Source organism: Lissotriton helveticus, chromosome 11 (assembly GCF_964261635.1).
Source record: "Lissotriton helveticus chromosome 11, aLisHel1.1, whole genome shotgun sequence".
Lineage (NCBI taxonomy): Eukaryota > Metazoa > Chordata > Amphibia > Caudata > Salamandridae > Lissotriton > Lissotriton helveticus.
This window is the reverse complement of record NC_136072.1, coordinates 354,004,041-355,157,473: the sequence shown is the minus strand read 5'-3', so window position 1 is coordinate 355,157,473 and position 1,153,433 is coordinate 354,004,041. Positions and strand designations below refer to the sequence as shown.

Here is a 1,153,433-nt window from a genome sequence, read left to right as displayed (position 1 = left end):
AGAATTATATTACACAAAAATTAAACATTAATATTAACTTACCTTAAATTCGATATTTTTGTTGTCTATATTCTGTCTAGTCGATATTATGTCCATTCTATATTTTTGATTCGATATTATTGCTATTCTATTCGATATTACATTTTTCTAGTCGATATTTTTGTAGTCTATATTATGTCTAGTCGATATTATGTCTATTCTATATTTTTTACTCGATATTATGTCTAGTCGAAATTAAAAACTCAATATTTTGACTATTTACCCTCAAATACAGTAGTTAGAATTCAGCATTACAAGCTTCTTTTTGCAGCATTCATTTCGGACAAAAATCATTGTGGCTTTGCTGCTTCTGACATTACTTTAACAGCCTGATTCATCATTCTCCCGTTTTGCGAGCCCCTAATAGCGATTCATAAGGAATCGCTATTAAGGACCTGCAAAACGGTATTCATGTAGGAATTGCAAAAAATATTGCGATTCCTACATGTTCCTTATTTGCGATTAGCAAATTGCTAATCGCAAATAAGGAATAACTCCCCATGCATTCCTATGGGCCTACTGGCCCATAGGAATGCATGGGGAGTTATTCCTTATTTGCGATTAGCAATTAGCTAATCGCAAATAAGGATGCGGTTTCAAGGGTGCAGGGGTGTCCAAAGGACACCCTGTAGCACCCCTGAAATGTAATCTACATTGGTGTTGCGCACACACATGTCCAAAGGACATGTATGTGTGTAACATGCAACTTAGAAAAATGCATTTAAATGCATTTTTCTAAGTTTTTGCTATTTACCAAGAGGTCTGACCTCTCGGTAAATAGCGGCCCAAAATTGCAATTTCGCAATTTCAAAATGATTCATGAATTGCATTTAAGGAATCTCAAATAGAGATTCCTTAAATGCAATTCTTCGCAAATGTGCGAATTCTTTAATAGCGGATTTTGCATTTGGGATGATGAATCCCAAATGCAAAAATTGCACTCGCAAAAGGCAAGATTCTGAGAATCTTGCCCTTTGCGAGTGCAATTTAGCTTGATGAATCAGGCTGTAAGTACCTGGCCATTTGCGCCATTTCAAAGGTTAAAAGGGAATGGCTCATTTTGAATGTACAGTTCAATTTTACTGCCTAGCTGATGATGTCGCTTGACTCAGATACCTTTTTTAAATGGCAGATTGTTTTGTATCACAAAATTAACCAATTGAATTGTTTCTGTGTGAGGCCTTAAAATGCTCTTTGAACTTGTGTCTTTTTACATTCTGAACGGATCTTCCTGACGCGATTGGGGATTTATTGCTAAGTGGCATTCCTAGTTGCAAATATGTGACAATGGTACTCTGTAGTTCAATTAGGCATTTTTGAAAACATACGGATCTCTGAGATGATCACATGCTTCTAAAAGATAGTTTTGCATATTAATTGCTCCAAAAGAGCGTCTGTTTTTTTGGCTCATGAACATACCACGTTATTGTCATGTTTTCTTTCTAGAATGAGAAGTGGCGAATGTTTACAATCAGGGCATTTGGTGCACCAACAGGTGCCCTCTGACGTTTGATCTCGAACAGGCTAATAATAACAAGCAGCGACGGGCAGAACACAACAATTTTTTTAAAAGAGTTCTCTGAAAAATAGAGATAATGAATGAAACCGTAAGGAGCCTGTAATTGGTTGATGCTCCTTTGCCTTGAACGGAAGTGAGCTATCTGCTGCCAAAACGAGTCAGGAGGCAGCAATTAAGAGGGTAACTGGAGTAAACCTATGGCAAGCAGCAGGTGGGAATAGCGCCTTGAGTTAGGTGATTACGGCAGGTCTTGGAGTCAGTGCATGAGCGCTGTAGGCTCGACCAAAAAAGAAAAAGGGGGTAAACATTATTAAAAACTTTTTTAAAGAGTCACAAATATAAGTAAATAGGTCCTAATCTTTATCCAAATGTGTTTGGACATGTATGGAAGCAGACAGATAATGATTAAAGAGAACACATTTAGTTATTTCTGTATGTTAATATTCTAATGCATCCCCCTCAGGAAAATAACTTTGTTTATCAACAGTAGAATAGGGAGGATGGATTCATTGGTGATATAAACCTCTATCCCAGTTTCTGTGTAGTGTAGCCACTTTCATTGCGTACCAGTGGCACTGATCAGGTCTGCTCCCTGCACAATTGCATACATGCACAAATTGAAACCATGCTCCAACTTGTAGTGTAGTTCCTATATTCCCAATAGGCTCTACGAATTGGAATAATATAAACAGCAGTGTAGACGTAGGACTGAAGTCATCTAGGTCTCTACTGACTATATTAGACTTAATTAGTTTTGCCAGCTAGCTCAGAGGTCACTAGAAACTTTCTCGAATAAACAAGGAGGAGTTTAACTTCCCTGGATAGACAAGAAGGGATTAGCTTCTGACAACCATAAAACATGACAACTTTGCTCCCTCAGAATAAGAGTGGATCTCTAGAGTCGTGTGAAAACAATAGACAGCTATTTCACTCAGTCAATTGTGCATACTTAGTTTCACCAGAGTGCAGAGAATAGAGAGACGGGCGTATTCAATAAAAGGTGTTATTTATTGAGCAGTCTTCTTTCTCATGCAAGAGAAATGAATTGCCACAATTGTTTTACTTGTAGTAAAGTAAAGTGCGTACAGTAAATGGAGTATCATAAAATAATACTGTAAAAGCATTGATATGGTTTCTTAGCCATATGATACTTTAAAATAGATAAAATATATACAAACATAAATACATTGACTAACGTACTCAACTGGTGCTTCTAAATACGCCTACCCCGGTGTACCGGACCTAAGCCTAATACGTGGGAAGGAGTAAGTAAGTAGCAGTTTAAGTTAAGTTGGTTTTGCCAAGAATCTGAATCAAGAATTCTCTTTAAGGATTTAGTCAGCTCCGTACCTGGGTAATAAAAAGCAGGAGGTCTGGTATCTCTCTCTCAGGACTCGATATCCCAGCAACCCGCAAGGGCTGCTGAAAACACCGGAGCTGGATTTTCTCGGCTGGAGAAAAAGACAGCGTCTTTCTCAGTGCATCAAAAGGGAGGGGCGGCATCCGTGGGCTCTCGCATCAGCTGGGCTCTCGGGCAAGTAGATAGCCGCCCTGCTCCAAACCACCGTGTGTTTGCTTAAGGCAACGTTGGTATATTTATACCTGAAAGGTGCCGGGTTTGACGTAAGGTTGGACATAAGACGTCAATAAAGATGTCACTAAGAACTGGCCGTTCTTTCAGTGCTCACAGGAGTTCTAGGACAAATCAAAACAGGAGCATGGGGATTTCCCAGGTTGCTGGAGGTTTGTTTTGTTTAAAGAACGCGTTGTACTTTCTTGGAGTCTGGGGAAGTAGCCTTGCTTAATTTGGACTGCAGGGCTACGACTAAATATGGATATGATTCTTATGCCTTTATGAGGATATTATTTATTATAGCCATACAAGGGCATAAATTAGGAATATTGAATTAGGGTCCTAGATAGAAATACAACACCCTCTCCACGATCTAATGTCCCTCATTACTAAAACTAAGCAATAGTAAACATATAATGGTGCATGTGTTTTCCAACCCACCCCAAAATACATAATCGCATTTGAAATGGTATATGGTAAATACACGAAAAATGAGTATTGGTACTGTACGCTTTTCAAGCAGTGTTATCATTCAGTTAAATGCATATATATATATATATCAGCTGAATGATTTGCGAAAATTACACATGAAATGGCTCTGAATATAGAAAAGAAGGTCGCGACCATTCCATCACATATTTATACAAATGCTGTACATGTGCTAGAGGCTGAGGTAAAATATTGTCTCTAGAGTTCCTAAAATAGAAGCTCTGTTCTCTAAGAATAGTTCTACTTTAAGCAGAGTAGATGTGCCAGAAAAAGGTAAATATTTTGGAAAGAGAAAAAAAAATTATTTCGCTTTCAGGGGAAAAATAGTTCCAAACGTTTTCAGTAGCTTTTGTTTATCAAAGCTGAAGGCCGAATTCAGAGTTCAGGGAATGCTGTGTGCTTGCTGCTTAAAAAGTTATTCTTTCTGTTCAGGGGAGAACATAATTTCATACAGACTCGCAAAAATTGGTCTACGACATCAGGTGAAAGTTCGACCAAGTTTTTAAAATGCCGAATAAGTGCATGTGTGAGAATGATTGCTATCATCGATGTCAGGATCAGCAATGCTCTCAGAAGGTTGTACATGTGTGATGCTGCTCTCATCTCGTACTCCACTGCCACATACTCGTAGTGGTGAAGTCTCAACGAATGCCGTCATCAGAATAGGTAGCCTCTGGGGACAACACGATGCATGAGCCGTTACAGGACCTAGCAAAGTATCTGTATCCATTGGTACTGCTGATGGTAGTGTAAGACAGACGTCCAACACGCATTCTTCTCCGCATAGCATACATTGAAGCACAGGTAAGATGCAATTTTGCCAGATAGGTCTGAATGAAAGAAACCAGGTCCTATTCAGATCTCTTAACCGAGCTAATCCGAGGACTTTAGTTATGCGGTCTCGCGTAAAGCTAGGATCGTTTCTTCCATCGTTGCTGGAGTCTTGTCAGCGACTTGGCTTGCCATATTGGAGCAGAAGGATCAAAGACAGAATGGACAAAATTGGGAAAAATGCCCAGAACTGTTTCGAAGGGTGTTAACAGTCCCGAAAAAATTGTCTTAAATACATGTGCGATGCCACTGGTATCTGACATGTTTAGGATTTGGCTTAGCATTTCTATGAAATGCACGGGGCAATTTGTTGATAAAAGGGAATGTATCTCTGCCGTTGTCCTTGCAAGTTGCAGATCATATGTTTCTCTGGATGAGGTCAAAGACACAGTTGTCTGTAAAAGAACAGACTTCATTCTGCTTAAAGTATCAATTCGAATAGAAGAGATATTCAAATAAGGCCATATTGCCGCCTCCATGTCTGGAGTGCTGCTTGGATACAATACTTGCATACAGCAAGTGACCATGGAACTAACGCTCACGAGATAGGCTTTCCCTGGCACCATGCCACAACAGCTGTGGTCATTTATTAGAATATAACTCCCGTTAGAAAGCTGTCTAAAGAATGGCTCTATCTGTGTTGCAGGAGTGCCGTGCAGGTGACATGAAAGGTTATTCGAAGATCCTTCGCAGGCCCCATGCATGTTAATACCTTGACACAGAAGTGTACCGCTTAGTGATCTTTTACAATTATTACTACTAAGAAATACCTCTTTTTTCTTTTCACTGTGACATGTGTGTGTATAAGGTAATTTCCATGTTGACTTGATGTACTCTTTACCCAACCTTTCATACTGGCCCGCTGGTATATACTCTTGGCAGTATTTAAATTGGAAAATTGTTATCGGAAGTGTAATTATTCCGTGTATTATCCATTCAATGACAGGTCTTTCTGACATTGTCAATGGTAATCTCTCAAGTTTTTCAATGCTCACAATCGTATAGTCTGCTCCTTTTTGTGCCAAACTGATTTGTTTATCAGTAAGGTTAAAGATAGAGAAAAATGACGTTGTGTTGATTCAACGCCATGGCACGTAGCCTGAACGCAGATTTTGCAACGTCCAGCCAAGCTGTACAATAGAACGTAATTGGGACTGACCGTGTTGTAACATCAGCAAGTCATGCTCTATTATATCAATAGCAGATGTTACAATACTGTCCAGTGAATATATTCTGGAGGACAGAGTCGTTAACCCATTGTCCACAACAGAAAGTGATTTTTCCAAATTAATACGATCAATTTCTCGTATTTTTTCTGCTGTTTCAATTTGCATTACTTTCCAAGCTTCTTTGTGCGCAGCGTATATACCGGCCGCTATGAAACGTTTTTGACGCTGTTTGCGTGGTCCCAGAATGAAATCACGCAAGTCAGCACCGTCTTTAAGTAAAGGCAAGTGTTGCTTAATTTCTGCTAGTGTGGATTTTTGTAGCCATTCGAGGCATAGTTTCCCTACACTGTATGTTGTAACTATCCCTGGATGTTGTCTCTGGGAGTATCTAGGGTCTGGCCTGGTCATTTTGAACCCCTGTATTTTGTTCAGGAATCTATCTTGACAGTTATGTGTGTCTGTGGGCCAGATCAACAATTTTTTCCAATCAGGATGTGTTCTGCTTTGGTATAAAATATGGGATACGTCTATCTCCATATCAGTAGTGCTATTACTATCAGGTATGGGCTTTGGAATAGACGGTTTGTTTAAGTCTTTAATCTTGGCTAGGCCAAGACAGGTAGTCTGTTGAATGGTGTCATTCAAGAATATTAATTGTTCTGGGATCATGCAGGCTCTAAACAATGCTTCTAAACCTTGGACCTGCCATTCTTTTGTACTCCATATGGTTTTCGTTTCAATGTTGTTTTTCCAGAATTCAAAACCAAATGTAATCATTTTTTCATAAAATGTTTCAGAATAGATCAATTTAGTATTTGTCAGCATTGTTTTCATTCCTGTCTTATTTAACATTTTAAAATAAAACGTTTCTGCATCACTTGTGTTAAAACCTGAGAAGTATGGGAATTTCTCATAAAATGTTTTCGAGCTGCTTTTAGGTGGCGTTGCACAATGTTCCCATTGGTTATAATTAAAAACATTTCTAGGTGGAGCAGATTTATGCAAATAGTGATGACCAAAGTGATTGTAGCAATACATTTCTTCATAATTTGATGAACCCTGCAAATAATCATGTTCTGTAAATTTTGCTGACATTCCTAAATCTGACATCATATTATTAATATTTTCAAAGTCCCAATCATCAGAGAAAGTACTTGGTTTTACAAAGTCACTTAATGAAACCTTAAACTGATATGGATATTTCAAGAGCTCAATCGGGCCAAAAATGTCAAATTCAGTTCTGTCCCATGCTACCCCACCGGGTATTGGATTGGCTGTGACGTTCACTGATGATAGTTCTCTTTTCTCGATGTGAGATGATTTGTGAGGCTTTAGGACCAAGTTGCTGTTCTGACTTGCTGTGTCCATTGTACTGTATTTTCCTTCAATGAATTTTCCCAAACAAAGAACCATGATGAGCCATAGCAGGAGGAAAAGTACACCTAACACAATCCAAAATTCAATCCATGGAGAAATCAGATAGGTTTCTTTGAGTTGATGAAAGAGTCCAGTTACTTTGTCTTTGAAAGTTTTTGTTGCTGGCGTTTCTTCATTCTCGCTTGGATCTTCAGAAAAGTTATCGAAATTGATGAAGTAGCCAGATGCAGTTCTGTCAATTGTTGGAATTGCTTCCGGATTTTCATTTGCTTTTGGATTTTTCTTTGTTTCATTAGCATAGTCTGAGGCTACATCGTTGTAGATTGGTGTTTCTTGACGAACTGTTTCATTTTGGGTTTCAAGAGGCACAAGTTCCATGGCTTTGTTGCATAGTCCTTTTTTATTCACTGCAAGTTTATTAAATGTGATTAGTCTCTCAGTTTGAACCTCTTGTATTGTAGCAAATTTTGGTATTCTGCTATTTCTTGGTAGTCCCCTGGGCCTACTACTTATTATTGGCCACATGATTGTGGTTTTACCAGGTCGATGGATACAACTCGGTTCTCCTTTTTACCAGCAAGGGGCGGTAGTACAACTGATCTTGTTCCGCTGACAGCTAAGACCGGTACTGCTTTTCTGTAAGAAGGCCCAAATTCCTTCTTCACCGCGATCTTTTCTCTGACCAGATCCCCAATCTTCGGAATCCAAACAGGTCTTGCTGGGACAGGTGGTTTTTCTTCAGTGGCTGTTGGCTGTTGCTTTAAACTCTTAGGGGGGTGGGGTCTTTGATATCAAAGCATTTTTCTTTTACCACTGAAGTCTGACTATCAAGGTCCTGAATGTGCATTCTAGTACTAAACAATAGTTCGTACGGACTGAAACCTTTTAGAGAATTTCTTGGCAGATTATTAAGACTACGTTGGACACTTGTTAAATGTTGGACCCACCCATCACCCGAACCTAATACCCTCGCCGTTATAGATTGCTTTATGTCCCGGTTTTTTCTTTCCACTACCGCATTTCCCTCAGGATGGAAGGGACAAGAGTACCGCAATGCAATGCCCATGCTGGTCATGGCCTCTTTGTAAGCTCGAGAGCTAAACGCAGGACCCTGGTCAGAATGTAGCATGCCAATTGCGTATGTGCCGATAAGGACTCGCAAATCTTTGTATAACAGTTTCTGGCGTCAGCCGAGCGCTGGTGTCTACATTTTAAGTGAATCTAGTCTTAAATTAATGGGGACGCATTTCTCCTGCTGGATTTTTGCGTATAGAGTGCCTAATGCTATCTAAAAGAATGGTCCTGGCAATACTCCGGTCGGTTCACAACTGCGATCTCTATTGCAGTTTGGACAGCCCATTGCAAATTTGTAATGTTGCAGGCTCATTCCCGGCCACCAGTATTCTGATTGTAATTCTTTAACACCTTGGCTGCTAAGGCTTTTCCCGTCCTGTGCTGATTGATTGATATTTCCATTGTTCATGACAAGGTCAGCTTGTCATTAGCACAGCTCCAGTGTACTGCATGACGAGCTGACCTTGTCATGAGCATGGAAGAGGTTAAGAGATTCCTTGATCTCTTGGTGCCTTAGACCTTCACCCATGTGTGCGTCTGCTATTAATAAGACTCTCCTGTTCGTGTTTGGAATTACTCTATCCCCCACTCCAGGGATTTGAGCAAAAGGAACGAAGTTTGCATCAATTATGTATGTATTATTGAGTGGATAGTTCACAGGTAATGCTGCATAGTCGCCTTTTGAAGACGCTTTTACCGCTAGCATGGTTTCCCCATCTATGTATTTTTCTGAACGCTTTTTTGTGGCTACGGAAGCCGGTTGAACCGCTTCCGCTGTGGCTCTGAGAGCCAATGAATTCCCTGCAACGTGAACGCCATCACGTTGATGACTCGGTGTATGTATCACGTGAGTCTTTTGTAGTTCTTTCTGCAAAAGAACTACCTGTTCCCAAAGCGTTTTATGCTTGATTGTGGCACCTGTGTCATCTTTGTAATCGTTTTGAACCCAGTTCTGCCAGTCATTATTGTAAGACTTGACGCAGAAATGCGAATCGCACACTATAAGTGTCGGGAATTCACGATCGGCATTTTCAAGCGCCATTTTTAAAGATCTTATTTCAGCTCGCTGAGTTGAGCAGTTTCTGAGTGATTCAGTTTTGGTAATTAATGGTCTGAATTTACCCAAGCGCCAGCGACCTTTAACAATCGCGCACACTGCGTTGTAGGATTTTTTTCTCTACATCGCAGTGTTGTGCAAATCTGTCCATATAGATTACACATGTGTACTGTTCGCGAGGCAGAATTTCGATTGGCAGAGGATATTCTTCTTCATATTTTAGATCTTTTCGTTTTTTCATTTTCGGGTCAAAATAGTATTTCACGTCTTCTGCAGCAAGAGAATTTTCCCATTGTATCCATTCTGGATCTAATGCCACAGCAGTCAAATTGTGTGGGCTTGTTAATGCCTTAAGGGTGGATTCTGCTGTTAAAACAGTTATTCATTTGCCTTGCGCTTGGGCTCTTTCTTTTGCTACAGCAGTTTGAACCGCTATTAGAATTTTTCAGTAGAATTGAATTTAATTTCAGCTTTTGTGTACAAGTGAGATTTGTAAGCTATAGGTACCGTTTCTCCCTCATTAGAGGTCAGGTACTTGAATCCGCATCTTCCTGGGATGACTCTGATCACAAGGTTGCGTACGTTTTTGCGTGTTTGCAATTTTGTTTTATCTAACATGCCTGTTTGCAATGATCTAAAAATTTCTGTGTGTTTCTGAGTCCAATTGATTGGTTTGAAATCAGGTTTTATTAATTCATAGAGAGGTTTACCCTCTCCGCATAATTTAGAATGTATGTTCTTCCGAAATTCAGGAAACCTAGTATTGATTGTAAGTTCTTCAGTGTTTTTGGTGCTTGGAGTACAGCGCACTTCTCTAAGTAGTTGTCTGCTAGGCTTTTGCCTTCACTTGATAATTCATATCCTAAAAATAGGACAGTTAGATGGGCAATTCGTGACTTTTTAATGTTGAATTTGTAACCCTCAGCTGCGAACCCAAGTATTATGGTGTTCACTCTTTTCAAGTGAGTATCCAGGTCATCATCTGTGAGATATATGTCATCGACATATGATAATGCTTCATCATCATATATTTGTAGTAACTCTGTTACCCTTGCTGAGAATAATCCTGGGCTATTCTTGAATCCCTGTGGGAGTCGACAGAAGTGTTTTTGCGACCCCATTATTGAGAACGCGGTCAAATACCTGCTCTCAGGTGCAATGTTTTGACAAAAGAATCCATTAGAGATGTCTAATGTCGTTTTGTATTTTTTGCGCACAATGTTATTCATTAGTGCTGCACTGTGTGAGTTTTGTACTGCAAATGTTTTGCAACAGGAGTTTAAGTGTCTGTAGTCCAAAACTAGACGATATGAATCGTCTGGCTTGGAGACAGGAAACAAAGGATTGTTCATGTGTGAGGTGCATGTTTCAATCACCCCTTGGTATTCAAGTTGATCTAAGATCTCCCTGACTTGCTTTTTAGCTTCTTGTTTAACTGGGTACTGCCTTTGTGCAGTGGGTTGACATTTTAACTGGATTTTGTGAGGAGGAGAGTCCTCATCCCATCCGACATGATTTTTATATAATGCAGGAGCTTGGGCTACTGCCCATTTTCTTGCATATATGGATTTTCTATGAATTGAAATATGATTTGAGAAGGCAGGCATAATCATTTCTTCGCCATGAGGGCACTCCCTGACAAACTCTGGTGGCCAGTCTTTCTTAGCTAAAAGGATGTCATAGCCTTTCGAAAGGTTATCCCAAAAGAGACCCCTTACTTTCCTAGTCTTATCTCCCTCTATACGCAATGTTATTTCGTATATTTTATGAGGTTTGCTAACTCTGGTGTCTACAGTTTCCACCTGAATGTATTCATTCGTGTCCCCTGTCTCCAGAAGATTCATCAGGATCTTGCGAGCTATGGTCACTTCTGCTGCGCTGTCTAGCATTGTCGGGGCCCACTCTCCGTTTTTCAGTTGTGTCCTCAGTATCCATGTTTAATTATTTTAATACTGGCTACCTTCTTTCTTGGAAATTGTAATTTTTTACTTTGATGAGCAGGTTCCTTGTCTTTGGACTTGACGTGCTCTTCCCTGTGTTCTGACCGTCCTCTTCTTTCCTATTTCTGCGAGGAAGTCTGAAAAGATCGAGAGGGACGTGTATCAATATCTTGATATCTATCAGGTTTTTTCAAATTATCCCTATTTCTAAGGTTGTATCTTTTCTCAGAGGGCTCCCTCTGGGGAGACTTGTTTCCTCGGTCAGGAGATCTTTCTCTTCGTTGAGGAGACCTTCCTCTGGACTGGAATCTTTTTTCTTTGGGAGTGGATTGTTTATTACCATCCCAACTCTTTTTTGGAGTATTTAGATTATTTTTAATAAATGTTTTTCAGGATTTTCAGTTAGTTGGGATTTTACTGGTTTCCCACCCAAACTATCTCTTCCTAGTTCTTCATAGGATTTTTCTATGATTCTGGCAAGGTCAAATGGTTGTTCTGCTATATCTGTTTCTTTCAATTTTTGGAGGTAAGTTATATCCTCCATCGCCAATTGAACTAACTCTCTATATGCTTTTGTTAATTCTTGTATTTTAACTAAGAGTTCTTCGCTCGACATTTTATCAATGTCTGGATGTGGTGTGTAGCTGGCTAGAACCGGCCACGTTGCTCCTGGTCTACCTAGTGGACCAAGCCTGGTGATGTGATTTTGATGTTTTAGGGCGCCTTTAAACCAGAGCAGGTGCTCTTGGTAATTTAGTGGGATTTCAACATCCTCGAAAGGAGTGTATACATCCGGAGATTTCTCTATTTTGTAATAGTGGAATTCTTGTGTTACAGCGTTTGCTGCTGGAAAGTTTATCCATGAATAGAATACCTCTGTCTGCCGATATTCATGGGCCTCTACCACGAATATGACTGTACCACCTCGTGATGTCAGTCCATTTTCTATAAGTTTAATAGTTATAGTTCTTCTTATATTTGCCGGAATGAGTATAACGTTCGGGTCGTTTTCTTGGAGACTTGTGTCATCTGCTAGGAGTTGAGCTGCTATTCTAGCTGCCTCCCTTTCGTCTTCACTTTCAGTCATTTTACTGCAGGAAAGTTTTGTTGCAGATCAAGTTTCAAGGGAAACAAAGATTAGGTGCACAATATTTTGGAACACTGTATCCTTCAACTTTGATTAGGAACACCGGAGCTGGATTTTCTCGGCTGGAGAAAAAGACAGCGTCTTTCTCAGTGCGTCAAAAGGGATGGGCGGCGTCCGTGGGCTCTCGCATCAGCTGGGCTCTCGGGCAAGTAGATAGCCGCTCTGCCCCAAACCACCATGTATTTGCTTAAGGCAACGTTGGTATATTTATACCTGAAAGGTGCCGGATTTGACGAAAGGTTGGATATAAGACGTCAATAAAGATGTCACTAAGAACTGGCCGTTCTTTCAGTGCTCACAGGAGTTCTAGGACAAATCAAAAGAGGAGCATGGGGATTTCCCAGGTTGCTGGAGCTTTGTTTTGTTTAAAGAACGCGTTGTACTTTCTAGGAGTCTGGGGAAGTAGCCTCGCTTAATTTGGACTGCATGGGCTACGACTAAATATGGATATGATTCTTATGCCTTTATAAGGATATTATTTATTATAGCCATACAAGGGTATAAATTAGGAATATTGAATTAGGGTCCTACATAGAAATACAACAAACTAACATACAATCCTAGTACAACACATACAATGGGACAAAGGGTCCAAATTACTGAGAGACAAGTTGCAAAAAATGGTCACAAATTGTGCACTGACTTTTCTGACCTGTCCCTAATTTTAGAATGCTACCTGTGTACTATATCACATTTCAAAATCCCTTGCTGTGGTGGGTGACAGAACGATCTGCCTAATGAATATTAATGAGGTATGTCACTATTTGAAACCCCAGGTGATCAGCTACAAGCACAGTTATGGTGGCCTTCAAGAAACAGCAGTCAACCTTCTCTGTGTTTGTATTCCCAAACTGGAAAGTTTTCTCCTTTGAAATATCTGTATCTGAATAATGGTTTACGACTGCACTTGTGGCTGCAAACCTTTGATATATATACCATTGTGGCTCACATTTAGGAGTGGGCACATGTTTCAATCCACTCCTATAGTGTAATGCGAACTGGATTGCAAAAACCTTTCTGTTAGACCTGGTACCATTGGCGTGGGTCTCCCTTCCATTTTTTTGCTGTTGCCTCATGTATTTTTGCTGGTGTTAGATGCTTTGGGCACAGTGCCACTGCTGTCCAGTGTCACAGTGCAAGTCCCCCTATTGTAAATTGATGTATTAATCAGTGGTTCCATGTTTGGCTATTTGGTTTACTTGTCAGACCCTAGTCTAGTGCACTGAGTGTGCCCAGGGCGTGTAAATCCAAATGCTGCTGGTGGGCTTTCAGCACTGGTTGTGCCACCCACAGAAGCAGCCTTGTAAAATGTGTCTAAGGTCTGCCATTGCAGAGCCTGCGTGAAGTCTGGTACTGTCATGCTGACTGGGCAAGTGCACCCACTTGCCAGTCTCTAAACCTTCCCTTTTCTTCATATCAGTCACCCCTATGGTAGGCCCAAGGGCAGGGTGCATTGTAAGTATAAGGTAGGACAAGCTCTGATGTGTGTGGCATATCCTAATAGTGAATTACAGCCAGTTTCGTTTTTCATTATTGCAAGGCTACATGTTCTCCATAGGCCAGAACGGGCTGTTAGAAGTATTACATCTTATAATCCTAACTGATTCAGAGGACATGGTAGAAATTCGAGTTTAGTATGCCTGAACTTAGCATGATAAAGTACATCTTTTAGTGAAGTTGGTTTTAACTTTCTGTGTTTGCAAACGCCACTTTTAGAAAGTAGGTATTTGCTTGGCTAACCTTTCAAGCCTGCCTCTGCTAGGTTGTATATTCCTTTGTCTGGTTTTGTGAGTGACAGGGCTGGGGGATTCCAAGAGACAGGATGGGTCAGCCCAGTGGTGAATAGAGAGATCTGCATCTAGATGGGAGGTAGGAGTTGCACCTGAAACTTGAATAGGGCTGTACATGCCTATCACAATGCTGACTTCACCTCCTGGGGAGCGACTGATGGCTCTGCCCTGCACACTGAAAGAAGAGAAGTAGTCCTGTAAACAAAGTGCTCCAGGACTGTACTTGTCTTCCACAATGCTGGCTCCACCTCCTGTGGGGCGTCTGACGTGCCTGCCCTGCACTGTGAAAGGAAAGGAGAAGTCTGGTCAACATAGTGCTTCAGAACTGGTTTGGACTGGGCAAAGGCCCCTCTCCCCTCAGAGAACAAAGGATTTTGGGGTTTAAATATTGGGACCCTGATCCCATGAAATTAGATCACTTTTGGACTATAAGAAGAAACCTTTACTGAGGAGAGGAACCTGAAGAAACTGAGGAGTGACTATTCCCAAGCTGAAGTGCTACTTGGGGGATTGGCCTGCAGTGGTTGCTTTACTGCCAAAGGAAGGAGAAAGGAACTTTGTGTACTTTGCTTTCAACTTGTGAAGGATCTCCAAGGGCGTGGAAAAGAGCTTGCCTCCTGCTGAATTCTCAGGGACAACAGACTTCAACCCCCAGCTCCCCAGAGTTCTTTGGAAGTGCCTGCTGCTGTTTTGGGCCTTCTGAGGGACTGCGTGTTGCAAGGAGCTGGAAGCGCGACTCAACGAGAAGAAGCATGTCGCCGTCACTGGGCCTGTCGCCGCAACTCCAAAGGAGGGTGTCGCCACTGGAACTGCTGCACTGCACCGCATTGAAGAAAAGCGTGCCTCAACGATGAGGAAGCGTGTCGCCGTCGCTGCTGCTGCCATCCCAACTCCGAAGGAGGGTGTCGCCGCTTTAGCTGTCGCATTGCACCGCATCGAGAGAAGAGTCTCGCAACAAGGTCGTAGCGTGTCGCCTTCGCTGTGCCTGCCGTCGCAACTCCGAAGGATTGTGTCGCCGCTGGAACTGTCACACTGCACCGCATCGAAGAAGAGCACCTCGCATCCCTGAGAAGCACGCCGCCGTCAGAGCTGCTGACTTCGCATCGTGGATGTCGCCGCTGTAGTTGTCGCATCCTGCGGAAGCTTAACGCATCATGGGAGAAGAGTGTCGCCGCTGGAGCTGCTACCGTCGCAGCGCGGAACAAGGGTGTCACCGCTGCAGTCCACGCACTGAACCGAGAACTTCTCACATCCCCCGAGAAGCGTGCCGCATGTGGAAGATCTTCACGTCGTTATTTCTTTGCACCTGAACTTTGCCTCATTTCCCTCGCTGCGACATTGCTTGTTGTGGAAGCGCAACGCAACATAAGGTACATTGACGCAAAGTGTTGCATCTTAAGAAATGAACTAAGCTAAATCTACCATCTTAAAGTAACAGTATTGTGTATTTTTGTCGTTTATGGTCTTGTGGTAAATCTATATAAAGTATACTTATTTTTGATATAAAAACCTTCTGTGGTGTCCATTTGTAGTGTTGTCACTGGGTTACTGTATGTGGTCACAAATGCTTTACACACTGCCTCTGAGATAAGCCTGTCTGCTCATGCCAAGCTACCAAGGGGGTGAGCAGGGGTTATTTAGGAGTGTAATCCCATTATCCTGACTAAAGGCAAGGGTCCCTATTTGTCACAAGTACCTACCTGTGTCAACTAGAGACCCCCAAATCTAACACTTTCTTGTGAATCAAAGTCATTTGGGTTTAGTAGAAATCCATGTTACACTCAAAAACCTTGCAATTTTGCGAATTGCAGGGTTGCTACTACAAAATTGTACATCAGGCCCACAAAGAGGTGAATAAATTTGCTGAAGGTGTACCCAGAACAAAAATGCCTCCGGGGGAGCATTTAAAACAGCATTTAGTTATGAATGGGTAATTGGCAGGAGAATTCCCCACATCATCACTGTAAACAATTGATGTATGATAGAAATTGATTAGTTTAAGTAGACAGGTGGATGTGTGAAGGGTTAGAGCTTGGTGTAGGAGATGTCAAACAGAACAGCTATGTCTTACCCGTTCAGTGAGTCAATATTTTTTCAAGACAAACATTTTATTCCTGTTACTTCTACTTCACAGCTCCATGCAGCTTTATTGTCAGTTTAATATTTGATGTCACTGCTTTCTCCTCAGTTTTATAGGGGGAAACCAGAAGCCTGAGTTAGCTCTGAAGCTATGGGCTAACTTTTCATCAGCATTTATAGCGCCTCTTTCTTTCCAACAATGAATGTCTTCCAAGTGAACGCTAGAAGACCTGGGCCCTCCTAGACAAAGTTATTCTCCCTGACAAGGGCAGTTTCTCCATTAGGGCTCAGGGGCTGCACCCCATTTGAATTCCTACACATTTACATACAAACATAATAAATAGAGTGATTTGTTTAGAGATATGATCGTATCTTTAAACAAATCAATCTATTTAAGTCTGGGCTGTCTGTTTCAGGCTGCCTGCTCCGCCTCGTTCTGAACCAGGAGACATAAGCCAGGCAGTAAATCAACTTTCTACAATGTGACGCAGGATGCAGGGCTTTCTGTGGTAATGCCCTTCATTGCTATTGTGGACTGTGGTGTTATGCACTCTACAGGCCCGGTACATGATCAGCGTCATGGTTTCGGGTGTCGCTGACTTCATCCCTCGGAAAGGAAACAAGGGAACCCTACCCACTGGGAGCCTGGGTGAAGACTTTTACAAGAAACAATGGCTCCTGTGGGTAAATAAGAACTAGTTCTGGTAAGGATAACGCACAATGGCAATGAGGGTGATTGAATTAGATGTCAAAAAAGGGAACTTAATATACACGATGCGAATGTCTTGGTCATTTATGAAATTATTTATCAAAAGTTTACAAAGAATTTTTGTAGCATTATAAACACATATGCAATCAAGTAAGTGATGGTGTGTCCCAGGTGAATTTTAACAAAAAAGAACCTAAACTGCTAAGGTGAAACATAATATTGTGTAGATAACATAAGGTTTCTGGTGTACATTTCAGTTAGAAAGAGACAACCTAATTGTAGGTATAAGCAATTTGAGGTACAGCAGTTGAAGTGTATAGACAACTGTGGAGAAAGGTCTGTCTCTTTATCTCGGTCGATGACGTTTCAACCTGAATAGGGTATCAGGTCTCTTCAGGACTGTTCAATAAGGGGCACCTGTAATGGGTTTGCCTTGCTTGTGGAGCGTGCAAATGTGGCACCGTGAGGTAAGGGTGAATTAAAAAACGTACAGGGATCCCGTCGGGGACCCCTGCTGAGGGTGTGCAGTAAGCCGGCAAACGCGATGGAATGTAGGTCTGCAGATCCGTTGATAATTAATGACGGGGTATCGGAGGAGAGGCACAGCACAGGAACCACACGAGGGCGCTCCTGGTAATGGTATGCTTGGCGATAGGGATAAATGGAGTCTTTCAAAGCAATGACCTGTTGCTCAGACGATGCTGGCTCTTAGTGATGATGCATGGTATAAGGATGATACCGACGATGTGTCCACTCCTCCATGCACAGTAACAATGGACTGTGGTGTTATGCACTCTACAGGCCCGTGACATGATCAGCGTCATGGTTTCGGGTGTCGCCGACTTCATCCCTGCATGATTTCAGACGTCCGTCATTCACAGGCAAAAAATCCCACCCTTTCGTCATACGTAGGAGTGGATGTAAGCACGTGTGATTTGGCGACTTGTTCTCAGTAATGGTAAGTGTTTAAAAGCTAATCTCTAGTGTTATGTATATTGTGCTTAGACCCCTCGTAAAGCTAACCTACTCCACTGTGAAACCCTAAGTCCTGACTGCACGTCGCTGGCCCCGTTAGAACTGGAGCTCCAACATTTGTTCCCCCGAGAAATAGATCCAAAAGACGAGCAGTCCAGCCAGGATTCTTGTTCCCTTGTGAAGTTAATCCAAATATCCGAGTTCACGGCAAAGTGAAAAATATGTGCTTACAGTGGACAGTTCTCTGATGTATGATGGTTTCCAACAAGTTAGATAAGATGTCCTCATGGGTTTCACTGTTTATTCAAGACCAACATTGGCCCTACAAAGATCCAGTGGGGATGATCTGGGAGTCACAGCCAGAGAGATTTGTGAGTGATCCTTCACCACTACATTTCAATCGTGGATGAAGAGGTACATGAAATAATAGTAGGAATATGGGCCACCATAGAGCAAACATTTTGATGTTTGTGGCTGTCTTAACTCTTCACCCACTTTTGAAGGGAGGAGACTGGTGTGGGGAAATAGCTTTGTGCAATATTAAAATTATTATTGGAGAGGACAATAAATCTAATAAACAATAAGTATTTTGAGACATTTTTTGTGCACATTTGCTACCAGGTCACCAATGTTAGTACCATGCTCAAGCTGAAAACTTGGAAGACTTAGGGCATGAGCTAAATGTCATGCCTTTCACCAACAGTGTTGTACTACGCCAATGGTAGTGCTGGCCTCAACCTCACCCCTATGTTACAGCACATCTCAGAATTCAAGGCTGAAAAAAAACAATGGCCTCTCATTTACAGAACAGACTCCATTGTCCCCACTGTTGAGCAGACCAGGTAAATCCCTGGCAATAGCAGACAAACAGACCCAATCCCTTCCTTGCAGAATGGCTGCAAGGCTTGGGAACAAAATGTGGCATAACAGTAATTATGCCATGCCAATTTTCACCTCCCTTTTGCTCCTGTGCCCCTATTGCCAGTGCCCTCAAGACAGTGTGCTCAGGTCACAGCCCTGGTCCCATGACCTGTGCCCCTTTATCACTGTGCCTGCGCATTATCCTCATGTCAGTGGAACAGCCCCAAAGTCTGTGCCAGAGTCCCAATGTGCGTGTGTCTGTCACTTAAGCAGTGAGTCTACCAGTGTATGACATAATAACTGGCCCTATCTTCATGCCCCTAAGGTAACCCTGATACCAAAAACAAGGTTTGATTTACGAACAATGAATGTTAAAAATGTTAAGGCACTGCACTCAGCGATTTAGTTCCTGTCTTATTTCACATGCTTTACTTAATCTTGCCTTCCCCATGAGATAGCTTTTTTTATGTTATTGTTTATCTGTATTTTTTTCTGTGCATACTTTGAGCCATGCCGGGTGTTTATGAGGAGCTTAGATTGAGCACGCCGGCACTAAGGCTGAAGCCAAACAAAATGTCTGTCAGTGGGTTGGCCTCTCTGCATAGCATACAGAACAATATTTATGTATTCCATTTGCAACTGAAATTCTGTTTAAATGATTGTGAAGGGGGTACTCAGATGTCAAAATATTTGTACGGGAAAATAAAGTGCTTAACTTTGAGGGAGTGCAGTGTGTGTTTGGGGGCAGTGAAGTGAGGGAGATGCGAGGAAGTGCATTCTGGAAAAGTGAAGAGGGTGCTGAAGAGGAAAGAGAGGTGGTTGAAGATGTTTAAATGGACAAGATATGCAGAGAAAAAGAGGATACATATCTAACAAAGCGCACATAACTGAAGGCCAAAGAGAACATAGCTGAAGGCCAAAACTCCTTCCAAAGGCCCCAATGCTATTGAATTCACAGACTCACAATTTCATAATTGAAACATTTCCAACGTTAAATATTTATAACAAATCCTTGCTGTTACTCATATATCTTACAGCTAACAACCATTAACAAAGCCAATCATACTGACAGGTTTTAGGTGTATGTCAGTTGTCATTTATCTGGATGCATTTACATCTCAGAGAGAAACCAAAATACTGGTCAGGTGGCACACTATGGGAATCACAAAAATGTATTTGACATGTCCCTTTATAGAAACCCCCTACTTTTTTCATCCCACTTACAGACCTGCCTGCACATAATTATATTTAAGTGATTGCAGCCAGCAGCAGTGGGTGCTTCCTGAAGCCTGGTTGGAGCATTTGTTTTCCAAAGTTAATGCTGCATGCAGTGCAAGACACTGAGAAAGCATACAATTTAAAGGGTAAAAGTTGTCAAGTTTAACAATTGACACATTACAGTAACTGTTAAACATATTAATACAGTAAGATATGGGGCAGTTTTTAATGTGTTAAATATTTCAAGACTATACGTCCCAATTCCTTTATAAACCTTGCTTTATCACAGAATTCATTTGCTTTAAAATGCACCATTTGCCAATCTTTTTTTTCAATTTGTCCTCAGTAGAGGGACCCACCCTGCACCCCAGGTTAGTCCATTAGACTTGTTTGTGCCACTCACTATGTAAAAGTCATGCCCAACATTTACGCTCCACCACTTTCAAATGGTAAAACACCTTTACAACGAAACTTTCATTCCGCATACCATCACTCCGCATACCATCACAACGATAGTACCATTACTCCGCAATACTTTTAAAACGCATACCATTATATCTAATATGCTTTTATCACGCATGCTTTTACAACTAAATTCGTTGTAAATGCATGAATGGTAAAAGTATATGTTTTTTATATTTAAGTTTAAGGTAAGTATATGGTTTTAGTTTGGGGTGTTGGGGTATATGTTTTAGGGGTTCAGGGTATATGTTTTAGGGGTTCAGGGGTATTTTAAGGGTGGGTTTGGATTATAGGGTTGGTTTTGGGGTGCTTGGGTATTTTTAGGGTTAAGGGGTAGGTTTAGGTTGTAGGATGTAGGGGGTTTTATTAGGGTTCAGGGTGGGTTTGGGGTTATGGGGTACAGGGGTATTTTTAGGGTTCAGGGATAGGTTTGGGTTTTGGGGTACAGGGGTATTTTAGGGTTCAGGGGTAGGTATGGGTTTTGGGTACAGGGGTATTTTAGGGTTCAGGGGTATGTTTGGGTTTTGGGGTATGGGTATTTTAGGGTTCAGGGGTAGGTTTGGGTTTTGGGGTACAGGGGTATTTTTAGGGTTCAGGGGTAGGTTAGTGTTTGGAGGTACAGGGGTATTTTAGGGTTCAGGGGTAGGTTTGGGTTTTGGGGTACAGGGGTATTTTAGGGTTCAGGGGTAGGTTTGGGGTTTGGGGTACAGGGGTATTTTAGCGTTCAGGGGTAGGTTTGGGTTTTGGGGTACAGTGGTATTTTAGGGTTCAGGGGTAGGTTTGGGTTTTGGAGTACAGGGGTATTTTTAGGGTTGAGGGATAGGTTTGGGTTTTGGGGTACAGGGGTATTTTTAGGGTTGAGGGATAGGTTTGGGTTTTGGGGTACAGGGGTATTTTAGGGTTCAGGGGTGGGTTTGGGTTTTGGGGTACAGGGGTATTTTTAGGGTTCAGGGGTAGGTTTGGGTTTTGAGGTACAGGGGTATTTTAGGGTTCAGGAGTAGTTTTGGGGTTTGGGGTACAGGGGTATTTACTACGTTTATAACGTCACCACACATGCTTTTGCGTTGTAAAGGCATGCGTGGTAAAGTTTTATGTGGGGTAATAGATTGCGGAGTGATGGTACTGCGGACTAATGACTCATGCGTTGTAATAAATGCGAGTCATGGTATGCGGGATAAAAGTTTGCGGAATTTCGTCATATATTCCTTTCAAATATCACCAGCTGCCACTGCTCCCTGCTTTTTTACTTTTCAGGTAGCTGAGTTGAAGTGTTGCACCCATTGAGACGTAAACACGTTGGCTCCCCAGTAGGCCTGCAATATCTGGGACACATCATTACAGGTAACAGAGGCGTGACAGTTCACAGTTCACGGCCACAGAGACAGTCTCTGAATGCTTCTCAAAATGTTTCATCAATAATGGAGAGTCCTCAGTCCAGATTGTACAATAGGGACCATCCTTTCCTACTTCTTTAAAATGCATCCCTCACTCTGAATCTACGGTTGTTAGATAGCAGAGATTTGTAATACTCTGCCCCTTAGCATCGTCATCCAGGGTGAGCAGGACTCGCCAGATGGAAAATGAGCATCACTCCGTTCTGTGCCCAAGGTCTGGCGTGCTCTTTGGTTGCCCCCTCTTTGGAGCCTGCGGGCCCTTGGCTTCATCCTGTTTCGAGGAAGCTGCTTTCCCCTTTGGAGTACGGTACTTGCTTTTCGGGTTGTAGAGAAGGTTTCTCTTGAACAGTCGTGGGATGTTGCCGTGATAAAGGAAGATGGCAATCACCATTCCTGAAAAAAGATGAGTAAATTGAGTTAAGACAACAAAGGGGTGAAGTTTTCTTACATTGCACCCAGCACTCTTTGACACTGTGACCCTCCATGAACGGTATTCTAGCTATTTGTCTTCATTTTGTTCCGCCCACAACTACTTGAAAGTGTAAAATAAACAAAATATTCCAACAAAAACATCAAACAACAGAATGTGTTTTTTTTCCCATTTTGCTTAAAACTGCATTGTAACCTGTCATGTCGCACACTTCCCCCGCTCCCCAAGGAATTGGAGGACCCAGGTAGGTGTTTACAATCTCTTTGTTCTTTGTGCTATCGTGGTCGTAAGCACGTCTCCTACTTCCCTGGTCTCCTCGAACTCCACGTCCCCTTCCCTGACCGGATGTGGTGTCCGGTGGCCGACCCCTCCCTTTGGTCTTGTGCAGAGTCCTAGCGATCTGTGCCCCTCGATATGACATAATCTAGGGAAAAATAAGCAAATTATCTATTTGAATTCCATTTGCAGCCATTGTAAATCTGCAGGTACAACTGTGGAATACCAATAGCTAAAGGTCACAGTGTGCCCAAGCTGCATCCTATTGGACTAGGGTATTAAGAAATAATACCACACATTGGCAGTAACAGGGAGGAGCTAGGAGCTAAAAGCAGCAATTTAAAACGTTTTTCTGCTAGTCCCACACTGCAGAGTATGCAAGTACGGCAGACATTAGGTGGGGGTTGGGGTTCCTACAGCACAGGAACCCAGTCCTCCAACAAGCGACCTTTAGCATTTGAGTTACCTACCATCTTACATTTCCACCAACTGGGGTTATAAGGCTTCCAATTGTTGTCTCAGTTGGCCCCCTGCTTGTCCACCGTCCTTGTCTCGTACTTCTGCCATCTGAGGCCACCTCTCTGTATTCCACTACAGTTGTGCAGGCAGCTTCACTGCACGACTCTCCTTGCTTCTCTATGCTCCCGCCGGGATTCGTCGCTCTTGCAGCCATTCCTCTGGGCTGGCGATGTGTTGGCCCGGGTACCGTAGTCACTTGGGTCGCAGGGTCTGCATTTAGCGCAGCCCTGCTACCCACACTACAAGAGTTTGCAGCAGCATATCTGAACCAGAAGTTAGGAAAATATTTTCTTCCTTCTTGAAGTCAATCTCTTCTTGGGCCATAAGCAATGTCAATGATATAAGTGAGGGCCGACCTGTATTTGTACTGGTAATGACTAACCTTGTAAACAGCTCTTTATCCATTGTTGATATCCCCCCAGGCCCAAAATCATGCTATTATTACACCCATTTTAAGGACATCAACTGCACATCTCAGGAGGGGAACATCGTTTACAACGAAACTTTAACCCCGTACTACCATTACAACGCAGGAATTACAACGAAAGTCGTTACAGCGACTTTCACTGGAGGGCGCTGTTGGATAGGAAATAGTTTAATTTTCTATCCAACACCTCCCCTACTATCCACGGGGACTGAAATTGGAACAGAAAATTAAACTATTCCACTATCCAGCGCCCCCCAACGCAAGTCGTTGTAACGACTTGCGTTGTAATCCCCGCGTTGTAAAGGCATGCGGGGTAAAAGCATGCGTTGAAACGACATACATCCATCTCAGGATTATGACGAATCATAGACCAGATGTAGCCCCTGTGCTGCCAAGGTAATTGAAACTGTCGCCACCTGCCAATTCATTGGAGACCAATGCATTCCTCAGTGACCTCCAATCTGACTTTAGGTCAAGAAGCAGCATTGAAACAACCTTACTAAACATAAAGGAACTATGCATGGCCTCTGTTCAGGGCAATCCCTATGACGTGATACTTCTTGATGTCTCTGCTGCACTCAACACCATAGACCATCAGGTACTCATTCAAAGACTGACTACCACAGTGGGTTTTAGTGGTACAGCACTGGCATGGTTCACATAATTCACACACAACTGTACCCATAAGGTTAAAATGTAGGATTAAAGAAGGGCGCAAGTTCATTCTCACTTGTAGCTCCCAGTCTAGTGATTCGAGGAGTGTCACAATAACCACAATAGCGTGCAAAAAAGAGGCAATTGAGAGTGTTACAGCCGGTACTTATCGCTATGGGTGCAGCTGCAGGCAACTTCCATCCGCTGCACCCCAGTGTTGAACGTGTGGAGGATAGGGCACACGCGTTCGGGGATTAACATGTATAATGTTACGTATTGTCTAAATGTGGAGAACCTGTGTGGCAGTGGAAAGGTCACAATGGATAGGCACGTGCGTGTGACCCCTGTCGTCCGTAAAAACATTCCTGCTATCTTTGAGTATAAAAAAGTACAAGCCTTTGGCTCAAACAGGGGAGAAACACAAAACAGCTGAGCTGACCGAAGGCTCATTAAATGGAAAGTCATGGGACCCCCCCGACGGTTATTGTCGATATCAGACATCTTGAAATTCACCATATCAAAAAGTCACGAGAACCAGGGCTTTAAGGGGGATGAGAAAACCAGGGTCCTCTCAAAGGGGCGTGTCTAAGGTAATTAAGGGCGTGGTTTACAAAACACGTAAGCTAAAAATGTGCTTAGCAACTTGTATTTTGCCGTTTCTTTCATTGCATCCAGTTAGATATATGATGCAACAAGTCTATCCAATGCCATGAAATAGGTCAGAATGGAACAATAAAAAAGTTACAGAAGTAAATCAAAAGGCAGTATAAAACACTACGTGATGCCAAAGGCTGTAATGTAAAAATGTACAAAAGCATAAGCACGGAGGACCCACAAGGACCACAAGTGAAGGGAAGTCTGGGGGAAATTATGACCACCATGCAGAAGGTGTGCACTCACGCAGATGGCAGCATGGGTTTTTGTGGAGATCTCTCTGTTGGCATGGGCATTGACGTGACGTGTCTGTGCGGGTCTTTTACCGCAAAGAACATTCAGTTGTATCACTTGCGCATTGCGTCTTTGGTCATGGGTTTGTGCCTTCTGGTTGTGGGAATCCATGTTCCGCGAGCTCTAAATGTAACTGTTACTCCCAGTGACATCAATGATGCTGTAACCTGAGACCGCTTTCACGAATGGGGCACATCAAAGCCACTGTGCCTTTGACTTGCATGCTTCTGAGTTTTCGCGCCATACCGCAGTCTCAGCAGGGCGCGGGCTTTATGGCTTTCTCGGAGCAAGGGGTGCCGCGCTCACCGGGTGAATGCATTAGTCAGTGTCAGCGGAGGACCGGTAGTGATACAAATTACGGCGCCTACCGAAAACGAGTTTGTTTCCCTAACACATATTTTGATGGCGTTTTGAAGTATGGTCGGAAATGCTCTTCTCAATCTGCCGAGTACATTCTGTGAAATTAGGTAGAACTTACTTCCAAATAAAAAAAAAAAGCAGCTGGCATTACAATGGATGGACATGTGGTCCGTCGGCTTAAACTGCCGACTCTGGTGCTGGAAACCAGGGTTCGAGCCTCGAGGTCGCGTCCACATCCTGTGATTCTGGGCAAATCACTTAATCTCCCCGTGCCTGAATGTGTAATGTAAATGATGTGAGCATCGATGACACCATCAAGACTATGCGCACAATCCACTCCGGCTCTCCGTCTGACCCATTCCGCACCACGTCTTCAACAGAGCAAGCAGCTCCATCGAACCCCACCTACGAAACATCATCAATCTCTCCCTCAAGACTGCGACCTTCCAAGAGATCTGGAAACAAGCCAAGATCAACGCCCTACTCAAAAAACCTAAGGCAGACCCAAGAGACCTCAAGAACTTCCGGCCCATCTCTCTGCTCCCCTTCCCGGCCAAGCTAACAGACAGCTAACCCGATACCTCGAAGAAAACATAATCCTGGACCCTTCCCAGTCAGGGTTTCACAGCAACCACAGCACCGAGACTGCCCTCATCGCCGCCACCGACGACATCAGGACTCTGCTGGACAATGGCGAGACCGCAGCACTCATCCTCCTAGACCTCTCTGCTGCCTTCGACACCGTCTGACACCGCACACTACGCGCACGCCTCCACGCCGCAGGCATCGAGACAAGGCTCTGGATTGGACCACCGCCTTACTCTCCGGCAGAACCCAGAGCGTCTGCCTCCCCCCATTCTGTTCCAAAGCCTCCGAGATCATCTGCGGCGTACCCCAGGGATCCTCCCTCAGCCCGACGCTGTTCAACATTACATGGCCCCGCTCGCACACATAGCCCGACAGCGCGACCTCAACATAATCTCCTATGCCGACGAAACTCAGCTGATCCTCTCCCTCACCAAGGACCACACCACCGCCAAAGCCAACCTCCACGAAGGAATGAAGGCCATCGCCGACTGGATGAAGACCAGCTGTCTGAAGCTGAACTCGGACAAGACGGAGGTCCTCATCCTCTGCTCCAACCCTTCAGCCTGGGACGACTCCTGGTGGCCAACGGCACTGGGGGCCGCCCCGACACCCAGCGACCACGCACGCAACCTAGGAATCATCCTCGACTCAACGCTCTCAATGACCAAGCAAGTCAACGCCGTCTCCTCCTCCTGCTTCAACACCCTCCGCATACTCCGCAAGAGCTACAGATGGATCCCGACAGATACAAAAAAGACAGTCACCCAGGCCCTCGTCAGCAGCAGACTCGACTACGGAAACGCCCTCTACGTTGGAGCACCGAACAAGCTCATCAAACGACTACGGCACCTCCAAAATGCCTCGGTACGACTGATCCTCGACATACCACGCCACGGCCACATCACCCCCCACCTGAGAAACCTGCACTGGCTCCCCGTCAACAAGAGGATATCCTTCAAGCTCCTCATCCACGCACACAAGGTACTCCACAAGACCGGCCCAGCCTACCTCAACAGACGGCTCTCCTTCTACATCCCCAACCGCCAGCTACGCTCTGCCGACCTCTCACTCGCCACTGTTCCACGCATCTGAAGAACAACCACCGGTGGGAGATTCTTCTCCCACCTCGCAGCCAAGACATGGAACACGCTTCCACTGAGCCTACGACAGACCCGAGACCTGCTGACCTTCAGGAGGATACTCAAGACCTGGCTATTCGATCAGTAGCGGCCCCCCCCCAGCGCCTTGAGACCCTCGCGGGTATGCAGTGCGCTTCACAAATGATTGATTGATTGATTGATTGATTGAAATACGGTGCTGATGTAAATCGCTCCAATACCTTCGGGTGGAGTTTGCGCTACATAAAATATGCACAAAAAAATATATAAATGGGCTTCTTTCGGTTGCCAGCTCCCGGTGAAGCATTCACTAAGTTCAGCAGGCAGAATAGGCTGAAGTAAACACTGTCAGGTTCTGTTATATCAGGAGCTCTTTTAAACCAGCAGCAAATCACGGCGCCTACCGAAAAGGAGCTTATTTCCATGACACGTATTTTGATGCCATTTTGAAGAGTGGTCGGAGATGCTTTGCTATAGATTGTGGCATCTTGATAATTTCGACAAGTGGAAATGGTCTTCTCTGAACACTCAATGTGTCTGTTTTTTATGTTTTCTTTCTCTATTTTACTCAAATGATAGGGTTTAGGGCCTTCTGGGCCTAGGGGCTCAGTGGTCTTATGCTTTCAATGCAGGGGCCTGTGTTGACCGCATGGTCGCTGGTTCATATCCTGGCAGTTCCTCGTTGGGTAACAATAAATAGCTGTGATTCAGCACCAAGATGCCTCTGGGTGAACATGCGCTTTACAACTACACAGGCCAAAAACGTCCTTGCAGTCTATTTACAATAAGCATTTTTACCAGTGCCACTGCTTGGTTATGCTAGCATCCTGTGATCCTGGGCACATCACTTACTAACCCGGTGCCTGTATGTAATATGTTTAATGCACCTAGTACCCTGGCAAAACACTGTTGCTCTCCTGGTTGGCAATTAATGCGTCCAACATTTTGGGGGCATAGGTCCACTTCAAGTAAAGGGAAAAAGGGGGCTCCTGGGGTCTAACCATTATGTTGGCAGATGGTGTGGGAGGCAGAGGTTGCGCAGTATTGGAATTCTGCTGCGCTATTTTATACTCTTGAAACAAAAATGTTTTAATAGCTGCAATGCAGGATGGGTAATAAAGGATGTAACAGACTTTGTGCCACAACAACGGAAAGGCATTCCAAATATGCAGGGTGATGATTCAAAGGTGGGATTTAAGCATTGGTGTCTGTTGTAGAGTGGGCTTACATAGCTCATGCTAGGGGAAGAGCATGTTCAGAGAGCACATGAATTACAGCTGTTGTACCAGGAAACTGCTTATGGTTTTATAAAAATGTACTTTCTACTTCAGACATAAGTGTGCCTTCAAGGTGGAGACCCCCAAAACATTGACTGCTTGTTTTCTTTTCCTTTATATGCTAGTGGGAGGCACATTGCGCGGACATGGCAGTAACATGGTCTCCGGACGGCAACTGGCAGGGACTTAAGGATGGCCGACATATCAATACCAGCACACCGGGTGGTGGAGTAAAGGCTACGGGAAACAAGTCAAATCTCAGTGTTGGTCCTAAGGTAGCAGGTACGCTGGTAACGCCATTAAGTCATGTGAAGTGCAACAACATATCAGAGAGGGGAAGCCTAGCCGCAAAGGTAGCTCCTTGAGAGCTCTCAAGCACAACAATGGAGGTTCAGCGACTGAATGGACACTAGGAGGGGGTCGTATTAAAGTGTGCAGTGGGTTGGCAGGGAGGGGGGACCGGCCTGCCGGTGTCCTCCACTCTACTGACCCTAACTCGCCACTTGTGGACTGAGATGGATCTTGGGGAAGCTGCCTGTGTTCAGGTACCCCGGAGGGCCGGTGCGTTATGAGGTGCCCTAGTTTTCAAGTAATGGAACTGTTTGCTGTGTCTGCCATTTAAATAACATGAGAGCAGACAATGCTGGGGGTAGATCCAGTGGAGTCTTGCTTCAGATTTAATATGATTGGCAGGGCTGAGCGCCCTGGCAGTACTAACATCAGCCGTTTGTCACTGAGTTTTCAGTATGTTCTGGCCCAATACTCCTGCCAGGGGCAATGTCAGCTGTTTGTCACTGATTATCAGTATGTTCTGTTCCAATACGCCTGTCATGGGCAATGGTGGTTAACTTTCTCCAGGGTAAACAGGTCCGGCTAGAGTTGTGGTGGTCAGTTCAGTATTACCCACATACCTATGCTGACACCTGGGGTGATAGCAACGGGGGTGAACAGATTCCCATTATTAATCGGTAGTCTCTCATTGGGTTTTCCTGGTCCTACTAGTAAAGTACATCGCTTTGTAGCGAGTTAGTACTCTTGATAAAGAGTAAAACAATAACAGTATGGGAAGGGAATCCTCATAGTTTATTATTAGGAGTCTCCTGGGATCACGTATCCCGGTGGCAGCGCTTCCTTTGTGCAACATTGAGGGTAGGTGCCCAATCTGCTTCTACTCCAATGCCCACTATTCAAACTTAAGTGTTGGTTGTGCACAGGGTGGGCTATATCTGACGCTTATTAAGATCTGCCAGGGGGTCAATGCGGTATGCAGTGCATGTAGTTGGTGTAGTGGTCAGAATCATTTTTCAGCAAACTTCCTGCAGGAACGGGCAGGTATGCCTCGGGTGGAACCTGGGGGAAAGCTGTTGTGAGACAGGGCCTACTGGCATGCTGCGGGCAGCGGACGTTTTACAAGGTATGTTCTCCACTTTTGGTGGGCAAAATAGGCATGTGGTTAAGTTATCCCGCATATGTTCCAGGGTATGCCATTTATGATCGGGTATATTCCCCACTAAGGGTGGAGTGTATGGGCATGTGGTGAAGTTATCCTGCATATTTTCCGGTGTAGGTCATTTATACACCATCAGGGATGTCCTGATGGGAACCTAAGAGGTTGTTGCAAAGCGGGGCCTGATGGCACACTGTGCATAGCGAATGCAAATGCTAATTAGGACCCTGGGGAAGGCTGTTGCAAGGCAGGGCCTACCGGCATACTGCGCTCAGTAGACGTTTCAAGAGGTATGTTCTACATTAATGGTGAAGGATATAAACATATGGTAAATGTATCCCGCATATTTTCCAGTGTAGGCAATTTACACACCAGCAGTGTAAGCAAATTACACACCAGCAGGAATGTTCTGATGGGAACCTGAGAAAGGTGGTTGCAAAGCAGGGCCTAGTGGCACTCTGGGCACAGCAAATGTAAATGCTGCTTATAATCAGGCGAGGGATCTGTATAGAAAATGGGGGAAGGCTGTGGCAAGGCAGTGCCTACCGGCATGCTGCACTCAGCGGGCGTTTCAACAGGTATGCTCTCCATTAATGGTGAAGGACATAGACATATGATAATTTCATACCGCATATTTTCCGGTACTTACCGTTTATAAACAGGTAAAGGAGGTCCAGGTGGGACACATCGGATGTCACATTAATAGGTGCGGGATGTTCTGGAAATAGAACAGTAAACAGACGAGGGTGTCTACTTGAGACTCAGGGAGAGGCTTAAAAGCTGTTGCAAGGCAGGGTCTGCCGGCATGCTGCGCTCACCAGACGTGTCAAATAATATATTCTCCACTGGTGGGAGAGGAAATATGCATGGGGTTAAGTTGTCCCGTATATTTTCTGGTGTATGCATTTATTCTAGTCAGGATTTTGGCGTTGTTCTGTAACAATAACGTATGTCTGTAGGCAAAAGGCAGCTGTGGTGGAGCATAGTCAGCGTCTGGCGGGGAGGGCAGGTGCGCCGGGGAACTTCCCACCCTGTGGCAGAGCGCTGACAGTTAACAACAAAGATGGATGCACAACAATGGAGGTGCAGCCATTCCATGAACCCCAGGAGGGGGTAGATTCCACATTTGCCGTGGGTCGGCGGGGAGGCGGGACTGACCTGCCGGTAGTCTTGGACTCGACTGCCCTAACCCATGACGTATGGACTGAGAGCAATCTTGGGGAGGCTGCCTGTGGGCAGGTACCCCGGTTGGCCGGTGCGTTATGCGGTGCCCTGGATCTCAAGTAGTGCAACTGTTGGCTGTGGCGCGTTGGGGCCTGCCGGCACAATGTGTGCAGCAGAGTGGAACATTGATGGCCGAGACGGCCAAGTTCAAATGTACGGCCAAGTTCTAGTGTACGGCCGAGTTAAAGTAAAAATGTAATGTCGTACTTAATTTCCTTACTGCCGTTAACAGCTAAAGTGTGATGCTGTGAATAATTCTTATATATCCAAGAAGGATACTTTACTTGGTAATGGTCTGTGATTAATTCCTTGGCTTGATGTGAATAAAAGGCTACGCCATGGACAACCTACCTTGATTCTGAGAGTTCTTGGGCGTAGTGGGGCTAAGGTGACAGACTTTGGGGAGGAGGGAATGTCACGTTGTGTGCAAACTATAACACAGGAATGAAAATGGCTTGATGCCCCATGTTTCATGTACCATGATTTCTAAGTTACATGGCAGAGGACAAAACATAACATAACATGAATGATGAAGCTGAGCCATATTGTCTATTGTTGCCATCTGTTTGTTAACAAAAAACGATAGAGATTACAAAAAAAAAGGGATGGAAATGGACTCAGCGACAGAACACATGCAGTTCACATTAATTTATTGTTATGTCTGATTGAAGCGTGTAAGCTTTGAGTGTTAGCTTCGTGGGAAGTGTTTGGCCAGCGTGTGTGTTGAGTAGTGGAATACACTCCCTATGTACCTGTGGTCGTATGGCTGTGTTAACAAGTGGACTAGAATGAAGAGGAGTGAGAGATAGTGCCATAGGGTGATAGTGCCATAGGGTTTTTTGCCTAGCATTATTGAAAGGAAATACGTCCTGTTTCTTGGTTGGATTTGAGCATCAGATAGGATTCGTTAGGAGTCCACCAATTACACGCAACCTGGGTGCATTTTCTATAAAGTACACCCAGTAGCACTAGAGCAGCCCACAGAGGTATAATGAATTAACAATAGCGATGGCCAGTGCTCTTTAGAGCCACCCATGAGCGACAAACAGTATTCGGGCATGAACTCCTTATATCCAGCTAAGCTAAATTATAGGATGAGCCAATTCAGAAGTACAGGGAAGCAACTCACTGAAATGCACTGGATACAGGCAACCATCGTAGTGATCTAAAGAGTCAACCCTAGATCGAGAGGAATGTAATCCATAGGCATGCACTTATTATAAGGGGCGTGGCTGTAGAACTATGTAGTGCACCAAAAAGTGACAAGAAATGTAATGCAAATGCAGGGAACACAGGCACAGTTTTTGTTATGGGCATTCACGAACATTTTGTAGTAACTTTAGATCATGTATCTGCACATGTTACTTTAATCTTAATAAAGTGAGGAAGTTCACCAATATTTTGAGTTATCTCCGTTTGTTCAAGGAAAAGACACACATTTGGAAACATGTTACCAAGAATCATGGACAATACTTCTTAGGGGAAAACTGAGTTTTTGGGTTGTTCCCTTGACATTAAAGGAGCAACGGTGACAAAGACGAGATATCAGACATGGGCCTGGTTTCTTGGTGATGTGCTTTTTATTTTCATACAGTCCACCTCTCATACATACAAAAAGCCTCTCTCCACACATGTCAATATTTACAAGTATTTTGTTAACAGTATCCCTGGTACCTAGATGTTCAAAGTGGGGAGGCAAGCAAGTGGAGTTAATGTAGCCATTCAAAACACTCACCTACAATTGGCCCCAAACAGTAAACCGTGATGTTTTCCAACAATGTTACCCCAGAGCAGTGAAACGTCAGGGTCAGTGCGAGGGTCGGGTTAAAGAAGGCTGCTGTGTAAGGTCCAGCTGCAAGGAACACAAAAATATTAGTCACCTGTCAGGGAAAAAGTGATGACGGAACCCAGTCTTCATGGTCCAACATGAAAATTATTTTACGACCATATCCTAAAATAAAATGTGCCCAACCGCTAACTCTGCTCTAGGGTTGCCGATGGAGATAATAACAGTGTGAACAATAACATTGTTGCTTTTGTATCAGATCACACTGAACCTGTCGTGTTCTAATTACAGGAGTAAAGAACCCCTCAAGCAGTCTGCATATGTGTACATTGGAAAGAAGTAATGCCAGATTCTAAAAATAGGAAAAAAGGGAGTGAACTGGAACCGAGAAATTTAAAGGAGCTTCCCCCAGAACACCATTACATTAAAATAAAAGGAAAGATTCATAAAAGCAAATAAAATATGTGTTGAAATATATATACAAAATTCTCCAGGGATATGAGACTGAGAGAGGAAAACTATAATCACCCAGAAATTGAATGAAAAAAAACTGTAAAATAATCAACTGTAAAGTAAAACAAGAAAATTCAAAAAACTAGGAAATCTGAAAAAGAACAAAACATTGATGTTCTAGCAACATTTCCAAAAATGACAAGAAAATGGAGAAGCAAGAAACAAAAAGAGAGGAATAAAAGCCATGCAAAATCAAATATGGAAGACCAAGTCAGCACAGAAGCAACTGAAAAGCTAATGTTAAACAGATCATTCAAATCCAAGTGAAAAATAAAATGCAATGAAGATCAGATCAGTAACCTACAACCCTCAGTATTTAACACATGAGCTGACATTACACAAAATGAAACAGGATAGTTCGAAGTAAACACCTCTGATAGCCAACAACTACCTATTTGAACAGAGATGACTGTAGAACGTCTAGGCTATATTGAAATAGACAAGTCCAAAGAGATTCACCAAAGAGAGTGATTGAACTACAAATATGGCCCTATTCAGAGCATAAACAAGGTCCTTAAACTTATCACAAAAATAAATACCACACACATCACAGAAATAACCAGGCTCTACTATTGTACCACCAAAGCAGGTGCAAATAATATTACACTGCTTTACCATGGCAACTAATTGACTCAAATGTACAGAAATCCCTGCACGCACCGGGACCAGTGAGGAGGCAGTAGAGGCAACTTTATAAACCAGCATGCTCTGTCGCAGTGCAGAACATGCTTTACCACTACAACTAGGGACTTTACCGTCCTGCGAGCTATGCGACAAGTGAGAAAGTGCCTTCAAAAAGCAGGACGCTCGCCCCCAGCACTGAATGCGCTTTACCACTGTTACTAGCAGATTCCAGGAATGTTGCAAAACCTGAAAGCCCTAGGATCTGCAAGGAGGCGCTTTCAAGAACCAGCCAGCTCTCCCGCAACTCTTTATGACTGTAACTAGAGGACTCCAATATTCAGCAAGCCCTGGGGCCAGTGAGGAGGCGGGGAGGGTAAGAGCCTTCATAAATCAGCACGCTCTTCCGCAGACTGGGACATGCTTTACTACTTCACCTTAGCTGACCCTAAGGTGAAGTAACTCCTGAAAGCCCTGGGACCAATGAGGAGGCATGTGAAGTATCTTCTTAAACCAGCATGCTCTTCTGCAGTGCAGGACATGTCCAGGCTGTGCCTGGACAAAGAATAAGCTCATCTTTGCCTGAACAAGGCCAGGCCACTCACTCCTCCCCTCTTTTGTCTACAATCCCCTCCCAAAATTCTTTAGGGACCAAGCAATGAGTAAGGGCAAAGCCATTGGCAACTTACGTACCTCACCCAATAGTTGCATTAACAACTGTTCCAGAAATACATTTATGTATGGTAGGTCTGCTGAACAAGGTAATCGAGCTTGGCGAGAGAAAGGGTTGCCCTAGTTGGGTCCACTGACAATAACGGTATTCTTGCTTGGATTCCCACTTCAGAGCCCTTAACAATGTGTGCAAGCAATGATAGCAACAGTTTTACCCTCCCACCCAGTAACCTTAGACCCCACCAATTGAGCGGGCAGTCAAGATAAAGAGAAAAGGGCAGAAACCATTTATCACATGCAATGTAGATGTTAACACTAATGGAGCAGAACCTTGCCAAGGCATTTGGCCTGGGTGCTCTAATGACAGAACTTTTTGAGCTGTTGTCAGTAAGACTGGTGCATATTGAGACCTCTCTCACTCAGTAGGAGACCTCCAGGACAACAGTACCAACAAAGACTACTGCATCACTTGCTTTTGTTCCACCAGTTGTAGTGCAGGAGGGCACTTGCTCTTCTTCAGCAAAGACAAACACTTCTGTTGCACCTTCACAGGTTAGCAACGCAAATAAGGTCCCACATTTAAATATGAGCCATTGGCTGAGTGTGATTACACTATGCTTGCCCAATGTTCAACCTCAAAATAGGACTGTACCAGCAACTACCCACAATCAGCCTTCCTTCCGAGGCCTGCCTGTATGAGCTTACCCTGGCCAATGTTGGGCTTTGAGGCGCTCATTTCGTCCAGTTGGGGGCCCATGCCTCCGGGAAAGATGTCGGTGCGGAGCATGTACAGCCCTGTGGAGGGTAACAGCGACTCCCGGGTCCCGCTGCACAACGAGGAACCTTCGAGCACGGGATCCACTACCAGGCCAAGGTAACGCAGGGCACTGGGACAAGAAGGATGGAATGTAACTACACCACGACTTCGGTGCCGGCTTTCTTCCTCGGAGGTGAGAGCTACGAGTGCCCGGATGCACAGTTGGTGCGATCCTTGCAGCTGGCACCCGATCCGGCCCACGAGTGTCTGGGCCCGGGCCAGGATTGTGTCTCTGCTCTCTTCCCCCACCCGACTCCGGTGACCCAGCAGCTGACGGCCCGGGGAGCATTAGCCGTAAATCACAGCCCTCTCCCTTCGGTTATGGAGGACTGATCACGGCAGTGGAGCTGCGCAGTGGACGAAGGGCGGCCTACTGCATATACAGTATTGAAACAGCTATTTGGGGGTGGCAGCAGGCACGAAAACAAGCGAGACCTCCAGGGCAATGTTTATAGACCAACTCCATGAACTCTGAGCCAAACTGGAATCGGCGCTGCCTGACTTCAAAATGGCGTCTGCGGAGGACATAATGCCTCGTGATAACTCCGGGCCACCTCAAACAACCAGTCCCTCACCAGGGTATCCTTTCCTATGCTGCGTCCCCCCTCTAATGGAATCCTGCTCTCTGTGTTCTTCTTCTAGTTTCTTGACTTTGGTGACTTTTGTGCATCCTGCTATATATATATATTTTTTTTTATGGTCTCCTTCTATACCAACGACCCGGACCCACCATTTTGTCTGACCTTTGTCCCATTCCTTTTTACCTCACGACTCCTCCTGATGACCCTTGATCGTTTTTCTCTTTTTGCTGGACTGCCTTAAATATATAGATAAAAATATGTATATAATTGTCCAAGCATAATTGCTGTTAAAATGTAATCCTGTGTGAATGTACTATTTGTATATATAGAACTCTAACCACTAGTATATGTAGTAGACCTTTGTACTTACTACCATTCCTATGTGACTTTAGAGTTTTTCTGTTTGTATCTCTTCCTTGAGTGACTTTACACCTTGTACATTGGCAATTTTTTTCTGTTTGTATCTCTCATGCAACTCATGTAATCCAAAGTCCTTATGTAACGCAACTGGTTCTTTTGTAAAGCGCTCTGACACTTTCGGTAATGCTCGCCTATATAAAATCGCAATAAATAAATAAAAATAAATAAATAAAAATTCGGGGTCATCTGAAAGCCCAGCACAACATGAGAATGAGCTCACAAATTGGCTTACCAAACTGCTCATCTTTTTTTAACTAACTTATCCTAGCAGGCAGGGTATCGTGAATCGGCTCTCTCAAAAAATGTCGCTGGGGAAACCATTGTTAATAATTTCAATACCCCGACATTGTAAGTCATTTACTTTCTCATGTTTGAAATCTTTACAGCAGCTCTAGTGACATTTTGGTATTCCCTCTTTGTTTCTATTACAAACCTGTTCTTCCCCATCCCAAAGAGCATTTGTTCCCCGACTGACTACAAACCCCAGCACCTGACAGTGACATTTCTTTGCAAAATCACTTTTCACCTTCGTAGGAGGTTACGGGCATCGATTGTCAATATCAGCCTCCTCCCCACAAGGGCTCCAGTATAGCAGCCAGCTCGAATCCGGGGTCAGTCACATCTCCTATGGTGACTTGTCTCTTCATAGCTTATGCTCAATAAAGGTGGTGAGCTGGACTGCCACTGGATATGCCACTAGGGCGGAGATCTGAGTGCGGTCAAGTCCCCTGAGTTTGTTGCAGGGGACTTGTGAGGTATTCGAGATCAGCATGATAGATACAGCTGCTTCTCTACTGCCATGGAGCCACCAGCTCGGGGAGCGCTAAAGGGGGGCGGGGGTTATCAATTTGGTTAAGCCTATTGTAAAACTTTAAGATCTTCCCAGTTGATGTAGATAGCAGCGTGAAACAGGCATTAGCTTTAAAGTGCAATATTACTTTCAAATGTTGCCTTTTTTTAGATTGTATAATGGTGAATTGTTGTATTCAAATGATGCGAGTTACAAGTGATTGTTTTTGGTGATTGATTTGGTAAGCACGTTACACAGCTGCTCTGAGAGTTGCTCTGCACTAATGTAATTTTAGGTGATGACTTTAATGAAGTTTTAAATGTTCACACAATAGACCAAGAATATAGGATCAACAGAGTTACAGAAGGCCTGTGGATGTCTCCAAACCTTAGACAACCGAGCACGGGAGCTTCATCCTAGAGAGAGACTTGATAAGCACTCATGAGTTATACTCCACACACATTACCCTTGCTGCCACGTTTTGGGTTAGGGATACTCAACTATCATTTGCCACCTTTTCCTGTCTAGGTCACTTATTAGTTCTGCTTTGAAATGCAAAACTGTTATTATGTGTTGAAGGCTATAACCCCTTTCCCCTTTCTATTGATCTTCTAGTTTCACAATCTGTTCTCCTGCCAGGCTCTAGTTCCCTAATGAGCACCAATGAGAACACTTTGTGCCTGGTGTGGAAACTATCTAGTCCCTCTATTCTTTTAGAAAAAGAAATTAAGGACAACTTTGAGTTACTTGTTACAATCAATCAATCAATCACTGCATTTATAAAGCGCACTACATACCCGTGAGGGTCTCAAGTCGCTGGGGGGGGGGGGGGGCGCTACTGATCAAAGAGCCAGGTCTTGAGGAGTCTTCTGAACCAGCAGGTCCTGAGCCTGTCGTAGGCTTGTGGGGAGAGCGTTCCAGGTCTTGGCGGCGAGGTAGGAGAAGGATCTTCTGCCGGCGGTTGCCCTTCGGATACGGGGAACTGTGGCGAGGGCGAGGTTGGCTGAGCAGAGGCTTCGGGTGGGGGTGTGGAAGCTGAGTCGGTTGTTGAGGTATGCAGGTCCGGTGTTGTGAAGGCTTTGTGTGCGTGGATGAGGAGCTTGAAGGTGATCCTCTTGTTGACGGGGAGCCAGTGCAGGCCTCTCAGGTGGGGTGTGATGTGGCTGCATCGGGGGACGTCGAGGATCAGTCGCGCCGAGGCGTTCTGGATTCGTTGCAGTCGTCTCAGGAGCTTGGTTGATGTTCCTGAGTAGAGGGCGTTCCCGTAGTCGAGTCTGCTGGAGACGAGGGCCTGGGTGACGGTTTTCCTCGTGTCGGGAGGGATCCATTTGAAGATCCTGCGGAGCATGCGGAGGGTGTTGAATTAGGACGCGGAGACGGCGTTGACTTGCCTGGTCATGGAGAGGGTGGAGTCGAGGATGACCCCCAGGTTGCGTGCGTGGTCTGTGGGTTCCGGGGCTGTTCCTAGCGATGTGGGCCACCAGGAGTCGTCCCAGGCTGATGGGGTGGGTCCGAGATTGAGGACCTCCGTCTTGTCAGAGTTCAGCTTCAGTCTGCTGTCCTTCATCCAGTTGGCTACGGCCTTCATTCCTCTGTGGAGGTTGGCTTTGGCGGTGTGGGTGTCTTCGGTGAGGGATATGATCAGCTGGGTGTCGTTGGCGTAGGAGATGATGTTTAGGTTATGCTGTCGTGCGACGTGGGCGAGCGGTGCCATGTAGATATTGAACAGCGTCGGGCTGAGGGAGGATCCCTGTAGAACGCCGCAGATGAACTCGGTGGATTTCGAGCGGAAGGGTGGGAGGCGGACGCTCTGGGTTCTGCCGGAGAGGAAGGATGTGGTCCAGGCCAGGGCCTTCTTTTGAATTCCGGCTTCATGGAGGCGTGCAGACTGTGTCAAAGGCTCCTGATAGGTCTAGGAGAATGAGGGCGACTGTTTCTCCTTTGTCCATCAGGATCCTGATGTCGTCAGTGGCGGCGATAAGGGCGGTCTCGGTGCTGTGGTTGCTGCTGAAACCGGATTGGGAAGGGTCCAGGATGTTGTTGACTTCGAGGTAGCGGGTTAGCTGTTTGTTGACAATCTTCTCTGTCACCTTTGCCGGCAACGGGAGCAGGGAGATGGGCCGGAAGTTCTTGAGGTCATTGGGGTCCGCCTTGGGATTCTTCAGAAGGGCATTGATCTCGGCGTGCTTCCAGCTTTCCGGGAAGGTTGCTGTCTCGAAGGAGCTGTTGATTGTTTTTCAGAGGTGGGTTGCGATGGTTGTGCTGGCTTTGTTGAAGATGTGGTGAGGGCAGGGGTCAGATGGGGATCCGGAGTGGATGGAGTTCATGGTTTTGATGGTGTCTTCGTCGTTGACGTTGGACCAGGCGGTCAGGCGACTGGTGTGGGTGGAGGTCGCGGGGTGGTGGTCTTGGTAGTGGGTGCGGGGGTGTCGGAGTTGAAGCTGTCGTGGATGTCGGTGATCTTGCAGTGAAAGACGGTGGCCAGGGAGTCGCACAGGTCTTGTGATGGTGGGATGTCGTTGGTGTTGGAGCTGGGGTTGGAGAGTTCTCTCACGATGCTGAAGAGTTCTTTGGTGTTGTGTGCGTTGTTGTCTAGGCGGTCCTTGAAGGCGGTCCTTGGAGGTGGCCCTGATGAGTTGGTGGTGTCTGCGGGTGGCGCTCTTGTGGGCTGTGTGGCTGTCAGGTGTTTGGTCGTGGAGCCATTTCTTCTCCAGCTTCCGACAGGTGCGCTTGGAGATCCGGAGGTCTTCGGTGAACCAGGCGGCTTTCTTGTTGGTGTGGTTGGTTGTGGAGGTCTTAAGAGGGTCGAGGGTCAAGGGTCGAGGGTGTTGGCGCAGTCGTTAATCCACTGTTTGAGGTTGGTCGCGGCGGTGTCTGGGTCGGTGGGGTCGGCGGGTGGTCTCAGGGTGAGGGTGGTGGTCAGTTGGTCCTTGGTGACCTTGCCCCAGCAGCGGCGTGGCAGCTGTTGGGTGCGGTGGTGTGTGGTGGGTTTCCTGAAGGTGAAGTGGACGCATCTGTGGTCGGTACAGTGGGGTTCGGTGGTGTGGTTGAAGGAGACATGGGGGCTTGTGGAGAAGATTGGGTCCAGCGTGTGTCCAGCGGCTTGGGTGGGTGTCTTCACGAGCTGTTTGGGTCCGAGCTTGGCGAGGTTGTGGATCAGGGCGGTGGTGTTGGTGTCGTTGTTGTTCTCGAGGTGGAAGTTTAGGTCCCCGAGGAGGATGTAGTCCATGGAGGTGAGGGCGTGGGTGCTGACAAGGTCGGCGATGGTGTCGCTGAACTGTGGTCGTGGTCTGGGGGTCTGTAGACGAGTGTTCCTCTGAGGGTGGTGTTGGGGTCGGTGTGGATCTGGAAGTGCATGTGCTCGGCCTTGGTGAGGGTGTCGTCGATGTTGGTCGCGATTCTGATGGTGTATTTGTGGATGATGGGGATTCCCCCTCCCAATCCGTTGGTGCGGTCTCTGCGGGAGATCTTGTAGCCCTGTGGGATGGCTATGGTTACCTGCCTCAGAGAAAAGAGGTAGTGCTACTGAGTCTTTCAACGCGATCTGGATGGTGGTGAAAGCACTGTTAATGAAGTCTGCCCTCAGTCCTGATGCCAGGAACACAAAATGGTTTGATTTGATTTGCTCCTTGGCTAACTGTGCCTGGAGAAATGCTCTGGGCACCAGGCTGAGGGACATGGAGCTGGTGAGGAGCTGCAGAGACCATTACAGACATACTCCTAAATTTAAAAAGCACGAGATTAGAGCATTGAACCTTGAGGCCATAATGGATGCAAATAAACGGAAAGATACAACATTATTCTGGCTAACGATTAACAGGTTAAGAAATAGTAAAAGGAACCAGGCATCACACAGCACTGTAGTAAATCCAGACATCCAATAGTATTTAAATCTGATGTAATGTAGGATTAATACCCCAGCAACAGGAGCTAGAGCATCCATCAACCAGTCAGAACACCCGCCGATTACAAGATGAAGCTGTCACTACCTTCCTCAACAAATCATATTATCCCAATACAATTATAGTTAGCTAATTAATCTCTAACAGGTCAAACTAAAGACACATAAGGATACAACAAACCCAATACACAATACAACACATCTTCCCCCTGAAAAATAGAGAAGAAAGCAATGCCTTACTATTTTACACATAACAACTCAATTGCATACATGCTCATGAAATGTCTTGGAGTCTTGTCATTTTGCGCTCCAATCTTCCCATTCTTGCATGTCTACTCTCAGAAGAAGTGGAGGGAAGTTGGTTGCTACCATCACACTGTCCTCAACCACTCCCCTGCTACTATCAACCATTCCATTTCCTGTCCCAGAACCACTCTCACCCAACAACCAATCACATTCACCTCAGAAAAACCCATGGGATTTTTTTCTCTCCTTTACATGAAGATATGTGACTCAAATGCCACACCTTGCTGTCACTCAACTGGACCGAGTTGAACAAAACCATGGGAACTTGCAAAGGTTGAAAAAATCACCCTTCGTTCTTTTTATAAACTTCAGATTTTTTAACCCCCACCCAATCAGCAATCCGCACCTCTACAAGTTTGTAGATATTCCTCTTGTCATGATACTTTTTACACCTATCCTGAGCCTTGGACACTCATTCCCTAACCAAGACGGAGGTCCACTCACTCCTCTTGGAACTGTGCATCCATCCTACATTGGCTTCATACTCAGCAATCTGCCCCTCATAAGTTCGCATGGACAAAATCCCATGGAGCTGCACGATCTAACCCTGTAGGCCCACACAGTGTGCCTCACTTCCTTAAACCACTCCAAATTAGCCTGCTTGGCCAGTTTAATAGTATTTTTGAGCACCCTGTTAAAGCATTCAACTGCACCATTGCTAGCTAGATGGTAAATGGATGTGGTATTGTGCACAATACTATTCCTTCATTGAATACCTCAGAAAAAATTAGGGTCCATTATCTGTCAAAATCCCTTTGGGCAACCCCTCTCTCAAAAAATCAAACTATCGATTGGGTATCCATCTTAGAAACCACATTAATATCAGGCCATTTAGCGAAATGATTAAATGATACAATAACATACTTGGACTCCACACCATTCTCAACAGGACCCAACATACTCAAACCAATCTTTTCCCACTACATTTCTGGACACCTAATGGGTAGGACACAAAGGTGGTTTGATGGTCACAAGAGATTTTTCAGAATTGTTGCACAAAACACAATTCCTCGCCTGCTTCTCAATGGCTTGGGCAATACCAGGCCATCCAGACAGCGTCAATGAGACCAAGGCTTACGGTGCTGGGTGAGGTGGTGCTCGATGAGGTGCTGGCAGGTTGCGGTGCAAGCAACAGATCCGGTTAGCAGGAGCTGGCGTCGGTGGGCCCAGATTGCTGTGTGGGACGAGGCAGTGCATTGTGAATCTTACGAGTGATGCCCCCAGGCACAATGTGGTCACGGGTGTCGGAGTCAGCAGCAGCGACAGCGTTGGTGAGACCTGGATGGCGAAGTGAAGTGAGGGGGAACGGAGTGCGGTGTCCACAGGCCACGGTGCACACAGCAGCTCTGTGCCATCAGTCGTCATCGCCAGTGAGACCAGGGTTGCTGTGCAAGATGCGGACGGTGCCTTCTGAGGTGCCGTCATGACACGGAGTCGGTTGCTTTTCCCTTCTCTGTGGCAACTGAAACAACAGTTCTAGAAGTGGTACACAGTGGTTGGTGAAGTCTTTGCAGTCCCTAAGACTTCAGAACAGGAGGCAAGCTCTATTTCAAGCCCTTGGAAATACTCACCACAAGTAAAGAAATTCCAGTCCAGTCCTTTCCCTGCCCAAGGCAGAAGCAGCAACTGCAGGTCAAAGCAACAGCACAGCAAAGGGGCAGTACTCCTACTGGCAACTCTTGCAGTTCATCTTCTTGGCAGGTTCCTTGATTCCAGCAAGTTCTAAGATGTTGGGGTTCTGGGTCCCAATATTTATACTCAAAATCCCTTTGTTCTCTCAGGCAGAGAGTGCCTGTGCTTAGTCCAAACCAGTTTTGTCCTCTCTGGCCCAGCTTCCTGGCTGCATTGTGGAAGGCAGACCAGGCCCATTCAGGTGAAAGAAAATCTCCCCCCACTACTCTAAATGCAGCCCAGGTCTATTCTGCCCAGCCCTGACTCATCCAGACTCTCTGGAGCCACTGCACATTCCCAGCCCCTGTCACTCCGAAGCCAGACAGTCAATCCACAAACCCAGCAGAGGAACACAGAAAGGCTAAGCAAGAAAATACCTACTTTCTAAAAGTGGTATTTTCAAACGCAGAACATAAAAATCATCTTTACTAAAAGATGCATTTTTACATTCTGAGTCCAGACATACAAAACTCCATTTCCGTATCTTGTCCCAATGAGAAGTTAGGCTAATGAGATGTTATACGTAAAACTCCCATTCTTTCCTTTGGGCCAGATAGCCTTGCAATAGTAAAAAACTAAATACCCTGTAGTTCCCCACCAGGACATGTCACACACCAGTACATGTCCTACCTATAACATACACAGCACCCTACCCAAAGGGGTACCTTGGGCCTACCTTAGGGTGACTCGTGTAAGAAAAGGGAAGGTTGGGGCCTGACAAGTGGGTGCATTTGCCAAGTCGACATGGCAGTTACAAACTGTACATAGACTCTACAGTGGCAGGTCTGAGTTACCTTTTCAGAGCGACTCATCACATTCAGTGCTGCAGGTCCACTTGTTGCATTTGATCTACAAGCCCTGGCACACTCAGTGCACTTTACTAGGGGCTTACCAGTAAATCAAATATGCCAATCATGGAAACACCAATCCATAACACAATTTACACGGAGAGCATATGCACTTTAGCACTGATCATCAGTGGTAAAGTGCCCAGAGTCCTAAAACCAACAAAAACAGGTCAGGAAAACATAGGAGGAAGAAGCAAAACGTTTGGCGATAACCCTGCAAAAAGGGCTATTTCCAACAGGAAAACTACATACTGAACTAAATGCAAGTAGAATATATATACAACTACACTATGATATATTCTTGACTAAAACATTTGACAAATATGCATGATGACCTAGATACATTTTGAAATAAAAATGCACCAACACCTATGATGAAAAACAATGTATGGTGAACCTGTAAAACACAAGGCCTGGAACAATTTACAATAACTGAAAGAATGTGTGTTAGACCGGATGTCCTTTGTGTGGTCTTCCCCAACGGTTTTGGCTTCACTGCTCCCGTTTTCTGATTTCATTTTTGTTGGCATTAGGACTTTGCACTTTACCACTGCTAACCAGTGCTAAAGTGCCTGTGCTTTGTACCTAAAACATGGTCAAATTGGCCTACACCTGATTGGCACATTGAATTTGCTTAAAAGTCGCTAGCATATGGTACTACATGTACCCAGGGCCTGTAAATCAATTGCTAGCATTGGGCCTGCTGCACTATTTGTGTCACCCACTCAAGTAGCACTTTAAAACAAGTCTCAGTCCACCAACTGCAGCCTGTCGTGCAGTTTTAAAAAAGCTATTTCGGCCTTGCAAAATAAACCTTTTGCCAGGCTTAAACCTTCCTTTTTAATACATCTAAGCCCTAGAGGCCCATCGTGCTGGGTACATTGTATTTAAAACTAGGACATGTGGGTTTACATTTTACATGTCCTGGTAAAGAATTTGTTTTTCACACTATATTGCCTACTTCTCACATGAACTTTGGAATGGGTTGCCTTATTTCATCTAATGATTGATAACTTTTGATTGAGAACAGGTAGGAATATCATGTTTAGACTCAAACGAATTGGAATTTAAAATCCTCTTTAATTGTAAAGTCAGATTATAAGTCACAATTCAGAAAATGGCTTTTAGAAAGTTGACATTTTCTGTCCTAACCATCTGTGCTCTCTGTCAGTGTTGGTTCACATAACAGTGAATGGCTCTGCTATTGGGCTTTAAGTATTCTTCTCAGACAGTGAGACATAGGGGACCAGGTGTGTGGCAGGGCAGGCAATCCTGCCAGGATGGCTGGGGCGGAACTGTTCATTGCTCCACTTGCACATCAAAGGGCTTTCCTTCAGCACGGAAAGGAACCTGACGCTAGTCTTTGTAGAAGTGAAACATCTTTGTTACTGGATTTGTTTCAGGGAAGACTATCCATGAATAGAATACCTGTCTGGTGATATTCATGTGGGTCTATCACAAAAACTGCTCTACCACCTCTTGGTGTTAGGCCATGTTTTATAAGTTTTATAGTGATGGCTTTCCTTAAATTTTGAGGAATGATTATAGCATTCGCATCGGTTTCTTGGAAACCTGTGTAGTTAAGAGCTGGTATGGTGTTTTCGCCTGTAGCTCCACTGGCCCCGGGAGTATCCTCGTCAGCCATTTTGTTGGCGGAAAGTTTGCAGAGCAAGTTTCAAGGGAACAAAGATAAGGTGCACAATATTTTGGAACACTGTATCCTTCAACGTTGAACAAACCAAAAAGCTAATACATAGGATTTTCATCCTACTCCGCAATGGTGGATATTATCCTTCACCCACTCCAGACGTCTATTGGAGTATTATGAGTAAAGGGTCTTTGAGAAAAGCACGACTGAGTTACTTCAGTATCTAGCGTTAAATGAGTGCCTTACCAAACCGTTGAGCGCCATGTAGTGTAGTTTCTATATCCCTAATAGGCTCTGTGCATTGGAATAATATACCCTATATTTTTGACATAGGACTGAGGTCAGAATGTCTCCATCGAGTACATTAAACTTAATTGTGTGTGCCAGCTAACTCAGTGAGTAATTAACCACAAGGGCGACCCTAGAACAAGAACCAGGGATGACAAACAATATACTCCAAACAAAGGTTTTTGAGCAATATTATCAAACTTAACTAAAACAAGGGGAAAGTAAACCCACTGAGAAGGTAAGAAAAGCCAACGAGTGTCACAATGTCACAAAAATCCAATACATAAATACGTGATGAAGTGAATTTAATAAAGCAAAAACGCAAGGGCGCTCAAACAATTACACTCACAGGTATTATATTCAAAAGACGTAAACATATGTAAAATCAAAAAACAAAGAACAATGGCGGAGACTAATAAACAAATTACAATATACACAATACACAATAGAAAAATAATAATGTGATCTCTGATTTTTGCCATGTACAAAGTGTCGACGGCATTTCAACCCAACATTCCTTTGAGGGTCATCATCAGGACAAATTAACTTCAGGAGCGAAAGCGACCACTTGAGAGACTTTCTACAAAAAATAATATATACATTGGTTTTGATAGGATAACATTTATGGTGGTGACAGTCATCATAGGCAGGCTTTTCACCGAATAAGTGCAAGAAAAGATTTAAGAAAGGCTGTCAAAGGAACACGCAGAATTAGAACAGAGAATAGAACCCAGTTCCACGAGAAACAATACCCAATGTGTAGAATAAAATCAATGTGATTCAAAAAAGAGAAAAAGATTGAAAAAATAATAAAAATAATAATAAATGGTCTTTCTAAGCGTAGAGAAATCCTTCTCCTATTGTATCAATTAGATTCCAACAGGGAGACCTATAAAGATAATAATCCCTTCCCGCTGGGGTATATTAGTGTATAAGGATTCAATATCCAAACACACTAATAGCTCAGTAGGGGGATCAAATTGCATCAGTTCTAATTGACAAATAATGTCACCACTGTCGCGTACATAGCTCCGGGTGAGTGGAGCAAGCTCCTTGATGAACACATCAATATATTTGCACAAGGGTTCCAGGACCGGCCCACAGCCAGAGACTATGGGTCGGCCTGGGGGATTAAGCACTCTCTTGTGCACCTTAGGTAAGGTATATAACACCGGCGTATGTGGTGCTTTAGTATTCAGAAAATCAAATTCTTTCGGGCTGAGAAATCCAACAGATTTTCCAGCAGATGTAGTTCTCAAGATCATTTTCTGTAGGTCAGAGAGAGGGTTTTCTCTCAAGATCATATAGTGGTCCGTATTATTGAGTTGGCGATGAATTTCAGATTTATACATCACTATAGGTTGAATCACAATCCCTCCCCCTTTGTCGGCGGGTTTTATAATGAGGTCTTGATTCTTTATCAAAGTATGTAGGGCCTGTCTTTCAGGGAGAAAAATGTTATAGGGAATGTATTCAAACCCAGCATTTAAAGCAGTCACATCTCGAAGTACCATTGACTCAAATGCCAGCAACTCAGCCGGCATTTGTGCAGTTGGAGGATTAACTTGAGATTGAGGTCTCAGGTTAGATGGATTAAAAATTACGGTACTAGATTTGTCAATAAAGAAGTATTTAAGACGTAGTATACGAAATAACTGTAATAATTCAATCTGAGTATCAAGTACGCTGTTTTTTTCAGCAAAAACAAAACTCAAACCCTTACTTAAAAGAGAGATCTCATCAGAAGACAATATATGATCTGAAAGATTGAAAATAGGTATAGTGTTAGATCAAGTAACAGTACTCACAGTATCATTTATTGTGGAGGTCCCCACTGATAAAACTTCAGGCGGGTTTGTCGTTCACCTGCTTGGAAGTTCCAAGGTTGGGGTGGTGGACAGGATCTCCCCCGACCCCTGCCTTGACCCCTGGCTTGTCCGCATTGACCTAAAAATGGATTATAAATTGAAGTAGACGAACCCTGTGCCTGATTAGTATTGTTTTCACCTTCCTCACCCGAACTTGCAGTGGACACAGAGAAATTGACCGCTACATTGCGTCGAAAATGACCCCAATTCTCATTAGGATTGTAATGTGATTGTCTAGACTGGGAAAAATAGTCAGGTAAAAGATACGGATATGATCTAGTCTGATCGAATGAGACAATATCTTTCTGGATCTTATTGGTTTTCTTTAGACGTTCAGTACTTTCAAATTCGGCAATGGTCTTGTTGACTTTATCTAGAGCTAGTTTAGCATCTGCTACAATGTTTCCCTCATTGAGCCTTCTCTCTAAGTCAGCAATGATTTGCAATTCACGTTTACTGTGCTCCATCGCCGTGTCAATCCCATGTACTAACCAATGGCGGGAGCAAGTAACCCCAATATGACTGAAACCGTTCATAAATTTGGGATCATTTGTAAAAATTACCGGAACATTGCGGACCTGTAGGCCGATTGGTATGCCATCTTTTTTCAGATATTCTGTCATCATCAAAGCATGTAAATTAGTTTGTACGTGTTTTTTGTGACGTTGTTCTAACTCATCCATTAGAGCTTGCGCTTCAGTTATAACAGGGATAGATACTGAGGGTCCCAATAATGATGGACCGCAAGTGATTCGAGAGATATATACCTCAAAATACGTTGGTAAAATAACATTGTTCATATTTACTTTAAAGGGCAATGTCAAGGAAACAAGGCCCTTACATCTAAAAAGCTGTACTATACTAAGTGATTAACCACAAGGGCGACCCTAGTACACAAGAACCAGGGATGACAAACAATATACTCCAAACAAAGGTTCTAGAGCAATATTATCCAACTTAACTAAAACAAGGGGAAAGTAAACCCACCAACAAGGTAAGGTAAGAAAAGCCATCGAGTGTCTAACTCAGTGGTCACTAGAAACTTTTTCGAATAAACAATAAGGGATTAATCTCTGACAACCGCATAAACTTGACAACTTTGTTTCCCTTAGAGTCGGAACAATATCTTCAGAGTCGTGGAAACAATCGATAACTATTTCACTCAGTCAATCGTGCATGCTTCGTTTATACAGAGTTGCATAGAAATAGGGAGACAGGCGTTTTCAATAAAAGGGTTTCTTGAACAGTCTTCTTTATCATGCAAGAGAGGTGAGCTGCTACAATAGTTAGACAGTGGGCGAAGTATAATGCGTACAGCGTAAACAGTAATATAAAATAATACTGTAATAGCATTGTCTGTTGCTATGACCAGTGGCGGCTGGTGACATTTGAAAGTGGCGGGGGCGTAACATTATTGTTGTACTGGCGAGTGAGCGTAGCGAGTGAGCTCAAACAACCTACGGGGGATTTGGGGGTCTTCCCCAAGTATTTTTTTGAAAAAAGAGTGGACAAACAGTGCATTTTTAAGCAAATTTGAGGAAGCAGGAACTTGACAAATGGCTTTTTTATGAATTCAGTAATCTACAGCAAACAGATAACAGATAACACTGACACAAGGCAGGTTCTATGTCAACCAATGTAGCCCTTGAGCAATAAAAATGTAAATATAGGTGAATTTTCTCCCTGCTCCATTATTTCGCAGGAAAAAAACAAGTCTAAATTGTAATAACTTGCTTTTGTGTAGCAATTGCTACCACAATCTCGATATATCCTAACAATGAAAAGTAACATCGGAACTATTTCACAATCAATGGCATTCATTTTATAGTATCTGGGATGATGAAAGGCTGAGTGGGCCCTACTGGGATTCTAAAGGATGGTCCAAGGCTTTACTGACATTTCTACAGGAGCGTAAACTCACCCAGCACGGATGATAGCCTATGCCCTTGGCGCAGGGTGACAACTCTCTCTACTTCTAGCCAGGGCGGAATATTCCAGAGTTCAGAAACTTTATCCAGCCTCCCAAAATGTTTAACACTGCCTGCCCCACTACCAGAAACAATAGACGCTCAGTATATCTCGCCAGTTTGTTTGGCGCCACACAGTAAATAAACACATTAATTAAATATCTGTGAGCCACATTAACACACCTAATAAAGATTGAACACGAAACTGTCAAAGTGAAGGCTCTTTAACTGGGGTGAAATCAATGTGCGGGCTGTGCTGTACATAACTAAACACCACTGCTAACTTTGTAAATCTGCATCAACTTTCACTGCGGCAGGTCTGTGCACGCGTGTGTACACACTTCTATCTCAATACAGGAGTCGAATCAGTCAAACCCTTCAAATACGACTCTCAATGTGCACAGTATTAACAATCATTTTCTCTCGGTCAGTGCTCATCCTGTATTGATGGAGCACACCTACAATTAACATTTTAGTAGGACATGGGTAACTGTGCAAAAAAGACATGTCCTTTAAGCGAAATGAGGCCTTCACGTTTTCACAATCTCTTTCACTCACTTGCTGATTATAATACATCAACTGCATAGCTGTGCTGCTTTCAGCTGAGACACCAGGTCTGTCTAATGTCACTTTTGCGAGGCCAGAGAAAAATGCATGCGCTCAAAAACCGAACAGAGGGAAAGGCCTTTACGAAAACTAGCCTGCAGCTACAATAAAAAGTACTCACCTTTTATTTGGAAACTCCAAACTCTGTGAAAAAAAGAGGCCTTTATCTTTCCCAACCACGAATGGAAGACTTCAAAGACCCAGCAAAGGACCAGTTTGCCCAAGGAACAGGCAATTAAGCTTTCTGAAGATGCTTGGCACAGGAGCGGATTTCAGCCTTTTATCTGCGCGCCCAACATTGGGGGAGAAATTTAACTAATCCGCTGTCTTTGTTGCTGCACAGTGTGAGGCCCGCTTGCTTCTGACATAACTCAAACGTTTGCCTTTTTGGTGTCGAAGCGCAGGCGGAAGGTAACACCTCACACAGGAAACTGGATCGCAGCAGGAGGGGATGGAAGATGGTGTGAGATACGTTTTGGGGCTTACTTTTTTTTCCTTGGTGAAGCTGTGCCCGTTAGCGTCTTGCTGCATGACGCATGCCTGAGCGTATTTTGATGCAAATAGGCTACACGATAACGGCATCCTGGACAACTCAGAAATAGTGCAAGTAAATTTCTCATGCTGCGTTAGCAATGCAAACTGTACATTTGGTCTAGGAGGGAGGCGCTGGGGCCCTGGGGGTGCTCTGGAATCATTCTCGCCTCATTCTGTCTGACCTCATTGCATGGCACTCAAAACCACGGGTCCCATTCAGCTGCTGAGGCAGGCATTTTCTTTCTGGTTTACATCATGCAAACGAGCTCCTGCCCTTCACTTCCCTCAATTTCAAGCTGGATCCTTGCATCAACCCCATTCTACAAATAAGGATTTTGTGTTTCCAAAGCCAGATAAAATATTCATCGCTATCGCATCTAGTTTATCTTTGTTCTCGGCATACATTCAAGACACGTGCGATAAATCCAACATGCTATCACAAATTTAAAAACTCAGTTTTGGTTCTTGCCTTTATTGAAAGACAGACCGGCAGCTTCAAACAGTAGGTCTGCCTAGCACTAATGTGCAGTTCATAGTGCAGGCCTGCACTCTGAATGGTACATTCACTGTAACTGGGTACACTGTCCTGAGTCAGCGTACCCAGTTATGGGTATGTCGTGGCATCCCGGGTGCGCAGCTAAGGTCATTGCAAGGAAAGCACATGTTTTAAGATGATCAGTTCAAACATTTCACCAAATGGTGTGTGAAACACTGTGCGCATAACGCGGAAAACTGAGCACAGTAACCGGATCAACACGGACTGTTCAAAATGTGCCACATTCACAAGGCCTATGCAATGCATGTCTTGAGTAAAGATTTTCCAAAAAGACCAAGCATATTATTGAGCGATGTACTAAATTGTCAACATTTGCAAGAGAGGCTGTCTCGGCCCTTATATCTAGAGTGATTTCAAACTCGCATCTTTTCCAAAGATATTTCAAACGGGACCATGCATAATTGAGCTCTAGTGTGAGGAAGTCTTCCTTATAGTGCACTCAGTGGCGTAACTTGGTCAGTAAGATTGGAGGGGGTGGAGGGTGTAAGCTTCGGATTGCCGAACAATCAACACGCAGGCATATCTTGATAAAATTCAGTCAGCATACAGAATTCTTTCACTCTCACACAGCGCGCTGCGTTGTTTTTATGTTGTGGTATGAAACTAATGCAGCACTCTGTGTGAAAGTGAAAGAATTCTGTATATCAACTTCTGTTCGACATGTTCGCAAGTGATCAAGAATTTGTGCACATGACATTTCTAATACTTTTATGAATATATAATATATTTTTTTAAACACACTCACGGCCCGAGAATGAGGACTTTATGTTTTCTTCTGGCTCCGCTCGTCCTCTCCAGTGGACTCTGTCCTGCATGCTCCGAGCAAGTTATGACCTCACCTCCCTCAGGCTCGGTCCCACCCCGTGACTGCTCAGGCTCAGGCTAGCGGTGTCTCAGCCAAACGTGGCGCTGCTTGCAGCACCAGGATTGGCTAAGAGCAGGGTGAGTCACCGCCCATTCTGAGACCCGGGGGCTGCTGTATGAAGCACCCTTGGGTCCCTCCCTCGTCAGTCGCTCTGCGGGAAGGTGGTGTGCTGCGCATGTTCGGGCTGGTAATAAAAATTACCGGTCCAAGAACGGAGATGCGTACCAGTGGTGCCGCACTGAGCCTGTCAGTCAAGCTTCCGCAGCCCCACCCCTTCGGCCATCTGGAGTCGGGCGTCAATCACGAGACTTTGTTTTTAATTCATTTACTTAAGGAAGTTGGTGGTGGTGACGGTCGGTGGGGGCAACGCCCCCAATGGACGCCCGCCACTGGCTATGACATATATAAAAATACATACATAAATAACACAGGCTAAAATACTCAACTGGTGCTTCTAAAATACGCCTAACCCAGTGTACCTAAACTAGGTCTAGTACGAGGGAAGAAGTAGGTGTTGGTTTAGTTCTGCCAAGAATTGCCAAAGGTTTCTCTAGGTTCTAATCAGCTCCAGACCTTAGAATGAGAGAGGTTGGTATCTCTTTCCCGGGACTCGATTTCCCAACACCCCGCAAGGGTAGTCAGAAACACTGGAGCTGGATTCTCGGCAGGAGGATGTCAGCTTCTGGTCAGTGCGTCAGCAGGGGAGTTGGCTTCCTTCGGCATTTGCTGTGGCGAGCTGCGTCGTGCAAGTAGGTAGTCGAACTGCACCGAAACACACCGTGCTTTGCCATAGCAAGTGAAGGTATATTTATACCTTGAAGGTGTTTAGGAATGCCAGTATTGATGTAAAAGTCGGGCACATGATCGTCATGAATGAACCCCTAAGGAATAGATGTTCATACATAATAACTGAGTTCTTGGAGAAATCAATATTCAAGCAGAGGCTTAAGAGTCTGTTTTTCCAAGAAATCGTTTTTGACGTGGATGAACGGATGTAAGTCGCCATGTCTGTATTTGGGTAGCATGGACTATGCCTAAATAAGGACTGGATTTCTATGCCTATATAAGGGCAACGGGAATTATACCTATATAAGGGCATGAATTGGGAAAATGTATACAGAATCTGAATCGATACACAACAAGATTTCCTCCAATGCCAAAGAGATTTTCATTGGTGATTTCGAACTGCACTCGAATGACCCTAAAGACCCCTACGTCAACGCCATCAAAGACCTCCTAACCGATCAAGCCCTGACTCAAGCCTGCTCTCTGACACCTCACTCAAAAGGGGCCACCCTTGGCTGGATCATTTCTAAGGAATCCTCAGTCAAGCTTATCTCCATAGACCCATGTGACTGGTCTGACCACCACTCCATTTCCTTCCTTTTACCTGGGACCCACAAGACAAAGACACCACAACCGGTGATTCCCAAACGCTGGATCAGAGACACTAAGAACCTTGACCTTATGAAACTGGAGGCTCACTGCAAATCTGACCCCCCCCCTCGAATATAACTACGGTCAGTGACCTCAATGAACATTACTCAGTGTCTATATCGAACATTCTGGACGACCTTGCCCCTCTAAAACTAAAAAGGACACAAATCAAAGACAGAAACCCCTGATTCACTGGTTACCTTAACTTGGAGAGGAGATCCCTATGGCAATCTGAAAGAATTTGGAGACAGCGCCGCTCTACTACGCATCTAAAACTTCTCTGCCAGGCGAGAAACTCCTACAACAAGAACATCCTCAATTCAAAAAAAGAATACTTCAGATCAGAATTGGGGAATGCCAAGAATAGACCCCTCAAGCTCTTTGAACAGGTCAAACACCAATCAAATAAACTGGCTAAAACACTGAAAGAGTCTCCTAAGTCTCTAATATAATCGGAGGAATTTTCTTCTTTCTTCGCTGATAAAATCACGGCATTAGGAATTGAACTCAGTAACGCCACTTATTCTCAACCCCTTCCGGACCTGCCCCCCTTTCCGCACTACCCTCACAGGCCTCACCTAAATACCAAGCACACTGGACAGACTTCGAATACTATGACAAAGACTCCATCTCTAAAATCCTCTCTACCTTAAACCCTAAAAACCACTTTAATGACCCGCTATCATCCAATTGCCTCGCTGCTGCCTCTCAATCCATTGTTCCTTGCTGGACTGCAATAATGAACGCCTCTCTCCAGCAGGGATCGATTTGGGACCCCTTGAAAGCCGGCCAAGTCCTCCCTATTTTAAAAAAAACATTGCTGGATCCAGCCTCCCCTGACAACTTCAGACCTATCTCCTGTATCCCTCTGTTAGCCAAAGTGCTCGAGAAGTGTGTACAACAGCAACTAAGTCAGCACATCAACAACTTCCACCTACTTGATGACTTCCAATCTGGATTCAGACCGGGGCACATGACTGAAAATACCATGCTCCACATCAGGGACGATGCCCTACAAGCTCTAGACCAAGGCAAAACCTGCCTTCTAATCCTCTTAGATCTAACCTCCGCCTTCGACACGGTCAACCATGAAAAACTACTTGAACGCCTCAAATTCAGGATGGGTTTGGATGGCGTTGTCTTAGAATGGTTCAGGTCCTTCCTCCACAACCAATCTCAGAGATTCTTCATTAACGGCAACCTACCAGCTCCCACCCTGCTCACGGTTGGAGTCCCCCTAGGTTCAACCCTGTCCCCCACCCTCTTTAATCTCTACTTGGAGCCACTCACTGAAGTTCTTCGTACTGCTAACATCTCCTACCATATGTACGCAGACGACACCCAAATATACATTAATATCTCATCACTCGAGGAGATCCTCTCCCTGAGCGAGACCCTGAAACTGACCGTCCAATGGCTAGCCTCTAACCAACTCAAACTCAACACAAAGAAAAGTGAATTTCTCCTAAGCTCCCCTTCAAAAGCCAACCCGGAGATTCAGATGTGGTTCAAGGCCATCACAGCCTTAAACTGCCAACCGACCATCGTGGACTCCGCCAAATCTCTGGGCATAAACTTCGACTGTAACCTGAACATGCAAGACCACATTAACTCGATGGCTAAATCAGCCAGATTGCACCTGCGCTACCTTTGGAAGCTGAAACCTTTCATCGATGTTCCTGACTTAAAATGGCAGTCCAAGCACTAGTCATCTCCAGACTGGAATATGGCTGTTCCACCCTCACAGGATTACCCAAGATCTCCCCGGCACCTTTAAAGCCTACCTCAACGCGGCCACCAGACTACTCACCGGCAATAGGAAATTCGACCACATCTCTCCACATCTTAAAAGTGTTAAAATGGCTCCCTCTAGATGCCAGAATACAGCTGAAACTAGCATGCATTACACACAAGGCTCTATACACAAACTCCCCTGCTTATCTGGCACAGAAACTAGTGGTATCTTGAGGAAGCAGGAACTCCAGGTCCGCTAGAAACCTCTTGCTCTAACCAGCCCTTTTTCAGGAAAAAAATGACAATAGGGCAGCACTAAGAATTTGGAACTCTATTCCACCCACCATCAGAAGAATCCCGTCTCTAGCACGTTTCAAGAAGGAGGCCAAAACTTTCCTCATGGGTAAATTCCCTGTCTAAGGCCTGCCCTCAACCACCATATTGTGCCTGACTAATCCAAGACTATCGCTTCTCCTCAGATCACCAATTCACCCAGCCGAGAAAATGTGGGGCTTTTGTTTTTATTGATTCGAACTATAATTGTAACCATACACTTGTGCCCCTCTTTTTCCCCCTATGTTCCCAGCACCCCTGACCCTCTCCAATCATTTTGTATATTTCTGTACTTTATGACTTTTTCTTTGTTCACCGCTGTAAACCGTGCAAATCGCTCTGATACCCTCACGGGTCAAGTTCGCACTCTATAAAAAACTAAAATAAAATAATAAAATCAATCAAATCTGAGGTGTCGGTGGTTGTCAGTGTGGTCTCGTTATTGAAGCTGCCATGGATGTCTGCGATCTTGCGGTGGAAGAAGGTGGCTGGGGAGTTGCACAGATCTTGAGATGGTGGGATGCCGTTGGGGTTGGAGCTGTGGTTGGAGAGTTCTTTTACAATGTTGAAGAGCTCTTTGCTGTTGTGTGCGTTGTAGTCGAGGCGGTCTTTGAAGGAGGCTCTTTTGCAGATCGGATGAGGTGATGGTGCCTGTAGATGGTGTCTTTGTGGGCTGTATAGCTGTCCGGTGTTTTTTCTCAGTGCCATTCCTTCTCGAGTTTTCAGCAGTGTCTTTTGGAGGCCTGGAGGTTTGTGGCGAACCAGCTGGCTCTCCTGTCTGTGCGTCTGTTGGAGGGTTTCTTGATCGGGGCAAGAATGTTGGCGCAGTCATCGATCCATCGCCTGAGGTTCCGGGCAGCGGTGTCGGTGGGGTCGGCGGGCGGGCTTTGGGCGAGGGTGGTGTTGAGCTGGTCTTCGGAGACTTTGCTCCAGCTGCGGCTGGGGAGCTGTTGAGTGCAGTGGTTCGTGGTGAGTTTCCAGAAGGTGAAGTGAACACAGCGATGGTCGGTCTAGTGGAGTTCGGTGGTGTGGCTGAAGGTGAAGTGGGAGCTTCCGGAGAAGATGGGGTCGAGCGTGTGGCCGGCGGAGTGGATGGGTGTTGTGACGAGCTGTCGGGGTCCGAGGTTGTCGATCAGGGTGGTTGAATTGCTGTTGTTGTTGTTCTCGAGGTGGAAGTTCAGCTCTCCGAGGAGCATGTAGCCTGTGGAGACGAGGGCGTGTGTGCTGATGAGGTCGGTGATGGAGTCGCTGAACTGTGGCCGGGGTCATGGGGGTCTGTAGAAGAGCGTCCCTCTGAGGGTGGTGTTGGGGTCGGTGTGGATCTGGAAGGGCAGGTGTTCTGCATTGCTGAGAGTGCCGTTGGTGCTGGTCGAGACCCTGAGGGTGTTCCTGTGGACGATGGGGATTTCCTCCTCCCGCTCCGTTGGCGCGTTCCCTGCGGGTGATCTTGTAGCCGTCCAGGATGGCTAAGGCGATGTTCAGCCCCAAGGATGCGTTTATCCAGGTTTCTGTCAGGATGGCGATGTCCAGGGAGGATGAGTCGAGCTAGTCCCAGAGTTCAACAGCGTGTTTGTGTGCGGAGCGGGTGTTGATTAGTAGGCATCTGAGGTGGATGCGCCTGTCTCGGTGGGCGGGTTGGTTTCTTGGAGGCTGGTGGATCTGCATCTCTGGCAGGAGAAGGGTCCCTGGGTGTGCTTCAGAGTGGCCTGGAAGTAGGTGTGGGATCATCTGATGTTGAGAGCGTGGAGAGTGCTGGAATTGTAGTGGTAATGGTCGTCGTCGTGCCGGTCGCGGGGACCAGGGTGTCTGGCGCTCTGCGCGGTCCAGGCGCGGACGGGTGCAGACAGGCACTCCTTCGGCGCGCCAGCGGCTGCCATATAAGGGGAGGTGGGAGGGAGGAGCAGCTGGGAGGTTGGAGTGTGGAGACGAATGGGCGAGCAGGGTTGCGGTGCTGCAGGGGACGCAGTGGCGGGAAAACGGGTGATGGCAGGGGCAAAACGAAACAGAAGTCAAAACAAGGCGGCACAGGTGTAACTAAAGAATGAAGGAGACTAAATACACAGGGTAGCAAAACAATTACACGGGCAGTAATACAAATCAATACAGCAGTACCTGCCTACCGAGGCAGAGGGGCCACGAACCTGCGGCAGCGGCGGTGACAAGCGGCAGGGACACACACAGTCCCACTGGTGGAGCTGTGAGGTGTGGGGGAAGCGACCTGCCTGAAGACAGGGTCAAGGTTTGTATAAGCAAGGAAATGGCTGTGTGATTGTTTCTTTGCATGACTGACCAGGTGTATGAGTAACTCTTTGGGTGAGTGGCAGTGTGTGACTGTCTATCTGGTTGTATGAGTGGATATATGAGTGGCTGTATAGATGAATGTCTGTGTGTATGAGTGGCTGTATGTGTTAGAGGGTGGATACGTGTGTAGACGTATGAATCACTGAGCAGATATGTACTAACTGCTATTGGTCTGTCTATGGTTTCGATATTGGTGGTCTGTATTTTAGAGTGGTGTGGAAAAGTAAATTTTGCCATGTTGTATGTGCCTACGTGTTCCCCATATTTTGTTATATGTGCATGATCGATATGCATGTATTCCCCTCTGATCGATTAAAGACGCAATTATAGTTGTGTCCATCTCTAGTATGCCAGTTTCCAGTCTTCGTGAAAGCAACGAATATTAGGCCTATGTAAATCTACGTTGCCACATTTTACAGTGTGCACGTTAATTCATTGAATTGTCCCCATTTCTAGGCCTCAAAAGGGCCCGGACTCAGATTCAGCTCCTGTCTCCTGAACCCTCTCCGAGGAGCGATACAGCCCCCACCTGTATCCCTGACCCTTCGCTTACTTCCTGCCTCGCAGTGCCCGGCCCGGCCTGGCTCTGCCTCCCAGTCTGCCAAGAATATGTTATGCTTCTAGTTATCAGTCCAGCCTTCCTTCTCTGCATTCCTAAGCTACTGAATCGCATCAATAGTTTCCGTCATGGTCTAGCCTTTATGTCTCCATGTAAGAGAAATACTGTATTAATATTCATAGAATATCACTAGCACTGCACTACATATAGAATTATGCATGCACCAGTCTTAAAGTCTATTAGCCTTTGCCCTGATAACTTTTGGATTCTATCAACATGTACTCTAAACAACAGATACTAGATATGCCTGGGTACATGTCGCTCTGACACTCCAGACTTTAGTCTCCTCTTCTAGCGCAGAAGTCATAGCCCCCTAGTTCTCCCTAGTAACACGTCATTGTCAGTTTGCGCGCACCACTAGGTTAGAGGTCCCAGCTGCTCAGGTAGCCCCCTCCATGTTTCCGCCCCTTTTATGACATATTCTGTTACGTTTACATCACATGTCTATGTATACGCCCTGTACACGCCTTCTTGTTGCATCAGTTTTGCCCTTATCTTTTGCGACTGCTACAAACCCCGCCTACTGCTACGCCTACTGTATTGAATGTAATGCAATTATTTTGATATATATATTGTGCACGGATATTAAAGTTTGCTAGCCAATTCCCAGATCCGGCCCGACAGCTGTCGGGCCCTGCCATCCTATTCCCGTACAGGCTGTCCTATTCCTGTCCTTTATGCCTGATTAAAGCCTGTCAACTTCAGCTACCTCGAATCTTGACTCTTATTTATTGAGCTACCTGTTTATTGATTATAGTCAAAAATAGATCCGGTAATAAATTATTTATTTACCACATAATGGCGCCCGAATAGGGACTTGCCCTTTCCCCACGCGCCGGAGAAGCCACGCAGGCCCCCTGATCCTCTGCAGCCGTGACGGAACCATACCGTGCACGTGCAGATATTTCTGCTTCAAGTATCCCTCAGGCCCACGGAGGAGACGGAGGTTGCGGTCCAGCGTCCAGACGAGGCGGTGGAGGAACGCGGCGAGTCCCGACCAGAGCCCAAGCCGAGAGTCCAAGGTCCGAGGTATCCAGAGGCCCAACTGTAACTGAAGTCCGAAGTTCGTCCGTCCGTCGTCGTAGCAGTCCAGTCCAGTCCGAGGCCTTCCGTTCTTGCTGCCCGGTGAGTACCGTTGCTGGGGTAGTATCTAGACAGGGTCAATTAATTTTGTCTCTGGTCCGTGGGTTTGGGTACGCAAATCCAACACGAAGTGTTCACCTAGGTGGATGCGGGTCCTGACGTGTCTCTTTATGGGACCGGTAAGTTTCGTACTGTTTTAGCAGTGCATCTAGTCATTCTAGTAAGTTTCTGTTCCAGTAAGTTCTGTTCTCGAGAAATTCATGTGTTCTGTTTTCAGTATTCCAGGTAATATTCTGTCCGAACTGTTATTTTAAATGTTATTTCATGTGTTTTCAATGTCGTGGTATGAGTGATTTGTTTTCTTAAAGTTATTATTGTGTTTATCGTGTATTGTATTGTGTCCAGATTCCAGTCTTAGTTATGCCTCTGTTCACGAAGTTACGCCAGTTAAGAACTAGAAAAGGTCTGCTCGAAGAAGCAGTTCCTGTCCCGCCTAGGGACAGTCCAGGTCATTTTATGTATCAAAAGCATGGCATAAGTGCCATATTATACCTAGACTTATGGGTGGAGTACACCAAAGAATTAGAAGAAAAGTATAGATGGCCCGTATCAGGTACGTGGGATGCCGAGTGCATCATGCGAGTAGAAGAAGCATTATGGAAAAAGAAAGCCAGACAGTCCCAGAAAGATGCCATCGAGTTATGGCGCAAAGAATCTCATAAAAGAACCGAAAAAGAAATCAGAAAGTCAGAATTAAGTAGAGAATCCTCAGAAAGAGCCCAAGAAAGGGAATTAATCGAAATAGGTGAACGAGTTAAAGCCGAACAGTCAGACAGACAGGGAAATGCCCTTATTAAGGGTATGTAAACTCTTCTTGCCGAGGGCTTGCCAAAAGCAACCCCGGAAGCACCATGTAATTTTCCGCCGCCATTAGTTCCGATTAAGCTACGTCACAAACCGACCGCAGCTGATATTTTTCTCTCGTCCTATTTGGACGATACAGTCCCAGAATATGCAAATCCTGTTCCGCCAGCTCCCGTAAATAATGTAATTCCTGTTCCTCCAGCCACCGGGGCACCCGTTGCAGCACCTGTTACGGTACCCCCGGTCCAGCCTACAGTACATGTATCCGCTACATCAGTCACTCTGCCAGCACGTACAATACCCGTCGACGATTCTAGTTTAGGGGCCTCGGGGGGAAGTCCTCCTGGAACCCCGCCTCAACACAGACGTGTGACATTACTCGAGCTACATGCCCGAGCGTTACAGCGGTCGCCCAAAAATCAGTCAGTTGCAGATATCAAACGAGCTCTTACAGAATGCCGTTATGATCCAGTCCCAGGCGATGATGGTATGGTCATATATTCATTGCGTGTAAGACGGGTGACCGAATATTTGGACACCCTACCGAATATGAAAGAATATCTAGACAGAATATATCATTTCATCCGTACAGGAGTAGATCCAGGAAGTATTGGCGAAGCCATGTCTCAAAGAAAAGTCGAGATCCAGCTCATGCTTTTAAAATTTCTAATTAATTGTTTAATAAGAACAAGATTATCCGGATAAAGATCCGGAAGAAATGAAAGTCCTGACCAGGTGGAGTGACCATATAGCCGAGGGAAGACACAAGACACAGAACTGTATAGATAGTATGTATAAGAAGATCCGTAGGGAAATAATAAAGTTACACGAGAAACGAAAAGCAGCACAAGTAAGCGAGAAAGAAGACAACTCTTCTACGGAAGAGGTAGACGACGAGAATCCCACCAGAATAGCGTATGTAGGTAGAACTAGACTCTCCGACCGACATTCACGCCTAGAACACAAGAAAGTTTTTCCTTCTCCAGCACCAGAACAAGGTTCTCTAGAGCAAGTATTCCAAGCCACCGATCACATTCTGAAATCACGAATCGGTTATAGTGAACTTAGTACCATGCATGAACAAGAACTAGCCCGATCAGCAGTCCGATGGCTACTGATTCTACCACTTTTCCAGACGAAATAGTGGCACAAATGTTTCTGAAACTGCCCCAGCCGAGCAGCGACTAGTGGGTATGTATACGATCCAGCACCTCATTACACTGTATGAGGGTCAGCATTCTGATCCAGGTCCGTTACATGATGTTCTGAACGAGTTACTCCAGTATAGATGGAGAGGTTTAGGTACCGATTTAATTAGTATCATTCTAGAACAGCGCCACAAATATCGAACGTTTCTGAATCCGCATTTTGTTCATGTCTCACCCCCAGAAAGTAAATCATTTTACATAGATAGACAGCATCCGTTACGAGAAGTACACCCAGTTAGGACAGCGGGTGGTGAAATGCAACGAGTATTTGTTTACACCCCTATCACCAAGATGGAACTCTTAGAGATGAAGAAGTTAATTCCCTGTCACGACAAAGACCCAGCAGGGTTCCATCGAGAATTAAAAGACATGCTACGTATGGGAGAATACACGTATCCAGATATCATTAAAATGTTAAAGGTTCTGTTGCCCGCAGGGGTATATGAGAAACTCAAGGAAAAGGAATGGGAGGTGGGAGAGAAAAAGATAGATTGGACAGCTCTAGAAGCTGAAGATACTTCACGAGTACCAGGTACCGGTCTAGGGGCTAAGGTTAAAGAATTGCCCGAGTTATTGATTCAGGTTTTGCCAAGGTTACTAGCCACGAAAAAGGAAGATTGGGATGCAATCTCAGCATGTAAACAGAAACAGGATGAAGACACTAGTGATTTTTATTCTAGATTTGAAAAATGTTTTATTATTAACAGTGGTTTGAAGACAAGTAGCGAGTCGTACCCTCATCTTTTTGTTACCAAACTAGTCGAGAATTCAAGTCCACAAGTTAAAAATCGAGTATTGAAAGTCGAAAGTACCTGGCAAGCTAATACCCCGTCACAAATGCTCCAGATGCTCCAGTATCACCAGAACAGAATCAGGGAAGAGCAAGAACATGAAAGGAGACGTATGAAAGATACGAAAATGAAAGTATTAGTTGCACAATCTGTTCCACAAGACAGTCAGAAGAGGGGTCCGAATCAAGCCAGTCATCCTGCAACTCCCGTTAAAGGGACATGCAATTATTGTAAACAGCCAGGTCATTTTATAAACGAGTGTGCAGTTCTGAAACACAACATAGCCACTGGTAAAACTAAAGAAAGACCACGTCCGCCTAGACAAGAACAAGTTTCACAGACTTCACAGTCACCACAGAATGCACAACAGACAGTTCCAGCATCGCAGCCTATCGCTGCAACACAGCACGTTACGCAGCAAATGTACCAGTATGCTCAGTCAGAGTATCCAGAATATCAACAGTATTCATGAAACAGCCTAGAGAGGGAGGTAGGCTTGCCTCTCATCGAGATACCTGTAGATCAAGAGGGTCCCTATGTACACAGTCAAGTATTAGGGAAAGACAGAAAGTTTCTGATTGATACAGGGGCAAGTAGGACTACTATCAGTCATGACGAGGTTCCAGGGGCTCCACTCTCAGGCTCTAAAAATGTTTCCCTTGGATTTTCAGGAAAGCCTATTGTTAACGAGATTTCAAAACCAGTTTCCCTAGAAGTTGGTCCATTGTCCCGAACTACTGATTTGTTACTTACGAAGTCGTGTCCAGAAAATTTGTTAGGCATTAAAACATTGAAAGAATTAGGTGCAGTTATTTGCTGTTCTCCAGAAGGAGTCCGATTGTTTTTGCGTGACTTCAAAGGTCACTATGTATTACGTGATTTTGATCCAAGGTTACTAAATGTCCCGCAGCATCTATGGGCGCAAGGTCCAACTGATGTAGGTTTTATGCACATCACACCCCATCGTGTGACTCTCAAGCAAGGTATAGTCCTGCCACGAATCAGACAGTACAGATTGCCACCTGAGGCTGTAGCAGCCTTATCCAAAATTATTGACGAGCTTATTGCTCAAGGAGTGGTTGTAGACACTGACTCCAATGTATGTAATTCTCCTATCATTCCAGTCATGAAACGTACTGATCCAAATGCACCTCCAGTATATCGATTAGTGATTGACCTTCGAGAGCTTAACAAATGTATCATACCCCAGTACCCAGTAGTCCCAGATATTTCTTCCCTATTAACAGCCATTGATTCTGAAGCTACATTTTTCACTGTCATCGACCTCAAGAATGCATTTTTCAGTGTCCCCATTCATCCAGACAGCCAGTACCTTTTTGGTTTTTGTTTAAATGGAAGGAGCTATAAATTCACACGAGCTCCTCAAGGTTTCACAGAAAGTCCTAGTATTTACAGTCAAGCACTTAAGAGACAACTAGACAATATTCACATGCCATCTGACACTGCCCTGCTCCAGTATGTCGATGATCTACTGATCACAGCCCGTTCTGAACGTGACTGCGAGCGTGCGTCACTTACGGTTCTGTATTTCCTGGCCGAGCAGGGGCACAAGGTGTCCCCTTCGAAGCTCCAGTTCTGTGTCCAGCAAGTGATCTACTTAGGCCACTTGCTGTCCAAGTGGGGTAGGCAGTTGACACCAGATCGTATCCAGTTAATAGCGAGTCTTCCACAGCCCAAGACACAGAAGGGGGTACGTGCTTTTATTGGCCTCACTTCTTATTGCAGACAATGGATTCCTCAGTATGCATTTCTAGCAAAGCCACTGATACAGTTAACGACACAGGAGGCAGCCGTATCGACTGTCCTCCCTTGGACATCTGAACATACACTTAGTTTTAATGAATTAAAGAAAGCCTTATGCCAAGCACCTGTTCTAGCTACACCGAACTACAGTAAGCCTTTTACACTTTTTGTCACAGAACGTGATGGTACTGCATTATCTGTTCTCACACAAGATCAAGCAGGACAGTACAAGCCTTGTGCTTATTTTTCGAGCACATTAGATCCAGTAGCCCAGGCTCTGCCTGCGTGCCTCAAGTCAGTTGCAGCCACAGCTCTAGCAATCAGACAAAGTGATTCCATAGTGTTAGGACATTCCCTGACAGTACAAGTTCCACATTCCGTGGAAGTTCTTTTAAACCGAACACAGACTCAGCACTTGACCATTGCACGTTTAACAGGTTATGAACTGACACTGTTCCAGCCACACGTAGAAATCAGACGCTGCAACATTTTAAATCCTGCTACACTGTTACCGTCAGTTACTTCGAATCCTGCCACACATGACTGTGTGGAAGTTGTTAACACTATGACAAAGCCAAGACAAGACCTGACAGACATTGCATTACCTAATCCTGACCTGACACTTTATGTGGATGGTTCATGTATGAGAACTAGTACAGGAGAACTAGTAGCCGCGTATGCAGTGACTACTGAAACTGAAGTTATAGAAACACATCGTATTGACACCCTGTCTGCTCAAGCAGCAGAGCTAGTCGCTCTGACCCAAGCCTGCATACGTGCCAAGAACCTGAAAGTAAACATATATACAGATTCACGTTATGCATTCGGAGTTGTACACGACTTCGGAGTGCTCTGGCAGGAGAGAGGTTTCATGACTTCTCATGGAACCAAGATTCAGCATGGTCTCCTCATTCAAGCTCTGTTAGATGCAATACATTTACCGACAGCTATCGCTATCATGAAGTGCAAAGCACATACGAAAGTTACTGACATTATTTCCCAAGGTAACGATCTAGCAGATCGAACAGCCAAGCTTACAGCTCAGACTCCAGACATTCCAGTTAACACGACACAGACACTCACTTCAGATCCGACTACTTGTATGACAGTCAAGGACCCTACACAAGATGTCATAGACATACAGTTACATGCTACTCCCGATGAAATCAAGAAATGGTCCGAACAAGGAGGGGTCCAGACAGATCAAGGATGGGTGACGAAGGGAAAAGCCACATGGTTTCTCCCCGACTCTATGGTTCAAGTCATTATTAATACCGCACATAGTCCAGCACATCTAGGCGAAAAAGCCATGTTAGACAGTATTCAGAACCTTTGGTTCAACAAGCACTTACGAGCTGCAGCCAAGCAGAAAGTCCGTACCTGTATGATATGTTGTCAAGTCAATCCAGGTAAAAGTGTCCCGGTGGAACAAGGTGGATTCCAACCTCCTGACCACCCTTTTGAAGTCCTCCAGATGGATTATATTCAGATGGAGAGATGTCGAGGTTTCAAGTATGTCCTCGTAGTTGTATGCGCTTTGTCCAGGTGGACAGAAGCATATCCAGTTCCAGATTATACAGCAGCGACCACTGCCAGGCAGTTGGTTCGTGAATTCTTTCCCCGTTATGGACTCCCTAGGGTCGTGTATTCTGATAACGGCCAGCCATTCTCATCCGAGTTAATGAAACATGTTTCCCTTTTGTTAGGGTACCAGTGGAAGTTCCATTGTGTGCGCCATCCTGAAGCAGCCGGTCTCGTAGAGAGACATAATCAGACCCTGAAAATCCGTATTGCTAAGACATGTAAAGAGAAAGGTGTAGACTGGCTAGTTGCCCTGCCAGTTGCTTTATTCTTCATGAGGATGGTTGCACATTCCAGATCAGGTCTGTCCCCTTATGAGGTCGTATTCGGCCGCCCCCCAAACATGTGGGGTACACCTAGACCCCGCAGTATTACAGATGTTTCCAGTAATATGTTGACAGATTACCTAGCTTCCTTGATGTCTGCCCTACACTCTTGTCGTTCACAGGTTGCCGCCGCATTTCCAGACAACACCGAGGTGAAACCGCATGAGGTCATTCCAGGCGACCTCGTCCTTGTAAGGAACTTTGATCGTTCAAGTCCGCTGGAGCCTCGTTGGAAAGAGCCGCGACTTGTCCTCCTGACCACCCGCACGGCCGTGAAGTTGGAAGGCCGCAAGGGGTGGGTCCATCTGAGCCATATAAAGAAGTTCCATGGAGTTCGAGAAAAAACATTTTTAAAGAACTTTTCCAATTCTAAAGACTGCCTGAAACCAGACCCTAATCTGAATCCTGAACTGAAAGTTACTCTGTTAGAGAAAACTCCGCAACAGGAGTATAAGTTAAAGCTCCGGTCTAGTAAAATAAGTCAGCCAGTTTAATTGTCTAAGTCCCTCTCGGGTGAAACGGTTAGACAGGTTTCTGACATGTATGAGATAGACCCCCATAGTAAGAGAGTTAGTCAAAACTCCATAAGATGTATCGTTTTTCTAAGTTTTATATTGTTTCTAAGTTTGATGGTTACCTGCACAAGTTATGCATTACATTTATGTTTTCCAAGTTCACATGTAAACAAGTTTTCTAATGCTACAGTAGAGCACACATTTAGTGATCTGCCTCCTCACGAGTTATCCTATCGTCTTGCTATGCGTAATAATACATTTATAAGAATGTTACACTATTCACACCAGACCAGCAATGCTACTAATTGTTGGGTGTGTGGTCGACTCCCCCCTTTCCAGACACCGAAGGGAGTTCTGCCACTTTTTCCTTATCCGTTTTCACATAATGGTTCGTGTGGAGCATGGTCCACGTTAACGTCATCCTCCAATGATATGTCCCTTCTGAATAGAACATGTTTCCCAGACAAGCAAGGTCTCTCCCATAGAACAGGGTTAGATCTAGAAAATGAAGTATATGATTTAGGTAATTATTCTTCGAATTTTATGGTCCTGAATGTTCAGTCTGATACTACTCCAGATTTGCCTGCTATTTCAGTACTACCAGTCAAAGGCGAATTATGTGTCAGAAAGAATGGTTCCACACATGTAGGACATAGTGATTGTACTACTACTGTCGAGTATAGTGACAGTGGGAAATCTATTTTCAAAGCCTCACGTCATTCTTATTTTGTTTGTGGTCAGACCGCATATGTTCGTCTGCCCCTCGATTGGGATGGAACATGTTACATTGCCTTCCTACTGCCACCAGTTTTTCTAGCCCCATCTGATTATCACAGAAACACACATCTAGTACACGTCAGGCATAGAAGGGAGATCGAGTCCCCAATTGTCGATCAAACTGAAACTACTCTAGAACAGTATCAAGACTTTAATAAAGGTTTCTTCTTCTTTATAGGACCTGTCCAGAATAGTAAGCTAATACGTAGACTAACCAGAACCCTTGAAGCAGTAGTGAATGAGACTACTTTTGCTCTAGGTAACCTAACTGAAGAGCAATCTGCTATGAGATTTGTCGTGCTCCAAAATCGTCTCGTTCTTGACGTCATACTGGCCGATAGAGGAGGAGCATGTAGAGTCATCGGATCTAGTTGTTGCATTTTCATTCCAAATAACGCGCCGTCTGTTTATTCAGCTATAACCAGACTTCATAAAATTGCCCATCAGTTACACCAGAATCCAGGCACCTGGACATGGTCCGGTTGGCTCTGGAGTATTATATCTGCCTGGGGATGGAAAGTATTGTCATTCCTAGGTATTGCAGTAATGATCATATTCAGTTGCTGCCTCTGTATACAATGTGGCCCTGCGATTTGCGGCATTTGTGCTACCTCTTGTATTCCTAGTCCTAAGTCCCGTTCCAAGACAATTCGAGACGAGCAAATGATGCTATATGAAATGATAGATGGTATCATGAATATAGATGTTTCCTGAGGGAAACGTAGGGCACAAGGAGGGAATGTGGAAAAGTAAATTTTGCCATGTTGTATGTGCCTACGTGTTCCCCATATTTTGTTATATGTGCATGATCGATATGCATGTATTCCCCTCTGATCGATTAAAGACGCAATTATAGTTGTGTCCATCTCTAGTATGCCAGTTTCCAGTCTTCGTGAAAGCAACGAATATTAGGCCTATGTAAATCTACGTTGCCACATTTTACAGTGTGCACGTTAATTCATTGAATTGTCCCCGTTTCTAGGCCTCAAAAGGTCCCGGACTCAGATTCAGCTCCTGTCTCCTGAACCCTCTCCGAGGAGCGATACAGCCCCCACCTGTATCCCTGACCCTTCGCTTACTTCCTGCCTCGCAGTGCCCGGCCCGGCCTGGCTCTGCCTCCCAGTCTGCCAAGAATATGTTATGCTTCTAGTTATCAGTCCAGCCTTCCTTCTCTGCATTCCTAAGCTACTGAATCGCATCAATAGTTTCCGTCATGGTCTAGCCTTTATGTCTCCATGTAAGAGAAATACTGTATTAATATTCATAGAATATCACTAGCACTGCACTACATATAGAATTATGCATGCACCAGTCTTAAAGTCTATTAGCCTTTGCCCTGATAACTTTTGGATTCTATCAACATGTACTCTAAACAACAGATACTAGATATGCCTGGGTACATGTCGCTCTGACACTCCAGACTTTAGTCTCCTCTTCTAGCGCAGAAGTCATAGCCCCCTAGTTCTCCCTAGTAACACGTCATTGTCAGTTTGCGCGCACCACTAGGTTAGAGGTCCCAGCTGCTCAGGTAGCCCCCTCCATGTTTCCGCCCCTTTTATGACATATTCTGTTACGTTTACATCACATGTCTATGTATACGCCCTGTACACGCCTTCTTGTTGCATCAGTTTTGCCCTTATCTTTCGCGACTGCTACAAACCCCGCCTACTGCTACGCCTACTGTATTGAATGTAATGCAATTATTTTGATATTTATATTGTGCACGGATATTAAAGTTTGCTAGCCAATTCCCAGATCCTGCCCGACAGCTGTCGGGCCCTGCCATCCTATTCCCGTACAGGCTGTCCTATTCCTGTCCTTTATGCCTGATTAAAGCCTGTCAACTTCAGCTACCTCGAATCTTGACTCTTATTTATTGAGCTACCTGTTTATTGATTATAGTCAAAAATAGATCCGGTAATAAATTATTTATTTACCACAGTGGGCGTATGAAAGCTTTTACTAGGGTATATGAGTATATGCATCAGATGATCACGTGGATGATGTCATCAGTGATGTGATTTGAGATGTCATCAGTGATGTCACTGAGCATGTCATGAGTGATGTAATATGTGACATCATTAGCAGTGCATTGCGGGGGCGCAAATTATAGTTAGGTCTACTAACTGTAACGGCCAAATTTCTATGGTTTTTTATGAGTGAAATCACCAACTAAATATAACGACCCTGAAACCTATGTTTTTTTCAGTGAATTTCTAAGGTTTTTTAAATGCTAATTTCTAATTATGCCTACATAGGTTAGGACATGTGAAGAAAGAGGAAGAAAAGCGCAGAAAAAAGCAAGAGAAATGCAGAAAGTGACTGGGTCATTGCATGAGTACATGGGTACTGAGTGGATAATTAGAATACTGCAAGGAGAGTGTGTGTTGAACTTGTAAGTGCTTGGCTATTGGAGGAGTGTTTGGATTAGTACAAGGTAGTGGCTGGGTGACTGGAGGCGTGCCCAGGGAGTGACTGCGGGACTGCATGGGTTTTACCTGGGTAATTGAAGGAGCAAATGAGAAGTGTTTAAGTGGGTACAGGACTGTATGGGTAGGGCATATGGGATTATAACAGTGATCAGTTAGTGCCTGGATCATTGCATGAGTACATAGCTACTAAATGAAAGATTAAAATACTGCAAGAAGAGTGCCAAAGTGAATTTATAAGTGTGTGGGTATTGGCGGAGTGTTTGGATTAGTACATGGTAGTGGCTGGGGGACTGGAGGACTGCACGGGGAGTGATAGGGTGATTGTTGGACTGCATGGGTACTACCAGGGGAAATGAAGGAGCGAATGAGAAGTGTGTAGGTGGTTAGAGGACTGGATGGGTAGTACACAGGGACTACATAGGTAGTGATTGGATGATTAGAGTACTGCGAGGAGATTGCATGGTGAATTTATAAATGCTTGGGTTTTGGCGTGGTGATTGAATAAGGACATATGACTGGCTGGGTGATTGGAGGACTGCATAGGTAGTACCAGGGAGATTACTGGACTGCATAGGTAGTCCTCAATGTATTGCAGCAGGGCATGTGTTAGTGACTGGATCATTGCATGGATAGTGACAGGACGATTAGAGTGCTGCAAGGACAGTGCATGGTGATTTTATAACTGCTTGGGTTTTGGCTGAGTGATTAGATAAGTACACAGTGATGGCTGGGTGATTGGAGGAGTGCATGGGTAATGACAGAGGGATTTCTGGAGTGCATGGGTACTACCTGGGTAATTGGAGGAGTGAATCAGTAGTGTGTAGGTGGTTAGAGGTCTGCATGGGAAGTGACTAGGGGATTGTAGCAGTGCATGTGTTAGTGCCTGTGCCAGTGGAGAAGTGTGGCTCAATGGTTAGAGAGGCAGACCCTGATGCAGAGGTCTTGCCCGGGACCAGGGTTAAATTCCCTGCCTCAGCGGGTCTTGGGCTCAAAATTCCACGGACCTGATAATTCTCGCCTCTGTGCCTATTCCAATCATGGAGTCCCACTCTGCAACTCTGGGCAATAGCTTGCTTAATCTCCACAACGGCCTCCACAACGCTAAGGATGCCTGGCCTCCACCTTGGGGGTGCCCAGGAGTGGACACTCACAGGGAAAGTCAGGATGGGTTCCACAGCGGTATTCGTACAAGCGCCTTGAGACCCTTGCGGGTGAGTAGTGCGCTATACAAGTATCAATTTACATTTATCAATTTATATTTACATTCCATGAGTACATGGGTACTGACTGGAAGATTAGTGTACTGCAAGGAGAGTGCATGGTGGATTTATAAGTGCTTGGGTTTCACAATCGTCATAGTTAGGAATTAGCATTTAAAAAAACATTGAAATTCACTGAAAAACCATGGGTTTCACACTTGTTATAGTTAGGAATTAGCATTTAAAAAACCTTTGAAATTCACTGAAAAAAACATAGGTTTCACACCAGTTATAGTTAGCTGAACATTTTACTCATACAAAACCATTGAAATTCCCACGTTATAGTTAGTTGGACTCACTATAACTCGCGCGCCCGCAATCCACTGCTGATGATGTCACATATTACATCATTCATGACATGGTCAGTGACATCACTGATGACATCACTGATGACATCTCAAATGACATCACTGATGACATCATCCAGTAAATGTGTGTTCCTGTGAATTAAAAATAATAATGTGTTTAACATATTTTAGAATGAGTGTATGTATGAGTGTTTGGATAATGGATTTAGTAGGTGCGTGACTGACTGTATGAGTTGGAGATTAAATGTGTCTTACTGAATGCATGGGTTAGTGACTGAACTGTCTGAATGTGTGCATCATTATGTCTGTTGTTGTGTAAGCTGCTGCATGTGTTGATCAGTAGCTATATGAGTGGCTTTATGGGTTATTGATTAGTTGTCCAAGTATTTGTATGTGAGGGTGAGTATGTGTGTGTGTGTGTGGGTGGCTGGGAGGTGTGTGACTCTGTGCATATATGTGTGAGCAGTTGATTCACTTGGTATATGTTTTCAACAGTGCATGTGGAAAGAACTGTATGGGTGGTTGACTGTCTGCATGGGTGTGTTGGTGAGTGAATAGCTATCTCAGTGCTCCATGTCCAAGTAAGTGCATATGTAAAACACAGTGCATGTGAGAGTTGGCATATATAAATGACTAAACATGAGAGCCTGTGATTGCGTAAGTGACTGTATGGATCAATGTGTACTTGTATCAGTGAATGTAAAAGAGAGTAAGTATGTGTTAGTATATGTTTGAATAAGTAAGGTTTAGTGTGTATAACTTTGTAGTTGAGGAAATGGGAGTGTGATTGATTCTTTGCATAACTGACTAGGTGTTTGAGTAACTTTGTGGATGAGTGTCAGCATGTAAGTGTCTGTATAGGTAGATGAGTGGATATGATAGTGTCCTATTGATGAGTGACTGTATGTATGATAATAATTTCAGGAATGGTAGTTTGTATTTAACACTGGGTGTATCAAAGGTTAGATTAGAGTGTGAGGAGGTGCATCGTATTATCACATGGATGATGTCATCAGTGATGTCATCAGTGATGTCATTTGAGATGTCATCAGTGATGTCATCAGTGATGTCACTGACCATGTCATGAATGATGTAATATGTGACATCATCAGCAGTGGATTGGGGGCGCGCGAGTTATAGTGAGTCCAACTAACTATAACGTGGGAATTTCAATGGTTTTGTATGAGTAAAATGTTCAGCGAACTATAACTGGTGTGAAACCTATGTTTTTTTCAGTGAATTTCAAAGGTTTTTTAAATGCTAATTCCTAACTGTAACGATTGTGCAACCTATAGTTTTTTTAGTGAATTTCAAAGGTTTTTTAAAAGCTAATTCCTTACTATAACGTTTGTGAAACCTATGGTTTTTTCAGTGAATTTCATAGTTTTTTTAAAAGCTAATTCCTTTGTATATCAACTTTGTAACCTACGATCTTTTTTTTATTAGCTGTTTTTTACAACAATTAATGATATTTGTTTTTTTTTTAATTATTTGTTCAATGTATATATATTTTTTTTACATTTTTTGCTGGTGCGCTCAGGGTGCGCGCACCGGTAAGCTCTCCCGAGAGCGCTCCGAGAGCGCTATTTCTGCGTTCGTAAAAAAAAATATGTATGAAAAGTAAATAATAATGCAAGACATTTAGTACCATACTTATAAAAGCAGTATTTTTGATTTACAAAATGAAAATGATTTAGCATTTCCGTAAAGCTATCAAAACGTCACTCAGGCGCGCTGCGTAAGCGCGCCCGGATGCGCCTACATTCGCGCCACATAAGCGCCCCCGGAAGCGCTCCGGTGCGCGCAGCGTAAGCGCGTCAAGTCATGTGACCTTAAAAGAACTCTTTTCATTGGTTGCTAACAGTTTTTTTTACAAAGAATGAAATCCCCACCCATTTCCTTCACTTCTTCTTTCACTTTTGTGACTGCAAGACCTGTCTTTTTGCTCTCGAATCTTTCTTGGATTACCATGGCTGCCAGAGTATCCAGCAGCGAAGATGACACAGAGGGATTTATAGATGAAGAGGTTCCTCAGCCCTGGATAAAAGAACACTTCATATGGAAGTTTTTTCCCATTCCAGATGATAAAAAAAAAGTAAATGCTCCAAAGGTGGAGTGCAGGATTTGTCACACTGTCCTGTCACGGGGTGACCCCACCAAAAAATATTCATTCGGAAACTCCACCATGATTCGCCATGTCGAGAGGAGGCACCCTCAGAACTATGCCCGGGAGAGTGTCAGGGCTCTGGCACAAGAGGCTCCCAGGGATGGTGCCTCTACTTCAACCGGAGGACCAACTACATCAGTGAGGGGGCGATCAGAAGAGCTGATCCCTAATATTCAGCCTGCTTTTCATAGAGGCGTGATTAAATGCAGAGATTGTGATCAGCTACTTTGCTATGGGGAACAAAGTGTTCTGCTCATGGTTCGAGCATTAGACAACCACCGCTGCCGTCCCCAGCCCTAATTTTTTTTTTTGCTCCTGTTGAGCAGTTTCCCATTCCCTTTTTTTTTTTTTTTTTTAAAAGGAAAAAATAAGAAAAAAAAGTTATTTTCAGAACTACCTCCAATTCTCATCAAAGAGCTGTATTCTTAAAAAAATGAAAAAGAGTAAGTGAAGTGGAGTGCAGTGAGAGAGGAGAGGAAAATGAGTGAGAAAGCAAAGAAAGGGACGAGAGGGGAAGGGAAGTGAAGTAGAGGGACTGAAAAAAGGTGAGTGTGGGGAAGGAGAGTGAGGAGAAGGAGAGTGAACATGGGGATTGTGGATAAGTGAAGAAAATGTAGTAAAGGAACGGGGGTGTGGAAGGGTAAGAAAAGAGCAGTGATGTTTAGGAAAGAGTGGAGATACAGACTGGATAAAGACAAGTGAGTGTGAGACCAGGTAAGTAAGGCAGTGAAGAAACAGAGAAAGTGAAAGAAAAAGTAAGAGTAGAAGACTGAAGGCCTCATTTATGAGGCCATGCGTCACTTTTACGCCGCCGGTTCGTCACTTTTTTGACGCACCAGTGCTGTAAAAAATGCATCTTGTTGAGTCATATTTACAAAGTGACGCATCTAGGTAGATGCGTCACTTTGTAAACCCCTGCACCACATTATACCTGCGCCAGGTGTAATGTATGCAAAGGGGGCGTATTGACGCAAGAAAGGGTCGTAGAAGTGACGCAGTGAAATCTATGAGATTTCACTGCATCACTTTTAGGACACCGTTGCGTCTAAATCTTGCACCTGCCTCACAGCAGGCGTAAGACTGACGCAGGCCCTTTCACATGGGGCTGGCCCCATGTGAAAAGATGCATTGCTGGAGTTGCGTCACTTTTGTGACACACTCCAGCAATGCATCACTTTTGCGCTTACAGATACGTCAGAAATACTGACATATCTGTAACTACTTCCGACATAATGCGTCATACATTAAATATGACACATGAGTAGAAGACTGAAGGCCTCTTTTATGAGGCCATGCGTCACTTTTACGCCACCGGTGCGTCACTTTTTGTGACGCACCAGTGGTGTAAAAATTGCACCTTGTTGAGTCATATTTACAAAGTGACACATCTAGGTAGATGCGTCACTTTGTAAACCTCTGTAACACATTATACCTGCGCCAGGTATAATATATGCAAAGGGGGCGTATTGACGCAAGGAAGGGTCGTAGAAGTGACACAGTGAAATCTATGAGATTTCACTGCGTCACTTTTAGGACACCGTTGCGTCAAAGTCTTGCGCCTGCCTCACAGCAGGCGTAAGACTGACGCAGACCCTTTCACATGAGGCTTGCCCCATGTGAAAGGATGCGCTGCTAGAAATTATTTTTTTATTACATTTTTTAAAACTTTTTTTTCCTGTGATGCACTTCAGGGCCTCATTTATAAGTGCATGCATCACTTTTACGCCGCCGGTGCGTCACTTGTTGTGACCCACCAGTGGTGTAAAATTTGCACCTTGTTGAGTCATATTTACAAAGTGATGCATCTAGGTAGATGCGTCACTTTGTAAACCTCTGTGCCGCATTATACCTGCACCAGGTATACTGTATGCAAAGGGGGCGTATTGACGCAAGGAAGGGTCGTAGAAGTGACGCAGTGAAATCTATGAGATTTCACCGCGTCACTTTTAGGACACCGTTGCGTCAAAATCTTGCGCCTGCCTCACAGCAGGCGTAAGACTGCCGCAGACCCTTTTACATGGGCCTTGTCCCATGTGAAAGGATGGATTGCTGAAAATAATTTTTTTCACTCTAATTTTTTACACAGTTTTTCCCTGTGGTGCGCTCAGGGTACGCGTACCGGTAAGCGCCCATGTGCGCGCACCCTGAGCTTACTCCGCAAAATAAAATAAAAAATCTAAAACTTTTTTTGCTCTTCAGAGTGCTCCTAGGCCCCCCTGATAAAACATAAGGGGGGAAGGGTTTCTCTACCCTGCCCCCTATCAACGTTTTCCACTTTTATTTTTCACCTCTTGTGTCTCTGTTCTTCAGAGTCACAAGATGGCGGACTATGCAGACTATTTAGAATGTTTACAGACACCCAAGAGCCAATTAGCTTTTGAAATTTAGAACCAATTAAAATGTTTCTTTGCTTTTGAATTTGTGTGTGATGAAGTTTCATTGGTTTTCTACACGAATATACATGAGAAATGAGAGGGAAACACATCCATTTTGTGATAGTACTCTTTGAGGTACATTTGTGAGGAATTTTTGGTGTTCTATTTCTGGTGTGAAATTTACACAGTACTAACTCTTCTACTGCTTTCTAAAAGGTGAGTTGTTAATTTGTAAGGGGAATTTAATACTTGATAAAGCTAGTTTTATATTATCTATTACTAAAAACTAAAAATTAAAGTGATTTTTTTCCCCTGCAATTTACAGCTTGAAATTTGAAAAGAATATGGATCTGAATAAGGATACCGTTGATATTAATTTTGAAATTTCTGCGACTTTTGTTGAGGCAAGTTTTATTGAGGTCTTGAATGATCCTGTTGATAACACTATCCATGAAGAAGACCTTTTTTTGACAGGAGATGGAATGGGGGATTATAATGATGAGACTTTGGATGCTGAATAATCAAATGTTTAGACTATATTGAATTCCAGGACCCATGTATGGAGACTTCTGATGAGGAGATTCCTGATCAGTTAATGTTAGAAGTTCTTCTAAATTTTGAAAATTCTGAAGAATAAATTTATATTTAGAAATTATAAATTGTTTGAGACATTTTTTATTATTCTATTTGTAATTTATGAGATAGTAGCGAAATGATTATGGTATAAAGTGAGACTTCTAGTAAAGAGTGCAACATTTCTGTGTTACATAGTAAGTTTACTCACAGTTACTTCCCTTCTCCCACTATATTTTCTCCAATGTGCATTTCACATCTCTTCTTCATCTCAGGCCTTCTTTCTCTCACTGTCTCTCTCTAATGTACACTCTCACCGCCATTTTGTGTACTTTCAGAAGACAGTGAAATGTAATGTTCCAAAGGTGGAGTGCAAGATCTGCTATACTGTACTTTCCAGAGGAGATCCCAAAAGGAAGTACAGTTTTGGTAATTCTACTCTGATTCGGCACGTCCAGAGGAGGCACCCCCAGAACTATGCCCGGGAGAGTGTCAGGGCTCAGGCACGAGAGGCTCCAAGAGATGGTGCCTCTACCTTAACTGCAGGAGCAACTGCATCGGCGACCAGAGCAGCTGATCCCAAATATTCAGCCTGTTTTTAATGAGGCCCCCAACAAATGCAAACATTGTGATGCCCTAATTTGTTACGAGGAACAAAGTATTATGATCATTGTTCGAGCATTATAGAACCACCGCTGCCATCCCCAGCCCTAATTTTGATTTTTTTTTTGCTCCTGTTGAGCAGTTTCCCATTCCCTATTTTTGTTTTTGTTGAAAAAAAAGAAAAAAGTAGAACTACCTCCAATTCTAATCAAAGAGCTGTATTCTTAAAAAATATGAAATGCTGTGAGAGATGTTCAACAGGAGCAAAAAAAATAATCCAAATTAGGGCTGGGGATGGCAGCGGTGGTTCTCTAATGCTGGAACAATGATCATAATACTTTGTTCCTCGTAACAAATTAGGGCATGTATAATGTGACACAGGGGTTTACAAAGTGACGCATCTACCTACATGCGTCACTTTGTAAATATGACTCAACAAGGTGCAATTTTTACACCACTGGTGCGTCACCACAAGTGCACCTTGTTGAGTCATATTTACAAAGTGACGCATGTAGGTAGATGCGTCACTTTGTAAACCCCTGTGTCACATTATACCTGCACCAGGTATAATGTATGCAAAGGGGGCGTATTGACGCAAGGAAGGGTTGTAGAAGTGACGCAGTGAAATCTATAAGATTTCACTGCGTCGCTTTTAGGACAACGTTGCATAAAAATCTTGCGCCGGCCACACAACAGGTGTAAGACTGACGCAGGCCCTTTTACATGGGGCTTGCCCCATGTGAAAGGATGCACTGCTGGAAATTATTTTTTCACTACAATTTTTTACACTGTTTTTCCCTGTTGTGCGCTTCAGGGCCTCATTTATGAGGCCATGCGTCACTTTTATGCCGCCGGTGCGTCACTTTTTGTGACGCACTAGTGGTGTAAAAATTGCACCTTGTTGAGTCATATTTACAAAGTGACACATCTAGGTAGATGCGTCACTTTGTAAACCCCTGTGCCACATTATACCTGTGCCACGTATAATGTATGCAAAGGGGGCATATTGACGCAAGGAAGGGTCGTAGAAGTGATGCAGTGAAATCTATGAGATTACACTGCGTCACTTTTAGGACGCTGTTGCGTCAAAATCTTGTGTCTGCCTCACAGCAGGCATAAGACTGATGCAGGCCCTTTCACATGGAACTTGCCCCATGTGAAAAGATGCATTGCTGGAAATTATTTGTGGGTAACAGAGAAAGAGTGAGAAAAGGGGAGTGAGTAAATTAGAGGACAGAGGGTTTGAGAGAAGGAGTTAGTGAAGTGGAGTAAGAAGAGTAAGGGAAGGCAAAATAATGAAGCAGAAAAGAATGGGAAGAGAGAGGAAGGGAAGTAAAGGAGAAGGTTTCAAAAAAGGTGAGTGTGTGAGTATGGCTGAGTTATAAGGAGTGAGCGTGACAGAAGAGGAGTGAGAGACTAAAGAGACGGAGAGAATGAGGCTAACATAGAGAGAATGAGGTAAGGGGAGTGTAGAAGTAAGAAGACAGAATGAGAAAGACAAGGAATTAGTGAAGTGGAGTAAGGAGAGTAAAGGAAGGGAAAATAGTGAAAGAGCGAAGGATGGGAAGACAGAGGAAGGAAAGTAAAGGAGAAGGTCTGAAAGAAGATGAGTGTAACAGTATATCCAACTAATAGGGAGTGAGCGTGATAGAAGAGAAGTGAGAGACTAAGTGGATGGAGAGAATGGGGGTAACACAGAGAGAGTAAGAAAAGAGGAATGAGTAAGTTAGAGGACAGATGGATTGACGGAAGCAGATACTGAAGTGCAGTAAGGGAAGTAAGGGAATGGAAAACAGTGAAGGAGTGAAGGATGGGAAAAGAGAGGAAGGAAAGTAAAGAAAAAGGTCTGAAAGAAGGTGAGTGTAGGAGTATGGCTGAGTTATAGGGAGTGAGCATGATAGAAAAGGAGTGAGAGACTAAGAGGACAGAGAGAATGATGCTAACAGAGAGAGAACGAGGGAAGGGAAGTGTACAAGTAACAGGACAGAAGGAGTAAGAGAAGGAGTTAGTACAGTGGAATAAGAAAGTAAGGGAAGAGAAAAGAGTGAAGGAGGTAAGGAATGAAAGATAGAGGAAGCAAACTAAAGAAGAAGGTCTGAAAGAAGGTGAGTGTGGGAGTATGGCTGAGTTATAGGCAGTGAGCGTGACAGAAGAGAATTGAGAGACTAAGGGGATGGAGAGAATGAGGCTAACAGAAAGAGATTGAGGGAAGGGGAGTGTAGAAATAAGAGGACAGAGGGAGTAAGAGAAGGAGTTAATGAAGTGGAGTAAGGAGAGTAAAGGAAGGGAAAAAAATAAAACAAAGAAATAAGAGAAGAGAGAGGAAAGAAAGTAAAAGAGAAGGCCTGAAAGAAGGTGAGTGTAAGAGAAGAGTGTGAAAAAAAAGAGTAAATGTGAGGATTCAGAATAAGTGAGGCAAGCGCAATAAGGGAACAGAGGTGTGGGAGTATCAAAGAAGAGTAGTGAGGTTATGGAAAACAGTATAGAGAAAATAAATATTGTACATCAAACTTACCTTATAAGTAATGTTAATTTACTATTATATTTCCATTAAATTTTATATCTGTGAAAGACAAAAAAAATTAGAATATTTATAATATATATTTTACAATACAAGCAAATGAGCTTGAGACAAAGGAAGTGAAAGAGTGAGAACATAGAGGTAGTGAAGGAAACACTGGCAGAAAGAAACTGAGTAAGAGATCAAAGAAAGATAAGTAATGGAGTGTGGGTGAGTTTTAGGGAGTAAGGATGACAAAAGAGGAGTGAGAGAATAACAGGATCGAAAGACTGAAGCTAAGAGACAGGGAGTGAGAGAAAGGGAGTGAGGATGTGAGAGGACAGAGGAAGTGAGAGAAGGAGTGAGGGAAGTGTAATAAGGTGAGTGAGAGAAAGGGAATTATTGAGGAAACAAAGAAAGAAAACAAGGGGAGTGAAGTAGAGTGACTGACAGCTCGAAAGTAGTGAATGGGAGAGAGGGAAAAGGCAGTGAAGGAGTGGTTAATGAGAATAAGTGAGGAAAGCGGAATATGGGAAGAGAGGTGAGGGAGAGTGAAAAAAGGCCAGTGAGGGTGAGTTAAGAGGAGTGATAGAGGGTGGAAATAGGTGAGTGAGCATAAGAGAATGGGAACAAAATATATATTTAATAATAATTGATATTACAAACTTATTTCAACATCATGTTAAATGGTTTATTTTTGCTGTTCCCAGAATATATTGAATTTCACTTAAAACAGTGACTTCAATAGTACTCATCATATAACAGCGGGCAAAAAAAACACAATCAAAATGATTGTATTTAAAAAACCCATTGAATAATTTCTTAAATAATGTAATTAATGTAAAATTTTAAAAACCATATCTAAACTCACTTTTGATCCATCCACTTTTCCACGAGGCCAAATAGTATATGGAAAGTCCTTTTCTATGTAAATTAGTCCACTGTTTTCTTAATGTCTCATTTACCCGACTTTCTGAAAGAAAAGCTCCAACACCTTTTACATTATGAAACAAGAATTTTACTTCCACCTCTATCTTACTTTTTATAAATAATTTGTATAATACTCACAGCACACACTATATGATAAAAATATACTATCTCTATGAGAACTACATGTTTTTTTATTATCTTCATCACTCTCATTCAGAAAGTAATTTTGAAGAGCAAACTAAGTTATATTAACTGTTGCAATCTTCATAGGCCAATTACATTCCCTAAAACTTCGGTTGTGAGAAAACTAGGTAAGAATTTAGTAAGTCAGAAGGCAAAAGTTGTTTGAAAGTCAATTGAGTATCATTACAGAGCTTCCACCCTTTTTGACACTTTAAATAACATGTGTAATGTCCTGATGTTGTTGAAGGACCATCATGGTAAATAATTGCTGCAGTTGTAAAGGTTCTTCCTGAAATTGATAATTGAGAAGCCACAAAAATGTTAATTAATGTTGTCAATTTAGTTCCATCAGGTCTACATCGTTGGAACATTAAAATAACATACTGTCCATATCTTCTTAAAAATAAAGTTGATAGCATTGCAGATTTACATTGACTGCATCCCATGTTTTGATTTGCTTCTTTAACTAGATTATTAAAAGACACTGATTTGCAGTCTGGTAAAGTCAAATATATAAATCTTTCAGTGTCTACTGTAGTACTACTTGAAAAGGAGCAATTGTCACAGTCATGCTGCCATTTATAAGAAAGGCCAAAACGATTTTCTACATCTACACCTTCACTTTGCAAAACAACAAGCATATACATTAGAAATTCCTGACAATCTTGCTGAATATTCTGTGTAAATTGATTTAGACCGGAACATATGTCTAAAACCTTTCGAATTTCAGAAACACTTAGTATTTTGGTTCTATCACTGCTACATTTCTCTAATACAGAATTTAATAAACAACAAAGTGTTTGATCACGATTTTCAGCAATCTGTTCTTTTACAGTTTGGAGAAAAAAAAACATTAACCACTACATTAGCATAGCAGTTGACACCAGAACTATTTTCAAACTGAAATCCAACAACATCTTTAACTGAATCCATTTTGTTTCTGCTTACAATTACTGTTTCATCTACTTTTTTTCTTTTTGCTACAACTTCACTACAATGTTTCTCATTTCTTCTTTTTCGGCCTACCACACGCTTTTCAAACAGAGGATATTGAGGTAAATTTGGAGCATACTCTCTTCTTAACCTATTATATTCTTTTACACAATTAAGATCTGCATTAATCTTTGTCTTATCAAAATCAATCAAGTACAATCCAGATAAAGTTCTGACTCGAAAAAAAGCAACATATGCCATGCCCTCCTTGAACACAGAATTTCCAATATTCACCAAAGCAGTATCTACACTTAAACCTTGAGATTTAAGAATAGTTACTGCATATGCCAAAGAAACAGGAAACTGTTTTCTGCGGACATATAAATCTTTCACTAGCAAAAAACTAGCAGAACAACGACTTATTTCTTGTACTTCTTCAATACCATCAAATTTAATTTTTATAATTTCAATTCCATCTCTATTTTGGTAATTCACAAAATCCACAACATGACCCATTGCTCCATTTACTAAACCTCTTTCCACATGTAAATTACGTCGTAAAATTATACGACAATTTAAAGATGCATACAGAGTCTTTTCCATACCAGCAGTTTTAGATATTGTCTTCTCTAAAGAATCCAATTTTGTTTTCAACTTTTTTTAATAGTTGCTCCTACATTTTCTATTTTATCAAAAGCTTCCAGTTTCACAATCTCTTCATTTTCCAACTTTAACATTTTGGTGTTGAAGATTGAACATTCTTGCAGAGTTGGCATCAAGCATATGACAGATTTGTTTTCAGGAATTTTCTTAAAAATATTCTCTGGGAGAATATTTTTTGGGGAAACAAATTTGAAATTAATCGTCCATGTAAAGCTTCTTTGCCATGCTCAGTTGGTTTTCCAATTCTTACATCTTGTAGAATATTTTTATAATCTTCATCCTTTGCCTGTCGCATATTTTGAAGTAGTTCTGCTTATTTGAAATTTAACCATATGTTAACATTTCCAATGCTTCCTAAGCACTTCCTGGTATTTTCATGCGTAAGCATTTTAAACACTGGCTGTCCTTTCACTGGAGTTAGTTGCAGTAAATCTCCAATTTTCAATGCTTGTTTACCTTGCTTCCATCAAGAAAGCAGTCAGATGTGTCACACATTTGCCATAAATTTAGAATGTTAGCACTCTAGTTGCTCATTATTTCAAGCTTCACTCACAGTGTGATCTTAGGCAGATTAATTGGATTTTAGATAAAATGTACCATGTCTGTCACTGCCAACACTATGTGTGACACCGAGGGTGAGATCTATTGCATTTTCAATGCTTGTTTACTTTGGTTCCATCAAGAAGGCATTCAGATGTGTCACACATTTGCCATAAATTTTGAATGTTTGACATTAATGCTGGTCCAGGGATAGTGTAAAGGTTTCATTGGCATACTTACAAGCCGCTTCCGCAATGTTAGATATAATTTACTAATTAATGTTATGTCTTGTTTATATATAGGTTGTCTGTTTTTGGCCTGTAAATACTTTGAAATAATATCAGCAGAGACATATATACTGCTTGCAGACAAAGAGATGGTAGATTACATGTAATATGGTGCACATATGCCTAAGATCACACCAAATCTATTGTATTTTCAATGCTTGTTTACTTTAGTTCAATCAAGAAGGCATTCAGATGTGTCACACATTTGCCATAAATTCTGAATGTTAGCACTCTAGTTGCTCATTATATCAAGCTTCACTCACAGTGTGATCTTAGGCAGATTAATAGGATTTTAGTTATAATGTACCATGTCTGTCCCTGCCAACAGTATATGTGACTCTGCCTAACATCACAATAATGGGTAAATCAAGCTTCACTCACAGTGTGATCTTAGGCACATGATCAGAATGTTAGATATAATGTACCATGTCTGTCTCTGCAAACAGTATGTGTGACTCTGCCTAAGATTACAATGATGGGTGAATCAAGCTTCACTTACAGTGTGATCTTAGGCAGATTAGTAGAATTTTAGATATAATGTACCATGTCTGTCTCTACCAATAGTATGTCTGACAACGAGGTCGAGATCTATTGCATTTTCAATGCTTGTTTACTTTCGTTCCATCAACAAGGCATTCAGATATGTCACACATTTTCCATTAATTCAGAATGTTAGCACTCTATTTGCTCATTATTATGATAAATTGAAATTGTGTAATGGTTTCATTGGACTTGTAAATATGCTCCTTTTTTTGAAGCGCCTTGTTCAACCTTTATTATGAGTGGAAGCAATGAATGTATGGAGAAGGATAGGAATAGCAGATAGAAAACCATATGAAATGGTGTGGGAGATGCATAAAGTATTTCAGTAATGGTATCAATTGAGATGGAATATAAGATAAAGAGGGTCATATTTACAAGACTATTGTGCAATTTTTGACATGGGTGCAAGCAGAAAATGCATGCAGAATAATAAAATATGCACCCAGACAAGAATATGAAATGCCGTGAGAGATGTTAACATTGTGAGAGTCTACCTTATAAACACACAGCTATGTCAAAGATTGCGCAAGCAGCTTGTATATATACCTCTCTTTTTTTGTATATTCTATCTCAATTTATGCCATTTAAAAAAAGCTTTAAACATCTCTCTCAGCATTTCACTGCCTCTACTGGCCAAAAACAGGTCACCTATATATAAGCAACACATAACATTAATTTCTCATTACATGTAACATCCTGCTCATGTGCCTAAAATAACACTGTGACTGAAGCTTGATTCACCCATCAGTATGATGTTAGGCAGATGACAAGAATGTCACATGTAATCTACCATGTCTTTAAAAAACATGTACTTCCATATTTTTAAAGACATCAAGTAAGCATATTATTCACCCAGATCCATTTAAAATTAAGCTTGACTCACAGTGTCATCTTAAACACATGAGCAGCATGTTGCATGCAATTTACCATCTCTGTCTCTGCAAGCAGTATGTGTGTCTCTGCTCATAATATTTCACTATCTCTACTGGCCAAAAACAGGCCACCTATATATAAGCAACACCTAACATTAATTTCTGATTACATGTAACATCCTGCTCATGTGCCTAAAATAACACTGTGACTGAAGCTTGATTCGCCCATCAGTGTGATGTTAGGCAGATGACCAGAATGTCACATGTAATCTACCATGTCTTTAAAAAACATGTACTTCCATATTTTTTAAGACATCAAGTAAGCATATTATTCAGCCAGATCCATTTCAAATGAAGCTTGACTCACAGTGTCATCTTAAAGACATGAGCAGCATGTTACATGTAATTTACAATCTCTGCCTCAGCAAGCAGTATGTGTGTCTCTGCTCATAATATTTCACTGTCTCTACTGGCCAAAAACAGGCCACCTATATATAAGCAACAGATAACATTAATTTCTCATTACATGTAACATCCTGCTCATGTGCCTAAAATAACACTGTGACTGAAGCTTGATTCACCCATCAGTGTGATGTTAGGCAGATGACAAGAATGTCACATGTAATCTACCATGTCTTTAAAAAACATGTACTTCCATATTTTTAAAGACATCAAGTAAGCATATTATTCACCCAGATCCATTTAAAATGAAGCTTGACTCACAGTGTCATCTTAAACACATGAGCAGCATGTTGCATGCAATTTACCATCTCTGTCTCTGCAAGCAGTATGTGTGTCTGCTCATAATATTTCACTGTCTCTACTAGCCAAAAGCATGCCATTTATATATGTAAGCAATACATAACATTAATTTCTCATTACATGTAACATCCTGCTGATGTGCCTAAGATCACACTGTGACTGAAGCTTGATTCACCCATCAGTGTGATGTTAGGCAGATGACCAGAATGTCACATGTAATCAACCATGTCTTTAAAAAACATGTAGTTGCATATTTTTAAAGACATCAATTAAGCATATTATTCACCCAGATCCATTTAAAATGAAGCTTGACTCACAGTGACATCTTAAACACATGAGCAGCATATTACATGTAATTTACCATCTCTGCCTCTGCAAGCAGTATGTGTGTCTCTGCTCATAATATTTCATTGTCTCTACTGGCCAAAAACAGGCCACCTATATATAAGCATATATATATATGTACCATACTTTTTACCAGAAAACATTTTCCATACTAAATTGTTTTTAACACAGAGCACAACCCATTTAAATGACCACTACAAAGCAAAGCAGAAACCTAACTCATTTCCAAAATTCATTTCCAATATACACCATACAAAAACACAATATGCTTCTTAAAAACACAATATAAATGTTTATAAGGTAGACTCTCACAATGTTAACATCTCTCACAGCATTTCATATTCTTGTCTGGGTGCATATTTTATTATTCTGCATGCATTTTCGGCTTGCACCAATGTCAAAAATTGCGCAAGAGTCTTGTAAATATGCCCCTCTTTATCTTATATTCCATCTCATTTGATACCATTACTGAAATACTTTATGCATCTCCCCACCATTTCATATGGTTTTTTATCTGCTATTCCTATCCCTCTCCATACATTCACTGCTTCCACCCATGCTAAAGGTTGCACAAGGCGCTTCAAAAAAGAGGAGCTTATTTACAAGACCAATTAAACCATTACACAATTTCTAAACCAGCATTGAATCCAAGCATAAAAAACAATTTATAAAGAAGTCTACCTTATAAACACACAGCTATGTCAAAGATTGCGCACGCAGCTTGTAAATATGTTTCTCTTTTTTTGTATATTCTATCTCAATTTATGCCATTTAAAAAAATAATTTCCAGCAATGCATCATTCACATGGGGCAAGCCCCATGTGAAAGGGCCTGCGTCAGTCTTACGCCTGCTGTGAGGCAGACGCAAGATTTTGACACAACATCGTCCTAAAAGTGGCGCAGTGAAATTTCATAGATTTCACTGCGTCATTTGTACGACCCTTCTTTGCGTCAATATGCCCCCTTTGCATACATTATACCTGGCGCACGTATAATGTGGCACAGGGCTTTACAAAGTGACGCATATACCCAGATGCGTCACTTTGTAAATATGACTCAATAAGGTGCAATTTTTACACCACTGCTGTGTCACAAAAAGTGATGCACCAGCGGCGTAAAAGTGACGCATGGCCTCATAAATGAGACTCTGAAGCGCACCACAGGGAAAAACAGTGTAAAAAATTGTAGTAAAAAAATAATTTCCAGCAATGCATCCTTTCACATGGGGCAAGCTCATGATATTACCTTATGTAATGTGAGAGATGTTAACATTGTGGGAGTCTACCTTATAAACACACAGCTATGTCAAAGATTGTGCACTCAGCTTGTAAATATGCACCCAGACAAGAATATGAAATGCCGTGAGAGATGTTATCATTGTGAGAGTCTACCTTATAAACACACAGCTATGTCAAAGATTGCTTTGTCTGGGTGCATATTTACAAGCTGTGTGCACAATCTTTGACATAGCTGTGTGTTTATAAGGTAGACTCTCACAATGTTAACATCTCTCATGGCATTTCATATTCTTGTCTGGGTGCATATTTTATTATTCTGCATGCATTTTCTGCTTGCACCCATGTCAAAAATTGCGCAAAACTCTTGTAAATATGCCCCTCTTTATCTTATATTTCATCTCATTTGATACCATTACTGAAATACTTTATGCATCTCCCCAGCATTTCATATGGTTTTCTATCTGCTATTCCTATCCCTCTCCATACAATCACTGCTTCCACCCATGCTAAAGGTTGCACAATGTGCTTCAAAAAAAGGAGCATATTTACAAGTCCAATGAAACCATTACACAATTTCTAAACCAGCATTGAATCCAAGCATAAAAAACAATTTATAAAGAAGTCTACCTTAATACACACAGCTAACATTATGGAAAAAGGTAAAAATATAATTCCTTAATTCACAGAGACACACACTATGATACTTGTCAAAAATCTTTAAGCTCTCTATCTTTTTTAAAAGAATCATTACTCACCTTTAAAAATGCTTTGGAAGATGTCAAACAGTGTCAGTCACAGTCAACAGATATTCTTAAGCAGAATCTCTGAACAATGCTTCCTTCACTGGGAGCCTTTCAATAATGGCACAGATTCTTTCTTATTTCAGAGCCATATTCTTGCACATAGCCAATAAAAATTGTTCCCACACAAATTCAAAACCAAACTGCACATTTTAATTGGTTGTACATTTCAAGACTTTGAAACTCATATAACATTCACCCATCCCCCCCAGTGCTCATTCACCAAGTAACCATGGTAACTCCCTCTTAAACCAGCACACAGTTCACAGGTTCATTTTACTATGTTGCAAAAAAATCCATCAAGGCTGCTTGACCTCTCAATCTACTAGCTAATGAAATGCAATGTTTCTTTAAATGACTTTTTCTCAACCATGGAAATGACTTATTACAAAAAAAAAGCATGCACCCTAATTTTCAGTGGAGATTTTTAACAAAGCTCCAATCATTTCTAGTTATTCATCTGCACTGATTCTCAAACATCTTTTTTCATAATCAAACTGCCATTTCATTTCCACAACTCATCTGACTAGAAGCACATCTACCTTCAAAATGACAAAAGTCTGGTTTGTGGGTCATAGCTATGTCCACTGGGGTCAAAAATACGCAGCTAACAGAGATATTTACAATCTTGATTTACCAAATGTGGACATTGTATGGATTGGACAAAGAGGATTGAGGAGTCACCAATTGATACCATTGGTAAAATCCTTTATGCATTTACCACACCCTGACCTTATAATTGTGCACTGTGGTGGAAATTACTTAGGCACTTTGACTGGGGTAGGTCTGGAAATGCTTTTAAAGGACATCTTTGGGCAATTGATGTCACTTTTTCCAAAAACTGCCTTGGTATTTTCTAATATATGCCAAAGGCAAAATTGGAACTGGTCTAACCAATTTTGTCCACAGATTGAGAAAGCAAGGAAACATGTAAATAAATCTGTTTCTACTTTCCTCAGAGACTATGCTATGGGTTCCATTTACCACAACAACTTGCGTTACAACATGCAAGACATCTATAGGAGAGATGGTGTGCATTTTACAGATGAGGGGAATAGAGTTTTCCTCTTGAATATAAGACTCTGCATTGGTACCTACTTGTAGGTACAAAAAACACCCACATAACACAACAGCTCTTTTCAGACCTAACTTACCTCTAAACACTCTACATTATGTTTTTACTCTATTTTTTACACTGTTTTTCCCCGTGGTGCGCTCAGGGTGCGCGTACCGGAGCGCGCACCTGGGAGCGCATCCAGCGCTTACCCCGCGAAAATTTTAAATAACAACAAAACGATTTTTTGTCCTTCAGGGTCCTTCTAGGCCCCCCTCAGAAAACATAGGGGGTCAGGGGGTGTCTACTCTGCCCCCTTTTAATTATATCCCCCTTTCTTTTTTCACCTCTTGTGTCTCGATTCTACCGAGACACAAGATGGCAGACTCTCCGGACTGTTTAGAATGTTGACAGACACCCGACAGCCAATCAGCTTTCTGCTTGCGCTCTCCCGTAGCGCGCCGGGTGCGCTCCCCGGTATGCGTACCTATATAGATATATATGTGTTTTTGAAGTTAATTTTCAAAAAACCACTGGAGCAATTTTCAGCAAATATAGCAAAGGCACATCTGCGTACCAGAAGAGGGTGTTGGCCGAAACTCGTCTGGCAGGAAAAGGACTTTGTTCTTGGCTCACGCCCTTGCGTTGGCATTAATTCCTACCTGTAAGTGCATCCCACCAAGGGGCAACTCTTTCTTTCATTTGTTAGCGGCCGGCCCGGTCGCGGGTTTGCACTATCGCGGAAAAACTGCGGGTCCACAGCTACATCATTTTGGGCAGCTTACTGTGGTACGGGAGGTGCCTTTTACTTGCGGGGTGCCTGCGGGGACATTGGCATTCCTTTTAATAGTTGTTTGCATGTTAATGGCGGCGGCGACCCACTTGGGTTCTACTAAACCACCAGTCCCAGAAAGCATTGCTTCAGGTGATACACCTGCGTATAATTACTGTGGGTATTTACTGGTTCTTTCTGCTTGTCGTCATGTCACATGGTCTGCCACTGAAGAGGGCGTTGGCCCGAAACTCGTTTGGCAGGAAAAGCACTTTGTTAGTGGCTCGCGCCCTTGCGTTGGCATTAATTCCTACCTGTAAGTGCATCCCACCCAGGGGCAACTCTTTCTTCCATTTGTTAGCGGCCGGCCCGGTCGCGGGTTTGCACTACCACAGAAAAAACTGCGGGTCCACAGCTACCTCATTTGAGCAGCTTACTGTGGTACGGGAGGTGCCTTTTACTTGCCGGGTGCCTGCGGGGACATTCGCAATCCTTTTAATACTTTTTTGCATGTGAATGGCGGCGGCGGCCCACTTGGGTTCTACTAAACCACCAGTCCCAGAAAGCATTGCTTCAGGTGTTACACCTGCATATAATTACTGTGGGTATTTACTGGTGCTGGCCGCTTGCCGTCAAGTCACATGGTCCCCCACTGAAGAGGGCGTTGGCCCGAAACGAGTCTGTCAGGAAATGGACTTTGTTCGCGGCTCACGCCCTTGCGTTGGCATTAATTCCTACCTGTAAGTGCATCCCACCCAGGGACAACTCTTTCTTCCATTTGTTAGCGGCCGGCCCGGTCGCGGGTTTGCACTACCGCGGAAAAACTGCGGGTCCACAGCTACCTCATTTGGGCAGCTTACTGTAGTACGGGAGGTGCCTTTTACTTGCGGGGTGCCTGCGGGGACATTGGCAATCCTTTTAATACTTTTTTGCATGTGAATGGCGGCGGCGACCCACTTGGGTTCTACTAAACCACCAGTCCCAGCCAGAAAGCATTGCTTCAGGTGGTACACCTGCGTATAATTACTGTGGTTATTTACTGGTGCTTGCCACTTGCCGTCATGTCACATGGTCTGCCACTGAAGAGGGCGTTGGCCCGAAACACGTCTGGCAGGAAAAGGAATTTGTTTGCGGCTCGCACCCTTGCGTTGGCATTAATTCCTACCTGTAAGTGCATCCCACCCAGGGGCAACTCTTTCTTCCATTGTTAGCGGCTAGCCTGGTCGCGGGTTTGCACTACCGCGGAAAAACTGCGGGTCCACAGCTACCTCATTTGGGCAGCTTACTGTGGTACGGGAGGTGCCTTTTATTTGCGGGGTGCCTGCGGGGACATTGGCAATCCTTTTAATACTTTTTTGCATGTGAATGGCGGCGGCGACCCACTTGGGTTCTACTAAACCACCAGTCCCAGAAAGCATTGCTTCAGGTGTTACACCTGCGTATAATTACTGTGGGTATTTACTGGTGCTTGCTGCTTGCCGTCATGTCACATGGTCTGCCACTGAAGACGGCGTTGGCCCGAAACGCGTCTGACAGGAAAAGGACTTTGTTCGCGGCTCGCGCCCTTGCGTTGGCATTAATCCCTACCTATAAGTGCATCCCACCCAGGGGCAACTGTTTCTTCCATTTGTTAGCGGCCGGCCCGGTCGCGGGTTTGCACTACCGCGGAAAAAACTGCGGGTCCACAGCTACCTCATTTGGGCAGCTTACTGTGGTACGGGAGGTGCCTTTTTCTTGCGGGGTGCCTGCGGGGACATTGGCAATCCTTTCAATACTTTTTTGCATGTGAATGGCAGCGGCGGCTCTCTTGGGTTCTACTAAACCACCAGTCCCAGAAAGCATTGCTTCAGGTGTTACACCTGCGTATAATTACTGTGGGTATTTACAGGTGCTTGCCGTCATGTCACATGGTCTGCCACTGAAGAGGGCGTTGGCCCGAAACGCGTCTGGCAGGAAAAGCACTTTGTTCGCGGCTCGCGCCCTTGCGTTGGCATTAATTCCTACCTGTAAGTGCATCCCACCCAGGGACAACTCTTTCTTCCATTTGTTAGCGGCCGGCCCGGTCGTGGGTTTGCACTACCACGGAAAAAACTGCGGGTCCACAGCTACCTCATTTGGGAAGCTTACTGTGGTACGGGAGGTGCCTTTTACTTGCGGGGTGCCTGCGGGGACATTGGCAATCCTTTTAATACTTTTTTGCATGTGAATGGCGGCGGCGACGCACTTGGGTTCTACTAAACCACCAGTCCCAGAAAGCATTGCTTCAGGTGTTACACCTGCGTATAATTACTGTGGGTATTTACTGGTGCTGGCCGCTTGCCGTCAAGTCACATGGTCCCCCACTGAAGAGGGCGTTGGCCCGAAACGCGTCTGGCAGGAAAAGGACTTTGTTCACGGCTCGCACCCTTGCGTTGGCATTAATTCCTACCTGTAAGTGCATCCCACCCAGGGACAACTCTTTCTTCCATTTGTTAGCGGACGGCCCAGTCGCGGGTTTGCACTACCGCGGAAAAAGTGCGGGTCCACAGCTACCTCATTTGGGCAGCTTACTGTGGTACGGGAGGTGCCTTTTACTTGCGGGGTGCCTGCGGGGACATTGGCAATCCTTTTAATACTTTTTTGCATGTGAATGGCGGTGGCGACCCACTTGGGTTCTACTAAACCACCAGTCCCAGAAAGCATTGCTTCAGGTGTTACACCTGCGTATAATTACTGTGGGTATTTACTGGTGCTTGCCGCTTGCCGTCATGTCACATGGTCTGCCACTGAAGAGGGCGTTGGCCCAAAACGCGTTTGGCAGGAAAAGGACTTTGTTCGCGGTTCGCGCCGTTGCGTCTGCATTAATTCCTACCTGTAAGTGCATCCCACCCAGGGGCAACTCTTTCTTATATATATATATATATATATATATATATATATATATATATATATATATATATATATATATATATATATATATATATATATATATATATATATATATATATATATATATATATATATATATATATATATATATATATATATATATATATATATATATATATATATATATATATATATATATATATATATATATATATTCACTGAAAAAACCATAGGTTATAGACCATATATAGTTAGGAATTAGCATTTAAAAAACCTTATTTTACTCACACAAAACCATTGAAATTCCATATATAGTTAGTTGCACTAACTATATATCGCGCACCTGCAATCCACTGCTGATCATGTCACATATTACATCATTCATGACATGGTCAGTGACATCACTGATGACATCACTGATGACATCTCAAATGACATCACTGATGACATCACTGATGACAACATCCAGTGACTGTATGTTTCTGTAAAGTTAAAATATATCTTACATATTGAAGAATGAGTGGATGTATAAGTGTCTGGATGAAGGATTTAGTAGGTGCGTGACTGACTGTATGAGTGAGTGATTAAATGTGTCTCACTGAATGCATGGGTTAGTGACTAAACTGTCTTAATTTGTGCATCATTATGTCTGTTGTTCTGTAAACTGCTGCATGTGTTGATCATTAGCTATACGAGAGGCTATATGTGTTATTAATTGCTTGCCCAAGTATTTCTATGGGAGATTGAGTTTGTGTGGGGGTGGCTGGAAGGTGTGTGACTCTATGCATAGATGTGTGAACAGTTTATTCACTAGGTGTATGAGTTCAAGAGTGCATGTGGAAACAGCTACATGGGCAGTTGACTGTGTGCATGAGTGTATTGATGAGTGAATGGATATCTCAATGCTACATGTCATAGTAAGTACATATGTAAAACACAGTACATGTGAGAGTTGGCATATATAAATAACTGTGCATGAGAGCCACCGAATGAGTGAGTGGTTGTATCGATCATTGTGAACTTGTATCAGGGATTGTATAAGAGAGTAAATATGTGTTAGTATATGTTTCAATAAGTAAGGTGTGTTTAACTGTATAGTTGAAGAAATGGAGATGAGATTGTTTCTTTGCATGACTGACTGGGTGTGTGAGTAACTCCATGGATGAGTGGAAGTGTGTGAGTGTCTGTATACACTGAGTGTATCTAAGGTTATATTAGAGTCTGAAGAGGTTTATCGTATTAGCACAAGAATGATGTCAAATGAGATGTCATCAGTGATGTCATCAGTGATGTCATTTGAGATGTCATCAGTGATGTCATCAGTGATGTCACTGACCATGTCATGAATGATGTAATATGTGACATGATCAGCAGTGGATTGCAGGTGCGCGATATATAGTTAGTGCAACTAACTATATATGGAATTTCAATGGTTTTGTGTGAGTAAAATAAGGTTTTTTAAATGCTAATTCCTAACTATATATGGTCTATAACCTATGGTTTTTTCAGTGAATTTTCAAGGTTTTGTAAATGCTAATTCCTAACTATATATGGTCTATAACCTATGGTTTTTTCAGTGAATTTCAATGGTTTTTTAATAGCAAATATCATAAGCTGTCGAATGTCAAGTACGTGGTAAGTGAAAACATTTTCGTGTTTATGCACACTGATCTGCTTTGAATGGTGCCCCCCCCCCCCTCATTTCTATTAGGAGTACTCTCTCTTTGCAGATAGTGAAAGGTAGTTAACGCAGGTCTTTGCCCCCATTGTAATCCGTCGTGCCTGCTTCTCTCTCCATTTGATTGATTGTTATCCAAGTATTTACTGTTTTAGAATTAGTTCTCTTTGGTTCATTCTCTATTTACAAACAAACACAGAGTCGCAATACTCTGTTTAGTCTTTGCAGATAACGAAAAATCGTGTAAAAAAAAAAAGAAAAGGAATCGAGCAAAATCAGTAGGCCACTAATGGGATCTCTTTTTGACCTCGCTAAAATAGAAACATTAGGAACAACCCCTCATGACAAATACAAAACTAGTGAGATGAACTGAACTCCACACAATGATGGCTGCAAAACAGCTCGGCTCCGCCACCCACCCCGCCCAAAATAACGATAAAGAACGGCTGCCATGATTGGTTGCGGAATGACCACGACGGAGCTACGAAATGGTGCTGCTCTCATGCTAACCCCAGCTTCAGTCTGAAACATCCAGAAACACTGTAGACTACCAATTCGATCAGTTCCGGTAGCGCCCCAATGTAACCCGGTAGAGAAGAACTAGCTCTCCCCTCTTTGACTGATGGTTCTTGTTGCCTGTCCCTTCTGTTGTCATTTAACAGAACTATTTAGCCTGCTGAAAGGGGTTGTGTTCCGACCGCTGGTTGGTGGAGACATTTTGACTATATTCTGTACCTGCGTTGTCGCGTAATGCGTCATATGACGCGCCGCGTTAGCGCATCCGGAAGTCATCCGGGGCGCGCAGCGCGTAACGTAAGCATAACAAGTCATGTGACTTGTTAATAAAACTTTTCATTGGTTCATTTTACTTTTCTTATTGTAATGATGAAAGGCTTGGTCATATGACCTAAAAATTACGCTTTTCATTACTTCCGAACATTATTTTTTCTTAAATATATGTTATAATGTTCCAGGCTAATGTACTTTCCCGGAAATTTTACAACTGTCCTGCAAGTAAAATATATTCTTTTTTCGAGAAAAAGAGCGTTTCTTCGTCCCATGACGGAGCCGTTGAGCAAAAGAGGGTCGACCTGCTGTCTTAGTCGCCGATACGCCTGAATATGAGATTCTTATCGATCACTTTATGTTGCAGGAATAGAAAACACAACAGCCCTTGACCATTTATCTTTACTGCGTTCCTTCGTATTATACCTTTTACCCTTCATGTAATTGGTCTGCTTTATTTCACTTGCCTTTTAATGATTCTAAAACAGTCACTATTATTAAAAACTTTACCAATGTATATACTACTACCATGTTTTCTTTTAAAAACCTTTATTGAGAAAATTTCATTATACAAATACGAGCCTATAACCACGTGGGCCTGCCACAGAGCAAACTGTAATCGTATATGATGAATAGACATTTACACTGTAGAGGAACGTAACGGGCGGGCCATTAGGTTGCAAGAACTAAGGTGTCTAACAGTTACGGAATCGGTGGACGTACATTTTATAATTAAAATACGACAGGGCCAGTTACAATAAAATTATCTAGATATACATTTGCGGGCAAGTACCATGGGTGACGTTAATTCGAACTTTCAACAGTACAGTAATCAATAACACATCAGAACTTAATATCAATAGGGATGTCGAAATATTCAATCAATTCTCGTCCCCGCCCGCCATGTGCTTCAAAACTGCATACGTATCTCGTGATTTCAAGGTTCTGCAACCAGTACACAACAAGGAGTTACGAGTCCCATTTATTCTGGCGCCATTTTGGGCGAGGACGGGCAGGTCCAGGATATAGTCAAAATGTCTCTACCAACCATCGACTATGATGATGTTCATATGCTGTATTTATTAGAGTAACACTCATCTGTCCACATGAAATTAATTTGCCACAATCTAAACATGTCATTTTAATCTTTCCAAAGTTCTTCTAAATATTTGGGACCGTTTCCCTTGCCTCTGAAGCTCTCAGTGCCACTTCTTTGATGAATGTACTAGCAGGTCAGGGGTTCTCCTCCAAATCTCTCTTTTATGCAGCACTATAATTAATTGGTGCCACCTCTCCATATGACGATGCATGGTATAGTTACCACAACTATATTTTTTTTCGGTTCCTCTGGAGAGTTCATCGTGGCAGATGAAGCGTGTAACGTACCGGGCATTTACCTTTTTTTGCATGTACAGGAAAGGAAAAAAAAATCGAGCGTCCGAGTTCTAAGGTGTCCCAGGGCCATTTTGGTGGACCAGGCCCAAATCCAAAGAACAGCCATCTCACAGGCTAATGGGGCGACCCACGCCGAGTTTCAGCATTGTAGGATGACCACACAAGTACAGCAACTTGCTAGACATCACCTCGGTGCCATCCGGATCTCGGCGCCCCACTGCAGATGAAGTGCCTCTCAACTATGAAACCACCACGGTGACATCCGGATCTTGGCGCGTTGTGCTGCCTTCGGCCTATTCGCACATCGGTCCGCTACTGACGCCATCTCACAGGCTAATGGGGCGACCCACGCCGAGTTTCAGCATTGTAGGATGACCACACCAGTACAGCAACTTGCTAGACATCACCTCGGTGCCATCCGGATCTCGGCGCCCCACTGCAGATGAAGTGCCTCTCAACTATGAAACCACCACGGTGACATCCGGATCTTGGCGCGTTGTGCTGCCTTCGGCCTATTTGCACATCGGTCCGCTACTGACGCCATCTCACAGGCTAATGGGGTGACCCACGCCGAGTTTCAGCATTGTAGGATGACCACACCAGTACAGCAACTTGCTAGACATCACCTCGGTGCCATCCGGATCTCGGCGCCCCACTGCAGATGAAGTGCCTCTCAACTATGAAACCACCACGGTGACATCCGGATCTTGGCGCGTTGTGCTGCCTTCGGCCTATTCGCACATCGGTCCGCTACTGACGCCATCTCACAGGCTAATGGGGCGACCCACGCCGAGTTTCAGCATTGTAGGATGACCACACCAGTACAGCAACTTGCTAGACATCACCTCGGTGCCATCCGGATCTCGGCGCCCCACTGCAGATGAAGTGCCTCTCAACTATGAAACCACCACGGTGACATCCGGATCTTGGCGCGTTGTGCTGCCTTCGGCCTATTCGCACATCGGTCCGCTACTGACGCCATCTCACAGGCTAATGGGGCGACCCACGCCGAGTTTCAGCATTGTAGGATGACCACACCAACTTGCTAGACATCACCTCAGTGCCATCCGAATCTTGGCATCTCAACGCCTAGTGGTATCTTCCATACAAAAAATATTGTTACGCTGCCTTTGGCCCCATTCGCACATCAGTCCGCAACTTAGACATCACCTCGGTGCCATCCGGATCTTGGCATCTCAGCGCCTTGTGGTGTCAGTCAGAAAATATTGTTGTGCTGCCTTCGGCCTATTCGCACATCGGTCCGCTACTGACGCCATCTCACAGGCCAACGGGGCGCCCCACGCCGACTTTCAACATTGTAGGATGGCCACAGAAGTGCGACAACTTACTAGACACCACCTCGGTGCCATCCGGATCTTGGCACGTTGTGCTGCCTTCGGCCTATTCGCACATCGGTCCGCTACTGACGCAAACTCACAGGCCAACGGGGCGCCCCACGCCGACTTTCAGCATTGTAGGATGGCCACACCAGTGCGGCAACTTGCTACACACCACCTCGGTGCCATCCGGATCTTGGCGCGTAGTGAAGCTGCAGCAGCTGCAAATAAGCTTCAGACAGTGTTACAACCGCTGCTCAGAACTCTCAACTATGACACCACCTCGGTGCCATCCGGATCTTGGCGCGTTGTATTGCCTTCGGCCTATTCGCACATCGGTCCGCTACTGACGACGCCTCACGTGCCAACGTATTTTCTCCGCATTTTATACCCTATGCCGCATAACAGGTCATGTGACTTGTTTATAAAACTTTTCATTGGTTCATTTTACTTTTGGTTTCCGAATGATGGAAGGCTTGATCATATGACCTAAAAACAACACTTTTCATTGGATGAAAACTTTTTTTTTCCCCCAAACGATGAAAGCCCCACCTTGTTTCTGGATGTTTCAGACTAAACTGGCGTCAGCATGAGAGCACCACCATCTCGTAGCTCCGTCGTGGTCATTCCGCGAGCAATCATGGCAGCCGCTCCCCACCAGAAGCCTGCAGGAGACGGGGCCCCCAAAACTTTTGATGAATTCTCAAGGCGGAGGGGACGCTTTCGAGAATGGGGTCCAAGACCTAGCAGACAAGCGTCCGATTTCCAAGGTGTCCCAGGGCCATTTCAGTGGACCACGCCCAAAAAGGAAAGAGCCTGCCGCCATTTTGAGAGTCCTGTGGCAGCCGCCTATCGCTGCACCGCAAGAGTGGGCGCAACTCAGCTGAATGGCGGATTTTGACACAGTGGACCAAAAGCGGACGGAATGGCAACTGAAACGGTAAAGGGGCGCCCCACTAAAACAGATGAGACTCCACCTGGAGAGGCCCGTTCACGCCGCCTCCCCCGGGGCGCTCCACGCCGTTATTCGGAGCAGCATTGTAGGATACCAAAACCAGTGCGGCAACTTACTGGACATCACCTTGGTGCCATCGTTCTGCTGCCTTGGAACTATTCGCACAACAGTTTGCTACTGATGACCCACCCCCCGCGACGCCCCACGCCGTTATTTGCTGGGTGGCAACTTATTAGACATCACTTTCGTGTCATCTAGATTTCGGCGCGTTCTGCTGCCTTGGAACTATTCGCACAACAGTTTGCTACTGATGACCCACCCCCCGCGACGCCCCACGCCGGAAATCTGGACGTTGTGCTGCGTTGGGACTATTCGCACAGCCGACCGCTACTTCGTTGTTTTTCTCTAAAAATGTTTATATGTTATTACTATTTTTGTTTTCTTGTATATATTTATAAATTATTAAAGTTTTATAATCTTACTACTTTGTCGGAGTGCTATATATTTTTAATGTGACACATAATTGTAAAAACTTTGATGTACAAAGAGTCATCCCTGGAATCTTCCGCTTCACGCTCGGTCCCCTCCCCAATCACAATACAGGATGGTTTTCAGATAATAGCAACGCTTCTGCTGTGACGGATCTCATCGAGTGTGGGCCTTGATCTACTATAACTCCTTTGAAGAGGGGTGATTCTTTACAGCTGTGGCCATAAACTACATCTGCAGGGCTAGCTGATAGCCTAGGACCGGCCTGGACAATCGGACACAGAGGAAAAGGAGTGTCAGAGGGTGCGGTAGTGAATAGGGCGAAAGGGAGGTGTCGGGCGGGCACAGGGTGTGATTCTCAGGGAAGAGCAGCGCAGATGGGGGGAGGTTTATTACCCATGCATAAGACAGAGAGCGGGGGTGACCACTGCCTGGGTGAGATGCTTGCGAGGGTGGGGAGCCATGCTAAGGATCGACAGCGTGCACAGAGTGGGTCTGGTCAAGGCATCTAAAATGGCTGCCGTGCACGACAAAAGTGTGGCATTTGAAAAAAGACAAGATGGCGCACACAATGTTTTTCAACAATTCCTGATTTCCTTCGAATCGAACGTTAACAGACGTTGGGGCATATTACCAAAGTTAAGCGATATTTATCCCTAACGATGCATTGCAAAGATTTTTTTACCGTCAGAAATTATCGCAGATAAACCTTGCTATTATCAAGGTTTATCGCAAATACGATAAAAAACGAGCGCAATGCATTAATATCGCTGAAAACTCCGCGATATTCATGCATTACCGAGCTAATGCTCTTAGCCATGTTATCCACCTCCCATTGGATAACATGGCTAAGAACTGCTCAGGGCAGCTGTTACTTTTTGGAGATATTCGCGCTTATCTCGAATATTTCCAAAAGTTGATAATAGGAGATAGCGATGTTAGCGACTGTTTCCAGTCGCTAACATCTTGGCATGCCCACTTTGCATGTCATTAGTGATAAATATCACTCACATGCAAAGTGGGACCCAAGATGGTCGCTATCTCCTACTAGCCGTCGCTAACTGGTGTTAGCAACAGCTAGGTAATACAGATATAATTTTATCTCCGCGAAGCGGAGCGCTGTTACAGATATATATCTTGTTTTTGAACGTTAATTTCTCAAAATGCACTGAAGCACATATATTGAGACATAGCAAAGGCACATCGGGCTACCAGTCCCTAATATTTTACCAAGTTTCGTGCAAATCCATTCAGCCGTTCGATTATTATTATTATTTTTTTTTTTTGCCCCGCGGGGCCCTTTTAAAACCTCCACATCAAACCTAGGGGGTCAGCGAGGATCTACTATGCCCCCTTATGGTCATTTGCCCCTTCGCTTTGGCCTCCTCTTGTCTCTCGATCCTACCGAGAGACAAGATGGCGGCCGCTACGGACTGTTTGGAATGTTTACAGACACCGGAGAGCCAATCAGCTTCGCTTCGCAAAGCTCCGTAACGCGAAAAGTACGCGAAGCGGTGCGCTGTTACAGATATATATCTTTTTTTGAACGTTAATTTCTCAAAATCCACTGAAGCACATATATTGAGACCTAGCAAAGGCACATCGGGCTACCAGTCCCTACAATTTTGCCAAGTTTCGTGCAAATCCATTCAGCCGTTCGATTATTATTATTATTATTTTTTTTTGCCCCGCGGGGCCCTTTTAAAACCTCCACATCAAACCTAGGGGGTCAGCGAGGATCTACTATGCCCCCTTATAGTTATTTCCCCCTTTGTTTTGACCTCCTCTTGTCTCTCGATCCTACCGAGAGACAAGATGGCGGCCGCTACGGACTGTTTGGAATGTTGACAGACGCCGGAGAACCAATCAGCTTCGCTTCACAAAGCTCCGTTGCGCGAAAAGTCCGCGAACCAGTGCGCTGCCCGGTCCGCTGTTACAGATATATATCTTTTTTTAAACGTTAATTTCTCAAAATCCACTGGAGCACATATATTGAGACCTACAAAAGGCACATCGGGCTACCAGTCCCTACAATTTTGCCAAGTTTCGTGCAAATCCATTCAGCCGTTCGGGCTAAAAGTGAGGCCAACCGCCCTATGGAAAACTCAATGTTAAAAACACGTTTTGGGACCCCCCTTTTTTCTCGGCCCCCACTGGACGAACCCCCCCCAAATTTTCAAGGGCTGCTCAGAAACAATATGTGCCATTTTCCTGAAAATTTCAGCCAATTCCGTCCACAAACGCCAAAGTTATTAGACATAGAATTTTCAAAAAACCCATAGAGAAAAAATCCTAACTATATATACCTACTGGCGACCGCCAGTAGGTAATATATATATATATATATACTCAATACATCCTCCAGTTAAACTCCACGACCCCGGGAGGTTTAAATATCACGGAGGACTTACATACCTGCTTGGGATAAGGGACTGACAATACCACCATAGTAACCTGGGTCAGCCAACCATATCCCCACCGATATTTGCAAAAGTGACTGAGGCCAGCCCTTAGATGATGTTACCTGTAGTGGGGGCTCTATCAACAGGCTTGAGCCTAGCCACACCCAGGGATATTACTGTAATTATACTTTCTATTGATTATTAGGTGCAACATGTATTTTATCTTTTTTAATGCATATTTATATAGTTATTGTTTTACCCATATATAAATATATAATATATATATATATAGATCTGGAGACTTGCATTATCAGTCTTAGAACTCGACTGAAAGAACGAGGCTATTCTGATAAGATTTTCAATCAAGCTTTGGCTAAAGCTAGATTGAGAACTCGGGAAAGTCTGTTGCCATCAGAAACTTTAACTGCAGATACATTGGATTCCAGCTCTAATCTGCGTGAAGAATCCAAAAGTTGCCCGAGGTTTATTACTTCATTCAGCAATGAGGAACACAAGATTAGAAAGATCGTTCAAAGAAATTGGCCAATTGTTCTGACTGATAATATACTGAACTCTGTTTTAACCAGTAAACCTTTTGTCACATTTCGAAGAGCTAAAAGCATGGGAGTCACTCTTGATACTAGCAGTCCGGAACTCAAGCAAAAAAATATATGGCTGCAGCCTAAGGCTGGTTTCCGAAAATGCTCCCATTGTAGGGCATGTAAATTCGGTGTGAGTAAAACACACTATCGCATACCATTTGACCCTCAAGAAGTTCCTATCATAGGCAATCATTCATGTAAGACAGACTTGGGTTTATGTCCTGACGTTCACCTGTGGATTAAATTACATCGGAAGTACGAAGGCACAGGTGCATGTCAGGATTCTCCAACACCTCAGATCTATATTACATAATGATACTACATACCCGGTAGCACGGCACTTTGCACTAAAACACAATAAAGATCTAAGTTGCCTGTCCTATTATGTAGTAGGAGCAGTCCCGAAACCTCGGAGAAGAGGGAATAGGGAGTTGCTACTGAGGCAGTTGGAGACGCGTTTCATTCTGGAGTTCGATAGTAAGTGGCCTAATGGCCTTAATACTACTGAGGACATCCATAATTTTTTGGGAAAAACTGAAATGAATATCAACCTTTTGAGCCTGCCTTGAATTTGATAGCCAACAGATGAAAAATATGAGTTTTGCTACTAACATCTGAGTAATTATCATACAGAGTCTCCGAATAACATGTAGTATATTCGATGGTGCCGCACCCATGAAGCAAACCACATTCACTGGATGATGTCATCAGTGATGTCATCAGTGATGTAATATGTGACATCATCAGCAGTGGATTGCGAGTGCGCGAAATATAGTTAGTACAACTAACTATATAGGAGCAATTTCAATGGTTTTGTATGAGTGAAATGTCCAGCTAACTATAACAACCCTAAAACGTATAGTTTTTTGAGTGAATTTTAAAGGTTTTTTAAATGCTAATTCCTAACTATATAAGGCCTGAAACCTATGGTTTTTTCAGTGAATTTCAAAGGTTTTTTAAACGCTAATTCCTAACTATACAAGGCCTGAAACCTATGCTTTTTTCAGTGAATTTGCAAGGTTTTTTAAATGCTAATTCCTAACTATATAAGGCCTGAAACCTATATTTTTTTCAGTGAATTACAAAGGTTTTTTTAATGCTAATTCCTAACTATATAAGACCTGAAAGCCCACCAGGAATCTCCAGTATGCGCCAGGGGACTGCACTGCAGAGAGATGTAATGAAGCCACACCCCTTTTTACACCTCTCTGCAATGCAGCCCTGTGCATGTTTGAAGAGGGGGAACTAATTCCCCTTGCATACTGGGGGCCCCTGGGGGCCAACTAGCCCACCTGGAACCTCCAGTATGCGCCAGGGGGCTGCATTGCAGAGGTGTAATGTGGCTATGCCCCTTGTTACACCTCTCTGCAACGCAGCCCCCTGGCGCGTTTGCAGAGGGGGAACTAATTCCCCTTGCATACTGGGGGTCCCTGGGGGCCAACTAGCCCACCAGGAGCCTCCAGTATGCACCAGGGGGCTGCATTGCAGAGAGGTGTAATGAGGCCACACCCTTTTTTACACCTCTCTGCAACGCATCCCCGTGCATGTTTGAAGAGGGAGAACGAATTCCCTTTGTATACTAGGGGTCCCTGGGGGCCAACTAGCCCACCTGGAACCTCCAGTATGCGCCAGGGGGCTGCATTGCACAGAGGTGTAATAAGGCTATGCCCTTTTTTACACCTCTCTGCAATGCAGGCCACTGGTGCGTTTGCAGAGGGGGGACTAATTCCCCTTGCATACTGGGGGTTCCTGGGTCATATCTGCCCAAACGCCGATATTCCGAACGATCGAAAATGACTTTTCTTGAGAAACATTTGGATTTGGATTATCATGTCCTATACTTTGGAATTTTTGAAAGACTGACTTTGAGGATGCTATAAATTACTCAAGTGTGCCCGAATTGTGTGGGTAAAATTGATACCTAGTCACTTTGAATAAGAATGTACTTACGTCTCGTCTAACATTTGGAAGAAATATCTAGGTATATGACAACAGGATACCGACATAACTTGAAGGAAATAAGAACGCCCTGAAGAAGTTCTGTTGTACAGAACGAAACGTGTCGGCTGGCTGTGGCACATAAACTTAAGGAAAATAAAAGCATTTGAATATACACCAAGATTCAGCGCTTCAATAAGGACTCTAAGTGATATGATTTGATTGCACTTATTGTGCAAGTGGTGCTGTGCCAAACTTTGGAATATTCTCCACTACTCTCTGCTACTTACTCTCTCCTACTCCACTACTCTCTAATACTCACTCTCTACTACTCATTCTCTACTACTCTCTACTACTCACTCCCTACTACTCACTCCCTACTACTCACTATCTACTACTCTCTACTACTCACTCTCTACTATTATCTACTCTCTACTACTCACTCTCTTCTACTCTCTCTCTACCTCTTCTACTCTCTCTCTACTGCTCACTCTTTACTACTCACTCTCTACTACTCTCTACTACTCACTCTCTACTTCTCACTCTCTACTACTCTCTACTACTCACTCTCTACTACTCTCGCTCTACTACTCACTACTACTCTCTACTACTCACTCTCTACTACTCTCTACTACTCACTCTCTACTACTCTCTCTCTACTAGTCTCTACTACTCACTCTACTACTCACTCTCTACTACTCTCTACTATTCGCTCTCTCTGCTACTCACTCTCTGCTACTCTCTACTACTCACTCTCTACTACTCTCTACTACTCACTCTTTACTACTCTCTATTACTCACTCTCTACTGCTCTCTACTACTCACTCTACTACTTACTCTCTACTACTCTCTACTACTCACTCTCTACTACTCACTCTACTACTCTCTACTACTCACTCTCTGCTACTCTCTCTACTGCTCTCTATTACTCTCTACTACTCACTCTCTACTCTCTATTACTCACTCTCTACTCTCTACCTCTCTCTGCTTCTCTCTCTACTAGTCTCTACCTCTCTACCTCTCTACCTCTACCTCTCTACCTCTACACCTCTCTCTACACGCACACATATACATATATATATGCATTCACTGAAAAAACCATAGGTTATAGACCATATATAGTTAGGAATTAGCATTTAAAAAACCTTATTTTACTCACACAAAACCATTGAAATTCCATATATAGTTAGTTGCACTAACTATATATCGCGCACCTGCAATCCACTGCTGATCATGTCACATATTACATCATTCATGACATGGTCAGTGACATCACTGATGACATCACTGATGACATCTCAAATGACATCACTGATGACATCACTGATGACATCTCATTTGACATCATTCTTGTGCTAATACGATAAACCTCTTCAGACTCTAATATAACCTTAGATACACTCAGTGTATACAGACACTCACACACTTCCACTCATCCATGGAGTTACTCACACACCCAGTCAGTCATGCAAAGAAACAATCTCATCTCCATTTCTTCAACTATACAGTTAAACACACCTTACTTATTGAAACATATACTAACACATATTTACTCTCTTATACAATCCCTGATACAAGTTCACAATGATCGATACAACCACTCACTCATTCGGTGGCTCTCATGCACAGTTATTTATATATGCCAACTCTCACATGTACTGTGTTTTACATATGTACTTACTATGACATGTAGCATTGAGATATCCATTCACTCATCAATACACTCATGCACACAGTCAACTGCCCATGTAGCTGTTTCCACATGCACTCTTGAACTCATACACCTAGTGAATAAACTGTTCACACATCTATGCATAGAGTCACACACCTTCCAGCCACCCCCACACAAACTCAATCTCCCATAGAAATACTTGGGCAAGCAATTAATAACACATATAGCCTCTCGTATAGCTAATGATCAACACATGCAGCAGTTTACAGAACAACAGACATAATGATGCACAAATTAAGACAGTTTAGTCACTAACCCATGCATTCAGTGAGACACATTTAATCACTCACTCATACAGTCAGTCACGCACCTACTAAATCCTTCATCCAGACACTTATACATCCACTCATTCTTCAATATGTAAGATATATTTTAACTTTACAGAAACATACAGTCACTGGATGTTGTCATCAGTGATGTCATCAGTGATGTCATTTGAGATGTCATCAGTGATGTCATCAGTGATGTCACTGACCATGTCATGAATGATGTAATATGTGACATGATCAGCAGTGGATTGCAGGTGCGCGATATATAGTTAGTGCAACTAACTATATATGGAATTTCAATGGTTTTGTGTGAGTAAAATAAGGTTTTTTAAATGCTAATTCCTAACTATATATGGTCTATAACCTATGGTTTTTTCAGTGAATTTTCAAGGTTTTGTAAATGCTAATTCCTAACTATATATGGTCTATAACCTATGGTTTTTTCAGTGAATTTCAATGGTTTTTTAATAGCAAATATCATAAGCTGTCGAATGTCAAGTACGTGGTAAGTGAAAACATTTTCGTGTTTATGCACACTGATCTGCTTTGAATGGTGCCCCCCCCCCCCTCATTTCTATTAGGAGTACTCTCTCTTTGCAGATAGTGAAAGGTAGTTAACGCAGGTCTTTGCCCCCATTGTAATCCGTCGTGCCTGCTTCTCTCTCCATTTGATTGATTGTTATCCAAGTATTTACTGTTTTAGAATTAGTTCTCTTTGGTTCATTCTCTATTTACAAACAAACACAGAGTCGCAATACTCTGTTCAGTCTTTGCAGATAACGAAAAATCGTGTAAAAAAAAAAGAAAAGGAATCGAGCAAAATCAGTAGGCCACTAATGGGATCTCTTTTTGACCTCGCTAAAATAGAAACATTAGGAACAACCCCTCATGACAAATACAAAACTAGTGAGATGAACTGAACTCCACACAATGATGGCTGCAAAACAACTCGGCTCCGCCACCCACCCCGCCCAAAATAACGATAAAGAACGGCTGCCATGATTGGTTGCGGAATGACCACGACGGAGCTACGAAATGGTGCTGCTCTCATGCTAACCCCAGCTTTAGTCTGAAACATCCAGAAACACTGTAGACTACCAATTCGATCAGTTCCGGTAGCGCCCCAATGTAACCCGGTAGAGAAGAACTAGCTCTCCCCTCTTTGACTGATGGTTCTTGTTGCCTGTCCCTTCTGTTGTCATTTAACAGAACTATTTAGCCTGCTGAAAGGGGTTGTGTTCCGACCGCTGGTTGGTGGAGACATTTTGACTATATTCTGTACCTGCGTTGTCGCGTAATGCGTCATATGACGCGCCGCGTTAGCGCATCCGGAAGTCATCCGGGGCGCGCAGCGCGTAACGTAAGCATAACAAGTCATGTGACTTGTTAATAAAACTTTTCATTGGTTCATTTTACTTTTCTTATTGTAATGATGAAAGGCTTGGTCATATGACCTAAAAATTACGCTTTTCATTACTTCCGAACATTATTTTTTCTTAAATATATGTTATAATGTTCCAGGCTAATGTACTTTCCCGGAAATTTTACAACTGTCCTGCAAGTAAAATATATTCTTTTTTCGAGAAAAAGAGCGTTTCTTCGTCCCATGACGGAGCCGTTGAGCAAAAGAGGGTCGACCTGCTGTCTTAGTCGCCGATACGCCTGAATATGAGATTCTTATCGATCACTTTATGTTGCAGGAATAGAAAACACAACAGCCCTTGACCATTTATCTTTACTGCGTTCCTTCGTATTATACCTTTTACCCTTCATGTAATTGGTCTGCTTTATTTCACTTGCCTTTTAATGATTCTAAAACAGTCACTATTATTAAAAACTTTACCAATGTATATACTACTACCATGTTTTCTTTTAAAAACCTTTATTGAGAAAATTTCATTATACAAATACGAGCCTATAACCACGTGGGCCTGCCACAGAGCAAACTGTAATCGTATATGATGAATAGACATTTACACTGTAGAGGAACGTAACGGGCGGGCCATTAGGTTGCAAGAACTAAGGTGTCTAACAGTTACGGAATCGGTGGACGTACATTTTATAATTAAAATACGACAGGGCCAGTTACAATAAAATTATCTAGATATACATTTGCGGGCAAGTACCATGGGTGACGTTAATTCGAACTTTCAACAGTACAGTAATCAATAACACATCAGAACTTAATATCAATAGGGATGTCGAAATATTCAATCAATTCTCGTCCCCGCCCGCCATGTGCTTCAAAACTGCATACGTATCTCGTGATTTCAAGGTTCTGCAACCAGTACACAACAAGGAGTTACGAGTCCCATTTATTCTGGCGCCATTTTGGGCGAGGACGGGCAGGTCCAGGATATAGTCAAAATGTCTCTACCAACCATCGACTATGATGATCTTCATATGCTGTATTTATTAGAGTAACACTCATCTGTCCACATGAAATTAATTTGCCACAATCTAAACATGTCATTTTAATCTTTCCAAAGTTCTTCTAAATATTTGGGACCGTTTCCCTTGCCTCTGAAGCTCTCAGTGCCACTTCTTTGATGAATGTACTAGCAGGTCAGGGGTTCTCCTCCAAATCTCTCTTTTATGCAGCACTATAATTAATTGGTGCCACCTCTCCATATGACGATGCATGGTATAGTTACCACAACTATATTTTTTTTCGGTTCCTCTGGAGAGTTCATCGTGGCAGATGAAGCGTGTAACGTACCGGGCATTTACCTTTTTTTGCATGTACAGGAAAGGAAAAAAAAATCGAGCGTCCGAGTTCTAAGGTGTCCCAGGGCCATTTTGGTGGACCAGGCCCAAATCCAAAGAACAGCCATCTCACAGGCTAATGGGGCGACCCACGCCGAGTTTCAGCATTGTAGGATGACCACACAAGTACAGCAACTTGCTAGACATCACCTCGGTGCCATCCGGATCTCGGCGCCCCACTGCAGATGAAGTGCCTCTCAACTATGAAACCACCACGGTGACATCCGGATCTTGGCGCGTTGTGCTGCCTTCGGCCTATTCGCACATCGGTCCGCTACTGACGCCATCTCACAGGCTAATGGGGCGACCCACGCCGAGTTTCAGCATTGTAGGATGACCACACCAGTACAGCAACTTGCTAGACATCACCTCGGTGCCATCCGGATCTCGGCGCCCCACTGCAGATGAAGTGCCTCTCAACTATGAAACCACCACGGTGACATCCGGATCTTGGCGCGTTGTGCTGCCTTCGGCCTATTCGCACATCGGTCCGCTACTGACGCCATCTCACAGGCTAATGGGGCGACCCACGCCGAGTTTCAGCATTGTAGGATGACCACACCAGTACAGCAACTTGCTAGACATCACCTCAGTGCCATCCGAATCTTGGCATCTCAACGCCTAGTGGTATCTTCCATACAAAAAATATTGTTACGCTGCCTTTGGCCCCATTCGCACATCAGTCCGCAACTTAGACACCACCTCGGTGCCATCCGGATCTTGGAATGTCAGCACCTTTTGGTGTCTTCTCGTCAGAAAATATTGTTGCGCTGCCTTTGGCCCCATTCGCACATCAGTCCGCTACTGACGCCATCTCACAGGCTAATGGGGCGCCCCACGCCGACTTTCAGCATTGTAGAATAACCACACCAGTACAGCAACTTGCTAGACATCACCTCGGTGCCATCCGGATCTCGGCGCCCCACTGCAGATGAAGTGCCTCTCAACTATGAAACCACCACGGTGACATCCGGATCTTGGCGCGTTGTGCTGCCTTCGGCCTATTCGCACATCGGTCCGCTACTGACGCCATCTCACAGGCTAATGGGGCGACCCACGCCGAGTTTCAGCATTGTAGGATGACCACACCAACTTGCTAGATATCACCTCAGTGCCATCCGAATCTTGGCATCTCAACGCCTAGTGGTATCTTCCATACAAAAAATATTGTTACGCTGCCTTTGGCCCCATTCGCACATCAGTCCGCAACTTAGACATCACCTCGGTGCCAGCCGGATCTTGGCATCTCAGCGCCTTGTGGTGTCAGTCAGAAAATATTGTTGTGCTGCCTTCGGCCTATTCGCACATCGGTCCGCTACTGACGCCATCTCACAGGCCAACGGGGCGCCCCACGCCGACTTTCAGCATTGTAGGATGGCCACACCAGTGCGGCAACTTGCTACACACCACCTCGGTGCCATCCGGATCTTGGCATCTCAGCGCCTTGTGGTGTCTTCTACTCCGGAAATATAGTAGAAAATATTGTTGCGCTGCCTTTGGCCCCATTCACACATCAGTCCGCTACTGACACCATCTCACAGGCCAACGGGGCGCCCCACGCCGACTTTCAACATTGTAGGATGGCCACAGAAGTGCGACAACTTACTAGACACCACCTCGGTGCCATCCGGATCTTGGCGCGTTGTGCTGCCTTCGGCCTATTCGCACATCGGTCCGCTACTGACGCAAACTCACAGGCCAACGGGGCGCCCCACGCCGACTTTCAGCATTGTAGGATGGCCACACCAGTGCGGCAACTTGCTACACACCACCTCGGTGCCATCCGGATCTTGGCGCGTAGTGAAGCTGCAGCAGCTGCAAATAAGCTTCAGACAGTGTTACAACCGCTGCTCAGAACTCTCAACTATGACACCACCTCGGTGCCATCCGGATCTTGGCGCGTTGTATTGCCTTCGGCCTATTCGCACATCGGTCCGCTACTGACGCCGCCTCACGTGCCAACGTATTTTCTCCGCATTTTATACCCTATGCCGCATAACAGGTCATGTGACTTGTTTATAAAACTTTTCATTGGTTCATTTTACTTTTGGTTTCCTAATGATGGAAGGCTTGATCATATGACCTAAAAACAACACTTTTCATTGGATGAAAACTTTTTTTTTCCCCCAAACGATGAAAGCCCCACCTTGTTTCTGGATGTTTCAGACTAAACTGGCGTCACCATGAGAGCACCACCATCTCGTAGCTCCGTCGTGGTCATTCCGCGAGCAATCATGGCAGCCGCTCCCCACCAGAAGCCTGCAGGAGTCGGGGCCCCCAAAACTTTTGATGAATTCTCAAGGCGGAGGGGACGCTTTCGAGAATGGGGTCCAAGACCTAGCAGACAAGCGTCCGATTTCCAAGGTGTCCCAGGGCCATTTCAGTGGACCACGCCCAAAAAGGAAAGAGCCTGCCGCCATTTTGAGAGTCCTGTGGCAGCCGCCTATCGCTGCACCGCAAGAGTGGGCGCAACTCAGCTGAATGGCGGATTTTGACACAGTGGATCAAAAGCGGACGGAATGGCAACTGAAACGGTAAAGGGGCGCCCCACTAAAACAGATGAGACTCCACCTGGAGAGGCCCGTTCACGCCGCCTCCCCCGGGGCGCTCCACGCCGTTATTCGGAGCAGCATTGTAGGATACCAAAACCAGTGCGGCAACTTACTGGACATCACCTTGGTGCCATCGTTCTGCTGCCTTGGAACTATTCGCACAACAGTTTGCTACTGATGACCCACCCCCCGCGACGCCCCACGCCGTTATTTGCTGGGTGGCAACTTACTAGACATCACTTTCGTGTCATCTAGATTTCGGCGCGTTCTGCTGCCTTGGAACTATTCGCACAACAGTTTGCTACTGATGACCCACCCCCCACGACGCCCCACGCCGGAAATCTGGACGTTGTGCTGCGTTGGGACTATTCGCACAGCCGACCGCTACTTCGTTGTTTTTCTCTAAAAATGTTTATATGTTATTACTATTTTTGTTTTCTTGTATATATTTATAAATTATTAAAGTTTTATAATCTTACTACTTTGTCGGAGTGCTATATATTTTTAATGTGACACATAATTGTAAAAACTTTGATGTACAAAGAGTCATCCCTGGAATCTTCCGCTTCACGCTCGGTCCCCTCCCCAATCACAATACAGGATGGTTTTCAGATAATAGCAACGCTTCTGCTGTGACGGATCTCATCGAGTGTGGGCCTTGATCTACTATAACTCCTTTGAAGAGGGGTGTTTCTTTACAGCTGTGGCCATAAACTACATCTGCAGGGCTAGCTGATAGCCTAGGACCGGCCTGGACAATCGGACACAGAGGAAAAGGAGTGTCAGAGGGTGCGGTAGTGAATAGGGCGAAAGGGAGGTGTCGGGCGGGCACAGGGTGTGATTCTCAGGGAAGAGCAGCGCAGATGGGGGGAGGTTTATTACCCATGCATAAGACAGAGAGCGGGGGTGACCACTGCCTGGGTGAGATGCTTGCGAGGGTGGGGAGCCATGCTAAGGATCGACAGCGTGCACAGAGTGGGTCTGGTCAAGGCATCTAAAATGGCTGCCGTGCACGACAAAAGTGTGGCATTTGAAAAAAGACAAGATGGCGCACACAATGTTTTTCAACAATTCCTGATTTCCTTCGAATCGAACGTTAACAGACGTTGGGGCATATTACCAAAGTTAAGCGATATTTATCCCTAACGATGCATTGCAAAGATTTTTTTACCGTCAGAAATTATCGCAGATAAACCTTGCTATTATCAAGGTTTATCGCAAATACGATAAAAAACGAGCGCAATGCATTAATATCGCTGAAAACTCCGCGATATTCATGCATTACCGAGCTAATGCTCTTAGCCATGTTATCCACCTCCCATTGGATAACATGGCTAAGAACTGCTCAGGGCAGCTGTTACTTTTTGGAGATATTCGCGCTTATCTCGAATATTTCCAAAAGTTGATAATAGGAGATAGCGATGTTAGCGACTGTTTCCAGTCGCTAACATCTTGGCATGCCCACTTTGCATGTCATTAGTGATAAATATCACTCACATGCAAAGTGGGACCCAAGATGGTCGCTATCTCCTACTAGCCGTCGCTAACTGGTGTTAGCAACACCTAGGTAATACAGATATAATTTTATCTCCGCGAAGCGGAGCGCTGTTACAGATATATATCTTGTTTTTGAACGTTAATTTCTCAAAATGCACTGAAGCACATATATTGAGACATAGCAAAGGCACATCGGGCTACCAGTCCCTAATATTTTACCAAGTTTCGTGCAAATCCATTCAGCCGTTCGATTATTATTATTATTTTTTTTTTTTGCCCCGCGGGGCCCTTTTAAAACCTCCACATCAAACCTAGGGGGTCAGCGAGGATCTACTATGCCCCCTTATGGTCATTTGCCCCTTCGCTTTGGTCTCCTCTTGTCTCTCGATCCTACCGAGAGACAAGATGGCGGCCGCTACGTACTGTTTGGAATGTTTACAGACACCGGAGAGCCAATCAGCTTCGCTTCGCAAAGCTCCGTAACGCGAAAAGTACGCGAAGCGGTGCGCTGTTACAGATATATATATTTTTTTGAACGTTAATTTCTCAAAATCCACTGAAGCACATATATTGAGACCTAGCAAAGGCACATCGGGCTACCAGTCCCTACAATTTTGCCAAGTTTCATGCAAATCCATTCAGCCGTTCGATTATTATTATTATTATTTTTTTTTGCCCCGCGGGGCCCTTTTAAAACCTCCACATCAAACCTAGGGGGTCAGCGAGGATCTACTATGCCCCCTTATAGTTATTTCCCCCTTTGTTTTGACCTCCTCTTGTCTCTCGATCCTACCGAGAGACAAGATGGCGGCCGCTACGGACTGTTTGGAATGTTGACAGACGCCGGAGAACCAATCAGCTTCGCTTCACAAAGCTCCGTTGCGCGAAAAGTCCGCGAACCAGTGCGCTGCCTGGTCCGCGCTTACAGATATATATCTTTTTTTAAACGTTAATTTCTCAAAATCCACTGGAGCACATATATTGAGACCTACAAAAGGCACATCGGGCTACCAGTCCCTACAATTTTGCCAAGTTTCGTGCAAATCCATTCAGCCGTTCGGGCTAAAAGTGAGGCCAACCGCCCTATGGAAAACTCAATGTTAAAAACACGTTTTGGGACCCCCCTTTTTTCTCGGCCCCCACTGGACGAACCCCCCCCCCAATTTTCAAGGGCTGCTCAGAAACAAAATGTGCCATTTTCCTGAAAATTTCAGCCAATTCCGTCCACAAACGCCAAAGTTATTAGACATAGAATTTTCAAAAAACCCATAGAGAAAAAATCCTAACTATATATACCTACTGGCGACCGCCAGTAGGTAATATATATGCATATGCATTTATATATATGTATGTGTATATATATATATATATATATATATATATACATACATATATAAACATATATAATCTGTATATCTATATAAATACAAATATAAATGCATGCATACATATACATATATGCATACATATGCATGTTATTTACATGAAAGTTTAAAAAACACTAATAAAAGCAAAGCTAAAAAGCCACCTCATTACAAACAGAATGGCTTTAACTTAAACGAGGGCGAGATCTATTGCATTTTCAATGCTTGTTTACTTTGGTTCCATCAAGAAGGCCTTCAGATGTGTCACACATTTGCCATAAATTCTGAATTTTAGCACTCTAGTTGCTCATTAGATCACTGTGGTAAAGCTACTGCTCACCAGGGAAGTCTGCTGCTGGTATTCAAAGTGCATGTTTCAGTCTGCATGTCAGAATTTTTTTAATGAAATAGAAGAGGATTTGAGAAGTCACTCAAAATGTGCCCTAATTTTTCTTTCTGAAGCACTAATCATACTTTCTATGGCAAAATGAACCCCCTCATTTTGTTCCTTTTTGAATTAAATGTGTTCAGACTTACCACTTCATTCCAATCAAGATGGCTTCTGGTGTGCCATACTTTTGTCATAAATAAGACTGTTAGCGCTCTAGTTGTTCTTTAGAATACTCTGGGACATTCTGTCATTGGGCTATACTTGGGCTACATCTGGGTGATATGTGGGCTACATTTAGGCTCTTTTGTCTCTGGTGGCCATCTTGGGAGACTGCATGTCAGAATTTTTTAATGAAATTGAAGAGGATTTGAGAAGTCACTCAAAATGTGCCCTAATTTTTCTTTCGGCAGCACTAATTACTTAAGAAATTGCTGTTCAAAAAAGACATTTAAGATATGTTTTTTTCTAATTGTTAATGAAAATGTTGAATGGTTTTTTTAAACACAATCTTTTTGATTGTGTTTTTTTTGCCCGCTGTCATATGATGAGTTGTATTGAACTCACTGTTTTTAGTGAAATTCAATATATTATGAGAACAGCAAAATAAAATATATAACATATTGTACAAATTATTTTGTATTTTGTATTGTGAAATATATATTATAACTCAATTGTTTCTTCTCTTCCACAGATATTATATTTATAAGGTAAGTACGACAAACAAAAAATACTTTTTCATCACTTTCTTACTTCTCTTTCTCTCTATCCTTTCTTCACTGTCTCTCTTACTTCTTTACCTGTCCTCACCTTACTCCTCTTCCCTCATTCTACTTACTCCCCTTCATTCACCTTTACACTCCTTCTCTCACCATCAGTACTCTTCCTTCACCCTCACTCATCTTGTCCAACTCCCTCTTTCCTCTGTCTGTCCCTCACTTGTCTTTCCTATCTTCCTCCATCACTACCCTTGTCTTGCTGTATCGATCAGTCTCTTCTCACTGCCCCCTTACTCTCTTTCCTTCATATCACCACTCAGTGACCTTCACTCACTCAACTTCTTTCACTTCCTCACTCCCTTTTGCTCACTGCCCTTTTCTCCATTCGTCTCTAACTCTCTTCCTCTGTGTTAGTCAGTATAACTGATTTACTCTTTCACAGTCCGTCACTCTCCGTCTGTTTGTCTCTTTTACTGTCTCCCTCTCTCTCCACCAGTCTTTCTTTTCTTTTCTTTTCTCTCTCTTTCCATAAATCCTTCTCTCTCACTTACTTATTTTTCCTTTCTCTTAATATGCTTCTTTTTCTATCACTGCCCTTCCCTCACTCTTATATCCCTTCCCTCACTATCACTGCCCTTCATTCAATCTGAGTCTTCTTCCTCCACGTCATGTTCTCTTCTCTCTGCATCACTCTCATTCCATTTCTCCTGCACTCATTACCTCACTCTTCCTCACACTCTTTCGCTCACTCCATCTGTCAATTCCCTTCCCTTATTCCTGTTTCCTCAATCCCTTTTGGTAACTCTCATTCCTTTAGTCTCTCACTCCTTTCACTCCATTACTCAGTTCCTCTCTCCCTCTGTGTTTCTCCCTCACCCTTCCTTTCTTTCCCTTTCTCTTTTTTTACACTTCTACTTTCTATTGTATTATGAAATATATACTATAACTCAATTTTTTCTTGTCTTCCACAGATACTATATTTATACAAAAGAAATCTATTAAGTTGTCATTATTTATTAGGAAAGTATGATAAACAGAAAATACTTTTTCTTCACTCTCTTACTTCTCTTTCTCTCCTTCCTATTCTTTAAACTCTCTCTTACTCTTCTTCCTCTACTCATCTTACTCTCCTTTTCTCATTCTCATTATTGCCCCTCATTCAGTTTTATAGTTTTTCTGTGACTATCATCATCATAAACTTTATTCAACAATTAAGTCATAAAAGTATCACATAAAAACATACATTTATCACAGAATAAAATCTCATACAAAATACATTTATATAAATATTTAAGAAAAGATTAAACTCCACAAGACTAATGTCGAATATACGAATGGAATAAAAAATCCCATTAAAATCAATCTATTTTTAAAAACGAATGTAAGAATTACAGTATATATAGGCTATTTATCGCTGCACCTGACTCAGTTAATCATAATAAGGACAGCCCTCCCATTGTTTTGATGTTCCCAAATTATGATCAAGTTATTTTCGATCGAATTACCTACGCCCATTTAAAAAAAAGAATTGCCATGGCTATAGCTATTGGGAGGCTGGGGTCTGTACATAATATTCTTAGTGCCTCTTCGTGTCTGCGGGTACCAATTAGTTGGCATATTGGTTTCACCCATTTTTTCCGTGGTGCAGTATACAAGGGACAAAAAACCAAGAGGTGGCTTATAGACTCTTGTGTGTCCCTGCATTTAGGGCATTTATCATCAGTAACTCCCACCCATCTTGCTGTAAATAGCCTTGTGGGGAGGGTGCCTACCCTAAGTTGGAAATAGAGCTTACGGTCAAACGGTTTCTCTATGGCGTCCCAGTACAGTTCCAATTCTGGGTAAGCCTTAAATTCAAGGAATCGCCCTGTAAGGTGAGATGAGAGGCCTTTTGCGCATGTTGTTGAGATAACCATCTTCCAGTATGTGGCCTTCATGTCTTTCTTGGATGGGACTACTGCATTTATTGGGTCATCCCACAGTTCACTCATATCCATTCTCACTAACAGGGATCTAATTGCCTTCAGCCAGCTAATGTTATGAAAGGAGTCCTTTTCAATAATTTCCTTGTGACCCCGGGCTTAATGGTGTAGTTCTTCAGTTGTCCATATTCTGCGCCAATACAATAATGGTCGCAGAATAGCCAGATCTTGTACTGCTCTTCTACCAAGATCCCAAAACAGGTGTTAGGGGGGTGCTTTGCGGGACACTAGTAGCCTTGCGCAGAAATTCATTTTCTACTAATGTCAGATGTTTCAAATTTTCGAACCCCCATAGTTCGGCACCATAAAGGGCCGAACTTAACACCTTCATCCCGTAAATCTCAAGGAGTGGGCTGATAGGTTTCGTAAATTAAGTTTTGAACCTTTTAAGAAGAAGACCTGCCTGTTGCTGGTGCCTTAATATAGTCAGATCTAATTGACTATTCCAGCGCATGTCTCTCTGCAGGGTGACCCCCAAATACGTGAAAGCGTCAACCTGCTCTAATGGCCAGTTATTCATGTATATGCTTCCTTTAAAAGGTTTAAAAGACTTGGAGGGTTTGTGCTCACTAAGAAACATAAACCTTGTTTTGGCGGTGTTTATTTCAAGTCCGCGCAGCAGGCAAAAGTCTGTGAAGCGCCGGAGGGCCCGTTGGATACCACTTGGTGTTTTTGAGATTATCAGAGTGTCGTCCGCAAACATGAGGATCAGGACACGATTGCCATCCATCACAGGGGCGTCAGTAGGGACCAAGGAGAGGTAGTCTGCCGCCCCATTAACGAAGAGCGAGAACAGGGTAGGTGCCATGACGCAACCCTGCCTCACTCCCCGCTCAACAGGGAAGGCATCCGTTACCTCTCCCTGCATTCCCCACCGGACCCTAGCGAAGTTGTCCTCATGCAAGCGGACATTCAGGGTCAACAGCTCCGGGGCCATTCCTAGCTCCTCCAGGACATGCCAAAGTTTACTGAGCGGGACTAGGTCAAAGGCCGCCCTCAAGTCAACGAATACTGCATACAGTACCCGTTTCTCTAGAACCACTGTCCGCCAATAAAGAATAATGAACCGAAAGACTTGATCTATAGTGCTAGTCCTGGGACGGAAGCCGGTCTGGAATGGACTCGAGATGTTCTCTTCGTCCATCCAGGTCTGTATCTTTCCCAAAATAAGTGACCCATTATTTTTGGGATAGAGTCAATCAGGCTAATAGGCCTGTAATTGCCTGCTAAGGACGTATCCCCTTTTTTGTAAACAGGCACAATTTCTGCTCCCTTCCATGAGTGGGGGACAGCCATCCCTTGGGCTATGGCATTCGATAACTGGACAATATATAATCGCCATCTTTCCTTATCATTTAAAAATAGATACGCAGGTACACAATCCATCCCTGGGGCACATCCCTCAGTACTGAGTCTAATGCTCTGTCAACATCCCCTAGGCTAAAAGCAGCATCTTCATAGAATGTAAAAACAAAAGCCCCCTCACTTTGATTATCTTCTATATTAGCGTATTGGGGCTTAAAATACTTGATCCAAGAATTTTGAGGGACATTGTTCTGCGGGCTATCAGCTCACCCATCTCCATCCCATTTAAAAGTATCCCAAAATAACTTTGGGTTTTTAGACAAACATGCCAACTTTAGTTCCTGCCACTTATTATCTTCCGATTCTCTTTTTGCACCACACTTTATTTTCCTATAATTACCACGAGCCACTTTTACTATGTTTGGATTCCTAGATTTTAATGCTAGGCCCAGCTCAGCCCGGGCTTGCCTGCAAGAGTTATTGTACCAGCTCTCTGTTTTTTTCCTTAGTTTTCTCCTAGCAGAGCTTGGTTTGCAGAAATAGGATTTAAGGTTGGCAAAGAGATCAGCATGGACTTCCACAAAAGGACTATACTTCGTCCCGTTTATTACACCTGGCCCCAAAATAGTTAATGCCTTGTCTACACTAGCTTTAATAGCAATCACTGTTTCAGGGTGGTCAGCAACTTTACACCACTTAAGGTGGCGCTTGTCATTTGTTAAAGCAATTTCTGGGGCTGTTAGTTCTTGGGTCACTCCTACCGTTCCCTCTAGACCCAAACTAAATAGTGAGGTCAAGGGGTTATGGTCACTCTCTATGCGAGTCTTTACCTGCATGTCCACAAGAGAATGCCAAAGCTTTAGATGAACAAGCAAATAACCAATATTACTTGACCTTACGCCATTATCATAGGTTTTATTCCCCATCCTGCCTGATGGTGTTCGGCCGTTAGAGGCCCTCAGCTGATTTCCTAGACAGAACCCATTCAGGTGCAGTCCATTTACTTATAGGCCTAGTCTCAAGTTGGGGACACCCCATCTAGAATCTTCTTCTTCTGTCAGATTCAGGTCTTCGAGTCCTAAAGGCTCAAAAGTTGTATTAAAGTCTCCCGCAATTAGTGGTAATACATTAGCTGGCATGGTTTCAATCAGAGCTTCTAGGGCCATTACTACCTCTGATTTTTTTCCCTCCGGGTACACCTCTGGCATAAACATTAATAATGTCAATTTTTAGGCTACACGGGAAACTAAGTCTTACAGCAAGAATATTGCAGTGTAAGACTGGAAGTAGTTGAGTGTTGCAGCTTAGGTTCTGCTTAACCCAGATAACCAGTCCTCCTACTGGACGACCCTTTTGCCTTCTCACAGCAGGTACATAAAAATTCAGGTAGCCCAATCTAAACACTGGTTCAACACACCAGGTCTCTTGGAAGAGACAAATATCAAATTTATCAATAAAACTCAGCCAGCATGGCGACGTTAGCTTGGGCCCCATAGCCGCTAAATTCCAGGATATTAGTAATGTCAGGCAAACTGTGCTCACATTCCTTCCAGCTATGTCGTCCCCCACTGCAGAGAAATTATACAGCGGCAATGTACTTGGGTCCACGAAAGGTGAGGGACTTACCCTACTCGATACATGCTGGAATGGAAGTTTGCCACCCTTCTGTATGATAGCTACACTTTCTTTATTTAGCTTGGGTCCCATCACACCTGCCTGTGGATTTTCATAGTCGATAAATTGGCCTTCCCTCCTGGCTACATTTTCATCGGGCAATCGTATTGTACTCACACTATTGCGGCCTTCAGGTATTTGCTGTCAATCACAGTCCTCCAGCCCAGATAGGGCATCGAACCTATTATATAGCCTAATATTCCGTAGAATGAAATGGTTCAATGCCTCACCTCCTGGAAAGATTTCCCTTTGTGAAGCCTGTACTGGTGCATAAAAATAAATTAGGGGAAGTGGTTGGATTAAGGACGTGAGATCTTTTTGTGGCCAATTACAAATGTGTTCAACACATCTCCTGTCCCTGAAATTAATAATAATGGAATCACCCCCAACAGACTTTGTCCGCCTACCCACCCAGCTAACTCTTCTAGCAAATAGAATTTCCGCACATATATGAATTGGCAAAGGCCGGTTAGCATTAAGCCAAAAAATGCACTTGTTCTTAAGTTCCATATATGTCTCCCTCTTTCCCTGTTCTAGTGGTGGAACCCCCGCCAATACCACCACATAAGGGGCTGATTCGGGGGTGAGTTCTATAGTTGGCAAACTAGCTACAGTATGAGCTGGAGGAGATTTGGACAATAGTTGAGGTTGCATTGCAAGTTTACTAGCCTCCGCATTTTTAGCCATGTCCCTCTGGACTATTTGATTAACCCCTGCCAGGTTAGTTGAGGGAGTTGCGACACAGGGCACTAGAGGATCATTTACTACAGTGCTATTCTTGCCATCTGGTGGAACTTTAGAATTTGTGCCCACAACACTTTGTCCTGCCGCATTTTGCTGTGTACAATGTGGGCCACTGCCCCGATTTCCCACCCGTGACTAAGCTGAAGCAAGGGAGAGTTTCAGGCACACCAGTCTGGTTTCAATACAGTCCAGTCTATCATATATCGGGTGAATTATCTTCTTAACAGTACATTCCAGCCTTTTACAGAAAGAAGGACCCAGCTCGCCCGATGCTTCACTCCCCGCACTTGGCAATAAATTGGCCCATTCATTATCTGGTAACAATGATCTAGGACAAGGTGAAGTGCTTGGGGTGGGGTTCATCTTGGGCACAGCTTCCTTTAAATTTTTTGCTTTTCTTGCTAGTGCTTGCGCTTGCACCCCGGGACGTTTTCTTCTTGATGCCAGACCCTGTGGATGCTGTAGTGCACCCGTTTTGGCATTACTGGCTGACCTGGTCTTAATATTAGGTGAAGGCAGCCTCTTTGAGGTGATACTTGGATTAGTCCTGGCCATTGGGATATTAGGTCGTGGTTCCGGGGGTACCAGGGGCCCAGCTGGCTGTAAAATGCAACTTCTCTCATCCCCCCCCCCCCGAGGAAGACAGTGTATCCTGAAAAACCTGCTGGGGGACAGGTGATCTAGCCCTTGCCAGACTTCCCATTGAAGATCACTTATCAAAGGGGGTGTCAAGAGATAGTCTCTTTTCAGTCAATTCGATGTCTTTGGCTACAGCTGATGACACTCTTACAAGGAAATTATCCAGAGTGCCCATTAAAATCTCGCCAGTGGATTTCCTACTATTCCCTCCTACAGTTGGAGAAGTAGCCATGATATTTACAACAGATAAGGCTAACTCCTATAGATAATAATACCCTGCCCAAACTCTGCCAGCCAAAATACGTTTGCGGGTACTCACTGACCTTGTTCGAATGCAGATATTAGGGAGATGGCCCGTCCCGTCCTTATCCTTTCTTGAACGGGCTTACACGGGCCCACCCTTGGCCCGGGCTTCGCGCCGGCTCGTCCCGCGACGTGGAGGGCTGCACTTCTAAATGCGCCTCCTGGCGCTGGTGCTGCGTCAGTGGTGCGCGCCGCCGCTGAGGATGCCGGGAATTGTAGTCCCGGGGCGGCGGCACTGTTGGTAGTGCCGTCCGATGGCATTCGGTGGCGGTAACACTGCAGAATAACCCCCGCTACTCTACTTAAGGGTGTGTGACTCTTGGCGGTGTCGGCGAAGAACTGGCTGCTCCCATACGCAAGGTAAGGCTGTGACTATCAGTACACTCTCTTCACTGTGACTCACCTTGTACAACCCCCTCTTTCCCCTGTCTGTCTCTCACTTCTCTTTCCTATGTTCCTCCATCACTACCCTTGTGTTACTGTATCGTTTAGTCTCTTCTCACTCCCCCCTTACTCTATTTCCATAACATCAACCCTCACTCACCTTCACTCACTCCACTTCTCTTACTCCCTCACTCCATTTTGCTCAATTCTCTTCCTTCATTCCTTCCCTCACTCTTCTTTCCTCCTTCTGTCTCTAAATCTCTTCCTCTGTCTCAGTCACTATAAGTGATTTACTCCTTCACACTCCCTCACTCTCCTTCTGTTTGTCTCTTTCACTGTTTTCCTCTCTCTTCACTACTCTTCCTTTTATTTCCTCTCTCTTTCTATAAATATGCTTCTTTTTCAATCACTCCCTTTCCCTCAATCTTATATCCCTTCCCTCACTGTCACTGCCCTTCATTTAATCTGAGTCATTTTCCCCCACTTCATGTTCTCCTCTTTCATTTACTCCATCCAACAATACCCTTTGCTTATTCCCCTTTCCTCATTCCTTTTTGCTAACTCTCATTCCTTTAGTCTGTCACTCCCCTTCACTCCTTTTCTCTCTCTCTCTGTCTCACTCAGTCTAACTACTTCACTCCCTGTCACTCACTTGCTCTCCCTCTCTTACTGTCTCACTCTTTCCTTTTCTCTCTTCCCTCACCCTTCCTTTCTATCCTTTTCTGTTTCTTTCACTTCTACTTTCTTTTGTATTGTGAATTATATATTATAACTCATTTTTTTCTTGTCTTCCACAGATACTATATTTATAATAAAAAGTACTAATAACTTGTCATTATTTATAAGGTAAGTATGACAAACAAAAAAATACCTTTTCATCACTCTATTATTTCTCTATCTCTCATTCCCTTTTTTCACTCTCTCTTTTACTCACCTTCCTTTTTTCATCTTACCCCCTTTCATCATTCTCCTTACTCCTTTTTATTCACCTTTACACTCCTTATGTCACTATCAGTAGTCTTTCTTCATCCTCACTCAACTTGTCCAACTTTGTCTTTTCCCTCTCTGTCCCTCACTTCTCTTTCCTATCTTCCTCCATTACTACCCTTGTCTTGCTGTATCTCTCAGTCTCTTCTCACTCTCCCCTTACTCTTTTTCCTTCATATCATCCCTCACTCTCTTTCACTCACTCCACTTCTCTCACTCCCCCTCACTCTCTTTCCCTCACTCCATCCGTCACTCCCTTTCCCTTACTCCTCTTTCCTCATTCACTTTTGCTAACTCCCATTCCTTTATTCCCACACTCCCCTTCACTCCATTTCTCTCTCCCTCTATCTCATTCAGTCTATCCACCTTACTCCCTCTCAGTCACTTGCTCTCCCTCTCTTTCTTTCTCACTATCTCTCTCTCTTTCTCTCCCTCACCCTTCCTGTCTTTCTGTTTCTGTTTCCTTCACTCCTACTTTATCCCTCAGTCCTCTTTCCGCTCTCTTAATCTCCTTCCTTCTCTCCATTCCCTTTCGTCACCCTCATACCCCTTTCTTTTCTCACTGTTACTGCCTTTCACTCACCCTCAGTACTTTTCCCTCAGTCACCTTCCCTCACTCCCCTTTCCTCACTGCCTCACTGCATCTCACGTATTCTTCTTTGCTTATTCCTTCCCTCACTTTTTTCATCCATGTTTATCTCCCTGTTTCCCTCTGTGTCACTCAGTCTCACTGGGTCACTCCTCCTCAGTTCCTTACTTTTCCTCTCCCTCTCTCTCACTCTGTCCCTCTCTCTCCCTTAGTCTTAAAATCTTTTTCTCTCTCTTTCTATGAATCCTTTTCTATTCCTCACTTAGTTTTCCTGTCTCTTAATTGTCTTCCTTCTCACTCACTTATCTTCCCACTTCCTCATACTACCTCCCTAACTGTCACTGCTCTTCACTCACCGTCACTCCCTTTCTCCCTCTGCACTTCATCCTATCTGTATTTTTCACCACTTCACTTTCCCGCTCCTTTTTCCTCACTCCCCCTCGCTCTGCTTCTCTCACTCCCCTTCCCTCACTGTCCTTCCTTTACTCCTCTTTCATTACACCCTCACTCTATCTCACTTACTCCCCTTCGTTTACTCCCTCACTCACTTTTTTTTTCATCCTTGTTTCTCTCCCTGTCTACCTCTGTCTCAATCACTCTAACTGCTTTACTCCTTTTCAGTTAACAGATAACAAAGAATCTCATTGCAGAAGTTGCATCGGAGGTGGACATTGGCGAAAAGTGTCCGTATATTCAGTGCAGTCGATGAAGGAGATGCTCCTGCAGATGAAGTGCTGGGAACAGCAACTGGAGAGTTCGCTGCAAGGGTTTGGGTAGATGCCCTTGCATAGTTGTTAGACTGTACAATTTTTACATTTGTTACGTGCCTAATCAATGTGTGTATACTAAAAGACTAGTGTTTCTTTCGGTCTCCTCTAGATAGCACACTACCACAGAATTTGCAGGTGAACTTTGGTGCATTTACTTTCTTGTGCCCCTTAGGAAAGGTGAAAAACGTCCAGATAAAGGACTCCTTGGTCTTCTTACCACGTGGCTGCTCTTCAACAAACTCCACATCTGAGTCAGATGATGAAGTTCCTTTACTCCCCCACTCTCCTTCACTACATTTCTCTCTCCCTCTCTCCCTCTGTCTCACTAAGTGTAACCGCTTTACTCCATCTGAGTCAGTCACTCTCCCTCTCTCACTCTATCTCTCTCTCTCTCTCTCTCTCTCTCTCTCTCTCTCCCTCACTCTTCCTGTTTTTCTCTTTCTGTTTCCTTCACTTCTACTTTATCCGTCAGTCCTCTTTCCTCTCTCTTAATCTCCTTCCTTCTCTCTCATTCCCTTTCGTCACCCTCATACCCCTTTTCTCACTGTTACTGCCTTTCGCTCACCCTCAGTACTTTTCCCTCAGTCACCTTACCTCACTCCCCTTTCCTCACTCCCTCACTCCATCTCACTTACTCCCCTTCACTTATTCCTTCCCTCACTTTTTTTCATCCATTGTTCTCTTCTTGTTTCCCTCTGTGTCACTCAGTCTCACTGGCTCACTCCTTCTCAGTTCTTTGCTCTCCCTCTCTCTCACTCTGTCCTTCTCTCTCTCTCATCCTTAAACTCCTATCCTCTCTATTTCTATCACTCCTCTTTTATTCCTCACTCACTTTCCCTGTGTCTTAATTTTCTTTTTTATCCCTCACTCATCTTTCCTCTTCCTCATACTACTTCCCTAACTGTCACTGTTGTTCACTCACCATCACTACCTTTCTCCCTCTGCACTTCATTATATCTCCTTGGTCTTCTTACCACGTGGCTGCTCTTCAACAAACTTCACATCTGAGTCAGATGGTGAAGTTCCTTTACTCCCCCACTCTCATTCACTCCATTTCTCTATGCCTCTCTCTCTCTGTCTCACTCAGTGTAACCGCCTTACTCCCTCTCAGTCACTTGCTCTCCCTTTCTTTCTCTCTCACCCTCTCCCTCTCTCTCTCTCCCTCACCCTTCCTATCTCTCTTTCTTTTTCCTTCACTCCTACTTTATCCCTCAGTCCCTTTTCCTCTCTCTTAATCTCCCTCCTTCTCTCTCATTCACCTTCCCCCACCCTCATACACCTTCCCTAAGTGTCACTGTCCTTCACTCACTGTCACTACGATTCCCCACTCCACTTCCTCCTGTCTGTATGTTTCACTCTTTCACTTTCCCGTTCCCTTTTCCTCACTCCCCCTCGCTCTCCTTCTGTCACTCCATTCTTTACTCCCCTTCTCTCACTCCCCTTTTCTAAGTTCCTCCATCCCCTCACTCCACTTTTCTCTCCCTCACTGCCCATCTCTCACTTTCAATTACCCCCTTCCCTCACCCTCATACCCCTTCCCTCACTGTGACTCTACTTCTCTTACCTTCACTCCCTTCACTCTGCTCTACTTCTCCCTTTCCATCTCTTACTCCCCTTCTCTGTCTCTGTTCCATGCTCCCCTTTTCTCACTCCTCGTCTCTCACTTTTCTTTCCTTACTGCCCTTCCCTTACTCTTTCTCTCTACTTACCTCACTCCCCTACCCTTAGTCCCCTCGTTTCAGTCACTCTTTGACTCCCCTTTTCTCACTCACCATACTACCCTCCCCTCACTCATTCCATTAGTCCTTTCCTCCTTTTCACTCAGTCATTTCAGTCATTCATTTATACACTACACTTTCATTCAAAAAAAAAGTATGACACAGTATATAAAAGATATAGCTCTTCTTTGAGAAGTGAGGTTAGTTCTGAAAAGAACTGTTTTTTTTCCCTTTTTTTTGTTTTTTAACAATTTTATATTTTTGGGGGATTTTCCTTCAAATAAAAACAGTAAACAGGTAACAAACAATTGTTAAACTGGAACAAAAATAAAAAATGAAAAAAATTATTTACGGCTGCATACGTGCTGTGAGATCCTAATGTCGATCAAGTCCACAGTTTGCTCTCCGAAACATATAATTTCATTGCACTCATTACAAGAAATATGAACTTTGGCAAAATTTGGACAGAGGTCCAGCTGTCTTGTAGATGGCGATGGTACTGCCGAAAAGGTGCTCGGTACAGCAGGTGGAAGCTCCCCGGCCAGGGCTCTAGTTGCTGCACATGCATAATTGATTGGATGCACGTTCTTCACATGCCTTACCATTGTATGGATGCTAAAAGAGTACTTCTTTTTGGGGTCTCCTCTAGATAAAACACTACCGGAGATGACACAGGTCACTTTGGGGGCATTAACTTTTTTTTGCCCCTCTGTGAATGTAAAAAATTGCCAAATGAAAGAGAGTTTCTTCTTGTCCTTTGGAGGGTCTACAACAAAGGTTTCCACCTCACTATCCGAAGATGACTGTTGTTCTGCCATGTTGGAATTGGATTGCTGCACGATGTCTGTTCAGGTCCTTCTCCCAACAAAGTAAAACAGATAGTGAGGGAAGTGGGTAGGGTGTTTGAAGATTCTAGAACAGAAACTGCTATGAACCAATCAAAAGTGTTGTTTTCAAGTCACATGACTTTACGTGCGCGCACAGTGCGCGCACGCATGCGCGCACGGTGCGCAAACGTCGCTTCAAAATGGCGTTTTGTCCGGTTTTCGAAAAAGTTTCAAAACGTGAAAAGAATGCAGGGAAGAGACTCCCTGACCCCCTAGGCTTTCTCAGGGGGGCCCTGAAAGACTCCGATGGGCAAAAAAATAAAAAAATAAAAAATTGTGAGGTGCGCGCACGTGGTGCGCACCCACGAGGGAGAAGTCACCCAAAAACAATAGTGGAGAACGTGAAAAGGAGGCAGGGTAGAGACTCCCTGACCCCCTAGGCTTTCTCCGGGGGTCCCTGAAGGACCCCAAAAGGCAAAAAAAGCATTTTTTTTAAAAAAACAAATCGCGAGGTGTGCGCACGTGGCGCGCACCCACGAGGCAGAAGTCACTCAAAAACAATACTGGAGAACATGAAAAGGAGGCAGGGTAGAGACTCCCTGACCCCCTAGGCCAGGGGTACTCATAGTACAGCCCGTGGGCCACCAGCGGCCCGGCAAGCCTTCCGTGACGGCCCGTGGACCTTGCAGATATTGTACCAGTTTAAAAGAAAAAAATTCAAGAGTGTCAGCAAACACCGCCAGACTCGGAGAGGCTCTGCTCTATGGGGGCCGGGAGATTCCAGCCATAGAGTGGAGCTGCAGGGGCCTCAGAAGGGATGTATGACGGTACCACGCGTACTTTTACAACGCGTACCGTTACCACGCTACTTTTACCACGCAAGTCGTTACAACGACTTGCGTGGAGGGGCGCTGGATAGTAAATTATTTAATTTACTATTCCAACTCCAGTCCCCGTGGACTCTAGGGAAAGGAGTTGGATAGTAAATTAAAGTATTTACTATCCTGGAGCGCCCCCCAGCGCATGTCGTTGTAACGACATGCGTGGTAAAAGTAGCGTGGTAACGGTACCGCTTTGTAAAAAATGCGTTGTTACCGTTGTATACCCTCAGAAGAGGTGAAACAGAACAAAGCCTCATTAACAAGGTAATGGTCTTTTAAAGACCTGTGAAGCGCTCCAGTGCGGCTGTGTGCGCGCCAGGCAAATAAATTAATAAAATAAAAAACGAAGAATAAGGAAAGCCCTCGTCAATGACTGTTTGACTAACTCCCTCTTGACTTCACGAACTCACTCTTGCCTTTGCTAACTCTCTCTTGCCTTCACTCATATTCTTTTTTATTGACTTTCCCGTTCAAGTAAATGTGCGGTTTCCTTTTCAGTTTACGGAAATATGCGGTCTTCTGATTTCTGAGAGTACTCTGTGTATTTTGTTCCCACATATGCTTTGTAATCTTGCTTTTGAAGCTTGGCCTTTTTCATCAATAGGCGCCTCAGCTTTGCAATTTCGTTCCTCCCTTTTTTGCAGTTGTAAAGCTTAGCTTCCTTAAATTTCCTAGCACAATTAAAAACAAGTGTGAAGCTGTGTGTGATTTAAACCGGCATGTATGATATATCCTTCATATTTGTATAGAGACTGCAAGTCCCAATCTGTGGCCTATTTGTTTGACAACGTTAGAGAAGAACGACTGGAATTAATTGTTCAGTTCTCAAAAACAAACATAATTTATTGTAGTGATTAATTTCTAAAAATGGCTTTATATTGTTCCCAGAACATAAGGGCTCAATCTTTGAGCAGTGCTTTGTTCTTATTTATGCTTGCAATGTTTAAATCATTTACCATTATACTTCTATAAACCGCGTTTCTGGTTTTTGTCATGTTTTACATTTTTGCAAAGGTGAATGTGTTCTTGAGCTTGGGGAGGGCGAGGGAGGGAGAGAGAGGGAGAGAGTCAGGGGAGGGCGAGGGAGGGAGAGAGTCAAGGGAGGGAGAGAGTCAGGGGAGGGCGAGGGAGGGAGAGAGAGGGAGAGCCAGGGTGAGGGAGGGAGAGAGTCAGGGGAGGGCGAGGGAGGGAGAGAGTCAAGGGAGGGAGAGAGTCAGGGGAGGGCGAGGGAGGGATAGAGAGGGAGAGTCAGGGGAGGGCGAGATAGGGAGAGCCAGGGCAGGGCGGGGGAGGGAGAAAGTCGGGGGAGGGAGAGGGAGGGAGAGAGAGGGAGGGAGAGAGTCAAGGGAGAGAGTCAGGGTAGGGTGAGGGAGGGAGGGAGTCAGGGGAGGGCGAGGGAGGGAGGGAGTCAGGGGAGGGCGAGGGAGGGAGAGAGTCAGGGGAGGGAGAGAGTCAGGGGAGGGCGAGGGAGTGAGAGAGAGGGAGAGTCAGGGGAGGGCGAGAGAGAAAGAGCCAGGGTAGGGCGAGGGAGGGAGAGAGTCAAGGGAGGGAGAGAGTCAGGGGAGGGCGAGGGAGAGAGAGGGAGAGTCACAGGAGGGCGAGAGAGGGAGAGCCAGGGCAGGGCGAGGGAGGGAGAGAGAGGGAGAGTCAGGGGAGGGTGAGGGAGGAGAGAGAGGGAAAGTCAGGGGAGGGCGAAGGAGGGAGAGAGAGGGAGAGTCAGTAGATGGCGAGGGAGGGAGAGAGAGGGAGAGTCAGGGAAGGGAGAGACAGGGAGAGTCAGAGGGCGAGGGAGAGAGAGGGAGAGTCAGGGGAGCGAGGGAGAGAGAGGGAGAGTCAGGGGAGGGCAAGGGAGGGAGAGAGAGGGAGAGTCAGGGGAGGGCGAGGGAGGGATGGAGACAGAGGGAGGGTGACAGCGGGTGAGAAGGAGGGAGACAGAGAGAGAGAGAGAGAGAGAGAGAGGGAGACAGAGAGAGAGAGGGAGGGAGACAGAGAGAGGGAGGGAGACAGAGAGAGGGAGGGAGACAGAGAGAGAGGGAGGGAGACAGCGAGAGGGAGTGAGACAGAGAAAGAGAGAAAGGGAGGGAGACAGAGAGAGAGGGAGGGAGACAGAGAGAGAGGGAGGGAGACAGAGAGGGATGGAGGGAGACAGAGGGAGAGAGGGAGGGAGGGAGAGAGTCGGGAAGGGCGAGGGAGGGAGAGAGAGGGAGAGTCACGGGAGGGCGAGAGAGGGAGAGCCAGGGCAGGGCGAGGGAGGGAGAGAGTCGGGGGAGGGAGAGGGAGGGAGAGAGTCAAGGGAGGGAGTCAGGGGAGGGCGCGGGAGGGAGAGAGTCAGGGGAGGGAGAGAGTCAGGGGAGGGCGAGGGAGGGAGGGAGAGAGAGGGAGAGTCAGGGGAGGGCAAGGGAGGGACAGAGAGGGAGAGTCAGGGGAAGGCGAAGGAGGGAGAGAGAGTGAGAGTCAGTAGATGGTGAGGGAGGGAGAGAGAGGGAGAGTCAGGGAAGGGAGAGACAGGGAGAGTCAGAGGGCAAGGGAGGGAGAGAGAGGGAGAGTCAGGGGAGCGAGGGAGAGAGAGGGAGAGTCAGGGGAGGGCAAGGGAGGGAGAGAGAAGGAGAGTCAGGGGAGGGCGAGGGAGTGAGAGGGAGGGAGGGAGGCAGAGGGAGGGAGACAGAGGGAAACAGATGGAGGCAGAGGGAGGGATGGTGACAGAGGGAGGGAGACAGCGGGTGAGAAGGAGGGAGACAGAGAGAGAGAGAGGGAGGGAGACAGAGAGAGAGGGAGGGAGACAGAGAGAGGGAGGGAGACAAAGAGAGAGGGAGGGAGACAGCAAGAAGGAGTGAGACAGAGAAAGAGAGGAAGGGAGGGAGACAGAGAGGGAGAGAGGGAGAAAGAGAGGGATGGAGGGAGACAGAGGGAAATAGGGAGGGAGGGAGACAGAGGGAGAGAGAGGGAGAGAGACAGAGGGGGGAGAGATATAAAGGGGGAGAGATAGAGGGAGGGAGACAGAGAGGGAGGAAGACAGAGAGGAAGGGAGACAGAGAGTGAGGGAGGGAGACAGAGAGAGGGAGGGAGAGAGAGAGAGAGAGAGAGAGCAGGAGGGAGACAGAGGGAGAGAGGGAGGGATACAGAGAGAGGGAGAGAGAGAGAAAGAGAGAGCGGGAGGGAGAGAGAGAGAGAAAGAGAGGGAGGGAGGGAGGGAGGGAGACAGAGGAAGGAAGAGATAGAGAGAGGGAGGGAGACAGAGAGAGAGAGAGGGATTTGTGTATGCTAGGTCTGGTGGCTCAGTGGACGAAGAGGTCCGCTGCAGGGGCCTGTGTTCAACCTCATGGTCACAATTTTTTTTTGGCTCTAGCCCCGCCCCCCTCTCTCACTGACCCCGCCCTCACCGGTGCGGCCCTCGGACACAAACCACACTGTAAATTTGGCCCCTGAGAGAAAGTTTGTGCGTACCCGTGCCCTAGGCTTTCTCAAGGGATCCCTGAAGGACATCAAAAGGCAAAAAAAACATTTTTTTTTTTTAACAAATCGCAAGGTGCGCGCACGTGGCGCGCACCCTCTAGGCAGAAGCCACTCAAAAACAATAGTGGAGAACGTGAAAAGGAGGCAGGGTAGAGACTCCCTGACCCCCTAGGCTTGATCAAGGGGTCCCTGAAGAACTCCAAAGGGCAAACAAAAAAACATTTATTTTTTTTAATTGCGGGTGCGCGCACGTTGAAAAAAATCACAAAAAAAAGGTAAATAACAAATTTGAATGTTTATTGTTGATTGAAGATGTAGACTATACTGTTGAACTTTAACCAAATCATTAAAATTAGCCGTGCCATTGCATATTACTGGATACAGTCAATCTATTATAATATACAAAGGCAGTTTGTGAAAAATAAATATATAAAAAATATAAAAATTGATACAGTAATGAGCATGTTAAAAAACTTTGGAAATTCATTGAAAAAACCATATGTTTCAGACCAGATATAGTTAGAAATTAGCGTTTAAAAAACCTTGCAAATTCACTGAAAAAAACCATAGGTTTCACACACGTTATAGTTAGGAATTTGCATTTAAAAAAACCTTGCAAATTCACTGAAAAAACCATAGGTTTCACACACGTTATAGTTAGGAATTAGCATTTAAAAAACCTTGCAAATTCACTGAAAAAACCATAGGTTTCACACACGTAATAGTTAGGAATTAGCATTTAAAAAAACCTTAGAAATTCACCGAAAAAAACCATAGGTTTCACACACGTTATAGTTAGCGGGACATTTCACTCATACAAAACCTTTGAAATTCCCCTGTTATAGTTAGTTCAGCTAACTATAACTCGCGCGACCGCAATGCACTGCTGATGACGTCACATATTACATCACTCATGACATGGTCAGTGACATCACTCATGACATCACTGATGACATCTCAAATGACATCACTGATGACATCATCCTTGTGAAAGAGTGGCAGACCTCTCACCCTAATATAACCTTTGATACACACATTCAAAAGTGGAAACTACAATTTCCAAAAAAATGGACATACCAATACCAGTTACAACAACCTATAAGGTAATTCTAACATCTACATACACATGCACTCATTCACCAACAGTTCTATATAGCCACTCATACATGTACTCACTCATTATATGTACTCATACACCTATACATCCTGTTACACACTAATACTCATCCATATAGTTACTCACATACATATTCACACATGCAAATAAACTATAAAAAATCAATTTCTTTGCATATACAGCTATACACACACCACTACACTTACTTCTACAGAAACGTACACATACTTACTCTCTTAAACAATCAATTATAAAAACACATACTAACTTATACAGGTACTCTTCCAAACTCTCACTCTCACATATACTCAATTATATACATCAATACTCACATATACTAGTTTAAAACATATGTAGTTACTCATGAATACACTATTGAGACAGTCATTCGCTCACTAACCCACGCATACACACAATCATCCACGCATACAGTCTTGCACACATGCTGTCTTCAAAACACATACAAACAGTGAAACACTCATTCATGCATCTGTGCGCTAAGTAATATCCCCCACCGAACCATAGACACTCATACTGATACTAAAAAAAACATCTAATAACCCATATACACACTCATGTAGCTACTCACCAACACATGCAGCCACTTATACACAAAGTGAGACACAGATACAGATATTTAAATATTTAAACATTACTCGCTAATACATGTATTCACTAAGATACACTTAATAAATCAGTTAACCAATCAATTTTACAAAAAATAAACTCCATTTAGACACTTATTTACCCATTTATTCTTCCATCAACCTTTATACATATATAAAAAATATTTATGTTTCATAAAGATACACATTCACTGGATGATGTCATCAGTGATGTCATTTGAGATGTCATCAGTGATGTCATGAGTGATGTCACTGACCATGTCATGAGTGATGTAATATGTGACGTCATCAGCAGTGCATTGCGGTTGCGCGAGTTATAGTTAGCTGAACTAACTATAACAGGGGAATTTCAAAGGTTTTGTACGAGTGAAATGTTCAGCTAACTATAACATGTGTGAAACCTATGGTTTTTTCAGTGAATATTACCTACTGGCGGTCGCCAGTAGGTATATATAGTTAGGATTTTTTCTCTATGGGTTTTTTGAAAATTCTATGTCTAATAACTTTGGCGTATGTGGACGGAATTGGCTGAAATTTTCAGGAAAATGGCACATTTTGTTTCTGAGCAGCCCCTGAAAATTTGGGGGGGTTTCGTCAAGGGGGGGGCGAGAAAAAAGGGGGGTCCCAAAACGTGTTTTTAACATTGAGTTTTCCATAGGGCGGTTGGCCTCACTTTTAGCCCGAACGGCTGAATGGATTTGCACGAAACTTGGCAAAATTGTAGGGACTGGTAGCCCGATGTGCCTTTTGTAGGTCTCAATATATGTGCTACAGTGGATTTTGAGAAATTAACGTTTAAAAAAAGATATATATCTGTAACAGCGGACCGGGCAGCGCTCCAGTACGCGGACTTTTCGCGCAACGGAGCTTTGTGAAGCGAAGCTGATTGGTTCTCCGGCGTCTGTAAACATTCCAAACAGTCCGTAGCGGCCGCCATCTTGTCTCTCGGTAGGATCGAGAGAGAAGAGGAGGCCAAAGCGAAGGGGCAAATGACCATAAGGGGGCATAGTAGATCCTCGCTGACCCCCTAGGTTTGATGTGGAGGTTTTAAAAGGGCCCCGCGGGGCAAAAAAAAATAATAATAATAATAATCGAACGGCTGAATGGATTTGCACGAAACTTGGTAAAATATTAGGGACTGGTAGCCCGATGTGCCTTTGCTAGGTCTCAATATATGTGCTCCAGTGGATTTTGAGAAATTAACGTTCAAAAAAAGATATATATCTGTAACAGCGCTCCGCTTCGCGTAACGGAGGTTTGCGAAGCTGATTGGTCATTCTGTCACTGGGCTATAGTTGGGCTACATCTGGCTGATATTTGGGCTACATTTGTTTTTTTTGTCTCTGGCGGCCATCTTTGGGCTACATTGGGCTACATTGGGCTTCATTGGGCTTCATTGGGCTACATTGGGCTACATTTGGGCTCCAACATATATATAGGCCAATGTAGCCCAATATATATTTTTCAAAGTTAATTTTCGTAAAAACCACTGGAGCACATATCTTGAGACATAGCAAAGGCACATCGGGCTACCAGTCCCTACAATTTTGCCAAGTTTCGTGGAAATCCATTCAGCCGTTCGAGCTAAAAGTGAGTCCAAACGCCCTATGGAAATGAAGGAAATGAATGGGTAATTTGTAATTAGCAAATAGCTCATCGCAAACTAGGAATGGTAAAGAATCGCTATTTATTCCTTAAAGTTCGCTATTTAGGAAATGCAAAAAACTTTGATGATACATATGGCGGTTCATCTCTAACAAGATAAGAAGCATAGGGATAGATTTATGATGACTGGCGCATCACCAGGGATGTGTTAGTCATTCTGTGCCGCTGTTCCGTCACCTATGGTGTGCTGCATTTACAATGCGGCGCATCATGGGGCAAAAACAGCACAGATGCGTGATGTATCTGTGCCGTAAAGGTGGCGCATTGCTGGAGTTGTATCGCAAGTGTGATGAAGCTCCAGCAAGGGTCGGGGGTGCCCCTGTCGCAGGGTTTCTGTTCTCACACAGAACTGTGGACAGAGGATTGGAACCTCGGCGAATTAGGGTGTCCCAAAACTCACCTTAGTAATCAAAAACCCCTTAGCAAGCTAGGTACAGTGTCACATTGGATATAACAAACTCTCAATGTTTAGACAATCCAGAATATGAACTTATAGTACCTCAGGATACGTGGAACTCATGAACAGTCGGTCGTTATATATTTCTTAGAAACCAGAACATGGAGTTAAGAAGAACACATGTGTATTTGAAATGTTTATTTACTAATGCAGTCTTCTCAGGCGTAGTATCTTAGATAATACAAGTACACATATTATCAGTAGCAAAATTACCAGCATAGTTACTAGTACATAAAAAGCGAATGGTGACAGTATGTTAACATGCTGTAAATGAATAAGAGTTAGCAACACTTATAAGCAGCCGCGGGCCGTGGAGGGAGTCACCCTCCCTAATACACATATTATATTATTTGCTAAGAAGGTCTCTTTGTGTTGGTTTAGGGCGTGCCCATACTTTAGTGTCTTAGATTTGAAGGAATCACATCAGCATACACCAGCTCTCTCTTCATGTGAACCGCATCAACTGTTGTGTATGTGTGTTCGGCAAAGCAATATAAAACCCGCCTCATGCCCAGAATTGGCAGAAGTTGCACTTATGTTATGAGTATGAAGTCGTGGAGATCAGACCTCATAACAATTCTGTATCGTGTTGTTCTTGAAACTTCAGCACTCGCTGTACAGATATAGTTTAACAAGCAAAGCAGATAGTAGAGCAATAACATATTATTCTCATGTAAACCACGATGAACTACTAGGTTGAAAGCTAAAGCAACAACTAAGTGTCGTGTGCAGAAGTTGCAAAAAAGGAAAAATGGCGTTTAAACCGGTAATGAGCCCATGCTAACTTAACACGGTGTAAAGATATCCAGGACCTAGATGACACCTCCCCATGATCCGGAAACGAACTGAATAAGATAATAGAAGTGCCATCTCATGAGAGCAGATTGCAAGGTTATATGTGGACGGTCCGCAAGGTAAAGCATTAAAAACTAGGAAAATGTAATGCTAAAGAAAAATAAAACAGCCAAGTACTTTATCGAGTCTTAAGCCAATAGGCAAGCTAAATAATAAAAACTTGACAAATAAGTCAATGAATTGTCAATGAAATGCTAGTACTCAGCATATCAAACAAGAAAAAGGTCTATGACATAACTGTGTATGCAAAATAAGCTGCAACAGCCTCCAATAGGAAGTCACCGTCTTCATCCGAAAAGAGTTCAGCCATCCAATTTAAAAGCGGAAAAGAACATACGTGCTCTCCCAGCACCGGATCCTCTATCACCATCAGAGGACAGCTCGGTGGGTTTTCAAGAAAGCTCTGTTCCAAGAAAGACTGTGTTGCCGCCAGTAAATTCCAGGGACCAATTAGTCCATGCATCAATGCCACAGCCATAATCCTTTCGCCAGGACAAACCAACTCGTGAGTAATGATAGGAGTCATCAGCTGATTAAAGTCGACGTCAGGAGAAACCGGTCCGCAGAGACACAAATCAATGGCCCAATCGAAATCACAGGTCAGGCAGTGAAATACAGGCTGGACACAGGTGAAGTAGGAGAATCGAAAAGATAATCCATATGCCGTGCTTAATATCGCCAACGGCATTGTGCCATAATATTCTAGCATGCGATTGCGGAACAGTGTCAGCAGCTGCAGGGCGGGAGCTTGCACAGGAGGGACATCCATATTTAAAAATGTAAAAAAGCACAAGAGCGTCCGCTGGTAATGCAAGTAAAAATGGGAATCCACGAAGCAGAGTGGAAAAAATAGAATGAAAGAAAGCAGGGATGACTCCAAAGATTTTCTCAAATGAAGTCACGAGACCACTGGTAACAACTTTAAAAAAGTGCGCCAGGGCCTTTGTGGAGGACGCGTTAAAGATAGTCCGAACCATCTTGCTGAAATGGAAAGGCAAATCTGTATTGAAAAGGGTCTGCACCTCTGTACGGGTGTTCGCTATGTGAAGCACGAAAGTTTCACGGGCCGAACTCAAGGCCACCTCTCTCTGAGACAAAAGAGCTCTTATTCTTGCCATGCCGTTGAAATCTGCTCCCAAGGTTGGTATTTGTGGCGAGATTGAAAACTCCCTATGTTCATGTGTGGGAGGAAATAGAACATTTCTGCAGCAAATAACCCGTTCACTTACTGTTACGATAAAAGGAATACTTTTAATTAACCCAGAACAATCTTCATTATTGAGCATCAAATAACTACCATTTTCCAACAACTTGAACGTGGGGATGATAGCAGGAACTGGCGTGCCTTGCAACACGCAAGCCATAGTTGGTCGGTGTTTGTTGCATGAACCGTGTAACTGTATGTGCCTACACATTAGTGAATGATGTGGCGTCTCAGTGCATTCCTCTCCATTCAGATAAACTTCTTGATCATCTTTGAAACATCTGTATGTGTATGGAAGCGACCAGACCTCATGAAGAAAAGCACTACCTAAAGGTTCATAACGACCTATTGGTATATATTTCATACAATTTGAAAACTTATATAAAGCAAAAGGCAGCGTTATTAAACCGTGGATAAGGCACGTTGCCAAAAAACCCGCAATCCTCTGCTGATGATGTCACTGAGCATGTCATGAATGATGTAATATGTGACATCATCAGCAGTGGATTACGGGTAATAGTATCTCTAGTTTACTCCCTTATAGCTGTCTTTCTTTTAACATAAGTGTCTGTTTCCTTCCCTTATACTTACTGTTCTTTTTTTTTAAAAAAATTTTTGGTTCACTTCCGGTTCGCGTACCGGCGAGCGAACTGGGAAGCGAACTACGAGAAATAGAGGTTGGCACAGTTCCAAATATTGTACCAATTTTTTAATAACGGGGAGGTAGTTCTGAAAAGAACTTTTTTTTATTGTTTTTGTTGTTTTATATTTTTTTTATTATTTTTCTGAACATTTTTTTACTTTTTTTTAATTTTTCTGAACAGTTTTATATTTTTTTGAGTTTTTCTTGGAGGGGGCAATGAAAACGATTCATTGTAAAGGGCTCAACAGGAGCAACAAAACAAAAAAAAAGTATTTATTATTTTGGGCGTTTCGTACAAACTTGCATATGATAGTCAATAGCTCTGTTGATCAGAGTGATGCTTCTTTCTCCGTAGCAAATGAATCCATCGCAATATACGCAGACGTGTTTTACTTCACCAAATCTCATTTGTATATTTGGCACCATCTCCCTGCCCTCTGGTCCCGTTACTTCCGGTACAACAGATCTTCTGGCCATAATAGGGAGATTATCTAGGTCGTTCCGAAACTGTGCAGCACTGTAGTTGTTAGGATGCCACCTAGTCATATGGCGATGCATTGTGTAGTTTCCGAAACTGTATTTTTTCTCGGTCCCTCTGGACAGTCTATCTTGACATATAAGGCAAGTTACGTATCTTGCATTTACTTTTTTCTGACCTTTGGGAATTTTAAAAAATTGCCAAATGAAGTTTTCTTTCCGGTGAGACGTCCTGGGCTCCTCAGGCAAAAACTGCCTCTCTTCGTGCTCGTCGTCCTGTTCCTCTTCTTCCTCTTCTTGTTGAATTATAACTTGAGCAGGTGGTCCACTCTTCCTTGGATGTGGTGGAGGTGGTGGGGAAGCACCAGCTGAAGCTACTAAAGAAGCCATTGCTCACTGGTAACAAAGGGTCTTTCTCTCACAATGATGAAAGTCAGAGTGAGGAAAGAAGGAGGGATTTTCATCATTTGGGAAAAACAAGAGTTCTCAACCAATGAAAAGTGTTCATTTTAGATTATATGACCTAGTCTTACATCATTAGGAAACCAAAAGTGAAATGAACCAATGAAAAGTGTCATTACCAAGTCACATGACCTGCTGTGTTTACGTTAAGCGCTTTGCAGGGCCTCCCGGTTTGCTTCCAGAAACCTGCGCTTTGCGACTCGCTTCGCGTACCAGTTCGCTAACGTAGCACGTCATATGACGTATCACGCGACAACGTGAAACGTCATGCGGACGGGAGGCGTCACGATGTTGTTTTCTAACGCGGCAGTTGCGGTAAAGAAACGTTTACCGGCTCGCGGTCTATTTCGCGGCATCAAGGTCAGCTAACGGGAAGCTTCCCGATTCGCGAAGCGGGAACGAAGAAAAAAAAATATTTAAAAAAAAAATTATTCATAAACCTATAAAATATATTTTTGGATTTAAAGAAGAATACATTTTACAGCTACAGATATTAGCTGTTAAAAAACCAATGAAATTCACTGAAAAAACCATAGGTTATAGACCATATATAGTTAGGAATTAGCATTTACAAAACCTTGAAAATTCACTGAAAAAACCATAGGTTATAGACCATATATAGTTAGGAATTAGCATTTACAAAACCTTATTTTACTCACACAAAACCATTGAAATTCCATATATAGTTAGTTGCACTAACTATATATCGCGCACCCGCAATCCACTGCTGATGATGTCACATATTACATCATTCATGACATGGTCAGTGACATCACTGATGACATCACTGATGACATCTCAAATGACATCACTGATGACATCACTGATGACATCTCAAATGACATCACTGATGACATCACTGATGACATCTCATTTGACATCAATGACCACATCACTGATGATATCATTCATGTGACAATACAATGCATCTCCTCACATTTTAATATAACCTCTGTTTCACCCAGTGTTAAATACAGAGTATAATTTTTGAAACCATTGACACACCAATACTAGTTACTACATACGCACTCACTGATTCCTATGTCTACACACACATTCACTCATTCACCCATACAATCATTCATACATACAATCACTCATCTTTACAACACTATCATATGCACTCATACACCTATACAGACACTCACAGTCTGCCACTCATCCATGGAGTTACTCACACACCTAGTCAGTCCTGTAAAGAATCAATGACACTTCCATTTTCTTGTCTATACAGTTAAACATAGAGCACCTTACATTTTCAAACATATACTAACACATACTTACCTTCTTATACAATCATTGATACAAGTACACATTGATCTGCACAGAGTCACACACCTCCCAGCCAGCCACACACACACACTCAGTCTCCCATACAAATACTTGGACAATCAATCAGTAACTGTAGGAGAGTAGGGTCTGCAATCCTATGATCACCCAGATTTTTGCTTTTTGCTGCACTGGTTTACGACTTTCCCTGGCTGTGGGCCTGCTAATCAGACCCACAGCCTAGCTGTTCTCTCTATCCAAATTGTACCCAGGTACTGAATTGGCACTGGGCCCTCTCCAAGTCCCTGTACCCAGGGCTGAGGTGCACCCAGAAGTCTCCCAGGGGCTGAAGCATGTATTATGCCACCCCTGGATTGACTAACTAAAACTGACACAACTGGCTGCACGACAGCTGGGGCAAGGTGGTGTACTCACCCTTTGCTTTAGATATAGTATACCTATATCTAACCCTAAAATGGACACACAGATCTCCTATCAGTCACTCCTATGGCAGGCCTTAACAATCCTGAAGGCAGAGTGCTTGGAATCGTGTGAGATGGTGCTCTGGCATGAGCTGAGCCTGTCTGCGGCTTTCGGGATCCATCCCTTAGCCGTTTCCATGATATCGCATACCATATACTCTTAAGTGCATTATGATCCTCGCGGTTATGTGCCAACTCTGGTATCGCTTTATCAAAACATGTCGAGTAAGGTGTCATACGAATTGGAATACTAACCCCTCGCCAATTCTGGCGACGGGGTTAGCATTCCACCCTTCTAGAGGGACACGACATGCCTGTAACCTATAACCCGGTTAAAAGTCAGACAGAGCCTTAGCATCCACAAAATGGATGCTGCCACCGAGACACAAGTCTGCCCTCCTGCTGCTGGGAGTCCTCCCAGAGCAGGAGATAAGGACAAAGGGTTTCCTGCCAGGGGCGGTGCCAGCACCGTCCCAGACAGGGTTTTGTGTATTGTAGGTAGGCAGGGCTTTAGAGGAAGGTGACTGCAAGTAGCACCCCGGTGCTCACTATGCATAGGCCGGCTTGAACCAGTTCCAGGGTCACTCCAGACCCTGTGCTGGGGAAAAGCCCGCCAAGGAAGTGGGTGTAACCACCCCCCTCCTAGTCCCACCCATAGGGCAGGACTTAGTCGCGTGCCAGCCCCTTTTTACAGGATAAAGGTAGAGACTGGCCCCCTTCCAAATCAGATCATCTTTGAATCCTGAAACTACTTTCTGCGAAAGGAACTCAAGACTTCTTCCCAAGATTTCTCCCTTGTGACTAAGGAGTAGTCACCCTGCACCCGCAGGCACCATCTACAGAACACTGCGGTCTGCTGCACGTCCTTCCTCCGGAATCCGACTGCCCAGCTCGACGAGACCCGGCTTCCCTGGCACCTCTGACCTCTACCCACCTCTACAGCACAGCTGAGAACCGTGGGTGCGACGAGACCTCGAGGGACCGGCCATCGCCAAGACTGCACGACTTCTGCACAGCAAGCCCGCCGAGTATTCCACTGGTGAGTGCTTTGGGGTCCGAGAAGCCCCGACTCTGAGCAGCTCCAGCTCCGAAGTGCAGCCCCCCAGCATCTCCACGATCTGCGTGGGGCCCTTCTGCTTTCCGCTGCTCACCGCGTTGTTTGGCTACTAGCCCGTTGGCTTGTGGCCTCCCGGACGACGCCCGACGACATTTCTGCTGCTAGTCTGGTTGCTCCAGACTGGCCCTTGCTCCCTCCCAGAAGAGGAGCGCCCTGGACCCTCCTGGTCCACTCAAGACGCCATTTTGAGTCCACCGCGTGGGCTTGAATTAGCCAAGGCTTGTTGCCCAATCCTGGGTAACTTCGACGCCAACGACTTCATCCTTCGTGGGACAGCTCGCACCTCCATCCTGGTCGCCGACAACGCCTCCTGGTCCGAGAGACTGCAGAGCCCAGCAGCGCCCACTCACCTGACTGCGGTGACTTCGCCCGGTGCCATCCTGGTGCCCACTTAATCACTGGCTAGTGATTCAAGAACTTGGTCCCCTCTGCTTTCAGGTTTCTTCTTCCTTGATCCAGGCTTGGATCCATCGAACTTTTCTTCACTGGTCGCCTGCCAGCAACTTCTTCCTTCCAGGCTCCCGGTCCGGCAACGAGATCCCCGACGTCTTTTCAGGCCTATGCAGCTGCAGCCCCTGGGCTAGGTAACTTCGGCACTCCGGTGTCCCAGCATAGCCTCACTATCCAAGGGTCAGGATCCACTGTCGTTTTCTTCCTACCAGGTCGGGTTCGCCCGTGAACACTAACTTTGCCTTTACTAGCCTCCATAGACTTTGTCCCGCATCCCGCGTGAGAGTGCACACTCTGCACCCGAGTCCCCTGGGCCTCCTAGTAGTAATCTAACGATTCCCTAGACCAGTCCTAGCGATTCCAAAGCCCATTAGAACTGTTACTTACCTGCTAGTAATTCGCATTCCACTTTTAGTGTATATGGTTTTTCGTGCCCCTCGGGCATTTGTGTAACGTGCTAACTTAAAAGTATTTTCGTAAGAGTTTTGTTGTGTGCTTAGCACCCTGTCCTCATAAAGAGTACAGGGTTGTTGTGATCCTAATAAATACATTGTTTATTTTCATAACACTTGTGTGGTGTCCTTTCACTGGGTGTTCAAGGGGTAATGTGATGGTAAAACAGCTGGCTTAACACGCCCTCTAGAGTCTTAGCCTTAGACTGCTCGTATCCATGCTACTAGGATAGCTGGTCTATAAGGTTGACTTACAACCAATCATCAATAAGGGTTGTTTGGACTGATATATAGTGATCACTAGAATAGTGAGCACTGCACATCAGGCCAACTTCTCACATTGGTGAGCAGCGGTTGGGATTTGAGCTTGCTGTTGTTTTACCACACATGCCCTAAGAATATCTTGTGAAAGATCACATAAGTACTAAAGGTACATATAACTTAGCTTAGAATACTCTGAGTTCTACTGAACCAGCTGTTGTAGCTCCTAGGGCCTAGCACACCCTAAACTACAACTCTAGCAAGGGATCAGTAGGCAAACATATAGTGTAGGTAAGTGCACCACTTACACCTCACTAGAAAAGCATGTCGACTCAGGGGGACTCTGCTGAGACTCCCCTGGTCAGTGTTGACCCTCCACAGGTCACTTCAAGATATGCAGCTCTCAATTTTCAGGAGATGAGGCAACTCTGTGTCTCCAGGAAACTGAAACAGGGGTCTAACCCCACCCTACCCTTTCTGATAGGTCTCTTAGAGACATATGATGCCAGAAAGCTCTCTCAGTTACATGAGAGCATGCCAGCCTTAGAGGGAACCTCTGGGGATCCAGACCTCCCCAACACTGATTCAGCAGTTGAGGAGGAGGATGAGGAGGTACTCTCTGGGGATGAGGTAGACAAGGGTCTTGAGGTAGTCAGAAGGCTAACTAGGACCAACTTAGACTTACTTGGGCTAGGATCTGGGGGCCCCCCAGTACTAACCCGAAGTGGGCCTAACCTTGGAGTTAGGAGAGATAGATCTCTTTCTAGGGACTCCAATAGATCTCTGCACTCTAATGCCTCTTCTCAGGGGAGAAGGAATCCTCCACAGAGGAGATTTACTTCCCCTCAGAGAAAGGAGCATGAAGCTAGGATGAGACAAGCTGAACTGAGGATTGAAAGGGAAGAAATTGCCCTGGCCAAAGAGAAGCTTGCCCTGGCAAGAGAGCAGCAGATGAGTGGGCTAGCTCCCACTGGTGGCAGCAATCTCCCAAGAGATAGAGAGAAGGGTTTAGATACTAAACACCTGACTAAAATAGTGCCCCCCTTTAAGCAAGGGGATGACATCCAGAAATGGATGGCTGCTCTGGAGAGGGCCTGCACTGTGCAGAACATTCCCCAGAGTCAGTGGGCAGCTATACTGTGGCTCTCCTTTGATGGTAAAGGTAGAGATAAGCTCCTCACTACAAGAGTGGAGGATGCTAACAATTACCAGGTCCTGAAGAATACACTGGTTGATGGGTTTGGTTTAACCACTGAGCAGTACAGGTTGCTGTTCAGAGACACCCAGAAAACTCAGTCTCAGGACTGGTCTGATTTTGTGGATTGTGCCACTAAGGCTTTGGAGGGCTGGTTGCTGGGTAGCAAGGTTACAGATTACACAGGATTGTATAATCTAATGATGAGAGAACAAATTTTGAACAATTGTCAGAACCAGTTGCTGCACCAGCACCTTGTTGATTCAGATCTGACCTCTCCCCAAGAATTGGGAAAGAAGGCAGACAAATGGGTCAGGACAAGGATCAAGCAGAACCAGAACCAGAACCAGGGTGGTCAGAAGAAAGCAGACCAGAAGGGTAATGTTAAGAATGAGCAAAATGACCAGAAGTCTTCACCAGGTCCCCAACAAACCAAAGAGGGTGGGGGTCAGGCTTCCCAGAAGAAGAAGACTCAAGAAGGCCAGTCCAAAAGGTGGTGCCAGTACTGCAAAAGTAAATCTCACTGGTTTAGTGAGTGCACCAAAAGAGGAGGAGGACAAACTCCTGCCACTACAGCTCCTAAAGCAACTGCACCCCCTAGTACAGTCAGTAGTGGTAGTGTCACTCCCAAGGCATTAGTTGGGTTAACCTTGGGTACTGAGGGGTCTGACAACTTAGTTGGCACACTCACTCAGGCTGTCCTTGTCTGTACAGGGGATATGGATATGTCCCCTGAAATAAGTCCCAATACTTTGGGCAAATACAGGCAGACACCTTTGATTAATGGCAAAATGGCTCAGGCCTATAGGGACACTTGTGCCAGTGTCACCATGGTGACACCTAACTTTGTGGACCCTGGACAGATCATGCCAGGTACTGATTTCCTGGTGACCAATGCCAGCAATGTCACTACTAGTCATAGTGTGGCAATTGTAGCTTTCTCCTGGGGTGGAGTGAAGGGACAAAAGAAAGTTGTAGTCAGTTCAGACCTCCCCGTTGATTGTCTGTTGGGCAATGATTTGGAGTCATCACAATGGTCAGAAGTGGAGCAGAGGACTCACATGGAGATGTTAGGCTTGCCAGCACATGTGCTTGCTGTGACTAGGTCACAGGCCAGAAGATGCCCCACTGAACAGGTGCTGGATCCTGAAATTATGGACCAGACACCTCCCAAGAAGAAGAGCAGTAAGGGTAAGGCTTTGCCTTCCCCCTTGCCCCAGGTTGAGGATCAAGTCTCTGAGGAGGCTGATCTAGCAGAGCTGAGGGAAACTGAGCCTAAAGAGCTTGAACTTGATCAAGTTGAGTTTCTGGGCTCAGGGGGACCCTCCAGAGCAGACCTGGGGAAGGAACAGTTGAGCTGCCCTTCCCTTGAACCCCTCAGACAGCAGGCTGCTGCTGAGGCTGCAGGGAATGCCACAGGTGCCCACAGGGTATACTGGGAAGATGGACTCCTGTACTCTGAGTCAAGAGACCCCAAGCCTGGTGCGACCAGGAGGCTGGTCATCCCCTTGTCTCTGAGAGGTTTCCTTCTCACCTTGGCCCATGAGATTCCCCTTGCAGGTCATTTAGGTCAGACAAAGACTTGGGACAGGCTTGTCTCACACTTTCACTGGCCCCATATGAATGAGAATACCAAGGAGTTTTGTCGCTCATGTGTCACTTGCCAAGCCAGTGGCAAGTCAGGTGGCACAACAAAGGCCCCCCTCATACCACTACCTGTGGTGGGGGTTCCCTTTGAAAGAGTGGGGATTGACATTGTTGGTCCAATGGAACCCCAGACAGCATCAGGACACAAGTTTATACTGGTGGTGGTGGACCATGCCACCAGGTATCCTGAGGCTATTCCCCTTAGGACCACTACAGCCCCTGTAGTGGCAAGAGCCCTAGTTGGAGTGTTCTCCAGAGTGGGTTTCCCTAAGGAGGTCGTTTCTGACAGAGGTACAAACTTCATGTCAGGATATCTGACTGCCATGTGGAAAGAGTGTGGTGTGAACTACAAGTTCACCACACCCTATCATCCACAATGCAATGGGCTTGTTGAGAGATTCAACAGGACCCTGAAAGGGATGATTCATGGACTACCTGAACCTCTTAGGAGAAGATGGGATGTCCTGATCCCCTGCCTCCTGTTTGCTTACAGAGAGGTCCCACAGAAGGGGGTTGGCTACAGCCCTTTTGAGCTTCTGTATGGGCATCCTGTAAGAGGACCCCTGTGTTTGGTGAAGGAAGGATGGGAGAGACCTCTCAAAAAGCCTGCAACCAACATAGTGGACTATGTACTTGGTCTCCGCTCCAGGATGGCTGAGTATATGGAGAAGGCATCTAAAAACCTTGAGGCCAGCCAGGAACTTCAAAAAGCTTGGCATGACCAAAAGGCTGTACTGACTGTGTACCAGCCAGGACAGAAGGTGTGGGTGCTGGAGCCAGTGGCCCCAGCAGCTCTGAAAGACAAATGGTCTGGGCCCCACACCATCATTGAGCAAAAGGGAGAGGTTACCTACTTGGTGGACCTTGGAACTCCCAGGAGCCCTCTCAGAGTGCTCCATGTTAACAGGCTCAAAGCATATGTTGACAGGAAGGACATGAGCTTGCTCATGGCCACAGATGAGGGACAGGAGGAAGAGAGTGACCCTCTCCCAGACCTGCTCACTCAGAATCCTGATGATGGGTCAGTTGATGGTGTTGTCTTTTGTGGCAGCCTCACTGAACATCAGCAACAGGATTGCAGGCAAGTTCTGCAATCCTTTCGACATATGTTCTCTCTGACCCCCAGCCAAACTGATTGGTGTACCCATGATGTTGACACTGGAGACAGTCTGCCTGTCAAGAGTAAAATCTACAGACAGCCTGATCATGTTAGAGACTGCATAAAAACTGAAGTGCAGAAAATGTTGGAACTGGGAGTCATTGAGCCCTCAGATAGCCCTTGGGCTAGCCCAGTAGTTCTAGTGCCAAAACCTCACACCCAGGGTGGTAAGAGAGAGATGAGGTTTTGCGTAGACTACAGAGGCCTCAATGCAGTCACTAAGACTGATGCCCACCCAATCCCAAGAGCAGATGAGCTTATAGATAGATTGGCTTCTGCCAACTTCTTAAGCACATTTGATTTGACAGCTGGGTATTGGCAAATCAGGTTAGCTGAGGAAGCCAAACCTAAGACAGCATTTTCTACCCCTGGAGGGCATTATCAATTTGTGGTAATGCCCTTTGGACTGAAAAATGCACCTGCCACCTTCCAAAGGTTGGTGAATCAAGTCCTCACTGGGCTGGATGACTTCTGTGCAGCTTATCTTGACGATATTGCTGTCTTTAGCTCCACCTGGGAGGATCACCTGGTCCACCTGAGGAAAGTGTTAGAGGCCCTGCAAAAGGCAGGCCTCACTATCAAGGCCACAAAGTGCCAGATAGGGCAGACACAGGTTGTATACCTGGGCCACCTTGTAGGTGGAGGCCAGGTTCAGCCACTGGAGAGTAAGATACAGGCCATCAAGGACTGGACTCCTCCAATCACCCAGACTCAGGTTCGAGCTTTCTTGGGCCTGACTGGGTACTATAGGAAGTTTGTCAGAAATTATGGGTCCATAGTGACCCCCCTTAATGACCTGACAAGCAAGAAGATGCCAAAGAAAGTTCAGTGGACAGCAAGCTGTCAGAAAGCATTCAATGACCTAAAGCAGGCCATGTGCACAGCACCTATCCTCAAGAGTCCAGATTACTCCAAGCCATTCATTGTCCAAACAGATGCTTCTGAGTTGGGTGTGGGAGCTGTTCTGTCTCAACTGAATTTTGATGGTAATGATCAGCCTATTGCTTTCATTAGTAGAAGGTTGACACCCAGAGAGAAAAATTGGTCAGCTATTGAGAGGGAGGCCTTTGCTGTGGTCTGGGCCCTGAAGAAGCTGAGGGCCTACTTGTTTGGCACTCACTTCACCATTCAGACAGACCATAAGCCCCTCTTGTGGCTAAATCAGATGAAGGGTGAAAACCCCAAACTGCTTAGGTGGTCCATTTCCCTACAGGGGATGGATTTTACAGTGGAGCATAGACCTGGGACTGATCACAGCAATGCTGATGGGCTCTCCAGGTATTTCCACTTAGAGCAAGAAGACTCACCTGGTCAAGGTTAGTTTATTGTCCCAAAGTTTGGGGGGGGGGTCATGTAGGAGAGTAGGGTCTGCAATCCTATGATCACCCAGATTTTTGCTTTTTGCTGCACTGGTTTACGACTTTCCCTGGCTGTGGGCCTGCTAATCAGACCCACAGCCTAGCTGTTCTCTCTATCCAAATTGTACCCAGGTACTGAATTGGCACTGGGCCCTCTCCAAGTCCCTGTACCCAGGGCTGAGGTGCACCCAGAAGTCTCCCAGGGGCTGAAGCATGTATTATGCCACCCCTGGATTGACTAACTAAAACTGACACAACTGGCTGCACGACAGCTGGGGCAAGGTGGTGTACTCACCCTTTGCTTTAGATATAGTATACCTATATCTAACCCTAAAATGGACACACAGATCTCCTATCAGTCACTCCTATGGCAGGCCTTAACAATCCTGAAGGCAGAGTGCTTGGAATCGTGTGAGATGGTGCTCTGGCATGAGCTGAGCCTGTCTGCGGCTTTCGGGATCCATCCCTTAGCCGTTTCCATGATATCGCATACCATATACTCTTAAGTGCATTATGATCCTCGCGGTTATGTGCCAACTCTGGTATCGCTTTATCAAAACATGTCGAGTAAGGTGTCATACGAATTGGAATACTAACCCCTCGCCAATTCTGGCGACGGGGTTAGCATTCCACCCTTCTAGAGGGACACGACATGCCTGTAACCTATAACCCGGTTAAAAGTCAGACAGAGCCTTAGCATCCACAAAATGGATGCTGCCACCGAGACACAAGTCTGCCCTCCTGCTGCTGGGAGTCCTCCCAGAGCAGGAGATAAGGACAAAGGGTTTCCTGCCAGGGGCGGTGCCAGCACCGTCCCAGACAGGGTTTTGTGTATTGTAGGTAGGCAGGGCTTTAGAGGAAGGTGACTGCAAGTAGCACCCCGGTGCTCACTATGCATAGGCCGGCTTGAACCAGTTCCAGGGTCACTCCAGACCCTGTGCTGGGGAAAAGCCCGCCAAGGAAGTGGGTGTAACCACCCCCCTCCTAGTCCCACCCATAGGGCAGGACTTAGTCGCGTGCCAGCCCCTTTTTACAGGATAAAGGTAGAGACTGGCCCCCTTCCAAATCAGATCATCTTTGAATCCTGAAACTACTTTCTGCGAAAGGAACTCAAGACTTCTTCCCAAGATTTCTCCCTTGTGACTAAGGAGTAGTCACCCTGCACCCGCAGGCACCATCTACAGAACACTGCGGTCTGCTGCACGTCCTTCCTCCGGAATCCGACTGCCCAGCTCGACGAGACCCGGCTTCCCTGGCACCTCTGACCTCTACCCACCTCTACAGCACAGCTGAGAACCGTGGGTGCGACGAGACCTCGAGGGACCGGCCATCGCCAAGACTGCACGACTTCTGCACAGCAAGCCCGCCGAGTATTCCACTGGTGAGTGCTTTGGGGTCCGAGAAGCCCCGACTCTGAGCAGCTCCAGCTCCGAAGTGCAGCCCCCCAGCATCTCCACGATCTGCGTGGGGCCCTTCTGCTTTCCGCTGCTCACCGCGTTGTTTGGCTACTAGCCCGTTGGCTTGTGGCCTCCCGGACGACGCCCGACGACATTTCTGCTGCTAGTCTGGTTGCTCCAGACTGGCCCTTGCTCCCTCCCAGAAGAGGAGCGCCCTGGACCCTCCTGGTCCACTCAAGACGCCATTTTGAGTCCACCGCGTGGGCTTGAATTAGCCAAGGCTTGTTGCCCAATCCTGGGTAACTTCGACGCCAACGACTTCATCCTTCGTGGGACAGCTCGCACCTCCATCCTGGTCGCCGACAACGCCTCCTGGTCCGAGAGACTGCAGAGCCCAGCAGCGCCCACTCACCTGACTGCGGTGACTTCGCCCGGTGCCATCCTGGTGCCCACTTAATCACTGGCTAGTGATTCAAGAACTTGGTCCCCTCTGCTTTCAGGTTTCTTCTTCCTTGATCCAGGCTTGGATCCATCGAACTTTTCTTCACTGGTCGCCTGCCAGCAACTTCTTCCTTCCAGGCTCCCGGTCCGGCAACGAGATCCCCGACGTCTTTTCAGGCCTATGCAGCTGCAGCCCCTGGGCTAGGTAACTTCGGCACTCCGGTGTCCCAGCATAGCCTCACTATCCAAGGGTCAGGATCCACTGTCGTTTTCTTCCTACCAGGTCGGGTTCGCCCGTGAACACTAACTTTGCCTTTACTAGCCTCCATAGACTTTGTCCCGCATCCCGCGTGAGAGTGCACACTCTGCACCCGAGTCCCCTGGGCCTCCTAGTAGTAATCTAACGATTCCCTAGACCAGTCCTAGCGATTCCAAAGCCCATTAGAACTGTTACTTACCTGCTAGTAATTCGCATTCCACTTTTAGTGTATATGGTTTTTCGTGCCCCTCGGGCATTTGTGTAACGTGCTAACTTAAAAGTATTTTCGTAAGAGTTTTGTTGTGTGCTTAGCACCCTGTCCTCATAAAGAGTACAGGGTTGTTGTGATCCTAATAAATACATTGTTTATTTTCATAACACTTGTGTGGTGTCCTTTCACTGGGTGTTCAAGGGGTAATGTGATGGTAAAACAGCTGGCTTAACACGCCCTCTAGAGTCTTAGCCTTAGACTGCTCGTATCCATGCTACTAGGATAGCTGGTCTATAAGGTTGACTTACAACCAATCATCAATAAGGGTTGTTTGGACTGATATATAGTGATCACTAGAATAGTGAGCACTGCACATCAGGCCAACTTCTCACAGTAACCCATATAGTTAATCATATAGCTACTGATCAACACATGCAGCAGTTTACAGAACAACAGACATAATGATGCACAAATTAAGACAGTTTAGTCACTAACCCATGCACTCAGTGAGACACATTTAATCACTCACTCATACATTCAGTCATGCACCTACTAAATCCTTTGTCCAGACACTTATACTTCCACTCATTCTTCAATATGTAAGACACATTTTAACTTTACAGAAACATACAGTCACTGGATGTTGTCATCAGTGATGTCATCAGTGATGTCATCAGTGATGTCATTTGAGATGTCATCAGTGATGTCATCAGTGATGTCACTGACCATGTCATGAATGATGTAATATGTGACATCATCAGCAGTGGATTGCGGGTGCGCGATATATAGTTAGTGCAACTAACTATATATGGAATTTCAATGGTTTTGTGTGAGTAAAATAAGGTTTTGTAAATGCTAATTCCTAACTATATATGGTCTATAACCTATGGTTTTTTCAGTGAATATATATATATATATATATATATAGATAGCTATATAGATAGATAGGTAATGGTATTCATATGTGGACTTAGGTTTAGAAATTCTATTCTTAGCTTTTGATACTTTTGATGTGATATTTTGTCCTCGATATTTGTATACCTCGATAGTGTAGCTTTCATATTCACTAGGCATTCCTCCAGCTCCCAGCAGTTAATGGCAGCAGACAATAGAGACAGAAATAACGAGAAAGATTGGAAAGAAAGAAGCAGGAAGTGAGCAGGGCTCCAGGGCTAGTTTAGATTCCCAGTCCGACCCTATGAAAATCCTGTGTAAAACGTGAAAAAAGTAAATGTTTCCAAGAACCATATAAAAACCCGGCGCCTCTTGACCACTCAGCCTCACCCCAAGTCGCCGTCAGGTGTTGGCTCTCTACAGACATATGTTATTCAACCTCCATCAAGATGTGAGTTGATATCGCCACAAGACGATCACTGAGATAACTAATTTACTAAATACAAATTATGTTTGCTCTTTGCTGCACTGCACCCTGGGAAACCTATATAAAAAACACCGTTTATCGACTAGAAAGTGCAAATTCGAAATGTTTTAGAAATGTATCATTCTTACCAGTGTATGCCAGGACGGTGACTACCAGCGCCACAGCAGGAACTCTGTAAATGGCACGGCTGTGGTGGAGCCGAAGGAGGGTGAAATGAAACAATAGTGCACACACCGCTTCTACAAACATGCCCTGTGAGACCGAGGAATGGAGGGGAGAACTGCAGTCTTGGGCCATGAGGTTCTGAATCATGTGAAAGTCAGTGAGCTCCCAGGTCCAGTACCGCGTGGTGAGCACCTTGGCAGTCTCCATGCCAGCGTACTGCGTCACAAGTTTACCCAGGGTGGACAGGCAGGAGGAATCCTTTGTCAGGAATTCCTGAAGAGACACGCAGGGGTTGCTTGAGGCCCCATCAAAAGATACTCCGTGGACCAAGAATAGGAGAAAGAGTAGTGTCATGACTACATCAGGGCCAAAGCCACCACCCCAGGGGCCGATTTCCACCAGCATTCTCAGCTCCTGGCAGCAAGAGGCCAGCTGGAGCGAGGCGGCAAATTCCTTGACAATGCTCTGGTACAGCCCAGAGGGACACCGTCTTTTGGGAAGTCTACGGCAAATTTCACAAATCGCCACCATAGTCACAAAGAAAGCGATTGAGATGTTGAGGCCGGCCATGGCGAGCTGAGCTGTCGGTATCTGGGCATGAAAGAAAGCGAGCGCAGCGTTTGTTCTTATTTAAGAACCTTTAAGTAAACGTGGCACTCATTATCTGGAGGGTACAGCCGGCCGCCGTCCATATCAAGGGTAAGCCTGGGAAACTGCACCTGTGTCACTGCGTAGAGGGACAGGTGCTGACTGTCGACGCCACACTCTCTCAGCGGCCAGTGCAGCTTCGCCCCATTTTACTTCTCGCACACAGCTGCGTGTCTTTGTGTACCTTGTTCTGGTGCGTTTGCCCCAGTCTGCATATAAAAGGCGAGAAAGCCAATGTGCACGTGACTGCATGTTTCTAGAACTGTCGTGCAACAAAAAAATGTGTAAGAAAAAACAGCTGTTGAACAAATTAAGTGGATTACGAACGAGCATCAGGTATAATTTGTTTATTAAAAACTAGTTATCAATCCGTTGTAGCCCCAGTTTTCCTTGCCACACAGAACTCTCGCTCCACTTGTCTGATACTTACGCCAATGTGGGGCTCATACACTCCGGATAAGCAATTTAAAAATATGAAAGGCTGAGGTACACAGAGCATAACCCTCGCCATAGCTATTGTCTGCTCTCCTACCTTCTGAACGATGGAAGGCCATATGTGTGTACAAACCGTTACCGTATTCACTTAGATTTGAAGGAAAGAATGATATTTATTTGCATGATAATTAACATATTTGCAAACATGATTAACAAACAATACATAAAAACTTCTCCAGGATTTATGCAGGCATAAGATCAGAGTTCGACCTAAAATGCGTATTATAAAATGCTATGAAAATAAATACCATTTAAACTGACGTATTAATATATTTTGACCATTAAAATGATTTCAGGCAATTCTATATTATATATGACTATCTTTAGTTTCAAATCTGTTTATTGAGAATTCAATTCAAATAAAAACAATATAGCCAACAAGATCATCGGGAAACAGAGAGAAGGAGAGAAGGAAAAAGAGGAGGAGGAGGGCGACATTCAGCGTCCACCAAGGTCGGCGAATGTAGGTTTAGTAAGCAAGGCTGCCGTGTGTCCCAAAGCCATCGTGAACCAATGGTACCGCTCTAGGAGAGTGCAAGGTTACCTAAGTTGTAGAAGGGAGTTGGATCATGAAAGATTCCAACTGAAGGGGGTGGGGGGTGGGGGGCTGTGTGGTGTGGAGGTGTGGTGGATAAGGTGTCCCACATCTAGATACTGATCCCCTGTGGTGGGAAGGGGCATGGAGGGGGAGGGGCATCACATAATGAGGAGATCAGTCGGCATCTCTATTGGGCCCCCAGAGACTGTCCGCATTAGAGGGGAGTAGTTTATCCTCGAATAGGCATAGAGTCCGGGGCTTCAGAGGCTGAAAACAGGCATAATCTAATTAGCAAAAATAGTCTATCAACGGTTGCAAGAGTTTGGTAAAGTTGGTGTCTCGGAGTTGCAAACGCGCCGTGAGCAACTCCATTGCCATAGTACGCTACAGGCGAGTGAACCAGATATTCACTTGAAGCATTTCAGCCTTCTTCCGGTATAGAGCTATGATTTTTTTTGTGGCACCAAGCACATGAAGGCTTAGGTGCCAATCCCTGTGCATCATGGCAAGCAGGTTCACGGGCTTGTGGCCTAAAATGACTGTGGACCTGAGTTTCGGGTAACCAATTACCAGTTTGATGTGACTAAGGACCTCCTTCCAGTAGGTGATTAAGAGCGGGCAAGTCCACCTAATGTGGAGAAAATCTCCAATGGCACTCATACAACACCAAAAGATAGGTGAGGAAGTAGGAAACATTTTGTGCAACCTATGGGGGGTGTAATACCATTGTGTCATAACCTTGTATGCGGTTTCCCTCTGGTAGACGCTGCATAAGACCTTCAAAATGTCGCGCCACAGGTGGTCCCATTGTGTAGATGTGATGTCAGCAGATGTGTCGGACTGCCAACTGGACTGGTAAGCATGTGGGACAACCAGAGAAGTGTGTTGAAGAACTTGATATGTACGAGAGATCAGACCCCTGGAGTTGTCAAAGGAGTGCACCAGACGTTTAAAAGGGGTAAAAGGGCGGGTGGCTCCCTGTGCGGAAGATGACCCCTGGACCCAGTGCCGGATTTGAAGATATTGTAACCGAGCCCCCTCGGAAAGCTGAAAGTCCTGTTTGCATTGTTTGAAGGATTTAAAGGAGCGCCCCTTAAAGAGGTCCCTGAGTGTCTGGCATCCCCCATCCGACCAGGCCTAGAAAGAATGTGGATGCAAGGCAGGCGGGAAATGTGGGATGCGTGCAATAGAAGTGTGAGGAGATGGAAAAGAAGTAAGACCCCTGGACAATGCTAACTTATCCCAGAAAATAGAGCACATTTTCTGTTGGTATGGCCATATAGGTGCTGCGTGAACGAGCCTCCTGTGGGAGCCAAGCAAGATCCCAAATGGGTCTACAGGTCACCGCCCTATCCATATGAAACCAGACATTCTCATTCTCCTACGCATTCCATTCTGAAATGAAACGAAGGTGAGAGGCCAAATAATACTCCAGTAAATTGGGACAAGCCAACCCCCCCTGTCTCGCGGTACCAAGAGTATTTTATTGGAGAAGCGTGGCTGATGCCCTCCCCAATTGAAATTAGTGAGTTCACGCTGAACATTCTGAATCTGGTGCTGCGGGAAAGGTGTGGGCAGAGTCTGGAATAGGTATAATATTTTCAGTAGCACCGACATTTTGACTGTATTCAAGCGACCCAGCCAGGAAAGAAGGAGAGACTTCCACCTTCGCAGATCCTCTAGAATGGCCTTTTTACATTCTTGCCAATTGGCTTATGACCACGTGTTGAGATTGGGAGTCAAATTGAGCCCTAGATACCGGATGGAATGAGAAGCCCATTGATATGGGACAAGAGACTGGAGCACAGGGATCTCTGACTCGGGATTTTGAGATTCAAGGCCCATGATTTAGCATGGTTAATTTTAAGGCCCGAGACCAGTGTGAACGATTGAAGCAGCCCATGAAGGGCAGGCAAAGAAGTTTGTGGGCGGGACAGCGTTAGGAGAAGGTCGTCCGTAAACAAGGCTATTTTATGGTCCACACCTCCGAGAGTGATGACATGGATATCAGGAGACTGGAGTATCATGCCGACGAGGGGCTCTACAAGTGTAAATAATAGGGGGAGAGAGGACAGCCCTGGCGGGTGCCTCTATGGACAGAGATGGGACTTGTAAGTTGGCCGTTGACTCGTACCTGGGTTACAGGTGAGAGGTAGGGAGCCATGATCCTAGCAATCATTCCAGGTCCCAGCCCTATTTTATGCAGGATAGCCCGGAGAAAGACCCAATCCACCCGGTCAAATGCTTTTCAGCATCGAGTGACAACAAGCATGCAGGTATATTCCAGTGGTGAGCCTTCACGACTAAATGTGCAATGCGCAGCACATCGTCCGCTCACTGCCGGTGACGAATGAAGCCAACCTGATCTGGCTCGGTAAGCCTGGGCAGGTGCGGATCGAGTTGTTTGGCCAGTATTTTGGTATAGAGTTTAAGATCCGTGTTTAAAAGCGCAATGGGGCGGAAAGAGGAACATAGCGTGAGATCCTTCCCCGGTTTGGGAAGCAGTGCAATTTCGGCCATTGCCATAGAGTCGGAGGGCCCCCCAGAATCCGAGGAAAAGTTAAAAAGACAGAGTAGATGATCCTTAAGCTGCGGAAAGAAAACACGATAAAAAGAAACCGGGAGGCAGTCTGGGCCCGGAGAGTTACCAAGAGGAAGGTCTTTGAGGGCGCCTCCTGGGTGAGTGGGTCTTCAAGGAGTTGTGCATGGTGTCGCCTAATCGGAGACCAGGTGCATTCCCCCAGCACTGCCTGGATCTGATCTGGATTGGATGGATCCCGTGCATTAAGGGATGAGTAGAATTCGTGGAAGGCTTTCAGTTTAGCAGCTTCAGCGGTAGCCCACGTGCCATCATCCAATTTTATTTTTGAAATGTCCGCCTTTGCGGCCTGTTTCCTGAGGCGACGGGCCAGGACTGCTCCCACTTTATCCCCCCTTCATAATACCTTTGCTTCAATGCCAGGAAAGCATACTATGCTTGGTTGGTTCTATGGGCCCGTAGCTGGCAGCGGCAGCGGAGCATAGCCAGGTGTCGCTTGTGAAGGGCAAGGGGATGTTCCTGTTCTGCACGCGTTTTTACATCACAAGATAGATTGTCTTCAAAGATGCAGGCTTCCCGGTCCCGAGCTATAGCGATAGAGGTGATACGGCCCAAATCGTGGCTTTAACGGTGTCCCAGACCACGGGGAAGGGAGTTTCAGGGAGGTCATTGGACAGGAAATAGGATGGGATAGCTTCACGGAGCTCTGATACATCCACGGGGTCTCGGAGAACCTGGGAAGGGAGTCGCCAATGGGGGTGAAGTGGATGAGATGAGTGATCCTGCAACAGAAGCTCCACATGGGCATGATTCGAGATGGAGATATCGGATATAGACGCAGAGAGGGCTTCACTTATCAGAGAGTGCGAAAAAAATACATAATCGATGCAAGAGTAAGAACAATGGACAGTAGGAATAGTCTCGCGCGGCTAAGGAGTGATAGCGCCAAATGTCTATTAAGCCAAGATCAGTAAGGTGCTTTTTCAAAGAAGAGGACATGGCCCCCGCCCCATGAAACGAGCCATCGCTGCGGACCAGACCTGTGTCCCAGACCAGGTTGAAACCACCCCCTATGATAAGGTGAGGGTCTTCATGTGTTATCTGTTCCTGTAGGAGTTCCCTAATGAAGATGTCCAGCGATTGATTAGGAGCATAAATGTTGCAAAGAGTGAATGACCATTGCCTGATCTTGACCACCAATTTAATGAATCTACCATCTTTGCCACGGATCACCCTGGGGGCCCCTGTTGGATACCTGCCCTGCAAAGAATAGCCACCCCAGACATTTTGGTAGGTGCAGTTGCCCAGTATTGGAGGGGGTATCGAGGGTGAGCCATGCGGGGAACGTCTGCCTTCAACAGGTGAGTCTCCTGTAGGAAGACAACATCTGGGTTCGTGTTATAATAGATCTGGTGGCGCTTGTTGGGTGAGTTGAGACTTTTTACATTAAGGGAGAGAAGTTTCAAACAGGGTACAGAAGTCATGGCAAAGGCGGACTATGCACAGGTGCCATCGCGGGTAGGGAGAGTAGATTACAACGCAGCGCCACACAGCCTCCCCGGCATACCCCCATAGAAAGCAAATGAAGCAGGGATACTCCACAATGTCCAGCGTAAGGTAGGAGGGGGTCAATATAGCAAAGAACAGCCCTTGATCGAGGAATGGCGCATCCATAGTAACTAAGTCCCCCTCCCTTCAGACAGATAAGAAGAGAGAAGGCAAAAAGAGAAGGGAGAGAGAGAAAAGAGAAGTAGAATATCCAAATTAAACAATGGCCAACGTGGCTAACATGCCCTATTCCAGTCTAGGAGCAAGCTAGGCTCAGTGGCACAAGCCATGCCAGAGATGTCACTCTTCGAGGAATTGGAGGGGAAGCGGGTCTCAGACGATCAGCATCGCTGTCAGAAGGTGCACACCGACAATGCTGCCACATGTGGTTAGAGCAAGGGGCGAACAAGCAAGGAGCAAGAAGATCCAAACCCATCTCAGTGAGGAACTGCCAAGGACGAAGAAGAGTGATGTCCGTCTGAGATATGGCAAATCGTTCAGTTCTCTTTATGCTGAGAGCAGGGGGGGACCGCCCGCCGTTCAAAGAGCGAAGATGTTGGATGATGTCTTCATTGGCACGGGAAGAGGAGAGTTCCCCCGCTTAGACTGGCACCACGGTCTAAGCACTCTAGCCCACTGTGTCTTCACAGGCTCTCGACCCAAGAGGGGCAGTCGGGAAGGGCTGAACGGTGGGGAAGTGGTAGGGGGTGAAGCAGTTCGGAGGCCTCCTGAAAGGATTGCAGCACCCGGCACTTTGATTCCCATTGAAAGATGAGTGCAAAGGGATGGCCCAACTGATATTTGACGTCCAATCTCAAAGTTTGTCAGTGACAGGTTTGAAGTCCTTGTGGAGCCGAAGCGTGGTCGGAGCAAAGTCCTGGTATAGCTGTATATGAGAGACTTGGAGGATAACTCTGACTTGGAACACGCTGCCTTTAAGATGGCCCCCTCTTCAGTGAAGAAGTGGACCCTGGCCAGTTTATCTGGGACCAGACCAGAGCGACCAGAAGATCCAGACACACGGTGGGCTCGATCAAGTGCAGGCGGAGAGGCATAATCATCCCCCCTGATTTCGTGGAGGAGATCAGCAACAAAAGTCATAATGTCAGATCCCTCTGCACCCACCTGGACTCCCCTCAGGCGCAGGTTGTTGTGGCGGCTCCGGTTTTCTAAGTCCTCCTGCTTAATTTGGAGCTCCAAATGCTGTTCCTCCATGAGAGTCAGTTGTTGCCATAGTTGCTCTTGATCCTCCGTGCGAGCGTCAACCCTTTTCTCAAGGTCGTCCACCCTCCCACCAATTTCCGTGATGTCTCTCCTGAGCTCCTTGATGCAGGATTGCACTTCAGTTCGGAGGGAGTCAATTTCGGACTTGAGTTCTTGTATAAAATTGGCCATCAAGGACTGAGAAACAAGGTAGGGGGGGGGGGGGCCCTGTCGAAGAAGCCATAGCCGCAACAGAGAGAGGACCAGATTTATTCCACAGGGCCATCACAGGATTGTCCTTTGGAGGTGCAGCCGTGTCTTTCCCCACCTTAGAGCGTGGCATGACCCCTTCAGCACCCACGTGCTGGATGTAAAGCCAGGGTAGGAGGGTATAGCAGGAGGCCGGATGCCACCTCCCAAGTGTAGTAAAGGCAGCCGCTGTGTTGTAGAGCAGGACAGTCCGCAGCAAAGGGCTGGGCAGGGAGGGTTCGTCTTTTCAGAAGCCTAGATCACTGGCAGAATGAGGAGAACCTCTCGGGTCCCCCAAAGAGGCCCCAGCGGATGCAACAGCCCCCCAGCCCCACCAAGGTCGAAGCCAGGTATGAAGCAGGGAGGAGAAGCCACTCACGAGGGTGCGCAGCAAAGAGCCCCTCCCTGCCCGCAGTGTAGGTCACCAAGAGGTCCCAAAGCGACCCGGTAGCGGGGCTCAGAGATGTGGGGGCGTGAGGGCCCTCAGCAGATGCGACCCAAGCAGGGGGGGGAGGGCTTATCAGAGGTCCAGCATCCCAGGCGCCGGTGGGGACCAAGGTAATCTTCCTCAGCAGGCCATCAAGAGGGAGACACAGGGGGAGCCCCAAAGTCAGACCAGAGTCAAGGTGCAGTGTGGGCCAGTGGCAGAGAGAGGACAGATGTCGGATAGGAGGGGTCCGGTGAGAGGAGTCACTCACCTCAGGGCAGCCGTGCAGCATCTCCAGAGAGCTGGCTTTGGATCAAAAGGTCCGCTAGAGGCTCTGCAGGCCATTCCCTCTCTCCCCGCCAGAAGGCCCAGGATGGCGGTGTCCCCAAAAGGCCTCCGGAGGACCCACCCGCGTGTGCCTGTAGGAAGGGCCCGAGCCACCAGGGCCTCGCTCCGGACCCTAGGGGCCCGAGGTACCTCTTAGTGTCTGCAGCAGGCCCACGGGAGCTCACCAGGATTCAGGAGGCACAAAATGGCCGCTGCGGGCTCCCAAAGCAGACCTCCCTGCAAAAGATGCCAGCAGACCAGGGAGAGCGCCGACCAGGCAGGGAAAATCCTGATACCTCCGGTGCACAGACACATCAAGTGGCAGCACCGGGAGGAGGTGAGAGAGCAGTCAAGTGGTCTGCGGCCTGTGCGTGTTCACGGCATTGAAAGGCCCAAGATGGCGGCCCTCACCTCGGTCCCAGGGTAACACACCCTCCGTTCCTCGAATGAATGGGGCCCAGCCGACGGACCTCCTCTTTTGGCCCCAGGAAACCAGACGAGGCCCCTAGGGATAGCGGGAGGGGGTGTGGAGGGAGCTTCACTGCCCTGAAGGGCTACGTGTCCTGAAAGGCAGAAAATGGTGGCTGCAGGCACTCGACCCGGGCCGCAACATCACAGCCACGAAGGGCGCCACCACAAGTAGTCTGAGGCGCAGGATGAACGGGCCAGGGATTCTCGCAAACCCCCGGTAAACAAGCGCTCCAAGCTGCACTGCCGAAGAAGCTCTAATGCTGCAGAAAAAAGCTTCAGAAGGCAGCGGCGGACCGGAGCTCCCGCAGCATGTGTCTCACTCCATGCTTGGCGAGGCCTCTTCCCCATGACTCAGAGCTTTTACCTGAACTTGGATAAAAACTCTACCAGTCTATTGTTCAAGTGGGTGTTGACAGGATTCAGCGCTGCCATAAGGGCCTGTCTGCATGTCCATTCGCTAATACTCTTGAGAGCTCAGAGCAAGAGCTCTCTGCTGTCTCTGTCACGCAGGGGCCAGTTCACAAAGGCAATTTGGAGTACGTAAAGTGGTATTCTAGTACTAGTTTCCCCCATACATCTAAAATGGCAATAATCTGAAAATATTCATACACAGTTTGCCCAAATAGAAAAGCCTGGGCTCCCCTTCCACTTTTAGTACTAAGGAATTATACATTATGGGGTTGTTTTGCTAAGTCATGCAAAAGTACATAAAAGAGCACACTTGTAATGCTACTTCTCATAATCATTTTGTCCTCTACCTAATTGGTTACTTACTCACTCTCCTTTGTTCTCTCACCTCTTGCACACCTTTATTCCCTCACCTCCCCACTCCCTATTCTTTTCCCCCTACTCTCTTCTTACTCTTGATTTTTCAGCTACCTTTACCTCCCTCCTCTTGATCCTCCCCTTCTGCCCCAGCCTTTCCTCCTCTAATCCCCTCTCTCTCTTTGCCCCCTCAGGCCCTTAGCTACGAATTTTTCAAAGCAGCCAATCTCACCCCCACTCAACCCATTCCTTCCTGGAGATGAGGGTTCTCTCTCCCTGTTAGTGCCACCTCATTAGCTGCACTGTCACCCATCTTCTTATCTACCCTTTTCCCTTTTCTATCCCTCCACTATCCTTCTCAATCCAAATAACTGACTAACATATCCACCACTTAAATTACTTTCCTATTTTCACTATAATTATTCACTACTAATCCTTTCTAAGTTCCGAAGTAGCGGGCTACTCGCCGAAAAAGTGATTCAACACCCTATCAAGGGTAGCAAGCGCTATATAAATGCAAACCTTTATCCCTTTTCTATCCCTAAACTATCCTTCTCAATCCAAATAACTGACTAACATATCCACCACTTACATTATTTTCCTTTTTTCACTATACTAATTCACCACTAATCCTTTATGGGTTCCGGTATAGTGCTACTCATTGAAACAGCTCTTTGATGACTTGTCAGGGGTAGAGAGCGCTATATACATGCAATTACAATACAATACAATACTCTTCCACCCTCCCTGTCCCTACTTCTATCCACTACTCCTCCCTCTTTATCACAGATTCTTCTCATTCTTATTGTCCCCCACTCTATGTATGACCAGGTTTCAATGTTTGATATAAGACCTTGTCACAGCTTGTTTTCTGTAAAGCGCTCCTATACCTCTTCATATATAGCACTATAAAAATAGTTGAATAAATTATTTTGTAAATCACCGCTAAGATTTCTGATGTTATTACATGAGTAAAATTTTTTTGTTAGGTGAAGCTTTTCTTAGTTTCCCAAATCATGTGAGCGTATTACTATGCAGGGGGAATGGAACAAAGTGAACATCTAGGCCCGATGAGAATATCCATAATGTCAGGTGTTTTTCGTAAACAAATATGGTGAGTAGAGGGGCTGATTACAAAGGATTACAGAAACTAGGATGTAACATGAAGAAGCATGTCATATGGATACTACCACCTTATGGTACAGTTCATATTTACACTACACACATTTAACATTTTGGGGAATAGGAGATAATGTGATATGCTCAGACTCAAAAAATAATTTTTGCAAAATACAGCTGTCAGTAAGAGGGGGATGGGAGCACACTGCTTCACCTCCCAGCACAGTTCACCCCTTAGCATTATGGTAAATGCAGTTTATTTTAAATACTTTAACACAGCAAAGCTCTCGCAGCCACAAAAACAGTGTAAATTTAAGACAAAACGACAATTGGTAGTAATACAAATGAAAGAAAGCAGCAGATCTGTCTGTTCAGGTTCTTTTTCAATGATGTTTTAATTGGATCCAAGCTCAGCCGACACGTGTTTCATCGTGTTAAAGTGGAGTCAACACGACTCTTCAGGGCTGATGAAAGTAAATAAAACAAATGTATAGTAACTTTCAGTAGGTTACAATTGTTACATGGATTTATGACATGTATGTGCATGAAGGTGATAGTGACGGAATATTAAGTGCCTTCGTGGTCGTTTTCGTGATAGTTAAACCATGCACAACCACAAGCTCATCCTGGTAACGGTGGTGAATTGTGAATAGTGTCAAAGTTATACTTAACCAGATGGCGTTTCCATATATTAGTGAATATCGTACATAAACTCCTAAAAGGTCGCATTAAATAGTTATCTCATGCTCACTAGAAATCAGCGTTTGTGGGGTGTCAGGGTGTATGAGTGTACCAACGCACTAAGCAATAGGCATGCCAGTGAATATCTCATGCTGTGAGTTGGTGATATGTATCTAAAGAAAGTAGCAGATAATGCATACCTAGTGGATAGCTTCAGGCATCCACGGTTAGATGCGTGAATAATCAGCGCGGAGAAATGGCTTGTCTATGTTTAGAAAGAAAAAATGTACACATGAATATGTATACATATTACACGGGAGAATAATAAGCGCGGGCAAAATCGTGCTTCTCGCAGGGTGCACAATGTGAAGATTGTAAAGGCTCACCCTGATGAGATATTGGCGAGTTTGCCAATATAACTAATCGATCAAACCCTGGTTCCGGGTTCAGGAGTATCTCTAACACAGGTAATTTATGAATTGAGCACACAAAATGTTGCACGTCTGCATTCGACGATGACTGCATGAAAATGAAAAAAGAAGGAAACACAAACAGGCTGTTTTTCAAAAAGGACACAACCCTCTCGCCAAATCAAGGGAGAGTAAACAAAGTATACAGAATTTAAGTGAAAGAAACGCACGGTACATACCTATACACGAGTGCGTGAATAGCTGTACCGGGAGGGGACCCGACTGCGGGAGTTGCGAGTTCTGCTTGTGGGTATAGAAATCTTCACGGGTAGCGTTAGGCTCAATCTTTAAGAGAATCACATAAGAGGACTTTAGCTTAGGGTCGTCTTCGTGTACAGAGATCATAAGGATCAAACGGAAAAACGCAGATATCCAGAGTATTGCATCTTACCTGACAGTCGAAGTCCCTCCTCCGTTGATTCCCGGTCGCCGTGTTCCAAGAACGGACACGTGACCGGAAGTCGGAGGGTTTTAAATAGTCTTCGCAAATCATTGCCTGGTATGCAATGATCATATCTCATGTCCTACTGAGACCGCCATCTTAGGTGTGTGAAAGACGGTAGTCTAAAGCCTCAAATCCAATACAAAAGGGCGCACAGGTTAATGTAAGGTTCGAAAAAAGGGGTTTGTAGACGTAAGGGCATACTAGGTTTATCCTTCCAGGCAAAAAAAGTAAAAAATATATATAGTAGAAGCGTAAACCAAAAAAAAAAAAAGGTAATAGTGGTTTACCTTGAATTACGCAACAAAGCTAGCGTGAAGATCATAACGATGATCCCGTGTGTCAACGGTCCATTTAAAAAAAGAAATCGAACCAAGTGTTTAAGTCCGTTCAAGGATCTCAAACACGAGAGCTAGCCCTTTACATTCCATAAGCGTATGACGAAAATGAGTCCTTATGTGAAGTAATATAATTAACTGTAACGCGATAGGAGAAAAGGGAGAAACAACATTTATAACCCAAAAGGTGGTCGTGAAAAAATGGTGACCTATGGCTTGAGCACCCTTAAATGACAGACACATAAATCATGCTGTGACTCGTGACATTCAAATTCATTGCTAAAAACACGTCATTATGTCTCTCAAGCAGTTACGTATAATTCTAAGAGTTGATGAGGCCTCAGTTAGGTATTTCTTCATAGATGCCAAAATTTTTACAGATATCTATAACATAATTATGAAACACAAGAAAAAGAGAAAACAGCAGTTAAAACCAAAGTGAGTTCATGTGGACATATTTACAATGAGAACGTTCATGCAGTACCCATTGAATCAGACAATTCCATCTCTTTACTATTGTAAAGTTTTCATATAACAAAGGTTAATGATCACCAGCAACAATCTGTACAACCAGAGGGACGGTTAGTTCCCTAGGAAGAATTGAAGCTCCGGGTCATAGTTGAGCCCGTGTTCCACGCATTGCAAACGCATGATCCACGTGGCCTCCCTACGCCTCAGAGTCAGTTCTCTGTTTCCTCCCCTAATATTTGGGGGGATGACGTCAATCCCAAAGAAACGCACCTTTACTTCATCCTCCAAAGGTTGACAAGCTGCCACATGCAGCGCAACCGGATATTTGGGATCCCTTTTTTGGATAGCCCGTATGTGTTCCGCTAACCTCTCCTTAAGGGGTCTGATAGTACTGCCTACGTATATCAAGCCACACTGGCACTCAATAATATACACCACGTACCTGGTTATGCATGTGATGTTGTGTCTGATTGAATATGTACAACCATCATGGCCTTTGAATGTCTTGGTGCCATGTTTACACCACACACATAACGAGCAGAAACCACATTTGTAAAAACCCAGACTACGTGTAGTAAGCCAGTTTGTGGCCACGGTATTGTGTGGAACAGTAGGGCTAAGCTTGTTCTTCAGTGTACATCCTTTCTTGTACGTAATGGCTGGTCTGTCCGGTAGCCATTCTTTTAATGTCGTGTCCTCCAATAACATTTTCCAATGTCTATTGAAACTCCTGGAGATTGTTTGATGTAAAGCATTAAACTCAGTAATGAGTCTAATTTTCTGGGGAGAGGAATCATTATTGGTACGTTTCTTTAAACAATCTGGTCTCGAGGCACGGCGAACCCTTGTCTCTGCAGAGTCTAGAGTCCGGAGGGGATAGCCTCTATTCAAAAATCTGTTTTTCATGTTGGTTAGACAATCGTCAAATTCTCTAGGCTCGCTACAATTACGTTTGGCTCTTAAGTACTCACCATAAGGTATGGCCTGTATCTGGTGTGTAGGATGGGAGCTGCAGGCATGGAGAATTGAGTTACAGGAAGTGGGTTTCCTATAGAGTCTGCTGTGGAGTTTACTGTCTTTAATGTAAAATTCCAAATCTAAGAATTCCATCTTTTCTTTACTGAATTGCATAGTGAACTGTATGCCCCAAATGTTTCCATTGAGATAATTAAAGAAAGAATTCAAAGAATCTATTGTACCAGACCACAGAAGAAAGCAGTCATCAATGTAGCGTCCCCAAAATAAAATGGAGTCGATATGTTCAGCACCTTTAGAGCCCCAAATGAGATCAGATTCAAGGGCCCCCATGAATAGATTCGCAAAGGAGGGAGAAAATTTCGAACCCATAGCTACCCCCTTTGTCTGTCTAAACCATTTGCGGTCAAAGATAAAGTCGTTGTTGTCAAGAATGATTTCCATCATTCGAAGTAACATCTTCGTGTGAGCCCACAGCGAAGCTGGACGGTTTGAGAGAATTCTCTCAATTGCCTGCATCCCTAGTTCCGGATTGATGCTGGTGTATAAAGACACCACATCCATTGTAACTATTATAGTTCCAGGTTGCCAGTCAATATCCGACATCATTTCTAGGATATGTTTCGAGTCCTGGATATAGGATGGTAAGTTCTTCACTAACGGACCTATAAAAAGGTCCACGTATTCCGCTAGTCTTTCTGTGGGACCCCCAATGCCTGAGACAATAGGTCTACCAGGCGGGAATGCTAAGTTTTTATGTACTTTCGGAAGGGTGTATAGCCAAGGATAGGTTGGTCTAAACACTTTCAGATACAAGTATTCGTCATCGTCCAAGAGGCCAGATTGTTTCCATTCAAGCAATAGTTGGTTAATTAGAATAGTCAGAGGACCCATAGGGTTCTGGGAAAGTGGTTCATAGCAAGAGGTGTCACTCAGTTGCGTATAAATCTCATTATTGTAATCAGCCAGATTCATCACAACAACATTGCCCCCCTTATCCGCCTCCCTAATGATAATGTCCGAATTATCACTAAGGATAGAGAGTGCAAGACGTTCGCCTTTTGTTAAGTTGTCCTTATATTTAAATTTGTCATTTAAGCTCTTCATATTCAGTTTGTCAATGTCTTCCAAAACACGTTTATGAAAATTGTCTATGACATTACCCCCAGAAAGAGTAGGGGTCCACCTGGATTTACTTTTAAGACCACTGGTCTGACCGTAGTCTGTTTCGATATCTAGTTCTTCTAAAAGCCTCTCCATGTCATATGGACTCTCTTCCCTGTCTGTTAATGAAAGAAGCAGATGGGTTGCTTGAATATCTTTAATAGTCAACGTTTCTGTGTCACATACAGTAGGAGAAGGCCTAGAATCACCAGTAGCTTTAGATTTACAAGAAAAATACTTTTTCAATTTCAATTTTCGTACGAACTTGAAAATGTCAATTTTGCTCTGACAGACATCCCCAGTACTATATGGATTAAAGTTTAAACCCTTACCAAGTAGAGAGATCATGTCAGGTGTCAAAGGAAAGGATGAAAGGTTAATTACTTGGACAGTGTCATCAGGGTCAACTAGTTCCTCTGTGTGCCTGATCTGAGTTTTTTTCGATAATCTTCGTTTGAGGCTGCGCCTACCCCTGTGGGTTTTGGGTCTGTGGCGCCCCTGGTGAGTGTTGACCTGTTGCCCTTCCTGATACGTTCCATCTCTAAAAAAAGGGCATATTAATGAGATCGGGGTTCTCTGTTCTCTCATTCTCTGATTCTACCAATCCTACAGAATTGAGTGAGGACGTGCTCGAAGTTACTGAGCTGGCTGCAGTGGATCTGCCCATTTGGGAGCCCTGTCTGGGTTTGGGAATCAGTGAATCATATTTTTGATCATAAGTATACACCCTCCCATTCTTGTAGTCAGACTCGTCCCTTTTAATCTGTCGAGCCTTCCTGGTTTTGATGTCTGCCTGATGTCTTAGAAGAATTTCATCCAAAGTGGTGTAATTTTTCACAGTGGATTCTGGTTTGTTGAGATCTTGAATTTCTTGTTCCAAGGTGGATATCTCTAATAATAGTTTGGCAGACTTTCGTTCTGCACTCTCTATTAGTATGTCCATAAGGTTCATGGAATTAAGGTTGAGAGACTCTTCCCACTTGACCATGAGGTCAATGTCTAGATTATCATAGGTGGGAAAAGTCTGAGAACGTAAACCTCTGGGAATTTGTTTAATACGTCTGTAGTACTTCAGGGTGGTTCCATCCCACCACCGTGAGTTCTCCTGTTTTTTTAGCCTCTCCAGTTTGAGAAACTTGTCCCTGAGACCTTCCACAGGTGCAGGACCTGTAGTGGCAGATGCCTGGTGTGTGGGCATCCCTTTAGCAAGGTTATCGAAAAGGTCCGCTGCTACCTTGTCCCTATTCATAATGGGGAAGGAGAGAGTTGAACTGATATATAAAGAGAGCGTGGAGGCAACCAATCTGAAAACAATATAGACCACAGCTAGAAGGGTTTCCAGAAATTTCAGAAAATGGCGCTCTGCCTGAAGTATACGCTGGACAGTGTGTGGAAATGAGTTCTTGAGTGTGGCGCGTGAAGAGCGAACGGATTAACCCAAAACCGTTCTAAGACAATCAGAGATTACCCAAACTGTAACACAGCAAAGCTCTCGCAGCCACAAAAACAGTGTAAATTTAAGACAAAACGACAATTGGTAGTAATACAAATGAAAGAAAGCAGCAGATCTGTCTGTTCAGGTTCTTTTTCAATGATGTTTTAATTGGATCCAAGCTCAGCCGACACGTGTTTCATCGTGTTAAAGTGGAGTCAACACGACTCTTCAGGGCTGATGAAAGTAAATAAAACAAATGTATAGTAACTTTCAGTAGGTTACAATTGTTACATGGATTTATGACATGTATGTGCATGAAGGTGATAGTGACGGAATATTAAGTGCCTTCGTGGTCGTTTTCGTGATAGTTAAACCATGCACAACCACAAGCTCATCCTGGTAACGGTGGTGAATTGTGAATAGTGTCAAAGTTATACTTAACCAGATGGCGTTTCCATATATTAGTGAATATCGTACATAAACTCCTAAAAGGTCGCATCAAATAGTTATCTCATGCTCACTAGAAATCAGCGTTTGTGGGGTGTCAGGGTGTATGAGTGTACCAACGCACTAAGCAATAGGCATGCCAGTGAATATCTCATGCTGTGAGTTGGTGATATGTATCTAAAGAAAGTAGCAGATAATGCATACCTAGTGGATAGCTTCAGGCATCCACGGTTAGATGCGTGAATAATCAGCGCGGAGAAATGGCTTGTCTATGTTTAGAAAGAAAAAATGTACACATGAATATGTATACATATTACACGGGAGAATAATAAGCGCGGGCAAAATCGTGCTTCTCGCAGGGTGCACAATGTGAAGATTGTAAAGGCTCACCCTGATGAGATATTGGCGAGTTTGCCAATATAACTAATCGATCAAACCCTGGTTCCGGGTTCAGGAGTATCTCTAACACAGGTAATTTATGAATTGAGCACACAAAATGTTGCACGTCTGCATTCGACGATGACTGCATGAAAATGAAAAAAGAAGGAAACACAAACAGGCTGTTTTTCAAAAAGGACACAACCCTCTCGCCAAATCAAGGGAGAGTAAACAAAGTATACAGAATTTAAGTGAAAGAAACGCACGGTACATACCTATACACGAGTGCGTGAATAGCTGTACCGGGAGGGGACCCGACTGCGGGAGTTGCGAGTTCTGCTTGTGGGTATAGAAATCTTCACGGGTAGCGTTAGGCTCAATCTTTAAGAGAATCACATAAGAGGACTTTAGCTTAGGGTCGTCTTCGTGTACAGAGATCATAAGGATCAAACGGAAAAACGCAGATATCCAGAGTATTGCATCTTACCTGACAGTCGAAGTCCCTCCTCCGTTGATTCCCGGTCGCCGTGTTCCAAGAACGGACACGTGACCGGAAGTCGGAGGGTTTTAAATAGTCTTTGCAAATCATTGCCTGGTATGCAATGATCATATCTCATGTCCTACTGAGACCGCCATCTTAGGTGTGTGAAAGACGGTAGTCTAAAGCCTCAAATCCAATACAAAAGGGCGCACAGGTTAATGTAAGGTTCGAAAAAAGGGGTTTGTAGACGTAAGGGCATACTAGGTTTATCCTTCCAGGCAAAAAAAGTAAAAAATATATATAGTAGAAGCGTAAACCAAAAAAAAAAAAAGGTAATAGTGGTTTACCTTGAATTACGCAACAAAGCTAGCGTGAAGATCATAACGATGATCCCGTGTGTCAACGGTCCATTTCAAAAAAGAAATCGAACCAAGTGTTTAAGTCCGTTCAAGGATCTCAAACACGAGAGCTAGCCCTTTACATTCCATAAGCGTATGACGAAAATGAGTCCTTATGTGAAGTAATATAATTAACTGTAACGCAATAGGAGAAAAGGGAGAAACAACATTTATAACCCAAAAGGTGGTCGTGAAAAAATGGTGACCTATGGCTTGAGCACCCTTAAATGACAGACACATAAATCATGCTGTGACTCGTGACATTCAAATTCATTGCTAAAAACACGTCATTATGTCTCTCAAGCAGTTACGTATAATTCTAAGAGTTGATGAGGCCTCAGTTAGGTATTTCTTCATAGATGCCAAAATTTTTACAGATATCTATAACATAATTATGAAACACAAGAAAAAGAGAAAACAGCAGTTAAAACCAAAGTGAGTTCATGTGGACATATTTACAATGAGAACGTTCATGCAGTACCCATTGAATCAGACAATTCCATCTCTTTACTATTGTAAAGTTTTCATATAACAAAGGTTAATGATCACCAGCAACAATCTGTACAACCAGAGGGACGGTTAGTTCCCTAGGAAGAATTGAAGCTCCGGGTCATAGTTGAGCCCGTGTTCCACGCATTGCAAACGCATGATCCACGTGGCCTCCCTACGCCTCAGAGTCAGTTCTCTGTTTCCTCCCCTAATATTTGGGGGGATGACGTCAATCCCAAAGAAACGCACCTTTACTTCATCCTCCAAAGGTTGACAAGCTGCCACATGCAGCGCAACCGGATATTTGGGATCCCTTTTTTGGATAGCCCGTATGTGTTCCGCTAACCTCTCCTTAAGGGGTCTGATAGTACTGCCTACGTATATCAAGCCACACTGGCACTCAATAATATACACCACGTACCTGGTTATGCATGTGATGTTGTGTCTGATTGAATATGTACAACCATCATGGCCTTTGAATGTCTTGGTGCCATGTTTACACCACACACATAACGAGCAGAAACCACATTTGTAAAAACCCAGACTACGTGTAGTAAGCCAGTTTGTGGCCACGGTATTGTGTGGAACAGTAGGGCTAAGCTTGTTCTTCAGTGTACATCCTTTCTTGTACGTAATGGCTGGTCTGTCCGGTAGCCATTCTTTTAATGTCGTGTCCTCCAATAACATTTTCCAATGTCTATTGAAACTCCTGGAGATTGTTTGATGTAAAGCATTAAACTCAGTAATGAGTCTAATTTTCTGGGGAGAGGAATCATTATTGGTACGTTTCTTTAAACAATCTGGTCTCGAGGCACGGCGAACCCTTGTCTCTGCAGAGTCTAGAGTCCGGAGGGGATAGCCTCTATTCAAAAATCTGTTTTTCATGTTGGTTAGACAATCGTCAAATTCTCTAGGCTCGCTACAATTACGTTTGGCTCTTAAGTACTCACCATAAGGTGTGGCCTGTATCTGGTGTGTAGGATGGGAGCTGCAGGCATGGAGAATTGAGTTACAGTTTATTTTAAATACTTACTTGAGTTTTTTCTCAAGTGTTTCACCAAAGTTGGTGCAGGTTAGTGCTGTCAATCTCTAGACACATGTGTTTCTGGAAATTATTCTTCATCTGCAGAGATAAAAAACGAAATGTATCTGGGGGTTGCTGAGCAAGGTACTACAATCCTTTCAGGTCTCAGTATCTCTCTCCGGCGTACAGGTGCATCTCTAAAAGCTTGTTAGCTCAATGGCTCAAGGGAGCCTTTTCAAACAGAAGGGGGATGGGGGCACACTGCTTTACCTCCCAGCACAGTTCACCCCTTAGCATTATGGTGAAGGCAGTTCATTTAAAAATGTACTTGAGTTTTTGATGAAGTGTTTCACCAAGGTGGTGTAGGTTAGTGCTGTCAATCTCTAGACACATGTTTCTGGATATTATCCTTCATCAGTAGAGATAAAAAACGATATGTATCTGGGGTAGCTGAGCAAGCTACCACATTCCTTTCAGGTCTCAGTACCTCTCTCTGGTGCCTCTCCAAAAACTCGACAGCTCAATGGCTCAAGGGAGCCTTTTCAAACAGAAGGGGATTGGGAGTACACTACCTCACCTCACAGCACAGTACACCCCTTAGCCTTAAAGTAAATGAAGTTCATTTGAAATGAATACTTAAGTTGTTGCTGAAGTGTTTCACCAAAGTTGGTGCAGGTTAGTGCTGTCGATCTCTAGGCACGTGTTTCTGGATATTATCCTTCATCAGTAGAGATAAAAAACAAAATTTATCTGGGTTTGCTGAGCCAGCTGCCACAATCCTTTCAGGTCTCAGTACCTCTCTCTGGCACACAGCTGTCAGTATTAGAAACCAACGTCCAGATGTAGAAAACGATTTTTTGGTTGCAAATTCTACAGGGTTTGCGACTCCAAAATGGTGTTTGGCCATGCACTAAACCTTTTTTTTTTAGAGTCAGAAAGGGAATTTTGGACTCATTCCAAATCATAATTACAAGATGCGTGAAAGAAGTTTTTTTCCCTTTTTGGCATTTGGAATTATATTTATCAGTTTTTGTGCCCATAATTGTGTTCCCAAACCATTGAAAAGTGACTTACACTTCAAAGAAAGTATAGGCTGATTCACAAAGAGAAATCTGCTCCCATGGGACAGCTTCACCTAGTGGAACTGTGTCAGAGAGCCTTGGATGGGAGAATGCAGTGCTTCTGGAGACCAGTACCTCTTACCCACAACGTCTCCCTAAATAGGAAACTTTTTTTTCAAAGCAGCATGTGTTCTTTAATGAAACACAGACTGCAATAAAAATGTTTCTTGTTTAGGAATGTTAACACTGGGATGGAAGCCTGCAGTCTTTTGCAGGCCGCCAACCACAGGGTGTTGCCAGCCAATTGCAGGGGTCAAAATATTGGCCTTATTAATATTTATTAGTTAAGACATTCTGTGACGCACTACGAATGTTCATTTTGTTTAGTGACCTATAACTACATAGGTAACATCACAAATCGACAGGTCGCAAAAAGCTGATGCACAATTTGCACGCAATATTTGCCAATAGTCCGAATGTACATCTGGCGTTGGTCTCCAATTGCCAATACCAGCAACCTTGTTACTAGGCCAGGTCTCTACTCCTTTATTCTAAATTGTTTCTGTTGCCAAAGGCATGCCCTTGATAGAGACCTTCAATTTTAAATGTTTACAGATACAATGGGCTTTTGTGTGTATTTTTGTGGCATTTTCAAAGCTGATCTATTAGTAAGTTCAAAAATCTCAAAAGATTTGCAGTGTTATTTGGCATGTGGTGAAATGACACGTTTTCTTACCGGTAAGCTTTATTACACTAAGGCAGGGTCAGATTTGGAAGGTGGTCAGTCGGCATTGGCCGATGGGCCGGTGCCTAAGTGTTACCTGCTGGCTGTTTTTTTAAGCCCTGTGTCACCTGGCCCACAGAGCCTTGCAATCTTTGGTAGACCCCCAGCCAGGCCACTGTATTGCAGGGCAGGCTGACCATGAGGGCAGGGACTTGCGTCACTAGACTTCAGCTAAGCCTCTGAGGGGCTGCACACACACCCAAAAGCAGTGCTCCTTCTCCACTCCTGGGCTGTCAAACAGAGGCGGGTGGGAAAAGTAAAGGCACCTTGCATGGTGTAGGAGAGTAGGGTCTGCTTCCTATGGTTACCCCCACTTTTTGCTGTGATTCCCTGGTTTTTCAACTTTAGTATGTCTGTGGCCCTGCTAATCAGGACCCCAGCCTAGCTGTTCTCTCTCTAAATTGATACCATGTACTTTAGGTACATACCAGATTGGTTACTGGGTCACCCTTGTGAGCCTCTGTATATGGTACCCTAGGTACCCAGGGCATAGGTGCACAAGAGCCCTACCAGGGGCTGCAGCATGTATTGTACCACCCCTGGTTAGCCTTCAAACTGACACCACAGGTCTGCAATTGCAGCCTGTGTAAGGTGGTGTAATCACCCCTTACTTATATATAGTATACCTATATCTATCTATCTATATATATATATATATATATATATATATATATATATTACCTACTGGCGGCCACTCATCTGACTGCTGTTCCTGTTGTGCTTTGTGAGGCAAACCGATCATCTCTGCTGTACTCTGCGCTGTCAGAGAGAGGAATCACGAAATCTCTGTGCTCCGTGCTGCTGCCTCCCTGGGGACTCGCTGGTGTGAGCGAGAGCTGCTGTCGGCACGCTCTGACCTTCGCTCCCAGCTTGAGTCTCCAGGGTCGAGGCCAGATCAAAAGTAAGATCTGCACCTAGCCCGGGGGACTGCGAGGACCAGCAACCCCTGCCTGGAGCAGCTGGTGCCTCTTCCCCCAGGCGACACGCCCACGGACACGCCCACCGGCGATTCTACCATTTAAATTCGTGATACCCGCTTCGCGGGCGCCACTCACCTGACTGCTGTTCCTGTTGTGCTTTGTGAGGCAAACCGATCATCTCTGCTGTACTCTGCGCTGTCAGAGAGAGGAATCACGAACTCTCTGTGCTCCGTGCTGCTGCCTCCCCGGGGACTCGCTGGTGTGAGCGAGAGCTGCTGTCGGCACGCTCTGACCTTCGCTCCCAGCTTGAGTCTCCAGGGTCGAGGCCAGGGCAAAAGTAAGATCTGCACCTAGCCCGGGGGACTGCGAGGACCAGCAACCCCTGCCTGGAGCAGCTGGTGCCTCTTCCCCCAGGCGACACGCCCACGGACACGCCCACCGGCGATTCTACCATTTAAATTCGTGACACCCGCTTCGCGGGCGCCACTCACCTGACTGCTGTTCCTGTTGTGCTTTGTGAGGCAAACCGATCATCTCTGCTGTACTCTGCGCTGTCAGAGAGAGGAATCACGAACTCTCTGTGCTCCGTGCTGCTGCCTCCCCGGGGACTCGCTGGTGTGAGCGAGAGCTGCTGTCGGCACGCTCTGACCTTCGCTCCCAGCTTGAGTCTCCAGGGTCGAGGCCAGGGCAAAAGTAAGATCTGCATCTAGCCCGGGGGACTGCGAGGACCAGCAACCCCTGCCTGGAGCAGCTGGTGCCTCTTCCCCCAGGCGACATGCCCACGGACACGCCCATCGGCTACACGTATAAAGCAACAAGTAGTCTCACGCGACGCGGGACGCGCGCGGGACCAAGCGCGGAGCTAAGCCCGGGCAAAGGGCGGGCCGTCTGTGGCCGTCCGAGGACGACTAGGACGGGACGGGCCACCTTATTAACATCGGCTCTTAAAAAGTAAGGTTTACTTATTCGTGATCACATAAACAAAGTTCTCTCCGGCTACTAATTACACGGGAATTAAAGTTCGAAAGTAACACCATTTGCGTGAAAGGAAATGGGCCTCAAAAAATTACGTTCACGGACCATCTTTATGAAACGTATGGGCACAGAGGATGCTGTACGGAAAACAAAAGACAAATCGGTCAAACAAGGTCGCATACTGCGGACACCTGCCATTAGTGAATATTTTTCTGGTCTCTCAACTAAGGATGAAACTGACAAAATTATAACAGATCCAGAAGCTACAGACATCTCCGTAGTACCCGTAGGGCCTGAAACACATTTTGAAATAACACCCGGACCCAACTTGAATCTTCATCTCAGTAATGTGGTCCCTGATAATAAGCAAAAATCTATCAATTCCCTTAATAAATCAGAACTCCTGGATCAAGAGGAGATTCATCTTGTATCTTCTACTCCTAAAAATAATACTGGAAATAAATGTCAACTACAAGATCTCTGGGCTAACAAATCAAAGATATCTGAAAAACTATCAGAGCCCAAAATATCGAATAGTTTCCCTCAGTTAATAAACCCAGCGCAACCTCTTTCACTTGAATCATCTGTTGACCCATTTAATATAAAAACTAACTATTCAGCCAACATTGTTACACCTATGTCAAAAGCCCTTTTTACACTGCAAGAGATACTCGAGTCAGTGCTCTCCTTTTTGGGAAACATATTAGAAAATTCGGACCAAACCTTGGACGTTCAAATCGGGATCCTCAAGCATCTAGTGGAGGAAAAGAAGAGAAGAAAATCACCTGAAATGGAAAACAAACATCCGGAATACAACAATGATTTACAAAAGAATAACAATACAATGAATTGTAACACTGAAAAGGAGACACAAAAACACGACTGTGGTACTCAGACATCAAATGCAACAAAACGAAAAAAAGGAAAACTGGAAAATCAACTTGAAACATCAATAATCTCTTTAAAAAAACTATTCACGGAAAAACCTTCAAGTGAAAAGCAATATCCTATTTTCAAAAAAACGATCAAATCAAATAGACTAAACAACGATCATTCGATTGAAAATACTCAAGAAATCAGTCTCAATAATACGTCTGAAAATAAAAAAGGTGGGAAATCCTGTAGTAAGATAGAATCTGAGCAAGTAGAAGGAAAAAAAAAAAGAGGAAAAAGCCATTAAGACGTTTTCATAAAAGAAAAAATCGCAAGTTGAAATTCCAAAAGTCCATATTTGTCAATGAAATACAAGAAGTACAAGAAGCTGAATCCGCAAAATCAGGATTGATTGAGAAGATGGAAACTAGTAACAAAAAAAAGGAAGAGAAATTACAACTACTAGACCCGGTAGCAAAAGAATTTTATCCATACAAGCTCTCTGAAAAACTAGTACACCACGACATATGTGAAAGAAATAATGAAGGAAAAAACTATTATGGAGCAGAAATACGTTACTCCAAAACATTGCAACTTGAAGAACTTTTCCCAACGGATACGGTACCTCTCAACAGAAGTAGGGTCGTCAATCTTCTTCACTATATAAAGCCACTAGAAAGCCTAACTAGCAATGAAATTGATTTAGTAACTTTCCCGCAACGAGATAATACAAAGAAAGCTATAGTATCGTTTTGGTCATATGTTATCCCTGAGATCATACTCAAAGAAAAAGAGACATTGCACAAACATGGGTATGATGTTATCCCAGTAACGATTCCAAAGGATGATAGAATCTACATAGGGTACGATGAGCAAATACGATCAATTTCTAATTCTCAACATGAAAATCAATTCAGACACATTGATTTGACTGGAGAGTCGAATTCAGGAACTAATCTTACAGGGAAAGACTTTCTACAAATAAAAATAAAAGTGGAAAATGGAGAAAGGGCAGTATGGCACCACGACTCTAAAGGAAGAGACTTTAGTGAAAGCATAAAGTCTTGGTCACGGGTATCAGGGAATTGGAACAGTAAGAGATTCTCTACATGTCTTGGGCAATCTGTTTAACAACGGCCTAAAAATAACATCATGGAATATGGCGGGGAAAAATACGACCAAACTAAAGGATGCCATAAGTAACCATCCAGACATCTTAATGCTACAAGAAACCTGGGCAACTGATTCATTTTCTCTGAAAAACTATTATGTCTATGTCACCCCTGCCATAGCCACAAATCGGGGCCATGCAAAAGGTGGTTTGGCCATTCTACTGTCGGAGGAATATTTGTGGGGCCAGGAAGTTATTCAAACTAAGTCATACCACCTGCAATGTATAAAGGTCTCATTAAAAATACATAACACGGCATCCGAAAAGGCAATTTTGCTCTTCAACGTAAATGCCCCTCCTGGCCAGAATGAAGATTTAACATTTGTGGAGATAATGGAAACCATTGCGCAGATAGTAGAAGACCAATTACATATTCCATATATAATAACAGGAGACTTAAATGGCAAAATTTCTAATTTTGAAATTAGTAAATGGGCTGAATTATATAAAGAGGAATCTGTTGAATTTTCAGCCCCACAATTCCCTAAAGGCTCGAAATCCGATAAAAGAGGAAAACTATTATTATTATCAATATTGCCAACTTTAAATGGTGCAATCTTGAACGGCAACTTAGAAGGCGACATCCCGGCTTCCTACACTAGACGGGGTAATGGAAGTCCATCCATTATTGACTAAATCATCTGTAGTATGAATCTATTGGAGACTGTTACCCACCTACAAGTAAAGCTAAGTCAAGAGAGCGACCATGCGCTGATGAATTTAACTACGGAATGGAAGCCTCAAACTGCACTAGATGGGCAGTTAATTTTTCATAAAAGTTCTGTCTCGATAAATGGAGAACAGAGAAGAATTTTCTGGAGCTCTAAAATTCTGGACAGAATATCGACTTTGATTGAGCACACTGGTCTCCTGGCAAAAAAAATTTCGGAGGACCCAATAGAAAATTTTTAACACATGATTAATGAGCTTAGGAATTTTCTATTGGATAAATTACATCGTGCTCCCTCAGGAGTTAACAGGTGGAATAACCAAAATTTCAATAAAAATAACCAAAATTCCACTACGAAGAAAAAATTGAACAAACTCGTTCGTGTCCATTATATGAATGCATCTATATCTACTGAGAAAGAAATTAACAAATTAAAAAATAAACTCAGGAGAGAGAAGCAAAGAAATAAAAAAGAAAATCAAGACCGTAATTGGATTGACATTCAAGTAGCAGCAAAAGACTCTAACCAACGCAAATATTGGTCCCTCATAGCAAAATTTACAGGGACGAAAAAGAAACTTCAATCAATACCTGTCCCCCCAAAGGAATGGGAAACTTATCTCACTGATTTGTACAAAGCAAACCTGATTATATCAGATGGGAAAAGTCAAGAAAAAAGTAGAAGTAAAAGTAAAGGTAAAGTCGACTTACAATCTTTCAGAGTCACAGCTATCTCAGTGGAAAGGACAATTAGAAAAGCAAGAAAAACAGGTGCCTCTGGCCCAGATCAGATCCCTATAAAGATTTATCAAGCAAATCCAAGGGAATGGAGTAGATTGTTAGCGGATCTATTTAATTTTATCCTCAAAATCGGACAAATACCTAAATCCTGGCAGGGGAGTACGATTATCCCAATACATAAAAAGGGGAGCAAGACAACTGCCGGAAACTATAGGCAAATTGCACTAATGGATGCTGCGGGTAAAATCTTTGCAGCAGAAGTTCTACAAAGATTAAAGGACTGGGCTTTTTCACTGGATAAAATTCCAATGTTCCAAGCTGGCTTTAGGCCAAAACATTCGGTTACAGACAATATTGCTATTATCCAAACAATATTAGATAAATATGTAACAGGAAAATCTCAGTCAGTATACGCAGTGTTCGTCGATTACTCGACTGCGTTCGACCATGTCGATCGACCAACTTTATGGCATAAACTCAGGGAACTCGGAATTCCAGATCAACTACTGCAAACCATAGTGAATCTTCATACCAATACCTGGTGTCAGGTACAAATGGGGGGAGAAAAGGGCCTAACAAAAAGGATACAAACAGCTAATGGTCTAAAGCAAGGGTGCTTACTGGCACCATTATTATTTTCCTTATATCTCAGCGACCTGCCTAAACAGCTACAGCAGGGCCTATGTTTATCACCTAAAATTGCTAAGCAAAGCATACAAGTACTACTGTATGCTGACGACATAGTAATGCTTGATCTAACCCCTTTCGGTTTACAAAATTCTCTGGATATACTTCATGCATATTCAAAAGCAAACTTTTTAACCCCGAACTTAAACAAAACACAAATTGTGGTTTTTTCAAGGAAGAAATTTAGTAATAAATACAGTTGGAATCTAGGTGGAGGAAAAGTAGAAATAGTGAACGAGTATCCCTATCTAGGCAGGATACTATCAAAGAACATCTCTAATGCAAAACATATAGAAAATTTAATGAGGAAATCTGATGTTCACACTGAGGCCCTCTTAAGACTCTACCGTTCCACTGGAAATCGGCACTTCTCTTCTCTGATTAAAATTTATAAAGTAAAAATTCCACCTGTGCTATCATATGCAACAGAGTATATTCCGATAAAACAGTGGACCTACATGGACCGTAAAGAGGGGAAAATCTTAAGAAAAATAATGAAGGTATCTGATTCCGTACCAGTTCAGGCATTACGTTTGGAGTTCTCTATTACAAGTTCTTTCGCCATAGCAGTAGCCAATGTAATCAGGTGGAGCTACAATCTACTTAATGCAAAGGAGGGCACATTAAGACACTTACTGAAAAAGGAAGTCTTCAATAGTGAAACAAAAAACCAGACCTTCTTAAACAATATGAAAATTATATTCCAAATGGCAGAAATCACCTCGGATATTTTATGTAGTTGGTCAGCAGCTGAATTGAAATTGTTTCTAAGATGTTACACCCCGAAGCTAAGCTATGAATTAGACTATGACCACTGCAAAAAACTGAAAACATATAAATCCTTTGTGGACTCTTTGGAATATAAGCAAATTCAACCATATATCGGGTACTCCCTGATCCATGGTACAAGGAGGACAATCACTATGCTAAGACTGGGCATCTTACCAGTATTAACTTACACAGCAAGGTGGTCGCCAGGGGGATCATTCCTATGAATGGGGAGACCAAGACATTGAGCACTTGCTGTTTGTGTGTCCCAACATAAATGTAACTATTGCACGCACTAGATATCTTGCTCCGATTTATCAAACTTGTAGAATTGTCAAAGTGAGTGAATTATTGCAGTTGTGTAAATATCCGTCAAATGAATTTGGTTGCTACAATTTCTTTAAGTTTTTAAAATCTTTTATACCATTGTATTGATTATATGTGAAATTTATCTTTTTCTTTCTTTGTAAATTGTATATTTGTGGTCCTCTGTCGAGTACCAATACAAATAAAATCTTTTTGACTTTGACTTTGACCTACTGGCGGTCGCCAGTAGGTATATATAGTTAGGATTTTTCTGAATAGGGATTTCTGAAAATTCTATGTTGAATAACTTTGGCGTTGATGGATGGAATTGGCTGAAATTTTCAGGAAAATGGCACATTTTGTTTCTGAGCGTCCCCTGAACGTTTGGGGGGGTTTCGTCAAGCGGGGGCCGAGAAAAAAGGGGGGTCCCAAAACGTGTTTTTAACATTGAGTTTTCCATAGGGCGGTTGGACTCACTTTTAACTCGAACGGCTGAATGGATTTCCACAAAACTTGGCAAAATTGTAGGGACTGGTAGCCCGATGTGCCTTTGCTATGTCTCAAGATATATGCTCCAGTGGTTTTTACGAAAATTAACTTTGAAAAATATATATTGGGCTACATTGGGCTATATATATGTTAGAGCCCAATGTAGCCCAAAGATGGCCACCAGAGACAAAAAAAACAAATGTAGCCCAAATATCAGCCAGATGTAGCCCAACTATAGCCCAGTGACAGAATGTCCCAGAGTGTTCTAAAGAACAACTAGAGCGCTAACAGTCTTACTTATGACAAAAGTATGGCACACCTGAAGTCATCTTGATTGGAATAAACTGTTAACACTTAAAACATTTAATTTGCAAAGGAACAAAATGAGGGGGTTCATTTTGCCATAGAAATTATGATTAGTGCTGAAGAAAGAAAAATTAGGGCACATTTTGAGTGACTTCTCAAATCCTCTTATATTTCATTAAATAAATTCTGATATGCAGTCTCCCAAGATGGCCACCAGAGACAAAAGAGCCCAAATGTAGCCAAAATATCAGCCAGATGTAGCCCAACTATAGCCCAATGACAGAATGTCCCAGAGTGTTCTAAAGAACAACTAGAACGCTAACAGTCTTACTTATGACAAAAGTATGGCACACCTGAAGTCATCTTGATTGGAAGAAAGTGGTAACACTTAATACATTTAATTTGAAAAGGAACAAAATGAGGGGTTTCATTTTGCCATAGAAATGTTATATATATATATAATATATATATTACCTACTGGCGGTCGCCAGTAGGTATATATAGTTAGGATTTTTTTGAATAGGGATTTCTGAAAATTCTATGTTGAATAACTTTGGCGTTGATGGACGGAATTGGCTGAAATTTTCAGGAAAATGGCACATTTTGTTTCTGAGCGTCCCCTGAAAGTTTGGGGGGGTTTAGTCAAGCGGGGGCCGAGAAAAAAGGGGGGTCCCAAAACGTGTTTTTAACATTGAGTTTTCCATAGGGCGGTTGGACTCACTTTTAGCTCGAACGGCTGAATGGATTTCTATGAAACTTGGCAAAATTGTAGAGACTGTTTGCCCGATGTGCCTTTGCTAGGTCTCAAGATATGTGCTCCAGTGGATTTTGAGAAATTAACGTTCAAAAAAATATATATATCTGTGACAGCGTCCCGGTTAGCGCCCCGGTTCGCGTACCAGACGCGTAACGGAACTTCGCGAGGAGAAGCGGATTGGCTCTCCGGTGACTGTCAACATTCTAAACAGTCCGGAGCGGCCGCCATCTTGTCTCTCAGTAGGATCGAGAGACAAGAGGTGGAAATAAACGAAGGGGGAAATGAATGAAAGGGGGAAAATAAAATACTTTTTTTTTCGATTTTTCGCGGTGGAAGCGCTACCTGGTACGCGAGCCGGGTAGCTCACCGGTAGCGTAACGGGAGTCCGCCATCTTGTGTTTCGGACGAATTTAGTCACAAGATGGAGGATAAACAATGTTGGGAATGGGTATAAGGGGGCACGGGAGACATATCCTGACCCCCTAGGTTTTCTGAGGGTGGCTGAGGAGGCCCATATATGGTCTATAACCTATGGTTTTTTCAGTGAATTTTCAAGGTTTTGTAAATGCCAATTCCTAACTATATATGGTCTATAACCTATGGTTTTTTCAGTGAATTTCAATGGTTTTTTAATAGCAAATATCATAAGCTGTCGAATGTCAAGTACGTGGTAAGTAAAAACATTTTAGTGTTTATGCACACTGATCTGCTTTGAATGCTGCCCCCCACCCCTCATTTCTATTAGGAGTACTCTCTCTTTGCAGATAGTGAAGGGTAGTTAACGCAGGCCTTTGCCCCCGTTGTAATCCGTCGTGCCTGCTTCTCTCTCCATTTGATTGATTGTTCTCTTTGGTTCATTCTCTATTTACAAACAAGCACAGAGTCGCAATACTCTGTTTAGTCTTTGCAGATAGCGAAAAATCGTGTAAAAAAACAAAAGGAATCGAGCAAAATCAGTAGGCCACTAATGGGATCTCTTTTTGACCTCGCTAAAATAGAAACATTAGGAACAACCTGTTGAAAATAGCAATGTGTATGTACATAAGCGGCGTTCATTTGTGTTCACAGTACCCCTTGTTGATTGTTTGAATCGAGCATTGAATTGTTCGAAGTTGGTTCTCTTAAGGATCTTCTCTGCCTGCAAACGAGGAAGAATAGGAATATTCTCTCTCCCTTTGCAGATAGTGAAGGGTAGGTAACGCAAGCCTTTAACACGTCGTACCTATTTCATTCCTCATTGATTGATTGATTGTCCGAACATTGACTGTTTGGGAATTAGTTCTTTTTGGAGGTATTCCCTGTTTGCAAATAAACGTAGGAAAATCTTTGCAAGTAGTGAAAGTGTAGGTAATGCGGACCTTTCTCCCCCGTTGTAATCTGTCATGCCTATCTACTCCCCACTGATTGATGCACCTGTTTCACCCGGACCATTTACTAGAGATAGGTCATCTGGCCCAACAAGAGAGCACCCCTAGTGAAAAGGACATATGCAATAATAACGAAGTGATCACTGTATCCTGTTAACAGAAACTTTAGCATGAAACAACCTGGAAAGAAAAGAATAGGAAAACGAAAATCAGTAGGCCACTGATGAACTTTTTATTAAATAACAAACAAAGAAACGATAACAATACGTAATGATAAAACCTATTATTGTCCTAGAAACAAGAAACGTTAGAAGTAAGCCCGTAATAAGAAACCTGAAAACATCGCCCCTCACTGCCCCAAAACGTGTCTGTCCCACCGCCTGCCACGGCCAAATAACGGCAAACTGGGAAAGATAGAAGTCAGCAGACATCCGCCCCATTCTAGAAACTTCCAAAGGGCAACAGGTTTTCGGCTACGCCCAGCCGGAAGCAACACATATAAGGCGGGTCCTGCTGCCACGCCTCGGGCAGGAGATCATCACGTAGGGTGTAGCCGGAGGAGAGGCCGAGGCCAGCGGGACCCGGCCAGGGGGATTGACAACGCTGGAGAGTTGCAGGGGGGGGAATGTCCGTGTCCTCGACCCTCCCCTCTCTCTCCCAGTCCGGCCGCGGTGGCCCTTGACAGTTGCAGGTAGTCCCGCCACATTCTCTACCGGTCCGGCCACCAACGGCCGGGGCCGATGGGATCCGGCTGCAGCCGATAAACCAAGGAACCCGTTCATGGGGCCAGAGCAAGGGGCGTCCGGCCGACATCCACCGGAAGCCCGGCCCGAAGACGGACGGGACATTTCTACTTTCTTCAATAATGGCTTTGACAACACTGGGGGGGATGTCTTGCACATGCCTCCGACCCCCCCCCCCCTCGTCCACATCGCCTGGTCCGGCCATAACAAATCTCAAGTGAGACGCCGTGGGGTGCACTGGGAGGGAGAGACGGTGCGAACAGGCCTCTCCCGCCTCCCCAGTGGAGGCTTCCCACCTGCACCCTCAGCGCTCCAGGCGCCCGGAAAAGGGTTCTTCCACTGTGGCGATGCTGCAACGTCTCGCCCGGCAGGGTGGAGCCCGTCCGCTCATTTGACCCCGCGATCGCCAGTAGCTACCGAACTCTCAAAATGGCGATCGACCTGGCAAGAGCGGGCCCAGCATAAAGAAATGGCCCGGTCACTGGTTGACTCCACCACCGTAGTCCTCCACGACCTTGAAGATTCTAGAGGAGCCGCGGGAGTCTCCGACCCCCGCAGACACCCCCGATGGGGAATGACTGCCATGATCGCCCGTGGAGTGACGAAACTGTATCCGCGGGACGTCGGCGCTCCCATGCTGGCGCCAGCCTCACTTTGAATTACTAGAATCCTGCAAACCTCAGTTCCGGTGAAAGCACACTGTGACCCGGTAGGAAAAATTGTTGCACCCCCTCCCCTTTTTGACTGATAGTTCAAACCACCGATCCTTTCCTTTGCCCTTTTACCAGAACTTTGGACTGCCTCCCCCTCTTTTACATTTTCTAGAGAAAACAAAACATTAACCACTACATTAGCATAGCAGTTGACACCAGAACTGTTTTCAAATTGAAAACCAACAACATCTTCAACAGAATCCTTTTTGTTTCTGCTGTGACCCTGCTACAGCACAGGCATTGTCCCCAGCAGTAATTCTGCAATGCCGGTAAGAATAGCTGTGGTGCCTACTGGACTCACTCACCCCCGCGGCGCCCCACGCCGTTATTTGCTGGGCGGCAACTTACTAGACATCACCTTCGTGCCATCTAGATTTCAGCGCGTTCTGCTGCCTTCGAACTATTCGCACAACAGACTGCTACTGACGACCCACCCCCAGGCAACATCTTCTGAATTTTCATAATTTGAAAGAACTAGTAACATGTCCTCATCAGGAATTTCCTCATGAAAAGTCTGCAATGATGATTCTTGTAACTCTATGGTCTCCAAACATTCGATAAATTCGCCATCAAGAGATTGATCAAAAAAATCATTCAAGTCATCTCCTCCTTGTGAGAATATTTCATTATTGGTGCTGTCAATTTCAATAAATGTATTGGATAATTCAAAAGAAATTGCCACGGTCTCTTCGTTGTTTAAATGTTTTTACTGTTTTTGTTTTGTTGTATATATTTATAAGTTATTAAAGTTTTATAATCCTACTACTTTGTTGGAGTGCTATATATTTTTAATGTGACACATAAATGTAAAAACTTTGATGTACATAGTCATCCCTGGAATCTTCCGCTTCAGGCTCGGTCCCCTCCCCAATCACAATACAGGATGTTTTTCAGATAGTAGGAACACGTGTGGTGTGACGGATCTCATCGGGTGTGGGCCTTGATCTACTATAACTCCTTTGAAGAGGGGTGATTCTTTACAGCTGGGGCCATAAACTACATCTGCAGGGCTATCTGATAGCCTGGACAATCGGACACAGAGGAAGAGGAGTGTCAGAGGGTGCGGTAGTGAATAGGGCGAAAGGGAGGTGTCGGGCGGGCACAGAGTGTGATTCTCAGGGAAGAGCAGCGCAGATGGGGAGAGGTTTATTGCCCATGCATAACACAGAGAGCGGGGGTGAGCAGTGCCTGGGGAAGATGCTTGCGAGGGGGAGCCATGCTACGAATCGACAGCGTGCAGAGAGTGGGTCTGGTCAAGGCATCTAAAATGGCTGCCGTGCACGACAAAAGTGTGGCATTTCAAAAAAGGCAAGATGGCGCAAACAATGTTTTTCAACACTTCCTCATTTCCTTCGAATCGAACGTTAACACACGTTGGTGCATATTACCAAAGTTAAACGATATTTATCGCTAACGATGCTTACCTACGAATTTTTTACCGCTAAGCATCGTCAGAAATTATCGAAGATAAACCCTGCTATTATCAAGGTTTATCGCAAATGCGATAAAAAACGACCGCAATGCATTAATATCGCTGAAAACTCAGCGATATTCATGCATTACCGAGCTAATGCTCTTAGCCATGTTATCCACCTCCCATTGGATAACATGGCTAAGGACTGCTCAGGGCAGGTGTTAGTTTTTGGAGATATTCGCGCTTAGCGCGAATATCTCCAAAAGTTGGTAATAGGAGATATATATCTTGCATGTTGTAATGCAAATTATTGTGGTATATGAAACTCATACCATAATCTCTCAGGAAAGCAGAAACTGATCCTTTTGGGACCGCCTGAGAAGGCCTAGGGGGTGAGGGGTACTCTACTTTGCCCCCTTTTCACGTTCCAAACTATTTTATTTTACTCTCTTCTGTAATTACACAAAATAGCAGCGATAAGATGCATCAGAGACACACAGTGAGAGAAAGGAGGCCGGAGATGAAGAAGAGATGTCAAATACACATTGGAGATAATATAGTGGGAGAAGGGAAGTAAATATGAGTAAACTTACCATGTAACATAAAAATGTTGCACTCTATACTATAAGTCTCATTTTATACTACAATCACTTCGCTACAACCTCATAAATTAAAAATAAAAATGAATAATGTCTCAAACTATTTTTGATTTCTAAATATAAATTTATTCTTCTGAATTTTCTAAATTTGAAAGAACTAGTAACATGTCCTCATCAGGAATTTCCTCTTCAATCATCTCATCTGGAATCTCCTCATTAAAAGTCTGCAATGATGATTCTTGTAACTCTATGGTCTCCAAACATTCGATAAATTCGCCATCAACAGATTGATCAAAAAAATCATTCAAGTCATCTCCTCCTTGTGACAATATTTCATTATTGGTGCTGTCAATTTCAATCAATGTAGTGGAATCATTCAAGTCATCTCCTCCTTGTGACAATATTTCATTATTGCTGCTGTCAATTTCCATCAATGTAGTGGACAATTCAAAAGAAATTGCCACGGTCTCTTCATTGTGAGCCATTTTATTTTGAAATTGCTTGCTGTAAATTGCAGAAAAAAATAATCACTTTCATTTATCGTTTTTAGTAATACATAATATAAAACTAACTTTATCAAGTATTTAGTATAACAGAAGGACTGCAAATAAATAACAGAAAACATTTTTCAAATTATCTTCAAGTGTACAACATAGTTCCCCTTACAAATTAACAACTCACCTTTTTAAAAGTAGGAGAAGTGTTAGTACTGTGTAAATCAAACACCAGAAATTCACCACCAAAAATTCCTCACAAATGTACCTCAGACAGTAGTATCACAAAATGGCTGTGGTTTCCTCTCATTTGAGATATATACATAACCAATTACCTTTCATCACACACAAATACAAAACCAAAGTAACATTTTAATTGGTTCTAAATTTCAACACTTTCAAATGTGTTTTCCCCATGCAATTTTCCATAGGACATTTACATACGTCTACAGCCTGAATGGCTGAACGGAATTACACCAAACTTGGCAAAATGGTACATCAAACCTAAGAGGTCAGGAAGGATCTACTATGCCCCCTTATGGTCATTTGCCCCTTCGCTTTGGCCTCCTCTTGTCTCTCGATCCTACCGAGAGACAAGATGGCGGCCGCTACGGACTGTTTGGAATGTTTACAGACGCCGGAGAACCAATCAGCTTCGCAAAGCTCCGTAACGCGAAAAGTACGCGAAGCGGAGCGCTGTTACAGATATATATCTTTTTTTGAACGTTAATTTCTCAAAATCCACTGGAGCACATATATTGAGACCTAGCAAAGGCACATCGGGCTACCAGTCCCTAATATTTTGCCAAGTTTCGTGCAAATCCATTCAGCCGTTCGATTATTATTATTATTATTTTTTTTGCCCCGCGGGGCCCTTTTAAAACCTCCACATCAAACCTAGGGGGTCAGCGAGGATCTACTATGCCCCCTTATGGTCATTTGCCCCTTCGCTTTGGCCTCCTCTTGTCTCTCGATCCTACCGAGAGACAAGATGGCGGCCGCTACGGACTGTTTGGAATGTTCACAGACGCCGGAGAACCAATCAGCTTCGCTTCACAAAGCTCCGTACCGCGAAAAGTCCGCGAACCGGAGCGCTGCCCGGTCCGCTGTTACAGATATATATCTTTTTTTGAACGTTAATTTCTCAAAATCCACTGAAGCACATATATTGAGACCTAGCAAAGGCACATCGGGCTACCAGTCCCTACAATTTTGCCAAGTTTCGTGCAAATCCATTCAGCCGTTCGGGCTAAAAGTGAGGCCAACCGCCCTTTGGGAAACTCAATGTTAAAAACACGTTTTGGGACCCCCCTTTTTTCTCGGCCCCCCCTTGACGAAACCCCCCCCAAATTTTCAGGGGCTGCTCAGAAACAAAATGTTCCATTGTCCTGAAAATTTCAGCCAATTCCGTCCACAAACGCCAAAGTTATTAGACATAGAATTTTCAAAAATCCCATAGAGAAAAAATCCTAACTATATATACCTACTGGCGACCGCCAGTAGGTAATATATATATATATATATATATATATATATTCACTGAAAAAACCACAGGTTATAGACCATATATAGTTAGGAATTAGCATTTACAAAACCTTATTTTACTCACACAAAACCATTGAAATTCGCATATATAGTTAGTTGCACTAACTATATATCGCGCACCCGCAATCCACTGCTGATCATGTCACATATTACATCATTCATGACATGGTCAGTGACATCACTGATGACATCACTGATGACATCTCAAATGACATCACTGATGACATCTCAAATGACATCACTGATGACATCACTGATGACATCTCATTTGACATTACTGATCACATCACTGATGACATCTCATTTGACATTACTGATCACATCACTGTTGACATCATTCATGTGATAATACGATGAGCCTCTTCAGACTCTAATATAACCTTAGATACACTCAGTGTAAACAGACACTCACAGACTGTCACTCATCCATGGAGTTACTCACACACCTAGTCAGTCATGCAAAGAATCAATCACACCTCCATTTCCTCAACTATCCAGTTATACACACTTTACTTATTCAAACATATACTAACACATATTTACTCTCTTATACAATCCCTGATACAAGTTCACAATGATCCATACAGCCACTCACACATTCACTGGCTCTTATGCACAGTTATTTATATATGTCAACTCTCACATGTACTGTGTTTTACATATGTACTTACTTTGACATGTAGCACTGAGATATCCATTCACTCACCAATACACTCATGCACACAGTCAACCGCCCATACAGCTGTTTCCACATGCACTTTTGAACCCATACATCTAGTGAATCAACTGCTCACACATCTATGCACAGAGTCATACACCTCCCAGCCACCCACACACTCACTCAGTCTCCCATAAAAATACTTGGGCAACCAATCAATAACCCATATAGTTACTCATATAGCTACTGATCAACACATGCAGCAGATTACAGAACAACAGACATAATGATGCACAAATTAAGACAGTTTAGTCACTAACCCATGCACTCAGTGAGACACATTTAATCACTCACTCATACAGTCAGTCATGCACCTACTAAATCCTTCATCCAGACACTTATACATCCACTCATTCTTCAATATGTAAGACATATTTTAACTTTACAGAAACATACAGTCACTGGATGTTGTCATCAGTGATGTCATCAGTGATGTCATTTGAGATGTCATCAGTGATGTCACTGACCATGTCATGAATGATGTAATATGTGACATGATTAGCAGTGGATTGCGGGTGCGCGATATATAGTTAGTGCAACTAACTATATATGCGAATTTCAATGGTTTTTTGTGAGTAAAATAAGGTTTTGTAAATGCTAATTCCTAACTATATATGGTCTATAACCTATGGTTTTTTCAGTGAATTTCAATGGTTTTTTAATAGCAAATATCAAAAGCTGTAAAATGTATTCTTCTTTTAAAGGAAAAATATATTTTATATGTATTTAATATAATTTTTTTATGTATATAAATTTTTTGAGGGAACGAATTTATCAACTATCATGCTGAAGAAGAGTGTGGGGAAAAAAACCAAAGAGGAGGACTAAGAGGAAAGAACAATCAGTTCAAAAATACAATTGCTTTAAAGCATGAAGTACTTTTCCACACATTTACATTTAAATAACCCATATTAGAACATACAAAATATCTGTAGAGGAGACGGTGTACATTGAATTTTAGACTCTTCATTGGTACCTACATGTTGGTACTTACATCACCCACACAACACAACAGCTCTATTCAGAGCTACCCTACCTCAAAGCACACTAAAATATTATTTTACTATTTCCCTTGGTTTTCCCCTTGTTACGCTTTCCAGAACGCTACCCGGTGCGTGTCATTTGAGATGTCATCAGTGATGTCATCAGTGATGTCACTGACCATGTCATGAATGATGTAATATGTGACATCATCAGCAGTGGATTGCGGGTGCGCGATATATAGTTAGTGCAACTAACTATATATGGAATTTCATTGGTTTTATGTCAATAAAATGTCCAGCTAACTATATATGGTCTCTAACCTATGGTTTTTTCAGTGAATTTTCAAGGTTTTGTAAATGCTAATTCCTAACTATATATGGTCTATAACCTATGGTTTTTTCAGTGAATTTTCAAGGTTTTGTAAATGCTAATTCCTAACTATATATGGTCTATAACCTATGGTTTTTTCAGTGAATATATATATATATGAAACAGTCCCTGCCACTCTCGCCTGGAGCCCAATCCTGGATACCGCAGCGCAGAAGAAGAGAGGAGACCCAAGTGCAGGTGAGCAGTGTATTTTATTTCGTCGGGGAGACGGCACACCTCAGCATGACGTTTCGGCCTTCACAGAGGCCTTGATCACATGACGCATGCTCGGGAGGAGGCAATTTTTAAAGTGCTAGTGCTAATTTGGATGTACACCCATTGGTGAAACATGGTCACGTGTAAAATGAATAATCTCTCATAGACATAGACAACATATCAATGCACAGTTCATCTCGGGATAATCCCGGATGCAAGCCTGTGTGGAAATGTGCAAACAACAGTAAATAAAGTGCTAATGCCATATTTGTCATTTTAAGCAATACACTAAAAGAACCCCTGGATAGTCCAAGATTTTAAAGGATACAAAATTCAGTGCAAAATTGGCAATGTGCAACACGTCAATAAAGTGCAAATAGTGTTTTGTAAACCAACGTCATAGTAGTAGATATCAGTAATATACTTGATTTATAATATCATATTAAAATCAGATGTAAAAAAAATATATATGTAGACTATGAGTTATTCATATATAACTATATGTATAAAAACACGAATGTACAAACATATACACAATAAATATATATACACCAAATTTACACTATTTAAGCAGGATGAGAACTCAGGTGATATGGAATCATGGCTGCATGAATGCATTTTAAGCCTATACACCGAGGTCGCAGCATCCTGACTATTTTCAACGCACTAGCCAATCATGTGTCTATGTACTGCCAGAGGGTTGGGAGGAGAGGAGATGCTAACCAACCGATAGGTTTGGAGAACATCGCAGCCTCACCTCCCATACCTCCATACTACAACAAGTGACCATGAATTTAACAACACCATACCAGTGATAGGCATAACAGTGAGCAGTGCAGAAAGAAGTTTATGTGCTCATATTTATGGGTTTTTCTAAGATTTTTCCTTTCTAAAGATCTTTTTATTTTTTATTAAGACATGCTTAATCATTATCGATGTTGTACTTAGCATTTGATACATCGTGCAGCCTAAGCCTAGGCTGCACTGCACTCTGAAACCATCCGCACATCTAGACATGTACTGGTCAATGGATAAAAATTATCAGAAAACCACTGCCAGTTGGAACCTAGACTAAAAACCTGGGTAGATGATGTTACTAGAAAGGATAGAGCCTCAAGTTACACTTCTGTGAATCATTTAAAGACAAGTGTAAAAGTCTTCTGTGGAATTTAATCCCCCTGGGGCTCGACTATCCATTTCAAGTATGTACCTCGTCTCCAATTTTCTAAGGGCACCATCCCTGTCACCACCTCTTCTTAATGGACCCACACAATCTACAGCATAGTAACGTAGAAGAGTGCTGTCATTGTTGTGGTGCTCCCTAAAATGGCGGGCCACCGGGTATGCCGGGTCGTTGGTGTTTATGGCCCTTATGTGCTGGAGTATCCGCTTGTGCACCTGTAGCTTGGTACTACCCACATACCGCAGGGCACACGGACACTCCAGCACATAGACCACATATTCACTTTTCAAGTCAGCTGTTTTTTGATCTTGCGCGCACAGGGGGTGAATGGTACTACATATTCGGTTTTGTTCAACCCATGCTGGCATGCCTTACAGGAAGAGCACTTCCTGAAGCCTTTGCTCTTATCCAGCCAATATATATATATATACATATTAACCTATAAGTCACTCCTATGGCAGGCCTCGACAATCCTGGAGGCAGAGTATTGGTTTTGTGTGAGACGGTGCCCTAGCATGAGCTGAGCCCCTCTGCAGCTTTCAGAACCATCTCCTTATAGCTGTTCTATGATATTGCCATACCATATACTCTTAGGTGCATTATAATCCTCGCGGTTAATGCTAACTTTGGTTTGGCTTTATCAAAACATGTCGTGTAAGGTGTCAAACTCTTTGGAATACTACCCCCTGCCAGTTCTGGCAGCGGGGGCAGTATTCCACCCTTCTAGAGGGAGAAGACATGTAGTTACTGGTAAACCCGGTTAAAGTTAAACAGAGCCTCAGCATCACAAAATGGATGCTGCTGCCACAGATACGAGTCTGCCCTCCTGCTGCTGGACGAAACTCCGGCAGGGGAATCCTGGACAATAGGTTTCCTGTCCAGGGAGGTGCCAGCACCTCCCCAGACAGGCTTTAGTGTATTGGGGCAGGGTGGGTTGCATTCAGTGAATGCTTTTCAGACACTGCCTGGGGCACACAAGGTGCTCCATGCATTTCCCAGTTCAAACCGGTTGCTGGGGCACTCAGCCCCAGCTCTGGCACGAAACTGGACAAAGGGGAAGGGGTTTAACCACCCCTTCCCCAGGTCCTCCCATAGGTGGGACCCTAGAGTTAGTCCAACCCCTAAAACTTGCTATAAGAATAGGAACCCAGTCCCTAGGACTTTAGATTACCCTGGATGAAACTCTGCAACATATATCTTAGACCTGTGACATTCCACATCGACTGGAATACGGAAGAAATCTCCCTTGTGGTCAAGGAGTGACCACCGTGTTCAAACAGGCAACAAAAGCATCTTTGCCGGTCTGCATTTTCGAGGCTCCCAGCGGATCCCAAAGAATCTGCGACACAGGACATAGACTTCCAGACATCAATGATGCTGACCTGCGCTCCCAGCAAAGCTGAGACCTGTAGCATACACGAGAGATGTGGGACCGGAACTCCTGGACATCTTGCATTTTTTCACCTGCACCTACTTTCCGAGGTATCTCAAAGTTGTGCATTGGGGTATTTAAAGCTCCTGCCCCGAGCATCTTTTGCACTGAAGGTCAGAGGCCTACACTCCACGAGTGTCCCGTGGGCCTGCTTTCTGCATTTCGGCTTGAGGCTCCTTTGCGGTTCCTAGTTCATTGGCTAGTGAGCCCCCACAAAGGGCCATCTTTGATTTCTTGAGCTTTCCTGGTTGCTCCAGACTTGCTCTCACTCCTCTCCACAGGAGGAGTCCCTCAAATCTTGCTGATCTGAACCGAAGACAATCTTGACATCTTATGCGGGTTGCTTTTGCCAAAGCATGTTGGATTTAATCTGGTTTCTGACACTGCAGCGCTCGACATCCTTTATGGGACAGCTCGAATCCAGCTCCTGGTCATCGTAGACGCCTCCTGGTCCTCATGGCTGAAGAGTCAAGATTCACCTCTTTCCCCTGAAATCACCCGACATCGGCTGGCATCTTCTCCTCGCCATCCCAGTCACTGACTAGTGACCCAGAATCTGTCCCTTCTGCTTTCTGGTTCTTTACATCTCCAATCCACCCTTGTATCCACCCGGACACTTTTACTCTGGTCGCCTGCAGAATTTCTTCACAGCTCTCCATTGGAATCGACAACGAAACCCGACACCTATGCACCCGGCTTCCATGGGTGAGGTAACTCGAGTACTCCAGTGCTCCTATGGGTATTAACTCTCAAAGTGTCTAAGTCTAAAAGGGCTCCATTGTAGTTCACCTCAGGTCCCGTTATTCTTTAAAATTGTAACTTGTTCGTTCTCCATAGAAAGTCAATGGTGATCCGCAGCTGTGTATAGACACTGCACGCGTACCCCGTGGGCCACCTGAATCCTAACCTTGGGTGGTTCTAGGTAGCCCCAGCAGTTCTACAGGCTCTAGGCCTGCTTTCTAACTCTCACGTGGCTCTTATAACACTATTTTAGTATATGGTTTGTGAGGCCCCTAGGGCATAACGTATACTGTGCAACTTACCGTATGCTAATTAAGTTCCTTGTATTGTACTTTTACCTCTGACCTCAGGGGTTGTGTTTGGATTACATACATATATATTTGATATATACCTTGTGTGGTGTGCTTTCATTTGGTCATTCAAGAGATTATAATTGGTAAAACAACTTGCTTAACTCGCCTCTAAGTCTTAGCCTGAAGGCTGCTCTCCACAGCTACCACTAGGATAGCCTTCTATAAGGTTGACTTTACAACCTACCATCAATAAGGGTCGTTTGGACTGGTGAAAGGTGCCCACTAGAATAGTGGACATCATATACCAGGCCAACTTCTCACATTGGTGTGCAGCGTGTGGGATTACAGCTTGCATTGTTTTACCAAATAATCTTCAGAATATCATTTGAAAAATCACATTAAGGTACCATTAGGTGCATATAAATCAAGCTTATAATACATAAGTTCTACTGAAATTAGAAGTTGTAGGTGGTAATGGCTTAGCACACCCTGACTACAACTCCTAGAGAGGTTCTAGTAGGAACCCAAGTAGTGTAGGTAGGTGCACACAGCACACCTCACTAGTCATGGCTTTAAAATCAGGGCCTAGTGTTCCTCTGCTAGATGACAGCCTAGTGCTGCCAACTAAATATGATACATTCACCTTTCTAGAGTTATGGGGTCTGTGTGCCATAAGGAAATTAAAGCAAGGACAAAGTCCCACCACCCAACACCTGATAGATATCCTATTGGCAGATGACTTGGAAAAACCATCAGATCCAGATAGACTTGGTAAAGGGGATGGGTGTACCCATCATCTGAGGAGGAGCCCAGTGGAGTAACCCACCAGGACTCTGAAGATGATGAGGATGCAAACCAGGTTGATGTCAATGGACCCAACTTGGGAGACACAGGACTACCAGGAGATGAGGTAGGCCAGAATGGGCCTCCTTCCATCCCCCCACGAAGGCCTGATGGTGTACCTAGAAGAAACAGATCACCTTCAGTCGAATCTGAGCATTCTGATACATCAATAGGGTCCTCTGCCTCTGTTCATAGGAGAAGAACTTCTCCTGAGAAGAGGGAACATGAAGCTACAATGAGAGAAGTCAAGCTTAGGATAAGAAGGCAAAAATTGCCTTCGAAAAAGAGACCCTAGCACTTGAGAGAGAGAAAAAGAAGATGGGGATAAATTCCCCTGGTGGTAGCATTATCTTTAGTGGTAGGGATAGGTCTTATGACCATAGAAACCTAAGCAAGATTGTCCCTCCCTATCAGACTGGGGATGACATCCACACATGGATAACTGCACTGGAAAGGGCCTGCAAAGTACAGCAGGTACCACCAGGGCAGTGGGCAACAATCTTGTGGCTCTCCTTTGCAGACAACGGTAGAGATACGCTCCTCACTGTAAGAGAAGAGGATGCTGACAATTACAAAGTCCTGAAGAGTGCTCTAATAGATGGGTTTGGCCTAACCACTGAACAGTATAGGTTGCAGTTCAGAGATACCCAGAAGACACAGGATCAGGACTGAACTGACTTTGTAGATTGTGCTACTAAGGCTCTGGAGGACTGGTTACTGGGCAGTAAAGTGTGTGACTATACAGGATTGTATAAACTAATCATGAGAGAACAGATTCTTAATAATTGTCAGAACCAGTTGTTGCATCAGCACTTGGTTGACTATGATCTGACCTCTCCCGAGAATTGGGTAAGAAGGCAGACAAATGGGTCAGAACCAGGGTGACGCAGAAGGTACAGAACCAAGGTGGTGACCAAAAGAAGCAAGACCAAAAGGGTGGGGAGAAAGCTAAAGACCAAAAGTATTCACAAGGTCCCCAAAAAGCTTCTAATGGTGGGGGTTCCCAATCCAAAAAGAAAGAAGGTCCAAAGAAACCATGGTGCAAAGTTTGTAAGAATAATACTCACTGGACTAGTAAGTGCACCAAAAAGGAGACAGCTCCAGCCACCATTGCCCTTAAGGCACCAGTCCCCCCTAGTTAAGCTCCAAGTGGTGGTTCTCAACAGAAGGGTATAGTAGGGTTAATCCTGGGAACTGAGATGGACTCTGGCCTAGTCAGAGTACCAACTCAAGCTGTTTTGATCTGTGATGGAGGCATGGATATGACCTCTACTGTGAGTCCCAGTAATATGGGCAAGTACATACAAACTCCTTTAGTCAATGAGAAAAAGGCTCAGGCCTACATGGACACAGGTGCCAGTGTCATAATGGTGATACCAAACGTTGTGGACCCAGGACAAGTGATACTTGATGAAACCTACCAAGTGACCAATGCTAGCAATGTCGCTACCACACATAATATGGCAGTTGTTAATTTCTCCTGGGGAGGGGTAACTGGCCTTAAGAAGGTTGTTGTTAATTCAGACCTGCCTGTAGAATGTTTGCTTGGCAATGACCTAGAGACTTCAACCTGGTCTGAAGTGGAGTTTAGGACTCATGCAGTAATGTTAGGAATCTCAGTACATGTCCTTGCAGTGACTAGGTCACAGGTCAAAAAGTCTAACACTGAACAGGCACTGGATTCTGGAATAATGGACCAGTTGCCTACCAGGAAAAGGAGCAGTAGGGTTAAGGCAGTGCTTCCCCCCTTGACTCAGGTTGAGGATCCGCCTTCCGAGGAAGCTGATTGTGAGCCTGAAGAAGAAACTGTCCCAGAAGAGCTTGAACCTGATCAGGTTGCGTTTCTTGGGACAGGGGGCCCTTCTAGGGCAGATCTGAGTCAGGCGCAGTTGGACGGCCCTTCTCTTGTACCCCTCAGACAGCAAGCTGCTGCTGAGGCTGCTGTGAATGCTAGTATAATTACAAAAAGGGGGTGGTGATGGACAGAGTATCTGAGTTAATCAGAACACTCCTACCCAGTCAACAGATCAGGGTTTGATCCATCACCGTTTTTTAGCTCACTGCACCATCCCAGTTCAGAACCTGGCTATATGCAAATTAGTCTGTCCCTGGCCCAGTGCATCATGGGAACAGGGCAGACCAAACTACCAAGCCAATTCTTCACTGGAAAGGAAACAAGCTTCCGGGGACCGGTTTCTGGCATTACAGCCGTCTTCGGCCCGGCTTGCTTGAATCCTGATGGTGCAATGAGCAAGGGACTCATGTCTGAGCATACCCTTCCACACTCATGGTGGCCAAAATAATTACAAAAAGGGGGTGGTGATGGACAGAGTATCTGAGTTAATCAGAACACTCCTACCCAGTCAACAGATCAGGGCTTGATCCATCACCGTTTTTTAGCTCACTGCACCATCCCAGTTCAGAACCTGGCTATATGCAAATTAGTCTGTCCCTGGCCCAGTGCATCATGGGAACAGGGCAGACCAAACTACCAAGCCAATTCTTCACTGGAAAGGAAACAAGCTTCCGGGGACTGGTTTCTGGCATTACAGCCGTCTTCAGCCCGGCTTGCTTGAATCCTGATGGTGCAATGAGCAAGGGACTCATGTCTGAGCATACCCTTCCACACTCATGGTGGCCAAAATAATTACAAAAAGGGGGTGGTGATGGACAGAGTATCTGAGTTAATCAGAACACTCCTACCCAGTCAACAGATCAGGGCTTGATCTATCACCGTTTTTTAGCTCACTGCACCATCCCAGTTCAGAACCTGGCTATATGCAAATTAGTCTGTCCCTGGCCCAGTGCATCATGGGAACAGGGCAGACCAAACTACCAAGCCAATTCTTCACTGGAAAGGAAACAAGCTTCCGGGGACCGGTTTCTGGCATTACAGCCATCTTCGGCCCGGCTTGCTTGAATCCTGATGGTGCAATGAGCAAGGGACTCATGTCTGAGCATACCCTTCCACACTCATGGTGGCCAAATTAATTACAAAAAGGGGGCACAAGTGTGGCAGGGAACACTCAGATGTGAGTCCCTTGCTCACTGCACCATCAGGATTCAAGCAAGCCGGGCCGAAGACGGCTGTAATGCCAGAAACCGGTCCCCGGAAGCTTGTTTCCTTTCCAGTGAAGAATTGGCTTGGTAGTTTGGTCTGCCCTGTTCCCATGATGCACTGGGCCAGGGACAGACTAATTTGCATATAGCCAGGTTCTGAGCTGGGATGGTGCAGTGAGCTAAAAAACGGTGATGGATCAAGCCCTGATCTTTTGACTGGGTACGAGTGTTCTGTTTAATTCAGATACTCTGTCCATCACCACCCCCACTTTTTGAATCGCTTTAGCCACCACAAGTGTGGCAGGGAATACTCAGATGTGAGTCCCTTGCTCACTGCACCATCAGGATTCAAGCAAGCCGGGCCGAAGACGGCTGTAATGCCAGAAACCGGTCCCCGGAAGCTTGTTTCCTTTCCAGTAAAGAATTGGCTTGGTAGTTTGGTCTGCCCTGTTCCCATGATGCACTGGGCCAGGGACAGACTAATTTGCATATAGCCAGGTTCTGAGCTGGGATGGTGCAGTAAGCTAAAAAACGGTGATGAATCAAGCCCTGATCTTTTGACTGGGTACGAGTGTTCTGTTTAATTCAGATACTCTGTCCATCACCACCCCCACTTTTTGAATCGTTTTAGCCACCACAAGTGTGGCAGGGAATACTCAGATGTGAGTCCCTTGCTCACTGCACCATCAGGATTCAAGCAAGCCGGGCAGAAGACGGCTGTAATACCAGAAACCGGTCCCCGGAAGCTTGTTTCCTTTCCAGTAAAGAATTGGCTTGGTAGTTTGGTCTGCCCTGTTCCCATGATGCACTGGGCCAGGGACAGACTAATTTGCATATAGCCAGGTTCTGAGCTGGGATGGTGCAGTGAGATAAAAAACGGTGATGGATCAAGCCCTGATCTTTTGACTGGGTACGAGTGTTCTGTTTAATTCAGATACTCTGTCCATCACCACCCCCACTTTTTGAATCGTTTTAGCGACCACAAGTGTGGCAGGGAATACTCAGATGTGAGTCCCTTGCTCACTGCACCATCAGGATTCAAGCAAGCCGGGCCGAAGACGGCTGTAATGCCAGAAACCGGTCCCCGGAAGCTTGTTTCCTTTCCAGTAAAGAATTGGCTTGGTAGTTTGGTCTGCCCTGTTCCCATGATGCACTGGGCCAGGAACAGACTAATTTGCATATAGCCAGGTTCTGAGCTGGGATGGTGCAGTGAGCTAAAAAACGGTGATGGATCAAGCCCTGATCTTTTGACTGGGTACGAGTGTTCTGTTTAATTCAGATACTCTGTCCATCATCACCCCCACTTTTTGAATCGCTGTGAATGCTAGTGGCACCCTTAAAGTATATTAGGATGAAGGGTTCCTATATTCAGAGAGTAGAGACCCCAAGTCTGGTGCTTCCAGGAGGTTGGTCATACCTTTGGCATTCAGGGGCTTACTTTTGAAACTAGTCCATAATATTCCCTTAGCAGGACATCTTGGCCAGAACAAGACTTGGGACAGGCTTGTCCCTCACTTTCACTGACCCCACATGTCAGAAGACACTAAGGAGTTTTGTCTCTCCTGTGTAACCTGCCAAGCCAGTGGCAAAGCAGGTGGCACTACAAAGGACCCCCTTATACCACTACCTGTGGTGGGGGTGCCCTTTGAAAGAGTGGGGATTGATATTGTTGGACCAATGGAGCCTCAGACAGCATCTGGGCACAGGTTTATCCTGGTGGTAGTGGATCATGCCACCAGGTACCCAGAAGCTATACCACATAGGACCACTACAGCACCTGTTGTGGCAAGAGCCCTCTTGGGAGTTTTCTCAAGGGTTGGGTTTCCCTAAGGAGGTTGTATCAGACAGGTACAAACTTTATGTCTAGTTACTTAACTGCAATGTGGAAGGAGTATGGAGTGAACTACAAGTTCACCACACCCTATCGTGCAATGTTCTAGTTGAAAGATTTAACAAGACCTTAAAGGGTGTGATTAAGGGTCTCCCAGATAAGCTCAGGAGGAGATGGGATATCCTACTAACCTGCCTTTTGTTTGCATACAGGTAGGTTCCACAGAAGGGGGTTGGCTACAACCCATTTGAACTTCTGTTTGGGTGCCCTGTCAGAGGACCACTTTTTCTGGTGAAGGAGGGATGGGAGTTACCTCTCAAATCCCCTAAACAGGATATTGTGGACTATGTACTTGGCCTCCGCTCCAGGATGGCTGAGTACATAAAAAAGGCAACTAAAAACCTGGAGGCAAGTCAGGAATTACAGAAAGCCTGGCATGACCAAAAGACTGTACTGACTGTTTACCAGCCAGGACAGAAAGTGTGGGTGTTGGAGCCTGTGGGCCCAGCAGCTCTCCAAGACAAGTGGAGCGGACCCCACACTATTGTTGAACAGAAGGGAGAGGTTACCTATTTGGTAGAACTTGGAACTCCCAGGAGCCCCCATAGGGTGCTTCATGTCAATAGATTGAAACCATATGTTGACAGGGCAGACATGGGCTTGCTCATGGCTACTGATGAAGAACCGGAGGAAGAGAGTGACCCTCTCCCAGACCTGCTCTCTCAGAACCCTGATGAGGATCAGTAGATGGTGTAGCCTTGGCAGGCAGCCTTACTGATCAGCAGCAGCCTGACTGCAGACATGTTTTGCAGCAGTACAGACATATGTTTTCACTGACTCCAAGGTGCACTCATGATGTGGACACTGGAGACAGCCTACCTGTTAAAAATAAGATTTACAGGCAACCTGATCATGTCAGGGACTGTATCAGGACTGAAGTCCAGAAAATGTTGGAATTGGGAGTGATTGAAACTTCAGATAGCCTTTGGGCTAGTCCAGATGTCCTATTACCCAAACCTCACACCCAGGGTGGTAAGAAAGAGATGAGGTTTTGTGTAGACTACAGAGGTCTCAATGCAGTCACTAAGACTGATGCCCATCCCATACCGAGAGCAGATGAGCTCATAGATAAGTTGGCATCTGCCACATTTCTGAGCACATTTGATCTGACAGCTGGCTACTGGCAGATCAGAATAGCTAATTATGCAAAGCCAAAGACAGCATTTTCAACCCCTAGTGGACATTATCAGTTTGTGGTAATGCCCTTTGGTCTGAAAAATGCAACTGCCACATTTCAAAGGTTGGCGAATAAAGTCCTCACAGGCCTGGGTAACTACTGTGCAGCTTATCTTGATGATATTGCTGTCTTTAGCTCCACCTGGGAAGATCACCTGATCCACCTGGAAAATGTTTTGTAGGCCCTGCAAAAAGCAGGCCTAACTATCAAGGCTACTAAGTGCCAGATAGGGCAGAGTCAGGTTGTGTACCTGGGTCACCTTGTAGGTGGAGGCCAGGTTCAACCATTGCAGAGCAAAATCCAGACCATAATGGACTAGGTTGCTCCAACCACCCAGACTCAGGTCAGAGCTTTCTTGGGCCTGACTGGGTACTATAGGAGATTTGTCAAGGGGTATGGTTCCATAGTGACACCCCTGAATGACTTAACTTCTAAAAGAATGCCTAAGAAAGTTCAGTGGACAGTCAGCTGTCAAAAGGCATTTGATGACCTGAAGCAGGCCATGTGCACTGTACCAATTCTGCAAAGTCCTAACTACTCCAAAAAATTCATTGTTCAAACAGATGCTTCTGAGTTGGGGATAGGGGCTGTGCTATCACAATTGAATGAAGAAGGTCAGGACCAGCCAGTAGCTTTTATTAGCAGAAGGCCAACCCCTAGAGAGAAATGTTGGTCAGCTATTGAGAGGGAGGCCTTTGCTGTGGTTTGGACTCTGAAGAAGCTGAGGCCATACTTGTTTGGTACTCACTTGACAGTTCAGACAGACGCTAAGCCCCTCTTATGGCTAAAACAGATGAAGGGTGAAAATCCCAAACTACTCAGGTGGTCCATTTCCCTACAGGGGATGGCCTATACAGTGGAACATAGACCTGGGAGTAACCATGCCAATGCAGATGGACTCTCCAGATATTTCCACTTAGAACATGAAGACTCCACTGGTCAAGGTTACTTTAATGTCCCTGCATTTGGGGGGTAGGGGGGTTGTGTAGGAGAGTAGGGTCTGCTTCCTATGGTTACCCCTACTTTTTGCTTTGTTTTACTGGTTTTTCGACTTTAGTATGGCTGTGGCCCTGCTAATCAGGACCCCAGCCTAGCTGTTCTCTCTCTAAATTGTTACCATGTACTTTAGGAACATACCAGATTGGTTACTGGGTCACCTGTGTGAGCCCCTGTATATGGTACCCTAGCTACCCAGGGCATAGGTGCACCAGAGGCCTACCAGGGGCTGCAGCATGTATTGTGCCACCCCTGGTTAGCCTTCCAAACTGACACCACAGGTCTGAAATTGCAGCCTGGGTAAGGTGGTGTAATCACCCCTTACTTAGATATAGTATATCTATATATATATTCACTGAAAAAACCATAGGTTATAGACCATATATAGTTAGGAATTAGCATTTAAAAAACCTTATTTTACTCACACAAAACCATTGAAATTCCATATATAGTTAGTTGCACTAACTATATATCGCGCACCCGCAATCCACTGCTGATCATGTCACATATTACATCATTCATGACATGGTCAGTGACATCAGTGATGACATCTCAAATGACATCACTGATGACATCACTGATGACAACATCCAGTGACTGTATGTTTCTGTAAAGTTAAAATATGTCTTAGATATTGAAGAATGAGTGGATGTATAAGTGTCTGGATGAAGGATTTAGTAGGTGCGTGACTGACTGTATGAGTGAGTGATTAAATGTGTCTCACTGAATGCATGGGTTAGTAACTAAACTGTCTTAATTTGTGCATCATTATGTCTGTTGTGATGTAAACTGCTGCATGTGTTGATCATTAGCTATACGAGAGGCTATATGTGTTATTAATTGGTTGCCCAAGTATTTCTATGGGAGATTGAGTTTGTGTGGGGGTGGCTGGAAGGTGTGTGACTCTGTGCATAGATGTGTGAGCAGTTTATTCACTAGGTGTATGAGTTCAAGAGTGCATGTGGAAACAGCTACATGGGCAGTTGACTGTGTGCATGAGTGTATTGATGAGTGAATGGATATCTCAATGCTACATGTCATAGTAAGTACATATGTAAAACACAGTACATGTGAGAGTTGGCATATATAAATAACTGTGCATGAGAGCCACTGAATGAGTGAGTGGTTGTATCGATCATTGTGAACTTGCATCAGGGATTGTATAAGAGAGTAAATATGTGTTAGTATATGTTTCAATAAGTAAGGTGTGTATAACTGTATAGTTGAAGAAATGGAGGTGAGATTGTTTCTTTGCATGACTGACTGGGTGTGTGAGTAACTCCATGGATGAGTGGCAGTGTGTGAGTGTCTGTATACACTGAGTGTATCTAAGGTTATATTAGAGTCTGAAGAGGTTTATCGTATTAGCACAAGAATGATGTCAAATGAGACGTCATCAGTGATGTCATTTGAGATGTCATCAGTGATGTCATCAGTGATGTCACTGACCATGTCATGAATGATGTAATATGTGACATGATCAGCAGTGGATTGCGGGTGCGCGATATATAGTTAGTGCAACTAACTATATATGGAATTTCAATGGTTTTGTGTGAGTAAAATAAGGTTTTTTAAATGCTAATTCCTAACTATATATGGTCTATAACCTATGGTTTTTTCAGTGAATTTTCAAGGTTTTGTAAATGCTAATTCCTAACTATATATGGTCTATAACCTATGGTTTTTTCAGTGAATTTCAATGGTTTTTTAATAGCAAATATCATAAGCTGTCGAATGTCAAGTACGTGGTAAGTAAAAACATTTTCGTGTTTATGCACACTGATCTGCTTTGAATGCTGCCCCCCACCCCTCATTTCTATTAGGAGTACTCTCTCTTTGCAGATAGTGAAGGGTAGTTAACGCAGGCCTTTGCCCCCGTTGTAATCCGTCGTGCCTGCTTCTCTTTCCATTTGATTGATTGTTCTCTTTGGTTCATTCTCTATTTACAAACAAGCACAGAGTCGCAATACTCTGTTTAGTCTTTGCAGATAGCGAAAAATCGTGTAAAAAAACAAAAGGAATCGAGCAAAATCAGTAGGCCACTAATGGGATCTCTTTTTGACCTCCCTAAAATAGAAACATTAGGAACAACCTGTTGATAATACCAATGTGTATGTACATAAGCGGCGTTCATTTGTGTTCACAGTACCCCTTGTTGATTGTTTGAATCGAGCATTGAATTGTTCGAAGTTGATTCTCTTAAGAATCTTCTCTGCCTGCAAACGAGGAAGAATAGGAATATTCTCTCTCCCTTTGCAGATAGTGAAGGGTAGGTAACGCAAACCTTTCACACGTCGTGCCTATTTCGTTCCTCATTGATTGATTGTTTCCCCAAACATTGACTGTTTGGGAATTGGTTCTTTTTGGAGGTATTCCCTGTTTGCAAATATACGTAGGAAAATCTTTGCAAATAGTGAAAGGGTACGTAATGCGGACCTTTCTCCCCCGTTGTAATCTGTCATGCCTATCTACTCCCCACTGATTGATGCACCTGTTTCACCCGGACCATTTACTAGAGATACGTCATCTGGCCCGACCAGAGAGCACCCCTAGTGAAAAGGACATATGCAATAATAACGAAGTGATCACTGTATCCTGTTAACAGAAACTTTAGCATGAAACAACCTGGAAAGAAAAGAATAGGAAAACGAAAATCAGTAGGCCACTGATGAACATGAACTTTTATTAAACAACGAACAAAGAAACGATAACATAACGTAATGATAAAACCTATTAATGTCCTAGAAACAAGAAAACGTTAAAATATGCCAGTGGTGAGAGACCAGAAAAACAGTAAGAGAAACCAAATCACCCCTCGCTGTCCCACCGCCTGCCACGCCAAAAAATCGATAGACTAGGGAAAATGCAAGTCAGTAGAACATCCGCCCCCACTCTGGAAACTTCCAAGGTGGGGCAGGGTTGCGGCTACGCCCAGCCGGGAGCAGCCCATATAAGGCGGGTCCTGCTGCCACGCCTCGGCCAGGAGATCCTAACGTAGGGTGTAGCCGGAGGAGAGGCCGAGGCCAGCGGGACCCGGCCAGGGGATTGCCTTTACAACGCTGAACAGTTGCAGGGGGGTGGAATGTCTCCTCGACCCTCCCCTCTCTCTCCCAGTCCGGCCGCGGTGGCCCTTGACAGTTTCAGGTAGTCCCGCCACATGCTCTTCCGGTCCGGCCACCAACGGTCGGGGGGCCGAGGCCGACGGGATCCGGCTGCAGCCGATAAACCAAGAAACCCGTTCATGGGGCCAGAGCCAGGGGCGTCCGGCCGACATCTACCGGAAGCCCGGCCCGAAGACGGACGGGACACTTCTTCTTTCTTGAATAAAGGCTTTGACAACACTGGGGGGGATGTCTTGCACATGCCTCCGACCCCCCCCCCCCTCGTCCTCATCGCCTGGTCCGGCCATAACAAATCTCAAGCGAGACGCCGTGGGGTGCACTGGGAGGGAGAGACGGTGCGAACAGGCCTCTCCCGCCTCCCCAGGTGGAGGCTTCCCAGCTGCACCCTCAGCGCTCCAGGCGCCCGGAAAAGGGTTCTTCTACTGTGGCCATGCTGCAACGTCTCGCCCGGCAGGGTGGAGCCCGTCCGCTCATTTGACCCCGCGATCGCCAGTAGCTACCGAACTCTCAAAATGGCGGTCGACCTGGCAAGAGCGGGCCCAGCATAAAGAAATGGCCCGGTCACTGGTTGACTCCACCACCGTAGTCCTCCACGACCTTGAAGATTCTAGAGGAGCCGCGGGAGTCTCCGACCCCCGATGGGGAATGACTGCCATGATCGCCCGTGGAGTGACGAAACTGTATCCGCGGGACGTCGGCGCTCCCATGCTGGCGCCAGCCTCACTTTGAATTACTAGAATCCTGCAGACCTCAGTTCCGGTGAAAGCACAGTGTGACCCGGTAGGAAAAATTGTTGCACCCCCTCCCCTTTATGACTGATAGTTCAAACCACCGATCCTTTCCTTTGCCCTTTTAACGGAACTTTGGACTGCCTCCCCCTCTTTTACATTTTCTGGAGAAAACAAAACATTAACCACTACATTAGCATAGCAGTTGACACCAGAACTGTATTCAAATTGAAAACCAACAACATCTTCAACAGAATCCTTTTTGTTTCTGCTGTGACCCTGCTACAGCACAGGCATTGTCCCAGCAGTAATTCTGCAATGCCGGTAAGAATAGCTGTGGTGCCTACTGGACTCACTCACCCCCGCGGCGCCCCACGCCGTTATTTGCTGGGCGGCAACTTACTAGACATCACTTTCGTGCCATCTAGATTTCAGCGCATTCTGCTGCCTTGGAACTATTCGCACAACAGACTGCTACTGACGACCCACCCCCAGGCAACATCTTCTGAATTTTCATAATTTGAAAGAACTAGTAACATGTCCTCATCAGGAATTCAAAAGAAATTGCCACGGTCTCGTCGTTGTTTAAATGTTTTTACTGTTTTTGTTTTGTTGTATATATTTATATGTTATTAAAGTTTTATATTCCTACTACTTTGTTGGAGTGCTATATATTTTTAATGTGACACATAATTGTAAAAACTTTGATGTACAAAGAGTCATTCCTGGAATCTTCCGCTTCAGGCTCGGTCCCCTCCCCAATCACAATACAGGATGGTTTTCAGATAGTAGGAACACGTGTGGTGTGACGGATCTCATCGGGTGTGGGCCTTGATCTACTATAACTCCTTTGAAGAGGGGTGATTCTTTACAGCTGGGGCCATAAACTACATCTGCAGGGCTAGGTGATAGCCTGGACAATCGGACACAGAGGAAGAGGAGTGTCAGAGGGTGCGGTAGTGAATAGGGCGAAAGGGAGGTGTCGGGCGGGTACAGAGTGTGATTTTCAGGGAAGAGCAGCGCAGATGGGGGAGGTTTATTGCCGATGCATAAGACAGAGAGCGGGGGTGACCAGTGCCTGGGGAAGATGCTTGCGAGGGTGGGGAGCCATGCTACGAATCGACAGCGTGCAGAGAGTGGGTCTGGTCAAGGCATCTAAAATGGCTGCCGTGCACGACAAAAGTGTGGCATTTCAAAAAAGGCAAGATGGCGCAGACAATGTTTTTCAACACTTCCTCATTTCCTTCGTATCAAACGTTAACAGACGTTGGTGCATATTACCAAAGTTAAGCGATATTTATCCCTAACGATGCTTAGCAACGAATTTTTTACCGCTAAGCATCGTCAGAAATTATCGAAGATAAACCTTGCTATTATCAAGGTTTATCGCAAATGCGATAATAAACGGCCGCAATGCATGAATATCGCTAAAAGGTCAGCGATATTCATGCATTACCGAGCTAATGCTCTTAGCCATGTTATCCACCTCCCATTGGATAACATGGCTAAGAACTGCTCAGGGCAGGTGTTACTTTTTGGAGATATTCGCGCTTAGCGCGAATATCTCAAAGTTGGTAATAGGAGATAGACATCTTGCATGTTGTAATGCAAATTATTGTGGTATATGGAACTCATACCATAATCTCTCAGGAAAGCAGAAACTGATCCTTTTGGGACCGCCTAAAAAGGCCTAGGGGGTGAGGGGTACTCTACTTTGCCCCCTTTTCACGTTCCGAACTATTTTATTTTACTCTCTTCTGTAATTACACAAAATAGCAGCGATAAGATGCATCGGAGACACACAGTGAGAGAAAGGAGGCCGGAGATGAAGAAGAGATGTCAAATACACATTGGAGATAATATAGTGGCAGAAGGGAAGTAAATATGAGTAAACTTACCATGTAACATAAAAATGTTGCACTCTATACTATAAGTCTCATTTTATACTACAATCACTTCGCTACAACCTCATAAATTAAAAATAAAAATGAATAATGTCTCAAACAATTTTTGATTTCTAAATATAAATTTATTCTTCAGAATTTTCTAAATTTGAAAGAACTAGTAACATGTCCTCATCAGCAATTTCCTCATGAAAAGTCTGCAATGATGATTCTTGTAACTCTATGGTCTCCAAACATTCGATAAATTCGCCATCAACAGATTGATCAAAAAAATCATTCAAGTCATCTCCTCCTTGTGACAATATTTCATTATTGGTGCTGTCAATTTCAATCAATGTAGTGGAATCATTCAAGTCATCTCCTCGTGACAATATTTCATTATTGGTGCTCTCAATTTCAATCAATGTAGTGGAATCATTCAAGTCATCTCCTCCTTGTGACAATATTTCATTATTGGTGCTGTCCATTTCAATCAATCTAATGGAATCATACAAGCCATCTCCTCCTTGTGACAATATTTCATTATTGGTGCTCTCAATTTCAATCAATGTAGTGGAATCATTCAAGTCATCTCCTTTTGACAATATTTCATTATTGGTGCTGTCCATTTCAATCAATCTAATGGAATCATACAAGTCATCTCCTCCTTGTGACAATATTTCATTATTGGTGCTCTCAATTTCAATCAATGTAGTGGACAATTCAAAAGAAATTGCCACGGTCTCTTCATTGTGAGCCATTTTATTTTGAAATTGCTTGCTGTAAATTGCAGAAAAAAATAATCACTTTCATTTATCGTTTTTAGTAATACATAATATAAAACGAACTTTATCAAGTATTTAGTATAACAGAAGGACTGCAAATAAATAACAGAAAACATTTTTCAAATTATCTTCAAGTGTACAACATAGTTCCCCTTACAAATTAACAACTCACCTTTTTAAAAGTAGGAGAAGTGTTAGTACTGTGTAAATCAAACACCAGAAATTCACCACCAAAAATTCCTCACAAATGTACCTCAGACAGTAGTATCACAAAATGGCTGTGGTTTCCTCTCATTTGACATATATACATAACCAATTAACTTTCATCACACACAAATACAGAACCAAAGTAACATTTTAATTGGTTCTAAATTTCAACACTTTCAAATGTGTTTTCCCCATGCAATTTTCCATAGGACATTTACATACGTCTACAGCCTGAATGGCTGAACGGAATTACACCAAACTTGGCAAAATGGTACATCAAACCTAAGAGGTCAGGAAGGATCTACTATGCCCCCTTATGGTCATTTCCCCCTTCGCTTTGGCCTCCTCTTGTCTCTCAATCCTACCGAGAGACAAGATGGCGGCCGCTACGGACTGTTTGGAATGTTGACAGACGCCGGAGAACCAATCAGCTTCGCAAAGCTCCGTAACGCGAAAAGTACGCGAAGCGGAGCGCTGTTACAGATATATATCTTTTTTTGAACGTTAATTTCTCAAAATCCACTGGAGCACACATATTGAGACCTAGCAAAGGCACATCGGGCTACCAGTCCCTAATATTTTACCAAGTTTCGTGCAAATCCATTCTGCCGCTCGATTATTATTATTTTTTTTTTTTTTTGCCCCGCGGGGCCCTTTTAAAACCTCCACATCAAACCTAGGGGGTCAGCGAGGATCTACTATGCCCCCTTATGGTCATTTGCCCCTTCGCTTTGGCCTCCTCTTGTCTCTCGATCCTACCGAGAGACAAGATGGCGGCCGCTACGGACTGTTTGGAATGTTTACAGACGCCGGAGAACCAATCAGCTTCGCTTCACAAAGCTCCGTTGCGCGAAAAGTACGCGTACTGGAGCGCTGCCCGGTCCGCTGTTACAGATATATATCTTTTTTTAAACGTTAATTTCTCAAAATCCACTGTAGCACATATATTGAGACCTACAAAAGGCACATCGGGCTACCAGTCCCTACAATTTTGCCAAGTTTCGTGCAAATCCATTCAGCCGTTCGGGCTAAAAGTGAGGCCAACCGCCCTATGGAAAACTCAATGTTAAAAACACGTTTTGGGACCCCCCTTTTTTCTCGACCCCCCCTGGACGAACCCCCCCCCCAATTTTCAGGGGCTGCTCAGAAACAAAATGTGCCATTTTCCTGAAAATTTCAGCCAATTCCGTCCACAAACGCCAAAGTTATTTGACATAGAATTTTCAAAAATCCCATAGAGAAAAAATCCTAACTATATATACCTACTGGCGACCGCCAGTAGGTAATATATATATATATATATATATATATATATATATATATATATATATATATATATATATATATATTCACTGAAAAAACCACAGGTTATAGACCATATATAGTTAGGAATTAGCATTTACAAAACCTTATTTTACTCACACAAAACCATTGAAATTCGCATATATAGTTAGTTGCACTAACTATATATCGCGCACCCGCAAGACCCATTTTATCAGTCCTTTTCATGACACTCCTGTAGCCATTAGACAGAAATTGGGATGCAAGACCGAGTATGTTGTTTACGTACTAGTGTGTCCATGTGGCCTACAATATGTGGGGAGTACTCGTCTCCCGGCCCACAAACGCATCCTCCAACATTTACGAGCGATCATTGGGAAAGATCAGGCATACCCCGTGGCCAGACACTTTGAGAAACACCATCAAAGTAATGCAGATCTTTTGAAGTACTATTTGGTTGACTCTGTACTACCCTTAAGGAGGGGAGGAGATAGAGATGGTAAACTTCGTCTCTTAGAAACACGCTATATCCTCGAACTAAATAGTAAACAGCCTGGGGGATTGAACCATAGTGAGGATCTTTACACATGTCTTTGATGATCTATGGTTCGTTTTTAAAGAATTTTCTTGCAGGACACCGGGATGTCGTTTGAGCTAAATGAATTTGTATATAAATATGTACATTAGGCAGCCTCTGAATATTTGTATTTCTATTTGAATAATAGGTACAATTTTAATGCACTGTCACTTTATTGAAAATTGAATGACCCCCTAGGAAGTACATAGTAGAAAATGGGAATTCACGTAAATTTGAGGTAATTTAATAGAGAATTGAGGTTTGGTTCTTATCTATAGTGATATTGGTCTGACATTGAATCAGATTATAATTAAACAGGGTCAGGTATCAAAACCTATGAATTGAAGGTTGCAATTTTATATCGAATGACCTCAACATGCCAAGGGTATTCATACCCATTAAAGATAATAAAAGGGCTACTTTTAGTCTGTCTTGTGTGGCAAACTAGAATCAATGGAATACTTGTAAATAGGGTGTAAATATATGAAATTAGAATATGGATCTATACATATTTTTAAGGAAATAGAATTTTCTTTTCTGTTCTTTTCTTTTTGTATTGAATATTCTTATTGGGTTGTTTCCCTTTTATATATATGCCTGCCTTCTTACCCTGAACAATATCTATGGAGAGTGATCAGCAAAATGGATACGTATAATGAAATGTTATTTTTGCTTGGATGATGCACTTTAAACCAACAAACAATGTAGAGCACTATGCTCAGAACTCTGTTTTCTCCACTAGCTGTGAATTGGTGTATATCCCTTTTAATTTTAAAGGTTGAAGTACTGACCATGTGATTATCACACTATATATGTCACTTCCTTCTTCTTGACATGACATGTGATCAAGCCTCGGCTGAGGCGAAACGCGTCATGGCGACTGGTGGGCGTTTAAATGCACAATAAAACTCACTGGAACGAGAATCACCGAGTTTGTGGCTTTTTTCGAACTTTCGTTAAGCAGCAGAAGCGGATGCCAAGCTGGTTTTCGAGACTTGTGGAAATATATATATATATATATATATATATCACTTTCTCTTGAGCTCCTCAGCTATTCAAGCACGCTGTGGGAAGAAAGGCGAGTTCAAGTTTCTCCCCGCGAGTGTGGCCGTGTCTTTACACGCGAGCGCACACATGTGGATGGAACCATCACCATCCTTTTACCGCACCCGCCAGAAGAGTGCAGCAGCGCCATGATGGAAACGAGCGAGCAGAGCCCCTGCACACACGCTGAGCACCGCCAAGCAGCCTCAGGGTAGGAGCCGACCAGGGCAAGCATCCAGCTTGCTAGCTTGACGGGCATATATCCGTCTGCTACTCCGCTATCGTGAGGTCGCCTGGTTGGCGAGGGGAGACCACTCGTCCGCCTTGATCCACAGACTACCAGTCCCATCAGGCACTGGGACATTTGGACTGCCCATCAGGGGCGTGCCATGATCTTTATCAGGGCTGGTACCTGCATTCCCATCATCAGTTCGCCAAATCCTCTGAAGAGAAGGCGGGAGCCTTCGAAACGCGTCAGGAATTCCACGGCGAAATGGGATTGAATCACTTTCTCTTGAGCTCCTCAGCTATTCAAGCACGCTGTGGGAAGAAAGGCGAGTTCAAGTTTCTCCCCGCGAGTGTGGCCGTGGCTTTACACGCGAGCGCACATATATATATATATATATATATATAGACACATAAGTCACTCCTATGGCAGGCCTTGACAATCCTGGATTTTTCAAACAGAAAGATAGCTAGTCAGGTTTTACTTGTTTTTTATTTTATCACACCCAGCCTAAGAGTACTGAGCGGTCAGTATTTTATTTCTGATTTTTATCTTCTTGAATTTTTGATTTTTACATTTATTTTTTGTATGTCATGGAAAAAGACAGTCATCAAACAATAAAGAATACATTCAGAAAACAATGTGCGCAATATATACAAGTGGTCAATATGTACATCATCAATACAAAAATTTCCAACACACCAAAAAATACATAACAATAAGTAAATTAAATAAATGTGATGCCTAGATAAAATTTTCCTGGAGGCAGAGTGCTTGGCTTTGTGTGAGAGGGTGCCCTAGCATGAGCTGAGACCCTCTGCAGCTTTCGGGACCATCTCCTTATAGCTGTTCTATGATATAGCCATTCAATATACTCTTAAGTGCATTATAATCCTCACGGTTATTGCTAACTTTGGTTTGGCTTTGTCAAAACATGTCGTGTAAGGTGTCAAACACTTTGGAATCCTACCCCTCCCCGCCAATTCTGGCGGCGGGGGTAGCATTCCACCCTTCTAGAGGGAGAAGACATGCAGTTACTGGTAAACCCGGTTAAAGTTAAACAGAGCCTCAGCATCCCAAAATGGATGCTGCTTCCTGCTGCTGGACGAAACTCCAGCAGGGGAGGCCTGGACAATAGGTTTTCTGTCCGTCCAGGGAGGTGCCAGCACCTCCCCAGACAGGCTTTAGTGTATTGGGGCAGGGTGGGTTGCATTCAGTGAATGCTTTTCAGACACTGCCTGGGGCACACAAGGGCTCCATGCATTTCCCAGTTCAAACCGGTTGCTGGGGCACTCAGCCCGAGCTCTGGCGTGAAACTGGACAATGGGGAAGGGGTGTAACCACCCCCTCCCCAGGTCCTCCCATAGGTGGGACCCTAGAGTTAGTCCAACCCCTAAAACTTGCTATAAGAATAGGATCCCAGTCCCTAGGACTTTAGATTACCCTGGATGAAACTCTGCAACATATGTCTTGGAGCTTCGACATTCCACATCGACTGGAAGACAGAAGAAATCTCCCTTGTGGTCAAGGAGTGACCACCCTGTTCAAACAGGCAACAAAAGCATCTTTGCCGGTCTGCATTTTTGAGACTCCCGCCGGATCCTGAAGAATCTGCGACACAGGACACAGACTTCTAGACATCTCTGATGCTGATCTGCGCTCCCAGCCAAGCTGAGACCTGTAGCGGACACGAGAGACATGGAACCGGAACTCCTGGACATCCTGCATTTTTGCACCTGCACCTACTTCCTGAGGTATCCCGAAGTTGTGCATTGGGGTATTTGAAGCCCCTTCCCCAAGCACCTTTTGCACTGAAGCTCAGAGGCCTACACTCCACGAGTGTCCCGTGGGTCCGCTTTGTGCATTTACGCTGGATGTCCCTTTGCGGTTCCTAGTCTGTTGACTAGCGAGCCCCCACGAAGGGCCATCTTTGATTTCTTTAACTTTCCCGGTTGCTCCAGACTTGCTCTCACTCCTCTTCAAAGGAGGAAACCCTCAGACCTTGCTGGTCTGAACCGAAGCCAATCTCAACATCTTGCGTGGGTTGCTGTTGCCAAGGCTTGTTGGATCTAATACGGATTCTGATGCTGCAGCACTCGACATCCTTTGTGGGACAGCTCGAATCCAGCTCCTGGTCATCATCAACGCCTTCTGGTCCTCATAGCTTAAGAGACAAAGCTTCACCTCTTTCACCTGAAATCACCCGACATCAGCTGGCATCTTCTCCTCGCCATCCCGGTCACTGGTTAGTGACCCAGACTCTGTCCCTTCTGCTTTCAGGTTCTTCGCATCTCCGATCCACCCTTGGATCCACCCGGACACTTTTCCTCTGGTCGCCTGCAGCATTTCTTCGCAGCTCTCCATTAGAATCGACGACGAAACCCGACACCAATAGACACCTATGCACCCGGCTTCCGTGGGTGAGGTAACTCGAGTACTCCAGTGCTCCCTTGGGTATTGACTCTCGAAGTCTCTAAGCCTAAAAGGGTTCCATCGTAGTTCACCTCTAGGTGCCCTTAATCTTTAAAATTGTAACTTGTTCGTTCTCCATAGAAAGTCAATGGTGATCCACGACTGTGTTTAGACACTGCACGCGTTCCCCGTGGGTCTCCTGCATCCTAACCTTGGGTGGTTCTAGGTAGCCCCTGTGGTTCTACAGGCCCTAGGCCTGCTTTCTAACTCTCACGTGGTTCTTATACCACTATTTTAGTATATGGTGTGTGAGGCCCCTAGGGCATAATGTAAACGGTGCAACTTATCGTATGCTAATTAAGGGCCATATGTATCATCAAACTATTTTGCATTTCCTAAATAGCGAATTTTAAGGAATCGCTATTTAGGAAATGCAAAACGGTATGTATGTACAAAATCGCTTTTCAATAGCGATTCCTTAGCATTCCTAATTTGCGATTAGCAAATTGCTAATCGCAAATTACCCATTCATTTCCATGGGCCAGGAGGCCCATAGGAATGAAAGTGCAATTTGCGATTAGCAATTTGCTAATCGCAAATTAGGAATTTTTTCAAGGGTGCAGGGATGTCTCAAGAACACCCTGCTGCCCCCCTGAAAAAGACATTTGGGGGCATATGGCGCACATACATGCCCTAAGGGCATGTATGGGCGTCATATGGCACCTTTGTTTTTTTGTAAAAAAGCTTTTTGAAAAGAATTCGCAACTTACCACCAACTAGAAGTTAGTGGTAATTTGCGAATCCTTAATGGCAATTTTTGAATATTTTTTGTTTGATACATTGCATTTAAGGAATCGCAAAATTTGCGATTCCTTAAGTGCAATCGCAAAATAAGGAATAGCAAATTTTGCAATTCCTTATTTTGCATCAAACATGTTTGATACATACCATTTATCTAATTAGCATTCGCAAAGGCCTTTGCGAATGCTAATTAGCTTAATACATATGGCCCTAAGTTCCTTGTATTGTACTATTACCTCTGACCTCATAAAGAGACCAGAGGGGTTGTGGTTAGATTAAATACATATATATTTGATATATACCTTGTGTGGTGTGCTTTCATTTGGTCATTCAAGAGATTATAATTGGTAAAACAACTTGCTTAACTCGCCTCTAAGCCTTAGCTTGAAGGCTGCTCTCCACAGCTACCACTAGGATAGCTTTCTATAAAGTTGACTTTACAACCTACCATCAATAAGGGTCGTTTGGACTGGTGCAAGGTGCCCACTAGAATAGTGGACATCATATACCAGGCCAACTTCTCACACAGGGTGTTCAGTGTCAGGTGATAATGGCCGATAGCCATCTTCACCTCAGCCCCCATTGCCCCCTACTTCGGAAGCCCACCCAGAAACTTTGTTTGTTTCTTTATTCCACCTCTGCCAAGCTATAGCCCAAGGCTATAGTGCGCTGGGGAGGATGTGAGTCTGAAGCGGCCAGAGGCCTCCCTGGGAGACAGTTGTTCTTCTGGCTGTTTTTTCACCTCACCCCCTTGGGTTTGATCCAGCCCAAAATCACTGTCTTTCCCCTGTCCCCTTCCCCACTGGGCCACCACATCACATTGAGGCCTTGGTGGTCGGGGAGGGTGAGAGCAGGGGCTTTTCTGTGGGGCAGGTGTTGTCTTCGCAGCCCCAGTGTCTTTCTGTGCTGAGTGTAAAGTGGTGTGTGTGTGTGGGGGGGGGGGGGTTGCATAGGCCTAGCTGTGAGGCTACCATGCCTAGAACTGCCAACTTTGGAGCTATGTGATTCGGGGCAAATAACTTCTTGTCCTGAGGCTGAAAAATAAAAACGAATTTGATCTCCTCTAGCACAGCTGGTACTCATTGAACTAGATCCAATGCCCTTGGGGCCGGTTCACACTATATAAAACTACAAAAAACTAATTTTTTTAAATGACCAGTCATTGTTCATGTTTATCAAATAAAAGACAAATCATTATATAGAATAAAGACCTTATTGTTTTTTAACATGGCATTTCTGCCTTTGTTAATTTGGCGATCTGTCACGGATCATTAAGGCAGCTTTAAAAATCCATATTAAAAGTGCATTTGCCTAACGTTAAATGTTTAAAATACATACTGATTAGTGGGGAAATACCGGATTTCGGTGATATTTGTCATTTTTGTACAGGCCCGGATTTTAAAATTTCCATCAAAGTAAGTGTTGTGGCCCTTGGACCATTATATGTCACCTTGCCTGCCTGGCCAAAATTCAGTGCTCCTACTTTTTACCCACGCTACAGGCTCTACAAGCCATACAATGTTAAAATTACCAAACATTTCTATAAACATGTGCCCAATGAGACTAATCAACTGGTGTTTAATGAAAGGTATGTTCCTGGAATGTGGGCCACTTTTTCAAGAGTGCCCAGGCCGAATTGTGATTCCAATCCGACCCTGCACTAAGGTCTACTCCTCCTTGTCCAATACCTAAACAAACACTGCGCATGACCATTCCAGAGACATGCCCCTGTGAAGCCTAATTAATCATAAAAAAAGAAAAAGAACTCCTCCCACTCCAAGGAGGAATAGGAAGGTGCAACATCCCCATGTACTTCCTTTTAAACCAATCAATAAAGGAAGAATCAACGCTTTCTCCTCCACTGAAAGAATGAGTGTAATAGGAATGGGATGAGGAAGAATAGGACTCAGAGTAAAGAAGATTCCTGGTAAATAATCTAGCCACTACCACTTCTCCCCTATTCCTTGGACTGTTTCTAAACAGTGAGGAATTGGAAGCATTTATATGTAGGCATTGATTATAAATACAAAGATATAATAAAATGATGAAGCAATAATGTGATTTATTAGCAACAAAAGAAAACAAAAAGATAACAATTAGACTGCTACACAACCCAGAAAGACGGAAACAAAAGCAACGCCAGAAACCAAAACCTAGATACTGTGTCACGTGCACCAAACACAGAGACAATTTTGGCAACAACCCAAGACACTGGTATACAAATTGTGTTTCTAATACATCTCCCTGTATATTAAAAACAAAAAGTAACAAAAAGAGATTCAGATACTCTGAAGAATATATAGATTCCTACTACCGTATCATCAATTACAGTATGCAAAGCAATTTCAGGCTTTGACAAATGGTTAGGGCACAAATAGGATACAACAGTATGTTTTTTTACAGTGAAAAACGTGCAAATGTTGCCAATAACACATTGGGAAGTTGGAGAAACAAAAACTCAGGAAGGAAATTAAGAAATGAAGAAAGGAATCTGAAGGCAACCTATCACATATCACATATCTCTTCAAACCTATGGAGTGATGCTTAAACTATGGGTGTGGGAGGTTCTTCAGCATCCCTAAACCAATTTACAACTTAGAAAAGGAAGAACATCAAGCCCTAACATCCCTCTCAAATAACAAAAACCTAACTTTTAAGGGATGTGATAAAGGAGGTGGCATAGTAATTATTGACACATCCGAATATGAAATTAATATGCTTAAAATGCTAGATGACCCTACATTTTATGTCCCTTTGAGATCTCACTCTTTAATAAATTTATCTAGGAAAATCATGTCCCTAACCCAAGCTGCCTTGGAAGACGGATTCATTAATGTCAAAGAATTCGACTTCCTGAACCACAATCAGGGAAAAATTGCTTGTATTTATGGTCTTCCCAAAATACACAAACATGCCAACAACCCCCCTTACCGTCCCATTGTCTCCACCATAGGTACTGTAACTGAACCACTCTCTAAATATGTGGACAATTATTTGCGTCCGTTTATCCCAAAAATTGACTCATACATACGTGATACAGGCCACATGATACAGAAAATTGAAGGAATTGCATTTAATCGCAACAATGAACTATTAGTCACAATGGACGTAGAGTCCTTATATAGTAATATTCCTTTGACTGATGCTATGAGAACCACTAGTTGGTTCATCGATTTACACAACATTCCCTGCCCAAAAGATTTCTTGCTTGCTTGTCTAGAAATCGTATTAACAGAAAATATATTTGAATTTGGGACCCATATCTACCGCCAGATCAAAGGAGTAAGCATGGGCGCCTCAGTAGCACCATCGATAGCTAATATCTTCATGGCAGCCTTCGAGAAGGAATTCATTCAGAATGAGATTGCCCCCTTTTTTGAGTCTGTCTCCCATTGGTCCAGATACATTGACGACATCTTCTTTGTCTGGACCGATGGGCGAGAAACTCTAGAGGAATTCCTCCAATGGATAAATGCAGCAAACCCCAACCTCCACTTCACTTCCCATATCAGTAATGAGAAAGTGGAATTTTTGGACATCGAAATCATAAATGATGTAGGTACTCTAAAAGTAGATCTTCACACAAAACCTACAGCTAGGAACACATTACTACACTATCGTAGCTTCCACCCAAGATCGCAAAAAAACAGTATCCCCCTTTTCCCAGTTCTTACGTGTCAGACGTAATTGTACGAGCCTTAATGACTTTGATAGGCAAGCTGCAACAATGAGAACCAAATTTATCGATAGAGGCTATCCTCATCGTTTAGTGAGAGATTCCTACAAACGAGCACGGTATTATGACCGAGATTGTCTCCTGCGAACTAAATCTCCAAAACCTAATGACCAAATAGTCTGCATAACAAAACACTCGACTGTAAATGAAAAAGTAAAACAAGTTATAAATTCAAATTGGCATATACTAAATAGTAATTGTTCCAATGAACAAAAATTGATGAAGCCACTCTTTGCCCACAAGAGAAACAAAAATATAAAAGAATTCATTGTCCATTCCCGCTTTCAAAATAGTATGCATAAAGATAATTTCAGTCAAAGATCAATCTTAACAAACAATCCAATAAAAGGGACTTTTCCCTGTTCCTCATGTAAATCATGTGGAAATATTTTGCGAGGTGAAGAATTTGAACACAATGATCACAAAACGAAGGCAAAGGAAATGTGGAACTGCAAATCAACCAATGTGGTTTATTTCATACAATGTCCTTGTCTCCTAGGATACGTGGGAGAAACCTCACGTATGATTCAGACACGCTTGAACGAACATCGCTCAGCTATAAGAACCAAAAAAATTGCTTGCCCAATGGTGAAGCACTTCATAGAGAAGGGTCACTGTGCTGATGATTTTAAATGGAGAATCCCAGAAAAAATCCACACCCCAGACTCTAAAGGCGGTACAGCTATCCGAAAGAAAAGGGAAGTCTTTTGGATTTTTATTTTTAATACTTTCCGCCAGGGATTGAATAATGAAATTCCATGGGAACACGCAATCTCCTGAAAATCACTTTCCACAGAAATAAAATATATGTACATTGTAAGTGCCTAATCGCCACAATGAAAAAACTAACGGCAAACTACAGAATCAAAGTCTGTCTTCACTCGTAAGCGCAAATAACACAAGCGCGCGAGTCTCACCATAGAAATATATACGAAGACAGACCAATGATGGAAAATAAATTATCCTGAGGTAAGACGCTACACCAAAACAAATCGCTAAGAACCGGTAGCAGAATCTTTTTCCCTCCATTCATTTAAATGGAACTTAATATGCCTCCCTCTTTATATCCACAGGCAGGGAGATCTTTTAATATCACCTTTCCCACCTATCTATAATGCTTGAGAATCCTTCTCGCACCATCCGCACCTTCGAAATATAAGAACCCGCTTCCACTGGTAAGATTAGAAGAGTCATAGGTATTTTGTAACTTTACCTGTATAAAAATATAGATCTAATTCTTGCCTCCCCTCCCCTTCTTTTTGGACTATCAAGATACCATTCGAAACATCGCATTTGGCACCAGATCACATCAAAGATCACTGACTGGGCTTAAGAAATTGAAAACAACAGTATCTGTGTTAATAGGTAAGATCAGATTAAATTTAGACAACACGACTATTATAATCTAAATTCATCATCGCATAAGAAATTATATCTAACTGAAATCATTATTAGGAACAAGATTAATAGATATAATTCTGGCTTTATACCATCTCTAAAAAATAGATATCTAGAAATCATTTGAGGAGGATTCCGACCTTTTGAATTTTATCCAGCATTTGCTCCACACAAAGGGCTCCGGCCGGCGGGAATTATCTACTCGTCCTCTTAGTAACCAGGTAAAAAACTACTAAATAATACATATGTTTAACTTTCTAATCTAAAATAAAAAAACTAATAATAAGTATGATCTTTTACCCAGGCTCCTGCAATACTTGATCTAAAAAGATTCGCATAAGAAATAGAAAATCGTCTTTACCAGTGCTCATAATTGACCTTCAGAGTAAGTACTACAGAGATATATATACTGAGATAATAGAAAACTAAGTCAATTATAGCAGGGGAAATAAAAGCCTTATTTCCGTTTTTTAAATATTTTAAAGGAAACTAAGATATCTGCGCTGTCATGTATTGGTTTTCTTATCAATATATCATCATAGCAAGCCCTTAAAAGACCCTTCGCTTCTCTTCCCTCTCAATTTTTTTTTTTTTTTTTTTGGGGTTGCTATGAATTGCCTAATCGTCAATGAGTGCTCTTTAATTGACTGAAACAGGATACCTGTGGTAAATAAATAATTAATTACCGGTACTATTTTTCAGGATACTCATACAAATAGATAGCTCAATAAATAAGAGTCAAGATACGAGGTAGCTAGAGTTGACAGGCTTTAATTAAGCATAAAGGACTGGAACAGGACAGCCTGTACGGGGATGGGATGGCAGCTGCCTGGGGCAGGGACAAAGGAATGGTAACCAACTTTTAATAACAGTGCACAAGTATATATAGTTAAACAAAATAGATAGCATTCAGTACAGTAGGCGTAGCAGTGGGCGGGGTTTGTAGCAGTCGCGAAAGATAAGGCATGAAGTAGGTGTAACAAGAGGTGTGTACAAGGCGGATACATAGACATGTGATGCAAACGTAACAGAATATGTCATAAAAGGGGTGGAAACATGGAGGGGGCTACCTAAGGAGCCGGGACCTCTGACCTAGTGGTGCGCGCAAGCTGGCAATGACGTGTTACTAGGAGGAACTGGGGCTATGACTTCTGCACTAGAAGAGGAGACGAAAAGTCTGGAGTGTCAGAGCGACATGTACCTAAAGCCTATCTAGTATCTAGTGTTTAGAGAACATGTTGATAGAATCCAAAAGTTATCAGGGCAAAGGCTAACAGACATTAAGACTGGTGCATACATAATTCTACATGTAGTGCGGGTGCAGGGAATATTCTATGAATATTAATACAGTATTTCTCTTACATGGAGACATAAAGGCTAGACCATGACGGAAACTATTGATGCGATTCAGTAGCTTAGGAATGCAGAGAAGGAGGGCTGGACTGATAACTAGAATCATAACATACTCTTGGCAGACTGGCAGGCAGAGCCAGGCCGAGCCGGGCACTGCGAGGCAGGAAGTAAGTGAAGGGTCAGGGATACAGGTGGGGGCTGTATCGCTCCTCGGAGAGGGTTCAGGAAACAGGAGCTGAATCTGAGTCCGGGCCCTTTTGAGGCCTAGAAACGGGGACAATTCAATGAATTAACGTGCACACTGTAAAACGTGGCAACGTAGCTTTACATAGGCCTAATATTCGTTGTATTCACGATAACTGGAAACTGGCATACTAGAGATGGACACAACTATAATTGCGTCTTTAATCGATCATAAGGGAATACATATGCATATTAATCATGCACATATAGCATAAGATGGGGAACACGTAGGCACATATAACATGGCAAAATTTACTTTTCCACATTCCCTCCTTGTGCCCTACGTTTCCATCAGGAAACATCTATATTCATGATACCATCTATCACTTCATATAGCATCATTTGCTCGTCTCGAATTGTCTTGGGACGGGACTTAGGACTAGGAATACAAGAGGTAGCACAAATGCCGCAAATCGCAGGGCCACATTGTATACAGAGGCAGCAACTGAATATGATAATTACTGCAATACCTAGAAATGACAATACTTTCCATCCCCAGGCAGATATGATACTCCAGAGCCAACCGGACCATGTCCAGGTGCCTGGATTCTGGTGTAACTGATGGGCAATTTTATGAAGTCTGGTTATAGCTGAATAAACAGACGGCGCGTTATTAGGAATGAAAATGCAGCAACTAGATCCGATGACTCTACATGCTCCTCCTCTATCGGCCAGTATGACGTCAAGAACGAGACGATTTTGGAGCACGACAAATCTCATAGCAGATTGCTCTTCGGTTAAGTTACCTAGAGCAGAAGTAGTCTCATTCACTACTGCTTCAAGGGTTCTGGTTAATCTACGTATTAACTTACTATTCTGGATAGGTCCTATAAAGAAGAAAAAACCTTTATTAAAATCTTGATATTGTTCTAGAGTAGTTTCAGTTTGATCGACAATTGGGGACTCGATCTCCCTTCTATGTCTAATGTGTACTAGATGTGTGTTTCTATGATAATCGGATGGGGCTAGAAAAACTGGTGGCAGTAGGAAGGCAATGTAACAGGTTCCATCCCAATCGAGGGGCAGACGAACATATGCGGTCTGACCACAAACAAAATAAGAATGACGTGAGGCTTTGAAAATAGATTTCCCACTGTCACTATACTCGACAGTAGTAGTACAATCACTATGTCCTACATGTGCGGAACCATTCTTTCTGACACATAATTCGCCTTTGACTGGTAGTACTGAAATGGCAGGTAAGTCTGGAGTAGTATCAGACTGAACATTCAGGACCATAAAATTCGAAGAATAATTACCTAAATTATAAACTTCATTTTCTAGATCTAACCCTGTTCTGTGGGTGAGACCGTGCTTGTCTGGAAAACATGTACTGTTCAGAAGGGACATATCATTTGAGGATGACGTTAACATGGACCATGCTCCACACGAACCATTATGTGAAAACGGATAAGGAAAGAGTGGCAGAACTCCCTTCGGTGTCTGGAAAGGGGGGAGTCGACCACACACCCAACAATTAGTGGCATTGCTGGTCTGGTGTGAATAGTGTAACATTCTAATGAACGTGTTATTGCGCATAGCAAGACGATAGGATAACTCGTGAGGAGGCAGATCACTAAATGTGTGCTCTACTGTAGTATTAGAAAACTTATTTACATGCGGAATTGGAAAACATAAATGAAATGCATAACTTGTGCAGGTAACCATCAAACTTAGAAACAATAGAAAACTTAGAAAAACGATACATCGGATAGAGTTTTGACTAACTCTCTCACTATGGGGGTCTATCTCATACATGTCAGAAACCTGTCTAACCGTTTCACCCGAGGGGGACTTAGACAATTAAACTGCCTGACTTATTTTACTAGACCGGAGCTTGGATTTATACTCCTGCTGCGGAGTTTCCTCTAACAGAGGAGGCTTGGAATCAAAGTTTGTAGCGGGACAGTCCTTGAGAATAGGGCAGTCTTTAGAATTCTGGCAGTCCTTTAAAATGGAACAGTCCAATGTTTTTATGCGACTTCCATGGAATTTCTTGACGTGGGACAGGTGCACCCAGCCTTTGCGGCCTTCCAACTTCACGGCCGTGCGGGTGGTCAGAAGGACAAGTTGAGGTTGTTTCCAGCGAGGCTCCAGCGGACTTGAACGATCAAAGTTCCTTACAAAGACTAGGTCGCCTGGAATGACCTCATGCGGTTTCACTTCGGTATTGTCTGGAAATGCGGCGGCAACCTGTGAACGACAAGAGTGTAGGGCAGACATCAAGGAAGCTAGGTAATCTGTCAGCATATTACTGGAAACATCGGTAATACTTCGGGGTCTAGGTGTACCCCACATGTTCGGGGGGCGGCCGAATACGACCTCGTACGGGGACAGACCTGATCGGGAATGTGCGACCATGCGCATATAAAATAGAGCGACTGGCAGAGCTACTAGCCAGTCTACACCTTTCTCTTTACAGACTTTGGCAATGCGGATTTTTAGAGTCTGGTTATGTCTCTCTACGAGACCTGCTGCTTCAGGATGGCGTACACAATGAAACTTCCACTGGTACCCCAACAGAAGGGACACATGCTTCATTAACTCGGATGAGAATGGCTGGCCGTTGTCTGAATACACGACCCTAGGGAGTCCATAACGAGGGAAAAATTCACGAACCAGCTGCTTGGCAGTGGTCGCGGCTGTGTAATCTGGAACTGGATATGCCTCTGTCCACCTGGACAAAGCGCATACAACTACAAGAACATACTTGAAACCTCGACATCGCTCCATCTGAATATAATCCATCTGGAGGACTTCAAAAGGGTGGTCAGGAGGTTGGAATCCACCTTGTTCCACCGGGACACTTTTACCTGGATTGAACTGGCAACATATCATACAAGTACGGACTTTCTGCTTGGCTGCAGCTCGTAAATGCTTGTTGAACCAAAGGTTCTGGATACTGTCTAACATGGCTTTTTCTCCTAAATGTGCAGGACTATGTGCGGTATTGATAATGACTTGAACCATGGAGTCGGGGAGAAACCATGTGGCTTTTCCCTTCGTCAACCATCCCAGATCTGTCTGGACTCCTCCTTGTTCGGACCATTTCTTGATTTCTTCGGGAGTAGCATGTAACTGTATGTCTATGACATCTTGTGTAGGGTCCTTAACTGTCATGCAAGTAGTCGGATCTGGAGTGTGTGTCTGTGTCATGTTAACTGGAATGTCTGGTGTCTGAGCTGTAAGCTTGGCTGTTCGATCTGCTAGATCGTTACCTTGGGAAATAATGTCAGTAACTTTCGTATGTGCTTTGCACTTCATGATGGCGATAGCTGTCGGTAAATGTATTGCATCTAACAGAGCTTGAATGAGGAGACCATGCTGAATCTTGGTTCCATGAGAAGTCATGAAACCTCTCTCCTGCCAGAGCACTCCGAAGTCGTGTACAACTCCGAATGCGTAACGTGAATCTGTATATATGTTTACTTTCAGGTTCTTGGCACGTATGCAGGCTTGGGTCAGAGCAACTAGCTCTGCTGCTTGAGCAGACAAGGTGTCAATACGGTGAGTTTCAATAACTTTGGTGTCAGTAGTCACTGCATACGCGGCTACTAGTTCTCCTGTACTGGTTCTCATACATGAACCATCCACATAAAGTGTCAGGTCGGGATCAGGTAAAGCAATGTCTGTCAGGTCTTGTCTTGGCTTAGTCATGGTGTTAACAACTTCCACACAGTCATGTGTGGCGGGATTTGAAGTAACTGACGGTAACAGAGTAGCAGGATTTAAAACGTTGCAGCGTCTGATTTCTATGTGTGGCTGGAACAGGGTCAGTTCATAACCTGTTAAACGTGCAATGGTCAAGTGCTGAGTCTGTGTTCGGTTTAAAAGAACTTCCACGGAGTGTGGAACTTGTACTGTCAGGGAGTGTCCTAATACTATGGAATCACTTTGTCTGATAGCTAGAGCTGTGGCTGCAACTGACTTGAAGCACGCAGGCAGAGCCTGGGCTACAGGATCTAATGTGCTCGAAAAATAAGCACAGGGCTTGTACTGTCCGGCTTGATCTTGTGTGAGAACAGATAATGCAGTACCATCACGTTCTGTGACAAAAAGTGTAAAAGGCTTACTGTAGTTCGGTGTAGCTAGAACAGGTGCTTGGCATAAGGCTTTCTTTAATTCATTAAAACTAAGTGTATGTTCGGATGTCCAAGGGAGGACAGTCGATACGGCTGCCTCCTGTGTCGTTAACTGTATCAGTGGCTTTGCTAGAAATGCATACTGAGGAATCCATTGTCTGCAATAAGAAGTGAGGCCGATAAAAGCACGTACCTCCTTCTGTGTCTTGGGCTGTGGAAGACTCGCTATTAACTGGATACGGTCTGGTGTCAACTGCCTACCCCACTTGGACAGTAAGTGGCCTAAGTAGATCACTTGCTGGACACAGAACTGAAGCTTCGAAGGGGACACCTTGTGCCCCATCTCGGCTAGGAAATACAGAACTGTAAGTGACGCTCGCTCGCAGTCACGCTCAGAACAGGCTGTGATCAGTAGATCATCGACATACTGGAGCAGGGCAGTGTCAGTTGGCATGTGAATATTGTCTAGTTGTCTTTTAAGTGCTTGACTGTAAATACTAGGACTTTCTGTGAAACCTTGAGGAGCTCGTGTGAATTTATAGCTCCTTCCATTTAAACAAAAACCGAAAAGGTACTGGCTATCTGGATGAATCGGGACACTGAAAAATGCATTCTTGAGGTCTATTACAGTAAAAAATACAGCTTCAGAATCAATAGCTGTCAATAGGGATGAAATATCTGGGACTACTGGATACTGGGGAATGATACATTTATTAAGTTCTCGAAGGTCAATCACTAATCGATATACTGGAGGTGCATTTGGATCAGTACGTTTCATGACTGGAATGATAGGAGAATTACACACATTGGAGTCAGTTTCTACAACCACTCCTTGAGCAATGAGCTCGTCAATAATTTTGGATAAGGCTGCTACAGCCTCAGGTGGCAATCTGTACTGTCTGATTCGTGGCAGGACAACACCTTGTTTCAGAGTCACACGATGGGGTGTGATTTGCATACAACCTACATCAGTTGGACCTTGTGCCCATAGATGCTGCGGGACATTGGACAATCTTGGATCAAAATCTCGTAATACATAGTGGCCTTTAAAGTCCCTTAAGAACAATCGGATTCCTTCTGGGGAACAGCAAATAACTGCACCTAATTCTTTTAATGTCTTAATGCCTAACAAATTTTCTGGACATGACTTCGTAAGTAATAAATCAGTTGTTCGGGACAATGGACCAACTTCTAGAGTAACTGGCTTTGATATCTCGTTTACAATAGGCTTTCCTGAAAATCCAAGGGAAACATTTCTAGTGCCTGAGAGCGGAGCCCCTGGAACCTCGTCATGACTGATAGTAGTCCTACTTGCCCCTGTATCAATCAAAAACTTTCTGTCTTTCCCTAATACTTGACTATGTACATAGGGACCCTCTTGATCTACAGGTATCTCGATGAGAGGCAAGCCTACCTCCCTCTCTAGGCTGTTTCATGAATACTGTTGACACTCTGGATACTCTGTCTGAGCATACTGGTACATTTGCTGTGTAACATGCTGTGTTGCAGCTATAGGCTGCGGTGCTGGAACTGTCTGTTGTGCATTCTGTGGTGACTGAGAAGTCTGTGAAACTTGTTCTTGTCTAGGCGGACGTGGTCTTTCTTTACTTTTACCAGTGGCTATGTTGTGTTTCAGAACTGCACACTCGTTTATAAAATGACCTGGCTGTTTACAATAATTGCATGTCCCTTTAACGGGAGCTGCAGGATGACTGGCTTGATTCGGACCCCTCTTCTGACTGTCTTGTGGAACAGATTGTGCAACTAGTACTTTCATTTTCGTATCTTTCATACGTCTCCTTTCGTGTTCTTGCTCTTCCCTGATTCTATTCTGGTGATACTGGAGCATCTGGAGCATCTGGGACGGGGTACTAGCTTGCCAAGTACTTTCGACTTTCAAAACTCGATTCTTAACTTGTGGGCTTGAATTCTCGACTAGTTTAGTAACAAAAAGATGAGGGTATGACTCGCTGCCTGTCTTCAAACCACTGTTAATGATAAAACACTTCTCGAATCTAGAATAAAAATCACTAGTATCTTCATCCTGTTTCTGTTTGCATGCTGAGATTGCATCCCAGTCTTCCTTTTTCGTGGCTAATAACCTTGGCAAAACCTGAATCAATAACTCTGGTAATTCTTTACATTTATCTCCAAGACCGGTACCTGGTACTCGTATCTTATCTTCAGCTTCTAGAACTGCCCAATCGATCTTTTTCTCTCCCACCTCCCATTCTTTTTCCTTGAGTTTCTCATATACCCCTGCGGGCAACAGGACCTTTAGCATTTTAATAATATCTGGATACGTGTATTCTCCCATACGGAGCATGTCTTTTAATTCTCGATGGAACCCTGCTGGATCTTTGTCGTGACAGGGAATTAATTTCTTCATCTCTAAGAGTTCCATCTTTGTGATAGGGGTGTAAACAAATACTCGTTGCATTTCACCATCTGGTGTCCTAACTGGGTGTACTTCTCGTAACGGATGCTGTCTATCTATGTAAAACGGTTTACTTTCCGGGGGTGAGACGTGAACAAAATGCGGGTTCAGAAACGTTCTATACTTGTGGCGCTGTTCTAGAATGACACTAATTAAGTCGGTACCTAGACCTTTCCATTTATACTGGAGTAACTCGTTCAGGACATCATGTAACGGACCTGGATCAGAATGCTGACCCTCATACAGTGTAATGAGGTGCTGGATCATATACATACCCACCAGTCGCTGCTCGGCTGGGGGCAGTTTCAGAAACATTTGTGCCACTATTTCGTCTGGAAAAGTGGTAGAATCAGTAATCCATCGGACTGCTGATCGGGCTAGTTCTTGTTCATGCATGGTACTAAGTTCACTATAACCGATACGTGATTTCAGAATGTGATCGGTAGCTTGAAATACTTGTTCAAGAGAACCTTGTTCTGGTGCTGGAGGATGAAAAACTTTCTTGTGTTCTAGGCGTAAATGTCGGTCTGGAAATCCAGATTTACCTACATACGCTATTCTGGCGGTATTCTCGTCTTCTACTTCTTCGGTAGAAGAGTCGTTTTCTTTCTCGCTTACTTGTGCTGTTTTACGTTGCACGTGTAACCTTATTATTTCTTTACGGATTTTCTTGTACATACTCTCTATACTACCGAGTGTCTTGTGTCTACCCTCGGCTATATTATCACTCCACCTTGTCAGGACTTTCATTTCGGTCGGATCTTTAGTCGGACAATCTTGTTCCCTTATTAAGCAATTGATTAAAAACTTTAATAGCATGAGCTGGGTCTCAGCTTTCCTGAGAGACATGATTTCGCCAATACTTTCTGGATCATCCCCTGTACGGATGAAACGATATATTCTGTCTAGATCTTCTTTCATATTCGGTAGGGTGTCCAAATACTCGGTCACCCGTCTTACACGCAATGAATATAAAACCATATTATCATCGCCTGGGACTGGATCATAACGGCATTCGGTAAGAGCTCGTCTGATTTCTGCAACGGACTGGTATTTGGGCGTACGCTGTAACGCACGTTCATGTAACTCGACTAATGTTACACGTTTGTGTGGCGGCGGGGTACCAGGAGGACCTCCTCCCGCGGCCCCTAAACTGGAATCGTCGACTGATACTCTTCGTGCTGGCAGAGTGATCAATGTAGCGGGTACTTGTAATGTAGGCTGGACCGGGGGTACCGTAACAGGTGCTGTAACAGGTGCCCCGGTGACTGGAGGAGCAGGAATTACATTATTTACAGGAGCTGGCGGAACAGGGTTTGCATATTCTGGGACTGTGTCGTCCAAATAGGACGAGAGAAAAATATCAGCTGCGGTCGGTTTGTGACGTAGCTTGGTCGGAACTAAGGGTGGCGGAAAATTACTGGATGCCTCCGGGGTTGCTTTTGGCAAGCCCTCGGCAAGAAGAGGATACATACCCTTAATGAGGGCATTTCTCTGTCTGTCTGACTGTTCGGCTTTAACTCGTTCACCTATTTCTATTAATTCCCTTTCTTGGGCTCTTTCAGAGGATTCTCTACTTAATTCTGACTTTCTGATTTCTTTTTCTGTTCTCCTGTGAGATTCTTTGCGCCATAACTCGATGGCATCTTTCTGGGACTGTCTGGATTTCTTTTTCCATAATACTTCTTCTACTCGCATGATGCACTCGGCACCCCATGTACCCGATACGGGCCATCTATACTTTTCCTCTAATTCCTTGGTGTACTCCACCCATAAGTCTAGATATAATATGGCACTTATGCCATGCTTTTGATACATAAAATGACCTGGACTGTCCCTAGGCGGGACAGGAACTGCTTCTTCGAGCAGACCTTTTCTAGTTCTTAGCTGACGTAATTTTGAGAACAGAGGCATGACTAGACTGGAGTCTGGACACAATACGATACACAAGGAACACAATAATTACTTGAATACAAAGCATTCATACCACGACATTGAAAACACATGGAATAACATTTAAAATAACAGTTCGGACAAGATACTACCTGAAATACTGAGAACAGAACACATGAATTTTCTCGAGAACAGAACTTACTAGAACAGACTAGATGCACTGCTGAAACAGTACGAAACTTACCGGTCTCATAAAGAGACACGTCAGGACCCGCATCCACCTAGGTGGACACTTCGTGTTGGATCTGTGTACCCAAACCCACGGACCAGAGACAAATTAATTGACCCTGTCTAGATACTACCCCAGCAACGGTACTCACCGGGCAGCAAGAACGGAAGGCCTCGGACTGGACTGGACTGATACGACGACGGACTACGAACTTCGGACTTCAGTTACGGGTGGGCCTCCGGATACCTCGGACTCTCGGCTTGGGCTCTGGTCGGGACTCGCCGCGTTCCTCCACCGCCTCGTCTGGATGCTGGACCGCAACCTCCGTCTCCTCCGTGGGCCTGAGGGATACTTGAAGCAGAAATATCTGCCACTGCGCAGGATGGTTCCGTCACGACTGCAGAGGATCAGGGGGCTTGCGTGGCTTCTCCGGCGCGTGGGGAAAGGGCAAGTCCCTGTTCGGGCGCCATTATGTGGTAAATAAATAATTAATTACCGGTACTATTTTTCAGGATACTCATACAAATAGATAGCTCAATAAATAAGAGTCAAGATACGAGGTAGCTAGAGTTGACAGGCTTTAATTAAGCATAAAGGACTGGAACAGGACAGCCTGTACGGGGATGGGATGGCAGCTGCCTGGGGCAGGGACAAAGGAATGGTAACCAACTTTTAATAACAGTGCACAAGTATATATAGTTAAACAAAATAGATAGCATTCAGTACAGTAGGCGTAGCAGTGTAGCAGCAGGGTTTGTAGCAGTCGCGAAAGATAAGGCATGAAGTAGGTGTAACAAGAGGTGTGTACAAGGCGGATACATAGACATGTGATGCAAACGTAACAGAATATGTCATAAAAGGGGTGGAAACATGGAGGGGGCTACCTAAGGAGCCGGGACCTCTGACCTAGTGGTGCGCGCAAGCTGGCAATGACGTGTTACTAGGAGGAACTGGGGCTATGACTTCTGCACTAGAAGAGGAGACGAAAAGTCTGGAGTGTCAGAGCGACATGTACCTAAAGCCTATCTAGTATCTAGTGTTTAGAGAACATGTTGATAGAATCCAAAAGTTATCAGGGCAAAGGCTAACAGACATTAAGACTGGTGCATACATAATTCTACATGTAGTGCGGGTGCAGGGAATATTCTATGAATATTAATACAGTATTTCTCTTACATGGAGACATAAAGGCTAGACCATGACGGAAACTATTGATGCGATTCAGTAGCTTAGGAATGCAGAGAAGGAGGGCTGGACTGATAACTAGAATCATAACATACTCTTGGCAGACTGGCAGGCAGAGCCAGGCCGAGCCGGGCACTGCGAGGCAGGAAGTAAGTGAAGGGTCAGGGATACAGGTGGGGGCTGTATCGCTCCTCGGAGAGGGTTCAGGAAACAGGAGCTGAATCTGAGTCCGGGCCCTTTTGAGGCCTAGAAACGGGGACAATTCAATGAATTAACGTGCACACTGTAAAACGTGGCAACGTAGCTTTACATAGGCCTAATATTCGTTGTATTCACGATAACTGGAAACTGGCATACTAGAGATGGACACAACTATAATTGCGTCTTTAATCGATCATAAGGGAATACATATGCATATTAATCATGCACATATAGCATAAGATGGGGAACACGTAGGCACATATAACATGGCAAAATTTACTTTTCCACATACCCACAAATATCACTTGCCATTCTCTATCATGGGGCCCTATACCCCACTTTTAAATCTCCGGTTTAAGACACGTGTCTTTTTGGACTAAGACAGATCGTGTAAGGAAATGACATGGATAAAGATGAACAATGGAAATTATTGTTGTTTTATAAAACTGTTAACTAGAAACTGGACTAACTGGCTGTAAAAATTAAAATTCTTGATGTTAAAACCCTTTTTAACCGTATAAATGTGGTATTGTGTAATTTTACAAATATGTAATCTATGTATATTTTCACTTTATAGAATTTGTGTGGCTACTCCAGGAAGAAGGCGCTGGCCGCCGAAACGCGCGTAGAGACCCATTTTTCGCCACTTATCTACTATAGATAAACATATTTTTAACTTGTGTCTTCATTTGTTTTTGTATAAAAAAAATTTTAGCAAAATAATTTGTTGTGTGAAATTTTAACCTTTAAGATTGTGTTATACTAATGATTTGTTAACTGTATAACTGCTAAATAAAAAACTCAAGTCTTATAGTCAGTCTTAGCCAATTGTTTATTTATTTCACTAATGTGTTCTAGACATTAGTTGCCTAGGTTGTTGCTTTTCAAAGGTTCTTCAGCATCCCCATTAAAGCTGAAAGAGCTTAGATAGGGAATGAACAATAAAAATGTCAATTAAATGTTTTTTTTCTGTCAGCATTCTTGTGTGTTTTCAGAGACACACTGAAACATATCACCTATGCCTTTAGTAAGGTGCCATTACTGGCCAGCATCCCCACTCTAAAACAATGTTCCAGCTCCACTAATCCAGTGTGCAGAAGTTATTACAACAAGAAATAGGACTTTAGCAGAAATAACATTTACATGTGCCTCCTCTAGAAAGGTGTACAAAGACAGACGCCTGGAGAGCCCTAGGTGCAAGGGGAAAGTGCCAAGAAGGAACCAATGTGCAAATTCTTGCTCTGGCTAATTCAAAACTATCAAATAGTCTGCCAGCTATAGAACGAACGGTATATACTGTTTGCCCCCCCCCGAAAATCTTTAAGGAAGAAACAGCAATGCCCAAATTGAAACGCGGCAGATTCTCCTCAGCGGCAGAGTGAGGTTTCCCGCCCCGTATGCTGACAGGACCCCTCAGCTGCTGCTGGTTACGTGCCTTGGGCGGTGCAAGGAGGGAAGAGAAGGGCATGCTGCTCCGTCTCCGTTGAGGTGTCGGCCCCCGCTGCGGCCGTTTTGATCGACACACTTGCTCACCAGCTGTGCCCAGGCTGGCGGACTGTTTGGGTCCTGGGTGAGGCAGGTGCTGCATGTGAGCGGAGAGACCCGGGCCGCGACTGGTGGTGGGCTGCTCAATCGATTTGATTTGTGTCATGGGCGTAACGAAGCCCCTGCAGCCCCCGCGGTACGGGGGGATGGGGGCTGAGCTCCAGCGGCCCCCTGCAGCCCACAGTACACTCATACTATAAGTGTCCGTCTTTGGGAACGAGTTTTAAAGTTATATCCATGGCATTTTTTGCATTCTGCATGCACGCGCGCACGCTTCAGCGCTGTCTTCAGCCTCAGGATGGGGCAGAGCTGTGCTGGTGTGATAGAATAGTTATGCACTGCCAGTGTAAACTACACATGCAGATGGGTCCGTGTCAGACCAAAGCAAAATGGAATTGGCAGCTGCAGTCTACTGCCACCAGCGCCTCCCTGTGCCTTCCACCGAAGCTGGGGTCTCAGGGGAGTTGGTAAAAGAGAGTAATTCATTAGTTGGAACGTTGCAGGCTTGAGAGTCAAAAGGGAAGATCCTTTATGGATCAATTTTATCTCTTCTTTTGATGTGATAGCCATCCAAGAATCCTGGGAAACTTTAGCAAACACTTGGCTAGATGGTTATGCCCTCTTGAGTTAAGCCTAAGACTGTTTAGGCTTATGCTACCCCTAGGATAGCTTGTCTGTAAGGTTGACTTTACAACCACCACCATAAGGGTTGCTTGGACTGATACAAGGTGCTCACTAGAATAGTGAACATCATACATCAGGCCAACTTCTCACATTGGTGTGCAGCGGTTGGGATTTGAGCTTGCTGTTGTTTTACCAATTGTAATCTGTAACAATATCATTTGAAAGATCACATAGGTATATATAAACAAAGCTAAAATACTTAAGTTCTACTGAACTTAGTAGTTCTAGACCAAAGGGCTTAGCACACCCTGACTACAACTCACTAGCAAGGTTCTAGTAGGAAAACACATAGTGTAGGTAAGTGCACACACTTACACCTCACTAAGTCATGTCTGGCACAGGTGAGCAAACCAGTTCTCTGCCTGTGACAGGTGACCTTGCCAAGGCACCTTCCAGCTATGACAAACTCAGCTTCAGAGACTTGAGTGCCTTGTGCTCTACAAGGGGGCTGAAAAGGGCCACAACCCTACCATTCCTATCCTGATACAAGTCCTAGAGAAGGATGATCTTGAGAAGTCTAGTGCAGGTAATCCAGGAGATGGAATAACCTCCATAGACCCTGAAACCATCTCCCCAGAAGTAGATGAGGAGGAGGTAGATGAGGATCTAGATTCAGATCAGGGGGATAGCCAGGTCCAAGTTAGGAGGCTTAGCCAAGCTAACTTGAGCCTAAATGGGAATGGAGAGGTGAACCACCTTTCCAGACCTAATAGCAGAATACTCCCTGGCAATAGAAGAGAGCGATCCCTTTCCAGGGAATCTAACCTTTCTAATGCCTCAAGGGCTTCTCAAAGGGGAATGACTTCCCCTCAGAGAAAAGAGCATACGGCCAGGATGAAAGCTGTCCAACTCCAGATAGAGAGGGAAGAGATAGCCCTGGCCCAAGCTAAACTTGCTTTAGCACGGGAACAAAAATTGAGTGGAGTAGATTCCACTGGTGGTAGCAATATCCAGAAGGATAAAGATAGGTCTTATGACCATAAAAACCTGAGTAAGAGTGTGCCCCCCTACAAAGATGGGGATGACATCCACAAATGGATGACTGCTCTGGAGAGGGTCTGCATGGTACAGCAGGTTCCCCAAGATCAGTAGGCAGCAATCTTGTGGCTCTCCTTTTCTGAGGAAGGGAGAGATAAGCTCCTCACTGTTAGACATGTGGATGCTAAAAACGACACTGTCCTGAAAAGTGCTCTTATTGATGGGTTTGGCTTAACCACTGGGCAATACAGGTTGTTGTTCAGAGATACCCAAAAAGCTCAGACTCAGGACTGGACTGATTTTGTAGATTGTTCTACTAAGGCTCTGGAAGGTTGGCTACATGGCAGCAAAGTACATGACTATACAGGATTGTATAATTTGATTATGAGGGAGCAGATCCTTAGTAATTGTCAAAACCAGCTTTTACACCAGCACCTGGTGGACTCCGATCTGGCCTCTCTACAAGAATTGGGTAAGAGGGCAGACAAATGGGTCAGAACCAGGATTAGGCCTAAGAATCAGGGTGGTGACCAAAAGAAGGATAATTCCAAGACTCAAGAGAAGGGTGGGGATAAATCAAAAGACAAGTCTCCCACAGGGCCCCAAAACTCCAATGGTGGGGATGGGTCCCAAAACACCTCCTCTGTCAAGAAACCGTATTGCCATGCCTGTAAACAGACTGGCCACTGGAAGACTGATAGCAGTTGCCCAAAGAATAACAATAAGAAAAATATTCCTCCAAGTAATGCTCCAACACCTCATGTTACTGTTAGCAGTAATGCCCCAGGTGGTGGGAGCACCCCCAAGAATTTGGCTGGGTTTACTTTTGGAACTCATGTGGACTCTGGCCTAACCAGGTCCCCTACTACAGCTACTCTTGTCTGTGAAAATTGCATGGGGTTTGCCAACTTCACTGCTTGCCCAAACACTTTGAGCAAGTACAGACAGGAGCCCCTCATCAATGGTCAGAAAGTTGAGGCCTATAGAGATACAGGGGCTAGTATCACTATGGTGACTGATAATCTAGTCCCCTCAAGGCAACTTTTACCTGGTGCCACATACCAGGTGACCAACATTGATGGAGTGCAGACAAATCATCCCATGGCAGTAGTAAATCTCAGCTGGGGAGGTGTCACTGGCCCAAAGAGAGTGGCAGTGTCCCCAAACTTGCCTGTAGATTGTCTACTGGGAAATGATTTAGAAATCTCAGCCTGGGCTGAGATTGAACAAGAAACCCATTCTAAAATGGTACATCTCCATGGAAAGGTTAGTGGGGCTGTGATGGCCACAGCCCCAATCCAAGATGTCCTTCCTGAACAGGTTGGTAGGGCTGTGCCAGTCTCAGCCCAATATCAAGCAGATTCCTTTCCTGAACAGGTTAGCAGGGCTGTGATGGTAACAGCCCATACCCAAACTGAGTCCCTTCCCGAAAAGGTTGGTGGGGCTGTGATGGCCACAGCCCAAACTCAAACAGATTCATGTGTTGTGAAGCCTGAAATTATGGATCACTCCACACAAACAGAGAGCATTGAGGAGGAAGAGAAATCTCCCTCCCACCAGACTTTAGGAAACTGTCAGCCTCCTCAGGGAACTGACCATACCCCTTGTGAAGAAACTGCCCCAGAGGTAGTCAGGCCTAGCCTGGCAGAGCCCCTGATGTCAGTGGACCCTTCCAAGGTGGGACCCAGTCTGGAGCAGGTAACCTGCCCCTCTCTACCTTGCCTCAGTCAGCCCAGGGCTGCAGAGGTCAAGGAGGTCAGTGGACCCCAAAAGGCCCCCGGCCAAAAAAACACCCCATCAGCAGATTAGGGGCACCAAAGCTAGCAGCCCTAGCAAGCTGAAAACTTTAAAAACTCCTGAGGGATCTCCCTTACACCTAGTTAGGAACCTCCCCCAGATGGACACTGATGGGCACAGCCAAACATGGGACCCAAAGGCCCCAAACCTGACCTGTCCCTCCAGTAAGCCAACCAAAGGGACCCAGCCTCCAGCTGTAGGCAGCCAGAGGTTGACCCTGAGAGCACAGTGCAACTCAGTTGTGGAAAGAAAGGCACCCATGGTGGATAGTGATTGGAGGAAGTTGAGCCCTACATTAGTGGAACCTCCCTTCAGTACTCCATCCCAACACCAGCCTTTTATTTTGGCAAAACACACTACAGGTAGTAATTCCCAATGGTGGAGACCCTCTGATACCCCTAGGGTGAGGGATTGCTTAGTGGACCATGAGATAGGGGGTAACCATGCCAGTGCAGGTTCCTCCTTATATGGCCACTCGGGCAATATAGGCTTACCTGGTCAAGCATAGCCTTATCTCCTTTTGTTTGGCGGGGGGGGGGGTTATGTAGGAGGGTGGATACCTGACTATGGTTACCCCAGATTTTTTTGCCTTGTGTTTAGCTGGTTTTTGACTTAGTTGGCCTGGGATCCTGCTAATCAGGGTCCCAGGCTATCTGCGCTCTCTGTACAATGGACTCCATGTACCCTAGGTGCATAACTAATTGGAATTGAGACACCTTATCAGCCCCTGTACAGTGTACTATAGGTACCCAGAGCATAGGTGCATCCAAGGCCTACCAGGGGCTGCAGCATATCTTTTGCCACCCCTGGCTGGCCATTCAAACAGACACAACTGGCTGATCACTCAGCTGGGGCAAGGTGGTGTAATCACCCCTTGCTTAGATATAGTATACCTATATCTAAACCTATATCTGGACACATATGTGCCTATCAGTCACTCCTATGGCAGGCCTTAACAATCCAGGAGGCAGAGTGCTTGGTATTATGTGAGATGGTGCTCTAGCATGAGCTGAGCCTGTCTGTAGCTTTCTGAACCAAGTCCTTATAGCTGTTCTAGGGTATAGCCATACCATATACTCTTAAGTGCATTATAATCCTCGCGGTTATTGCTAACTTTGGTTTGGCTTTATCAAAACATGTCGTGTAAGGTGTCATACACTTTGGAATACTAGCCCCTCGCCAGTTCTGGCGACGGGGGTAGCATTCCACCCTTCTAGAGGAAGAAGACATGTAACTTTACTTAAATGCGGTTAAATCTAACCAGAGCCCCAGCATCACAAAATGGATGCTGCTGCCACCGACACATTTCTGGCCTCCTGCTGCTGACCGAAACTCTGGCAGGGGAGGCCTGGACAAAAGGTATCCTGTCACAGGGAGGTGTTACACCACCCCAGACATGAGATAGTGGATTGAGGCAGGCAGGGCGAGTGAAACTAGACACTGCCTGGGGCGCACAAGGCTCCCCATGCATAGCCCAGTTCAAAACGGTCCTGGGGCACTTCAGCCCCAGCTCTGGCGCGAAACTGGACAAAGGGAAAGGGGTGTAACCACCCCCTTCCTGGGTCCCTCCCATAGGAGGGACCTAGCAGGATATCCAGCCCCTTGATTTGGAATAAAGGTAGGAGCTGTGCCCATTGAAGGCAGATAATCATGACTGAAACTTTGATACAGAACTCTGGACCCTTCGACATCCCACTCGACGTGGAAGACTGAAGAATCTCCCTTGTGGTCAAGGAGTGACCACCCTGTGCAAACAGGAACCATCCAGCGCCCAACGGTTTGCTTTATTGCAGCTCCATCCAGAGCTCGAGCGACAAAGATCAACAAGAACCAGATTCCCAGACATCCAACAGCCCGATCCACAGCCACAGCAAAGCTGAGACCCGTGGAGGCGACGTGAGATGTGGGACGGCCATCTTGAAAAGACTGCGAAGTTCTGATAGTGCGGCTCCCGAGGCACCCTCGAAGCTGTGCATTGGGGTTTGAGAAGCCCCAGCCCCGAGCAGCTAGTGCACTGAAGATCACCCCTCCACACTCACCGAGTGCTGCGTGGGGCCCTTTTGCATTTTCCTGCTCGACACGCCTGTCCGGTCACTTGTCCGTTGGCTAGTGGTCACTACGACGACGAATCTTTGAAACTACTCTGCTAGTCAGGTTGCTTCAGATTGGCCCTCGCTCCCCTGAAAAGGAGCAACCTCTCTCACCTTGCTGGTCCGAGTAAGAAGCGATCTTCAAATCCTGCGTGGGTTGCATTTGCCAAAGCCTGTTACCTCCGATCCGGAAGCGGACACCGCCGACATCGAGAGCCATCTTGGGACAGCTCGTGATCCACTCCTGATCATCCTCGATGCCCCAGAGTCCACGTGGCAGTGGAGACAAACTTCTTGACAACCACCTGATTGTGCCCAACATTGCCTGGTTCCATCCTGGTCAATGGTTAGTGACCCAGACTCTGTCCCCTCTGCTTTCAGGTACTCTATATCTTCGATCAACCCTTGGATCCAACCGGACTCTTCTCTCCTGGCCGCCTGCAGCATCTTCATCTCCAGGCTCCATAGATCTCCACGACGAAACCCGACACACTTTGGCACCTATGCACCCGCTTCCTGTGGGTGAGGTAACGATTGAACGCCGGTGCTCCTGTAGTAGTTTACACCTCTACCACTTATTTAATATATGGTTTGAGTTGTCACCGGGTCTATCCATAACTGTGCTTTTGTTTAAACGCTTGTGCCTCTGCACTCATAAAGAGTACAGAGGATTATGTTAGTAATAAATACATATATTTTTATAATATATAACTTGTGTGGTGTCCTTTCATTTGGTATTACAGGATTGCATATGGTAAAACAGCTGGCTTCACATGCCCTCTTGAGTTAAGCCTAAGACTGCTTAGGCCTATGCTACCCCTAGGATAGCTAGTCTATAAGGTTGACTTACAACCACCACCATAAGGGTTGTTTGGACTGATACAAGGTGCTCACTAGAATAGTGAACATCATACATCAGGCCAACTTCTCACATTGCTGTGCAGCAGTTGGGAGTTGAGCTTGCTGTTGTTTTACCAATTGTAATCTTGATATCATTTGAAAGATCACATTAAGTACTATAGGTACATATAAACAAAAGCTAACATACTTAAGTTCTACTGAACTTAGTAGTTGTAGACCAAAGGGATTAGCACACCCTGACTACAACTCACTAGCAAGGTTCAAGTAGGAAAACACTTAGTGTAGGTAGGTGCACACACTTACACCTCACTAGCCATGTCTGGCACAGGTGAAACTTCCAGTTCTTTACCTGTGACAGGTGACCTGCCCAAGGCACCTTCCAGCTATGGAAAACTCAGCTTCAGAGACTTGAGTGGCTTGTGCACTACAAGGGGGCTGAAAAAGGGTCACAACCCTACTATCCCAATCCTGATAATTGTCCTAGAGGCAGATGATCTTGCAAGGTCTGCAGTAGGCCTTACAGAAAATCCAGGAGATGGGGTAACCCCCCAAGAAACTGAACCCATCACCCCCTAAGTATTGGATGAGGCGGTGGAAGAGGATGAGGATTCAGATGATCAAGGGGATATCCAGGTCCAAGTTAGGAGGCTTAGCCATGCTAACTTGAGCCTACATGGGGATGGAGAAGTGAACCACTTTTCCAGATCCAATAGCAGAATGCTCCCTGGCAATAGAAGAGAGATATCCCTGACCACCCTGTGCAAACAGGAACCATCCAGCGCCCAACGGTTTGCTTTGTTGCAGCTCCATCCAGAGCTCGAGCGACAAAGATCAACAAGAACCAGATTCCCAGACATCCAACAGCCCGATCCACAGCCACAGCAAAGCTGAGACCCGTGGAGGCGACGTGAGATGTCGCCTAAGCCTAAGACTGCTTAGGTCCATGCTACCCCTAGGATAGCTTGTCTATAAGGTTGACTTACAGCCACTCACCATAAGGGTTGTTTGGACTGATACAAGGTGCTCACTAGAATAGTGAACATCATACATCAGGCCAACTTCTCACATTGGTGGCAGCGGTGGGATTTGAGCTTGCTGTTGTTTTACCAATTGTAATCTTTGACAATATCATTTGAAAGATAACATCAAGTACCATAGGTACATATAAACAAATCTACAATACTTAAGTTCTACTGAACTTAGTAGTTGTAGACCAAAGGGCTTAGCACACCTTGACTACAACTCACTAGCAAGGTTCTGGTAGGTAAACACATAGTTTAGGTAGGTGCATACACCCACACCTCACTAGTCATGTCTGGCACAGGTGAACAGTCCAGTTCTCTACCTGTGACAGGTGACCTTCCCAAGGCACCTTCCAGCTATGAAAAACTCAGCTTCAGAGACTTGAGTGCCTTGTGCACTTCAAGGGGGTTGAAAAAGGGTCACAACCCTACCATCCCAATCCTGATACTTTGTCCTAGAGACAGCTGACCTAGAGAAGGCTTCCACGGACCCCTCAGGTGCTACAGGAGAAGGAGTAACCCCCATACATGATGAGACCATCACCCCAGAAGTAGTAGAGGAGGAGGTGGACGAGGATCAAGATTCAGATGATCAGGGGGATAGCCAGGTCCAGGTCAGAAGGCTTAGCCAGGCTAACCTAAGTTTACATGGGAATGGAGAGGTGAACCACCTTTCCAGACCTAATAGTAGACTACTCCCTGGCAATAGAAGAGAGATCCCTTTCCAGGGAATCTAACCTTTCTAATGCCTCAAGGGCTTCTCAAAGGGGAATGACTTCCCCTCAGAAAAGAGCTTAAGGCTAGGATGAGAGCTGTCCAACTCCAGATAGAGAGAGAAGAGATAGCCCTGGCCCAAGCTAAACTTGCTTTAGCAAGGGAACAAAAATTGAGTGGATTAGATTCCACTGGTGGCAGCAATATCCCTAAGGATAAAGAAAGGTCTTATGAACATAAAAACCTGAGTAAGATTGTGCTCCCCTACAAAGATGAGGATGTCATCCACAAATGGATGACTGCTCTGGAGAGGGCCGGCATGGTACAGCAGGTTCCCCAAGATCAGTGGGCAGCAATCTTGTGGCTCTCCTTTTCTGAGAAAGGGAGAGATAAGCTCCTCACTGTTAGACATGAGGATGCTAAAAACTACACTATATTTCAAAAAGGGGGTGGTGATGGACAGAGTATCTGAGTTATTCAGAACACTCCTACCCAGTCAACAGATCAGGGCTTGATCCATCACCGTTTTTTAGCTCACTGCACCATCCCAGTTCAGAACCTGGCTATATGCAAATTAGTCTGTCCCTGGCCCAGTGCATCATGGGAACAGGGCAGACCAAACTACCAAGCCAATTCTTCACTGGAAAGGAAACAAGCTTCCGGGGACCGGTTTCTGGCATTGTTTCCTTTCCAGTAAAGAATTGGCTTGGTAGTTTGGTCTGCCCTGTTCCCATGATGCACTGGGCCAGGATCAGACTAATTTGCATGTAGCCAGGTTCTGAACTGGGATGGTGCAGTGAGCTAAAAAAACGGTGATGGATCAAGCCCTGATCTTTTGACTGGGTAGGAGTGTTCTGCTTAATTCAGATACTCTGTCCATCACCACCCCCTTTTGAATCGTTTTGGCCAGCACAAGTGTGGAAGGGTATGCTCAGATGTGAGTCCCTTGCTCACTGCACCATCAGGATTCAAGCAAGCCGGGCCGAAGACGGCTGTAATGCCAGAAACCGGTCCCCGGAAGCTTGTTTCCTTTACAGTAAAGAATTGGCTTGGTTGTTTGGTCTGCCCTGTTCCCATGATGCACTGGGCCAGGGTCAGACTAATTTGCATGTAGCCAGGTTCTGAACTGGGATGGTGCAGTGAGCTAAAAAACGGTGATGGATCAAGCCCTGATCTTTTGACTGGGTAGGAGTGTTCTGCTTAATTCAGATACTCTGTCCATCACCACCCCCTTTTGAATCGTTTTGGCCACCACAAGTGTGGAAGGGTATGCTCAGATGTGAGTCCCTTGCTCACTGCACCATCAGGATTCAAGCAAGCAGGGCCGAAGACGGCTGTAATGCCAGAAACCGGTCCCCGGAAGCTTGTTTCCTTTCCAGTAAAGAATTGGCTTGGTAGTTTGGTCTGCCCTGTTCCCATGATACACTGGGCCAGGGTCAGACTAATTTGCATGTAGCCAGGTTCTGAACTGGGATGGTGCAGTGAGCTAAAAAACGGTGATGGATCAAAACCTGATCTTTTGACTGGGTAGGAGTGTTCTGCTTAATTCAGATACTCTGTCCATCACCACCCCCTTTTGAATCGTTTTGGCCACCACAAGTGTGGAAGGGAATGCTCAGATGTGAGTCCCTTGCTCACTGCACCATCAGGATTCAAGCAAGCCGGGCCGAAGACGGCTGTAATGCCAGAAACCGGTCCCCGGAAGCTTGTTTCCTTTCCAGTAAAGAATTGGCTTGGTAGTTTGGTCTGCCCTGTTCCCATGATGCACTGGGCCAGGGTCAGACTAATTTGCATGTAGCCAGGTTCTGAACTGGGATGGTGCAGTGAGCTAAAAAACGGTGATGGATCAAGCCCTGATCTTTTGACTGGGTAGGAGTGTTCTGCTTAATTCAGATACTCTGTCCATCACCACCCCCTTTTGAATCATTTTGCCCACCACAAGTGTGGAAGGGTATGCTCAAATGTGAGTCCCTTGCTCACTGCACCATCAGGATTCAAGCAAGCCGGGCCGAAGATGGCTGTAATGCCAGAAACCGGTCCCCGTAAGCTTGTTTCCTTTCCAGTAAAGAATTGGCTTGGTAGTTTGGTCTCCCCTGTTCCCATGATGCACTGGGCCAGGGTCAGACTAATTTGCATGTAGCCAGGTTCTGAACTGGGATGGTGCAGTGAGCTAAAAAACGGTGATGGATCAAGCCCTGATCTTTTGACTGGGTAGGAGTGTTCTGCTTAATTCAGATACTCTGTCCATCACCACCCCCTTTTGAATCGTTTTGGCCACCACAAGTGTGGAAGGGTATGCTCAGATGTGAGTCCCTTGCTCACTGCACCATCAGGATTCAAGCAAGTCGGGCCGAAGACGGCTGTAATGCCAGAAACCGGTCCCCGGAAGCTTGTTTCCTTTCCAGTAAAGAATTGGCTTGGTAGTTTGGTCTGCCCTGTTCCCATGATGCACTGGGCCAGGGTCAGACTAATTTGCATGTAGCCAGGTTCTGAACTGGGATGGTGCAGTGAGCTAAAAACCGGTGATGGATCAAGCCCTGATCTTTTGACTGGGTAGGAGTGTTCTGCTTAATTCAGATACTCTGTCCATCACCACCCCCTTTTGAATCGTTTTGGCCACCACAAGTGTGGAAGGGTATGCTCAGATGTGAGTCCCTTGCTCACTGCATCATCAGGATTCAAGCAAGCCGGGCCGAAGACGGCTGTAATGCCAGAAACCGGTCCCCGGAAGCTTGTTTCCTTTCCAGTAAAGAATTGGCTGGGTAGTTTGGTCTGCCCTGTTCCCATGATGCACTGGGCCAGGGTCAGACTAATTTGCATGTAGCCAGGTTCTGAACTGGGATGGTGCAGTGAGCTAAAAAACGGTGATGGATCAAGCCCTGATCTTTTGACTGGGTAGGAGTGTTCTGCTTAATTCAGATACACTGTCCATCACCACCCCCTTTTGAATCGCTAAAAACTACACTGTCCTGAAGAGTGCTCTTATTGATGGGTTTGGCTTAACCACTAAGCAATACAGGTTGTTGTTCAGAGATACCCAAACAGCTCAGACTCAGGACTGGACAGATTTTGTAGATTGTTCTACTAAGGCTCTGGAAGGCTGGTTACTTGGCAGCAAAGTACACGACTATACAGGATTGTATAATTTGATTATGAGGGAGCAGATCCTTAGTAATTGACAAAAACAGCTTTTACACAAGCACCTGGTGGACTCAGATCTGACCTCTCCACAAGAATTGGGTAAGAGGGCAGACAAATGGGTCAGAACCAGGATTAGGCCTAAGAATCAGGGTGGTGACCAAAAGAAGGATAATTCCAAGACTCAAGAGAAGGGTGGGGATAAATCAAAAGACAAGTCTCCCACAGGGCCCCAAAACTCCAACGGTGAGGGTGGGTCCCAAAACACCTCCTTTGTCAAGAAACCTTATTGCCATGCCTGTAAACAGCCTGGCCACTGGAAGACTGATAGCAGTTGCCCAAAGAATAACAATAAGGAAAATATTCCTCCAAGTACTACTCCAACACCTCCTGTTACTATTAGTAGTAATCCCCTAGGTGGTGGGAGTACCCCCAAGAATTTGGCTGGGTTTACTTTTGGAACTCATGTGGACTCTGGCCTAACCAGGTCCCCTACTACAGCTACTCTTGTCTGTGAAGATGGCATGGGGTTTGCCAACTTCACTGCTTGTCCAAACACTTTGAGCAAGTACAGACAGGAGCCCCTCATCAATGGTCAGAAAGTTGAGGCCTATAGAGACACAGGGGCTAGCATCACTATGGTGACTGAGAGTCTAGTCCCCTCAAGGCAACTTTTCCCTGGAGCCACATACCAGGTGACTAATATTGATGGAGTGCAGACAAATCATCCCATTGCAGTAGTAAATCTCAGCTGGGGAGGTGTCACTGGCCCAAAGAGAGTGGGAGTGTCTACAAACTTGCCTGTAGATGGTCTACTGTGAAATGATTTAGAGATCTCAGCCTGGGCTGAGGTAGAGCAAGTAACCCATTCCAAAATGGTAGGTCTCCATGGAAAGGTTAGTGGGGCTGTGATGGCCACAGCCCCAATTCAAGAGGTCCTTCCTGAACAGGTTGGTAGGGCTGTGCCAGTCTCAGCCCCATCTCAAGCAGATTCCCTCCCTGAACAGGTTAGCAGGGCTGTGATGGTAATAGCCCATACCCAAACTGAGTCCCTTCCCGAAAAGGTTAGTGGGGCTGTGATGGCCACAGCCCAAACTCAAACAGATTCATGTGTTGTGAAGCCTGAAACTATGGATCACTCCACACAGAGGGCACTGAGGAGGAAGAGAAATCTCCCTCCCACCAGACTTTAGGAAAGGATCTGCCTCCTCAGGGAACTGATCTTACCCCTTGTGAAGAAACTGCCCCAGAGGTAGTCAGGCCTAGCCTGGCAGAGCCCCTGATGTCAGTGGACCCTTCCAAGGTGGGACCCAGTCTGGAGCAGGTAACCTGCCCCTCTCTACCCTGCCTCAGTCAGCCCAGGGCTGCAGAGGTCAAGGAGGCCAGTGGACCCCAAAGGGCCCCCTGTCCAATAAAACACCCCCATCAGCAGATTAGGGGCACCAAAGCTAGCAGCCCTAGCAAGGAGAACATTTCAAAAACTCCTGAGGGATCTCCCGTACACCTAGTTAGGAACCTCCCCCAGATGGAAACTGTTGGGCACAGCCAAACATGGGACCCAAAGGCCACAAACCTGACCTGTCCTACCAGTAAGCCAACAAAAAGGACCCAGCCTCCAGCTGTAGGCAGCCAGAGGTTGACCCTGAGAGCACAGTGCAACTCAGTCAGGGAAAGAAAGGTATCCATGGTGGATAGTGATTGGAGGAAGTTGAGCCCTACATTAGTGGAGCCTCACTTCAGTACTCCCTCTCAACACCAGCCTTTTACTTTGCCAAAACATACTACAGGTAGTAATTCCCTATGGTGGAGAACGATTAGTTACTTACCTGTAATCCTAGTTCTCTTCCAGGGGTATCCTCATCAAAGTCATAAGCATTAGAATATTCCCGCCCATGTGCGGGACCCCGGAAACACTATATTATATGTGCCCCACATATATATATATACTCATATATATATATAAATACATATATATATATAACATGCAATAGCAGCCAATAGAATCAGAGCTGAAATATGCTGTGTAGAATTTCCACCATACATGTAATAATAATAAGCATTAGAAACATGAGAAACAACAAAAAGTTTGTTTAGAAATTGTTTTAATGCTCAGAAAGCAGTAGAAATTCTTATAACTCACTGGAAGCATAGAAAGCTCCCAGGCTGCATTGCAAACACACAGTCTAAAAAGACTGAAAAGCTAACCTGTAGCTGCATAGCAATAAACTGACACCGTGCCTTTAAGGCACCCATGACCCCCAGTATCCCATCATGCCTCAGGGGTGACAGTTAGGTCAGTTGTTCTTTTCGGAGACTGAAAATAAACCCAATAACAAATAGGTTAACAATATCTCCTTATTAAAGAATGTCCTTTGCCCGGGGAGGCGGGAGGGTTGCTTATGACTTTGATGAGGATACCCCTGGAAGAGAACTAGGATTACAGGTAAGTAACTAATCCTTCTCTTCCAGGGGATCCTCATCAATAGTCATAAGCATTCGAATAGAATAGCGAGCCTCACCTCATCTCCCTGCGGGCAAAGGAGTAACAATACAGTAATAACCATATTAAGCCTAGTAATCACTAAGCTTGTACATGCCGTAGGCTACCCAAATAGATTCCTCAAAGAGGCTTGTCCTACTTGAGTATCGGCCCTGGAATCAGACTCGAGACAGTAATGTCTCGTAAATGTATGAACTGATTTCCAAGTCGCAGCCTTGCATATCTCCGACATTGGAACGTCGTGCAAGAAAGCTACTGTAGCGGCCTTCCCTCTAGTGGAATGCGCTTTGGGTGACTGCAACAAAGGCTTGCCTGCCAGCTGATAAGCCAATTTAATGCAAGAGACAATCCATCTCGCGATGGACCTCTTGGCCGCTGGAAAACCTGTTCGCATTGAACCATAGTTTACAAACAGTTGATCCGTTTTCCTAATCCCTTTGGTCATTTCCAAATAAAACTTGAGCACTCTTTTAAGATCTAAAGAGTGAAGCGACCGCTCGGCTGGGGTCGTAGGATTTGGAAAAAACGAAGGGAGGGAAATGGACTGATTTATATGAAAATCAGAGATGTCTTTAGGTAAGAAAGCTGGATGAGCCCTCAGGACTACCTTAATGTGATGAAAGATAGTAAATGGTTCTTTCGCACAGAGAGCTTGAATCTCGCTGACTCTGCGAGCAGAGGTAATCGCCACCAAAGAGGCCGCCTTCCAAGAAAGATGTTGTAAAGAGGCCTTGTGGATGGGCTCAAAAGGCGGTGACATTAACCTGGACAGAACCAGGTTCAATTCCCATGGAGGAGAAGGAAGTCGCACAGGGGGATACACTTTTTTCAACCCCTGGAGGAAGTCCTTAACCACTGGAACCTGAAAAAAAGAAACCTGATCAGGTGATTTTCTGTATGCTACTATGGCTGACAAATGCACCCTGATAGAAGCGTATTTTAAACCAGCAGTCGCTAGGAAAAGGAGGTATGGTAAGATGACGTCCTCCTGACCTTTAGTAGGATGAAGTTGATGATCCCTACACCATAAGAAAAACCTCTTCCACTTGAACACATAGGACGCTCTTGTGGAAGGTCTCTTAGCCTCTTTTAAAATGTTCATGCATTCAGGAGGCAAGTTCAAATGTCCGTATTGCAGGACCTCAGGAGCCATGCTGTTAGGTTCAGTGATGGGAGGTTGGGATGCATTATCCTCCCGTTCATCTTGCTCAACAGGTCCGGCCTGCAAGGAAGCCGTCTGTGTGGACACACAGACAGATGTAGAAGGTCCGGGTACCACCACTGCCGCGGCCAATCCGGAGCTATCAGGATCATTTCCATGTTCGACCTGCAGAGCTTGGATACTACTCTCGGAATCAGAGCCAGGGGAGGAAACGCGTAAGCGAATGTCCCTGACCAATCCATCAGTAGAGCATTCCCCGAGTCCCTGGCCGGTGGAACCTGGACGCGAAGGCGTGGCATTTGGAGTTTTAGTCGTCTGCAAACAAATCTATGGTTGGACGACCCCAGCAACGAAAAAGCACTTCTACTACTTCGTCGTTTAGCACCCAGTCTGGCTGATCTTCGAAGTGCCTGCTGAGTGCGTCTGCTTTTACGTTCAACTCGCCTGGAAGGTGCACTGCCACTATCGTGAGGCCTCGAGAGAGGAGCCAATGCCAGATTGCCTGAGCCTCTCGAGACAGAGGGCGAGACCATGTGCCTCCTTGTTTGTTCAGATAGAACATGGTGGTCGTATTGTCCGTCTGAACTAGGACTGAGTTGGACTCTATCGCTGGGAAAAAAGCTTTGAGAGCTAGGAAGACCGCTCTGAGTTCCAGCATATTGATGTGGTATGTCTGCTCCTGCGCAGACCACTGGCCTTGAATTTGGAGCGGACCCATGTGCGCTCCCCAATCTTGCAGAGAGGCATCCGTCACTATCGACTGGGTTGGCAGAGGCTGGTGAAACCGAACCCCCATCAGCAAGTTCTTTCTCCGTGTCCACCATTTGATGGCATCTTTGGTCGCTTGGGAGAGATTGATGCGATCCTCCCAACGACCTGTCGCTTGGTCCCATTGATCCTCCAGAGCCTGCTGTAGAGGACGCATTCTCAGCCTGGCGTTTGGGATGAGAAAGATGCAGGACGCCATGGAACCCAGCAGGGATGCTACTTGTCGGGCTGTTGGAAGCCGAGATTCCAGCAGGATTCCACATTTCTGGCTCATAGAAAAAAAAGTCTCTCCTCCGAAGGAAACGCTTTTCCCACTTTTGTATCCAGAACGTAGCCTAGGTAGTGAATTGACTGCGTAGGCCGCTGGACTGACTTCTCCAGATTCACATGGAGGCCGAGCCTGTGCAGCTGGAGTAGACACAGATGTAGATCGTGCTTTACTTGTACTGGAGATGGACCTTTCAGGAGCCAGTCGTCCAGGTATGGGTAGATGAATAGACCCTTCTTGTGAAGAAAAGCCGCCACCACTGCCATGCATTTGGTGAAGACTCGTGGTGCGGACTTGAGACCGAAGGGTAGCACCGTGTACTGATATAGTGTTTGTTCCCTACGACAAACCTTAAGTACCTGCGATGTTGTAGAGCAATAGGGATGTGAAAGTACGCATCTTGCAGGTCCACCGAACACATCCAATCTCCGACTTGAAGATGTGGGCATATTTGGTGAAGAGCCAACATGCGGAACTTTTCTTTGATGATGACCTTGTTTAGAAGTCGTAGATCGAGTATCGGTCTGAACTTGTCCTCCTGATCTCTTTTGCGGACAAGAAAGTACCTGGAGTAAACTCCCTTTCCTCTTTGAGCGAGAGGAACCTCCTCTATCGCTCTTTTTTGTAGTAGGACTTTTACCTCTCTTCTGAGCAAGCTTAGTTGGTGAGGGTAAGCGCTCTTTGGAGGAATGTTCTTCGGAGGCGCACGGAAACGTAGCCTGTATCCATTGCGCAGTATATTCAGCACCCACTGATCCTTGGTGATGCTGACCCACTCTGCCAGGTGTTGTGAAGCACTTCCTCCCACTGGAGTGGGCAACGGCGCCAGAGGAAGCCACTGTTCAGGCTTTTCCTCCTCTTGTGGTGTTAGAGGACTGCTGATGACCTCCTCTACCTCTGCCAGGTTTACCTCGAAACTGGGGTTTTCTTTGGTTCTTATTTTGGGACCACTGAGGGGTTTGAACCCTCTGTTGAGCCCCTCTCCCCCTGTTGGGCTTGAAACGGCGCTTGAACTCTTTCTTCTTTTCCAAGCCCACCGCTTTCACTGTGTCCAGTTCCGTCTTCATTCGGGTCATTTCTTCGTCAGCATGCTCCCCGAAGAGAGCGGAACCCGAAAAGGGGAGATTAAGGATGCGATGCTGAGCATCCGGCTTCAGGCCTGTCAGGCGCAACCATGCCGATCTCCTGGCACAAACCCCATGTGAATAGGAATGCGCCGCCAGGACCGCACCATCCGCAGCCGTGCTTATCATCTGATTCGCCACCAGACATCCTTCAGTCACGGTCTCTTCAAAATCCTGCTGGTCTTCTTTTGGCAGCTTGGCTTTGAACCTTTCCATAGAGTCCCATAAGGCTCTGTCGTATCGACCCAGAAGCGCAGCCGCACTAGAAACCTTAAGAGTCGAAGCAGCTGAGTTGCAAACTTTGCGACCCCAGGAGTCCTGAGTCTTGCTGTCCTTGTCTGGTGGGACTGAAGAAGAACCGGCAACTGAGTGCGTCTTCCTCGCTGCTGCCACAATAACAGAGTCTGCATGAGGGTCAGATCTTACAAACACAGGGTCAGAAGAGGCCGGTTTGTATTTCTTCTGAATGCGGGCTGGCACCGCTCTGATAGCCGCCGGAGTTAGGAATACCTCCTTGACAGGCTCCATAATCCCCGGGACTAATGGTAGTAGAGGACGGGTGATCGCCTTTTTGTGTAAGGTCTCAAAAATGACTGTCGTTGTGACCTGAGGGACAGACATTTCAATGCTCAGCTTCTGAGCTCCTCTTTGCAAGACATCCAGATACGTGCCAATGTCATCCACTGGGGAGGATCGGGACGTAGGACTGTCCGTCAAAGTAGGGGAGTAGTCCCTCTTGGAAGACCTGGCAGAAGAGGTAGATGAAGTAGACGGAGTTCGTCGACGTCTACGTTGAACACTGTGCCTCCTCTCTTTTGAACGTTTCGAACGCTCTTCCCGTCTAGGAGAGCGAGACCTGACCCGCTCCTCTGGTTCTTTTCTGGGAGATAGGGGCCTTCTGGGAGATCTAGGTGATGTTCTCACAGGAGATTTGCGCCTGGGAGGGCTATGCTTGTCCATCTCCTCTACCAGATCCTGAAGAGGAGACCTGTGCTGCGAGCTGGCATAGTCTTGCATACGTTTTGCAGCACCAGAATCTCTCCAATGGTCCAAAGATCTGTACCATCTAGTTGACAGTCTGACTTTATCCGCCCAAGGGTCTGTCCGACGCTCAGGAGATTTGCGTACCGGACTTCGAAGAGGCAGTCGAGGAGCCAGAGGACCTTGAAGTGGAATGACGGGAAGCTGACTCCGTCACCATAACCACATCTGAACACCTAGACGTCGAGCGATCTTCCCTCGTCGTCGAGCGCTTTCGGGGAGTCGGCGGCTCAAACAATCTTGTCTTTGATTGTCTATGCGAGGATGTATGGTCTCTCGACGTCGAGCGGTGATGATCAACCGCCGATGGAGTTCCATGTCTCGACGTCGAACGGCGAGTACCGGCCGTCAACGGAGTCCTCTCTCTCGACGTCGAACGACGATGCCCAGTCACCGACGGAAGTCTCGACGGCGAACAACGATGTCCTGTCGTCGACGGAGCACCCTGCCTCGACGTCGAGTGACGATGTCCAGTCGTCGACGGAGGTCTTTCTCTCGACGTCGAACGGTGATGATCCGCCATCGACGGAGTTTTCTGCCTCGACGTCGAATGCCTGTGCGACGACGGCGGAGGGGTATTGGACACCCTCGACGCAGAGAGCTGACGAGACACCGACGGAGACTGCATCCTCGACGCCGATCGACTTTTCCCTGTCGACGGCGGAGGGGTCTTGGTCCTCGACGCTGAACGTCGCTTCTTCGACGACGGCGGAGGAGTCACATTCCTCGACGCCGGTCGACGTCTGGATGACGACGGCGGAGGGGTAACCTCCCTTGACGCCAGTCGTCGCCTGGTTGACGACGGCGGAGGGGTCTTGGATCTCGACGCCGACCATCGCCCGGTTGACGGCGGCGGAGTTCCCTTCCTCGATGTCGGACGTCGCCCGGTTGACGCCGGCGGAGGGGATTTCGACGATGGAACTGGATCCTTCGACGTCGTCGACGTACCTGGTCTTCTCTTCGACGGCGAGCCCGCCGTCAACGGTAGTTTAGACGCTGAATGATCCACCGGTGGTTCTTTTCTCAGCGCCGAGCCCGACGCTGAGGGAGAAGGGTGTGAAGACTTCTTTCTGGAAGATGTATGAGTCTTCTTGGAGCCCTTCCTCACCGGAGATCTTCCTCTTGATGACCTATGAGCTAGGCCATAAATGCAAATCCTCTCCCTGTCCTTTAAAGTTCTTCCTGACAGGTGTTCACAATGAGGACAGGTGCCTGGATCATGTTCTTCAGGCAGACACAGGATACAGACGTCGTGGTTGTCTGACTTGGCCTTCTTGTTGCCACAAGAAGGGCATTTGTCAAAGAGTGAAGGCATTTTCAGGAGAAAATGCTCACCAAATTGACTGAAAAAGACAGTATCTTACTTGACTAGATGTTAAATGTCGAGTAAGAACAAAAAATTGTCAAAAGTGAAGAGTTTTTCTGTCAAAAAACAGGAAAATTAGTGGAGCTGTGTAACCAGGGTCCTTCTCTGAAGGAGCCGGAAAGAACAACTGACCTAATTGTCACCCCTGAGGCATGATGGGATACTGGGGGTCATGGGTGCCTTACAGGCACGGTGTCAGTTTATTGCTATGCAGCTACAGGTTAGCTTTTCAGTCTTTTTAGACTGTGTGTTTGCAATGCAGCCTGGGAGATTTCTATGCTTCCAGTGATTTATAAGAATTTCTACTGCTTTCTGAGCATTAAAACAATTTCTAAACAAACTTTTTGTTGTTTCTCATGTTTCTAACGCTTATTATTATTACATGTATGGTGGAAATTCTACACAGCATATTTCAGCTCTGATTCTATTGGCTGCTATTGCATGTTATATATATATATATATATATGTATTTATATATATATGAGTATATATATATGTGGGGCACATATAGTGTTTCCGGGGTCCCGCACATGGGCGGGAATATTCTAATGCTTATGACTATTGATGAGGATCCCCTGGAAGAGAACCTCTGATACCCCTAGGGTGAGGGATTGCTTAGTGGACCATGATAGGGGGTAACCATGTCAGTGCAGGTTCCTCCTTATATGGCCACTCAGGCAATATAGGCTTACCTGGTCAAGGATAGCCTTATCTCCTTTCGTTTGGGGGGTGGGGGTTATGTAGGAGGATGGATATCTGACTATGGTTACCCCAGATTTTTGCCTTGTGTTTAGCTGGTTTTCGACTTAGTTGGCCTGGGACCCTGCTAATCAGGGACCCAGGCTATCTGCTGTCTGTAAAATGGACTCCATGTACCCAAGGTACATAACTAATTGGATCTTGAGACACCTTATCAGCCCCTGTACAGTGTACTATAGGTACCCAGGGCATAGGTGCACCCAAGGCCTACCAGGGGCTGCAGCATATCTTTTGCCACCCCTGGCTGGCCATCCAAACTGACGCAACTGGCTGATCACTCAGCTGGGGCAAGGTCGTGTAATCACCCCTTGCTTAGATATAGTATACCTATGTCTAAACCTATATCTGGACACATATGCACCTATAAGTCACTCCTATGGCAGGCCTTAACAATCCTGGAGGCAGAGTGATTGGTTTTATGTGAGATGGTGCTCTAGCATGAGCTGAGCCTGTCTGCAGCTTTCGGAACCATTTCCTTATAGCTGTTCCAGGGTATTGCCATACCATATACTCTTAAGTGCATTATAATCCTCGCGGTTATTGCTAACTTTGGTTTGGCTTTATCAAAACATGTCGTGTAAGGTGTCATACACTTTGGAATACTACCCCTTCGCCAGTTCTGGTGACGGGGGTAGCATTCCACCCTTCTAGAGGGAGAAGACATGTTACTTTACTTAAAAGCGGTTAAAACTAACCAGAGCCTCAGCATCACAAAATGGATGCTGCTGCCACAGACACGAGTCTGGCCTCCTGCTGCTGACTGAAACTCCGGCAGGGGAGGCCTGGAAAAAAGGTTTCCTGTCACAGGGAGGTGTTACACCACCCCAGACAGGAGATAGTGGATTGAGGCAGGCAGGGCGAGTGAAACTAGACACCGCCTGGGGCACACAAGGTGTCCCATGCATAGCCCAGTTCAAACCGGTGCTGGGGCACTCCAGCCCCAGCGTGAAACTGGACAAAGGGAAAGGGGTGTAACCACTACCCTTCCTGGGTCCCACCCATAGGAGGGACCTAGCAGGTAATCCAGCCCCTTGATTTTGAATAAAGGTAGGAGCTGTGTCCATAGACTTTAGATAATCCTGACTGAAACTTTGAAATGAAACTCTGGACCCTTCGACATCCCACTCGACATGGAAGACTGAAGAATCTCCCTTGTGGTCAAGGAGTGACCACCCTGTGCAAGCAGGCACCATCAAGCGCCCAACGGTTTGCTTTGTTGCAGCTCCCACCGGAGCTCGAGAAACAGATCGGGCGAGGAGCTGTGACCTGATCTGACCTGGTCAGACTCGGTCGCTCCCTCCTCCCGCCGCGTGGCCCGCCCCGAGTGTGCCCGGCCTCCTCCTGCTGCCTCGGAGCTCTGCCCCTGACTGTGGAACCTGCCCTCTGTACCTGTACCGCCGCCCTTGTGTGCCTTGTACCGCCGTCCTTGTGATCCTGGTATTGTACTCCGCCGTCCCTGTGATTTGTGATACTGTTCTCTTGTGAATTTCTGCCGTCCGTGTGCTGTGTAATATTGTACCCTCTGTGAATTCCCCTTGGATTGTACTATTGTGTGTCGCTTTGTGCCCCGTGTCTCCGCCTGTACCCGGCTCCCCCGCGCCTCCACCCACGCTCCCTCCAGCAGCACCGCACCGCTGCCCCCCCTCCCGCCACCCCGCTCCCGCCTCCCAGCTGCTCCTCCCTCCCGCTAGAGTAGATAAGGCACGGCTCACGGGCGAGGAGCTGTGACCTGATCTGACCTGGTCAGACTCGGTCGCTCCCTCCTCCCGCCGCGTGGCCCGCCCCGAGTGTGCCGGGCCTCCTCCTGCTGCCTCTGAGCTCTGCCCCTGACTGTGGAACCTGCCCTCTGACCCTGCCCTCTGTACCTGTACTGCCGCCCTTGTGTGCCTCGTACCGCCGTCCTTGTGATCCTGGTATTGTACTCCGCCGTCCCTGTGATTTGTGATACTGTTCTCTTGTGAATTTCCGCCGTCCTTGTGCTGCGTAATATTGTACTCTCTGTGAATTCCCCTTGGATTGTACTATTGTGTGTCGCTTTGTGCCCCGTGTCTCCGCCTGTACCCGGCTCCCCCGCGGCCCCACCCACGCTCCCTCCAGCAGCACCGCACTGCTGCCCCCACCCTCCCGCCTCCCCGCTCCCGCCTCCCAGCTGCTCCTCCCTCCCGCTAGAGTAGATAAGGCACGGCTCACGGGCGAGGAGCTGTGACCTGATCTGACCTGGTCAGACTCGGTCGCTCCCTCCTCCCGCCCCGTGGCCCGCCCAGAGTGTGCCCGGCCTCCTCCTGCTGCCTCGGAGCTCTGCCCCTGACTGTGGAACCTGCCCTCTGACCCTACCCTCTGTACCTGTACCGCCGCCCTTGTGTGCCTCGTACCGCCGTCCTTGTGATCCTGGTATTGTACTCCGCCGTCCCTGTGATTTGTGATACTGCTCTCTTGTGAATTTCCGCCGTCCTTGTGCTGTGTAATGTTGTACCCTCTGTGAATTCCCCTTGGATTGTACTATTGTGTGTCGCTTTGTGCCCCGGGTCTCCGCCTGTACCCGGCTCCCCCGCGCCCCCACCCACGCTCCCTCCAGCAGCACCGCACCGCTGCCCCCCCTCCCGCCACCCCGCTCCCGCCTCCCAGCTGCTCCTCCCTCCCGCTAGAGTAGATAATGCACGGCTCACGGGCGAGGAGCTGTGACCTGACCTGACCTGGTCAGACTCGGTCCCTCCCTCCTCCCGCCGCATGGCCTGCCCCGAGTGTGCCCGGCCTCCTCCTGCTGCCTCGGAGCTCTTCCCCTGACTGTGGAACCTGCCCTCTGACCCTGCCCTCTGTACCTGTACCGCCGCCCTTGTGTGCCTCGTACCGTCGTCCTTGTGATCCTGGTATTGTACTCCGCCGTCCCTGTGATTTGTGATACTGTTCTCTTGTGAATTTCCGCCGTCCTTGTGCTGTGTAATATTGTACCCTCTGTGAATTCCCCTCGGATTGTACTATTGTGTGTCGCTTTGTGCCCCGTGTCTCCGCCTGTACCCGGCTCCCCCGCGCCCCCACCCACGCTCCCTCCAGCAGCACCGCACCGCTGCCCCCCCTCCCGCCACCCCGCTCCCGCCTCCCAGCTGCTCCTCTCTCGCTCCGCCCCTCGCCACTCTCCATTAATGGCAGAGTGCACGCATAAGCGCAGCGTCGACGCCCAGCGGGCGCGCCGATTGTGCGCCGAAGGCGCGCCAAAAGCAAGCCCGTCTGCGCCCGTCCGCGCCTGGACCGCGCCCAGTGCCAGGACCCCTGGCCCCCACCGATGCAAGACGACCCGACAGACCTACGACGCCGCTGCCCTCAACGCACTCAATGCCGGCCAGAACCCCACCTGCTGCCGGGCCGCCCCGAAACACATTTACGGACCCTTCACCTGCAGAACCTGCAAGTTCACCTGCCTCCGAACCGGCACCGCGCCCGCCAAGCTGAGCACCAGCAGCAACCTCAAGTGCATCCTGCCCAACACCCGCTCCGTCCACAGACACGCCGTGGAACTCTGGAACCTCCTCGACACAACATCACCAGACATCGCCTTCCTCACGGGAACCTGGATGAACGTCTCCTCAGCCCCCGACATCGCCATCGCCATCCCGGACGGGTACAAGATCATCAGGAGGGACCGCGTCAACCAGACCGGAGGAGGCATCGCCATCGTCCACAAGAACACCATCCGCATCACGACCGAATCCAACGACACCTTCGCCGCCGCCGAGCACCTCCACTTCCAGATTCACACCACCCCAAAGACGACCCTCAGAGGCACCCTCATCTACAGACCCCCGGGACCACGCACACAATTCAGCGAAGACATCACGGACTTCATCAGCCCACACGCCCTCCCCTCCGCCGACTACATCCTCCTAGGGGACCTCAACTTCCACCTGGAGAACAACAAGGACCGCAACACCGCCACCCTGCTGGACAACCTCGCCAACCTCGGACTCAAGCAACTGGTCAACACCCCTACCCACTACGCCGGCCACACGCTTGATCGAGTCTTCTCATCCAGCAAGCACATCGCCTTCAGCCACTCCACCGGACTCCACTGGACCGACCACAGCTGCGTCCACTTCAGCTTCAGAAAAACCACAACCCACCACCACCCGCAACAGGTTCCTCACAGGAGCTGGAGCAAGATCACCGCCGACCAGCTCACCACCTCCCTCAGCCAGAACCCACCGGCCAGCACAACGGACCCCAACGAAGCAGCCTGCAACTTCACGCAGTGGCTGACCGCCTGCGCCGACGACCTCGCACCACTGAAGAACCCTCCCAGCAGACCCAGAAGCAAGAAGGCCCCCTGGTTCACTGACGAACTTAAGGACTCCAAAAAGACCTGCCGCACCCTCGAGAAAGCCTGGCTCCTCGACCAGACCACCGACAACATGACCGCCCTCAAACACGCCACCCGCAAGCACCACCAGCTCATCCGCACCACCAAGAAGAAATCACTGAAGGAGCGACTGGACAACAACGCCCACGACAGCAAGGAACTCTTCCGCATCGTCAAGGAGTTCTCCAACCCCAGCACCGGCAACAACGACATCACTCCTTCACAAGATCTCTGCGACTCTCTCGCCTCGTTCTTCCACCGCAAGATTGCCGACATCCACAACAGTTTCGGCGCTCCATCCACGCATCCAACCGCCGAACCTACGCACCCCACCGCACCTGGACCACGGTGACCACCGAAGACAAAGCCCGCACAATGAACGCCATCCACTCCGGATCTCCAACCGACCCCTGCCCCCCACACGTCTTCAACAAGGCCGACTCCACCATCGCACCCCAACTCCGGGACGTCATCAACACCTCCTTCAACACCGCCACCTTACCGGAGAGCTGGAAGCATGCCGAGCTCAGCGCCCTACTGAAGAAACCAACAGCGGACCCCACCCACCTCAAAAACTTCCGCCCCATCTCGCTCCTCCCTTTTCCTGCCAAAGTCAAAGTCATCGAGAAGATCGTCAACAGACAGCTTGCCGCCTTCCTCGAGACGAACGGATCCCTCGACCCCTCACAGTCCGGTTTCAGAGCCAACCACAGCACCGAGACCGCCCTCATCGCAGCCACTGACGACATCCGAGCCCTGCTCGACAACTGGGAAACAGCGGCACTCATCCTCCTGGACCTCTCTGCAGCGTTCGACACCGTCTGCCACCGCACCCTAGTCCAACGCCTCAGCAACATCGGCATCCAAGACAAGGCACTGGAGTGGATCATCTCGTTCCTCGCCGGAAGAACACAAAGAGTCCGCCTCCCCCCATTTCGATCCGAGGCCACCGAAGTCATCTGCGGCATCCCGCAAGGATCATCACTCAGCCCCACCCTCTCCAACGTCTACATGAGACCTCTTGCTGCCATCGCACGCCAACAGAACCTCAACATCATCTCCTACTCCGACGACACCCAGCTGATCCTCTCCCTCACCAGAACCAGCCTACACGAAGGGATGAGAGACGTCGCCGAATGGATGAAGAACAGCCGCCTGAAACTGAACTCAGACAAGACGGAAGTCCTCATCCTGGGACCATCGCCCTCCGCCAGGGACGACTCCTGGTGGCCCCCAGCCCTGGGCACCGCCCCCAAGCCAACAGACCACGCACGCAACCTGGGCTTCATCCTGGACCCCTCCCTCTCGATGACCAGACAAGTCAACGCCGTCTCCTCATCATGCTTCCACACCCTTCGCATGCTTCGCAAGATCTTCCGATGGATCCCGACCGAAACCAGGAAGAGGGTCACCCAAGGCCCTCGTCACCAGCCGACTGGACTACGGAAACACCCTCTACCCCGGAACCACAGCCAAGCTACAGAATAGACTCCAACGCATCCAGAACGCCTCCGCCCGACTCATCATGGACATCCCCCGACGCAGCCACATCTCCGGCCACCTGAAGGACCTGCACTGGCTCCCCGTCAACAAGAGGATCACGTTCAGACTCCTCACCCACGCACACAAGTCTCTCCACGACCTGGGCCCCAAGTACCTCAACGACCGCCTGACCTTCTACACGCCCACCCGCTAGCTATGGTCTACTAGCCTCGCCCTCGCCGCCGAACCACGCATCCGAAGAGCCACCACCGGAGGCAGATCCTTCTCCTACCTGGCGGCCAAAACATGGAACTCCCTCCCCATCCACCTTCGGCTGACCCAGGACCACCTCGCCTTCAGGAGACAACTCAAGACCTGGCTGTTCGAGCAGTAGTGGACCCCTTCCCCCAAGCGCCTTGAGACCCTTCCGGGTGAGTAGTGCGCTATACAAGTGTTATGATTGATTGATTGATTGATTGACAAGAACCGGCTTCCCAGACATCCAACAGCCCGATCCACAGCCACAGCAAAGCGTAGACCCGTGGAGGCGACGTGAGACGTGGGACCGGCCATCTTGGAAAGCCTGCGAAGTGCTTCCCGTGCAGCTCCCGAGGCACCCTCAAAGCTGTGCATTGGGGACTGAGAAGCCCCAGCCCCGAGCAGCTTTTGCACCGAAGATCACCTCTCCACACTCACCGAGTGCTGCTGGGGCCTCTTTTGCATTTTCCTGCTTGGCGCGTCTGTCCGGTCACTTGCCCGTTGGCTAGTGGCCCCTACTGCGACGAACCTTTGAATTTACACCACTGGTCTGGTTGCTCCAGACTGGCCCTTGCTCCCCTGAAAAGGAGCAGCCCATCAGATCTTGCTGATCTGGACCAGAAGCCATCTTCGATTCCTGCATGGGTTGCATTTGCCAAGGCCTGTTGACTCCAATCCGGAAGCCGACACTGCCGACGGCGAGAGCCTTTGTGGGACAGTCCGTGTCCGACTCCTGGTCATTGTCGATGCCCCCGGGTCCACGTGGCAGCGGAGACAAGCTTCTAGACAACTACCTGATTGCGCCCGACATTGCCTGGTTCCTTCCTGGTTCCATCCTGGTCACTGGTTAGTGACCCAGACTCTGTCCCCTCTGCTTTCAGGTACTCTACAACTTCGATCCACCCTTGGATCCAACCGAACTCTTCTCTCCTGGCCGCCTGCAGCATCTTCATCTCCAGGCTCCAAAGAACTCCACAACGAAACCCGACACACTTTGACACCTATGGACCCGCTTCCTGTGGGTGAGGTAACGAGAGTACTCCGGTGCTCCTGTAGTGGTTCACACCTCTAGTGTCCTAGTTTAAAGTGGTTAAGTTCTAGTCCAGTCGGAAGACTTCTAAATCTACAACTTTGTAACTTTTAAGCACCATTGACTTTGCATTGGTGCACGCGTGTGCTTTAGACACTGCACCCGCATCCTGTGGGCCGCCCCCATCCTAACTACATGAATCTTGGGACCCCCTCTATGATTAATTTAAATGACCGGGGATGAGAGAGGACAATACACAAATAATACTAATGAAATTCCCCCATGGTCAAGTTATAATTTCTTATATGGCAAAAACTCACAACATTAAATCAAAAACCTTCTAATCAATACAGGTACAACAATAATCCCTTCTTTCATTTAACATATTTTATTTATTTTTTCGTTAGTTTATAAAAAAGGTTTTTTTCATTTTTTTTCGGATCTTTACTTATGTACATATCTTTTCACAAACATTGATATTAATCCAATTCATGTTAAAAGTTACAGTGTACATACCATGTGTTGAAAACATAAAGTGCTTTACAATAAAAACTAGCGCCCTGTTTGTCACACACCAACCAACATACACACTTACTCATTCATACCACTTGACCAATTTACAAACTCAAAAAACCATTTCTAAGGCTGAGGTAACACAGATATTATTTGTGCGATATCCACGCCAGGTCTACGCGCGTTTCGGCGGAGTCAAACCACCTTCCTCAGGACCAAACCAGAAAGAGTTTCACTCTAATCTCTTTGTGTGTGTACAGGGTACTTTAAATTCAAGAACACCTGACTGTGTCCAGTTTCTTTTGCATATGGGTAATACCTTTTCCTTATTGATAGGTCTAAAAAGATTTGCCCCAAATATGTTCAAAAAGATGTAATTACGGGGACTATTCTCGATTTTAGTATATGTCACCAATTGGTACAATCATGTTGTCGGGGCTTCCACTGTTGGTTCCCTTGTTATATCTCACATGTTGTCCCTTATGGGCAGTTCTTTCTTTACCCGTATGGGAGCAGACGAGGCACCTATTTTTCTGTAGTTCGTGTTTCTGGACACCTATCTCAGTTCAGATGGAGGTAGGGTCTTCAAAGGTACATACTCAGCCACGATTGGTTTCTTTAAACTCTTAACATAGACAGAGTCTTATTGCGTTTCTCAAACCGACATGCATGGTTCTCCCGCCTCGTCTCGTACTTCGTCCCGATTTAATGTTGTGAGTTTTTGCCATATAAGAAATTATAACTTGACCATGGGGGAATTTCATTAGTATTATCCGCCCCCATCCTAACTACAGTTAGTCCAGTGTAGCCCCAGTGATTCTCAAGGCCCTAGGCCTTACCATTGTTCATGATGTGGTTCTTATACCACTATTTTAGTATATGGTTTAAGTGGCCACCAGCCCTATCCATAATTGTGCAACTTTTGTATGTTTAACTGTGCTTTTGTTTAAACGCTTGTGCCTCTGTCCTCATAAAGATTACAGAGGATTATTCTAGTAATAAATACATATATTTTTATAATATATAACTTGTGTGGTGTCCTTTCATTTGATATTAAAAGGATTGTATATGGTAAAACAGCTGGCTTTACATGCCCTCTTGAGTTAAGCCGAAGACTGCTTAGGTCCATGCTACCCCTAGGATAGCTTGTCTATAAGGTTGACTTACAACCCCTCACCATAAGGGTTGTTTGGACTGATACAAGATGCTCACTAGAATAGTGAACATCATACATCAGGCCAACTTCTCACATTGGTGGCAGTGGTGGGATTTGAGCTTGCTGCTGTTTTATCAATTGTAATCTTTGACAATATCATTTGAAAGATAACATCAAGTACCATAGGTACATATAAACAAATCTACAATACTTAAGTTCTACTGAACTTAGTAGTTGCAGACCAAAGGGCTTAGCACACCCTGACCAACTCACTAGCAAGGTTCTGGTAGGTAAACACATAGTTTAGGTAGGTGCATACACCCACACCTCACTAGTCATGTCTGGCACAGGTGAACAGTCCAGTTCTCTACCTGTGACAGGTGACCTTCCCAAGGCACCTTCCAGCTATGAAAAAATCAGCTTCAGAGACTTGAGTGCCTTGTGCACTTCAAGGGGGCTGAAAAAGGGTCACAACCCTACCATCCCAATCCTGATACTTTGTCCTAGAGAAGGCTTCCACAGACCCCTCATGTGCTACAGGAGAAGGAGTAACCCCCATAAATGATGAGACCATCACCCCAGAAGTAGAAGAGGAGGAGGTGGATGAGGATCAAGACTCAGATGATCAGGGGGATAGCCAGGTCCAGGTCAGAAGGCTTAGCCAGGCTAACCTAAGTTTACATGGGAATGGAGAGGTGAACCACCTTTCCAGACCTAATAGTAGACTACTCCCTGGCAATAGAAGAGAGATCCCTTTCCAGGGAATCTAACCTTTCTAATGTCTCAAGGGCTTCTCAAAGGGGAATGACGTCCCGTCAGAGAAAAGAGCATAAGGCTAGGAGGAGAGCTGTCCAACTCCAGATAGAGAGAGAAGAGATAGCCCTGGCCCAAGCTAAACTTGCTTTAGCAAGGGAACAAAAATTGAGTGGATTAGATTCCACTGGTGGCAGCAATATCCCTAAGGATAAAGACAGGTCTCATGAACATAAAAACCTGAGTAAGATTGTGCTCCCCTACAAAGATGGGGATGACATCCACAAATGGATGACTGCTCTGGAGAGGGCCTGCATGGTACAGCAGGTTCCCCAAGATCAGTGGGCAGCAATCTTGTGGCTCTCCTTTTCTGAGAAAGGGAGAGATAAGCTCCTCGCTGTTAGACATGAGGATGCTAAAAACTACACTGTCCTGAAGAGTGCTCTTATTGATGGGTTTGGTTTAACCACTAAGCAATACAGGTTGTTGTTCAGAGACACCCAAACAGCTCAGACTCAGACCTGGACAGATTTTGTAGATTGTTCTACTAAGGCTCTGGAAGGCTGGTTACTTGGCAGCAAAGTACATGACTACACAGGATTGTATAATTTGACTATGAGGGAGCAGATCCTTAGTAATTGTCAAAAACAGCTTTTACACCAGCACCTGGTGGACTCAGATCTGACCTTCCACAAGAATTGGGTAAGAGGGCAGACAAATGGGTCAGAACCAGGATTAGGCCTAAGAATCAGGGTGGTGACCAAAAGAAGGATAATTCCAAGACTCAAGAGAAGGGTGGGGATAAATCAAAAGACAAGTCTCCCACAGGGCCCCAAAACTCCAACGGTGAGGGTGGGTCCCAAAACACCTCCTCTGTCAAGAAACCTTATTGCCATGCCTGTAAACAGCCTGGCCACTGGAAGTCACCTTATCAGCCCCTGTACAGTGTACTATAGATATCCAGGGCATAGGTGCACCCAAGACCTACCAGGGGCTGCAGCATATCTTTTGCCACCCCTGGCTGGCCATCCAAACTGACAACTGGCTGATCACTCAGCTGGGGCAAGGTCGTGTAATCACCCCTTGCTTAGATATAGTATACCTATGTCTAAACCTATATCTGGACACATATGCACCTATAAGTCACTCCTATGGCAGGCCTTAACAATCCTGGAGGCAGAGTGCTTGGTTTTATGTGAGATGGTGCTCTAGCATGAGCTGAGCCTGTCTGCAGCTTTTGGAACCATGTCCTTATAGCTGTTCCAGGGTATTGCCATACCATATACTCTTAAGTGCATTATAATCCTCGCGGTTATTGCTAACTTTGGTTTGGCTTTATCAAAACATGTCGTGTAAGGTGTCATACACTTTGGAATACTACCCCCTCGCCAGTCCTGGTGACGGGGGTAGCATTCCACCCTTCTAGAGGGAGAAGACATGTTACTTTACTTAAACGCGGTTAAAACTAACCAGAGCCTCAGCATCACAAAATGGATGCTGCTGCCACAGACACGAGTCTGGCCTCCTGCTGCTGACAAACTCCGGCAGGGGAGGCCAGGAAAAAAGGGTTCCTGTCACAGGGAGGTGTTACACCACCCCAGACAGGAGATAGTGGATTGAGGCAGGCAGGGCGAGTGAAACTAGACACTGCCTGGGACACACAAGGTATCCCATGCATAGCCCAGTTCAAACCGGTCTTGGGGCACTCCAGCCCCAGCTTTGGCGTGAAACTGGGGAAAGGGGTGTAACCACCCCCTTCCTGGGTCCCACCCATAGGAGGGACCTAGCAGGTAATCCAGCCCCTTGATTTGGAATAAAGGTAGGAGCTGTGTCCATAGACTTTAGATAATCCTGACTGAAACTTTGAAACGAAACTCTGGACCCTTTGACATCCCACTCGATGTGGAAGACTGAAGAATCTCCCTTGTGGTCAAGGAGTGACCACCCTGTGCAAGCAGGCACCATCAAGCGCCCAACGGTTTGCTTTGTTGCAGCTCCCGCCGGAGCTCGAGCGACAGATCGACAAGAACTGGATTCCCAGACATCCAACAACCCGATCCACAGCCACAGCAAAGCTGAGACCCGTGGAGGCGACGTGAGATGTGGGACAGGCCATCTTGGAAAGCGTTCGAAGTGCTTCCCGTGCAGCTCCCGAGGCACCCTCGAAGCTGTGCATTGGGGACTGAGAAGCCCCAGCCCCGAGCAGCTTTTGCACCGAATTTCACCTCTCCACACTCACCGAGTGCTGTGTGGGGCCCTTTTGCATTTTCCTGCTCGACGAGTCTGTCCGGTCACTTGCCCGCTGGCTAGTGGCCCCTACGGCGACGAACCTTTGAATTTACGCCGCTGGTATGGTTGCTCCAGACTGGCCCTTGCTCCCCTGAAAAGGAGCAGCCCATCAGATCTTGCTGATCTGCACCAGAAGCCATCTTCGATTCCTGAGTGGATTGCATTTGCCAAGGCCTGTTGACTCCAATCCGGAAGCCAACACCGCCGACAGCGAGAGCCTTTGTGGGACAGTCCGTGTCCGACTCCTGGTCATCTTCGATGCCCCCGGGTCCACGTGGCAGTAGAGACAGCTTCTCGACAACTACCTGATTGCGCCCGACATAGCCTGGTTCCTTCCTGGTTCCATCCTGGTCACTGGTTAGTGACCCAGACTCTGTCCCCTCTACTTTCAGGTACTCTACGTCTTTGATACACCCTTGGATCCAACCGGACTCTTCTCTCCTGGCCGCCTGCAGCATCTTCATCTCCAGGCTCCATAGAACTCCACAACGAAACCCGACACACTTTGACACCTATGCACCTGCTTCTTGTGGGTGAGATAACGAGAGTACTCCAGTGCTCCTGTAGTGGTTCACACTTCTAGTGTCCTAGTTTAAAGTGGTTAAGTTCTAGTGATTTGATTTGATTTTGGATTTGTAAAGCACGTAGCTACCCAAGGGCGTCCCAGCGCTGTCATGTCAGCTTGAAATGCTCCTGAGGGGGAGTTATTGGGGGAAGAGCCAGGTCTTTAGTAGCCTGCGGAATGGCAGCAGGTTAGTTTCTTTACGGATGCTGAGGGGATGGCTATTCCAGAGCTTTGGGGCGTTGTATGCGAAGCGGCGCCCACCCGTACTCGCACTTTTTATTCTAGGGATGCTGGCAAGGAAGAGGGAGTCTGACCTAAGCTGTCTGGTGGATTTGTGGGGTTTGATAAGTGGTTTTAGTATGGAGGGGCCTTTGCCCTGGAGGATTTTGTGAGAGATGCACAGGGTTTTAAAGGCGATGCGCTCCTGAATGGGGAGCCAGTGCAGAGCTTTGAGGGAGGGTTTAGCAGAGCATCTGGATTTCATCCCCGTGAGGAGTCTTGCTGCGGCATTCTGAACGTCCTGGAGTTTTTTGATGACAGCTACTGGGGCGCCCAGGTACAGGGCGTTCCCGTAATCCAATCTAGAGATGATGAGGCCCTGGATAAGAATTTTTCTAGACTGAGGGGGGATAAGAGGGAGGATCTTCCGGGCAGTTCGCATGAGACCAAAGCATGTGCCGGCTGTCTTTCTCGCTTGGGCTCCGAAGTTAAGGTCCTGGTCAAGCCAGATGCCTAGGCTCTTGATTTCATTTTTTGGTATAGGGGGGCGCCCATGCTGGGTGGCCAGGCGAGAGACTTGGGGAGTTTGTATGGGTCACCTAGGAGCATGATCTCAGACTTCTCGCCGTTGAGTTTGAGGCGGGAGTCGCCCATCCATTTAGATATGCTCTGCAGGCAGGAGATCAGATTCTCCATGGACTGGTCGGACTGATTGATGGAGACGACTAGTTGGGTGTCGTCGGCGTACATGACCACCTTTATGCCGAATGGTGAGACTATGTCGTCTAAAGGGGCCATGTAAACGTTAAAGAGTGTGGGGCTCAGGGACGATCCCTGGGGAACCCCACACTGAAGGGGAAGGGCTTTGGAATGACCGTGACTATCGGCCACTTTGAAGGTCCTATGCTCTAAGAACGATTTTAACCAGGCCAGGGCGGTCCCAGTGATTCCAGTTTTGTGAAGACGGTGGAGGAGGATGGTATGGTCCACCATGTCAAAGGCGGCGCTCAGGTCCAGAAGGATCACTGCCACTGATCCCCCTGCGTCCAAGATGGATCTAGTCTCCTCTGTCACGGCCAGTAGGGCGGTGTCGATCCCCTGTCCTGGTCTGAACCCTGTCTGGGAGTGGCGAAGGAGGTTGTGGGTCTCTAAAAAGGTGGATAGCTGTTCATTCACGATTTTTTCTGCCGCTTTGCTGATGCCTGGGAGGAGGGAAATAGGTCTAAAGTTGGAGGGGTCCGTGGGGTCGAGGTGGGGTTTCTTGAGGAGGGCGCGTACGTTCGCACTTTTCCAGTTGGTGGGAACTATCCCTTGGGAGAGGGAGGCGTTAATCAGCCAGGTTAGGAGGGGGGATATTGTAGGGGCGACTAATTTCAATTTGCTCATGGGTGCTGGATCGGCCGGGGACCCGCTCTTCACTTGGTTGAGGGTGGCCACCATCGTCTCAATGGATATGGGGGAGAAGGCGTCCAGGAAGGGGGCGTCTCGGTCGATGGGCCGAGCTGGTGGGTCTGGCAGGGGGTGGAGATGGGGGAAGGTCTTTAGAATTTTGAGGATTTTAGAGGAGAAAAACTCGGCAAGTTGGGTGCATCTAGCACCGGTAGGGTCGGCGACGAGCTGAGGTTCGGGGGCTTTCATAAGTGACCGTACAATGCGGTAGGTCTCCTTGGAAGAGTTAGCTGCAGCTAGAATTTTTTCTTCAAAATAGGCAGCTTGCGTATCTTTTATACAGGTTTTATACTGTTTCATGGATGATTTATATTTTTCTCTGCTGTTTGAGGCCCAGTCTTTCCTCCAGAGTCGTTCTAGTTTTTTGCATTTCTTCCGCAATTCGCGCAATTCTGGGGTGAACCAAGGTGATTTGAATGATCCCCTCTTACTGGGGAGGTGTTTATAGGGGAGGACCGAGTCTAGGGATGTTTCTATCCAGGTTCGAATTTGGATGTCCGCTAGCGAGGGGTCCGGATCCAGAGTGGGAGTGGAGTCTGTCAGCTGACTGGTCCATGCACCCGTGTCTAGTTTGTGCCACGGACGGGAAGGTGCCTGAGGTGGAGGGCTGTGAGTGGCTTCGGTGATGATCGAGTGATTTAGAAGGATCAGGTGGTGATCTGACCAGGGGAGGGGTGTTGATGTGGTGAGTTCCGGGATATTTGAGAAGATTGGGTCCAAGAGATGGCCCTTGTGGGTGGGGTGGAGATTTTTCAGGGAGAGGCTGAGTGCGGCTAGATCTTCTTTGAGGTCTACAGCTATTTTGTTGCCTGGGTCGTCGAAATGAATATTGAGATCTCCTAGCACTGTGAAGTTGGAGGAGAGACAGGCTAGTGTGGTAGCTGTATCCACTAGTGAGTTTGGGAACTGTCGAAGTGGGCCCGGGGGTCGATAGACCAACAGTCCAGACAGAGTTTTCTCCGGGGAGAGGTGAATGGAGAAGTGGATGTTTTCACAGTCGAGGATAGGGCTGTCCTTGAACAGGCAGGAGAGGTGGGCTTTGGTGATAATAGCTATGCCACCTCCTGGCCCTAATGGTCTGTCAAGGTGTTTAATTAGGTAACCCGGGGGTAAAGCTTGGACTATGTCTGGGTCTGAGTCTGGGTTGATCCAGGTTTCCGTAAGGAACAGCACCTCGATATCGTTGTCCAGTATGAGAAAGTTGATCTCGGTACTGTGTTTGGGGAGAGATCTGCAGTTAAGCAGGGCCATTTTGAATGTGCTGGATTTGGGGGAGGAGTGAGTCTGTATGAGCAATGGCTGCATTTATTTTGACGCTCCTCGGTTGAGATTGTATGGAGACAGCGGTCGGGTGTACTATTCCTGAGTTGCCGAAGTGTGCCTGCAGAGTAACTGATAGGTGTCGGTGTCTAGTCCAGTCGGAAGACTTCTAAATCTACAACTTTGTAACTTTTACGCACCATTGACTTTGCATTGGTGCACGCGTGTGCTTTAGACACTGCACCCGCATCCTGTGGGCTGCCCCCGTCCTAACTACAGTTATTCCAGTGTAGCCCCAGCGATTCGCAAGGCCCTAGGCCTTACCATTGTTCGTGACGTGGTTCTTATACCACTATTTTAGTATATGGTTTAAGTGGCCACCGGCCCTATCCATAATTGTGACAAGCAGAGACCCTCTCCTCTAAGTCAGGGCAAGGGAATTACCCCTTAAGAATAACCCCTGCTCACCCTTTAGGTTGCGTGGCGCGAGCAGTCAAGGCTAATCTCAGGAGCGCTGTCAGTTAAGCATTTATGATTGCACACAGGAAGAATACTGACCCCCCACAAAGGGACACCAGACTGTCAATTGTATCAAAAATATGGGTACTTTATGTAAAAGATATAGCATATACTACAGTAATTATCACAAGACAGATAACGCTATCACCATCTGGCCACAGTGCTTCATTAACCATAAAGTTTCTCGTATTGGTTTTACCAGTGTTTGTTGGGGTGTCCGGGGTACTTCACACTGAGGGACACGACCCTCGTAGCTTTAAGTCCTTCAGGGAAAGAAAACGTTGCCGACCCTTGAGGTTCTGTGATTTTCAACTTCGCTTCGTAGTCAGCCGTCATTTTGTGACAGCCGCCATTTTGTGTTGCCTTCACTCAGGCAGCACGGCGAACATAGTGTTTTTGCTTTCCCAGCTGCTATGCGTCTCTTCTGTTAAAAAGTAACCCCTTGTCCTTGTTTATGAAACCGATGTCAGGGTCTGGCCGAGTTTGTTAATCCATGTCTAGACTGATTGATCCATGTCTCAGTTGACTGTTTGGGTCCCACCATTCTTCTTTTACTTTATCTTATTTGACTGGCCTTCCCCATTCTTTTCTTGTATTCTCCTATTACACAACTATCCTTTGAGGCACGCAAATACGCCCTGCCACCTGCAAATTGGATTATATGCACTAGCATTAATTAACTTGAGGGGAGGAGAGAACACGGGGTCTGAAAGATGGGCGTATTCAAGATACTTGATAGCTTGTTTTCAAACTTTTCCCATTTGTCAGTTTTGTATGTTTTGGGAGTAGACATTGTAAGTAGGTGTACTATAAAAGATTGTGCGCCACGGAATTAAGTGGCAGTCTCCTAAGAATATACCTTCTGTACTTCTTGGATAACTGTGCTTAGCTGCAGCTAATAAACCTGATTTATTACGCCTAACAGAGTGTCTCGTATCTCTGTCTGACAAGGCAGGTGAACCCGGAGATTACAGGCGTGCCCTGCGCCGCTCGGCCCATAAGGCCCGGTTCTCCAACTGGCGCCCAACGCGGGGCAACTTAAGTGGTAGCGGTTCAGCCCGAAGGTCGTGAGGAGCCTCGCATGAAAATTCTGGAGGATTCGCAAACCACGTCAAGCGACCCCTGTATGTCGAAAGTGGACCGAAAGTTTTTGGCAGCGCGGCTACTCCTTTCCGACGGCTGCAGACGACTGTTGCCCTGACTGTCGCCCTGCCTTGGCCCTCTGGTGATGATTGGTATCGCGAGACGTTAGACGGACACCTGTTGGCGTGAGAAAAACATTTAGTTAAGTATTCGTGGGTAGCGCCCACTCTTTTGTTTTGTTTTTGTTATTCGACTCATGCATTAGTCGAAGCCAAGGGGTAAGTACGTTTGTGCTGTGATCATTGCCTTAAACCCCCTTGAAGTTTGTGAACAGTCCAGTTCGTTACGAAATGCCTGGGCTTAGTGAGCTTAAGAAATTTTGCTGTTTTAACTGTACTAGGGATTCCCGGCTAGAGGACTCTTGTCCGATTCCTCCGGTTGGAACTCCCACTTATGAGCTCTATTCAAAACATGGTCTCGGTCCTAATATTTTTAATGAAACATGGATCCGATATATGAAGAAAGATGGTGTTTTGCAGTGGCCACAAAATGGTAGCTTTGAGCCTGACATATTAGACAACTTAGAAGCAATTTTATTTAAGAGAAAAGCCCGCCTATGGCGTAAGGAAGCCAGACAGAAAGAAATTAAACAGGCGAAAAGAGATAAGAAAGCGCAGGATATGACGATTTTGCAGGCTGCCCAACAGCTTAGGAATGATGAGACTGATAAAATGATTGAAGTTTCAGACAGACAGCATCGTATGGCAATAGATAGATGTTATCCTGTGTTGTCTACTCCCTCCACAGAATAAAGATCTTGACGAAGATCCCTTAATGTCTCATGTATTGAGATTACCTCCGCCTTATGTATTAGGTGCAAATGCACCCCCATTACAACCTGTTCAGCAACCTATTGCTCAGCCAATTGTTCCGGTTCTTCCACAATTGCCTCTCCCAGTATTTCCACCTCCTTTGCCACCGACTTTTGAGCTTCATTCTCCTCTTTTATCTGTTAGTCCTTCTCCTGCTGTGCTTAATACATTATCTCCTGTCTTACTGTCCGATTCTCCTACAGCTCGTCAACGTTTAGTTGATACTGTTTCTGGTCTTCTCTCACCTTTCTTTGGGTCTCTTAATTTGACTGGAAACAGGGAGGGAGCACACTCCTGACCTCTCAGCCGGGTCGCCCCTTCGCATTCTGGTAAATGCAGTTCACACGATTCAGGACAAAGTTCGTAAGTATTACACCAAGGTTGGTGCAAGCAGGTGCTTAGTAAAAGGTGTCTCTAGACACGAGACATGGCTCGTGTTTCTGGATAGTATCCTTCATCAGTAGAGATCAGTTTGGGGTGGCTAAGAGGCTGCCAAACAATCAATCTCGTAGTCAAATTCCGGATTCTGACGAGTGAATTAAGTTAGACTCTCTCGCTCACACATGGATCATTAGTGGTCCACAGTATAGCGTGCGCGATATTCTGGATACTTTCCTTCAGTGGAATGCGCCTACACAGAGATATGTTATGTTTCATATTCTTGTTAAAGGATGGGGAGATATGGATTTGGATTTACCTCCTCAGGGTTTGTTTGACATACAGGCTAAATTTGATAAAGGACTTATTGTGGGTCCCGATGTTGAGGAGGCCGTCCAAACACTTGTCACTTTTAGGTCGTCCTTCTTTTCTCAAGCTTCTCTCGAACCTGATCCTGCGGTTCGGCGTAAAATGAAACACTATCTTATGCGAGAAGTTCCTCCAATATGGAGAGATGCGGTACCAGCTCAGGGTGTTAATATGGCTATCCCTGCTCATTTCCAGCGTATATGGGTACATGTTCCCTGGAAACGATCTGAGGTCTTGGCACTTAAACAGTCTCTACCGGACCCTCGTAAGAATCCTGCTGGATATTATAAAGAGCTATCCCAGACTGTTGATGCGTGTGTCATGAACTTGGCCGATATTGATTTACTGATGGGAAATGTAGTCCCTCAAGCACTGTGGGCTCAGACTTGTAAGGAGGACCATGATCAAGCTTTAGGTGGTAATTGGGCTGCTTTAACTGCTGCACATGCAGCACAAATAGGTGGTGCTAAACCCGATGATTTGATTACAGAATTGCCTGGTAGAATAATAGCTCTAATGAAAACAATGATGCCAGCTCTACGTGTTAACTGGGATAAGTTAGCCGCGTGTAAACAGAAGAAAGACGAGTGTCTCCGATTTCTTTACTCGTTTCGAGGAGACGTTCATAGACCACAGTGGTCAAGATATGAGTACTGAGAATGGACAGCGATTATTTGTGGATAAATTTGTATTTAATTTGCTTCCAGAATTATCGCATAAAATAAAAGACTCCGAGTTCATGGGCCGTTTCTTCATCTGCCCAGATATTAGCCACTGCTCAGTACTAAGAGAATAGGGATAAGGAAGAAAAGGATAAAGTGGAGAAAAAGGACTAAAGAGTTAAAAACGAAGGTTGTTTTGCAGCAAGCTTATCCCCCTCGTTCTGCTCAGCATCAATTGCAACAGCCTCCATAGTTTCAGAGATTGTTACAGAAACCGGCACCTTTTGTTCTGCGACCTTTGTTGGGTCCTAATCAATGTGCCTATTGTAAAGAGGAAGGTCATTTTAAGAGTAGTTGTCCGCTTTTATTACAGCATAATGCTGGACTGCCAGGGCCACGAGGCTGTGGTGGTTTTCAGTCAGCACCTAGGGGTAGAGGGCGCGGTGCTTTGTCTCAGCAACAGCGTTCTCTTCCCCCTCAGAACGCTATGAATTATTTTGATCAGCAGAATTCTCAGTCCGCACAATATTACAGTGACGATTATTGTACTGAGAGCGAAACTCAGGATTTTCATACTAGCTAGGACAGCCATGGACAAAGCAAGGGAGTGGTATCGGTTCCAGTGGATCAGAATGGACCTCATGTTAACATTGTTGCATTGGGTGTTTCAGAGCCATTTCTTTTGGATACTGGTGCAATGAGAAGTTCTATCATTCACTCCAAACTCCCTGGGGCACCTTTGTCTGGCTTAACGAATGTTTCTGTAGGATTCCCTAGCGCCCCAGTTCGCAACCCGGTTTCTTGTCCTTTGCCCATCTCTATTGGTCCTTATGATTTGGAAGCCCCGTTCATTTCAACGACTGGTTGCGTTGAGAATTTGTTGGGTTTGGATTTATTGAAACGTCTACACGCAACGTTGTATTGTTCCCCTTCTGGTGTACATCTTACTTTGGGTGATAAATTGATTTCTCCTATGTATTTGTCTAAGGATCAACTACCACTTGAATTGCGTTCACTTCCTGCTACGCTTTGGGCCACGGGTCCGAATGATGTTGGTTTGCTCAAAATTCCACAGTACGTGATTACTGTCAAACCTGATGTTCAATTGCCACGTATTCCTCAGTAGAAGATTTCTAACGATGGCGAAAGGGCTCTGCTGGCTATTGTTTATGATTTAGTTGAGAAGGGTGGTGTTGAAGAAACAAGAGGAAATATTTGCAATAGTCCTGTTCTGCCTGTTCTTAAACGTACTGATCCTTCTAAGCCTCCTGTATACCGTTTTGGGATTGATCTTCGAGAGGTCAACAAAATTGTTGTCCCTCAGTTTCCTGTTGTCCCAGATATTACTGCTTTGCTCACAATGATACCTGCTTCGGCGGTTTGGTTTTCAGTTATCGATCTTAAAAATGCTTTATTTAGCATTCCTACTGCTGAAGAAAGTAGGGATCTCTTTGGTTTCTCTATCGGAGGCCGAAGTTTTCGATTTCAACGTGCACCTCAAGGCTATTGTGAGAGTCCCTCCATTTATAGCCAAGCTTTGAAATCTCAGCTCGACGCTTTTTCTTTGCCTCCAGGTGCTACCCTTATTCAATATGTGGACGATTTGTTAGTGGCCGCCGATTCGGAGGATGTTTGTAAAGATGCGACTGTTTCGCTTTTACGTCATTTGTCTGATTTACATCATAAGGTGTCACCTTCTAAGCTACAATATTGCCGCCAAGAGGTTACCTATTTAGGTCATTTCTTGTCGGAGGGAAGGCGATTGACCCCAGAATGTATTCATGCAATTGCACGAATGTCTGTACCATCCACACAAAAGGAGCTGCGTGCCTTTTTGGGCATTACCTCTTATTGTAGACCGTGGATTCCGAATTTTTCTTTGTTGGCTAAACCTCTGTTGGCACTTACCCTGAAAGACACACCCCAACCTCTTCCTTGGACTGATGAATGTCAGAAGAGTTTTTCTGATTAACGTACTGCCTTGTGTTCTGCTCCTGTGTTGGGTACTCCAGATCATAGTAAGCCTTTCACACTCTACGTGCATGAACGAGAAGGTTGTGCATTGTCAGTTTTAACGCAACAATTTGGAGACAAACAAAGGCCATGTGCCTATTTTTCGCTACATTGGATCCGGTAGCCAAGGCATTGCCTAGTTGTCTCAAAGCAACAGCAGCAGCAACGATCTCCATTCGTCAATCTGCTGGATTGGTATTGGATCACTCTCTTGTTGTTATGGTACCACATGCTTTGGATACTCTTTTGAACAGAATGAAAACGCAACATCTTACAAGTGCTCGCTTGTCTGGGTATGAGTTGACGCTTTTAGCTAGTCACATACATATCAAGCGATGCAATGTTTTAAATCCGGCAACATTGTTACCTATGACAGAAGAGAAAGATACACAAGAACAGCATGATTGTTTTCTTCGTACAGAGGAGGAAACTAAGGGCAGAATAGATTTAAAAGATACACCACTTGTGGGCCCGGATGGGATCCTATGGATAGATGGGTCGTGTTTCAAGCTTTCTAATGGCGATACGACTGCAGCCTATGCTGTTACCACTTTGCATACAGTAGTAGAAACTGCACGTATTGCACAGAATTCAGCACAAGCAGCTGAGTTGATTGCATTAACGAGAGCGTGTGTGTTTGCAAAAGGAAAGAGAGTGACTGTTTACACCGATAGCCAATACGCCTTTGGCGTGGCTCATAGCTTCGGTCGTTTGTGGAAGGAAAGAGGATTCTTTACTTCCCATGGGACTAAAATACAGCATGGTCAGTTGGTAACTGACCTTCTCGAATCACTTGCCTTACCTATTCAAATAGCAATTGTGAAGTGCAGTGCACATAAAAGGATCACTGATGATGTGGGTCGTGGGAATGCTTTTGCAGATGAGGTAGCAAAAGAAACAGCGAAAGATGTTCAGAGTCGTATGTACGTTGCAGGCCCTGCAAGATGGGTCAGAGAAGTAAGTATATGTGAGGACACACTGGAAAGTGTGAAAATGATTCAAGAAGAAGCAACTGAGAAGGAATTGAGTAAGTGGAGAGAGAGCATGGGAATGTTGGACGTGACAGGGTGTTGGACGGAATTGTCAGAACACCAACGTTGGCGGTTACCAGATGCCTATGTACTGCCTGTAGTTACTATGGCGCATGGTCCAGCTCATATCAGTGCGAAAGGAATATGTAAGCTTCTGGCTCCAGTATGGCAGAATGAAGGTATTCCTAAATGTGCGGAGAATCTGGTAAAGCATTGTATTGTTTGTTTGATGCATAATCCAGGAAAGGGAACCCCAACTCCGGCAGGTCATTTTGCTCCCCCTACGTATCCTTTTGAGGTATTACAAATAGATTACATTCATATGGAACGTTCCAATAACCTCAAGTATGTTCTGGTGGTGGTCTGTGCCTTTTCCAGATGGATAGAGGTCTACCCCCTAAAGGATAATACTGCTTTGTCCACTGCCAAAGTCCTTTTAAAGGAATTCATCCCGAGATTTGGTTTGCCGCGCATTGTCTGGAGTGACAATGGAAGTGAATTTGTGGGTCAAATTATGCAGAAGGTGTGTGCGGGTCTTGGTATTAGGCAGAAATTCCATGCGGCAAACCACCCTCAGTCAGCGGGTTTGGTAGAGTGCTATAATGGCACTCTCAAGCTCAAATTAGCAAAGATTCAGGCCAGCACGGGCCTTGCTTGGCCCGATGCCTTACCTTTGGCACTTCTCTCTACGAGAACTGTACATTCTCGTTTGGGACTTAGTCCTTATGAGGTCATTTTCGGACACCCAGCCAATGTTTGGAGAGTCCCTCGACCTAAAAAGTATTCTGATATTCCATACCCATTGTTGGTTGATTACCTGCATGACCTCACCACTAAATTACGTGTTATTCATCAACAGGTTCAAAACGCTTTGCCGGAGGCTTCCTCAGATCCAGGTCATTCCATTCAACCTGGTGATTTTGTATGTCTAAAGAATTTCCAGAGGAAAAGGAATTTGGAACCTCGTTGGGGACCGCCGCGACAAGTGCTTCTTGTGACCCGTACAGCAGTGAAAGTCGTTGGGAAGAAAAACTGGGTCCATGGCGTGCACTGTAAGAGGGTACCCTTGCCTTTACCTTACGACCAGTGGGTCCAAGAAGGCGTAGGTGACTGTGAGAGTGGAAAAAGTACCCCGATTTGTACCTTTCAGTAGTGCACGCCTGGACTGGACAAGTTCCGAGAAAGAAGATGACGACGTGTTACAAGAATCTGTACCAACACATTTGAGACTAGACACAATGAATCCAGAAACTTTGTTTCGAGATCAAACAATACCTGGCAAGACACAGTACAACCTAAGACCTAGGTTGCCGAAAGACAATTGAACTTTGTTTTCTTTTCCTTTGGTGACATTTCCTTTTCACTATCCATCAAGTTGCAGGGTCACGGTAGGAGTCTTAGGTTGTGACCTGAGTAGTGACATAAGTCAGCAGGACTTGCAGTGTCATAGGACGGCTAATAACCACAACTAAGTGATCTAGGAAGATTACCGTGAGCAACTCCTTAGAGAATGAATAATAAAATGGAAGGGAATGATAAGAAAGTTGTAATGAAAATGAAGTATAGGAAATTATTGCTTAGTCGATGTGGCGTAGCATTGTGTATTTTAGTATGGTTATGTATTCTGTTAGCTTGTGTGGGTTGGATTGTCCACACTATGCAGCAAGCACCTGCTCCAACTTCTGTTTCTTTGCCTCTTTTTACTACTATTTCTCCGCATCAGTTCTATACACTCCCAGATCATGAGCAAATTAGGAGAACGGAATACTTCAACAATTCGTTCATCCAGATGTTACATCAGCATCAACTGGTAGTCAATACTACTGACTGTTTTGTTTGTGGGCTTATGCCCCATAATGCTGAGAAAGGGATGCCATATTTAGTCCTTACGTTTTCCTACGAAGGTTGTGCTTGGGCTTATTTGGCTATGTTTTCTAATGCATATCAGAATCAACTTAGATATCCTCCTGGTGATATATATTCTGGTGGAGCAGATTATAGTCATAGTCCTTTGATAAAGGAATAATGACTATGGCTAAAATTGCCGACTTTGGCAAGATTCCTGCTGATGAGAAACGAGCATATGATGGTTGGAATGTGACTCGTTACATTACTAGCCTCACTGATAAGGCTAGACAAAGAAGAGCTTTACCAATCTGGACTATACCTCATAAAGGTAACTTATGTCTGCAAATAAATGGTCAGAATAATAAGAATAAACAGGAAAAGAGTGTTTGTTCCCATACATACGTCTATTCCCCCTTGATTTCTTCACCGCTGGTACCATCTCAAGGTACATATTTTGTTTGTCATGATAGAGCCTATACATGGCTTCCCGCCTATTTTTCAGGAACATGTTATGTGGCTTTCCTTCTTCCCCCTACATACACTGCTCCTTCAGGTCATCACAGAAAAAGATAGGGCAGAGGGATCATTGATTCTAAAGACACAGCTGGACAAGAGGGAGGAGACTTTATCAAAGGGTTTCTTCCCTTAGGGGCCCAATGGCCAATAGTAGAAACATTAGACAGCTAGTTCGTGTCGTTGAGGCTACGATAAATGTAACTTCCGGAGCCTTGAGTAATTTGACAGCTGAACTTCAGGCGGATCGTCTTATGACTTTGCGAAACCGAATGGTTTTAGACATTGTCCTTGCAGATAGAGGAGGAGTCTGTAAATTGATTGGGTCTAGTTGCTGCATTTACACTCCTGATAATGCCCCTACAGTATACCAAGCCATTTCTAAGTTACACATGATTTCCGAGTCTATTCATCAGGACACAGGAGATTGGTCTGTGATGGGATGGTTTTGGGGACTACTGTCCACATGGGGATGGAAAGTGTTAACGTTCCTTGGAATGATTTTAGCCATCATTTTCTCTTGCTGTCTTTGTTTGCAGTGTGGCCCTGCCATCTGTGGTCTTTGTGCCACCTTGTGCGTCCCAAAGCCTGTGTCACAGAAAACAGAGAACATTAAAATGATGTTGCAGCAACAGCTCAATGACCTCATGACCATTGACATTGACTCAGATTAACTTGAGTCCTTTGTGTTTTGCCTGAGTGATGGCAAAAGGAGGGTCTGAGGTTCTGTGATTTTCAACTTCGCTTCGTAGTAAGCCGCCATTTTGTGACAGCCGCCATTTTGTGTTGCCTTCACTCAGGCAGCACGACGAACATAGTGTTTTTGCTTTCCCAGCTGCTATGCGTCTCTTCTGTTAAAAAGTAACCCTTTGTCCTTGTTTATGAAACCGATGTCAGGGTCTGGCCGAGTTTGTTAATTCATGTCTAGACTGATTGATCCATGTCTCAGTTGACTGTTTGGGTCCCACCATTCTTCTTTTACTTTATCTTATTTGACTGGCCTTCCCCATTCTTTTCTTGTATTCTCCTATTACACAACTATCCTTTGAGGCACGCAAATACGCCCTGCCACCTGCAAATTGGATTATATGCACTAGCATTAATTAACTTGAGGGGAGGAGAGAACACGGGGTCTGAAAGATGGGCGTATTCAAGATACTTGATAGCTTGTTTTCAAACTTTTCCAATTTGTCAGTTTTGTATGTTTTGGGAGTAGACATTGTAAATATGTGTACTATAAAAGATTGTGCGCCACGGAATTAAGTGGCAATCTCCTAAGAATATACCTTCTGTACTTCTTGAATAACTGTGCTTAGCTGCAGCTAATAACCCTGATTTTCTACGCCTAACAGAGTGTCTCGTGTCTCGGTCTGACAAGGCAGGTGAACCCGGAGATTACAGGCGTGCCCTGCGCCGCTCGGCCTATAAGGCCCGGTTCTCCACCCTGTGTCCGGAAAGAGGCGAGGTGCACCAGTCTCTGTGGTGCGCAGGCAGGGAAAGAAAACGTTGCGGACCCTGTGTCCGGTATTTGTGGAATGAAGCGTGGGGGGGGGGGAATGGGGCGTGACACTCGTGGCGAGTACGGTCGGTACTGGCGGCTTCTCAGGTGCGATGCGCCCCCTGGTGCAGCCCGAATCTGTAGGGCGCACCGTCCTAGGCTCCGGGTTGTTCAGCTGCTGGGTAAATGCGGGGGGATTCAAGGCGGCTGGAAGCAGGGAGAGGCGACGGCAGATGCCTCGAGAGATCCCGGCTTCGAATTCCAGCGGTGGGGGCTGAAAGGACGAGCAGGCGGGGAGAGGCGATGTCAGGCGTCTCTGAGAAAGCGCAGCCTGTCGTTTCCAGCAGTGGGGGCTGAAATGAGAAGCAGGCTGGGAGAGGCCATGTAAAACGCCTCTGTGCGAGCACAGCCTCTTTTCCGGTGGTGGGGGCTGAAATGAGGAGCGTGGCTAAGGGGAGAGAACGAGGCAGGGTGCGGGGCAGTTCGGCCGAGCAGGTCACGGCTCCGGGGAGGAGCAGTGGGGGGCTCGAGGCGGGAGAGGCCAGGCACAGGCTGCCGGGCCAAGGACAGGGTGCGGGGCAGTCCGGCCGAGCGGTCACGGCTCCTGGAGGGAGCGGTGGAGGCTCAAGGTGGGAGCGGCCAGGCACAGGCTGCCGTGGGGAGAGAGAGAGGCACTCCAGAGGGGGGACCCAGCAGTGGGTCAGAGGATCAGGCAGAGTCCAATGGTCCTGGGACTCTAGTCAGGGGGCCAGCTCAACTACAGGCCCTTGGAGATCGTCAAAGGCCCCGTGGTTGCAGAGATAAGGCCAGGGGGGGGGGGGGGGGGGGGGGGCGGGGTCAAGGGGGCCTTGCAGGTTTCTTCATGTGTTCTTTGGCAGCAAGGTCCTTCTTCCTCCGGCAGATGGACAGAGTGAGGGCGACAGATAGATGGACAGAGTGAGGGCGACAGATAGATGGACAGAGTGAGGGCGACACATAGATGGACAGAGTGAGGGCGACACATAGATGGACAGAGTGAGGGCGACACATAGATGGACAGAGTGAGGGCGACACATAGATGGACAGAGTGAGGGCGACAGATAGACAGAGTGAGGGCGAGAGATAGACAGAGTGAGGGCGAGAGATAGACAGAGTGAGGGCGAGAGATAGACAGAGTGAGGGCGAGAGATAGACAGAGTGAGGGCGAGAGATAGACAGAGTGAGGGCGAGAGATAGACAGAGTGAGGGCGAGAGATAGACAGAGTGAGGGCGAGAGATAGACAGAGTGAGGGCGAGAGATAGACAGAGTGAGGGCGAGAGATAGACAGAGTGAGGGCGAGAGATAGACTGAGTGAGGGCGAGAGATAGACAGAGTGAGGGCGAGAGATAGACAGAGTGAGGGCGAGAGACAGACAGAGTGAGGGCGATTGTTAGAAATGGGATTTCTGGTTGGCTGAGGCTTGCGCCAAAGCCAGGCAGAAACCACCACTCTAGTTAGAGCAAGGAAGTTACCCTCCAAAGATAACCCCTGCTCACTCCCTTGGCAACGTGACACGAGCAGTAAGGCTGATCCCCGGGGCAATGTAAGTTAACACCTTCAGCGCGGCGCGAATTTTCGCGCTGTGCTGAAGGTTCTAATGAGCCAACGGGCTCATGACGGAACGGTTCCGTCATGAGCACAGCTCAACCGACGCTCATGACGGAACCGTCCCGTCATGAGCATCGAAGGGGTTAAGTATTTGCGCCCGCACACACCAGCAACAACGTCCCAGGCCCCCCACAAAAGGAACTCCACACAAGGTTATATAAAAAAAATAGCCTTTGTATTATCAGAACACATCAGCATCATAATCACAGGATGTACATTGTGCCAATTGGCACGGGCAATATTTACAAGGGATTATATACATGGGACAGGGCCACATGGACCACCGTCAGGAGTAAGCACTTTTAGAACCAGCCGTTGGTAGAATTAGCACTTTGTAGGAGTAACACTTTTAGAACATGGAACATATAATAACTGGCGGCGGGTACGGACCGTGCCTTCCGTTCTGGTGGCGTGGTACAATGCGGGTGACCTCCTCGGCAGACCGGAGCGGGCGGGAGGCGGCCGGTACGCTACCAGCGTGCGGGCGTTTCTCGCCTCCCAAAGGGGGAGGCTCCGGGCTTTTTCTAAGGCTGGGGCGACCCAAGTGTGCAGCTCAGAGGAGGAGGGGGGCAGGGTGCGGGCGGCCCAGCGTAGCGGACGCGGCTCAGAGGAGAGCGGCGCGGCTCGAGGCATTTAGGGCGGCCAGGCACTGGCTGCAAAGGGGGGCGAGCGAGGCATACTTCAGGCAGGGCTTCAGCGGCACCGGGAGGTCAGACAAGTCCCAGCAACTTGGCAGGGAAGGCACAATAGAGTCCTCTGGTCCTGGGACTCTGGTCAGGGGGCGAGCTCAGTATCAAGCCCTTGGAGATAGTTTTAAGCACCAAATAGCAAATATAGCACACAACCAGTAACCACTGGTAAGAGGTAAGTACCACCTACGCAACCCTAACAACCTTAGGAAACATCACGCAGGGAACCATGAACACACTAGTATAACTCATACTAGATAAAACAACCTCCTAAGCATAAACATATGTCTAGAGGTATCAGAGCAGGGTGCGCAAAACATTCTACACACAGTACATTTCCTAGCACCCTAAGAAGCACATAACTCACACAAAAAGGCCAGGTTGCACCACTGCGCCAGAACCTAAACGTAGCAGCTGCCCACTACTTGCTGGGTAGCTGGGGGACAAGAACAGGGCCTAAACGCTGCAGCTGGCACTAAGTGCTGCGCAGCTGGGGGAGGCCAAAGTAGGGGCGAAGGAGTGCGACTCACTCCTGAGTCCAAAGTACATGTCCTAGAAAGGAAAACCTAAACGGAGCAGCTGTCCACTAATTGCTGGGCAGCTGAGGACAAGACTGCGACAGGGGCTCTCACTAGCCCCTCAGGACCCAAAACTGCGCCAAAGGCTGGAGCCCTTCAGAACATAACTGCGCCAACTGGGAGCCATGGGGCTCTAACAATAATCAGGGGACATGGAGCCCACTGGCTCCCCAAATAATAAGCATGGGCCCCCCTGGGCCCAAATAAACAAGTATGGCCAGACGTTGGAGCCCTTGGGCTCGGAACATAGCTGGGGGCCTGACACGGCCTCTGGCCCACCCGGGAAAAAAATGTCCCATTGTTGGAGCCATCCGAGGCTTTTGGAAATAATCCTGCCCTTTGTTGGAGCGGTCCGCTGTCATCGGGCCGCTCTGAAAATGGCACAGTACTGTTAGGGGCACCGGGGGGGGCACCAACAACGTGCCCCAACACCACCCCCCCTTTAACAATGCAGCGGGGGGCCCTCTGGGCCCGAGTAAACAATGGATAAGGCCTTGAGGCACCAGAAGGGTGCGTCCGCTTCACTACCCCCGGCCGGCTTTACTCACCGGCTTTTCCAGACGTGGAGGCGGGGTAGACTCCTGGCTCTTCGCGACGGCCAGCAGGGCTCTCCCTGGCCATGGGAGCCCCGCCTTACCAGGTGCCCTGCTTCAAGCCCCCCCCCCCCATCTCAGGGCCGGGACTTAGGAATGGAGCCTGCGAGGCTGCGGGCTCTTTCTTCCTTCCGGCACGCTTCTCTCAATCAACGCGCAGCAGCAGGCGGGACTTCCCTTCTCAAACCGGAAGTCCCGCCCATAGTCAGGCCCGACGATGCCTGATTTCCTGTGTTCGCCGCGAGGGCCTCGGCGGTGATTCCTGGGGCAATAACGAGGGGTGGGCAACCCCGGGGTCCAAAATAAACGTAGAAACGGGGTGGGCACCCGTTAAGGCACCTATAAAAAAGGGGTGGCACCCTTAAATTTAAAATAACGATAATCGGGCACAATGCAGGGTGGGCACCTGCAATACCGGGACAAAAACGGGGGAATCCCTACGCCGGGATTCCCTCAGTGGCCATCGCAGCCCAGCGCTGCCAGGGGGGAGACAGGAGCGCTCCCAAAGCACACCACGCGCTCTCCATCAGCTGGGCAAAGGGGAATGTAGCGCTTCCAGGCGCTAGAGGCGGCCACAGCCCTGGGGCAAGGAGAAGGGTACAGCAAAAGGTCCTGGAGGTCAGGTTTTAAGGGCAAAAGTCCAAAAGAAGTCCTCCAGCATCCAGGGGATGGGCAGGGCCCAGGGAGGCAAGCCTTCCCCTGGGCCCCAGCAGCAGTACGCCCCTGGTAGATTCAAGTCAGGAAACCAGAACATTTTACAAGAGGTCACAGCCTCTTTTTATACACAAAATTCCTTTGTCTAAAGGTGCAGGCAAGGGGCGAACCAGATACAACTGGTTCCTGAGCACTTTGTTTTGCTCAGCCCCTCTCTATTCACAGGATGGGTCTGGGACATCAGACACACCGCAGGGGGTGGAGCCAGCATTGTGGGGGGAAAGCCCAGCCCTATTCAGGTCCCAGGTGCACTCCTCCCCAGCCATCAACATGCAGATCTCCCATTCACCACCGGGGCAGCCCCATCCTGACTCCAGGAGCCAGGCTCACCAGGCAGCTCCAGCCAATCACAAGCCAGCACATTCACTGCACAGGCACACCAACTTCTAGAAATGGCACTTCCACACTAGACACAATAACGCCGCACACATCATCGCGCAGCATTTAATCACACGTCCGCACATACCAAACTCGCACCTGCACTCGCCACACTTCAGGAACTACCTAGGCACACACATTCCCCATGCATTCCTATGGGAGGGCAGGCCAACCTTACCACATGCACTTTACCCTGGGACGCAGTGGTAAAGTGCGCAGAAACCAAAAATCACTAACACCAGGTCATAATTAAAAGCAAAAATTTCAGAGGTGAACCTGCCAGAAGGGCCAAGTCCGACAGAGTGAGGGCGACAGAGTGAGGGCGACAGAGTGAGGGCGACAGAGTGAGGGCGACAGAGTGAGGGCGACAGAGTGAGGGCGACAGAGTGAGGGCGACAGAGTGAGGGCGACAGAGTGAGGGCGACAGAGTGAGGGCGACAGAGTGAGGGCGACAGAGTGAGGGCGACAGAGTGAGGGCGACAGAGTGAGGGCGACAGAGTGAGGGCGACAGAGTGAGGGCGACAGAGTGAGGGCGACAGAGTGAGGGCGACAGAGTGAGGGCGACAGAGTGAGGGCGACAGAGTGAGGGCGACAGAGTGAGGGCGACAGAGTGAGGGCGACAGAGTGAGGGCGACAGAGTGAGGGCGACAGAGTGAGGGCGACAGAGTGAGGGCGACAGAGTGAGGGCGACAGAGTGAGGGCGACAGAGTGAGGGCGACAGAGTGAGGGCGACAGAGTGAGGGCGACAGAGTGAGGGCGACAGAGTGAGGGCGACAGAGTGAGGGCGACAGAGTGAGGGCGACAGAGTGAGGGCGACAGAGTGAGGGCGACAGAGTGAGGGCGACAGAGTGAGGGCGACAGAGTGAGGGCGACAGAGTGAGGGCGACAGAGTGAGGGCGACAGAGTGAGGGCGACAGAGTGAGGGCGACAGAGTGAGGGCGACAGAGTGAGGGCGACAGAGTGAGGGCGACAGAGTGAGGGCGACAGAGTGAGGGCGACAGAGTGAGGGCGACAGAGTGAGGGCGACAGAGTGAGGGCGACAGAGTGAGGGCGACAGAGTGAGGGCGACAGAGTGAGGGCGACAGAGTGAGGGCGACAGAGTGAGGGCGACAGAGTGAGGGCGACAGAGTGAGGGCGACAGAGTGAGGGCGACAGAGTGAGGGCGACAGAGTGAGGGCGACAGAGTGAGGGCGACAGAGTGAGGGCGACAGAGTGAGGGCGACAGAGTGAGGGCGACAGAGTGAGGGCGACAGAGTGAGGGCGACAGAGTGAGGGCGACAGAGTGAGGGCGACAGAGTGAGGGCGACAGAGTGAGGGCGACAGAGTGAGGGCGACAGAGTGAGGGCGACAGAGTGAGGGCGACAGAGTGAGGGCGACAGAGTGAGGGCGACAGAGTGAGGGCGACAGAGTGAGGGCGACAGAGTGAGGGCGACAGAGTGAGGGCGACAGAGTGAGGGCGACAGAGTGAGGGCGACAGAGTGAGGGCGACAGAGTGAGGGCGACAGAGTGAGGGCGACAGAGTGAGGGCGACAGAGTGAGGGCGACAGAGTGAGGGCGACAGAGTGAGGGCGACAGAGTGAGGGCGACAGAGTGAGGGCGACAGAGTGAGGGCGACAGAGTGAGGGCGACAGAGTGAGGGCGACAGAGTGAGGGCGACAGAGTGAGGGCGACAGAGTGAGGGCGACAGAGTGAGGGCGACAGAGTGAGGGCGACAGAGTGAGGGCGACAGAGTGAGGGCGACAGAGTGAGGGCGACAGAGTGAGGGCGACAGAGTGAGGGCGACAGAGTGAGGGCGACAGAGTGAGGGCGACAGAGTGAGGGCGACAGAGTGAGGGCGACAGAGTGAGGGCGACAGAGTGAGGGCGACAGAGTGAGGGCGACAGAGTGAGGGCGACAGAGTGAGGGCGACAGAGTGAGGGCGACAGAGTGAGGGCGACAGAGTGAGGGCGACAGAGTGAGGGCGACAGAGTGAGGGCGACAGAGTGAGGGCGACAGAGTGAGGGCGACAGAGTGAGGGCGACAGAGTGAGGGCGACAGAGTGAGGGCGACAGATAGAGGGCGACAGATAGAGTGAGGGCGACAGATAGAGTGAGGGCGACAGATAGAGTGAGGGCGACAGATAGAGTGAGGGCGATAGATAGAGTGAGGGCGATAGATAGAGTGAGGGCGATAGATAGAGTGAGGGCGATAGATAGAGTGAGGGCGATAGATAGAGTGAGGGCGATAGATAGAGTGAGGGCGATAGATAGAGTGAGGGCGATAGATAGAGTGAGGGCGATAGATAGAGTGAGGGCGATAGATAGAGTGAGGGCGATAGATAGAGTGAGGGCGATAGATAGAGTGAGGGCGATAGATAGAGTGAGGGCGATAGATAGAGTGAGGGCGATAGATAGAGTGAGGGCGATAGAGAGATAGAGTGAGGGCGATAGAGAGATAGAGTGAGGGCGATAGAGAGATAGAGTGAGGGCGATAGAGAGATAGAGTGAGGGCGATAGATAGAGTGAGGGCAATAGATAGAGTGAGGGCAATAGATAGAGGGAGGGCAATAGATAGAGGGAGGGCAATAGATAGAGGGAGGGCAATAGATAGAGTGAGGGAGATAGATAGATAGGAGTGAAGAATATATTTGTTTTGGTATGCATGGTGAATTTCGTTTTGTTAGTATGAGTGATTGTAATGGATATGGGCATAACATATTTAGGTGTATTTTTGTTATTGATTAACCCTGGTATGACTTCCGCTTAGTCCCTTATCATTTAGAATAAATGTGATTCAGAACTCGGCAATGCAACTGAGGAACCGGTTCTGCTCTCTGGGAAACGCGGGCCAGAGAAGGATATTTCACAAAATTACACTTTCAGCGAAGAAGTATGTCAGCGCCTTACATCATTTTCCATGTGAAGGCACTCTTTGTGAGTAATAAATACATAAAGCATTAACATACTTGTAACGAACGACCTGAAAGCAAATCCTATCGGCGAGGCATGATGACTTAATGAGACAATTGCCTATTTATTTAGTGTGCTTCAATAACAAACAGGATTATTACTTTTGGCCCACGCATATCTGCAGTAGGCACGTTAACACACTGAGCTATCTTACTGGTCCTAGCGTGTCCGCGAGAACGGAAGCCCTGAAAGATTAGCAAACATTGATAGCTGGAGGCAGTTCAGGGTGTGGCTCTCAGCTGTTTCCCAGAGAGGGGGGTAATTAGTTTGAGATTTCAATCTAGAGCTAGCGCGCGCAATTAATAGATGAGAGATCTCCGTGTACAGTAAAAGATCGAGCCAATGGATCCGAAGAGAGGAGACGGCCAGAGAAGGACAGAACTGAAACGTTAGGTAGGAAGAGGCGTGTTCATACAAAGAGAAAGAAAAAGGGAGGAGAGAACAATTAAGAAGCAGAGCGAGAGATTTACACAAGGAGAACTAGGAAGTGTAGTAGATAGACAGCTATTTGCGTTGTAAATGACAATAGATAATGTTTTTTACTTATGTTTTTCAGTGGAGTTATTTAAAGATAAAGTGCACTTTGTCCTGTGGTGTTTATATAGCGAGATTGTACATTAAATATGGAACCACTGGGTTCTAGGTGCAGATGGAACTTAACTGATCTGGTTGCAGCAGTTTTGAAATATTCCACGGATGTTCCTTAGCTTAGATCAGGACCTCAAACATTGTGAATTAAAGACCTCGAAATTATGACTACACGCTTCACTAGTCCAAAGCACGTACACAATCCAGTGGAGTATCTTCAGTTTGTCAACTATGGGCAAAACTTGCCAGGGTTAAAGAGAAAACATGCTTTTTCCAATTCCCTTGGAGTGTGCGAAACTGCTTATTATTTTTCATGAAATTCGAAAAAACATTTCACAAAATTACACTTTCAGCGAAGAAGTTTGCCAGCCCCTTACATCATTTTCCATGTGAAGGCACTCTTTGTGCGTAGTAAATATATAAAGCATTAACGCACTTGTAACGAACGACCTGAAAGCAAATCCTAACGGCGAGGCATGATGACTTAATGAGACGATTGCCTATTTATTTAGTGTGATTCAATAACATACAGGATTATTACTTTTGGCGCACGCGTATCTGCAGTAGGCACATTAACACACTGAGCTATCTTACTGGCACTAGCATGGCAGAGAGAACGGAAGCCCAGGAAGCTTAGCAAACAATAATAGCTGGAGGCTGTTAAGGGTGTGGCTCTCAGCTGTTTCCTGGAGAGGGGGTAATTAGTTTGAGATTTCAATCTAGACCCAGCGCGCGCAATTAATAGATGAGAGATCTCCGTGTACAGTAAAAGATCGAGCCAATGGATCCGAAGAGAGGAGACGGCCAGAGAAGGACAGAACTGAAAGGTAAGAGGCGTGTTTATACAAAGAGAAAGAAAAAAGGAGGAGAGAACAATTAAGGAGCAAGAGATTTACACAAGGAGAACTAGGAAGTGGGGGAATAAGTAGTAGATAGACAGAAGGAGACAAGGGAGGAGAGAACAAGTGACCCATGCAAGAGAAGAAAACAAGGAAAAGAAGAACGTGAGAGGTGGGGGACAAAGGGATAGCGGAAAACAAGCTCTCAGCATTGCTGTGGCGGGGGGTGGGCGGGGGAGCGGCAGCCTTTGAAGTCTGATGTGAGGCACAGACAAATGGTGGTGTGACATGGCTGGCGATGGCGTGCACACGCATAACTCACATGAACTGTACGCGATGAGCAAGTTTGGTAGAGTTTTTGAGCTGCCTACTATAATCTCGCCTATCTATCCCTGTGGGATATAATAGTTGAGACCTAAAAACCTATGTTTCTTATATGTTAAATCAGAGAAATTGGGCATGAGAAATAGATGCCATCGGCGCGTCAGTTATGCAGCAAGGTCAAATGTAGTGCTCCATGTATTATTCTTTAGGTTTGTTTCACTTTTTCAAAGCACATCTGTAGGAGGGTGGATACCAGACTATGGTTGCCCCAGATTTTTTGCCTTGTGTTCAGCTGGTTTTCGACTTAGTTGGCCTGGGACCATGCTAATCAGGGCCCCAGGCTATCTGCTCTCTCTTTAAAATGGACTCCATGTACCCTAGGTGCATAACTAATTGGGATTGGATCACCTTATGAGCCCCTGTACAGTGTACTATAGGTACCCAGGGCATAGGTGCATCCAAGGCCTACCAGGGGCTGCAGCATATCTTTTGCCACCCCTGGCTGGCCATCCAAACAGACACAACTGGCTGATCACTCAGCTGGGGCAAGGTCGTGTAATCACCCCTTGCTTAGATATAGTATACGTATGTCTAAACCTATATCTGGACACATAGGCACCTATAAGTCACTCCTATGGCAGGCCTTAACAATGCTGGAGGCAGAGTGCTTGGTTTTATGTGAGATGGTGCTCTAGCATGAGCTGAGCCTGTCTGCAGCTTTCGGAACCATGTCCTTATAGCTGTTCCAGGGTATTGCCATACCATATACTCTTAAGTGCATTATAATCCTCGCGGTTATTGCTAACTTTGGTTTGGCTTTATCAAAACATGTTGTGTAAGGTGTCATACACTTTGGAATACTACCCCCTCGCCAGTTCTGGCGACGGGGGTAGCATTCCACCCTTCTAGAGGGAGAAGACATGTTGCTTTACTTAAAGGCGGTTAAATCTAACCAGAGCCTCAGCATCACAAAATGGATGCTGCTGCCACAGACACAAGTCTGGCCTCCTGCTGCTGACCGAACCTCCGGCAAGGGTGGCCTGGACAAATGGTATCCTGTCACAGGGAGGTGTTACACCACCCCAGACAGGAGATAGTGGATTGAGGCAGGCAGGGCGAGTGAAACTAGACACTGCCTGGTTGGGCACAAGGCTCCTCATGCATAGCCCAGTTCAAACCGGTGCTGGGGCACTTCAGCCCCAGCGCGAAACTGGACAAAGGGAAAGGGGTGTAACCACCCCCTTCCTGGGTCCCACCCATAGGCGGGACCTAGCAGGTTATCCAGTCCCTTGATTTGGAATAAAGGTAGGAGCTGTGCCCATAGACTTTAGATAATCCTGACTGAAACTTTGAAACGAAACTCTGGACCCTTCGACATCCCACTCGACGTGGAAGACTGAAGAATCTCCCTTGTGGTCAAGGAGTGACCACCCTGTGCAAACAGGCACCATCCAGCGCCCAACAGTTTGCTTTGTTGCAGCTCCCGCCGTAGCTCGAGCGACAGAGATCGTCAAGAACCGGATTCCCAGACAACCAACAGCCCGATCCACAGCCACAGCAAAGCTGAGACCCGTGGAGGCGACGTGGGACCGGCCATCTTGAAAAGACTGCGAAGTGCTGACCGTGCAGCTCCCAAGGCACCCTCGAAGCTGTGCATTGGGGTTTGAGAAGCCCCAGCCCCGAGCAGCTCGTGCACCGAAGATCACCCCTCCACACTCGAATGCTGCGTGGGGCCCTTTTGCATTTTCCTGCTCGACGCGTCTGTCCGGTCACTTGCCCGTTGGCTAGTGGCCTCTACGACGACGAATCTTTGAAACTACTCTGCTGGTCTGGTTGCTCCAGACTGGCCCTCGCTCCCCTGAAAAGGAGCAACACCTCTGACCTTGCTGGTCAGAGTAAGAAGCGATCTTCAATTCCTGCGTGGGTTGCATTTGCCAAGGCCTGTTTACTCCGATCCGGAAGCCGACACCGCCGACAGCGAGAACCTTCATGGGCCAGCTCGTGATCCACTCCTGGTCATCCTCAATGCCCCGGAGTCCACGTGGCGGTGGAGACAAGCTTCTCAACAATCACCTGATTGCGCCCGACATCGCCTGGTTCCTTCCTGGTTCCATCCTGGTCACTGGCTAGTGACCCAGACTCTGTCCCCTCTGCTTTCAGGTACTCTACATCTTCGATCCACCCTTGGATCCAACCGGACTCTTCTCTCCTGGCCGCCTGCAGCATCTTCATCTCCAGGCTCCATAGATCTCCACGACGAAACCCGACACACTTTGGCACCTATGCACCCACTTCCTGTGGGTGAGGTAACGATACAACACCAGTGCTCCTGTAGTGGTTTACACCTCTAGTGTCCTATTTTTAAGTGGCTGAGTTCTAGTCCAGTCGGAAGACTTCCAAAGCAGTAACTTTATAACTTTTACGCACCATTGACTTTGTATTGGTGCATGCGTGTGCTTTTAGCGCTGCACCCGAATCCCGCGGGCTACTCCCGTCCTAACTACAGTTAGTCCTGTGTAGTCCCAGCGATTCCCAAGGCCCCAGGCCTTACCATTGTTCGTAAAGCGGTTCTTATACCACTTATTTAATATATGGTTTGAGGGGCCACCGGGCCTATCCATAATTGTGCAACTTTTGCTTGTTTAACTGTGCTTTTGTTTAAACGCTTGTGCTTCTGCCCTCAAGAGTACAGAGGATTATTCTAGTAATAAATACATATATTGTTATAATATATAACTTCTGTGGTGTCCTTTCATTTGATATTACAGGATTGCATATGGTAAAACAGCTGGCTTCACATGCCCTCTTGAGTTAAGCCTAAGACTGCTTAGGCCTATGCTACCCCTAGGATAGCTGGTCTAGAAGGTTGACTTACAACCCCCACCATAAGGGTTGTTTGGACTGATACAAGGTGCTCACTAGAATAGTGATCATCATACATCAGGCCAACTTCTCACAACATCATACTAGATTTGGAAAGGAAAATGCTACTTACCCAATATGCATCTGTTCTTGGCATACACAGCTGTAGATTCATATGCGTTAGCATAGATAGCCAACTGGTGTTGGGCTCGGATGTTTGCACTTTGTTTTTCTTCGAAGAAGTCTTTGTAGTCACGAGGTAGATGACTCCTCCTTTTGGTGATAGTGCGCATGGGCATCGACTCCATCCTTAGATTGTTTTGCCATAAGGGTGATGGAGTTAGTAAGAGTTGAAAGTGATGTCCATGTATAGTGTATCTAAGTAAGATAATACTGCAACAGACAAGGGTACCCGGGTAGGCGGGTGGGTGCATATGAATCTACAGCTGTACATGCCAAGAACAGATGCATACTGGATAATTAGCATTTTACGTTCGAGGCATATGAGCTGTAGATCGTATGTGTTAGCATAGACTATATAGCAGTTCTTCTCCAAGATGTGGCTAACCTGTATAGGTTGCAGTGGTCTGAAATAGTGTTCTTAAAACAGCCTGGCCCACACTAGCTTGTTGTCTTGCTAACACATCTACACAATAGTGCTTTGTGAATGTGTGTGGCGTAGACCATGTTGCAGATTTGCAAATGTCCTCCAAGGGTATGTTCCCTAAGAATGCCATGGTAGCCCCTATTTTGGGTGTAGAATGCGCTTTAGGGGGAACAGGTAGGTGCGTGAAGCTTTGAGGTAGCACATCTGTATGGACTTGACTATCCAGCGTGCAATGCTTGCTTTTGAAATGGGGTTGCTTTATGTGTTGGTGAGAAGGCAACGAATAGTTGTTTGTCTTCCTAAAAGGTTTGGTTCTTTCAATGTAATAAAGTATTGCTCTTTTTACATCTAATGTGTGAAGAGCACCTTCTGCTACTGAGTCAGGTTGAGGAAAGAAGACTGTTAACTCAACGGACTGTTTGAGATGAAAAGCAGAAATGACTCGGTTAAAAAATTTGGGTTAGTCTTAAGAACCACTTTACTTTGGTGAATTTGTAAAAATGGTTCTTGTATGGTTAGTGCCTGGAGCTCACCAACTCGCCTAAGAGATTTTGTAGCTATAAGGAAGGCTACTTTCCAGGTTAGAAATTGTAATTCGTATCTGTGCATAGGCTCAAATGGTGGGCCCATGGGTCTTGCAAGGACTGTATTAAGATTCCACACGGGAGAAGGTCGAATTCTAGGAGGAATGATTCTTTTGAGCCCTTCCATAAAGGCTTTGATAGCGGGTACTCGAAACAAAGACAAGTGTTATCTGTTTTGAAGGTAAGCTGATATAGTAGCAGGATGTAATTGTATAGATGTATATGCTAAGTTAGCACAGTTGTAGATGTATCAGTTAGCAAATGATGTTTTGAGTTGAGGCATCTAACGGATTGATTTGATTTCTAATACAATAAATTGCTAATTGTTTCCATTTTGCTGCATAGCATGCTCTTGTGGTAGGACTTCTAGCCTCTTTAACCCCTTGCGTGCTTCTGTCAGCCAACGGCCGTCGCGCGCACTACCTTCGTAGTGCTGCGCACGTCCGTTGACCACCGTGGTCCCGCCCACTCCGTTAAACCGACACACCGTGGCGGAATTGCCACCGCAGTTCAGTGGTTAATGACGTTCATGCAGTCTGATCGGAGGTTAAGGTAGCCAAATTCTAAGACTTCAGGTGCCAGAATGCAAGGTTGAGTTGACTGGGATCTGGATGCCTTATCTCTCCATGGTTCTGAGTGAGAAGCTTGGGGAAGAGGTGTAGCTTTTGATGAGGAACTATTGATAGTTCCAACAGGGTTGTGGACCATGGATGTTGAGCCCATGTGGGAGCAACTAGGATCATTGTGAGGGATTATTGAGTGAGCTTCTGAACCACTAATGGAATTAGCGGAAGAGGTGGAAAAGCGTAAGCAAATATTTCCTGACCAATTCATCCATAGCGCATTACCTTTGGACAATGGATGTGGCTACCTGGATGCAAAGGTTGGGCATTTTGAGTTGAGGTGTGTGGCGAACAGATCTATTTCTGGGTAGCCCCACATGTGGAAGAATGGGAGGAGTACTTGGGGATGTAGTTCCCATTCGTGGATCTGTTGTCTTTGACGACTGAGTAGATCTGCATGCTGCCTGTCTACTCCAGGGAGATGTTGTGCAAGGCGGTATATGTTTTGAGGAATGGCCCCACTCCAAATGCTTTCAGCTAGGCGTGAAAGTTGTAGAGTACGTCCCTCCCTGTTTTTTTTATGTAGTACGTTGCTGTCATGTTGTCTGTACGAACTAGGGCAGCTTTGCCTACTAGATGTGTCTGAAAAGCTTGCAGTGCTAGAAAAATTGCAAGCAGCTCCAGATGGTTTATGTGGAGCTGTTTCTATTGTAGAGTCCATATGCCCTGAGTGGTATGTGTCTGAAGATGAGCTCCCCAACCAGTGAGGAATGCGTCTGCTGTTAGCACTATCTGTGAAATAGATCGATGAATGGCCGCCCTCTGGAAAAGTTTTGTGTATTCCACCACTGCAGAGAGCGATGAGTGCAGCCGTCCACCAACACCAGATCGTTTAAATGACCTTGAGCCTGGTTCCACTGACGTGCTAAGCATTCCTGTAGGGGACGCATTTGGAGTCTTGCATAAGGAACAATTAGAAAGCAAGACACCATCTTTCCGATCAGCTGCATAAACACTCGGGCAGGTAGTGAGTGTTGCGGTTGAAATTGTGATATTAGTGTTTGCATGTAGCGTAATCGGACTGGGTTGGGGTACGCTAGAGCCTTGCTGGTGTCTATTTTAGCTCTTAGATAAGCTTGCGTGTTGGAGGGTTGCAGAGGAGACCTGGTGAGGTTCACAGTGAATCCCAAATCGTGAAGTAGTTGAACTGTTTTCTGAGTGTGGTGTAGGCAGCTGTGTTGCGACTTGGCACTCGTGTAAGTAAGGGAAGACGTGAATGTGTTGCCGTCTTAAATGAGCTGCTACTACTGCTAGGCACTTGGTGAATACTCTTGGCGCTGTAGTGACCCCAAATGGGAGGACTTTCAATTGGTAGTGTTGTCTGTCCACTACGTACCCGAGATATTTCCTGTGAGCCGGGTGAATGGGAATATGAAAATAGGCATCCTTTAAATCTCGAGTGGAAAGAAAGTTGCCTTGTTGAAGCAATGGGAGCACCTGTTGTAGGGTGACCATGTGGATGTGGTCCGATTGAATGTAGAGGTTTAGCTGTCTGAGGTCCAGTATGGGCCTGAGAGAGCCGTCCTTCTTAGGAATCAAAAGTATAGGCAGTGCACTCCTGTTCCTTGGTGTTGTAAGGGGACTGGTTCTATTGCAGGTTTGTCTAACAGAGAGGATCTCTTGTTTTAACAAAGTGAGATATTCTGGTGAAAGTGCGCGCTCTCTGGGAAGGAGTGTTGGTGGAGTGCTGGTAAGTTCCAGGCAATAACCATTTTGGATAATTTGTATTACCCACTTCTCAAAGGTGATGGATTTCCAGACAGGTAGAAACTGTGAGAGACATCCCCCGACAGGAGTGGAATGGTCGGGGGTGGGGGGAGTCACTGTTTGTTGACAGGGGAAGTGCGGGTAGAGTTGCCTCTTCCTCTGCCCTTGTTATTGTTCCCTCTGTAACCTCTGCGAAAATAGCCTCTGGAGGGACTAGATTGGTTGTTCCCTTTGTAAGAGTAGGAGGGATTTTGTGATGAAATTGTTTTTGAGCCACCCCTGTAGAAGGAGAGTCGAAAGGAGACCCTGCTAGAAGGTAATTGTAGGGCTCCCATGGATTTTGCAGTGTCAGTATCTTCCTTTATTTTTTCTAATGAAGTATCCACTGTTGGCACGAAAAGATGTTCTTTATCGAAAAGCTGATTAGGTATGGAGGATTGCACCTACTGCTTGAATCCATAGATTTGAAGCCAAGCCTGTCTCCTGAGGAGTATGCTAGTGTTAATAGCAGGCGAAGCTGTGTCTGCAGCATCTAGGGCACATTTTATGGAAGTGTTTGTGATAAGCTTCCCTTCCTGAATGAGGTCGTTGGCTTTGGCCTCATGTTCTTCAGGCAAATGCTGTATATGTTTTTATAATTCGTTATAATGTGCCATGTCGTAACGTGCCAATAGAGCTTGAGCATTGGCAATGCGGCACGAGTTGGCAGCCTGAGAACTACCCTTTTGCCCAATGCCTCGATAAGCTTAGACTCCTTATCAGGAGGAGGAGCGTCACCAGTTGTTTGAGAGTTAGCTCTCTTGCGGGCATTAGACACAACAAAAGAGTCTAGTGGTAACTGACCTTATGTATACAGGGTCTGAAGGAGCGGCCTTGTATTTTTTATCTACCTGAGGTGTTGGTATACGGGCTCTAACTGGGTCCTTGAATACCTTGTTGTTATGTTTTAACATGCCTTTTAGCATGGGTGAAGTGTTAACAGACCTCTGAGAATGTGTAAACGTTTCCACAAGAAAATCCTCTTCTAAAGGGTCACTATGTAATTCCATCCCGTGATATTGGGCAGCCTTGTTGATGAGTTGCGCAAAGCCAATATTGTTATCAGGTGCGGAAGGCCTAGAGGGATATAGATCTGGGTCATTAGGTACATCTGGATCCTTATCGTAATCATCCCATGGGTCAGTGTCATGTGGTAAGTCTGGGTCCTGCGGGGTATGATCATCATCGTCCCCAATGTAGTCCCCATCATCTAAATTGTCATCTTGTGAGTCTGGTGAATTTGATGGTGTGATATTTTGAATAGGAGGAGATGGGGGTATATAAGGGGTAGAAGGGTTGGTACCCAGATCTCTTTTTTGCTTAAGAGGTATAGGGGCCTCTTTTGGGAGGTCTAACTTCCATTTCTTGGGAAGAGTAGCCATTAGGTATCCAGTTTTGAGAAAAAATACTGAGTTTTTTCTGTTTTGGATCCAGAGGTGGTTCTTCAGATGGAAGTTCTTTGGAATGAGTCTCTGTCCCTTGAAGTGGATTTCGGCATTTAAGATTTTGGTTCAGAGCTGAGTGTTTAGGATCAAGTTCTTTAGTTTTAGCCGGTTTGGGCTGTGTAGTCTTCAGAGTGGTTTGTTTCGGCTCCAAACTTTTCGGTGCAGAGGTTGTCGGCTCCGAGCTTTAATGTGTGGAGCGTTTGGGCTCCGAAGATTTTGACTTGGACGACTCCATTGGCTTGGAGGGTTTCGACTTCAAGGCTTTCGGTGCCGAAGATGTCCTCGGTACCGATGACATGGGAGGAGTCCCATGTTTGTCCTTATGTTTTGGTGCAGAAGGTGTTGGTTCGGCACTGGACTGGGATTGGCTCGAGCCGGAAGGCTTGTGTTTGTGTTTCATAGCCGGGCCAGAGGGCGGGGCATCAAACTTTTTCATTGTGTCGACCGGAGCCTGAGGGTGATACTGGAGCCTTTCCCTTAGGTTGAGTGGGCAACTGGGGGTCTGTCCTCACGATCCGTTGAGCCGGAGTGACGCTGAGGTCTTCTTCCATGTCAAAGTTGGCTTCGGACACGGAGACCAGTTCTTCTTCTTCTGCGGCAGGACTGTTGCGTTTTGTCGCCGAAGATGTCCGATACGGAGCCGCAGCTGCGTTGCATCACGTGGCGTCGAGCCCGACGATCATGGATGGTCTTTTTCGATCGGAATGATCGACACGTTCGCAGGATGATTCTTCGTGTTACGGGGATAAGCACAGGTAGCAGACCTCATGCAGGTTGTGCGGGAAATTTAGAACGACACCCGGGACATAGTTTGAACGGGGTCCGTTCCATCGACTGCTGGCGGGGTCTGCACAGGTAGGCCCGATGGCCTGCCACGAAGTTTCCAGATCGAAGGTTTCACAGTTTGAACTATACGCGACGAATGGGGAAGCGTAATCGAAGACAATACAGTCAAGGGTAGAGGATTGCGCGTCGAAGGGTTTCGAGAACGATACCGAACCGGAGCGCAGCAATACACATCCGACCCAATGGCGGGAAAAAACAATCTAAGGGTGGAGTCGATGGCCATGCGCTCTATCACCAAAAGGAGGAGTCATCTACCTCACGACTACAAAGACTTCTTCGAAGAAAAACAAAGTGCAAACATCCAAACCCAACACCAGATGGTGATCTATGCTAAGGCAGCCACAATTATCTGTATTTAAAACCTCCAGACTTTGCCAATAAAACTTACAGTTTACATCATTAAAAAAAGTGTTCAGGGATCCAGCACACAAGCAATACTATATACAGCGTTCATGTCGTTTAATGATGTGACGATTGAGTAACTGTCAAATTGGTTCCGTAGGATGACGGAATAAACAGGTGGACAGAAGCAACAAATTCACATCACATGCATTTGATTTTATTATTCAAAGTTTTATTTCCACTTATAACCCCTAGTTCTTTTATACAAAATTATCTCTTGAAAAATGCATAGGCATTTAATACCTAGAGCGGGTTAGGCACTTAGATTACTGTTGAACTGGCTCCTTTGTATTGCTACAACAAGCAAAAACGAGCATTACAACAAGAAAGACAGATAACTTGGTGCATAATTGGCCATTTTGAAAAAAGGCACATGATCGTTTGTTGCTTTTCTGTGCCTTTCAATGTAAAATGATAGAAAATGACTTTCCCTAGAATTTGGGAAACTCCACACAATGAAACAAGTAGCAAAACCAATTAACCAACAAACTGATTAAAGTAGAGTGGTAGTGAAATTGCCTGTGATAAATGACAACTGGCCACAGACCGCTATTTTCACTGTAGGAAATTACAATACTTTATTAAAATAAAAAATCTAAACAGACGTGCATGAGAAATCTTGCTTCAGATGGTCTGCAGATCTGTGTGTTTAGAGCTATCAGATTTAAGAAAATGAATTGAACAATGCAGACAACACTCTCACCATATATCTAATAAGAGATGCAGGAGAAGAGTTACATCTGAGTGTTGTGGGGCACAAAAACCTTATGTAGCTAACAGATTGAAATCTGGTGTGGACAAAAAATAAAAATGTCTTCTGCATGGAAGGTGTTCAACAGAAGTTTACAGCTTTGGGCTGATACAAGCAGACATCAAATCTCTGGTAGCTGTTCACAGCTGGCACAAATGATAAAAGATGGCAGTAGACCATCTTTAATGATGCAGCCACCAACACCCCCCCCCCCCTCCCAAAACCAGTTGCAATCAATAAATAACAGAGTTAATCCTAAGAAAGGAAATGGATAAATAAGCATAGGCAACAAGTCAGAAATTGAAAATTTGGCAATGAACCGTGGCACTAAGAGACAGAGTAAATGCCCCAATCAAATCGTACATGACGATGGAATGTCATTTTGGCTTTTATATTAGTACAACATATGAAGGGATAGGTTGCCTAAAACATTGTGGCGGTCTTTAAGTAAATAATGCCATTGCTAAACTTTTTTAATGCTAGTGTATTTTAGCCATTTAAATGGAGACATATATAAAGAGCTATCTTGGGAACTTCCCTTCACTCATCTCAAGTACTGCAAAGATCATTCAAACACTTGAATAATTGTAGGAGAATTCCAAGGCCTGAAAAGCTATAACAAATGTCGCCTGCCAATTCTCATTAATACTGACTAGATCTAAGCAAGTGGTCAAATAGTAAAGCAACTCACTATGTGCTTTCTTTTCCTGCATTTATTTCCTAAGACTTTTCAGATTTAGCCCTATTTTGTTGAAAGCTTCTAATACAGTCCGGCACTCATTCAAAACCTGGTTACTCACTGCACAACACAACGACAGCTCAGGTCAAGCTCAAAGTTTCTCATGAAGGATACCTTAACAAAAAGAGCCAGATGGGGTGGAAGATCTTTTTCCCATCGGATACCTGAGCTCTGGAACAGGCTAGACCCAGACATCCTATCTATCCGATCTTTCCAGAAGCACAGTTCAGGAAAAAACGTAAGACCTGGCTCTTTCCACAGGACTAGTACCCACCTCCGCTAAACTGCCTCAATAGCGCTGAGATGCCCAAGGGTAGGCATGCGCTCTACAAATCCCATAAACAAACATACAGTTAGTCATAACAAAATGTTTTAGCCATTTTTAGAAAACGACCAAAGTTGAATGACAGGAACACATCAGTGCTCAAATATTGCATCCTGAATGTGTGGTGGCAATTGAAATCAGTTAGCAAAGTATGCAGAAACAATTATCACAAGCCAGAGTATGTAGTTTCAAGTAAAGGCTTAGAGCTCGCTAAGCAAGTGAACTGTAAATTGCATAGAAAGTGCTAAATCTTCCCCTAATGGTTTAGCAATACAATTAAAAGCCTTATGAATCCAGGGTTATGACTAAATCGTAAGCCATAGATAAGCCTAAAAACAACTAATGGACAGAGGCCAGGTGATTATGTGTGCAATTCTTAAATTTCAAAAGCTGGAAAAAATCATCCTTTAAATTTAAAAAAATGCAATTAAATAAAGTCTGTGTAGCTTCCTGCATCAGGTAGGCAGACATTACAGAGAAGCTCTCATGAAATGTGGGTTACTTTGCATGCATGAAATGTTACACAAGTCAAGACACATTTTCAAATGTAACGGATAAAAGCATTCACCACCATGGTAAGTCCATCAAGTCCTCTTAGCGGCAAATAAACAGGGGTTGTGGTGTGCATCCAGGCCGAAAACATGTACAAGATGCAAAACAAACCTTCAATATCTGCACCCAGAGCAAACGAACAAAAGGATATTCTTTTCAAGACTACCAGGAGACTCTGACGGCTGCGTCTATTACCTTCTACACCTTGATATTGGGGTGTGTCCATAAAAGAAGGCCAAACATCATAATGGATAGTGAAAAGCCAAATATCATTATAGTAAAATTTCATTTTTAGTGCAAAGTGTTAAACCGCCCAGGATTTCTTTTTAACTAGTAAATATGTACTTTTCAATACCCCAAAACTCCCCAAACACCTATATAACAAGCAGCATATCAAATAATATTTCTAAAAAGTAAGACATCTCATTTCTGATTTTCTATCCAACTTTTGAAACAGAACCCTACTCTTAAGGGGAAGTGGAAAACACAAAACAGGGAAAAGAAAATGTTTTATTTCTAACGCCCAACAAAATAAAAAAAAACTCCAATTCAGTAGTTAAATGTTGTAAATTAACAGTTAAATTAAACAACGGGATAAATTAAAAAACAAGGGCGGTGATTAAGAAGCAACAATAAAAGACAGCTATTGAATAGTCGGAGAATATATCTATCTAAGCTTTACAGCATGTGGTAGGATGTAGGAGAGGCTAAGAGAACAGAAAGCACAAGCAGAAAGTCGATGATAAAAAACTCCATCTGTTGAAAAAGTTCTACTACTCTTTCTACCCAGCTACCCCTTATCCCAGCATTCCGTTTTTTTACTTTAAACTCGTTATGATTCACTATGCAAGTGTCAGTCAATTCTCGGATTAGGCGTTTTAGTGCAATCGGCCTTTCTAAAAGAATTAACTTCTTTGGGTCAGTAAAATCTCTGCTACGCCACTGCTACTCAAACTACAAAAACATGGGTAGTATGTGTTCATACATATTGTAGTGTTAAACACTATGTTGAGTATGAACAAACTCCAACTCTGCAACGTTTCACTTTAAGTAGCACAGACCAACTTGAGCCTTGCCCATGTGGGACTGTATGATCTGACATTTCAGGACTCAGATTCCATTAAGCTACCTATAAATGAACGACATTTTCAGACCGAGAACTGCCATTAAAAATATCGATTAGCAAGCCTGGTGCATACTCATCCATGGACCAAGCACTAGCTCTCAACACTGATCTCATATCTTACACTGATGAAGTAATAAGTAGAATGGAGTCGTTCTCAGTCCTAAATCAGATTGCTGGACTTGGGTTCCGCATTCACAAACGGAGAAGCAAAGGAGGTTTCCTAATCATGAACCATTCAGCAAGACGATGGCTTTCTTACTGAAGAACTAAAGAGTAGGAGAGGCTGTCATACATATACTAAATGTAAATCAGGAAGGGGGTTCCTGAATCAAAAACCTTCGGACCAAACTGGATCACTACCACGGCTGAAACAAGGGTTTAGGCAGTGGCTTTCAATTTTAAGAAACTACTTGGCATTTGATTTCAAAGAGTTTCTATTTAAACTGGCAACATAATTGTGTAATGTCATGAAACACGAACATGAAGGGATTGGGAAAAGTGCATGTTTTGCAATGTGTCACAGCAAGTAATTGTTGGAACTTGTAAAATAAAAGGCATATTCTACGGACTTACCCTCCCCCAATGAGCTCAAATGTTTAACAGAAGATTTGAATAAACATATCATGCAGTGTCTTAATTATGGCACAAATCAATTGGTATGTAAAAACATAGCCATGATTAGATCACATTGTTTATAACAACATGAATACATAGTTCTGAAGCTCAATCAATGCCTTTAAGTGTAGGCAGCTAGATCATGCTTAAATTAGGATTCACACTGATAACCGTTCCCTTTTTCCGATTGAATATACACATGAAAAACGTGAATTAAAATCATGGCTTGGATTCCTGCCCCCACCGAGCAGTTGCAGAACAACGGGCAGTCAACTCCGAAGAATTCCAGGGAGTAGTGTTGAAGGCACTGCTTATTGAATACTACATTATTTAAAAACAGCCCACATGCATGTATTTCTGAACTAATAGCATTAACAATAAAATGCAAGAGTCACACAGCAAAGTGACAAATTTCGAGGCTGAAATTACAATGCTTGGCTATAAGGGGATATCTTTCATAGCACATATATGCCATCGAAGGACACACTATATTTTCAGCAATGCACAAAGCATTAAAACCCAATTAAACATGGTTTGCATGAGACAGGATTTTAGAACTATCAAATTAAAACACGTCTCTGACCTACTCTTCCTCATGCACAATTCGTTCAACTGTAAACCAAACATGGAAGACTGGAAATACCTTTACAAGTGAAACTAGGCAAACAGAGTTGCAATTAGTCTTCTACAGCTTAGACTTCAAATGACAATGTTGCACCCATTGCAAGGTTTCTTTTTTACCATTCGAAGGTTGGGAGACGTAAGAATATAATCAACCGCTAGTCACCATACCGAACTAAAAATACTTAAAAAAAGAAATGTATGGGTAAAAAGAGCATGGAGCATTTGTTCTTCGCCCCCGATAGGGCAGGTGTAGGCGTATTCTATGCATACAAACCTAAAACTAACTTACGTGAATAAAGGGGAGGCTCCAATGAGTACATCACAGCAAACCCACTATTCAAGTATCAGAAGAGCCCCAAGCAAAGAGGGCATAAAGGTGTTGTAGAAATCGGTTAGAAGCTAATCAAGAGACAGGAATAAAGAACCACCCTCATTTGCCATTGTGATCAGCCACGATTCCAGAGCAGTTCCAGGATGTTGAGTCAGTCCACAACTCCTTCAGGATGCCCTAGGTTTCATACAAAATAATTCGTCAAGTCCACTTAGTGAATTTCACTGTCACTGTTCTTCTCGTCCCCTCTTGTGAGAGCAGTTCTCTTCTCAAAGACAACAGATTCCGTTTTGTGTTTGGCTCTGTCCTGGTGACCTTGACCATTATTTATAAAATCAGGAACAAAGAAGAGCGAGACAGGTCTTGGGTGGAAATCTTTAGCGGTTGCTTTTCATCGCTTCTTTGGCAGCCAGAATCAATGGAGTCAAACTAGACAATGGCTTTGCCAACCTCAAGAATGGGTGCTGTTAAAGAGGAGAGAAAGAAAAACAAAACATGTATTCATTGCCTTATTATAAAGCATGCTCCATCCACAGCCTTCAAGACAAGATCTATTCGACTGAGTGACTGGTTTTGCAAATCAAGTCTGCATCATCTGAAATGAGTGAAATCGCAATTCCCCTTAGTCTAATACACATTTCATTATTTGTCATTGTTTTGAAATGGATGGGGTTAATTAAAACCTCAATACTTTTGTAGTAAAATTATGGAGTGGATTCTGAAAGATCTTGTGAGGATGTGAACAAATACATCATGTCGGAGATGCATTTGCTGGTATTTGTTGAACAGAAAACTGATAAGAGTGGAGTGCAGAATAAGGGAAAATGGAAAAGCTATGGAAAATAATGAACAAGGAGACGAAGACAGTCTGTTAAGAAGATGCCACAGCAACGTTCATATTCACCATCTTCCCGTTTGATCAAATTTGTATTAAGTTCTGATACCCCAAATTAGTAATAAAATAGACTGAGGAGTTCGCATAAACCTCCAAAGCATTTCCACATTTCTTAGGGATCAGGGCAACCTCTATCTACTCGGACTGAGTAACCTTTAAAGTAAGAATCAGGTACACTTTGGTAGAGCTAAAATTTTAATTTTCAGACTCTCAACTACCTCCCCCTTGTGTCAAAAATATCATGCTCAGAACAAATGTATCTCAACCTGAAGGAAAATATTACCTGTAAAAGTTCTTTTGCAGATCCTCTTTTCTCCACGTCCATCTCAAGAGAGCGGGTCAAGAAGTCCCGAAATATGGGAGACAGTTTCTCAGGATTCTGAAGTTCTGGGGTGCCATTTGTAGCAATCAAATATAGGGCCTATAGTGAGAAAGAAAAGCATGGATACGTTTAAACCACATTTGTTTCACCCTTCTTGAACAGAAGCAGTACCCTGATAGTCAGCATCCCACACGACCATCTGAAGAATGTTATCTTCAGAATGAAAGACTCAGGGGTTTGAGAGGTCAACCAGATCACCACTTCACTCCAAGATCTCCACTGGCTCCCCACCCACACAAGCACCATCCACAAGGCCTGCTTTGCCTCATTCAAAGTGGTTACCTCCATCACACCTGACAAACAAAATCACGATCTGCTGTGGCCTTGACACTATCAGCAGCAGTGACTCAACAAGGTCTGGAACAAAACAAAAGAATAAGTGGGCCAGACATTTAGTCTTTATAGCTGTTTGGAGCTGAACACGTACTTCTATGCATGCCTACAAATTTGAAATGCTCCCACACCAAAGAGAAGCACACACATAAAAAAGCATGCAGGATGGGGGTGGAGACTATATACTAGTGTACATGGTGGATGAGGTTAGTCAAATGATCTCAGAAAGTTGTAAGGAGCGATATCGTAAACATACACATAGATGTTGGAGTTTGACCTTACTCAAGAGGACCCGGACATCCAAAACCTTCTCAGATATCCCTGGTTTCCCAGTATGCATCGATATATCAGTAACTAACAAACAGTGTGCACAGGCAGCAATCTGATCCCCGACAGTGCAATCCCTTGCAAGCACAGAGAAACCATTCCTATGAGGTAGGTAGTTAAGAAGTTTACTGTAAACATACAACATTCCCAACAATAAATATGCAATATTAGTAATAATTGACAATTAAACATGAAAGGTAAAAAAAAGTATGGACAGTCGAATCAGTAAGGGGTTAAGGCAGGCAGATTGCACTTCAATTATAAGTCCGGCAATTCAATCAGATCATCTGATTGTAGGGAAACAGATTAATTTGGTCATACTCCTCACTTCTCAGATAACGAAAAACTACAGTCATAAATGTAACCAGATTCGCTGTCCTTTAGAGGTGGTCCCCATTCAAACAGTATATTGCAGTTGCTGTCACAAGGAAACGCCCATTTTTAATAAAACACAATCTAAGTCTTTTGTGTCTCTCTAACAGAAGATAATGGCAAAAACACAAAATGTGAGTATATGACCTGTTTTTATAACCACAAAAAAGGGAGCATTTCAAAAAATGATAAGCTGACCATATTTGTCTAAGTCCCAGTACAGGTATGCAGAGAAAAATATACAATTAAAGTGCTGGCTTGTTAACTTGGACAGAGATAGTTTGGCATGGTAAAGCACTTTTACCCTGCATCCGTGACCCCGCATGCTGTCAACGCAGTCGTTGCAACGACCGCGTTGTGACAACGCATACCATTACTCTGCAAGTCGTTAGAACGACTTGTGGAGGAGGGGGAGTAGGTGTTGGATTTAAAATCCAACACCTTCCCTAAAGTCCGCACAGACTGGAGTTGGAATAGTAAATTTAACTATTCCAACATCCAGCGTCCCCCCTCCACAAGTCATTGTAACAACTTGCGAAGTAATGGTATGCGTTGTCACAACGCCGACGTTGTTACGACCGCGTTCTGACAGCATGCTGAATGACATATGGATTCTAGAGGCATATAGGTAGGGTGCGGCCAAGCTTTTTGCTCGGGCCAGTATTGCTACAGGGGGGCGATATTGCTGGCCCTGGTAACAAAAACGGCTCCTCAGAGGCCCAAAATCGGCGCCCACCATGACGGTCCACTGGGGGAACGCCCGGTGCCAGCCAGCTTCGGCCAGCCCTGTATGCATTTCGTTCATTGCGTTAGCTTTTCCCTGGAGCATGGACCAAGCACGTGTTCTCTCTCTTCTTTGTTCTTACTCGTCTTTTTGCAACACACCATTTTTTTTTTACACTTTATAAGTATATCACTATTATTCATGGATGTCCAATGTGCTTTCCTACTTAAAACACAGGCATAAGGCTTCTTAATTATGTTTCTGTTACCCTATTTGCTGTCTCTATTGATGCTTGTTACTTAGACCCACAACTGAAGTACTATAAGGCACTCACGGCTACATCGCTCTAATCTTCTAAAACTCTCCACTGTACTGTATTCCACTCGACACAATGTTACTCTATTCTACTCCACACAATGCTAATCTAATCTACGCCTCTTCACTCCAAGTCACTCAATACCACAAAGGCTCTGTATGCCACTACTCTACACCACTCCACTCTACTACAAACAAGGCGATTCTAAACCACTCTACTCATAGCACACAACAGTACTCTCTATTTGATCTAAGTAAATAGACAATAAAAAAAATACATTCAAATACAGTAAATATCAATAAGGTCTTTGGCAATACTTGGTAAAAGCAATTCATAAAAGGGCACTATCAGGCCTTAGCACACCCTGGTCCATGACATCCGAACACCAATACATATCAAATGCAATTCAAGGGAAAAGTAAAGAAAACAAAAACCTCAACTAAGGGTCTGCTATGGTCTCCCCACAACATATTTGTCGATTCTGAATGTCTAAGATGTACTAAGGGGAACGCCAAATGTAAGCGCACCACAGATGTTAACTACAGGAAGAATGGGGGCCGGGCTTGGTCTTGGTTGCAACCCACAATATCTGGCTTAATAAAGCTACAAGGCAAGGAATGACAGTCCCGAAAAATTAAGAAATGCTAAAGGCGCAACCAGGAGTCCGCTAACTAAAATGCTGATAGTGCAACAGAGGTATTAAATAAAACTTAAAACAGGCTAAGAGTTTAATGTTATGATAAAGCACAAGTTAATACTTGTGTAACGCTATATCTATAAGAGACATTAGTTAGTGATAGATTCCTTACGTTAGAATATCCCCAGGCATCAGAACGGATCCGGAAAGTTTTTCGTCATCAGTACCCCTGCGCATCTGTAGGTGTCGTTGTGCGGCTCCGCGTCCGTCGCTGGCATCGTAAGCGCCGAGATGGCGTCACGGAGACTACTTAGGCGCCACCCATGCGGGCTGACGGCAGTTCTGTACACCACTTTCCGCGCCAGTAACGCAGAGCCATTCAAGAAACTGACCACTAGTGCCATGAAACTAGGGCCTTGAAAGGGATGAACTTAACCCTAGAAATCAGTTCGCAGAACTGGGAGAATGGGTGGGGCGGTAAGGAATCTATCACTAACCAATGTCTCTTACAGATATATCGTTACACAAGTAGTAACTTGTGCATCTGAAAGAGACACGTTAGTGATGGATTCCATACCTTAGAATAGATACCCCAGCAATACCAACCCCGGTGGTGAGTCTGCGAATAAGATTACACCAGAAAGTCACGGAGAACAGAACAGCCAAAGAAGCAGTCTCTCCGGACTGGCCTGTCAAGGCAGTAATGCTTGGTAAACGTGTGCAGCGAGGCCCATGTAGCTGCCTGACAAATGTCCTTCAAGGGAACGCAGTGTCCCAAAGCAGTAGTGGCTGCTGTCGCCCTGATAGAATGGGCATGCAGCTCCACCGTAGGCCCCTTCTTAGCCAACAAGTAACATGCTTTGGGATGCACAGAACGACCCACCGAGAGATGGTCCATTTGTGCACGCCCCAACCTTTTTTGGCGCCCACGTAGCCAACAAAGAGTTGGTTATCCACCCGGAACTGTTGTGTGCACTTCAAATAGAATGAGAGCGCACGTTTTGGGTCCAGACGGTGGAGCCTCTCTTCCTCTTTCGAAGGATGCGGATAGAAGGTGGGCAAAGTGATGGTCTGCTCGATGTGGAAGGGCATGACAACCTTTGGCAAGAAAGAAGGACGGGTCCTTAAAACCACCTTGTCCGGATGAACAGAAATTAAAGGAGGTTTAGAAGAAAGAGCCTGGAGCTCACTCAATCTTCTGGCAGAGGTGATAACTACCAGGAAAGCAGTCTTTACAGTGAGAAGACGTAAAGGACCGTTATGAAGGGGCTCAAAGGGAGCACACATCAGATAGGTCAAGACTAGATTTAAGTCCCATTGAGGTATTATGAACAGCACAGGAGGAAACGTGTGTAATGCCTTTCAGGAAACGGTTAACAACTGGGGACTTAGAGAGAAGGCTGATCTGGAAGCCTTAGAAAGGGGGAAATGGCCGAAAGATAACCTTTGATAGTGCCCAGAGGAGAGCCCTGCTGGGCCGAGGATAGTAGGAACAGAAGGACCTCAGAAAGAGGCAGAAAGGGGATCCACAGCCTTCGCTGTGCACCATGCCACAAATTTGTTCCACCTGCAGGCATATACCGTGCTTAGTGGAGGGATGCCTGGCTGCCAGAATGACATCACAGACTTCGGGAGGAAGATCGAAAGCGGTCAACTGTCGCCGCTCAATCTCCATGCATGGAGGTGGAGGCTGGACAGGTTCGGGTGGAGGACCGTCCCCTGCTGCTGGGACAGGAGATCCTTCCAAAGAGGCAGTCGGATCGGGGGATCGATCGCCATGCTGAGTAGCTCGGGATACCAGTATCTTCGTGCCCAAAAAGGTTGACTTGGGCCCGGTCGTGCCGAATCTTCTTCAGCACTCAGGGCAGTAGTAGTATAGGTGGAAAGGCGTACAAAAGACCGTAACTCCAATCGCGATGAAAAGCGTTGCCGAGCGAGTGCCGCCTTGGAAATTCCAACGCGCAGAATTGATGACATTGCGCGTTCTCTTCGGTGGCGAATAGATCTAACCAAGATTCTCCCCACTGCAGAAAGAGACCTTGCAATCTTGAGTTCAGATGCCATTCGTGATCCATCAAGCACCGGCGGCTGAGTTAGTCTGCCCTGGCGTTCAGAGAACCTGCCAGGTGTTGAATCACCAAGGTAATGCCTTGATGTTCCTGCCATTTCGCAGAGCCTCCTGACATACGGTCCACGACCTCACCCAGACCGGTTTGTTGCAATACCAGGCAGTGGTGATGTCCGTGAACACCTACACGACACTTCCCCGGATAGGGGGAAGGAATGCCTTCAGTGCAATTCGAATCACCCGAAGCTCCAAAAGACTGAAATAGAGCCAGGACTCTGCTGGAAACCAGAGGCCTCTGATCTCCGCCTCTCCCAAGTGGCCACCCCATCCCAGGAGGGACGTATCCGTCACCACTGTGTGCTCCGGTTGGGGAAGGGAGAGGGATCTGCCATTGACCCAATCGCGATTCGTGAGCCACCACTGCAATTGTCGTGCAGTGCCCTCCGATATCTGGACTTGATCAGACCAGTTGCCCTGATGCTGTGCCCACTGGCACTTCAGGTCCCACTGCAGAGCTCGCATATGCCACCTGGCATGTTGCACTAGCAGGATGCAGGAAGCCATCAGTCCCAGGAGCCGGAGGGTCATTCTGACTGAAATCCAGGATAGAAGCTGAAAGATCGGAATCATAGCCTGAATATCCCAGACTCGCTCCTCGGGAGGATAAACCCGAAACTGTGTCGAATCCAGAACCGCTCTGATGAAGGGGAGCTTCTGAGAGGGACTCAGGTGCAACTTAGGCACGTTGATGGAGAACCTCCGCAAATGCAGAAGTCGACAGTAGTCTGAAGGTGGATGACGACTGCCTGGGGCGAGCCCGCCTTCAACAACCAGTCGTCGAGGTAGGGGAAGACTGACACCCCTGACCTGCGCAGATGAGCTGCGACCACCGCCATCACTTTCGTGAACACCCGAGGGGAGCTGGTAAGGCCCGAGGGGAGCTGATAAGGCCAAAGGGGAGCATGGCAAACTGAAAATGCTCCTAGCCTACCGTGAACCGCAAGTAACGCCGGTGGGCCGGCTGGACGGGGATGTGAAAATATGCATCCTTCAAGTCCAACGCAACAATCCAGTCTCCAGGGTCGAAGGCAGCCAAGACCTGAGCCAGAGTCAACATCTTGAACTTCTCCTTCCGGAGGAAGCGATTGACGTTCCTGAGGTCCAAAATGGGGCACAGGCCCCCTTTGTCCTTTTTGGGAACCAGAAAGTAGTGGGAAAGAAAAACCATGTCCTACTTCTGGCCCAGGAACATGCTCGATGGCCCCCTTGGCCAAGAGGGCCGTGACTTCCTGTTGGAGAAGCGCAAAGTGATCCCCCGACATGCAGTGGAACTGAGGTGGCATGGCTGGCGGGGGCAGACTCGAAGGGGAGGGAGTAACCCCTTCGGACAATTTGCAGCACCCACCTGTCCGAAGTGACAACGCCAGTGGGGGAGGGGATGCTGAATCCTGCCGCCCACCGGCGTGGGTTGCAGCCCAAAGCTCGGACTAGAAAGGCTTTGAGGCGCATGCTGCAGGAGCTGAGGTGGACTGCCCCGTACGCTGGCCCCCTGTACTGCCACAGCAGCCACCAAGCCCGCGCTGAGGTTGGTTCTGCACAGGCTTCTGGCTGAACGAACGTGTAGGGGATCCCCGTCAGTGGCCACGAAAGGAAAGAAAGGTAGACGTGGCCGGGCGTGTGGAGGAGAGACCCAGGACTTGGCCGTAGCCCGAGAGTCCTTGAAACGCTCCAGCGCACTCTCGGCCGTATCACCAAACTGGCGAGTACCATTAAAAGGCATGACCATGAGGGAACTCTGGACATCCAGCGAAAACCCCGTGGACTGCAGCCAGGCATGGTGATGCAAGGCCACCGTCGTGGAGATGGCTTTCCCCAAAGAGTCTGCGGTGTCCAGCCCATACTGAATGGGGAACTTTGCAGCATCCTTCCCCTCCGCAACAGCTTGAAAAAGTACAGCCCAAACCTCCTCCGGGCATTGGGGCAGAGTTTGCGCCACTGTGTCCCACACAGAGTGAGAGTAGCGGCCCAAGAGGCATGCGGTTGGCACAGGAACACAACTTTTTACCAAACTGCTCCAGCTTTTTTGATTCCTTATCCGGCGAGCGGTAGGGAATGCACTTTGGGAAGTGGAGGCCTGAATGACCAGGCTCTCCGGGGTCGGATGATTCGTTAAAAAGGCAGGGTCACCCAGGGCCGGGCGGTGCTGCCTGGCCACGTTTTTATCCAAAGGAACCCCTGTGGCTGGTCTAGACCAGGCGCCATCAAAACATCCGTCAAGGCCTCATTGAACGGAAGCAGAGGTTCCATAGAACTTGCCGCCGGCTGAAGCACTTCAGTAAGGAGGTTCGTGTTGAGAGTAACAGTAGGCAGATCAAGGTCAAGAGCCTCAGCTGCTCTACGTAGCACCACAGTGTATGTGGCGCCTTCCTCCATGACAGCAGGAGGAGACACAACCAGGCTCAGAGGAGAGGTCAAGGCCACCTGCCTCCTACGAGTCCTCCTCCCACTCATGCTCGGACTCGCACTCCCGTGCTCCGACCCCTTCCAGTCATCCCCCTCTTCCATGGTCAGAGGCACAAGCTGCAGTGGCGGGGGAGGCACAGGGGAAAAGAAATGCCCCAAAAGCGCTGGGAACGGCGCCGGTCATAACCGATCCGGCTCCATGTCCCAATTAGGGTCCCAAGCCGGAGCAAAATTGCCCAGAAACTCTGGCAAGGGCGGATGTGGGACAAACCGAACCTATTGCGGCGCTGGGACTGGAGCAGCAGGGGGGCACCAGGGCCAGAGCTGCCCCAGTGGAGGACCCGTCGGAGCCGCCAGGGCCAGTGCCCGCCGGCAGAGGACCTTGCGGCGCCAGGGCCGGAGCCGGTGGCAAGCAATGGCCCTCAAAAGGGACCGAAGGCGTGCCGGTGGGAGCCCTAGGCCTGAAAAGGTGGTCCATGGCGGCAAGGAACTCTTGCAACTGGGCCGGAGTCACCAACGGACCCGGGAAAGGCGGGTAGGCCGCGGGACTCTCAGGCTCCAACGGTACCACGTGGAAAGGACCTCTGGCCTCCTCGTCCGTGTCCGGAAACTGACGGGGGAGGTCGGAGAGCGTACACGCTTCGACTTTTTCTTGTGACGTCTCTTACCCAATTCTGAGGGAGAAGACTTGGACCCGAGGAGCGATGATGACTCCACGGTCGGTCCCCCGAGCAACCCCTGGACCTCGAACAGCGTGGAGACGACTGCCAGGCCTCCAGCAGCTTTCAGGACAGCTCCCGCAAAGCCTTCGGAGCCATGGCCAGACAGTCAGAACATGACCTGGAGTCATGATCGCGCTCCAGACAGTAGTGACAGACGCCATGTGGGTCGACCACCGTCATCGTATAGCGGCAGGCCTGTAGGATTTAAACCGTGGCACCAGGAGTCAAAGACTCAAAAAGAAGTAGAGAAAAAAGTCTCCAAAAAAATGAATAGGGTACGTGCTCTAACCGGATCTGCGCTTGCTGGCGGTGAAAAAGAAAAAACTGACATGAGCATGGGTGGTGCCTAAGTAGTCTCCGTGACGTTATCTAGGTTCTTATGACGCCAGCGACGGAGCCGCACAACGCCACCTACCGAAGCGCAGTGGTACTGCTGATGAAAAACTTTCCGGATCCAGTAGGACGCCTGGGGAAATTCTAAGGTAAGGAATCTATCACTAACGTGTCTCTTTCAGATATGTGGGTTCAAAAATCAGGCCTCCCGTACAGGGACACTGTCACAGGCTATAAACTCACATGGTGGGCTGACCAGTAACTGAAACATTGTCTTTTCAAGAACAATTGATCTTCGAGAGGCCAAGAGTAACTTCCCCACTAATCCTTAAAGACCTCCCAATATTTGTTATTAGTCTGAGAACGAGTAAACAGTTGTGATAATTTCCTCAGAAGTTCAAGATTGAAGTAAATAAACTGCCTGCATGCAATGTCTTAAGGATAATTTGTTCAAGAGAACTTTGACAGTACATGATATAGGTTTAGAGTAAAATCTGCAAATAACATAACATGTAATGTTTTTTGTGAAGAGGTCCGATTATAGGGGCACTATAGTACTGTACGCCACTCTACTCTATATCAATCTAATCTATACCTCTACGCCACTCCACAATTCCACCGCAAGGCACTGTATGCCACTTTAATCTATGCCACACAATGCCACTATGAAACTGGGTGCCACTCCACTCAATGCTACTCTACTTCACACTTTGACTACACCCCTCCACTCTACTCTATACCAATCTAATCTACGTCACTACACTACTCCACACAATTCCACTCAAAGGTACTGTATGCCATAATACCTGTCTATGCTACTCCTCTCTACTCCATACCAATCTAATCTACGCCATGTGTGCCATGCCACTCAATTGCACCGTACGCCACACCACTTTATGCCACTCTCCTCCGTTCTCCTCTACGGCACGAACTTTTACCAATGTTGATGTATAACAGGGTTAAAAGACATTGACAAAGCCAACAGCTCTCACATAGTTGATACCTACTGCTGCTTTGTCAATGATTGTATACTGGAAACAATACAGATCTTTGCAAGAAAGGGGAACACACTGGTTTTTGGCAGCACCAGTTTAGGGAATAAGAATAGGAGCCCAAAAGTCAGTGTTCGACTTGAAGAATAACTTGTTTGTAAGTATTCTTGGCAAGATCGCACACCTTCATGACCTTATAGAAAAGCGTTTGAGGTGCTGCTGCACCAGTGTTGGATTTTAAGATGGCAGTAAGTGTGTCAGGTAATCCTACAGCAACTGGTCTGGAGATAATGCACAACAGTTCAAAAGTTACTTTGTGTCTCTACACCCAAGATGGCTCCTTCCATATCTGCCTAAATTACTACTTTGCAGAAATACTGGTACTGTTAAGAAACTTGATTGCTTTCTCTATTAAAAAATAAATGTCTGCACACCGGAGGATTCTCACCCATGCTGAATGTGTTGCGGCCCAGAGAACCCAAGGACCACCGGCAGAGCAGGAGAAAAGCTGGCTGGCCGGGGAATCCGTGGCTGGATCCGGTGACTAGGTGAGGGCAGTCTACTGCAAGGCAGCAAGATGACGGCGTTGCGGGCTGGCCTCGGCTGAGTGACACATGCCGACCCCTGCTTCATTCTATGGGGGAATTGCGAAGGCACTTTAGGAAGGCCTACGTTGTGGGGCTGCCCCTGAGGGCAGAGATTTGTGAGCAGGCCTGGCGGCCCAACCTGACCTGGGTAGCAGGCCTCCAGTCCCTCTGGGCCTTCCCCAGCCGGGGGTGGAGAGCGAGTGAGCAGCGTTTGCCTCTGGGGGTGTGGAGGCTCCAGGCCTGGAGCCGCAGCAGTGTGAGCACTGCCTAACTGCACCCAGTTAAAGCCCCATGGACACAGCAGCTGGAGCCCATGGACCACGGCTCTGCGATGATCCAGCACTGGCAGCAGCCTCGGGTGGCCCAGTGTCAGCCCCTTTCCTACAGCAGGGATCGGAGAGTAGCTGATTCGAAACTGTGGCCCGGACCCAAATTACCTGCTGTAAGTAAGTGCCCTCTTTTTGCATGGTTGCCCCCACTTTATGCCAAACTGTTAATTTACCTTGACTTGCCCTGGGTTCCTGTCAACCAGGTACCCAGGACCTATGCTCTTTCCCTAAACTGCATTAATACAAAACCCAATTGGCACTCTTTGGCCACGTCAGTCCCTTGTAAGTAGTACTATATGTACCAAAGGCACTCTGGCCAGGGAAGGCCTCTAAAGCCAACCCTTAAAGGCCCTGTACCTTTACACATACACACTGCCATTGCAGGCTGCGCGTTGCGGTGAAGAACAAAGTGAAGAGTCAACATAGCCCACATCTTTGTGTGCCATGCCTACAACCCACTGCCCTGGTATAGGTCAGCCACCCCTCTAGCTGGGTGCACTATGCCAGTGGCAAAGGAACAGGTGCATGAGCCCTGTACATCCACAGTGTCTAAACCAATTATTTGGTTTAGACACTGTGGGTGTACATTTTTAGTGCAGTAATGCCATTAAGAGTATATGGTGCTTGGAGTTTGTCAATACAAACCCGAAAAGTACAACATTTGGTATCAAACTTCTCAGCATATTAAACCCACACTGATGCAAGTGTGGGCTTTAATGAAAAATGCACTCAAAAGGCATCTTAAAGATGCAACCCGAAAAACGGGTGTCTGACACAATGCATATCCTGGGACGAGCTGCCAAGCCTCCTCCCCCAGGATGGGTAGGACTCACAAAGGGCAAGCTTCAAAGGTATGCTGCCTTTGTGAGCGACCCCAGCCAATTGCTGCTTCTAGCATCTGCCCTGCCGGTTCTAGCCCCCACTTTGGGAAGGAGAATCGGCGGGAAAACCAAGTGAAGAAGAGAGGTGTGCCCATCTTTGCCAACCCCACCCCTCAGGTGGGGGAGGCGAGGTGAGGCACAGCTTTCAGTCCTGCCATCTTGCAGATGGGGGCACCCAGCCAACAAGAGAGGCATATGCCCCCCTCCCACTGGAGGGAGGCATAACAGGGGACCTTTACTTACCTGTAAAACCCCTAAATCTAGTATTTACGGGCAACCCTGAACCTTGCCTCCTCAGACAAGAACCGACCAGAAGAAGAGAAGTAGGACTGAAGCTGCTGTGCTGAACTAAGGAGAGGAGGACACTAACTGACTTGGCCTCAGCACTACCGGCCGGTCCCCTCCTTGAACCTGCTCCAGTGAAATCCCGGTGTGTCCTGCAGCCAGCAGCTCTCAAGAACCCTAAGGACCTGCCCTGCCTTCCAAAACCAAGACTTTGTTTACCATGACCATCGGATTTGCTCACCCACAGACTCTGGCTCCAGCCAAATCCGCAAGTCTGCACCACTCTGCCCGACCTGAGTTCGAGTGGCCCAGCACCACAAGGAGGACTCCCCGGCAATCCTGACATGAGTTCTGGTGACATCTAACCTGCTTCGAATCTCCAATTGATGCCTGCAGCCATTTTCCGGAGGATCCCCCTGACCGGAGCTGGTAAGAAAAACCCAACGCCTAAAGACACCCCTGCATCCGATGTCCCACGGCCTGGGGTGGCCCAACCGACAGCGTCCCAGCATCCCCAGGCATCCCAACTTCCCTCTCCAACCGGTGGTCACCTCCAGAAGATCTTCATTCCAGAGCCTGCAGTGTTTGTTGCAACTAGAGAATCCCCATTGAAATCAACAAGGCACCCAACGCCAAAACAGCACCCTGCAGCCCCTGTGCCACTGCGGGTGCACTTTAGGTGCTAACTTGGATCCCCCTTTGCCCTGAGCCTAACACCAGGAGCTGTGCTCCCACATCCTTGCAGCCTGCTTGTGAGCAGCTACCAGCCGGAGGCCCCTTATCCCCTATTGGATAACAGTGGGTCTCAGCACTCTGAACCTGGCCGTCCAAGTGCCACTGAGGGTGTTCTGAGAGTGCATCCTCGACCCTAGGGAACCCTGGTTCTAACCCTAGAATAGCAACTCCCACAAACAAGTACTTACCTACAAACCGATTCCTTCATTTCCTCCTAAAGGATTGCATTGACTGCTTTTCCTTGAAAATTCTTGTGTGGGGAGATTGTTTGTATGAAACACTGAAAAACTGCATATGTGTAAAAATGGAATTACTTACATTTGTCTAAGAAATGTTTCAGTGTGATATCTAGGCATATTACACTGATTAGCAAAAGTAACTTAAATATTAATCCAATAAGTAACGTGCACAGTAATCTGCAAAGTAACTAAAGTAATTTCGAACTGTTGACTTAGCTGTAAATCAACCAACTGCATTTGAACCTGCATTCAACTGTAAATCACTGCATAAGATTTTGCAAAGTATTATTTCACTTACCTACACCAGGTATGGCTTGGTTTTAGAAATAAAATAACTAAATAATATTTCTGATACAAGTAAATTAGTCTGAGATCAGTCTTTGAAAGTGTGACATAATTTCTTGCCTGAGTGTGTACAACAAATGCTTAACACTACCCCCTGATAAAGCCTTACTTCTCGCCCACACAACCACAAAGAGGAAGGTGCTATCTACTTTTACCCCTGTCTACCTTTGGGGTTCCACTGGATTCAGCACACTATACCTTACTTTGGTATAGTATATACAGAGCCAGCTTCCTACACCTACTTTCACTGCTCTGCTTCACCAGGACCATCAGTGGGTCCCCTCTGGAGAACTTGGAAAGTTGCGGCGACTGAGTGCCCCAGCTACTTACCCGTTCCTGAAGGCTCTGTTTGATTCCCTGCGAGATGACCTCCATACCCTCAGGAAAGATTTCTTAAAACAACCTTAACGAAGCTCGCCGGGACACTGACAGCTTGGGCGACAGCCTCATGATGAGGAGTTTGAGCAGTAGCAACAGGGGGTACTCAGACTCTGAGATCAACATTCAGACCTACAAGCACATGCCGATGATTTAGAAAACCGGTCCGGACGCAACAATGTTTGCAAAGGTATACCTACTGGAGCAGAGGGGTCTGATAGTACACTGTTCGTTACGGAGCTCTTTAGTTCAATCCTGGAGGTTTCACCAGAGACCCAACTCAAGTTTGATAGAGCACACGGAGTAGGCCCAAAAAGACCAGACTCTGCGGCTCCAGCACACATTGTGATATGTGTTCATGAGTTTTCATTAAAGAAGCGCATCCTTCACACAGCCCGGGACCAACACCAATTACAGTGCCAGGGCACCAAGTAGGCCCTCTACCAAGACCTAGCTGCCTCTATGCTCCAGAAAAGCAGCGCCTTTCACCCTGGAAATGCTCACTATAGCTCTGCAACGGTACAAAAGGGGGTGGTGATGGACGGAGCATCTGAACCAATCAAACACTCACACCCAGTCAAAAGATCTGGGTTTAATCCATCACCGTTCTTTAGCCCACTCTGCCACCCCAGTTCAGACATGGCCATATGCAAATCAGTCTGACCCTGTGCCTCATGGGAACAGTCCAGCCCGAACTGCCAGCCATGCCTTCCCTGGACCGGAAACAAGCTTCAGAGGACCGGTTTCTGGCATTACAGTCGTCTTCAGCCCGGCTTGCTTGAATCCAGTGGCAAAGTGAGCAAGGGACTCACCGGTCCTCGGAAGCTTGTTTCCGGTCCAGGGAAGGCATGGCTTGGCAGTTCGGGCTGGACTGTTCCCATGAGGCACAGGGTCAGTCTGATTTGCATATAGCCATGTCTGAACTGGGGTGGCAGAGTGGGCTAAAGAACGGTGATGGATTAAACCCAGATCTTTTGACTGGGTGGGAGTGTTTGATTGGTTCAGATGCTCCGTCCATCACCACCCCCTTTTGTACCACTATAGCTCTGCAGGCATATATTCATGGGGCCCCCCTTCCGGCTTGTCTTTTAACTGAACGGTAAACTGCATCAGCTTTGATCACTGGAGGAGGCTTAGCTTCTAGGCATCGAGGTCATCCCTCTGAACTATACCAGGCCAACTGGTGCAAGTGGGGGGCTCACAGGGAGCAAGATGGAGAAGCATCAAAGCATTCCCCACAGATTTTCGCCCCAATCCAGAGACCATGACTAAAGAATGGCAGGCAGTATTGGAGATGTTAACCGAGGATTCTACTGGTACTGCTGTGTCAAACTGGCCATTATTTTTCTCCTTTTCAATTCTGGCAGGTAGTTCGGGTGGGAGCCATTTCATGAACTTAACTTTTGCTGAACTTTGCCTGCCCATATACCCTTTATCCTGAAGGACCACCGGGAGCTGGATAACAGGACCGGGTGTGTAGTAGGAGCAACGCTCGCTCAGAGGGGACAAAGAACTACAGTTCCCAGGGCGCACCGGGACCGTGCACGAAGCCGACGCCATAGGAAAGCGCCCGGAGGCGCTTAAAACACCAGCGCGACTCCCGCGGCGCGGGCGTGCCAAGGGCGGGCCCGTCCCGCGCCCGTCAAAGCCAGGATAAGGCAGGGCAGGGCCACACCTCTTTCGCCTGACTACTGGCCCGCCTGCCAAGGAACAGTGACAGTGACATTAGATGGTGGTCAGTGACATTTGATTGTTTCTTCTTTCTCCTTCTTTATCTCAAGTGGTACCTGTATATTAATACCCCAAATATATACCCTGCCTCTCGATTACTGTAGGCTATGAGTGAGTCTAGTGATAAGGGGGTGGGGGTTTATCGGGCTGTGGGGACACTTGATTCTTTCCTGATAAGAGCGGAAAATGTCCTTTCCCGGGAAATTTAGTTAACGCAGAGACGCTTGTCCCTGGAACATCGTCGCTCCTCCATTGGCGTTGCCGCTACTGGACCAGTAGTGCTGTTAGCGTCAGAGGTACTGGGGCCACTAGAAAAGATAAGGCGATTATACCATCCTCCCCGGCCCCATTATTGTCCACACTGGGGGTCGTAGAAATAGATCCTTCCCCTACCTCTCCTTCCCCCCCCGAAAACCCGGACTCGACAAAAACATATTAATCAAGTAAACAGGGGAGACACACCTGCAAACATAACTGCAGTCAAGAGGAAAGCAGGAAGTATCCCGGCCACATTACAACAGGCTAGTAAAGTGTCCAAAAAAGGGGGTGGTACACGGGGGAGGAAGGGATGCGTGGGAGAGGAAGTTGGCACAAGCACAAGTGTTAGTACCGGGTTGGATGGAAGTTCACAGGGGGGAATAGTGCAGATGATGTCCGACTTGGAGAATAGAATAGTTCTTAAAATTGAGGAGAAGTTATTAGAATTTTTGGGACCCTTCTCCTGCAAACTCTCCAAGATTGTAAATACACAAAAACCTGGGTGTCTAGTAGGGAACAAATGTGTTCTAAGGACCATGCACTATCTCGGGTCTGTAAAATCTCAAAACTAGATAACCGAGTAGTCTTAACGAACAAGTTACTTACCTTTGGTAACGCTTTTTCTGGTAGATACTATATCTGCCTGTGGATTCCTCACCTTGTGAATATCCCCCTTGCGTCAGCAACGTTCGGAAATTTTCTTCGTAGTACGCCGACGTGGGCGACGTCACAGGAGCACGGCATCGCGCGCGACTCCGTCTGACGTCACCGACCCCATATCAGGCCCACGCCGGCGTGATGACGTCAGTTCCGCCCTTTTTTCCGTGCCTTCGAGGCACACGGACGGACCAACGATAGCAAATATGCAAATATACAATGTACACAGTACATATAGAACAAAATCAATACAATAGTATAAACCATATATACAGAAAGACCAGGTATAGCAGAGTGGACAACGGGGAGGCGGGTGGGTCAGTGAGGAATCCACAGGCAGATATAGTATCTACCAGAAAAAGCGTTACCAAAGGTAAGTAACTTGTTCTTCTGATAGATACATCTGCCGTGTGGATTCCTCACCTTGTGAATAGATTCCCACAGCAGTCCCCACTCCCGGAGGAGGGTGTCCACTCTGCTACACGAGGAAATCTTGGAGGACAGAGCGCGCAAAGTGGCCATCCCTCCTCACCTCAGTATCCAAGCAGTAATGCTTCGCGAAAGTGTGGAGGGAGGCCCAAGTCGCGGCCTTGCAAATATCCTCAACAGGTACACCCCTAGACAAAGCAGATGTTGCAGACTTTGCTCTAGTTGAATGAGCTCTAATACCCTCAGGATGGTCCTTACCCGCAAGTGAGTAGCAGATTTTGATGCACAGGATTATCCACCTGGAAAGAGTGCGCTTGTGCACCGCTCTGCCCTTCTTGCAGCCAGCAAAGCCAACAAACAGCTGGTCGTCCATCCGGAAGTCCTTAGTCCTGTCCAGATAGAAAGACACCGCCCTCTTAGGGTCCAGGCGGTGCAGTCTCTCTTCCTCCTTAGACGGGTGAGGGGGAGGATAGAAGGTAGGAAGGGTAATGGACTGCCCAAGATGGAAAGGAGTCACCACCTTAGGCAGAAAAGCAGCCCTGGTCCTAAGAACCATCCTTTCAGCATGAATGGTCAGGAATGGGGGTTTGGAACTTAGAGCTTGAAGCTCACTTACCCTCCTTGCCGAGGTGATTGCAACGAGGAAGATAGTTTTAAAAGAGAGAAGCCTCAATGGACACTTGTGCAAGGGTTCGAAGGGAGAACCCATTAAGACGGTCAGCACAAGATTCAAATCCCAATGAGGAACAACAAAAGGAGTAGGAGGGAACATATTTATGAGACCCCTCAAGAATCTCAAAACCACCGGAGATTTAAAGAGAGATGGCTGATCAGGCAAACATAGAAACGCCGATAAGGCTGAAAGATACCCCTTGACCGTGGCCACAGCCAAACCTTGCTGCGCCAGATAAAGGGCAAATTGTAAAATATTAGACAAATGAGCCTTCAAAGGGTCAATATCTCTCTCCCTGCACCAAGAAACAAATTTTGACCACCTGTAGGAGTAAATGGACTTAGTGGTGTCACGCCTGGCAGAGAGAATGACATCCACTACCTCGTGAGGGAGAGAAAAAGAACTCAAGTTGCCCCGTTCAATCTCCAGGCATGAAGGTGTAATGTCTGGAGGTGGGGGTGTAAAACCTGCCCCTCCATCTGAGAGAGGAGGTCTGCCCTGTGAGGGAGACGGAGCGGCGGGTGAGAGGAGAGGTGGAGTAGGTCCGAATACCACACCCTTCTTGGCCAATCCGGAGCGACCAATATGACTTGGGCCCGGTCTTGACGAATCTTCCTCAGAACCAGAGGAATCAAAGGTATGGGAGGAAACGCGTAAAGGAGTTGATCTCCCAACTCAACTGAAACGCGTCCCCCAATGCTCCTTGCATCGGATACTGGAGACTGCAGAATGAAAGGCAGTGCGCATTCTCGCGAGTGGCGAATAGATCCACCCGAGGAGTCCCCCACATCTGAAAGATGTCGTGAACAACCTCCGGGTGAAGCCTCCACTCGTGGTCGGCAGAGAACTGCCGACTGAGACTGTCTGCACGAACGTTCAGAACTCCGGCCAGATGATTTGCCACCAGACAAATCTGATGGTCCTGAACCCAGGACCAGAGACGCAGAGCCTCTCTGCAGAGACACTGCGACCCTACTCCTCCCTGCTTGTTGATGTACCACATCGCAGTCGTGTTGTCCGTCAGGACTTGAACCGAACGACCGCGAAGGGAAGGGAGGAAGGCCTTGAGCGCCAAACGTATCGCCCTCAATTCCAGAAGGTTGATGTGAAGCAACCTTTCTTCCGGAGACCAAAGACCTTTGACCTCCAGGTCTCCCAGATGAGCACCCCACCCGAGAGTGGATGCATCCGTTATCACTGTGGCCACTGATGGAGGCAGTTGAAAAGGCTTTCCTTGCGACAGATTGCCTTCCACGCCCCACCAAGACAGATCCGCTGCAGCTTCTCTGGAGATCTTCACTGACTCCCTGAGATCTCCGTTGTGCTGATACCACTGCCTGCGGAGGCACCACTGGAGTGCCCTCATGTGCCAGCGTGCATGACTGACCAACAGAATGCAAGAAGCCATCAGACCGAGCAGACGAAGGACCTTCAGGACCGGAACAACTGCTCCATTGTAGAATAAAGGAATCATCTCCTGAATGTCGTGAATCCTTTGAGGTGGAGGGAATGCACGACATACAGTAGTGTCCAGTACCGCACCTATGAGCAGGTTGCGCTGGGAGGGCACCAGGTGAGATTTGGGTACGTTTATCGAAAAACCCAACCTGTGTAACAACTGAGTTGTCTCTTGCAGATGATGGAGCACCTTCTCCGGCGACTCTGCTTTGATCAGCCAGTCGTCTAGATAAGGGAATACAGGAATCCCTGACCTTCTGAGATGCGCAGCCACCACTGCCATCACCTTGGTGAAAACTCGAGGCGCAGTAGTAAGTCCAAAGGGAAGGACCGCAAACTGGTAGTGCTGCGATCCCACCGTAAAACGGAGATACTTCCTGTGCGACTTCAGGATTGGGATGTGAAAATACGCATCCTGCAAGTCGATCGACACCATCCAGTCTTCTTCCATCAGCGCCAGAAGAACCTGAGCAAGGGTGAGCATTTTGAACTTCTCCTGTTTGAGATAGAGGTTCAAAATCCTGAGATCCAGGATCGGCCGAAGCCTGCCATCCTTCTTGGGAATCAAGAAATACCGGGAGTAGCACCCTTGACCCCTCTCCTGCTCTGGAACCACCTCTATTGCACCCTTTCGAAATAGAGCCAGGACTTCCTCCTGCAGGAGAAGCAGGTGGTCCTCCGAACAATAACCTTGGCAAGGAGGGTAATTGGGAGGGAACTCCTGAAAAGGAAGTGCATACCCATTCTCTACGAGATTGAGAACCCAAAGATCTGATGTAACCGATTCCCAATCTCGTAGAAAATGAGTAAGCCGACCCCCTACCGGCCCTACATGATCCAGAATGGTGGATCTAGGGCTGCTTTGCTGATGCGGGCGGGGGTTGGGCATTATTGGAGGAAGTGGAGGAAGAGGAGACTTGACGTCCACGTCCACGACCCTTCTGTCTACCTCTATAGGACTTATATAGAGGGTTCTGCTGCTGCTGCTGTTGCTGTTGGCCCTGCTTGAAGGGACGAAAAGAAGATCTACCGAATCCTCTGAATTTTCTAGTCGTAGACCCTCTCATCTGCAGACCCAAAGATCTTGCGGTGGCACGGCTGTCCTTAAACCTCTCCAAGGCTACATCAGCCTTCTTACCAAAAAGGCCAGTTCCTTCAAAAGGTAAGTCCAGCAATGTAGCCTGCACATCCGCAGAGAAATCCGAGGACTTTAACCATGCGGCTCTCCTGGTCGCAATAGATGAACCCATAATTCTAGCAACAGAATCCACAGTGTCCATGCCGCTCTGAATGACCATGCGGGCAGCAGCCTGAGTGTCAGAGATCACTTCATTAAAGTTCTTCCTATCCTCCTCAGGAAGTTTTGATGACAATTGCTTCACTGAGTCCATTAGTGCATGCACATACCTACCTAAAAGGCAAGTAGCATTTGATGACTTAAGAGCCATGCTCCCAGAAGAGAAAGTCTTCTTCGCAGACTGATCTAATTTCTTAGATTCTTTGTCAGCTGGCACTTGAGGGAAAGAGCCTGCAGCCCTATTAGAGCAAGCCGCCTGTACCACAAGACTTTCTGGAGATGGATGTGTAGAAAGAAATGCAGGGTCATCAGGAGCCACCCTATAGCGCCTCGCAATAACTCTTGAAACTGCAGGAGCAGATAATGGCCGCTTCCAAATCTCCTTTATTGGATCCGTCAAGGCATCAGTAAATGGCAGTGAAGGCTCAACAATTGAAGAGGGAGAGTGCAAGACTTCAGTGAGGATGTTGGGCTTGTATTCCACTGTGGGCAGCTTTAAGTTAAGAAGATCAGCAGCCTTCCTAATAACCACGTGATAGGGTGCCACATTCCTAGACGGAGCATCAGAAGTCGAAGGTAGACCCCACTCGGGAGAGAGTTCCAGACCACTAGCATCCCGAAGTTCTTCGAAATCATCATCATGATCAGGAAGCTCGCCTTCTTCCACATCAGAACTTTCATCATCTCTTTGCTCAAGAAGACGCTGAGCTCTTCGCCTCGACCACTCCAATCGAATCGAAGTCGACGGATCCGGTAACGACTCCTACGGAGCCGGTTCCGACGTCGATCGAGGAGCCGGAGCAGTAGGACGAGAATCATGAACAGGTGTGGTACCTCGATCTCGACTACGAGGTCGATCCGGAGTCGGCGAAGCCGCATGCGGAGTCGAAGACCTCGGTGGAGTCGAAGACCTCGGTGGAGCCGTACCGAGCCAAGGTGGAAAGAGGCGCCGGCATGAAAGGCATAAATGGAGCTGGGGCGTACGACTGAGGAATACCCAGATTGTACGATAATGGACCCATGGGACCAACAGGCGCTCCAGCGGGGTACATTGCCCTAGAATATACTCCAAACATCGCATTGAGAAAATGCGAGGGATCCTGACCGGGACCAGGAAAGGGAGGGTACGGACCTACCGGATGTTCCAATGGAGGCCGTTCCGACACATTCTCACTCTGACCTTCTGGGTCCACAGGAGTCTCCATTGGAGCCGGATCTTGAGGAATCACCTCTTCTTCCTCTTCATGCTCCGAAGGATGCGAGGATACCGGATCCGGCTCCGGAGTCGGAGAACCTTCTTTTGACAAGGCCGGCGAAGGAGAGACAAAGTCTTTACGGTGTTTGTGAGACTTTTTCTTCGAGTCAGAGGATTCCTTCCCTGAATGATGCCTTGAACTGTGCTTCCTCCTCTTATGCTTTCTCCTCGAGGAGCTCGAAGCGTGACCTGAAGCCGACTTAGATCTAGACCTAGATCTCTCCCTGGATCTTGACTTCGCCTTAGATCTCGACTCCTCTCCAGATCTCGAACCCGCTCTGGATCTCGACGCCGATCCAGACTTCGATCGAGACCTTTGCTTCGACTTCGATCTTCGTGACGTCGATCTCGAATACCTTCCAGTATCCTGTTTTACTTTCGCCAAAAGTAATTTAGCTTCACGCTCCCGAAGCGCCTTTGGATTAATTTTAAAACAGGAATTGCAGTTTTTGACGTCGTGACCCGAACCAAGACACCACAAACAATCCTTATGTGGGTCAGTGATAGACATCATGCGGGCACAAGACCTACATTGCTTAAAGCCTGTTTTCCTCGACGACATCTTCGGTGAAGAATCAAGTCGCAAAAGAGAAACAGTGACAAATAATTAACAGCTAGATACTAAGTATCGCAGAAGATCCCGAAAACCGTTAGCGTCGAAGACGCGGAAAAAAGGGAACTGACGTCATCACGCCGGCGTGGGCCTGATATGGGGTCGGTGACGTCAGACGGAGTCGCGCGCGATGCCGTGCTCCTGTGACGTCGCCCACGTCGGCGTACTACGAAGAAAATTTCCGAACGTTGCTGACGCAAGGGGGATATTCACAAGGTGAGGAATCCACACGGCAGATGTATCTATCAGAAATAAAGTTTAATAATCCGACGCATGTAACCACCAGCAAAAGTAGGTGATGCCCAAGATCCAGAGATGGATTACCATCAAAATCTTGTTGGTGATCTGATTTTTTCTCATCTGGTCATCCACAGGGACGGGCTGTTGTGTCTCTGAAGCAATGAGACTACTTGCCAAGACCGCCTGGTAGGACTGGGATCAGGCCCACAATTGCTGGTCTGACCATGCGTGGGATCACCAAATGGTAAAAAGTGCAGTGCAAAGGGTGAAAGTGTAAGCAAAGTGAAGTTAAAAATGAATAGAGAACTCTCAGTAAGGAAACTTTAATGACTGTGAGTCTCTTTCTATTTAAAAACCAGAACAGCGCAAAAACGCAGTATAAACAAATGACTGCTTAAGGGCCAACATGTTTCTGCCAAACTGGGGGGAACCTCCCTTGGCTTTCATCAGGGCCTCTGTTCTAAAGGACTTTTGCTACTGCAAGTGTATAATGCACTCGTATACAAAGAAAAAACAGTGACAACTTTAAAGGATATATTTACTTATTCCTCCATGTCAGCTGGTGTATTAAATCACCTACAAAGAAAGCAAACTAGTATAAGTAACTCTCCAAGATTGAAATAAGGCTCGAGAAGATTGAACAGCAGCTGTCGACCGCAGCAGTCAGCAGACAGGGTGGAGGCCTCATTACACCTATTGTCCCGCCTTGGTTCATGGGGTCTGAGCAGACGCAGACTGGGATGGTGGCGGACTCCGGGGGCGGTGCATTTTCAGGGGGCGCGGTGCCAAACTTACCCGGAAATCAGAGTCTGCAGCCCAATGCAACCATTAGAGAAGGCATAAGGGTCCCCGCTAATAAGCGCAAGGGTAGAGGGATTTACTCGTTACCGCCCACACCAGAGAGAATAGATCTCCCTCCCGAGGGCACTCCATTCACTGTGATTTTAACTAATGTCCCCCCTCTACAGAGTGGAGTGGAAGAACATTGGACCTCACTGCGTAACAAGGCCCTGTACCATGTAAATAATCTGTCTGGTTTGGGGGGTGGCCTGTTCAGGGAATTCAGAATGGCACGCTGGATACCCTGGGTAGGAACATCCGCCAAAACCTACAGAGGGGATTGTGTTATACTGAATTCTGCTACATCACGTATTGTGAAAATGATCCTGGAAAGGGTGGGTACAAGGCATGGCCCAGAGGAGAGCATTGGGATGGTCCCCCTAGGTTTTTTTTTAATAGAAAGCATGTAGTGGAACCACATGCCACGTCAAAGCATAGATACCCATTATTGGGGAAAAGCCCATATAAATTCTCTGTACCCGTTTTAAACAGATTCAATGCATTTTCTAATCTGGAGGATATTGAGTGACTAGTGACTCCAGAAGTCCCTCTTACTTTTGTCACCCCATCTGAAGCTCAGTGTAAGGACTCACCCGCAACTAGTATTTCCCCCGTAGATAGGGCGGGCCAATTAGCTCCAGGGGTACGGCACAAAGCTTGTAACCTGGAACATTGCTGGGCTCAAAAATAAATTTGATGACCCGACCTGGAGAAAATTTTTATGTGGGGCAGATATTATTGGGCTACAAGAAACATGGGACACTGAGAATCTTCTTAGCCTAGATGGCTACACAACACACTGTATTCCAGCGGCTGCCTCCAGCATGGGGAGGGCAAAGGGTGGGCTGGTAACATTGATCTCGGCCAGCATCCCTGGGACCCATACCCAATTAGACACTGGGTCACCACATTGCTTGGCAGTGCAAATTGGCTGTAGCGCGGTGGGCATTATTCTGATTATTAATTTTTATAATTCTTATGACAGAGTTACCACGATTGAACACCTTACTGCGCTGAAACTTTTTCTTGAAGATTATAAAGAAGCCAACAGAAACTTATGCGCTACTATAATTTTGGGAGATTTTAATATTCATGGTTGCCCGGATAAATGTCAGGTAGCAGATGGTTTAGGCCCCACAGAGCTAGTAGATACCCATTTTGAGCACTGTGTACAGGGAGAACTCCTTGAAACTATCTTGGCAGATAATGGTTTAATACTCCCCTGTATGCTGGATGAGGAGGTACCCACCTTCAAAGGGAACGGAACCCCTTCTCTCATTGACTATATTTTTATTAGTTCTATGCTGGGTGACAAGATTTATGGTTACTCAGCTGTTTGGTCAAGTTTTAGCGACCACAACCCAGTGGCTCTTACTATGACGGATCTGATTGAATGGCCAGAACAATGTCATAATCGGACGGACAAGTCATGTATCCGCCCAACGGACCAGGCCCGTAGAATTAGATGGAGCAGAGTTGTTCCCAGAGATTTTTACAACAACCTATTAATTAAGGTTGGAACAGAGTTGCACACATGTATGAACGTGCAAGCTGGAACATAGAGGTCATAGAGGCATATACCAAAATTTGTTCCCAGGTCGCGGATGACCTTAGACGACCAGGCAAGGATAAGGACTGTGCCGAGGAGGGGTGGTTTGACCACAACTGTTCGATAGCTCATCGAAAGTTGATGGCGGCCTTGAAACATAAACCAGTGGACAAGTCCCTTGTGGCTTCTCTAAGGAAAGTCTATAAAGACGCCCAGGAAGTCAGAAGACGGAAATTAGAGACGAGGCCTGGGAAGAACTAACCTCTATTGATGTACTTAAGAATAGCTCCAAATTCTGGGCAGTGGTCAACAAACCTTTTTTTCATGATCCCTCTAATGGCCAACTGGATTGTGGCATACAGGAACAGGTGTGGTGCTCACATTTTAAATCAGTCTATGAAGGGGAGAACCCAGGGGAGGTGGTTACATCCCCCCCCTATTGGGATCTCTATACTTTATCGGTGACTGAGATGGAGGTGGCTGAGGCCATCAGTAAGATGACAAGTAATAAGGCTCCTGGCCCCGATGGAGTCCCAGCTGACCTCTTTAAATCAGATGTCAAGACCTGGTCAAAGGTTTTAACTAATGTTTTTAACAGGGTATGTAAATCAGGTATCCAGAGTACCTGGTCTGAATCTGTTATCGTACCCATTTTTAAGAAGGGAAATAGAGGGGAACATAGCTGTTATCGCCCGATTTCCCTCATTGACTCTGCTGTGAAAGTCCTCGGTCGGGTGGTTTTAGGTAAGCTCACAGGATGGTTGGCTGATACAAACACCCTTTCAGCCTTGCAATATGGGTTTAGGAAAGGGCGAGGCACAATAGACCAAAGCCTCAACCTCCAACTCTTAATTGGGAAATACACAATCGCCAATAGGGGCACGCTATATCTAGCTTTCATGGACCTTTCCTCGGCCTTCGACCGTGTGAATAGGTCCAAACTATGGGGATTGCTCCTTAAACTTGGCTTTGAAAAAAACATTGTGTATTTCCTTGCCGATCTCCACAGGGACCTATCGGCCACAGTTAGATATGACCGTATGGGCAATTGTACAGGAAAGATCAGTATTGCTAATGGGGTAAGGCAGGGCTGTATTTTGGCCCCCTTACTCTTCACTCTATACATCAACGATCTTGGTACTGTATTAACAAAGGTGTGCAAGGATATACCAAGGGCAGGCAAGCTCTTCATCCAGGCATTATTATATGCGGATGATGCCGCTCTTCTAGCACGCACAGCAGTAGGGTTGCAATGTCTTTTAAATTCATTTGTGGATTTTATGAAAGCGTTGGATCTCAGTGTCAATTTCTCAAAATCGCATGTAATGATTGTGGGTACAAAACCAAAAAGGATCAAAACTTTGCACTGTGAAGGGAATGTCCTGTCTAGGGTCTCGACCTTCCCGTATTTAGGAGTCATCTTTGACGATAAGTCCACATGGTCGCCCCAATTGGCAGCAGAACGTAATGTTTTTACAAGGTCCATCTTGGCTGTTTTGGGTTTTGCTCACAAACTGGGTGTTAAACCACTGCAAGCAGTGTTAAAGATATATGACGCCAAATTCATCTCATTAGCTATGTACGGAGCGGATCTTTGGGGGTTTAATAAGGTAAAGGCCATACAGGTGGCAGAGGATACATTTTTGAAATCTATCTTATCCGTCCCCCAATCAACCTCCGGTTACATCGCGCATCAGGAGTGCAGCGTGGGACACCTAGAAGATCGAATAGCTATAGCCCCATTGATAAAATGGATTTCAATCTGGTTGAACCCTGAGTTGGAGCTTAATCGTGAAATACTCAGGGATTGCCTAGCACTTGAATGTGGTCATCTTATCCCCTGGCTGAGCTATGTCAAAAAACTAGCTGTTGAACTGGGTCGCCCAGAACTGTTTAATTCACCAAACTAGTGAAGGGCGATGTGAAATGGATAAAAGACACGCATAAGCTATTGGCATGTATGGCCAGAGAGGAAAAGGAGCTGTGCAAACAGTAAGGGCTCATCAATTATTAAAAACCTCAGGTGAAATTGAGCCCTACCTAAGAATCGTTAATAACGCGAATCATCGATTCTTATCGTCGAGATTCAGATTGAATAAATTCCATCTTCTTTGGGGATCTGTTCGTGTGACGGATTCTCCATTATGGACACTGTGCACTTTATGTTCTTTTGTGAACATCTCCGTCCCATCCGCAAACGGTTCATTATTCCTCTTATTAGAGATAAGGGCTTTAAGCAAGTTAAACCAGCCCTTTTGTATTTGCAGCTGCTGACAAATGTTTGGGAGATTTTTAATATAGCTAACTTCTTGAATGTAGCTATAAGATTAAAGAAGAAAATTAAATGGAATTAATTAACGTAGCGGTAGGCGAATTGAAGATTTGTGACTGAGCTCTTTCTCTTTTCTAAATATTTATATGGTTTTTAACTGACATTTGCAGGAGTAATCTAATTTTTGCCTTGTATACATTGATAACTCATCTTCTAGTTCTGATGTATTGTATATATTGCTATTTTGCACTTTTTTATTGTATTGTTTTTAAATGTGGCCTTGACTTTTCAAGATTAGTATACTTCTATGGTTTTTGTTATGAACCGAATAAAGTACTTTTGACTGACTGAGGTAGTTCGGGCAGGGGAAGGGGAGGCAGGGACGTCAGGCCCCTACACAGCATCCCAACCTCTCCATTAGTTGGGTCCTACTATCTGACATGGTTTCATGTTTAACTCCGTGTTCCTTTTCCCCTAGTTTATTTTTTGGGGAACCTATTGATAGCGGTCTCTCCATAGTCAAACCATAGCCCCTACTGTCTTTTCTGCACTTTACACCACAAGATGTACATTTAGACGCATTCTTTAGCCCAAGACAACCTTATAGTGCCTTGCTGAACTTAGTCATATGCAACATAACTTGCAGATTCTCACCCTTAATGTAAAGGGCCTCAACAATCCTACCAGGTGCCAGGACATACTTTCCTACCTTGAACACTCACCCAAATCTGCCTTCTTCAAAAAACTCACCTGCTTGCCAGTAATGCCAACAACTACGTTCTAGAGCCTTTCTGCACCAAATATTTTCCTCCAACTATCGCCTCTCTTGGCTTGGCCGAGTTGCCGCCCTGAAAATGTCCATCCTGCCTAAAATATAATTCACCTTTTAGGCTTTACCTGTGGAAACTCCTCCTGGGACAATCCAGGCCTTGCAGCATGAGCTGAAACACTTTGTGTGGGCCAATGGTCGCTCTCGCATGGGGAGGGAGAAGAGTTGCAGGCGCCTGGCTGAGGGCAGCCTAGGTATCCCAAATCCTTTACAATACTACCAGGCAGCACAGTTTAGGTTTCTAATGGAATAGTCCACAGGAGTCTGAAAAATATTGGCTTTTCATTAACAGGGCGGTAGCAGGACAGCATCTTTGGAAGATCCCCTCCCTACATAGGCACGCACGACTAAAAAGTTGTTATCCCTACCCTAGTTACTAAAACTGTCTATCAGTGGCTGAGCGGGATGGTTTGACTTTGTTCCCATCCCCCTTTACGCCAATTGTCGGTAATGCAGGATTTACCCTAGAACTGAAATTAACAGCCTTCAAGCATTGGCATCGAGCTGTTAGCTGACCCGTAGGCTATTTATTTGACGAAGAGGGTCCTCCTCTTCTTCGAAGAACTCCATTCTGACCATGCACTACCTGAAATGGATCGGCTGCATTATCTCTAGACTAGTCACTGGTTGATGCATTCCTCAGTTTGTCCTGGGGCACAGCGCTTTCTTACCTCCTTTGAAAAATGGCTGGTTAACAAAACATTGGACAAACGTCTGATCACTAAACTTTATGGCCTTTAGCGCCCCACTAACACATAGGTCAAATCAACAAACCAAAAGCAGTGGGAATTAGAACTTGGCCGCTCGCTGACCTATAAGGAGTGAGGAGATATATACTACGCTGTACTGAACACTGCCCGCAAAATGGCCAGTATTGAAACGGCTACAAAGATAGCCAGTCTACAAAAAGGATCTCCGCATGCAATCTGAGTGCTGGCGCAGTTGTGGTTCCCCTGGCACTATACTACATTTACTATAGGAATGCCAGAAATCACATCTTATTGGACACAAATGGTTCAATCAATCAATCAATCAGGTCATTTATAGAGCGCACTACTCACCCGTAGGGTCTCAAGGCGCTGGGGTGGGGGGGGGGGGGGGGGGGGTGCCGTTACTGCTCGAACAGCCAGGTCTTGAGCTTCTTCCTGAAGGAGAGGTGGTCTTGGGTCAGGCGCAGGTCGGTCGGGAGTGAGTTCCAGGTCTTGGCGGCCAGGTAGGAGAAGGACCTTCCTCCTGTTGTCGCTCTTCGGATGCGGGGGACGGCGGCGAGGGCGTGGCTGGTTGATCTGAGGAGGCGCTTGGGAGTGTAGAAGTTGATCCGGTTGTTGAGGTAGCTCGGGCCTTGGTCGTGTAGGGCTTTGTGCGCGTGGGTGAGGAGACGGAAGGTGATTCTCTTGTTGACCGGGAGCCAATGCAGATCTCTCAGGTGTCCGGAGATGTGGCTGCGTCGGGGGATGTCGAGGATGAGTCTGGCCGAGGCGTTCTGGATCCGCTGGAGTCTCTTCTGGAGCTTGGCGGTGGTTCCGGCGTTGCCGTAGTCCAGTCGGCTGGTGACGAGGGCCTGGGTGACCGTCTTCCTCGTCTCGGTGGGGATCCACCGGAAGATCTTACGTAGCATGCGCAGGATGTTGAAGCAAGACGAGGAGACGGCGTTTACTTGTCTGGTCATGGAGAGGGAGGAGTCCAGGATGAAGCCCAGGTTGCGTGCGTGGTCCGTCGGTTTGGGTGCGGTGCCCAGGGCGGGGGGCCACCAGGAGTCGTCCCAGGCGGAGGGCGAGGAGCCCAGGATGAGGACCTCCGTCTTGTCCGAGTTCAGTTTCAGGCGGCTGGTCGTCATCCATTCGGCTACATCTCTCATCCCTTCGTGCAGGTTGGCTCTGGCGGTGGCGTTGGTCAGGGAGAGGATCAGCTGGGTGTCGTCGGCGTAGGAGATTATGTTGAGGTTGTGTTGGCGTGCGATGGCCGCGAGGGGGCTCATGTAGACGTTGAAGAGGGTGGGGCTCAGTGAGGATCCTAACTGACTATGTCGACACCGACCTTAACACCCAGCTCCCCTGCTTTCCTACTTATACTATTCTGAGGTTTCCCAGGGCACTACCTTTCCCACTCAAATCGTTTTGGGGATTGCGGATTGGATTGGCTTTGGGGGTAGCCCTGCAGAATATTTTGGCAAACTGGGGCACAGAACAGCTCCCTACCTACCAGGGTTAGCTACACCATCTTTGGTATATACAAGGGATGGCACGACTGACCCTCACTCTCAGCACACTGCACTTCATATGTTGAGCTCTGGTGTCCTTTTATAGCTCTATTATCCTCACAATTCTGTGAATATACCTGCCCCAGATACCTTCATCTTCTTCATTTAACAGTGGTTCAAATTAATTACAAACAAGAGTGCACTGGTAGAATTGCTACATTAGAAAGTGTGAGACCACACTACTAATTTCTCGCAGTATGAGAATTCATTAGTGACTTAGACATTTTTAATTTGAAGGAAAAAAAAATAAAATTGAAAGTGTAATTTTTCACTGAAGCAGTTTGAGATACAGAACGATGACTTTGCCGGTTTCTCTTTGCAGTTAAGTTAAATTGTTTTAAAAAAATGTTTACTCGTTTATACAGCTCGTCAACTGCTATTTTTCCCATAAAATTTGTTATTTTTTTAAAGTTAAACATTTAAAAAAAAAAAACTTGTATTGAAGTGAACTTGACTTGCTAAGTGACGTGTGGATGTCTTTGGAGAGCCAAATCTTTTAAACAAACAAACTTAAATTCCCTATTCCTCTCAAATATTTAGAAAACCAAGAAGCAGGGCTATGTTCTTCCTAAGGGATGCAACTAAAAACGCCACCACTCGAGGCAATTGATTGGGGTGCATATGGAAGTTTAATTCCCCCAGCATTGAAGTTAAACAATGTAGATTTTGCTTAGACAATGAAATGCGCTGTTTGCATTGGACTGTCGTTTGAATACATTAATGAGTGCTTTCAAAAGAAATAGAAACATTAGCTTCAAAACCACGCCCATAATATATAATACATATATTGTATCATCTTGTGATCTGTTCCGTTAGCTAATCACAGACGATTAAGACCCAAAAAAGCGAACATAGGAGGATGAAATGCAGAATGGAAAAAACACTTTGCTGGGCGACATTTCAAAAAAATTTAATCAGGGTGCAACTGATTTCACTTGACAAGTAACTAAGTCAGCTAAATTACCAATTAGCAGTGGTACCACTGCAGTAAAAAATGATGTTGAAACACTAAATCTATTTACAATCTCGATACCCAAACGCAAGGGTTACATTAAGCAAACAAAAGGTAGGCTTATGCTAACCTGAAATTTGTGAAGTTCGCCAAGATTTTTATTTCTGGTTTTGTTTCTCTGATATAGGTGAGTTGAAGAGCAGCCTTTGCCATTTGATTGTAAATACCAATAATGGCGTGACTGATTTCGGCATAGGACTGCATCGGATCTTTCTGACCCATTGCCCATTCGGCTCCACGGGGTGTCAGTCTTCCGTGCCTGTAGTGAAGCACGGTGCTTAAATAGGCGCCACCCCAGTGGGTCAACGTCAATTTCTTCTCAAGACTTTCCACGCCAGGAGCGGTGTGGAAAATTAGGTACCTGTAAGGGGAAAGCCCTATCCCATAAATTATGTGGGTAAAGCAGAAAGGGTGGGTGGGTCGGTAAGAAATCCATAGCTAGAGTCTACTACATAAGGCATTACAGAAGGTAAGTAATTTGTTTATCTGATAGATAATTCCAGCAGCAGATTCCTTAACTTAGAATAGATACCTAAGAAATAACTCCCCGGAGATGGGTCTTCAAAACTGATTCACACTATTAAGTCCTGCAGGACCAAACAAGCAAACTGCCTGTTCCGACGGACCTGACCATCCAGGCAGTAATGCTTTGTGAATGTGTAAACCCACCACGTTGCTGCCTGGCATTATCAAGGATTGGAACTCTGCATGCTAACGCAGTGGTCGAAGCCTTAGCTCTGGCAAAAAGAGCGCGCAAACTCTCCGGGGTTTGCTTTTTGGCCACATCGTAGCAAATCTTAATGAAGAGCACGATCCTTCAGGAGATGATTTGCTTCTGCATGGCCATCCCCTTCTTCGCTCAGACACATACCGCAAAAAGTTGATCATTCACTCAGAACACTCTCGTTTGGTCAAGGTAGAACAGCAACATTTTATGTCCATTTAGTGAAATCGCTCTTCTTGTTTAGAGGGATGTGGCAGAGCGTAAAAAGTAGGCAGGGTGATGGACTGGCCTCCATGAACAGGAGTAACCCATTTTGGCAGAAAGGAAGCTCTAGAGCGAAGAACCATCCTGTATGTATAAATGTTCAACTATGGAGGCTTGGATGATAAAGCCTAGAGCTCACTGACCCTCTGGGCAGTTGTTATTGCCATGAGGATTGCAGTCTTGATGGCAAGGAGCCTGAGAGGACAGGTGTGCAAGGGCTTGGAGGGAGTGCATATCAGGAACTTCAGGACTAGATCAAGATCCCAGTGAGGCACGATGGAGGATGAAGGGGGAAACATATGTTGTAAACCTATCAAGACCCTATGTACAATAGTGGATTTGAAGAGGGATGGTAGGTCAGGCAACGACAAAGCTAAAATAGCAGAAAGTTAACCTCTTAAGGTGCCCAGAACAGAGCCTTGCTGGGCAAGAGAAAAGGATAACAAGGACCTGAGAGAGGGGAGCAGAAATAGGAACAACCGTTTTCTCAGCACACCATGCCACAAACTTGCCCAAATGAATGCCTTCATCGCCATGAAGATTGCCATCAGTTCTAGGTAGTTGATGTGCATCCTCTTTTGCTGCGTTGTCCATAGTCCCTGCACCGTGTAGTGGAGTACATGAGCTCCCCATCCCTGGAGAGATGCGTCCGGCGTCAGGATAATCTGTGGCACAGGCTCCTGGAACGGTCGGCCCTTGCAAAGGTTGTGTGGATTCCACCAATGCAGAGAGCTGTATGCCCGACCGGTCACCAACACTAGGTCGTTCAACTGTCCTTGAGCCTGAGTCCACTGATGAGCCAAGCATTCTTGGAGCGGGCGCATATGTAGCCTCGCGTGCGGGACTATGAAGATGCAGGAGGCCATCATGCCTATCAACTGCATGAACACTCTTGCTGGAAGCGAGTGTTGCGGTCTGAACTTCTGGATCAGTGACTGAATGCTGTCGATCCTCACAGAATTTGGCTGAGCTGTGGCTGCCAGAGTATCTATTGTCGCGTCCAGATACTGCCGCACATGGGCTGGCTGAAGGTGCGACTTCGGATAATTCAGTGAGAATCCCAGATCGTGAAGAAGGTGAATGGTGTGGGACATGTTGGCGGCGCACTGCTGGGCCGACTTTGCTTTGACAAGCCAGTCGTCCAGATAAGGGTAGACGTGAACGTTCTGCCTCCTGAGGTGCGCAGCCACTGTCGCCAGGCATTTTGTAAACACCCTGGGCGCTGTGGTCACCCCGAAAGGGAGGACCTTGAATTGAAAATGCCGATTCTGAATGGTGAATCTGAGGTATTTTCTGTGTGATGGATGTAGTGGAATGTGAAAATATGCATCCTTGAGATCCAAGGTTGCGAGGAAGTCTCCCTGATTGAGCAACGGAAGAACCTGCTGCAGCGTCAGCATGTGAAAGTGTTCTGAGAGAATATACTGTTTTAGGGGTCTGAGGTCCAGTATGGGTCTGAGGGACCCGTCCTTCTTCGGGATTAAGAAGTACAGGGAGTACAGTCCTGTGCCTTCTTCCTCCACCGGCACAAGCTCGATTGCCCCTTTTTGCAACATGACGAGTACCTCCTGCTGCAATAAGTGCAAATGCTCTGTGGACATAGGACGGTGTTTTGGTGGCATGTTGGGTGGAGTGGATGTTAACTCCAGACAATAACCGTACTGGATAAGTTTTCTGACCCACCTGTCTGTGTTGATGGATTTCCAGACTGGCAGGAACTGCTGGAGTCTCCCCCCGACAGGTGTTGTATGGTCGGGGGGCAGTGACAGGGCGTCACTGTTTGTTGGTGGCGGAGGAGCGAGAGTTGTTGTTTCCACGGCCTCTGCCCTTGGTGCTGTTGCCCCGATAGCCGCCTCTACTCTGCTTGGTGTAAGAGGACTGCGCCCCACCTTTAGTGTATTGCGTTTGCTGGGACATCTGGCCTCTGGAAACACCTCAATTGCTTGAGCGACGAAAAGTACTGCCCCTAAACTGTTGGGACTGGAGAGCCCCCATGGACTTTGCAGTCTCGGTATCCTTCTTTATTTTTTCCAGGGTGGTATCCACCTCAGGACCAAATAATCTATCAGGGTTTACAGGCTGATTGAGGATGGTGGTTTGTATCTCCGGCTTGAACCCGGAGATTCTGAGCCAGGCCTGACGTCTCAACATCACACTTGTGTTAATGGCCCTGGCCGCGGTGTCCGCCACGTCCAGTGCACATTTAATAGAAGCGTTGGAGATGAGCTTCCCTTCCTGAATGAGCATCTCCGCTGCCTCTTTATACTGATCTGGCAGATGTTGTAACAGGGTCTCTAGTGTATCATAGTGTGCCCTGTCATATCTGGCCAAGAGTGCCTGAGTGTTTGAAATTCGCCAGATATTGGCCGCTTGAACCGCCACCCTCTTCCCTGATGCTTCTAGCACTTTAGATTCCTTGTCAGGGGGAGGAGCATCACCAGTGGTTTGTGAATTCGCCCTCTTCCGGGCATTAGAAACAACCAGAGAGTCCAACGGCAACTGGCCCTTGATGTAGGTAGGGTCGCCAGGTGCCGGCTTATACTTCTTTTCAATCCTAGGGTTGATAACCCTGGCACGTGTGGGTTCTTTAAAAATGTCTGCAGCATGTTTCAGAACCCCTTCTAGCATTGGAAGAGTCTTGACAGTCTTTTCTGCTGTGGAAAAGGTATCAAAGAGGAAGTCCACTTCAATAGGGTGAGCATGCAGCTGGACGTCGTGGTTTTTAGGCGCCCTCTCAATTAGAGCATTAAATGCTGCAGAATCCTCAGTAGGAGAGGTTTTGACATTGTACACCTGAGTGTCCGGGGCAGTTTGCTGATCCCCTGGGTCCCCTGCATCTGCCCAAGAGTCCTGGTGATCCTCAGGATCAGTGTTGGCAGGAACGTTATACTCCTCATCATCACCTTCCCCAACCTCCACATCTGAATAAGTGGGTGAGGGTGTAGCAACTGTTCGAGTCCGTGGAGCAATTGGCTCAACCAGAACCGGGGAATCCGTAGAAGGCTTTTTGCGCTTCAAAGGAATCGTGTAGGACTCCATAGGCTGTGCCGCCGTGATCTTTCTCTTGTAGAGGGTAAGTTTACCGGTGTCGGCGTCGATAGAGTGTTCCGACTGCTCCTCCATCAGGGGTTGTCGATGCTTCGAGCTCCCAAGTGGCTGAGAAGGCTTCGACCCTGTAGACACCTGCACGGGCGCTTCGTCGACCGACCTTGGTGCGAACGCCTTCGGTGCCACCTTCGGCGGTAACGTGAACAGGAGTGGCGACGAGGACTTTGGCGTTTTGGCAGCTTGCTTCGGGGTGGAAGCATCCTTCGGATCGACCGCGGAAGCCTTGTTCCTGATGCGTTGCAATGAGTCCAACACCTGCTTCGTGAAGGATGCGGACGGTTTCGTCGACCCGACAGACGTCCTCGGTCCACCAGCGTGTGTAGACTCGAGCGTCGATGCCTTGGCTTTCTCCGGCCGATGCGCGGGATCAGCCCTCTTAGGTGCGCAGTGTCCTTCTTCCGTGTCGACGGCCTTCGGCGCCGACGGCTTCGGGTCGGCGGCCTTGACAACTGGTTTCGGTGCCCCAGTCTTCGGCTCGACGCCCTTGATCGATTTGGGCTCGACGCCCTTGACCAACTTCGGCTCGACGCCCTTGATCGACTTCACCGGGTCGACAGCCTTCTTCGGCTTCGGCTGCCCCGACATGTCGGAAGACGAGGAGGCGGCCAGAGGGACAGACGTCTTCTGTTTCGACGGCGTCTCCATCACTTTCGTTTTCGTCGACACCGAAGCTTTCACTTTCGGTTTGACCAACGGCGGCTCCGTAGAAGTGTCCGTAGCCGGGCCCGTAGGCGAGGCCGTGGATCTGGGTGTAAGGTCTTGGGTAAGGCCATGTGGCGATCCCTCGACCTGAGCATTAGTGATTGTTCGAACGGGGCATAGCTCTTCGCATGAGCTATCTTCCGTGGCCCCATAGGCCTCATTGTCGTCTCCTACCTCGTCGACGACTTCTTCTGCATCGAGCACTTCGACGTCTGCGTCGTAGTTGTAGTCGATCTCCTCCGCTGGAGTTGAAATCGGCTCTCGTTCTTCTTGCTCGTCTGCTTCTTCCCTCTCGAAGATGTCCACCGGTGCCGGGCCGACTGCTGGGCCTCCTGGCGCGCCACGCGCCGCAGTCGAATCGTCTTCTTCGATCGAAAACGGGAACAAGCCATACGGTTGGCTTCATCGTGATCCGGCGACAGGCACTTGTTGCACACCGGGTGGACGTCGATGTGGGGATACTTCGATCCGCACACGGGCCATTTCTTGAACGGGCTCCGTTCCACGATGTGTCGTCGAAAGTCTGGTTGCGTTGACTGGGCCTCGAGCACCGAAGAGCCACGCGACTCCTCTGGATGTCCGACTCGGGAACTGAGCCGGAACAGAGCTGGGCACCGAACACAAGACAATACCGACGGTATAGGAAAAGGCCTTCGGGCCTTAAGAAAAGTCTATATCGATTCCGAACTGGAGATATCGAATATGCATCCGAACCCAATGGCGGAAAAAAACAATCTGGGGATGGAGTCGATGCCCATGCGCACTGTAGTCCAAGGCAGGAGCCACCTATCTCGTGATACTTCGAAGACTCTTCCAGGACAACAATGTGCAATCATCCGGACCCAACACTAGGCGGCGATCTATGCTATAGATATGAATTCAGCAGCCCACATGCCTCGAACGCTTAGGAACCATCTTTCATTTTAACTTCCAAGAACACACATCAATGTCCAACTGCCTCTATCTTCTGACAGTGTTAAAAAATAATATTTCCTTGCTTCCTGTGGATAACAAGAAAACATCCATGTGGCTGGGCTAGAATACACAAATTTGCTCTTTATGAGCTCGTCTTTAAAAAAAAAAAAAAAACACATACCATCCACGGACTTCAACTGCTACAAAACTTAGCAGGCCACATGTTACTGGCATTAAAAATATTTGACCAAGCTTCCTTCCATCTAAAACTACACTGGCTTATTGTTGTAAAAAAGTTGTCTATTCGAATCTCTTTGCCATCAAGCCTATACTCTGACTAACTAGTTGCAATATCTATTAAAAAATACAATCCTGCTTGCTTTTGGATAGTCCTTCAGACACCTTCTTGCCACTGCATCTATCCGGAGGATCAAACCTTTGGCTTCCTCGTGGTATGGAATGTAAGTTAAATAGGACTTGTAAAAGCGCAACTCCTGCCCAGAAGAGTCTCGGCGCTATGAGAATGGAGGCAAGTATGTCAGAAGGGACGCTAGTGCAGGAAAGAACAGAGATTGTATATAGGTTTAAAAAAAAAAAAAAAATCAAAAACCTTTATTGTTCAGAATACGGTACATCAGTGCAATGAGGTCAACCAGTACAATGTCATTCGTTAATGCCAATATGCAGCACCTTCCCGTATAGGACAGCGAACATTTTAGTAAAGAAGAACAATTCAGAACGAAGATTACCCCCCTCCCTCCCTCCCCCCCATACATTACAGCATTCACAGTTCAGCAGGTGAATCAAGAACAGTTGAAACAATAGTAGTTGTACAAACTGAAGGACTAAATAAAAAATAATTGTTAGCATGACCCAGGCAGTACGACATGTAGGGCATGTAAAATCTAGTAATCCCAGACAGTCCCACATTTGTGTATACAGCCGCATCTCCGTTCATGGGGACAGTAGGTCCTGGCACATCGGCGGATCACAGTGCACTAGGCGATATCAGTAATGTAAGAAGCATGGACCAGGCATTTGCCGCATCAGGTGAATCGTAGGTAATCCGATACTTTCAACTTTCATGCACAGTGTGAGATTCCCCTCTCCCTGTACTGCTCCCACTCTCACGCTCCCCCTCCTCACTCTCCTGCAGACGAAGGATAGGACTGCAGCGGGCCCCATATGTCTTTTGGTAGTGACTGATGCAGCAGAAGTTCCGCACAGGATTGCAGCTGATCTCTCCATGTGGCCATAGTTGAGACGCAGATCTTGAATTTAGGGGCCCGCCCCCTTCCCCATCTGCAGGCCACTAGTCGCTTGGCCAGTAATAGACTCATAGCCAAGAACTTTTTATGTGTAGTTGCAACATTTTGTGTAAGTCCCAGCAGGGCCAGGCGCGGGCAAGGGGCTATGTTGGCGCCCAACATATCAGAGAGACCTGAAAAAACTAGTGTCCAATACTCAGCTACCCTGGGGCATGTCCATGCTAGGTGTGAGAAATCTGCACCGCTCTCGCCGCACCGGGCACAGCGGTCCGTGTCCCTCAGTCGGAATTTATGTAGTCGACAGGGGTGTGGTACAGATGAATGTAGGAACTTAAAATAAATGAGGCGCAATCTAGCATTGCTGGTTATGGCCTGTGTTTGTGTACAGCCGGTTTCCCACTGTTCGTCTGTAAGCGGATAATCCAGATCCTTGTCCCACTCAGCCCGGGCACGCAGGGGGGTAGAACGCGGTGTGTTTTGCACCTGTTTATAGATCAGCGATACTACATGAGGCGGGGCCTCTGCCTGTAAGAGAGCATGTAGAGGCGCTAGGGTGTCAGGCTCCTCCAGGAAGGAGGGAATGAGCGCGCATACATTTTGCCAAAGCCGCGTGTATAAAAAGACATCCATGGTTGAGGGTGTGCGTTCGCCAAAAAAAAGGTCCAGTGTACAGAATTGGCTATTGAGATAAAGGTCCCCCCACGTACAGTAATTGAGACCTAGCAGCGTCTTTCGTCCAATATCTTCGCATGCGACCTGCAGTCCCGAGTCATTGAGCAGGGGCAGCCTAGGTGAGTAGAGCATTGGGCTGTTCATGCATCGGGCTATGCGTTTCCACGCTACGGCTGTGCAATCGTCCGTCGTCGGGTCGCGCTCCCTATCTCCGACAGTGGTGAATATGAAGCTAGCAGTAGTTATAGGCGACATGTCTCCTTCTTCCACCGCTATGTGTTTCATGTATCGCGGTGGGTGAAACCAATACGAGGCGAAGTGTGCCTGCGCGCTGTCGTAATATCACTCAAAGTTAGGTACATCAAACCCCCCTTGGTGATAGGGCAACATCAATGTACTAAGGCTGAGAAGCGCCTGCTTCCCGCCCCAAATTAGTCTTGACAATTGGGATTTCAGTGTGCGGAAGAAGAAACTGCTGGGATGGTACGGAATATTGGTAAAAAGATTTAGTAATTTCGGCAGTATCACTATTTTAATCAGGGATATGCGGTCCGCCATTGACAGTGGGAGGCGCAACCACTTTGTGATATTGTCAGTGATTTTGTCTATTGCTGTTCCATAACTGGCTCTTATTAAAGCTTCTCTCTGATGAGTTATCTGTACCCCCAGATACCGCAGGTCGTCTAACTCCCACACCAAAGGGTAGTCTAATCGGTGCACGTGTGTTGCGTCCGTAAGGGGGAAAACCGCAGACTTGGCCCAGTTAATCTGTATTCCAGCTATGTACCCAAATTTCGTGATTTCGCGCAGCACAGGGTTAAGATTATCCTAGAGTTTATGAATGTATAGCGTCATGTCGTCCGAATAGAGGGATATGAGCAGCTGACGGGTAGGGTAAATAAGTGCCCGGTGGTTATGGTGTTGCCGCAACTTCGCCGCTAAGGGTTCGATGGCGATCGCAAATAGGATGGAGGAAAGTGGACACCCCTGGCGCGTACCCCTGTGTATGTGAAATGGGGAAGATCTGGACCCGTTCAGCAGTAATACTGCCGTTGGCTGAGTGTACAATAGCCGTATCCAGTTCAGCAGACTGCATGGGAGCCCTATGCGCTCTAGTGTGCCTAGCAGATAGTCTCACTCCAGCGAATCAAATGCTTTCGAGGCGTCCAGGAACACTGCCACAGCTTCGCTATGTGGGTCAATATCTTGCATAACCGCATGAAGAGTGCGAAGATTATGCGCTGTAGATCGGTGTGGAACGAACCCTGCTTGATCCGGGAGGACCAGGCGTTCCATCAATAAATTGAGGCGGATTGCGAGGACCTTCGCTAATATTTTTGTGTCGCAATTAAGCAGGGACAAGTGGGGATAAGAGTCGCACTGTATGGGATTTTTGCCAGGCTTAAGCAACTATGTTATGAGGGCCTCCCGCATAGTACCAGGGAGGTGGCCCTCATCCAGTGCGGCATAGTAGACTTTCTTCAAAATGGGAGCCAGCAGGGGCGCGTATGTTTTATAGAATTCAATTGGCAGGCCATCCGACCCTGGGGCAAGTCCAGATTTCATTGTCATAATGGCTTCCGTAATCTCGTCTAACTCTAATTCGTGATCTAGGAACTTCTGCTGGGCCGACCCCAGCCAGGCTAGTGCAATATCCTCTAAATATGTGGGTAAGTCAAGTGGTGCACCCCCATGTGACGTGTATAGCGTCTTGTAGAAATCACAAAAGACGCAAATTTGGTCTGAGAGTGTTCGATGTGTGTTCCCCTGGGTATCTTGGATAGCGGCCACATAGTTAGCAAACTTAGAGGTTTTAACAGTGTTCGCTAAGGCTTTACTAGGACGGTCGCCCTCTCCATAGATGCGTGCCTCATGCGGTTTGCCGCGAAACTTACATTCCCTGTCTGCAACGACCTCGTATTCAGTAAGTTTGTCCCGCATGCGGGCCATGTTTGCCCCGGTGTCTGTGCCCTGACTAAGTGCATTTTCTAATTTTCTCAATTCGGCTTCCAGCTTGTGAAGATCCCCCCCTTAGAGACCTGAGTATGCCCCCACCCTTGGCTATGCACCATCCCCGCATAGTGACCTTGAAGGCCTCCCACACTGTGGTAATACTATCAATAGAGGTCAAGTTTCGATCGAAAAAATCCTGGATAACCTGCTCTAGTTCATCTTTGAATACTGTGTCGTTAAGATGGGAGGGGTTGAGGCGCCAGCCAAAGTATGGGGAACAGTCCAACGGAATGTGAAACTCCACTAGGACTGGGGAATGGTCTGAGAAGGTACGGGGTAAATGATTCGCCTGCGTGTGCCAAAGCACCAACCCCATGGAAACAAATACATAATCGAGCCGAGCTCAGGTGGCGTGCACTGCCGAGTAGTGGGTGTCCTCCTGAAGCCCTGGGCGTGCGCGTCTCCATGTATCAATCAGGAAGTTTGTGTCGACAATGTCTCGTAGTGTGCGCTGCATGGCATTGTAGTGTGCTGATCGGGCCCGGGAGCGGTCCATTTGGGGCTGAATGGCTGTGTTGAAGTCGCCCCCCAGGACAACATGCGGAATACCCAGTGCCTGTATTTTACCCCAGAGTAGGAGTAGATACTTGGGAGCGTCAGTGTTTGGGCCGTAATAGCTGGCAAAGAGAATGTCCTGCATATGCAGTTGCCCCCATAGAAGGCAGAACCTACCCTCCGTGTCTGATTCCGTTCCCTTGTGTGTGAAGGCTACTCCACGCTTAACTAGGATGGTGACCCCCCTAGAATATGTACAGTACGACGAGAAGCTGCGGCTAGTTGCCCAGCGTGTTGCAAATTGAGGGTGATCATTAGGCGCTAAGTGCGTCTCTTGTAGGAGGGCAATGACTATTCCACGTCTATCCAAGTACCCCAGAATCTGCCTGCGTTTTCTAGGGTCATTGAGGCCTCGGACATTCCACGATGCTACTTTAATAGTTCGGGCGTGCACGGTGTTAGATGCGTTTCTTGCAGCCTAGCACCAGTCACCCTGTGCCTGTCTAGAGAGCCCAGTGTTTGTCGGGACTTTCTGGGGTCATTAAGACCCCGAACATTCCACAAGGCCATCGTTATGTGCTTGATTGTCTGTGTGTCACCTGTCGTACCCATGTCGATGCACCAAAGTCAACATACAGTAAAAAATATGTATCCCATCCTTGGTTCCAAGCAATGCATTAGTGAAGGCTAAGTGCCCCCCCACCCACTCTGGCGTCCCCAATTTGCCGGGTACATAATTCCCACCCAACAACATTAACCACAGTTCAAAATGAAGTAGAGCCCCCATCCAAGGGCGGGGGGGGGGATACCAGGGGTTCACCTTTAGGGGGAAAGAACCGCTAGGGGCGCCCGACCTGCCCATACACCTCCCTACTTGCACCCACATGCCCCTGTGCTAATAGCTAGGTAGCCAACCCTGGGACGGAGGTGGGTGGCCGAGCAGAATGTATTTTATAGACCATAAATTCACGTTCCCATGTATACATAACCAGGAGTGGAGCAGTCAATCACCACATTGTAGTTCGTGGCAGTGTTCCGCACAGCGATCACCTAGTCTGTGCGTTAGTCCTGCTGGGACATGGGTGACTGCAATCTGGAGCGGTTCCGGTCCGCTCCCTCTCTGGAGGCCGCATACTTGTGCCGCTTGAGGTAGGCCTCAGCTTGTTGCGGGGTATTGAAGAAGTGTTGTTTCCCCTGATGGTTGATTTTCAGCTTGGCGGGATAGAGCATTGCATAGGGGATTTCCGGGGTCTGGAGTTTCTTTTTGACCCCAGCAAATTTGCGTCGTGCCTCCTGCACCGACAGCATAAAATCCGGAAAGAATGACAGTGTCGTGTTTTCATATCGGACTTGTCCCCTCTCGCGGGCCAGGCGGAGGACAGCATCGCGGTCCCGGTAATTCAAAAATCAGGCTATGATGGGCCTTGGCGCTGTGCCTGGTGGAGGGCGGGCAGCAAGGGATCTGTGCACACGTTCCACAATAAGGTGTGCCGAGAAGGATTCTCTCCCAAATTGTTCTGTCACCAGGTTTTCTACAAAGTCTTCCATCCTGCCCGTATTGGTAGATTCCGCCAGGCCCAGGATGCGCATGTTATTCCGCCGAGACCTGACTTCTAGGTCTTCGTTTTTGTCAGCTATGATCTGGAGTAGTTTGTCCATTTGCGTGATGTGTCGTCCTTGACGCACGTATCATGTTGTTCTAGCTTTGTAACCACAGTGTCCATTCTCAAATTAAGAGCATCTATCTTGGAGTCGATGGATGCGAGGCTCTGCTTCATACTTAGAAGAAGCGCTTTTAAGTCCTCCTCCACAGGGGTGCCCGTCGCGGATTTCCCGCTCTCGGACGATTGGGACCTGGGGGTCTTGCGGGATTCGAAGGGGATCTTGGTTTGTTTAGTCTCGGAGCGGCCTATTGCGAGATAAGGGATAAGGAGCAGAGTTGGATGTAGTGTGCTGATCCCAGGGAGAATGTTTTATACTACGTTGTAAGGCGTGTTTGGCCTAGTTTCTTCCAGCAGGCCGGTCTCCTAGCTCGCCTCTCTCCGGGGTTGGCATTTGTCATGGCCGCGCCCCGAGGAGTACAAGGGGTCTGCGCCGGGTGGAGGATCGGCAGAGGAGATGTAGAGGGCTACACAGGTCTGACCAGTGTCCGGCCAGGTGTATGCCTGTCGAAGTTATAGAGGAGTGGAGGAGGGCAAACTGTGAGCGTCTCCCTGAGCTCTTGGCGGCTGGCAAGCGGGAGTATGCGGGAAGTTCTCTCCACAGGTATCTTTGGAGGACGTGTTTCGGGGGGCCGGTTTACTACAGTCCGTATGTCTCAGGCATTCCGCCGGCACCGGCTGTGGGAGATAAAATTGCGGCGCAGCGGCGAGATGGCGCTACGGTCTCCACGCAGGGCTAGTATCCCTCCCAGAGTCTAGTCGCCCCTTATACCTGTACATGCTCAGTCCCAGGGTTGCTTCCTGAGGCGCTGCGGCGTTGGTGGCAGCTAGGGACAAAATGGCGGCGTGCAGGAATAAGGCGCAATGGTGCCTCGGCCCGCCGAGCACCACACCAGCCTTTCTTTACTTCTGTCGATCAATCGCCACCACAACCCCTCGAGAGCACTCTCCCACGGGGGAGGCCAACTGCCCCTCCGCACTAGGTCACAGTGGCCTTCTTCGTATATAGTGCCGTGGCGTAAGTGCAGCCCAAATTGCCACAGCTTCCCCCCCGAGGTGCCGAATGTATTGGCCTCTGACGATTGTTGGGTGGGCGGGGAGCCCTGAGGAGTTAATTGCCCCTCGCGGGGGGTTAGGGGAGGCTCTTCCCCGCAGCTCCGTAGTCTTGCGGTTTGCGCACCAAATCTCGGGCGTCGCAGGGGAGGGTGTCTCACCTCGGTGGTATGTCGTGTGGTGTCGGACGTGCTGTCGGGGGTAGACGCCTGTTGTCTTGGCCTCCGGGCGGCTGCCCTCTGGTTCAAGGCCGCGTTACCTCCACAGGCTGCAGATTCCCGGTCTCGTCTAGGGAGTGCCCTTCGGCAGGCGGACTCCGCGTTTCAGTGCAGGAGGCCGCGGGGAAGGCAACGGCGCCAGTAACACTCGTTCTGTCTGCAGCAGGCAAGCAAGCGTGGTATCGCCGAGTTCCCCACAGTAACACAATTGCATTCAGGTAGTTCACAGGGAACCAAATCAGGGCAGGATGCCATGAAAGGATATTTGAAGGCTCGGCCAGGCAAGAGCCTCACTAATGCTCGGCCATCTTGGTCTGGCGCCATCTAGCGACCCCAGAGATTGTATATAGTTTATTAGATTATGCATTCTGTGCGAAGAGCCAGGTTCTTAAGCTTTTCCTGAAGTTCAGCAGGGAGGGGGCAGTTTTTAAAGAGATGGGTAATTCATTCCAAACCCGTGCTGTCGACCTAAAGAAACTCTTCCCTCCCCAAGAGGCCTTCTTGAAAGGGGTGACCACTAGGTTCTTGACCGAGCTTCACCGTAATGTTCTAGTTGGAATGTACCATTTCAGTTTGCTCCTGAACTGTGCAGGTTCCATCCCGTGCAGAGATTTAAAAGCCAAGCAAAGGGTTTTAAACTTACATCTGTCTAACCGGTAGCCAATGCAAGTTTTTTATGGCCTCTTTTGCCAATATGTTTTTCAGATTTTTACAAATAAGGCGAGCTGCCGCATTCTGCAGAGTTTAGAGTCTGTTAACCAGACCTGAGTTGAGGGTAAGATAAAGACTATTACAATAGTTGATTCGTGTGAGGACCACTGCCATGGTCACTGTTTTCAAAAGTTCAGCTGGTATGCATTTTTTTTTAATTTGTTGATTAGTTTCATGGAGCAAAAAGGAGGAGAGGTAATTTTGCGGATTAGTTCTTCAAATTCTTTAAATGCAAGTTCCCTGTCTAAGGTAATACCAAGATCCTTTGTTTTTTTGGAAGGTGTGGGCAGTGTGACCAATTCTGGTGCCCGCCCGTGTGGCGTCCAGAGACAAGGTTTATTACCAAAGATAATAACCTCGGTTTTTGAAGCATTCAATTTTAAGCAGTTGTGGTCCATCCAATCACTCACCCTCTTCATACAGACATTGAAAGCCTCTCCCGGGTTCTTCTCTCTATTTGGGAGGGAGACCACAATTTGGGTGTCATCTGCATATGATGCTTGGGAGAAGCCGGCCTCTTATGAGAGAGGCTAGGGTATTAGCATGGAATGTGCTGCCTGCAGATCTCCAGCACACAACCCCCATCTAAAGTTTAGGAAACAACTGAAAACACCTGTTAGACCAATACTCCTCAGCTCGGTTGGTCTCTTTTGAGCACCAGAACATCCATACGGGTAACAGCACATAATAAATTTAACACACTTAGAATTTCTGAACTATCTCCAGCCATGTAGGTGGAGCTTATGGAGGTTCAAATGCAGATACTGCACTTCTTTTCAGGGCAGCGCTCCTTTCATATTAAGAAGAGTAAGAGGAAGGTACAAGGACATGCAAGGAAGATCAGAGCAACACAACACTCATGGCCAGTTTAGTCCGATCAAGATCAATTGTCCACGGTCCTAATGTAGCTGCTCAGAACCAGAGGAATCAGAGAGAACGGAGGAAATTAAGTAGTGGAGATTAAGTCTCACCTAAATGGAATGTTCCACTCTGTATTTCCTCCCACATGAACTATAGGAGAGAACCACAACCAGTGTGAATTATCTCGAGTGTTAGAGAGGTCCACGAAAGGGCAACCCAGAGGAAGAAGATGAACTGACTCTCTTGGGTTGAAGGTGCAAATCATTATGATCCAGATAGCAAATAATGTTGTATCCTATTATCTTCAAGGAACCTGCCAAGACGTTACTGACTAGTCAAATTGTGAGCCTGCAGCCAAAACCATCCACGTCACCTTGCTCATAGGCATAGCACACCAAGGTCCTGTTTAGAGTAGGGACCTGATAATTGATTACAGATGCAAGGCAGGAAATCGCAAGGCAGATAAGAAAATAGTTACTTGTTGCAATAGTTTTGCAGCTAGGCTATTTCAGATTATATATATATATACACCTGTTTGTTCCAATCAACAGCACGCCCTCAATCAGGAACCGCGACAAAAAGAGGAACAGAAGACCCAGGATGCAGGTGAGTTTTTTTTTATTTATGCACACCTCGTCAGCATAACGTTTCGGCCTGCCCAGAGGCCTTGGTCACATGACGCAATGAGAGAAGTGAGCGGAATTTAAAGTGCAAGTGCAAAAGTAACAATACATTTCATTGGCTATCACCGTAATGGGGCGGTGTCTTATGACAATGGACATGGAAAACACGTTATTTAAAGTGCAATGGTAAGGTAATCCCAGAACATTATCAACAATCACTGTATAAATACATGAAATAATCTGATAATAATAGCAAAAAGTGCCAAACCTATATTTTTGTTATAAAATACCAGGATACAAGCTAATAAATAATTTTATGTTAAAAAATTATTATATTGAATCTGATTGATTTTAACACACTCGTTCGTGGGATATTGTGTTTAAATACACAATTACCATTGATATCAGTTTCTATACTTTAAGTACATGACATATGGAACAAAAGAAATCATGATCCCTTTTCCCCAACTTAGTCCTCTTATTTCTAGGCAATTGTGGTTCTGCTGATGTTAAACAATTACAGAGCCACCAAACCCACATTGGACATAAGGTTTTCCTCCCACACTTATTTAGCCACGGACAGCCAATTGTTTGTACATATGTGATGAAAGAAACAAAAATTACTTTCTGTGAAATTACATATACTGATAAAAACCGAATACGGTAAGATCTTACATATAGATTGTGCAAAATTCGACGTGATACATATTCCGGTAAAGTGAACCAGGCATACTCATTTGATTTGTACCCCACTAACCAACCTAGCTGGTAATACATGTATAGTTGGTACAGTGGAAAAATACGAGCATTGTTATGGTATGCAACTGTGAAAAATACCTCAGATAATGAGGGGTAACAACTCACTGGAAGATATTCGTGGCTGACTAGAGACAAGTATAGAAATCCTCTGTGGAATTGAGGCCATGAGGGGTCTTGCTATCCATTTCTAAAATGTATCTAGTCTCCAAAGCTCTTAAGATACCTTCCCTGTTACCTCCTCTCCTCAGTGGACCCACCGTGTCTATGGCATAATACCTAAGGAGTCCACTGTTGTTGTTGTGGTACTCCTTAAAATGCCTAGCAACTGGGTACGTGGCATCATTTGTGTTGATGGCCCTTATGTGCTGGAGTATCCTCTTGTGGACCTGCAACTTGGTGCTTCCAATGTATTGCAGGCCACACGGACACTCCAGCACATATACCGCGTACTCGCTCTTACACGTAAGTGGTTTGTTAATTTTGCGGGGCACCATGGAAAATGCTGTTAGGAACTCAGTTTTATTGATTCCGTGAATACATGCCTTACAGCTAGAACATTTTCTAAAACCCTTACTGGCGGCCATCCAGTTTTTAGGGGGGGGGGGATCACCTCAGGACTCTATTTAACTAAGGCATCCTGCATGGAATACGCCTTCCTGAATGTGATCGCCGGTTTACTAGGCATGTGATCACCAATCACTGGATCTAGCCTGATCAAATTCCAGTGTTTGTTAACTATCTTCCTTAGTGCACCATGTTGTCTATTGTAGGTCCAGATGAGTCTTGTTGGTTGAGGTACCTTGGTATCTATGGATCTCTGAGCTTTTTTATGGATCAGAGCGTCATCACGGGACAGGGCATTTGCTTTGTTGATAGCTGTGTCAATTAGACTCTCTTTGTACCCTCTAGCTAGAAACTGTTGTTTACTAGCTGCCTGCGCCATTTTGCATTGGTTTTTAGCAAATTGCTAATCGCGAATAAGGATGCGATTTCAAGGGTGCAGGGGTGTCCAAAGGACACCCTGTAGAACCCCTGAAATGTGAATTTACCCTGATGTTGTGCACACACATGTCCAAAGGACATGTGTGTGTGTAACATGCAACTTAGAAAAATGCATTTAAATGCATCTTTCTAAGTTTTAGCTATTTACCACGAGGTTTGACTTCGTGGTAAATAGCGGTCCTAAATTGCGATTTCGCAATTTCAAAATGGTTCATGAATTGCATTTAAGGAATCTCAAATAGAGATTCCTTAAATGCAATTCCTCGCAAATGTGCGAATTCTTTATTAGCGAATTTTGCATTTGGGATGATGAATCCCAAATGCAAAAATTGCACTCGCAAAGGGCCAGATTCTCAGAATCTGGCCCTTTGCGAGCGCAATTAAGCTGGATGAATCTAGCTGATAATCTCCAAGCATGGTGTCAAATTCATAAAATACTTTAACCCCTTCGATGCTCATGACGGAACGGTTCCGTCATGAGCGTCGGTTGAGCTGTGCTCATGACGGAACCGTTCAGTCATGAGCCCGTTGGCTCATTAGAACGTTCAGCACAGCGCAGGAATCTGCGCCGCGCTGAAGGTGTTAAATTACATTTGGAGTGTATTTACTACAGTTCGTAAACATTGCATTAGTAACATGCAGGTGCTAACAGCAAAGTTGGGTCAGCATACACCATATATTGTTCTGCTCTGTAATGGTCCACGACCTCCACTCTAGTAAGCATTAAGATGATCAACCCAAATAAGGGAGGAAGTATCAGTAACCACCGTGGCATTACTGGGTGGGTTGGGGGTGGGGTAAATTATGGGGGAGATGGGGAGGAAGAAGGGCTTTCCACACAGGAAGTTGTCTGACACTAGCCACCAACATAGGACGGGAGCTGTTTCTTGAGAAATCAGAAGGCTGTCCATCAAGACTCCGCAGTACTGGGCCCACTGAAAATAGACACCACTAGAGTGTACCTGCACAATCAAATGTGAGCCACCAGCAAAATGCAACAACCTAGCAGGCTGACAAGGAGGAGGAGTGTAAGGGCTGGCTTCTGATTGGGGTCATATCCTTATGGTCCCCAACCCACTGGGTAGACGGCAAGGCCTTGAGGCAGCTCCTCCCTGATTAAAGGAGACGCTGGGAGGGCAGAAGATGAGACTTTGAGAGGATGATCACAAAGAGCATAGAGATCATTACCTGGAGGTGGTCCGACACTAGCTGTGGCAATCAATTCATCAACAGCCAGACGTCTTGAAGAACAAGTTACTTACCTTTGGTAAGGCCTTTTCTGGTAGAGACTATCTAGTCACAGATTATTTATGTTTTAATTTCCCAGGAATGAGAATGGATCCAGAAGATTTTTCGTGAGCAGTATACCTGCACGACGGTAAGTGGCAATGTTCGGCTTCGCGTGCATTGTCCGTGCAGGAAGTGACATGCAAAATGTCTATGAAGGTGCCACTCACGTCAGTTTCTTTTCACAACTTTCTACGCCAGGAGCGTGGAGCCATGAAGAACACTGACCCCTAATGGTGGAAACTAGGGCCCTGAAAGGAGAAAGCCCTGTCCCTAAAAATCCATTCACGGAGCGGGAGGATGGGTGGATTAGTAAGGAATCTGCAGCTGGATAGTCTCTCCAGATAAGGCGTTACCAAAGGTAAGTAACTTGTTCACCTGATCGAGACTTCTAGCTGCAGACTCTTTACCTTTGAATAGATACTCAAGGACTAACACCCTCCCTGAGGTGGGTCTGCAGATCAATTTCACACAAGGAAGTCCTGCAGAACTGAATGGGCGAAGTGCAAATCTCTACAGACCAGCCTGCACAGATAGTAATATTTGGTGAACGCGTGCAGGGAAGCCCACATTGCTGCCTGGCAGATGTCCAGGATAGGATCTTCGCATGCTAAAGCAGTGGTCGCAGCTCTAGCTCTGGTGGAACAGCTTAAGCTTGGATATTTAATTTCCGTGCTTTTGGGACATAGCACCAGTCAAGCATTGCATGCCAATTTTTTTGCCTTGGAGCAGTTTCACTAATGAGGTTTAACCAGGAAGAACATGGGTGTGCATTCCAGCACGTGTTTGGACACATCCCTGTGTGCCATGCCTACAACCCACCACCCTGGCATAGATCAGCCACCCCTCTAGCTGGCTGCACTATACCAGTGATGAGGGTACAGGTGCATGAACCCTGTTCCCCTACAGTGTCTAAGCCAATTCTTAGACTTTGTTAGTGCAGTAATGCCATTAAGAGTATATGGTGCGAGGCTTTGGTCATTACGAACTCCATAGTACGATAATGGTTTTACTGAAAACTGAGAAGTTTGGTATCAAACTTCTCCGCACATTCAACTCACACTGATGGTAGTGTGGGATTTAATGAAAAATGCACACAGAGGGCATATTCGAGATGCCCCCTGAAAAACGACCTAACACTAGTGTCCAGGCTGAGTGGCTGCTCACCAGCTGCCACCATTAGACATGTTTCTGAACCCCTGATTCAAGCGCCTGCAGCTCTCGGGGGTCTGAAAAATGCCCTGGGACGAGGTGCCAAGCCTCTTCCCCCAGGATGGGCAGGGTCCACGAAGGGGAAGCTTTAAAGGCATGCCGACTTTGTGAGCTTCCCCAGGCCCTTTGCTGCTTCCAGCAACTGGCCCCCACCGGTTTTGACCCCCACTTTGGGCGGTAAAATTAGCGGGAAACCCAAGTGAGGAAGGGAGGTGTGCCCACCTTTGCCATCCCCACCCTTCAGGTGGGGGAGACTAGGTGAAGCACAACTCTGTCCCAGCCATCTTGCAGACAGGAGGACCCAGCCAACCAGAGTGAGGCATAGGCCTCCCTCCCTTGGAGGGTGGCATAATAGGGGGTGCACCCACCCGAAGGATGGGACCCATTGGTCACAACCTTTACTTACCTGTAATACCTCCGAATCTAGTATTTAGGGGCACCCCTGAAACTTGCCTCCTCAGACAAGAACGGACTAAGAAAAAAATAAGAAGGACTGAAGAAGCTGTGCCAGAACTAAGAAGGATGACGCCCACTGACTTGGCCCCCAGCCCTACCGGCCTGACCCACCTTGAACCTGCAGAAGCAAAATCCCGGTGTCCTGCAGCCAGCAACATCACGAACCCTGAGAACCTGCTCTGCCTTCCACAGCAAAGACGGTCTCCTGCGAGCACCGGATTTTCTCACCCACAGACTCTGGCTCCGGCCAAATCCGCAGTCTGCACCACTCTGCACCAGACGCCCGCGGCCCGAGAAGAGTAGCCCAACACCACGAGGAGGTCCCCCCCAGCACTTCTGACCTGAGATCTGGTGATATCGGACCTGCCTCAACCCCCTCCAAGATGCCTGCAGTCTTTTTGAAGGATACCGCGACCGGAGCTGGTAAGGAAACCTGATGCCTAAAGTCACCACTGCACCCAAAGTCCCACAGCCTTGGATGGCCCAACCAACGGTTTCCCAGCATTCCATGGCATCCCAACTTACCTCTCCAACCAGTGGTCACCTCCAGAAGATCTTCGTCCCCGATCCTGCAGTGTGGAGTTAATTTGTCTGAAAAGTAAAACCTGAAAAACTACAACTGTGCAAAACTAAATGGTTACTTACCAGAAGGAGTACTTTTGCAGCTTGAATTGTTTTCTGGATTCACATGCTGTGCATCCTTACGCCATCTAGTGGTTGGGTCCGGAATGGTCTTCGTTTTTTTTTCATTTCTTGTTTTGGTTGCTGTCGACCACCATTTAGAGCCAAGTACGTCCCCTGTGTGACGTCAGACGGGAACCTGGAGGTCGACGTGCGTGGTGGCCATCTTCAGGTTTTTTTTTCTATTCTTTAATCCTTGTGATGGTCCTTTTTCTGAGTTACTGATGGTGTACTTTGCTTCCCCACCTGTTTGTGTTCCTTCAAGGGGAAGGCCGGGCGAGTCGCATGTGAATCCATAAAACTCTTCAAGCTGCAAAAGAACAATTATTACTTACCTGTAAACAGGTGGTTCTCCAGTATTGGTGTCTTTCATAGATTCACATTCTTGAATATTCCCCGTCGTCGGAGTGAGAGTCCCATGGTAAATAAAATAGTAATAATATACTAATAATATGTATATGTAAAAAATAACACATGAAATATATACATTAGAAACAAGGCAGTAAATGCCTAGACCTAATTCCACATAGGAATACATGAATAGAGAAAAACACTTATAACCTATTCCTGTCATTATGTTGGTCCAAACTGCAGCCAATCAGGTGCCAGCAGCCCTCCAGAACCACCTCCTCAGAGCTCAGCACCTTTTCGTAGCACAAGAGTGACCACAGGGTCTATGAGGAGGAGGGAGCCTCTGAGGGGAGGTGGGCGGGTCGCATGTGAATCTATGAAAGACACCAATACTGGAGAAACACCTGTTTACAGGTAAGTAACAATTGTTCTTCTCCAGTAGAGTCACATGCTTGAATATAGAATAGAAAGCAGTAATAGCCGAAGAAAACTTCTAAGTCATGATACACATTAACCCGACTTATAAGACCAAAGATATATAAATACATATATATATATATATATATATAGTCATGCAAGTCATACAGTAAAAAGTTAAACCATAATGGAGGAGGGAAGACGGAGGCTCACCTTATTGAAAAAGATTGCGAAGCACAGCCTGTCCCACTGCAGTGTCTGCTTCGTTGATGGCACCCAGGCAGTAGTGTTTCGTAAACGTGTGCCTGCTGGACCACGTGGCTGCTCTGCAGATCTGATGCAGCGGCACACCGGCGAACAGGGCAGTTGAAGACAACACCCTGGTGGTATGGGCCCTCACTGAAGACTGTAGAGGCTTGCCTGCCTGTTGATGGCAGAAAGCGATGGCCGAGGAAACCCAATGAGCAATTGTAGGTTTGGTAACTGGACGTCCCTTGTGGAAACGTACATAAGCTATGAACAGATGATCAGCTTTGCGAAAAGGAGCAGTTCTGCTGATGTAAAATTTCAAACATCTTTTAATGTCCAAGGAGTGCAATCGCTGATCCGCTGGAGACTGTGGATTAGCAAAGAAAGTCTTTAAGAAGACAGGTTCGTTTATGTGGAAATCTGAAGGCACCTTAGGCAGGAAGGTGGGATTAGTGCAAAGCACTACACAGTCCGGTTGAAACTGTAGAAATGGAGGATTTATAGTGAATGCATGGAGATCACTTACGCGACGTGAAGACGTCAGCGCAAGGAGAAGAGCAACCTTCCAAGTAAGAAACTTCAAGTCTGCTTTGTGTATAGGTTCGAATGGTGCTTTCATAAGTTATGACTGCACGATGTTAAGGTGCCAAGTAGGAGGAGGGCGCCGAATTGGTGGGAATTTGCAGACTAATCCTTTGAAAAATTGGCGTATTATCCTGGAAGTACAGAGTGAAGTGACGCCATCCTGGTGGAAGCGGGAAATTGCCGCCAGAAAAACTAACAAAGTTAAATGCGAGAGTGCAGACTGAGCAAGTTGCAAAAAGAATGGCAGTAGCTGCGCAGGCGTGGAATGAATGGGATGGACCCCAGCAGCTGCACACTAATGGCAGAACCTCTTCCATTTCAGTTTGTAGGTTTTAACAGTTGACGGAGCTCTGGCCTAAGCGAGAATGTCTCTGCAGTCTGGCGGGATGGCTAGATGAGCAAATTCAAGGTGCTCAGGTTCCAAGCTGACAAATTCAGAGAGGAGGGGTCTGGATGGCAAATCTGACCCTTGTGGATTGTGAGAAGGTCCACCCGAGGATGGAGACGGATGGGCTTGCACTGGGATAGGAGAAGCAGCTCTGAAAACCATGCCTGATGAGGCCATCTGGGGGCGATCAGAAGAATGTGGCAAGGCTGTCTGCGCATCTTCCACAATACCCGACGCACCAGAGGGATTGGAGGAAAAGCGTAAGCAAACAGATTGCACCAATTCATCAAAAGGGCATTGCCCTGTGACAATCGGTGGGGATGCCAGCTTGCATAAGACTGTTCCCATGAGGCACAGGGTCAGACTGATTTGCATATAGCCATGTCTGAACAGGGGTGGTAGAGTGGGCTAAAGAACGGTGATGGATTAAACCCAGATCTTTTGACTGGGTGTGAGTGTTTGATTGGTTCAGATGCTCCGTCCATCACCACCCCCTTTAGTACCGCTTTTGGCCGCCATAAGTGTGGCAGGGTATGCTCAGACGTGAGTCCCTTGCTCACTTTGCCACTGGAATCAAGCAAGCCGGGCTGAAGACGGCTGTAATGCCAAAAACCGGTCCTCGGAAGCTTGTTTCCGGTCCAGGGAAGGCATGGCTTGGCAGTTCGGGCTGGACTGTTCCCATGAGGCACAGGGTCAGACTGATTTGCATATAGCCATGTCTGAACTGGGGTGGCAGAGTGGGCTAAAGAACGGTGATGGATTAAACCCAGATCTTTTGACTGGGTGTGAGTGTTTGATTGGTTCAGAAGCTCCGTCCATCACCACCCCCTTTTGTACAGCTTGCATAAGATGGGCATTTCCGGTTCTGTGGTGTGGCAAATAGATCCAGCCGTGGACGCCCCCATCTCCGAAATATCAGCTCGAGTGATTGTTGATGCAACTCCCACTCGTGGGTCAATGACGTGGACCTGCTGAGGGAATCCGCTAGTATGTTGGAAACTCCCGGGAGATGAACAGCCATAAGAGTGACGTCGTGACTTAGAGCCCAGTCCCAGATCGACTGCGCCAGATGAGACCAGATTGGAGACTTCGTTCCGCCCTGCTTGTTTATATAATGCATGCTGGTTGTGTTGTCCGTCTGAATAAGGACTGACTCTCCTCGGATCAAAAGATGAAAGGACTTGAGCGCCAGAAAAATGGCCATCAGCTCCAGCCTGTTGATGTGCCAGGCTCTCTGATGCAAATTCCATTTGCCCTTTATGGACAGGCCTTGAAGATGAGCATCCCATCCTTCCAATGAGGCGTCCGTCGTCAGAGTAAGTTCTGGAGTGATGGAAAGGAACGACGACCCTGTCGAAAGATTGTCTGGCTGCGTCCACCATTTGAGGGACGCTCTCATGCGGTCGGTGACACAGACCATGTCGTTGAAGGAACCCGTGACCTGACGCCACTGTCCACCCAGCTCCTCTTGAATGGGGCGTGTCCGTAGTATGCAATTTGGGATCAATGCAATGCACGATGACCCAATCCCTAGAAATGACTTTAATAGACGGACTGAAACGGACTGTTTTGTCCGTAGAAGAGCCACCAATTTCAGAATCCTTTGTTGCCGCTCCTGAGATACAAATGCCTTTGCAAGAGTTGTATTCAACGTGGCCCCTAGAAAGTTCTTGCAGGTTGCTGGATGCAATTGGGACTTGGCAGTGTTGATGGAAAGACCGAGGGAGCGAAACAACTCCTGACAAAGGCGAGTGTCCTAAAGCAGCTGCGTGTGAGACTGATTTTAGGAGACAGTCGTCCAGGTAAGGAAACATTTGGACACCCTGAAGACGTAGATAAGCTACCACAGGAGCTAACACCTTCGTAAAGATGCGAGGGGCTGAACGTAGGCCGAATGGTAGTACTCTGAATTGGAAGTCCCTCCGTCCCACGCGGAAGAGTAAGTACTTCCGATGTCGCGGAAGAATAGGGACATGGAAGTATGCGTCCTGGAGGTCGATAGTGGTCATGAAATCCCCCATTGAGAGTAGTCGTAAGATCTCCACCAGCGTTAACATGCGGAAGGAGAGGCACTTGAGATATTTGTTGAGTGCTCGCAAGTCCAATATCGGCCGCCAATCCAGTGACTTCTTGATAACAAGGAAAAAACGGGAAAAAAATCCCTTCCCCCTTTGAGACTTGGGCACCACTTCGACGGCACCCTTCTGTATCATAAGGCGAACTTGGTATAATAGTTCCTTGATGTGTGCTGGTGGTGGGCCGGACGGTGGAGTGGGCGGAAGAAGTTTGATTAACTCCAGAGCATGGCCTTTCTCTACGATGTCCAGAACCCAACTGTCCGAGGTGTGGAGGACAATTGAGAACAGAACAGGGAGATTCGACCTCCAACTTTCTGGGGTAAAGGCAAGTCATTGTCGCTTGGGAGCAGATCCCCTCTAAGAAGATCTCCCTCTATAGGTTTTAGAAGACTGCTGTCGGGAAGACTGCTGCTGAGTGTTAGAATAGCGTTGGTTGCCTTGGTTGTAGGCGCGGTATTGATTGCTTCCCCCTCAAAAAGTAGACGAGGTGCCGCGTCCACACGCACCCCGAAAGGGCTGTTTCCGAAACTGCAGGGTTCCTAGAGAGCGAGCAGTGTCAGTGTCTTTTTTGATGGACTGTAACGCTTCATCAACATGAGCCCCAAACAAAGACTTGCCGTCATAGAGCAAATCCAGGATCTTCGCCTGTACCTCTTGCCGGAAAGATGTGAAACGCAACCAACCCTGCCTGCGCAAAAGAGCCGCTCCAGCGAGTTGTCGGAAACCAGTACAGGCGATGTCAACGGCACAATCAATTATCTCTTCCGATGTTCGGTCTCCTTCTTGGAGATGTTGCAAAGTTTCCGCCTTTGAAGCATCCAGAATCAAGGCCACAAAAGCTAACATGTCTGCCTACATCTGGCGGTCGTAACGCCCCAAAATAGCCAAAGCATTGGCTGCTCTCACTGTGGTGGAAGCCATCGTGGAAAACTTGCGGCCTATAGCATCCATGCGACGACCTTTGCGATCTGGTGGAGCAGTAACAGCAGACGCAGGGTTCCGAGAACGACGCTGAGCTGCTTGAGTAAACACTGAATCTGGTTTTGGTTGTCCAATGAGGCACGCTGGAGTGCCGACAGGTGCCTTATATTTCTTTTGCAATCGGGGCATCTGTGCCGGTAGTGAATTTGGGGTCTGCATCGATTTTACGCCCACGGCCCAGATAAAGTCAATAATGGGCACAGTATGAACTTGCTTGAATGGCTGATTTTTAAAATCATAGAGAAAGCAATCCTCCTTCCTCTGGACTCTTGGCAACTTGAAACATTGGGCCGCTCTATCCATCAGCTGATGGAAACTTGCAATATCTACAGGAGGAGAATCTCCTGGTGTGACCGGAGACGGGGATGGCGTCTGAACTTGGTAGTTATCCCACTCCGCCATATCGTCATCATCTTCATCTCGAACCTCACCATCTTCGCGGTCGGGAGAAACCTCATCCTCTTAGTCGGCATACACAGTCGTGTGTATCCGAACTGATGTGTGAACTTGAGGTGGAGAAGTTGGCAGAGGCGCCAGAGGAGCCGGAGCCGGAATCTTAACAGGCGGCAGAATTGAAGGGACTGTAGGCACCTGAGGAGATGACGGAAAATGTCTATTATAGTCGTCCAACATATGTTGGAGATTAGAGATGAGCGACAAGGGTAACGTCGCAGTAGGAACTTGAACCGGCGTAGTTTCCTGTTGGAAATATTGGTCCTCATCATCGTTACTATAATCTTGGCACTGGATGACCAAATCGGATGGACTACGTGCTGCCATGAAAGACTCGTTTACATCCTCTTCCGAATCCTGGTCCGAGTCCGTGGCAAACAAGGGCGAGGGAGGCTGTGGATCACTGGTGATGGAAATCTGGTCCACAGGCACTTTGCGGCGCTGGTGAAGAGACTCAACATTGGCAGACCCAGTGGACGACAATGGCAGCAATGGCATAGATGACGTTACATAGATGACATATTTCTAATCTGGAAGCGTCCTACAACTGAACTTCTTAACAACATCAGTAGTTTAAATCTTGTCGATCCTAGAATACAATTCACCCATAATGTAAGTAATACCGCATTACCATTTCTGGACGTTCTAGTTGAAATCAAGAACAATTCCATTGAGACCAGACTATACAAAAAGGCCACGGATAAAAACACAGCTTTACTGTATTCCAGTTTTCATCCAGCTAGTTTAATAAACAACTTGCCCGTGTCGCAATTTATGCGGATTAAACGTATTTCATCTAACCCAGAACAATGCGAAAAGAGTTTACAAGAACAAAAGCAAAAATACCTCGACAGGGGTTATCCAAAAAAACTATTGGAAGCACACTTAGAAAAACTCAGAACTACACCCAGGATTGAACTTCTACAAAGGAAAAGCAAAACTGCCAATACTAAAATGGTTTTTGTTTCAAAATATTCCACTGCATCTAGAGACATTAAAAGAACAATCTCAAAGAGATGGGAAATTTTGTTGGCCGAAAAAGATTTTGGAACGCTATTTGAAGAACGACCACTATTTGCATACAGGAGAGCGCAAAATCTTAAAGAACTTCTCAACACATCAACTTTATCACAACAAGAATTGGTACATAAAGGAACATCGAGATGTTATAATTGCAAAAACTGCAATAACGTGATTACAGGCAACATCTTACTACATCCCAGGACTGGCGAAAAGATTTCACTTAGACACACCTCCAGTTGTGACTCTGAACACGTAGTGTATTCGATCAAGTGCCCATGTGGGCTGTTATACATCGGCAAAACGGACCGAAAAATGAAAACTAGGCTCAGTGAGCATAAAAGCCGGATCCGCAACAAAAACTTAACGTCACCTCTCACACAACATTGGATTGAAAACAATCATAACATTGCACAACTACGTTTCCAAATCATTGAAATATTACCCCAGAGACTCGGTATGGATAATGCAAAGATACTCTTGCAAAGAGAAACATTTTGGATTCGGAAATTACAAACGATGGTCCCGTTAGGATTAAATGATAAAATTGAGATGTCGTGTTTCCTATAAGACTACCATTGTAAATATCTGCATGCACATATAAGTCTTACAGCTATTCAATACATCTGACACACACACTACATGTAAACAACAATGATCATGGGAATGTTTAGATAGGCTGTGTCTTTATGGTTTGATAATAAAATTCAAAAGACCACTGTTATATAGATTGTAAATAGGCAGGAAATTTATTGTTCGCATTATATTGTAGTTGAAAAAATCACTTTGTGTTATATGCTTATAATGATGTAGGTCAGGTTGATTCAATACATCTTCATCTCAATAACAATTCACAAACAGAAATTAGCAAGAGTACTCTTTTTCTTCTTTTTTCAAAAACAAATGCTTTATTGAGGGAGACACCGCTCATCGAGTAGGCACGTCCGTAATAATCACTTTTGTGACTTTCGCGTTTATCTATCTAAAATATAAATTATTTAACTGCTTGTCATAAAAAATGACGAGAAGACGTTCGTAATCATAAGTTTCAAGTTTATGGATTACTTTGGTTTATAAGCGCAAGCCATTGTCTATCTTCACTCTCTATTACCTCGAGAGTATGAAAAAGTGAGGTAGGACTCGGACGCCCGCCGGAGGTTTTTCAGCTTGTAAGCTAGGTGACGGAAGAAATATCGGATAAGAACCCCATACTTTTAGAACGGTAAGCTTCTGCTTGACATTTGTTCTAAATAGAATCTTTGTATTCCCGGTGAAACGCGAGTGGGAATTTACTAGTCTTTGAAATTCTTTCGTTTTTTAGTATTGCTACGGGAAAAACGCCAGCGAGATCGAAGCTCATTCGGTAGACTCGCAGGTAAACAAGCCTCCATTTTTTTGATCACTATGCGGAAGCATACAAATACAATAGAGTACTGATATAAATCTTTTGTTCGGTACAGGTTATTTTCCTGAGATAACAAGACTCGTATTTCACACAGGTGAGCCATTTGCCTCTCCGCTTGTTTTTCTCATTCAAAGAAATGAACATGTAGTTTTGGAATGGTTGGCTTAATTTCGTCGATCGTCTGTTTATTCATTCATTTTTTGTCCTTTAAAATGCAGAATTGCGACTAGAATACGCACTTACAGGTAAAGCTTCATTATCACTTACAAACTGAATAAGATATTCAACAGGTTATTATTGAGCATAACACCGGCCCTTTTTACATGCTGTTACTCGGTTTCTTCCTTAGATAATTTGTCCAATATACATAAGCAAATAGACCGCAGGATAAGCATTGTCTCCTATAATTTAGGTAAGAATAATCAACTTATATTAGTGACGACTTAGATTTCCATATAGTTCATCTTCCATGAATAACATTCTCCTTGTTTATTTTCTTTTCTATAGACCCCTGACGAAGGGGCTATTACGCCCCGAAATGCATTGGGTTGTTTTTTTCTTAAATCTTATGTTTGTAATCCTGTGTTGTCACAATATTGTATCATGAAATTTATGTTATTGTGAAAAAATATTGCATCAGTTTATTAATGATATGTTTGATGAATATCACAGTGAATTCAAAAAATTTTTTGGGTATCATGAAATGAAAAAATAATTAAAATGGTCTAATGGTATACTGCTTGTTTTGTGCGTACTAGAGTCCCAGTGTTTCACCACACTGGGCCTTATACATATTTACTAGTGGGCAGGCACTAATCTAGTACCGCACACTGAACGTTCAAATATAAAAAAAACGCATAAACACAAGAGTGCAGAACCCTTCTTCATTCATAGCAATGGCAGAGAGGCAAACGTAGAAGAAATCGTCGGAGTCACACTGGCACAATCTGTCATGGTCGACGGAATTGCCGTCGACGGTATTGGTGTCGACGTTGACTTAGTCGACGACGAAGATGACTTTTTTCGTCGACGGATTGGTCGTCGATGGAGCGGTCGTCGACGGGGCACTCGTCGACGGGACACTCGTCGACGGAGCGGTCGTCGATGGGGTACTCGTCGACAGGGCACTCGTCGACGAATGTGATTTCTTCACACCCTTCGTCGACGATGACTTGGTCGTCGACGGTGGAGGCTTCTTCGTCGACGACGATGCAATTGGAATGACAGATGGTACAGTCTTGAAACTAAGGGTTACCTTCGCCGACGACGATGTCGACGAGACAGCCGTCGACGATCCAGAAGCAAACGTCGTCGTAACCGTCTTCGACGATCCTGAGACGGTAGATTTTGTCGTCGGAATGACTGTCGACGCAGAAACATGTTTTTTCACAGAAACAGGAGTCGAAGATGCAGTAGATACCTGAGAGCCAGGTCTCGTGGGCGTGGAAGTAGTAGGTATAGGTGAAGACACCGCAGGGGCCAAAGAGAGAGACATCTTCTTCCTCTTGATGAAAGGTGAGGGCAACTCCTGCACACTACTACGCTTTGAAACTGCTTGGGAACGACCAGAAGTGAGACTTTCGGCATCAGAAAGTACACCATCCTTGTCCTTAAGTCTCTGAAGCCACAGCAGGAGACGACCTTCCCTGTCCTTTAGTTTTTGTGGAATAAGTTCTACAGAACTTACACTTTCCCACCTCATGGTCGGGGTAAAGACAGTAAATACACTTACTGTGTGGATCTTCTGAGTAAAGACGCAGCTTTCCACAAGAGGAGCAAGGTCTGAAGAGAGACTTCTTACTAGTAGACATTTTGAAGACAGGAAAACCTGAAGAAATAGAGAAAACTGAGCAGAGCTCAGGGAGACTCCCTTACACACGACGTACAGTAGAAAATCTGAGGTGCTGAGCTCTAACGAGAAGGTTCTGTAGGGCTGCTGGCGCCTGATTGGCTGCAGTTTGGACCAACATAATGACAGGAATAGGTTACAAGTGTTTTTTCTCTATTCATGTATTCCAATGTGGAATTATGTCTAGGCATTTACTGCCTTGTTTCTAATGTATATATTTCATGTGTTGTTTTACATATACATATTAGTATATTATTGCTATTTTATTTACCGTGGGACTCCCACTCAGATGGCTGGGAATATTCAAGCATATGACTATGAAATACACCCTAATACTGGAGAACTACTCCTACTGGTAAGTAACCATTTTGTGAATCCTTTTCTGGCTTCACATGCTGTGCATCAGATTATGTAGCAGTTTCTCCCGTGTTTGGGAGGCTGTGGTGGAAGGAAGACTTAGCAAACAGGTGTTGAACCACCCCTTTGTCTAATTTGAGCTTCCTTATACATCTGTATATTCACACAATAATGCTTTGTACAGGTGTGTGGTGATGCCCATGTTGCTGCTGCGCAGATGGCATTAATGGGTACATTGGCCATAAAAGCTAGCTTTGCTCCCTTCTTCCTAGTGGAGTGAGCGGTTGGTTGTATTGTTCTTTTTTGGCATTGGTATAGCTTAATTGGATAGCTTGTACTATCCATCTTGCAATAGCTGCTTTGGTGACAGCTGATTCTGTGTTTATGTGCGAGTAAGCAACAAACAACTGCTTTGCTTTCCTGATTTGTTCTGTCTTTTGCAGATAGTACAGTAGTGCTCTCCTTACTTCCAGAGTATGGAGGCTTTTTTCTGCTTTAGTTTTAGGATTTTTGAAGAAAACTAGTAAGATGTGTTGATTTGTGATATTTAGTTACCACCTTTGGTAAAAACTGTGGGTTAGTCTTTAAGATTACCTTATCATTGTGGTTTTGCAAGTAGGCTTCTTGTAGGCTTCTTGTATAATTAATGCTTGTAGTTCACTTACTCTCCATAGTGATGTTATAGCAATGAGAAAGGCGGTTTCGAGAGCAATATGTTTGAGGTCAGCTGTATACATGGGCTCAAAAGGTTTAGTCATTAGTTGAGACAGCACTGTATTTAAACTCCATTTTGGTACAGGAGCAGTTCTTGGTGGAGCTATTCTTTTTGCTCCTTCTAAAAACGTTTTTATGACTGGTCTTGTAAAAAAGCTTTTGAATGTTTTTCCTATTGTGTACGCCACCATGGCAGCGAGGTGCACTTTTAGGCTGGAAAAATTGATGTTGCTGTCTAAGAGGTAGATAAGATTTGCAACTACTGTTTCCAGTGTATTTATTGAATTAGTATTGTTGTTAGGGGTGCACCATGTGGTAAATCGCTTCCATTTTGCGGTATAGCATTTTCTTGTTGACCGTTTTCTTGCTTCTTTTAGAATTTCCATAGTTCTGGATGGCAGTTTGAGGTGTCCAAATTCTAAGTATTAAGGTGCCAGGCCGCTAGTTGTAGCGTCGCTGGTTCTGGGCGAAAGATTTGGCCCTGCTGCATTGTCAGCAGGTCTTTTCTGCTTTGATCCTGATCATATCTCCCTTGGAGAGTTCTAGGAGAGTTGAGTACCATGTTGTCTTGGCCAACGAGGGACTATGAGAATCATGGTTGTTCCCGGTTCTTTTGCTTTTTGTAGTACTCTTTGCTTTAGGGGATCTGGTGGAAAGGCATAGACAAATTTCAGAGACCAATTGAGTGAAAGTGCATTTCCCTTTGACAGGTGGTGTGGAAACCTGGAAGCAAAGTTTCTGCATTTTTTGTTCTGCAATGTTGCAAAGAGGTTCTACACTAGCGTTCCCCAGATGTTGAATAGGTATTGAACTGTTTTTTGCTTTAGCTCCCATTCGTGTGAGCAACTGTGTTGTCTGCTTAGCTGGTCTGCTGTGATGTTGTCTACCCCTGGTTGATGTACTGTCTGCAGATTGATTTGTTGTGGTATCACCCATTGCCAGATTTCCTGCGCAAGTTTGCTCAAGGGAAAGGACTTCGTTCCACCCTGTTTGTTCAGGTAAAACATTGTAGTTGTGTTGTCTGTTTGTATTAGAATGATTTTCCCCTAAATCTGTTTCTGGAATGCTTTGAGTGCCAGTAGAACAGTTTTCATCTCTAAGAAATTGATGTGCTTCGGGGAGTCTTTCACGCCACTGACCTTGAACCTTTAGCTGCTTGAGACATGGTCCCCAACCTTTGAGGGATGGAGTTGAGTTCCTGAAAGGTCTCCCCTGTGCTATGCTGTTGGATACCCACCATTGTGTCTCTGCTTGCATCTTTTGTGTAACAACCACTAGATCTTCCCAACTCTCTGTGGCTTGTGACCAGCGGTTGGTGAGCCATTCCTGGAATGGGGATGTGTAGGCGAGCGTAAGGGATGAGTGGGATACATGATGCCATCATACCCATTAGTTTAATGACCTTACTCGCTGTCAGACTGTCCCCTCTGGTAGAGGGCTGTTTCGTTGTGGATAGCTTGTATCCTGTTCTGTGTGGGATAAGCCTTTGCGTCTTTTGCATTCAGTCTTGCTTCCAGGAAGGGCTTTTCTTTTTCTGGGGTTGGTGACGATTGTTTTGTAGTTTATTGAGAAACCCAGGCTATGTAGCGTTTGAATCGTTTTTTGAACAAGATTGTGGCATATTTGGTTTGTGTGTTCCCTTAATAAACAATCGTCCAGGTAGGGGTATACGTGGATTTTTTTCTTTTCTCAGGTGTGCCGCCACTGCGACAAACTTTTTGAACACCAGTTGAGCTGATTTTATTCCGAACGGGAGTACCTTGAATTGGTAGTGTGTTCCGTTGTGTAGGAATCTTAGGTACTTTCTGTGTCTTTTGTTCTTTGGGATATGTAAATAGGTGTCCTTTAGGTCTATTGTTTCTAGAAAATCCCCCTTTTGGATTTGTGGCATTATTTCTTGAAGGGTACACATTTTGAAGTGTTGTGTCAGTATAAACTTGTTTACGAATCGTTAGTCCATGATTGGCCTTCGGGTCAGATCTTGTTTTGGTACAAGGAAGTATGGTGAGTAGTTTCCTGTGTGCCATTCTTGTTTTGGTACTATTTCTATTGCCTGTTTTAGATACCGTTCTTTGATCTCTGCGTTTAGCAGTGCTTGTTCTGATATGGATGATTTTCTTGTTTTCGGTGGATTTGCAGGTGGCGTTTTAATTAGCTCTATACAATATCCGTGTTGTACCAGATTTGATATCCATTTGTCTATTGTGATCCTTTGCCATTGGGTGTGGAAAAAGGATATTCTTCCCCCGACTGGTGTTCTGTGTGGGTCCTTTTTTTGTGTTGAAGTCAGTTTGAGCCATTTCCTCTTCCTCTAGAGGATCTGCCTCTTCCTCTGCCATTATCTCGCCCTTGAAAGGGCTGCTTCTGTTGCTGGCAGCCCTGGTAACTAAATTGTTGATCCATTTGTTGGTTTAGGTTCTGTCCCTGAGACTGTGGAGGCATCTGCTGGCTTTGGCTGAAGCTGCCTCTCTTTGTCGATTTTCTGTTGGAGAAACCCCGTCTTTTGAAAGATCCTCTTTGTTGCAGGGCCCCCATTGCCCTTTCGGTTTCATCCACTTCTTTGCCAAATAGATCTTCCCCGTTAAAGGGCCTGTTGATGATCGATGTCTGAACTTCTTGTTTGAATCCAGAAATCCTGAGCCAGGCATGCCTTTGGAATATGGTCCCCGTGCGCATTTGCCTGTTTGCGGTATCTACTGCACCTAGTGCAGATTTTAGGCAGGTGTTTGCCATATTTTTTCCCTCTTGGATAACTGCTCTTGCTCTTTTCTTGACCGCCTCTGGCAGGTTGTTCATGAACTCCTAAATTTCATCCCACTGTTGGTGGCTATATCTGTTTAACAGGCATTTGAGTTGTTAACGTGCCACTGCATTGTTGCTTCTTTCTCCATCCTTCTACCCACCAAGTCCATCCTCTTGCTTTCCTTTTCTGGTGAAGGTCCTGTGTTGGAGACTGCATTTGCTCTCTTTCTGGCTGCTGTTACAATGACAGAGTGAGGTATAACATTTCCCTGTGGGTATTTTGGGTCTTTTGAAGAAGGCATATATTTTTCTCCACTCTAGGAGTTACCCCTCTGTTAGAAGCTGGGTCTTTAAAGGTTTACTTGCCTTGGTCCAGAATACTTGGCAACATGGGTAGATATTGTGCCCCTTTTGTTGCAAATGCCAGTGTTTCCAGCAGGAAACATGTATCCCCTTTTCGTCCTGCAGGGGCACCCCAAACTGGTTTTCTGCCCTTTTAATGATTTTGTTGTAGAAAGCAATGTCATCTGGGGGTGATGCTTTTGGAGGATAGTTGCAGATTTCCTCCTATGGACTCTCGGTGTCCAGATCGTTCCATTCGTCCTCGAGGGTTTCTTAGTTTTCCTCCTCCTCCTGTACTTTTCCGTATTCCTCAGGGTCTTCTCCGAGGTTCTGGCATCGGTGGGGTTACGAGGATACCTTCTTCTCCTTAGGCGTCTTCAGCCTCTTCGGCGTCTACGTTTCCGGTTCAGCTTCAGCTTCCGGTGCCTTAGGGATTCAAAAATATTTTAATGATTCGTCAAATTCCTTTTTTTCTGTAATAGCACAGCCATCTCTTCCTCAAGTCTTTTCTTTTTCTTTTTCGACTTGAGGGCCCTTTCGGCATCGGAGTACTTACTTTTCTTTTTGGCGTTGACGTTAGTTTTCGGCGCCGCGCCCTTTATGGCAGGTTCATCGTCGAGCCTTGTACGATCTCCCCTTTTTGGTGACCTTTGGATGGGTCCCGTGGGTTTCTTTTGATTGCGGCAGATCTTCGATTGACTTTTTGTTCGGCACCGGTGCTGCCTTGGTCATTTTAGGTTCGTGGCCCTTCAGTTTCGACGGATCTTTAGGTCTTACCTTCTCAGTCTTCTTTTTAGACTCCTTCACCTTTTTGGCGCAGATCTTTTTGGCGTCTTTTTCTAGAATTTTGACGTCCGATCCTTCGTGTGTCGATTCTGCTGGAGCTGCATGCTCCTCTTCGTCACTAGAGAAATCCATGTCCTTCATGGAAGGTTTCTTCGCGACTGCGACATCGTGGTGTAGTGGGCCTGTCTCTGGTTTCGACGCGTCCCGAGAGTCTTCGGCAGAAACGCTGCACAGGCCTCATAGTCTTTGTCCTGGTGATCCGTGGGCAGGCAGAGGTTGCATGCTGTGTGGATCTCGTTGTGCGTATTTGTGTTGGCACTTTGGGCAGAATTTGAAAAGGTCTTCTCCATGGCCCCTACCTTGCCATTTGTGGCCCGGAGTGGTCCTCTGGTGTTGAAATGCCCGCTCTGCTTCTGTCTATGACTACGCGTCGTTGCTCGATGTTTCTTCGTTGATATTTTGATGAAGATCTTTTTTTTCTTTAAGTTTTTTCGGGAAAACGCAAACTTTTTTCAGAGCTTTCATCGACCTCTAGAATACAGTCTGACATCACACGGGGGGCGTACCTGCCACCAAATGGTGGTCGACAGTGACCCTATTTTTTTTTTATTCCAGACCCAACCACTAGATGGCGGAATGATGCACAGCATGTGAATCCAATAAAGGATTCACGCTGCAAAACTGATTTTTCTTACCTTTTCTCTAGGAAATGTCGCAGTGTGATATCTAGGCATATCACACCGAGTAGAAAAAGTAACTTAAAAAGTAATTTCGACATTTTGACTTACCTTTATTGCATTTTAACCTGCATTCAATTGTAAGACACTGTATAAGATTTTGCTCAGCATTTCCCTCACTTACCTGTGCCAGGCTTGACTTGGTTCTAGAAAGTAACTTTTTATACAAACAAATTTGGTCTGAGTGTGTGACATAATTTGCTGATTGAGTGTGTACAATGAATGCTTAACACTACCCTCTGAGAAAGCCTTACTGCTAGCCCACACTACCATAAACAGAGTAAGGTGCTATCTACTTTTACCTCTGCCTACCTCTGGGGTTCCACTGGACTCTCTGCACATTATATCTCATTTTGGTATAGTATATACAGAGCCAGCTTCCTAAAACCATGCTTTATGCTTTACAACTACACATGACTCGATTGGAACTGGCATCTCTATATATTTTTTATTGACCAGCCAACAGGCTTGTACTCGGCCATTTCTTACTTTGATTACCAAGAGTTCAGTTACCCTTCCGGGTTGGAATTATCACCAGAATTGGGCCTTTCTATCTTTGGATTCAGCCACTGAGCCCTGAAGAGTTGTAGAACAGTGTTTTTCTACAATGAAACACGTGTCGGCTGGCTGTGTGTAATCTATGCCTGATGACCAATTAAAAAGAAAAAAATTCAAGAATAGACTACGGCGTTGGATTGGTTCCTTAACTTCAGAACATTCATCTACATTATGTGTTATTCTGATATGAGCGCGCAGGACTATTGTTAATTTGTGTTTGTGTGGATCCTTCTACAAAGATTGCGGGGTTTTAGGGTCTCCCCTCCCTGACAGCACCATTCCTATTTGTTGTACTTAGTACTGATAGAACGTTAATAGTTACTTCCTGTTCACTAAAACCTGTTTCTTTCTACAACACCTCTTGACAAAGTGTCAACGACACCACCCTACCTGGTTTGTTGCAGTACCACATAAATGTGGTGTTGTCCGTGAACACTTGTACCAGCCTTATCTTGATGCAGGGTAGAAGGGCCTTCAATGCCAGTTGGATCGCACAGAGTTCCAGCAGGTTGATGTGGACACCAGTTTTGGCCAGAGACCAGAGCCCTCTGATCTCCATCTCTGCCAGGTGGCCGCCCCATCCCAGGAGTGACTCATTGGTCACTGTGAGAACTGGTTGGGGAAGGGAGAGGGTTTGTCCTTGACCCAATTGTGATTGTTAACCACAACTGCAGATATTTTGCAGTTCCCTCCAAGATCAGGAACATGTCTGAGAGTTTTCCCTGATGCTGCTCCCACTGGAACGTCGGGTCCCACTGTAGTGCCCACATATACCAGCAAGCATGTATCACAAGCAGGACGCAGGTGGCTATGAGACCCAGCAGCCTCAGTCAGGCCCAGCAGCCTCAGTCAGTCTCATGGAAACCCGGGATAAAGGCCGAAACATCGGTATCATAGCCTGAATATCCTGGACACCCCGCTCATGATGTTAGGCCCAAAACAGCACTGTGTCCAGGACAGCTCAGATGAAAGGGAGTGTCTGAGGGAGTCTGGTGACCTCAGCATGTTGATAGTGAACCCCACCAGTGTGTGCATGTCGTTCGCCATAGTCTGGAGGTGGCAGACGACAGCCTGGTGTGAGCCTGCCTTTAACAGCAAGTTGTCGAGATAGGGGAAGACTGGCACCCCTGATCTCCAAAGATGAGCTGCAACTGCCATCACCGTGGTGAGCATCAGAGGGGCGCTAGAATGCCAAAAGAGCGGTGAGCTGAAAATGTTTGTGGCCTACCGTAAACTGCAGATGGCACGTGTGGGCAGACAGGACAGGGATGTGGAAGTAGGCGTCCTGCAAGTCCAACATTATCATCCAGTACCCTAGCTGACAAGATCGGAGCCAACGTGAGCAAACTGAATTTCTCCTTCTTGAGACATATCTTGAGGGCCTGCAGATCCAAATTGAGGACAACGGCCTTTGGTTTGTTTAGGAACCAGAAAGTAGAGGGAATAGCAACCACATCCTACTTCTGACACAAAAAGGCTCTCTATGGCTACTTTGACCAAGAGAGCAATGATTCCCTCACAGAGAAGGGACAGAGATCCTCCGTCAGCCAGTCGTGAGATGGAGGCAAGGGTAGTCACACAGGTTTACAAAACCCACAAGTCCGATGTAATGGTCTGTCAGTAGGCAGGTGATGGCGTATCCCATTGCCAACTGGATGCCCATGGTGGCTACGGGACAGATTATGATGGTGGTGGTGGGTGGGGGGGGGATGGACTGACTAGACAGCTGGCTAACCGATCCATGAGGTCTATGGGTGCTGCACCATCAACCATGAAGATGCTCTTGGATGGTAGGGAAATGGTGTGGTTTGAAGCCCCTTCAGTAGTACAGAGCAAGGTAGGACAAATTTAGGTAAAAGGTCGTTTTGCTACTTAGGCCTAGGTTGGGGAACATAACACTTCTCTTTGTAATCATCTTCCTCCTGGTATTTCCCCTGGAGCTCTGAAGAACCATCATTGTGCGACTCTTCCAAGTGCAATAAGTGACTTGGTGGCAAAGGTGAGACCTTGCTAGAAGAGTACACTTCAGGCCTTAGAGCAGTCTTCATTATTTTGGTAATTGTTATCAGTCCCATCGACATGAATGTGAACTGAGGAGTTGATGGCAAGAATTCCCTTGTTAAAGCAGTCGTCGGCGGCGGTTAAGCTATCGAAAGTCCCTGTTGACGTTGGTGTAGTAAGCGATAACTCGGTCATCGACAGTGACTTAGTGGATGATATCACCTGGGTGCATTAACGCCTGCTGTTGAAGTTCTTGAGGAGGATGGCTTAGTAGACGCGACTTTGGTAACCGCTGCCCTCAGTCATTCCCAGCTTCCACTGTGATGTTGTCGACTGGGTTCCAAGACTATTTTATTTCCTCAACAGTTCAGAGAAGGAAGATCGCTACAGTCTCCAGTCTTCACAGACTGAATAGAAGGTTGAGAGGAGCCTCCCACGTGGAAATGAGTTTGAGCTTCTCCTTTCTCACAGGCTTTTTATGATGTACTTTTAAGACCTTTCTGTTCTCCTCAGAAGCCCAATCATTGGAGGATCTTGATCTTTTGTCGGGTCTCCACAGATCAATAGCTGTCCTCCTCAGAAGTGGTGGATTTCTGAGATTTAGTATTCAGTAGTCACAGAAGTAGCCTTCCCTCCCGGTCACTTAGGGTTTTAGAGGAGAAAGTGCAACAAATATTGCACTCCTTTACCAGATGTTGAGGGTTGAGGCAACAAAGATAGCCAATGTATGGATCATCCACATGTAGCCTTTTTTTCCTACAGGACTTAAAGGATCTGAAGAGGCCCTTCTTAGAAGTCTCAGACATTGTTGCAGAAAAAGTTGCTATATACAAGAAAGAACTGAGCAACGCTCAGGGAGACTTCCTTCCACGATGTGCAATAGAAATTCAGCCTGTTGGGAGTGTTCTAGAGGGTTCTGCCCTATGATTGTTATAATTTAAGTTTGGTCCCGTTTTAAAAAGAACAAAGATAGGCAATAAAACTGACTTTGCATTGCTGGTATAGCCTATGATATTATTACATACTGCTTTACTATGCGAAAGGGAATTATTCAAGCATTGGAATTTCAAAAAGATCCAAACCTGGAGAATTAAAATTATTTATTAAAAGAGGAATCAGACGATAAGGAAATCAGCTGGTGCAGGGGCACGATCAACTAACTAGTACAAATTTGATCTGCTAGTGGTAATCCCCTTAAATCTTATGGGGAAGAAAACTATGATATAACTGAGGTCTAGTTCCTGTCTGTCTAAATGAGGAAGCATTGATTGCATATTTGAAAAGGTGACAAGAAATAGACCAATATCAGCTTTACATTTCAAAAGATGGGGTTTAGTGCATAGGGACGTTTATTTATATGATGCCTGCTTTTGGAGTCTTTGCTACCTAATATTAACCACTGATCTATTCTATTCACCATTTTATAGTGCATATCCAGAGATATGAATTGCTATATAATGCATGAGTTACTTTATCTGAATGTGGTTTGAGTGTTATATATTTCCACTTCCTTCTTTTAGCAGTGTGAGTGCTTTATCTAGAAAAGGAAACAAGTATCAAAACCATTGCTGTGAAATTATTTAAATAAAGTTTAAACATTATTTAGTTTTCAACTACTGACACCTTTTCTGATATGGCCCTAATTCTTCACAAATCATGTTCGCACTTTCAAAATCTCCGCTACCAAATGTTGTAAAAACGTCAAGTCTGGGAGTGGCTCAGCTGAAGTTTAAAGGGAATGTATATGTAACAAAATCTGTTGAAAAACAGTATGCTTACTGGGACATTAGGTAAAATTCCATTCTTGTATGCTTACAAAAATAAAACTGCTTGGAGACACGGACCTCAGTTACTGTACATATATCAAACTTGAGAACCAGTTACAGATTAAAACACAACTAAATGACGAGACCAGACCCTAGAAAAATCTATTAAAACTATTTAGGAAGGCCAAGAAAGGAACTTGGAATATTAGGCTGGAGTGTCTCATTAGTTTGTTGTTATTACATATCACATCTACAATTTACATCAACAAGCTGTGAGGAATAGCTCATGCATCCATCATGAAGAAAACAGAATAATAAAATCTTCCCTACAGGCATAATACAATGTAAATACAAATGCTTTATCAAACATACTCCCACAGTAGATGTCATAAAAGTATTTGACACAACGGAATTGTATTTTTTCCATTTTTGCTGCCACGTGATTTCTGCTTGAAAAGTGTCATAATGTAGGAGGCTGATGGAATATTGCAAACGCTCTATTCAAAGGATGCAACTCATCAACATGTTATGCTTTAAAAAAGACTATCAGTCACATGTAGGACATCATATACTAATGGAACACTTACCCTGAGAGGGTTCTCATTAAGGTATGGTGGTTCGCCTTCCACCATCTCGATTGCCATGATTCCCAAAGACCAGATGTCTACCTTGGGGCCATAGGCCTTCCGCGTCACAACTTCAGGCGCCATCCAGTATGGGGTTCCCACCATAGTACTACGCTTACTCTGCTCTGGAGTGATCTGAGCACAAAAGCCAAAGTCAGCTGTAAAAATAGAACAAAACATAAATTAAGTTAGAATGCTTGACCATGACGAATTACTGACTATTTGGGAAGAATGAATCTTAAGTATGCTTTTATTGAAAATTTGCTCAGCCTTTTCTCAGAATAATTCTTAGTAGTAGTATTTTATTTTGCATAGTTAATAAAAACCATTACAATTCGAATAAAACCATTGTAGTTCGTCCGTTAAAAAATGACATGTATGTACTGTGCATTTTCACCATATCAATAATATAACGTGTAAAACAATTTGCAATTTTTAAAAATCATGATGATTAAATTCAATTTACCAAACATTATTATATAAAATTCATCGTAGTTTCATTGTTCTCTGAGAGCTTAAAACATACTCATTTCTGCTGCTCCTTAGAGTTAATATTATTAGGCAACACTTTAGTCATAGTTTAATTTAATTAAATAACTACGAACTTAGTTAAAGGTTAAATTCCTGCATCTTTTTCTCCACCACCTTCATAAACTTTACCAGGCTGCAGTTCAGCTGCGGATCGTCTGGTGTGAAACAGGCAAGAACTGCATGTCTGCGAGTACGTATTCCTCGTAAGTTAAACTGGAATTTCAGCAGACGTTTTCTTTCCTCCAGCAGTTTGTCACAGGAACACAACAGATGCGTCATGTCCTCAATTTCCTTACCACATAAACGACAGAGGGAGCCCCTTTATCCCTCAGCCAGTGGGGAAGATGGCATATACAGGGTAACAGGCCCAATCTGAGCTTTAGGAATTTCAATTTTGTAATTCTCGAATACCCCTGGTCGAGGTAGCTCTGTTGACCTTGTTCAATTCTTAGGAAGCACATCCTTAGAGACTACATTTAGTCCCAACAACATCCTATGAGTTGGTTTGCACAGGTGTTGTAGCCAACCACAAGGATGCCAATCCTCTCGTTCTGATGATACAGTCTGGCCTGATGCAATTATCAAACACAATACAACTACAGCATTCAGGCAATACTCTGAATTGCATCCACTGAAATGCACATATTAGCAAGAATGGAAGCCAAAGTAGAAGAATGGAGCTGAGAAAAGGAGTCCCAGAGACAGACATTAAAGAGAGATCAGTCAGAGTAACCAGAGAGATCAAGAAAAAAAAGTTTGAGAAAGAATAGCGAGAGGAAAGAGACCTAGCATTTCCAATTAGTAAACACTTTTTATCAGGTTTTGGGGGTCCAAAAAATGGCATTCCTCACAGAGACCAGAGTGCTCATACAGGCTGTATAGAAAGGATGCATTTTCCCATTCCTTAAGTTATACTCATGATCTCCAGTTAAAGACAATACTAATGTTTGTACAAATTTCCTTTTCTAGATAACAAAAATAATTTATTATAACTTTTGTGAGGTAGCATTAAGAATGGGTACATCAACAAATTCTCCATGGTTTACCATCTTCTCAGGAGTTTCTCACTGTACAGTTTTGTAGTTGTATAAATGTTGTAGTGGAGGTGCTTTTCTACTTATTTTACATAGCCTAAAACTTGCATATTCAATGGTTTTAGCTATTAAGTCCTGATTGTAGCTTCACCTAGGACAGACTTCTCTGAAAAGTTATGGTATTGTTTTTTCATTTGGTTCCCCAAATTAGGACTTTTCTATTTGGTCTAATAAAGTTCAGCAATTCCACAGAAGTGTGTTTTCTCTCAATTTTGTCTTAAAGGTAAACATATAAAAATAAAACTGAATCAATAAACAGACAATGAGGGAAGGTCTATATACAAATAAGAGGGCCTGTGTGTGTCTGTTACTCTTGTACTTTGAAGATATTCCATAAAAAAAGAGCAAGATAAATAAAAATTACGTTTTCTTAAAGTCTCACGTATAAGGTTTAGAAGCATGACCAAAATTTGTGGAGTTCTTTATGGCTCACTATAAACAAATATACCCCGAAGAAATCAGCGAGCTATGACGAGAGTGAAAAAAGGAAAAAGTATTCCTTTTTTAAAAAAGACCCCTCACTCACCAACCTAGTTGGCGACATGCTTCATCATAGAGGTCCCACCAGAGTAGCCGAATGCTACCCGGGTGTGCTTCAGCACCTGAATACAGTGGAGCAGGTTATTTGCAACAATGGTCTAGGTGGGTGAAGCCGAGCTCGGGACTCCGTGCAGGACGTCTACCTAGGTTGAGAAACCGGCGGCATAGTTTGACCAAAGTGCGACTAGAGCCAGTGCCCCCCCCAACTAGGTTGGTGAGTGAGGGGTCTTTTTAAAAAAAAAAAAGGAATACTTTTTCCTTTTTTCTCTCTTCCTGTATCTAGCTGATTTCTTCGGGGTATACTCCTTCAATTGTTTATAGTATATATCATAAGGAGATTGGGATCATCCCTTTTGTTGAAACCCTTTCTCTCTAATTGTTGAATATAGTTCTTTATGGCTTACCAAACTATACAAGTATTGGTGGTTTTTTTTTAGCAACAACCAAGACTGCCTGAGCCGACAGAAGAAATCTGTTACTATGCAAGCTGAATATCATTCATTTTTAGAGAGTGACCCAGGCTAACTTTCCTCCTCAGCTCATTTTCATGAATCAGTCTCTCCATTTTTTCTTAAATTGCATAAAATGTAAAATATTGGAACAATGCAGAACCAAGCTGTTTCATGAAAACCCATTTCAATATTTTATTTATGTTGGATTTAATATATGAGACCAATCTCTAGGATATCTACTATCGTCTAAATCTTGAAAGCGGTACTCTGAATTCTATTGACCCATTTGAATTTGCTAAGGGGCCTGTTGGTTTCCAGCCATAGGAATGGCACCAACACTTCCGTGAATGGCATTAGGGAACAATTCCTCACTACTAAGGACAACAGTTCAAGCTGTGCTTTGACAGTTTTGGATCTGGTAGCCATTTTTAACAGCTGACAACAGCATTGTCCTTTCTCAATTTTAGAGCACATGCAGACTTTGGTGTCCAATGATTTATTCATTTTATCGCAAGTTGCTTCCCTCATGTGAAACTCAGATTTCTTACCAAAAAATATTTTGAGCAGCCCACCTCAACGCTTGCAGCGATCTTAAACAGTTATCACATCACATCTATGGAGAAGGTACTCAAATCCACATTATGATCCTTAAACAAACAGAACACTGTAGTCGGCATTGCTTCATTGCTTCAAAAAGGTTTAAAGATGAATGTCTGCTTGAATAGCATCAAATCCATGATCCTACTCATTGGCTCTCAGAAACCTGTGTCACCAACCACATTTCAGCCTGTAATGTCCATAGTCACTGCACATGCTAACTTGGTGAGAGATATAGAAGTCCTGTTTGACACTTCTTAGATCAATTCAATAACTAAAAATGTATTTTTCCACCTCAGCCATCTTATAGGAATACTTCAATAACTCCAAGGTGTGACCACATCGCTCTTGTTGCTGCAGGGGTATTATCAAGCATAGACCACAGCAACTGCATATACAGGAGTCTGCAGCCAAATCATTGAGTAATCTACAAAGAGATCTAAGTTTTGATGCTGGTCTCATCGATTGCTTAAAGTCCTGTACCACATCCCAGCTTTACAAGCACTCTACTGAGTCCCTGTCTGACAAAAGATTTAATTTAAAATTCCATTGTAGTACACAAATAGCACAATGTGCATCCGGCCCGAGCTGCTACTCCAAATTATACACACTATATCACTCAACTAGATGTCAAATCCTGCCTTAAACACCCTGTTCTTCTCCCATCTAGTCTGAAATGGTTTAGGGTAAGATCTCTGCACCATCAAGGTTCAATCTCCATGGAGCTCTCTCCCACTGCTTTTCTACAATGAAACATCTGTTGCTTTTAAATAAAAGTGAATATTTACCTCTCCGTCCAAGCCGTTACTCCTGAATGACTTTCTCTAGCCTTCCTTCCTCCTGCTCATCTTTAATACTTCTGTTACATTGTTATGTTATTTGTCCGTATGAGAGTTCTAATAATGCCAAAACAAAGTAAATGAAAGAAACACGCAAGAAAAGGTGGCCTTAACATAGGCTTTGTTTGGAGATATTATTAGTGAAATTATGATGGAACGCTTGCATTCATCTGGGTTTAGGACTGTGCCCTGGCCTTAATTGTTAGATGCACCAGAGAAGGAAGGTGAAAAGAAGAATCAGTCTTACCGTTCATTGATTTTAATAATGTAATCGTAGCCACAGAGTGGACTTAAAAAAAAAAGTCGTCCATACATGTGCCTACTGGTGTACGGAACCGGTCTCCAATTTAATTGTTGTATTTTTTACTTTTGGTATTATTCATGAGGCATGCTTTTGCTGTCCGTGACCAAGACAAATACATTTAATTGACAACTGGCCAGTTCAAACCTCTTTCAAAACAAACCCACATTTGCTGTACCTAAGCATTCCAAACCACCTTGTTGGTTTTTCAGAATTTTACGTTTATCTGACTGATGAACAAAATAAATATGGATGTTTTTTTTTAAAAGAAGTTTCCGGACAGTGTTTGTAACAACAAATTGCTTTTGTTGTGATAAATGAACGTATTGGTACACCACAAGGTAACCTAAGACTCTTAAAAAGACATACCTGTTAACCCACCTGCCCTATATGACCCTTGGAAACACAAACATCTACAGAGCACATGAATAATTACTAGGACAGTAACTGTACCTTGTAGACTCTGTGCCGAGGAGTTCATTGATGTTACAAGAGAACACATGGCTAGCATTAGCAGAATACATACCTCACCCAGGAAGAAACTGACAAGAAAGAGAAGTTATTAATAACATACTGCAAAAGGTGTTAGAGGTCTATGGATATTTGAGACTATATGTATTACAGGTAACAAACAGCAGGTCCAACTCGACCTGCAAAACTCACTCAGACAATTAATAGAGATTGTAAATACTGTAATATGGTGTTGCCCTAATAAGCAAAACGAGATTTCCTTTTGTATAACTCATAAGATGCACCAGTTAGATAACACAGAATTAGGACTATGCATTTCTTGATAGGGACTGTTAAAACATCACAAGGTGCCACATGTGGAAGTGTTTTCACAACGTTATATACTACCACTCATTGCCCCCTCCTTTGCTGCACTAATGTCCCAGGGGCTTACAAATTCAAGAGTAACAAAAGTCAACCCCCAATGGGAACCGTTCCAACAAACGGACTAGCAATACTGAAGCTAGTGCAGAGATAGTTCTAAGCAACTCCATATAATAGAAGTCTCTCTCATAAATACTTCAAGAAAACAAAGAAGTGACTGCCCTGACTTCCAAAAAATGCAGTCTTTGAGAGATAAAGCGCCTCAAAAGGGACTGCCCTCAGAGAGGGATCAACAGTAAAGGGAAGTGGGAGGAACAAGGCTCAGGATAGAAATGGCATGATTGACAAATTGAGAGTATTGATAATATATGCCACCTAATCTGGAACCTTACTGATTTCAAAAGTCCCCTATACAGAATGTGGAAGAGCGAGAGAGAAGAGCAAGAGAGAGTGTGTGTGTGTAGTAAACGTTGCTTGTGGTTAGAGTAGCCACCAAGGGTAAGTAACTTGTTCTTATGCTGGCTACTTCTACGGCAGCTTCCTCATCCTCTGATTCAATACCAAACATTCCCCCTCAAGGAGGTGGCTATGAGGAGTGGACTTTACACCAGGAAGCCCTGCAGGACTGTGAGAAGTTGGCTGGTATATGATGTCCACTAATCAAAGTGGGCACCTTGCACCAGTCCAAACAACCCTTATGGTGATTTAAGAGGTCAAAGATCACCTTAGAAAGCTATCCAAGTGGTAGCTGTGGAGAGCAGCCTTCAAGCTTAGTCTTGAAGGAATGTTAAGCAGCTTCTTTTACCAGAATGCAACTTTATTATATTGGTTAAATGAAAGGTGAACCACACAGTAGTGATAAAAGTAGGTATTTATTATTATAACACACCTTCAATACCTCACAGTATCTGCTACACACAGATAAACAATGCATACAATACTGTAGAACAGAAACAATTGTAAGTAGCACTAATACACAGTAGGCTCCAGGGGGAGACCAAACCATATACTAAAATAGTGGTGTAAGAACCACAACTTGAGCCCAGACAGTGTCTAGAGGAGGTAGAATCGCTGGGACCCCCTAGGAACCACCCAAGGTGAGTAAATAGGCACCCCATGGAGGACTGGTGCAGTGTGTGATCACGACAACTATGCTACGTACAATTTAATGGGGGAGTAGTGGTTGCAGTTTTAAAGTTTAAGGACCCTTCCCAGTGGATTACTAAGAAACACTTGAGAACCTAGCAGGTTGGAGAGCCACCACACCCGTGGATACTGAAGTACCAGAGTTACCTATCCCAGGGAAGCCGCATAGGGCTGAAGTGGTGTTGATCTCAATGGGAGTCTTCAAAGAAATGCCACTGCTGGAAAGAAGAATAGTGTCCGGTGGAACCCACAGGTGGATTCTCAATGGAAGGAACCTGAAAGCAGAGGGGACAGTCTGGGTCACTCAGGAGTGACCAGGGGCTCAGTGGAGGAATGCCTACAGATGTCGGGTGCTTTAGGTGCGATGATGGAGGCCTTCACTCTACAGCTGCAGGGACCAGGAGACGTTGAGGACGACCAGAAGCCAGAAAGGAGCTGCCCCACGGAAAATGTTGAGTGCTGAGGGTTCGGTGTCCGGCGGGAGCACCAACAAGCCTTGGTAGCGGCAACCCATGAAGAAGGTCAAAGAAGGTTACGGTCTGGACCAACAAGGACCAGGGAACTCACTACAGCAAGGGGAGTCAGGGCAGCCTGGAGCAACCAGAGGAGCCCAAGAAAGGCTGTGTTGTCTCTAAAATGGCCCACAGGATGGAGGCACAGGAGTCGGGAGGGGACCTCTATCAGTTTCACAAAGTAACAACTTGCAGGGCACAGAGTGCGATTAGGCCAAAGTCCTTTGTACGAAATGTGCGCAGAGGTTGGGGCTATCGATAGCCCAATGCACTTAGTTGGAGAATGCCAACAAGCATATGTACTTGCAAAAGTACGCAGTGCACAGGGTTTCAGGTTATGCACTGCCCACAAGGGTTACTGGCCTCAGACTTGGTGAAAGGGCAACTATTTCAAGGAACGTAGGTACCCACCTCCCATGTTGCAGGAGCCTTCAGAGACTGCAGGAGCTCAGGGTCAGCAGACCGGTATGTTGTGTTACAGTGCCTGCGAATGAAGGGGAGTGACTCCTTCACCTCAAGGTAGATACTTCAGTTGTCCTTGATGCTCCACAGGGCCTACAAGGAGCCTGTATGGTGCACAGGCACAGACAATGCTTTGAACTGTGAGGGAGACTAAGTCAGGCCCGGTCGAAGTTCAGAATGTCCAGACTATCGAAGGTCAGTGGTTTCTTGTCCAAAATCTTGTTCACGTCAAATTTAGGGTCCTACAGCCAGTTAAAACCATTTGTACCCACAGGAGAGGGTTAGACATTCAGGGGACCCTGCCAGGGGAGGGTCAGGACATTGGGGAGGTTACTTCCATGTCCTTTGTCCAATTTAACACCAGAGTGGGAGCCAACAGCTCCTAGGACTGGCTTGAACTGGACTATGCACAGGGACACCAAGTGTGCCCTAGATGCAGACTTTCCGGCACTTTGAACGTGCACCCACCCAGCCCCAATACACTAAATCCTGTCTGGGTGGTGGTCACATCTCCCTGTGAAAGGATGCCTATTGAGCTGCCTTCCCCTGATCGAGCTTGGCTCAGCAGTAGGAGAGCAGAAATGTGCCTCTGGTCGGCAGCAACCATTTTGTGTTGCCCGGGTCGAGAAGGCTGGTACCAGGAAGACCAGGGACTCCACGAAGCTCACTTCTGAAGGGTGGAGTCCTACCTCCCACACCGGTTACCGGTGTGAAGGTATGATTCCAAGGTGTTTGATAACAAACACAACAGGTTTTAGTGCAGCCGTTTGAGATAGCATTTTACGCAAACATATAATGCACCTCTACCTATATGTCTGGCTGCGTCACCGACAACCCGGGAGGATGGTCTCCAAAGGCTGCAGGGGTGCTCTGCCCATGAAGTGGCACCCTCTCACGTAAAACCCAGCACCCTTCCTTCAGGATTGTCAAGGCCAGCTAGATGGGGGACTGATAGGTTTTAAGTGTAGTGACCTAAAGATATAGTAAATCACTATCTCAAGTAAGTGGAGTATGCACCATCTTACACAGGCTGCAATGGCCGGTCTGTAGCTCCATTTTGCATGAGCTCCCATGGGTGGCATAATACATGCTTCAGCCCAGGGGAGGCCTCTGGGGTACCTATGCCCTGGGTACATGTGTACCATATACTAGGGACTGACAAGGGTACCACAGTATCCAATCTGGAGTGTACCCAAGTACATGGCATAACATTTTAGGGAGAAAGCAGATATACTGGGGTCCTAATTAGGAGGATCCCAGTAAGACTTGTCTAAACAGTGTAATATCAAGCAAAAAGTGGGGGTAACTGTAAGAAGCAGATCCTACTGTTCTACAAGGACCGAATGGGCAAAATGGCCCTTCCTGTAAAACGTCATTCAATACAGTAAAGCATGGCAAAATTATGGTTGAATGCCCACATGGCACCTTGGCATATGTACAAACAGGCACCCAGAGGCAGGGCTGATGAAGCAGCTTTCACCCAGATGCAATAGGGCCAAAGACCCATGGGAGAATCGTTTCTAGTCAAAGTGTAACTTTATGCAAATAACAGCCTTTGGCAATAAGGTCTGTTTCTGGATCGCCTTTACTTTCTTCGCAGCAGCAATTGGAAAAAATAGCTACTTGCCCATCTGTTACCCCTTAGTCCAATTAATGTAGAAACTAAGGGTCCATTCAGGAGCAACCATGTGTAGCCTCTCCTCCTCAGAGGAATATGGTGGCGAAAAGGACATCAGGAGCAAAATTGACTGCCACATAAAAAGGGTGAATACAACAAAGTGATGGACTGAATGTTTGAATCAGTCTCAGCCACTGGCAATTATTTAGGGCTGTAGTCCTTAGGTTTTTTGCCAACCATGCCACCTCAAATTAGACACTAGGCTTATGCAAATCAAGTCTTGGTCCTTCCCCCCCGAACAGCCAAAAACGGTCAGACTAACTTCAAAAGAAAAGATGCACGTGTCCTAAGCACCAGTTGGTTAGGATATAGAGGGATATGCAGAAGCTGGTCTGTATGTCGAGTCAGTGAGCTGCAGGCATTACCAGAAATTATGGCAATAAGAAACATGGCCTTTGCATCAAAGCCTCTGGGTACAACGGTGCAGAGGGTCAAGGGAAGCACACATCAGAAATAGAAGGACCAAGTTAAAAATAAAAAGGCTTTACAATGTGTGGCTTTAACAAGCTGGGCTGATTAGGCAAACAAAGCACTGCTTCTTATACACAAGGTGACAAATATTTTGAAAACAACATACAGATAGATCTTCACTTTGTGATTTTTGGTAATAACGACTCCACCAGTGGGGTGCTCTCACAGATCCAAATAGGCTTGCTGTTATATCTGGTGCTTTTGGCGAGGAGGGAGATCTGCATAAGATGGAAGGCTATAACTCCACCGGGGAGGGAAGACTGGCTCAAAGCCACCTTTAACATGACATCACATGCTTGGCGGCAGAGAGGAAAACGCACTAAATACTTGGCTCCCATTGTTAAGTTGGGGTCAGTGTTTGCGTCTGATAAATGGCTAAATACTGGTCCTGCTCCCAAGTCCTATGAGTACACCAGACCTCAAAACGTGAGGAAGGCTCAGCAGGCCTAGACGGACGCAGTTAGCCGAGGGGCGCCCAGTAACAAATGAAAAGTCGCCTTGTTAAATCTGCTAATGTTTTTGGTGAGATGAGGACTAAAAATGAAAAAAATAATGTTTAAAAAGGTGACAAATATAGACAACAGCCAAAACAAGCATTGGCATTGCCAATAGGTCTCGCTTGTGGGACCTTATAAGTATTTAGTATTGAAGCATTTAAAAACAAGCTCCTGGCATTGCTGTGGGGAGGGGGGGAAGAGAAATGCACGGCCGTGAAAGTGGCTCTCGGGGGCGCATTCCTTTGAAGTGTCGGGTCTGATGCAATTATGCGAGGCAGGCTGGTTAGGAAGCAAATGGCAAGGGAGGGAGGCTGAGGCTTTGATGTGGGGAGTCACAAGTGAAGTCAATAATTAGGGGAGGAGAACTGGCAGGCTGATAGGCAGAAGGCTCAGGCAAGCTCGTGCACGAAGGAGCTTGCTGTCACGTGATTCACGTGAACTTAATGAAAACTGCGGCGCAAGAAGCCCTTGGTTTCACGAGGATTTAGAGCACTTGAATTCTCGCTCCCTCAATGCGCTTGCGCGCATCGATAGGTCGCGAGACCTAAAAAACAGATTTTGTGGATGTTTGGAAAGCAGCCAAATTGACATCCCCCACTTCCGTTGAAAGATTCATCTCAGTTGATTCAGTTCAAACTCCAGCATGAAACCATAGACTGTAGAGGTTCGGCAGTAGGGGTTTGCCCTGCTGATGGGACAGGAGGATCTTGCAAAGAGAAAGAGAAAGTTGGCAAAAGCGTATGCAGAAAATCAGGAGTTCCAAGTACCAGAACCTAGGACTACAGTCAAGTGCTATGAAAATAAGCTGAGCCTGTCCAGCATGACTATAAGAAAGTGCCCTCTTTTTCCATGGTTGCCCCCATTTGTGCTAAACTGTTGATGTACTGTGAGTGAGCCAACCAGATACCCAGGGCCTATGTTCTTTCCCTAAACTGCATTGAAACCAAACCCAATTGGCACTCTTTGGCCACAAGTCAGTCCCTTGTAAATGGTACCATAGGTACCAAGGGCACTGTGGCAAGGGAAGGTTTCTAAGGCCACCTTTAGAGGCTCTGTACTTTTACAAATACACACTGTCATTGCAGTTTGCGTATTGTGGTGCAGAACAAAGAGAAGAGTTGACATGGCACACATCCCTGTGTGCCATGCCTACAACCCGCTGCCCTGGTAAAGGTCAGCCACCCCTCTAGCTGGGTGCACTACACCAGTGGTTAGGGTACAGGTGCGTGAGTGCGTGTACCCCTAGAGTGTCTAAATTAGTTCTTAGACACCAAGTGCAGCAATGCCATTAAGAGTATAAGGTGCTGGGAGCTTGTCAATACAAACTCCACAGCATCATAATGGCTTTAATGAAAACTGGGAATTTTGGTATCAAACTTCTCAGCACATTAAACCCACACTGGCCAGTGTGGGATTTATTGAAAAATGCGCTCAGAAGGCATCTTAGAGATGCCATCCGAAAAACGACCTAACTACTGTCCTGGCTGAGTGGCTGCTCGCCAGCTGCTACCACCAGACACGTTTCTGGACCGCTGGGTTGAGAGCCTGCTGCTCTCGGGGGTCTAGAACAATGCACATCCTGGGACGAGGTGCCAAGCCAACTCCCCTAGGATGGGCAGGGTCCACGAAGAGGAAGCTTCAAAGGCTTTCTGAATTGTAAGCTACCCCCAGCAATTAGCTGCTTCCAGCAACTGGCCCTCACTGGTTCTGGCCCCCACTTTGGGCGGGAGAATCGGTGGGAAAACCAAATGAGGAAGGGAGGTGTGCAAACCTCTGCCAACCCCACCACACAGGTGGGGAAGGCGAGGTGAAGCACACCTCAGTCCATGCCATCTTGCAGATGGAGGGACCCAGCAAACCAGAGAGAAGCATATGTCCCCCTCCCACTGGAGGGTGGCATAATAGGGGGTGTACCCACCCATGGGCCCCGACCTCTACCTGTAATGCCCCTAAATCTGAACCTTGCCTCGTCAAACAAGAACCAACCAGAAGAAGGACCGAAGAAGTTGTGGTGAACTAAGACGATGACGCCCACTGACTTGCGCCCAGCCCTACCGGCCTGTCCGCACCTTGAACCTGCTCCAGTGAAATCCTGGTGTGTCATGCAGCCAGCAGTCCTCAAGAACTTGAAGGATCTGCCCTGCCTGACGAAACTAAGACATTGTTTCCTGTGAACACCGGATTTGCTCGCCCACAGGATCTGGCTCCAGCCAAATCTGCACCCCTCTGCACCAGACGCCCATGGCCCGAGCACTACTGGCGTTCCTGACCTGCCTCGAATCTCCAATCGATGCCTACAGCCCCTTTCTAGAGGATACCCCCGACCGCGACTGGAGCACTTAAGAAAACTGATACCTAAAGACATCCCTGCACCAGACGTCCCATGGCCTTGAGTGGCCCAACCAACCGTGTCCCAGCATCCCAACTTACCTCTCCAACCGGTGGTCATCTCCAGCAGATCTTCGTCTCAGAGCCTGCAGTCTTTGTTGCAGCCGGATACTCCCCATTGAAATCAACAAGGCACCAGGCATCAAAACAGCACCCTGCACCCAGCTGCCTCTGTGGGTGCACTTTTTGGGCTAACTCGGATCCCCCTTAGCCCTGAGCCTAACACCAGGAGTTTTGCTCTCACAACCTTGTGGCCTGCTCGGGAGCAGCCACCAACCGGAGGCCCCCCATCCCCATTGGATAACATTGGGCCTAAAGCACGCTGCACCCGGCCGGAGAGGGTGTTCTGAGTGTGCATTCCTTGACCCTGGGGGAACCCTCGTTCTAACCCCAGAATGACAACATCCCACAAATTAATGTAGAGTTGGTTTGTAAAAAACATTAAAAACCTGCAAATGTACTAAAAGTGAATTAATTACCTTTTGTCTAAGAAATGTCTCAGTGTGATATTTAGGTATATCACACGGATTAGCAAAAATAACAAAAAGTAATCTAAAAAGTAAGGTGCACAGTAATCTGTAAAGTAACTCAAAAGTAATTTTGAACTGTTGGCTTACCTGAAATTCAACCAACTGCATTTGAACCTGCATTCAACTGTAAATCACTGCATAAGATTTTGCAAGTATTATTTCACTTACCTGCACCAGGCTTGCTTTTGTTCTAGAAACAAAGTAACTAAATATTTATTTATTTTTACAAACAAAATTGGTCTGAGTTCAGTCTTTGAGTGTGGGACATCATTTCTTGCCTGAGTGTGTACAACAGATGCTGATAAAGCCTTACTGCTCGCTCACACTAACACAATAGAGTGTAAGGTGCTATCTACTTTTACCTGTGCCTACCTTTGGGGTTTCACTGGACTCTGCACACTATACTTCTTTTTGGGATAGTATATACAGAGCCAGCTTCCAACAATTACCTTTACAACCCTTAGTTTTCAGATGACCTTGTACAGATATCTTTTTAACTATGAACTCTTACTTATAACATGACCAGTACAATATCGAATTATTTGTGAATAATGAATTTTATGGTTGATCAAATAGTTTCTTAATGTTTTTAACTGTAGTGGAAGGATCTTGGTAAACATTTGTGTTTTATATATATTGTTATGTTCTGTTTTATGTATACTTTGATGGTTCTTGGTAAACCGAATAAAGTACTATTTGACCTTACCAACCCATGGGACCAGAAGATGAGGAGGACATGCATAATGGAGGCCTCGGCCCTGCCAAAGATGAGACATGTCCTAGAGACTCTAAAGGCGATGTCTCCAGGGGACAAAACACGTGTTCTCTGAGGCAGCAAAGAGACTCAGTGAGGGGGCACCCAACTGGGAAAGAGGCCTTATGCCACCTATGTAAGCAGAGGACACTTGTTATCGACAAGATGACCCCTACTGTGTTTACCCACCATGAGGTTATGGGAACCCAACATGTGAATGACTGTCAGGGAGATCCTGTGAGGTCCCGGCTACCGCAACAGCCTCCACATAAAGGACACAGGACTTTACTCAGCCCTGCGTGTTGCACTACCACTTGACAAATTTAATGGAAGTAAAGTAAAGTAAAGTCCACATTTGTAAAGCGCACAATCACCCGTAAGGGTCTCTAGGCGCTGGGGGGCCGTCGGGAAGATTAAGCGAGCTATTGCCCAGAGTCACATGGTGCTGGGCTGACCTGCCGCCGGAGCCGGGGATCGAACCGTGGTCCCCAGATTCCAGCGTCAGTCGCCCTGGCCGCGGCGCCACAACAGCCTTGAGGACCAGCCACAACTCCAAAAGAATGAGGTTATGGCAGTGCCCCCACAGTTACCAGAGGGCCCCGATATCATACAGATGGCTTCAGCTGATGACATACCCATCACTACTGTAAGCTATAGCTCAGGTCTGAACGGTTATCATACATCCCCCACAGCAGATGCGAAGTCGCTTCATCAGAAATAGAGATGTCCAAAAAGCCCGATCAATACTGGGCTCAGTGAAGATTCCATATAAGAGCCAGCAAAATGAATTAGGGCGGCCAAGAGCCCAGAAAGCCTTGCACCGATGCAGTCCAGAAATACTTGATCCTGAAACATCTAGATCACAGGATTCATGTCCAGAGTTGTTGCGAAGGCAGTAAAGATAATTAAGCCAGTGTGTACATGATTGTCCCTGTAATGGGAATCCTCTGCATAGACTGAAGGGGGGGATTCCAGCTTGTTGACTAATAGCTCCACAGTGCACGAGAAAGAAAATTATCTGTAGGTGGCCCCAGACTGAGGCCTTCAGGAGCCAGTCTTAGATGTATGGAAAAACATGTATGCCCGGAACTGCACATATGGGCGTGCCCACAGACGTGATCTCTGTGAACACCTGATGCGCCGAGGTAATGAGGAAGAGCAGGACAGTAAAAAAAAAAAAATCTGACCCCACCACAAATGGGAGGTACTGTAGGTTCACACACATCCTGCAAGTCCAAGGACATTATCCAGTCTTTGGGGTTCAAGGACAACAGAACATGGGCCAGTGTCCTCATTCTACTTGAGGAAGGTGTAAAAAAAAGAAGAAAAAAAAGGATCAGGCCTCAATCCACGCCCTTAGCAAGCAAGATCTGAAACTCGAGAGTGAATATCGGCAGGATTCACCCACATATGCTAAAAACTGGAAGAATGTGGAGAGGAGCAGTCAAATTGCAGGTGTAGCCAAACTGCTTTTGCTAGATTCATACTGGGCAATAAAGATGGGCCCTATGCCCCTGCCCCCTTGTCTAAGCCTGGACTTTCTATAGGAGAAAAGTTCCATCAGGATGCTTTCAGCACGGATGTATTCTAAAGGCATTGCCAACAATAAACAATACATCCGTAGACAGGAAAAAAATGGAAGAATAACTGAACTCCAGAGGACCTCTTGATACTGAAGGGCCTCCGTGCAACATGCAGACACTTCCTCACATCAGCGAAAGCACTAACCATCACCATCAATGAAGCCACAAACAGAAGCAGAAACCTGTTCAAGAAAATCAAGCACTACATCTACCACCTCACTCCACAGAAAGTTGCAACGCCATCAACCTCTTCTTCGGTTAAAAAGATTCATAATATCAGACAATACCAAGCTGCTTCATCTCACACCCACCTTTCCTGTAGATTGCGGCAATGTTCAGCCTTCAAAGCCATATCTTTCACCAATCTGGCCGACACTTTTTTTTAATGATTTTCGAAAACCTTTTAAGTTGTTGGCAATGATTACATACAATATGTTGATCAGGGTTATCTGCGACAATGCACTTACATCATACATATTTTACAGTTTATACCATGACACTGGTTGAACAGGGTAGGAAAAAAGAAAGTTAACTGTGGGTTCACATAGGGAGGTTCACCATTTCCCCCCATATTGGCGCGCCCTACGACATACATCCCAGTGCATATCCAATATACAAACAGGGTCTTTCCTGAGGGCCTGGTGTTGGGGCAGCAAAGGTCAGGGGCAATTTACAAGGTGAGCTATGTAAACAGGTCACATTATTGGGGTGGGGCCCTGCATTTTTTTTAGTCAGGCCTCCCCGGAGGGGGCCTCCGATAGTCGGAGATAAGTGTTATAAGGTTCCCAGATATCATGGGGACAAGATCTCAGTGGCAGCAGCTCCCAGTAGTTAGTCAGTTGCTCATGGCAGTATTCAGTGTCTTTAAGTCAGTCTCGGATTTGTGGGAGCCTGGGGGCGTCCCCAATTCATTGAGTCTCTGCGTTTTGCGAGCATCAGCATTAGTGTGACGAGTTTACGAACACCACGATCCACTTCTACCACATAGCCCAGCAGCGGGGACAGGTTTAGTGTTGTGTCTAATATTATCTCGATAGTGTTAAATATTTCTCCCCAGTAGTCTGCGATGGCGGGCATTGCCAAGCCAGGTGTAGAAAATCCGCAAATGGCGAATGGCAACGTGTGCAGTGAGAGTCTGGAGCTAGCCCCATCGATAAGTTTGAACCAGTGTTCTGTAAATGCTATGCAGAAATTTAAAATGGATGAGACAGTCTGTAGTTGGGGGATAGGAACACACAGCTGAATGACCATTGTTAATCTGTGAGAGGTGTATGGAGATCGATACCGTATTCTTCATGGGCTGTGTGGCCGCTGCAGGCGCTGGGTGTTGCATGTGGTTATATAGCGATGTAATGAGCTTACGTGCAGTGGTAGATCAATAGATGTATTCTTGTTCTATAAGTCTGCGGGGGACCTAGGAATATCGCAATACTGCTCAGCAGGTTGCACGTAATGGGTGACACATTTAAGTCCCTCAATGCCACTTCTGATGACGCTGTCTTAGCACTGTCCTTCACCGAAGCTCTCGCTGGGGATGCTTTCACCTCTACTCAACCATCGTCAATGCCTCTCTCACTCAAGTGATCTTCTCAGATCCCAGAAGCTCGCAAGACTGGCCAGATTCTCCCACTCCTAAAGAAGAATACACTAGACTGATCAGCATTACAACTACTGGACCATCGCTCACTTATCATTCATGTAGAGGATCCCTGAAAAAGCAGTTTACCATGAACTTCAAAATCAAATGAATGCTAACAATCACTTGCATGACTACCAGTCTGCCTTCAGATCATGGGTCAGCGCATAGACTGCCACCTTACACATTGTAGTCTATGCCCTCTTGACCACAGAGCCCTGCCTCCTGATATTGCTGGACCTCTCAGCCACCTTTGACACAGTCAACCATCCCAATCTTTGAAGGCACCATGGAGTAGCAAATTGAACCCTTGCGCAATGGGGAGTGGCTCTTCGAGAGTCTATGCAAGGAATCTCTTCATTAGGATCTTTGTAGGAGAGTAGGGTCTGCTTTCCTATGGTCACCCCAATTTTTGTTTATTTGCTTCACTGGTTTTCGACTTAATGTGGCTGTGGGCCTGCTAATCAGACCCACAGCCTGCTGTTCTCTCTCTAAATTCACATACATGTACTTGAGGTACATCACCAATTTGGTATTGGGTCCCCTTATCAGCCCCTGTACAGTGTACTATAGGTACCCAGGGCATAGGTGCATCCAAGGCCTACCAGGGGCTGCAGCATATCTTTTGCCACCCCTGGCTGGCCATCCAAACAGACACAACTGGCTGATCACTCAGCTGGGGCAAGGTCGTGTAATCACCCCTTGCTTAGATATAGTATACTGTAGGAGGGTGGATGCCTGACTATGGTTACCCCAGACTTTTTGCCTAGGGTTTAGCTGGTTTTCGACTTAGTTGGCCTGGGATCCTGCTAATCAGGGCCCCATGCTATCTGCTCTCTCTTTAAATGGACTCCATGTACCCTAGGTACATCACCAATTTGGTACTGGACACCTTGTCAGCCCCTGTACAGTGCACTATAGGTGTCCAAGGCATAGGTGTATCCAAGGCTTACCAGGGGCTGCAGCATATCTTTTGCCACCACTGGCTGGTACTTAAATCGACACAACTGGCTGATCCCTCAGCTGGGGCAAGGTGGTGTAATCACCCCTTGCTTAGATATAGTATACCTATATCTAAACCTATATCTGGACACATATATACCTATCAGTCACTCCTATGGCAGGCCTTGACAATCCTGGAGGCAGAGTGCTTGGTTTTATGTGAGATGGTGCTCTAGCATGAGCTGAGCCCGTCTGCAGTGTTGGGACCAATTCATTAATGCTGTTCCAGTGATACTGCCATACCATATACTCTTAAGTGCATTATAATCCTTACGGTTATTGCAACTCCGGTTTGGCTTTATCAAAACATGTCGTGTTTGGTGACACACAACGTGGAATGCTACCCCCTCGCCAGTTCTGACGACGGGGGAAACATCCCACCCCTCTAGGAGGGGAAGACATGTTACTTACTGCAAATGCGGTTAATCTTAACCAGATCCCCAGCACCACAAAATGGATGCTGCTGCCACAGACACGAGTCTGGCCCCCTGCTGCTGACCGAAACTCGATAGAGGAGGCTTGATCAAAGGATCTCCTGTCACAGGGAGGTGTCACACCAACCCAGACAGGAGATAGTGGATTGTAGCAGGGAGGGTTGAAAGAAACTAGACACTGCCTGGGGCACACAAGGTGTCAGATTCCAGTCAAACCGGTTCTGGGGCGATCCTGCCCCAGTCCTGGTGCAAAACTGGACAAAGGGAAAGGTGTGTAACCACCCCCTTCCTGGCTCCCACCCATAGGAGGGACCTAGCAGGTAATCCAGCCTCCAGATTTGGAAAATAGGTGGGAGCAGTGCCAATGCACATCGGATTATCCTGACAAACTTATGAAACGAAACTCTGGACCCTTCGACATCCCACTCGACGTGGAAGACTGAAGAATCTCCCTTGTGGTCAAGGAGTGACCACCCTGTGCAAACAGGCACCATCCAGCACCTCGACGTTTGCTTTGTTGCAGTTCCCGCCGGAACTCGAGCGACAGAGACCGACAAGAGCCAGCTATCCTGACTTCCAACAGCCCGATCCACAGTCCATGCAGTGCTGGGACCCGTGGAGGCGACCTGAAGCGTGGGAGTGGCCATCTTGAATAAACCACGAAGCGCTAACCGTGTAGCACCCGAGGCATCCTCGAAGCTGTGCATTGGAGTTTGAGAAGCTCCAGCCCCGAGCAGCTTTTGCACCGAAGCTCACCCCTCCACACTCGACGAGTGCCGCGTGGGGCCCTTTTGCATTTTCCTGTTCGACGCGTTGGTCCGGTCGCTTGCCCATTGGCTAGTTCAAGTTCAAGTTCCAAAATTTGTATAGCGCACTACTCACCCAGAGGGTCTCAAGGCGCTTGAGGGATGGGGGTGATTTACTTATCGAATATCCAGGTTTTTAGTTGCTTTCTGAAGGAGAGGTGGTTCTGAGTGAGGGAGAGGTGAGTGGGGAGAGAATTACAGGTTTTGGCCGCTAAGTAGGAGAAGGATCTTCCTCCCATGGTTGATCTGTGGATGCGCGGAATTGCAGCGAGGGCTTGATTGGACGACCGTAGTTGGCGGGAGGGGGTGTAGAAGGATAGACGCGTGTTGAGGCATTCGGGTCCTAGGTCGTAGAGGGCTTTGTGTGCGTGGGTGAGGAGACGGAACGTTATTCTCTTGTTGACAGGGAGCCAATGAAGGTCTTTCAGGTGGCCAGAAATGTGAGCATGCCGAGGGATGTCCAAAATGAGTCTGGCTGAGGCGTTTTGGATGCGTTGGAGTTTTTTCTGTAGTTTGGCTGTGGTTCCGGCGTAAAGGGTGTTGCCGTAATCCAATCGGCTTGTGACCAGTGCGTGGGTGACCGTCTTTCTTTTCTTTTTTTTTTTTTTTATACTTTATTCGATAAAAAATTCATCATAAAAGTGCAAAGACACAAATATATATATCTACAAAAAGACAATCAGTCCAAGTACTACAATTTCATCCAGATCAAAAAACAGCAAGATAAAAAGATAGTTTAAAACAGTATTACTGTTATGCATTGCCCAGCAGTCTAGAGCGTATTATCCAAGCACCCCGAGGTATTTTGCCACCCCACAAATAATATACATGGAAGCAGTATTAGTGGTAATGATACGTAGGGCTGACCTATGATCTTTTACTCCCAGTTCCCTACATGCCGGCTTCAGCCATTTAGCCATGATAGATTTGTATGCTGAGCAGGCAAATAAGAAGTGGCCGAGGGTTTCCTCCGGACATTGACAACCTGGACATTTCAGTTCAATTTCCCCTTTGGATTTCCAATTTCCCCCAAAAATTTTAAGGGGCAGGGTGCCATACCTTAGTTTCAGAAACAAGGTTCTGTCTCTAGCTACTTGGATGAGGTCCAAAAATGGTTCCAACTTCATAAAGGGTTTGTGGCTAAGGAAATTCAAGGTTAAAGTCCCCAGATTTGGGCTGCTATTAATCTTGGCCTCAACCCAATCCCAATATAGTTTCTTTACAATTTGCTTTGGGGGGGGGGTTCTTGTGACTTCCAGTGCTCCCCAGGCCTATTGATACAACTAATTTCTTAAGGTTATTTAGCCATTTTATTTGGTTGGAAACATTTAGGGATATTAACTCATCCAACACTCGGGCATACCCGGCCAGTTCCTCGGTCCTTCTGAGGCGCACCCAGAATAACAGGGGTCTTAGCTGGACTTTGTCCGAGATAGATTTTTTGCCCATGTCGAAAAATAAGGGTAACAAGGGGGTAGAAACTGTGAGTGAGACTAAATCTCTGATGAACTTGTTTCCCGCGATTGCTAGTGCCTTTATATTTTCTGCACCCCATAGTTCAGCACCATAAACTGCCGAGGACAATGCCTTCCCTTCATAGACTACCAAGGCGGGGGCAATCGGTCTACTAGAGGAGAGACGCTGGTTCTTTAAAATTACACCAGACACCCTTTTTAGATTTAATACCATTTTCGAGATGTGAGATTCCCAGCTCATACGGTTAGATAATCTCACCCCCAGGTAGTCAAATTCATTTACCACCTCTAGGGGGTGTCCACTCAAGGTGAGATGGACCTTCCTGACCTTTCTGTTGGGAGTTAGGATCATTAATTTGGTCTTCTGGGTGTTGATCGTTAACCCACGGTTGTCGCAAAATAGGGAAAATCAATCAAGCAAATTTTGAAGCCCCTTAGGGGTTTTGGACATCAGGAGGGTATCGTCAGCAAAGAGGAGTGTCGGTGTTTTCTCCCCGGCAAGGACAGGTGCGTCTACCGGGTCCTCCCTCAAATGGTCCACCACCCCATTTATGAAGAGGGAGAACAATGTTGGCGCCATCACACATCCTTGCCGGACCCCCCTGCTGACTGGTACCCTCTCTGTCTTTTCACCCTGACGCCCCCATCATATCCTTGCATAGTTGTCCTCATGCAATTTAATAACCAGTTGTAATAAGGGACTGGGAAACCCCATGGCTTGAAGGATCACCCATAGCTTGGCGCGTGGGATAACGTCAAATGCCGTTTTTAAATCAATGAAAGCCAGGTACAGACAGCCCTTGGTAATAATAACTGACTTCCAGTAAACCGCACAAAACCGAAAGACTTGGTCCATAGCACCGACGTTCCGCCTAAAGCCAGCCTGGAAATGGGTGAGTATATCATTGTCCATTAACCAAGTCTCCACTCAGTTTATGATGACCCTGCCAACTACCTTTTGGATGGTATCAATTAAACTAATTGGTCTGTAGTTGGCAGGGTCCTCTCTGTTGCCTTTCTTGAAAATTGTAATAACCTCCGCCCCTTTCCATGATTCCGGGACGGGGTGACCTTGCTGGATCAGGGTCATTAAGCTAGCTATATATTCTGCCCATATTGAAGGATCATGTAATAATAGATCACCAGGCAGGCCATCTGGACCGGCCGCTTTGCCAGGAAGGATCTTTAGGATTGCGGCCTTAACTTCTTGCTGGGAGAATGTAATTCCATTCCCCGTCAATTCCAAGTCTGGATTGTTAATGCTACAATCGAATGGTAAAAGCTGCGATGATTGATCAGCATCATCACAATACAATTTTAAAAAATGAGAGTGCCATTGCTGATTAGTAATATGGTTTAAAATAGGATCAACACCCCTCCGGTCTAGCACATTAACCAGTTTCCAGAAAATAGAGGAATCCTTATCGTTCGCAGCAGCTTTGAGCTGCTGCCAGTGCTCTTCCTCCCAATTTTTCTTGGCTAGGGCAATGGAGCCACGATATTCTTTCCTGGCTAGTTTTACAGCCGTCGAGTCCTTTAGTTTCATCGCTAAGCCAATAGCTTTCCTCTTCGCTCTACACTCAGCTGTGTACCACAGATTCGTCTTTAGCGGTCTATCGGCCGAAGTGGGGTTCCTTTGGGTGTTTTTAATAAAATGTTCTCCTATTTTATCTATAAATATTTTATACAAGCTCTGTAGCTTACGCCCCAAAGAGAGAATCTCTCCCCGTTCCACCGCTGCGAGGGTAGAGGTTTCTGCTTTTACTAATTCCCTGATGTTATTTATTTTGTCCTCTTCAAATTTTACCACATGCCACCTCAATTTACGATTGCAGTTAGAAGGGAAAATATCCTTCGTTACCAACTCGGGTCCCTCTTTGTTACTAAACCCAAGTCCCCAGTTGATCTTCATGCAAAGTGGATTGTGATCACTATCTGAGGACTGCTTGATTTTCATATCTTTTAAACTAGCCCAAGAGTGGACATCTAAAAAGATAGTCCATTCGGGATGGGCAACTTATCCTATTATATGTCATTGCCCCTTCTCGATCAGAGGTGGTCCGACCGTTTAATGCCCTAAGGTTATGGTCCAAAGCTAGTGCGTTTAACTGTATTGCTCTGGCGGTCCACCTTTTAATAGGGGGCAGCGATAAAGAGGGTATGGCCCGTCTCCAGTCTTCGGAGTTTAAATCCAAAACATCCTCATCATCTAATGGTTCGAATGTACAGTTAAAATCACCCCCCAAAAGGATTTTAGACCTGGGTGGAAGCTCAGACAGTTTAACATCCAACAACTCAATCGTTTGAGAGATTGCACCACCCTGAGCCCCTCTTGCATAAACACAGAACAAATGAACCGTGCCCCCATGTGAATTTTTCAAAGAAATATGCAGAATATCATTTGACTGTATATTATATGTAGTGACAGTATAGTTCAAATTCACCTTTACCCAGATAAGCAGGCCACCAGAGGGGCGGCCTTTTCCTGTGGATACAGCTGGGACAGAATATGAAGCGTACCCATTTTTATATTGTGGAGACAGGCACCAGGTTTCTTGAAACAAACAGATGTGGAAGGAATCAATACAATCATTCCAGTCCGGGTCAGCAAGATTTTTCCTTAGTCCAGCTATGTTCCAGGAAATAATGTTAATAGAAGAGGGATCTAAAGTTGTTACAATTGCTGTGGGGATCGGATTACAATTCAATTCGTTCATTCTTGTAGCCACATTATCCACAACCATCTCAGTATTTTCTCCCAAAATGGAAATAGCCTGCGGTAACCCTACCTCCTCACTCAGGGTCTTTGGCCCAAACATGTGGATCGAATGTCAATCCACAGCTTCCAGGGTACTAAAACGATTGAAACAAGGTAGGGGAGGGGGATAATGTTGAAAGCCAAACCAATCCCCCTGAGGCTGATTAAAACCAGAAGGGGGCCTACCCCCTCTCCTTCGTGCTGTGATCCACCCTCTATCTACACCCCCATCCCAATGGTTAACATTATAGTCCTGGAAAGGCTCTTCTCTCTGCCCCCTTCTTGTATTGTTTGAGGCCCTTAACCAGCTCCATTTGTTGCTGCGATGGTCGGTAAGCATGTAAAAATAAGAGAGGGGTTTGGCCAAAATGGAGGAATTGTTGTCACGTGGGGGTCCGGCACAGATTAACTCCACTGTGCACGGATCCTCAAATGTCACAACAATACAGTCACCCTCAGTGTTTTTAGGCTTCTCACCCACCCAAGGAGCTCTCTCCAACATAAGCAGGTTGCTGCGAATGTTGGGTGGTAGTGGATAGTTTCTGTCTAACCAATGGCAGACTTTGTTTTTAAGGGCCCAAAACGATTCTGATGATGAGGGGGGGAGCTCAGGAACTCCTGTTAAAACAATTACATAGGGATGGGCATCAGGGGGCAAATTAATGTTCCGACGCGATTTGATATTTACTAGGGGGGGGTGAGGGTGGTTTGGGACCAGAGGTAATAGAAGGATTGTGGTCAGCAATGGCTGGTCCATTTGCTTTCTGGGATGAACTAGGCATGGCGTGGGGCGGTTTGATAAAACTATTTGTATTAGCTCTAATTGTATGTGTTTAGGCAGGACACACTTTTGGGGTGGGCTTTTTCCCCTACTACTTGAGTTTTGGACAGTGGCGGTGTGTCACCAACCGGTGCCACTCCACCATTTGCCTTTCCGGCAGGAGCTTTTGGTCTTACTTTTAATTCCAAGTTTAGGGCCTGTAATTGATCTTCTATACCCTTTAACCTAGATTCCAGAGGGGACAACAGGGTTTTAATCAGTTTGGTTATGCAACTCATAAAAATGCCTTTCCTGTCTTCAGCCCCATTAAACGATTCATCCAGGCTACTATCTTCAAGAAAGTTTTCTAAACTTGAGATTGAAGCTGTGTCTTCGGGAATACCCAGGGATAGAGGGAACGAAATACGGTGCTCCTCAGATTTATCTTCACCATTTACTAGGATGACCACTGAGTCCCTCGCCGCCTCTGACCCACGAGGCATGCCACTTGGATCGGTGGTGGTTACTTCCCCCCACTGCTACAGCTAATGGATCAATACTATCCTTATTAGATGTTTGGGTGCATTTAGGGATAGCACCTTCCCTCAGGCCTCTTCGTGCAAGTGATGTATCATGCTCGATTATGCCAGTCGGGAGGGCTGAGGAGGTTGGAGGGATTGCTTGGAGGGGCAGCAGGGGGGTTGAATCATTAAGCACAGGTGAATTGGTAGGGGTTATATGACTTACAAAACTCGGCTGGGTAAGCTCTAATAGAGAAGTGCACTGGGTTCTATTTGGTGTTTGCGCAGGGCTATAAAGCCTAACGATGATCTCCTTGCTGCCGCGAGATCCTGCGACACTCTTCTTTCCATGAGGGCTATCCCCTCATCGATTAGTGTGTTAGTGCGTACAATAAAATTGTCCAATGAACCCGTCAGTTTAGCAGCACTAGCCGCAGCTTTACTGTGGGTTTTCCGAATAGACATCCCTATGACCAGGGGTCAGGAGCTAGCACAGGCAATGTATACTATTAAAATAGCAAAAACCAGATGATGCCAAACGACAGTAGTAAATCACAATAATAACAATTGCTCACGTTTGGAGGACCCACAATTACTGACAAATTAACGAAGAAGGAACCAGGAGTTATCGCCCAGACCAGACTCTGCAGGCCTCGGAGGGCAACAGAGGGCCCGCCCTTTGCCCGGGCGCTCCCGCGCAGCGGGTGCTCAACCTTCTAAAGTAACAGAGGAAAGACGTGATGGGCGGGTAGGCGGGGCCGGCAGGGAGAGCAGCCCAGGTGAAAAAGATCAGGCACGCAGGGACTCCTGGTCCACGGAGTCCCTGCCTTCAGCTCGCAGCCCTGCCGAGATCCGCTAGACGCCCCTAACTGACAGCAAAGAACCCCACTCTGGCAGCAGCAGCTCCCGCGGTAACGACCGCGCTGCGGGACCCGCAGAGCGGGTCTGGAGAGTTGCTGCGTTGGTCTCAGGGGTCTGTGGCGCCAGGAAAGTGAACAGCAGCAGGTAGGTTGGATCAATGGCGAAAAGTGGTTCAAACTGTCCCACCGGCACAGTCCATGTGCTCCCGTTTATCTCCGTGGGTGGGTGGGCGGGGCCGGCAGGGAGAGCAGCCCAGGTGAAAAAGATCAGGCACGCAGGGACTCCTGGTCCACGGAGTCCCTGCCTTCAGCTCGCAGCCCTGCCGAGATCCGCTGGACGCCCCTAACTGACAGCAAAGAACCCCACTCTGGCAGCAGCAGCTCCCGGGGTTACGACCGCGCTGCGGGACCCGCGGAGCGGGTCCGGCGAGTTGCTGCGTTGGTCTCAGGGGTCTGTGGCGCCAGGAAAGTGAACAGCAGCAGGTAGGTTGGATCAATGGCGAAATGTGGTTCAAACGGTCATCCTTCTTGTTTCGGTGGGGATCCAACGGAAGATTTTTTTGAGCATTCGTAGGATGTTGAAGCAAGATGATGAGACGGCGTTGACTTGTCTGGTCATCGAGAGGGAGGAGTCCAGGATGAAGCCCAGGTTACGTGCGTGGTCTGTAGGGATGGGTGCGGTTCCGAGGGCCGGTGGCCACCATGAGTCGTCCCAGGCAGAGGGGGATGGCCCTAAGATGAGGACTTCTGTTTTGTCCGAGTTTAGTTTTAAACGGCTGTTCTTCATCCACTCGGCTACTTCTTTCATTCCTTCGTGTAAGTTGGTTTTGGCGGTGATTGGGTCTTTGGTTAGGGAGAGGATCAGCTGGGTGTCGTCTGCGTAGGAGATGATGTTGAGGTTGTGTTGGCGAGCGATGGAAGCGAGGGGACTCATGTATACGTTGAAGAGGGTGGGACTGAGTGATGAACCTTGTGGTACGCCGCAGATGACTTCGGTGGCCTCCGATTTGAAAGGGGGGAGGCGGACTCTCTGGGTTCTTCCAGTGAGGAACGATATGATCCAGTCCAATGCCTTTCCTTGTACTCCGATGTTGCTGAGGTGTTGTATGAGGGTGCTATGACAGACTGTGTCGAAGGCTGCGGAGAGGTCAAGTAAGATGAGAGCAACTGTTTCTCCGTTGTCCAGTAGTGTTCGGATGTCATCTGTTGCTGCGATGAGGACGGTTTCGGTGCTGTGTTTGGTTCGGAAGCCGGATTGTGAGGAGTCGAGGGATTTGTTAGATTCGAGGAAGGCGGCGAGTTGACCGCTGACGGCTTTCTCGATGACTTTGGCGGGGAATGGGAGGAGCGAGATGGGGCGGTAGTTCTTAAGTTCGGTTGGGTCAGCCGTGGGTTTCTTCAAAAGGGCGCTGAGTTCGGCATGTTTCCAGTTTTCCTGGAAGGTGGCGGAGTAGAGGGAGCAGTTGATGACGTCTCGGAGATGGGGTACGATGATGGAGTTTGCTTTGTTGAAGATGTGGTGGGGACATGGGTCGGTTGGCGATCCTGAGTGGATGGAATTCATCAGGCGGATGGTGTCTTCAGTGGTGATTGGGTTCCAGGCGTAAAGGTTGTTAGAGGGGGGGGGGGGGGTTTGGTTCAGAGGTGGGTGGAGTGGGCTGATCTTCGGATTGGTTTTGAAAGCTGTTATGTATTTCGGCGATTTTGTTGTGGAAGAATGATGATAGAGAGTCGCAGAGGTCTTGGGAGGGGGTGATGTCGTTAGTGCCTGCGGAGGGGTTAGTAAATTCTTTGACGATGTTGAATAGTTCCTTGCTGTTTTGGGCATTGTCGTCAAGTCGATTCTTGAATGCTGATTTCTTGGTGGATCGGATCAGTTGGTGGTGTTTGCGGGTGGTGTTCTTGAAGGTGGCTAGGTTGTCAGTGGTAGGGTTTTTTCTCCAGGTTTTCTCGAGAGTCCGACAGAACTTCTTGGATTTCTTAAGGTCATCGTTGAACCAGGGGGCTTTTTTGTTACCTTGCTTGATTAGATGGTTTTTCGAGGGTGCTAGTTCGTCTGCGCTGTGGGTGATCCATTGTGCGAAGTTGGTGGCTGCTTGGTTTGGGTCCGATGAATTGGCAGGGGGGTTTTGTTGGAGCGACGTGAAGAGCTGGTTGGTGATGATTTTGTTCCAGTTTCTTCGGGGAATAGGTTGTGGGGGTTATGGGTCGTGGATTTTTTGTAGTGGAAGTGAACGCAGCTGTGGTCCATCCAATGGAGAGCTGTGGTGTGATCGAAGGAGATGTGCTTGCTGAGGTGAAGATAGGGTCAAGCGTGTGTCCGGCAGAGTGGGTAGGGGTGTCAACGAGTTGTTTGAGTCCGAGATTGGCCAGGTTGTCCAGAAGGGTGGTGGTGTTGTTGTCGTTTTTCTTATCCAGGTGGAAGTTGAGGTCTCCCAGTAGAATGTAGTTCTCGGATGGGAGGGCATGAGGGCTGATGAAGTCAGCGATGTCTTCACTGAATTGTGAGCGGGGTCCTGGGGGTCTGTAGATAAGGGTGCCTCTGAGTGTGGTTTTGGGGTCGGTGAGAATCTGGAAGTGAAGGTGTTCGGCGGTAGCGAGGTTATCGTCGGAGCTGGTCGTGATGCGGATGGGTTTCTTATGGACGATGGCGATGCCTCCTCCTGTTTGGTTGATGCGGTCCTTTCGGATGATCTTGTAGGTGTCCGGGATGGCTATGGCGATGTCGGGGGCTGATGAGGCGTTCATCCATGTTTCTGTAAGGAAGGGGACGTCCGGCGATGTAGTGTCAAGTAGGTTCCAGAGTTCGATGGAGTGTCTGTGGATTGAGCGGGTGTTGAGCAGGAGGCACTTTAGGTGGTTGGTGTTGGAGCTCTGTTTCGAGTTAGAGGATTTGGTGTGGGTTCTGATGCAGTCGAACTTGCAGGAGTGGCAGGTGAAGGGTCCATGGGTGTGGCCTGGGACGGCTTGGCTACAGGTAGGGAGCCGGCCGGGGTTAAGCGCAGAGAGGGTATCAGCGTCTTATATTATGCGGGTGGAATGGGATTTGTGTGGACCGGGGGGTCTGGCGCTGGGCGCGGTCCAGGCGCAGACGGGCTTACCTTTGGCGCACCTTCGGCACACATGGGGCGCGACCGCTGCGCGTGAACGCTGCACGTGTAGGCATCTGCCATATGTGGATAGTGGAAGGGGAGGGGCGAGGGAGGAGCAGCTGGGAGGCGGGAGCGGGGTGGAGATCAGGGAGGGAGGCACGACAACAACAAAAATGGCAGCAAGCCAATATCGAAACAGGATTGGGGCACAATCGGAAATAGCGCGATGCAAATGGCAGTGGCACCGCACAATCAGGCACAAATGAGTCTACAGGCAGCACAGCACAATTTCAAATTATCGTCAAAGCGCACCTTGGCAATCAAGCGCTACGATCTAATTGACATAAGCAATTAATAAATAATAAACAGGCGGGGCAATCTAGCGCTACGATCTCAAATTAATAATTAATCAGGCTAAAGCAGTTGTGGGAGCAAGGCGAGATAAGCACTCAGCAGTGTGGCGGTAAGCGCTACGATACCAGGCGAAGCAGGGAGCAGCGTGGGGAGCGACCGCTTCTGATGGTAGCAGGACGGTCACAGCGCTACCACGGCAGAGAGGAGCAAACAGTATCAGTGGGAGGGAGGAGCAGCTGGGAGGCGGGAGCGGGGTGGAGATCAGGGCAGGGAGGCACGACAACAACAAAAATGGCAGCAAGCCAATATCGAAACAGGATTGGGGCACAATCGGAAATAGCGCGATGCAAATGGCAGTGGCACCGGCACAATCAGGCACAAATGAGTCTACAGGCAGCACAGCATAATTTCAAATTATCGTCACAGCGCACCTTGGCAATCAAGCGCTACGATCTAATTGACATAAGTAATTAATAAATAATAAACAGGCGGGGTAATCTAGCGCTACGATCTCAAATTAATAATTAATCAGGGTAAAGCAGTTGTGGGAGCAAGGCGCGATAAGCACTCAGCAGTGTGGCGGTAAGCGCTACGATACCAGGCGAAGCAGGGAGCAGCGTGGGGAGCGACCGCTTCTGATGGTAGCAGGACGGCTAGTGGCCCCAGAGCCGGCGAACCTTCAAACTTGAACAGCTAGTCTGGTTGCTCCAGACTGGCACTCTGTAGTATTCTCATGTTATATGTATGTACTTGTATCCAGCTGCTCAGCCCAGTGTGTGTGTTCTTATTGGAATCCTAGTATGAGTGGAATGTTGGATGCATCAGAGCTACAGTTAAGGATGGGCTGAGCGGCCAGTAGGCTGCTCCTGATGGGGCTGTTATCCTGACTATGACTTCTGCTAATAAACATCAACTATCTGAATTGATTTACGGTGTCTACTTATCTACACCTGTACCTGTGGGACTTACCCACTACATTTTGGCGACGACGGACTTAAAGAACCTACCAATGATGAAGAACTACACTCAAGAGTCAAACAAAAGAAAAAAAAGCGTAATTAAGAAATTTAACATGTCAAGTATGTAAGAGGTCCCGCCTGTAAAGATAAAGCAGCAACTTAAAACGCAACTACATGAAAGATTAAGCTGATTAAGAAGCGCACACCTCAAGACAAAAGACTCTTTTCATGTAACCAGACCAACTGCTACCTGCCTGCCCCATCAGTGTCCATCACAACGGACAGCCCAAATGCAGGTGAGCTGAGTCTGTATGTTTTCTTCAAGGATATTCAATTAACATGCTGCATGTGTAACCGAAAATGATTTTCTAGCCTCAAACAAAGCAAAGTTAAAAACGAGATCTGTCTATTTTAAAAGATAAGAATGAAATCCATTTTGACTTTGTGCATCTTTGCCCACCTGAGTGAAGCTAAATTGTGCTTTCAGTAAGAGACAGTTTCAAGAACTATAAATCTCTGGGCTAACTGTCAAGATGTGAGGGCACGCTCGAGATTTTATCAGCTCAAACAAAGCGAAGTTTAAAACGAGATCTGTCTATTTTAAAAGATAAGAATGAAATTCATTTTGACTTTGTGACATTTCCCACCGGAGAGGAGTTTATTTGTCCTTCAGTGAGTGGCAGTTTAAAGTCTCAAGGACTGTACCTTTGAAGGCATGCTCGTGATTTTCTTCAGCTTCCCTTTAAAAACACAAATGTAGTTTCCGGTGGTGAAAGGGAGTGTATAAAGTACTTTTATCTGCTAAAAAAAAATAAATTTAAAAGGTACCTTTTCCTATCGTGTGGTGAGCGCGAGGGTCCAACTGCCTTTTGTGGAAACATGCTGCGTGATGTTAGGTGGTGACGGTTTGTCACTGGCCCTGTGTTGTGTCTGTCACAGAGACCTTCTTCTGGAAACAGCAGCAAGCAAATGATGACGTGTTGGAATGTTCTAGGGATTCAGTGAAGCAGCGATGAGTCATCTTTGGAGCAGTGACAGTGAAAAAGGACTGCAGCAATTGCCGAGAGAATGTAGAGGAAAAGCCTTGGAAAACAAGCATTTACAATGCAATGGTTTCGCCTTTGGAAAAGTTAGAGCTATTGGCATTGTAAATGACAACATTTGTATTTATGTGTTGGTTTTGAAAACAGATAAATAAATGGCATTGTCATTTACATTGCCATTAGGTTAATCTCTGCAGCCACTCTGCACTCCCTAGCATTCTGCAGTCACTCTGCACTCCCTAGCACTCCCTAGCAGTCTCTCTGCAGTCCCTAGCACTCCCTAGCACTCACTAGTCACTCTGCATTCTCTAGCACTCCCTAGCACTCCCTAGTCACTCTGCACTCTCTAGCACTCCCTAGTCACTCTGCACTCTCTAGCACTCACTAGTCACTCTGCACTCTCTAGCACTCCCTAGCACTCTGCACTCTCTAGCACTCACTAGTCACTCTGCACTCTCTAGCACTCCCTAGCACTCACTAGTCACTCTGCACTCTCTAGCACTCCCTAGTCACTCTGCACTCTCTAGCACTCCCTAGGCACTCTGCACTCTCTAGCACTCCCTAGGCACTCTCTAGCACTCCATAGCACTGCAGCCAGCCTTCCCGCCCCAGACTGATATCCACTGAAGCGACGAGGAGGTCCGGGCACTCCCTGGGACGCTCCGTGCCAGGGGCTGAGGGTGGCGATTAGCGAACGTGCATTCCACCGGAAATCTTTGAAATAAATCCAGTTTAAAGAAAACGGAGGGTCGGTGGCAGTCAGAACAGAAATTCTATTAAAAAAAAATATAACCTGCAACCCACGGGCTGGTCCAAGCTACGAGGGGAGATACGCAGCAGCGCGCGTCACCCGAAATAAACCCACACAGAGAATAAAGTATCTAAGAGAAGAACTGGGCAAAAGCAAGACAAGCTGGTTAAATACAGTAAGACTTGTGCCAATCGGAGGTTTGAAGCCTGGCAACAATGTGATGCAGCCTAGATGAACAAGGCTTTGAGGCGCCTTCGGACCCGGGAGAGCAGGTGGGAAGCCGGGCACAGCGCTCGAGCCACATCCGGGGAGCCCGACTGGCAGGTCGGTGCCGGGGCTAAGGGGCGTGTGCACTGCCGCGGAGCCGGTGGGGCGGGCCAGATGTCACCTTGAGGGTCCGCTCCGATAGAAGACAAGCGAAAGGACACCGAGAAAACTTTCAGGGAGCCGAGCCTTCCAGCTGGCAAGACGAGCAATTCATTCCAACCTCCCCTGTCTGTCTCCCTCTCGTGGCCTCCTCCTCTCCCCTTCTTTCTGCCCTCCTCCTTCCTTCTTTTCCTCCCCTGCACTGCCCTGCCGCCCCCTTTCTGCCCTCTCTACTCCTCTACCCTCCCTGCCTCCTCCCCTTTTTTTCTCCTCTGCCCGCCCATCCTTCACAACATGATACAATCTACTTTATTGGCACGACAAGTCAGACAAGTATTGCCAAAGTAAATACATGACAGACCCCCGCCCTCTCGTCTTTCCCGCCCACGCCCCCGGCGTCTACGTCATGAATATACACATATATACATCCATAGAGCTATACAGTATGTTGACGCCGCCTGCTGCTGTGCCTGCTATTGGCCCGGGTGGCGGTGACGAGAAACACCCCATGCCCTTCGTTGCCGCACAGCGTTCAGTTTCTGCATCATGGCTCTGTTGTGTTATTTATTTTATTATTATTTTTTTCTTCGCATTTCAGGTCATTTGTATGTTGCAGGTGATAATGCTGGCAGGGTTCACGCAGGCGAAACCAAAAAACACACTTTAGGAAAATGAGCTCTCAGAAAGCAGCGAAAAAATGTAGAGCTAGCGTTAAGACCCATTACACCACTTCCCGATCAGTCTTCTCGAAGAGAGAGGGGGGTTGGGGGAGGGAGGGGGAGAGGCGGCAGAGAGGTCTGGAGAAGTAGGAGGAATTAGCACGTCCCATTAGCCTCCGTCTAACCTTGTTAAAAATCGGTTGTCTCCAGTCTGAGGAGCCGAATAATTTTTATTTGCGGGAAGGCGTCCCCGTGTGCCAGAGCCCTGCATGAACACCCCCCACGCCATGTGCAGCGGAAGGAGGCCGCCCCCTCCCTCGGCGCTCGGGGAAAGGAGGTCAGTGCAATTAAACACGAGTATTGAATTTGGCTGGGGGCTGGAGTAAGCAGATGACCGCTGCTTCTTTAGACCCGCTCCCGCCGCCGTCATTCAAGTAACCTCCGAGGCATCCCCTTGTAACGCTCTCCTCCCAGCCCGTCTCTGACTCACCCCGGAGGGGGGAGGTGGGGGTGATCGTGCCCGGAGACAAACTGAGGAGATTAATCACCATCATTAGAGCAGCGGCCCCCGAAGTGAGCCCCCGCCCGATCGATAAACACGGCGAGGTACATACATACAAGCATCTCTGTAGGTAGATACTGTCAGTGATACCACGCATTCGTCCCCCTAATGGGGGAGTTTTACTCATGGTTCTAGCAGGATGCTCGTGCTTCTGCACCTACCCCTTCCAGCGGCTGCCTTACATTGACGGTGTTCGGCCTTCTATAAGTATGCCGCAAATCTCGTGGCGCCGGGTGTGGTGTGCTCCATTTCCGGGATCGGGAAGTGGTGAGCAGTGTTCAGTGCGAGTGCAGAGTGGCTGCCGCAAGTCGTGAAGGAGACGCTGCGCATGCGCAGTATCGTTCCATCAAATGAAAAAATTAAAGAATGACTGCCTCTATACCGGGTGAAGGAAAAACGCCGGACTAATGTGCCTTAATAAAGAAGGTATCTGACTGAACACATAACCCCACAAGACGGGTATACTCCATAGGAGAATCCTGGTGCGGAGCAGTGGGGCCATAGGGGTCAATCAAGCCTGGACTTCCTCGGCCGGCGGTCGGCCGCCAAATGGCAAAAAAAAAACCTCAACCAGCCAAAAAAAAAGCCCCGCCCACCGCCGCATGACGTGGGCAAAAGAGAAAAATTCTCGGGAACGCCCCCGAATCTGGTCCGGCCTTGACGGACAGATCCGGCACCCAATGGCTAGCCTCCATTTATGGAGCTAGCCAATGGGAGCCGGGGGACGTTCCCGAAGCACTTATAGTTAACAAAGGATTTCGCCTGCGCCGAAAAGCTGCGCAGAGCGCAGCCTTCGGCAGGCGAAACCCAAAAAACGACATAGCAGCACTGACGTTCTTATGGAGAAGTTGTGTAAAGCAATGTGGAAAATAAAAAAAAATAAAAAACGTCGTAGCAACTAACAGCACTTGGGAAACGATTTTCACAGCGTGTTTGCTGTTCTGTGGTAACATGGCAGTAAGGAAACCTTTTTCTCGAAGAAGTGTAAATATCTGTGTTTAATCGCATGTCCTTGTTATAATTTTTTTTTTCCCATTGTGTTGCACTGCCATCTAGTGATGTCTGTTCACGCTCACTGTTCTAGGCATTATTTATTGAAGTCAGCCTTTACATGTAAGCTCTGAGTCAAGTACGACAGTTTTCATTTCAGGTGAATGACATTTATTTACTTACCTGTCTGCCTCATTCCGGTGACAGGCACACCTCTGTCATTTTTTTTTTTTTTTAGCTCTAACAAAGCAAAAAGGGCTTCAGAGGATGTTTTTGTTTCTCATTTGAAATATATTTAAAGTGAAACGCTTTATTTTACTTGTATTTAAATTTCTGCACACTGCTTGTGTTTTTCTACAGTATGCTCGTTTTTCTTAACAATGTTTACTTTAGTGCTGTGGTTAACATAGGGGTGGGTGTTTAGTCCCATTCCCTCTTAGTAACACGTTTTTCCTTTCTTTAGTTTGGGGAGGGTTTTAAGTCCCTTCACCCCATTTTTACAGTAATTATTCTTTGAGATTGGGGTGGGTTCCAAGTCCCATGACCCGTGTTATGCTTTGAGATTGGGGTGGGTTCCAAGTCCCATGACCCGTTTTATCAATTTGGATAGGAGTGGGTTCCGAGTCCCATGTTCCTTTGTTTTTGCGCTGCATTTTGGTGTGGGTTTGAGTCCCATGATCTCTTCATGTAGTTAGATTATCCCTGTCTTGTCTTGGGATGGGTGTGGGTTCAGAGTCCCATTTTCCCTAATTATCGCTTTTCATTTTGGGGTGGGTGCTTAGTCCCATTACCTCATGAAGTTTGTAATCCCTGCCTTGGGATTTTATCTTTTTAGTGAGGAGGTTTTGTTTGTCGTGACTTTTGGGTTTTAGTCGCGAACAGTTTTGTACGTTGGTTTTAGTCCAACAGTGTTTTCTTACTAGAGGTGTGGCGTATTTAGTTACTTTTTGCCACATTCTTCTAATGCTAGTAGTATTTTCCATGATTTTGTTTTTCTCATTATGAATCTGTTTGGGGTCTTGTTGTCCCCTTAAGTTTACTATTGTCATCCCTGGGTCACAGATTTCTTGGAAGTTGTATAATTTTCTTGTGCATAGTTTCTCCTTGTTTTCTTTTCTGTTCTTTTGTTTTAAATTAATAAAGGGAGAGGATAATGTAGTATTCTCATGTTATATGTATGTACTTGTATCCAGCTGCTCAGCCCAGTGTGTGTGTTCTTATTGGAATCCTAGTATGAGTGGAATGTTGGATGCATCAGAGCTACAGTTAAGGATGGGCTGAGCGGCCAGTAGGCTGCTCCTGATGGGGCTGTTATCCTGACTATGACTTCTGCTACTAAACATCAACTACAAGTACCTGAATTGATTTACGGTGTCTACTTATCTACACCTGTACCTGTGGGACTTACCCACTACACACTCGCTCCCCTGAAAAGGAGCACCCGCTCAGACCTTGCTGGTCCGAGTGTTAAGCCATCTTCGAATCCTGCGTGGGTTGCCTTTGCCAAGGCTTGTTGACTCCGATCGTGAAGCTGACACCGCCGACAGCGAGAGCCTTCGTGGGACAGCTTGTGATTCACTCCAGGACATCCTCGTGCCCCAGAGACCACGTGGCAGCGGAGAGAAGCTACACGACATCGACCTGATTGCGCCCGACATTGCCTGGTTCCTTCCTGGTCACTGCATAGTGACCCAGACTCTGTCCACTCTGCTTTCAGGTACCCTTCAACTTCGATCCACCCTTGGATCGCACCGGACACTTCTCCTCTGGACGCCTGCAGCCTCTTCATCTCCAGGCACCTTAGAACTGCGTGACGAAACCCGACACATCTTTGCACCTGTGCACCTGCTTCCTGTGGGTGAGGTAACACGTGAACGCCGATGCTTCTGTAGAGGTTTACACCTCTAGTGTTTAACTCTAAAGTTTTGTCCTTCTAGTCCAGTCGGAAGACTCTTAAAACTGTAAAACGATAACTTTTACGCACCATTGACTTTACATTGGTGCAAGCTGTGCTTTAGGCACTGCACCAGAATCCCGCGGGCTACTCCGGTCCTAACTGTGGTTAGTCCAGTGTAGTCCAAGCGATTCCCAAGGCCCTAGGCCTCACCCCCGATCGATTAGTGATTGTAATACCACTTTTTTGATATATGGTTTGAGTGGCCACCGGCCTCATCCAAAAACGTGCAACTTGTATATGTTATATTGTGCTTTTGTTTTAACGCTTGTGCTTCATTGCTCATAAAGAGTAGTGGGGATTATTCTGAGAATAAATACATATATTTTTATAATATATAACTTGTGTGGTGTCCTTTCATTTGGTATTACAGGATTGCATATGGTAAAACAGCTGGCTTCACATGCCCTCTTGAGTTAATCCTTTAAGGCTGCTTAGTCCATGCTAACCCTAGGATAGCTTGTCTAGAAGGTTGACTTACAACCATCACCATAAGGGATTGTTTGGACTGATACAAGGTGCCCACAGAACTGTGTACATCATATACCAGGCCAACTTCTCACATATACCTATATCTAAACCTATATCTGGACACATGTACACCTATAAGTCACTCCTATGGCAGGCCTTAATCCTGGAGGCAGAGTGCTTGGTTTTATGTGAGATGGTGCTCTAGCATGAGCTGAACCTGTCTGCAGCTTAAAGAACCAATTCCTTATAGCTGTTCCAGGGTATTGCCATACCATATACTCTTAAGTGCCTTATAATCCTCACGGTTATTGCTTACTTTGGTTTGGCTTTATCAAAACATGTTGTGTAAGGTGTCATACACTTTGGAATACTACCCCCTCGCCAGTTCTGGTGACGAGGGTAGCATTCCACCCTTCTAGAGGGAGAAGACATGTTACTTTACTTAAACGCGGTTAAATCTAACCAGAGCCTCAGCATCACAAAATGGATGCTGCTGCCACAGACACGGGTCTGGCCTCCTGCTGCTGACCGAAACTCCGGCAGGGAAGGCCTGGACAAATGGTTTCCTGTCACAGGGAGGTGTTACACCACCCCAGACAGGAGACAGTGGATTGAGGCAGGCAGGGCGAGTGAAACTAGACACTGCCTGGGGGGCACAAGGCTCCTCATGCATAGCCCAGTTCAAACCGGTGCTGGGGCACTCCAGCCCCAGCTCTGGCGCGAAACTGGACAAAGGGTGGGACCCCCTTCCTGGTTCCCACCCATAGGAGAGACCTAGCAGGTTATCCAGCCCCTTGATTTGGAATAAAGGTAGGAGCTGTGCCCATAGACTTTAGATAATCCTGAATGAAACTTTGATACAGAACTCTGGACCCTTCGACATCCCACTCGACGTGGAAGACTGAAGAATCTCCCTTGTGGTCAAGGAGTTACCACCCTGTGCAAACAGGCACCATCCAGCGCCCAACGGTTTGCTTTGTTGCAGCTCCCGCCGGAGCTCGAGCGACAGATCGACAAAAACCGGATTCCCAGACAACCAACAGCCCGATCCACAGCCACAGCAAAGCTGAGACCTGTGGAGGCGACGTGAGACGTGGGACCGGCCATCTTGAAAAGACTGCGAAGTGCTGACCGTGCAGCTCCTGAGGCATCCTCGAAGCTGTGCATTGGGGTTTGAGAAGCCCCAGCCCAGAGCAGCTCGTGCACCGAAGATCACCCCTCCACACTCACCGAGTGCTGCGTGGGGCCCTTTTGCATTTTCCTGCTCGAGGTGTCTGTCCTGTCACTTGCCCGTTGGCTAGTGGCCTCTAAGACGACGAATCTTTGAAACTACTCTTCTAGTCTGGTTGCTCCAGACTGGCCCTCGCTCCCCTGAAAAGGAGCAGCAGCTCTGACATTGCTGGTCCGAATAAGAAGCGATCTTCAAATCCTGCGTGGGTTGCATTTGCCAAGGCCGGTTGACTCTGATCCGGAAGCAGACACCGCCGACAGCGAGAGCCTTCGTGGGACAGCTCGTGATCCACTCCTGGTCATCCTCGATGCCCCCCCGAGTCCACGTGGCAGCGGAGACAAGGTTCTCGACAACCCCCTGATTGCGCCAGACATCGCCTGGTTCCTTCCTGGTTCCATCCTGGTCACTGGCAAGTGACCCAGACTCTGTCCCCTCTGCTTTCAGGTACTCTACAGCTTCGATCCACCCTTGGATCCAACCGGACTCTTCTCTCCTGGCTGCCTGCAGCATCTTCATCTCCAGGCTCCATAGAACTCCACGATGAAACCCGACACACTTTGGCACCTATGCACACGCTTCCTGTGGGTGAGGTAACGATCAAACACCGGTGCTCCTGTAGTGGTTTACACCTCTAGTGTCCTAGTTTAAAGTGGCTAAGTTCTAGTCCAGTCGGAAGACTTCCAAAGCAGTAACTTTGTAACCTTTACGCACCATTGACTTTGCATTGGTGCATGCGTGTGCTTTTAGCGCTGCACCCGAATCCCGCGGGCAACTCCTGTCCTAACTACAGTTAGTCCAGTGTAGTCCCAGCAATTCCCAAGGCCCTAGGCCTTACCATTGTTCGTAAAGTGATTCTTATACCACTTATTTAGTATATGGTTTAAGTGGCCACCGGGCCTAACCATAATTGTGCAACTTTTGTATGTTTAACTGTGCTTTTGTTTAAACGCTTGTGCATCTGCACTCAAAGAGTACAGAGGATTAATCTAGTAATAAATACATATATTTTTATAATATATAACTTGTGTGGTGTCCTTTCATTTGATATTACAGGATTGCATATGGTAAAACAGCTGGCTTCACATGCCCTCTTGAGTTAATCCTTTAAGGCTGCTTAGTCCATGCTAACCCTAGGATAGCTTGTCTAGAAGGTTGACTTACAACCATCACCATAAGGGATTGTTTGGACTGATACAAGGTGCCCACAGAACTGTGTACATCATATACCAGGCCAACTTCTCACATATACCTATATCTAAACCTATATCTGGACACATGTACACCTATAAGTCACTCCTATGGCAGGCCTTAATCCTGGAGGCAGAGTGCTTGGTTTTATGTGAGATGGTGCTCTAGCATGAGCTGAACCTGTCTGCAGCTTAAAGAACCAATTCCTTATAGCTGTTCCAGGGTATTGCCATACCATATACTCTTAAGTGCCTTATAATCCTCACGGTTATTGCTTACTTTGGTTTGGCTTTATCAAAACATGTTGTGTAAGGTGTCATACACTTTGGAATACTACCCCCTCGCCAGTTCTGGTGACGAGGGTAGCATTCCACCCTTCTAGAGGGAGAAGACATGTTACTTTACTTAAACGCGGTTAAATCTAACCAGAGCCTCAGCATCACAAAATGGATGCTGCTGCCACAGACACGGGTCTGGCCTCCTGCTGCTGACCGAAACTCCGGCAGGGAAGGCCTGGACAAATGGTTTCCTGTCACAGGGAGGTGTTACACCACCCCAGACAGGAGACAGTGGATTGAGGCAGGCAGGGCGAGTGAAACTAGACACTGCCTGGGGGGCACAAGGCTCCTCATGCATAGCCCAGTTCAAACCGGTGCTGGGGCACTCCAGCCCCAGCTCTGGCGCGAAACTGGACAAAGGGTGGGACCCCCTTCCTGGTTCCCACCCATAGGAGAGACCTAGCAGGTTATCCAGCCCCTTGATTTGGAATAAAGGTAGGAGCTGTGCCCATAGACTTTAGATAATCCTGACTGAAACTTTGATACAGAACTCTGGACCCTTCGACATCCCACTCGACGTGGAAGACTGAAGAATCTCCCTTGTGGTCAAGGAGTTACCACCCTGTGCAAACAGGCACCATCCAGCGCCCAACGGTTTGCTTTGTTGCAGCTCCCGCCGGAGCTCGAGCGACAGATCGACAAAAACCGGATTCCCAGACAACCAACAGCCCGATCCACAGCCACAGCAAAGCTGAGACCTGTGGAGGCGACGTGAGACGTGGGACCGGCCATCTTGAAAAGACTGCGAAGTGCTGACCGTGCAGCTCCTGAGGCATCCTCGAAGCTGTGCATTGGGGTTTGAGAAGCCCCAGCCCAGAGCAGCTCGTGCACCGAAGATCACCCCTCCACACTCACCGAGTGCTGCGTGGGGCCCTTTTGCATTTTCCTGCTCGAGGCGTCTGTCCTGTCACTTGCCCGTTGGCTAGTGGCCTCTAAGACGACGAATCTTTGAAACTACTCTTCTAGTCTGGTTGCTCCAGACTGGCCCTCGCTCCCCTGAAAAGGAGCAGCAGCTCTGACATTGCTGGTCCGAATAAGAAGCGATCTTCAAATCCTGCGTGGGTTGCATTTGCCAAGGCCGGTTGACTCTGATCCGGAAGCAGACACCGCCGACAGCGAGAGCCTTCGTGGGACAGCTCGTGATCCACTCCTGGTCATCCTCGATGCCCCCCCCGAGTCCACGTGGCAGCGGAGACAAGGTTCTCGACAACCCCCTGATTGCGCCAGACATCGCCTGGTTCCTTCCTGGTTCCATCCTGGTCACTGGCAAGTGACCCAGACTCTGTCCCCTCTGCTTTCAGGTACTCTACAGCTTCGATCCACCCTTGGATCCAACCGGACTCTTCTCTCCTGGCTGCCTGCAGCATCTTCATCTCCAGGCTCCATAGAACTCCACGATGAAACCCGACACACTTTGGCACCTATGCACACGCTTCCTGTGGGTGAGGTAACGATCAAACACCGGTGCTCCTGTAGTGGTTTACACCTCTAGTGTCCTAGTTTAAAGTGGCTAAGTTCTAGTCCAGTCGGAAGACTTCCAAAGCAGTAACTTTGTAACCTTTACGCACCATTGACTTTGCATTGGTGCATGCGTGTGCTTTTAGCGCTGCACCCGAATCCCGCGGGCAACTCCTGTCCTAACTACAGTTAGTCCAGTGTAGTCCCAGCAATTCCCAAGGCCCTAGGCCTTACCATTGTTCGTAAAGTGATTCTTATACCACTTATTTAGTATATGGTTTAAGTGGCCACCGGGCCTAACCATAATTGTGCAACTTTTGTATGTTTAACTGTGCTTTTGTTTAAACGCTTGTGCATCTGCACTCAAAGAGTACAGAGGATTAATCTAGTAATAAATACATATATTTTTATAATATATAACTTGTGTGGTGTCCTTTCATTTGATATTACAGGATTGCATATGGTAAAACAGCTGGCTTCACATGCCCTCTTGAGTTAAGCCTAAGACTGCTTAGGTCCATGCTACCCCTAGGATGGCTTGTCTATAAGGTTGACTTACAACCACCACCATAAGGGTTGTTTGGACTGATACAAGGTGCTCACTAGAATAGTGAACATCATACATCAGGCCAACTTCTCACAATCTTTTTCACCTCTTTTTTGAAAAAGTAGGATAATGGGTTTGAGCGCACCTTGGGTGGTAAGGAGTTCCAGATCCTTGTCGCGGCCCCAGTGAAGGAGCGTGTGCCAGTTATTTTGTTTTTCGGAATCTAGGACGTTCAAGCCAGAGAGAGTTAGCGCTTCTTAGGTTGCAGTTGCCACCGGAGATTCAAATCTTTTCTGCCAGGTAACTTGGTTTGTTAAAATGTAGTGCTTTGAGTGTGAGGCAGGCAATCTTCTGTTGAATTCTTGCCTCTAGGCAGCCAGTCTAGGTTCCTAAAGGAGGAGGTGATGTGGTCAAAGCGTCTAGTTCCTGTTATCAGTCTCGCTGCAGTATTAAGAGTCGATTTGAGTGGAGCTGTTCTCGTTTTGGGTAGACGTGAACGGGTCGCCGACCCATATTCTAGCCAGGAGACCACAAGGGATTGTACTAATCGTTTGAAGTCTGAAGGTGGAAGAAATGGTTTCAATTTCGTCAGTAATCGGAGTTGGAATGTCGCACCCCGCTTGGTAGCACTGATGTGAGCTCTACACAAAGCATGTGCATCTACAACACATGCAATGAACACAATCACCGCCAATTTCCCACTAAAGAAGCTGCTAACAGAAGTTGTTAACATTGAGGCAAGATGGCGGCCGTGAGCACGGCTGTGTGAGCTTGAGTTCCCAGAGCTCCCCCGTGTTCCACTTCAGCACTGAGCCCGTTTGCCACCATGCTGGATTAGGAGAGGAGTGGAGCTTGGCGTGTGCAGGGGGCGCGACCCATTGGGATGCTGTGGAGCGTCTGTTTGGTTCCACGTGTGGTTCTCTGGCGGCTGCTGGTGCTGGCAAGGCGGACTTCGGGGTGTGAGCATGCCGGTCTGTGTGGAGAGCGTAGGGTACCGACGAAAGGGAAATCCGATGCGGACTCAGAGGCGTGCAGAGCTGCAATGTCCCGAAGGCTGGACTCTGTAGAACGAGTAACACCATGAAAGCCTCTGACAATGTGGCGGGCGAGAAGCAGCGAGGAAAAAAACTGTCAAATGTGGAGAAAAAGGATGGAACTCGTGTGGAGGGCGGTAAGAAATCTGTTCCTGCTTTGTTTTTGACAGGGAAATTAAGGAAACAATTACCCTCTGCACCAATGACCTCTGCAAATACACAGAGCATGGGAACTGGTATACAGGGGCAGAACTTTTCTTCTGACACTTTACCTGATAAGGAGGGTACGGTTGGGGGCACCTCCTGGGCCTTATTAAAAGAGGGGGAGAAAGGAGAAAAGAGTGCAGAACTGGCCCTGGAGAGCGGTGATATGGCGATTAATGAAAAAAACATTGCCATTCAGGACCTCACTTAAGAGAGTGACTCAGGGGACTTTCCCTTTTTTTTCCGATGTCAGACCCCTCCGATACTTCAGGGGACGAGTCCGATCCTAGTACTCTGGCCAAACAAAGGGGTGGTCCTCCTAGTATTGGGCGTAAGCGGTCCAGCGGTATGCAGATGAAGGAGGTTATAGAATGGGTAACCGACTCGCCCGGTACACCAGAGAATAGCCCGAAAACAGTGCGCAAGAAGGGCGACTCAGGTACAGGCCTCCAGATAGCGAAGAGTACAGATTCTTTTGAGTGGGATTACTAGTTTATGGGGGAACCTGGGACCAATGTAGCGGCCAATGGGACACAATCTAAATTAAACGTCATGGAGAATCCTGAAGACATTTCTTTGGCTGTTCTTTACCAGAGTATAATGGCCCATAGGTAGGAGATCCGTACTGAGAGCCAGCGCACACAGGGGGCTTGTCGTAAGCTCCTGAATTTGGTACGGAGGATTGCTAAATCATGCTCAGAATCCGTTGACAGGTTTAATGAGGCTGAGACACGTATTTCGAACTTGGAGGATGAGCTAGCTGCTCAAAAAGCAATAACGGAAGCTCTGCGTACTGCAAAGGATGACACCCTCTGGAAGATCACCGAGCTAGAAAATCGCCTGCAGCACAATAATCTCCGGGTGTTGAATATTCCTGAGGGGCCTGAGGGGCAGGATGCGCGGAAACGTGTTATTGAACTCTTTTCTGAGGCTTTCCCTGGGCTAACTCAATGGGATTGGAATCAGGAGATTCAGAGGGCGCACAGATTTCCATTCACACAGAGCAACAGACCGGGCCAAAATACTGTTAGACCAAGGGCGATTTTAGTATCAGTTAACAACTTTCTGGCGAGAGAGGCAATTTATGATTTGGCACGACCAGACCGGAAGAAAAGTGGGAAGGGGACAGAGTTTTTTGTACGCCCTGATTATTGCCCCCTCACTTTTGGGAAGAGATGGCAATTACGCCAGCTGATCACTTCATTTCGAGACAAGAGTGCACAAGCTTTTTTGCTGAATCCAGCTAAGCTTAAGATTATCTATAATGATGACGTGCGGTTCTTTACAGCAGAGTCAGCGGCTAAAGAGTACTTGCATTCCCTGAAAAAAAAAAAAAAGGAAAAGGAAAAAAAGGTAGATGGGGAATAAAAGAGAAATGGAGAAAAGAAATAAGTAAAAAAAAAAAGAGGGATAAATGGAGAAGGGAGGAACAGGGAAAACTAAGAAATCCAAATGTAAAGGAGTGTGCACTTTAGATTTACACAGAATAATTGTTTTAGAGTTAATTGGATCAAGATTAATTGTCTGATGCAATGTGGATTTTTTTTGTGCTTTGTTGGGTTCATGTGTTTTGCACTGCTATTTTTTGATTTTTTTTCTCTTGTTTACAGTAGAGGTGTGTGGGGAAAGCTTAATCATGTACGATAGGTGGAGGGGCAGGGGGGCCGGGGGGCAGAAGCTTGTTCCATCTTGGAGGCCTTGTGACTCCTAGCCTCTAATCTGGGGGAAGGGTGGGGGTGGGTCACGGCTTCGGCTGAAGCAGTGTTTGGAAGGGGGGCTGGGGTTGGTGGGGTGGATAGGGGCACTAGTAAATCATTTTTGTGCCTTAAATTGGTCAATTTTAGACATCTGGTCCTCAAATATTAATACATGGGAAGAATAGATAGGGGATAGGGGTATATATGGAGGTATTCGGTTGTGCTTCCTGAATGTATGTGGGCTGAATAACTGTAATAAGATACAACTGGTTTCGATTGAATTACGGTTGCTCCAATCAGACTTGGTATGTATCCAAGAAACCCACATCCCATGGGGCAAAAGAAAACTACTGGCAGAACTTGGGTTTACTGTATTAGCATGCACAGAGCAATCCACTACTACACGTGGGTTAGCGATATTGGTTAAAACCATACACAAGGGACTAGAAGAGTACTGGGGCAAGATGGCGGACGAGGCCGCATCCGAGTGAGACAGGACGCACTGTGCTCTCACTGATCCCCCCCCCCTCCTCCCGTTCCCCCGGCTTTGTAGAAACAGTGATTTTTTGCAAGTACCCCTGTGAGAAGTTGGCCTGGTATATGATGTTTCCAATTCTGGAACCACCTTGTATCAGTCCAAACAATCCCTTATGGTGTCTGGTTGTAAGTCAACCTTGTAGACAAGCTATCTTAATGGTAGCATAGACTAAGCAGCCTTAAAGGCTAAACTCAAGAGGTCGTGTTAAGCGAGCTGTTTTACCAATCACAGTCCTGTAATATCAAATGAAAGGACACCACACAAGTATATATTATAAAAATATATGTATTTATTCCTAAAAATAATCCCCAGTATTCTTTATGAACAAAGGGGCACAAGCGTTAAATCAAAAGCACAGTATAACATACAAAGTTGCACAATTATGGATGAGGGCGAGGGGCCAGTCAGACCATATACTAAAAAAGTGGTATAAGAGATACCAATCGATCAGTGGTTAGGCCTAGGGCCTAGGGAATCGCTGGGAGCAGTCGGGACAAGCAATGCTGAAGTCGGGAAAAGCCCGCGGGATTCGGGTGCAGCGCTAAAAGCGCACGCATGCACCAATGTTAGTCAATGGTGCGTAAAAGTTACACAAATAGAGTTTAAGGACACTTCCGCTGAACCTAGAAGGACAAAACTTAGACACGGGCCCTAGAGGTGTGTACCAGTGTGGGAACACCGGCGTTGCAATGTTACCTCACCCACAGGAAGCGGGTGCATAGGGTCGAAGTGGCTTCGGGTTTCGTCACGCAGGTTCTGGGTGCTTGAAGCTGAAGAGGCTGCAGGCGATGTGAAGGAGAAGTGTCCGGTGGGATCCAAGGGTGGATCAAAGTCGAAAAGTACCTGAAAGCAGAGGGGACAGAGTCTGGGTCACTCAGCAGTGACCAGGGTGGAACCAGGGCGGAACCAGGCAATGTCGGGCGCAATCAGGTGGTTGTCGAGGAGCTTCTCTCCGCTGTCACGTGGGCTCTGGGGCATCTGCGACGTCCAGGAGCGGGTCACGATCTGTCCCACGTAGGCTCTCACCGTCGGCGCTGTCGGCTTCAAGATTGGAGCAAACACTTGGCAAAAGCAATCCACGCGGAACTGGAAGATTGCTTCTCACTCGGACCAGGAGGGTCAGAGCGGGTGCTCCTTTTCAGAGGAGCTGGTGCAAATCTGGAGCAACCAGAATCACAAGTCGTATTTCGGTTTTCGTCGGCACAGGGGCCACAAGCCGGCTGGCAAGTGACCGGGCCAACGCGTTGAGCCAAAAGAAGCAGAAGGGCCCCACGCAGCACTCGTCAAGTGTAGAAGGGTGAACTTCGGTGCAAGAGTGGCTCAGGGTTGGGGCTTCTCAAACCCCGGTGTACAGCTTCGAGGGTCACTCGTGGGCTGCACGGTCAGCGTCTTGTGGTCTTTTCAAGATGACGTGCCCCACGCTTCTGGTCGCCTCCACGGGTCTCAGCTCTGCAGGGACTGTGGATCGGGCTGTAAGAAGGCAGGCAAGCTTGATCTCGTCGATCTCGGTCGCTCGAGTTCCGGCGGGAACTGCAACAAAGCAGACGTCGAGGGCTGGATGGTGCCTGTTTGCACAGGGTGGTCACTCCTTGACCACAAGGGAGATTCTTCAGTCTTCTACGTTGAGTAGGATGTCGAAGGGTCCAGAGTTTCGTTTCTTATGTTTCATCAGGATAATCTGAAGTGCATTGGCACTGCTCCCATTCTTATACCAATCTAGGGGGCTGGATTACCTGCTAGGTCCCCTCCTATGGGAGGGACCCAGGAAGGGGGTGGATACACCCCTTTCCTTTGATCCAGGCCGCGCTGGGACAGGGGCTGGAGTGCCCCAGAACTGGTTTGGCCGGATTATGCAAGGGGCAGCCTTGTGCGCCCCAAGCAGTGTCTGGTTTCTTTCAAACCTCCCTGCTACAATCCACTATCTCCTGTCTGGGGTGGTGTGACACCTCCCTGCGACAGGAAACCCTTCGTCCAGGCCCCCTTGGCTGAGTTTCGGTCAGCTGCAGGGGGTCAGACCTGTGTCTGTGGCAGAAGCATCCATTTTGTGGATCTGAGGCACTTTTAAAAATCAACCACATTTAAGCAAAGTAACATGTCTTACCCCTCTAGAGGGGTGGAATGCTATCCCCGTCGCCAGGACTGGCGAGGGGATAGTATTCCAAATCGTATGACACCTTACACGACATGTTTTGATAAAGCCAAACCAAAGTTGCTATATAACCGCGAGTATTATAATGCACTTAAGAGTATATGGTATGGCATTATCCCGGAACAGCTTAGGGAGTTGTTCCCGACAGCTGCAGACAGGCTCAGCTCATGCTAGAGCTCCATCTCACATTAAACCACGCACTCTGCCCCCAGGATTGATGAGGCCTTCCATAGGAGTTGCTCACAGGTTTATATGTGTCCAGATAGGTTTAGATATAGGCATACTATATCTAAGCAAGGGGTGATTACACGACCTTGCCCCAGCTGAGTGATCAGCCAGTTGTGTCAATTTTTAGATAGCCAGCCAGGGGTGGCAAAAGATATGCTGCAGCCCCTGGTAGGCCTTGGATGCACCTATAGTGCTCTGTACAGGGGCTGATAAGGTGACCCAAGCCAATCTAGTTATGCACCTAGGGTACATGGAATCCATTTTACAGAGAGAGCAGATGGCCTGGGGCCCTGATTAGCAGGGTACCAGGCCAACTAAGTCGAAAACCAGCTAAACACAAGGCAAAACATCTGGGGTAACTATAGTCAGGTAGCCACCTTCCTACAACCCCTGTCTCGGGGGTCTGTAATGAGCCGATAACGAGAACAAACGAACAATCGAAAACCAATTAGAGGGAAATCTTACGATCCACCCAGAAAGCGTCTTCATAACCGGAGCTTGGGGGCCAGGGACCGGCATGCTGTGCTGGCTTTTTTCACTCTCTCGACAAAAACGCCGTTCTTATCTTTCTGCGGTACTCTATTGTGGTGTCCCTGGAGGTACAGCATTTGGACTGCGGCGCTTGGAGAGGCTGCGGCGGTCGAATCAGGGCGGAGAATCGACACAGGTGACCGGGACCCGCACCTGGTCTGCCGAGCGTACGGACTGGAGCCTGAATCCAGGCTCGTTTGCGATGGGGCCAAAGAATGCCAGCTCCAGCACAGCTGCCAGAGGTCCTAAGACTCGTGCAGCAGCAACCGCTGGGTTGTCGCCAGCACCCCCACAGGTGTCACAACCTCCACAAGTGCAAAGGGCTAGCAAAATATCACAGTTACCCCCGGGGCAGGAGAACCAGCTTGTGGGAAGGATCCAGCGCAGGAGGCGGAGAACAATCAATTACCACACCAGAGGTACATTCAGTTATTGATTTACCACTACCACCCATAACAGGCGACTCTCATGGGTTAAAGGGGGTACCTATCGCAGAGATCTTTAAGAAAAAAACCTATGTCAAAAACTAAGCAGATCGATGCTCCTGTTCTATCTCCGGTCATCAGCGGAAGGGGAAAAATTGGTGACACAATATGCGCTACATCTGTTACAGGAAAGGCTCCTAGTGTTGGAGAGATTCCCCTTGGCCAAACGGATACCGTGCAAGATACGGTGCAAGATGTAAATGTACCGGAGAGTCAGATTCCTTCAGCAGAAATGGCGACTGAGGCGGATTCCTGCGGCTCTGGGGGAAAATTCTATTCAATGTCTGATATTTCAGGGAGCTCTGAGGGAGAGAGTTTGGACCTGGATTGGGCAGACGAGAAAAGTTTTACTAGCTCGGTTCCTCCTCCGGAGGAGGAGGAGAATAGCCCATTATCAATAGGTTAACAAAACACGTTTCGCAAAGTACACGAACCACATCGGTTGCATAGTACAGCATCGCCCCAAGCAATGACTAATGAGAGCAATGATGGCTCACCACTTTTGGAACCCATGATAACAAATGAAGACAGTAGCTCAAGTTGTAATGTAGTGAGAAGGGACCCTGCTCTTAAACACTGATAACCCTGCTACTCTTGCGGCCATATATCAAGCAATCATGTCACACCGTGAGGAGACAAAGTTGGAGAGCTTACGAGTCCAGGGTGCAGTCCGCAAGCTCCAGAACTCAATGCGCGCATGGTTAAAACATGCAATGACCTTTCTACCAGAGTCGGAGAGGTTGAAGGAAGGCTTGGAGAAAGGAAAGGTAGAATTTCCTCATTGGAGGACGATTTCAACGCCCAGAAGACAGATCTCTCAGCTCTGAACTCTAATCGTGATGACTAACTGAAAACTTATTGATATCGAAAATAGATCAAGGAGAAATAATCTCCGCATACTTGGAATACCTGAAGGGTTGGAAGGGAAGGATGTCCGTCTTTTCGTAATTGAACTTTGCACCGAAGCATTCCCTGAGATAACTGATTGGAAATGGGAGCGAGAGCTCCAAAGAGTGCATAGATTTCCTTTCCATATGTGGGGGTGGAGTAGAGGAGTAGAGTCTAAACCAAGAGCAATCCTGATCTGTTTGAATAATTTTGTACTCCGTGAGAATTTGTATGATCTAGCCAGGCTCGATTGAAAGCGAAGAGCCAAAGGGTGAGATTTCTTTGTGCGCCCTGACTTCTGCCAGGCCACAATACAAATAAGGTGGCATCTGCGCCAACTTATCGCACCATTACAAGCGAAAGGGGCCCAAGTCTTTCTACTAAATCCTGCAAAGCTCAAGGTTATATTTAAAGAGAAAACTCTAATCTTTACCTCCGAAATAGCTGCCAAAGAACTTTTAAACTCACTATAATGGAAATAGGGGTTAGCGGCATTGCTGTATCCTCTTTTCTCTTTTTCTTTGAACACGTTGTTTGGGGGCGGGGTGGGGAGAGCACATACTCCTCTCTCTCCATCACTAATAGGGACTACTCAGTCCCCGTGCCTCAATTGGGAGGGTGGCATTAGTAGGTAGGGGAGGGTGGGGGGGAGGGACGGGGCAAGGGATGGCAGGAACACTACCATGGGTTTGGGTGTTTTTAGCACTAATATGCAATGCTATAATAAATACCTTTTTGCAAATGTAGATGTATTTTGCTTTAACATTTTTTTGTGCAGTATTAATAAGTGGGGACAGGGCAAATATATAGGTTTCTCAAAAATGTTATGTTATGTTAAATAAAATTTATTGAGCGCACGTACGCCCGTAGGCTTCATGGCGCTATTGGAAGATTTGCAGAAACATAACACAACAAAAGAAAAGACAAAATTAACTATGGATAAGCTTGCCTAAAAAGCCAAGTTTTAAAGGCTTGTCTAAAAGCCAGAATGTCTTCATGGAGTCTCAGTGTCAGTGGCAGAGAGTTCCACAGGGAGGCAGCTAGAAAGTGAAAAGAGCTGCCTCCCTGACGTTGTTTCCTAATGCGAGGCACAACTAACAAGCTCTTGTGACCCGAGCGAAGAGCACGTGAGGGGGTATACCTAACAAGCAGGCTGCTAATAAATCCGGGGCCCTTACCTTGTAGAGCCCTAAAGATAATGCAGCCAGCTTTAAAGGTTGCTCTCTGCGCTACTGGCAACCAGTGGAGACTAGCAAGACCCGGCCTGATGGACTGCCATTTGGGTAGCTTGCAAATCAGCCTGGCCGCTTGATTCTGAACCAGCTGTAGTCTCTTGAGCTGCCCGACTGGAAGACCCAAATACAAGCTATTGGAGTAGTCCAGTCGGGACAGCACGAGAGCGATCACAACTTGGATCAGAGCAGAGTAAGTTAACAGGTGGGCAATTTTCCTGATCTTACGGAGTTGGAAAAAGCTTGAGGATACCACCGTCCCTACTTGACTTTTAAGAGAGAGATCTTCATTAAAAGTGACCCCTAGGCTTTTCACTGTATGAGACTTGGCCGGGGGATTTCCCATTTCTGGAGGACAAAATGTGGCCCCCATTGAAGTTCACTCTTCCCAGGCAAAATCAATTCAGTTTTGCCTGGGTTTAGTTTTAGATGATTAAGACTCATCCATCTCTGGATGTGAACCATGGCCTCCCGAAATTCGGTGGCAGCACCAGGGGAATCCAGGCGGAAAATCAATTGCAAGTCATCAGCGTAGTTAAAAATTAAAACTTTTAACTTTCTCAGCAAATACAACAGGGGCCGTAGATACAAATTAAATAAAAGTGGGGACAAGGACGATCCCTGAGGGACTCCGCATTCATTTTTAATTTTAGGGGCTGTTAAAACAACTCTTCTGTGCTGATGGCTAAGTTTTCAATATGTACATAGAATATTTGTGGTCTAAATGACAGGAAAAAAAGGAGAATGGCAGCTCAGATCCTGCGAACAATAAGTGCACAATTGATCTGCCTACAAGAAACCCATATTGCCTGGAATAACAGGGCCTGGTTGAAAGACCTGGGTTTCGAACTGGTATGCTCCACACGTCAAGGGACAACTACTAGAGGGGTGGTTATTCTGAAGAAATATGGATGGGGTGAATGTAAACGTGCTAAAGCAGATCAATATGGGCGGTGGGCGATCATGGAGTTAAAGATCGATAATTTTATAGCCACTATATGTTCAGTATACTGCCCGAACTTAGATGATCCTATTATGTTAAATGATTTGAGCATTGAGCTCGCATCTTGGCCATCCCCCCTAATCTTTTGTGGGGATCTTAATTTGCACACTGGGGGAGATGTGGACCTCCGCACCACCACCTCTTATGAGGGAAAAAAGAATAAGATCTTTAGAGCAATTAAGGGTCTCCTTAAAGATTATGGATTAACTGATGCATGGTGGTTAAAAAGATCTTCTGATCCTGGGTATACGTTTTTTTCTGCCCCTCACCAGAAACATGTTCGGCTCGATTTTTTTTTTTTTTACACATAGGACTTCTGACAAACGCTAGAATTAATATATTTCCAAAAATAATATCTGATCATAATCCGTTAATTTTGGAGTTACAAATAGAATCTTTGCCTGAAGTACCCAGAAAATCTTGGACTTTTGAACGTCAGTTATTACTTGACTCTGGCTATCGAGAACAAATGGCTAAGTGGATGCCAGAGATCTTTTAATTTAATGTTGTTTCTGCTTCAGTAAATATAGTTTGGGACGTCTTCAAAGCTGGGGTGCGTGGAGAGACTCTAAAGTATTCCCTTAATAAGCAGCGTAGACTAAGAGCAGAACAAGATGAAGAACTGAATAAATTGCGGGTTCTGGAAACTAAGCTAATCACAGCATTTAGGCATTCTCAGGAACACGAGCAAATAATGACTGATGTCGCTGTTCAAAAGATGAAAGTCTATCAGATATTTGCAGATAAATTAGCATCCCAGATTGGTGTACACTGCTCGTATCTGTATGAGGTTGGTGAAAACTCAGGTCGCTTACTGGCAAAGAGAGTGAAGCTGAGGGAGATAGCCTGTAGAGTTGATGCAGTTCAGGATGAGACTGGGCAAAATCTTACAGATCCTCCGAAAATACTTGAGACCTTTAAACATTTTTATACCCAGCTTTATTTAAATGAAGATAATGCTATGGAAAATATTGGAATAGAGGAGAAAGTGTCCGAATTCCTGGGAGACTTAGACTTTCCGATACTAACCATAGATCAAAAAGAAGAGCTAGAGGCAGATTATTACTTATGAAGAGGTAGAGCTAGGGGCGTGGCTAAGCACGCAACGTGAATGGCCGCCTTGGGGTAGAGCTCCGCTCCGAGCTCCCCTTCCCGGCGCATTTCTCCGGCAACTACCGTTCCTAGCCTGCCGAAAACCGACGGCGCTGCTGACGGACGTTGCCCTGCAGCAACACACCAAATCTGGGGGAAATCGGCACGTCCGTGCTGCACCGGGAAATCTGAGGCACCCAAGCCGACCGCCTCACCCCCAATCCCGCCGGCAGCTTAGGACAGACCGCGGCTCCACCAGGCAAGACAGGCCTGACATTGCGGCCTGTCAGTGTGACCTTGCGCGCCAACCTGAGGCGCGAACTCGGCACCGGAGGCCGGGCCCGACCCAGCAGGGGGCCCGCTATCCACACACTGTCCGCCGGAGAGCCCGGCCCGATGGGGAGAGGCGTGCTGCACACCAACGCTGACTGGGTGGCAGAGGACCTGGGGCCGGGACGGCGGAGCTGAACAGCCATACCCGGAATCTGCTGCATACACACTTGCCCCGGCAACGAGTGTTCAGAGACGTGGACACTGCTTGCGGTGGGCCGGGTGAGGAGCGGAATTGGGCACCGAGATCGGCTGGAGAGACCGACGCCATTGCTGAGAAGGCCCGGAGGAGTGCACTGGAGCCCGCAACGCCCACCCGCCGGTGAAACACGAGGTACCAGCACTGACCTGGGGGGCACAGAGACCACACACCTGTCTGCAGTACGGGGGCGGCATAACGGCCTGCATGCCCTGCGGCCCCACTAACAGCACCCACTGGGAAGCACACGCAGGCCCGACACTGCGTCTCCCCGAGACACCAGCGGCCTAGCGGACGCAAAGCGCCACGGACTATCGACGCATCGGCTCGACCACAGGCCTCTGCCAGCCGTATTTACTAGCAAACCCCCCAAGGCCACGCTACAGAAGCGGAGGCGGCACGCAGTGACAGATGTCTACTGGGCTCAGGGCCCGCACCGGGACCGGGGGCAACAACTCGAAGGGCAAAATGGACAAATCTGGAAAGGGCTCCGACCAGGACCAAACCGCGACGAAGCTGGACGCCATGCTCGCAGCCATGGAGAGGCTGGAAGAGTCGATACAGCTCACTCGCACGTCCCTGGCCACAAAAATTGATAGCGTGGCCATCGATTTGACACATTTGAGAGCGGACCACAAAAAATTGGCAGACCGCACCACGACTGTGGAGAACGAAGTGCAGGTACTTAAGCCCCAAGCCGACCAGTCGCATAAACAAATCCAGGACTTACTGAATAGGGTGGAGTTCCTCGAGGACAGGGCTGAGGATGCGGAAGGCAGGGCACGAAGGAACAACGTGCGACTAGTTGGGGTCCCGGAGAAATGGGAAGGGCGGACCCCTGAGGAACATATGGAACGATGGCTGAAGGACGTACTGCCGGAAGGGTCGCTCTCCCCACACTTCGTGATAGAACGGGCACACAGGGTCCCCACCAAACCTCTTGCAACGGGCTCCAACCCGAGGCCCATGCTGCTCCGCATAATGAACTATCGAGACAGAGACTCCATCCTGCGTGAAACGCGCAAGCTCCACGAGGTCCGAATAGACAATGCGATTATAATGTTCTTCCCGGACTATACTGGCCTGGTACAGCGGCAAAGACACTCCTTCCTGGAGGCGAAGAAAAGGCTGAGGCAACTGGGTTTGCAATACTCGCTGCTGTTCCCCGCGAAACTGAGGGCGGTAGCTGGAGAACGCACACATTTCTTCACTGAACCAAAAGATGTGGAGGACTGGCTGGACAGCGGAGTGGACACGACCCCCAGACCAACCACGGGTCCCACACCAAGGAAACAATTCGGGGGAAACAGACGGAAACGCAGGACCCGCCCGCGGGCGCGGACGGACGCACAGAGCACAAAGAGGAATCCCCCCCCCTGCAGACATGGCACGGCAAGAGAAACAGGACGCCCTCCGCCTAGTAATGGAGCACAGCAGATCCCCTGCGATAAGCGACGCAGCGAGCGGCAGTGCGCAGGATGTCCCCAGTGACGATGAGGCAATTTATGGCATGCCGGACTCACAAACATCAGGAGGCCAACCGGACGTCACTCCGCAAACGGCGGACTACATCGGCTAACAGCACCGGGGAACCAGCTCCCCTCAGACACGTCGCCAAAGACTGCTGCAATGGATCCGCAGATGCGCACAGCCAGACACTCAAAGCAGCGTTGGCGGAGGTCACGCACCACTAAAGACAACGCCTATGCCCCTGGCGATCGCCAACGTGACCAACCTACGCTGCACTCCCCCCCCCAACAGACGACGACCCAAATGAGAACACTGGATGCCCATGTTGGGCGGACGCCCGGCTCCAGGAGCACATCGCCCGGCAGCGGATCGACTGCGATACGTAACGTATGACACTTCCTACTTGTGCTATTGGGGCCCCCTACATGCAAAGGCGGCTCAGGCTAGCATGTCCTTCCCGGGAGGAAGACATGCCCTCACACCATAACTTTGCGAACTCGAACCTTCTACCACTGTGCACAAAGCACTAACACCCCCCTTAGATTTAAACTTTGTTGCTCTCCTAGAGAGTATGGACGGGCGCACGTTCCGCATCCGACCTTTTGGTATTTTGACTGTTCATACTGTTCAATGGCTTAATGTTCTGATAGCCTGGTTCTCATCCCCTCCCTGGATCTTAAAGTGGTGTGTATTTAGCAGTGCCTGTATGCTTGCTGGGGTTGTCTATCCAATGGTGACCGTGGGACGCTCGGGGAGGGATGGGAGGGCCTGGAGGGAGGGACCTGTTAAAACACTGTAATGTCTACCATTAAGATATGTACGTGGAATGTGAGAGGTATGCACACACCGGCGCGCCGCTACCAAATTTACTCGTACCTCAAACGCCACCATGTCCAAATCGCACTCCTCCAAGAGACACACCTAAGCGCCACGGAAATACCCACACTGAGACGCAGATGGCGCGGGCAGCTGTATGCCACAGGCCACTCCTCCTATGCTAAGGGAACGCTGGTGTGGGTGAGGCCGGGCATTCCATGGTTGACACGAGACGCACACATAGATCCCGAGGGGAGATACGCCGCGATCCACGGCACACTTGACGGGACTCCGCTGGTACTGGTGTCGGTGTACGCACCCAACACTGGACTAGCGGACTTCCTTGATCGATTGTCTAACACACTGGCCCCCTGGCATGGAGTCCCGTGGGTGCTTGGCGGGGACTACAACAGCACACTTAATATTGCTCTAGATCGCTCACACCCTCCGCCACCCGCCTCAGTGGCGCACAACACCGCAAGTGCGCTACAAGCGTGGTCCACGCAATGGGATCTGCATGACGCATGGCGCATCCGTAACCCACATACCAGGCACTACTCGTATTACTCGGGAGCCCACGCCCTCCATGTGCGCCTCGACAGGTACATGGTGTCCAGTGAGATCCTACCACTCGTCACTGACACTTGCTACATGGGCAGCACGCACTCTGATCATAACCCACACCTACTGGACCTAACATGGGAACAACCACGACCCCCGATTCCCACATGGCGCCTACAGCCTGATTTACTACTCGCCGGCCCGCTTCGCAGCTCTATCAGCGCACAAACGGCGCAATACTTTGACGACAATGCTGGCACGACATCGTCGCCGCTGATTGAGTGGGATGCGTTTAAGGTGGTTCTCAGGGGACACTGCCTAGGTACACAGGCCAATTCACGGAGACGGCTAGAAACGGACCTCAGACACTTGGAGTCGACTTTGCTACAGGCGGAGCAGACGGCTGCCACAGGTGCCAACACTGACTTACTAGAGGCACGGACAGAACACGATAGACTACTCGATAGGCTGAAACACATCAATTACACAGCCCACTCAGCCCGCACGCACCATACAGGAGACAAACCAGGTAGACTATTGGTCTGGCTGATACAGCGTGAGGAGCGCACTACACCCGTAACAGCGATACGCCCGACCACCGGCCCTGTGGCATACACCCAGGCGAAAATTCATGAGGCGTTTGTAGCGCACTACCGTGCGCTATACGAGTCTCGGCTACTGACCACACAACCGACCATTACGGCGTACCTAGACGAAATCACGCTACCAGTCCCGACGGACGACCAACGTGACGACCTGGGAGCCCCGCTGGTGGCTGATGAACTACGGGAGGCCATCTTTGCCCTCTCGAATGGCAGAGCCCCCGGCCCGGATGGGCTACCAGCGGAGTATTATAAGGCCTGCTCCGACATCCTGATCCCAGAGCTACTCAAGGTGTACTCGACAGCGCTGGAAGACTTGGCTTTGCACCCGGTCCATGAATGAGGCGACGCTGGTGTCCCTTCTCAAACCGGGCCGAGATGGTCTGTCACTGGGGTCGTACAGGCCACTAGCGCTGCTGAACACAGGCTAAAAGATCCTGGCGTCGACTCTGGCCAGACGCCTAGCAACCCTGGTGCCCGCCCTGATACACGCTGACCAGAACGGCTTTGTGCCGACCAGATGTACCTCCCAAAACATACGCAGGTTGTTCCGGATGCAGACCTATGCGGTGCAGGAATGGCCAAGATCGGGCTGTCTGGTTTTGGACCTAGAAAAAGCATTCGACTCGGTGGAATGGCCTTACCTACTGTCAGTGATGCGCAAATTCGAGCTAGGAGATGACTATATTGAGCTAGTCGGACTGCTGTACGGGCACCCAGAAGTGCGGTACCAGGCAAGGCTGCCCGCTGTCCCCGCTGCTCTTTTCACTGGCCATAGAACCCCTGGCCGAGATATTGCGCGCCAAGGGCGTGGACTGGGGCGTCCCGATGGCGGACGGCATGCACATAGTGTCGCTATATGCAGACGACCTGCTCCTTTATGTCAGGGACCTCACTCAACTGCCGCCAGGGCTGTCGGACATCTTCCGGACCTTCGAGTCCATGTCTGGCCTCAAAGTTAACTGGACCAAGTCGGGAGCGTATGCGTTCGCTCCGGACACTCCTGACCCAGAAATCACGATAAACGGCGAGCGACTGCCATGGCACCACACCACGTTCAAATATCTGGGCATTCACGTGTATAGAACACCCCCAGATATCCTAGATGGCAACCTGACCCGCGCCATAACGTCCATAAGATCCCAGATTTCCTTCTGGAAGTCACTCCCTCTAAATGTGCCGAGCAGGGTGACGCTGGTGAAAATGATCGTCCTACCCAGACTCCTATATTATTTCGCCAACGTACCGATATACGTCCAGGTTCGCACTTTCAGGGAGCTGGACTCCATGGTAAGAGACTTGATATGGAACACCGGGAGACCCAGAGTGGCCCTGAAAAAGCTACACGTGCCGGTCAGTGACGGTGGCCTCGCAGTACCAAATTTAGAGCTTTACTATCTGGCTGCACAAATGCAATGGGTGACTGCCTGGCTCGCGGGGAGAAACCTAGAAGACACGGCCTCGACAACAAATATGCTAACCCACACACAGATACACTCCCTCTTCCACCCTTTGGCGCCCACGAGGAAAGCCTCGCAATTGCATGCGACTGTAGCCGTCAAATGTTACGCCAGGTGCTTGAAACTCACCAGTCATGTCAAACCTTATGCCCCGGCACTCCCACTCTTGGGCACCCCCAACTCCACATCTGTTGTCACGGAAGTGGCGCTGGAACACTGGACGCGTACAGGGGTGGACACCATGGCAGACCTATACGAGGATGGCACCCTGATACCTTTTCTGACGCTTACCGGCGACACGGGTCTCCCAGCAGGGCAATTCCTACAACACGCCTCCATCATCAGGGCATACACGCAACGATGGGGGAACATCACTGAGGAACCACCCACTCATCAACTAATACAACACCTACATGTCATGGGCAATGGCACACACGTGATACACTGGTTAACACAAGCGCTGCTGTCCCACACGCAGCATACATTACAGCCGCTGCGCGACAAATGGGCAACAGACAGGGGGAGGGACTGGACAGATGGAGAATGGGCAGTGATACGAACTGGCCCCAAGAACGTCCCCCGAAATGCGCGTTTTACGCTGATACAATTCTACATACTGCATCGCGCGTACCTTTCACCGGACAAAATAAATCGTTATTTCCCAGGCGCCGCAGCCAGTTGCCCGAGATGTGCCCTGGAAGGTGCGGACTTGCTACATATGCTATGGCATTGCCCCCAGCTTCAAACATACTGGCAGACAGTGCTGCCAACCTTAGAGCGATGCACCGCCATGCCGGTGCCAAATACATGGGAAGCTTGCATACTGGGCCTATTCAAGCGGACCAAACATAATAAGGTCCACTCCCGTTTCTGGGACCTTGGCCTCCTCACGGCCAAACGGCTGATAACAAAGCATTGGAAACGTACCACCCCACCCCTAGCGGACCACTGGCACTCATCCCTAGACAATTGGGCACGGGCAGAAAGCATAACACTTCACAACGAAGAAACGGCAGGACTGTGAAAGTTCCCGATCGCGACACTATGGGACGGGATGTTGGGCTCCCTACATAGAGACGCTGAGACACCAGCTGATGATGCCCCACCTTGACCGTCAAGTGGGCACCCCACCTAGCACTCCTCACACATGACACCCCCCCCCGCCACCGACCCATGCCGCTCCCCGACTCCTACAGAACTCCTGTAGTACATACCCGAGGCACCCAAGAGCTCCCAATGCAATGATACACCCTAGCTCCGTAACACACACCACATCCCCAAGTTGGGCGACCAAAGCCCCCGTTTCACATATCCTTGTCATTTTCTTTTTTTTTATTTCTTGGTTGACAGATTCTGACACGGCTGGAACATTTGTACTGTAATTCTGTTGACCTGTATGCAACGCTGTACCACTGTTGAATGAGTTGTGTCCCGCGACCATGACTGGCATCCTCGTGATGTGACAAACACAAAAAACAAAAAAAAATTAACGATTATGCATGTTGTACTGTTCAAATGTTCTATGCTCCTGTGAACTCAATAAAGGATATATTTAAAAAAAAAAAAAAAAAAAAAAATGAAGAGGTAGAGCTAGCCATATTATCCCTTGCGGTAGGAAAGGCAGTAGGCCCAGATGGGATCCCGCTGGAATTTTTTAGAACTTTCTTACTGATATTAAAAGAGCAATTGCTGAAAATCTGCCAGAATGTACAAAAAGGATCTGCCCCTACTTCTTGGGGTATCTCTATAATAACTGCCTTTTTAAAAAAAGACAAACTTCCTCTTCTACCAACTTCATACAGACCCATCTCATTAATTAATGCAGATAGTAAAAAAAATTCAAAAATATTAGCCACTCGTCTATCTGGGGTTATTGTATCTCGTTTCCCCACTACAACATGGGTTCATACCTGGCCATGATACGACTGATCACGTACGCCGTGTGATAGTACTTATGGACTGGGCAGAAGTTACTAAGACCTCCATTGGAATCGCCCTGTTGGATGCCGAAAAGACATTAGACAGGGTGTCCTGGACATTTTTGTGGGAGACACGACGTTTGAAAGGCTTCGGACCGAACATGCTTTCAGCAATAAAATCTCTCTATAACTCACCAACAGCACGTATACGCTTGCCGGTAGGGAGTCAGAGTCCTTCATGATTAGCAGGGGTACGAGGCAAGGGTGCCCGAGCTCACCTTTACTTTTTGCATTATACATTGATTTTTTTTAAATTAAATTAACATATTTCACACAGATCAAGCCAGTCATAGCAGGTAGAACCGAATATAGAGCCCTAGCCTACGCAGATGACATTGTTATCCTTACCACTGATCTGTCCTCTACCTTATCTGCAACTGAAAACCTTGTTTCACAGTTTGGGCTCTTCTCCGGTTATAAACTAAACTTAACCAAAACACAATTTATCTGTGTAGGTGGTAACCCTCCGGGCGGCATTCTTACAGTTCCGGAAGCAACATATTTAGGAATAAAATTGTGTTCATCTAACAATATTCCTGAAATTAATATTAATCCAGTGTTAGACAAATTAAAGGTCACCGTGGAGCGAATTAATCATCTTCATTTATCTCTGCATGGAAGAGCAAATGTATTGAAGATGCTAGTTCTTCCCAAATTTCTTTATTTATTAAGATCTATCCCACTTGAGTTTTCCACAGAGTGTTTTAAAAAGCTTGAGAATATTAGCACTAAGTTTTTATGGGGTTACAAAAGGCAGAGGAGCACATATAAAAAGATGATTCTCCCAAGATCTAGTGGGTGGTGGGGTATCACAGATTTTTTATTTTATTATTGGGCTGCAGCTTTGCAATTTATGTCCCCTCTTGTTATTGGTGAGAAGGCTACCCCTTTGTTTTGACATTCCCCTTTAATATATGAATTCGGCCTGGGGAAGAGGTAAATAGTAACTTTGTTACATTTTCAGAACCTAGTTACTTCAAAAGGAATAGGTTTAAAATTTATAAGGCTGCTTATATGGTTTGGAAGCAGATAAAGCGATATTTGGGGCACCCCAAAATAAACGTTTATGTCCCCTTTGAAGCCACTGGCATGCTTCCTTGCATCTTTCGTGACTCAATTACTGGTAAATGGCGGCAGAAGGGGCTTAAGTGTCTAGGGGAGATATGTCCAGAGGGACAAATCCTGCCATTTACAGCTATTCAAGCACAATACAACCTGTCAAAACGCGATTTCTTTAAATATTTGCAAATTCGTAGCTTTCCGAGTTTATTGGGTCGTGATCTCTCGCATAGTTTTAGAAAAATTCCGTTAAGATGCATTGGAGAAAAGGATGCCTATTGGCATCTTATATAATGAGTTGATAAAACTATTACCAGAGGATCTTCAGCAACGCCAAGAAAAGTGGGCTACAAAGTTAAATTTAGACAGGTGTAAGCCGATTAATTAGATAGCCCTTGCAAATGAAGTCTTGCTCACCGGCAGGATGCGTGCACAGCATTATATGGCAATTTATGATTTATATTATACTCGAGTAAAATTGCTAAATGGGGCACAGGAGGCAGAACTAAATGTAACAGGTGTAGCCTCTTTGCTGCAGACGCAGTACATATGTTTTTCTCATGTCCCAAATTGCTTGATTTTCTTTTCTCTATTTCATCTTTTCTTTCAGTAATATTAGGATCACCAATTGAAATTACAGCTGAGTTGGCAATGTTGGGAGGTAGTTCTGACTCAAACATGCATGTAAGGTCCAAATCTAAGACTGCATTACTTTTTATTTCAATGGCTATTCTTCGTGCTTGCATCACAAAAGATTGGATCTCTCTTGAACCCCCTTTATTCACTACTTGGAGGGCTAGACTACTATCAATGTATAATTTGGAATATGCAATCTATAAAACCAAAGGCAATAGGAAGAGATTAAGGGGAGTGAAAATCTGGTCTCCGATCACAGAATGGATATGATAGAATATATATCTTGCCTTTTTTTTCTTTTCTTTATTTGTGGCTGATGGATTTAATTCTCCTTTTCTGTCCTTTTTTCTACAAAAATGTTATTTTTTTCTTTTTCCTTCTTCAAGCATTTATGTAGCTTTCATCCAAGTTACTTTAAGTTTACCTTGGTGCTTATTATATTTTCTGTATTTTTACTGTGATTGTGCTCCCACTCGCCCACTGATGTGTTCTTTATGTTCACATTTTTTTTTGTAGGTTTTCTTTTTCCTTGCCTAAAATTTTTAAATTAAAAATAGAAAAAAGGGACTGAAAGAGTACTGGTGGAGAACTTAGGGAGGTGGGCCATTGCGGAATGTATGATTGGTGGCGCGAAGTGCACAATCTGCTCTATATATGTTTCAAACTTTGACGAGGCTTCAGAATTAGATGGGTTGAATGTGGAACTTGCATTATAGCCCCACCCCGCTTATCATACGTGGCGACTTAAACATACACCTTGAGCCAAGGATTTTGCAGGATGATAGCAAACCTTATAATGGGAGGAATCCTAAAGTTTTTAAAGCACTTCAGTCTCTACTGGGGGATCACGGTTTGGTGGATGCATGGGCGGCCGTGAAGGGGTCGGATCCTGGGTATACATTTTATTCACATCCACACCAGAAATTAGCAAAATAAGATTATTTTTTTATCAGGTCTATTACTGTCTGGTGCTAACATTCAGGTGTACCTGCGGATTTCATCGGATCATGGACCCCTAGTATTGAATCTTCGTATGCTTCAGTTTGGAATTAGGCCGCGTACATTTTCATTTGATAGGAAGTTGTTACTCGATGTAGAATATTTGGCACATGTGAAAGTGTGAATTAAGCATTTTTTTTCATAAATCGCAATATCGCAGGGATTGGCTTTGTGTGGCATGCACTTAAAGCGGGCTTTTGGGGGGTGGGGGGGGGGCGGGGGGGAAGACTCTTCGCTTTGGGCCGTATAAGCAAAAACAGATACAAGCAGCTCTACAGTAACTATGTGGCAGCCTTACAATAGCGGAAGAGAAACGTATGCAGGGGATTCATGCAGGACAGGAGATCTCCACTTTGCAGACGGAGGTAGCCCGGTGCAAGGCTAACAAATTAACACTGGAGTAAAGAAATAGCCAGGAAACACTATTAACAGGAACCAAAGTTATGAATACGGGGAGGCAACTGGGCAATGTCTGGCGCAAAGGTTGCGATCAAGGGAGGCAGCCCAAAGAATCAGATCTGTGGTAGACTCTGGGGGCAATATTATAGCCACTAACGTTTTTAAATGTGTTTCATGATTATTATGAGGCATTGTATACTGGGGAGGGTTATGATACACAAGCTGGGGAAACACTGCTGCAGAGTCTTAACTGTAAAAAAGTGGATCTGTTAGAGGCACCTATTACTATGGAAGAGCTGGAAGGAATAAAATGTTTTTTGGAGAGCTTAAGGCGGATATGCTCGCCACTTTTCAGCAAGCGCAAGCAGGGGCTGCGCCTTTGACTTGGGATGCGGCTAGCATAATTCTTTTTAAAAAGTAAGATAAACCGGCTGATCAGCCGGGCTCTAATCAGCCTATATCATTATTAAATTCTGATGGTAAAATTTATGCCAAAGTCCTAGCGAGCCAGTTGGCTAATGTATTAGCCCCATTGGTGTCAATTCGTTAACATGGGTTTATACCTAAGAGGTGTACAACCAACCATATCAATATGGTGGTAACACTGCTGGATATAGCTAACACCATGGGGGGAAAATTTAGCTTGATTTTATTAGACACTGAAAAAAGCGTGGGAATTTTTATGGGCAGTACTACGACAAGTTGGCTTTAAGCAAAGCTTCATCTCAGCCATCCAAGTTTTGTACCGACGGCCGACAGCTAAGATCGGCATAATGGGTCTTGAATCAGACCTGGTATATATTACACGGGGTACAAGGCAGGGATGCCCCTGCTCCCCCTTGTTGTTTTCGTTATACATGTTATGTTAATGTTATAGGCCTCTTATATAGCGCATGACTCATCTCAGCGCTTACCTAGGTGAAAAACTGAGGGGGAATTATTATGTATCAAAGCCAGAAGTAAATTTAAAATAAGAAGGCCTTAAGTAGTTTCCTAAACACCAGATATGAGGTGGACTTTCGCAGTGTTTCTGGTAGGGAGTTCCAGTACTTAGGGGTGATATATGAGAAAGCTTTACCCCCTGATCGCATCCGCCGGATGCGCGGAATCATCAGCAGAGCCCTTTCATTAGATCTCAGGTTGCGGCAGGAGGTCTGCTTACAAAGTTTGTTTTGCAAGTATCCAGGACCTGTTCCATTGGTGGCTTTAAAAGTGAAACAGCGATTCTTAAAAAAAGACCTCTTTTTTTTTTTACCGGTAGCCAGTGGAGCTCTTTTAGCAGGGGGAGTGATGGCGAACCCGGGGGATGGTTTAGGACCATCCTTGCTGCTGTGTTTTGGATGACTTGGAGTTTTGCTACCAAGGTCTCACCCACTTCAGCCAGTAGGCCGTTCCCGTAGTCCAGTCGGCTCATCACCATCGCCTGGACCACCATTCTGCGATGTTTCACTGGCAAGTATGGAATAATTCAACGAAGTAGTCTAAGACTGAAGTAGCAAGAGCTCATGATGTTACTGACGTTATCCTTCATATTCAGTTTGTCATCCAATTCTATTCCTAGGCTCTTTACTGATGATGAAGGGTTAGGAGCAATCCCCAACCAGACAGGCCACAAATCGGCCAGATTCAGATCCTGTGTTTTTCCCAGAAACATAAGCTCTGTTTTTTCTGGATTAAGTTGGAGGCAGGATTCTGCCATCCAATTTGAAATAGCCAACATTCCTGCTGAGAAACGCACTCTCTCTTCATTTAGATTTAATCCAATGGGGAAGACCAGTTGAGTATTGTCCGCGTACGATACAATCTCAAACCCATAAGGTCGAATGATCTTGGCAACGGGGCCATATATACATTAAAGAGAGTGTGGCTCAAACATGAGCCCTGCGGAACTCCCTTATCTAGCTGGAATTCGGGTTTTTTTTTTTTTTTTAAAGGGCCCAGCATGACCATTTGCCCTCTGTCGGCCAGAAAACTTGTTAGCCATTTCAAGGCGAGGTCCGCAACACCACACTCCCGCAGCCTCTCCACAAGCAGTCGATGGGAGACAGTATTGAATGCTGCAGAGAGGTCTTAAGAGAATGGACATTGCGGATGCTCCCTTCTCAAGGGTCCGTCTTATTGAATCTGTGACCGCCAATAAGGCGGTCTCGGTGCTAAAGCCCGGACGGAAGCCTGACTGCGAAGGGCGCAAGATATTATGGGACTCCAAGTAGTGGCTCAGTTGTTTATTTATATGGGTTTCCAATATCTTCCCCAACAAAGGTAACCAAGATATCGGCCTGTAATTATTCAAGACCTTCGGGTCTGGCTAAGATTTTTAAGAATTGGGCGAACATGGGCTTCCTTCCACGCTGTTGGAATAGATCCCCTAGAAATAGAGAAGTTAAAAATCTCCTGAATTGGGGAGGCACAGATGGATAAAAGAAGCGCCATAGTATTTGGGGGGCATATGTCACTTGGGGACCCTGATTTTGATGCGTGAAGTTGGTGACTAATATCCTCCAATGAGATGGGTTCAAAATTATTAAGATGACAACCATGCACCGACATAAGGACAACCGAACTCCCGGTGGAGCTAGTATAGTTGGCACTCCTGGTGGGAAAGTTATCGTAAATTAATGACATTTTATTTTGAAAATACGTCGCTAAAGAATCACAAAGCTCCTGTGTTTCTAAGGGTGACTGTTTACATGCTTGAGGAGAGGCAAAGTCTTTGACAATGACAAAGAGTGCCTTAGATGACTTTCCAGCCTGTTCTACTTGCAGCTGTATAAATGCAAATCTAGAGGTTTTAATTTTTTGATGGTAGCAGGCTAAGGTTGATTTATAACTCAGTTTATCCGCCTCCTCCATCGTCTCTCTAGGACTTTACATAAAGATTTATCAGTTTTTAAGTCCCCGGAGAATCATGGAGCTGATTTTCGTTGAAAAACAGGCTTCTTATTGCCCTCGGGAATGACTACATCCAGAGTCTGGGTCATGGCCAGATTAAATCTGGCCAGCATAACGGAGGTGTCCTGTATGCCTTGTCTGTCGAAATCCTTATTATAGAGTGGAAATGTCTCCTTAAATGCTTCCAGGGTAAGTTTCTGCCAAGGTCTGCCTCTTTGTGATTTTGAAGGATTAGACGGATTCCAAATGGAGGAATTGGTGTTAAGAGGGCATAAAAATAAGATCAAATAGCGATCCGTCCATGTCAGGATATGCGAGAAATGAAAATTTAAGTGTTCCATATTAGTAAATATAAGATCCAGCGTGTGACCTGCATTAAGAGTAGGGCCATGTACCTGTTGGAGGAGACCCATATCACATAGGCTTGAGGTCAGCTGAGATACATCCGGATCAAATAAGGCCTCTCCATGAAAATTGAAATCACCCAATAAAATAAAATTACTGGAGGCCAGGACCTGCATAGCTATGAATTCTGTCAAATAATTGACGAAGTTCAATTTCGGGCCAAGTGGACGGTATAATAGAGCTCCGTCCCATGTTTCTGGGGGTGACATGGAGACCCTAAAAATACCAATTTCCATTGTGTCATTGCGGACAGTTGATAGCCATTGAGCTTTTAAATGATCTTTGAAGGCTATTCCAATGCCACCTCCCAATTTCCCCCCTCTATCCAAGTGAATGAACTTATAATTATCAGGGATAGCTAAATTAATCACGAGACAGTTATGGGGGGTTAACCATTTTTCTGTTAGGAAGCATATGTCTGGGGAATAGGTAGACAACATATCCCAGATTTCAATAGAGTGTTTTGCCAGGGATTTGACATTGCATAAGATATAGCTAGGCCCACTATAGATTCGCGAGCCATCTTCGCTAAGGTCAACGCTTCCAATGCAGCTCTGGAACTTACAGGTGTGACAAGTTACAGGCCCTTCTAATACTGCAGGTAGTTTAATGGGGTAGATATTTGTAATTTCTTGATTATTAGAGGCCAAGGTTATTATGCCCTGCAACACTTCACTCGTATAAGATATGAAACAGATAGGCAGAGGCTTTTGTGCAAATTGGGCAGCGTTTCCCACCTTCCGGCTCGATCTGGCGCAGACGGACGAGACGATGAAATCATTTTATGCACTGAGGTCAGGTGGTGCAAGAGGAAACTAGCCTGCTGACTCCGCTTCCCCCAAGATGGCACCTAATGTTTTGCGCAAGGGAAGTCTTCCAAAGTCCCCCAGCAGCTCCTAATCGGCTGCGGAGCAGATTGTGGAGTAGCGCAGCAGGTAACGAGCAATGCAATACAATTTTTAAAAGTTGAACAAAGAAAAAGTTAAAACCTCATGAGCTAAGATTCCCGGCTTTCCACCTCAGGAATCCTCTGGGTACATCAACCCCTTTTTAATGATATTAGAACAAAGTGCAGGGATAGAGCCGGGAATTTGGAGACAAGAGCACTACCGGGTGTTCGCATACGCAGACGATGTGGCAGTGGTTACTCCAAATCCTAAGGAGGCCATGCCTAAGATAGAGCAGCTGGCGCTGGAGTTGGGAGCCGCCTCAGGATACAAACTCCACGTGTCAAAGACACAAATGTTGTGCTTAAATCAAGCCAGCTATAACTATCATCGGATCCTGAGAGAGGTATCATACTTGGGAAGTTACAATAAGGACATGTTTAAAGTCATTGGTGGAGGTCAACTGGAGCAATATTCTAACTTCGGTACGGAAGCAATCAGATCAGTGTGAATGTCTACACCTCTCACTCAAGCAGATGCAATGTCCTTAAAATGTTAATTTTACCCAAAGTTTTATATTTTGTTAGATTCGTTCCGCTAGAAATATCACGGATCCAACTGGCAGCATTGCAGTCAATATGCGCTAGGTTTTTATGGGTGCCAGGGAAACCTCGAAGAGCTATGCGCTATATGATTCTTCCTCGTGAGAAAGGCGGGTGGGCAGAGGCCGATTTTACCTTATACTACCTTGTGTGTATACTGCAACATATGAATATTTTACGGGGGTAGAACCGTTTAGCATCGCCGAGGCTCCCTCCATATATCAAATGCTGTTAGGCAGCGATGCAAAAACGGCTATTTGTTAGTCTGGAGCCAAGTTATTATAAAAAAACTAGGTTTAGGTTTTTAAATGCCGTCTAGGTGTGGAAAGGCGTGCAAAAATATTACCGATTCAAGAGGGTTTCCCAATATACCTCATTCACAGCTACAGCACTCTTGCCCCATATATTTTGGGATAGGACCATTGACAGATGGCGGATTGGAGGTATTCAATGCATTGGTGATTTATATGTTAACAGGGTTTGATGTCCTTTGAGATACTAGCTGAGAAATATCACCTCCTCAGATGCGAATTTTTTAAATATTTACAAATTCGTGATTACTTATGTAAAAGCCAATGGAAAGTTGAATTAAATCTCTTAGTTGAAGCTGTTAGGAAAACCGCATGCATCTGCATTTTATACAATTTATTATTAGACACCAAGGGTGGAAATTTAGACAGACCGAACACTAAGTGGGATAACAGGCTTGGGTGTCAAGGTACTCGGGTGGAATATTCTATCAAGCTAGCGTGGAGGTTATGGATGTCTGCTAATCTCCGTGCACAACATTATAAGACCGTGTTTAACCTCTATTATACCCCAGCCAGGTTGTTAAAATGGGGTGGAGTAAATGACGGCAAATGTTTTCGCTGTGAAATGGAGGATGCTGATATTGTGCACATTTTTTTCTCATGTAGGCACTTAAGTAATTTTCTGGAGCACCTAGAAAAAATGTTTGTGCAAATGTTGGGGGGCCCAGTAAGGCTGTCTGCCGCTCACTGGTTGTTGGGGGTAGTGGAGAGAGTGAAGGATGGGACCAGCTGGCTTAAAGATACCAATATTTGATCTGTCTGGCTACAGCCATAGCCAGGTTATGTGTTGCCTCAATGTGGCTTCAGAAAGATGCTCCGACTTTGGAATTATGGAGGGCCAGATTCTTCACCATCTTCAACTTAGAACATAGTTTATAAGCACTAAAAGGTGCTTGAAAGAGGAAATTGGGCATGGAAATATGGGGGCCGGTGCTGTCCTATATGGATGAATGATGTGTTATCTCGGGCTAGATCTCAAAAGCTTAAGTATTTGCACTTTAAGGAATTGTTAGACCTGCAATGATGTTTTATGTACTGTAAGCGACAAACTAGCTAACCACTATTTTTGCCCAGTGTGTTGTTCTTACAGAAGTATTAGGATTTTAAGATTGGCAATGATGTTGCATTCATGGTGCTTAAAGCATATTTCAAACACTGCAACATTTCTATCAACTTGTTTTTTACACTATGTTGCATTTTTTCTGTGTCTCATTTTATACCATTGATTATATAAATGCTATGTATTGTAACTATCATGGATTAAAAAAAAACATTTTTTAAACAGAAGCTGCTAAAGCCAGTATGCCCAATTCTAGAGATCTTTTGTGTGTGATACAGTAGGTGGCACTTCGATCTGGAGTTAAGGAGCATTTTTACAATACCAGCAGTCTGTACCACACACCCATCACTACAAACAAGTACAGTGAAGGTTCTGTGCCACTGGTGATGGCCACCAATCTTACTTTGCTGCATGCACAGCAGTACAAGGAGTGTCTGTAGTTTCAGAGTGCAAGATTTAGTAAATCCATACTAAACGTCCGTGAGATTTCAGTGCAAAACTAGTACAGATAAATGCACTAATTCTCAACTTTCAAAAGGTGTACGCAAGTGTTCCAATTCAAATATCAGATTCTACCTTACCCATGCAGAACTACAATGTAAATTAAAAGCATGTGTAATCCAACAGGTACCACTAAAGGGTACACAACAAATGAAGCAATTCACTCAGTAGGCAATGCAGCGTAATTTGTTGCTGTTGGGTTGGCTGTTTAGGTGTTTTGACTGGCAGCTGTCAGCAGATCAAATTTAAATTGATCAATGTGAGAAGTTAGCCTGGCATATGATGTCCACTAGTTCTAGTGGGCACCTTGGACCAGTCTAATCGACCCTTATTGATAGTGGTTGTAAAATCAACCTTATACAAAGCTATCCTAGGGGTAGCAGTGACGAGCACTCTTCAGGCTAAGACTTCAGAGAGCGAATTAAGCTAGTTGTTTTACCAATTATAATCCCTTGAGTACCAAATGAAAGCACACCACACAAGGTATATATCAAATATATATGTATGTATTCTAAACACAACCCCTCTGCACTCTTTATGAGGTCAGAGGTAAAAGCACAATACAAGTTACTCAATTAACATTTGATAAGTTGCACACATACAGTTATGCCCTAGGGGCCTCACAAACCATATACTAAAATAGTGGTATAAGAACCACGTCTGGAATAGACAGTAGGCCTAGGGCATCGCTGGGGCTACACTAAACAAATCAAAGGTTAGGAAGTAGGAGGCCCACGGGAGACGCGTGCAGGGTCTATACACTGACGCGAGTTACCATTGACTTTCTATTGGAAACGAAGAAGTTACAAAGTTACTGTTTAAGGGCACTTTCGGATGGACTACGACAAGACACCTTTAGACTAGGACACTTCGAGAGTCAAGACCCACGGGAGCACTGGAGTACTCGTGTTACCTCACCCAGGGAAGCCGGGTGCATAGGTGCCTTTTGGTGTCTGGTTTTGTCATCGTTTTCAATGGAGATCTGCAAAGAAGTGCTGCAGTTGCCCAGAGGAAAAGTGTCCGGTGGATCCAAGGGTGGATCGGAGATCTGAAGAACCTGAAAGCAGAGGAGACAGAGTCTGGGTCACTAGCAAGTGAACAGGAAGGTATCAGGAAGGAACCAGGTGATGTCCCTTTGATCTCAGGTGAATAAGTGAAGCTTGTCTCTGCAGCCACGAGGTCCAGAAGGTGTCTGGTAATTTCAGGTGGAAAGGTAAAGTTTGTCTCTTCAGCCATGAGGTCCAGGAGGCATAGACGACGACCAGGAGCTAGTTTTGAGCTGTCCCACCAAGGATCTAGTTGACTGCGGTGTCGGTATCCGGATTGACCCAACAAGCCTTGGCAAACGCAATCCACGCAAAACCAGAAAATCGCAGCAAAAAGTGGGGGTGACCATGGGAAGCAGACCCTACTCTCCTACACAACCCCCCCAAACGCAGGGACATTAAACTAACCTTGACCAGTTGAGTCTTCATGTTCTAAGTGGAAATATCTGGAGGGTCCATCTGCATTGGCATGGTCCATGAGGTCAGAGGTAAAAGTACAATACAAGGAACTTAATTAGCATACGATAAGTTGCACAGTATACGTTTTGCCCTGGGGGCCTCACAAACCATATACTAAAATAGTGGTACAAAAACCACGTCTGAGATAGAAAGCAGGCCTAGAGCCTGTGGAATCGCTGGGGCTTCTAGGAACAACCAAGGGTTAGGAAGTAGGAGGAACATGGGAGACGCATGCAGTGTCTAAACACAGCCGCGGGTTACCATTGACTTTCTATGGGAAACAAAGTTACAATTTTACAATTTAAGGATACTTCCGAATGGACTACGATGGAACTCTTTTAGACTTAGACACTAGGAGGGCCAATACCCTCAAGACTAACAGAGTACTCGTGTTATCTCACCCACGGAAGCCGGGTGCATAGGTGTCTTTTGGTGTCGGGTTTCGTCGTAGATTTCAATGGCAAACTCCAAAGAAGTTCTGCAGGCGACCAGAGGAAAAATGTCCGGGTGGATCCAAGGGTGGATTGAAGATCTTAAGAACCTGAAAGTAGAAGGGACAGAGTCAGGGTCACTTGCCAGTGACCAGGATGGCGATGGAAAGCAGCCAGCCAATGTCGGGTGATTTCAGGTGAAAAGGTGAAGTTTGTCTCTTCAGCCACGAGTTCCAGGAGGCATAGACGATGACCAGGAGCTGCATTCGAGCTGTCCCACGAAGGATCTAGTTGACTGCAGTGTCGGTATCCGGATTGGACCCAACAAGCCTTGGCAAACGCAACCCACGCAGGATGTCGAGATTGGCTTTTTTGCATACCAGCAAGGTCTGTGGCGCTTCTCCTTTGTAGGGAAGCTGGAGCAAGCCTGGAGCAACCAGGAAAGCAAGTTAGATTCAAAAGCAAGTCTTCGGGGGGCTCACTAGCCAACGGACTAGGAACCGGGAAGCCGCGTTGAGCTGAAATGCAAAAGCGGGGCCCACGGGTCACCCGTGGAGTGTGGGCCTCTAAGCTTCGGTGCAAATGGTGCTCGGGGCTGTGGCTTCAAACACCCCAATGCACAACTTCGGGATACCTCGGGAAGTCAGTGCAGGTAGCAAAATGCAGGATGTCCAGGAGTTCCGGTCCCATGTCTTTCGTGTCCGCCACGGGTCTCAGCTTTGCTGTAAGCGACGGTCGGGTCAGAGATGTCTGGAAGTCTGTGTCCTGTGTCGCAGATTCTTCGGGATCCGGCGGGAGCCTCATAAATGCAAACCGGCAAAGTTGTTGTTGGTGCCTGTTTGAACAGGGTGATCACTCCTTGACCACAAGGGAGATGTCTTCAGTCTTCCAGTCGAAATGGAATGTCGAAGGTCCAGGATATATGTTTCAGAGTTTCGTCCAGGGTAATCTAAAGTCGTAGGGACCGGGATCCTATACTTATACTAAATTTAGGGGTTGGACTAACTTTAAGGTCCCTCCTATGGGTGGACCTGGGAAGGATGGGTTACACCCCTTTCCCTTTGTCCAGTTTTGCGCCAGAGCTAGGGCAGAGTGCCCCAGCAACCGGTTTGAAGTGGGAAAAGCATGGAGCACCTAGTGTGCCACAGGCAGTGTCTGGAAAGCATTCACTGAATGCAGCCCTCCCTGCCCCAATACAAAAAAGCCTGTCTGGGGAGGTGCCAGCACCTCCCTGGACAGGAAACCTATTGTCCTGGCCTCCCCTGCCGAGTTTCATCCAGAAGCAGGAGGGCAGACTCCTCTCTGTGGCAGCAGCATCCATTTTGTGATGCTGAGGCTCTGTTGAACTTTAACCGGGTTTACCTGTAACTACATGTCTTCTCCCTCTAGAAGGGTGGAATGCTACCCCCCGGGATGGGGGGGGGGGGGGGCTGAGGGTAGTATCCCAAAGTGTTTGACACCTTACACGACATGTTTTGATAAAGCCAAACCAGAGTTAGCATTAACCGCGAGGCTTATAATGTACTTAAGAGTATATGGTATGGCTATATCATAGAACAGCTATAAGGAGATAGTTCTGAAAGCTGCAGAGGGGCTCAGCTCATGCTAGGGCACCCTCTCACAGAAAACCAAGCACTTTACCTCCAGGATTGTAGAGGTTTGGCTTAGGAGTGGCTTATAGGTGTATGTGTCTATATAGGTATATAGATATAGGTAGGTAAGGGTTGATTACACCACCTTACCCAGGCTGTGGGTACAGACCTGTGGTGTCAGTTTGGAAGGCAAACGATACATGCTGAAGCCCCTGGTAGGCCTAAGATGCACCTATGCCCTGGGTACCTATGGTACACTATACAGGGGCTCACAAGGGTGACCCAATAACCAATCTGGCATGTACCTTAAGTACATGGTATCAATTTAGAGAGAACAGCTAGGCTGTGGGCCTGATTAGCAGGCCCACAGCCATACTAAAGTCGAAAAACCAGAAAATGACAGCAAAAAGTGGGGGTAACCATAGGAAGCAGACCCTACTCTCCTACAATCAAGACCTCACCTATCAGATTTCCTGGCCAGGTTTACTTACTCCCTTAGTCCAGGAGGGCTCCAACCATCTTATTCTGAGAAGTGGAAGACCAACACAAATTCTAAATGACTTTGTAAGAACATGTCAATGAAGGCACAGCTTCTGAAAGTGTTGAGTTTACAGCAATGCTTTTGCTACTCAGACAGAGTGGTGGTCCCTTTTGCCAAAGTTACCATATCATATGAAGTTTGCCAACTAATTAAGCCATCCACCTTAACCAGGCCACCTCCATTAGTCCACTATAAAACATCAGTCTTCATTGAACTGGTCTACGTCGATTACGTAGGCCCACAAACCCAGGCAAATCAATACAAATACATATTGGTTACCACACATTATTGGTGTCAGTTTATTTGAGTTCGGCACTCAACATATAACAGAAATGCACGCAAAATACCTACTAGGTGGAAGGGATGCCTGAACACTTGTCCGGGTGGGTTTACCCGATTCCACTGCAGCTCCTTCTTTCATAGTCCAGTGGAAAGGAGAGTCACCTGACTGAGGCCAACATAGAGGGGGAAAGCTGTTCATAAGTAGATACTGGAAGAGAAGTAGGTGTACATCATTGCTCTGATCCAGTGAAGTCCGTTTCACTAGAACAAAGAGGGAAGGGTACAAGAGAGCACTGGCTGATGCTCCAGGGCTCAAATGTTAAGCTAGGCCCAGGGAAAGATGGGTGAAGGAAGGGAAAGGTTTTGTACAACCTGATGGGACGAAGAGAAAGTTCAGGTGAGAACCAGGGGAAGTGGAAGCGGTCCGGAACTCTTGTTGACTGCCTGAACTGGGTCTCCAAATATGGCATGGGGAAACCTGGAGAACACAGGCACAAGGGGCTGGCAGGGCCACCATTTGATGCGGCAGCCAGGTGGGCCCCCTACTTGAGGTTGGCCTGGGGGCTGCATCACAGTACTGACTGCTCAAATGGTGGTGCTCCCTTTTAACTACATAAGGAATATACATAAGTAAGGCAAAGGGAAAACAGACTTTCACACTAAAGTAGCACTCCCCAATTTTGGTTACACATTCTTTCTAAGTGAATAAAGAAGACTTCAATTGATGGGGGAGAATTTGATACTGCTTGTTTAGAGCCAGGGAACTATGTGAAGAATGCATCTGCACTTCAATCAAAGAAATGAAAAACCTATGGCTGGTCGCTTCTTTGTGGCATCTAGGAAGATAAAAGAGAGTTATGTTATGTTACTGAGACTTATAGAGCGCTACAGCTGCCCCGGCAAAGGGGCGTCCCGACGCTGATATCAAGAAAAGACTGACACAAGCAGATGGACCGGACAAGGACTATGATGCCTGGAGAAGGTGAGTCTTGATGGCCTTCTTGAATTCTAAGTAATTACTAAGGCCATGGACATGCGCAGGAAGGATGGCCGCTCTACTGCGAAAAGAGCGGCCTCCAGCACAAACTCTTCGTGTCCGGGGACCACCACCAGGTGCTGACCCTTGAGTGGAGATGTTGTGAAGGGACATATGGCAAGAGGAGATTAGCCAAAATAGTGGGGGTGGTCAGTTTCAAGGCTTTGAAGGAGATATATAAGGCTTTGAATTCAATTCGCCTGGCCACAGGCAATCAGTGGAGACTGCGAATGGCCTTGGACACTGGACAGGACCTGCGCAAGCCTAAAAAGGTTCTTGCTGCCACGTTCTGTGACCTTTGTAGCCTCAGAACTTACGCCTTATTGGACCCCCAGATACAAAGAGCAGGCATAATCAAGTCTAGACAATACAGACGTCTGAATGATAACCTGACGCGTAGGTGCATCCAAGAAGCCCAGCAGGGATCTGAGCCCCCGTAGAAGTCCAAAACAGGTCCCTGCCACCTTTTTGGTTTGAACTCGAAAGTTGAGGTTTGAGTCCAGCCATACCCTCAAATTTTTCACTACCTGCTTGGGGAGGGGGCCCTGTCGAGGCTAGCTGGCCACCAGAGTTCACTCGATTGACCATAGTCCTTTCCTACTAAAACCTCCGACTTGTTAGAATTCAGCTGGAGACAATTGGCCGTCATCCACCCGGCAACCGCCGCAAGGTCGCCCTGAAACTTAAGAGTGTCCCGCTTGGTGTTATTCGAGAGTGCCACCACCAACTGTGTATCGTCAGCGTAGGAGACCATGGTCAGGCCCCTGCTCATGGCTACTGCAGCTAGGGTTTGAACATAGATATTAAATAGCAGGAGACTAAGGGAGGAACCCTGTGGCACCCCTTGTTTAATAGAGTGTTCGCCTGAGGCAAACGGAGGGGCTGTTACCATGAATGACCTCTGCTGGAGGAATGAGGCAAGCCACTCCAGGGCAGAGCTAGTAATTCCCACTTCCTCCAGTCGTCTCATCAGTATGGCATGAGACACAGTGTCAAACGATGCACTCCGATCCAACAGGATCAGTGCAGACGTTCGCCCAGCATCCAGTGCAGACCAGAGATTTTCTGTCATGGCCAGGAGGGGAGACTCCGTGCTGTGACCTGGTCGAAAGCCATTCTGGGAGGGATTCAGTGTGTTATTCATGGTCAGAAAATCCGACAGGAGGGAGTTCACATATGCCTCCGTGATCTTTGCCACCCAAGGGAGCAAAGAAATAGGGTGGTAGTTCTCTGATTTAGACGGATCAAGTGCATGTTTTTAAGCAGGGGAATTACGTTAGCCTGTTTCCATGCCCTAGGCACGGTGGCCATGGCAAGGGACCAGTTTATCATCTGACTCAGGGAAGAGTAAGATTTTTTTTTTTTTATTATTTTTATTGAGAGTTCATAAAAACAAGATCAACATTACAGAATAAGTTGGTAAAAAGCTTTAGTACAATACATGGCATATGTTTATACATAAATAATCAACGTTCAAGTATCCATGACATAAATATGAAGTGCAATAAATAATTATAAAGTGCGGAAGTGCTTGAAAGTGCATATAGGCAGACTAGTGATTATAAAGGTATCTTTCACAGTTCAAAAACACTCCAGAACTTTTCATATTTTTTGAGCGCCCCTGATCTGAGCGCATATTTTCTTTCCCTACCCTGTGTTCGTATTAATTTAGCCTTCCATGTCTGAAAAGACGGTACTTGATTGGTTTTCCAGAGCTGCAATATGAGTGATTTAGCTATTAGAGAAGCTATGAAAAGAAATTTGTCATATTTGGTGTTAATCGCTGAGCAGCCTAGAACAGGGACTAAATCATCGAATGTTATGGGAGTTTTAAGCTCAGAAGAGAGGTATTTTTCAATATCACTCCATAGTGGTTGGATTTTAAGACATTCCCAGACGATGTGTTTCCAGGTCCTTTTTCCTCACATCGGAAACATTTATCGTCTACTATAGGAAAGATATTGTGGAGATAAGAGGGAGTTCTGTAAATCAACCATTTATTATGAAATTGCATGCGTTTAAAATTAGCGCCGCGGAAAATTGTTTTATTAAATTTGTTTATTTTGGTATAAATTTGTTGATTAATTTCAATATCCTCCCTTTTTTTCCACCTCTCAATAATCTTATTCGAAGATTCCTGCTTCTTGTCCTCTTTTAATATTTTAATCCAAATACTCATCTTTTTTTGAGTTCTGTTGTTCAGTGCTGTAGAGATATTTTCCTTAAGGTAAAGATTTCCTATATCCAGCTCTCTGAGTATTGGATTCAACATAAAAAAAGGACCATTTCAAAACTGAATGAGAATGGCTCATCTGGCTGGCAATTTGATCCCCTGTCTTCCAACTGTTACCAGCCAGGAAGTCTTCTATTTTATTAAAACCATTTTCTTTCCAAAGATTTATTATTTTCATATCCATACAACCCTCTTCGCCTAGGTTAAAGTTGTTCAAATCAGTTGTGTTACTTATCCTAGGAACTGAATGGGATTTCAAAAACTGGGTTTTCTGTTTAAAAATCCATTGGAGGGACTTGTAGCGGATTTTCTTTGGATCTTTGGTAGCTCTAATTGGATCAATTATCTTTACCTCTGACAGCATCTTCTTAATAAAATAATTGTCTGCCTCGTTAGTGTCTAAAAAGAAAAACCTAAAACTATGGTGTGCAAAAGATGCAGAATAGTATTCCCTTATGTTTGGGAGGGATAGCCCTCCTTGTGCAAATGAAAAGTATAAAGTGCTACGTGCGAGTCTAGGAGACTTTTTAGCCCAAAGAAATGAAGATATTAGGGAATCTATCTTTTTAAAGAAGGAGACCTGAATAACACAGGGTGCTGCATTAAATAAGAAATTGAAAAGAGGTAGGATCGACATGCGTATCAGTGCTACTCGGCTCATTATGGACAGGGGTAATAGATTCCAGCGTTCTAAAAGAGACTTAACCTTTTTTAGTAACGGTGAATAATTAAGTGAGAACAACTCGTCTAAGTTATCCGAAATAAATATTCCCAAATATCTCTTTGGCGTGGGATTATAAATTTGCCTAAATTCTGGTGTTAAAGTGTCTACAGTGCAGTTTAGTAAAATAACTTCCGTCTTGTTAACTGCTTAGGTGGTCCATTTCCCTACAGGGGATGGACTTTACAGTGGAACATGGACCATGCCAATGCAGATGGACCCTCCAGATATTTCCACTTAGAACATGAAGACTCAACTGGTCAAGGTTAGTTTAATGTCCCTGCGTTTGGGGTGGGGGGGTTGGGGGGTTGTGTAGGAGAGTAGGGTCTGCTTCCCATGGTCACCCCCACTTTTTGCTGCGATTTTCTGGTTTTGTGTGGATTGCGTTTGCCAAGGCTTGTTGGGTCAATCCGGATACAGACACCGCAGTCAACTAGATCCTTGGTGGGACAGCTCAAAACTAGCTCCTGGTCGTCGTCTATGCCTCCTGGACCTCATGGCTGAAGAGACAAACTTCACCTTTCCACCTGAAATTACCAGACACCTTCTGGACCTCGTGGCTGCAGAGACAAGCTTCACTTATTCACCTGAGAGCAAAGGGACATCACCTGGTTCCTTCCTGTTCAGTTGCTAGTGACCCAGACTCTGTCTCCTCTGCCTTCAGGTTCTTCAGATCTCCGATCCACCCTTGTTTCCACCGGACACTTTTCCTCTGGGCGACTGCAGCACTTCTTTGCAGATCTCCATTGAAAACGACGACAAAACCAGACACCAAAAGGCACCTATGCACCCGGCTTCCCTGGGTGAGGTAACACGAGTACTCCAGTGCTCCCGTGGGTCTTGACTCTCGAAGTGTCCTAGTCTAAAGGTGTCTTGTCGTAGTCCATCCGGAAGTGCCCTTAAACAGTAACTTTGTAACTTCTTCGTTTCCCATAGAAAGTCAATGGTAACTCGCGGCTGTGTATAGACACTGCACGCGTCTCCCGTGGGCCTCCTACTTCCTAACCTTTGATTTGTTTAGTATAGCCCCAGCGATGCCCTAGGCCTACTGTCTATTCCAGACGTGGTTCTTATACCACTATTTTAGTATATGGTTTGTGAGGCCCCTAGGGCATAACTGTATGTGTGCAACTTATCAAATGTTAATTGAGTAACTTGTATTGTGCTTTTACCTCTGACCTCATTAAGAGTGCAGAGGGGTTGTGTTTAGAATAAATACATTTATATAGGATATATACCTTGTGTGGTGTCCTTTCATTTGGTATTCAAGGGATTATAATTGGTAAAACAACTTGCTTCACATGCTCTCTGAAGTCTTAGCCGGATGACTGCTGGTCCATGCTACCACTAGGATAGCTTTCTATAAGGTGGACTTTACAACCACCAGCAATAAGGGTCGATTAGACTGGTGCAAGGTTCCCACTAGAACTAGTGGACATCATATGCCAGGCTAACTTCTCACAGAACACAGCTCCAATGTTCTCATCTGTTAAAACCAAAATTGAACACAGTGATAGCAAGCATTGGAAATGCAATAGGTCTCGCATTAGGAAAGTTTGAGCTATTGGTCTTATTTTTTTATTTATGTGTTGTTTTTTAAAATAGCTAAGTTAATAGCTTTGTCATTTACAATGCCAATAGTTATAACTTTCGCAAATGTGACACCTATAGCATTTGTAATGCAACATGTTTTGTATTTACGTGACTTAGATGTATTGATATTACAAATAACAATGGCTTTTAATTTTTTACAATAATTAATACTTAAATAATTTATTTAATTTGTAATGTCAATAGCTTAAACTTTTGTAAATAACTTTTGTGAAGATAATGTTCAGTGTTTTTTATTGTGACGAAAATCCAAGAACAAAAGTGAAATATTAACATCTTTTTGTGATTTGTAATAAAGCTTGAAAGCTTGAAAACAGCTTGAAACATTGAAAGAACATATTTGAACCAGTGATGCAGGGGTTGCGCCGAGTGATGCAGGGGTTGCGCCGAGTGATGCAGGGGTTGCGCCGAGTGATGCAGGGGTTGCGCCGAGTGATGCAGGGGTTGCGCCGAGTGATGCAGGGGTTGCGCCGAGTGATGCAGGGGTGGCGCCGAGTGATGCAGGGGTGGCGCCGAGCGATGCAGGGGTGGCGCCGAGCGAAGCAGGGGTGGCGCCGAGCGAAGCAGGGGTGGCGCCGAGCGAAGCAGGGGTGGCGCCGAGCGATGCAGGGGTGGCGCCGAGCGATGCAGGGGTGGCGCCGAGCGATGCTGGGGTGGCGCCGAGCGATGCTGGGGTGGCGCCGAGCGATGCTGGGGTGGCGCCGAGCGATGCTGGGGTGGCGCCGAGCGATGCTGGGGTGGCGCCGAGCGATGCTGGGGTGGCGCCGAGCGATGCTGGGGTGGCGCCGAGCGATGCAGGGGTGGCGCCGAGCGATGCTGGGGTGGCGCCGAGCGATGCTGGGGTGGCGCCGAGCGATGCCGGGGTGGGGCCGAGCGATGCCGGGGTGGGGCCGAGCGATGCCGGGGTGGGGCCGAGCGATGCCGGGGTGGGGCCGAGCGATGCCGGGGTGGGGCCGAGCGATGCTGGGGTGGTGCGGAGCGATGCTGTGGTGGTGCTGAGTGATGCTGTGGTGATGCTGTGGTGGTGCCGAGTGATGCTGTGGTGGTGCTGAGAGATGCTGTGGTGGTGCCGAGAGATGCTGTGGTGGTGCCGAGAGATGCTGTGGTGGTGCTGAGAGATGCTGTGGTGGTGCTGAGAGATGCTGTGGTGGTGCTGAGAGATGCTGTGGTGGTGCTGAGAGATGCTGTGGTGGTGATGAGAGATGCTGTGGTGGTGATGAGAGATGCTGTGGTTGTGCTGAGAGATGCTGTGGTGATGCTGAGAGATGCTGTGGTGATGCTGAGTGGGAGATGGGGAGAGGGAGAAAAAGGAGAGAGGGGGAGAGAGGAGAGAGAGGGGGAGGGAGGAGAGAGGGGGAGGGAGGAGAGAGGGGGAGAGGAGAGAGAGGGGGAGAGAGGAGAGAGAGACGGAGACGGGGAGAGAGCCGGAGACGGGGAGAGAGGCGAGGAAAGAGAGAGAAAGGGAGAGAGGGAAGTGAGGGAAAGGGATAGTGGGTAGAGGGAGAGAGGGAGGGTAAGAAGAGGGGGGGAGGACGAGAGCGAAGGACGGAGGGGAGAGAGCGGGGTGAGAGGAGAGCAAGCAGAGGGGGAGATGGGGAGAAAAAGGAGAGCAGGGGGAAGGTAAAGAGAGGGAGAGAGGAGAGAGAGGGAGAGAGGAGGGAGAGGGGGAGAGAGGAGAGAGTAGGAGAGGGTGAAAGAGGAGAGGAAAATGAGGGAAAGGGAGAGAGGTAGACGGAGAGAGGGAGAGGGAGAGAGTGAGGGGAGGGAGAGAGAGGGAGGACGAGAGGGAAGGAGGGAGAGGAGAGGGAGTGGAGTGAGGGAGGGAGGGAGGGAGAGAGAGGAGAGCAGGGAGAGGGATAGAGGAGGAGAGAGTGAGAACTAGGTTATCGACTCCAGCACCATGAAATACCAGGGAGGCACATTTGGTTTAGGAGCTTGATGCATAATAAAAAAAAAAATCACAGACGCATTACTCCACTTTAAGGAAGCAACACTTCCAACATTATGTAATTGCCCCTCTATCAAACAGAGGACTGGAGTTAAGATGTCCCTGAAATAGGCCATACACCAAGTGAAAAAGTGGCCTAGATCGTGAAAAAGTGGGATCCCTGGTCACCGTAGCATGTAATCGACCTCAGCAGCATGAAATCTTGAAGTGCACGTTTGTGAATGTTCGGCCAAATGGTGGGGCCCATGAAGGACTGCTGTCCCTTGATAGAAGCCCTTTGAAATGCACGCATAGGTGATCTGCTGGTTGTGGCCCCGGGGCGCTTGTAAGGCAGAGTCGGGTCATCCAAAGCCAATAGCAGCGGGCTCCGGGAGAGAAGGTGGATGGGTGAGAAAATGAAAGGGGGAGGGGGTGCGAGAACGGCTAAGGAATGAGCAGATGGTCCTGTTTATGACCAGCGGAGCACCGTGCTTCAAGAGCCTGGGGGGGGGGGGGGGGGAGCGAGTCGGAGGGTAAGCTTATGGGGTGTGAGTGAGGCCAAGCGCGCGCCTGGTTTTCAATACTATTTACTGTTCTGGCCGCCTTAACACACTTAACAGCATGGATAGTGGTGAAATGACGTTTTTGGAACAGGGAGCTGACGGCACTCTTCAGATCAGGAACACTCTGGCCATGTGGCAGTAGAGGGAGGTGGAAGGAAATGAGAGGTGGAAGTGACGTCCTTGGTGCTCCTGGTTTACAGTTCAGTGTGTCCCTTTAATCCCAACACGTTGTTCCAAATAAGAAATTATTCCTGTGCACATCCACTTAGCAATGGAGATCTTGCCTCACAGGTGCACAGACAGCAGGAAGCTTCTGGAAGTGGACGGAATTTGACATAACAATACTTTATCAAGTCTGCTAAAGTGACAGCAGCATAAAAAAGAATACAATCAAATACATAAGAAGCAGTGTCGCCGTGTACATATGGCCAGTTCTAAAAATCAGACTGTGCCCCACTGGATAACCAATCACATAGCAGATTCCAATCACTGTAACAACAGATCTACTAACGGAGTTACTGTTGTTAGTCTAAAGCGTCCAGAACTGAGCATAAGGGTATTTAATTACTATAAATACGTTCTAAAAACAGGAAATTGGTCAAAGACTAATAGTTATACTAAAATGCAGAGTCTTAAAGCGCCTTGCACGGATGTTAAAAATGCAGAATTCACAAGCAGCTGTACTAAAAAGATGTTTCCGACATTAGAATCTGGACAGTAAATTTCTGGAAAGGTGAGATAGACGAGATTCAAGAGAGTAAACAAAAGATGATGAGAGAGACAGGTCACTAGCGATGGTTGAGGTGCAGGAATTAATTTAAAAGGCTTCTGGGGCTAAGCATAATAGCGGCAGTGAAAGTGAAAGTACGTCAGACACGACAGACACAGCAACTAATTAAAGGCAAATTTTCCACAAAAGGGAAAATACAGTCTGCCTTTTTCGAGTGGCAAGAATAACTCGGAAAATTGCTGCCGGCCCCAGGGTTGTAGGCGAAAGCTGTGTGCACGCATGGATAGCGAATAAAAGTTTATATAAAAAAAAAAAAAAAAAAAAAAAAAAAAAAAAAAGAATAACTCGGAAAGTTTAAAGAAAAGGAGACACGGCCTGTCGGCCGTGAAACTGGAAGCACGGCCGGCCGTGAAAGCCTTTGATGCAGCAGGGGGCGGAGCGGGAAGAGCTGCTGGCGGCACCAAGCTGGGCAACAGATGGCTGGCGATTTGATGCTGTGCACGCGCATTTTAACTCATTGCGCTTGCGCATTGACCTAAAAGCGCACGTGCACTGTATCAAATCGGCACTTTGGTTAAACTCTGGATAAGCCCCTATACATCTTGCAAGCTCGAATGCGCAAGCGCATCGGCAGGCGAGACCTAAAAATCGTGTTATTCTTGTTAACCACTAGTCGGCAGTGTAACACTGTGTTGAAACTGAACTCTTTACAATGCTGTGGGATTTTCTGTCGTCATCAGCCTGGGGCTGGAACTAAAGCTATCAGCTGGCTGTCCACAGCGAGAATGTAAACAAAGCGACCGTCTCCTGCTGCTTTGGGCTGAACATCATATGTTTTATTTTTTTTATTTATTTAAGATTAAAACAAATAAAAAATACTACATTTAAAGTCAACTCCCATTTCTTTGTAGATTAATAATAGTCTGGAACTAATTGTTAGCAAAAAAGTAAAGTTCTGAAACTCTTTGGCAAAGTACACTTCAAAAAGCGAGAGTTCAGATTTTACAATTATTTATGCATTATCGTGAGCTGTCGTGAAAATTTGCCTTCGTTGGCTCTGCTCTTAAGAAGGGCGCCTCTTTGCACCGCCGAGCTCACATGATCGTAGGAACAGCTCACGGCACAATATCAGGAAGAGGGCTGCTCACTAAGAAACGTGCGAGTCTGGAAACTGTCAGGTGATAGCATCACATGACTGAAACATCACATGACTTTTGAAGAGCGCCTGACATCTCCCAAGATGAGCAGAGCCGGCCGGTGAGAGTCAGGAAGAAGAGGTACGGGGGCAAGGGAGGCACTGCATGGCGTCAAACTAATCCAGCAACGAGAGGTGTTCAGAACTCAGGCAGCGCTACACATTTATATAGGGCAGCAGCCTAAATCCTGATGGTTTAAGGGACAGCAGTTATCGCAGACTGGGGGCAACCCTATCCCCGGGTGTTGATAAATCTCAGGAACATCTCAGTAGGATTGCCATCCTTCTAGAAAAAAAAATAGCAGCCATTTTTATGTGTTTTAGGATTCCGGGAGGGTCTAGAGTTGGTACTTCAATAGCAGTTTGAGTAAAATCTTGTATCAAGATATAAGATCAAGATTCTTGTGGCAAGAATAACTCGGAAAGTTAAAAGAAAAGGAGACGCGGCCTGTCGGCCGTGAAACTGGAAGCACGGCCGGCCGTGAAAGCCTTTGATGCAGCAGGGGGCGGAGCGGGAAGAGCTGCTGGCGGCACCAAGCTGGGCAACAGATGGCTGGCGATTTGATGCTGTGCACGCGCATTTTAACTCATTGCGCTTGCGCATTGACCTAAAAGCGCACGTGCACTGCATCAAATCGCCACTTTGGTTAAACTCTGGATATGCCCCTATATCTCTCTAGCCAGCTCAAATGCGCAAGCGCATCGGCAGGCGAGACCTAAAAAGGGTGAATGGCACACTTGAGCAGGCCTCGAGTTTGATGGTGTTAAGTAATAGTATATCTTGGATACACAATCAATAAATCTCTTAATGCAATCTAAATGGTCTGCCAAAGTATTTACTATCTATCCATACACTGAAATGTTGTATGGCTCTATATTACATATGATGCAAGATTTGCAGGAGACCAGCTATGCTCCTCCCTGCTCCACCCATTCTGCAGCCAGAAGTACTGGCTGAAAAACAAAAGCCAAGCAATCTCGTCCATAAACACTCTGGTGCCAAAGAAATCCACAACATTATGGTCAACTTCCTGAAATTGTTGTAGATGTGCTCTCATGACCATTCAATCACATCAATAACTACAAAGATTGAAAGCCTATTTTTTATGTTAAAGTTTTAACTGTTAAAATTAAACAGAGCAGGTGCCTGCATTCCTCAAGATGATGGACCTTAGACCTCTGGTTATTCATGACAAGAGCCAGCACACAGGTTAATCATAGTAACTTTAAAGTGCCTGCCACTTGATCCTTAATCTTTCATTTATTTTGTCTCCTTCCTTTTAAATGTCTCTAAAGGTAACAGTGGCCATCTATCTGCTTTCAGATTTATAAAACTCAGCAGAGAATTAGTTCTTTGCATTCGCTGAACTTTGAAAATAATAGATGTAACTTCTATCAGGATTATGGAGACGCTATATCTAGGTTGGACCTCAATAAATACCTTTTCACAAGTATTAAAATTATACAAGGTTAATGCAGTAAGACTTGCAATGGACATACCCTGCCACACATACATCTCTTTTCATCGATCCAAGCTGGTTCGGCTGATAGTGGCTTACCAGATTGCCTTTAAATTAATCCTTATCTCAACACACTATCTCAGTTGACTAACCAACATTTTTGTAAAATCTGTTTTCTTTCTATATATCTTTACTGACTCCTCAGGGACGCGGCAACATTTTGACCTACTGCCGTGAGGAAAACGGCTCCATTTTCCGCTTTGCCACTTCGCCCAGACTTTACCTGCTCTCCTTGGGGCCAACCGCTTCGCTGCACTGCACTGCACCGCACTGCCGTGAGGGAAACGGCCAGGCGGGTGCAGCCAACAACATCCCGCAGGCATTCGGGGGCACACACTGAGGACTTCAGAGGGCGCCAGAGGCCCTCTTAGGCAGCGCGGCCCTCCCGCAGCGCAGCCCTCCTGCAGCGCGGTATGCGCGCGGGCATGCCCAGGCAAAGACCGGGCCAAGGGCGGGCCCGTCCGCGCCAGTCAGAGGCCGGAAGAGGCCGGGCTGGGCAACCCCTCTGACTTTTGCGATTTGGGACTAAAAAGAAAGGTACTGTGGTAGTGGTCATGTCATTTATTGACATTTATCGAAGCACCTTAATATAACTTCAGTTTGCACATCACGACTCTTTTTGCTGCTATCTTATCTGGACTTTGTATTGTGGCATTCTGTTGTGCTCTCTAAACGAGTATGCTTGGCTCACTTTAAGCCAAATTGTTCTTCTATCTTGTTTTTTAGGAGTTTTAACTCTGGTTCCGTTTAAAGGGTTTTGTACATCTAATGTCTTTTGCCAAGAGTGAGGGCATAGTCTTTTTGCTAGATTAAAAGGGCTGTTCAATTTATTTTTATTTTTTTAAGGTGCCGATAGCTATTGGGGAGAGAAAAATGGGGAAAAGGAAGCAGGCCTCAAGTCAGACATCTAAACTGCCTACCAAACACAGAAAGATAAACATGACATTACTAAACTATTTAACAGGGGCCGTTGGAGACATTGAGCGACAGATTAACAGTGTAGAGGAAACCATAAACAACAAATCCGTAATTCCCCACCCTGCCCAACAACAAGACCAGGCAAGTAAATTGAGCAACGTTGCTAACAGCATAACATTTGGAGGGACAGAGACATCAATAAAAGATACTTGTGCACAACCCAATAATGGGTGTGTACAGGAAATCCCTGATAGTATCCTAAACGATTTCCTAGGAAGTAATCAAATACCTCCTCAGAAGAATAGCTGTAATTCGCCAAAACCACTGGTAGTTAATAAACCCAGCGAAGACACCGCAGTAATAGTCCACCAGGTCTCTGCCCATACCCCCAGATCTTCTAAGATCCAGATAAAAAGGCTAAATGGGAATGGACAGGGGGGCAGGAGTAAAACACAAAGGGACCAAGCTTTCTTGCGGGGCAAGAAATTGGCCACCGATACATAGAGAATTAACAGAGGTTTGTAGAGCCATAAAAGATCAAAAATAATCTTTGACGCAATCCATTAATACCCTAGGCCTAGGATTGGAAAAAATAGAATTTATCTTAGGGACACTCTTGGGGGCAAATCGGAATAATACACTATGTAATGATGTGGTAAACTCGCACCCTTTGGATGGATGTTTGCACCCAGCCAGGTCCAATATAGAACCCATTGCAGTTGCAAGTAAAATAAACCAGGAGGGTAGCGAGCGGGGTGAGCGCCAGGATCAGCGATCCAACGTATTTAACCCCCCCCCTCTCCCCCCCCCTGATAAAAGTTATACTCAGAGTGAAGCGCGTTTAGGGTCAAATGTACCGGATAGAGAATATGAGAAGCCGAGGTTGGAACCAAGGGTTGGAGTAAACACCAACAAGGGGGGTAAAAATGCTTATGGGGAAAAACAACGGTCAAACATTAAATCTCCCCCCAGCTGCGACACCATACACAATCATATTAGCTAACGCCCCCCAACGTCCTACTGAAACTGTGGAAAATTGGCCTGCACCAAGAACCAAGACTATTAATTGGCTGGGAAATAGGACACGTTTAACAAATGCCCTTTTCAAAGAATTTAAGATGGTGAGGAGGGTGGCATGGGTGGGTAAGGGTACCAAAACATACGAAGGAGACCTTATAGTCCTATCATTAGGCTCACCAACACTACTCAGGGAAGTTCTATTAAGAATGTATAAACTAAATTTACCAAACTCCAGCATCCAAGGGCGTCCGCTGGGGTCTTTTAACCAACCACTTTTTGCCAATAAACCAGTGTATCACGATGAACCAGGATGGAGACAAGATGGGCCATGTTATAGAGTGGACGTGTCAAACAGTTTACTTCCCTAGATGAGAACAATTGACATCCAACCGATAGGTGTCACTCTCTACACGAGATTATCCCTAACATGGACACCGTGGCTGTTATACCACCACAGAACCCAGTCTTAGAGACACGGAGGGAAGAAAAGGCAGGCACCCCAAGTAGCCTCAATGTCCTAAGAGGTGGCAATACGATCCAATCTGAAAATCAAACAGGATCATGCAGAATTCTTTTTTGGAACGTGGCAGGTCTAAGGAACAAGGTCAACGACCCAGCTTGGTTGACTTGTATTAATAACTTTGATGTTTTGTGTCTCCAAGAGACCTGGGCAATAGAAAGTACACATATTAATGGTTTAAGACATATCATACCCCTGCCATTCAATCATCTAGTGGTAGGCCCATAGGAGGGCTATGTGTTTATATTTCTAACTTATTGGCAACACATAGGAGTAAGACGGTTAGCTCAGAATCTTTTTTTCAGATGGTTTTAATACAGATGGATTGTAACTATGCCCTGCTCCTCATTAATTTTAATAACAATATCGAAACTGGACATCTGGGTGCCGTATTACAGAAGCTAGGCGGAGATATCGCCCACCCGGATTTAAAGTCCAACCTGGAAATTCTACCTATCTGGGGCGGGGACTTCAATAGAAACTTGTGTGCAGCGGCGGGAACAGGGAAGTGTGGTCTAACTTTGGATAACGATGATCCATTATTCCACTTTCAACACACTATTAAGGGCGTGTTGCTTAATGAAGTTATGTTTAAATATGATCTGGGATTTTCAAACCGTCTGTGTACGCCCGCTGTGGATTTTGGTCATACATTCATAGGGAGAGGTGCCAAAACTACTTATCGATTTTATTATCATTCCAAATCGATTTGCTAGCCTCATGAAAGCCTACGACATTCACCCTAATGTTATGAGTGACCACTTGGCCCAGAGCGTAAACATAACAGTCCCAAGCCGGGTGTCGAACAGAAAGGGCAATAAATTAGCATGGTTGTAGGATATTGAACTGGGAAGGAAGAATGGATATGCTGTCCGCTGGGAAGGCAGGGATCCTAAGAAATTGAGCACTGAAATAGTGGTAAAGGCACTAGATCCCATTTTAATATGCTTAAGCGATAGCCCTACACATGATGAGGTTTTAACTGCTTTTAATAACATTACGGAGATCGTTAGAAATACTATGTTTAAAGAATTTAAAGGCCCATCTAAAACGAAGAAAGGCTGGTTTGACAAAAACTGTACATTAAGCTATACAAATTTAAAAACTGCCCTGCATTGCGAGGTGAGAGACACGCTTAAGATAAGGTCATGTAGAAAAATGTGTATTGATGCAAGGAAACACAGGATTTCAGAACTGAAAGATAAGGCATGGAAGGATCTCAGTGTAGCCGCTGAGTCCAATGATAGCGCAAAGTTCTGGGCAGCAGTAAATGCACCTTTTCTTGCAAATAAAATTGATGTACCAGCCATCGAGTCAGCGATATGTGAACAGACCTGGATCCATTTTTTCTCTAGTGTATATGCAAAACAGAAGTCCAACGAGGGTATTCCCGAGAGGCAAGAGCCAGTAAATGCTGATTAACTTTTTTATCCCTATCAAACTCGATATCTCGCTTCAGGACGTAAATGCCGCAGTTATTGCTAGCAAGAGCGGAAAAACGGCTGGCCCTGACGGGATACCGATCGACCTCTACAAGTCAAACTTGGAGGTCTGGGGTCCTATTTTAACTAGGGTATTGCAAGAATGTTGCGAGAGAGGATTTATTAAAACATGGTCTGAATCTATCAAAGTCCCCATTTTCAAAAAGGGTGATCGAGATAACCCTGCCTGCTACCGCCCGATATCTTTGTTGGATTCTTTGATGAAGGTGGCAGGCAGGATTGTCTTGGATCGATTGCAGGGATGGACCAAGGAAAACGAGGTTTTAAGAGACATCCAATATGGTTTTAGGGCCGGCCTAGGTACAAACGAGCAGATTTTAAATGTAAGTATATTAATTGGTAAATATTCCAAGGCCAAATCTGGGCGGTTTTACTTGGCCTTTGTTGACCTTTCCGTGGCTTTTGACTGTGTAGTACATGAAAAGCTATGGGAGGTCCTAAAGGAATTAAAAGTTGACCCTGTTCTAATTAATCAAAACACCACAGAGAGAAGGGGGTCTAAGGGATGTTTTAAGACCTGCCCTGGGTTTATATCCCCTAACAATCAGCTCACAATACTATAGAAAAACCGGGGGTCTGAAATAAAGCCAAATTTATAGGCTAAAAGAAGGCTATGACCATTACAAAATTAGTCAGGACACATGTTCCTATAGAGCCTTTAGGCTGATATACGACAGTAAACAAAAACCAGAAATACAAGTGATTGTTGGTGAGACTCAAAAAATATATAATCATAGGATTCCCATCAAAAGTCATGCGATGATCAATAATCTCATTTGGTCATCCAGAAAATTGGGAAGGTCCGTCTCTTGATCATTGAGACCATTTCCATACCCAATATACACATATTCAATGAGTAAAGCCCACAATCACTATGCTGACCATGAGAATGTAGAATCATATGGGAACAAGTGCAGTGCAAGAAAAAGAAGAGTGGTGAATAAAATAGTGAAGAGACAAAGAAGGAAAAACTTTTAATTTGAATATTGTCTCTTCCTCTAATTAAAACCAAGAACAGTGCAATGGGGCAGTATCCAACAAATAAGTAACTGCCATATGGGCCGACATGTTTCAGCCAGTAGGTCCCACGGCCCCACGGCTTTCTTCAGGGCCTCTGTTCTACAAATGTTTCTACTGCATAGAGTGATACAACTATAAATAAAGATTTGAAGGGTGCACAAATGAATCAATCAAATTTTGAAAAGGATATGAATGAACATATCACTAAGTGTTAATTTTCCTCCGTGTCAAACCGATGTGTCTCACATCTACAAAACAAACATATTGAAATCTAAGTTAATGCTTCACTGTGTATCACAGACAAACCTCTGCTTATAAAATTATTTTTTTTAAAGTTTTTTTCACTCACCCAGTATGACCGGGGACTAGACCTCACCTCTCCTGGACCAAGCTCAGGAAGTAGGAGGCCCCGCTCTGCGAAGGCAAGGTGTAGGATACATAGAGTAAAGTACAGGCCATCAAGGCACCTGATTTCTTACAAACATGGCGTAAAGCTTTAGACTACCCGCCTTCCCAGACACACACTAATTCAGATCAGACAGTTATGGCTCACAAGAGTCATGATCCAACACAATAGCTTCACGTGATGAATTATATGCAAATGCCCAAAATAATTCCTATTGTTTTTGTCGTTATTTTAGGATAGCCCACCTCCTAAAATCGTAATTCCCGATTGTGATGGAAAAATGAGCATTCAGCTCAAAATATTTTTAAACCAAGACGGATGCCAAAACCAAATAACCATTCAACCACAGAATTTTAACCCTCGAAGCTCCGCCCTGCAATGTCACTCCAGTTTAAAAATGCTGTTTGCGAGCCCGCCATTGCCTCCCCCTTGACTCGGGTCTTGCCAGAGGCTACGATGGACAGGTTCGTTAAGCTAGAATTCTGTGGGTTGAATGGTTATTTGGTTTTTGGCATCAGTCTTGGTTTAAAAATATTTTGCGCTGAATGCTCGTTTTTCCATCACCATCGGGAATTACGATTTTAGGAGGTGGGCTATCCTAAAATAACGACAAAAAAAATAGGAATTATTTTGGGCATTTGCATATAATTCATCACATGAAGATATTGTGTTGGATCATGACTCTTGTGAGCCATAATTGTCTTTGATCTGAATTAGTGTGTGTCTGGGAAGGCGGGTAGTCTAAAGCTTTACGCCATGTTTGTAAGAAAACAGGTGCCTTGATGGCCTGTTCTTTACTCTATGTATCCTACACCTTGCCTTCGCAGAGCGGGGCCTCCTACTTCCTGAGCTTGGTCCACTAGAGGTGAGGTCTAGTCCCCGGTCATACTGGGTGAGTGAATAAAACTTTTTTTTAAAAAATTATAACCAGAGGTTTGTCTGTGATACACAGTGAAGCATTAACTTAGATTTCAATATGTTTGTTTTGTAGATGTGAGACACATTGGTTTGACACAGAGGAAAATGAAAACTTAGTGATATGTTCATTCATATCCTTTTCAAAATTTGATTGATTAATTTGTGCACCCTTCAATTCTATATTATTTATAGTTATATCACTCTATGCAGTAGCAACATTTGTAGAACAGAGGCCCTGAAGAAAGCCGTGGGATCTCTCTCACTACTGGCTGAAACATGTCGGCCCCTATGGCAGTTACTTATTTGTTGGATACTGCCCCATTGCACTATTCTTGGTTTTAATTAGAGGAAGAGCCAATATTCAAATTAAAAGTTTTTCCTTCTTTGTTTCTTCACTCCATTTTATTCACCACTCTTCTTTTTCTTGCACTGCACTTGTTCCCATATGAATCTACATTCTCATGGTCAGCATAGTGATTGTGGGCTTGACCCATTGAATATGTGTATATTGGGTATGGAAATGGTCTCAATGATCAAGAGACGGACCTTCCCAATTTTCTGGATGACCAAATGAGATTATTGATCATCGCATGACCTTTGATGGGAATCCTATGATTATATATTTTTTGAGTCTCACCAACAATCACTTGTATCTCTGGTTTTTGTTTACTGTTGTATCTCAGCCAAAAGGCTCTATAGGAACTTGTGTCCCGACTAATTTTGTAATGGCCATAGCCTGTTCTAATTAAGACAACTATATACTGGGGCCACCGCTAAAGTCCGCAATGGAACCAAGGGCGAGTGGACTGCCTCTTTTAAAATAGAACAAGGCGTAAGGAAGGGATGCGTGTTGGCACCACTCCTGTTCTCCTTATACACTAATACCTTGGAACAGGAGTTGGTGTCCCATACTAGGGATCCGCCATATGTAAATTCTCGCCCGATCGCATCCCTCCTCTATGCGGTTGACGCTGTCCTCATGGCCCGCAGCCAAGTCGGTTTACAGAGGGCACTTTCTTTTTACTCTGTCTTTATGGATAGGCTTGGCCTGAGATTGAATGCTAAGAAAAGCTTTGTGATGTCGTGTGGGACAACAAAAAATAAGATAAGAAAATTTCAGGCGGAAGGGAGCGACGTTGAAACGATCCACTCATTCAGTTACTTGGGCGTGCTTTTTGACAGGACAGGTTCCTGGGCACCAGCTGTTAGGGATAGGTATTTACTATTTATGAAGTCCATAGCGACTCTTTTTAATTTTTCTAAAAAGTTAGGGAAAAGGCCATTAGGAATCATGTTAAAGATATACCGTGCAATATGCATGAGCATAGCTCTTTATGGGGCAGGAATCTGGGGATTCGAAGACTGCACGCTAATTCAGCGGACAGAAAACGCCTTCTTGAGGTCCCTTTTAAGTGTTCCAAATAGTGCATCCGTTTTTAATTGTCACTCTGAGCTGGGAGTCATACATATTTCTGACTTGATCAGGGCCCAGCAAGTCCTTTTATGGCACAGAATTTGGACCAGAGAGCGCCACCCTTAATAGGGATATAATGAGAGATGCTATGAAACTAGATAATGCCAGTAAAATTCTATGCCTGAAATAGGTCGAGAACTTTATGCAGGACATTGGACATCCCGAATATTTACCCTGCCTGATAGCCTGAGCGCCATTAAACACAAAGAGTTTAAAGGAGTCATTATGACTCATTTGGAAGACAACAGGCTAGCTCTTGCTCTGAATAAACCTACGGTTATTTACCACCAACTGATCACAACCATGTGTAACATCCAACTATACTTGCAACATGTCACAAGCAGATACAACAGATATCTCCTGAACTTTCACTATTTAATTTCGTACCCAAACATTAATGACTGGTTGCGGGAATTATGCTGAAGCCTTTGTGACAACGCATCACAACAAAGTACGATACATGTGGTTTTATTCTGCAAGTTCTATTGCATTGAAAGGCAAAGATGGTTAAAGCCACTTCTAAAACAGGGAGGTTGGAGGCAATGTTGTCCTGCTTTATTTACTTGCAGATGTTGAACAGATTTATTGTTTTGGTTCCATGGCGGGATGCCTAAAGAACGTAATAAGGACCAGGAAAGCAAACAATTAGTGTTTTCCGGGCCGAGTCCATCGGAAAATCTTTTCAGAGGAAGCACCATATGTTTACAATATATCATAAGTTTACCAGTATAACCAAGTGGATTGTTGTATATATATGTATTTTTATTGTGATATCAGATGATGAGTTTTCTTCTTCTGTATGTACGCTTTTATGATGTTATTACCTGAAATTGAATAAAGCTCGTTTTGATTGATTGACTCTTCGTTCCTCTTGCTGCACCCTTCCTCACTAACTAAATGTTGCCATACTCTTATTGGGAGCATAACTTCTGTTGTCACAGCAAAACACCACAACTCCCTTTCAGTTGCCCAAAGTCATACACAGATTCAAGTTTTCTTTCATACACAGCTAAGAACTTATGCTTTATTTCCTGATTTTGTCCTGTTTCCTCCATGATCGCCTGTTGCTGCAGCCAGACACATGCTGAGCATCAGTGCTGTTTATAGGTTCCTTTTGATTATGATAATCTTAATAACAACAATACATTATAGTCACAAATGCAGTACAACTACTTTAAGTTGAGCTTTAACCATTTACACATTACAAACCAAAGCCTTAAAGCACAAGCAAGATTAGAGTGGGACTCACTGAACTGGTTGCAAAAAGTGAACAAAGTGTAGGGAGCGACGTCCACAGTTAAAAAATGTGTTTGTGTTGGGATAAGGTGTTTAGAAACTTAAAATACAATTAACACTTATAAAAGCCTTGCTAGCAAGATTGGGATTTGAACATATCCTATTCCATTAGGCATTAAACTTATAGGAGCATTTTCAAAAACTTTGTCGAATAATAAACTCCATCATGGTAGATATCTCTCAAAAGGACGACTAAGCGCAAAAACTCAAATGTCCAATGTATACTCACTCAGCTTAACAGAGCCATCCATTCCCAGGAGCACGTTATCACTCTTTATATCTCTGTGAATTACTTGATTGGCGTGTAAAAATTCCAAAGCCTGCAAACACTGCATTTACAAACAGAAACACAAATTTACTAAGTGAAAACAATCTCAATGTTATGAATGTGCAAAAAAGACTTACAACAGACAATAGAGAAAATTGGCTAGCAGGAAGAGGTCTGCCTTCACACTCCCCTAAATTCAGTATTTAGGAGAGCCCTTGGATCCCCAGAAATACAGATCCTGCTGATCTGATAGAAGACTGACTTGAAGAGTAACATAGAGCAAGAACTGAAGACCCAGCAGCTGACTCTGCGCCAAACCTCAGAATTCCTAAGTTTGCCGACACAAAGCTGGCTAACTCTGAGCAGTCGGGTCCACCTTAGGGGTGGGTACTAGCATAGAGGTGGGCACACCTATCTGAATGGCTAATTTTTCCACCTGTCCAGGTGCCAAAGGGCTCTGGGCAAAGGTGGTCAGCGTCCTCTACTGCGAGGGAAGCCAGACTCGCATTTCAAAGGCAGTAGCTTCTTTGAAGATCCCCTGCCTTGAAAAGCTACTCAGCAGGTCATCCCGTGGGAGGGGGTGTTATTACCCTGTTCCTGAGCAGGCTTTGTTTCTGACCTCCTGAGATCAAAGGCTATCACTCTTGTGGGTCAGACACTTGTCTCTGGTGGCAGGCTGGAAGAAACCAGTCAGCCAACACACCAGGTACTGGCAGGTTTTCAGGAGGGACCTCTAAGGTGCCATCTGGGTGCATGTATTACTAAATCCAACACTGGACAACATGTGGGTTGATTAAAATGTGATGTTTGATAGCAAACATCCCTATTTTCACTGAACTTGTTTTGACCAGTGTCCAGCACGTTTTAAAAATTGCTTCCCTGTTGACTTGAACTGGCAGTAATGGAACTGACCAGCAGAGGGGCATATCTGCTCATGCAGGTATGCTCTCATCTTTAATATAAAGCAAAGTGCCTTTTGGCTGCAATGTCTGCTCAGCGGTGACTTAGGACTATTACATTCAGCGTTAGAGGACATGGCACACATGTATTTGTGTCAGGTCGTGTTTTCACTTTGGTCTGCACCAAAACACATAGCCTGCAATGGGTGGCACAATTTGTGCTGCAGCCCTGAGAGACCCTTTAGTACCGCAATCCCTGGCACCCCATCGATGGAGCATTTACATAAAAAAAGGGAGAACATGATCAGATTAAGTTTATCACCGCGTAGACAGCGCAATTATGAAGTATTTGAAAATCTCCTGGACATTTAATTTGGACAGGTTTCATCGATTCCATGGGCATTTAGGAGTGCCTTTCACTTGTGTTTTTTTATGTACTGTTTTTGTATGTACTGTTTTTGTATGTACTGTTTTTTATGTATTCTTTTCACATAAGCATGGTTTATCATTAGTGTGTTTCTAATGAGCACAGCCACGTATTTTGGTTATAATGATTCAAGGTCAATGCAAGAAAGTATTGTAGGTTGCTTTTCTCAGCGTTACGGAAATGAGATTAATTCATTTGGCACTTTATTTAGTTGAGAGTTAAAAAAAAAGAGTGGATAGTGATATTTCGATATCGCCGTGGGGCAGGGACATGCACCACGGGAGTTAGAGTTTTTAGGTGAAGTTTTCGGGAGTAGCTTCTTGATCACATTGGGTGTGCAGGAAGGGTGGAGCTGTCACGTGGGGAGCTAATGAGCACGTCTGTTTGGTATTTAAGTGAACGCTAGTGAAGAGTATTTGGATTTATTTTATGGAGGCATGTGGACGTAGTTTCTTTGTGGAGAGACGCTAAAGTAGGTGAGATTGTTGCGGGTGTTGTATGAAAATAGCGAGAGACAGCATGAATCTGTGAGGGAGGAATTAAAGCATTTTGAAGTGAGGGGAAGTAAGGGGAAGTAAGGGGATGGTACATAGGAAGACGGGTGTTAACGATGTAAAGGAAGAAGGATTGGAGAGATTATGTGTTTGCTTGCAATTAGGCAGCATCAGTATGTAGACCAATAGCGAGGGTTAAGGTGAAGGAGCATGGTGAGAACAATTAGGGAGATAGGTAACGGTGGAAAGTGAAGGGAGGAGGTAGAGGGATGGGTAAGAGTATGTATGTGAGTTAAGGGGAGCATGGGGTCTCAGATTGATCAGGTGATAGTTTGCAATCAGTAAGTGTGAGTGTGGAGATTAACAGTGAGGGATAAGGCGAGAGATGGGCAATAAAGGAGGAGAGGCAAGGAGGGGTGGAATTTAGTCAGGAGAGTTGAGTTCTGTAGCTAGGGATGTGTATGGGTTTGAGGTTTGTTTGCATAGTTCACAGGGGGAATGCATGTTCGGGTAGGAAGGAAGCAGAGTACGGTGGTGTATCTAGTATCATTATTTTCATTAATGTGGATGAAGGGAGGGTTTTTTAAGCAGATTGGGTTTTTATAAACAGCACCATTTTATATTTTTTTGATATTTCATGTGTGTTACCATGGGTTGGATGAGTCAAAACTGTTCATTTTACATGTTTCAGAATCGCCTGACGAAGAGCCCCCAGTGCTCGAAATGCATTGGGACATTATACGGTGTGCTCACTTCATATGGAGATCAATTTGTACGTACTGTTGTACGAAGCCTAGAATGGCACCCAGCATGTATCAGAAACGTCTAATGAAGAATACAGAATGAACCCTGCTGTCTCCGTTGTGGTGAAGAATATGATACAACAGTCAGCAACAAGGTTGATAAACGAATATGTTTGATTACAAAGAGTACTGTGGAAAAACAGGATGAACATTACATATTGGAGGGAGTTGTTCCCGCTTTCGACAGTGAAAGAGAGCAAGTACAGGGCTCTGTTTTTGTATACTGGTTACTAAGGGTTCAATCAATCAATCACAGCATTTATATAGCGCGCTACTCACCCGGAGGGTCTCAAGGCGCTTGGGAAGGGGGGGTCCGCTACTGCTCGAACAGCCAGGTCTTGAGCTGCTTCCTGAAGGCGAGGTGGTCTTGGGTCAGGCGGAGGTGGGTCGGGAGGGAGTTCCACGTCTTGGCGGCGAGGTGGGAGAAGGATCTTCCTCCTGTGGTGGCTCTTCGGATGCGGGGGACGGCGGCGAGGGCGTGGTGGGTTGATCGAAGCTGGCGTGTGGGAGTGTAGAAGTTGAGGAGGTTGTTGAGGTATCTTGGGCCTTGGTTGTGTAGGGCTTTGTGTGCATGGGTGAGGAGTCGGAACGTGATTCTCTTGTTGACCGGGAGCCAGTGCAGGTCCCTCAGGTGTCCGGAGATGTGGCTGTGTCGGGGGATGTCCAGGATGAGTCTTGCTGAGGCGTTCTGGATTCGCTGGAGTCTCTTCTGGAGTCTGGCAGTGGTTGCGGCGTAGAGGGAGTTGCCGTAGTCCAGACGGCTGGTGACGAGGGCCTGGGTGACCGTCTTCCTGGTCTCGGTGGGGATCCACCGGAAGATCTTACGTAGCATGCGCAGGATGTTGAAGCATGCTGAGGAGACGGCGTTGACTTGTCTGGTCATGGAGAGGGAGGAGTCCAGGATGAAGCCCAGGTTGCGTGCGTGGTCTGTTGGTTTGGGTGCGCTGCCCAGGGCGGGGGGCCACCAGGAGTCGTCCCAGGCGGAGGGCGAAGATCCCAGGATGAGGACTTCCGTCTTGTCTGAGTTCAGTTTCAGGCGGCTGTTCTTCATCCACTCGGCTACGTCTTTCATCCCCTCGTGTAGGTTGGCTCTGGCGGTGGCGGGGTCGTTGGTGAGGGAGAGGATCAGCTGGGTGTCGTCGGCGTAAGAGATTATGTTGAGGTTGTGTTGGCGTGCAATGGCCGCAAGGGGGCTCATGTAGACATTGAAGAGGGTGGGGCTGAGCGAGAAGCCTTGAGGAATGCCGCAGATGACTTCGGTGGCTTCTGATCTGAACGGGGGGAGGCGGGTTGGCATTTGGCTACTAACTCTGACCTTCGTTCACACATGAGGATGCATTTGAGGATTCATTAAACTTTGTCTGCAAACGACCCAAGATCCACGAATAACCTGATGTGACAGAGGACTGTGGACATGAGTCTGCCTGTGCATTCTTTCAGACCAGACTCAGTCTATTTCTTCTCATTCATTATATGGGACAGTTTGAGACGCCATCATTTTTTCTGCCAGCTCATTTAAGATTGGATCCATTCAGGAAGATTTTTCCCTTTGGGGGCTCCTATCTATGTCTTGGACTTTGCGGTAGCAGTTGCTCGTAGTATTCAAATCCCTATAATCACACAGCATTTATCCTACGTTGGCACCAAGAATCCGTTACCTCTACTTCTGAAGAAGGTAAGACATGAATTCTGGGGTCATCACCGAAACGCTAGTTAGCGCAAGTTCTGGAGAACATTATGATGGGACCTCTATATACAGTCATTATAATCTAATATGGCAAGAAGCTATTTAAGACTGTAGTAATTCACAATATCGGTGTTCAAGCCACAACTAATTATGAATGAGGCTGGGTCATGCCTGTCCTGTATGGCCTGGGTGAGGACAGGTCTGAGATCTTCAGGAACACCTAGGAGGACTCCCTGAATCCAAAGTAGGAATAGCACCCAAGGATGCAAATGTCATCACTGATCTCAGAGTCAAGCTGGGGGACAAAAAGACTTTCCAAAATATATCATCTATTGGTGGGAATAGTTGGAAATGTGTTTGGGTTTGTCCTGCTTGAAGACACTAGCCCCATAAAGCTTTCAGGGGGAAGGGGGGAGATTAAAAAAAAATGCAGGGTCACCAAGGGCAAGGTGTGGGCAATGTGCAATCTGGCAGTTGATCTTCAGGTGGTCGGGGGCACAGTGTACTCATGCCCTCAACAAATTACTAGTAAGTATCTTGTTAAAAGGCAAAAAGGGCTCAGTGGCTGTCCACTGGATGGCAACTGAGACCTTCTCAGATCCCCTAGCTGGAGGATCTCCGTCAGGACATAGTTCTGAACCTCCAAGGTGGGGAGCTGGAGGTTAAAGACTTTGCTGCCCTATGCATCACCATGGTGTAAGAAACGCTCTTCTCAGTGGCAGGACCACAGGGTGGGTGGAGCCTGACTCAGGGGAGGTACCAATGTCACTAGTTTCCTACAGGTCAGAATACCAATTTCCTTTATTGTATGGCTGTTCAATCTCATCAGAGTCTGTTCAACCTGGCATTCTTGGCATGATTTCCCCCGACTTTCTGCCTTCTGATCTCCTACTTGTGGACTTCATATTTGCTGGCTTTAGGATTCTGGGCACTTTTTCACGCTAACCAGTGCTAAAGTGCATATACTCTGTACTCTAAACATGGTAATACTGCTTATCCACAATTGACTTATTTAGTTTACATACAAGTCCCCAGTAAAGTGCACTACATGTGCCCAGGGTCTGTAATCTAAATGATAATAGTGGGCCTAAAGCACTGATTGGGACACCCATTTCAGTAGCTCTGTTAACAGGTCTCAGGCCTGCCATTGCTGAGCCTGTGTGTGCGCAGTTATAAACTGTCATTTCGACCTGGCAAGTTTGCCTATGTCACCCCTAAGGTAGGCCCTAGGCAGAGCCAAGGGCAGGGTGCAGTGTATTTAAAAAGTTGGACAAATAACTCGGAGTTTCACATGTACTGATAGTGAAATACTCTTAACTTAGTTTTTCAATACTGCAAGGCCTATCTCTCCCATAGGTTAACATTGGGACTGCCTTATAACTCTCTGGAATCAATTTAAAAACACAACTTATGGTTAAGTTAGTTTTTAAATTGCAGTTCTGAAAAAGCCTTTTAGGAAGTTGGCATTTCCTTACTTAAACCATTCGTTGCCTTCTGCCTGTCCCTGGAATACACGTCTGGGGTAGGTGATAGAACAACCACCCACAAAGGCAGAATCGGTGTGACTGAGCAGCCATCTGCATGTTGATTGGTCATCCTGAGCCAGCATGAGGGGGAGGAGTTGACACTTGCACGTGAATTCTGCTGTACCTGCCCCCCACACAAAGGGATGCATACCCTCCAGTAGTGAATCTGGGACTGGGGAAGGAAAGGCAGGGCCTTGTGCACTTCAAAGCATCTCTTTGAAGCCTCCCTACTTCAAAGGCCAAATCGGGTACAAGAACTGAACCTGACACCAGGAGATCAGACCTTTGCTGGAACCAAGGACATTCTGCCAGAAAAGGGAGCTGCTGTGCTGTAGAAGGGACTGCCATTCTGCTAACTGCTTTGCTGTGTTGGCCTCCAGTCTGCTGTGCTGCAGGAATCAAGTATCCCATAAGAGCAATTAACTTTTAAGCACTATATTGCAGTTTATACTTATTGGATTTTTGGCATTTTGGTCTTGTTTTACCCAGATAAATAATCTATCTTTCTAAACTGGTGTGCAGTCATGTAGTGGTGGTTTCACTGTGTTACTATAATTAAAGTATGCACAAATACTTTACACATTGCCACTTCAGTTAAGCCTGACTGCTCTGTACCAAGCTACCACAGGGTGAGCAGAGGTTAATTTAGGTTGTTTATCTGACTTACACAGGGATTGTGGTTTCCTACTTGGATAGGGTGTAAACCCATGCCAACTATAGACCCAATTTCTAACAGTCATTGTCCGAATCGGTGCCGGGCAGGGAATGCGGGACCGGTGTTCTCCCTTCTTCATGCAGAAGATAAAGTGGAGAAGTGTGACCCCAAGAGCAGCTAAGCGCAGCCTCTGTGAGGGTGACCCAGCACAGACTCGAGTCAGATAGGTACCTCATCTTCCAGTATCAATGGAGTCGAAGTATCAGGAACCGTCGGGAATTGGTGGTGGGTGAGCCAGGCCCTGGATGGTTTCAGAGGGTCCAACTGGTGCCAAGGGCAAACCTGCCGGTGGTAGTCCAGCCGGGGAATATTAGCTCTATGGGACCTGAAGGCTCGCTAGAGGGAGTTGGGGAGGAATTCAAAGAGTCGGAGCATGGCTTTGCTGAACTCTTCGATCTGTTTGATGGGGGGTTTTGGCCCTGGAAACTCAGGGTGTGCGCAGGAGAGGCTCAAACGTCGAATCACTTCACAAACTAGATTGAGATATATGGTGCCAACCCCACACCTTCCCAGGAGTGTGTGGGGGAAAAGGGCAGAGTTCTACTTAGATTTCTAGTGCAATTTCCTCAACTAACCAACCGAATTTAATAGAGAGGAAGATCGACCTCCGGAAAACTTCTACATCTAGAACAGGACCAAACTTTTGTCTTGTTGCAGAGGGTTCCATTGCTTGGCAATGTAAAGTTTCGTCTTAGTCTCAAAATACCTGGGGGTTTATCAACATGCAATCACTACAGACGTTAGAGTTGTGACTCAACAAATGTGATGAGGATCTGTCACAAACAGATTGAGTACAGCCAAGACCAAAGTCATGGTCCTGTGTACCAATCCCCTGGGTTTCTTGGAACCAAATTGTGAAGAGTGTATTTATAATCCATCATACAAGAGAGACATCTTGGTGACATATCTAATGTTCACCAAGTTTGAAAAAAGTGTGAACAGCAGGATGTCTGACTTTTAATGTGGGGTTTCAGGAGCCACATAAGCAGGTTGCTCAGTCTGTAGGACTGTTTTAAAGACTGCTTATAGTCCAAATATTTCAGAACTCAGAAAGGTGTGGTCCTTTACAAACAAAGAATGAATATTAAGCATGTTATTCTTAAATGTATCGTTGTTCAGGTAATGTTCATCTAAAGGACAAATTTCACACAGAATTTTACCCTTGAAACTGGGATTTGCACATACAGAATTTCAAAACGTTTGGTGGAATGTCAGTGATCACAAATCTAATACCAGAGGTGGGTTTCTGTGAGTTTCTGAGTTGTATACTTGCAAACGTTGTTGCACACCTTAAGCACACAAATGTGTGGATATTCAGCAACAATTTGCATATAGTTTCCCACCTTGATAAAAATGTGCTCCAGGACTAAGTGTATTTTTTGAAAAAGATATGTAGGAAATGTTAATTAAACATCCACATAATTCAAAGGGAGATAAAGGATGGGGGTATCCACTAGGAATTTTTTTTTCCACATGGAGTAAAAGATTAATTTTGTATTCAGTAATTGGGAATGATAGCACATTTTAGTACTCAAGGTTATCTATGATTCACAAAGATATCCATAAGCACCAAACCCTTCTCGGATAGGTTTGCTTTAATTGTGGATATGTACTGCTAATCCAGTACTGAAACCGTGATTCAGTCCACATCTGTGTTATTAAATATGATACCATGCTGCAACAATTCTAACAGAATAAGTGCTGCCTGATGGGCTTTACAAGCAGCAACAAGCGTTCTCTGAGAATCAACCTAGACAGATTGTTCCTCTTGTCTGCAAAAATCGTGAAAAGTGATCTCGCACACAGAATTTCCAAAAGTTACAGGGTTTATAAGTCAGCAAAATATAGTAAACGTTACCATAGGTTGGTCAGGTGCCTATTCATGTGCCTCGCAGAGTGCATTCTTTTTGTCCCTTTCACAGCTTCAAATGCCATCTTGTTTTGATGTCTGTGTTGTAAAAGTACAGACATTTTTTGTTCTAGGTTCCTGGTCTTTTTCGTTGTATTATTTGACATATTGTTCTGGTGTTTTCTTTTGGAGGGCACCAATTCTATCTAATGTACTAGATGTACTGCAAAATAGCATCAAGGCAGTCCTAAGGGGTATTTATGCTTTAAGTTTTAGCTTTCTTTAGATTGGTATATAGTTCCTGAAACTAATGAATTAACCCGTGTCTTTCAACAACGCTGCATTTTAGTCCATTGCTCTGTGGGTTACACATCTGTGGACGCACTATGCACCACTCAAGGTATTAGCCAACAGACATTGACAGTAAATTTGGTAACGGATTGTTAAATAAAGATCATAACATCATGAAGATATGCTAAGCATTGGATGGAACTAGAGTGGTCTTTAATTGGAATTACGAAGGTCATATTGTGAAGTAAAACATTTTTTACAGTGACTGCAATCAAAAAAGGATTCATACTTACATTTTTAATACTGCGTTTAGGACAATTTGGTGTTGGTGAAACTACACACAGTTAAAATACATCAGAGTCCGAAAAGCTTGCTGCTTTTCTATGTACACAAATGGACATTGGTGTAGGCTCTTTGCATCTGCCAAACCTTCATTTGTAAAAGAAGGAAATTGTTTAAACCTTTATTTTGTGGACTGAGCACACAGTCTAGCCGGCATGTCATATTGCATTGTTTTCAAGGAACTGAAAGTATCCAACTGGCTAGGTTAGTTAAATATATGGATAAAGTAGATTTGTAGATAAAAGTTTTAGATGCAATCCCCAAATAGCAGGATAGTTATCAGATAATTAATGTGCATAGTTTGGCTCTAGCCACCACGTATTCAAGGTCACTTAAGATTGCAAATTCATTAAAAGGAGAAACAAGTGCGATGTTAAGGCAAAAGTGTAAATCACTTCTTGACTGGGAAATGCGCCAAATGGTCCGTAGTTTCAATTGATTACTGATGATAAACTTTGAGTGTCTCTTGCACTAATGACATTGCACGAGGACCAGCATGGGCAGTACAGTTTACTTGGATTTCAAATTGGTTCTATCACTATAGCTTCGGGTTTCAAGGGCTTAGAAACCAATTGCATTTTGTACGTAATGTATGGATTAATTTTATAAGGGAATTTGTACTACTTTAACCATGATTGTATAATGGGTTTTATATCGGATTTGAAATTGTTTTAATTACCTAATCGAATAACCAAAGACATTTTTTTTATTTCTTCCCCAAATTCAACTACTTAACTGAAAGCTTGGGTACCTGCTGTGCTCACATTACAGGCAACATGTGAAGTAATATAGCCAAATGCTTTGGTAGGCCAATCCTTCAGAAAATTGCTAGAGCATGTGTAACTTCACAACAATACCAACCATACAAAGCAAACGTGGTCAGAAGAAGAAGAAAACGTCTGGCAGGACAATTCTGGATTGAAGCTGCTCCAGTTACTTCAGACTAATAAGTGGGATTCTCACTCAAACAAATTCCACCGCTAACATTTCTTGTTTTGCTCCCCCTTCACCCGACCCATTCAACCATTTAACTGTGAAAGCTTGGGTAGTCGCTGAGATAACATTATAGGCAACAGGTGAAGTAACATAGCTGGATGCTTTGGTAGGCCAATCATTCAGAAAATTGCTGCATGTGTACATTCACAATACCCACCATACAAAGCATACTTGGTCAGAAGAAGAAAAGGGCTGGCAGGACAAATCTGGATTCAAGCTGATCCATTTACTTCAGACTATTAAGTGGGATTCCCATTCAAACCGCCAACACCTCTGCATCAATGTTTTACAGCTTCTACTTCGGACAACTCGTAGCCAACATAAATTCTAAGGCTATCAGATGACATTTTTTGTGACCAATTCTGACCAGAAAAAGGAAGACATTCTCTGAGGCCAGCAACTAACATCAGCCACACATCCTGAGCTCCATCATTGCACACCTACCACTTGATTCCAATAAGCCTAGACCAGCAGTTCTTTAGAATTCAACACTTTACACTAAACTGCTGATTAAATGCAGATGCCAGCAGCTGTTAAATTAGTTCTTCTGCCACTCTACTTAATGGGTATCCACAGACCAGAGAAACTCAGCCTGTTGTCAGCCGCTATCTCAACACTCTTCATCTTCAATTCACTTTGTTGAATCAGCTCAATTTCTTCAGCTGCCATCCTAAAGGGTCTGAGACTCCTGTTCAAGAGAAGAGGCTCCTTATTGTTACATTTGGCTAGTTTCAAGCAGGTTGGACACGAAAATGAATCAGGTCATTGGAGGATTGGCTCAATTCTGGATTTAGTATCCTATTAGTATTCAAATTTTCCCCCCTGTAGATCATTCAGTGCTGAATCAAGAAACACATACTTTGACAGTGAAATGCCTGTTGTAATACTTTTAAAAGTAATCTCACAAAAGATTATAAATAGAACTAGCTACTGGACCACTCTTGCACCTTACACAATAACAGCTATCATTTTGGCAATATGGTTCAGTTTACATAGGTCAATCCTTCAAACATACTCCTCCTTGTTTGATAGAACTCCTGATCTGGCTCATCAATACTTGTTCAGTTAATGCGTTGTTATACTGTAGACGAAATGTAAGCAAGAGTCCTTAGGACTAGGAGTTCCACCTTCAACTCTGGCAAGCTGATGTGGTATAGCTTCTCGGTCAGGGACTATTTGCCTTGAGCAGCAGAATTCCTCATGAGTGCACTACAACCTGTTCCCAGAGCGGGGTTGGATGGGAGGGTTGGAAAGGAATCCGTGGAAGGAATCCATGGCAAGATAAGAGTCCCTATCAGAGAAGGTGTTACTGAAGGTAATTAACTGTCATTTGAGAGAGTTAACTGCAGATTCATTACCTTCGAATACTTAGCCAAGCTCCCGAAGTGGGCAGGGAGGGGTGGGGAGAGGAGGGCTATACTGATCAGACTAAAAAGTCCTCTAGGACCAGCAGGGCAATTTGACCATTATGCTAGACTGGACTGTCCAGGCAGTAGAGCTTTGTAAATGTGTGCAAGGAAGCCCACTTTGCAACCTGAAAGTTATAGAGCACAGGAATGTGGGCAGTTGTGGGGTGACTCAAAGGGAGCAGAAAATGACAAATGTAAGAACCAGGCTGAGGCCCCACGGGGCACAATAAAAGGCACGGGTAGGTACATACGCTGGAGACATTTAAGGAACTTATCTACAATAGGGCATTTGAAAAAGGATGGCTGATCTGGCAACAGCAAAAATGCAGAAATGGTAGAAAGACAACCCTTTAACACACCCAGAGCAAGCCCGATGGGCCAAGGGAAGAATGTCAAGAAGAACTTGAGAATGGGTTGCAGACAGAAGATCAACATGTTTATCTGTACACAGACGTGTTCCCACAGCAGGTGTGCACAATCTTGGTTGAGGGACGCCAGATTGCCAAAATAACATTGCAGACTTCAGGCGGAAGATGGAAAGCTGTCAACTGTCATCGCTCAATCTCTACGCATTAAGGTAACGCATTCTCAGGGTCAGCTGCTGAACCCTGCCCAGCTGCTGCAACAGAAGATCTTCCCGGCAAGGCAGCCAGATTTGCAGACCAATGCTCATGCTCAACAGCTCAGGATACCAGAATCTCTGTGCCCAAACCGGAGCCACAAATATCACTTTGGCCCCAGTGGTTCCTAATCATCTTGGTAACTCTGGGCAGGAGCTGTATGGGTGGAAAGGTGTACAGGAGGCCAGAACTCCACTCAAGAGCAAAGAGCTGCCTTGGGAACTCCAGCATGCAAAACTGCTGACATGCGCGTTCTCTGTGGTGGCGAACAGATCTAGCCAAAGCTCTCTACTCTCTTGAAAGAGGCTTTGCACCACCTACGGATGGAGGCTCCATTCGTTATCTGCTAGGCAATGCTGACTGAGTTTCTCAGCTCTGGAGTTCAGAGAGCCTACCCAGTGTTGAACCACTAGGGATACACCCTGGTGTTCCAGCCACTTCCAGAGGAACAGCACCTCCTGATAAAAGTTCCATGACCCCACCCGACCTGTTTGTTGCAGTACCACATGGGTTGTTCGTAAATGCCTGCACCAGCCTTTACTTTATTGAAGAAGAAAGGCTTTTAACGCCAAATGGATCGCCTGAAGCTCCAACACGTTGATGTGGAGCTTGCATTCTACTAGAGACTACAGTACTCTGATCTTCACCTCTCCAAAATGGTCACTCCATTACAGGAGTGACACATCTGTCACTAGTCAGCTCTGGTTGGGGAAGGGAGAGGGGTCTACTACTGACCAAATCGAGATTCGTCAGCCACCAATGCAGGTCTTTTGCAGTTTTTTCTGAGATCTTGACTATGTCAGGGCAATTCCTCCTATGCTATGCCCACTGGAAGGAATAGTTTCTTACCTGTAACTCCAGTTCTCTTGCAGGGGTATTTCCGTGATAGTCAATTATGTGAATAGTCCCGCCCATGTGCGTGGACCCCGGAGCACTTCATTAGATATATCTTCTTAAGTTGTCATCTTCTGCCTTTCTTCAGGAAGGCCTGTATAGACACTTAAGAGATCAAGAGACACTAATGCAGCCTAACTAACTAGGCTACACTGGCAGAACACCACCATCGGATGGACTGGAGAGCCTGCTGCAACAGCTGAATCCTATCTTCCCAATCCCCAAGTTTCTGGTCCCACTGATCCTCCAGATACTCCTGCAGGGATCTCATATGAAGGTGTGCAGTTGGAGTGAGGAAGATACAGGAGGCCAAGGAGCCCAGGAGAGAAGATGCCTTCCTTACCGTCGGGGAGGGCATGGTCATGAGAGTCTGAGCCTTCGAAGGATCCATAAGAATCTCTCCTCCGAATGACACACGTATGCCATGCGTGTATCGATGGTGGCTCCCAGGTACTGTAGACATTGGACAGGAGTTGAGACAGACTTTGTGAGGTTGATGTGGAGGCCCAAATGAAGGAGATTGGAAGTCCGATTGAAATGCAGTTGCGCTTCCTGAGACGTAGCTGCCTTGATCAGCCAGTCGTCTAGATATGGGTAGACGAACACCTTGTTCTTCCTTAGATGTGCAGCAACTACGGCGTGACTTTAGGCCGAAGGGAAGCACAGAGTAGTGATAGTGGTTGATGTCTACGGTGAATCGCAGGAAGATGTGAGGTTTCCTTGCTACAGGCATGTGAAAATATGCGTCTTGCAGATCTATTGTGCATAGCCAGTCTCCTGATGAAGTTGAGGGTAGATTTGATGCAAGGACAACATCCAAAACTTTTCTCTGCGAATCCATTTGTTTGCTTGTCGCAAGTCAAGATGGGTCTGAACTCGTTCTGGTCTCTCTTGCGGACTAGAAAGAACCAAGAATACAGTCCTGTTCCTCTCTGTGCAAGAGGAACCGGTTCTATCGCCCTTTTCTGTACGAGGATGTTGGCCTCCCTCTGTAGCGTGAGCGAGTTGGAGGAATCGACGGAGGAGGGCTTGTGAAACGTAGGGAGTATCCACTGCGAACAATATTCAGCACCCAATTGTCCAGAGTTATTTTCTGCCACTCTGCCAGGTAATTTTGAATGCATACCCTTCTTCCAGGGAGGGTTTTCAGGCTCCCCCACGCCGAAACGGACTCCTGATAAGAGGCAGAGTCCTTTCTAATGCCAGCACAAACAAGATGGTGACCCCCTGCAGGGCACCCCTTCATGTCTTTGCACCCCCTCCCCAAATCCCTGGGTAATCCCCCAGATCCCGGATTTGGGGTGTAATCTGCTGCCTGGACCCTTTGCTTGGCTTTATTTCAGTGTTGTTCTACCTCGACACAAAAAATAGGCAGGGAGGGGGCCCGGCCAGAAACACAAGTAGCAGGGCACCTAAATGTAGAAGAGAGAACAGGCCCGCCGGCTGGAGGCTCCGATAGAGTGACAGCCCTGGAGGGGCATAGCAGTCTAGGATACAAACAGCGTCCTAGGACACGGTCACAAACACCAACATGGAGTGAGTAAAACACACTCGCACACACGCAAAACACTCGCACACACGACAGCACGCACGCAAAGCTAGGCACAGAGACCGACAGCCGGTAACCTAGACACAACCTCCAACTGCCAGTAAGGCACACAAAACTCGGACAGCCAGAAAGACAGACACAAACCCGGACAGCCAGACACAAACACTGGCATGCGTAAAGTTAGGACACGAACACGGTCAGGCAGCAAGCAAGTATACAAATGGCAAATTAATATATACACACTGACACCCATATATACAGATCCCTGGCAAAAGGCTACGACGATCACTGGTACAGTCCTCGTTGAGTTTGAGAATAGCTCCTCGAAGCGCTCATTTGTGGGTATCCTCCGTAGCACCATTTGTTTAATCGCGCCTCGAAAACAATGTAAAACCTGAGGGTCTAGGCGAGATCTTGCTTGGTGGTGAGGGACTGTGCCAGTGTCCCTCAATTAGGAGTGAGTGTGCTAAGGGATGTTGCAGAGCAGTCAGGGTGTGGAACTGAGTGGGCGGCACCCTCGCTTTACTTTCAAAATGTTACAAGTAAAGCGCGGGTGCCGCAATTATACCAAAATGAAAGAAATATTACCCCTTCATTTTAGTTGCACATTGTTTCCCAAAAGTTGTACCAATTGTAGGCAGCCTGATGATGCGGGGAAACCAACAGTCTTAACATTCAGGAGCACGGGGCCCAGCTTTCATTGCACATATGGAGTATGGTGCCCCTTGTAGAGAGCAGGGCTAGAATACCACGAGCACTTCTCAAGCCACATATGGACTTGTGTGGTCATGCCTTGAACTCACATCTGGAGCAGTCTGCCCCGCTTTGTAGAAGGAGTAAAGCAGATTAGACACAGTCTGGAACAGAGCTGTCGAAGCGCAGAGATGGGCATTTCCTTAAAGTTGTACACCAGGGAGACAGTGAGCGGACTTGGTAAAGAGCGACCTTTGTGTCTTTAGGGCATGCGTGTAGACATGTTCCGCAATCCTGTGGCGCACGCAGACATGCAGGCGATGGGTGCACAGCGCAGGAAATAGAACTCAAACAGGCCGGTGACTGGCATTTTACGGACTACAATAATGAAGTGTGACAGTGAAGCAAGCGCGGGAGTGAAAATGTTCAGTTCGCATTTTGTTGTTTCCGTGTCACGTATCCATGCCTGAGTGACCCAGTAACACATGTTCTTTGATCAGTGTGTTGTCTGTCCTCTTGTGTGAAAGAGGTACACAGGCGAGATCAATCCATTCATTAAATGGAAACACATTCAAATAAGTATTAGAACTATGTGCAGGCGAGGGCCGATGAAGCAAGCCAGAGAGAAATCACGACGTGTGCAGGATCAAACAACCAAAGGGTGGAGCCGCGATTATACCAAAAGTAAAAAATAAAAAAACATCTATTTCTTTACTTTTGGTATAATCGCGGCACCCACGCTTTACTTGAAACATTAAAAGTAAAAGCGGGAGTGGCGTGATTATAGCCAAAGTAGCACGCCACGACGTGCTGTTTTCTCTTTTAGAGCCCGACTTACTGCTGGAGTAAAAGGTTCATTATCTTCTTTATGGGGCCATCTGTTTCGCCCCATAAAGAAGATAAGAAACCTTTTACCACAGCAGTAAGTCAAGGAACCCAGCCTGAAAAGGACAGGGCTTATAGAGAAAGACGTACGTCACGGCGACCTCTTTTCCAATGGCTGGCCTCCGTTTAACATGAACGGTGACGCCAGCCAATGGAAAAGAGGGGCGGGGCTTAACCTCGCTAGTGAAAATACCTCTATCTAATTAAGTCTCGCAGGCGAGACTGCGCATGTGCGCAGTCTTACGCTAGTCGACACCTAAAAAGGTAGATCTCAATGCTCCAGGGTCCTGCTAGCAGGAGCAGGAAAAAAGAACTGAAAGTAACTGCCTCTGGCTGTGCATCATGGGATACTGGGGGTCTCTGGAGACTCTTAAAGGCACAGTATCCATTTGCAGACACATAATGGCAGCCTATGGGGGCTTCTTGGTCCAACCCTTTCATCTCTATCATGAAACAAGCATTTGCAATGCAATAGGTCTAGCACTTACAAGAGAGTTTGAGCTATTGGCATTGTAAATGACCATGCTTTTTATTTATGTGTTTGAAAACCTGCAAGCTGTGCACAAACAAGCACTTTGTATTTATAGTCCTTGCTTACGAGAAGCAAGTCTGATGGTCTCTTATTGCCAGCCTTGATTCTCGTAAGCAAGGACTATACAGGTCTGTAAGAAAGTCTGCCAACAGAGCATGATGCCAGGAGCCATGGGGTCCAACTGGTAGCTTCCAGGAGGTCTGTAAGAGACCCTCCCTCCCCAGATCGGGTATGATGCCAAGAGCCATGGGGTCCAAGTGGTAGCTTTCAGAGGCTGGGTTGGCTTTGGTGCTGCAGGCATGAAAATGTTTGTTGGCGCACCCCAAAAACCTTGTCGCTAGGGATTCCCTCCCTACCACGAACAGCGCCCCTCAAGTTTCCAAAACCACACTCTCGCATGCATTTCTTTTGTTTTATAGCACCACTCATGCCAGTGTGGTGTCAGAGCACTTTAGATCACACATACACACACTACACAGAGACAATGAATCATACATGTGTAAATCAGTGTATAGGAAAGGTTACATAAGACAGAGGACTACACGGTGTAGGAGTCACATGTCATCCATTCTGGTAGGCAGTATATTTTAAGAGTGCTTGGTCTGAAGAAGCACAAACTCAGGATTTAAAAACAGAACACCATAGTTGGGGGGTCTTAATAATAATAATCAAGTTCTACCCAAATTAACCCTTTTTGTGACATTAGGATAATGAAAGGCTGCGTAAGAAAACTATGTTCTAACCTATATTTTGCAGTGTGCATGGTGCCCTTTGATGACAGTTCATAGGTCACGGTGTTATACTGGGATTTTAACTTATAAACTCAAGTAACAAAAGGATCTCTGTGACATACGCAGTAACGCACTGAACTATTTACATTATATGCACTTCTGTGATCTGCATGGTACACGTTCTTTGCAGCAGGCATATGAACCCTCTGTGCGACCTTATGACCAATCAAAACTTCCATTAGACAACACTCCGATCTCGCTCCACCATGAATAATAATCACAGCATTATATTGACATTTTTACAGTTGCCTGGAAATTGCTGGAGGCAAAGAATCTGCAGCAGGTGCTTTTACATCCACAATATATTGTGGAAACATGGATCCCCCCACCCAAAGTTAGCGCCCGGTGCAGTGGCACTGTTGGAACCACCCTAGTTCTGACCCTGGTTTCAGAGGTCTACCTGGATACACACAGCATAAGTGAAGCACACAACTGTGGCAGATTAAGGAGAGGGGTACCGACAGAAGCAGTGAATAGCGGACACAAACACGCAACCCCCCTACAATCCCTGTGCGATGGATAGCGCTGCTTGCTTCACCAAACACCCTCTCCAGGAGCTAGCTTATTGCCAAGGGCCCTCTGGAGCAGCCCTCGCCCCACTCGGGTCCTTGAACCACACCCAACCCTGGTCGTCTCTCAAGACAGACTCGGGATTCGCCTGGCAACCTACTGCTAGTGGCCCCTCGAACACATTACAAACATTCTTTAACAGACACTGTCTGTGGTTGGTCTGTAGAAAGACCAGGCCGTCGTAGGCTCTCAGCCCAATCAGCCAGTGGCCCCCTGAGTCAATGAGATCGAGTGGCCCGCTTGTGCCAGTGAAGGCAAGCAACACCACTACCCCACTGCACAACAGTGCCCAGCACTGGTGCCACTCAGGCACCCACACCGCGGACAGCCCGGGTCCACCAGCCTCATCTTCTACCAGGAATCGGAGGCCCTTGTACAGCTGCGAGGGGAGATTGCTAGTTAATAGCACCGGCAGTGCTAGCTAACTAGTACTTTTTTTTACTGACCGACCTTTGAAGTATAAAAACCTGAACTGGCCCGCAGAGAACCTCCCTTCTAGATCAGTAAGAGACACCACCATATTAGTAAAAAAAACACATACACATCTCTAGAATGAGCAGTTGTTTACTCAGAATATATAGATGCCCACAGATGTTTCCACAACGAAAACAGCAGCGCATGCGCACGGCCCTAGGCATCTTTAGGACTGTGCCCCAAAAGTAAATAAGAAACGAGTGTCAGAACACAGTTTCCCTGAAGATCTCGTGCTAGTGCCTTACTGCAGTGACTGCATGCTCCAGGCACTGGATGTGGCTGATATAGATACAATCAGAGCTACCCAGGGTTCGACTCGATAGAGGAAAAACGGACTCAGAGAAACTGAGTGCTGTAGGAGGTCCAACAATCCTGGAATGGATAACCTGTTCCTGCCACAAGGGGCCACAATTAACTCTAATGCTACAGAGGTCGGTCGGAAGCACCGGTGTATGAGTTGTCCGCGCCACAACATGGTTCTGTAACACATAGAATACACAGAGCTCGGCAGCAGGTGCCTTAAAGTTGATAATTGGACCGGAACCCGTGGATAACAGATGAGCCCAGCAGGTGCACTGCCGCGGATCCATCGGACAGGCACTGCATCTGGGATTCTGAGCGCCGTTGGAGCAGGGACTGGAGCCCCTGGGATAGCTCAATGAGCTGGAAGCAGGCAGGTTACACACAGCTCCGAGGACGGCGCATGGATTCGTTAAATGAGCTCAGCGAGTGGCCCCTTTAAGCCGTACACAGCTCTCTCCAGTAGACACTGACCCGCAGATCGATCTTCCTAAGACCAAAAGCGACAGTGAGCAGGACACATGCTTTTCTGTAGCAGGTGCCTGGACCCACTCAGCAGCCTCCCTGCAGCAGGGACCAGAGAGGCTGCCAGCTGCACGCAGACCTCTCTGCACATTGTAGGGAAAGATGTAACATTGCAGTTTCAGTCATACATAAAGAGCGAACAATAGAACCATATATAACGGATGACAATGAACCAGCTGGACCTGGGCCTCTCTGCCGCTGCCGAGGGCATCCTCTGGGGTTGGTTTTTTGCCTCCGCGTGGTAAATAAAAAAATTAGTTTTTTTTAAATTCTGTCTATAACAAGCTGTCGCCGTGAGAGTTGGTGACCCACTGAGAAGCAAGAGAGAAAGCCACATGCCTGAAATGCCAAGAGTCAGATAGCAAAAGAGACGGCCGTGCACATCTCCTGTCCGGGCAGGCATGGCAAACAGGAGACAGGGAGGGAACAAACATGCCTCCCTTCCAATCAAAAGAGAGCATTTTTGACGTGCCAATTAGAAGCATGGGTGGAGCTTCCACCCGGCTTCCAAATCAAAACCAATTACAACAGTCTCGCAAGCGAACAGCGTATGCGCTGCGTCGCTAGGCAAGACCTAAAAACAAGTTTTGTGAAGGGGAATTTTCTGTGTGTTGAAACTCAGTAAAATTACTAAATTTAAAAGTTAACTGGCTATCTTTTTGACTTCAAGATGAAGTAATGGCCAGTGTAGCCTAGTTAGTTAGGCTGCATTATTGTCTCTTTATCTCTTAGGTGTCTATACAGGCCTTCCTGAAGAAAGGCAGAAGATGATAATTTACGAAGATATATCTAATGAAGTGCTCAGGGGTCCACAAACATGGGCGGGACTATTCACATGATTATAACTATACACGGAAATCCCCTACTAGAGAACTTCAGGTCCCACTGCAGAGCCCGAATATGCCAATGGGCATACATCACAAGGGCAATCAGCAATTGTTTGAGAGTGTATGGTTTGGGCTTCTCAAGACCAAAGGAAACACTTGCGCAACAGAGTCCCAGATCATAAGGGACTATCAGCCCAAAAAGCATGCAGTGTTCACTGACGCAGTGCTAGTCTGGAAGAAGAGAGCATCCTCTTGGATTCCCTGTTTGGAGGCGTGGTTAGGAATGCACCGGTAGATTTTGGAGGTGAAAGCCTGCACTATAGAGCTCTCCAGTCTGGAATACTTCGAGAAGAAACGAGGGTCGTCTGGAGCAGGGTGACCGCGGCGAGCAAATGTCCTGTACACAAGAGCCCCTGTGAAGGCTGTCAATGAGGGGGGGCAACTGAAGGTCCAAGACCTGAACAGCCCTCCGCACCACCATAGTGAACAAGCCACCCTCAGCAGCCACAGTAGGGGTAGAGACAAGGCCAGTGTTTGGTGAGGTGTCAGACCACTAGCATCTGCTGCATCCTCATGCCAGGTGTCCTCAGGGTCTTCAAACTGCTGATCACCATGAGAGTCCGAAAACCAGTCTCATTCATCACCCTAACCAGGCCTGACATAAGAACAAGACAATATCTCTGACATGGAGAGTCTGCACCATTTGGCACCGGAACTGGCGTCGGTCGTTGAATGTCTGGCTCTGTGTCAGAAACGATGATGGGGTGGGGCCACAGATGGGAGTTGCTGGCGTCTGCACTGAAGCGGGTGTTGGAAAAAGGTTAGTATTAGTCGATCAGCGCCACTTGGCATCATTCACTGCATCCCTGGCACACAAATGGGGCAAGGGCAATCTTGCTGCCAGAAAACCTGTAGGGGCCGCTACCAAACCTATGGGGACGAAACCCGCTCTAGAGGGATCAGCCACCAATTATGAGCTACATCGCCTCAAAATTCTTTTAGCTGGGTGGGGGTCGCTCTGGTTCCTAGAAACTCAGGGTTGCATGGAGATAGCCCAGGCACAGTGTTGACCACAGAGCTAGGCCTCAAGTACAGACCGCCCGACAACTTGTCCCATGACTTGCATGGGAAGTCAAACACCTCTTTGACGACAACTTATTTTTGTGGTACTTACTGGATTTTTCCTGACCACTTCAAATGCGATGACAATTTGTGTGTGTGGCTTCACGACCTATCTCAGAACTTCCTCATGACTGAGACCTGTAACATCGGGGGTCAGTAAGGAGCTTGAGGATTGCTCCCTCAGCACCTTTAGATGCATAGCGCGGTAATCCTCAAACATCTTGGGGTTGTGATCGCACTCCAGAAACGTAAGGCAAACAAAGTGCGGGCTCTTCACCGACATCGGACAAGGACAGGTGCTGTGTGGTTTGAAATGTGACTTTTTAGTGGAAATCCTGACAGCAGGAGCCAATCTTGAAAAAATATTCGATAAAAGGTCAGTCAAAAAGTGAGTGGGGTAGTTCCCTCTGGATCTTCGCTGCTTGGCGTAGAAAGAAAAGAACTGACGCATGGCAAGCTATAGCAATATGTACAAGTAAGCCAACCATTGGACATTCCATCCAGTGGAGGGATCGCTTCATCATTGCCTCCTTAAATCACATAAGATACTCTAAATACAGTGAAGTATAGACACTGCACATGTTACTTCTGACACAGACAACACCACACGGAGCTGAACTACGCCACCTATTGGCATGCAAGGGCACTGCACATCAAAAGTTTTTGGATCCAGTCGGACACCTGGGGATTATTCTAAGGTAAGGAATGTGCAACGAAAAGACTTTCAGATAGATCCTATTGTGAACCTGCGGAATTCCAGATTATTGTAGCACCGGACCATTTGTAGAGCACGGTATAATGAAATATTTAACTCCTAGGGGGCTTTCTAATTTGTTTCAAGTTGACAGGGCACCAGAAAGCCCTCCATAACATCCAGCCGCTGCCAGGTGCACTCCAGGGCAATATTATTAAGACTCTTACAGGGAAAGAAACAATATCCTTCAGACAGCCAGAAAAACATCCCGATCCACTTTGAAAAGTCAGACATCTTTTTGTTCCCCGTCTACATCCTCAATGTCCAACAGTAGAGGCGTACTAACAATGTCAACTTAATGGAGATCAAATACCTGTTATTTTTCCCAGCCAAACTACCTATGACTCTACACCTCCCTGCAAGCATAGGGCGATACCGAACTCCAAATCAAAATAAAATAAGGCCCTGGCATCTGGAAAAGGCATGCACTATCCAGAACTGGGAATCCAAACACCCTGTCTGGACAGGAATTTCTGGAGTGCTCTATTGTATGCATGTCTGATATTCAATCTTATTTTGATCTCAAGCACTGCACTAATCTTTGTTGTCTGAGTTCTGAGCACAATCTTCCCAGTAGTCAGTTACGGAAGAGTTTGTACTTGGCCCAGTTTGCAATCAAGTTCCACGGGGTGAAGGACCTGATTCTATTGCTCCATCCTGACTGCTCAGTTCAATATTATTGCACCTACGATTAACCGAATTGCAATTAATTCAAGACTGAGTGCCAGCATTGCACTACACGCACTACACGCACTACACGCACTACACACACACACACACACACACACACACACACACACACACACCCCTATACACATATATACAAACGCACCCCTATACATACATACATATATACACACACATATATATATACATCCCTATACACTCATATATACACACACATCTATACACACACATCTATACACACATGTGACTATTTTGTCCTAGTTAGCTAAAAGGGTGTAGTCTCCTGTGCTATAGGCTTACTTTTAAGCTTTTGATTTGTTACATTCTGAGTGATTTCGACCTGTTTCTGGCACTTCATTATAAGTTGACATGCAACTACCCTGCTAATGTAAAATCATCATTGCTGAGATCTATTTTTCCTATGACTTACCATTTTGCCTATTCCCATTTCTGGTATTTATTTATAAAAAAAACATGCAACCATTTTGCTAATCTAATCATCATTGCTGAAGTTTTGTGCACCTAATATTTTATTAAAGCTGAATTGTATTCACTACCTGTGTGTGTTGCTCCTTACCATGTGTCCTTATAGATTTGTACTTGATTGACATAGTTTGAGTTGGTTGCCAGCTCCAGTCTAACACACCTTGGAATTAGCTTCCCACCCAAACAAAGCACGTGAACTTCACCCTGCACATCTAGGGAACACCTAAAAGCAAACCTCTAGGTAGTAACTAAACATGGATGATATTGCCTAAAATTAATCTAATGGACTTGTGCGGTTTGATTTTTTTTACATTAACCCCATACTCTGTTTTACCCCTAATTTCGTTCAATCGTCTGTTCTAGTCCAGGTGCACTATAAGAATCACTCAAATAAATTGAAAAAAAGGATCAAATTGTGCGGATTTCCTTTGGCAGAGAATGAGGCAAAGGTGACCCTGCCATTTTAAGATTCATGGGAGCAGCCCTACCCCATTCTATATAGCAGACATTCAAGTCAAGCAATTAATGTTCTTCTGTTCTCTGAGCAAGGATCCTAAACACTTTTTTTCGGGAGGTTGCTTTTTGACTTGCATCTTTTTTCAGGGTGATTTTTTAGCACTTGGGTTTTGTTTTTAAGCTTTTCTCCTAGTTACAAGCATTCATTAACTGAGGTCTGTAATATCATTTACTCCCTACTGATTGCAGTGTGGAAAAGTGTCAGAAATGGATGATTGCAACATGCATGTCATCCTGCCCTTCCGGACTCTTGCATCATTGATGAATGACAATTCAGGAAATGTCAAACAGAAGGCTTAGACAGAGACTGGAAGGCGGTTCAGAAAATCAATGAGAGCTTGGGAAGGACAAAGGTATAAACATCCTGCTGTGTTCAATTTATCAGAAAAGGTAGGAGGGCTAATCTGCTTCTACACTCCCCCTGAAACAAACAAGTCTGATACTTCTTTGGGTTGGACATGAAATGTTCAATGTCACCAACACTTCTGGTCAATGTCCCGGTGCTTAACGTTGCATCAACTAAGCTCCAGGTAATTTCTGTTACAAGTTGAAGAATGTCAGGAGTGTCACTGTCGCTCAGGGTGTCACCTTTCTTAGCTAAAATGTCAAGACACCACTCTCCTTGAATAAGTCTGGATAAAACTCTGAGAAATTCAACCAGTTATTAGTAGTGATGACTGATGTGGCTGGCTGTAGAACTTGAGGCACAGGATTTGGATATATCCAGTGATGACACGCAGATTGCCAGATGCGAGTCTCTTCAAGTTCATCAGATGTAAAAAGTTGGTTTAAAATTTGTATCTGTGTTGGTTGATTACTAAATTTGGGAGAGTTGAAAAGGGTTGATGCTTGATATATGGCGAACAGTAGTGACAGTAAGCACAGGTTTTAAAAGCCATACTTTAATGACTGAGACTAGGTAAGAGTACGGCACCCAAGGCCAAGATCATGTCTATCAGTTACTGAGCGCACCTTCCAACAAAATAAGTCTTGTAAAGTTTGTGCAAGCCAACATTTATGCCTCTGGGTCCGCAGAGGGGCATCAGGGCCCCTGGAGTTTTACAGAGGCCTTCTTCCGGCCTTATCCAGCCCAGGAGGCTTGACAACAGTGCCAGCAGTTGCAGCAGGGACGGGAGCCTCCTACACCGCTGCGGTAGGACTCGGTCCCCCAGCAGGCCTCTCTCCTTTCACGGCACAGGAGGAGACGTCACCCTCCCGGCGCCTATAAGAGCTTCCCAGCACTCCCGCAGTGCGGGACGCGCCCAGGCAAAGCCCAGGCCAAGTGTAAATTGTAAATTGATTTATTTCTTTATTTTGAAAGTTTTATATAGCGCGAACAAGATCTTTGCAGATATCAGAGCGCTTTACATAGAAAGGGGGAACATGAGGGAGCATAGTCAAACAGATACGTCAGTAATGCTAATAGTACAAATACGTGGGAACATAGAAAATCACGTAAGTCGATAATATAAGTAAAACAAATAAGCAAAGGGTTCGAACAAGTAGTAAAGATCGGTGCAGAGTCTTAAGAGTCCAAAATGATAGTTCAAGTGTATTTAGCCATGAGGATAGCTTTTACTTCTTTCTTAAACAGTGTAGTGGAGGAGATGCGCCTCGTTTCAGGAGGGAGTGAGTTCCAGATCCTGGGTGCCATTCCTGAGAAGGAGCGTTTATAAGTTTTTTCCTTCCGGAATCTTCGAGGCTTCAGCAGAAGATTGTTTGTGCCTCTGGTGTTTCTAGAGCCGCCAGAAATTGTCAGCTTCTGAGTGAGATAGCCGGGTGAGCTCAGGTGGACAGCCTTGTCCGTCATGCAGGCGATTTTCAGATGTATTCTGGCTTCAAAAGGTAGCCAGTTCAGGTATTTCAGGTCAGGGGAGATATGCGAGTGTTTCTTTGACCCAGTGATGAGTCTCGCTGCAGCGTTTAGAGAAGCTCTTAGGGGTGCGGTAGTAGTTAGGGGGAGTCCGCAGAGGGCGATGCTGCCATATTCTATTCGAGGGATGACTAGTGCTTGTACTGCAGTTTGGGAGTCTTTGGCAGGGAGGAAGGGTTTAAGTTTCCTCAGGGTATTGATTTGGTAGTTCGCTCCCTTAGTTGCCTTGCTGATCTGTTGCTGCATGTTGAGATTGGTGTCAAGTGTTATGCCTAAAGATTATGCTGAGTCCACGATGGTGGGTTGGACATTGAGTGCAGTTAGGTGTTTAAGCCAAATTTGAGTGGTAGAGATCTTCGCGGGAGGAGAGATAAGAAGGAACTCTGTTTCCAGCGCATTGAGTTTGAGATGATTATCGGCAAGCCAGGATTGGGTGCTTCTGATCGTTGAGTTCAGGAGCAAAATGTCATTGGGGGATTGTAATTTGAGATATAGTTGGGTATCATCGGCGTACATGTGAAAGTGTACATTGGATGCTTGTAACAAGGTGGTGAGAGGTTCCATAACTAGGTTGAACAAAGTTGGGGATAGGGAGGAACCTTGGGGGACGCCTAACGAAACAGGTATTGGCGAGGACATCAGGTTGTTGCTCTTGAATTTCTGCGACCTGTTGTGTAGAAAGGAAGTGAACCACTTGAGAACAGTCCCAGATAGACCCATTCTTGTGTTTAATAGTTCGAGTAAATTCTCATGTTTGACGGTGTCGAATGCTGAAGAGAGATCAAGAAGGATGAGGAGGCAGGTATCGTTTTGATCTAGGATTTGAAGGGCGTCGTCAATTATGTGGGTCATAGCAGTTTCTGTACTGTGTCCTGCTCGGAAGCCTGATTGATGAGGGTTGAGGAGATCAAACTGATCAATGTGTTTAGTCAGTTGTAGTTGTGCGCATTTTTCCAACAATTTGGCGAGAGTGGGGATATTGGTAATGGGACGGTAGTTGTTTAAATCAGAGGGGTCGGCTGTAGGTTTCTTTAGTAAAGGTGTGACTTGTCCAACTTTGAGGGAGTCAGGGATAGTTCCTTGTTGAAGTGAGCTGTTGATAATTTTAGTCCAAAGTGGGAGGAGCAAAGGGGTAAAGTCTTTTACAGCGTTAGCAGGAAGGGGGTCCGTGAGGTGATTGGATGGTTTCAAGGTGCTGAGCAGTTTGCCAATTTCTTCTTCAGAGTAGGTGACAAAGGATGACAATGTAGCATTGTTTTTTGGTTCAGTGGGTGCTATGCAGTGAGCTTTGGAGTAGAGGCTTGCGTCAATGAGGAGATCGCGCTTTATGTTGTCAGTTTTTTGGATAAAGAAAGCGGAGAAGTCTTCACAGGAGGGAGCCTCGCGCATAGTGCTGAGTGGCTGGGGTTGTTCCTTGGATTGTGTTCTGATTAGCTCAAACAGTTTTCCCTGACGGTTTTTAGCTTGGTCGAGCTGGAGGCTGAAGAAATCTGTTTTTGAGCGTTTAATTTTCCTGAAGTAGGCGTTTCTCTTTTTCTTCAGTGTTTTTAGGTGCAGTGCAGATGGAGCTGATCTCCAGGTGCACTCTGCCATTCGCATGGCTCGTCTATCCTCATTGAGTCTCCCGTCGTACCATGGATTGGAGATTTTAGTGGAGACTCTTTTTAGTTGCATAGGTGCAGCCTCATTAATTATTGAAGTCATCGCGTTGAGATAGTGGTCAGTCAAGGATTGAACGTCCGTAGTGCCGGTAGGGGGAAGTAGGAGATTGCAGCTGTTAGGGGGTAAAGAGTTTGGGTTGAGTTTTTTCAGGTCTCTTTTCCAGATTTTGGGCTTGGAGGATTGAGCCGTGTTAATTTTGACTTTTTCATTGATGAAGAATGTGACAATATGATGATCTGACCAGTCACAGGGTTGGATAGATTAGAGTTGGATAGAGTCTTCTTTGGAGATGATAAGGTCGAGGATAGAGCCTTTCTCGTGGGTCGGGCTGTTGCATATTTGGGTGAGGTCAAGGGCATTGAGGACATTTTTAAGACTATTTACCACCGCGTCATTGTGATCGTTCCAGTGGAGGTTGAAGTCACCGAGGTATATTTGGGTGAGCTGCCGTCCGGAATTGGTTGAGATCATATCCATGATTTGTTGGGAGAAGGTGGGGTTGTCCCCGGGTGGGTGGTAAATGCCGTGAAAAGAGCATATCGGTTTGCCCTCACTGATAATATCGAGGCAGATGTATTCACAGGAAGTTGGGGAGGGTAGGGAGGGGGAGGTTACTTTCAGAACAGAGGTTGTTCCTGTAAATGCATGCGATTCCACCACCTATTTTGCCGGACCTGTCAAGTCTAATGATGTGGTAGTTTGGAGGAACCAGAATGTCCATTATAGGTGTTCAAGATTCGGTTAGCCAGGTTTCAGTCATGATGATTAGGTCAAGGTCCAGTGTTAAGATGAGATCAGCGATGGCGGAGGAGTGTCTAGAGGCCGATCTGCAGTTGGAGAGTGCATTTGAGACGGGGTGTGTCGAGGGAGGTAGAGGGTTCTAGAGAGAGGGGGACTTTTCTAAGGTTATTAGGGATGGAGATTCTGTTGTTTAGTGTGGGGGGTCTAAGGGGATTTGAGTGTATCGTGGGAATGGTGAGATGTGTGGTGGATGTGTGGTATAGGGGAGCTGGGTCGTAGGAGCGGAGGAGGGTGAGAGCGTCAAGGTCCGAAAGAGTGTTGCGTGGGCGACAGGGGCGGTTGTTGCGATTGCTGACAGGGATTGAAGTCCAGAGAGGGGAGTGTTGAGTGAGAGAGTCATCCGGAAGGGTGGGGGACATGTTGGGGCGGTTGTTGCGATTGCGAACAGGGATTGAAGTCCGGTTTGTGGAGAGTTGAATGTGGGAATCATCCGGAAGGGTGGGGGACCTGTTGGGAGGGGAGGTGGTGGTGGGTGAGGGGTGTTTGGGGTGTGTGAAGAGTAGTTCTTTGATGATGTGAATGTCTTCTTTGACCCGGAGGAGGGTGGCCATAATCATGTCCAGCGTGGGATAGTTGTTGGTGGTGGGGAGTGGGTGAGTCAGGGGTGAGTGACTGGCCAGGGAATTGGCGTGCGGGTGGGAGGGTGGGTTGGTGTTCGTGCAGGGCTCTGTGGAGGGGGCCCCGAGGAGAGAGGGTTTGGGAGGGAGGGGTGTGTTTGAAGTAGGGAGGAGGTTGGTGGTATAGGTGAGGACCTTGGTGGTAGGCGGAGAGAGCAGGGTGGAGGATGAGTATGTTAGTGGTGGTGGGGGTGAAGGTAGGGTAATGGGGGCTGAGAATGGGGGGGAAATGGGGTTGGAGATGGTCCTGTTGTGGGGAGGAGGTGTTAAATTTAGAAAGGTGGCGTGTTCTGCGTGATTAGTTAGAGGGTGGTAGTGGGGACTGAGAATGGGGGGGATAAAGGGTGGGATTTGTCGTTGTGTGCGTCGGACTGTTGCTGAACTAGGTTAGACGGGTTGTGGGTGGGAGCTGTGATGTCAGGGGTGAAAGGAGTGGACGTGGTATGAGTGGAGGTCCGAGGGTAGGTGGTGGGGGTGCGGATGGTGTATGAGGGGGAGTGATCTGTGTCTGTGATTGCGGGGTGTGTGGTACCTTCAGCTGGTGGGTGATTGACTAGGGTGCTGGGGGTAGAGGTGAGGTGCGTGTCGTTCTGGTGCTGAACTAGCTTGGAAGGGTTGTGAGTGGGAGCTGTGAGGTCAGGGGTGGTAGGCCTGGAGGTGATGAGAGTGGAGGTCCGAGGATTGGAGAGGTGCTCTTTGAAGGTGGGGAACAGGTTGTCTAGTAGTTCCAGGTTCCTGTCTCTGGATTGCAATAGAACAATCCCGTTGTTGTAGATAGTAATGGTGGCTCTGCCTGGGAAGAGTTGGGATGGTGTGATGGATAGTGTTAGGCCATGCGCTGATTTCCTGGAGGTGGAGACGGTGAGTAAGGTGAGGAACGCTTTTCTCCATTGAGCTCTGCGTATGGTGTGGAAGATGATATCGGTGTTCAGGGATCCATTGACCGGTGAGAAGTAGGAGTCGGAAAAGGGGGTTTCAGGGTGGGACCTCAGGCAGTTGTGTTTGAAGCGTTTAGCTGCTTTTTTGGTGAGTACTGGTGGGTAGTTGATTTTATATGTGTGCTTGCCGACGGGATCCATGGCGGTATAGGTAGGTGCGGGAGGGTGAACAATAATGATATATAGGAATAAAATACAAATGTAAACAAGTTACATGGATCAATAAAATACAAATGTAAACAAGTTACATGGATCAATAGTGACACTAGTGAGCACAGCATATGAGGTAGCAATCGGTGCATTACAGGAGAATAAAAGTGAAATGAGTGCAGGTTATAAAAAATGTACAAAAAAACAAGTAGAATATATGAGGTAGCAATCGGTGCATTACAGGAGCATAAAAAGTGAAATGAGTGCAGGTTATAAAAAATTTACAAAAAACAAGTAGAAGTGAAATACTGCAATAAAAGGCAGACACTATCACAAGAAGGTGTAGTTACAAGGCTATGTAAAGTGCGCGGTAGTTGCGATTAGTCTAAAATAGTCAGTTCTTAGGGTATGAACAAATAGTGAAAAATGACTAGTCCATGATGGCCGCCAATGAGAAAGACCAGTCTAAAATGGCCGCCAAATAGGGGAGATAGAGACAGTAGTCCTCTGTTTGTTGTTGTTGCTTTGAGAGAAGGGAAGGGCAGTTTCACATTCTATTTGAGTAAGCCCAGTTCCTAGCTTGCTGGGAGGGAGTCTTATCTCTATTTTGGTGGACCTATATGGAGGAGTTATGTCGAGGAGCCTTGTGGGCCTCTGGAGGTACAGGAGGAGATTTATAGTTTCAGTTAATGACCTCTGCCATTTTGAACAAAGGAGTTCTAAAAATGTGAGCAAGCGAGTGATGTGAATTAAATACCTTTTAGATATTTTCTGCTCAGTCTGTCCCTTAATGTTGACAGTGAAGTTTTGCAGACATCGCGTTTTGCAAACATCGAGGGTCTAAGCAAAATGTGAACTGTGAAAGATGCGGTGAGCCTCAACTTCTGTCAGGTTGCATGCTAGTCCCCATGCACGTCCGGGGAGCCTCGATCCTTTCCAGCGTCTGTAAGTCCGCAGGTCTGCTCCCAGGGTCCCGGCAGCAGCAGGGGGGACCGCAGTGAGTCTCCTTGCACGTCCGGAGAACCTCGATGATCCCCGCCAGCGTCTGTAGGTCCGCAGGTCTGCTCCCAGGGTCCCAGCAGCAGCAGGGGGGGACCGCAGGGAGTGAGTCCCCATGCACGTCCAGAGAACCTCGATGATCCCCGCCAGCGTCTGTAGGTCCGCAGGTCTGCTCCCAGGGTCCCGGCAGCAGCAGGGGGGGGGACCGCAGGGAGTCACATCCACCGAGGGAACCTCGCTGTTGCCCGCAAGGCGGCCAGAGCTCCTGAGCTGCAGCCCCTCCCTACTCGATAGGCGATGTCGTGTGTCTCCCGCTTGTCTCGCCGTTTGCCTCGGGGCTCCACTCTAGCAGTTCCCTGGGCAGCGGCGCAACACTCCCGCTCGCAACCAGCTCCCGCAGTCCGATGCAGATGGGGGCAAGCTCCAGTCGACCCCTCAGAGCCTGCCGACACCTCTCCGATGGGCGCCGCAGGAGTCCGGGCCAGAATCCGACCCCCACAGCCGGCGCCGGTGGCGGTGCTCACGGGCGTACCGGACGCCTCCGATGCCAGAGCAGCTCCCTCGCAGTCCCTCACAGCGGGCACCCGTCGTCCATAGGTGCCGCCAGTTCCCAGCGGGCTCCAGGCGAACAGGGAATCCGTCCCGGGCTCCGCCGATGTCCAGGGGCTGCCCGGAGTCCGGAGAAGGAGGGGGGTGTCTCTGTCCTCTCCTGCGACGGTCCCAGCCTGCGACCAGGGACCCCCTGAAGGCTCCAGTCAGCGCCACAGCAGACTCCAGGCAGCCAAATGTCCGTCCCAGGCTCCTCCGGTGGCCAGGGGCAGCCCGGTGTCCGGCAAAGGCGGGGGCGATTCGGTCCTCTCCTGCGTGGATCACAGCCTCCGTGGAGATGGTGGACCCTCAGATGCTCCAGCCACCGCCAGCCAGGTAAGGGTGATGAAAATAATATTCCAGTTACTTATAGCGCACTATTCACCCGCAAGGGTCTCAAGGCGCTTGTACGAATACCGCTGTGGAACCCATCCTGGCTTTCCCTGTGAGGTGTCCACTCCTGGGCACCCCCAAGGTGGAAGCCAGGCATCCTTAGCGTTGTGGGGGCCGTTGTGGACATTAAGCAAGCTATTGCCCAGAGTTGCAGAGTGCGACTCCATGATTGGAATAGGCACCGCGGGCCTGTCTGCACCAGAGCGAGGCAGGGCAGGGCCACCCCATTTGGTTTTTATCTCTGTAACTTGGGGGCCCAGGTGTGGAACATTAGCCTAAAGTTTTATTAACCACAGAGTGGATTTAACTCCTGTTGGGCGATTTCACCTAAAACTTTGATGAGCAGAAAGGCGGTGAGCTAATAAGCGAAAGAACAAATTATTTTTATCTTTTCTTTTGCTTCAACCTTCCTCCTTCCTCTAAAGACTGACATTTTATGACTTTATATTAGGGTAGCTTTGTAAGTATTTTAACAATAGTAGCTTACAGGAGAAGACCGGTCTAAGGTCCAGCCAGTCCGATTAAGGTTTGTGTAGTACACTGTACATTCTATGTTATGTACTGAATGTTGTTGTGATGAATTTTTGGTGATCATAATTAAAAACAGGTTAATAAATGCTAATGTTATCTATTTTTAGCCTAATTCTCATGGGTCATTTTATCGTACCTAGCCCTTTTTTATTACACTCAGTATTTTGTATCCCCTCCCTAAAACCCAATAATCAACCTACTTGGTTCCCTCCCATTGTGGTATCTATCGGCATTTGACGTTTTTGCACATTGCATCTTTTGTACGCTGCATTTTTGCACTTTGCACTTAGTGATACAGCAGGGATGTTGAATATGCTACTTACCAGTATGCATCTGTTCTTGGCATGTAGGGCTGCTAACATTCATATCTTTGCATTAGATCGCCGCCTAGTGTTGGGTCCGGATGATCGCACATTGTTGTCCTGGAAGAGTCTTCGAAGTATCCTGAGATAGGTGGCTCCTCCCCTGGACTACAGTGCGCATGGGCATCGGCTCCATCCCCAGATTGTTTTTAGCCATTGTGGCAGAGATGGAGTGTAAAGTGTAAAGGATGTCCATGCTAATGATTGAATGCAAGAGTATGTCTGCAGCTGCGACAGGCACCGGGGAGGAGGGTGGGCGATATGAATGTTAGCAGCCCTACATGCCAAGAACAGATGCATACTGGTAAGTAGCATATTCAGTTCGAGGCATGTGGGCTGCTAAATTCATATCTTTGCATAGAATATATAGCAGTCCCTCCATTAGCGGCGGTTGCCCGTGCCAGCTGCAGAAACCTGAAAAAGTGTCTTGAGAACAGCCTGCCCAACAACTGCCTGCTGTTTCGAATGCACATCAACACAGTAGTGTTTTGTAAAGGTATGTGGTGTAACCCATGTGGCTGCTCTACAAATGTCCTCTAAAGGAATGTTCCCCAGGAAAGCCATGGATGACCCCAATTTGCGTGTGGAGTGCGCCCTTGGGGATATTGTTAAGGTGCGTTTAGCCTTTTGATAGCAGATCTGGATGCACTTAACAATCCATCTGGCTATTCCTGCTTTGGAAATAGGGTTGCCCTTGTGCTGTGGCGAGAAGGCAACAAAAAGTTGTTATGTTTTCCTAAAGTGTTGTGTCCTGTCAATATAGTACATCAACGCCCTTCTAACATCCAAAGTATGGAGCATTCTTTCCGCCACCGTTTGTGGGTTTTGGAAGAATGCAGGCAAGTCAATAGTTTGGTTGAGATGAAACTGTGTCACCACCTTCGGAAGGAATTTAGGGTTAGTACGTAGTACCACCCTATTTGGATGAATTTGTATGAATGGCTCTTGTATTGTGAGCGCTTGCAGCTCACTAACACGTCTCAGTGACGTAATAGCAATAAGGAAAGCCACTTTCCATGTTAGGAACTGGAGTTCACACGAGTGTAGTGGCTCAAAAGGTGGTCCCATCAGCCTGGTGAGGACCACATTGAGGTTCCACACCGGAGCTGGCGGTGTCCTTGGGGGAATGACTCATTTCAGACCTTCAAGGAAAGCCTTAATGGCAGGCACTCTGAAGACAGAGAGATGTTGCCTGTTCTGAAGGTAAGCTGCTATGGCGGATAGATGTATCCGAATGGAAGTGTAGGCTAGATTGCACTTGTAAAGATGTAACAGATAGCAAATGATGTTAGGGATAGATGCATCCAGCGGGTTTATGTTATTGGCTGTACAGTGAAGAACAAAACGCTTCCATTTAGCAGCATAGCATGCTCTGGTAGTCGGCTTCCTTGCCTCCTTGATGATGTCCATGCATTCTGGAGGTAGGTGAAGGTAGCCAAACTCTAGGACTTCAGGAGCCAGATCGCCAGGTTGAGCTGTTGCGGATCTGGATGCTGAATGTCTCCATGGTTCTGCGTCAAAAGCCTGGGCGTTAGGCGCAGCCTTTGATGCGGCACCACCGAGAGCTCCAGAAACGTGGCGTACCATGCTTGGCGTGCCCACGTTGGAGCAACTAGGATGAGTGTCATCGAGTGCTGCTTTAATTTTCTTGCCACCAGCGGTATCAGAGGGGCTGGTGGAAAAGCGTACGCAAATTTGCCTGACCAGTTCATCCATATCGCATTCCCCTGCGATTGTGGGTGAGGGAACCTGGCGGCAAAGTGTTGGCATTTTGCGTTTTCGTTTGTGGCAAACAGGTCTATCTCCGGATGACCCCACTGCTGGAAGTACGGGCGGAGTACTGATGGGTGTAACTCCCACTCGTGCATTTGATGGCTGTATCTGCTGAGCAGATCCGCCATCTGATTGTCCTTGCCCGGGAGGTGTTCTGCCATGAGGAAAATGTTCCTCTGAATGGCCCACTTCCACATGCTCTGAGCCAGATGAGACAGCTGTGGTGAGTGGGTGCCTCCCTGCTTTTGAATGTAGTACATCGCTGTCATGTTGTCCGTCCGGACTAACACTACCTTGTTGCACAGATGTACATTGAAGGACTTGAGCGCCATGAAGATTGCCATCAGTTCCAGATAGTTGATGTGCATCTTCTGTTGCTGCGTCGTCCATAGTCCCTGCACTGTGTAAGTGAGCAGATGAGCTCCCCATCCCTGGAGAGATGCGTCCGTCGTCAGGGTAATCTGTGGCACTGGCTCTTGGAACAGTCGGCCCTTGCAAAGGTTGTGTGGATTCCACCAATGCAGAGAGTTGAACGCCCGACTGGTAACCAACACTAGGTCTGTCAATTGTCCCTGAGCCTGTGTCCACTGGTTTGCTAAGCACTCCTGGAGCGGACGCATATGTAACCGTGCGTGAGGGACTATGAAGATGCAGGAGGCCATCATGCCAATCAACTGCATGAACACTCTCGCTGGAAGTGAGTGTTGTGGTCTGAACTTTTGGATCAGAGACTGCATGCCATCTATCCTGACCTGGTTTGGCTGAGCCATAGCCGTCAGGGTATTGATCGTCGCGCCCAGAAACTGCCGGACATGTGCCGGCTGAAGGTGCGACTTTGGGTAGTTCAGCGAGAAGCCCAGATTGTGAAGGAGGTGAATGGTAGTCGACATGTCCGCGGCGCACTGTTGTTCCGACTTGGCTTGAACGAGCCAGTCGTCTAGGTAGGGGTAGACATGGATATTCTGCCTCCTGAGATGCGCCGCTACCGTCGCCAGACACTTGGTAAACACTCTTGGGGCGGTGGCCACTCCGAAGGGGAGGACTTTGAACTGATAATGCCTGCCTTGGATAGTGAACCTGAGGTATTTTCTGTGGGATGGGTGTAGTGGTATGTGGAAATAAGCATCCTTGAGGTCTAAGGTTGCTAAGAAGTCCCCTTGGTTTAACAAGGGAAGAATCTGTTACAGTGTAAGCATATGGAAATGTTCTGACAGTATATACAGGTTGAGGGGACGCAGATCCAGAATGGGTCTGAGAGATCCGTCCTTCTTTGGAATAAGGAAGTACAGGGAATATACCCCTGTGCCTTCCTCCTCCACTGGCACGAGCTCGATTGCGTCTTTTTGCAGCATCACCACTACCTCCTGCTGCAATAAGTGCAAGTGCTCTGCGGACATAGGCCGCTGCCTTGGTGGAATGTTGGGTGGAGTGGACGTTAACTCTAGACAATAACCGTACTGGACAAGTTGTCGTACCCACCTGTCTGTGGTGATGTTTGTCCAGAGTGGCAGGAACTGCTGTAGTCTCCCCCCGACAGGTGTTAAATGGTCGGGGGGCAGTGACAGAAAGTCACTGTTTGTTTGGGGCAGAGGAACGGGAGTTGTTGTTTCCTCTGCCACGTCCTCTGGTGCTGTTTCCTCGATAACCCCCTTTATTCTGCTTTGGGTAGGAGGACTGTGCTCCACCTCTAGTGAACTGTGATTGTTGACCCATCTGTCCTCTGGTGACTCCACGTGCACCTGAGCGACGAAAAGTGTTGCCCCGGAATTGTTGTGATTGAAGGGCCCCCATAGACTTAGCTGTTTCGTTGTCTTTCTTAATCTTTTCGAGGGTGGTGTCAACATCAGGACCAAACAGTCTATCAGGATTGACGGGCTGATTGAGTATGGTCGTTTGAGTGTCCGGTTTAAACCCTGATATGCGTAGCCACGCTTGTCGTCTCAGCATGACGCTAGTGTTAATAGCCCTAGCTGCTGTGTCAGCGGCATCAAGTGCACACTTTATGGCTGCGTTGGAGATGAGTTTGCCCTCCTCTATAAGCAGTTTGGTAGCCTCTTGAAACTGCGAAGGCAGGTGTTCTAAAACTTGCTCTAGGGTGTCGTAATGCGCCCTATCATAACGTGCCAATAGTGCCTGTGTATTCGCAATACGCCAGAAATTTGCGGCTTGCGCAGCTACCCTTTTGCCCCCTGCCTCAAGGACTTTAGACTCCTTGTCTGGGGGAGGAGCTTCACCCGTCGTCTGGGAGTTTGCCCGTTTGCGGGCATTCGCGACCACAAGAGAGTCTAGTGGCAACTGTCCCCGAATGTATGCAGGGTCTGCAGGTGCTGGTCTGTATTTCTTTTCGATGCGTGGATTGACCACCCTCGCCCTGGTAGGCTCTTTAAAGATGTCCGCAGCATGCTTAAGGACACCTTTGAGCATAGGCAGTGTCTTTACTGTCTTTTCGGAGACTGAAAAAGTGTCAAACAGAAAATCTTTCTCCACTGGGTCAGCATGCATGTCCACATCATGATTAGCAGCTGCCCGTTCAATGAGTGCATGAAAACCTGCAGAGTCTTCTGTTGGGGATGCACGTGCACTGAAAGGCTGTGGGTCCTGCCCCACAATCTGTATCCCTTGGTCGCCTATGTCGTCATAGGAATCCTGCTGTGCATCGGGTTCATTGATGGGGAAAGTGTACTGGTCATCTTGTCCATATTCCTCTCCCTCAGAGTGTTCGGGGGAAGGTGTCGGACTCCTTCTAGGAGGAGGCTGGATAGGTTCAATCAGGACTGGAGCGTCCTGTGCAAGCCTCTTCTTCTTCAGTGGGATAACATAAGAGTCCACTGGGTGGGAAGTGATCTTCCTCTTGTAAAGGGTCAACTTGCCCGTGTCTGCGTCGATAAAACGCTCCGAATCGTCTCCTGAGTCGAGTTGTCGACCCGATAGTCCAGCAGACGTGGACGAGTCCGATGTGTTTGGCGCCGTCTTTGGCGCAAAGGCCTTTGGTGCCTCCTTCGGCGGCAGAAGGAAGAGAAGTTTGCTAGCAGGCTTCGCCGGCATGTCCATCGGCTTCTGGTGCGACGGCGCCGGAGCCGACGTCGTAGAGGCCTTATCCCAAATTCTCTGGAGTGAAGCGGCGAGGAGGGATGCGTCACTCACGGCGTCACTTGGCGCCGACGAGGAGGCCTTCACCCTGCCTTCGGAACCGACGTCCTGTGGGCCCTTCGGAGTCTTAGACGTCGATGCTGCAGCCTTAGACACCGAGTCCTTGGACCGATGTGTTGAGCTTCCGCTCTTTGATCCGTGGGATCGCACAGGCTCCGTGTCAACCACGCGTCCGATTAACAACGTCCCAGTTGGCACCGGAGTCTTGTCGCTGGCTTTGGCGGACTTTGACGGCGTCGTCCCGGTCGACCTGTGCCGGACGACCTTCTTAGAGGATGCCTCCTCCGTTGACGACTTCGGCACTGTCGAATTGACAGTCTTCTTCGACTTCTGTGGACCGGAGGCCGACGGAGTCGATGAGGTAGCAGGCTTTGGGGTTTTCGGTGGAACGGCCGCCATCTTAGATGCACTCGAATCCGTTAGTTTCGGTTTCGTTTTCGGGTCGGCCATTTTAGGTGTAGTCGATACCGTTTGTTTCGGTTTCGGTTTCGATACGGGCTGCGTAGCAAGTATGTCCGTGGCCGGGCCTGAAGGCGGGGCCGTGGCTTGCGGTACGGGGTCTTGGGTAAGGCCGAGTGGCGATCCCGTGACCCGAGCCTGATCCGCGTAACCTTCGGGGCATATCTCATCCCCTGAGCTATCTTCCGCGGCCCCATAAACTTCTTAGACGTCCCCTACCTCGTCGACGTATTCAAAGCCTTGATCCACGACTCCGTCGTCGTCTTCCGGATCCGCCTCGACCTCCGTCGCGGGCGGCGAGATTTCAAGATGATGGCTTAGGCCCTCTTCTTCCTGTTCGCCGAAGATGTTCTCTGCAGCCGGGGCCGCTTGTCGGGCCTCGAGGCGCACCGCGCGCCGAAGCTTGAGCGTCTTCTTTGACCTGAATCTGGAGCAGGCCATGCAGCTGTCCTCGTTATGGTCTGGCGAGAGGCATTTGTTACAGACCGGGTGCACGTCGATATGTGGGTATTTGGACCCACAGACGGGACAGTATTTAAACGGGCTCCGCTCCATGCTGAAAAGTTCTGGTTGTGTCGCGATGAGAAGGCCTCGATGTCCGAAGAGTGATACGACTCCGCAGATTCCGACTCAAAGAGACGGAAGAACTCGAGACCGTACGCAAACAATACCGACGTAATGAAACTAAGGCCTTTTGGCCGTAAAAAAGCTAGTTTTCTCGGTTCCGACAGAGAGACGTCGAGGCCGCATCCGAACCCAATGGCGGAAAAAAACAATCTGGGGATGGAGCCGATGCCCATGCGCACTGTAGTCCAGGGGAGGAGCCACCTATCTCAGGATACTTCGAAGACTCTTCCAGGACAACAATGTGCGATCATCCGGACCCAACACTAGGCGGCGATCTAATGCAAAGATATGAATTTAGCAGCCCACATGCCTCGAACATGACGTTACAACGCATACTTTTACCACGCATACCTTTACAACGCGGCATTTACAACGAATACCGTTACAACGCATAGCGCTTTGAGGTGCTGGATAGCGGTAAGTATAATTTTCTATTCCAACTCCAGTCCTCGTGGACACTAGGGAAGGTGTTGGATAGAAAATTAAACGTATTCCCTATCCTAGAGCGCCCCCCAGCGCAATGCGTTGCAATGGTATGCGTGGTAATGCCTGCGTTGTAATGGTAGTGCGTTGTAAAAATTTCGTTGTAAACGTTACATACCTACAGCAGTAATAATCAGGATGTCGAAGCGCAAACTACAAAAACTTGCAGCTGAACACCCCCCCACGCCCCCTCCCCCATCTGCCAGTATTGATTCCCATCTCGTGTGGGCGGTTAGCGCAATTAACGTTGAAATAGATAGGGCGGAACGCCACATCTCATTCAGTGCGGGCAGAGGATGTTCCCTGTACGCCCTCTTCTTTCCTGGCCCTACCTGCAGTTTTGGACAAGGGGCAAACTTCCTGGCAGCATACGCTCCATGAGGGAAACAGCATCTGGCTCTTCTCAAACGCCGTGAGGGGAACGGCCATCGGAGCTTCCACTGCGGGACGGTACCACAACTCCCAGAAGCCCCAGCCCAGGCGCCTGTCAACAGCATCATCAGGCGGCGCCAGGGCTCTATTAAAGACCAGCCGGTGCCCGGCAGCGCGGGACGCACGCGGGCGGACGCCGGGCTAAGCCCGGGCAAAGGACGGGCCGTCTGTGGCCGTCAGAGGCTGGAGGAGCTAGGCTGGGCCACCCTCCTAGGGCCTACCACCGGATTTGCCTACTGTTGTCAACACTTCAAGGTAGATCGACATCTAGCAGATCCCGAAAGCATAACTGACGATCACCGACTGTCCAGAGTTCTTTAAAGGTACTGTTTATCATCGTAGTTGCTCGCCCCTTTTTTCCTCAAACTCATAATAACACAGGTTGAGTACCTGGTAGCACTAGCCCCCGCACTAGTTCTGATCATGGCGAAGTGTAAGACCACACAGATTAGGGTGGGGTGAGGAGTGAATTCCCCCAAATTATTGTCCAGGATTGCCTGCAATTGGACAATTGTTTATCGATCCCATGGTTAAAATATATTGCAGATGTTAACAGATTTATGATCAAGATCAGGGAAAGCCCAACCGATGTGATAGGCCTGTCTGAACAGGAGATAAAGAACACATTTTTGGCTGATAAAAATGTGTAGGATGAGAATTGTTGGGAAACAAACCACATACCTATTTTACCAATCGATTGTAGATACTGATGGCTTCCAAAGCTATTTGTCATTAGTTACAAGACCCGTGCATTGTTTTGTACCAACAATGATGAGATTGGGTATTGTTCACCATTTAGTTGCGTTCCCAGAAATGAAAATACGGCCTGTCACTTTATGCCCATGCGATTAGTATTCTAAACCGAGCAGTATGCACTTTCTACTTTCGTGTGATTTAGATCTGAACTATAGACTTGTTTATCTAAAACCCTTGTTCAAGAAACAATGTAAAAACAACTAATGCAGCCATGGGCCTATTGTTTGCACCAAGAAATCCCGAGATTTGTTTTTCAGTTGCGACATTCATTTTAAAATCAATTCACGTGAGAAAAAGTATTGTTTATTTTTAACTGTTTTTAACCGATTTTAATGTACTAATTATTAGATCAGTGTAATTTGATTTAATTGTTTGTATATGTACATTAGTTGCTTTTTTGTTTGCTACACAAACCAAATAAAGCTCGTGAATAAAACCGCCTCTGGAGGTTGCCTCTTGTCAAGTAAGTAAAACAGGCCTCACAAGCGGTAGAGGATCTGTCACTAATGGGATCATTTTCGGAGACTGGGAGGCTTAGCTGTCCGGCATAACTTGGGTCGAGGGTATCTGGTTGAAGCAGGTATCTTGTGGTTGCAATAAACTCACTGCTGAGGCAATTTTGGTGTTCTGATCCTCTTAAAGCCCACATAGCAACCGGTGCCCCTACAATTATGGCTGTGTTGGTGTGGTGCTGGCTCCTCTTAAGATAGGTTATTTCAAAGTGAAGGTCTGATGCCAAGTTTTCCACTCGAAACATGGGCCCATTACAAAGAAGATGTGGAGATGCTGGTGTCTCCACTGCTGTGTTACAGCTGAGGAAATAGAGTAATATGTGCCAAGGGGGAAATCAGAGGGAGGTTCACAAGTGACTGATGTCACGGCTTAACCTGGCCTCCCATTCAAAGCAATGGTCCCTTTAATTCTTGAATTCATTTCAGTCGACAAACTGTTACAGAACCTATGAGGGAGCCTAGAACCAATGCCAGTCTAAACAAGCATTGGAAATGCAATAGGTCTCGGATTTATTTGAGTTAGAGCTAATGGCATTGTCAATGGCAATGTCTTTTAGCCATGTGTTATGGAGTGTATGCATGTGGTGTGTAGTGGAATTATGTGGGTTGGATTGGAATTGTAGCAATGGTGACATGCTGCGCTTTAGATGAATATGTTTAAAAGTAAAGTGCACCATACTGCGATTGCTACAATAGTTTATTGTGGATGCGTTAACAATTGATGTGTGCACTGATGGCTGGTGGTGTGTGTGCCTGTAGAAATTGTTCACTGATGGCTGGTGGTGTGTGTGCTTGGTGGAAGCGTGCACTGCCGGCTGGAGGTGTGTGTGCCTGGTGGAAGCGTGCACTGACGGCTGTTGGTGTGTGTGCCTGGTAAAAGCGTGCACAGACGGCTGGTGGTGTGTGTGCCTGGGGAAAGCGTGCACTGACGGCTGGTGGTGAGTGCGCCTGGTGAAAGCAAGCACTGACGGCTGGTGGTGTTTGTGCCCGGTGAAAGCGTGCACTGATGGCTGGTGGTGTTTGTGCCTGGTGAAAGCGTGCACTGACGGCTGGTGGTGTGTGTGTGTGGTTGCGTGTGTGGTGGTGAGTGTGTGGTGGTGAGTGTGTGGTGGTGAGAGAGTGGTGTGTGTGTGTGTGGTGTGTGTGGTGTGTGTGTGGTGTGTGTGTGTGTGGTGTGTGGTGTGTGTGGTGTGTGGTGTGTATGTGGTGTGTATGTGGTGTGTGTGTATGTGGTGTGTGTGTGATGTGTGTGTGGTCTTATGTATGTGTGTGTGGTGGACTTAGTTCAAGTGTTCGTACCCTGCACACTCGCACACTGCTCACCCTGCACACTCACACACTGCTCACCCTGCACACTCACACACTGCTCACCCTGCACACTCACACACTGCTCACCCTGCACACTGTTCACCCTGCACACTCTCACCCTGCACACTCTCACCCTGCACACTCTCACCCTGCACACTCACACACTGTTCACCCTGCACACTCTCACTCTGCAGTCGCACTCACACTCACTCTGCAGTCGCACTCACACTCACTCTGCAGTCGCACTCACACTCACTCTGCAGTCGCACTCACACTCACTCTGCAGTCGCACTCACACTCACTCTGCAGTCGCACTCACACTCACTCTGCAGTCGCACTCTGCAGTCGCACTCACACTCACTCTGCAGTCGCACTCTGCAGTCGCACTCACACTCACTCTGCAGTCGCACTCTGCAGTCGCACTCACACTCACTCTGCAGTCGCACTCTGCAGTCGCACTCACACTCACTCTGCAGTCGCACTCACACTCACTCTGCAGTCGCACTCACACTCACTCTGCAGTCGCACTCACACTCACTCTGCAGTCGCACTCACACTCACTCTGCAGTCGCACTCTGCAGTCGCACTCACACTCACTCTGCAGTCGCACTCACACTCACTCTGCAGTCGCACTCACACTCACTCTGCACTCACTCTGCAGTCGCACTCACACTCACTCTGCACTCACTCTGCACTCACTCTGCACTCACTCTGCACTCACTCTGCACTCACTCTGCACTCACTCTGCACTCACTCTGCACTCGCACTCACTCTGCACTCGCACTCACTCTGCAGTCGCACTCACTCTGCAGTCGCACTCTGCAGTCGCACTCACACTCACTCTGCAGTCGCACTCTGCAGTCGCACTCACACTCACTCTGCAGTCGCACTCTGCAGTCGCACTCACACTCACTCTGCAGTCGCACTCTGCAGTCGCACTCACACTCACTCTGCAGTCGCACTCTGCAGTCGCACTCACACTCACTCTGCAGTCGCACTCACACTCACTCTGCAGTCGCACTCACACTCACTCTGCAGTCGCACTCACACTCACTCTGCAGTCGCACTCACACTCACTCTGCAGTCGCACTCTGCAGTCGCACTCACACTCACTCTGCAGTCGCACTCACACTCACTCTGCAGTCGCACTCACACTCACTCTGCACTCACTCTGCAGTCGCACTCACACTCACTCTGCACTCACTCTGCACTCACTCTGCACTCACTCTGCACTCACTCTGCACTCACTCTGCACTCACTCTGCACTCACTCTGCACTCACTCTGCACTCACTCTGCACTCACTCTGCACTCACTCTGCACTCACTCTGCACTCACTCTGCACTCACTCTGCACTCGCACTCACTCTGCACTCGCACTCACTCTGCACTCGCACTCACTCTGCACTCGCACTCACTCTGCACTCACTCTGCACTCACTCTGCACTCGCACTCACTCTGCACTCACTCTGCACTCGCACTCACTCTGCACTCTGCACTCACTCTGCACTCTGCACTCACTCTGCACTCGCACTCACTCTGCACTCGCACTCACTCTGCACTCGCACTCACTCTGCACTCGCACTCACTCTGCACTCGCACTCACTCTGCACTCGCACTCACTCTGCACTCGCACTCACTCTGCACTCGCACTCACTCTGCACTCGCACTCACTCTGCACTCGCACTCACTCTGCACTCGCACTCACTCTGCACTCGCACTCACTCTGCACTCGCACTCACTCTGCACTCGCACTCACTCTGCACTCGCACTCACTCTGCACTCGCACTCACTCTGCACTCGCACTCACTCTGCACTCGCACTCACTCTGCACTCGCACTCACTCTGCACTCGCACTCACTCTGCACTCGCACTCACTCTGCACTCGCACTCACTCTGCACTCACTCTGCACCTGCACTCACTCTGCACCTGCACTCACTCTGCACCTGCACTCACTCTGCACCTGCACTCACTCTGCACTCACACTCACTCTGCACTCTGCACTCACACTCACTCTGCACTCACACTCACTCTGCACACTGTTCACCCTGCACTCACACACTGTTCACCCTGCACACACACTCTGCAGTCACTGTCACTCTGCAGTCACTCTGCAGTCACTGTCACTCTGCAGTCACTCTGCAGTCACTGTCACTCTGCAGTCACTCTGCAGTCACTGTCACTCTGCAGTCACTCTGCAGTCACTGTCACTCTGCAGTCACTCTGCAGTCACTGTCACTCTGCAGTCACTGTCACTCTGCAGTCACTCTGCAGTCACTCTGCAGTCACTGTCACCCTGCAGTCACTCTGCAGTCACTGTCACTCTGCAGTCACTCTGCAGTCACTCTGCAGTCACTGTCACCCTGCAGTCACTCTGCAGTCACTGTCACTCTGCAGTCACTCTGCAGTCACTCTGCAGTGACACTCACTCTGCAGTCACTGTCACTCTGCAGTCACTCTGCAGTGACACTCACTCTGCAGTCACTGTCACTCTGCAGTCACTCTGCAGTGACACTCACTCTGCAGTCACTGTCACTCTGCAGTCACTCTGCAGTCACTCTGCAGTGACACTCACTCTGCAGTCACTCTGCAGTCGCACTCACTCTGCAGTCACTCTGCAGTCGCACTCACTCTGCAGTCACTCTGCAGTCGCACTCACTCTGCAGTCGCACTCACTCTGCAGTCGCACTCACTCTGCAGTCACTCTGCACCTGCACTCACTCTGCACCTGCACTCACTCTGCACTCACTCTGCACCTGCACTCACTCTGCACCTGCACTCACTCTGCACCTGCACTCACTCTGCACCTGCACTCACTCTGCACCTGCACTCACTCTGCACCTGCACTCACTCTGCACCTGCACTCACTCTGCACCTGCACTCACTCTGCACCTGCACTCACTCTGCACTCACTCTGCACCTGCACTCACTCTGCACTCACTCTGCACCTGCACTCACTCTGCACTCACTCTGCACTCACTCTACACTCGCACTCACTCTACACTCGCACTCACTCTACACTCGCACTCACTCTACACTCACTCTACACTCACTCTGCACCTGCACTCACTCTGCACTCACTCTGCACCTGCACTCACTCTGCACCTGCACTCACTCTGCACCCGCACTCACTCTGCACCTGCACTCACTCTGCACCTGCACTCACTCTGCACCCGCACTCACTCTGCACCTGCACTCACTCTACACTCACTCTGCACCTGCACTCACTCTGCACCTGCACTCACTCTGCACCCGCACTCACTCTGCACCTGCACTCACTCTACACCTGCACTCACTCTACACTCGCACTCACTCTGCACTCACTCTTCACTCTGCACTCACTCTGCACTCACTCTGCACTCACCCTGCACTCACTCTGCACTCACCCTGCACTCACTCTGCCCCTGCACTCACTCTGCCCCTGCACTCACTCTGCCCCTGCACTCACTCTGCCCCTGCACTCACTCTACACTCGCACTCACTCTGCACTCACTCTGCCCCTGCACTCACTCTACACTCACTCTGCCCCTGCACTCACTCTGCCCCTGCACTCACTCTACACTCACTCTGCCCCTGCACTCACTCTGCCCCTGCACTCACTCTACACTCACTCTGCACCCGCACTCACTCTGCACCTGCACTCACTCTACACTCACTCTGCACCTGCACTCACTCTGCACCTGCACTCACTCTACACTCGCACTCACTCTGCACTCACTCTGCACTCACTCTGCACTCACTCTGCACTCTGCACTCACTCTTCACTCTGCACTCACTCTTCACTCTGCACTCACTCTGCACTCACTCTGCACTCACTCTGCACTCACTCTGCACTCACTCTGCACTCACCCTGCCCCTGCACTCACTCTGCCCCTGCACTCACTCTGCCCCTGCACTCACTCTGCCCCTGCACTCACTCTGCCCCTGCACTCACTCTGCCCCTGCACTCACTCTGCCCCTGCACTCACTCTGCACTCACTCTGCACTCACTCTGCACTCACTCTGCACTCACTCTGCACTCACTCTGCACTCACTCTGCACTCACTCTGCACTCACTCTGCACTCACTCTGCACTCACTCTGCACTCACTCTGCACTCACTCTGCACTCACTCTGCACTCACTCTGCACCTGCACTCACTCTGCACTCACTCTGCACTCACTCTGCACTCACTCTGCACTCACTCTGCACTCACTCTGCACTCACTCTGCACTCACTCTGCACTCACTCTGCACCTGCACTCACTCTGCACTCACTCTACACTCACTCTGCACCCGCACTCACTCTGCACCTGCACTCACTCTACACTCACTCTGCAGTCACTCTGCACCTGCACTCACTCTACACTCACTCTGCACCTGCACTCACTCTGCACCTGCACTCACTCTGCACCTGCACTCACTCTGCACCTGCACTCACTCTGCACCTGCACTCACTCTACACTCGCACTCACTCTGCACCTGCACTCACTCTACACTCGCACTCACTCTGCACCTGCACTCACTCTACACTCGCACTCACTCTGCACCTGCACTCACTCTACACTCACCCTGCACTCACTCTGCACCCGCACTCACTCTGCACCTGCACTCACTCTACACTCACTCTGCAGTCACTCTGCACCTGCACTCACTCTACACTCACTCTGCACCTGCACTCACTCTACACTCACTCTGCAGTCACTCTGCACCCGCACTCACTCTGCACCTGCACTCACTCTACACTCACTCTGCACCTGCACTCACTCTGCACCTGCACTCACTCTGCACCTGCACTCACTCTGCACCTGCACTCACTCTACACTCGCACTCACTCTGCACCTGCACTCACTCTACACTCGCACTCACTCTGCACCTGCACTCACTCTACACTCGCACTCACTCTGCACCTGCACTCACTCTACACTCACCCTGCACTCACTCTGCACCCGCACTCACTCTGCACCTGCACTCACTCTGCACTCACTCTGCAGTCACTCTGCACCTGCACTCACTCTACACTCGCACTCACTCTGCACTCACTCTGCACTCACTCTGCACTCACTCTGCACTCACTCTGCACTCACTCTGCACTCACCCTGCACTCACTCTGCCCCTGCACTCACTCTGCCCCTGCACTCACTCTGCCCCTGCACTCACTCTGCCCCTGCACTCACTCTACACTCGCACTCACTCTGCACTCACTCTGCACTCACTCTGCCCCTGCACTCACTCTGCCCCTGCACTCACTCTGCCCCTGCACTCACTCTGCCCCTGCACTCACTCTGCCCCTGCACTCACTCTGCCCCTGCACTCACTCTACACTCACTCTGCCCCTGCACTCACTCTGCCCCTGCACTCACTCTACACTCACTCTGCCCCTGCACTCACTCTGCCCCTGCACTCACTCTACACTCACTCTGCACCCGCACTCACTCTGCACCTGCACTCACTTTACACTCACTCTGCACCTGCACTCACTCTGCACCTGCACTCACTCTACACTCGCACTCACTCTGCACTCACTCTGCACTCACTCTGCACTCACTCTGCACTCACTCTGCACTCACTCTGCACTCACTCTGCACTCACTCTGCACTCACTCTGCACTCACTCTTCACTCTGCACTCACTCTTCACTCTGCACTCACTCTTCACTCTGCACTCACTCTGCACTCACTCTGCACTCACTCTGCACTCACCCTGCACTCACCCTGCACTCACTCTGCCCCTGCACTCACTCTGCCCCTGCACTCACTCTGCCCCTGCACTCACTCTGCCCCTACACTCACTCTGCCCCTGCACTCACTCTGCCCCTGCACTCACTCTGCACTCACTCTGCACTCACTCTGCCCACTCTGCACTCACTCTGCACTCACTCTGCACTCACTCTGCACTCACTCTGCACTCACTCTGCACTCACTCTGCACTCACTCTGCACTTGCACTCACTCTGCACTCACTCTACACTCACTCTGCACCCGCACTCACTCTGCACCTGCACTCACTCTACACTCACTCTGCAGTCACTCTGCACCCGCACTCACTCTGCACCTGCACTCACTCTACACTCACTCTGCACCTGCACTCACTCTGCACCTGCACTCACTCTGCACCTGCACTCACTCTGCACCTGCACTCACTCTACACTCGCACTCACTCTGCACCTGCACTCACTCTACACTCGCACTCACTCTGCACCTGCACTCACTCTACACTCGCACTCACTCTGCACCTGCACTCACTCTACACTCACCCTGCACTCACTCTGCACCCGCACTCACTCTGCACCTGCACTCACTCTACACTCACTCTGCAGTCACTCTGCACCTGCACTCACTCTACACTCACTCTGCACCTGCACTCACTCTACACTCACTCTGCAGTCACTCTGCACCCGCACTCACTCTGCACCTGCACTCACTCTACACTCACTCTGCACCTGCACTCACTCTGCACCTGCACTCACTCTGCACCTGCACTCACTCTGCACCTGCACTCACTCTACACTCGCACTCACTCTGCACCTGCACTCACTCTACACTCGCACTCACTCTGCACCTGCACTCACTCTACACTCACCCTGCACTCACTCTGCACCCGCACTCACTCTGCACCCGCACTCACTCTGCACCCGCACTCACTCTGCACCTGCACTCACTCTACACTCACTCTACACTCACTCTGCACCTGCACTCACTCTACACTCACTCTGCACCTGCACTCACTCTACACTCACTCTGCACCTGCACTCACTCTACACTCGCACTCACTCTGCACCTGCACTCACTCTACACTCGCACTCACTCTGCACCTGCACTCACTCTACACTCGCACTCACTCTGCACCTGCACTCACTCTACACTCGCACTCACTCTGCACCTGCACTCACTCTACACTCGCACTCACTCTGCACCTGCACTCACTCTACACTCGCACTCACTCTGCACCTGCACTCACTCTACACTCGCACTCATCCTGCACTCACCCTGCACTCACTCTGCCCCTGCACTCACTCTGCCCCTGCACTCACTCTGCCCCTGCACTCACTCTGCCCCTGCACTCACTCTGCACCTGCACTCACTCTGCACCTGCACTCACTCTGCACCTGCACTCACTCTGCACCGGCACTCACTCTGCACCGGCACTCACTCTGCACCGGCACTCACTCTGCACCGGCACTCACTCTGCACCGGCACTCACTCTGCACCGGCACTCACTCTGCACCGGCACTCACTCTGCACCGGCACTCACTCTGCACCGGCACTCACTCTGCACCGGCACTCACTCTGCACCGGCACTCACTCTGCACCGGCACTCACTCTGCACCGGCACTCACACTGCACCGGCACTCACACTCGGCACTCACACTCGGCACTCACACTCGGCACTCACACTCGGCACTCACACTCGGCACTCACACTCGGCACTCACACTCGGCACTCACACTCGGCACTCACACTCGGCACTCACACTCGGCACTCACACTCGGCACTCACACTCGGCACTCACACTCGGCACTCACACTCGGCACTCACACTCGGCACTCACACTCGGCACTCACACTCTGCACTCACACTCTGCACTCACACTCTGCACTCACACTCTGCACTCACACTCTGCACTCACACTCTGCAGTGTGTGGGTGTCTCCCTGAAAAAGATGGGGAGCCACAGGGAAGAGATAGTGTGTGCTTGTGAGAGCCGAGGGTCCGACGGGTCTGTACAGAGGGCACTGCCAGAACTAAGTATGTCCCAGTACTGTAATACCTGACGCTGCGGCGGGTCAGGATTGGTGTGCATCGGAAGAGCAGAGTGTGCGTCAGTCATGTAACAGCAGAGGCTGCCAAGGTCTGGGTCGAGGTACTTTGGCACAGTGTGGTGGTGCTGTAACAGATGCTGTGCTAGTCCCGACTGAGATACGTTGGGTGAAGTGAGTGCGCCCTGTATTGCACAGCAGGGGGGGCGGCAGCTCTGCATTAAGACACATTGGCAGAGCTGCGGCGTTCCGGGACTGCTGGAGCCCAGGGTGCGGTCGGTCTGGATTGAGGTGGGTAGGATGCGCCTCAGTACAAAAATAGCAGAGGGTCAACAGTTCAGGACTGAGGTACACTGACCGAGTTGTGTGCGCCCCGGACCTAAAAACAGGAGAAAATGGCGCTGTGCACCCCTGTACTGAAAGAGCAGTGTGCATGGCATGTGAGAATTGAGGTACACTGCCGGAGCTATGCTCGCTCCGCAACTGAAATAGCAGAGGATGCGGCAGGTCGGGATTGAGGTGCACTGACAGAGCTGTGCACGCCTGGTACTGAAATAGCAGAGGATGCGGCAGGTCGGGATTGAGGTGCACTGACAGAGCTGTGCACGCCTGGTACTGAAATAGCAGAGGATGCGGCAGGTCGGGATTGAGGTACACTGCCGGAGCTAAGCTCGCTCCGGAACTGAAATAGCAGACGATGTGGCAGGTCGGGATTGAGGTGCACCGACAGCTGTGGTGTGCGCGCCTAGTAATGAAAGAGCAGAGGGAGTGGCTTCCCTGGAATCAGAATTGAGGCCCAATGCCTGAGCTATGGCGCCCCTGTACAATGATAAGGATGCGGGGGGTCAGGATAGAAGCCCACGGAAGAGCAGTCGGAGTTCTCGGTACCTGACACAGCGACGCTTCTTTACACGCAGGGTTAAGGTGCATCTCCGGCGCGCTGGCAATAAGCTCGTGCTCACTCACATGCCTGGTCCGCACAATAGAGTTATCCGAGTGCTCACATCCTGTTAAACTGCTCCCATGTACTTCATAACAACTCGGCATGTACCTCCGATGAAAAACTGAACGCGCGTAGAATCCCCGAACAAACAAGCTTCACAACGCCGGACCACAGATCGCGAAAGCGATCCAATTGTAAAAAAAACAAGAACAAGGAAGCTGCGCGCTGAGCGCTGCAGAATTGTGAACGCGCCCGGCCATCTGGATTCACTAACGGAGGCACCCTGACAGCTCCTAATTATAATTTATGTACTTCTGTGCGCGAGCACGAACGAAATATGCCCAAAATGGCGGAACAAAACTACATTTACCCTATCACTTCAAGCCTATTAAAACGAAAACACAAGGAAGACTAATCACTGGCCAGATGACAGAAAACGCTAAGGAATGTGTGGAATTCCTCTCGCCAAGGCCCTAGGAGATACTTCTTTTTTTTCTTCTAACATTAGGATCTCGAAACTCCTCCCCCACTTACAGTGGGGAGGAGTCCGAGCCCTAAAAAGGCCGTTGACATCTTTCCTTCACTGAGATGCTGCAACACAAAATACATATTTAACAAGAAAAAGGACGTCCTATGCTCAACATGCAACTGGAAAAAAAAAGGACTTCCATCTCTGCCTCTCCAACCACAAGTTAACATCTGTGTATATATAAGTTTTTAAAGCCTTGATCCAAAAAGAAAAATCGAGATCACAACATACAAGACAGTCAGAAAATAGATTCCAATTAAAGGCTACAACATATGCCCCATTGAGGTAAAGTAGAAAAAAAATGTCTTCAGAAACAAATGTGGAAGATGTACATGAATGACTAGAGGTCGTTATGAACTTTCCCTCCACTGGGATTCATTATAGCAACGTTAAAGTTATAGTTTATTATTCCTCTGTGACAATGGTGAGGCCAATCTAGCAACTTTCCTACATTTGTCTTTCAGGAAGGAGAGAATGAAAAGGTGTTTTAGTCCATTGATCATCACTCATTCAATTCACAGGTAAATAGGAAGATTAGTCATTTGTTTGGAACTAGTAACTACTTTTTGAAAAAGCATTAGTGGTTTCTCACATGTTAATGATAATCTTATGTTGCAAGCTGTCTTTAATGATTAGCCAATAAAATACTGAAATGGATAGGGTCCTGTTAACAATGCATTCCCAGAATACATCAGGTGTGAGGATTGAAAAAAAATATGACCTGTTCTGTAAGACCTTTGAGGTTGGTCACAGTTAGTAAAATGGGAATTACCTGCCAAGCACTGAGCCAGCCAGTGGAAGAAGTTGCTTTATACATGCACTATCAATGAGTACTGTCAACAAATAAGTAAAAGTGTTCCCTCAAAAAATGGGTTGTGCAAACCTGCAACATACAATATGAACTGAATACACACCTCTCTGCAAACCGCAGCAATCTGAGCCTCATCCATGCAAGTTTCTGTAACAACATCAGTAAGAGACCCTCCGGCAAGGTACTCCATCACCACAAACAGCTCATCTCCTACCAGGAAACTGCAAGCAAAAATTGTGCATTAAAACTCCACTTTTGCCATGCGTTTGAACTGATAAAAAAAAAGAGGATTCCCTTTTAATAATGATTCTCCAACATGTGCATCTTAATCAGCAATGCCCGTTGAGCATTGCACATCGAGAGCAGGATGTTCATCATTAAGCCTTTACACCTGCCCACAAGGTACCTTTACAAATGATACACTGTGAAAAAAATGATCTCAAACCCACTCATCCACTCTCCTGTTTAAAAAACCTACTCATTCATGGTTTGTCTTCATACCTGTCAAGGAAATTCACTATATTTGGGTTCTTCAGTTCCTTCATTACCAGGATTTCATTGATGATCAACTCCTTCTTGGGCTGCTTTTGAAGGTTAATTTGTTTGATGGCCACCTGAGAAAAGGAGGAAACGCACCTTTAACTCCTTTAATGTCAACCATAACAATCTATTCAGGAGGCCTTAATTCAGCGTTCAACACAAGTCTTGTACTGGCTTTGGTCTCAGCAGTTTTAGTTATTGTTAGATTTGGGCAATTTGCGGTTCTGTATCCTCTTATGAAGAGAAAGTGAACAGTACTGTTCGCCTCACAATTTTGTATTGTACATTCGAATTTAGCATCCATCTGTGGTCTCTTCCCAAGGCGCCCTTGTAGCTTCTGCAGTAACGTTTTGTAGCCCTGGCTACTGATACAGATAGTTCCTTATAACAGTATGTAAAACATGAGGGGGGCTAACGTCAAAAGTCCTTGCCTTTCCTCGATAGTTACACGAAGTAAAGAGGCAGGGGTATAAGCATCATGCACTCCACCAATATACACTATGCCTGATATTAGGTTAGCTTTTGGCCTCTCATAATTGCAGCTACAGAAATTGAAAGTTTGGTTTATGAACACAGATAGGACTGGGGCTGTAAAACATCTAAGCGGATGTGTTCTAGTTAAATCATGTTTTTACATTAATGTTGAAAGAGAAATACTCAATTCACAATTTAGGACTTGTTACGATAATAGCTTGCATTAAAATGCTCCCAAATGGAGACGGAGTTCTCTTCTTTGCAACTACACTGAGTCAAAGAGAAGTGATCCATTTGTGACCCCTCTAAATGCATATGGAATACATACAAGTGCGAGGAAATTTTAACAAAAAATCAAAACCTTCATTTGCAGCTTATTTCACATAAGTAATTACACTTCTGTTTTAGACTCAGCCAAACTAAAAATGATAGCTGGATGCCCAGATCACATCTATCTCTAATAGTTTTCCCCTTTCCAGGAAGAGTGCTACAACCCTGAAATAGAACACAATCCGTCTCAAGATACTGTTTATACACAAATGAATGTGCAGTTCCAGGCTGGCCTGGTGTCTTAGTCCGTCAACTGCAAGGCCCCACGAAACGTCCATACTGAGCGATGGCTGAATGGGAAGATCCACTCAGTAATTTGGAAAGTAGGCCTTGTTTGCGTGGTAGTCTCCCATTGACAAACTCAAAAGTGTTCAGAATCATGCTCCCAAAGAAGTGTCTACATTTTAGAATCACTTTATTTACTTGGGTCTCTTGGGATAACAAACAACTCACTCAGAGGAGTATCTTGGCGCTGTGCTGAAACAGGCAACTGGGGAGTCTTCTAAAACCACCAGGATTTCAACATCTTCTTGAAGTTTATAGTCAGTGTAGGTACGAAGATGAAGAGGGAGCTTGTTCTAGTGGCATCGGGCCGTGTAAGAAAAAGATCTGCCTCCACACCTTGAAGTAGGGATGTGTGGAATGTGCAAAAGCGCTTTGTTTGAGAATCTGAGCTGTCTGGAAGGCTGATACTGTTAGAAATGGGAGTCTCTAATTGGCAGTGGTTTGCACCTTTGTCCACGTAGGGACCCTTCCTTCTAGACAGGATGAGGGGGGATACACTACTGAAATAACCCCTGCTCACCCCCTTGGTAGCTTGGCACGAGCAGACAGGCTTATCTCAGAGGCAGTGTGCAAAGAATTTGCACATAACCAACAGTAAAACAGTAAAACACCACAAAAGGACATCACACCAATTTAGAAAAATATCCAATACTTTATATATTTAAAACAAGACCAAAGCTATAAAAATCCAATATACAGTACTTAAAAATATGCACTTTGCAACAATAACCTTAAAAATGCAGTTCCTTGAAGTCGGTAGCCACATCCGGTGCTACCGCGGTGCTGAAAACAGAATACAACAGTTCCGTCAGACCACGTCGGTCGTGGTGATCGCAAACTCGTAAACAGTACCTTTTCATTGCGGCCGATCACTTTGATACGTGCCCTTTGTGGCAACCGTTGCAGTTGCGGTGTGAAGCATAGTGGTGCAGCAAGCAGTGCCTTCAAGGCACGGCGTCGGTGAGACCAGGACTGCAGTGCAGAGTGAAGGTAGTACTGAGATCACGGTGCGGGCGATAGTGCTTGTTGTAGGAGGCTGGCATCGGTGAGTCCGGACTGTGCTGTGGGAAGGGGCGGTGCGTCGTGAGATTTACGAGCGGTGCCCCTGAGCGGTCATAGGTGTCAAAGTCAGCAGGCAGCTACTGCGCCTGTGAGACCACGGCAGCAAAGCGTGGCGGTGCCACAAGGACACTGTGCAAGTGGCGGCTCGGCGGAGGTCGCCATCGGTGAGAGCAGGGTTGCAGTACGAGATACGGCGGTGCCCTGTGCAGTGCTTTCAGTACACGGAGCCGGTGACTGAGTTGGCTGCTTTCGCCCCTCTGTGGCTACTGAAACCACGGTTCTAGAGGCAGTACTCAGAGGTCGGTTAAGTCTTTGAGGTACATGAGACTTCTGAACAGGAGGCAAGCTCTACTTCAAGCCTTTGGAGATATTCCGCAACTAGTTGAGAAAGTTCAGTCCAGTCCTTTCACTGCCCAAGGCAGAAGCAGCAACTGCAGGCCAACCCGCAAAGCAATAACACAGCAAAGGGGTAGAACTCCTTATGACAGTTCTTCCAGCTCTTCTCGTCAGGTTCCTTGATCCAAGCGAGTTCTAAAGTTCTGGGGTCTGAGCCCAATATTTATTCTGCATTTCTCTTTGTTCTCTTCAGCAGAGTGTGCCTGTGCTTAGTTCAAACCAGTTTGGTCTTCTCCGGTCAAGCTTTCCAGCAGCAGGTTGCAATAGCATTGTCCAAGGCAGACCAAGCCCATTCAGGTTCAAGGAAATCTCTTCCCACTACTCAAAATGCAGCACAGGTCTACTCTGCCCAGCCCAGACTCATCCAGGAAAGGCATCTGAGAACCCCACCTGGCTGTCTGATAAAATGCACATCCCCAGTCCCTTCTACTCCAAAGCCAGGCAGTCAATCCACAAATCAGCAGAGGCGCACAGGTTGGCTATGCAAGAAAACACCCACTTTCTAAATGTGGTATTTCCAAACGCACAATATAAAATTCATCTTTACTAAAAGATGCATTTTTATATTCGGAGTTCAGGCATACTAAACTCCTCCATCTTTCTATCTTGTCGCAATGGGAATTTATAATTATAAGATGTTCTAAATAAACTCCAATTTTATCCTAAGGGACATACACCCTTTCGATAGTGAACTACAGTAGATTTCGTTTTTTTTCTAACAGGACATGTCACACACCTCAGTACATGTCATACCTCTTAAAAACACTGCACCCTGCCCATCGGGCTACATTGGACCTACCTCAGGGGTATCTTACATGTAAGAAAAAGGAAGGTTAGGGCCTGGCAAGTGGGTGCACTTGCTAGGCCGACATGGCAGTACCAAAAGTGGCAGGTCTGAGGTACATTTACAGACTGTTCATGTGGGTAGCACAATCAGTTCTGCAGGCCCACTAGAAGCATTTGATTTACAAGCCCTGGACACACACTGTGCACTGTACTAGGTACTTACCAGGAAATCAAATATGCCAATCATGGAATCACTAATCCATAACAACAATTTACCTGGAGAGCATATATGCTTTAGCACTAAATAGCAGCGGTGAAGTGCCCAGAGTTCTAAAACCAACAAAAACAGGGTAAAAAATAGGAGGCCAAAAAGCCTGGGGGTAAACCCGCTGAGTCGTGAGTATAGATTTGCAGGGAGAGCCTTATAGAGTGCCTTGCGTGTCAGACAGCAAAGTTTGAAAATATCCCGCCTTATGGCGGAGAGGGGAGTGTTAAAAGTGAAGCGTCAAGGTAAGGATAATGTTACTTACCCAATAAGCATCTGTTCGTGGCATGTAGAGCTGTAGATCCATATGCTTTGCATACACCTGCTATCTAGTGTTGGGTTTGGATATTTGCAAGTTGTTCTTCGAAGAAGTCTTTCCAGTCACGAGGTAAGGTGACTCCTTTCGGTGATAGTGCGCATTGGCTTCAACGCCATTGTTAGATTGTTTTTCCGAGGAGGGCGAGAATGGAGTTAGTAAGTATAGAATGGAGATGTCCATTCGCATGTATGTAAACTGAGAAACTGCAACAACTACAGGAGACTGGGGAGGCGGGAGGGCGAATGTCAAATTACAGCTATACATGCCAAGAACATATGATTACTGGGTAAGTAACATGATCTATTCGAGGCATGTGAGCTGTAGATCACATGTTTTGCATGGACTATACAGCAGTATACTGCCAAAGCTGTGGCTAACCGGTAATTGTTGTAGTAGTCTAAAACAGTGTTCTAAGTAGTGCTTGGCCTACATTAGCTTGTTGCCATGCTAACACATCTACACAATAGTGGTTGGTTAATGTGTGCGGTTTAGACCATGTTGGCGCCTTACAGATGTCAGCTAGGTGAATATTCCCTAAGGCGGCCATAGTAGCCTCTATCTTGCAAGTGGAATGTGCTCTAGGGGGTATTAGCAAAGTTCTTTTTGCTTTCTGATATCATGTCTGGATACATTTCACAATCCATCTTGCAATGCCTGATTTAGATATGGGATTGTCTTTGTGTGGTGGAGAAAAAGCAATAAAAAGTTGCTTTGATTTTTTAATTCTTTTGTTTTGTCAATGTAATATAATAAAGCTCTTCTAACATCAAGAATGTGTAGATCTTGTTCTGCTATAGAATCAGGTTGAGGGGAGAACACAGGTAACTCAACTGACTGAAATGAAAGGCAGAAACTACTTTAGGGAAATATGTAGGATTGGTGTTTAGAACCACTTTGTCTCTATGAAGCTGAAACAAAGACTCTTGTATAGTTAATGCCAGGAGTTCACCAACTCTTCTCAGTGAAGGTATTGCGATGAGGAAAGCAACCTTCCATGAGAGGAATTGTATTTGGCACCCATGCATTGGTTCGAATGCAAGTACTATATTTGGGTTCCACACTGGTGCAGGTGGGACTCTTGGTGGTATCACTCTTTTTAATCTTTCTAGAAAGGCTTTAATCACTGGTAATCTGAAGAGAGATAAGTGAAGCCTGTTTTGCAAGTATGCAGCTACTGCTGCTAGATGTAAGCGAATGGATGTGTCGGCTAGTCTAGATTGCTGTAAATGTAACCGGTAACAGATGATGTTCTATACAGAAGCATCAAGAGGATTGTTACTGTTATGATAGATAACAAATTGCTTCCATTTTGCTGCATAACATGTCCTAGTAGTAGGCTTTCCAGCTTCACTTAGGACATTCATATAGTCTGGTGGTAAGTGTAAATAACCAAACTCTAGGACTTCAGGAGCCAGATCAGCAGGTTGAGTTCTTTGGGATTTGGGGGCTTGATTTCTCCATGGCTCTGAGTGAGGAGACTGGAGGTGAGATGCAGCTACTGGAGTGAAACCAATGACAGCTCCAATAAAATGGTAAACCAGCATTGAGGTGCCCATGTTGGAGCTATGAGAATTAATGTGAGGGATGTTTGCCTGAGCTTCCGATCTACCAGTGGAATGAGTGGGAGAGGCGGAAAAGCATAGGCAAATATCCCTGACCAGTTCATCAATAGGGCACAGACATAGGAGAGCGGGTTTGGGAACCTGGAGGCGAAGTTTGGGCATTTTGCGTTTTCTGCTGTGGCTAACAGGTCTATTTGAGGAAATCCTCATTCCTGAAAGTAGGGGAGGAGAGCCTGAGGATAAAGTGCCCACTCATGGATTTGCTGCTTCTGTTTGCTGAGGCACAAGTTACTACTGATAGATTCCTTACCTTACAATAGCCCCAGGTGTCAGACTGGATCTGGAAAGCTTTCGTCAGCAGTACCCCTGCGCGTCGATAGGCGTCGTCGTATGGCTCCGCGTGCGTCATTAGCGTCGTATTCGCCGAGATGACGCCACTGGAGCTACTTAGACACGTCATTGCGCGAATTAGCTAGTTCTGTACACAACTTTCCGCGACAGGAACGCAGAGCCATGTAAGATACTGACCACTGGTGCATAGAAACTAGGCTCCGAAAGGATGACCTTCGCCCTAAAAATCAGTTTGCAGAATGGGGAGGATGGATGGGGTGGTAAGGAATCCATCACTAACTAATGTCTCTTACAGATATATCGTTACACAAGTAGTAACTTGTGCATCTGAAAGAGACACGTTAGTGATAGATTCCTTACCTTAGGATAGATACCCCAGCAATACCAACCCCGGTGGTGGGTCTGCGAACAAGATTACACCAGAAAGTCCCGGAGAACAGAACGGCCAAAGAAGCCCTCCCTGCGGACCTGACTGTAAAGGCAATAATGCTTTGTAAAAGTGTGCAGCGAAGCCCACGTGGCAGCCTGACAGATGTCTTGCAGTGAGGCACCACGTCCCAATGCAGTAGTAGCTACTGTCGCCCTGGTAGAATGGGCAAGCAGCCCCACCGGAGGTTCATTTTTAGCCATAGAATAACAACAGGCCTTGATACACAAGACGACCCAGCGAGAGATAGTGCTCTTGTGAACAGCCCGGCCTTTCTTGGCGTCTGTGTAGCCAACAAAGTGCTGGTCATCCACCTGGAATGCTTGTGTGTGATTCAGATAAAAGGAGAGCATGTTTTGGGTCCAGACGGTGGAGCCGCTCTTCCTCTCTGGAAGGGTGCAGAAAGAAAGTCGGCAAGGTGATAGTCTGCCCGATGTGGAAGGCAGTGACAACCTTTGGCAAGAAGGAAGGACGAGTGCGAAGCACAACCTTGTCCGGATGAACAGACAAAAAAGAAGGCTTACAAGAAAGAGTTTCAAGCTCACTCACTCTCCTGGCAGAGGTGATAGCTACCAGGAAGGCAGTTTTCAAAGTCAGAAGACGTCAGAAGAATTTGTTCCACCTGCAGGCGTATACCGATTTAGTGGAGGGACGCCTGGCTGCAAGAATGACATCACAGACTTCGGGAGGCAAGTCCAATGGAATCAATTGTCGCTGCTCAATCTCCACGCATGTAGGCGGAGGCTGGACAGGTTCGGGTGGAGAACCGTCCCCATCTGCTGCAATAGAAGATCCTCCCGCAGAGGCAGTCGGATCGGGGGATCCAGGCTCATACTGAGTAGCTCGGGATACCAAACTCTTCGGGCCCAGTCCGGAGCCACAGGGATGACTTTGGCCCGGTCACGCCTGATTTTCTTCCGCACTCTGGGTAGAAGAGATAGGCTGAAAGGCGTACAACAGACCGCAGCTCCATTAGCGACGAATAGCGTCATCGAGCGAGTGCAGTCTTGGTAATTCCAACGGCACAGGAATGCGGACATTGCGCGTTCTCTTCTGTGGCGAATAGATCTAACCAAGGCTCTTCCCACTATTGAAAGAGACCTTGCACCACCTCCGAGTGAAGACGTCATTCGTGATTCATCAGACACGGGCAGCTGAGTTGGTCTGCCCTGGCGTTCAAAGAACCCGCCAGGTGTTGAACCGTCAAGGAAATGCCATGACATTCCAGCCATGTCCAGAGGTGCAGAGCCTGCTGACATAGGGTCCATGACCCCACCCGCCCTGTTTGTTGTAATAACACATGACGGTGTTGTCCGTGAACACCTACACCACCTTCTCCCCAACAGAGGGAAGGAATGCCTTCAGTGCAAGAAGGATCGCCCGAAATCTCGAAAAGGCTGATATGGAGCCGGGACTCCACCTGAGACCAGAGGCCTCCGATCTCCACCTCTACCATGTGGCCACCCCATCCTAGGAGGGACGCATCAGTCACCACTGTGTGCTCCGGTTGGGGAAGGGATCTGCGGCTGACCCAATGTTGATCCATGAGCCACCACTGCAATTGCTGAGCGGTGCCCTCTGAGATCGGGATGTAGTCGGACAGGTTCCCATGGCGCTGCGCCCACTGGAACTTCTGGTCCCACTGCAGAGCCCGCATATGCCACCTGGCATGGTTGCTCAGCAGGATGCAGGAGGCTATGAGTCCCAGCAGCCTCAAGGTCGTCCTGACCAAAACCCAGGACAAGGGCTGAAACATCGGAACCATAGCCCGAATGTCCTGGACTCGCTGTTCGGGAGGATAAACCTGAAACTGCGCAGTGTCTAGAACCACTCTGATGAATAGGAGCTTCTGGGAGGGAATCAGGTGCGACTTCCGCACATTGATGGAGAACCCCATCAAATGCGGGAGGTCGGCAGTAGTCTGGAGGTGGAAAACTACTGTCTGGGGCGATCCCGCCTTGACCACCCAGTGCCGAAATAGGGGAAGACTGAAACCCCTGATGTGCGCAGATGAGCTGCGACCACCGCCATTACTTTTGTGAACACCCGAGGGGCGCTGTTAAGGCCAACTGGGAGCATGGTGCACTGAAAATGCTCCTGGCCCACCGTGAATCGCAGGTAACGCCGATGGGCTGGCAGGACAGGAATATGAAAATAAGCATCCTGTAGGTCCAGTGCCACCATCCAATCTTGTGGGTCGAGAGCAGACAAGACCTGAGCCAGAGTGAGCATCTTGAACTTCTCCATCCGGAGGAAGCGATTTACATTCCGAAGGTATAAGATGTGACGTAGACCCTTGTCCTTCTTCGGAACCAAGAAGTAGTGGGAGTAACAACCACAATCTACTTCTGACGTTGGAACGCGCTCAATGGCCCCCTTGGCCAAAAGGGCCGTAACTTCATCCTGAAGAAGTGCCAAATGATCCCCCGACATGCGGTGGCATGGCTGGGGGAGTAGACTCGAAGGGGAGGGGGTATCCCCTTCGAAAAAATCTCCAGAACCCACCTGTCAGATGTAATGGTGCACCAGTGGGGGAGGTGATGACGAATCCTACCACCCACTGGCTTCTGGTGGCCGTGAAACACTGGACTAGGAAGGTGTTGAGTCACTGGCAGCGGGGGTGTTGGTATATTGATCGGCACACTGGCCCCGTGACCAGCCTCTGCTAGTCCCACGTCCGCGGCTGCCCGCAGGCTTGTTCTGAAATGATTGTGTTTGTACGCCCTTTCCGGAGCTTCGAAAGGAACGAAAGGTAGAAGCGGAAGGAGTATGTGTGGCTGAAAGGCTTAGGATTTGGCCGTGGCTCTAGAGTCCTTGAAACGCTCCAATGTGGAATCCGCCTTATCACCAAAAAGGCAAGTGCCATCAAAGTATTCCGGACATCCGCAGAAAAAATAGTCATATTCAACCAGCATGACGGCGTAGCGCCACCGTTGTGGAAATCGCCGTACCCAGCGGTATCAAAACCACAACATATAGTGAACTTAGACTCATCTCTCCTCTCCATAAGAGCGCATGAGAGAACTGTCCAGGCCCCCTCCGGACACTGAGGTAGCACCTGCTCAACCGCATCCCATACGGAATGGCAATAGCGGCCCAAGAGACAGGCAGTGTTCGCAAACGGCAGTCCAGAACTTGCGGAAGAATAAATCTTCTTCCCAAACTGCTCCAATTTCTTGGATTCCTTGTCTGGTGGAGCAGAAGGAAACACACTCTGCCATATCGAGGCCTGAACCACCAAACTCTCAGGTGTAGGGTTCTGGGTGAGGAAGGAAGGTTCGCCCGGGGCCGAGTGATGCCGTCGGACCACACCTGTGTCCACAGGAGCCCCTGGGTTGGGCCGGGACCAAGTGCCCAGAAGCACATCAGTAAGTGCATCATTAAACGGCAACAGCGGTTCTGTAGAAGAGGAAGCCGGCCGAAGCACTACAGTCAGTAGGTTGGTCCTGACAGCTACTGTAGGGACCCCGTGGTAAAGAGCCTCGACCGCCCTATGTAGCACTGTGGAAAAGGTACCACTCTCCTCCATAGTAGCTGAAGGGGGTGGTGAACCAGGTGCCGGAGTGTAATCCGGGCCATCGGCCTCCGCATCCTCATCCCAGTCGGGGACAGACTCACACTGTGCTGCGAGAGGGTATTCAAACCCCTCCGAGTCCTCCCCTTCCTCAAGTGGACGAGGACGTGGGTGAATAAAAGGGTAAAAGTCCCCCATCGGCGTCGGGAACGTCGGGAGACATCCCTCCGACACCGTGCCGACGTCGGAAAAGAAGTCAACGCCAGCGTCGGCCGATTGCGTTGTCGGTGGGAGCTGTACGGGTTCCACTGGCAAGAACGGCGAGCTACGGACGGAGCCATGGAGGCCTCTTGGCGTCGACGACGTCGGGGCCAGAGCCAGCGACGTCAAGGAAGCGGAACAGTGGGGCCCGCAGGGCCGAGTGCATGCCAACGGGGCTGCACGGGCTGAAGATACGTGTCATTGCAGACACGAACTCTTGCAATTCGGCCAGAGTTGCCGATGGACTTGGGAAAGGTGGGTAAACCAACGGTAACTGCTCATGCTCCGTCTGAGCCGCAGGGGCGGTGCCACCAGCCCCCTCAGCCATGTCACACGACCGGCGAGGGGAGGACGAAGAGTGGCGACGCTTCTTCGACTGTGTGCTTCGACCTTACCTGACTCAGAGTGCGAAGACTTCGAATGATGGCGCTTGCTCTGCTGACCGAGCCTTCGACTTCCACGGGACTGGGTCCTGGAATGATGTTGGGCCGACTCCTGGGGCCATGGCCTGGCAGTGGGCGCACGACTCGATGTCGTGGTCACACACCAGGCAGAAGAGACCCTCACGGTGCGGCTCCGTCAGCGACATCATGCGCGGGTAGGCCTCGCAAAGCTTGAAACCGGGCATCCCTACACACCAGGGGCACAGTGTATTCACAAATAATAACAGAAAATTACTTAGTCAACAAGTGACGGGGTACCGCTCTCTCCGGATCTGAGCTTCCTGGCGCGGAAAAAGAAATTACTGGCGTCAGCGCGCGTGGGCGTGTCTTAGTAGCTCCAGTGACGTAATCTCGGCGAATACGATGCCAACGACGCACGCGGAGCTGTATGACGACGCCTATCAACACGCAGGGGTATTGCTGACGAAAGCTTTCCGAAACCAGCCTGATGCCTGGAGATAATCTAAGGTAAGGAATCTATCACTAACGTGTCTCTTTCAGATAACATCTGCAATTTGACTGTTTACTCCTGGAAGGTGTTCTGCCAAGAGATGAATCTTGTGGTGTATAGCCCATTTCCAAATGGCTTGTGTTAGGTGTGAGAAGTTGGCCTGGTATATGGTGTTCACTATTCTAGTGAGCACCTTGCACCAGTCCAAACGACCCTTATGGTGATTGGTTGTACGTCAACCTATAGACAAGCTATCCTAGTGGTAGCATGGACAAAAGCAGTCTTAGGCTAAACTCAAGAGGGCATGTGAAGACAGCTGTTTTACCATATGCAATCCTTTCAATACCAAATGAAAGGACACCACACAAGTTATATATCATAAAATATATGTACTTATTACTAGAATAATCCTCTGTATTTATGAGGGCAGAAGCACAAGCGTTAAACAAAGAACTTCATATAACATACAAAAGTTGCACAAATATGGACAGACCCTGGTGGCCCCTAAAACCTTATACTAAAATAGTGGTATAAGAACCACGTCACGAACAATGGTAAGGCCTAAGGCCTTGAGAACCGCTGGGGCTACACTGGACTAACAGAAGTTAGGACGTGGGAGGCCCACAGAATGCGGGTGCAGTGTCTGAATGCACACGCGTGCACCAATAGAAGTCAATGGTGCGTAAAAGTTAGAAAGTTGCAGATTTGGAAGTCTTCCGACTGGACTAGAACTTAACCACTTTAAACTAGGACACTAAGGATGTAAATCTCTACAGGAGCACCGTAGTACTTGCGTTACCTCACCCACAGGAAGCGGGTGCATAGGTGTCAAAGTGTGTCAGGTTTCGTCGTGAAGTTCTATGGAGCCTTGGAGAAAAGATGCTGCAGGCGACCAGGCGGGAAGAGTCCGGTTGGATCCAAGGGTTGATCGAAGATATAGAGTACCTGAAAGCAGAGGGAACAGAGACTGGGTCACTAGCCAGTGACCAGAGTGAAACCAGGAAGGAACCAGGCGATGTCGGGCGCAATCAGATGGTTGTCGTGAAGCTGGTCTCCGCTGCCACGTGGACCAGGAGGTATCGACGATGACCAGGAGCTAGGCACGGACTGCCCCACGAAGGCTCTCGCTGTCGGTGGTGTCGGCTTCCGGATTGGAGTCAACAGGCCTTGGCAAATGCAACCCACGCAGGAATCAAAGATGGCTTCTGGGTCAGACCAGCAAGGTCTGATGGGCTCTCCTTTTCAGGGGAGCAAGGGCCAGTCTGGAGCAACCAGACCAGCGTTGTAAATTCGAAGGTTCGTCGTCGCAGAGGCCACAAGCCAACCGGCAAGTGACCGGACAGACGCGTCGAGCAGGAAAATGCAAAAGGGCCCCACGCAGCACTCGGTGAGTGTGGAGAGGTGATCTTCGGTGCAAAAGCTGCTCGGGGCTGGGGCTTCTCAATCCCCAATGCACAGCTTCGAGGGTGCCTCGGGGGCTGAACGGAAAGCAATTAGCTGGCTTTCCAAGATAGCCGGTCCCACATCTCACGTCTCCTCCACGGGTCTCAGCTTTGTTGTGGCTGTGGATCAGGCTGTTGGATGTCTGGGAATCCGGTTCTTGTCGATCTCGGTCACTCGAGCTCCGGCGGTAGCAGCAACAAAGCAAACCGAGTAGGATGTTGAAGGGTCCAGAGTTTCGTATCAAAGTTTCAGTCAGGATTATCTAAAGTCTATGGACACAGCTCCTACCTTTATTCCAAATCAAGGGGCTGGATTACCTGCTAGGTCTCTCCTATGGGTGGGACCTAGGAAGGGGGTGGTTACACCCCTTTCCCTTTGTCCAGTTTCACGCCAGAGGTGGGGCTGGAGTGCCCCAGCACCGGTTTGAACCGGGCTATGCATGGAACACCTTGTGTGCCCCAGGCAGTGTCTAGTTTCATTCAGCCCTCCCTGCCCCAATCCACTATCTCCTGTCTGGGGTGGTGCTAGCACCTCCCTTTGACAGGAAACCTTTTGTCCAGGTCTCCCCTGCCGGCGTTTCGGTCAGCAGCAGGAGGCCGGACTTGTGTCTGTGGCAGCAGCATCCATTTTGTGATGCTGAGGCTCTGGTTGATTTCACCGCGTTTAAGGAAAGTAACATGTCTTCTCCCTCTAGAAGGGTGGAATGCCACCCCCGTCGCCATAATTGGCGAGGGGGTAGTATTCCAAAGCGTATGACACCTTACACGACATGTTTTGATAAAGCCAAACCAAAGATAGCATCTAACCGCGAGAATTATAATGCACTTAAGAGTATATGGTATGGCAATACCCTGGAACAGCTATAAGGACATGGTTCCGAAAGCTGCAGACAGGCTCAGCTCATGCTAGAGCACCATCTCACATAAAACCAAGCACTCCGGATTGGTAAGGCCCGCCATAGGAGTGACTTATAGGTGTATATGTGTCCAGATATAGGTTTAGACATAGGTATACTATATCTAAGCAAGGGGTGATTACATGACCTTGCCCCAGCTGAGTGATCAGCCAGTTGTGTCAGTTTGGATGGCCAGCCAGGGGTGGCAAAAGATATGCTGCAGCCCCTGGTAGGCCTTGGCTGCACCTATGCCCTGGGTACCTATAGTACTCTGTACAGGGGCTCATAAGGTGACCCAATCCCAATTGGTGATGTACCTAAAGTACATGGTTGTGAATTTAGAGAGAGAACAGCAGGGCTGTGGGTCTGATTAGCAGGCCCACAGCCACATTAAGTCGAAAACCAGTGAAGCAAAAAGCAAAAAAGTGAGGTGACCATAGGAAAGCAGAGCCTACTCTCCCCTACACTAGGCATGCCAGGTGGAGAGCGTGCCCCCCCCCCCCTTGTTTTTGCACATAGTACATAGCTGTCATTTTGTCCATATGGACTAGGACAGCTTTGCCTACAAGGCGAGTTTGAAAGGCTTTGAGCACTAGAAACACTGCTAATAGTTCTAGGAGATTTATATGGAGATTTTCGTGCTTTAGACTCCACAATGCTTGGATTGTGTGATCCTGTAAGTGAGCCCCCAACCAGTGAGCGATGTCTCTGCTGTTAGCACTATCTGTGGAACAGTGTCAATGAAAGGCAGCCCTTGGATACATTTTGTGGGTTCCACAACTGCAGAGAGCGATGGGTGCAGCCATCTACCAACACTAGATCAGCTAATTGACCCTGCGACTGGTTCAACTTACTAAGCATTGTTGAAGGGAACGGATGTGATGTCTTGCATGGGGTCCAATTATGATGCAAGACGCCATCATTCCTAGCAGTTGCATGAAGACTGGTTGGTAATGAGTGGTTGGGCTGAAACTGAGTGAGAAGAGACTGAATACTTTGAATTCTGGCTGCATTGGGAGAGGCAAAGCTTTTTGAGTGTATGGTGGCTCCCAAATAACACTGTAAACCCTAGTTGGTGTAGTAAGTGAAGCTGAGTGTGTTAGAGACACTTCTGGCAAGTGTTGGCTTCGATGAGCCAGTCTTCTAGATAGGGGGAGAAGTGGATCTGCTGTCTTCTCAGATAAGCTGTGACTACTGCCAGGCATTTGGTAATACTCTGGGAGCAGTGGTGACTCCAAACTGTAGTACTTTGAATTGGTTATGTTGACCCGCTATCACAAATTTGCGATATTTGCGATGAGCGGGGTAAATTGGAATGTGGAAATATACATCTTTTAAGTCCATAGTAGACAAAATTGTCCTGTTGTAAAAGTGGGAGCACTTGCTGAAGTGTCATGTGGAAATGTTCTGACAGTATGTAGTGGTTCAGTTCTCTGAGGTCCAGAATAGGTTTTAACGAGCCGTCCTTTTTGGGAATTGGAAAATACAGGGAGTAAATGTCTGACCCTTGATATTGTAATGGTACCGGCTCTAGGGCTCCATTTAACAAGAGAAACTGGGCTTCCTGTTTGAGGTGGTGCAAATATTCTGGGGACAGTTTGTGAGAACAGGGTGTAATGTTTGGAACATTGGTGGTAAGCTCCAGGCAATAACCATGTTGGATAATTCCCAAAACCCATTTGTCTGTTAAAGATTGCCTAATGTGGAGGAATTGTAGAAGACGTCCCCTAACAGGTGTTAAATGATCAGGGGAAGGTTAGGTAAGTCACTGCATGTTAGAGCAAGGGGAGCTAAAGGATGTGCAACCCTTTGCTCTACCCTTCCTGTTGTTTCCCCTACATCCTCCTCTAAAGAAACCTCCTATGGAGGAAGGTTGACCGTTGCCTTTATAGGAGGAAACACTGGTGTCTTAAGATGTGGTCTTAGAGCCTCCCCCACGATAAAAGGAGAGACGTAAGGAGCCCTGCTTGAGAGAGACTGTGGAGCTCCCATAGACTTTGCTGCCTCAGTGTCTTTATTTTCTCAAAAGCCTGATCAACTCTAGACCCGAAAAAATGCTATTCATCGAATGAAGTGTTTAATATGAATTGCTGGATTTCAGGTTTTAAACCAGAAATCCTTAGCCAGGCTTGTCTCCTGAGTAACACATTAGTGTTAATCTCTAGAGCTGCAGTGTGGGCCGCATCGGCGCACATCTAATAGAGAAATTGGAGATAAACTTTCCTTCTTGTACTAGAACATATGCTTTAGCTTTGTGCTCCTCAGGGAGATATTGGTCCCAGTGCGCTCTATCATACCTGGCTAAGAGGGCCAGGGTGTTGGCGGTGCTCCAATGGGCAGCTATTAGTTTGCCAGAGGTGTCAATTAATTTTGACTCTTTGTCCGGAGGAGGGATCCACAGAGGTTTGTGAATTAGCACTCTTAAGGGCATTGGAGACAACTAGTGAGTCTAGAGGTAACTGTCCCTTAAGGAAGGTTGGGTCAGAAGGAGCAGGCTTATAAGTGTATCTAATCTAGGAGTCAGAACACAAGCACAAACAGGGTCTTTGAAGATGTCGCAGTGTCTCATCATGCCTTTGAGCATAAGTAGAGTGACTAGATCTGTGTGTACTACTCAAAGTTTCGAACAAGAAATCTTCTAGTGATTCTTTGTGTAGTTGTACCCGATGATACTGTGCAGCTCTAGCAAGGAACTCTAAATAACTACATTGTCATCATGCGGTGGAAGGGTTTGCAGGTTAGAGTTCTGGGTCATTATCTGAAGGTGGATCAATCAATAGTGTAGTCTTTCCAGGGATCTACAGGTAACTGAATATGTTCATCATCATCATCATGCTGCGAGGGTGGAGAATTGTAGTGTCATAAGTAAATGTTCCAATATTGGATAAAGTGGTGAAGGTGTAGGGGAACATGGTGGAAGAGGAGGAGGAGAAGGGTTAGTCCGACATTCTTTTTTTAAAGGAATCTTATATTAATAATAAAACAGTCATTTATTGAGTGCGAAAAGCTACCTCCAAAGAGGTGTCCCGACGCTAGAGCGACAAGTGAAACGCGGGAGACAGCAGTGAACAAGTCACATAGGATTAAGCTAGGTTAAAAAGCTATGTTTTAACTGCCGTCCTAAATTGTGTTTCAGAGGAAATCTGACGCAAGGAATTAGGGAGGGAGCTCCATAATTTGGATGCTCCGAACATAGCAGATCTACCACCCAGCCGGGTTTTCTTCACTCGTGGAATGCAAAGTAATTTCTGGAAATTGGATCTCAAAGCACGCGTCTGCGTGTAGACACCTAGGCTCTGCTTCAAATAGCTAGGGCACGTTCCATGAAGTGCCCGAAAAGCTAGGGTTAAGGACTTAATTTGATTCTCTTTACTACGGAAGCCAATGTAGTTCTCGCATATGCGGAGAGATGTGTTGCCGAAAAGGGACACGTTTGATCTATCTCGCAGCCGCATTTAGGACCATTTGAAGTTTAACAAGGTAAGCCGGTAAGCCTATACAGAGACCGTTCGCGTAGTCCAGGTGGGCAGTTACTGTGGCATGAACTATGATCCAGTGACAGCTCTCAGGCAGCATGTGTATACATTGTCGCAGGTTTCTCAGGCTGCTGAAGCAGGCGGCTGTTACCTGCTGAATTTGGGCAGAGAAGGATAAATCAGCCTCCCATTTTACTCCCAGATTTTTGGCGTAGCCAGTTGGCGCGGGTGGAGAGCCCATTTCCGATAGCCACCACAGGTCTGCTGCCGGGGGCTGGGTTTTGCCAAAGAACACCACTTCAGTTTTATCAGCATTCAATTTAAGTTTATTGTTGTTCATCCAGCATGCATTATCTTTTAAGCAGACTTTAAAGCTCAGTTTTTTTTTTTCAGTTTTCATAGCTTTATTTCGATATATTAGTCATATCATCAAAAGCATTACAACACAATCAGAATTATTAAAAATACAATACATTTTAACATTTAATCCTCACTTAAAAATAAGCAAATTAACACTTGCTAAAAACATAAAAATAACAATTAAGCATGGACAACACTGTTTGGAGCAGCTCATTAACAAAAAGAATCAAACAACAACTCGGAGGTAATTATGTTGCTAGTACAGTTCATAATTAGTAGAGACTCAATTGCCTGGCAGATCTAATTCGCCATGTCCAACCTAAGAATTTTGCCAAGCAACAGGCAAACAGGGGACGGGCATCAGATCTTAAGATGCGCAAGGCCTCCAGATGGGATCTAGTACCTAGATTCCTACATAGAGGTTTCAGCCAAATGCGCCGCGGGGCTGCATAGGCTGGGCACTCGAACAATAGGTGGGCAACTGACTCAGGCCTGTTGTCACAGAAGGGGCAGTATGGTACAGTTTGCAGCGGTGGCTTCCAGCTTGCTGTCAACTGGCCTAGAGGCAGTGTGCCCACTCTAAATTTAAAATATAATGCCCTATCCCATGATTTGTAAATCAGATCTAAGTAGGATTCTCTAACCGGGAGCTCTTTAACCATCAGAAATTCTCTGGTAGATCTACAAAGTTTAGGATCACTATTTCTCCCATTTACCACCCAAGTCCAATATAGATTCTTTAGGGTTTGTTTAGTGGGGGAGGTTCTATTAACCCAGGCATCTTCAAGGCCAAGGTCATAAAGAAGCCGCTTAACTTCCTTGAGCCAACGGACCTTGTGCCAGCCAGGTGTTGAGAGGACTTCCCTTAGGCCTTCCGCATAACTAGACAGTTCTGGTACCCTCCAAATTCGTGCCCACAAAAGAAGGGGACGCAGCCTTGCCTGCTCGTTTATTGGGCGTGTACCCGTATCCAATAAAAGTGGGAAGGAAGGAGTGCTATGTGGAAGCCTCAAGAGGTCTTTGTGGAAGTTATTTTCTAAGCGCCTCAAGTAATCAACTTTCTGCACACCCCACAGTTCAGACCCATACAGAACTGCGCTCACCGCCCGTGCCCTGTATATATCTAGTACAGCACCTACTGGTTTAAGGGACGAGGCGCGTTGTTCCTTCAATAAAGCCCCTGTTATCCTTTTGTAAGTCAAAAAGATCTTTTGGTGGTGGGACTTCCAATTCATAGAATCACAGAGGCGGATACCTAGGTAATCAAACTCTTTTACCCTTTCGAGCGGGACTAAGTCCAAGGTGGGGGGAATAACAGTTTTCTTTGGAGGGTTTAGAACCAAGAATTTAGTTTTGCCTACATTAATAGCAAGACCCCTAGAATCACAGAATGTCTTAAAGCTGGAGAGTAAAGATTGGAGGCCTATTGGGGTTTTTGAGATCAGGAGGGTATCGTCCGCAAATAGGAGGGTAGGGATTTTTCTGCCAGCCAGGGAAGGTGCATCAGCTGGATGTTTGAGTAAGTGCTCCACCACTCCATTAACATATAATGAAAACAGAGTGGGGGCTAGCACACAACCCTGGCGGACACCCCTATTTACGGGGATACGTGATGTTTTTTGGCCCTGCTCTCCCCACCTGATCTGTGCAAAGTTACTCTCGTGAAACTTGGTAAGCATGCTAAGTAGGTAAGAAGGGATACCCAGGCCCTCTAAGACATTCCACAACTGGGCACGTGGGACCAGGTCAAAGGCAGTCCGTAAATCTATAAATGCGAGATACAGACTGCCCTTGCCCAGTACGACCACTTTCCAGTATAGCATTAATAAGCGGAATGTCTGTTCAATAGTTCCCCACTCCAGATCTAAAGCCAGCCTGGAAGTCTGACAATACTTGATTATCTTCAGCCCACTGTAGGATCCTGCCTAGGACTACCTTGCCAGCTACCTTCTGGGTGGAATCTAGCAAACTAATTGGGCGGTAGTTAGCGGGGTCGTCCCGACATCCCTTTTTAAAGATCGGGACGACCTCCGCACCCTTCCAGGAGTCGGGGAGACATCCACCCCTCAGCGCCGCGTTCAAAAGTAGGGCAATAAGCTTGCTCCACACCTCCGAATTGGCCCTTATTAAGTCACCTGGAATGTCATCCGGTCCTGCCGCCTTATTGGGCACCAGGCACTTAATCGCCCCTTCAACTTCACTGGTTACAAAAAGATTGTCCTCATCCAAATAGTCGACAGGAACTCGTGAGAGATCTGTTGATACATCTAGGGATCCCTCGGGAATAGCGTTAAAGTTGGAAAAATGGGCAAACCACGCCTCCCCCATGATGTTACAGGTCAAGAGAGAGTCGGCGGGTTTATCCCTAGCTCTCAACAATTCCCAAAAGGCCCTCGAGTCTTTCTTGGAGCTAGCCATCATTAAATCTTCCCAGTATTTAGTTTCATAGGCCCCCCTAGCCATGGACAAAGCTTTTTTATAACTCTTCCTAGCAAGGCTAATGGGGCACGGTACCTTGGATTTTACTGCTAGTATAAGTTCTCGTTTAGCAGCGGAACAGGAAGGAGAATACCATTTAGCTCTATTCTTTGATGTAATCCTGCTCGTGGCCCCCACTCTACCCTGAGGGACAATAAAGAGCTCGCTAAGTGCTAAGGTAGTTTCTGTAAACACGTTGCAAACAATAGAATTGCTAGGTTCCATTGTGTCTATGCGCATCTTCACAGTTGACATTATGGATTTTGCTTGGGCCATCCTCCCCTCATCTGCGGCAACTTTATTCCATTTTAACCGCCTGCCACAGTTCGAGGGGACTAATTCATGGGACGATTTCCATGTCTGTGGTGAAGGAATTGGGAACGTATCTTCCCATGGGGGAGTAAGAGTCAGGGCTAGTGGGTTATGGTCACTATCGGATGTCGCTAGAACCTCCATGTCTTGAAGGTAAGGCCAAAGCTTGTGGTTCAGCAAAATATAATCAATTCGTGAAGTGTGGCCCACCCTATTGTAAGTGTGTGCTCCCCCGGTATCTGACTTTGATCTGCCATTAGTTGCTCTAAGACCATATTCCATACAGAGGCCATTAATGTCTATGGCACTTTGGGTCCACTTTTTGATCGGGTTTAGAGAGAGCAAAGGAATACCTCTCCCAACATCATCCTCCCAAGTGTCTAACATATCGTCGCTGGCCAGTGGCTCAAAACAGCAATTGAGGTCTCCAGCCAGTAAGACCAAGCAATCTGTGTTACAGGACCTGAGCTCCTCCTCAATTCTGTAGAGGATAGCGAGGAGATACTACCCCTTGCCCCCCTTAGGTAGAGGTTAAACACTTCTAACTTTATCCCTCCTTGACATTGAATTGATAGTCTCATCAGATCAGGAGATTTTGTTGGCATTTGCCTTATGCATAGCCCCAATGTAATACTAACCCAAACCAGAAGACCGCCCGAGGGGCGACCTTTGCTACCAGAGTCTTTAGATGCAGGTAAAAAGTAGGTTGTAAAACCTACCCTGTGACGAGGTTCCAAGCACCATGTTTCTTGCAGAAGACAAATCCCGAAGGGATCCACAAGGGTATTCCAATCGGGAGTGTCGATGTTACGTGCAAGACCTGCAACGTTCCAGCTTAGGAGCCTCAGTATTGGGTTTCCTTCAACACTCAGCCCCAATGGGGGAGCACATACAGGGGGGCCAGAGACAGCGCTAGAATTTCTTGACCCAAGTGTCGCTACTATAGGGTCAGCCACAACCCCTAATGGAATTAAAATGTCCTCCTTCTTAGAGAAGTTGGATACCCAGGTGTCTTGAGGGCCAACATCAGTGGTCTTTGTACTAGTAAGCGATGTCACCGGGTGCAATTTCAATGTGGTCAGTGGGAGGGTAACAACCTCTTGACCTGAATCGTAAATTATTTTAGAGATGGAATTTTTAGAGGTGCTGTTTCTAACAGGTTTAATCGCCAGAGGTAAAAGGTCAGATACCACGCGAGGCAAGGGGGCCTTAGCATAGGATGGAGAGCCAACAGGCATAGGAAGTCAATCAACCTCTTCGAGGCACCCAAACCTATTAGATGTTGGGACCCCAAGCCACCTTCTATTTGGGGCTTGCCATTTATTATTTACCCCTCCATGAGCCTGGTAGCGTACAGAAGACCATTCCCTCCCATGATTTTGGTTTAGAAGTGGGGGGTAAAAGAATGTTAAAGGCCTAGGTACAATGGCTGAATCTTCCCCAAAAGTAGTGCATGAGCATACGTGCTGGGCCGTGTGTGGGTCCTCAAAGGACACAACTATACAGTCACCTGGGCTAGATTTCCGCGAAGGACCCACCCAAGGAACTCTACGCACCATCAAAATTCTGCTTCTCACATCATTTGGGATCGGTCTAGTCGCATTAAGCCAGTGAATAACCTTGTTCTTCAAGGACCCGTGGTTTTCTTGACAGTTATTCTCAATTGCTGGCACACCTGTCAGTACCACCACATATGGGTTTGCGTCTGGGGGGAGATCTATGTAACCCCCACAAAAGTTGCTCCTATTGTGAGTGGCCTGGGATGTTGAACAATCTGCCTTAGTTGCAAAAGACTTTGAGGCAACTCCTGCTTTGCGATATGTGGTAGATTGTACAATAGGGTGCTTAGGTGACTTTAGTATAGGGTTGGGAGGTTTGGTGTCATAGCCCTTTGTACGTGGTTTAGGTACTGGCCTGGGTGGGGATGGTACAAGGGGGGTAGTAATGGGTATCGATGGAGCTGGGATGTCCTCTAGAATACCAATGGTTTCCTGACCTTGCAGACTAAGAGTTGCTAGTTCTAGAATACTCTTTTCCACCTCTAACAGGTGGTTCTCAATGCGTGAGAGTCTTAGGTCAAGAGGAGATAACAGCTTTTTTAGGGTTTCCCAAACTATTTTTATAAAACCCACATCCTTTCCTTCCTGTTCCTCTAATTGTGTCCCAGTACCCTCTACCGTAACATTTTCCGCGGGGATTCCCAGGGATGAGCTATCCTCATCTGCTTCAGTGGACATCTGTGCAGGAAGAGCAGGCCCAACCTCAATGCTAATCACAGGGGGGTCGCTAACATTACCTAGATGGGCCATAGCAACTTTGGCCTTCTTACGCGAATAGGCAGACATTATATCGCGTTTCCTTTTGTATGTTGTGCCCTTAGCGTTGGTGCAAGAGGAATTATCATATAGCTCTGAAAACTGTGGTGTATTAGTGTACAATTGATCTTGGTCTAAACCAGGGGTGGTCACGGGTGGGAACTGACTTATGGACTGAGGGTTGGGGCACAGAGTTGGTAATAAAACAGGGGGTGTAACTAAGGAATGATGGACATCAGCATGCGTTATTATACACCGTGGGTTAGCTAGTCGCTCCGGGGTCATTGCAGCCGCAATGTGGCCCAACGATGATTTTTTGGACTCGGCAATAACCTGGGACAATCTCCTAGCTGCGTCCAGATCAAGGGAAACACGTTTTTGCATTTTAGTGATTTCCTCATCTATGGCAGTATTTGTCCTCGTGATAAAGTCGTCCAGTGTCCCATTTTGCTTCAAACGCCCCTTTGCAGCCCTACTACGGCTTACCCTTGTACACATCTCCTAGAACACTGTACCAAACAAAACAATTTTAACAATAGACGAGTTCAATTGAATATTACCAGAGAGACGGGGAAAGGCGAAAGGGGTGTGGCCCCCAACCTCCTCAGACCTCAAACGGCCTCAAACGGCCTCAAACGGCCTCAAACGGCCTCAAACGGCCTCAAACGGCCCGCTCTTTGCCCGGTCTTCGCCCCGCGCGCTCCCGCGCGCTCCCGCGCAGCGGTCGCGTAGTGGTTTATAACGGTGGTGACGCTCTGGGGGCGGGGCTGCAGGGAGAGCGGGCCAGGTGTGAGCTATTGGCCGGGCAGGGACTCCTGGTAGTTGGAGTCCCTGCAGTCGCTCGCAGCCCTGCAGCGCTTCCCAAACTCGCCTCAACAGCAGCAACAGTCAATAGTTTGAGCCCTGGTATGGCCAAAGACCTTCCCCACGAAGCGGGACCCGCGCAGCGGGTTCCGCGAGGAGTGGGGTCGAATCCAACGACGAGGTATCCAAGAAGCAATCCACGCTGTAGGGAGGGCAATAAGACGAGCAGTGAGTCCCACAAACACAGGGAGCAGATGGAATTTTGAAGGAGGCCGTGTTCTGGGGGCGGGGCTGCAGGGAGAGCGGGCCAGGTGTGAGCTATTGGCCGGGCAGGGACTCCTGGTAGTTGGAGTCCCTGCAGTCGCTCGCAGCCCTGCAGCGCTTCCCAAACTCGCCTCAACAGCAGCAACAGTCAATAGTTTGAGCCCTGGTATGGCCAAAGACCTTCCCCACGAAGCGGGACCCGCGCAGCGGGTTCCGCGAGGAGTGGGGTCGAATCCAACGACGAGGTCACCGGTCAGGAATCCAAGAAGCAATCCACGCTGTAGGGAGGGCAATAAGACGAGCAGTGAGTCCCACAAACACAGGGAGCAGATGGAATTTTGAAGGAGGCCGTGCTCTGGGGGCGGGGCTGCAGGGAGAGCGGGCCAGGTGTGAGCTATTGGCCTGGCAGGGACTCCTGGTAGTTGGAGTCCCTCCAGTCGCTCGCAGCCCTGCAGCGCTTCCCAAACTCGCCTCAACAGCAGCAACAGTCAATAGTTTGAGCCCTGGTATGGCCAAAGACCTTCCCCACGAAGCGGGACCCGCGCAGCGGGTTCCGCGAGGAGTGGGGTCGAATCCAACGACGAGGTCACCGGTCAGGAATCCAAGAAGCAATCCACGCTGTAGGGAGGGCAATAAGACGAGCAGTGAGTCCCACAAACACAGGGAGCAGATGGAATTTTGAAGGAGGCCGTGCTCTGGGGGCGGGGCTGCAGGGAGAGCGGGCCAGGTGTGAGCTATTGGCCGGGCAGGGACTCCTGGTAGTTGGAGTCCCTGCAGTCGCTCGCAGCCCTGCAGCGCTTCCCAAACTCGCCTCAACAGCAGCAACAGTCAATAGTTTGAGCCCTGGTATGGCCAAAGACCTTCCCCACGAAGCGGGACCCGCGCAGCGGGTTCCGCGAGGAGTGGGGTCGAATCCAACGACGAGGTCACCGGTCAGGAATCCAAGAAGCAATCCACGCTGTAGGGAGGGCAATAAGACGAGCAGTGAGTCCCACAAACACAGGGAGCAGATGGAATTTTGAAGGAGGCCGTGCTCTGGGGGCGGGGCTGCAGGGAGAGCGGGCCAGGTGTGAGCTATTGGCCGGGCAGGGACTCCTGGTAGTTGGAGTCCCTGCAGTCGCTCGCAGCCCTGCAGCGCTTCCCAAACTCGCCTCAACAGCAGCAACAGTCAATAGTTTGAGCCCTGGTATGGCCAAAGACCTTCCCCACGAAGCGAGACCCGCGCAGCGGGTTCCGCGAGGAGTGGGGTCGAATCCAACGACGAGGTCACCGGTCAGGAATCCAAGAAGCAATCCACGCTGTAGGGAGGGCAATAAGACGAGCAGTGAGTCCCACAAACACAGGGAGCAGATGGAATTTTGAAGGAGGCCGTGTTCTGGGGGCGGGGCTGCAGGGAGAGTGGGCCAGGTGTGAGCTATTGGCCGGGCAGGGACTCCTGGTAGTTGGAGTCCCTGCAGTCGCTCGCAGCCCTGCAGCGCTTCCCAAACTCGCCTCAACAGCAGCAACAGTCAATAGTTTGAGCCCTGGTATGGCCAAAGACCTTCCCCACGAAGCGGGACCCGGGCAGCGGGTTCCGCGAGGAGTGGGGTCGAATCCAACGACGAGGTCACCGGTCAGGAATCCAAGAAGCAATCCACGCTGTAGGGAGGGCAATAAGACGAGCAGTGAGTCTTTAAAGCATTTAAAAGAGTCTTCGGACTGATCCTGAAAAGGGGAAACCAGCTGGGTGTTGTTGGCGTAGGAAATAGCCTTCACGCCCCAGTTGGCTATCAAAGTAAATAGAGGAGCCAGATATATGTTGAACAGCAGTGGGCTTAGGGCCGACCCCTGTGGCACCCCACACCATAAAAGCTTGCGGGTGGACTGATACGGTCGTAGGGCCACCCTTTGAGTGTGCAATATTATATTGTATGTCCTCTGACTCAGGTTTGCATTTGAGAGGCAGTTTGGTAAGATGTCCTGTTTCAGGGTTAATGTAAAGTTCCTTTTGTTTAGGATCAGATTTGAGGGGTGGTTAAGTCAAGAATTAGATCCTGCGGCTTCAAAGGAGCATTTTTCGGTTTCGGTGCCGAGATGGAATGACTGTTCGGCAGGGAAGGTTTGGGCTCTGAAGGCGTTTTGCGTTTCAGCTCCGAATCGGTCTTCTAATTTGTGCTCTAAGGTTTCCTCTCGGTGCTGGACTCTGGCTAACTCGATCCTGAGTTGGTAGGCTTGACAGTGGGTTTCGGTGCCGAGGCAGGGTGTCAAACATCGTCTCAATGCCGGCCTTGGCCTGGAGGCAGAGGTGGGCCCAAAGCCTTTTGCCTAGTTTGAGTTGGATTATGGGGCAAGGGGTGTTCGGTACTTAACAGACATTGGTCCTGCGGTATGTCCTCTTTTATCTCAGAGTCAGGTTCAGGAATCGATATGCGCTGCTCTTCCTGTTCTTCGGATCCTTGTGAATCAAATTCATCTTGCTTGGATCTTTCGCCGAAGATGTTCAGCGTATATTTGATGTTTTGGCATTGCATTTCACAATGTCAAGCCAGACGCAGAGAATTTTCTTGGATCGAAATAAACTGCAGGAGTCACAGTCTTGTTCGTTCTGCTCTGGAGATGAGCACAAGTTGCACGCTTTGTGCGAGTCAGTGTGCTGATATTTTCCGTGGCACCGAGGGCAGAATTTGAATGGAGTCCGTTCCATCAATTGCGAGGTGGACCGACGCAGTAAAGCACGACGGCCTCCCACGAGTCTTCCGATGACATTTTAATTTTCCTCGACCGATACGAGGAGAAGTGGGATACGCATACAAAACAATTCCGATGCGGGTATAGTGGATTGAGTATCATGGGGAACCCAAAGAACGGTTTTGAACCGGAGTGCAACAATTCACGTCCGAACCGGATGGCAGAGAAAAACAATCAAACAACAGAGTCGATGCTCATGCGCACTATCACTGAAAGGTGGAGTCACCTTACCTCTTGACTGCAAAGACTTCTTTGAAGAAAAATAACTCGCCAACATCCTGACTCAACACTAGATGGCAGGAGTAAGCAAAGCATATGATCTACAGCTCACATACCTCGAACACTACCTTCCCTGAGAAGCTAAAAATAAAATCGATGCATTCCAAAACAAAAAGAAAACCATATCAGAAAACATTGATCTTAAACTTCAAATTAGCAATTCTGAAACATAGTTTCTCTCAATCTGTTCTTAGAAACTATTATACTGGAGTACCTTTAAGAGAGCCGATCATACAACACCCAGGAAATCGATTCAAGGGAAAGAACTTTATCTCATTACAAAGTACAGAAAAGCACAGATTTTTGCCCCAAATTATGGGGGTAAAATCTAATGCCTACCTCTTGTCCTGTGGCCACATCAATGGCTGTGAAAACTGTTCCAGAAGCGCTGTGAAATGAAAAACATGACAAACGTTAATAAGTATTTGATCCATTTTTTATTTTTGAAATCGGACCTGAAAGTAAAAAAATTAACTTCTGAGGTGCAAGTGGCATTAAATCTAGTTGAAAAGACAACTTTAAAAAACAAAAACACATGGAGGCATGTTTTTTGATTTCATAACCCTAAAGTTATTTGAAACGTATGGAATGTAGCGCAACGGTGGTTGTGAATCAAATTAAGTCTAGGCTGACAGTAGTGCACAACTTAAAGTCAACAAGAAGTTACTCACCTCAGAAACTCCAATAATGGTGTCACCGAGTTTGCTTTGCTCAAGGCACGTGGGAAGACTGGTCTGTAGAGCACTACAAATGTTTCTCCGTATGCTGCACGTGGCTCGGGTAAACATATACAGCCATGCATACCCACTGAATCCTCAATTTTAGTTTGAAACCATGGGTGGGAAGCACTGATTAACAAAACTAGAGTATACCATAATCTGACACGCATATTCTTCAAGAAAGATTGCCAAATAAAAGATAATATTGAAGGAGGGATCCGGTAAAGATCAAAACTACATTGCACGGCAAATCTGAAAAATTAGTCATGAAGCCCAGTTCACGTCTGCATATGTAACCTATTTGTTACTTGACTAACATCACTGAATGGTTCAGACACCATAATTCACAAAAACAAATATGAACAAGCCGTAATTCATGGGTATTAGGAATTAGAATTTTAACATTTCAAACCACTTCGCCTAGCGAGTTATTATACAATCTGAACATAATTAATGCAATATTCGTCAAATAAGTATCCTCTACCATAAAATATAAGGATACTGCAATGTCAGATGAGAAATGAGGGCTATGATCTAGTTTGTTTATAAGGTTACGTAACGTTTTGTTGATTGTAAGTTATGCAAAAACTACTTTATTCCATCTGATACATACATTATCACCCCTTCCTCCAAACCTTCTAAAACATAGGTTCTGCTCCTTTTCACGGAAGAAATATGGTTGTGGGCATGTAGCATAAACGAAGATTCTGTACTATTAAAATAAACACACCAAAAGGCAGCATTTATCTGTTGCAAACTCACTTTCAGCAGGTTACAACAACCCACTTTCTGAACAGGCTGCAGCTCGGAATGGAAAAACTTGGAGTTCTGCATTTTGACAGCATATTGCTTGTCTTGATACATTCTCCATCTGCTATCAAAAGGGTAATACACTGAGAATTTGTGGTCAAATAATGAATCCCAACAAATGGTTTGTAAATGTCACTGGACAGCTGCTGGATCACACCACACATGTAGCCCATTGCTTTTTTTGCATTAAGTTTCTCTTTGTGTAGTAAGTGTGAAAATGTTTTCCCTCAAACAAGTGAAACTGTTGGGCAACAGAACGGTGATAAATACTGAAAGCTGCTTAGAAGATGGCCAGGTGTTAGTGTAAGGCTGCGTTACAGGTATTCTTCTGTAGAAGTGAGATTTTAAACAGTCTGCAAGTTTTGCCTAACAATCGGCCCTAAATGCAATTCGAATATTCATACTGTATATATCATGCATCTAGTGGCTCGCCACCCTCTGAGTAAGTTAAGGGCAGCAACTCAACACAGATATTGCAACAATAGCTTACCAGCCTCCAAGTGTTACGGGAATGGTAAAAAACACTACTAGTGTGAAAAACATAGGGTTATTGAGAAACCACCTGTGGCACTCTACATCTTTACATGACCATCGATTCACCAAACCTTCAGCGGAAGTGACATCACAGGAAGTGACATAATATGACCTCTGACCGTGATTCTTTCCAGGGATGCATGTCACATGGCGTAACATTACAATAATTGAGGATTTTCGTTGATAGTAACACAAAGTTCCCCATGTGCTGCTGCATTATTTTGTATCAAAGAGCGTTCTGTGGATTTTGCATAGGGGCTACCATGCAACCCACCCATGGGTATTGATGCAAATCTACCTACCTACAAACCTCGTTAGACAGGAATGTGTGTCAAAATCTTGTGCGTCCTCGCATTCAGAGGAGAAACCTTTTCATTTTTTTCTGTTTTCCAACTTTGCATGTATGCTGTATTAGGCAGCACACATGCAAATCACATGCAAATTGGGAAAAGCCATAAAGCATAGTTTTTGTACTGGAAGGGACTATTTCCAGGATTAATCCTATGCTTCAGCACATGCATACACCTTGCACAAGTATACGTGGGTTGGCGCATGACTGCCAAAAGTGCGCCAGCATACAGGGAGCGAAAGAATGCAACAAATGTTGATTAGATATAGAGCATTTCTTCTCTCCCTCTGACACAAGACAGTGCAGCAAATTTGGTCCAGCTTTGACTTGTGTCAAAGAAAAGTAAATCTTGACTTCCATCTCTCTGACTACGTGTCACTTGACTCTCATCCACTTACACTCGCACACATGCTTACACATGCAGAAATGTTTTTCACACGTGTGCTCTCACTTAAACACACTCACCTGAAATCACACATACAACATACATTTAAAACCATTTTCCTTACCACAACTGCCACCATATGTCTCAAGTGTGCTGCATTTTTATTAAAGTAAGAGATTATAAATTATTATTAACTATTAGTATAAAGAAAAATAGGGAGACAATTTGGAATATGGCGCAACTGCATGTTTTTGCCACTGAGTTTGCCACCCCTGAGGCAAGGGCTACCAAAAGGCAGTGACTGGGGTTACAAGGGGAAAGTCAGTGAGGGTTCGCAGCATGACGTCCATGCAACTTTTTTTTTTTTTTTAATTTTGCCAAAGTAAATGTAAGTACAGAAACATCACAACGAATAGAGCCACCCCAGCCCCCAAGTGAAAAGAGAACTACGTGTAATTGGAAGGAAAGGCACAACAGCAAAAGAAAAGAGAAAAAAAAAAGAAGACAAGAAAAAGGAAATAATTGTCTATCCACAGTCTAGAGTCCAGTGTTTGAGATGGCATACAGTTAAAGAAATAACAGGAGTCCGCTACTGGGAGGAGCAAAGATTCAACGGAAAGAAATCGTCATTAGGAGGCAGAAAAGTAAACAAAAATTATCCTGACTGTTCCAGCCAAGAAGTAAGTTTTTCCCACACCTCAAGGCCCTTTTTCCGGCCCTTGCGTCCCTTTTTGGCATAAACAGCTGCTTCTAAGTGATAGGTAGCGACGAGCCTAGCAAGCCACTAAGAAAATGAAGGGGGCTCTGGATCGAGCCAGGCAGTGGCCACACAGATCCTCCAGACTGCCATCGCGGTAAAAATTATTCCCTCTCTTTTCACACGCGAAGTTTCTGACTGTGCTTAACATAATAATTGTGGGATTTAATGTTATGTGCAGAGTGGTGACTTCCCTTAAGAATTTCTGTATACGGTTTAGTGTTGAAGAGAGCTTTAAGCAAGTAGCAAATATATGAATAGAATTGGCACCAAATTCCGAGCAGCGAGGGCAAAGACTGCCTTGGCCAGCCCCCCCACTTTGCAAAGGTTTTAAAGTGTGAGCCTGTAATTTGGCTGACAGTAAAATATTTTGCGACAAGGCGAGTGAGTTAAAGAAAACACTGTTGGGGGAAGCAAATTTACTGTGCCATTTGCCTGCTATGGTTTGTAGATCATCCGGGGTCTGTCTATTTATGATGTTGTATAGCAAACCAATTTGAGGGGCCAAGGGGTTTCGCAGTGTGTTAAGAAGATCTACTTCCGTAAATCCTATGCCCCCCCCTCCCAGACCTTCTGGTGAGGAAATCATGAATGGAGAAATATTTAAAGGAGTCTTCGTTCTTTAGGCTAAATTTGGCTGATAGATCAGTGAAGGGTATGACTCCCTCGCTGGTAATGAGGTCTCCCAATTTCAGAATGCCGGCCTTGTGCCAGTCCGAAAAAAAGGCCCTTCCAAAGATGGCAGGAGGGTTGTCATTATTGAAAGTGGGAGAATAATGGTTAAATCTACCCTGCCCAAAAATTCTGCGGATACTACGAGAAACTTTAAAAGAATTCATTAACGTCTTAAATCTCACCCTTTATAATATCCGAAAGAAGTCTCTCGGAGTAAACAGCCCCAGCGCTGTTCACCCAATAGAAGTTGGAAAAGCGAGGCAAGCCCAAATATATGGGGAAAGGTGACTCTTACCAATTAGGAGCTGTACTGTAGGACCGAGGCCCAGTAATATAGCGTAATGTTAGGAAAGGACCAGCCTCCTCGTTCTTTTGGTAGACATAACTGCCTTAGTGCCCTCCTGGGTTGAGAGTATGCCTGTGTGAATATTTGTTGGAATTTCAGTAGGTTTGCTATAATAAATTCCACGGGTATTGTACGAAAAAATTAAAGAAGTTTGGGAAAGTAAGTCATCTTTATGACATTACATCTGCCAACAAGGGTTAGGTGTAGGTTGTTAATTTGTTTCAATGCCTTCCTGGTGTGTACGGCAAGTGGAGCTAAGTTGACTGTAACAATCTCGTCCAGGTTGGAGGAGATGGAGACTCGTAGATATTTTTCCTTAGGGACCACCCTGTAGTCAGCCCAAGAAATTTGGCTGTTTATTATTATTTGTGTTTTGTTTTTGTTCAGGGCATAGCCAGAAAGCCTTCCAAATTGTAGCGCCTCAGTTTCTAAAGCCACTATGGAATTTGAGGGATCAGGCGAAGTAATGGCCAGATCGTCAGCATAGGCCATGATTTTAATATTACTGCCATGGAAGCTGACTGCGGGGATATTATGATTTCTTTCAATTTGTTTGATGAAGGGGTCCAGATAAAGAGCAAACAGCAAAGGGGAGCAAGGGCATCCCTGCCTGGTACCCCGGGAGATGTTGAATTGCCCAGTTAGTTGTCCATTAATGGAAACACAGGCGGTCCGTTTCATATAAAGAGCTTGTACCACCTGTATGAGTTTTGGCCCAAAGCAAATCCTGCTCATGACTGCCCACAGAAATTGCCAGGAGACCCGGTCAAAGGCTTTTTCAGCGTCCAAGAGTGTTAATGACATCGGGTCTCCGGCCGCCTGTGCGGCGTCGAATAGGGTAATGGCTCGCCTGACATGCTCTGTTGTGCCTTTTTTCGGGATGAACCCGTGTTGCCATTCTGATACTAGAGACTCGACCACGGAGGAAATTTTAATTGCTAGTACCTTGGAAAAGATCTTTGATTCACAGTTAATAAGTGTGATAGGTCTGTAGGAGCTCATCTCTAATAGAGATTTGTCTTTTTTTGGGAATATTGCTATTCTGGCCTTGGACCAGGAGGCTGGAGGCAAAGCCCCATTAAAGATAGAAGTTACTACCTCTGTAAAAATTGTTTTCATTTGGGGGGCAAAAATCTTATAAAACTCTACTGGGATACCATCCAAGCCGGCGGTTTTCCCATCGGGGAGGCTGGAGAGGGATTCCAGAATCTCCTCCCAAGTTGGGGTTAATTCTAGTAGATTGCTATTGTCTGGGGTAAGTGTTCTGAGATCGATCTCACTAAAGTAACGAACGATCTCGCTCTCAAGTGCGTCATTCAGACCAGGATTTTCCTAAGTTTATAGCTTAGAGTAAAAATCCTGAAATCCCCTCCGTGTGAGATCAAAGTCGTTGGTCTCACTTCCCAATGGGAGTTTGATTGTGATATCTCGCTGCTGGAGACTTGTTGCCTAGTCCTGACAGCCAAGTGGTGCCCGATAATATCACTGCACTCGTAATTTTTCTCACATGAACATGTCCACTTTGCAGCAGTTTTCTCCGCAAAAATCGCCCCAATTTCAGCTCTGGCCAGAACTACTTCCTTCTGAACTTTCTCGATATCTTGTCCTGTTTGAATAAATTGGACTAATGTAGTTTCGGATATCTTTAGCTTCCCCTGTAGGTTACTTATCAGGAGCTTCTCTTTCTTATTTTTACCAACTGAAAATCTAAGGGTCTCACCCCTGATCCCTGCTTTTAACGTGTCCCAAACAGTCATTAAGGAAGCCGAGCCATTGTTTATTTCTAAAAATTCCTGTATCCATCTTTGCATATGTGTTTGATACGTCAGGTCCTGTAAAAGAGCTTTCTCGAAGCCCCAGGTAGAAGCCTCCCTACATTTGCCAAGCCCCTTGATGTTAAGGATAAGAGGATTATGATCGGACATGAAACGTGGTGCTATTTCAATGGTGCATTTGTTAATGAGTGAAAATGAAAGGAAAAAATAGTCTAGCCTAACAAGGGTGTGATGTGGGGCGGAAAAAAAGGTGTAACTGGGCTGGGATGGATTTAGTCTGGCCCAAGAGTCTCTTAATCCATATGCCTGTGCAAGGTTGGCTAGGGCCTGAAACACCAAGGGCTTCCTACCCTTATATTTCCAGTTGCTGTCAGTCTCCCAGTCGCAAGGCAGATGTAAATTAAGGTCGCCGCAAAGAACAATGGGGGTGGGCCAGTGCGCTAATTCACCTGAGACCAGGTTAATGACACCAGGATCATCTGTGTTACTTCCATAGATTGAGCAGAGGGTGAAGGGGGGGGGGGGGGCTATTAGCCCCTTGTATGCTCATGACGAGCTGAGCTCGTCATGGTATACACCTCTCGGGTGCTCATGACGAGCTCAGCTAGTCATGAGCCCCACCCACGAGCAGAGCGCTGGCACTCCCCCCCCGTGGGTGCCCGATCTCCTTCGTTTGTCCGGGGAAGGCAGGGGAAGACCTTCCCCTGCCTCCCCCACCCGCGTCATCAATGACGTCAGCGCGCGAGGCGCACTGACGTCATTGGAGGTTCCCTTTCTCCTCAGACGCGCAGGGAAGCCATTTGCTTCCTGCGCGTCGGAGGAGAAACAGGTAAGTTTGGGGGCTGGGGCGGAAGGTATTTAAATTAAAGAGGCATCGGGGGAAAGTAAAGGGTTTTCCTTTCCCTCGATGTCTCTTTAGAGCATTCTTGCTGCACCAGGAATGCTCACTAGACGCCAGGGATACATTTTATTTTTTTAGTTTGGCAATGTTTGTTGGTTTGGGGAGCGGCCCCTTGGGCAAGGGTCCCTCCCCAAGAGGAGGCACAATAAATCGGCATGTCTGCCACCCGGGAGGGGGCAGATTTTTTTTTCTTTTTTTAAATCACCGCAAAAACTAGCATTGTTTTGGGGAGTGGCCCCTTGGGCAAGGGCCACTCTCATGGGGGCCATTTTAGTCTTGGGGAGCGACCCCTTGGGCAAGGGACGCTCCCCTGTAGGGGGCACATAATTTGACAATGTCTGCCGCCCGGGAGGGGGCAGAAAAATAAATTCCTATTTAAAAATTCTGCACAAAATTGGCAATTGTTTTGGGGAGTGGCCCCTTGGGTAAGGGCCATTCCCATGGGGCCCATTTTAGGCATGCATGCCTAAATATTTAGTCTTGGGGAGCGACCCCTTGGGCAAGGGTCGCTCCCCCTTTTGGGGGCAATGTATTTCGTTTTGGCTGCCCTCTCTGGGGAAGCAGAAATTTAATTATTATTTATAAATGTTAAAATTTGTGCTGGGGAGTATCTACATTCCTACACCACTGTGCTCGGGTTGGGACCTCTATTGCCCCCCATTTCTGCGCTATATCACGTGGGCAAGGGTCACTCCCATGGGGGGCCATTTTAGGTAGCCTTTTTTTAATATGTAGTTTTGGGGGCATTTTAATTCGCTTTGTCTGCCCCCCTGGGGGTGCAGAATTATTTATTTTTTTAATTGGGCAATGTGCTGGGGAGTGGCCCCTTGGGGGCCATCTTAGGGAGCCCAGTTTATCAAATCTAGTTTTGGGGAGTGACTCCTTATGCAGGGGTTGCTCCCCTTTTGGTGGCCCATAATTTTTCTGTATTTGCCCCCCGGGGGGTGGGGGGGCTGATTTAAATGTGTAGAACTCGGGTGGTGAAGTGAGCTAAAGAATGTTGATGGATTAAACCCAGATTAGTTGATGGGGGTGAGAGTTCGATTTGCTGAATCGATCTGTCCATCATCCCTTTTGATATCACCCTGAGGGGCAGTTTGGTGGGGTGCCACCTTTAGACATGGGTTACTCGTCTTTACGGGAGGATGATTGTGACCATTTCTGCCCTCTTTGAGTGGCAGAGTAGCAGTAAGTTTTTAGGTTCATCTGCTCCCAAGGGGGGCAGAAGCCATTAGATACCAGAATTTTTTTTAATTTTTGTTTTGGGGGGGGGGGGGGGGGGGGGGTGGCCTCAAGGTAAAGGTTTAATTTATACTCTTAGGCCCACCTACCCCATAGCTTAAATGGTGATTTGGTGCATGGTTTGCATATGTGATTGTAATGTTTTTTTCTCCTTTTTTTCCAGTGTAAAGCTTTTGATTTCGGTTTCTGGTTTAGACAGTGGTTGTTATGCAGTTTTGCGTACTTGCAGCTTTTGGGTAAGTGAAATATTTGTGTTGTATTTGCACCAAATGAGTAATATTGTAATGTAGGAATTCATTTTTTTGTAAGTGGTCTCATAGTGGCAGCATATTTAGTTAGTGTTTTGAGCAAGAAAATCTTTGTGATGGGTTTTGCATTGTCTAATGTATTTTTTTCTCTTTTTTTAGTAGGTTATTGTTGATCCATACAGTATCTGTGCAGAGTACGTGGTGTAACTGCTTCTTGCAAGTGAGTGGTATCGTTTTGCAGTGTATAGGTATTTTTGATAAAGGTGAATGTTGTTCATTGCTTATATTACATAGTGATTGTTGTTGTTGACTTGTGTGTCAAGTTACCTTTATTAGTAATCCTTATGGCTAGCCGCAGAATGACTGCTCAGCAGGTGGTAGGTATGCTTCTTGAATCTTGCTCTGAGCCGGAATATGACACTGACAGTGCGTCTGAGGGAGAGGAGGGAGGGGAAGATTCTGGCAGTGAGTTTTCTCTCCACATGGAATCATTGGATGATGATGGTTCTGTCAGTGCAGATGAAGGGCCTGTTTTAGAGGAGGATACTGCTGTGCCGATGGTGCAAGAGGCATCTGGATTGCAGCCTGCGGCTGCTAGCCTTCCTACTGGAAGTGCTGGACTCTGGGTTAATCCTAACATGGTGCAGCTGGTGTTGCCTGCCTTTAGCGGTGATGCAGGGTGTAGAGTGGATTGTGAACATTTTTTGCCCATACAGTATTTTCAGTTATTTATGGATGATGTATTTTTGCGTGAGATTGTTGAGCAGACCAATTTGTATGCTGAACAGTTTTTGAGGGACAAAAGTGACACACTTGGTCCCCACTCTAGAGCTACAAGGTGGAGTCCCACAAATCTGGAAGAGCTGAAGAAGTTTTTGGGTTTGACTTATTTGATGGGTTTGGTAAGGAAGCCGAACCTGGCTTCATATTGGTCTTGCAGTCCCTTGATGGCAACAGCCATATTTCCAGCAGTTAAAACTCGTGATCGGTATTTACTTTTGCTACGCATGTTGCATTTCGTGGATAATTCTTTGGCGTTGCCACGTAGTCACCCGGACTGTGACCGTCTTTAAGATTCGGCCTGTTCTTGATCACTTTGTTGATCGTTTTTCAGAGATTTACGTTCCAGGGAAAGAAATATCTATTGATGAGTCTTTGGTGTTGTTCAAGGGTCGTTTGGTGTTTAGGCAGTACATTCCTAGCAAGAGGGCACGCTATGGAATTAAACTGTATATGTTGTCTGAGATTAAGACCGGATATGTTTTTAATTTTCGTGTGTACACTGGTAGAGATTCCACTATTACCCCCCTGGTTGTCCGTCCACTTTTGGAGTGTCAGAGAAAATTGTGTGGGATCTTGCTAGAAGACTGTTCAACAGAGGTCACCATTTGCACCTTGATAACTTCTACACTGCTGTGCAATTGTTTAAGGAGTTGTTTAAAGTGGACACATTTGCATGTGGCACAATCCGCTCTAACCGCAAATGTTTTCCGAAAGAGCTTGTTTGCAAGAAACTTCAAAGGGGTCAGTGCAGTTCCTTGCGTACTGAAGAACTACTAGCAGTGAAATTTGTGGACTGGAGGGATGTGTACATGCGGACTACCATCCATGATGAGAGTACTTCACCTGTGCCTGCTTGGGGTCAGGCTGATGATGTGTATAAATCTGTGTGCGTTGTGGACTACAATAAGTACATGGGTGGTGTTGACAGAGTAGATCAGAGGTTGGAACCTTACACAGCTATTCGGAAGGCTTATGTTTGGTATAAGAAGTTGGCCATCCATTTTTTCAACTTAGTAACTTTCAATGCTTTCATTGTGTTCAAGGAGTGTTCTCCTGCATCCAAGTTGACATTTCTTCAGTTTCAGCACTCTGTCATATCTAGCCTTGTTGTTGTGGAACAAGTAAGTCTGAGTCTGTTGGCGAAGAGGTTTGCGGAAGGTGACTCGTCTTTTCTGCCCTGGGTGTCCTTCTAACCCTGGGCTGTGTGTGCCTGCTTGTTATAGAGCTTACCACACACAAAAGAACTTTTGGGAGTATCCATGAGAGGTAAAATGAGCTGCCTGGTCTGTTTTTTTTTTAATTTGTATTCTGTTTTAAGGTTGGCATTTGTGCAATGTATTTAGTTACAGATTTTGTGTTACTAGATTTCTATCTATTTGCAATTTGTTTGCGTTTGTTTTGTAAAAAAAACCAACTCAAAATGTGATGGCAGTGTGCGTAGGCTGGCGCTTGGCTGGTGGTGTGCGTGCAGTGGCGCTTGGTTGGTGGTGTGCGTGCAGTGGCGCTTGGCTTGCGTTGTGCGTGGACTGGCATTTGGCTGGCGGTGTGCGTGGACTGGCGCTTGGCAGGTGGTGTGCATGGACTGACACTTGGCTGGCGGTGTGCGTGGAATGGCACTTGGATGGCGAAGCGCATGGATTGGTGCTTGGCTTGCGGTGTGCGTGGTTTGGCGCTTGGCTGGCAGTGTGCGTGGACTGGCGCTTGGATGGTGGTGTGCGTGGATTGGTGCTCGGCTGGCGGTGTGTGAGTAGAGACTTGCTGGTGGTCACTACACCCATTGCTAGTTGAGTGCCACTTCACACAATCCATCAGTTTGTGTAGTTGCTGTGTCTGGAATGTGGGAGTGTGAAAGTGATGGGCCCTTGAATGGCGCTGTCTGCTGGTGTGAGTGTTGTAATGTGATGGGCCCGCGGCTGACAGAGTGAATGTTTTGTATGAATGGCCTGTAAAGAGGTTGGTGCCTTGTCGTGGCTTTACAGCTCACGAGCTGTGAGTCAATGGTTCAGTTTCTTGTCCTTTCAATTATTAACAGTGCATTTCACTTTTGTGAAATGACTTGCTAATACAATTGTATAAACTGAATCATCACTCACCCTGTATGTGTGTGTGCTTGAGGAGTAGATGGCTGTGCATTAATATTTGTCTTTTTTGTCTTTTTGAAGCAGGTTGTACTCTGTCCCTTTTTGTAAATGATTTAATGTCTTGGTTTTGTGAACAGTCTTGTGTGCATCAGGTATGAAAGGTGCATGAATGGCCTGTAAAACGGTTGGTGCCTTGTCGTGGCTTTACAGCTCACAAGCTGCGAGTCATTGGTTCCGTTTTTTTGTCCATGTAATTGAGAGTGCATTTCATTTTTGTAAAATCTCTTGTTAACTAAATTAAAGGTACTGAACCATCACTCGCCCTTGTGCCAAATCCAACCAGTGTGTCTGTGTTTGAAAAAGTGATAGCTGTGTTGGAATCTTTGTCTTTTGAGTCTCTCTGTCAAGGTGTACATTTCATCTAAGAATAACCTCCTAAATGTAGATATTATTGTTAATCCATGGGAGTACATGGTGATGTCTCTTGTGAATATCAAGTTATTTTTTCATCCACAATGTCCTGCAAACTTGACAATGTCTGTCATAATTTCCATGTAATATTGTGCCAAAAATCTCACGCTGTAGAACTGAAAACATAACTAGGTCAAATAAATTTGGTGGTGCAAGGGGGGGGGGGGGGTGGTCACCTGGGTTTTTGGCCTGTGCTCGATGGCCATCTAGGGAAACCTACCAAACCCAAACATTTCTGAAAAGTAGACACCCGGGGGCTTTCAAGGAGGTATGGCTTGTGTGGATCCCCCAACGTTCCCTTACCCAGAATCCCTTGCAAACCTCAATTTTAGCCAAACAAATTCGTGTTTTCACACATTTTTGTGTGGGAAAAGTGTGGCATCACCGGGCTCACACAAATTTCCTACCACCCAGCATTCCCACAGGTCTCCCGATGAAAATGGTACCTCACTTGTGTGGGTGGCTCAAGGACCCGCAACAGGCAAGGGCTCAAAACCTAATGAGGTGACATCAAAATTAGCTATTGTAGGAAGGTGGATACCAGACTATGGTTACCCCAGATTATTTGCCTTGTGTTTAGCTGGTTAGTGGACCATGAGACAGGAGGTAACCATGCTAGTGCAGGTACTCCCTTATATGGCTACTTAGGCAATATAGGCTTACTTGGTCAAGGATAGCCTTATCTCCTTTCGTTGGGGGGGGGGGGGGGGGGTGTAGGAAGGTGGATACCTGACTATGGTTACCCCAGATTTATTACCTTGTTTTTAGCTGGTTTTCGACTTAGTTGGCCTGGGATCCTGCTAATCAGGGCCCCAGGCTATCTGCTCTCTCTGTAAAATGGACTCCATGTACCCTAGGTACATAACTAATTGGATATTGAGTCACCTTATCAGCCCCTGTACAGAGTACTATAGGTACCCAGGGCATAGGTGCATCCAAGGCCTACCAGGGGCTGCAGCATATTTTTTGCCACCCCTGGCTGGCCATCCAAACTGACACAACTGGCTGATCACTCAGCTGGGGCAAGGTCGTGTAATCACCCCTTGCTTAGATATAGTATACCTATGTCTAAACCTATATCTGGACACATGTGCACCTATAAGTCACTCCTAAGGCAGGCCTTAACAATCCTGAAGGCAGAGTGCTTGGTTTTATGTGAGATGGTGCTCTAGCATGAGCTGAGCCTGTCTGCAGCTTTCGGAACCATGTCCTTACAGCTTTTCCAGGATATTGCCATACCATATACTCTTAGGTGCATTATGAACCTCGCGATTAAATGCTATCTTTGGTTTGGCTTTATCAAAACATGTCGTGTAAGGTGTCCTACCCTTTGGAATACTACCCCCTCGCCAGTCCTGGTGACGGGCGTAGCATTCCACCCTTCTAGAGGAAGAAGACATGTTACTTTCCTTAATCCTGGTTAAAGTTAACCCGAGCCTCAGCATCACAAAATGGATGCTGCTGCCACAGACACAAGTCTGGCCTCCTGCTGCAGGACGAAACTCCGACAGGGGAAGCCTGGACAATAGGTTTCCTGTCACAGGGAGGTGCTAGCACCACCCCAGACAGGAGATAGTGGATTGGGACAGGGAGGGATGAATGAAACTAGACACTGCCTGGGGCACACAAGGTGTCCCATGCATAGCCCGGTTCAAACCGGTGCTGGGGCCCTCCAGCCCCAGCTCTGGCGCTAAACTGGACAAAGGGAAAGGGGTGTAACCACCCCCTTCCCTGGTCCCACCCATAGGAGGGACCTAGCAGGTGATCCAGCCACTTGATTTGGAATAAAAGGTAGGAGCTGTGCCCTTAGACTTTAGATCATCCTGACTGAAACTTTGAAACGAAACTCTGGACCCTTTGACATCCTACTCGACGTAGAAGACTGAAGAATCTCCCTTGTGGTCAAGGAGTAACCACCCTGTGCAAGCAGGCACCATCAAGCGCTCAACGGTTTGCTTTGTTGTCGCTCCCGCCGGAGCTCCAACGACAGAGCCTGACAAGAACCGGATTTCCAGACATCCAACAGCCCGATCCACAGCCACAGCAAAGCTGAGACCCGTGGAGGCGACGTGAGACGTGGGACCGGCCATCTTGGAAAGCCAGCAAAGTGCTTTCTGTGCAGCTCCCAAGGCACCCTCGAAGCTGTGCATTGGGGATTGAGGAGCCCCAGCCCCGAGCATCAACTGCACCGAAGATCACCTCTCCATACTCACCGAGTGCTGCGTGGGGCCCTTTTGCATGTTCCTGCTCGTCGCGTCTGTCCGGTCACTTGCCCGTTGGCTAGTGGCCTCTGTGACGACGAAACCCGAAATCTACACTGCTGGTCTGGTTGCTCCAGACTGGCCCTTGCTTCCCTGCAAAGGAGAAGCCCCTCTTTCCTTGCTGGTCTGAGTAAGAAGCCCTCTTCAGTTACTGCGTGGGTTGCCTTTGCCAAGGCTTGTTGACTCCAATCCGGAAGCCAACACCGCCGACAGCGAGAGCCTTCGTGGGACAGTCCGTGCCCAGCGCCTGGTCATCGTCGATACCTCCTGGTCCACGTGGCAGCAGAGACCAGCTTCGCGACAACCACCTGATTGCGCCCGACATCGCCTGGTTCCTTCCTGGTCCCACTCTGGTCACTGGCTAGTGACCCAGACTCTGTCCCCCTGCTTTCAGGTACTCTACATCTTCGATCCACCCTTGGATCCAACCGGACTCTTCTCTGCTGGTCGCCTGCAGCATCTTTTCTCCAAGGCTCCATAGAACTCCACGACGAAACCGGACACACTTTGACACCTATGCACCCGCTTCCTGTGGGTGAGGTAACGCGAGTACTACAGTGCTCCTGTAGAGATTTACATCCCTAGTGTCCTAGTTTTAAGTGGTTAAGTTCTAGTCCAGTCGGAAGACTTCCAAATCTGCAACTTTCTAACTCTTACTCACCCATTGATTTCTAGGAGTGCACGCGTGTGCATTCAGACACTGCACCCGCATCCTGTGGGCCTCCTAAGTCCTAACTGCTGTTAGTCCAGTTTAGCCCCAGCGATTCCCAAGGCCCTAGGCCTTACCATTGTTCGTGACGTGATTCTTATACCACTATTTTAGTATATGGTTTTACGGGCCACCAGGGCTTATCCATATTTGTGCAACTTTTGTATGTTATATCAAGTAATTTGTTATTCGCTTGTGATCCTGTGCTCATGAAGAGTTAAGGGGATTTACTTAGAAATAAATACATATATATTTTGAATATATAACCAGTGTGGTGTCCTTTCATTTGATATTCCAGGATTGCATATGGTAAAACAGCTGGCTTCCCATGTCCGACTAAGACTGCTTTTGTCCATGCTACCACTAGGATATCTGGTCTAGAAGGTTGACTTTACAACCATAAGGGTTGTTTGGACTGGTGCAAGGTGCTCACTAGAATAGTGAACATCATATACCAGGCCAACTTCTCACAGCTATCACAAACCAACCTGGTTTTGCAAGGGGGTTCATGAGTTTTTGGCCCGGGGCTCGGCGGCCATCTAGGGAAACCTACCTAACCCACACATTTCTGGACACTAGACACTCGGGGGGAGTCCAGCGAGGTATGGCTTGCGTGGGTCCCTCATCATTCTCCTACCCAGAATCCACTGCAAACCTCAAATTTCGCAAAATAAATAAATAAATAAACGCTTTTTTCTCACATTTCTGTTTGGTAAAGTTGTGGAATCTGCGTGCATCCTTAAATTTCCTCCGCCCAGCGTTCCCCCAGGTCTCCGGATAAAAATGATACCTCACTTGCGTGGGTGGCTCAAGGACCCGCAACAGGCAAGAGCCCAAAACCTAATGAGGCGACATCCAAATTAGCTATCACAAACCGACCTGGTTTTGCAAGGGGGTTCTCATGAGTTTTTGGCCCGGGGCTCGGCGGCCATCTAGGGAAGCCTACCTAACCCACACATTTCTGGAAACTAGACACCCGGGAGAGTCCAGCGAGGTATGGCTTGCACTAGGCAGACCCACGCATGTGAGGTACCATTTTTCTCAGAAGACTTTGGGGAACGCTGGGTGGGTGGAAATTTGTTGATCCACGCAGATTCCAGAACTTTCCACCACAGAAATGTGAGGAAAATGTGCGTTTTTTTGTACATTTTTTAGGTTTGCAAGGGATTCTGGGTAACAGAACCTGGTGGGAGGCAGTCGAGTCACCCCATCCTGAATTCCCCGGGGTGTCTAGTTTTCAAAAATGTATAGGTTTGCTAGGTTTCCCTAGGTGCCGGCAGAGCTAGGGTTAAAAAATTACAGCTAGTCACTTTGCCAAAACATGGTCATTTTTCCCTGCGAAATTGAGGTGTGACCACGTTGCCGTTTCCTGTAGCAGGCATTAGGCCGACCCACACAAGTGGGGTACCATTTTTCTCAGAAGACTTTGGGAAACGCAGGGTAAAAGGAAATTTGTGGATCCACGCAGATTCCGGAACTTTCCACCACAGAAATGTGGGGAAAATGTGTTTTTTTGTACACTGTTTTAGGTTTGCAAGGAATTCTGGGTAATAGAACTTGGTGGGAGGCAGTCAAGTCACCCCTTCATGGAATCCCCAGGGTGTCTACGTTTCAAATATTTATAGGTTTGCTAGGTTTCCCTAGGAGCCAGCAGAGCTAGGGTGCAAAAACTACAGCTAGGCACTTTGCCAAAAAAGGGTCAATTTTTACCTGCGAAATTGAGGTATGACCACGTTGCATTTTGCCCCGTTTCCTGTCGCAGGCACAAGGCCGACCCACACAAGTGAGGTACCGTTTTTATCGGGAGACTTAGGGTAATTCAGATTTGTAAATCAACTGTTATTACCTATTGAGTTTTCACACATTTCCCTCTTCAAAATGAGACATTGTGTAAAAAAAAAATCATTTTGAAAAATGACCAATAATTCTCATGCTAGTAGGAGTATTCCAAATTTTGAAAATGTGGAAATATATACTTTTTCTAAACTCTATAATTTGTACCCAATTCAGAAATACATAGGTGTCTTTCATACCAATTTTTCCATGTATACATTTTCCCAGAATAATTGCTCTATACCCGGTACATAATAAAATACCATTGCAAGTTGCTGCTCAGTTTTTGGCTCTGGATTCGTCGGGTTCTTGGTGAAACTACAAGTCCTGTATATCCCCACAACCAGGAATTAACGGCATATTGCTTTCAAAAAGCTGTCAAAATTACAAGTAGTTACAGGGGAAAACGTTGAGACAAAAGGCTGTTTTTTTCAACTAATTTTCAATTTTTCCAATATTTAACTGTTAGTTTCTATAAAGAAACCTTCATGGATTTAGACAAATGACCCCTTTCTGAATTCAGAATGTTGTCTACTTTTCTAAAATGTATAGCTTTCCAGGATCCATTATTGCTTTCAGACTCATTTCTACCATTAACTGGAAGGAGGTTGAAAGCACTAAAAATAGCAAAAATAGGCTATGTCCCAGAAAAATGCCAAAACTGTGAGAAAAACCTTGGTTCTCTGACAAAAGACTGCCATTCCCTAAAAGCTGGGGAAATGGTGATTTCAGCCCTACAAACCCTTTTTCGATAACATTTGCAGGGAAAAACCCAGAGGCTTTCATCTGCAACCCGTTTTTCCCATTTTTCTGAAAAAAACAAAAATGTTACTGTATTTTGCTTAATTTCTGGGACCCCTCCAAGGGAATCCACAAACCTTGGGCACCTTTAGAATCCACATGATGTTGGAAGAAAAGGACACAAATTTGGCATGGATACCTTATGTGGTCAAAAAGTTACAGGGGCCTAAGCGCGCACTACCCCAAATCGCCAAAAAAAGGCTAAGCACAGGAGGGGAAAAAGCCTAGCTTCGAAGGGGTTAGAGAGATGGCATTCGGTTATAACCCATCTACCAAGAGAATCAGATTTGACCAGGAGAGTATTAAGAGAAAGTCTTCTCTCTGCCAAAATTCCAACCCCCCTAGTTTTAGAGCCCTGTGTAGTAGCCCCTAAGACTTTGAACCCCAGGGTATCTAGTAGGTGCTTCTGAGAGCCTTCAATATGGGGTTTCTTGCAGACAATTGATGCCCCCCCCCAAAGAACGAAGCCCCAACGCCACACTTGTCTTTTAGAGTGATCATTAAGCCCACAAATGTTGACAGAAACAATTCTTAATGTATCTATCTTAGCCATTTATAAGAACAGAAAAAAGGAAAACGATAAGTAGTCAAACTCCTACAATCCTGTCTAATGCCATATAGGATAAGTTTTAAGGATGTGTGTGTGCAAAAAATATTTAAAAAAGCAAGTCGTTAAATTTTCTGTGCCAGTCTTTTCTATTAAGGTGCCTGACCCGTACCCCCCCCCTCCCTCCCCATCCTCCCTCCCTCCCACCCCTTCTTCGAGCAATCAGGTAAGACCTGAATGATGGCAATCATCATGAGCCCCGACTGCCTGCCACGCCGGAAAAAAAGAAAAAAACATACTATATTTTCCAGACGGCTAGTAGCCCCTTGTGCATAAATATACATAGAACAGAAGAGGAAAACAAAGAAAGAACCGCAAGAAAGAAGAAAAGGCAATGTCAGGAGGCGTCTAGCTAAGCTTGTCAGCACTACGAGCAGGATGTTCATCTGTTGCTTCTTTTGGACTTCAGCACCTGCAGATACTCCCCAGCTTTTATTTCAGAGAGAAAGACTTTGGTGGTCCCGTTAGTGATTACTTTGAGCCTGGCGGGATTCATGAGGTAGACTTCCGCTCCCTGCTGCTGGAAAGGGGAGATTAATTGTCTCAGACGCCATCTTCGTTCAACTGTCTGATGACAGAAGTCTGGTTTAGCAAAAAATTTTATTCCATTGATCCTTTCTTGGAGTTGAAGCGAGCCTGGTCGTATATCATCTGTCTAATGAGGAAGTTTCCAAAGTAGACGAGGAATACCCTCGGTTGCCCTCCTGACGAATTACCACTGCTGTGTTGCCGTTTCTGGTGGAAAGGAAAACGGTGCGCCCTCTGTACTTCATGGTCCCAGTCCCAGCCCGGGTGGTCTGGAAAGGAGTCCTGTAACAATTTGACGATAAAGCGTCTTGGATCGTCCCCCTCCTTCCCCTCCGGAATGCCAAGCAGGCGGAGGTTATTCCTGCTCTGGCAATTTTCCTGCTCCTCCATTTTAGACATCAGGTCGACCATGCAAGCGGTGTTGTACTCCCCTTGCTGTTTAGTGGCCAAAGATTCTGATACCAGGTGTTCAGTTCAAGCTTCCACCATGGTGACCCGGTCGCTGATATCGGCACAAGTCTTGTTCAGTCGCCTTAAGCCACCCAGCAACTTCTTGGCAGCGTTTTGGCGACACGGTTATCCGCCCGAACCTCTTCGTGGAACTCCTTAATGGAGGCTAGTATGGAGGCTAGAGAGGGTTCGGTAGTGTCTGCCTGCAGGCTTTTTGAACTTCTCCACTGAGTTGAGTTAAGATAGTCTTCGTCGTGCATGTTTTTAGCACTGATTTTGCCACCCCTGAGGCAAGGGCTACCAAAAGGCAGTGACTGGGGTTACAAGGGGAAAGCCAGTGAGGGTTTGCAGCACGACGTCCATGCAACTTTATAGGGTGAGCATGTTCACCTTGAGCAAGAAGAGAAGTGTGAAGAAGGAATCTCGTTTCTCTATCATGAGGCAATGCCCAGACTCAGTGAGAAAATTATTTGGAGCTTTCAGGCTGGACCTTGTAAAACACTGCAATGTTTATGTAATCCTCTGTAAGTTGCATTCAGATTTTTTTTCTTTTTGTAAACTACGTGAGAATTCAACAACTCCCCTGGACACTTAAACAGGAGACTATTTACAACAAGCATTGGCATAGCCAAAAGTTCTCACTTTTGGGACCTTATAAGTATTTAGTTATGCAGCATAATATCCTTGGTGCAACAACATCAACCATTGCATGGCTAAACACTTATAAGGTCCCCGAGGCGAGACCTATTGGCTATGCCAATGCTTGTTTACATAGTAACTGTTGAGTATCAGTTACGTCCTACTCCCAAATAAACAGCTAGTATGTCAACCGACCAGAGTGAGGGAGAGAGACATTTAGAGAGATTTATAAAGAGAGAGAGACTTCGAGAGAGACTTCGAGAGAGACTTCGAGAGAGATTTAGAGAGGGAGAGATTGCTTTAGAGGGAGAGCGCTTAGAGGGAGAGATTGCTTTAGAGGGAGAGATTGCTTTAGAGGGAGAGATTGCTTTAGAGGGAGAGATTGCTTTAGAGGGAGAGATTGCTTTAGAGGGAGAGATTGCTTTAGAGGGAGAGATTGCTTTAGAGGGAGAGATTGCTTTAGAGGGAGAGATTGCTTTAGAGGGAGAGATTGCTTTAGAGGGAGAGATTGCTTTAGAGGGAGAGATTGCTTTAGAGGGAGAGATTGCTTTAGAGGGAGAGATTGCTTTAGAGGGAGAGATTGCTTTAGAGTGAGAGATTGCTTTAGAGGAAGAGATTGCTTTAGAGGGAGAGATTGCTTTAGAGGGAGAGATTGCTTTAGAGGGAGAGATTGCTTTAGAGGGAGAGATTGCTTTAGAGGGAGAGCGCTTAGAGGGAGAGCGCTTAGAGGGAGAGCGCTTAGAGGGAGAGCGCTTAGAGGGAGAGCGCTTAGAGGGAGAGCGCTTAGAGGGAGAGCGCTTAGAGGGAGAGCGCTTAGAGGGAGAGCGCTTAGAGGGAGAGCGCTTAGAGGGAGATTTAGAGAGATATTTAGAGAGATATTTAGAGAGATATTTAGAGAGATATTTAGAGAGATATTTAGAGAGATATTTAGAGAGATATTTAGAGAGAGACCTTCAGGTTTGCTACATTTCTAAAAGACAATGTGACAAGAGTACATTGACAACAGTTAAATACTGTTTTCATTCGCTTCATTCCATATTGCTTTGAAAAATGGAAACTTTAGAACTTTAAAGCAGGTGGTGGTTTGACGTGTTTACGTCAATGAAAGCAGTACTATTGTGGAAAGAGTAAGGACTTTGTTGCTTCCCTACATGAAGAACAGACCAGTAGCAGTGGTAGGCATTTAAGCCGTATGTGTGTCATACACTGAATAGAAGACCATCTCACTTTAGATCTGGAAAGCAGCAATTGCATTCTGATTGAAAACAATCCTCCTTTTTGCCCAAACAATAACTGTTTTGTGCTAACTGATAGATGTTGTTGGAAGGTTCTTTAGTAAGATGTTTATAGCGCATGTCTGGAAGACATGCATTACATAGATGTTAAAGGCATCAGAGCTTCAGACAGGTTTTTATACAATGTATACAGCATTTGCCTAGACCAAAAATATTATGCATGAGAGGAGTGAAGATATTTCAACCAGACCCACACTTGGAGGAAAGAAATATATGGAAAGAGATGGGGAGATACAGAGGGAAAGAGAAAGTAGAAGACAGCGCAAGAAAGGGCAAGCCCGGCAGGGAGTGGTGCACGCGTGTACTAGGTTAGAGGGGAGACAAATGAAGAGCAAAAGAAGGGACCTGGCCATAGGAGAGGGTTCAATGAGGGAGAATAAGGATAGGAGAAAAATAGTTTGGGTGGACTAACAGTAGATGCAAACAGCTCCAGGGGAAAGAGAATATAAAGCTGGAGGGGGAAATACTGAAATCTGACTATGGTGATGGATAGGAGTAGTGGAGAAAATCCCCAAAAAACTAGATATATGACGATTAGAAGGGCTGAAGACCAGGGGGCAGAGAAGGTGTGAGAGGGTGACAGTACTGCCAGTAACAGTAGGGGAGAGAGAGTAGATTACAAGAGACAAAGGTAGAGACACAGAGGGTGGCAAAAGACAGAGACAACAGAGGAAAGAGGGGAGAAAGGGCGAGAAAAGAGTGGGGCGTGAGGACAGTAGAAGTCACACTGGTGAGAGGCAATAGTTTACAAACCAGTAAAGGAGATACAGTTGGTGAGAAGAGAGAAACGGACAGAGGACAAAGAACAAACATGTGGCAAATGGCACACAGGGTTGTGTAAAGCCAAGCAGAAGAGGAGTTAATTTCTTTGGAGGAATTGGATGCTGTGTGGCCAAAAACCCTACCTTCCGTAACCAAATTGAGTGACTCTGGGTATACAAACATACATAACATTCGACTAAATCATATATAATCTTTCTAAAATTACATTTGGAAACTGTAAATTATATTACATGCCCTTAGTTTTATAAGCAAACATATACTGTTCAGTGCAAAGAAAATAGGTGACGACCTGTCCACTACTTACAGGGGTCGTCCTTTAATTCAGCTTAATGTCCACCCGAACACGATTTCAAAACTTCGGGATCGCATCGCAGAAAATCCGACCTAATGGTAAATCATATTCTGAAACTAGTCTTGAAGTGGGCAGGACAGGTAATGTATAAGGTGATTGGAGCATTCAACGCACCTCAGCCAATCATAGAAAATGTTACAAGATTCCGAAGTGCCTCTTAGCTATGGAGTCGGTAATACGTACTAGCTGTGTTCCCTTATTTGGCGACGGATATGTATTGAGTTTACATTGGTGATGGCTCCGCCGTGGCTGCCAGTCGACCTGAGATGAAGCAGTCACAACCCGGGCGATAACAGCCTTTCTCGGCCCGGGCAAGCCAGATTGCGGTCTGTGGTGTGGAGGGGCAGCGCGAGCATACTTTAAAACAAAGTGCTAAATAGGAGCATAGACGGAAGCAATGACGGGCAGAGGTGCGAGCGAGGAGGCGCGCGCGCTAAAAGGAAATAATTTTTTTAAAAGCCATGGCTGCTCGGCCGGCCGTAAAAGTGACGAGGCCGAGCGGCCCTGAAGGTTAAAGTGGCCAGATGGTGCCAGGAGCAGCAGCAGCCAGCAGGAGGAACTGGACGCGCTCTGTGGTGGGGGAGGAGTGTTCGAAAGGAAAGCCAGATGGCGCCTGATCGAGCAATGTGTGGAATGCCATTACAGAAAGGCAGATGGCGGCTGCACGCGTGCGTAACCACAGGCTTGAGGCCAGCAAAAGCCTTTGGTAGCACTTTGAAAACCGACTTACTAAATGTCTCGCTGAGCGGCGCCAGTATGCTGCCACGGATGCCAGACCTCTTGACTTTGCATACACTTATTTTCAAATAACATTTGAAATATGAATCGAAAGGAAAAACACTCCAAAAATGTATTTCTTTTTTGCCTTTCAGAGGCGTTTAATCTTCAAAAAGATCAGAAATCTTTTGTCTTCTACCTCACTTTGCTGAAGTAAGACTAGCCTTTATTCTCCCATGTTGTAATTTAGGCACAATCAAGTTCTGCAGCCAGTATGCTGTTCCTGCCTCCAGAAAAAAGGGTCCCTTTTGCATCACTCACTCTTGGCCATTCATACCATTGCTCTCGCTTTTATATAAGTAGAAACAACCATTTACCCTTCTATTATCTACTCCACTGTCCTAACACTAAACACTTTATTATGCAAAAAGTTTATTTATTCTAATTTTTAGGAATCTATTATCCTGTGTTTTATAGATGCATCCACGCAGTCTATCATCCTGCGGGCATTATTACCTACACAATAGTTGCGAGATAGAATGGGGAGTATAATATACAGGAAGGTATTTGTAGGCAGAACGGATACTGAAGTAAATCATGAAAATGATGTGCACGATACATCCTGAATGAAAACAAATAAGTGCAGGAAATGAGAACTTGTGGTTCGTGAACAACTTGCAAACACATATGTGGAAAAAGAATAGAGAAACGGGATAGATAAGTGACTAAACTGATTCATGTTTACAGGGTGCATATAAATACAATTATTGGAAAAATAGTTGACCAGGATTGAATTATGATCTTATGTTTAATCTGAACAGTGAGCGAGTATAAAAATTAAGATTGCCACTCTACATTGGAACAATAACAGAGGGAAGGCGATGAGTGAGGTTCCCCCTGAAAGAGCAAGACAAGCATTGGCATAGCCAATAGTTCTCGCCTTTGGGACCTTATAAGTGTTTAGCCATGCAACACTTGATGTTGTTGCACCACGGGAATTGTGCTTCATAACTAAATACTTATAAGGTCCCAAAAGCGAGACCTATTGGCTATGCACTATATGCAGTACACGCTGCAATTATAGGTGCCCAGACAAAGCCAAAACGTTTAAGGTTATTTGCAATCATCAGTTGCGAGAACTACCTGGCAGCTGTCAAAAGTAAATAAAAGAAAAAGGCAACCATAACACAATGACAATAGGTACCCAAACACTACCCCACTATAAAAAAAAATGATTAAAATGGGAAAACAATAAACATGTTAGTAATTTTAGAGGGTGCCAGAAGATCCGAGCTAAGAACAGGCCTATGCATATCTGGGTAGAAGACTGGGTATAACACATGACCTTCGACGGCCATCAATAAGAGTTTAATTGATCACGCCCGGTGTATTTTACTTAATACTAAAGTTGCGTTACATTGGAGATTCAGGGGTAACAGCTTGATGTATAAACGGGCATGTAGTATGGCAGTTTCCATGGTTTCAAAAATATTTGTTATTCTCTAGTTACTAGTCTTTCTCTGTAACTTTGTGTAACTAATGTAATTTAATGTTTTGGAACTTGCAACTCACTGTTCCCTATGTAAAGGGCTCCGATACCTCTGGGTCTAGCCAGCGCTATATAAAACTCTTAAATGAATATATGCTGCTCATATGTCATACTCTTGTGACTTGTAGAATGTTTACTATGTCATAGGGAATATTAGTTATGTGTTGGATTTATCAGTTGGATTTCGTGTTAGCAGGACGTGTTTTCGGTCACCAGTGGGCCCGTTAGTGGCACTTCAAATAAAACGTTTTTTCTATATTGCCAGACTCTGCCGCTTTATTTCAGGGCCTCTTCTCATGGAGGACAGGAGCGTTGGGCGTCAGTAGCTGTGGGTGACTAATAATGATGTCTGAACATATCTCTACGCCTCAGCGAGGGTACCCTGTAGTCTGTACAGTCACCTCTCGTATCCCACGGGGCAAGGATGTAAGGAAAGGTGTTGCCTTTGAAGCATCTTATGTAATTACTAGGATGTGGACCCCATAAGGGGGGTGACAAGTGACAGCTGGATGTGTAATGGTATCTAACCTGTGCTGCAACGTCAGCGCTTGCCCTGTTCAGATGTGTAGTGGGAGGCTTGAATTTCACCTATTTAAATCACATAGTGGCAGCTACATGTTGCCTGCACTGGTGATAACGGCGTCAACGATCGTTATTTTAACCACTTGTGTGTGTTTTAAAAGAATGCCATGGCTTCTATGCACTAGGGCGGTGCATGGGCTGCCGGCCCCAAGTTGAATGTAACATTTAACCTACCCCGGTAAATTCTGTTCCTAATTTCAAGGGGAATTAAGTTGCATGTTCTGGTCGTAGCTCCCCACAAGTGTTAATAGTCTTGATTTAAGACATGCACAGTTAGTGGGAAATGTGTCCGTAGCACGACAGTGATAATCTGCAGTCTTTTTTCACCATTGCTCGAGTGGTAAAGATGTTAACAGGCTGAATTCTGCAGATTTCTCAGGAGAAAAGGGGTAGATATAAATTGAACAATAATTCCTCACATGGACAACATATGATTGACAACAAGATTGAATGTTTTAGGTTAAATGCTGAGAGCAGACGTGTCCCGTTTAGCACCTTTTGGGACCTTAATAAAATTAATTTAAAAAAAAAAAGTTTGGTGAAAAGTGGCGCCAACAGTTGCCACGAGACAGACCAGTACAGCTGCGTTTAAGTGCTCTTGGAAAACAAACAGACTTTTGTTTACTCCATCACCTTCACTCACTGAGGTGCAGTCTATCTCTAAGGTACATAGTAGAAGGTCTCTGACTGGCTCTTTCTCAGTCTCTCTTGCACACACGCACTTTCATCTCACAAACATATTCCATTATATCACACACACACACACACACACACACACACACACACACACACACGCATATACAAGTCCAATGTGCAACTGCGAAGAGTAATTCGGGAGTCAGCTGGGTTGCCAATCATGTCCGGTGATGGAAAAGGGACGGATATGACCAATAACCAAAGGTGCATTAGAGAGAAGGCCTGCGGCGTTCCGGTGATGGCTCAAGCGACCAAGTATGGCCCTTGTAACAGGGAGCTGCCGACAGCCTGCTTAGATGTTTGGGGCGAGCGATTGGTGGCTGTACCTATGACAGCCTGGGACGAGTTGCTGGATGGTCAAATCTATAGAGGGGCTACGTGAAGCCATTCAATAGGAAATATGTCAGGCCTTCTTCGTAGGGGGTGGGCCATGCTGCAAGCGTTGGCTTGGTCTTAAATGAGCGTGGCAAGGAGGCCCATCAGTTACCCAAGGACGGGGAGCACACTTTTCTACCAAACCTAAAGTTTTAAAGAAAATGTAACCAATGACCCATCCATAAGTTCCCATAAAGAAATTCAAGAACTTTGATGACAGCAGACGCTGGTGTCCAACACCAACCACAGGGTTGCAGGCAGTCACACACATGGAATGCAGGACTGGGGGTGGCACTCACCTTGGGTGTGTGCGGGGTATCGAAGAGCTGTAGCTTGCGGATAGTCTTGTCTGGGGGTGTCCCTCGGCAGTCGGGGATAGGAGAGCTGGAGCCCTCGTGCTGCTCCCGTCTAACCGTTCCGGGTAGACCGGATCGGGGAGGTGATGGACCCCCAGCCTGCAGCGGGGAAGGCGATGAACCACCCACGAAGCAGATCCGGGAGCAGTCCATGAAGCATGTGCCGCGCCATGCTGAAACATTAAGCGCGGCGCCCAGGGCTCAGAATGAGGGGCTGCGAGCCACGGGCGCCATTGTTAAATGTGTGCACCCCTGTTATGGAAGTAAAAGCGGGTGCAGTGTTAAACAAGCGCTGTTTACAGAAAACAGTGCCAGGCCGCGGCCACCAAGTGAATGCGACATGAAGGGCTTGAAATATGATACCGAATAGATGGCACATAGTGCGCCCCTGCTCATAACGCGATAATAGGCCGTGGGCGGATACATGCAGACGCCTTTGACCAATTGCGTGGCTGAGCACTGCAATGGATCCGCACATGTGGGAAAAAAATTGTGTACGGGCAATTTCTTGCCATCAGTGGTCCCTCAGTGGTCTGTCTACAGCACCCATGGGGCCATGGTACCTCTATCCTGGCCCTTTCAATTACATTAGATTTTCATTTTGAGGCTCCAGGACTGTCTCGATAGATAAAATGGCAGCAACAACTTTCCTGTCTGGTTGCGACCAGCCAATCAATGCACTACTGCTTGGATCCATCCTGGTGGATCCGTGTCCCTAGATATCTACAAGTCTTTTTAATAATGTAAAAATGACTTAATGGAGTTGCACAAATTAACAAAAAGAGATCTTTCAGGACCAAGATCTATCTTACAGCCATATTTGGTGCAATTTAGTTCAGCGATTTGGGCTGCAGTAGAGTTCAAAATCCCGAAGGAAGATTGCAGGGGAAAACGCATTTTGGACAACTACCCTTTTCTTAGCCCCGCTGGACGAATCACCCCGAAATTTCCTGAACAGCAGCTGAAGTGAGTTGGAAACTGCTTTTGAACATTTCGTGAAGATTCGTCAAACTGCACCAAAGATATCAACAAAACAAAAAACACTGTCTATGGAAAATTCACATTTTAATTTTAGGTAAATGTAAAAGAAACGTTTATGTAAATGTTAATCATTTTCTGCATTTTGCATGGCCAGCCTAGTGGTGCGATGAATTCTGAGGTTCTACATTGGGGTGGAGTCCTTGCTGGTGCATTATTACAGTAAGTTGGTTTTCAGTTTGATGCCCATTGCCTTTTCCCTGTCACTCTTACAGCTATAGCCCATGAACATTACTGTGAACCCTTTTGTAGCCACTTGAGGTGATAAGCAGGTCTACTGCTTTTCAGTACAACGGATTCAAGACCTATGCACTCCAATATTTTCTGCCCACATCTTACCAACAAAGGAACCACAATCTTTAAAACTGTATTCCCATCTTTTTCTGATTGGTGGCAACAATGCTGGAGAAATTTTGGAGAACATGAAAGAGGAACAGACAAAGCTTAAAAGCAAGACCCTTTTTTAGGGGGGGGAGGGGGCAGTGGTTGGTGCTGGTTACAAATACCATCATTTGTTCTCAACTACACAGGCCTCACAATGTGGATGTTTGATGTCTTAGGTATTGCTCAAACGCCTTTGACAATAAAACACCCCGTACTGCAGGGTTAGCCGTGTCTGGACTATATAAACCAGAATAAAGATGGGGAAAGCACCTACAGGTGTAAATGCCCACAAACATTTGATATCATTTTAGAAACTCTGAAAATTAAATTTTTTGAAGCACTCTAAATAATCTTTGCTTTGAAAGAACTGAGATCATTAAACTATGTGGAATGACTATTTCTATTTAATAGTATCCACTATTTCACGAAAATTGCTTTTTTGTAATGCTATCTAAGCCGGTCTCAAAGCACCAGAACAAAGTCAATGAAGCACATTTAACATTCAGTCTAGCTGATCAGCACCTAATGACTTCGGTGACGCCTTTTGCAGTAGAGACTATCTAATAGTAACCTTAGGACATTCCGCAGGCATCAGGCTGGATCCGGGAAATTCAAAGTTGTACCCCTGTGCCGGAAGTGATGTGCACAGGCCTATTTAGATATCACCAATGCGTGCAGACATCAATTGCTTTCTCGACTTTTCCACGCCCGTAGACGCAGTACCAATAATAAGAATGGCTGTGAGCAGTATGCAGATTCCTATACGGAGTGAAAAAGAATCTAGTTCACAGAATGCGGAGGATGGGTTGATTGGTGAGGAATCTGCTGCTTGATAGCATCAATGGTCTTACCCAAGATAAGTCATGTGTTCTTCTGATAGAGGCTGCTAACCGCAGATTCCTCACCTTAGAAAGCAAAACATCCCAGGAGGTGGGTCTGTGAAGGCAAAAAATCGTGCCGGACCGTGCGGGCACAGTGCCTTTCTCAATGGAGCTGGCAGTCCAAACACTAGCTCTGGTGGAATGAGCCAGCTAGCATTTTGGAGGCTGTTTCTTAGTCCATGCTTAGCAGATCTTAATGCAGAATTCAGCGAGAGATGGCAATCTTCTGCACTGCCTTGGCCTTGCTCCCATGAACCCAATCAAAGCAGATCATCCACACAGTGTTCTCTGGTATGACTGATGTAGAAGCTGAGAACCCTTTTTGGATCCAGTATATGGGACTTCTATTCCTCCTTATACAGGTGAAGTGGGAACGAAAAACCGGGATGGTGGTATTGTGCCAGACGTAAAAAGGAGCCATCACTTTTAGCAAAAAGGACGAACAAGTCGCAAGAAAAAGCTAGTCTGGGTAGAAAGTGGTGTAAGGTAGGTGAATGGAAAAGGCCTGAAGCTCACTCACCTTCCTTGCCAAAGTTATGGCTACCAGAGAGACTGTAGATGATAGCTGTGCAAAGGCTTGAATGAAGATCACATAACAAATGTCAAGACTAAATTCAAGTCCCAGTGGGGCATGATAAAAGGAGGAGGAGGAGGAGGAAACCAATGTTGTAACCCTTTCAGAAGAGGCATCCCAACAGGTGATAGAAACAAGGAAAGCTGATCTAGTAAGTGTAAAGAGGCCTTTCTGGGCTAGGAACAACACAGACAAGACCTCTGACAGTTTGTCATAAAGTGGGTCTACCTGCTTACCAGTACACCAGGCCACAAACTAGTTCCAGTGGCAGCTGCATAACGAATTAGTGGAGAGACGCTTGGCATCAGAATTACATCCATTACCTTGGTACAAAGGTAAAAGTACTCAACTGCCACCCTCAATTTCGAAGCATGTAGATGGAAGAAGCAATTGTTCGGATATCAATCAATCAATCAATCAATCATAACATTTATATAGCGCGCTACTCATCAGGAGGGGTCTCAAGGCGCTGGGGGAGAGGAGTTCGCTACTGCTCGAAAAGCCAGGTCTTGAGTTCCTTCCTGAAGGAGAGATGGTCCTGGGTCAGCCGAAGGTGGATGGGGAGGGAGTATCATGTCTTGGCTGCCAGTTAGGAGAAGGATCTTCCTAAGGAGGTGGTTCTGCGGATGCGTGGAACGGCGGCGAGGGCGAGGCTGGTCTATCGTAGCTGGCGGGTGGGAGCGTAGAAGGTCAGGCGGTTGTTGAGGTACCTGGGGCCCAGGTCGTGGAGAGCCTTGTGTGCGTGGGTGAGGAGTCTGAATGTGATCCTCTTGCTGACGGGGAGCCAGTGCAGGTCTTCCAGGTGTCCGGAGATGTGGCTGTGTCGGGGGATGTCCAGGATGAGTCGTGCGGAGGCGTTCTGGATGCGTTGGAGTCTTTTCTGGAGTTTGGCTGTGGTTCCGGCATAGAGGGTGTTTCCGTAGTCCAGTCGGCTGGTGACGAGTGCCTGGGTGACCGTCTTCCTGGTTTCGGTGGGGCTCCACCGGAAGATCTTGCGGAGCATGCGCAGGGTGTTGAAGCTTGATGAGGAGACGGCGTTGACTTGTCTGGTCATCATGAGGGAGGAGTCCAGCACTTTGCCCTGCTGCTGCAACAAGATATCCTGAAGGGGCAGCCTGATCTGAAGACAGATGCTCATGCCAAGGAGTTTGAAATACCATACTGAGTTCTACTTTACAAGGGTCTCTGAGCAAGAGCTGCCTCAGAACCTTCAACGCACAGAAATGCGGACAATGAGTTCTCGATGGTGGCAAACAGAGTGAGTTAAGGTTCTTCTCATTCACGAAGAAGTCTTGTGCGACTTCTGGGTGTCACCGCCATTTGTGATCCTCTAGGCAGGGTTTATACACCCAGGCATTCAAAGATTCTGCTAGGTGCTGCCCCCTCCAAGAAAAATCCCTGGCTTTCCAGCTAAGATCAGAGGTGCAGGGCCACGATCCCACCATGCTTGCTGCAGTACACCAAGGTGGTGGTGTTACGATGTATACCTGAACCAGCCTCCCTCTGGTGGATGGCAGAAAGGCTTTTAAGACCAAGATGATGGCTCGCAGCTTGAACATGCTGATGTGGAGCTTGGCCTCCATTGGAGGCCAGAAGCCTTTAAGCTCCACCTCTCACATGTGGCCACCCCAATCCAGAAGCGATGTATTGGCCACTACAGTCAGCTCTAGGTAGGGGGAGGGAGAGGGGCAGGGGCCAGTCACTGGTCCAGCAGCCAACAGTGCAGATCTTTTGCTGCCTCCTCTAAAATCTAGACCATATCAGAGAGGTGCTCCTGATGCTGTGCCCACTGGGATTTCAGTTCCAACTGTAGAGCCAGCAAACACCACCTGGTGTGCTGGACCAATAGGATGGAGGAGACCAGCAGTCCCAGAGTCCTCCTCACTGAGATCCAGAACGGAGGATGAAACATTACCATCAGAGCCCAAACATCTTGGACTCTCACTGCAGTGATAGGCACAAACTGCACTGTGTACAGATTGGCTCCAATCAAAGGGAGCAACAGCGAGTCAGGTGTGACTTTACCACATTTACAGCAAACCCCCAAAGATGCCAAGAGGTTAGCCTTAGTACAGAGGTGTGTGACGATTGCCTGGGGTGAGAGCACCTTCAGCACTCAGTCACTGAGGTAGGGGAAAACTAGAATTTGTGACTTCAGAGGAGGAGCCAGAACAAAACTTCAATTTCGTTAACACCTGAGGGGCACTGGTGAGGCCAAAGGGGTACAAAGTGAACTGAAAATGCTCCTGGCACACCGTTAACTGCAGATACCATCTGAGAGCCTGCAGGATGGAGGTGTGGAAATAACCGTCCTGCAGGTTCAAAGCTATCATCCAATCTCAAGGGTTGGGAGCAGAAAGGAACAGGGTAAATATGGGCACTTTAATATCCTTCCACAAGAAGGAATTGAAAGGGCGAAGGTCTAAATTTGGGCAGAGGTTTCTGTTCGTTGTCAGAACCGGAAAGTAGCAGGAAAAACCACAACTTGCTTCTGGTGCTAGCATCCTCTCTATGCTTCCTTTGGCCAAAGAGCCACCCATTCTGATGTAAAAAGGAAAGATGCTCATGAGCCAGACATTCTGGGGAAGATGGTAAGGGTGACAGGATTCCAGAAATAGTCGTGCATAATTTCACAGCAACACTTGTTAAAGGTGGTGATCTGCCACCCTAGCAGGTAGTGCTTCATCCTGCTGCCAGGAGGTGGTTGTGTGTCGTTAAGGACATACTATAGAGGTTTAAAGGCTACGACATCTGGAGGGTGGTAGATGCTGCCCCGACGCCCGTGGTACCAGTGGTCTGAGGGAAATTGCAGCAACGAAAAGACTAAGGAGTTTGCTAAGCCATGGGTAGTTGATGCTGAAAACCCCTATTAAACCACAGAGGAGCCAAAACTGTTTGAGGCTAATGTGGAGCGGCAGACAGGCTCAGAGAGCATACTGCAGCCCTCTTGTCCTTGAAGTGCTTCTGAGCTGAAACTGTCTTGTACCTAAAAAGGCAGGAACCATCATATGGCATGTCCATTACACTGAATTGGGCATACCCTGAATAAAAAAATATATGCATCCAAGCATACCCACGATGGCCGCACTGATGCCAATGGCTCCTCCTAAGGAATATATTGTGTCAAGACCAGAACGAATTTAGCTGCATCACAGCCATCTTTCATACCCTGTGAAATGATAGTGCAAGCCTCTTCAGGAACAACTGGAAGGAGCTGAGCCACTGAGTTCCAAAGGGCGTGAGAATAGTGGCCTAAGACGCAAGATAGCGTGCATTCAACAAAAGTCTAGACTAGAGGATGAAAGGGCTCACCTGCCAAAAGTGTCAATTTGTTTTGACTTTGTCAGAAGCATTTGTAAACACACCTGAGTTTACTATCCTGGCCAAGGCATGCATCACCAAACTCTCAGCGGTGGAATGCCGAGTGATCAAATCCAGGCCCCCAGGTGCAGGGCAGAGGCAATCAAGTGGCTGCCTGCAGGCCATGAGCAGGGCTTAGCCTTGCCCATAAAAAGGGTGTTGGTGAGGGACTCAAACAGACGGAGCGGCTCCAAAGAAGTCTGACAAGGACTTAGGTTAGCACATTGGTCTTAACCTCATGAAATGGGAGCTGAAGGTCAAGGATTTCAGCTGTGCCCTCAGTATCATCATAGCAAATGGGGCATCCTCTCAGTAGCAGTGCCTGTAGGAGTTAACAGGACAGAGTAAGTGTTCAGGCTACTAACATCCTGGAGATAATCATACCAGTTGTCATCCTGTAATGGCAGGCAATTTCATCACCTGTAACATAAAAGACTCTCAGAATCAATGGCAAAGTTATCGTAAATAGCAATAGTTGCTAGTCTGAGGGAGAGGAACAATATCAGTACCTGATGCATTGCCCGCATTGGAAGGAATAAGTGGCGCCCCAACAAGACTTTGGTTAAGGTCGACAGGGTGCATCCCAGAGTCAGACAGCACTATCAGCCATCATCGTCCTGCATTTGTGAGGTTGGCATTGGGGAAGCTGGGTGGTGCTGGAAAGGGGTCTGGTAACAAAGCCAGTATAGATTTATAAGAGGATCCAGTGGGCCTAACTGGCGCTAGAGGTCCCAATGGCAGAAATCCAGATGGGAGGCATCTAAGCCCTTTGGAGGCCCGAAGGCACACCAGAGGGAACCAGTTGTGCAAGTAAGCTCATCGCTGCCTTAATCAGTATATGAGTTAGCATAGGCCGCCGGCTGGCATGGGGGAGGTCAGGAACAGGCTCTATGGAACGTCTTTGGGAACAAATCCTGGAACGTACGAGGATATCCAAGCCCCCTTTTCTGGAGATTTGGAGTGGTGCAACTGGGTCAAAATCCCTTGAATGGCAACCTCTTTTTAAATTTACCTGAAAACTTGAACTTCAATGACAACTTGCCTCTGTAACAGCTTCAGGAACGGGCCTAGGTTCTCTCCCATGACTTCGACTGATGTAGAGCCTTCCGATGTCTGGCAATTAACAACTTCACGCTCCCAGGAGGCTTTAGGGTGTATCTGGGTACAGTCGCTGAAGAGAGGAGTCATGAGATTACCCTAGGCAGATCAAGTGGGTGGAAGGGGGAAATCAGTGACAGTCATCTGTTAGTGACTTTTCCAACAAGTCTTAAACCCTGGCGATGTTAGAGGACCTGTCCCTTGCATACTGGAAAATACTTTCAGGGAATTACTTTGAAAAAAGTAGTCTCAAAGAGACCAAGAGTAGCTCCAGTTCCACGTCTGTTGGCACCAAAAGAAAAGGACTGATGTCAGCCCACTGAATTTGCATTGAATCTTTTGATCCAGCGTGACAGCTGGGAAATATTCTAAGGTGAGAAATCTGCTGAAACCAAGTTTTTGAGTATATAGAATGAACATTAGGTTATGTAACCACATACCCGGAAGGTTCTCATTTGAATTCATAGTGGAGTGCCATATGCAAACAATAGAATTCTGTGCAGGACAAACATACACACCACAGTGTCATGAGACCACTGTGTGAAGCTTGGATAAGTAAATGCTCTATGAACGTTATTATAATGAAAAATTAGGAGAATCTTAAAGACTTAGGTTGATGTCTAGTCAAGTTGGTTTTATATTTCATCTAATCATCTTAAGTTTACCTTCATAGGTTTGTGAGTCTCATTCACCTTTCACTAATGCATGCTGCGGTAGGAAAAGGTACGAATTAAAGAGTGGCAGTTTTCAATACAACATAGAGAAAATATTAAACACCACCCTTCTGCTGAGCCAGATTGTCCTACCAGTAGACCATCCCCTATCACCCTTGCCCCCAATCTGTCCACATTAACACTATTCTTCTTGCAATAAGATTCTGTAACGCTGGGAAACATGATGGGATTTTGGGAACGTTCTGCATCAGAGTTATAGACTGGACATATATAACCCAATTAAATAAGTAAGGGAAACTGAAGGATACACATACGGAAATAAAGATGCATATTTAAACAAAAGTAACACCAGAATGTATGAAAGAAGCAAAACAGTACAGACAACGTAGAGTCTGGTATACTGCAGTAGAATGAAACTGGGGAGGAATATATAAAAGGAACAATTATCGGACATTTGTTTTCTTTCTTTAGTGTGTCAGGTGAGGTTTACTTGTACAGCATATAGCTAAAACTGAACGGTATGTAATCAGCACTGTAAATTAAGATGTGGACCTGTTTCCCCTCGCTCACTGCTCTGGAACTTCCCTTTTCAAGAACCCTCAGTAAAAGCTACTGGATGAACTAAACATTGCGACCTAGAATGAGGTAAAATACCTACCTTAAAGGAGCAAGGCAAACCCTTCCTACTTTTCGAATTGTGAAAGCAAGAAGGGGTGGGGGAAAAGGAGCAGAAAGAGGACAGACAAAAATATTAGAAAATGCAGAGAAATCAAACAATGACACTTAATAGTGGAAGCTTCTATAGGGACACATTAATAACAACTTTGGGGATATCAGTCTTAAATGCTTCTGCATTCCTAAGGTGTAATCAATAGGAAATGTACCTACCAGTAACAGTTCTCCTACGTTCTACAAGCACTAATGCCCTATAAATATTGCCTTGGCTCTCATTCCAAATAAGAAATCTGAAAACATTTCAGTTTATTGGCATTGTAGAATAGGAAAAACAAACAACATTCATAGAAAGGTAAACCACTGCAAGACTACCTCATACTTTCAGAAAATCTGAAGTAAACGGCTAACCATGCATTTTTACTGTGGCAGTGTGAGGAATTCCACCAGCAGAATAAAGGACGGTGAAAGCCTTGTGAGCTGCCGAAGATTCTTCTGTCCGGAAGGCACCAGCAGCAATGTTAAAACCATTTCAGAGAGTAACCTTGACTCACTGTAGGACAGTGTCCACTGGAAGTAACAGTGTACCAAGAACCTCTATCAAACAACCATAAACAAAGTACTGCAATGTAGGCCTGTATGGGTGAGTGAATTAAGTTAAGGCAGCTGCCTTTTAATAGGGACCGTGTAGCATTGTGAAGGTATGCACTCTAGCAGCGCCTGCAGGGCTCAGTCAGTTTGATTTTCTGAATAATATCACACTAATCCGACAGCTTACCACAAGAAAGCGTTCCAAGGAATTCTCCAATACTGAGCTAAGACTTTCCAGAGAAGCACAAAACAGTCTAAATATGCAATTACATGGCTATTAAGAGAGCAGTCAGTGCTACCTACTGCAAGCTCTTTAAAAGATAAATGTGTTTTCAGGCCCTGGTACCCATATCAATCGAGTATTTACGCAAGCAATTTGTTCTGCCCTCAGGTCTCATTAAAAAAGAAACAAACTGCACAGCTCCACAAAACAGAATCCAACTGTGGTCTGCAAAACTAACATTTATAAACTAATACCCCAAATTAGCGAAGGTGCTGTATGTCACACACGTTTGCCAGTGCTATTTGACAGTAGCAACTGAGCTTAATTACATACTTTCCTGTATAACAAAGTACATGCAAGCACATTCCATAATCCACGCAGAGCTGCCATTCCACAAGGAATTGGACTGCTCACTTGACTAATGCCAAGCGATGCAATTGGTAGTACTTGAGCAATGCACATTTGGTAGAAGCCTGACACCACCCCCCAGTCTTAGCAAATGTTCTGAAGAAAATGACCTTTGGTAAAGCTTTTTCTGGTGGATACATGCAGTTCCTGAAGGCTCCTCACTTTATTATCTTTCCAGGCGGCAGAGTGGTCCAGAAACGTCAATCCAGCAGCAACGCTCCAGCATTGCTAGGCGGCACCATGTGGTTTCATCCCACATTTCATTTCAGCCCACCAGAAGCAATGACATCAGATGTGATAGGTAACAGGAGCTTTGGTGTCAGTTCCTGGTACTTTTATCATAGCCCATTGAGGTGGACTGAGAGAGTGTCACTGACTGCGAGAAATACAGCACATCACTTGTTTGCATGCATTAGGACCTTATGTATGGCACTAACTCCCCAGGGTAGCAGCAAGTGCGGCAAGTAAACTTCAGAAATATTAGGTATCCAACAGAAATATTGTTACAAAGGTAAGATGGTTTTGCATCGACGGGCACATCTTCCTGTGGATAACTCACATTAGGAAGGAGTCCCAAAGCAATACCTCCCTGATTGATTGATAAAAATTTATATTGCGCAGAACAATAACCCGCAGGTATCAAGGCGCCTAACAATAATATCAAAAGTCTGAATCAATCATCATTACACATAGGCCTTCAGGAAGAGGCGGGTCTTTAAGGCACCGCGGAATGTCTGCAGGGAGGGTAGGACCTAAGGTCCAAAGGAAGATCGTTCCACCATTTGGGAGCTAAAGTGGAAAAAGCCCTGCCACCCCATTTAGCTCTTCGCACACGAGGGACTGACAGAAGCAATTTCCCGGAGGAACGCAAATTCCTTCCAGGGATGTAGTGGGAGATAATAGAACCCACTCCAGAGTCACAGTTTCTTGCAATGGCTCTGTATGTCATGCACAAGACCTTGAAACGTACTCGGTACTCTACAGGGAGCCAGTGCAACGTTTTTCTGGCCAGGGTGGCCGATGAACGTCTAGGAACATCCAGGACAAATCTGGCCGCGGCATTCTGGACTACCTGCAAGCGCTGCAGGAGGGTCTTGTTTAGCCCCGCATACAGCGCATTGCAGTAGTCCAGGCGAGAGCCAATGAGCGCGACAGCTATTTGCTTTCTGGACTGCACAGAAAGATATTTCCTGATCCTTCGCAGGGTATGGATAAGGCCCCAACAGGTGGAAATGGTCCTACTCACCTGTCTGCCCATATCCAGGGCAGGATCTACCATCACCCCAAGATTTTTTGCAGATGTAGTGGGGGAGGGACACACTCCAAGCGAGTCAGGCCACCAGCTAGAAGACCAGATGTTTTCGTTCCCACCAAACAACATCACCTCAGTCTTCTCCCCATTCAGTTTGAGAGAGTTCTGAATCATCCAGTGACCAACCGCCTCCATACATGATCTAAATTTGGAGACGTTCTGCACATCTGAATGGGAGAGAGAGACGAGTTTTTGGGTGTCGTCAGCATAGGAAACTACCTCCATCCCGAAAGTTCTTATTAATCTGGCCAGTGGGGTCACATAGATGTTAAATAGGGTCGGGCTAAGAGCCGACCCTTGTGGGACCCCACATAGCACAGGCCGGGATGGAGATAGAAACTCAACCATCTTGACTCTTTGTTCCCTTCCAATAATGAAGGAAGTCAGGAGATCTAGAGCTGCGCCCTTCACCCCCACATCCCTCAGACGAGATGAAAGAACTGAGGGAGAGAGGGTATCAAAGGCCGCAGTTAGGTCTAACAGGACCAGGAGGGTGGTCTGGCCTCTATCCACTGTCGTGCGGATGTTATCGAGCACGACAGTGAGGGCCGACTCGGTGCTATGTTCCCTCCTGAATCCATGCTGGGAAGAGTCAAGACAACCCGAGCTTTCCACAAAAGCGGCGAGATGCTTATTCAGGTGTGCCTCAAGCATCTTCGCAGGGGCGGGAAGCAGCGAGATTGGACGGAAGTTTTTCAGGACTTCCGGGTCAAGGGAGGCCTTCTTTAGCAGAGGTTTTACTACTGCTTTCTTCCATTCCAAGGGGAAGACACCATCTCTTATTGCTAGATTCATAATTTCTAGCAGTGGTGGTAGGAAGGACTCCCTGCACTGCTTGATGATTTTCAGAGGGCAAGTATCCAAAGGGGAGCCGGATTTGATCTTATTAAGCAGGACTTCAAGATCCTGCAGTTCTAGGGGTGGGAAGGAGTCCAAGGTGCCCAAAGGGGGAGCATCGAAGGTGGACACATTCGACTGGGCCAGGGCAGTAGGCACACTAATGCAAGCTCTTTGTTTCTCAAGAGCTAGGTGAATATCCAATATTTTAGTGTGGAAAAATGAGGCAATCCTATCACATAGGTCCTGCGAAGGAATAACAGGGTCAGGGGTTTGTAAGTCGACTAACGAGTCGACAATTTTGAACAGCTCCTTCGGAGAGGAGAGCGAGGTTGTCAGGGTTACAAAGTAATCTTGTTTAGCCTGCACAATCTCGGCCTTATATTTCCCTCGGAGGTGGGACTGAATAGTGCCAATTAACCAAGTAAGTCATGCATCACAACCCTTCACTCTACCGAATGTCTATGCTGCGAGGCAGTAATGTTTGGCAAAGGTAAATTTGGATGACCACGTTGTCACCTGCCAGATATTATCCACCTGAACGAATCTGGTGAGAGCCAAGGAAGCTGCTATGGCCTAGTGGAGTAGTCACAAATGCCTTCTGGATGATGTTACCTGGCTACAGCATAGCAAATCTTGATGCACCATCTTCCACTTCTTGGCTCTAGTGATGATCAAAGTGCAGATCCACTTAAAGACAGATGCCACCTGGGGTAGGAAGGATGGTAGGTACAGAGTGTAGGAGAGTAGGGTCTGCTTTCCTATGGTCACCCCACTTTTATTTTGCTTTTTGCTTCACTGGTTTTCGACTTTAATGTGGCTGTGGGCCTGCTAATCAGACCAACAGCCCTGCTGTTCTCTCTCTAAATTCATACCATGTACTTTAGGTACATCACCAATTGGGAAATGGGTCACTCGTGAGTCCCTGTATAGTGTACCATAGGTACCCAGGGCATAGGTGCACCCAAGACCTACCAGGGGCTGCAGCATATCTTTTGCCACCCCTGGCTGGCCATCCAAACTGACACAACTGGCTGATCACTCAGCTGGGGCAAGGTCGTGTAATCACCCCTTGCTTGGGTATAGTATTCCTATACCTACCATTATATATAGACACATATGCACCTATAAGTCACTCCTATGGCAGGCCTTAACAAACCTGAAGGCAGAGTGCTTGTTTTTTGTGAGATGGTGCTCTAGCATGAGCTGAGCCTGTCTGTAGCTTTCGGAACCATGTCCTTATAGCTGTTCTATGATATAGCCATACCATATACCATTAAGTGCATTATAATCCTCGCAGTTGAATGTTAACTTTGGTTTGGCTTTATCAAAACATGTCGCGTAAGGTGTCATACGCTTTGGAATACTACCCCCTAGCCAGTTCTGGCGACGGGGGTACATTCCACCCTTCTAGAGGGAGAAGACATGTTGTTCCTACTAATCCCGGTTAAAGTTAACCAGAGCCTGGGCATCACAAAATGGATGCTGCTGCCACAGACACAAGTCTGACCTCCTGCTGCTGGGAGTCCTTCCAGCGAGGGAGGCCTGGACAATAGGTTTCCTGTCTTGGGAGGTGCTAGCACCACGCCAGACATGCCATAGTGTTTTGGGGCAGGGAGGGCTGAATGAAATGAGACACTGCCTGAGGCACACAAGGTGTCCCATGCATAGTCCGGTTCAAACCGGTGCTGGGGCACTCCAGCCCCAGCTCTGGCGCGAATCTGAACAAAGGGAAAGGGGTGTAACCACCTCCTTCCCTGGTCCCACCCATAGGAGGGACCTAGCAGGTAATCCAGCCCACCAGTTTAGTATATAGGTAGGAGCTAAGTCTAGAGACTTTAGATTTATCCTGAACTGAAACTTGAAACGAAACTCTGGACCTTCGACGATCTCCTTCACAGAAGACGACTGAAGAATCTCCCTTGTGGTCCAGGAGTGACCACCCTGTGCAAACAGGCACCACCCAGCGATCAGCAGTTTACTTTGTCGACGCTCCTGCCAGAGCCCGAGCACAGAGTCCGACGAGAGCCAGACTTAGACTTCTCTGACCCCGATCCACAGTCCCTGCAAAGCTGAGACCCGTGGAGGCGACGAGAGACCTGGGACCGGCCATCTTGAAAAGCCTGCTCCTTGCTACTTGTGCAGCTTCTGAGGCACCCTCGAAGTTGTGCATTGGGGATTGAGAAGCCCCAGCCCCGAGCATCAACTGCACCGAAGATCAGCCCTCCACGAGTTCTGTGTGGGGCCCTTCTGCATTTTCGACGCATCTGTCCGGTCACTTGCCTGTTGGCTAGTGGCCTCTGTGACGACGAACCTTTGTATCTACACCGCCTGCCTGGTTGCTCCAGGTGGGCCCCTGCTTCCCTGCAAATGAGAAGCCCCATAGACCTTGCTGGTCTAAACCTAAGCGAATATTCGATTCCTGCGTGGGTTGCATTTGCCAAGGCCTGTTGACTCCAATCCGGAAGCCGCCGCCGCCAACAGAGATCTTTCGTGGGACAGTCCGTATCCAGCTCCTGGTCATCGTCGACGCCTCCTGGTCCACGTGGCTGCAGAGTCAAGCTTCACGACATCACCTGATTGATTCGAGACATCGCCTGGTTCCTTCCTTGTCACTGGCTAGTGACCCAGACTCTGTCCCCTCTGCTTTCAGGTACTCTTCATCCTCGATCCGCCCTTGGATCCAACCGGACACTTCTCTCCTGGTCGCCTGCAGCATCTTTCTTCAGGGCTCCATAGGATTCAGCGACGAAACCAGACACACTGACACCTATGCACCCGCTTCCTGTGGGTGAGGTAACAAGAGTACTCCGGTGCTCCTGTGGGTATTAACTATCCTAGTGTCCTAGTTTTCAGTAGCTTTCTCCTAGTCCATCCGGAAGTGACCTAAAAGAACTAGTTTGTAATTCTTTCGTTCCCATTCTAACTCTATGGTAACTCGTGTGTGTGTGTGTGTGTGTGTATAAAGACACTGCACACGCATCCCGTGGGCCTCCTGCTCCATAACTCTTGTTAGTACAAGGTAGCCCCAGCGATTCCCTAGGCCTATCCTTTGTTCGTGATGTGGTTCTTATACCACTATTTTAGTATATGTTTTTACATGCTCCTAGGGCCCTACTGTATTTTGTGCAACTTACTGTATGATAATTGAGTAACTTGTTATGTGCTTATGCCTCTGACCTCAAAGAGTTCAGAGGGTTGTGTTAGTAATAAATACATCTATATTTTTTATATATAACCTGTGTGGTGTCCTTTCACTTGGTATTAAAGGGGTTACATATGGTAAAACAGCTGGCTTCACATGCCCTCTTGAGTTTAGCCTAAGAGTGCTTTGTCCATGCTACCACTAGGATAGCTGGTCTATATGGTTGACTTTACAACCATCACCATAAGGATTGTTTGGACTGATACAGGGTGCCCACTAGAATAGTGGACATCACATATCAGCCCAACTTCTCACGCAGAGGACCAACGTATCTAAGTGAAATGGGCCTCAAATTCTGGCCACGCAGGCTGAAGTTACTTTCATCAACAGTAGTGTTTTAAAGTAAGGCGTTGGACCAGACAACTCAGCATCATTTTCAATGTCAGGAATTTCTTTGAGGAGGAGGAGGAGGAAATGTCCAGTGCTTGGAAATTGTGTCAACTGAACAGCTCTGGTAACATTTTAATTTCCAAGGCAAGACAGGATTTCTCCTTCCTATGGTGCTTCATATTTTGTAACGTGTTAGGGGACTTACCTGAAGGAGAAGATGAAGTCTTTGGCTTCTGTCTGTAGTCCTTGGAATTCCTGTAGTAAATAGAGCACTTAACAGGAAATCAGGCATTCTTGCCATAAAACCAGTAACCTTTCTGTAACTTTCCCCATGTAGCCTGGGGATTTTCACAAATGTACACGCTGAAAATTAAACTGAAGGCGAAGGATGCTAAAAAAAAAGCAGTTTGATTGGGTGATAATAACAGGGTGACTAACTGGGATCCTGCTTTCTCACTGGAATCTTAAACATCTTTCAAAGAAAATGTGTATTGTCTCTACAGCTATAGTCCAATTTCTTCATACAATTTCAAGCATGAAATAAATGCAGAAGCCATTTATCGAGAGTTTCACTTAGTGTTCAAGATACTACTCTTATTCACTGCTCCTATAGCTGCAGTTTATTCTTTAACCTAAAGTCTGTAAAAAGATTTCAAATTCTACAAGGGCTATAAAGTTTCAATTTCAGTTAGATCTGTATGTGTAAAGGAGGCACATGAGTTTTTCTACAAAAAACTTGGTTTCTGACTGCAGGTAATGTGTTTCTAAATCTCAGCTGCTATCTATGAAATTTTTAACATAGAAGCATAAACTGGTCTGTATATGAACAGATTAGTAAGTACAGTGTGTGTGGTAGGTCTGAAATGGCAAAATAGTTAGTACAAGACAAGAGGTCTGGTCCCTTGAAGCTATACCAAACTTACTATATGAAGCTTCCCAGCCATAAAGGAATTTAATGAAACTTGGTGGAAGACGTATACTATTCGACACCTCAGGTTTCAGGCAGCCAGGTATGCATATTTGGGGGATGGGACAACATCTTTCTCCCTGCTCTATTCAAGTTTCCATCCACGTGGGTAAGTTGACGAGAAGCCAAAGAACAAAAGACATGTTCAGAGTACTAGACGTACCTGGCCACCACAAACAACCACCACAAACAACCACCACAAACAACCACCACAAACAACCAACCACAACAAACAACCACCACAAACAACCAACCACAACAAACAACCAACCACAACAAACAACCACCACAACAAACAACCACCACAACAAACAACCACCACCACAAACCACCACCACAAACCACCACCACAAACCACCACCACAAACCACCACCACAAACAACCACCACAAACCACCACCACCACAACCAACCACCACAACAAACAACCACCACAACAAACAACCACCACAAACAACCACCACAAACAACCACCACAAACAACCAACCACAACAAACAACCACCACAAACAACCAACCACAACAAACAACCAACCACAACAAACAACCACCACAACAAACAACCACCACCACAAACCACCACCACAAACCACCACCACAAACCACCACCACAAACCACCACCACAAACAACCACCACAAACAACCACCACCACCACAACCAACCACCACAACCAACCACCACAACAAACAACCACCACAACAAACAACCACCACAACAAACAACCACCACCACAAACCAACCAACCAACCACCACAAACCAACCACCACAAACCAACCACCACCACCTCAACAAACCAACCAACCAACCACCACCACCACCACCACAACAAACCAACCAACCATCACCACCACAACAAACCAACCACCACCTCCACCACCACCACAAACCACCACCACCACAACAAACCACCACCACCACAACAAACCACCACAAACCACCACCACAAACCACCACCACCACAAACCACCACCAACCACCACCACCACAACAAACCAACCACCACCACCACCACCACAACAAACCAACCACCACCACCACAACAAACCAACCACCACCACCACAAACCAACCACCACCACCACAACAAACCAACCACCACCACCACAACAAACCAACCACCACCACCACAACAAACCAACCACCACAACAAACCAACCACCACCACCACCACAACAAACCAACCAACCAACCACCACCACAAACCAACCACCACAACAAACCAACCAACCAACCACCACCACCACAAACCAACCACCACCACAAACCAACCACCACAACAAACCAACCAACCACCACCACCACCCCCACAAACCACCACCACAACCCCCACAAATCACCACCACCACCACCACAACAAACCACCACCACCACCACCACAACAAACCACCACCACAACAAACCACCACCACAACAACAAACAACCACCATCACAACAAACAACCACCACCACCACCACCACAAACCACCACCACCACAACCAACCACCAACACCACCACCACCACCACAAACCAACCAACCACCACAACAAACCAACCAACCAACCACAACAAACCAACCAACCACCACACAAACCAACCAACCATCACACAAACCAACCACCACCACAACAAACCACCACAACAAACCACCACAACAAACCACCACCACAACAAACCACCACCACAACAAACCACCACCACAACAAACCACCACCACCACCACAAACCACCACAACAAACTACTACCACACCCCACCACCACAACAAACCACCACCACCACAAACCACCATAACAAACCACCACAACAAACTACTACCACAAACCACAACAAACCACCACCACCACCACAAACCACCACCACCACCACCACCACCACCATCCAACCACCACCACAACAAACCAACCACCACCACAACAAACCACCACCACCACCACCACCACCACAAACCACCACCATCACAAACCACCAACCACCACAACAAACCACCAACCACCACAACAAACCACCAACCACCACAACAAACCACCAACCACCACAACAAACCACCAACCACCACAACAAACCACCAACCACCACCACAACAAACAAACCAGCCCCACCAAAAAAACCAACCACCACCACAAACCAACCAACCACCACAACAAACCAACCAACCACCACCACCACCACAAACCACCACAACAAACCACCACCACAACAAACCACCACCACAACAAACCACCACCAACAAACCACCACCACAACAAACCACCACCACCATAACAAACCACCACAACAAACTACTACCACACCCCACCACCACAACAAACCACCACCACCAACAAACCACTACCACAAACCAACCACCACCACAAACCAACCACCACCACAAACCAACCACCACCACCACAAACCAACCACCACCACCACCACAAACCAACCACCACCACCACAAACCAACCACCACCACCACCACAACAAACCAACCACCACCACCACCACCACCACCACCACAAACCAACCACCACCACCACCACAACAAACCAGTCACCACCACCACAACAAACCAACCACCACCACCACCACAACAAACCAACCACCACCACCACCACCACCACAAACCACCAACCACCACAAACCACCAACCACCACAACAAACAACCACCACAACAAACCACCCACCACCACCACAACAAACCAACCACCACCACCACAACAAACCAACCACCACCACAACAAACCAACCATCACCACAACAAACCAACCACCAAAACAACAAAACAACCAACCGACCACCACCACAAACCAACCAACCACCACCACAACAAACCAACCACCAAAACAACAAAACAACCAACCAACCGACCACCACCACAAACCAACCAACCGACCACCACCACAAACCAACCAACCAACCACCACCACAAACCAACCAACCACAAACCACCACCACCACAACAAACCACCACCACCACCACCACAACCACAACAAACCACCACTACAACAAACCACCACCACCACAACAAACCACCACCACAACAAACCACCACCACCACAACAAACCACCACCACCACCATCACAACAAACCACCACCACCACCACAACAAACCACCACCACAACAAACCACCACCACACCACAAACCACCACCACACCACAAACCACCACTACACCACAAACCACCACCACCACCACACCACAAACCACCCCACCACACCACAAACCACCTCCACACCACAAACCACCTCCATCACAAACCACCTCCATCACAAACCACCTCCACCACAAACCACCTCCACCACAAACCACCCCCACCACAAACCACCCCCACCACAAACCACCACCACCACAACAAACCACCACCACAAACCACCACCACCACAACAAACCACCACAAACTACCACCACAAACCACCACCACAAACCACCACCACAAACCAGCACAACAAACCAGCACAACCAACCACCACCACATCAAACCAACCACCACCACATCAAACCAACCACCACAACCACAACAAACCAACCACCACCACCACCACAACAAACCAACCACCACCACCACCACAACAAACCAACCACCACCACCACCACAAACCAACCACCACCACCACCACAACAAACCAACCGCCACCACCACCACCACCACAACAAACCAACCGCCACCACAACAACAAACCAACCGCCACCACCACCACCACCACAACAAACCCACCACCACAACAAACCAACCACCACCACCACCATCACCACCACAACAAACCAACCACCACCACCACCATCACAACAAACCAACCACCACCACCACAACAAACCAACCACAACAAACCAACCACCACCACAACAAACCCACCACCACAACAAACCCACCACCACAACAAACCAACAACAACAAACCACCCACCACCACCACCACAACAAACCAACCGCCACCACCACCACAACAAACCAACCGCCACCACCACCACAACAAACCAACCACCACCACCACAACAAACCAACCACCACCACCACCACCACAACAAACCAACCACCCACCAACACCACCACCACAACAAACCACCCACCACAATAAACCAACCACCATAACAAACCAACCACCCACCACCACCACCACAACACACCAACCACCATCACCACAAACCACCACCACCACAACAACAAACCACCACATCAAACAACCACCGCAAAAACCACCACCACCACCACAAACCACCTCCACCACAAACCATCTCACCACAAACCACCTCCACCACAAACCACCTCCACCACAAACCACCTCCACACCACAAACCACCTCCACCACAAACCACCTCCGCACCACAAACCACCTCCACACCACAAACCACCTCCACACCACAAACCACCACCACCACAACAACAAACCAACCACCACCACCACCACAAACCAACCACCACCACCACAACAAACCAACCACCACCACCACAACAAACCAACCACCACCAACCAACCACCACCACCACAACAAACCAACCACCACCACCACCACCACCACAACAAACCAACCACCCACCATTACCACCACAACAAACCAACCACCACCACCACAAACCAACCACCATAACAAACCAACCACCCACCACCACCACCACAAACCAACCACCACCACCACCACAACAAACCAGTCACCACCACCACAACAAACCAACCACCACCACCACCACAACAAACCAACCACCACCACCACCACCACCACAAACCACCAACCACCACAAACCACCAACCACCACAACAAACAACCACCACAACAAACCACCCACCACCACCACAACAAACCAACCACCACCACCACAACAAACCAACCACCACCACAACAAACCAACCATCACCACAACAAACCAACCACCAAAACAACAAAACAACCAACCGACCACCACCACAAACCAACCAACCACCACCACAACAAACCAACCACCAAAACAACAAAACAACCAACCAACCGACCACCACCACAAACCAACCAACCGACCACCACCACAAACCAACCAACCAACCACCACCACAAACCAACCAACCACAAACCACCACCACCACAACAAACCACCACCACCACCACCACAACCACAACAAACCACCACTACAACAAACCACCACCACCACAACAAACCACCACCACAACAAACCACCACCACCACAACAAACCACCACCACCACCATCACAACAAACCACCACCACCACCACAACAAACCACCACCACAACAAACCACCACCACACCACAAACCACCACCACACCACAAACCACCACTACACCACAAACCACCACCACCACCACACCACAAACCACCCCACCACACCACAAACCACCTCCACACCACAAACCACCTCCATCACAAACCACCTCCATCACAAACCACCTCCACCACAAACCACCTCCACCACAAACCACCCCCACCACAAACCACCCCCACCACAAACCACCACCACCACAACAAACCACCACCACAAACCACCACCACCACAACAAACCACCACAAACTACCACCACAAACCACCACCACAAACCACCACCACAAACCAGCACAACAAACCAGCACAACCAACCACCACCACATCAAACCAACCACCACCACATCAAACCAACCACCACAACCACAACAAACCAACCACCACCACCACCACAACAAACCAACCACCACCACCACCACAACAAACCAACCACCACCACCACCACAAACCAACCACCACCACCACCACAACAAACCAACCGCCACCACCACCACCACCACAACAAACCAACCGCCACCACAACAACAAACCAACCGCCACCACCACCACCACCACAACAAACCCACCACCACAACAAACCAACCACCACCACCACCATCACCACCACAACAAACCAACCACCACCACCACCATCACAACAAACCAACCACCACCACCACAACAAACCAACCACAACAAACCAACCACCACCACAACAAACCCACCACCACAACAAACCCACCACCACAACAAACCAACAACAACAAACCACCCACCACCACCACCACAACAAACCAACCGCCACCACCACCACAACAAACCAACCGCCACCACCACCACAACAAACCAACCACCACCACCACAACAAACCAACCACCACCACCACCACCACAACAAACCAACCACCCACCAACACCACCACCACAACAAACCACCCACCACAATAAACCAACCACCATAACAAACCAACCACCCACCACCACCACCACAACACACCAACCACCATCACCACAAACCACCACCACCACAACAACAAACCACCACATCAAACAACCACCGCAAAAACCACCACCACCACCACAAACCACCTCCACCACAAACCATCTCACCACAAACCACCTCCACCACAAACCACCTCCACCACAAACCACCTCCACACCACAAACCACCTCCACCACAAACCACCTCCGCACCACAAACCACCTCCACACCACAAACCACCTCCACACCACAAACCACCACCACCACAACAACAAACCAACCACCACCACCACCACAAACCAACCACCACCACCACAACAAACCAACCACCACCACCACAACAAACCAACCACCACCAACCAACCACCACCACCACAACAAACCAACCACCACCACCACCACCACCACCACAACAAACCAACCACCCACCATTACCACCACAACAAACCAACCACCACCACCACAAACCAACCACCATAACAAACCAACCACCCACCACCACCACCACAACACACCAACCACCATCGCCACAAACCACCACCACAACAACAAACCACCACATCAAACAACCACCGCAAAAACCACCACCACCACCACAAACCACCTCCACCACAAACCATCTCACCACAAACCACCTCCACCGCAAACCACCTCCACCACAAACCACCTCCACCACAAACCACCTCCACCACAAACCACCTCCACACCACAAACCACCTCCACACCACAAACCACCTCCACACCACAAACCACCTCCACACCACAAACCACCTCCACCACAAACCTCCACACCACAAACCACCTCCACACCACAAACCACCTCCACACCACAAACCACCACCACCACAACAAACCAACCACCACCACCACCACCACAAACCAACCACCACCACCACAACAAACCAACCACAAACCACCACCACAAACCAACCACCACAACCAACCACCACAAACTACCACCACAAACAACTACCACCACAAACAACCACCACAACAAACAACCACCACAACAAACAACCACCACAACAAACAACCACCACAACAAACAACCACCACAACAAACAACCACCACCACAAACCACCACAACAAACCAACCAACCACCACCACCTCAACAAACCAACCAACCAACCAACCAACCAACCAACCAACCACCACCACCACCTCAACAAACCAACCAACACCACCACCACCACAACAAACCAACCAACCATCACCACCACAACAAACAACCACCACAACAAACCACCCACCACCACCACAACAAACCAACCACCACCACCACAACAAACCAACCACCACCACAACAAACCAACCATCACCACAACAAACCAACCACCAAAACAACAAAACAACCAACCGACCACCACCACAAACCAACCAACCACCACCACAACAAACCAACCACCAAAACAACAAAACAACCAACCAACCGACCACCACCACAAACCAACCAACCGACCACCACCACAAACCAACCAACCACCACCACCACAAACCAACCAACCACAAACCACCACCACAACAAACCACCACCACCACAACAAACCACCACTACAACAAACCACCACCACCACAACAAACCACCACCACCACAACAAACCACCATCACAACAAACCACCACCACCACCATCACAACAAACCACCACCACCACCATCACAACAAACCACCACCACCACCATCACAACAAACCACCACCACCACAAACCACCACCACACCACAAACCACCACCACACCACAAACCACCACCACCACCACACCACAAACCACCCCACCACACCACAAACCACCTCCACACCACAAACCACCTCCATCACAAACCACCTCCACCACAAACCACCTCCACCACAAACCACCCCCACCACAAACCACCACCACCACAACAAACCACCACCACAAACCACCACCACCACAACAAACCACCACAAACCACCACCACAAACCACCACCACAAACCACCACCACAAACCAGCACAACAAACCAGCACAACAAACCAGCACAACCAACCACCACCACATCAAACCAACCACCACCACATCGAACCAACCACCACCACATCAAACCAACCACCACCACATCAAACCAACCACCACCACAACAAACCAACCACCACAACCACAACAAACCAACCACCACCACCACAAACCAACCACCACCACCACCACCACAAACCAACCACCACCACCACCACAACAAACTAACCGCCACCACAACAACAAACCAACCGCCACCACCACCACCACCACAACAAACCAACCACCACAACAAACCAACCACCACCACCACCATCACCACCACAACAAACCAACCACCACCACCACCATCACAACAAACCAACCACCACCACCACAACAAACCAACCACAACAAACCAACCACCACCACAACAAACCCACCACCACAACAAACCCACCACCACAACAAACCAACAACAACAAACCACCCACCACCACCACCACAACAAACCAACCGCCACCACCACCACAACAAACCAACCGCCACCACCACCACAACAAACCAACCACCACCACCACAACAAACCAACCACCACCACCACCACCACAACAAACCAACCACCCACCAACACCACCACCACAGCAAACCACCCACCACCACCACAATAAACCAACCACCATAACAAACCAACCACCCACCACCACCACCACAACACACCAACCACCATCACCACAAACCACCACCACCACAACAAACCACCACATCAAACAACCACCGCAAAAACCACCACCACCACAAACCACCTCCACCACAAACCATCTCACCACAAACCACCTCCACCACAAACCACCTCCACCACAAACCACCTCCACCACAAACCACCTCCACCACAAACCACCTCCACACCACAAACCCACCTCCACCACAAACCACCTCCGCACCACAAACCACCTCCACACCACAAACCACCTCCACACCACAAACCACCACCACCACAACAACAAACCAACCACCACCACCACCACAAACCAACCACCACCACCACAACAAACCAACCACCACCACCACAACAAACCAACCACCACCAACCAACCACCACCACCACCACAACAAACCAACCACCACCACCACCACCACCACAACAAACCAACCACCCACCATTACCACCACAACAAACCAACCACCACCACCACCACAATAAACCAACCACCATAACAAACCAACCACCCACCACCACAACACACCAACCACCATCGCCACAAACCACCACCACCACAACAACAAACCACCACATCAAACAACCACCGCAAAAACCACCACCACCACCACAAACCACCTCCACCACAAACCATCTCACCACAAACCACCTCCACCACAAACCACCTCCACCACAAACCACCTCCACCACAAACCACCTCCACCACAAACCACCTCCACCACAAACCACCTCCACACCACAAACCACCTCCACACCACAAACCACCTCCACACCACAAACCACCACCACCACAACAAACCAACCACCACCACCACCACAAACCAACCACCACCACCACAACAAACCAACCACAAACCACCACCACAAACCAACCACCACAACCAACCACCACAAACTACCACCACAAACAACTACCACCACAAACAACCACCACCACAAACAACCACCACAACAAACAACCACCACAACAAACAACCACCACAACAAACAACCACCACAACAAACAACCACCACCACAACCACCACAACAAACCAACCAACCACCACCACCTCAACAAACCAACCAACCACCACCACCTCAACAAACCAACCAACCAACACCACCACCACCACAACAAACCAACCAACCATCACCACCACAACAAACCAACCACCACCTCCACCACCACAACAAACCAACCACCACCACCAACCACCACCATAAACCACCACCACCACAAACCACCACCAACCACCACAACAAACCACCACCACCACAACAAACCAACACCACCACAACAAACCAACCACCACCACCACCACCACAACAAACCAACCAACCAACCACCACCACCACAAACCAACCACCACAACAAACCAACCAACCACCACCACCACCACCCCCACAAACCACCACCACCACCCCCACAACCACCACCCACCCCCACAGACCACCACCCCCACAGACCACCACCACCACCACCACCACAACAAACCACCACCACAACAAACCACCACCACAACAAACCACCACCACAACAAACCACCACCACAACAAACCACCACCACAACAAACAACCACCACCACAACAAACAACCACCACCACAACAAACAACCACCACCACCACAAACCACCACCACAAACCACCACCACAAACCACCACCACAAACCACCACCACCACAAACCACCAACACCACCACCACCACCACAAACCAACCAACCACCACAACCAAACCAACCAACCAACCACAACAAACCAACCAACCACCACACAAACCAACCAACCACCACACAAACCAACCAACCACCACACAAACCAACCACCACCACAACAAACCAACCAACCACCACACAAACCAACCACCACCACAACAAACCACCACAACAAACCACCACAACAAACCACCACAAACCACCACCACAACAAACCACCACCACCACAAACCACCACCACCACAACCACCACCACCACAACAAACTACTACCACACCCCACCACCACAACAACCGCTACCACAAACCACCACCACCACCACAAACCACCACCACCAACAAACCACCAAAACAAACCATCACCACCACAAACCACCACCACCACAAACCAACCACCACCACAACAAACCAACCACCACCACCACCACAAACCACCACCACCACAAACCACCAACCACCACAACAAACCACCAACCACCACAACAAACCACCAACCACCACCACAACAAACCAACCAACCACCACAACAAACCAAACCAACCAACAAACCACCACCACCACCACCACCACAAACCGCCACAACAAACCACCACCACCACAAACCACCACAACAAACCACCACCACAACAAACCACCACCACCATAACAAACCACCACCACAACAAACCACCACCACCATAACAAACCACCACAACAAACTACTACCACACCCCACCACCACAACAAACCACCACCACCACCAACAAACCACTACCACAAACCACTACCACAAACCAACCACCACAACAAACCAACCACCACCACAACAAACCAACCACCACCACCACAACAAACCAACCACCACCACCACAACAAACCAGCCACCACCACCACAACAAACCACCACCACCACCACAACAACAAACCAACCACCACAAACAAACCAACCACCACCACCACAAACCAACCACCACCACCAACCACCAACCACCACAACAAACTACCAACCACCACACAACAAACCACCAACCACCACCACAACAAACAAACCACCAACCACCACCACAACAAACAAACCACCAACCACCACCACAACAAACCAACCACCATCACCACAACAAACCAACCACCACCACAACAAACCAACCACCAAAACAACAAAACAACCAACCAACCGACCACCACCACAAACCAACCAACCACCACCACCACAAACAACCAACCAAAACAACAAAACAACCAACCAACCGACCACCACCACAAACCAACCAACCACCACCACCACAAACCAACCACCAAAACAACAAAACAACCAACCAACCGACCACCACCACAAACCAACCAACCAACCACCACCACCACAAACCAACCAACCACCACCACCACCACAAACCAACCAACCAACCAACCACAAACCAACCACCACAACAAACCACCACCACAACAAACCATCACTACAACAAACCACCACTACAACAAACCACCACTACAACAAACCACCACTACAACAAACCACCACTACAACAAACCACCACCACCATCACAACAAACCACCACCACCACCATCACAACAAACCACCACCACCACCATCACAACAAACCACCACCACCACCATCACAACAAACCACCCCACCACACCACAAACCACCCCACCACAAACCACCCCACCACACCACAAACCACCCCACCACACCACAAACCACCACCACCATCACAACAAACCACCACCACCACCATCACAACAAACCACCACCACCACCAGCACAACAAACCACCACCACCACCATCACAACAAACCACCCCACCACACCACAAACCACCCCACCACAAACCACCCCACCACCCCACAAACCACCCCACCACACCACAAACCACCCCACCCCACCACAAACCACCCCACCCCACCACACCACAAGCCACCCCCACCACAAACCACCCCCACCACAAACCACCCCCACCACAAACCACCACCACCACAACAAACCACCACCACAAACCACCACCACCACAAACCACCACCACCACAAACCACCACCACCACAAACCACCACCACAAACCACCACCACCACAACAAACCACCACCACAACAAACCAGCACAACCAACCACCACATCAAACCAACCACCACCACAACAAACCAACCACCACCACAACAAACCAACCACCACCACCACAAACCAACCACCACCACAACAAACCAACCACCACCACCACCACAACAAACCAACCACCACCACCACCACAACAAACCAACCACCACTACCACCACCACCACCACCACAACCACAACAAACCAACCACCACCACCACAACAAACCAACCACCACCACAAACCAACCACAACAACAAACCAACCACCACCACAACAAACCAACCACCACCACCACCACCACCACCACAACAAACCAACCACAACAAACCAACCACCACCACAACAAACCCACCACCACAACAAACCCACCACCACAACAAACCAACAACCACAACAAACCAACAACCACAACAAACCAACAACCACAACAAACCAACAACCACAACAAACCACCCACCACCACCACCACAACAAACCAACCACCCACCACCACCACAACAAACCAACCACCCACCAACACCACCACCACCACAACAAACCAACCACCACCACCACCACAATAAACCAACCACCATAACAAACCAACCACCCACCACCACCACCACAACACACCAACCACCATCACCACAAACCACCATCACCACAAACCACCTCCACCACAACCACCACCACCACAAACCACCACCACAAACCACCACAACAAACCACCACAACAAACCACCACATCAAACCACCACATCAAACTACCACCGCAAAAACCACCACCACCACCACAAACCACCTCCACACCACAAACCATCTCACCACAAACCACCTCCACCACAAACCACCTCCACACCACAAACCACCTCCACACCACAAACCACCTCCACACCACAAACCACCTCCACACCACAAACCACCCCCACACCACAAACCACCTCCACACCACAAACCACCTCCACCACAAACCACCTCCACCACAAACCACCCCCACCACAAACCACCCCACCACAAACCACCCCACCACAAACAACCCCCCCCACAACAAACCACCACCACAACAAACCACCACCACCACAAACCACCACCACCACCACAAACCACCACCACCACAAACCACCACCACCACAAACCACCACCACCACAATCCACCACCACCACAACAATCCACCACCACCACAACAATCCACCACCACCACAACAAACCACAACAAACCACAACAAACTAACCACCACCACCACAAACCACCACCACAAACCACCACCACAAACCACCACCACAAACCACCACCACAAACCACCACCACAAACCACCACCACAAACCACCACCACAAACCACCACCACAAACCACCACCACAAACCACCACCACACCACAAACCACCTCCACACCACAAACCACCTCCACACCACAAACCACCTCCACACCACAAACCACCTCCACCACAAACCACCCCCACCACAAACCACCCCCACCACAAACAACCCCCCCACAACAAACCACCACCACCACAAACCACCACCACCACAACAAACCACCACCACCACCACAATCCACCACCACCACAACAATCCACCACCACCACAACAAACCACAACAAACCACAACAAACTAACCACCACCACCACAAACCACCACCACAAACCACCACCACAAACCACCACCACAACCCACCACCACAACAAAATGCCACCACCACCACAACAAAATGACACCACCACCACAACAAACCACCACCACCACCACAACAAACCAACCACCACCACCACCACCACAACAAACCAACCACCACCACCACCACAACAAACCAACCACCACCACCACCACCACAACAAACCAACCACCACCACCACAAACCAACCACCACCACCCACAACAAACCAACCACCACCACCACAAACCAACCACCACCCACAACAAACCAACCACCACCCACAACAAACCAACCACCACCACCGCAAACCAACCACCACCACCGCAAACCAACCACCACCACCGCAAACCACCACCGCAAACCACCACCACCACAAACCAACCACCACCACCACAAACCAACCACCACCCACAACAAACCAACCACCACCCACAACAAACCAACCACCACCACCACCGCAAACCAACCACCACCACCGCAAACCACCACCGCAAACCACCACAAACCAACCACCACCACCACAAACCAACCACCACCACCACAAACCACAACCACCACCACAAACCACAACCACCACCACAAACCACAACCACCACAACAAACCACCACAACAAACCACCACCAAAACCACCATAAACCACCACCACAAACCACCACCACAAACCACCACCACAAACCACCACCACAAACCACCACCACAAACCACCACCACAAACCACCACCACCACAAACCACCACCACCACAAACCATCACCACCACAAACCACCACCACAAACCACCACCACCACAACAAACCACCACCACAACCACCACAACAACAAACCACCACCACCAAAACCACCATAACAACAAACAACCACCATAACAACAAACCCCCACCACCCCCACAAACCACCACCGCCACCATTACAGACATCTGACCAACCAAATGGATCCAGCTCGTCACACAGGTCACCACCTCCATCATGAGTTTGGTCCACTCAGGGGCCCAAACCGACCCAGGCCCTCATCAAATCCTCTACCTAAGCGAAGGCAGAATTAGACACATATTCACCTCCTTGTTCAACACCTCAATTGCCATGGCCACCTTACAGAGGACGGGAAATATGCAGAAGTCAACACCATACTAAATAAATCATTGGCCGAATTCAGCAAACTCAACAACTACTGACCGATAGCCCTGCTCCAGATCCCGGCCAAAGTATTTGAAAAAGCCATCAACCATCACCCCTCACATCTGGAACAGAACCTCCTACTCTACTACTCGCAATCTGAATTCTGCAGCAGCCACAGCAGCTAGACAGCTCTCATCGCAGCTACATATGACATCCAAGCCCTACTTGAGCGAGGAGAGACTGAGACTCATCCTCCAAGACCTCTGCAGCCTTCGATATGGTCACCTACCACATACATCACAAGACTGCACAACATACACATCCAAGGAACCGCTCTCAGATGGATTGCCCTTTTGCTTACCGTGAGGACACAAAAAGCCTGCTTTCCCTCCTTCACCTCCGAACCCAAGGAAATCATCTGTGGAATACCCAAATGATCCTCGCTCAGCCCCAGCCTCTTCAACACTTATAGGACACCTCTAGCCAGATACATCAACAACCCACAGAATCATCACCTATGCTGACAACTCATCCTCTCCCTTTCTTAAAGATACCACCAAGATAAAGTTCCACAACTGCATAACAGATGTCACCAACTGGATAAAGGAACCCTGCCTGCAGCTCAACTCTGATAAGACCGAGGTACTGATTTTCGGAATCAAAAGCTTCCCATGGGACGCATCCTGGTGGCCCTCAGAACTAAGACCTACTCCTACCCTCACTGACCACACTAGGAACCTAAGCATCATTCTGGACAAGCTAACCATGACTACACAGGTCAAGTCAGTCTCCTCCTCCTGCTTCTTTATCCTATGCAGGCTTCGTAAGATATTCAAACGGCTACCCCATAGCTCAAGACACACCTTCACCCAGGACCTCATCTCCAGCTGACTGGACTAGGGCAATGCTCTCTACGTAGGGAGCGCAGCTCACCTCCATTGACTACTACAGATCATACAGAATGCTGTAGCCAGACTCGCCCTGGATCTCCCTAGACAAACCTACATCACCCCCTAACTCTGGGCACTCCACAGGATCCCTGTATAGAAATGATGCCAGTTCAACCTCCTGATTCATGCATGTATGGCCATGCACCACTGTGGATCCGCATACTTGAAACACCGCCTGAGCTTCCCTAAACCCACCAGGCAGCACTTCCAATCTGTGTCGCTTTCTCTAACCATCACCACAGCACTGCATTCAACATAGCAGATGCAGAGATCACTCATTCTCCTACCTAGCAGCAAAGACATGGAACGAGCAACCCTTTCATCTATGGACATCTCCATCTCTTTTAGAGTTACGAAAGTCCCTGAAGACCAGGTTATTTGGCTAATAAGCTGGAGCCTGCGAGTGCCTGGATACCCTCACAGTTACAAAGCACTCTATAAATATACTGATTGATTTGCTTTCCAAACATGGAATAGAATATTCACGATGCAGACCAGCAGCTGTGGTACAGAGCACAGACAATCCAACGGGCTATTCAATAAGACAATTGTAAACAAATAACAGACAACAGAGTGTGTACAGCAAGAGAACGTATCTTATTTCTTTTCAATAACCGTTAACAATTTTACAACTTGCTGTAATTAATATTGGATATCTGTCAAAATGTGGAATACCTTGAAACTATTCGGACCTGTCTCTTGCTCTTCTCCCGTCATTAATCACTTTCAGTTTGTAAGAGATGAGTGACTAAGATCACATCACTAGCTCCATCTGCTCAGACACAGCTAAACAAGAATTGACAAAGTCAATAGGTCTCACTTATGAGAGTTACTGGCTTTAGGGCAATGTTTTGTTAGAATGCTGCACAGCTGCACGGATGCTTTGTAGTGTGGCTACAACGAATATTAAAAAAGTGCTACAGTGCAGCCAGGACTAACTTTTTTTTTAAGGTGTATTAGCACTGGATGCATCATAATCCATTTTTAGTGAAAATACATTTGGAAGCAGATAACATCTTTTGTCACAATAAACACCCATTTTAAAGGAGACATGGCTTATTTGAAGTGCGCGTGGCATAGTAAAACAGCAACAAATTGCAAGAGGTTCAAAAAGGACAACAGCGAAGAAGACAAAATATAGGTAGTGCTTATATTACAGCTCTAGCAGCGGAAGGACAGCAAGCAATCAAGCCAAAGAAATCAGTACTTGGTCCATGCTCCAGCCGAAGAGGAAGTGAAGCCACCACATGCTGACCAATTAGATGGCAGCAAATAAAAGTGCCAATGAAGCCAACAAACGCTAAGCAATGGACAGGCTGTGAGACCATTGTTGTATACAATCTCTCACAAGCAAGAGTGCATGCAGCGTTTGCGCTGTCGCAGCCAAGACCTAAAAAGGCTGCTTTGGAGGCCAGCATCACTCTGGTCATGCTTTTTTATCAGCCTCCTGCTGAAGGCACACTACTTCCATTTTGGCCACAATGCCATTCCAGTCAGACTGTAAGATAAGTTGAAGCGTACTACTTTGTTCAGCTCCAAACGCTCTGCTCCTTTCTTTTTAAGACTATGAATCAGATGCAGAGGCATTCAGAGATAATATAGATATCAGATGGGTGCCCTGCCAAAATTCGAACATTTAGAGGATTTCCCAGCCCCCAGAGGCTAAACAGAGGGTCCTCTCAAGAGGAATATCCATCTACATTAAACAGAAGCAAGGGGCACCTTGTACTTTGTGTGTGCTGCAGAACTTTCACTGTAGGTTCAGACTTTATGCAAACAGAGACTGCAGTAGACCAGCATTTTCCCCTTTAGCCCTTTGGCCGACGCGAGCACTACCTTCGAGGTCCTGCGCACGACTGTTGGCTGGCGCAGCCCCGCCCACCCATTAGAACGCCCACACCGCTGCGGAGTGTCCGCCGCGGTAAACGGGTTAATCAGGGATAAGGTCCTACAGTCTTTTTGCACATCTACATGAGACTGTCATACCTGGTCATCAAAAAGTTAGGTATTCTGAAAAACTACTAAGATGTTAGACAGCATGCTGACAAAAGCTTCTTCTGCCTCACGGTAATGCATACAAAGGAGGCAAGCAAATTTGACACCTTTATCCATCTAGATTGTTCTAACAATTGTACATAAAATATTGCAAGGGCTAAACCATATAAGGTTACAGTACCTCTGCTAAATCTTCAAGACTACGACCAAGAGAGCAGCAATTCATTTTTGCCTATCAAAGTATGCAATCAAAGGCAGTTGACCTAGAATTAAATTTGCGATTGCTTGAAACAAAATTATTTTCTTATGAAGGAATGTTAGGTCAAAAATGTCCCTTCCTTGGTATACAGGCTTCTTTCTCTGCCCTGAGTGGCCAAATGCCACTGTTGAGTTTTGGCATCCCACACTACCTTCCTTACCTGAAAGGCCTGCAACTGCTCACCCTGCCTAACCAGAGTGTATGTACATACTGGGTTGTACTTGGCCCATAGTGCGAAGCTATAATAGGAAGGGCCCCAGGACACCACTGGCCAACTTTCTCAACAACCACAGTTGGGGGTCTAATCTGCATGCTTTGTGGACAACCAGACATGGGCTAAAATAGAGGCAATGAAGTTTATCACACACTCCAATTAGAATAGGGTTTCTAGTTCCTTATTTTCATACCCAAATCAGTGAATTCTCTTAAACTAGCTTCTTAGTCATTGAAATATCAGACCTTAACCAGAAGCTTTGCAGTCACGACTAGGGATGATATAAGCATTGCTTTTGTAATTTATGACTCACTGCTATCCTTTTGATGCATCTACACTAGAATCTAAAACACATTTTTGGATAGGGACATTTTCTTAAAATACATTTTGAAATATAAAATGTCTTTAGAAGCGCCAAAAGATGAGAATAAGATATTGTTGGCAAAAGGAAAATAAGATAATCCAAAAACTATAATAAGTGCAATACACTGTTCAGATAAAGACTTTCAAATTAATGTGCACATTCACAGAGCAACAATAAAATGTTTATTCTGCTATTCAAGGCATGCTTCAGGGTACTTGAGCAATATTTATGTGGGTAACTCCCAAACTTCAATCACCAACACTAGACTTTTACAAACTCCCAACAATGCACAAAAATAAATGAGAAACAGAAAGACCAAAAACTACAATCTGTATTCCAGATACTGACCCTTGGCCAATTTTTTCATATCTTGTGTACTTCTTCTTTGGGTCTCCTATGCTAACAATGGTTCCTATAGAAAGGTAAAATAACACTGGTAAGGTCAGCAAGAAAATCTGAGGAGAAAGCAAGAACAGCAAAACATTTACACAGTAACTGTCGACGTCTCTACTGTTGTAACTATTTGTCTTTACCTACTAGGGCTTTATGTAGGCAACACCATAAACAAGCATTTGCAATGCAATAGGTCTCGCATTAGGAAAGTTTGAGCTATTGGTCTTGTAAATGACAATTTATTTGTGTTGGTTTTGAAAATAGGGAAAATAATAGCTTTGTCATTTACAATGCCAATAGTTTGAACTTTCGCAAATGTGACACCAAAAGCATTTGTAATGCAATATGTGTTGTATTTACGTGACTTAGATGTATTGATATTACAAATAACAATTGCTTTTAATTTTTTAAAATAAATAATACTTAAATAAAAGCTATTGTAATTTATAATGGCAATAGCTTAAACTTTTGTAAATAACTTATGTTAAGATTATGCTCAGTGTATTTTATTGTGATGAAAATACAAGAAGAGAAGTAAAATATTAAAATCTTTTTGTGACATTTGTAATAAAGCTTGAAATATTGAGAGAACATATTTGAACCAGTTGTTGTTACATGGTTGCACAGAGTGAGTGAGGGCGACAGAGTGAGGGCGACAGAGTGAGGGCGACAGAGTGAGGGCGACAGAGTGAGGGCGACAGAGTGAGGGCGACAGAGTGAGGGCGACAGAGTGAGGGCGACAGAGTGAGGGCGACAGAGTGAGGGCGACAGAGTGAGGGCGACAGAGTGAGGGCGACAGAGTGAGGGCGACAGAGTGAGGGCGACAGAGTGAGGGCGACAGAGTGAGGGCGACAGAGTGAGGGCGACAGAGTGAGGGCGACAGAGTGAGGGCGACAGAGTGAGGGCGACAGAGTGAGGGCGACAGAGTGAGGGCGACAGAGTGAGGGCGACAGAGTGAGGGCGACAGAGTGAGGGCGACAGAGTGAGGGCGACAGAGTGAGGGCGACAGAGTGAGGGCGACAGAGTGAGGGCGACAGAGTGAGGGCGACAGAGTGAGGGCGACAGAGTGAGGGCGACAGAGTGAGGGCGACAGAGTGAGGGCGACAGAGTGAGGGTTCTTTAAAAATGTCTGCAGCATGTTTTAAAACACCCTTTAGCATTGGCAGAGTCTTGACAGTCTTTTCAGAGGTGGAAAAGGTATCAAACAGGAAGTCCACTTCAATAGGGTCAGCATGCAGCTGGACGTCGTGATTTTAGCTGCCCTCTCAATTAGAGCATTAAATGCCGCAGAATCCCCAGTAGGAGAGGTTTTGACCGTATATACTTGAGTGTCCGGGGCAGTTTGCAGATCCCCCGGGTCTCCAGCATCTGCCCATGAGTCATGGTGATCCTCAGGATCAGTGACGGCAGGGAAGTTGTACTCCTCATCGTCCCCTTCCCCAGCCTCTGCATCTGAGTAAGTGGGTGAGGGTGGAGCAATGTTCGGAGGTCGTGGATTAATTGGTTCAACCAGAACTGGGGAATCCGTAGAAGCCTTTTTCCTCTTCAAAAGGAATTGTGTACGACTCCATAGGCTGTGCCGGCGTGATCTTTCGCTTGTAGAAGGAAAGTTTACCGGCGTTGGCATCGATAAATTGTTCCGACTGCTCTTCCAGTAGGGGTTGTCGATGTTTTGTGCTTACAACGGCCTGCGGAGGCTTCGGCTCCGTGGATACCTTCATGGGCGCGTCGTCGACCGTCCTGGGCGCGAACGCCGTCGGCGCCACTTTCGGCGGCAGCGTGAACTGGATCGGCGCCGTCGACTTTGGCGTTTTGGCAGCGGGCTTCGGGTTGGAAGCATCCTTCGGATCGACCGCGGAAGCCTTGTTTCTGATGCGTTGCAACGAGTCCGACACCTGCTTCGTGAAGGATGCGGACGGTTTCGTCGACCCGACTGGTGTTCTCGGTCCACCTGCATGTGCTGACTCGAGTGTAACAGTACTTTTGGCCTTTTCCGGCTGATGAGCAGGATCGACAGCTGTTGGAGCGCCGTGTCCTCTGTCTGTGTCAACGGCCTTGGGCGCCGACGGTTTCGGGTCGGCGGCCTTGACAATCTGTTTTGGTGCCCCAGTCTTCGGCTCGATGCCCTTGAGCGACTTCGGCTCGACGCCCTTGAGCGACTTCACCGGATCGACAACTTTCTACAGCTTTGGCTGCCCCGACATGTCTGAAGACGAGGAGGCGACCAGAGCGACAGACGTCTTCTGTTTCGATGACGTCTCTATCACTTTCGGTTTTGTCGAGACCGAAGCTTTCACTTTCGGTTTCGATTTGACCAATGGCGGCTCAGTAGAAGTGTCCGTGGGCGAGACCGTGGATCCAGGTGCAAGATCTTGGGTAAGGCCAAGTGGCGATCCCTCGACCGGAGCCTTAGTTATTGTTCGAACGGGGCATAGCTCTTCACCTGAGCTATCTTCCGTGGCCCCATAGGCCTCATTGTCGTCTCCTACCTCGCCGACGTCTTCTGTGTCGAGCATTTCGACGTCCGCATCGTAATTGGAGTCGATCTCGTCCACTGGAGTCGAAATCGGCTCTTGATCTTCCTGCTCGTCTGCGTCATCCCCCTCGAAAATGTTCACCGGGGCAGGGGCCGTCTGCTGGGCCTCCTGGCGCGCCACTCGCCAAACTCGAATCGTCTTCTTGGAGCGAAAACGGGAACAAGCCATACAGTTGGCTTCATCGTGCTCCGGCGACAGGCACTTGTTGCACACCAGGTGGACATCGATGTGGGGATACTTCGAGTTGCACACGGGACATCTCTTGAACGGGCTCCGTTCCATGATGTGTCGTCGAATAAGTCTGGTTGCGTCGACTGGGCCTCGAGCACCGAAGAGCCACGCGACTCCTCTGGATGTCCGACTCGGGAACTAGCCGGAACAGAACTGGGCACCGAACGCAAGACAATACCGACGCTATAGGAGAAGGCCTTCGGGCCTGAAGGAAAGTTTATATCGATTCCGAACCTGAGAGATCAAATATGCATCCGAAACCAATGGCGGAAAAAAACAATCTGGGGATGGAGTTGATGCCCATGCGCACTGTAGTCCAGGGGAGGAGCCACCTATCTCGTGATACTTCGATGACTCTTCCAGGACAACAATGTGCAATCATCCGGACCCAACACTAGGCGGCGATCTATGCTATAGATATGAATTCAGCAGCCCACATGCCTCGAACCTTTACTTCCCAGTAACCAACCTTCCAGAGCCTTAGTGGCACAATCAACAAAGTCAGTCAAGTCCTGAGTCTGAGCTTTTTGGGTATCTCTGAACAACAACCTGTATTGCTCAGTGGTTAGGCCAAACCCATCAATAAGAGCACTCTTCAGGACAGTGTAGTTTTTAGCATCCCCAGGGCTAACAGTGAGGAGCTTCTCTTCCTTTTTCTGAAAAGGAGAGCCACAAGATTGCTGCCCACTGATCTTGGGGAACCTGCTGTACCATGCAGGCTCTCTCCAGAGCAGTCATCCATGTGTGGATGTCATCCCCATCTTTGTAGGGGGGCACAATCTTACTCAGGTTTCTATGATCATAGGACCGGTCTTTATCCTTTGGGATATTGCTGCCACCAGTGGAATCTAATCCACTTAATTTTTGTTCACTTACTAAAGCAAGTTTAGCTTGGGCCAGGGCTGTTTTCTCTTTCTCTATCTGAATTTGGACAGCTCTCATTCTAGCCTCATGCTCTTTTCTCTGAGGGGAAGTCATTCCCCTTTGAGAACGTCTTGAGTCATTAGAGAGGAGAGATTCCCTGGAAGGAGATCTTTCCCTTCTATTACCTGGATTAAGTCTACTATTAGGCCTGGAAAGGTGGAACACCTCTCCATTCCCATGTAAGCTTAGGTTAGCCTGGCTAAGCCTCTTGACTTGAACCTGGCCCTCCCCTCCATCAGCTGACTCATCCTCATCTACCTCCTCAACTTCTGGGGTGATGGTGGTATCATCTAGGGGGGTTACTCCTTCTCCTGTATTAACCGAGAGGCCTGCAGAAGACTTCTCAAGGTCAGCGGTCTCTAGGACATGTATCAGGATTGGGATGGTAGGGTTATGACCCTATTTCAGCCTCCTTGAGGTACACAAGGCAATACATTTTTTGAAGCTGAGTTTTTCATAGCTGGATGGTGCCCTGGGCGGGTCACTTTCCACAGGTAGAGAACTGAATTGTTCACCTGCGCCAGACATGACTAGTGAGGTGTGGGTGTGTGCACCTACCTACACCAAGTGTTTACCTACTTGAACCTTTCTAGGAGTTTTAGTCAGGGTGTGCTAAGCCCTTTGGTCTACAACTACTAAGTTCAGTAGAACTTAAGTATTTAAAGCTTTGTTTATATGTACCTATGGTACTTGATGTGATCTTTCAAATGATATTGTCAAAGATTATAATTGGTAAAACAACAGCAAGCTCAAATCCCAACCGCTGCACACCAATGTGAGAAGTTGGCCTGGTGTATGTTGTTCACTATTCTAGTGAGCACCTTGTACCAGTCCAAACAACCCTTATGGTGATTGGTTGTAAGTCAACCTTATAGACAAGCTATCCTAGTGGTAGCATGGACATAAGCGGTCTTAAGCTTAACTCAAGAGGGCATGTGAAGCCAGCTGTTTTACCGTATGCAATCCCTTTAATACCAAATGAAAGGACACCACACAAGTTATATATTACAAAATATATGTATTACTAGAATAATCCTCTGTACTCTTTATGAGGGCAGAAGCACAAGCATTAAACAAAGAACTTCACATAACATACAAAAGTTGCACAAATATGGATAGGCCCTGGTGGCCCCTAAAACCATATACTAAAATAGTGGTATAAGAACCATGTCACGAACAATGGTAAGGCCTAGGGTATCGCTGGGGCTACACTGGACTAACAGAAGTTAGGACGTGGGAGGCCCACAGGATGCAGGTGCAGTGTCTAAATGCACACGCGTGCACCAATACAAGTCAATCGTGCGTAAAAGCTAGAAAGTTGCAGATTTGGAAGTCTTCCGACTGGACTAGAACTTAACCACTTTAAACTAGGACACTAGAGGTGTAAACCACTACAGGAGCACCGGTGTACTCACGTTACCTCACCCACAGGAAGCGGGTGCATAGGTGTCAAAGTGTGTCGGGTTTCTTCGTGGAGTTCTATGGAGCCTGGAGGTAAAGATGCTGCAGGCGACCCGGAGAGAAGAGTCCGGTTGGATCCAAGGGTAGATCGAAGATGTAGAGTACCTGAAAGTAGAGGGGACAGAGTCTGGGTCACTAGCCAGTGACCACAGAGGAACCAGGAAGGAACCAGGCGATGTCGGGCGCAATCAGGTGGTTGTCGAGAAGCTCGTCTCCGCTGCCACGTGGATCAGGAGGTATCGACAATGACCAGGAGCTGGGCACGGACTGTCCCACGAAGGCTCTCGCTGTCGGCGGTGTCGGCTTCCGGATTGGAGTCAACAGGCCTTGGCAAATGCAACCCACGCAGGAGTCGAAGATGGCTTCTTACTCAGACCAGCAAGGTCTGAGGGGCCCCTCCTTTTCAGGGGAGCGAGGGCCAGTCTGGAGCAACCAGACCAGCAGTGTAAATTCGTAGGATCGTCGTCACAGAGGCCACTAGCCAACGGGCAAGTGACCGGACAGACGCTTCGAGCAGGAAAATGCAAAAGGGCCACACGCAGCACTCGGTGAGTGTGGAGAGGTGATCTTTGGTGCAAAAGCTTCTCGGGGCTGGGGCTTCTCAATCCCCAATGCACAGCTTCGAGGGTGCCTCGGGAGCTGCACAGGAAGCACTTCGCTGGCTTTCCAAGATGGGCGGTCCCATGTCGCCTCCACGGGTCTCAGCTTTGCTGTGGCTCGGACTGTTGGAAGTCTGGGAGTCTGGTTCTTGTCGATCTCTGTCGTTCGAGCTCCGGCGGGAGCAACGACAAAGAAAACCTTTGAACGCTGATGGTGACTGCTTGCACAGGGTTGTCACTCCTTGACCACAAGGGAGATTCTTCAGTCTTCTACGTCGAGTGGGATGTCGAAAGGTCCAGAGTTTCGTTTCATAAGTTTCAGTCAGGATAATCTGAGGTGCATTGGCACTGCTCCCACCTATATTCCAAATCTGGGGGCTGGATTACCTGCTAGGTCCCTCCTATGGGTGGGACCCAGGAAGGGGGTGGTTACACCCCTTTCCCTTTGTCCAGTTTCGCGCCAGAGCTGGGGCTGGAGTGCCCCAGCACCGGTTTGAATTGGGCTTTGCATGGGACACCTTGTGTGCCCCAGGCAGTGTCTAGTTTCATTCAGCCCTCCCTGTCCCAATCAACTATCTCCTGTCTGGGGTGGTGTTAGCACCTCCCTGTGACAGGAAACCTTTTGTCCAGGCCTCCCCTGCCGGAGTTTTGGTCAGCAGCAGGAGGCCAGACTTGTGTCTGTGGCAGCAACATCCATTTTGTGATGCTGAGGCTCTGGTTAGTTTTAACAGCGTTTACTGTTGGCAACATGTCTTCTCCCTATAGAAGGGTGGAATGCTAACCCCGTCGCCAGAATTGGCGAGGGGGTAGTATTCCAAAGCGTATGGCACCTTACACGACATGTTTCGATAAAGCCAAACCAAAGTTAGCATCTAACCGCGAGGATTATAATGCACTTAAGAGTATATGGTATGGCAATACCCTGGAACAGCTATAAGGACAGGGTTCCGAAAGCTGCAGACAGGCTCAGCTCATGCTAGAGCACCATCTCACATAAAACCAAGCACTCTGCCTCCAGGATTGTTAAGGCCTGCCATAGGAGTGACTTATAGGTGTATATGTGTCCAGATATAGGTTTAGACATAGGTATACTATATCTAAGCAAGGGGTGAGTACACGACCTTGCCCCAGCTGAGTGATCAGCCAGTTGTGTCAGTTTGGATGGCCAGCCAGGGGTGGCAAAAGATATGCTGCAGCCCCTGGTAGGCCTTGGATGCACCTATGCCCTGGGTACCTATAGTACTCTGTACAGGAGCTCATAAGGTGATCCAATCCCAATTGGTAATGTACCTAAAGTACATGGTTGTGAACTTAGAGAGAGAATAGCGGGGCTGTGGGTCTGATTAGCAGGCCCACAGCCACATTAAGTCGAAAACCAGTGAAGCAAAAAGCAAAAAAATGGTGTGACCATAGGATAGCAGACTCTACTCTCCTACACTGGGGTGGCGCTGAGTGATGCTGTGGTGGTGCTGAGGTGGCGCTGGGGTGGCGCTGGGGTGGCGCTGAGTGTGGTGGTGCTGAGTGATAATGTGGTGGTGCTGAGTGATAATGTGGTGGTGCTGAGTGATGCTGGGGTGGCGCTGTAGTGGTGCTGAGTGATGCTGAGTGATGCTGTGGTGGCGCTGAGTGATGCTGTGGTGGCGCTGAGTGATGCTGTGGTGGCGCTGAGTGAGGCTGTGGTGGCGCTGAGTGATGCTGTGGTGGCGCTGAGTGATGCTGTGGTGGCGCTGAGTGATGCTGGGGTGGTGCTGTGGTGGCGCTGAGTGATGCTGGGGTGGCGGGGAGTGGTGCTGTGGTGGTGCTGTGGTGGTGCTGAGTGGTGCTGAGTGGTGGTGCTGTGGTGGTGCTGTGGTGGTGCTGCTGTGGTAGCACAACACTCTGCGGGTGCCGATATAAAACCTGTGGTCGGCGTACTGACATGAATTACTAAAAAGTATTTGTGGATGTTCAGTGATGCATTTCCTAACAAGACTCTCAATGAGAAGAAATGGGAGCCACGGCAAAAGATGCCCTAATGAAACTGCTTTGCATGAAAAGGTAGCATAGCATGCTGGTACCCGCAAAGTGAACTTCTAAATCTCGAGGCTTTACAGATGTGGTGCAATGCCTAGAATGTCATTGGCTAGACAGCAAGAGGCACTCAGGCAAGATAACTAAAAGCGCTGAAGTGGGAAAAGTAGCATTTAAGGAATTTCCCGTCAAGTCAGAAGATTGTTCCACGACAAACGGTACTGACCTACCTTTTCATTTATTAATCTGAGTGAACCGATAACTTTAAAGACTTCATCTTGTAAAAAGTTAACAACACTTTTTGCTAAGGACAGGGACTTTTATGGTATTATAACAGACCATGCCGTGATCGATCTTTATTAGTTGTGTCCCCGGCGGGAGCAAAGTGAAAGCCTGGGAAAGGAGTGTTTGTAAATTAGAAGGTACTAAAAGAGTTATTCATTCTGCAACAATCTTATTCACAAACAACATGGTATGTGCAGAGGAAGAGCCTCCATAAAAGAGGCAAGGCTTCCACTACAGCCCGTAAGACGCCCAGTGACACCCCTCTCCTTCGCAATCCATGGCAGTGTCTGTGAGCAGTACATGATTAGCATACCAGAGAGGCCGCCCCCGCTGTGTGACCTTCAAGGCTTTACACTGCCGCTAAGATGCCGAGGGTCACAGGGGGCCAGGGTCGTCAGCGCAGCTGGAAATGTTCGGTTAGGAATGTGTTAAGGTTGGCTTGTGGAAATGGTGCAGGAAGCAGCGGGGGAGAGGTGGGAGGGAATTCCTTCTTCCGACCCCAAGCATGGAAGCGTGTGTGTTCGGAGCTTGGGAAAGCGGGATACTGAGCAGTGGCAGCGCTGCCAGTCTCCGGGAGCACGGGCGCTGTATAAGTCCACACACTGCCTATATGAAAGGGTGGCACAGCTGAGAGCACCGACCCGACCTGTTAAGCCACCTTCAGTTCACTCCTCGCCAGTAACAGCACAAAAGATGGGTTACATGGGTTGCCAAGTAAGCGCCTAGAAACCCACTTCTGGTTGAGCCATATCCACGGGGTATGCAGGCAATCCATGCATTATGGACACGTACATGGTCTAGCTCAGGGTCTGCAAGTGCCCGCGGGTGCATGGCGCCTAGAGCTCTGCAGCGCTTCCGCTCCGGAACATCGGTTAGTGGCGGGCTAGGAATCAGTTAAGGACAGCTTGTGGGAAATGATGCAGGAAGCAGCGGGAGAAAGGTGGGAGGGAATTCCTCTATGCGGCCCCAAGCATGGATGAGAGTGTAGGCGCTGTGGGATGGAAAGCGGCGCCCGAGTGTATACATTTAAAAAACAAGCATTGGCAGCGGTGCCGGGCAGCGAAATACAATAATAAAACAAGAAAGAGGTTATGTGGGGAAAGGAGAAAGCAGCATAGAGCGCTCAAGGCGCAGTGCTTGAGAGGGCAGCAGAAGGAGGGAGAGAGCGAACACGGAGGCGGAGCAGGCTCGGGTCGCGGAAGGTGAAGCAGAATCCTTCGGGGCGGCGCATGATGAGGCAGACGCGGGAGCTGGCGGACCGGAACAAAGGAGGCCAGGGAAACCAGTAACAAAAGGAACATTAATTAACTAGGAACATTGGAAGTAGTAGAGAGCTGGGCAAAGCTGCAATTGTTTTTTTTTAACTAAAAGGTGGGGGTTAAATGCTGGTTGCGGGGAAGCTGAGTGCTGAAAGCCAAAGAAACAAGCATTGGCGCCGTGCGGCTGTAAAAGTGACGCCGCTCAGCAATAAAAATAAGCTCTTGGCATTGCTGGGGGGGGGGGGGGGAAGCGCATTGGCGGGGGAGCAGCAGCCTTTGATGTGCGAGCGAGTGGGAGGGAAGGCAGGTCCAGCAAAGGAAGAAGCTGAAGGTGGGAGGGCGGGGGAGATAGCAAAAGGGTGAGAGAAGAGGCATGGGGGCGGGGGAGAGCATTCCTTTGAAGTGTGAAGCTCTCGGCATTGCTGTGGCGGGTATGAAGCGCGTGCACGGGAACATGAACTGCATGTAATCCGAATCCGGGCTTTGTTTCGGCTACAATAGATCGACATCTGCAATGCGCAAGCACATTGGCAGAGGTCGACCTATAAACGGCGCTTTCAGATCTTACAACAAAGACCGAGATGGCGCAGAGGGGACGGCCCCGGAACAGTTTCTGGAAAGCTAGATCAAGAAAATCTTGCTGGAAGCACCCGTCTGATCTGTTTATAATAGAGAGGGCACACAGAGCATTGATCCCAGCTCCCCCTGCAGGTGCCCCTCCTCGTAACCTCATAGTGAAGATATTAAACTATACAGACAGACTGCATCCTCAGAGGTCAGAAAGCTAGGCGACCCCCAATTCGAGAACCACACCATTTGCATATTTCCGGACTACACAAAATTAGTTCAACATAGTATGTCGTTCACTAGTGTGAAGAAAAAATTGAAAGCCATGCAGCTGCAGTGTATGCTGCTATATCCAGGAAATCTTAGGGTGCTACACGCAGGCCGTCGCATTTCTTTACCTCCCCTGAGGCAGTGTGGAACTGGCTGGAGGTGCAGGAGGAGGGGCACCCCATGACATCGAGGGGGACCCCATGACATTGAGGGGGACAAGCTCCACAAATCGGGGTACACAACAATCTCGAAAGCCCAAAAAACGCTGGTGGACCAATATGCAACCCAGCCGCTCAACTCAGCAAATAGTAGTCTGGCAGGACGGATCGCTCTCCATGGAGCTTATCGCGTTGGGCCCAGAGGAGAGGCGCTTGCCCCAGGTGGACCAGGCACAAATGCAAACTGAACAAGAGGAAGCTATGGCGCGAGTGGAAGTTGTGACTGTAACTCAGACACTGGTTCTGGAAAACACGGAAAAAGACACTCCACAAACAGAAGACCCATAGACACCCAGTTATCGGAGCCCGGAACGGACTATCAAGATAAGTAGTGGGTCGGGTTCACGGGTCAAAATAGGCGAGACTAAAATATGGGCATATCTGCTAAATGTAGCCTGAATGGCATTGGTGTCTCTACAAGAGACGGCGAGAGTCAGCAAAAGGGATGAAACGTATAGATGTGAGATGGGCTGGAGAGGAACAATTGTTACTTACCTGTAAACAGTGGTTCTCCAGTATTGGTGTCTTTCATAGATTCAAATGCTTGAATATTCCCCGTCGTCGAAGTGGGAGCCCCGCGGTAAATTAAATAGCAATAAAACCAATCATATATGTGTATAAAGACATAATTACATACATCCTAAAACCATGAATACTCATAAGTACCAAGGTTAGCATTAACACATAGAAATACATTGGAAGAAAAAGGCACTTTAATAGCATATCCATGTCATTATGCTAGTCCAAACTACAGCCAATCAGGCGCAAGCACCCCTTCTAGAACCTTCTCCTCAGAGGCTCATGCCCTCAGATTTTCGTAGCACAAGAGTGACAAAAGAGTCTTGGAGGAGAAGCGAGCCTCTGAAGGGAGGTGGGTGGGTCGCATGTGAATCTATGAAAGACACGAATACTGGAGAACCACCGTTTACAGGTAAGTAACAAAAGTTCTTCTCCAGTATTGGGGTGTCTTTCATAGATTCACATGCTTGAATAGAATAGTGAGCAGTAATAGCTGGCCGCAGGAAAAAATAGCAGTGCAGTGGCATAAAATGCAAAGAAATAACAATGCTGCCAGACAGATAACAACCCATACAGGCGGAGGGATGGAAAGAGGCTCACCTTATTTAAAAAGATTGCAAAGCACCGCTTGGCCCACTGCTCTATCAGCTTCGTTGATCGTCTCTAGGCAGCAGTGCTTCGTGAAAGTGTGCCTGCTGGACCACGTAGCTGCTCAACAGATTTGGTGAATCGGCACACCACCAAACAGGGAAGTAGAAGATGACATCGCCCTGGTGGAATGAGCCTTACTCTAGATTGAAAAGGCTTGCCGGCCTTCTGATGACAGAAAGATTGTTGAGGAAATCCAATGTTCAATTGTTGGCTTGGTAACAGAACGCCCCTTGTGCATGCGTCCATAAGCAGCGAACAGTTGATCAGACCTGCGAAAGGGCGCTGTACTGTCGATGTAAAATGTAAGACATCCCTTAACGTCTAATGAATGCAAACGTTGCTCCGCCGGAGACTGGGGATAAGCGAAGAAAGTTTTTAAGAACAATAGTTCATTGAGGTGAAAATCAGTTGCCACCTTAGGCATGAATGCCGGGTTGGTGCGAAGTACCACACAGTTCGATTTGAATTTACGGAAAGGAGGCTGAATGATAAAGGCGTGGATATCACTCACGCGACGAGAGGAGGTCAGGGCAAGAAGGAAGGCAACCTTCCAGGGCAAAAATTTCAAATCCGCTTTGTGGATGGGCTCAAAAGGCGCCTTCATCAATTGCGCCAAAACAATATTGAGATGCCAGGTAGGAGGAGGACGCCGAATGGGTGGAAACATCCTGAAGAGCCCCTTGAAAAACTCGCGAATGACTCTGGAAGAGTAGAGAGAGGAAGACCCATCCTGCCGAAAACGAGATATTGCCGCTAGAAAGACCTTCAGAGTGGAGTGGGAAAGTCCTGATTGAGCCAACTGCAGAAAGAACGGCAGAAGCTGAGCAGGAGAAGAGTGTACGGGGTGGATGTTGTTAGATGCACACCAGTGACAGAACCTTTTCCACTTTAATTTTTAAGCTTTTACTGTGGACGGAGCTCTTGCATTGGCAAGAACGTCTCTACATGCCGGCAAAATATTCAAATGGGCAAATTCAAGGCATTTGGGTTCCAGGCCGATCATTTGAGAGAGAAAGGGTCCGGATGGCAGATCTGACCCTTGTCCATTGTGAGGAGATCCGCCCGAGGGCGAAGAAGGATGGGTTTGCACTGTGAGAAGCAGCAGTTCCGAGAACCCCGCTTGTCAATGCCATCTGGGAGCGATCAGGAGAATGTGGCACGGCTGTCTCCGCATTTTCCACAACACTCGTGGAACCAGCAGGATCGGCGGAAAAGCGTAGGCGAATAGATTGCACCAGTCCATCAAAAGGGCATTCCCGCACGACTCTTGGTGGGGAAGCCAGCTTGCATAAGACGGGCATTTCCGGTTAACAGGGCTCGCAAAAAGACCTACTGAGGGAATCCGCCAGGAGGTTGGAGATGCCTGGTAGGTGAACCCCTGTCAGAGTAACTTAGTGACGGAGTGCCCAATCCCAGATGCTCTGTCCCAGCTGAGAGAGGAGCGGTGACTTGGTGCCGCCCTGTTTGTTTAAATAGGACATACTGGTGGTATTGTCGGTTTGAATGAGCACTGATTCTCTCTGAAGTAGAAGACGGAAAGACTTTAGCGCAAGAAAAATGGCCATTAGTTCCAGTCTGTTGATGTGCCAGGAACGTTGAGACAGGGTCCACTTGCCCTTTATGGATAGCCCCTGAAGTACCGGCCGCGATGTTGGACGGTTGAGCCCACCAGCGGAGAGCGGACCTCATTCGAGTGGTCAACAGGACCAGGTCGTTGAAAGAGCCGGTGATATGACGCCACTGTTTGTCCAGTTCCTCCTGAATTGGAAGACTCTTGAGCATGCAATTTGGGATCAGGGAGATGCAGGAGGACGCCATCCCGAGAAATGACTTCAACACACAAACTGAAACAGACCCTTTTGAACAGATGAGAGCCACTAGGCGTAGAATCCACAGCTGAAGTTCGTGAGACACGAATGCCTTAGCCAACTAAGTATTCAGAGTGGCGCCTAGAAAGGTCCTGCAGGGAGCTGGTTTGACCGGAGACTTCTCGGTGTTGATGGACAGACCTAGGGAGTGAAATAGAGTCTGACAGAATTGAGTATCCAGAGATGCCGGATGAAGAGACTGCGACTTGATGAGACAGTCGTCCAGGTAGGGAAAAATTTGAATACGCTTCAAAAGTAGATATGCCACCTCCGGGGCCAGGACCTTCATGAAAACGTGGGGGCGGAACAAAGGCCAAAAGGCAGAACCTTGAATTGAAAGTCTCTGCGCCCGACCCGGAGGCGCAAGTACTTCCAGTGCCTTGAAAGTATCGGCACATGGAAATAAGCGTCCTGGAGATGGATAGTAGTCAGGAAGTCACTCTTCGAGAGAAGGCGGAGGATTTCCATGAGCGTGAGCATGCGGAAGGATTGGCATTTCAGGTACTTGTTTAGGGCCCTTAAGTCGAGGATCAGACGCCATTCGCCGGATTTCTTGAGGACCAGGAAAAAACGGGAATAGAATCCCATTCCCTTCTGAGACTTGGGAACCACTTCGATGGCACCTTTCTGAATCATGAGTCGAATTTGTTGAAAGAGCTCCTTGAGGTGAGCTGGAGGAGGACCAGTTGGAGGAGTGTTTGGAGGGAACTTGACTAACTCCAAAGCATGGCCTTATGACACTATGTCTAGCACCCAACGGTTCGAAGTGATTAAAGACCAATTGGAATAGAAAAAAGAGATTCAGCCTCCAACTTTGAGAAGGGAAGGCAACTCATTGCTTCTTAGAAGCGGAACCTCTGTAGTCAGACTTTCCTCTGTAAGATTTGGTAGACTGTTGTCGACAAGATTGTGACTGAGAGGAATAGCTTTGGTTTCCTTGATTGTAGGAGCGGTACTGGTTGGATCCGCCGCCAAAATTAGAGGAGGTGCCGCGTCCGTGCGCACCACGAAAAGGCTGCTTGCGAAACTGCAAAGTGCATAGGGCACGAGCAGTCTCAGTGTCCTTTTTGATGGTTTGAACTGCGTCGTCTACATGCTGGCCAAAAAGCGATTCGCCGTCATAGGGCATGTCGAGGATTTTCGCCTGAACCTCCTAGCGAAAAGAGGTGGAATGAAGCCAGCCCTGACTACGCAAAACAGCTGCCCCCGCAAGCTGACGAAAACCAGTGCATGCAATGTCCACAGAGCAGTCGATAATCTCAGATGACGCTCTCCCTTCTGAAGAATCTTGAGAGCCTCCGCTCTGGAGGGCTCAGGAATGAGGTCGATAAAAGAGGACATATCCGACCACATTTGGCGGTCGTAACGACCCAGAATGGCCAGAGAATTCGCAGCTCTCACGGTGGTAGAAGCCATAGTGGAAAATATTCACCCAATGACATCAAGACGACGCCCCTCACGGTCAGGAGGTGCGGTAATAGGAGAAGATGGATTTCTGGAACGACGTTGTGCAGCCTGGGTGATCACGGAGTCGGGTTTAGGTTGTGCTACAAGACAAGCTGGAGAGCCTTGGGGTCCCCTATATTTTTTCTCCAAACTTGGAAGAAACGCCGGAATAGAATTTGGCATCTGGATCAGTTTGATACCTTTGTTCCAGATAAAGTCAATTATGGGCACCGCACGGACTTGTTTAAGAGGCTGACTCGAAGTCATAAAGAAAGCAATCTTCATCCTTCAGAACCATAGGGAGTTTGAAGCGCAGCGCCGCTCTTTCCATAAGTTGGTGAAAACTAGCGATATCAACAGGAGGGGAATCCCCAGGACCCGAAGGAGGCGGCGACAGTGTTTGGATCTGATAATCGTCCCAATCCGCCTTGGTCCCATCATCATCATCATCTACTTCGTTGTCTTCCCGATCCAGGCGAACATCATCCTCCTCATCAACAGCTGCCTGAATCTGAACAGATGGCGCAAATGGCCCCGGCAGTGCAGTAGACTATGGAGCCGCCGTAGTTGCAGGCACCATAGGCTGAGAAGATCCATGGTGAGACGGTGGAAATAGTCTATTATAATCCTCCATTATGCACTGGAAATTAGAAATAAGGGAGAGCGGTATTTGAGCAGTGAGACCTGTGCGGAAGGTTCCTCCTCATGGAAGTAATAATCCTCCTGATCGTCCTCCTGATCGTCCTCATAATCTTGACATTTGATGACCAACTCCGAAGGGCTTTGAGCTGCCCGAAATCTATCTTCCTCCTCATCAGAAACAGAGTCATTCTCCGAACCCTTGGCAAAAAAAGGTGATGGAGGCGGAGAGTGTCGTGGAATCGGAAGCTGATCCAAAGACATGTCGACGCTGGAGCAGAGGGTCAACAGCAGGAGTCACGGAGCCGGATGTTGAAATGGGCACCAGAGGTAATGATGCGAAAGTAGACGTTGACGACAGTAACTCCATCGACGGGACAACCACCGCTGAAGGAGCCGCCACCGACAAAACGGTCGTCGATGAAGCAGTTGTCGACGGAGCACACGCCGACGAAGAGGCTTTCTTCACAGAAGACGTCAACGAAGATTTGGACGTCAACTAGACTCCCTTTTTTGACGTCCACGAGGCAATAGGCATCGTAGATGAGATGGATTTGAGGCTCACACACCACCGTCGACACTGAAGACGTCGACGCAGCCGCCGACGACCTGCTGGCAGAAGTCGTCATCACTGTCGTCAGAGAGCCAGAGACGGCAGATCTAGTCGGACAGATCGTCGACGCTCCAGTCGACGATTTGGCATGTTTTTTAGCAGAAACATGCGTTGAAGGAGCCATAGACGCCAGAGAGTCAGATCTCGGGGCGTAGGCGTAGCAGGAAGGAGTGGAGACACAGCAGGAGCCTTCTGGAGCTGAAGCTTCCTCTTCATTAGGAATGGAGAGGGCAAGTCCTGCACACTGCTACGCTTGGAAGTGGCTCTAGACAAACCTGACGCAAGGCTGTCTGCATCAGAAAGAGGTGAATCCCTATCCTTCAACCTCTGCAACCACAGAAGGAGACGCCCCTCCCTGTCCTTTAGAGTCTTGGTTGAAAAAGTCCTGCAAATTTTACACTTGCCTACCTCATGTTCTGGATAGAGGCAGTAAATACACTTCTTGTGAGGGTCCTCTGAGAAGAGCCGCAACTTCCCACAAGAAGCACAAGGTCAAAAAAGAGATTTCTTACTTGAAGACATCCCAAAAGCTGTAGAAAATCCAAAAGGAATCAGAAAACTGATCAGAGCTCAGGGAGACTCCCTTCACACGACGTGCGGTAGAAAATCGGAGGGCCTGAGCCTCTGAGGAGAAGGTTCTAGGGGTGTGCTTGCATCTGATTATGCTAGTCCAAACTACAGCCAATGACATGGATATGCTATTAAAGTGCCTTTTTCTTCCAATGTATTTCTATGTGTTAATGCTAACCTTGGTACTTATGAGTATTTATGGTTTTAGGATGTATGTAATTATGTCTTTATTCACACATATGATTGGTTTTATTGCTATTTTATTTACTGTGGAGCTCCCACTTCAACAACGGGGAATATTCAAGCATGTGAATCTATGAAAGACACCCCAATACTGGAGAAGCCTCCTTCCCCCTTGCTATATCTTTTATTCTCCACAACTCCTTTAGAGTATTCATTCACAGGTTCTTATTGCCTGGTTATCTTGTATCTTTCTTTTAAATGTAAGTGGGTTTGTGTGAGAGTGTCACTGATTGAGTGGAGGAGGGGATAGGAACACGGGTGAGGTGGTTTTCTGCCTCAACGGGTTCCATGTCTCGTCTGGCAATTTACTTTGAGACTGAACAAGTAGGGTACGTTTACGGAATTCAGGACTTAGGAGTGAGTGCAGTTGGGAGTGGAATGGGGAGAATATTTTTGAATGTGTGATTAGTTACATTTGGTTGTTATATCAGTATGGTTAGGATTAGGCATACGACTGGGGAGGCATACATTTTTCACCTAGTGTTGATCCAGGGGTGGGTCTGGTTCAAAGAGCATTTAATGGCAGCAAAGGTAACATAAGCGAATGGTTAGGACAATACGGTATCACTGGATAAATGGCACGGTTTAAAATTGTGACGTGGAATATGCGGGGGGTTAATTCCTTCATCAAACCTTATAGGGTGCACCCATACCTCCACCGCCATGGCATGAATACAGCACTGCACCAAGAGACGCACCTGCCCCCCCCCTGTCTAGGTGCCGTACCTTTAACAGTGATTGCACACTTTCTTAACTACAGAGACAGGAATTCCACCCTAAAGACGTCCGGAGGGCCTCGAAAAAAGATATTTGACTCATATACAATTCTAGTCTTCCCAGATTACACTTCAATTGTCGCACCTTTCACCAGGTTAAACAGAACAGAGCTATTCACTCAAGTTCAAAGTCCTCCTCAATGACAAGGTACACTTCTTCAACTCCGCTGAACAAGAATGACTTTTCTTTAACGTTGAACCAGGTGAGGTGGACAGACGTGCAAATCCCTATTTCAATGCGGAGAGACTCAATTTGCAGAGAGCAGGTAGAAGTCCAAGACTGTGCTCTCGTAAGTCATGAGTGAAGTGTGACAAGCCTCCAGCAATGGTTCTGGCAGACCACAACCCCAGCCACAACTGACGATCGCCCCATCACCTTGATGTGGGATGCCCTTGAGAACACGCAGCATAATTCTGCCTCACATGACAGGATGGGGTACTATTCTTACAATGACAAAAAAGTCATTGATTGTATTCTGCCATGTTCTTTGCCTGGCCAAGTGCTTAAACCTATTTGGGTGCCCATACCCTTGCAGCTCCAACAGGCTGCCTACCCTGAGCCCCTGTATGCAAGGGGACAAGTACACTGTTCACTGGAGGGCTGTGGCACTTGTACCTCACTTGTTGCCCGCTACAGCCCCCTTCCTCTTTTTCCATTTACTTGATTCTGTTTTTGCTCCCAGTATTGTTAACTATTATATGTTTTGTATTAACAGAATATTTGTTTGCTTTTTAGGTGATGGATATTTCTGGGGTGGAAGTGTAGGGTGAAGGGGATGGTCGGGTGATGTCTGCATTTATTATTGTTTCTACACAAGTCACAGATACGTCTAACTTCTTCTGCACTAAATCTACTGGGGTCAATTTTCTGAGTGACAGAATAGAGACATACAAAGTGATGTCATGGAATGTTAATGGGATGAATGGCAAGATAAAATGGGGAGAAGTTACACTTTAAGTCAAGTGTAACGCCACAGCTATCCTTTTTCTCCAGAAGGCACCTTTTAGACATGTAAAGCAACTTTACTTCCACTGAACTAACGGTTCACCCAGTGGGCCAATACTCTTGGCCTGTTACACCCATGGCGCAGACAACGTCCATTTGACACGCAATATGCTTACTACTCTCCTCACCACATTTCACCCTCTAGGATAGGTTATCTAGTTTCACTGAACATGCTGCGCACAGTGTGAGACACCCACATTCTTCTACGTGGGGTGTCCGATCACCCAATTATTAAGTTGAGTTTGCAAGCCACCGGGAAGGGCACCATGGAAAAAGGCGATTTAACGCCTGGTGGTTGGAGGACAGATGTAGGGGTGGACCTCCTCCATACCAAAATTGGCAACTACTTTGGACTCAAGTCCGGCTCGGTGTCTTCCTCTGTCCCACTCAGAGGCATTCAAGACTGGGGGAAAAGAAATGTTCAACACCAAGGGCAAGTCGCAGGATAGCCTCAGGATATACTGGACCTAGAGGACAGCATTGTGACCCTTGAGAAACTGCCAGCAATCTCCCCGACGCATCCACAGCCCAAGCGCTCACCCTCGCTAGGGCTAAACTGAAGCAAAGAATGATAGACCCCACCCACACAGGATGGATGGTGTCCTGTGACAGATGCTATGAGATGGAGGTCAAGGTGTGCAAGCTTTTCTACTGGTTTGCCAATAAGGTCCAAATAAATAGAATAATCCCCTCTGTTTATGCAGAGGAAAGCAGACTGATTAACACATCAGTAGGCATTTTGGAGGCAATCACGCCTTACTACAGGTCACTATATTCCTGTAGACAACACCAAGCTGTAAAACATGCCCTGTCAATTGTTCACATCTCACCTATGCCCAAGTTGTGGCTCGCTGATAGCTCTATGCTGGATGTTCCGATCACAGTGTAGAAAATAATGATGGCAATAAAGGCTATGCCCTTGGAGAAGACGCCTGTCCCCAGCAGCATGCCCATAGAGATGGGTTTTTTTAATTATTTTTTTTATAGTTTTTCTCCGTGCCTGCCCCCTACCTTTGAAGTTTATTCAAGGAGGTTTTTACAAGTGATTATGCAATACGACGTACGAGGAGCTACTACTGCGGTCATACTTCAACCTAATAAGCCAGCGCTTGACATTTCCTCCTACTATCCTGTATCACTCAATGTTTAATCCAAAATCCTAGCTAAAATACTCTAGATTTGCCGTGCTGTGGTGGTGTGCTCATTAGTCAATAACCATCAGAACGGGTATTGATGCCTGATCGCAACTCTAGACACTGCTGGAGAAGTCTCCATTTATTCTTTGCAAGGGCACCCAAGATCCCAGTAGATAGTGCACTACTGATGCCGGATAGGGAAAAGGAATTTGGCTCAGTTCATTGGCCCTTAATATATCAAGTTTTAGGTGAAATGAACTTTGGGAGCACTACCACAGGTTTGATGCGGGCCTTTATACAGACCAATGGGCACAGGTCAGGCTGAATGGAACCTTGTCAGCGTCTTTCGGAGTGGGGCAGGGTAACCGGGAAGGAAGTGTGTGGTGGTGAGCTGTGGTGGAGAGGTAAGTGATTCTGGATCCTAAGGTTGTGATTTTTAGGATTTTGGATCATTTGGGCAGTCCTAGGTACGAACACACACTCTTATAGTTGTTGGCTACCTGACTGCAAAAAGACACTTGGTGCACCATTGCATCAGGTCGGGGACTAAACAACCCCCCTTCCCTCCCTGCACACACGCCTCAATGGACAAACAGAATGGAGGCATGGGCTTCTGTGTCACAAGGAAGGAATTGGTCTATAAAGTCCGTAGGGGTGCAGAACCATGCCAAAATCCATATTTCCATGGTCAAACTATGTTACTAAAAAGCCTTTAATGTAGATGCTCTTTCAGTTGTCTATGGCTTGCCTGGTTGTCACTATTACACTTGTACTCCTATTGGGGATATGCTTTGTGACGTTATGATTAGCTGTAGATTTACAATTGTGCCAGGGAGGGACTCCTCACTTTTGATTGTTTTTCTTCATAAAATCATTAAAAAGATTCATAAAAACAGAAACTGGCAATAAGGTAACAAAATGTTTATATTAAGGGTGAGCAGACAGGTCTGCTTGTGGCAGCAGGGGTATCTGTTCCCTTGGACAAGAGAAAAGTTATGTTTCTGTAATCCTAGTTCATGGTTATGGGCATTACTTCAGAACCCATAAAAAGTAGATAACCCATTAAACACAGTCAGCATACAAAAAAGGCAGAGAGGAAAACTTTAATTGAAGCAGTTTCTTTTAGTCAGTAGGAGTCAGAATTCACAAAAGCTGAGAACTAGGAAGAGCATAGACATAAGGGCATGTGTAATAAGTGCCAAACTGAGTAGCCCCGCCATGCATTTTTACTTTATTTCAAAAGTTAAGATCAAAATTAATTAAAGAAAGATTTTGAACCATCCATCCATCTTGAAATACATCCAGTTGAAGTAGAACTAAGTGACTGAGTCAATCATGATGGTAGAGGGTGGAAGAGCAACAAATGAAACTGGCAGGGCAATGGAATCACCACAGGACGGAGGTATTTACTCAGTCTGCTTTGCAATTTATCATTAGCTCAGTTTTCAGTTGTGTAACAGTTAAATGCTTTGCTCTCCTGTTCGTCATGGCTGATGATATGCAGGACATTTTTTCAAAATGCCTAGGCAGGAGAAGAGACATCAAGCAATCTTTCACTTTCCTGTGACATCATAGTGTCGATCTCTTGCTAGTCTCTTAATACTAGCACTACTCTTATTTAGTGCTGAGGTGTGTGTAAAGTCAAAGGGTGAGAATGTAATAAGGACAGCTACTGGTGAAGATTTTGTGACCCACTAGACCAAGGGTAGTAAGGGCAGCCGAATCAAAGATCAATTGGGGCAGAATCGTGACAGCAGGAGACACCTTTGTCTATGGGGAAAAAAATCTTGACTATGGCTGCACTACAAAAAAAAAACTAAGAAAATAGCCCTTGTTGCCCTTAACGGACATATAGGATAGACAGCAACCAGTGCACATATTAGGGTATCATATGACTAATAACAGTGCAAAATTGAAAGGTGTCTTATTCTACGCAACTCAATTCTAAAATTGAATTAAAAAAAATGTATTGCCTTCTAGGTGATGGATTGTAGCAATCAGAAGTGAAGGATTGTGGAATTAAACCTCGCAACTAAGATGAAACGGTATGCTTACAAACGGAAAACAAAGTATGGAATATGCTACTTACCAGTATGCATCTGTTCTTGGCATGTAGGGCTGCTGACATTTATATCTGTGCATAGATCGCCGCCTAGTGTTGGGTCCGGATGATTGCACATTGTTGTCCTGGAAGAGTCTTCGAAGTATCACGAGATAGGTGGCTCCTCACCTGGACTACAGTGCGCATGGGCATCCTCTCCATCCTCAGATTGTTTTTCGCCATTGTGGCAGAGATGGAGTATGATACAGTAAGTGATGACCATGCCTGAGAATAATTCTGAGTGCTACAGCTGCGACAGGCACCGGGGAGGAGGGCAGGCAATATAAATGTCAGCAGCCCTACATGCCAAGAACAGATGCATACTGGTAAGTAGCATATTCCGTTCGAGGCATGTGGGCTGCTGAATTTATATCTGTGCATAGAATAAATAGCAGTATCCTCCTTAGCGGTGGTTGCCCGTGCCAGCTGCAGCAGTCTGAAAAAGAGTTCTGAGAACAGCCTGACCTACAGCTGCTTGCTGTTTGGAGTGTACATCCACGCAGTAGTGTTTGGTGAATGTGTGTATGGTGGTCCATGTGGCTGCTCTACATATATCCTCTAGAGGAATGTTACCTAGGAATGCCATGGATGCCCCCAACTTGCTTGTGGAATGCGCTCTTGGGGGAACTGTTAATGTGCGTTTAGCCTTTTTATAGCAGATCTGTATGCACTTAACAATCCATCTGGCTATACCTGATTTTGAAATTGGGTTGCCTTTGTGCTGTGGAGAGAAGGCAACAAACAGTTGCTTAGTTTTCCTGAAATCTTCAGTCCTGTCCATGTAATACAGGAGAGCTCTTTTAACATCCAGTGTGTGCAGTGCTCTGTCTGCCACTGAATCAGGATTTGGGAAGAATACTGGCAGTTCAATTGTTTGGCTAATGTGGAACTGTGACACCACTTTAGGCATAAATTTAGGGTTGGTAGGCAGCACTACCCTATTAGCATGAATCTGAATGAAAGGTTCCTGAATAGTGAGGGCTTGCAGCTCACTAACCTGTCTTAGCGATGTGATCGCTACTAGAAAAGCCACTTTCCTTGTCAGAAATTGTATTTCACAAGAGTGCAGGGGTTCAAAGGGGGGACCCATTAGTCTGGTGAGAACTATGTTTAGATTCCAGACAGGCGAAGGCGGGTGTCTCAGAGGAATTACCCTTTTGAGTCCCTCCATAAAAGCTTTAATGGCAGGCACTTTGAAAAGGGAAAGGTGCTGTCTGTTCTGCAGATAAGCTGCCATTGCAGCTAAATGTACCCTGATGGAACTATAGGCCAGATTGCATCTGTATAGGTGCAATAAATAACCTATGATGTTTTGTGTTGATGCATCTAGCGGATTTATGTTATTATTGGAACAATAAATGACAAAACGCTTCCATTTTGCCGCATGGCACGCCCTGGTTGTAGGCCGCCTAGCCTCCTTGATGATGTCCATACATTCAGGGGGCAGGTTTAGGTAACCAAACTCTATGACCTCAGGAGCCATATTGCAAGGCTCAACTGTTGCGGATCTGGGTGCTGAATGTCTCCATGGCTCTGAGTGAGGAGACTGGGAGTGAGTCGCAGTCGCTGGTGGGGCACCACTGAAAGTTCCAGGAACGTGGTGTACCATGCTTGCCTTGCCCACGTTGGAGCAACTAGGATGAGTGTCATGGAGTGCTGCCGCAGTTTGCGCACTACCAGCGGTATGAGCGGTGCTGGAGGAAAAGCGTACACAAATCTGTTCGACCAGTTCATCCATATCGCATTGCCCTGAGACTGTGGGTGTGGGAACCTGGCGGCGAAGGTTTGGCATTTTGCGTTTTCTTGTGTGGCGAATAGGTCTATCTCTGGATGACTCCATTGCTGGAAATACGGTTGTAGCACTGAGGGATGTATCTCCCACTCGTGCATTTGATGGCTGTGCCTGCTGAGCAGGTCCGCCATCTGATTGTCTTTGCCTGGGAGATGTTCCGCTATGAGGAACATGTTCCTTTGAATGGCCCACTTCCACATGCTCTGTGCTAGGTGTGACAATTGTGGAGAGTGTGTCCCTCCCTGCTTCTGGATGTAATACATTGCAGTCATGTTGTCCGTCCAGATCTGCACGACTTTGTTGCACAAATGCAATTTTAACTCCTTCATTGCCATGAAGATTGCCATCAATTCTAGCAGGTTGATGTGCATCTTTTGCTGCTGCGTTGTCCATAGGCCCTGCACTGTGTAATGGAGGACATGCGCTCCCCAGCCCTGGAGAAATGCGTCCGCTGTCAGCACTATCTGTGGCACAGGCTCTTGGAACGGTCGTCCCCTGCAAAGGTTTTGTGTGTTCCACCAATGCAGAGAGTTGTATGCACGACCGGTCACCAACACTAGGTCTTTTAGTAGTCCCTGAGACTGGTTCCACTGTCGCGCCAAACACTCCTGAAGCGGACGCATGTGCAGCCTTGCTTGTGGGACTATAAAGATGCAGGAGGCCATCATGCCTATCAGCTGCATAAACACTTGCGCTGGGAGTGAGTGTTGAGGCTTGAATTTTTGAATTAGCACTTGCATGCTGTTGACTCTTGCTGAGTTTGGCTGTGCTGTCAGAGTGTTTATATCTGCGCCTAAGTACTGTTATAGATGTGCGGGTTGAAGATGAGATTTCTGGTAATTTAGTGAAAATCCTAGACTGTGTAGGAGGTGAATTGTGCAGGACATGTGGCTGGCACATTGCTAAGCCGACTTCGCTTGGATAAGCCAGTCGTCCAGGTAAGGATAGACATGGATGTGTTGTCTCCGAAGGTGCGCAGCTACTGTTGCTAAGCACTTGGTAAACACTCTGGGGGCTGTAGTGACCCCGAAAGGCAGGACCTTGAACTGGTAATGCTGGTTGTTTATGGTGAACCTGCGATATTTCCTGTGACTGGGGTGAATGGAAATGTGGAAATATGCATCCTTTAGGTCTAGGGTTGCTAGGAAGTCCCCCTGACTGAGCAATGGTAGAACCTGCTGCAAAGTGAGCATGTGAAAATGTTCTGACAGGATGTATTGGTTCAGGGGTCTGAGGTCTAGAATGGGCCTGAGAGACCCGTCCTTTTTTGGTATTAAGAAGTACAGAGAGTACACCCCTGTACCCTGTTGTTCTAAAGGTACGAGTTCTATGGCCCCTTTTTGCAGCATGGAGATGACTTCTTGCTGCAATACGTGCATGTGCTCTGCGGACATAGGACGGTGCCTTGGGGGTAAGTTGGGTGGAGTGGAGGTTAGTTCTAGACAATATCCGTATTGTATAAGCTGTCTCACCCACCTGTCTGTGGTAATGCCTTCCCAGACTGGCAGGAACTGCTGAAGTCTTCCCCCGACCGGTGTTATATGGTCTGGGGGCAGTGACAAGACGTCACTGTTTATTGGTGACGGAGGATCTGGCATTATTATTTCCCCGTCCTAAGCCTTTGGTGCTGTTCCCACGGTATCCACCCCTATTGTTCTTGTTATAGGTGGTTTGTGTGCCTCCTTTATTGTATTGGGCTTGCTGCGATGCTTGTCCCGTAGAAGCTCCCCTGTTACCGGAGCGACGAAAGGAACCGCCCCTGAACTGTGGTGACTGTAGAGCTCCCATGGACTTGGCAGCTTCCGTGTCTTTTTTTATTTTTTCTAGGGTCATGTCTACATCAGGACCAAATAGAAAGTCAGGGTTAACTGGCTGATTAAGCAGAGTCGTTTGGATTTCTGACTTGAAACCAGATATGCGGAGCCAGGCATGCCTTCTGAGCATCACACTAGTGTTGATGGCCCTAGCTGCTGTGTCAGCTGAATCTAACGCACATTTAATGGATGCGTTTGAGATTAGCTTCCCCTCCTGTATCAGCATTTCTGCCCCCTCCTTGTAAGCATCAGGCAAGTGTTGCAGTAGCTGCTCTAACGTGTCGTAATGAGCCCTATCATATCTGGCTAATAGGGCCTGTGTATTTGAGATTCTCCTAATATTAGCCGCTTGAGCTGCTACACGTTTGCCAAAAGCTTCCAAGATTTTGGATTCTTTGTCCGGAGGAGGAGCATCACCACTTGTTTGAGAGTTCGCTCTCTTACGAGCAATAGCCACCACCAAGGAGTCCAACGGGAGCTGGCCTTTGATATACGTAGGGTCTACAGGCGCAGGCCGGTACTTTTTTCAATCCTGGGGTTCACAACCCTTGCCTTTGTTGGTTCTTTAAAGATGTCACTAGCGTGCTTGAGCACACCTTTAAGCATAGGCAACGTCTTCACTGATCTTTCTGAAGTTGAGAAGGTATCAAACAGAAAGTCTTCTTCAACTGGGTCAGTGTGCATATCCACATCATGGTTAAGGGCTGCCCTCTCAATCAATGCGTTAAACGCAGCAGTGTCCTCATTAGGTGATGTTTTGACCACATAGGACTGAGTGTCAGGCACGGTGTGTGGCTCATCAGGGTCAACAGGGTCAGTCCATGGTTGGGACTCCTCTTGATCAGTGTCAATAGGATAATTAAACTGTTCTTCATTGTACCCTTCCTCTACATCTTCAGTGGCATATGTGGGAGAATAGGTACAGTCCTGTCCAAAGGGTTGTATAGGTTCAAAAAGAGTAGGTGAGGTGGCAGAGTCCCTCTTCTTTTTGAGTGGAATTTTGTACGACTCCATAGGATGTTCTAGAATGATTTTCCTTTTATAAATTGTGAGTCTTCCAGACTCTGAGTCGATAAATAGTTTGGACAGATTATAATAGGATGGTGCCTGGAACCGAACGTCCTACTCCATGGGCTGAGCCTGTGAGGCCTCCGACAATGATTTGGATGTGTCGGTGCCTTTTTGGAGCTGGGCTGCCTTAGGTCGGGCGGTTGGGGGCAGTCAATACTTGATCGGCGCCGTAAGCATTGAAGACGGACTGACCTGCTTTGAGGGAGGCGTTGATTTCAATCCGACTGACTTCGACCGTTCAGCATGTTGTTTATGGCCATGCGTCGACTCGAGCTGTTGAGGCACAGCAGGGACGCTCTTTTGCTTCGATTTGATATGTTCTTTCGGGTCGATTTTGGCTTTCGACTCGAAGGCCTTGACCATTAGTGGCTTCCGAAGCTTCGGATCGAGGGTCTTTTGAGTCTTGAGTCCTCTGGTAGCGTCGCCATCTTTGGACCCTGACGTCGACGAAGTGAGCGTGACGTGCTTGACTGTAGAGAGGGCTTAGTCGCTCCGATCTTCGGGTCAACACCCCCTTTCGACCCCGAGGGGCAGATGACACTTTTTGACTTGATCGATTCTTAACTCGTCGAGTCGATGACTGTTTTCACCAGTTTCGATTTAGTGTCCTTCGGTTTCGATTTTCCCACTGATTGTGGTTGATCGACTGATGGCTCTTTTGAAATGTTCTTAGCCGGGTCTGGAAGCGGGGCTATCGAACGTGGGTGAAGATCTTGGCTAAGGCCTTCCGGCGATGCCTCGACCTGAGTCGTGGAAGGTACAGAGTGTAGATTGGGCCCGGCTACTGTGGTTGGGCCTTGCTCATCGCTTGAGTCGTCGCCGACGGCTCTGATGGCTTGTGCGTCGTCTCCTACCTCGATGATGTCTTCATCAAGGACGTAGATTTCTTCTTCGTCCTCATCATAGTTCGAGTTTTGATCCGACGCGGGATCCGACTGTTGACCAGGATCCTCGTCTTCTACACCCTCTTCGTCGTCAGCCTCGAAGATGTCCTCCGGGTAGGGCGCTGACTCTCGTGCCGACTGTCTCGCGGCACGGCGAAGCCAAAGAGTTTTCTTCGACCTGAATCGAGAACAGTCCATCCAGCTGGCCTCGTCGTGGTCCGGTGATAGACATTTATTGCACACCGGGTGCACATCGATGTGAGGGTATTTGGAGTTGCAAACGGGACATCGTTTAAATGGACTCCGTTCCATCTTCGATCGTGGATGGGGCCTTTGGTGTCGAAAAGGCAATCTGCCTTCGACGTCCGGCTCGAAGAAACTGGAACAAGTTCGAGGCACCGAACGAAAGACAATACCGATGCCACGAAGGCCTTTTGGCCTTGTGAAAAAGTTTTTTATATATATTCCGAACGTGAGTTAAGAAATACATCCGAACCCAATGGCGGAAAAAAACAATCTGAGGATGCCCATGCGCACTGTAGTCCAGGGGAGGAGCCACCTATCTCGTGATACTTCGAAGACTCTTCCAGGAGAACAATGTGCAATCATCCGGACCAAACACTAGGCGGCGATCTATGCACAGATATAAATTTAGCAGCCCACACGCCTCGAACATATATATTTTTTTGTTTGTTTAATCAGAAGTTTCAGAATTACTCCAGACAATTAACAAAATGCTTAAGAGATGAGGTGCAACAGAAAATGGCACGTATGTCTCAACAGCAAACTTGGACTATTCTTTCAAAACGTAGCTAAATTAGTGAGCCTGTTATCGTATTGTTTCAGCATACCTTTTTTTAAACACTGGAATAGATGTTTAAAATTCTATGCTAGTGAATGTGTGTGCTAGGCCCCATTCACCTGAAATCTTCATGCAGATGCCGAAGTGTATTTTTAAAAAAAAAAATTAATTTAATACCAATGCAGTCTTTTCCCTTCGATATTCAAGCCAGTAGTTAGCGAATAATGTAAACAGTTCAAGGATTTGAGCTCATTATTTAACAACTAGATAAACTTACGGAGCTTCTCCATGATTTCTTCATCTGTCATCTTAGCCTTCTTCTTTTGTTTGTCAGCATTCTTTGAAGAGTTGTCAGTATGTGCATCGCCAGCAGGAGCAGGAATGGGGTCAATAACAGACCGTGTGTACACCTGCGTGGAACAGAAAGTAAATTGTTGGAAAGTAATGAGAAAAGCTGAACAGGCAAAGGAAGAAAGTAAAAATAGAAAAAATAGAGGTTATGTCATTTAAAAAAGTGCTAATGGGAAAAAGGAGGGAGCATATTAATTACATACAGTCCTAGTTCTCCATCGTGGGTATTTGGGCAAAACCCCAAACAGAATACAATTTCTATGCATGAGTAGGATGTTCAAAACACGTTTTAAACATTTTTTTAACTCCATTCAAGTTAAGAAAACATGCCTATAAGAGGCACTTATGTTTATTTATTTTTTGTTTGCCAACTGGCCAACACAGTTGTTGGACTTGGATCTTTTTGCAGGTTCACCCCTAAACTTTTTGCATTTCTACCAGCCTTTTTCTCTGTGTAGTGTTAGTTGTTTTAGGCTGCTGGGCACTTTAGCCCTGTGGTCCAGTGTAAAGTGCATGACCTCTCTGTTATATTTAGTGGGAGTGACAGTGGCCTGCCCTCCCATAGGAATGCATGGGGGATTCCCTGCTCAGTGTGGGTCAGTGGTAAACCCCGTTAGGAGTGTAGCAGTATGGTAAAGTCTGGTATGTATGAAATTGTGAGAAAAAATGCGCAATGGTGTGCGCAGATTTATTAGGACTATGTGCGAAATGCCACTTTTAGAAGTTGGCAGTTCTGTGTGCTATGTGTCCGCCTGCCTGGTGTGAATTGCATGTCTATTTTGGGAGGGACAGGGCAGGCTAAGTCAGACTGGAGTTGAATAGAGATATCTGCAGTTGGAGTATGCCGAGGAGTGACCCTTTGATCTGAGCAGAGCTGTGCCTGGCAAGGTGAATGATGGCTCTACCGCCCACTGAGCGGCTGATGGCAGACCCCCTCTTCCTCAAAGGCAGACTGTAGCCTTGTAAACAAAGTGCTCCAGGACCACATCGAACGGTTCCTGGCTGGGTTCAGTGACTTGTAACTTGAGAAAAAAAGTCTTTTGGTGGCATTAGTAAAGGGGCTGTGACCCCATGCAATTGTTCAGTTCCATGGTGCTCTTCTAGGATGATGTGCTGTTTCTAATCCTTCTGGGGAATGCTGCTGCTGGGGCCCAGGAGGAACTGCCATGAGGGCTTGCCTCCCTGGGCACTGCATTGCCCCCTTGATTGCGGAGGACTTTTGCTTTTGGAGCTATGTCTCCCTGCGCCCTGTGAGCGCTATATTTTAATTCTTTCTTGGAGGGGAATGTGTTACTTCTGGATGTCAAGACGAACCTCTGTACGTTTAACTAGAGGGAAAGGACTTTGAAACTTTCATCCATCTTGCTGAGGCAACTACCCAAGGGCCTGATTTGAGCTTGCCTCCTGCTGAAGTCTCAGGGACATTAGACTTCACCCATAAACTGCCTGGATTCCTATTGGAGGGGTATTCTACTCGCAGTTAAGGCCTCTGTTGAGAATTCCAGAGCCTCTGGTTCTACTGCGGGGAACGCGGGCTGAAAGTCATTGTTATCGCTTTTGTGGGCCGCAGCAGCTGGGGAGCTGTTGCCGCTGAGAGTCCGCATTTGCCTGTGTTACCAAAGTCGTCTTTATCGCTATTGTGGGCCGCCGCTGCTGTGGAGCAGTGGCCACTGTGTGCCCGCATTTGCCATCCTACGAGGATCATCGCTATTGCGGGCCGCTGCAGCTGAGGAGCTGAGCCGCTGAGTGCCCGCATTTGCTGTCCTACGAGAATCACCACTATCGCTAATCAATCAATCAATCATATCATATGTAAAGCGCACTACTCACCTGTGAGGGTCTCAAGGCGCTGGGGTAGGAAATGCTGCTACTGCTCAAAAAAACAGATCTGGAGGAGTTTGCTGAAGTACAGCAGGTCTTGGGTTTGCCGTATGTGGATGGGGTGGGTGTTCCGGGTCTTGGCGGCGAGGTGGGAGAACGATCTGCCGCAGAAGGTCGCTCTTCGGAAGCGGGTGGGGGTGTAGAAGAGTCGTCTGTTGAGGTACGTTGGTCCGGTGTTGTGGAGTGCCTGGTCTGCGTGGGTGAGGAGCTTGAAGGTTATCCTCTTGTTGACGGGGAGCCAGTGCAGGTCTATCAGGTGGGGTGTGATGTGGCTGCGGCGAGGGATGTCAAGGATCAGGCGTGCAGAGGCGTTCTGGATGTGTTGGAACCGTCTCAGGAGTTTGGCCAAGGTTCCTGCATAGAGGGCTTTTCCGTAGTCCAACCTGCTGCTGACGAGGAGACGGCGTTGACCTGTTTAGTCATGAAGAGGGTGGAGTCGAGGAAGACCCCTAGGTTGCGTGCGTGGTCGTGGGTGTTGGAGCAATTCCCAGTGCGGTCGGCCACCAGGAGTCGTCCCGGGCTGAAGGGATGGATCCGAGGATGAGGACCTCCTTCTTGTCCAAGTTCAGCTTCAGTCGGCTGTTCCTCATCCATTCAGCGACGGCCTTCATTCCTTCGTGAAGGTTGGTTTTGGTGGTGTGGGGGTCCTTGGTGAGGGAGAGGATCAGCTGGGTGTCATCGGCTTAGGAGTTGATGTTGAGGTCGTGCCGACGGGCGACGTGGGCGAGCAGTGCCATGTAGATGTTAAACAGAGTTGGGCTGAGGGATGAGCCCTGGACTACTCCGCAGAACATCTCGGTGGCTTCGGAGCAAAAGTGGAGTTCTGCTGGAAAGGAAGGCAATGGTCCAGTCCAGGGTCTTCTCTTGGATCCCTGCGTTGTGGTGGCGTGTTTGTAGTGTGTGGTGGCAGACCGTGTCGAAGGCGGCTGACAGGTCCAGAAGGATGAAGGACGCAGTTTCTCCGTTGTCCAGCAGGGATTTGATGTCATCGGTGGCAGTGATGAGGGCTGTCTCGGTGCTGTGGTTGCTGCGGAACCCAGACTGGGAAGGGTCCAGGATGTTGTTCTCCACGAGGTAGCGGGTCAGTTCATTGACGGTCTTCTCGATGACCTTTGCCGGGAACGGGAGCAGGGAGATGGGCCGGAAGTTCTTGAGGTCCTTGGGGTCCGCCTTGGATTTCTTGAATAAGGCATTGATCTCTGCGTGCCTCCGGGAAGGTTGCTGTCTCGAAGGAGGTGTTAATGACTTTCCGGAGATGGGGTGCGATGGATGTGCTGGCTTTGTTGAAGTTGTGGTGGGGGCATGGGTCTGACGGAGATCCGGAGTGATTGGTGTTCATGATCTTGATGGTGTCGTCGTTGATGTTGGTCCAGGAGAGAAGGCGGTTGGTGCAGAAGGTGGTCATAGAGGCGGAGGTCTCAGTGGTTGTTGGGGCGGTCATGGCATTGAAGCCGTCGTGGATGTCTGCGATCTTGCGGTGGAAGAAGGTGGCCAGCGAGTCGCACAGGTCTTGCGAGGGTGGGATGTCGTTGGTGTTGGAGCTGGGGTTGGAGAGTACCTTCACAATGTTGAAGAGCTCTTCGCTGTTGTGCGAGTTGTTGTCTAGGCGGTCTTTGAAGGAGGCCCTTTTGGCGGATCTGATGAGGTGATGGTGTCTGCAGGTGGCGTTCTTGTGGGCTGCGTGGCTGTCCGGTGTTTGTTTACGGAGCCAGATCTTCTCCAGCTTTCAGCAGGTCTGCTTGGAGGCCCGGAGGTCTTCAGTGAACCAGCTGGCTTCCTTGTTGGTTTGACTAATGGAGGGTTTCTTGATCGGGCGAGGGTGTTGGCGCAGTCATTGATCCACTGTCTGAGGTTGCGTGTTGCGGTGTCGGGTTCGGTGGGGTTGGTGGGTGGGCTCTGGGCGAGGGTGGTGGTAAGCTGGTCTTCGGTGACTTTGCTCCAGCAGCGGCGAGGCGGTGGTGTTTGGTGGGTTTCTTGAAGGTGCAGTGGATGCAGCGATGGTCGGTCCAGTGGAGATCGGTGGTGTGGTTGAAGGAGACGTGGGGGCTTGCGGAGAAGATTGGGTCAAGCGTGTGACCGGCGGGGTGGGTGGGTGTTGTAACGAGTTGACTGAGTCCGGGATTGGCTAGGTTGTCGATCAGGGTGGTGGAGTTGGTGGTGGTGGTGTTCTCGAGGTGGAAGTTCAGGTCCCCGAGGAGGATGTAGTCCGTGGCGGCAAGGGCGTGTGTGCGGACTAAGTCGGCGATTGAGTCGCTGAACTGTGGTCGGGGTCCAGGGGGTCTGTAGATAAGGATTCCTCAGAGGGTGTTGTTGGGGTCGGTGTGGATCTGGAAGTGCAGGTGTTCGGCGGTGCTGAGGGTGTTGGTCGAGACTCAGTGTTCCTGTGGACGATGGCGATTCCTCGTCCTGCTCCGTTGGTGCGGTCCCTGCGGGTGATCTTGTAGCCTTCCGGGACAGCTATGGCTATGTTGGGTGCCGAGGCGGGCTTCAGCCAGGTCTCCATCAGGAAGGCGATGTCTGGGGAGGTTGTGTCGAGTAGGTCCCAGAGTTCAACAGCGTGTTTGCAGGCGGAGCGGGTGTTGAGAAGGATGCATCTGAGGTGGTTGGGTTCTTTCCTGGTCGGCAGCATGGTGGGGCGGATGCTTGTGAAGCTGCAGTTCCAGCAGGTGAGAGCTCCGTGGGTGTGCTTCGGGGCAGCCAGGCAGCAGGTGTGTGATCGTCCATTGTTGTGCGTGGAGGGTTCTGGCATCGTAGCTGTGTCGGGCGTCGTGGCATTCGCGAGGTCCAGGGGTCCTTGAGCTGGGCGCGGTCTAGGCGCGGACGGGCGCGGACGGCTTGCCTTAGGCACGGCCTCCATATGAGGGGATGTCGGAGGGAGGAGCAGCTGGAAGGCGGGAGTGGGGCGGCGAATGAGATTGCAGGGGGGCGGGCCACAGGGACGCAGCGGCAGGAAAAACAGGCGGGCCCGCGGGAGAACTGAGCACAGGAAGGAAAAAGCAAGTTTAGACAAGAAAACTAGTACAGGCACAGAGGAATAAAAACAAGACTGGGAAAGAAAGCAAGTTAGGCACTGGGGAATAAAAACAAGTCTGGGAAAGAAAGCAAGTTAGGCATAGGGAAATAAAACCAAGTCTGGGCAAGAAAGCAAGTACGCTATTGTGGGCCGCTGCAGCTGAGGAGCTGTGCCGCTGAGTGCCCGCCTTTAAGCCCCGTACTTTCACAGCTGTGCAGCACTTGGTGCCAGCTGCAACGTTTAGGTCTCGTACAATTGCGCACATGGATTCTGCTGCATTGGCAGCCGCCCTGACACTCTGGACATAGGGCATTTTGAGCCCCTTTGAGAAGGCCAGTTGGCCAGGGGGACTGTTAGGGCTGTAGGGCGCCAAACCCTAATGTGAATGGATGTGGTGCTAGGAAATGTGATTTATGTAGTAGTAATTATGCGCCCTGTTTTATGCCTCTAAATGTGGTTTATGATTATGAGGTTTTGCATACTGTATTTATGTTGGAGTTATCCTCTACTGTGGTTTATGCTAGTGAGATTATTTCCTAAGGTGAGTTATGCTTAGGAGGTTATGGTCTAATATGTTTAGGCTTATGAGGTTGGTGCAGGATATATTTCATGCCTAATGTGATACTGTGCATAATATGATTTATGTTACAGGATGATGCGGAGTCCAGTGTTTGCCAGTAATTACTTGTTGTGTTCTATGCTTATTATATGTTCTCCATTTACTATCCTTACTAAGTGATGGTTCTGACAGTGGTCCAAGTGGCCCTGTCATATGTATATAATCCCCTGTAAATATTGCCCAGTGCCAGTTGGCACATCCCAACGCCCCAGGACTCCATGCATCGCTGCAAAGGCCATAATCCCTCCGCCAGAACAAAGCAAGTCATGAGCAACTAAGGGGCGCATAAGCTGACATAATCCGCATCGGGAGACACTGCATTGCAGAGACACAAATCCAGGGCCCAGTCGAAATCGCAACGCAGGAAATGAAAGACAGGCTGGACGCATGTAAAATAGGAAAATTGAAATGATAATCCATAAGCCGCACTCAATGTAGCAAGAGGCAGCGCTCCATAAAATTCAAGCATTCGGCCGCGGCGCAGCAGCAGTCGTGACAGATCTTCTCGCAACACAGGACGTACATCCATTTTGAAATAAACAAAACAGCAGAAGTACGCCTGCAACCAGAGCCAGCATTAAGGGAAATCCAGCACACAGGCTGGGAATAAAAACGAATGGAAAAATGCCAGCAACACACCCAATATAGTTTGAGAAGACGGCACAAGGCCGCTCCTAACAACTTAAAAAAAGTGAGCCAGCCCTGTGGTGGAGGATGCATTAAAGATAGTGTGAATTAATTCACCGAAATGAAAAGGGCTAATCTGTATTTAATAAAGCATACACTTCTGTGCGGGTGTTTGCCACGTGAAGGACAAATGTTTCACGAGCAGATGTGAGGGTGACTTCTTTCTGGGACAATAGAGCTCTCACGACTCATCTTGTTGAACTCTGCTTTCAAGGTCGGAATAGTCAGCCAGATGGAAACATCAAGCTTCCCATGCGGAGGAGGAAACATCACATTTTTACAGCAAACCACACGCTCAGTGACGGTAACTACGTAAGGAATTCCTATCACCATCCAACAACAATCTTCATTATTTAAAAGCAAATAACTCCTGTTTGCCAGCAATGTGAATGTTGGTATGATAGCAGGTGCTGGTGTACCTTCAAAATACAGGCCAAATTTGGCTCGTTCTAGTTACAAGAGCCATGCAATTGGATATTCCTACACATCAATGAGTGATCAGGCTTAGCCTTAGCACACTCACCACTTGCTGTGCATCATTCTGGGACGCCGCATACCCTCCCGCAGTAAAAGAATTAGGAGGGGGACGGCTGTCATACCTATTGTTGCCTGATTGCCATCATCACCCATGCTGGTCACTGGAGGGAAACCAACTCCCAGAGGTCCCGGTGGCGGGAGCGCGTCATCGTGTAAGCGCCAGGAGGCGCTTAAGAAGACCTAGACCAAGGGCGGGCCCATCCGCGCCCGTCAAGGGCCGGAGGAGGCTGGGCCGGGCTTACTCTCTTGGGTTCCTTTCATCTGGAGGTTGACAACCAAGTAAGACTGATAGCTTATTAATCTGTAATAACAAGGAACTAATTAATGACCCAAGTGAACACTGGTTGCACCTCCCTGTTGTACTTGGGATTAAGTACGTTCTCCCAACTGAACAAATTTACATTAGTACTTCTTGTTATCGTTAATTGTGATTAACTGTGAAATAGAGTGTTAACACCATTGTCACAAGTACTATACTATACTATTAACATAGGCCTGGCATTTATTTTTGATCTGTTAAAGAGCATATCTTAGAACAACATGGGGAAAAGGAAGCTGAATAAATCTATCGTGGGCAAAGCCCTCCGAGACCCGAAATCAGATAGCATGTCTCTGATTAAATACCTAACTGGGGCAGTAGGAGCGATTGAAAAGCAAATTTCCAGTGTGGAAGGCATCCTGATCAATGACAAGGAGGCTTTAAAATCCGTGGAATTAAGTAGGGCGCCAAGTCCCGCAGGGGACCTGCCCCGGAGCTACTTAGATCCCCAAAAATACCGCTGGATATAAGTAACGGTTGTGTCTTTGTGGGTGGAGATGAGATCTCGTCAGATGATTCAGATGTAATGTCGCGCCCACCTCCTAAAAAAGTGTGTATTAAGGCTAAGAAAGCTTTGCCTATAAATCTTCCACCCCTGGTTCATACTGACCCTGGAAAAACCCTGACTATGGTAATAGATCCAACACGAAAAAAGATAACCTCACTTACAAGGGGTAACAAGACAAAGAATAATACAAACCAGGTGAAAATTAGCAATAATGGCAAAAATAATAATAAGGGCCAAAGAATCGCTATTAGTGCGACCGAACTAGAGAGCTTCTTTGCGGACTGTAACATTAGGTTGAGGGCCTTCCTAGACCCCATAGAGAACAGGCTAACAAAGATAGAGTTAAATCAAATGATCATCCTGAGTAAAGTAAGCGAACTAGCCCCTAGAGCCCTCGCGACAGATGGGGTAAATGACGACACAATAATTAGGAAGAGCATTAGTAAGGCCATCACGCAAACTGTACCCAAAGGAACTAATGATCACAATAACGACCATAAAAACATCACACACCTAAGAAGGGAGGATACCCAACTAAGGAAGAACGCGCAATGCCACCAGGGAGAAAGAGGGGGGGCCTGAGAAGTACACAAACCTGTGCAGAATTGAATAAGCATAGTGCCCATGGAGAATGTAATATCCTAAATCTTCCGCCTGCTGCGGCTCCTTATACCATCATCTTAGCAAATGTCCCTGCACCAAAGGAGCCTGACAAAGAATCTTGGGCTATGCTACGGAACAAGACCATTCATCATTTGGGCAATAAGAGCGACTTAACAAAGGAAATGTTCGGGGCATTTAAAATGGTGAGACGAATTTCCTGGGTGGGTATGGGCAGAAAGAATCTTGGGGGGGGGGGGGGGGGGGGGGGGGGGGGGCCGGACTGTAGTTTTAACGTCGGGCTCTCCAGCCCTGGTTTGTGAAATTTTGACCCGTACCAGTCTCTATGAATTGAACCAGGAATGTATAAACGTCCTCCCCCCTAGGCATTTTCTATCGGCCCCTTAATGATGAGGAAAAATTCTTACTTGGGTAATCAACACCAGGAGAGCCATCATCATGCATATTATCAGATATATAATGTCCCAGTAAATAATAGGTTTGAGTCATTGCAGTTTTAGGATGATGTGGATTGACTTAATGAACACTCAAATGGAAAACGTAGTTGCAATCCAGGAGGGGATACAGATAGTAATCAGTACAAAAATAACGACCCATAGGAGGCCCAGAACAAGACATGTGCCCCACGCCCTCGGAAATTACCCCCCTTCCAGATGCAGATACATACAGACGAACAAAGGGCCAATAGGGAAAATGACTATTCACAAGTTACCACCCAAAGTACATTCAGGGGGGAACCGAATACAAAAGGAGCTGAGTTCCCCCCCAACAAGCCCACTGTAGTCAAAACATCAGTCGATAGTGGGCAGAAGGGAGGAGGAAACACGTTGAGGACAATCTTGAAACATCGCCCACTCAAATAGCAAACCAGGGAGTAATAAAAAAATTCCTACCATGGAACATCTGTGGCATTAAGTCAAAATTGCAAACAGTGTATGAGGAGATTTTGTTCGAAAATATGATATTTTATGGTCTGCAAGAGACATGGTCATTACTAGAGCAGCACTTGGATGGGTATAAAAGTTTTCATGTACCTGCAATACAGTCCATCCATTGGAGAAATAAGGGAGGTATATGTATTTACGTGTCAAACACGATGAGGGCATAGTATCAAAATGATAAAGAATACCCCCTTTTACCAAATGGTCTCTATTGTTTTGTCACCCCATATCAAATTATTAATTGTTAACTTCTACAACAATATTGACATGATTAGTATATGACTGTGCTACCAAACCTTAGTGAGGATTTAACTGTCCAAGCGAATAGTATTGCAAAGGATGTAATCATGGTATGGGGGGAGGGGGGGGGGGGGATTTTAACATTAGTACCTGTAATTTGAACGCATGTGTACCAGGAAAGAACTGTAAGGATGAATTGGGTCCTCCTAAACATTTTGTACATACGGCCAGGGGAGAGAAACTCAATGAAGTCATGGCAATGTTCGATCTTGAATTTGTAAATACAATGTGTTCCCCAACTAATAATTTTGACCCCACTTATAGCGGACGGGACTTCAGAACTGTGATTGATTTCATAATTATGCCAGCGCGCTATGCAAGTATGGTGAAAAAATGTAGGATTCAACCTGTTGGATTAAGCGACCATCTACCCCTCAGTGTGGATATATTGGTGTTTGGATATAACACTAGGTCGACAATAGAACGTCTGACATGGGTCTAAGACCTAGTATTGTCTCGCCAAAATGGCTTTACAGTAAGATGGGGGGCGAAAAACCCGGCACTAATAAAAATATAATCACTAAGGCCCTAACACCGATCATGATGTGTCTAAATGAGGATACATCTCACAGTGATGTATTAAAAGCCTTCATGCAGATCACCCAAATCATCCAGGAGATTATGACTACCCCTGGAAATAGGAAGCAAGCGAAAAAGCGAAAGGGGATGGATGGTTTGATAGTCAATGCACCAAGACATATAAACTACTTAAGGTGGCTCTAAGCTCTTCAACTAAGGACGGGGACGAAGTTAGAGCATGTAGAAAGGCCTATAATTTAGCAGGAAAAGTAAAAATAGGAAAAAGGAGATTAAGGAGCAGGTGTGTGCAAATCTGTACCAGGCCGCCCAGTGTAGAGATTCTTACCTATTTTGGCAGGCCGTGAATGTCCCTTTTTTGGCAAATAAAGAAAGTGCAAGGCTAGAAATTGCTATTGACGAGAATAATTGGATTGAATTCTCAAACGTCTACAGGCAGGAGAAGAACAGCGAAATATCCACTTCTGAGAGGGAAGAGGGGGAAGGACGCAATTCTGGGAATTCGCCAATCGCAATTTATTTATTTATTTGCGGTTTTTATAGAGCGCAACACTCATCCCAAGGGATATCACGGCGCTTATACCAGATAGCAACTACTGATGGCGGATGCTAAGAAGCTAGAGTTTGGGGAAGAGGTGGGTTTTCAGTTTTTTCTGAAACTGGATATGGTTTGTGGTATGTCTCAGGTCGGTGGGGAGCTCATTCCACCTTTTTGCTGCCAAGTAGGAAAAAGAGCGACCGCCTGTTCTAACTTTGTAGATGCGTTTGGTCTTGGCCAACGCTGATTGGCAAGAGCGTAGGTTCCTAGTGGGAACATAAACTTCGATCTTCCCTTGAAGAATTGTGGGGCCAGTTTTATGTAGAGCCCTGTGGGCATGGCTAAGCAATTTAAAGGCATCCCTCTGACGCATCGGTAGCCAATGGAGTGTCTTTAAGCATTCCGATGCAGAGTCTAGTTTGCCCTTGTTGCAGATAAGTTTAGCCGCCAGATTTTGCAAAACCTGCAGGCGAGAGAATAGATGTTCATTCATCCCTACAAAAAGCGCATTGCCATAGTCCAGGCGACTGACCAGTAGGGCCTGTGTGACTGAGCATCTGCAATCCAGGGGTATCCATGGGAATATCCTGGCTAGGAGTTTTAGAATGGCAAAGCCCTTGCCACAAAGGGATCGAACATGATCCTTCATGGACAAGACATCGTCCATGATAATTCCCAGGTTCCTGGCATGTTGCTTTGGAGTGGGGGCCAAACCCAGTGAAGGTGGCCACCATGTGGCACCCCATACACGTTTGGCACCACCGAACAGCAGAATCTCTGACTTACCTGCATTCAACTTTAGGCAGTGGGCATGCATCCACTGGGCCATTTCGGAGAGGCAGTCATGTAGCTTGGTTTTGGTTATATCAGGCCCTTCGTCCATGGTCACCATCAGCTGCGTATCATCCGCATAAGAGCAGATGCCGATGCCCCACTTCCTTCCAATGTCGGCAAGAGATGACATATAGACATAGATGACAGAAGTGTGGCTCAATGGTTAGAGCGGCAGACCCTGATGCAGAGGTCTAGCCTGGGACCAGGGTTCAATTCCCCGCCTCGGCGGGACTTGGGCTCAAAAATTCCACAGACCTGATGATTCTTGCCTCGGTGCCTATTCCAATCATGGAGTCCCACTCTGCAACTCTGGGCAATAGCTTGCTTAATCTCCACAACGGCCCCCACAACGCTAAGGATGCCTGGCCTCCACCTTGGGGGTGCCCAGGAGTGGACACCTCACAGGGAAAGCCAGGATGGGTTCCACAGCGGTATTCGTACAAGCGCCTTGAGACCCTTGCGGGTGAGTAGTGCGCTATACAAGTATCAATTTTTTATTTACATTGAAAAGAGTGGGGCTCAATGAGGCACCCTGGGGGACCCCGCAGCTGATGGGATTGGGCCTGGAGTGGAACTGACCCATATGTACTGCCTGAGTGCGGTTGCTAAGGAAAGACTGTAGCCAGTTCAATGCCGTGGATTGAACTCCTTTGCTCCGAAGTATGTTCAACAGGCAGTTGTGGGATACCATGTCGAATGCCGCTGACAGGTCAAGCAGTATCAGAGGCACCGCTCCACCTTGATCGGTGGAGGATCTGATACTGTCCGACACTGCCAGCAGCGTTGCCTCGGTACTGTTATTGGCTCGAAAGCCAGTCTGGGAAGAATCCAGAAGGGAGTTACTTTCTAGGTACCTGGTCAGCTGTACATTCACCAGTTTCACTAAAACTTTAGAGAGGTAAGGAAGCTGGGAGATCGGTCTATAATTCTCTGGGTTGAGAATGTCAGATCCCGCCTTCTTCAGAAGGGGGGTCACAGAGGCGTGCTTCCAGGCATCCGGGAAGATGGCAGTACTTAAAGATTTATTAAAGAGTTGTGTGATAAGGGGGCAAAGCGTGGACGCAACTCTTGAGAACACGAAGTGGGGGCAAGGGTCCAGGGGGGAGCCAGCTTTCACTGTGGTCAGGGCTGCTAGGACCTCATCTTCGGAAAGTGGTTCGAAGCCGGTTAAGCGGGGTGCATTTCCTTGGTCTGGTGGAGCAGTGAGGACTTCGGATAGAGTCACAGTCTTGGATGGGTTGTCAGAGTTGCTATGAGTATGTTGGGGAGTGAAGGTAGAGTAAATTCCCTTGATTTTTTCAGAAAAGAAGGTGTTAATGCGTTCACAAGCCTCACCGAAGGGGTGAGTGTTTGTGAAGTACTAGATGGTTTGCTCAGCTCCTTCACTATTTTAAACAGTTCCTTCGCTGAGTTACTGTTTTCCTGAATGCGCTGAGCAAAATAGTCCTTCTTTGCATTTTTGATGGTCAAAATATACTGCCTCCGTTTATGGACATAGTTTAGTCTGGCTTCACTGTCTTTAGACTGTCTCCCGAGATGTTCAGATTTTTGACATTCCTTTTTAAAAGTTTTTAGGTGAGGAGTATACCATTTTTCTGTTATAGATTTTTTCCTGGTTTCCCGCATCGGGGCTAGTTTGTTTAGTGTTTGCAGTATTCCAGTATTTAGCAGGGCAACGTCATTGTAGACAGGGGAGGAATCCAGTAGTTTAACATTAGCCTCCTGGAAATGTTTCTCACAGTTGGATTCATTGATTAGCCTCCAAGCTCCTTTGGAGATCTGAGGGACTACCTTAGATTTCAAGGATTTACCGGGAAGGTCAAAAGAGAAGGATATAAGGGAATGGTCTGACCAGGATAGGGGATGGACCTCTCTTATGTTGGTGGATTCCATGTTAGTGAATAGTAGGTGTAGTGTATGACCAGCTATATGAGTGGGGCCCACTACCCACTGCTTGAGATTGAGAATCCCCATGTCATATTCCAGCTGGGAAGTACCTGGAGCATCTATTTTCTCATAGTGGATGTTGAAGTCACCAACAATTAGATAGTTTTTATGTTTTAGACAGAGTGGCAGAAGTTGATTCAGTAATTTGGCACTAAGACTAACTTGTTGTCCAGGGGGTTGTATATAACTGCCCCAGCGAGGATGGTAAGACCCTCATAGAGTACTTTAAAAGGTAGGGTCTGATGCTCAGTGTGGGTAGTTGTTAGTTCCACAAGGCATATTAAGTGATCCCTAAATATCACAGCAACCCCCCCTCCTCTTTTACCAGATCTGTCAAGCGTAATGATTTTATAATTAGGGGGGAGGGCGTTAGCTAGATCCAGAGCATTGGTGTCGGATAGCCAGGTTTCCGTAATGAAAACTAGGTCAGGGGTCTTTGATGTGAGTAAGTCCCAAATATCCAAGGCATGTCTAGGTAGGGATCTAGCGTTAAAATATAGACAGTTCAGGGTCAGATGGTTTCTAACGTGAGTTGTGTGATGGTCTAATGAAGATTGACCCATACTGGACCAACGACAAGCGAGGCAGGAAATTGGTCCATAAGATAATCCTGGCCCCGTTTGGGTACATAGGTTAGCTTTATGACCCTTTTTATCTTCACGAAGGGCTAGCAACTCACTGCGGGAGTAGCAGATGGGTGTGGACGAGTTTCGAGAAAAACCCGCAGGGGGTATAGCCCCTGGTCCCGGCCGGTCGCGGACGGGCGCAGACGGGCTTGCCTTAGGGGCGCCTTCGGCGCGCAAACGGCGCGTCCGCTGCGCGACCGGAAGATGCACATTGTTATACAGGAAGGGAGATGACGGGGGCGTGGCCTCTCAAAAAGGGGCGTGGCCTGTGTGCTCGGTGGGAATGGCGGCAATGGGGTTTGTAGTTTGTCCCGCAGCAGCGCTAAAATGCGCTGCGCAGGTTTGTCAGGAGCGTGGTGGAGCCCTGAGCAGAGTGCAGGAATGAGGACAGGTAAGAATAAAATACAAAATAATTGTGACACTCAAAGTTTTAAAAAAAAGGCTCGTGCAATCCTACTCCCGGCTTCCGCCTCAGGAGAATTAGCTATCTGCAGTAATTAAAATTACTCAGGGGGAAGTGTTGGTGGCAATTAACCAAAGTAAGGGCAATAAGGCCCCAGGGCCTGACGGGATCCCAATTGATTGATTTAAATCTACTGTAGATCCCAGGGCTCCACTTTTAACGCGAGTATTAGAGGCCTGCTGTTCTGAAGGTTTTCTAAGTTCCTGGTCTGAATCAGTAATCGTTCCCATTTATAAAAAAGGGGACTGGGAAAGTCCATCTAGCTACAGACCAATTTCGCTATTGGACTCGCTAATGAAAGTGGCAGGAAGGGTTATACTAAATAAACTGCAGTCCTGGGCTGAAGAAAAGAGTATTCTGAGCCCGGTTCAATACGGGTTCAGGGAAGGGATGGGCACGGTGGAGCAGGTATTACATTTTATTCTACTCCCAGAGAAGTACACTCAAACAAAAAAGGGACGGCTGTATGTAATCTTTGCAGATCTTACGGCCGCCTTTGATTGCGTGGAACATAATAAGTTGTGGAGTACCCTGGAGGACATGCAGGTCGAGCCAGCTATAGTGCAATTCCTAAGACAATTGCATTCAGGAGCCTCAGCTAAAGTGAGATATGGCCCCAAGGGTGAGTGTACTAAATCATTCCATGTAGAGAAGGGAGTCAGGCAAGGCTGCGTCTTGGCCCCTTTCCTCTTCTCCATATATACCAACCCTTTGGAGGAGGAATTGAGGGCCAATGTCATCGACTGCCCAAGACATAACAAGCAGGTCGTCTCCCTTCTCTACGCGGATGACGCGGTCCTAATGGCTAGAACAAAAATAGGTATTCAGCGAGCACTCACCACATACACAGAGTTTATGGCCAATAGGGGCCTAAAACTCAATGCCAACAAAGCTTACGTCATGGTGTGCGGGAAAGACCAACGCAAAGCCAAGAACCTGATAGTGGGCGATGTAACCATTGAAGTCACTAAAACATTCTCATATTTAGGTGTTCTCCTAGAGGGAGCAGGTTCTTGGGTCCCGGCAATTAGAAGTAGGACCCTCTTATTTAAAAGATCTACTACGGCACTTATGAATTTTGTCTATAAATTGGGTAAAAGACCTCCTGACATACTATTAAAAATATATATAGCAAAGTGCAGGAGCATTGCAATGTACGGGGCGGGCATCTGGGGTTTTAATAATGTGGCGTCAATTTAAATTGCTGAAAAATGTTTCCTTAGATACATCCTCGCAGTCCCACAGAGTACGTCTGTTTTTAATTGTCACGCTGAATTGGGTATCGAGTATATTACAGACCTTATCAAGTTGCAGCCAGTTCTTTTATGGCATAGAGTCAGGTCTTCTCCGGCATTGTGCCTAAAGAGAGAAATCATTAGGGATGTAATGAGTTTTGACCAGTCAAGAAACATCCCGTGGCTAAACTATATAAGAAAGTTTTTAATGATCTTAACAGACCGGAGTTTTACGAAAATCCTGAGTTGGTTTGCGCTATATCAAGAAAGGCATTGAAACTAATATGTATGAGTCACCTCGAGCAGATAAGATTAATAGGTGAGATTGATAAAAGATCAGTCATCCAGCATCCGATGACCCTGACCTGTTATAGGATTCAACCTTACCTATGTTATTGTCTTAAAGGTTTCGACAGGTACATTTTAACAAGGTTCAGATTTGAATATTTTCACCGGTTGATGACGTTCCCAATCAAAAACGACTGGTCGAGGGAATTGGCACTCTGCCCTTGTGATAACGCCTCCCAGCAAACAACAATCCACACGGTATTATTTTGTAATTATTATAACCAAGAACGTGTAAAGTGGATAAAGCAATATCTGAAACAGGGATTTTGGCGGCAATATCGCCCAGCGTATTTGTTTTTACAACAATTAAATGACGAGTATTGCACCTTGCTTATGACCGGTCTTTTAAAGAGTATACTGAAGAAAAGGAATGTAATAACCTGTTGTACATAGCGCTGAAATGGTATATCCTTTTCGAAATTGCAGATGTGTAACTCTTTTTTGACTGATGAATTGTAAAGGAAAATATGTATGAATTTGACTTTCTTTTTTAACTGTGGCTTTTATGATTTTATATTTTTACAAAAATCGAATAAAGCATACTTTTGACTTGAGTGATCAGGCATTGTAGTGCAATCCTCACAATTCAAGTAAACCTCTTTTCCCTCCCTAAGGCATCTATAGGTAAATGGTAGCGACCAAGCTTCATGGAGATAAGCGGTGCCCAGAAGTTCATATCTGCCAATTGCATAGTACTTCATACAGGCTTCGATTTTGAAAAGGGGAAAAGGTAGAGTTAATTAACCCATGGATAAGCCACGTTGCCGAATTGGTCTCAGCCACAGAAAACGGTAACAGTTCTACCTTTTCAATGTGTAACATAGAAAAAGTTGCATCTTTCATTGACATAAAACGTTGCTTTTCAGTCAAATTAACCGGGGCAAATAATGCTGACGTATTCATGTAGTGCCACAGCACTTTTCCTGCTTTCAAGGTTTGTAAGGTCCATGCAAACTGCATAGTAGAACGCAATTGATTTTGACCATGGTACTAAACAGACACTTCATCTTGCACAATATCAACAACAGACGACACAATGTTATCTAACGTGTAAATGTGGGAAGAAAGCATGTTAATGCTGTAATCTACAACTGCTAGCACTTTCTAAATTTGCTTGATCTATATCTCTGATGTGGGAAGCCGCCTCAATTTGGGAGTTTCCAAACTTCGTTGTAAATAGCATATATCCATCTTTTAGATCTGCCGGAAGCCGGGCCTTTCACAAAATCACAAAATCAACATCGTCGGTCAATTTAGATAAACGCAGCTTAACTGACGCCAAAGTGGAATGTTTAAACCAACTCTGACATAATTTGCCTACAGAATAGGTAGTCACAGAATGGCCACTTTCAAAACGGGGATCCACCCTGACCTGCGTGTAGCCTGGAGCTAAAACCAGAAAACGATGCTGGCAAAAATCAGCACTTTTGTGCCACAGCAACCAACCGTTAGGATCCAAATTGGATATGTTAAAGGAAGAATTCAGTAACAGAGTCTGTAATTCATTGACGGAAAACTTGGAATTATTATTCCACCCGGAACATTCTTCTAATTAAGGAAAAGGAGCATTTAATTTTTTTGTAGTAGCCAATCCAAAGCAAGTTGTTTGCAAAATTGTAGAATTCAAAAACATATGGTTCGGGATGAGGCATGCACGATGCAAAGCCTCAGTGCCTTGCACTTGCCAACTTTTAGAACCCCAAACAGATTTAAGATCAATAGTATCTTTCCACAACTCGTAGCCTTCAACGGCCAATTGGTCTAAAAAGGATTTTGAATACAATAATTTTGTGTGGGTAAGTCTAACCTTGGAAATGGACTTTTCAGTCATTTTAAAATAAAATGCACTGGGATGTGACTGATTAAAATCAGTAAAATAAGAGAACTTCTTTAACAAAGAAGTAGAACTGCCTTGTACAGGAGCAGGACAATGTTCCCACTGGGTATAATTAGGAATATGCTACTTACCAGTATGCATCTGTTCTTGGCATGTAGGGCTGCTGACATTCATATCTGTGCATAGATCGCCGCCTAGTGTTGGGTCCGGATGATTGCATATTGTTGTCCTGGAAGAGTCTTCGAAGTATCACGAGATAGATGGCTCCTCCTCTGGACTACAGTGCGCATGGGCATCCTCTCCATCCTCAGATTGTTTTTCGCCATTGTGGCAGAGATGGAGTATGGTACAGTAATAGAGGTCCATGCAAGAAAGTAAGAAAGTAATGAATGCTACAGCTGCGACAGGCACCGGGGAGGAGGGTGGGCGATATGAATGTCAGCAGCCCTACATGCCAAGAACAGATGCATACTGGTAAGTAGCATATTCCGTTCGAGGCATGTGGGCTGCTGAATTCATATCTGTGCATAGAATGTATAGCAGTCTCTCCCTTAGCGGTGGCTACCTGTGCCAGCTGCAGCAGTCTGAAAAGAGTTTTTAGAACAGCCTGTCCTACAGCTGCTTGCTGTTTGGAATGTACATCTACACAATAGTGTTTTGTGAAAGTATGTATGGTTGACCATGTGGCTGCTCTACATATTTCCTCTAGAGGAATGTTTCCTAGGAAAGCCATGGATGCCCCTAGTTTGCGTGTAGAATGCGCTCTTGGGGGAACTGTTGGAGTGCGTTTTGCTTTTAGATAACATATTTGAATGCACTTAACTATCCATCTGGCTAACCCAGATTTTGAAATGGGGTTGCCTTTGTGTTGTGGTGAGAAGGCAACAAACAACTGTTTAGTCTTTCGAAAGTCCTTCGTTCAATCAATGTAGTATAGAAGTGCTCTTTTGACATCTAGGGTGTGTAGAGCTCTTTCAGGTACTGGTTGTGGATTTGGAAAGAACACTGGCAGTTCTATTGTTTGATTGATATGAAAATGGGATACCACCTTGGGCATGAATTTAGGGTTTGTTCTAAGAACTACCCTATTTGCATGTATTTGGATGAATGGCTCTTGAATAGTTAGGGCTTGTAGCTCGCTAACTCTTCTAAGTGAAGTAATTGCCACCAGAAATGCCACCTTCCATGTTAAAAATTGTAATTCACACGAATGCAGTGGTTCAAATGGTGGTCCCATTAGTCTGGTTAAAACAATGTTTAGGTTCCAGACAGGTGAAGGTGGGTGTTTTAGGGGGATTATTCTTTTGAGTCCCTCAATGAATGCCTTAATTGCAGGTACTCTGAATAGCGAAAGATAATGTCTGTTCTGAAGATAAGCTGCAATAGCAGCTAAGTGTATTCTTATAGATGAATAAGCTAGATTGCAACGATGTAGGTGCAAAAGATAGCAAATGATATTTTGCGTTGAAGCATTTAGTGGGTTTATGTCATTGTTATTGCAGTAAATGACAAAACGCTTTCACTTTGCAGCGTAACAAGCTCTGGTTGTAGGTTTTCTTGCCTCCTTTATAATGTTCATACAGTCAGGAGGTAAGTTTAGGTACCCAAACTCTAAGACTTCAGGAGCCAGATTGCAAGGTTCAGTTGTTGCGGATCTGGGTGCTGTATGTCTCCATGGCTCTGAGTGAGTAGAGTGGGTGTTAGCCGCAGTCTTTGATGAGGCACTACGGAAAGTTCTAGGAACGTTGTGTACCATGGTTGCCTCGCCCATGTTGGAGGATTATTGTCAGTGAATGCTGGCGTAGTTTGCGTGCCACTAGTGGTATTAACGGTGCTGGGGGAAAAGCGTACGCAAATCTGCCTGACCAGTTCATCCATATCGCATTGCCCTGCGACTGTGGATGTGGAAACCTGGAGGCAAAGTACTGGCATTTTACGTTTTCCATTGTGGCGAACAGGGCTATCTCTGGTTGTCCCCACTGTTGGAAGCATGGTTGGAGCACTGTGGGATGAATCTTCCACTTGTGCAGCTGTTGGCTGTGTCTGCTGAGCAGATCCGCTACTTGGTTGTCCTTGCCTGGGAGGTGTTCCGCCATGAGAAAAATGTTTCTTTGGATGGCCCACTTCCACATGCTTTGTGCTAGATGTGATAGCTGTGGAGAGTGCGTTCCTCTTTGTTTCTGTATGTAGTACATTGCTGTCATGTTGTCCGTCGGGATCAAGACAGCTTTGTTGCATAAATAAACTTTGAACGCTTTCATTGCCAGAAAAATTGCCATCATTTCTAGCAAGTTGATGTGCATTTTCTTTTGTTGTGCTGTCTATAGGCCCTGCACTGTGTACTGAAGGACATGGCCTCCCCATCCTATCAGGGATGCATCCGTCGTCAACACTATTTGTAGTACAGGCTCTTGGAACAGTTGTCCCTTGCAAAGGTTTTGTGGATTCCACCAATGCAGAGAGTTGTATGCACGACTGGTCACCAGCACTAGGTCTTTCAATTGTCCGTGAGACTGGTTCCACTGCCGTGCTAAGCACTCCTGAAGCGGACGCATGTGTAGTCTGGTGTGAGGGACTATGAAGATGCACAAAGCCATCATGCCTATGAGTTGCATAAACACTCGGGCAGAGAGCGAGTGTTGAGGCTTGAACGTCTGGATTAGTAGCTGCATACTGTTTATTCTTGCAGCGTTTGGATATGCTTTTGCTGTGAGAGTATTTATTGTTGCTCCCAGGTACTGCTGTACATGGGATGGCTGAAGGTGAGATTTTTGGTAGTTCAACGTGAAGCCTAGGCTGTGCAGTAGGTGAATTGTTTTTGACATGTGGCTGGGACACGGCTGGGCTGACTGATTGTATTAGCCAGTCGTCCAGGTACGGATAGACATGAATATGTTGTCTTCTCAAATGTGCAGCCACTGTCGCCAGGCATTTTGTGAACACTCTTGGAGCTGTTTTTACACCAAATGGAAGGACTTTGAATTGGTAATGTTGATTTAGTAGCGTGAACTGGAGATACTTCCTGTGAGCAGGGTGTATTGGGATATGGAAATATGAGTCTTTGAGGTCCAAGGTTGCGAGGAAGTCTCCTTGCTGCAACAGTGGTAACACTTGTTGTAGAGTGAGCACATGAAAATGCTCTGATAAGATGTAATGATTTAGGGGCCTGAGGTCCAATATTGGTCAGAGAGACCCGTCCTTTTTGGGGATGAGGAAGTATAGTGACTATACCCCCGTACCTTGATGTTCTAATGGTATTAGTTCTATGGCCCCTTTTTGCAACATGCTGATGATTTCTTGCTGCAATAAGTTGAGCTACAGACATAGGACGGTGTTTTGGAGGTATGTTGGGTGGTGTGGAGGTTAGCTCTAGGCAATAGCCATCCCGGATAATTTGCCTTACTCACTTGTCTGTAGTGATGTTTTGCCAGACTGGTAGGAATTGCTGTAATCGTCCCCCGACCGGTGTTATATGGTCTGGGGGTAGCTGTAAGGAGTCACTGTTTAGTGTTGGTAGAGGATCTGGTGGTGTTATTCCCTCGTCCTCTGCCTTTGTGGTTATTGCCGCGTTATCCACCTCTATTGTTTTTATTGTAGGTGGTTTATGTGTTTCCCTTGTAGTTTGTGGTCTGCTGTGATGAGTTGCCTCTTGCAGCACCCCTGTAACTTGAGCAACGAAAGGAGCCTCTATGTTGTTGTGACTGTAGGGCTCCCATAGACTTAGCTGTCTCAGTGTCTTTTTTCATTTTGTCCAGGATTGTATCTACCCCTGGACCAAATAAGTAGTCAGGATTGACTGGCTGGTTTAACAAAGTGGACTGGACTTCATTTTTAAAACCAGAAATGTGTAGCTACGCATGTCTCCTGATCATAACACTGGTGTTAACAGACCTGGCAACTGTGTCTGCTACATCTAAGGCACATTTAATGGAGGCGTTAGTGATTAGCTTTCCCTCCTGTACTAGTTGTTCAGCCTGTTCTTTGTAAGGGTCAGGTAAATGCTGGAGAAGTGTTTATAAGGTGTCAGTGTGCCCTGTCATACCTAGCTGACAGGGCTTGCGGGTTAGATATTCCCCATATGTTAGCTGCCTGTGCGGCTACCCTTTTCCCTGATGCCTCAAAGATTTTTCATTCTTTGTCAGGAGGTGGAGCTTCTCCAGTTGTTTGAGAGTTTGCACCTTTACGTGCATTTGCTCCCACTAAAGAATCCAAAGGCAGTTGTCCCTTAATATATGTAGGGTCTAGTGGCGCTGGCCTGTATTTCCTCTCTATTCTTGGGTTAATGACCCTTGCCCTAGTGGTATCCTTAACTATGTCTCCTGCATGTTTAAGTACCCCTTTTTTTTTTTTTTGGCTCCCACACGTTCAGCAGGCAGCGCCTAGCTTCAGGCAGCAACGACACTCCGGTAACTCTTTCCATCACCGCGTGCACTCGGGCCCAACACCCCGCCACCGCCGAACACTCCCACAGAATGTGGAGGAAGGTTCCAGGCATGCCGCAACCACGCTTACACAACCCATCCAGAGAACAGCCCATTCGCACCAGACTCGGACCAGTAACATATATACGGTGCAGGATTTTAAGTTGGACAAAGCGAAGACGGGCAGGAATGGCAACCTCCTTGGGCGACGACAACGCGGATTGCCAGTCTTCGTCATCCAATTCCAACCCATCCTCAGTCCATACCGTTTTAAGACGCACAAGTAAAATCAGCCCGATTATTGATCAATTTTTTATAAATCAATGAAATCGTGCTGTCAGGGACATAACTGTCCAGTATACGGTCCTTGAGAGGAGAGGACTCGGGAACGTCGGTGCCCACAGCGAAAACCGATAGCAAGGCATGGCGCACCTGCACATATCTGAAAAATTCCCCGTCTCCGAGCTCATATTCCGTCTTCAGCGCTTCAAAGGTTTTGACATTTCCCTTGGTCCAGAGGTCACCCACTCTGCTGATACCGATCATGTCCCATTTCTCAAACCCTTTCGTTCTCCATAAGCAACCCAATCTTTCAGCTGCATACAATGGAGCCGCACGAGTCAACCTTTCACCCCATCCCAAAGCGGCATTCTAATCTCGCCAAACTCGCGCAGCAATCCTAGTGGGCCCAGATAACGTCTTACAAATCCCTTTGGAATAAAGCGCCCTGCTATAATTCCCGCCCGGTAAAAGGTGTTTATCCATCTCAAAAGCCGGTGAAGGACCCGGTGTGTAGGTTGCATGGTTAATCACACACAATTGAGATGCCCAATAATAACGCTTGATGTCTGGGAGAGCGATGCCCCCATCGTACCAAGGGAGCGTAAGCTTTGAGAGAGCAATACGCGCGCGCCCGTCCCAAAACAAACGTCTCTGTAGGCTCTCCACTTCCCGAAAAAACCCCGAAGGAATAGGGTCAAACGAGTTTTGGAGTGCGTACAAAAATCTCGGCAGCGACATCTTAAAAAGAGCAGCACGCCTGAGCGGCGACAGTGGTAACATACGCCAGCCCGAGACATCGAGTTTCAGTCGCTGGAGCGGGGGAAGCAGGTTGCGCTCATAGCGAACCACAGGATCCAGAGAGATATAAATCCCCAAATACTTGAACCCTGTCTCAGTGACTTGAATTGGGAATCTGCGAGGCAGCTGGGGAAGTCCTCCTGCCAACACATACACAGGATTTCGTCCAATTAATAACAAGACCTGAGTTAAGTACCCCTTTTAACATAGGTAGCGTTTTAACAGTTCTTTCTGATGTGGCAAAAGTGTCAAAAAGGAAATCTTCCTCCACAGGGTCTGCATGCATGTCCACATTGTGATGGAGGGCTGCCCTTTCGATTAGTGAATTAAAAGCAGCTGTGTCCTCTGTAGGAGAAGGCCTAGCAGGGTATGCAGATGTATCAGGAATGGGTTGAGAGTCACCGGCATGTACTGGGTTAACCCATGGTTGAGTGCTACTGTCTTGGTCAGTATCTACTGGGTAGTTGTATTCCTGCTCATATTCCTCATCCACCTCTTCATCTGAGTGTGTGGGTGTATATGATTATGGGTTGGGCCTAGTTGGCTGAATAGGCTCAAATAGAATAGGTGAAGTAGAACAGTTCCTTTTCTTTTTGAGTGGTATAGTGCAAGTTTCTTTCTCAGTCTCTGGTCTGATCTTCCTTTTATAGAGAGTGAGTTTCCCAGAGTTAGGGTCAATATAAAGTTTTGACTGTTCAACTGATTCAGGGTCTGGATGTAAGACTTCCTGTTCAGCAGTTCTGGATTTTTTTGCCAATGTCTTTTGTTTGGTTTGTTTCGGTTCGATGCCGCTTTTTGGGTCGACCGCCTTTGTTTTTGAGGAAGGTGGGAGGCCAAACTTAATCGGTCCGATGTCCCTTTGTGGTACTACAGTTTGTTTCGGTAGTGCCTGTTTCTTCGGAGCCGAAGTTTTTTCTGTTTTAACAGTCTTTTTTGTTTCGACTATGGCCTTGTGTCCTTGTGTCGATTTTGGGATGGTGGTTTCGGATCGACACCCTTTGGTTTCGGTTCGATGGTTTTTTTCGGGTCGATTTTCTTCGGCTCGGTCGTTTTCTTTTGCAGAGCCATTGGTTTGTTGCCTTTTTGTTTGGGTTCGACAACCTTCTTTGGATCGAGTCCCTTTTTTGTGGTGGCGGCTGTCGACGCCTATGTTTTCTGTTCGACAACCTTTTTTCTTGGAGTAGATATAGGGGCGCTTGTTTTCGGCTCGACGACCCTTGTGTTAGACTCCGATGGTTCGACATAGTTTGGCCCGAAGACCGTATTGTCAATGAGTTTCTTCGGTCTCGATTCCGATGGATCGACATAGTGTGGTCCGAAGACCGTGTATTCGATCAGTTTCGGTTTCGTTTTTTGTTCCACAACTTTTGGTTTCGATATTACAAATTTGGGAGAACGTTGATCCGACGGCTCTTTTGTAATATTCTTAGCCGAGCTGTATTGCGGGGCTATAGAATGTGTTTCGAGATCTTGGCTAAGTCCTTGTGGAGATGCCTTGACCTGAGCCTGTGGAACCATGGAGGTATAGGAATGGAGCGCCATACTCAGGGTTGGCCCCGTTTCATCACTGGAGTCGTCCTCTACGGCTCCGATCCCTTGTTCGTCGTCCCCTACCTCGACGATGTCTTCTTCCTCGTCGATGTAGTAGTCTGAGTCATGCTCCGATTCGTGATCCGACTGTTGTTCATATTCTTCGGCTTCGACAAGATCTTCTTCGTCAAAGATATTTTCTGGCTCTGGCGCCTGTTTCTGCATGGTTAGTCTAGCGGCCCGTCGAGTCCGAAGTGTCTTTTTGGAACGAAATTGGGCACAGGCTAGGCAGTCGGATTCATTATGTTCTGGAGATAAACACTTGTTACATACAGGATGTTTATCGATATGTGGGTATTTAGAGTTACAAAGAGGGCATCTTTTAAATGGGCTCCGTTCCATCGATGACTGGTCGCGTGGCGCCGAGAAGGCCCGCGGCCCGATTAGACGGCCCAAGTTGAATAAAGTTTGTAAAGAATCTGTCGGCACCGATTCGAGACAATACCGACGATACCGAAGGCCTTTTGGCCTCTAAAAAGTGTAGTTTCGATTCCGAACTTATAGTAAAGGAAATTACATCCGAATCCAATGGTGGAAAAAAACAATCTGGGGATGGAGAGGATGCCCATGCGCACTGTAGTCCAGGGGAGGAGCCACCTATCTCGTGATACTTCGAAGACTCTTCCAGGACAACAATGTGCAATCATCCGGACCCAACACTAGGCGGCGATCTATGCACAGATATGAATTCAGCAGCCCACATGCCTCAAACACAGTATTCCTCCTGGTATTTGCTTTATGCAGGTAGTGATTGCCAAAATGTTGATAACAAAACAAAGCACAATAATTTACAGAATCTAGATACAAATCTTCAGCATCAAAGGCAGCATAATATTTCAGATCAGAAAACAAAGCTTTTACGGCCTGAACATCCCAATCATCAGAACGTATATTTTGTTGAATTACATCCCCCATAGAAACTCTTAGGACATTCGGGACATTTATAACCTCAGCGGGCCCATGGATTTGAAATCTAATAGCATCCCACACAATCCCATCTAAGACGGGCCAAGCAGTGATATTAACAAAAGCCAGGTCCCTCTTCAACCTGTTTGATGAGGAATGGGGAGCCAATGTTCCATTAATATGTCAAATGCATGTTCTTTCTTCAACATAGTGTCCGTTGACAAGGCGGAAAAAATACACCACAAATCCAATAGACATGAACAGGTAAATTTAAAAAAGCACCAACCAATGTAGGTCCAAGGAGGAAATAAAAAATGTTTTTTAAACAGTGTTGCAAGAACAGAAATCTTGGAAGGGGTCTTCGATGTGTGAGAGTAAGTGTCAAATGAAAATCTGGATTCTGTAGCCAAACAAGTTTGCAAATCAGGCATCGATAAGTCAGTGGGGTAAGTATATTCAGTCTCATCAAAGTGAGCACCAGGTAGTAAACTCAATAAAGGACTTGAAACTGCAGGCAATTTGAGGGCAACATAAGGCCTGGGGTTAGGAGCTGGGGCCAAAACAGAATTTCTCAAAATCGATGGACATGAGACTGCCGGAGTCATACTAAGAAGAATCGGCCACTCTGTGTAGTTTGACATGGTCAATGGAGATATACCTTTTATCTGTACGACCTGGAAGCACTGGAACCGGAGCTAGATATGAGGGACCAAACTCCTCCTTGTTTTCGATCTTCTCTCGAACCAGTTCTCCAACTTGGGGGAACCAGCCAACTACCGGAATCTGCAACGCAGCTTCAGATGTGGAGGGCAAGTGTTCCTTTGCAAGACTGTCTCTCGTCTTTTGTGGATCCTGTAAAACATTGCAATGTTCATCTATGTCAAAGGAGGCGGCAACTGCCGCCTGGTCTAGACCGCCAAGGTCAGGGACAAACATCTTGATACCAAAGAGCATTTCGTATGGGGTCCGCCCACCCAGAGACCTTCTAGGGAGATTATTAAGGGCACGCTGCACGCTATTGAGGTGGGCCAGCCAGTTCCTGCCAGTGCCTATAACCCTAGCTGTCAAAGACTGCTTTAAATCTCGGTTCATTCGTTCCACAACACTATTACCCGCAGGTCTATATGGAGACGAAAACTTGACTTGTACCCCCTAACGAAGTCATGGCATCCTTATACGCCTTAGAGGCGAAAGCAGGACCCTGATCCAAATGGAAGGTGCCACAGGCAAAAATCCCTACAAAGACACGAAAGTCTCTTATGACAGTTCGTGAATCAGCGCTGCGGTGTGGCCACACCCACACAAAGCGTGTGCATGTATCAACTGCTACTAAGATGTACTTTTACGCAGTATCAGAAGAAAAAGGACCGACGTGATCTAAGTAAACACAACCAAGTGGTTTATTAGAAATGTACAACTGTGTCTGGGGCGGACGCGCAGCAGTTGAAGGTTTAATCTGCTGGCAAATGTCACATTGAAGGACAATCACGCGTCTGTTTGTAAATCCCCGCCACCAGAAACTTTGTTGTAACTGAGATACAGTAGCCGAAACGCCTGCATGCGCAGAAGCAACACTTTCATGGGCAGCGGTGTGGCCACACCCACACAAAGCGTGTGCATGTATCAACTGCTACTAAGATGTACTTTTACGCAGTATCAGAAGAAAAAGGACCGACGTGATCTAAGTAAACACAACCAAGTGGTTTATTAGAAATGTACAACTGTGTCTGGGGCGGACGCGCAGCAGTTGAAGGTTTAATCTGCTGGCAAATGTAAAGTAAAGTCCACATTTGTAAAGCGCACAATCACCCGTAAGGGTCTCTAGGCGCTGGGGGCCGTCGGGAGGATTAAGCGAGCTATTGCCCAGAGTCACATGGTGCTGGGCTGACCTGCCGCCGGAGCCTGGGATCGAACCGTGGTCCCCAGATTCCAGCGTCAGTCGCCCTGGCCACGGCGCCACACCTCTCCCTACACATTGAGGGACAATCACGCGTCTGTTTGTAAATCCCCGCCACCAGAAACGTTGTTGTAACAGATACAGTAGCCGAAACGCCTGCATGCGCAGAAGCAACACTTTCATGGGAAGCTGTAATCAGTGTGGATCTGCGATAAAGCTATCAGCACATCGGAGGGGAGGTCCGGCTTTAGAATACTACCCTGCAAAATCAAGAATGGTTTCTCTACCTATCCATATGATGCACGTCGTCCGCTTTTTGCAATAAATATGAAATAAGAGAAACTGCCTTGTATCCTCCCGTTTAAGAAAAGAAGATATCAAAAATATATTTGCCGGCCTCCAAGTACGGTGTTTCAGTTCGCTTACGTATTTGGAAAAAGATATAGACATTCATGCCACTCATGGGCCGCTGAGTATAGCCCTTGAACATAATCCGAGCAAGCATCTTGACCACAGATTGGGTCTCATTACCTTGTGAATTAACTATAAACATCTTTGAAAACGGTAACCATAAAACTAGTGCTATACCTGCGCTAACTCGATTGATGAAAATAGATGTGGGCCCTTAAAAATATCTCACCACTATCAACATACCGACCTTGCAAAAGTTTGTTGTCCTGTACAGTATACACGCGAATGACGGTCACCTGATGAAGGCAGAATGCCGAAACGCGCGTAGTCAAAATTCACCGCTTTTGCCTACTACAATAGACTATTGACCGACAAGTCCCTTTGGTTTTTTGTGATATGTGTTCATGTTTTCATGTTGTCTTTAAATGTGTATACCTTTAGAAAATGTAATATGGAATTTTGTATTATAAACATCCATTTGTAAAGTCTATATAGGACAACTAAAAGAATCAGATAAGTATTGACATGAAATAAAAAGGTTTTTGTATATCAAAATATATATCTCTTTGCTATTATATACATATAGGATCGTGTGAATGTTGTAGCTATACACGTCAGTGTATGAGTGAGAGGTTCTGCCATTGGGAACTTAGACCATCCAAATTCTGTACAAAAAAAACGTTGGATATGTCAAGTGTGGTTTTAAACCGTTTTCGCACAAGACCACCCACTAGAGCAGAGCCATGGGTATTCTGTACTGCACAGGTACGGCAATGACAGTTCAAATGCCGGTAATCCAATACCAAACGGTACGAACCGCCTGGCTTGGTCACAGTAAAAAGTGGGTTATTCATCGGTGACACGAAAGTTTCAATTACACCTTGATATTCCAATTGTTCAAGGATTTCCGCAACGGAAGTCTTAGCTTCACATCGGATGGGATATTGAGGTTGAGGCTGTGGCATAGACCGTAAGGGAATCTCGTGGTGTGGGGAAAATTTGTCCCAACCACAGTGCATACGGTACAGAGCCGGCGCAAGGGCTTTAGCCCACTCTTCTGCAAAATTCAGCGCATCCTCCTTCGAGACCGTGTGCGCGAAACTAGGGAGGATCACCTCCTCCCCTCTTGGAGCTGCGAGAACAAAAGGTGGGGGCCAGTCAGACTCCGCTAACAAAATGTCATAGGTAGTTGTAAGATTTTCCCAAAATACCCCTTTTATGGTACGTTGTATGTCACCTTCAATTAAAAGGACTATTTCATAAAGTCTATCAGGGGGAGCTACTCTGGTATCAGCTGTCTCTACAACAACATATTGATCAGTCGCTGTCACCTTCAGTAGTGGACGCAGGGCCTCTCGCACTATGGTAATCTCCGCCGTGCTGTCCAACAACGTCAGTGCCCATGTCTGATTCCGAAGCTGCATTCTCACTATTTGTGGCATATCTCGCTGTTAAAGCGGCAACTTTCTTTTTCTGAAACTGGGGTCTTTTCTGTGAAGAATCGTCCTGCTTGCCTTTTCCGTCTTTCGGGCGGGGCTGGTCGCGACCATGCTGGCCACCCCGGCCTCTGCCGCCGCCTCCACCACCGGACGATGAGGCCGATGTGTCCTGTAAAGTACGAGGAGAGCGTTGATCAGGAACCTAAAATCTATCAGGTAACTTAATCGTAGTGCGTTTGCACAAATCATAAACACGCTCACTAGACGCAGGCACTGGTGATGGGGGACTGGACTCCTGTTTCTGTTGCTGTTTCCCGTTTTTTTATTTCTGTCCCAGTTTTTCTTTGGAGCTGTGGGTTAAACGTCTGGTTCTGACTTCGCACCCTGAGCTTGCTTTTTATCTTTAGCAGTAAAGGGCTTGACACCTAAAATATTGTGGCCAATGGTTTTATACGCAGCCGTAATAATTCTCTGTAACTGTCGGGGTTTGTCGGCATCGGGGACATCGCGTAAGGCATTAGCCACTTGAAAGTTCACCGCATCTCCCTTTACATTAGAAAGGACGAGATTGGCTACTACATCAAACATGCCAACGAGTCTCATTCCCACTTCAACCGCAGCCTCAGGTCCGTGTTCGTTCTGAACGCGTTTAATGACCGTTGGAAGGACAGCCATTGACGGAGTGCCGAAGCACCTAGTGTACACTGCCGCCAAAATCCTACCCCATGACTCGCAGTCACCGGCTTCTGGTACCAAATCCTTGGGTAAACCAATTGAAAGAATCCTGTGTTTTTCTACGGGACTCGAATTAGGAAAAACTGCCTCCAGCTGGTCAAATTTCTCGCAAGCCAAAAAGGCATATCATCCTGATCTTGGGAACGCTTGCCCATTACTGCATTGACCATCACGGGACTAAGCTTCATTCTGCTCGGTCCTGCTAGAAGGGCCGCAACCCCAGGGGCCCGCCCTGGAAATTACGGGTAATATATTGAACCAGGTCCCTAACAACACTAATAGAAGAGTCATATAGGGTCCGTAACTCAGCAACGGGGACTTGCCCCGCACGAGGATGCAGGGTGAATCCAGCCAAAACCGGCCATGAAGCGCCTGGAATTGACAAAGGACCCAATCTAGCCACGTTACACTGTGGGGAAGGGCGCCATTAAAACAAACACGGTGCTGCCATCCAGAAATTGAAATCTCCTGTGTCCTATAAGGGATGTATTCCCTGGGCACGGCTGTGTGAGTGTAAGCGTGAAAAACCTGCGTAGCCGCTTCTACTGCAGGAAACGTCACCCAAGAGTAGAATATCTCAAACGGGTAAGCAACCTCAGCACTTTCGACTAAAATCACTGCCATGCCTCCAAACCAACATGTATGCTTGCAAATGATTGCGAACCGCAATGCGACTATGTTGCGGTATAACAACGTCAGCCATAGTGACACAAGAAAAAGCGACAATGTAAAACTTAGTAGCACAACTTGGTAGTAAATCAAAAGGAAACAGTTTTAAAAGATTAAAGCTTTAAAAGACCTATGTAATTATAGGTAGGTTTGTCCGACACTTATGCGGGAACAATAGCGATGGGGTTAAGGACTGAATGAAGTACTACTCAAGCGTCATGTAATAAGACCACCAACGTAAGGGCGCCATGTAGCAGGGATTCTGCTCATACACAGAACTGTGCATAGAGACTTGGAACCTAAGTGAATTAGGGTGTACCAAAACTCACCTTAGTAGCCAAAATCCCCTACCAGACTAGCAATCAGTCGCTCATTGGTTCTTCCATACCCCCAATGATTAGACAACCAAGAACATGGAACTTAGAATACCTCAGGCAATGTGGAACACATGAACATTCTTTCGTTATACTCTCATATCAGTCCAAAACGGGGAGTAAATGAAGACACGTGCAAGTTTGAAATATTTATTTCTAATGCCGTGTTCTCAGGCGCAGTATCTTAGCTAATACAAGCAGACATATTATAAGCAACAAGATTATCAGCATAGTTACTATTCCATAAAATACAAAGGGAGAAAGCATGTTAAAATGCTAAATGAAAAAAGGCTAGATTACACCTAGAAATCACCCTCCCTTGCTAGTAGGTTATTTTATATCTACAGAAGGTCTCTTGGGTTTACAAGGGAGGCACCATACCTCTGGTCCTAGTAGAAATGGATCACATTTTCTACACCAGCTCTCTACATGCAAATGTTCTCCAAAAGTGTGTTTGCATGCCTGCGCAGTGCATTATTAAACGCGCCAAAATCAGAGGTGGCCACACCTGCATATATGTTATGTCTAGAACGTGCGCTGATCAGACCGAACAACAACCACTGTGTTGAAATAACCTTGAAGTCCTCTGCACTCACTGTTCAGACAAAGTTTACCAAGCAAAGCTGCTACTATAGGAAAACATTCTCATGTGAAGCAAAACAGTCTGCTAGACTCTAAACGTTTGTAATGTGTGCCATGTGCAAAGGCAGCAGAAAGGAAAAATGGCGTTTAAACTTCTAATAAGCTCATGTTAACTTAACAGTGTAAATGCAAGGCTCATCCCCATGACAATATGTTCTCCATTTACTATCCTTACTAAGTGATGGTTCTGACGATGGGGGCGTGGCCACGGAGGCAACCAAGATGGCTACCTCTGACTGAAGCTCCACTTCGATGAATATCCTGGGGTCGTGCTGTGGCGAGCCTGCTGCCCCTCAATGCGGAGACATATTGGCGTCACGGGCCATTTACCACAAGGCCACCTGCTACTTTTTGTTGCTGCCACTTGGTCTCCGTCGGTGGATCTTTGTGATATAGGCGTTTTATGATCAACTACAAGATGGGCCAGTGTTATGGATGCTGATCTCCTCTGCCCTTCCACTGGCACCCCCACAATTAGACACTGCACATTTCGCGACAGCCGCTGCCTATAACGCTCATCCGAAAGAGATAGTGAGTGCGCCCACGCTGGTACTTGATCCCTCCTCCTGGTCTGGTGTCGTCCATTTCTGACACATCGCGGCCTTGCTACTGCCCTTCACACCTCAACTTACGCCATGGGGAAAAGGGATCCCACTCAACGTAAGCTCAGTTTTGATAAAGGGTCCCTCGTCGCCACTGATGCCCCGCCAAGCTCCTCCACGGGCGCCAAGGAGTCTACTGCACGAGATGACACGACTTCTCTGGTCACCTCCATGATGAGTGAGATGAGGCCGGGCTTCAAATCGTTGGACGGCCGATTCGACCGTCTCAAACAAAAACTGGGGGACATGGGATCCAAGGTCCGGGCTCATGACCGACGATTGGATGTAGTGGAGTCCAGAGTCTCGGACATTGAAGATAATGCATCGAAATCGCTGAAACGGCTGGAACGCGCCCAAAAAATCCTCAAAGATGCAGCCATCATGAATGAGGACCTTGAGGCGCCTAGCCGTCGCAACAACATCCGCATCATTGGCATGACGGAGACAACGTCGACTGGCCGAATGGATATTTTCGTGGATAAATTGCTCATTGAACTATTTGGCAGAGAAGCGTTCACGCATGGGTTTGTAGTGGAGCGAGCCCATAGATCTTTGGGTCCTCGCCCTCGTCCTGGCCTGCCTCCTCGCCCAATCATTGCGAGGCTCATGAATTTGTGATCGCGATGCTGCCCTTCTAGCTGCACGCGACAAGGGTGAAATTCTGTGGCAGGGCAGCACCTGGTCTCTTTTTCCTGACTTCACCTTTATGGTCCAGGAGGCACGTCGCAAGTACAATGGAGTCAAGGCTACCCTCCGGAACCTGGGCCTTAAGTATGGAATGCTATATCCAGCGCGCCTAAAAGTGGAGGTTGCCGGCAGGTTCCGCATCTTTGACTCCCCCACAGAGGCACAAGAGTTTTGCCAGAACTATAAAAAAACAGGGGTCGACTGCCGCTTCTGGTTCGCTTTTTCCGATTCATGGTGAAACAGCACAGCGTGGATCTCTTCACAGATCCTGGGACTGGTTGAAGACTTAATATTGCATATCCTTTTGTCACTTTATTTTTGATGTTGCATGATTATGTACATTTTTGGTTTATTTATGTCTTTACATACGGGTAAGCCTGACCGGCGATGCGTTTATTCCCCCCATGGCGGATGCCTTTATTCTCTTGTTTTCCGAGTTTTTTTTTTAACTGATTATTGCCTTCTCAATTGGTCAGTGTCATGTGTATTTTTATGTTTTGATGCTAGACTGCAAGGGGTTTGCCTCTTTTGGGTTAATAAGAGGATGGGTGGTGAGTAGGGGGTGGGGTTTGTTTTGATTCTTCACATTTACGATTGTTGCGTCATTTGTCATGTCTTTGAGCTGAGATGGAGTAGCACACAATCCAAACTTGTTCTGATATTGTTTTCCATATGGCCAAGTTAGGCCTTCAGCTCGGGCCTTCCGGGCTTTCATTAATGTCCTGGAACGTTCGGGGGCTGAACAATACTAAAAAGCGTAAACAGGTTCTCAGTTATATCACTCGGCACAATATTGATATTTTTTGCAGGAAACACATTTGGCCCCCTCTGCTTCCACTCCAGTCGCCAAAAGCTGGGGTGCTCATCGGTTCTTTTCTCATTACATCAGTTATTCAAGAGGGGTGGCCATAATTATACATAAACGTGTACCATTTGCTTTATCCAACAGTATTACGGAAAAAGAGAGTCGGTACCTGATCGTCACAGGTACACTTATGGGATACAGGGTCACATTGGTAGGGATCTATGGCCCCAATATCGATACACCTTTCTTCCAGGATTTACAGGTACAGCTTCTCACGCTAGATACTGGTCTCTTGATTGTTGGAGGGGACTTTAATTTATTGTTGAATCCAGCTAGAGACAGTACGTCCTCCTCCCCTGACGCTAAGACCAGGTCCCGTCCAGTCCTGCTCGATACATGCACACACCTTTCTCTAATTGACATTGAGGCACGGCTTCACCCACAGCTTACCGAATATACACACAACTGTGGGTTTCACTACACCTGGACCAGAATTGATTATTGGCTCCTTTCCCCTGGGGTAGCTGGCTGGGTCGAGAACCTTCTCACTCTCCCGCGCACGCTGTCAGACCACTCTCCCATTGTCCTTAAACTGAAAATCCCCAGACTGGGTGGATATGAGAGGCAGTGGCGATTTCCCGGGAGGGCATTGACTGACCCAGTTTTCACTGAAGAAGTTCGGCAAGCCATTGAGGAATATTTTGAGCTTAACACTGGGTCTGTGGAGTCTTGGGCAGTTCTTTGGGAAGGGTTCAAGGCAACTATTCGTGGTGTCTGTATAGCCAAGAATGTTGGGGCTTTGAGAGGCATCCGCTCCGCACTGGCACGCATTGAGGGAGACATAGCTGCATTAGATCAGGAGCTCTTACAGAACCCATCAGGTGACAAAGAAGCCAGACGCCTGTCATTAATGATGGAGTTCAGGGAGGAGGCGGATAGAGAGCTGAGGTTTCTGTCCATACAATGCGCAAGCACGGCAGTACGGGGAGGGGGACAGACCCGGTAAACTATTGGCACAGCTGCTTCGCCCCCCTTATCATGCGTCTTACATCACAGAGATTGTGGGTCCGCAGGGTGACGTGCTTCGTTCCACACCAGAAATCTGCAGCACCTTTTTGGCCTATTACAAAAACCTCTATACATCCACACTAACGGGGTACCATGGGGACTACCTAAACGAGATCGCCATGGTTTATCTTGTCAAATACATGCAAGAATTTTTAGCTACGCCCATCACTCAGGACAGCATAGTTGAAGCCATTGAGGCGTTATGGGGTTCATCGGCACCAGGCCTTGACGGGTTCTCTGCCGATTATTACAAGGCCTTTAAAGAGGCCTTAGTCCCGTGATTGGTAGAGGTGTACGCTGAGGCACTTGAGACGGGTCGTATGCCGCCCACATTCCGAGGCGCGGACATAATTCTCCTTCCCAAGCCAGGCAGGGACGCCACGCTATGCAGCTCATTAAGACCACTTTCATTATTAAATCTCGACTACAAGATCTTGGCTAAGGTTATCGCCATCCGGCTTTGATTGTTGGAGTCCATCATCTCCCCAGCGCAGTCTGGATTTGTCCCACATCGTTCCACTTATCTGAACCGGAGGACCCTGTTATCTGTTTTGCATCGAATAGACCCCTCCACACCAGCCGCCGCAATCCTTCTAGACGCTGAGAAAGCGTTTGACTCCTTGGAGTGGCCTTTCTTCCTATCCATTAAAAGACGCATGGGTATGCCGGACTGTTTCGTCTCTACAGTAGCCTTATTGTACACTGCACCTACGGCCAGACTGTGCCTCAATGGCACCATAACCGAGCAGTTCTCCTTGTCACGCGGCACACGTCAGGGATGCCCCCGGTCCCCGCTCCTCTTCATTTTGGCAATGGAACCTTTGGTCCGCCATTTTCAAGAAAAGCACCTACACCGGGGACTCCAATTCCGTACTGGTCCACTTTTGATATCTTTGTATGCGGATTACACCATTTTATATGTCAGAATGCCTCACATCAACTTGGAACCTCTTATTTTGGAAATCATTTGTTTTGGTAATTTTTCTTGTCTCCGCATCAATTGGCACAAGTCAGTCATTTTTCCGCTCACCCCGAGCACCACAGTGTGGAATTGCTCCTTCCCTCTTGAATGGAGTCACAACTCAGTTAAATATCTAGGGGTTAATATCCATTTGGACACTGTGGCCATCAGACTAAATTATGGTAGTGCGTTGAATTTATTGGAGAGTTAGACTGAAAGATGGATCCGCCTCCCTCTCTCTATAGCCGGGAGGATTGCCATAATTAAAATGGTGGTGCTTCCTCGCTTTTTATATCTTTTAATAACATCCAGATTCCTCTAACCAAGATTTTTTTTTCCCAACTGCGCTCCTTTCTGTTGCGATTGGTTTGGGGTGACAAAAATCCACATGTATCCTGGCGGGTTTTAACCCTCCCATATGAAAGGGGCGGCTTTGGTCTTCCCGATTTCTATCTTTATTTTTTAGTAGCACAATGCTCAAATGCATATTCTTGGTATCATCCCGACGCCCATATTTTGTATTTGAAACCTGAAGCGGATTTGGTTCTGCCTGGACTGCTTTCCACCGTGCTTCCTAGGGGTTTCCCACAGGATCCGCAGGATATACAGACTGTCTCGTTCACTTGTTGGGCATGGGATAAAGTATGCAGGCTTCTTGGCCTGGACCAATTGTATTCTCCGGCCCTTCCCTTGCCCAACGCTTCTTGGCTCCCAATTGCTGGGGAAACAGTAGTCCAACACATATTGGCCAAATTCCACGTCCACACCATTGGTGACCTCTTCCCAGAGGGACATGCTTTTTCTATGACCAACGTTTCTCTGACCGCACATTCATGGACTCCTTTGTATTGACTAGAATATGTTCCTTGATGCGGGCTGTGTTTCCCACATTTCCGTTCGCTCCCGAGGCTGCCTCCCCCCGCTCACACTCATCATCCAACACCAAACAGGAACGCACCTTGTTTTTACATTATATAGATTGTGCAATGCCTCACTTCCCACTCTGGATACCAGGGTGCGCACTGCATTTTATTTATTTATTTATTTTAGAGTTTTCTATAGCGCGAACTTGAACCGATTAGGTTATCAGAGCGCTTTACATAGCACCAGCTTCGTTACATGTTATCACAGCAGTTTACATAGAATCAGTTACGTTGCACATTTCAGTAACTTGAACCGATTAGGTTATCAAAGCGCTTAAAATAAGACAGCATTCGATGTCCAGTGCCCTCCTCCGCCGTGTAGCGGGGGACCACTTCCAGCCCTCCGAAGTCGTCGCGCTGTCGGGACTAGGCTCCTAGAATGTCCAGTGCCCTCCTCCGCCGTGTAGCGGGGGACCTCTTCCAGCCCTTCGAAATCGTCGAACTGTCGGGACTAGGCTCCTGGAATTTCAGCTGTCCCTTTACAACTACTTTGTTTGAAGTCATGACGGAAGTCTCAATCAATACATGTTATCACAGCAGTTTACATAGAATCAGTTACGTTGCACATTTCAGTAACTTGAACCGATTAGGTTATCAAAGCGCTTAAAATAAGACAGCATTCGATGTCCAGTGCCCTCCTCCGCCGTGTAGCGGGGGACCACTTCCAGCCCTCCGAAGCCGTCGCGCTGTCGGGACTAGGCTCCTGGAATGTCCAGTGCCCTCCTCCGCCGTGTAGCGGGGGACCTCTTCCAGCCCTTCGAAATCGTCGAACTGTCGGGACTAGGCTCCTGGAATTTCAGCATTGAAGGGGGATTTGGGAAAACCCATATCCGACGATCAATGGGCACAGTGCTGTAGGGCTACAAAGGAAGTGTTCCTAAACAGTCGACACAAACTCATCCATTTCAAATTCCTCTGCCAGCTCTACCACACCCCAGCACTTTCGCACAAAATCGATTTTAGCCGTGCCCACCAATGCCCCAAATGCAAGGCCCCCTATGCGGACTTCGCCCACCTCTCTTGGACATGTCCCCTCTTACATGAATTCTGGTCTCAGGTGCACCATACTCTCGGCGATATGTTAGGCTTGGATCTCATCCCCACCCCAGAAATAGCGCTGCTGGGATACGTTTCCAACTTCCCACGATCTGTCCGAAAATTGGCTGCACTTGGACTCCTGCTGGCAAAACGGGAGGTTGCGTTACTCTGGTGTGATACAAGGCCTCCGAGATTGAGGTCTTGGCTCAGGAGTGGCTTGTTGTAATGTTAATAGCGTTGAATATTCGACACAAGTCCCCAGTCCGTCCCGTCCAATTGATATTTGGGGCCATACCGCTCATACATTGCTAGGATAACCGCTGATCAACAGTCTCAGTTGAGGAGCCACATTGTCCCGGAGGGAGTGGGCTGAGGCGTTGGGAATGCTTATAATTATGTATTTTTACTTCATTTGTCGATTATCCTTTCCACTGTTCTCTGGACCCCACCAATTGTCTGGTTAACTTTTGCGTGAGATCTTGTCAATGTGATTGCATAGGACTTTGTTTTAATGCCTTTGTCTTTTTCATCCCTCCATGTAGCATTATAAACTGCAATTGTAATTTCAATGGTATAACGATTAGATTATTTAGCGCCTGACCGTCACAATGTTCTACACCAGATGTTATATGTGCTCGCTCTCCTTCTCCGACATTGTTCACGTGTTATTTTTGCCTTTTGCGAACGCCGTCTGAGCCAAGACGCAGAGCAGCTGCTGCTCTGCGTCTTGGCTCAGACGCCATTCGTGGGGTAGGTGCACCGGTTAGGACCGGATGCCGCAAAAGGTGCCATACCTCTTTAGCCGGTCCCACGGGAGCAGACTGTGAGGTACCTCAGGGAATCTTCTGGGGTTATAATACTGCAGCAGGACCAATTGGCCTGCATTCCGGTATTACCGACCATAAAAGGTTGTATACCTCATTGTAATTTTTTATCCTTCACCATTATTTTTCACTGTGTGGTACTGGTTTACCGAGGTCCTGAAGAATTGCCATCAGGCAAGAAACATGTTGACCATACTTGAGGGTAGTAGTTAATATTGCTCGGGTAGCTCCAGGGCAGTTTACCTCCCCTCACACCCCTTTTAATCAAGGGAGTCAACCCCGAGAATAAATTAGGTTGTGGACTGACTCACCTTTTTTAAACTTCACTTTCACGACACGACCACACTCCCCCTGCCCTCTCACACGCATGCACCATATGGCCGGAACAAAAGATCTCTGATAAAGAGCCCCGGTTTCGGGAGCCCGTCAGACATTGCAGCGCCAGTCTGACGAGGAGCAGAACCCATATGATGAAGCATGACACCTAGCTTGCTGGGTGTGTGAGGGTTTTAGTTTCAACTAGGGGATTCCCCCTCTCACTTGCACACACTCTCCTCTGTTCCGTCACTCTTCCCGGGGAACTTTGTACCCTCTTTTTGCTACTAGTTTCTGGACCAGTACACTGGACCCCGTAAAATATTGTCCTACTCCAGTCCCTCCTTTGCTAAAACAATAGGACTACAACCATAAGGTTTGCTGTAATATACATGTTTGAATGTCTATCTGATAGTTGGTTACGGTTAAGTAGTGGAAGCTGCACTTCACAAATAATTTCAACATCTTTAAAGTTAAGTAACACTTCTGATGGAGAAATATGATGTTCCATGCAGGTATCGTGTGAATGGTGCAATTTATATTATTTGCATACAGCCGAGGGCTTACTGGAAGCACAAATTGAGATGTTGAAATATTTGCCTCCATAAGGCACGTGCAAACAGAAGCACTGGCAGGTCTCCAGGTGACCTCATTTGATTAAGAGCTGCGAGGAATCCATAATACCATCCTACCGCCAGCTAATCATTCCACAAACGAGCTTTCAAAAAAGAAGCAGAAATAATTCCTGACAAGCGGGAGGTGGCAAGATCCCAGAAAAATGAAAACTGTGAAAATAAACAGGGGGCGGAAGGGGGCCACAGAGAGATTAAGTGAACTGGGAGGAGAGCCGTGCGCTGAAGGTGAACACGAACTACAGACATGATGTGAGAAGTTGGCCTGGTATATGATGTCCACTATTCTAGTGGGCACCTTGCACTATCCTAGTGGAAGCTGTGGAGAGCAGCCTTCAGGCTAAGACTTAGAGGCAAGTTAAGCAAGTTGTTTTACCAAATATAATCTCTTGAATGATCAAATGAAAGCACACCACACAAGTTATATATAGAATATATATGTATTTAATCTAAACACAACCCCTCTGGACTCTTTATGAGGTCAGACGTAAAAGTACAATACAAGGAACTTAATTAGCATACGATAAGTTGAACAGTATAAGTTATGCCCTAGGGAGCCTCATAAACCAAATACTAAAATAGTGGTATAAGAACCATGTGAGAGTTATAAATCAGGCCTAGGGCCTGTAGAACCGCTGGGGCTACTTGGAACCATCAAAGGTTGGGATGCAGGAGGCCTACAGGGGACGTGTGCACAGCCGCGGATCCCCATTGACTTTCCATGGAGAATGAACAAGTTATAGTTTTAAAGATTAAGAGCACCTAGAGGTGATCTACGATGGAACCCTTTTAGCCAGACACTTTGAGAGTCAATACCCACGGGAGCACAGGAGTACTCTAGTTACCTCACCCACGGAAGCCGGGTGCATAGGTGTCTTTTGATGTCTGGTTTCGTCGTCGACTCCAATGGAGAGCTGCGAAGAAATGCTGCAGGCGACCAGAGGAAAAGTGTACGGGTGGATCCAAGGGTGGATCGGAGATAGGAAGAACCTGAAAGCAGAAGGGACAGAGTCTGGGTCACTAGCCAGTGACCAGGATGGCGAGTAGAAGATGCCAGCCAATGTCAGGAGATATCAGGTGAAAGAGGTGAAGCTTGACTCTTTCAGCCACGAGGACCAGGAGGCGTCGACGACGACCAGGAGCTGGATTAGAGTTGTCCCATGAAGGATGTCGAGTGCTGCAGCGTCAGAATCTGGATTGGATCCAACAAACTTTGGCAACAGCAACCCACGCAAGATGTCGAGATTGGCTTCGGTTCAGACCAGCAAGGTCTGAGGGACTCCTCCTTTGGAGAGGAGTGAGAGCACATCTGGAGCAACCAGGAAAGCTCAAGAAATCAAAGATGGCCCTTTGTGGGGGCTCACTAGCCAACGGACTAGGAACCGCAAAGGGGCCCGAGTGGCAATGCACAAAGCAGGCCCACAGGACACTTGTGGAGAGTAGGCCTCTGAGCTTCGGTGAAAAAGGTGCTTGGGGCAGGGGTTTCAAATACCCCAATACACAACTTCGGGAAGTAGGTGCAGTTGCAAAGATGCAGGATGTCCAGGAATTACAGTCCCACGTCTCTCGTGTCCGCTACAGGTCTCAGCTTTAATGGAGCGTAGGAGAGCGTCAGATGTCTGGAAGTCCATGTCCTGTGTCACAGATTCTTCGGGATCCAGCGGGAGCCTCGAAAATGCAGACCGGCAAAGATGCTTTTGTTGCCTGTTTGAACAGGGTGGTCACTCCTTGACCACAAGGGAGATTTCCTCCGTCTTCTAGTCGATGTGGAATGTCGAAGGTCCAAGATATATTCGTCCAGGGTAATCTAAAGTCTCAGGGACTGGGATCCTATTCTTATAGCAAGTTTAGGGTTTGGACTAACTCTAGGGTTCCACCTATGGGAGGTCCTGGGGAGGGGGTGGTTACACCCCTTCCCCATTGCAAAGTTTCGCACCAGAGCTGGGGCAGAGTGCCCCAGCAACCGGTTTGAACTGGGTAATGCATGGAGCACCTTGTGTGCCCCAGGCAGTAACTGAAAAGCATTCACTGAATGAGACCCACCCTGCCCCAATACACTAAAGCCTCCCTGGACAGGAAACCTATTGTCCAGGCCTCCCCTGCCGGAGTTTCATCCAGCAGCAGGAGGGCAGACTCGTGTCTGTGGCAGCAGCATCCATTTTGTGATGCTTAGGCTCTGTTGAACTTTAAGCGGGTTTACCAGTAACTACATGTCTTCTCCCTCTAGAAGGGTGGAATGGTAACCCCGCCGCCAGGACTGGCGGGGGTAGTATTCCAAAGTGTTTGACAACTTACACAACATGTTTTGATAAAGCCAAACCAAAGTTAGCATTAACCGCGAGGATTATAATGCACTTAGAGTATATGGTAAGGCTAGATCATAGAACAGCTATAAGGACATGGTTCCGAAAGTTGCAGACAGGCTCAGCTCATGCTAGAGCACCATCTCAAATATAACCAAGCACTCTGACTTCGGGACTGTCAAGGCCCGCCATAGGAGTGTTATCTCTCGCTCTCGCTCTCTCTCTCGATATATCTCTCCCTCTCGACATCTCTCCCTCTCGACATCTCTCCCTCTCGACATCTCTCCCTCTCGACATCTCTCCCTCTCGACATCTCTCCCTCTCGACATCTCTCCCTCTCGACATCTCTCCCTCTCGACATCTCTCTCTCTCTCTCTCGACATCTCTCTCTCTCTCTCTCTCTCTCTCGATATCTCTCTCTCTCGATATCTCTCTCTCTCGATATCTCTCTCTCTCGATATCTCTCTCTCTCGATATCTCTCTCTCTCGATATCTCTCTCTCTCGATATCTCTCTCTCTCGATATCTCTCTCTCTCGATATCTCTCTCTCTCGATATCTCTCTCTCTCGATATCTCTCTCTCTCTCGATATCTCTCTCTCTCTCGATATCTCTCTCTCTCTCGATATCTCTCTCTCTCTCGATATCTCTCTCTCTCGATATCTCTCTCTCTCTCGATATCTCTCTCTCTCTCGATATCTCTCTCTCTCTCGATATCTCTCTCTCTCTCAATATCTCTCTCTCTCTCTCGATATCTCTCTCTCTCTCGATATCTCTCTCTCTCGATATCTCTCTCTCTCTCTCTCGATATCTCTCTCTCTCTCTCTCGATATCTCTCTCTCTCTCTCTCGATATCTCTCTCTCTCTCTCTCGATATCTCTCTCTCTCTCTCTCGATATCTCTCTCTCTCTCTCTCGATATCTCTCTCTCTCTCTCTCGATATCTCTCTCTCTCTCTCTCGATATCTCTCTCTCTCTCTCGATATCTCTCTCTCTCTCTCGATATCTCTCCCTCTCGACATCTCTCTCTCTCCCTCTCGACATCTCTCTCTCTCCCTCTCGACATCTCTCTCTCTCCCTCTCGACATCTCTCTCTCTCTCTCTCGATATCTCTCTCTCTCGATATCTCTCTCTCTCGATATCTCTCTCTCGATATCTCTCTCTCGATATCTCTCTCTCTCGATATCTCTCTCTCTCGATATCTCTCTCTCTCGATATCTCTCTCTCTCGATATCTCTCTCTCTCGATATCTCTCTCTCTCGATATCTCTCTCTCTCGATATCTCTCTCTCTCGATATCTCTCTCTCTCGATATCTCTCTCTCTCGATATCTCTCTCGATATCTCTCTCTCTCTCTCTCGATATCTCTCTCTCTCTCTCTCGATATCTCTCTCTCTCTCGATATCTCTCTCCCTCTCGACATCTCTCTCTCTCCCTCTCGACATCTCTCTCTCTCCCTCTCGACATCTCTCTCTCTCCCTCTCGACATCTCTCTCTCTCCCTCTCTCTCTCTCGATATCTCTCTCTCTCTCGATATCTCTCTCTCTCTCTCTCTCTCTCTCTCGATATCTCTCTCTCGATATCTCTCTCTCGATATCTCTCTCTCGATCTCTCTCTCTCGATATCTCTCTCTCTCGATATCTCTCTCTCTCGATATCTCTCTCTCTCGATATCTCTCTCTCTCGATATCTCTCTCTCTCGATATCTCTCTCTCTCGATATCTCTCTCTCTCGATATCTCTCTCTCTCTCGATATCTCTCTCTCTCTCGATATCTCTCTCGATATCTCTCTCTCTCTCTCTCGATATCTCTCTCTCTCTCTCTCGATATCTCTCTCTCTCTCGATATCTCTCTCCCTCTCGACATCTCTCTCTCTCCCTCTCGACATCTCTCTCTCTCCCTCTCGACATCTCTCTCTCTCCCTCTCTCTCTCTCTCTCTCGATATCTCTCTCTCTCTCGATATCTCTCTCTCTCTCTCTCTCTCTCTCGATATCTCTCTCTCGATATCTCTCTCTCGATATCTCTCTCTCGATCTCTCTCTCTCGATATCTCTCTCTCTCGATATCTCTCTCTCGATATCTCTCTCTCTCGATATCTCTCTCTCTCGATATCTCTCTCTCTCGATATCTCTCTCTCTCGATATCTCTCTCTCTCGATATCTCTCTCTCTCTCGATATCTCTCTCTCTCGATATCTCTCTCTCTCGATATCTCTCTCTCTCTCGATATCTCTCTCTCTCTCGATATCTCTCTCTCTCGATATCTCTCTCTCTCGATATCTCTCTCTCTCTCTCGATATCTCTCTCTCTCTCTCGATATCTCTCTCTCTCTCTCTCTCTCTCGATATCTCTCTCTCTCTCGATATCTCTCTCTCTCTCTCTCTCGATATCTCTCTCTCGATATCTCTCTCTCGATATCTCTCTCTCGATATCTCTCTCTCGATATCTCTCTCTCTCTCTCTCGATATCTCTCTCTCTCTCTCGATATCTCTCTCTCTCTCTCGATATCTCTCTCTCTCTCGATATCTCTCTCTCTCTCTCTCTCTCTCTCGATATCTCTCGATATCTCTCTCTCTCTCTCTCTCTCGATATCTCTCTCTCGATATCTCTCTCTCGATATCTCTCTCTCTCTCTCGATATCTCTCTCTCTCTCTCGATATCTCTCTCTCTCTCTCGATATCTCTCTCTCTCTCTCTCTCTCTCTCTCTCTCTCAATATCTCTCTCTCTCTCTCGATATCTCTCTCTCTCGATATCTCTCTCTCTCTCGATATCTCTCTCTCTCTCGATATCTCTCTCTCTCTCGATATCTCTCTCTCTCTCGATATCTCTCTCTCTCTCGATATCTCTCTCTCTCTCGATATCTCTCTCTCTCTCGATATCTCTCTCTCTCTCGATATCTCTCTCTCTCTCGATATCTCTCTCTCTCTCGATATCTCTCTCTCTCTCTCGATATCTCTCTCTCTCGATATCTCTCTCTCGATATCTCTCTCTCTCTCGATATCTCTCTCTCTCTCGATATCTCTCTCTCTCTCGATATCTCTCTCTCTCGATATCTCTCTCTCTCTCGATATCTCTCTCTCTCTCGATATCTCTCTCTCTCTCGATATCTCTCTCAATATCTCTCTCTCTCAATATCTCTCTCTCTCTCAATATCTCTCTCTCTCAATATCTCTCTCTCTCAATATCTCTCTCTCTCAATATCTCTCTCTCTCAATATCTCTCTCTCTCAATATCTCTCTCTCTCAATATCTCTCTCTCTCTCAATATCTCTCTCTGAGTGTTCAAAGCCCAAAGAGTGAATACAGCATGTCTCAAAGACTGCGCATGTGAGCTGTCTAGGCTCTCCTAAACATTAAGGACTGGAGGCTTGCAAGTTATACAATCTAATCCAGTAAAGTAAATTTGTAATCACAAACCCGAGAAGGCAGACATTTGAGGTCATTTTGAAAGATTGCCATTTCAAAAAACGGAAACTGAAAAGGGATCAATGTGATTGGTGTTTTAGTATAGTATATTTATTCACAGAGGTTGTTTGTCACCAGAAATGCAGTAATTACTGCAGATAGGTATTGAACTTAAATATTTATCTGGCAAGCAATACAAAGCAAAAGAGGAGAATCTCTGACCATAGAGATTAACACAGACGCCTAGCAGGGTAGTTCAACCAAAGCACAGAGACAGCCCTTTCTCGCCGCCACCTGTGTCCTCCTTGACAAGGCCATACGGCAGCCCTCATCCTCCTGGACCTATCAGCAGCCTTCAAAACCATCTCCCACCGCACACTAGCCACCAGGCTCCACTACGCCGGCATCCAAGGATAGGCCCGAGGCTGGAAACAATCTTTCCTCTCAGGCAGAACACAGAGAATAAAACTCCTGCCCTTTCTTGCAGAACAGACTGAGATCAGATGAGGAGTGCCACAGGGATCCTCCCTCAGCCCCACACTCTTCAACATCTACATGACCCCACTCTCTGCCATAGTCCGAAACCATGGGCTCAACATAGTCTCCTCGCCGATGACACCCAGCTCCTCTCCTTCACCAAGGAACCAGACATCACCAGGCACAACTTCCAAGAAGGGATGAAAGCCATTGCGACCAGAATGAGGAACAGTTGCCCAAAGATCAATTTGGAGAAAACAGAAGTCCTCATCCTAGTCTCTACACCCTTTGCATGGGACGACACCTGGTGGCCCCCCGCCCTCGAAAACCCACCCACACTCAACAAATAATGCACACAACCTCGGCATCATACTTGACTCGTCACTCACCATGAATCTCCAGATCAACGCTGTATCCCCTGCATGCTTCAACACCCTCTGCATGCTTCGCACGATGTTCAAGTGGATCCCCCCCGACCCCAGTAAAGCCATCGCGTGAGAGACCAGCAGACTGGACTACGACAAAGCTCTCTAAGCAGGAATCCACGAAAAACTTTTATGCAAACTCCAGACCGCCCAGAACGCCCCAGCGAGACTTATCCTTGAAATCCCACGGCACTACCACATCACTCAACACCTCAGCGACTTCCACTGTCTCCCCATCGGAAGAAGAATAACTTTCAAGCTGCTCACTCATGCCTACAAGGCCCTCCACAACACCGGACCCCAATACCTCAATGACCGAATCTCCTTCCATACCCCCAATAGAAACCTCCGCTCCGCCAAACTCTCCCCAGCCAGCGTCCCACTTTTTTACCGGACCAGAGCAGGCGTAAGATTCTTCTACCTCGCAGCCAAGACCTGGGACAAACTCTCCCTCCACCTCCGATGGAGATCGATACTTCACCATTTCAGGAAAGACCTCAAGAGCTGGCTCTTTGAATTACCCCGTCGGAGCCGCTAACACCCATCCCCAGCACCTTGAGATCCTCACGTGTGACTAGCGCGCTCTACAAAACTCTGATTTATTGATTTGTGATCAACACGTGCAGCACATCACCTCTGATCAGTGAGCATTTAGCACCTTCAGAGAAGCCTGGCTATGCCTTTTCAATTGACACTGCTACATGTTAATGGATTTATTACATTATGTACATTAAGTTTGGCTACTGTGCTCATGCCTGCATTATCTTTCAAGGTGATGGAATGTATAGATGTAAGAGAAGGGCCTTATGACAAAGCGGGGTTCTGAGGCAGTTGGGCGGACTGAGGAAGAGGCTGTTGGTGTATGGCAACATCAGACAGAGGTTTCTACATCTGTGAATACATTTGAAGCTTGTCTACAACAGATGGCACCAGTTGTTTATGGAAGGAGTTTACCTCAGGATTCCAAAAGTGAGAAACAGAAGGACAGACCGAGATAGCGGTTTGTGGTGTCCCTAGAATAAAGAGTGCAGCACAAGCAATGCTACAGCCTTATGTAATCAAGAAACAATTGATAAGGTTTTCATGTTTGGTACCTGGTGTGTGCTGAAATTATAAACTAAAGGACTGTCAAAGCGGTCAGAATGTGGCATACCCTACAAGTGACACTATGGCACAGTTTTACTGTTTCCACACTAACATCTTCATTAGGGAGTGCACAGAAATGAAAACTCTACTAGAGGGGCTGCCGCCAATAGGCTAAATAGTGTTACTTCCTGTAACTAGCACACTGCTGCTTCATCAGCAAAGCTAATACGTTTGGCTATCTTCTAAGTGAAAGTGTCTTTATTGACTGGTACGATTGTGTACAACTGTGTGGATGAGTGGTTGAATCAGAATGGGTTAACACGTAGAAGGATAAGTGAGAGCATGGAACAATGAATAAGTGACAGGCTGAATCTATTATTAAGGAGTGAGGCCTTACATGGATGGCTAAAGTGGGAGTTAATTCAAGAATAAGTCCATGGGTGATGGAAGGGTGCATGTGTGAAATAATGACACATAGTAAATGAATGTTCAGTGATTAGTTGCCTAAAGTGACCAGTCAATTAGGAGGTACTTTGTTCTAAGCCAGACATACTGGTTTTGCAAGTGCTTGTTTAATTTTGAAATTCAACTGCAATGGTTACCTGGTTTAGTGGATGCAGGTTTCATTGCTCCCAATGTATGTCAGCATTTTATTTCTACTGATTGAGATAGCAAAATATTTACAAAAGGTTATTAAGTGGTAGTAATAATCAAAGTCATGAACTAAAAGATAAAACATGGCTCCATGGCTTCAGAACTGTGGTGCTTTCAATTAAGAGCTGCTAAAGTCAGTCATCAAGATTGATCACAACAAAATGGTACCAATGTAGGGTGCTCAAATAATGTAACAAACAACTAGGATTAATTTCAAAATAATCTGCAAACCAAAGGCACATGACCATCCTAACTGGCTCTATCGAGTCTCGGTGACCCTCCTTTCAAAAGTATACATCTTGGTCTGTATTCAACCATAAAGGGTACGTATACATGTAAATATGACTAAATGTAACAGGAGGACTCACTGATTTAGTGTGCTCGGGACGTGGGGCGATGATAGGAGGGGGTTCTTCATTATCTTCCTCTTCGGTTGCAGCTGGCGAGGGTTCGGAGCTTTTTGCATTTGGCTATTAAATGGGATAACAATAAAAAGTAAGAAAAAAAAGAAAACCATAGTTTGGTTCACATCAAATATTAGTATAAATTTACTTAAAACATGGTGCCAAATAATCAGAAAATGATATCTGGCCAAAACGGAGTTACAACTATTAACAAATTGTTAACCACCTGTATCACTATTCGTGCCTGTGCAGTCTGCAATGAACTGTTGGGTTTTGAGTACTGCAACTTGTTGCTCTAATAGTCTTGTCTCAGGAATCAAGGTTGCACTGAAGGACTCATGACCAATTCCCCCCCCCACCTAGAAAGATTAAATCACTCCTCCTATGATTATCAATTCCTCTCCCCCCCCCCCCCCCACCATTGGAAATAAGGTATCTATCTGTATGTCCATGTATTTATGTATTTTGTTAAGACTGAGAGGGCTAGGAATACATTGATCAACCACAACACATTCACATGCTGTTGTGATACCACTCTGATTCACTTGCCCTGGACTGCTAGGCTGGCAATTGACCGCCACTAAGATGTGAGAGAGGAGTCATCATCAAGTAATATTTATTCGGCAGCGTGCCATAAAGGATATTTCCTATAGGCACTAACTGCTGCAAGGTGTACCTTAAGAGATGACAAATGCAAACAAGATCTTACCAGATCAAGTAAATAAGAATTTACCACATGGTCCTGACACATAGAAGAATCGTTATTGTATGGAATGCACCAAATACTGAACCGTTTCCACTTGAAAGCATAAGAAGATTTAGTGGAATGACGTTTGGACTCTCGCAGAATGTCTATACTGTCCTACAATATATTCAGATATTCACACTGCAGGAATTCAGCTGCTAAATTAAAGGGTGGGAAGCAGGACCTGGCCCATGATCTTGTATAGGAGATCCTTTCTGCACAGCAGCCTCGGTGTGGTCATTCGGATAGTGTAGTAGTCCCAAAAAAACCATTATAGGGGCCATTCAGGCACTATCAATCATTCTGGTCTTGGAATGATAGAACTTGAGCAGAATATTGGGTATCAGTGGAAAAAGGAGGAAAGGAGTACAGAAATTTCATTGACCAGTCAATCTATCTAAATGCATTCCCTTTTAACAGTAGTTGTCGAATCTTGAGGTGTAATCTGGCCATGTTTTGTTTCTTGCATCTCCGATCAAATCTATTTGGGGATAACCTCAATCTTGAAAGATGCTTTGCAGGACATTTTCATTGAGAACCCAGTTGTTATTGTGTTGAAATGTGCGACAGAGTCTGCTTCTGTATGCTGAATGCCTGGCAGGTGAATGACAGCGGTGTTGAATTAACTTCCTATAAGTCTTTGCAGGATGGCTTGTGATTATAGCGAGAGGTCTAAAATGTGCCCATCCCTACTTGTTCAGGTACTAAAGTGTCCTTGTAGTGTCAGAGCTGAAGAAGAAGGGAGTTCGATGTGAACACGGTAAAAATGTCAGAGCCTTTTGGGCTGCTCTTAGCTCCAGTAGGCTGATGTGATAACTTATCTTCTCTGACCAAGTGCCTTAAGCCTTTCAGTGAGACCCATGTAAGCTCCTCATCTCCAGAGAGATGAATCTGTAACTATTAGTTGAACAGGAAAGTCCAGATCGAATGGGATTCCTTTCATTACATTTTTTTGACTGGGTCTACATTGTAAATGATTGAATTGGTGACCATATTAGCATTGACAAGTCTTGCCCAGCTGTCTTTCCATTGATCCTTTAGGCATTGTTGTGAAGACCTCTTATGAACCCTGGTATAAGAAACCAGAACAATACAAGACAATATTAATCCTAGTAGAGATATCTATTGTGCCAAGAGAGGAGTTTGTAATAGAATGGGGAACTTCAGACAGATAGGCGATAGCCTCTTCTCCAAAGGATGCACTTTTGCAATCCAAATACGCAAAATTGCACGGCAGTGACTAATGGCTAGGAGGTAAGGAGGAAGTCATGGTTTAACAGGGGCTTCCCTGCAGCTGGTTGCTGCCTCCCCCCTCCCAACCTCTGGGGGGCTAACAAGGTGTGTAAAGATGTCTCCAATGTTGCTGTGGCCATTGAGGGACTTGAACCCCCGCTCCTCACGCCGCACAGCAACGCCCCCTCGCCCATTCGTCGCCCTGCCTCCCAGCAGCTCCTCCCTCCCACCTCCCCTTATATGGGGGCCGCTGCGCAGCAGTGAGAACGACCCTTGACCCTGCTTGCAGGTCAGGCTGCTCCCCACGCCGCACAGCACCACCTGTGTCCCCGTGCCTCTCCCCTTGCTGCTGCTGACGCAAGTTTGCCACTCCCTGTGACTGTCTTGCTCTTTTGTGCCTGGTGTATTTTGTTTAATTGTTGCCTCCTTATTGCCTTGTGTTATACTGCTGCCCCCTCTTTTCTCTGTACCCCGTTCCTGCCGCTGCCCCCCTTACGGCCCTGCCCCCTCGCCCAAGGCAAGCCCGTTCGTGCCTGGACCACACCCAGCACCAGAACTCCTGGCCCCCACATACGCCACGACGCCCGACTCCGCTACGAGGCCAGCACGCTACACGCACTCCAGCCCGGACGAGAACACACCTGCTACAGGGCCACCCCGAAGCGCACCAAAGGACCCTTCACCTGCCGGACCTGCAGCTTCACCAGCATCCACCCTGCCAAGCCACCGCCCAGGAATGAACAAAACCACCTCAGATGCATCCTACCGCAAACACGCCATTGTACTCTGGGACCTACTCGAGACTACCTCCCCAGACGTCGCCTTCCTGACGGAGACCTGGCTGAACCCCACCTCAGCACCGGACATCACCATAGCCATCCTGGAAGGCTACAAGATCACCCGCAGGGACCGCACCAACGGAGCAGGAGGAGGAATCACCATCGTCCACAGGAACACCCTCAGAGTCTCGACCAACACCGACAAAACACCCTCAGCACCGCCGAACACCTGCACTTCCAGATCCACACTGATCCCAACACCACCCTCAGAGGAACCCTCATCTACAGACCCCCTGGACCCCGACCACAGTTCAGCGACTCCATCGCCGACTTAGTCAGCACACACGCCCTCGCCTCCACGGACTAAATCCTCCTCGGGGACCTGAAATTCCACCTCGAGAACACCACCAACTCCACCACCCTGATGGACAACCTCGCCAACCTCGTACTCCAACTTCTTGTCACAACACCCACTCCACCGGCCACAAGCTCGACCCCGTTTTCTCCGCACGACCCCACGTCTCCTTCAGCCACACCACCGAACTCCACTGGACCGACCATCGCTGCATCCACTTCACCTTCAGGAAGCCCACCACGCACAACCGCTCCCAACAGATGCTTCGCTGCCGATGGAGAAAAGTCACCAATAACCAGCTAACCACCACCCTCGCCTAGGGCCCACCTACTGACCCCATCGAGCACGAAACCGCCGCCCGCAACCTCAGACAATGGATCCACAACTGCGCCAACACCCTCGCCCCGCTCAAGAAACCCTCCTACAGTAGCACCATCAAGAAAGCCAGCTGGTTCACCGAAGACCTCCAGGCCTCCAAACTGACAGGCCGAAAACTGGAGAAGAACTGGCTCCGCGAATGAACACCGGACAGCTACGCAGCCCACAAGAATGCCACCCGCAGACACCATCAACTCATCAGAACCGCCAAAAGGCCTCATTCAAAGACCGCCTAGACAACAACGCACACAACAGCAAAGAGCTCTTCGACATCGTGAAGGAACTCTCCAATCCCAGCTCCAACACCAACGACATCCCAGCCTCACAAGACCTGTGCGACTCACTGGCCACCTTCTTCCACCGCAAGATCGCCGACATCCACAGCAGCTTCAATGCCACGACCACCCCGACAACCATCGAGACTCCCAATCCCATAACCACTTCCCGCACCAACCGCCTGCTCTCCTGGACCAATGACAACGAAACCTGCAGGCCCATGAACACCATCCACTCCGGATCACCGTCAGACCCTGGCCCACACCACATCTTCAACAAAGCCAGCACACCCATCGCACTCCATCTCCGGAAAATAATCAACATCTCCTTCAAAACAGCAACCTTCCCGGAAAGCTGGAAGCACGCCAAGATCAACGCCTTATTCAAGAAACCCAAGCCGGACCCCAAGGACCTTAAGAACTTCCGACCAATCTCCCTGCTCCCCTTCCTGGCGAAGGTCATCGAGAAGACCACCAACAAACAACTGACCCGCTACTTGGAGGAGAACAGCATCCTGGACCCGTCCCAGTCCAGGTTTCGCAGCAACCACAGCACAGAAACCGCCCTCATCGCCGCCACCGACATCAGGACCCTGCTGGATAACGGAGAAACAGTGGTCTTCATCCTCCTGGACCTGTCAGCTGCCTTCGACACGGTCTGCCACCACACACTACAAACACGCCTCCACGATGCCAGGATCCAAGAGAAGGCCCTGGACTGGACCACCTCCTTCCTCTCCGGCAGAACACAGGCCACAGAGATCATCTGCCGCGTACCAGGGCTCATCCCTCAGCTGTTCAACATCTACATGGCACCTCTCGCCCACGTCGCCCGACAGCACGACCTCAACATTATCTCCTACGCCAATAACACCCAGCTGTTCCTCTCGCTCACCAAAGACCACCACACCGCCAAAACCAACCTACCGGAAGGAATGAAGGCTGTCGCCGAATGGATGAGGAACAGCCGGTTGAAGCTGAACTCGGACAAGATGGATGTCCTCATCCTCGGATCAATCCCTTCGGCCTGGGATGACTCATGGTGGCCGACCGCACTGGGAACAGCTCCACCCATCGACCACGCATGCAACCTAGGGGTCATCCTCTCCATGACTAAGCAGGTCAACGCCGCTTCCTCCTCCCGCTGCTTCAACACCCTCCGCATGTTCCACAGGATCTACAAGTAGATCCCCACCGCGACGAGAAGAACCGTCACCCAGGCCCTCGTCTGCAGCAGGTTGGACTACGGAAACGCACTCTACGCAGGAGCCTCGGCCAAACTCTTGAGACGGCTGCATCGCAAACAGAACGCCTCGAAACGTCGGATCCTCCACATTACACCCCGCCTAAGAGACCTGCACTGGCTCCCCGTCAACAAGAGAATAACCTTCAAGATACTCACCCACGTACACAAAGCACTCCACAACACCGGACCAGCCTACCTCAACAGACGACTCAGCTTCTACACCCCCACCCGCCAGCTCCACCGGCCTCGCCCTCGCCACAGCCCCCCGCATCCAAAGAGCGACCTCTGGCGGCAGATCTTTCTCCCACCTCGCTGCCAAGACCTGGAACACCCTCCCCGCCCACCTTTGGCAGACCCAAGACCTGCTGACCTTCAGAAGACTCCTCAAGACCTGGCTCTTCGAGCAGTAGCAGCACCCCCCACCCCCAGCACCTGGAGACCCTCACGGTTAAGTAGTGCGCTTTACGAATGCTATGATTGACTGATTGATTGAATGCTATATGGTCTATCTCTTTGCTTTTTTTGGCTCCGTATGTGCTTTAACACGACTCTTCTTGTTATCCGCATGTGATCCGAAGATAGTTTCTGGAGAACAGTAAATTCGAGACACATCGTTGATCTTTTGTTTTACACAAGTTAGCTTGAACAATGAACTCCTTCTGAGATTGATTCTGTAACAATCAATGAGCAGCCAGAACTGAATTGGCTGCTGCAGGGCCAATTATTTGATTCAAGACACCCATACTCTCATTAAGGATTTCTTGAAAATCCTCTGTCTTCCTTCAGTAATTTCCCAATGAATCTTTGGGGAGCGTCCCAGAGAGCCGGCTTATCTCCCCAAACGTGCAGCGGCACTGACACACTGCATTATCTTTAATTCTTTTTATTAACAATGCTCAAGAGACCTTTTAGTACAAGACAGTTCCACACATCCATACATGAAGAGACCACAGAAATCAATAGCAATATATTTATGAGGGAACAGCAAAAATAATAAACAAGCACTGGCATAGCCAATAGGTCTCGCCTTTGGGATCTTGTAGGTTTTTGGCCACAGCGATTGGCTTTGACAATGTTTTTAAGCTATGTTGAAGAGCTCTACAGCACCCCTCTACAGCATGTAAAGGAGTGCTACAGAAGTGTTACAGGAGCATTAATTTAACAATTGCAAAATGGCTTTGAGAATTGACCGCAGGGTCTTTAAAGAGATGGCGAATATCGTGCAACTGGTAGCGTTAGGAATTGCATGAGAAGATGGGAGTTCAGAAGCAGTCTGCAGACGAGAGAAGCAGGGCGTTTCAGGGGTGGGGTGGAATGGAAGAGGCAGTGATGTGCGCTACCATCAGATGCCAACCTTACATTAGGGCGTACCTGTGTGCGTCAGGCATCGCAGTCTTCCACACTCCTCACGCAGGTCTGCTTCTCGCCGTGCCTAGCTCTAGTCTTCGAGAGCCTGCTCGCCCCTCAGGTTCACGTGCCCCGGTTGCCCTCGGAGATCCTGTCTTCTTTAAGGTCCCGAGAGTCTGTTCCATGCCTCAGGTCTCCCACTGCTGCTCCATGCACCTGTGTGCTGACTGTTCCTCCTTTCCAGGGACTACTCTTTCCTTGCCCCGAGTCGCTCTTTCCAGAGTCCCCGGGCTCTGTTGCCTGCGGCTGTGTGGCGCAGAACCGCCTCCTTCTGGTAGGAGGGGCGAGGGGCAGCCTGTGCAACTAAGAAACGGATCAACAAACCGGCACAAGCTGGCGATGCTCGAGCGCACGCCTGAACACACTGCCCATAGCTGCCCTTCAGTGGACCGGTGCATGCAAAGTGATCCACAATAGGGCGGATAGAACAGCTGGGATGGAAAGGGAGAAAAGACAAAGGAAGGATCTTGTGCGGGGTGAGTGCAGACGCTCTATGACAGGAGAGATGAGGGAAGAGAGGCAGACAAGTTTGATGGCAAGAGATGCTAAGGATGTTCACATAAACAGGAAGGCATTACAAGCATGGCCGCACGGACGCGAAAAGCACGAAAGTGAAAGATAATAAAACCACCATCTGTTTCCAATTAACGTGACCATGAGACAGGCAAATGGAAACAACTGCAATAATTGGAAACAGATGGCGCCGCTGCTCTCTCCCGTAAGGTGTATGCCATACATGCACGAGCGCTCACTGGAAACAGTGCAGTACATGCATGAGTTTTCCATAAAGTACAGACCGATTCCAAGAGGTCACTCCTAAGCAGCGCTTGCGCGCTGATTAGGAACAACCTAAAAAGGTACCCATCCAGCCCGCATCTATGTATCCACCCCAAATTTTCAGTATTTTTGCCAGGGCGCCCATACTCTGTTCCATTTTTTAGCACATCCCCCGCTTTTGTACACAGTTTCTTCGGCCCGTTGGCACTAGTCTAGATCACGTTTCCAGTCCTCCAGCTGCGGAGGTGCCGGTGACCCCCCACCCCCTAGCTATGTTGCGTTTTGCAATACCCGCAGCCAGGGCCACCCAGATGCCCATATAGAGGCCAGTCAGTTTCACCTTTAATCATCAGCAGAAGCCACTTTAGCTCCATCGCGACTGTCTCTCCAGCCACCCTAGACATCAGATCTGTGACTTTCTTCCAGAAATGAACTATCAAGGGACACTCACATAGGTACCCTCTTGCTGACATCCCCTAACACACAGAACTGAGCAAATCCTGCCCCATGTTGTGCGTGCCGGGATAGTATGTACGGTGTAGAACCTTCAGCTGCACTAATCTAAATCTAGAGCGTATTGTGATCTCCCAAGGGCTCTGCAGTGCCTCCTGCCATTCCTCATCTATGCTGCCAAGGTCTTTGGCCCAGGCTTCACAAAGGGTGGTCAGTTGGTCTGGTAAATTGTTAATCGGTTTACAATAGTCGCACTTCATTATTTTGGCCGAAATTTTGAAATCTTTCTTCGTACGGAATCCATGTACTTGGTTTCTTTGTCCAGTGAAACAGAAGGAGCGACTATTTGTTCTCATTGCAGCAGATACAATCACAAAGTCCAACGAGCAACCTTTCTTAGGAAGAGAGGGTCCTGATCAGGTGGTTTATACTTCTTTAAAAGTTTAGATGGTGCAGACTTTATTTAAACAAGTGTGAAAAGTAACTGCATAGCAGGTTCAATTAATCCAGGAACCAGCAGTAGAAGCTTTGGATACAGCTTTCTGATACAGGGTCTCAAATGCCACTGAAGTTGTAGTTGGCACGGTCATATTATTCAACTTTGTTGCCCCACTAACCGGTACCACATAGAAGGTAGTAAGAAGTCTACTGGAGACTCACTTTGCGGAGGTGAATCAGAGAGCTGGAGAATGATCTCTGATAGAAGGACGGCATGAGGAAGAGGTCCAATATGGGATTCTTGTATCTGGTCAAGAACAAGACTTTATGCTGCAGCATTTAGATTGGGAACGGGAGGTTGAGCTCCCTCTAAAAGACCTTCTCTTCCATTTCCTTCGTGATCAGAGATGTAGAAGACCAAATCTGTGTATGATGAAACCTTTCCCTTGAAGAACTTACAGGAGAAAAGGAAGGAATCAGTGAAATTCTCTGCGGAGGAAGCAGAGGAGATGCCATAGACACCTCCTATCCGGCGTGCCTAGGAAAAAACATGGAGATTTCTAACCCCTTTGCAATGGTATGCATAAAAGGACTACCTGAGGAGTTCTCTCCCTTTAGGGGGATTAGATTAGCAAGTACTCAGTCAGATATTTTAGGCCCTTTGCTTTTTCTTAGCTCTCAAAATCTAAATACACTAAGAGTCGATGTTGAGGAGGATGTTGGTCTCAACGTTGAACTAGGCTTCAACAACTTATGACTGGTGGGTGTACACAATGGCGGTGGTTTCGACATCAATGGATGCTTTGACAGACCGTTCAGACTCATTCAATGTTGTATGTTGTCTTAACACGGCCTTCGGCATCACACAGTGGGTATGTTGGCAGACTTTAATGTCATGGTGCTTTACATCGATCTGGAGTAGTGTCTCTTCCTTTGGTGAGTTTCACCTAGATCTACCCCTAGGGGAGTCCTTCGAACAGGAAGAGGGAGCACTAATAGAGGGGTGACCTTTTCCTAGGCCTGGGATGAACCAGCAGCTGCTGCCGGATGTCTTACTTGTAGGCTGTGCAGCCTGATCTTTTCCCAGTCTCTCGGTCTTTCAGATTTCTCCTGAAGACATTTTAACAGTGGATATTGGTTTCTGGATGATTATCTTCACAAAGGCAAACAATACAGACTTTGTAAAGGTTTTAGACCTATTTTCTTCCCACAAACAGGGCACTTCACAAACAGTGTATGCAATCTGACAGAAAAAGGAAAATGCTACTTACCAGTATGCATCTGTTCTTGGCATGTAGAGCGGGAGATTTCTATACTGTAGCATAGATCGCCAACAGGTGTTGGGCTTGGATGCTTGCACTTTGTTATTGTAGAAGTCTTTGTAGTCACGAGATAGGCGACTCCTCCTTTGGTTAGTAGTGTGCATGGGCATCAACTCCATCTCCAGATTGTTTTAGCCATAAAGGGTGATGATGGGGGTAGATAGAAATAGAAAGATGTCCATGTGTAATGTATCTAAGTAAGATATTACTGCAACAGACACAGGTATCCGGGGAGGCGGGCGGGCATATACGAATCTACAGCTCTAGATGCCAAGAACAGATGCATGCTGGTAAGTAGCATTTTCCGTTCCGAGGCATATGAGCTGTAGATTGTATACTGTAGCATAGACTATAAAGCAGTTGTGCCTTAGCAGTGGCTACCTGTATCAGTTGCAACAGTCTGAAACAGTGTTTTTAGTACAGCTTGGCCCATACTAGCTTGTTCTGCTTGCACATCCACACAGTAATGTTTAGTCAATGTGGGGAGTCCACCTTTGTCACTCACCTGCTGTGCACTACCATTGTTGTTGCTGCCCACGGAGGAGAGGAATCGCGTGCTGAGTGCCGCCATTGCTGCACCGACCCTTGGGGGGACGCGAGACTACGTTTCCCAGCATCCCTCGCGGCTGCTGACGCCGTGCTTCCTGCCAGGAGGCACATAAAACTCGTCCACGGCTCCCGCAGCGCGGGCGTGCGCGGCGTGCCCGGGCCAAGGGCGGGCCCGTCCGCGCCCGTCGTAGCCAGGAGGAGACTGGGCTGGGCCACGTCCCTTTCTTCTCTTTTGTCTCGTTGATTGGAGAGGTCTCGCTGGGGGGTGTCAGGGATGGTCAGGCACATTGGATGCTTTTCTAATTAGGGCTGAATCAGTGCTACAGCAAGAGATACAGCTAATTGAAAAAGACTTTCTTTAGGACTTTATGCAGAACAAAAAAGATCTCTGGGGGCCATAAGAATGGCTAAATCACCTACGGTTGCTATCCAACCCACCAAGCATCATAAACAGAGCCTATTGAAAACCTTCACGGTACTATGGCAGAGGTGACGCATAGTTTGGCCCTGGAACGGGGATATGTGCCTGATACCTGTGTTCTTGAGGGCATTAGCTCCCCAAGATTGTCCACATATGGTGCTATACATGGCCCCATTGCATACTCCAGTAATCGGTTGAACTTAGAATCACCCTTGGCTCAAGCGCCACCTAACGCCCACGCCCATTCCCACTGCTCTATTGACCCTGTGGTAGTCAAAGATGATAGGTGCTACTAGGTCTAAGAGACCAGCAAGGGAAAGCACTGGCATGGTGGGTGGGTCAGGGGAACCACTGGCGAAACGAACGAGGGGCGGCCTAGCCATAAGGGATAAAAACAAGCACAAAGGTAAAAGCAAGCACCAAAAAGGAAAATCGCCCCTAATAATTGAGCCTGGTGTGTCTCCATCTGCTAACCCTAATGTGACTGACCTAGGGGTTACAGGGGATAATCAGGCTTATTGGGAACGTATGGAAACATTAATTTTAACTATCCTAGCTCCGTTTTGGACCAAGCTAGGGACCATAGAAGAAAAAGACTTCTATTATTGATCAGCCGCAAATTACTGTCTAAATCAAAGCTGACCGCAACAACTTCACCGAATATTTTGGCAGTTAAATTAATAGGTGAAAACTTATCAGGCCTCTTGGTGGTAAATTTGTATAATTCTTTTACAAGGATTGACGATTTGGAGCAACTAAGTGCATTGGCTACCTTTTTAGAGGACTATGAGTCCAATAATGACGCGTCCAACCATTTACTGGTCCTTGGTGATTTTAATACTCATGTTTGTTCCTCCAATTGCATGTTGGGTCTAGGGGAGGAGCATGGCCCGCAGGGGCTAACTCATTTTGAACAGACGAAGTCCGGGGTTTTTCTACAGAGTTTTTTATCAGCTTACAATTTGTTCTGCCCTGTACAGCTGGAAACCTTTCCTCCTATTCCCACATACACTGGCCAGGGGCATCAAAGTATTATTGATTTTATTTTAGTCTCGGCCCCACTGATGGATCTATTAGGGTCCTTTCGTGTAATGCTGAGTTGCCCGAGTGATCACAACCCTCCAACTCTGGTAATTAACATTCAGGCCTTTGTGACTGCAAAACCTCTGGCACTTATATCTAATTCTAATATTGCCACCAAAGATCAAGAACGGAAGTTTAAGATGGGAGGCAATTGCTCCGGAAGGTTTCCTCAATAATTTGTACAAAAGTAATTTAGATGATTTTAGTGTATGTTCGAGTAAGGACTCTGACCCATCACAAATCTTGAGTGCTTTTGACAGCATCACGAAACAGGTGGCGGACAATCTGACGCTCCACTGTAATCCAAAACCTAAGAAATATAAAAACTGGTTTGACCAAGCGTGTGCCCGTGCACACACAGCACTCTTGGAGGAGCTGAAAGAGACCCCAAGGGATGTAAATAGGGTCAAGCTGGCTAGAAGGGCATACAAAATCGCAGTCAAAACGAGAAAGACCGAGCTAAGAGAAAGGGCTTGGGACGAACTTAGTCAAGTGAGCACCCTTTCTAGTAGCTCTAGATTTTGGCAAGTGGTCAACAGCCCAATGTTTGAGGAGACAAATAATTCTGCTAAAGATTGTCTAATTTCTGCAGAAAGATGGGTCAAGCACTTTAGTGGTATGTATACCCTGCGACACCCGCGCAGCCGATCTTAACGCTGCGGCGGGTTGGTAATTTTCTTTGCCGCCATTAGCGAGCGAGCCTGTCTTCTGGACACGCCCACTTCCTACGAGGCCACGACCCCCCCCTACATAATCGAGCTGATCACTAGCTCCAAACAGATCCTTCACTCCTGAGGCACAGCCGGGAGCTCTGTTCGAGAAAACTGTATTTTTAAAAATTATTATTTGTGTTTACTGTTTTAAACCTTACCAGCCTCTCCTCGCTCACATTCTGGGGGGACACTTAGCTTTACCCTGCGACACCCGCGCAGCCAATCTTAACGCTGCGGCGGGTTGGTCATTTTCTTTGCCGCCATTAGCGAGCGAGCCTGTCTTCTGGACACGCCCACTTCCTACGAGGCCACGACCCCCCCTCACTCCGCCTATAATAACATGTGCATCTCACGTATGCGCAGCGGACGGGCGCAGCGGGCGCGCCGTTTGCGCGCCAAAGGCGCGCCTAAGGCAAGCCTGTCTGGGCCCGTCCGGGCCCTGCCGGACCCAGGCCCAGTTACTCTGCCCAAATCTCCCGATGACCGACTTATCTATACTAGAGAGGGGCTCCTTGCACTCAACCCGTCGAAAAATCCTTAGTGCAACTATCTCCATCTGGGAGGAAGACCTTTCATCAACTGTGCTCTTTGCTATCCGGGCTCCACTACCATCTCAGGAGATCACGGCATACAGCTTGGCCTTCTCAACTGCCGGTCCCTTCCTAAACACTCCCATGAAATCAACCTTCTGATTCGGGACCATAGCTTTGACGCCTTGTTCCTCACGGAAACGTGGCTTACACCTCCTGGTCTGAGCCTGATATCATTGACGCCCTACCCCCGGGCTACCAAATTCAATCCCAAAACAGACCCCTCGGCAGAGGAGGTGGCCTGGCCATAATCTACAGAGAATCTCTTTCATGCAGATTGACGCCAACATCGACGATTGCGAAAGCTGCCATTTTATGCTGCAAGTATCCCCCTTGCACTCCTTATCAGGGCTGCTGATATATCGCCCGCCGGGAACCCCAGGAAAATTCCCAAGCGCTCTTTTGGATACTGTCACCCAGTTAGCGACTACCTCTCCCAACTTTCTCATCGTGGGAGACCTCAACCTCCATCTCTTAGATTCCAGGGACCCAATCGTGTCCGAACTTCTTCTTGACCTCACGTAATTTGACATCCGATTAGTTAATTCTGAACCCACCCATGACAAAGGACACCTCCTGGACCCCGTATTCACCACCATAGCAAATCTCACTTCCGGCCCCCCCCACTTCCCCTTCCCTGGACAGACCACTTTCTAATACCCATCTCTTGGCACCTTTCAATCCCACCCACCCAACAGGTCAAAACTCGGGTTACAGACAGACGATGGCATAAACTCTCGCCAGACGAATGGGCTTCCATTCTCAGGGCTTCCTCCCCCTCCCCGATTTCTGATCCAGCCACTGCCGACAACCAGTTCAACTCTTGGCTCACCACATCACTGGACAAACTCCTCCCCAAAACCACCACCCTTAGGCGAATTAAAAGAGTGAGCCCTGCTCCTTGGTACACTCCCGAGCTTAACCTCCTTAGGAAGGAGTGCAAAAGAACGGAGCGCTCCTGGAGGAAAGATAAATCAGCTGCCAAAAAGGACGCATTCCGTACCTGCTTTAAAAAAACTATAAAATCGCCCTGCGCAACACCAAGAGTACATTCTTTCAGGAAAGAATAGCAAATTCCTCCTGCTCCGCTAAAGAAACCTTCATCATTCTAAAAGAATTACTCAAAGTCCCAGACTCGGCACCAAAAAATCCGCCTGACCCCAAGACAGACGAAGAGAAATGCCTTAAACTGGCCAAATTCTTCGAGGAGAAGATTCAGAAAATCCTTGCTTCTCTTCCGGCTGTCGACTTCAGCATTGATGAGGAAGTCGGCACTAACTTAAACTATACCGCTCCCCACCTAAGCTCCATTGGCCAGTCACCATCGAAGAGGTCTTAGCCACACTAGACTATTAAAAGCGGATCCCCCAGGGACCCAGTCCCTTTACGCATCCTCAAGTAAGTGGCCCCCACCATCGCCCCCCCACTTACTCACCTTATCAATGCCTCACTGCTCCAGGGTAAAGTTCCTCCCGGCTGGAAGGCGGCGGTTGTGAAGGCGCTACTGAAAAAACCCTCTCTGGACCCCTCGGAGCTGGCCAATTACAGGCCAATCTCTCTCCTCCCCGGCACCAGCAAAATTGCAGAAAAACTAGTTAACAAAAAGCTGTCGCAATATCTGGAGACCAACAACCTGCTCAGATGCTCACAAACTGGATTCCGCCCAGGGCAGGGCACCGACATCGCCCTACTGGCAGCAGTGGAGGAGGCCAGAGCCCTGTTAGATGCAGGAGGATCAGTGGCAGTGATCCTCCTGGACCTCAGCGCAGCCTTTGACACCGTTAACCATCGGGTCCTGATTCAGCGACTCAAGAACATTGGTGTTGAGGGCACGGCTCTGACCTGGTTTAAATCATTCCTTGGCCACCGCTCCTTTCAGGTCTGGGAGAATGACACCCGTTCCCCCGAAATCCCCCTCCAATGTGGTGTGCCCCAGGGCTCCTCATTAAGCCCGACATTATTTAATGTCTACATGTCCCCATTGGAGGAGGTTGTCACCCCGTTCGGAGTGAAAATCATCAGCTATGCTGATGATACACAACTAGTGGTGTCTTTATCTCACCCGAACCAAGAACCATCAGACCTCTACAACTGTCTTGCAGAAATTCAAGGATGGATGAATAGGTCGTCTCTGAAACTCAACGGTGCAAATACGGACATTCTCCTCCTTGGCCAGAAAGGGCTCTCCCTCCCGCAGAACATCTGGCCCCCCTGCTTGGGTGAACCCCCAGCCCCCAAGTCTGAGATTAAAAGCTTGGGAATTTGGCTTGAAAAAGACCTGACCTTTAAGACCCAAGTCCAAAAAAAAAAAAAAAAAAAATAATAATAATTTAAAAAAAAAATCGCTGGGACCTGCTTCGGGCTCCTTAAAACTATTAGGAAGATTCTGCCCTTACTTCCTTTTATCTCCCAGAAATTACTAATCCAAGGCCTTATTCTATCAAGGCTAGACTATAGTAATACCGTCTATCTAGGCGCTCCTGAGGCAACCCTCAACAAACTGCAAAGAATCCAGAATGCCGCGGCACGGATTCTCACTAATACCCCGGCCAGATCCTCCGCTAAACCAGCCCTGAAACAGCTCCACTGGCTCCCTGTGAGAGAGAGAGTGACGTTCAAGGCTCTCTGTCTGTCACAAACTCTTACAGGACAAAGGACCCCCTATCCTAAAAAAATTCATCAGGCCATACAAAGCCCTTAGATCCCTCCGTTCAGACCATGAATACCTCATTACTATCCCCAGAGTGAAGAAGGTGCGCACGGGCGGACGGAGTTTCTCGGTCAACACAGCCCGTCTCTCGAACTCCCTCCCCCGGGAACTCAGGACGGAACCAGACTTTCTCCGATTTAGGAAGCGGTTGAAAACTCACCTGTTCCCCTGATCTCCTTCCTCCCCCTCCTTTCCCCCCGGTTTACCCTCTGTCCTGTTCGGATCTTAGCGCTGGGATACTTACGGGTGACTACGCGCTTTACAAAAACCTAATAATAATAATAATAATACTGTTGGGAGTCTGGAGCCAAGCAGCCAGTGGCGGGTTGATACTTACGACTTGAATGGGGTGTTCTCAGAGGAGGAAGTAATTGAGGCAATTATGTCTACCTTAAGGGGAAAGGCACCAGGCCCAGACGGCGTACTGGCTGATCTTTACAGGGCCGACCCTGTTGTATGGGCCAAGGTTTTAACTTTTGTTTTTAATGCAGCAACACAGGTCGGCTTTCCCCGTCTTGGGCTACAGCCGTGATAATCCCAATATTTAAAAAGGGCTCAAGAGAGGATCCAGCCTGTTACAGACCGATTTCACTCTTGGACTCTGCAGCCAAGATAATGGGGAAGGTCGTACTTGCCCGTTTAACAGACTGGCTAGACAAAAACTGCATCATCTCGGATTTGCAGTACGGATTCAGGCAGGGCAAGGGTACGACGGCTCAATGTCTTAATCTTTATCTAGTAATGGGGAAATACACGGTCGGTAAGCGTGGTAGCATTTATGGATTTATCCACTGCTTTTGATCTCGTAAATAGGCAAAAACTTTGGGCTTCCCTACACTGCATTGGGCTGGAGCCGGCCCTGATCTCTTTTTTGGCGGCCATTCATGAAAACACCTCGGCTGCGGTTCGCTATAACGAGAACGGCAGCCTAACTGATGCATGGGCCGTAAAGCGAGGGGTACGAAAGGGGTGCATTTTGGCAATCCTGCTTTTTACACTTTACATTAATAAATTGGGAGATGTTTTGACCGCCTCTTGTAAGGACGTTCCAAGAGCAGGCACAAAAATTATCCCCGTACTACTGTACGTGGATTACAATACCTTTTAGATTGTTTTGTTGATTTTATGGACTCTCTAGATTTAATTACTAACCTCAAAAAATCACACTCAATGTCAATCAGCATGGGCCGGGCAAAAAAGGTAACATTTTATTGTAAGGGTTTGGAACTCACGAAAGTCCCCGCCTTTCCATACTTAGGTGTCCTTTTTGATGAAAGACGTTCGTGTGTGATGCAGCGGGCACATAAAAAGAACACCCTGGCTAGGGCCTCTGGGGCTATATTAGGGTTTGCACGAAGAATAGGATCTAAACCACTGCCAGCCCTCATGAAAATCTGTAACGCTTTAAGCTGCCTTTATAGATTTGCGAGCCGCATTTGACCTGGTACCTCGGGCAAAGCTGTGGGAAGTCTTAAGCCAGATGGGTATGCCGCTGGAAACTTTATCTCTCGTGATGAGATTGCACAAGGGAAACCATGCTAAAATCCAGTGGGGGGAACATGGGCAAGTTACCAACAACTTTCCTGTTGAGCGGGGTGTGCGCCAAGGGTGCGCTATGGCACCCACGCTCTTTTCTTTGTACATCAATGGGGTGGTGGAGCGCATGCTTACAGGAGAGGTAGCTGCCCAGTCACTGGCAGGAGCGAAGATTACGATATTATTTGCGGACGGTACGCTCATTGTCTCTAAAACCCCCAGTGGACTGCAGCGAGCCCTAAAGATCTTTGAGGGATGTTGCACTGACCGTGGGCTAGAAGTCAACATTACCAAGACAAAGCTCATGGTTTTTAACCCGCACCACAGTTTTAAAGGGAACTTTTTTATGGACGGAGGAAAAGTGGAAAAGGTATCGGATTTTGTCTACTTGGGCATCCACATAGCAAAGGGAGCCACCTGGGGGAAGCATATAGAAATGGCGGCTCTCAAATTTCGCCAAAATACAGGAGCGATAGCTGTGGAGCATAGAAAATCCTTGACAAAGCCGATCCAGCCAGAACTCCAAGTGTACGAGGCAAAAGCCATCAGTTCGGCTCTTTATGGTGCCGAATTATGGGGCTATGAAAATCTAGGGTCACTGGTACTTGTTGAAAATAAATTCTTGCGTAATCTTATTGGCGTCCCTAAGAGCACACCCATGAGACTGCTGTGCTATGAATTGGGCAGGAAATCAGTCTCGGACATGGCCAGATTGAGACCAATATTATACTGGCGTCGCATCTGGGCCACGCCGGAGGTCGCACATTATGCCCAGGGTTTCTTGGACGTAATTAAAAACAGATACATTTCGCAAGATAAGCTGGCTAAAAGAGCTGTCCAAAGTCTTATTAAAAATGGGCATGAAGGGACTATGGGAGAACCCTGAGTTAGCCCAGTTCCCTTCCAAAGAAGATCTAAAAGCTAGGTACTTGGAAATGGTTGCCTACCAGAAATGGAATGACGCTGCTCCTTCATCTATGGAGGGCAGATATTTGGAAGCGAAAGTCCTCCCCAGGTTGGAGCCCTATTGGGATGAGATTACAAAGCCTGGGGATCCAAAACTTTACTTCCAGCTCAGAGTAGGGTCACTCCCAGTAAGATCATTAACGGGCAGATGGCTGTAGCCAATTCCAGTGTTTGTCCGGTTTGCAAAAATGGTGTTGAAACCATTGCCCATCTTCTTTTTGTCTGTAGGGCTTATTCAACCCCCCGACGTGTTTGGCTAACAGCTATGTGTAAAATGCTAGGCACAAGGGATAGCAAGGTTGCATTAAGAATAATTTGCACCAGCACCCTGCCAGTTATCTCAGTAGCGGCCGCAAAATTCTTGGGGTGGGCTTGGGCAATCAGAAGGAAATTTGCACTTTGAACTGTGATTTTACTGAATTGTGATTTTATTAACTCTTTTGATGTTTTAAATAGTTCGTCAAAATGCTTTGATTATTGAATTTTAGAAATTATCGTTGTTTGATATTTTAAAATTTGTAATTGTTTTTATTATCAATGGAAGTTTACAGGAGTTTGTCAACTTGTTCTAACATGGAACTAAAATGTCTTAAAATGTTTTATTGTGCTTTTATGAGTTTTTATCTCGAATAAAGCAAATTTGACTTGACTTGTAACGCTAAGTGCCTCCCAATGGTAACCTATGGGAGTGATGTATGGGGCTATACTGAGATTAGTGACATCCAGACAGTTGAAAACAATTTATTCCGTAGGCTGCTGTCGCTTCCCGCTTCCACTCCAATTTTTAATCTCCATGAGGATTTAGGTGCCGGTTTCATTTCAGACCAGATTGCGGTTGCCCCACTGTTATGTTGGCTAAGAATCTGGGCTCAGCCGTCACCTAACCTGAATCAGTTGATCATTCAGGACTGTGTGTCTTTGGACAAAGGCCTTGACATCCCGTGGATCCGTTATATTAAGACACAAATGGACTCACTGGGTTGCTCTGACTTATTTTTAACTCCTAGAGCCCTTGGTAAGGCGGCTATCAGAGGCCTTAAGCTGTTTGATGGTTAGACCTGTGCCATTATTAACTGATGCAGCCTTTTTTATACAAACAGGGGAACAGCCTATACTGTGCTATATGAATGAGTGGGCTAACAGCGTTCATATATAGAGCGCGCTAGGTCTGACTATGAAGTTTACCGAATGGGCATTTGTGGAAACCCACAACTATCATGCTCGTACTGACTAAAACCTTCCTCTGACTGATAAAGGTTAGGAGGATTTACTAATATGGGCACAGATGGAAACACGCTATCAGGAGACTTGCTTATCGCACTAGGTGTTGCCCTTGACAGTTGTGCGATATTAGCAACCTTTATGTCCTTGCATTAAAATCCCTTCTTTTTCTATATTTGTCCACTAGAGTGGTGCTTCGTTTATCTGCGCTGTAGCCAGGTGAGGTGGAGCTTTTCTCTCCTGCCACATAGGGGAGTGAGATTACACACTTGGTGTAGATGATGTTTACATGATTGTCTATCGATTGAAGATACACATGTATTGGTTATCAACAACATTACTAATTCCAAAATTCTAGATGCAGTGATCTAACCATGACTATCTGTTGTGTGTTTTCTTTCTATGTATTTGTTTGTGTGTTCCTGGGGCAATTTGGCGCTTTTTTTAACCATGAAGTCAGGAGAAGGATGAAAATATTAATACTCGGGTAATAAAATACCTTTTTACACTTTTTATATAGCAGTAGCGCTAATGGTCCTGATGAAGCAGCAGGATACCTTTTGGCTCCGTTCAGTCTGCAGAAACAGGTCGACCTTACACACTTATTAGTAGTTATTTGTTTATACTACTATTTTGCATTTTTTTTTTGATTTGGGAGTGAAGAGGTGCACATTAAAGTCTTTTACCCCTTTACTATCCAATTTTATTATCTTCTGAAACACACTTTTTCCCTTATTTCCTGCACGGTTTTTGCACTGATTTACAGTCGTCATCAGACACCCTCACATAACACTAAAATCCCTGGGACTCCCAGGTTAGAATAGGCGTACACATCTGCCAATCTGCTGTGGGTATACCACTTTACCTTCATGGTGTGAAGGATCCCAGATGATGAAGGGCGGTCTCGGTCGATGACTGATGGGAATCTTTTCACAGAGAAAGAATACCCTAAGCGTGACTTTATTGGGACACTTATTAGTTGAGATTAATTTGTCTTCTCCTACACAGATACATAGTTAGTTGCTTTTTCCTTTCTGACCCTTTGCTACTTTATGTTGGTGTAACTGTTGATTTAGGGGCGGTAGCATTGGTAGGTCATTAAACATTCCCTAGGACCCGCTCTCTCCCTGTTGTGTATATGTCTGGTGGGAGGAGCCAGATCGCTAGGTTCAGTTGGATCTGGATGCCTTATGTCTCCATGGTTCTGTGTGAGAAGCTTTGGGGAAAGGTGTAACTTTTGGTGTGGAACTACTGAGAGTTCCAGAAGTGTTGTGAACCATGTTTGCCGGGCCTAAGTTGGAGCAACTAGGATCATTGTGAGAGACTGTTTTATCTTGTGGACTAGGGCGGAGTTTGACAGTGAGGAGTTTTTGCGGGACTTTGCCCTGCCCACCCTGTCCAGAGAGCAAGCTGACAGTCTGGAGGCTGAACTCTCTTGGTTAGAACTTGGCGAAGCCCTTAATTCCCCTCAGGCCGGGAAAGCACAGGGGCCCAATGGACTAATGGACTCCCAGTGTAAATCTATAAGAGGCAAGCAAACATTGTGATCAACCCCAGGAGACAGATGTTCCTCGAAGCGCGGAGGGTTGGTAGGCTCCCGCCTGATCAGCGAGAGGCCACCATTGTGGTCATCCACAAAGCTGGGAAGCCACCTGACCAATGCTCGTCGTATCGGCCTATCTCGCTCCTCAACGTGGAGGCCAAGGTTTTGGCTAAAGCGTTGGCGACGAGATTACTCACGCTTCTATCAGACTAGGTGCATGTTGTTGACCAGTCAGGGTTCATGCCGCACAGGAGCACTAGACTAAACTTACGACGGCTCTATGTGGTTCTGTACATGACAGAGGGCGAGGACAATACCCAAACGGCATTGATGGCGATGGACGCCTCAATAGCCTTCGACAGCATCGAATGGCCTTACTTATTCAAGGTTCTACAGCGACTGGGTTTCGAACCGGTTTTCTGTAGTTGGGTGTGCCTGTTATATGAACGGCCGGTGGAGAGGGTGAGGGTAAACGGAGCGACTTCCTTTGCATTCCCCCTGCGTGGAGGCACCAGGCAGGGGTGTCCACTGTCCCCTCTCCTCTTCGCCCTGGCCCTGGAACCGTTGACCCACTGGATTCGAAGAGACTGGACTTTCTCGGGCCTGTCGCTCATCGATGAGTGGGAGGAGCCTATATCACTATACACAGATGATATTGTCCACTACATGGCTAGACCATACCACTCTATGGCACAGGCACTCCATCTCTTCGAATTGTTTGGAAGCTACTCCGGTTATATGATTAACTGGGCCAAATCATTGATTTACCCTCTCTCTGGCCCCCTCCGGCAGATTCCGTCACGGTGTCCTGCCTCGATAGTCTCTGAGGGGTTTAAATACCTGGGGGTGTACATCACCAGGGACAGAGCGGAGTTCTTCACTAGAAATCTTGAGCCCCACCTGGTGCGATTAGCATCGGATGTTACCCATTGGAGATCCTTGCCTCTATCCCGGATGGGGCGTGCTGCGCTTTTTAAGATGCTGGCCCTACCACGCCTCCTATATATCTTGCAAAATTCGCCTTATCCGATCCCCGGAGGGGTGTTTAAATGCATATCCCGGTCGCTGCGGACGCTGCACTGGGTTGTTGGGAGTCCGAGAATAGCGATGCGAAAGCTCACAAAAGGGGTGTACGACGGGGGGCTGGCCCTCCCGGACGTCCAATTGTATTACTGGGCCTCACAGTTGCAGGTGGTTAATGACTGGGTGTACACGACTGGGTCGAAGCCTGCCTATAGGGTAGATAGACATGTCATGCCGGAAGGCAACTGCGAACCTCTTTTGTACTCGCGGATGCGATGCAGAGATCTCCTTTTGCATACAGGAGTGGTGCTTCAGTGCTGGAGGGAGGCTAACAAATTCTTGGGATGGGCGGGCACCCTAACGGCCAGGACACCGCTATGGTTCAGTGACCAGCTAGCCGAGGTATCAAGACTAACCGGCTTTCAGGGTTGGAGACTAATAGGGATAGACCACCTGGGCGATGTATGGAAGGGGAGCGCTCCCAGGTCCTTTGACTACCTAAAAAAAAATAAAAGAAGGAGTACCAACTGCACACTATCACTACCTGTGCCTTACACATGCCCTGCGATCTCACATGCGCAAGGACTCCTCGCTCCCAGAATACTCTCCCTTAGAGGACAGGCCCATTCTTGACCCAATTCCAGAGAAACCCACATCTACCATAAGCTCATATACAACATACCTGACCCCCTGGTGACCCTGCGTGAAAGATGGGAGGGTGACATGGGAAGTCTGGAGGATGAGGATTGACCCGATGCCCTGCAAAGCCCCCGCGAAATTGCAATCTGGATTAGGTTCCGCCTTGTGCAACTTAAAATCTTCCATAGGGTGTACTACCTGCGTACCCACCCGTTCTCATGGGGATGAGCCGGTGTCCTCTGTGTGCGAGGGATGTCAGGGGGAGGTACTTTTTTTCACATACTGTGGGAATGCCCATATATAGTGCCCTTCTGGACCAGAGTGGCACAGACGATGCGACAGTAGGGAGATTGCCGGTCCCGTTGGATCCAAGGTGGCTACTGCTAATGATCAAAGGAGCAACTGACTGTTTCAGATGCGACGAGATTGGGTTAGCAACAGCCGCTGGGGTGGCTTAACGAAATATAGCCAGTAGCTGGGGGGCGCAGGCGCCTCCTCAGTGGGACCAATGGATAAGGGACCTGGATTGGTGCCAGAGGGCGGAGGAAACTAAGTCCAGAGGAAGTGTGAAAAATGGAAGAAGGTGGGAGGTCCCTGGCACAAGTATCGGGCTATGCGGTGGGGGGTGGGATAGGGGGGATTGCTGTGACCGGCCCATTCTACTGCCAAATTTGTCCTCAAATGTACAATTTAATGCTGCTTTTATGCAAGCCATTTGACCACTGCTGTGTATTGTATGAGACCTTGAGCAAAGTTAATAAAAAGATTTAAAAAATAAAAACCTAGAGCTGGTAGGGATTTTTGTGGTTGAAATTTTGTTGTGAGAGCTAGCATACTGGCTATCCTGGCAGGATTGGGGAATGCTAGTGTCTTGTAAGTATCTATTGTTGCACCTAGATGCTGCTTTGTGTGGGATGGTAGAAGATGTGACTTGGTAAGGTTTTTGTCAACCCCAAGTCGTGCAGCAGCTGGATTGTCTTGTGTGTTTGTTGTAGACAATCTATGTGTGACTTGGCTTTTATGAGGCAGTCATCCAGGTAAGGAAACACGCACATGAATGTGTTGTTTTCTTAAGTGGGCTGCTACCACTGCGAGGCATTTAGTGAAGACTCTGGGTACTGTGGTAACTCAGAATGTAAGAACTTTGAACTGGTAGTGTTGAACGTCCACTACAAACCGTAGGTATTTCCTGTGAGCAGGGAGAATAGGAATGTGAAAGTAGGCGTCCTTGAGATCTAGAGTGGCAAGGAAATCGCCTTGTTGGAGCAGTGGAAGGACCTGTTGCAGAGTGACCATGTGAAAGTGGTCGGATTGCATGCACCGGTTTAAGGTTCTGAGGTCTAGTATTGGCCTGAGAGTACTGACCTCCTTTGGAATGAGAAAGTAAAGGGAATAAACCCCTATACTTTGATGATGTGGAGGAACCAGTTCTATTGCATGCTTTTGCAAGAGAGAGAACCTCTCGCTTTAGAAGCATAAGATGTTCTGTGGACATTGGCCGTTGTTTGGGTGGCATGTGAGGAGGGGTAGAGGTGAGTTCCAGCAAGTAACCATACTGGATAATTTGTCTCACCCACCCGTCTCTGGTGATGATGTTCCAGACAGGTAGGAACTGTGAAAGTATTCCTCCGACCTGAGTGTAATGGTCTGGAGTAAGCGTAGGAAAGTCATTGTTTGGTAGTAGTGGAAGTGAATATGCTACTTACCAGTATGCATCTGTTCTTGGCATGTAGGGCTGCTAACATTCATATCTTAGCATTAGATCGCCGCCTAGTGTTGGGTCCGGATGATCGCACATTGTTGTCCTGGAAGAGTCTTCGAAGTATCCTGAGATAGGTGGCTCCTCCCCTGGACTACAGTGCGCATGGGCATCGGCTCCATCCCCAGATTGTTTTTCGCCATTGTGGCAGAAGATGGAGTGAAAAGTGTAAAGGATGTCCATGCTAATGAGTGAATACAATAGTATATCTGCAGCTGCAACAGGCACCGGGGAGGAGGGTGGGCGATATGAATGTTAGCAGCCCTACATGCCAAGAACAGATGCATACTGGTAAGTAGCATATTCAGTTCGAGGCATGTGGGCTGCTAAATTCATATCTTAGCATAGAATACATAGCAGTCCCTCCATCAGCGGCGGTTGCCCGTGCCAGCTGCAGAAACCTGAAAGAGTGTCTTGAGAACAGCCTGTCCTACAGCAGCTTGCTGCTTGGAATGCACATCAACACAGTAGTGTTTTGTAAAGGTATGTGGTGTAACCCACGTGGCTGCTCTGCAAATGTCCTCTAAAGGAATGTTTCCTAGGAAAGCCATGGATGCCCCCAATTTGCGTGTGGAGTGCGCTCTTGGGGGTATCGTTAGAGTGCGTTTGGCCTTTTGATAACATATTTGGATGCACTTAACAATCCACCTGGCTATTCCTGCTTTGGAAATAGGGTTGCCTTTGTGTTGTGGTGCGAAGGCAACAAAAAGTTGTTTTGTCTTTCTAAAGGGTTGTGTCCTGTCTATGTAGTACATCAACGCCCTCCGTACATCTAAGGTATGGAGCATTCTTTCCGCTACCGTTTGTGGGTTTTGAAAGAATGCCGGCAAGTCAATAGTTTGGTTGAGATGAAACTGTGACACCACCTTCGGAAGGAATTTGGGGTTAGTGCGTAGCACTACCCTATTTGGATGAATCTGAATGAAAGGCTCTTGGATTGTGAGCGCTTGTAGCTCACTAACCCGCCTCAGTGACGTAATAGCTATTAGGAAAGCTACTTTCCACGTTAGGAACTGGAGTTCACACGAGTGCAGTGGCTCAAAAGGTGGTCCCATCAGTCTGGTGAGGACCACATTGAGGTTCCACACCGGAGCTGGTGGTGTTCTTGGGGGAATGACTCGTTTCAGACCTTCAAGGAAAGCTTTAATGGCAGGCACTCTGAAGACAGAGAGATGCTGCCTGTTCTGAAGATAAGCCGCTATGGCGGATAGATGTATCCGAATGGAAGTGTACGCTAGATTGCACTTGTAAAGATGCAACAGATAGCAAATGATGTTAGGGATAGATGCATCTAGCGGGTTGATGTCATTGGCTGTACAGTAAATGACAAAACGCTTCCATTTCGCAGCATAGCATGCTCTGGTAATTGGCTTCCTTGCCTCCTTGATGATGTCCATGCATTCCGGAGGTAGGTTAAGGTATCCAAACTCTAGGACTTCAGGAGCCAGATCGCCAGGTTGAGCTGTTGCGGATCTGGATGCTGAATTTCTCCATGGTTCTGCGTCAAAAGTCTGGGCGTGAGGCGCAGTCTTTGATGCGGCACCACCGAGAGTTCGAGGAACGTGGTGTACCATGCTTGGCGCGCCCACGTTGGAGCAACTAGGATGAGAGTCATCGCGTGCTGCCTTAGCTTTCTTGCCACCAGCGGTATCAGAGGGGCTGGCGGAAAAGCGTACGCAAATTTGCCTGACCAGTTCATCCATATCGCATTCCCCTGCGACTGTGGGTGAGGGAACCTGGCGGCAAAGTGTTGGCATTTTGCGTTTTCTTTTGTGGCAAACAGGTCTATCTCCGGATGACCCCACTGCTGGAAGTACGGGTGGAGGACAGATGGGTGTATCTCCCACTCGTGCATTTGATGGCTGTATCTGCTGAGCAGATCCGCCATCTGATTGTCCTTTCCCGGGAGGTGTTCTGCCATGAGGAAAATGTTCCTCTGAATGGCCCACTTCCACATGCTCTGAGCCAGATGAGACAGCTGTGGCGAGTGGGTGCCCCCCTGCTTTTGAATGTAGTACATCGCGGTCATGTTGTCCGTCCGGACTAACACTACCTTGTTGCACAGATGTACAATGAAGGACTTGATCGCCATGAAGATTGCCAACAGTTCTAGATAATTGATGTGCATCCTCTGTTGTTGCGTCGTCCATAGTCCCTGCACTGTGTAAGTGAGCAGATGAGCTCCCCATCCCTGGAGAGATGCGTCCGTTGTCAGGATAATCTGTGGCACTGGCTCTTGGAACAGTCGGCCCTTGCAAAGGTTGTGTGGAGTCCACCAATGCAGAGAGTCGTATGCCCGACTGGTAACCAACACTAGGTCTGTCAATTGTCCCTGAGCCTGTGTCCACTGATTTGCTAAGCACTCCTGGAGCGGGCGCATATGTAACCGTGCGTGAGGGACTATGAAGATGCAGGAGGCCATCATGCCTATCAACTGCATGAACACTCTCGCTGGAAGCGAGTGTTGTGGTCTGAACTTCTGGATTAGAGACTGCATGCTGTCTATCCTTACTTGGTTTGGTTGAGCCATGGCCGTCAGGGTATTGATCGTCGCACCTAGAAACTGCCGGACATGTGCCGGCTGAAGATGCGACTTTGGGTAGTTCAACGAGAAAGCTAGATTGTGAAGGAGGTGAATGGTAGTCGACATGTCGGCGGCGCACTGTTGTTCCGACTTGGCTTGAACGAGCCAGTCGTCCAGGTAGGGGTAGACATGGATGTTCTGCCTCCTGAGGTGCGCTGCTACTGTCGCCAGACACTTGGTAAACACCCTTGGGGCTGTGGTGACTCCGAAGGGTAGGACCTTGAACTGGTAATGCCTGCCTTGAATAGTGAACCTGAGGTATTTCCTGTGGGACGGGTGTAGTGGAATGTGGAAGTAAGCATCCTTGAGATCTAAGGTTGCTAAGAAGTCCCCTTGGTTTAACAAGGGAAGAATCTGTTGCAGTGTAAGCATATGGAAATGTTCTGATAGTATGTACAGGTTGAGGGGACGTTGATCTAGAATGGGTCTGAGAGATCCGCCCTTCTTTGGAATAAGGAAGTACAGGGAATATACCCCTGTGCCTTCCTCTTCCACCGGCACGAGCTCGATTGCGCCTTTGTGCAGCATCGCCACTACTTCCTGCTGCAATAAGTGCAAGTGCTCTGCGGACATAGGCCTTTGCCTTGGCGGAATGTTGGGTGGAGTGGATTTCAACTCTAGGCAATAACCATACTGGACTAGTTGTCGCACCCACCTGTCTGTGGTGATGTTTCTCCAGACGGGCAGGAACTGCTGCAGTCTCCCCCCGACAGGTGTTAAGTGGTCGGGGGGCAGTGACAGAGAGTCACGGTTTGCTTGGGGTAGAGGAGCGGGAGCTGTTGTTTCCTCTGCCGCGACCTCTGTTGCTGTTATTTCTGTAACCTCCCTTGTTCTGTTTTGTGAACGAGGATTGTGCTCCACCTCTTGAGAATTGCGATTGTTGACCCATTTGTCCTCTGGTGACTCCACGTGCACCTGAGCGACGAAAATTATTGCCACGAAACTGTTGCGATTGTAGGGCCCCCATGGACTTAGCAGTTTCTGTGTCCTTCTTTATCTTTTCGAGGGTGGTGTCAACATCTGGACCAAACAGTCTATCAGGATTGACTGGCTGATTCAGTATGGTTGTCTGAATATCAGGTTTAAACCCTGATATGCGGAGCCAAGCTGGTCGTCTTAGCATGACGCTAGTGTTGATCGCTCTAGCTGCTGTGTCTGCGGCGTCGAGTGCACACTTGATGGCTGCGTTGGAGATTAGTTTCCCTTCCTCTATAAGCAGTTTGGTGCCCTCTTGAAACTTTGAAGGCAGGTGTTGTACAATCTGCTCTAGGGTGTCGTAATGCGCCCTATCGTAACGTGCTAAGAGTGCCTGTGTATTTGCAATACGCCAAAAGTTGGCAGCTTGTGCCGCCACTCTTTTGCCCCCTGCCTCTAGCACCTTGGACTCCTTGTCTGGGGGAGGAGCTTCACCCGTCGTCTGGGAGTTGGCCCGTTTTCTGGCATTTGCGACCACAAGAGAGTCTAGTGGCAACTGTCCCCGAATGTAAGCAGGGTCTGCAGGTGCTGGTCTGTACTTTTTCTCGATACGTGGATTGACCACTCTCGCTCTGGTAGGTTCTTTAAAGATGTCTGCTGCATGCTTGAGGACTCCCTTGAGCATAGGCAGCGTTTTCACAGTTCTTTCAGAGACTGAAAAAGTATCAAAGAGAAAGTCCTCTTCCACTGGGTCAGCATGCATGTCTACATCATGATTAGCAGCTGCCCTCTCAATGAGTGCATGAAAACCTGCAGAATCCTCTGTTGGGGATGCACGTGCACTGAAAGCCTGTGGGTCTTGCCCCACACTTTGGGTGCCTTGGTCACCAATGTCATCATATGCATCTGGATGTGCATCTGGTTCATTGATGGGGAAGGTGTATTGGTCATCCTCATCATATCCCTCACCCTCAGAGTGTTCTGGTGAGGGAGTAGGGCTTCTTCTTGGAGGAGGCGGGATAGGTTCTATGAGGCTAGAAGCGTCCTGAGGAACCCTCTTCTTTAGTGGGATGACATAGGAGTCCAGAGGCTCCGAAGTGATCCTCCTTTTGTATAGTGTTAATTTGCCTGTGTTGGCGTCGATGAAGTGCTCAGAATCGTCCTCTGATTCGAGTTCTCGACCTGAAGGTACCCCTGCCGTAGAAGAATCCGTCTTTTTTGGCGTCGATTTCGTAGAAAAGGCCTTCGGAGCCTCTTTCGGCGGCAGAAGGAAGAGAAGCTTACTCTTAGGCTTTGCCGGAGTGTCCTTCGGCATCTGAGGCGACGGCAACGGAGCCGACGTAGCAGCGGCCTTGTCCCTGATTCTCTGTAGCGAAGCGGCGATGGGGGACACTTCAGTTACAGTGGCTTTTGGCGCTGACGAGGATGTCTTGACCTTCCCCTCGGATCCGACGTCATGGTGGCCTTTTTGAGTCTTGGACGCCGATGCGGTTGCCGCCGACCCAGAGTCCTTGGATCGATGCGCAGATGTGCCAGCCGTCGATCCGTGTGCTTGTGTCGCCTCCGACTCCACTACGCGACCGACGAACGGAGTCCCAGTCGGAACCGGAGCCGTGCCGCTGGCCTTGGCGTGCTTAGACGGTGTCGCAGCGGTTGATCCGTGCCGACCACCCTTCTTAGAGGATCCCTCCTCTGGCGCCGATTTTGACCCTGCGGAATCGACCGACTTCTTCGACTTCTGTGGACCGGAGGTCGACGGAGCCGATGCGGCGGGTGCAGTAGTTTTCTGTGGGCCGGCCGCCATTTTAGGGACGCTCGAGTCCATAAGTTTCGTTTTCGGGTCGGCCATTTTAGGTGTAGTCGATACCGTAGGTTTCGGTTTCGATCCGGCCTGCCCAGCAAGTATGTCCGTGGCCGGGCCTGAAGGCGGGGCCGTGGCTTGCGGTACGGGGTCTTGGGTAAGGCCAACTGGCGATCCCGTGACCCGATCGTGATCTTCGAAACCTTCGGGGCATAGCTCGTCCCCTGAGCTATCTGCCGCGGCCCCATAAATCTCTTCGACGTCCCCTACCTCGTCGACGTATTCAAGGCCTTGATCCACGACTCAGTCGTCGTCTACCGGATCCGCCTCGACCTCCGTTTCGGGTGGGGAGATTTGGAGATGATGACCCTGTTCATCTTCTTCTTGGTCGCCGAAGATGTTTTCTGGATCCGGGGCCACTTGTCTGGCCTCCAGGCGCACCGCGCGCCGAAGCTTGAGAGTCTTTTTCGACCTGAATTGTGCGCAAGCCTTGCACTTGCCGTCGTCATGGTCCGGTGAAAGGCATTTGTTACAGACCGGGTGAAGGTCTATATGTGGGTACTTGGACCCACAGAGCGGACAGTACTTAAACGGACTCCGCTCCATGCTGGAAAGTCGTGGTCGTTTCGCGATGAGAAGGCCTCGATGTCCGAAGAGTGAAAAAACTCCGCTGAATCCGACTCCAAGAGTCGGAAGAACTCGAGACCGTGCGCAAACAATACCGACGCTATAAATACAAGGCCTTTTGGCCTTAAAAAGTTAGTTTTACTCGGTTCCGACAGAGAGAAGTCGAGACCGCATCCGAACCCAATGGCGGAAAAAAACAATCTGGGGATGGAGCCGATGCCCATGCGCACTGTAGTCCAGGGGAGGAGCCACCTATCTCAGGATACTTCGAAGACTCTTCCAGGACAACAATGTGCGATCATCCGGACCCAACACTAGGCGGCGATCTAATGCTAAGATATGAATTTAGCAGCCCACATGCCTCGAACTTGTAGTTACCTCGTGCTCTCCCCTTTTTATTTCCTCTGTACCCACCCCTAAAATACCCCTTGTTAGGGGATGTTTGTGTAGGATTTTTAAAGGAGGAAGTTATAGCCTCTGTGGTAATGTTTTTGGATCCGCCTCTATAGAAGGAGCGACTAAAGGACCCCCGTGTTGTCTGAAATTGTAATGCTCCCATAGATTTAGCAGTGTCAGTGTCTTTTTTCATTTGTTCTAGAGCGGTGTCAACATCTGGCCCAAAGAGGTGTTCTTGATCAAATGATTGATTTAAAATAGTTGTTTGCACTTCCTGTTTCAAACCGGAAATGCGTAACCATGCATGTCTGCAGAGTAAGACACTAGAGTTAACAGATCTAGATGCAGTGTCAGCTGCATCAAGGGCACATTTGATAGAGGCATTTGTAATTAATTTGCCCTCCTGGTCAAAGTCACTGGCCTTGACTTTGTATTGGTCGGGTAAGTATTCTATAAGATTTTCAAGCTCATCATAGTGAGCCCTTTCCTATCTGGCAGGTATAGCTTGTACATTGGCTATTCTCCAGTGATTGGCTGTTTGGGAAGCAACACGTTTACCTGATGCGTCTAGCAGTTTTTATCTGGGGGTGGTGCATCACCAGAGGTTTGGGAATTAGCCTGTTTACTTGCATTGGAGACTACCAAGGAGTCTAATGGAAGTTGTGCCTTGATGTACATGGGATCTTTAGGGGCAGGTCTATATTTCTTTTCAATGCGTGGATTGAGAATCCCGGCCCCGACAGGGTCTTTAAATATGTTGGGTGCATCTTTAATTACCTGTTTAAGCATGGGCAATGTATGTATGACTTTATGGGACTGAGCAAAAGTTTCCATTAAGAAATCTTCTTCCATGGGGTCTGAATGTATTGAGCAGCCTTATCAATAAGTTGGCTAAATCCTATATTGACGCATGGGGGTGGTGGCTTAGATGGGTATGTGGGGGTGGTGGCTTAGCTGGTATGTGGGGGTGGTGGCTTAGATGGGTATGCATCTGTATCAGGAATGCCTGGAGGATCAGCAGGAGAGTCATAATCACCCCATGTATCCTGTGGAGGGGTAGTGTTATTATCATTAGGGTCATCTACAGGATCATTACAGTGTTCTTCCCCACCCCTAAATCATCATCATCATGTGGTAATAAGGGTGAGCATGGAGATAATCTAGGAGATTGTATAGGAGAGTTTATAGGAGAGTTTATAGGAGGGTAAGGTTTAGCAAAGTTGCAAAGAACAAGTTACTTACCTTCGGTAACGCTTTTTCTGGTAGATACAATATCTGCCTGTGGATTCCTCACCTTGTGAATATCCCCTTGCGTCAGCAACATTCGGAAATTCTTTTTGTAGCCTCGCGCCGACGTGGACTTGGACGTCATAGAGACACGACATCGCTCGCGACTCCGCTGACGTCACCGACGCCTACAATAGGCCCACGCCGGCGTGATGACATCAGTTCCGCCCTTTTTTCCGTGCCTTCGAGGCACACGGACGGACCAATGACAGTAGACCTATACACAGTACACGCAGTACAAATATCATAAAAATATCAAGGTAACACACACAGTGTGAAGCAAATGCAATAAAACATTTGAAATAAACAAATCCTTGACAATTAAATAAATACATTACAGAAACTCTGGTATAGAAGAGTGGACAACGGGGAGGCGGGTGGGTCAGTGAGGAATCCACAGGCAGATATTGTATCTACCAGTAAAAGCGTTACCGAAGGTAAGTAACTTGTTCTTCTGATAGATACATCTGCCGTGTGGATTCCTCACCTTGTGAATAGAGTCCCACAGCAGTCCCCACTCCCAGAGGAGGGTGTCTACTCTTCTAGACCAGGAAATCCTGGAGAACAGAGCGCGCAAAGTGACCGTCCCTCCTCACCTCAGAATCCAAGCAGTAATGCTTCGCGAAAGTGTGGAGGGAAGACCAAGTTGCCGCTCTACAAATATCCTCTACAGGAACACCTCTAGCCAATGCTGGGGTTGAAGACTTCGCTCTTGTAGAATGAGCCCTTATACCCTCTGGTGGTTCCTTACCGGCCAAAGAGTAGCAGATCTTTATACAGAGGACGATCCATCTCGACAAGGTTCTTTTATGGACCGCTCTTCCTTTCTTGCAGCCAGCGAACCCAATGAAGAGTTGGTCATCCAAACGAAAGTCTTTAGATCTGTCCAAGTAAAAGGACACCGCCATTCTGGGGTCCAGACGGTGCAGTCTCTCTTCCTTCTTAGAAGGATGAGGGGGAGGATAGAAAGTAGGAAGGGTAATGGACTGTCCTAGATGGAAGGGAGTTACCACCTTAGGCAGAAAAGCAGCCCTGGTCCTAAGAACCATTCGATCAGCATGAATGGTCAAGAAAGGGGGATTATAACTAAGATCTTGAAGCTCACTTACCCTCCTTGCCGAGGTTATAGCAACGAGGAAGACTGTTTTGAGAGTCAGAAGCCTCATAGAACATTTGTGAAGAGGCTCAAAGGGAGCACCCATCAAAAAGGTCAATACAAGATTTAAGTCCCACTGAAGCACAATAAAAGGAGTAGGAGGGAACTTATTTGTGAGGCCCTTCAAAAACCTTAAAACTACAGGAGATTTAAACAAGCATTGGCATAGCCAATAGGTCTCGCTTGTGGGACCTTATAAGTATTTTGTTTTGCAGCACAATATCCTTGTAACTAAATACTTATAAGGTCCCACAAGCGAGACCTATTGGCTATGCCAATGCTTGTTATGTTTTGCAGCAGGTCTGTATATCTTGTCAGTGGATATCTTGGGTAGATCTGCATGTAATACTTTGCAACGGGCAATGATTGTGTTTGCTCAGATCTATGTTCATATAGAATTAGTTGCAATCCTTTGTTGAGCAGTGATAAAAGGAAATTGTTTCCTTTCACGGTACCTGACTGAATGAGGAGAGTGAATATGAAATTGTAGGATTCATTCAAAACAGGAAATATTTATTTTCTACTAAGTACTGCAGTTGAGAATTTTTTTTAAACATTTTTTTTTTTTTTACTGTAGTTATTTGAAATGTCAGTTTCCTGCAACCGAGTGGCACTAACGTGATTTATTTGATGTATAAACCACATTTGTACGGGTCGTACAATATACGCTTGTTTTGAAATAGAGATTATGTTGGTTTGCATTCACGTACTTTGAGAGGGCTACAGTTGGATGAGAGATTTAAATTTGCGCCAGTAAGATAGTGTGGTCGGCTGTGCATCCGTTTTACAGAACTTTGGTCAATCTGTAAATTGCATCTTCAAATAAAAGCATTTATTTATTTTTGTGTTTTTAAAGCGTTGTTGGGTAAGCTTTTCATCATCACAGTGTTATTAAAATAACTACGGTTGAAAAACTTCGAGATTTAAAGTAAGTGATATTTGTAAAAATTAATTATTTGCTGGGCTACATTACGGTGTGCATACCTTCTGCTGGACATGTATATTTATTCACGTTCTTGAAATTAATAAAATAAATGTAAACATAAAAACAAAGTATACATCACACTAATATTCGTGTGTTTTTTCACTGTTATTACTAGCAATCATTTTGGACTTTTCTGATTTATATTCGCTTTGGTTGCTTTTGAGTTTTATTTAATTGATTCTCGAGTGTATACACTATTGTGCGCGGGCATTGTGGGAGGACTGCCACTAGATTTGAAAATGAACGAGGTAGACATGTCTAGGAACGTGATTACTGGGGCTTTTACCTGAAAGGCGGAACTTCTCATCAGGCTGGTTCAACTAGGCGCTTCATGGTTGATGCAGCTTGCTCGCCGAGAAAGATCGCGAGGGTGTCATCTGCTACTAATGAGAGGAAATACAGTGGCAGCAGGATGCCTGCTACTTTACCCATCCTCTCGTGAAGATGCGCCTTAACTTCAGCTGCAGAAGTATGCTGCTACATGACTGGCTTCAGTGATTACATTAGCGTCTGAGATCGGCCCCAGTGGTGGTTCCCGAATGAATGCTCGCAGCTGTGCTGTTTCGCATCTGAGGCTGTGCCTTGATGGAGCTTGCCTGGCGTTGAGGCGACATGCTCCGACCAGCCCCTTCCCTTACCCACCCAGATAAAGCAGTCTGGACAGGAAGCTGCGAGAGGATAGAATAAATCAAGATGGCGAGGGAGCCACCCGAGCGTGGCATTGTTTCAGGGGTTACCAGGGCAGAGCGCGCTACATGGGGAGCAGGTGCGGGTATAGTCAGAGCGAAGGGACACGTGTGGGTTTCTCATGCTCTGGTGGGAGGCCCATGGGCTGTCCATGGATCTCAATGCGACACTGCCATGTGGCCGTGTAAACCGTGTCATCGCTTTTGTTAGTCCGACATAAGAGTGATGGCAAGATTTTGCAGCTGGTGTCGAGCCTCGATCCTTAGAGCAGCTCTTAGTTGTAAGCTTAAATGACAAAAGCGCCTTGTTTCATTTCTCCGGAAAAAAAACGAAGGTCCTCGGGCCTGGGGCATGAATGCGAGCGAGCGAGGAGGGAAGCAGGGAAGCCGGATGGGGGTGGGAGAGCCTGGGGAGTGAATGCGAGCGAGCGAGGAGGGAAGCCGGGTGGGGGTGGGAGAGCCTGGGGAGTGAATGCGAGCGAGCGAGGAGGGAAGCCGGGAAGCCGGATGGGGGTGGGAGAGCCTGGGGCGTGAATGCGAGCGAGCGAGGAGGGAAGCCGGATGGGGGTGGGAGAGCCTGGGGCGTGAATGCGAGCGAGGGGAGGCAGGCAGATTAGGGAGATGCGCGCGCTTGTGTGGTCACGTGACCCGCTTTGTGGCCACGTGACCTCACATGCACTGTGAAGAAACGCCAGTGGTTTCACTAGCCGATCGAGCACTTGAATTCGATCCTATCCATTCCTGCGGAATGGGACAGGCTCGACCTAAAAAGATGGCTGGTCAGGCAAACAAAGAAATGCCGACAGCGCTGAAAGATAGCCCTTCACTGTTGCGCCAGAGAAAGGGCAAACTGGAGAACATCAGACAAATGGGCTCTCAAAGGGTCAATAGATTTCTCCCCACACCACGTGACAATTTTTGACCATCTATATGAATAGATGGACTTAGTAAAGTCACGCCTGGCTGACAAGATGACATCCACAACGTCAGGCGGGAGGGAAAAGGAATTCAGGTTGCCCCGTTCAATCTCCAGGCATGAAGGTGTAATGTCTGGAGGTGGGGGTGAAGAACCTGCCCCTCCATCTGAGAGAGGAGGTCTGCCCTGAGAGGGAGACGGAGCGGCGGGTGAGAGGAGAGGTGGAGAAGATCTGTATACCACACCCTCCTTGGCCAGTCCGGGGCGACCAATATGACTTGGGCCCGGTCTTGGCGAATCTTCCTCAGAACCCGAGGAATCAAAGGTATGGGAGGAAACGAGTAAAGGAGTGGATTTCCCCAACTCAACTGGAACGCGTCCCCCAAGGCTCCTTGCAACGGATACTGGAGACTGCAGAAAGACAGGCAGTGAGCATTCTCGCAAGTGGCGAACAGGTCCACCCGAGGAGTCCCCCACATCTGAAAGATGTTGTGAACCACCTCCGGGTGAAGCCTCCACTCGTGGTCGGCAGAGAACTGTCGACAGACTGTCTGCACGAACGTTCAGAACTCCGGCCAGATGATTCGCCATCAGACAAATCTGATGGTCCTGAACCCAGGACCAGAGACACAGAGCCTCTCTGCAGAGACACTGCGACCCCCCTCCTCCCTGTTGATGTACCACATCGCGGTTGTGTTGTCCGTCAGGACCTGGACCGAACGACCGTGAAGGGAAGGGAGGAAGGCCTTGAGCGCCAAACGTATCGCCCGCAATTCTAGAAGGTTGATGTGAATCAACCTTTCCTCTGGAGACCAAAGACCCTTGACCTCCAGATCCCCCAGATGAGCACCCCACCCTAGAGTGGATGCATCCGTTATCACCATGGCCACCGGAGGAGGCAACTGAAAAGGCTTCCCCTGAGTTCTCCGTTGTGCTGATACCACTGCCTGCGGAGGCACCACTGGAGCGCCCTCATGTGCCAGCGTGCATGGTTGACCAACAGAATGCATGAAGCCATCAGACCCCTTTCCTGCTCTGGGACCACTTCTATCGCACCTTTTCTTAACAGAGTTTGAACTTCCTCCTGTAGGAGTAACAGATGTTCCTCTGAGCAATATCCCTGGCAAGGAGGGTAATTGGGAGGGAATTCCCGAAAGAGAAGGGCATACCCATTTTCTACGAGATTGAGAACCCAAAGATCTGATGTAACCGATTCCCAATCTCGTAGAAAGTGGGTAAGCCGACCCCCTACCGGACCCACATGATCCTGAATGGCGGATCTAGGGCTGCTTTTCTGTGGCTGGGGGGTTGGAAGACGTGGAGGAGGTAGAGGCTTGACGCCCTCGAGGACGTGCCCTTTGCTTTCCCCTGTACGACCTATACAAGGTATTTTGCTGCTGCTGCAGTTGTTGCTGCTGCTGACCTTGCCTATAGGTACGAAAAGAAGAGCGTCCAAAACCTCTTAACTTCCTGGTCGTTGAACCCCTCACTTGAAGACCAAGAGATCTAGCAGTTGCCCTGCTATCCTTAAATCTCTCTAAGGCTGTATCTGCCTTTTTGCCAAAAAGTCCTTCACCATCAAAAGGCAGATCTAACAATGCAGACTGTACATCAGCAGAAAAATCAGAGGATTTTAGCCAAGCTGAACGTCTTGAGGCAACAGCAGTGCCCATGATCCTTGCAACAGAATCTGCAGTATCAGGGCCGCTCTGCATAACTTGACGAGCTGCCGCTTGAGTGTCAGATAAAACTTTCTCAAAGTCACCTCTGCAGTCTTCTGGAACCTTTGGAATCAATAAACGCATTGAGTCCATAAGTGCGTGTACATATCTTCCCATAAGACAAGTGGCATTAGTTGATTTTAAAGCCATACTTGCGGAGGAGAAAGTTTTCTTGGCCACTTGATCCTGTTTTTTAGCTTCCTTGTCACCAAGCACTTGGGGAAAAGCACCAACTGACCTTTTTGAGCACGCAGCTTGAATCACCAGACTTTCAGGAGAAGGGTGAGATGACAAAAAAGCAGGGTCCTCAGGAGCCACTCTATATCTCCTAGCCACACCTTTCGAGACAGCAGGAGCAGAAAGAGGCTTCTTCCGCACCTCCATAATGGGTTCAGTCAACGCATCATTAAATGGGAATAATGGTTCCACATTTGAGCTCGGTGAATGGAGAACCTCAGTAAGCAGATTAGATTTAAATTCAACAGAAGGCAAAGTTAAACCCAAAAGTCCTGCTGCCTTTTTCATTACCACATGATATGGCTGAACATCCTTAGAGGGTGCATCAGGGCCTGATGGTAAAACCCATTCCGGGGAAAATTCAAGACTACTAGCATCAGCTAGCTCCTCAAAATAATTTTCATCCAGTTCACCTTCCTCTAAGTCTGAATGAGACTCATAATACCTCCGTTCTTCCAAGAGACGTTGAGCTTCTCTCCTAGACCTCTGCTTAACACGGATTGCAGCCGGATCCACTGCCGATGGCGCCGGAGCCGATGTCGGCACCGAATCCGAAGGTTTGGTAGGATGGTCCAGAGTTTTGCTTGGAGCGGGCGACGCCAGTGCCGGAGTCGTCTACTTCGGTCGAGCTGGCGTCGACAACGGCGTCGACCTCGGTGGAGCCGGGTACTGCCACAATGGAGTCGGGGCCGGCATATACGGCATGAAAGGTGCTGGGGCATAAGAGTGAGGCACACCCAAATTAAATGCCATTGGACCCATGGGACCCGAAGGTGCACCAGAGGGGTACCAAGACCTCGAGAAAACACCATACATGGCGTTGAGAAACGCCGAAGGATCCTGACCTGGTGCTGGAAAAGGTGGATGATCACCCTCAGGTCGATCGAGGCAGATTCGAATCTGTTTCAACAACAGGAGTCGATTCCTCTTCTTCATTAGGAACTTCACCGACCTCTTCTTGAGCCGGAGATGGCGCCGGAGTTGGATCGGAAACCGGAGTCGGAGAATGAACTTGCGACTCCGAAGGCGAGGCCTCACCTTCTTGATCTGAAACCTCTTGTGGCGGGATCACTTTTGATTTAATTTTCTTGGGTGATCTCGATCTTGAGTCCGATTTCTCACCTGAATGACGTCGAGATTCATGTCTCCTTTTCTTATGCTTCTTACGTGACCTCGAAGCATGATCCGATGAAGACTTCAAAGCCGACGCCTCCCGAGATCTTGATCTCGACCTCGACTTCTTCGAGTGGGATTTTGAAGACTTCTTAACCTTATCAGCTTTCAGTTTTGCCACCAGAAGCTTAGTCTCCCTTTCTCGCAGGGCCTTTGGATTCATCTTTTGACACGACTAACACCCATCCACGTCGTGGTCGGAGCTCAAACACCAAATACAGTCCTGGTGTGGGTCCGTAACGGACATCATCTTTCCGCACTCCCTGCAGGGTTTAAAACCCGTCTTCTTTGTCGACATAATAAAGAGACAAAGAGGCAAGAGAACAGAGAAACGAAGAAAAACAATAACAGAGTTACTAAAAGCTACAGAGTATCCCGAAACCGTTAGCGTAGACGACGCGGAAAAAAGGGAACTGATGTCATCACGCCGGCGTGGGCCTATTGTAGGCGTCGGTGACGTCAGCGGAGTCGCGAGCGAAGTCGTGTCTCTATGACGTCCAAGTCCACGTCGGCGCGAGGCTACAAAAAGAATTTCCGAATGTTGCTGACGCAAGGGGATATTCACAAGGTGAGGAATCCACACGGCAGATGTATCTATCAGAAGTCTCTCTTCTTACCAGGCACCTCAGGTGTATGTGAGGTATAAAATTTCCTTTTGTTTGCTGGAATACTGATAATATGGCCTGTTTTAGGGTCCACCTGTAATGTTTTTACATCGTTTGTTTTCGGTGCAGATTTTTTCGGTTCGGAGCGTGGCTTTAGTTTGGTCTCTGGAGCCTTGGGAGGAATTTTGTGCTCAGTCAGCTTTGAACTTGGTGTCATGTCGGAACTTTTCATCGGAGCCGAAGATTTTTTGTGTTTGTATGGTTCCGAGGCCTTATGGTCATTTTGGTGCTGAAGGGCTCGGTATCGAGGCCTTTTTTAGAATTGAGTGTATTTCCGATTTTGGCACCGAAGGTGATTTAAGGATAGTGATATATGACTTGGTCGGTCCAGAGCTGCCAGAAGGCTTTTTTTTTTTTTTCGGAGCCGGGTCCGGAGGAGGGGCTTCTGAAGTTTTCTTTTGGTCTCGACTAGGGCCTGCAGGCGAAGTCTTGACTAGAACCTTTTGCTTTTCTAATGGTGCAGGAGCAGGGGCTTTTGTACTTACTCTTTGACCTGGAGTGATGTCATAGGACCCGGAGTCATCCTCTTCTGACACAATCGAGCTCCTCTGGAACATCGAGACCTTCATCGAAAATATTTTCCGGCACCGGTGCAGCTTGTTGAGCCATGATGTGTCGTCGAGCCTGGCGATCAGAGATGGTTTTCTTCGATCGAAAAAAGGCACAGGCTTGGCAATGCTTTCCCTCATGTTCTGGCGATAGGCAAAGGTTGCAGACCTGGTGATGGTCACTGTGTAGAAGTTTAGCTCCACACTGGGGGCATTTTTTGAATGGAGTTCTTTCCATTAGCCTTAGGCCTGAATGGAGTCGATAGGCCCAACAGCCCGCGTCAACAACCGGAGTCGAGAAATTTGAGTAAGCGCGTCTAAGGCACGCGAACTAGACAATACCGTTGAATACGATAGGCTGCGCGTCGCAAAAGTTGAAAAAACACGTGCCAAACCGAAGCGCAGCAAGCCTCATCCAAACCCGATGGCGGAAAAAAAACCAAAGGAGGAGTCACCTATCTCGTGACTAAAAAGACTTCTACAATAACAGAGTGCATACATCCGAGCCCAACACCAGATGGCAATCTATGCTACAGTATACAATCTACAGCTCATATGCCTCGAACAATACATTTATGTAGGAAAAGTGTCATAAAAGTACGCTAAGTCATAAAAGACGACCAGTGTATTAAAAAAAGAAAAAAAGAAAGAAATACAGGTTCTGAAATACTTCCAGAGGGAAATAAAGCCAAAAAGGCAAAGCTCTGCACACCAGGATTTTGTTTCCAGGAGCTGGAAAAATGGACTGATGTAACTCTTACCTGTGGGCCATGATGGTTTACAGGTGTGGGAAGTTTGGGGGGTAACAGCACAACCCTTAAAAAAGTTTAAGATTTTTTAAGGTCATTTTAATTGAACTGTTGACTATTTCATTGAAATGGGTTCTTTCTTAAAATGAAAATTTAGATCACTTTTTAGATAAATTATTAAACAGACTATTAGACAGACCTACTGACAGATTTAAAAGCCAAGTTTTTCAACTATTGTCTAAAAAGCGTAGTAAAGTGGCACAGAGGTCGAGACCGTGAGAGTAACAAAGGATAATGCTCTGCCACCATATAAGTCAATGTATATTTTTGTAGTGTAAGAAGAAACTAGTTGCCAGAACAGACTTCTTGTTGATCTGTAACATATAAATGTAAAGAACAGCAGGACAAATGTATTCTGACAGGTGGCTTTGTGCACAATGATCATGATTTTAAAATGACTGTTGAAGATAGGTAGCTAATGGCATGCCCTTATTATCAGAGTAATGTTATCACGGCTAGGTCAGCCGTGACCCGCCAAGCTACAGCATATTGCATTAGTTGAAATCGTTTAACAGGTAAGGCTAGCTAAATACAATTTCTATAATATAATCTTGTCGGACTTGATTGAAATGTTGAGTAGCGACAAATAGAAACAAGAATATACAAAAACGTGTTTCAGGGTCCAAAGGTTTAAAAAAACACAGGTGCATGTGACCTTAGCAGTTTAAAAATAAATGGGAAGATGGGAATCCATAAAGACAGTTTCTTACAACGTTGTCAGGGACGTGGCGGTTAACCAGAATTAAAGATTATGGCTGTTGTTCCTATTTCAAGTATGCAAGTAAAACCTCAGTGTTTGAAGGGTTAGTTTTTGAAAAATTGACCCACGTGCACCATCGAATAATTGAAAGGCAGTTGCAAAGCTTGATTTGACTGTCACCTGTGTACAGGCAGAATTCACTCCCCTGCTGTTGGGATAATTTTGCCAGGGAGCACATGTATAGATAAAACAGAGGGAAGAGAGTGGAACCTTCGGGGACACCGCACTTCAATGGGCTTGACTTTGAAGAAAAAGAAGAGATACAAACTGCCCTGTCGGTCAAAAATTACTAGAGCCACTTTAGTGCTAGGCCAGAGCACCCCAACTCTTCCAGGTTTTTTTTCAAATGGGTAAGTAGTAATTAATGGTGTGAAATGCAGCTGAGAAGTCTAAAAGTAGCAATGCACTGGCAGCAAACTTGTGCACAAAACTATTTAGATCATAATACATAGAGCACCTGTACTTATGGATCATCTCTTTGGAGTCTCACTAGGTGCGTGTCAAAAATTGTATTGTCCTATTCTCAATTTCACTGGCCTCAAAACTCTCTCAGAATCAATTATTCTGGCAGGGCTATACTGTTCGCCCATTCAGCATCACTGTTAAAGACGCCACCTGCAATAATTTGTTTGTCCTTGATCTTTTCCATAACCGCTTAGAGAGTCCACCAATGGACACAGTGGTGACAGACTTTTTTCACCTGAGATTTTCATAAGTCAAGCCATTAGTTTCATTGTGTTCTTAAAGGCACAAATTACATACTGGATGCAGATTGGACAGTGCCAATTTCACAAGACAATTGGAGCAGAATCTAAAAGGGTAAGAAAACAAGTTACTTATCTGTAACTGTGGTTCCCCAGTATTGGTAACTTTCATAGATTCCCATGCTTTTGTATCATTCCCCGTCGTCGGAATGGGAGTCTCGGTAACAAAATAACATAGCAGTAGGTACAAAAGAGAAAGAAAAAGGCCTAGGCCTCATTCCCTTTTGTAGCATATCCGCCTCTTTTTGTAAAAGAGACCAAACTTAGGCATAAGCCAATCAGAAGAGCCTCACCCCATAGAACCCTCCTGAAGGAACCTCAGAGCCTCAGATTTTCGTAGCCGTTGTGTAACAGTCACCATATCTGCTGAAGACTGAGCTTTCCTCGGGGAGGTGGGTGGGCGCATGGGAATCTATGAAAGTTACCAATACTGGGGAACCACAGTTACAGGTAAGTAACTTGTTTTCTTGCCCCAGTATTTGAACTTTCATAGATTCCCATGCTTTTGTATCAGAGTAGCAAGCAGTCAGTCGTAAGCACATTTTGTGGCATAAACATTGCAATAGCCATTATCGCATAAGAACCAAAATGTGCAGAATAAAAGGAAGGTGGGATAGAAAGGAAAGCTCACCAATTAGTGGAAGAGGTTCCTCAGGACCGCCTGGCCAACAGCCGTATCTTCCTGTTGCAAGGAATCCAAGCAGTAATGCTTTGTAAAGGTGTGCACGCTGCTCCAAGTCGCAGCTCTGCAAATGTCCTTGATATGCACTGCTGCAAAGAGTGCAGTTGAAGAAGCCACCGATCTTGTGGAATGTGCTCTAACCCTGCTGGTCAGCAGCTTTCCAGCTGAATTGTGGCAATGTAGAATGGCACTCGTGTTCTACCTTGCAATCCCTTGTTTGGAAAGAGGGAGGCCCTTTTGAGGACCACCAAAAGCAAGAAATAATTGGGAGGATTTACGGAATCCTTTGGTGCGATCCAAGTAAAATTTCAAGCACCTTTGTACATCCAGAGAATGTAGCGACCTCTCCGCTGGTGAAGAGGGGTGCGGAAAGGAAGCTTTAACAATGACAGGTTCATTAAAGTGGAAGTCAGAGGACACCTTGGGTATGAATTTTGGATTAGTCCTTAAAATCAGTGTTTCTTTTGAATTGGAGAAAAGGCTCTTGGATCGTGAGCGCCTGCAATTCCCCAACTCGTCTTGCCGATGTGAGGGCAAGGAGAGCCAACTTCCATGAAAGGAATTTCATATCTGATCGATGTATTGGTTCAAAGGGTCCCTTCATAAGTTGTGAAAGGACCAAATTCAATTGCCAAGTAGGAGGCAGAGGCCTCACTGGGGGGTAGACACGAAATAAACCTTTAAGAAACTGTTTTATGATCCTGGAAGACCAACGAGAAGGTCCAGACGCTGAACGTCTGTATCTGGAAATCGCTGCCAAATTAACTTTTATGGATGAATGGGCCAGCCAAGACTTAGCCAGAGACAAAAGATAAGGCAGAACTTGATGAGGTTGTGAAGAGAAGGGGGTCAACATCCTCTGCCTTGCACCAAAGGCAAAATCTGTTCCATTTGAGACGGTAAGTCTTGTTATTGGAAGGGGCTCTAGCTTGGGAGAGAACATCCTTTATTTCATTTGAAAGGGGAAGGTTCATAAACTATCGCTGCTCAGGAGCCATGCTGTCAGGTGCAACGAAGCCGGTTCCGGATGCCAAACTTGCCCTTCGGACATTGTGAGGAGATCTGGAATCGTCCATAAGGGAAGTGGAGGAACTAGCAACAACAGGTGGAGTTCCGTGAACCAGAACTCTCTCGCCCAAGCAGGGGCTATCAAGATCATCCTGCATGGCTCCACCTTGATCTTCCTGATAAGCCTCGGGATCAGTGGGATGGTTGGAAAGGCGTAGACAAATGTCCCTGACCAGGCTATCGAAAGCGCATTCCCCAATGACTGTCGGTGGTGAAGCCTGCTTGCATAAGACCAGCATTTCTTGTTGGTCGGTGTGGCAAATAGATCTATTGCAGGCTTGCCCCACTGTCGGAAGACCTCGTCCAGAACTTGTTGGTTCAGTTCCCACTCGTGACTGACTGAGGATGACCTGTTCAGTCTGTCGGCATTTTAGTTTAAAACTCCTGACAGGTGCTCCGCCTGTAGTGAAATCTCATGCTGGATCGCCCATTCCCAGATCTCTTGAGCTTCCTGGTACAACGGAAGACACCTGGTTCCCCCTTCTTTGTTCACGTAATGCATGGCCGTGGTGTTGTCCGTCCGGATGAGCACTTTTGAACCTCTTAGACGAGGGAGAAATGCCTGAAGAGCCAGTTTGATTGCCGAGAGCTCCAAGAGATTGATTGGAGCCGACGAGTCTGAGGAGACCAATGCCCACTGACATGTAGGTCCTGTAGTACTGCTCCCCAACCGTCCAATGACGTATCCGTCGTCACAACCTGAGGAGATGGATCGCTTACGAAGGATAGACCTTGGGACAAGTTCTCCTGCTGTGTCCACCACACAGCAGCTTTTTTCATTGCCGAGGTGATGGTCACCATGTTGTCGAACGACCCGTGAACCTATCTCCACTGGATGTCCAGTTGCTCTTGAAGAGGACGCATCCTCAATCTGCAGTGTGGAATCAGAGGAATGCATGAAGAGATTACCCCCAGAAGGGATTTGTAACGGCGTACTGAAAGACACCTTCTTCGTAAATCCAGCGCCATAGTTTGTAATTTCTCTGGTCTTTCCAAGGTTGGGAATGCCTTCATGAGATTTGAGTCCAAGATGGCTCCTAGGAAACGTGCTGTCCTTGACGGAACCAGAGATGACTTTTCCCTGTTTAGAGTGAGACCCAAATACTGGAAGAGGTTTGTGCACACGTTGACCGCTTCCCGCGCAGCCTCCCTGGACGGAGCCTTCAGCAACCAATCGTCCAGGTAAGAGAAGACCTGCAAATGATTCTTCTGTAGAAATGCAGCTACTGGTGCCAGCACCTTCGTGAAAATTCTCGGAGCTGAGCGAAGTTCAAAGGGTAAAACCCTGAATTGAAAGTGGCTCTTGGCTACTGTGAACCGTAGAAACCTTCTGTGTGCCGGGTGAATTGGTACGTGAAAGTATGCATTTTCGAGATCGAGAGTGGTCATGAAATCCCCTGGATTTACAAGACGTAGAATGTCTTGGAGAGAGACCATCTTGAAAGATAGGGAGATGAGATAGGTGTTGAGCTCCCTGAGATCTAAAATTGGGCGCCATTTCTCCAGCGTCTTCACCACCAGGAATAACCTGGAATAGAATCCTTCTCCTCTTTGGGCGGAGGGAACCGGCTCTATCGCTCCTTTGAGGAGCATCTGATGAACATCGAGCCGCAGAAGATGCAGATGTTTTGAAGGAATGGCAGCAGGGGGCTTGGATGGTGGGATTTGCGTGAATTCCAAAGTATGGCCCTTTCGAATGATGTTTTGCACCCATTGGTCTGATGTTATCTTGGACCAATTTCGACGGTATTTTGAAAACCTGCCTCCTACTGATGATTTTTCAAAAGAGGGTACAGTAGGAAGAGCCAGGAGGCCGCTATTGTCTCTTGGACGCATCACGGCCTTGGCAAGCCTGCTTCTCTCTGTTGTTAGGCCTTGAGTAGTTTGAAGACTGACCTTGCCTTTGCTGGTACGGTTGGCAGTACTGCTGTGAACCTGAGCCATATGATGAGTACCTCTGCTGTTGATAAGACCCTCTGTAGGAAGTGCTCTTGCCCCTGGAATCCCAAAAAGGAGCCTTGCGGTACTGAAGCGTACCCAGCAGTCTCAGTATCTTTCTTAATTTCTTGGAGGGTATCATCAATTAGCTTACCAAATACGGCTTCTCCATCAAAGGGCATATCCAAATCAAAATTTTCATCGTCCTCCGATGAATCATCATGGGTGTTCAATGGAACCGAAGGCTCTTGTGGAACCGGAGTCTGTGGCAGAGATGGATCCTTAGATGGTATTTCAGGAGCAGCCATTGGCGGAGCCGCAGGGGCAAGCAAGTCTTGCATATTTATAGTCTTGCAGCATATTGTGAAGTTCCTGCAATAATGATGAAGGAACAGATACCATGTCCTGTCTCGAGTACTGTTGTGGCTGGGAAGAATGATGATGGTGATAACCACCTTCATGGCTGTACTCTCCGTCAGAATCTGTCTCCTGACATTTAACCAAAAGCTGAGAAGGACTATTCGCATAGCCATACTAGTCCTGTTCATCTTCTGGCTCGTCCTCATCCTCTTTAAAAAGCAGAGCTGGAGGCAAGGGAATTACTCTCCTAGGAGAAGTCCTGTCTGGTGTGATCCTTGTCATAGAGATGGTAATCCTCTTTTCCGACGACAAAATCGTTGACGATTCCGTCGACACTGGAGTTGTCAATAAAGCCGTCGACCGAATAAACGTCGAAGAAAGAACACTCAACGTCGATATGGGCGTCGTCGCTGCTCTCAATGACGAGACCGTCGACGCTCCTGCCGTCTTCGTCGTCCATGTTGTCGAAGCCCTCGACGACGACAGTCGTCGTCGTCGACATCCTCGTCGACGATGCCGTCGTCAACGTCCCCGTCGACGTCGCTGCCGTCGTCGGAGCTGTGAGAAGTTGGCTGGTATATGATGTTCACTATTCTAGTAAGCACCTTGCACCAGTCCAAACAACCCTTATGGTGATGGTTGTAAAGTCAACCTTATAGACCAGCTATCCTAGTGGTAGCATGGACAAAGCAATCTTAGGCTAAACTCAAGAGGGCATGTGAAGCCAGCAGTTTTACCATATGCAATCCCTTTAATACCAAATGAAAGGACACCACAAGGGTTATATATATAAAATATATATGTATTTATTACTAAATTAATCCTCTGAACTCTTTGAGGTCAGAGGCACAAGCACATAACAAGATACTTAGTTATCATACAATAAGTTACACAAAATACAGTAATGCCCTGGGGGCACTTCAAACCATATACTAAAATAGTGGTATAAGAACCACGTCACGAACAAAGGATAGGCCTAGGGCCTGGAGAATCGCTGGGGCTACGCTGTACTACCAAAGGATAGGGAGCAGGAGGCCATAGAGTTAGAATGGGAACAAAAGAATTGGAAACTAGTTCTTTTAGGTCACTTCCAGATGGAATAGGAGAAAGCCACTGAAATCTAGGACACTAGGATAGGTAATACCCACAGGAGCACCGGAGTACTCGCGTTACCTCACCCACAGGAAGTGGGTGCATAGGTGTCAAAGTGTTTCGGGTTTCGTCACTGAATCCTATGGTGCCGTGAATAAAGATGCTGCAGGCGACCAGGAGAGAAGTGTCCGGTTGGATCCAAGGGCGGATCTAGGATGGGGAGTACCTGAAAGCAGAGGGGACAGAGTCTGGGTCACTAGCCAGTGACAAGGAAGGAACCAGGCGATGTCGCGAAGCAATCAGGTGATGCCGGGAAGCTGGTCTCTGCAGCCAAGTGGACCAGGAGGTGTCGACAACGACCAGGAGCTGGATACGGACTGTCCCACGAAGGCTCTCGCTGTCGGTGGTGTCGGCTTCTGGATTGGAGTCAACAAGCCTTGGCAAAGGCAACCCATGCAGGAATCGAAGATGGCTTCTGGATCAGACCAGCAAGGTCTGATGGGCTTCTCCTTTTCAGGGAAGCAGGGGCCAGTCTGGAGCAACCAGACCAGCAGTGTAAATTCAAAGGTTCGTCGTCACAGAGGCCACTAGCCAACGGCAAGTGACCGGACAGACGTGTCTAGCAGGAAAATGCAGAAGGGCCCCACGCGGCACTCGTGGAGTGTGGAGGGCTGATCTTCAGTGCAGATGGTGCTCGAGGCTGGGGCTTCTCAATCCCCAATGCACAACTTCGAGGGTGCCTCAGAAGTTGCACGGAAAGCAATACGCTGGCTTTCCAAGATGGCCGGTTCCACGTCTCTCGTCGCCTCCACGGGTCTCAGCTTTGCTGTGGATCGGGCTGAAGGAAGTCTGGGTCTGGTCAGGCTCTGTGCTCGGGCTCCGGCGGGAGCGTCGACAAAGCAAACCGTTGATCCCTTGATGGTGCCTGCTTACACAGGGTGGTCACTCCTTGACCACAAGGGAGATTCTTCAGTCTTCTATCTTCAGGTAGAACGTCGAAGGTCCAGAGTTTCGTTTCAAGTTTGTCAGGATAAAATCTAAAGTCTTGGGACTCAGCTCCTACCTATATACCAAATTTAGGGACTGGATTACCTGCTAGGTCCTTCCTATGGGTTGGACCAGGGAAGGGGGTGGTTACACCCCTTTCCCTTTGTCCAGTTTCGCACCAGAGCTGGGGGTGGAGTGGCCCAGCACCGGTTTGAACCAGACTATGCATGGGAAACCTTGTGTGCCCCAGGCAGTGTCTCATTTCATTCAGCCCTCCCTGCCCCAATACACTATGGCCTGTCTGGGGTGGTGCTAGCACCTCCCAAGACAGGAAACCTATTGTCCAAGCCTCCCTCGCTGGAAGGACTCCCAGCAGCAGGAGGTCAGACTTGTGTCTGTGGCAGCAGCATCCATTTTGTGATGCTGGGGCTCTGGTTAACTTTAACCGGGATTAGTAGGAACAACATGTCTTCTCCCTCTAGAAGAGTGGAATGCTACCGCCGTCGCCAAATCTGGCGAGGGGGTATTATTCCAAAGCGTATGACACCTTACACGACATGTTTTGATAAAGCCAAACCAAAGTTAGCATTCAACCATGAGGATTATAATGCACTTAAGAGTATATGGTATGGCTATATCATAGAAAAGCTATAAGGACATGGTTCCGAAAGCTGCAGACAGGCTCAGCTCATGCTAGAGCCTCATCTCACATAAAACCAAGCACTCTGCCTTCAGGATTGTTAAGGCCTGCCATAGGAGTGACTTATAGGTGCATGTGTGTCTATATATAATGGTAGGTATAGGAATACTATACCTAAGCAAGGGGTGATTACACGACCCTGCCCCAGCTGAGTGATCAGCCAGTTGTGTCAGTTTGGATGGCCAGCCAGGGGTGGCATAAGATATGCTGCAGCCCCTGGTAGGCCTTGGGTGCACCTTTGCCCTGGGTACCTAGGGTACACTGTACAGGGACTCACAAGAGTGACCCAATTCCCAATTGGTGATGTACTAAAAGTACATGGAGTCCATTTTACAGTGAGAGCAGATAGCCTGGGGCCCTGATTAGCAGGATCCCAAGCCGACTATGTCGAAAACCACCTAAACACAAGGCAAAAAATCTGGGGTAACCATAGTCAGGTATCCACCTTCCTACAGGCGCCTTCGTCGACACTGGTACCACTGTTGTCGACGATCCCCTCGGCGTCGATTGTCCCTTCGACGAGCCTGTCGACGGTACCATTTTAAGAGCAGGCTTCATTTCCTTCAACAAGGCCTTCGTCGACGACTTAGTACTTCGGTCAGATTTACCAGAAGACTGGGAAGAGGGCTTTTTTGAAGGCTTGATCAGTCTTCATCCCCACGGAAGGCGTAGATGATCCTACCCTCTCCTTTTCAACATGGTGAGGAGATTCGTGCGTTAGAAAATCTGAGGCTCTGAGGTTCCATCAAGAGGGTTCTATGGGGTGAGGCTCTTCTGATTGGCTGATGCCTAAGTTTGGTCTCTTTTACAAAAAAAGGTGGATATGCTACAAAAGGGAACAAGGCCTAGGCCTTTTTCATTCTCTTTTGTACCTACCGCTATGTTATTTTGTTACCGAGACTCCCATTCCGACGACTGGGAATGATACAAAAGCATGGGAATCTATGAAAGTTCCAATACTGGGGCAACATTTCAATGTAACCTGAACCTACAGCAGTGGATTTTTACGCATGCTGTTGATCACTTAATGAGCCTGTCACAATGGTGCACTCCCACTGCGCCCTACCAGTAAACACATTTTTCAGTTGTGATGCTGTTTCCACATGAAGCACAAATTATCAGTTCTGACCCAGACTAAACATTAGCAGAGCTTGGCTGTGTCTTAGTGCACTGTTACTTTTAGAAAGCAGGATCCTGAGACATTCTGTGCACACTGTGTTCCGAAACAAAGGCTAAAGTAAATCAAGCTGAAATACTTCAAATACAATACAGGATTGCAGGAGAGTGCACTGCATGTGATCAATAACACATGGTGCAAACCGTGGATAACTGCAGCACATACTTCCCACTTTTCCTAATTTCTGAAGAGGTTGGTCGTGCTATCCTGGAGGAATGCTTCTGCCAAGGAGAAGCATGCAACTGTCACATACTAGTGATTAAGGACACTCCAAATGGAGTGTATTTGATGGATTTATCCTATTTGGTCCAGAATGAGGGTATGCAGGTAGAAAGGTACACTTATACCAAAACTGGCGGCCTAACAGGTTTGATTTTCATGTGCAATTTTGTAGGGTGCTGCAACTCATTTGATCATACTAGTCACACAACTTTTGCATGACAGAAAAAAGGGAAACCGAGAATGCGGCGGGTGTGGAAAAAAAGATGTTCAAAATCATTGCTGTCATCTAGCACAGGTTTTTTCGTTCAGTAATTCTATAAAAACGTGCAACAGTCAAAGAAATATACTTACAACTGGTGCTCCAGCAGGGAATCCATCCTTATCTAAAGAGAAAAACAGACAATGGGTGAAAATTCTTCTAGCTGAGAAGTCAACTGAACATTAATAGAATTTCAATATCATGGTTTGGTCTTGAGACTCGCATTATTTTATTGTGGCTGATGCATTACCCATGTATAAGCATATCTGTTAGCACGTCCAAATATATCTATTTTCAGCAAAAACCAGCATAAATATTCAGTGGCCACACAGTAAAAACATGATGTATCCTGTTATCGAAAAGACTAATGCTGGCATTTCCGAACTGTTCCAAAAATTCTAGACTGGAGAAGACAGCAAGAAAAATATGGAGACTGGAGAAGACAGCAAGAAAAATATGGGAGTCTCTACTGGAGGTAATTCAGGAAATGGCACTGCCATGTCAAATAGTTCTCTGGTAATGCCAGTTTTACATTATACAATTTAATTAACTCCACAGGGTGTATTTGGATTTCCACAAACTTAGCAGGACAAATACATATCGTAAACACAGCAGAATGCTCTGAATGAAAGAATCATATTACAGACAACTAGAATGAACATGCAATATATTGGATTCAACTGCAAAACCTAAGGCAGAGTATTAGTCCAATGATATTCATGAATGGACAGTGGTGGAAGAAATTTTAAGGTAAGGAACAGTAGCATAATTCTTTCCACTAGGGGGCACTTCTGGGGGGGCATGGAATGGACTAAAGGGCGAATGTAAAACTAAGCACTGAATGTAGAGCAATTAAAGGGGTTGGCATTCTTGTCCTGGACTGTGACAACAAAAAGGTACTTATCAAGCACACAGCACATCAAATTCACTTTAGTCTTGTTTGAAATTATTTTGTGCAAATTGATTCTGAACTCTTCCTGTGAGGACTCTTATCAAAATGACTGGACTTGTATCCACTTCTACAGGGATCTTGCTTAGTCCTACATCATCTCTGTTAAGGAAATCTTTTTGATCTGATGACACACAGACTTTTAAAGCCATGAGGATATAAACGTTAACGGTTTAAAAAGTGCACATGTGTAGCACAATCATGGTTTAAAAAAATCTCACTTCTTTTATATCAAACACTGCAACTAGAACCACTTACTCTGCATCTGTGACTTTGTTATCTCACAATGTACAGCACTTCACTATCACTGGAGCACTATATCGCTGGACAAGTTACTTACCTTCAGTAACGCCTTATCTGGTAGAGACATGATCTGGCTGCCGATTTCTTACCTTTGAACTTTCCAGGCATCAGGCTGGATCCAGAAGTTGTTCTTCTGGTGGGTGGCATCGGTCGACTTCACGTGACATTGTTGGCATTGGGTTTTTTATGACGTACGCGTTGTTTATACAGACGTCACCTCAGAGCGCTGACATCAGTACTGTTCAAGACTTTCCTTGCCAGAACCGCAGAGCCATGAAGGTGACAGACAGTGGTGAATTTAGACAACTAGGGCCCTGAAGAGGAATAGCCCTGACACTAAAAACGGATCTGCAGTGCGGAAAGGATGGGTAGGTCGGTAAGGAATCTGCAGCTAGATCATGTCTCCACAAGATAAGGCGTTACCGAAGGTAAGTAACTTGTCCATCAGATGGAGACATCTAGCAGCAGATTCCTTACCTTAGGACAGATCCCTAAGCAATACCATCCCTGGAGGAGGGACAGTGGAAAAGTTCAAACCAGAAAGTCTTGTAGTACGGAACGGCCAAAGAGACCCTTGCTATGGACCTGATTGTCCAGGCAATAATGTTTGGCAAACGTGTGCAGGAGTAGAACATGTTTTTATGCAGAGGATCACCCATTAGGAGATTGTCCTTTTTTGCACAGCACGTCCCTGCTTTGCTCTAGTGTACTCCACAAAGAGTTGGCCATCTACCCGGAACACTTTTGTGCGTTTAAGGTAGAACAATAACTCTTTTTTGGGAACAGACGGTAGAGACGTACCTCCTCCTTAGAAAGATGTGGAGGAGCATAGAAGGTGGGCAAGGTGACAGATTTCCCTAGGTGGAAAGGTGTTGCAACTTTAGGCAAAAAAAGCCGCCCTAGTGCAGAGCACTACCTTGTCTGGGAAGACGGTCCGGTAAGAAGGCTGAAAAGAGAGCCCGCCGCTCACTCACCCTTCTGACAGAAATTATTGCCATTAAAAAGACCGTCTTGACTGTGAGCAACCGGAGGGGGCAATTGTGCAGCTGCTCGAATGGAGCATACATCAGATAAGGGAGCACCAAGTTAAGGTCCCATTGGGGCATCATGAAAGGGGAAGGGGGAAACAAATGCATAAGCCCCTTTCAGGAATGAATATGCTACTTACCAGTATGCATCTGTTCTTGGCATGTAGGGCTGCTAACATTCATATCTTTTGCATAGATCGCCGCCTAGTGTTGGGTCCGGATGATCGCACATTGTTGTCCTGGAAGAGTCTTCGAAGTATCCTGAGATAGGTGGCTCCTCCCCTGGACTACAGTGCGCATGGGCATCGGCTCCATCCCCAGATTGTTTTTTTCCGCCATTGGGTTCGGACGCGGTCTCGACGTCTCTGTCGGAACCGAGAAAACGTACTTCTTTAAGGCCAAAAGGCCTTCGTTACCTACGTCGGTATTGTTTGCGTACGGTCTCGAGTTTCTCCCGTCTCTTCGAGTCGGAATCTGCGGAGTCGAGTTACTCTTCGGACATCGAGGCCTTCTCATCGCAGCAAGACCACGACTTTTTCAACATGGACCGGAGCCCGTCTGTGGGTCCAAATACCCACATATCGACGTGCACCCGGTCTGCAATAAATGCCTCTCGCCTGACCATAACGAGGAGAACTGCATGGCCTGCTCCAAGTTCAGGTCGAAGGAAACGCTCAAGCTTCGGCGCGCGGTGCGCCTCGAGGCCCGGCGGGCGGCCCCGGCACCCGATAACATCTTCGACGACCCAGAAGAAGAGGGCCTGAGCCATCATCTTCAAATTTCACCACCGGCGGCGGAGGTCGAGGCCGATCCCGAAGAAGACGGGGACATAGGCCAAAATCTAGAATACGTCGACGAGGTAGGGGACGACGAAGAAGTTTATGGGGCCGCGGAAGATAGCTCAGGGGATGAGCTATGCCCCGACAGTTACACAGATCAGGCTCAGGTCACGGGATCGCCACTCGGCCTTACCCAAGACCCTGCACCGCAAGCCACGGCCCCGCCTTCAGGCCCGGCCACGGACATACCTGCGGGTGCTACGCAGCACGTATCGAAACTGAAACCATCGGAATCGACTGCGCCTAAAATGGCCGACGCCAAATCGAAACAGAAACTAACGGATTCGAGCGCAACTAAGATGGCGGACGTTCCATCTAAACCATCAAAGCCTGCTACCTCATCGGCTCCGTCGACCTCCGGGCCACCGAAGTCGAAGAAGACTGTCGAAGAAGACTGTCGACTCGACAGTGCCGAAGTCATCGGCGGGGGATGCGTCCTCAAAGAAGGTCGTCCGTCAAGGGTCGACCGGGGCGGCGCAGGCGAAGTCCACAAAAGTCGTCGACAAACATTCGGTGCCGACAGGGGCACCGTTAGACGGACGCATGGTCGAGGCGGAGTCTACAAAATCCCTCGGATCCAAGAGCGGGGGCTCGACTCATAGGTCCAAGGACTCCGTGTCTAAAGCTGCGGCATCAACGTCTAAGCCTCCAAAAGAGCCACAGAACGTCAGGGGCGACGGCCCGTTGGCGGCCTCCTTGTCGGCGCCAGGTGCCTCGGCGAGTGGCGCATCACAAATCGCTAGTTCACTGCAAAGGATTCGTGAGAAGGCTACTGCGACGTCGGCTTCCGCGCCGTCGCATCAGAAGTCGCTAGACATGCCTGCAAAGCCTGCTGCCAAGCTTCTATACATTCTGCCACCAAAAGAGGCACCAAAAGAGGCACCAAAAGTCTTTGCACCAAGGTCGGCGCCAAAGACATCGGAATCTTCAACGTCTGGTGGAAAATTGGCTCAGCAACACGACTCAGAGGGAGAATCTGAGCGTTATATCGACGCGGACACAGGCAAATTGACCCTTTATAAGAGGAAAATTACTTCCCAGCCAGTGGACTCCTATGTTATTCCACTGAAGAAGAAAAGGCCTGCACAGGACATTCCTGCCCTGGTTGAACCTATCCAGCCTCCGCCTAGGAGGAGTCCAACACCTTCCCCCGACCAATCAGGGGGAGAGGAGGGGGGACAAGATGACCAGTACAATTTCCCCATCAATGACCCTGATGCACAACAGGATTCCTATGATGACACTGGTGACCAGGGAAGCCAACAAGTGGGGCAGGACCCACAGCTTTTCAGTGCACGTGCATCCCCAACAGAGGATTCTGCAGGTTTTCATGCACTAATTGAGCGGGCAGCTGCTAATCATGACGTGGACATGCATGCTGACCCAGTGGAGGAAGATTTTCTGTTTGACACTTTTTCTGTCTCTGAAAAGACAGTTAAGACACTTCCTATGCTTAAAGGTGTCCTTAAACATGCTGCGGAGATCTTTAAGGAGCCTACCAGGGCGAGAGTGGTCAACCCACGCATCGAGAAGAAATACAGGCCGGCACCTGCAGACCCAGCATATATTCGGGGACAGTTGCCTCTTGACTCTCTTGTGGTCGCAAATGCCCGCAAACGGGCGAACTCCCAGACGACGGGTGAAGCTCCTCCCCCGGACAAGGAGTCAAAAGTGCTTGAGGCAGGGGGCAAGAGAGTGGCTGCGCAGGCTGCCAATTTCTGGCGTATAGCAAACACACAGGCGCTATTGGCACGTTATGATAGGGCGCATTACGACACCCTAGAGCAACTTTTTCAACACCTACCTACGCAGTTTCAGGAGGGTACCAAACTGCTCATAGGAGGGAAAACTCATCTCAAACGCAGCAATAAAGTGTGCACTTGATGCCGCAGACACAGCAGCTAGAGCTATTAACACTAGCGTCATGCTTAGACGACAAGCGTGGCTACGCATCTCAGGGTTTAAACCAGATATTCAAACGACCATACTCTACCAGCCCGTCAATCCTGATAGACTGTTTGGTCCTGATGTTGACACCACCCTCGAAAAGGTTAAGAAGGACAACGAAACGGCTAAGTCTATGGAAGTACAGAAAAGCAGAAAAGAACCCAAATTCAACCGTTTAACGTGCCCAGGGCAGAGGCCTGCTAAGCCAGAGAGAGGATGAAAAGGAGACTGTCTGAAAAGGAGACAGACGAGGGGTAGATAGACCGTTCTGTATAATGTTTTCAAATTTTTTGCCATCTGCAGGCGTATACCGACTTAGTGGAGGGAAGCCTGGCTGCCAGAATAAGGAGTAGTTTCTTACCTGTAACTCCAGTTCTGTAGTAGGGGTATCTCTGTTATAGTCCTAATCTAGTGAATAGTCCCACTCATGTGCGGGGACCCCGTGGCAATCAAAAATAATCTCTTAAGCTGTCTTCTTTGCAGTCCTGCATAGACACTTAAGAGAAAATCAAAGACAAATAATGCAGCCTATAATTACAAGGCTACACTGGCCAGTACTTCAACTTAAAGTGACAAGGATGGCCAAATAAAAATCAAATTTTACACATATTGCCAAGTTTCACCAATAGAGAAACTTCCCTTCACCAAAATCCTTGAAATGATAGAGAGGAAGGGTTGGACAGACAAGCCCCCATAGGCTGCCATTTTGTGTCTGGAAAAGGGATACCGTGCCTTTAAGGCACTCTCCAGAGACCCTCGGTATCCCAGGATGCGCAGCCAAAGTCCTTTTACTTTCAGTTCTTTTTGAAGGTGTATAAAGCAAGGCCTGTAGCATACAGTACATTATCATTTTCTCCACCGGGGAGGAGGGCGGGCGCTTATGACTATAACAGAGATACTGTAGGAGAGTAGGGTCTGCTATCCTATGGTCACCCCAATTTTTGCTTTTTGCTTCACTGGTTTTCGACTTAATGTTGCTGTGGGCCTGCTAATCAGACCCACAGCGTGCTGTTCTCTCTCTAAATTCACAGACATGTACTATAGGTACATAACCAGATTGGTACTGGACTCCTTGTCAGCCCCCGTACAGTGCACTATAGGTGCCCAGGGCATAGGGGCATCCAAGGTCTACCAGGGGCTGAAGCATAGCTTTTTGCCACCCCTGGCTGGTTCTTAAATTGAAACAACTGGCTGATCACTCAGCTGGGGCAAGGTGGTGTAACCACCCCTTGCTTAGATATAGTATACCTATATATAAACCTATATCTGGACACATATATACCTATCAGTCACTCCTATAGCAGGCCTTAACAATCCTGGAGGCAGAGTGCTTGGTTTTATGTGAGATGGTGCTCTAGCATGAGCTGAGCCTGTCTGCAGTGTTGGGACCAATTCCTAAATGCTGTTCCAGTGATACTGCCATACCATATAATCTTAAGTGCATTATAATCCTTACGGTTATTGCAACTCCGGTTTGGCTTTATCAAAACATTTCGTGTTTGGTGTCATACAACGTGGAATGCTACCCCCTCGACGATTCCGACGACGGGGGCAACATCCCACCCCTCTAGGAGGGGAAGACATGTTACTTACTGCAAATGCGGTTAATCCTAACCAGAGCCCCAGCATCACAAAATGGATGCTGATGCCACAGACACGAGTCTAGCCCCCTGCTGCTGACCGAAACTCGACAGAGGAGGCTTGATCAAAGGATCTCCTGTCACAGGGAGGTGTCACACCACCCCAAACAGGAGATAGTGGATTGTAGCCGGGAGGGTTGAAAGAAACTAGACACTGCCTGGGGCGCACAAGGTGTCCCTGGGCAGATTCCAGTCAAACCGGTTCTGGGGCACTCCAGCCCCAGTCCTGGCGGCAAACTGGACAAAGGGAAAGGGGTGTAACCGCCCCCTTCCTGGGTCCCACCAATAGGAGGGACCTAGCAGGTAATCCAGCCCCTTGATTTAGAATAAAGGTAGGAGCTGTGCAGATGCACATCAGATTATCCTGACTGAAACTTATGAAACGAAACTCTGGACCCTTCGACATCCCACTCGACGTGGAAGACTGAAGAATCTCCCTTGTGGTCAAGGAGTGACCACCCTGTGCAAACAGGTACCATCCAGCAACTCTACGTTTGCTTTGTTGCAGTTCCCGCCGGAACTCGAGCGACAGAGATCGACAAGAGCCAGCGATCCTGCCTTCCAACAGCCCGATCCACAGTCTATGCAAAGCTGAGACCCGTGGAGGCGACCTGAAGCGTGGGAGCGGCCATCTTGGAAAAACCACGAGGCGCTGACCGTGCAGCACCCGAGGCTCCCTCGAAGCTGTGCATTGGAGTCTGAGAAGCTCCAGCCCGGAGCAGCTTTTGCACCGAAGCTCACCCCTCCACACTCGACGAGTGCTGCGTGGGGCCCACTTGCATTTTCCTGCTCGACGCGTTGGTCCGGTCGCTTGCCCGTTGGCTACTGGCCCCAGAACAGACAAACCTTTGAATTTACACAGCTGGTCTGGTTGCTCCACACTGGCACTCGCTCCCCTGAAAAGGAGCACCCGCTCTGACCTTGCTGGTCCGAGTGTTAAGCCATCTTCGAATCCTGCGTGGGTTGCCTTTGCCAAGGCTTGTTGACTCCGATCGTGAAGCAGACACCGCCGACAGCGAGAGCCTTCGTGGGACAGCTCGTGATTCACTTCAGGACATCCTCAGTGCCACAGAGACCACGTGGCAGCGGAGAGAAGCTACACGACATCGACCTGATTTCACCAGACATTGCCTGGTTCCTTCCTGGTCACTGCCTAGTGACCCAGACTCTGTCCCCTCTGCTTTCAGGTACCCTTCAACTTCGATCCACCCTTGGATCGCACGGACACTTCTCTTCTGGACGCCTGCAGCATCTTCATCTCCAGGCACCTTAGAACTGCGTGACGAAACCCGACAAATCTTTGCACCTGTGCACCCGCTTCCTGTGGGTGAGGTAACACTTGAACGCTGATGCTTCTGTAGAGGCTTACACCTCTAGTGTCTAACTCTAAAGTTTTGTCCTTCTAGTCCAGTCGGAAGACTTAAAACTGTAAAACGATAACTTTTACGCACCATTGACTTTACATTGGTGCAAGCTTGTGCTTTAGGCACTGCACCCGAATCCCGCGGGCTACTCCGGTCCTAACTGTGGTTAGTCCAGTGTAGTCCAAGCGATTCCCAAGGCCCTAGGCCTTACCCCTGATCGATTAGTGATTGTTATACCACTTTTTTGATATATGGTTTGAGTGGCCACCGGCCTCATCCAAAAACGTGCAACTTGTATATGTTATATTGTGCTTTTGTTTAAACGCTTGTGCTTCATTGCTCATAAAGAGTAGTGGGGATTATTCTGAGAATAAATACATATATTTTTATAATATATAACTTGTGTGGTGTCCTTTCATTTGATATTGCAGGATTGCATATGGTAAAACAGCTGGCTTCACATGCCCTCTTGAGTTAAGCCTTTAAGGCTGCTTAGTCCATGCTACCCCTAGGATAGCTTGTCTATAAGGTTGACTTACAACCATCACCATAAGGGATTGTTTGGACTGATACAAGGTGCCCACAGAACTGTGGACATCATATGCCATGCCAACTTCTCACATTGGTGAGCAGCGGTGCGGATTTGAGCTTGCTGTTTTACCATTGCAATCTTTTTATCAAATTGAAAGATCACATTAAGTACCTAGGTACATTTAAACAAAGCTTAGCATATTTAAGTTCTACTGAACTTAGTAGTTGTAGGTAGAAGGGCTTAGCACACCCTGACTACAACTAACTAGTAAGGAACAGTAGGAAAGCACTTAGTGTAGGTAGGTGCATCACTTACACCACACTAGAGTCATGTCTGGCACAGGTGAAGCTACAGGCTCTCTACCTGTGACGGTTGACCCTCCACAGGCAACCTCCAACTATGACAAATTCAGCCACAGTGACTTGAGTGCCTTCTGCACTGCAAGGAAGCTGAGAAAGGGTCACAACCCTACCATTCCTATCATGGTGGCCATCCTGGAAAAGGATGACCTTGAGAGAGCTAGAATAGTTCCCTCAGGATCAGGAGAAGGAATAGACCCCCCAGATACTGAGAACACCACCCCAGAAGTAGAAGATGAGGAGGTGAACCCAGATTCAAATGGAGAGGATTCAGATGGAGATCAGGGGGTTAGCCAGGTACCAGTTGGAAGGCTTAGCCGGGCCAACTTGGACCTACATGGAAATGGAGAGGGCCAGCCCCTTCCCAGAGTACATACCAGGATTCTCCCAGGCAATAGAAGGGAGGGATCTCATTCTGGAGACTCTCACATTTCTAGTGCCTCTAGAGAATCTCAAAGGGGAATGACTCCTGCCCAGAAATTGGAGCATGAGGCCAGGATGAGAGCTGTTAAACTCCAAATAGAGAGGGAGGAAGTAGCCCTGGCCCAAGCTAGAATAGCTCTTGCAAGAGAGCAAAAGTTAAGTGGGGAGACTCCCACTGGTGGCAGCATTATCCCAAGAGATAAAGACAGGTCCTATGACAATAGAAACCTGAGTAAGATTGTGCCCCCCTACAGAGATGGGGATGACATCCACAAATGGATAACTGCTCTGGAGAGGGCCTGCATGGTACAACAGTTTCCTTCAGATCAGTGGGCAGCAATCTTGTGGCTCTCCTTTTCTGAGAAAGGGAGAGATAAGCTCCTCACAGTTAGACCTGAGGATGCTAAAAACTACTCTGTCTTGAAGAGTGCTCTTATTGAAGGGTTTGGCCTAACCACTGAGCAATACAGGTTGTTGTTCAGAGACACCCAAAAAGCACAGACTCGAGACTGGACTGATTTTGTCGATTGTGCCACTAAGGCTCTGGAGGGTTGGTTGCAGGGAAGTAAAGTCTCAGACTATACAGGATTGTACAATCTTATAATGAGAGAGCAGATCCTTAACTGTCAGAACTAGCTATTGCATCAACACCTTGTAGACTCTGATCTGACCTCTCCCCAAGAATTGGGAAAGAAGGCAGACAAATGGGTCAGAACAAGGGTTAAGCAGAAACCCCAGAACCAAGGAGGTGATCAGAAGAAAGCAGACCAGAAGGGTGGAAATCAGAAAGATAAAGACCAGAAGTCTTCTACAGGCCCCCAAAATAATAATAAGGAGGGCGGTTCCCAAAATGGAAACAAGAAAAAGAAGAATGATGGCCCAAAGAAACCTTGGTGCAATACTTGTAAGTCCACTTCTCACTGGGGAAGTGAATGCACTAAGAGAAACCCAGTTGCTACTACTGCAGTCCCTAAGACACCTGCACCCCTAGTACAGTTAGTAGTGGTAGTACACAACCCAAGGGGATAGTAGGGTTAACCCTGGGTACTGAGATGGAGACTGGCCTAGTCAGGATCCCTACTCAGGCAGTTCTGATCTGTGAGGGGGACATAGCTATGTCCTCTACTGTGAGTCCTAGTGTAGTGTAGTTCCTATCTTCCCAATAGGCTCTGCGCATTGGAATAGTACCTACAGCAGTAAAGGCCTAGGCCAGACGTTAACTAGGTCTACTACTGTCGATACTAGACTTAATTTTTGGGTTTGCCAGCTAAGCTCAGAGTTCGCTAGAAACTTTCTCGAATGTTCAAGGAAGGATTAACTTCCCTGATTAGACAAGAAGGGATTTAGTTTCTGACAACCATAGAACATGACAACTTTGCTCTCCCCTAATCAAGAGTCAATCTCGAGAGTCGTGTGAGCACAAGGCAATTATTTTACTCAGTCAGTACGTGCATTCTTAGTCTCATCAGAATGTAGAGAAAAGGAAGAGACGGGCGTGTTCAATAAGAAGGTGTTATTTATTGATCAGTCTCTTTTCTCATACATGAGAAATGGATCGATATTATTGCAATACTTATAGTTAAGTAAAGTGCATACATTAAAAGCAATAGTATAAAATAATACTGTAAAAACATTGATATGGTTTCTGAGCCATATGATGTTTAAAATGATTAAAATATATTTACATACACATATACATTTGACTAAACTTACTCAACTGGTGTTTCTAAATACGCCTACCCCGTGTACCTGACCTAAGTCTAATGCGTGGGCGGGAATAGAAAGTTACAGTTTAATTTAAGTTTGTTTTTGCCAAGTGAATAACTAAAGAATTCTCTGTGAGGGGTTATTCAGTTCTGTACCTGGAATTTAGGATGAATGAGGAATGGTATCTCTTTCTCTGCTCTCGATATTCCAGGCTGCCTGCGAGGGCTGCCCGAAAGCGCCGGTGCTGGGTCTCTCGGCTTGAGATAGCAGCGCGTCTCTCAGCGCGTCAGGAAGGCGGGGCTGCTGCCAGCGGGGTCTGCTTCTGCTCTCGGCTTCGGCAAGTATGGCTGCTCCGTCTTGTCACCACGCGTGTGTTTGCATAGGGCAAGGTCGGCAATATTTATACCTTAAAGGTGCCGAGATTGACGTAAGGATGGACATAGGTACGTCAATAAAGATGTCATACGACTTGCTCGTTAGCACATTCTTTACTAAAGTTCTCTGTGAAATCAAAACAATGGCCGCACGGATTGTCCAGGTTGTCATAGGTTTGATTTGTTATGAGAACGTCGTATGCCTTATCAGGGGCTGGAGGAATGTCGCTTGTCTAATTAGATCTCAAGCGTTATGACCTAATCAGATAACACGTTCCTGTGCCGTAGTGTGACTGCGTCAGATAACGGTATCTGCATCATGGGGGTTTTCATGCCTCATGGGCTGACTGTTAGTTAACTTGATAGTTAGTTTAACCAGAATAGGGTCAGGAATAGGGGGACTGATTCAGAACCTATAGAAATACACGACACCCACTCCACGCTAACTATGGTCATATCTACTAATCTATGCATAGTATAACATAGTACAACATACTATAGAGTATAGTGTATACCTTACCACCCCAAAATACATAAATGCATTTTGAAATTTTCAAATATACTGAAAAATTGCAGTCATATATATTGTATGCACTTAAGCTATGAATTAAATGCAAAAGTAAACACGCATTTTTATGCATTATTGCTTATTGGTATATGAGAAATACACATGAAATGGCTCTTAATATGGCTATACAGAAAGGAAGTTCGAGACCATTTCATCACATAATAAAATATATTTGTGAACATACCAGCGGGCAGCTAAAGTCTATAAAGTCTATAAAGTATCTAAAAATAGAAATCTTAGTTCTCTAGGAATAGTTTCTTACTTTAAGCAGAAGATCAGCGTCCCGGGAAAAAATATGTAGAAAAATATTTTAGGGGGCATGCTGAAAAAATTGCTGTCCGTGAACTGGATTGTAATTGTTCATGTGACTTTATTTTTAAAGTTGAAGGCCGAATTCAGGGAACGCCGTGTGCGAGTTTACTCAAAAGTCTCTATTTCTGTTCTGGAGAGAACATCATATCATTCAGGCTTTCGAAAAACTGTCAACAGCTTCATGGGAAAGTTCCACTAAGTCGGAAATAGGGGTAACCATGCATTCGTGCGCATGATTGTCTCCATTGACATTCTGATTCGCATTGCTGACAGAAGGTCGTACCTGTTCGATGCTGCTTTCATCTTGAACTTCACTACTCTTCAATCGTAGTGGTGAAGATTCCAGGAATGCCGTCATCAGGATTGGCAGCCTTTGAGGGCAGCACAAAGCGTGAACCTTGGTAGGAACCAACAGTGTATCTGCATCCACTGGCGCATCCGATTGTAGCGTCAGACAGGTGTCTAACACGCATTCTTCTCCGCATAGCAGACACCTTAGTACAGGTAAAACACACCTTTGCCACATTGGTCGAAATGATAGAAACCAAGTCATGTTCAGGTCTCTAAGCCGGGAGAGTCCCAGGATTTTTGATATCCGGTCCCGGTATCCAATGGCTAGGATCGTATCTTCCATTGTCGCGAGAGTTTGATCTGTGACATGGGTTGCCATAACGAAAAATAAGGACTAGGAATAGGATTCCTGCAATTAGTCCCAGGATCAGGGGAAGTCCGCCAAAAATCGAATGGACGAAATCTGGAAAAATACCCAGTATGGCTTTGAATGGTGTTAATGCCATCGAAAATACTTTCTTAAATACCCCTGAGATCCCATTGGTATCAGAAATATTTAAGATTTCGCTCAGGATTTCCGCGAAATGTACGGGGGAATTAGTTGATAATAATGTATGTATCTCTGCAGTCGTCCTTGCGACTTGTAGATCATACGTTTCTTTTGATGACGTGAGCCTTGTAGGCGTCTGAAGAAGCACTGTTTTCATTCTGCTTAAAGTATCTATTCGAATAGAAGTAATTTTCAAACTGGGCCATGCCCTTGCCTCCCTGTCTGGAAAGGAGCTGGGGAATAAAGAACGTCCACAGCACTTGACCTTCGCCGTTGTAGTTACTAGATAAGGAGTCCCGGGCATAAGACTGCAACATCTGCGGTCTACAATAAGAATGTAACTCCCATTATAGAGTCTTTGAAAGAATGGTTCTATTTCAGTTGCAGGTGCGCCTTGCTGGTGACATGAAAGGTTGTATGAATTCCCTTCACAGGCTCCATGCAAACTAATTCCGTTACACAGAAGCGTGCCGCTTAGTGACATAGCACAATTGTTGCCACTAAGAAACACTTTCTGTCCTTTATTACTGACACATGCATGTGAATAGGGCAGGTTCCAAGTTGTTTTAAGGTACCCCTTTCCCAATTTCTCGTACATGCCAGCCTGTATATATTTTTGGCAGTATTGAAACCTGAAGGTTGAGATTGGAATATTTATGATTCCGTGGATTATCCATTCACTGACAGGTCGTTCTGACATTGTCATTGGTAATCTTTCTAGTTTTTCAATGCTCAAGATTGTATAATCAGCACCCTTTTGCGCCATACCGATTTGTCTATCAGTAAGGTTAAAGATTTGGAATAGTGACGTTGTGTTGATTAAACGCCAAGGCACATAGCCTGAACGCAGATTTTGTAACGTCCAGCCAAGCTGTACTATAGAACGCAATTGTGACTGTCCATGTTGTAATAACAGTAAGTCTTGCGATAATATATCGATTGCTGAAGACACAATGCTGTTCAATGAAAAAATTCTGGAGGACAGTCATTAACCCATTGTCCACTACAGATAGTGATTTTTCCAAATTGATACGGTCAATTTCCCGTATTCTTTCTGCTGTCTCAATTTGAGTAACCTTCCAGGCCTCATTGTATGCTGCATATACAGAGGCTGCTATGAAACGCTTTTGACGCTGTTTGCGTGGTCCCATTATGAAATCACGCAAGTCAGCACCATCAGTAAGTAAAGTTAGGTGTTGCTTAATTTCAGGCAGTGTGGAAGTTTGTAGCCATTGAAGGCATAATTTGCCCACACTGTAGGTTGTTATTATCCCTGGGTGATGTCTTTGGGGATATCTAGGGTCTGGCCTGGTCATTTTGAAACCCTGTGTTTTATTCAGGAATCTATCTTGACAGTAATTTGTATCTGTGGGCCAGATCAACCATTGTTTCCAATCAGGATGTGTTCTGTTTTGGTTTAGTATATGGTTTACGTCTATCTCTTCATCTGTATCAGAGTTGTTGCTTAACATTGTTGGCTTTGGAATAGACGGTTTAATTAAATCTTTGATTTTGGCTAAGCCAAGACAGGTGGTTTGTTGAACAGTGTCATTTAAAAATATCATTTGTTCTGGGATCATGCAGGCTCTAAACAAAGCTTCTAAACCCTGTACTTGCCATTCTTTTGTACCCCAAACACTTTTCAAATCAACATTTTTGTCCCAATAATCAAATCCAAATGTATTCATTTTTTCGAAGAAAGAATCTGAATATATCAATTTTGTGTTGGTTATCATGGTTTTCATCCCTGTCTTGTTTGACAATTTAAAATAAAATGTTTCAGCATTACTTGTGTTAAAACCTGAAAAATATGAATATTTGTCATAAACAGTTCTAGAGCTCCCTTTTGGAGGTGTAGCACAATGTTCCCATTGATTATAATTTAAAACATTTCTAGGTTGTGCCGATTTATGCAAAAAATGGTTACCATAATGGTTATAGCAATACATACTATCATAATTTGTAGAACCTTGCAAATAATCATGTTTTGTAAATTTAGCAGACATTACTAAGTCAGACATCAGGTTGTTAATACTCTCGAAGTCCCAATCATCAGCAAATGAGTTTGGTTTTGCAAAGTCACTCAAAGAGATCTTGATTTGGTGTGGATATTTCAGGATCTCGACCGGACCATAAATTTCATAGTCAGTGTTGTCCCAGGCTACCCCACCAGGTATCGGATTGGCTGTGAAGTTGGCTGAAGAAAGTTCTGGAGAAAGTTCTCTTTTCTCGACGTGTGAAGATGTGTGTGGTTTGAGGACCAAGTTGATGTTCTGACTTGCTGTGTCCATTTTAGCATATTTTCCCTCAATGAAGCGTCCCAAAGTAAATACCATGATGAGCCAAAGTATGAGGATAAATGCGCCAAAACCCACCCAAAATTCAATCCAAGGAGAAATCAGATATGTTTCTTTCAGATGTTTCAAAAGTTCCTTAGCTTTGTCTTTAAAGGATTTTGATGATGGCTGTGTCTTTGATTCACTGAAGCCGTCAGAGGAATCATCGAAGTTGATGAAGTAACCAGATGCAGTTCTGTCAATTGTTCCAATTGGTTCAAGATTTTTGTTTTTTGCATTTTCACTTGGTACTTCAGTATAGATCGGTGTGTCTCTGCTAAATGTTTTTATTTGGGTTTTCAGAGGTCTTAGTTCTATTGCATTGTTGCATAGTCCTTCTTGTTCTTCTGCAGGCGTTTCGAATGTGATGAGCCTTTTTGTTAGGACCTCTGTACTGGTAGCAAACCTTGGTGTTCTGCTACTTATTGGGAGTCCACTTGGCCTACTGTTTGTTATCGGCCACATGTTGTGGTTTTACCAGGTCGATGGATACAACTCGGTTCTCCTTTTTTCCAGCAAGTGGCGGTAGTACAACTGATCTTGTCCCGTTGACAGACAAGACAGGAACTGCTTTTCTGTAAGAAGGCCCAAATTCCTTCTTTACCGCGATCTTCTCCCTGACTAGATCCCCGACTTTTGGAATCCAGACAGGTCTTGCTGGGACAGGTGGTGATTCTTCAGTGGTCGTTGGCTGTTGTTTCAACTGTATGTTGCTCAGGTCTTTTCTTGTTTTGTTTAAGTCCTGCAAAATAGCCAAACGGTCTTTGACATCAAAGGTTTTTTCTATTACCACTGAAGTCTGACTATCAAGGTCAGAGATCAACATCCTAGTTCCGAATAATAATTCGTACGGACTGAATCCCTTCAGAGAATTTCTTGGCAAGTTATTTAGACTACGTTGGACACTTATTAGATGTTTGACCCACCCAGCACCCGAACCTAATATCCTTTCCATTATAGATTGCTTTCTGCCTTGGTTTTTTCTTTACACCATCCCGTACCCTCAGGAAGGAAGTGAGAAGATTCCCGCTGGGCTGTGCTCATTTGGCCATGTTTCCCCCCCAGGCTGGATTGCCTGAGTGAAAACAATGGTCGAACGTAGCATGCTCTTAGCGTATATGCCATTTAGACTCGCAAATCTTGTATAATAGTCCGGACGTCAGCCGAGTGCTGGTGATCTACATTATAAGTGGAAACTAGCCTGTATATGTTAATCGCAAGCCATTCTTTTTGCTGGTAATATTACCTGCCTTGATACGACGAGGTATTAAACTGCTTCTCTCCCCACTGCGATCTCTGTTGCAGTTTGGGCAGTTTTTTACAAACATGGTGTAGTGCAGGCTCATGCCTGGCCACCAGTACCGTGATTGTAATTCTTCCAGAGAATCTTTTAATTTAAGGTGTCTGAGACCCTCGCCCATGTGTGCGTCTGCGATTAACAAGTTTCTCCTGTCCATGTTTGGAATCACTCTATCCCCCACTCCAGGGATTCGAGCAAAAGGGACGGAGTTTGCATCGATTATGTATGTATAATTGAGTGGATAGTTGATCGGTAACGCTGAGCAGTCGCCTCTTGATGACGTTTTCACCGCCAGCATTGTTTCACCGTCAATGTATTTTAATGTACGCTTTTTTCGATCTACGGGAGCCGGTTTAGTGGCTGCCGCTGCGGCTGCTTCAGCCAATGAATTCCCTACAACGTGAACGCCATCACGTTGATGACTCAGTGAGTGAGTCACGTGAGTCTTTGGTAGTTCTTTTTTCAAAAGAGCTACTTGTTCCCAGAGCAGTTTCTGCTTTATTGGTGCATCTGTGTCATCTTTGTAACCGTTTTGAATCCATGTCTGCAAATCCTTGTTGTATGATTTGACGCAGTAATATGAATCTGACACTATAAGTGTCGGGAATTCGCGATCCGCATTATCTAGCGCCATTTTCAAAGCTATTATTTCAGTTTGTTTTTCTGAATTAGTTTCTACTGAGTGTGATTTTGTTAATAGAGGTCTTAGTTTACCTCCGCGCCACACTTCTTTTGTAATCTCACATGTGGGGTTGTATGCTTGTTCTCCCCAAACGGAGGGTTGAGCATGTCCGTCTGTATAGATTACACAGGCGTAATGTCGTAGAGGCAGAATGTCGATTGGCAGAGGATACGTCTTTTCATATTTTAGATTTTTTAATTCTTCTAGTTCTGGATTAAAGAAGTAGTATACTTTGTCCATTGTGATTGAATTCACCCATTGTATCCATTCCGGATTCAATGTTGTTGTTGGTAAATTACACGGTGCTGTTAGTGCCTCAAAGGCTGATTCTGCTGTTCTGACTGTGATATGTCTACCGTCAGCTATGTCTTTTTCTCTAGCTATTGCGGTTTGAACTGCACGAATGATTTTTTCTGTATTACTGAATTTCTGTTCAGCTTCTGTGTACAAGTGTGATTTGAATGCAATTGGTACCTTTTCTCCTTCATTAGAAGTCAGGTATGTGAATCCGCATCTCCCTGGGATGACTCGAATCACAAGATTGCGTGTGTTATCACGTGTTTCTAATTTTGTTTTAATTAGCATGTCTGTTTGTAAGGATCTCAAAATTTCTGTGTGTGCTTGAGTCCAACTGGATCTTTTAAAGTCTGGTTTAATTAGATCATAAAGGGGTTTGACCCTTTCTGCGTAATTTGCAATGTATGTTCTTCCGAAATTTAGGAAGCCTAGAATTGACTGTAGGTTTTTTAGTGTTTTAGGAGCTTGGATTACGGCACATTTCTCTAGGAAATTGTCTGCCAGGCTTTTGCCTTCACTTGATAACTCATATCCTAAGAATAGGACCGTCAGATGGGCAATTCTGGATTTTTTAAAGTTGAATTTGTAACCCTCTGCAGCGAACCCAAGTATTATGGTGTTCACCCTTTTCAAGTGAGTCTCCAAGTCATCATCTGTTAAGTAAATGTCATCGACATAAGATAATGCTTCATCATCATATAGTTGTAGTAATTCTGTTACTCTCGCTGAGAATACCCCCGGGCTGTTCTTGTACCCCTGGGCTAACCGACAGAATTGTTTTTGAGTGCCATTTACTGAGAATGCAGTTAAATATCTGCTCTCTGGTGCTATGTTTTGACAAAAGAATCCATTGGAGATGTCCAAGGTTGTTTTGTATTTTTTGCGCACTATGTTATTCATTAGTGCAGCACTGTGTGAGTTTTGCACTGCAAAGGTTTTGCAACATGTGTTAAGGTGTCGGTAATCCAAAACTAGACGGTACGAATTGTCTGGTTTGGAGACCGGAAACAAAGGATTGTTCATTTGTGAGGTGCAAGTTTCAATCACCCCCTGGTATTCTAGCTGATCTAGTATTTCATTTACTTGTTTTTTAGCTTCTTGCTTAATTGGGTTTGCCTTTGTGCAGTTGGTTGTGATTTTAACTGGATTTTGTGAGGAGGAGAATCCTCATCCCATCCTACATGATTTTTATATAAAGCAGGTGCTAAGGCCACTGCCCACTTTCTAGCAAGTGTGTATTTTTTATGAATCGGTATTTGATCCGAGAAGGCAGGCATAATTACTTCTTCGCCATGAGGGCACTCCCTGACAAACTCTGGTGGCCAGTCTTTTTCAGCTAGAAGGATGTCATAACCCTTGGAGAGGTTATCCCAAAATAGTCCCCTTATTTTCCTAGTCTTATCTCCCTCTATACGTAATGTTATCTCGTATATCTTGTGGGGCTTGCTAACTCTGGTGTCTGCAGTTTCCACTTGAAGGTATTCATTCGTGTCCACTGTCTCCAGATGATTCATAAGGACTTTGCGAGCTATGCTCACCTCTGCTGCGCTGTCTAGCATTGTCTGAGCCCACTCTCCGTTTTTCAGTTGTGTCCTCAGTATTCTCGGCATTGTTAACTACCTTGATACTGGCTACCTTCTTTTTTGGAAATTGTAATTTCTTTTTTAGTTGAGCAGGTTCCTTGTCTTTGGACTTGGCGTGCTCTTCTGATCGTCCTCTTCTTTCCGATTTCTGCGAGGAATTCTGAAAAGATTGAGAGGGACGTGTATCAATGTCTTGATATCTATCAGGTTTTTTAATATTATCCCTATTTCTAAGGTTATATCTATTCCCAGAGGGGTCACTCTGTGGTGACCTCTGTCTTTGGTTTGGAGATTTCTCTCTTCGCCTCGGAGACCTTCCTCGGGACTGGAATTTCTTTTCTTTAGGATTGGATTGTTTGTTTCCATCCCAGTTCTTTTTCGGTGAATTATTATTATTAAAAAATATTTTTTCTGGACTTGTAGTCAGTTGCGGTTTTACTGGTATTCCACCTAGACTATCTCTGCCTAGTTCTTCATAGGATTTTTCTATGATTCTGGCAATTTCAGCTGGTTGGTCTGCTATATCTGTCTCTTTTAACCTCTGGCGGATCGCCACGTTTGCTGCTTCACCTTTTATGTTGGCTAATAATATAGCCGAGACCTGCTTGAAGTCTTTTAGTAATTTCATACCAAGAGTTAAAGCAGGTTCTGGACCGTATTCATCTTGAATTTGTTTTAGCACATCTGGTATCACCGAAATGGAAGGAACACCGTGCGTTTTTGTGTAGATGGAAGCAAAGACTGTACCCCAAGTGTCACAGTCCTCTATGTGTGGTGCGATTCCCATTGGGAGACATATAGTCAGAATCCTGTGTTTTTCCAGCGGGGTGGTGTCAGGAAACACCGCCTCTATTTGGGTGATTTTCTGTGCCAACCAGAATGGTATTTGTTCCCGTTTAGCTGGAACTTTACCTAGGCAGGATTGGATGTTCTGTGGTGTGATTTTATTTGTGTTCCCCTGGTGAGGGGTCAGCTGTGGAAGTTTAATCGCTGGCTGAATTGTTGAAGTCCGCATTACATACTGAACTAATTGTCTATGAATTTTTAGTAGTTGTTTTAGCTGTATTAACAGCTCTGCTGCAGGCATTCTATCGATGTCTGGATGTGGTGTGTATCCGGCTAAGACCGGCCACGTTGCTCCTGGTCTTCCTAAAGGACCGAGCCTTGTAATGTGATTATTATGTTTTAGGGCGCCATCAAATAAGAGCAAATGCTCTTGGAATTTGAGTGGTACTTCCACCTCCTCGAAAGGAGTGTACGTTTCAGGAGGTTCCTCTACTTTGTAATAGTGGAAGTACTTTGTTACAGCATTTGCTGCTGGAAAATGTATCCATGAATAGTATACCTCTGTCTGCCGATATTCGTGTGCCTCGATTACGAATAGGACTGTGCCACCTCTAGGTGTCAGTCCATTTTCTATAAGTTTTAAGGTTATAGATCTCCTTTTAATGACCGGAATGAGTATTATATCCGCGTCTGCTGCTTGCATGGTAGCATCAGCATCTGCGAGTTCAGTTGCTAATCTAACTGCCTCTCTTTCATCATCACTCTCTGCCATTTTACAGACAGGATGGTATTATGTTTGTTTGCAGATCAGGTTTCTTTATGGAACAAAGATTAGATGTACAATATTTTGGAACTGTTTATCCTTCAACGTTGACTATACCAAGAACCATACATAGGAGTTCCCTCCTGCGAGGTTTTGGAGGATATAACCTTTCACCCACTCCAGACGTATTTGGAGTATTTGGGAAAAGGGGTCTGAGTGAGAAAGCACGACTGAGTTACTCTAAATGTCTTACGTTAGTTTTATCGCCCTTTCCAAACACGTTGGGCGCCATGTAGTGTAGTTCCTATCTTCCCAATAGGCTCTGCGCATTGGAATAGTACCTACAGCAGTAAAGGCCTAGGCCAGACGTTAACTAGGTCTACTACTGTCGATACTAGACTTAATTTTTGGGTTTGCCAGCTAAGCTCAGAGTTCGCTAGAAACTTTCTCGAATGTTCAAGGAAGGATTAACTTCCCTGATTAGACAAGAAGGGATTTAGTTTCTGACAACCATATAACATGACAACTTTGCTCTCCCCTAATCAAGAGTCAATCTCGAGAGTCGTGTGAGTACAAGGCAATTATTTTACTCAGTCAGTACGTGCATTCTTAGTCTCATCAGAATGTAGAGAAAAGGAAGAGACGGGCGTGTTCAATAAGAAGGTGTTATTTATTGATCAGTCTCTTTTCTCATACATGAGAAATGGATCGATATTATTGCAATACTTATAGTTAAGTAAAGTGCATACATTAAAAGCAATAGTATAAAATAATACTGTAAAAACATTGATATGGTTTCTGAGCCATATGATGTTTAAAATGATTAAAATATATTTACATACACATATACATTTGACTAAACGTACTCAACTGGTGTTTCTAAATACGCCTACCCCGTGTACCTGACCTAAGTCTAATGCGTGGGCGGGAATAGAAAGTTACAGTTTAAGTTAAGTTTGTTTTTGCCAAGTGAATAACTAAAGAATTCTCTGTGAGGGGTTATTCAGTTCTGTACCTGGAATTTAGGATGAATGAGGAATGGTATCTCTTTCTCTGCTCTCGATATTCCAGGCTGCCTGCGAGGGCGGCCCGAAAGCGCCGGTGCTGGGTCTCTCGGCTTGAGATAGCAGCGCGTCTCTCAGCGCGTCAGGAAGGCGGGGCTGCTGCCAGCGGGGTCTGCTTCTGCTCTCGGCTTCGGCAAGTATGGCTGCTCCGTCTTGTCACCACGCGTGTGTTTGCATAGGGCAAGGTCGGCAATATTTATACCTTAAAGGTGCCGAGATTGACGTAAGGATGGACATAGGTACGTCAATAAAGATGTCATACGACTTGCTCGTTAGCACATTCTTTACTAAAGTTCTCTGTGAAATCAAAACAATGGCCGCACGGATTGTCCAGGTTGTCATAGGTTTGATTTGTTATGAGAACGTCGTATGCCTTATCAGGGGCTGGAGGAATGTCGCTTGTCTAATTAGATCTCAAGCGTTATGACCTAATCAGATAACACGTTCCTGTGCCGTAGTGTGACTGCGTCAGATAACGGTATCTGCATCATGGGGGTTTTCATGCCTCATGGGCTGACTGTTAGTTAACTTGATAGTTAGTTTAACCAGAATAGGGTCAGGAATAGGGGGACTGATTCAGAACCTATAGAAATACACGACACTAGTACCCTGGGCAAGTACAGGCAGACGCCTTATATTAATGAGAAACTGGCTCAGGCCTACAGGGACACTTGTGCCAGTGTCACTATGGTGACACCTAACTTTGTGGACCCTGAACAGATGATACTAGGTGAGAATTACCTAGTGACCAATGCTAGCAACACCACTACTACACATATTGTGGCTGTTGTTAATTTCTCCTGGGGAGGGGTAACTTGCCTTAAAAGAGTTGTTGTTAGTGCAGACCTCCCAGTTGACTGTTTGTTGGGCAATGATCTGGAGGAATCAGTATGGTCAGAAGTGGAGTACAGGACTCGTGCAGAAATGCTAGGGATTTCAGCCCATGTCCTTGCTGTAACCAGGTCCCAGGCCAAGAAGTGCCTAAACGAACCTGTGGTGGATCTTGAAACAATAGACCAACCACAAGCCAAGAGAAGGAGCAAGAGGGTGAAGGCAGAGCCTTCCCACTTGCCCCAGGCTGAGGATCAGACCTCACAGGAGGGTGATTCTGTGATCCAAGAGGAGACTGTCTCTGAAGAGCTTGAACCTGATCAGGTTGAGTTTCTGGGGACAGGAGGACCCTCAAGGGCAGACCTGGGGCAGGCTCAGTTGACTTGCCCTTCACTTGAACCCCTCAGACAGCAAGCTGCTGCTGAGGCTGCACGGGAATGCTCAAGGTACCCATAAAGTATATTGGGATGATGGGCTCCTTTATTCAGAGGCTAGAGACCCCAAGCCTGGTACAACCAGGAGGTTGGTCATACCTTTGCAATTTAGGGGCTTCCTTCTAACCTTGGCCCATGATATTCCCCTTGCAGGACACTTAGGTCAGAACAAGACTTGGGACAGGCTTGTCCCTCACTTTCACTGGCCTCATATGTCAAGAGGATACCAAGGAGTTTTGTCGCTCCTGGGTCACCTGCCAAGCCAGTGGCAAATCAGGTGGCACAACAAAGGCCCCCCTTATACCTCTACCTGTGGGGGCGGGGGGTTCCCTTTGAGAGAGTAGGGATTGACAATGTTGGACCAATGGATCCCCAAACAGCATCTGGGCACAGATTTATCCTGGTGGTAGTGGATCATGCCACCAGGTACCCAGAGGCAATTCCCCTGAGGACCACAACAGCACAACAGCTCCTGTTGTGGCAAGGGCCCTACTTGAAGTTCTCTCCAGAGTGGGCTTTCCAAAGGAGGTACTTTCAGACAGAGGTACAAACTTTATGTCTGGATACTTAAAGGCAATGTGGAAGGAGTGTGGAGTGAACTACAAGTTCACCACACCCTATCACCCACAGTGCAATGGGCTTGTGGAGAGATTGAACAAGACCCTAAAGGGAATGATAAAAGGATTACCTGAAAAGCTCAGGCGTAGATGGGACATCCTTTTACCCTGCTTACTCTTTGCTTACAGAGAGGTCCCACAGAAGGGGGTTGGCTACAGCCCTTTTGAACTTTTGTTTGGCCACCCTGTGAGGGGTCCATTGTGTCTTGTGAGGGAAGGATGGGAGTTACCTCTCAAAAAGCCTAAACTTGATATTGTGGACTACGTACTTGGTCTCCGCTCGAGGATGGCTGAGTACATGGAGAAAGCATCCAAAAACCTGGAGGCCAGCCAAGAATTACAGAAAGCTTGGCATGACCAAAAGGCTGTTCTGACTGAGTACCAGCCAGGACAGAAGGTGTGGGTGCTGGAGCCAGTGGCCCCAGCAGCTCTCCAGGACAAATGGTCTGGACCCTACACCATACTGGAAAAGAAGGGGGAGGTCACCTACTTGGTGGACTTTGAAACCCCTAGGAGCCCCCACAGGGTGCTCCATGTGAACAGATTGAAAGCATTTGTTGACAGGGAAAGCATGGTCTTGCTCATGGCTACAGATGGGGAACAGGAGGAAGAGAGTGACCCTCTCCCAGACCTGCTTTCCCAAAACCCTGATGATGGCTCAGTTGATGGACTAGCCTTGGCAGGCAGCCTCACTGACCAGCAACAGATGGACGGCAGACAAGTTTTGCAAGCCCATAGACACATGTTTTCACTCACACCCAGCCAGACAGACTAACTGGTGCACCCATGTGGTGGACACTGGTGATAGTCTACCTGTGAAGAATAAAATGTACAGGCAACATGACCATGTCAGAGATTGTATCAAGGCTGAGGTGCAGAAAATGTTAGAACTTGGAGTGATTGAGCCATCAGAGAGCCCCTAGGCCAGCCCAGTAGTCCTTGTGCCAAAACCTCATACCCAAGATGGAAAGAGAGAAATGAGATTTTGTGTGGACTATAGAGGTCTCAATGCTGTCACTAGGACAGATGCTCATCCCATTCCAAGGGCAGAGGAGCTCATTGACAAATTGGCTTCTGCCAAGTTTCTGAGCACATTTGATCTGACAGCTGGCTATTGGCAAATCAGGTTAGCTGAGGAGTCTAAGGCCAAGACAGCATTCTCTACTCCCAGTGGGCATTATCACTTTGTGGTGATGCCCTTTGGTATGAAGAATGCACCTGCCACCTTCCAAAGGTTGGTGAATCAAGTCCTTTCTGGGTTGGATGACTTTTGTGCAGCATATCTAGATGATATTGCTGTCTTTAGCTCTACCTGGGAGGATCACCTGATCCACCTGAAGAAGGTTCTGGAGGCCCTGCAAAAGGCAGGCCTGACTATCAAGGCTACTAAGCGCCAGATAGGGCAGAGCAAGGTTGTGTACCTGGGCCACCTAGTAGGTGGGGGTCAGGTTAAACCATTGGAGAGCAAAATCCAGGCCATACAGGACTGGGCTCCTCCAACTACCCAGACACAAGTCAGAGCCTTCTTGGGCCTGACTGGGTATTACAGGAAGTTTGTAAAGAACTATGGGTCCATTGTGACACCATTAAATGATTTGACATCCAAGAAGATGCCCAAAAAGGTTAAGTGGACAGTTAGCTGTCAAAAGGCATTTGATGACCTGAAGAAGGTCATGTGCTCTGCACCTATCCTGAAGAGTCCTGACTACTCAAGAGAGTTTATTGTCCAAACAGATGCTTCTGAGTTGGGGGTGGGAGCTGTGCTTTCACAACTCAATGTAGATGGTCAAGACCAGCCCATTGCTTTTATTAGCAGAAGGCTGACCCCTAGAGAGAAACGTTGTTCAGCTATTGAGAGGTAGGCCTTTGCTGTGGTTTGGGCCCTGAAGAAGTTGAGACCATACTTGTTTGGCACTCACTTCCTAATTCAGACAGACCATAAGCCCCTCTTATGGCTTAATCAGATGAAGGGTGAAAATCCCAAACTGCTCAGGTGGTCCATTTCCCTACAGTGGATGGACTTTACAGTGGAGCACAGACCAGGGACTGACCATGGCAATGCAGATGGTCTCTCCAGGTATTTCCACTTAGAACATGAAGACTTATCTGGTCAAGGTTAAGTTTAATGTCCCTGCGTGGGGGGGGGGGGGGGGGGGGTGTAGGAGAGTAGGGTCTGCTATCCTATGGTCACCCCAATTTTTGCTTTTTGCTTCACTGGTTTTTGACTTAATGTGGCTGTGGGCCTGCTAATCAGACCCACAGCCTGCTGTTCTCTCTCTAAATTCACAGACATGTACTATAGGTACGTCCCCGAATGGATGAAGAACAGCTGCCTGAAACTGAACTCAGACAAGACGGAAGTCCTCATCCTGGGACCATCGCCCTCCGCCTGGGACGACTCCTGGTGGCCCCCCGCCCTGGGCACCGCTCCCAAGCCAACCGACCACGCACGCAACCTGGGCTTCATCCTGGACTCTTCCCTCTCGATGACCAGACAAGTCAACGCCGTCTCCTCATCGTGCTTCAACACCCTGCGCATGCTCCGAAAGATCTTCCGATGGATCCCGACCGAAACCAGGAAGACGGTCACCCAGGCCCTCGTCACCAGCCGACTGGACTACAGGAACACCCGTTACGCGGGAACCACAGCCAAACTACAGAAAAGACTCCAGCGCATACAGAACGCCTCCGCCAGACTCATCCTGGACATCCCCCGACGCAGCCACATCTCCGGCCACCTGAGGGACCTGCACTGGCTCCCCGTCAGCAAAAGGATCACGTTCAGGCTCCTTACCCACGCACACAAGTCTCTCCACGACCTGGGCCCCAAGTACCTCAACGACCGCCTGACCTTCTACACGCCCACCCGTCAGCTACGTTCTACAAGCCTCGCCCTCGCCGCCGTACCACGCATCTGAAGAGCCACCGCCGGAGGAAGATCCTTCTCCTACCTGGCAGCCAAGATATGGAACTCCCTCCCCATCCACCTCCGGCTGACACAGGACCATCTCGCCTTCAGGAAACAACTCAAGACCTGGCTGTTCGAGCAGTAGCGGACCCCTCCCCAAAGCGCCTTGAGACCCTTCCGGGTGAGTAGCGCGCTATACAAATGGTATGATTGATTGATTGATAGGTACATAACCAAATTGGTACTGGACTACTTGTCAGCCCCTGTACAGTGCACTATAGGTGCCCAGGGCATAGGGGCATCCAAGGCCTACCAGGGGCTGAAGCATAGCTTTTTGCCACCCCTGGCTGGTTCTTAAATTGAAACAACTGGCTGATCACTCAGCTGGGGCAAGGTGGTGTAACCACCCCTTGCTTAGATATAGTATACCTATGTCTAAACCTATATCTGGACACATATATACCTATCAGTCACTCCTATAGCAGGCCTTAACAATCCTGGAGGCAGAGTGCTTGGTTTTATGTGAGATGGTGCTCTAGCATGAGCTGAGCCCGTCTGCAGTGTTGGGACCAATTCCTAAATGCTGTTCCAGTGATACTGCCATACCATATACTCTTAAGTGCATTATAATCCTCGCGGTTAATGCTAACTTTGGTTTGGCTTTATCAAAACATGTCGTGTTTGTGTCATACAACGTGGAATGCTACCCCCTCGACGACTCCGACAACGGGGGCAACATCCCACCCCTCTAGGAGGGGAAGACATGTTACTTACTGCAAATGCGGTTAATCCTAACCAGAGCCCCAGCATCACAAAATGGATGCTGCTGCCACAGACACGAGTCTGGCCCCCTGCTGCTGACCAAAACTCGACAGAGGAGGCTTGATCAAAGGATCTCCTGTCACAGGGAGGTGTCACACCACCCCAGACAGGAGATAGTGGATTGTAGCCGGGAGGGTTGAAAGAAACTAGACACTGCCTGGAGCGCACAAGGTGTCCCTGGGCAGATTCCAGTCAAACCGGTTCTGGGGCACTCCAGCCCCAGTCCTGGCGGCAAACTGGACAAAGGGAAAGGGGTGTAACCGCCCCCTTCCTGGGTCCCACCCATAGGAGGGACCTAGCAGGTAATCCAGCCCCTTGATTTAGAATAAAGGTAGGAGCTGTGCAGATGCACATCAGATTATCCTGACTGAAACTTATGAAACGAAACTCTGGACCCTTCGACATCCCACTCGACGTGGAAGACTGAAGAATCTCCCTTGTGGTCAAGGAGTGACCACACTGTGCAAGCAGGTACCATCCAGCACCTCGACGTTTGCTTTGTTGCAGTTTCCGCCGGAACTCGAGCGACAGATCGACAAGAGCCAGCGATCCTGACTTCCAACAGCCCGATCCACAGTCTATGCAGAGCTGGGACCCGTGGAGGCGACCTGAAGCGTGGGAGCGGCCATCTTGGAAAAACCACGAAGCGCTGACCGTGCAGCACCCAAGGCTCCCTCGAAGCTGTGCATTGGAGTGTGAGAAGCTCCAGCCCCGAGCAGCTTTTGCACCGAAGCTCACCCCTCCACACTCGACGAGTGCTGCTTGGGGCCCTTTTGCATTTTCCTGCTCGACGCGTTGTTCCGGTCGCTTGCCCGTTGGCTAGTGGCCCCAGAACCGACGAACCTTTGAATTTACACAGCTGGTCTGGTTGCTCCAGACTGGCACTCGCTCCCCTGAAAAGGAGCACCCGCTCTGACCTTGCTGGTCCGAGTGTTAAGCCATCTTCGAATCCTGCGTGGGTTGCCTTTGCCAAGGCTTGTTGACTCAGATCGTGAAGCAGACACCGCCGACAGCGAGAGCCTTCGTGGGACAGCTCGTGATTCACTCCAGGACATCCTCGGTGCCCCAGAGACCACGTGGCAGCGGAGAGAAGCTACACGACATCGACCTGATTGCGCCCGACATTGCCTGGTTCCTTCCTGGTTCCTTCCTGGTCACTGCCTAGTGACCCAGACTCTGTCCCCTCTGCTTTCAGGTACCCTTCAACTTCGATCCACCCTTGGATCGCACCGGACACTTCTCTTCTGGACGCCTGCAGCATCTTCATCTCCAGGCACCTTAGAACTGTGTGACGAAACCCGACACATCTTTGCACCTGTGCACCCGCTTCCTGTGGGTGAGGTAACACTTGAACGCCGATGCTTCTTTAGAGGCTTACACCTCTAGTGTCTAACTCTAAAGTTTTGTCCTTCTAGTCCAGTCGGAAGACTCTTAAAACTGTGAAACGATAACTTTTACGCACCATTGACTTTACATTGGTGCAAGCTTGTGCTTTAGGCACTGCACCTGAATCCCGCGGGCTACTCCCGTCCTAACTGTGGTTAGTCCAGTGTAGTCCAAGCGATTCCCAAGGCCGTAGGCCGTACCCCCGATCGATTAGTGATTGTTATACCACTTTTTTGATATAGGGTTTGAGTGGCCACCGGCCTCATCCAAAAACGTGCAACTTGTATGTTATATATTGCTTTTGTTTAAACGCTTGTGCTTCACTGCTCATAAAGAGTAGTGGGGATTATTCGGAGAATAAATACATATATTTTTATAATATATAACTTGTGTGGTGTCCTTTCATTTGATATTACAGGATTGCATATGGTAAAACAACTGGCTTCACATGCCTTTAAGGCTGCTTAGTCCATGCTACCCCTAGGATAGCTTGTCTATAAGGTTGACTTACAACCATCACCATAAGGGATTGTTTGGACTGATACAAGGTGCCCACAGAACTGTGGACATCATATACCAGGCCAACTTCTCACAGATACCCCTACTACAGAACTGGAGTTACAGAAAAGAAACTACTCCTTCTGTAGCAGGGGATCTCTGTGTGTAGTCATAATTTAGTGAACAGAATGGCAAGCCCATCCCATCAAACCAATCCGGCGGTGGAGGAAAAAGACAACACCACTACTGTGCAAACAGATTTCTCAACGAAGCCTGCCCAACCTGAGCATCTGCCCTGGCATCAGAGTCCAGACAGTAGTGCTTAGCAAAGGTATAGACCGTCTTCCAAGTGGCAGCCCTGCAGATATCTGCAATGGGAACATTACGTAGCAAAGCCGTTGTCGCCGCTTTGCCCCTGGTAGAATGAGCCTTAGGTTTACCCCCTAAGGTCTTGTTAGCTTTCTGATAACATAACTGGATACAGGACACAATCCACCTCGAGATGGACTGTTTTGAGGTGGCAAGACCAGTCCTGACCGACCCATAATTGACAAACAATTGGTCTGACCTACGAATGTCCTTGGTCTTATCCAAGTAGAATTTCAACACCCTTCTGACATCCAGAGAATGCAGAGACCTTTCCGGTGGAGTGGAAGGACGCTGGAAAAACGTAGGTAAAGTTATAGTCTGATTGACATGGAAAACAGAAATCACTTTAGGAAGGAACTTCGGGTGAGTACACATTACAACCTTAGCAGCATGAAATACAGTATAAGGTTCTTGGCAACACAATGCCTGAATTTCACTCACCTTGCGGGCCGATGTAATGGCCACGAGGAAAGCCGCCTTCCACGATAAGTGCTGCAGTGAAGCCTTATGAATAGGTTCAAAAGGTTCCTTTATCAACCTGGACAGCACCACATTCAGCTCCCATGAAGGCAAAGGACGCCTAACAGGAGGAAACAATTTCTTCAATCCTTCCAAAAAATCTTTAATCACAGGGATCTGGAAGGAGGTCTGTGAAGGGCATTTCCTAAACGCAGTTAATGCTGCGAGGTGAACCTTAATAGTATGAAAATTAAGGCCAGACTGAGCCAAATGCAAAAGGTATGGAAGAATGACATCTTCCTTGCAGGTTGTCGGATCATAGTTCTTGGAAGTGCACCAGATGCAGAACCTCTTCCACTTGTAGGCCTAGGAAGACCTAGTGGAAGGTCGCTTAGCCTCCTTGAGTATATTCATGCAATCGTCAGGCAGATTCAGGTGTCCATATTGCACTATCTCAGGAGCCATGCCGCCAAACTCAATGAGAGGTTGGGGTGCACCATCTGCCCCCCGAACTTCGTGAGAAGGTCCGGCCGACACGGCAGCCGCAGGTGGGGTAGGAGAGACCGGTGAAGCAGGTCTGTGAACCACCACTGTCGGGGCCACTCCGGAGCAATGAGGATCATCCATTCTCTGGACTGAGACAGCCTGATGAGTACCGCCAGAATCAGGGGAATGGGTGGAAAAGTGTACAGAAAGCTGTTCGACTAGCTGATCCATAGAGCGTTCCTCAGAGTCCCTGGTTGGTAATACCTGGAGGCGAAGTCTCGGCATTTTCTGTTTTCGGCGGTGGCGAACAGATCTACGTCCGGAGTGCCCCACCTGTCGAAGATGTTTCCTAGCACTTCGTCGTTTAGAACCCACTCGTGGTTTTCTTGCACCAGCCTGCTGAGTGCGTCCGCCTGAGCATTCTGCACACCTGGCAGATGGGTAACCGTTATAGTCAGTCCTCTGGCTAGCAGCCAGTGCCAGATCGCCTGCGCTTCTTTTGATAGTGTGCACAATCTTGAGCCCCCCTGCTTGTTGAGGTAATACATTGTGGTCATATTGTCTGTCTGTACAAGCAAGGAGTTGGTCTGGAAGAATGGATGAAAGGCCTTCAGTGCCAAGTGAACAGCTCTGAGTTCCAGGAAATTGATGTGATACGTGGATTCCGCTGGGGACCACATTCCCTGGATCTGTAGATGGTCTGAATGCGCTCCCCGCATCCGTGACAATAGTCTGAATAGGAATGTCCTCATGGAATGGAACCCCTTTGAGGCGATTCTCTGCTGAGCACCACCATCTCAGGGACTGTTGAGCGTGAAGGGACAGCCGGATCCTGTCGTCCCAGCTCCCCCGCTTCTGGTCCCCCTGATCCTCCAGACATTCCTGCAGCAGCCTCATGTGGAGGCGTGCGTGTGGCGTGAGGAAGATGCAAGAGGCCATCGACCCCAGTAGAGAAGACACCGTCCTCACTGATGGAACGGCTGTGAGAGCTTGAGCCTTCCAACTGATCGATAAGAGTCGCTCCTCCGAAGGAGACACGCTTGCTGAAAGAGTATCGATGGAGGCTCCCAAGTACTGTTGGCACTGGATACGAGTTCGAACAGACTTGGACATGTTTATGTGCAACCCCAGTTGGTTCAACAGAACGGCCGTCCTGTTTAAGTGCAATTGCGCTTCCTGGAAGGTGGATGCTTTGATCAACCAGTCGTCCAGGTACAGGTAGACAAACACCTTGTTCTTTCTCAGGTGCGCTGCCATCACCACCATGCACTTTGAAAAAGTCCTGGGTGCAGACTTCAGTCCAAACGGTAGTACGGTGTACTGATAGTGATTGGTGCCAACTAGAAAGCGCAGGAACTTCCGGTGTTTCCGTGAAATGAGCACATTGAAGCACGCATCCTGTAGATCTATTGCGCAAAGCCAGTCTCCTCCTTGTAGCGGAGGATAGATCTGGTGCAAAGATAGCATGCGGAATTTCTCCCTGCAAATCCATTTGTTTGCTTGTCGCAAATCCAGAATGGGCCTGAACTCGTTCTTGTGCTTCTTGCGCACCAGGAAGAACCGTGAGTAAAGACCCTTTCCCCTTTGAGACAGAGGGACATCTTTTATCGCCCTTTTTCTTAACAGGGTATTGGCCTCCGTTTGGAGCTCGCGCAGCTGAAACTGCGAGCGAACCGGTGGAATTGCTGGAGGAGGGCTGACAAAATGAAGACTGTATCCATTGCAAACAATATTCAGCACCCACTTGTCCGGAGTAATTTTTCTCCACTCTGCCAGGTTATTTTGAATGCTTCCCCCCACCGGAGCGGGTAACGGACGAGGGGGAAGTAGCACCTCAGGGCTTAGACCCAGTCGGGCCCTTGTTCGCAGAGGACGACTGCTGACCGCTTCTGCCCCTCTGACGCTTCTGGAAAGGCTGCCGCAGGTACTGCTGCTGCTGTTGGCCAGCCCGACGACCTTGCCCTCGCTTCTGGTAACCATATCTCCTCTGGAACGGACGGAAGGACTTCCGTTGTTCCTTTGGTTTCTCCAAACCAACGGCCTTTAATGTCTCTACTTCCACCTTCATGCCATCTCCTCATCCGCATGCGTCCTGAAGAGCGTCGATCCAGAGAACGGCAAATTTGAGACTCTCTGCTGCACCTCCGGTTTGAGAGAGGTAAGGCCCAACCAGGAATGGCGTCTTAAATTAATGCCATGGCAATAACCATGAGCCGCCAGGATAGAGGCGTCTGCCGCAGAGCTGATGACTTGATTGGAGACCATCATGCCCTCATTCAATATCTCCTGGAAGTCATTCCTCCTATCCCTCGAGAGGAGCTCGATAAACTGTTGCAAAGACTCCCACAAAGCGCGGTCATGGCGACCCACGAGCGTCGAGGCACTCGCCGCTTTCATTGATGTGGCAGCCGTACCGCAAACCTTACGTTCGGCTGAATCCATCTGACAGTTCTCCTTGTCCGGAGGCACAGTAGAAGACAGAGCAGTAGCATGCTATTTCTTGGCTGCTGTCACGATGACAGAATTCGGTACAGGATCTGACCTCAAGAACGCCGGATCAGAATCCGGGGGCCTGCACTTCTTTTGCAGCCGAGATGGAGCCGACTTCACCGAAGCCGGGGTCAGAAACAGCTCCATGGCCGATTCCTCCAATCCTGGCACCAAGGGCAACAACGGGCGAGAGAGATGCCGTCTCAAAGATCACAGAGGTAGATGGCGTGGGTACAGTCATTGTGATCCCTAACTTCGCTGCTCCCTTAAGCAGCACCTCCGAAATGTCACAATGTCGTCCACAGGTGACACCCTCGTAGGAGGGGCATCCGATAATGGAGAATACCTCCGGTCATTTGGAGAGCCCGTGTACCGGGACCGCGACCTGTCTCTCCGATGGCGGTGACAAGACATTGTGGAGGAGCGGTGTCTACTGCGAGTGCGATCCCTTCCTCTAGACCTTGATCTAGATCTCCTGGGCTTCGCCGGAGCCGCCGGTCTTTAAGGAGGCAGAAGCGAGGGAGTCTGAGCCGGAACCTCAGGCCGAGGTAGTGGAGGTTGGGGAAGCGGGGGAAGAGGAGGCAGGGGCGGTGTAGGAGGCGGTGGAAGTGGAGGAGGAGAAATTGTTGCTGGAGGAGGAGGAAGCTGCGGAGGAGGCATCCTCGGAGGCAGCAGTGGAGGTGTAGGCGTCCTGGGCCTAGAAGGTGAGTAGGTCCGTGAATACTCCGAATCCGATGACCTCCCCACTCTCCTCATCTTCTGGGCAGGCCTAGTTATTGAAGATGTTCTGGAGGCAGACCTCTTTTTGGCCGAGCGCCGGCGCGACCGGGAGCTCGCCGCTGAAGAAGACAGACTGACCACTGAGGCCAGGGACACTGTCCTGGTCCTTGAACGTCTCCTACACGTCGATTTTTCCTTCCTCGACCTATTCGACTTTCTACTTCTCAACGTCGATCTTCTAGACGTCGACGCACTCTTAGACGTCGAATGTCTTCTCTTCGACATCAAATGTCTTCTTTTCGACGTCTTTCCTCTTCTTGACGTCGACCGTCGTGTCGACGTTGACGGCGAACGGCGATACAGCCTCGACGGCGAACGCCTTCTGGAATCATCTCGACGTCGATGGTGTGTCGAAGCCGGTGAAGTCCTCGACGACTACGACCTCGTCCGAGGTCTACGTCGAGCGGCGATGCCGCTTGGACCCAGAGCCCTGGGTCGACGGAGAGCAGATGGTGGACATACCTCTCGACGCCGAAGCTACCGACGTCGACCGGGATCTGTGCCTTTTCTGGGCCTTTTCTTGACTGGGGAGGCCTCCAGAGGCCGAAGCACGGGCAGAGGATGATGACTGAGTCCCTCCATGCCCAGAAGTCCCACCTGGTTCTTCAGGTCTCCTCTGCTCCAGGCCTTGGAGGCGAATCTTCTCCATCACACAGGTCCTCCTGGAGAAAGTGTGACAGATATCACAGGAGTCAGGGACATGGGTGGAAGGGAGACAAAGTATGCATACTCTGTGGGGGTCAAATTTAGCCTTCTTCCTACCACACTCAGAGCACTGGTCGAATAAAGCTGGCATTTTCGACCAATAGAGGTGGTAAAAATGGTTAGAAAACACAGCAAATGGAAGAGGACGACCCCAGACGTCGAGTGAAACACTCAAAACACTGGAAAAGTGCCAAAAATTGAGAAAATACCCAAAAAGGGAGAGCTCAATGCTCCAGGGTCCTGCTAGCAGGAGCCGGAAAAAAGGACTGGAAGTAAAAAGACTTTGGCTGTGCATCCTGGGTGAAACTTGGTAATATGTGTAAAATTTGATTTTATTTGGCTATCCTTTTTACTTTAAGTTGAAGTACTGGCCAGTGTAGCCTTGTAATTATAGGCTGCATTATTTGTCTTTGATTAAGTGTCTATGCAGGACTGTAAAGAAGACCGCTTAAGAGATTATTTTTGATTGCTCCGGGGTCCCCGCACATGGGCGGGACTATTAGATTATGACTATACACTGAGATCCCCTGCTACAGAACTTTGCATATTTCAGGAGGAAAGTCGAATGCTGTCAACTGTTAAAGCTCAATCACCAGCAAGGAGGCGGAGAGTGGACAGGTTTGGGTGGAGGACCCTCACCTGCTGCAAAAGAAGATCCTCTGAAGGGGAAGCCTGATCAGAAGATCGATGCTCATTTGTAGAAGCTTGAGATGCCAAACTCTGTGCCCAGTCCGGAGCCACAAGAATGACTTGTGCCCGTTCACTCCTGATCTTCTTGAGCACTCTGGACAGGAGTGGTATGGGCGGAAAGGAGGCCTGAGCTCCACTCGAGATGAAAAGCATCGCCGAGCGAGATCAGCCTTGGAAACTCCAACATGCAAAACTACTGACATTGCGCGTTCGATGGAAGCGAAAGGATCTAACCAGGGGTCTCCCACCTGCTGAAAGATTCTTTGGACTACCTCTGGATGGAGACGCCACTTGTAATCTGCTAGGCACTGACATTTGAGTTAGTCTGCCCTGGTATTCATGGAACTGGCTAGGTGTTGGACCACCAGGGATATGCCCTGATGTTCCAGCCAAATCCAGAGAAGGGCCTCCTGACAGTGTCGATGACCCCCCCTCCACCCAGTTTGTTGCAGTATCACATTGTGGTGGTGTCTGTGAAAGCTCGAACCAGCCTTCCCTTGATAGATGGTAAGAAGGCTTCCTGTGCAAGGCGAATCCCACAAAGCTTCAACAGGTTGATGCGGAGCCTGGCTTCAGTCGGAGACCAGAGTCCTCTGATCTCCACCACCTCTCCTAGATGGCCGCCCCATCCCAAAAGTGATGCAGCTCTCCCTACTGTGAGATCTGGTTGGGAAAGGGGTCTGCCCGTAACCCATTCAGGATTTGTCAGCCACCACTGCAGATCTTGCGCTGTTCCCTCCGAGATCTGGACCAGGTCGATCAGATTTCCCCAATGCTGCGCCCACTGGAACATCAGGTCCTACTGCACAGCTTGCATGTGCCATCTGGCATGAGTTTCAGCAGGATGCAGGAAGCCATGAGGTCAAGCAGCCTTAGAGTCAGTCTCACCGAAATCCAGGACAGAGGCTGATACATCGGTATCATAGCCTGAATGGCCTGGACTTGCCGTTCAGGAGGATATATCCAAAACTGCACCGTGTCCAGAACATCTCCGATGAAAGGGAACGTCTTGGAAGGAGTCAGGTGTGGCTTCAGCATGTTGATATTGAACCCTAGCAAATGCAGGAGGTTCACCATATTCTTAAGGTGGGAGATGACTTTCTAGGGCGATCCCGCCTTCAACAGTCAGCCGTCAAGATAAGGGAATACTGGAACCCCGGATTGCCAGTGAGACTGAAGGGTAGAACAGCAAATTGAAAAGGTTTGTGGCCCATCGTAAACCAGAGGTAGAGCAGATGGGCAGGTAGGATGGGGATATGGAAGTAAGCGTCCTGCAAGTCCAGAGCTACCATCCAGTCTCCTGGGTATAGGGCAACTAGAACCTGAGCCAGATTGTGCATCTTAAACTTCTCTTTTTTGACAAAAATGTTGAGGGCTCGGAGGGTGGAGGATGGGACCAAGGACTCTGTCCTTTGCGAAAACCAGAAAGTAGGGGGAATAGCAACCACTGCCTACTTCTGGCACCAGAACCCTCTCTGTGGCTCCCTTGGTAAAGAGAGTCACAACTTCCAATCTAAGTAAAGCAAGGTGATCCTCCATCAGGGAGGGGGGTTTATGGCCTGACTTGACCTTTAGCTGCCTGACTCATGGGGTCGGGGCAAGCTGTGCCCACACCCGTGTAGAGGTTGCGTAACTTGAAGTGTTCTCTGGCTAGGATGGACTGGTGCGGCTGGCAACCCCTTCCGCAGCTACAAAAGGAGCAAAAGGTGGACGCAGGCCAGGATGACAGAGGCCCAAGGACCCGGCTGAAACCTGCGACAGCTTGTCGCGCTCTTACGCCACATCTGCCCTATCTCCGAAGAGACGCGAGCCATTAAAGGGCATGTCCATCAGTTAGGCTTGGACATCTCCATATAAAAGCCAGACATTCTCAGCCAGGCATGGCACCCAACAGCCACCATTGAGGAAATCGCTCTGCCTAGTGAGTCTGTTGTGTTGAGGAGAAAGCTAAGAGTAAACTTTCCTGCATCTCTACCGTCAGCAGCAGCTGGGGAGAAGATAGCCTGGGCCTCCTCCGGGACTTGTGGCAGCACTTGTGCAACAGTCTCTCATAGGTAAAGGGAGTAAGGCACACAGTGTTTACTGACCGGAGTACTAAGCTGGTGGATGAAAAAAATCTTTCCAAAGCTATTCAGCCTCCTGGATTCCTATCCGGGAGAGCAGAAGGGAAAATGCTACAGGAGTTAGAGGATTGGACCACCAAGCTTTCGGGGGTTGGATGCGATGAGAGGAAGGCTGGGTCGCCCTGAGCAGGGCGGTGGCAGCAGGCGATCATTCCATTCAAAGAAGCCCCTGTGCTGGGTTTGGACCAAGTCCCCAGAAGAACATCAGTTATTGAAAGGCAGCAAGGTTTCAGAGGTGGTGAAGCCAGGCTGCAAGACCTCCGTCAAGACATTGGTCTTGACCGCCACAGCAGGAAGCTGCAGGCCCACGACCTCTGCAGCCCTGTGCACCACCATGGCAAAAGAAGCTTCTTCCTCCATAGCCAGTTTAAGAGGTGAAAGCATGCCAGGCTCTGGAGACGTATCCAAGCCACTAGCATCACCCAGTTCCTCATAATAGTCTATTTCCTCATTGTAAAGCGGGATTTCTAAGAGATCCTGCTTCCCCTCCCAATCTTCCTCCATAGCCCTTCGGAATAAGGGTGAGGAAACGACAGAGCCCAAAGGCTCCGTCGGTGCCCGTCGTTGCGTTGGTGGACCCCCAACCGGCTCTGTGTCTTCGGGGATAAGAATGGGGCTGGTGCTGGTGGCATTTTTCCACCAATTGTGGAAATGTTTTAAGCATGCAGGAACAATGTGAATGTCAGAAAGCAAGCAGCTGCTGTTTGTGGCAAATGTGTTTTTCACACTATTTTGCAGTTCGAAATTCATCTTTGCACCCATGACGATGCATTTCTAGCAAAAATACAGCACAGTTTAAGCATTTTGTAAATGACACTAATGTTGCACATCAGTTAATTGCGCAGACAAGGTGACGATAGACCGGAAAATACCATATTGATAAGTCATTGAAACTATTCAGTTCTGAAGAGAGAACCACTAACCATGGATATGTACTGAAAGAGACATTTGATGATGGGCACTAGGAAGCTATCTGAAATTTAAATACACCTTTGGAATCTATGTTTGAGAAATCTTTAACATTTTTATTGTAAGCTAGATGAACATCGTCATATTTAATATCAGCTATATGGCCATTTTCTTTGCACTGTTTTATTTTGTAATCACCTACATTCCTGATTCTAATATAGTGTTAGCAGACACTATCCATCTGATACCCGGAGCCGTCTTATATTTGATCAGGCGGTGGTTTCTTCTCAGTTAGACGTTAGGATTGAGAAAGAACAGATAGATGAAAAGCTGCTTTTAAAGACACTTGTGGTATAACAAAATTACACAGATATGATAAAGATGTGTCATAATGCACCAATTTCTGGGCATAGTGGAGCTGAATAATTCAATCAGTTACAGAAGGGCAGACTCATTTCTGCATGCAAGAAATTGCTTCGAGCTTGACTGCAATTCTTAAGCTACTGGAAAGATTATCTTTCTATAGACCATTCTTGGGAAGGCAGTTCTTCAGTACACGCTCTTTGGTTGGTTTGCCATTTCTTTCAACAGCACCCTGGACCTGAATGACTCCCTGGCCCACTTCCCAAAAACAGAGGATGGGAATGAATTTTACAGTTTTCCTAGGTTGGTATTTAAAAATAAAGAAATTTCTGCTTCTCTTATGAAGTTATATGAATAAATCAAAACTCTTGCAGGTGCTTTCAAACAATGTGTCCAATCATGCTTTATCGTCCAGACAATCTGTCTTTGGGGGTGTCATTTGAACTCCTCTGACACCAAGTAATTTCACCACTCATCTGCTGAATCAGTTTATACTCTTCCTTGCTTTCAATCAACAAGGGATTTATAGAGCACACTACTCACCCGTGAGGGTCTCAAGGCACTTGATAGGGGGTGGGGAGAGGAGGATTCGGGCAGCTCCAGTCATCCGAAAAGCCAGGTCATGGGGCTCTTCCTGAATGCTTGCAGTGTGTGACTTAGTCTGATGCAGAGGGGGGAGTTTGTTTCAGGTTTGTCGTGATGTAGGAGAAGGATCTGCCTCCCGTTCTGGCTCTGTGAATGAGGGGGATTTCGACCAAGGCTACGTCAGGGGAGCGGAGATTTCTCTTGTGGACGTAGAGGCAGATTCTTTTGTTGTGGTATTGGGGTCCGGTGTTGTGGAGGGCTTTGTAGGCGTGTGTGAGCAGCTTGAAGGTCACTTTTTTCGACGACGAATGGAGGGCTCATAGGTGCTGGGTGATGTGGTCTTCTTATTGAACAGTGAGGATAAGTCTGGCTGCGGCGTTACAGTCTTGAGTCTGTGGAGTAGAGATTTGTAGATTCCGGCATAGAGGGTCTTCCAGTAGTCCAGCCTGCTGCTGATGAGTGCATGGGTGACGGTCTTCACCCTTCCTCCTCTTCTCATGCTTTCATGTTCTTCCTCTCCCATACATCTGGATGATGGAAGTACCTGCTGCAGAGGCTTTCTTTGAAAGTTAAGGCACCGTATGCTAAGGAGGAAGTGTCGGGCAAGGGAGCTTGCAGTTGTGGCTGACAATGTAGAGAAAGGGATGGGCCCGGAAACCTGGCATAAATCTCCACCAATGTGTGTTGAAGAATTACCACTAGCAGCAGAACTAACAAAGCATCATGACGAATTGTGGATGAAAAGTATGGTTGCCATTCGTTCAAGTAGAATGGTCAAGGGGAGTGGCACCAGCTTAAGAAACAAGGTACAGCAAGGGATATGGTCATCTTCATCGTACTCTAACTGGTATTTAACTTTAAGCTAATAAGGGTTGTAGCGGTTTTATCGTTGGTCATATTTTTCAATCTCTGGCTCTTTTTCAGCATCCAAAGTGTGGACCAGGAGCTTGGTGTGACCTGTATCCAGTTATTCAAAGGTGACACAGATCTGAGAGCTCGAACTAGGGTGGCACAATGGGTTCCTTAGCCTGTGGACCATGCAATTTATCAGTCATTGGAAAGGTAAAGGCCTGGATTGAAGCGGACTGTACTGTAGAGAGGGATTCATCAACATATTTCAGGAAATAGCGAACTGTGATATTGACAGTAGAGCTCCCAGTGACACAGGGTTTTTTAGGCAGTTTGTGAAGTAGACTACTGCAAAGCAGCTAAGGCTGGAAGTGCCAGTAACATGAAAGGTGCAGACAAGTAGACTGGCGACAAAAGGAATCGGTCATAGATGACAAGGATGATGATGCACCTATGACTGATGACCGTTCAAGTTTTTTGGGCAACCGCACCTCTGCTGTTGACAGGTATTTAGGCACGGATTCCCAGGCACTGGTTTTCCGTGGCATTTTTGCAATGGGTGGGCCAATCTTACCCATTATTAAAATCAGTAACAACCTTCGGTCAGTCCACAGGTATGAACATGGCAGCAGATACAAAATCTGAAATGCCTTTGGACCAGACCTGAAAAACCAACTTGCCTAGCCAGCATGACCAAGATCCATGGAGAAAAGTGTGCAAAAAGATTGGTATCATAGGGCCTCTTCAACAAGCATGCTTGGGACCCTGTTTAAGAGTACAACGAAAATGTAATACAAGGGTCTTCCCAGTCAATATTGTGTCTTCCTCCTTACCACAGTCGGCTTAACTCTTTATCTAGTGCTGCAAAGTGAAGGAAAGTCACTATACAAAACAATTAAGTAAACATGGGAAACAGTCTGGACACAATCCTAACATCATGCAACTGTAGTTCACAGTCATGGATTTTCAAAGATATCAGTGGGTCAAAATGCCTTGCAGCATTTAGCACTGCCTAATAACATAATGAATCAAATCTATTTTGAGCCAGACCAAACATCAAAGTTGAAACATTTAAACTACTTGTTTGATGCTTTCCTCCCAATTAGTAAATACCTCACCCCAACACAGCCAATCCCTAAAGCGTAGCATAACTTAAGACTATACAACTAACAAATAGATGAAGAAAAGAAAATACAAAAACACATAAGACCATGCCACAAATACCCAACCTTACCCGGGGCAGAGAAACTTAGATATTTCTGTTTGGTTGTGTTGGAGTCATAAAACTTTAGCACATCAAGTACTGCCTGTGGGTTCTTTTTCTGCTCCGACTTTGTAATGTTGGAAGTTTGAAGTAATCGTGCCCATTGCTCTGGCATTCCCTGCAAACAGCAAGCAAAAACAAAAAACAACCTGTAAACTATCTTACGTTTACTCAACTTGTCAACCTTTTAGAATTAATACATTTGAACTGTTGCAATTAAACTTCCTATTAAAACAATCAATGCCACCTCTAGTACATCATGGTGATATAAATTACAAACATCCATAATTCAGGTGAAACTGTATTCTAGAAGTCCAATAATGACTTTAACTGTAGCCGCCAAGTCTACCCTTCACAAAACCATTAAGTACCACCCCTCTTCACAGAACCAAGACCCCAGAACTGCTGTGACGCTCTGGCAGAAGAAAGAAGATATCGGCTCTTTCTCGTTGGCAGATGTGAATTGTCCTCAAGGGTGGTTGGTTGCTGTACTGGACTATGAGGTTTTAGCAAGATTTTGAAACCAAATGCTCATATTTGTTTAGGTAAGTCCTAGCTTTAATTGGGATGCGAGGAAAAAGCTTACTGAAAACTCCATGATCAGAGTCTCAAAGAGTCCATGTGTGAAAGACTGTGTGGCAGCTTATTCACATTATGTATCTGCTGCAAAGTTCTTTTTGTGGACTGCTCTTGAACTTGTCAACCATCAAATTAAATAACATTTGTACATCTTCCATTTGAGGTAGGCGCAACCCTCCCATATATGGGTGTCCACAAAAGTATTCGTAGACCATGGAAAGGGTTCTAGCATGGTTCAGACTTCTATCAGGATGTCCAATTCGAGAATGTCTGTACCTTAGGCAAAAGTGAACAAGTGTTGTCTCAGTTTCCTTATTTAAAATCTGATGGTGTGTGTAAGAATTCTCGCTGCCTTCCATCTCAGTTTCGGCAAAATGGATTGCAATGTCTTGACGGACAGTAATCCGCTCTAAGGGGCTTATAAGTAGACATACACATAGGTGTAGGACATTCCCTTCAAATGAAAATCCTAAACAATGACAATTCATAACACCTAACCACACCACCACCCTCCCTTCCTCAAACATCCAACAAGTCAAAGCAGTAGCATATTGATAGACGGGGACAATGAACAGAAGACAATGGCACTAACAGATCAAAACTCAATGTGCGTCACTCCGCCCCCTTATGGTCTGGCGCTTTTTTTCCAATACCTCGCCTAAATAATACGATATTCACTTGTTCCAGACTTTCTGAAATTCTCATGGAAGCTCCTATTAGAGTATTTGACCTGCTCTTCCACCATATACATATCCATCCCCCTTTTCCATTTCAGTACTATAGGGCCTTCTCCTGAACCCTAGTGTCAAGCCACAACTTTTTGATACTGCTAGACTAAGATTGCATAACAGCAAGTGAGCACTGGGTAAGTCGACCTCACTGGGCAGCCCAAATATGGGGAAAAGTTCCCGCATGACGACACACCAGTAGGTCTGTATGCGGGGGCAATTCCAAAGTGTATGAAAAAAGGAACCCTCTGCATCTCCACATCTCAGACAGTGCGGGTCGGGGGCCCTCCCGACATCTATTATGGTAGACGGGGTGAAGGATTTTAAACTGGACAAGCTGGAGCCGCATCTTAATTGCCACTTCCCCTAGGGTTCATCAGAGCCGCTTCCCAGTTGATGTCCTCCATGCTTCCCACATCGGCCTACACCTCCCTCTCAAGCCATGCAAATTATCAGGTTGTAGGAGAGTAGGGTCTGCTATCCTATGGTCACCCCAATTTTTGCTTTTTGCTTCACTGGTTTTCGACTTAATGTGCCTGTGGGCCTGCTAATCACACCCACAGCCTGCTGTTCTCTCTCTAAATTCACAGACATGTACTTTAGGTACATCACCAATTTGGTACTGGACACCTTGTCAGCCCCGGTACAGTGCACTATAGGTGCCCAGGGCATAGGTGCATCCAAGGCCTACCAGGGGCATATCTTTTTGCCACCCCTGGCTGGTACTTAAATCGACACAACTGGCTGATCACTCAGCTGGGGCAAGGTGGTGTAATGAATATGCTACTTACCAGTATGCATCTGTTCTTGGCATGTAGGGCTGCTAACATTCATATCTTTTGCATAGATCGCCGCCTAGTGTTGGGTCCGGATGATCGCACATTGTTGTCCTGGAAGAGTCTTCGTAGTATCCTGAGATAGGTGGCTCCTCCCCTGGACTACAGTGCGCATGGGCATCGGCTCCATCCCCAGATTGTTTTTAGCCATTGTGGCAGAGATGGAGTGAAAAGTGTAAAGGATGTCCATGCTAATGATTGAATGCAAGAGTATATCTGCAGCTGCGACAGGCACCGGGGAGGAGGGTGGGCGATATGAATGTTAGCAGCCCTACATGCCAAGAACAGATGCATACTGGTAAGTAGCATATTCAGTTCGAGGCATGTGGGCTGCTAAATTCATATCTTTTGCATAGAATATATAGCAGTCCCTCCATTAGCGGCGGTTGCCCGTGCCAGCTGCAGAAACCTGAAAAAGTGTCTTGAGAACAGCCTGTCTACAGCTGCTTGCTGCTTGGAATGCACATCAACACAGTAGTGTTTTGTAAAGGTATGCGGTGTAACCCATGTGGCTGCTCTGCAAATGTCTTCCAAAGGAATGTTCCCCAGGAAAGCCATGGATGCCCCCAATTTGCGTGTGGAGTGCGCCCTTGGGGGTATTGTTAAGGTACGTTTCGCTTTTTGATAACAGATTTGGATGCACTTAACAATCCACCTGGCTATTCCTGCTTTGGAAATAGGGTTGCCTTTGTGCTGTGGCGAGAAGGCAACAAAAAGTTGTTTTGTTTTCCTAAAGTGTTGTGTCCTGTCAATATAGTACATCAACGCTCTCCTAACGTCCAAAGTATGGAGCATTCTTTCCGCCACCGTTTGTGGGTTTTGGAAGAATGCGGGCAGGTCAATAGTTTGGTTGAGATGAAACTGTGACACCACCTTCGGAAGGAATTTGGGGTTAGTGCGTAGTACCACCCTATTTGGATGAATTTGTATGAACGGCTCCTGGATTGTGAGCGCTTGCAGCTCACTGACACGTCTTAGTGACGTAATAGCAATAAGGAAAGCCACTTTCCATGTTAGGAACTGGAGTTCACACGAGTGCAGTGGCTCAAAAGGTGGGCCCATCAGCCTGGTGAGGACCACATTGAGGTTCCACACTGGAGCTGGCGGTGTTCTTGGGGGAATGACTCGTTTCAGACCTTCAAGGAAGGTTTTAATGGCAGGCACTCTGAAGACAGAGAGATGTTGCCTGTTCTGAAGATAAGCTGCTATGGCGGATAGATGGATCCGAATGGAAGTGTACGCTAGATTGCACTTGTAAAGATGTAACAGATAGCAAATGATGTTAGGGATAGATGCATCTAGCGGGTTTATGTTATTGGCTGTACAGTGAAGGACGAAACGCTTCCATTTTGCAGCATAGCATGCTCTGGTAGTGGGCTTCCTTGCCTCCCTGATGATGTCCATGCATTCTGGAGGTAGGTGAAGGTAGCCAAACTCTAGGACTTCAGGAGCCAGATCGCCAGGTTGAGCTGTTGCGGATCTGGATGCTGAATGTCTCCATGGTTCTGCGTCAAGAGCCTGGGTGTTAGGCGCAGCCTTTGATGCGGCACCACTGAGAGTTCCAGAAACGTGGTGTACCATGGTTGGCGTGCCCACGTTGGAGCAACTAGGATGAGTGTCATCGAGTGCTGCCTTAGCTTTCTTGCCACCAGCGGTATTAGAGGTGCTGGTGGAAAAGCGTACGCAAATCTGCCTGACCAGTTCATCCATATCGCATTCCCCTGCGACTGTGGGTGAGGGAACCTGGCGGCAAAGTGTTGGCATTTTGCGTTTTCTCTTGTGGCAAACAGGTCTATCTCTGGATGACCCCACTGCTGGAAGTACGGGCGGAGTACTGATGGCTGTAACTCCCACTCGTGCATTTGATGGCTGTATCTGCTGAGCAGATCCGCCATCTGATTGTCCTTGCCCGGGAGGTGTTCTGCCATGAGGAAAATGTTCCTTTGAATGGCCCACTTCCACATGCTCTGAGCCAGATGAGACAGCTGTGGCGAGTGGGTGCCTCCCTGTTTTTGAATGTAGTACATCGCTGTCATGTTGTCCGTCCGGACTAACACTACCTTGTTGCACAGATGTACATTGAAGGACTTGAGCGCCATGAAGATTGCCATCAGTTCTAGATAGTTGATGTGCATCTTCTGTTGCTGCGTTGTCCATAGTCCCTGCACTGTGTAAGTGAGCACATGAGCTCCCCATCCCTGGAGAGATGCGTCCGTTGTCAGGATAATCTGTGGCACTGGCTCCTGGAACAGTCGGCCCTTGCAAAGGTTGTGTGGATTCCACCAATGCAGAGAGTTGTACGCCCGACCGGTAACCAACACTAGGTCTGTCAATTGTCCCCGAGCCTGTGTCCACTGATTTGCTAAGCACTCCTGGAGCGGACGCATATGTAACCTTGCGTGAGGGACTATGAAGATGCAGGAGGCCATCATGCCTATCAACTGCATGAACACTCGCGCTGGAAGCGAGTGTTGCGGTCTGAACCTTTGGATTAGAGACTGTATGCTATCTATCCTGACCTTGTTTGGCTGAGCCATAGCAGTCAGGGTATTTATTGTCGCACCCAGAAACTGCCGCAAATGTGCTGGTTGAAGGTGCGACTTTGGGTAGTTCAACGAGAAGCCCAGATTGTGAAGGAGGTGAATGGTGGTCGACATGTCCGCGGCGCACTGTTGTTCTGACTTGGCTTGAACGAGCCAGTCGTCTAGGTAGGGGTAGACATGTATGTTCTGCCTCCTGAGGTGCGCCGCTACCGTCGCCAGACACTTGGTAAACACTCTGGGGGCGGTGGTCACTCCGAAGGGTAGGACTTTGAACTGATAATGCCTGCCTTGGATAGTGAACCGGAGATACTTTCTGTGGGACGGGTGTAGTGGTATGTGGAAATAAGCATCCTTGAGGTCTAAGGTTGCTAGGAAGTCCCCTTGGTTCAGCAAGGGAAGAATCTGTTGCAGTGTAAGCATATGGAAATGTTCTGACAGTATATACAGGTTGAGGGGGCGCAGATCTAGAATGGGTCTGAGGGATCCGTCCTTCTTTGGAATAAGGAAGTACAGGGAATAGACCCCTGTGCCTTCCTCCTCCACTGGCACGAGCTCGATTGCGCCTTTTTGCAGCATCACCACTACTTCTTGCTGCAATAAGTGCAAGTGCTCTGCGGACATAGGTCGTTGCCTTGGTGGAATGTTGGGTGGAGTGGACGTTAACTCTAGACAATAACCGTACTGGACAAGTTGTCTTACCCACCTGTCTGTGGTGATGTTTGTCCAGACTGGCAGGAACTGCTGGAGTCTCCCCCCGACAGGTGTTAAATGGTCGGGGGGCAGTGACAGAGAGTCACTGTTTGTTTGGGGCAGAGGAACGGGAGTTGTTGTTTCCTCTGCCACGTCCCCTGGTGCGGTTTCCTCGATAACCCCCTTTATTCTGCTTGGGGTACGAGGACTGTGCTCCACCTCTAGTGAACTGTGATTGTTGACCCATTTGTCCTCGGGTAACCCCACGAGCACCTGAGCGACGAAAAGTGTTGCCCCGGAATTGTTGTGACTGAAGGGCCCCCATAGACTTAGCTGTTTCGTTGTCTTTCTTAATCTTTGAGGGTGGTGTCAACATCAGGACCAAACAGTCTATCAGGATTGACGGGCTGGTTGAGTATGGTTGTTTGAATGTCTGGTTTAAACCCTGATATGCGTAGCCACGCTTGTCGTCTTAGCATGACGCTAGTGTTAATAGCCCTAGCTGCCGTGTCTGCGGCATCAAGTGCACACTTTATTGCTGCGTTGGAGATGAGTTTTCCCTCCTCTATGAGCAGTTTGGTACCCTCTTGAAACTGCGTAGGCAGGTGTTGTAAAAGTTGCTCTAGGGTGTCGTAATGCGCCCTATCATAACGTGCCAATAGCGCCTGTGTGTTTGCTATACGCCAGAAATTGGCAGCCTGCACAGCTATTCTTTTGCCCCCTGCCTCTAGCACTTTAGACTCCTTGTCTGGGGGAGGAGCTTCACCAGTCGTTTGGGAGTTCGCCCGTTTGCGGGCATTTGCGACCACAAGAGAGTCAAGAGGCAACTGTCCCCGAATATATGCTGGGTCTGCAGGTGCCGGCCTGTATTTCTTCTCGATGCGTGGGTTGACCACTCTCGCTCTGGTAGGCTCCTTAAAGATCTCTGCAGCATGTTTAAGGACCCCTTTGAGCATAGGAAGTGTCTTGACTGTTCTTTCAGAGACAGAAAAAGTGTCAAATAGAAAATCTTCCTCCACTGGGTCAGCATGCATGTCCACGTCATGATTAGCAGCTGCCCGTTCGATTAGTGCATGAAATCCTGCAGAATCCTCTGTTGGGGATGCACGTGCACTGAAAAGCTGTGGGTCTTGCCCCACTGGTTGGTTTCCCTGGTCACCGGTGTCATCATAGGAATCCTGTTGTGCATCAGGGTCATTGATGGGGAAACTGTACTGGTCATCTAGTCCCTCCTCCTCACCCCCAGAGTGGTCGGGGGAAGGTGTTGGACTTCTCCTAGGCAGAGGCTGGATAGGTTCAACCAGGGCAGGAATGTCCTGTGTAGGCCTTTTCTTTTTTAGTGGAATAACATAGGAGCCCACTGGCTGGGAAGTGATTTTCCGCTTATTAAGGGTCAACTTGCCAGTGTCCGCGTCGATATAACGCTCAGATTCTTCTCCTGAGTCGTGTTGTCAACCCGATAGTCCGCCAGATGTGGAAGATTCTGATGTCTTTGGCGCCGTCTTTGGTGCAAAGGCTTTCGGGGCTTCCTTCGGCGGCAGAATGTATAAAAGCTTGGCAGTAGGCTTTGCAGGCACGTCTAGCGTCTTCTGGTGCGACGGCGCGGAAGCCGACGTCGCAGTAGCCTTCTCACGAATCCGTTGCAGGGAACTAGCGATTTGTGATGCGCCACTCGCCGAGGCACCTGGAGCCGACGAGGAGGCCGCCAACGGGCCGCCGCCCCCGACTTTCTGGGGCTCTTTTGGAGGCTTAGACGTCGATGCCGCAGCTTTAGGCACGGAGTCCTTGGACCTATGAGTCGAGCCTCCGCTCTTGGATCCGAGGGATTTCGTAGACTCCGCCTCGACCATGCGTCCGTCTAACGGTGTCCCTGTCGGCACCGAATGTTTGTCGACGACTTTTGCGGACTTCGCCTGCGCCGCCCCGGTCGACCCTTGACGGACGACCTTCTTTGAGGACGCATCCCCCGCCGATAACTTCGGCACTGTTGAGTCGACAGTCTTCTTCGACTTCGGTGGCCCGGAGGTCGACGGAGCCGATGAGGTAGCAGGCTTCGGTGTTTTAGATGGAACGTCCGCCATCTTAGGTGCACTCGAATCCGGTAGTTTCGATTTGGCGTCGGCCATTTTAGGTGCAGTCGATACCGATGGTTTCAGTTTCGGTTTCGATACGGGCTGCGTAGCCCCCGCAGGTATGTGCGGGGCCGTGGCTTGCGGTGCAGGGTCTTGGGTAAGGCCGAGTGGCGATCCCGTGACCTGAGCCTGATCCGTGTAACTGTCGGGGCATAGCTCATCCCCTGAGCTATCTTCCGCGGCCCCATAAACTTCTTCGTCGTCCCCTACCTCGTCGACGTATTCAAGGTCTTGTTCCATGACCCCGTCGTCTTCTTCGGGATCGGCCTCGACCTCCGTCGCAGGTGGTGAGATTTGAAGATGATGGCTTAGGCTCTCTTCTTCTGGGCCGTCGAAGATGTTATCGGGTGCCGGGGCCGCCCGCTGGGCCTCGAGGCGCACCGCGCGCCGAAGCTTGAGCGTTTTCTTCGACCTGAACTTGGAGCAGGCCATGCAGTTCTCCTCGTTATGGTCCGGCGAGAGGCATTTATTGCAGACCGGGTGCACGTCGATATGTGGGTATTTGGACCCACAGACGGGACAGTATTTAAACGGGCTCCGGTCCATGTTGAAAAAGTCGTGGTCTTGCTGCGATGAGAAGGCCTCGATGTCCGAAGAGTAACTAGACTCCGCAGATTCCGCCTCAAAGAGACGGGAGAAACTCGAGACCGTACGCAAACAATACCGACAGAGGTAACGAAGGCCTTTTGGCCTTAAAGAAGTAAGTTTTCTCGGTTCCGACAGAGAGACGTCGAGACCGCATCCGAACCCAATGGCGGATAAAAACAATCTGGGGATGGAGCCGATGCCCATGCGCACTGTAGTCCAGGGGAGGAGCCACCTATCTCAGGATACTTCGAAGACTCTTCCAGGACAACAATGTGCGATCATCCGGACCCAACACTAGGCGGCGATCTATGCAAAAGATATGAATTTAGCAGCCCACATGCCTCGAACTCACCCCTTGCTTAGATATAGTATACCTATATCTAAACCTATATCTGGACACATATATACCTATCAGTCACTCCTATGGCAGGCCTTAACAATTCTGGAGGCAGAGTGCTTGGTTTTATGTGAGATGGTGCTCTAGCATGAGCTGAGCCTGTCTGCAGCTTTCGGAACCATTTCCCTATAGCTGTTCTAGTGATACTGCCATACCATATACTCTTAAGTGCATTATAATCCTCGCGGTTATTGCAACTCTGGTTTGGCTTTATCAAAACATGTCGTGTTTGGTGTCATACAACTTGGAATACTACCCCCTCGCCAGTTCTGACGACGGGGGCAGCATCCCACCCTTCTAGAGGGAGAAGACATGTTACTTTACTGAAAACGCGGTTAATTCTAACCAGAGCCCCAGCATCACAAAATGGATGCTGCTGCCACAGACACGAGTCTGGCCTCCTGCTGCTGACCGAAACTTGGCAGAGGACGCCTGGACAAAGGGTTTCCTGTCACAGGGAGGTGTCACACCAACCTAGACAGGAGATAGTGGATTGTAGCAGGGAGGGTTGAAAGAAACTAGACACTGCCTGGGGCGCACAAGGTGTCCCTGGGCAGATTCCAGTCAAACCGGTTCTGGGGCCATCCTGCCCCAGTCCTGGCGCGAAACTGGACAAGGGGAAAGGGGTGTAACCACCCCCTTCCTGGGTCCAACCCATAGGAGGGACCTAGCAGGTAATCCAACCCCTTGATTTGGAATAAAGGTATGAGCTGTGCAGATGCACATCAGATTATCCTGACTGAAACTTATGAAACGAAACTCTGAACCCTTCGACATCCCACTCGATGTGGAAGACTGAAGAATCTCCCTTGTGGTCAAGGAGTGACCACCCTGTGCAAACAGGCACCATCCAGCACCTCGACGTTTGCTTTGTTGCAGTTCCCGCCGGAACTCGAGGGACAGAGATCGACAAGAGCCAGCGTTCCTGCCTTCCAACAGCCCGATCCACAGTCAATGCAGAGCTGAGACCCGTGGAGGCGACCTGAAGCGTGGGGCCGGCCATCTTGGAAAAACTAAAAAGCGCTGACCGTGCAGCATCCGAGGCTCCCTCGAAGCTGTGCATTGGAGTTTGAGAAGCTCCAGCCCCGAGCAGCTTTTGCACCGAAGCTCACCCCTCCACATTCCTCGAGTGCTGCGTGGGGCCCTTTTGCATTTTCCCGCTCGATTGCCAGTTGGCTAGCGGCCCCAGTACCGACGAACCTTTGAATTTGCTCTGCTAGTCTGGTTGCTCCAGAATGGCCCTCGCTCCCCTGAAAAGGAGCACCCGATCTGACCTTCCTGGTCCGATCAAGAAGCAATCTTCGAATCCTGCATGGGTTGCCTTTGCCAAGGCTTGTTGACTCCGATCCGGAAGCCGACACCGCCGACAGCGAGAGCCTTCGTGGGACAGCTCGTGATCCACTCCTGGACATCCTCGGTGCCCCAGAGTCCACGTGGCAGCGGAGACAAGCTTCACGACAACGACCTGATTGCGCCCGACATTGCCTGGTTCCTTCCTGGTTCCTTCCAGGTCACTGGCTAGTGACCCAGACTCGGTCCCCTCTGCTTTCAGGTACCCTTCAACTTCGATCCACCCTTGGATCGCACCGGACACTTCTCTTCTGTACGCCTGCAGCATCTTCATCTCCAGGCACCCTAGATCTTCGTGACGAAACCCGACACATCTTTGCACCTGTGCACCCGCTTCCTGTGGGTGAGGTAACTCTTGAACGCCGGTGCTCCTGTAGTGGTTTACACCTCTAGTGTCTAAGTCTAACGTTTTGTCCTTCTAGTCCAGTCGGAAGACTATTAAAACTGTAACTCGATAACTTTTACGCACCATTGACTTTGCATTGGTGCATGCTTGTGCTTTAGGCACTGCACCCGAATCCCGCGGGCTACTCCCGTCCTAACTGCTGTTAGTCCAGTGTAGTCCCAGCAATTCCCAGGGCCCTAGGCCTTACCCCCGATCGATTAGTGATTGTTATACCACTTTTTTGATATATGGTTTGAGTGGCCACCGGCCTCATCCATAATTGTACAACTTTCATATGTTATATTGTGTTTTTGTTTAAACGCTTGTGCTTCATTGCTCATAAAGAGTAGTGGGGATTATTCTGAGAATAAATACATATATTTTTATAATATATAACTTGTGTGGTGTCCTTTCATTTGATATTACAGGATTGCATAAGGTAAAACAGCTGGCTTCACATGTCCTCTTGAGTTAAGCCTTTAAGGCTGCTTAGTCCATGCTACCCCTAGGATAGCTTGTCTATAAGGTTGACTTACAACCATCACCATGAGGGATTGTTTGGACTGATACAAGGTGCCCACAGAACTGTGGACATCATATACCAGGCCAACTTCTCACACAGGTTTATTGTTAATAAGGGTTCTTTAGGTAGATGAAATTGTGCTGCTGCCCAGATTTTTCATCAACAGCCTCCCTTCCAGTGGTGAGAAGTCGGGAATGCCTTCCCACAGGGAGCCCTTCTGCCCTCCATGCATATCTGTCCTGGGCATATTTAAGGAATTGATTGTTATGCATGGTATAGTCCGGCTGATGAAAAAGAAAGGTACAATATCGCCATGTTCCATGAGATCATCTAGTTTAGAAATATCAAAATCACTGGTTGAATTGAGGCAGCCATCTCTCCTCCCACAGCGCGGTCTTTCTAGATGGTTTACCTTGACAGGCGCAGAGGTCTGGTAGTGCAATGCCACCATTGTAATGATTTCTTTGGAAAGTCGATAGGGCCACTCTGGGGTGCCTGCCATCCCAAAGCAGGGTCTGTGGATCGCTCTCTATCATAGTAAACCTCTCTGGCAGCATTGGATAGTATATGTGTTGGAGGACAGAATTATTTGGGCAGCGACACCATTTCAAACATAGCAGCCATCTCAAGCAGTGTAGAGGCAAACCTCTCCACCTCCCCATCTCCTCCTGGCAAACACGAATGCCCCTTCTTAAGTTTTGCTTAAAGCACAGATTCCTCTGCAACGTCGGTAAAATCACTAGATATTTAAACACCAGAGTGGTATGTGTTTGACAATAAGGTTGTGGGGTGGGGGGGTGCTACAGTATACTCCTGGGAGAGGTAGAGCATGGACTACTTCCAGGAAACACCAAATCCAGAGTGGTTCCCATATTCCTCGAGCTCCTGGAAAAGCAGAGGAAAAGAGAAGGTAGGACAAGTGATGAAGAGGAGAACATCGCCTGCATACAGTAAAATCTTTTCTTCAAAGATTGACTCTGAGACATGGAGGCACCGGATCTCTGGGTGATCTCGGATATTTGGGCGAGTGATACTATGGTAAGAGACTATAAGAGGGGTGAGAGGGCAGCCCAGTCTCTTGCCTCTCCCTATCAGGATTTCAGAGGGCCACACACTATTGACTCTGACGGAGGCCACCGTGGCCTTGTATAACAATCAGACCCACTTCCTAAACCGGGGGCCAAAACCAAACCTTTCCAAGGTACACCCTAAAAAGGGTGAATGCACTGCAAACGATTTTTCAGTCAAGTGCTAACAGGACAAGTGGGTTGAGTCTGTCCTGTATTGCGTTTAGCCAGTTATCTGAATGATGTAGATGTCGGGTGGATCGTCCAGGCATAAAGCCCAATTGCTAACTATATATCAAGGGTGTGATGAACTTTATCAGTCTGAAGGCCAGAATCATCACCAGCATCTTGATCACTATATTTAGCAGGGCGATCAGGTGATCCGATCCACACTTCCTTGGGCCTACCATCCTTATGTATTACCACAATGGTCACCCGCATGAAGTCAGGAGGGAGAGCCTCTGCCTGATAGGCCTCCAGAAACATAGCCAGGAGATGGGGGCACAAGAGATCCAAATAACTTTTATAAAATTCCGCCAGTATCACATTGGGGTCTGGGGTCTTATTCGGTTTGAGTTTGATCACGGCCATGCAGACTTCCTCTAAGGAGATCTCTGCGTCCAGGGCATCCTAGGCCAAGTTGTCCAGGATGGGGACTATGATCGTGTCCAAGTAGGAAACCATCTGGGGTAGGGGTTGCAGTCGTCTAGTCCTGTACAGATCCGTGTAGTATCTGGCGAAAGCACCTGCAATTTGGTTATTTGATTCAGCAATCTCTCCATCTGGCAGGACTATGCGGTGCACCCATCCAGCATTCAATTCTATTTTTTCCCAACCAGGCATGTAGCCTGCCAGCCTCATCGACAACCTTATATAATTTATGGAAGGTGGCCATCATCTGGGCCTTGGCAGTTCTCCGTGCAAGAGCTTGGTATTCCTCCTGTAGCAACGTTAATTGTCGGAGGTCCTTTGGGGTCAGGCTCAGGATTGTTTGAAGTGCCAGGAGCAGTCTTTCCAGACACTCCATGAAGCTGGAAGCTCTCCTCTTTTGCACAATTATGTTCTAGGCCCCTTCTCGGAGGACTGTCTTGTATGCCTCCCAGAGTACTAATTTGGACATAAGAGTTTAAGTTCTCCTTAAAGTAAAGTTTAATATCAACCCTAAGGCCGATCGCCACCTCGCGATCCCGTAGATCCCAGGCGTCCATTCTCCACCCTGTCCCACTCCTGTGCTCCCTGCCCAATGCACCAGCAAGGGCGAGTGGTCAGACGGGGCCCTGGCCCGATAGTCTGCCTGTCGTACTACAGTCACTTCTCCCGCTGAGGACAGTATATAATCTGAGCAGGAAAAAGCCCTATGGGCCCCCAAGAAATAAAAGTAGCCCCTATCAAATGGGTTCACCCCCCTCCATAGGTCAGAAATCCCCAGAATGTTCGCAAAGTTCGCCAGTGGTGTGGACGTGGGAACCCACTGAGCTTGACCGGTCTAACTTTGGTGCCATTACATCGTAGAAGTCTTCCTCCACGGTATGAAGTGAGATCCCATATCTAACAAGATGTGGGCCACTTTCTCCAGTGTAGGGGCCTGTATACGAGAAGATGCATAGACGCTGCTCAATGTAATATCCGCCTGTCCCCAGAGCCCCTCAACTCTGACGTAGCGAACCTGTAGGTCCACCCATGATTGATCACGAAGGGAGGATGTTTCCTACTGCTACCCCTCTGGACCCAGGTGTATAACCCACATGAACAAGTGTAACTTATGCTCCCTGTCCCAGGAATTGACATGTGGCCCGTTGAGATGGGCTTCCTGTAGGAGTACTATAGAGGGGTTAACCAGCCTTATATATTGGGGGACCAGACTCCGTTTGACAGCCTCCAAGGCCATTCACATTCCAGGTTAGGACTGAAAACTCCATTGTCAAGTACTCATTTCAATAAACTATAGATGGGGGACACCCTTTGGAGGCCCAGTATCAGCCTCCCGAAAGACTTAGGAAGGAGACGGCAGCCGGGAAGCCATCTAAGGCCAGAAGGCAACCTACATAGACACTAGGTCTTTACTTTAAGTAGACCACATTTGTGGGCCTGTGAAAACACCTGTCGGCATGGAGAGTCCCCTCAAATTATATGAAGAAAACCAAAAACACCTAACAGTCTACGAAGTCCACCACCCACCCCACAAGAACCACTGCAAGTAAAATCCCCACATCACATATAAAAACAACTCGATAGGGAGTTTGAGAGCTCTGTAGCTCCCTTCCCCCCCCCACCCACTAACTCAATTTCAACCACCCCACAACTGGGTGCGACTGTCCCTGGTAACCGTGACCCATTGAAAGGTAACCCACAGAAACCATCATCATGCTCACAGGGCCAGCGTCCATTGCAGGTGGAAGCGTTCTGCCTTTAACAGGCCCTGGATGTGGTACCAAAGTGTTGTCTATGGTACTGCCACAGGGTCTACAGTGGGTTTGTCTGCAAGGGCACCCTCCAGGTCTTCTTCTAGGACATGGCCATCTGAATTGACTGCTTCAAACAGGCTCTGGAGGCTATTTTTAGATTTGATAAAAGATGTCAACAATAAAGATATATTGAGCAAGAGAGTGGGGCTATCTAAATAAAGAGGGGTCTATCTAAATAATACCAATATGTTTCAAAGACCTATCTGAGCTTACCCCTCCAGCACCTAATTTTCTGTGCACCAAGAGGTTTACCATTTATAGGTGCTCTTTCTCCCTAGTCTCGGAGTGGGTTTGTGGGTAAAGCCTCAGACGTGACATACCAGATTTTTATTTCAGTATGTCCAGAGATGTAATGCCCAGATAACATGTCCTGGTTGCCCCTCTTTATAAACAACCGCACACACAGTCACACCCCAAAACAAACTGGAGTGCAGAAAAAATTATTCAGTTCCAGGTCAGAGCAGTGTGAAACTAAAGAACTCCTCTACTGTAAAGGGAGGATGTGCTTGACTTCAAACACTACAATGGGCCTTGAAATTACTTCCATCTTCTGTTGGGACACATATTGTAGAGTAATTTGTAAATCAAATTCAGACTGGCCACGAAATGCATGCACAGCTTTCCAAATGACATGAATTTAAATGCTATAAAGGACGTGCACTCTTGCAATGGGGGCTCAAACAAAACAAAATGCATTTTTGTATTTGTTGTGCAGTTAGACACAAATGTATTTGGTCTCTGGATCAAAAAGAACAAGTTACTTACCTTCGGTAATGCCTTATCTGGTAGAAACTCGATGTAGACACACATTCCTTGCTTTTGGATTTCCCAGGTGTCAGAACAGATCCAGAAGATTTTTCGTGAGCAGTACCCCTGTGCGCTGGTAGGTTGAGTAGTTCAGCTCCGCGTACATCAACACCAGAAGTGACACCTGCGGCACCTTTATAAGCGCCACTCAGGTGTGCGGACGTCAGTTTCTTTTCACCTTTCCACGGAAGAAGCACGGAGCCATGAATAACTAAGACCACAGCTGTGGAAAACTAGGGCCCTGAACAAGATCATCCCGGTCTCTATGAAGTTTGTTCGATGAGCAGGGAGGATGGGTGGGTCGGTTAGGAATCCACGACCGGATAGTCTCTCAACCAGATAAGACGTTTCCGAAGGCAAGAAACTTGTTCATATGACAGACACTTATAGCCACAGATTCTTTGAATAGATACCCAAGCAATACCTCCCGGAGGTAGGTCTGCGGACCATTTTCACACAAGAAGTCCTGCAGGAACAAACAGGCGAAGTGCACATCTCTACGGACCAAACTGTCCAGACAGTAATGTTTGGTGAACGTGTGCAGGGAAAGTCCATGTTACAGCCTGGCAGATGTCCAGGACCAGAAATAACGCAGTGTTGCAGTTTTAGGTCTGGTGAAACTAACTAATTAACCTTCAGGCGGTTGATTCTTGGGAAACATGGAAACATGAGCTCTAGGATCCTTCTTGGAGGTGCTTGGCATTTAACATGGAATGACTTGAATGGGCAGATGGCTTATAGGTCTTAGAATGCTGTGCTAAGGTCAACTTCAGTTGTTCCTCATTTATTATCTTGATCTCATTTTCAACCAAAGTCAGCAGGCTGAGATACCTTGGTCGTGAGACAGACTCTGTAGGCAACTGAAGCTCATATCCTTCCCCAATAATAGGGCCATCACACTGATGTTGTGCTTTAGCCTATTTCACCACAGGGAAGAAGCAAAGATACACTCGCCTTACAAAAATGAAGAAAGACATGAGATTAAAGAAACATAAGAAAACAGGAGAGGCTCTGGAAGTTAAATATGTGAGCCATGAACGGTCCTGCTAAGTTGATTAGCCTAACATTACTTGGATAAACAGCTGTGTTTGGGCTGTACCACGAAGTAAGCTCTACCCACTGGGGGGGGGGGGGGGGGGGGGGGGAAGTTGAAAAAGAACACCCATTTCTTGAGCCCTGCAGTTCTTATGCATTCAATTTAGACAGACATTTTAAATATACAAAAAGGTAGAAGGGAAAAAATCCAGTAGATATATTTTGGTGATTCCCAGGTCCATACAAACAGGTCATTTTAAGGTTATGAAACTATGAAGGTTCCCTTGCTGGAGAACTGAACCATCACCCTATCCGACAAGAAAAAAAACATGGAACCATTATGTAGTGTACTCACAGTGAACTCTCCAGTTACAGCATCAAAGCCAACATGAATTGTGTGCTCAAAGTCTGAAGGTGGAGAAATTTCAGGACGTTCTTTCTCCTTTCTTCTGCTTCCTGAGATGAGACAAAGGAAATCTCAATTGACTAGGTACAGTATATGTGGAGTATGTTTTTCAAGGAGTGAGCCAAAGAAGTCAAAAGCAGTCCAGGAGAAATACCTTTACCAGCAAATTAGATTTCTTTTTTTTTTTAAATCAAGATTTCCACATAACCCGAGAGCCCCTTCCATTACCCAATTTAATGTGTTTCTTTTAAATTCAGGTAAACCTTCATGTACCAAACTTAAATCTTCGGGTTTACCAATAACCGTTTTACATCAACAAAACAAAATTCTTAAAATCAGCACAGAATTAGTTTCTTGCACAATTCAGAACTGCAAACGTACAGAACAAGGATGTATTTTGTAGGATCCTCATACAACTTCAGGGCATGCCCAGTTTTTTTTTTAGTTTTTTTTATAACGGGGCTTCTAAGGAGGTCATATCCGATGCTCCTAAAACCTCCTCTAACTTCTTCCAAGTGAACCTGTTACAACGATCTTCCAAGATTAAACACATTTTTCCATCGAACTAACCTATATAAACCATTTCTAAAATTAAACACCCAGACACCAAACATACACAATGGTCTGATAGCATTCTCTGGTCTCAAGGAATGGCAATTGGGATGAGCTATAAAATAAAATTCGTGGTAAGCAAAATATGCACAATCATAACAATTTAGACTGTCCTGACATTTGACATTTGACAGGTCACTAGGCTGCCACTGTAACATTCTTGAAGGACAGGTCACTTATCTTTGATTAAGGACTTTCTGATGGCTACTCCAAGATCAAATTCTTCAACTTGTGAATATTCCCAAGGCATCAGAATGGATCCGGAAATTTTCAAGCAGTACCCCAGGGTGCTGGTAGGTGGCGTCATGGGGCTCAGCACCAACATTCCACTCCGGAAGTGACCTGCAGAGCCAAACAAGGTTCACCCAAGTGCGCTGAATACAGTTGCTTTCTAAGCTGTTCGCTCCCCTAGACGCAGAACCCAATAGCAGATTGATCCTGACAAGTGTGCAGCTGTGCAGATCTCTACACTTGGGACCTTTTTAGGTGAAATATAATCAATTTCACAGACTGGTGGCACAGGAGGGTCAGTGAGGAATCTGCGGTTAGAGTGTCCACAAGAAAAACTTTTACGGAAGGTATACTACACTTTCTTCTGATAGATACTTCTAACCGCAGATTCCTCAAATTATGACTAGTTGCCAAAGCAATACATTTGAGGTGGAGGGTCTGAATTGACTAAACCAAAAAGTCATGTACGGCCAAGCAAGGAAAGAGACCCTCTAGTCGGACCAGCTGTCCAAACAGTAGCGCTTGGTGAACATGAAGAGGGACGACCACGTAGCAGCCTGACAAATGCCCAGAACAAGCACTTCATGTGCCCATGCAGTTGTAGAAGTAGCAACTTGAGCTCTATTGAAATCAGCCCACAAGCCTTCTAGGGGTGTTGCTTAGCCAGTGCTTAGCAGATTCTGATATAGAGAATGATCCAGCAAGAAATTGTCCCATTCTGCACTGCTCTGCCCTTCTTCACACTAGCAAATCCAACAAGGAGCTGAGCCCCCACATGTTGTTCCCTGGTACGATCAATTTAGAAGCGGAGAGCTCTCTTGGGATCCAGCCAATGTAGTCTGTCGTCAGAGGGGGTGAGGCGGGGCAAAGAATGCTGGGAGGGTGATGCTTTGCAAAATATGAAAGAAACCACAATCGGGGGAAAAACAGACTTGTCCTCAAAACCAGCCTGCCTGGAATGATTTTGTCTACGGCGGGTTGACCGAGCGGGCTTGTTCACTCGCATGCCTCGTTGATGTTCTGGCAATGAGGAAAACTGTCTTTAGAGTAAGACGCTACAATGGACAGCTGTGCAGTGATTCAAAGAGTAGACCTTAGGAGAGTGAGAACTACATTGTACAGTAGTGTGGCTCACTGGTTAGAGGCGGCAGACCCGAGAGCAGAGGACGGCCCGGGACCAGGGTTCGATTCCCGACGCGGAAGGTTTCTGGACCAGGGTCAGCGGACTCGATAATTCTCTCGCCTCGGTGCCCACTCTGATCAGCGATCACACTCGGCAACTCTGGGCACTAGCTTGCCTCATCTTCACTAACGGCCCCACCAGACCGCCGGGGATGCCTGGTCTCACCCTGGAGATACCCATTAAGGGACCATCTCTCAGGGAAGCCAGGAAGGGTTTCGCAGCGGTCGAAGCGCGGAGGTACCCCTTCGGGAGTGATTCCAGCGCTATATAAGCACATAATTAATTAATTAATTAAATTAATTAATTTAGATTCCAGTGGGGTATGATGAAGGGTGTGGGTGTTGCAGTCCTTTAAGCACATCACAACAGGTGATGGCAATAAAGAGGGTGTATCTGGCAACTGCAAAAAAAGCAGACAAATCACCTTTAACTGTGCCCAAAGCAAGTCCTTGCAAGGCTAGAGAAACATGAAAGCCAACATTTTTAATGGCTTGGCTTGAGGTGGGGCAATCTGCCAAGTACTGCACTAAACCACAAACTTGTCCTAACAGCAGGCGTATACTCATTTCGTGAAGGGACGCATGGTGGCTAAAATGATTAACTACTTCAGAGGGAGTCTGAATGAAGTCCACTACCGTTGCTCAATCTCAAAGCGTGAAGGTGAGGATTATGCAGGACCCTGCCCTGCTGCTCCGACAAAAGATTCTCCCGAAGCAGTAGTCTGATCAGAGAAGAGGTGCTCATGCCCAGTAATTTCAGGTGACACACTCTCCTTGCCCAATCCAGTACCACTAGAATGACTTGGGCATGATCGTAGGAGACTTGGTGGAAAGGCATACAGGATTTCTGAGCTACTCCAAGGGATAGCGGTCTTGAGAAACCAAACAGACAATAATGCTAATATTGCACATTTGAAGGTGGCAACGAGATTAAGCCAAGGTTCTCTGCATTCGCGAGAAATACCTTGCACCACCTCCAGATGTAGCCGACATTCATGATCTGCTAGGAAGCAGCTGAGTTTGTCTGCCCTGGAATTCACCAAGCATGTGCCACCAGGAAAACCCCCTGGTGTTCAGCCTGGTGCAAAAGTTACTACTTGTGTAACGATATATCTGTAAGAGACATAGTTAGCGATAGATTCCTTACCTTAGAATATTCCCAAGTGTCAGACTGGATCTGGAAAGTTTTTGCTTAGCAGTACCCCTGCGTGTCAGTAGGTGGCGTCTTGCGGCTCCGCGTCCCTTACTGGCGGCGTCAGCGCCGAGATGACGTCACAGAGTACTTAGGCGCCACCCATGTATGCTGACGTCAGTTCTGTACACGACTTTCCGCGCCAGGAACGCAGAGCCATGCAAGATACTGACCATTGGTGCATAAACTGGGGCCCTAAAAGGGATAACTTTAACCCTAGTAATCAGTTTGCAGAACGGGGAGGATGTGTGGGGCGGTAAGGAATCTATCACTAACTAATGTCTCTTACAGATATATCATTACACAAGTAGTAACTTGTGCATCTGAAAGAGACACGTTAGTGATAGATTCCTTACCTTAGAATAGATACCCCAGCAATACCAACCCCGGAGGTGGGTCTGCTAACAGGATTACACCAGAAAGTCACGGAGCACAGAACGGCCAAAGAAGCCGTCTCTCCAGACCTGACTGCCAAGACAGTAGTGCTTTGTAAACGTGTGCAGCAAGGCCCACGTAGCTGCCTGACAAATGTCCTGCAAGGGATGCCACGTCCCAAGGCAGTAGTGGCTGAAGTTGCCCTGGTCGAATGGGCACGCAGCCCCACAGGAGGCTCCTTCTTGGCCAAGGATGAACATGCTTTGATGCACAGAAAGACCCACTGGGAAATTGTCAGTTTGTGTCCAGCCCAACCATTTTTGGCAGCCACGTAGCCAACAAAGAATTGATCGTCCACCCGGAACTGTTGTGTACGCTGTAGATAGAAAGCAAGCACACGTTTTGGGTCCAGACGGTGGAGCCTCTCCTCTTTCCTAGAAGGATGCGGAAAGAAGGTGGGTAAAGTGATGGTCTGCCCGATGTGGAAGGGCGTGACAACCTTTGGCAAGAAAGAAGGACGGGTCCTTAAAACTACCTTGTCCGGATGAATAGAGAGGAAAGGAGGTTTAGAAGAAAGAGCCTGGAGCTCACTCACTCATCTGGCAGAAGTGATAGTTACCAGGAAAGCCGTCTTTAAGGTAAGAAGATGTAAGGGACATTTATGAAAGGGCTCAAAGGGAGCGCACATCAGGTAAGTCAAGACAAGATTCAAGTCCCACTGAGGAATTATGAAAGGCAAGAAGGAAACGTGTGTAATGGCTTTGAGGAAACTGTTAACAACCGGGGACTTAAAAAGAGAGGGCTGATCAGGAAGCCTCAGAAAGGCGGAGATGGCAGAAAGATAGCCTTTGATAGTGCCCAGAGCAGAGCCCTGCTGGGCCAAAGATAGAAGAAACAGAAGAACCTCAGAAAGAGGGGCCGAAAGGGGATCCACAGCCTTTGCTGTGCACCATGCCACAAGTTTGTTCCACCTGCGGGCGTTTACCGTTTTAGTGGAGGGAGGCCTGGCTGCCAGAACAACATTACAGACTTCAGGAGGAAGGTCAAAAGCAGTCAACTGTCGCCGCTCAATCTCCACGCATGGAGGTGGAGGCTGGACAGGTTTGGGTGAAGGACCATCCCCTGCTGCTGCGACAGAAGATCCTCCCGGAGAGGCAGTCAGATCGGGGGATAAATGCTCATACTGAGTAGCTCGGGATACCATACTCTCCGAGCCCAATCCAGAGCCACAAGAATAACTTGGGCCCGGTCGCACCTGATCTTCAGCACTCTGGGCAGAAGTGGTATTGGTGGTAAGGCGTACAACTGACCGCAACTCCACTCGTGATGGAAAAGCGCCGCCAAGCGAGAAAATTCCAGCGCGCAATATTAATGACATTGCGCGTTCTCTTCGGTGGCGAATAGATCTAACCAAGGCTCTCCCCACTGCTAAAAGAGACCCTGCGCCATGTCCGAGTTCAGACGCCATTCGTGATCCATCAAGCACCGGTGGATGAGTTTGTCCGCCCTGGCGTTCAGAGACACTGCCAGGTGTTAGAATAACGAATAGTTTTCTTACCTGTCGGTGTAGTTTTGCAGCTTGAAGATCTTTCTGGATTCACTATGCTGTGCATTATTCCGCGGTCTTGTGGTTGGGTCCGGATTCGTAGTCTTTTCTTTGTTTTTTTTTTTTTGTAGCCCAGGTGGGCGTCGGCGTCACACCTCCTTGGGTGTATTTCCGGTGACGTCGGCATGCATCCTGCGGAAGCTCCCACTCTTGGGCGCCATCTTCGGGTTCTTTTTTTCCGTGTTTCTTTCGTTTCCGAAGTAATGGCAATGTTCTATTTAGGTGATATTTTACCGCTTGTAGTTTAAAGTCCTTTTCACAATTTTTTTTAAATTTTTTTATATCCACCTCTTCTCTCTCCAGCCTCATCTTTCTGGCGGAGGTGGGTGGGTTCGCTAGTAAATCCAGAAAGATCTTCAAGCTGCAAAACACACCGACAGGTAAGAAAACTATTCGTTTTGCAGCGTGAATCTTTCTGGATTCACTATGCTGTGCATAGATTTTGTAGCGGTTTCTCATCTCTGTGGCGGCTGGGTGGAAGATGAGCGTTGGTTATTGAATATGTGCTGGAGCACCTTTTGTCCGACTTGTGCTTACTTGTTCATCTGTATATCCACACAGTAGTGCTTCGTGAACGTGTGCACCGAAGCCCATGTTGCCGCCAGGCATATGTCCTGTATGGGTGTGTTAGCCAGGAAAGCTATTGTAGCACCCTTTTTCCTAGTGGAGTGGGCACGTGTCCCCTCTGCCAGCTCTTGTCCTGCACGTTTGTGGCAGAGTTGAATTGTCTGTGCGATCCATCGTGCAATAGTCTTTTTGGTTACTGCCTTTCCCATGAAACTGTTTGCGAATGACACAAAGAACTGTTTTGTTTTCCTGTGCCCCTTCGTCCTCTCAATGTAGTGCATGACTGCCCTTCTGGCGTCCAGGGTGTGCAGAGCTCGCTCTGCGCTAGTTGTTGGTTTTTGGAAAAAGCTCGATATCTGTATAGACTGGTTCATGTGAAATTTGGATACCACCTTCGGCATGAAGTGTGGGCCAGTCCTCATCACAACCCTATCATTGTGTATTTGTATGTAGGGTTCTTGTAGCGTCAGCGCCTGAAGCTCGCTTACTCTGCGTAAGGACGTTATTGCAACCAGGAAAGCTGTTTTCATAGTTAGCATCTTTAGTGAGGCCTTGTGAAGTGGTTCAAAGGGTTCTTTCATGAGTTCCATTAGGACTATGTTCAAGTTCCATGCAGGTGGCGGCACCCGCTTGGGTGGTGCGATCCTTTTCGCTCCTTCTATGAATCTCTTCACCACCTGTGATGTGAAGAAACTCCTGCACGTTTCTCCCCTTGTGTAGGCGACTATCGCTGCCAAGTGAACTCTTAACGAGGATGAGCTAAGGTTCTTCTCCAGCAAGTGTGTCAGGTACTTTAGCACTGTGGAGTCCTCCTTCATTTTATTGTGAAGTCTCTCTTTTCTGCACCACATTGGGAATATTTTCCATTTCGCAACGTAGCACTTCCGAGTGCTGGGCCTCTGGGCCTCCGTGCCTCCCGAAGGACCCTCAGGGTGCTTTCTGGCAATCTCAAATGTGCGAACTCTATGTCCTCAGGAGCCACGCTACTAGGCTCAGCCTCTCTGGGTGTAGCACCTCTCCGTTCTGCATGGAGAGTAGGTCTTTCCTCTTGCCGAATCTGTGGGGTGCACACTGTCATCTCCATGATCTGCGAGTACCATGTCTGCCTGGCCCACTGTGGCGCGACCAGTATCAGGGTCATGTTGCTCGCTCTGCACTTGCTCAGCACTCTGTGCATCAGTGGTATCGGGGGAAAGGCGTAAGCAAATGTCCCGGACCAATCTATCCATAGGGCATTCCCCAGTGACCCCTCCTCGGGCTGTCTGGATGCGAAGTTTTGGCATTTTGCATTCCGGCGTGTGGCAAACAGGTCCACTGATGGTGTTCCCCATCTGTCGAACAGCCACCTTGTCTCCTGAGCATTGAGCTCCCACTCTTGGGATGCCGATGTCTGTCTGCTGAGCCAATCTGCTTGTATGTTGTCCTTCCCTGGTAGGTGTATGGCTAGCAGGTCTATCTTGAGAGGGATGGCCAATCTCCATATCTCCTGCGCCAGCGTTGAAAGCGGGGCTGACTGTGTGCCCCCCTGCTTGTTGATGTAGAACATCGCGGTGGTGTTATCTGTTTGTAGCAACACCTTGTGTTTGTACAGTCTTGTTTGGAAAGCTTTCAGTGCAAGGAAGATGGTCTTCAACTCTAGGTAATTGATGTGCTTTGTCGCATCTGTTGGCGTCCACAGTCCCCTCACCTTGAGCTCCTCCATGTGAGCGCCCCATCCCTTCAGGGATGAGTCTGTGGTGATGGTCACTGTTGGCGTTGGGGGCGTTAGAGGCTTTCCCCTTGTTATGTTCTCCATGGTCCACCATGCCATCTCCTTCTGCACTGCGTGCGTTACAACCACTAGATCCTCCCAACTGCCTGTAGCTTGTGACCATTGTTCCTGTAGCCATTCTTGAAAGGGTCTCAAGTGGAGACGTACATTCGGTACCAGGTGGATGCATGATGCCATCATCCCCATGATCTTGCTCGCAGTCCTCACTGTCCGAGCTTGTCCCTTCCGGTAGAGGTGAGTTTCCTTCACCAGCGCCCTCGCCCTCTTCTCGCTGGGGAACACCTTGCCCTGTAAGGTGTTGATCTGTGCCCCCAGGAAGATCTTCACTTGTTCCGGCTCCATTGATGATTTCTTCCAATGGATGGAGAACCCCAGGCTTATGAGCATGCTCGTCACTGTATGTGCGTGCTGCTTGCATTTCTGGTATGAGTTTGCTTTCACCAGCCTGTCGTCCAGGTATGGGTATACGTGTATCCCTTGCCTTCGTAGGTGCGCTGCGACTGCTGCGAGGCACTTTGTGAAGACCCTTGGTGCTGATTTTAGCCCGAAGGCTAGTGTTGTGAACTGGTAGTGGCTTTCTCCGATGGTGAACCTGAGCATATGCTTGTGCTTTCTGTTCATTGGGATGTGCAGGTAGGCGTCCTTGAGGTCTATTGTGACCATGAAGTCCCCGATCTGCAATAGCGGGAGCACTTCTTGCAGGGAGGTCATTTTGAATTTTTGCGTTCTTATGAATTTGTTCAGGAACCTTAAGTCCAGAATGGGTCTCATTGTCTCGTCTACTTTTGGTACCAGGAAGTACGTTGAGTATATTCCTTTGTTTCTTTCCTTGAAGAGTACCCGTTCTATGGCCTGCTTCTGCAGGAGTTCCTTTGCCTCTTCCTGAAGACGCACTAGCTGCTTGCTTGCTAGTGGTTTTCTTTTTGGTTTTCTGCTTGTTGGCCTCCCCTCCAACTCTATGCAGTATCCGAATTGGATGATGTTGAGGATCCATTTGTCTGATGTGATTTCTCTCCATTCTTGGAGGTAAAATCTTAATCTTTCTCCCACTGGTGTTATGTGGTCGTAGTTGTCTAGCTTGTCTTGATCCCTCTGTACGTGCTGCCCCCTGGGATCTTTCCTGTGGGTGGGCCCACAGAGTTTTTTGAAGTCACTTAGAAGTGGGCTGCTGTCCCCCTCTCCCTCGAAAGGACTGGCCTCTTTGTTGGTATTGCCAGGACTGCTTCTGCTGACCCTGCGAGTCTATCTGGTGCGTTTGTTGGAAAGCCTGGTGTGATGTACCTGGATGGTTTCCACCTCTCCCGCCAGGCCTCCGTGACGGAGTGCCCCTTTTGTTGCCTCTGAACTGCAATGCTCCCATGGACCTTGCGGTTTCGTTATCCTTCTTTAGTTGACTGAGCTTCTCATCAACTGTTGTTCCGAAAAGCGTGTCGCCGTTGAACGGTGTGTTCAGGATGCTGTGTTGCACCTCTGGTTTGAAACCTGAGATCCTGAGCCAGGCGTGTCTTCTTTCAGTGACACCCATCATCATGTGCCTTCTGGAGGTGTCTGCTCCATCCAGGGCCGTCTTAAGGCAAGAATTTGTCGCGTTCTTCCCTTCAACCAGCTTTTCGGCCTTCTGCCTGGCATCCTGGGGCAGGTCCTTCACCAACTGCCCCAGCTCCTCCATGATCTGGTACATGTGCCTGTTTATCAGGGCGTTGGAATTAGCCATGCGCCAGTGGGTCGCGGCATTCCGTTCGATCCTTCTGCCCACCAGATCCATCCTTTTGCTCTCCGTATCCGGTGGTGGTCCAGAGGTAGTGGGTACGTTAGCCCTCTTCCTTGCTGTGGCCGTGATAATGGAGTCTGCGGAGACCGTCCCCTGAATGTAGGGTGGGTCTTTTGAGGAATGTTTGTATTTCTTCTCTGTTCTGGGAGTTACTGCCTTGCATGTTGCGGCCTCCCTGAATGCTTCCTTCCCCTGAGCCAAGACGCTGTCAAGCATTGGCAGGTACTGGCTCCTTGTTTGTGTGGGGAGCAATGTTTCTAGAAGGAAGTCTGCTTTCTGCTTCTCTTCGTCGAGCTTGAGTTTGAATGCCGCTGCGGCAGACCTCATCACAGAGTTATAGGCCCCGATGTCGTCCGGCGGCGAGGGCCTCGAGGGATATGTGTTGACCGCCTCCTCCGGGCTGTCGGTGTCGACATCTAGGTAATCCACCTCCTGTAAGTCAGAGGGGGCCGACTCCGCGTCCGTCCTGCTGTCCTCTTCCTCCCCATAGTTGTAACTATCGTAGGGATTCTCGTCCTCTTCCTGGTCGTCGACCACCTCGACATCCGGGTCTTGTTCCTCGGCGACCTCGTCTTCCTCCTTGACCACCTACACCACCAGTGGCTTGGTCTTGTGTGGGATCGTGAAGGCTTTCATCTTTGCGTCGAATTCTTTCTTCCGCTGCACGATGTTTTCCATTTCGGCCTCGAGGCTCCTTCTCTTTTTCTCCATCTCGGCCGCGTGTTCCGCGTCGGATGGTTCGGCCGCTCTTTTCGGCGGTAGGCTCGGCGCCGTGCTTCTCGGTGCAGAAGTTTGACGTCGACGTCGAACCGGATTTCGGGTCTCTGGTCGGCAGTTTAGGGTCCTTCTCCCTCGGCGTCGATCGATCCTTTTCGGGGACGATTTTCGACGACTTCTACTATTCAACAGCTCTCTGCACCGGGGATTCCTTCTCAGAGGATTCGCTGGGCCTGTGAGTACTCGCGGACGCCAGGTGTTTTGGCGTCGGCGCTTTCGGGGCCTTGCCCTCGTTTTTTCGAGACTCAGAGTCTCTCGGGTTCTTGGGGGCCGGAGAGTCTCCTACCTTATCAGAAGTCTTCGTGTAATCGGTCTCTACGACCGTGTAGCTGTCGTCTTCGGCGGCGCCGTTGTCCTCTTCCTCGGAAGACATCCCCAGATCGTAGAGGGACGGAGTCGGGGCCTTCTCCTGCAGGGTGGCGTGCGCTACCCTCTGTCTCTCTCACACGAAGGGTCTTCGGGGCGAAGGCGGAGCAGGCGTTGCAGTCCTCGCTTTCGTGATTTACCGGTAGACAAAGGTTGCATACCGGGTGCTGGTCCTTCTGCGCCTACTTGTGGTGGCAGTTACGGCAGAACTTGAACGGAGTGTTGTCCATCATCGAGCGCTCAGGGCCTCCCTGGTCGCGTGTTCGTCGACGTTCGTCGAAGATCTCGATGAATTCTCCTTCTCCTTTGTTGACTCCTCGTCGATGAAGTCCCCTGGGGTCTTCAGATGACTTTTCTTTGTAATTTCTGTATTTTCCTTTCTTCTTTCTCCAAAAATGTCTGGAGCCCAAACGGGAACGATCCAGACCCGACTGCGGAAAAAAAGAATCTGAAGATGGCGCCCAAGAGTGGGAGCTTCCGCAGGAAGCATGCCGACGTCACCGGAAATACACCCAAGGAGGTGTGACGCCGACGCCCACCTGGGCTACAAAAAAAAACCAAAGAAAAGACTACGAATCCGGACCCAACCACAAGACCGCGGAATAATGCACAGCATAATGAATCCAGAAAGATTCACGCTGCAAAACTATGGTAATGCGTTGATGTTCCAGCCATGTCCAGAGGCGCAGATCCTCCTGACATAGGATCCAGGACCCCACCCCGCCCGGATTGTTGCAATACCACATGGCGGTGTTGTTGTCCGTGAACACCTGCACTACACTTCCCCGGACAGAGGGAAGGAATGCCTTCAGTGCAAGTCAGATCGTCCGAAGCTCCAAAAGATTGATATGGAGCCTGGACTCTGACGGAGATCAGAGACCTCTGATCTCCGCCTCTCCCAAGTCACCACTGTGTGCTCCGGCTGGGGAAGGGAGAGGGGCCTGCCATTGACCCAATCGCGATTCGTGAGCCACCACTGCAAATGTCGTGCAGTGCCGTCCGAGATCTGGACATGATCGTACAGTTTGCCCTGATGTTGCACCCACTGGAACTTCAGGTTTCCACTGCAGAGCCCGCACATGCCACCTGACATGTTGCACTAACAGGATGCAGGAGGCCATTAGGCCCAGGAGCCGGAGGGTCATCCTGACTGAAACTCGGGATAGAGGCTGAAAGATCGTAATAATGGCCTGAATATCCTGTACTCGCTGCTCGGGAGGATAGACCTGAAACTGCGTCGAATCCAGAACCGCTCCGATGAAGAGGAGCTTCTGAGAGGGACTCCGGTGTGACTTCGGCGCGTTGACGGAGAACCCCAGCAAATGCAGGAGGTCGTCCGTAGTCTGAAGGTGGGTCACTACTGCCTGGGGTTAGCCCGCCTTCAACCTCCAGTCGTCAAGGTAAGGGAAGACTGATACCCCTGACCTGCGCAGATGAGCTGCGACCATTGCCATCACTTTCGTGATCACCCGAGGGGCCCTGGTAGGGCCGAAGGGGAGCACAGTAAACTGAAAATGTTCTTGGCCTACCATGAACCGCAGGTAACGCCGGTGGGCCGGCAGGACGGGGATGTGAAAATATGCTTCCAGCAAGTCCAACGCTACCATCCAGTCTCCAGGGTCGAAGGCAGCCAATACCTGAGCCAGTGTTAGCATCTTGAACTTCTCCTTCCGGAGAAAGCGATTGGCGTCCCGGAGGTCCAAGATAGCACGCAGACCCCCTTTGGCCTTCTTGGGGACCAGAAAGTAGTAGTAACAACAACCACTCCCTACTTCTGGCCCAGGACCGCACTCTATGGCCCCCTTGGCCAAGAGGGCGCAACTTCCTGTTGGAGAAGAACCAAATGATCCCCCCGACATGCAGTGGCACCTTGGTGGCTTGAGGGGGGGGAGGGGGTGAGGGGGGCAGAGAAGATACTGAAAGGGAAGGGAATAACCTTGGCAGATTATCTGCAGCACCCACTTGTCTGATGTAATCTCGCGCCAGAGGGGGAGGTGGTGGTGGATCCTGCCACCCACCGGCGTGGGGTGCTCCCTCAAGCTCAGATTAGGAGGGGTTGGAGGCGGAAGTGGGGGTGGACGGACCCACATGCTGGTTACCCGCCCCGCCCCTGCAGGACCTGCGAGCACGGCCGCGCTGGGGCTGGTTCTGCACAGGCCTGGAGAGGGGGCGTGCCTGGGTGCCTCAACCGTGGCCTCGAAAGGAACGAAAACCAGGAGTGGCCGGGTTCTTAGTAGACAGACCCAAGGACTTGGCCGTAGCCCGCGAGTCCTTAAAGCTCTCTAGTGCGCGGTCAGCCTTGTCGCCAAACAGGTGGGTGCCATCAAAAGGCATGTACATGAGAGAGCTCTGGACATCGGGCGAGAACCCAGTCGAAAGCAAGAAGTTGTAGAAATCGCCCTACCAAATGCGTCGGCGGTGTCCAACCAACACCGAATGGCGAACTTAGCCGCATCCTTGCCCTCAGCAATTGCCTGAGAAAGGACAGCCTGCACCTCCTCAAGACACTGAGGCAACACCTGAGCAACGGCATCCCACACCGCGAGGGGGTACCGGCCCAACAAGCAGGCGGTGTTCAGAGACCGCAGCCCCAGGCTGGCCGAAGAGAACAACTGCTTCCCAAACTGGTCCAGCCTTTTAAAGTCCTTATCCGGCGGGGCAGTGGGAAAGGCACTCTGCGACGTCGAGGCCTGAATGACCAGGCTCTCAGGAATAGGGAGAGTGGTCAATAAAGAGGGGTCACAGGGCGCCGGCATCTGGCGTCGTTTTTATCCACCTGGGCCCCCGTGGCTGACCTCGACAAGTGCCCAAGAGGACCTCTGTAATGCCGTTATTAAAGGGAAGCAGCGGCTCAGACGAAAAGATGCCGTATGGAGCACCTCGGTGAGGAGGTTGGTCTTGAGGGCCACTGTGGGGAGGTCAAGGTTGAGAGCCTCAGCAGCCCGACTGAGCACCATCATGTAGGAGGCACCCTCCATCGTAGGCGGGGAAGAGGCGAACCCTGGGTCACAGGAGACATAGAGGTCGCCTGCATCCTCCAACTCATCCACCCAATCTTGTTCGGAGTCACATTGCCGCGCAAGTGGGTCCATGGGCCTTTCCCATTCATCGTCCACCTCTGGCGTAGAGCCGGAGAGGGGACGTACGGCGTCGGTAATGACGCAGAGAACGGCGCCAGCCGGGGCCGGCTCCCAATGTGGATCCCACGTCGGAACAAAATGGTCTGGGAACCATGGCAAAGGTGGGATAATAGGCACCCAGTGCGTTGCCAGGGCTGGAGCCGAGGGTGGCGCTGGGGCTGGAGCCAGCAAAGCCGAACCTCGTGGTGCCGGGGCCAGAGCCAGAGGAGCAGGATCCTGTGGCGTTGGAGCCAGTGGCGGTGCCACCGGGCCAGCAGGATCTGGATACGGGACCACGGGGCCTGTAAAGGCAGTCCAAGGCTGTTATGTACTGTTAAAAAAATTCTGAATAATAAAAACAAATTTAAACAACACATTTTTTAAAAAAAGGAAATTTTGCAGCAGCTGGGGAGGGCTGGAGATTGAGCTAATCACAGCCCCTGTCCCTACTGCCTGTGGGTGCCGTGGTCACTACCACAAAAGAACAAAGGGTATGCTGGGCTGGCAGTATGGAAAGCCCCATACATAACCACAAACGGGGGAGAAACTGCTGGATAAACTGAGGCGTAGGAGTAGGCAGGCCGAAGGAGTGTGCTGTGACACTGCTGCCTTTAAAGTACTCAAAGGCTGAGTCGGTCTTCTCGCTAAAGAGGCAGGAGTCATCAAAGCGAATGTCCGTAGGGAAGATGGACATCCCCAAATAAGGCCATAGATCTATCTAGGCATGTCTCTCGAGTGCCGTACTGGAATGTAACGCTGGTACCAATTGCTGAGCATGGCTATCTGTAGTATCTAACCCACAGTAAAATGGGAATTCTGCTGCATTGCGGCTATGTTGAGCAATCTCACCCCCTTCATCATAGCAGTCATTATTAGGATCGGTGACAAAACCATTGTGGATGATGTGGGACCTTCCTTGGAGCAAAGGCAAAGAGTTACCGTCCGACAGGTTGCCGATAGACTGCAATAAAGAGGGATCAGAACACAGGAATCAATCAAAGTCAAAGAAGAGCCAGCTCAGAGTCAAACAGCACGGTTAGTTACACTTCCTCTATAAGGTGTCTATGCTCCAGGGTCTAGCGTGGGTTGTGGCGCCAAGACAGATGTCAGCACAAAGTTGGTGCAAGGCCAAAAATAGGTTCAGGGGTTCCAGCTGGTGCTGAGGGTGGACCCGCAGGAGTCCCACTCGGAGGTCCTCATGGTTCTTTGGAACCCAAAGGCAAGCCAGAGGGAGCCAGCAGTGTGCCGAGCAGATGCAGCATAACTCTGGTTACCCTTAGAAAAGAGTTGGAACCGGTTGCGAAAGAGATAGAGCTCAGAAGCATGACCAAGAGGAACATTCACACCCTTGCACCTTCTCAGGAGTTCGAGAGGTGTAGGAAACACCTTCTTTTGATTTTTTTTTTGACGTATTTTTAAGTTCAGACAATTTTGAGAAAATAAGCAGTTTGAGAACATAGTATACGCATCCTACAGGGTACGTTGTAGATCATCATGTGGTACTATAGATATACAGGAGTAATATAGCATAAGTAAGATATGTTGGCAGGAAGTTTACAGTAATGGAGCGAAATCTGTTGGAATTACAATTGTCATATGTGATGTTGGATCAATACGAGGAAGCGCCTTGAAAGCACATCCTAAGCTGATGGGAGGCCAAGAGAGGGCTACCCGTGTAGGGCAAGGATTAAAACATCCTGAGTGTGCTAGAAAGGAAAGAAATTAATAAAGAGGAACGAGGTTGGGAAGGGAGGGGGGGGGGGGGGAAGAGAGATCACGTGGTCTGTAGTAAAGGTAGATCTACCAGGCATAAGTTGGTTAGGTAAGGTTGTCTCAGTGGGAAAGTAGGAATATGAGATTTGAAAGTGTGCAAAAGCATGGTGGGTCGACTTTTTGGAGATAAAGACAGAGTACGTTCCATAGGCTGTGCATGTGTGTAGTGTTACGTAGTGTTTTGCACATTATATTGTCTGATTTTCTAGTAGTGCTTAAGATGTTCCACCATTTCTTGAAGGGGATTTCTGTGATGGATTTCCATTGTAGTAGAACAGTTTTTGTACCCAGGGGTAGCATAAGATCAAGGTGTAATGAGTCATGTATAGATCGAGTGGTGCTAGGGGGAGGCGGGGGGGGGGGTCAGTAGGTCAAAGTTAGGAAGGATGGTGCGAACTGGGTTTTAAAGATATCTTGAATTGTTTGTTGTATTTTGGTCCATACGGGATGAACCGTTTTACATGTGAAATAACATATGCTGGAGTGATCCAGGAGATTCCTCACAATGCCAGCATTTATCGGATTGCAGGATCTCTAGTTTGTGTAGCCTGGATGGAGTACAGTAAGTTCTATGTATCGACCAAAATCTGGACTGCACAACTGCAGGTGTACTTTTAGCCAGGCAATGGAAGTGAGATTCTAATCCAAGTACCATCTGAAAAATATGAGACTAGGTCTTCTGAGATATATGGAGACAATTTCTTTTTAGGTTATTGAGGAGGTGTGGTCTCACACAGTCTAGCAGTTTATAGTTATGTGATGCGAAGTGGCTTTCTTTTGAGATTTCCCAGGAGACCGGGAAGGTCTGGGGTGTGTTTTGGAAGTTTACTAACGGTTCTTTTAAGTTTTAGAAAGTGGTAGCATTCAAATGAGGATGGGTGGGGTCATGGCGTGTGCTCAGGCAGGCAAAGAGTTCAGGGTTGTGTCCAAGTCTCCAATGGACTGGATACATCTTTTAGCCGATTGTTCCTAATAAATAGTTTTTCCTTCTAGTTTTGTTTTGTGTAGACAAAGAGAAAGGGTTTGCATTGATGGACAGGAAGATGTGGCGCTCGTGCGTGTATGACTGATGTGTAAATACGATTGTATCCCGGTGCAAACATGTCAGGGGAAACAAACCCAAACTAACAACCCCTGCACTGGTATAGGTGACCTATACCAAACAAACTAGAGCAAAGTCCTGTGCACGCGTTTTTAGCAAAAATAGGTTCAGGTGTCAGAACCCCAACGGAAAATGTTCACTTGAATAAATGAGGGTCAGACTCCAGGTTTTGCCTGTGATAAAGATTTATCATTCAATCTTGATCAGTACATGTAACACTGTAGCATAAGTACCGTGAGCAACGGGGGTCGGAGTAAAACAGTAATAATAATCTCACATGGTGAGTGGTGCACGTTAACAAATGTGCAAAACAACCCTCGTCTTCTCGTGCCCTCCCTTACACAGGCCCCTCCCTTTTTTTCCACCCCGCAGATTTCTTTTCATCACAAAGAAATTTGACAGGTAACTACGAGCCCACCAAATTTATCTCTGTATTTTACCGTTCTTCACACCGAACGCGCGGAGGTTTTTTTTTACTCTATTACCCCTCCTTTCCCTTTTCCTCGACACTTCCCCTATACTCTACCTTCCATTGTTTTGCACATTTGTTAACTTGCACCACTCACCATGTGAGATTATTATTACTGTTTTACTCCGACCACCGTTGCTCACGGTACTTATGCTACAGTGTTACATGTTTACATGCGACCCATTTACATGCCCACTTTTACGTGCCTGCTTTCACCTTAATAACGTAACAATTATGCATAAATGAAATGGGATTATTTTTCTTAATCAGAGTGTGTAGTCACACACCCACTCTATGACATCATTATTTTTGGACCATTGACTTTTCTAAATTAATCTAACATTGACAATCTACTTCCGCACAGTTCCTCCGTTTTATGATCTTTCGTCACTTGTTCAGGGTCAGACTACTTAGAACGTTTCCTTTCTAGGATATGTCACGCATACCGTTGTATATGCTACACTCACACTAACTACAATTGGCATGTTAAAGTAATTTGTGGCATTCAATACGATGTTTACTTTACGATAGGCCACACCACACCTTTGTGTTATCCGGTGTTATTATTAGCTTTCGTTTACTGCATATTTTCCAGAACAGCCATTCAATGTGTAATTTGATTTTCAGTACCTCACTACCGTTGCACTTTTAGCACGTCTGTCACAGAGTATACATGAAGTCGATTTATGTTTTCTCTTAGGACAGACACCGGATCTCCGGATTTACCTACCAAGTGACCTTACCGTGCGCTTTCATTGTTCAGAACGTTTTTAATAGTGTCTGTTAGGCCACCTTTTGCACCACACTTTGAATTATGGTCTATGTTCCTCTTTTTGTCACATTTAACATGTCTTTACACTTCATAGGGTCTCCACACCTACATGGGTGATCTCCCATCACAGTCACTTATCCGTCTTTCGTTTGTTTTTTAGTTTTGCCCCTTTCTTCTTATTATTTTTTGTGCTTGTTTTTTCCCTTTCATGTCCTTCCCAGCCCTGATGAGTCACATCAAGTACACGGTGTGACGAAACACGTGTGGGCTGGCGAATATCGATTGTATTGATCAAGATTGAATGATAAATCTTTATCATAGGCAAAACCTGGAGTCTGACCCTCATTTATTCAAATGAACATTGTCCTTACATTGGGGTTCTGACACCAGAACCTTTTTTTGCTAAAACGTGTGCACAGGACTTTGCTCTAGTTTTATTTTGTGGTTGTGCCATAGGGAGGTCAAGGTAGAGTCAGCGAGACAACTGTTCAAAGCTTTAGTGACTCGCAGAAGGACTAAAACCGTGTTCGCAATTACGGGGAATGAGCAGGTCATGGGAAGTTTTTGGTGGCCACAAATGAAAAGGGTAGAGTACAGGGGGAGTGGAGAGAGTAACTATGTTTCAATTTGGAGCCACAGAGGAGGCTGCTCAACAGTCTTATTAAACCACCAGCTGCTCTAGGCAGCTAAAAATGGTAGTTGTTAACAATCTAAGACCGGCATGTTCAGGCCTCCCTTGGTCTTTTTCAGTTACGAGTGGGGCTAGAGATCCTTGCTTGTTTCCCTTTGAAATTTGAAATAATTTTGTGCACCGCATTAAAAAAGGCGTTGGAAAGGTTTATGGGAAGCATGCTCGAGAGGGAATTGACGAAGAGCACCATTTTTTTAAAACCGATTTTATTGTCAGACTGCACATATTATGTAGGGCCCTGCATGTCAGGGATAACTGCAGGTGGAAAAAAACATTACATCATCCAAATGGCAATCGACTTCTCATGCAAGTACAAACAAGCTACAGAAGAATCACATCCAACTGAAACCCCCCTCACTACCCACTACCCCTGCCCCCCCAACTCCCCCAACTCCCTCCCCCGAGTCGCACTATCATCAGTTTTGATGCTTCTGCCCTACCGCACCATGTTAGGTGTTTGGACCAGGAATAATAATTAACAATTAATAAGTCGTTAATTTTGGGGAGTGTTTTGTTTCCCTTGATCGGTACAGACGATTGTAGATCTTTGCCAAACAAATGCCAAGATATTTGAGTACACCAGGTTGCCACTTCAGGCCAGAGTCGGCAAGAATCGTGGGGTGCAATTAATTAATATTCAAGGTGAAGATCTCAAAGTGCGTAGCCAGAGACACTGGAGTCATTCCCGATTTCAGACAATGTGTAGGGAATTGTCTTGTATGCGCCTTCAGTTAAAATTATGACATCAGCGTAGGCTGCAACAAGTTGCCTTCCAGGTTAAAATTGGGCACCTTTGAGGTTTTCATTCAGTTTTAGGGATAGGAGGGGTTCAATAACTAGTAGGAATAGGAGCAGGGAGTGGTGCCAGCCCTCCCTGGTACCTTGGACTAATGGGAATGAGTTAGACAAATTGTAATTTTTCCGGACTTTCGCCACAGGTTTCAGGTAGAGTGCCATTAACACATGGATGAAGTTCTAGCCTAGGTGAAATCTGCATAATGCCTCGTCCAGAAAGGTCCAAGAGAACTTATCAAAGGCTTTTTCCGCGTCGAGAGCCATCACAGAAGTAGGAGAGAGCGACCATAAGACCCGGATTTTGGGGCAGCAAGTTTGCCTTTCAGAATTCCTGTTTGGGACGGGGTGATAAGTTTAAGTATCACTTTCTCTAGTTGTTGTGCCAAGATTTTTGCATATATTTTACAGTCAATATTGATTAATGATATTGGCCTGTAGTTTTTGATGTCCGGGGAATCCTTGCCCTCCTTGTGGCTTCAGAGTGAGACATAGTTAAACAACTTGTAGAAGCACACAATTGAAATAGGGCTAGTAATTAATCCGATAAGTTGGGAAATGTTTTGAAGAATCCCACTGAATACCTGTCAGGACATGGATCCTTCCTTGGTGTAAGGGATTTAATGGCGAAGTTAATTTCCTTTGTAGTGATTGGGACATGGAAAAGAGTTGTCTTCTGTTGAGGCCACTAGGAGCTAGCAGGAGTATAGGAATGAAGGGTTATCTTCTGGCTTAAGTGATTTGCTTGGGGTGTAAAGGTAAGTAGAAATTATAACAGACCTCCAGAATCTCATGTAGAGAAGTGATTGTTACACCGGATTTGTTTTTGATGGACGAAGTGATGGTCTTGTTTTTAGAGTATTTCAAGTGGTTAGCGAAGGCCTTCCTGGCTTTGTTTCTTTTAAACTGTTTCTCCACATTGGCAATGTCCACTCATTTCTGCGCTCTTATACATAGTATTTGGTTATATTCATATTGTAGTTTGTGAAGTTTATGGATGTCCTGAGAGCCAGCAGAATGTCTGATGGATTTAAGATCCATGTGCGTGTGTGTGTGTACAGTAATTTCGCTGTTTCTGGCGGATAATGCAATGACTCAGTTTTAAAAAAAAATTTTAATCTGTAGCTGGAGACTAAAATATCAGCAACCCAAGGTTAATAGAATCTGGCATCTTTTATAGACTTAATAGGAGTCTCTTGTAATAAAATTATATCCCCTTTCAGTTAATTGGAGTAATCAGTGATGTTTTTTTGCGTTTTACTTGGTGTGAAAGACCCTTAGTGTTTAGTGAGAGGATTCTAAGCTCAGCCAGCTAATGTTCGTGTGGAGTAATTATCGATGAGTCTATGTTGGAATTTTAGGTAATATAAGCAGTGTACCGTTAAGAGGTGGGGGCGTCCTGTAAGATAGTGTGCATGTGTGCGTAAGGCATACTTGGGTGACACTTGTGAAATATTTGTGTGTGGGATGTGGGTAGCATCAGTTTGGTGTACTGATGTTGGGTGAAGTATAGGAGATGCAGTGCTTGTGAGGTATAGTCATGATATAAGTGGTGTGATTTATAACTAGTGTAGAATGAGAGACAGAGTAGGAAAACAGAATGTGAGCACTTGTTCGGCACATAACAGCTGCATAAGTGAGAATGGTTAACCGGGCAGTAGAAATGGATGGTTGTGTGGCATGATGGATGCTTTGTAGACCTGCTTGGTAGATCAAGATGTGTGGGGGTAGATATGGAGGAAGAGAGATTAGTGACAGAGTAGAGGAAAAAGCAAGAAAAAGAAGAGTAAAACAAATTTAACAGATTAACACCCCTAAACCTTACCTGTCCACCACCCTAACCCCAGAATGCAGACAAGTCTCATTTCCCCAGCCAGTCTAGAAAAGAGAGGAAGGCAATGAAAAAGCCAAGCCTAACTGCTTCTTTTTTTACCTATCCGATTAATTTGAACGCAATGAAAATCTGCCCCAGTAATGACTTCGGAAGCAAGAACAGTGAAAGCATAGAGTTTGCTGTTTTTTGACTAAACAGTTTCATCTCTCGGTCCTGGATGGCCTTGAGATTCATCAAGGCGCAGTACTACAGGCCTTTGAGTTGTGGTCCAACACAAAGCACCAAATGCAAATCTGGTGGTGATTTGTCACAAGACATTTGTTTACGGCAAGTCAGTTTTATGGCGTGATATTTTCCCTTCCACACTGCTAGTAGAATGTTTACATTAAAAAAAATATGATGAGAAGCACCTACAGCAGGCTCAGTTTTAACAAGGCCCCGACTCCATCTTAGATAACGGAAGTTGCAATTCTCAATTTTAGTTAAGGGGAGTCGTCATTTTCCTCAATTTATGCAAGAATCACCATCATGTCTTCCATTGATGCAGATGTCATCTGACTATCATTCCAAGTACTGTGGAAGTATCTAGTCATTCAGAGAATGACCGAAATTGCAACTGATGCGCCATTAAGTCTGAGACAAATGTCTAGTTATCACAATATTAAGGTTAAAAAAACAGCAAACAGACTCCTAGCCAAACAGTGCAGTCTGAATTGATGTCCCTTTACCTTACATGTTTATAATGATACATCTGATTCGCACACCTTGATGATCATAATCTATGTCATTTTGGAAAAAGAAAAGAACGATCGCACTCTTAATTAATCTTACGGTGATCAAGTAATCCAATGTATGTTGGTGCTATTTGAGTACTTCCTTCTGGGTTGAGGAAGATAATAATAGCTCAATGTAGCGTTATTCCAACTGGGAATACCGTCCCCAAATGCACACAGAAAAAATTCTTTTGTCATTTTAATTACAAAGGAAGTTTTTTCTGTATGCATTTGGGGACTGTATTCCCGGTTGGAATAACGCTACATTGAACCATAATCTATGTCAGACATTCCTAAACTTATGTCAGAAACTTCAATCTCCGATAAGATTTAGAATACAAGAGCTGCCACTTGTCAGGAAAGGTCCTTCGCCCAGATTATTGCACAGGATACTGCCGAAGACTGTCTTTACTGCAGCCAGTGCACCAACAAGATTCTACATAGAACTCAATACTAATAATGAGTGGGGCGAGTCCAGGAGAAAGGATGCTGCTGCAGCATGTTTTTCTATGGCAGGGAAAACAGCCTTCACGGCTCACTGATTACAGCTTTTGCTGACATCAAGGTATGCAGTGCTTTGCTGCTCCACCAGAAAGCCTAGATCGCAAGTTCGACTTTCCATGCTCTCCTAGTGTAGAGCACAGAAGTAGGTTTTAGGATGTTTGGTTTTAAGTGACATTTTAACTATGTTAGAAATTTTCACTTTATTCCCAAGGGAGTGTGCGTGTGTGCGCGTGCGTGCGTGTGTGTGTGCGTGTGTGCGTGTGTGCGTGTGTGTGTGTGTGTGTGTGTGTGTGTGTGTTACTGCAGCGAGTGAAATCGGTCGATCTCCAATTTCACTGTGCCCTAGATCCCAGTTTAGGGATTGTTGGTAACCCAGAAGAAATGATTCCACTTAAACAATGTATTGGGTGCGGTTCTGCAAGGCTACAGTAACCTGTCTCTCACGTTCAGTGTTGGTGTATTGAACCAAGTTCATCTGTATCACACGTGGATGGGAAATCAATTCTTTTGGAACTACTAGTTGCACAACTCCTCTAGCGCTGCGCCTGGAGGCGTGGAAGGAAAGCACATGACATCTGCACACTAGTTTGGCTCTTAATTGCGGCTTCACATGTCACTTCTGGAGCTGAACAATTTCGACATGGATCTGCACAATGGCAGTACCAGGAGGCCCAAGGACTGCTTGAAAATTTCCTGATCTAGTCTGATGCCTGAAGTGTCAAAAGGTAAAGAATCTCCAGTTAGAAGTGTCCATCAAGGTCTCTCTATATAAACATTTTTGAACAGGCTGCTACAGATGGATTATGAAGTCTTCAGGACTCATCAACACACTTAACAAAAAATAAATAATTTCTGTCTGTGCTCCAAAAGGTCTACCAGCAGGGTCGAATTGGAAACAAAATTAGCCCAGGGACCGAAAGAAAAAGTGGCCCACATTTGTAGATAATGACGTTTCATGAACCGCTGCTTAGCATCAGGAGTAATCTGTGATAAATTAAGCATTCTAAACTTGTGGGGTCAGTACCATAGGCCAAGACCAGACGAACGACTAGATACACCATTATTCCACTGCAACTCATCCACAGGTCTCACCTGATTTTCATGCCTAAACATTTCTCTACTTTGGGTGCCTGAATGTGTTAGTCACCTATAGGTCCCTTAGTCTGTGCTCCCCCTTAAAGATCCCTGAATATCCTGTAGGCCATGAGTCAGAGAACAATGTGCATCTCTTTTGTCTGGAGGCTTCTGTTCACCCTCAAGAACCAGAGGTCTTCCTCTTTTGGTTGTCACTCAGGAGCCTCTCTGCGGGCATCTCTTTGGAGATTGCATACAACATTTTACTTGATATATTTTGTATGTTAAGTAGAAAATTGATTTGAATCTGGAAAAGCTGCAGTAATTCATTCTAAATGCCTTTCCTTCTCAGTCTCTATACCCCTTTCTCACTTACTGAGCTCTCTCGTTCTCCCCATCACTTTTTGCCTCTCACACACTCACATACACTCTCTGTGTGTGGGTGGGTGGCTCTGTGTGTGTGTGGGGGTGGCTCTCTGTATGTGTGTGGGTGACTCTCTGTAGGTGTGTGTGTGGAGCTCTGTGTGTGTGGCTCTGTGAATACTCTCTACTACTCTCTAATGCTCACCTATTACCATTGTAAATGACAATACCATTTATTCATGTTTTTTTTAAAAAAATTAAAAAATGTCATGAGCAATGCCAATAGCTCTACCTTTAATAATACCGTGACCATTGCATTGTAAATGCTTGTTTCTTTTTAATATGATTGATGTGAGAGTCTATGACTATTTGCAGAGAAATGGGTTTGTTTGATGCAAAAACCATTAACAAAAAGTTTTTTTAGATCAAAACGGGTCCTCACATATGAGAAATTGGAGGAGGTCAGATCAGATATTTGCTGTAAAATTAGTAGGCTGCTGTGGTGTTACAACAGTGAAAACACACATCACGATCTCTGAATAGTAGATGTAAACACTTAGAATTTCTGGATGTGGAGTAAATCTGAGGATGGACATAGCAAAGATCTATCCACAGATGATAGTCTCTCTGGCGAAAAACAGGCACATCAGTCACATTAATGTTGGTGGTGTTATCAATCTATGTCATGTGTAAAACAAAGCATCCTAGTAAAAACAATTTGTGCACATTTTATCTTGGAAAACTGTGTTTTGAGCTCAGTAAAAAGCCTCTGCCATTTAACCACGCCAACTCAAAAATCTGCAGTTTACTAAACACTCTTATTGGGTTGAGCATTATTTGCCGGATAAGGCCTGGAATATGCAGGTGGTGGTCGATTATTTAGTGTATCAGATTCCAGAAATTTGTCAGGTGGTGGGGGGCCCGACATCTAAAACAATTCAGTTGGGGGGGGGGCTCAACCTACAAAAGTTTGAAGACCTCTGCCTTAGTTATATTATTATGTGTTCCCTTTATTGCCTTGCTGCAGACAGTAACGGAAAGTCCTCCTGGGCCTGGAGGCAGGGTGTAAACCAAAGAAGAATCCACAGGTGGAATTTCCTTTACCATTCCATCCGTTCTTGATGAAGGAAATTCCACTGGTGGATTTTAATCTACATTTAGCACTACTTCCTGGAATGCCAGCAGCCTCTAAACTAAGCCCTAGAATGAGGGAGAGACTTAGGATAGTGCATGTGAGGTAGTAACCATCCTTCTTTTTTTCCCATAGACCAGAAAATGTTTGACACCCTCTACTGCCTTCTGCTCCTCTCCATCATTTCCTGTGTCATTCACTTTTATTTTTGGAATTTTATAGAAAAGCAAGCTCTACCTAATGGTATTGGAGCCCTTTGCATGAACAGTGCAGGAAGTTAAGCCAACGCCGAGACTCAAACCTAGTTCTCAAGTCGTCAGCTCTGGCTGTTACACCATATCCTCTACTACTTTCCTTCCTCCCTCTTCTCCACTTTCTCTTTCCACCTTTCCCTCTATCTTTAACAATGTCTGCCCTTGTGTTCAGGTCTTCCATCACTTCTCCCCAATCTCTTCCTCTCCCTCGCCTCTCTAGAACGCCTATCCTCCCTCCTCTACCTTTCCTTTCTTCCTCACTTTATTTCCTTTTCCTCTTCACATATTTTTGTCATTCTTCTCCACTCCGCTGTTTCACTTTTCTTTTTGTCTCTCACCACATTGCTCTCCCCACTCAATCCATTTTGTTACTGGCCTCTTGTGTCTATTTTCCCCTTCCATTTGTTATTTTGGCCCAGAATGAACGTTTTTAACATTGTTTAAAAAAAAAAGTTTTGTATTTTCAAAAACTTTTTTGGGGTGTGATCATTTTGGTTGTTTGCTTTGTTTTTTTCCTTTCAGTGGTGAACAGAAGTCCCCTCATAGTTATGTAATTTGTCTCCTTGTGCAGCCCCTTTCCGCCCACCCTCAGAGAATATTACTGCTAGCTGTGATGCTCAAAACAAGCAACGAGGGGGCAGGAGAGCAAGCACAAGCAACAAGGGGGCAGGAGAGCAAGCACAAGCAACGAGGGGGCAGGAGAGCAAGCACAAGCAACAAGGGGGCAGGAGAGCAAGCACAAGCAACGAGGGGGCAGGAGAGCAAGCACAAGCAACGAGGGGGCAGGAGAGCAAGCACAAGCAACGAGGGGGCAGGAGAGCAAGAACAAGCAACTAGGGGGCAGGAGAGCAAGAACAAGCAACGAGGGGGCTGGAGAGCAAGCACAAGCAACGAGGGGGCTGGAGAGCAAGCACAAGCAACGAGGGGGCTGGCGAGCAAGCACAAGCAACGAGGGGGCTGGAGAGCAAGCACAAGCAACGAGGAGGCAGGAGAGCAAGCACAAGCAACGAGGAGGCAGGACAACAAGCAACGATGGGACAGGAGAGCAAGCACAAGCAACGGGTTTAATCTGAATAAGTCTAAACTGCGACACAATTAATAGTCTTTTTTTTTTAACTGCATAATATTTTTTATTTTGTTTTTCCCATCCATATTTTTATAACATTGTCATTCATATCTATTAATCTTACGTCGCTGAAAGCAAAATGATGATACCTTTACAAGGAAAACAGCGGAAATGACAACATCAGAACTAATGACCACATAGTGTTTTTCCAACCAGAGGCCCAGGACATTACTTCCTAGTATCAGGTTCAAAAGAGATGTCCAGGAGATGACAGTTGTTTTTATAAATTGTTAGTTACCATGGCTTTGCTCCGTGATGTTGTCTAGTGCTTAGTTGGGGGCAAGCCCTAGAACCTGAACCAAATGCTAGTTGAAGTTTCTCTATGAAAATAGGAATAGTGTTTTGTAGTGTAGTGTACTGTTAAATAATTGCATCAGGCCTCATTAAAGGGCAAGAGGCGCACAACAAATCCAACAAAACAACAGGATGCAAAACAATACAACTGAATGTCAAATGGGAGGCCAAGTACCCAGAGTAACTTGGACTCAGTGTGCACAGCATAAATGAATTTATTTGACAATGTAAAGCACATCCACTTGTTATAAATTCTTAGCACATTGTTGACAATAAAGCAAATTCTCCTTTTTCTAATTCAAAGACCATTCCTAACCTAATGGTCCTTTACACAGAATATTCAACAAACTATATACATTAAAAGACCCACAGTTGATTCCAATCAATGGTATCAAGCCCAATTCATTTCTGGACCCCGTCACTTTTTCAGGGGCCAATATAAATGAAAAAATAATAATTGTACAAGTTGGTGTTACCACAGCAAAATTAATACACTTTATGATGTATAGTCAAAAGTTTTCACTGAACTTTTGCACAAGCAACGAGGGGGCAGGACAGCAAGCACAAGCAACGAGGGGGCAGGACAGCAAGCACAAGCAACGAGGGGGCAGGACAGCAAGCACAAGCAACGAGGGGGCAGGACAGCAAGCACAAGCAACGAGGGGGCAGGACAGCAAGCACAAGCAACGAGGGGGTAGGAGAGCAAGCACAAGCAACGAGGGGGCAGGAGAGCAAGCACAAGCAACGACTCATGCATCCACCCAACCACCATTCAACCCCATTCACCCACTGACACATACATCCAACCATCAATTCATGAATCCACCAACTCTATTCAACCAACCACCACTCAACTTTATCCACCCACTGACTCCATCCTCCCAACCACCACTCATCTCCATTCGACCACTGACAAATACATCCACCACTGTACTCTATCCACCCACCAACTCATGCATCCACTGACTTCATCCACCCAACCACCACTCAACTCCATAAACCAATGACACATACATCCACCACTGTACTCTATCCACCCACTGACTCATGCATCCACTGATTCCTAACAGTTTGAGCCCCTCAGTCACTTCGGGACACTCGCCAAGTCTCTGCCCCTCACTTTCGAAGCCCCCACCCCGCCGCCTTGCTCGTACACACTCTCACATCACCGTCCTTAGCTGCCCACAGGTAGCCTCAACCCCTCCCTCCCTGAAGCACCGTAAGAGCCGGCTTACCATGGGCCGCTTCCACTTCACGCCCTGCACCTAGGAGGAGCCGGGAACCAGCTCCTTGAAGCCCAGCGAGGAGGCGATGGCCGGAAAAGAGATGTTTTCGAAGAGCTGCCCCGCCTGCAGGCACTCTGCGCACAGCGCCTCCAAGTCCTGCCGCAAGTACTTGATGGCCTTCTCGTTGGTGCCCAGGCCATTGGCCAGAGCTCTTGCAGCTCTGAGTGACCCAGGCGTGCTCCCACTGCTCCCGGAAGGCCTGCTCGTAGAAGTAGCAGGCTATGACGATGGTGGCAGGCACAGTGTAGATCACGCTCCATCAACTTCTCCAGCTTCTCGGTCTTTGTGCCATCGTGCTTCATGATGATGCGAATGCGGAAAAGTGACACAAATCCAGCCAGGAAGGAGGTGCCAATGAAGAGGTAGACAAAAAGTGGGGCGAGCACGAAGCCATGCAGAGCGTCCACGCTGTTGATGCCCACATAGCAGACGCCGCTCAGCACATCACCGTCCACTTGTCCCGCGGCCAAGATGGTGATGGTCTTGACGGTGGGCACGGCCCAAGCAGCCAGTGGAAGTACTGCGAGTTGGCTCCAATGGCTTCATGGCCCTACTTCAAGCCTGTCGCCAGGAACCAGGTGAGAGACAGGCCAGCGCTGTAGACTTGGGAGCTGGGAAAACGGGCTCGAGTCTTGGCGTCGGTTCAGCTTCCTGTGAATCTGGGCAAATCACTTAATCTGCCCGTGCCAAACAAAAATGTTGTCATGTAACTAGTGCTCTGCTCATCCAAAGCGCTCAATGCCTCTGGGCCGAGTTCGCGCTATATAAAACTGCAAAGCTGGGCTGTGTTGGCCTTGGTGTCTCTTACAAACTGTGCCGTATCTCGCATGGCCCAAGGCCACCTCCCGGGCCATTGTTGGCTTCCGTACGACTCCACGCTGAGACTTCCTGGTGCGGTGGTGGCCGGTCCTGCTGCTCCCCCGCTGCCATGAACTTGAATATACGTCATCAGACAGCGCAGATCGAATCCTAAAACTCCGGAAAGCCGATGATTATCACTGTTACTCGAGTCCGTCCTTTACCTTTATGGCCACCTAGATCTTGCCATGAACTAATTATGTACGTCATCAGATAGCATCAACCAAATTTAAAACACCTGAATCCCACGAACTTAAAAAATACGCGGGCTCATGTTATCTCGCACGTATAAATAGCTCAAACATAAAGCACCTTTGCTTGCTTTTTCTACCGCGAGGTCTGTCAGAAAACAAAGGTCTATCACCGTTACGGAGAGGCCACTCCGATATAGAGGTATGTGAATGAAAACGGAGGGTTCAGGGCCTCTTGGTTAGAGTTATGTATTGAAACATAAACGAAGTTCATTTAGTTTTAAGTATTTGTATTATCTTTATATCGCTTTAGAGCCATATGTAACTGTATCAAAGAAAAAATCGGAAGCCTCCGTTTCACCTCCCTATCAGAAACATAAGGTATTCTAGTTCACTTAAAAGTTAGTACTGAAGGCTGACAGTTATAAACACAAATATGTTTAAACCAAATAGTTCACTAATTGGTTATAATTTTTGTCACAGATTCGATCCGTGGACGAACCGTACTAATGTTTTATCAATCTAATCGGTCTTTAATGACGGTGTAGCAAGTAATTTGGGTCCTCGTGGAACAATAATCGTTTGGCAGTTTATAAAAGTCTGAGGTAAATGATCAGTACACGTTTTTCGTAAACCGTGATTAGCATGCCAATGTGAGGTTTAAGTTTAATATGGTCTTTTTTCCTACTTTCACAGAATCAGTTCTGTATATACACCGACTATACATTGATTCCGATAAAAAGACCAAAAAAAAATTCAAAGGATTATAACTAAATCAAATCAGGTAATTTATATAGGATATTTACTATAAACATGAAATGCACTTTAATACTTTTGGTGCATTAAATAATTCCTAAAGATTACAAATCGATAGTTCTTGTAATTACAGTAAATTCCAGTAGGTTAGTATTTACAATTATTCATTAATATGGTGGCTCGATGATCACATTGGGTAGAGTTTACACCGAAAAATGTATGTGAATACCATCTATGATTAATAAATGGCATTTCTCTGCTACAATAATGCGTCACCAACTTTGTTTTCCCGCTAAATCCAAATAAGTTGAATACAAGATTTATAGAATATGAACTGATAGTGCCTTTATTTTTCACACAGGCTGTTGCTTGAATATTTAATACTACCGAAAAAAGCTAGAGCCCTTATCGATATATATCGAAGTTGCCGAAATCAGATCTCTCTGAATACCTACTATATGTTGATTTTAACACATCTATTCATTTACCTTACAAGTGAGTATAGCTAGGATGTATTTACCGTCTGTGTATGAACAGAATATCTATATCATAGAAGCTATCTATGAAAAGACCATAAATATAGAGAGCTTGGCTCATATATAGGATTCACAGGATCTATTCAAGTACATGAATTTTTCATTTCTTTTTACTATTTTCTTATCTCCGTTCAATCCTCTTTTTATCTTCTATTCTGGTCCCCTCCAAGTTTTAATCATCTTTGAACATATAGATAGGACATGGAAATGTATCGGTGAATGGGATACGGATGAGTTTCCCTTTAGAAACACACACATCGTACCAAGTTGATCGCATACATTACTGTAAAGATAAGAATCATCAATGCACGACTATATAAATAGATCTGGACCACAATTTCTAAAAGTACATATCTGTATAAGCTAGTAGCTGTAGTTTATCATTTCGAATATATGAGGCTTACTATCATTATAGAAATGTATAAAACTGACCCTATGCTTTCTCAAACTGTGAAAATGTAATAGAATAATTTAAATTCTATAGCGCCTGGTCTCCTTTTTTAAAAAAATAAATGAATGTTTTTGTGTTTCTTTTCCTTTAGATTTATGTTACACCATTGTATGTATTGTTAACTGGGATTGACGGTCACCTGACGAAGGCCATTGGCCGAAACGCGCGTAGTTCCATTCCACCGCTTTGCCTATCTCACTGTTACAACGACCGAAAATTATCTCACAATTTTGAGTTTTTGTGTGTTTTATGTATATATAATTTGTTTGTAACGTGTGAATATTTGTATAAAATATATATCATGAAATAAGAAAAAAATGAAGTGAAAAAGATTTCAAAACATTTAGATATATGAAAAATGAATAGAAAAATAATGAATAAAAACAAGTTTTGTGAATTTTACAATATGGTATTTAATCATTAATTATTTACTACCAGTCGCTTTAATGTTTAGTAAATACATGGGCAGTTGTTAAAGTGCATGTTTGCTAGTGAGAGTCTCTTCTCTTTTCTTTTCCACAAATGTCTATTTTTCCCTACGACTAGCAAACTCAATATTTGTAGGGGTCCCCTGCTTTCCAAGAATTGCTCCCCCGCTGCCGCCCTCATGGTTCCCTCCTCTGGAGCTCGCTGCACGCGTATAAGCTGTGCATTGTTCCCGGACCCAGGGCTCGGTATCGATGGTCTGTGCGGGCTCCGTATCGGCGATCACAGGCGCCGATGCAATCTCTGCGCTCAAGTTCATGCAGGTCTAGTGCTTTTCGCTTCATGCTCTCGGCCTGCCTCCAGCGGGCGGTTTCAAGGGGCTGACAGGGGACTGATTTGTTTGAGGAAGAACGCTTTGTGCTGCTCATGCCCTAACCAGTCCGCTCTGCGAGCACTGATGAGTGAAGCAAGGGCCGGGAGGAGGGACAGAGGGGCGGGGGCCTGGATGTACAGTGGAGCCCATAAACAATGTGTAGACTAATCATTTTCATTGCGTAAAACCAAGCACTTTAAGTATAGACGGGGACAAGTAGAGGTATTCAAATGGTCGCAGTTTTACATTTTTGGAAATGCCCGCCCTACTTAAGGTGGGGCAAAGCGAATTCAATAACTATTATGAGCAGAATTACAAATCTCCAGGCGGGTGGGGGGCACACATTTGTACGGCAGAAACTGCACCATAAACAGGCACACAAGCAGTGAAAACAAGTTCCCCCTCTGTACCTGGGTCGGGCTGCGCTGTGTGGAGAGGAGGCAGAGTCCGCTCACGCTGCCTGCACACGCCAGTCGGCCCTCTGATTGGTTAATAAGGAACACCAATCAGAGAGCTGACTTGAGCGTGCAGGCAGCGTGATGAGGGGCGTGCTCTCTCCCAATGACATCAAAGAGAGAAAGAACAGCAAAAACACACCCCTCTATCCCAAAAAGACAGGGCTTGAACGGAGTAACGCCCCTCTCCTCCAATGGCTGGCCTCCGTTTAGGAAGCCAGGCAATGGAGAAGAGGGGCGGGTTCAAGCTCCACTGTAGGAAAACATAAAATCTCGGCTGCACGACACTGCTGTGCAGTGTACGCTAGGCCGAGACCTAAAGAGCACACCCACTCTGTGGCCTCACGGTCAGGCTGAGAGACTCTGGACAGGGGGAGACCCACCACATGCAGTGCCTGCTCAGTTTGGTTCATTGTCCTACTGCCTAAGACAATGAGCAAGATATTATCGGCACTCAGTTGTAATGGGCTCCAAATTAACCTTTAAGGTTGCAGCAACCCGTGGGCAGGCAAATGTGATGCTATCTCCATGTGAAAAACCGACCCACCAGCTGGCCTTGGCCTCAGGCCCCTCAGGTAGTGCCCGCTTGCCCACCCTGTCAATCCGACGCTGTCTACCAGTAAAGAAAGATGTCAAGCACAGAAGGGTTTTTATTCTGTGTTGAACAGGAGTGTGGGGAAATGTTAACAAAGGGTGCATCTGAAAAGGTAGCACAATACCTTTCATCAAATCAGTGTCTTGCATGCGGGGGAGCAGATAGATCGGAGCAACTACTATACAATAATGAACACACCTGTTACGGACTTCAGTTTACTCCCCGGGAAAGAAAAAAAAACATTGCCACTATGCATGAACATGCGTTTAATATGCTTTGCAGGGATAGTACGTTCTTCTCCCCGAGCTCATGTCGACCTCTGGGAAGGGGGGGAGGGGGTCCGGATGTGCCTGGTACGTTTCCTGACTGTTCACCACTGTCACCGCACGCCTTGAGAGGTAAATAGGTCTTTGATGATATGTACTGGTGGTGGAGGTGAGAGAAATGGCTTATAACACTAGAGGGTCTGCTTTTGGCAAGGGAGACTGTGAAAAGGGGGCAAAAGAGGGGACTGCTGGGGAACTGCTCGTCTTATAACCAGTGGTGATTGGCCATAGGATAACGATAATTATCACACGAAAGGTTGTACGGTTGACTGTAATTTGCCTTCATTCACTGCAGATAGCACGACTCGATGAAATGCAGATACAATAGTGACAGGTGAATGTTAAGCTGTGGAAAGACCATGGATATAGGTATGGTGGGGACTGCAAAGCCAGAGCATTTTTGTACTTTTATAGCAATAACTATCTCTCTACCGTGCAGGGGCTAGCTCTATCTTTGTCCCGACATTCCTCACTGTGACGGTCATCGCCTTTTTAAAGGCGCTAATAAACACAGACGCGGCTCATTTGTTTGAAGCTGCACTCACCGCCTAACATTCCTTAACGAGGTCTCGATGCATGGCTCTGAATAGAAGCCGCTATTCACTTTCGTGATGTTTCTCTTCATCCCTGCGTTCTCGGGAGCATATATACTGCCAAATTCAAGTACAATTTAATCACTGGCGTGTTGATTCTACATAGAAAGGTTGATCAAGTTTTCATTTAAAAGTGTAAAATAAGCTTCGCTATTTTTTTCAAAATAGATTACTGTATTGCATGTAGCATTCATATAGCATGTTGCTGCATCCTTCAAGGGACGTTTGCCTCCGGATATTCTTGGTCATGGGGTGGACAATGAGTGCTTAACTCAAATCATCTGTGCCCCCAATTTTTGAACACTTTAGAGTTTTTCGCACTGAACTCCGCTTTATTTTATTTTGGTGCACACTAGGTCCAAGCACCCCCGAACATAATGAAATAACGTGCTGTTTGGAAATATTAATTAAGACAATACAACTGTTTAGTAAGTAGGATCAAGCAAAGCCCACTACACGTTTCACAAAGGTTCAAAATACAACAAATCACAAACGTAATCACTAAACAGGTAACTAGGCTATAGATTTTTAGAAAGGGTGGTGCTTCAAATGTGTCGGTGTGTAAAAGTGGCTTCTATCATTCGTTCCTAACTGAAGACTTTATAAAAAAATTTTTTAATATAAATCATAAAAGTATACATAGAATAAATACATGATTCAGTGTGTAGCAGATAAAAAAACAAAGCATTCAAAAAAATACAGCGTTCTCCATCAGGTACAAAATACACTGAACGTATATAAAAACAGACATCTCATAACATCACATATTAATAAAAGCTCCAGAAGAAGATGCAACAGAATAAGTGCAAGTGCATACAGAAAAAAAACTAAAATACATAAAACAAACGGGAATCTTATGTACACTCCTGATAGGCAGTTCACATTAAAACATATGGTTAGTGTTGATAAAAGTTGCAAGAAATAAGAGTGCTGCTCTCACCGGTCTCAAATTATTAAACAGCAGCGGCCTTATAGATGTGTGGTATAGCGCATTGAATCTTGGGCAAGGAAAAACAATGTGCAACATATCGCAAACTGAAATATTGTTCCAATCACATACGGGGTAGAGGAGTTAGACTTTTAGAACCCACTTCCGTTTGGGTGCAACAGCTGGTGAAACATGCCTAATGTAAAGAAGTTCAACAACCGACAGTGGTGACTGGAGATCACCAAATTGAAGTAGGGCTCCATCCCACTCACTGATTTCATCAAAATGTATTGTTGCATAAAACTCTTGGTGGAGGCAAAAGTTTCACAAGCAGCTTGTACCCTTAAAGAGAAATCCTGCTTCAGCCAGGCAAATGTTTTCTTTGACAATACTACCCCGGTCACAAAAGAGCTCTGGTCTGCCCAGATCTTTCAAATTGCATATGATGTAGTGCAGCCATGGGATGCGCTTCATTTTATCCAGGCCCAAACAATCCGGAAGAATTAATTTGTTTAGATTTAGCTCATCCTTCAACCATATAGTGGGCCAAAGCAAATGAGGACGAAGGCGAATGAGGCCCCACAAACATATTTTCCACTCACAGTATCAGTTCATGGGAGCATACCCTCAGACATCACTGCCAAATATTAATACAGGAACACAGTTAGCTTTTGAAGTGTACTACTGTCCACCTGGACCGCCACAATAGACGTGTAGCTGTTGGTTCTAGCTATGTGGGAGTGCCTTTTTCCTATAACCCTATTAGAGGGGTGGGTCTTGGGTACTTCCTGAAAAGTATCTCCAAAGTAAATCATGTAGAATCACATCATCCCCACCCTTCTTCTCATTAAGCATAATATGTAGACCGGGAACTTCTGTAAATCCCTACATTGGGGTGCATGTGTAGTGGGACAACAAGTTAAACTATGGCGGACCTTTTTTGAAGCGGTTTCATGCTTATCCCAGCTGCTATTCTCATCCCAGATTACTCCAACACAGCTAAAAAAAGTGCAATGAGCAGACAGACCACATTTGTTCGCCATTATGTGCAATATCCAGCAAGAAGGCTGCAAGAAGCGGCATTTGAAAAAATAGTCCAAGCCAATGACTCATCTGAATAGGGGGTGTGCACTTTGCATAGACCATGTCCTTAGTTCAACAACAATGGCTCCAAAGGTAGCCTCTGCTTTAGGTCTAATCAAAGTACATTTACTTGTCCTGTAACAATTATGGGATTCCTTCCACCACCAGGCATTGGGATACTTTGGAAATATGCCTGATCACCAAAGGATAGGAATGACAATGAAAAATGCACATGAGTTAGGTTGGCTCCCTCGAAAGGCTCAAATGAGGCTCAGTATTTAAGTGACCAACAACCATGGTCACACGTCTGAGAAAGAAGCTAACCCTTTTAAGTTAGTTTAGAAGTTACATTTTTACTTTAGCATAGCTCTGTAAACAAGCACTTAAATGATGAAAAGGGCCTGCATTCCTTACGCTGCTGTTTGGAGCCATGCATGGGATCTAGGAATAAGGAAGAAGTCTGCTGTTGTGACCTCTGAAAGAGGTGGTGGACACTTCAGAATACAAGCACAACGAACGTATCTGAAGTTATACAATAATAAAAATAAAAAAATTAGCACCAGCTTTATTTCAGTTTAGCGATGAAGGTGTGATGTCTGAGAGGAGAATACATTCACAGTTGAAATTGATAATTCATTCCTTCCTTTCTCAAAGCCCCAGCTCTGTTAGCATTTACCTCTGCTGAGACACACACACACACACACACACACACACACACACACACACACACACACACACACACACACACACACACACACCCGCCCCCCCAAGGAAAGAGCTCAAAAAAATCTCTGGACCAAACAGCCGCCTTTCTTAAAGTACCCACGGTAAGGTGCTCTAGCTCTGCTGCAATCGCACGTTCACCAATCTCTATGAACACATTATCTTCACAAGTGCTTTGTGACCCCACAATTTGGATCCCACTGAAAATATCTGCAGTAAAGTGTGCATTTCACCACACCATCTCCGGAGGATCATCAATCACACTGGCCCTGCTTGAGTTCCCTTACAGTGCATGTTCCCAGAGGCTGGTGGCCTTTCCCATTGGTATCTGCAAACTGGCCAGTTGAATCAGCTTCCCATGAGGCAGTCAATACCTTGATCAACCGACACCTTTAAGTATGCCCGTCCAACTATCCTATGACCTGCATCTGGTGTCATTCACACACATTCAACAACAAGGCTGAAATTAGATTGAGTACACAATTTTGCACTACACATGTTTATCAGTGCAGTTCAGAATGGTTTGTGACTGCGTATCTGCATCAGAAAAGAATTGGTTGCATCATTTTACTCCTGCTAGAAGACTGTTGAGTAAATAGGTTTTCAAAGTAATTACAATGACTGCCATGTTAAAGCTACTGTTGTATTTGAGATAAATGACTGCATAGTAACCTCCAAACTTAAATCACCCCCCCTTAACAGCGAATCCTGACTGCCTCATCTCACAACCTATCCTGAAGAGTGAAAACCCCAAAAGAAAGTCCATGGCATTTCATGAACTGCAAAGTAGAATCCAACCAACTGAGGTCAAGAGATAATAAGCAATCACGTCAAGTGTATTTTCCGTACTTGAGCACGATTTAATACAAAAAACTATAAACATTTAAAGATGACCAGCTTGAGGCATCATTTGTTCAACTCCTTAATTTTTAGGAGTTACAAATGAAAGAGTAGGACACAAGAACTCGCGGCCAAACAAGCAATAAAGGGATTAAATAAATTCATCCACTCACCACAACACTAAGTAGAATTGATATCCATAAGGAATGCGTTACAACACAGCATACCGACTCACCTTTTTCATTGCTGGAGAAAATCGAAATTATTTTGTTCTTGGATTTTCTCTCCTCTGGAACAGATGGCAAGGGTTTCAGACTGTGGTTGGTAGCGAGGGGGTCCTTGGCTCCTGAACTGAAGATTGTACTGCTCATCCTTACAGGAGGGGCCGGTGGCTTATCTTCCAGTTCCCCGTTATCAGACATTTTTCAAAGCTCCTAGTGTGTTGTCCTGAAACGAGAAAAAGAAATAAAAAATAAGAAAATCCAGCAGACAAGGACAAGTAAGAAAAAAACATTTATTTTCATCTCAAGTGAGGCTGCCTCGGATATTCTTATTACAGGTGACATTCCATCCAAACTTCAACTAACCTCTTCGTGCAACAAATGACAATCAAACCAAAAAAAAAAAAAAAAAACTTCTAACTCAGGACCGGAGATGAAGAGTACACAAGTCCTATGCTACACGACAACCAATCAGAACAAACATAATAGAGTCTACAAATGGGACAGACTCCATATTGTCAGCTTCTTTTCTCTGTAGTTCCAGCTCTACTGTATCAGATCGCATTTGATAAAACTATTTAAATGTATTTGCCTATTGACCGATACTGCATAGTTACTAGTCAGCTAATTGGTTACAAATGCCTGCTCGGACTCTCCCGATCAGGGAGTATAATTCAACCCTGTGGTGCCCCTCCCCATGACAATGGGGAGGGATTATTTTTGCACATACGCAGTTTGGCTTTATGGACTTCAAATCAGCAGTGGATGTCTTTTGTAGCACTCAGGGCAACAGGTCCAAGGTCCATACAACCCTAACCTCACAGCGTCCTGTTCGAATTTCATTTGCAGCATTTAACACCATCTTAGAATTTCAACCACCACATCAGCTCAACCCCAGAGGCCGCTCACTGCATCTTGATGCTAACTTTTTTCTTATGTCTGGAAGCCCTACAGGCCAATCCATCACAGGTACAACAAGTCTCATGCAGGCGCATCCTGGTGAGAGCTCTAAGGCAAAGCCAAATTCTATACAGTGCATCAGTGCATGGTGATGCTTTTGAAAAAAGACAGTCTAATGCCAGGATACAACTTCAGACGTAGATTTGCAGAAACCATGACTTCCATCCAACAGACCACATAAATGCAACCAACACTAAGTGGATGATGATCAGGGAACACGTTGATGCTAGACCTAGAAATCCCAAAAGCTGAAGGTTAATTTTGCACTGGGAGACATTGTGATCACAAATCAGCATAATGGTTACTACTTTTGACAAATGTTTCCAACAACCTGCAGTTTGAGTCCACCAAGCCGGCTTTAAAAGGTAAAATCGCAGTTAGCCTGATGTGGCTCCAAAAAGGAGAACCTTAATGGGAAAATTCTAGCGCAACTCAAAAAAGTTAAACCACTCATGCACAGCTTGTCAAGACAATCTACGATATATTTCTGGACCACTCAAAAATGTTAAGCATGACCTACATAGCCAAAAAGAGGCTCACCCACTGACTAGGACATTTTACAGGGTGGGTAAAGGGGGAATTTTGCTTAGTAAGTAGTACCAAATGCACACTATATTCTCCAAGCGATATCACCCTATCCAAATGAAGTTCTATCTTAAATTGGTTGACCTCCTCGCCGCTGAAGCGCCACTGATAGATGAAGGTGCGCTCTTCGAAATCCCTTTTTGAAATGATTGTAACATTTTCCAAGTACCTACGGAAAAGTATACTACTCCAGCTCGAGGCTATCATTTTAAATATTTTAAAAGTCTCTACAGCCAAAAAAATACAAAAATCACGAAGTAAGCACAGTGTTGGCTAAAACAATCATCAAATGCACGGTAAACTGAAATAAAATATCCAAAACAATTGCTATTTTCAGAATTGTGCAACAGTTAATATTTTATTGTAAAACATTTCAATTACAACTCTTTTTAAATGTTACAGCAAATGTGCACGTTTCTAAATAGTCCGATTATGCTGAATAAAGAGCTTGAACAGTATTCAACCCCAATTAATATGAACAAAAGACTTCTGGCTGTGCCAGAGACAAATCTTAAACATCCCGCAGCCTACACTTCTATTTCTATTTCTTTGTTAACAAGCATTTGTAATGCAATAGGTCTCGCATTAGTAAAAGTTTGAGCTATTGCAGTTGCAAACAATTATGCAACAGCTCAAACTTCTAGTAATGCGAGACCTATTCAGGTGCCGGGATTATACAAAAAGTAAAGAAATAGAAAAAAAATCTATATCATTACCTTTGGTATAATCGCGGCACCCGTGCTTTACTTTTAATGTTATAAGTAAAGCGCAGGTGCCGCGATTATACCAAAAGTAAAGAAAAACGAGCCCTGGTTTCGGTTTCAAGTATCACGCCCGTGTCGGGGCAAGATAATTGAAACCACGTGACTGCCTATTGGTGTCTACTACGCACACCAAGCGCGTAATAGACATCAATAGGCCGTGGCCGGAGCAATGCGCCCGCCTTTGGCCAGTAGCGTGCAGTCTTTCATTAAAAGACGCACGCTAAGGCCAATGGGGTAGCTGAAAAGGAAATTCCTAGGTCAGCTCAGATTCCCCGTTTTTCCCTCACTGAATGTCTTGCGTTGCGCGTGCACTGCACTGCTGTGCAGTGCACCGCTAGGCGCGAGACCTAAAAATCATCCTGGAAGAGGCTTCTTAGAGTTGAGCCTATCTTGTGTATATTAAAAAAGGTAGTAGCTAATAAAATTAAATGCTAAACGGTGATCATTGTTTTCAACAGCAAAGAACCAACCTACGTGAGTGGGCAAAAGACAAATATTCATTGTCCAGCTGTACTCGTGACCGCCATTCAACCAACCACCAATATAGCCGTTTCCAAATTCTGCCACATCAGAATCTGTCACAAAACCAAATATTATATCAAAGATTAGACCATAAGGCCAAAAACTGTCTTACCCATCCCTCAAGCAAGCAGCAAAACTTGCTAGCCATAGCAAATTCAGAATACCAGACGACTTGGAAGCACAGACACAGATTAGACTGGAGGTCAGATCATCATGCTGCTGTGCTTCTCTCTACAGTGTCTCGCTCCCCTGGAGCAAAGACTAACCCAGAAATTAAGACACCTGATGGCAGGCACTTAATGCATAGAATAAGTGGCCTAGAGTAAGCTCCAAGACACAGCCAGTTACCGAGACTCTATGGCACCCAAGTACAGAGAATCTTCATAAGCAACCTTTCACCAGTCTGCAAAACTCAGACTAGATTGTCAGCCTGCAGAGGGTTTAACAACCCTGACGTGTCAGCTGCAATTGCCACTACTGAACTACTAGGGCACCAAACCCTTGGTCGGGTCTCTGGAGCTGCTAAGACAGAAGAGTCTGCTACCTCTGCATCCAGTGACCTCCTGTCCACCTACCAGCAAAGATAATTTTCTACATGGTCACTGCACTTCAGTACAACCCAGAAAAGGTTAAATGTACAACTCTGGTACTGAATAGGAGTAAATTAAGAACAAGTACAAACCCACCCAACACAGGGATGGGGCCAAATTCAAGTTCTGTTATCTGCACTGACCCCAGGGAGTGCAAATTATTGGTGGAGAATAACAGCTCTAACAAAGGCAAATCCTTCAGACCTGCAGACACCACAAAGATCAGCTTGACTGCAAGCCTCTCCTCCATCACCTCCTGTAAACCCAAATTGCCAGTGAATGGGCAAGGAAGAGTAATGAACTTCTGAATAAAAATAGGACAGATTCAAATCCGGGGCATTACCTGAATTCAGCGGTGCAAACAACCAACAAAAGCAAAAGATGTCTTGCCAGAGGAAGATTGCACTGGACCTAAAACCAGTTGCAACAGTCTTGAACACCCCCATAATTTACTGAAATGTGCATGGTAAATGTTGTACTCATAAGCGTGCCATCAGTTGAACCCAATAGGTGGATAGAACAATGCAGCTGAATTAATAGAAGTGTTATAAGCTTTGTGCAGTGCTCCTACAAGTAGATAGAGGGAGACAATCTTCAAATGTCTGTGCTGAGAAATCAGCAAGAACTCAACAGCACTCACTAATAAGAATGCAGGGAATATTAAGGCACAGCACAAAAACATTTAAGAATAGCAAGACTGAGAAACTGTAAGAAATATTGTTATGTATAGTGAAAATCAGCGGACAAAAAGGACACCAAGCACTTCCAATGAGTGTTCAAACAGGACTTCTAACACCAATTCACCAATACCTAGAGAATATTCAGGTTACAATGCCTGCCAAACACTATGCAGTGACAGACAATCCTCACATCTTCTACTTGTATGAATGTCCTAATAAGACAAGGAAACCAAATCCTACGCCCAGCATCTCTTAAGAAATGTCACAACTCGAATCTACAGCAATTCCTTGTCTCAATACCATACAGCTTAAAGCAGTGACTAAATAAAGAAGTGTTGCTCATCTGGATTCCCTCAACCCAGGGTGACAAAACATGTATTCAATTGATCTTCAATCAAAAAGGCCCGGCTTGAGAAGAAACCTCTGTAACCAATTTAACCACCCAAGGGCCCAACCAATTTAACAATCCATATTGTCAAAGCCCAGCCAGAAAGTTCCTTCTTGGCTTTCACCCACATACAGGAAAAACTCAGCTGGATTGATAAGAAAATTGCAGACAATGGAATAAATGAAATAAACAATAAAAAGGACTAACTGGAACAGATACCTCCCATGGTATGCCATTTCAAATCTTACACCTCCAAAAAGCTTACAAGGAAGAACTAAATAACACAAGCATTTACAATGCAATAGGTCTCGCAGCAATTAAGTTTGAGTTATTGGCATTGTGTATGACAATGCGTTGCATAAATTTTTTAGCAAACTTTGAATTGGTGAGCAGTGAGTGTGTGTGAAAGAGTATGCTGTTGCTCACAGCTGTTATTATTCACACAGCTCTGATGATGCACCTCACGCACGGGGCTGACGCAGATATTATTCACACAGCTCTGATGATGCACCTCACACACGGGGCTGACGCAGTTATTATTCACACAGCTCTGATGATGCACCTCAAGCACGGGGCTGACGCAGTTATTATTCACACAGCTCTGATGATGCACCTCAGCCCCGGGCTCACAGCTGTTATTCACACAGCTCTGATGATGCACCTCAGCACGGGGCTCATAGCTGTTATTATTCACACAGCTCTGATGATGCACCTTAGGCACGGGGCTGACGCAGTTATTATTCACACAGCTCTGATGATGCACCTCACGCACGTGGCTGACGCAGTTATTCACACAGCTCTGATGATGCACCTCACTCACGGGGCTGACGCAGTTATTATTCACACAGCTCTGATGATGCACCTCAGCCACGGGCTCACAGCTGTTATTATTCACACAGCTCTGATGATGCACCTCACGCACGGGGCTGACGCAGTTATTATTCACACAGTTCATACGTCCCCGACTTCACCTGCACCACACAGACTCGACGCTCAGACGGGACAAAAAGAAAAAAAAAGCCTGCCTGTAGGAAGGTGAAACTCAATCCCGATAAAACGGAGTTGGTGTTAACAGGTGGTTGCTCCAGTCCCTGGTCCCCTTCTTTTTGGCCCCCTTCTTTAGGCTCCCCACCCATCCCTGTATCCTCCGTCAAAACTCTTGGGTTCAAGATTAACAATCAACTCTCCCTACACTCTCAAGTCTCCGCCGTGGTATCCTCAGCCTTCCTTTCCCTCAGGACAATACGTAGAGTCTCACGATTCTTTTCCCCCGACGCGCTCAAGCTAATACTTCTGGCCATGGTAACATCTCGCCTAGATTATGGCAATGCCATCTATCATGGCATGCCCGACTATCTCATGAGGCGTCTTCAACTGGTTCAAAACCAAGCCGCACGGCTGGTTTTTAACCTATCAAAACCTCACCATGTAACCCCCCTCCTTTCCCTGCATTGGCTCCCTGTCCGGCAGCGTGCCTTATTCAAGCTCGGCTGCACCATCTTTAAAGCCCGGACAGGCTCTGCCCCTTCCTTCATTAATTCAGCCATTCAAAACTACATCCCATCAAGAGATCTTCGATCTTCCTCCCACCATCTCCTCGTGGTCCCCCGCTTCAAACGGAAGAAGTGGGGGGGTTCCAAGTTTGCGACCGCGGGCCCAGCTTTTTGGAATTCCCTTCCATCCTCTCTAAGAACCTGCACCCAGTACCCTATGTTCCGCAGAGACCTCAAGACCTTCCTCTTCACCCAAGCCTTTCCATCTTGATCGGTTACATTCCTGCACATTCCTGCTTTCCGAGTAGCAGTTGCCAGTCAGCGCCAAGAAACCGCCAGGTGTACGAGCGCTATACAAAACCCTTCAAACTCAAACTCAAACTCAAGGTGGATACCCGACTATGGTTACCCCAGATTTTTTGCCTAGTGTTTAGCTGGTTTTTGACTAAGTTGGCCTGGGATCCTGCTAACCAGGGCCCCAGGCCATCTGCTCCCTCTTAAAATGGACTCCATGCACCCTAGGTGCATAACCAAATTGGTACTGGACTCCTTGTCAGCCCCTGTACAGTGCACTACAGGTGCCCAGGGCATAGGGGCATCCAAGGCCTACCAGGGGCTGAAGCATAACTTTTGACACCCCTGGCTGGTTCTTAAATTGACACAACTGGCTGTTCACACAGCTGGGGCAAGGTGGTGTAATCACCCCTTGCTTAGATATAGTATACCTATGTCTAAACCTATATCTGGACACATATGCACCTATAAGTCACTCCAATAGCAGGCCTTAACAATCCTGGAGGCAGAGTGCTTGGTTTTATGTGAGATGGTGCTCTAGCATGAGCTGAGCCTGTCTGCAGTGTTCGGAACCATTTCCTTACTGCTGTTCCAGTGATACTGCCATACCATATACTCTTAAGTGCATATAATCCTCGCGGTTATTGCTAACTTTGGTTTGGCTTTATCAAAACATGTCGTGTTTGGTGTCATACACTTTGGAATACTACCCCCTCGCCAGTTCTGGCGACGGGGGTAGCATTCCACCCTTCTAGAGGGAGAAGACATGTTACTTACTGCAAATGCGGTTAATCCTAACCAGAGCCCCAGCATCACAAAATGGACACAGGTCTGCCCTCCTGCTGCTGACCGAAAGTCGACAGAGGAGGCTTGATCAAAGGATCTCCTGTCACAGGGAGGTGTTACACCACCCCAGACAGGAGATAGTGGATTGTAGCAGGGAGGGTTGAATGAAACTAGACACCTGCCTGGGGCACACAAGGTGTCACTGGGCAGATTCCAGTCAAACCGGTTCTGGGGCACTCCAGCCCCAGTCTTAGCAGCAAACTGGACAAAGGAAAGGGGTGTAACCACCCCCTTCCTGGGTCCCACCCATAAGAGGGACCAAGCAGGTAATCCAGCCCCCAGATTTGGAATATAGGTGGGAGCAGTGCCAATGCACATCAGATTATCCTGACTGAAACTTATGAAACGTAACTCTGGACCCTTCGACATCCTACTCGACGTAGAAGACTAAAGAATCTCCCTTGTGGTCAAGGAGTGACCACCCTGTGCAAACAGGCACCATCCAGCACCTCGACGTTTGCTTGGTTGCAGTTCCCGCCGGAACTCGAGCGACAGATCGACAAGACCCAGCGAGCCTGCCTTCTAACAGCCCGATCCACAGTCCCTGCAAAGCTGAGACCCGTGGAGGCGACCGGAAGCGTGGGAGCGGCCATCTTGGAGGAACAACGAAGCGCTGACCGTGCAGCACCCGAGGCTCCCTCGAAGCTGTGCATTGGAGTTTGAGAAGCTCCAGCCCGAGCAGCTTGTGCACCGAAGCTCACCCCTCCACACTCGACGAGTGCTGCGTGGGGCCCTTTTGCATCTTTCTGCTCGAAGCGTTGGTCCGGTCACTTGCCCGTTGGCTAGTTGCCTCAGAACCGACGAACCTAAGAATTTACACCGCTGGTCTGGTTGCTCCAGACTGGCCCTCGCTCCCCTGAAAAGGAGCACCCGCTCTGACCTTGCTGGTCCGAGTATTGAGCCTTCTTCGAATCCTGCGTGGGTTGCCCTTGCCAAGGCTTGTTGACTCTGATCCGGAAGCCGACACCGCCGACAGCGAGAGCATTCGTGGGACAGCTCGTGATCCACTCCAGGACATCCTCGGTGCCCCAGAGTCCACGTGGCAGCGGAGACAAGGCACCCGTCATCAACCTGATTGCGCCCGACATCGCCTGGTTCCTTCCTGGTCACTGGTTAGTGACCCAGACTCTGTCCCCTCTGCTTTCAGGTACCCTTCAACTTCGATCCAGCCTTGGATCGCACCGGACACTTCTCTTCTGGACGCCTGCAGCATCTTCATCCTCAGGCACCATCGAACTGCGTGACGAAACCCGACACAGATTGGCACCTGTGCACCCGCTTCCTGTGGGTGAGGTAACTTACTAGCGCCGGTGTTCCCACACTGGTACACACCTCTAGTGCCTAAGTCTAAAGTTTGGTAGTCCTAGTCCAGTCGGAAGACTCCTTTTGCAATAACATTGTAACTTTTACGCACCATTGACTTTACATTGGTGCAAGCCGTGCTTCCCGCACTGCACCTGAATCCCGTGGGCTACTCCCGTCCTAACTGCTGTTAGTCCAGTGTAGTCCCAGCGATTCACAAGGCCCTAGGCCTTATCCCCGATCGATTAGTGATTGTTATACCACTTTTTTGATATATGGTGTGAGTGGCCACCGGCCTCATCCAAAAACGTGCAACTTGTTTATGTTATACTGTGCTTTTATTTAAACGCTTGTGCTTCATTGCTCATAAAGAGTAGTGGGGATTATTCTGAGAATAAATACATATATTTTTAATAATATATAACTTGTGTGGTGTCCTTTCATTTGGTATTACAGGATTGCATATGGTAAAACAGCTGGCTTCACATGTCCTCTTGAGTTAAGCCTTTAAGGCTGCTTAGTCCATGCTACCCCTAGGATAGCTTGTCTATAAGGTTGACTTACAACCACCACCATAAGGGATTGTTTGGACTGATACAGGGTGCCCACAGAACTGTGGACATCATACATCAGGCCAACTTCTCACACTTCCTCTTTATCAGCGCAGCGCGCCCCTCTGCAGACTCCCCCTGCATTCCACGAGGGGCGGAATAGTCAGTCAACATGCCCAGAATTATAACTGGAAACGTGCTTTGTGCAACTTTCCAATTGTACTTCTAGAAATAGTTAATTGCAGAAAGTAGTAAAATTGCATCCGCATTTAGATGTAAATATATGGTGTAGTGAAGATTTCTATATTTTTTGTGAATCAGATCCAATGTTTTCCACCCGCATTAAGTGGCGACTGTAACACTTACAGCTGTCTCTCACACACAGAGAAGCCAGTCACTTAATTTGCTTTTGAAAGGAACATATAGTGCAACAGAAAATCCTTACCCCGTACTGAATGATAACCAATAATCTGCGACATGACACTGCATTACTCAGGAGTAATTAAGGCCTTTGAAGAGTGCTATGGTGTCGTTGTAAAGCGCTTAAACCAACGTGTTTTACTACCTCAGTTTTTTTATAGGTTAAAAGCATATTACTATATACTCTATTGATACAATGGTTATTTTCATTTACAAAAAAAGTATTTTTTAATATAATGCTTTACTGTAAATCAATGGTCCTATTAATCAACTCAGACTATACGTTTTCTATTTATCTCAGAATGATGAAATACTGAGATTTTCTTGCAGGTTTTAAAACCAGTGTCTAGGAAGTTACACATACATCACTGCAGAGGACACTCTACTCATATCCATCTACATGCTTCTGAATGCCATGTGAAACAAGGAGAATGATCCACAGAACGTTAGTAATTTAATCTATGTAACATTCTTTTTTGTCTTTTGGTTTAGTTTAGGTTTCTTAAAGTGCCACCACTTAAAAACGGGAGTACAGCTGGAAAACAATAAATAAAACCCATAATTACGTGTAGGCTATTCGGGAATGCTCCTATGTTTATGTTCTTGGGGAAGGTTAAAATGTCTTTGTAGTTGTCAGCGACGAACACCTGAAGGATGTGGCCGACTGGTCAGAGTTGCCGACTTTGGAACAGGAGAACTAGGTTCGAGCCTCGGCTCAACATACTGTAATTCTGGGCAAATCACTAAATCTCCCTTTGCCTATCAAATAACAAATGTATCCGTACATAACGTAACTGGTGCTCAGGCAAACAGTTCCAATACCTTCGGGTCAATTTCGCGCTATATAAAAACTGCCCCAAAAAATAAAAAGAAAGATGAGGCAGAGAGCTGGGTCCACATGCTCACGTGATCCGTCGCTCCCTATTAACACTGGGTGCCAAATCCGCGCGGTCCCTCCTTCCTATTCAAAATAGCAGGCGGCAGTACACACTTGCCTGTCCAACCCTTGACAAAAAGTCACCGGTTCTATCCTCGACTAACAGAGCCCCAGCTCTCAAACGTGAGCAAAACCCTTTCATAAACTTAGGCTGGCTGAATAGGAAAATGGCACGTGCTGACACTACAGCCTATCAGCTCTTCTGGACTATGATGCGCTTATATTGCCTGAATGTCTTCAACTTTACACATTAGCAGTACCGCCCCCTCCCCGATAATCCTCAGAATGCGTTAAGCCGTGAGATTGGGTGTTAAGCGTCCATGATTTCATTTTATGACACGGTCATCCAGAAACTCCTTAAAACAACCACAACGTTCTGTAACTGCTCACAGAAGTTCGCAATTTTCCTTTTCATAGCAATACCAACATTTGTGGTCGCATAACAAACAATATGTATTGCAATAGGGTATCTTCAACAATACGTCCCAGACTTCACTTGCACCACACAGACTCGACGCTCAGACGGGACGAAAAGAAAATATGCAACAGTGGTTGTAATTTTAGGTGTCTGAAAGGAAGGCTACTCACCACACGCCCCCAGCGATTCCATCAACTATAGCGATAGTCCTCAATGACCTGGAGAAAGACGTGAGCGAAACTGAAACCTTCCGTGGGGCGGGACTTCCGTCTTCGGAAGCCTGCGCACGCGCCCACGGAGTGCCTGAGAGCGGGGCTCCCATGCCAGAGGGAGAGCCCCGCGGAGGCTGCAGATGTCCAGAATGGCGGTAAGTGGGGCTTAGGTGTAGGGGGTGCGCTTGTGTGTGGGGGTTGGTGGTGGTGTATATATATATATATATATATATATATATATGTATATATATATATATATATATATATATATATATATATATATATATATATATTCACTGAAAAAACCATAGGTTATAGACCATATATAGTTAGGAATTAGCATTTAGAAAACCTTATTTTACTCACACAAAACCATTGAAATTCCATATATAGTTAGTTGCACTAACTATATATCGCGCACCCGCAATCCACTGCTGATGATGTCACATATTACATCATTCATGACATGGTCAGTGACATCACTGATGACATCACTGATGACATCTCAAATGACATCACTGATGACATCACTGATGACATCATCTAGTGTCTGTGTGTTTTTGTAAAGTTTAAATACGTTTTACATATTGAAGAATGACTGGATGTATGGAAGACTGTGTGTGTGTGGCTGGCTGGGAGGTGTGTGACTCTGTGCATATCAATGTGTACTTGTATCAGTGATTGTATAAGAGAGTAAGTATGTGTTAGTATATGTGTGAAAAGTATGGTGTTCTGTGTTTAACTATAGATGAGGAAATCGAAGTGTGATTGATTCTTCACAGGACTGACTAGGTGTATGAGTGCATATGATAGTGTTCTAATAATAACTGACTGTATGTATGAGTAATTGTATGGGTGAATGAGTGAATGTGTGTGTAGACGTACGAATCAGTGAGTGCGTATGTAGTAACTGGTATTGGTGTGTCATGATGTCATCAGTGATGTCATTTGAGATGTCATCAGTGATGTCATTTCAGATGTCATTAGTGATGTCATCAGTGATGTCACTGAAGTATGGTGTTCTGTGTTTAACTGTATAGATGAAGAAATGGAAGTGTGATTGATTCTTTACAGGACTGACTTGGTGTGTGAGTAACTCCATGGATGAGTGGCAGTGTGTGACTGTCTGCATAGGTGTATGAGTGCATATGATAGTGTTGTAATAATAAGTGACTGTATGTATGAGTTATTGTATGGGTGAATGAGTGAATGTGTGTGTAGACGTAGGAATCAGTGAGTGCGTATGTAGTAACTGGTATTGGTGTGTCATGATGTCATCAGTGATGTCATTTGAGATGTCATCAGTGATGTCATCAGTGATGTCATTTGAGATGTCATCAGTGATGTCATCAGTGATGTCACTGACCATGTCATGAATGATGTAATATGTGACATCATCAGCAGTGGATTGCGGGTGCGCGATATATAGTTAGTGCAACTAACTATATATGGAATTTCAATGGTTGTGTGAGTAAAATAAGGTTTTCTAAATGCTAATTCCTAACTATATATGGTCTATAACCTATGGTTTTTTCAGTGAATTTTCAAGGTTTTGTAAATGCTAATTCCTAACTATATATGGTCTATAACCTATGGTTTTTTCAGTGAATTTCATTGGTTTTTTAACAGCTAATATCTGTAGCTGTAAAATGTATTCTTCTTTAAATCCAAAAATATATTTTATATGTTTATGAATAATTTTTTTTTTAAATATTTTTTTTTCTTCGTTCCCGCTTCGCGAATCGGGAAGCTTCCCGTTAGCTGACCTTGATGCCGCGAAATAGACCGCGAGCCGGTAAACGTTTCTTTACCGCAAGTGCCGCGTTAGAAAACATCGTGACGCCTCCCGTCCGCATGACGTTTCACGTTGTCGCGTGATACGTCATATGACGTGCTACGTTAGCGAACTGGTACGCGAAGCGAGTCGCAAAGCGCAGGTTTCTGGAAGCAAACCGGGAGGCCCTGCAAAGCGCTTAACGTAAACACAGCAAGTCATGTGACTTGGTAATAACACTTTTCATTGGTTCATTTCACTTTTGGTTTCCTAATGATGTAAGACTAGGTCATATAATCTAAAATGAACACTTTTGATTGGTTGAGAACTCTTGTTTTTCCCAAATGATGAAAATCCCTCCTTCTTTCCTCACTCTGACTTTCATCATTGTGAGAGAAAGACCCTTTGTGATCACTGAGCAATGGCTTCTTTAGTAGCTTCAGCTGGTGCTTCCCCACCACCTCCACCACATCCAAGGAAGAGTGGACCACCTGCTCAAGTTATAATTCAGCAAGAAGAGGAAGACGAGGAAGAGCAGGAAGAGAGGCAGTTTTTGCCTGAGGAACCCAGGACGTCTCACCGGAAAGAAAACTTCATTTGGCAATTTTTTAAAATTCCCAAAGGTCAGAAAAAAGTAAATGCAAGATACGTAACTTGCCTTATATGTCAAGATAGACTGTCCAGAGGAACCGAGAAAAAATACAGTTTCGGAAACTACACAATGCATCGCCATATGACTAGGTGGCATCCTAACAACTACAGTGCTGCACAGTTTCGGAACGACCTAGATAATCTCCCTATTATGGCCAGAAGATCTGTTGTACCGGAAGTAACGGGACCAGAGGGCAGGGAGATGGTGCCAAATATACAAATGAGATTTGGTGAAGTAAAACACATCTGCGTATTTTGCGATGGATTCATTTGCTACGGAGAAAGAAGCATCACTCTGATCAACAGAGCTATTGACTATCATATGCAAGTTTGTACGAAACGCCCAAAATAATAAATACTTTTTTTTTGTTTTGTTGCTCCTGTTGAGCCCTTTACAATGAATCGTTTTCATTGCCCCCTCCAAGAAAAACCCCAAAAAATATAAAACTGTTCAGAAAAATTCAAAAAAAGTAAAAAAATGTTCTGAAAAATAATAAAAAAAATATAAAACAACAAAAACAATAAAAAACAAGCATTGGAAATGCAATAGGTCTCGCACCATTAGAGTTAGTGCTTTTAGAATTGTTTATGGGGTTTTTTTGTAAATGTTTAGCATTTTTGTTTCCTGTAGCCAATGCTAAAGTATTACAAATAAAAAAAGCCATAAACATTTCTAAAAGCTCTAACTGAAATGGTCTGAGAACTATCGCACTGGGTGAGGGTGAGTGAGGGTGAGGGTGAGTGAGGGTGAGTGAGGGTGAGTGAGGGTGAGTGAGGGTGAGTGAGTGAGGGTGAGTGAGTGAGGGTGAGTGAGGGTGAGTGAGTGAGGGTGAGTGAGTGAGGGTGAGTGAGTGAGGGTGAGTGAGTGAGGGTGAGTGAGTGAGGGTGAGTGAGTGAGGGTGAGTGAGTGAGGGTGAGTGAGTGAGGGTGAGTGAGTGAGGGTGAGTGAGTGAGGGTGAGTGAGTGAGGGTGAGTGAGTGAGGGTGAGTGAGTGAGGGTGAGTGAGTGAGGGTGAGTGAGTGAGGGTGAGTGAGGGTGAGTGAGGGTGAGTGAGGGTGAGTGAGGGTGAGTGAGGGTGAGTGAGGGTGAGTGAGGGTGAGTGAGGGTGAGGGGTTGAGGGTGAGGGGTTGAGGGTGAGGGGTTGAGGGTGAGGGGTTGAGGGTGAGGGGTTGAGGGTGAGGGGTTGAGGGTGAGGGGTTGAGGGTGAGGGGTTGAGGGTGAGGGGTTGAGGGTGAGGGGTTGAGGGTGAGGGGTTGAGGGTGAGGGGTTGAGGGTGAGGGGTTGAGGGTGAGGGGTTGAGGGTGAGGGGTTGAGGGTGAGGGGTTGAGGGTGAGGTGTTGAGGGTGAGTGAGGGTGAGGGTGAGTGAGGGTGAGTGAGGGTGAGGGTGAGTGAGGTGTTGAGGGTGAGTGAGGTGTTGAGGGTGAGTGAGGGTGAGGGTGAGTGAGGGTGAGGGGTTTTGGGTGAGTGAGGGTGAGGGGGAGTAGTTGAGGCTGAGTGAGGGTGAGGGGTTGAGGGTGAGTGAGTGAGGGTGAGGGGTTGAGGGTGAGTGAGTGAGGGTGAGGGGTTGAGGGTGAGGGGTTGAGGGTGAGTGAGGGTGAGGGTGAGGGAGGGTGAGGGGTTGAGGGTGAGTGAGGATGAGTGAGAGTGAGGGTGAGGGGTTGAGGGTGAGGGGTTGAGGGTGAGTGAGGGTTTGAGGGTGAGGGGTTGAGGGTGAGTGAGGGTGAGTGAGGGTGAGGGGTTGAGGGGGAGGGGTCGAGGGGGAGGGGTCGAGGGGTCGAGGGGGAGGGGTTGAGGGTGAGTGAGGGTGAGTGAGTGAGGGTGAGGGGTTGAGGGTGAGTGAGGGTGAGGGGTTGAGGGTGGGTGAGTGAGGGTGAGGGTTTGAGGGTGAGGGGTTGAGAGTGAGTGAGTGAGGGTGAGGGGTTGAGGGTGAGTGAGGATGAGTGAGAGTGAGAGTGAGTGAGGGGGTGAGGGGTTGAGGGTGAGTGAGGGTGAGGGTGAGTGAGGGTGAGGGGTTGAGGGTGAGTGAGGGTGAGTGAGGGTGAGTGAGGGTGAGTGAGTGGTTGAGGGTGAGTGAGGATGAGTGAGAGTGAGGGTGAGTGAGGGGTTGAGGGTGAGTGAGGGGTTGAGGGTGAGTGATGGTCAGGGTGAGTGAGGGTGAGGGTGGGTGAGGGGTTGAGGGTGAGTGAGGGTGAGTTTGAGGGGTTGAGGGTGAGGGTGAGGGTGAGTGAGGGTGAGGGGTTGAGGGTGAGTGAGGGTGAGGGTGAGTGAGGGTGAGGGGTTGAGGGTGAGGGGTTGAGGGTGAGGGGTTGAGGGTGAGTGAGTGAGGGTAAGGGGTTGAGGGTGAGTGAGGGTGAGGGGTTGAGGGTGAGTGAGGGTGAGGGGTTGAGGGGGAGGGGCTGAGGGTGAGTGAGGGTGAGGAGTTGAGGGTGAGTGAGGGTGAGGGGTTGAGGGTGAGTGAGGGTGAGGGCGAGTGAGGGTGAGGGGTTGAGGGTGAGGGGTTGAGGGTGAGGGGTTGAGGGTGAGTGAGTGAGGGTGAGTGAGGGTGAGTGAGTGAGGGTGAGTGAGGGTGAGTGAGGGTGAGGGGTTGAGGGGGAGGGGTTGAGGGTGGGTGAGGGGTTGAGGGTGAGTGAGGGTGAGGGGTTGAGGGTGAGTGAGGGTGAGTGAGGGTGAGGGGTTGAGGGTGAGTGAGGGTGAGGGGTTGAGGGTGAGTGAGGGTGAGGGGTTGAGGGTGAGGGGTTGAGGGTGAGTGAGGGTGAGGGGTTGAGGGTGAGTGAGGGTGAGTGAGGGTGAGGGTGAGGCTGAGGGGTTGAGGGTGAGTGAGAGTGAGTGTTGTGAGAGAGGGGTGATGAGGCCTGGTTGTTGTGAGAGAGGGGTGATGAGTCCTGGTTGTTTTGAGGTACAGCTGATGAGGCCTGGTTGTTGTGAAGTATCTGACTTTCTTGTGAAGACAAGTGCGTCATAAGCTTAAACGAGAGCCTTGCATTCTCTGTTCCCGATCCTTGCACCCATGCATGGCTCGGGTCTCAGGGCAGCTACCAGGAGTTCTAACAGCTCTCATCAGGTTTCTACAGCTAGTTCCCCGGTTTTGTGGGCTGGGCATGAATAGTGGGCAAGAAACAGCTAATTATAGAAGGGCCGCTTTTGAATGAATTAATTAATAAACCTTTACACCGCAGATATTCAAAGGTCAAGCCACTGATGAGTTGTGATGTTTTGTTTTGTAAGAGGTGTTAAGCTGACTTGCAGGCGCCGGAGAGAATTCACACGGCAATTTGCCCGCCTCCGTTTCAGTTGCAGACTGTTTATGAGCTCAGCAGCAAGGTTTTGGTTGGTTAATCACAGGAACCCTCAAGAGGTGTAGAATTAAATGTTAAACCTGAGGTAGGATGGGGCCTTCCCACGGCTGCATTTATCCACAGTCCGGCTTCCAGGAAGAGGTGAGGTGAGTGGCACACGTCTGTCTCGTACAGCTTTTCCTTGGGTTGGTGAGCCTGCGGGGGCTCTCGTAAGTCAGGCTGCCCTGTTTGCCTCTGGAGAAAGACAAGCCCTAGCTCGTCTGCAGCGAAAGTGGGGGTGCTGGCTTGTGGCCATGACAGACGGTACACTGAAAAGCAGAGTGGAGGGCGGCCTCTGAATTCCAGCATGCCCTGACGTGTCGGCGGGGACAGAAGTGTATGCAGCCCCTCCTCCCCCCACGCTCAAGGCTGGCAGCCTGAAGGAAGAGACAGCTGGAGCGGTGGGTTATGTGAGGAATCTTTCACTCGAGTGTGCCGGGTCAGAGGCCTACCTCTAGGGTCAGTGAGCAGAGCCTTGTGTAATGTGTGCACCTGCAAACAAACCAGGACAAGCACAAGCGCTAATACACACAGCCCTGTACACACAACGAGTAACGGCTTGAGGAGGTGAGGGAAGGGCTAAAGGCAACAATGTCACCGGGTGAAAAGAAAGAGAAAGCAGGGTAACCTGACCCAGGAGGGGGGAGGAGGGAGGAGAAATGCGTCTCGGCTGGAGCAGGGGGCGGAGCAGGGAGAGCGGGCTTAGAAATGTACTTCACACGGCCGGCCGGTCGTGAAACTGAAAGCATGGCCGGCCGGCCGTGAAAGCCTTTGATGCCGCAGGGGGTGGAGCGGCACCAGCTGGGAGAGTAGGCAAGGCAGGCGGCTGGGGGCATGTGCACGCGCTTTTAAGCTCAATGCGCATGCGCATTGAGCTTAAATTTCTCGTGCACTGCAAGGAATCGCCACGATTCCTTGCAAGTTGGATAAAGAGTGGATAAGCCACCATAGTCTCGCTTGCTCGATGCGCATCGACAGGCGAGACCTAAAAAAGTTCTTTTCAGAACTACCTCCCCGTTATTAAAAAATTGGTACAATATTTGGAACTGTGCCAACCTCTATTTCTCTTAGTTCGCTTCCCAGTTCGCTCGCCGGTACGCGAACCGGAAGCGAACCAAAAACAGTAAGTATAAGGGAAGGAAACAGACACTTATGTTAAAAGAAAGACAGCTATAGGGGAGTAAACTAGAGATACTATTACCCGTAATCCACTGCTGATGATGTCACATATTACATCATTCATGACATGCTCAGTGACATCATCAGCAGAGGATTGCGGGTTTTTTGGCAACGTGCCTTATCCACGGTTTAATAACGCTGCCTTTTGCTTTATATAAGTTTTCAAATTGTATGAAATATATACCAATAGGTCGTTATGAACCTTTAGGTAGTGCTTTTCTTCATGAGGTCTGGTCGCTTCCATACACATACAGATGTTTCAAAGATGATCAAGAAGTTTATCTGAATGGAGAGGAATGCACTGAGACGCCAAATCATTCACTAATGTGTAGGCACATACAGTTACACGGTTCATGCAACAAACACCGACCAAATATGGCTTGCGTGTTGCAAGGCACGCCAGTTCCTGCTATCATCCCCACGTTCAAGTTGTTGGAAAATGGTAGTTATTTGATGCTCAATAATGAAGATTGTTCTGAGTTAATTAAAAGTATTCCTTTTATCGTAACAGTAAGTGAACGGGTTATTTGCTGCAGAAATGTTCTATTTTCTCCCACACATGAACATAGGGAGTTTTCAATCTGGCCACAAATACCAACCTTGGGAGAGATTTCAACGGCATGGCAAGAATAAGAGCTCTTTTGTCTCAGAGAGAGGTGGCCTTGAGTTCGGCCCGTGAAACTTTCGTGCTTCACATAGCGAACACCCGTACAGAGGTGCAGACCATTTTCAATTCAGATTTGCCTTTCAATTTCAGCAAGATGGTTCGGACTATCTTTAACGCATCCTCCACAAAGGCCCTGGCGCACTTTTTTAAAGTTGTTACCAGTGGTCTCGTGACTTCATTTGAGAAAATCTTTGGAGTCATCCCTGCTTTCTTTCATTCTATTTTCTCCACTCTGCTTCGTGGATTGGCATTTTTACTTGCATTACCAGCGGACGCTCTTGTGCTTTTTTACATTTTTAAATATGGATGTCCCTCCTATGCAACCTCCCACCCTGCAGCTGCTGACACTGTTCCGCAATCGCATGCTAGAATATTATGGCACAATGCTGTTGGCGATATTAAGTACGGCATATGGATTATCTTTTCGATTCTCCTACTTCACCTGTGTCCAGCCTGTATTTCACTGCCTGACCTGTGATTTCGATTGGGCCATTGATTTGTGTCTCTGCGGACCGGTTTCTCCTGACGTCGACTTTAATCAGCTGATGACTCCTATCATTACTCACGAGTTGGTTTGTCCTGGCGAAAGGATTATGGCTGTGGCATTGATGCATGGACTAATTGGTCCCTGGAATTTATTGGCGGCAGCACAGTCTTTCTTGGAACAGAGCTTTCTTGAAAACCCACCGAGCTGTCCTCTGATGGTGATAGAGGATCCGGTGCTGGGAGAGCACGTATGTTCTTTTCCGCTTTTAAATTGGATGGCTGAACTGTTTTCGGATGAAGACGGTGACTTCCTATTGGAGGCTGTTGCAGCTTATTTTGCATACACAGTTATGTCATAGACCTTTTTCATGTTTGATATGCTGAGTACTAGCATTTCATTGACAATTCATTGACTTATTTGTCAAGTTTTTATTATTTACCTTGCCTATTGGCTTAAGACTCGATAAAGTACTTGGCTGTTTTATTTTTCTTTAGCATTAAATTTTCCTAGTTTTTAATGCTTTACCTTGCGGACCGTCCACATATAAACTTGCAATCTGCTCTCATGAGATGGCACTTCTATTATCTTATTCAGTTCGTTTCCGGATCATGGGGAGGTGTCATCTAGGTCCTGGATATCTTTACACCGTGTTAAGTTAGCATGGGCTCATTACCGGTTTAAACGCCATTTTTCCTTTTTTGCAACTTCTGCACACGACACTTAGTTGTTGCTTTAGCTTTCCACCAAGTAGTTCATCGTGGTTTACATGAGAATAATATGTTATTGCTCTACTATCTGCTTTGCTTGTTGAACTATATCTGTACAGCGAGTGCTAAAGTTTCAAGAACAACACGATACAGAATTGTTATGAGGTCTGATCTCCACGACTTCATACTCATAACATAAGTGCAACTTCTGCCAATTCTGGGCATGAGGCGGGTTTTATATTGCTTTGCCGAACACACATACACAACAGTTGATGCGGTTCACATGAAGAGAGAGCTGGTGTATGCTGATGTGATTCCTTCAAATCTAAGACACTAAAGTATGGGCACGCCCTAAACCAACACAAAGAGACCTTCTTAGCAAATAATATAATATGTGTATTAGGGAGGGTGAGATACAAGCAGCCGCGGGCCATGGAGGGAGTTACGGTGAGGCAGGGAGGCGGGGAGGGGGAGAAGCAGGGTGGAGCCCTCTCTACCCTGCCCCTCCCCCTCCCCGCCTCCCTGCCCCACCGTAACTCCCTCCACGGCCCGCGGCTGCTTATAAGTGTTGCTAACTCTTATTCATTTACAGCATGTTAACATACTGTCACCATTCGCTTTTTATGTACTAGTAACTATGCTGGTAATTTTGCTACTGATAATATGTGTACTTGTATTATCTAAGATACTACGCCTGAGAAGACTGCATTAGTAAATAAACATTTCAAATACACATGTGTTCTTCTTAACTCCATGTTCTGGTTTCTAAGAAATATATAACGACCGACTGTTCATGAGTTCCACGTATCCTGAGGTACTATAAGTTCATATTCTGGATTGTCTAAACATTGAGAGTTTGTTATATCCAATGTGACACTGTACCTAGCTTGCTAAGGAGTTTTTGATTACTAACGTGAGTTTTGGGACACCCTAATTCGCCGAGGTTCCAATCCTCTGTCCACAGTTCTGTGTGAGAACAGAAACCCTGCGACAGGGGCACCCCCGACCCTTGCTGGAGCTTCATCACACTTGCGATACAACTCCAGCAATGCGCCACCTTTACGGCACAGATACATCACGCATCTGTGCTGTTTTTGCCCCATGATGCGCCGCATTGTAAATGCAGCACACCATAGGTGACGGAACAGCGGCACAGAATGACTAACACATCCCTGGTGATGCGCCAGTCATCATAAATGTATCCCTATGCTTCTTATCTTGTTAGAGATGAACCGCCATATGTATCATCAAAGTTTTTTGCATTTCCTAAATAGCGAACTTTAAGGAATAAATAGCGATTCTTTACCATTCCTAGTTTGCGATTAGCTATTTGCTAATTACAAATTACCCATTCATTTCCTTCATTTCCATAGGGCGGTTGGACTCACTTTTAGCTCGAACGGCTGAATGGATTTCCACGAAACTTGGCAAAATTGTAGGGACTGGTAGCCCGATGTGCCTTTGCTATGTCTCAAGATATATGCTCCAGTGGTTTTTACGAAAATTAACTTTGAAAAATATATATTGGGCTACATTGGCCTATATATATGTTGGAGCCCAAATGTAGCCCAATGTAGCCCAATGAAGCCCAATGTAGCCCAATGTAGCCCAAAGATGGCCGCCAGACACACAAAAAAACAAATGTAGCCCAAATATCAGCCAGATGTAGCCCAACTATAGCCCAGTGACAGAATGACCAATCAGCTTCGCAAACCTCCGTTACGCGAAGCGGAGCGCTGTTACAGATATATATCTTTTTTTGAACGTTAATTTCTCAAAATCCACTGGAGCACATATATTGAGACCTAGCAAAGGCACATCGGGCTACCAGTCCCTAATATTTTGCCAAGTTTCGTGCAAATCCATTCAGCCGTTCGATTATTATCATCATTATTTTTTTTGCCCCGCGGGGCCCTTTTAAAACCTCCACATCAAACCTAGGGGGTCAGCGAGGATCTACTATGCCCCCTTATGGTTATTTCCCCCTTTGTTTTGGCCTCCTCTTGTCTCTCGATCCTACCGAGAGACAAGATGGCGGCCGCTACGGACTTTTTGGAATGTTGACAGACGCCAGAGAACCAATCAGCTTCGCTTCACAAAGCTCCGTTGCGCGAAAAGTACGCGTCCTGGGACGCTGCCCGGTCCGCTGTTACAGATATATATCTTTTTTTAAACGTTAATTTCTCAAAATCCACTGGAGCACATATATTGAGACCTACAAAAGGCACATCGGGCTACCAGTCCCTACAATTTTGCCAAGTTTCGTGCAAATCCATTCAGCCGTTCGGGCTAAAAGTGAGGCCAACCGCCCTATGGAAAACTCAATGTTAAAAACACGTTTTGGGACCCCCCTTTTTTCTCGGCCCCCCCTTGACGAACCCCCCCCAAATTTTCAAGGGCTGCTCAGAAACAAAATGTGCCATTTTCCTGAAAATTTCAGCCAATTCCGTCCACAAACGCCAAAGTTATTAGACATAGAATTTTCAAAAATCCCATAGAGAAAAAATCCTAAAAAATCGCCAGTAGGTATATATAGTTAGGATTTTTTCTCTATGGGTTTTTTGAAAATTCTATGTCTAATAACTTTGGCGTTTGTGGACGGAATTGGCTGAAATTTTCAGGAAAATGGCACATTTTGTTTCTGAGCAGCCCTTGAAAATTTGGGGGGGGTTCGTCCAGTGGGGGCCGAGAAAAAAGGGGGGTCCCAAAACGTGTTTTTAACATTGAGTTTTCCATAGGGCGGTTGGCCTCACTTTTAGCCCGAACGGCTGAATGGATTTGCACGAAACTTGGCAAAATTGTAGGGACTGGTAGCCCGATGTGCCTTTTGTAGGTCTCAATATATGTGCTCCAGTGGATTTTGAGAAATTAACGTTAAAAAAAAGATATATATCTGTAACAGCGGACCGGGCAGCGCTCTGGTTCGCGGACTTTTCGCGCAACGGAGCTTTGTGAAGCGAAGCTGATTGGTTCTCCGGCGTCTGTCAACATTCCAAACAGTCCGTAGCGGCCGCCATCTTGTCTCTCGGTAGGATCGAGAGACAAGAGGAGGCCGAAGCGAAGGGGCAAATGACCATAAGGGGGCATAGTACATTGTCGCTCACCCCCTAGGTTTGATGTGGAGGTTTTAAAAGGGCCCCGCGGGGCAAAAAAAAATAAAAATAATAATAATCGAACAGCTGAATGGATTTGCACGAAACTTGGCAAAATTGTAGGGACTGGTAGCCCGATGTGCCTTTGCTAGATCTCAATATATGTGCTCCAGTGGATTTTGAGAAATTAACGTTCAAAAAAAGGTATATATCTGTAACAGCGCACCGCTTCGCGTACTTTTCGCGTTACGGAGCTTTGCGAAGCGAAGCTGATTGGCTCTCCGGTGTCTGTAAACATTCCAAACAGTCCGTAGCGGCCGCCATCTTGTCTCTCGGTAGGATCGAACAGCTGAATGGATTTATACGAAACTTGGCAAAATTGTAGGGACTGGTAGCCCGATGTGCCTTTGCTAGGTCTCAATATATGTGCTTCAGTGCATTTTGAGAAATTAACGTTCAGAAACAAGATATATATCTGTAACAGCGCTCCGCTTCGCGGAGATAAAATTATATGTGTATTACCTAGCTGTTGCTAACACCAGTTAGCGACGGCTAGTAGAAGATAGCGACCATCTTGGGCCCCACTTTGCATGTGAGTGATATTTATCACTAATGACATGCAAAGTGGGCATGCCAAGATGTTAGCGACTGGAAACAGTTGCTAACATCGCTATCTCCTATTATCAACTTTTGGAAATATTCGAGATAAGGGCGAATATCTCTAAAAGCTACCACCTGCCCTGAGCAGTTCTTAGCCATGTTATCCAATGGGAGGTGGATAACATGGCTAAGAGCATTAGCTCGGTAATGCATGAATATCGCTGAGTTTTCAGCGATATTAATGCATTGCGGTCGTTTTTTATCGTATTTCCGATAAACCTTGATAATAGCAAGGTTTATCTGCGATAATTTCTGACGGTAAAAAAATCGTTGCTAAGCATCGTTAGGGATAAATATCGCTTAACTTTGGTAATATGCCCCAACGTCTGTTAACGTTCGATTCGAAGGAAATCAGGAAGTGTTGAAAAACATTGTCTGCGCCATCTTGTCTTTTTTCAAATGCCACACTTTTGTCGTGCACGGCAGCCATTTTAAATGCCTTGACCAGACCCACTCTGTGCACGCTGTCGATCCTTAGCATGGCTCCCCACCCTCGCAAACATCTCCCCCAGGCAGTGGTCACCCCCGCTCTCTGTCTTATGCATGGGTAATAAACCTCCCCCATCTGCGCTGCTGTTCCCTGAGAATCACACCCTGTGCCCGCCCGACACCTCCCTTTCGCCCTATTCACTACCGCACCCTCTGACACTCCTCTTCCTCTGTGTCCGATTGTCCAGGCTGGTCCTAGGGTATCAGCTAGCCCTGCAGATGTAGTTTATGGCCACAGCTGTAAAGAATCACCCCTCTTCAAAGGAGTTATAGTAGATCAAGGCCCACACTCGATGAGATTCGTCACAGCAGAAGCGTTGCTATTATCTGAAAACCATCCTGTATTGTGATTGGGGAGGGGACCGAGCCTGAAGCGGAAGATTCCAGGGATGACTGTTTGTACATCAAAGTTTTTACAATTATGTGTCACATTAAAAATATATAGCACTCCGACAAAGTAGTAAGATTATAAAACTTTAATAATTTATAAATATATACAAGAAAACAAAAATAGTAATAACATATAAACATTTTTAGGGAAAAACAACGAAGTAGCGGTCAGCTGTGCGAATAGTCCCAACGCAGCACAACGTCCAGATTTCCGGCGTGGGGCGTCGCGGGGGGTGGGTCATCAGTAGCAAACTGTTGTGCGAATAGTTCCAAGGCAGCAGAACGCGTTGAAATCTAGATGACACGAAAGTGATGTCTAGTAAGTTGCCACCCAGCAAATAACGGCATGGGGCGTCGCGGGGGGTGGGTCATCAGTAGCAAACTGTTGCGCGAATAGTTCCAAGGCAGCAGAACGATGGCACCAAGGTGATGTCCAGTAAGTTGCCGCACTGGTTTTGGTATCCTACAATGCTGCTCCGAATAACGGCGTGGAGCGCCCCGGGGGAGGCGGCGTGAACGGGCCTCTCCAGGTGGAGTGTCATCTGTTGTAGTGGGGCGCCCCTTTACCGTTTCAGTTGCCATTCCGTCCGTTTTTGGTCCACTGTGTCAAAAGCCGCAATTCAGCTGAGTTGCGCCCACTCTTGCGGTGCAGTGATAGGCGGCTGTCACAGGACTCTCAAAATGGCGGCAGGCTGTTTCTGTAAAAAGTTCACTCGGGTCGGGGACAATCGATATTTGCCCGGCAGTATTGCCTCTGTGACCCTCTAGTTATTTAAATCAATGAAGAGGCAGGCGCTGGAGACTGGAAAGCAGGAAACAAGGGTTTTTATTTTCTCCGGAGGAGAACACAACGAAACGGACAGAAGGTATCGTTCTGAGGTGCTCTAACTGTATTCCTGAGGCCTGGCCTCTTATACACACATTTATGACTTTATTGTAGATTACACATACATGTTAAAGCTTTGATGTACGGAAAAGACATTCTCGGAACTCCCCTTTGGGCCCGTTCCCACACACATTTACAGTTGAAGTCCCCACCCTAGTCACAACAGGTGATGAGCGTCGCGCAGCTGGATAATCCGCCGATTCACGGAATGTGGGGGGGTTTGATCGGATCTCATGGGGTGGGGGCTTTGATCAACCCGGGGATTCTTTGATGGGGGAAGCTTTCTATTGTACGGGGAGGGGCAAGGATGGTATCGGCAGAGCTGGGTGTCGGCTTGGGAACGGGGAAGACAAAACGGGCACACGGGGAAAAAGGGTTTTGCATCTAAGGGCCGGAGATCATGAAAGGAAAGCAGGGAGGTGTCGCGCTGGGAACAGGATGAGGGCCTGGGGCAGAGCAGCGCCGAAGAGGGGTTTATGACTCAAGGCAGGTGCAAGCAGGGGGTGGATAGCGTGCAGGCTTAGTGAAGGCGAAGGGCTATGTCAGGGGCCAGCGGCATGCAAAAGGGTTCGTTCTGATCGGGGCATCTTAGAAAATGGCGGGCGCGCACGACAAAAGTGTGGCATCAGGGGAAGAGGCAAGATGGCGCAGATAATGTTCACCAAAACGCACTAATTTTCCACAGTCCTCCCTTTAACATATTCAAGACATCTTGCTGGTTCATTTTCTATTCGGTTCTACTGTGGTGAGCATGAGAAAGAAAACGGTAGGAACCCTAGATGAAAAAGAGTTGTAAACAATACATTTTGAGATTTCTAGTTTTTAGGAGGTGCACCTATTTGATAAACTTTGTTCAGCAGGAAAGTCATAGGAATGTAATACAAAAACGGCGAGCAGCAAGTACATATCATAACGTGAATTGGCAGGTTAATACATATTTCAGATTCGGATTGGAGCAGGATCAATACAATGGCGGCTGGGAGAGAAATGAGGCATAAAAAAACGGTGATTGAGGGTGTCAAATGTTCGAAGTTTTACGAGTTCTCATTGTTCTTTGTGGTCTTTCGTTGGCGCTGTTGAGCACCGGCGGTGGAGCTACAAGTCCAGCTCTGTTCTAAGTTCTGCGTTGCAGGGCACGACCCTTTCCTCGCGTTTCTGGTCGGAAAGGTCCTTTTCGCCCTGTGTCCTTTGAGGTGATTGTCAGAAAGTTCGGATGGAAGAAGAGCGTACAAAACAGTCCATAGGGTAGGTCAGAGGGAAAGGGGGATGGAGCAAAGCCAAATTAGGAACAAACTAGGGGAACGAGAGACTTCAAATAGGCGGGCGTGTGACCGAATTCAGAGAGCGGGGACTTGTCGACAGGCATTGGACATCGAGCAGGGGCAACAGGTCGACCCTTTCTTCTCATGTTGTCGAAAACAGTGCCTCGTCCTGCAGCTCTTTTCAGTCGTGGTCTCGCCTTGGCTAATGTCGCAGGTGTTCCTTAGTCTGCAGTCGGGCCTCGTGCTCCCACATCCGGTCCTTTTCTCCTCCAACAGCGGTACCCTTAAACAAGTTTGAAAAGACAGTCTTTAGAAAATTTGCAGATGAAGATAATCAAAAAGTCTATTTCTCTCCCAGCTCCAGGCAAAGAATGAAAAATGCCCGTTATTTTAGTGTTCACAACTGGCATATGAATGACCGGTGACGGGTTCTGTTGGATTTACTATGACTTTCCTTCATAATTATTTATTACAGGCATGGCAGTTCATCTGATGGTAACCCACCCTTGTGAGACAAATCTGGCGAAGATATGCCGTTCTCTAGAGTTTTACATTTACAAAAGGGTGCAGTGAGTCGTCAACATGGTACTACACAGGTATTTTGCTGAGAGACGAACATGGCTAAACATTTCCTTTCTATCGGTGCATCCTGTTTTGCAACTACTGCGGGGTTCATTTCGATGATTTCTTTACCTTGAACTAGTCTGTTAACCTTGTAAAACATCATTCTGGGTCCTACGTAACCTTTTACAGCCCGATTACTTAATTAGGAAGGACAGGGGTTTTATGGGAAACAACCAGGGACATATACAGGGGAGGTAACGGGGGTGGTCATTTTTCCGGTTTGGGTATTGCGACAATTCGGGGAGGGGAGGGTCGCGTATTCTGAGGTCCTTGTCTTATACTATAGGAGCCGTTGACATGTAGTTCCCTTATTTTCGGGTCAGATTAGGGAACCTCTGTCGTCTTACCTGTCCTTTCCCTTACGGCCCAACCTTGGTTCATTGACTTCTAGCGGAAAAGGAGAGGTAATGACGCGGTCTCAGGGTGATTGTATTAAAGACAAGTTTTTGTGCAAATACTGACGGTATTTGAAGCCAATTAGGTGGTGTGCTAGGGGTGGTAGTCTGCCAATTTCGGGGCTAATCACTCGGAAGAGTGGGAGTGCAAAGAATAGAGGGAGAGAGAGAGAGAGAGAGAGAGAGAGAGAGAGAGAGAGAGAGAGAGAGAGTGCAACGGCAGGCTAAATAGTACACGTGCAACAGAGAGGGTGGCAGTGTATTCAAGAAAGGCTATTTAGTGCATTACACAGTAAAAGGGCATTCACGGGTCTGCGTTAGGATCTTGTAATCATGCAGTTTGAGCATTAGACAGGGTAGAGGGGACATGCTTTGAGAAAAAGGAAAGAAGAAAGGAGGTACCATTTTGTCGCACTTTCTCGCATTCTCGGTCCTTTGACCAGTTGGGTCAACGCCTCAGTCACACACACACATTCCCTCATAGTTTCGCATCATACGTGACATGGGTTCATTCGTCCGGTCTGGTTTAAGGGTGATCACTTTTTATCAGGTTGTGCTAATTTTTCGGGGTTGTTCGGTACGTGAGTAGTCTGCAGGCGTGCTTAGACACCACCTTGCGGCGCTAGTCCGCTTCGTGTATTAGACGTGGCAAGGCTCCAGATCTTCGCCACACCTCGGCTGTAATCTCTGATGTAACCTGCAGAAGGAGGAAAAAAAGGGGGGGGGGTGGAGACAGCATTCGCGCGCATTCAAATACATGGATTCATAAGTCCTTTACTTACCTCTTACTCGTCTTTCCTCCTTGGGGCAGGGTCCCCGGGGATATGGTTTCTGGAGTCGGGGGGGGGTAGTGTGTTCATGTAGGGCGTGTGCGGGGAAACATAAAAAGGAAACCAGAGGTGCCTAGTGCGAGGTATCTAGTCAAAGGATGTATCTCACTATCGGGGTCCTTAAACCTCTTTCAACGCTGTGGCGTTCTAAGGTTCTTCGGTTCTTGGGTCCCTGCTACTTTGGAACGTTGTACTTTATAATATTTACATTATTTCATTTCACCCTCCTTTTACATTCCCTCATTTACACCATTCGTTTTACCCATCCTTGGAAGTCAAGGTTTTCCTCTACGCGAGAGTTCATGAGTCAGTCGCGTACCTTGAAGGCGGAGTGTCGTGTTGTCGATCCGATCCGTCCTCCAGGGCTGGGCAACCATCTTCTTTTAACCTTAAAGAGAGAGCAGAGTAGGGTGCACAGAAAAGAACTTTCCCACCCATCCCATATTTTTTTAAAATAAAGCATGCAATACCCGTCCATAGTTTCAAAGACTTTATTTTGCAAAATCATTTCAGCATATGGATTATGAGGGTGCGGTCGTATTTGGCCGGTCGTGGCAATGGCTAAAGTGCGTACAGTGGGGGGTGTCGTTTGCAGCAATAAAAACATCGGAAAGTTTTACTCATTCATTTGTAAGAGACTAAAACGTCTATTAATTGGCTGGGGGTTCGGGGGCATATATTTTCATAATTTAGAAGCATAATCATAACAGTTGTAATCAGATTTCCTATATGCATACCGTACGTGTGCGTCGTAAATGGGGTTTACATCAGTTATAAAAATATAATACATTGTACATTCGTAATCAACATTTGTAACGGGGATCTTTTCATACTGTTCGTCGAGTAAGTTCTCCTTGTCTTTTCTAGCCAAGTGTACAAAGGATCATATAAAATCTCAGAACATCAAGTTTATATTAGTGCGAAGGAACACCACGAGGTGTTCGTAAGTTCCGATTGATACCAGCGCCATTTTGGGCGGGGCCGGCTCAGTCCGGAAGCAGCATCAGGGGGAAATGTTTCCATTACTGGCAGTTTGGACCAGAGTCCTTTTCGGCAGTTCTAGAATTCACGCTAACAGAAGGTGTGGCAATGTCATGTTTGTTTCGTTGGCGATCAAGGCAGCCGTCCCTTACCGGAAACCTGCAAAGGCCGAAGGTTCCGCCGGGGACCCTTGTAGGATCTTCAAGGCTGCGGAGATGCTGTCGGAGATGGGGGCTCGTGCTCCAGAGGGCAAATGTTCGAGTTATATTGCTGGTCAAAGTTACTCTAGTGGCCGGGGCCCACCTTCCAGCGGACCCAGACGCCATTTTGAGGCCCTACCGGGGCCACTCTCGTCGAGTTTGCAAGAGTGGAAGAGACCCTTCGGAGTGAAAGGAAGAGGTCCCTGTTTTGTGAAAGCGGGACGTTCGGCTGGGGTGCGGCTGTGATGCCCCCACCTGGGGGCAAGGGAGACTCGTTCGCCTCGTCTCCTTCTCCCGGTGTACTCCATGCCGCTCCTTTTCATCGCCCCGCATGAAGGCCTCTCCACATCCGGTGTTCCCCAAGTGCCACCATTGTACGTTCGGTGCTGCGCAAGTACTGGGGTGCCACCATTGTACGTTCGGTGCTGCGCAAGTACTGGGGCGCCACCATTGTACGTTCGGTGCTGCGCAAGTACTGGGGCGCCACCATTGTACGTTCGGTGCTGTGGAAGTATTGGCACCATCGCCTGACTGGGGGTGTTAGGCGTCGGGCTGGGGGCTGGGAAACCTCCTACCGGTGGAGGTGGGAGAGGCTCGTCCGCGTCGCCTCTCCCTCCCAGCCCAACTTGGACAAATTGTTGTGGAGGTACGTGCAGGACATCCCGCCGTCCAGGACTGCTGCGGCTGTGACGGAAGAGAAAAGGAAGAGGTGCCTCGTTCTCCTCTGGACATGTGGCGGGACTACCTTAGTCTTTCCAGGCCCGTTGCGGCCGGCCAAGGAGACATGTGGCGGGACTACCTGCAAATGCCCAGGCTGCGGGCTCCTGCCTCTCCTCCGGCTCCCCCATACGTTAAGATTTCCTGACCAAGAGTTGGCGGCCGGGCTCGCCTTATATGGGTTGCCGTTGGTTGGGCGTAGCCGTAACCCTGCCCTACTTTGGAAGGTTCCAGAATGGGGGGGGGCGAATGTTCTGTTTGACTTTCATTTTCTACAGTTTATCGTTATTATTCCTTGTTTGTTGTGTTAAATTAAAAGTTCAAGTTCATTAATGGTCTACGGATTTTGTTTTACCATTTCTTTCTTTCCAGGTTGCTTTTATGCTAAGTTTCTGCTAACAGAGGTTGAATAACACGGAAACACGTGTAGAGGGATGACGCAGATTTGCACATTACATACACACAAACTCAGACGGGGGACAGTACAAGTACGACATACAAAGACCCAAGACAAATATAAAAACAGTTATTGGTCATAATTATCTCTTTCCGTCTGTGAATTTTAAACGAGGCTGGGTTCCCGTCTTGACATTGCCCGACCTAGGAGAACGTGAGCATGCCGCTGAGATTTTCCTGGCGAAATCTGTGCCATCGGGCATAATCAAACGTGGTGGTTCTGTCTGGTCTGTCTATGTAAGTCGGGTTCTTCTTTGTCTCGCGCCTTTTCTCGTACTGTCGGTCTGTCGTTCTTGTCGGCCCTTTGCCTTTACTCACGCTCAGTAGAGTCGGGCATTGGGCTTTCCAGTGTCCGACATACCTACAAAAAGCGCATTGGTCTGACCCTAAGTCTGGTCGTCCTTTGCATAGTGTCGGGGGATAAGTTGTGGGTAGCGGTGTCCTGGGGTTGTCCTGTCGGTATATTTCCCTACTTGGTTTATCCTCGTCTTTTCTCTGTCGTTTCGTAGCCTCTCTGCGCCACATACCGAGACTGTCGAGCATAATTGGCGTTGTCTTATTATTTCGAAGGGCTATTTCTAACGTTTCTATTTTATCAAGGTCAAAGGATCCTGCCAGTGGCCACTGTTTGTCTTGGCTATCTTCGGTATACCTGTGCCATAATTTATTATAAGCTATGGTGACTAACCCATAGTTTATGAACATGTCCTTATTAGGGGTGCCTTCTAGTGGAGCTATATGGTCCACCTCTAACACCCGGTCCGGGCTAAACAGGCTATTTATCAGTGGGGAGAAGACAGACATGACGGCTCGTAACGAGGGACTAAAAAGTCAGCACTGCCTATCTTATCACTAGGTGCAAAGACTAGACAGAATATTTCTATTCAATCGTTGTTTGCAGGTAGTGAATACCTCATGGATCAAAAAAAAATATAAAACCAAACGACCAATAAATAACAATGGGGAGAATGAGTAGGTCCGCAAAGATCTGCGTTACCTACCCTTTTCACTATCTGCAAAAAGGGTGGTCTCTTCCCTGCTTGCAGACAGGGAATCTCCAGGAAACAATAGTTTGCGAACAACAGTTCAGTTTCAAGCAATTATTGAGTGGGGGAGAAAAAGAACAAGCACGGCTGCTACCCTACCTATCCTCCACTGCTTGCAAAGAGAGAGAGAGCCTGTTGTTTCTCCGTTTGCAGACAGTGAATCTCTAAATAAAAATAAACAGAGCAATACTAGTATTTTTGAACAAACAAACAATCAAGCAAATTTTTCGCAACTTGTCGTGGTAACACGACCTTACCCGGACCGCATGGACAGTTTCTTGTCTTCCGAATCCAGCGCCCGATCGTCCTCTTTTTCTCGTATTTCTCACGGCACTCCTGATGGTTCCCAGTCAGGACCGTAGATCACTCGAGAGAGGTCTGTTCGGAACTAGTGAAGTTCGGATGATCGGCTGCCAGACGAGGGTCTATTGGGCAAGAGCTCTCCCGATCGTTGCAGTCGTTCACTCTGTCGTCGGGACCTCTCCCACTGGATCCACGAGTCGCTGATGGGCCCCACGCTTGGGACGCCAATTGTAAAAAGTTCACTCGGGTCGGGGACAATCGATATTTGCCCGGCAGTATTGCCTCTGTGACCCTCTAGTTATTTAAATCAATGAAGAGGCAGGCGCTGGAGACTGGAAAGCAGGAAACAAGGGTTTTTATTTTCTCCGGAGGAGAACACAACGAAACGGACAGAAGGTATCGTTCTGAGGTGCTCTAACTGTATTCCTGAGGCCTGGCCTCTTATACACACATTTATGACTTTATTGTAGATTACACATACATGTTAAAGCTTTGATGTACGGAAAAGACACTCGGAACTCCCCTTTGGGCCCGTTCCCACACACATTTACAGTTGAAGTCCCCACCCTAGTCACAACAGGTGATGAGCGTCGCGCAGCTGGATAATCCGCCGATTCACGGAATGTGGGGGGGTTTGATCGGATCTCATGGGGTGGGGGCTTTGATCAACCCGGGGATTCTTTGATGGGGGAAGCTTTCTATTGTACGGGGAGGGGCAAGGATGGTATCGGCAGAGCTGGGTGTCGGCTTGGGAACGGGGAAGACAAAACGGGCACACGGGGAAAAAGGGTTTTGCATCTAAGGGCCGGAGATCATGAAAGGAAAGCAGGGAGGTGTCGCGCTGGGAACAGGATGAGGGCCTGGGGCAGAGCAGCGCCGAAGAGGGGTTTATGACTCAAGGCAGGTGCAAGCAGGGGGTGGATAGCGTGCAGGCTTAGTGAAGGCGAAGGGCTATGTCAGGGGCCAGCGGCATGCAAAAGGGTTCGTTCTGATCGGGGCATCTTAGAAAATGGCGGGCGCGCACGACAAAAGTGTGGCATCAGGGGAAGAGGCAAGATGGCGCAGATAATGTTCACCAAAACGCACTAATTTTCCACATTTCCTTTTTGGGCCTGGTCCACTGAAATGGCCCTGGGACACCTTGGAAATCGGACGCTTGTCTGCTAGGTCTTGGACCTCATTCTCGAAAGCGTCCCCTCCGCCTTGAGAATTCATCAAAAGTTTTGGGGGCTCCGACTCCTGCAGGCTTCTGGTGGGGAGCGGCTGCCATGATTGCTCGCGGAATGACCACGACTGAGCTACGAGATGGTGGTGCTTTCATGCTGACGCCAGCTTCAGTCTGAAACATCCAGAAACAAGGTGGGGCTTTCTTGGTTGGGGAAAAAAAAAAGTTTTCATCCTATGAAAAGTGTTGTTTTTAGGTCACATGATCAAGCCTTCCATCATTAGGAAACCAAAAGTAAAATGAACCAATGAAAAGTTTTATAAACAAGTCACATGACCTGTTATGCGGCATAGGGTGTAAAATTAGGAGAAAATACGTTGGCACGTGAGGCGGCGTCAGTAGCGGACCGATGTGCGAATAGGCCGAAGGCAACACAACGCGCCAAGATCTGGATGGCACCGAGGTGGTGTCCAGCAAGTTGCAGCACTGGTGTGGCCATCCTACAATGCTGAAAGTCGGCGTGGGGCGCCCCGTTGGCCTGTGAGTTTGCGTCAGTAGCGGACCGATGTGCGAATAGGCCGAAGGCAGCACAACGCGCCAAGATCCGGATGGCACCGAGGTGGTGTCTAGTAAGTTGTCGCACTGGTGTGGCCATCCAACAATGCTGAAAGTCGGCGTGGGGCGCCCCGTTGGCCTGTGAGTTTGCGTCAGTAGCGGACCGATGTGCGAATAGGCCGAAGGCAGCACAACGCGCCAAGATCCGGATGGCACCGAGGTGGTGTCTAGTAAGTTGCCGCACTGGTGTGGCCATCCTACAATGCTGAAAGTCGGCGTGGGGCGCCCCGTTGGCCTGTGAGTTTGCGTCAGTAGCGGACCGATGTGCGAATAGGTCGAAGGCAGCACAACGCGCCAAGATCCGGATGGCACCGAGGTGGTGTCTAGTAAGTTGTCGCACTTCTGTGGCCATCCTACAATGTTGAAAGTCGGCGTGGGGCGCCCCGTTGGCCTGTGAGATGGCGTCAGTAGCGGACCGATGTGCGAATGGGGCCAAAGGCAGCGCAACAATATTTTCTGATTTGAAGACACCACAAGGCGCTGAGATGCCAAGATCCGGATGGCACCGAGGTGGTGTCTAGCAAGTTGTGGCACTGGTGTGGCCATCGTACAATGGTAAAAGTCGGCGTGGGGCGCCCTGTTGGCCTGTGAGATGGTGTCAGTAGCGGACTGATGTGTGAATGGGGCCAAAGGCAGCGCAACAATATTTTCTACTATATTTTCGGAGTAGAAGACACCACAAGGCGCTGAGATGCCAAGATCCGGATGGCACCGAGGTGATGTGTAAGTTGCGGACGGATGTGCGAATGGGGCCAAAGGCAGCGCAACAATATTTTCTGACTGACACCACAAGGCGCTGAGATGCCAAGATCCGGATGGCATCGAGGTGATGTCTAAGTTGCGGACTGATGTGCGAATGGGGCCAAAGGCAGCGTAACAATATTTTCTGTATGGAAGATACCACTAGGCGTTGAGATGCCAAGATTCGGATGGCACCGAGGTGATGTCTAGCAAGTTGGTGTGGTCATCCTACAATGCTGAAACTCGGCGTGGGTCACCCCATTAGCCTGTGAGATGGCGTCAGTAGCGGACCGATGTGCGAATAGGCCGAAGGCAGCACAACGCGCCAAGATCCGGATGTCACCGTGGTGGTTTCATAGTTGAGAGGCACTTCATCTGCAGTGGGGCGCCGAGATCCGGATGGCACCGAGGTGATGTCTAGCAAGTTGCTGTACTTGTGTGGTCATCCTACAATGCTGAAACTCGGCGTGGGTCGCCCCATTAGCCTGTGAGATAGCTGTTCTTTGGATTTGGGCCTGGTCCACTAAAATGGCCCTGGGACACCTAAGAACTCGAACGCTCGATTTTTTTTTCCTTTCCTGTACATGCAAAAAAAGGTAAATGCCCGGTATGTTACACGCTTCATCTGCCACGATGAACTCTCCAGAGGAACCGAAAAAATATATAGTTGTGGTAACTATACCATGCATCGTCATATGGAGAGGTGGCACCAATTAATTATAGTGCTGCATAAAAGAGAGATTTGGAGGAGAACCCCTGACCTGCTAGTACATTCATCAAAGAAGTGGCACTGAGAGCTTCAGAGGCAAGGGAAACGGTCCCAAATATTTAGAAGAACTTTGGAAAGATTAAAATGACATGTTTAGATTGTGGTAAATTAATTTCATGTGGGCAGATGAGTGTTACTCTAATAAATACAGCATATGAACATCATCATAGTCGATGGTTGGTAGAGACATTTTGACTATATCCTGGACCTGCCCGTCCTCGCCCAAAATGGCGCCAGAATAAATGGGACTCGTAACTCCTTGTTGTGTACTGGTTGCAGAACCTTGAAATCACGAGATATGTATGCAGTTTTGAAGCACATGGCGGGCGGGGACGAGAATTGATTGAATATTTCGACATCCCTATTGATATTAAGTTCTGATGTGTTATTGATTACTGTACTGTTGAAAATTCGAATTAACGTCACCCATGGTACTTGCCCGCAAATGTATATCTAGATAATTTTATTGTAACTGGCCCTGTCGTATTTTAATTATAAAATGTACGTCCACCGATTCCGTAACTGTTAGACACCTTAGTTTTTGCAACCTAATGGCCCGCCCGTTACGTTCCTCTACAGTGTAAATGTCTATTCATCATATACGATTACAGTTTGCTCCGTGGCAGGCCCACGTGGTTATAGGCTCGTATTTGTATAATGAAATTTTCACAATAAAGGTTTTTAAAAGAAAACATGGTAGTAGTGTATACATTGGTAAAGTTTTTAATAATAGTCACTGTTTTAGAATCATTAAAAGGCAAGTGAAATAAAGCAGACCAATTACATGAAGGGTAAAAGGTATAATACGAAGGAACGCAGTAAAGATAAATGGTCAAGGGCTGTTGTGTTTTCTATTCCTGCAACATAAAGTGATCGATAAGAATCTCATATTCAGGCGTATCGGCGACTAAGACAGCAGGTCGACCCTCTTTTGCTCAACGGCTCCGTCATGGGACGAAGAAACGCTCTTTTTCTCGAAAAAAGAATATATTTTACTTGCAGGACAGTTGTAAAATTTCCGGGAAAGTACATTAGCCTGGAACATTATAACATATATTTAAGAGAAAATAATGTTCGGAAGTAATTAAAAGCGTAATTTTTAGGTCATATGACCAAGGCTTTCATCATTAGAATAAGAAAAGTAAAATGAACCAATGAAAAGTTTTATTAACAAGTCACATGACTTGTTATGCTTACGTTACGCGCTGCGCGCCCCGGATGACTTCCGGATGCGCTAACGCGGCGCGTCATATGACGCATTACGCGACAACGCAGGTCCAGAATATAGTCAAAATGTCTCCACCAACCAGCGGTCGAAACACAACCCCTTTCAGCAGGCTAAATAGTTCTGTTAAATGACAACAGAAAGGACAGGCAACAAGAACCATCAGTCAAAGAGGGGAGGGCTAGTTCTTCTCTACCGGGTTACATTGGGGCGCTACCGGAACTGATCGAATTGGTAGTCTACAGTGTTTCTGGATGTTTCAGACCGAAGCTGGGGTTAGCATGAGAGCAGCACCATTTCGTAGCTCCGTTGTGGCCATTCCGCAACCAATCATGGCAGCCGCTCTTTATCGTTATTTTGGGCGGGGTGGGTGGCGGAGCCGAGCTGTTTTGCAGCCATCATTGTGTGGAGTTCAGTTCATCTCACTAGTTTTGTATTTGTCATGAGGGGTTGTTCCTAATGTTTCTATTTTAGCGAGGTCAAAAAGAGATCCCATTAGTGGCCTACTGATTTTGCTCGATTCCTTTTCTTTTTTTTTTACACGATTTTTCGTTATCTGCAAAGACTAAACAGAGTATTGCGACTCTGTGTTTGTTTGTAAATAGAGAATGAACCAAAGAGAACTAATTCTAAAACAGTAAATACTTGGATAACAATCAATCAAATGGAGAGAGAAGCAGGCACGACGGATTACAACGGGGGCAAAGGCCTGCGTTAACTACCTTTCACTATCTGCAAAGAGAGAGTACTCCTAATAGAAATGAGGGGGGGGGGCACCATTCAAAGCAGATCAGTGTGCATAAACACGAAAATGTTTTCACTTACCACGTACTTGACATTCGACAGCTTATGATATTTGCTATTAAAAAACCATTGAAATTCACTGAAAAAACCATAGGTTATAGACCATATATAGTTAGGAATTAGCATTTACAAAACCTTGAAAATTCACTGAAAAAACCATAGGTTATACACCATATATAGTTAGGAATTAGCATTTAAAAAACCTTATTTTACTCACACAAAACCATTGAAATTCCATATATAGTTAGTTGCACTAACTATATATCGCGCACCCGCAATCCACTGCTGATCATGTCACATATTACATCATTCATGACATGGTCAGTGACATCACTGATGACATCACTGATGACATCTCAAATGACATCACTGATGAGATCACTGATGACATCTCATTTGACATCAATGACCACATCACTGATGATATCATTCATGTGACAATACAATGCATCTCCTCACGTTTTAATATAACCTCTGTTTCACCCAGTGTTAAATACAGAGTATAATTTTTGAAACCATTGACACACCAATACTAGTTACTACATACGTACTCACTGATTCCTACGTCTACACACACATTCACTCATTCACCCATACAATCATTCATACATACAATCACTCATCTTTACAACACTATCATATGCACTCATACACCTATACAGACACTTACACTCTGCCACTCATCCATGGAGTTACTCACACACCTAGTCAGTCCTGTAAAGAATCAATCACACTTCCATTTTCTTGTCTATACAGTTAAACATAGAGCACCTTACATTTTCAAACATATACTAACACATACTTACTTTCTTATACAATCATTGATACAAGTACACATTGATCTGCACAGAGTCACACACCTCCCAGCCAGCCACACACACACTCAGTCTCCTATACAAATACTTGGACAATCAATCAATAACCCATATAGTTAATCATATAGCTACTGATCAACACATGCAGCAGTTTACAGAACAACAGACATAATGATGCACAAATTAAGACAGTTTACTCACTAACCCATGCACTCAGTGAGACACATTTAATCACTCACTCATACATTCAGTCATGCACCTACTAAATCCTTCGTCCAGACACTTATACATCTACTCATTCTTCAATATGTAAAACATATTTAAACTTTACAGAAACACACAGTCACTGGATGATGTCATCAGTGATCTCATCAGTGATGTCATTTGAGATGTCATTTGAGATGTCATCAGTGATGTCATCAGTGATGTCATCAGTGATGTCATTTGAGATGTCATTTGAGATGTCATCAGTGATGTCATCAGTGATGTCACTGACCATGTCATGAATGATGTAATATGTGACATGATCAGCAGTGGATTGCGGGTGCGCGATATATAGTTAGTGCAACTAACTATATATGGAATTTCAATGGTTTTGTGTGAGTACAATAAGGTTTTTTAAATGCTAATTCCTAACTATATATGGTGTATAACCTATGTTTTTTTCAGTGAATATATATATATATATATATATATATTACCTACTGGCGGTCGCCAGTAGGTATATATAGTTAGGATTTTTTCTCTATGGGTTTTTTGAAAATTCTATGTCTAATAACTTTGGCGTTTGTGGACGGAATTGGCTGAAATTTTCAGGAAAATGGCACATTTTGTTTCTGAGCAGCCCTTGAAAATTTGGGGGGGGTTCGTCCAGTGGGGGCCGAGAAAAAAGGGGGGTCCCAAAACGTGTTTTTAACATTGAGTTTTCCATAGGGCGGTTGGCCTCACTTTTAGCCCGAACGGCTGAATGGATTTGCACGAAACTTGGCAAAATTGTAGGGACTGGTAGCCCGATGTGCCTTTTGTAGGTCTCAATATATGTGCTCCAGTGGATTTTGAGAAATTAACGTTTAAAAAAAGATATATATCTGTAACAGCGGACCGGTTAGCGCTCTGGTTCGCGGACTTTTCGCGCAACGGAGCTTTGTGAAGCGAAGCTGATTGGTTCTCCGGCGTCTGTCAACATTCCAAACAGTCCGTAGCGGCCGCCATCTTGTCTCTCGGTAGGATCGAGAGACAAGAGGAGGTCAAAACAAAGGGGGAAATAACTATAAGGGGGCATAGTAGATCCTCGCTGACCCCCTAGGTTTGATGTGGAGGTTTTAAAAGGGCCCCGCGGGGCAAAAAAAAATAATAAAAATAATAATTGAACGGCTGAATGGATTTGCACGAAACTTGGCAAAATATTAGGGACTGGTAGCCCGATGTGCCTTTGCTAGGTCTCAATATATGTGCTCCAGTGGATTTTGAGAAATTAACGTTCAAAAAAAGATATATATCTGTAACAGCGCTCCGCTTCGCGTAACGGAGGTTTGCGAAGCTGATTGGTCATTCTGTCACTGGGCTATAGTTGGGCTACATCTGGCTGATATTTGGGCTACATTTGTTTTTTTGTGTGTCTGGCGGCCATCTTTGGGCTACATTGGGCTACATTGGGCTTCATTGGGCTACATTCGGCTAATTAGCAAATAGCTCATCGCAAACTAGGAATGGTAAAGAATCGCTATTTATTCCTTAAAGTTCGCTATTTAGGAAATGCAAATAACTTTGATGATACATATGGCGGTTCATCTCTAACAAGATAAGAAGCATAGGGATAGATTTATGATGACTGGCGCATCACCAGGGATGTGTTAGTCATTCTGTGCCGCTGTTCCGTCACCTATGGTGTGCTGCATTTACAATGCGGCGCATCACGGGGCAAAAACAGCACAGATGCGTGATGTATCTGTGCCGTAAAGGTGGCGCATTGCTGGAGTTGTATCGCAAGTGTGATGAAGGTCCAGCAAGGGTCGGGGGTGCCCCTGTCGCAGGGTTTCTGTTCTCACACAGAACTGTGGACAGAGGATTGGAACCTCGGCGAATTAGGGTGTCCCAAAACTCACGTTAGTAATCAAAAACTATTTAGCAAGCTAGGTACAGTGTCACATTGGATATAACAAACTCTCAATGTTTAGACAATCCAGAATATGAACTTATAGTACCTCAGGATACGTGGAACTCATGAACAGTCGGTCGTTATATATTTCTTAGAAACCAGAACATGGAGTTAAGAAGAACACATGTGTATTTGAAATGTTTATTTACTAATGCCGTCTTCTCAGGCGTAGTACCTTAGATAATAAAAGTACACATATTATCAGTAGCAAAATTACCAGCATAGTTACTAGTACATAAAAAGTGAATGGTGATAGTATGTTAACATGCTGTAAATGAATAAGAGTTAGCAACACTTATAAGCAGCCGCGGGCCGTGGAGGGAGTTACGGTGAGGCAGGGAGGCGGGGAGGGGGAGAAGCAGGGTGGAGAATACAAGTACACATATTATCAGTAGCAAAATTACCAGCATAGTTACTAGTACATAAAAAGCGAATGGTGACAGTATGTTAACATGCTGTAAATGAATAAGAGTTAGCAACACTTATAAGCAGCCGCGGGCCGTGGAGGGAGTTACGGTGGGGCAGGGAGGCGGGGAGGGGGAGGGGCAAGGTAGAGAGGGCTCCACCCTGCTTCTCCCCCTCCCCGCCTCCCTGCCTCACCGTAACTCCCTCCACGGCCCGCGGCTGCTTATATCTCACCCTCCCTAATACACATATTATATTATTTGCTAAGAAGGTCTCTTTGTGTTGGTTTAGGGCGTGCCCATACTTTAGTGTCTTAGATTTGAAGGAATCACATCAGCATACACCAGCTCTCTCTTCATGTGAACCGCATCAACTGTTGTGTATGTGTGTTCGGCAAAGCAATATAAAACCCGCCTCATGCCCAGAATTGGCAGAAGTTGCACTTATGTTATGAGTATGAAGTCGTGGAGATCAGACCTCATAACAATTCTGTACCGTGTTGTTCTTGAAACTTTAGCACTCGCTGTACAGATATAGTTTAACAAGTAAAGCAGATAGTAGACCAATAACATATTATTCTCATGTAAACCACGATGAACTACTAGGTGGAAAGCTAAAGCAACAACTAAATGTCGTGTGCAGAAGTTGCAAAAAAGGAAAAATGGCGTTTAAACCGGTAATGAGCCCATGCTAACTTAACACGGTGTAAAGATATCCAGGACCTAGATGACACCTCCTCATGATCCGGAAACGAACTGAATAAGATAATAGAAGTGCCATCTCATGAGAGCAGATTGCAAGTTTATATGTGGACGGTCCGCAAGGTAAAGCATTAAAAACTAGGAAAATTCAATGCTAAAGAAAAATAAAACAGCCAAGTACTTTATCGAGTCTTAAGCCAATAGGCAAGGTAAATAATAAAAACTTGACAATTAAGTCAATGAATTGTCAATGAAATGCTAGTACTCAGCATATGAAACATGAAAAAGGTCTATGACATAACTGTGTATGCAAAATAAGCTGCAACAGCCTCCAACAGGAAGTCACCGTCTTCATCCGAAAACAGTTCAGCCATCCAATTTAAAAGCGGAAAAGAACATACGTGCTCTCCCAGCACCGGATCCTCTATCACCATCAGAGGACAGCTCGGTGGGTTTTCAAGAAAGCTGTGTTCCAAGAAAGACTGTGCTGCCGCCAGTAAATTCCAGGGACCAAGTAGTCCATGCATCAATGCCACAGCCATAATCCTTTCGCCAGGACAAATCAACTCGTGAGTAATGATAGGAGTCATCAGCTGATTAAAGTCGACGTCAGGAGAAACCGGTCTGCAGAGACACAAATCAATGGCCCAATCGAAATCACAGGTCAGGCAGTGAAATACAGGCTGGACACAGGTGAAGTAGGAGAACCGAAAAGATAATCCATATGCCGTGCTTAATATCGCCAACGGCATTGTGCCATAATATTCTAGCATGCGATTGCGGAACAGTGTCAGCAGCTGCAGGGTCGGAGGTTGCATAGGAGGGACATCCATATTTAAAAATGTAAAAAAGCACAAGAGCGTCCGCTGGTAATGCAAGTAAAAATGCAATCCACGAACCAGAGTGGAGAAAATGGAATGAAAGGGAGCAGGGATGACTCCAAAGATTTTCTCAAATGAAGTCACGAGACCACTGGTAACAACTTTAAAAAAGTGTGCCAGGGATTTTGTGGAGGATGCGTTAAAGATAGTCGGAAACATGTTGCTGAAATTGAAAGGCAAACCTGTGTACGGGTGTTCGCTATGTGAAGTACGAAAGTTTCACGGGCCGAACTCAAGGCCACCTCTCTCTGAGACAAAAGAGCTCTTATTCTTGTCATGCCGTTGAAACGTGTCCCAAGGTTGGTATTTGTGGCCAGATTGAAAACTCCCTATGTTCATGTGTGGGAGGAAATAGAACATTTCTGCAGCAAATAACCCGTTCACTTACTGTTACGATAAAAGGAATACTTTTAATTAACTCAGAACAATCTTCATTATTGAGCATCAAATAACTACCATTTTCCAACAACTTGAACGTGGGGATGATAGCAGGAACTGGCGTGCCTTGCATCACGCAAGCCATATTTGGTCGGTGTTTGTTGCATGAATCGTGTAACTGTATGTGCCTACACATTAGTGAATGATCTGGCGTCTCAGTGCATTCCTCTCCATTCAGATAAACTTCTTGATCATCTTTGAAACATCTGTATGTGTATGGAAGCGACCAGACCTCATGAACAAAAGCACTACCTAAAGGTTCATAAAGACCTATTGGTATATATTTCATACAATTTGAAAACTTATATAAAGCAAAAGGCAGCGTTATTAAACCGTCGATAAGGCATGTTGCCAAAAAACCCGCAATCCTCTGCTGATGATGTCACTGAGCATGTCATGAATGATGTAATATGTGACATCATCAGTAGTGGATTATGGGTAATAGTATCTCTAGTTTACTCCCCTATAGCTGTCTTTCTTTTAACATAAGTGTGTGTTTCCTTCCCTTATACTTACTGTTTTTGGTTCGCTTCCAGTTCGCGTACCAGGAAGCGAACTAAGAGAAATAGAGGTTGGCACAGTTCCAAATATTGTACCAATTTTTTAATAACGGGGAGGTAGTTCTGAAAAGAACTTTTTTTTTTATTTTTCTGAACATTTTTTTACTGTAAGGTTCCCGATTCGCGAAGCGGGAACGAAGAAAAAAAAATATTTAAAAAAATAATTATTCATAAACATATAAAATATATTTTTGGATTTAAAGAAGAATAAATTTTACAGCTACAGATATTAGCTGTTAAAAAACCAATGAAATTCACTGAAAAAACCATAGGTTATAGACCATATATAGTTAGGAATTAGCATTTACAAAACCTTGAAAATTCACTGAAAAAACCATAGGTTATAGACCATATATAGTTAGGAATTAGCATTTACTAAACCTTATTTTACTCACACAAAACCATTGAAATTCCATATATAGTTAGTTGCACTAACTATATATCGCGCACCCGCAATCCACTGCTGATGATGTCACATATTACATCATTCATGACATGGTCAGTGACATCACTGATGACATCACTGATGACATCTCAAATGACATCACTGATGACATCACTGATGACATCTCATTTGACATCAATGACCACATCACTGATGATATCATTCATGTGACAATACAATGCATCTCCTCACATTTTAATATAACCTCTGTTTCACCCAGTGTTAAAAAGAGAGTATAATTTTTGAAACCATTGACACACCAATACTAGTTACTACATACGCACTCACTGATTGCTACGTCTACACACACCTTCACTCATTCACCCATACAATCATTCATACATACAATCACTCATCTTTACAACACTATCATATGCACTCATACACCTATACAGACACTCACAGTCTGCCACGCATCCATGGAGTTACTCACACACCTAGTCAGTCCTGTAAAGAATCAATGACACTTCCATTTTCTTGTCTATACAGTTAAACATAGAGCACCTTACATTTTCAAACATATACTAACACATACTTACCTTCTTATACAATCATTGATACAAGTACAGATTGATCTGCACAGAGTCACACACCTCCCAGCTAGCCACACACACACTCAGTCTCCCATACAAATACTTGGGCAATCAATCAATAACCCATATAGTTACTCATATAGCTACTGATCAACACATGCAGCAGTTTACAGAACAACAGACATAATGATGCACAAATTAAGACAGTTTAGTCACTAACCCATGCAGTCAGTGAGACACATTTAATCACTCACTCATACAGTCAGTCATGCACCTACTAAATCCTTTGTCCAGACACTTACACATCCACTCATTCTTCAATATGTAAGACATATTTAAACTTTATAGAAACAAAAAATCACTGGATGTTGTTATCAGTGATGTCATCAGTGATGTCATTTGAGATGTCATCAGTGATGTCATCAGTGATGTCACTGACCATGTCATGAATGATGTAATATGTGACATCATCAGCAGTGGATTGCGGGTGCGCGATATATAGTTAGTGCAACTAACTATATATGGAATTTCAATGGTTTTGTGTGAGTAAAATAAGGTTTAGTAAATGCTAATTCCTAACTATATATGGTCTATAACCTATGGTTTTTTCAGTGAATTTTCAAGGTTTTGTAAATGCTAATTCCTAACTATATATGGTCTATAACCTATGGTTTTTTCAGTGAATATATATATATATATATATATATATATATATATATATATATATATATATTACCTACTGGCGGTCGCCAGTAGGTATATATAGTTAGGATTTTTTCTCTATGGGTTTTTTGAAAATTCTATGTCTAATAACTTTGGCGTTTGTGGACGGAATCGGCTGAAATTTTCAGGAAAATGGCACATTTTGTTTCTGAGCAGCCCTTGAAAATTTGGGGGGGGTTCGTCCAGTGGGGGCCGAGAAAAAAGGGGGGTCCCAAAACGTGTTTTTAACATTGAGTTTTCCATAGGGCGGTTGGACTCACTTTTAGCCCGAACGGCTGAATGGATTTGCACGAAACTTGGCAAAATTGTAGGGACTGGTAGCCCGATGTGCCTTTTGTAGGTCTCAATATATGTGCTCCAGTGGATTTTGAGAAATTAACGTTCAAAAAAAGATATATATCTGTAACAGCGGACCGGTTAGCGCTCTGGTTCGCGGACTTTTCGCGCAACGGAGCTTTGTGAAGCGAAGCTGATTGGTTCTCCGGCGTCTGTCAACATTCCAAACAGTCCGTAGCGGCCGCCATCTTGTCTCTCGGTAGGATCGAGAGACAAGAGGAGGTCAAAACAAAGGGGGAAATAACTATAAGGGGGCATAGTAGATCCTCGCTGACCCCCTAGGTTTGATGTGGAGGTTTTAAAAGGGCCCCGCGGGGCAAAAAAAAAAAATAATAATAATAAAACGGCTGAATGGATTTGCACGAAACTTGGCAAAATTGTAGGGACTGGTAGCCCGATGTGCCTTTGCTAGGTCTCAATATATGTGCTTCAGTGGATTTTGAGAAATTAACGTTCAAAAAAAGATATATATCTGTAACAGCGCACCGCTTCGCGTACTTTTCGCGTTACGGAGCTTTGCGAAGCGAAGCTGATTGGCTCTCCGGTGTCTGTAAACATTCCAAACAGTACGTAGCGGCCGCCATCTTGTCTCTCGGTAGGATCGAGAGACAAGAGGAGGCCAAAGCGAAGGGGCAAATGACCATAAGGGGGCATAGTAGATCCTCGCTGACCACCTAGGTTTGATGTGGAGGTTTTAAAAGGGCCCCGCGGGGCAAAAAAAATAAATAATAATAATAATCGAACGGCTGATGACCATAAGGGGGCATAGTAGATCCTCGCTGACCCCCTAGGTTTGATGTGGAGGTTTTAAAAGGGCCCCGCGGGGCAAAAAAAAAAAATAATAATAATAATCGAACGGCTGAATGGATTTGCACGAAACTTGGTAAAATATTAGGGACTGGTAGCCCGATGTGCCTTTGCTATGTCTCAATATATGTGCTTCAGTGCATTTTGAGAAATTAACGTTCAAAAACAAGATATATATCTGTAACAGCGCTCCGCTTCGCGGAGATAAAATTATATGTGTATTACCTAGCTGTTGCTAACACCAGTTAGCGACGGCGAGTAGGAGATAGCGACCATCTTGGGTCCCACTTTGCATGTGAGTGATATTTATCACTAATGACATGCAAAGTGGGCATGCCAAGATGTTAGCGACTGGAAACAGTCGCTAACATCGCTATCTCCTATTATCAACTTTTGGAAATATTCGAGATAAGCGCGAATATCTCCAAAAAGTAACAGCTGCCCTGAGCAGTTCTTAGCCATGTTATCCAATGGGAGGTGGATAACATGGCTAAGAGCATTAGCTCGGTAATGCATGAATATCGCGGAGTTTTCAGCGATATTAATGCATTGCGCTCGTTTTTTATCGTATTTGCGATAAACCTTGATAATAGCAAGGTTTATCTGCGATAATTTCTGACGGTAAAAAAATCTTTGCAATGCATCGTTAGGGATAAATATCGCTTAACTTTGGTAATATGCCCCAACGTCTGCTAACGTTCGATTCGAAGGAAATCAGGAATTGTTGAAAAACATTGTGTGCGCCATCTTGTCTTTTTTCAAATGCCACACTTTTGTCGTGCACGGCAGCCATTTTAGATGCCTTGACCAGATCCACTCTGTGCACGCTGTCGATCCTTAGCATGGCTCCCCACCCTCGCAAGCATCTCCCCCAGGCAGTGGTCACCCCCGCTCTCTGTTTTATGCATGGGTAATAAACCTCCCCCCATCTGCGCTGTTCTTCCCTGAGAATCACACCCTGTGCCCGCCCGACACCTCCCTTTCGCCCTATTCACTACCGCACCCTCTGACACTCCTTTTCCTCTGTGTCCGATTGTCCAGGCCGGTCCTAGGCTATCAGCTAGCCCTGCAGATGTAGTTTATGGCCACAGCTGTAAAGAATCACCCGTCTTCAAAGGAGTTATAGTAGATCAAGGCCCACACTCGATGAGATCCGTCACAGCAGAAGCGTTGCTATTATCTGAAAACCATCCTGTATTGTGATTGGGGAGGGGACCGAGCGTGAAGCGGAAGATTCCAGGGATGACTCTTTGTACATCAAAGTTTTTACAATTATGTGTCACATTAAAAATATATAGCACTCCGACAAAGTAGTAAGATTATAAAACTTTAATAATTTATAAATATATACAAGAAAACAAAAATAGTAATAACATATAAACATTTTTAGAGAAAAACAACGAAGTAGCGGTCGGCTGTGCGAATAGTCCCAACGCAGCACAACGTCCAGATTTCCGGCGTGGGGCGTCGCGGGGGGTGGGTCATCAGTAGCAAACTGTTGTGCGAATAGTTCCAAGGCAGCAGAACACGCCGAAATCTAGATGACACGAAAGTGATGTCTAGTAAGTTGCCACCCAGCAAATAACGGCGTGGGGCGTCGCGGGGGGTGGGTCATCAGTAGCAAACTGTTGTGCGAATAGTTCCAAGGCAGCAGAACGATGGCACCAAGGTGATGTCCAGTAAGTTGCCGCACTGGTTTTGGTATCCTACAATGCTGCTCCGAATAACGGCGTGGAGCGCCCCGGGGGAGGCGGCGTGAACGGGCCTCTCCAGGTGGAGTCTCATCTGTTTTAGTGGGGCGCCCCTTTACCGTTTCAGTTGCCATTCCGTCCGCTTTTGGTCCACTGTGTCAAAATCCGCCATTCAGCTGAGTTGCGCCCACTCTTGCGGTGCAGCGATAGGCGGCTGTCACAGGACTCTCAAAATGGCGGCAGGCTGTTTCCTTTTTGGGCCTGGTCCACTGAAATGGCCCTGGGACACCTTGGAAATCGGACGCTTGTCTGCTAGGTCTTGGACCCCATTCTCGAAAGCGTCCCCTCCGCCTTGAGAATTCATCAAAAGTTTTGGGGGCTCCGACTCCTGCAGGCTTCTGGTGGGGAGCGGCTGCCATGATTGCTCGCGGAATGACCACGACTGAGCTACGAGATGGTGGTGCTTTCATGCTGACGCCAGCTTCAGTCTGAAACATCCAGAAACAAGGTGGGGCTTTCATCGTTTGGGGGAAAAAAAAAGTTTTCATCCAATGAAAAGTGTTGTTTTTAGGTCATATGATCAAGCCTTCCATCATTAGGAAACCAAAAGTAAAATGAACCAATGAAAAGTTTTATAAACAAGTCACATGACCTGTTATGCGGCATAGGGTATAAAATGCGGAGAAAATACGTTGGCACGTGAGGCGGCGTCAGTAGCGGACCGATGTGCGAATAGGCCGAAGGCAATACAACGCGCCAAGATCCGGATGGCACCGAGGTGGTGTCATAGTTGAGAGTTCTGAGCAGCGGTTGTAACACTGTCTGAAGCTTATTTGCAGCTGCTGCAGCTTCACTACGCGCCAAGATCCGGATGGCACCGAGGTGGTGTGTAGGAAGTTGCCGCACTGGTGTGGCCATCCTACAATGCTGAAAGTCGGCGTGGGGCGCCCCGTTGGCCTGTGAGTTTGCGTCAGTAGCGGACCGATGTGCGAATAGGCCGAAGGCAGCACAACGCGCCAAGATCCGGATGGCACCGAGGTGGTGTCTAGTAAGTTGTCGCACTTCTGTGGCCATCCTACAATGTTGAAAGTCGGCGTGGGGCGCCCCGTTGGCCTGTGAGATGGTGTCAGTAGCGGACTGATGTGTGAATGGGGCCAAAGGCAGCGCAACAATATTTTCTACTATATTTCCGGTGTAGAAGACACCACAAGGCGCTGAGATGCCAAGATCCGGATGGCACCGAGGTGGTGTGTAGCAAGTTGCCGCACTGGTGTGGCCATCCTACAATGCTGAAAGTCGGCGTGGGGCGCCCCGTTGGCCTGTGAGATGGCGTCAGTAGCGGACCGATGTGCGAATAGGCCGAAGGCAGCACAACAATATTTTCTGACTGACACCACAAGGCGCTGAGATGCCAAGATCCGGATGGCACCGAGGTGATGTCTAAGTTGCGGACTGATGTGCGAATGGGGCCAAAGGCAGCGTAACAATATTTTTTGTATGGAAGATACCACTAGGCGTTGAGATGCCAAGATTCGGATGGCACTGAGGTGATGTCTAGCAAGTTGGTGTGGTCATCCTACAATGCTGAAACTCGGCGTGGGTCACCCCATTAGCCTGTGAGATGGCGTCAGTAGCGGACCGATGTGCGAATAGGCCGAAGGCAGCACAACGCGCCAAGATCCGGATGTCACCGTGGTGGTTTCATAGTTGAGAGGCACTCCATCTGCAGTGGGGCGCCGAGATCCGGATGGCACCGAGGTGATGTCTAGCAAGTTGCTGTACTGGTGTGGTCATCCTACAATGCTGAAACTCGGCGTGGGTCGCCCCATTAGCCTGTGAGATGGCGTCAGTAGCGGACCGATGTGCGAATAGGCCGAAGGCAGCACAACGCGCCAAGATCCGGATGTCACCGTGGTGGTTTCATAGTTGAGAGGCACTTCATCTGCAGTGGGGCGCCGAGATCCGGATGGCACCGAGGTGATGTCTAGCAAGTTGCTGTACTGGTGTGGTCATCCTACAATGCTGAAACTCGGCGTGGGTCGCCCCATTAGCCTGTGAGATGGCGTCAGTAGCGGACCGATGTGCGAATAGGCCGAAGGCAGCACAACGCGCCAAGATCCGGATGTCACCGTGGTGGTTTCATAGTTGAGAGGCACTTCATCTGCAGTGGGGCGCCGAGATCCGGATGGCACCGAGGTGATGTCTAGCAAGTTGCTGTACTTGTGTGGTCATCCTACAATGCTGAAACTCGGCGTGGGTCGCCCCATTAGCCTGTGAGATAGCTGTTCTTTGGATTTGGGCCTGGCTCGTCTGCTGTAGTGGGGCGCCCCTTTACCGTTTCAGTTGCCATTCAGCTGAGTTTCGGCTGCTCTTGATGCTACAGCGACAGGCGGCTGCAACAGGACTCTCAAAATGGCGGCCTGTTCTTTGGATTTGGGCCTGGTCCACTAAAATGGCCCTGGGACACCTTAGAACTCGGACGCTCGATTTTTTTTTCCTTTCCTGTACATGCAAAAAAAGGTAAATGCCCGGTACGTTACACGCTTCATCTGCCACGATGAACTCTCCAGAGGAACCGAAAAAAAATATAGTTGTGGTAACTATACCATGCATCGTCATATGGAGAGGTGGCACCAATTAATTATAGTGCTGCATAAAAGAGAGATTTGGAGGAGAACCCCTGACCTGCTAGTACATTCATCAAAGAAGTGGCACTGAGAGCTTCAGAGGCAAGGGAAACGGTCCCAAATATTTAGAAGAACTTTGGAAAGATTAAAATGACATGTTTAGATTGTGGCAAATTAATTTCATGTGGACAGATGAGTGTTACTCTAATAAATACAGCATATGAACATCATCATAGTCGATGGTTGGTAGAGACATTTTGACTATATCCTGGACCTGCCCGTCCTCGCCCAAAATGGCGCCAGAATAAATGGGACTCGTAACTCCTTGTTGTGTACTGGTTGCAGAACCTTGAAATCACGAGATACGTATGCAGTTTTGAAGCACATGGCGGGCGGGGACGAGAATTGATTGAATATTTCGACATCCCTATTGATATTAAGTTCTGATGTGTTATTGATTACTGTACTGTTGAAAGTTCGAATTAACGTCACCCATGGTACTTGCCCTCAAATGTATATCTAGATAATTTTATTGTAACTGGCCCTGTCGTATTTTAATTATAAAATGTACGTCCACCGATTCCGTAACTGTTAGACACCTTAGTTCTTGCAACCTAATGGCCCGCCCGTTACGTTCCTCTACAGTGTAAATGTCTATTCATCATATACGATTACAGTTTGCTCCGTGGCCGGCCCACGTGGTTATAGGCTCGTATTTGTATAATGAAATTTTCACAATAAAGGTTTTTAAAAGAAAACATGGTAGTAGTATATACATTGGTAAAGTTTTTAATAATAGTCACTGTTTTAGAATCATTAAAAGGCAAGTGAAATAAAGCAGACCAATTACATGAAGGGTAAAAGGTATAATACGAAGGAACGCAGTAAAGATAAATGGTCAAGGGCTGTTGTGTTTTCTATTCCTGCAACATAAAGTGATCGATAAGAATCTCATATTCAGGCGTATCGGCGACTAAGACAGCAGGTCGACCCTCTTTTGCTCAACGGCTCCGTCATGGGACGAAGAAACGCTCTTTTTCTCGAAAAAAGAATATATTTTACTTGCAGGACAGTTGTAAAATTTCCGGGAAAGTACATTAGCCTGGAACATTATAACATATTTAAGAAAAAATAATGTTCGGAAGTAATGAAAAGCGTAATTTTTAGGTCATATGACCAAGCCTTTCATCATTACAATAAGAAAAGTAAAATGAACCAATGAAAAGTTTTATTAACAAGTCACATGACTTGTTATGCTTACGTTACGCGCTGCGCGCCCCGGATGACTTCCGGATGCGCTAACGCGGCGCGTCATATGACGCATTACGCGACAACGCAGGTACAGAATATAGTCAAAATGTCTCCACCAACCAGCGGTCGGAACACAACCCCTTTCAGCAGGCTAAATAGTTCTGTTAAATGACAACAGAAGGGACAGGCAACAAGAACCATCAGTCAAAGAGGGGAGGGCTAGTTCTTCTCTACCGGGTTACATTGGGGCGCTACCGGAACTGATCGAATTGGTAGTCTACAGTGTTTCTGGATGTTTCAGACTGAAGCTGGGGTTAGCATGAGAGCAGCACCATTTCGTAGCTCCGTCGTGGTCATTCCGCAACCAATCATGGCAGCCGTTCTTTATCGTTATTTTGGGCGGGGTGGGTGGCGGAGCCGAGCTGTTTTGCAGCCATCATTGTGTGGAGTTCAGTTCATCTCACTAGTTTTGTATTTGTCATGAGGGGTTGTTCCTAATGTTTCTATTTTAGCGAGGTCAAAAAGAGATCCCATTAGTGGCCTACTGATTTTGCTCGATTCCTTTTCTTTTTTTTACACGATTTTTCGTTATCTGCAAAGACTAAACAGAGTATTGCGACTCTGTGTTTGTTTGTAAATAGAGAATGAACCAAAGAGAACTAATTCTAAAACAGTAAATACTTGGATAACAATGAATCAAATGGAGAGAGAAGCAGGCACGACGGATTACAATGGGGGCAAAGACCTGCGTTAACTACCTTTCACTATCTGCAAAGAGAGAGTACTCCTAATAGAAATGAGGGGGGGGGGGGCACCATTCAAAGCAGATCAGTGTGCATAAACACGAAAATGTTTTCACTTACCACGTACTTGACATTCGACAGCTTATGATATTTGCTATTAAAAAACCATTGAAATTCACTGAAAAAACCATAGGTTATAGACCATATATAGTTAGGAATTAGCATTTACAAAACCTTGAAAATTCACTGAAAAAACCATAGGTTATAGACCATATATAGTTAGGAATTAGCATTTAAAAAACCTTATTTTACTCACACAAAACCATTGAAATTCCATATATAGTTAGTTGCACTAACTATATATCGCGCACCTGCAATCCACTGCTGATGTCACATATTACATCATTCATGACATGGTCAGTGACATCACTGATGACATCACTGATGACATCTCAAATGACATCACTGATGACATCACTGATGACAACATCCAGTGACTGTATGTTTCTGTAAAGTTAAAATGTGTCTTACATATTGAAGAATGAGTGGAAGTATAAGTGTCTGGACAAAGGATTTAGTAGGTGCATGACTGAATGCATGAGTGAGTGATTAAATGTGTCTCACTGAGTGCATGGGTTAGTGACTAAAGTGTCTTAATTTGTGCATCATTATGTCTGTTGTTCTGTAAACTGCTGCATGTTTTGATCAGTAGCTATATGATTAACTATATGGGTTACTGATTGATTGTCCAAGTATTTGTATGGGAGACTGAGTGTGTGTGTGGCTGGCTGGGAGGTGTGTGACTCTGTGCAGATCAATGTGTACTTGTATCAATGATTGTATAACAAGGTAAGTATGTGTTAGTATATGTTTGAAAATGTAAGGTGCTCTATGTTTAACTGTATAGACAAGAAAATGGAAGTGTCATTGATTCTTTACAGGACTGACTAGGTGTGTGAGTAACTCCATGGATGAGTGGCAGACTGTGAGTGTCTGTATAGGTGTATGAGTGCATATGATAGTGTTGTAAAGATGAGTGATTGTATGTATGAATGATAGTATGGGTGAATGAGTGAAGGTGTGTGTAGACGTAGGAATCAGTGAGTGCGTATGTAGTAACTAGTATTGGTGTGTCAATGGTTTCAAAAATTATATTCTGTATTTAACACTGGGTGAAACAGAGGTTATATTAAAATGTGAGGAGATGCATTGTATTGTCACATGAATGATATCATCAGTGATGTGGTCATTGATGTCAAATGAGATGTCATCAGTGATGTCATCAGTGATGTCATTTGAGATGTCATCAGTGATGTCATCAGTGATGTCACTGACCATGTCATGAATGATGTAATATGTGACATCATCAGCAGTGGATTGCAGGTGCGCGATATATAGTTAGTGCAACTAACTATATATGGAATTTCAATGGTTTTGTGTGAGTAAAATAAGGTTTTTTAAATGCTAATTCCTAACTATATATGGTCTATAACCTATGGTTTTTTCAGTGAATATATATATATATATATATACACAGCCTGCCGGAATCGGAGCGCGTATTCACGCGCGCGACCTGATCCGATTCCGGCAGGCTACGTGCGCGTGCCAGTCTCTTGTCTCCAAGTCTTGGTAGTCCTTGAAAGCTGAAATGATCGCAATAGGCTCGCTTTGCCCTGCAATCGCAGGCGCGAGATCTAAAAAAAAAAAAAAAAAAAAAAAGGAATCAACAGTAGGATTGATGGGCTGCAGAAAAGTAAAGTAAAACAAAAGTATTGCTTTCTGCCACACTTCCTGTAGAAACTTTTTGACCCTCAGTTCAAAATCAGGCCCTGCAACAAGTTTGTCACCTGGCACCAAACCCACAGGTGTATTATATATTACTCTGAATACACCCAAGATTGCACGATCCTTGAGGCAGCAAGCAGAAAAGTAACTAAAATCATCTGTGGAGGTCAACAGACATACAGCACCTAGATGTATCCACAACTGCCTTCAAAAAGATACTTCAATATGAGGTTTTTGTAATGTTCCGTAAGGGGGGGGGGCACCAGGCACTGCACATCTAATCCTAGATCTATGCTAAAGTACTCTGGTCTTTACCACTTGTGTAGTCTGCCCAATATATGATAACTCGCAAGGGCATTGTATGCAATATACCACATTTTTGGTGTTGCAGTTGGAAAATGTAACTTTTCGATGTATTTTGCCATTTACTATCATAGATATGGTGTGATTGGTGAATAGACATGCAAGGCAATTGCTGCATTTATAGCGACCACTGATGAGCGGCAGGCCGAGGGTTTCGCGTAGGTCCGTTTTCTTTTTCTCTGTGGGACGTGCCGCTTTAACTAGATGCTGTCGTGAATGTTTGCTTTTTTTTGTTGCTTTTTTCCTAAAGAGAAAATGGGTTTGGGTAAATCTAAAGAGTTCAGAATTTTCCATTTCCTTCCGATTATATTATTTACCTTGGGGTTATACCTAATAAAACACATAAGTTGACTGGTATCAGGAAGTATTTTGGGAGTGATTAAGGTTTCTCTAGGGAAGAACCATACTTTTAGATGTCGCTTTGACCAGTTTTTTCGGGTATCCTTGTATATTAGTCAATGTGGTGGCATTCCTAAAATAATCGTCTTTGTTAGGGCAATTCCTGTGGATCCTAAGGAACTGTCCATATGGCAGGTTTTCCTTGGGGTTACAAGAATGTCCACTGGAAAAATGTAACAAATTGTTATGGTCAGTTGGCTTGGTGTATAGGTCAACCTCAATTAGCTCTGTGTGGTTATATATCCAGAGGTCTAGAAAGTACATTTTCTCATTATCACTAGTCTTGGTGAACTGGAGGTCTGGTGATCTGCCATTGAGCCAATCATGGAAGGATTTATTCCCTTCCCATAGTATCAAAACTTCAGCAATATAGACCTGGGTTGCATCCATCATCGTTCTTTTGCTCACTTCGCCACCCCTGTCAGACCCAGCCATATGCAAATCAGTCATGACCATGATACTCATGGGAACAGTCCAGCATGAACTGCCAAGCCAGGTCCTCCCTGGACCAGAAACTAGCATCCTGGGACCGGTTTCGGGGAAACACTCCTCATCAGCCAGGCTAGCTTGAATCCGGTGGCAAAGTGAGCAAGGGACCCACGTCTGGGCATACCCTAACAACTTGGGACGAACAAACACAATAAGATGGACTGACTGGCAGATGACTGGTGTTACCCTGAAACCGGTCCCATGATGCTTGTTTTCTGTCCAGGGAAGACCTGGCTTGGCAGTCTGTGCTGTTTCCTAGTGTGTGTCCACAGAATTAGATTTGACAAGTTTTATAAGTTAGACAAAGATCCCTGACCTACATTACTCCGTTCGACTTTGAAGACACGCGTCTAACTATACAGAAACGTTGCACTGTCCCACTTGACCACACTGCACGTTTACGCGGTTCACTAGAGGAGCGGAGAACGGAGCTGAGAGGGTTGTGAGCAGCAGGGCTGGGAGCGACTGAGAGCGTGGTAGTAACCGGAGCAGCTGAGCCACAGAAGCCGCCGAGCCGCAGACAGAGCTGCCCCCCTCGCCAGTGTCAGTGGTAAAGCCACCGGGCCCTCTGCACCGCGGCCACAGCAGCGCCTAAACTGCAGGAGCCATAGTAGGGTGTAACGCGGCAGGAGCCGCACCAGTGTGCTAACGCGGCAGGAGTCGCTGTAGTGTTTAACGCGGCAGGAGCTACGGTAGTGTGTAACGCGGTAGGAGCCACAAGAGTGTTTAGCCGCAGCAGGGTTTAACACGGCGGGAGCCGCAGTAGTATTTAATGCACCAGGAGTCGCAGCAGCGTTAAAGTTAAAAGTTTGCCGTTAAACTTTGCTCAAATTTGGTGCATACCGGCGCATATCAGAAAAACTGGCTTTGCTTGACTCTCATTGAACATAAAGTGGGTTTGGCTCTGCTGGTGATCCAGTTTATGTGGTTCTGGCTGGCGTGTAGTGCGGGCTGTGGAAGCGCAAAAAAAGAAAAAATGCTGTCGAAAGCCGCTGTATACCAACAGAGACAGTTCCCCCGCCAGAAGACCTTTGCTGCCATAGCCCTCCTCCTCAGAAGTCTCGGCCGCGTGCTGCCGCCTACAACACCCAGAAGGCAGCACAGTCCCAAGAGCAGTTGAGGGGGTGGAGCCAACTACCCCACAAAATCGGAGCGGGGCTCCCGCGGCGCGGGACGCCGTAAAAACTTTGCCTACCATTGGTTTGCCAGTGTTGCCACCCAGGAGGCCCTCATTGGGGAGAGACTTTGGCGGAGACAGTTCCCGTATGAGGCCGGGTTGGGCTTACCCTCTTGGTTTTGTGATTTATTATCGATACTGACACTTATTCATTCTTAATTGAGAGAAGAGTTTTGTTACAATTTGTTTGACCCAGATTGTGCCCCCTTCTTCCTTCTCTTTTTGTGGTTACGTGGTTTGACTGGTTATCAAGGTTTGTCCATCGTCCAAAGTATGGAGAAAAGGAAGCTACTTAGCCCCAAACTTCCTCGTGGTAACAAGTCGATTGCTGATTCTCAGCAAACTTTACTGAACTATCTTACTGGGGCGGTGGGGGTCCTAGATAAACAGATTTCCTCAGTCGAATAATCGATTGAGGGAACTTCCTCTAGGTTGAGTCTGAATTCGGCCCAGCCAGACGAAGTTGCTCATTTGGAGCTAGCGAACACTATTGAAAATGCACACAATGGTTGTATTCAGCCTAGCTCTGATGAAATATTACTTATCGATAGCGACTCTCCAACCCAACCCCCTCAAAATAAGTCTAAGAACCCGTGCCCCATTGACCCACAAAGTACAATTTACACTGATGCTGCCGCATCACCTACTGCAAAAAAAACTGCGAAATGTACCCTGTTTGGGGAAAAGCAGGCAGGGCACAATAAAGGTCAGGTTAAGCGCAAAACAGAACCGAACATAAAACCACCAACCCAATCAGATATCAAGACGTTAACTTCTCTGGTGGAAAGATTAGACCTCTTTTTGAGGGTCAGGCTGGACCAACTATCATCCAGACTGACCATCGTCGAGGATCTGATTTCCAGCAAGATAAATCAAGGGGGAGTGGTAACTCAGAGTTCGAATAGTCAAGGTACTGTGGGCAGGGGTGGAATAGTCAAGGTACTGTGGGCAGGGGTGCCGATAGTTACGTTGGGATTTCAAATTACGTATCAACCGAGGTCACAGATCCACAGATAATGGGGGGGGGGGGGGGAGCCAGCCTCAAGTAGAAATCTTCCGAGGCAAAATAGACCAATAGCTAACTCTGGTAATCTGGCCCAACAAGAGAAACCTCACCACCTCCCCAAAACATTAGTCAGTGATAGTGCCGGAACCCCTAAGAATCCCTTGGGAATGACACCCCATTTGCAAACAACTTTCCCTCATCAAACTGAACAACAAGAACGTTTAAAACTACCTTATTCTGGGGACTCCCTTGTACCAGATAGTCATCTCGATCTCCCTCCGGCAGCCACCCCCTACATCGTTGTGTTGGGTAACGTTCCAAAAAAGAAGGATTTTGAAGAGGAATCATAATTATCTCTTAAAAACAAATCACTACACTGGTTAGGTAGTAGGGTAGGTATGAATGACCATTTATTCCACGAGTTCAAGATGGCGAGAAGGGTTCAGTGGGTAGGACATCGCGAAAAAATGTTAACAGGGGACTGCATAGTTCTGACATTTGGCTCCTCGTTACTAGTCAATGAAATTCTACGGAAGGGCGCAAATCACATTGTAGATGCAGTGGGGATGAACATACTACCGTTAGGCTTCTTTTATCCCCCTAGAAAAAACCCATCAAAGTGCTCTTAACACAAGAAGTGCGTTCCTCCATCATAGTCGAACCCAGCCTGTCTCTTTATACAATAGATTTAACCCGCTCTCAGGTTTGGAAGACAACGATTGACTGGATAATGGGGATTCCATCACATCGGGATTGTTACCCGTTTCCCATAGTTCTGTTAATCCCAATGTTGAGCCACAAATGCCACCTAACTGCCCTACAATCCTTGGTCCAACTAACACATCAACCTTAAAATTCCATCTAGCAAATGAGTCCATAGCTCTCAAAAAGCCGAGATCTCATCTGCAACTTGTTGAGGGTAAAGCTTCATTGATGCCCTTTAGACCAAACATAGAATTAACCAACCATGATTCCACAGGCCGCATAAAAACGAGAGATCTAAAACTTAACACCCTTTTTTGGAATGTTGCGGGCCTTCGTTCTAAAGTGACAAATGATATCTGGTTGGACTTGATGAGAAGACATAAAATCGTTTGTTTGCAAGAAACTTGGGCAAGTATCCCAATCCAATTAGAGGGGTATAAAACGTACTATTCAAATGCCTTGCCCTGTACCTCGGGCAGATCTAAGGGGGGTTTAATAACGTTTATCTCTAACACCTTGGAAGTGAAAGATATTGTCGCACTCAGACTGGAGTAACTATCAGATTCTTATGTTAAGAATAAATAAGTCGACCATTTATTTTCTGGTAACTTTTATAATAATCTTAAACATGTCGATCTTATAGTTTTAAATTACATTTTTAGTGGGGGCGTGGCCAAGATGGCGACCTGAGAGGACGCAGATTTGCATGGCTCCTCGGCCCTGAACCCCATCTAGCCTTGATACCCGCTTGCAAAGCCCCTGGTCGTGCTGGCAAGTAGCACTACTGACCTGCACCCCCTGTTGCTCCTTTTCTGAGCGACCGGGGACTACCGGAGGCCCCCCTGCGAGCGACGCACTGCCGGAGACCGAGCCCAGATAGGACCGACAGCGAAATGGCGACCGCATGTTGAAGCGGCGGCCGTAGCCCCCGAGCAGCGGAGAACCCATCACAAGCCGGAGATAACACGAGGAAGGTCGGGGTGACAACCGGGGCCCGGAGGTGAACGGGGGGGCACCGGCAAGCAGCGAGCGCCTCATCGGCACCTGGAGGCGGCGTCCGCCTGGGGTCGCCCAGCGGCAGGCACGGAAATTGAGACCCCAGCTCCGGGCCTACACAGCAAATAGCCGGAGGCCGGGGCCGGACACAGAGCGGTGCCAAGGAGCGGCCGCGCGGCAGGGGGGCCGCTGCCGACCTCTGCCCCAGAGATCCCGCCACAGGCCCGCGGCGGAGTGAGGAGCAGCCAGCGGAGGAGCCGAAGCGGCCATCTGAGGACGCCCGGAGACAGGCGCAGGGCCCGGCCCCGGGCCTACGGCGATAGGGAGCAGACACTGATCGCTCCACAGCCTCTACCACGACTGGTATAGGTGAAGTGCAGAGAAGCTCAGGAAGAGCGGGGGTGTCTGCCGGTGCCGCCGTGGAGACTGGATTGGCCCGAAGACTGCTGCGACAGGGTGACGAGCGGAGGAGGAGGCGGCCATTGAGCTTCGGCGGGGGCGGCGGCCCTGTCGCGGACCGCAAGTGGAGCAGTGGGCCGCATAGGTGGAACCTAGGACATTGCTAGCGAGGTGGGTCGCGCTGTGTGGTGCAGTGCAACGCAAGAGGTGGTGGCGGCGGAGACCAGGAGGCTCTTCAGGGGCGCCGTGGGACTTGGGGCCCCGGTCTCGGGCCTGTGAGACAGCTTGGTGGACGGCTAAGCTCCACTGGTATTTTTGCGGGCCCGGCAGGGGAACCCCCACACACGATATAGGCACTGCAAAAGCGACGATGTGCCTTTGAGAGACAATGTGCTAAACACGCAGGAGCTGGCGCAGATGACTTAGCCCTACATATGACTTGAGACCCAGGCCATAGGGATTATAACACGACCACGGCTGAAGGGGGTCCAGTGATCGCACGCAGCTTAGTAGGCTCAACGTCCCAGTGGGGACACCCTAGGTCGAAGGAGAAATTGGCCCCCAGTACAGGAGCTCTCCACCACAGACACACGAGCTAACAGCAAAAGTCCAGACGACACAGCGACCGACCCGGCCGCCATAGGGGAACGCTGCTGGTGACCACAGACTCGAAACACGGGTGACGCAGGCCAACATGGCCTACACGGGGCGCAAAGGTACCCGCACAATTACGGACATGCTTGCTAAAAGTGCCGCCAAAGGGGACAAGAGCCAGTCACCCCCAGCGAAAGAAAACAACGCGAGGCAGGCCGATGGTGAGGCGCCAATCACTAAGGCCTTCCTTGAATCCCTCTTCAACTCCCTTCGGGAGGATTTTCAGACCCTTGAGCAAGAACAACGCGTGCTCCGCCAAGATGTGGATGGCCTAGGAGAGCGAGTAGCGACGGTGGAGGAGGCGGACCAAGCAAGGAGTGAAGAGGTGGAATTTCTCAAACAGGAGGTCCTCCGTCTCCAGGAGCAGCAGGTAGACCTACAGGCGCATGCGGAAGATCTCGAGAACCGCTCCCGGAGGAACAACATCCGCGTCCGGGGAGTGCCACCTAAAATGGAGGGGAACACCGGGACAATATACCTGCAGGGTTTGTTCAGAGACATCTTGGGGGAAACTGCAGACTTTGAGATCCGCATTGATAGGGCACACAGAGTGGGTCTGGCACGGCGCACGCCTGCCACCCCCCCCCCCCCCCCCTCCCCCGCCGGACATCCTGGCCTTTCTGCCTGATTTCCCCCTAAAGGAAAGGATTCTGCAAGAAGCCCGGCGGAGACAACCCCTCCAATTCCAGGGTCATCCGGTGTCCTTGTACCAAGATCTCTCCCCCATCACCCTGCAGAAGCGGAGAGCATTTCGTGTGGCCACGACGTTCCTTCGGGACAGCGGGATCCCCTATTCCTGGGGCCACCCCTTTCGACTCGTCTTCAAATGGAAGGGGACCCTACACCAACTTCGCTCCCTCAGAGACACCTGTGAGCTTCTGGGAATCGACCCTGGGAAAGACGAGACAGACGACACTGCATCTCAGCGTGACACACGGGATCAACCTAGGCGGCGGTCCGGAGGGGAATGGCAGCGAGTGAGACATCGGCGGTCCCCTAAGATAGAACTGAAACCGGACCCTGCGACGATGGCCCTAGAACAGGCGGCGGCCGTACAGGAAGTAGCCAAAGACGCAACAAATGAGCATTGAACCAGCATTGACATGGGGTCTGCATTCATAGCTCTGAGCCCACACGGGCGGGGGGGGCGGGCGGGGGAGCAAGCGAGGTCGCCACTGCCACTCTACCCTACAGACGTTTCTACCACAGGCCTGAACTAGTTCCGATAGGCCTGGGACTATTGTTCGCATTTTTGAACTTTCAGTTGGGGTCCGGGTGGGAGGGGGGATGGAGCGGGAGTTGGGGAAGATGGGGGGTGGGTGCGGGGGGGGAAAGGGGGGGTGGGAATTGGGGAAGAGGGGGATGGTTGAGGTTGTTTTTTTGGGGTCGGGGTTGGGGGGTTGGTTGCTGTGGGGGGGTACCCTTTGTCCACCTATTTCAGTTGCTTCCCAGAGGAGCTCTTTTGTTTTTGTTCCTTGCACATCATTCACAGGTCCAGATCACCCGGTTGACCGATGTCACACACCAAGCTTAAAGTTCTCTCCCTGAATGTGAGGAGCCTTAATAACCCCATTAAGAGTCGTGCGGTCTTGTCCCTCTTAGAGCACACAGCAGCCGACATTTGCCTCCTACAGGAGACACACCTCCTGCCCAAAGACCATCATCATCTCAAATCCCGGGTCTTCCCTACACAGCTTTTTTCATCATCCTCCAAGAAAACAGCAGGGGTGGCAATCTTGGTGTCGAAGTCATTCACAGGCAAGGTTCTGCAGCGGGAGGCAGAAATCAAGGGGAGATTGTTGGTACACCGCTTCCTCATAGCAGGGTAGACGTTAATAGTGGGTTTAATATATGCACCTAACGAGGGGCAGGAAACATTTCTCAAAACAGCACTAGCAGCGGCCACAGCACACACGGAGCGCCGGCTCCTACTAGGGGGCGACCTTAACTTAATTGCAATTGTATTACTGTTTCTTTTTCTCGCTATTTCAAAAAATTGTAGTGCTAAACCATGCTGGGTTGTAATTTATGAGAAAATGAAAAAAAAAAGTAAAAAAAAAAAAAAGACTGAGCTGGAGACTAGGTCGAATTTTGGCAGCACGAGGTTGAAGGGTGGGAGGGGCAATCAGGCACATTTAACAAACATATGCTCAAAGTGCATCCTGGGGTGCTTGGGGGATGCCAGAGAGCATAATATTTAGGAAGATAATCCTAATGTGAGAGCAAAGAGATGAAGACTAAATAATATCTAGGGTTCATTGTCAGAGTTCAGCAACATTATCAGAATGGGAATCTTGGGGATCTCACAGACCAGAAACCATAGAAACCAATCACAGTGGATGATGAAAATATAATTTCAAAGCTAAATGGCAGGGCCTGATTCACTAAACCATCCGTGCTTCTAAATTAAGGGGTGCAAATAGCCCAATAAATGACTGCTGGGGATTTACAAAAGGTGATGAAGCACTTGTAAATCCATTAACATTCATGTAATTGTACCCAAAGAGCATAATATTATGCAAGGAGTAAATAACACTTAAGGAGCGTGCGATTAAAGATATGTTCAAGTTTTCGGTTTGTTAATCCCCACAATCACATCAGTTTTTGGCCATCCACAAATTTCTCCCCACGTGTGCCTTCCATGAAGTGGCCAGGTAAGGGGTGAAATAAAATAAGCTCCTTTTCATGGTGTGAAGCAGAACGGGACTCTGAACGCCTCTTTCATCAGGCTGTGTTCCCAATCCTTCCAAATAGGCTAAGTCACATCCATTCTCAAAAAATCAGGAGCAGACCCCGACTTCAACAACCTCAGACCGATCACCAACCTTTCCTTCCCAGCCAAAACGCTGGAGAAGTGTGTCCTGCTTCAACTAAACAGGCACGTAGACTAATTCAACGTTCACAACACTTTCCAATAAGGATTCAGGAATACTGTAGAACCGAAACTAACCTGCTCAATATTTCTGATGGCATTCACAGATCCTTAGATGAAGGGGTCAAGCGCCTCATAATCCTACTTTACTTATCGCCAGCATTCGATACAGTAAATCATATAGCTTTACAAGACTCAACAAGCATTTACAATGCAACTGTCTCGCCTTTGCAAAAGTTAGAGCTATTGGCATTGTAAATGACAATTTTTATTTATATGTTGGTTTTGAAAACAGATAAATAAATGGCATTGTCATTTACAATGCCACTAGCTTAATCTCTTGCAAATGCCACACACAAACACACAGAGACACACACACAGAGCCACACACACACACACACAGAGTAGTATGGTTTCTTGAAATCATACAAATCTATCACAAAAAGCGGTACTATTAATGGAAGATTTACCCAATATAAATATCAGTGTGAAATTAAAAAGTCTGGAAATATCATACACAAGTCTGCTCGTATTGCGGATTAGGGTTTTTTGACTGCACTCAAAGATTCCCATTTAAGACCCAATGCAGATCAACTCTACCTTACCATGGCCAAGTCTCTAGTGGTACCACTACTCAAAGTGTTCCAGGGCACTGCAAAAGGGACCAACATTCAACATTTTCAGGCAAGTGTGTTTGTGTGATCGCAAGCGTGCAACAGGTTCTCTCAATAAGTGAGAAGATGTGCCGATGCCATCAAGCTTAAAAAAAGAAACCAGACAATGAGTGGGGAATTGCTTCCCCTCCCGCAAATTACAAAACGAGATTACAGCCCCAGTCACTCTGCTTAAAAGTTGCTTGAATATTTCCTGTTCACACTTACCGCACGCACAAGCAGAGCTGGAAGTCAACAACCCAGTTCTAATCATTCAAAAGGGTTGTTATGTCACATTTACATTTTGCTTAATGAAATCGCGATCTCTGCAACATTCACCCTGAAAATTGCTCCACAACCACTAATACACCCCGCAACCTAGGAAGAAGGTGTCTGCATGGACAGTGAACAGCGCCAACTCCTTTTCGTATAGATTCCAGTGGTAAATACGAAGTACAAGCTCTCTCTAACCCATGCGATGGAATGGCCCTTGCGCTGAAAAGTGGCACTCTGGTGCCTTGTTAATATAGCGCTCTGGCAGCAGCAGTTTCTTTCCACCGGACTAAGCCCATTCCACCAGTCTCCCCTCATAATGGATTAGTATGGAATTTAAGAACCCCATCCCCCCCACCCCTCAAAGGGGATACAAAGCAGCAGCCTACCCCGCAGACTGGCATTGCCGATGAAAGTGCCCCTTATTTATTTATTTTATTTATAAAGTTTTATATACTCACTAGCTCCCCCACCATGAACACCAGGTAAAGCCCAGCCGCCACCACCAGTCTATGTTCTAGCTGTTCTGTGTGAGAAATGCTTTCACTGTCACTTTTGTGCCGCGCCTCAAGTGCCTAAATTGAAAAGAATAAGTGTAGGTGCCCCAAATGTTCTTCTGGCGCATGTGCTTCACCTCTGTGAGTACTCCACATGGTACACCACTGTGTGTGAGGGCTGCCCACTTCCGGTGCCTGTGCTGCATGGTCTGCACCTCTGTGTTTGAGGGTTGTTCCCTTCTGGTATCTGTGCTGCACCTCTGTGTGAGGGCTGCTCACTTCCGGTGCATGTGCTGCACCTGTGTATGAGAGTTGTTCCTTCCGGTGCCTGTGCTGCACCTCTGTCATTGTGTGTGAGGGCTGATCACTCCGCTGCCTGTGATGTATGTACCCTTTCTATGTATGAAAGACTTTAGAACGGTGGCTGCGCATGCTGAAACCCATATGCTCGTATACCACTCTGGGTATGGCTCCGCACTCTGTTATTGCTATTTTTTATCACAATTTCATCTGTGTGGTTGGTGCACCTGTGATGCTCCCACTGAGCATGGGAGGTACTATAAACTCATACATGCGTTACTTGATCCCAAGCTTCACAGTCACAAGGCACTCTCATTGTTCTTCATACTATGTAATAAAGATTCATCACATCTTATTCATGTTTGTTTTTCTTTACTTTTCAGTGTTAAGTTAATTATTTCATCATTAACTTTTCAGTAATTCATTCGCTGATTTCTTAATAATTGTTCTGCCCAATGCATTTCAAGCAAAAATGCCCTTCCTCAGGGGACTTAGTTCTGCAAAATTGAAATAATAATATGTCGGTACATTCTCTTATAAACGTGCAAACTCATCTTTTTCATACAGTATTAACCTTCAAACATTGTATATAACTTTAAATATTGCCTTCCACCTTATAACCTTTGTGTGAAAAACGCGCTCTTTAATACACTTTTACCATGGTGCATGCGTGTCCACTTACATGTTTTCTGTCACTGGTCTTCTCTCGTGATATTTCAATGCTTATTCCTCGCTGTTAATAATAAAGCACTGACGTTACTCTCACTATCCACATACTTCTGTTGGTACCCACCGTATTTATCAAGCTACAACTCCTTACCGAGTAATTCAAACGGGAACGCTTCTAGCGGTTCCTCCTCACTTCCGCATATTCGAGGGTTTAAGCGTGCGTCGCTCTAGCCAACTATACTCTATTGTACGAGCCGCTCCGATCACGTGGTGTGGAATTGGGTAACTAAACTAAAAAACGGACTATTGTGTGAATGTGTCGCGCTTATACTAACTTCTCCTCGCACCCATGGATGCCATCAAAATGATAGCCTCTATATATCACCAAGGTATCTAAAGCGTGCTGCAATTATATGCAATGTGAAACTTAATCAAACTATACATCCTATATGCAAAACCTGGGATTTTACACATATTCATAAAAACAACCTTTACATGTCATCCATTTTCATCACTTTTAAAGTACATTTGAATATTGTTCATTTATATGAAGCAGCTAAATTCTGACCGTTCATTTAACCCTTTCGGGTACAGGGTGCACAGAAAATTCATCCAAAATGTCTCTGAAGGCAGACACTGAAGAACAGGAAGAAACGTACGTAGTCAATGTGGCACTTGTGCAGGCATTACAAATTAACACGATGTGCGAGGTAGCGAGTGTGCAAGACAAAAATTGACTCGTGCCGGTTTCAAAGGAGTACTAACCACCGCCTTGAAACAGGGGTTCGGAATATATAGAGGGCTCGAGGAGGTCAGGCGGGGAGGGAGGAGGCATGGGCGGAAGAGATGGGCGTCAGTCGGGCGGCAGATGGAGTGCTAGATGGGCCGCTGGGCATGGCCGAGGAGAGGGTTAGCGGGAGATGCAACTGCCCCACCCCATATTGATCACCTCCTCCCCCCCCACCCCGGGAAGATTAATAAGGAGGCAAAGATAATGACAAAGGTGGCGGATGTCCACACGGGGGTGGGGCGGGAGATGGGGTCAGGCGCAGTGAGAGGAGGAAGATGCCCAATGAGTCAAGAATAGGGCATGGGGCGAGATAGAGCGAAGCAGCAACGGGGACACACAAGGGCATGGGTGTCGGTTAATAGGTCGCAGTAAACGAGTGGAAATGAACGCGGAGTTTGGGGCCCTAAAGGATTGCCGTGGCCAGTGGCGGGGTTGTAGCAGCGCGAGGGGGGCAACGCTGCGAGGAGGGAGTCCTAGGGGGGGAACCCGGGTGGGGCCGCATCTCTACCAAGTTAGCAGAGGGGACAGGTGGGGGTGGTTAGGGAGGGTTGCGGAGGCCGAGAGCACGGAGAGTGATGCGCAGGGATCTATGCGATTTTATATAGCACAGACTTTTCCCGAGGGCTTCAGAGGCTTCACAATAGGAACAAAAGCAAACGTTAAGTTACATGAAGTGAAAGTGACAATAGTGAGCAACGGAAAATACATGAGGTAGCAATCTGTACATTACATGAGGGAAAAGTGATTGTGTGCAGGTTATAAAAGCGAACAAAGTACAAGTAAAGGTTAATACTGCAGTAAACGGCAGACAATGAAAAGCAAGAACAAAAGGGTACCGTACTTAACAGGGGGGCAGGGGCACGAAGAACAGCAGAAGCTTACCTCACGTCCTCGGTAGGCGCTGCTCGGAGAGCACAGCGCGCCCTGTAGGGATTTGGAGCGTGTTTTTCGTGCTCTCCCCTTCCCATTGGCTGGAAGGTAAAATTCCAGCCAATGGGAAGAGGAGAGGGCGGGACTTAAAAAAAGACACGGAAACGCCCCCGAATCGCGTTCCGACGGTAAAGAGTGATTGACAGCCAATCTCTTCCAATGGCTAGCCTCCATTTATGGAGCTAGCCAATGGAAGAGAAGGCGGGACAAAGCCCCACACTGTAGGATCATAAGATTTCGACCAGCGCGAACGCTGCTGCGCAGCAGATCGCCAGGCGAAACCTAAAAACTGCACTATTATCAATGGCATAGTCCTCAGATGGTTCCCATCCTACCTGCGACATCGCTGTCAACACATATAAATCAACAGCAGTCTCTAAAAATCTGCATCAGGTACATAGGGCGTTCCTCAAGGCTCAATCCTCCCCCCAGCCCTTTTTAATATTTTCATACAACCTCTCACAGCTATTCTGAACCAAGCAGGGGTCTAATATCACCTGCCGACAGTACAAAACCCTACTACAAAATAAAATTACCCAGTGACTAACGACATTCAACACACAATGGCTAATAACAACCACATTAAATGTAACCCCGAAAAGAAAAAACTACAACTCTTCTTGCTCAAAAGCAATCCTTTTTCCATTCTTTGATAGGTAAAGAATCTGGACGCACTTAACTGCTCTTTAACTGTCCAACTCTGTTAAGTCCTTGGGCATCACCCTGAACAAAAACATGTAAATGAAGGAGCATATCAACAACTCATCCTTCGGACCGCTCTTCACATCCAGCCAACTGATTGACTGCATTTACAAAGTGCACACTATTGAACAGATCTCTTGGTGCTGCAGGCACCAACGATGACATGGCTGTTCCCTCCTGATCTAGAAACCAAACCTAACCACCAATATACCAGGCATATTCCCATTAAAAATAAATTAAGGTTCCAGGTAACAGTCCAATAAGGCATCATAAGGCGCTTTTTTCTTTTTTTTAACAGTTTTATATAGCGAGAACATGACCTGAATCGGGTATCAAAGCGCTTTACATAGCACCAGTTGCATTACATGAGGACACATTCATTTTTGTTAGGCACACAGAGATTAAGTGAATTGCCCAGAATCACAGGATGTTCAGTGTCCTTGCAGAGACTCTAACCCAGTTCCCCAGATTCTAGGTCGACCGCCCTAGCCATTAGGCCAACTCCCCTCCAAGGATGAATGATATATACCAGAAAGATCAAAGCTAAAATCCCATCCTTGTGAGTTAGTTCACAAAACAGTAATAAGGTTGATCGGAATGCACTTTATAAATAAAGACATGCGAACAGATAAACAAACACTTGATACAGATAATTCAGGTAATGTCAGATCTACAAATAACCCTTCTCTAATAAATCTTTACATCATAAAAAGCATGAACCTCAGGCCCATGGACTTTGCTGCCTGATGGACAGAATACATCTGGCAAGGTGACATCAATTAGGTGTGCTTGAATCCTGCGATGTTGTCATCTAGCCAGGGCTCCCTGTTCAGGCGATACCCTCCACTCCATCCAACAGAAGGAATAGTGCTAACCATCTCCTACAAATGTAGGCAAGACCTTAATCTCAAAGGAGGCATTAATGAGAAAGAGTGACTTGGAGAAATATCAGGACCGGTTAAAATCCAGCATCAAATCGGCATGCCAAAGTAGGCGAGTCAGTCAGAGTTGAAGACCCCTAAAATCAAGAGTTGTTCTACTGAGCCGGAGAGGAGGGTGCAAGCAATTCATGGCTCTTGCACACACAGTGGCAGACGGCAAGGCACTCCAGGTGTCACCTACCGGCCACACCTGTCTTTGGGTTGTTCATTCCCCTCCACTAATTATTCATAGATCCTGCCTCACTGATGGCTCCCTAAATCTCAACCCTCATTCCAAGCCCTTTCTATGCCATGCTGGTCCATCACCATTACCATTTATCCTACTGCAGATATATCCATAGTTTTGAACCCACAACCCCACTCCTGCTCACAACATCCTGCTCACCAATACATAAATCCATCTCCTGAACACTCTAGCCCGCTCCCCTCTCCTATCCCCTATAATGTCAACACAAAGACACTTTTCTTTACCAACAAATTCCCCAATTCAAGGTATCTAACCCTCTCCATCTTCTGCAGGCTCAAGGACTGCCCTCACATTACTTAGATGGTGGAAGTGTTCAAGGAGAAGTTGGAAAGAGCAGGCCTCCTTTCCTCATACCAGACTTCAAGGCATCAAGCCTGCAAGGATAGGAACAAAGAAATGAACCACCACAAGCACCACTACTGTCACTCTGGCAGCATCAATTATGAAAAATAAAAAAACAGAAAACTGCTTCCAGGTCTGCACCAGAGAGGTCATAAGTGATGCCATTAATCCCACTCTACCTCATTCCATGCATGCTTCCTGCAGAAATGGTCAATCAAAAACATTCAGGAAAGAGCCACAATACTGAGTCAAACTTTTAACAACCAAAGGGTCTCAGGGAGCCACTGCCCATATACTACATTCTCGATCCAAGACCCCATGAAAAGGCCTCTCAGAACCCAGGTGCTCCTTCTGCACCTTCGATGCCAGAACCTCTCAGCAGCCCTCCGACCACGTTTCGCAGGACAGCACAACGAACATGAACCCCAACAGTGCTGGAAGAGATCGAGATGCATGCTTCACCTCGTTCCCAGACTTAACCTAGGACAGCACTAAGAAAGTGCCCTCTTTCTGCATGGTTGCTCCCACCTTTTGCTGATGTGCTTTGACTGAGTGCGCCCTGGGTTCCTGCCAATCAGGTACCCAGGGCCTATGTCTTTCCCTAAAACTGCATTGAACACAAAACCTAATTGGTACTCTCTGACCACAGGTCAGCCCCTAATAAATGGTACCACCAGGGCACTGTTACCAGGGAAGTCCTCTAAGGGCTGCAGCACTTACTGTGCCTTCATTAGAGGCCCTGTACCTTTACACTCATACACTGCCTTTGCAGGCAGAGTGTTTTGGTGGAGAACAAAGTGAAGAGTCGACATTGGCACACATCCCTGTGTGCATGCTTACAACCCACTGCCCTGGCATAGATTAGCCACGCCTCTAGGTGGGTGCACTGTACCAGTGATGAGGGTACAGGTGCATGAGCCCTGTACCCCTACAGTGTCTAAGCCAATTATTAGACATTGTAAGTGCAGTAATGCCATTAAGAGTATATATGGTGCTGGGGAATTGTCAGTATGAACTCCACAGTACCATAATGGCATTACTGAAAACTGAGAAGGTTGGTATCAAACTTCTCAGCACATTCAACCCACACTGGTGGCAGTGTGGGATTTAATAAAAATGCACACAGGGGGCATCTTAGAGGTGCCCCTGAAAAATGACCTAACGCTGGTGTCCTGGCTGAGTGGCTGCTCCCCAGCTGCCACCACCAGACATGTTTCTGGAACCCTGGGTCGAGGGCCTGCTGCTCTCGGTGGTCTGAGACAATGCAGATCCTGGGACGAGGAGATGCAGGGTCCACGTAGGGGAAGCTTCAAAGGGTTGCCACCTTTGTGAGCTTCCCCAGGCCTTTTGCTGCTCCCAGCAACTAGTCCCCATCAGATTTGACCCCCACTTTGGGCGGGAGAACCAGTGGGAAAAACAAGTGAGGAAGGGAGGTGTGCCCACTTTTGCCATCACCACCTCCAGGTGGGGCAGGCAGGTAAAGCACAACTCTCAGTCCTCGTCATCTTACAGATGGGGGCGCCCAGCAAGCCAGAGTGAGGCATATGCCCCCCTTCCACTGGATGGTGGCATAGAGGGTTACCCACCCCATGGAAGGGACCCATTGGTCCCAACCTTTTATTACCTTTAACACTCCTTAATCTATTATTTAGGGGCACCCCTGAACATTTCCTCCAGAGACAAGCAACGACCAAGAAGAAAAGAATAAGGACAGAACAGCAGTGCCAAATAGAAGAAGAGGACTCCTCCGGACTTGGCCCAGCCCCACCGGCCTGTCCCGACCTTGAACCTGCAGAAGCGAAACTTTGGTGTGTCCTGCAGCCAGCAATCTCAAGAACCCCCGAGGACCTGCCCTGCCTTCCAAAGAAAAGACTTGCTCTCCTGTGAGCATCGGATTTGATGACGCAGAGACTTAAGCTCCGGCCAAATCTGCGAGTCTGGACCACTCTGCACCCTTCACCCACAGCCCGAGTTCGAGTGGCCCCACACCACAAGGTGGTCTCCCTGGCGATTCAGACCTGAGATCTGGTCAACTCTGACCTACCTCGAATCCCCCAGCAAAGCTTACAGCCTCTTTCTGGAGGATCCAACCCCCCCCCCCTCCCGACTGCGACCGGAGCTGGTAAGCGAAACGAGATGCCTAAAGACACCACTGCACTCGAAGACCCAAAACCTTGGGTGGCCCAACCGACAGTGTACCGGCATCCCAACTTACCTCTCCAACCGGTGGTCACCTCCGAAAGATCTCAGTCCACGAGTCTGCAGTCTTTGTTGAAACCAGAGAATCTTTATTGTAATCAACAGGGCACCCCTCTTAAAAAGCGATTTATACTATCCCAATTCTAAACGTGTGACTAGTTATAGTTGGAGGAAATCGAACTAGGAGGTCTCCTATTACCCCTTCTTTCTGTATGGTTTACTGGATTAAATTTTACATTCAAGGCTGTTTCGATTTGATTGTACGTCACTTCACCTTCTTGTGGTATCTTTTTCGTTGCTTTTCACTACTTCACCAGTCATGCTCTTCGAATACTTTATAATTTTTTATCATCCTTTTCACCTATTGAATCTACAAAAGTTTCTATCTATGCAGTCCATCTTTTGCCAATATTGTGTTTATTGGTTGTATCAAATGCAGATTGGGGTTTTACGAATGCAGCAGCTGTATATACTTTGGCGGGCAAAAGGGGTTTCTAAGGGCTTTCTTGTTTAATTTGATCCTAAAGATTTCCTCTAGCGCCTTGTGACAGGCTGGCTTCAGGGTCAGCCTTAACGACTTTGAGCTTAGATCTCGCCCGGGCTCTCCATTATAGCTCTCTACTGGAGGATGATCTAGGGAGTTGTTCCTAGTCCCTACCCACCAGCTTTTATGGCAGGCTGCTTCATCCGAGGACAACTCCGCTAGCACAACCCAACCCTCTTCCTGGGGCCTTTCCCCGCAGCACGTTGTGTACAATGGGTCATTGATGGTTTTGGTAAGTAGATACCTTGTACACTACTAGTCCATGACAGCAGATAACGTTATGATATTTGGTGGGGTTTGTACTTAAATGTTTCTTCACAAACACCTGGTTAATTTCGGTTTAATGTGTACTGAACTTTGGCTGTGCTGCTTTCGTAATTGGGTTGCATCTGTCTTTAGCGTTCTAACTCCATATAGCAAATCACATTCATTTGAGTAATGACGCAGCTGTTTCATTCGAATCTGTTTCATTCAGTTCCAGGCCATCGACACAGACTTTCAATGTCTTTTTTTTTTTTAAAGTATTTTATACAGACTGGCGTTGCGCTGAGACTCCACCAATCCGGCTTAGATTCTGCACTTCAACTGCGGCACATGTGGCATGCATGTGCACTTTGCGACCACGGCAACCCCTCTGGAAAAGCGATTTGAGTGTACGGACTTCATATCCCATCACCAGTTGTAGCGTCCTGCCAGTATCTTGGTCTCTAAGTTATGGGATGATCCAGAAGTAACAGCACTGCTAGTATAACAGTGTCTTGTAATGAAGCAAAAGTGTACGCACAAAGGCGAGTGGCAATAATTGAAAATAAAACAGCCTTTGTTCCACAACTGAACTAGAAGGCTACAGCTTTGCGAAAGCAGCAAGCTCCGAGTAAGATCAGTTAGAAACAAAGGCCATTGTCCGGGGCGTGGGTGAGATCGGTCTGATAAAGAGCATTCATTTCAGAACTGTGGGGTGTCATGAACCGAGGGGAACAAAGACAGATTACAACTTGTAATGCCACTGTTCATTTTGTGCACTTTTGAACAGCGAATGAAGGTCTTGCATTACTAGACAAATTGAGCATTTGGATTAAACACATACTGACCAGGACTAGCAAACAGGCAGAAATCAGACATTCAAAAAGAACAACTGCTCAACTGTCCAGAATAAATACAGAATTTATAGAAGTTACAAAACAGCCAGTAAACTAGAAACATAAGCAGACTTTACACTATAGAAAAACTACACAGTAACTCATGGGTACAAGGAGATTTTAAATGTAAGCCTTCATTTTCAATGCAAATTATGAAAAAGGTGATATTCCCAATAACGGGTCTCTTACAAGTATCATGCGTCATGCTTTAAACAGACTGAAAAGAAAACCAGTTGAATATTCTTTGGTGTGCAATTTATTGAGTTTTACATGCATGGACACAAATTCAAGCCACTGTGTCAAATCAAAAAACACAATTTGAACATGTAACAACAACATGAAATAACTTCAGGTGGAAGATCTCTCAAAGGAGCTACCTTGAAGGAATATGGCAGACAAGGTGACTTCAAATAGGGTGCTAAAGTGGTCAAGCAAAGATTGATAGAACCCCTGGGTGCTATTGAGTAAAACTTTAATTGAAAAAGCAATCAAGCATCACCCCCACTTCTTCCCCTGAAATGTGCATTATAAACTTCAGCTCGAAGAACGCAATGAAGTTACAGATCCTGACTGTAGGAGAGTAGGGTCTGCTTCCTATGGTTACCCCTACGTTTTGCTGTGATTCTCTGGTTTTTCGACTTTGGTCTGGCTGTGGCCCTGCTGATCAGGTCCAGAGCTTAGTTGTTCTCTCTCTAAATTGATACCATGTACTTTAGGTACATACCAGATTGGTTACTGGGTCACCCTTGTGAGCCCCTGTATAGTGTACCCTAGGTACCCAGGGCATAGGTGCACCCTAGGCCTACCAGGGGCTGCAGCATGTATTGTGCCACCCCTGGTTTGCCTTCCAAACTGACACCACAGGTCTGTTCACACAGCCTGGGTAAGGTGGTGTAATCACCCCTTACTTAGATATAGTATACCTTTATCTATATACATATATAGACACATATACACCTATAAGTGACTCCTATGGCAGACCTATGGCAGACCTCGACAATCCTGGAGGTAGAGTGCTTGGTTTTATGTGAGAGGGTGCCCTAGCATGAGCTGAGCCCCTCTGCAGCTTTTGGAACCATCTCCTTATAGCTGTTCTATGATATAGCCATACCATATACTCTTAAGTTCATTATAATCCTCGTGGTTAATGCTAACTTTGGTTTGGCTTTATCAAAACATGTTGTGTAAGGTGTCAAACACTTTGGAATACTACCCCCCCCCGCCAGTCCTGGTGGCAGGGGTAGCATTCCACTATTCTAGAGGGAGAAGACATGTAGTTACTGGTAAACCTGGTTAAAGTTAAACAAAGCCTCAGCATCACAAAATGGATGCTGCTGCCACAGACACGAGTCTGCCCTCCTGCTGCTGGACGAAAATCCAGCAGGGGAGGCCTGGACAATAGGTTTCCTGTCCAAGAAGGTGCTGGCTCCTTCCCAGGCAGGCTTTAGTATATTGGGGCAGGGAGGGCTACATTCAGTGAATGCTTTCCAGACACTGCCTGGGGCACACAAGGTGCTTCATGCATTTCTCAGTTCAAACCAGTTGCTGGGGCACTCTGTCCCAGCTCTGGCGTGAAACTGGACAAAGGGAAAGGGGTGTAACCACCCAATTCCACCCATAGGAGGGACCTTACAGGTAGTCCAACCCCTAAACTTAGTATAAGTATAGGAGCTGTGTCCCTAGGACTTTAGATTACCCTGGACGAAACTTTGAAACATATATCCTGGACCTTCGACGTTCCATTTAGACTGGACGACGGAAGACATCTCCCTTGAGGTCAAGGAGTGACCACCCTGTACAAACAGGCACCAACAGCAACGTTGCCGGTCTGCATTTTTGAGGCTCCCGTCGGATCCCGAAGAATCTGCGACACAGGACACGGACTTCCAGACATCACTGACCCAGACCTTCGCTCACAGCAAAGCTGAGACCTGTGGCAGACACGAGAGACGTGGGACCGGAACTCCTGGACATCCTGCATTTTGCTAACTGCATCGACTCCCGAAGTATCTTGCAGTTGTCCATTGGAGTACTTGAAGCCCCAGCCCCGAGCACCATTTGCACCGAAGCTCAGGCCCCCACACGCCACGAGTGTCCCGTGGGCCCCGCTTTTGCATTTCAGCACGACGCATCTTACCGGATCCTAGTTCGTTGGCTAGTGAGCCCCCTGAAGACTCCATTTTGAATCTAACTTTCTTTCCTGGTTGCTCCAGGCTTGCTCCAGCTTCCCTACAAAGGAGAAGCGCCCCAGACCTTGCTGGTCTGCAACGAAGCCAATCGCGACATCCTGCGTGGATTGCATTTGCCAAGGCTTGTTGGGCCCAATCCGGATACAGACACCGCAGTCAACTAGATCCTTTGTGGGACAGCTCAAATCCAGCTCCTGGTCATAGTCGACGCCTCCTGGACCTTGTGGCTGAAGAGACAAACTTCACATTTTCACCTGAAATTACCCGAAATTGGCTGGCAACTTTCCATCGCCATCCAGGATACTGGCAAGTGACCCAGACTCTGTCCCTTCTGCTTTCAATTTCTACAGATCTTCGATCCATCCTTGGATCCACCCGGACACTTTGTCTGGATGCCTGCAGCACTTCTTTGCAGCTCTCCATTGAAATAGACGACAAAACCCGACATCAAAAGACACCTATGCACCCGGCTTCCTCGGGTGAGGTAACACGAGCACTCTGGTAGTCTCGGGGGTATTGGCCCTCCTAGTGTCGAAGTCTAAATGGGTTCCATCGTAGTCCATCCGGAAGTATCCTTAAACTGTAAAATTGTAACTTCTTCGTTTCCCATAGAAAGTCAATGGTAACCCGCGGCTGTCTTTAGACACTGCACGCGTCTCCCGTGGGCCTCCTACTTCCTAAACTTTGGTTGTTTACAGTAGCCCCAGTGTTTCCACAGGCCCCAGGCCTGCTTTCTAACTCTCATGTGGTTCTTATACCACTATTTTAGTATATAGTTTGTGAGGCCCCTAGGGCAAAACGTATACTGTGCAACTTATCGTATCCTAATTAAGTAACCTGTATTGTACTTTTACCTTTGACCTCATAAAGAGTGCAGAGGGGTTGTGTTTAGAATAAATACATATATATTTGATATATACCTTGTGTGGTGTGCTTTTATTTGGTACTCAAGGGATTATAATTGGTAAAACAACTAGCTTAATACGCTCTCTGAAGTCTTAGCCTGATGACTACTGGTCCATGCTACCCCTAGGATAGCTTTCTATAAGGTTGACTTACAACCACCATCAATAAGGGTAGATTAGACTGGTGCAAGGTGCCTACTAGAACTAGTGGACTTCATATGCCAGGTTAAATTCTCACACTGACAAACAGGAACTAGGTGATGTAGGTAAGGATCATCACATGGAGGCCGAAGTAGTAATGAGGGGTAAAGTTGTCCCACGAAACAATGGAAGATATAAGGCACATGGAAAAAACCCTTTATACTAGAAAAAGTGTGTGTGTGGAAGAACCTGACAAGCTAGGGTACCCAGAGAGACCAAGTATTATGCATACAGAAAGATTGGCAACCGGTGCTGGTGAGATGAATATGGGGATACCTGCGTTCAAGGGAAGATGGGTACTGATTTAAATAACTACTTCAACCAATGCTAGCATGCTTTATTATTAATGCTATTAAATAGGACTGTACCTCGGTTTAAAAAAATAATTAAAACTTCAAAAAACAAAATCGAAATTAATCACACAAATATCACAGACTACTCATTTTAAATGAATGAAAAATACTTGAAGGAAAGCCCGTGTACAAAACCTTTAATCACATCACAAAAACTCAATATAAAATTCCATCTTATGTTAAAGAAGCACTCCGTCCCAAAGAGGTCCCGGGACTCAAAACCATATTAGCCTCTTGCAATTACTCGATCCAATTCTGCACCATTTCTATGCTACTGCATTTCAATCACTTTCAGCAGTGTAACTGTAACATGGCTAAATGGCCTTAAGATCATTTTTAAACTTTGTTTATAATTTTAATCAGCAATGAGAGACTTAATGTACATACATACACACATTTTAGATCACCCAGGATCTGTAAATTTCTTTAGTAAACTGCAATCCACTTCGGAGGGGCTTTTGGTCAGTATGCTCTTACATATGGTCCAAAGCCGTCCAGAGAGCACAGGCATTGCTTCCACACGCATGTGTGCTTCTGATAACAGCTTTATTAACACTACCACATGAGGGGGCGACAGGACTGAGTGGTAAGAGTTCTAGACAATGTTGGAGAACTGTTTGAGAACAGGGAAATAAAAGACTTTTGGGACCAACATAGCGAAAATGCGCTCCCAGCCTTTTCTACTATATGGGGCTACAAGAGATAAAATGTTCTAAATGGGTGGGTGGCATACTAGAGCCCCCACTGCACAGTTGCTTGAAAGAAATATGTACAACCAATGACAAACTGAGCGACTGCGCTATTGTATAAAGCGCTGTTGGCGTAGACCAAGGGCGATCTGACTGGAACAATGGGATGGAGACATGGGAAGAACACTTAATGATGGGAACTGGGCCAGTATCTTAATCCTCGTGCATCCAGAAATTCTTCATATACATTAATTGAGTTCTATTATCCTCAGAGTGCATATCACCCTTAACAGACAACCTCATGTTTTCAGATGCGCATGCAGCATGCCCACAATGCAATACAGAGGAGGAAGCTTTTTTTGTTTGTTTTTTTTTTTAAATCAAATGGTGCGAGTTTTTCCTTACTTTTAAAAGTTTGGGGAAATAGTGGTGCAATTTGTTAATGAACCAGACAAATACCACGAACGCACACATAGTGACCTGCCTGCTAGGTCTTACTCCTTGGGCCAGGTTGAATGATATCACATTTAGATTCAAAGATCTGCCACAAATACTATTCATCATAAACTCTCAATGTGCTGGTAAAACATCAGATGGACCTGGACTTTGAAAGTGGAGAAAAAAATGGTAAAGTGGACAGAGTGTGATGGGTGCTGAAACCAGAGGCAAAGCAGGGGCTGAGGAGCAAGGACTGTGCCCAGTTCTAGGAAGTACAGGGTTGCTCTTCCATGGACAGTGCAGGATGAATTCTTCCCTCTCTGGAGTGGGGTAATTCTGAGTGCTAATGAACAATTGAAGTATGTGCTGCTCTTTGTTGCAACTTAAGAATTATGGAATGGGAAATGCACATGAGGCAGTGGTAAGGCCAAGGTGGAGCACACCAAACTTAAAATGCTACTGGCCTACCCTGAACCGCAGATCATGCCTATGGGTCTGCAAGACAGGCATATGGAATGTATCATGCGTTCAGAGGTCACCATTTAATCGCCCGAGGAGAGAGACAGGAGCTGGGCCAAAGTGAACAATCAGAATTTGTTCTTACGCAGGAAGGCATTCTGATGTTGAAGGTCCAGGACAGGCCTGGTGTGAGAGGAATAGTAGGAGCGGCAGAGGGGAAATAGAGGGCTTAGCCATTGAGATCAATCTGTAAGACCAATTGGACGTAATAGAATGCCAACCTGCGCGAAATGTGGAATTCTGCTTCCTACTGGTTGGGCATGCACAACTTTATGGCAAACTAAAGTGGTTTAGTGGCCATTATAGCAAGGGAAGAGAAATTGGAGTTCTAATGCCCCTCCTGGCTCGTACGCTGTCTGCCAGATCTGTGTCCACAGCCTTGAAAGGCTTGGGGAGTCTGCTGCATAACTTGTTGGGAAAGATGTTAGTCTATACAGCAGTTCCCTGGAATAGTCTCAAACCTTTCTATATTAATGCCAAAACGGGTTGGCAGGGGTCACAGCCCAAAGGGGTGTGCTGTAACCCTGCTGTCTTTATAGCATTCCAATAAACTCTGCCTTCTGATCGAAAGGGTGGGACCCATCAAACAGCCATATCCATAAGGGAGGCCAGTATAATGCCTGAGAATCCTGTGAATTACACATACACGTGCTGATAAAGTACAACGCTGGTACTAACCGCCCTACATAAGCAATCTGTAATACACACACCAGCGCTAATAACTTATTTGGCCTAGTCTTGTCCATCGTGAATCGTCTGAGCCAGAGAAGCTCTAATGTCTTCCGGGAGTCCGGGCAAGATCTCATTGGCTGTGTCCCAAAAGACATGTGTTTGACGAACCAGCAGACAAACAGCATTTTTCAGAGCACAATGCACGACTGGCAGAAGAAAACATATGCCTGCCAAAACCATCATTCCTCTTGGATTCCCTATCCGAAGGAGTGGGTGTAAAGGAGTTTGGATTCACCTTCCTAGCCTGTACAATGAGACTCTCTCAGGTGGGGTGATAGGTGAGAAAATCTAGGCACACCAAATGCCGGTCTGACAAGAATAGAGGTTCGATCATGCAGACAAATTATCTGTGTGGGATCATTAAAAGGAGCCAAGAGCTCACACATTGCTGGCCTAGGCTGCAATATTGATATTAAAACCTGTTTGGTCTCACTAGAGGGTATCGTATAGTTTCTTACCGGTCTGTGTAGTTTTGCAGCTTACTATGCTGTGCATTATTCCGTCATTGGGTTGGGTCCAGAATTTTGTCTTTTTTCTCTTTTTTTGTGGCCCAGGTGGGCGTCGACATCCCACCATTGGGTGTCCTTCGTGACGTTGACGCGCTTCCTGCGGAAGCTCCCACCTTTGGTCGCGATTTTCGGATTCCTTTTTCTCTTGTGTTATTCTTGCTTTTTAAGTCTTATTCATCTTTAATCCCCTTCCTTCTTTCTCATCTTTCTGGTGGAGGAGGGTGGGTTCGCTAGTGAATCCAGAAAGTCTTCAAGCTGCAAAACTACACAAACAAGTAAGAAACTATACGTTTTTCAGCGTGAATCTTTCTGGATTCACTATGCATGGTATAGACTTTGTAGCGGTTTTCCTTATTGTGGCAGCTGGGTGGAAGATGAGCACTAGTTACTGAAAATGTGTTTTAAGACCTTCTGACCCACTTGCGCTTTGTTCATTTGGATATCCACATAGTAGTGCTTAGTGAACGTGTGCACTGAAAACCATTTTGCAGCTTGGCAAATGTCTTGAATTGGTGTGTTAGCTAGAAACGCAATTGTAGCTCCTTTCTTCCTTGTTCGAGTGAGCATGAGCTGCTCCTTGTAACTGTTGCCCAGCTAGTTTGTGGCATAGTTGAATGGTTTGTGCAAGCCATCGTGCAATGGTATTCTTGGTGACAGGTCGACCCAAGAAACTGCTTGCGAAGGAAACAAAGAGTTGCTTTGTCTTTCTGCACTCCTTTGTCCTTTCTATGTAGTGCATCACCGCCCTTCTGGCATCCAGTGTGTGCAGCGCTCTCTGTGCTTCTGGTTGGTTTTTGGAAAAAACTAGGTATTTGGATTGTTTGGTTGATGTGGAACCGAGACACCACCTTTGGCATGAAGTGTTGGTCTTTTCTCATAACAATCCTGTCATCGTGGATCTGCAGGTAGGGCTCTTGAAGTGTTGGCGCCTGCAACTCACTTACTCTCCGTGGTGATGTAATAGTTACTAAGAAGGCCGTCATTAGTGTGAGCATGTGTAGTGTAACTTTATGCATGGGCTCAAAGGGTGCCTTCATCAATTGGGTCAGCAGTACGTTGAGGTTCCATGCTGGTGCTGGCATTCTGTTTGGAGGTGAGATTCTCTTCACCCATTCTAGGAATCTCTTTACGACTTGGGAGGTGAAGAAGCTTTTCCCTGTTTCTCCTCTAGTGTAAGCCACAATCGCCGCCAAGTGTACCCGTAGGGACGTGTTGCTTAGTTTGCATTGCAGTAGATGTATTATGTATTTTAGCACCGTTGACTCCCTTGTGATCTTTCTTTGCAGTTTCTCTTTAATGCACCATTCTGAGAATCTCTTCCACTTTGCTACGTAGCATTTCCTTGTGGTAGGCCTTCTTGCCTCCCTGAGCACTGCCATTGTGCTCGCCGGTAGCTTGAGAGGTTCAAACTCTAGGTCTTCAGGAGCCATGCCGCCAGGCTGAGGCTCTCTGGCTCTGGGTGTAGCACCCTTCCGTTCAGCATTGCTAACTGGTCCCTTCTCTTTGGGAATTTGAGTGCGGGTGCCTGCGCCATCTCCACAATTTGCGAGAACCATGACTGCCTGGCTCACTGAGGTGCTAATAGTATCAGTGACATGTTGCTGATCCTGCATTTGCTGAGTACCCTGTGTATCAGTGGGATCGGGGAAAAAAGTGTATGCAAATGTCTTTGACCAGCTTATCCATAGCGCATTCCCTTGTGACCGGTGGTCTGGTTGTCTGGATGCGAAGTGTTGGCATTTTGCTGTGTTGCAAATAGGTCTATTTGCGGTGTACCCCACTTCCGGAATACCTTTTGTAATTCCTGTTGGTTGATCTCCCATTCGTGTTATACTGACGCCTGCTTGCTGAGTCCGTCTGCCTTCTCGCTGTCCTTCCCTGGGAGATGTATTAGTAGGTCTATCTTTAATGGGGTGGCCCATGTCCATATCTCCTGTGCTAGCTTTGATAGCGCTACTGACTGTGTTCCTCCCTGCTTGTTGATGTAGAACATGGTCGTGGTATTGTCTGTCTGGATTAACACCCTGTTTCCGTACAGCAGTTTCTGAAAAGCTTTCAGGGATAGGAACACTGTTTTTAGTTCCAGGTAATTGATGTGCTTGACCGCATTCTGTTGCGACCACAGCCCTCTCACCTTGACCTTGTGCATAAGCGCACCCCACCCCTGCTGGGTTGCGTCCGTTGTGATGGTCACTGTTGAAGTTGGTTGTGTGAATGGTTTCCCCTGTGATACGTTTAGTTTGTTCCACCACACCATTTCCTGATGCACTACGTGTGAGACAACCACTAGATCTTCCCAACTTCTGGTTGCATGTGACCATTGCTGTTGTATCCATTCCTGGAATGGCCTCATGTGTAGTCGAATATTTTGGACTAGGTGAATGCAATGCCATCATTCCCATTAGCCTGCTCACCGTCCTCACTGTCAGAACTTGCCCCTTGCGGTAATGACATGTTTCCTTCGGAATCGCCAAGGTTCTCTTCCTGCTGGGTAACACCTTGGCATGTATAGTGGCTATCTCTGCCCCTAGGAATATCTTGATTTGCTCTGGCTCTGTTGACTATTTCTCCCAATGAATCGAGAAACCCAGCCCCGTCAGTGTTAGTATGACCTGCTGGATGTGTAGTTTGCATTGATCGTACAAATTTGCCTGTACGAGCCAATCATCTAGATAGGGGTATATGTGTATCCCTTGCCTTCGTAGGTGTGCTGCGACAGCTGCTAGGCATTTTGTAAACACCCTTGGTGCGGATTTTAGGCCGAATGCCAGTACTATGAACTAGTAGAGGCTTTGGTTGATCACAAACCTTAGTAGTCGCTGGTGGTTGATGGGGATGTGTAAGTATGCGTCCTTTAAATCCACGAAGTCTCCTTGCTGTATTTGTGGTATTACCTCCTGTAGTGAGGTCATCTTGAATCTTTGAGTCCTTACGAATTTGTTTAGGAACCTTAGATCTACGATAGGTCTTAGTGTTTCGTCCACCTTTGGCACAAGAAAGTAGGTTGAGTAAACCCCCTTGTTCCTTTGGGTTTGCGGTACCACTTCTATTGCCTCCTTGCTGAGCAATTCTTGCGCCTCCAACTGCAAGATCGAGAGCTCCTTTGCCGATTGTGCCATTCTTTTTGGTTTTCTGTTTGGAGGTGGTCTTTCCAACTCTGTACAGTATCCTTATTGTATGATGTTTAGTATCCATTTGTCCGATGTGACCTTCCACCATTCCTGAATGAAGTCTTATTCTTCCCGCTACCGGTGTTGAGTGTTCGAGGTATTGTTTGTCGTTGAATGCTTGGCTGCATTCTTTCTTTTTGTCTTTCCGCCCACCCCGAGGTGTTACTAGGGTGGGGGCCTGATACATAGTGGAGTCACTTGGTTGAGGGCTGTTTTCCTCCCCTTCGTGTTTGTCCTCGACCGTTTCCGCGCCCTCGAAAGGACGGTTCCCGGGGTTGGTACTGCCAGTTTTGCTGCTACTGACCCTGCTGCTGCTGCTGGCCTTGGTTGTTCCCTTGGTAGGCTTGTTGGAACGTTTGGTGCGATGTGGTTGGCACGTTGCCTCCACTTCTACCCCCTGGTCTCCTTGTGGGTGTGCCTCTTCTCATCCCCCTGAACTGCAGTGCTTCCATGGACCTTGCTGTTTAGTTGTCCTTTTTGAGCTGCGTCAACTTTCGTCCACTGGTTTGCCGAACAGTTGCTCTCCATTAAAGGGTGTATTTAAGATGTTACTTTGTACCGCTGGCGTGAATCCCGGGATCCTCAGCCATGCGTGTCTTCTCTCAGTTACTCCGATCATCATTAGCCTGCTAGATGTTTCTGCAGCATCCAGTGCCGATTTTAGGCATGTGTTCGCCATGTTCTTTCCTTCCTCTACCAGGTGAGCGTCTCTTTGTTGGTACTGATCTGGTAGATGCTTCAGGAGCTGCCCCACTTCATCCCAGTGTTGGTATGAGTGCCTGTTGAGCAGGGCTTTGGAATTCACAATGCGCCACTGTATTGCCGTATTTCTCTCCACCTTCCTCCCTGTGAGATCCATCCTCCTTCTCTCCCTGTCTGGAGGTGATCAGGCATTTGTGGGAACATTAGCCCTTTTCCTAGCCATTGCTGCAATTATGGAGTCAGCTGGCACTGACCCGTGGATGTATGCAGGGTCCTTTGAAGAATGTTTGTACTTCTCAGTTCTAGGAGTCACAGCCTTGCATACTGCTGGCTCCTTAAAAGCCTCTCTTCCCTGGTCAAGCACGCTAGGGTGCATGGGTAGGAATTGGCTCCAGGTCTGTTGAAGCAGTAGAGTTTCCAGGAGGAAACATGCCTTGGGTTTCTCCTCCTCCATTTTCACTCCATTAGTCTGTGCAGCCTTCTGCACGACCATGTTGTAGGTCCCCATGTCATCTGGCGGCAAAGGCCTTGAAAGATAAGTGTCTACGCCCTCTTCCGGCAATTCAGCATCAAGATCTTGCCATTCCACGTCTTGTGCCTCTGAGGATGTCGAGTCCCAGTAGGATTGCAGATCTTCGTCACCTTCTCCCTCGAAATAGAAATCCTCTTCTCCCAGTTCCTCGACTGGTTCGGGTGTTTTTGGCGGTTAAGCGTCTTTGTCGTCCCTTTCGACCTCGACCGTGGGTTTCGGCGGGATGGTGTATTGACTCAGCTTCTCGGCGAAGCCCTTCTTCCGCTGTAGGATGCTCGCCTTTTCGGCCTTGAGCCTCCTCTTCTTCCTCTCCATCTCGGCAGCATGTTCGGCGTCGAGTGTTGGAGCGCTTCTCTTCGAGGACGTCTATGTAGGTCCTTCTTTTCTCGGTGCCGAGGTGTCCTTCGAGGGCAACCTTAGACGTCCTTTCGAGGGTTTTTGCCGTTTGGGAGTCTTTTTCGAAGTATCCGCTCGGCTGATTGTCCCTGGAGGCTGTCGCTTTCGTCTAATGTTTTGGCGGCAGAGCTCCTTTCCGCGACTTAGCTTTACTTCTACGAGTGTCGCTCGGGGCTTTTGCTTCACTCTTTCGAGTGTCGTTTGGGTGTTTTGGGGTAGACAATTCCCTTACCTCCTTCAATGTCTTCTTATGGACCTAGACGACCGTGCAGTCCTCCGGTCCTTCTGCGATGTTGTCCTCTTCTCCACTGGAGAGACCCAAGTCTTGTAGCGATGGAGGTGGATCCTGCTCCTGCATGTTGTGGTTCGCCCTTCTCTGCCTCTCCCTTACTCTGAGGGTCTTGGGTGTAAACACCGAGCAAACGTTGCACTCTTCGCTTTTGTGGTCGAGCAGCAGGCAGAGGTTGCAGACTGTATGCTGATCCTTCTGGGCGTACTTGTGGTGGCAATTGGTGCAAAACTTGAAAGGTGTTTGTCCATCCCCGCGCTCAGGGAGCCCCCTGCGAGCGCATTCTCCGTTGAACATCGACGTTTGTTCTTTAAACTTCTCCTTAGTCGCTCCAGATACCTGATCTGTAGTCCGGTGTAGTTGAAAACTTGATTCTTTGTCGAATATCTTCGATTTTGCTTGAATTCCTCTTTCAAAACTCTGGAAATCCTCTGCAAAGATCCAGACCCAATGGCAGAAAAAAGAATCTTTAGATGGCGACCAAAGGTGGGAGCTTCCGCAGGAAGCACGTAGACGTCATAAAGGACACCAAATGGTGGGAGGCAGACACCCACCTGGGCCACAAAAAAAAAAAAGAGAAAAAAAAAAAGACTACAATTCCGGACACAACCACTAGATGGCGGAATAATGCACAGCATAGTGAATCCAGAAAGTTTCAAGCTGCAAAACTACAATTCTAGCGCCTCAGCTGCACTACAGACCACAAATGCGAATGAGGTACTCTCTTCCACTAGGGACATTAGTGGCGAGTCAAGCACTGTCTCAGGCACTGTGTAAAAGCCCATTGGCATTCTGTAAATCAATGCATAACGCATCATTAACGTGGGATCATCAAAACACTTTTTACAAGAAAAACCATACAAGTCACACAAACACACATTAAAAAAATCTCCTCTTTGGAGAGGACCATAGCACTTTGTAATGGAAGTTATGTAATCTACAACTTCAGGTCAAGTTCAAAGTCTTGCCAGGAAGTGTGGTGGACCTTGACGTGAGCAGTATATCCAGTGGTCATTCAAAGGTTTTAACAAAGAGTGCAGCCATCAGTTGAATTCCAAATGTGTGGTGGATGGTAGACTTTCAGCTGTATCACTGAACACAACCAGTCTCAGAACATGGTTAACTTTACGTTTTAAAAATGCCAATGCAATTCAAGTGCTGTGTTTTCAGAGCGATTGACCATCAAATAAGGAACAAGCATTTACAATGCAATGGTCTCGGCTTTGTTAAAGTTAGAGCTATTGGCATTGCAAATGGCATTTTTTTTGTGTCCACATTTATTTAGCCAATAAATGTACCTTTATTTGTCAATGCCTAACAGTTTTTAGCACTATATAAAGTCGTATACAATACAACACGCTCATCAAAAAAATGAGCATTATAGAACAGCTTAAGTAGTGTCACACCTGAACCTATTTAAACTTCATTAGGAAACTTTCTCCTTTAACTTTCCGATCTGTCAGCCTGTATAGTGAATCACCGGCTAGCCATGATTTACCACATTTAGAAGCATTCAAAAGAAGAACCATTTTCGGTATTTAAAAATAAATGCAGAGAGTGAAAGAGATGCTGTACTGTCTCTATCTGTACAACAAATAAGTAAAAATGATAGCGCTGAAAAGCTGGGGCTGTCTCTATGCATTGTTACATTGAATACAAAGCTGCAGTGCTGCTCCCGGTGCACTGCAGAGAAGCACACTGACTGGCACGCAGTCATCTAACCTGTGCTTAATTTCAGCCGGAGTGCTTATTTTGCCCATTAGATACGAACATACGCAGGGGCGGATCTGAAAGGCGGACAAACTGCCACAACGTGAGAATGCTGCAACCTGCAATAGTTAGATGAAGGGTACGCGAGTGGTAGGTAATGGATTCAAGACAGATTATGTGGGCTAAAACAGAGGCATAACAAAGGCAGAATATCGGCGGGTAATGGTTCAGAGGTGTTGGCATTCGGCGCGCTGACGTTTAATTGAGTTGGCTACGAACAGCTGAGAAGAGCTTTGGGCACCTCACAAATTAAGCACAACTTCAAACCGCCTTGAGTCGGGTGTGAAGCACAGCTAGCGTGATCTTTCATAGGTGTGACCCCTTCAGTCAGTGCTGGCGTTTTACCCAACAGCAGCTTGCATTCTGGGACTTGGAGTTTCTATGTTTTTGTTGCAAGTAGAGGCCCAGAAATATCAGCATGCAAAGTGCTGTTGTGTTAAAGACCATGAGTGCCTGAAGTTAAAAGCTCGGGTCGAGGTAAAGAGAAGCTCTCCAAGGATGACGAGGGATCATGGGGGTCAAGTACACAAATGTTTTGGTGGACTCGAGGGAAGACGCAGACGAGGTGGACAGAGCCACCGGCTGCCGGGACAGTGCAGGTATTAAAGGGGCGATTCCAACATAAAAGGTCCACAGAGAGATGACGTGAAGCCGCACGCTGTAAGGGACAAGCAGGCGAGGCAGGAGATCCCGAACTCAGTGAGCGCAGGTAGGACGGGAAGTCAGGCAAAGTCGCCTGTGACTGGGGCGGGGCTGCGTACGTAACCGGAAGAGAAGGCGGAGTGAAAGCGTCTCGCGACGCCAGAAGGAGAGCGGAGTCCCTCAGAATTGATCTGGTAAGTTACAAAGGGCTGGGGGGGCTCGGTTCCCTCGTTGTGTGTGCCTGTGTGTGTATGCATGTGTGCGACGGCGGGGGAGAGGGGGGGTGCACTTGTGTGTGTGTGCGGGCGCTTGTGTGTGTATGTCTGCGGAAGGGGGGTGGGTGTCTGTATGTATGTGCGTGGCCGCTTGTGTGTATGCGCATGCGTGTGTGCTTCCCAGGAGACAGCGCCAGGCCGCAGCGCTCGTTCGTGTGCGCGTGACAGTTTGAAATCGCCTCCAAGGCGATGAGCGCGGCCAGGATTGTCTCCTGGGAAGCACACATGCCGACAAAAGAGCTTCGGCGGAGACGCGCTTCCGCGCGTTCAGCCGAGCCCTAAAAAGGGGGGGGGGGCTTGTATGGTCTGAAGGAAATGACCTTCCAGGACTAGAAATTAACACTGAGCATGCTGGGGCTGGCTGGACTGCTAACTCCAGGTTTTATTTTTCCAGAAGGTCTTCCCATTTCTTTTTATTTCATACATGGCAGCTGTCTCAGGCGATGGAATTATTACCACATAACCTAGCCCAAGTGTAGGTCCTATGCCAGCTCTCCCTGAAGCAATTGGCAGCTCGTGCCTTGCTGCCAGCTTCTGCTGTTTCCTTGTGTCCCCCTCCCTCTACTTAGCCATTTTCATTTTGGTTAATTGTGCCTCCCTTACCCTGCTAGTCAGCCTTCTCTTTAGGTTTCGCCTGGCGTCCGCTGCGCAGCATCGTTCGCGCAGGTGAAAAACTTTTGAGAAGAGTATGTGGCTTGGTCACCGCCTCTCACTTCCATTGGCTAGCTCCATAAATGGAGGCTAGCCATTGGAAGTGAGATCTGTCCGTCACGGTCCGAGGCAATTCGTGGGCGTTCCGGCAATCTTTTTCTCATCCTGCCCCTTTTCGCACGTCATGAGGCTGTGGGCGTGTGTATTTATTTGTTTCTCCCGTGATGTTTTCATCTTTTTGGAAGTGCCTTTAGCCGGAGTGGTCGGCGAGATTTACGTTGCCCGGAAGTTGTTGTGATTTCCGATCAGGTAAGCAGCATTTTGTTTATACTTTTGCTCCGTGTTGTGAATGTTTGTGTCTCCCCTTTGTGTGTCTCGTTGCTGTCTTGTTCAAGATAAAGGTAAGTGCGACACACTTCCGATATGCCCTGTGTTTGTGCGTGTATCCTGTCTCGTCTATCCCGTCTCATGTTGTCTGTTTTACGTTTTTGTTTGTTTCGTTGCTGTCGTCTCTACATGCCCCGTGTTGTGAATGTTTCCTATCAGGTAAGCAGCATTTTGTTTATACTTTTGCTCCGTGTTGTGAATGTTTGTGTTTGCACAGTATGCTTTATTTTGCTCAGCTAATGTTTTTGTCTCTTTTTCAGGTTTAACATGGCCCGTGTCGTCTGCGTGCAGTGGTGTGCACTGCTGTGCACGAAGTGGTTCCAACGGTAGGTATGCTGCTGTTTTTGGATGTTAGAGGTAAGCCATCTGCTTTATTTTGCTCAGCTAATGTTGTTTTGCCTCTTTTCCAGGTTTAACATGGCCCGTGTCGTCTGCGTGCAGTGGTGTGCACCGCTGTGCACGAAGTGGTTCCGACGGTAGGTATGCTGCTGTTTTTGGATGTTAGAGGTAAGCCATCTGCTTTATTTTGCTCAGCTAATGTTTAATGGTCTCTTTTCCAGGTTTAACATGGCCCGTGTCGACTGCGTGCAGTGGTGTGCACCGCTGTGCACGAAGTGCTTCCGACGGTAGGTATGCTGCTGTTTTTGGATTTAGAGGTAAGCCATCTGCTTTATTTTGCTCAGCTAATGTTTATTGGTCTCTTTTCCAGGTTTAACATGGCCCGTGTCGTCTGCGTGCAGTGGTGTGCACCGCTGTGCATGAAGTGGTTCCGACGGTAGGTATGCTGCTGTTTTTGGATGTTAGAGGTAAGCTATCTGCTTTATTTTGCTCAGCTAATGTTGTTTTGTCTCTTTTCCAGGTCCAACATGGCCCGTGTGGTCTGCGTGCAGTGGTGTGCACAGCTGTGCACGAAGTGGTTCCGACAGGTAAGTGCTATATTTATATATTGTTAGGGAATGTGTTTGTGTTTTGTTACATTATATTGGGTCTAGTTTTTCCTTTGTTTGTCTTAAATAGCTAGTAGTTTCTTTAAAAAATATAACTAATGTTTTTGTAATTGACGCTTTTTTAACGAAAGTGCTTTTGATGTATTTTAGGTCCAATTTTCTTCGGGAGACTTCTAGAATTCACAGTCCGTGATGCAGCGAAATTCAGGTAAGTGCTATATTTATATATTGTTATCTTAACCAGAGCTGGTGATGCTGTTTGAACTAAGTCACTGTTCTTGGTGAGATGTCGCTACGCACTGCGGCCTGGGTTTTATGTAGTCTCGTTGAAAGAGAAAGCAAAGATTTGAGTGAAATCTCTCTACTTTGTTTGTGCTTTATGAGTATATACGTCCACTATTTTTAGATTCAGACGTAAATCACTGCAGTGCAGCGTCTTTGCTTTTGAGCATGGGGACTGTAGTAGGTGGTTGGGCCCCTTGCGATAGAATATCTTGCATCTTTTGGAAAGCTCAGTACTTGTTAAAGTCCAGTCAACTTGCCGGTAATCACCCGCTGTCTTTTCATTAGCACTGAGAGAGATTGGTTTATAATAAAAAAATCACTGTTGGTATTTGTTTTCTGAAATGCGTGATGTTACTTATTGTCTGTATCAGTTGCCAGTTACATGTTTTAATCTCTTTCCATTTAAAGTGCAACCTGAACTTGTCAATGTCCTTGAATGTTGCACTTCATTTTTCCCTTGAGAGTAGGGATGTAGTTCCCCAGCCCTCTTTTTCACTCCCACTGTACAAGAGCTTAACACAGAACTGTTGAATTGTGACTGGTGATGGGATGTTCTGCCAATGCTGTTACTAATTGCATCTTCTTTACTAAGTCTAATTGGGATTATATGTTTGTATTACAGTCCGTTAACTTTAGGCTGGAAATCTGTTCTTGTTTTACTTTAAAGTTTTGTTTCTTTTACTTTACAGGGAATTCTACATGTTTTGTGAAAACTTTACTTAAAGGTAAGTGTTATTAGGTCTATCCCTGCTTGTGCCCGGGTCATGTAGTCTGCTGTTGGCGTGTGTTAGGTAAGCCATCTGGTGTTTTGTGCTCCTCTAATGTACTTTTCTATTTCTTTTCAAGGTGTACCCCGCCTCGTGTTTGGCTCGTGTTGTCTGCTGTTGGCGTGTGTTAAGTAAGCCATCCATTGATTTTTTCTGTTTCTTTTTAACTTAAGTAAGACATGTTCTGTTTTGCCACATGTGTTGTGAAAACTTTACTTAAAGGTAAGTGTTATCGGGTCGACCCCTGCTCGTGTCCGGCTCGTGTAGTCTGCTGTTGGCGTGTGTTAAGTAAGCCATCTACTGTTTTGTGCTTTTCTAATGTACTTTTCTGTTTCTTTTCTAGGTCGACCCCTGCTCGTGTTTGGCTCCTGTCGTCTCTGTTTATCTGTTGTTGTTTGTGCGTGTTACGTTGTATTTTGTGCTCATGAAATGGATTTATCTGTTTGTTTTACAGGTCGACTTTGGCTCCTGTCCGGCTCGTATTGTTTTTGTGCAGTTGGTGCTGTTTGCGCGTGTTAGGTAAGCCCTCTTCTCTTTTGTGCTCCTTGAATGAATTTTTCGGTTTGATCTCCAAGTAAGGTTAGACATGTTTTGTTTTGAGCCCCCTCCTGCGGTGCTGCACTCAGGTGAATGCAGGCCTCGCTGGCCTGCGATGGGCGCCTTCCTGGCCCACCCCCTGCGCAGCCCCGGCTGCACTTTACCGGTTACAAGCACCCCAGTCTGCATCTGCCTCTCGGAAGTGCCTTTATGTTCATGCTTCCTCTGAAACTCGCACGAAAAGCACAGAATTGCCCCCAAATATTCCATGAGAGGATGGCGTACTAGCCCTTGAATCTTTGTAGAAGTGTTTGTGAACCCTGCCTTGCGTTCGGCAAACAGGGAGAGGGCATATGTAGCCGAATTAATAGGAAGGGTCGTTATGCAAGCAGAGTTCACGCAGCCTCTGAGCCTCTCAAGTAGAACTTTGCCTCCTAACTCTCTAAGTTGGTAATGTAGCTCAGTGGGGTTTTACTGCAAAAGTTATCACAACCAAATGTTTTTCCAACTATGGGATCAAATATATTAAGTACACAGTGGTGGCCAATGGTAAAATATGAGATCCGGGTGCCTGGAAGGTCAACGTGTGTAAGTGCTCGTCTCTGAAGTAACTATTTAAAATGGTTTTTATTTTGACCCTTTCAGTTCAAGTTCTGCTAGCTAGTGACCTTGAAGCGCCAAAAGTAGGAGTGAGATTACTAGTGTGTGTTGAAGTAGTACATTTTAAGCACCATGGGATTTCAGGCAGACCGGCCCATCACAGACACTGAATCTTGTGTCCCGAACATTCTTAGAGTTGAAAACAGCACCACTCTGCTTGCCTGCAACATACCTCAATCTGGCATTCACTCAGAAATTGATCATGAATGTGTGTGTGGCGCTCTCTGTATGTGTGTGTGTGACTGTGTGTGTGTGGCTCTCTGTATGTGTGTGTGTGACTGTGTGTGTGTGTGGCTCTCTGTATGTGTGTGTGGCTGTGTGTGTGTGTGGCTCTCTGTATGTATGTGTGTGGCTGTGTGTGTGGCTCTCTGTATGTGTGTGGCTGTGTGTGTGTGGCTGTATGTGTGTGTGTGGCTGTGTGTGTGTGGCTGTGTGTGTGTCGCTCTCTGCATGTGTGTGTGTGGGAGAGACAGCAGTGGGAGAGACAGCAGTGTGAGAGACAGCAGTGTGAGTCTTCTAGGGAAAGCATGGTGTGTGGGAGAGCATGGTGTGTGAGGCAGCAGTGTGTGAGACCTTTTATTTATGTTTTGGTTTTTGAAACATAAATAAAACGCATTGTTATCTGCAATATCATTAGCTCAAACTCGCGTAAATACACGACTTATTGCATTGCAAATGCTATAGGTCTCGCATTTGCGAGAGATTAAGCTATTGGCATTGTAAATGACCATGCCATTTATTTATTTATTTTCAAAACCAACACATAAATAAAAACTTTGTCATTTACAATGCCAATAGCTCAAACTTTTCAATAGGCGAAACCATTGCATTGTAAATGCTTGTTTGTATTATTGAGGCATCCCGTTCTCCAGCTACTTGTTTTACCGCCTTCGCTGCTGTCCACCTCTCAGCACCCCACCCTCCCCATGACCTACGTGATGGAGGACCCAACGCACCAAAGACAAGCCGTCTGCACCTGAACAGCACCCAGCCCTGTGACCACTGACCCTCCCCCACAGATAAACTTCAGACAAGCTACAGTCCCTCAACCCCAAGAGAGACACCAATTGCTGCATCATCTCGCCTAGAACCATGGAAGGCCCCTTCACCTGCCAGAACTGCTGCTTCACCTGCAACATCAACACCTCAATTACTCCAAATCAGCTGCTACCTGACCCGAGGTTCCACTGCCCGCTACTCAGCGTCCGATCCCTCTGCAAGCACCCCACTGTAGTCCGGGACACAATAACCACCCTCGTCCCTCCAATGCACATTCCCAGAAGACGACAGCACGCTAGTCATGGAACACCTCAACTTTCAGACCAACCTTGACACTAAAACCACCAGAGTAACCCTCACATACAGACAGCCGGACCCCTGCGCTAGCTCCTGCAATGCTATCCCTGACTTAATCGCCCCCTGGCAATTGATTCCAATCACTGCATCTTCCTAGGAGACCTGAACTTCCACCTCAAAGAACTCCAAGACGCTCACACCGCCACCCTCCTGTAAAACACGAGTAATTGGTCTCTCACAGTTGTTCCCCACCCCCACGTGCATCGTAGGAAACACTTTTGACACTATCTTTACTCCAGAAACAAGCACTCCCACACAACCGAACTGACCTGGACAGACCACAGCATCATCCACCATCACCGGCTCCCCAGAAGCCACTACCAGACCACCCACCCGACCCTGCCGAAAATGGCACAAATTCACAGAACCTATTTGGACCTTCGCCCTCAAAACAACCAGTGTTTACCTCTGACAACCTCAAACTCAAAGTCCAGAACTTCGCAAACTGGATCTCTGCCTATGCAGACACCATTGCCCCCATAAAAGACACTCTCTGCAACAGACCAGCTAAGAATGCCAGCTGGTCCACCACCAATCTACAGGCCCTCAAACGAGAGACTGCAAGAAACTAGAGATGTTGGTGCTCCTGCAAGAATCCTTCCGATCCCAGCTCATTCAGATCTGCCTGTGTCAATTGCCACCACCATCTCGGAGACCAAGAAGAACGCCCTCACCAATAGCACCAAGGCTAGAGCCAACCACCCCTTCACCATAGTCAGAGTTCTCCTGCCAGCTATACACAAAACTTGATTCACCCCTTCCAAGCCCTCTGCAACTCCCTAGCGGACTACTTCCACCAGAAGATCACAGGCATCTAGGGCAACTTCGACCGCACCGACTTCAAACACCTCCAAGCTCTCACCAACGTCATCAACACCCACCGAATATACGACTGGAACTATCGCTCGACCCAAGACACCCTCACCATAGTGAACTGATTCCACTCCGGTGCACCCACAGACCCCTGGCCACACCACATCTACAACCAAGGGAAAGTAGAAATCAGCAACCACCTCAGAGAGCCTTAACACGTCCATCATGACAGCCAAAGTCGCCACAGCATGGAAGCATGCAGAGGTCGAGTCCCTCCAGAAAATAGCCTCCTCTGACCCATCTCGCTCCTCACCTTCCCAGCCAAAATCTTGGAAAAAGCATCAACTGCCAGCTCACAGAATACCTCGAAGAAAACAACCTTCTTCACTTCTGCCAATCAGGTTTCAGGGCCAACTACAGTACTGAGACTTTGTTGATCGCAGCTACGGATGACATCAGATGCCTCCTCCACCAATGGGAAACAGCACCCCTCAGCCACTTCGATCTCTTGGCAGCCTTCAACACCATCTCCCATCACCAGACTAAACCACCTGGGCATCCAAGGCAACGCTCTCAATGGGATCGCCTTCTTCCTCTCCAGCCGTACACAGATGATCCACTTACCACCTTTTCCCCCCGAACCCAAGATAATCATCTGCGGCGTCCCCCGGGCTCCTTACCCAGCCCCACCCTCTTCAACACCTACATGTCACCTCCAGCAGACACTGCCCGCTAGACTCGCCGCCCACATGGACTCAACATCCTCTCATGAGCCAATAACACGCAGCTCAGCCTTAGGGAAAGGAAGACACTGACACCACCAGAACCAATTTCTAGAGCACCTTGTCCAATGTCACCTGCTGGATGAAGGCCAACTGCCTGAAGCTCAACTCTGAGAAAAAGGAGGCACTAATCTTTGGAAATACATGTCTCCCTCTGTGACGCCTCCTGGTGGCCAACAGCACTCGGTCTGCGCATCCTCCCACCAACCATGCATTCAACCTCGGAATCATCCTGGACAGCTAACTTACCATGTAGAACCAAGTTAACGCTGTCTACTCCGCCTGCATGTTCTGCAACATCTTCCACTGGATTTTCATCTCCACTAGGAAAATATTCACCCAAGCCCTCATTTCCAGATGCCTCGACTAGAGCAACGCACTTCAAACCGGATGCACCAAACAACGACTCAGATGCCTTCAGAAGCTCCTGACTCACGCCTACAAGAACCTCCACAACTCGGGCCACCAACTCGGGCCACCTCCCTAACCCTGGCTCAAAACCCCGCCCCCCCCCCTGCATCCACCAGACCCGCTGCGGAGGTCATTCCTTCTCTCATCTCGCCTGCCAAGTTGCGCGTTATAAGAACTCTTTAATTTGAGGAGTAGCACATTATCAGATTGAGACATTGTTCAATGTGTTTTTACAATGGAATACTTTTGATTCACACCCCTACAACTGCGTGCACTTCAGGTAGTTGGTTGACAATGGGCACGTTAGCAATCAATAGTCTTTGCCATGGTCTAGACATAGCAACATTTGTGGAGCTTTGCATGTGAGGAGTACCCCATCACACACAACTAGAAACTCCGGTTTACACAACATACCTTCCTATTCTCCTAAAACAATAATATCACCTGGCTCTACAACTAGGCTATTAGTTCTAAGTTCTCATACTAGTTGGGAGGTAGGGAGTGAAGTGAGGTGCTTCATTTTTTATTGTATTTTTTGTTTTATTTTTTACTTCTACATTGCCTCAAGCTACAGTGTTTCATGCTGATTGCTAAACAATAGTTGTGTGTAATGGGGAAAAAATAATTTTAAACCAAGTTTTATGACCGAATAATGTACATTTTTCTTCAACGGACAGTCTTTAGCCATTGGTAGCATCTACATAGGTTGATCGATCTTCCCTCTACTGCTTCTACTGAATTAGACTCTCCTTAGACAATCACAGTGAGCGGGAAGAGCAAATACTTTCATTTTTACATGGACTTACCATGCAGACTATGTGGGTTTCCTGTCCTTTATCATCAAGTAGTTTTCAATTTCAATAAATCCCAGTGATTTCCATGAAACCTAAGCAGCTGACGAGTTTTGCGAGTAACTATTTTTCGGTGCAAACAGTATATGTCCAATAAATCAATCTCTACACTTTAAACACATCCCCTTAACATGTAATCTTCAAGATATTAATAGCACTCGGCTATCAAATGGTTACCGCTATACCATGTTTTGGCTGCTTTGGTTGCATGGAAATCACTGTGGGACTTATTGAAACTGTAAAACTACACGATGGAATAAAGGACAGCACACCAACAAACTTTCATTTGTACATGGACTTATTCTGATATTGGTTCTTCCTGAACCTTGCTGTAATAGTTTTTTGCCCTATTCACTGTGTAAGGAACAGTAAGTGCCGGTCCGATCTCCGGTCACCCCTGTGTTCCTTTGTTTACATTTTGCATAGTGTTTACTGGTGTTTACTGTTGTGGCAGTTCATGTTCTATTGTTGCAAATTGAAAATAAATGTAAGCTCCCGTATGCAACCAAAGATTCCAACCTCTACCAATGTTTGATATCGATCTCAAAAAGGGATAGCCTTGAGCACAATACGGACTTCAGTTTGACAAGCTAATTAGTTACCATCCATAACAGCACAAACAATACTGAAATACACAATATAATATAAAAATACACAGGGTTTTGGTGACATAAAAACTCAGAATTCGACCTTATGGTTTTTGATGTCACCATGGTACAATGTACCATATCATACAATGATCAATTATGAATCCTATACAACGTTACCACCCTGCCACAAGGTCACAATCAAAATAGCAACAAGAGGGGAAACTGATATAGGCACAAAAAGGTTGTTAGTACCTGGTGGAGTTGCATGCAGCACAGAACACTGCTAACATGAGGTTTATTTTTACATTATTTGCATGCATTTAACCCAAGTTGGAAATGCTGACCCCCGCGAGAGAAGAAACCTAGGTCAATACATTATGCTATTGAAACCAGAGTAATAAAACGGGCATCAACTATGTCATTTTGCCATAGGCAGCCTATGTACCAGTCAGCAATGGATCTTCCTGAGGTTTAGTTAAGGATGCTGTTGCTAGGCTCCCTCTGAGTTTGCCTCCACATGTACCAAGATCTACTTCTAATGTCACCTACGAGTCACTAACCATCCCCCAAATAAGCAGGTTAGACCATTTAATACTACCCTGTCAAGGAGGGAATATTCTGTATAATTATAAATGCAATACATACTCATCACAGGAACTATATGAACTACTGCAACACTAACAGTCTCTGTTCACGTGTGAGAATGTCATTTTCAACCCTATATTAAATTCACTGAGATTTAAAAGAAACCAAAATGCTGAAGGATAAAGGGAGTAGAATGTGAAAACAGACTGAGAAGTTGGCCTGGTATATGATGTTCACTATTCTAGTGAGCACCTTGCACCAGTCCAAACAACCCTTATGGTGGTGGTTGTCAACCTTATAGACCAGCTATCCTAGGGGTAGCATGGACAAAAACAGTCTTAGGCTAAACTCAAGAGGGCATGTGAAGCCAGCTGTTTTACCATATGCAATTTTGAATTATCCAATGAAAGGACACCACACAGGTTATATATTCAAAATATATATGTATTTATTGCTAAATAAATCCGATTAACTCTTTATGAGCACAGGAGCACAAGCGTATAACAAATTACTTAATATAACATACAAAGGTTGCACAATTAAGGATAGGCCCTGGTGGCCCGTAAAACCATATACTAAAATAGTGGTAAAGGAACCACGTCACGAACAATGGTAAGGCCTAGGGCATCGCTGGGGCTACACTGAACTAACAGCAGTTACGACGTAGGAGGCCCACAGGATGCGGGTGCAGTGTCTAAATGCACACGTGTACACTCATAGGAATCAATGGGTGCGTAAAAGTTAGAAAGTTGCAGATTTGGAAGTCTTCCGACTGGACTAGAACTTAACCACTTAAAACAAGGACACTAGGGATGTAAATCTCTACAGGAGCACCGTAGTACTCGCGTTACCTCATCCACAGGAAGCGGGTGCATAGGTGTCAAAGTGTGTCGGGTTTCGAAGTGGAGTTCTATGGAGCCTTGGAGAAAAGATGCTGCAGGCGACCAGGAGAGAAGAGTCCGGTTGGATCCAAGGGTGGATCGAAGATGTAGAGTACCTGAAAGCAGAGGGGACAGAGTCTGGGTCACTAGCCAGTGACCAGGAAGGAACTAGGCGATGTCGGGTTGCGATCAGGTGATGTCGTGAAGCTTGTCTCCGCTTCCACGTGGACCAGGAGGTATCGACGATGACCAGGTGGTGGACACGGATGTCCCACGAAGGCTCTCGCTGTCGGTGGTGTCTGATCTCGATTCGAAGTCAACAGGCCTTGGCAAATGCAACCCATGCAGGAATCGAAGATGGCTTCTGGATCAGACCAGCAAAGTCTGATGGGCTGCTCCTTTTCAGGGGAGCAAGGGCCAGTCTGGACCAACCAGACCAGCGTTGTAAATTCAAAGGTTCGTCGTCACAGAGGCCACTAGCCAACGGGCAAGTGACCGTACAGACGCGTCGAGCAGGAAAATGCAAAAGAACCCACACAACACTCGGTGAGTGTGGAGAAGTGAGGTTCGGTGCAAAAGATGCTCGGGGCTGGGGCTTCTTAATCCCCAATGCACAGCTTCGAAGGTGCCTCGGGAGCTGCACGGGAAGCACTTCGCTGGCTTTCCAAGATGGCCAGTCTCACGTCGCCTCCACGGGTCTCAGCTTTGCTGTGGCTGTGGATCTGGCTGTTGGAAGTCTGGAAGTCCGGGTCTTGTCGATCTCGGTCGTTCAAGCTCCGGCGGGAGCAACAACAAAGCAAACCGTTGAGCGCTTGATGGTGCCTGCTTGCACAGGGTGGTCACTCCTTGACCACAAGGGAGATTCTTCAGTCTTGTACGTCGAGTAGGATGTCGAAGGGTCCAGAGTTTTGTTTCAAATATTTGAAGACAAATGGCTGGATTTCCCATACCTACCTAAAGCAGATATTTGAGTGATAAATCATGACATTCGAAGAGATTTATAACTAAAATTAATATCCTGGCAGGAGGAGGGAGAAATCATTGCCGCTATTGCTGTCAAGTATTAGCCCTGTAGATGCATCCCAATTTTATAAATCCATTTTCAGGGTACTGCAGGCAATGTTGTTTGATGCACAGAGGTAAATCACTTCTGGTAATCTTGCATGGTGTGGCCAATAATGTAAGCTTGTCCGACGTGGTCACTATTACCACAGTAATTATTAGCTATTAATAGCTAGATATGATTTTCATTGAACATAAGTATCTATTACAACAAATGGTAGGAGACCCCTGATATACACAATATGTATACAAGATCCGGAAGTGTCATTTGATGGGTTAGTGCATATAAGAAACTCAAGTCTGGACTGAGAATTAACAAGGACAAGTCACTGCTGTTCCCCTTTAAGGATAAATAAAGGAAGCCACGTTGCTCGAGCTGCTATGGGAATGGGATTTCTTCAGGTACATAGTGCTAATGACAGACGGTCAAAGGAATCTGCAGAAGTTGCAGTAATCTCGGGCATACAGGATAGCAATATCAACAAGCATTGGCAAAACCAATTGGTTTGCCTATGTGGAATCTATTGGCTTTGGTCTATGTTTTTTTTTTTTACATGTTGCACAGTAGCATATAGAGACCAAAAGAGATTAGAAAGTCCAATTTGGTAATGGTCTAGAATATAATTTTTACCTCAATCACCAGAAATGAGATAACAGATGGGCGGATCCAGTCAACTTGCCCCCCCACCACCGAAGGGCGAGCGACATGAGGAGGGGCGGGAGAGCGACATGGGGAGGGGCGGGAGAGCGACATGGGGAGGGGCGGGAGAGCGACATGGGGAGGGGCGGGAGAGCGACATGGGGAGGGGCGGGAGAGCGACATGGGGAGGGGCGGGAGAGCGACATGGGGAGGGGCGGGAGAGCGACATGGGGAGGGGCGGGAGAGCGACATGAGGAGGGGCGGGAGAGCGACATGAGGAGGGGCGGGAGAGCGACATGAGGAGGGGCGGGAGAACCAAGGGAGAGAAACATAAGGAGATAGGACGTTGTGTGACCCAAGGGAGAGCGACATGAGGAGGAGGGGGGTGTGACCCAAGGGAGAGCGACATAAGGAGGAGGGGGGTGACCAAAAGGGGAGCGAGCGGGAGGAGGGTGTGACCAAAAGGGGAGCGAGGGGGATGAGGGTGTGACCAAAAGGGGAGAGAGCAGGAGGAGGGTGTGACCAAAAGGGGAGAGAGCGGGAGGAGGGTGTGACCAAAAGGGGAGAGAGCGGGAGGAGGGTGAGAACAAAAGGGGAGAGAGCGGGAGGAGGGTGAGAACAAAAGGGAGAGAGCGGGAGGAGGGTGTGAGCAAAAGGGAGAGAGCGGGAGGAGGGTGTGAGCAAAAGGGAGAGAGCGGGATAAGGGTGTGACCAAAAGGGAGAGAGGGCGAGTAGGGGGGAGATCAAAGGGAGAAATTAGGAGGAGCGGTTGACCAAAGGGAGAGAGCTGATGGGGTGACAACGGAAAGCAGAAGGAGGAGTGACAACGAAGAGCAGGAGGAGGGTGGGGCAGGGGCGAACACAGCAGGAGGAAGGAGAAAAACAGGGCAGGGTGAGGGAGAAAAACAGGGCAGGGAGAGGGAGAAAAACAACAGGGCAGGGGGAGAGTGAAAAACATAAGCGGAATGAGTGCCTGGGTAAAGGAGAGGTAATACAGACACATGCACTCTATAAGAGGGCATGCCAAACAGTAAAGATAGTTTTTGCAGGAGCCTGTGGCCAGGGGAGGGACACTGGCCACAGGTAGGAAGTTGTACTTGGTCCATATTCCACAGCAGGAAGAAGACTCAAAGCCCAGGAGGAACCCAAGTCGAGGGGGCAGTCAGGAAATGAGTGACGTGGAAGCCAACCAATCGTAAGTAATGGGCTGGCTTTAAGTTCATTTTAATTTTAATTTATTTACAAGACAACTTGCAAGCACAGCGCAAGCAAAACCTAAAAATGACATTCCCACAGTAAAAATGCACTTGATGCTGTATGTATCCACTCTCAGTGAATATCTTTAAAAGCTTAGACAGTCCTTGTATGTGGTAAAAGATGTAGAGTGAAAATTGACAGTGAAATACCGCTAAAAAGAAGGTGGATTGCAAGTATTTAATCTTGATGGGTATTAGTCAGCAGCCCAATTACAATACATAGTAGGGTGGTTTGTGGCAGAATCAGATTTAGATGTTAAATTAGGGAGGGAACAACTGGACGACACACATTTGACAAGATTATTATTGTGCATAAACAAGTCTGGTATCTTTTTACCGCACTTAAATGACTATAGCAATCGATGCGTAAACATTTTTGCTAGGAAGTTCGGAACTAGTACAATATATGCACCACCACTGGAATTAAGAGATTGTGCGGCTGCAGAGTTTTTTCACATAATTATAAATGTGTCTCATAATCCATCATCTGATGCATAATCTGCAGATATCCACCAACAAATTGTTTCTAGCTCAAACGGTTCAAAAGTTACTAAAACGCAGCAATATGTGCTGCCGTGCAGTGTAAGACCCTTTGCAAAGGTTTACTGGCTATCGTTCTGTTGCATATTGCTATAGTTGGGTGTTAAACTGGTACTAATGAGGTGCAATCAATGCCTAGACAGTCTTAGCAAGTGTTAAAAAGGACAATATAATGAAGTAGGACTAACACAAAATGTTCTGCATTGCCACATACTTTGCTTCTTCTTGCCGCACAATTTACTCAACAAAGCTGCATATTTTGGCCCTCCTCTGCTGCATAATTCCAGTGGCCCTGATTATATAACCTACAGGCACCACTCTGGTCTCTTCCTGGATCCCAAAAGGTACAGGTGGAGATGAATATAAACAAGTGGAAAGAGGTACATTCAATCGATATGGGAGATCTAATAATTACTGCATTACTACAGATAAGGCAGACTTCATTATCAAAGTATGCAATGTTCTAGAATGCAGAGAGCAGTGCTTCACACAAAATTAGGGCAAGTCCCTCACAAAGCTCAGACGTTGACAGTGTTAGCAGGTGCAGATCAGGGAAGGAGTGTGAGCACTAGGCTCTATATTCATATTAGAAATGACATCAAGTAGCAATAAAGATAAAATAAAAATGAGAAACTGACTATATGTCCTTCACAAATAAGGAATGTACTGAAACCCCAATTTTGATAAAGTCAACAATAATGCTAGGTTCAGAATGATCAATTTTAATATATTGCATAGTACATATATGACACATGCAATGTTACACAAGCCAGATACAGCCAACACCCCACCTGCACAAAACGTAGATCAAATTGGGCAACTTCCATGTGACAAGTACATATCCTATCCTTGCAACTTACCAGAATAAAGGGTCAAACAGATTTCAAAATTACGTACATTTATAACTTACTGCATGCCTGTTAGGGATCTTGCCAATGCAGACTGCCTGCAATAGCAGGGAAAGCGGCACAGTTTGCTTTACTGCTACAAAAAGACAGTTAGCAATACATTGGATAAGGAAATGGAAACTGAAAAATGGATCCGCGATGAAGAATGCACATTAGCAGAATTGAGCCATATGAAACTATACAAAACAGAAAAATTGTTATAGGATTTAATATTTTGTAAATAATTTGCTAGACCAAATATTTCCACCGGGTGCTAGGCCTCGTTGAGATGATCACTGCATAACAATTTCATTGGACTTTTGTTGCCTTGAGATCAGACAAAATATGACAGATAAACCATGGCCTTACAAAAACGAATGGTTCACTGAATTAGATATGTCTAACCAATGTAGGTGCTAAGTTTGTTGTTGTATTAGACAAGTGGCTGTTGCCCCTGGGTAGTTATAACTAGGTCAGCATATCCATAGGAAAGATTTTTTTTGTGCTGCGAATAAGTTTGGAGCCGTTTCCTGAATTTACACAAAACTTTCCAAAAAGGTGTTATTTTTTTTACTAGTTTGCACAGGGACGGTTTTGGGGTGATACGTCAAGTGAAGGCTGGGAAAAAAGGAGGTCCCGAAAGGCAAAACACCCAAGCATTTTCCTAAGACTTTTTTTTAGAAAACAATATGGCAAAAATTGCTTAACAGAATTACACCAAATTTGGCATGAAACTAGGTCTTGGTACACAGATTGTGCTTTGGTGCAAATCTGTTCAGACAAGAAATTAAGGTTTAGAAACTTGAATATTTGGACGGTTGGGTCCATGAGAGTCTCACAGGAGCACCATTTAAAAGTAGGGTTTTTTTATTTGCCCAGAGTGCTGCTGCATTTGCCATCATCATAAAGGGTAGCAGCCCACCCCCCCACGGCCAAAACTGAAGATTGCTGTATCGCAGGGAGCCCACCCCTGAGAGACAGTAGTTTCCCTGCAAGCCCCAGACAGTAAAGCTTGTGTCTGTTGTCACCTGGCGGGCACATTTTTTGAAACTCCCGACAAATTGGACCTAACCAAGTCTGCTTCTAGCGGACGGGAGCTTTAAAAACACTACCACCTGCTAGTAGCAGACTCGTGATTTGTTTCGCTACCCACACTGTTGCGGGCAAGGCAATAGATTAACAGATTGCCCCTGCCTGAAGGGAAATGCATAAATAACAGCTCCCTCCGGTTGGGAACATTGCCAGCTCCCGCATGCGGGGGAAGACTTGGCCCTGGGGCTCTCCCAGCGTACCCCATGTGCATGGCGGCTGTCCTAGGTGGGCACCGACTTAAATAATGCGGGCCTGGGGTGGGCCATAATAAGCTGGTGGATGGAAGGCGTGCACTGCCCTGGAGAATCGGTTCTCCAAGGCCGAATGGAGGCTCTGGAAGAGGGGGGCACACTGATCCATCCTCTTTTTTTATTGGTTTGGCCCCAGGGATGGGATCCCCAGGGCCTAATTAGTCATGGGAAGGGGAGGCTGCACGCTGAGGGGGGACCGTGGCCCAACCCTAATTTTCAACTGCATTTGTTCCCAGGGTGTGTGGTCACCGGGGCCTATTAAGGCCGAGGGAGAGGGGCTGCATGCCCTCCTCCCCTGTTTAATTGCATTTATTCCAGGGGGATGTGGTCCCTGGGGCCAAATAAGGGCCTGAGAGGAGGCTGCATACCCCTCTACCCTGAATATATGTGTTTTGGCCCCAGGAGGGGAGGTCCCTGGGTCCCAAAGGCCAATCCTACATTGTACATGCCAAAAGTTGTGCGCAGTGTGGGGTTAGCAGACTGCTGGGGGTTAAGCCACTGGGCCTGCTGCCATGCCAAGCCCTGTGACCCCCCCCCCCCCCCGCCGTGCACAGCCAAAGGCTGTGCGCAGCATGTGGTTGGCTGCACGGGGAGAGTAGGGAGCATGGTTTGGCTACAAAGCAGGTCCTGCATCTAACCACATGCCGCCCACGACCAAAGGCTGTGCATTGCATACAAAGGGGTGGCTGCCTGCCAAAGGCTGTGCGCAGAGTGGTGTGTGGCGCCTGTGTGGCAGTGGCACTACGTATAATAATGAAATACTCACAGAAAAAACAAAGGTTAAAGTAACATTATAGTTAAGCGAGTAGGTCAGTGACACCATTAATGGTTTGAACTCAAAACACCACAAAACATCACCAGGTATAGTTAGCAGAGCGAACTATAACTTACACCCCAGTCGTACACTGCTTAGAACCTCATATTACTCATGACATTTTATTACATCATTAATGACATCATCCAAGCTTCTTTTGTACACATTACTCTATAAACTGGAGCAGCATTAAAGGCCCGAAATAAGTATAAAATAGCTCTGAATAGTATGAAGCATCATTAATGTCATCACAGATACAACTCTGAGGTGTAATGAACATGTATTAGGTGCAACATTGACCCCATCTATGACATACACTTCACCGGTAGCCTAGTTCACATTAACAATCAACCAAAGGTATAAGGGAAACCCTCATTATACACTGTGTACAATATTTATACAACTAAGAGAAAGCCATGTTCCTCAAGATACTAGACGTCTGTTCCCAAATTAATGCCCTGCTACAGACAGCTTTTACCTGTATCAAACCCCTTACAGTCACCGAACAGACATTGAGAAATGAAGTTGATATTGGTAGAAAATTGGTTACCGTAAACAGTGTTTACTATGTACCACAATGTTTTAAAGAATGTGAAGCACTTATGAGAAATAGACCAGAGTAGTAAAAAAGAATATCTATTTAGAACAGTGTACACTCTATGCAACACTAGTCAAAAAAGACAATTCCAATACAATAACCACAGTCTGAAAAGGCTAAAGATCATACCCATCTTTTGAAGCTAAACCAGCACACAGACATTGGTTAGTACCTGTACAAACAGTCTTCTATGTTATGTAAAAACTGTATAATAACTCTAGGCTGCTTACAATACTTAGTATCTACAATGTAGAATCCTTGCCCTACTAGAAACCTTTTCTGCAGTACCCAAAAACTTGTGTGGAATATACTGTGCGGAAGTTGTCAATCGTCATTGGCACACAGTGTTAGTATTCAATACAAATATGTATATTACATGTTCAATACCTCTACACACCTATGAAGCATTAGAATCACATGCGTTTTGTAAACAATTACACCCATTAGCTGGACACAGGCGGCACATAATTAGATAGAAAAGCAATATGGTAGTTACCCGCCACTACGAAAAACAAACATTTGCAATGCAATAGGTCTCGCATTTATGAGAGTTTGAGCTATTGACATTGCAAATAACAATTCCATTTTATTTTTGTTTTAAAAACATAAATAAAAGGCATTGTCATTTACAATGCCATTAACTTAAACTCGGGTAACTGCGAGACCTATTGCATTGCAAATGCTTGTTCAAAGCTCAACTTGAACCTTTTTCCTGGTTTCAATGTTAGACAGCTTACTGTAATCATAGTTACTAAGTTTTGACAATCTGTTGCCAACTGAGCATAACACCTTTCAATGGACCTGTAAAGACTCATCTGCTTTTTCCTAATCGGTTTCTATCAGGAGTAACAAAAAAAAGATACAAAGGTTAGCAGTTTCGGAAAAACAAAGTGAGAAACCTGGAAGGGGAAAGACGGAGAAATGGCAGTGAAAAAAAGGGGAAGGTTGGTAGAAATCGTAATAGTGCGTATTTGTCAGCGAGAAGAGGACAAGAAAGCACAAGGTGAGTGAGGTTGGTATAAAAGCATGGAGAAATAGGGGGAACGCTGAAAGCGAGAGAAAAAGAAGGAAGAGTAGAAGGGACAGAAGGAGAAAGAAAAAGTGAGAAAAACAGAAAATTGTAAATTAAACTGTTGAAAAATAACAATTTTGTCATAATATGCTTGAAGAATGTGTGTAGCAGGGTAGTTAGGTAGGTTATTTTTATTTAGCATGCCATTCATTTCTCCCAAAAATCGTTAAATAAAAATGGAAAGAGGTAGGTAGTTAGGCAAATGGAGAACGAGACAGAGAGAAGACAAATGTAGCCATGCATTGTAAAAATGAGAGGAAGAGGAGAGATGGAAATACAACAGAGTGAAAAAGTAAATGAAGAGTGAAAGTAAGAGCAGGAATTTAGGGAGTAAAAGAAATAGAGTGTCAGCTGGCAGGAAGTGAGGGAGCGAAGGAGAGAAAAGAGAGAAGGGTCAGAGAGTGTAAGAGGGAGGGGAAAAACTAAGTTATAAGTGATTAGAAGAGGCTGTCTAGAAGAGGAGCAGAGGATGCAAGTAATGCAGAAAGAGACAGAGAGGAGGGATAACGAGAGTACTGAACCGAGTTAAAGAGAAAGTGGGATCTGAAAAGCGGGAGTTAAAAAATGACAAGACTGAAATTAAATCAGTCTAGAAAAGAGACTATGGGTGTGAGAGAATACAGTGCAATACTAAGCTGTGATAGTCCGAACTGAAGGAGATAAGGAGAATGTGTAAGAAAACTTGTAAAAAGGAGAGACAAGGAGTTTTAGAACATGTGTAAATCGACAGAAGAGTGAAGGATGAGAGAGAGAGGAGAACCAAAAGACTATGTGTGGCAGAAATTGGTGGGAAATATTCACTGTGGGTGACCGTAATGGCAATCAATAAAGAAAAGACTTACATTGGAGGCAGTGGGAGAAAACGATGGATAATATGGGGTATTAAAGATAAAGTAGCTTGGGATAACAGAGCTGTAAAAATCGATGAAAGATGAGAAAACACAATTTAGGAAGTTAAATTTGACTGAGGCAAAGGAGAAAATAGACATATAGAGAACAAGCATATGGCAGTTGTGTTTAAATCATGGGCACATCTTAAGAAGACTTTCTCCTTGATACGCAAGAACTGGTCATTAATGTATTGGGTACAAGTTCTATTTATGGTGTAATTCCCCATAGTGTGGGTGAAAGTCACAGTTCTGTTATTCCTCAACAATGTAGTAACTAAATTAACGTGTGTTTATAAAGCACACGTGCTCCTGTTTGGGGCATCCTGTTGCTGAATAAAAAGTATTGTTAAACAAATCATTGGTATTTAAAACATGTAAGCTAAAAATCTATGCTTAGCATAGTTTGCCGCCCGACTTTTATTTTGACGTTTGTCATTGCATCCAGATATTCGATACAACAAGTAACATCATACCTACAATAAATCAGTACTATTGGCTTTGTCAGTGGTGGTTAGTTTCATAAGATAAATAAGCAGCAACTATGGCGTGTATATAATTTTGAAGAACGTCCACATAAAGCCCTGGTGACACCACGCCGATGTTGCTGCTCGTGCGTTTCGAAAAGAGAAGAGAAATCCAGAGGGAAAATGACTCTTTAAAGGATTTCCCTTCCCATCCAGAGGGAAAATGACTCTCTTTAAAGGATTTCCCTTCCCCTACAAGGCTCACCTGGCATGACGTCATGCTGTAACTTCTCCACTAGTGAGAAGAGAGCAGTGTGAGCAGCCCACATCGATGTGCCTGCTGTCATTGCAGTCCGGACAAAAACGGACCGACTGTGCCAGTGCACAAAACAGAGCCCGATAGAGACTCGTTTCGAGGCCCCCTGTAAATAACAAGTATTTACAATGCAACGGTTTCGCCTTTGCAAAAGTTAGAACTATTGGCATTGTAAATTACAACATTTTTATTTATGTGTTGGTTTTGAAAACAGATAAATGGCATTGTCATTTACAATGCCAATAGCTTAATCTCTCGCAAATGCCACACACACACCCACTGAGAGCCCCCCACACAGAGCCCCCCCACACAGACACACAGAGCCCCCCACACACAGAGCCCCCCCACACAGACACACAGAGCCCCCACACACAGAGCCCACACACACACACACACAGAGCCCCCACACACAGAGCCCACACACACACACACACAGAGCCCCCACACACAGAGCCCCCACACACACACACACAGAGCCCCCACACACAGAGCCCACACACACACACACACACAGAGCCCCCACACACAGAGCCCACACACACACACACACAGAGCCCCCACACACAGAGCCCACACACACACACACACACAGAGCCCCCACACACACACACACAGAGCCCCCACACACAGAGCCCCCCCACACAGAGCCCCCCCACACAGAGCCCCCACACACAGAGCCCCCACACACAGAGCCCCCACACACAGAGCCCCCACACACAGAGCCCCCACACACAGAGCCCCCACACACAGAGCCCCCACACACAGAGCCCCCACACACAGAGCCCCCACACACAGAGCCCCCACACACAGAGCCCCCACACACACACACACACACACACAGAGCCCCCACACACAGAGCCCCCACACACAGAGCCCCCACACACACACACAGAGCCCCCACACACACAGAGCCCCCACACACACACACACACAGAGCCCCCCCCCACACACACACACACAGAGCCCCCCCACACACACACACACAGAGCCCCCCCCACACACACACACACAGAGCCCCCCCCCCCCACACACACACACACAGAGCCCCCCCCCCCCACACACACACACACAGAGCCCCCCCCCCCACACACACACACACAGAGCCCCCCCCCCACACACACACACAGAGCCCCCACACACACAGAGCCCCCACACACACACACACACAGAGCCCCCCCCCACACACACACACACACACACACAGAGCCCCCCCACACACACACACACACACACACAGAGCCCCCCCACACACACACACAGAGCCCCCACACACACACACACACACACACACAGAGCCCCCACACACACACAGAGCCCCCACACACACACAGAGCCCCCACACACCCCCACACAGAGCCCCCACACACCCCCACACAGAGCCCCCACACAGAGCCCCCACACACAGAGCCCCCACACACAGAGCCCCCACACACAGAGCCCCCACACACAGAGCCCCCACACACAGAGCCCACACACACAGAGCCCCCACACACAGAGCCCCCACACACAGAGCCCCCACACACAGAGCCCACACACACAGAGCCCACACACACAGAGCCCACACACACAGAGCCCACACACACAGAGCCCACACACACAGAGCCCACACACACAGAGCCCACACACACAGAGCCCACACACACAGAGCCCACACACACAGAGCCCACACACACAGAGCCCACACACACAGAGCCCACACACACAGAGCCCACACACACAGAGCCCACACACACAGAGCCCACACACAGAGCCCACACACACACAGAGCCCACACACACACAGAGCCCACACACACACACAGAGCCCACACACACACAGAGCCCACACACACACAGAGCCCACACACACACAGAGCCCACACACACACAGAGCCCACACACACACAGAGCCCACACACACACAGAGCCCACACACACACAGAGCCCACACACACACAGAGCCCACACACACACAGAGCCCACACACACACAGAGCCCACACACACACAGAGCCCACACACACACAGAGCCCACACACACACAGAGCCCACACACACACAGAGCCCACACACACACACAGAGCCCACACACACACACAGAGCCCACACACACACAGAGCCCACACACACACAGAGCCCCCACACACACACACACAGAGCCCACACACACACACACACACAGAGCCCACACACACACACACAGAGCCCACACACACACACACACACAGAGCCCACACACACACACACAGAGCCCCCACACACCCCCACACAGAGCCCCCCCACACAGAGCCCCCACACAGAGCCCCCACACACCCCCACACAGAGCCCCCACACACCCCCACACAGAGCCCCCACACAGAGCCCCCACACACAGAGCCCCCACACACAGAGCCCCCACACACAGAGCCCCCACACACAGAGCCCCCACACACAGAGCCCCCACACACAGAGCCCCCACACACAGAGCCCCCACACACACAGAGCCCACACACACACCCCCACACAGAGCCCCCACACACCCCCACACAGAGCCCCCACACACCCCCACACAGAGCCCCCACACACCCCCACACAGAGCCCCCCCACACACCCCCACACAGAGCCCCCCCACACAGAGCCCCCACAGAGCCCCCACACACAGAGCCCCCACACACAGAGCCCCCACACACAGAGCCCCCACACACAGAGCCCCCACACACAGAGCCCCCACACACAGAGCCCACACACACAGAGCCCACACACACAGAGCCCACACACACAGAGCCCACACACACAGAGCCCACACACACACAGAGCCCACACACACACAGAGCCCACACACACACAGAGCCCACACACACACAGAGCCCACACACACACAGAGCCCACACACACACAGAGCCCACACACACACACAGAGCCCACACACACACAGAGCCCACACACACACAGAGCCCACACACACACAGAGCCCACACACACACAGAGCCCACACACACACAGAGCCCACACACACACAGAGCCCACACACACACAGAGCCCACACACACACAGAGCCCACACACACACAGAGCCCACACACACACAGAGCCCACACACACACAGAGCCCACACACACACAGAGCCCACACACACACAGAGCCCACACACACACAGAGCCCACACACACACAGAGCCCACACACACACACAGAGCCCACACACACACACAGAGCCCACACACACACACAGAGCCCACACACACACACAGAGCCCACACACACACACAGAGCCCACACACACACAGAGCCCACACACACACACACACAGCCCACACACACACACACACAGAGCCCACACACACACACACACACAGAGCCCACACACACACACACACACAGAGCCCACACACACACACACACACACAGAGCCCACACACACACACACAGAGCCCACACACACACACACAGGGCCCACACACACACACAGAGCCCACACACACACACACAGAGCCCACACACACACAGAGCCCACACACACACAGAGCCCACACACACACACAGAGCCCACACACACACACAGAGCCCACACACAGAGCCCACACACACAGAGCCCACACACAGAGCCCACACACACAGAGCCCACACACAGAGCCCACACACAGAGCCCACACACAGAGCCCACACACAGAGCCCACACACAGAGCCCACACACAGAGCCCACACACAGAGCCCACACACAGAGCCCACACACAGAGCCCACACACAGAGCCCACACACAGAGCCCACACACAGAGCCCACACACAGAGCCCACACACACACACAGAGCCCACACACACACACAGAGCCCACACACACACACAGAGCCCACACACACACAGAGCCCACACACACACACAGAGCCCACACACACACACAGAGCCCACACACACACACAGAGCCCACACACACACACACACACACACCCCCCACACCCCACACACACACACCCCCCTCTCTGTAAGATCTGGAGAGCTAGCACTGTTGCCTACGGTGAGATAGCCTGTACGAGCAGAAAGGACAGAGCCGTTAGCGATGGTGGAAGCCTGTAAGAGTCGGTGCGCTTTGACTGCTGTATGATCTGGAGGGCTAGTGTTTGTTCTCCACAGTGAGAGCGCCTGTAAGAGCAGAGACGGTAGCTCTGCTGTCTGTAGTGAGAGCCTGTAAGGACTGGAGTGATTTCACTGCTATTTCAAGAGCCTGTGAGACCCGGAGGGATAGCACGGTTGTATTTGGTTATAGCCTGTAAGAGCAGGAAAGATGGATCTACTACTGTTAGGAGCCTGTAAGATCTGTTGGTGTGAGGTTGCTGGCTGTGATGAGACCCTGTGAGCACACCAATGCCATTAACTGAGAGAGCCCATGAGATCTAGAGAGATATGTGTGCTGTCTGGGATCAGGAGGGATATCACTGCTGTTCACGGAGAGAGCCTGTAAGATCTGCAGCTATGGGGCTGCTGTGTGATCCGAGCCTGTAAGGATAGCAGTGCTATCTTTCCAGAGCTTGTACGACCGGGAGAGGTTTCCCAGCCGAGAGCCTGTGTGACCGGAAGTGACAACCCTGATGCCTATAGTGAGCATGTAGCATCTTGCGGGACAACAAGGGAGGGCATGGGATGAAGGAGGCTTTAGTTTTAATGTGGATAAATGTAAACAAGGAAGGAGAGGGTGGTGTTGCAGCAACCTGCTTGGGCTTTGAGTAATCTGGCTACAGTAGCTGCACAGCTTTTTTACAGGCTACAAATAGCTGCCACTTCTTTTATGGAGATTTCTGGCTCCCATTTTTAGAACTATGGCCAATTGCAGTGCGTTCCTATTAGTAATGAGACAGCACATATATATTCTAGCACAGGAGCAGATGCTGGGATGCAAGCATCAGCCCTCTTTCCAGCAGTCACGCATTAATTAACTGCGCAGTGGACAAAACGTTTGATAAGCTACAAGCTCTGCTCCTAACGTAATAATGAATGGTCGGGTTATGTTATGCTTCACATATGCCACTGGATCGGTGTGCTACACATTTTCACTCAGGACATTCTCAAGAAACATGTAGCCCAACGGAATGAGTGGGGGGTTTGAGTGGTGCTGGAGAGACGCTTTGATGTGAGATACGTTGCTCTGAATATTTAATCATATTAAGCACTAGGGACAAAAAGGCAAATTCCGTCTGCGGGAGCGTTGGAGCCATGGTAATAAAACAGAAGCTGTGCGTGCTGAGGAAACAAAATCCACGTGGACTACAAAAGCTTTTTATTTTGAAATGTTTATTTACGCACCCATACATGTAAGGATGAGACGTGGATTCATTCGAATTTTATTCCGGTATTTATTGTAACCCCAACCAGAGACAGGAAAAGGACAATCCTACACAAGCTCCACTCCTTCCAACCATCCTCCCGCTCACCTAAGTTCCACAGTAATGATGTAGAGAACGACATCTTGTTGTAAAATGCTAATGCCACCAGCTGAGTATGTTTTGCCCACAAAGCACAGAAACGCTACATTCCTACCTCATAAGTGGAGCGGTTGAGTCCCAGAGTCAAGCGTGGGCTGGGATTTCAAGAAGCAGCGGGAGGAGGGGAAAGGAACACAACAGTAGGGAGAGCGAACTAGAGGAAGGCGGAAAGAGCAACAAGGAACCGAACCAGCAGAGGAGGGGCAATGAAGAGGGAATGAGAAGCATAGGAAACGCGGATGGAATGAAAGGGAGAACGAACGACGACAAAGGGGAGCTAATGCCACTAGCTGAGGGTGTTTTGCCCGCAAAGCACAGAAACACTACATTCCTACGTCAGAAGTGAAACGCTAACATTCTCCCGATCGCACTCGCGACCCGCCCGCCCCAGCTCCATGAAAAAATGGCGGCCGCAAACATCGTAAAGAAAAGAAAAAAGTAAACGCCCACAATGGGCCCACCTCGTCATGACGGCAAAAAAGGGGCGGAGAGCGAAAAAAATCGCCGGAACGCCCACGAATCTGCTCGGACAATGACTGACGCATCTCTGTTCCAATGGCTAGCCTCCATTTATGGAGCTAGCCAATGGAACAGAGAAGCGGGTTAAAGCCCCATACTGAGTCTCAAAAGATTTCGCCTGCGGGAACACTGCTGCGCAGTGGACGCCAGGCGAAACCTAAAAAAAAAAAAAAGCCTGTGCTCAGCCCGGCCCACTTAAAGCCCTGTCTGCGTGGTCTAATTATCCTGACAGAAGTCGGTGGAGCCACGTGCACACCCCTATTGGCGATGACTGGGGCATTTTTTAATAGATTTTTATTTCATGGCAGTTCTCACCAGAAACACCAGCTAGGAAATGAGTCAGAAGTATTTAGTGCGGCAGTACTGGTGCTTTTACTGTAGCACCTCAAGCACTACTTCCGATCTTAACTGAGTTTCCATAATGGGCGTCAATTTGTTTTCAAATATCTGAATCCCTGCGGTTAATGAGACGTTTGAATGTCCTGCAGGACTTGTAGGCTGCGTACATGATCTTTTAGTTCGTTGCACTGTGCGTTACTATATAGCGTTCCGGGTGTTTCTGTTGCATGGGTGGATGTACCTTTAGGGGACCAATTTCTCGGGCTCCGTTGACTTTGCCCGGGGCTCAGGTTCCCGGTAAGTCTGTGCCCGGGGCTCATAACAGGCTCTCGGATCCGGCCTGTACAGCCTCTATGTTTACTCCCAGCTGCTGAAAAGTGTCCTTTTCACGGTGTGCAAAATGTTATTTGCACAACTGTTTTCGCGTCCCATGTTGTGGTTTATTATAAACTCCTTCTAAAGATGTATGTGTGTGTGAGGGCCCTGGTGTGCAGGCGTCTTTGTACTGCTCGGTGTGCACCACTGTACGGACGTGTTAGGGGAGTGATGTGTAAATGTGAAGGCATTGGCCGGGCCCTGCAGCACTTATTGTCAGCCATGGGTATTGCTGACTCAGCAACGTTGCAGGGCTTGTAGAAATCTGTCTGGTGACTCACTGCTATTTCTGACTAACTTCCCTATCATATTTCACTTTCTTACTCCTTGTATATACGTTGTCCGCGCTCGTGATGCTCAGGGCTACATTACCAGTTTCTGAAAATCCCCGTTTGGGCACAAAGGGGCTTGCCGCCCAATTTGGAGTGTGAGTTATGAGGGAAAACCCGCACCTCACAGAAGTAGGAGTTTAAGCCGCTGCGCGCAAGGAGCGCGCCTCGGAGCGGACTCACCACAGAGCGGTCATGACATCTTGCTAACATCTCCTGTCTGTGTCCGAGGGCGGGCCGTGGACTGCGGCGGCCTGCAGGGGTGTCTGCTCGTCAAACAACTGGAGACAGGGCATACCGCACAGCGAGCCCTCTAAGTGCCCCTCTCCACCAGCTGCGATGACTTCAAAGAGCCGACGGGTGGGGGGAGCGGTGGAGGGAAAGTGAATACGCGCTGATGGGAGATGTGCTGTGGCTTTGGCAGGCGCGCGGACAGCAGGTGGGGCAGGCGCGCGGACAGCAGGTGGGGCAGGCGCGCGGACAGCAGGTGGGGCAGGCGCGCGGACAGCAGGTGGGGCAGGCGCGCGGACAGCAGGTGGGGCAGGCGCGCGGACAGCAGGTGGGGCAGGCGCGCGGACAGCAGGTGGGGCAGGCACGCTCGGAAAGGAGATGTGCACTCCGTACTCGTGCACATCGCCTGCCCGGGCATGCCACCTCCTGTCTCCCTTCACGGGCCACTTCAATAGAGTCTTCTCTAGCGAAGCAGCTCCACTGCATTCGTAGCTCGACCGAACTAGCACACTCACTAGATGAGGTCATAAATAATGTCATAAATCATGTAATTTCACATGTCATGAGTGATGTAATATGTGAGATCATAAGCAATGCATGGGAAGCACAAGTTACAACTAGCTCTTCTAAATATGCCTAGCGAACTTGACATAAACCTAACTATAATGTTACTTTTACCTTTGCTTTTTTCAGTGAAGATAGAGTCAAAAGGTCATCTAAACAGCACGAAGTCCAATAATGTGTCTGTGGAGTTGCTCTCCCAATTTGCCACTATTGTCTGACTGGAGGATTTCGTTAAGGCAGACTACTCCTGTGTGTGGAACTCAAGATTATCCATGGAGATCTGTAACTGGATGTTGGATTTGAGGATATTTCAGAATCCGGTGACAGGAGCGGAGATACTTACATTTGTAAAAAAAAAAAAAAAGTTCACATAAGACCTCCTCTTCTCTGTTCCAAGTCCGAATGATTGTACCTCAGTTAGAAGGTGGTTCTGACACTATGGCCCGCCCAGATTTTTCGCTTTTTGAGCACCTAATTGTTGAGCTTTTACTGGGCAATAGCATCTAAGGGGTGAGCGAGGGGAGGCAAGGAGTCTGATGTTGCAAGCCACCTTTCGTGACGTCACTTCTTGTTGTGACGTCAGCGTCCCCCCACTTCTTTTTGTAGGACTTGTGCCCTGTGGGAGAGCCTCATAAGTTTACTCACCCACACTGAACTCATAATGAAAGTGACTGCATGGGGATTTTACTGGTGTCCCCCTGGCTTGACCTGGCCGCGGTGCAGCAGCCATAGGGGTAAGGGGCTAGTTACATGCAGATAAATGTCTACATGCGTGTGCACACGTGTACAGGCTGCACAGGGGAGATTCCTGGCGTGCGCAGCCCAGGAGCAGCTACAAAGTGAATGGTGTGGCATGACTTATGCAGAATTGGGTGGTGACATGGAAGAGGCTTTATACACTGGGAAGAAACATGCCAGGGAAAGTCAGTGTATTTTTCTGTTTTTCACTTTATTATTCTCCTATGGGGATGTGGAGCCCATGGGCTAGATTAACTTTCCTATGGTCTACAGATTCCAGACACTCACTAAAGTCTACTGTAATGGATGTGAGATGAAGTATTCTGCATAGTCCAAAGTCATATTTGTACTGCTTTTGGGTCATCCAGAAGTGTCAGATTTCTCGGAGTAAGTCATAACCAGGGTCTGGCTGGAGTCTGACCTCAGCAGGCTGGATTGATACCCTTTCTTCCAGGAGCTAAGGCCTTCATGCCAAGGAGATAAAATGGGTGTAGCTACAGGTTCATCCACCAGTAGCTGACACCTGGTACCAGGCCCCTCTGGGGGCGAAGGGGTTCTCAGAGACCATGTGGCAGGGACCCTGGAGGATGCCATTTTGAACAACCTCAGAGGCCTGGGCAGGAAAGAGGGAGCTGTGGCAGAGAAATGATGTGTCGCCGTGTGATAGGGCAAACAGAGACTTCCTGCTAGCCCCCTCCCCAACTTCTTAAAATAACTTGCACAGGAAATGGAGCTCTCTCTGGGGTGTGGTCTGCAGAGGGTGCTGGAGCCTGGCGTCATGGGCAGTTGGAAGGAGGAACCCCCCTGACTGCCCAGGATCCTGAACAGCACCAGGAGAAGAGACCAGGACCAGTGCACAGAAGCCAGGGCCTCTGCGCAGAGAGCGGAGAAGCCCAGGATGAGAGCCAGGCGAAAGGCTGGCGCAGGGAGCCAGTGAAGACAGCTCCCTGCTGAATCCGCCCTCTCAGAGAGCCAGGGGGCGAAAGAGTGCTCCCAGTGGCTGGGGAGCACCACCAGGAGCAAGAAGCGGCCAAGATCACCAAAATCGGACCCTTGGGGGCTGAGATATGCCCCCCAGAAGGCAGGCGACCTTTGACCTCTGCCATTGACAGACGATGAAGTGCGTGGGGCTCCGCCGCCCATCCAGAAAATGCTCCAGGGGAGGGTCCGGTCCCTGGGGCTGCCCCCAAGAGAAGAAAAGACGGGGAACGCCGTCGCGCGCCCCATGAAAACTGCCCTTGCGGGGTGCCAGGAGCCCACCCAGGCCCTCGCCAAAACTGGAAGCTGGAGCGCCGTCGCACCCCCCCTGGGACTGGGGAGAGGGGCCTGGGATCCCAACTCCGGGCCCTGCCTAAACCAGCGAGTGCCATTGCGCTCCCCGTGAAAATGTCAGGAAGCGGCGAGCGCTGTCGGGTCCCCGCAAAGAGATAGTTAGGGGCCCGGGACCCCATCCCCGGGCCCCGAAGCAAAGCCAGGGAGCACCACGACGCTCCCTGTGAAGATTTCCCCACGGGGTGCCAGGAGCTCACCCTGGTCCCCAGCGAAGACGGGCAAGACGGGGAGTGCAGGCGTGCTCCCCGCGAAGGTGGAAGAGGGGCCCGGGACCCCATGCCGGAAGAAGCTCAAGACTGGAGCGCCGGCGCACTCCTGCGACGAGGAGGAGGATCGCGGGACCCCATTTCCTGGCCCCGAAGCTGGAGGGAGGCGGGAGGAGTGCCGTCACACTCCCCAGAGGTCTGCCTGGACCGGCGGGAACCTACGTGTCTGCTGGCAGGAGCGGGAAGACCAGAAGACGAGTGCCGGCTCCCAAAGCAGCACGCGAGGGTGCCGGCCGGGCGGGGAGCCGGCGGGGGGTGCAGCCGGATGTGGGCTCCTTGGGCTGCCCTCCACCGTGAAGGCATGCGAGGATCCCGGGTGGACCGGGACCCTGAAGGATAGAAGGAAGGAAGGATGGTGTGCGGTGCCCGGGTGGGAACCGGCCCAGAAAAACGGAAAGAGCAGCCGGGCTCCCCGAGCCGAAACTCACCTGGGGGTCAGGTAAGACCAGGACCCACCGCGGAAGGAATGAGTCCCGAAGTGCCAGCCAGAAGGGCAGCTCGAGTCACCCCGTATCAGTGGGGGAGCCACTGCTCTAACATGCAACAGTTCCCAGAATGCCTTGCAGGCCCAGATTGGCCTGCAAGGGGAAAACCACTTTCTGTGCGTGTGATGGCCCCAGGAGGACAGGGTCCCCACGAGGTGTGTGCAAGGGTGCAGGGGGAGCTGCAGGAGCATCGCAGGCTCCTCCAGCACAACGAAGAGCAATGTCACAAAGTAATTCCAACAGCTTACGGCGGATGCATTGTAAGTCGAGTTAGAATTAATGGCAGCGCTTCTGAAACAGATTTTAGCTGAATTTTTAGGGCTCGCCTGCTGATGAGCTTGCGCATAGCTGGCGAGCTATATTGTGGATTAACTAGAGCTTAACCATCTCGGCGATTTGTTGCTGTGCCCGAGAAAAAGAAGCTCAATGCGCAAGCGCATTGGCAAAAAGCGCGTGCACATCAAAGCCACCAGCACATCAAAGCCTCCCTCCCACAGGCATCTCAGCTTCCCCAGCCGGCATTTCTCCTCCCCTAATTATTCACTGCACGGCCGGCGGCAACATCAAAGGCTGCTGCTGCCGTGACTCTCATTTCTCCTCCCTCCTCCCCTTTCACTGCCCAGGCCGGCCGTACTTTCACTTTACACGACCGCCAGGCCGTGTCTCGCGTTTATTTTAACATGGCAGCATTTCCTTTTCTGGTTGAATGTCTTCTAGCTTTCCCTCACCCTATTCTCGCCACTCTTACTCACTCCCATCAATCTCCCGGACTAACCCTTTTCTTTGTACCCATTCCGGGAGTGACCTTTGTTTCTGTCAAACTCCTCTGCTTGATGCACCCACCACACAGCTCCACCGATGCACACACCGACCCAGCTCCGCCGATGCACCCACCGACCCAGCTCCGCCGATGCACCCACCGACCCAGCTCCGCCGATGCACCCACCGACCCAGCTCCGCCGATGCACCCACCGACTCAGCTCCGCCGATGCACCCACCGACTCAGCTCCGCCGATGCACCCACCGACCCAGCTCCGCCGATGCACCCACCGACCCAGCTCCGCCGATGCACCCACCGACCCAGCTCCGCCGATGCACCCACCGACCCAGCTCCGCCGATGCACCCACCGACCCAGCTCCGCCGATGCACCCACCGACCCAGCTCCGCCGATGCACCCACCGACCCAGCTCCGCCGATGCACCCACCGACCCAGCTCCGCCGATGCACCCACCGACCCAGCTCCGCCGAGGCAACCACAGCATCACTCAGCGCAACCACAGCATCGCTCAGCGCAACCACAGCATCGCTCAGCGCAACCACAGCATCGCTCAGCGCAACCACAGCATCGCTCAGCGCAACCACAGCATCGCTCAGCGCAACCACAGCATCACTCAGCGCAACCACAGCATCACTCAGCGCAACCACAGCATCACTCAGCGCAACCACAGCATCACTCAGCGCAACCACAGCATCACTCAGCGCAACCACAGCATCACTCAGCGCAACCACAGCATCACTCAGCGCAACCACAGCATCACTCAGCGCAACCACAGCATCACTCAGCGCAACCACAGCATCACTCAGCGCCGCAACAGCATCACTCAGCGCCGCAACAGCATCACTCAGCGCCGCAACAGCATCACTCAGCGCCGCAACAGCATCACTCAGCGCCGCAACAGCATCACTCAGCGCCGCAACAGCATCACTCAGCGCAACAGCATCACTCAGCGCAACAGCATCACTCAGCGCAACAGCATCACTCAGCGCAACAGCATCACTCAGCGCAACAGCATCACTCAGCGCAACAGCATCACTCAGCGCAACAGCATCACTCAGCGCAACCACAGCATCACTGGTTCAAATATGTTCTTTCAATGTTTCAAGCCGTTTTCAAGCTTTATTACAAATCACAAAAAGATGTTAATATTTCACTTCTGTTCTTGGATTTTCGTCACAATAAAAAACACTGAACATAATCTTCACAAAAGTGATTTACAAAAGTTTAAGCTATTGCCATTACAAATGAAATAAATTATTTAAGTATTAATAATTTAAAAAAATTAAAAGCCATTGTTATTTGTAATATCAATACATCTAAGTCACGTAAATACAAAACATGTTGCATTACAAATGCTATAGGTGTTTGCGAAAGTTATAACTATTGGCATTGTAAATGACAAAGCTATTAATTTAGCTATTTTAAAAAACACAAATAAAAAAAAATTCATTTTATAAAGACCAATAGCTCAAAGTTTCCTAATGCGAGCCCTATTGCATTTCCAATGCTTGTTTAAAATTGTACGTCACATTGGATTGCTGAAAACTCACTCTGATTTTAAAATGCTCTTCATTCTCGTGCTGCACGCTGCGGCCCCAGTCCACCACAGCTGTTGCTGCTTGCGTGGAGGGCGGACCTACAAGAGTGCGACACGCCCCCTGCTTCATCACGCGAAAAGGCGCCAGGTGGAGAAGCACATAAGGGCCATTGCCACAGACGCGCCTAAGGCAAGCCCGTCTGCGCCCGTCCGTGCCTGGCCCGGGCCTAGGACCAGAAATCCTGGTCCTTCCCCCAAATGCCATCAACATTTAACCAAAAAGCAGCCTAAAGACTGTAATCAGGAGACCATGCCCTGACGCTCTACGAGCGCACCCAGACTTCAATATTTGTCTGATCAATTAAAGGCCTATTGCACATGTCTGTTCCCTGAGTGTGTCCGACTACATATAGATAGCAAAATGGAAGTATGCTCTAACTGTGGCTTCTCATCAAAGACGCCTCTTGGTCGCTTGAACACCACTAAAGGCAAAAAAAACAACAACACTAATCAGTCTACCCCACTCAACAAGAACTTCTCCTTATTTGATACAAATTGCCGCCCCCTCCCCAAGCACAAATTCGATATGTAAGATCTACTGGTAAACGTACACCCCGACACAATCTTCCTCATGGAGACCTGGCTCCTTGAGCGCGCAGGCCCTGGTGTTGCTGTCACCCTACCATCTAACTATGCAAAAGTTAGGAAAGACAGTCACTAAGATTGGAAGAGGCATCGCCATTATTCATAAAAGGGACTACCAATGCACGTTTGAACATCTCCTGTTTCCTAACTGTGAGGCAGCCCTTTTTAAGTTGGGCTTGTCACCCAATTTGACCTTTTCTGGTATTCTCGTATATCGTCCTCCTGGACCTTCTGCACCCTGGGCCTCCGCCTTCCCCGAACTAATAAATCCTCTGACTATGAAAACAGCCAATTTTTCAATTTTGGGTAATTTCAATCTACATTTAGAGGATCCCGCATGTAAAATTAGTACTAATCTAATTTCGGATTTGGCAGCCTTGAAGGTTGAACTTATTAACTCAGGCCCCACCCACGAAGCGGGCAATTTGCTGCACCCCATATTTTTCGAATCTTTCTGGGATCCAATGCTTCCCGGCACTCCCTATATGCTGGTCGGATCATTTCCGCACCAAATTTAATCTGACACTCCCGAGCACTCTGCACCCACTATCTCTGTCCCAGGCACTTTTAAGTAGGAACTGGAAAAAATGAGACATACTGCCTTAAACAAGATTTTGTGCTCTCACATGCCCATCTCCAAACAGATGGTGAACTTGCTCCCTACCTCTGTGCAGAAATGGCTCCTCAAAGCCATTGACACCTGTTTATCTCTCTCGGAAACAAGCATTGGAAATGCAATAGGTCTTGCATTAGAAAAGTTGGAGCTATTGGTCTTGTAAATGACAATTATTTTATTTATGTGTTGGTTTTTAAAATAGCTAAATTGATAGCTTTGTCATTTACAATGCCAATAGTTATAACTTTCGCGAATGTGACACCTATAGCATTTGTAATTTTAAAGCCAAACAAACCTGCAATTAAAACAAGCCTCTACAGCTTAAAGGTAAAGAGGTCGTTGCCTACAGGAGAGAGTAGAGCACTAAAAATCTGTTTACAGTGAAAGGGCAGTAGAAATGTAAATATGTGCAACACGTATTAAAGGTGAAACTGAAGCTACTTTTAAAGTGGCCTGTGGATTAGTGTTTCTTTAAAGTGAAATAAGGCACTTTAGTGAACATGAGTGTATAAGATAAGCTTTGTGTTCCTTTTGTGAGTGACATGTCCCTCAGCCAATGCCATTGCTACGTTATCTTATGTAGCGTATGTATGTTTACATTTAACTAAGCTTTGTGTCCAATTCCAATATTTGGGCTTATTCTCTCAGTACCTTGTCCAAGGGAAAATACTTGACTTTACTGTTGATAAGTACCCTATTCCCCTGGTGCGTTAAGGGGTCTCTCTCAATCTTTTGACACTTTAAGTACAGTTCTGTTGAACTGGAGAGGTTTAATCTAGGCCCGAGCTAATATATACGCTCAGGGGTCCTGATAATCTATTTGTCACCCTATTGTGGTGTAAAACAAGAAGTCAAAATGGATAAATTCAAGACATTTGGCTTTACAGAAGATCAGTTGAACAAATTATTAAATCAAAACCCTCAGTCAGGAGGTACCTCTGTAACGAGCAAAAGCGGTCACGAGGAACTCATAAAAATCCTTAATTTAAGTAAAAAATTAATAAGAACTGAATTACATGCAGAATTCTTGACAGGTTATCTAAGAGCAGGTGTTATACCACTAGGGCTTAGGATAAGAAACGAACCGGGCCTTTTCACTGATAATGAAAAATTCCTTGAGGTCTGGACATACATTGCCAACCGGTGTAGTAGAGATTGGGTCATCCTCATTATTGAGACGGCACAAGAGGTAATGATCCTCGAACGCAAACAAATTGACGAGCTAGAAGCCATGCTCATAACTAATACAGCAGTTGAGGATGCCAAAAGGAAATTAGAAGAGTTAATACAAGAAACTGAAGGATATCGAGACTACTTAACCAATAAGAAAACAACAAAACTCAGGAAAGACATAGAAAAATTCAGTGCAGAAATAGTATACCCTTTCTTAAATAAAGACTACTATACCACCAGGGATGACCAAAGGTGGGAGAAGCCCCAATATCCCCGACAAATCTATTCAAGAGGAGGGAACAATAAAAGAATAACGTTCTCAGAGACATCAGGGTCGAGTGACGAGGATGATCACACAAATGAACACACAGGAAGGGGAGCCTCTAATTACCACAACGAACCCCAATCTTTTTTAGGGATTCGCCCCTACAGGTGTCAAAGAGGCCATCGGAATTATCCCCGAGACGAACCAATGAGGAACCATGCACCTCCAAATCAGACAACACCGAATTACCTGAAAACCAGGAATGCCAGGTATTCGAGGTGAATGAATCCTCTATTACAAATGAATTCCCCATTATAAATCTTTCAGATAAGGTGCTGTCGGGTGAAGAACAAGAGGTGCTGAGATTTGGGTTTAGTTTTGCCCCAACGGCTCCCCCCAACAAATTCGAATTGGAAAAAGACACAAAAAGCTTTTTTAGAAAAATTAGACTTAATAGATTTTTTGCAGATAAAGAATATGAACCACGACCAAATGTTACCGGTTTCAAACCACAATCAGCATTCACCCCAATTTGAGCCAGATAGATAAAAATGTGGAACTTTTTGAAAGGATAGTAGAAATTGAAATAAAGAACTGTCTTGTCAATACACCAGAACACCATAATAACCTATCCAATCGTCATAGAGAAGCACTCAAAAGGTTGCAAGAATGCGACCAAATAACGATAAAACCCGCCGACAAGGGCGGCGGAGTAGTAGTCCTCAATAGCAGTGATTACGAACAAAGGATAAGGACCCTTTCAAATGTGAAAGAACACTACATGCCAGTTCCATTTAACACGATAGTCAAGCTCAAAAGGGATGTCTCTACATTCCTAAATTATGGCAGAGAAAATGACCTGATATGCGAAGACGAATATAAATTTCTCTTTAATAACAATCCAATCATACCGCCAATATATGGATTGCCAAAAATTCATAAAAATATCAACAACCCACCGATGCGGCCAATCGTGAGCAGTTTGGGCTCATTGTTGGAGCCCTTGAGTAAATATGCGGACCATTTTTTGCGGCCAATTGTCCAGAAACAGCAGTCATACCTGCGAGACACGGCCCATACTATTTCGGTATTTGAGGGACAGAGCTTCGATAAGGTGACCCAGATTTTGGTCACCTTGGATATCGAGGCTCTGTACACATATATCCCCCAGGATGACACCATTGAGGTCCTATCTTCCATTCTGGATCACGAGGACCTGAGGGGAGGCAATATAGATTTCATCATGGGATGTGTGGAGCTAGTACTTAAAAACAATGTCTTTTTATTTAGAGATGAGTTATTCAAACCGGTCAAGGGGACCAGCATGGGGGCCACATGTGCCCCCAGTCTGGCAGGTCTCTATGTCAGCCACTTTGAACTAAAACACATATACAATGAGATGGCACCGTTTTTTGAAAACGTGTCCCACTGGCATCGTTTTATCGATGATATAATTTTCATATGGAACGGTGCCAGTGAAGACTTAGTGTCTTTCCTGGAGTGGCTCAATTTGGGCGATAGAAATCTTAAGTTTACAGCACAATATAGTTCTAGCAGTGTCAATGTTCTAGACATAAAAATTAAGGAATCAGATGGAGAACTCGAAGTAGAACTCTTTACGAAACCTACTGATAAAAACACCCTCTTACAATATCAAAGCAACCACCCCCGGTCTCAAAAAGACAACATCCCGTTCGGGGAGTTTCTGCGGTTACGCCGCAACTGCACCAATCGAACTGATTTTTACAGGCACGCAGAAACTACAGAGAAGAAATTGCGTGAGAGAGGGTAACCTAAAAAATTAGTAAAACAATCATTGAAACGTGCAAGGTTCTACGATCGTGAACCGCTGCTAGATATGAACAGAGAGAAAGTCAATAGAACGCAGGACAGGATTGTGTTTGTAAGTCAGTACTCCAGCCTGAGCAATAAAATAAAAAATATAGTAAACCGGAATTAGAAGATTGTTAACAGTGGTTTGACTGTACCATTACCAAAACCGCTGTTCTCATTCCGGCGTAACAAAACTATCAGAAATACATTAGTGAACACATATAAAAACCCTACAACTACTGTCCAAACGACCATACCTGGAAACACAAAGGCAATAGGTAACCATAAATGTGGTTCATGCTCCATATGCCCAAACTGTATTGTGTCCAAGAAACTTACCTTCAATGGGAAAACATTGGTTTCTAGAAGCCTGAACAACTGCAGAAGTAAGAATGTGGTTTACCTGCTCGTCTGCCCCTGTGGTTTAGGCTATGTGAGGGAGACGGGCAGGGAGCTCCGAATCAGACTTCTGGAACATAGATCATCAGTGAAGAACAAAAAAGAGAATGCACCCCTTACGCAACATTACCAAGAGTGTAACCATGGTTGCGATGAGTTTACCTGGTATATTCTGGAAAAATCAGTGTAAGCAGAAGAGGTGGTAATCTGGAGCTAGTAAGGAAATAAAGAGAACAGTGGTACATATGCTTTTTGGAAACCATAGACAAGGGATTAAACTCAAGAGAGGAATGGATGAAATTAATAACCAGTTAGTAGATCATATTGAATAGAGAATGAGGGTAACAGGGTAAAAATGCCACCATACTAATTAATAATCAACCGTCTTACTAAAATTACAAATCTAAATACTATCGAGTAAAACTGAAAATATGCCATAAGTGACCCACAATAAACTCAATTGTATAGTGACATATATAGAAATTCCACTTAATGTCAGTACAAGCCCTGGGGATGATATACCTAGGAATCTAAATCAATCCAATTATCTTTCACGATATCTGAATGAAAATGAGGCTTGAACCGCGCTCTCTAAATCGAAAGAGGCTTGGAACAGCCAAAAGCTAGAGGAAATACTCCTGAAACCGAGGCTTGGAACGCGGAAACATCTAATACGGGATGCTATAGCAACAACGAACTATACCGGACTAGGAAAACTAGAATCAGCTGAACCGAGTAGGGTCTGTCCAATAGGAGGAAGACTGACGTAGTTCAAATAGGGCATTAGCAAGCGGTGCCTGATACTATTCCTTTTGGAGGAGTCGGACGAACGCTGACACGAGTCGGGTGCGGACAAGCAGAGACCGGAAGACCATACGGTAAGGAAAATCAACCCCCTACCTTTAACAAAAACCCTATATAGAGATCAAACAAACAACATAAGATGCCTCTCCTCAATTTATTTGTAGAAGGCGCACGAGTAACAGAGCGCGAGAATACCAAGACGGTATCTGAACCCACCCGATCCAACAATCTGCGCACGTTGAGACTAGGTAGGTTCTATTAAGCGGTATACCCTAACATGAATAAACAAGCATTAGGAATGCATTAGGGCTCGGGTTTGTTTTAAGTTAGAGATAATGGCATTGTAAATGGCAATGTGTTTTAGGCACTCTGCGCCGCCACTCTGCGCCGCCACTCTGCGCCGCCACTCTGCGCCGCCACTCTGCGCCGCCACTCTGCGCCGCCACTCTGCGCCGCCACTCTGCGCCGCCACTCTGCGCCGCCACTCTGCGCCGCCACTCTGCGCCGCCACTCTGAACCTCTGCGCCGCCACTCTGAACCTCTGCGCCGCCACTCTGAACCTCTGCGCCGCCACTCTGAACCTCTGCGCCGCCACTCTGAACCTCTGCGCCGCCACTCTGAACCTCTGCGCCGCCACTCTGCGCCGCCACTCTGAACTCTGCGCCGCCACTCTGCGCCGCCACTCTGAACTCTGCGCCGCCACTCTGCGCCGCCACTCTGAACTCTGCGCCGCCACTCTGCTGCGCCGCCACTCTGCTGCGCCGCCACTCTGCTGCGCCGCCACTCTGCACCGCCATGAAAATCGCATTCTTTACCTCTTACTGAACTCGCCACCCGTTGAAATGAGTTGAATGTTCAATATCATCCGAAATTGCACTTTCCCACTTATTTTTATCGCAGCTAAGAGTGACAGTCAAATATACAGCTGGTACCGTGTTCTTCCCTCGTTATTCCACTTACCATGTCAGCCACTTAAATAAACAAACTGGCAAGCCAGCCCGAAGCACCCACCACGTCGACCCTGAAGTATCACCTCACATCAGTGCTCTAAAACAAACTCGCTTTACATTCCGTGTTCAAACAAGGAGGTGCAAGCTAGCTGAAATTATTTGTAGAAGGCGCACGAGTAACAGAGCGCGAGAATACCAAGACGGTATCTGAACCCACCCGATCTAACAATCTGCGCACGTTGAGACTAGGTAGGTTCTATTAAGCGTTATACCCTAACATGAATAAACAAGCATTAGGAATGCATTAGGGCTCGGGTTTGTTTTAAGTTAGAGATAATGGCATTGTAAATGGCAATGTGTTTTAGGCACTCTGCACCGCCACTCTGCGCCGCCACTCTGAACCTCTGCGCCGCCACTCTGAACCTCTGCGCCGCCACTCTGAACCTCTGCGCCGCCACTCTGCGCCGCCACTCTGCGCCGCCACTCTGCGCCGCCACTCTGCGCCGCCATGAAAATCGCACTCTTTACCTCTTACTGAACTCGCCACCCGTTGAAATGAGTTGAATGTTCAATATCATCCGAAATTGCACTTTCCCACTTATTTTTATCGCAGCTAAGAGTGACAGTCAAATATACAGCTGGTACCGTGTTCTTCCCTCGTTATTCCACTTACCATGTCAGCCACTTAAATAAACAAACTGGCAAGCCAGCCCGAAGCACCCACCACGTCGACCCTGAAGTATCACCTCACATCAGTGCTCTAAAACAAACTCGCTTTACATTCCGTGTTCAAACAAGGAGGTGCAAGCTAGCTGAAAACTGTAAACCTTTTATTCCAAACAAACATTTTAAATTTCGGTAAAAGCATTTCAGCTATTCAAACATTGAAATTAGCCGAGTAAACTTGAATGGACTGCCGTGCGCGAAAGGTAAATGTTAAACGCGCGCATGATACATGCAATGCAATGGTGAACGCGCTCGCACCATCTGGATTGCATTACACGGGCACTCTGACAGCTCCTAATTAAGATTAATCCCTCTGCCGTGCTCGTTCTCGCACAGAATATGCCACATCGGGCACGCGTAAATTACTTACAGCCTATCACGTCAACGCTACAAAATACACAGCACAGCGAAGACGAATCACTAGGCAGATGCCAGAAAACACTAAGGAATGTGTCTGGCCAGAGCCCTAGAGATACCTTTTTTTTCCTTTAACATTAGGAGCTCGAAGCTCCGCCCACTTCGTGATGCGTAGGCCGAGCCCTAAAAATTAGTCAAGAACAAGGACTAAAGGGTACTTGTTGCATTCTAGACTCTAAAAAGGTGAATGAAGAGACGGCAATTTCATGCCCTACAGTCGTGCAGGAGACTAACATCCACGCAACCAGCATCCCCTGCAATAAGGTACACCTATTAAACCTGAAAAATTTGATTTATAGTAACATCTCCTCAATAGCGCAACGTAAATAAAACCAAATCCTTCGTATATCGCCCCACAGGTGAGCAATAGCGCGTCAATACCACCTGAATAAATTGAATAAAGGGACCCGAAGAGCAACATTTAAAAGGACCCCCAGGTAATTAAAGAACATATATAGTCAATAAAACCCAGAAGAGTAGGAGCAAACGTTGTGTAAACGTATAAAACTTTATTTTTGCAGACTAAATCGAGAACAGAGATGCTATTTTATGCCAAATTTGAAATAAATCTGCAGCCAGTCAAAAAGGAAATGTTAGAAGGTAATCGAAATGGACTATGAGTGATTACCATTTAAAAGTGCAATCATGGGACATGAAATCAGTAAATGCGTAATGGGGAGGTGGCTGTAGTACCTATAGGAATCCCTCTAACAAATATTCTCCTGTTCGGAAATAAGAGTTGTTGTGGGTGGGAGGTCTGTTCCCCAACAAAAGCTCACATACTGGAATTATATCATCATGTATGACCTGGAATTATATCATCATGTATGACCTAAGAGTAAAGATGTGTTGTGTCAGGATGGAGACAAGAGTTATGTTCACCAAGTGTATGTTAATTCAAAAAGGCTGATGAGAAATGAATATAAGAATAAGTGGTTAACCCAGTAGAGAGCAATTGAACTTTTAACAACCTGTACAAACTATCAGTACAACTGAGTATATGTAAAGACTCTCAAAAATGAATAGCTGTAATATACAAATGATAAACCTGTGGTTTGATGGAAAATATTGATCTTAAATATGTTTACCAACAGGAATTCTTTGAATGAGGCAACCATCCAGTGCCACATAACAGGAGAGACATAAAACCTTTAGTCTTGACAAAGATGGCACACGATTGAAAGAGTCCATCGAAACGCGTCGACGCCCACTAGTGCACAATCAAACAATTTAGCTCACCCCAAGAACAACAAAATGAAGCGGGTCTAGGTTGAGCTTTAAACAAGGGTTTTGATGTGCATAACTTCTATGACAAATTGTTGTTGTCTCGGTGTGTCTCTCCCCCCCTTTTTCCCTTTATTGCATTCCTTCATTGCATAATTACTCCCCACTAGGTGATAATTTAATATATAGATGATTGATTTTTACATGAGAATGTGTTTACTACAGATGAATTAAGATTGTGTTTTTTATGTTGGAACAAATGTTTTTCAAGAAATGACTGTTTTTATGTATTTTAATAAAATTTGTATACTTTTTATAACAATTTGTTTCTGTTTATGTTTAAATTTAACTAAGCTTTGTGTCCAATTCCAATATTTGGGCTTATTCTCTCAGTACCTTGTCCAAGGGAAAATACTTGACTTTACTGCGTATGTACGTAGCGCAGCTGGAAATTCCCACATAGTAAACCGCGTAGTTTCTAGAAGGAGTGTAGCGTCTGCTGTTCGTTTCCGGCTTCGTGTGACAGGTAATAAAAAAATGCGATCTTTTAATTGGTTTGTAATGTTCGTGCTCTTTACATGGTATGGTGGGTGGGGGTGGCTTGTAGGCGATGGTTGGTGAATGTGAAGTTTTTTTCCATAATTAATGACATAAGGTCAAGGGCTTTAAGTTTTAAATGGAGCGGAGTTGGCTTTGTAATTTGGGTGGGTGAGGGACGTGGGAGATCTCATTGTTTGGGAGGAGACGGAAAGGAGATAGATGCAGGAAGTGCACAAGTGGGGGAAGGGGTGGCGTATTGGAATGCGGTTGTTAATGGAGGTAGGGAAATGGGAGGAGGGGGGAGGTCAGCGGCGCACATGAGGACGGAGGAGTTGTTGGTGCAAAATTGAGATTGTATTAAGGGGCGCAGCAGGGGCCTTTTATTTTTATGAGGTAATTTGTCGTGAATGTAATTTGTTTGTGGTGTGCAAGAGCTTTAAATGGTATGGTGGGTGGGAGTGGCTTGTAAGTGCTAGTTAGTGATGGTGGAGTTATTTTTTGCTGTAGTCGATATGCTGGGGGGCTAATTAAGGACAGAGGGTCAAAAGATTAAACTTTTGAATGGGGCGGAGTTGGCTTTCTAACTTGGGTGGATGAGGGAGGTCGGAAGTTCGATTGTTTAGAAGGACATAGAAAAGGGATAGGTGCAGAAAGTGCACAAGTGAGGGGGTAGCGTATTGCAATACGGTAGTGATAAAGGAAGGGGAATGGAGGGGGGAGGGTCAGCAGCGCACAGAAGGAAGGGGGGGGGGGGGAGTTGTCTCAGGAAAGAGAATACATCAAAAGGGTGGGCGCAGCAGGAACGTTTTACCCTTATTTACTTATTTATTTGTTTGTGCATTTTTATATAGCTGGGACTTTACCCTAGGATGGCAGAGCTGTTCACAATAGGAACAAAACTGATACATGAGAACATTAAAAGTGAGCAAATTACAAAAGCAAATTACAAGACGGAGGGCACTGCGGTGGGGAGGGGGGGGAGGAGAAATGCGATACGGCCGCAGCAGGGAGGAGCGCGGCTGAGGCAGGGCGCACGCTGGGGGAAGCTTGTGGGGCGGAGCGGGAAGAGCTGCTGGGGAACAGATGGCTGGCGATTTGATGCTGTGCATGCACATTTTAGGTCAATGCGCTTGCGCATTGACCTAAAAGCGCACGGGCACAGCACCAAATCGCCAGTCTAGGTAAAGTCTGTTTAAGCCCCTATAGTCTCGCTCCGCTCAATGCGCATGCGCATTGAGAGGCGAGACTTAAAAAGGGCGAACAATCACCGGACCCCAGCACCCTGGTTCACTGAAACTCTGAAAGCAGAGAAGGCCAAATGCAAAGCAATGGAACGAAGGTGGAGAAGGAATTATACCCCTGGATACAAAACAACAACAAAAAACAGATCACAACGGCCATGGCAGAATATGTCTCATCTACCATCTCTTCAACATCAGAATCAGAAATACTTTATTCGGTTTTTCAGATTAAAAACCATAAAAGCGGGGGGCGTGGCCAAGATGGCGACCTGATCGGACGCAGGCTTCAGTGGCTCCCTGCCCCGATCCCTCCTAAAGCCCCTTAAAACGCATTTTACCCCCCCCAACCCTTGGTACCTTGGCCACCCGGTGAAGGTGCTTTGCAGACGCCCCGGAGTGTGGTTGCCAGGCTGCCGAAGCCCCCGAATCGGTGCCGGCGGAGTGCGGCGGCTGGCCCGTGCTTGGAAATGACGGCCGGTCCGGCGCTTTGAATAGTCCTGCCTCGACCTCCAATCGGCGCCAGAGCCCTCCTGCAGCCATACAGGCCTATGCTATTGCCCCATTAACCTGAGCCTTGGACGTGGAGGCGGTGCTGGGCGCAAGGAACTGCTCCCGCGACACTCCCGGCGGCGTGAGGTGCAGCCGGCTGGGAGTCGTGAAAATTGAGGCCCCGGCTTCGGGATTATGAGGAGGGCCCTTGCCGGCTTGTACCCTGAGCACACAAACGAGGCCCGGTGCACGCAGTCGCTGCAGCGTTGTCCCGGGTGCCACGGGGTGGACCCAGGTGGAGAATGCGGACCTTGAAGCCCCGGCCCGGTGCCTGTGAGAAGTGCACGGGGGGGTCTGCCTGGCGCATCGGACCGGGAGTGGCGGTGGAGCGCGATCAAGACTGGACACTGTGGGAGCTGCAGCAGAGACGCCGCTACCAACGAGGGGCGACGAAGCTGCTCGAGAGCAATACCAAGTGGGCCTTAGCGTTTGACGCACGAGAAAATTAAAGCGTGCGCCCTCCGCCGGGCCGAAACCGGCGCCGGGGCACCGAGAGACTCCTGACATCCCCGGAGAAGACCGGAGCTGCGGCCAGTTAGAGGTGAGGAGAGAGCCACAGGGCGGCAGTGAGTGCACGGCTCGGGGGGCGCAATCGAGCCCCCGGCGCTGGGCCCGGCGCGACCATAGCTCGGGACGCGCCGGTTGAGAGGTGGAGAGGCTGCTATGCCGGCGCCGAGACCATCAGCCACGGGGATCCCATTCGTCACCTACCTACGCATTTAAGAGTGCCGGGGGAACGGCTGGGGGACAGCGGTTGCGGAGCCACCTTTCATGTATCGCAGATTGCAGACGCCCTTGCGATCTCCGAGCCTCTCCATTTATTCCCAACCCCCTAAAGACCGACGGGTGGGACCGATCTAACGGCTGGGCATGACATGGCGAGCCTCAGGGGGGAAAAAAGTGACACAGACAATCCCGGAGATGCTGGCGAAAACCCAACACAAAGCTGGCAAAGAGCCACCATCCGCTGAGACTGAGAAAACAACACCGGAGCCTTCCGGGGACCATGAGCCCATCACCAGGTCCTTTCTGGAGACCTTGTTCAACTCCCTCAGGGATGACTTCAAGTCCCTGAAGCAGGAAGTGGCCGGGGAGGTTCGGGAACTCAAGAGGGACGTGGAGGATGTTGGGGAACGAGTGGTCGCTATCGAAGAGGCTGACCAGACGAGGAGCAGCGAGATCGAACAGCTCCAGCAGGAAGTCCTGAGACTTACAGATCAACAGCTAGACCTCCAGGTCCATGCATAGGACCTTGAAAATCGTTCCCGCCGCAACAACATACGGGTCCGGGGGGGTCGCTCAGAAAGCAGAAGGGGCGGATGTCACTGGCTACCTACAGGACCTCTTCCGAAACATTTTGGGGGAATCTGCCGATTTTGTCATCCGGATTGACAGGGCGCATAGAGTGGTGCTTCCCAGGCGTGCTGCCGCCCCGCCGCCGGACATCTTAGCCTTTCTCCCTGACTTCCCGCTCAAGCAGAGGATTCTTCGGGAGGCCAGGCGAGCGCAACCTCTTCAATTTCAAGGTCATCCTGTCGCCCTATATCAGGATCTTTCAGCCATCGCGCTACAAAAAAGGAAAACATTTAAAATGGCGACAGATTTTTTGCGGCGGCAAGAGATTCCATATTCTTGGGGCCACCCGTTCCGGCTGATATTTAAATGGAATGGGGCCCTACACCAGATGCGTTCGCTTAAAGACACCTGTGCTTTACTGGAACTTGACTTGGAGGAGGACGCACCGCTGGTGAGAGCATCGCCGGGGCCCTCCAGAGGAGACTGGCAAATAGTAGGCCGTAGACCATCCCCGTCATGGCGCTTGAAGCCCGAGGCCCACATCATTTCGCAGGAAAGGGCAACAGCCATGGCGGAGGTGGCCAGGGAAACATCACCCTCTGAATGATTTCTACACCCGGTGGGGGGGGGGGGGGGGTTAATCACAGCACACAACATGCTCACAGGCTGGGGGGGGTGAGGAGCGGGGGGGCCACGATGGTCACCGCTGGACATGACCCTTATAAGTAACTTTACCACGGCCCTGTGTGGACTGACAGGACTGGGACTATGCATTCTTACGGTTTGGGTGTTGGGGAGCGGGTGTTGGGTGGGGGGTGATGGGCATTTGGGTTTGGGGATTGGGGTTCGCGTTTGGAGCTCCCGGGGTTGGAGGTTGGCTCGGGAGTTGGGGCTCCGGGGGGGATGGCGGGAGGAGGGGTGGAACTGTTGGAGCGACGTTGGGGCGGGGGTTGGGAGTGTTATTGCGGGAGGGACCCAGTGTGCCAGGGGGTTATGTGGGACTGGGATGCTCATTGCGTCTTCATCGGATCCGACAATGGGATTGCATTCACATAGCGCACAGATCACCTGACCTCCTATGATGGAATCCAGTTTGAAGGTATTAACCCTTAATGTGAAGGGCTTGAACAACCCTGTTAAGCGGAGGGCTGTGATCTCGTACCTGGAGAACTCCGGGGCCGACATTTGTTTATTACAGGAAACCCATCTCCTGCCCAAAGACTGGCACAGGATGCGCTCACGTGCCTTTCCCCAGCAGTTTTTTTCATCTCTCCCAGCGAAAAAGGCAGGGGTGGCTATTTTGGTGTCTGGGCGCTTCTGGGTCAGCGTGGGAGATAAGATGGGGGAGATCAAGGGCAGGCTGTTAGCGTACACCTTTTTAGTGGGAGGCCAGCGCTTCACGATCGTCTCCCTCTAGGCCCCGAATTCGGGACAGGTAGCCTTTTTAAAGGGCGCCATTTCCGAATCACTTCAATCCCCTACCTCCCTCTTGCTCATTGGGGGGACCTCAATATAGTGATGGACACAAATAAGGACAGGTCGGGGCATCGCTATGGAGACACCGGCGCCATTACGGCCGCCGGTAAGGACTGGTTACAAGAGACGGACCTAGTAGATCTATGGAGGGCTACACATCCCAACAAACCGCACTTCACGTTTTACTCCCACGTACATCGCACATATGCCAGGTTGGATCACTACTTGGGTTCCTCTGAACTACTTGCCATCATCAGAGACGTGAGCATTGTACCGGCGGCGCTGTCTGATCACGACGCGGTTGAATTGACACTCCAGGTCCCAAAATCTACCTGCCCCCCTGGATCGTGGCGATTGCGCGAAACCCTCTTACAACGACCGGACGTCGTCATCAGCATCACGCGTGCCTCACTGAATATCTGGCTATTAATGACACCCCCGAGACATCGGTGTCGGCCCTCTGGGGAGCCTTGAAGGCGGTGGCCCGCGGCGAACTTATTGCGATTGCGGCGGCAGAAGCCAAGGTCCGCAAACCAAAAAGGGATGAACTCACCGCTCAGGTCTCTGAACTGTAGAGGGTTCACAGCCGCACCGGTGCTCCGCGGGTCTGGAGACAATTGAAGGCCGCCAGAGCCCAGTTGGTAAGCCTAGATACCGATAGGGCGGAATTCGACGCTCTTTGCCTCCGTCATGCCTATTACGTTGGGGGGAACAAAACTGGTCGCTTACTTGCTAGCGCCCTGAAGGCGAAAACCCAACGTTCCAAAATCTCTAGCCTCACGGATGACTCTGGTTTAGATATCACTGGGGAGACCCAGGTTGGGGAAGCGTTCCGGACCTTCTACGCCACTTTATATAAAGCCGACTCTGTATCGTCGGAGGATGTTGACATCTATTTGGAATCGGCGGAGATCAAGGAGCTATCTCAAGCTAACGCGGACGCCCTAGATGCCCCTATCCGCCTGGATGAGGTACTCGCTGCTATCTCCTGCCTTCGCCCTCTCAAATCCCCGGGGCCCGACGGCTTCTCGGCCGGGTTTTACAAAACCTTCAGCCAGCTTTTGGCTCCTGTCCTCACCCGGCTCTTCAATTCCTTCGAGGGCCCGAGTTCTATCCCCCCAGATATGCTTGCAGCCGAGATAGTAGTGCTGCCTAAGCCAGGTAAGAAACCCACACATTGCTCTGCGTTCTGACCTATATCTTTACTTAATCTGGACCTAAAACTCTTTACGGGGGTCCTAGTGGCGCGTCTTGGTCCATGTCTGCCCAGGATCTTGGAACCCGACCAATCGGGCTTCGTTCCGAATTGCCAATGCAGCTATAACACTAAGCGGATACTCCATTTGATTGACAAGGCTCACTTCCAAAACTCGGATTCTGCATTGCTGGCTGTTGATGCTGAGAAAGCGGTCGACCGGGTCGACTGGACCTACCTTCAACGAGTTCTGCGGCGCTTTTCGGTTAGGGGACCGCTTTCAGTCCTGGATCGCGAGCTGCTACCACAGTCCTCAGGCTCGGGTCCGCCTAGGCGGCCTACGTTCGGGCCCTTTTGAGATCCAGCGTGGCACGAGGCAGGGGTGCCCCCTCTCGCCTCTCCTGTTCGCCCTGTACGTAGAGCCCCTTGCGCAAAAGATTCGCGACAACCCTGCTATCCATGGCATTACCTTCGGCCAGGAGCCTCATGTGATCGGCCTTTACGCCGACGATATCCTAGCCGCTCTGGATCGTCCGGACTGCTCCGTTCCCACCCTCCTGGCAGAGTTAGGATCTTTTGGAGCTGTCTCCGGCTTCAAAATCAACAGGGGGAAATCCCTCATACTGCCACTGGGCAAAAATGCCCAACCACAGGCAAATATACCTGTTTACGGGGAGGTTTATTGTCGACCGCACAACTCCCGTACTTTGCAGCCCTCAACTATGCAGCCCTCAACTATGCAGCCCTCAACTATGCAGCCCTCAACTATGCAGCCCTCAACTATGCAGCCCTCAACTATGCAGCCCTCAACTATGCAGCCCTCAACTCCCAAATTCGAACCGACCTCGCGCGTTGGTCCAAGCAACCCCTTTCCCTGATAGGACGTGTTGCGGCAGTGAAGATGTCGGCTCTGCCCAAAATTTTGTACATTTTCCAGACCCTCCCGGTGTTCCCTCCGGCTGGCACCATCGCGCGCCTACAAGCTGCCTTCCACCATTTTATCTGGGAAGGTAAGCGTGCACGCTTACATTAAAGACTGGCATACAGAAATGCGGACGAAGGGGGCCTTGGGATCCCCAACCTTTTGCAGTACTTCCAGGCCTCACAACACCGATATCTGGTGGAGTGGTACAGACCGGAATCCAAGAAGCGATGGTTATTTCAGGACAAGACGATGGCCCAGACATCCCTCTGGAAAATTCCATTCCTCCCCCGGCAACATCGGCCACGCTACCTCTTGCGATCCCCCATCACTCGCACCGTCATGCAGGTCTGGAACGCAGTCGCTGTCAAGAAAGGGTTGACTACCTTCCCCTCCCCACTTACCCCTATCTTGGATAACCCGAAGTTTCCACCAGGCACTGTCCCTCATGCATTTCCGCAATGGCGAGGTATCAGCTGCCTCTCCGCCGGCCACCTTTTCGACCTACAGGGCTTTCTCACCCTCTCGGACATAATTCAGGGTTATGACATTGTCTCCCCCCACTTACTTCAGTACTTCCAACTTCGGCATAGGCTCACACACCCAGACATCGCCCCCCTAGTTGGTAGACCTATGACGTATTTTGAGAAGTGGCTGGTGACGAAAGACTCGGATAGGCATCTTATCTCAGACCTCTACAAAATGCTCACACCCCTCGCCCTCTCGGGCAAGACAGCAGGCCAGAAACGCTGGGAGGCAGAATTTGGGAGGGCCCTATCACCCAAGGAATGGAGTTATGTGTATTATAGAGCCTCTCATACCACTCGCAACACCGCAGATAGGGAAGCAGCAACGAAGTTGGCCATGTTCTGGCATCTCACTTCGGTCCGGCTCAACAAGGGCAACCCGACACGTAGTGCGCTGTGCTGGTGGGGTTGCGGAGAAAGGGGCACCTTGACTCACCTCCTCTGGGAATGCTGTGAACTACAGGACTATTGGAAGGCGGTCCTGGATGACATGGACTCTACCTTTGATACTGAAATCTCTAGATTCCCAGCTTACACCATTTTAGGCCTCCCTAACGCACTCACCTTTCCCCTAAAGTCCCACTGAGGTCGCCAAATGGGGATCGCCATGCAAGCTGCAACACAACATGTTCTTTCCCTCTGGGGCTCGACTACCAGGCCCACTCACACGGGATGGCTGCACAAAATCTGGTACACCTTGGGGATGGAACGTATCCACGCCACGCTCACACATTCCACGACTGCCTATCGGAAGGTCTGGCTCCCGCTGCTTTCCCTACTGTCCAAAGAATTTAACGAGATCACATGCCCCAGGTACCTTCGCTTACTGCGACTCACATAGCCTACACATGATCCTTCATGATCCCATGGATAACTGTGATACTTACTCTACGAATGCATCCGTGATTGGTTCACGAGTTCGGCACACTGGGTGGGGTGGGAAGGGTGGGAGGAGGCTGGGGACGGGGAGGGAGTTCTGGTTTTTGTTCCTACAAATTTGTTACCTCACTACACTTTACATTTGCAGCTTTGGCACTATACCTCTTATGTCAAATAAACCTAGCCTACTATTTGATCTGTAGAGAAGACGTACTTATCTGTATCGAATGCCTTCTATGCCGGATGCATTTCTTTTGTACTGTAGTGCCTACTGTTGCTCTTAAAATCAATAAAACAAATTTGAAATTAAAAACCATAAAAACAGCACCACAATTAGTATATTACACATTTAAAACATAATCACTAATTATAAACACAGTCCATTATATAAAAAACATTTAATTTAAAAAGTAACAAATATACAAAAATATATGAGACCGCTAGTTCTCCCTTAAATTCCTTATTTTAAGAGCTGATTTTAAAAAAGCATTGGAAATGCAATAGGGCTCGCATTAGGAAAGTTTGAGCTATTGGTCTTTATAAATGAATTTTTTTTATTTATGTGTTATTTTTTAAAATAGCTAAATTAATAGCTTTGTCATTTACAATGCCAATAGTTATAACTTTCGCAAACACCTATAGCATTTGTAATGCAACATGTTTTGTATTTACGTGACTTAGATGTATTGATATTACAAATAACAATGGCTTTTAATTTTTTTAAATTATTAATACTTAAATAATTTATTTAATTTGTAATAGCAATAGCTTAAACTTTTGTAAATAACTTTTGTGAAGATTATGTTCAGTGTTTTTTATTGTGACGAAAATCCAAGAACAGAAGTGAAATATTAACATCTTTTTGTGATTTGTAATAAAGCATGAAAGCTTGAAAACAGCTTGAAACATTGAAAGAACATATTTGAACCAGTGATGCTGTGGTTGCGCTGAGTGATGCTGTGGTTGCGCTGAGTGATGCTGTGGTTGCGCTGAGTGGTGTGTGCATCGGTGGAGCCTAGTGGGTGCATTGGTGGAGCTGTGTGGTGGGTGCATTGGTGGAGCTTAGTTGGAGCATCGGTGGAGCTGTGCGGTGGGTGCATCGGTGGAGCTGGGTGGTGGGAGCATCGGTGGAGCTGGGTGCTTCGGTGGAGCTGTGTGGTGGGTGCATCGGTGGAGCTGTGTGGTGGGTGCATCGGTGGAGCTGTGTGGTGGGTGCATCGGTGGAGCTGTGTGGTGGGTGCATCGGTGGAGCTGTGTGGTGGGTGCATCGGTGGAGCTGTGTGGTGGGTGCATCGGTGGAGCTGTGTGGTGGGTGCATCGGTGGAGCTGTGTGGTGGGTGCATCGGTGGAGCTGTGTGGTGGGTGCATCGGTGGAGCTGTGTGGTGGGTGGAGCGGTGTGGTGGGTGCATCGGTGGAGCGGTGTGGTGGGTGCATCGGTGGAGCGGTGTGGTGGGTGCATCGGTGGAGCGGTGTGGTGGGTGCATCGGTGGAGCGGTGTGGTGGGTGCATCGGTGGAGCTTAGTGGGTGCAATGGTGGAGCTGTGTGGTGGGTGCATTGGTGGAGCTTAGTTGGAGCATCGGTGGAGCTGTGTCGGTGGAGCTGGGTGCATCGGTGGAGCTGGGTGGTGGGTGCATCGGTGGAGCTGTGTGGGTGCCTCGGTGGAGCTGTGTGGTGGGTGCCTCGGTGGAGCTGTGTGGTGGGTGCCTCGGTGGAGCTGTGTGGTGGGTGCCTCGGTGGAGCTGTGTGGTGGGTGCCTCGGTGGAGCTGTGTGGTGGGTGCCTCGGTGGAGCTGTGTGGTGGGTGCCTCGGTGGAGCTGTGTGGTGGGTGCCTCGGTGGAGCTGTGTGGTGGGTGCCTCGGTGGAGCTGTGTGGTGGGTGCCTCGGTGGAGCTGTGTGGTGGGTGCCTCGGTGGAGCTGTGTGGTGGGTGCCTCGGTGGAGCTGTGTGGTGGGTGCCTCGGTGGAGCTGTGTGGTGGGTGCCTCGGTGGAGCTGTGTGGTGGGTGCCTCGGTGGAGCTGTGTGGTGGGTGCATCGGTGGAGCTGTGTGGTGGGTGCATCGGTGGAGCTGTGTGGTGGGTGCATCGGTGGAGCTGTGTGGTGGGTGCATCGGTGGAGCTGTGTGGTGGGTGCATCGGTGGAGCTGTGTGGTGGGTGCATCGCTGGAGCTGTGTGGTGGCTGCATCGCTGGAGCTGTGTGGTGGCTGCATCGCTGGAGCTGTGTGGTGGCTGCATCGCTGGAGCTGTGTGCTGGCTGCATCGCTGGAGCTGTGTGGTGGCTGCATCGGTGGAGCTGTGTGGTGGCTGCATCGGTGGAGCTGTGTGGTGGCTGCATCGGTGGAGCTGTGTGGTGGGTGCATCGGTGGAGCTGTGTGGTGGGTGCATCGGTGGAGCTGTGTGGTGGGTGCATCGGTGGAGCTGTGTGGTGGGTGCATCGGTGGAGCTGTGTGGTGGGTGCATCAAGCAGAGGAGTTTGACAGAAACAAAGGTCACTCCCGGAATGGGTACAAAGAGAAGGCTGTAGTGCGGGAGATTGATGGGAGTGAGTAAGGGTGACGAGAATAGGGTGAGGGAAAGCTAGAAGACATTCAACCAGAAAAGGAAAAGCTGCCATGTTAAAATAAACGCGAGACACGGCCTGACGGCCGTGTAAAGTGAAAGTACGGCCGGCCTGGGCAGTGAAAGGGGAGGAGGGGGGAGAAATGCGAGTCACGGCAGCAGCAGCCTTTGATGTTGCCGCCGGCCGTGCAGTGAATAATTAGGGGAGGAGAAATGCCGGCTGGGGGAAGCTGAGATGCCTGTGGGAGGGAGGCTTTGATGTGCTGGTGGCTTTGATGTGCACGCGCTTTTTGCCAATGCGCTTGCGCATTGAGCTTGTTTTTCTCGGGCACAGCAACAAATCGCCGAGATGGTAAAGCTCTAGTTAAGCCACAATATAGCTCGCCAGCTATGCGCAAGCGCATCAGCAAGCGAGCCCTAAAAACTAATAAAAAATAGGGTGCTTTCCGGCTTCAACCTTTTTATATATCAGAGGGCTGGGCAAACCTGGGTAAAATTCAGTTTTTTTTAGAAGGGGCTTCAAAAATAACCTCCGGGGTGCATCATAAAGAGGACAGATAAATAGAAAGTGAACCAAGTCCTGCGGAGACATATTGTCGCAGCCGCAGGACGCTACCATTTGTCCTCTGTGGGAGCCCCTCGGAACAGCTAGTAAAAAATGAAAATAGTCCAACCGGGACCTTGTTAATAAAAACCGCTCATATCCTGATATTGTCCATGTTAGATAAGGTTTCAGGAAATGTGTGGTTTTAAGCATCACTCTTCAACATGGTTAAGGAGCTCGCTGGCTTCATAACCCAATCCAGACCCCCTGAACTCAACAAACCGCAATGTGAGGCTTTGGCCTCCTTTTTTGGTCCAGAAGGTTGAGAAAATATACCTGGACATAGTGCACACACAACAATAGGATAACCTCTCCTCCCCTCCAGCAACACCTGCATCATCCTTAATGATTCCTAACCAAGATGAGTCATCCAACTTACCTACAAACTATGTGGACACATGGCCCCTGCTAAACGTAACTTCCTTAAAAAAACTCTTAGGCAGTATTAAAGCCGGCACCTTTGCTCGTGATCAAGGACCTTTTAAATGCCTCTTTGCAGGAAGCCACTGTCCAGCCGTACTGGAAACATGCCATGATACTCCCTCTCCTCAACAAGCACTGGCGTTGCCAATAGGTTTCGCATTTGGAAAGTTGGAGCTATTGGTTTTGTAAATGACATTTTATATGTATATATCGTTATTGACATTTTGTGTGAAGAACTCCATTAGAGTTCTTACAATTCGCTGATATTTAATTGTGTGTCCACTGCCAGTAGTTTGCTACAATATTCCCAGCAGAGCTGATAAGATAGCACAGCGAGTTGAGGTGATTGCTCCAGAGATCTCTGCACAACTTTCAAGTAACAGGACTGACTCCTGGCACGGGAAGTCCTCCTTGAAAGATTGGCTGTTTTTTTCCTGCGAGGAGCTGGAGAAACGTTATCAGGGAAAGTCACCGTCTTCACATGGAGCTGCCAGATTCACGTTGGACTGAAAATGAAATGATGCAACATTCGAGAAAGGAAATACAAGGCAAGACCAGCAAGTGTTTGTTTTCCGCAGGCAAAGACAAAATACTTGTGCTAGCTAGCTCGGTGGGATAAGCACCCGCTCAGGAGGTCAGAGCGTGGTGGTTTTAAACTTTACTCGAAGGTCCAATGCTAATTAGTCACTCAATTAAGGTTGCTCATATTACTGTAACGAGCAGGTCACACATAGATCAGTGAAGCTTGTGGCTTGATTTATTGAGCTGTTTTAAGTGAATTAAGTACGACACAGAACACTCTGCCACAGCACTTAAATTAATTTCTTTTGTCGACAGTAAAAACCACTTGCCGGGTAAGATGGGCAGTAATAAAGAGAGATGGCCGGGTGTACGCAGAATTAAATCACGGCGTGAGGGATGCGGAGATCTATATGTGATTTCGTATTCTCCCAAATATAGCCCGGACCTCCATGGAATGATGGCTTCCAGTGCTCACCTCTGAATGCACTTCCCCCCCACCCTCTGTGACTTTTTACCCCTCACTGACAAACCGTGTTGCTTGCATCGGTATTCACAGCCCGAGCCTCAGAGCAATGAAAGGGGAAAGCCGAGGACCCCCTCTTTTAACCAGCACATGTTACACCCCGTATGTGCTCTGCCCATGTGTGTGGTGAGAGTCAAAGGGGTGCGAGCAGAGCGGACGTCAGGATAGAGGAGGAAATATTGGGTCAGAGGGTGCTGGCGGAATGCAGGAGAGAAGGATATCGAAAGCAGCAGATGGGAGACCAGAAAGAGACTGTAAATTAGGGAACATGTGAAACTGCTGCAGGGGTAGGCAAGCACAGCCCTACAGCAGTAGGTAGGGTCGTCCACCGCAATAGTGAGCTCAGGCGGGGCAGGCGTCTCTAAATGACATACACTACCCTACTGCAGCGAGGATCAGAGGCTAGACTCAAGGGACAAGAAGGGAAACCGTAGCGCTGCAAGTGAGCGGCATAGTACTACAGAAGTGAAAGTTAGAGAGAACGGAAAAAGAGCAGCGCCTCGGCAACTCCTGCGGGTAAAAGGAAAACCAATATCAGCTCAATTGGTTAACATCATCAGGTCATGTGATAATGTGGGAAATAGGAGAGCAAGACTGCACAATTCCGTCTGCACATCCTTGTCTGTGCCTCCCCGACCTCAGGGGGAAGCTCAGAAATACCACTGCTGGCCTCAAGAAGAATGTATGGCGTGCTCCTGCTTCTTGCGCTCGGCGATCAGGTCATCTGCTCTGAGGCTCTGTAAATTGAGCCTTTTTAATGCAGTCAGTGGAGGCCGTGAGCGGAGTCTTTGAACCGGCTCTCCCTTGTATTTATTGTTAATTAATAAAATACAGTGAATCAAAGTAAACGATCACAAACACTTACCACCATGGCGCTCAAAGTAAACAAGAGAGCTTGGCGGCCGTGAAGAATGATGCAACGGGGCATAAACATTGCGCGTGAAGTAAACAAAACAGGAACACATCACTACAATCCACTGGGCTACAAGAGGAAAATGAAAGTGACAAAAACAGAGGGGGAGAAGGGAGGGGGGAATGCAGAGGAGAGGAGCATGATTCACAGCCATTGAAAACAAACAAAACTGGCCGGAGGGAAGCCGGATGGGGGCGGGAGAGCCTGGTGGGGGGGGGGGGGGGGGGGGGGGGGCGGGAATGCGAGCGAGGAGAGAGAAGTGCGGCCGGCGGATTAGGGAGATGCGCGTGCTTGTGTGGTCACGTGACCCGCTTTTGTAGTCACGTGACTCACATGCACTGGCAAGAAACCGCAGTGGTTTGACGAGTCGGATCAAGCCCTTGAATTTTGAAACCTAAAAAGGCAAATGCTGACCCCGATTCACCCTCTATCAACCCATTTCACTACTACCAGCCTTCTCAAAGATCTTGGAGAAACATGTCCACGTACAGCTCTCTGTTCGTCAAAACACAAAGGTTTCTTCATCCATCCCAGTCGGGTTTTAGAGCTGGTTTCTCCACAGAGACCGCCCTATTGGGAGTAATGGAAAAACTGCGCCATCTTCTGGACGCAGGAGACAATGTGGCACTCATTTTGCTGAATCTGTGCGCAGCATTTGACACGGTGTCTCACACCGTGTTAATTAAAAATCTAAGATCACTGGGTATCTGCGGTTCAGCATTGAAATGGCTCATCTTATTTCTCACAAATCGCATCTTTCAAGTTTTTTCCCCTACAGTCAGATCAGATATCCACTCTTTTGCTCACGGAGTACCATAAGGTTCCATCCTTAGCCCCCTTCTTTTTAATATATTAGCCAATGTGGCAGAAGAATCTGGGCTGTCCCTGATTTAGTACGCGGACAACTCGCAAATCATTTTCTCTCTCTCCATGAAGAGCACAATTGCACCATCTCCCCTTCAGTTAGGTCTGAGCAAAATATCATCATGGATGCTATCAAATTACCTCAACCTGAACGGGGAGAAAACGGAGGTCCTTATATTTGGGAAAAACAAGGAACTCTGGGGCCCTAAACACTGACCCTGTGAGATGGGTGTTCTTCCCACACCCTTCCGCCAAGTACGCAACCTGGGCGTCACCTTTGATGATTTGCTCAGTATGCACTCCCAAGCGGTCAAGGTAGCTGCCACATGTTTCACCATTCTGAAGTGGCTGAAGAAGGTCATCTGGATACTACCAGAGTCCACTCAGAAAACTGTAGTCCACGCCTTGATAACATCAAGGCTGAACTACGGAAATGTTCTCCATTTGGGCTCAAAAAAGGAGGTGACTCGCAGGCTGCAGATGGTCCAGAACTCCACTGCAAGGCTTCTGTGCTGGGCACCTAGAGTCGCCTCCTGCTCTGGACATCTGCAAAACCTGCACTGGCTCAGGGCGGAGAACCGAATCAAGTTCAAAGCCCTGAGCTACTTGCGGTTCAGACAAACGTTCGGTAGTCCCCTTTCTATGCAGGTGTCCTTAGACGCATATACGTTATTAGCGGGCATGTCACATCACTATTGCGTTTGGGGGTCTGGATGTAGAGACCAGAGTCTCCAGAGACGTTCAAGTAAGTTTAAATCCAAGTTTTTTTGCAGGATAATGACGCACAATATTTGGTGTTGTTTACATGGTCCTGTACACCTTGGTCTTAATAGGCTTCTACTTGCTTTCACAGCTGGCAACCATAAGGCACGGCGTATAGGGTGCATCGCAGCATAGAAGGTAACTCTTGCAACTTACTGATACGCATCGACTTTGAGTCAAGGTTTGCAGTTGCAGTTTGTGAGAAGTTGGCCTGATGTATGAAGTCTCCAAATCTGGGGGCACCTTGTATCAGTCCAAACAATCCCTTATGGTGGTGGTTGCAAGTCAACCTTGTAGACAAGCGATCCTAATGGTAGCATGGACTAAGTAGTCTTAGGCTTAACTCAAGAGGGCATGTGAAGCAAGCTGTTTTACCACATGCAATCCTGCAATATCAAATGAAAGGACACCACACAAGTTATATATTATAAAAATATATGTATTTATTACAAGAATAATCCTCTGTACTCTTTATGAGTGCAGAGGCACAAGCGTTAAACAAAAACACAGTTAAACATACACAAGTTGCACAATTATGGATAGGGCCGGTGGCCACTCAAACCATATATTAAACAAGCTTTGGAAATGCAATAGGTCTCGCATTAGAAAAGTTGGAGCTATTGGTCTTGTAAAGGACAAATATTTTATTTATTTGTTGGTTTTTAAAATAGCTAAATTGATAGCTTTGTCATTTACAATGCCAATAGTTATAACTTTTGCGAATGCGACACCTATAACATTTGGAATGCAACATGTTTTGTATTTATGTGACTTAGATGGCAGCTCTGGTCGTTAGGCCACATCTCTAGAGAGCATGAGTGCGCAGCAGGGGAGAGAAGCACAGCAATGCAATAGGTCTCGCATTAGGAAAGTTTGAGCTATTGGTATTGTAAAGGACACTTTTTTTTATTTATGTGCTTGTTTTGAAAATAGCGAAATTAATAGCTTTGTTATTTACAATGCCAATAGTTTTATCTTTCGCAAATGTGACACCTATTGTAACACAATATGTGTTGTAGCACTGAGTGGTGTGAGGGTGAGGGGGGTGAGGGGGTGTGAGGGTGAGGGGGGTGAGGGGGTGTGAGGGTGAGGGTGAGTGGGTGTGTGAGTGTGTGAGGGTGAGTGAGGGTGAGTGAGTGAGGGTGAGTGAGGGTGAGTGAGGGTGAGTGAGGGTGAGTGAGGGTGAGTGAGGGTGAGTGAGGGTGAGTGAGGGTGAGTGAGGGTGAGTGAGGGTGAGTGAGGGTGAGTGAGGGTGAGTGAGGGTGAGTGAGGGTGAGTGAGGGTGAGTGAGGGTGAGTGAGGGTGAGTGAGGGTGAGTGAGGGTGAGTGAGGGTGAGTGAGGGTGAGTGAGGGTGAGTGAGGGTGAGTGAGGGTGAGTGAGGGTGAGTGAGGGTGAGTGAGGGTGAGTGAGGGTGTGTGAGGGTGTGTGAGGGTGTGTGAGGGTGTGTGAGGGTGTGTGAGGGTGTGTGAGGGTGTGTGAGGGTGTGTGAGGGTGAGGGTGTGTGAGGGTGAGGGTGAGTGTGTGTGTGTGCGTGAGAGAGAGAGAGAATGTGCATGTCTGTGTGTGAGAGAGAGTGTGTGCATGTGTGTGAGAGGGGGAGAGACAGAGCAGAGCCTGCATGTGTGAGTATGCGTGTGTGTGTGTGTGTGAGTGCGAGAGAGCGTGCATGTGTGCCTGTGTGTGGAGGGCTCAGGCGTGCAACTGCTTATCAACGCGTCCACAGTAGTGGCACACACCTGCTTTAGTTCTATCTATTCCTGGTGGATGCCATTTCAACAAGTTAACCCCTTCAATTTCAACTGGGTTGGGGCCCTTGAAAAAAACTTTTTTTAATGAATCGGTTGATCCCCAGGTCCATTTTTATTCTTGATGCTGCTGAACAAATAAGGTAGAGCCATCAGGCGTGATAAATAATTGGCTACCTTGGATGGGTCATCTCAACTATGTTTTGATGGTAGAGTGTCAGGTTTCCATGGCAGTGTAGTAGTTCCATATAGTAAATGTATATGTTATGAAATGGAAGCTGTTGCACTGAAAACTAAAACCATAAGTTTTTTTTTAAAACTTGTATACGCACTTCAGGTCATACATTTGTACAGAAGTCTTTATGAATCGGGCCATTAATGTGTTTCATGTGACGCTGTTAATGGTTTCTGCATGTTAGTGACAATGGTATTTTTACTGGGGATCATTGTTTAATGTTTTTTTTATCTGCGATACGTAAACCAGCTGATTGAATCAATTGCTAAATTAAGGGTTTGTTGTACTTTTTTTGCCAAAAAGGAAGGTTGCACTAACATCTGCTCGCCAAGTCTAAGCAGCGCTCTGTAACAATCCACGTCATCAACATAAGGTGCTACTAAGCAGTTTTGATGTATGAGAATGTGTAGCATAAAATATATTCACTAACATGGCTTACATCTCCATTCAGATTTCAAAGAGACACATTTACCATAAAGTTCGCAGCCACAAAATGTGTTGATAAAGTATATGTACCGCGACATGATGTGCTGTGTCAGGCTGTGCATATTATGTTGAATGTGTGCCATCTTGTTGTAACAGCTGTCCAAGGGATAGTGTTTTCAACAAGCAAGTAATGCTACATCTGTACTAACAAGGCGCTACCGGTCTGGTTATAAGTGCCCGTTAAATTGTGAACACTAGACAAGCACCTATTTGCACAGGGGTTGTAATTAGAATAGGAAGGATGATTATCGTATCGGGTAATTACCAGGCGCAGTAAAGTTTGCAACCCTGCTAACCATTAAATGTCAGTAGGTCAAACCTGCCGGACTGCATTAGGTAAAGTGATTAAGCTGTCTGAAACCACGAAGAGACAAGAATTTAATTCTGGATTCTCACTTGGGGAAAGTGTGTGATCCTGGGAAAATCGCTTTCACCTTCCGCCTAAATCACCTAATCTGCTGAAACACGGGAGGCTGTGAACCTGACTAAACCGCATACGACCTATATAAACTACTCCCGTGTGCTTGATTTAATTCACAAGCAACATACCACGTGCAGCGTTACCCTGCCAAAAAGCATGGTTATGGGGCAGTCACTACCCCTCTGTGTTACTACGTCTCCTGTAGGATATGCAGGTGTGAAGGGGTATTCAGAAGCCATCACCAGGGGTCTGTGGATGAGCCCGTAGGTGTGTGACTCCCTGGCGCCAGGGACGGAGGGGTAGCTTGTTGATCAAACAGCCCCCTCTTTATTGTGCAAATGGTGCTCGACTGAAGGGGACAATAGCCGCCCGGGCAGGTGGGCCAGTCGGAGAAGTGATATCAGAGCCCACTTCCCGTTAGGAGCATTTAATGTGTTCATTAACCCAAGCACTAGACACCTTCAAAGCTCCCCCGCCCCAAAGCCGGGCACCTTTCCCAGGCCGAAGCCGGCCCGCAGGATGGCATTTATAAAAGTGCAGATTTTCACATCAAAAGTGTATTTGTCCACTGGGGGCGCGAGCGGGTTAACAAAATGCAACAGCTGACTACCACACCACTTTAATTTAACGGTGACGCCTGGGGGAGGGTGTGGAAAAGAGTGTCAACATCCTAAAGAATAGCGCTACAGTCTCTTCCAAGGAAGGATAATAACAGGTCGGTTGCGATGCTGGTCTCAAATGATGTTATTATTGCTCGTTCAGACAGAACGAGACTGCTGCAGCTGGCGGAATAATGCGCGAGAGCGCCGGGGAAGCCTTGAGGAGACAGAGAGCAAAAATAAAGGCGAGACGGGGGCACGCTGCGGGCAGGGAGAGAAGTGCATCGGAGGACTTGAGAAGAGAGAGAGAGCAAAACAAGCACGGCAGAAACGAGAGTCACGGCCGGCCGTCAATGTGAAAGTACGGCCGGCATAAGCAACAACACAAACAAGTTTAAAAAAAAAAAAAAAACTGGGAGGGGGGGGGGGGAGGAAAAACACGAGAGACGGCCTGCGGCAGTCAAAGTGAAAGTACGGCCGGCATTGCTGTGGGGAGGGGGGAGGAGAAATGCGGGGGCCTTTGAAGTGAAGCTTCACTTGTGTGTGAGAGGTGTGGGAGGAGTGCGGCTCGGCTGAGCCAGAGCGCACGCTGAGGGAAGCTTGTGGGGCGGAGCTGCTGGGGAACAGATGGCAGATGGCTGGCGATTTGATGCTGTGCACGCGCATTTTAGGTCAATGCGCTTGCGCACAAGCGCATTGACCTAAAAGCACACGGGCACAGCACCAAATCGCCACAGTTAGTTAAACTTTGTTTAAAGCCCTATAGTCTCGCTTCTCTCAATGCGCATGCGCATTGATAGGTCACAAGACCTAAAAAGTGGTATAAGTATCACTTTACGAACAGTGGTAAGGCCTAGGGCCTTGGGAATCGCTTGGACTACACTGTACTAACAGCAGTTAGGACGGGAGTAGCCCGCGGGAATCGGGTGCAGCGCTAAAAGCACACGCATGCACCAATACAAAGTCAATGGTGCGTAAAAGTTATAAAGTTACTGTTTTGGAAGTCTTCCGACTGGAATAGAATTACCACACTTTAAACTTAGACACTAGAGGTGTAAACCACTAAAGGAGCACCGGTGTTTGATCATTACCTCACCCACAGGAAGCAGGTGCATAGGTGCCAAAGTGTGTCGGGTTTCGTCATGGAGATCTATGGGGCCTGGAGATGAAGATGCTGCAGGCTGCCAGGAGAGAAGAGTCCGGTTGGATCCAAGGGTGGATCGAAGATGTAGAGTACCTGAAAGCAGAGGGGACAGAGTCTGGGTCACTAGCCAGTGACCAGGATGGAACCAGGAGATGTCGGGCGCAATCTGGTGGTTGTCGAAAAGATGGTCTCCGCAGCCACGTGGACTCTGGGGCATGGAGGGCGTCCAGGAGTGGATCACAAGCTGTCCCACGAAGGCTCTCGCTGTAGACGGTGTCGGTTTCCGGATCTGAGTCAACAGGCCTTGGCAAATGCAACCCACGCAGGATTTGAAGATCGATTCTTACTCAGACCAGCAAGGTCAGATAGATTACTCCTTTTTAGGGGAGCTAGGGCCAGTCTGGAGCAACCAGACTAGCAGAGTAAATTCAAAGATTCGTCGGTATTGGGGCCACTAGCCAACGGGCAAGTGACCGGACCAACGCGTCGAGCAGGAAAATGCAAAAGGGCCCCACGCAGCACTCGGTGAGTGTGGAGGGGAGATCTTCGGTGCAAAAGCTGCTCGGGCTGGGGCTTCTCAAACCCCAATGCGCAGCTTCGAGGGAGCCTCGGGAGCTGCACGGTCAGCACTTCGTAGTTTTTCCAAGATGGCCGGCTCCACGCTTCACGTCGCCTCCACGGGTCTCAGATTCTCTGGGACTGTGGATCGGGCTGTTCGAAGTCAGGGAAGCGGAGTCTCGTCGATCTTTGTCGTTCGAGTTCCGGCGGGAACTGCAACAAAACAAACCGTTGGGCGCTGGATGGTGCCTGTTTGCACAGGGTGGTCACTCCTTGACCACAAGGGAGATTCTTCAGTCTTCCACGTCGAGTGGGATGTCGAAGGGTCCAGAGTTCTGTATCAAAGTTTCAGTCAGGATAATCTAATGCTCCTGGGCACAGCTCCTACCTTTATTACAAATTAAGGGGCTGGATTACCTGCTAGGTCCCTCCTATGGGTGGGACCCAGGAAGGGGGTGGTTACACCCCTTTCCCTTTGTCCAGTTTCGCGCCAGGACTGGGGCTGGAGTCCCCCAGCACCAGTCTGAACCGGGCTATGCATGGGGAGCCTTGTGCTCCCCAGGCAGTGTCTAGTTTCACTCGCCCTGCCTGCCTCAATCCACTATCTCCTGTCTGGGGTGGTGTAACACCTCCCTGTGACAGGAAACCTTTTGTCCAGGCCTCCCCTGCCGGAGTTTCGGTCAGCAGCAGGAGGCTAGACTTGTGTCGGGCAGCAGCATCCATTTTGTGATGCTGAGGCTCTGGTTAGGATTAACCGAGTTTAAGTAAAGTAACATGTCTTCTCCCTCTAGAAGGGTGGAATGCTACCCCCGTCGCCAGAACTGGCGAGGGGGTAGTATTCCAAAGTGCATGACACCTTACACGACATGTTTTGATAAAGCCAAACCAAAGTTAGCAATAACCGCGAGGATTATAATGCACTTAAGAGTATATGGTATGGCAATATCCTGGAACAGCTATAAGGAAATGGTTCCGAAAGCTGCAGGCAGGCTCAGCTCATGCCAGAGCACCATCTCACATAAAACCAAGCACTGTGCCTCCAGGATTGTTAAGGCCTGCCATAGGAGTGACTTATAGCTTTCGCCCCAATCTAAGCAAGGAGACGGCGCTGCTGGAGGTGTCTGAGGCCATCAAGGAGACGCTAGACGCGGGTGGGAGAGCCATGCTGATCATGCTCGATCTGTCGGCGGCCTTCGACACCGTCCCCCATGAGGATCTGCTCATCAGACTTCATGAGATCGGTCTGAGGGGGACGGTGCTCAGCTGGTTTACATCTTTTCTGGCCGGCCGCCGACAGACGGTCTGGGCCTCCTCTAGCTCTGCTGAGATGCCGCCATTGGGAGTCGGAGTCCCGCAGGGCTCTGTATTGAGCCCGACTCTTTTTAACATCTTTATGACCCCTCTGGCGGCTCTGGCTGAGTCCTTCGGGGCCCAGATCGTATCCTACGCGGATGACACCCAGTTGCTCTTTACCTGTTGGAAAGGAGAGGATTTTGATGGAGAGAGTATCCGCGAGTGCCTTGGGGCTGTTTTTAAATGGCTCCAACTGAACAGCCTCAAGTGCAACTCAGATAAATCGGAGGTGCTCTTCTTCGGTTGTCAATCCGATCCGGACTGGCAGGTATGGTGGCCTGCTGATATGTCTCCTCCGGGGCAGTCGTCTCAGTCAGCCAAGAATTTGGGGGTTAAAATTGATAACGGTCTGACTTTAAGATCTCAGATCCTTGCCCTCACTGGCACCTGCTTTGGTCTTCTCCGCATGCTTCGGAAGTTTTTTCCTTTGCTCTCGGAGGACCACAGGAGGATTACGGTGCAGGCCTTGATCGGTTCAAGACTGGACTACTCTAACGTCCTATATCTTGGCTTGCCCGAATATCTCCTGCAACGGATGCAGGTGGTCCAGAATACGGCAGCACAAGCCATTTTTGGTCTGCATAGGCGAGTCAAAGTTTCTGGCTTGCTGCAGTCGCTTCATTGGCTGCCTATCCGACAGCGGATAGCTTTTAAAGCTCTAACCCTTGCTCACAAGGCCTTCTATGCCACAGGGGCCAAATACCTTCAGAAGAGGCTCGTTCCTTATCGTCCTTCCCGATCTCTGAGATCAGAGTCGAAGTTCCTTGCTATTGTCCCTCGTGTGAGGAGGGCTCGTATGGGAGGCCGTTCTTTTATGTTCCGGGCCCCTCAGCTCTGGAACTCTTTGCCCCTGACGTTACGTAGCACCTCAAATCTGCTGTCTTTTAGGAAGGGCTTGAAAACCTGGCTTTTTGCTTCTTAGATTCTTATGTTCTGTTGACCCTGCCTTTTTTACTCTGTTGTGTTTGTCTTTTTAGGTTGTCAATAAAGCGCCGGGACACTCTTCTGAGTAGCCGAGCGCTATAAAAGACACAAAATAACATAACATAACATAACATATAGGCATATATGTGTCCAGATATAGGTTTAGATATTGGTATACTATATCCAAGCAAGGGGTGATTACACGACCTTGCCCCAGCTGAGTGATCAGCCAGTTGTGTCAGTTTGGATGGCCAGCCAGGGGTGGCAAAAGATATGCTGCAGCCCCTGGTAGGCCTTGGATGCACCTATGCCCTAGGTACCTATAGTACACTGTACAGGGGCTGATAAGGTGACCCAATTCATTTAGGTATGTACCTAGGGTACATGGAGTCCATTTTAAGGAGAGAGCAGATAGCCTGGGGCCCTGATCAGCAGGATCCCAGGCCAAGTCGAAAACCAGCTAAACACTAGGCAAAAAAATCTGGGGTAACCATAGTCAGGGATCCACCCTCCTACACAGTTCCATTAGCGAACTTCATTTACAGCGGATGCTTGTTACTGCACGATCTATTTTAGCTGTTTCCCTTGTTCCTTCAACACATAACGGCTTATTCAGAACTCCTTTTGAGAGAGAAAACTTCAGTCCACGTGAGTCTTTCCTTTAACTACACTCTAGCTATACATGGTTGATGTATATTCCTGTTGTTAATGAGGTTCTCCTACTGCACGCACGACGTGCTTTGGTGCCTTCTTTCCTTCACCCTCCTTCCTGTTGTCTGTGCCTTCTCCCCCCCTCCCTCCAACCCGTTGTCAGTGCCTTCGACCCTCAGCCCGCCCTCCCGTTGTCCGTGCCTTCTACCACCCCGTCCGCCCTCCCGTTGTCCGTGCCTTCTCCCCCACCACATCCCCACCCTCCCGTTGTCCGTGCCTTCAAAATCCCCCTGCCTGCCTGCCCTCCCACCCCATTGTCCGTGCCTTCTCCACCCCCCCGCTCTCCCTCCCGTTGTTGCGATGCCAATCATTTGCAGTACAATAAGTCTCGCGTAAATGCATCCAATTGTCCGATTGAATTGCAAATGCTTGTTTGAAATGCAAGGTACACTGCAATTCGGTGGCTGCGAATTGCTGTTATGTGCAGCCGCCAAATTCACATGTCAACAATGGTCTCCTGGCTTGCAGCCCCTCTTTTCCAGCCCACCCATTGAGCACCCCGCTTTCAGATTAACACAGGCGCCACACTTAATATTTTAGCAAGCGCTCGCTGTCACACGCCGAACTATGGGTCATGAAGGAGCATAGACGCTCACATAACATGTAGAGAGCGCAGTTAACAGCCCACAGATCCTCCTCAGCCAGGAGCAGTATGCTATACCCGCTCGCAGCTGCTGCACCCACTTGCGACTGCTGCACAGTTATCTACCCACCATCTTCAGTGTTGCTGCCAAGCAGGTCATGGCAGAAAGGGACAGGGAAAAGGTTAGTTGGCCCCAGACACGTACGGAAAAGCTCCTAGTGGTTTTGGGCCACTTACTTTTTTTCCAGCTAATTTTCAGCTAAAACAGTCCCACTTTGTTTTTGTTTTTTTACTCTGAATAAAAAGTTTTCAGCGTGTACTCTTTAACCAAAGCACCAGCTCGAAATAATCTTCAGAGCCACTGTGACTTCCTTCGAAGCACAAAGATCCCCAATAAGAAGACAGGGAATCTCTAAATACGGCAGACGGTGCCCACCCACACCTCACCCCATGCCACCACCTGACGGGAGAATCATTTGCCTAGGTCTCACTAAGGCTGAAGTTCTTGTAAATGATAAAAGTATTCATTTATTTGGGAACATGTGCAAAATAAAGCGTGCTGGACATTTCCTGAAGGCCCTGGTAATGCTTGCAGAGATAGTGAAATAAGTTATAATCTACTTCTTTCCTTGATATTAATTGTCTGGTCTTAGGGCAGGTGATATTTACTAAAGTTTCATGTCGCACAATAAGAATAGCTTTGGTATTGCGCCACCCCAGCAGCACCACCGCCACTCAGCACCACCGCCACTCAGCACCACCGCACCACCACTCAGCACCACCGCACCACCACTCAGCACCACCGCACCACCACCCAGCACCACCACCCAGCACCACCACCCAGCACCACCACCCAGCACCACCACCCAGCACCACCACCCAGCACCACCACCCAGCACCACCACCCAGCACCACCACCCAGCACCACCACCCAGCAGCACCACCCAGCAGCACCACCCAGCAGCACCACCCAGCAGCACCACCCAGCAGCACCACCCAGCAGCACCACCCAGCAGCACCACCCAGCAGCACCACCCAGCAGCACCACCCAGCAGCACCACTCAGCAGCACCACTCAGCAGCACCACCGCGCCACCCCAGCATCACTCAGCGCCACCCCAGCATCACTCAGCGCCACCCCAGCATCACTCAGCGCCACCCCAGCATCACTCAGCGCCACCCCAGCATCACTCAGCGCCACCCCAGCATCACTCAGCGCCACCCCAGCATCACTCAGCGCCACCCCAGCATCACTCAGCGCCACCCCAGCATCACTCAGCGCCACCCCAGCATCACTCAGCGCCACCCCAGCATCACTCAGCGCCACCCCAGCATCACTCAGCGCCACCCCAGCATCACTCAGCGCCACCCCAGCACCACTCAGCGCCACCCCAGCACCACTCAGCGCCACCCCAGCACCACTCAGCACCACCACAGCATCACTCAGCACCACCACAGCATCACTCAGCACCACCACAGCATCACTCAGCACCACCACCGCACCACCACTCAGCACCACCGCACCACCACTCAGCACCACCGCACCACCACTCAGCACCACCGCTCAGCACCACCACACCACCCCAGCATCACTCAGCGCCACCCCAGCACCACTCAGCACCACCACAGCATCACTCAGCACCACCACAGCATCACTCAGCACCACCACCGCACCACCACTCAGCACCACCGCACCACCACTCAGCACCACCGCACCACCACTCAGCACCACCGCTCAGCACCACCACACCACCACACCACCACAGCACCACCCCAGCGCCACCCCAGCATCACCCCAGCATCACTCAGCGCCACCCCAGCATCACTCAGCGCCACCCCAGCATCACTCAGCGCCACCCCAGCATCACTCAGCGCCACCCCAGCATCACTCAGCGCCACCCCAGCATCACTCAGCGCCACCCCAGCATCACTCAGCGCCACCCCAGCATCACTCAGCGCCACCCCAGCACCACTCAGCGCCACCCCAGCACCACTCAGCGCCACCCCAGCACCACTCAGCGCCACCCCAGCACCACTCAGCGCCACCCCAGCACCACTCAGCGCCACCCCAGCACCACTCAGCGCCACCCCAGCACCACTCAGCACCACCCCAGCACCACTCAGCACCACCCCAGCACCACTCAGCACCACCACAGCATCACTCAGCACCACCACAGCATCACTCAGCACCACCACAGCATCACTCAGCACCACCACAGCATCACTCAGCACCACCACAGCATCACTCAGCACCACCACAGCATCACTCAGCACCACCACAGCATCACTCAGCACCACCACAGCATCACTCAGCACCACCACAGCATCACTCAGCACCACCACAGCATCACTCAGCACCACCACAGCATCACTCAGCACCACCACAGCATCACTCAGCACCACCACAGCATCACTCAGCACCACCACAGCATCACTCAGCACCACCACAGCATCACTCAGCACCACCACAGCATCACTCAGCACCACCACAGCATCACTCAGCACCACCACAGCATCACTCAGCACCACCACAGCATCACTCAGCACCACCACAGCATCACTCAGCACCACCACAGCATCACTCAGCACCACCACATCATCACTCAGCACCACCACAGCATCACTCAGCGCAACCCCAGGTTATAGGTGTCACATTTGCGAAAGTTATAACTATTGGCATTGTAAATGACAAAGCTATTAATTTAGCTATTTTCAAAAATAACAAATAAAAAAAATTGTCATTTACAAGACCAATAGCTCACACTTTCCTAATGCGAGACCTATTGCATTGCAAATGCTTGTTATCTCAGTCTCTGATGTGCTTTCTACGCCGGGAAACCCTTTTTGGGTAGCTGTTGCGCATTACAAATTTAACAAATAATAATATATATATTTGTAAATTGGTGCATAATATGGAGTAGTGTGTATTTTTAATAAATGTACTCTTACTTTTATAAAGCAAAGTACAGACAGGACAATCAATTGAGTGTTATTTCTGTGCACCTGCAAATGGTGATTACTAGCCCACACCAACTCCATTGAGTAAGCCTCAGACTGCTCTGTCAACGCTACCCTCTGAGAGTCAGGCGCTACGATTGAGTGTTTATTTCCCAGTGAAGGTCATGTTATTTGTGCAGATCTCACAGACACTGCCTCGTTTTCCAACACTAACACATTGTTGTCCCCAAGCCATTGGAATGCTGCACGCTTCCAGCAGGGCAAGGGCTCAACTTACTCAGCAGCTTAAAGGGCGAGATACTGTTCCTTTCCAAAGAGAGGCCAATTTTGAGCCAGTGTCTGTGCCCCCCCCCCCCCCTTCCCGGTCCCACTCATGCTTCGGCAGGCTAACAAAGGCAGGCACTCTTCAGTTGGACAAACACTACCTGGAAAAGGAAGCCATACTGAATTGCCCCCCTCCCTAATGTGCCAGGACGGTACAGCACCACCCTGGCATAAGTTGCTGGAATGTGATGCAGTGAAAGCTCAATCAATAAGGTTTCGAAATGTAAACAGGTTAGTGTGCACAGCTATACAGCTTCAGTGCTTGCCTAACATGAGCAATTCAGAGCTACAAACAGCAATCTGTTAAGCAATGACTAAGTGATTCCGCTCTCACCAAGACAGGAAGCTTCTCAGTGCCCTAAAACCACAAAACACCAACATATGCGTCAACACTCACTGTCAGGTAAGACTACAGAGTAATTAGATGTTGACAAAATTATTCACAACATGATTCACAGCTCTGAAATGAACACAGAAATATATTGCAATTTCATTCAGTAATCAACATTCACACTGTAAATCTTTGGACTATCATTTCAAAGATTAAACGAGAAGTATGGCATGAACTAAGATGGTTTCTAGCTACTGTAATCTGATCTGCAAAATGCTAATTTTATAAGAGGCTCCTTCAACCAAGATCTAAGCACATTACATCTCTGTCGACGGTCTTGTGCTGCCTCTCAACTTACCAGAAAGAGTTATCCCCCTAACCTAACATTTAAATGAGGGGGGGGGGGGGGGGGGGTCCCATCTCACTGACAGTTTTTTTTTGGTTACCTGTAATTGTAAAAGCACTGGGTCTTTAAACATTTGTAGTGAACAAAGAAGTTAAGCAAAGAAAAGCATTAGGGTAAGCTGGGTTAACTAAAAACTGCTTGCTTCAGCTGAACTAGCATAAGTGTTTGCAGGTCATTAAAATGTCTAATTTGATTAACACCTGGTGGGGGTGTATAAAAGGTTTCCAAACATACGTTCTGTTTTTCTCTGTAAATCTTTCATTATTCCCATGCCGGTTTACAAAGGTGCTATATAATTTCGATGTTCCCTTGTTTTTCTGGCGTTTGGACTGTAACAGTATCACTTCCACCTGCCAACCAACATCCACCAGGATGCAGTCATAGCTAGTCGACTTGACATAGGGAGCTACTCTGTCGCACCGGTGGGAAGAGGCGCATCTAGGTGGAAGCTGTGCAGCATGCCACACTGCTTCATGTGCACCCATGGAGAGTGGCATAGGCAGTGTTGGTGTGTGTCAATCGGCCACTGTCCCTAAGGCCTTTCCAAAGTGTGGCGAGACCCAAGTCAAATCAAACGGACAGCAAGCATTGACAGGACAGCCACGCACAAATGTCACTGATTTAGAAACCGTACTAATACGCTGACACTCCGCCAACCCGGAGTAAGACAGTGTATAGGCTGGAAAAGCCAGCACCGCCTTAATGGGCATATCCCACCAAACACCAGCAGCTCTTAAGGAAACACTGGATGCATTGGAACTAATTAGGTTGCAGCATAGACAAGGTAAACGTTTGAGTGGGTATGTGGAGTTTCTTCAGTAAGGTACTGCGATTAATGTTGTGTATGGCGGTGTAGTCTAACACGTTCTTTATTTATTTTATATTTATTTTTTCAATTTGTAAGGCGCAACAGCTACCCAAAAAAGGTTTCCCGGCGCCGGTTCTTCTAACCACTATGATGAATAGTAAGAGTTGTAGACAGTAATAACTGTCTCACACCAGTTCAAAAGTTTTAAAGGAAAACCATCAAGCCTCTAATCACTGCATGTTTGTTAAATGGGTCTCCCAGTTACAGTGACACTATTCAGAACAGCATGAAACGGTTCACTAAAAGTTTTGAATTAAGCAACTGTTGATAAAGAGTTTAAAGGTGTGGATTTTTTTGTACCATTTCTTTGGAGCATCATTTAGCAAAATGTGTGGATGAATGCTAATATTTCCCAGAAATATTCATAATGGTAAAAAAAAAAAAATCAGTGTAACAAGTTGCAACATAAATACAGGGAGCATAAAAATAAACAAGCATTGGCAAAGCCAATAGGTAGGACTTTGATGGTAAGCCTTTTGGTTATGTCAATGCGTGCCTTGCTTTGACGTGGGTTTTGTAAAACGTTATTGAGGGAGCTGTCTGGTGCTCATCATTATAATAAACACTGGCAAAAAGCTAAAATATTTTGGTCTCAAAACCCAAATATTGCGACAATAGTTCCTTGTCACTGAAAAATATAACTTCCTCACAGGATAGGGAGGAAGGTAGAGGGGGGGCATAGCGATAATTCACCGGGATCATCTAAAACTGCGAGTAAAAGCCATCATGGATCTACCGGCTGAAGGCACTGTACTTCACCATTAATTTAAACTACCTTTTTCACTTTCAGGGACTCGTCCACCTGGACCCAAGGCCACGTTTTCGCAGGCACTGACGCATCTGGAATCTTATATAGACTCTCACCCTTTTATTATTCTCAGTGATTTCAATTATCACCTGGAATTAACCAATAATTCAGATACAGGCAGACTACTAGACAATCTGGCAGCTTTTGGCTTTAGCCTGCAAGTTCTGGAACCCACCCATCAGGCATGCCACACTTTAGATGGCGTCTTTCCTAATAATGCAGAGACTAGTCTGTCGAGAGTGGTAGCACTCCCATGGTCAGACCACAATGCGATCTATTTTAATATCAGGGTCACTCTGCCAACTCACCAAATGCAAATGAAACCAATGACGGTAAAGAACAGGCGCTGAAATAAAGTTCAAGCCGACGATCTAGAAATAGCTCTTGGTCAAGTCCCCCTGTCGCTAGCCAAGAACAATAATGAGGTCGCATTTGGGTTCAACGAATGGCTCCTAATAGCAGCTGATCGTGTGGCACCTGAAAAATGGTTGACAGTTAGGAAACTAAAGCCTTCGAAATCTTGGTACAGCTCTGAGCTGAGGGGCTTAAAGTAAAATGCAGGAGAGCGGAGCGTCTTTGGAGACAAGATTATAGAAAAGATAAGAAAATAACCTATAATCTTGCTCTCCAACAGTATAAAGAGGCAATTATTGCCGCAAAAAGACTATTCTACACTACCAAGATTGAGGAAGCTGGTAATTCCTCGAAGGAACTTTTTCAAACGGTTACTCTGCTCTCCAAATCTCAGCAGGCAAGCACTTTCCAACTAGATCAAAGTATGTGCAACAAACTGGCCACATTTTTCCAGAATAAGGTCCAAGTAATTTATGATGACCTCCTGAATGCTCAAATGGGCCCAGACAAGGCAGATCAATCACAGGCAGAGGAAGATATAACAGATGCTAGGCTAGCAAGTTTCCCAGCAATCACGAAAGAGGAGGTTTGCAAAGTCCTCCTTTCCATAAAATCGGGCTCAACCAAAGACCCCTTGCCCTGCCACAATCATGCATCTGGCCGCTAGTAGAATAGGAGACGAACTGACTCCGTTAATAAATCAAGTGTTGGAGTCAGGTAGCTACCCAGTTTGCTGGAAGAATGCCACGATTAGGCCTATCTTGAAAAAGCCCACCTTAGATCCCACGGAGCCCAAGAACTACCGCCCGATAGCTGGTTTGCCTATAGCAGCTAAAATCTTGGAGAAGTCGATGAATAAGGTACTAACTGAGTACCTGGACACCAACAATCTGCTGGACTCGACTCAGCATGGTTTCCGATCATACCATTCTACAGAATCTGCCCTGATTGTAGCAGCTGAGGAGATCCGAGGAATAGTGGATGGAGTGGGCAAAGCAGTCCTCGTACAATTAGACCTGCCAGCGGCTTTCGACACCGTGAACCACACGGTGTTAGTGCAGCGGCTGCAGGAGGTAGGGATCGAGGGCTCAGCTTTGTCCCTCTTATCATTGTTTTTGGAGGGGAGGGAGCAGAGCCTGCATTGGGAGGGCATGCAGTCAGATAGTTTACATCTGCCCTGTGGGGTTCCACAGGGATCAGCGTTGTCACCAACAATGTTTAACATCGATGTTATGCCCCTGGCCAGACTTATCAGGAAGCATGGTTTTGCCCTGGTGTCATATGGTGATGGCAAAGTTAAAATGAGACATGAAAAATAAACAATACTTCAGGGAATGAAAATTGTCACTGGCTAAATAGGAAAAAAACGTCATTTCTCAAAGCAAAAAAAAACTACAAAAGGAAAAAGTGTTTTTTAGGTGGTGTTGGCTAATAGCTTTGAGAGAAGAAAGAAAAAAAAAAAAAAAAAAAAGATTAAGCACAGCTTATACATTTATAGATGTTCTAGCAGAAGACTTTCTCCGGTTTCTACCACAGATGTGCAGGGTCATGTGGCAGGGACTATTATGATGAACGTATCCATGTACTTCTGAAGTTTGGACACAGAAGGTGAATAGCATGACGCAGGGAAAAGCTTGAAGTGGCATGGACAGGAAGATGTGTGACATTTGATAGGGCTTTAATGCAAGTAAATTCGGTGTGTACTACATTTTGCTTTGTAAATGCACCTTTTAAAACAAGCATTTACAATGCAACGGTCTCGCCTTTTGAAAAGTTAGAGCTATTGGCATTGTAAATGACAACATTTTTATTTATGTTTTGTTTTTGAAAACAGATAAATAAATGGCATTGTCATTTACAATGCCAATAGCTTAATCTCTCGCAAATGCGAGAGCTATTGCATTGAAGTAGAGAGAAAAGAGGTGCAGATGAGGTAAAGAGATGAGGCTCATACATAGGAAGAGCGAGGGAGAAGTAGAGAATGGTGAAATAGGGAGAGAGAGACAGAGGTAAGACAGGTGTATTAAACGAGCGAGACATTGGAAGCAGAGAGAGTGAACGGAAACAGTGAAGGGGATAGAAAGAGAGATGAAAGCAAAGGGAGTGATAGATGGAGCAGAAGAGGCAGAGAGAGCATTGTAGAGAGAAAGAAATAAAATAATGGGAAAACGTGAGGGAAAGAGGACATCAATAAATAGAGAGACATAGAAGGCCAATAGGTGAGGTAAGAGAGAGGCTAATGCAAGCAAACACTCAGGATGTGGTAAACCAATGTGTGCTTCCCAAATTATAACACGAGTAGAAAACTCCTGGCTGTGCAAACATCATGCTTGACTCAGACAGACTGCCTGTAGCAAGGGTAAGAAACAATGCAGCCACCCTGCATAGGCAATAATGCAGGTGAGCACCAAGCAAGATCAGCAGATATGCCACACCATGAAAGGTTTAAAAACACACTAACCATCCACTGCACATGAATATATCCATTTTTTGTACAACTAAACAATCTGTTGCAGCCGGGCTCATAGATCAGAAGAGTGGACAGGACATCCCTTGCAGGTGAGCACAAGCATTCCCTGGCAGCGAAAACATGCACTAGGAGCATGGACAAACCATTCGTAGCAGGCAAGCACCATAACAGTTCAAACTGAATGACATCACAGAAGACGTGCATTTAAGGCGAGGGGAAGACTGCAGTGAGGGGCCAGAGAACATCTTCCAGGGCTGTGAACATTCTCAGCCTAAAAACGGAACTGCTGTGCACGGAGACTTTATTTGGGCTAGGTGTATAGGGCACACAGAACTCTTCGACCCTGCATCTCCAGCATGAGCACCGTACAAAGAGGGTGAGTGTATGAATGATAGAAGTGGCAGAGACATATCAATCCATCAGGAGTTGGTAAAGCACAACTACGCACCGGTCAGGGTCTCAAGGCACTGGGTCACCCCCTCATATGAGCTAAATGACGGGTACAGACAGGCCATGCCAATGTTAATTGCGAATTTGTGCATCATGTCTGGGGCTTGTGTGGATATGCACATACAGCATGTAACCGATGGATCAAAGTAAGATCGCCCACAAGGATGGGGATGAGAGCAAGCACAATGTAGGTAAAAAATCTTTATCTGAGCAGTTAAGTATAACCATTGGAATTCAGAAAATAGGTTAAGGAGGACGACAAATGTAAGTCAATTCATCAAGGCATTTGTCACAATTATAAAACCAGAAAAGAGCTAGGATTATAAAGTCCATGGCATCGAGGAAATACATTCTTACACAGCTAAAAACTAAAAACACATTCAACAACAATTGGTGCTTACCTCCTCTGAATCCCGCTTGGATCTTCCTTCCCTGATTTTCATTGTAATATTCCAGATGAAAGATTTTCTTCTCGAATGTATGCGACTGTGCAGAGTTTGGGGTACAGACAAGGCACATACACACAGTCCCCAAGCGCAATTTTTGACAGAGGGAGACCGAGACAGAAACAGGCAAAAAAGGTTATGGTTACTCTCTCACTATGAAAACCGATGAGAGAATAGAATCTGCGTGCACCGCACTATCCCCTGTTGAAGATCAGTCCAGGAAGATAGAGACGAAAAGAAGCAAGGGAAACACGGCACAACTCCCTAGCTCCTAATAAGCAGCCCAGATACACACGGCAAGCAGACAGACAGACACGAAAAGAGCCCTGAAAGCAGCGAATCTTAATCCAAAACCACCCTAAAAGTAACACAGTGACATACTGCACAGTGCGATCTGTAGACCCGGAATCTGATTTGGGAGTGAGGAAGCATGCTCAGTGATATTTTTGTTCGCAGCCCTCAGAGCCGGCTCATTACCAAGATGCTGTTTATATGTGCATGCTCAGACGAGACATGAGACTGCCTGGGAAAGGTGGATGTAGTGAATACGGTGCAGGTGTCCCACGTGCGAGGCACAATAAATTTAGCAGAGTGACAGAAACAGGCCTCAAGCCCAAAGGCAATTTGTAGTGGGTCCCCAAAAATTGACCCTGCCACCAAACACAGCACCTCCCCCGCTACCGGCCCACGCTCGCCACAACAGAAATGTAGTCTCCTATACCCCTGCCCCGGCCCCTATCCCCACTCCCACACATAAAATAATGCCTTTACCCCCGTATCCATGGGATCCCTTTTCTCTGACTCCCAAGTCGCAGGGATTTCTAAACTCAAAGTTGAGGTTTTGAAACATGCGCATGGGAAACAGAAGAACTCTTCTACGAACTCAGACTACCCGTCCCCAAGCTCCCACCAGAAAGCAGGACTTTCTCTCTCACTCACCTTTCCTTTTGTTGGCTTGAACGTCATTTGTACTGTCAGAAAGGGCCGGGAACAGAGATATCGCTAGCCCTCAGTTTCAGCTACCGTAAACAGCACTCCACGTCGCGCAGAATGTATGTCAACTTGCCAGCCACGGAGCGTGAAGGGATAAGTAGTTCTAGCGGTCTCCTTCTGTCAGTGTCCGAGAAGGCAAGTAAAAAGCGGGAGTGTAATAAATAACAAGCGTCCTGCAGAATTTCGGGGATCGGGACCTAATTACGCGGCTATTCTAGTCACAAAAATAGTAGAACACAATACATGCATTTAATTATAATAAACAAATCCGGTACAGTCAAAGTTTCTTGTTTTCTGAAACACATTGCGGCGCGTAAATAAAACAATTATAGATGTTTTCTCTACTGAACAAGACAAAGCAGTTTGGGGAGCTTCTTATGCGCTGTGAGTTAAACCCCTAAAGAGGCATCGAAGCGCATTAGTGCTTTGCAATTATAGGGGAATTCATGCGGTCCGATGTTTTGGAATAGATTAGAGAGAGTTGCAGGAAAAAATGCAGGGGAAATTCATTTCCTGATTGACTCGGATTGAAGAAAAACATTGATTCAGCCTGCTCTTTCCTGCAAAATCGGTTGAAAAAATATACTTTCCTGAAGGAGCCTCCTCGGTCACCTGATGCAACAAAGAAGAACTCTGTGGGATTTAAAGGAACATTGGGCAAAAAGTCAAAACAGATAAGTTCGTAAGTGTTCGAAAACAATGTGACTCCTCGTTGTAAAACGTCAATTATTATTTAACAGTTTTTATTTTATTTTATTTTACCTTAACAGTGGAGCACAGTGCCCAAGCATCAATCGGTAACAGGGTACTGGCCGTAAAGGAGGAGAGCCAAAGATATGCAAGAGAGTTGTACAAACTAGCGGAGGCGTGTCTGAGAAGCGGGCAAGGTCTGGCTGTCAGCAACACAGAAAAGGGACAAACAGGCAACTTCCAGGCACGCATGAGAATGAAGGCGGTCCTTTCGTGTAACGATCGTCATGAAAGTGGTGCATCTTGTCTTGTGCTCGCCGGTTTAGTTCTACGTCAAAACTGAAATGAAGCACTTATATACCCAGGTATTGTAAATGTCCGTGTAATTTTCTAATTATTGATTCTGTTGTTCAATGTAAATTTCAAGCAAACTTACAACATGTAGCAAATGCAACATGTTTTTGTTCTTGCTCATAAATTCACATTAATTGCATTAAACAGATAAACGTCGCAACGTTTGCTTTCTTACCGGTAGATCTGTATTGACTGGGCTTGGTATCTAGTTCTTCCAAGATGGTGGCTTTTGTAGCGTCCTTTCAGTTCAGATGTAAGCCAATCGGAAGGAGCACAAACGAAAGGGGTGTGTGAAAGGGGGTAGACGCACTCTCCAATGAGTGTGCAAACCTTATTTGCATATAGCCGAAGAGCATTTTGGGAATGTAGGAATTCGCTTAAAACGCGATATCTTAATACTAATTATGTGTATATACTTTTATAGGACAATTTCTTTTGTCCATAATTTCAACTCTGCCCAGAAATCATTTATATATCTGATAAGTACTCCCTCTAACATTACTAGTTTCCTAAACATGAACGATATATACAAAATTGGACTTCTCTACGTTTGACATTGAAGAGATAGAGGAGCACAGAGCGGAGCATGGAGAGGCAGGTAGGGAAAGGACCCGGAGAGAGCCTTAGCGAGAGGGAGGACAGTAAACTTCAGATGGGGAGGTGAGAGAGGCGGAGGGAAGGGGATAGTCACTAGGCATGGCTGCGAGATATTGAAGGACGTGCACATTCTCTTTGAAGAGAGCGGATGTGTGCGCGCCCACGAGGTCAAATCTCCAGCAGGAGAAGCTCGTAACAGTCTGCTGTCCACATTCCCCTACATTCCCAAGAAAGTGGCGACATAAGTTGTCTCCCTAGACAGCAAAAGCTTCGCTTTTGCTTTCGTCTAGGCGAGACCTAAAAAGGCAGGCGAATAATGTTGAAAGATTTACAGTTTAAAAAAAAGTTTAAAAATGTATGTATAGGCAAAGTTATCAATTTTGACATATTGACATGTAAACAATTATGCCATGGAGTGCATTGAGTCAGCTTAGGCAGTTAGGGTGTACCTTAGCTCAGAGAATGATTTTCTTTTGCTAAATGTTCGGGTACATTAAAATTGTTTACAGACTATGTGATTTTACATTTATAAGTAATAAAACAGCTTTTCCAAAGCAAATAGATATCACTTTTTAGAGCAAGTATTGCACACGTTCATAGGTCTGGCTTGAAAACTAAAGCCAGATCTAGTAACTTTGGCACGGTTTGTTCATTCTAAAATATCCAGTCCGACTGTTACTGTTTCGTACTATCCACCTACCAATTACTTTGAGATTTAAAAAACAGAAAACACACAACAACCATGATACAATGTCACATTGAAGGCTCCTAGAATTTTGAAAGACTGCTTTCTGTGTATGCATGCTGCAATGCTTTAGCCCAATACCAGATATTTCTGAAATCACACGCAAGAACTTTCTACAGCAGGCTGCAGTACCGCAGGCCATTAACAGAGTGACACACTAGCCCTTTCTGCAGGATTTAAGGCAACTACAACTGAACATTTGAATCAGACAAGTCCTAGGATAAGCTGGATACAGCATGTCAGGGCATTACTAGAGATCCCACAGACATAAACTAATGTCCTATCAATCACAGGATGTCAGAGAATTGTGTACCAAGCAGATACCCTTGAATGCCTCCTTCGGAAAGTGGAAATAAAGAGCAAACATCTCAACTGTGCTTTTCGGCAATCTAGACCATATAGGGTGTTGCTTCAGCATATACATGTGTGTATTCACTTTTACAAGTCTAATGATTTCTGCATGCTTTATATGTCCTAAATAATAGTCAACGGACTGGGTATACTAATCTCTAAGTTTTGGTTATGGTTAACAACTTCTGGGTGTTCCAGAAGAAATCCACCATAATATTAATAGATTAGTTGATCATTTATAGAAAAATAACTACTTAAAATCTACACGGAACATCACTTTGGCTGCTTTCTCCACGGTGCTTGTGCCATGCAGATCTGGTTCTCTGGGGTAGCCTCCTATTTATAGAGCCAGGAATGACATAGTTCAAGCCAAATTACATGGTTAGAGTGTGTTGGTAGTCAGAAGTGGGAGACAGGAAATGAAGTGACTGGAAGCAAGAGGGGCAGTGGTACAGGCCAAAGAGTGAAGAGTGTGAAAGAGAAAGACATGGTGAATAGAGCTACTTGAAGCAATCACTAATGCCTAACAGGAACAGTATTGGAACAATATACCCTTCCATGATACGCCAAAGACTTGATGCACAGCTCATCCAACCCTTCAAGCAACAGCAAAGCATGAAAAACATGTGTATGTTTATGGCTATGGGGGAAATACCATTATCTATCCACTGTTTGAACTTTATAAGCTATTCAGCACATATGGTTTCCCAGAAAAACAAGGCAAAACATAACAAGCATTGGTAATGCATTGGTTTAGTCTATTTGATATAAATCTGCTAATGTAATCTCAAGTATAACACATGCCAAAAAAGAACAAAAAGGCAAAACGTTACCAAAAAAATACATTGGGATGAAGAAAAGTGCACCCTGAGAAGTATCACTGAAGAGGAAAGGATGTTGTGCAGTGGCCAGAGCTGCTGAATCGGGAGCTGGGGATCCCAGTTCAACATCCTGTGGTTCTGGGAAAAGCACTTAATCTCTACGAGTTATAAAGTGTTCAATTTAATATATAAATTGCATTACTTAAATCTTCCAATTTAAAGTATCACACAAGAGGAAAAAAGCAGGAAGAGGCAGAACTTTATAAAACAATAGTTCCACCAAAGTGGACGTTAGCAGTATTTCGGCTGCGGGAAACACATGAGAAGCAGAGCATGAACAAGCATTGCTGAATGCAGGAAAATATCCTACAGCCAATAAAAAGGCAAGCGCAAGAACCAATGAAAACGCCAGTAAAGTTACAGGGCGGGATGGGAGCACCTTTTAAGATTTATGTTAAAAACAACAAATTAGAAGCGCTGTCCAGGCGAATCCTTAAAACAAATTAGGTAAAATGCATTTTCTAGTTATGAGCACTTCAGAACTTTTCCTAAAATGTTTTTTCACCATGCATATGTTCAGCCTACGGACACAATCTGTTATCAAGGTTGTTTTACCAATGTGAAATCCCCGGATATCATTTTCACTGAGGTCGTTTTCATTTGGAATACAAAAGAATTCCTTGCCCAGTGCACTTATGAGTGTATTGATCAAAATATTAACAAGAAGGTGGATGCTCTATTAGTTAGCTTAACTGGTTGATGTAAACCCCCCAGCATTCACTTGAAGTTACGGCCTTTGTGTATGTGTACCCAACAATAATACTGAAGAAGGAATGAGAAATGTTATCCTCCTGACAAAGGCTCAAACCACAATCTGATAGTGGATAATAACAGGAAAGCAGGGGGGTTTTCTTAATTGAAGGGACAGGCCACAGAGCACACCTCTGTTTGCACATATGTTGTAATTATACGTTTGTCCGTAAAGTTCAATCTTTGTTTTTTCACCTGACAAATTAAGGCAGGACAAGCCTGCAGAAATGTAACGGATGAAAAATGCCCTTTAGATACATGGACTTAAAGAGTGTATTGCCTGCAAGCACCAAAATCGACGTTTGCTACTTCCGCGTCACCATTCTTAATTTTCGTTTATCGCATCAGATATATACAGATTCACAGGGTAGCGTTATTTATAGTGCCGGTTAAAAAAAAAAGCAATTACACATTTATTAATTGAGAATTCTTACTATGTGCTATTTGAGAATATCTTACCTAATCAATGCATAACATACTAGTAAAACAAGTAAAGCTATATCAGTATTTTAGTAAGAAGTTTAAATAAAAACGACATGGTTTGGAAGGCTGCAACGTAAACAACCACGTTAAAACAAAACTCTGGACAGAATTGTGCAAGATGTTGTCGAGAGCATGCAATGACACACCTGCTTATCTCTGCTCTCACTTGAGAGGGTAAAACGTAGCAGGTCCCCAAATTCAAAGCACGTCCCAACTCTTATTACTGCACACCGAGATATGCAAGGCGGTCAAAAATAGTCATGGTCAGATTTACAATTGGGAGAACAGCGGGCTTATTTAACACATCCAGCCTGAAATAACCTGACTAACATTTTGAACAGATGATTTAATGTCAAATAGAAAGTGTGTTTGGAGAACCCGTTTGCTGGGCTGCGAGCCTGAAAGTGGCGAAGGCGCGTGTTGGGCAGCTAGCTAACTGCAGGAGAACTGGCTGCAACGGAGTTTAGGTAGTGCCGTGTGTGTTGCAGAGGCGCAGGCGGAGAGGGCTGCCCTAACATAAAAAAATATATATTAAAACCACACAAACACTATAAAACCGACACCGCATCTATTGAAAGTTAAATATAAAGCATGGCTAAATCCACGACCTCCATTCTTACAAATAAAGCACGAGTGACTCAAGAATTAAAGTAAAACACCATGCACAGGATATTATCCATATCTAGTGCAGACACAACAAGAATGAAAGTTAAACATCAAGCGTGGCGAAAGGTGTGGCCGCCATAACTACAGTTAAAGCGTAGCATGACACTAAAAGCAAAACATCGCGCACAGGACATTTTCCATATCATGTGCAGATGAAACAAAACATAACAAGAATAAAAATGTGTTTGTCCGCATATGCCCTTAAGGTGCAAAGACTTGCCGTACACCTAGTCTCTGGGCCTGGCAGTGATGCCGCTTGGCTGGAGTGCTCAGGAGAGCCATGCCGTGAAGGGGCATACCAGAAGCTGGGGTTGGCAGCCCTTCGGACAGGGTGGTGCAGCCGCTGTCCAGGTTGCCAGCCCTGTAATAAAATGTTAGCACGGCACGCCTCAACAAAACAACAAGTCCGGAAACATTAAGCACACAGTAAATAGTTAGTTTCTCTATCAAGGCTCATTGAAAGGCAGCCCCAAATAATAACAAGCATTTTCAATGCAATGGTTTCGCCTTTGGAAAAGTTTGAGCTATTGGCATTGTTAATGACAACATTTTTATTTATGTGTTGGTTTTGAAAACAGATAAATAAATGGCATTGTCACTTACATTGTTATTAGCTTAATCTCTGGAGTCTCTAGAACTCCATAGCACTCCCTAGCACTGTGCACTTCCTAGCTTCCCTAGTCCCTCCGCACCTCTTAGCATTGTGCACTCCCTAGCTTCCCTAGTCCCTCCGCACCTCTTAGCATTGTGCACTCCCTAGCTTCCCTAGTCCCTCCGCGCCTCTTAGCATTGTGCACTCCCTAGCACTCTCTAGTCATTTCCTAGCACTCCTTAGTCACTCCTTAGTCACTCCCTAGTCACTCTGCACTCCCTAGTCACTCTGCACTCCCTAGTCACACATGCACACTTAGAGCCACACCCCCCCAAAGCCACACACTCCTCCCAGAGCTACACACACACCACCCCAGAGCCACACACTCACCACCCCAGAGCCACACACCACCCCAGAGCCACACACACATACACACTTTGAGCTACACATATATAGCCAGAGCCACACACATACACACTGATTACAAACACACCCAGATGCACACACAGAGCTACACATACATACCCAGAGTCACACACATAGAGTTATACATACACCCAGAGTTACACACACATATACACACACATACAGAGCCACACACACATACACACCTAGAGCCACATACACACACCCAGAGCCACACAAAGACATACACACACAGAGCCACACGCACACACACACATCCTGAGCCACACACACTCAGATCCACACACACAGAGCTCCACACACACACACCTAGAGACACACATACACCTAGAGCTACACGCCGCTTGCAAGCTGTCTAGGCTCGACCTAAAAATCAGAGTGGAGAAAATAAGAGTGGCAAAGTGTTTTGTTTCTAATAGATAGATTACTGTTGTGTGGCAAAGTTCGTAAACAAACTGGGGAATTTTCATCTGGGATTTGTATACACTAGGGTACTGCAATCTACAAGTCAATATGCTAAGCGTAATTACTGGCAAATGTAAAACATTGGCTTTATCAGTCATGTGACAGTACCAAAACTTATCCTAGTAGAAACCACCTTTCACAGAATGCAGAGTTAAAATGATTCATTTTTTACAAAACTGGTAGCGACAGAAGTACGATGTTGAGATTCAGCACCGTGTTGGTTGCTGCTACTGGGCACATGCATTAGTCGTAAAGCTAACATTAATTTAGAGGCTTTATACCTGCCAACAATTATGCCGACATCGCCGCAAAAAGCCGCAAAACAATGTCACTGAAGCCAAGCATGCATGCTTAGATAGCTGCAGTACCTTTTTTAGTACAGTAAATTGATCAAACATCCTGGCCATTTACAATTAAGAGTGGAAGTACGGATAGATAGATTTTTTTTTTTTTTTTAAAACAACGAGATAGAAACAATTACTTTCATATGTAATAATTGGATTTACGATATTAAGAGGCATGGGAAACATGCACAGATGGGCAAATGTTCTATATCTGTGATTTAAAAAACTCTTTCTTCAGCAACACCAAATCCCTGCATTTTTTAATATTAATTAAGAAGCCTCCTTTTCAAAAAAATGTGTGCCCCAAGGCCAAGGGATTCCTGAAACCCGTCCTTCACATCTGACTTGGGCATTTCAGACGAATAGGCCTCCAAGCCCCCCGAGGTCTGGCTCCTTTTACAAGATGTGCAGAAAACAGGGGCTAATGGGGCTTTGCTGAATGCACGGCTCTGCATGTCTCCTCCTGGGAGGCGGCCGAGCAGATGTGATATGGTAGGGAAGCAGCATTACTGATGGCGTGCAGCCCAAGGAAACTGCCAACCCCGTACACAGAAAGGACACGCCCCTGCAATGTGTTTGCCACCTACATCTACCACCAAAATAGAGGCCAGTTTAATATATCATTACCACAAAAAATGCATATGCAAATAATGTCTGCTGGATTCCAAGAGTCTTTGAAACATTCACTGGCACGCTGAAATATGAGTCAACTCGCCTAGCTTTTAATGGAAAGGGTACAAGGCTGACTAAAATGTGTAACTGACCATGGTCAGGTGCATGACGGGAATATGACTATATGTATCCACTTGTAATAAGTGGGCACCAGACTTAAGCAGTGGCTACAATGATGTTGACTGTGCACGTCAGAAAAACATCCAAGGGTCGCAGTGCACACAAAGCGCCTTGCAGATGCCTGCAGTGTGTAACGCACACGTTTCTCAAGTAACTCAATGCACAGGAGCTCGTGGAACACACAAGCCAAAGATTGTTGTAGGGACCGGATATGATGCCCCTGAGCTCCTCATAGATGCTCTCTGTAATTACATTTACTTTGATAGAGTTTGCACAGCGCTGTGCATGGCAGATATAGCTGTTAATCAATAGGATTCGTTGTTGAGACTCGTGAAGGATGAAAGGCTGATTTAACCCGGGTTAAATGTGAAGACTTGACCTGGTGATTAAACACGGACCTCAACACTGATTAGTTCATTTTAATAAGTTATATTACAGAAGAGCTACAAGTTATCTTGCCAAATGCAAAATTATTTTTCAAAGGCGAGTTCAAAATTAATAAACCTACTGGTCAGTAATGCCAAAAAAAATGGAAAATGCATGTGAAGGGCAAGCTATAAATCAATGCACAACTGCTACAACATAATCCATATTTTACAGGTGTGCTCGTCTTTATGCAGACATACATAGCCATGGCCCTTTTTAAATCGCATATGATATCCTCCCAGTGATGCTCGGCGTAAAAACACTACTCACAGTCGCTTCCACCCCCATGTTTTGGCAGCAGTCGCTTTTCCGTGATCTTCACGATGAGTACTTGAAAGTAACCACTCCACGCACAAAAAATACTCACTCGGCGCGAGAGAAGAGTGGTCGTGGTCAAATGAGGACAAATTTATGCTAATCTTTGATAAACATTCACAAACAAACATTTATTTCGCTTTCGACACGTTGGCCCCGTTTGAAAGCATGGAGGCGAAGCCAGGATGATGTGTGTGTGTGGGGGGAAAGAGGGGGGGGGCCTAACATAAAGATGCAAAGGACAGCTTAGAGGCTGCCACAGAGCATAAATATTCAGAGAGAAGATTATAGGATTCGTGCAGAAATTGCCGCGCTCCTCGTCCACATGACACAGCTCAGCTATCACGCCCAGCTGCCCTGCCTCTCGTGCCTCCCAGCAGCGCTGTCTCAGGATTCGCAGGACGTCTGGTCTCAGAGCAACGGCCGACGCCCCGCAGCGGTGCTCCTCCACTCCAATGGCTGCCAGGCACTTTTCGAGCCCTCCATCTCGGGCCTCGGTGCCTCCGCCTGCCGGCAGTCTCCACGGTTTCATCCGCGGCCCCGTATACGGAGGAAAAAGACACTCAGCAACACGGGAGGGGGCGGAGATGTTCCTAATGCCGTGGTTGAACCCGGGAGGGGCGGGAGAGTACACGAACGGCGGGAGGGGGGCGGGAGAGAACGAGGGGGGCGGGAGAGTACACGAACGGCGGGAGGGGGGCGGGAGAGGACGAGGGAGGCGGGAGAGTACACGAACGGCGGGAGGGGGGCGGGAGAGGACGAGGGAGGCGGGAGAGGGGCAGCTAGGAACAAATAAGGAGACCCGTCCCGAGCAGCAAGGGAGGTGCCGGCAATGCCGGAACAGACTCTGGGGGCGTTCCCGGCGTCGCGTGACGTCGGCAAAAGGCAAAGAATCTCGGGAACGCCCCCGTGTCTGGTCCGGCATTGATGGACAGGCCCCTCGTCCAATGGCTAGGCTCCATTTATGGAGCCAGCCAATGAATGACGAGGGCCGACCCAAAGCCACACTACAGTTCTCATAAGATTTCTCCTGCGCAAAAGCTGCTTGCGCAGCTTTTTGCAGTCGAAACCTAAAAACCTGTGAGGAGTACTTACAAAGACGGTACAGCTCGGAGCGGCATGGTGTGAGGGAACCAACCGGTGTATAGAGCTGCAATGCCCATACAGGAGATGGGAGGAAGGACCATCACACGCTGAACAGTGTGATGGCCAAACAAAACCTTCTCTGAATGAAATCCCCAGCGAGGGAGCTAAGCCCACAAAGGAGGGATATTTAAACAAATGCACCAATAACAGGCCAGCATTTGTAAATGACACACATAAACAATGGCAATTGGTGGGTTTTCCAGAGCCCCTAAAAGAGGATACAACAGGTCGAACATGCTCGACCTAAAAATGAATAATAAAGAATGCTCACAGCTGCTGCCAAGAGAAAGACTGATACCGTGATTGTCTCACAGCTTGCCTTAAAATATGACACAAAGTGAAAAAGCAATTTTATTATATATTTGTAAAGTGCATAATTAAGCAGTGGCTGTTTTGCACTACCAGCTATTAGTACAGTTAAGAAATTAGAATAATAGCCCATCTATGTTAAGGGAGTGGAATTAAAGACATTAACCCCATGTAGGTCCATTTTCGATAAGTTTTACCTAAAGCACAAAGTATGACTGTCCGTTACCTTTAACTTCTGCTTTCTGAGTATGCTACCTGCCTGGAGAAAGTAGTTAGGCTCACTCCCCATTTACCTCTATGGGCGGAAAGGTCTTGTGAAAGAATTAAGGCTTGTTCATACCACCAATGTTAATTGTTCTACTTGTCATTAGTCAGCTTTTTCCCCCAAACCTACCACTCAAGGAGAGGGAAAACTCTAAACTGTTTCGGCTCCGGCTCCTGCTCCTTACTCAGTAGTCAGTAGTCAATAATCTTTATTCGGTGATTAAAAAACACCATAAAAGCACATAAATATACATAACACCTTAAAAACACATATATATACACAAATTAAAACCTGATTACATGTTATATGGATCCCGACTCATGATTATACAAATAAGTTAAACAAGCATTTGCAATGCAATAGGTCTCGCATTTACGTAAGTTTGAGCTGTTGGCATTGTAAATGGCAATGCCTTTTTTTATAATTTGTTTTTTAAAACATAACTAAAAGGAATTGCCATTTACAATGCCAATAGCTTAAACTCTCGTGAATGCAAGACCTATTGCATTGCAAATGCTTGTTAGTTATGCTTTTGCAAGTGCCTGGCAGCTGCACATTGCTATGCAGACGTTATTTCTAAATCTCAAGTCCAAAATGGTCATTTGCTATCTTCCAACTGTAGCATAACAACAAAAAACCTCACTACAGGATTGCTGAGGAGCATACGCATGAATCGTCGTTATAACACTAGTCCATAAAACAAACAAACAAACCGCCAAAAAAACGACCTGCCCACTGACCTGTCAGACAGCCCACGGGACACTGTCAGATTGCCCTACAGGCCAGTTCGACCACGATAAATGTATAATTTATGAACTGTTAATGGTATTGAACTCAGCTCTATACATTTGTTAAACAATAGTGGGTAGAGAGACCACCGCTTTATTTGACCTCTTCTAACTGAGAATACTTCAGAAGGTTCCCCACTACGGAAGTTAGGAGTCCTTGTGGAAAACCCAACCTCCTCCAACGCACAAATCAATGCATCACAATTCCGAATCATTGCACAAGTCAGACCTGCTGAGGATCACACATGGGCAGAAAGTCTGCTCCACCTACAGAATAAAAGTGGGTGAGTGGGGTAATACTGGTGGAAAAGAAGGTCTAACAACAATGCAGGAAGCACATCAATGCAAAAGGACTGCCAAGGAACACACCTGCTGTTCACCCCGAAGGCGGGGAATCTGCTTTGTTACCTCAATTGCTTAAAACAATCACTGCAGAGATTGTTTAGTGTAACCAGAGACACTCAGAACTGAGTCTTGTTTGTCGCTGCAGGAAATAATGACTTCCTGCATTAGAGTGCGGCGGTCGCAGCCTGTGACTGAAAGCACTGTGAATACAACTTTATTTTTTATTTTTTTAAATGTATTACACACAAAATAAAATAGGCTGCACAAAACTGTGCAGACATTTCAAGTTCAATAAAAACAAGTGTTAACGTCCCATTTCAAGAGTTGTGCATTATTTTCAAATTATTTTTATAACTCATTGCTCAGAAGTATGTCATTTCTGATATTTATTGCTTTCCATGTACTAAATTGCTTGGTTTTACTCGCGAGAAAGTGTCACTCTAAGTGTCACACATTTGGCAGCTGAACGTCACTCAAGCACACTGTAACTATGAAAATGTCACACATAAGCGATCCGGAATCTTGGCAGTTATGGGGGAGGTGTAAGTTCAATTTTATCTGACAACAAGAGTGATCATGACTGATTTAAAAACATGTTTTAATATAATTTCAAGTACAATCGGAGATCTGTTGGGAGTCTATAGCAGAAAGTCACAGAAAGCCATTGACTGGAATAACGCTGAAAACGTACACAAACAGGTGTTGTCTGGAATTCGGGTGTGGCTTAGTGGAAGCGAAGGGAGCCAGGACACGGGATAGCGTGCCGATGGAAGGGAGAGGCTGGTTACAACAGAAACTAAGCACTTTATTTCAACTTCTTTATTCATTTTAGTACTTAGCAAGACACCATGGGACTGACGGATAAAAACAGGCCCCAATTATAACAAGCACTGAGGTGTGCCGGGCGTGAAAACAAATTATCGGGCAGGGCAGCGTGGTAACTTACTGTCTATGGGGATATCAATCCGAAAATTGTTGCTGGCTATCTGCGCATGGAATGAATCCTCACTACGGGAAGCGTGCAGCGCCGGCGTGAGTCTTGCAGGTACACTGAGGCTGGGAAGGGCGAAAGTAAAGTAACATTTTAATTTTGCCAGTTGTTTCAGTGGGGTGGAATGACCGATCCGATTTATTGAGAGACGGTATACCGTGTAAAAAACATACGCATCATGGCTGTGCCGGGCCGCCGCGCTGCCCGCGACGACCCGGAAGCGGTTGAGAAGCCGGCCAATGCCAGCGCGGCCCCAACCGGAAGTCCCGCCCCATCGCGCCGAGAGACAGAGCGAGCTGCCCGAGGAGCCACGAAGGCTCCGCATTGAGTCCCGGTCCCGAGATGGGGGACCGGGTGAAGAGCGGCCGGGCGCATGGGGAAGGCGGGGCTCTCATGTCGTGAGAGAGCCCCGCAAAGCGCTACCGCCACCCGGGAGAAGGAGCCGCCGCCCTGCACCGCCAGAACAGGTAAGTTGAGTGAGAGGAGGGGTGAGTGGGGGTGGGGTGTACGCGTGCGTGTGTGTGTGTCTGTTTGAGTGTGTTTGTGCGTGCGTCTGTCTGTGTGCGCGTGTGTATGTTTAAGGGGGGGTGCGTGTGTGTATATGCAGTGTGTGGATGCCTTGGTTTGTGCGCATGCGTGAGTGACGACGTGCGCGCTCACGAGGTACAATCTCCAGCAGGAGACGCTCGTGACAGTTTGCTGTGCTGTCCACATTCCCCGGAATCCCTGGAAAGTGGCGACATAAGTAGTCTCGCTAGACAGCAAAAAGCTTCGCTTTTTGCTTTCGTCTAGGCGAGACCTAAAAAGGTTTTGCATGGTCCATAATCAAGCCAATTCTGTTGTTTTCCTTAATCTTAAAGAGACCTTTAAAAAGTTCACTACACAGAATATGCGGGGGTCATTCGCTCTTTGCAAGAAGAGCAATGCCGTTTTAGCGTGTCTCAGCTTAGCTTGTTTTAAAATACCCACCAAGAAGCTACGCCTAGGTATAGCATAAAAGGGGCACAAAAGTACAAAGTGAAGGGTGTCCTGCGGAGACCTATTGTCGCAGCCGCAGGCACCCTTCTGCTCAACAGATGATGTAAAACCTGGTGGGTCAGCTAGCAAATTAGGTAAAAGATTATGCCTAAAGCGGGACATTAGGAATCTCTCCTGAGCATTGTACATAACACGGAGATACTGTTCCATGCCCTCCGTGGACTTCACGAGGTCATATGCAATTACTGAGCGTTTGGACCCTTCGGCTGTTTCTCTCCGGGTGACTCTCCAATCCAGAAACGCTCTTTTAATTTTAAGTTTGTCTCTGGGTAAGATAGCTGTGGGGTTTGTGAAACGGTCCTTCTGATCTAGATCTTCAAAGATACTTTTCACGTATTTCAGCCATGCTATTTCCAGACCTTTTTCTCTATCCAGACAGTCTCTTAGAATTTGTGTGGTTAACGCTGCCTCGGGATTTGCCCAGATTTTTATCCATGTCAAAACTGGTCTGAGCTTAACTAGGTCTTCAATATATGGCATCCCCAATTCCCTGTGAGCAATTACAGCGGGGGTGCTCCGAGGTATTTTCAACATTGATCGCAAATATTTGTTTTCCTCCCGCTGTAATTGATCAACATTAACAAAACCCCATACTTCGGAGCCATATATACCTTTGGAGCAGCTTATTGAACTGTCCAAATTCATGATTTGTTCAGGGGACCAGCGACCCAATCTACCCCCGTAGCCTACAATGGCCCCATTTGCGGCTATCATTTTACGTCATCGGTCTTCCACCAGAGAATCAAATTTGAGTGACCCGTCACATAGCAGTCCGAGATAGGAAAAAGACTGTACCTTTTCAAGGGTGTGATTCCCTATTCTAAAGCAGAAATGTTTGCATGGTTTTGTGCCGGCCAACATTACATAGGACTTGCTCAAATTCACTGAGAGATCTCATGTATCCATGAATTTGGCGAATCCATCAATTAGGGTCTGTAGGCTCTTCGGGGTGCGGGCCAAAAGGACCGCGTCATCCGCGTACAAAAGCACTGGGATATGACGCGTTCCTACGCTCGGGCAATCTGTTTTCAATGCCACCAGGGCCTGCTCTAAGTTGTTGATATAGAGCGAGAACAAAAAGGGGGCAAGAATACAGCCCTGCCTCACCCCACTGGTGCATGTAAAGGGTTCAGTGTTCTCCCCCTTCGTGTTAAAACGGACCTTGGCTGTAGTGTCCCGGTGGAGTTCTCTCAGAATATTAATTAGGCCCGGATCAATTCCCAAGTTACCCATTAAGGCCCAAAGTTTTCCCTGTTGACATGATCGAAAGTGGCTGCCAAATCCATAAAACCCAGATAAATAGCTTCATTGCTGGCTTTTGTGTACTTGGCAACCAGCAGATAGAGGTTGAGGCACTGATCACTTGTGGACCTCCCTGTCCTGAAGCCATACTGGGTGTCCGAAATGGTCCCATGTTCTTCGGTCCACTCTATGAGGCGATTGAGAATAACCCGTCCCAGCACTTTGGCGGAGACGTCAATTAGTGATATAGGCCGATAGCACTGGGGGTTATCCCTGTCACCCTTTTTAGGTCTCGCCTGTCAATGCGCATGCGCATTGAGCTTGCGAGACTATGGGGGCTTAAACAGACTTTAACCAACTTGCACGATTTCATGGCGATTCCTTGCAGTGCCCGTGAAATTTAACCTCAATGCGCAAGCGCATTGACATTAAAAGCGCGTGCACATGAAAGCGTCACTGCTCCCTCCCACGGCTATCCCCAGCATGCGCTGTGCCTCAGGCATTTCTCCTCCCCTAATTTATTCACTGCCACGGCTTTCGCTTTGACGGGCGCCGGTCCGTCTCTCCCCTCCTGGCCCCCTCTCCCCTTTCTCTAGCACGCTCATACAGTCCACAATAAACAAACGACTTGAAACTGAAATCGCCGCCGGTCCGTCTCTCCCCTCCTGGCCCCCACTCCCCTTTCTTTCTAGCACGCTCATACAGTCCACAAAAATCGCAGCCTAAAGAATTAAAAGAAGACGTGCAAACTCCTTTCTGAAATCCCCGCCTGTCCGTCTCTCCCCTCCTGGCCCCCTCTCCCTTTTCTTTCTAGCACGCTCATACAGTCCACAAAAACAAACGAGTTCAAACTGAAATCCCCGCCGGGCCGTCTCTCCCCTCCTGGCCACCTCTCCGCATACATTGTATACATTCATACTCTAGGCTCGCATCACAACTTCGAGTCACTGTAGGGGTGTATAACTTTCAGTACAAAATACTTGGGCACAAACAGGCACTGCAATACAGCCGTGCTCACATTCAAGAATTAAAAGAAGACGTGCAAACTCCTTTCGGAAATCGCCGCAGGTCCGTCTCTCCCCTCCTGGCCCCCTCTCCCCTTTCTTTCTACACTCAAATATACAGACCAAAGAAATGAAAGAAGACGTGCAAACTCCTTTAATTCCTCTTCAGCCAGCCTCTCTCCCATTGAGCAGCATACATCAGCTCATACCATTTCGCAACACCTTTGTATAAATTTCCCTATTCACACACAAATCAACCAGCATCTCTCTCATTCAACATCATATATTCGATACATTCACATACATCGGCTCAAAACAAAGAAAGAAAACGTCCACATTATTTTAAATCAGAAGCATCCACCCTCTGTCCCATTCAGCAGCATACATCAGCTCATACCACTTCGCCACACCACAAACACAAAACTGAGAGCAACTTCGAGGCACAGGAGGGATGGCTAGCTTTACTTTAAACATACTTGTGTACAAACTTAATAAAAGACACAGACTCACCACCATTCAGCAGGCCTACTATTTCCCACCCTCCCTCTACAGCGCGCTATGGAAATTTGGGGGATTGTATCTCTAGGCTTGCACCTAATAAAAATTTCCGATGTTGCCATCATTGGAATAACGTTACTATAACATTTACAATGCTTGGGGACAATAAATACATGCGAAAATTTACAGTATGTCTTTTGGGTCATAAGGGAGATTGCTTTTTACGAACGAAACAAACACAGAGCCTCTCCCCCATCCACTTCACTAAACACTCCACCCAACCCCCACAACACCCACCAATACGTCTGTACCGCTCGGACCACTCCTCAATTCCATTTACATAAACACACAGGCCCCAGACTCCAAGGCTTTCGTAAACAAAACTACAGGATGCTAGAGTGCTTTAAGCGCCGTCGTCAAGATTCTAATCAGTTGTGAAGTTGCTTTTGGGATATGCTAATTTGAACAGTAGGATGCGAGCCGGTTGTTAGCCCTAGAACCCCAACAACAACAAAAAAAACATCCGACTGAAAGAAAAAAACAAAACACTGGAAACATGACGCTTTTTTTAACAAAACTCCTATAGTTCACATTTTGCACACAGACTTAAAGCTTACAAGTTACGACTTACGTTCTCTTGCGAGACTATAGCGTCTTAAACAGACTTTACCTAACTGGGCGATTACCTTATTCACAACCTTCGGTATCAATCAGGCAAGTTAACTGCAAGCTGTGTCGGAGGTCTGTGGCACAAAGGCCCCTGCTGCTTCACACAACGGCCCGTGTCTCTCCCCCATCGCCGCTCTCCCCGCTCCGCCCCCTGCTGCGGCCATTTCGCATTTCTCCTCCCCCCAGCAATGCCCTCCGTCTTGTTCGTCTTACTGTTTTTGTTTTTTTGGTAACTAAATAATGATATTAATTACTACCAAACGCTCTCATTTTAGAAAATACCACGCACATATTCAAACGTAAATCTCGCCATTTGCATGGAGATGTTTGCTCCAAAGACATAGCCCACTGCGTTATTTTGCAAGGACTGGAACTTGTTACCTGCAATTACAACAAGAACTCCTGCTATAAACAAATTAACCCTCTGTGGTATCTTCTCTAAATTCAGTGATCGCTTCAGGTTATTCACAACCCTCGGTATCAATCAGGCAAGTTAACTGTAAGCTGTGTCTGAGGTCTGTGGCCAGAGGTCAGGCGCGCGCACACATTTTCTCTCCTATATTGCACGCATTAACCTCCTGAGTTATCCTGTCTGGTGATTTATGAATTCCTACATACGATTAATTCATTCTGAGGCTGTTTCACATATTTTTTTTATTCACGTTATAACCGTGCTGAGACTTAAGAAATTAGAAATTTTCAGGTAAACCATATCCCATTTTAGATGCATCGCCAACCTTGCATTTATAAAATTATTTGCCCTACAGCGGGCTGAGTCTTCTGTTCAGTTGTTGTTTCCTGTCATGTCCTCTTCAAATCGCTTTTGTTCTTGCCCAAGATTGATTAAGCCAGGCACAGATTTTACCGATTTTGTAATTTTAACGCGTTCTTGCCCTCCATTTGGCAGCAGTTATCCAAGAATCACATTTTTACGAGCTGCTGATTATCTTCACTTTTATTGTAAATATTTTAATGCTACTGGATTTGTGTTGGTGTTGCGTCTCTCCCCTCTCTCTACACCCCTCTCTCTACACCCCTATTGCCATTATAAATTACAATAACTTTTTATTTAAGTATTAATTATAAAAAAATAAAGGCCATTGTTATTTGTAATATGAATACATACAAGTCACGTAAATAAAACATATTGCATTACAAATGCTATAGGTGTCACATTTGCAAAAGTTATAACTATTGGCATTGTAAATGACAAAGCTATCAATTTAGCTATTTTAAAAACCAACACATAAATAAAATATGTGTCATTTACAAGACCAATAGCTCCAACTTTTCTAATGCGAGACCTATTGCATTTCCAATGCTTGTTAAAAATAGGGACAATTATTGCTGTGGACCAAGAGCGGGGTAAACCACACCCAATGGCCGCATTTAAAACTCTAGTGAGAATTGGGGCCCATAGATCTATATTGCTCAGGTACAGGTCTGGGGGAGTGCCATCGGGTCCTGGGGCTTTGTTTCTTGTCAAACCCTCAATACCTACAGTAATTTCATTTAGTGAGACTTCTACTCCTTGGGCCTGTCGGCATACCCATCCCCCCTCCGATACAGGTTCCTGGCTGTGATTATACAAGCCCTCAAAATGTGTGATCCAATGTTCTAGGAGGATGTTTGCAGTAACCTCAGGGGCATTGGTATCTTGAAAGCATGGTTTATTAATGATTCTCCACAATTCTGCCATGTCCCTCCTATCTGCGGCCTCCCTTAGATCTGCCCAGGCATCTGCTTGGAGTGATAATTTCCTCTTTTTTACTGCCTTCATGTATGCCTGTCTGCACTGAGCCACTCTTTGCTTATCCCTGGGGGTATTTTTTAGACTAGTTTTCAACTCCCTCAGGGTGTGCGAGCATTCCCTGTCAAACCATCTTGGGCGAGTAGTATTAATCCTAGGGGAACTTGTCTTTAGAAGCCCTTCAATCAAATTGGTTATTAACCCAAATGCCTTAATTACCTGTGGGCCCTCAACCACAGGGTCTAAGCATACACCGATGGGTTCTTTCCCGGAGACGATTAGTGAATTAGAAAAGGCCTCGCCATCAATTTTAGACCACCTCAACCGTCTTCCCTGGTCCGTTACCCTAAGAGGGGTCCCTGCTGTTGACCTTCTCTTAGGTCGATCCAAGCACATAAGTTCTAAAGTCAGAGGGTTATGCTCGCTGAATGGACTCCACTCGATCCCCACTGACCTGATCCAGTTTTTAGATAACCTGGATGCTAATATATAGTCAATGTAAGACGAGCACCCTCTCCCTTTGAAGGTTGGGACCAAAGTTCCCTCCTTCTCCAGGCTAATCATGTCACAAGTATGATTCAGGGCGTGTGTTTTTAGTAATCTACCAAAGACCGTTCCCTCTGCGGTGTGTTCAAAGTGGGGGCCTTTCTCAACAGGACAACTTGACCGGTCTGCATTCAGGGGAGATAACATTGGACATAGATGACAGTTAAAATCACCCATAACAAGAACAATGGGTTCTAGAGCACTTTTCCTTTTATCTAGTTCCTGGGTAAGTCTATGATCTAATTCTTGGGGTGTCGGGTTGTTAGCTCCAAGAGCTCCTTCATAAACATTAAACAGAATCAGCCTTGTCCCACTGCCCATGAACCCCAGTGCCTGAAGATTATTTGAAATCCAGGATGGGCTAGTCCATGTTCCTTGCAGATTTAAGTCCACATATACAGACAATCCTCCCATTGCTCTTCCTGATCTCGATCTCTGAGCAGGCACAAAAAAAACATTTATACCCATTCATGTGAAAGGGGCTGTTGTCCACCACCCAAGTCTCTTGTAAACTAATTATTTGGAACTTATTTATGTACTGCCGCCATTCAGTGTTGTCAAATTTACTTGCTAGGCCAGCAATGTTCCAAGATATTATCTTTAGACCCCTTTCTGATGGTTGGTCGCAGACTAGCCCCTGAACACTTGTATTTTCAATGTCCCGTCCCTCATTTACCCCTCCGGGCATTACATGAGCCCCTTGGCACTGTAGTGCAAGCGGGGACGAGGCATACCTTAATTCCCCCTCACCGTTGGTGATTCCAACTACAGGCCCACTCTCGAATTCCAACATACACACGTTTGTCCCCGCTGCCACCTCCTATCATGTGGGCCTCATCTATAGGGAAAAGATTTGCTGGGACCACCTTGTGCGACACCCTCCACTCAGCTCCTCGCAATCCATGCAGGTGCGTATTCCCAACTCCTCTTTTTACTGCCTTCTCCAATTTTGAGGGGGGTCTTGGCAGTCAATCATTTTCATCTAGGGACATGAGAGGGCTAAATCTATTGGACCAATTAGTTAATTCCCAATCTTTCACCACAGGTCCACACGGGATGTAATGTCGGGCCTTGTGCATGTTTAGAACTTCCCTGGATTTCCCCAAGCCTTGGCCCGCGTCATAGGGGACGATTGGTCTCAGGTAAAAGTAACCTAGTGGCAGTGAACTTATAATGCTTGCCTGGCTCTCCATCCCACAGGACAAGATGTGGTGCACTACACTTGCATCCCTAAAATGTACTACAATGCAATTCCCCATTATATCTTTTCTCCTAGTACCGATCCAACCCACCCTTCTGACATGGATAATTTCCCCATTTTTATTTTTACCTGGAAGGGGCCTATTCTGGCTCAGCCAATATAGGGTCTTGTTTTTTAGTTCGGTGTGTGACTCACTCTGCTCTTTCTTCAGAGCTGGCACCCCTGCCAGTTCTACTACATAGGGGCACGCTTCAGGTGGTAAATTTATAATTGGTAGTGTTACATCAGTTAAGGTATTAGCAACTCGCCTAATCTGATTTGCGCCCGCTACTTTAGATTTGGATGGGTGGTTATTCGATCGTTCGATTAATGGCCCGGGGGATCCCACCCCTGTTTGTGGCACCCTTTCTCCAGAGTCCATACCCCTGTCTATTAGCCGAGAAGTGCCTGGTAGACTAGGGGGCTGAGTAACCATGGGTGGAAAGTTCGAAATCCTACTTGGTTGTATTACCGACTGTTGGTCTTGACGAATGTCAGTAATGATCAGGTTATTCGTGGTGCCATTGTCCGTGGATGAGCCCAGCACCCGACCCCTATTCTTTAATTCATTTAGAATTTTGTCCGGTCTGCTGGCTAATGGCTTCATCTGGCTGACAATAAAAGTTTCTATGTGATCTTGCAAATCTAAGACAGTTTGAGCCAACCAGCTCGGTGAAGATATAGACTGGGGGACGTATTCAACCCTGGTTTCTAATGGCAAATTCCTTGGTGAAAATGGGAGGGGGGTGCTTTTAATTTTTTTGCTTCTAACTTTCTTGAGGCAGGTTAATCGTTTCCTACTAGTTGATACTTTTTTTTAATTTTCCATTGTGGGGTCCACCCTGTCTTCACCAGGATCCCTCTGTGCACAGGTGATGTCTTGATCCGGTGACTCAGCGACAGTGATTGGAGAAATTACCATAACCTCATCCCCTGAGTCTAGATGTCTAGTGGGAGCATCAAGTATTGGTGTAAGTGACAGGCGTCTTTCGGTGGGCTCTATTTCACTTGATACTGCCCCTAAAGCTTTCCTCAACATACGGTCAACTGTGGTAGGCTGAATTGATAAAAAGGGGGGGGGGGAATACTTTTGTCATGTAATACCACTCGGGGGATGGAGGGGGAGTTCACCTTCGCCTTGTTTGAGCGAGTTTTTACTTTACTGGCCATGCTGGCAAAAGGGTACAACCTGAAAGAAATGGGATACAGACTAGACAGAATACCCCCTGGGTGTACTTAATTTTACAAGATCTTAAACTCGCTCAAATTAACGTTCCTCCCCCCTAACAGGGAGCAACTCAGCTTAATAAATGAAACAATCCCTCCAACCCCCCCCACCAATCCCTCTCAAACAACTTGCATGTTATAGGGTCCAATGCTAGTATACAGTCAGTCTCTCCTCAGATCTTCTTCCATTCTTCCCTCTCGGTCACCGTTAGTCCCCTTGCTCCCGTGCCAAATGTCAGAGCCACGGGAGGGGGCCCAGCCCGGCCACGTCTGGCCCCAGACGGCCACAGACTATCCCGGCCTTGTCCCGGGCTTCTCCCGGCACGTCCCGCGGAGCAGGAGGCGTTCCTTGCTCTTAATGCGCCTCCGGGCGCGTCGGTGGCGTCACTGCTGCTGCGCCGGACCCGGGGCTGCTGGGAGTTGTGGGTTACCCGCTGCTAGTGGGTCCGGCGTGATCACCCTGTAGCCGTTTCCCTCACGGCTCGAAGCAGAAGGAGGAAATGCCGTTTCCCTCACGGCGGGAGAAGGAGAAGCAGGTAAGTGGAGCCATTCCCCTCACGGCGCGGTAAAGATCACCTGCTGTGGCCCCCGAGCGCGTTCAGCACTCCCTGCTCTTAATGCGCCTCCGGGCACGTCGGTGGCGTCACTGCTGCTGCGATGGACCCGGGGCTGCTGGGAGTTGTGGTTTGCCCGCTGCTAGTGGGTCCGGCGTGATCACCCTGTAGCTGTTTCCCTCACAGCTCGAAGCAGAAGGAGGAAGGAGGTAGGAGGAAATTACGTTGTCCTCACGGCGGGAGAAGGAGGTAGGTGGAGCTGTTCCCCTCACGGCGCGGTAAAGATCACCTGCTGTGGCCCCTGCTCCTTACTCAAGCCATGCAGTGACTCTTTCAGCCCTTCCACTCCACTTCATAGAAGACAATTACTCTGAACAATTATGATCAGGTGAAGTAATTCTCCTCTTGTTTTTTTGCCGCCGTTATCCTCCATCAATAGCAGGACACGAGTGATGCATCTTGTACCAACACCAATGCATCACCAGGCGACCATCTTTACGGTGCACGCTGAGTACGAGGTTAACAAAATTACCCTTAACTATTTGTATTGCATCACTCACCCAATTCTGCGTCAACTTGTTATTCTCTAGTAGGTGTAAAAATCAGCAGTCATTTTTACACCTCACCTTGAAACTTTACATTCAGCAGAAACTGTTATTGTCTTGCCCTGCATTGTTTTCCAGGTACAAGGGTCAGATTCCATTTTTTCTACAAATTTCCCCACTAAGAGTCATGGCCATTTTTCACACACTCCCTATTTCAGAGTAATCAGCAGCATCTAAGAGAGGAAAATCTGCATACTTTGTCACCTCCTAGTCTACTCATCCCTGGTTCCAACTCTCTTGGAAACAACATTACATAACTATTTAAAACAGGTCACGTAGGCTTCTCTAAGCAACTAATTGACAGCAAGAGGCGATCATCTTAGATGGGCAAAAAAGTGACCAAATGCTATAAAACACAGCCAAGTTGCTGGTTGTAAATTTCCATTTAGATGCACCTGTAATAAATGTTAAACTTGTTTTAACCAAAAAGTAGGCAATGCAGGCAAAGTACCTACTCTCAAGTTTAACATATTATTCATTTCAGGATAGCATTAAAACATTTATGTTTTAATTTGAGATGAGTTGTTTGTTTTACAGTATTTGTGCACCTTTAGGATTTTATTGCTATGAAAATAACGAATAATGATAGTAAATATTGCTTGGACGATTTGACAGGGTGCTTCCGCTCATTTCTCATTTGACACAGCCACTTTAACGATGCGGTCTATAAGTACAAAGTACTCAAAAGAGTAATGCGCTACGCACAAAGAAAGCTATGCAAGTTCTCAGTTTGAAACTGAGACCTTTTCACTAACCAATGCTACTATTACCCATTAACTACTTTTAGCATGAAGAAATTGCAAGAGAAGGTGATTCTTAAGGTGTCAAATGAGGTCTACCAGAAAGAGACGAGTGGCTTCAGGCCATCACCAGTGCAGTTTAGTGTTAGGAAATGCAATAAAGGTCCCCATAATATTCATATAAAAGGTCTCCAGAGGCTTTGAAGAAAAATGTATTCTGATTCTTTCAATAATTACAGATGAAATTCCAATCTACCAAGTCATGCTTGGATGCCATAAGACATATTGTTCTACTAGCAACTCAGTCAACAGCTCAGTAAATAATTGGTCAATAAAGCGACCTACCAATTAATTATCGTCAACAATAGTTAATAAAATAGGTTTCGTGCTCAAATAAAATAAATCCCATACGAGGCAATAAATGAGCGCATCTAACAATCAAATATCGATAGGTATCGTAATAGCCAAAATAAGACTAAGAATACATATTCGGAAACGCTAAATAAATCATTTATGTCAAGTAGTGATCAGTGTGTGTTGGACAGGGAGCTGTTTCTCCTAACTCAGAAGATGGATTACTCAGCGTGAGCGTGTACAAACAGGTTGTATACTTTGACATATTTTCTTTGCCCTGAGGGATGGAAATTAGAAAAATGTTTATCCTGAACCGCCTAGAGGCAGAGGTAACTAGTGAAAACATGAAAGAACAGGCATTAATGCAGGCTCTCTCTTTAATTTTCGGAGTTAGAAAAACACCTTGAATACCTTGGTAACATTTCTGCAAAAAACTCACACCATGCTGCAGCACGCTACACATTCCAAACAGCACCGCTTCAAACAACGTATGCAAGGTAAAGGAAACCGGAAGCAACAGAGAATATTCAAGTGTTCAGCTAAATCCTAGGAAGTTAACATCTTACCAACATAGTTTCTCTGCAAATTAATATATATTTGGGTTAAAAAGTCTAGCCTATGGACAGGAGCACTTCGTTGGATAGCGCTGATGATGCGAAGGAGAAACACAGGCGAGAGACTGGTGAAATCAGGTAACTAAGAACTTAACAGAGGAAGTATGTGAGGGTAGATGCTTTAAGAATCTGGATGATGACGGACAGGCTTCAATAGTTAGATCTGTCAATGAGAAATAGTGGAGCAAAGTTTTGGGAAGGTCACATAGCAATTTGGGTGTTCCAGTACTGATATATTGGGGGAGATTCAAAGAGATGAGGGTAATAATACGGATGAGTTTTCATTTGTCAGCTTCGCTAACGGATCTTACCACCAATTCTCTACCAGCAGGTGAAGTTGTTTGGCTCGCTCCCGGGGTCTCCTCCAAGTCACGGGTTGAGCCTTACGTCGCCTATTCGCTTTCTCGCGCGCACACACGGAACGGGTGCTGCAATGGCGGAGCCAAAGGGGGAAGCGGAACCACTACGGCCACAACCCAACGAGCAGGAGAGGGCGGGGACGCGCTAAGTGGGAGAACAGGGACGCGCAGCACGCTCAGGGGCAGCACAAGCGGAGATATGGGAGGGGCAGCACAGGCAAGCGACAGAGACGATCCCGTGTACGCGCACAGTAGACAGCGGCAGGAGGCGCACGCGCAGAGAAGGCGTCTACCTACATGTGTAAAGATTGAAAAGGGACTATTTTGCCTCACAGCCTAGCAGTACATTTCAAGATGGCGGTCGTGGCGTCATCGCGCCTACTTGTGTTGTGGGCGTGATGAGATGTACGCCACTTTTACTGGATTTCCTACTCTAGGTAGTACAGTGGGTGTACAGAATGTAGACCAGCGGTAGAGCTCTTTATTTTTGCGACGTGCGCTTCACCGGATCGATTCGGTAAAGCCAATCTTGTCCTTTCCAGACGCTGTTTCAGCCAGTGGACGCGTGCACGTCGCTTTGGATAGCCGTTCTGCCAGAATATTATCAGACACGATTGGTATTTCCACATCAAGGTTGGTAACAGTGTGAAAATAAGGACAATGTAATTCTTTCCCTTTTGATAGTTCTACACAAAGTGGCAAATACAAGGAGAAATTGTAATTTCTGCTCACTCATGTTTCTTACGCAGTGTACATTCCCGTTCTGGATTATTGTTAGGGCATGTTTTCTAATAGAAGGAAGTTTTTGGGAGCTATTGGATGCGACTGCCTCTTAGACTATCCGCCAGATAAACTGCTGGTTTTCCATTGTTTCCTACCTTCGGACTCGCGGCTGGGCCTCCAGTTTCCCGTTCAGCGGCCGGGCTTGGCTCCGCCCCCCCCTTTGCTGCAAACGACCGTCCGGGCTTGGCTCCGCCGGTCGGACGGTAGAGACTGCAATCCCCAGGATCCCACGGGGGAAATTGGTCACGCGACTAGCCAGCGCGCCAGGAGGCGCATATAAAAGTAAAGTAAAGTCCACATTTGTAAAGCGCACAATCACCCGTAAGGGTCTCTAGGCGCTGGGGGCCGTCGGGAAGATTAAGCAAGCTATTGCCCAGAGTCACATGGTGCTGGGCTAACCTGCCGCCGGAGCCGGGGATCGTACCGTGGTCCCCAGATTCCAGCGTCAGTCGCCCTGGCCGCGGCGCCACACCTCTTCCACATATAACAGCGGCAGGGGCTGAGTTCCCCGTTTTCCATTGTTTCCTACCTTCGGACTCGCGGCTGTGCCTCCAGTTTCCCATTCAGCGGCCGGGCTTGGCTCCGCCCCCCCTTTGCTGCAAACGACCGGCAGGGCTTGGTTCCACCGGTCGGACGGTAGAGACTGCAATCCCCAGGATCCCACGGGGGAAATTGGTCACGCGACTAGCCAGCGCGCCAGGAGGCGCATATAACAGCGGCAGGGGCTGAGTTCCCCCTTTTCCATTGTTTCCTACCTTCGGACTCGCGGCTGTGCCTCCAGTTTCCCGTTCAGTGGCCGGGCTTGGCTCCGCCCCCCCCCGTTTGCTGCAAACGGCCGGGCTTGGTTCCGCCGGTCGGACGGTAGAGACTGCAATCCCCAGGATCCCACAGGGGAAATTGGTCACACGACTAGCCAGCGCGCCAGGAGGCGCATATAACAACGTCAGAGCCTTCGTCCCGCGAGGACGCGCGCCGGACTAAGCCCGGACAAAGGGCGGGCCCTCTGTGGCTGAAGTAGGCTGGGCCCATATACTTATATTTTTTTATTGGACTTTTTTTTTATATTTTATCTAGCTTGTTAGCTTTTTATTTGTCATTCTTGCTTACATAGACATTGACTTGTTCACTAACATTGGAACTCTGACTCACGTTATCCAATCGTTTTATTTTATATATTTTAAGCTGTTAAGTATTAGCTTTCTTACTGGCACTGTATTCTGACTTCGTCTTGGATATAATACTAAGGATGACTGCTAAAAAGTTACGCTCTGGGAGACTCTTGGGGGGAAGGTCATGTGTTAAAACAAGATCTAACCCCCTTAGAAACAAGGAGTCAAAAAAACTCCAAATAAAGGGTCAATGCCAGCTATTCCAGTTATGGGAAAAGACTTTGGATAAAGATCTGTTGAAGGAGGCTGATCCTGAAGAAATTACAATAAATAAGAATTTAGGGGTAGCTCTTTCTCTTGGCGCAGATCCTGTGGTAATTAATAAGAGTCTTGTCTTGATAGAAAAACTGAGTCCCGATTTACAATCTGGTGAGGGGTTCAATTTAAAACCGGGAGAAAGCTCTGGTACTGCTAATGTGATTGTTTCTAGAATAGAGAATGTGCTTCAAAATAATGTCCCCTTAAAGATTGACCCGTATTTGTCTAATGATTTAGTGGGACGTACCCAGCCAAAAGAGGTATATAATGGTGAATCCCTAGGGCTAGATATTGACTTGGAGTTGTGTGGTCGTTACCTAGCAGAAGGTTCACTTAAATTATTTGAACCCACTAAGACCCCGATTGTCATCATTCCCTCTGGCTTACAGCTTTATAGTAGCACCCCCTCCCTTAAATCTCAAGCTTCATCTACACAGTCTAACTTTTCAAAAAGCCCTATGCTTAATATTTCAGGTATTGATCCTATTATACCACCAGGCTTGGATAGACATGAACAACCTATTTCACAGTCATTGATTGTTTTGGAACATCTGTTGTCCTCGATATTACGATTATTGAGTAAATTTGTGGGAAGCTCAGACTGTGTTTTAGAATCCGTCACTCAAATATTAAAGGCTCTATTGCTTAGAATTCCAGAGAAGACACTGGAACCAGATCCTAGAGTGGGGGCGCAGGAACCAGATCCTAGAGTGGGGGCGCAGGAACCGGTGTCCCCGGGTGCTTCTCCTTCCGGAAATAATCCTTTGTGCATGCCTTATAATTCTGATCAAATTATTTCGGGGGTTCCAGCCAGAAGTGAGCCTCCTCTAGTCCCTAAATCTTCAGCTTATAATTGTATAAGTGATTCTGATCTTGAAATTGTAGAAGAAGACGGGGTTTCCGCAGACTATAAACCTGATAAAGCGCTCTTCCCAATTTTCATGCCAGAATCCAAGGGGACTGAGAATGAAGAAAAAGAAATAATAGGGAAGCACAAAAGGTGTAGAGGAAAAAAGAGAAAACCAATTCGCAGATATAGGAAAAAAAGGGTGAGATAAATAATATTTGAGAATTCCCAAGAACAATCAACTGTTCTACCTAGTATGGAAGAACCAGGTAAGGGGTCCTCGAAGCAAGATTCTAATATTTGTATCCCCAATATCCAAGTACCCTCTGCAGAATGCAATAAAACTATCCCTACTTGTGCTAATCCTACTATAGGAGGACCGCCCCTAGAGGGGGGGAGAGCCTTGAGTCTCCTCCCAAAAATAGAAGAGACAAAGATAACATCACCTGTCCCAGTTGTCCTTAATCCAGCGGCTCCTATTTTGTATTACCTGGTGGAAGGTACAATCTGTTTGCAAGAACCACGTGGAAAAATTGCGCAAGATTTTGTAGATACACTGATTCTTGATTTTCTTCCGTTGTTTGACCACGATGTGGCATTAAATAGAACATGGTTACTTAAATGTTTTAGAGATATAGAGAGTCTAAAATGAATCCAATCAAATGATATTGATTTGGTTTCTATGTCAAGAATTGATAATACATCGCATACTAGGGTAACGTTCTATTCTAAGCTAATAGTGAACCTCATCTTGAATCAAGCTGAAAACTTCCAAAGTCGAGGTATTGATGTGATACCTGTCTTGCCGAATGGTGGAGATAGACTTTGCAAAAATAGACCTTTTCAACGGGGACTGGGACAAGCAGGTCACCCCCCCTCTTTGAGGAATTAAAAATATGTGTATTAAAAACCAAACGGCTAGTGTCCCATGTAATTCCTGCCCCGCAAAATATTGACACCACTTCAAGAGAGGATATCCAACAATGGAATTGGCTTCCTGGGGCTCTGATAAGTAAATCAAAAGATAACCAAAGCTATTTCCTAACCTTTAGCAGTAGCTTAAAAATTCTTTCCTGGAATGCTGCGGGGTTCAACAATAGTCCTGAAAAACTACAAAATCTTCTTTCATTGAACCCCGACGTGATCTGTATCCAAGAGACCTGGTGCACAGATAGAATTGATATGGGGAGAGACTATTTTGTGCTTGATGTCGCAGCCTCCCCCTCTAAGAGAGGGCATGCAAAAGGAGGAATTGCGTGCCTTCTCTCGAATAGAATAGATTGGAACTTCTCCCATTTTTCAGGCGGTCTCCCTTAGTAGCTTTGGTAGTGGGGAAAATAAAAACCCACTGGTTAAAATAAATGCTTATATCCCTCCTGAGGAATCTTACAACTGTGTATTAAAGAAAGTTTTTAATTTTATTGAAAAGATAAAGCAGACAATAATTACCCCTCAGGTGATGTTAGTGGGGGATTTTAATTGTAGAGTTTCTAATTATAGCTTAGAGCTTTTTAGAAATAAATCCAAAGAGGAAGCCCTTTTGATACCTCAAGATCTTTTCCCTGATAAAATCAAAACTAATAAAAGAGGGAAAATGCTACTGGACGATTGTTTTTTATGGAGGGGTTAATAGTGAATGGTAGGCTTACATCCGATGTCCCAGCAAAATATACCCATAAATCCAGCACAAGTGAGTCCATTTTGGACTATGTAATCACAGACTACCACACCTTCTCATTACTTGGAGATCTGGTAGTTTCAGAGAATATATTCAGTGATCATAGGTTGATAACTTAAAACCTTTTAATTCACCCCCCTAAATCTGACCCGTGGTCACTCAATGGTGATGCGGTTAATTTTCACAAGAAGTCTGGAAGATGTTATTGGGACTCTAAAGCCATAAAGGGCCTGGGACGTATCCTTGAGAAAACCATATTAGAATTAAATATTTGGAAAGGGTCTGAATTAATCCTTTTTGAGGACTTTATGAAGAAGATCACTCTGGCTTGTAAAAAATCACATTTGCCGCCAAAAAAGATCCTCCCCCCAAGATCGATTACTCTCCTTAATAAGGAAATAAATAAGTTAGTGCGGGAGCAATATCTGTGCAGATCATCTGAAATGCTCCGCAAAATTGAAATTTTCAAAAGAAGGAGATGTAGGATTAAGAAAAAGATAAAAAAAGAAAAAGAGGATTCTCTATGGATACGTTTACGGGAGGCTGTGGCTCATGGCAAAGCCAGACAGTTTTGGTCTCTCATTGGGGAGGGAGGTGGTGCAAGAGTTGGTCCCCGCCCAATTCCTATTTCTGAATCGTCATGGGTCAATTATATCTCCACTTTATATGCTATGAATGGGCAGTTGGTGGAACTTAGGGACCTCAGTACTGAACTTGATGCCCTAATAGAGTCCCCCTCTGAAAGTACAATTGAACAGGCGATTATGGACATGCGTATGTCAGGAGCCATGGGACCAGATGAACTCCCAATTTCTGTCTTGAAGCAGGAACCAGTATTATGGAGTAAAATGCTGTTTCCTGTCTTCAGATTCTGTTTTAATAAGAAAATTATCCCCTCTTCTTGGAAAGGGAGTATACTGGTGCCACTGTTCAAAAAAGGTGATAGGGATATTCCAAAGAATTATCGTCAAATAGCCCTCCTCGATGCAATTGGAAAAGTTTTTACCAAATGTCTGTTATCCTTAATCAATGACTGGGTTGATGCGAACCATATTTTACCCCTAGAACAGACTGGCTTCCGCAAAGGGCACGGCACCCTAGATAACCTCACTGCACTTCAGATTATTTCTGATAAATATGTTAGGGTTCGTGGGGGATATGTGTACATGGCATTTATTGACTTCTCCACAGCATTTGACAAAGTGGATCGTCCCTTGCTGTGGAGAAAGCTGTCGGTTATGGGCATGCCTCCACATTTGCTTGATCTGGTGCAGATTTTACATACTGATACATGGTGTCGTGTTCTGCAAGGTGGAGAAAGGGGATTATCACGCGTCATTCCATCAGTTAATGGATTAAAACAAGGTTGCCTTCTTGCCCCACTGCTTTTTTCACTGTATATCGCAGATCTCCCTGCATCTCTGTCTCCTCAAGTATTGGTATAGCCCCGGTAGTAGGGGGAACCCCTATTTCCTGCTTGTTATATGCAGATGACATTATTATACTGGATTTAACTCCGAAAGGGTTGGCCAATCGTCTTCATGCTCTACATCTTTTTGCCGAAGCCCATTTCTTAAGGATAAATACAACAAAAAGCAAAATTATGTGTATTGCAGGGAGAAAAAAGTTAAAATACAAGAACTTTGAGTGGAGAGTTGGTGGCCAAAAATTGGAGGTGGTAAAGACTTATGTTTTTTTAGGGAAAATCATTTCCAATAATTTGAGCGATAAGCCCCATACTGATAACAACACCCGTAAAGCCCTATCCCAGGGAAAAGGCTTGAGTGAGTTATACTCAGCCACAGGGAGAAGGCACTTCAATTGCTTACTGGAAGTCTTTAGGGCAAAAATCCCTTCTTCCCTTTTGTATGGAATGGAATTAGTTGACCTAAGGCAATGGGATTTTTTACATTCTGTAGAAGTGAAGTTGTTAAGATCTTTATCTTCTCTTAATACCGCTTGTTCAGTAGCTGCCTGTAGACTTGAATATGGCCTCCGCAGTAGTTGGGTGCAGGGCCTTGCAGCTATAGTACGGTGGGTTGCCAGCTTAGCTAGAGGAGAAATGGGTTCACTAAGAAATCTTATGAAGGTTGAACTGCTGGGCAGCTTAAATGAGTATTCGCAACTTGTTAAAAATTTTAGAAAGGCGGCTGTCCTTCTCCAATTGGAAGAAAGCACACTTTTTACTGTTTCTGCTGCACAGTTAAAAACGATTTTGAAAAAGGCATCCTGGGACCTTAGTTTTAAAATGGATAAGGAGGCTATGTATCTAAAAAAGGGAGCTAACCATCTTACTGACTCGTATGTCAGTAAAGTTATGCAACCCTATGTCGCCTGGAATTTACCACATGGCATTCGGCGATTTTGGTTCCTCCTAAGACAGGACTTGTTGCCATTAAACAATCTATTGGCAAAGTGGTATGGTACTCCTGCAATTTGTAATTTTTGCAACTTATCCACCCAGGACCGCTTGCATGTTCTTTTCATATGCCCTGCGCTGCGCCCATTTCGGCGTAAGTGGTTAAGATTTGTATGTTTGCAATTGGGTATTCTAAATGCCAACTCTTTCTTACTTGCACTGTATAACCCCCCAAATGAAATTTTCTGCTTTAACATATTTAACATTTTAAAATGTTTTTGAGCTATTTATTGATGGCTTTTGTGATATGTGAATCTGAGTATTTTATGTCTTGTAAACATTGTAGATGTCTGTCTTGCATTGAATGTATTATGTATTGTAAATGATCTTTATGTGGACCTGCTCGGAGTTCCGAAACATAATAAATAAAGAAAGAAAGAAAGATAAACTGCTTACTTCTTATTTGTTTCTGTCTGCATCTCTACCAGAGCTGATAATGAAAAAGCAATGAAGGAAGCACTTCTTTTCTTTCGTCTCACAGAAGCAAATAATCTGTTATTGCACGTCAAGAAGATGTTTTCCCAGGTCCACAGGTTCTTCTGGTTTTAAGAATCCTGCTAGTCAATCTTCTGGCGATGATAAAACATTAAGGAGATACATCACTCAAAAATGATAGCAGCATATCAGGCACATTTCGTTCCCTTCTGGAACATTCATTAGGGCCCTTGTAGTGTTCTTGGAATCAATAATAGTTGAGAAGTAGAATTGATGTATTCTTTTTATTAGAATAATCAGGAGCAGGAAAGAAGGAAACATGCAGCTCAGGTGGAGCTGACTGCAGATAATGAATCATAACATTCTTAACGGTACCAGGTTACAGAGAACTCATTACAAGATTCTACATACAACATTCTACACTTACATACACAGCAGTAACTACACGTCTTCCAACCCTAGTAGACTTGTTAGCAACATCACAATCAGGAACAACCATACTTTCCCTCAAAATGGAATCATCTCCTGGTGGTTTAACTTGGGAATCAACACAACGCAACTCACTCCTAGTATGGTTGTCACAATCCTTTTCACCTGAGGAAAACGATACATCACCCTGTGAGGAATGGGGAACTACTGGAACCTCCAAAGGAATCTGATCATGCCTTTGGAACTCTACAGGAATTCCAGACTCATCCTCTTTCTCTAAATTAGATAAAACTTCCAACCACCAGTAATTTCTTTCTTTAACAGAAGCACTTTTCTTCACACCAACAGTATCACCAGCTAGAGCAATGCGATTCATATGATGAATAGTACCATCATCTAATTCTATCGTGTTCCTCATAACCTTACTAATAACTCTGGAATCCGAAAATTTAGATAGTAGTTTCCCAGACTTCCTACTAGACTTGACTCTAACACATCGTCCCACTTTGATATTCACCTCTTTAGTACCATGTTTAGTGTCGAAATACATTTTATTCTTACATTGAGACTTAATGATGGACTGTTTCACATGATCCGGATCCCATTCATACTTCTTACTCCTACCAATCCAACCTGGATTTAACCTACAGTGAGGAAATCTTCCCCTCATCAATCCAAAAGGACTCTCTCCAACCGTATCATGAACCGTGACCCTATAAGACCAAATCAACTTATTTAGCTCATCATCCCAATTCCTATTTCCTTTCTTAGCCAACTGGAGAACACCTTTCAAAACTCTGTTCATTCTCTCCACCACAGAATTTCCCCTAGGGTGGTATAGAGCCGTAAATCTTTGTTCAATACCAGTATTACACATAAATTTCTTCATTAAATCAGATTTAAACTGCACACCATTATCGGTTAAAATGGAAGCTGTAAAGCCTTCCCTCTAAAAACATTTGTCCAAGAAATTAATTACCATCTGTGTATCCACACTTGTGACCACTTCTACTTCAATCCATCTAGAAAACAAATCAACCAGCACCAGAATATATTTTGAAACCCCATCTTGCCAAACTACTGGACCCATTATATCCAAAGCAACGTGCTCCCATGGTAAATTTGGACAACCCAAAGACGACATTGGAAGATTAAGAGTTTTTAGGTCTCGGGCCTAGCGTCACACTGCGTAAGCAGTGTGGGCGGAGCCCGAGATTTAATTACTTCAACAGTGTGCTTTATTCCGCCTCTCTCTTCCATTGGCTAGCTTCGTAAATGGAGGCTAGCCATTGGAAGAGAGGTGTGTCAATTACTATTTTCCCCGCCTATATGCGATCCGTGGGCATTTCTGTCTCTTCTTTTAAGTTCCGCCCCCCACACCCTCCCTCTCGCCGAGGTCCCATACTCTTTTCCCCGGCTTGATGTGATCCATGTGCCTGTCTCTCGCCTTCAGCTCTTTCTGGAGCTGCTCTGCTCCGCTCGCCCTTCCCTTTGCCCGCAGCCCTCCTCCGTCCTGCTCTCGCCCCCTCTGCCCGCAGCCCTCCTCCGTCCTGCTCTCGCCCCCCTGCATCCCTCCTCCGTCCCGCTCTCGGCCAGACCGCCTCTTGAATGATATCTGTTGTCCCACAAAGTTATGTGCAAGGATTTTCAAAGGTACATCATCAGCCGTTTTCGTGTCTTTGGCTTCTTTGTGCATGATTTCAAGAATCATCTTGTTTTTCTTCTCAGAGTGCAAGTGTTTCCTTTGCTACTCAGATTTCTCCATATGTGGAAGAAATTACACTACGGAGGCAAGCACACGCTACGAGGGGCGGAGTATAACACTGAGATCGGATCGGCGAGGTCTACAGCGCTTTTCCAGCTTTCCGGACCCCAGCCGTCCAGCAAACAGCCCGCAAATTGACCCGCGACGCTAATTAGCTGCAAGGAGGGGAGATGGGGGGGAGGGAGGGACGACCCAGCTGGGGGCCAGCGGTTGCTCCCGAAGAGAGCAACACACCGCCCAGAGGAGAGAGGGGTAAGAAAAAATCCGCACTGGGGCTACACCCCCGTTAGTTTGCAGTGATTGTGAAAGAGTGAACTCCCTGTTGCTAGACAAGAATTCACGAGACTCGAGAGAACATGCAACTATGCACTTTGTGGCAGTCGGCAGCGGTTGTTAGTTGTGGCGAGGAAGCAGTAAAAAAAAAACATTGCCACTAGTGGGTCCCGCACCAAGCATCCAACCCCCTCGGCACCCTTGAGGTTCTCTCAACAGCCCCCCGCCTGCTAGAGGGGGGAATATTTTCAGCGCTGCGTTGATACCACCTTTAGCCTCACCTTCTCGGGCCGTCTCCGGCACGACCACCTCTTGCGAGGCAAGACAGAACTCTTGTTTATCCATTTCACGGGGCGAAGCAACTAAATGCTGAGGTCTTGTTGTATATACTCTCCCCAGCGTTTAAGACACAAGGTGAACTTGATTCTACACATCACCCTGCATTTAAAACAAAATAGGAACGAAGGGCCAGTGGATGGCAGCTGTCAGCGACGTGTCATTTCAAGCAGCGTAGGCATTTAGCACCCAATAAGATGTTCGCCTTCAATCAATGAGATGCACTGAAAATTTCCTGGACGAGACCGAGTGCGACATGAGTCGCTGAAGGAAATGTATTGTTTTAGGATAGAAATCCATTCATAATAGTAATGAAAAGTGAGAAAAAAAGCAAATAAAACGTATGCAAACACGTACACATTATTGGGTATCCCGTTGTCTGTGTAAAGCGGCACGTGCAGCTAAAAGTGCATCCAGGCACTCAAATAGAATACACATTTCCATATGCCTTAGCAAAAACCTAAAACCTTGCCGTGCCCTCCACTAATTTGGCCTGTCACATGAAGGCACGGAACATGCCTCTCTGCAAACTCCCAATCAATACAAAATAATCTGCCACAGCCACTCCAATGTAAAGTTTAATGTGTTTGTCAAGCGCCTACATTAAACGGTATCGAGGTGCTCTGCTGTGCTAAGCCGTGCTATACAGGATCTGGGAGTTACGTGTCTAGCCCGGGGATTCTCCACCAGAGATCATTGCCTTCCGCGGAATTGTACTAAAGAAAGTGCGACTAGACTACAGCTCCCACAATGCAATTCTTTAGACTTAATGTTAATGATCGAGGACGCGGTCCCAAGGCGGACTCTGGATAAAGCAAGTTGATAGCAATTGGGGCTCCTTCCGCATGCACATGGTCGAAAGAAAAGGAACTGGGGGTCACGGTAGTAACTACGATACGGTTAATTAGCTCAATCTAAGTGCGGATCTTGTAGCGTGAGAGCTCCCCTTTGCATTGGTACGGACCATGTTACATGGATGGTACATTCCTCTTTGATGGGACACAGCGTGTAGATGTGCGCCCTCCCCTTCCGAGCCCTTCATAAATATTTATAGCAGGATGTTTTAATTCCTGTCAGTTGCCCTCTGCCAGTAAACATGTTTCTAACAAGCATTGGCATTGCCAATAGGTCTCGCCGTTGGGACCTCATGGCAACTCGTTATAAGGTTCTTCGGGTTAAACGTGCGAACCCAGCTCTAAAGCACGAGGTTCTGCTCTGAGAGGCCTTACATTCCCTCCTAGCTCAGCTAGAACCTGCGGTTTAACTGAGCAGTGTGATTCTGACATACCCAGCACACTTGTTCATTAGTCCTATAATATGATAAAGAACAGTGTTGTTTGACTGTTGTGCTTATTAAATGGAACATGGACAACACTGACATGCAAGTGAACTACTTAATTTTATGAAGAACATTTAGTACTTTTTAATTTCAAAGGTATGCTTTATAAAATAAGTAAAATCCCCCAAAATACACAGGCTGTCAAAACTTAAGCTCGTAGCGTTGGATATGATTTGGAAAATTTCTGTCTTTAAGACCTGCAGGTTGCTGAAGGACAACTGGGCAGCGGCGGTTCTACCATCGGGGCGTTTGGGCGCCGCCCCCCCCTGTTTTGTCGCCGTGCGAGAAGAAGGCAGAAACAAATGGTAGTTATTTATTTATAACTACCATTTGTTTCTGCCTGCCCTTCTCGCACGGCGAGAAAGCAGTCAGCAGAACTTGATTACTCGAGGCTCAGGGCAGGGGGAAGTGGCTTGGGGGAGTGGCTTGCCCAATGTTTTGAATACGGACTGTTTGGACAGCCTGAGAGGCTGTCCAAACAGACAGTATTAGCAACAGTGGGCAAGCCGCTCCCCCAAGCCTCCTCCCACTCTCCGTTCTGCAGGATGCAGACTAGGAGGAATGACGTAGTTAGGGCAGCCGGCCGAACCAATCAGCGCCGGCTGCCATGGAGGGGAGGGAGGCTGCCTGCAGCCTTCCGTGATGAGAGCCCACACACGTCAGACGCAGCGGGCGGCGGCATTCAAAATCCAGAACGCCAAGGTAAGTTTTTTATATTTATACTGTATGTATTTTTAATGCAGGTCGACCACTCCATAACAAGTACCCTGAGAAAAGTAACTATGCAGATCAGTGCACCTGATTACAAAGAAGTCTGAACAGTGCGGGCTAACATTACAGGACTCGGCTCCATGGCGGCGGGATGGGGTTCGGGGGCGCGGGTGTGGAAAAAACTGAGGGGAAGGTGTAATCTGGATAAACAGCCTTTTCGTGCTCCTCGCCGTTAAGGTGCCCGTGGTGATTGTGGTATGTCGACTCATCTTGCGGTTCATAAAGTGGTTTTTATTCAATTAATAATAATGTCTTTGAAAGGATGGGGCTCTATGTTCCGCTGCAACATTAAATCACGTCGAAGAGCTCGCAGTACACAGTTTTTATTTTCTTCTGCAAATTCGGTTAAAGCTTTGTTAAAGCATTGCAGGTGCTTATCCATGCTTATGATTGTCTACTAACAGAAACTAGGTTCCTGCACCCGAAGTTGCAGCACTGACTTTAAAATATTCATAGTGTGTGGTCTGTGTCGTCAGAGTATTGTCAACTTTGATTCCTTTCAGACAGCTAGACCCACTGCCTCCATGGCTCAAGTGATTAAATTAAACCGAATGACCGTGTCTCTTTTCAGCTGTGAGCATCCATGTAAGCAGGCTTTCCATGAAACCAGCGGGGAGAGGTAGGTACACGTCGTAGACCGCGAGGCAGGAGGTTTTATTACGTAACAAGGAACTCTCCTATTTCATAATTTATTTCACAATTTAGTAGTTCTCAGCTAAATCACATTCATTTTGAAGGAAGCGCCAAGTTGAGCAGGTTCAACTGCCATTTCTAATTCAAGCTCAAGTAATCCCACATTATTTCCGCCCTAATTACTTTTGACCCAGCGTTTCTGTTGTTCCTCCGTAATAGCTGTCACAGTTGTGCCTGCGCGGTCAGGATTAAACTAAGTAAACTTTATTTATCCACCGTCCTAGCAGTTTCATGCATGGTGTGTTGTTTAAAGAATTAGCCGGTAGCGCTGCAGCGACACAGACCTCTGCCAAGTTACTTCCTCTAGACTAATACCCTGTGCTGGGCGCAGCCAGCCTGCATCCGGAATTATAACTCATGCCCACAGCAGTGGTATACGTCGCCCCTGGCTACAGGGTTCCGCCTTTTCACCGGTGTCATTTATTGTTAAGACACAAAATGTAAAATAAAAAAATCAAGCATGCTGTGCTGTTGACTGAAATAGACTGGCTGAAGGTGTCGCACATAACGCGGGGACATTATACAGCTTTTGTTATGTCAGCCTTGAGTGGAGAGCGGGTGCTAATACAGGACAATAAGATATGGACTTTTCTCCACCGCCAATTTTACGGCCCACCAATTTCAAATGTCACCAGCCGCCACTGCAACTGGGGCGCCTTGTAGGACCCCGGACACTGACCCAATGATGTTGCTGCACGCAGCTTCAGACATGCTCGAAGTCTGATGATGTAAATAGCTGCAGTAGAAGGGATCAAGTCATCTAGAGGTTTTTTTGTTCAACTTCAGTGGTGACCTCGGTGCTCCGACATGCTGTCTCAGCACTCGCCCTACTCAGTGGATACTTCGCCACTCTCACTCAGGGATGCATGGTTTAATGATACATACTGGGCCCTCTCCTGTCCTCACACAGCACTTAGTGACTGCGCGAGCGCACAATAAGCATGCAAATGTTCCTTCTGCTTATGTCTGTTGTCACGTGGACTGTACTACAGGAGAGAAGGAGGGGGTGCATTTTAAGAACCTGGCATTTTACAATACCGTTATCATTTTTATAAATACTCTAGTGTTTAGGGGGTTCTAACCAACACTGATGGACAGTTGTGATGCACATGTCATTTTGAAATCATCAATGCGAACGTTTGGCAACGTTTACAGACACCTGTATATTCACAACGTGAATGAGTGCCAAGCTTAGAATTACACATTTAGACAGTGCGGTGGTTTACGTGGGCCGGGTCTTGCAGGTGTCTAGGCGGTTCCCTATCGGACTCTATATTTTTGCCCTCCCCTCGATGAACATATAAATCTTACCTTTCCTGCAGTACCATTGCTCACTACCTTTGAGAGGACTTCAAAGAGAAACGTTATAGTTCTATTACAGTCTCGTCATTTCAAAATGGAAGCATTTATAATATTATACATACAACAACGCCATAGTTGTTGCTTATGAAGCTAACAACGATTGGCAAACTCAATTGTCCTGCCTTCTTTTTATTGTTCACCATGTCTTTTTTTAGGTCTACTTTATCTTAAATAGGCTGCCCCAAGGCTCCCCTATCACCTTACAAACACTCCCAATACCAGAATGCTGCCAATAACCTTATACTGTACACATTATTAACTACAGTTTTTGCTTGTGCAACTTTGCTTACTAACTTTTTGCCTTTTATGTGCCTTTATATACTTGAAATATTTTAAACAGCTATCTTTTCAACTAAATTAACAGCTTTTTGCATGCTGTACAAAATGTTTCCCTATTATTTCTGCTTACAGAAAATTCCTCATTATACTATTTTTTTATATGCACTGTTTAAAGACTAAACAGGCAATTAAACAAGCGGGGCGGGCGGGGTCTGTGTTGTGTATGCTTTACATGCGCTCACTGTGTGTGTGTTGCTTTCTTTGTGTGTACATCATTGTCTCTGTGTGCTTCACTGTCTCTGTGTGCGTATCACTCTTTTGTGTACGCATTTCTGTCTCTGCTTCTTTGCATCTGTGCATCTCTGTATGCACGTCTCTGTATGTGCGTGTCTCTTAGTGTGTCTCTGTCAGTGCGTCTATTTGGTGTGTGTCTGTCGGTGTGCCTCTCAATGCGTCTCTAGTGCGTCTGTCACCCTCACATCCCCTCACCCTCCCTCACACCCTCACCCTCACCCCCTCACCCTCACCCTCACCCTCTCACCCACCTTCACCCACCATCACTCCCCCTCACACCACCTCACCCTCACACCCCCTCACCCTCCCTCACACACTCACCCTCACACCCCTCACCCTCAATCACCCTCGCCCTCTCACCCACCTTCACTCACCATCACTCCCCCTCACACCCCCTCACCCTCACCTACCCCTTCACCCTCACACACCCTCTCACCCACCCGCACCCTCACACACCCTCTCACCCTCACACACCCTCTCACCCTCACACACCCCTCACCCACCCACACACACCCTCACACCCCCTTACCCTCCCTCACACGTCCTCACCCTCACACCCCCTCACCCTCACCCACTCACACCCACTCACACCACCACACCCCCTCACCCACTCACACCACCACACCCCCTCACTCTCACACACCCTCACTCTCACACACCCTCACACACCCTCAACCTCACATACCCTCACCCACCCTCACACACCCTCACCCTCTCACACACCCTCACCACTCTACCAATCTACCGCCCACACTCTACCGCCCTCACTCTACCACTCTACCACCCTCACTTTACCGCACTCACTCTACCGCCCTCACTCTACCACTCTACCGCCCTCAATCTACCGCCCTCACTCTACCGTCATCTCGCCCTCACTCTACCGCCCTCACTATACAACTCTACCGCCAACACGCTACTGCCCTCACGCTACTGCCCTCACTCTACCGCCCTCACTCTACCGCCCTCCCTCTACCGCCCTCCCTCTACCGCCCGCACTCTACCGCCCGCACTCTACTGCCCGCACTCTACCACTCTATCGCCCTCACACCCTCACTCTACCGCCCTCACTCTACCACTCTACCGCCCTCACACCCTTACTTGACCGCCCTCACTCTACCACTCGACCGCCATCACTCTACCACTCTACCGCCATCACTCTACCACTCTACCGCCCTCACTCTACCGCCCTCACTCTACCGCCCTACCTCTACCGCCCTACCTCTACCACCCTACCTCTTCCGCCCTCCCTCTACCGCCCTCACTCTACCGCCCTCACTCTACCGCCCTCACTCTACCGCCCTCACTCTACCGCCCTCACTCTACCGCCCTCACTCTACCGCCCTCACTCTACCACTCTACCGCCCTTACTCTGCCACTCTACCGCCCTACCGCCCTCAAACCCTCACTCTACCGCCCACACTCGACCGCCCTCACTCTACCACTCGACCGCCCTCACTCTACCACTCGACCGCCCTCACTCTACCACTCTACCGCCCTCCCTCTACCACTCTACCGCCCTCCCGCCATCACTCTACCGCCCTCACTCTACCGCCCTCACTCTACCACCCTCACTCTACCACCCTCACTCTACCACCCTCTCTACCACTATACCGCCCTCACTCTACCACTGTATTGCCCTCAGTCTACCGTCCTCACTCTACCACTCTACCGTCCTCTCTATCACTCTACCGCCCTCTCTACCACTCTACCGCCCTCACTCTACCGCCCTCACTCTACCACTCTACCGCCCTCACTCTACCACTCTACCGCCCTCACTCTACCACTCTACCGCCCTCACTTTACCACTCTACAGCCCACACTCTACCACTCTACTGCCCTCACTCACCCGCCCTCCTCACTCACTCTACCACCCTCACTCACTCTACCACCCTCACTCACTCTACCGCCCTCACTCACTCTACCGCCCTCACTCACTCTACCGCCCTCACTCACTCTTCCGCCCTCACTCACTCTTCCGCCCTCACTCACCCGCCCTCACTCACTCTTCCGCCCTCACTCACTCTATCGCCCTCACTCACTCTATCTATCTATCGACCTCCCTCTATCTATCTATCGCCCTCCCTCTATCTATCTATCCCCTCCCTCTATCTATCGCCCTCACTCTATGGCCCTCCCTCCCTTTATCTTATCGCCCTCCCTCTCTTCCACCCACCTCCTTCTCTAACTCCCTGTTCTCTTCTCTTCTCCCGTGCTGATCTGCTGCTCTCTTCCACCCTGACTCCTTCTCTAACTCCCTGTTCTCGTCTCTTCTCCTGTGCAGATGTGCTGCTCTCTTCCAACGCGTCTCCTTCTTTAACTCCCTGTTCTCTTCTCCTGTGCTGATCTGCTGCTCTCTTCTACCCGCCTCCTTCTTTAACTGCATGTACTCTTCTGCTGTGCTGTTATGCTGCTCTCTTCCACACACCTCCTTCTCTAACTCCCTGTTCACTTCTCTTCTCCTGTGCTAATCTGTTGCTCTCTTCCACCCACCTCCTTCTTTAACTCCCTGTTCTCTCCTGCTGTGCTGATCTGCTGCTCTCTTCCATCCACCTCCTTCTCTGACTCCCTGTTCTCTTCTTTTCTCCCTCTGCTGATCTGCTGCTCTCGTCCACCCCAACTCCTTCTTTAACTCCCTGTTTGCTTCTCTTCTCCTGTGGTGATCTGCTGTTTTCTTTCACCCCGCCTACTTCTCTAACTTGTGGAAAAGTAAATTTTGCCATGTCATATGTGCCTACGTGTTCCCCATGTTATGTCATATGTGCATGATCGATATGCATGTATTCCCCTCTGATCGATTAAAGACGCAATTACAGTTGTGTCCATCTCTAGTATGCCAGTTTCCAGTTTTCGTGAATATAACGAATATCAGGCCTATGTAAAGCTACGTTGCCACGTTTTACAGTGTGCACGTTAATTCATTGAATTGTCCCCGTTTCTAGGCCTCAAAAGGGCCCGGACTCAGATTCAGCTCCTGTTTCCTGAACTCTCCGAGGAGCGATACAGCCGTATCCCTCCCTGACCCTTCACTTACTTTCATGCCTCGCAGTGCCCGGCTAGGCCTGGCTCTGCCTCCCAGTCTGCCAAGAGTATGTTATGTTTCTAGTTATCAGTCCAACCCTCCTTCTCTGCATTCCTAAGCTACTGAATCGCATCAATAGTTTCCGTCATGGTCTAGCCTTTATGTCTCCATGTAAGAGAAATACTGTATTCATATTCATAGAATATTCCTCGCACATGCAATACATTTAGAATAATGCATGCACCAGTCTTAGTGTCTGTTAGCCTTTATCCTGATAACTTTTGGATTCTATCAACATGTACTATAAACACCAGATACTAGATATGCCTAGGTACATGTCGCTCTGACCCTCCAGACTTTCGTCTCCTCTTCTAGTGCAGAAGTCATAGCCCCCAGTTCTCCCTGGTAACACGTCATTGCCAGTTTGCGCGCACCACTAGGTTAGAGGTCCCAGCTGCTCAGGTAGCCCCCTCCATGTTTCCGCCCCGTTTATGACATATTCTGTTACGTTTGCATCACATGTCTATGTATACGCCCTGTACACACCTCTTGTTACACCCACTTTATGCCTTATCTTTCGCGACTGCTACAAACTCCGCCTACTGCTACGCCTACTGTATTGAATGCAATGTAATTGTTTTTAGTATATATATTAATGCACTGTTATTAAAAGCCAGCCAATTCCCAGATCCTGCCCCCGGCAGCTGCCATCCTATTCCCATGCAGGCTGTCCTGTTCCTGTCCTTTTATGCCTGATTAAAGCCTGTATACTTCAGCTACCTCGAATCTTGACTCTTATTTATTGAGCTATCTGTTATTAGAGTATCCTGAAAAATAGAACCGGTAATTAATTATTTATTTACCATATAATGGCGCCCGAATAGGGACTTGCCCTTTCCCCACGCGCCGGAGAAGCCACGCAGGCCCCCTGATCCTCTGCAGCCGTGACGGAACCATACCGGCCACGTGCAGATATTTCTGCTTCAAGTATCCCTCAGGCCCACGGAGGAGACGGAGGTTGCGGTCCAGCGTCCAGACGAGGCGGTGGAGGAACGCGGCGAGTCCCGACCAGAGCCCAAGCCGAGAGTCCAAGGTTCGAGGTATCCGGAGGCCCACCTGTAACTGAAGTCCGAAGTTCGTCCGTCCGTCGTCGTAGCAGTCCAGTCCAGTCCGAGGCCTTCCGTTCTTGCTGCCCGGTGAGTACCGTTGCTGGGGTAGTATCTAGACAGGGTCAATTAATTTGTCTCTGGTCCGTGGGTTTGGGTACACAGATCCAACACGAAGTGTCCACCTAGGTGGATGCGGGTCCTGACGTGTCTCTTTATGAGACCGGTAAGTTTCGTACTGTTTTAGCAGTGCATCTAGTCATTCCAGTAAGTTCTGTTCTGTTCTCGAGAAATTCATGTATTCTGTTTTCAGTATTCCAGGTAATATTCTGTCCGAACTGTTATTTTAAATGTTATTTCATGTGTTTTCAATGTTGTGGTATGAGTGATTTGTTTTCAAGTTATTATTGTGTTTATCGTGTATTGTATTTGTGTCCAGATTCCAGTCTAAGTCATGCCTCTGTTCTCGAAGTTACGTCAGTTAAAAACCAGAAAAGGTCTGCTCGAAGAAGCAGTTCCTGTCCCGCCTAGGGACAGTCCAGGTCATTTTATGTATCATAAGCATGGCATAAGTGCCATATTATATCTAGACTCATGGGTCGAGTATACTAAAGATCTAGAAGAGAAATATAGATGGCCTGTATCAGGTACATGGGATGCCGAGTGCATCATGCGAGTAGAAGAAGCATTATGGAAAAAGAAATCCAGACAGTCCCAGAAAGATGCCATCGAGTTATGGCGCAAAGAATCTCATAAAAGAACTGAAAAAGAAATCAGAAAGACAGAATTAAGTAGAGAATCCTTAGAAAGAGCCCAAGAAAGGGAATTAATCGAAATAGGTGAACGAGTTAAAGCCGAACAGTCAGACAGACAGAGAAATGCCCTTATTAAGGGTATGTATCCTCTTCTTGCCGAGGGCTTGCCAAAAGCAACCCCGGAAGCACCATGTAATTTTCCGCCGACATTGGTTCCGATTAAGCTACGTCACAAACCGACCGCAGCTGATATTTTTCTCTCGTCCTATTTGGACGACACAGTCCCAGAATATGCAAATCCTGTTCCGCCAGCTCCTGTAAATAATGTAATTCCTGTTCCTCCAGCCACCGGGGCACCTGTTACAGCACCTGTTACGGTACCCCCGGTCCAGCCCGTAGTACAAGTTCCCGCTACATCGGTCACTCTGCCAGCACGAAGAGTATCAGTCGACGATTCTAGTATAGGGGCCGCGGGGGGAGGTCCTCCTGGTACCCCGCCGCCACACAAACGTGTAACGTTAGTCGAGTTACATGAACGTGCGTTACAGCGTACGCCCAAATATCAGTCCGTTGCAGATATCAGACGAGCTCTCACCGAATGCCGTTATGATCCAGTCCCAGGCGATGATAATATGGTTATATATTCATTGCGTGTAAGACGGGTGACCGAGTATTTGGACACCCTACCGAATATGAAAGAAGATCTAGACAGAATATATCGTTTCATCCGTACAGGAGACGATCCAGAAAGTATTGGCGAAATCATGTCTCTAAGGAAAGCTGAGACCCAGCTCATGCTATTAAAATTTCTAATCAATTGTTTAGTAAGGGAACAAGATTGTCCGACTAAAGATCGAAATGAGAGTTCTGACAAAGTGGAGTGATCATATAGCCGAGGGAAGACACAAGACACTCAGTAGTATAGAGAGTATGTACAAGAAAATTCGTAAGGAAATAATAAGGTTACACGAGAAACGCAAAGCAGCACAAGTAAGCGAGAAAGAAGACAACACTGATACTGAAGAGGTAGAAGACGAGAATACCGCCAGAATAGCGTATGTAGGTAAATCTAGACTTCTAGACCGACATTCACGCCTAGAACACAAGAAAGTTTTTCACCTTCCAGCACTAGAACAAGAAAATCTTGAACAAGTATTTCAAGCTACCGATCACATTCTGAAATCACGAATCGGTTATAGTGAACTTAGTACCATGCATGAACAAGAACTAGCCCGATCAGCAGTCCGATGGACTACTGATTCTACCACTTTTCCAGATGAAATAGTGGCACAAATGTTTCTGAAACTGCCCCCAGCCGAGCAGCGACTGGTGGGTATGTATATGATTCAGCACCTCATTACACTGTATGAGGGTCAACATTCTGATCCAGGTCCGTTACATGATGTTCTGAACGAGTTACTCCAGTATAAATGGAAAGGTTTAGGTACCGATTTAATCAGTGTCATTCTAGAACAGCGCCACAAATATAGAACGTTTCTGAATCCGCATTTTGTTCACGTCTCACCTCCAGAAAGTAAACCATTTTACATAGATAGACAGCATCCGTTACGAGAAGTACACCCAGTTAGGACAGCGGGTGGTGAAATGCAACGAGTATTTGTTTACACCCCTATCACAAAGATGGAACTCTTAGAGATGAAGAAATTAATTCCCTGTCACGACAAAGATCCAGCAGGGTTCCATCGAGAATTAAAAGACATGCTCCGTATGGGAGAATACACGTATCCAGATGTCATTAAAATGCTCAAGGTCCTGTTGCCCGCAGGGGTATATGAAAAACTCAAGGAAAAAGAATGGGAGGTGGGAGAGAAAAAGATTGATTGGACAGCTCTAGAAGCTGAAGATAAAATACGAGTACCAGGTACCGGTCTTGGGGACAAATGTAAAGAATTGCCCGAGTTATTGATACAAGTTTTGCCAAGATTACTAGCCACGAAAAAGGAAGATTGGGATGCAATCTCAGCATGTAAACAGAAACAGGATGAAGACACTAGTGATTTTTATTCTAGATTTGAGAAATGTTTTATTATTAACAGTGGTTTGAAGACAGGTAGCGAGTCATACCCTCATCTTTTTGTTACTAAACTAGTCGAGAATTCAAGTCCACAAGTTAAAAATCGAGTTTTGAAAGTCGAAAGTACCTGGCAAGCTAGTACCCCGTCACAAATGCTTCAAATGCTCCAGTATCACCAGAATAGAATCAGGGAAGAGCAAGAACACGAAAGGAGACGTATGAAAGACACGAAAATGAAAGTACTAGTTGCACAATCTGTTCCACAAGACAGTCAGAAGAGGGGTCCGAATCAAGCCAGTCATCCTGCAGCTCCCGTTAAAGGGACATGCAATTATTGTAAACAGCCAGGTCATTTTATAAACGAGTGTGCAGTTCTGAAACACAACATAGCTACTGGTAAAACTAAAGAAAGACCACGTCCGCCTAGACAAGAACAAGTTTCACAGACTTCTCAGTCACCGCAGAATGCACAACAGACAGTTCCAGCATCGCAGCCTATCGCTGCAACACAGCATGTTACACAGCAAATGTACCAGTATGCTCAGACAGAGTATCTAGAGTATCAACAGTATTCATGAAACAGCCTAGAGAGGGAGGTAGGCTTGCCTCTCATCGAGATACCTGTAGATCAAGAGGGTCCCTATGTGCACAGTCAAGTATTAGGGAAAGACAGAAAGTTTTTGATTGATACAGGGGCAAGTAGGACTACTATCAGTCATGACGAGGTTCCAGGGGCTCCGCTCTCAGGCTCTAGAAATGTTTCCCTTGGATTTTCAGGAAAACCGATTGTTAATGAGATTTCAAAGCCAGTTACTCTAGAAGTTGGTCCATTGTCCCGAACTACTGATTTGTTACTTACGAAGTCGTGTCCAGAAAATTTGTTAGGCATTAAAACATTGAAAGAATTAGGTGCAGTAATTTGCTGCTCCCCAGAAGGAATACGATTGTTTTTGCGTGACTTTAAAGGTCACTATGTATTACGTGATTTCGATCCAAGATTATCCAATGTACCGCAGCATTTATGGGCGCAAGGTCCAACTGATGTAGGTTTTATGCAAATCACACCCCATCGTGTGACTCTCAAGCAAGGTATAGTCTTGCCACGAATCAGACAATATAGATTGCCACCTGAGGCTGTAGCAGCCTTATCCAAAATTATTGATGAGCTCATTGCTCGAGGAGTGGTTGTAGAAACTGACTCCAATGTATGTAATTCTCCTATCATTCCAGTCATGAAACGTACTGATCCAAATGCACCTCCAGTATATCGATTAGTGATTGACCTTCGAGAACTTAATAAATGTATCATACCCCAGTATCCAGTAGTCCCAGATATTTCATCCCTATTGACAGCCATTGATTCTGAAGCTACATTTTTAGGTCTCGCCTGTCGATGCGCATGCGCATCGAGCTTGCGAGACTATGGGGGCTTATCCACTCTTTGTCCAACTTGCAAGGAATCGTGGCGATTCCTTGCAGTGCCCGTGACTTTTAAGCTCAATGCGCATGCGCATTGAGCTTAAAAGCGCGTGCACATGCCCCCAGCCGCCTGCCTTGCCTACTCTCCCGCCCCCTCACTTCTTGATTGCACGGCCGCTAGGCCGTGCCTCCCCTACTCTCCTCCCCCCTCCTCCTCCTACTCTCCTCCCCTGTCTGCCTGCCGTGTCGCACCTCTCCCCTCTCCGCCCCCTCCCCTGCCCACCGTGCTCTCCCCTCCTCTCCTTTCCCACGCTCGCCTCCTGAAAGTCGTCTTCGTTTTGTCTCACCGCTCTCCGTTTACTTTCCTGCCTCCCCCTCTTTCACCCCTTTCTATTTTATATCCCCAATTTTCTCCTTTTTAGTTTTTATTTATTCCACTTCCCCAGCAGCACCGCACACACGCCCCTCCCCCGCTGTCCCCTGGAGCAGCGCGCAGACACCCGCTCCCTCCCCCGGTGACATGTCTCTCGCTGCCTCTGTTTGTGTTGATGCAGCGAGAAATGTTCTGTCACAATCCCGTCCGTCAAATCCGGCTTCGTATCCTCACTCACAATGTCACGGGCACCGCGGCCTGTGCCCTCACACCTCCGACGACCACTCGGTGCAAATACGGACTCTCTCCCTCAGTACTGCGTCATCAGTGCCTCCCACGGCGACCCCCTCTTCCAACAGACCACCCTCCCAGACCAGCAGCCCTCCTCTCCCTTTCACCCCACAGAAACCGTGCCCGCACTCATGACGTACACGCCGTCCTTTCCTACCCACACACCTGCACTCACACTGCCTCTCATCTTCTGCATCTCACAGCGACAGTCTCTCCTATCCCAGGCGTCCCACGCTGAGTCTATTTCAACTCCGGCTTCCCACAATGACCGTTTCTCCCGCCTCATTGACAGTCTCTCGTTTCCAGTGTCTCTATCTCCTGCATCCCACACTGACAGTCTCTCTCGTATCCTGCACGCCACACTGACAATCTCTCTCATTTGCTGCACCCACCCTACATGACAGTCTCCCACGCCTCGTACACCCAGCAATTACAATATCTTACGTCCCCTGCACGCCACACCGACGGTCTCTCTCGCCTCCTGCACTCCATACTGACAAGTCTCTCTCTCATCCTGCACGCCACACTGACGGTCTCTCTCGCCTCCTGCACTCCACACTGACAAGTCTCTCTCGAATCCTGCACGCCACACTGACGCTCTCTCTCATTCCTATACTCCACACTGACAGTCTCTCTCGAATACTGCATGCCACACTGACGCTCTCTCATTCCTATACTCCACACTGACAGTCTCTCTCGAATACTGCACACCACACTGACGCTCTCTCTCATTCCTATACTCCACACTGACAGTCTCTCTCGAATCCTGCACTCCACACTGACGGTCTTTCTCGCCTCCTGGATCTTAGGCTGGCAGTCCCTCTCATCTCCAGCATTCTACAGTGACACTCCTCTTTCATCCTGCATGTCTCAGCTGCCTTTTAAATCATCTACGCTCCGCGCTCCACCAGACAAAGGCACCACGAAGCTTTGCTGAGCGGCTATAACTGTCAATGCCTAGAGCGTGGAAACAAATGTCTGGAGCTCGTGTTACAAACACCCTACAGTTGTAGCTAACATGGCATAGCCTCGGGCAACTAATGGTATAATATTGTGCTCTCCATAGCTACACAGTCCTGGACGGCTGCATTGCCCATTGTTGCTCCACCGGGGCAAGAGCTGTGCCACCCTTTGAAGATCCCCGCTGGCTTTGTAAATAAGCCCCGTCTGGGTTATATATATGCCATTTGGCTATCATTAACATCGAGCAGAAGACCTTTCTGTGCCTCCCCTACTCTCCTCCCCCCTCCTCCTCCTACTCTCCTCCCCTGCCTGCCGTGTCGCACCTCTCCCCTCTCCGCCCCACCCCTGCCCGCCGTGCTCTCCCCTCCTCTCCTTTCCCGCGCTCGCCTCCTGAAAGTCGTCTTCGTTTTGTCTCACCGCTCTCCGTTTACTTTCCTGCCTCCCCCTCTTTCACCCCTTTCTATTTAATATCCCCAATTTTCTACTTTTTAGTTTTATTTATTCCAGTTCGTGTGTCACCTCTTTCTTCCTTTGCCCATCCAACCTCCGTTTTTGTTCTGCCTTTGTCCCTGCTCAGCAGCCCCGCATGCCTTCCCCAGCAGCACCGCACACACGCCCCTCCCCCGCTGTCCCCGGAGCAGCGCGCAGACACCCGCCCCCTCCCCCGGTGACATGTCTCTCGCTGCCTCTGTTTGTGTTGGTGCAGCGAGAAATGTTCTGTCACAATCCCGGGAAATATCACCACCTCCGGGGATTATTTATTAACAAGCGGGCTCCTGCCCCGCCTCTCTCCTCATTCGATCTCTCTCATTCGGCTTCTTCTGCTGCTCTCCCCTCCTCTCCTTTCCCACGCTCGCCTGGGAGCCCTAATGAAATGTATTGACGCGGGGGCTTAAAAAGTTTGAAGACTAGGGCTCTAGGGCCTATTGGCTTAGCCTGTGGCCAATGTTAAGCTCCAAACTCCTACGAAAGGTGATGTCACCCATCAAATACAGGTAGCCCCGCCCACACTCCACAAACACCCTCTGCCTAACAGCTGAACAAAGCCACACTTGCGTCGAAGTGGAAAGTCCCCGACGATCTCTGTTCGATCTTTAGTCTGCTTTGCTTTCACTTTCTTTTAAGACAGTAAAGTTAGCATTTCCAGGAAAGGAAGGACACCCACGCGCAGTACATGTGAATGCCCTCATCCTCACTCACCCTCAACCCCTCACCCTCACTCACCCTCAACCCCTCACCCTCAAACCCTCACTCACCCTCACCCTCACTCACCCTCACCCTCACTCCCCCTCACTCACCCTCAACCCCTCACTCACCCTCACTCACCCTCACCCTCAACCCCTCACTCTCACTCATCCTCACTCACCCTCAACCCCTCACCCTCACCCTCACTCACCCTCACCCACCCTCAACCCCTCACCCTCACCCTCACTCACCCTCAACCCCTCACCCTCACTCACCCTCACCCTCACTCACCCTCACCCTCACTCACCCTCACCCTCAACCCCTCACCCTCAACCCCTCACCCTCACCCTCACTCACCCTCACTCACACTCACCCTCACTCACCCTCACCCACCCTCAACACCTCATCCTCACTCACCCTCACCCTCACTCACCCTCAACCCCTCACCCTCACTCACCCTCACCCTCACTCACCCTCACCCTCACTCACCCTCAACCCCTCACCCTCAATCCCTCACCCTCACTCACCCTCAACCCCTCACCCTCACTCACACTCAACCCCTCACCCTCACCCTCACTCACCCTCACCCACCCTCACCCTCACTCACCCTCAACCCCTCACCCTCACTCACCCTCACTCACCCTTACTCACCTCAACCCCTCACCCACCCTCACTCACCCTCAACCCCTCACCCTCACTCACCCTCAACCCCTCACTCACCCTCACTCACACTCACCCTCACCCACCCTCACGCTCACCCTCACTCACCCTCAACACCTCACCCTCACACAGTGCAATAGCTCTCAGACCATTTCAGTTACAGCTTTTATAAATATTTATGGCTTTTTTTATTTGTAATTCTTTAGCATTGGCTACAGGAAACCCATAAACAATTCTAAAAGCACTAACTCTAATGGTGCGAGACCTATTGCATTTCCAATGCTTGTTTACTGTTATCGACCTCAAGAATGCATTTTTCAGTGTCCCCATTCATCCAGACAGCCAGTACCTTTTCGGTTTTTGTTTAAATGGAAGGAGCTATAAATTCACACGAGCTCCTCAAGGTTTCACAGAAAGTCCTAGTATTTACAGTCAAGCACTTAAGAGACAACTAGACAATATTCACATGCCATCTGACACTGCCCTGCTCCAGTATGTCGATGATCTACTGATCACAGCCCGTTCTGAACGTGACTGCGAGCGAGCGTCACTTACAGTCCTGTATTTTCTGGCCGAGCAGGGGCACAAGGTGTCCCCTTCGAAGCTCCAGTTCTGTGTCCAGCAAGTGATCTACTTAGGCCACTTACTGTCCAAGTGGGGTAGGCAGTTGACACCAGACCGTATCCAGTTAATAGCGAGTCTTCCACAGCCCAAGACACAGAAGGAGGTACGTGCTTTTATTGGCCTCACTTCTTACTGCAGACAATGGATTCCTCAGTATGCATTTCTAGCCAAGCCACTGATACAGTTAACGACACAGGAGGCAGCCGTATCGACTGTCCTCCCTTGGACCCAGGAACATACACTTGTTTTTAATGAATTAAAGAAAGCCTTATGCCAAGCACCTGTTCTAGCTACACCGAACTACAGTAAGCCTTTTACACTTTTTGTCACAGAACGTGATGGTACTGCATTATCTGTTCTCACACAAGATCAAGCAGGACAGTACAAGCCTTGTGCTTATTTTTCGAGCACATTAGATCCAGTAGCCCAGGCTCTGCCTGCGTGCCTCAAGTCAGTTGCAGCCACAGCTCTAGCTATCAGACAAAGTGATTCCATAGTGTTAGGACACTCCCTGACAGTACAAGTTCCACATTCCGTGGAAGTTCTTTTAAACCGAACACAGACTCAACACTTGACAATTGCACGTTTAACAGGTTATGAACTGACACTGTTCCAGCCACACATAGAAATCAGACGCTGCAACGTTCTAAATCCTGCTACCCTGTTACCATCAGTTACTTCAAATCCTACCACACATGACTGTGTGGAAGTTGTTAACACTATGACTAAGCCAAGACAAGATCTGACAGACATTGCACTACCTAACCCCGACCTGACACTTTATGTGGACGGTTCATGTATGAGAACTAGTACAGGAGAACTAGCAGCCGCGTACGCAGTGACTACTGAAACCGAAGTTATAGAAACACGTCGTATTGACACCCTGTCTGCTCAAGCAGCAGAGCTAGTTGCTCTGACCCAAGCCTGCATACGTGCCAAGAACCTGAAAGTAAACATATATACAGATTCACGTTACGCATTCGGAGTTGTACACGACTTCGGAGTGCTCTGGCAGGAGAGAGGTTTCATGACTTCTCATGGAACCAAGATTCAGCATGGTCTCCTCATTCAAGCTCTGTTAGATGCAATACATTTACCGACAGCTATCGCTATCATGAAGTGCAAAGCACATACGAAAGTTACTGACATCATTTCCCAAGGTAACGATCTAGCAGATCGAACAGCCAAGCTTACAGCTCAGACTCCAGACATTCCAGTTAACAAGACACAGACATCCATTCCAGAACAGACTACCTGTATGACAGTTAAGGACCCTACACAAGATGTCATAGACATACAGTTACATGCTACTCCTGAAGAAATCAAGAAATGGTCCGAACAAGGAGGGGTCCAGACAGATCAGGGATGGTTGACAAAGGGAAAAGCCACATGGTTTCTCCCTGACTCCATGGTTCAAGTCATTATCAATACCGCACATAGTCCAGCACACCTAGGAGAAAAAGCCATGTTAGACAGTATACAGAACCTCTGGTTCAACAAGCATTTACGAGCTGCAGCCAAGCAGAAAGTCCGTACCTGTATGATATGTTGCCAGTTCAATCCAGGTAAAAGTGTCCCGGTGGAACAAGGTGGATTCCAACCTCCTGACCACCCTTTTGAAGTCCTCCAGATGGATTATATTCAGATGGAGCGATGTCGAGGTTTCAAGTATGTCCTCGTAGTTGTATGCGCTTTGTCCAGGTGGACAGAAGCATATCCAGTTCCAGATTACACAGCAGCGACCACTGCCAAGCAGTTGGTTCGTGAATTTTTTCCCCGTTATGGACTCCCTAGGGTCGTGTATTCTGATAACGGCCAGCCATTCTCATCCGAGTTAATGAAACATGTTTCCCTTCTGTTAGGGTACCAGTGGAAGTTCCATTGTGTGCGCCATCCTGAAGCAGCCGGTCTCGTAGAGAGACATAATCAAACCCTGAAAATCCGTATTGCTAAGACATGTAAAGAGAAAGGTGTAGACTGGCTAGTTGCCCTGCCAGTTGCTTTATTCTACATGAGAATGGTCGCACATTCCAGATCAGGTCTGTCCCCTTATGAGGTCGTATTCGGCCGCCCCCCAAACATGTGGGGTACACCTAGACCCCGCAGTATTACAGATGTTTCCAGCAATATGTTGACAGATTACCTAGCTTCCTTGATGTCTGCCCTACACTCTTGTCGTTCACAGGTTGCCGCTGCATTTCCAGACAATACCGAAGTGAAACCGCATGAGGTCATTCCAGGCGACCTCGTATTGGTCAGGAACTTTGATCGTTCAAGTCCGCTGGAGCCTCGTTGGAAGGAGCCGAGACTTGTCCTTCTGACCACCCGTACGGCCGTGAAGTTGGAAGGCCGCAAGGGGTGGGTCCATCTGTCCCATGTAAAGAAATTCCATGGAGTCCGGAAAAAGACATTTTTAAAGGACTCTTCTAAAGACTGTTCCATTCCTAAAGACTGCCTAAAAACAAACTCTGAACTCAAGCCTCCCCTGTTAGAGGAAACTCCGCAACAGGAGTATAAAAAGAAACTCAGGTCTAGTAAAATAAGTCAGCCAGTTTAATTGTCTAAGTCCCTCTCGGGTGAAACGGTTAGACAGGTCCCTGACATGTATGAGATAGACCCCCATAGTGAGAGAGTTAGTCAAAACTCTATACGATGTATCGTCATTCTAAGTTTCCTATTGTTTCTAAGTTTGATGGTTACCTGCACAAGTTATGCATTACATTTATGTTTTCCAATTTCGCATATAAATAAGTTTGCTAATGCTACAGTAGAGCACACATTTAGTGATCTGCCTCCTCACGAGCTATCCTATCGTCTTGCTATGCGTAATAATACATTCATCCGAATGTTACACTATTCACACCAGACCAGCAATGCTACTAATTGTTGGGTGTGTGGTCGACTCCCCCCTTTCCAGACACCGAAGGGAGTTCTGCCACTCTTTCCTTATCCGTTTTCACATAATGGTTCGTGTGGAGCATGGTCCATGTTAACGTCATCTTCAAATGATATGTCCCTTCTGAATAGAACATGTTTTCCAGACAAGCAAGGTCTCCCCCATAGAACAGGGTTAGATCTAGAAAATGAAGTATATAATTTAGGTAATTATTCTTCGAATTTTATGGTATTGAATGTTCAGTCTGATACTACTCCAGACTTACCTGCTATTTCAGTACTACCAGTCAAAGGCGAATTATGTGTCAGAAAGAATGGTTCCGCACATGTAGGACATAGTGATTGTACTACTACTGTCAAGTATAGTGACAGTGGGAAATCTATTTTCAAAGCCTCACGTCATTCTTATTTTGTTTGTGGTCAGACCGCATATGTTCGTCTGCCCCTCGATTGGGATGGAACATGTTACATTGCCTTCCTACTGCCACCAGTTTTTCTAGCCCCATCTGATTATCATAGAAACACACATCTAGTACACGTCAGACATAAAAGGGAAATTGAGTCCCCGATTGTCGATCAAACTGAAACTACTCTAGAACAATATCAAGATTTCAATAAAGGTTTCTTCTTTATAGGACCTATCCAGAATAGTAAGTTAATACGTAGACTAACCAGAACCCTTGAAGCAGTAGTGAATGAGACTACTTCTGCTCTAGGTAACTTAACCGAAGAGCAATCTGCTATGAGATTTGTCGTGCTCCAAAATCGTCTCGTTCTTGACGTCATACTGGCCGATAGAGGAGGAGCATGTAGAGTCATCGGATCTAGTTGCTGCATTTTCATTCCTAATAATGCGCCGTCTGTTTATTCAGCTATAACCAGACTTCATAAAATTGCCCATCAGTTACACCAGAATCCAGGCACCTGGACATGGTCCGGTTGGCTCTGGAGTATCATATCTGCCTGGGGATGGAAAGTATTGTCATTTCTAGGTATTGCAGTAATGATCCTATTCAGTTGCTGCCTCTGTATACAATGTGGCCCTGCGATTTGCGGCATTTGTGCTACCTCTTGTATTCCTAGTCCTAAGTCCCGTTCCAAGACAATTCGAGACGAGCAAATGATGCTATATGAAATGATAGATGGTATCATGAATATTGATGTTTCCTGATGGAAACGTAGGGCACAAGGAGGGAATGTGGAAAAGTAAATTTTGCCATGTCATATGTGCCTACGTGTTCCCCATGTTATGTCATATGTGCATGATCGATATGCATGTATTCCCTTCTGATCGATTAAAGACGCAATTACAGTTGTGTCCATCTCTAGTATGCCAGTTTCCAGTTTTCGTGAATATAACGAATATCAGGCCTATGTAAAGCTACGTTGCCACGTTTTACAGTGTGCACGTTAATTCATTGAATTGTCCCCGTTTCTAGGCCTCAAAAGGGCCCGGACTCAGATTCAGCTCCTGTTTCCTGAACTCTCCGAGGAGCGATACAGCCCCCACCTGTATCCCTCCCTGACCCTTCACTTACTTTCATGCCTCGCAGTGCCCGGCTAGGTCTGGCTCTGCCTCCCAGTCTGCCAAGAGTATGTTATGTTTCTAGTTATCAGTCCAACCCTCCTTCTCTGCATTCCTAAGCTACTGAATCGCATCAATAGTTTCCGTCATGGTCTAGCCTTTATGTCTCCATGTAAGAGAAATACTGTATTCATATTCATAGAATATTCCTCGCACATGCAATACATTTAGAATAATGCATGCACCAGTCTTAGTGTCTGTTAGCCTTTATCCTGATAACTTTTGGATTCTATCAACATGTACTATAAACACCAGATACTAGATATGCCTAGGTACATGTCGCTCTGACCCTCCAGACTTTCGTCTCCTCTTCTAGTGCAGAAGTCATAGCCCCCAGTTCTCCCTGGTAACACGTCATTGCCAGTTTGCGCGCACCACTAGGTTAGAGGTCCCAGCTGCTCAGGTAGCCCCCTCCATGTTTCCGCCCCGTTTATGACATATTCTGTTACGTTTGCATCACATGTCTATGTATACGCCCTGTACACACCTCTTGTTACACCCACTTTATGCCTTATCTTTCGCGAATGCTACAAACTCCGCCTACTGCTACGCCTACTGTATTGAATGCAATGTAATTGTTTTTAGTATATATATTAATGCACTGTTATTAAAAGCCAGCCAATTCCCAGATCCTGCCCCCGGCAGCTGCCATCCTATTCCCATGCAGGCTGTCCTGTTCCTGTCCTTTTATGCCTGATTAAAGCCTGTATACTTCAGCTACCTCGAATCTTGACTCTTATTTATTGAGCTATCTGTTATTAGAGTATCCTGAAAAATAGAACCGGTAATTAATTATTTATTTACCACAAACTCCCTGTTCTCTTCTCCTGTGCTAATGTTGTTCTCTTCCACCCGCTTCCTTCCTTAACTCCCTGTTCTCTTCTCATGTGCTGATATGCTGCTCTCTTCCACCCCACTTCCTCATTTAACTCCATGTTCTCTTCACCTGTGCTGATCTGCTGTTCCCTTCCACCACCTCCTTCTATAACTCCCTGTTCTCTTTCCACATGCTTATCTGCTGTTCTCTTCCTCCCGCCTCATTCTCTAACTCCCTGTTCTCTTCTCGTATGATGCTATTTCTGCTATCTTACATCTGCCTCCTTCTCTAACTCCGTTCTCTTCTCCTGTGCTGATCTGCTGCTCTCTTCCACCCGCCTCCTTCTTTAACTCTGTTCTTTTCTCCTGTGCTGATCTGCCGTTCTCTTCCACCCGCCTCCTCCTTTAACTCCATGTTCTCTTCACCTGTGCTGATTTGCTGTTCCCTTCCACCACCTCCTTCTCTAACTCCCTGTTCTCTTTCCACATGCTGATCTGCTGTTCTCTTCCTCCTGCCTCATTCTCTACCTCCCTTCTCTTCTCCTGTGATGCTATTTCTGCTATCTTCCATCCGCCTCCTTCTCTAACTCCCTGTTCTCTTTCCATGTGCTGATATGCTGCTCTCTTCCACCCCACCTCCTCCTTTAACTCCATGTTCTCTTCACCTGTGCTGATCTGCTGTTCCCTTCCACCACCTCCTTCTCTAACTCCCTGTTCTCTTTCCACATGCTGATCTGCTGTTCTCTTCCTCCCGCCTCATTCTCTAACTCCCTGTTCTCTTCTCCTGTGATGCTATTTCTGCTATCTTCCATCCGCCTCCTTCTCTAACTCCCTGTTCTCTTCTCCTGTGCTGATCTGCTGTTCTCGTCCACCCGCTTCCTTCCTTAACTCCCTGTTCTCTTCTCCTGTGCTGATCTGCTGCTCTCTTCCACCCCACCTCCTACCTTAACTCCATGTTATCTTCACCTGTGCTCATCTGCTGCTCTCTTCCACCCCTCCTCCTTCTTTAACTCTGTTCTTTTCTCCTGTGCTGATCTGCTGTTCTCTTACACCCGCCTCCTTCTTTAACTCCCTGTTCTATTCTCCTGTGCTGATCTGCTGCTCTCTTCCACCCGCCTCCTTTTTAACTCCCTGTTCTCTTCTCCTGTGCTGATCTGCTGCTCTCTTCCACCCCACCTCCTTCTTTAACTCCCCGTTCTCTTCTCCTGTGCTGATCTGCGGCTCTCTTCCACCGCCTCCTTCTTTAACTCCATGTTCTCTTCTGCTGTGCTGATCTGCTGCTCTCTTCCACCCCACCTCCTTCTTTAACTCCCTGTCCTCTTCTCCTGTGCTGATCTGCTGCTCTCTACCACCGCCTCCTTCTTTAACTCCATGTTCTCTTCTCCCGAGCTCATCTGCTGCTCTCTTTCACCCGCCTTCCTCTCTAGCTCCCTGTTCTCTTCGCTTCTCCTGTGCTAATCTGCTGTTCTCTTCTACCCGCCTCCTTCTTTAACTCCCTGTTCTCTTTTGCTGTGCTAAACTGCTGCTCTCTTCCACGCCGTCTCCTTCTTTAACTCCCTGTTCTCTTCTCCTGTGCTAATCTACTGCTCTCTTCTGCCTCCTTCTTTAACTCCCTGGTCTCTTCTGCGCTGATCTGCTGCTCTCATCCGCCCCACCCCCTTCTTTAACTCCCTGGTCTCTTCTCTTCTCCTGTGCTGAACTGCTGTTCTCTTCCACCCGCCTCCTTCTTTAACTCCCTGTTATCTTCTCCTGTGCTGATCTGCTGCTCTCGTCCACCCCAACTCCTTCTTTAACTCCCTGTTCGCTTTTCTTCTCCTGTGATGATCTGCTGTTCTCTTTCACCCGCCTCCTTCTCTAACTCCCTGTTCTCTTCTCCTGTGCTAATTTGTTCTCTTCCACCGCTTCCTTGCTTAACTCCCTGTTATCTTCTCATGTGCTGATCTGCTGCTCTCTCCCACCCCACTTCCTCCTTTAACTCCATGTTCTCTTCACCTGTGCTGATCTGCTGCTCTCTTCCACCCCGCCTCCTTCTTTAACTCTGTTTTATTTCTCCTGTGCTGATCTGCTGTTCCCTTCCACCACCTCCTTCTCTAACTCCCTGTTCTCTTCTCCTGTGCTGATCTGCTGTTCTCTTTCACCCGCCTCCTTCTCTAACTCCCTATTCTCTTCTCACATGCTGATCTGCTGTTATCTTCCTCCAGACTCATTCTCTAAGTCCCTGTTCTCTTCTCCTGTGATGATCTTTCTGCTATCTTCCATCCGCTTCCTTCTCTAACTACCTGTTCTCTTCTCCTGTGCTGATCTGCTGCTCTCTTCCACCCTACCTCCTTCTTTAACTCCTTGTTGCCTTCTCCTGTGATGATCTTTTTGCTCTCTTTCATCCGCCTCCTTCTCTAACGCCCTTTTCTCTTCTCCGGTGCTGATCTGCTGTTCTCTTTCACCCCGCCTCCTTCTCTAACTCCCTGTTCTCTTCGCCTGTACTGATCTGCTGTTCTTTTCCACCGCCTCCTTCTTTAACTCCCTGTTCTCTTCTCTTGTGCTGATCTGCTGTTCTCTTCCACCCCACTTCCTTCTCCACCTCCCTGTTCTCTTCTCATGTGCTGAACTGCTGCTATCTTCCACCCACCTCCTAACTCCCTGTTCTCTTCTTTACTCCCTCTGCTGATCTGCTGCTCTCTTCCACCTCGCCTCCTTCTCTAACTCCCTGTTCTCTTCTCCTGTGCTAATCTGCTACTCTTACACCCCACCTCCTTCTTTAACTCCCTGTTCTCTTCTCTTCTCCCGTGCTGATCTGCTGCTCTCTTCCACTCTGCATCCTTCTCAAACACCCTGTTCTCTTCTCTTCTCCTGTGCTGATCTGCTGCTCTCTTCCACCCCACCTCCTTCTCTAACTCCCTGTTCTCTTCTCCTGTGCTAATCTGCTGCTCTCTTCCACCCCATCTCCTTCTCTAACTCCCTGTTCTCTTCTCTTCTCCTGTGCTGATCTGCTGCTCTCTTCCAACCGCCTCCTTATTTTACTCAGTTTTCTTCTCCTGTGCTAATCTACTGTTCTCTTCCACCCGCCTCCTTTTTAACTCCCTGTTCTCTTCTCCTGTGCTGATCTGCTGCTCTCTTCCACCCTCCTCCTTCTTTAACTCCCTGTTCTCTTCTCCTGTGCTGATATGCTGCTATCTTCCACATACATCCTTCTCTAAACGCACACACATATACATACAACGATGCACACACACATACAACCACACACATACAACCACACACATACAACCACACACATACAACCACACACACACACAACCACACCACACACAATCTCACAAACAACCACACACACACAACCAAACACACACAACCACACACACACAACCACACACACACAACCACACACACACAACTACACACACAACTACACACAACCACACACTCAAACACAAACACAACCGCACACACAACCGCACACACAGCCACACACACAACCACACACACACAACCATACACACACAACCACACCCAACCACACACCCAACTACACCCAACCACACACAGCCACACCCACAACCACACACATAACCACACACAACCACACATAACCACACACCCAACCACACACACACACACAACCACACACATCTATCTTTCGCCCTCACTCTATCTATCGCCCTCTATCTATCGCCCTCACTCTATCTATCGCCCTCACTCTATCTATCGCCCTCACTCTATCTATCGCCCTCACTCTATCTATCGCCCTCACTCTATCTATCTATCGCCCTCACTCTATCTATCTATCGCCCTCACTCTATCTATCTATCGCCCTCACTCTATCTATCTATCGCCCTCACTATATCTATCTATCGCCCTCACTCTATCTATCTATCGCCCTCACTCTATCTATCTATCGCCCTCACTCTATCTATCGCCCTCACTCCATCTATCTATTGCCCTCACTCCATCTATCTATCGCCCTTACTCGATCTATCTATCGCCCTCACTCTATCGCCCTCACTCTATCTATCTATCGCTCTCACTCTATCTATCTATCGCCCTCACTCTATCTATCTATCGCCCTCACTCTATCTATCGGCCTCACTCTATCTATCGGCCTCACTCTATCTATCGGCCTCACTCTATCTATCGGCCTCACTCTATCTATCGGCCTCACCCTATCTATCGGCCTCACCCTATCTATCGGCCTCACCCTATCTATCGGCCTCACCCTATCTATCGGCCTCACCCTATCTATCGGCCTCACTCTATCTATCGGCCTCACTCTATCTATCGGCCTCACTCTATCTATCGGCCTCACCCTATCTATCTATCGGCCTCACTCTATCTATCTATCGGCCTCACTCTATCTATCGGCCTCACTCTATCTATCTATCGGCCTCACTCTATCTATCCATTGCCCTCACTCTATCTATCGGCCTCACTCTATCTATCTTTCGCCCTCACTATATCTATCTATCGCCCTCACTCTATCGCCCTCACTCTATCGCCCTCACTCTATCGCCCTCACTCTATCGCCCTCACTCTATCGCCCTCACTCTATCGCCCTCACTCTATCGCCCTCACTCTATCGCCCTCACTCTATCGCCCTCACTCTATCGCCCTCACTCTATCGCCCTCACTCTATCGCCCTCACTCTATCGCCCTCACTCTATCGCCCTCACTCTATCGCCCTCACTCTATCGCCCTCACTCTATCTATCGGCCTCACTCTATCTATCCATTGCCCTCACTCTATCTATCGGCCTCACTCTATCTATCTTTCGCCCTCACTATATCTATCTATCGCCCTCACTATATCTATCTATCGCCCTCACTCTATCTATCGGCCTCACTCTATCTATCTTTCGCCCTCACTATATCTATCTATCGCCCTCACTCTATCGCCCTCACTCTATCGCCCTCACTCTATCGCCCTCACTCTATCGCCCTCACTCTATCGCCCTCACTCTATCGCCCTCACTCTATCGCCCTCACTCTATCGCCCTCACTCTATCGCCCTCACTCTATCGCCCTCACTCTATCGCCCTCACTCTATCGCCCTCACTCTATCGCCCTCACTCTATCGCCCTCACTCTATCGCCCTCACTCTATCGCCCTCACTCTATCGCCCTCACTCTATCGGCCTCACTCTATCGGCCTCACTCTATCTATCTATCGGCCTCACTCTATCTATCTATCGGCCTCACTCTATCTATCTATCGGCCTCACTCTATCTATCTATCGGCCTCACTCTATCTATCTATCGGCCTCACTCTATCTATCCATTGCCCTCACTCTATCTATCTATCGGCCTCACTCTATCGCACCACCACAGCATCACTCAGGGGCACCACAACATCACCATGCGCACCACAACATCACCATGCGCTACCACAGCATCACTGAACACCACAGCATCACTCGTCACCACCACAACATCACTCAGCGCCACCACGTATCAATCTGTGCAACCATTCAACAACAACTGGTTCAAATAGTTCTCTCAATGTTTCAAACTTTATACAAATGTCACAAAAAGATGTTAATATTTCACTTCTGTTCTTGGATTTTCGTCACAATAAAATACACTGAACATAATCTTCACAAAAGTTTTTTTCAAAAGTTTAAGCTATTGCCCTTATAAATTACAATAACTTTTATTTCAGTATTAACCCCTTCGGTGCTCATGACGGAACGGTTCCGTCATGAGCGTCGGTTGGCCTGTGCTCATGACGGAACTGTTCCGTCATGAGTCCATAGGTTCTTTAGAACCTTCAGCACCGCAGCGGAATTCGCGCAGCACAGAAGGGGTTAATTATTAAAAAAAATTAAAAGCCATTGCTATTTGTAATATCAATACATCTAAGTCACGTAAATACAAAACATGTTGCATTACAAATGCTATAGGTGTCACATTTGCAAAAGATACAAGTATTGGCATTGTAAATGACAAAGCTATTAATTTCGCTATTTTCAAAACCAACATAAATAAAAAATGTGTCATCTACAAGACCAATAGCTCAAACTTTCATAATGCGAGACCTATTGCATTGCAAATGCTTGTTTGTGACTTGTCCCCACTCTCACAATGGATACAGTCACGAACATGTCTTTCAATATCCAGGTCCACCCTAGGCCACCAATACAAAACTTTAATATTTCTCTTGGTGCGAGAAACACCCGGATGTCCCTCATGACCCAAAATCACAATATTCTCTCTCATGCCAACTGGAGGAATAATTTTCCCAGCTCTACACAAAAATTCACCATCAACACTTAACTCATCACGAACCTCCCAAAATGGTCTACGCTTTGGATCCATTTTACACTCTTTACTCCATCCCTGAATGACCCTGTCTCTCACATTCTGCAATATTTCATCCTTTTTGTTCTCCTCATCCCAATTATCCTTAGATAAACCTGGAGTGTCAGTAAATACTGCAGCCACACACACATCATTCCAAGGATCAGGTTCAACTTCTTTGAGAGGCAAAGGAAGTCAACTGAGGAAATCTGCAATGACATTTTTAGCCCCAGGAACATATTGCACTTCATAAACAAATCTTGGATCCTCATTGACATTCTTGGAATCCTGGCAGAAGCTTTGGACAGACCCTCAGTGGTGAGCAATTTAGTTAAAGGTTTATGGTCCGACCTCAGTAAAAATTTCTTTCCCCATATGAATTTTCTAAAATGCTCCATGGCCCATACACACGCTAATGTCTCCCGCTCTATAACCGAGTACTTCGCTTCAGCAGGAGACAGCGAACGGGAAGCAAAAGCAATGACAACTTCATTTCCTCTATCTGTGATCTGAGACAACACACCACCCAAACCTGTTCCACTGGCGTCAGTTGTAACAATGTTGTCCACCAGAGGATCAAAACCCTGCAATGCAGGTGCATTGGCAATAGCTTTCTTAATACATTCAAAAGACTTCTGACAACCATCATTCCAGACAAAAGGAACCTTGTTTTTCATCAGTAAATGCATTTCATATGTCTTTTGCGAAAAATTATATACAAATTTCGCATAAAATTCTGCCAAACCCAAGAACGAACGAAATTCATCCTTTGATTTGGGAGCAGGGGCATAGAGTATAGCTTCCACTAAGGAACTTTTAGGTTTAATAACATCACCCCCAATTTCATGGCCTAAATACGTGACCGACTTTTCAGAAAACTTACATTTGGTACTTTCAGCTACCAAACCATTGCTCTTAAGGATAGACAATAGACAATACCTCTCTCAATAGAGCATCGTGCTGTGCTTTGTCCTTCCCCATTATCAAGATGTCATCTTGAAAAAACACGACCTCTCTAATATGGCCAAATAAATTAGACATGAGCCTCTGAAAAACTGCAGCGGCCGACGCCAATCCAAAAGGCATACGTCTAAACCTGTAACACCCGAAAGGTGTACAAAACGAAGTAAATTGCCTGCTATTCTTGTCCAAAACCACTTGATGATATGCCGCCGACAGGTCCAGAGTGGAGAACCATCTTGCACCACGTGTCAAGGCCAGCATTTCATCAATTCGGGGAAGGGGAAACTGGTCGACCAAGATGTTATTAATAAGATACTTTAGGTCCACACATAAACGGGCTTTGCCATTGGACTTCCGGGCAACGACCAATGGAGAAACCCATTCAGCAGCTTCTATTGGTTCAATTACTTTGTTAGCAAGCATTTTGTCTAACTCTTCCTTGACTTCCTCCCTGATGATGAACGGAATATTCCTAGCCTTATGAACTTTAGGACATGCTCCCTCTTTCAGGCGAATCTGATGTGTAAAGCCTTTTAATTTTCCCATGCGATTCTCAAATACTTCTGGAACTTCCTGTAAAACCCACTTCTTAGTGTCCACACTTTCGCAAGATACCAATACCTGCTCTTTGCTATTCGGATTAAGGATTATGCCCAACATCTTTTGGTCCTACCATCCCAAAACCGAAGGCCCCTCCTCAGATATGTACAGCTTACCTGTACATTGTCTTTCCTTAAAGCGGAAGATTAAAGTTCTAAATCCTAACATCTCTATGCTTTTACCAGTATAACCCTCAGCCGCAATGTCATTTGGTTCTAACCATTCTCCTATGTTGTTGACAAACTTACTCCTCCAAACATGCTGTGACACTATAGTAAAAGGCGAACCCGAATCAGCTGCCAATTGGGTCATCACTCCCCCCAATGAAATGTGACACAAAGGTTTAAAGGAAGAGTCACCAGTGATATTAAGTGCAACTTTCTTCACTTGTACCAAATTCACTTGAGTATCTGAGACACTTGAGGCTGAGGAGGACGTGTCCTGGACATACGCAACTTTCCCTTTTGAAGTTTTCTTGCTCTTGCAATTACAAACCGCTAGAAAAATGACCTACCAATCCAAAATTCTATGAATTTTGCAGACTTAGCAGGGCACTTTTCATACGTAGCAGAATGTGAATAACTGCCACACCTGTAACATATCACAGTGCTAAATTTCTGTCCTTCATTACTTTTCCCCTTTCCTCCTATCTGGAAAACTGGTTTTTTTTTTCTCAAATTTAGTATTTTTGTTGTTTCTATACCCAATTTTTTTTTCAACATTTTTCCCAACTATCTCTTCAGTACCTTTTTAGGTCTCGCCTGTCAATGCGCATGCGCATGCGCATTGAGCGGAGCGAGACTATAGGGGCTTAAACAGAGTTTAACTAGACTGGCGATTTGATGCAGTGCATGTGCGCTTTAAGCTCAATGCGCAAGCGCAATGAGTTAAAATGCGCGTGCACAGCATCAAATCGCCAGTCTTCGCCATCTGTTCCCCAGCTTGGTGCCGCCAGCACCTCCCCTCTCTCTCCCCGCACACAGCCTTGCTCGCATTTCTCCTCCCCCTCCCCAGCCACCAGCACCTCCCCTCTCTCTCCCTGCAGTTTCACGGCCGCCAGGCTCGCATTTCTCCTCCCCCTCCACAGCCGCCAGCACCTCCCCTCTCTCTCCCTGCAGTTTCACGGCCGCAATGGCTGCATGCCTTTCTTTTCATGTGAGCAAGCAGACTTCATGCTGAGACAGCGAAGCGTTTATCGATCCCATCCGAACACCAGGAGTTACTAATTAACGTCCACTTCTTTGGGAGCAGAAACTGGCAACATGCAAACTACCGTTCAGACGCCAGGGAGCTTCAGGCTTTGCATTTATTACAAACGTGAAGAAATGTCTGTTTCCGAAGTAAGAACTAACAATACATATGGCATTGCCATGGACTGTAAGCCGCTCGCATTTCTCTTCCCCCTCCCCAGCCGCCAGCACCTCCCCTCTCTCTCCCTGCAGTTTCATGGCCGCCAGGCTCGCATTTCTCCTACCCCTCCCCAGCCGCCAGCACCTCCCCTCTCTCTCACTGCAGTTTCACAGCCGCAATGGCTGCATGCCTTTCTTTTCATGTGAGCAAGCAGACTCCATGCTGAGACAGCGAAGCGTTTATCGATCCCATCCGAACACCAGGAGTTACTAATTAACGTCCACTTCTTTGGGAGCAGAAACTGGCAACATGCAAACTACCGCTCAGACACCAGGGAGCTTCAGGCTTTGCATTTATTACAAACGTGAAGAAATGTCTGTTTCCGAAGTAAGAACTAACAATACATATGGCATTGCCATGGACTGTAAGCCATCTAGCTGCACCAACAAGAACAATTTCCTCTTGATAGTTGTAGAATAACTGCTCAAATAGATCCAAACTCTGCGGTGAACCAGGCAAACAATGTATGACTAACACTCGGTTCTTACGTTCACCTACCTCAAAAGATGACGAGCATCGGTAAGTGCAGAAGATATATGCACAATGGCCAGCAGTCCTGGGTGTTGCTTTATCATACAGCACACAATGTTAAAAAATAACTATTACAGAGTACAGAGGCCGCTTTAGCATAAGTTAAACAGTGCCAATTTATTAGAAAGCAGAGGCTTGTGGAATAGAGTGCAGCTTTGGGACACACTATTTACAGATAACAAATATCCTTTATTTATAAAATTTTACACAAAATTGTGAGTTTGCACATCAATACATGTAAAAAAGGACAAAACTAAACATGTAACTTTACTAATGCTATAAATATAACATTTGGTAGATTTATAACTATTCACTTTACAAAAACCAAAATTAATACTTTTATAATTTGAAAAAATATAAACATTTTTTTTTACATTTGCAACACCAAAAGGTCAAACTTTTCTATTGCGAGACCTATTTCATTTTCAATGCTTGTTTCTCTTGTGAAAGAGTGACTTTAGCACATCTCTCAGAAAGTTCAGCTTTTTTTTACCATAGCAATAATGTCCTTGAGACACTTATCACCTTCCACCCATAACTTGTCCTGTAAACTCTTATTTTTAGCATACATGACTACCTGGTCTCTAATCAGTTCTTCCTGCAATTGTGCGAACTTACACTTGGCAGCCAATTTTTTCAATGGAGAGACATACTCTTCAACGGACTCATGTTTCTCCTGTTTTCTATGAAAGAAAGAATGCCTAGTAACTCCTATACACACTGAAGGAGAAAAATGATCATCAAGGTTTAACAATGCTACCTTAAATACATCTAAATCCCCCTCGGGCCTTTCCTATGTATGCAAATAATTGGAAATACCTCTCACAATCGCCGATGTCCAAAGTTGATTAAATCCGATTTAGTCAGTTTCACAGTGTTCACTCGACAAACTTGCTTGGATGTCGGTTGTCGTGGAAATCAAACTTCTTAGTTCCCAAAATGGCCGCTGTGCGTCATCTGTGAACGCGGTGACGTGCGCTCTCAAGTAGATCGTAGTGCGTGACCTTTGTGCGCGGTGAACGCTGGCGCTGGCGAACCTTGAAGACTCCACACCAATGCCCGTCAGAAGGGAACTCTTCCTCGAGCTCACGGCAACCGCACTCCAGCGGCAGATTCAAAAGTAAGCACCTCCAACGCTCTCTGACCAACAGCAAAGTTAAATGCCACATAACTTCTTTTAAAATGTACTTTCTGCATACAACGAAGTTCAGCGATGCGATTTTCACTGCTCCAACAGTCAGCCCATAAACTCTTTTACACAGCACTTGTACTTCCGTAGCAACATGCCATGGTCTTGCATCCACGGGTATATATACGGACTTATGTACAATCAAGGCAGAATACGATCTTTCGGTGCCGATTAAAAAAAAAAAAAAAAAAAAAATCGGGAACTACACGTTGAAATAGCACAAAAGTACTCACGCAGTGGTTAAAGCCCATAGAGAAACGACTCCAGTAGTTTCTGCTGTTCTGACTTCAAGAAAAAATTCACATGGGTATCCTCTTCGCCAAAAATTGTAGTGTTCTTGGAATCAATAATAGTTGAGAAGTAGAATTGATGTATTCTTTTTATTAGAATAATCAGGAGCAGGAAAGAAGGAAACATGCAGCTCAGGTGGAGCTGACTGCAGATAATGAATCATAACATTCTTAACGGTACCAGGTTACAGAGAACTCATTACAAGATTCTACATACAACATTCTATACTTACATACACAGCATTCCAACATCATATTTCAAGAAGGAATATGCCATTATTACTACAGCCCTCTAACAGAGTTATTTAAATCTCGTAGGTTAGATCTTCTCATAATAGACTCTGAACCAGCTTCACACTGTATCCTAATCAGACCCTCCAGGATATCGCGATTTGCCGGAAAATCGGCAATTTTGAAAAAATGCCGAGATTTTTTACAAAAGTGCCCGCGAAATCGGCATTTTTCTAGAAATCGCGGCATTTTTACAAAAGCCGCTATATCCTGGTATCCTGGGGGGTCTGCTTTAAGTGGCTATCGCCTGTGGATTGGGTAATTTACCGTACCTGGCGTGTTTGTGGCTGTCTGGCTGCCTCTCCAGCCAACCTACAAGCCGTCACCACCGCCTGCTGGTTTGCACATTGGTCAAAGCTAAGGCCGCCTGCTGTTTCTGCACTGATGGCTCGAGCTAAGGGCGCCTGCTCTTATCCCCCGGTACTGACGGCCAAGTGCTGGCTCTTTCGACAGGCCTTCTTACCTTTCTTTGTGATGTTCACGAAGGGGGAGAGGTGCTGATCTCCGAGGCACATATAATACCCGCTAACTCCCTGATGGTTTTATGAGAAATATATACAGGGCTGTTATGTTTCTCGTTACAAGGTTTCAGAGAGATTAATCAAACAGCATTCTTATCGCAAGGTTATAAATCAGTGGAGGGGGAGATCTCGAGGGGGCGGGGGCGTTGTGTAAACTACTCAATAAACAAACCCTTTTAGCGCCTCTTGAGCCTTGAGTAGTGATGTACTGTTATGCCACAGTGCCTCTCTTTGCAGGTGCCCAATTAAAAGCCTCTCTGGTAAACAATTAATTGTGCGGTGCATTTAATGTTAAAAGCAAGCATTGATTGGTAAAGAATAACAATCTCATCTTTACGCTTTTGTTGAGGAGCAGCAATTTCTTTTTGGGATTCACTTGTTTTTGTTGAATTTTCTCAAACAAAAATATTTAAAACTTTCTCGAGTGGTTTTCCACCGTTCCCTTCGTGACAACACTCTGCGATCTGCTGCACCACCAACAAGCAGAGTCCTCTGGAACAGAAAGTACGCGCTGGCGCCAAAATAATAGTGGCCTCTATTCGCAAATAAAACAGCATAACTGTCAAGGCTTCAGATTGCTATGTGTGACATTTTCATACTTTCAGTGTGAATATGAGTTACATTTCAACGATTATGAATGACACTTTCTGACAAGCAAATCAAGCAATGAAGACGAGGGAAACATAAATATCAGAAATTACACCCATTTAAGCAATGAGAAACTTATGGGCCGATTCCCAAAGGTAATCTTAGACAAAGGTCTAACTTTATGAATTTTAGTATTTACAGAGATCGTTTGCGAGTCGTATCTTTACATCCGCAGTTGGGCCAGAATCTGCGCACATGGGCCGTACTATCCGCACCCTGGCCGTACTCTCCGGAGTCACGTTGTAAGTACCCCGCACCATGGTGCATCTTTTGCGCCGCCGCTGCGTCACAAAAGTGACGCAACGGCGGCGTAAAAGCAGCGCAAGAGCCTTGTAAATCTGCCCCAAAGTGTCTACATTGTAAAGAAACCAAATATACATAGCTTCATGTTGTTAAATAACTAAAAAAACTAAGATATCTGTGTTTGTTGTAGGAAAAATGGCCACATAAAATGCCTCAAAATTGCCGCTAAATTTCCATATTTGTGCCGCTAAATTTCCATTTTTGTGCCGCTAAATTTGCTAATCCATGCCGCTATATCCTGGGGGGTCTGCCTAATTCATCATGTAAAGTAGAAGCTGAGGCCATTAAAATTGAATGCTTTATTGTAGCTCAAATCGCCAACATCGCTGGAGTCAGGAGGGGAGCGCTTGGAGCCGTCTTATCACAAGGGGTCATCAGCTGGCGTCTGTCAACATTCCAGAACGCTCAGCTGATGACGGGGAGAGGGGTGGTACGGGAGGAGGGAAGGGATAAAAGGCAGCACAACGCGATGGCATGCACATAGCGTATAAATAACATTTATAAATACAACACATGGGGGCGTGGCCAAGATGGCGGAGTGAGGAGACGTGCTTTCTAGGTGCTCCTCCGACTCAGCCTTGCCCGGACCGTAAACCGCCGCTTTTCTCCCCCCTGCAGCACCAGAGCGGGGGCAGGAGAGTGTAACTAACCCCCGGTCGCGCTGGGAAGCGCAGACGGCGGCTGCGGGAGAGCTCTGGGCGGATCAGCACGGCACCCCCTCGGCGGCGCGGAGAGCGATGGAGGCCACGTGTGGCGGCAGCTAGAGCAGAGGTGCCGTGGATCGAGCGGGGGATCCCGTGGGGGCGCGCCGCCCTCACCCAGCACGCAGTGAACACCTGGCCCTACGACCGTGCTGAGGGAGCTTTGGCCTGGAGGCGCGGCAGTCCAACAGCCTGGGGACGAGACGCGCGCAGGCGCCTGTTGGGCTCTTCTCGAGGCCGGGGTCGCGGCCTGGCCCTGGACGCCTGCGGGCCTACTCGCCTCACACAACACGGTGAGAGGGCCCCGCCAACCGGCCGAGTCTGCACGGCTCGGTGAGCGGGAGACTGCGCGGATCTTGCGTGCCCTCAGGGGTGGCACCCAACCGGAGGGGACCGCGTGGAGTGGAGCGAGCCACCGGAGCTGGACTCGGAGACCCATGCTTGCACCTAGCCTTCGCCCACACCCAGGTACCCTGACAACAAGAAAGAGCCTGGGGGGCCGAGGAACCAGCAGCGTGGAGGCAGGCTGAGCACTCACACAACATACGGTGTCTCTGGGGGCACAGCGGCGACATCAGGGCAGCAGGAAACAAGGACCGGCGGCAGTCCGGGGCCCAGCGGCGGAGCACACGCAGACGCGGGCAGCGCTTTAATCGAGGTCGCGGCCTAGCGCCAGAAACGCACAGGTCTACTCGCATTACACTGCATGACGGGAGGACAGCGCGCCATTGGCGGTCCGCTGGCCTGACCCGCAGAAGCACAGGAGGAGGTTGTGTACCAGAGTGTCCCCCTGGGGCAGGCCCTGACCTGTGGGAGCCCCGAGAGGGTAGGCGCGAACCCAGGGACGGACCCGAGAAACCATCCCGGATCCGGGCCCCTGCTGCAACACAAGACCCTCGGCGACGGTACAGGTGAGGAGTGGAGGGGGGAGCGGTAACGGGACAATCGACCTCACCCGGGCCCCCGCCCCCTGCCCGGCACAGACGCCACCCAGAGACTGGCATCGCCGAAGGCCCACAAAGCCTGCAACGCAGCAACCCTGAGGGCACGACAGACTGCACCGCACCGGCCCGGCCGCAGCCATTGAGATCGCACCACATTCAGCGCCTATAGCCGCCGAGTACTACACGGAGGGGACCACCCCCGGGAGGGATACGGTGGGCCAAGAAGCGGATATTGAGGGCCCAGGAGCCGGCCCACGTGCACAGGAGGATCGGAGCGCTGTGGGACCCATTGCATCGCCGGGGGGCTGGGTGGGACGGCGGTTTGCGCCTAGCTCCGCGATAGCCGAGACAAGCACGCACCGCCCCGCTTATCGGGACGGCCCCTGGTTGGAGGTGAACCAGAGGACGAACGCGCAGCTCACGCCGTGGTCGCGATCATGGCGGGACAAAGAGGGAAGAAAGGAGAGCGCACCCTCCCTGAGATGCTCAGTAAGGGCCCCCCGAAAACAGATAGAGGTCATTCCTCCCCGGGTGCAGGCAAGACTCAGCCCGAGACAGCCGAAGGGGAAGTGCCCATAACCAGATCTTTCCTGGAGACTCTCTTTAACTCACTCAGGGAGGATTTCCAAACATTGAAACAAGAGGTAGCGGGAGAGGTCCGGGAAATCAGGAGAGACGTAGATGGCCTAGGGGAGAGAGTATCCAGTATAGAAGAAACCGCACATGCGAGAGACGAGGAGCTGGAGCAACTGCAGCAAGAGGTGGTCAGGCTGAAGGATCAACAACTCGACCTCCAAGCACACGCTGAAGACCTGGAAAACCGGTCTCGGCGGAACAATATCCGGGTACGCGGCGTTCATCTCAAAGAAGAGGGCTCTGACATCACGGAGTACTTGCAGGCCTTGTTCAGGGATATCTTGGGCGAGCCAGTGGACTTTCCCATCAAGATAGACAGAGCCCACAGGGTGGGCCGGCCACGGCGCTCGTCGGCTCCACCCTCGGATATGCTGGCCTTCCTACCGGACAACTTGCTTAAAGAACGCATCATCTCGGAGGCACGACGGAAGCAGCCCCTACGATTTCGGGGACAACAAGTTGCCCTCTTCCAAGACCTATCGGCGATAACCCTCGAAAAACGCAAGTCCTTCAAGGTGGCCACAGACTTTTTGCAGGACAATGAAACGCCATATGCATGGGGACACCCCTTCAGACTTATTTTCAGATGGAAAGGCACCCTGCATCAATTCTGCTCACTTCAAGAGACATGTGCCGTACTGGGCATCCCTCAACACGAGGAGACCACATCGCCACCACGGTCTGGGCGACCGCCGAGGGATGGCTGGCAGCGAGTATCACGGAGGCAGTCCTCGGGGACAAACCCAAAACCATACGCACGCACCATCAAGGAGGAGATGGACAACGCCATCACAGTGGTGGCCAAAGACACCGCACCCGCAGAGTGATAATTTTTCCGGGGGGAGAATGCTTAAGCACCACTTCTATTGCTGGTCCGGGGGGGGAGGGGAGGGGGGCACCGGGGGTAGCGATGGGGCCAGGCGTCCATCCAGGTAACTACCACAGACCTGCTCATCACAAGGCAGGACTGGGACTATGCGTGTTACAGGACTCTTGAGTTCAACTGGGGGAGGGGGAGAAGGGAGGGGGGACTGTTGGGGGTTGTGGGGTGGGAGGGAAGGAATGCAGTGCTTTGACTGATGGGGAGTTCGAGGTTGGTGTTCGGGGGGGTGCAGGGAGGGGAGGGGAAGTAGGGAGCAGGGGTTGTTTTTTTGAGGTCGGGTGGGGGGGTTGGTTGTTGTGGGGGGTACCCCTTGTCCACCTATCTCAGTTGCTTCCCAGGGAAGCTCCTTTGTTTTGGTTCTTTGCACTCCCTCCATAGCTCTAGAACTATCCAGTTGACCGATGCCACACACCAAGCTTAAAGTTCTCTCCCTGAATGTGAGGGGCCTTAACAACCCCATTAAGCGCCGAGCAGTCTTGTCCCTCTTAGAGCACACAACAGCCGACATTTACCTCCTACAGGAGACACACCTCCTATCCAGAGACCAGCACTGTCTTAAATCCCAGGCCTTCCCTACACAGCTTTTCTCATCCTCCTCTATGAAAGCAGCAGGGGTGGCTATTTTGGTATCTAAGTCATTCAAGGGCAAGGTTCTGCAGCGGGAGGCTGAAATTAAGGGGAGACTATTGGCACATCGCTTTCTCATAGCGGGGCAGACTTTTATACTGGGCTCAATATATGCACCTAACGAGGGGCAGGAAGCATTTCTTAAAACAGCGCTGGCGGAGGCCACAGCGAACGCGGAGCGCCGGCTCCTACTGGGGGGCGACCTTAACTTAGTCTTTCACAATACACATGATCGCTCGTGCCAACGGTGGGGCCAGGTCAGGGCCCTCTCCAATAATAGCCAGGCCTACCTACGTGATCTTGATCTGAATGACCTCTGGAGGCATATTCACCCACATAGCACCACCTACACCTATCATTCCGGGGCCCACAAATCATATGCCAGGCTGGACTACTTCCTTTGCACCTCCCCAGTGGTGGCGCAGGCGCTGGAGATGGATACCCTGCCGGCCTCGCTCTCCGATCACTCCCCGATAATGGCCACGTTCCTCGTACTGGCAACACCGTCCCTGCGCAGACAATGGTGCCTCCAAGAGGCCCTCCTTCACACCCCCTCAACAGTGGAGCGGATCAAAACCACTATTGCACAATTTCTAACCCACAATCACAATACCGACACTTCGAGAGCCACTCAGTGGGCGGCCCTGAAAGTGGTCTTGCGCGGCGAATTTATATCCATAGCCGTGGCCAACAATAAAGACAGAGCACAGAAGAGGGCCAAAATCGCACAACGAGTTTCGGAACTGGAGCAAATGCACCAGCGCACGGGGCGGCACGAGCCTGGAGGCAACTGTGCACCGAGAGGAAAATGCTAGCCGCACTAGACCAGGATGCTGCGGAGTATACCACTCTACGCCTTAAACCGGCATACTACTCGGGGAGGGGGGAGACCGATGCGGTCGGCTCCTAGCGAGCAAATTGCGGGAACAGCGCCAGCGGCAAGGGGTGCGGACCATACAGACGGAGGGGGGAGGCCTTGCTACAGACGACACAGCGATAGCCGAAGCTTTCAGGGAATTCTACGAATCCCTCTACTCTGGAGACACCCTTGACTCGCAAGCTGGCCAGACTTACTTGAAGGAGGCACGTCTCCCGTCCCTGAACTCAGGACAGGCGGATTATCTAGACAGGCCGATTGGCCTGGAAGAGGTGATCTCAGCGATCTCCTGCCTGAAGCTTGGGAAATCCCCTGGCCCGGATGGCTACCCCGCGAGTTTTTATAAAATATTTTGCCACCAAATAGCTCCTTTCTTGCGGGACCTTTTCAATTCCTTTGACCAGCTGGGCGCGATCCCCGCAGAACTCCTGGAGGCATCAATCTCAGTTATCCCTAAACCGGGCAGAGACACGACCCGGTGTGGTTCCTACCGCCCGATCTCGCTATTGAATATCGACTTCAAACTCTATACGGGTATGTTAGCGAGCAGGTTGGCCCCCTACATGCAACAACTGGTGGAGCCCGACCAGGCAGGTTTTATACCCCAGCGACAGACCAGTGACAATACCAGACGTGTTCTCCACCTCATCGAGGCCGGTTCTCGCACGCGCCCAGACTGTATGCTACTCACGATCGACGCTGAAAAAGCGCTCGACAGGGTACACTGGCCATATTTAGAGCAGGTCTTGCAAAATTTTGGCTTCGGGGAGGTCCTTTGCACCCGCATTTTGAACTGCTACAGACACCCTAACGCCACGGTTCGCGTCAACGGGCATACCTCCTCCCGCTTCCCGATCGGAAGAGGGACCAGGCAAGGCTGCCCCCTTTCCCCCATTTTGTTTGCCCTCTATATGGAGCCATTAGCACAAAGGGTTCGGCAGCATGGTCTAATCCAGGGCATCAAATTTAGAGGCGACATCCACAAAATTAGCCTCTACGCGGACGACGTCCTGCTCTCCCTTACCGAACCGGTTCAGTCGCTTCGGGCGCTTTTTATTGAACTCCACAATTTTGCGCTCGCCTCCGGGTTTAAGATCAAAATGTAGAAATCGATTGCCCTTAATATCTCCCTATCGCCTGACACCCTCTCAGAGGTAAGAGCAGAACACGATATGCAATGGTCCGACTCTACAGTGCCCTATCTGGGAGTACTCCTGGGTCCCACAATACCGGCTAATGTGGACGCGAACTATGCCAGACTCCGCACACAGCTCCGTGACGAGCTCCGGAGATGGAAGTGACACTCCCTCTCCTGGCCGGGGAGGATAGCCGCTACCAAAATGACCCTGCTGCCACAGATTCTCTATCTGTTCCAGACCCTTCCCCTGCGACCACCTCGCGGTTGGATCCAGCAGATGCAGTCTGAGTTGACGCGCTATATATGGCAAGGTCGACGGCCACGCGTTAAGCAAGCCATTGCGGTTCTCCCGCCCGGTCACGGTACGGGTAGGGATCCCAGATCTTCAACTCTACTTCAACGCGGCACAACTCCGGAGTCTAGTGGAATGGTATCAACCGGAGTCAGGCAAGCACTGGCTTTTTCAAGATCAGGCAGTGGCGGGTAGGCCCCTACAGGGAATCCCATTTCTCCCTAAGCGCCATCAGCCCCCTACCCTATACGCCTCCTACATCACAGGCACGGTATTGGAAGTGTGGGACTGCGCTGTGTCCAAGCATGAATTGTCTTCCTTCCCCTCCCCTCTGACACCGCTCTTTGATAATCCCGATTTCACCCCGGGCCTAGATCCGAAAGCGTTTACGAACTGGCGCCGCTCCCCCTGCAGGGAACTAGGACACCTCTTCAATCTAGAAGGGATCCTCTCCTTCTCGCAGCTGAAGAAGGATTACGGTATACCGGAAGAAGACCGCCTGGCCTACGTGCAGGTTCGACACTAGGCACTCCACCCGGATGTTAAACCCGGAGCGCAACGGTTCCTTGCCCCCTATGAGAAGTGGTTCCTCACTCGCACCTCCGAGAAAAAACTGATCTCGGACCTATACCAACACCTCCTTCTCACGAACATACACACATACAACGCAGGCAGATGCCGCTGGGAGCGGGAGCTGGGCAGAAACCTCACACACAAGGAATGGAGTGGGATATACCACAGAGCACGACATTCCGCATACCACGCCGAACTGACCGAAACCCTAACTAAGGTGGCCACCTACTGGTACCTCACACCGGCACGCCTGCATCAAGCTGACCCACACATTAGCGACCTCTGCTGGAGGGGGTGCGGAGAACTGGGCACGTTGGAACACCTGCTCTGGAGCTGTAGTCGCATACAAGGGTACTGGGAGACGATATTAGATGAAATTGACTCTCATCTGGATACGCAACTTCCCTGATTTCCTGCTTACATCCTACTGGGGTTGCCCAACGCCCTGATGTATCCCCTGAAGTCCCGGAGGGGTCGCCTCATAGCGATTGCACTGGGAGCTGCCACACAAAACATCCTAGCACATTGGAGGACCCCGCAGGCCCCCCCACACACAGGCTGACTACACAGGTTATGGATGGTGCTTGGCAAGGAGAAGCTGTCTCTAGTACAGGCCGGTCGGGGAGACGAGTTCCCGGAACTGTGGCGTCCCTTCTTAACTCTACTCACATGGGAGTTCCGCGAGCTGAGCTGCCCCAGGTATTTACGCCTCCTCAGGCTAGCCAACACTCCAATCCCGGCGCCGAGGACAACAAAGGGAGTGCGACACCACAAACACTGATGCTCCTATCGTACTTCCTATTTTCTGATTGTAATGGATTTTTTTCTCTAGATGGGTGGACGGGGGGGTGGCGGGGAGTGGGATGGGTCCTACTGTTTTGTGTTTATAGACATAGATGGCCTGTATCGCTACCCACCCAGGCGAGCACTGAATGTACCTATCGTCTTACCATTGACACTTGCCTTGCTCAACTTGTTTAATGGACTATGGCCCTATTGTCTTGTTTTTTGTGAAAACTCAAAAGATTTAAACCATAAATACAACACATCTCCCTCCTTGAGAAGGCAACTTCGTTACTCACAAACAAAGTCATCTAGTTTGCTCAGGGGAACAACCCTGCGTCCACATCTGGTTTTTACTATCTCTTTTTCTTCACTAATGGGTATACAATCTTTTGGTTCTGTTGAGGCTGAACTCTGGGTGCCCTGTGGAACATCCCCATCGTCATCCTCTTCCCAGAATTCACCCCTACCAAAATGGTCAGATCTGAGCACAACCCTTTCTTCTCCTTCTGATACCCTGTGTTTGGATGGGGCTAACCATGAGCAAAGCCACACCATGCCATCACTCAACAGGGCTGAGTTACAAAATACTTTGTCTACCCTAAGGGGTTGAGTGAATTTGTTTCTTCCTTTGGCTATGAACCCACTGGTTTTAAAGCGGACAGTTTCTCCCACTGATAACTGTCCAGGTTTGCATCCGTGTTTCTTGTCATAGCCTGTTTTACTTTTTAACTGTGGTTTCCGTAATCTGCACCTGACAGTGTCTGGTGACCACTCAGCTCTTTTTGCTGCAGTCTGCCAACCAACATTGTCCTTGGACATGTGTGTGTGTGTGTGTGTAGTATACTTGTAAAGCGCACAGCTGCCCCAGCAACGGGGCGTCCCGGCGCTGTATAACTCTGGGGAACCCGTCCTGGCTTTCCCTGTGGGATGGTCCCTTGCTGGGAGTCCCCAAGGTGGAGCCAGGCATCCCCGGAATTGGTGGGGCCGTTGTGGAGATTAGGCAAGCTAATGCCCAGAGTTGCCGAGTGGAACCCCTGATTAGAGTAAGCACTGAAGCGAGAATTATCGAGTCCGCTGACCAAGGTCCACGACCCTGCCGCGTCGGGAATTGAACCCTGGTCCCAGGCTGACTTCTGCTCTCAGGCCTGCCGCCTCTAACCAGTGAGCCACACTACTCCACATAGGTGTCTTCCCTCTCATGAGGTCGAATGGGCTATGACCAGTGCTGTTGCATGGAGTTATTCGGTATGCCCATAATGTTTTGTCAATTTAATTTCTCCACACTAGCCCATTGTTATTGGCTAGTTGTATAATACCTTTAATGACCCTTTTAAATCTTTCTACAGCGCCATTTCCAGCTGGGTGGTACACTGATGTCGTTTTTTGTGTGACCTTGTTTCTTTTTAACCCCTTCCATGCAGCCGCGATTCTGCGCCTGTACGGCAAAATAGCGAGTGGGCGGGTTTATGACGGCCCCCAGCCGTCATCAGCACACGAGCCCCGTAGTGCATGACGGCTGGGGGCCGTCATCAGCATGGAAGGGGTTAAGTAATTAATAAACAATTATGACATAAACTGTGGGCCATTATAACTTACAACGCATTTGGGTATCCCTTCCCTTATGAATACATTGTCAATAAATTGTAGCACACTCTGGGTATTGGTCTTGTTGACAAACCCTACCTCAGGCCATTTGGAGAAGTGATCTATCAATACAATGGTGTATACCTGTTCCCCCTGTTCTGTTATTGGGCCCATGATATCTACTCCTACTTTTTCCCACGGAATGTTGGGGCATGAAATGGGGTGGGGAGGGGGTCTGTACGTGACCTGGGTCTTGTCTGAGTTAGTGCATTGTATGCAATTCCTCACTATTCTCTCTGTTGCCATATCCACTCCAGGCCACCAGTATGAGTTTCTGATCCTGCTCTTAGTTTTGCAAATGCCCTGTGTGGCATAATTCTAGAATTGTTGGTCTGTGTTTTATGGGAGGGATTACTTTGCCACTTCGTAAAGTCATTCCCTCTTCAATTGACAACTCATCCTTCCCTTCCCAGTAATGTAATATTTCTTTTTCCACATTTTTCTTTATCGGCCACCCATTCATTATCATGGCTCGCACTGTGCATACTGTTTGATCTTTACTTTGTTCATTTAACCACTCTTCAATTGAAATTCAATGCTTCTCCTCATGGATATTTGCCACCCAAAATTTCTCATTCATTTCACATTTGTTTTCCTGCACCAAACCCGGCATTCTGCTGAGGAAATCAGCAACTACATTTTTTACACCTGGTTAATATTGAACTTCATAGTCCCAGTCAAAAAGCCTGACAGACAATCTAGCCAGTCTTGGAGAAGCTGTATACATTCCCTTGGTGGATATGACTTTAGTGAGGGGTTTGTGATCACTCCTTAAAATAACCTTGTTACCCCATACAAATTGTCAGAAATGTTCCAAACCCCACACTCAAGCCAATGCCTCACGTTTGATGACATAATACTTTTCTTCTGTCAGAGTCAGTGAGCGTGAGGCAAATGCTACGGTGCATTCTGTACCTTTGATATTAATTTGGGTCAGGACAGCACCTAGACTTCTACCACTTGCATCTGTTGTTACTATGCATTTCAACAATGGGTCAAAACCTTGTAATGGTGGGGCATTACATATGTCCTTTTTTAGCACACAAAATGGTTTTCTGCAATCTTCTGACCATACAAATTAGTTTTTGTTTTTTAGTAATTGTCTCAGAACATACGTTTTAGTTGAAAATGCCTCTATGAAGTTGGAACAGAATTCAATGAAACCTAAGAAGGAGCGAAGTTCATCCTTGTTTCTTGGTTCTGGGGCATTTAAAATTGCATCTAAGAGCTCTTTCTTATGTTTTATTCCTTCTGCTGATATAGAATGTCCCAGGTAGCTGACCTCAGTGTGTGAAAACTTGCATTTACTATATTCAGCTGTGAGACCTTTTTTTTCTAGGATTCCTAGTATTTGCATGAGTTTATCATTGTGTTCTTCTTTACTTTCCCCCATGACCAATATGTCATCTTGGAATAGCAGAATGCCTTCCACCCCCTTGAAAGTCTCCTGCATTAACCTCTGAAACATGGCAGCAGCGGATGCCAATCCAAAAGGGACTCTCATAAAGCGGAAGCATCCAAAGGGGGTGATGAAATTGGTTAAGCTTCTGCTTTCTGGGTGCAATGGAATCTGGTGGTAAGCCGCCCTTAAATCAATCGTTGAAAAATACTTCACTCCCTTGGTACATGCTAGTATTTCATTAATTCTTGGTAGTGGATATTGATCTACTAGGATATTCTCATTGAGATCGTGGAGATCAATACATAATCTCAATCACCCATTGGGGTGTTTAACCACTACCATGGGGGATCCCATTCTGAGGATTCAACTCTCTCTATAATGTCCTCATGGAGTAATTTTTCCATATGTTCCTCTGCTCCTTCCCTGATTTCTAACATCGTGTATTACAGGGGTGGCGTTTTTTTTTACACACATTTCATGTCAAGCCCTTTATATTCTCCTATGGAGTCTGCAAACACCTTGGGGAATCTCAGTTTGATTTATTTTCCAATTTTGTCCTTGCTTTCTATAATGTGTACTTGTTCCTCACTGTTGGGGTTGAGAATAATTCCTAACTTTCCTTGATCTAACCATCCTTGTACTGAGAGGCCAGTCTTAGATACGTATAGTTTACACAACGCATCTCTTCCCTTGAATACGAACTTCAGTCTTCTAAATCCCTCTAAATACATTGGGTCACCCGTAAAAATGTTCATGCTAATATCTGGAGGTTCGAATTGCTCACCGAGTTTGGGTAAAAACTTCTCTTTCCATACTTTTGTATTAACAATTGTGTATGGCGAGCCTGAATCTGCTACAATTGATATGTTGACACCCCTATACACATTTCACAAATAGGTTTTTTCTTTGCAGTTTGTTCCTTGCCTTCACCAACATCACAAACATAATCATCATCAATATTAAGTACTAACATATTCATGTCTTCCTCATTTGAAAAGTTAGAATCAGAGTCATTCTCATTTTCAACATATTTAACAGATTTAGGAGACCTTTTGTGGCATACTTTCTGAAAGTGACCCACAACCCCACAAAATGAACATCTGCTTCTCCTTGCTGGACAGTTTCGATCATTAGCTAAATGATTCATACTTCAGCATCTGTAACACTTCCTTATGGCATTGCCTGGATTTTTTTTTTGTCTTTGTAGGATTTGTCTCTGTAGTTTGATTTACCGTTCTTAGGTCTTTTGTCACTAACTCTTGCAACAATATTTTCCTCTTTTTTTTTTTTTTTCCCTTGCTTTCTGCTATCACTGCTTTCGTGCATCTGCCCGTTACCTCTGCTCTTCTTACAATGTCTATCACATTCTGTAGTGGATTCTCTCCTTTTGCCCACAGATTGTCTTGTATGTCGGCATTGCATCCTTGCATGACAATTTGATCACGTATGAATTTTTCGTGAAGCTCTCCGAATCTACATGTGATGGCTACATTTTTTAATGCTGCCACGTAATCATCAATAGATTCATTCTGACCCTGCTTTCTATGAAAGAATTTGTATCTGTCCACACCTACTGTGGGTTTGTAATAGTTATTCAGATCGTCTATGGCAATAACATAGACATCGCCTTCATCTGCAGCTCTCACTTTTTTGTTGATACATTTGAATACTTTTATTCCGCCAGCTCCTAGGCAGTGCATTAAGACTTCATCCTTCATTTTAGCTTTTATATCTTCCTCATCTTCTATTGTTTCTATAAAGTTGGTAAAATGTTCTCTCCATTCTTCCCACTTGATGGGGAGTTCTCCTCCACCCGCTAAAAACGAGGAAGGTGGTGTTAAATTTAGAAGATAACCTGTAGCCATGTTCTATAGATTGAGGTGAAGTTTTTTTTTCTTCTTTTTTTCAGAAGGTGATGATGTTAGTTATTGATGATGTGGTGGTTGCTTATGGCATCAACTACATTAAGTTCATGCATGCTGCATAGGGTTAACTGTGGTTAATTTACAGTTATATCTTGAGCAGGGCTGACTAGGATGCCTACATTCAAAGTTTACATTTTTTTTATGTATCTTTCGAATTTGAGATTATGCACTGTGCCGTTAAAATTCCTGAATTAGTTTATTGCTTTCTCCATATTCCTACTCATTCACAATTACAGCTTTTCTTTTTTCCTGTCATGAGCGCACTCGTGTGTTATTTCACTCTTCAATTGCCTTGGATACAGCGTTGTTTGTTTAGCTGAGAGGTATGCTCTCAAAATGGCCACCATGCGTAGCTGACGTGCTACGTCACACTGGTCTGTCAGATGCTTCTGTGTGGATTTCGCGGCTGACAGTTAACAGCTGACAGTTTGGATGTGGCATTTGGGCTGTTTCTGTCAGAGCTGTCAGAGTTCTCCTGACAAGACTTGAAATTGGCAAAAATGAGGCAGCATTTACTGTGAAGTTAGTCCTTATGTACCACACGCTTCACTTTTAAGTTTTAAGATGCCACTTCTTGAAATATTTCACGCGCGTAAAAGTTTAAATATTTGTAAGTCTCTTAAATCATTTTTCATGCAAGTAGTGCTTTGCTTCCATCAATCCCGCATTCATTTTCTTTTTATCTCCACTGTGAGAAGTTGGCCTGATGTATAATGTTCACTATTCTAGTGAGCACCTTGTATCAGTCCAAACAGCCCTTATGGTGGTGGTTGTAAAGTCAACCTTATAGACAAGCTATCCTAGGGGTAGCATAGGCCAAAGCAGTCTTAGGCTTAACTCAAGAGGGCATGTGAAGCCAGCTGTTTTACCATATGCAATCCTTTTAATACCAAATGAAAGGACACCACAAAAAGTTATATATTATAAAAAGATATGTATTTATTACTAGAATAATCCTCTGTACTCTTTATGAGGACAGAGGCACAAGCGTTTAAACAAAAGCACAGTTAAAGATACAAAAGTTGCACAATTATGGATAGGCCCGGTGGCCACTAAAACCATATACTAAAATAGTGGTATAAGTACCACCTCTCGAATAATGGTAAGGCCTAGGGCCTTGAGAATCGCTGGGGCTACACTGGTCTAACAGTAGTTAGGACCGGAGAGGCCCGCGGGATTCGGGTGCAGCGCTAAAAGCACACGCATGCACCAATGCAAAGTCAATGGTGCGTGAAAGTTACAAAGTTACTGTTTTGGAAGTCTTCCGACTGGACTAGAATTTAGCCACTTAAAACTCGGACACTAGAGGTGTAAACCAATACAGGAGCAGCGGTGTTTTATCGTTACCTCACCTACAGGAAGGGGGTGCATAGGTGCCAAAGTGTGTCGGGTTTTGTCGTGGAGTTCTATGGAGCATGGAGATGAAGATGCTGCAGGTGGCCAGGAGAGAAGAGTCCGGTTGGATCCAAGGGTGGATCGAAGATGTAGAGTACCTGAAAGCAGAGGGGACAGAGTCTGGGTCACTAACCAGTGACCAGGATGGAACCAGGAAGGAACCAGGCGATGTCGGGCACAATCAGGTGGTTATCGAGAAGCTTGTCTCCGCTGCCACGTGGACTCGGGGGCATCGACGATGACCAGGAGTGGATCACGGACTGTCCCACGAAGGCTCTTGCTGTCGGCGGTGTCGGCTTCAGGATCGGAGTCAACAGGCCTTGGCAAATGCAACCTACGCAGGATTTGAAGATCGCTTCTTACTCTGACCAGCAAGGTCAGAGGGACTGCTCCTTTTCAGGGGAGCGAGGGCCAGTCTGTAGCAACCAGACCAGCAGAGTAGTTTCAAAGATTTGTCGTCGTAGTGGCCACTAGCCAACGGGCAAGTGACCGGACCGACGCGTCGAGCAGGAAAATACAAAAAAAGGGCCCCACGCAGCACTCGGTGAGTGTGGAGGGGTGATCTTCGGTGCACGAGCTGCTCGGGGCTGGGGCTTCTCAAACCCCAATTGACAGCTTCGATGGTGCCTCGGGAGCTGCACTGTCAGCACTTCACAGTCTTTTCAAGATGGCCGGTCCCACGTCTCACTTCGCCTCCACGGGTCTCAGCTTTGCTGTGTCTGTGGATCGTGCTGTTGGATGTCTGGCAACAAAGCAAACCGTTGGGCGCTGGATGGTGCCTGTTTGCACAGTGTGGTCACTCCTTGACCACAAGGGAGATTCTTCAGTCTTCCACGTCGAGTGGGATGTCGAAGGGTCCAGAGTTCTATATCAAAGTTTCAGTCAGGATTATCAAAAGTCTATGGGCACAGCTCCTACCTTTATTCCAAATCAAGGTGCTGGATAACCTACTAGGTCCCTCCTATGGGTGGGACCCAGGAAGGGGGTGGTTACACCCCTTTGCCTTTGTCCAGTTTTGCGCCAGAGCTGGGGCTGGAGTGCCCCAGCACCGGTTTGAACTGGGCTATGCATGGGGAGCCTTGTGCGCCCCAGGCAGTGTCTAGTTTCACTCGCCCTGCCTGCCTCAATCCACTATCTCCTGTCTGGGGTGGTGTAACACCTCCATGTGACAGGATGCCATTTGTCCAGGCCTCCCCTGCCGGAGTTTCGGTCAGCAGCAGGAGGCCAGACTCGTGTCTGTGGCAGCAGCATCCATTTTGTGATGCTGGGGCTCTGGTTAGATTTAACCGCGTTTAAGTAAAGTAACATGTCTTCTCCCTCTAGAAGGGTGGAATGCTACCCCCCGTCGCCAGAACTGGCGAGGGGGTAGTATTCCAAAGTGTATGATACCTTACACGACATGTTTTGGTAAAGCCAAACCAAAGTTAGCAATAACCGCAAGGATTATAATGCAATACCCTGGAACAGCTATAAGGAAATGGTTCCGAAAGCTGCAGACAGGCTCTGCTCATGCTAGAGCACCATCTCACATAAAACCAAGCACTCTGCCTCCAGGATTGTTAAGGCCTGCCATAGGAGCGACTTATAGGTGTATATGTGTCCAGATATAGGTTTGGACATCAGCCCCCTGGTTTTCCCTGGAACTAAGGGAAAACAGAAGCAGATGTCAAAAGTTGGAGCGACAATGGCGTCGAACATATGACCCGGCAGCCAAGTCACTTTACAGACAGGCCCTTAAAGAGTTTCATAAACTCAAACGTCACTCTATGAGTGTTTACTTTGCAGAATCTAATGCTAATGCAAAAAACTCTACTAAGGCCCTCTTTAACATCGTTAAAGAGTTTACTAATCCCAAAGCTCTGTCCGCCCCAGTTTCCCCTTCCCAAGCATTTAGTGAAGATTTATCAGACTTTTTTGAGAGAAAAAGTTGCCAACATCACGCCCACAATTCTTCAGAATGGTACAGAAATTACTGAAGTCCCCATCACCATCTGCACAAATGCATTCACTACTTTTAAACCACTCACCAAAGAGCATGCCCTGAACCTATTTTTAAAATGTAAATCAGGCTCACCATTGGACCCAGCCCCGGCCCTGATCATGAATGAAATTGCCCCGTTAGTTATTAACCCCCTGCTTGAAATCTGGAACGCCTCCTTATATTCAGGTGTTGTTCCTTCCGCGTGGAAACACGCAATGCTAATCCCCATTCAAAAAAAAACAGGGGTCGATCCAACCTGCCTGAGCAATTACCGACCGATCTCACTCCTACCCAAGCCAGCCAAAGTGCTCGAGAAGGCGGTACAAGAGCAGCTGTCCAACTACCTTGAGTCAAACTTACTGTTCCATGACTCTCAATCAGGTTTTAGACCGGACTTTAGCACCGAGTCAGCTCTACTTGAGGTGTCTGAGTCGATTCGGGAGTGCACGGATAGGGGAGAGGAGGCCATGTTGGTCCTCCTCGACCTATCCGCAGCATTTGACACCATCTCCCATGACATACTACTCACACGCTTGCAAGAGGTAGGAGTCGGCGGGACTCCCCTTGCTTGGGTTAAATCTTTCCTTACGGACAGATTTCAACAGGTGATGCTGGGCTCCTTCCTTTCTACCAAGAAACCTCTGATTTGGGGAGTTCCACAGGGTTCTGCCCTCAGCCCGCTACTATTTAATGTGTATCTGAAGCCACTGGCAAAAGTAGTGGAATCCTGGGGCGTCAGAGTAATTTTTTACGCTGACGACACTCAGCTGGTGTTCTCCTTCAGGGATCACTCCGAAAATTCATTTCACAACTTTCGCCACTGCATGGTGAATATTGCTGGCTGGATGTCTTCTAACAATTTAAAACTCAATACAGATAAGACGGAAGTCCTATTTTTCAATCCGAAATCTCCCATTTCTCCCAGTCTCTGGTGGCCGACTGAACTAAATCCTCCTCCGGTACCAGTCCAAGCGGCCCGTAATTTAGGCTTCCAATTCGACACTGCCCTCTCCTGCAAGACCCAAATTAACAAAGTCACTGCATCTTGCTTTGGAAAGCTCCGTATGATTAAAAAAAATCATCCCTTTTTTGCCCTTAGACTCACGCAAGACAGTAGTCCACACCCTCATTACCGCTCATTTGGACTACGCAAATAGTCTGTATGTCGGAGCCCCGGTGTATCTTCTAAATCAACTACAGACAGTTCAGAACTCAGCTGCCAGGTTGATTTGCAATATCCCCTACCGTCATTCAATCTCACCTCATTTGATCAAACTCCATTGGCTCCCTGTGAGATTTCGCATTCAGTTTAAGTCTTTGACCCCTGCTTTTAGAGCTCTTAATGACCGTGGCCCTATCTACCTGAGTCGTAGAATGAAGTTCTCACTTGCACCCAGAAACCTCAGATCTAACCATCTCCGTCTTATGATCTGCAACCGTTTTCGCCTCGTACGAACGGGAGGAAGGGCCTTTGCAGTAGCCACCTCCAGACTGTGGAATCACCTACCTACAGAACTGAGATTCCTGACTTCAGAGCCTCTGTTTCGAAAGAAACTCAAGACCTGGCTCTTTTCCTCAATCTAATCAATCCACTTTCTTCTGCATCCCTCTGAAACTTTCGAGATACTGTCTTCAGCGCCGGGACACCTCCGTCGGAGGTAGCTGTGCGCTTTACAAATTACTAAATAAATAAATAAATAATAAATATGCTATATCTAAGCAAGGGGTGATTACACAACCTTGCCCCAGCTGAGTGATCAGCCAGTTGTGTCTGTTTGGATGGCCAGCCAGGGGTGGCAAAAGATATGCTTCTGCCCCTGGTAGGCCTTGGATGCACCTTTGCCCTGTGTACCTATAGTACACTGTACAGGGGCTGATAAGGTGATCCAATACCCAATTAGTTATGCACCTAGGGTATATGGAGTCCATTTTAAAGAGAGAGCAGATAGCCTGGGACCCTGAATAACAGGATCCCAGGCCAACTAAGTCGAAAACCAGCTAAACACAAGGCAAAAATCTGGGGTAACCATAGTCAGGTATCCACTCTCCTATATCCACTTATACACTGACCTCATTATTTCAGACCTTCCTCGATCGGATTGAAGGTTATACCGTGAACTTCAATAATTTTTCCTTGCCTCTTTTTAGGTCTTGCAACCTGCGTTGCACTGCACAGCAGTGCTCACGCAGGCGAGAGTTCTTTTATCTGGGGTTCAGAAAGGACCCTGGAATCGCTCATTCTCTTGTGGGTGTTTTTTATCTCTTCTTATGTGATTGGGCTTTGAGTGCATGTATTTTGTTAACAGAGCACGCAATAGGCCAAAGGCAGGCGCATTGCTCCACCCACGGCCTATTGGTGTCTGTTACGCACACCAAAGCCCATATGTTTTCAGTTATCGTGCCCAGACACTGGCGGGATAATTGAAAACATATGCCTCGCAGTGGCACGCGCGCGGGCGTGTTTTTTTTTTATTACACTAGCGATCGCTTTCGCGATCACTTTCAGTGCAGCTTTTAATGCGGTTACATGTACCAAGAAATGAGAAGACGGTGGCACATGAAAGGCTCTGTGGGGAGTGTTCGGCACATGATCAAATAATGTGAGGAACCTAAGACAATCAAAAATTGTGAGACACCTGGGGCAGGTGGACTGGTAGTGCGGCAAGAATGAGGTACATGGGCCGGCAATGCAAAAATATTGGCAATTTACGAATAAAGTAGAAAATTAGTTTTGATTTCTGGCGGGTGGCAGGGCCCATACTCTGAAATACCTTCAACATCAACCACCCTTTTGTGTTAATTTAGTGTTGTAAGGATACATTGAGCTGCAGTGACCGACTTCATTTCCGATCCGAGCCTAACAAACATATTCCTTTCTACTCTTTTCCACCTCTCCGCTGTGTACTTATCTGTTTGTGCAGATAGTGCTTTGTTTCGAAGTCGCCCCGGGGGCACTTACCTGTTCATACGGATGGCGCTCTACTTCGGGGTGCAGGCTCTTTTCCTGGTCGCGGGACTACAGTTTCTCTCTAGCTTCACAGACCACCTTGCCAGGGGTGTGAGAAGTTGGCCTGGTACATGACGTCCACTATTGTAGTGGGCACCTTGCACCAGTCCAAATGACCCTTATGGTGATGGTTGTAAAGTCAACCTTATAGACCAGCTATCCTAATGGTAGCATGGATAAAGCAGTCTTAGGCTAAAACTTCAGAGAGCATGTGAAGCCAGCTGTTTTACCATATATAATCCCTTGAATACCAAATGAAAGGACAACACACAAGGTATATATCAAATATATATGTATTTATTACTAACAATACCACAACCCCACTGCACTCTTTATGAGGTCAGAGTTCGAGATACGTTACAAGTTACTCATTAAGCATACTATAAGTTGCACAAATACAATTCTGCCCTAGGGGCCTCATGAACCATATACTAAGTAAGTGGTATAAGAGCCACTTCAGGAAAGCTGAATAGGCCTAAGGCCTAGGGAATTGCTGGGGCTACAATACAGGACCAAAGGTTTGGAAGTAGGAGACCCAGGGGAGACGCGTGCAGTGTGGGAACACAGATGCAAGCTACCATTGACTTACAATGGAGAACGAAGAAGTTACAAAGTTACCGATTAGGGACACTTCCGGGTGGACTACGGTTAAACCCCTTTAAACTAGGACACTTGGATAGTCACTACCCATGGGAGCACCGGAGTACTCGAGTTACCTCAGCCAGGGAAGTCGGCTGCATAGGTGTCTTTTAGTGTCGGGTTTCGTCAATGCTTTCAATGGAGCTCTGCAAAAGAAGTGCTGCAGGCGGCCGAAGGAAGAGAGTCCAGGAGGATCCAAGGGTGGTTCAAGGAGCTGAAGAACCTGAAAGCAGAGGGGACAGAGTCTGGGTCACGAGCCAGTGACCAGGATGAAACCAGGTGATGTCGCGATGCAAACAGGTGAAGAGGTGAAGCTTGTCTCTGCAGCCACGAGGACCAGGAGGCGTCGACGACGACCAGGAGCTGGAGTCGAGCTGTCCCACGAAGGCTCTGGTTGACTGCGGTGTCGGTATCTGGATTGGACCCAACAAGCCTTGGTAACCGCAACCCACGCAGGATGTGAAGATTCGCTTCAGTTCAGACCGGCAAGGTCTGAGGAGCTTCTCTTTTGGAAGAAGCTGGAGCAAGCCCAGAGCAACCAGGCAAGCATTGGATATTCAAAGGATCGTCTTCAGGGGGCTCACTAGCCAATGGGCTAGCAACTGGGAAGACGCGTCGAGCTGAAATGCAGGAGCGGGCCCCACGCGGCACTCGTGGAGTGTGGAGAGCTGAGCTCTGGTGCAGATGCTGCTCGGGTCTGGGGCTTCTCTTACCCCAATGCACAACTGCGAGGGTGCCTCGGTCTTTGCACAATTAGCAAAGTGCAGGTAGTCCAGGATAACCGGTTGCATGTCCGCCACGGGTCTCAGCTTTGCTGTGGATGTGGATCGAAGTCGGAGAAGTCTGGAAGTCCAGTTTCTGAGTCGCTGAGTCGTCGGGTTCCCGCTGGAGCGTCGACCAAGCAAACCGGCAAGTTACTGGTGGTGCCTGTTTGAACAGGGTGGTCACTCCTTGACCACAAGGGAGATGTCTTCAGTCTTCCAGTCGATATGGAACGGCGAAGGTCCAAGAGTTTTGTTTCAGAGTTTCTTTCCAGGATAATCTGATGTCTCTAGACACAGCTCCTAACTTTATACCAAATTAAGGGGCTGGATTAACTGCTAGGTCCCTCCTATGGGTGGACCCTGAGAAGGGGGTGTTTACACCCCTTTCTCTTTGTCCAGTTTCGTGCCAGACCTGGGGCTGGAGTGCCCCAGCAACTGGTGTGAACCGGGCTATGCATGGAGCACCTTGTGTGCCCCAGGCAGTGTCTCATTTTGCAGCCCCCTGCCCCAATACACTAAAAGCCTGTCTGGGGAGGTGCTAGCACCTCCCAAGGCAGGAAACCTATTGTCCAGGCCTCCCCTGCCGGAGCTTCGTCCATCAGTAGGAGGTCAGACTTGTGTCTGTGGCAGCAGCATCCATTTTGTGATGCTGAGGCTCTGTTTAATTTTAACTGGGTAAAGCAGTAACTACATGTCGTCTCCCTCTAGAAGGGTGGAATGCTACCCCCGCCGCCAGAATTGGTGGGGGGGGGGGGGTAGTATTCCAAAGTGTTTGAAACCTTACACGACATGTTTTGATAAAGCCAAACCAAGGTTCGCATTAACCGCGAGGGTTATAATGCATGTAAGAGTATATGGTATGGCTATATCATAGAACAGCTATAAGGACATGGTTCCGAAAGCTGCAGAGGGGCTCAGCTCATGCTAGGGCACCCTCTCACATAAAACCAAGCACTCTGCCTCCAGGATTGCTAAGGCCTGCCATATGAGTGACTTATAGGTATATATGTGTCTATATATAAGGGTAGATATAGGTATACTATATCTAAGCATGGGGTGATTACACCATCTTGCCCAGGCTGAGTGATCAGCCTGTGGTGTCAGTTTGGATGGCCAGCCAGGAGTGGCATAATACATGCTGGTCCTGGTAGACCTTGGATGCACCTATGCCCTGGGTACCTATGGTACACTAGACAGGGGCTCACAAAGGTGACCCAATATCCAATTTGGTATGTACCTAAAGTACATGGAGCACAAAACTGATGAGCTCACGGTGGCTAAAACTGAAATTGTTGTCTTAGCATCTGAAAAATAATTTCTAACTTCCGAACAATGACGGCCTGGCTCAAGCCGGAAGTGACAATGACCCTCCAATACCGTTCAAAGGCTCTGATTAGCCATTCCATGCTTTTGAGATGCTCCTCTGTGTCTTGCTACTAGCAAGTGTCTCTCTAACCATGTGTGTCTCTCTATTCAGACCCCCCAGGATATTGCAGCATAGATTTGCAAATTTAGCGGCACAAAAATGGAAATTTAGCGGCACAGAAACGGAAATTGTGCGGCATTATTGCGGCACTTTATTTTACTTGTAATCATTCCTTTTCAGCCTTAAATCAATGTGAAAATGTTTTAGCAGTGTATTCCACTCTGAAATAGGCATGTTTAAAGTGTCTAAAATGTTATTTGCTATATTCCCCTTTGTGGTAATATTTTGGATCATAGGTTAAGTCAAGCACAACAGAAGAGAGTTGCCAGTCATCCCCATTTTCTGTGGTGAAAACACCCACTACCGTACATTATAAGGATATAGCTTGGCACCAAGGAGTCCCATGACCACATAGATACTGAGGTCCTTCTTAAGGGTATGGAATTCTGAAGACACGTGCAGCTTCAAGTTGTCAGTCTCTCATTTGGAGGGATGTACAGGAGCAGGGTGACACCTCTCTCTCAAAAGATGCAACCACGTCTATTCAGCATTCTTACTTATGCGGTTGCGTTTTTGGATGGCCTTTTGAGCACCTGTGGACTTCTCTCCGCAAATTATCCTGACAGTTCAGCAAGTTTACCATCTAGCTTACTATACAAATGGCATTCTTTGTTACTGTAGCACTTTATTTGCCCCGGCGCCATTTTATTTGGTTCTGAGCGTGATATTTTTCTCCGTATGTTAGTGAACTGTTGATCAATATTTAGTTTGGAAGAGGTCTTTGACTATGAAGCTCAATGGTTGTTAACCAACACAAGTAAACCTACACCTAAATAATGTTAATTATACGCATACACACAGGTGCACGCAATATCTTTTGAAAGGACGCTTATAAAAAAGGCAGGCACCATTCATCCAATTTAGAACCATTTCACTAGCAGGAAACCCGCAAGGCCTCCCCAAACACAGGGCCAGGGACCAACAGAAACCAGGACCAGAGCCAATGTGACCGGTAAACGCATTTGCAAGCACTGAGGCACTTTTGAGGCTCTTCTGGTCGCTGACCCTGCAACCACAGCGGTACTCCCTGTACTTTCCAGGACTTTGCAGGACGACTCGCCGCACCCGCTCTGCGGGTGCCGCTTCGCTGCTTTGGACACCGGCTACCGGGTGAGTGCGGTCAGCGGGGCTGCGAGCGTGCAGGGGACTCCATTGCCCAGGAGTCCCTGCTAGACCATTGCCTGACATCCGGTCCGCTCTCCCTGCTGCCGCCCCCCGCCCTCTGCCGTTTAAAAACCCTTTTCTTCCCTTTACCTGCGGGACGCATTTGCAAGCACTGAGGCACTTTTGAGGCTCTTCTGGTCGCTGACCCTGCAACCACAGCGGTACTCCCTGTACTTTCCAGGACTTTGCAGGACTTTGCAGGACGACTCGCCGCACCCGCTCTGCGGGTGCCGCTTCGCTGCTTTGGACACCGGCTACCGGGTGAGTGCGGTCAGCGGGGCTGCGAGCGTGCAGGGGACTCCATTGCCCAGGAGTCCCTGCTAGACCATTGCCTGACATCCGGTCCGCTCTCCCTGCTGCCGCCCCCCGCCCTCTGCCGTTTAAAAACCCTTTTCTTCCCTTTACCTGCGGGACGCATTTGCAAGCACTGAGGCACTTTTGAGGCTCTTCTGGTCGCTGACCCTGCAACCACAGCGGTACTCCCTGTACTTTCCAGGACTTTGCAGGACTTTGCAGGACGACTCGCCGCACCCGCTCTGCGGGTGCCGCTTCGCTGCTTTGGACACCGGCTACCGGGTGAGTGCGGTCAGCGGGGCTGCGAGCGTGCAGGGGACTCCATTGCCCAGGAGTCCCTGCTAGACCATTGCCTGACATCCGGTCCGCTCTCCCTGCTGCCGCCCCCCACCCTCTGCCGTTTAAAAACCCTTTTCTTCCCTTTACCTGCGGGACGCATTTGCAAGCACTGAGGCACTTTTGAGGCTCTTCTGGTCGCTGACCCTGCAACCACAGCGGTACTCCCTGTACTTTCCAGGACTTTGCAGGACTTTGCAGGACGACTCGCCGCACACGCTCTGCGGGTGCCGCTTCGCTGCTTTGGACACCGGCTACCGGGTGAGTGCGGTCAGCGGGGCTGCGAGCGCGCAGGGGACTCCATTGCCCAGGAGTCCCTGCTAGACCATTGCCTGACATCCGGTCCGCTCTCCCTGCTGCCACGCCCCCTTGTTTTACTCGGCCACTTATTTATTGTCCCTACACTCCCGCAGCGCGGGACGAAGACCGGGCAAAGAGCGGGCCGTTGAGGCCGTTCGAGGACTAAGAGGGCTGGGCTGGGCCACCCCCCCTTGTTGGTACATTATACAGTTTTATTGTTGTTTGTATTGTTATTTATTCACTTGTATTCTGTAAAATGTGCTCACGGGGTAGTCGGAGCAAAACCCTCATGGCTGCTAGCAATTGTAATAGAACCCTGGATGATTTCTTGGTCAAAACCAATTTGGCTATTGACCAAGAAATCAGTAAAATGCAGCACAAGGTTTCTTTAGAACTTGATGCTGCAAGAAGGCTGTCAGAACATATAGCCAGCACAAAAAAATCATCCTTGGGGAATATTGCATCTGCCCGTACTCCTGATCGTACCATAGCTCCCCGGCCCTTATTAATAACGGCAGCTATTCATCCCGCACCGCCAACAACTCTTATAAATTCCCCCCCTACCCCCATTCCATCTCTAGTGCAGCAAAGCAAAGCCCTTGTCCCACTAACCAATGGTACAGGCTCCATTTCTTTTCCCAAAACTAACCTAATCACCAGATCGTGTAGTGCCAAGAAAGCAGCAACCTTTAAAAAGAAATGTCTAGCGAGGTCTATTTACGCACGGAAAAAAGCTAAAATTGCAAGATCCCAGTTTTTTAACCGCAGACGTATCATGGGCTCTCTTGGGGCGAAAGATGATAGTCATAAAATGACTCCCAGTGGTATGGGGGGGGAACATGTCCCCAGTTCATCTAGCCTGGTGGAAGATACCATCCTTATCACCCCCCCAGAGAAGAATAGTGTGGTTAACCTGGAGAGTCGGGTGAGCTGTCCCGTGAATGGAAGGGAGGGGGATGAAGAATTCCTTAAGATAGTTTGGGGCACGCTTAAGCAATTACTATCCCCTTTGGAATTAAGACTTTCCCGCATAGAGAACAACTTGTTGGAAATGGACAGGACCATAGTCACACTGGCTAGTTTGAGCTTAAAAAACATGAAAGCCAAGCTCCCATGTGTAACCGACCCTATTCCCCAACCCAAGGCACCTGCTCCCATACCATCCCCTCCGCATGTATCTGTAAGCATTCCTGCGACCTTGTCAGTATCAAAACCAACACCTAAGCCCCGCACTATTATTGCCAATCCTGCAGTACCCACTCCTAGCTTAGATGTACCATTATCTCTCCCTTCGCAAAAACCTGCCAATAGACAGAATTTTGTCCCAAGAGTAGCAGCCCATCAATACTCAAGGCCTGAACGCACGAAATACCTACCACGACAGGCTACCCGCCCCAACTTTCGTGGAGGGTTTATTGATTTACCCCCTGAAGCTGGGTCCTATGTCATTATATTAGCTGGTGTTCCTGAATTGGACCCTCATTCTCAGGAGAATGATCTTTCCCTAAAAAACAAGGTCATTCATTGGCTTCATTCTAATAAACAGCTCCCTGGTCAGTATAGAAGTAGTGTCCTAATGGTACGGAGAGTGCCTTGGATAGGCCCCACGCATAAGTCTATAGCGGGTGACTGTGTTGTGGTATCTTTTGCCGACCCCCACACAGCCCAGCATCTTTGCGCACGGCCATCCTATGGAGCTAACTCTACTATAGTTGTGAGGCCACTTACTTTCTTTTACCCTCCTAGACATCAACCTATGCAGGAGGGCTTATGGTCAAATGTTCAGCACTCTAGACGGCCAACTCATATGGCTGATGGGTACACCCAGCATAATTGGTGGCAGGGGGCACCGACATCAAATATGTTTGGTTGTCTGGAGGATGTCGATTGACATGGGGGGTCTGTTGACATATTGTCATCAAGGAACCTCCCTCACACTAGGGAGACAGTCCCATTTACCACCCCTATAAAATCCAGTGTCAACTCAACTCCTCCTAGAAATCTGACGAACTCTCCCTATTCTAGGGAGGCAGCCCAACCTACTACCTTAACATCGTCATGTATTGGCCCCACTACGCCTGGAAATCTGTGTCCATCTCCAGACCCTAGCGTTGTTCTGGCTATGTCTGGGTTTGATGCGCAGGGTCTGGCTTCCACCTACCAAGCAAATGGTACGGATAACCCACTGAGAGTGGCATCCTGGAACATCGCAGGGCTAAGGGGACGCCTGGATAATGTCGACTGGACCAACTTTATCGACCTATATGATATCATTATCTTCCAGGAAACATGGTCAACAGTCCCCTTATATAGGGTGGGTTATCTTAATTTCTCAAAACCCGCCACCCCGAGTATCAAGGGTAGGGCCTCAGGTGGCTTAACCATCTGGATTAAAAATAATCTGGGCTTTCATGGCAAGGAAACTTTGGTAGAGAGTCTGGATCTTCTGTGCATCACTTTGAGTAAAGTCAATGCCATTGATCTTTTTCTGGTTGATGTCTATGCTCGTGGTTGTCAGGGTGGGAGAAAACAAACCGTGTTGAACGACCTTGACCGGGTACTGAAGAACCTCACAGCCGATCAGATTATTATGGTAGCGGGCGATATGAATTCCTCCTTTGAGCCCATACTTACCCTGGCAGAGGACGTGGGTGCAGAGGAGGACACAGCTTGGAACATTCCCCCGTTAACTATCTCTAGGGGTGTTAGGGGTACTGAGGCAGCCCTTCATTGGCTGGGCCTCTGTTTGGAATGGGGCCTTCGGGCTGTTAATGGGCGCACGCGCTCAGATAGATTAGGGACAAATACCTTTGATAATGGTTTAAGCTCTAGCCGTATCGACTACATATTGATCAATATTGAATATTGGTCGATTGTGCGAGATATGGTGGTAGAGCCCCGTCCAGAGAGCGATCACAATCCTCTTTCACTCGAGATTTTGGTCTCTGGGTTGGGTGCCCAAGCCTGTGGAACCAACTGCCTGATGTCAGACGTAGTCTTGTGTGACAATAGACGTCGTGTAAAGTGGACCAGAGTGTTAGATGATTTAGCGCTTATCGCCAAGATAGAGGAGAAGGTCAGGAGCACGAGGAGCAGGATGCCACCATTATCCCCTTCTGGTGTTGTTGATCCAACCTTCATCAATCTCCATGAGGAGTGTTTTATGAGTCTCAAAAACCTCCTTACTAAGCCCTCTAAACCTGCCCCCATTAAGGCGTACAAAAAATGGTATAACAAGAGCTGCAGAGCAGCTCACAGTGGCCTAATAGATGCTGTTAAGGCTAGGAATACCGCAGATATTAGGGTTGCTAGGCAGCGTTATAAACAAACTCTCTGGGCGGCCAAGCGGGATTGGGATGACTCTTACTGGCTCGCTCTCTTTAGAGCCTGTGAGTCTTCCAATCCAACTGAATTCTGGCTGATCGTGAGGAGGGGAAGGGCTTCAGTTGCCCAAACACCCGATAATCACGTGTCAGCGCAATCTTGGGTTGAATTTTTCTCGGCACAATTCAACGACCCAAATATAGCTCTGGATCACACAATAGCAACCTTCCCACAGAGTCCTTTACAACCAACAGGAGATAGACTTACCTTTCTGGAAACTGATGCCTTACAAGCTCTTGAGTCAGTCCAGTCGGGAAAAGCCCCCGGCCTAGATGTTATCCCCGCTGACCTTTTTAAGCTTAATCCTGACTTATGGGTTCCTTATATCACACTATTGGCTAACAATATAGCCGCAGGCGCAGTGATTCCGAAATCCTGGAAAGGTGCGGAAATCCTGCCAGTATATAAGAAGGGTGATCGCTCCGTCCCAAATAATTATCGGCCAATTAGTCTGATCGATGCGATTCAGAAAATTGTGTCTAGGATGATTTTAGTAAGAATCCAGGAATGGATCGACACCAATAACATACTTTCTCCTATGCAGGCAGGGTTTAGGTTTGGCATCAGTACTATTGACCAGGTTCTCCGGTTCTCACTTCTTTTTTGGAAAGTGGTTCTGTTGGGCGGCGGCGTAATATACGCCGCGTTTGTCGACCTTAAGTCGGCTTTTGACTTAGTCCCAAGGAAGAAGCTATGGGAAGCTCTTAGATCAATGGGTCTTCCTTTAGAGCTTTTGAGCCTTGTCCAGCGCTTACACGAGGATAATTTCGCTCAGGTAAGATGGGGTAGCCAGGGGCAGGTGACCGAATGCTTCCCTGTACAACGTGGGGTGCGACAAGGTTGTGTCCTGGCCCCCACCCTGTTCCTCTATTTTATTAATCAGGTGGCCCAATATTTTAACAACACACAGACCGATGCACCAATGTTGGGTGGTCGCAAATATCCTATGCTTATTTTTGCAGACAATACCCTCCTCCTTTCGAAAACAAGAGGAGGGCTCCAGGTCTCCCTGAATAGATTTTCGGAGTTTTGTAACGCAAACGACTTACAAATAAATGTTGAAAAGACCAAATTTATGGTTTTTTGTAAGAAAACCCCTCCGATTTGCTCTGTGTCTCTAAACGGGGTCCAACTTGAGCAGGTCAAGGTCATGACATATCTTGGTGTGACTCTTGATCATCATCTCGATTGGAACTCCCAATTGGAGACGTCCAAACTGAAATTTAATAGGCTGACCGGTTGTTTGGTTCTTGAGCAAAAGAACTCTTTTACAAAACGTATTACCCCTGCCCTTAAGATCTACGAGGCTAAGGTCCTTTCTGCAACCTTATATGGAGCCGAAGTCTGGGGTCATAAAGATCTATCATGCTTGGCTGTGGCACAAAATAGGTTCCTACGGAACCTGGTAGGTCTCCCGCAGTCTGCACCCATAAAACCCTTGTTACTTGACCTAGGTTGTAGACCAATCAATGATTTGGCCCAGTATCGCATAGTGTCACTCTGGCGTCGCCTTTGGTCGACTCCCGAGCTTAGTCTTTTTGCTCGGGAACTAGACGAGGTAAAATCATTATGGGGTGCACAAAAATTACACTGGTTTAGGGAAGTCAGAAACACCCTACATATGATGGGCCTTCCTGAGCTTTGGTCAAATCCAGGGGGGTCTACTTTTCCATCCAAATCTGAGTTCAAAGCGCTCTTCTGGGCATGGAAAAAATCCATCTTGGTAACCCAATCCCTGGACACTAATCTAACAGGAATATTTTTATTGCACAAGGTCACTCCCTAATTAGAGCAGTATTGGGATTTGATACCCAAGGTGTTAGATCGTAAGCTCTATCATCAGTTTCGTACTGGCACCTTGCCAGTCAATTCCTTTACTGCTAAATGGGATTCGAAGACAGGAAGTAAATGTCCTTGGTGTTCTGACCAGGAAGAAAGCATTGGTCATCTTTTCTTTGGTTGCCCTGTTTATCGTGATCCTAGAAATAAGTGGCTAAAACCCATATGTGCATCCTTGAATTGTAGTGGTTATCGTGATGCACTCAGGAAATTGCAAGTAGTAAGATCGGAAATTGTGGTGGTTTGTGTTGCTAGATTCCTGGGATGGTCTTGGCTGATCCGAATCAAGAGACTGAATGTACCTTTGCACTGATCGTCCCATTTAGATGTATTTTATGTATACTGTTTGTGTATTGTGTTTTTTAGCCCTAGGGATTCCTAGTGTATTTTATATTGTACATGATCGTATATTGTCTTTTATGAATTTTTATCATTCGAAATAAAGACTAATTGAATTGAATTGAATTGACCGGTAATCCCTAATCTGGGTCTAACAATAACCATCAGCAGCCGCAGCTATGACACCAGGAAAGGAGCCTGGCACCCCAGGTCTGGCGAGCACAGCAGCACCAGACTAGAGAGCACAAGTAGTCCTACAGCGATAAGAGGCCCGGTTGGCACATTGGTAACAGGATCATAGGGACAGGAAGGGCAGGTGTGGAAGCATTGGACGGCAGGAGCTTTGATTGCTTCCTCTGAAAATCGGGGAAGAGGCATAGACATATTTTCATATATATTAGAGGAGAGAATAATTTAATATTCTTAGGTCAGTCTGTGAATATTTAGGGAAATTATATTTTCGGAACAAACATGCTTACTCTTTACGAGTGGGGAGAGTTAAATTACAGGCATGTCAGTGTGAATGGGCAGAATGTTAGCATGCACAATTGCACCTCAGTGGTTGGAAAAACCGGCACTCCTCACTGCCGCTGAGGCCCCACGGCCAGTGTTTAATTTTATCCTGTGGTTGCAGTTAGGGCCCCCCATGTACAGTTTAGGCGCCTCAGATTTGAAGATCGATGGAATGAAAATAGTGCATGTCCCCTTTCAGGCTCCAGGTTGGTGCAGTTTTCTTACCTACACATGCCAGTTTTCCTGGCAGTATCATAGTTTCATAGACAGTCTGACAACAACGACTTTGAACTCCTCTCAGGCGCATAGTGCAGCATCCTTAATTTCAAGCTGTAGGACTCCTTTCGGGCTCACGGTATAGGTTCGTTACTGACAGTGCAAGCCTCCTCTGAAGCTCGTATTGTCCATTGTAGACTCAGGAAGCAGGCCGCTATTATGGCTGTATGGCGCCACGTAGGGACGTGTGCGCTTACAGCCAATAAGATGTCACCATTTTATTTTGCGGAATGCCGGAGACATTTTTCGCGGCCCAAAAGGTAAATATCGTGGTCATTGCGGTCCTCAGCTGATTTCGCGATTATTTTGCGAATCACGAAATCGCGAAAAAGCTGGAGGGTCTGTCTATTAATGCATGCGTCTCTATCCATGTCTGTGTCTCTCTATTTCTTTGTCTCTCTATTTCTTTGTCTCTTTATTCCCTGTCTGCTTCTTCCTGCCTATGTCTGTGTCTTCTTAGCAAGTGTCTCAATAACAAGGTGTGTGGCCCTATCATGTGTTGTGTCTCGCTATCCATGCCTGTGTCTCTCTATCCATGCCTGTCTCTTCCGAGCAAGTGTCTCTATGGCCATGTGTGTCTCCCCATCCATGTCCTTGTCTCTCTATCCACGTCTGTGTCTTCCTATCCAGCTGTGTCTTCACAGCAAGTGTCTTCCTATACATCAGTATCTCTCTAACCATGTCTGTGTCTCTCTAGCCCTTCCTGTGTTTCTCTATTCATGCTTGTATCTCGTTACCCTTCTCCGCGTCCATGCCAGTCATGTCCGTGTCTGTTTCTCAGAGCCCCTCATCCCTGCCCAGTGCTGAGCCTGTGTCTCCAAGCCCAGAGTCTAATCTCTTGTGTGTTTCCCTGCCCTGCTGTAATTGCCTGTGTGATTGCCTCCTGCTTCAGTGTTGATGCCCGTGTTGCCACACTGTGAGAAGTTGGCCTGGTATAAGATGTCCACAATTTTAATAAATTTTTTCTGTAGTGCGGTGCACCCACTACCTGAGCTGGTGCCGGGTGAGGTGGGGTGTTTCCTTCCCAACAATCGGGTGAGTGAATTAAGAATTTAAATTGAGATAAAATACATTTATCTATATATTGGCCAAGAATTCTGGATGGCCCTTGAACTAATTTGCATAGTTCCAGAATGCAGGCACGATTATGTTCGTTGCTCATCATATAGTTTTTAACCTGTTCATATGTACCCTTATATTCTTCTCTCATTTTTCTGTTCTAGAACGGGAAGACGAGTACACATACACTTATCAGGTGATATGGTCTTAATTTGTATATAGCAGTAGCACTAATGGTCCTGATGAAGCAGCAGGAGTAAGATATGCTCCAGTGACTGCAGAAACATGTCAACCTTACATCTTATGTTTAGCGGTTATTTGTTACACTGCTAATTGCACTGTTTTTATTGGTTTAGGAGTGTTAGGGCATATATTAAAGTTGTTCTTTTTCCTCTGATCACGACCTAATTTTAGAACTTTTTCTTTTCTTTCTTCACTTACACCTTTTTTGAAGCACTGCTATTCAGTTCCCCACTAAACACATCATCTTTACTTCTGTGGTATAGTAGTTGGGACTCCCACTGACCTGGTTATATCATCGTCCAGGTCAGCAGAGGTTTCCGTAGAATCTTGAACCGCACAAGAGATCCCAGATGATGAAGGGCGGTCTCGATGGTGGACTGATGGGAACTCGTTTCAAGTGGTAACCTTTCCCTTTTTCTGTTGTCTATTGGGGTACATATCTGGTTTATTTAGACTCACTGCTAATTTTTGTTGGTGTCACAGTTCTGTGGGCACCTTGTATCAGTCCAAACAATCCCTTATGGTGGTGGTTGTAAGTCAACCTTATAGACAAGCTATCCTAGGGGTAGCATGGACTAAGCAGCCTTAAAGGCTTAACTCCAAAGGACATGTGAAGCCAGCTGTTTTACCATATACAATCCTGTAATATCAAATGAAAGGACACCACACAAGTTATATATTATCAAAATATATGTATTTATTCTTAGAATAATCCCCACTACTCTTTATGAGCAATGAAGCACAAGAGTTTAAATAAAAGCACAGTTAAACATAGACAAGTTGCACATTTTTGGATGAGGCCGGTGGCCACTCAAACCATATATCAAAAAAGTTGTATAGGGAGGAGCTTCGCGCGATTCCAAGATGGACGCGTGAGCTAAGGGCTCCCGATACCCCTTCCGCCTCCCGCGACTATCCTGTGCAAGATCCTGATTTTGACGCTGGGTGCTCTTTATTGAAGCCCTGCTGATGCCAGCGTTCTTTTCAGAAATCGATTTGGCCGTCGGATACTGGACCTGCTGCGCTTTGAACTTTGAGGCCTATATCGTATGCCAGCCGGGGGCTTGAGTCCCCGAGGTACCCAGGTGGCAGTCGAACAACAACGGCTGATAAGCCACGCCCGCTGCCCCTGGTGTACTTTCGGTTTTGTTTCTTCTCTTTGTTGTGAACGCTCACTTCCAGATCCGAGTTCCGCTTCTGCTATCGCTGCCAGCCTGCTGCTTATGCTGTGCCCTTATCCACTCGCAGTTCAGAGCCTGCCACGACGGAGTTCGCTTTGCTTTGATTCTACAATTCCCGTTGGAGCTCCTTCCACGACATGACGGGCAGAACAGTCGTTGAGAGGCGCGGCAATAGAGGCTCGTCCCGAGGGGGGGTCACCCAATCTCAGACCATTGATCGATTTACTCGACCACGGGGCTCCCCGGGCGGATTGAGTGGTGCCCTGGAAGAAGCTGGGGATGGTGCTCCTGATGACGAGGAGCCAACGTTGAAGGATGTTATGGGCGCTATTGCGAGTGTCCAATCCGCCATGGGTCAGCAATATGAAACTCTAGCGGCTAAGATTGATACGGTGGCGATTGATGTCACCCTCATCAGAGCGGACCTTGGGAAAACGAATGAGCGTGTCAAATCTCTCGATCTCAAGACTGCTAGTTTGACCACGGATGTCTCGGACCTTCAGACCACGGTCCGCCATCTTAGGACTACTTGTGACCTGTTTGCCAATCGGTTGGAAGATTTCGAGGGCCGGGCCAGGCGCAATAACGTCCGCATTGTGGGTGTCCCGGAGACTTCTGCTGACATACCTGTTGATATCCTGGTGGAGGACCTCGTGTTGAAGCATCTGGTGCCGAAAGGCCTCAGTAAATTCTTTGCTGTGGAGCGCCCCCACCGTGTTCTGGGTGGCAAGCCAAAGTCGGGAGCCGCTCCGCGGCCCATAATTGCTAGACTTTTCAACTTTCGTGATAGGGACGCTATCCTGCAAGCTTCGCGCACCACTGGGCCCACTAAATTTGAGAACGTTTCAATTAGTTTTTACCCTGACTTTACTCAGGAAGTTCAGAAACAGAGGATGGGCTTTACGGGTGTGAAGAGACGACTCAGGGACCTGGGACTGAAATATGCTATGCTCTTCCCGGCCCGCCTGAGAATCGAACATGCTGATCGTGCATTCTTCTTTGACCGCCCTGAGGTGGTTAGTGAATGGTTAGACACTTTGTCGACGCATCATGAGGGCCCGGAGGACTCGAGAGGCGCTGAGGGAGGCGTGGAGGGCCAGGAGCAGTGAGTCTACATCGGCGAGCCATCATCCGCTGCAGAGGCTTAGAGACTTTGTTTCAAGCATTGTGTGAATGCCCGGGGGTGGGGGGGTTCGGGGATCTTCCTCCTCTGGGGACTTTTTCTCTCTTTCTGTAGATTAGTTCAATGGGGCGACAGGCACACTGCAAGTTGGGGTGGCTATTAGGTCTACCGCAGGGGTGCAGGGAGGGGGGTTTGACTTTGATGGGTTCCTTGGGGGTGGTGGTGGGGTTCTTTTCTTTTTGTTGGTTTCGAGGCTGTGCTTTGCTTTACAATTGCTTTCATGTGTCTGTTTCGGGATGGGTGGGGCGGTCGGTCTTCTTCCGGGATGGGGGGTAGGGGACTCAGGGTGTTGAGCTGGAATGTTAACGGTCTTGGGGACAGGATAAAACGTGGGGTTGTGCTACAATATTTGAAGAGACACACCCCAGATGTGGTCTTGCTTCAGGAGACCCATTTGGTGGGCAATACTTGTCATGCATTGGATAGAAGAGGCTATCGATTGGCGGCACATTCCGGCTTTACTTCGGGATCAAGAGGGGTTGGTATCCTGGTCAGGAATTCCCTTCCCCTGGAGATAGATAGCACGGTGCTGGATGACAGGGGCCGCTATGCTGGCATTACGGGGAGATGGGAGGGGAAATTGTTTTCCATAATGTCTATTTATGTTCCGCCTGGGCTGCAATCTACCACATTCACCGACTTGGGTGAGGTTGTCCTTGGTTTGCCCGATGGCTTACTGGTGTTGGGTGGGGACTTTAACTCTGTGGCGAATGGAGAGAGTGATCGTAGCCCCCCCAGGCTCCTCCCTGCCTCGCAGTTGTGGTTGGGGAAATTCTTGGATGCCTTTGGTTTGGCCGACTGCTGGAGGCAGCTGCACCCTGGCCGGCTTCAGTACACTTTCCACTCGGGGGCTCATGGCAGTCTCTCGAGAATTGACTATTTCCTCGTGCCGGTGGTGCAGTTGCTCTCTGTGCGTGAAATTAAACACTTGGCTAGAGGGATCTCAGACCACTCCCCGATATGGCTCCACTTGGATATCTGTTTGGGGAATGGGGGCCGAATTGCCCCGATAAATCCATGGCATTTTCAGGACCCTAAGATCAGAGCAGAGGTGGTCAAATGCATGAATTTTTATTTTGCTGAAAATGAGGGATCGGTGTCTTCCCCGGTCTCCTTATGGGAGGCCTATAAAACTGTTATCCGTGGTCAGACTTTATCCCTAATTGCTGACAAGAAGCGGCGCACACAAGAAGAGGTGGTGAGATTGGAGTCTGAGATTACTGTGTTGGAGGAGCGGTTGGAAGCTGAGGTTACGCCTGAGACGCTGCATGTTTTGGCTCTTAAGCAATCTGATTACAGAGCCTTGGTTACTACCTCGGCTGAGGCACTGCATTGTATGCAACAGGGGCGTCTGTACGACGTGGGTGACAAAGCGGGGAAGTTGATCGCATGGCTGGATAAGCGAGACAGACTGAATCGTGTGGTGCCTGTGGTTGAGAGAATTGATGGAGTGCGAGTCGTGGACCCGGTTGAGATAGTTGAGGTGTTTGCCCAGCACTTTCGGGTTGTGTATGCGCCGGTTTCGGGCTTGCCGGAGGAGGACTCGCGCTTGCTACTTCGTGATCTTGAGCTGCCCAGTCTCGCGGAATCGGACGGGGTTTTAATGGAGGCTGATTTCTCCATCGACGAGGTCGCGCTCGCTATTCGCTCTCTTCGTTCAGGAAAAGCTTCGGGCCCTAACGGCATACCGGTCGAGCTGTATAAGCTATGCCCGGATAAAATGGCGCCGTATCTGCTGCTTATGTTTGCGGCGTCGCGTGACCTCGGCTGTCTTCCTAGAGACCAGAGGCTAGCTTCTATTGTGGTCATTCATAAAGACGGCAAACCCCGTGAGTGCTGTTCCTCGTATCGCCCGATTTCGCTTTTGAACGCGGAACCCAAGATATTGGCGAAACTACTGGCAAACCGACTAGCCACGGTGATTAGCGGACTGGTTCACCCTGATCAGTCCGGTTTTATCCCCCAGCGTAATACTGCACTCAATCTTCGTCGACTGCATGGCGTCATAGCGAGGGCGGGATCTCTTGGTGAGCCGGCCATCTTGGTTTCTCTTGATGCTTCGATGGCTTTTGATACGGTTGAGTGGCCATATTTGTGGGCTACTCTCGCCAAGTTCGGTTTTGGCCCGAAATTTATTGCATGGGTTAAACTCCTGTATGAGCAACCGTTGGCGCATGTGGTGGTGAATGGTAGAGCTTCAAGGCCCTTCACTCTTGGGCGAGGCACGAGGCAGGGCTGTCCTTTGTCACCGCTGTTGTTCGCCCTCGCGCTCGAGCCGCTGGCCGCCTGGCTCCGGTGGGAGCCCTCCTTGAAGGGTATTCGGTGGTCCCCTGATTTTGAAGACCGTGTCTCATTATATGCCGACGACATTTTGTTGTATTTGACGTCCCCCCGTAAGTCATTGGGAGTCCTCTTTGATGTCCTGCGTTCCTTTGGACGTAACTCCGGGTTGGTTATCAACTGGTCCAAATCCTGTATTTTCCCGCTTACCTGTGACCCTCTCTCTTTGCCCCGAGTGTGCCCGATCCCGGTCCGCACCGAGGGTTTTAAGTATTTGGGTATTTATATTTCGCTTGACCCTGTGTTGCGCTATGATCGGAATCTGTTGCCTCCACTCGCCCGACTTCGGTCGGACGTTGCGGCTTGGTGTAATCTGCCCTTATCCCCCCTGGGACGGGCGGCCCTGTTTAAAATGATGTCTCTTCCCCGGTTCTTATATGCTGTGCAAAATACACTTGACCTAGTGCCGGCTAGCTATTTCCGCGAAATTGAGGGCCTCCAAAGGAAGCTGGTATGGGCTGGCCGGCCTCGTATTGCGTTGACTAAGCTCACGTTACCCTGGTACGATGGGGGCATTGCGTTACCTGATATACGACGGTATTATTGGGCATCTCAACTGAGTGCTGTGAATCATGCTATGTATGGTCCAGTTCCGAACCCTGCTTACGAAATGGACCGGTGGCTCTTGCCCGGGGGAAATTATTACAGGGCGTTCTATTCTCGGGGTGCTAGGAAGAACTTGACGGGACCCACTGGAGTGGCGGTGCGGGTATGGGGCAGCGCGACCGCGGCTACCGGATGGACAGATAGGCTGACCAGAGCGACCCCTCTATTTGCAGCGGAGAGGCTGGGTGAGTTGTGGACCTCAAAAGGGTTTGATAGATGGGACCTCATCGGGATCAGTAAGTTGGATGACCTCTGGGTTAAGGACAGGGTTAAGTCCTTTGCTGAATTGCAACAGGAATATGGTTTGTCTGATTCGGAGTTTTTCCGGTACCTTCAGGTTCGTCATGCCATTGGGTCGGTTTTTCCGGCTGGGTCTGCCATCCCGGAGAGCTCCCCCCTGGAAGACAGGGTGCTGGACGGACATGTGCCGGACAGCACTATCTCTCTTATATATAAGAAGCTTATTAATACTCGGTCGGATTTGCTGCTTCATCTGCGTACTTCCTGGACTGATGACGGACTGGAGCTGGATGATGAGGATTGGCAGGCCGCGATATCCTCTCCTAAGGAGGTTGCGATTCCGGCGCGTCTGCGACTCGTTCAGCTGAAAATTCTACACCGGGTCTATGTCACGGGTCCCCGACTGATGCATATGGGTTTTTCAGAGGATGGATTGTGTCGGCGGGGCTGTGGTATGCTTGCTACCTTCCTCCATATTATATGGGAGTGTCCGGAGGTTGTATCTTTTTGGAATGGAGTGTATGCGGTGATGAGTGAAGTTACGCAAGTTCAGTTGCTGCCTGAAGCCCGGCGTTGTCTTTTGAATGTATGGGAGCCGACTGATTGTACTGTTGCTCAGACTCAATGGGTGACGCTGGGGACCATGGTTGCAAAGAGGGACATTGCACAATTGTGGGGATCTCAGAGGGCTCCATCGGTCTCCGGGTGGGAAGATAGTATGGACTGGTGCATGTTCAAGGAAAAGATTGTGTATGTCTCCCGTTTCAGGCCCAAAAAATGGGGTAGGATATGGGGCCAATGGAACTCGTTCCGTGGGGATGTCTGCGACCCCCCTTTCACTGATCCCCCTGATACTCCTTGTTCCCCTTAGCTGTGTGTTTCGGCTCTTTCTCGTGCTGTATTTTTGTTCTACCGCTGGCGCTGGGTCCCCCCTCTCCCCCCCTCCCTTTTTCTTTTATCCTCTGTAGATTCTCCTGTCTTTCCCTGCTGTTTTAGGTCTGACTCGCCTCGCATCTCATGACACAGACGTAACAATTCGGGCATAGCCTTGTCTTTTTCTTCTTCGTTTGTTTAGTTGTTTTGAAAAATGAAACCTTTTTATATCCTGTCGTTTTGTGATTGATCGATGTCATGCACCATGGCTGCCGGACCCCTGGTTGTCGGCTGATGAGCTGTGTACCTTACCGTTGTTTTGAGATGCTGCATCGGCCGGCCCAGAGGGTTGTAGGCGCATCTTTGTTTCTATTTGTCTCTTGCAAATAAAGGTTTTAAAAAATAAATTTTTTTTTTTTAAAAAGTTGTATAACAATCACTAATCGATCTGGGGTAAGGCCTAGGGCCTTGTGAATCGCTGGGACTACACTGGACTAACAGCAGTTAGGACGGGAGTAGCCCGCGCGATTCGGGTGCAGTGCGGGAAGCACGGCTTGCACCAATGCAAAGTCAATGGTGTGTAAAAGTTACAAAGTTATTGCAAAAGGAGTCTTCCGACTGGACTAGGATTACCAAACTTTAGACTTAGGCACTAGAGGTGTGTACCAGTGTGGGAACACCGGCGCTAGTAAGTTACCTCACCCACAGGACGCGGTGCACAGGTGCCAACCTGTGTCGGGTTTCGTCACGCAGTTCGATGGTGCCTGAGGATGAAGATGCTGCAGGCGTCCAGAAGACAAGTGTCCGGTGCGATCCAAGGGTGGATCGAAGTTGAAGGGTACCTGAAAGCAGAGGGGACAGAGTCTGGGTCACTAGCCAGTGACCAGGAAGGAACCAGGAAGGAACCAGGCGATGTCGGGCGCAATCAGGTTGATGACGGGTGCCTTGTCTCCGCTGCCACGTGGTCTCTGGGGCACCGAGGATGTCCTGGAGTGGATCACGAGCTGTCCCACGAAGGCTCTCGCTGTCGGCGGTGTCGGCTTCCGGATCGGAGTCAACAAGCCTTGGCAAGGGAAACCCCCGCAGGATTCGAAGAAGGCTTAACACTCGGACCAGCAAGGTCAGAGCGGGTACTCCTTTTCAGGGGAGCGAGGGCCAGTCTGGAGCAACCAGACCAGCTGTGTAAATTCAAGGTTTCGTCGGTACTGGGGCCACTAGCCAACGGGCAAGCGACCGGACCAACGCGTCGAGCAGGAAAATGCAAAAGGGCCCCACGCTGCACTCGTCGAGTGTGGAGGGGTGAGCTTCGGTGCACAAGCTGCTCGGGGCTGGAGCTTCTCAGACTCCAATGCACAGCTTCGAGGGAGCCTCGGTTGCTGCACGGTCTGCGCTTCGTGGTTTATGCAAGATGGCCGCTCCCACGGTTCAGGTCGCCTCCACGGGTCTCAGCTCTGCATAGACTGTGGATCGGGCTGTTGGAAGGCAGGAAAGCTGGCTCTTGTCGATCTCTGTCGCTCGAGTTCCGGCGGGAACTGCAACAAAGCAAACGTCGAGGTGCTGGATGGTGCCTGTTTGCACAGGGTGGTCACTCCTTGACCACAAGGGAGATTCTTCAGTCTTCCACGTTGAGTGGGATGTCGAAGGGTCCAGAGTTTCGTTTCATAAGTTTCAGTCAGGATAATCTGATATGCATTGGCACTGCTCCCACCTATATTCCAAATCTGGGGGCTGGATTACCTGCTAGGTCCCTCCTATGGGTGGGACCCAGGAAGGGGGTGGTTACACCCCTTTCCTTTGTCCAGTTTGCCGCCAAGACTGGGGCTGGAGTGCCCCAGAACCGGGTTGACTGGAATCTGCCCAGTGACACCTTGTGTGCCCCAGGCAGTGTCTAGTTTCATTCAACCCTCCCTGCTACAATCCACTATCTCCTGTCTGGGGTGGTGTGACACCTCCCTGTGACAAGAAACTCTTTGTCCAGGCGTCCTCTGCCAAGTTTCGGTCAGCAGCAGGAGGTCAGACATGTGTCTGTGGCAGCAGCATCCATTTTGTGATGCTGGGGCTCTGGTTAGGATTAACCGCGTTTTCAGTAAAGTAACATGTCTTCTCCCTCTAGAAGGGTGGAATGCTACCCCTGTCGCCAGAACTGGCGAGGGGGTAGTATTCCAAAATGTATGACACCAAACACGACATGTTTTGATAAAGCCAAACCAAACTTAGCATTAACCGCGAGGATTATAATGCACTTAAGAGTATATGGTATGGCAATATCACTGGAACAGCAGTAAGGAAATGGTTCCGAACACTGCAGACAGGCTCAGCTCATGCTAGAGCACCATCTCACATAAAACCAAGCACTCTGCCTCCAGGATTGTAAAGGCGTGCCATAGGAGTGACTGATAGGTATATATGTGTCCAGATATAGGTTTAGACATAGGTATACTATATCTAAGCAAGGGGTGATTACACCACCTTGCCCCAGCTGTGTGAACAGCCAGCTGTGTCGATTTAAGTACCAGCCAGGGGTGGCAAAAGATATGCTGCAGCCCCTGGTAGGCCTTGGATGCACCTATGCCCTTGGCACCTATAGTGCACTGTATAGGGGCTGACAAGGTGTCCAGTACCAAATTGGTGATGTACCTATAGTACATGGAGTCCATTTAAAGAGAGAGGAGATAGCCTGGGACCCTGATTAGCAGGATCCCAGGCGAAAACCAGCTAAACACAAGGCAAAAAATCTGGGGTAACCATAGTCAGGTATCCACCTTCCTACACACACCTTTGTGTCTGTGTCCTTGTTTCTCTATCAGAGCATGCATATGTGACCCCTGGCCCACTGCCGGAGTCAGAGTCCTCTCGCCTTCCGTTCTGTGTGTTTATGCCGTGAAGTCCATGTTCATATGATTTTAACTCCACAAGAACAATGCGAATGACGTTCTACAGGGAGAAAAACAGAAGTTGCTCTTTTTTCTCCAGGTGAAACAGAATCACATCTTAGGAAGAAACATCTGCCTGTGTGTCCTTTTATTTGGGTTCTTGCCCTCTATTCGAGTGCCTGATGTATGTCTGCGTGACCTGGGCTCTGCATCAGTTTGAGTCATAAATTCGGATTGTGCCTATCGCTGGCCACAAACACAACATACACAACCACACACACAACCACATACACAACCACAACCACACACACAACCACACACACACACAACCACACACAAGAACACACACACAACCACACCATCAGTGCACTCTTTCACCAGGCACAGACACCATCAGTCATCAGTGTATGCTTTCACCGGGCACAAACACCACCAGCCGTCAGTGCACGCTTCCACCAGGCACACACCACCAGCCGTCAGTGCACGCTTCCACCAGGCACACACCACCAGCCATCAGTGCACGCTTTCACCAGGCACACACACACCACTAGCCGTCAGTGCACGCTTTCACCAGGCACACACACACCACCAGCTGCCATTGCACGCTTTCACCAGGCACACACACACCACCAGCTGCCAGTGCACGCTTTCACCAGGCACACACACAACACCAGCCGTCAGTGCACGCTTTCGCCAGGCACACACACACCAGCAGCCGACAGTGCACGCTTCCACCAGGCACACACACCACCAGCCGGCAGTGCCAACTTCCACCAGGCACACACACCACCAGCCATCAGTGCACAATTTGTACAGGCACACACACCACCAGCGCACACATCAATTGCTAACGCAGCCACAATTAACTATTGTAGCAATAGCAGTAGGGCGCACTTTACTTTACATATTCATGTAAAACGCAGCATGCCACCATTGCTATAAAAATAAATACACATTTTTTGGCCTACAATTTATAGACTTTTGTTGCAATTGGTGTTGCAAGATTTAGCAATGCTAATAGCTCAAACTTAATTAATGTGAGACCTATTGCATTGCAAATGCTTCTCTTTTTAAAATTTTAAGCGTGGGTTCCTGCTGTGTTCGCCCTCGTCGCCAATTTGTAAAGTAGAAGCTGAGGCCATTAAAGTTGAATGCTTTATTGTAGCTCAAATCGCCAACACAGCTGGGGTTCGGAGGGGAGCGCAGGGAGACGTCTTATCACAAGGGGTAATCAATTGGCGTCTGTCAACATTCCAGAACACTCAGCTGATGACGGGGAGAGAGTGGTACGGGAGGAGGGAAGGGTTAAAAGGCAGCACAATGCGATGGCATGCACATAGCGTATAAATAACGTTTATAAATACAACACGCCACTTCATCGAAGAGCTTAAATCCAAATTTCTTTACATGATTGTTAATTTTGATAACCCAACATGGTATATAATATTTTAGTTGTCATAAACTGTTGGATCGGCCTGATCCTCAAACTAATGCTCTCCAGAATCGGTATGATGCACAAAGGGGTCGACCTCCTGTTAGCCCCGACGCTGAGAATATTGAAACACAGAGTGAAGAGATAGCAGGCGAGGAAAAGGGTTTTGGGGAGAGGAGCAGCAGGGAATACAACATTTTCCAGCTATCGCAACAAGAATTTTTGATTCAATTAAGGACACAGAGGCGAGGATTATGCTTTCTCAATTTTCCCCACACGGTGTCTCTTTTATCATCTCTAGGAGGACTAAGACCATGTCACTTTCGGTAGAGTATCCTGCTTTCCCACACAATGATAAATTATGTGTGTTGCAATGTGTAGGAGGGTGGATAGCTGACTATGGTTACCCCAGATTTTTTGCCTTGTGTTTAGCTGGTTTTCGACTTAGTTGGCCAGGGATCCTGCTAATCAGGGTCCCAGGGTATCTGCTCTCTCTTTAAAATGGACTCCATGTACCCTAGGTGCATAACCAATTGGGATTGGGTCACCTTATGAGCCCCTGTACAGTGTAATATAGGTACCCAGGGCATAGGTGCATCCAAAGCCTACCAAGGGCTGCAGCATATCTTTTGCCACCCCTGGCTGGCCATCCAAACAGACACAACTGGCTGATCACTCAGCTGGGGCAAGGTCGTATAATCACCCCTTGCTTAGATATAGTATACCCAAGTCTAAACCTATATCTGGACACATATACACCTATAAGTCACTCCTATGGCAGGTCTTAACAATCCTGGAGGCAGAGTGCTTGGTTTTTTGTGAGATGGTGCTCTAGCATGAGCTGAACCTGTCTGCAGCTTTCGGAACCATTTCCTTATAGCTGTTCCAGGGTATTGCCATACCATATACTCTTAAGTGCATTATAATCCTCGCGGTTATTGCTAACTTTGGTTTGGCTTTATCAAAACATGTCGTGTAAGGTGTCATACACTTTGTAATACTACCCCCTCGCCAGTTCTGGCGACGGGGGTAGCATTCCACCCTTCTAGAGGGAGAAGACATGTTACTTTACTTAAACGCGGTTAAATCTAACCAGAGCCTCAGCATCACAAAATGGATGCTGCTGCCACAGACACGGGTCTGGCCTCCTGCTGCTGACCGAAACTCCGGCAGGGGAGGCCTGGACAAAAGGTTTCCTGTCACAGGGAGGTGTTACACCACCCCAGACGGGTGATAGTGGATAGAGGCAGGCAGGGCGAGTGAAACTAGACACTGCCTGGGGGGCACAAGGTGTCCCATGCATAGCCCAGTTCAAACCGGTGCTGGGGCACTCCAGCCCCAGCTCTGGCGCGAAACTGGACAAAGGGAAAGGGGTGTAACCACCCCCTTCCTGGGTCCCACCCATAGGAGGGACCTATAAGGTTATCCAGCCCCTTGATTTGGAATAAAGGTAGGAGCTGTGCCCATAGACTTTAGATAATCCTGACTGAAACTTTGATACATAACTCTGGACCCTTCGACATCTCACTCGACGTGGAAGACTGAAGAATCTCCCTTGTGGTCAAGGAGTGACCACCCTGCGCAAACTGTGCTTTTGTTTAAACGCTTGTGCCTCTGTCCTCATAAAGAGTACAGAGGATTATTCTAGTAATAAATACATATATTTTTTATAATACATAACTTGTGTGGTGTCCTTTCATTTGATATCACAAGATTGCATATGGTAAAACAGCTGGCTTCACATGCCCTCTTGAGTTAAGCCTAAGACTGCTTAGGTCCATACTACCCCTAGGATAGCTAGTCTATAAGGTTCACTTTATAACCACCACCATAAGGGTTGTTTGGACTGATACAAGGTGCTCACTAGAATAGTGAACATCATACATCAGGCCAACTTCTCACATTGGTGTGCAGCGGTTGGGATTTGAGCTTGCTGTTGTTTTACCATTACAATCTTTATATCATTTGAAAGATCACATTAAGTACCATAGGTACATATGAACAAAGCTTACATACTTAAGTTCTACTGAACTTAGTAGTTGTAGACTAAAGGGCTTAGCACACCCTGACTACAACTCCCTATCAAGGTTTCAGTAGGAAAACACATAGTGTAGGTAAGTGCAACACTTACACCTCACTAGAGTCATGTCTGGCACAGGTGAACAACCCAGTTCTCTGCCTGTGGCAGGTGACCTTACCAAGGCACCTTCCAGCTATAACAAACTCAGCTTCAGAGACTTGAGTTTCTTGTGCACTACAAGGGGGCTGAAACAGGGTCACAACCCTACCATTCCCATCCCGATAGGAGTCATAGAAAAGGATGATCTTGAGAAGGCTAGTGCAGGTCCCTCAGGTAATTCAGGAGAAGGAGTAAACCCCCCAGATGATGAGAACACCACCCCAGAGGTAGAAGATTAGGAGGTGGATCAAGATTCAGATGATCAGGGGGATGTAGAGGTCCAAGTTAGGAGGCTTAGCCAAGCTAACTTGAGCCTACATGGGGATGGAGAGGTGAACAACCTTCCCAGACCCAATAGCAGAATACTCCCTGGCAATAGAAGAGAGAGATCCCTTTCCAGGGAATCTAACCTTTCCAATGCCTCAAGGGCTTCTCAAAGGGGAATGACTTCCCCTCAGAGAAAAGAGCATAAGGCCAGGATGAAGGCTGTCCAACTCCAGATAGAGAGGGAAGAGGTAGCCCTGGCCCAAGCTAAACTTGCTTTAGCAAGGGAACAAAAATTGTGTGGATTAGATTCCACTGGTGGCAGCAATATCCTTAGAGATTAAGACAGGTCCTATGACAATAGAAACCTGACAAAGATTGTGCCCCCCTATAAAGAAGGGGATGACATCCACAAATAGATGACTGCTCTGGAGAGGGCATGCATGGTACAGCAGGTTCCCCAAGAACAGTGGGCAGCAATCTTATGGTACTCTTTTTCTGAGAAAGGGAGAGATAAGCTCCTCACAGTTAGACCTGAGTATGCTAAAAACTACACTGTCCTGAAGAGTGCTCTTATTGATGGGTTTGGCCTAACCACTGAGCAATACAGGTTGTTGTTCAGAGATACCCAAAAAGCTCAGACTCAGGACTGGACTGATTTTGTAGATTGTGCTACGAAGGCTCTTGAAGGTTGGTTACTTGGCAGAAAAGTACATGACTATACAGGATTGTGTAATTTGATTATGAGGGAGCAGATCCTTAGTAATTGTCAAAACCAGCTTTTGCACCAGCACCTGGTGGACTCAGATCTGGCCTCTCCACAAGAAATGGGTAAGAGGGCAGACAAATGGGTCAGAACCAAGATTACGCCTAAGAATCAGGGTAATGACCAAAAGAAGGATAATTCCAAGGCTCAAGAGAAAGGTGGGGATAAATCAAAAGACAAGTCTCCCACAGGGCCCCAAAACTCCAAGGATGGGGGTGGGTCCCAAAACACTTCCTCTAACCCAAAGAAACCTTATTGCCATGCCTGTAAGCAGACTGGCCACTGGAAGACTGATAGCAGTTGCCCAAAGAATAACGATAAGGAAAATATTCCTCCAAGTAATGCTCCAACACCTCCTGTTACTGTTAGTAGTAATCCCCCAGGTGGTGGGAGCACCCCCAAGAATTTGGCTGGGTTTACTTTTGGAACTCATGTGGACTCTGGCCTAACCAGGTCCCCAACTACAGCTACTCTTGTCTGTGAAAATGGCATGGGGTTTGCCAACTTCACTGCTTGCCCAAACACTTTGAGCAAGTACAGACAGGAGCCCCTCATCAATGGTCAGAAAGTTGAGGCCTATAGAGACACAGGGGCTAATATCACTATGGTGACTGAGAATCTAGTCCCTTCAAGGCAACTTTTACCTGGTGCCACATACCAGGTGACCAATATTGATGGAGTGCAGACAAATCATCCCATGGCAGTAGTAAATCTCAGCTGGGGAGGTGTCACTGGCCCCAAGAGAGTGGCAGTGTCAACAAACTTGCCTGTAGATTGTCTACTGGGAAATGATTTAGAAATCTCAGCCTGGGCTGAGGTAGAACAAGAAACCCATTCTAAAATGGTAAATCTCCATGGAAAGGTTAGTGGGGCTGTGATGGCCACAGCCCCAATCCAAGATGTCCTTCCTGAACAGGTTAGGAGGGCTGTGCCTGTCTCAGCCCAATCTCAAACAGATTCCTTCCCTGAAAAGGTTAGCAGGGCTGTGATGATAACAGCCCATACCCAAACTGAGTCCCTTCCTGAAAAGGTTGGTGGGGCTGTGATGGCCACAGCCCAAACTCAAACAGATTCATGTGTTGTGAAGCCTGAAACTATGGATCACTCCACACAAACAGAGAGCATTGAGGAGGAAGAGAAATCTCCCTCCCACCAGACTTTAGGAAAGGATCAGCCTTCTAAGGGAACTGATCTTACCCCTTGTGAAGAAACTGCTCCACAGGTAGTCAGGCCTAGCCTGGCAGAGCCCCTGATGTCAGTGGACCCTTCCAAGGTGGGACCCAGTCTTGAGCAGGTAACCTGCCCCTCTCTACCTTTCCTCAGTCAGCCCAGGGCTGCAGAGGTCAAGGAGGTCAGTGGACCCCAAAGGGGCCTCTGTCCAATAAAACACCCCCATCAGCAGATTAGGGCCACCAAAGCTAGCAGCCCTAGCAAGGTGAAAACTTTAAAAACTCCTGAGGGATCTCCCTTACACCTAATTAGGAACCTCCCCCAGATGGACACTGTTGGGCACAGCCAAACCTGGGGCCCCAAACCTGACCTGTCCCCCCAGTAAGCCAACCAAAGGGACCCAGCCTCCAGCTGTAGACAGCCAGAGGTTGACCCTGAGAGCCCAGTGCAACTCAGTCTTCGAAAGAAAGGCACCCATGGTGGATAGTGATTGGAGGAAGTTGAGCCCTACATTAGTGGAGCCTCACTTCAGTACTCCCTCTCAACACCAGCCTTTTACTTTGCCAAAACACACTGCAGGTAGTAATTCCCTATGGTGGAGACCCTCTGATACCCCTAGGGTGAGGGATTGCTAAGTGGACCATGAGATAGGGGGTAACCATGCCAGTGAAGGTTCCTCCTTATATGGCCACTCAGGCAATATAGGCTTACCTGGTCAAGGATAGCCTTATCTCCTTTCGTTTGGGGGGGGGGGGTTATGTAGGAGGGTGGATACCTGACTGGTTACGCCAGATTTTTTGCCTTTTGTTTAGCTGGTTTTCGACTAAGTTGGCCTGGGACCCTGCTAATCAGGGCCCCAGGCTATCTGCTCTCTTTTTAAAATGGACTCCATGTACCCTAGGTGCATAACTAATTGGATATTGTGTCACCTTATCAGCCCCTGTACAGTGTACTATAGGTACCCAGGGCATAGGTGCATCCAAGGCCTACCAGGGGCTGCAGTATATCTTTTGCATCACCTGGCTGGCCGTCCAAACTGACACAACTGGCTGATCACTCAGCTGGGGCAAGGTCGTGTAATCACCCCTTGCTTAGATATAGTATACCTATATCTAAACCTATATCTGGACACATATACACCTATAAGTCACTCCTATGGCAGGCCTTAACAATCCTGGAGGCAGAGTGCTTGGTTTTATGTGAGATGGTGCTCAAGCATGAGCTGAGCCTGTCTGCAGCTTTCGGAACCATGTCCTTGTAGCTGTTCTGGGATATTGCCATACCATATACTCTTAAGTGCATTATAATCCTCGCGGTTATTGCTAACTTTGGTTTGGCTTTATCAAAACATGTCGTGTAAGGTGTCATACACTTTGGAATACTACCCCCTCGCCAGTTCTGGCGACGGGGGTAGCATTCCACCCTTCTAGAGGGAGAAGACATGTTACTTTACTTAAACGCGGTTAAATCTAACCAGAGCCTCAGCATCACAAAATGGATGCTGCTGCCACAGACACGGGTCTGGCCTCCTGCTGCTGACTGAAACTCCGGCAGGGGAGGCCTGGACAAAAGGTTGCCTGTCACAGGGAGGTGTTACACCACCCCAGACAGGTGATAGTGGATTGAGGCAGGCAGGGCGAGTGAAACTAGACACTGCCTGGGGGGCACAAGGCTCCTCATGCATAGCCCAGTTCAAACCGGTGCTGGGGCACTCCAGCCCCAGCTCTGGCGCGAAACTGGACAAAGGGAACGGGGTGTAACCACCCCCTTCCTGGGTCCCACCCATAGGAGGGACCTAGCAGGTTATCCAGCCCCTTGATTTGGAATAAAGGTTGTGATGTATTCCTATAGGTTCTGAATCGATCCCCCTATTCCTGACCCTATTCTGGTTAAACAAACCAACAAGTTAACTAGCAGTCAGCCCATGAGGCAGAAAACCCCCATGATGCAGATACCGTTATCTGACGCAGTCACACTACGGCACAGGAACGTGTTATCTGATTAGGTCATAACGCTTGCGATCTAATTAGACAAGCGATATTCCTCCAGCCCCTGATAAGGCATACGGAGTTCTCATAACAAATCAAACCTATGACAACCTGGGCAAAACCCTGCGGCCATTGTTTTGATTTCACCGAGAACTTCAGCAAAAGAATGTGCTAACGAGCAAGTCGTATGACATCCTTATTGACGTATCTATGTCCATCCTTACGTCAATCTCGGCACCTTAAAGGTATAAATATTACCGATATTGCCCTATGCAAACACACGCGGTGGTGACGAGACGGAGCAGCCATACTTGCCGAAGCCCAGAGCAGAGCAGACCCCGCTGGCGCAGCCCCGCCTTCCTGACGCGCTGAAATCGAGCAGCTGCCCATTTCTCCTGCCGAGAAATCCAGCACCGGCGCTTCCGGGTAGCCCTCGCAGGCAACCTGGAATATCGAGACCAGAGAGAGAGATACCATCCCTCATTCATCCTTAATTCCAGGTACAGAACTGAACAACCCCTCGCAGAGAATTCTTTAGTTATTCACTTGGCAAAAACAAACTTAACTTAAACTGTAACTTTCTATTCCCGCCCACGTATTAGGCTTAGGTCAGGTACATGGGGTAGGCGTATTTAGAAACACCAGTTGAGTACATTTAGTCAAATGTATATGTGTATGTAATATATTTTATTCATTTTAAAACATCTTATGGCTTAGAAACCATATCAATGTTTTTACAGTATTATTTCATACTATTGCTTTTAATGTATGCACTTTACTTAACTATAAGTATTGCAATAATATCGATCCATTTCTCTTGTATGAGAAAAGAGACTGATCAATAAATAACACCTTTTTATTGAACACGCCCGTCTCTTCCTTTTCTCTACATTCTGATGAGACTAAGAATGCACGTACTGACTGAGTAAAATAAATTGCCTTTTGTTCACACGACTCTCGAGATACACTCTTGGTTAGGGGAGAGCAAAGTTGTCATGTTCTATGGTTGTCAGAAACTAAATCCCTTCCTGTCTAATCAGGGAAGTTAATTCCTTCCTGAACATTCGAGAAAGTTTCTAGTGAACTCTGAGCTAGCTGGCAAACCCAAAACTTTAAGTCTAATATCGTCAGTAGTAGACCTAGTTAACGTCTGGTCTAGGCCTTTACTATTGAAGGTATTATTCCAATGCGCAGAGCCTATTGGGATAATAGGAACTACACTACATGGCGCCCAACGCGTTTGGAAAGGGCGATAAAACTAACGTAAGACATTTAAAGTAACTCAGTCGTGCTTTCTCACTCAGACCCCTTTCTCCCATAATACTCCAAAGACGTCTGGAGTGGGTAAAAGGTTATATCCGCCAGACCTCGCAGGAGGGAACTCCTATGTATGGTTCTTGGTATAGTCAACGTTGAAGGATACACTGTTCCAAAATATTGTGCATCTAATCTTTGTTTCCATAAGAAACCTGATCTGCAAACAAACAAAATAACCATCCTGTCGGTAAAATGGTAGACAGTGATGATGAAAGAGAGGCAGTTAGATTAGCAACTGAACTCGCAGCAGCTGATGCTACCATGCAGGAAGCAGACCAGGATATAATACTCATCCCGGTCATTAAAAGGAAATCTATAACCATAAAACTTATAGAAAATGGACTGACACCTAGAGGTGGTACAGTCATATTCGTAATTGAGGCACACGAATATCGGCAGACAGAGGTATACTATTCATGGATAAATTTTCCAGCAGCAAATCCTGTAACAAAGTACTTCCACTATTACAAAATAGAGGAACCTCCTGAAACGTACACTCCTTTCGAGGAGGTGGAAGTACCACTCAAATTTCAAGAGCATTTGCTCTTATTTGATGGCGCCCTAAAACATAATAATCACATCACCAGGCTCGGTCCTTTAGGTAGACCAGGAGCAACGTGGCCGGTCCTAGCCGAATACACACCACATCCAGACATCGACGGGATGTCTGCAGCCAACCTGTTAACACAGCTAAAACAATTAATAAAAATACATAGACAATTAGTCCAGTATGTGATGCGGACTTCAACAATTCAGCCAGCGATTAAACTCCCACAGCTGACCTCTCACCAGGGGAACACAAATAAAATTACACCACAGAACATCCAGTCCTGCCTAGGTAAAGTACCGGCTAAACGGGAACAAATACCATTCTGGCTAGCGCAGAAAATCACCCAAATAGAGGCGGTGTTTCCAGACACCACCCCGCTAGAAAAGAACAGGATTCTGACTATCTGTCTTCCAATGGGAATCGCACCACACATTGAGGACTGTGACACTTGGGGTACAGTCTTTGCTTCCATCTACACAAAAACTCACGGTGTTCCATCCATTTCGGTAATACCAGATGTGCTAAAACAAATTCAAGATGAATACGGTCCAGAACCCGCTTTAACTCTTGGTATGAAATTACTAAAAGACTTCAAGCAGGTCTCGGCTATATTATTAGCCAACATAAAGGGAGAAGCAGCAAACGTGGCGATCCGCCAGAGGTTAAAGGAAACAGATATAGCAGACCAACCAGCTGAAATTGCCAGAATCATAGAAAAATCCTATGAGGAACTAGGTAGAGATAGTTTAGGTGGAATACCAGTAAAACCACAACTAATTGAAAGTCCTGAAAAAACATTTTTTAATAATAATTCAACATCACAGAAAAAGAGCTGGGATGGAAACAAACAATCCAATCCCAAAGAAAAGAAATTCCAGTCCAGAGGAAGGTCTCCTAGGCGAAGAGAGAAATCTCCGAACCAAAGACACAGGTCACCCCAGAGTGACCCCTCTGGGAAAAGATATAACCTTAGAAATAGGGATAATATAAAAAAGCCTGATAGATATCAAGATATTGATACACGTCCCTCTCAATCTTTTCAGACTTCCTCGCAGAAATCGGAAAGAAGAGGACGATCAGAACAAAGAGAAGAGCACGCCAAGTCCAAAGACAAGGAACCTGCTCAGCTAAAAAAGAAATTACAATTTCCAAAGAAGAAGGTAGCCAGCATTAAAATAGTTAACAATGCCGAGAATTCTGAGGACACAACTGAAAAACGGGGAATGGGCTCAGACAATGCTAGACAGCGCAGCAGAAGTGAGCATAGCTCGCAAAGTCCTTATGAATCATCTGGAGACAGTGGACACGAATGAATATCTTCAAGTGGAAACTGCAGACACCAGAGTTAGCAAACCTCACAAAATATACGAAATAACATTACGTATAGAGGGTGATAAGACTAGAAAAATAAGGGGACTATTTTGGGATAATCTCTCCAAGGGCTATGATATCCTTCTAGCTGAAAAAGACTGGCCACCAGAGTTTGTCAGGGATTGCCCTCATGGCGAAGAAGTAATTATGCCTGCCTTCTCAAATCATATCCCAATTCATAAAAAATACACACTTGCTAGAAAGTGGGCAGTGGCTCTAGCTCCTGCTTTATATAAAAATCACGTGGGATGGGATGAGGACTCTCCTCCTCACAAAATCCAGTTAAAATCACAACCTACTGCACAAAGGCAGTACCCAATTAAGCAAGAAGCTAAAAAACAGGTAAAAGAAATACTAGATCAGCTAGAATACCAGGGGGTTATTGAAAATTGCACCTCACAAATGAACAACCCTTTGTTTCCGGTCTCCAAACCAGACAATTCATATCGTCTAGTTTTGGATTACCGACACCTTAACACATGTTGCAAAACTTTTGCAGTGCAAAATTCGCATAGTGCTGCACTAATGAATAACATAGTGCGCAAAAAATACAAAACAACATTAGACATCTCTAATGGATTCTTTTGTCAAAACATAGCACCAGAGAGCAGATATTTGTCTGCGTTCTCAATAAATGGCACTCAAAAACAATTCTGTCGGTTAGCCCAGGGGTACAAGAACAGCCCGGGAGTATTCTCAGCGAGAGTAACAGAATTACTACAAATATATGATGATGAAGCATTATCTTATGTCGACGACATTTACTTAACAGATGATGACTTGGAGACTCACTTGAAGAGAGTGAACACCATAATACTTGGGTTCGCAGCAGAGGGTTACAAATTCAACTTTAAAAAGTCCAGAATTGCCCATCTGACAGTCCTGTTCTTAGGATATGAATTATCAAGTGAAGGCAAAAGCCTGGCTGACAATTTCCTAGAGAAATGTGCCGTAATCCAAGCACCTAGAACACTAAAAAACCTACAGTCGATTCTAGGCTTCCTAAATTTCGGAAGAACATACATTGCAAATTACGCGGAAAGGGTCAAACCCCTATATGATCTGATAAAACCAGATTTTAAAAGATCCAATTGGACTCAAATACACACAGAAATTTTGAGATCCTTACAAACAGACATGCTAATTAAAACAAAATTAGAAACATGTGATAACACACGCAATCTTGTGATTCGAGTCATCCCAGGGAGATGCGGATTCACATACCTGACCTCTAATGAGGGGGAAAAGGTACCAATTGCATTCAAATCACACTTGTACACAGAAGCTGAACAGAAATTCAGCAACAAAGAAAAAATTGTTCATGTTGTTCAAACCGCAATAGCTAGAGAAAAAGATCAAGCTGACGGTAGACATGTCACAGTCAGAACAGCAGAATCAGCTTTTGAGGCACTAACAACACTGTGTAATTTACCAACAACAACATTGAATCCGGAATGGATACAATGGGTGAATTCAATCACAACGGACAAAGTATACTATTACTTTGATCCGGAACTAGAAGAAATGGAAAATTTAGAATATGAAAGAACATTCCCTCTGCCAATCGACATTCTGCCTTTACGACATTACGCCTGTGTAATTTATACAGACGGACATGCTCAACCCCCCGTTTGGGGAGAACAGGCATACAACCCCACATGTGGGATTACAAAAGAAGTGTGGCGCGGAGGTAAACTAAAACCTCTATTAACAAAAACACACTCAGTAGAAACTAATTCAGAACAACAAACTGAAATACTAGCATTGAAAATGGCACTAGATAATGCGGATCGCGAATTCCCGACACTTATAGTGTCAGATTCATATTACTGCGTCAAATCATATAATAAGGATTTGCAGACATGGATTCGGAACGGTTACAAAGATGACACAGATGCACCAATAAAGCAGAAACTGCTCTGGGAACAAATAGCTCTTTTACAAAAAGAGCTACCAAAGACTCACGTGACACACTCACTGAGTCATCAGCGTGATGGCGTTCACGTTGCAGGGAATTCATTGGCTGACACAGCCGCAGCGGCAGCCACTAAATCGGCTCCCGTAGTTCGAAAAAAGCGTACATTAAAATACATTGACGGTGAAACAGTGCTGGCGGTGAAAACGTCATCAAAAGGCGACTGCTCAGCGCTACCGATCAACTATCCACTCAATTATACATACATAATCGATGCAAACTCCGTCCCTTTTGCTCGAATCCCTGGAGTGGGGGATAGAGTGATTCCAAACATGGACAGGAGAAACTTGTTAATCGCAGACGCACATATGGGCGAGGGTCTCAGACACCTCAAACTAAAAGATTCTCTGGAAGAATTACAATCACGGTACTGGTGGCCAGGCATGAGCCTGCGTCACACCATGTTTGTAAAAAACTGCCCAAACTGCAACAGAGATCGCAGTGGGGAGAGAAACAGTTTAATACCTCGTCGTTTTACTCCAGAAAAAATCAAGAGTAAAAATGAAGGCTTGCGATTAACATATACAGGCTAGTTTCCACTTATAATGTAGATCACCAGCACTCGGCTGACGTCTGGACTGTTATACAAAGATTTGCGAGTCTAAATGGCATATACGCTAAGAGCATGCTACGTTTGACCATTGTTTTCACTCTAGCCCTCCAGCCTGATGGGAAACATGGCCAAATGAGCATAGCACAGCGGGAATCTTCTCACTTCCTTCCTGAGGGATACGGGATGGTGTAAAGAAAAAACCAAGGCATAAAGCAATCTATAACGGAAAGGATATTAGGTCCGGGAGCTGGGGGGGTCAAACATCTAATAAGTGTCCAACGTAGTCTAAATAACTTGCCAAGAAATTCTCTGAAAGGATTCAGTGCGTACAAATTATTATTTGGAACTAGGATGTTGATCTCTGACATTGATAGTCAGACTTCAGTGGTGAAAGAAAAAAGCTTTGATATCAAAGACCGTTTGGCTATTTTGCAGAACTTAAACAAAACAAGAAAAGACCTGAGCAACATAAAGTTTAAACAACAGCCAACAACCACTGAAGAACCACCACCTGTCCCAGCAAGACCTGTCTGGATTCCAAAAGTCGGGGATCTAGTCAGGGAAAAAATCGCGGTAAAGAAGGAATTTGGGCCTTCTTACAGAAAAGCAGTTCCTGTCTTGTCTATCAACGGGACAAGATCAGTTGTACTACCGCCACTTGCTGGTAAAAAGGAGAACCGAGTTGTATCCATCGACCTGGTAAAACCACAATCATGTGGCCGATAACAAACAGTAGGCCAAGTGGACTCCCAATAAGTAGCAGAACACCAAGGTTTGCTACCAGTACAGAGGTCCTAACGAAGAGGCTCATCACATTCGAAACGCCTACAGAAAAACAACAGGGACTATGCAACAATGCAATAGAACTCAGACCTCTGAAGACCCAAATAAAAACTTTTAGCAGAGACACACCAATCTACAATGAAGTACCAAGTGCAAATGCAAGAAACAGTGATCCTGAACCAATTGGAACAATTGACAGAACTGCATCCGGCTACTTCATAAACTTCGATGATTCCTCTGAAGGCTTCAGTAAATCAAAGACACAGACATCATCAAAAACCTTTAAAGATAAAGCTAAAGAACTTTTGAAACAACTGAAAGAAACATATCTGATTTCTCCATGGATCGAATTTTGGGTGGGTTTTGGTGCATTTATCCTCATACTTTGGCTCATCATGGTACTTACTTTGGGACGCTTCATTGAGGGAAAATATGCTAAAATGGACACAGCAAGTCAGAAAATCAACTTGATCCTCAAACCACACACATCGTCACACGTCGAGAAAAGAGAACTTTCTTCAGTCAACTTCACAGCCAATCCTATACCGGGTGGGGTAGCATGGGACAACACAGACTATGAAATTTATGGTCCGGTCGAAATCCTGAAATATCCACACCAAATTAAGATCTCATTGAGTGACTTTGTAAAACCAACCTCATTTGCTGATGATTGGGACTTCGAAAGCATTAATAATATGATGTCTGACTTAGTAATGTCTGCTAAATTTACCAAACATGATTATTTGCAGGGTTCTACAAATTATGATAGTATGTACTGTTATAACCACTATGGTAACCATTTTTTACATAGATCTGCACAACCTAGAAATGTTTTAAATTATAATCAATGGGAGCATTGTGCAACCCCTCGAAAAGGGAGCTCAAGAACCGTTTACGACAAATATTCATACTTTTCAGGTTTTAACATAAGTAATGCTGAAACATTTTATTTCAAATTGTCAAATAAGACAGGGACAAAGACCATGATAACAAACACAAAATTGATATATTCAGACTCATTCTTTGAAAAAATGAATACTTTTGGTTTTGATTATTGGGACAAAAATGTTGAATTGAAAAGTGTTTGGGGTACAAAAGAATGGCAAGTACAGGGTATAGAATCTTTGTTTAGAGCCTGCATGATCCCAGAACAAATGATATTTTTAAATGACACTGTTCAACAAACTACCTGTCTTGGCCTAGCCAAAATTAAAGACTTAAATAAACCGTCTATTCCAAAACCAACAATGTACGGCAATAGCTCTATAGATGAAGAGATAGACGTAAATTATGTATTAAACCAAAACAGAACACATCCAGATTGGAAACAGTGGTTGATCTGGCCCACAGATACTAATAACTGTCAAGACAGATTCCTGAACAAAACACAGGGGTTCAAAATGACCAGGCCAGACCCTAGATATCCTCAAAGACATCACCCAGGGATAATAACCACCTACAGTGTGGGCAAATTATGCCTTCAATGGCTACAAACTTCCACACTGGCAGAAATTAAGCAACACCTAACTTTACTTACTGATGGTGCTGACTTGCGTGATTTCATTATGGGACCGCGCAAACAGCGTCGAAAACGTTTCATAGCAGCCTCTGTATATGCAGCATACAATGAGGCCTGGAAGGTTACTCAAATTGAAACAGCAGAAAGAATACGGGAAATTGACCGTATTAATTTGGAAAAATCACTTTCTGTAGTGGACAATGGGTTAATGACTCTGTCCTCCAGAATTTTTTCTTTGGACAGCATTGTGTCTTCAGCAATCGACATATTATCGCAAGACTTACTGTTATTACAACACGGTCAGTCTCAATTGCGTTCTATTGTACAGCTTGGCTGGACGTTACAAAATCTGCGTTCAGGCTATGTGCCTTGGCGTTTAATCAACACAACGTCACTATTCCAAATCTTTAACCTTACTGATAGACAAATCAGTATGGCACAAAAGGGTGCTGATTATACAATCTTGAGCATTGAAAAACTCGAAAGATTACCAGTGACAATGTCAGAACGACCTGTCAGTGAATGGATAATACATGGGATAATAAATATTCCAATCTCAACCTTCAGGTTTCAATACTGCCAAAAATATATACAGGCTGGCATGTACGAGAAATTGGGAAAGGGGTACATCAAAACAACATGGAACCTGCCCTATTCACATGCATGTGTCAGTAATAAAGGACAGAAAGTGTTTCTTAGTGGCAATAATTGTGCGATGTCACTAAGCGGCACGCTTCTGTGTAACGGAATTAGTTTGCATGGAGCCTGTGAAGGGAATTCATACAACCTTTCATGTCACCAGCAAGGCGCACCTGCAACAGAGATAGAACCATTCTTTCAAAGACTCTACAATGGGAGTTACATTCTAATTGTAGATCGCAGATGTTGTAGTCTTATGCCCGGGACTCCTTATCTCGTAACTACGACTGCGAAGGTCAAGTGCTGTGGACGCTCATTGTTCCCCAGCTCCTTTCCAGACAGGGAGGCAAGGGCATGGCCCAATTTGAAAATTACTTCTATTCGAATAGATACTTTAAGCAGAATGAAAACAGTGCTTCTTCAGACGCCTACAAGGCTCACGTCATCAAAAGAAACGTATGATCTACAAGTCGCAAGGACGACTGCAGAGATACATTCATTGTTATCAACTAATTCCCCCATACATTTCGCAGAAATCCTGAATTAAATCTTAAATATTTCTGATACCAATGGGGTCTCAAAGGTATTTAAGACAGTATTTTCGATGGCATTAACACCATTCAAAGCCATACTGGGTATTTTTCCAGATTTCGTCCATTCGATTTTTGGTGGACTTCCCCTGATCTTGGGACTAATTGCAGGAATCCTATTCTTAGTCCTTATTTTTCGTTATGGCAACCCATGTCACAGACAAAACTCTTGCGACAAGGGAAGAAACAATCCTAGCCATTGGATACCGGGACCGGATATCAAAAATCCTGGGACTCTCCCGGCTTAGAGACCTGAACATGACTTGGTTTCTATCATTTCGACCAATGTGGCAAAGATGTGTTTTACCTGTATTGAGGTGTCTGCTATGCGGAGAAGAATGCGTGTTAGACACCTGTCTGACGCTACAATCGGATGCGCCAATGGATGCAGAAACATTGTTGAGCCCGATCAAGGTTCACGCTTTGTGCTGCCCTCAAAGGCTACCAATCCTGATGACGGCATTCGTGGAAGCTTCACCACTACGATTAAGGGGTAGTGAAGTTCAAGATGAAAGCAGCATCGAACAGGTACGACCTTCTGTCAGCAATGCGAATCAGAATGTCAATGGAGAAAATCATGCGCACGAATGCATGGTTACACCTTTTTCCGAGTTAGTGGAACTTTCCCAGGAAGCTGTTGACAGTTTTTTCGAAAGCCTAAATGATATGATGTTCTCACCAGAGCAGAAATAGAGACTTTTGAGCAAGCTCGCACACGGCGTTCCCTGAATTCGGCCTTCAACTTTAAAAATAAAGTCACATGAACAATTTTTACCTCCAGTTCACGGACAGCAATTTTTCAGCAGCCCCAAAATATTTTTACATATTTTTCGGAACACTATCTTCTGCTTAAAGTAAGAACTATTCTTAGAGAACTAAGGTTTCTAAATTTTAGATAGCTTATAGACATTAGCTGCCCGCTGATATGTTCATAGATATTTTATTGTGTGATGGAATGGTCTCGAACTTTTTTTCTGTATTAAGAGCCATTTCATGTGTAAATTCTCATATACCAAATAGCAATAATGTATACAAATGCGTGATTACTTTGGCATTATTCTACAGCTTGAGTGCATACAATACATATGACTGCAATTCTTCCGTATATTTGAAAAATTTCAAAATGCATTTATGTATTTTGGGGTGGTAAGGTATACACTATACTCTATAGTATGTTTTACTATGCATAGATTAGTAAATATGTCCATAGTTAGCGTGGAGTGGGTGTGATGTATTCCTATAGGTTCTGAATCGATCCCCCTATTCCTGACCCTATTCTGGTTAAACAAACCAACAAGTTAACTAGCAGTCAGCCCATGAGGCAGAAAACCCCCATGATGCAGATACCGTTATCTGACGCAGTCACACTACGGCACAGGAACGTGTTATCTGATTAGGTCATAACGCTTGCGATCTAATTAGACAAGCGATATTCCTCCAGCCCCTGATAAGGCATACGGAGTTCTCATAACAAATCAAACCTATGACAACCTGGGCAAAACCCTGCGGCCATTGTTTTGATTTCACCGAGAACTTCAGCAAAAGAATGTGCTAACGAGCAAGTCGTATGACATCCTTATTGACGTATCTATGTCCATCCTTACGTCAATCTCGGCACCTTAAAGGTATAAATATTACCGATATTGCCCTATGCAAACACACGCGGTGGTGACGAGACGGAGCAGCCATACTTGCCGAAGCCCAGAGCAGAGCAGACCCCGCTGGCGCAGCCCCGCCTTCCTGACGCGCTGAAATCAAGCAGCTGCCCATTTCTCCTGCCGAGAAATCCAGCACCGACGCTTCCGGGTAGCCCTCGCAGGCAGCCTGGAATATCGAGACCAGAGAGAGAGATACCATCCCTCATTCATCCTTAATTCCAGGTACAGAACTGAACAACCCCTCGCAGAGAATTCTTTAGTTATTCACTTGGCAAAAACAAACTTAACTTAAACTGTAACTTTCTATTCCCGCCCACGTATTAGGCTTAGGTCAGGTACACGGGGTAGGCGTATTTAGAAACACCAGTTGAGTACGTTTAGTCAAATGTATATGTGTATGTAATATATTTTATTCATTTTAAAACATCTTATGGCTTAGAAACCATATCAATGTTTTTACAGTATTATTTCATACTATTGCTTTTAATGTATGCACTTTACTTAACTATAAGTATTGCAATAATATCGATCCATTTCTCTTGTATGAGAAAAGAGACTGATCAATAAATAACACCTTTTTATTGAACACGCCCGTCTCTTCCTTTTCTCTACATTCTGATGAGACTAAGAATGCACGTACTGACTGAGTAAAATAAATTGCCTTTTGTTCACACGACTCTCGAGATACACTCTTGGTTAGGGGAGAGCAAAGTTGTCATGTTCTATGGTTGTCAGAAACTAAATCCCTTCTTGTCTAATCAGGGAAGTTAATTCCTTCCTGAACATTCGAGAAAGTTTCTAGTGAACTCTGAGCTAGCTGGCAAACCCAAAACTTTAAGTCTAATATCGTCAGTAGTAGACCTAGTTAACGTCTGGTCTAGGCCTTTACTATTGAAGGTATTATTCCAATGCGCAGAGCCTATTGGGATAATAGGAACTACACTACAAGGTAGGAGCTGTGCCCATAGACTTTAGATAATCCTGACTGAAACTTTGATATAGAACTCTGGACCCTTCGACATCCCACTCGACGTGGAAGACTGAAGAATCTCCCTTGTGGTCAAGGAGTGACCACCCTGTGCAAACTGTGCTTTTGTTTAAACACTTGTGCCTCTGTCCTCATAAAGAGTACAGAGGATTATTCTAGTAATAAATACATATATTTTTATAATATATAACTTGTGCGGTGTCCTTTCATTTGATATTACAGGATTGCATATGGTAAAACAGCTGGCTTCACATGCCCTTTTCAGTTAAGCCTAAGACTGCTTAGGTCCATGCTACCCCTAGGATAGCGTGTCTATAAGGTTCACTTTACAACCACCACCATAAGGGTTGTTTGGACTGATAAAAGGTGTTCACTAGAATAGTGAACATCATACATCAGGCCAACTTCTCACATTGGTGTGCAGCGGTTGGGATTTGAGCTTGCTGTTGTTTTACCATTGCAATCTTTATATCATTTGAAAGATCACATTAAGTACCATAGGTACATATGAACAACGCTGACATACTTAAGTTCTACTGAACTTAGTAGTTGTAGAGTAAAGGGCTTAGCACACCCTGACTACAACTCACTAGCAAGGTTCCAGTAGGAAAACAGATAGTGTAGGTAAGTGCAACACTTACACCTCACTAGAGTCATGTCTGGCACAGGCGAACAACCCAGTTCTCTGCCTTTGGCAAGTGGCCTTACCAAGGCACCTTCCAGCTATGACAAACTCAGCTTCAGAGACTTGAGTGCCTTGTGCACTACAAGGGGGCTGAAAAAGGGTCAAAACCCTACCATTCCCATCCTGATAGGAGTCATAGAAAAGGATGATCTTGAGAAGGCTAGTGCAGGTCCCTCAGGTAATTCAGGAGAAGGAGTAAACCCCCCAGATGATGAGAACACCACCCCAGAGGTAGAAGATTAGGAGGTGGATCAAGATTCAGATGATCAGGGGGATGTAGAGGTCCAAGTTAGGAGGCTTAGCCAAGCTAACTTGAGCCTACTTGGGGATGGAGAGGTGAACAACCTTCCCAGACCCAATAGCAGAATACTCCCTGGCAATAGAAGAGAGAGATCCCTTTCCAGGGAATCTAACCTTTCTAATGCCTCAAGGGCTTCTCAAAGGGGAACGACTTCCCCTCAGAGAAAAGAGCATAAGGCCAGGAAGAAGGCTGTCCAACTCCAGATAGAGAGGGAAGAGGTAGCCCTGGCCCAAGCTAAACATTTAATTTAGCAAGGGAACAAACATTGTGTGGATTAGATTCCACTGGTGGCAGCAATATCCCTAGAGATAAAGACAGGTCCTATGACAATAGAAACCTGACAAATATTGTGCCCCTTATAAAGAAGGGGATGACATCCACAAATGGATGATTGCTCTGGAGAGGGCCTGCATGGTACAGCAGGTTCCCCAAGAACAGTGGGCAGCAATCTTATGGTACTCCTTTTCTGAGAAAGGGAGAGATAAGCTCCTCACAGTTAGACCTGAGGATGCTAAAAACTACACTGTCCTGAAGAGTGCTCTTATTGATGGGTTTGGCCTAACCACTGAGCAATACAGGTTGTTGTTCAGAGATACCCAAAAAGCTCAGACTCAGGACTGGACTGATTTTGTAGATTGTGCTACTAAGGCTCTAGAAGGTTGGTTACTTGGCAGCAAAGTACATGACTATACAGGATTGTATACTTTGATTATGAGGGAGCAGATCCTTAGTAATTGTCAAAACCAGCTTTTGCACCAGCACCTGGTGGACTCGTATCTGGCCTCTCCACAAGAATTGGGTAAGAGGGCAGACAAATGAGTCAGAACCATGATTAGGCCTATGAATCAGGGTAATGACCAAAAGAAGGATAATTCCAAGGCTCAAGAGAAAGGTGGGGATAAATCAAAAGACAGGTCTCCCACAGGGCCCCAAAACTCCAAGGATGGGGGTGGGTCCCACAACACTTTCTCTAACCCAAAGAAACCTTATTGCCATGCCTGTAAGCAGACTGGCCACTGGAAGACTGATAGCAGTTGCCCAAAGAATAACGATAAGGAAAATATTCCTCCAAGTAATGCTCCAACACCTCCTGTTACTGTTAGTAGTAATCCCCCAGGTGGTGGGAGCACCCCCAAGAAGTTGGCTGGGTTTACTTTTGGAACTCATGTGGACTCTGGCCTAACCAGGTCCCCAACTACAGCTACTCTTCTCTGTGAAAATGCCATGGGGGTTGCCAACTTCACTGCTTGCCCAAACACTTTGAGCAAGTACAGACAGGAGCCCCCCATCAATGGTCAGAAAGTTGAGGCCTATAGAGACACATGGGCTAATATCACTATGGTGACTGAGAATCTAGTCCCCTCAAGGCAACTTTTACCTGGTGCCACATACCAGGTGACCAATATTGATGGACTGTAGACAAATCATCCCATGGCAGTAGTAAATTTCAGCTGGGGAGGTGTCACTGGCCCCAAGAGAGTGGCAGTGTCAACAAACTTGCCTGTAGATTGTCTACTGGGAAATGATTTAGAAATCTCAGCCTGGGCTGAGGTAGAACAAGAAACCCATTCTAAAATGGTAAATCTACTGTTGTCGGCCTGGGCCTGCGTTACTCCCCTGTGTGTCTAGGCCGCTAAGATGGAGGCCGCAACAACGCTGTGCATCCCTGAGGGTTAGGGGAGTCTCGGACCCTGGTCGAGTTATCGGCACTCTCCTCCCGGTGCTACATCCTGGTTTTGACTCTGTTCCGATCTTTTTATGTTTTGACTATCCTGCTGAAGTGGCTATTCGTCCGGAAGGGGTTCGGGTGTCTGCTCGAAGGGGACAAGGTTGAGATTGAGAGACTGAGTTTCACATCGAGTCTCGCTGGACACGGGGTTTGCGATGGTACTATCTATGGAAGGCAGGGCGGTATTTGAAGTTTCCCCTGTTACGCCACAAATTTACAGCTTACTACGCTTTTGATTTTCTTCAGGGGATTCTTGGTTCGGGCGGGGGAGATAGACGATGCCCTCCTCCGTTTCTTCCTTCTTTTAGGGCTTAGTTAGCTGGGGCGACAGGCACGCTGCTAGTGGGTTGGGCTGTAGCCATCTGCAGGGGTGCAGGGTGGGGGGATGTTTTTTTTGTTGTTTTGTCTTTCTTTTGTTTCTATGGCCTTCTCTTCTTTTCTTTCTTTCTTCTACGAGATGTGAGTGGATTATCCTGAGCTGCTCTGTTTCTCATATTCGGGTGTCATGTGTTCTTGCTATAATCATCCTGATTTTGCGGGTTGACGGGCCCTGAAGGTTTCAGCCTAGCCGGCTTGTGGATTGTTATGTCCTTACTCCTGCTACGTATTTGCTAGTGTTGACGTCTCAGTCATCGTTTAATTGATATGTACCCCTTTAGTCTATTTGCCTGTTCACCTCCGCAATGTGCTCTGTTGTACGGTACCCGATGTATGTACTCACTCCCTTGTTTTTCTTCAAATAATAAAAATATATATAAAAAATAAAATTAAAAAAAATGGTAAATCTCCATGGAAAGGTTAGTGGGGCTGTGATGGCCACAGCCCCAATCCAAGATGTCCTTCCTGAACAGGTTAGCAGGGCTGTGCCAGTCTCAGCCCAATCTCAAACAGATTCCTTCCCTGAAAAGGTTAGCAGGGCTGTGATGGTAACAGCCCATACCCAAACTGAGTCCCTTCCTGAAAAGGTTGGTGGGGCTGTGATGGCCACAGCCCAAACTCAAACAGATTCATGTATTGTGAAGCCTGAAACTATGGATCACTCCACACAAACAGAGAGCATTGAGGAGGAAGAGAAATCTCCCTCCCACCAGACTTTAGGAAAGGATCAGTCTTCTCAGGGAACTGATCTTACCCCTTGTGAAGAAACTGCTCCAGAGGTAGTCGGGCCTAGCCTGGCAGAGCCCCTGATGTCAGTGGAACCTTCCAAGGTGGGACCCAGTCTGGAGCAGGTAACCTGCCCCTCTCTATCTTGCCTCAGTCAGTCCAGGGCTGCAGAGGTCAAGGAGGTCAGTGGACCCCAAAGGGGCCTCTGTCCAATAAAACACCCCCATCAGTAGATTAGGGGAACCAAAGCTAGCAGCCCTAGCAAGGTGAAAACTTTAAAAACTCCTGAGGGATCTCCCTTACACCTAGTTAGGAACCTCCCCCAGATGGACACTGTTGGGCACAGCCAAACCTGGGGCCCCAAACCTGTCCTGTCCCCCCAGTAAGCCAACCAAAGGGACCCAGCCTCCAGCTGTAGACAGCCAGAGGTTGACCCTGAGAGCCCAGTGCAACTCAGTCATTGAAAGAAAGGCACCCATGGTGGATAGTGATTGGAGGAAGTTGAGCCCTACATTAGTGGAGCCTCACTTCAGTACTCCCTCTCAACACCAGCCTTTTACTTTGCCAAAACACACCACAGGTAGTAATTCCCTATGGTGGAGACCCTCTGATACCCCTAGGGTGAGGGATTGCTTAGTGGACCATGAGAAAGGGGGTAACCATGCCAGTGCAGGTTCCCCCTTATATGGCCATTCAGGCAATATAGGCTTACCTGGTCAAGGATAGCCTTATCTCCTTTCGTTCGGGGGGGGGGGGGGTTATGTAGGAGGGTGGATACCTGACTATGGTTACGCCAGATGGTTTGCCTTGTGTTTAGCTGGTTTTCTACTTAGTTGGCCTGGAACCCTGCTAATCAGGGCCCCAGGCTATCTGCTCTCTCTTTAAAATGGACTCCATGTACCCTAGGTGCATAACAAATTGGATATTGGGTCACCTTATCGGCCCCTGTACAGTGTACTATAGGTACCCAGGGTATAGGTGCATCCAAGGCCTACCAGGGGCTGCAGCATATCTTTTGCATCCCCTGGCTGGCCATCCAAACTGACACAACTGGCTGATCACTCAGCTGGGGCGAGGTCGTGTAATCACCCCTTGCTTAGATATAGTATACCTATATCTAAACCTATATCTGGACACATATACACCTATAAGTCACTCCTATGGCAGGCCTTAACAATCCTGGAGGCAGAGTGCTTGGTTTTATGTGAGATGGTGCTCAAGCATGAGCTGAGCCTGTCTGCAGCTTTCGGAACCATGTCCTTGTAGCTGTTCTGGGATATTGCCATACCATATACTCTTAAGTGCATTATAATCCTCGCGGTTATTGCTAACTTTCGTTTGGCTTTATCAAAACATGTCGTGTAAGGTGTCATACACTTTGGAATACTACCCCCTCGCCAGTTCTGGCGACGGGGGTAGCATTCCACCCTGCTAGAGGGCTAAGACATGTGGATAACAGTAAATGCGGTTAAAACTAACCAGAGCCTCAGCATCACAAAATGGATGCTGCTGCCACAGACCCAAGTCTGGCCTCCTACACCACCCCAGACAGGAGATAGTGGATTGAGGCAGGCAGGGGGAGTGAAACTAGACACTGCCTGGGGCACACAAGGTGTCCCATGCATAGCCCAGTTCAAACCGGTGCTGGGGCACTCCAGCCCCAGCTCTGACGCGAAACTGGACAAAGGGAAAGGGATGTAACCACCTCCTTCCTGGGTCCCAGCCATAGGAGGGACCTAGCAGGATATCCAGCCCCTTGATTTGGAATAAAGGTAGGAGCTGTGCCCATAGACTTTAGATAATCCTGACTGAAACTTTGATACAGAACTCTGGACCCTTCGACATCTCACTCGACGTGGAAGACTGAAGAATCTCCCTTGTGGTCAAGGAGTGACCACCCTGTGCAAACAGGCACCATCCAGCGCCTAACGGTTTGCTTTGTTGCAGCTCCAGCCGGAGCTCGAGCGACAGAGATCGATAAGAACTGGATTCTCAGACATCCAACAGCCCGATCCACAGCCACAGCAAAGCTGAGACTCGTGGAAGCGACGTGAGACGTGGGACCGGCCATCTTGAAAAGACTGCGAAGTGCTGACTGCAGCTCCTGAGGCATCCTCGAAGCTGTGCATTGGGGTTTGAGAAGCCCCAGACCCGAGCAGCTCGTGCACCGAAGATCACCCCTCCACACTCACCGAGTGCTGCGTGGGACCCTTTTGCATTTTCCTGCTTGACCCGTCTGTCCGGTCACTTGCCCGTTGGCTAGTGGTCACTACGACGACAAACCTTTAAAACTACTCTGCTAGTCTGGTTGTTCCAGACTGCCCTCGCTCCCCTGAAAAGGAGCAACCTCTCTGACCTTGCTGGTCCGAGTAAGAAGCGATCTTTAGATCCTGCGTGGGTTGCATTTGCCAAGGCCTGTTGACTCCGATCCGGAAGCCGACACCGCCGACAGCGAGAGCCTTTGTGGGACAGCTCGTGATCCACTCCTGGACGCCCTCGATGCCCCAGAGTCCACGTGGCAGCGGAGACAAGCTTCTCGACAACCACCTGATTGCGCCCTACATCACCTGGTTCCTTCCTGGTTCCATCCTGGTCACTGACTAGTGACCCAGATTCTGTCCCCTCTGCTTTCAGGTACTCTACATTTTCGATACACCCTTGGATCCAACCGGACTCTTCTCTCCTGGCCGCCTGCAGCATCTTCATCTCTAGGCTCCATAGATCTCCACGACGAAACCCGACACACTTTGGCACCTATGCACCTGCTTCCTGTGGGTGAGGTAACGATTCAACACCGGTGATCCTGTAGTGGTTTACACCTCTAGTGTCCTAGTTTTAAGTGGCTAAGTTCTAGTCCAGTCGGAAGACTTCCAAAGCAGTAACTTTATAACTTTTACGCACCATTGACTTTGCATTGGTGCATGAGTGTGCTTTTAGCGCTGCACCTGAATCCCGCGGGCTACTCCCGTCCTAACTACTGTTAGTCCAGTGTAGTCCCAGCAATTCCCAAGGCCCTAGGCCTTACCACTGTTCGTAAAGCGGTTCTTATACAACTTATTTAATATATGGTTTGAGTGGCCACCGGGCATATCCATAATTGTGCAACTTTTGTATGTTTAACTGTGCTTTTGTTTAAACGCTTGTGCCTCTGTCCTCATAAAGAGTACAGAGGATTATTCTAGTAATAAATAGATATATTTTTATAACATATAACTTGTGTGGTGTCCTTTCATTTGATATTGCAGGATTGCATATGGTAAAACAGCTGGCTTCACATGCCCTCTGGAGTTAAGCCTAAGACTGCTTAGGTCCATGCTACCCCTAGGATAGCTAGTCTATAAGGTTGACTTTACAACCACCACCATAAGGGGTGTTTGGACTGATACAAGGTGCTCACTAGAATAGTGAACATCATACATCAGGCCAACTTCTCACACAATTGGTGCAGTCTGTTTTATAACCAAACCTGACTTCAATCGTTTGCCATCTACGGCCAAATCTTTCTCCGGATTGTCTCTGAGTATACGGGTCAAATCTAGTTTCTGTACCAACCCTTGATCAATTAAATTACCTGTGGCCCCAGAATCAATCATAACCGCTACTTCATGACTTTTGTCTGTACCCTGTAACAGCATGGGAGGCACTATGTGAGATTCTGTTTCGTGTGTTTCCACCACTGAGAGCGATGGAACCTTCCAGTCCTCTTTAACAGAGTTGGCTAAAGGAATGTGAGAACTATCCTTTGATTCCAGATTCGAAACAGCCACCTTTTTATTTCCATAAGGATGCGATGGTTTGGGCCTTGAAAGACACTCTCGAACGAAATGCCCTTTTTCCCCCACAATACATACACTGCCCATTCGCTCGCCGAGCTTCTCTCTCCTCTTTCGAAAGAGGGGATCGAATGGCTCCCACCTCCATGTATTCAACCTGAGTTTCCGGAGGAGTAACTGTTCTTTTGTATCCTCTATCATATTTGACATGCGACCTGTCATTGTTCTGTTTATCCCAGGCCCTTTCAGTTAGTCGGTGGTCCAATCTCAATGTGAGATTCATTAAATCAATGCAGGTCATTGGTTGAGGCTCAATCTGGGCCAAAATGGCTTACATCTCTTCTCTAAACCCCTGATAGTACAAGGACGTTCTTTTTTCCTCAGGACATGCTGTTTCCGCTACTAATCTATTGAAGGAAGTTGGGTAAGTAACCAAATCTTTCTTTCCCTGCCTTAATTCCAAAAACTCCTTATCAGCACTAAAGGTGGTTGCTCTCCTATTGAACACCCTTTTGAAATCTTGCCGAAAGGTGTTCCAGTCAGACAACACCGGATTGTCATTTTTGACCAAGGGTACTGCCCAATTGGCTGCGTCACCTGCCAAATAGGAGATAGCAAATGCAACCCAAGAATGATTTTTTAAGAATGAAGCTGGTTTGCAAGAGAAATGGAGCATGACTTGGGTGAGGAAAACTTGGATTTTATGAGGATCTCCAGAATACCTCTCAGGTGTAGCTAATGGGATGGAGGGAGGAACATGAACCTGTATCTGTGGCGTTACAGCGGTAACATAAAAGGGATTTCTGGTTTGTCTATCTAGTCTCTCTTTAAGAGCTGCTGTTTCTGCCTTGGATGCTATCAGCTCTTGCTGTACCAAGACCAAGGCCTGCATTACATCGTCTAAGGTAGCCATCTTTGTACAACACTCCGATCGGGAAGAGTATATAGTATCTTGGGTGTGTAATTCTGTTGGATCGGCCTGATCCTCAAACAAACACTCTCCAGAATTGGTATGCACAAAGGGGTCCACCTCCTGTTAGCCCCAACTCTGAAAATATTGAAACACAGAGTGAAGGGAGAGCAGACACAGGAAAGTGTATTGGGGAGAGGAGCAGCAGGGAATTTGACATCTGAAAGGAACAAAAAAATATACATTAACTCATTGCATAAAGACTACTCTCATTTGATTCTCGCTTGTACGTATGTATACCTGAAACACCCCAGACAGACCACAGCTCCTAGAATTCCACAGTATATGTCCTGCTTTCTTAAGGATTCTAGTGCCTGCTGATACCTGCAAGCATGAAATCAGAATGAGTCATTAAGTCTCTTTCTGCCGCTCTCAACAATGATATACACATCTAGCACATCACCATACATACCTCATATAACATAACTAAATGAGTAACTAATAGAGCTCCCATATAAAATCAATGACCAATTCCTGTACTACTTAAAGAGAGGGAGATAAATGAAATCCTTTTTGTACAACAAGTTTCGTGAAGAAATCCAACTCTTCACGTTAACACCGAACGCTAATCCATAGGTTGGAATAAAAAATGAAGGCAAATTAGAACAGATCACAAACTACCATGGATTGTCTTGCTTCCCCAAAAATCCCTGCAGGATGTTAAGTCACACCCCTCTGAGCCATGGATCAAACAAAGGAAAATAAACTTCTCCACTCTTGCATCAAAGTGGAAGGCTTGACTGGTGGGTATTCTTACAGTGAACACCAAGGACAATAAGAGAATTTAGATAGAGGCAAACGGGCCAATTGAAACAGCTGCCATAATCCTGCGGACCCTCGCAGGAACAAAAGAACAAGCGGCTGTCCCAATCCACGCAGCCTAGCAGACTGCCTCAAAGAGAGTCTGAGAAGAACACTGGTCCGGTGTTCAATCAAGAACTGAGCGCTAGATTAAAACAGCTTCATTCCTTACCTCAGGAAAGATAGGAGGCCTGACAGTGCACGGTCGCGCTGCCTCCCTAAACGCCAGCAAAGTTCAAAACGGGAACGCTTCCTTCAGCCGACCAAGTCCAGGACAACTTCTCCCCGCTGGAACAGGAAGCAACTGAAGCCAGAATTACGCACGTAATTCTCGGTGCGACTTCCGCATTTATCCCATGAGCCTCCAGCGGAAGACTCATGGGATAAGTAGTTTTTTGCTTGGCTTCAACGCTGGGTAGGCGCTGATAGCCGCAATTTCTAACATAAACCATCAGTTAAGCATGCTTCTACCATCACAAACTCCAAAACATCAGGCAATGGCAGCTTGTTTGCCTCAAATCCAATCCAAACAGCAACTCTGGGCTTAAGCTTTCAACCCAATTGCGTATTTGCTGATTATTTAACCCCAGGAAGATACTGATCTGTCAGCCTGGGGGTTCCAATCTTCATAGAGTGCACCTGTTGCCTTTGTATGATTTGGATATTGTCCTTTTGAAGTCCTCAAGAAGTGCAGGCAAGGAACTATTTAATTCTTTCTGGCAACTCTATTGGATTTGGCTGGAGAGTGCTGCAAATGGAGGCATGGCTCTGTGTGAGATCCTGTAAAAGTCTAAGCGGGAGCCACTCTGGGAATCTTCAAACTCAATGTCTCATGCGGTTCACTTCTGGACAATATTGCTAGATTTTGAGACCCATCCCAAGCTCAAAGCTGTCCCAAGTATAAACCCAAATACAACCCAATGCATATCAGTGTTGGCCCAGAACTGGACCAAAGGGGCAACTATCTAATTTTCAAAGATATCCTTTAGGAAACATTTTAAGAATTATACTAATTTCTAATCACTATGTCTACAGCGAGAGTAGGTTCACTAGGCATCTATGCACTTTCCCAATTATTTCTATTAATGACTAATTTTAAAGATCAGTTCCCCTGTGACCTACTTGACACTTCTGTCACCTCAAATCTTAACCTGACATTCACAAATGAACCCTATGAGAGCAGACCATAATCTACCTTAATAAAGTCTTAGGGTGACGACAGCATCAAAGCTCTTTCAGCAATGTGGTTTCAAAACAGTACTTTAAACAATATTTAGATGGGGAAACATGAAAAGATTGAACTTTTCAGGAAAGGAAAATCTTGAGTCTTAGTATAACAGAATTAATGATTTTGGAAATTTTAAAAGGCCCAAAATATCTAGGCGAAAATTCAGACTTACAGATTGAACAGCAAAAATTAATGGAAAATAGCCAAACCCCGTCTTTCCTTCTTATGAGTCGGAGTATGTCGCCTATGCCAATTGGCCTTTTATCCTTGTTTTCCTTTAGCGGTCTGTGTGTTTTTTACTTATTATTTTTCCAGTATTTTTAAATCTTTCCTAAGAATCTTGAACTGCTGATACGGAATCATCTGTTTTCAAGTAATCTGGAAAGGTTCAAGGATGAAATCCAGTTAAGGCAAAGAATGGAGGGAAGACAGTGAACATATTTACCGAGTTACTGCAAGCAAATTCTGCTTCATGGAGGAGAGTTTTTCCGTTGTCTTGAGCAACAGAAATGTATTATCTTATGAATTCTTCAAGAGTTCGATTTAGTCTTTCAGTTTGGCCATCAGCTTGAGAGGGAAAGCCAGAAGTTAACCTTTTCGCTGTGGCAGACTTTCTGCCAGGGTGCGGCCGAATCCGACGCGTGCGCAGATCGGATGGCCCAAGCCGTCCGACGCACACGCCCACCATGACGCATCCAAAAAGTTAATGCTCTTTCAATGCCAAGTTTATCACACAGGGATTTCCAAATTTAGGGGTGTATTGGGGCCCCCAATCAGAGATAGTTTTCAAAGGTAATTCAAGGAGTCGGAAGATGGAAAAGTAGAAAATCGCAGCCATTTCTAACACAGTTGGTTATTTGGGAACAGTAGGAAAGTAAGCCATGTTATTATATAAATCCACTGTAACCAGTATTGTGCTGCAACGCCTACATGGAGGCAAATCTAAGCTAAAGTCAGAAAATATTTCCCAAGGTTTTAGGGGATTACAGGGTTAATAATAATCCTGCTTTTTTGTGTTTCAGATTTATTTTGGGCACAGATCTTGCAAGAGTTAATTAATCTTTTAACATTGTGGCGAAGAGGTGACCACCAGAATGTCCTTCTGATTAAGTATAATGTGATTCTTCTACCTCTATGTCCCGAGATATTTAGTCATCGCATTTTTGAGGAATCACTTTTTGTGAATGTTTTGAAGGCATAAAAGGTTTGTTTTGAATGAAAATTAGACCATTTGCATTCTTTATTTGAAATTGAAGATTTTTATTTCTTTTTCGTGAAGATTTATACGTTTGGTTTCTTGATGAATTGGCTCTAGAAAGGTGGAGGTAGTTGTGGGAATGAAGGCTTGAGGAGCAATAATCTTCTCCACGATCCTCGAAAATGTTTTGTTGGGTATCATCTGGACAAGGAATCTGCAATACCATTATCTGACACATGAATTTAGGTAAGGAAAAAGTCAAATTGTGGAAAGAAAAATGCTTGATGGGCTTGCCTGCTGTAAGAAGATGGATTATTAGTTGAGGGAGATTAGTACCCACCTCAAGTAATAATCACAATCCATGTCAGGGTGAACCACTAAAGCCTCTAAATGATTTTTTTTAAAGAGTTTTATATAGCGCTGACTAGACCCAAAGATATCGGGTATCAGAGCTCTTTACATGAGCACCAGTTGCGTTACAGACAGACACATTCATTTTTGTTGGGCATGGGGAGATTAAGTGATTTGCCCAGAATCACAGGATGTTGAGCGTCGTTGCATAGACTCGAACCCGGTTCCTCCGCTTCGAAGTTGACCGCTCTAGCCGTAAGGCTACATCCTCTCCCTAACCTAGATGCAATATGTGAAGTATTTATACAGTACTAAAGTCGAAATGAAAACCAATAAAAATCCCAAAATGAATTTGAAAGATAGAGTAAAAATGTAATAAGAAAATGACACCAAAATGACAGCAATCCAATTGCACAAAGTTACAATTATAATCAATGGTCACAATAGACCAAGAACTAGGTGCAACTTGACGCTAACTATGATGAAGCAAAGGTTGGATATACTAATCAGGTTTGTCACGGTCAAACATTTTACCTTCTGACATATTCCTTTAAATCCCAATTCACCACAGGAGTACACTTCTAAAGTCCCATAGGACCTCAGAGGAGACAGTAAGAGTCTCCCAAGGTGTTAAGAAGAGGCCAAACAGCAGGGTCTTGTCCAGCTCAAGTTTCCAAGGGTCAGCTGGGCAATTTGTCAGTTGTTGTGCCTCTGTAGCTTTTACAGGAGGCCAGCCATATTGTCATTGGAGTCCACGTCCTTGGCCTGGGTACAAGAGGGAGAGCAATTCATCTCTCTAGGCTATTCTCAGACCGCAGAATCAGTCCTCTTATGATCTTCCACAGGTTCAGGGGTGTTCTGAAGCGGGTGCCTAGAGGTGCCACATTTATGACTAGCACAAACTACTGGGTAGGAATTTCCCCTTGCGACACCCTAACCAATTGAGTAAAGGTTCCTGTGGCTAATCCTACCCACTGTGGGCGTTTTCAAGGTGGTCAAACTCTTCGTCCGCACTTAAGTTGGGTTGTGAGGGGTGGAGGTGTGTGTGGGGAGGGTACTGTGATAATCCTAGATACCTCCCACATCTAACATTAAAATCCAGTTTTAGGTAGTTCTTGTAACCCCAAATAATTTAGTGCCATAAGTCTGGTAGAACAGAGGCTGAGTTTCCAGCAACCAGATATTGAATAACACAGTGTTTTGGCATCATGTTTTCCTCCTATGAAGTTCACCCCAAATGTTATAGGTAAATGTAAATGTTATATGTGAAACCCTAACAGACCTGTCAAGCAGGTCTTGACACTCCAGTAGGATCTGAAGCTATGATGTCTACAAGAGGCCCACTGTCATGGGGACTGTCTGCCTGGGCGGAGAAGGGCTATGCCCAAGTGTCAGCTAACATTTGCCTGTTACAGGGGCGGCCTCTGACATGCAGCAAGGGGCTGAGTACAACTTTCTGGCCATCCTGACAACACCTCCCCATGACTAAGGCCCATTGCACCTGTTCCTGGGAGCAGTACACACTTCCAAGTAAGGGAGCCATCAGCAGCTGGGTGACAGTTGGAAATCACAAAAAGGCTTTAGGAAAGGAACATGTACCCTTTCTAAACTTTTTTTTCTTTATTAGTAAACCACAGGTCCATTTTACTAATAAATTGACCTTGTTTACCTATTAAAAAGAGTCCTTAAAGTATTTTTCTAGCTGCTACCAAACTACCTCAAACTAACATTATCACTGTAAGGTGTAATCATGTAACCCAGTGCTTTCCTTTGGAAGCAGCCAGCCTTACCACAGTATAATTAGCTGTTAGGCTTTTTGTACTGTTAGGTCAGGTAGAACATTAAACTGCGACATGTCTTACTTTTAAATACAACACAACCTGCTTTATGGGCATTAGGGCCTACTTAGAAGTGACTTACTAATATTTAAAAGGAAGGTTTAGTCCAAGCAAAAAAGGAGTTATTTTGACATGTCGCATTTGCATTTTTGAACTGCGCAGCCATGCTACGATGGTAGGCCTAGAGACATGCTTTACAGTGCCACTGCGGAGAAAGAAAAATGAGTGCTGCAGTCCACTGGTAGCATTTAATTTACAGGCCCTGGGTGCACTTGGTACCATATACCAGGAACTTCTATAATAATTAAATTACCATATCCAGTCTATGTACCTATTTTACCATGTTTAAAGGGGGTACACCAACACTTTACCACTGGTTGGCATAAATAAAGTACAAAGAGTTTTTTAACCAGTAAAAACTGGGTTTAGTAAAAAGGCAAAACAATTTGGGGAGATCCTGACAAAAGGGCACATTTTCAAAACGTATTATTCCAACATTCCACCTTTTAAAGATTTGTTATCGGTGTGCACTGTTACCCGAAATTAGGCTTTTGAGTTGATGGGTAGTTGGGCAGACAATCTTGGCGAAACTGGATGAATTTCCTGTAATAACTTGCCAGGCCTAAAAAGCTTTGTGTTTCCTTTACAGAATAAGGTATGGGCCAATCTAGAGTGGCTTGAACTTTCAGAGAATTCTACCCCAAATAACCTAGTGTAACCCTTTCAAAGCAGACATTTTTCTGTTTTGGCCAGAAGTTTATTCTCACTGTGACGCTGTAAAACTTGTTAAACATGAAGTCTATGGTCTGCTGGATCTTTAGAAAATACAAGAATGTTACCCAGATTGACGACCATGGGTTGGAGGTCAAACAGAAAATATTTCCTTCATAAAAACTCTGGTAGACAGCAGGGACATTACTGAGGCCAGTGGACATTACGTATTATTTGTAATGCCCAAAACTTGTTCTAAATGGAGGCCTCCACATCATCATCACTTGATTGATTCCAGATCAAGTGATAGGTGCCTCTCAGATTGAGTTTTGTAAAGATGTTAGCCCTGTGGACAGCCTCTAAAACCTCAGGAATGAGGGGCAAAAGATAACTATCCTTAATCGTTCCTAGCTTTAAAAGCTTATTTTCAATGCAAGGGTGAGGTTCTGAAGAGCCCATCTTCAACACAAAAAATAAAGAGTCCCCTGCAGGAGATTTGGATGGAGTAATCGGACCATTCTCTATATTACCAAAAGATATTCTCTCAGAGCTTGGCGTTCCAATGAAGATAAGGAAAAGATGTGCCCACAAGGGACTATAGCCTCAGGATGGACTTCGATAGAGTAATGAAAAGGTCGATGAGAAAGTAACTCCTTGGTTGTTGACCTAAGTGCCCCATTTGATACGGTTTCCCATGCCATCCTTCTCAACACCCTCCAATCCTATGGTATCACGGCCTAGCTCTAAAGTGGCTCACAAGCTTTCTCTCGGACAGAACTTTTCAAGTTTTTTCCACCACATCTGCTTCCAAAATACACTACTCTAAATACGGTGTCCCTCAGGGCTCCATTTTGAGTCCCCTACTTTTTAATTTGTACATCAGCCCTTTAGCCACTATTGCAGAACAAGCTGGGCTCACCATCTATTCATACGCTGATAATACCCAGCTCATCTATTCCCTTTCCGCCAACTCACATTCTAATCCATCTTCCCTATGCTCTGGACTCAATGATATTGCCAAATGGATGTTTGAAAACAAATTAAAACTTAATGGGGGAAAGACCAAACTTCTCCTGTTTGGCAACAATACAGCTTTGTGGGGCTCACACCATTGGTCGCCTCAGATGGGTCCTCTTCTTTCCCCCTCCAAAATTGCCCGCAACCTTGGCATCATCTTTGATGACCACATGTCTATGAAGCAACAGGCGGTCAGAGTCTCTTCTACCTGTGTTACTATCCTTAAGTGGCTGAGGAAGATCATATGGATGCTTCCTCATGATACACAAAAAACCGTAGTCCAGGCTTTAATAACATCTAGACTGGACTACGGTAACATTCTTTATTTAGGCGCCTGCAAGGAAGTAACGCGGAAACTTCAGATGGTGCAAAACATAGCGGTCAGGATACTCTGCAAACTCTCTAATAAATCCTCTACATCGACCTCCTTACGCAACCTTCATTGGCTCCGCATCGAAAGTCGCACTAAGTTCAAGGCCCTGTGCTTTATGCACAGAATTAACTCAGGTAGGGCTCCACTTTATCTCAGGACACTAGTTCACCAATACTGTCCTTCTCGTGTCCTCCGTTCCTCTAACCAACATAAGTTTCAGGTACCCAGGATTAAACGAGCCAGAATGGGCGGACGTTCATTCTCTTACCTGGCTCCCTCCCTCTGGAATTCTCTCCCACTTCACCTTCATACAGAACCTAGTTACCTCAAATTTCGCAAGGACTTAAAAACTTGGTTGTTTGAGCAATAGGTTGTTCAAATCTCCTGTTTTATGAGTCTCAACTATGTGGCTTCTCTGCTTCTATCCTGTTTATGAGTCTCAGTTATGCCGCTTCTCTGCTCTCATCCTGTCTCTAGCGCCGGGAAACCTTCGGGTAGCTGCGCGCTCTATAAATTTAAATATAATAATAATAATAATAATAATTGTTGACTTTTGGAAAACACCAAGTTATTCATGATACTTTTTCAGGAATTTAGGCAACTGCAACAGAATGAAAGTGCCTCCTAGGAAGGACTTTGGAACTTTCAGTAAAAAAAAGGACATCCCACCCAAATACACTTTTTTTAAATTATACCTGTCAGCTTGAAAATTCATCGGTTACCAATCTGCATTCTGATGTGAGACAGGACTACTGCTGTTATTGAAAAGCACAGGAACTAACAGCTGTAAATGAACTGTGATTGCTCCCCGCTTTGGATAATTGTGAATGATCAGTGTTTTTAGTGAATTTTCACTCTGACTGAAGGAAGATAAAAAAGGTTGGTGTGGAGATTTACTTTTGTGTTTGGAGGCTTACACGATGGAATGTGCGCTTGTGTTATACAGATCAAGTTTTGACACATATTGAGCATACAGTTCATTGGCTGTGAAGAGAAACCCAAACAAAAAGGGTATGCAGTTTTTCAAGTTTCGAATGGTTTGCAGAAAATAAATTCTCTCATTTTACTACCCTTCATTCAAATTATGTTTAGACGTCATCTAGTTCTAATGATGGGAAACATACATAAATGGGAAACGTCAACATATTAGATAATCAAAAGGGCCACTTTAGTGGTGTGAATACACCTTTGGTATTCTTGTGAAACTATTTTGAGGCATTTGTCCTCTTTTAAGGTCCTCTCAATGAGATGGCCCCCTTTCTTGTTTATAATGTTGTTGTCCAGGCCTATTTTATATTGATTGTTCTTTGCATATATAACGGTTGATGTGTTAGTGGGGTTCAGATAGATAATACTGGGCTATACATTTATTTTTGTCTTATAAAAAACGATAACATTTTTTGACATGGTATTTTTTGCTCTTTCTTTGACTTTTCTCCCCATCTGTAGTAAAGTATTGTTGAGATAATTTGACCTTTTGATTCAATTAATGTACATATATTTTATATATAATGTGAGAGGTTGGCCTGATGTATGATGTTCACTATTCTAGTGAGCACCTTGTATCAGTCCAAACAACCCTTATGGTGGTGGTTGTAAGTCAACCTTATAGACAAGCTATCCTAGGGGTAGCATGGACCTAAGCAGTCTTAGGCTTAACTCAAGAGGGCATGTGAAGCCAGCTGTTTTACCATATGCAATCCTGTAATATCAAATGAAAGGACACCACACAAGTTATATGTTATAAAAATATATGTATTTATTACTAGAATAATCCTCTGTACTCTTTATGAGGACAGAGGCACAAGCGTTTAAACAAAAGCATAGTTAAACATACAAAAGTTGCACAATTATGGATATGCCCGGTGGCCACTCAAACCATATATTAAATAAGTTGTATAAGAACCGCTTTACGAACAGTGGTAAGGCCTAGGGCCTTGGGAATCGCTGGGACTACACTGGACTAACAGTAGTTAGGACGGGAGTAGCCCGCGGGATTCGGGTGCAGCGCTAAAAGCACACTCATGCACCAATACAAAGTCAATGGTGCGTACAAGTTACAAAGTTACTGTTTTAGATGTCTTCCGACTGGACTAGAACTTCCCCACTTTAAACTAGGACACTAGAGGTGTAAACCACTACAGGAGCACCGGACTACTCTTGTTACCTCACCCACAGGAAGCGGGTGCATAGGGGTCAAAGTGTGTCGGGTTTCGTCGTGGAGTTCTATGGAGCCTGGAGATGAAGATGCTGCAGGCGGCCAGGAGAGAAGAGTCCGGTTGGATTCAAGGGTGGATCGAAGATGTAGAGTACCTGAAAGCAGAGGAGACAGAGTCTAAGTCACTAGCCAGTGACCAGGATGGAACCAGGAAGGAACCAGGCGATGTCGGGCGCAATCAGGTGGTTGTCGAGAAGCTTGTCTCCGCTGCCACGTGAACTCGGGGGCATCGACAATGACCAGGAGTGGATCACGGACTGTCCCACGAAGGCTCTCGCTGTCGGCGGTGTCGGCTTCCGGATCGGAGTCAACAGACCTTGGCAAATGCAACCCACGCAGGATTTGAAGATCGCTTCTTACTCGGACCAGCAAGGTCAGAGAGGCTGCTCCTTTTTAGGGGAGCGAGCGCCAGTCTGGAGCTACCAGACCAGCAGTGTAAATTCAAAGGTTCGTCATCGTAGTGACCACTAGCCAACTGGCAAGTGACCGGACAGACGCGTCAAGCAGGAAAATGCAAAAGGGCCCCACGCAGCACTCGGTGAGTGTGGACGAGTGATCTTCGGTGCAAAAGCTGCTCGGGGCTGGGGCTTCTCAATCCCCAATGCACAGCTTCGAGGGTGCCTCGGGAGCTGCACTGGAAGCACTTCACAGTCTTTTCAAGATGGCCGGTCCCACGTCTCACGTCGCCTCCACGGGTCTCAGCGTTGCTGTGGCTGTGGATCGGGCTGTTGGATGTCTGGGAATCCGGTTCTTGTCGATCTCTGTCGCTCAAGCTCCGGTAGGAGCTGCAACAAAGCAAACCGTTGGGCGCTGGATGGTGCCTGTTTGCACAGGGTGGTCACTCCTTGACCACAAGGGAGATTCTTCAGTCTTCCACGTCGAGTGGGATGTCGATGGGTCCAGAGTTTGGTTTCAAAGTTTCAGTCAGGATTATCTTAAGTCTATGGACACAGCTCCTACCTTTATTCCAAATCAAGGGGCTGGATTACCTGCTAGGTCCCTCCTATGGGTGGGACCCAGGAATGGGGTGGTTACACCCCTTTCCCTTTGTCCAATTTCACGCCAGAGCTGGGGCTGGAGTGCCCCAGCACCGGTTTGAACTGGGCTATGCATAGGGAGCCTTGTGCGTCCCAGGCAGTGTCTAGTTTCACTCGCCCTGCCTGCCTCAATCCACTATCTCCTGTCTGGGGTGGTGTAACACCTCCCTGTGACAGGATACCATTTGTCCAGGCCTCCCCTGCCGGAGTTTCTGTCAGCAGCAGGAGGCCAGACTTGTGTCTGTGGCAGCAGCATCCATTTTGTGATGCTGAGGCTCTGGTTAGATTTAACCGCGTTTAAGTAAAGTAACATGTCTACTCCCTCTAGAAGGGTGGAATGCTACCCCCGTCGCCAGAACTGGCGAGTGGGTAGTATTCCAAAGTGTATGACACCTTACACGACATGTTTTGATAAAGCC

General features: G+C 46.8%; 2 protein-coding genes across 3 annotated transcripts; both read right to left on the bottom strand.

Annotated features, from left to right (window-relative positions):
• Positions 1-16,867: 16,867 nt before the first annotated feature.
• LOC144791111 (aquaporin-12-like) lies at positions 16,868-153,031 on the bottom strand. The gene is made up of 3 exons (XM_078665777.1): positions 152,408-153,031; positions 32,707-32,823; positions 16,868-22,096 (listed from the first exon to the last, which is right to left on the bottom strand). Exons 1-3 carry the CDS (start codon positions 153,012-153,014, stop codon positions 21,897-21,899), a joined length of 924 nt encoding a protein of 307 aa, XP_078521903.1. The 5' UTR covers positions 153,015-153,031; the 3' UTR covers positions 16,868-21,896.
• Positions 153,032-299,551: 146,520 nt separating this feature from the next.
• On the bottom strand, positions 299,552-1,028,313 carry PAK2 (p21 (RAC1) activated kinase 2). Of its 2 annotated transcripts, none has more exons than XM_078665775.1 (15): positions 1,028,187-1,028,313; positions 836,934-837,145; positions 799,706-799,806; positions 783,196-783,343; positions 741,753-741,784; positions 690,949-691,050; positions 642,354-642,486; positions 613,740-613,803; positions 551,417-551,465; positions 524,760-524,872; positions 524,362-524,479; positions 472,129-472,228; positions 377,227-377,423; positions 305,638-305,775; positions 299,552-304,923 (listed from the first exon to the last, which is right to left on the bottom strand). In XM_078665775.1, the coding sequence occupies exons 2-15, from the start codon at positions 837,118-837,120 to the stop codon at positions 304,837-304,839; spliced, it is 1,569 nt and encodes a 522-aa protein (XP_078521901.1). In that variant the 5' UTR covers positions 837,121-837,145; positions 1,028,187-1,028,313; the 3' UTR covers positions 299,552-304,836. The 2 variants fall into 2 exon arrangements, with proteins under 2 accessions (XP_078521901.1, XP_078521900.1); XM_078665774.1 differs by lacking the exon at positions 1,028,187-1,028,313 and adding an exon at positions 1,027,261-1,027,607.
• Between the last annotated feature and the right edge of the window lie 125,120 nt (positions 1,028,314-1,153,433).

Excerpts from the sequence above, each read along its gene's own strand:
- LOC144791111 (XM_078665777.1), bottom strand. The coding sequence starts at position 153,014 with ATGGCCGGCCTCAACATCTCAATCGCTTTCTTTGTGACTATGGTGGCG. Across the intron at positions 32,824-152,407 it reads CACCGTCCTGGCATACACTG|CTGGACCTTACACAGCAGCC; the intron begins GTAAGAATGATA and ends TGTTCCTTGCAG. Across the intron at positions 22,097-32,706 it reads CTGTTTGGGGCCAATTGTAG|GAATGGTGATTGCCATCTTC; the intron begins GTGAGTGTTTTG and ends ATCTTTTTTCAG.
- PAK2 (XM_078665775.1), bottom strand. The coding sequence starts at position 837,120 with ATGTCTGATAACGGGGAACTGGAAGATAAGCCACCGGCCCCTCCTGTA. Across the intron at positions 613,804-642,353 it reads AGAAATCATGGAGAAGCTCC|GAACCATTGTTAGCATAGGA; the intron begins GTAAGTTTATCT and ends ACCTTTCTATAG. Across the intron at positions 551,466-613,739 it reads TATGAAAAAATTGGCCAAGG|CGCTTCTGGAACAGTTTTCA; the intron begins GTCAGTATCTGG and ends TTCATTTCACAG.